General features: G+C 38.9%; 3 protein-coding genes, 4 long non-coding RNA genes, 1 other non-coding gene and 3 pseudogenes across 28 annotated transcripts, besides 25 other annotated features; 4 read left to right on the top strand and 7 right to left on the bottom strand.

The window, feature by feature from the left end:
* Positions 3,166 to 3,275: an enhancer, noted in NCBI's record as "active region_1213". NCBI's record gives its function as "activates an Ori minimal core promoter by ATAC-STARR-seq in GM12878 lymphoblastoid cells {active_cell/tissue: GM12878}" and the evidence as "EXISTENCE:reporter gene assay evidence [ECO:0000049][PMID:35858748]".
* On the bottom strand, positions 12,975 to 213,041 carry ST6GALNAC5 (ST6 N-acetylgalactosaminide alpha-2,6-sialyltransferase 5). 3 transcript variants are annotated; one of them, NM_030965.3, is made up of 5 exons: positions 212,831 to 213,041; positions 211,779 to 212,024; positions 35,908 to 36,317; positions 30,156 to 30,263; positions 12,975 to 17,546 (listed from the first exon to the last, which is right to left on the bottom strand). In NM_030965.3, the coding sequence occupies exons 1-5, from the start codon at positions 212,843 to 212,845 to the stop codon at positions 17,315 to 17,317; spliced, it is 1,011 nt and encodes a 336-aa protein (NP_112227.1). In that variant the 5' UTR covers positions 212,846 to 213,041; the 3' UTR covers positions 12,975 to 17,314. The 3 variants fall into 3 exon arrangements, with proteins under 3 accessions (NP_112227.1, NP_001307202.1, NP_001307203.1); NM_001320273.2 differs by lacking the exon at positions 35,908 to 36,317; NM_001320274.2 differs by lacking the exons at positions 30,156 to 30,263; positions 35,908 to 36,317.
* MIR7156 (microRNA 7156) lies at positions 20,319 to 20,378 on the bottom strand. The gene has a single exon (NR_106978.1). It is a non-coding gene; the product is annotated as a microRNA 7156 (primary transcript).
* Positions 43,660 to 43,860: a silencer, noted in NCBI's record as "peak297 fragment used in MPRA reporter construct". NCBI's record gives its function as "represses an SCP1 promoter by STARR-seq MPRAs in K562 erythroleukemia cells {active_cell/tissue: K562}" and the evidence as "EXISTENCE:reporter gene assay evidence [ECO:0000049][PMID:32103011]".
* Positions 55,892 to 56,392: an enhancer, noted in NCBI's record as "NANOG-H3K4me1 hESC enhancer chr1:77489814-77490314 (GRCh37/hg19 assembly coordinates)". NCBI's record gives its function as "activates a minimal SCP1, AML or CMV promoter by ChIP-STARR-seq in primed H9 embryonic stem cells {active_cell/tissue: H9 hESC(primed)}" and the evidence as "EXISTENCE:reporter gene assay evidence [ECO:0000049][PMID:30033119]".
* Positions 81,154 to 82,353: an enhancer, noted in NCBI's record as "P300/CBP strongly-dependent group 1 enhancer chr1:77463853-77465052 (GRCh37/hg19 assembly coordinates)". NCBI's record gives its function as "activates an origin of replication core promoter dependent on BRD2, BRD4, P300/CBP, MED14 and CDK7 cofactors, with strong dependence on P300/CBP, by STARR-seq in HCT116 cells {active_cell/tissue: HCT116}" and the evidence as "EXISTENCE:reporter gene assay evidence [ECO:0000049][PMID:35650434]".
* Positions 109,170 to 109,370: a silencer, noted in NCBI's record as "peak295 fragment used in MPRA reporter construct". NCBI's record gives its function as "represses an SCP1 promoter by STARR-seq MPRAs in K562 erythroleukemia cells {active_cell/tissue: K562}" and the evidence as "EXISTENCE:reporter gene assay evidence [ECO:0000049][PMID:32103011]".
* Positions 119,554 to 120,055: an enhancer, noted in NCBI's record as "NANOG hESC enhancer chr1:77426151-77426652 (GRCh37/hg19 assembly coordinates)". NCBI's record gives its function as "activates a minimal SCP1, AML or CMV promoter by ChIP-STARR-seq in primed H9 embryonic stem cells {active_cell/tissue: H9 hESC(primed)}" and the evidence as "EXISTENCE:reporter gene assay evidence [ECO:0000049][PMID:30033119]".
* Positions 180,005 to 180,544: an enhancer, noted in NCBI's record as "NANOG hESC enhancer chr1:77365662-77366201 (GRCh37/hg19 assembly coordinates)". NCBI's record gives its function as "activates a minimal SCP1, AML or CMV promoter by ChIP-STARR-seq in naive H9 embryonic stem cells {active_cell/tissue: H9 hESC(naive)}" and the evidence as "EXISTENCE:reporter gene assay evidence [ECO:0000049][PMID:30033119]".
* Positions 211,957 to 212,166: an enhancer, noted in NCBI's record as "active region_1212". NCBI's record gives its function as "activates an Ori minimal core promoter by ATAC-STARR-seq in GM12878 lymphoblastoid cells {active_cell/tissue: GM12878}" and the evidence as "EXISTENCE:reporter gene assay evidence [ECO:0000049][PMID:35858748]".
* Positions 225,797 to 226,334: an enhancer, noted in NCBI's record as "OCT4-NANOG hESC enhancer chr1:77319872-77320409 (GRCh37/hg19 assembly coordinates)". NCBI's record gives its function as "activates a minimal SCP1, AML or CMV promoter by ChIP-STARR-seq in primed H9 embryonic stem cells {active_cell/tissue: H9 hESC(primed)}" and the evidence as "EXISTENCE:reporter gene assay evidence [ECO:0000049][PMID:30033119]".
* Positions 236,371 to 236,571: a silencer, noted in NCBI's record as "peak293 fragment used in MPRA reporter construct". NCBI's record gives its function as "represses an SCP1 promoter by STARR-seq MPRAs in K562 erythroleukemia cells {active_cell/tissue: K562}" and the evidence as "EXISTENCE:reporter gene assay evidence [ECO:0000049][PMID:32103011]".
* Positions 236,508 to 236,557: an enhancer, noted in NCBI's record as "active region_1211". NCBI's record gives its function as "activates an Ori minimal core promoter by ATAC-STARR-seq in GM12878 lymphoblastoid cells {active_cell/tissue: GM12878}" and the evidence as "EXISTENCE:reporter gene assay evidence [ECO:0000049][PMID:35858748]".
* Positions 301,254 to 322,397, top strand: LINC02567 (long intergenic non-protein coding RNA 2567). The gene is made up of 3 exons (NR_149059.1): positions 301,254 to 301,531; positions 322,117 to 322,241; positions 322,353 to 322,397. It is a non-coding gene; the product is annotated as a long intergenic non-protein coding RNA 2567 (long non-coding RNA).
* Positions 313,669 to 314,244: an enhancer, noted in NCBI's record as "NANOG hESC enhancer chr1:77231962-77232537 (GRCh37/hg19 assembly coordinates)". NCBI's record gives its function as "activates a minimal SCP1, AML or CMV promoter by ChIP-STARR-seq in primed H9 embryonic stem cells {active_cell/tissue: H9 hESC(primed)}" and the evidence as "EXISTENCE:reporter gene assay evidence [ECO:0000049][PMID:30033119]".
* RNU6-161P (RNA, U6 small nuclear 161, pseudogene) lies at positions 327,281 to 327,386 on the bottom strand (annotated as a pseudogene).
* Positions 341,823 to 342,117: an enhancer, noted in NCBI's record as "tiled region #3313; HepG2 Activating DNase matched - State 9:DNaseU". NCBI's record gives its function as "activates a minimal TATA promoter and a strong SV40 promoter by Sharpr-MPRA in HepG2 cells {active_cell/tissue: HepG2}" and the evidence as "EXISTENCE:reporter gene assay evidence [ECO:0000049][PMID:27701403]".
* Positions 379,496 to 380,766, bottom strand: TPI1P1 (triosephosphate isomerase 1 pseudogene 1; annotated as a pseudogene).
* Positions 443,182 to 1,005,775, bottom strand: ST6GALNAC3 (ST6 N-acetylgalactosaminide alpha-2,6-sialyltransferase 3). 15 transcript variants are annotated; one of them, NR_146056.2, is made up of 6 exons: positions 1,005,637 to 1,005,775; positions 766,522 to 766,716; positions 668,104 to 668,513; positions 503,180 to 503,278; positions 452,962 to 453,069; positions 445,918 to 451,901 (listed from the first exon to the last, which is right to left on the bottom strand). NR_146056.2 is itself a non-coding variant. In NM_001349106.2 (6 exons), the coding sequence occupies exons 4-6, from the start codon at positions 668,460 to 668,462 to the stop codon at positions 451,715 to 451,717; spliced, it is 654 nt and encodes a 217-aa protein (NP_001336035.1). In that variant the 5' UTR covers positions 668,463 to 668,513; positions 766,522 to 766,848; positions 770,909 to 771,015; positions 1,005,637 to 1,005,775; the 3' UTR covers positions 445,918 to 451,714. The 15 variants fall into 15 exon arrangements, 14 of the variants coding, with proteins under 14 accessions (NP_001336038.1, NP_001336035.1, NP_001336040.1 ...); NM_001349106.2 differs by lacking the exon at positions 503,180 to 503,278 and adding an exon at positions 770,909 to 771,015 and having other exon boundaries at positions 766,522 to 766,848; NM_001349111.2 differs by lacking the exon at positions 503,180 to 503,278 and adding an exon at positions 770,909 to 771,015.
* On the top strand, positions 477,386 to 490,312 carry LOC124904201 (uncharacterized). Its single transcript, XR_007066175.1, has 3 exons — positions 477,386 to 477,470; positions 489,962 to 490,052; positions 490,235 to 490,312. It is a non-coding gene; the product is annotated as an uncharacterized LOC124904201 (long non-coding RNA).
* LOC105378807 (uncharacterized) lies at positions 490,305 to 492,443 on the top strand. The gene is made up of 3 exons (XR_001738108.2): positions 490,305 to 490,387; positions 491,038 to 491,090; positions 492,380 to 492,443. It is a non-coding gene; the product is annotated as an uncharacterized LOC105378807 (long non-coding RNA).
* Positions 578,233 to 578,957: an enhancer, noted in NCBI's record as "OCT4-NANOG-H3K27ac hESC enhancer chr1:76967249-76967973 (GRCh37/hg19 assembly coordinates)". NCBI's record gives its function as "activates a minimal SCP1, AML or CMV promoter by ChIP-STARR-seq in naive H9 embryonic stem cells {active_cell/tissue: H9 hESC(naive)}" and the evidence as "EXISTENCE:reporter gene assay evidence [ECO:0000049][PMID:30033119]".
* Positions 615,136 to 616,335: an enhancer, noted in NCBI's record as "CDK7 strongly-dependent group 2 enhancer chr1:76929871-76931070 (GRCh37/hg19 assembly coordinates)". NCBI's record gives its function as "activates an origin of replication core promoter dependent on BRD2, BRD4, P300/CBP, MED14 and CDK7 cofactors, with strong dependence on CDK7, by STARR-seq in HCT116 cells {active_cell/tissue: HCT116}" and the evidence as "EXISTENCE:reporter gene assay evidence [ECO:0000049][PMID:35650434]".
* Positions 654,673 to 654,912: an enhancer, noted in NCBI's record as "active region_1210". NCBI's record gives its function as "activates an Ori minimal core promoter by ATAC-STARR-seq in GM12878 lymphoblastoid cells {active_cell/tissue: GM12878}" and the evidence as "EXISTENCE:reporter gene assay evidence [ECO:0000049][PMID:35858748]".
* Positions 717,666 to 718,166: an enhancer, noted in NCBI's record as "H3K27ac hESC enhancer chr1:76828040-76828540 (GRCh37/hg19 assembly coordinates)". NCBI's record gives its function as "activates a minimal SCP1, AML or CMV promoter by ChIP-STARR-seq in primed H9 embryonic stem cells {active_cell/tissue: H9 hESC(primed)}" and the evidence as "EXISTENCE:reporter gene assay evidence [ECO:0000049][PMID:30033119]".
* Positions 726,282 to 726,941, top strand: LOC100418965 (peroxiredoxin 5 pseudogene; annotated as a pseudogene).
* Positions 776,738 to 777,377: an enhancer, noted in NCBI's record as "NANOG hESC enhancer chr1:76768829-76769468 (GRCh37/hg19 assembly coordinates)". NCBI's record gives its function as "activates a minimal SCP1, AML or CMV promoter by ChIP-STARR-seq in naive H9 embryonic stem cells {active_cell/tissue: H9 hESC(naive)}" and the evidence as "EXISTENCE:reporter gene assay evidence [ECO:0000049][PMID:30033119]".
* Positions 800,498 to 800,997: an enhancer, noted in NCBI's record as "H3K27ac hESC enhancer chr1:76745209-76745708 (GRCh37/hg19 assembly coordinates)". NCBI's record gives its function as "activates a minimal SCP1, AML or CMV promoter by ChIP-STARR-seq in primed H9 embryonic stem cells {active_cell/tissue: H9 hESC(primed)}" and the evidence as "EXISTENCE:reporter gene assay evidence [ECO:0000049][PMID:30033119]".
* Positions 840,803 to 841,097: an enhancer, noted in NCBI's record as "tiled region #8716; K562 Activating non-DNase unmatched - State 24:Quies". NCBI's record gives its function as "activates a minimal TATA promoter and a strong SV40 promoter by Sharpr-MPRA in K562 cells {active_cell/tissue: K562}" and the evidence as "EXISTENCE:reporter gene assay evidence [ECO:0000049][PMID:27701403]".
* Positions 845,716 to 846,215: an enhancer, noted in NCBI's record as "NANOG-H3K4me1 hESC enhancer chr1:76699991-76700490 (GRCh37/hg19 assembly coordinates)". NCBI's record gives its function as "activates a minimal SCP1, AML or CMV promoter by ChIP-STARR-seq in naive H9 embryonic stem cells {active_cell/tissue: H9 hESC(naive)}" and the evidence as "EXISTENCE:reporter gene assay evidence [ECO:0000049][PMID:30033119]".
* Positions 848,917 to 849,417: an enhancer, noted in NCBI's record as "OCT4-NANOG-H3K27ac hESC enhancer chr1:76696789-76697289 (GRCh37/hg19 assembly coordinates)". NCBI's record gives its function as "activates a minimal SCP1, AML or CMV promoter by ChIP-STARR-seq in naive H9 embryonic stem cells {active_cell/tissue: H9 hESC(naive)}" and the evidence as "EXISTENCE:reporter gene assay evidence [ECO:0000049][PMID:30033119]".
* Positions 926,131 to 926,240: a silencer, noted in NCBI's record as "silent region_1000". NCBI's record gives its function as "represses an Ori minimal core promoter by ATAC-STARR-seq in GM12878 lymphoblastoid cells {active_cell/tissue: GM12878}" and the evidence as "EXISTENCE:reporter gene assay evidence [ECO:0000049][PMID:35858748]".
* Positions 1,005,775 to 1,005,974: a silencer, noted in NCBI's record as "silent region_999". NCBI's record gives its function as "represses an Ori minimal core promoter by ATAC-STARR-seq in GM12878 lymphoblastoid cells {active_cell/tissue: GM12878}" and the evidence as "EXISTENCE:reporter gene assay evidence [ECO:0000049][PMID:35858748]".
* On the bottom strand, positions 1,014,166 to 1,039,157 carry LOC124904200 (uncharacterized). 5 transcript variants are annotated; one of them, XR_007066173.1, is made up of 5 exons: positions 1,038,838 to 1,039,157; positions 1,038,623 to 1,038,736; positions 1,024,917 to 1,025,008; positions 1,024,308 to 1,024,412; positions 1,014,166 to 1,014,483 (listed from the first exon to the last, which is right to left on the bottom strand). XR_007066173.1 is itself a non-coding variant. In XM_047437552.1 (5 exons), the coding sequence occupies exons 1-4, from the start codon at positions 1,038,857 to 1,038,859 to the stop codon at positions 1,024,481 to 1,024,483; spliced, it is 396 nt and encodes a 131-aa protein (XP_047293508.1). In that variant the 5' UTR covers positions 1,038,860 to 1,039,157; the 3' UTR covers positions 1,014,166 to 1,014,483; positions 1,024,308 to 1,024,480. The 5 variants fall into 5 exon arrangements, 1 of the variants encoding a protein (XP_047293508.1); XM_047437552.1 differs by having other exon boundaries at positions 1,024,308 to 1,024,648; XR_007066172.1 differs by lacking the exons at positions 1,024,308 to 1,024,412; positions 1,024,917 to 1,025,008.
* Positions 1,027,270 to 1,027,770: an enhancer, noted in NCBI's record as "OCT4-NANOG-H3K4me1 hESC enhancer chr1:76518436-76518936 (GRCh37/hg19 assembly coordinates)". NCBI's record gives its function as "activates a minimal SCP1, AML or CMV promoter by ChIP-STARR-seq in primed H9 embryonic stem cells {active_cell/tissue: H9 hESC(primed)}" and the evidence as "EXISTENCE:reporter gene assay evidence [ECO:0000049][PMID:30033119]".
* A 22,007-nt stretch (positions 1,039,158 to 1,061,164) lies between the features above and the next one.
* On the bottom strand, positions 1,061,165 to 1,069,197 carry LOC101927342 (uncharacterized). The gene is made up of 3 exons (NR_125939.1): positions 1,069,123 to 1,069,197; positions 1,067,191 to 1,067,261; positions 1,061,165 to 1,061,387 (listed from the first exon to the last, which is right to left on the bottom strand). It is a non-coding gene; the product is annotated as an uncharacterized LOC101927342 (long non-coding RNA).
* Between the last annotated feature and the right edge of the window lie 1,132 nt (positions 1,069,198 to 1,070,329).

Below are 1,070,329 nucleotides of genomic sequence, written 5' to 3'. Positions count from 1 at the left end.
TGCCTAGGGTCATGTTCTCATTCCTGAACCAATTATTGTGTCTGGGGAGACAGGATATGCCAATAGGTGTAAGCCAGTCAGGGCCTACTCCTGGATCTCCCACATGATTAAGAGGGGGGGGACTGATTTTTCAAAGAAAATAAAGAGAGAACTGTGACTTGGAAGATGGGAAAATGGAAGCGGGGCTGCCAAGGGCAGGTGCTTACTCCACTGAGCCTCAAATGCAGCATGGAGATAGGAAAAAAAGTTGTGGTGGGGAAGCCTTGTCAGTGGGCAGCAGGCATGGGTCAGGGGCAGCACTGTAGGTGGAAGGAGCAGCACTAGTGAGGCCAGGGGCCACCTTATGTCATCTGGTGTAGCAGGAGCTTCAGTACACACACTGAGGAGCAGTGAGAGATGAGACGAGAGCTGATAAAGCAGCCTGTGGGTTCTGATTTCCAGGCTACAGACTGAAAACTAAATTTAACAGCTAGTCAGAATTCAGAGGAAGATTTTAAGTAAAATTAGCACCGTAGGAGATTAACTTTGCATTAATGAAATGGGACAGAAATGCATTGGAGAAAGACAATCCTGGAAGATTACAGTATTCCAGGCAAGAGTTAATGGAGTGCCAAACAGGGTAGCAGTGAGTGTAGAGAGAGGAGAGGAATTGATTCCAAAGCTCTGTGCCCCTCTATCCCATCACCCCATGAAACTTTCCATTCTGTTGACTTATGCAAAGGCGGGAGAGAACCTTCAATATTTAATTGGCTTCAAACAAAGATCAAATAATTCCTGAGAGCTTTACTTTTCAAAAAGGAAGAAACCACCTGTTGGAAAAAAATAAACCAATAGTTATGTAACTCATTACAGAAGTCTGTCTCATCACATGGTTCAATTACTTTGCAACAAATGAAATGAAACAAAGACATTTCTAAGTCACCAAACAGGCTCCAGAGGTCTCTCTCCCTAGAGCCCCATGGTCAGAATTCTTCTCATCCCTATCTTATAGAACCTTGATTCAAACCATCAAATATTACATATATGCATTTTTTATTACCCACTAGATTATGATGAGGGTTTGGGGTGACAGAAACCTCTTCAGGTTGAGTAAAATAATTTCTTTTCCTCTTTCCCAAGCACCTCTACTTGGATCCAAGCACTATGGCTGGAGCTGGGATATGGATATGAATCCCAGCTAGACCTGAACCTAGGGAGGCTCTGGTTTAGTGTGGGAAGCAAGGCATTTAACAAGTGCTGGGAGAGACATCGGCACAGAGTGCAGTGGGAGGAGAGGTCCGCTGTGTGCAGTAAGAAAGGGAAATGCTTCATCAGAGGCAATACTTAATAACAAGTCTTAAAAGACAAGTAGTCAAAGAAGGCAGGAGAAAGGAGGGTCATTGGAAAGTGCTTATCTGGCAGATGGATGTTTGAACATGAAGAATGCCATAGCAACTTTGAACTCATGATGTCTTCAGAAATACGTAGCAATTTCTTAGAGAAACTCTAAGGGGACTCTAAGTTGCCTGAATCCAGGCAATAGGCTCAACCTCTGTCCATGCTGGGACTGAGTCATCTGGTAAAAAATCAATATATAAATTTGGAGTTTATACAGATTTTTATATATTCTTATTTAATTTCATTTTAAAGAGACAAGGTCTTGCTGTGTTGCCTAGGCTGGATTGCAGTGGTGCAATTGTAGCTCACTGTAACCTCAAACTCCTATGTTCAAGCAATCCCCCCACCTCAGCCTTTTGAGTGACTGGGACTACAGGTACGCACCACCACCCCAGGCTAATTTTAAAAAGTATTTTTGTAGAAACAGGGTCTCACTATGTTGCCCAGCCTGCTCTTGAACTCCTGGCCTCAAGTGATCTCCCTGCCTCAGCCTCCCAAGGCTTATTTAATTTTTACTACAATGCTGTATAATGGAAATGCTAGGGGGAAACCCAATTTTACAGAAAACAGGTTTAGCAAAGTCATTGAGAGTCACACAGCTGAGAAGGGAGGTTGGAGTGGCCTTGAGAGATGGGCTGGCTTACAGATCTTTTGCTGCACTGGAGCGTACAGCTTCTACCTGCTCTCTGCTTGCAGTGACTCTGTCCTTTTGGAGTTGAATCAGACAACTTGGGATCCCTTTTTTGTCCGTTGCTATGTCACTTCTTTATTTGTGTGCCAGCATAAGCCCAACAGTTTTGACACCTGTTCAATGAAGAAGACTTTTATAGACAGAATAAACGGTACACACACATACACACACACACACACACACACGCAAGAATAATGGGTAATCTATGGTGAAAGACATCTGGTGTTACAGGTTTATTATTACTAAAATACAAGCAAGATTCGTTTCTCTCCTACATTAGAGACACTTATACTGAGAACAAGGAGTAATTTAAGGAAATTGAAACATCTATACTTGAAGTCATTTTTAATGTCTTTCTTTAAAATAACAGTTTTTTAATATTCCTAGAATCCCATAAAGCATTGTTTTATTCATGTGACTGCCATACTTAATGATCTTCAGAGATATCCTGCTAATGTCACCAAGTCCACACCCTTTAGCTTGGAGTTCAATGTCTGCAATAATGTCACCACAACCTAGATTTCTAGTTTTATTTCCAAGCTCTCTTCTCCACCCCTGAGAGTTTCCCTCCTCTTTGTCTGTGCTTGCTTCTCTCTGCTTACCTTCAATTTCAGCCCTGGCTCCTCAGTGAAACCTGCTGCTACTGACAATACTGTCTACGCTGAAAATACTTGGCCAAAATCCAAAAACTTATTCTGAGGACTAACACCCCAATTTGGCACATTGTGACACAAATCTCTTGCCAGTTTAGTATGGTCTGCTCTCACCCTGTGAGTGAGCCTGGCTAGCGATGCCTCTCCTTCAAGATCTTGGATTTGATGAAAAAAGATAGTTCTAGTCTCATGAAGAGCCTATTAGCTGCATGGCCTATTTTGGTAACAGTCAAATCCATATCTTGTTACAAACTCAAAAATGACAAGTACTAGTAGCGAAAAGGCAGGTGATATGGTTTGGCTGTGTCCCCACCCAAATCTCATCTTGAATTGTAGTTCCCATAATCCCCATGTACTGTGGGAGTGACCCAGTGGGAAGTAATTGAATCATGGGGGCGGTTACCCCCATGCTGCTGTTCTCATGATAGTGAGTGAGTTCTCATGAGATCTGATGGTTTTAGAAGGGGTTTTCCCCACTTTTGCTGACACTTCTCTCTTGCCTGCTGCCATGCACGATGTGGCTTTGCTGCCCCTTCGCCTTTTGCCATGATTACAAGGCCTCCCCAGCCATGTGGAGCTGTGAGTCCATTAAACCTCTTTTCCTTTATAAGTTACCCAGTCTTGGGTATGTCTTTATTAGCAAAGTAAGAGTGGAATAATACAGCAGGGCATGAGAAAAATCAAGGTAACCCTCCCAACATCTTGTCTGGTTTTAATCCCTTATTAAAAATGCCAGGCCAGCTCAAATGAGACTCATATGTCTGAAATCCAGGAAAGGAAGGAGGCTAACATGTGGGCACCAGAGGCAAAAGAATATGTTTGTAACACAGTCCAAGAAAAGAGGAAGCTGAAATCATAGTAGAATACTGCAGGAAACAATCATGCTGTAAAATGAATGAAGACACCAAAAAAGGGCTTTGAAAATTCTACGTTTGAAGCAAGAACTTACAAGAAGGAATGCAGCTCTCACCAGGTACCAACTTGATTTTCTTTTTAGGCTGGTGACAGGCCAGGGGGATAATATAGTCGGAAAATGTTTGTATTTCAGCAACACGTTTGCTAAAGCCTTCCACTGCATCCTTGTAAAATCAAGTGAAATACGCTTTGGATCAAGTAACAGATACCAGGTGGATCAGTCATATCCAAATTAGCAGCTTTCTATTATCCTGCAGGGAATCTGTGGCTGGACTACCATCTCCTAATAATATGCTTATCAACTTTACACGTGGCACAAACAATAAGGGATTAGATGTCCAAGAGATGACAGAATTAAAATTATTTTGACAAGCTGACACCAGTACAATTAAAGTTAACATAGATAAATGTTAAGTTCTTTATTTAGGCTGATTGTTTCTTCTGTTGAGGTTTCTATGGCTTAGTATACAGGATTATAAGAAGATGCTGCTATGGGCTGAATGTTTGTGCACTCCCACTCCCAAAATTTCCATGTTGAAGCCTATTCTCCAATGTGATGATATTTGGAGGTGGGGCCTTTGAGAGATAATTAGCTCATGAGGGTGGAGCCTAAATGAATGGGATCAATACCCTTTTCAAAAGAGGAGGAAGCGTGGGATTCAAGTAAGAGGATGACATCCCTAAACCAGGAAGCAGGCCCTCACAAAACACCGGATCTGCCAGCACCAGTGATCTTGGACTTCTCAGTCTCCAGAACTGTGAGAAATAAATGCTTGTTTCAGCCACCCAGTTTATGGTAATTTGTTATAGCAGCCCAAACTGACTGAGATGCTACTGGGAAATGTAGTTGATCCTATGACAACTTGCTCTTTTAAAAATCCATTTTAAGTATTTTTAAATATTCCATATGTAATTATTGTATATTCTTTATCTGATAAATAATTCACATTTCTAAATTGTTGTTTGTTATTTCTGTTGAATCTCCCTTATGCTGGTATATTTCCTTTGGTATTTTGTGATTTTACATAGATTATACAGATACGTGTCTGATGAGAAGCCTACAAAGGAATGTTGCATCCTAAAAAAATGTATTAACAGAAATATAGGTTTGAGCCAAAGGATATTGCTTTGAATTGGTCAGATGGTCTGGGTTGAATTGAATTAAATAATAGCGTGGACCAGGTAAGAGAAAATTAACAAACTAGGAAACAGAATTAAAGAAATGACCTAGAATGTGACACAAAAGACAGGGAGATGAAAAACATGGAAAAATGATTAAGAACATGGAGGATAAAACAGAAGATCTAATATGCATCTAACTCGAGTACTGAAAGGGAGAATAGAGGTAATATAGGAGAGGCAATAGGTGAAGAGATCGTGGTTAAAGGTTTTCCAGAGATGATAAAAGATGTCTCTCTGTAGATGTAGGAATTAACCTACATAACTAGCAGAATAAAGAAAATCCATATCTAGACATATTGTAGTGAAAATTTAGAACTCCGAAGATAGACAAGATCACACAAGCAGCCAGAGACTGTACAAAGGAATAATAAAGCAACAACAGAAGACTTTTCAACAGTGACATAAATCAGGAGATAATTGAACAATATCTTTAAACAGGTGAGAAAAAAATCACTATTAACCTAGAATTGTGTATCCAGAAAAGCAAGGGAAGGATGGAAGACATTTTCATGCATACAAATGTGGTAGTTTCCCCACAAATAAATCTTCATCAATGAAGCTTCTAAAGAATTTAAGAACAACAGGAAAAAGCAGTGAAAATTTCTGATATGAAAAAAGGGATGGAGAGCAAAAAAAAAAAAAAGTAAACAAGTAAAATGTGTATAAAATTAAACTAATTTCTAATGTGTAGAATTGAAAAAGAAGTATATAGAATTAACTTATGTAAGAAGGATATCATTGAGAATTAAAGGTTTCTAAGGTCCTTGATTATTCAGGCAGGGAGGAGGAATTTGAAGATATTGATTAATCATATAATTTCTTAAGTTGTTAAGTATATATGGTAAAATTTCACTTCAAGAGTAACCATTACCAGAAAAAGTATCTAACTTCCAAACTAACAGAAAGAGAAAAGTGGAGTAACAATAAACATGACCAGTTAGAAGAAATGGGCAATAAAGGAGATAAAGGCTTAGAAGAAGAATGAATGAATGGAAATTGCAAAATAAGTTATAGTAACAAGTCGAAATAAATTATTAATTCCCCCAAATTGGAAGTTAAGTCAACTTTCTAATAAAAGACAGAGATTGTCAGATTTCAGAAAGAAAAAACATTATGTTGCTTATGTTGTTGATAAGAAATACCTAAAATATAAGGGCACAAAAGATTGAAAGTAAAAAAGTGTTTTTTAAAGATATTTATAGAAAAACAACAAAAAGAGCATTCAGCTGTATTAATGACAGAAAAATACAAACTTTAAGGTAAAACTGTTATTAGGAATACAAGTGGTTAATACCAAATGATAAAACTAACTTCAAAACAATGAAAAACTTGTATACACCTCAGAATAACTAAAGCAAAAAAATTTGTAGATGTATAGAGGAAAAATGACAAATTCAATATCATATTGGGTAAGTAAAAAATGCTTTTCTATTATGGTTTGACCTAACTGACTAAAATTAGTAAAAATATAAAATATTTGAACAACACAATTAGCAAGCTTGATGTAATGGGTGTATTATGGAAAACTGGGCCCCAATATTAAAGAGAAATACACATGAAACACTTGCACAAGTTGACAATGTACTATATAAAACGAGTCTCAAATGTTTAAAACAATTAACATAATGCTAACCATATTATCTAACCACAAGCAATTAAGTTAGCTATCAACATAAAACGATTAATGAAGTCCTATATATTTGGAAATTTAAAATATCTGAATAACTGGGGAAAAGAGGTGATTCTTCCTTACAGTACAACTCCAGATTCCAGACAAAATATAGAATAAGTGATGAAAATTAAAAAAAATCACTATTTGGTAAACACCACAGTAATAATTTTTGCAGCAAGGATCATCAATGGATGTTAACATAAGTGAGTGATAGTATGATAAAAAACAGGATATTTGCATATTTTCAAAGTATCAACCTGCAAGATTCTTAACAATTACAAAGGGGAAAAGAGTAACTTTACAGTGAAGAAACCTAAGACATCGCCTCTATTAGTCAAGATTTTTCAGAGAAACAAAACTGATAGAACGTCCCTCTCTCTCTCTTTGTACATATATGTATATATAAATGCATATGTACTTATATGTATAAATACAGACATGTATATATGTATATGTGTGTATATAAATATTTATACAATAAAAATGGAAACTATGGAAACAAGAAGACAATGGAATGACATCAAGTGCTGAGGAAAAAACCTGTCAAAGTAAAATGCAGTGTTCAGTAAAAATATCTTGCATCAGACAAGATAAAAAACAAAAGTAAATTACTGCTGTTTATAAGAAAAACAATTTAAATGAAAGAACACAAGACAATTGAAATTAAAAGGACATTAGAGGGTAGAAAAGGATATAAACATAAAAACATTAACAAAAGCAAGTGTAGCTATACCAGTGCCAGGCAAAATTGGCTTTAAGGAGTGCAGCATTACTAAAGATAATGAGCTACATTTTATAATGGCAAAAAGATCACTTCTAAAGGAAGGTATAACAATCCTAAATATGTATGCACCCAACAACACATTTTCAAGGCAGAAGTCAGTCTAAAAGAGAAAACAGGAATTCACAGAGAAATAGTTGTAGGATTCCATATATTCCCCTTAGTAAATGATAGAATGAACAGACAATAAAATCAGTTAAGTATAAAAAAGATTTAAACAACATTAGTAATCAACTTAATTGACACATAAAGATTACTATCCACAACCATAATAAAGCACACTTTTTTTTTTTTTTTTTTTTTTTTTGAGATGGAGTCTCGCTCTGTCGCCGAGGCTGGAGTGCAGTGGCACGATCTCGGCTCACTGCAAGCTCCGCCTCCCGGGTTCACGCCATTCTCCTGCCTCAGCCTCGTGAGTAGCTGGGACCACAGGCGCCCACCACCACGCCCGGCTAATTTTTTTTTGTATTTTTAGTAGAGACGGGGTTTCACCATGTTAGCCAGGATGGTCTCGATCTTCTGACCTCGTGATCCGCCCGCCTCGGCCTCCTAAAGTGCTGGGATTACAGGCGTGAGCCACCGTGCCCGGCCTAAAGTACACATTTTTAAGTCCACGTGGAATATTCATCAAAATAGACAACATTATGGACCATTAAGAAAAGTCTAAATAAATTTCAAAAAAAGAATGGAAATAATACAGAGTATTATTTGCCAGAGTATTATTGTGATGTTTGACCACAATGGAACAGAGTTAAAAATTAACTAAAACGTTTCTAGAAAATGCCAAAATATTTGGAAATTAAGCAACATATATCTGAATAACTCATGCATTAAAGAATAAATCACAAGGGAAATTTTAAAATATTTTGAAGTGAATGTTAATGAAGATTCAACATATCAAAACTTGTGAAATGTAGCTAAATCAGAATTTAGAGAAAAATTTATAGCTCTAGATTCAGATATTAGCCAAGAAGAATGAAAAAAATCACAGATCTAAACTTCTACCTGAAGAAGCTAGAACAAGTACAGCAAATTAAACCCAATAACAGGAGGAGGAAAACACTAATTAATATAAAAATTTCAAGGATATGTTAAACAAACAAACAATTACAAGAAACTCCTGTCAAGTTAAACAGAGAGAGAGAGAGACAGGGAGAACCACTAACAGGAAAGAGAAAAAGATATACAAGCTATCCCGCAGAAATTAAAAAGAGACTAAGAATATTACAAACAACTTTATTTCATTTAGATGAAATGGACAAATTTATTTTAAAACACAATTCGCCAAAATTGACAGAAGTGGAAGTAGAAAATCTATTTCTGTATTTATTAAAGATACTGAATCTATAATTAAAAATATCTTCACACAGAAAATTACAGTTTCAAATGGCTTCGATTCTTTCAAACACTCAAGGAGGAAATAATAACAACATTACACAAACTCTTGTAGAAAATAGAAAAAGAGGAAACACTTTCTAATCCATTAATGACACTAGCATAACCTTGATATCAAAACCTGAAAAAGTTAATACAAGCAAGAAAAATTACAGACCATGCTATCTTGTGAAAACGTTTTTAAAAATCCTTTAAAAAACAGTGCTAAAATATAATAAGTAGAAAGGATGATACTACATCATGACTAAGTGGTTTTTTTCCCTACTAATGCAAGTTTGTATTAACATTTGAAAATCAGTGTGTTGGAGTAAATTAAAATGGGGACTGGGCCTGAAGAATCCCTGAGCAGACCTCAAAGAGCTCTCTTGCCATGTTTTTGCCAGCTGAGTATAAAATGCGAAGATGACTCTGCAATGTGGAAAAGTGCTCTTAGCAGAATCTGAAGATGCTGACACCCAATCTCAGACTTTCTCACCTTCAGAACTGTGAGAAATAAATTTCTGCTGTTTGGAAGCCACTCAGTCTATGGCACTTTGTTATAGCAGTCCAAATGGACCAAGACAGTCCACCAAAATTCATGTTTAGGAATGTTCATAACAACTATATTCATAGTAGCCCTAAAATGAAAGCAACCCAAAAGACCATCAATATTAGAATTAGTAATTCTAGTGCAATGCCATACTACACAGCAATGAAAGAATAACTATTGACAGGAATAAACCTTACAAACATAATTTTGACTGAGAAGTTGGATATAAAAATATACCACATGGGCCGGGTGTGGTGGCTCATGCCTGTAATCCCAGCACTTTGGGAGGCCAAGGTGGGTGGATCACCTGAAGTCAGGAGTTCAAGACCAGCCAGGCTTACATGGTTAAACCCCGTTTCTACTAAAAATACAAAAAGTTTGCCAGGTGTGGTGGTGCACACCTGTAATCCCAGCTACTTGGAAGGCTGAGGCAGGAGAATCGCTTGAACCTGGGAGGCAGAGGTTGCAGTGAGGTGAGATCGTGCCATTGTACTCCAGCTTGGGCAACAAGAGCGAAACTCTGTCTCAAAAAAAAAAAAAAAAAAAAAAAATATATATATATATATATGAGACACATGATTCCATTTGTATGAAATTTTAAAACAGGCAGAGCAAATCTACATGGATACAAGTCAGAATGATGGTTACTCTGGATGGAAAGGTTGACTGGAAGAGACATGAGTGAGCCTCCAGGATAATGGAAGCATACCACATTTTGACCTTCGTAGTGGTTACTCAGGTGCATAGACATACAGAATTTCATTAATCTATAAACATAAGATTTGTGTACTTACTGAATGAAAATTTTACCTCGGTAAAAATTTATAACTAAAAAAAAAAAAAAAAAAAAACCAGAATAAGCAAGACATTCCCCGAAGGCAGAATAAGGTGAGGAAGAAATTTTACCACAAGATATCAAGATTTATTATAAAGTTATAGTAATTAAGACCATGATTTTTATTGTAAAGAGATAGTCAATTTGATCAGAATTGAACAGATTACAGAGAGCAGAAATAAATTCCCACATATATGAAAATTTGATTGCAAATCACTAGGGAAAAACAAATTCTTCAGTAAATTGTGCTGGCTGGGACAGTTGGTATCTATATAAAAACAAAAGTGAGTTCTACCTCACATCATACAAGCAAATAAATCCCTAACTGCCATGTGAAAGACAAAACCTTTGAAATTTCTAGAATAAGATATAGGAAAATAGTTAATGATTAAGAACAGTGGAAGAGTTATTAAATAAGGAATAAGAAGCTGTAATGATGTAAGATAGAAAACATGAAATTGACATAAACAGTACAATGTAAAACTTTTGTTCCTTGAAACGCACCACAGAGAAAAAGAAAAGACAAGCCACAAATTGGAAGGAGATGTTTATAACACATAGAATCAACAAAAGTAGTATCAAGAATATACTAAGAATTCTTTAAATCAAAAAGTAAAGTAACCCAGGAGAAGAGTGAACAAAGATGAATAGCCATTTTCACAGATGAAGTAACACTCATAGAGAATTAACAATAGGAAAAAATGCTAAACTACATAAAAAATAAGGGAAATACCCGTAAAGACCATAATGAGATATAATTTACATCCACCAGTTGGTCAAAAATTTACAGTCTGGAAATACCAAATGTTGGCAAGGATGTGGACAACTACTGTTAGAACTATAAAATGTCCAACCACTTTGGAAAACGATTTGGCAATATCGTGCACATGTGAACTGTTTGACTCTACAGCTCAGCAATTTGATTCCTAGGTATGCACTCTACAAAATTCTTGCAAACGTACTAGAATTTTCTAAGAATGTTCATACAAGCATTGTACATATTAGTAACAAGCAAAAATCCCAAATATTTACTAAAAGAATGGATAAAAGTAAATTATGGTATATTCACATGATGGCATTATACAGTAGTGCAAATAAACTGGAGTTGTATATGCAAAGGATATGGATAAATCTTGGGAAAAAGCAAGTTTCAGAAGACTATATACAACATTTTAACAGGCTTATAATGTTTGTAAATATACAAAACTAAATGATATAGTATTTATATATACATCTGTATGTAATAAAACCATTCAGAAAGCAAGAAAATGGTAAATAAAAAAATTCAAGGCAATAGAAGAAATACTCAGGTAGCTTCAAAAGTAGTGATAATGTTCTTTTTATGTTTCCTTCATAATATACATACTCATCACATTATTTGGTGTGTATCGAATATTATATAATGAATATCCTAATAGAAATTGTTGCCTATAGGATTAAATTTCTGCCAAGAAGTACATGGTGACAAAGAACAGACACTCCAGAGACAGACCCTTTGGCTTCTAACCTGCCTTTCCCACTTAATGGAGGCATGACCTTGGGTAAGTTACTGAAGTGCCTTGTACCTCAATTTTTGCATCTGTAAAGGGGAATGATAAAAGAACCTATGTCATGGGGTTATTGGGAGGACTAAATGCATTTATATACCTGAAGCACATAGAAGAATGCTCGGTACAAGACATGCTGTGTGTCTGTTCTCATCTTCATCACCCAGGGGGCCAGACACACAACTTCTGTTAGTTTCAGTTTGCTTGTCTGCAAAATGGGATAATAGGATTTTGGTGAAATAACATGTATGTCACAAAAGACGTGCAAAACACAGAAGATATTCAGTAGGTAGAGTATAATTATAAAAATTTTGACTCAATCTTATGGATTTCCTATATTTGGTTTTGAAATTAAAGAGCTAGTCACATGGTACAGGACTAAAGACACTAACTCTTGAGATAACTTATGCTGTGAGCAAAGACATTCTTAAAATTTTATGAAATAACATTTTGTGATTATAATATAAATTTTGAAAATGCTAGAAAATCTGTGATCCTCTCCATTTAGAAATAAGCAGTCTTCTCAGTTTAGTATCTTCTAGCCCTTTTCCTGTGCTTTAAAAAATGAAATTGAGATCACACATTTAAATAAGTATGTGGAAGAGTAGATGATGAAAGAGGAATTCTAGAGTGTCCACATGCTCAAGAAGGGAATGATATGGTCCTTTGTAGAAGTAAAGGTGGCAGCTGACTCACCTTTACTGCCTGCCTGTTGCCCTCTCCTGTAGCTGGGATGTAACTGAACACCGGGTTCTGGCCAGGTGGTGATTCAGGAGCCTGCGATGCTCTGCCTGAGGACAGCTTTTCCCAAGGGCTCTCCTTTCCCTTCACATTCTGGTAGAGGTGAAACCATTTTGGATCTGCTTCATGGAAACAAAATGTTTTTTTGTTTGTTTGTTTCATTTCATTTTCAAGATAAATGTATACTTAATTTTTATAGACCTTCAATAACCACCAGTTGGATTCCCAGCAGCTTTAGAAAGCTGTCAAGTTTAAAGCAGGTTATAACCTGTCTCATTTTAGCCTTCCTTTTGTCGTTGAACCACAGAAGTCAGAGCCCAAGCTGTTCTTCCGCCTTTCTGCAGATGGCATAGCATTTGTCAATATTAAATTTAATTTGTGCTAAGAGCAGTTCACTAACAGCGAAAACACAAAGCTTGCTGAACTTTACTTCACCTGTGTGCTTAGTACAGCCAGGATTAGCAAATGTAATGAATTCAGCAACATTATCCTACTGAAATCTAGGTCAGCTCTGTTGATTAAAAACATTATAGGTTTAAGAACTAACCCTATAAAAACTCACTTAAAATTTTACTGTATCATAACATATTGCATTTCTTGTACTTTTAAAATAGAAGGATGTGTTTATACCCAATTACTAATCCAGTGGGTCAACATTAAGAGGTCATGATCAACAACAGACATTTATTGAGCACCTATTGTGTGCAAGGCACTATACTAGGTATAGGCTGCAGAGACAAAGGAGAAAGAGTCTCTGCCCTCAAGGAGCTTACAATCTAATTAGACTAACAGGACACATGCATAAAAAGACGAAGCACAATTCAAGGTAGTATATAATATTAGGGCACTGAGTAGAAAGAAACAGGGTTTCAGCCTTTTTGCATTTGCATTTCAACACCCTGAGAAGGTGGGATGAGTGAGCTACAAAAGAGGGGCTACACTTGCTCATTTTTAAACCTTGAGACACTCTCACCTCTTTCCATTCCAAAGTACCTTCTGGCATGTGCTAACACCTAGGCAATTGGTTCACACATCCTGCCCCCCAGGGCTTATTATTATAGTTCTCTTTGACGTGGCCTTCTGATAGGGTGAGCCACTGTCATGGAGCCCAGGACTTCCCTGGTTTTAGCACTGAAGTCTGTGTCTTGGGGACCCCTCTTCTTCACTCCCCACTTGGCCCTGGGCAAACCATAATGGTACTTCTGAAGTACCTTGTATGGTAGCCAGATATATTCCTCCCACCTACCATGGTCATTACTCTGGCAGGACCTACCCCAAATCTGTTTCCCAGATAGATCTTTAGTTTAAAAACCTACAAGGAAGACCTTAACAGCACCAAAGACTGCTGGTTTAGGAGCACACTGTAGACAAAAGAAGACAATTGGGAGAAAATGACAGTAAAGAGATACAATGAGGTTTAAGAGAGAAGCAATGAGAATGGAAGAAATGATTGGGTCAGATACAAAACATGTAGAGTGTTAACATCACCTCCCAACACTGCAGAGAGAGAATAGGAACATGGACCCTTCTTTCAGAGTAGGTTTATTTAACAATTTGAACCATCACCCTGGTGGAATTCAGGATATATTTCTGAAATGAGTTTGCTCTTACACAAGGGCAAATATTTAGGCAGGTACTAAATGGGTGCATGTGCCTTTAAATAACACTGTCTTAATCCTAATAGAATTTCAACTTTCTCCTTCTACTTTTACTTAGCATTTATCATCTTCTAAGTCGGTAATTTTAATTTTTGAGGGGAGTTTTTATTTCAAAATGAGATTATTTCCCTCCATTCTCATGTCATTCAAATAGATCAGTAATGGAGAGAACTTCAGAAAACAAAGGATACACAAATCTGGTAGTAACCTAAGGATTGTGAGAGACCACACAAATTTCTCTTTTAGGTACAATACGTTGTGTTTTGCTTTCATCTATTTTTTTTTTTAAAGAAAAGATCTTACTCTGAAATCTGATGACCTCAGAAGTCTCTGAATTGCTCAGGTTTTATGTGTAGCCCTTAGGAGTACACACCAGGGTTAGCAAAGCACAGGGACTTAGTTGCCAAATGCCCATTAACGGTAATGGAAATCACACAGCTAAGTCTCCATGCAGCATGCTGAATATTTACCTCCTAATGTTCTTTTAATGTATGCTTTCTTGGGTGAATATTTACCGTAGAATATTAAATCTGAGATTCCTCCTTTTATGGGCCATTTGAAGTGATTGATTTTGTTTGCAAATTCCCGTATCTTTGCCCATAATGGCTATCTATTGTAATGGCCTCTGCCAAATGTTCTTGTGTTGAAATAACAGAAGCCATGGATCGACCAGCTGTGGCATTGTATTACTGTGGTCTTAAAAGCTAGGAGGGAGCTGATGACACAGCTGGGAGAGAGGAAAAAGGCATGTAACATAACGAGTATGACTTAGGCATCAAACACAATCAGATACTGAAATCACCGAGGTCTATAAACATGGTTCTGTAGTCATCTTTTATATCAGAGTTTATATTTAATGGTGTTGAATAGTGTTCAGACGACAGTCATGAAATGGTAGTGGGAAGACAAGAATTCAATTGCCCACAACCAGGTTCATCAGCACAATCTATCAGAATTCTAGTCATTTTCTTTAACGCTGTAATAAAACCACTTTGCAAGTGGTAATTTTTTACACTTATTTACACCACATTTTTAAAAAATATGAAATCACATATCCTAGCTACATGTAGATTTAAAACATTTCCCAGTGAAGCCATGATTTTCTGAATTTGGCCTCTTCATTCTTCTGAGTATTTGAGAGGGAGAAGTTACAAACGAGATGGAGCTACCATGATGGTTTTTTTAATAAAGAAAATCTAAAATCTGAAGATAGACAGATATGTGAGATATTATTAGATGAAGCAATATAATTACATTCTTGCATGTTGAAACTATGCCTTTCCAAATTTCCACAAATATAGAAATTGCCAAAGGAGCCACTTATGTTTGAGCAACATAACGTCTTCAAGTGATTATAAAGGTGGCCTATAAGTAAATTGTATAAAATTAATACACTTTTTCATATGTTGATAAAGTATGATGTGTTCAGAGTCCATGCTGTGGAAGACAATGTGTTGGAATAAAATTCATAGTCCCTTTAAAAACTATGAGAAAACTTAAAGAACATATTCCAGTATGTTTTGGACGGCCATTTCAATCTTACTGGCTTTGAACAGCCCAAGCCATACACATCAATATCAACTTTGTTTATGTTATGTGAGTACCCTGATTGTGTTTGCATTTTAACAACAATACTCCGTGTAATTAATAGTACTAGTTAGTGTACTAATTAAGAAAAGGGAAAAGAAGTGGTAATGCGATAAAACTTCTTTTATCATAAGCCAGGTCATGTCTGTAAAACAATGTCAGTCTTCATACATAATATTTGCTGGTGCCTTCAAATTTGGCATTAGAGAAACTAATGCCTTCTAAGTCATGTGTAAAGAAAACACTAGTATATTTATAAGAGACTATTTTTGAACAATATTACTTGTTTAAATAAAAATCTATAATATGAATTTATCTTGGCTCTGAATAAAATAAGTCCTTTATACTCCTTCAGACCAGGGAATGGTAATGAATATAATCTAAGAAGATTTGTAGTGAGTCTAAACAGTTCATAGCATAAATGAGTTGAATGATAGGGCATGTCCTTGTAGTCTCTTTTCCTCACAGAAGGGCAGCTGTTTGCTATTGTAGCCAGGGAACCCCTTGGAGCTATGTCTTTTGTGTGTGTGTGTGTGTGTGTATCCTGTGTTTTTGTGTTGAGAGGCTGGGGAAGAGGCGGATGGTGATGCTTCGAGAGAAGCAGGGGGTAGATTTTAGCCCATGTGGACACAGGAAGAAGTGTAGTTTTAACCACAAGAGTGATATAAGTAATATGAATGTAGATAAGGCTCCCCAAAATAAAGTTCCTGCTACTGTTGGGGCCCCATCACTCCAAGTGCAGAGTCTTCAAATGGGTCAAGAAGAGGCCACAAGTTTAGATTTGGGATGAAACCTAAGAGGTTGTCTGGTACAGTGACATCATTCTGCCAAAAAGGAAACTAGGGCTCAAGAGAGGACACTTACATAAATTATTACTAAAGAAAACTACCTTTAAATTTCTCTTGTTAGCATTTTTTTGTTTTAATAACATAGTTTTTGGTTTTCAATTTTGTCCTTTTGGAACATTTCTGCACATTAGAAAATGTCATCGCTATTCTTTTTACAAAAGAGCAGTTTTCCTGAAGCCTAGGGGTTCAAAAAATACAACACAACACTTCCAAGTCAAATACCAATTGCATGCTAACAATGAGCATTGTGAACAGAGTAACCTAATTCTAGGCCATTTCCAACCATCATTCAGGATTAAAGAGTTAGGAAGGATAAATTACCACATAATCATAATCTATAAAAATACTGGCCCAGATTGCACTAAAAAACTCTCAATAAATAAATATTGGACATTTGCTTTATGAAAGTCAGTGGAGATGTGCTCTTCAGAAATCATGTCCATAGTTTCAGCCTGCTTTTTACAAATCACACATACAGAGTCTAACAGATGACAAAGGTTATAGAACAGGAAAGAATACAACTTGATAGAAAAACGTCTTTGACATGGTATGTCTATAAAGGAATGCAACTAATATTGTTGAGTTGCTTATGTTGCAGTTTCAAAGGCAATACTAAGAGATCCAAACTGTTTTTAGTCATAGTGGTGTAACTGAATTGAATGTTCAGCTCCTAAGGTAACACCATTGAAGGGGACAACATTCATTAGGATGCATTAATTCCGGAATTTTTCCTTACAATCCAACTGCACTGCTTTGTCACCCCTGGTAGGCGTCTGTCCATGGTACTTCCTGAGGAGTGAAGCTGTTTTCTGCTACCCTTTCCTGTCTGGTGGCTCAGGAAGTTCAGTGTCTCGGTGTCTGATGCAGTGAATACCTGGGATTACAGTCTGGCATGCTCATTCCTTAGAACACAGGTTTATTCTCAGGATGATTTATAGCAAGTGATTCTGGTTTCCAGTCTGGTTGAAAAAAGTGAATATTGAATGTCCGTGCCCAGTTCTTAAAGACTCGTTTCTCTGTGATAAAGCGGTGATGACTGCCCTTGCGTCCTCGCTCATGGGAGAGGTACATTGTACATTCATCAGGTCCAAAAGGTTCATAATAATGATAAGGTACTGAAGGGTGATTGGGATCCCTGTAGGAGGAAATTGAGATAACTGATTAAAGCAAAAAAATTTTTTTTCCTTTGACTGATTGAGGTAAGATGTTATCTTTAATAAGCTGATAAAAATTGTATTTTCTAGTTAAATGAGTTTGAACAAATGGTTTTTCTGATTACACAATAAGGAAGTGGAGAGGTTTTGAGGTTGTGAAATAAAATCAGTGCCCATCATTTTCATCAAAGAGATTGAAAATGAGCTGCAGAACATTCAGTCTCCTCAGATTTAGACCCTACATATTAATAAGTCACAACAATAGTATTGTTTTCACTCTTCTTACAGTCTATTTACCATAAGCAGCTGCAGAGATATTACCAAAACAAAATATGTCATTCCCATTCCCCACTCCACTAAGCTTCCAGAGGCTTCCAGTTATACAGAGAGCATGGCTGCTGGGATGCATTATGATGTGGCTCCCCTTCTAAGTCTTCTCCTAATCCACCCAGCCTTGTGGATTCCCAGTATGTTCCCACCATACTGGCCTTTCTGGTCAACTCTACAAAGCTCATCCCTACTTCAGGGCCTTTGCACTTGATGGTGGTCACTTGCCTGGAATACCCTCTCTGAGTTCACTCCTCACCTTTGGGTGTCAGCTCAAGTAATATCCTTCTCTGAGAGGCCTTACCTGACACTTGCTCCCCTCACTTCATCTCACTTGAATTCATTTTCTTTATAGCATCAATTGCTGTCTGGAATTGTTGTTGCTGTTTACTTGTTTATTGGGTGTTCATGAGGGCAGTGTTTTGTCTTATTCCTGGAACAGTCCCTGGTAGGTGCTTAATAAATAATTTTAAAAATTATGTTGTTGAAAGAAATTTATATGGAATTAGCAGCTAAATAGCAAACTTCTAAATTTATATGGAATTAGCAGCTAAACGCAAATTTCTTCTCTGAGTTTGGAAAGTTGATGATCTTAGTTTGATCCTATGGGAGAAAAAGGAAGACAGCAAACAAGAGGCCACGATTTTTCTTTTGATGCTTCAGAGGGCCTATGTACTCAAAGTCTACAGTCTTTTAGTCCAGAAACTCTACATCCTCAGTCCTTGTTTGGTGGCCTGAGAGTCTCCGAGTGTTTTTCTGCCTCTATATCTCTGTCTCAGCCTCAAACAGGAAGTACTGGCTCATTTCTTCAAGATGGTGTGCATAGGATTAACATGTGGGGGTGGTAGGTGCCCTTGTTTGAGGGTTAATAAATATTTACGCACTAAAGAGTCTTGGTCTCAGACTGGTTTCTAAAACAGGCCAGTCTAGCCCACCTCTTCTGTCTTTTGAAGAATGAATGGTAAGATTAGTCAAGGTTTCTTGGCAGACAAACTTTCCTAATTTGAGCTATGCTCAGCAACTGGCCTTGTTGCAGAGACTAAGAAGAGAAAAGGCCCAGGCTTCCCAGCATCTTGCAAATCATCTTTCAGAGCCTGATGCCCTAGGGTTCCCACTTTGGTCACCTGGGCTCTCCTCTAAGTATAATAACTTGGTTTCCCAAAGATGCTCATCCTGCCAGACACCTATTCGTTTTCTTCAGAGGAGATCAATACACAAATAGCTTTTAGAGTAGCAACTCTACTGGGGTCAGGGATCGAAGTCTTTTATCAAGAGGGGTGTCATGTTTTTGGCTCTGACAACAATAAACCTTTGAGCTGTTTCTCCTCTTAGGTTAAAGTTCTTCCAGGAAGAGAGATTTATTTTTGTCATGCAGCATCTAAACATTCCTTATCCTGGTTTGGATGCTATGCTGAATTAACACTTTGCATCTCTAATATGCCCGTCTTGGAATTATCTCTATGTTCTGTAGTGAAACACTGGATCCTTTCCTGACTAGTTATTGCAGATTTTATTAATTTACTTACCCTAGAAATTGGAATCCCATTAAAATTTTAATAGAAGGTGTTTTTAACACAAAAAATGCCTTCTAACAAAAATTCAGGTTGAAGCTGACCACTATGAAGAAAAAAATAAGAATTTGTGAGACATATCTTCCCATATTCATATGGCATAATTTGGGGGAACCATGCCAATTTCATGTTGCCATGGTATGCTTGGGGTTAAGCTTTTATTCCATCACAAATCACTTTAAATTTGATTCATCTAAGTTTTGGACATTTTATTGGCATCAATCTGACTAAAGAAACAGTTAGGTTTCTAAAAATATCATAAGATTGATTCGGCACCTAGGAGTAGGGGGCAATTGGAAACCAGCTAAAGATGCTACAGGATCAATTTCCTTATTCAGGAAGACCATCTCTTTGGAAAAAAAACTTATCTGACTCCATATTGATCCCCTAAAAAGAGAATTAAATTTACATATTTGGTTACTGTGATTTCAGAGGTGTCAAGATAAGTTATTCATGTAAGCGAGTTGTTTCCACATGTTAAAACTCTGTCCAAGCAGCAGAAAAGTGCTTTCTGGGACTCAGAAGGCAGCGCTGGAAACTGCAGGAACATCTACCCCAGCTGTGAGCCTGCCATCAGCTGGAATTCACTAAATTCACTATGCCATTTAGAAAGACACTCCTAGCTGAAGGTCATACTTCCTTGGGTCTTTTCTCAAACCTGACTTTCTAAAGACTGCCCTAGTTTTTTTCTTCCTTCACCTGACCTCAGTGAAAACTACAATAAACCTCAGCGGAATTTCCACATGAGGAAGCAGTTGTAAAAGGAATTCTGGTACTCAAGTTCCCATTGTGGGCCCCGTGAGCTGAAGGAAAGGATATGCGGGCTGGGGAGGCAGGAATGGAGATAACCACAGAACCAGTTCCCCAAGTGGCTGCAGCCTGCCATGCACACTCTGACAGCCAGTTTGAGAACAAGCCCTGCAGAATGATTTGAGGAAGAATTTTTTTTTCTTTTTAGAGGAAGCAGGTGGGGAGAGTGAGGGAACTAACATTTAGTGCGGTTGGGGAGCTTTAAGGAAATACCTATGCTCCAACCCCATAGACTCTGCTTCGGATGACTTGGAGAGGAACTCAGGCACAGGTATTTTAGAAAGTGTCTTAGGTTTGAACCAAAATAAACAATGTCAGTATTGGATTATAAAACCAATAAAATAAAATAAATATCCATGAGTCCATGATAATTTCAATAAATAACTGAATAAATAAACAAATAAATGGAGGAGAAGAAACAGCATTTCAAGACAGAAAAATTCCAATAAACAATGTAGAAAAAATGAGGGACTAGGAAACCATCCTCAGAACGTTGCAGTAATTGTCGCAGGCAAGATGCACCAAATGAACAGAACATTAATGGGGAAAAAGATGAGGAGAAATAGGCTACCTGCATAACCTGAAAGTATCTCTCCCAAGTTATTTATTAATGACAAAGGGAAAAATACTATCTTTACAATAGGTAAACCCAGCAGACATTACCTTAACCAAGTGATGAAGGTTAACATTGCCAGTAATAAGACGTATGGACATCACATACTTCCTGTTATGAGATTCTGGGAAGGGCCTATGGCTTCTGTGGTATCCTTCTCAGTAATGCATAACCTCAATCTAAGCACAGGAAAACATTAGATAAACCCCAAGTGAAGGACATTCTATGAAATACGTGACTAGTCCTCATCAAAAGTGTCATGAAATGCAGGGAAAGCCTGAGGAACGGCCATGGATTTAGAGACTGAGGACACCTGATAAATAAATGCAAAGGGAACCTGGATTCGTTCTTGGAGGACATAAAGGACATTAGTAGAGAAACTGGTAAAATCTCAATAATGCCTGTAGTTTAGCTGAGCATTATACTCATGTTAATTTCTTACTTTTGATAATTGGACCATAGGAATGCAAATCCGCATTAGGGGAAGCTGGATAAAAGTTATATGAACTCTCAGTATTATTTTTGCAACCTTTCTGTAACTCTAAAATTATTTGAAACAAAAATAAACATATTTTTAAATAATACATATCATAACAACAAAGCTTTTTAGAAGATTCAAATGGTGGAAAGCTCCTTGAGATTCTAATATGCAGCTAAGTTTGAGACAACTGATTTTGTAAGTACCTGCTCAGCTTCTGCGCTTAACTGATGTGATCTCCTTTACATCCTCATCAGCCCTCTGAGGCAAGTATTGCAGCTCCCATTTGATAGGGAGCATCTGATACCCAGGGAGACAGTCCACTGCCTGGCTTTCAGCACACAACCTGACTTATTGTCCATCCAAGCTGCTGGACTTGACTATTTCAGCTCAGAACACAGTGCTCAGCACTCCACATACACTCACTTATTTAGTCCTCACAACACCCCTATAAGACAGTGTCAGTCCATTTTGTGTTGCTAGAAAAGAATACCCAAGTCTGGGTAATTTATAAAGAAAAAAGCCTTATTTGGCCCATGATTCTGATGTCTCAAAAAATTCAAGGTTGGGCATCTGGGGAGAGCCCCAGGCTGCTTCCACTCCTAGCAGAAAGTGAAGGGGAGCTGGCATGTGCATAAATCACAAGGCGAGAGAGGAAGAAGAGAAAGGGGGAGGTGCCAGGCTCTTTTTAACAACTAGCTCTGTTGGGGGCAAATAGAGTGAGAACTCACTCATGCCCCGCCCCAGGGAGGGCACTAATCTATTCATGAGGGATCTGCCCCCATGACCCAAACACCTGCCACTAGGCCCCACGTCCAACACTGAGGATCAAATTTCAACATGAGATTTGGTGGGAACAAACAAAACATATCCAAACTATAGCAGAGAGCTACTATTAGCACCCCTACTCTGCAGACGAGGAAACTCATGCACAGAAAAACTGAAGTTTCGCAGCCAAGGTTTGGACCAAAGCCAGTTGACTCCAGTTGACTCTGTACTCTTAAGAGTGAGGTTCTGTGTCTTGGAAAAACTCCTTTCCCCCAGGTGGGGTTTCTGTACTAATGGCACCCAGGTTTCCCTGGGATCAACAGTGTGTGGTTGAAAGCAGCTTGTCCTTGCCGCTTTCCTCCGAGCTCTTGCTACAGAGGAGCCCCATGTGTGGTGCTTGCGAGCTGCTCAGGGTGTTAAACAGAGGCTTTGTGCTCATGTGCAATTCTGCCCATCGGTGCTAATGGCAACAGGGGTTTGTAATGTTCCACTTTTTGACTCTTCTAAAGCTAAGTTTTACAACTGAAAAAAACCTCATAACCCTAACAAGCAAGGGAAGACACTTCCATTTCTGGGTACTGACGAGGTTTAGGACATGTTGCTCCAAAATATGGTACCTTGGCATTTGAGGAAACAACAGAAGCAGGGAGATCACTTTCACCTCCCTTCACTGTTCTCCTCTGATGCAGTTCATAAAAGATTTCTTTGCCCTCGTCTAAAGCAGGTCATAAACTTTCATTCCAGAGGTACCCTCCATATATCCGGAGGAAATGAACATCCTTATCTTCAAAGACAAGGAAATGTCAAAAGAATCTGAACAAACATACCTTGCTACCTCCTCCCACCCACCCTGGTTTATTACCATCAGATCACACCTGCTTTGTCCAATCCTACTTCTTCACAGCTATCCACTTCCTCATCAAGCTTAGCATAAAAATAAGGAGGTCTCCCTGTTTCTTTGGCTCTTCATTTCTGAAGGCTCTGGTGTCACGTAAAATTTATATTAAATAAATGTGTATGCTTTTCTCTTGTTAATCTGTCTTTTTTTCCTAGGAGTCTCAGCAAAGAACCTATGATGGATGAGGAAAAGAAATTACTTTTTCTCTCCTATAGTGTGATCTAGGTTAACCCTGCCCACTGGGTTTGGGGCTGGACTATGCAGAAGGCTGCAAATATCCTGAGGAAAGAATGGTGTCTTTGCCTCTCTCTAGAACTCTTAGACACTCTCTTTAAACACATTTCTATTCTTGGTGCAGTACCTGGCATATAGTAGGTACTCAGGAAATGTTTGAAGAATAGAGAGAATAGAGTTGAATTAATAGCTGTGAAGCTGCTAGGTTGTTCTGCAATTGGCTTGCTCTGGGGGCTTGGTGACACTATGAGGCATTGAGAAGAAAACATTCCTGCAGCAGTCCTTCCCAAGCATCTGTCACAGTCCTGGAGGTGCCCTGAGCCACCCTTATTCTGCTGCCTTGATTTCTGGTCCTTGGATCTTCTTATGGGAGGAAAAGAGCTGTATACCTTGGAAGCCCATGGAATAGCATTGTGTGTCTAGGCGCATGGAGCACCAAGAGCCTGCAGCTGCCCACAGTTCATGGGACAAAGAGCCACAGTGAATCACTCAAGCCCCACCCTCACCCTGGGAGAAACACAACCATATATTTTAAGTCTACTTCATAAAACATAAACCACATGGGCGGCATTGCCATTCCACACCCGTCTTCTGTGAGTAAGCTTCCGATTCTACCCGGTGGACTGTCGCCAAGTAAGAACTTTCCCTGTTAGGCTGGCAGCTTTATTAATGTTCGCTAGCTAATAATTCTGGCAGCATCAACTCTCTGATATTCATGATACCTTTGAGATGTCCTTCATATTGCGGATGAGATATTAATTTAGTTCCATGACAGTGATCACTCTGAATCATTACCCCGCTAATTAATACTCAAGAAATGGTGGGTAACAGAGAGTTGTAAACTTGGTAATGTGCTAAGTATGACCAGAAATAAGATTATTAGGTAGAATTTAAATGCTTGGCCCATTATTATCACAAATAATTTATAATGGAAAATGAGATTAAATACTTAGCATAACTTAGTTTGGAAAGCAACGACAACAGATCTTTTCACGCAATTTATAGGCCATCTAGAGAGAATGAATTTGGCTTACAGTATGGATATGGCATGATTTAAGAGTCCACTGTCCACTGAATAATATATTTTGATGCTGTTTCTGGTGCAACATGGCATTAATTTTCTCCAGCTTTCTCAACTTTGATGTGCCTGAAGTCTGGTGATACAGGCAGGATGGGGGCTGATGCCTGAGCCCCTCTTTGAGTACCCAGAGCTGGCTCTGGCTGAAAATAAAACAATGTGGCCCTCATTGACTTCTCAAAATCTGAATTTGCTAGTTATAGTTTTAATGTGCCTGGCACTTTTGGTCTTGCAATAATAACGTTTAGAATCAATCTCTTAAACACCCCCATGGACAGGGCTTATTTTTGTTTCTCATTGAACTAATCTGTACTGAAGATACACTCTATGCCAGACACAATGACAAGTGCTAATGATACAAATGTGGATTGAGACAGGGCCCTCCTCTTAAGGAGCCTAGAGTCAAACAAAGGAGATGGACAAACCAATCAGTGAGATGGGGCAAGGCAGAGGAAGAGGGATGCCCAGTGGGCCCAGTAGGTCTGACTCAGACAGGGGGCTAAGGAGAGCTGAGAAAGAAGGGCCACTGTATCTGAAACAATGAACTGAAGGATTAAGAGCATTGGCTCTTGAGCCCTGCAGACTGCATTCAAATTCCAGCTCTGCTATTTATTTGCCCTATGACCATGGGCAGCTGTTTCATGTCTTTAAGCCTTCTATGTAAAATGGTGATATTAATGATGCTTACCTCATAAGATTATTATAAGGTTCAAGAAAATAATGCATGTGTTCATGTTAAGCACAGAGCCAGCATGAAGTATGTGCACAACAAATATCAGCCATTAATGTTATTAGTAAAGAGCCAGTGGAAAACCAGCCAGCTTAAGGAAGTAGGGGATGGGCAGTCCAAACTGAGGTCATAGGAACAGGTGTCTGCAGGGTGAGTTCCTTTATGAATTTTTCAGTAAGGTTGAATAAACAAATAAACACATAAATGCATCAGTAGAGAAGATGTGACTAAAGTGGTATGCAGAAGCCCTATCCTGAAGGTCTTGTGTGCTAAGCTAGGGAGTATGAACTCTGCTCACAAAGCTTTGGGAAGTCACTGAGGAGTTTTAAGTGACTCTTCACAGTCAGATTTGTCATCTAGTAAGGCAGTCATGTTTGGAGAGGAAGAAGACAAGTGATGGAGAGAGCAGTCCAGGAGGCCATCACAGTACCAAATGAAAGATGCTGCATGCCATTCAAATGACTTTGAGTCAGTTAGATTCTGCCAGATCTTGAATGAGATATGTCTGTCATCTGCCACCATGGCCATTTATATGCCCACCACTTCCACTTGGGGTTTTAAATGTGAATGCAATGCTATCTTTCTTCCTAAGAAGTCCATGGGCTTAATACTTTTAGGGGGTACAATTAGTTTTCTTGCCAATGACTGACTCCTAGAAGTAACTCAGGCCCTTTGGGTGAGATGAGAAGGCAGACCTCCAGGACACCTGATGGGAAATGACTCTCCAGGTTACCTACACTTCCCCTTGGGGATCAGGCACTCACGGATTGCTTGGCAGTTTGCTCCCCCAAGATATAATTTAGCCCTTCTCTCTCTGCCCCACTGCCTCTGCTCCCTCACACCATGCCTATGACAGCTTACATTCTCTTTGGGACAATAATAAGGTGATGATTCTACTCTCCTGAAAAGTGTGAAAGAGTTTGATTTAGATTGGAAAGCATCATGGTTGTGTCTTAGACCAGAGGTTGTTAAAGTTCTTATTTGTCAAATGCTCTTTTGTTGAAAAGAAATCTTATACAATAGTCCAGATGCAAACAGAGCCAACTGGGTCTGCCCCTGACCAAGTCGGGTGGAAGGGTCCAATATTCCTGTTGTCCTGGCTCCTTATCCCTATGCCACCTGATAGAATCAGTGGAATGCAAGGACTTCTCTGAGTCCAGTTTGAAAGTTGGAGACAGATGGTCCAATAAAGCTCAGTGGGTCAGATGCTGCTGACAGGCAGAGAGTGAACATCTTCTCCCACAGGCACCTCGAGTAACCTTCTGTACCTCATGATTTAATTGTGGTCAACTGAGTCTCAGGCAACTGAAGGCAGAGACCCTGTCTCATTCATCTCTGATTACCTCCCTGGTACCCAACACGAGTTAGCTGAATGAATAAAAGGCTTGTGGTTTATTTAGTTAGTGACTTTTTTGAGGGTACTAATTTTGTCTTATGGTCTGAAATGGTTAATTTGCCCAAACTGAAGAGTTGGCTCTCTTTTTGCCTGCTGAAATCTGGCTCCACGTGGCTAGCTCTTCATTGCAGTGAGACACTGGGAACTTAGGGAAGCTGTAGAAAGGCCAGGCACACTTTGAGCAGCCCATGAGATGTCCTGCAAGGAGCTGGAGGCCACATAATGCCAGTTCTGTAAAATGCGCCAATGAGCATCCACAACTGCAGATCAGTGAATCCTTTCACCCCATAACTTTCTGTGTACTGAACAGGCCCTGAGACTTTGCTAAGCATTCCTCATCTATGACTTCATGCAATTATCGTATAAACTCTCAATGCAAGAGAGTTTATATGATAATTGTCATCACCATTTTGTGGGTAAGGCTTCTGAGATGGAGCATTAGGTAGCTTGCCCAATATCAGTCACTAAGGCTCAGTGAGGTCAGGTAACTTTCTCAAAGTCAGAGTTTCTGAGAGGCAGAAATGGCTATTTTTATCCATATACAACACCCTTTACTATAGCACTACGGAGAGTAGAGGACACAGCCATTCATTCCCTTGATATTTATGAAGTATCTGCCATATGCCAGGAGAGTAAATATCTACTGTCCTGTGTTCTAGGTCTACAACACTGAAGTAAACACACAGAACTCTGCCCTCAGGGAGGCTATATTCCAATGGGCCCAGCCAATGTGAGCTCTGCCACCACACAAAACCATCCACAACCATTTTTGGCCCTGGCGATAGCTTACCTCCTTAAGCCATAGAGCTCATGATACATGTACCATGTTTTCAGCCCCAAATAGTTCTCTGCTTCTTTCAAAATAAAGATAAAAGAGGGAATGGTCAAATGAGTAGCAGACTAGCCTACCAGTTGCTTTTTCATTCTCTGGTGGTGAGGAAGGTACTGTTTACAGACTCATTTAACTCTTAGATGAAGATTGCAAAAGCTGCATCTTTTTATAGTCACATGGTAAGTGGCTTTGCTGTGTTCTTTATATTTTGGCATGGGTAAGGCTTATTATAAGCCTCCAGGAGGCAAGAAGCTGTGTCTTTGAAGCCCCCCTTAAAATTGTTTTTTTTTTTTTTTTTTTTTTGAGACAGAGCCTCACTTTGTCGCCCCGGCTGGAGGGCAGTGGAATGATCTCGGCTCACTGCATCCTCCGCCTCCCAGGTTCAAGCGATTCTCATGCTCAGCCACCCGAGTAGCTGGGATTACAGGTGCACACTATCATGCCTGGCTAATTTTTGTATTTTTTGTAGAGACAGGGTTTCGTCATGTTGGCCAGGCTGGTCTTGAACTCCTGAGCTCAAGCAATTTGCTTGCCTCAGCCTCCCAAAGTGCTGGGATTATAGTTGTGAACCAGCCCCCTGCTCAGAATTCTTGGTATCTTTCAGGGAAACTCTCAAGTGCTTGGGATAATATTAATAATATAAATTATTTTACATATCTTATTAATATTAATGATATTGATACTCTTTCCTGAATACTGTGTGCTAGGAACTGCATCCAACACTCTACATCTATTATCTCATTTAATTCTCACCATGACCTGCTTGTTCGTCTTCTTATTTTCTTATCCCCATTTTACAAACAAGGAAAACAAGCCTCAAGACCCAACAAGTCGAAACTGGATGCCTGGTGGTCCAGTCAACATGTCCTGGAAATGCAGATGAATAGAACTGTAGAATCCATCTGTGCTACTCCTGGTCTTCCTTCTTAACCTTCCTTTAACAGGCTTTATGACTGAGCAGAATGCTCTCTCCAGCACTGAACCTTTCCTCCAGATGACACTCTTCACTTCTCTGACAGAACTTGGGCGTAGGGGTCCTTTTGAAGAGTTCTTGCTGAAACTGTCTTGTGCAAACAACTATCAAAGCTTTGGGGATGATAGCTTAGGAAGAGAAACTCAGAGCCAGTGGCAATATGTAATGCATTGACATTATCTTAATTTCTTTGTTAGTATTTTCCATAAATTGTTTCGATCCTACCGTACATGAAGTCATGATGAACTAACTCTGAGTAGGAGAAATGACAGGTTAACTTGCCTTTCATTTGTTTTCCATAATAAATGGAATATTTCCTTGAACACTTGAAGTCATTAACATTTCAATTTATTCATGCTTTTTCTTTCTGGCATCCTAATGGCAATATTGCATAATTATATCTGCTGTATACCCATCAACGTTGATGGCTCTTTGCATGCCCATAAGTGCCATTCTCACTGTCTCTGTTAGCCTGTTGGTTTGAGGAGGCAGTTTGCCTTTTTAGGCCATTCTACTTACTTTTTGTGTATAGATTGTTAAACAGGGACACAGGGCCAGTGAATTAAGTGAGGCAGCACTGGGTGAGGATCCAAGCTAACTTGCCTTGTGCTTGCCATGTACTTACTAGGCACTGTTCCAAGCATTTCACATGTATTAGCTTATTTACTCTGCCTACAGCCCTTTGAGGCAGAGTCTATTACTATCACATCCACGTCTATGGATGAGGAAGCTGAGACCTAGAGACACTAAGTGACTTCTTCAAGGTCATACTAGGTGGGTAAGTGACCAGGCCAGGCTTTACACCTGTGCAGCCTAGCCCCAGCATTTTTGACCCTGACCTTACATCAAAGGTCTGCTCTATCTGTACCTCTCTCTCCTCCTTTGCGGCCTGACTCTTCCATATCAATTAGTATTGTTGCTGTGTTGGATCTTTGGGTTAAAAAGAGAGAAAAGTGGTAAAATGTTAATGGGATGATTAGATGCTGTTTCTCATCTTTGCTTTAAACCTCCAAATTGCAGCTTTTGCCTAAAGACTCATGGCCTTCGAGACATTGTTAGAAAAAATAAACAAATAAAACACCAGATAGTATAAGTAAGCACACAATTTAAAAAGCAAGTTTTAAATGCCCCCCACCCCAGCTTTTGCCATTTGAAAATCAGGATTGAGTCCATGTGCAGGCCATCAGGCGTTCCCAAAAACTAGGGTACTTTCTGGAATTTCTGGTCTCACTATTTTAAATTACAGGCGAGTTTTCAAGCAGGCTTCCAAAAATCAGGCCCTGAATATTGCTGAGTGCATTTGTGGTATGCCCTGAACTCTGCCTGGGCACATGCCAGGAGGAAAGTTAAGGTGGCAACAGAGATGTATGCATGTTCTCTTTAAAGTGACACCTCAAAATATTTATGCCTGTGCTTTTGGCCTTAGAAGTGCAAGCCCAGGCCACTGATGTGGCAAGGGAAGGAGGCTCAGAGAAATATTTTAATTTTAGAAAAAAGCCCTCACTGTCAAAGGAATTGCTCTCTTTAATTCATTAAAAAATTATCACATTCCTTTGAAATGAGAGTAAAACTAATATTTCTTAATGCTTGTTCATCGTTAATATTATGCCAATTATTGCATTACTTCTGGCTGATAAATATTCAGAGGATAAATGGAGCCCACAAGATGGATTTATTCTCCAGCAGTACAAACAAAAACTTTCAATATTTTATATAACATAATTAAATGCTGTTTGTTGTTTCTAGAATGAGAACTTGGGACATGCTAATTAATTGCTTCAAGAAGACAGTTAGACATGTTTCATGGTTGATATTCAGAATCAGATATTTATAAATCCTGCACAACACGGCTGATGATTTACACTTGCAGAATAAATCCTACCTGCAGAAGTCTGGGGGCACCATGCCATAAACATTGATCCTGTCACAGAGCTCCAGTGCAATTGTCATTGTAAACCAGCCAGTGCTGAGCCAAGTGTTGGATATCTTCCTGGAAGGAACAATAATTAAGTCTGCAAGCTGGTAAAGTAACCATTATACCCACTACCATCTTTAATTCTTTCCTAGAGTAAGGCTAACTATAAACAAGAGTCTCTCCCTCTCTCCTCCATTTGGTAAATATCTGGAACTTTATCAAATTGACATCTCTTACTAACATTACCATATTCCACAGTACAATCATAATTGATGTTAATGCTCATGCTGAATTTGTGACAATGAAAGATGCTCAAGGGACTTCTGCATCATCAAAGATGATGATCAGTGTTTAAATGTTTAAGTGTATGTTACCACAACTCAATTTCTTATGACAGCCCCCGTTTAACAACTCTTTCTTAACGAGAACACTTGAGTAACTAGAAATTCTCCTTGTTCCCCAAACAGGCTAGATAATGAGTAGCTTATTAAATATAAATAAACATTCACATGTATTTATCTATCTATTAGTCAATTGGTTGATTGACTGAACTTAGGGTGAAAGCTTGCCTTCAAGTAGACTAACACCAACATCTTGATTGAATATCTTTCCGTAAGAAGGGTACACTCATTTGGGTATGGGCTAATGACCAGAGGAAAAGAGCCACAGGAATGCTTATATTTAACTGAACATTTGCTTCATTTTACATATCAGAAAATTTTTACTAGGAGACCAAAAATTGACAAAATTTAAGGAATGAACTGGTGCACCCCACCATTCATTAATTTTCCCATTCAGACATCTGTAATGAGCTTCTACCATATGCTACACCTTAGGATAACTGTGGAGACATAACACCAAGGTCTAATTTGATCCTGTGAGAATGACTCAGCCTACCATGCTACACTACTGTGGATATTAATTTCAATTCTTCGGGGGTTGCTGCTTTTACTTTTCCTTCAGTACTTACGGCATGCCTCATTAGCCAGTTTCAAACACCTTATCCCCAAGGTCAGACTGTCTGACTTTGCCCAGCCATAGCATCATTTGTGATGTGAATAACAGAGGTGCAGGAAGGCTTTTCTACTTGCACTGTGTGGCACCCATCCTTGAGAAGAAGGAAAACCTTCTGTCTATCAGTTTGCATCATTATTTTCATTTCATATAAGGACCAAAAAAGAAAAAAAAATAGAGAGAGGACATTTTTAAGGAGTCCTTCATTTTGTCCAATACCTGACAGCATGGGTGGCTTAGTTATTCCTGGGGATCATGGCTTCAACTTTCTATTTCTTAAGCCCTTTGCTCATTCATTCCCCTATTCCATTGTATTTTGACCTAGTAACATCCCAGAAAGCATATTTAAAAGCTCCTAAAGATGGGAATAAGTGGGCTGAATCTTACCTGTTTCTATCATAACCAGCTGGATGACCTGAGGCAAGTTATTGTTGATCTTTGGCCCTTCATTTCTTATCTATAAAGGAGGCATAGGAATCTCTGTCCCCTGGGCTACTTGAGAGCTAAATAAGCAAGCATGTATGAAAAGCACCAAGTTTGGTATGTTGGTACGTTGACATCTCTTCCTCCTCTTTTAGTTTCTAGGTTGAGCAATCAAGGTAAATAATTTCACCATTCTTTTTGGTGCTTTTTAGCAACCATGAAGAAAATTCTTCCAACATTCTGCTACTGGGGGCTGTGTAGGGACTGCCATCAGTAGTCAGGGCAGGAATTATGAAATTCAGAAGCCTTCAGCCTACATAGGTATTAATGATTTTCCTTCTTTCTCACTAAGGCTATATATTCATAAGACCTTTGAGACTGAAGGAGCTGGAATGGAGAAGAGCTGACTGAATGGCAAAGGGTAAGAAGAGGAAGTGGCTTCCCTTAAGTTAGAAGCTGTTTTCACCTATGGGCTGCGACAATGCACTGGCCATGTGTTCTAGACCTAATCTGGGTGAGTGAATAACTGGGAGGATGTGGAACCCAGGAAGAGGATGACAGCTCACTTACAGCTTCAGGAGCCTAATCTGGGAATCACACTTATATTCCCTCTGCTTTTAGAGCTATTGGACACACCAAAGGGGGCTTTCTCCAAGGGCAGAAACTCTCCCATAACTCTGGTTCTGTTTTATGTGATGTAGTAGAGATTGTAAACCACAGCCTGAATACAGGAGGATGTGGCTGCACAGGAAAAGGCTTTGTGGGTAAAATGGGGAAAAGAATGCAAGGTAGAGGACGAAAGAAACTAAAGTGAAGAGTTCTTTAAAGTAACACTTAAAATTCCCCAGACTTCCTAAATAACAGCCTTCTGGGGTCACGTGCTATAGAAATGCAACACTTTGTGCTGTCTTTCTAAAACTCTTTGTTGAACTCTTTTTCTAACAAAGGAATATCTACTGTTTTTACACTTAATCAGCTGTAATGAAAGAATATGAAGAGCTGTCATGTGCTTTTTAGGGAAAATTATCAGATATTCTTTTATATGATGAAGTAACACACTGAGCTGATAATTCTATAGTGCATACTAAATTACAATTAAGGGCCTTTCTGCTCCACCAGAATCTCATTTATAATCTCTATGGAAATATTCTTCCTGCAGTTATTTCATTTACGCTTCCTTTATCTAATTACTATAATATTGGTTCTGAATCATATTTTCCTAATGTACCCTTATTCAATTATAAAGTTATTTTCAAGTACAGTTACTTTTTAATATCAAAGAATACCACTTGGCCATCTAAGTCATTTGTCATGCTTCTTAATTGCAGATTGTTCCTGAGCCACTTTTTTCTCCACTTTTAAGGAGGGTGAAACTTCTATCAATCACAATCTATTAAATGACCCTATTTCTTCAAAATATTCACCCAAAAGGAAAGTCCTGATCATGAGATCTGCAAGTTAGATATTCTGTACTTTATGTATCATATGCTACTGTTTTGTTGGGTTTGAAGAAAAGCATACATTGAGAAATACCATTACACCCTAAATGTTTTAGGTTTTAATTTACAGAAATAGTTTTGTCCTGAATGGCCATTTCTGACTTGTTTCTTTTAGCTTGGAGCAGGCTACAGGTAAAGAATATTAAGTCAATAGAGTATTGGCTTCTTTAAGACTGTTTCCCGAAGGCAAGAGGCACAAAGTTTCTGGAAGCAGCAGTGTACTCTGGCATCCTCCACATTCATAAGTGTGATTCCCCTGAGTAGGGACTACGTGGACCCTGGCAGATGGATGTCTGTGGAAAGAGTCCCACCAGCCACTCCACAAAGCTTTGGCTCCCTCCGTACCAGCCAGGACGACCAGGAAGAAAGACCTGGTGAGAAAAAGCTTCTCATTGGCCAGTATTTAGTGAATTTAGTGAGCAGGATATGCCTTGCTGTGAGAAGGGTTCCTAAAGATCCTGAGTGGCCAAAGGGTATGATGACTTAGTATCTAACTTATCAGCTTAAAATGATTTCTCAAGGAGTCCAGAACAATGTTTAATTATACTAAATAGCTAACATTGCGGCAGTGTTTTAGGAATACTTATTTAGCAATCAACCATTAAACTAAAAAAGAGAAAAGTGTTTTCTATTGAGATGGTTTCTACTTATTTCAAATTTTCCAACAAGTAAAAAATGAAACTAAATAATTCCCCTCCTTCTTGATTCCTTATAAAATGTTTTCTTGATTAAATAACTCATTCAACTGAGTGACAGTCTCTCTTATCTGTGAGTTGCAAAGGTCAATGCATGACTGGATTTTGTGGCAGCTGGAGATGATGATCAGAATCCCCAATGTGATCTGCTGGCTGGGCTGCCCATGGGGTCTGCTGGGCCTTCCAGTGAGGAAGGCCACAGTGCCAACAGCCAGCTCTTTCTCCTTCCTCCACCAGACCCATGCCTCCTGCCTGGTGCAGTCCTTGACTAGTCACAAGGTTTCTAGGATTTAAAAGCTATCTAGCTCTTCCACACAAAGAATTTGGGGGCACTGTACTTAAGTCTTTCTTTGAGACTATTCTCTAATAATGAGCTGCTAGCCAAAGAATGGATTTATTACTTTATATTCTTTATTGCATTTATCATATCACTTTATTTAAAACAATTTTTATGAGATGGGGTCTTGCTATGTTGCTCACACTGGATTTGAACTCCTGGGCTCAAGCCATCCTCTTGCCTCAGCCTTTCAAGTAGCTGGGATTATAGGCATGCACCACTAAGTCTGACTCTCCTTTAGTTTAAAGATAAGCAATTGACTCAGTAACAGTTTTTGTAAGAGGGGTAAATTACATCACAAACGTATGAAAGTACAGGTTTTAGAATTAAGGAAATGAGGCAATTTGATTATTAGACCAGTCCATCCAGCGATTAGTAGTCACTATTCCCTTTTCACACGTAAGGTCACTGAGTCTCTAAAAGGTTAGATAACTTGTCCAGGCCCTCACAACTAGAGAGTGACAGAGCCAGAGTTCCAACCCAGAGCTGTACTCTCTAGTGGCCCTTGATTCTTCATTGTCCTTTCTTCACCTAGATTTGTCCAGCTGACATCTTTTCACCTCTCTTCTTCACCTTGTGTCACCCCCACCCCCTAGTTCTCCTGACTGCAGCCACAGGGGGCTTTTCTCCAACCCACTGCATGTTCTCTCACACCTGATTCCCTGGACCTCCAGGGAGGTTTCTCCCTCCCACTCCCCAGGTCCTTTACTTTATCCAAGACTTATTGCCCTGGGTCTCAGCTTATGTACATCTTTTTGAGAAAGCATTTTCCTTATCTCCCAGACCAGTAATTTCCAAATCTTTCAACCTATAGTGAAAAATACATTTTTACATCATGATTGAGACACACAGACACAGTTTTAATTTCATTTTCTAAAGTGTGTAATTCAGTGATATTTATTTTACATTCACAGGATTGTGCAACCATCACCACTAATTTCAGAACATTTTCATCACTTTGAGAAGAAATCCCTATCCATCTATCTCCATCTCTATCAAACTGAAATAAAAGTTTCATGAAACAATACCTTACCTAACTTACTATGTGGGATGAATGCTGATAATGTCTTTTCTATTCTACTCTGTTCCATTTTATCCCATTCTTCCCATTACTTTAGAAAAAAAATCTTTCAGTGCCTCACTACATTGATTTCGTGTCTTAATATGGAGTTGTAGCTAACAGTTTGGGTTTCCATGGGCTAGGGCCCATGGCACATCTACAGCACCATTTTCTTCCCTCTCAAGACCCTCAGTGCACTGGCTACTACTTGGTAAGTGTCCAAGGCTTTATATACTTGTGTTTGACTGTTTCCCCAGGGCCAAGCACAGTGATGAGCAAGTAGTGGGCACTCAAGAAATATTGGTTGACTAAATAAATGTTTGCCTTTGAATGGGAAAAAATAAACCCATATACTTTTTTTTTGGTGAGGGTTTATGCAAGTAAAATGAAATGCAATAAAGCTGTTATACTGCACTTTTAACCAATGAAGGCCAGGAGCTGTGTAGCCTCTTCCTCAAAAATAAGGCCCTGAAATATCCATATAATTATCTCCATGCTTCTTTTCACTTTGTCTTGTAAAGTCAGCTTGAGCAGCCCAGTCACGCAGAGGACCCTACAAGTGAACTCTAGCAATGACATGAGCAGTGGAGCCCACAACAAAAGCCTGTAGCAAAAGCTTTGCTTTGGGTGAGTCAGCCAGTGATGACTTATCCTCACCCTCCCCTGCATCTTCTTCCCTGTGCCTTTGTACCTGTCTTTGCCAGTCTCCTGCTTGAAGAGCTCATCAAACTGCAGCATCTTGTGGCGAGTAATCATGAAGGCCTTCAGCCGGGGCAGCACCTGGCTCAGGAGATGCAGGTTGTTGTAGACCTGGCCCTTGCCGTCCCGCCGCATGTAGCTGCTGGGGCCCCAGAAGATGAACACGGTGCCCTGGCTCACGTTGAGCAGGTCATGGCGGTTGCGGAGGATCCTCTGGATGCTGGAATGCGCGATGACCCTCAGGCTGGTGCGATTGCCCACGTCACGCCCATAGCCGCGTGTGGGGGCGTCATTCATGCGGATGACACACTCTGTCTGGTCAATCTGGGAGCCTTGCCGACTGTGCAGCAGATGCCCTGAGCTGGTCACCAGGGCACAGTCCCTGCAGTGCATTTTCAGGGGCTGGAAGGCAGGGGGAGAAGGACACTGTCAGGGGCAAAGGGCTTAACCCTCACTCAGCACCAGCAGGCTACTTCCCTGCCTTTGAAGAAGGGCACCCATCTCTTCTCTCCTCCCCATCATGTCAGAGTATATCCCTTCTGCTATTACTTTATGGACCCTTGCGTTCTCTTCTAAATGGGTGACAGGGAACAATGGACAAGAGCAAAAGGGAGCTAGCACTGACCTGTCAAACACTGAACTAAGGGCTTTACTGATATTAAATAACCAAATCGACACATCAACCCAGCAAGGTTTCTCTCGTGGTCATTTTACAGATGAAGATACTTAAGCATAGAGATGTTAACAAATTTGTCCAAAGTTGCCCTTTATTCCTAGCCAGTAATAAAGTTGTGCTTCCGGCTTTCAAAACTAGGTATTTTTGAGTCCAAAGTTACTCCCAAGTTGAAGCAAAGACTATCCTGCAAATTGCTGTGACACTAGTTGTGATGCTCTTAACTCACCTTATTGAAAGTTAAACCTTGATTAAAATTCTTGGATGCTGTACAAATATGTTTGTACCAAATACACATCATCTAAGCATCATATGGGAAATGACATGCTGATTGTAACCCCTTAGAGGCCATAATTTTGAAGTGACATTAGGATTGCTTCTTCTATTTTAACGGATGAGGGAGAGAAACTGAGTTGTCCCATTTTCATAAACATAAAGAAAGCGTCAAGCTCAGAGCCACAGACCCCAGCTAGGAATTGCAGGGCCTAGGTCCTTCTCTCATCTGCAGTGAACACGCATCATGGCAAAGTTCTGGCCAGGACATGGTGTTCACCAAAGACAACTCCAATGGCAGCACTCAGTTCAATGCCCTGAACCAATGATTTGCTTTCAAAACACCTACGTCCTAACAAATTAAACATTCCCGTGTTCATGTTTAATGAGCAATATTTCTAGTTGCTGTTTGAAGATAATGTAATTACGGCCCGAGGCCAAGGCCAGCAAATGTACAAGAAAATAACAAGATGTTCTGAAGGGATGTTGCATTGTTAGATTTTTTCCAGAGTCTATGCGCTTCTTCTCTGTTAACTTTGAACAGGACACGCTGGCTTCCTGTACTGTCTCAGGAAATTGAATCCAACTTAGTAGTGCATATATTCAGTTTTGTGTTTATTTTGGGAGTTTCCTGAGACATGGCTGTGTCTTCAGAACTACACTGAGAGCACCCGAGGGCAGCCAACTTCCCTTGCCTTGTGGTGCCTCAAAGCATCAGCTCTGGGATGTAGCAGGATGGGCCCAGCCTTGCTTCCACCACCTACTAGCTGTGGGACCTTGGTAAGACACTAACCTCCACAAGTCTCAGTTTTCTCATCTCTAACTGAGGTTAAAACCTCATTCTACTATGGTAGAATAAAAAAAAATTAAGATAGATACCGTATTCGATTGAGCCCTTTGAAACTGCCAATATTTGGCCTGCAAAAATAGCAACTGCATACGGTTGAACCTTTAGCATAGGATTGTCATAGTGATCATTCACTAAATGTTAGGTGCTATTAGGATTATTGGTCAGTGCGGAGCCTTTTGCTCTTGTCCAGGGTTCCTATCACCCATTTAGAAGAGAATGCAGGGGTCCATAAAGTAATTGTACAATAAGTACTCACGATATCAGCAGTGAACACTTAGGGTTTATAATTGATGCAGGGCTTATGAAATGGAGGTTCTACCATTGCAAATTCTCATAATTCCCCCAACATCTAATTACTCTTACATGACAGGCACTGTGCTAGGCAGTCAGAATGCAAAAATGGGGCAAATAGCCTTGAAAGCTTACACTTTAGTGAGGGACAGTGGTCAGTAAAGGAGGACAATACAGTGTGATACAGTATAAGGAGAGGAGGCTCTGCTGAAGTCGGAGTAAGGGGCTGTGGAGAGCACAGCAAAGCTGGGGGCACAAAGGAAAACTGGCCAGTCAGTTAATATTTACTGAGTGCTTTTCAGCCACAACTGTGTTAGGCACTGTTCTGATTTTTTATAAATATAATTCCATTAATCCTTCAAATAATACTCTAAGATAGTATATTATCACTCCCATTTTACAAATGAGAATATTGAAGGGTAGAAAAATGAAGCAGTTTGCTCAAGATCACACTGTAAGGCGGTGGCAGTGTTGAAATTTGAACCCAAGAAACCTGACTGCAGAGACAAAGGGATTCACCATGATGCCAACACAGTGCAGTAGAATAAGCAGAATCAGTGTTATGGGATGTTTTCTTACCTCATTGCCTCTTTCCTGCCTCTTAGAAATTCAGTGATGCTATTTTTTAATCAGTAGTGTTGTTACCACTCTGAGGGCACTGGGCTCAGTGGATGCAGTAAAGTGACAAGAATCTTCTACCAAAGACCTCCATTCCTTGGAGGATCATTTGAAATAGATTCATCTAACTAGAACATTAAGTACATGATGCTGAAATGTGGTTGAGACCAAACCTTCTTTAGGAAGTGCCACATTCCAGATGTCCAGAAAGTGGCCCCTATTCCCCTCAGAAAACTACTGAAATCTGGAGTAAGGAGTCCTGAATCCCTGGGCGAACTGTTGGGATGAGAGGCAATTTCAGTGGCCAAAAAATGGAGGAAATGCTTAACTTTCCTTTCCCTTATTTTACTTGCACATCCCATACATAAATGATGAAGAGGGAAGAGTTCCATGATAATTTATTCAATGGTGAAATTCCTATTACGTACCAGGCACTGAACCTGGTGCTACAGATATTATGTTAGCGCAAAACTAATTGCCATTAAAAGTAATGGCCAAAACCACAATTACTTTTGCGCCAACCTTAATAACACAATAAAAGAGCATACAGTCCACATTGAGGGTGCCCCCAGACAAACCATGACAGAACTGTGCTGTAAGTGCTATAATGCAATTAGGCACAAGGGACCATGGGACCAAAGATGAGGGAACATTTAAGCCTATCCAGAAGAGCCAGAGAGGTGAGAGAACAACCAGGAAAGGATTATGTAATGGAAACCAGCAGAAGAGACAATTTTAAAAAGGAGCAAGTAGTCAACAGTGTCATAGGACAAGTAAAACAAGACTTGGGAAATGTGCTTTGGATTTGATGACTTCGGCCAAAATAGTCTCAGCTGAACAGAAGTGACAAGAGTGTGATCGTGGTCGGATTGAGGAAGTAGAGACCACAGCTGACTGCAAAGAGTTGACAGAGGGTTGATGGTGGAGCATGGCAGGACTGACTTTGACACTAAATACTTGTGGCCAGACAACATTGATTTGTTCATTCATTCTAAAGACCTTCACTGAGGACTTAATACACCCCTGAGGTTCTGTGTAACTCAGCACATTTGCTTAATAAGGTTACTTTGTAAGTTCATCCCAGTGGACCCTAAGGCCATGGGAAGCTGCTTTTTCTCATCACGCTCACCTAGAATTATCCTGAATTTTCCGGTTGGATCTGTAATTTTACTGTAGTCATTATTACTAGGGAAAACATTCTGAAGAAAGGTCCCAGTAGCATCTCTTTCCCCTTAATTAATTATTCTGCTTTGATTCTCAGAACAGAGACTGGTTGGCAGGTGAAACACATCGCCTTAGGGGCCTTCCAAGGACCTGGCGCTCTCTCTTTTCTCTTTGCCCAGAGCAGGCCAGCTGAACACTCTTTCCGAGAAGGCCAAGTTTCCTGACCTTGCCATACTGACCCTCTGTGATTAGTGGGCACCACTAGAACATGCCAGGTTGACCCAGTCCCCAAAAGCCACCCTCTTGATTTCTGCTACCTGAGAAATCTGAGCTCTGGTATTGATTATGTCAGACACTAACACTCGTTCTTTGAGTTGTGCAGATGCATCAAACAATGCAAAAAAGATCGAAGTCTGAAGTATGCCTTAGGTGCTTTTGGTAAGGCGTGCCAATAAAATGACAATAGCTGTTCTAAACATAATGTTACAATTCCAGCAGCTGAGAAGAGCATGTACTAAAGGCTGACCCACTTCCAAAGGACAAAATGAAGTCTGTTTCTTGTATTCAGGGGGACTGATGATATCTTAGGAGGCAGAATGGCAAAAAATTGTACAAATTGTGCGACCCTGTTCCTCATGATTTGGTACAGTCCTCTGAGAGAAGCATGCTCCCACACTCTCAGTACCATTATAACCTTTAGTGTCTTAATGATATGGGTGGAAATATTCATGCCTTGGTGAGTCAAGATTCCTGATGCAATATTTACATGTTCTTCCCTTAAGCATTCAGATGCTGGGTTGATGAATCACTAAGTGGAACACAGGGAGGTGAACTTGAATCTCTGCCCGTCGGCCTGGGAGATGATGTACTGCCGAAGACACAAGAGGGGAGGTGGCTCCAGCGGGCTCTCCGCTGAGCAAGGCCTTCTCTCTGACTTTTTCCTCATAGTGTTCAGCCTCCCCGATTCTTTGGAACATTTTCCGTAAAGCCTCATTTGGTGAGACACTCTGTTCCTTCTTAGGAAACATAGGCATCTATCTTAGTTCACTCCTAGATTAGTAGTCTCTCTTCCATCCTGACTCATAAGAAAAATCATTTAATTAATACTGAATAGATGGATGAATAAATGAGTGAATGAAACCCAACCCCCTGCCTTATCTATCCTCTGAGAAACCTACCTGCTGCCACATACAAAGTAGACATAATGTGATGCCATAACCAATTATTTGGCTGTAAACCCCAGGCCTTGCTAAAGATGCCACAAAGAGAAAGGGTGGTAGGCTGTGGAAACCTCTGTCTGCAGAGGAGGCTGTGGCCATTTGCCACTGGGCAGCCTCTCAGCCCAGGGAACCATAATGACCAGAGTCCAGGGCACTGCCTGGAATTAATGGCTGGCTGGGAAAATGGCCCGGGACACAGTAAGGACCATTAAGCCCAGCCAGTTATTAATCCCCAGTAAGAGCTTGATGCCAAGGTCATTAGAGCTGTTGTGAGGTGAAAAATGCCCAGGAAAATGCACAGCACATGGAAGAGTGACTGTTCTCCAGGCTGCTGATGCTCAGAGCTACAGCCCAGGCCCCCAGAAGCCAGCATGCTGTACAGGAGCCAGTGGGAGGCAGGTGGGTGGGGTCTCTAGAGGGAGTGTGCAGATACACACACACATGTGAATGCACACTCAGATCTTACCATTTTATTTTTGCTGTCTCTTTTGTGCTTTGGTAATTTTAAGTATTTGCCATCATCCCAGAATCTAAGATACTATCTGCAATTTAGAGGAGGACTCATGAATATTTTAGAATGTGTGAATGAGTTTCTCCTTCCATCACCCCTGCCCACCCCCAGCAACAACAACAAAAACCAGCACCATCACCAACAAAACCCCCAAACATACCTAAAATAATGGAATAGCGAAGCATGACAACTTTCATCACAACTAACTCCTTTGGGCTGTGGTGACAGGAGCAATCCCTTCTTGGGAAGCGTGCTCAGGGAATCAAGGTCTGATTTCTGTCACAGCCTGAAGAGCAAGAGCAGAAGGAATTCTCCCTGTGACCTGGCTGACTGCTCTGGAGCCTTCCTTAAGAGAATAGGCCAGGCCAACTGAAATTAAACTTGACACCTAAAACACTCAGCGATGTCCTTGTAAACATTTGCAGCATGGCAATATCAGGCTTCCGTTTTTAAAATTCTGATATATTTGGCAGAGGGAAAAGTACCTCAGAGCATAATGTCCATTAGCTCAGTAATGAGACCGGTCTTGCTCTGGGAGCTGCCTGTTAGTCTGGAGCAAACATAAGACATATTAAATGGCTTCAGGTGTTTCAAGAATCTCTGTACTTTCCAATCTGATGTTTTCCTGTAATTACTGTGCTTTTTATTAGCTGTCAATCTCAGTTCAGGCTGACACTGGGTATAAGCCATGCTGATTATTTAATGTGATTCACTAGAAAAGTGTTACTCTTCCAAGCTGTTCCTTTCTTTTTTGTTCTATGACAAGCCCACCCACCAGCCTTCACTGCCAAGAAGTCTTTCTGTCTCCACCCAGTGAATGCCACCTCATCTGATTTCCATCTACTGGCTGGCCAAGGATGCAAGAAATCCGTGGGCAGAAGGCAGTACTGAGCAGTTTAGAAGATAGTTTTTTGAGTCACTGACTTTGACTCTGCTTCTTCTACTCATTAGAAAGGTAATTTGAAGCAAAGTTGCTTAGCTTTTCTGAGCCCCATTTTTCATCTATGACACGAAGATAGTAAAGCCAAACTCAAAGGGAAGCTTTGCCATCTCAAGTAATGGTGCACCTTCTACCCAGGTGCTCAAGCCCAAATTCAAGGATCTTTCTTGATACCTCTTTTTCTCTGCCCTTTACAACTCAGACAATCCTGTTGGGTCTATCCTACTACATATGCCCCAGATCCTACCACTTCTCACCATCCCTGCTGCCACCATCTTCATCTAAGCCCCCATTGTCTTGTAGTTCCTGCAGCACTCTTAGCTCTTAAGTTCACTTCTTTTATTCTATCTTTTATATTTCTGTTCCTATGTAGATCCTAGGGTCCCCTTTAATATGTAAATCAAATTATGTCACTCACCTGCTTAGATCTTACTATTTGCTTCTTATTGCTTTTGGAATAAGAAGCCAAACTTTATTTTATATTTATTTTTATATTTACTTTTATAATTTTAACTTTTATTTTAGATGCAGGGGTACACATGCAGATTTGTTACATGGGTATAATGTGTGATACTGAGTTTTGAGGCATGAATGATCCCATCACAAATGTAGTGAGGATAGTACTCAATAGTTTTTTCAACTCTTGCCCCATCACTCCTTCCCCACTCTAGTAGTCTCCAGTGTCTATTTTGCCATCTGTATGTCCATGAACACCCAATGCTTAGTTCCCACTTATAAGTAAGAACATGTGGCATCTGGTTTTCTGTTCTTGCACTAATTCACTTTGGATAATGGCCTCCAGCTGTATCCATATTGTTGTTGCAAAGGACATGATTTCATTTTTCATGGCTGTATACTATTCCATGAAAAGCCAAACTTTAAACTGAGCTCTGTGTCATGGCTCTCAAGATCTGCAGCTTCTATCCTTGTGTATCCTTTCAGCATCATCCTGTACAGAACTCTCCCTTGCTTACACTGTCATTTCTCTACTGCTTGCTGTCTGATATACTTTATGTTAGCAATTCCTCCCACCCAAGCCACTCTTCTCCTCATGTCTGCATGATGACTTTTCCACGTGTTACCTCAGACCGCCTCCCCAGGGAGGCTTTCCTTGACCACTCAATCTAAACTGTTCCCTTTCCCACCTACTGTAACTACCTCTCATCATCCAGGTTTTTGTTTAAATTCATGTATCACTACCTAAAATAATCTTAAGATAATATTTGTACATCTACACGTTTAAGCTCCCCGAAAGGAGGGACTTTGTGTTATTCACACAGTATCTTCAGCACCAAGGACAGTGCCCAGCACATAGAAGGTGTTCAACAAATATACTTTGCAAAGAATAAGTGAATGATAAGCCATGTAAAGCACTTAACCACAGTGTCTGGCACATAAGGAGTGTGAAATAGATGTGTTTATTGTGTTTTAAGTGTCCCCATTCTTCCAGTAAGCAGTTCCTGATCTTTTCTGACTGGGTAACTAGGATAATATTTTCTAAAGCCCAGTATTTGGAATCTGCATATGTCATAACCACCTTCAGCACTAAATGACCTTCAGAGGGAGGTGCAGGAAATCCCATTAGTTTTTTTATTTAATTCCATTCTATTTGTAAAATTATTTTTAACAGCTTTATTGAGATTAATTTGCAAACCATAAAATCCCTCAATTTAAAACATGAATTAAAAATAATTTTTTTGTATATTTAGAGAGTTGGGCAACCATCAGCATGACCTAATTTTAGAACATTTCCATCATCCTGAAAAGAAATCTCATGTCCATTTATAGTCACTGTCCCTTCCATGTCCAGCCCTAGGCAACCACTAATCTACTTTTTATCTCTAAAGATTGGCCTTTTCTGGACATTTCGCATAAATGGAACAATAAAATATATAGTCTTTTGTGTCTTGTTTCTTTCATTTAGCATAGTAATTTTGAGGTTCATCAAAATTCAGCGTCATCTTGTACATATACACATATGTATCTAGCATGTGTCAGTACTTTGATTATTTTTGTCCATACCACATTTTGTTTATTCAGTCATCATTCGATGTACATTGGATTTGTCTCCATTTTTTGGTTATTGTGAATAATGGTATTATAAACATTCACATACAAATTTTTATGTGGACATATGTTTTCATTTTTTTTCTTGAATGGAAGTCTAGCAGGGGAATTACTGGGTCATATGACAATTTTGTTTAACATTTTGAAAAACTGCTAAACTACTTTCCAAAGTGGCTACACCATTTTATATTCCCACCCACTAGTTCCAATTTCTCTACATCCTTGTCATCACTTAGTACTGTCTCTTTTGATTATTCTAATGGGTGAAAAGAAGTACCTCACTGTGCTTTTGATTTGCATTTTCCAAGTGACTAATGATGAACATCTTTTCATGGGCTTATTTATGCCATTATTCTCAGGCTTTCAATTGCATCTACTATGCCCCACCCTCCACCCTAAATAAGTGCCACCAAAGCTAAGTGATTCTATTGGGCTCCAAGCCAACATTCAGCTGACTTCTCTGGGAGCCTTGTATGTGGAGGCCCCACTAGCCACAGGAGATGAAGTGAATTTTCTAGTCTTAGCTAGCAAAATTTGGGTACCTCTCTATACTTAAGGGTGTTGTTTAAATGGCCCCTCTCTCTTTCTATTCTCTGTACAACACCCTTAAGTCTAGAGAGGTAAACCCAAAGTGAAAAACAGAGTGAGCAGTAGCTGGGACATATTTTTATATGGGATCCAAATTTTGCTAGCTAAGGTTAGAAAATTCACTTCATCTAGTCATTTACATTAAAATGAGCTTCATAGACTTATGGAATAATATTGTTGCAGAAATCTCAGAGATGATCTAGGCCAGCAATTCTCACAGTGTGGTTCCCAGGCCAGCAGCAACAACAAAGTCTAGGAACTTGCCAGAAATGTGAATATTCAGGCACTGCCCTAGACCTTCTGAATCAGATGCTCCATGATGGGGCCCAGCAATCTGTGTTTTCCCAAGCCCTCCAGTGCTTCTGATTCATCCTCAAGGTTAAGAACCACTGGGCTGGGCCAGCATCCTCATTTTACAGAAGAAGTGGAACCTCAGGGGGCTATGGGATTTGTTCAAAACCATACACGAAAGGTAGCATCTGGGATGAACCCCAAGTCTCCTCACTTCTAAAAATCCAAGAAAATCCACCTGTATCCATAGACTGTTCAAAGTCACTGGGTACTCACCGAAAAGGAATCCTTAAATAATAGTACACTTAAGTTGCAACCTAGAAGTGTAAGTGGTTTTAAGGAAACAGACAAATAAGAAGGAACATCCCTTGTTTGACATGCTGCCCTCACTCTGCAGGCTGCCTTCCTCTGCACCACCTGCCTGCTTATTTGGAATAAGCAACTGGGAATCGCTATACAGCATTTCAACCCCCAATTACAGGAAAGATGCTGAATGCCTTTGTGCATGGCTGGCGGTTTTGCTTACCCCAGAAGCTGGGCCATGGGGGGCTACTTTCAAGCCAGGACATCCCCTTAGAGGTGGGACAGTCAGGACTCACCTTGCTGTTGTGGGTTTTCTGCTTCCCTCAAAAGCTATGTTGAAGCCCTACTCTCTGGTACCTGTGAATATGATCTTATCTAGAAACAGAGGTTTTGCAGATGTAATTGAGATGTAAGTCAGGGTGAGGTCATACTGGATGAGGGTAGGCTCTCAATCCAGTCACCGGTGAAGTTATAAGAAGAGACACAAAACACAGAGATACACAGGGAGAGCACCACGTGATGACAGAGGCAGAGATTGGGGTGATGCATCTAGTAGGTGAGGAACACGGAGGATTCGCTGGCAACCACCAGAAGCTGGAAGATGCAAGGAAGTATCATTCCCTAGAGCTTGCAGGGGGAACAAGCGCTGTGCCAACACCTTGATTTCATACTTTTAACCTCCAGAACTGTGAGAGAGTAAATTTCTGTGGTTTTTACACAGCCGATTTGTGATAATTTATTCTGGTAGCCCTAAGAAACTAATACTTTGCCACCAACAAGGTCGCTACCCTCTGCCTAACACCCTCCCACCAGTGCCTCGACTTTGCAGTTCTCCTCCTTTGTCTTGCAGCTTTCACCTTTCAGGTCATTCTCTGCGCAGCTGCCAGAGTGGGGTTTCAAAGCATAGCTCACACCACTCCCTTCCCCTGCTTATAGAGTAAAACTGAGTTAATTACCTGGTTGGAATCTTGTCTGCCTCATGGCCCTCACTCATTTCACTCCCCACCCTACTCTCTATTCTCCGGCCTGGCTGATTTCCCTCTCCTTTCTGTTCCTGGGAAACAGTAAGCATTCCTTCTCTGGTCTCCAGCCTTTGCTTTCCCAGTTGTTCATAAGCTTGGCTCCTCATCGCTCAGGTCTCAGCTTAAATGTCACCTCCTCCAGGAGGCCCTTCCTGACTGCCTCCCCCACTTATTCTATAACAACGATGTTACCCCACATAACACGACTAAGTGTTCAACTAATGTGCCAGGACCTCTTCCGAGCCCAATACATACGTTATCTAACCTAGTCCTGAAGACAGCCCCAAGAGGCAAGTTCCACCATTCTCTCCTTTTTAACTAGATGAGGAAGTTGAGGTACAGTTCACCACCTCTCATGATCCAATTTGTTTCCTTCATGGTAATTATCAAAATCTTTAATGATTTAAACTTTTTAAAAATTTCTGTATTGTCTGTTCCCTGCCACTAAAACAGGAGTGCCATGAGGCAGCGATTCTGCACAGTGCATGGCATACAGTAGGTGTTCAAGAAATAGTTAAAGAAATCTCTGTGCCTCAGTGCCTCACTTTCTCAGCAAGCAGTAGATGATTTTTCTCTGTCCAAAGGGGGCATGGATGAGTTGTCAGTGGGACAGGCCTATTTGTTTCTTTTCTGAAATGCTAGTACATTGGTTGATGTTACGCACTGGCTCACCTCAGTGCCTTCAAATAACTCCCTGATGTGATTTCCTTCAAAGGTCACTCGTATGCAATTACTTCCTCTAGGAAGAGATTGGACATAAAGGCCCCCTGCGCTCATTAGAACAAACAAAAACCTGCATTTTCATTAGAGTGAGGTGATATTTAATGTGGCCCGACAAGCCCGATTCCACAAAACTGGCTTCTCTGGCCTCTGCTGTTTGAAATGGCCTGAAGATAAACATAGCATGGCTCGAAATCTGGAAGATAACTGAGAATTAATGGTCAAATGCAAAAGAATTATGAGAACTTGGAGTCGTATATATAGCTGAATTACATTGGGGGAAAAATCTGAGGTTTCAGTCAACCAAATGAGAAAAATATTGAATTGACCAGAATCATAAATACAGTGTTAGAGTGGAGAGAGCACTGGCTTGGGAGTCAGGCTGGGGCTCAGATCTCAGTTCAGTCATCTATTGGTAGGTACTTCCCTACTCTCAGTCTCAGTTTTCTCATCTATAGAATGACTATGGTAGACACTCAGTAAGGAGCAGCTATTAGTATTATTATGGCTCAATTGTTACAGATATAAAGAGAGCCATGTAGAATAACCTGTCAGTGCCTCTCCCCTCATATCCAGCCACTCACTGACCCTGCTGACCCAACCTCCTGTATGTCTGTTGACGTTAATCATTTCTATCTTCCTGCAGGTTGCTTCCCCTGACTCCACCCCTGGTTCAACTCACTATCTTTTTCACCCAGTCACTGCCATGCCTCTAAGCCAGTCCTCCTACATCCACCTCAATCCATTCTCCATACCAGCCAGAGTGGCTTTCTAAAATGCACTTTTAATTAGGAACTCCTTGGCAAGTCCCTCTGTATCTCATGCCTCTCATGGTTCCTCTCTACTCCAGCCACACTGCCTTTGCTCGACCTTGTAGCTCCAAGTGGCACTATTCATAAAGTCTGGTCTCAGGTCTTTGCACGTGCTTCCCCTGGAACCCAAGTCTCCTCAATTGTAAACCGGAGCAATAATACTGACCTCGCAGAGTTATTTTGTGACTTAACTGAGATAATAATAATATTTAAGCTTACCCTCTCTGCCTTTCGCTGTCTATGATTTTTGGAACTCCTTCATCTCCCATTCAAAGCATCACTTTCTCAAGGATCCTTCCCTAAACTCCAAGACTACTGAAGCACCCTGTTTCTCCCTTTATAATTCTCATCATATTGACAATCACTGATTCAATGTCTCTCTTTCCTACAAAGTTGCAAGGTTCTGAAGAACTAGGTTCATGTTTGTGTTGGGTTTAAGTCACCACAATATCCCCAGGACCTAATACACAGTAGGTACTCACTATATATTTGCTGTACAAATAACTAAATTAGTTAGTGCATGTGTGAGAACCATTCCAGAGTGATAGTCTCTCCCAGGTTTTCTGTTTGGGTTTCCATTCTATTTTTACATGCTTGAGTATAGAGCAAGAGACAAAACTATCCCAAATCAAATATTTAATTTGGAGCAAATACTCATTTTTCTCATAAACAACTGAATAGCTCAAACTAAACCAATTACACTTAACCTGACTTCTATTTGTTTTATTATCTAAGTATAAGGGAGGTTCCAGAATGAGTCATCATTTGAGGTTCTGGACACTGACGACTGCAAAGTAGCAAATAACCAGATTGTGGCAGTGTTGATGCTCTGGTTCTCAAGCTGATGGTTTGTTTACTGAACTGCCTGTGTTAGGGGCTCTGAGAGTGGAAGAACGGTCATCAGCTGCCTGGATAACAACTCAGCACCCCAGCTGGAAACACATGAGTAAACAAAATCATAATTTTTCACTTTGCCAAGCTCAGTAAACACCATCTTGATGAGCTACCAGCTAGGCAGCCATTAGCTAAATAAATAAAGCATGAGGGTAGAAACAGGATTATTGACAAAGGCACCGTCTACTCATTTGCTAATCATTGATGGACATTAGCTGTGATGTACCCACTGGGGAGGGACTTTGCCACCTGCTTTAATCTTGCTAAACATGATGCATCCTCTGGGGCCACAGAATGGTTTACTCTGTAGCAGTGAAAAATCACATTTTCTTCTTTTTCCCTTTTATGTGCACAATGCAAGTTATTAAGCACCTACTGTTTATGTAATGGAAACTCTTAGGCAGACTGCCCAGACACAACTGCCTTCACTCCGCTGACTCTGCCCAGATTTGGCAAGGAATTGTAAAATACAAGAAGCAGATTCCTGGCAAGAAGAGATGGAGGCCCCCTGCTCCTTCAAGAAGGCTGGGAGTGAATGGTGGCAGATAGGATTGATAGCTTAAAAGAGTTTCAAGGTTTAGAAAACTTCTTCTTTTCTTAGAAACAGGGAATATTTTTATCCAGTCTTCTTTTCTTGATATTCCTCTTATGGCTTCATCCATTTATATTAGACCTTTCTTGAGATTCTGCTTAAGCACATTAGTAGATCTATAACCTCTTGGAGACTTTCAGGAGCCTGACTCATGGCTTCAGCTGTCCACTCCATAGAGATGTCTCGAGTATTCTAGCTATTCCTCTGTTCATGTCTGGATTCCAACTCCCTGGAGTCCTATGGACTCTTTCTATTTCTATTGACGACGACAATAAAAACCAGGTCCAACTGCCAAAATAACAGTCATAATGACGATCAATTTTTACAGATGAATTTTTATACTATTACTAGCATCTCAGTTAACCCCAATGTAAGCCTGTGAGATCCATATTACCACCTTAGTTTATATTGAGGAAACAGGGGCTCAGGGGTTAAATTGCTCAAGGTCATAGTTTCTGCAGCACAGCTAGTGTCAGTGCTGAGGCCAAAGCCACTCCCACATGTGTGCCTGCTCTTTCCACCATAATATGCAAAACAAAATCAGTGAAAGGACTGGAAAGAAAAGAGGATTGGGGAGTCTTAAAGAAGAAAAAAGAAAACCTACATGAATGGGTTAGTAAATAATAAAAATGGCAGGAGAAATCAGAAAGCAGAGAAACATAGAAATGGGAGGTATTGAGAATACACAGTGACTGTAAAAATTCTAAGGGACCCAAGAGGTTAATGAAGAGACTTAATGGAACAGCCTAGAATTCAGGAGGCATTCAGCCCAGGAACTAACATTTCCACACCACTCAAAAGCTGCTGGTATACAACACACTGCATTCCCATAAATGACATTCATAATGGTGATCCTAAGTCATCAAGAAAAGCTTAAATTAAGTTTTGTTCACTTAGGTAGGAAAGTATAAAATCAATTTGGAACCTTCAACAATAATTTAGACAAATAAGATTTGGTGCTAAATGGGACTGTGCTTATGTTGTTTTAAGCCTCATTTGCTCGTAAAACTCATTTCTCAACCAGGCTTCAAAATGAGGTGTCAGACTACTTTGAAAAGTTACTGCTGAAGGGTAAATGTGTTTTTCTTTCCTCACTCAGGTATGATGGTGATGACTAACTTTCCACCAAAATTCATGCTTTCCTTCCACAGTATGGAGTCACAGATGGAAGTGGCTGCCCAGTCAGGGACTTCGTTTCTAGTCCCCATGCCTCTAGGGAGAGCCCTGTGCCTCCTAATGGAACAGGAGCAGAGGTCATTGGAAAACTTCAGAAGCAACTGTCTTCTCCACTCTCTTTCCCTTTCTGACACCTTGATACACATGGCATAGTAACATTGGAAGCCACACATTGAACGTGACAGAGCCAAAGAACAGAAGGAGACCAAGTCCCTAAACCATGGTTTGGATGAGACATAGTAGAACCTCCCACTTTTTTGACCATGTGAACAAGACAAAAGCTGTCATTTTTGAGCTATTACACATCTTTGGGGATCCCTTTGTGACAGCAGGCAATGTAACTATACTCGTTGTTTCAGAAGCCAGGAAACTTTCTCTTTTTTCCACTTATTGTACTAAGTGGCTAGAGTGCAGGAGTCATGTGTTCTTTCTAAAATACAGTTCTGATCATGTCACTCCAACGTAATGATCTTCTGTAACCCCCTCATCCCTAAAGAGGGAAGTCTATATTTCTAAAAGTGACCCTTTATAGCTTATTTTCCACTGATCCATTTCAAGAACTCTACACATGCCCACACTGGACCACCACCCACGTATCCAAATGTAACCTGTCCTTGCCTTTCCTGTTAGAATAGCCTTCATCTGAAATGCACTCCCAGCTGTCCCAGCTGCAGTTTTTGACAGCCAACCCAACATTCCAGGTCCTATGTAAAAGCTACTTATTCAGCAGAGTTGTCTTTAATAATGATTGCTTGGGTTCAAATCCCATCACTTACCAACTGTTGACTTTGGGAAAATTTCTCAACTTCCCTGTGTCTTAGTTCCCTCACCTATAAAATAATGGTAATGCTAGACCCGAGCTCATAAAGCTGTGAGGGTTCAATAAGCTAATCTGTAGAGGAGCTTCCACCTCCTCCACTGCTATCAGCAAACCCCACTACTCACTGCAGTTATTTCTTCACCAAACTCAGCCATTTGTGTGTCACTTCATTGGGAGACAGAATAACTTTCTTTTTCTTTGTGTCCCACACTGTCCCACAAAGTGTTTTAAATATAAAAGACACTCAATAAATGTTGGTTGAATGAATAAAAATATGAATTTCTGAAGCTGCAGAAAGTGGGTTTCGGCTTTCCATTCGTTCATGTGTCACTTGAAGGACTATGATGTTTCCTTCCAGCTTGATTTCTAATAAGAGTACAGTGAGGTCTTTTGATGTCCTGAAGTTTTGAAGAGGCTCTGATCATTTTTCCAACCTCCAGTGAGATTTTCCATCCTTTGATTGTGGGAACCTGATTTGCTAGGAAGTTTTGTTTCGGTTTTTCAGGTGCAAGACTTAGTGAATTTCTCTGGCCAGGTTAAGCAGCAGTGGTCACATTCTTCTTTTGTGCTTGTTTCTGGACATGCCTTAGGTTTCAGTGATACCCAGGGCTTGTCTTAAGAGGCCAAAGAAGGGTTAAAGAATTTGAGGCTGCAAGGACTAAATATCCTTTAGAGCTGACAGTGTGGGAGGCACAGGGCAGAGGCCACTGGAGAAAGGCATTGTTAAATACAGAGCCTTGACAGACTGCAGTCCCCACTGCCCTGGCCCAGCTCATTTTTAGTTGCACTCGGGGCTGATGTGATGTTTATCTCAAAAATAAGACTTACTCAGGAGGGATACCAGAACTGCAAATCAGTGTTTTGTCAAACACAAGAGGACATGTCTCTCTAAAGCACTATTGAAGTGTAAAAATACTGAAACAATAAAACTCCCCCACTCATTAAATGATATCTGGTATTAAATAATTCCAATTCCTAATGAGATTTTCCACTTGGACGGCACATCAGAACATCACCACCAAACACGTCTAAAGCTGAACTCAACTTCAGTCTCCCCAGATCTGCCACTCTGTCTTCCATGCAGTGAAGGTTGTAATCCCACCTGGCTTCCCATGCCAGAAACCCGGGAGTCACATTAAACCCTCCCTTTCCTTCTCCTCAACAAATCAATCATTAAGTCTTATAACCCTCAATTTCTCTCAACTCTGCGTCTCCCAGTTCCCATTGTGCTCCTCAGTCCAGCCCTCCACCATCTCTGCCCTGAATTACTCCAACTCGGTTATAATGGTGGTTTGTTTGCCAGCATTTCTCAGGAGATTGCAGTCGCCTTGCCTTGGGATGTTGTCTTATTTACAGAGCTTGGCACAGTTTTCAACACACACAGTAAACGCTCAATAAATGGTCACCCCTCTTAAGCTCGCACTTCCAGCAATTGGAAGAGGCCAATGGGAAAGTATACTTCACCCCTGCCCCCTAATGTAGGTGCTCTGAGACTTGGTCATAAGCCCAAGTAGAAGAGAACCTGAACACCTTTCAATTTATCTTTGGTGTAAAGGGCAACATGTGTTTTTGTTGTAAGTGATTAGAAGGCAGGAGATATACCTTTGGGGACTGAGTACATTACAGAACCGTGAAAGGATCCAGAAGCACTGAGCAGTGGAGCTGGCACTGGCACCTGCTGCTTGCTTCTGTCATTAACTTTCGTTGCTTTCTGTCTTTGGAGTGGAGGTGAAGAAACTCTCTTGTCAGCACCACCTCTCCCAGACTCCCATCAACCTGGGGGAGCACCTACACTGGGGAAAACATTCTTGGACTGCTGATGACCCAAACCACTGTGCGCAGTGCCTGCCTTGCTCTTCATCAGTTTGGGGACAAGCCTGTGGGGCAGGAGCCAGAATCCAGGAGTGTGTTCCACAGCACAACACTTGTACCTAACACATTTTCATTCATTCATTCATTCATTCATTCATTCATTCATTCATTCATTCAGAAAGTGTTCTTTAGTGGTCCACTATCTTCCAGGCACCATTCTGCAAGCTAAGGATGCCAGAGACAGCTAATGAGGCTGAATCTCTACTATGAAGGAGGCTATATACAAACTGGGAAGATGGACTGTAAATCAATAAATAAGTAAAACATGTGCAGTGGTTGACACCTGCTGTCCTTTCTCTGCTGACTTTGCAGAGCCCTGCATATTATGCTGCTGCTTGGCACATGGAGCCAAGGCTATGTGTCCCCTCTTCTGGGGGGTTGGTAAGCTTAGCCCTCTGAACCCCTCTCAATGACACCTCCACAAGCCAGTGCCAAAGCTGGAATTACGCCCCTGAGATGAATCAGTCCCAGCTCCACACAAAGACTGACCAGCCAGGATGCATGTGTGTGCCTTTTAGAAGGCAATTTTAAATGCAATTGGCCGTGCTGTGCCCTTATATGGAGACAGCAGGATAGGTGAGAAAGAGGAGGAAATTAACATAAGAGGAGCAGAGGGTTATCCAGAGTGCTTACAGGGTCTGGGCAGGAGGGCTCCCCTGGCTAACAGGCCAGGACTCTCTCCTTAATCATATCTCCCAGGGCTCTTTTTTCCAAAGAAAATGGCAGCAGACAGGTCAAAGATAGCATGCATGACCTTTAAAATAAACCACATAAGTGCCATGGAAGAAAGAGAAGCCCTGGGAGGCGAAGGAACTTGCCCAAGGTCACCCAGTGAGTTACTGCCAAAGCCAAGACTAGAATTCAGGTTAGAACTTACAGTCAGTTCCTCTTCCATTTTGTGGTGCTGCCTCCTAAGAGAAAATCTTGGAGAATAATCTTCTTTCCTGAAATCAGCCTTGGACGAGGCTGGGCCTCCCTATGTATGTGAGCTTTGTGATAGAAGACTGAGCTGACCTGCCTGTGTTCATGTTTCCCACCCGTGGAGGGTGGGTGGGTCTCTGGGGCCTGGCAGCTGGGGCCCTGTAGCTGCAGGGGAGAAGACTGCCTGGAGGAGGGGCAGCAGGAGGGAGGGAGCCTGAGTGGGACTGGATGACCCGGCACAGTGGACGAGGCTGTGAGCCCACTGACCTATGTCTTTCCATTGACCCCCTTCTCTCACTTTCTTCTTCCAAGCATCCTTACCATGTTACCCCCAACTGGTCACCCCACCACAGCCTCCGGGCCACCCAAGGATCCCATGTGGCTACAGATGCACCCCATGTTCCAGACCTTTATTAGTGACATTTTCTGATCAAAATTGATCTACTCTATGATCCATTTTTTTTTTTTTCAAGACAGTCTTGCTCTGTCGCCCAGTCTGGAGTTCAATGGTGTGATCTCGGCTCACTGCAACCTCCACCTTCTGGGTTCAAGTGATTCTCCAGAGTATCTGGAATTACAGGCATCTGCCACCACACCTGGCTAATTTTTGTGTTTTTAGTAAAGAGGGGATTTCACCATGTTAGCCTGGCTGGTCTCAAACTCTTGACCTCAGGTGATCCACCCACCTTGGTCTCCCAAAGTTCTGGAATTACAAGCGTGAGCACACGGGCTCCATGATCCATTTTTAACAGACTATTTCAGGTTCATAGACACAGTTGATTCTCACAAAGTAAATTGTGTCCACGCGTAAGAATGTAAATTCTAAAGCCAAAAGGGATAATGGTGGTGGAATATTAGGTATTTTAAAATTTTTAATAGGATGGCTGGGGAGTGCAAGACTTCAGAATCGATCAGGCTTTCCAGTACCTCTTAATGCCTATTATGTTTATGCCTATACCCAGGACAAAGAGAATCCACAGACAGAGAGAGAGCCTGGAGCGGGGGAAGGATACAGAAGAAGGTAGAAAGGGCAGAGGCAAGAAAGAGGACCTGTCTGGTGAGGGGCTGACTAAGGAAGGTGGGTCACAGCAGATGGAGTTGGGAGAAAGGAAGCTTCTCTAAATCCCTGAACTGACCAGCTGGGGATTCTGGTGCTCTGTGGCTGGTTAGGTCTTGGTTTGCTCCAGAGCAGGACTGTGGACTACTGAATAGCCATGCCATGGTGCCTTCTTAGGCCCAGATCATATCTTGGCTCAGGCTCCACAGGCAGTCCACACTGCCCCTTTGTTCTCTGCAGGGAGCTTCTGGGTCTCACATATCAAAGTCCCTTGCGAAATCCCTAGAATCAGATCCCGCCCTGGAGACCTTCCCTGGCCATCCAGAGCACACAGTGCTAGGCAGAGGTGAGATGCTCCCCAGCCCGCCTGGAGGCACCTGCAATATGAGGCCCGGAGGCTGGAAAAGGGCACAGGCTTTTCAGTGAGCCCCTGGGAGATGCTGTCTCCTGTCCTTGGCCTTCCACGCATCTTATAAGTTCCTGTACCAGTAGCAAGATTCTGAGTACTTGGAGAAGGGGAGGTGATATTAACATGAATCAATTCATTCATTCATTCAAGAAATATCCTGAGAGTCAGCTCTTTCCAAGGACCACCTTAGGTACAGGGAATACAGTGGAGAGTAAAACAGCCCCAGCTGCCCTCACCAACATGCGGTTTGGTGGGGAAGACCAATATTAACCAAAGAATTGCACAAATGCAAAATTACAACTGCAGCCAATGCTATGAAAGAAAAGTACAAGGTCTTACGAGAACATTCTCTGTGGGGAGCACATTGGGTCAGCTGCAGGGTGTTGGAATAAAGCTGTGGTCCTGGCTTCTGGGAAGCTCCCAAGCTTCCAGGCCCACACTGACCAAGCAGCCCTTTCCTCTGCTGCCTGGGGCCTGGTTGCAGCTTGTTATCTGGGCTCTCTCAGATCTGTCTCCTTAACAGTGACCCTTTTATTCATGTGTATATTCTCCAGTAGATATAACTGAGGCTGAATTTTGAAGTTAAAATGTGAAGCAAACCCATGCGGGCTTAATCTGCCAGCATCAGCACAGGACACCTGCTCATGGCACCCCAATGACTACCCCCATCCGGCCCCTTTGAGAAACTGTTCTTCCTGCTTTGTAGCTCACACTCTTCTAGTTGGCGCTACAATGACCCAGTTCTACCAGGCCCCTGTGCTCAGCCTCACCCTTCCCTGTGGTGCTGGATATGATAATAATTTTAAAAAACAATATAATAAAGTGCAACAGATAGAGAAAAAACTGCCCACTCTCAATCTAACTGTGAAGGCTCCTGCCTCCTTCAGTGCCAAGATTTCTGAGCTGTCCGAGATTTCACCTCTGCTCTGACACAGTTCCTTCTTGACTTGTGCCATCCTGCAGTTCTGAGTGGCTCTGGACATTATAGCTCCATGCCGCTTTGTCAGCACAAACCTCCAGTTGCTCTGCCTGCCTCTCAGTGGGAACCCATGCTGGAAGAGCTTCAATGGTGCTTACCGGGTTCCAGTCTCTGCCTGGTGCCGGTGGCCCTGAAACTAAGTCATGGAGAGTATTACAGCTTTATGCCACTGTCACCATGCACAGAGCTGTACCTAGGGATGTGCAAGGGGGTTTTAGTTTGTTATATGGAAAAATGAGTTTCTATTATATGCAGGAGAAATCCCCAATGTATTAGTTTGCTAGGCTGCCATAACAAAATACCACTGGTTGCGTGGCTTAAATAACAGAATCCCTCCCCGCAACAGTTCCAGAGGCTGAAGTCCAAGATCAAGGTGTTGGCAGATTGGGTTTCTTCTGAGTCCTCTTCCCTTGGCTTGCAGGGGCCTGCCTTCTCACTGTGTCCTCACATGGTCCCTTGGCCTGTGTTTTCAGTGTCCCAACCTCTTCTCATAAGAACACCAGTCATATTGAATTAGGGCCTCTCTAAAGGTCTCATTTCAACTTAATTACCTCCTTAAGTACGTCCTGCATCTTCAAATACAGTCACAGTCTGAAGTAATGGGAATTAGGACTTCCACGTACAAATTTGGGGAGACACAATGTGGCCCATGACACCAAATTTGCCAAGAAATATATATCCATAAAGAACACAGATGGTAGAGGAAGAAAGACAGGAGGGGTCTGAGATGTCACTTCTCCTAAAAGGGCCAATACAAAAAAGTATCCCATTTTCAGAGGTGAGAACAAAATTGGGAATGAAATCTCGCAATTCCAGAAAACCCAAGTTTTTAAATATTTACTTTTTCACAATGGATATAACTGGGTCTGAATTTTTAAGTTAAAATGCAAAACAAACCCAGTTTCTTAATGCTTAAACTTTACTGGTCCATAGTGTGACCTTACTGAGGTATAAGAGACCACAGCATCCTCCTTTGAGTTTCCTATAAACTAATAATCAAATCATTAATCTAGCCTAGGTTGCTTTAAAGTTTTGAGTCCCATGATTCCCTCTATTTTCTGGACACAAGCCTTCATTTAAAGGACACACTGAATCTAATATTGTTGTAAGCAAATACTGCATTATATTGGCTTTCTTGGCTGGCATATTTTAGGGGTACAAACTTCAAATGAGAAATTAAAACTTTTCACAAAATACTTTCTTGGGTCTGGAAAGGTAAAATTTCAATGCCAAAGCATGTGTTAAACTGGAAGGGTAATATCCTGTGTCTATAAATTTCTTGGGGTCTCAGTTTTGCTAGGAAAGGTGCAGGTATATTATAAAGCAAGGTTTCTGCTTCAGAGAGGTGTTCGCAACCTCCTTAATTTTCTGCTTTTATGGATTCAATGGCAAGTGAAAGCTTTCATTAGAATAATTAAAACACTACTCTCCTGCAGAAGAGAGAAATGATTCATGCTGGGCTTCTAGGAACTGGCCACTTCCCAGATAGCACTTCCCTAGATGTGCATTTTGTTGGCTGGGGGAAAAAAGACAAACGGGGGGCGCAGCACAGACTGCTGAATGGCATGACAGCATCTGTGTATGAAAGGCATTTCTGTTCTTATTAGGAGGTGTGATTACATGGCTCTCAAATTTCCCCTTAAGCCTCCTGAGATGTGTGTGAGGTGCAACCTTGTAAATTGTCAGCACATAGAAAGCTAAGATTTAGAGAGTGGTTTTCCAATGTGCATCCTATAAAATGTGTCCCATGAGGAAGATTAGTATCAATCACAGGCTTATTGGAGAGGGAGATGGGATCCAATGATAACCTAGCACTATCAACTAGAGTAATGGTCTAAGAAGAAAAAGCAATCAGAGAGGAGAAAGGAATATCCACAAAGAAAGACAGAAGTAGAAAGTCAGAGTGCAATGTATCATATTGATGAACAGGAGCTGTTATCCAGGACAAAGGCTCATGTGAACAATGCAGGTTCTCACACAATTGGATATTGCCTATTGCTTATCTTAAGGTGGATGGGAGGAGACACACACATATCACATCAAGTCATCAAGCATCCTGACTTGAAGTATGGCGGCAACAAAATATAATGAAGTCATTAATACTCAGGAGTCTTACCTGTACTATTTGGGAATCATTTGCTAATTCCAGAGGGTTCTATAAGAGGAACCACATTCTAGTTTCACAGAGAACTTCATCTTGGAAACAATAAAAGCAACATACCCCCTGCCCCCAACCAATTTGGTTTCTTGGATTCTGGTAGAATTATTCAAGTCATTATTCCTCAGGATGTGAGTTTACAAGCAGGGGATGGAAGAAAGGTTTGAATACTTTTTTAAAAAGAGACTGGTTTGACTACTTTTTTAAAAAAGACTGATTTGAAGTTTTTCATCTCCTCAAATTCTTTGACACTTCCCCATCAAGAGGTAGAATCTAGTTTCACTTGCCCTAAATATGGGCTCACCTTAGTGTCTCACCTGCGAAGAACAGAATGCAGTGGAAAGTGTCACTGTGTGGCTTCTGTGGCTAGATTAGAATTGGTGATGTGGCTTCTGCCTGGCTCTCTGTCTTGGGATACTTGATGCTGCAAACCAGCAGCCATGCTGTGCGGAACCCCGGGTAACAACAAGAGGACATCTGTAGGTGTTCCTGCCTATAGCTCCTGCTGAGGTGCAAGCCACCAGCCAGCATCAGCCCCCAGAGGTGTAACGGAGCCTTTAATGATTCCAGCCTCAGCCTCCATCTAACTGCAAATTTCAGAATTCTGAGAGATAATAATAATGAACAATTACCAAGTGTGGGGTAGTTTGTTACTAGGTGCATTCAGTAAGAGGCATGGCATAAGGCCGGGCACAGTGGCTCAGGCCTGTAATCCCAGCACTTTGGGAGGCTGAGGTGGGCAGATTTCTTGAGTCCAGGAGCTCAAGACCAGCCTGGGCAACATGGCAAGACCTCATCTCTAAAAGAAATACAAAAATTAGAGGAGTGTGGTGGTGCACACCTATGGTCCCAGCTACTTGGGGAGCTGAGGTGGGATGATCGCTTGAGCTTGGGAGGTGCAGGTTGCAGTGAGCTGAGACTGTGCCACTGTACTCCAGCCTGGGTGACAAAGTGAGATCCTGTATCCCCACACTCCCCAACAAACAAACAAACAACAAAGGAAACAAAAGCATGGCATAAGCTTCATTCTCCCTACGCCCCAAATGCTAGCTCTCCAATGAGAAGGAAGCTAAAAATACTTTGGACTGCCTAACGAGTGCAAGACCCCAGTCTCAAATGTGTCTTAGAACCACATTCTCGGCACTTAAAAAATGTCAATTACACAAGAATCCCCTCAAAAGCATGCTTGTTATCTTCATATACCTCATAAAGAGGCTCCACAGTTAAAAAAGCATGCCCAATTTACAGCTCAGAATGATTGCTGAAGACTTTGCTTAGTGTTATTAGCACAATTAGTTTTCTTTGTCATCAGAATAACATGGGTGCTTGGCTCAATTCTTTACATTATTTTTATAATAAAAAACCAGTCTGACAGGTTTTCATGTAAAATATGTTCTGGATCTTTTGCTAAAGTAGTGTGTTGGCAATGTGGCTGTGTATCTGGAGTTTGATTCCAAGGGCTTTTGATTTTCAGGGCAGTTTAAAGTATAAGATAGGAATTTGGGGGTTAGAAATGAACCATCAGACAGACACTCCTACATTTCCATAACTAGGAACAAAACATCAGTATTTAAATGTGACAAAGCACATTTTTGAAGACATGTGCCAGAGTGGCAGGCACACCCAAGGTGAGTTTTCTAGCAGAAAGAGCTAACCGCCTAAACACTTCAATTGCAACTGGGCAAGAACTTGCAGAAACCCTTCTGCTACTCATATCAGCATGAACAAAGGACTCAGGCCTGACTATTCCACAAAGCTGGGCTAATTATAAATTCTGTGCAGAAGTTCCTCCAGGCCAGCCTTTGGAATTAACTTGAAGTGGAGAATGAGATGATGCTCCAGATAGTTTGGGGAACTTTTTGGAGGAATTGCCTGCATGAACTGCTTTGAGCTCTCCACTTCCCTTCAGCAATGAAGATGCAGGCTCCCGTGGTGAGAATGCATGAGATTTTGCGAGTCTCACACCACAATATGATGAGAACAGAACACAGTGATGAAAACAAATCTGGCACTGAAGGGCTTTCTCTTGCCCAATGTCACCTGTTCTACCAGGCACTTCCACAGTGATGACAAAGTGCACTGCCCTGCAATTTCCCTCAGCTGGCAGAAGGGAGCCTCCTTTTTGTTTCATATATTCTATCTAGAGAGAAGATGTGTTTTCAGTGTTCCATACCAGCAAGCAGTGGTAAGTATTTAATCCCTCTGCCTGCAACAAATGACCTTTGGGAAGATCCAGGGGTATCTCCCCCCTGCCCTGGCATCTAAAGCATATGATTTCTCTACAGTAGAACAGTTTAAGCAAGATAGAATCTTTTTCCCTTCCAAAGCTCAGGGGAATTGATATCATTTCACTGCTTCCTCTAGAGGCTTCAAGGAAGTGATCTGTTCAGTCAGCTAGGAGCTGGGCTGAAGCCATCTGAGTCCCTTCTCAGCCCCTGTCTCTGACTCCCTTGTGAAATGCCATTTGCATCTGTTAAGTGGCTTCCTTGCTTTTCCTGCTTAACAGGATGGTTTTGCAACTCCTAGCAGTTCAGTAAGAAACAAGATATTTAAGAATGATAGTGGACTAATAACAATAATCACCACCATTTATTGAACGCTTATAATGTACCTGACATCCCTTATGTAGAGCTCACTAATCCTCAAAACTTGTGGCAGTTACTTCATTCTTCTCAATGACAGGTCGGAAAACTGAGGCTTTAAAGAGGTTAAATTACTTTTTCAAGGACATTCACTGTGTGGCAGACGCAGGATTTAAACTGAGGCCAGATTCCCAGAGCCCAACTGGTGTAGCACATGTTTCAGCCTCTTGGGAGTGATTAGGATCAATGGCTGTGGAGTCAGTGCTGGGTGATCTGCCTCCTCCTGGCTGTGTGGATTTGCACAAATGGCTTTTCCATTTCTCAGCCCCAGTTCTCCTATCTGCAAGATGTGTACAGTAACAGTTCTCTAGAAACCTATCACTTGGGGTTGTTGTGAGGAATATGAATGTTTGTACCTGGCACAGTGCCTCGTGCATGGTGAGTACTCAGAAGATGCCTGTGCTGCTAGGATTCTGAGTTTCTAACTGTTGTTAAGATTCTTAACTGTTGGTAGGAAGTTGACTTATGATCTATAAAGACTTAGAAGCAAAAATGGGGGTATCGTGATGGTGAGAAGATGAAGGTGCACCAGAATTTTTCTAAAGGGTGGCTCTTTCTAGAACTCTCCTTCCTGCTTTCTTTTTTCTTTATTTTGTGAACCCCTGATACAGTCTTCTTCTTCTTGCCTGAAGTTGCCTAATGGAAGAGAACTCCATCATTCAGAATGAAACATAAACTGCTCAGCGCCAATGAAGGATCTCTGATGGATTTCAGTGTGGGTCTAGGGCTGTCACCAAGGTTAAGGTTAGAAGAGAGCCTAGATGGACTGTGAATTGAATCTTTGGCTCTCCAGATGAAGAAACTGAGGCAGGGCTAATGAAGCCCTTGTCTGTGGACATCCTGAGTAATTCTCATCCCACGTGTAGTGTTCTTTCCATTGTACTATATTATGTCTCTTTACATATTATCTCTGTAATATGACCTCCATATTCTGAAGACTTGTATTTAATATTTAATACCAAATCCCTATCTCACATTCATTCTTTCTCATACTATTGAGACTTACAAAATCCTACGTAAGAACTTTTAATAATATTCAGCAAACCATTACTTTTCCTTCTACAACATAAGGACACAAACCTTATTAGTAACGTGTCAACAGCACTGCAACATTTCAAAATGAGGAGCTTTGTCATTTAAACACATAAAGATAAAACCTAGAATCCTTTGGCCTCCCTTGAAAACTCAGAGGACCTGGATCCCTGGGTCCCTCTTGCTTGTGATGACAGTCATGCAGAGCGGAGCAGCAGCCCTGACGTGCAGAGAGGCCATGCTCCCGTGCCCTTGACCCTCACCCATGCCAGCCTTGCCCATGGAGAGCTCCTTCCTGGTTCCCCTAGGCATTTGTATTTGCACCCCCTAAAATCATACCAGTTGGAGAGCTACCAATTCTACTCTCCAGTGAACAGAGAGTAAGACTGTCTGTCATCTTAATATCTTGTGGAAACATCCCCTGTTCTACTTCATTGACATTCCGATGCTGAAGAATAGAAATTGATGTCAGATGCACTCACTAGAAGTGTCCCCCAGTGTTTACTGCTTGAGAAGGAAGGGAAAGATACTGTGTCTTTACCTTTTTTTTTTTTTTTTTTGCCTTTTCCTGATTACAGAGTCTGAAACACAAGCTTGGACTGGCTTTTTTCTCCCTTCATGCTCACCAACTCAGAAATATTACGAGAAAGCCCAGTCTCATTCCCCTGCCCCCTCTCTTTTGGTTCAATGATTGTACCCGAACTTGGAGCACATAATGCACCATTCATGCCATTGTTAATTTCCCTTCCTTTTAAATTGCTCATGTCACTCAGAAAAAAGAGGTCTTAATAATGGGGCTTATCACATCATTTCTCAAATAATTAGGAGTACATTACTTTCACCCAATTAAAAAGGGAAGATTGAAGAAGTTGTTGAAGATTCTAATTTCAGTGCAGTGTCCCTTTCCCCTTTTGTGGATGTAGGACTGTTGAAAGGCTTGAGAACCATGTTATTTTCTCCAACATGAAACAATTCTAAAAAGAAAAAGATGTCATTTAAAAGGGTGTGCATCCCAGTGAGTTTTTTGAGTGACATACAAAGAGGCCAAGTCAGCGTTCAGTTTACACAATGAAAGCAGCTGGGACAGAGAGCCTGGCCTTAAATCCCAGCTCCATCTCTAATTAGCACCAAGTGACTTTGATCAGATCACTTAGCCCATATGGCCTTCTTTCAGGGGGCAGGGGGTTGGGGGATGTTTGAGTGTGCAATGACCATTGTGCACTTTGTAGAAAAGGCATTACCTCCAGAAGTGCTTGACAGTGACCGAAAGGAAAATTTCAAAATAGCACACATACTCCATAAATATGTGTAATTATTATGTATCAATAAAAAATAAATAACTATTTTTTCCGTCTAGCAAGAATGAGGAGGAGTGGAGAAAGAGGAGGAAGAGTTTCAGGAGGAGGAGGGGGAGGAGATACAGGAGGATGAGGGGGAGGAGATACAGGAGGAGGAGGGGGAGGAGATACAGGAGGAGGAGGGGGAGGAGATACAGGAGGAGGAGGGGGAGGAGATACAGGAGGAGGAGGGGGAGGACAGGAGGAGGAGGAGGGGAAGATACAGGAGGGGAGGGAGGAGATACAGGAGGAGGAGAGGGAGGAGATACAGGAGCATGAGGGGGAGGAGTGGAGAAGGAGGGGATGTGGGGGTAGATGAAGGAGATTTGAGGGGAAGAGGAGGAGGAGGTGGAGGAGGGTGAATTTGGCTAGAGCTGAAACTGAGCCCCCTGCCTTTCAGGATGCTGGGATCAGAGGCCTGGCTCTGAGGAGAAAGCTACTTACAAGCTCACACACGCCTCCCCGAACAGGCCCCTGGGTCTCTCCAGCCCACCTCTCTCCCCTTTTCCTCCTTGTATTTTGGCCTCTAACCTTTTGCCTGTGAAGCCCTGTCTTGCCTCTGGGGCTTTGTATATGCTGTTCCCTCTGCCTGAAAAGCCTTCTCCACCTGGTTCACTCCTGCTTGTTCTTGATGCCTTATGTCATTTCCTCAGCACAGACCTTGCTGGACCCTCTGCCACCCCAAAATTGAGGCAGGTGCCCCTCCTCTGAACCCCCAAAGCACTTCCACTTCAACCGCTTCAGCTCTGTCCACCTTGTATCATTTTTGCCTGCATTCAGGTCTGTCTCCTCCACTAGACTACTAGCTCTTCATTTTAATTAAAACAATTAGAACAATTTTTATTGATACATAATATATGTACATATTTATGGGTGGACTGTGAGCCCTGTGAGGACTGAGCTACAGGGTTCACAGAGTAAGCATTACTTCTGGTGTGTCTTGAGGGTGTTTCTGGATGAGACTAGCATTTGAGTTGGTGGACTCAGTAAAGTAGCTGGTCCTACCCAGTGTGGTTGGCATTATCAGATCCATTGAGGGCCTGAACAGGACAAAAGGTTAAGGAAAGGATTAACAACCTGTTTTTCTGCCTCAGTGCTTAAATTAGGACATCTCATCTCATCTCCTCCTGCTTTTGGACTGGGATTTATATCATCAGCTCCCCTGGGTCTCAGGTTGGACTGATTTACCCTACTGGCTTTCCTGAGTCCCCAGCTTGCAATCTGCTGATCATGGGATGTCTTGGCCTCCGTAATTGCATAAGCCAACTTCTCATAATAAAGCTCCATGTGTGTGTGTGTGTGTGTGTGTGTGTGTGTGTGTGTTTGTGTGCGAGTGTCCTATTGTTTCTGTTTCTCTGGAGAATTCCGACTAATACCGAGTAAGCTCAGTGCTTAATATTGTGCTTAGCACATGGCAAGTTCTCAATAAATATTTGTTAAGGAAGTCATTCAAATTTCTAAACCTTAGTTTTCTCTGCTACAAAATACAGTTTTTAAAATCCTACTCTTTCCACTTTGCAAATCCTTGTGAGGAAAAAGTGATCATTTTTTTCATATGGCCACATTTCCCAGAAAATTCCATTCTGATTATTGTCTAGTGGTTCATCTCAAGTACCAGAGGCTTTTATCAGGTCCCAGTGTGCAAGAAAAAAGGCCAGTTGGCTTGGGAGAACAAAGCAGGTGAGGAAGCTTATGTGGAAATCCGAGTCTGTGTCTCTGCTTTCTTCATGATCTGTTGGCCTACCAGTGGGGCTCTACTGACCTGGGCCGGTGATTGGTTTCAGAAGCTGCCAATCAATGTGGACAAGCACACATTCCATTTTGCATCTTCTGAGAGGGTGGTAGTTACTGTCATAAAATTCACTGCTTGGATCATTCTAAGCCTTTTCCTGGGCAGGGCCTGGGTGGGGGGACCTTCCTTTTTACATCCTTTATTCATAATTTTTCAGAAGAGCTACACTTAATCTGCCATTGCCTCCTGCTAATTGTCTGTAAATCACCCATGTATGAAGTTCCACATGCCTATCCGCCAGCATAAAGTTGAAGAGCCCCACACAGTCAAAGGCCCTGATGGGGAATCCTGTCACTTGGCTGACGGAATGGTAATAGATGTGGAAGTAAGTGATGCATAATGGATCATGGGATTTAAAATCCAGCCTCCACATCTGAGCTGCCGAAAAGGTTAGAGGAAAAGGTTAGAGGATTATGTGGCTGCAACATATCAATTATGAAATAGAAAACACTCTCCCTTCCCCTTCCATCTCAGAAGGTGGTAAACATTTTATACTGATTCCCTCTGTAAGTGCAAAATTCTCTTGCTTTTATGGATGAGGCTGGGGTTTAAGTAAATGGAAGGGATAGGGAAACATGGTCCTAAGAATGGCAGGCAATGATCCTTTACTTATGACTTTACCCACAATTTGGCTTTACAATTGATGGGAAATGAAGTGTGATCAATTTCAGCAAACTGTGCATCATTTCCCATTGACTGACCTGCCAAATCGTTGATTGAATAATTAGTTAAAGTTCAGTCTGAGCAGCTACTTTAAACAGCCCTCTCCAAGACAAGTCTTAATGGCATCCCAGAAAGGCCATCCGACTTCCAGGAGCTGGGACATTAATTGTTTATCCTTTCACTTAAGGTGGTGAGCCCCCGTGTCAATGCAAATAAATATAATAGTCTCTCAGGGATCAATAGCTGCTGGGAGTGGGGCCTTGAGGCAAGTGCTTAGAAATACACAATGTAGCGTTAGGATTTAGGGATGGCTTCTCCTCACACTGGGGATGAAATGCATCCAGAGAAAATATGAGACTAGGAGAAAACAAATCGTAACATGACTGCAGGTTAGGAGAGGATGGTTTTCAGTGATTAAGACAGACAGCAACAGTTGGGTGAGAAAGCTCATAATAAAGACGATACGTAAAATCAAACAACAACCTCCTGGCCAAAACTCAGAAAGCCTTTAGCCCCATGCCTGATTACTTGAGAAGTATCAGCCCCTTTCCTTGACAATTCTAACTTCACAAACGAGGCTGAATGGCTTTTCATGCCTTCCATTGTCCAGGTGAATATTAGCATGAAATTGTGCATAGAATCACAGAGTAGGCTTCAGAAACAGAGTCTGACTTCATATTGAGACCTAGACCCTGGCTTGGGATTCTTGAGGTTGTAGAGCTGGGTGTGGAGATTCCACCAAAAGAGGACATGAGTTGGGGGACCAGCTGGCTAGTTCTGGTTGCTCACCGTGCACCCGCAGGACTGTGGGGTGCCCTTGCCTTCTGTCCTCTTGTGCACACACTGCTCCTTCTGCCAGGGAGGTCTTTGCATATCAGCCTGGGTAACTGCAACTACTTTGTGACATAATGCAAAGCCTCCTTCTTTGGGGGCTTTTTTGCACTTGACTTTCCCAACCCTTAAGAAGTTTAAAGTGCCCTTGCCTGATAGACCATAGGAATTCTCAAACATGTCTATGGAAACACCACATTAAGCTGTTGCTGGTTTTGCTGTCTGTCTCCACCACTCAGTTGTAAGATTCTTGGGAACGAACCATTTTTTTCTTCATTCCTGTATCCCCTAGAGTACTGCCTAATTCAGCCAAAGCACCCAATAAATGTTTATGAATGAATAAATTAATCCAAAGTTCTATTATAAATCCCTTTTCTAATTCACCCATAATCTTCTTTAACTTCAGCTAAAAAGCATCTAGAAAAGTTTGTCATAAAAATCTCTTCCTTGGTTCACAAAGGCCAAGGCCTCTCCCACCAAGAGAAGGATCAGTCGATCCAATTAGGACCTGTCTTTCCCTGTCAGTGCAGAATACATAGTGAAGCTTTCTAGCTTTCAAGTGGAGATTTGAGGAATCTGCTTGCATTTCGTGTCCCCTACTATCCCTAGGTTTTTTCTGGCGTTCAGAGGCAGACTTCCTCCCACTCCCAGGTTGGGTGAAGCCAAGATCTACTTCATATTAGTGCTTTTCCTTATTTCCGGAGCAAGGAGTAACCTGGAATTCCTGTGGATTCCATACTCATGTCAGCAACTGACTGCTGGGGTTCTGCAAAGTCTATTTTTCTATTGGCTGGGACATTATTCCACTGAGTATGTTCCTGGCCACAAACAGATGGTCTAATTTACTTAAGGCTTAAAAAACTCTTAAACATTATTTCTGCAGAGAAGGCATCTTTCTTTCCCTTCCCACAGACTTCTTATATCTCTCTGTTTCCTAGTGATGCAACTCTCTCTAATCAAATTTTGTAAAGCTTCAGGCCACTTGGATCAGCACAGTGTGGTAGTTAAAAGTCTCAGACCTAAGAATCGCCAGGTCTGGGTATAAATTCAAGCTCCACCACTTGACCGCTATGGAACCTTGGGCAAATCATTTAGCTTCTTTGTGCCTGTCTTTTCTCATCTGTAAAATGATGTTACTAATACCACCTCCTTCAAAAAGTCATTGTGAAGATTAATTGCGATAATGTATGTAAAAGCATTCAGAACAATATCTTGTATATAATAAGTAGTACTTACATACAGTTACTATATTATTATCATTATCACTATATTACAAAATAAAAATGTTACTATCAAAATGATTATATTGTATTACAATAGAACAATATCTTGTATATAAGTACTTATATGCAGTTACTGTATTATCATTATCACTATATTATAAAATAAAAATATTACTAACAAAATAATTATGTTGTACTACATACTACATATACAAAATATAAAAACAAAATTATTTTATATACAAAATGAATATCAAATATCATTACAGATAAAATAAAAATAAAACAAGTTCAATTAGTCTAAAGTATAACCTTGTAAAGTACCAATGGGAGATTGTGCTCAAGGACTGTAATTCCCAAACCTTGTCATGCTCTTGAATCACTTGGGATATATGTTAAAAAACAAAAATAACTGGGCTACATACCCAGGGAATATCTCTAATGGCTTTTCTGTCCCCTAGCAGCAAATGAGCACTCGATGACTCCAGGGGTTAAGATGGTGCTGCCTTCAGCAATCACATTTTTAAATCCCCAATTCTCCACTCCAGTTTGAATGTGTTGGTGACTTTGTACAGGCCCGAGGCACCAAGGCACGTAAAACAAGACCGTTTCTACATATCTGAATGCTGCTTGGGGAGGCAGTGTTTCTCACGGCCAAAAGCTCTCATTAGCCTCATCGTCATTGTCCTACTGAGTGCCGCTCTCATGTTACTGCTTCTGTTGTGGCAGACCTTGGAAAAGGCTGAAGCTTACTCCCAGCAAGGGGTCATCTACTTGCCAGAGTCTGCCAGAATATTCTGTCCCCTGCTTTTCAGAGGCCAACAGCAGAACCTCAGACTTCAAGGAAAAGGATCAACGGTTTTAGTCAGTACCCAAACGGCAGGGGATGAAGACATTTCTGCCTCTTGAGGGTCTCCAACATCTGAATGACATGTAGATTTCTCTGGGAAGATAGAAGCAGCTCAACTTTCCTTTCAAATATCATTTTCAGGAGAACTGGTGAATTTAGTCAATTTGTCCCCAGGCTGCAGCTGCTTTTAGAAATAGTCTAAGAAATTCCATTTCCAAACTAATTAGAGCACAATCCTTAAGATCTTTAAGGAGAGGAGTGGTGCAGTGTGTTTAGTCCAGAGTGTTGGGGTGTCCTGGAGCCACAGGGTCAAACGATTGTCAGACATAGCGCCTCCTGGCCTCCTAGAGTTGGAGAACCTGTGCCACAGATTTAGATGGACAGTGTCGCAGGCTGAGAGGGACTACTCCAAGGAAGAACACGTCTCAGAGCTTCCCAGAGCTGCCAAGGGTCACTGCTTGGAAGTGTGTACCCCAACAGTACGAGGCAAGGTTATTTTTATTTTTATTTTTATTTTTTTGAGACAGAGTCTTGCTCTGTCGCCCAGGCTGGAGTGCAGTGGCACGATCTTGGTTCACTGCAACCTCTGTCTCCCAGGCTCAAGCAATTCTCCTGCCTCAGCCCCCTGAGTAGGTGAGATTACAAGTGTGTGCCATCACACCTGGCTAATTTTTGTATTTTTAGTAGAGATGGGGTTTCACCATGTTGGTCAGGCTGGTCTCGACCACCTTACCTCAGGTAATCTGCCCGCCTCGGCCTCCCAATGTGCTGGGATTACAGGTGTGAACCACTGCCCGGCCCAAGGTTGTTATTTTTAAATCAATGACCATCTGCCCTATCACTGAGTTAACACTTATTGATCACTGATTGTGCTCCAAGCCCTGTGTTAGGGCCTGGATAAGACAGACACAGTAAATCATACCAGAAGGGCTGGTGGAAAGTTCTCTGGACACAAAACCCTGTGTCTATAGTGCTGTCACTTCATGGATGGTCACTGGTAAAAATGCCCAAGGACTCTGCTCCAAAGACTTTCAGAGAAACATTTTAATGTGGTTATTGCCACTAGGCTGACAACTTCATTCAATTTTTCTAGCTCCAGTCTAGAAATTGGAAAGAATAGCAAATGGGAAAGGATCAAGGTCACTCTATTAAAAAAAAGTATTTTAGTATTTTCCATAAAAGAGGAAATTGGCAATTTGGCCTAAGAAAATACTCTAAGACTGGTAAGAAAGCTGAAGACACTTCAATTTCCACAGTGATAGAATTATGATTTCCTCAGGGGGAGAAAGATCGCCTATAACAAGGTAGGAGGTGAGACAAAGCGCAAGGAGAGAAATACAGCCCCAGAAGGAAATAAATCCAAGAAGGCAGATCAGCTTCTTGTCACATGGGGGAGGACAGGAAGATGGGATTTTTCCACCTTGTGTTATAGTTGATGTCGCTCATGTAACTCAGCTGAAAAGTTTGCCTTTCACTCTCCTTCATTTCCCCTTTGGATCCCTCTCCTACCCGTAATTTCTTTATCTCTGTGCTCTCCCCAACACCAAAGCCTTGCAATTTCCCCTGCCTACCTGGGCACAATTCACCCTCTCCCTGCGTGCCATGTTTATAGTGAAATTATACAACTTACATGGCTCCTATACCCATGAACAAAAATTCTCTCTCTCTTCTCCTCTTACCTCATGAAACTCCTGTTCCCATCCACCAAAATCTACTCTCAACCAAACTCTCACTGGGCCCAGCTAAGTCCAAAGAGGAAAATACAAGATTCAATCAATTTACAGCTTGGTAGTTGGCTCGTCCATAAAGTCTGGTGGAAAGTTACACAGGAGATATTCTGGGGCTCTCTAACACCTCTAAAATCATTCCAGGTAAGGTGCTAGTGTGTGAAGTGCTAGTTTTTATTGTTGTGGTGGTGGTGGATGGGCTGCTTCTATGGTTCAGTGTTACAGAAAAGTTGCTCAAATAGTGGCCAAGAGCCCAAGTAGGAATTCCTGACTGGCTACACACAAATGGCAAATCAGTTTCATAAATGTCTTTTTCTCAGCTAGGATTGGTGCTAGGGTGGTTCAAAGAGTAACTCCCCTGTAGTTCAGATTCTGGCACTGTGGGCCAGGCCAAAGGCATCAGTTTGTGGTGATGTAACTGTAGATCAGAACAGCATTTATTAAGATAACAGCCTTTAGGCCAGGGATGGTGGCTCACGCCTGTAATCCCAGCACTTTGGTAGGCTGAGGCGGGTGGATCATCTGAGGTCAGGAGTTCAAGACCAGCCTGACCAACATGGTGAAACCCAGTCTCTACTCAAAATACAAAAATTAACCGGGTGTGGTGGCGGGCACCTGTAATCCCAGCTACTCCGGAGGCTGGGGCAGGAGAATTGCTTGAACCCAGGAGGCAGAGGCTGCAGTGAGCCGAGATTGAGCCACTGCACTCCAGCCTAGGAGGCAGAGTGAGACTCCATCTAAAAAAATAAAAAAAAGATAACAGCCTTTAGCTAACATTTTTAATCAAGTGTCCACTGCAGGCACTATGCTACAAGCTTTGCATGCTTTCTGTTAGTGCTGCCAGTTTTATGGGGCAGATAGTGTTATTATCCCATTTTATAGATAAAGAAACTGAGACTCAGAGAGGTTAAGTCATTTGCCCAAGGTCCAAGCTAGTAACGGACACATCTGTCTGACTCTAAAGATCCTAATTTGAATACTACTACATGCTGTCTCCTAATTCTCCCCCACTGAAATACCTGCTTACCCTGAAGCAAAGCTTGACTGTTGTTCAATGAAAGCTCTTGTGCATGAAGTGAGTTTTAGCTGGCAAACTAACCCATGCAGAGAGTCCCAGCCCCTCTGAGCACCAGCTGGACATTAAACCCATCTCATCTCCAGGTACTGATGACATACACTTTCAGTTTATAAAAGTCAAATTTTCCAACAAACTAGTGCTACTTTAAAAATATAGAATGCTGGTCTACTCCCATAGGATTAAACACACATAATAATAATAATAAAATAAAGAAGTATCCAAAGAAAATGTCTGTTGTAGCCATCCATCACTGCTCAGCTGGATGTGACTCTTCAGTGCCCTTTGAGCTGTAAAGATCAGTAGCCCTCCCTCAGGTAGCTATGGGGCCAAAAGTCTTAGCCACAAAGCCTTGCAGAAAGCATAAAGGAAGTGAGAAGCGAATCCATCAGTCTTGTATTAGGTTGGTGCAAAAGTAATTGTGGCTTTTGCCCTTACGGCAAGCCACGGTTACTTCTGCACCAAGCTATAAGGATTACAAGTTAAAAGTCAATCCTAATATCCTCCCACAGGTTTGCATCTGCCTTCTGGCATTTAAATACCTGGAAATTCTAATTAACCAAAATATTTTTCTCTACTCAAATATTAGTAAAAGCACATAGTGGTGAAGAATAGGGAATAAAGAACATTCTTCAAACTTCTTCCTCTTTAAACAATGACAACCACAAAACCTCCTGAATATGTGCTAGGGATCCAAACATTTATTCTCACTCCTAAAACTTTTCCACCTGCAGTAGAATGTAAGTCCCTGGAGAAGAGGAACTTGGACTATTTTGTCAATAGCTGTATACCCAGGTCCTAGAAGAGTTCCAGACATGAGTAGATTCACAATAAGTATTTATTAAATTAATGAATGAACCCTCAAATGGAGAGCGTTGCAGAGGTGCTGGGGCATGTGGTTCAGAGGGCTCTATGCAACTTCAGACATGATTATGCTCCATTCACAGATTTATTACGGCAGGAGAAAGTTTTCAGATAACCCTGAGTTCACGTCAGAATACTGAATCAAGCAGTTAAGTTGTGGTGGAATAATAATAGTAATGGTCTCAGCTCTTTTTCTGCCTCGCTGTGTCCACACCATTTGGTAGTGCCCTCTATACTGACACTGGGCTTGGCCAGGTGACTTGCTCTGCCCAACAGGACAAGCAAACATAATATAGGCAAAGACTTGAAAAGAGCTTATGCACTGGAGCTTGCTCTCTTGCTGTTCTTGGGACCCTGCCACCCTGGGAGCAAGCTGGGGTTAGCTTACTAAACAAGGAAAGGTTCTAGGCCTAGTCACGCCATTGCTTCAGCCTATAGCCAAGCAACCACTGGATATATGACTGAGGCCATCTGAGAACAGCCAGCACCCAAAAGACCAGCCAAATGACCACAGAAACATGAGCTAGGCCAACAGAGACCAGACAAACCCAGCCCAGGCCAGAAGAGCCACCCAGTATAATTGTGAGCTAAATAAATGGTTGTTGTTGTAAGCTACTAATTGTTTGGAGTGGTTGGTTGCATAGCAATAGGTAACTGACAAATAAATGTTTCTCAAATTATCTGATCATAACATCACCTGGAATGCTGATTAAGAACTATACATTCTGGCCTGGCATGGTGGTCCATGCCTGTAATTCCAGCACTTTGGAGGTTGAGGTGGGCAAACTGCTTGAGCTCAGGAGTTTGAGACCAGCCTGGGCAATATGGTGAAACCCTGTCTCTACTAAAAAATAAAAAACTACAAAAATTAGCCAGGCGTGGTGGCTGGCGCCTGTAATCTCAGCTACTCAGGAGGCGGAGGCAGGAGAATCACTTGAACCTGGGCAGCAGAGGTTGCAGTGAGCCGAGATCACACCTGGGTGACAGAGTGAGACTCTGTCTCAAAAAAAAAAAAAAAAAAAAAAAATTAGCCGGGTGTAGTGGCATGCACCTGTAGTCCCAGCTACTTGGGAGGCTAAAGTGGTAGTATTGCTTGGGCCTAGGAGGTCAAGGCTGCAGTGAGCTGTGATCATGCCACTGAAGCCTAGCCTGGGCAACAGAAGAAGACCCTGTCTCAACAAACAAATAAAACAACAACAACAACAAAAAAAACTACACATTTCTATAGAATGATAATTCCTCAATAAATTAAACATAGAGTTACCATATCATCCAGCAATTCACTTCTAGAGATATATAGAAAAAACTGAAAGCATGGGCTCAAAGAAATTTTGTATACCAATGTCAATAGCATCTTTCTTCTCAAAAGCCAAATGTTGGAAACAACCCAAATGCCCATCAATGGAGGAATGGATAAACAAAATGTGTATAACATGGAGTAGAACATATTTAGCCTTGAAAGGGAATGAAATTCTGATTCAAACTACAACATTGCTGAACCTTGAAAACATGCTCAATGAAACAATCCAGATCGAAAAGGACAAACGCTGTATGATTTCATGTATATGAGGTACCCAGAATAGTTAAACTCACAGAGACAGAAACTAGAATAGTGGTTACCAAGGGCTGAGAGAAGAGGGAAATGGACAGCTACTGTTTAATGAGTGTGGAGTTTCAATTTGGGATGAGAATAAAGTTCTGCATGTGGATAGTGGTATTGGTTGCACAACAATGTGAGTGTACTTAATGCCACTGAATTGTACACTTAAAAACAATTAAAGTGATACATTTTATAATATGTATATTTTACCATCATAAAAAACCCAAACCTGAGAGGAGGAGCCAAGATGGCTGAATAGGAACAGCTCCGGTCTACAGCTCCCAGCGTGAGCGACGCAGAAGACGGGTGATTTCTGCATTTCCATCTGAGGTACCGGGTTCATCTCACTAGGGAGTGCCAGACAGTGGGTGCAGGTCAGTGGGTGTGCGCACCGTGCGCGAGCCGAAGCAGGGCGAGGCATTGCCTCACTTGGGAAGCGCAAGGGTCAGGGAGTTCCCTTTCTGAGTCAAAGAAAGGGGTGACAGACGCACCTGGAAAATCGGGTCACTCCCACCTGAATATTGCGCTTTTCGGACCAGCTTAAAAAATGGCGCACCACCAGATTATATCCCGCACCTGGCTTGGAGGGTACTACCCCACGGAGTCTCGCTGATTGCTAGCACAGCAGTCTGAGATCAAACTGCAAGGTGGCAGCGAGGCTGGGGGAGGGGCGCCCGCCATTGCCCAGGCTTGATTAGGTAAACAAAGCAGCCAGGAAGCTCGAACTGGGTGGAGCCCACCACAGCTCCAGGAGGCCTGCCTGCGTCTGTAGGCTCCACCTCTGGGGGCAGGGCACAGACAAACAAAAAGACAGCAGTAACCTCTGCAGACTTAAATGTCCCTGTCTGACAGCTTTGAAGAGAGCAGTGGTTCTCCCAGCACGCAGCTGGAGATCTGAGAACGGGCAGACTGCCTCCTCAAGTGGGTCCCTGACCCCTGACCCCCGAGCAGCCTAACTGGGAGGCACCCCTCCAGCAGGGGCACACTGACACCTCACACGGCAGGGTATTCCAACAGACCTGCAGCTGAGGGTCCTGTCTGTTAGAAGGAAAACTAACAAACAGAAAGGACATCCACACCAAAAACCCATCTGTACATCACCATCATCAAAGACCAAAAGTAGATAAAACCACAAAGATGGGGAAAAAACAGAACAGAAAAACTGGAAACTCTAAAACACAGAGCGCCTCTCCTCCTCCAAAGGAACGCAGTTCCTCACCAGCAATGGAACAAAGCTGGATGGAGAATGACTTTGACGAGCTGAGAGAAGAAGGCTTCAGACGATCAAATTACTCTGAGCTACGGGAGGACATTCAAACCAAAGGCAAAGAAGTTGAAAACTTTGAAAAAATTTAGAAGAATGTATAACTAGAATAACCAATACAGAGAAGTGCTTAAAGGAGCTGATGGAGCTGAAAACCAAGGCTCGAGAACTACGTGAAGAATGCAGAAGCCTCAGGAGCTGATGCGATCAACTGGAAGAAAGGGTATCAGCGATGGAAGATGAAATGAATGAAATGAAGTGAGAAGGGAAGTTTAGAGAAAAAAGAATAAAAAGAAATGAGAAAAGCCTCCAAGAAATATGGGACTATGTGAAAAGACCAAATCTACGTCTGATTGGTGTACTTGAAAGTGATGGGGAGAATGGAACCAAGTTGGAAAACACTCTGCAGGATATTATCCAGGAGAACTTCCCCAATCTAGCAAGGCAGGCCAACGTTCAGATTCAGGAAATACAGAGAACACCACAAAGATACTCCTCGAGAAGAGCAACTCCAAGACACATAATTGTCAGATTCACCAAAGTTGAAATGAAGGAAAAAATGTTAAGGGCAGCCAGAGAGAAAGGTCGGGTTACCCTCAAAGGGAAGCCCATCAGACTAACAGCAGATCTCTCGGCAGAAACCCTACAAGCCAGAAGAGAGTGGGGGCCAATATTCAACATTCTTAAAGAAAAGAATTTTCCACCCAGAATTTCATATCCAGCCAAACTAAGCTTCATAAGTGAAGGAGAAATAAAATCCTTTACAGACAAGCAAATGCTGAGAGATTTTGTCACCACCAGGCCTGCCTTACAAGAGCTCCTGAAGGAAGCGCTAAACATGGAAAGGAACAACCAGTACCAGCCGCTGCAAAATCATGCCAAAATGTAAAGACCATCGAGACTAGGAAGAAACTGCATCAACTAATGAGCAAAAGAACCAGCTAACATCATAATGACAGGATCAAATTCACACATAACAATATTAACTTTAAATGTAAATGGACTAAATGCTCCAATTAAAAGACACAGACTGGCAAATTGGATAAAGAGTCAAGAGCCATCAGTGTGCTGTATTCAGGAAACCCATCTCACGTGCAGAGACACACATAGGCTCAAAATAAAAGGATGGAGGAAGATCTACCAAGCCAAAGGAAAACAAAAAAAGGCAGGGGTTGCAATCCTAGTCTCTGATAAAACAGACTTTAAACCAACAAAGATCAAAAGAGACAAAGAAGGCCATTACATAATGGTAAAGGGATCAATTCAACAAGAAGAGCTAACTATCCTAAATATATATGCACCCAATACAGGAGCACCAAGATTCATAAAGCAAGTCCTGAGTGACCTACAAAGAGACTTAGACTCCCACACATTAATAATGGGAGACTTTAACACCCCACTGTCAACATTAGACAGATCAACGAGACAGAAAGTCAACAAGGATACCCAGGAATTGAACTCAGCTCTGCACCAAGCGGACCTAATAGACATCTACAGAACTCTCCACCCCAAATCAACAGAATATACATTTTTTTCAGCACCACACCACACCTATTCCAAAATTGACCACATACTGGGAAGTAAAGCTCTCCTCAGCAAATGTAAAAGAACAGAAATTATAACAAACTATCTCTCAGACCACAGTGCAATCAAACTAGAACTCAGGATTAAGAATCTCACTCAAAACCACTCAACTACGTGGAAACTGAACAACCTGCTCCTGAATGACTACTGGGTACATAACGAAATGAAGGCAGAAATAAAGATGTTCTTTGAAACCAATGAGAACAAAGACACAACATACCAGAATCTCTGGGACGCATTCAAAGCAGTGTGTAGAGGGAAATTTGTAGCACTAAATGCCCACAAGAGAAAGCAGGAAAGATCCAAAATTGACACCCTAACATCACAATTAAAAGAACTAGAAAAGCAAGAGCAAACACATTCAAAAGCTAGCAGAAGGCAAGAAATAACTAAAATCAGAGCAGAACTGAAGGAAATAGAGACACAAAAAACCGTTCAAAAAATTAATGAATCCAGGAGCTGGTTTTTTGAAAGGAGCAACAAAATTTACAGACCGCTATCAAGACTAATAAAGAAAAAAAGAGAGAAGAATCAAATAGACACAATAAAAAATGATAAAGGGGATACCACCACTGATCCCACAGAAATACAAACTACCATCAGAGAATACTACAAACACCTCTATGCAAATAAACTAGAAAATCTAGAAGAAATGGATAAATTCCTCGACACATACACTCTCCCAAGACTAAACCAGGAAGAAATTGAATCTCTGAATAGACCAATAACAGGAACTGAAATTGTGACAATAATCAATAGTTTACCAACCAAAAAGAGTCCAGGACCAGATGGATTCACAGCCGAATTCTACCAGAGGTACAAGGAGGAACTGGTACCATTCCTTCTGAAACTATTCCAATCAATAGAAAAAGAGGGAATCCTTCCTAACTCATTTTATGAGGCCAGCATCATCCTGATAGCAAAGCCGGGCAGAGACACAACCAAAAAAGAGAATTTTAGACCAATATCCTTGATGAACATTGATGCAAAAATCCTCAATAAAATACTGGCAAAACGAATCCAGCAGCACATCAAAAAGCTTATCCACCATGATCAAGTGGGCTTCATTCCTGGAATGCAAGGCTGGTTCAATATACGCAAATAAATAAATGTAATCCAGCATATAAACAGAGCCAAAGACAAAAACCACATGATTATCTCAATAGATGCAGAAAAAGCCTTTGACAAAATTCAACAACCCTTCATGCTAAAAACTCTCAATAAATTAGGTATTGATGGGAGGTATTTCAAAATAAGAGCTATCTACGACAAACTCACAGCCAATATCATACTGAATGGGCAAAAACTGGAAGCATTCCCTTCGAAAACTGGCACAAGACAGGGATGCCCTCTCTCACCACTCCTATTCAACATAGTGTTGGAAGTTCTGGCCAGGGCAATTAGGCAGGAGAAGGAAATAAAGGGTATTCAATTAGGAAAAGAGGAAGTCAAATTGTCCCTGTTTGCAGACGACATGATTGTATATCTAGAAAACCCCATTGTCTCAGCCCAAAATCTCCTTAAGCTGATAAGCAACTTCAGCAAAGTCTCAGGATACAAAATCAATGTACAAAAATCACAAGCATTCTTATACACCAACAACAGACAAACAGAGAGCAAAATCATGAGTGAACTCCCATTCACAATTGCTTCAAAGAGAATAAAATACCTAGGAATCCAACTTACAAGGGATGTGAAGGACCTCTTCAAGGAGAACTACAAACCACTGCTCAAGGAAATAAAAGAGGATACAAACAAATGGAAGAACATTCCATGCTCATGGGTAGGAAGAATCAATATCGTGAACATGACCATACTGGCCAAGGTAACGTACAGATTCAATGCCATCCCCATCAAGCTACCAATGACTTTCTTCACAGAATTGGAAAAAACTACTTTAAAGTTCATATGGAACCAAAAAAGAGCCCGCATCGCCAAGGCAATCCTAAGCCAAAAGAACAAAGCTGGAGGCATCACGCTACCTGACTTCAAACTATATTACAAGGCTACAGTAACCAAAACAGCATGGTACTGGTACCAAAACAGAGATATAGATCAATGGAACAAAACGGAGCCCTCAGAAATAACGCCGCATATCTACAACTATCTGATCTTTGACAAACCTGAGAAAAACAAGCAATGGGGAAAGGATTCCCTATTTAATAAATGGTGCTGGGAAAACTGGCTAGCCATATGTACAAAGCTGAAACTGGATCCCTTCCTTACACCTTATACAAAAATCAATTCAAGATGGATTAAGGACTTAAACGTTAGACCTAAAACCATAAAAACCCTAGAAGAAAACCTAGGCATTACCATTCAGGACATAGGCATGGGCAAGGACTTCATGTCCAAAACACCAAAAGCAATGGCAACAAAAGACAAAATTGACAAATGGGATCTAATTAAACTAAAGAGCTTCTGCACAGCAAAAGAAACTACCATCAGAGTGAACAGGCAACCTACAAAATGGGAGAAAATTTTCGCAACCTACTCATCTGACAAAGGGCTAATATCCAGAATCTACAATGAACTCAAACAAATTTACAAGAAAAAAATAAACAACCCCATCGAAAAGTGGGCAAAGGACATGAACAGACACTTCTCAAAAGAAGACATTTATGCAGCCAAAAAACACATGAAAAAATGCTCATCATCACTGGCCATCAGAGAAATGCAAATCAAAACCACAGTGAGATACCATCTCACACCAGTTAGAATGGCAATCATTAAAAAGTCAGGAAACAACAGGTGCTGGAGAGGATGTGGAGAAATAGGAACACTTTTACACTGTTGGTGGGACTGTAAACTAGTTCAACCATTGTGGAAGTCAGTGTGGCGATTCCTCAGGGATCTAGAACTAGAAATACCATTTGACCCAGCCATCCCATTACTGGGTATATACCCAAAGGACTATAAATCATGCTGCTATAAAGACACATGCACACGTATGTTTATTGCGGCATTATTCACAATAGCAAAGACTTGGAACCAACCCAAATGTCCAACAATGATAGACTGGATTAAGTAAATGTGGCACATATATAGCATGGAATACTATGCAGCCATAAAAAGTGATGAGTTCATGTCCTTTGTAGGGACATGGATGAAATTGGAAATCATCATTCTCAGTAAACTATCGCAAGAACAAAAAACCAAACACTGCATATTCTCACTCATAGGTGGGAATTGAACAATGAGATCACATGGACACAGGAAGGGGAATATCACACTCTGGGGACTGTGGTGGGGTGGGGGCAGGGGGGAGGGATAGCATTGGGAGATATACCTAATGCTAGATGATGAGTTAGTGGGTGCAGCGCACCAGCATGGCACATGTATACATATGTAACTAACCTGCACAATGTGCACATGTACCCTAAAACTTAAAGTATAATAATTGAAAAAAAAAAAACAAACCCAAACCTGCACATTTCTGGACCAGAACCTAGATCAACCAAGTCACCATTTCCACAGCAGGAGCAAGTTTGTACCAAACCATCCCATCTCCCAAATTGTTTTAGCACATAATTAAAAGGCAGGTACATATTAGATCAGAATTAAAGTAAGTCTCTTGCCTCTTGATGAACCAGGGAAATATCTGGAAAAGTTACAAGATATTGGCCATTTAAAGGATTAAATTCAGTACCTAAATCCCTTTTTTAATTACAGAAAAGGGCCAGATTTCAGATAAAACACAACACGCTACAAGGGAAATCCCTTACTGTCCCCTATTCCAAAGCTGGGAAAGCTGCCTGTCTTCCATTTGTTTAGGTATCTAGGGAAAATATCACATTGAATCCAAAAGGTAATTTTAACCTTTTTATTTTCCTACAGTATTGGAACAAGAATAAATTGAATCTCTCTGTCTGAAAAGAGCCAGCTGTGTAAGTTTACTCCCTTTCATAGTCACCAGATCTTAGTAATAATGAAAAAATGTTGCATGGAAATGATTCTAAAATAATTTCTATTCCAGGTATGAAAACACTGCCTGTCTTCTATAACAGGCTGGCTGTTATTTACGGAAGATGGAACTTTCAAGTAGTATCCTCAGGTAGGTAATTCAAACGGCAGAAACTATTCCACATTCTGCGGTCTATAATTACAAAAGAGAGTTTCATCTTCAAACATTTCACACATATTAGTCATGGAACTTTTAATGCCTCTGGATTTTTGATGGATTACTCAATGATGGTTCAGGTTTTGCAGAAGTCTCTGGGGAATTTTAAAACTCTGAACTTAAAAAAATGTAAGTTCTAATAATGAGAAAATACCAATATGTGAGTGGCATGTAAAGGAAACTAGGCTTTCTTTTCCTGCAAATAATGCTTTACATTCTGCTTCTCAGTGACCATAATTAATCTCTTTTCCAGTCAACACAGATTTTCATTGGTTATGAAATAAGAATACATTTTGTTTGAATATACAATATAATTGTCATAAACATTTTTTCCCTTTAAAATGTCATTTATGGAGTCTTTCTTTTTTTTAATTTCACTTTTTTAGAGACAAAGTCTCACCCTGTCACCCAGGCTACAGTGCAGTGGCACAATCATAGCTCACTGTAACCTCAAACTTCTGGGCTCAAGCGATCCTCCTGCCTTAGCCTCCTGAATAGCTAGACCTCAGGAGCATGCCATCATGTCTGGCTAATTTTTTATTTTCATTTTTTGGGTATGTTTTCAGCAGTGATCCACTACTCCTGGTACCAATTTACTGTATTAGTCTGTTTTCATGCTGCTATGAAGAAATACCCAAGACTGGGTAATTTATAAAGAAAAGAGGTTTAATTGACTCGTAGTTCCGCATAGCTGTGAAGGCCTCAGGAAACTGACAATCATGGCAGAAAGCACCTCTTCGCAGGGCAGCAGGAGGGAGGATGAGTGCTGAGAAAAGGGGGAAGCCCCTTATAAAACCATCAGATCTCATGAGAAGTCACTATCATGAGAACAGCATAGAGGAAACTGCCACCATGATTCAATTATCTCCACCTGGTCTCGCTCTTAACACATGGGAATTATTACAATTTGAGGTGAGATTTGGGTGGGAACACAGAGCCAAACCATATCAGATGGGGTCTCGCTATGTTGCTCAGGTTGGTCTTGAACTCCTGGCCTCAAGTGATCCTCTGGCCTTGGCCTCTCAAAGCATTGAGATTACAGGTGTGAGCCACCATGCTCAGTATACAGTGTTTTTATGCTAGCTTCAATCTAGAACTATTAAAGTTTCAAATATAACCTGAACTATAGACATTAAGTTTTATTTCTTTAGTATAACATGGAAAGAAAACATTGGATCTTGACATGATACCCACAATAGCATTCAAAGAGTAGTAATTTGGTTGCCTGGATCTTACTTATGAGGGCTCGTCTATTAAAAGTTCTAGAAAAGTTTCAATCCATATGGCAGGATCTTCCATAATACAGCACTGCTTTGTTGGAAACTTTCTACAGAAGTTTTTCAGGTCATTTTGATTCAAAACTAGGCTCATTCATTGTTGCCATACTCCATGTTTCAAGCAAAACATTCCTTCTCAATCCCTCACAACCTTATTGAGTTCCTTCATCCTTCTGAACCATTGTTCCTAACAGTCTTCTCTTTAAATATTCATTCTACCCTGTCTTGTAACTACGAAACTGTACAAACTCTGTGTACCGCCTACATGTGAAAACTAATCCTCTATCACTCAGTTTTACTTCCCAAGTTTCTACTCAACAGGTTTATTTTTCTCTTTTTGTTTCAAAATCATCTACTATGAAAAAAGCACACAAAGAATGCATTTGTTTTGTAATCTGCACTTGGTGAGACCTCACCTTTCCTCGCTTTGCTTTACCCAGCATATTGAAACAGTAAGTGTGACAGCCAATCAACCATTTACTTTTCTCCAGGGGTTCATGTGATGTTCCTGAAACTGACCCTTCTGAGAACTCTTCTTGTTAAAATATAACACATCCTGGTACAAATCCTGGAAGATTACTCTCATGCATTAAAGTGCCATTTTCTTCCCCTTTCATCTCTGAGGATCTCACCTGCTTGAATGTTGTAATATGATTCCCACCTCACACCTTTGCAGGTTATTTTCTCACTTGGAATTCTATGGGGACACTAACACTGGAATAAGGGAAAAGATAAAATATATTCAGTGCCTGTATTTTCCAGAGCGACTCCCTGACAATGCCAGCCTCCTTCCAACTGTACATACTGAAAGGAGTTCCACAGCTGTTTCTAAAATTTAAGCCTCCTGGCCTCAGCTCTGCAAATATGCACTCCTTAACACTTGTGCAGAATGGTTACAATCTTGTTTCGAACTTGAGCTAATAGTTGTTAACGTTTGTGCAAACCAGCAAGCCTTGCTTTTCCTTCCATTTAACCTGCAGATTATTGCAACTGCAAGCAGGATAGGATTTCATCCACAAACATATTCAACAGTATATTAGAAATGTACATGTTTAACACTATGCTGCATTAGATTGTGAGTTGTTTTGATGGCAAGAAATACATACATCTCATTCTTGTTTGCGTCCTGGAAGTTTTTTGCATGTCTGGCGCATAGTAGGCACTTAATACATCTCTGTTGTGAGGGACAAGATGTGATCACTGCCTTACACGGGCACAGAGTCACAAACTCTGATACACAAGAGTCCCCATAAATGTAGGAGAGGTCACTGGGGATGGGGAACTCCAACTGGTCTGGCTAAGGGTTAGAAGACAGGGGTTCAAGACCTAGTTCTGTCATAAGTTAGCTGTGCAACTTTGCACAAGTTGGTTAGCCTCTCCAAGTCTCAGTTTCTTCTTCTACAGACTGGTATGGGGGACAATCATGCTTGTCACCTTTATAATGAGGCCATGTTTGTGAAAGTTCTTTGTAAATTATAAAGGTGTCTATAACACTGCAACATGATTGAGCCACAGTTACTAAGAGAACTTCCAAAGGTAGTAATGTCTAATGGTCTCTCTCCTTTAGCCATTCATTTGATAAAAATGTTTTCATCTCCTCTTCGGCTCCATGCTAGTCGTGGGAATGAAATGGTGAGCCAAAAGATACATAGTCCCTTTCTTCATAAACCCCACAGTCTCACAGAAGACACAGATATACACTGAACAAATACACAAATAAATGTCAGGTAGGAATGTTGGTAATAACTACATTACCCAAAACGGAGGTTCTAAGTGTGTGCTGATGGTTTTAAATAAATATTAATAATACAAATATTATATTATTATGTCATATTAATAATATAAATACATAGAAATGTTACACATATATAACACACAAATAATTCACATTATTTTTTTTCATTAAAATTTAACTCTAGGAGAGAGACAGAAAGCTGAGAAAAGGAGAGAGAGAGAGGAAGGAGAGACTGATTTTAAAAGTACCTGTAACTTGTCCGTCAATAAGATAGTCTGAGGAGAGTCTATGACTCTGCTCTTCCCTCACGCACTGCCTGGCAGACTTCCTGCCTTTCAATGCCATTCTGAAGGTGATTCCTAATATTTAAAGAGACACGGTCTCATTCTGTCACCCAGACTGGAGTGCAGTGTCATGATCATAGCTCACTGCAGCCTCAAACTCCTGGGCTCAAATGATCCTTCTGCCCCAGCCTCCCAAGTATCTGGGACTACAGGCATGTGCCACTGTGTCCAGCTAATTCTTAAAGTTTTTATAGAGATGAGGTCTTGCTATGTTGCCCAAGCTGGTCTTGAACTCCTGACCTCTATCCATCCTCCCACCTTGGCTTCCTAAAGTGCTGGGATTACAGGTGTGAGCCACTGCGCCCAGCCAAAACATATTAAATTTTATATAATGTAAACCTAAATGCAATCTGACTACTTAATCTGCTGCTCAATCCAAGAGACAGTGATCTATACCAATGGAAGGTGATTTATGAATTCTGGAGGGTAATTCTGATTATATGTAATTTTCTCCTTAAAGCTGACCTTAGAAACAACTTCAGTCTGGAAGTGCATGAAAGAGGTTGGTGTTTGAGCCCGGATAGACAAGAAACTAGTCTCCTTAGGTCTCTAGTCTTGTCATAAGCCCATAATTCTACAGGGGCAGATACTACGTTTCTAATAATCTCCTCTAGAGTTTGGGACAAGAGGACAGCAAAAAATAATGCAGAACTTTGCTGCTTTCAACTGGTTATTGTCCTGTGTTTTTCTCTTGACATTGCAGAAAATTATTGCTGTGGTCTGGGGCAGTATGGAGATATTCCTGAATCCCCTTCTGTTGGCGACCCATAATAGCAACCCAATGACACTCTAATTTCTAAAAGGTAACACACAAGTTATCCAAAATTGAGGTTTTAAGTGTGGGCTCGGGGTCTTTAATACATGTCATTCATATTCTTCTTTCTCTTTCATTAAAATGAAACTTCAGAAAAGACATGCATCTCATTTAACAAGAGGCCAAATATAAATAACTCCTGAGAAACTTTGGTTAATCCATAACTTATCCCAGGCTATGTCATTTCGAATCTAGTTGTGAATGTTTCAGCCACAGAAAAATTCTCACCTTACTCAGTACAACAAAGTCATTTTGGAAAGAGAGCCAATGACCAAATTAATTCTTTTATGGAGCTGTCTGATTTGATTAAGTTGTTATACCGCATTTTAAAACTCATTAACATGAACTATCAAGCCATTTTGTAAGTGATTTTCTTCTAACATCTTTACATTTACTGTCCTGGAAGGCTTTTGGTGTCAATCAAAATAGATGACAATACTAAATCACTGGCTTTATAACATAATTCAACAGTGGGTGAATTCAGCTGTCTCTGTGAAATATGACCTTGCAAGAGTGGCTGATTTGCCTGTTGCCTTCTCTGATAAGAAAAATATATTTATAATGACATTGTAGTTGTTTGGATATTTCACAGTGTGTGTTACTTTATAACAAATTTGTTTAATCACAAAGAAATCCCCTCTAATATTAGGTGAAAGAGAAAACCTTTAAAAATAGGCCCTTTTTTTTCTTTTTTTCCTTTTCAACCAAAGTTTCTATAGAAGTTCAAATAGATTCTAAGTCAGAAAGCTCCAGAGGAAATAAATTCACAATTGAAAACAGAAGGAATATGGCTTTACAGGGCAAGCTTAATGAAAGAAAGAGGAGAGAGTTGGATAAATCTGCACAAAGGAGGCATTCAAAGAGTGTTTCCAGAGCCGAAAGCTAAACGTAACGTAGTAGAGAATTAACTGCTTAGATATGAGGAATAGAGCCCTGGCAGAGTCGGGCTTTGCAAATTTCTCCAACAATAACAATTTCCTTAAAAAGAAATTTCAGAGATTTGCCAGATAAGTAGTTACAGTCATTATTTCTAGTAATACAAGAAAAGTATAAATAGGAATTAAACCCCCATGTGACCAAAGAATAGTGCTGCAATACTCCATATTTCTCACAAAATTCCTTAGGGAAAGCTGCAGTGAAACATAACACTGACATATGAGAGAGATGAAACTGTTTAATGGGTACCAAGAATGCTCCATAAATGTAGGCTAATAAAGTGTTCATTAGTTTAGCATCTATTGATTGAGTTCTTGCTATTTTCCAAATTTGGCACTGATGGGTAGGATGACAAAGAAAACTACAATACAGCCCTGGCCTGTAGGGCTTGTGCTGGGCCAACAGAAATGTAAAGATGTAATTATTGCACAACACAGAGATAGACAAAATAGGACAACATCAGAGGAAGGAGCAGCTAATGCTAGAGAGTTCGCAAAGGCATCATGGAGGGAGTGATATTTGAGATGCTTCTTGAAGCATAAATAGGAACTCCTGGGGAAGGCAAAAGGGGCATGGCACACAGAAAACATTTTAGGGGACTGTAAGAGGTTGAAGAATCCAAGTTCTAAGTGAGTGGATGGGTAAGGCAGGAAATGAGGCTGAAAAGGAAAACTGATTTCCATGCTAAGAACTTGGGTCTTAGTCCTGTAGATAGGAGGTAGCAAACTGGAAGGTAGCTCAAGGGCAGCAAGAACCTAGAGTGGACATACTTTGTCTCTAACCTGCAAATGCAAGTGTGTGCATACTGTTTTGGGAAATACACAGGAATCGTCTGTGGCCCAGCCAGCAAGGCAGAAGTAGTGAGTTTTCTTATTATTATTTATGGGCTCAGTGGCTCATGCCTGTAATACCAGCACTTTGGAAGGCCGAGGTGGGCAGATAACTTGAGCTCAGGAGTTTGAGACCAGCCTGGCAACATGGTGAAAATTCATCTCTACAAAGAAATAGAAAAATTAGCTGGGCATGGTGGCATGCACCTATAGTCCCAGTTACCTGGGAGGCTGAGGTGGCAGGACAGCTTGAGCCTGGGAGGCAGAGGTTGCAGTGAGCTGAGATTGCACCATCGAACTCCAAACTGGGTGACAGAGCCAGAACCGGTCTCAAATAAAATAAAATTAAATTAAAGAGGGACCACAATTGCCCTTTAGAAAGGTAATTGGCTGCAGTGAAGAGAAAGGATTAGAGAGGGAATATTTGGAGGCAGGAAGGCCTCTGGAAGGCCCTTTGGTGCTATAGGAGGAAGACACTGAGAACCTATGTGAAGGTGGTGGCAGCAGATCTTGACATAGGTCCTCAAAGCAAACACCAGAAAAGAAATTATTGACTAAAATCAGATGAAGCAGGGCTGGCAGTGGAGATAGTTAGAGCATAGAGCTAAAAGACATAGAGTTACTCATTCAAGAAATAGCTGTTTTAATGCCAGACATGGGCATACAGTTCCAAGCAGGGAAGACATGAGCTATGTGCCTTAACCATGAATTTATAACCACCGGGATATGGGAGACCAGGGATAAGGTGTTGATGATTACTAATGGGTCATGGGTTTGGGAAGCTGACCCCTACGTAGAGTATAGAAATTGTTGATTTCCTTTTCATTGTAGAAAACACTGAAGAAATTTTAAAAATATTTACTTATTTCTCTGCCAAAAAAACATTCCATTCATACATTTATCTATTTTTGTTAGAAAACAAAAATGAAGGCCATGAAATATTTTAAAAGTTTGAGAATTCAGGAATAGGCAGGGTGTCTGTGTGTGTGTGTGTGTGTGTGTGTGCGCACACGCGTGAGTTAGAAGGTTGTTTGGGAATGCTTAAGATAATGAGTTAGTTTTTCAACATGATTTAAGATGTCTATAAAGCATCCAGGTGAAAATGTCCAGTTGGCAGCTATGTTCTGTGGGCTGAGAATTCATAAGGGAGGGCTGAGCTAAAGAAATAGTATGAAATCTCACTAGAGAAGATGTGGAAACTGATGTCAAAGAATAGAAAAAGTTACCTGTCTATGAGAAGGAGTAGAATTAGCAGAGGAGAAGGCTGAGTTAGGAAACTCCAGGATTAAAATAAGGGTGGAAAGAGGAGGCCTGTTCATGCAAATTGAATGAGAAGTGGTCAGGGGATTTAGGATAAAATGGTAATAAAAGCTTGATGATTTTCAGAAAATGCTCAGAGTGTGCATATTGAAATAATCCTATGCCTTAGCATTCAAATCCAGGCATTTGTTCATTTGAACTTGATGATATATAACTGTGTTGAGCCCTAAAATTCACCTTGTAATTGATATATGGCCTCAGGCTTAATGTTTTCTTTAGAATAATCTTGTATTTGCTTTCCGCAAGCCAACATTTGCAATGTTTGGTACAGAATAAAATAGCTTTGAAATTTTATTCTGAATAAAATTTTATTCTGAATAAAAGCAATTGGTGGATCCCTGTAGGGTTGTTTATTTTCTTTCTGCCCCTCCATATCCACTGTCTTCCCCCCATCATAGGAGGACTTAATCAAGTAACTCCATTTGCTATCTGGCTGTTGATTTGGTTTGGCCAATGAGAAGCACTGGCAGGAGCTGAGAAGGTGACACAGAGAGGGTGAGATTCTTTTCCCTACTTCCCTCCTTCTACAGCCTATAGCCCACTACTGAAGGCTGAAGCTCCTTTCCAGAAGCCCTAGCTATGCAATACTCTTGGGTGTTTCCTGTGCCATTTAGCCCCTCCAGGTCAAGAAATGGTAAAGGCTCTCTGCCATTAATAAATCCCCAACTACTGCACTATCCCTTGGCTACTCTCTCTCAACCCTAAATGAGGGTTCATATTAGCATAGGATGAATTAGTAGTCCCTTTATTAAATTCTCAAATCACCCAGTTTGAGTCTGCTATCAAACTGCCCAGTTGCCAGCAAGAGGTTAATTCATACAATAATTCGTTATTTGTCAGTGATCCATTTTTCCATCGGCTCTTGAATGGAGAGTGTATTCAGGAAGATTAGGTTGAGGATGGAGCAGGAATGAGTCTGGAGAAGGCACAGGCTGCCTTCTTTCATAGCCTGGCTGACTGCACAGAGCCTTGGAGCCAGCACCAAGATGATTCCTCTGAGGCATTTCTACTGAACTATTTAGCAATGAGCACCAAAGAAGACAGAAGGCTGAGAAGGCGCACATTTCACCCTGACAGAACTGACAGATTGGGGGATAAGACCTCATGTGTCTGGATTTTCAGGTAACTGCTGTTTGAGTTCATGCTCAGAACCATCAATTCTGTAGTGGAAAAGTTCCATAAATCAGCTTGCCATACAATGAGCAATGCCTGTAGTTGCCATGAAGATATTCTTGTACTATTTTTGGCCACTGTATAAAGAAACTAAGGCATTAGAAGGAAAAAAATACCTTCAGAAGCACCGTCTTTTTGGTGGAGATTGGGGATGGAGTGGAAACTCCCAGTGTATACTCATGGCTGCGTCATGCAGCCTTCTCCAAACTTCTCTCCCTGGAACCACCCTAAGGCAAATAAAGAATGGAAAACTCAGAACAAAAACTCAGTTGTTAAATAAACTTCAGGAGAGAGTTTAAATACTTTTAAGTATTTATCCTAAATCTTAAAATACTTTTAAGATTTTCTAAAAGCAACTGAATTCTTCTGGGAAGAATTTGGGAAAGGCTAAAGACAGATCTCAAGACCTCAGTTGTAGGAGACCAGCCATGACAGATCTCAGAACACACTACTAACAATTTCCTTCCCGCAAGTGATGGGTATGTCTTGAGAGTCAGAAGCTGTACCCCTTGCTGGCAAAGGTGTGGCAGAAGCAGGATGTGACCTTCTACCCTAATGGGACTATAATGAATTTCATAAAAAAGAAGAAGCAAGGCCAAATAAAGATTTGGAAAGACAAGGCACATTTTTTTGAGAAGCGTTCTACCTTTGTGGAGACTGTGGAAAAGAAGAACCTTTGCACTGGGCAAGCATGCTAGACAGGAAAGCTGACCTGGTCCTGCCTCAAGAAAGCCCTTATAAATACAGAGCTTAGGAAAATGAAAACCATTCAAAGATGAATAATAAAAATTATATCTATACTCCAAGACAAAAGGGAAAAAAGGCAAAAAATGTATTAATAAAGTATATCCTTCTGTAAAATATTACCATACCAATGAAAGTTATGAACAAATGTCTTGCCATGAATTTGGAGGAAAAAAAATCCTTCAAATTAAAGTGATCACCTGGATGAAAGATGATATATAACACAGTAATGGAATAATTCAGGGAAAGTATGGTAGCATAGCAGGAAGAGATAAGATATGAGCTTGCACAACTAAGGAAAGGTGTAGTCCAAGAAAAAAAAAATAGAAGAATTAAGGAAATAAAAACAAAATGGGGCAAAAGAATCAGATAGTATAAAAATCACAGGAGATTCACAGAGGTTGAGAATGGCAAAGTTGGTGTGATAGAATAGAAGAAATAAAGAAAGACCCAGAATGACCAATGAGACATATCCCAATAAAGTTGCTGGGCTTCAAAGATAAAGAATCCTTTCGGCAGACAGGTGAAAAGACTAGGTCAATTTTACAAGAAAGAAGAATTCAGGCTGCCTTCCTGTTTTTACACAGCAACTCTGAATACCAGATACAATCCCATGAGATTCTCAAGCAAAGAGACTTTGAGATAAGAATATATATGCAAACTCTTCTTGAAGTATAAGGGCTACAAACAATAGTTTTAATAAGAGTTCAAAAACTGGAGCAATATTATTTTGTTGATGTCTTTTTGTGGGAACCAATAAAAGAGAAAATTCAGTCAATCAATAAGTTTGGGGAAAAGATTGAGGGAGACTATATATTTAACAGTACCACTAAAACTAGAAAAATGTGAGTTAGAGTGGCAGATAAAACATAACTGAAACATTGAGAGGAGAAGAGGGAAAGAAATTGAAATGATGAGAAAATGTGTTTACTGTTTAATTTAAAACAGCTGGAAGTCAAAGGATTTCATTTAAAGTTGGCAAATCAAGTCATAAATCAGAAACACAGTTATATCAAAGCAAACACCAGAAAAGAAATTATTGACTAAAATCAGTATGCTGCTGGATCCAGAGATAAAAGGAGAGAAAAGGAAGAAATATAATAATATTCACAGTTATAACTAGTAAGAATAAACAAACACCAGAGGACTAAGATCAATTTATAACTATAAAGATAACTAATATAATAAAAATATAAATGCTCTAATAAGAGCACAAAAATATAACTTCACAGAGAAAACAAAGTGAAGATAACTGACCATAGAGTGAATAATTTAATTAAAATATTGGCAAGGACACAGAAGATAGTGACAGAATCAAAAACGTGATACAGGATATGAAAGGAAAAATTTTCAGTGAAGTAGATAGCATAAATAAAAACCAGTCACAACTTCTGGAAATCAAGGGCACACTTAAAGAAATGCAAAATGCACAGGAAAGTCTCAGCAATAGAATCAAAGAAGCAGAAGAAAGAATCTCAGAGCTTGATGACAAAGCTTTCAAATTAACCCAATCTGTCAAAGACAAAGAAAAAAAAATTTTTTTAATGAAAAAGGCTTCCAAGAAGTTTGGGACTATATTAAACATCCAAACCTAAGAATAATTGGTGTTTCTAAGGAAGAAGAGAAATCTAAAAGTTTGGAAAACATATTTGAGGGACTAATCGAAGAAAACTTCCTTGGCTTTACTAGAGATCTAGACGTCCACATACAACAAGCTCTAAGAACACTGGGAAGTTCTTCGCAAAAAGATCATCACCTAGGCACATAGTCATCAGATTATCTAAAGTCAGGACAAAGGAAAGAATCTTAAGAGTTGTGAGGCAAAAGCATCAAGTACTTCATTTATTTTTATTGCTGATGAATATTCCATTATATGGGTTACTACATTTTATTAATCTATTCATCAATTTATGGACATTTGGGTTTTTTCCACTGTTGGGCTGTTGTGTCTGGTGCTGCTATGAACATTCATACAAAAGCTTTTGTGTGGACATGTTTTCATTTCTCTTGGGTAGATATCAAGTGGTAGAATTGTTGGACCACATGGTAACTCTATTCTTAATCGTTTGAGAAACAGCCAGGCTGCTTTTCAAAGAGGTTGCAACATTTTGCATTCTGACCAGCAACGTATGAGGGTTCCAATTTTCCCACATCCTTGCCAACACTTGTTATTTTTTGTCTTTTTGAATATAGCCAACCTAACTGGTGTCAAATGATATCTCACTGTGATTTGGATTTGCATTTCCCTAATGATGAATGACGCTGAAAATCTTCTCGTGTGTTTGGCTAACATTTTATATCTTCTTTGGAGAAATGTTGGTTGAAATCCTTTGCTCATTTTAAAATTGAGTTATTTGTCTTTGTATTATTGAATTGTAATAGCTACTTTTTAAAAATTTTCTTATTATTGATTTTGTTTATTTGTTTATTTGCTTTTATTATTATACTTTAAGTTCTAGGGTACATGTGCACAAGGTGCAGGTTTGATACATAGGTATACACATGCCATGTTGGTTTGCTGCACCCATCAACTCATCATTTACATTAGATATTTCTCCTAATGCTATCCCTCCCCCAGTCCCCCACTCCACAACAGGCCCCAGTGTGTGATGTTCCCTTGCCCTGTGTCCAACTGATCTCATTGTTCAATTCCCACCTATGAGTGAGAACATGTGGTGTTTGGATTTCTGTCCTTGGGATAGTTTGCTCAGAATGATGGTTTCCAGTCACATCCATGTCCCTACAAAGGACATGAACTCATCCTTTATTTTTTTATGGCTGCAGAGTATTCCATGGTGTATATGTGCCACATTTTCTTAATCTAGTCTATCACTGATGGACATTTGGATTGGTTCCAAGTCATTGATATTGTGAATAGTGCCACAATAAACATACGTGTGCATGTGTCTTTATAGTAGCATGATTTATAATCCTTTGGGTATATACCCAGTAATGGGATTGCTGGGTCAAATGGTAATTCTAGTTCTAGATCCTTGAGGAATCACCACACTGTCTTCCACAATGGTTGAACTAATTTACACTCCCACCAACAGTGTAAAAGTGTTCCTATTTCTCCACATCCTCTAGCATCTATTGTTTCCTGACTTTTTAATGATTGCCATTCTAACTGGGGTGAGATGGTATCTCATGGTGGTTTTGATTTGCATTTCTCTAATAACCAGTGATGATGAGCATTTTTTCATGTGTCTGTTGGCTGCATAGATGTCTTCTTTTGAGAAGTGTCTGTTCATATCTTTGCACACTTTTTGATGGGGTTGTTTGTTTTCTTCTTGTAAATTTGTTTAAGTTCTTTGTAGATTCTGGAAATTAGCCCTTTGTCAAATGTGTAGATTGCAAAAATTTTCTCCCACTCTTTAGGTTGTCTGCTCACTCTGATGATAGTTTCTTTTGCTGTGCGGAAGCTCTTTAGTTTAATTAGATCCCATTTGTCTATTTTGGCTTTTGGCTTTTGTTACCATCACTTTTGGTGTTTTAGTCATGAAGTCCTTGCCCATGCCTATGTCCTGAAAGGTATCGCCTAGGTTTTCTTCTAGGGTTTTTATGGTTTTAGGTCTAACATTTAAGTCTTTAATCCATCTTGAATTAATTTTTGTATAAGGTATAAGGAAGGGATCCAATTTCAGCTTTCTACATATGGCTAGCCAGTTTTCCCAACACCATTTATTAAATAGGGAATTCTTTCCCCATTTCTTGTTTTTGTCAGGTTTGTCAAAGATCAGATGATTGTAGATGTGTGGTGTTATTTCTGAGGCCTCTGTTCTGTTCCATTGGTCTATATATCTGTTTTGGTACCAGTATCATGCTGTTTTGGTTACTGTAGCCTTGTAGTATAGTTTGAAGTCAGGTAGCATGATGCCTCCAGCTTTGTTCTTTTTGCTTAGGATTTACTTGGCAATGCGGGCTCTTTTTTGCTTCATATGAACTTTAAAGTAGTTTTCCAATTCTGCAAAGAAGGTCATTGGTAGCTTAAGGGGATGGCCTTGAATCTATAAATTACCCTGGGCAGTGTGGCCATTTTCATGATATTGATTCTTCCTATCCATGAGCATGGAATATTCTTCCATTTGTTTGTGTCCTCTTTTCTTTCGTTGTACAGTGGTTTGTAGTTCTCCTTGAGGAGGTCCTTCACATCCCTTGTAAGTTGGATTTCTAGGTATTTTATTCTCTTTGTAGCAATTGTGAATGGGAGTTCACTCATGATTTGGCTCTCTGTTTGTCTGTTAGTGTATAGGAATGCTTGTAATTTTTGCACTTGATTTTGTATCCTGAGATTTTGCTGAAGTTGCTTATCAGCTTAAGGAGATTTGGGCTGACATGATGGGGTTTTCTAAATATACAATCATGTCATCTTCAAAAAGGGACAATTTGACTTCCTCTTTTCCTAATTGAATACCCTTTCTTTCTTTCTCTTGCCTGATTGCCTTGGCCATAACTTCCAACAATATGTTGCACAGGAGTGGTGTGAGAGGGCATCGTTTTCTTGTGCTGGTTTTCAAAGCGAATGCTTCCAGTTTTTGCTCATTCACTATGATATTGGGTGTGGGTTTGTCATAAATAGTTCTTATTATTTTGAGATACGTTCCATCAATACCTAGTTTATTGCGTGTTTTTAGCAAGAAAGCTGTTGAATTTTGCCGAAGGCCTTTTCTGCATCTGTTGAGATAATCATGTGGTTTCTGTCATTGGTTCTGTTTATGTGATGGATTACATTTATTGATTTGTGTATGTTGAAACAGCCTTGCATGCTAGGGATGAAGCTGACTTGATCGTAGTGCATAAGCTTTTTGATGTGCTGTTGTATTTGGTTTGCCAGTATTTTATTGAGGATATTTGCATTGATGTTCATTGGGAATATTCATCTAAAATTCTCTTTTTCTGTTGTGTCTCTGCCAGCCTTTGGTATCAGGATGATGTTGGCCTCATAAAATGAGTTAGGGAGGATTCCCTCTTTTTCTATTGATTAGAATACTTTCAGAAGGAATGGTAACAGCTCCTCTTTGTACCTCTAATAGAATTTGGCTGTGAATCCTTCTGGTCCTGGAATTTTTTTCTTTGGTAGGCTATTAATTATTGCCTCAATTTCAGAGCCTGTTATTGGTCTATTCAGAGATTCAACTTCTTCCTAGTTTAGTCTTGGGAGGGTGTGTGTGTCCAGGAATTTATCCATTTCTTCTAGACTTTCCAGTTTATTTTTGTAGAGGTGTTTATAGTATTCTCTGATGGTAGTTTGTATTTCTGTGGGATCGATGGTGATATCCACTTTGTCATTTTTTATTGCATCTATTTGAGTCTTCTTCTCTTTTTTCTTCTTTATTAGTCTTGCTAGCAGTCTATCAATTTTGTTAATCTTTTCAAAAAACCAGCTCCTGAATTCATTAATTTTTTGAAGGGTTTTTTGTGTCTCTATCTCTTTCAGTGCTGCTCTGATCTTAGTTATTTCTTGCCTTCTGCTAGCATTTTAATTTGTTTGCTCTTGCTTCTGTAGTTCTTCTAATTTTGATGTTAGGGTGTCAATTTTAGATCTTTCCTGCTTTCTCTTGTGGGCAGTTAGTGCTATAAATTTCCCTCTACACACTGCTTTAAATGTGTCCCAGAGATTCTGACACGTTGTGTCTTTGTTCTCATTGATTTGAAAGAACATCTTTATTTCTGCCTTCATTTCATTATTTACCCAGTAGTCATTCAGGAGCAGGTTGTTCAGTTTCCATGTAGTTGTGTGGTTTTGAGTGAGTTTCTTAATCCTGAGTTCTAATTTGATTGCAGTGTGGTCTGAGAGACAGTTTGTTGTGATTTCTGTTCTTTTACATTTGCTGAGGAGTGCTTTACTTCCAACTATGTGGTCAATTTTGGAATAAGTGCGACGTGGTGCTGAGAAGAATGTATATCCTGTTGATTTGGGGTGGAGAGTTCTGCAGCTGTCTATTAGGTCTGCTTGGTGCAGAGCTGAGTTCAGGTCCTGGATATCCTTGTTAACTTGTCTTGTTGATCTGTCTAATATTGACAGTGGGGTGTTAAAATCTCCCATTATTATTGTGTGGGAGTCTAAGTCTCTTTGTAGATCTCTAAGGACTTGTTTTATGAACCTGGGTGCTCTTGTATTGGGTGCGTATATATTTAGGATAGTTAGCTCTTCTGGTTGAATTGATCCCTTTACCATTATGTAATGGTGTTCTTTGTCTCCTTTGATCTTTGTTGGTTTAAAGTCTGTTTTATCAGAGACTAGGATTGCAACCCCTGCTTTTTCTTTTTCTTTCTATTTGCTTGGTAGATCTTCCTCCATCCCTTTATTTTGAGTCTATGTGAGTCTTTGCATGTGAGATGGGTCTCCTGAATACAGCACACTGATGGGTCTTGACTCTTTATCCAATTTGCCAGTCTGTGTCTTTTAATTGGGGTATTTAGCCCATTTACATTTAAAGTTATTATTGTTATGTGTGAATTTGATCCTGTCATTATGATGTTTGCTGGTTATTTTGCCTGTTAATTGATGCAGTTTCTTCCTAGCATCGATGGTCTTTACAATTTGGCATATTTTTGCAGTGGCTGGTACTGGTTGTTCCTTTCCATGTTTAGTGCCTCCTTCAGGAGCTCTTGTAAAGCAGGCCTGGTGGTGACAAAATCTCTCAGCATTTGCTTGCCTGTAAAGGATTTTATTTCTCCTTCACGTATGAAGCTTTGTTTGGCTGGATATGAAATCTGGGTTGAAATTTCTTCTCTTTAAGAATGTTGAATATTGGCCCCCACTCTCTTCTGGCTTTTAGGCTTTCCGCTGAGAGATCTGCTGTTAGTCTGATGGGCTTCCCTTTGTGGGTAACCCGACCTTTCTTTCTGGCTGCCCTTATACTTTTTCCTTCATTTCAACCTTGTTGAATCTGACAATTATGTGTCTTGGGGTTGCTCTTCTTAAGGAATATCTTTGTGGTGTTCTCTGTATTTCCCGAATTTGAATGTTGGCCTGCCTTGCTAGGTTAGGGAAGTTCTCCTGGATAATATCCTGAAGAGTGTTTTCCAACTTGGCTTCATCCGCCCATCACTTTCAGGTACACCAATCAGATGTAGATTTGGTCTTTTCACATAGTCCCATATTTCTTGGAGGTTTCATTCATTTCTTTTTACTCTTTTTGCTCTAACCTTGTCTTCTTGCTTTATTTCATTAATTTGATCTTCAGTTACTGATACCCTTTCTTCCACTTGATTGATTCAGCTATTGAAGCTTGTGCATGCTTCACGAAGTTCTCATGCCATGGTTTTCAGCTCCATCAGGTCATTTAAGGTCTTCTCTTTACTGTTTATTCTAGTTAGCCATTCATCTAATCTTTTTTCAGGGTTTTTAGCTTCCTTGCGATGGGTTTGAACATACTCCTTTAGCTCAGAGAAGTTTGTTATTACCGACCTTCTGAAGACTACTTCTGTCAACTCATCAAAGTCATTCTCCATCCAGCTTTGTTCCATTGCTGGCGAGGAGCTGTGATCCTTTGGAGGAGAAGAGGTGCTCTGATTTTCAGAATTTTCAGCTTTTCTGCTCTGGTTTCTCCCCATCTTTGTGGTTTTATCTACCTTTGTTCTTTGATGTTGGTTACCTATGGATGGGGTTTTGGTGTGGATGTCCTTTTTGTTGATGTTGATGCTATTCCTTTCTGCTCATTAGTTTTCCTTCTAACGGTCAGGTCTCTCAGCTGCAGGTCTGTTGGAGTTTGCTGGAGTTCCACTCCAGACCCTGTTTGCCTGGGTATCTCCAATGTAGGCTGCAGAATAGCAAATATTGCAGAACAGCAAATATTGCTGCCTGATCCTTCCTCTGGAAGCTTTGTCCCAGAAGGGCAGCCACCTATATGAGGTGTCTGTTGGCCCCTACTGGGAGGTGTCTCCCAGTTAGGCTACAAGGGGGTCAGGGACCCACTTGAGGAGGCAGTCTGTCCATTCTCGAGCTCAAATGCAATGCTGGGAGAACAACTGCTCTCTTCAGAGCTGTCAGACAGGGACATTTAAGTCTGCAGAAGTTGTCTACTGCCTTTTATTCAGCTATGCCCTGCCCACAGAGGTGGAGTCTAGAGGCAGTAGGTCTTGTCAAGCTGTGGTGGGCCCCACCCAGTTTGAGCTTCCAGGCTGCTTTGTTTACCTACTTAAGCCTCAGCAATGTTGGATGCCCCTCCCCCAGCCACGCTGCAGCCTTGCAGATTGATCTCAGACTGCTGTGCTAGCAGTGAGCAAGGCTCTATGGGTGTGGGACCCATCGAGCCAGGCACAGGAGAGAATCACCTTGTCTGCCAGTTGCTAAGACCTTGGGAAAAGCACAGTATTTGGGTGGGAGTGCCCCATTTTTCCAGGTAGTCTGTCACGGCTTCCCTTGGCTAGGAAAGGGAAATCCCCCGACCCCTCATGCTTCCCTGGTGAGGCGATGCCCGCTCTGCTTCAGCTCGCCCTCTCTGGGCTGCACCCTCTGTCCAAGCAGTCCTAGTGAGATGAACCAGGTACCTCAGTTGGAAATGCAGAAATCACCTGTCTTCTGTGTTGATCACGCTGGGAGATGCAGACCGAAGCTGTTCCTATTTGGCCATCTTGGAATGTGCCCCCCTTTTTCATTACATATTATTTTAAATACAAGTCCCTTATCACATATATGACTTGTTAAAATTTTCTCCAAATCCTTGGGTTATTTTTTTATTTTCTTGATGGTATCCTTTGAAGGAAAAACGTTTTTAATTTTGATTATTTCCACTTTCTCTATTTTTTCTTATGTTGCTTGTGTTTTTGGTATCACATCTAAGAATCCATACCTAATCAAGGTCATAAAGATTTATACCTACATTTTCTTTTGAGAATTTCATAGTGCTATTTCTTACATTTAGCTCTTTGATTCATTATGAGTTAATTTTTGTGTATGGAGTGGAAAGGTGGTTCCATTCCCTTCTTTTCATATGGATATGCAGTTGTCCAGGTAGCATTTGTTGAAAAACCTATTCTTTCCCCCATTTAAAGAGGCTTTAATTTTCTTCTTTCTGTTTTTGACACATCCAGTAGGAAAAATTAGTCAAGGTGTAGAAGTACTAAGTAGCAAAATATATAGTGCTAAATGACATAGATATAGTCTAATTGATATGCCTCAAAATATACCTTGATAATGAAGTATACACCTTTATGTGTAACAGTCATAGAAATTAACCACCCACTAGGCCTCAAAGAAAACTTCAACAAATTTTAAGAAGTAGAAACAGTATCATCAATGCAAAAAATGAGAAATTAACAAAATTCAGAAAACAATGGTCAATAGCACCTAAATGTTAAAAAGTTTTCTGTTATGACAACTCTTAGCTCAGACAGGGTACAAATATTGAAATATCAAAATATCTAGAGAAAGAAATCATAAAAATACCACAGTATGTAGGTCAAAACCTACTACATACTATTAAAGCAGGACTTATGGAAATTCATAGAAACATGTATATTAATAAATCATTAATTTCATGTTAATTTTTAAAATTAATCTTAATTAATAAATTATTAATAAATAAAATAGTTATGCTGTCTGTCCTTCTTAGGTCTTATTAAAAAGATCCTTGCTCAGTCCAATTTTGTGAAGCATATCCCTTATGTTTTCTTCTAGTAGTTTCATAGTTTTGGGTCTTACATTACAGTCTTTTTTTGGAGACAGAGTCTCACTCTATCCCCCAGGCTGGAGTGCAATGGGGTAAGCTTGGCTTACTGCAACCTCAGTTTCCCAGATTCAAGTGATTATCATGCCTCTGATTATCATGCCTCAGCCTCCCAAGTAGCTGGGATTACAGGCACCTGCCACCACACCCAGATAATTTTTGTATTTTCAGTAGAGACGGGGTTTTGCCATGTTGGCCAGGCTGGTCTCGAATTCTTGATCTCAGGTGATCTGCCCGCCTTGGCCTCCCAAAATGCTGGAATTACAGGCATGAGCTACCATGCCCAGTCTTACATTACAGTCTTAATTTGAGTTGATTTTTGCATATCGTGAGAGGTAGGAGTCTAGTTTCATTCTTCTGAATATAATCACTTTTCCCAGCACCATTTATTGAAGAGGCTGCTCTTTCCCCCAATGTATGTTATTGGCATCTTTGTGAAAATCAATTGGTTGTAAATGCATAGATTTATTTCTGGGTTCTCTATTCTGTTTCATTATTCTATATGTCTGTTTTTATGCCAGTACCATGCTGTTTTGATTACTATAGCCTTGTAGTGTATTTTAAAATCAGGTAGTGTGATACCTGTTGCTTTATTTATTTATTTTTTTGCTCCAGATTGCTTTGAGTATTCAGAGTCTTCTGCATTTCAATATGAATTTAAGATTTTTTTTTCCATTTCTGTAAAGAATGTCTTTGGTATTTTCGTAGGGATTGCATTGAATCTGCAGCTAGCTTTAGGTAATACGAACATTTTAAAAATATTAATTCTTCCAATCCATAATCACATGTTACCTTTCCATTTTTTTTGTGTCTTATTCAATTTCTTTCATCCATGTTTTATAGTTTTTACTATAGGGATCTTTCACCTCCTCAGTTAAGTTTATTCCTAGGTTTTTTTCTTTAGCTATTGCAAATGAAATTGCTTTCTTGATTTCTTTTTCAGAGAGTTTGCTATTGGTTTATAGAAATACTACTAATTTTTATATGTTGATTTGTATTCTGTAAATTTACTAAATTTATTTATTAGTTCTAACAGTTTTTTGGTGCAATCTTTGGAGTTTTCTATAAATATGACCATGTCATCTGCAACCAGGGACAATTTGGCTTCCTCCTTTCAGATTTGGATGTCCATTATTTCTCTCTCTTGCCTAATGGCTCTGCCTAGAACTTCCAGTACTGTGTTTAATGTAAGTGGTAAAAGTGGGCATTCTTGTCTTGTTTCAAGTCTTAGAGGAAAAGATTTCAATTTTTCCCTGTTCAGTATGATGTTAGCTATGAATTTGTCCTATGTGGCCTTTACTGTGTTCAAGCATGTTCCTTTGATATGCAATTTGTTAAGAGTTTTTGTCGTTAAAGGACGTTGAATTTTATTGAATGCTTTTTCAGCATCTATTAAAATGATCATAGAGTTTTTATTCTTGGTTATGTTAATGTGATGTATCACATTTACTAACTTCCATATATTGAACCATCCTTGCATCCCTGGGATGAATCAGTTGATCATGGTGAATCATCTTTTTAATGTGTTGATGAGATTGGTTTCTTAGTATTTTGTCGAGTATTTCTACAGCACAGACAACAAAAGCAAAAATAGACAAATGGGATTACATCAAACTAAAGAGCTTCTGTACAGCACAGGAAAAAAATCAGAGTGAAAAAACAACCTACAGAATAGGAGAAAGTATGTGTGAACTATGCATCTAACAAGGGGTTAATATGCAGAATATGTAAGGAACTCAATGCAATAACAAAATAACAAACAATGTGATTAATAATGGGCAACAGACTTGAAGAGATGTTTCTCAAAAGAATACATACAAATAGTCAACAGGTATATGACAAAAAATGGTCAATATCACTAATAATCAGGGAAATGCAAATCAAAACTACTATGAGCTATTACCTCACCCTAGTCAGAACGGCTGTTATCAAAAAGATAAAAAATAACAAATGCTGGAGAGAATGTGGAGAAAGGAGAACTCTTATGACTTGTTGGTAATAATGTAAATTAATATAGCCATTATGGAAAAGGATGCAGAAGTTTCTCAAACAATTAAAAATAGAACTATCATATGATACAGCAATGCCATTATTATATATATCCAAAGGAAATGAAATCATTTGTGTCAAAGAGATAGCTACCCTCCTGTTTTTATTGCAGTGCTATTCACAATAGCAAAGATATAGAATCAATCTAAATGCCTATCCATAGATGAATGGATAAAGAAAATGTGGTGTATAGAATGGAATAGTTTACAATGGAATGCTACTTAGTCATAAAACAGAACGAAATTCTATCATTTGTGGCAGCATAAACCTAGAGGACATTATGTTAAGTGAAGTAAGCCAGGCACAGAAGGACAAACACTGCATGATCTCACTCATTTGTGTACTCTAAAAAAGTTGACCTCATAGAAATAGAGAGTAGAGGTTATCAGAGGCTGGGGAAGGTAGGTGTAGGGGATAGCACGACGGGGAGAGGTTGGTCAGTGGGTACAAAGTTATAGTTAGACAAGAAGAATAGTTCTGGTGTCCTATAACACAGCTAGGCAACTGTAATAAATAACAATGTTGTGTACATTTCAAGACAGCAAAAAGAGAAGATTTTGTATGATATTTCCACAAAGAGAGATAAATGTTTAAAGTAACAAATACGGTAATTAACCTGATTTGATCATTATACAAGGTATACAATCATTAAAACATAACACTGCACTCTATAAATATATACAATTATTATGTCAACTATAAATAAAAAACTTATTAGTAATGAAAAATAAAGTGGAAAGAAATGTATTAAATATCTTTCAGGAAATTAGAAAAATAAGTGAAGAAAGAGATTAATATAGATAGAAACATATAAAAGAATAAATAGATGTGCTAGAACCTTATTACTCAAAGTAGGGGCCAGCAATGTTGGGATCACTGGCAACATGCTACAAATGCAGAATCTCAGGCCCCAACTCAGACCTACTAAATCAGAATCAGTATTTTAACAAGGTCTCCAGGTGATTTGTATAGAGATCAAAGTTTGAGAAGGATTGAATTAGACGAATCATCAGATAAATTTATAAAGAAAGGCTAATGTTGGTTCTTAAAAAAAAATCCCAAAACTGTTAGTTTCATTAATCAAGGAGGAACAGGAGAAGGTACAAATTCACAACCAGTAAATGATATGGGGGCTCAGGGGGGACTATAAAAATAGAGGAAATTAAAAGATCGTACAGCATTACTTTATTTATTTTGATGCAAATATACAAAACCTAGATAAAATAGACAATTTTCTAAGAAAACATAATTTATCAAATGTGACCCATAGTATTGCAAAAACCTAAATGGGCCAAATTTTACAATCTCTATCTCTTCAATGAACAAGAAAAACAACAAGCTCAGATGAAGGCACAGGGAACTTTTATTAAATCTTTAAAGAATGGGTAATTATACAGTGATTTTTTAACATTTTCTGAGCCAAGACAAATAATGGAAATCTTCAAGTTCTTTTTATATAATCAACATATCAAACCTCAAAAAAAGAATAAAAACAGGAGAAAACTATAGACATCTTCACTCCTGAATAGTGATGTGAAAATTTTAAATAAATTATAAGCAAATAATTTTTAAATTCTTTTCATAATGCAATATGCACATATGGAGAAAAATACATTAAATATAAATGTAAAACTCCATGAATTATTATAAAGCACATACTTTTGCAAATACTACCCAGGTCAAGAATTTAAACATATCAGCACCCTGGAAGTCCCTCATTTGCCCAATCACTTTCTGTCTCTGTCTCTGTCTTTCTTCTTTAATTTTTTTATTTTAATTTTTTATTTTTTTGAGATGGATCTCGCTTTGTCGCCCAGGCTGGAATGCTGTGGTGCAATCTCAACTCACTGCAGTCTCCACCTCCGGGTTTCAAGCTATTCTTGTGCCTCAGCCTCCCAAGTAGCTGGGATTACAGACATGTGCCACCAAGCCCGGCTAAGTTTTGTATTTTTAGTAGAGATGGGGTTTCACCATGTTGCCCAGGCTGGTCTGGAACTCCTGAGCTCAAGCAATCTGCCCATCTCAGCCTCCCAAAGTGCTGGGATTATAGGCGTGAGCCATCCACCGTGCCCAGTCCCACTCTGTTTTTTAAAGGTAACTAATATTTTGACTTTTATGATAATTATTTCCTTAAAATACGCATTCCTAAACACTATCATTTAAATTTTCTCATGTTTAAACTTTATGCAAATCATATCACACAGTACATATTCTTTTGTGTCTGCTTTTCTTTTGGGAGGGGTCAGAGGATGCAAAGTTATAAGATTTATCTACCTTGCTACATATGTTTATAATCTGTTAATCTCCATTCACATACAATATTAATCCCACTTACATATATCCACCTATTAAAGTAACTCCAATTTATCTGTTAATGAACCTGTAGATTATTTCAAATTTTTGAACGTATAATGCTTCACTAAACATTCTCACCCTGCTGAATTAAAAATATCACTCTCACCAAGTGCAGTTTACTCCAGATATGGAAAGGTGGTGTTCAATATCAAGAAATATATAGATATAACTTTTATTTCAGTAAGGGAAAGTAATATAATAATCTCCATAGATACAAAAAATCATTTGAATGATCCAAATCCATTCTTTATAAACACTCAAGAAAATAATCATCAATGAATAGTAGCTTAACTATGGGATAATGTATCTACTTCTATCCCAAAGCTAGTGTTAAAATTAATGGAGAAATACTAGAAGTATCCTCATAAGAAAAGGATATTAAGTATTAACTTTATTATTTAATAACGTACTAGACTTAGAATCTCATGAAATTTTAAGAGAAAGCCTGGGCACGGTGGCTCACGCTTGTAATCCCAGCAGTTTGGGAGGCTGAGGCAGGCAGATCACCTGAGGTCAGCAGTTCAAAACCAGCCTGGCTAACATGGTGAAACCCCGTTTCTACTAAAAATACAAAAAATTAGCCGGGCATGGTGGTGCATGCCTGTAATCCCAGCTACTCAGGAGGCTAAGGCAGGAGAATAACTTGAACCCGGGAGGCGGAAGTTGCTGCAGTGAGCTGAGATCACGTTATTGCACTCCAGCTTAGGCAACAAGAGCAAAACTCTGCCTCAAAAAAAAAAAAAAAAAAAAAAAAAAGAAAGAAAGAAAAAACTTACAGATATGAAAATTGGAAAAGAGAAGAAATTATAAGACTGTTATCTTATATTTCATACTGCAAGCAGTATGAAAATGCAGAAATGTATCAGGTTATAAACTAACATACAGAATTCAATAACCTTCACACCAGACCCACACTTATGACAGCAACAAAAATAATAAAATAACTATGCAAAAATGTACCAAGAAAATTTACAGACTTATATCAAGAAGAAAGAAGCTTCTGAAATAGCTCTAAAGAATACAAAAGAAGCCTGGCACAGTAGCTCATGCCTGGAACCCAACACTTTGGGAGACCAAGGTGGGAGAATTGCGTGAGGCCAGGTGTTTGAGACCTGCCTGGGAAGAGAAACCTCTTCTCTACAAAAAAATTTAAAAAATCAACTGAGTGTGGTGATGCATGTCTATAATCCTAGTTACTTGGGAGGCAAAGGTAGGAGGATCACTTTGAGCCCAGGAGTTTGAGGCGCTATGATTGCACCATTGCAATCCAGCCTGGGAGACAGAGCGAGGCCTTATTTCTAAAAAAAAAAAAAAAAAAAAAAGTGAAAAGCAAAAGAATACTTCAACAAATGAAAAGACATACTACATTTTTAGAAATGAAGATTTAAAAAAGATGTCAATCTTCACTAATTTGTAATTTTAATTTGAATCTAATAGAAACACCAGTATGGCACATGGCATTTTAGTGTAATAAAATTAGTTGTTTTTTTATTCTTATATACTAGAATAGTAAAGAAACCAAATAAGAGAGCAAAGACTAACTTTATCAGAAATTAAAATATTCTATAAATATTCAATAATTAAAGCAGTCTGGTTCTGTTTCATAATAAGGCTAATAATCCAAACAGAACATAAAACTTGGAAAGATATCTAAATGCACATGAAACTTTAGGAAAAGGTTGGCATCTTAAATCAGAAGAAGATGATCATGATTATATTGAATCCACAATATTTGGACAATTGAGTCTGGTTACACACACAAGAAACATTTCATGAGAATTTAAGATATACCTATTAAAAATGAAATCATAATGCACTAGAGATAAAAATGGGATTTTTTTATAACTTTGGAGTGGGGGTGGATCTTCCAAAAATGACACAAAAATTCAGAAGCCATAAAGGGTGTGTGATAGTTAATTTTATGTGTCAATTTGACTGGGTCACAGTCCTCAGATATTTGGTCAAACATTATTCTTGATGTTTCCATGAGGGTGTTTTTGGATGAGATTATCATTTAAGTTAGTGGACTTCAAGTAAAGCAGATTAACCTTCATAAGGTAGATGGGCCAATTACTTGCCTGAATAATAATAATAATAATAATAATAATAATAAACCTGACTGCTTCCTGAGTAAGAGGAAATTCTGCCAGTAGACAATCTTCATACTGGAACTACAACATCCACTCTTCCATGGGTCTCTCACCTGCCAGGCCATCCTTCAGGTTTTGGCCTTTCCAAACTCCTTAATTGTATGAGCTGATTCCTTTTAAATAAGTTTCTTTATATAATTATATATATCTTATTGGTTCTGTTTGTCTGAAGAACACTGACAAACACTGTAGGAATTATGAAAAATTCTACCATATACAAAGAAAAATTGTCTATATACCAAACAAAACCAGAAGCAAGCAAATAACACAAAGCAGAAAAACCCTACCCATCAAAAAATTCAAATACATTTCATGAACTAGGAAAAACATTTGTTCAGACAATTGACTAATACCCTTGCTAGAGAATGATCATTTTTTGATCAATAAGGACCAACAGACCAATGGAAAAATGGGCAAAAGAGATGAACAATCTCACATCTCTCTTAAACTTATGAAAATATGATCACTGTCACTCATAATTACAAAAAAAAAGTTACACAGAATTATTGTTCTTAGTTTCAAAGTGACAAAAATCTAAATGTATTAGGCACTGTGGGTGAGGATAGGTAAAAATAAGCAGACTCAATTATTGATGATGGGAGTGCAAAATGGTATAACCCATATGGAGGGCAAGTGACATTATCTATCAAGATGACAGATGCACCTGCTTGTAGACTCAGCACTCCACTTCCAGAAATTTATTCTACAGATAATAACTCTCATGTGCAAAATGACATCTGTATTATGTTTGTAGGTTTATAAAAACACAGGATCAGAAACAACACAAAATGTTATAAGTAAGGGACTGATTTAAGTATAATATATAATATGGGACAAACGTATACATTATTGAAAAAATAAAGATTTTTCTATGTGTAGCTATGAAATGCTTTTAAATATATAAGGTAAAAAGGAAGATGCATAATCATGTGTAAAGTATGTATCACTTACTTAAAAATGGAAGAGTAGTAACATATTTGAAATGGTTTGGCTGTGTCCCCACACAAATCTCAACTTGAATTGTAGATCTCATCATTCCCACGTGTCATGGGAGGGTCCTGGTGGGAGGCAATTGAATCACAGGGTGAGGTCTTTCCCATGCTGTTCTCATGATAGTGAATAAGTCTCACAAGAGCTGATGGTTTTAAAGGGGAGTTCCCCTGCACACGCTCTCTTCTTGCCTGCTGCTATGTAAGATGTGACTTTGCTCCTCCTTCGCCTTCCACCATGATTGTGAGGCCTCCCCAGCTATGTGGAACTGTGAGTCACTTAAACCTCTTTCCTTTATAAGTTACCCAGTCTCGGGTATTTATTTATTAGCAGTGTGAGAACAGACTAATACAAAATGATTATATTGACTTACATATGCATGAAATATTTCGGGAAAGATCAGTATGAAAACTTTAAAAAGTAACACATTATGTTGAGAGGGATGGAAACTGGATGAATGCAGGTCTAAAGCAGGAAAAGGACTTTTCATTGTATGATGTTTTACACTTTCTGATATTTATTGAACAATGTGTCTACAGACAGTCTCCAACTTAAGATTTTTTGACTTTACGATGGTGTGAAAGTGATACTGAGTCAGTGGAAATTATACTTTGATTACCAATAGAACTATCCTTTTTTTCACTTTCAGTACGGTATTCAATACAAAACAGGCTTTGTGTTGGATGATTTTGCCCAACTGTACACTAATGTGAGTATTCTGAAAGAGTATATGATTTATAAACTCATAGAGGGACGAAATGGAATAATAAAAACTATGCAATCAATTGAACAAAAGGCAAAAAACAGGGAAAAATATAGAATTGGAAAGAACAGAAACCATTTTGTAAGATCATAGCATTAAAAGAGAAAAATCATGTGATATAATCATCTTAATAAATATAGAAAAATCATTATATAAATTTCAACATTCATCCATGCCAAAATATTTAGCAAATATTTAGTGGTTTCTCACTCACCATCCTCCGTGAAATCAATATCCCACGCAAGTGTGCTACTCTCCTCGCTCTGGGCCCGTAACACTTGGGGGTAGCTATACTGAACTGTATCCGGCATCTGGTTCCTACCTCACGGCCATGAAACTAAGATTGCCCACGCATTCCCCTTAAATAAGACATCACGACGCATCACGGGTCTATCACCCTATTTAGCAAACATTTAATTTTTTAATTTTGCAAATATTTAGCAAACAGGAGAGAAATTCCTTACTCTGAGGAATGCTATCTACAAATCTAAACAAAACAAAAAGTAACTTTCAATAAAGCTCATCCCTAATAATGACCTTCTGAAACATTTCTTTCTGAAATTGAGAATGAGATAAAAACAGTGGCTGTTACCATTTCAATTCACTATCATAATTGAGGTCATTTACAGTGCAATCAAGAAAGAACAAGAAATAAAAGTGGTTTTGGAAAAAAAAATATTTTCTTATTTACATATGATGCAATTATCTGTAAATCACATCATCTACAAATTATGTAGTGCTACAAATTACATAACACATCAAAAAGAATTCAAAGGTGAGTTATTAGAATGAAAATGAACAGACCCCAGCTACATGCAACACATGATTCTTAATGATACTGTTGAGTGAAAGTCATACTAAAAAAAATAGTTACTGTATGTGTCTTGGGATTGCTCTTCTCGAGGAGTATCTTTGTGGTGTTCTCTGTATTTCCTGAATTTGAATGTTGGCCTGCCTTTCTAGGTTGGGGAAGTTCTCCTGGATAATATCCTGAAGAGTGTTTTCCAACTTGGTTCCCCTCTCCCCGTCACTTTCAGGTACACCAATCACACATAGATTTGGTCTTTTCACATAGTCCCATATTTCTTGGAGGCTTTGTTCATTTCTTTTTACTCTTTTTTTCTCTAAACTTCTCTTCTCGCTTTATTTCATTAAATTGATCTTCAATCACTGATACCTTTTCTTCTGCTTGATTGGATCGGCTATTGAAGCTTGTGCATGAGTCATGTAGTTCTCGTGCCATGGTTTTCAGCTCCATCAGGTCATTTAAGGTCTTCTCTACACTGTTTATTCGAGTTAGCCATTCATCTAATCTTTTTCCAAGGTTTTTAGCTTTCTTGTGATGGATTCGAACATCCTCCTTTAGCTCAGAGAAGTTTGTTATTACCGACCTTCTGAAGCCTATTTCTGTCAGCTCTTCTAAGTCATTCTCCATCCAGCTTTGTTCTGTTGCTGGCGAGGGGCTGCAATCCTTTGGAGGAGGAAGAAGCACTCTGGTTTTCAGAGTTTTCAGCTTTTCTGCTCTGGTTTCTCCTCATCTTTTTGGTTTTCTCTACCTTTGGTCTTTGATGTTGGTGACATACAGATGGGGTTTTGGTGTGGATGTCCTTTTTTGTCCTTTTTGTTGATGTTGATGCTATTCCTTTCTGCTTGTTCATTTTCCTTCTAACAGTCATCCGCAGGTCAGTTGGAGTTTGCTGGTGGTCCACTCCAGACCCTGTTTGCCTAGGTATTACCAGCAGAGGCTGCAGAACAGCAAATATTGCAGAACAGCAAATATTGCTGCCCAATCCTTCCTCTGGAAGCTTCGTCCCAGAGGGGCACCTGCCTGTATGAGGTGTCAGTCGGCCACTACTGGGAGGTCTCTCCCAGTTAGGCTACACGGGGGTCAGGGACCCACTTGAGGAGGCAGTCTGTCTGTTCTCTGAGCTCAAACACCATGCTGGGAGAACCACTGCTCTCTTTAGGGCTGTCAGACAGGGACGTTTAAGTCTGCAGAAGTTTCTGCTGCCTTTTGTTCAGCTATGCCCTGCCCCCATAGGTGGAGTCTACAGAGGCAGTAGCCTTGCTGAGCTGTGGTAGGCTCCGCCCAGTTTGAGCTTCCAGGCTGCTTTGTTTACCTACTGAAGGCTCAGTAATGGCAGATGCCCCTCTCCCTGACAGGCTACTGCCTTGCAGGTTGATCTCAGACTGCTGCACTAGCAGTGAGCAAGGCTCCATGGGAGTGGGACTTGCTGAACCCGGCATGGGATATAATCTCCTGGTGTGCCGTTTGCTAAGACCATTGGAAAAGCACAGTATTTGGGCAGGAGTGTCCTGTTTTTCCAGGTACAGTCTTTGGCGAAGGTACGGATTCCCTTGGTTAGGAAAGGGAAATCCCCTGAACCCTTGCACTTCCTGGTTCAGACAATGCACCACCCTGCTTCGGCTTGCCCTCCATGGGCTACACCCCCTGTCCAACAGTCCCAGTGTGATGAACCAGGAACCTCAGTTGGAAATGCAGTAATCATGCGTGTTCTGCGTTGATCACACTGGGAGCTGCAGACTGGAGCTGTTCCTATTTGGCCATTTTGGAAGGGAATCAGATTCTCCAAGGTTGAAATGAAGGGAAAAAAGTTAAGGGCAACCAGAGAGAAAAGTTGGGTAACGCACAAAGGGAAGACCATCAGTGTAACAGTGGATTTCTTGGCAGAAACTCTACAAGCCAGAAGAGAGTGGGGGCCAATATTCAACATTCTTAAAGAAAAGAATTTTCAACCCAGAATTTCATATCCAGCCAAACTAAGCTTCATAAGTGAAGGAGAAATAAAATCCTTTACAGACAGCAAATTCTGAGAGATTTTGTCACCACCAGGCCTGCCTTACAAGATCTCCTGAAGGAAGCACTAAACATGGAAAGGAACAACCTGTACCAGACACTGCAAAAACATGCCAAATTGTAAAGGCCATCAATGCTAGGAAGAAACTGCATCAACTAATGGGCAAAATAACCAGCTAACATCATAATGACTGGATCACATTAACACACAACAATACTAACCTTAACTGTAAATGGGCTAAATGCCCCAATTAAAAGGCACAGACTGGAAAATTGGATAAGGAGTCAAGACCCATCAGTGTGCTCTATTCAGGAGACCCATCTCATGTGCAGAGACACACATAGGCTCAAAATAAAGGGATGGAGGAAGATCTACCAAGCAAATGGAAGGCAAAAAAGCAGGGGTTGCAATCCTAGTCTCTGATAAAACAGACTTTAAACCAACAAAGATCAAAAGAGACAAAGAAGGCCATTACATAATGGCAAAGGGATCAATTCAACAAGAAGAGCTAACTATCCTTAATATATATGCACCCAATACAGGAACACCCAGATTCATAAAGCAAGTCCTTAGAGACCTACAAAGGGACTTAGACTCCCGCAGAATAATAATGGGAGACTTTAACACCCCACTATCAATATTAGACAGATCAACGAGACAGAAGGTTAACAAGGATATCCAGGACCTGAACTCAGCTCTGCACCAAGCAGACCTAATAGACAGCTACAGAACTCTCCACCCCAAATCAACAGAATATACATTCTTCTCAGCACCACATCGCACTTATTCCAAACTTGACCACATAGTTGGAAGTAAAGCACTCCTCAGCAAATGTAAAAGAACAGAAATCACAACAAACTGTCTCTCAGACCACACTGCAACCAAATTAGAACTCAGGATTAAGAAATTCACTCAAAACCGCACAACTACATGGAAACTGAACAACCTGCTCCTGAATGACTACTGGGTAAATAATGAAATGAAGGCAGAAATAAAGATGTTCTTTCAAACCAATGAGAAAAAAGACACAATGTACCAGAATCTCTGGGACACATTTAAAGCAGTGTGTAGAGGGAAATTTATAGCACTAACTGCCCACAAGAAAGCAGGAAAGATCTAAAATTGACACCCTAACATCAAAATTAGAAGAACCAGTGAAGCAAGAGCAAACAAATTCAAAAGCTAGCAGAATGCAGGAAATAACTAAGATCAGAGCAGCACTGAAAGAGATAGAGACACAAAAAACCCTTCAAAAAATTAATGAATTCAGGAGCTGATTTTTTGAAAAGATTAACAAAATTGATAGACTGCTAGCAAGACTGCTAAAGAAGAAGAGAGAAGAATCAAATAGATGCAATAAAAATGATAAAGGGGATGTCACCACTGATCCCGCAGAAATACAAAGAATACTATGAACACCTCTATGCAAATAAACTAGAAAATATAGAAGAAATGGATAAATTCCTGGACACATACACCCTCCCAAGACTAAACCAGGAAGAAGTTGAATCTCTGAATAGACCAATAACAGGCTCTGAAATTGAGGCAATAATTAACAGCCTTCCAACCAAAAAAAGTCCAGGACCACACGGATTCACAGCCGAATTGTACCAGAGATACAAAGAGGAGCTGGTACCATTCCTTCTGAAAGTATTCCGATCAATAGAAAAAGAGGGAATCCTCCCTAGCTCATTTTATGAGGCCAGCATCATCCTGATACCAAAGGCTGGCAGTGACACAACAAAAAAAGAGAATTTTAGACCAGTATCGCTGATGAACATTGATGCAAAAATCCTCAATAAAATACTGGCAATCTGAATCCAGCAGCACATCAAAAAGCTTATGCACCACGATCAAGTCAGCTTCATCCCTGGGATGCAAGGCTGGTTCAACATATGCAAATCAATAAATATAATCCATCACATAAACAGAACCAATGACAGAAACCACATGATTGTCTCAATAGATGCAGAAAAGGCCTTTGATAAAATTCAACAGCCTTCATGCTAAAAGCTCTCAATAAACTAGGTATTGATGGAACGTATCTCAAAATAATAAGAGCTATTTATGACAAACCCACAGCCAACATCATACTGAATGGGCAAAAACTGGAAGCATTCCCTTTGAAAACTGGCACAAGACAGGGATGCCCTCTCTCACCACTCCTATTCAACATAGTGTTGGAAGTTCTGGCCAGGGCAATCAGGCAAGAGAAAGAAATAAAGGTATTCAATTAGGAAAAGAGGAAGTCAAATTGTCCCTTTTTGCAGATGACATGATTTTATATTTAGAAAACCCCATCGTCTCAGCCCAAAATCTCCTTAAGCTGATAAGCAATTTCAGCAAAGTCTCAAGATACAAAATCAATGTGCAAAAATCACAAGCATTCCTAAATACCAATAACAGACAGAGAGCCAAATCATCAGTGAACTCCCATTCACAATTGCTACAAAGAGAATAAAATACTTAGAAATCCAACTTACAAGGGATGTGAAGGACCTCTTCAAGGAGAACTACAAACCACTTCCCAACGAAATAAAAGAGGACACAAACAAATGGAAGAACCTTCCATGCTCATGAATAGGAAGAATCAATATGGTGAAAATGGCCATATTGCCCAAGGTAATTTATAGATTCAATGCCATCCCCATTAAGCTACCAATGACATTTTTCATAGAATTGGAAACAACTAAAGTTCATATGGATCCAAAAAGGAGCCCACATTGCCAAGACAATCCTAAGCAAAAAGAACAAAGCTGGAGGCATCACGCTACCTGACTTCAAACTCTACTACAAGGCTACAGTAACCAAAACAGCATGGCACTGGTACCAAAACAGATATATAGACCAATGGAGCAGAACAGAGGCCTCAGAAATAACACCACACATCTACAACCATCTGATCTTTGACAAACCTGACAAAAGCAAGAAATGGGAAAGGATTCTCTATTTAATAAATGGTGCTGGGAAAACTAGCTAGCCATATGTAGAAAGCTGAAATTGGATCCCTTCGTTACACCTTATACAAAAATTAATTCAAGATGGATTAAAGACTTAAATGTTAGACCTAAAACCATAAAAATCCTAGAAGAAAACCTAGGCAATACCTTTCAGGACATAGGCATGGGCAAGGACTTCATGACTAAAACATCAAAAGCAATGGCAACAAAAGCCAAACTGGATAAATGGGATCTAATTAAACTAAAGAGCTTCTGCACAGCAAAAGAAACTACTGTCAGAGTGAATGGGAAATATAGAGAATGGGAGAAAATTTTTGCAATCTACCCATCTGATAAAGGGCTAATATCTAGAATCTACAAAGAACTTAAACAAATTTAGAAGAAGAAAACAACCCCATCAAAAAGAGGGCAAAGGATATGAACAGACACTTCTCAAAAGAAGACATTTATGCACCCGCAGACACATGAAAAAATGCTCATCATCACTGGTCATCAGAGAAACGCAAATCAAAACCACAATGAGATACTGTCTCACGCTAGTTAGAATGGCGATAATCAAAAAGTCAGGAAACAACAGATGCTGGAGAGGATGTGGAGAAATAGGAATGCTTTTACACTGTTGGTGGGGGGGGTGGTAAACTAATTCCACCATTGCGGAAGACAGTGTGGCAATTCCTCAAGGATCTAGAACTAGAATTATCATTTGACCCAGCCATCCTATTACTGGGTATATACCCAAAGGATTATAAATCATGCTACTATAAAGACACATGCACTTGTATGTTTGTTGTGGCACTATTCACAATAGCAAAGACTTGGAACCAACCCAAATTTCCATCAATGATAGACTGGATTAAGAAAATGTGGCACATATACACCATGGAATACTATGCAGCCATAAAAAAGGATGAGTTCATGTCCTTTGCAGGGACATGGATGCAGCTGGAAACCATCATTCTGAGCAAACTATCCCAAGGACAGAAAACCAAACACCACATGTTCTCATTCATAGGTAGGAATTGAACAATGAGAACACTTAGACACAGGGTGGGGAACATCTCACCCTGAGGCCTGTCATGGGGTGGGGTCAGGGGGAGGGATAGCATTAGGAGAAATACCTAATGTAAATGACGAGTTAATGGGTGCAGGAAACCAACATGGCACATGTATACCTGTGTAACAAACCTGCACATTGTGCACATGTACCCTAGAACTTAAAGTATAATAATTATAAAAAATAGTTACTGTATTATCCTACTTATATAATGTTTAAGAAACTGACAAAATCAAATTATACCTAGGCAGTCACGTTATGAAAAAATATCAAGCAAGCAATTATAAAAATCAGAAACTTTATCTCTGAGGGGGAACTTCGGGGCCCATGAGAGAGAAAGTAGTGTGATAAGAGGTTGAAAAGGGGCCATTTAGAATTCTGGGTTTCATGCTATGGGCCATGGATTCATTGGATAGTTTTGAGCCACGAAATATCACTGACCTGGTATTTTTCAAGAGGACAACTCTGAACAATTGTGGGTTGTGGAAGGACAGAACTGGAAGCAGGGAAATCCGTAAGATTACTGCAGTAAGTACTTCAGACAAGTGGCGTTATCAACTTGGATTAAGAGACTTTATTTTTTTTTATAGCTGCTGTTACAAATTACCACAAATACAGGGGCTTAAAACAATACAACTTACTATTTTAAAGTTCTGTAGGTTACAAGTCCAAAGCAGGCCTCACTGGGCTAAGATCAAAGTGTTGGCAGGGCTGTGTTCCTTTCTGAAGACTCCAAAAAATAATCCATTTCCTCACTTTATTTAGTTTCTAGAGACCACACACATTCCTTGGCTCATGGCCCCCTCCTCTATCTTCAAAAACATTGCATTTCTCTTACCATTCTCCTGGGGGCACATCTCTTTTTGATTTCAACTTCAGTGGGAAAAGGTTCTCCCCTTTTATGGATTCATATGATTAGGTTGGGTTCACAATGGAATAATACAGGATTATCTCCCCATCTCAAGGCCCCTAACCTTAATCACATGTGCAAAGTCCCTTTTAGTAAGTCGTGGTAAATTATTTGGTAAGGTAAGGTAACACATTTAAAGGTTCTGGGGATTAGGACATGGATATCTTTGTGGACCTTTGTTCTGTCTACCACAAATGTAGAGGTGGAAATGGACAAAAGAGGACATAAAGTATTCACCTGCTTTTGAGAAGCAGCCTGAGTGCTTCTGGCAGCTCCACCTGCCTACTAAATTAAGACTCCCAATCCATTCTGTATATGATGGTCACCTAAACCAGACCAGGCTTGTGATTTGGACACCCCATTCTTCAATTCAGGTCTGTCCTGAATGTCTTCCTTAGTCCCCATGTTGCTCAGTCCCATTTATCTCCTCTTTTCAAGGTCAAAGACATTCAGGACAACTCAAGTCTTTGGTCATGCACAATTCCATGGTGCCTTTGCAGGCAGAACTGTATCTGCTGTAATAGCAATGGTTGTAACTGCACAGCAATCCTATTAGCCAGAGCACTCGCTGTGTGATCTTAGTCTATTATCAATAAAGCGTGGGCTGGTCATGTTAAATTTGATTTATTTTCTAGCTGGAAAAAATATGGCTATTTGAGCCTTTAGCCACATTCTTTAATGTGATAAGTATTTCAATAACTTCTAGCTAACAGGCAATCTCTCTTTACTATCAGGGTCTCACTTAACCCTGCCTTAGCTCAGTCTGTTCCTAGTCATCCCACCTCCCTGGTTTTCTATTCTCACCAGATCTTCCACAAATGTCCCTGGTAATCCTATGCACAAATTTTCTATAGGGAGGAAGAGATATATTTCAAGAATGATGCTTTGAGAAGCCAATTCCATCTCCATACCAATATGAAGTATAATATAACAACTCTATAAAAAAAGTCAATGTTCAGCTTTTTCCTTCAATGCTCTTGGTAAACAGTAAAGAATTATAAATCTCCCTTTAGTTTTGGAGTCAATAGAATATACTAATGAGTGGAAAACAGCAGCCATATATCTGTTTCTTTCAGATTATGAAAAAATCTGATTAAAATGCAAAATGAATATGTAGTATTTTGGTTTAAAAGATCCAAATTAACACCATCTCTTTGTTAGATTCCTTCTAAAAATACTTTTCTTAAAATATAAATGTGTGTGCACATGCACTAGACAGAGACAGAGAGTGAGGGTGAAAGAGAATTCATTCACAGATTCAAGTGTTTCTTCTCACATAGCAACTTTAATACCTTCCACTACCCTATGCTTTTAGGTTCTTTTGTTGCTATTGAAAAACCCTTCATAAATTTACTTGGAATTTTCCAAATCTGCACTTTAGGATCTGCATTGTGTAAATAGGTCTCTGTTAAAATGAAAGCAGGTGACATTATCACATACAGTCATTGAGCTTTGAATCTGTAATTACATCTCCTTCAAGTCCTTTTGACTTTCCACTGTAAGTCTCTAAACTTTCTGTGAGTGGCTTGACATTTAATCTGGGGTCATCCATGCTGCCCTTCTTAGGCTTTTCTCCTCACTGTCTTTCAACTCCTTATGGCAGCGATATGACTAGAAATGAACACTACTTTCAGACACAACCAGCAAGTAGCTCTGAATTTTTTATCATGTTTTGTTCAATCTTCTTCCTCAACTTTCATCTTAGTTATTCCATCTGTCTCTCAGCTATGTATATATTCAGTTGTATCAGCATCTTTGTCAGAGATTACCAAAGAATCACTTCTTAAAAAAAATCAGCCAACTGTTTATCTGCCTACATGATTGTTCAGTGTTTGTTTCACTTTGGACATTTAGCCCTCACCAGTTGCTTTACATTAATCACTTCATTCATGCATACCACAAACATTTTATTCAGCATCTTCTGTGGGCCAGTCTTTATTTTAAGCACATGGATTTCAATGGTTGGCAAAAATAAACTCTTTTTCTGCATTCATGGAAATTGTAGCCTGGTGGGGTAGGGAGAAGAACATTATTAGTAAAAGGACCCTGCAAAAGATGTAAAATTACAACTGCAAGAAATACCCTGGAAATACCAGTTGCTACAAGAATGTGTGTTTAACAGGGGCAATCAAGGAAGACTTTCTGAAGAAGTGAAATTTGACCTGAGATCTGAAAGATATCCAAGCATTAACTAAGGAAAAAGAGGGAGTAGCTGCATTCAAGGGAGTGGGAACGGCATATGCAAACACCCTCTGGTGGAAAGAAGCTCAGAATGTTTGAGAAACTGAAATGAGGCCAGGGGCTGGTGCACAGGCAGCAAGGGAGTTGGAGTAGCAGATGATGCTGGAGAAGGCGGCATGGGCAGATCATGGAGGATCATATTAGTTCTATCAAGGATTTGTTCCTCACCCCAAGACAATGAAAACCATTGATGGGCTTTATCCAAGGGAGGCTGACATCACCCAATTTTCACGTTCCTTGTCTTTTTTTCTTTCTTCTTCGCATTCCAGAGACATGTGTGTGCTGCTAGTAACAATTGTAAGCAGGATAGCTCACAGGACTCTAGGCCAGAACTTTAGAATTTGCAGTACAGGGATTCTTAATTGGATCCATAATCTAGCCTCTCCAAAAGTGCTTTATGGGCAACTTCGGGCAGGATCTGGGTGGCTGCTTTCTGCAGGAAGTCAGGAACCCCGAATGGAGGGACCGGCTGAAGCCATGGCAGAAGAACATGGATTGTGAAGATTTCATGGACATTTATTAGTTCCCCAAATTAATACTTTTATAATTTCTTATGCCTGTCTCTACTGCAATCTCTGAACATAAATTGTGAAGATTTCATGGACACTTATCACTTCCCCAATCAATACCCTTGTGATTTCCTATGCCTGCCTTTACTTCAATCTCTTAATCCCATCATCTTCGTAAGATGAGGGGGATGTATGTCGCCTCAGGACCCTGTGATGATTGTGTTAACTGCACAAATTGTTTGTAGAGCATGCGTGTTTGAACAATATGAAATCTGGGCAACTTGAAAAAGAACAGGATAACAGCAACGTTCAGAAAACAAGAGAGGTAACCTTAAACTCTGACCGCTGGTGAGCCGGGCGGAACAGAGCCATATTTCTCTTCTTTCAAAAGCAAATGGGAGAAATATCGTTGAATTCTTTTTCTCAGCAAGGAACATCCCTGAGAAAGAGAATGCATCCCTGAGGGTAGGCCTCTGAAATGGCCGCTTCGGGGGTTGGCCATCTTTTATGGTCGAAGCTGTAGGGATGAAATAAGCCCCAGTCTCCCATATCGCTCCCAGGCTTATTAGGACGAGGAAATTCCTGCCTAATAAATTTTGGTCAGACCAGTTGTCTGCTCTCAAACCCTGGCTCCTGATAAGATGTTATCAATGACAATGCGTGCCCAAAACTTCATTAGCAATTTTAATTTCGCCCCGTCCTGTGGTCCTGTGATCTCGCCCTGCCTCCATTTGCCTTGTGATATTCTATTACCTTGTGAAGCATGTGATCTCTGTAACCCACACCCTATTCATACACTCCCTCCCCTTTTGAAAATCACTAATAAAAACTTGCTGGTTTTATGGCTCGGGGGGCATCACGGAACCTGCTGACATGTGATGTCTCCCCCGGATACCCAGCTTTAAAATTTCTCTCTTTTGTACTCTGTCCCTTTATTTCTCAGACCGACTGACACTTAGGGAAAATAGAAAAGAAACTACGTGAAATATCGGGGGTGAATTTCACCCGATATCTGGCTGAATTTTCCCTGATAGCTACTGGTGAATATACCAACATAGTGTATATTTAAAAGTGGGGTATTGAAGAAAATGAAGAGGACCTGAGGCTGTCAAAGGGTCAGGCCTCATAGAGGCTGCATAATACTTCTTCTACCCACTCCCGCTCAGGTGTCTTTCTTTTCTTATCCGTCTCCAAAGGAAAATACACTGCTTTTGTTGTAACCCCTTTTGTGATCTCAGGATAGAAGCTTTCAAAGGTGACTGAATTGTCTCTGAGAACCCACTTTGGGCAAGGCTCCAGCTAGATGTCCTCTGAGACAAGGAAGTAGTCACTGCTCATGAGAAGCTGAAACGTTAGTGGAGAATTTGGGGCATAAGCCAGTGACTAAGAATGTGACAAGACATAAAGCTGTTCTGAAGCATCTGACAAGCAGCCAGATTTGATGGGCCGTTGGTCCTTGACAAACTCTGCAGAAATGAGAGCCTCAAGTGCCAAGAGACCAACACTCAACTTTCTTAAGAAACTCACAGTCAGATCATCCCTGGTCCTGTCCACTCTGCGCTTCAGCAAGCATCCACCACATTTGCACAAGGCCAAAGCTTGCCCCTCATTTCTCTAAGCATCTGTCCATTGCTAAGCAAACTAGGCCATGTTTCCTTATGTTCTATTGTGCCCATAGGCAAGAACAGAAGGTCTAGATAAACAAGCCAAAGCAAAGAATAATTCCAGAAGAATGAAAGAGTTAAATGTAAAAAGCAAACCACAAAAAGAGAGAAAAAGATAGATACAATTATACTATACCATGTCAGAATTTTAAAATGTGAAATATATAATTGTATTTACATCAAAACATCAAAGCAGCAAGAATAAATATATGCAGGCTTGGAGTTTCTAGACATTAAATATGGATCTCTCCACACATGTTCTCTGAAACCTACAGAGATGAACAAGGATAGCAAATAAAACCACCCATAACCCCTGTCTACAACATAAGTAAGAGACTGAGAATGCTACAAATCTGAATTTACACAGAGGTGGGGAAATAAAAATCTGACACCTGCAGAGCCAGCGCTGAAGGCCTTGCTGGAGCCGAAAGTCAGCCGGTGAATGCTTGGCAAAGAGGAGGAGGCAGAGGAGGAGGCAGTGAGGCCTAGCAAGTGGAAGAGCACAGATAAAATCATTCCCGGTAAGAAAATGTCACACCTGAGAGGATAAAGAGAGAAAGGTCAATGACCTGGTGGATCAGAGCTACTGGGGCACAAAGGGAGGAGGCTTGAGAGTGCAGGTCCAGGCATGGCTTTTTTGGGAGAGGAGGTGCCCTTGGAGCCTAGATGGTGAAGCAGAAGAAAGTAAGCATTCAAAACAGAGAGACCAATGAGGAAGGAGGCCATATGACATACTTACCTGGCAGGGGAGATACCATGATCATGAAATTAAGGGTTGTTCAGGAAGAAGAGACAGCACACTACCACCCCCATCCCATCACACAAAATGTGCCATCTACTATTAAAAAACAAAAAAACAACAACAAAAAACTTCACTGTGTCAACAGAAGACAGTGTTCTTGATCCAAGAAATCAATTAAGTCTCTCTAAAACCTTATTGCTGTCTACACAGAATCATCTGGTTTTGTTGGTACAGGAAAACGCAAGATAATTAAAACATGAAACAGTGATGACATCCCCACAAAGTCAATATAAAACTTTAGAAAATGAGAGTCAAAACATTTCAGCAGGTGAAAATTTTTTCCTCCAAACAACTACATAGCGGAAGAAAACTAACACTACTGCCGGACTGAGTTAAATGTGTACAAAAAAGCACTTACAGATATTTTCTAAACACTTCTAATCAGAAATCCAAAAGCTCTGAAGAAAAAAGGACAAATAAAAAGACGATGTGAAGCGAGAGTTGAAAAGACTGGGAAACAATGTGCATGACTGTGCAGAGAAGCGGTTGCCGCCACCCCAGCAAAGCTGTCACATGTGGCATCATGACCAGCAGAGCAAACGGGCATCATGAGCCTCAGGATGTCAGGCAACCAGAGTAGACAGCGTCTCCTGCGGGGAACTCTTTTCAAAAATGCTTAATCTGATCTAATAATGAAGAAATGATCAGACAAACCCAGAATATGGTACATTCTCAAAGTCAACTGGCTTGGACTCTTCAAAAATATGAGTATCATGAAAAATTAAAAAAAGCGAGGTATCCTTCTAGCTAAAAGGAGATTAAAGAAACATAATAAATAAGTGCAATGTTTGATCCTTTATTCAATCTTGATTTGTGGGGGAAAAATCCATCAGCTATAAAGAATGTTTTTAGAAAAAATGGGGAAATATGAATATGATCTCTATATCGGATATTATGGGATTCATATTAAATATGAGATAATAGTAGTATTGTGGTTATGTAGCGAAAATGTTATTTTGCCTAATAGATACCAGCAGCTGAAGTATTTAGGGGTGTAGTGTCATGTCTAGTACTTTCAAATGGATTAACAAAATCTGTGTGTGTGAGGATGGATGGGTGGGTGGGTGGGTGGACAGTTGGAGTTAAAAATAAAACGAATGTGTCAAAATGTTAACAATTGGTGACTACAGGTGTACTGAGCTAAATAATATCCACCAAAATTAATGTCCTCTCAGAACTGCAGAATGTAACATTATTTGGAAATAGGACCTTTGCAGATGTAATTAAATTATGATGAGGTCATACTGAATTAGGGTGGGCCCTAAATCCAATACAATTGCATTCCTTATAAGAAGAGAGGAGGGACAGAGAGACCCATGAGGAAGGAGGCCAAGTGCCATGTGATGTCAAAGATTCGAGGAATGCCTCTACAAGCCAAGGAACCCAAGGACTGTCGGCAATCACCAGAAGGTAGGAAAAGGAAAGGATCCTTCCCTGGAGCCTTCAGAGGGAGCATGGCCCTGCCAATACCTCCATTTAAGATTTCTGGCCTCCAGAACTGTGAGACAATACATTTATATTGTTTTAAGTTACCCAGTCTGTGGTAATTTGTTATAGCAGTCCCAGGAAACTAATATAGTAGGTAAAGGTAAAAAGTCTTCAGTTAAAATACTTTCCATTTTTCTCCAGGTTTGAGTTATTTCAAAATTACAAGTTGGGTAAAATAAAAATAAATAAAATAAACTTTAGAAAAGTGTATGCATAGAAAAAAATTCAAGAAAAATACACCAATCAATAGAGGTTATCTCCCTGATGGTTTGAAGGAGTCGTCGGACCCTCAGTGACCTCACAAAACCTCCCCAACCCCATGTTAAACACCGCACTTAATCATTTCCCTCCCTCCTCCCCAAATCTATGCTAAAGATTGTATGTGACTTTGGTTACTGTGTAAAACTACCAGATTTTTGGAGGAGATGGTTGTGAGTTGTATTGGCAGGTCATGGAAATACAGCTGGCCTTCAGTAGAAGTGAGTGGAGGGAAAGTTCTAGAAAGAGAATAATGGGACAAAACAGTTCCTCCACTGACAGGAGTGACAGACATCACACAACAAGTCAAAATAGGAACAAAGTAAATATTGGGCCATGAGTGAGACAAAGAAACAATGAAAGTGTAGGCTTCCCACAGGAGGGAATGAGCTAGGGGAGGAGGGAAGTTGGAAATGGTTACTCAGCTTTCTGTAGTATTACAAAGTTTGTTAGCCTGTGGACTCTGGAGCCAGTCTTACTGGGCCTGAATTCAGGTTCTACCTCTTACTGCTTTTGTGACTATAGAAAAATGAGGGTAATAATAGAGTGTGGTTGTAAGAAACATATTTGCAATGTATTTAGAATAGTTCCTGTAACACAGCATTATATGGCTCTTACCTATGCTTTCTTTTCTTTTTTTTTTTCTGGATCTTGGGCCTCACTTAGGTATATGGCTTCCTCTATTGGTCTTAAAGTGCTGTAGAGGCATAAGTAGAGACTTTAATAGAGTCTAACCCTGAAATTATGGAATTATCATATCCGGTTTCAAAGTATGGGAGACGATGACTCCTAACAGTAACATTACAGATAAGTTTTATTTTCCCTTTTTTAGTTTTTATTTTCCCAATTTCCTACAATAAGGCAGTACCAATTTGATAATAAAAGAAATTAGAGAAGGGAAACAGAAAATAACTAACCATGTACCTCTTACTCCTCATCTTCCCACTGAAAACTGGAGGTGGTGGAGACAGTGGTGAAAAGATTATTCCTTCTATTTTAAACCATAAGAACAAGAGCCAAGAAGCAGAATCACTCAGATTCCTATATAACCCCTGCTGTTTCCTTCCCTGCCCAGGCAGCCAATGCTGCACTGGTTGCTCAATAAGTCAGAGGACACTTAGTAGAAAATCAGCAAAAACTTAAAATGAAAAAGACTCAGATTGAGTTTAGTGAATTATTCTGATGAAAATATGCAAAATCAAAAGGACCTCAAGAAGTCTGGATGTGTATTTAATGTGGATTTATGGACTTCATTACAAAAAAACATTGATTAATAATAACCTACTTCCAAACAAAACTCAATGTGTGCCAGTAGTTGGAAGTAAAGTTTGTAAACACTTTCAGAGTCATCTCATTGTCCTAGGATTCTAGCTCCCTAAGTCTTTTTTCATAATTTACTCTATGTTAAAAAAGGCATGAGTGGGGAATATCACAGAAAAACATTATTAAAATGTAAACACATATAGCAACTGAGTCAATTACTACCATACTGATTGCTGAATTTACCCTCACCTTTTGTAAGAAATTAAACTAATCCCTGTTTGACACACCTAAGGAACACAGATTTTTAGAGTAAGAGGAGGACCTTGAAGCACATCCAATTCAGATTGATGTGCAAAATGAGCATTACAGTATGCAACATAGATGACAGTGGTCAGGTCCCCAGACAGGCCTCCAAACCTCTGCCTGGACCACACTAATCGTACCCTAATCTGCAGTAATATGAATAGCTGCCACTGAGCAAACTCTGTGTGCTTGGAAAAGTGCTAAGTTTTGGGTTTGTCTGTTTAAACCACTACATCTGCTTTTTTTCCTTCATGCCGCTTTTCACAATGGTAATACCATTTCACTAATGTGCTTATTTGTTCACTGTCCACCTCTTCACTGGATTGTAAACTCTTTGAGGGCAAAAATCATGACTGTTTTGCTCATTGCTGTATCCCCAATCCCTTCTCCATAGACCAGAACTCATCAAGTATTTGTTAAATTAATGAATATAGCTTTTGATTCTTGGAGTTCTCTCCATTTTAACACTAAGGGAAACTGATAGTGAATAAGGCATTTCCTCAAAGCTGGTAAATGTCAGAGCCAAGGTTCAGACCCAGCTCCATTTGACCACAGAGGCCATGATTATTCTACTAAGCTTCCTGGCCACCCAATTAGTTTGAAAATAATCTATTAATTAAGCAATTTCAAAGTAATAGCATGAATTACATCCCATTCCTGCTTCCTCCCTCTGAGGCTAGTAAAATGTGAGTTTCAAACCTGAGTTTTAATTTTCTACAAAATGATACTAATGCTACCTCTGGGCCCTTATGTTCTTATAATGTTTTACATATGTATTTATTTACAAACACTCACTCTTTCTTTTTTTCCTCTCAACATCTATTTTAAGCTTGGGGTACATGTGCAGGATGCGCAGGCTTTTTACACAGGTAAACGTGTGCCATGGTGGTTTGCTGCAAAGATCATTTCAGCACCTTGGCATTAAGTCCAGCATCAATTAGCTATTCTTCCTGATACTCTCCCTCCCCTCCCACTTTCCAACAGGCCTCAGTGTGGGTTGTTCTCCCACATGTGTCCATGTGTTCTTATAATTCAGCTCCCACTTATAAGTGAGGACATGAAGTGTTTGGTTTTCTGTTCCTGCATTAGTTTGCTAAGGATTATGGCTTCCAGCTCCATCCATGTCCCTGCAAAGGACATAATCTCGCTCCTTTTTAAGGCTGCACAGTATTCCATGGTGTATATGTACCACATTTTTTTTGTCCAGTCTATCACTGATGGGCATTTAGGTAAACACTCATCATTTCTAACCATCCATATGACTACTTTTTCCCTCCTAATCAATAACATACAATATAGTTTAAACCAATAAAGTGCTGGAGCCACCCTGTGCTGGCTCCCAGAACTGATTGTTAAATTTTTGTGAGCTAGTTGTTACGCACAAGCATTATTTTTAAAACTTATAATGAAATGAATTATATTAAAAACAAAAATTTCATTGGAGAAGGGATAACTTTGAACAAACAACACGGGAACAATTGGACACCAATGGGCAGAAAAATGAACCTTGATTTAAAACCTCACACCACATGAAAAATTAATTCATAATGGATCATGGATTTAAATGAAAATATAAAATTCTAAAACTTTTTATTTAAAAATAAGTGAAAATATTCAGGATGTAAATCTAAGTAAAGAGTTCTTAGACATGACACCAAAAATTGATATATGATTTATCAACATTTGAAACTTTTATGCTGCAAAAGACTCTTTTAAGAGAATGAAAAGACAAGTTACAGACTGGGAGAAAAAGCTTGCAAACCATATATCTGACAAATTTCTTACATCTCGAATATATAAAGAACTCTTAAAACTGTATAGTAAAGAAACAAACTCCAATTAGAAAATGGGTAAAAGACATGAGGAAACATTTCCCCAAAGAGGTGATACAGGTGGCAAATAAACACATAAAAAGATGTCCAACGTCGTTATCCATTAGAGAATGCAAATTAAAACCACAATGAGATATCAGCACATAGCAATTAGAACTGCTAAAATGGAAAACAGTGACAACACAAAATGCTGGTGAGAATACAGAGAAGCTTGATCTCTCATACATGATGGTGGGAAAGGAAAATAATACAGGCACTCTGGAAAATAGTTTGGAAGTTTCTTGCGCCAATCATAGGTCCCAGCAATCAGTTTTAGGCACTTATCCCAGAAAAATGAAAAGTTATATTCGCATAAAATCTATATACAAAATACACAAATGTCTATGGCAGCTCTATCCATAACAGCAAAGAACTGGAAACAACCCACATGTCTATCAATGGGTGAATGGTTAAACAAATTCTGGTTTATCTGCACAATGGAATACTACTCAGAAATAAAAGAAATGATACATGCAACTATGTAGACGAAACTAGGGTATTATTCTTAGTGAAAAAAGTCATCTCAAAAGTTAATGTACTGTATAATTTTATATTTATAACATTCTGGAAATAAAACTATGGAGATGGAGAACAGATTAGTAGTTGTGAGAGGATGGGGAGTAAGTGGTAACAATAGAAAGAGGAAGCACAGGGAGGGTGTTCCTTTATGGTGATGGGGCAGGCGAGGGGGTGCACAAGTGCAAACTCTGGTTTCTTTTTTAATTTTTATTTTTTTGTGACCATGGTGTTTTTATTTTCTACAATTATTTTTAATTTTTTAAACTTTTTAGTTTTAAAAAATTGACACATAATAATTGTACATGTTTATGGGGTACATAGTGATGTTGCAATACACATGATGGACAGTGATCAGATCAGGGTAATTGGCATACCCATCATCTCAAACATTGATCATTTCTTTGGGTTGAGACCATTCAATATCTTCATTCTAGCTATTTAAATCTATGTATTATTGTTAATTCTGTTCATATTTAACTACAGTGTTATAGGATACTCCGGTCTCTTTTTATAAGGTCACTAATCTCATCATGGGGACCCCACACTTGTGACCTCATCTAAACCTAATTACATAAATCTAATTACCTACCAAAGGAGCCTTCTCCAAATACCATCACATTGGGGGTCAGGGCTTCAACATATAGACTTGGGGACATACACGCACATATTCAGTGCATAATAGTGAAAATGTTATATAAGGCCTGCTACGGTACCTCTCTTTCCAGCTCTGCATTCAGTGATATCTCATTGGGAGCTGGAAACCAGCTGTAAGGAAGTATTATATCATAGAAATAAGCAAACACCACCAATCAGGACTTGATTTGCTATACTGTTGATTATTAGAAATGGATGGAGAAAATGTAAATATTACATATTAAACTTCAAAGTGTGCTGTGTTTGTAGACATTACATCATGAGCAGCACAAAACTGGAAAAATAGTGGTGGTCTATTATTTGAAAACTGTTATTTGATTCAGTAAGGAAGTTACTAATATTATGGAGGAGCAAATGAGGTTCCAACACAGGTCTTTTTGGTTTCACCTTCTTCTTACCTACTAAGGTAACCAAAAATACTAACCATATTATTTTGGGACTATATTCATTCATCAGTTGCACCCATAGGTTAGCTATAGATACAATAATTTGGCAAAAATCAATAAAAACATTCTTAAAGAAACGATTGGGTACATGGAATTTAGAACAAAGAATACTGAACATTTTATTGTTATTTGTAAATTATGTGCTCTTTATTGGGAAAATTAATAATAAGCTTAAACACACACCTTTTTAAATATACATTCTTGGCAGTTTAATTTTAATATTTCATTAAAATATTATCTATTATACTTTGTGTTCTGGGGTACATGTGCAGGTTTGTTACATAGGTATACACGTGCCACGGTGGTTTGCTGCACCCAACAACCTGTCATCTACATTAGGTATTTCTCCTAATGCCATCCCTCCCCTGACCCTCCCAATAACTACAGATCCAAAACAGGCCCCAGTGTGTGATGTTTCCCTCCCTGTGTCCATGTGTTCTAATTGCTCAACTCCCACTTATGAGTGAGAATGTGCGGTGTTTGGTTTTCTGTCCTTGACACACACACATTTTTAAACAGTCAGTGTTCAAATATTTACCAGCACAACACTGGCTTAAACCCAATCTTCATTTTGTTCTTCAGTGGAGACAATCACAGCTCTGCTCCTCTTTAAAGTGGTGATGGAGGTTAACTCTGTTGCATCTGGCTTTTACCTTTTGAAGCTGCCATCTTTCAGGGAGACTGATTTGATCCGTGGTTTGTTCAGATTTGTGTATTCAGAATCAATGGCCTATTACAACTGTAAACCCTGTTGACTTTACAGGAAAATGCTCTGGTTTCCCTCACAAAGAGACTCTTAACAGTGAGCTGGGTCAGTTTCAATTTGCTTGTAGTTTAGATACCAGGTTTACAAGTTTTCTAATGGCTTTTCTATTTTTTTTTTTGGTGTAACAAAATCAGAAAGCAAAGATTTCTTTATCACAGGTGGTTCGTGAGATTAGTCACATTCCTCGTCTTCACCTACTACTAAGCATTTTACACTTGCTATCCCTTGGTTGTGGCTGCGCACTTGTCAAAGAACAAACTTGTCAACTGATGTGCTGTTTGGCTTCATGCAGATATTTTTGGCCCATTCTGGCTTTTCATTCCCTATTCTATGCCCTACAACCTACACTTCTTTGGAGATTCAGTTCAGTTACCTCTACCCTTGTCTTTCCTCCTCTAACCCATTCAATCTGGAAAAAAAAATACATCCCTTTCTTTGAGTTTCCCCAAATCTAGCCAGCTCTGTCTTCTGACATCGGTCCCATCTCTCCCTTATATAACTGTTACCCATGTCTTTGGCTTAGGTTATACATTACTATCATCTCCTTGAGGGCAGAGCTCTAATTTAACTCTAAATTCCATCATAGTGACTAGTTTAATGCCTGCTCATGACAAGCACTTAAAAAATTGCTTCAATGGAACAACTGAGCTGTATGTCACCAAATGAATAAATTAGTTCATCTCTACGTGTCTCAGTTTCTTACCTATAAGTTGGGACTAAAGAATATATATTACATATAATACACATATTATATACATGTAAAATAAATATGTGGTATATGTAACTACCATTATTGGCTGTACCATTATCATGTCACTGTTCTTGATACCAGATTCATGTGTCTATGAATTATTTAGCACGGTAGAGTGCAAGAGCACTGGCCTAACAGTCAGGAGTCAGAAGATGCCAGTTCTCATCTCAGTCCTTCATACCGTGCATGACCTTGGCTTAATCAACCTCTCTGGGCTTCACTTCCCTGTGTGCAAAATGTGTGTGAAGAAATCTGTGTGAAGGTGAGGAGAAGGCTGAACTTATTGGCAGCTCTAAAGGTGTGTAATTCCACAGTACTGTGTGACAAGTCCCCTCATGCTAAGCTGGGCTTCCAGTGACAGGCAGGGCTCTGTCTTCTAGAAAGTCCTCTCTCTAAACCCACAGACTTCCTCAGCAATGGGCTAAGTACATTTTGGAGAGGCTAGCTCAGCGACAGGTGCAAAGGTACTTTCTTTCCATTTTGGTAGCTGCACTGACTAAAAAAGGGTTATTGCCTTCTTCAGTTTGTGAGCATTTAGAAGTTATAGAAAAAAACGAAAATCAGTGTCAACAAGTCCCAGAGGTGATGGGTCTAATGGTTTTTCTCCTGGTGAGTCACTGTGGGAGGGATGCCTCTCGAGTTGATCAACCTGGTGACTCTGCTCCAATTCATCCTCCCTGCAGACCCAGTATGACATAGGACTGATGACCTCAATTACAGAGGCAGGAACACAGATGCCCAGAATAACAGGGTGTCACAGCTGAAAGAGCCCTTGTCTAGTCCAAACATTTGATTTTACACATGAGGAAAACTGGAGCTCAGAGAGGCCAAAAGGACACCTCCAAGGTCACAGAGTGAGTTAGTGGAAGAGCTGGGTCTAAAAAGGGCAACTTCTGGTGTCCTGGTTTACAGCTTCCACTCCTCACGCCAGCTCTATCCATTGTGGGCCAGTGCCACTGCCAGCAAGGAACATCTCTGATGGCAAAACTGAGCCCCAAACAGGCCCAAACAGGCCATGTTCAGAACATCATCTTTCTCCTCAACCCCAGTAAGTTCTGACAGATCAAGACTGTGAGAATTGGCCTCGGGAAGAAACGAATTCCCAGTTCTTAACACTCATGAGAAGAGCAAAGCTTTGGTCTTTAATGTATGTGCCATCCCATCTTGGATGTGATTACTCTAGAGCAGTACACAACTGGTACCTCAGAAGGCATTTTTGTGTGTGATGTGTGGCTGAGCACATACCTGGCAGCACACCTCAGGGTGTGGGTTACAAGCAACAGTAGCTGTGTTTCCTGTAATGTATCTGTCAGTATTTGGATGACACCAGCTAGACCACAAGCTCTTTGAGAGAAGCACAGCCTCAGGATGGAGTTAGTACAAGACTTGGCACTTGGGAGACATCCAAAATATTGGTTAGATGAGTCCCCAAAGTGTCATTCATGCTGATGACCACAGTGTCACAGAATATTCAGTAGAATGTAAAATGGCCCAGCTATAGTTATACTTTAAGAAATGAGGATAAGCTTAGTGAGGAGTGGCTCAGAAAGAAAGCTTAAGGTTCTTGATATCTTTTTGGAGTAAAGAAATCAGATATACACTCTATCATATTCACTATGGTGGGAGTAGTTATGTGGGAGGAAGGAAAGTAGAGTGAGAAGGATATTCTTATTTATATTCTTACTTATTCCAAATATAAGGGTAAATTCTTATTTCAGTAGTTCTCTCTCTCTCTCTCTCTCTCTCTCTCTCTCTCTCTCTGTCCCCACTCCCATACCTCTCTCTCTCTCCCCACTTGAAGAAAATGATGTGCAGAATGAATTCCATTCTGGAATTCCATGCTTTTGGGACTTTGTATGAGAGCTAGTGCTGTCATTCCATCTCTCTCTCTTCCTCTTTCACTGAACGTTCTCTTTCTCTGAAGGGATGTTGGTTCTAGAGAATCAGAGGGCCCACAGCACAGCCCTGAGGAGAGAAGACAGAGCTGGCTGTTAAGCCAGATGAGCTTAAGGGAGCTAGAAGGTCTCCCGCAGCAGAGACAGTGGTAAGATCCACTTCACATCCTCTTGTGGGCCACCCACTCCCCAATCTCCCTTGCCTTAGGTTGGGATCACATGGCTAGGCCCTGATGCATGCAAAGGTGGGGGGTTTCACAAGGCACTTCTAAACCTGGCCCTTATAGACACGCCTCATGGAAACTTTTAGCTCTCTCTTTCTTGACACAGCAACCTTGCAGGCTATAAGATGGAAGAGGGCCATCTGATTCATTTTGGACTTTGAGTGTAGAATAAACTTAGTGTGTTAAACAATTCGCTCTTTGGGGTTTATTTGTTACTGAAACATAGCCTACTGTATCCTGACTTTTCTGATGTATTAAGCTCCTCTCATCTGAGGATGATAAGAAGGCAAGAATGCAGGACAGGAAACTTCTGCAGGATAAAAAAAGTTTGCATTTGTCTGGCAATCCTCTCCGGCTATCTTTCTTAGGAATATGAGTGTGTCAGCATAGGATAGAGGTATTTGAGGGGAAGTTATACATATGCCCACATTTTCTCTTCTGCTTTAAAAGTTTCCCAACGTCTTATTATTATTTTTCCTTTTATGAGACAAGGTCAAGCTCTGTCACCGAGGCTAGAATACAGCGGCGTGATCATAGCTCACTGCAGCCTTGAACTCCTGGGCTCAAGCAATCCTCCCCACTCAGTGTCCTCAGCATCCTGAGTAGCTGGGTCAATGGGCACATGCCACCACACCTAGCTAATGTAAAATTTTTTATTAGAGATGGGGTCTCTCTATGTTGCCAAGGCTGGTCTCAAACTTCTGAGCTCAAGCAATCCTCCCCCGCTCAGTCTCCCAAAGTGCTGGGATTACAGGTGTGAACCACCATGTCTGGCCTCTCAAAGTCTTAGTTTTTGTAATGTTCCTTTTGTTGTTGTTGTAGTGTATACTAGGAAAAACTTTTAAGGTGGTTTGAATGATAAACTTCCAATACTTCTGTCATTTTTAAATAATTATCATCAAATTTAAATCTGAACAGTCCGTCATTTCTAATTACTTATTTCGTTGAAAGAGCTTATTTTCTACGTGCTTTCTGCTGTATGTTAGTGGGGTAAAAAGCTCAAGATATTGCTATTAGGCTAGCATTCTTTGTATTATCATTGACCTAGATGTATAAAACATATTCACCCTAAACTTTGGTTGGTTAATGTCTAATGAAAGAAAAAAATGTATGAATTCTGGAGCTGATTGCATTTTTGTTCTCAAAGCTAATTTGCTGCTAATAAAAAAATTATTGTTATGACTTTGAATTGTCACCCACCCAGATTAGAACTATGGATGACTATAAGTCAATAACAGTTTGAGTTTTAATAAGTATGTTTCATTCGCTTAGTATTTCACAAGAAGAAATTAGAATCAGCTAATACTTTCACATACTAAAACCATATAAATCGTATCTACTTAATTTGTAATCTGGTAGGACATCAATCTATTTATTCAGGAATAGGCACACCTATTTGAAAATAGGTCAGTTACATGTATAAAAATCTGTGTGTGTTTATCCTTATATTCACAGAATGCATCATTAAATTTAGACACAAAAGCAGAAGCCCAAAATCATTTAAATTCTTAGGTGAATTAATTTAAAGTGGTAAAACTAAACAACCGCAACTCTTAAATTTATCATGTACAGACCACTCTGGACTGCTCTTGTGAAAAAGCTCATAAGGCAATTTGGGTTTGGGGCATTTTTTCTTCTTTGACTCTTCCAAATACAGCTTTGTATTAGCATGTTCAATAAAGCAAGTAACACTTCCACTGGATTACTTGGAACCATTCTTGACCCTCATTTCATTCTAGTTGGAGGTAATTACTTGCTGCTAATGCACAGTGCTAAAGACAGCCTTATTATGCAGATTGGGAATCAGACCTCCCCAGTTCTTTTAAAACAGCACCATAACTCTATTTTCTACTTTGTCAAATACAATAGTCAACCAGACTTTTCTGAGTGAAAACTTTTTACTTAAAGTAAGATATTGGTCCTGGACCTGGTGGAGGAAATGAGTGAGCTGTCTTGGGAACGAGGTCAGAAATGAATAAATCAATAATAGTGGAGGTAAAGTGTATACTTTCGGTGTCTAATTTACATCAGGATGGTGGAAGGTAGCTTTTAGTCTTTTTTTTCATATGGTAGGTGTGCTGAAAATACAAGCTTTTGTTTAGGCCACCTAAGTAGTTAACTCTAAAATTTAGCCAAGGTCACTGGATAATTTTGATGTTTTATCTGAGTCTAGAAACTCTGAATATTCACTCATTTAAATGCAAATCAATCATTTCTGTATGCTAAGGACTCATCTCTGGATTAATAGTATTTACGGTAAAATGGAACAAGGTTTCTCTTAGCCTCATTCCCGGAATCAAAGAAAACCCAACAACAACAATAAAAGGCTATTTTTTTCTGTGACTACCTAAATGACTTCACAACCATTATTCTACTCAGAAGAAAAATTATTCTTATATCACAGCAAGTGGGAGAGAATGCATGACTTCTATTAAGACTAATGGAGGTTGGGATGTAACATTCAGTTGTCAGGAAGAAAGTTATTTGCCATAAGCCTGGAGAACCGGAGGGAAACTTGCTAATTAGTTCTTTTTAAACCAAGGTGCTTATTGTTTTACTCTCTCTCCTTCATGAGAAAGTAAAGCACAGGATTATCATATATTCCAGAAAAGAGTAAATTAAATATCCTCTACAAATTAAAAAGATGACAAATATTAGTAATCATACAAGCTTAAATATATGGGATTGTGCATTAGTTATTTTTTCACAATGTAGAACATGAAAGTCTACAAAATAGAGAAACATAACACCTGAAAAATAGGGAATAGAGGGGGATGATTTATGACTTTGGTTCATCGTTCATTCCTGAAAGGCATGCCCAAAGCATTTTTTGTTTGTTTGGGTTTTGTCTGTTTGTTTGTTTTATTGCGTTCCTACTATTTTGCATTTTCTAGAATGATGCTTCTGGTCTAATCAAAACACTATTTTGACACAGCCTTTTTAATCTTCCTTTTTTTTTTCTCCCACAAATATCACCTCAAGCATGAAATTCATTTTACTGGCAACCATAATTGTGTACTTGAAGAATAACTCGGCCTTAACCCCAAGTCCTCTAGATGCCTTTTGTTAGGTTTAGATGACTCATAGATCAGGCCAGGCTCAGGTCAATATGGAGGGTTCCACAGAGCGTTACTATGTGTGCCACACTCCAAAGCCATTTTACCCACTGACTCTAGCATTGCCCAGACTCAGTCCTGATTTCCCAGAAGACCTTCTTTGGGCCAGGCTCCAGCAGCCCAATGTCCCTAAGACAGCAGTGGGATGGTCTGTCCTGAGCCTCCAAACCCCTTATTTCTCAAAATATGGTCAGATTTTCACCTTAGTGAGTATTACTCAAAACACATTTTTTTTTCCCTCAGTTGAATTCTGAGCAGAAAATGCTGTAACTACAGATCCAAAACAAATGCTAGGGAAGAAAAACTAGTGGAGGGAAGAAGAGAGTGCGTTCCAAAGAACAGTATCATTTGGCTGGATGCTGAAATCAGAAACTCTTATCTCACGTTAACCTGAGACCTTGCCCCTTAATCAAGGAAGCTGCTTTATAGACAATGTGCTGGCTTATTTTAACAAGGAATTCGTCTGGAAGGCTCATTCTTCAGATGAAATTCATTCATTCATTCACTCATTCATTAATATATTTTTAATACAGAGTACATACCAGCACTGGGGATGCCACATTAAACAAAAATCCCGGCCCTAATGTGGCTTACATACTTGTTGGGGGAGAAGTTGCAGAATAAATAATTAGGGGGATTAAAAAAGGGAATAGAGAGGGGGCCATCCAATTTATTCTTGGTACCCTAAATAGCTTTCTGTACTCATCTCCCTTGGGCCTGTGACTTCATAAAAAAATCCTTTACAAACAGAACTTTCTCTTTTTCATGCTGTATCATAATGAATATCACATTCTTGGCTCTAGGTCATCTTGACCTACAAACTGTTAGCTGCGTAAGTGGTATAATAACCATCTATTCTCTCTTTAAAATAATAAAAAGAAAAGGAATCAATTCCAAAGGAATTGTTGCCAGTTTTCTCAGATAAAACCAAGACACATTTTCCTCTAGGTTTCTGGCATTGCACCTTAGAGGAAACATGTTTGCATGTACCAGAATGAAAACTATTGCATTGGGCAACCTTGGGGTAAGAGAAGCAACACTTGGGACATAGTCCTACCTCTTTTGATTTGCCTGCAATAGGGCCCTTGTGTTCATCAGGACATGATCACTAGATAAATTACCTGCTGGGAACCCTATGTGCACAAACCCACACCCCAACATTGGTTAAATAATGCAACATTTAGGTATTGTTGTACTCCAAAGAAATCCAACAACATTTGAAATGTGTATTAACCAAATCTTAGTTGCTAATGTGTCTTCATATTTTATAAGTAGTTTCCATGAATTAGATGTATGAACTTGACACAATACTGAATTAAAAGTGCAAAGTATGCATTGAGACATAAGGAAAAAAAAAGATTCCAGTTAAACTTTCATGTCACTTGTACCTCTGATGGCTGATACAGGGAATTAGATAGCTTCATTCCTACACTGTTATGAAGGACTGTATTGTTTCTGGAAATGTTTCAAAGGTTGCATGTTCTGTGGTCGAAGTCAGTCAGTGGGGTCTCATCCTTCAGGAGATGGGAGGCTTGTTTGGAGAGGGTGCTCTGTGATCAGGGACTCTTAACTCACGTAAATGTGCAGCTTCAATGCAATACCCCCACACTTTAATTTTTAATTTCCCTCTCTTCTACAATTATTTTTTTACATGGCTCAGAGTAGAGAGATTAGTACCTGTAGTCGAAGAACTCTGGTTCTTTGCAGTTTGGTTACTGATTGGCTAAACAATCATCAGTCACAGATAGATTAACAATGCATGTTGATCTGATTCTGTGATGGCAGTCTAGCATAATGGTAAAGACTGTGGACCCTAGAGCCAAACTATCTGAATTTGAGTCCCAACTCATACATAATGTCCTTGAAAGTTGGGCAAGTAACTTTACCTCAGTTTCTTCACTTGTAAAATGGGAATAATAGCACCTATCTCTGGTTGTATGAAGAACAAATGAATTGATACCTCTAATATATTTAGAGCAGTGGAGGGTGAATTTACATCTCAGCAAACATTAACTGTGGCTAGAGGAAGGAGAGGAGACAAAAGTTGCCTGTAAGAAAGAATGGGAATTTGTTAGTCAAGCTCTTTGTGAGTGACAATTTCCACTCTTAATATTGTTATCACTTAGGGAGGACATAGAGTTGTTTTTCATGGAATTTGTTATGGCTCAAAATACCCCTTTAGAAGGGAAACTTCAGATTCTATGTATCTGTGGCAAATTCAGTATAAATCAGATACTGTGGATGTCGAGTCAAGTTCTGTCTAGATATGCAGCTGGATAGAGCTGTTCTAAATGTCTGTGGAGGTGGAGAATGACAGGAGAGGGGACTTCTGCCAAACACGTCATCCCCAGAAACCCATAGATGACCTCATCCAGCTGCCTTTTGGAGTCTGGTTTATCTAATTCAGCCTGGGAGAGAGAAGAGTCTAAGACAAAACCAACTCAGTTAGATCCTGAAGAGATCTTGGGCAACACCAACTCCAGAGTCAGCCAAGATCTAGAAGATGTGCTGCTGTGCTTAGAGCTCCAGAAGGGCCAAACCATATCTGTTCTGTGCCCCACTGTTCACTTCATTCCAGACACAGTGTCTGGCACATACAGGGCTTGATAAGTATCTCCATAGACCAAATGAAGGAACGCAGTCAGTCATGGATACTGGCGGTATCAACTGCTCCAATGATTTTGGACAGTAACATTTTAGGTGACTGATTTATCTACTGCAAGTGAACTTCCCAAACCTAAAAGAACATCAACACTTCATGTGACCAATGTGTGAGAATGAATGGTAAAAGAGAAACAAATGCTAATTTAAATACCTAATTGAAATAACTAAAACCAATTTCAGGAATACTGCATGCCAAAATGGCTGGTTCTGAAGTTCAAGTTGTTCTTATGTTACAGGTTAGAAGACAAAAGGCCAATTATGAGTGTTCTTCCACCATGTACATGAGAAGAGGGAATAAATGGAAGCAAGTGTGTGAAAACAAGCAAACAAACAATACTTTTAGAAGTGATGCACCCGTACAGAAAAATACATAAATAATCCGCCTAGTGATTTCATGTCTGGCCTCTCCATACTTTCATCTCACTCACTCCTTCTGCCATTTAAGGCCCGCCTATCTCTTCACCCACACAACTAGTGTTTTTCAGAATTGACTCTGAGAGACACTGTCCCTTCTAACACCTCGCATTCAGAGGAGGGCCACCTTGCAGCTGGCAGGTGTATTAGTTTTCTGAGGCAGTCGTAACAAATTGCCACATACCTGGTGGCTTAAGACGAGGGAAATCTATTCTCTCACAGTTCTGGAGGCCAGAAATCAGAAATCAAGTTGTTGGCCAGGCCTTGCTCCATCCAAAGGCTCCTTCCGAAGGCTCCTCTTCCAGCTTCAGGTGACCCAGGCATAACTGGCTTGTGATTGCCTCACTCCAGTCTCTGCCTCCGTCTTCCCATGGCCTTCTCCTCTTCTCTGTATCCATGTCTTCTTCTGTCTCTTGTAAGGACACTTGTCATTGGATTTCAGGTCTACTTGGGTAATCCAGGATAATCTCATTTGAAGAGCCTTAAATTTATTATAGCTGCAATGACCCTTTTTCTGAAAAAGGCTACATTTATAGGTTCTAGTGATTAGGAGGTGGGATATTTTTGGGGGAGCCACCCACTGTAGCAAGGGAGAACAGCAGCTAGTTCTCTTAATTCAATTTGTGGGGTTCAAGCAAAACTCTATGGATTACCTCACACAAAAACAATCAATGATGAAGTGATAATGTGAACTCCTCAGCAGGAGAAAAACATGATAAAAAGGTAAATCCAGGTCCATTTTGGAAGGTGCTGCCCTCTAACTTTCTAAATATTGCCGCCTGTTACATGCCTGATGCAAACAGCTAAGCAAAACACTGTGTATTTAAGAAGGCACAAAGGTAGTATTTATGAGGCTTGTGGGAACAAGGAATTTCAAAACATTGAACCCATTGCCTAAGCTCACAGAGTTCTCAATCCTGACATCTGGTCACCCTGGCTACATCTTGTCTCCAAGCCTTGTCTCCAAATATTATCTAACTAGAGCTGTGCCCAGCAATTTAAATTGGGGGTATTCAATTTTACCCCCAATTTACATACTAATTTTATGAGGTGTCAAAAAAAGTTTTCAGTGAATCTATACATGCATAACTTAGCTACAGCAATCTAAAGAAACCAGTTATGACTATCAGTCATATGATTTATGCATTTGGGTTTTATTTTCATCAGGAATGCAAAAAGACAGGTGGCAGGAAGGTGGTGAGACAGAGAAGGCAAAATCAGTACACTCCAAAGCTTCTAATTCAGCTTGCCATGAAAGAGAAAGGCGTTTGCAGACTGTCAGCGGGGTGTGGATATTACTTACTGTCATTGTTATTGCACATGATGTAAAGTAGTTAGAAGAGAGGCAGGGTGGGGTCCAGCAGACTTTCTCTAGCTGGGGCAAAGAACCAGATTTTGGTCCCTGGTTTACCACTCACTGTGTGGCCTGGCAAGTTGCTTCCCTTTCTCCAGGTCTCGAGTTTCATCATCCTGAGGGAGCCATACTATATCATTTCTAAGGTCCCTTCTAGTTAACAAATGCTTTTAATAGCCTGCAATAAAAATGCACACTAACATGTATGTGCTTGTGTGGGTCTGCATGTGTGCATCAGCTAACAGTTACTATTTGACATGTACAAGTACCACGCCAGTGCTCCAGTATGTCAGTTTTACTTACTAGGCACAAACTCACATGAATTTCAGCTTAATATGAAGCCCTCAGGGCCTAATAATGATAATCACAACTGTAACAACAATAAACATTTATTGAACACTTATTTCATGCCAGGTATAAGACTAATGTGTCTTCTTGTTACCCAAACTCAGAAAGTTGTACTCTCTAACATCTATCTGCTCGCCCCGGCCATATCTTCTGCTACTTAGAGTCGTGTCCAGTAATTATAGCGTTTATTAAACACTCATAATTAAATTGCTAATTTTGTTAGGCCTCAAGTACAAGCTTTTAGTGAAACCATACATGCACACCTAATCTACAACCCAGTGAAACAAGCTGTAAGTGCCAATCTTATGATTTATGAGTTTCACATGCATTCACATATCAACAATTCAATAGTCATACTGCCCTATGAGGAAAGTACTATGATTATTCCGGTTTTAAAGATAAGGAAATTGAGGTCTGAAGAGGTTAAGTAAGTTCCCCAAAGTCATTCAGCTAGGAGGCAGCCATTGTGACTCAAATCCAGGGAGTCTCATATTTGCTGGACTATAAGTTCCATAAAGGAAGCAACTATGTTTGTCTTGCTGTATTCTGTCTCTCAAGTGCCTAGCACAGTGCCTGGCACACGGCAGGTGATCAGTAAATAGTTGTGGAATGAATGAAGGTCTAATGTATATCCCTCAGTCTTAACCACTATGCGTACAGATCACATCATCAACCCTCTCAGTGATTTGTAGTTGGTGAGAAGGGAGACACCGTTAGTGAGCATAGGTACATTAGCACAATTCTGTCCATTTCCACTCCTAGAAAATGAACTGAAACCAATTCACATTTTGTGGACCATGGGCCCCCTCCTTCTGTACAAAGGATAATAGAGGTGAGAATATTTATGTCAGGAATGCTGGGGTGGATAATCCTGTTTCCTTGGCCTCTGTTCTGGAAACAGCATTTCCATCGACAGTGGGTCCTGATTTTGCTCTGGAAAAGCTTTCTGGCTGATCAGCTGTGAGTAATCTTCTCTTGTCAGAGCTATTATTAGTTTTCATCATGCCTCTTGACCTTTTGACCACATCTGCCTTTTGACCACAATAATGTTGTTTCGCTTTCCTATCGCCAGAACTGGCTCCTTGTTAATGCATTTTCTGGCCCTAACAGAAGAGAAGTGGGAAGAGAGATGGCACGAGTGTCCCAACGGCACTCAACCTCCTAATGCTAATGCCAAGCAGAGCAATCCATCCCATTAGAGTTGACAGTGTCCCTGAGATGAAAAGGATGGTAAGGCTGAAGCCATAACCACCCAGACTGCAGCCACCTCCAGAACACTAGAGTGCAAAGAATGCCTCCTGGAGGAAAGGTTTGCTGCAAATTGAAAACATTTAATTCTGTGGAATCCAAGAGGTTTGACTGTTTAGTAAATATTTCATTGAGAACATTAGCTGTGGAATTCGAATGCTTAAGTAATGCAGATAATTAAACGTAAATAATTAAAAATTAATAATATTTGGAATGTTATGCACAATTAGGCAGGCAATAGATCAGTAATAAAGGGGGTCCACTCAGGCTGAATATCTGCTAGCCACTTCAGGGCTGTGTCACAGCAGAAATAGCCTGCAAAAATTCCTAGTTGTTCCAGGGATTCAACCCTTCATGCTGACTTGGTGAATTGCATTATCTGTAGATGTCTTCTGGTAGAAACTACTACAGTAGAGATAGCTTTACAAATGAACCACACGGAGCATTTATTGAAAAGTGTTTGAAGGGGGGCAGAGGAGATTCTATAAATATATTGCTAGAAATCACACTTCCAGTCAGAAGGAGCTAGAAATGCAACAAAGATGAGCCCACATTTGTGGAGTGAATTATGTAATGGAAATAAGCTCTCTGGAGAGTTGTTCTATTTAGTCTCTTCTCTTACTCTTGCTCTCTCATCTTCAATCATTTCCCTTTTCCTCCCCAGTAGCTACTTCTCTTCCATCTACAAATGATACGTTTAAGTGTTCCTTGCCATACAAAGAAAACTCTTTCAGCATGTCTCCCTATAAAAGCAGCCAGTCCTCCTTTCTCTTTTCTTTCCACATCAAACTTCTTGAAAGAGTGGAGCATATTCCTTTCTTCACCCTTTGCTGCTCCCTTTCCCTGGCATGGCAGCCTGGCTCTGCCTTCACCACACCATGCAAAAACTTTTCTTACCAAAGGTACTAGTGCTGTCTTACTGGAGAGATGCCATAATCTCAATGGACCTCTCTGCAGGATCTTATACTCACAACTCTACTCTGAAATTATCTCCTCCTTTTGTTTCCAATCTAACATTTTCTTCTCGATGCTCTTTCTACCTTTCTAATGATCAGTTCTTAGAGCCTACCCTTAAATGTAACCTTTTCCTCTAAGTTCTTTTCTTCCCTACACAAGGGCCTGCAAACTAAATCCGACAGGAAACATACGTGTGTGAAATGGATAGGAGATGAGGGGATGTAAGACAATAGAGTGTGGTGGAGCTTGTGGCAAATAGATATTGATACCCTAGTCATAAGGCGTTCAAATTGGAATACAGAGAGTTCTGTTCTCTTGTCCTTACTGAAAGTAATGAATTATAAATATTATTTGGCCAGGCAGGTCAGAGGAAAAGAAAAGTGTTTCTTTCATGTGCTCCTCTGGTAACAATGGGGCTAACATCAGTGTGAGGTACAGGTTCACAGTGGTTTTTCTCACGGTCCTAACATCTTGCTCCAACAAGTAACAGCAGCTGAGCACACAGTGCACTAGCCAGCTGACTGCATCCATTTTCCATCCTTCCTTTATGTGTGCATGTATTCTGACTTGGAAGTGCCTTGAGTGTTTGCTTCTGCTCTTTCCTCTATAACTCAGACGCCTCAACCCTTCCTTACACCATCTTCCAGTAAGCTATCAAATATTTTCCTTCTAAAAACTTCATCATGAAGTTAACATGCTTTTTAAGGGTGCTGATAATTTAATAAGGTTATTGTTATTTTTGTTAGTGTTATGCTTACACATCTATGAGTTTTGAGTGATCTGTCACATCCCAATTTTCCCCATAAGTCCTATTATTTTTACTGTGTGATTTTGCAAAACTTTTATCTTTGAGAAAAGATGTATGTTCAAACATCAAAAACCAAAAGAAACAAGGAAAATAATAAAAACCACTTGCAGGGTCAGTTTAGGGCTTGCATTTCACACCTTCTCCCCAAGTCATTTGTTTTTCTCTTTGGCTTCTATTAGTGCTGCTATGTTGTTAACAGACCTATATTCTATCACCCATACCACTCTCTTGAGAGGTAGATGATATTCAGTTATCTACAAAACATCTCAACACGGCATCTCTGAGGAATGTATCCAAAATATGTCTCTTATAGCTCCCCTTTCTAACACATACACACACACACACACACACACACACACACACACACCCTGCTTCTCTTCCAGTCTCCTGACTTGAATTGTCTTTTCAGTCTTAGTATCATCAGGTTCATATCCTCATTTTTAAGTGAAAACCCACATCCTCTGGTACAAAGTCCAAAGTCCAATGCTCCTTCCACCACATGACCACATAACCTCTGCCTTAGAAAAAATCTTTAGTATCAAAATTTCATTATCAGTAGTTCAACAATTAATGCAATTTCAAAAGATAAGTGATTATAAAATTTATTCCCTTTGGACAACCTCACAAACACTATCGTATTATCTTATAATAATGTTCTGTAAATTAAGGGTTGACCCTACAAAGGGAACTACGCCATAGAAAATATTTCTTCTCCTTCAAATTTCAATAGCACATGTGTATAAAATCTCAAAGAAAGAATGTCCTTCTGTGAAACTGGCCCATGATCTTTTCTCCAAGAAGAAGGGCTCATTCACACTGGCCATTATTCTTGGGGTGCACCTTTTTCTTACTACATTTTAGACTATGAACAACAAAATAAGCTACAAGTTGAGTTTTTACTTCCATCTGAAGATAAGTCTGTTGCTCCAAATTAAAGACAATGAATCAGACATTTGCTTTAAAAAGGTATATACCAACAAAATAAAGAAAATCATAGGTGGGAACACTAGTTATAGTACACATGAAAAAGGCATAATACCTTAATTGTATAATGAGCTTCAAATGAATGTAAAAATGCTAAGACCCTTGGAAAATAGTCAAAGAACAATTTGAAGAAGGAAATAATACGGTGAGTTAACAAACGTGTGCAAAATATGCCACCCAACTAGAGGTATCTATTGCCTGTTATGTTAGCAAACTTCTTTTGGGAAATCCAGAATATTTTTACTTCTGCAGAAGATAATCTTTCCACTACACTAGGGTTCAGAGTGCTTGGGGAGTCAAACAGGAGCTAATTCTTGGTTCTTTCTCTTAGTAACAAATGGCCACTCAGAATCTCAGCTTCATCTGGTGTGTCATTAGCAAGTATTCCTGAGATGTTATATTATACCCATAATCTGGCACAGAAGCCATGCCTAATCAGTGTAAGCTCATGGAAGTAGAACTTAATTTTGTTCATCGCTGTATCCCAAGGGCTAGAAAGTGTCTGGACTTTGCAGGCATTTAATAATTGCAACCCTTGAATTGAATTGCATCAAAATGATTTAAATTACCACATTGCTATAGGTTTTTTATAGAAATCCCAAGTGTTTTTCTATAAATGCTAGGGCCAAAGGTCTTCAGTTTTTGTGCTAACTTTGCAGTTCAATTATTCAAAAACTGGGCAATTTCCCCTTTATGAGGAAAAAAAGGAATTAACCAAGGAATTTAAATCATAACAACCAACCAATACAACACCAATTTTATCCCCAAATTAATCACATTATTTCTAGTTATTTAGCACTTCATAGTAGAATTAACTTGTAATCTGCACCTTTACATATACATATTTATTTGATTCAACAAGAGTATGCTCTGACGTACTCACTGAATGTTGCCACTACTGATTATCGGTGCCTAAATAATAACTCCAGAATAGAGCTCACTGTTTTATGGGTCTTTGGTGGGATTTTTAAAAAATGAATTCTGCACAAGGGATAACATTAACAAGGAAAAAACCCCATAATCTGATTTTTTCCCCTATCCAGACATTGTATTACTTTCCTTTTATTAATCTAAGCAATAAAATCACTTTGACACACTGTCGTTATTTATTATTTATTTCCCACGTATTTCCAAAAAAGGATTTATAGTAGTCCATTTTAACATGCTGTTAGTGTCTTCAAAATTCAGTTCCCTGGAAACAGCCATGAAATTAAATATATACAGCTAAGCTCAGGCTAATATACTATAGAACCAATTCCTTCTGTGACAAATAAATAAAAATGTTTATTACATGGTCACATACTTATTATGCTGAAATAACTTCTATTAAACCAGTAATTAAGCCAAGTAAAATTTGACTTATGAAACAATCAATAGCAGAATGACATGAAAGCAATTAATTTGTGAATCTGTATATAGCTTTTAAATATTATCTATAGATTCATAATATAATTGATTAGCTCAAAATTTGCACATCGTCATTGAAGACCCAACAGAGGCTTTCTAAAGGAGATTGCCTTTATTTCTTTTCTTTTCTTTCTTTTTCTCTAGGATTGCTTCAGAAGCACTGACTAGCAAAGGCTTCCCATTTAGTCAGTTAATAACTACCAAAATATTCACAGTACTCCCTGGGCTTTCACTACTTCTCACATCGGCAGGTTTTAGCATGCAGGCCTTATTCTCAACCCAATTACCTGGATATGAAGCAGGAACTTCGCAGCTGTCACAAAATACCTATAGCATTTGAGAAAGGCATTGCTATCAATAACCAAAAACGGGGATTTTATCGCAGACAATATGTGAAATTGCACCTCACTGACAAAGCCACTGCAGAACCCGGGTGATAATATTATTATAGTAATTACCATATGTCTTACATCAAATGCAACTACAGTTTTATCATCATTCAGCTTTTCTAGAAGGAGATAGGAGAGAGCTGTCACAGTTAGACAGATAACTTGTCCTCTATTCAACTGCCAGCTCCCCTCTGAAACACAGCCTTTCTATTCTACTAAGAGAAATACAATTGTAACTCCATTTGCATTGAGAACAAGAGAAGCCCTAGGTTAATTACAGGTAAGGTTCTGTTTACATTCCCTGGGGCTAGTCAAAGCCAGATTCCATTTCTGAGTTGAAAAAAGCTACCGGAGTTTGAACTGAATCCACACTTTTTATTCCACTCTTGATATTCTGTGTGGCCAAAGGGAGCCTGTCACTCAAAGATGTTTCAAAGGTAACCTCAGAAACCTCCATTTCCCAGACTCTAAATGTAGTTAAAAACACAAAGTTCAGAACCAAAAGCCCAAACAACAACAAAAAAGGAAAATGGAGGTTTGTGGCTGTGATCAGGAAAGGAGGAAGTGGCATTATGTGTATTTTTAGTGGTATGTAATCAACTGATTAAGAATGTAAGACAAAGGGGGAGTGGCAGGAGAGAGTCCTGTTGCCAGTGCAGTAAGAGGATTATTTATCAACAAGAAACTGTGTTTTAAAGATATGATTTTCCTCATCTATGAGGCTCCTGCCCTCTTGTTTTCCTTACTTTCTGGGCTTTTTTTTTTTTTTTTTTTTTTGGCAGAGAAAAGAATTGACTGGCCATACTGACCTCAGCTAATGTCAAGGATACGTCTCTTCTCCCGGGTTCACAGAAGATAGTTATTTCTCCTGACTTAGAGTCAGCTTTCAAAAATATGGACACAGCAGTTCTTACGCCATTTATGTTCTTGCCAAAGTACTCACAGACTGTTTAGCTGTCTGGTCACAACCCAAAAATCTTCTGAAATCTGTAGATTTTAGGTGTCTAAAGCCAGCCTCTTTTTCCTAGCCTTTGTCCATCACCTCTCTTCATTTTAATTTGTTCATACTTAAACATGATTCAATGTATCTTTTTTTAAAACATATTATATTTGTTTATTTTCAGGTTCACTCCCTTTCCTTTTCCCCTCTGCATGCATACAACAATGTTAGCTCCCTGAAGCAGGGGTCCTTATCTGGAGCCTAGAATAGCACCAGGCAGATAGCAGGTATTTGATCACTATACTAAATGAAAGAATAAACTGCTGTAATAATTTCAGAAGATCTGAATGTCGACCTTTGTAGTAACTATTGCCAGAGCTCCACCCATACACAGATCATCTAGATATAGAAGATGCCTTTTTTATAGACCATTTCCCTAGACACAAAATTTCAGGATTCCATTTAAGAAATTAAATGGACAAAAATTCCAGTTTCATGGTCTTAGATTCTTCTTTTTTAAAAAAGCTACCTCTAAGAAATATAATGTGTGCAGTTTCCAAAAGAAGCAATCTCAGAGAACGATGAGGGATGGCTCTTGCCTGTTTCGCTTAAATTGGGGGAAAACAGGGATGGTGACTGAAAATATATTTCCAACAGGAAGAAGAAAGCAAAGCTGCAATACACTGTCTAGTGAAGAAAGTGGGCATGCCACACCCCATTGCAAAGAGTATCTCCTACATATGGAATTCCTTATTTCCAATCTGAAGAACTAATCCTAATTTTTTCTTCCTCTAACTATACTAAGGTAAAATACAACACAAGCCTAGTTTGTCAGCCAAGAGGCATGAGCAAAGTCTGCATGTGTGCAAGAGGGATGGCCTTGGCAACAGCTTGGAAGTGGGGCTGCAGGGTATTTCCCCAGTTCAGGTTTCTCACTTTGCTGGACACAAACCGAAATCTCTTCACCTTTAATTCCAAGGGAGATTTCATAATGATATTACTTTCAGATTTGGTGAAATTCTCAATGCCCCTTAGAAGTTCATTTCTACTCAGCAAGACTCTCATTTGTGTTTAGTGAGCTTTCCCTCTAATTACCATCAGCAGTTTTACCTACTTACATACTTACCTAAAGCCCTACTCAACCCTACCCTAGTTACTCTCAGCAAATGGGAAAATTGAAGACATGTGCATTCTCTGACTTATCCCCCACACCTGTGACGCATCTACTTCCTCATGTAGGCTAGTTTCCTCCCCTCTAGTCAGAGAAAGATGTATTCTATTCCATCTCAAGCTAATTCTTTGTGATGCCACTCGGCATATTCCCTCTCAACCCCCGGACCTCACTTTAACAATTACTCTTTTCCTTTCCCATATGATAACCTCTTCTGGTAACTTGTCAAGGCCAACAGACATAAACATCTCTTGCATCATTTAAGGAAAACTCTTTCCTTAGTTCAATGTCTCCCTTTAGTTATTACCTAAGTGAATATTTCACCGCTACTTCTTTATTCCTAACTTAGTGATTCACTGAAATCCAACTTCCACTCCACCTTGCTGAAGTCAATAGTCACTTCCTAATTCCTAAATCCAATTAACTCAGGTCTCATTTTTGCTTCTCCTTTTTCGTATTCTCTTCATCTTGAAACTCTTTCCATCTCTGACATCACTCTCCTAAATCTTCCTTACCTTCCTGGTTTGTTTTTTCTTTTGCTGATTCTTTTTCTGCATGATCCTTAAATGTTGTTACTTCAGGGACTCTGTCCTTAGCCTTCTTTAATGTCTACAGATGATCAGGTGATTTAATCCATTTCAGTATTCCAACTACCACCTGGAAGATGCTAATAACTTGAAAAAATTGTCTTCAGTTCATATCTGTCTTCAGAAACCCAAATATATGTGTCTCATACATTCCTAACAACATAGTTATATCAGATCAACATATGAATAACTGAATCATTGTCTGCCAACCTAAAGTCTTTGGTGTATATACTGTTTTAAATGCTGTGAAATATTATAAATATAGTGACTGATTCTACTGCTAAGTATCATATACTTAAATCCCTCTGATGCTAGTAAAAAGAAGAAAAGGAAAAATCACCCAATAATTTCAATGCATATGTCTTGCTTTTGCCATAAAATATGCTTGGAGGTTAAATTTGGGAAAGTAAAAATGCCAGTGTATTAGTTATTTATTGATGAATAACAATAATACCACAAACTAGCAGCTTAAAAGAACACATATGTATTGTGGGCCAGGAGTTTGGCACTACTATACCTAGTCCTCTGATAGGGTCTTACAAGGCTGAAATGAAGGTGTTGGCAGGGTGTGGTCTCATCAGAGGTTTGACTGGGGAAGGATTCACTTATAAGCTTAATCCAGTTGTTGGGAGAACTTAATTCTTGGCAGTGTTTTGTTGGCTGTTGGCAGAGGCCACATTCAGTCACTAGAAGCTGCCAGAAGTCTCTTGCTATGCAGGTCCCCCAACAGGGCTGCATACTTTCTGAAAGCCATCAAGCAAAGGAGAAACTCCAGAAGGATGGGTGCTGACATCTTATTTTCATGTTACTGCATATGTGTCATCATGAATATTCCATCCCCTTTGCCATATTGTACTGGTTATGCAAGTTACAGGTCCTGCCTACTTGCAAGAGGAATGTCCCACGCAAGGGTGTGAACACCAGGAGACAAGAATTGGAGGCCACTTTAAGAGTGTCTCTGCCACAACCAATATATCTTCCCTTTATATATAGGCTTCATAAATATTTTAAATTTTGATTGACTTCAAAGTGTCTCTTCTCTAGTTAATGAATACATGAATACATGGAGGTGTCTGGATGGCTGCTGACAATGCTCTTCAATGGATCCAAAGAATCCACTCTGTAACATAGAAGCTTGAGTTTTCATATGTTAGATTTATTTCAAGGTACCTACATAAAGTAACAGGAAACTGCCATAATGCGAAGAAAAAAATTCCTGACTTGCCATCCATTTCAGAATCATTCTCCCAAAAAGCCTACTAGAGAGTAATGAAATTAATATATTTGAGTTTTGCTCCTTTCCTTCCACCTGTTCTGGAGAGAGGAAGAAAGTGAGGAGAAGGAAATTAAACTAATAAACCATCAAAAATGTTCACCATGTCAGTCTACAATTGCTACTATTGCTCCTAGAAAAATACAGGTTATTCACGAAACTGCTACTTAAAAACTGCATTACTTCTTTGATAATTCTACCTACTGAGTGAAGGTGCACATGACCAGTGGGTTTATTTACTTATTCAACAAACATTTGAAGAGTATGCACTCTATGCCAGATACTGTTCTAAATGATTTAGACATATAAACTATCCTCATAACAATATTTTGAGTTAGGTACTATCACTATCTTGATTTTACAAGATGATAAGACAAAGAATGAAAGACAGATTTAGTAAATTGCCAAAGACCACAAAACGAGTAGGGGGAAGGATCAGGATTTGAAGTGAAGCAATGTGCCTCCAGTCTATGCTGTGCCTCACTCTATACTTGGACTTTCAAATAGCAAAATAATGCAAGCCACAAACACAAGCTACATCTATTTTTCAAATTTTATCTTGTAATCCCACAAAAATATGAAAACAACCAAGTGTAATTAATTTTTCAATTTTTATTTTTTTGTAGAGATGAGGTATCATTATGTTGCCTAGGCTGATCTTGAACTCCTGGGTTCAAGTGATTCTTCCACCTTGACCTCCCAAAGGGCTGGGATTACAGGCATGAGCCCCTACTCCTGGCCCCAGTTTTAATAATATCTTATTAAATTCAAACTACAAAAATATTATTTCTACATATAATCAATCTAAAAATTATTGAGATGATGAACAGGTTTTAATATATAAATCTTCAAGACCTGTTATGTATTTTACAGTGACAGCACCTCTCAATTCAGACCTAGCACACTGCAGTGTTAACAGCCACATGTGGCTAGCAGCTATCGTAATGCACAGGATAGCTCTATACCATGCATCTCTGCTACACTATGATCCAAGTAGCAAAGCTCCAGATGCAGTTTTTTTCTTCTTCTTAGAGATGGGGTCTCACTTTATTGCCCAGGCTGCAGTGCAGAGGCATGATCATAGCTCACTGCAGCCTCAAACTCCTCAGTTCAAGGAATCCTCCTGTCTCAGCCTCCCAAGTAGATGGGACTACGGGCATGCAACACAATGCCCTTCTATTTTTTAATGTTTTATAGTAACAGGTCTCACGGTCTCGGCCAGGTTGGTCTCCAACTTCTAGGCTCAAGCCATCCTCCTGCCTCGGCCTCTCAAAATGCTGGGACCAGAGGTGTGAGTCCCTGCACCTGGACATCTAGAGGCAGTATTTTAGTTTACTTTTTTTTAATATGAGGGGAGATTTGATTTGTTTTCCCAACCTGAAACTTGAAAGGATGTGAATTGGAGAAACAAGACTAATGAATTATTTCATGAGATTGTAACTCACTGAAGCCAGGGATTATTTCTATCATCTCACCACTATGTTCTCTGTGCCAAAACAGCAAGTATTCAACAAATATTTTTGAAAGAAAGTAAGGCTTGAAGGAAGCTGGCCTCCGTATTTTAACAATCAATTCCATGTATTAATGGCTCAATATGCTAAGATGGTGACATTGGGCTCACTTAATTGAATCCATTAAATGTTACCTTGTGCTGGACTCTATGGTAAGCAGCAAGCCCTGGAGGAAATGCAGATGACAGGCCCGGATCTTGTCCTTAAAGTGCACATAAGGGAGACAGACACTTTAACTTTGCAGTGTAGGTGTGGAACAGAACCTAAACAGCCTTGGAAGTGATTAATCAGCTTCAGGCAGAGGGGTGGGGATAGTAGGGTGAGGGTGGCAAGAAGCCACATTCTAAAGAGCAAAGGTGACAGATGATGAGGCTAGGCAGGAGTAGACATGCCCATTTGCAAAATAAGGCACCCTTCTCACTTATTGTAGCTGTCCAAATACGTACCCAACTCATTTTTTGGGATGGACTCACTCATCTGATGTAAATGAAATGGCATGGAAACTAAAATCAGAATCCTTAATGTTTCCAAACAACTCTGAAACCTAAGTAAGGCAATGGAGCCAATGTGCTACCTTTATTGCTATGAAATTGGGAAAAGAACCCCTACTGAATTACGTATATTAAGGACTTGTGACACAGCTGATATGGCACAAATAATCACAAGTGTTTCCTTTTATTAAAAGCCACACTTCCAAAAGCACAATTTTGGTGCAGCACACCGTAATGAATATGGCTATAATACATCACATTGCATTAAAAATCAATGAAGGATGAAAATACAAGTGCAGTATTCAAAACAATTCAGATTAGGATAAAGCTGTCGACCTTTATGTTCTATTCCCTGGTCTTAGAAGAGAAAAGAGAGAGAAACAATAGAGGTGGTAGTAAAATGTGAAACTATATTTCACCCTGACTGGCACTGGAAGTCCCACAATGCAAACTGTTGAGTAACAGCAAAGTAACATGAAGTCTATCTGGGGGTTCCCTCCCAACCATGTACTCCCAGATTGTCCCCATCAAGCTCCATTTTCCTCCAATAAATCACACATTGAGAAGATCACCACTTTCCATTTTGAACCTGAAATTAGGCCCTACAACATGTGGTTACTCTTCTGGAAAGCAGCATTAATAATGGCATGCACAATTATATCAGAATAAAAAATAAATGACTTTAACAGATTTGTGAACAACCTTATGGATAAACTCATCAATCAAATTTAAATGCTTGAATAATGCAATAATGCCACTTATTAGACAAGCCTAAAGAGAATAGATACATTTTATTGTTGCCAAGAGTAACAAAATGCAATAGAGGTCACTGGGGACCCTACAAATAAGGAAAAAAAGAAAAGACCTCATGTCCCATTAAAACAAAAGGGACAAGCACAAAGAAAAAACCCAGAGGCTTAATTAAAATTATAAGTCTACTAAAACACACAAATTGAATGTGCTATAGTTCTCTGCCACTCAGAAGAAAGAATTATTTATTTTCCCCAGGGGCTACTTTTTCTTAACATGCCTCTCTTCATTTTTTTCAAGATATCACTATCAGGCCTTTGCTAACTCTTTGTCCCTTTCCCAATAGTGATAAAGGAAACAGTTTCACTTTGCTTTTTCTCTTCTTACTAGAGTTTTGAATTACAGCTACTTCTCTCTTCCTCTGTATCTTTCTCTCTCTTCATCGCCTCACTATCCTCCAATACAGCACTATTAGTGTTGAGAAATATCAATATAGCCAATGTTGAGGAAATAATGGTACATTCCTAAAATATATTTTATATATTCATGAAAATATTTTTTAGAACTCTGAATAACAAGGAAAAACAAAAGCAATACAATATTAAAAATGCAAAAGCCAAATATGAAATTATGTACTAGGTGTTATTTGAAGGTGTTAAAATATATACATAATTTAAAAACTTGTATACAGTAAAAGGACATCATAAATCAAAAGACAAATAACAAATTGGGAAAATATTTGCAATACCTGACAGACATGAAGTGTATATTTATAATATAAAGTAAACCTTTACAAAGCAATTTTAAATAAGATGAAAATCACAATTTAAAAATGAGCAGTTCACAAAAGAAATAAAATGGTAAATGAATATCTGAAAAGATGTTTGATTGTACTATTAATGAAAAATTACCAGTAAAAATGGCCCATCATCTTTACCTAACAAATGAGGTTAATATTTCATTTTTCTCCTAGAAAATTAGAGAAATATTAGTAATACTGATAAAGGTATGGAGAATCCATCTTTTCCTGTATTGCTAGTGACAGCATACGTCCTCACAACCTTTCTTTTGGCAGTCCTGAAATACTTATCAAAATTGAACCACTAATTCCTCTTCTAGAAATTTATATCAAGGAGCTATTAGGTTAAGCACAAGAATGCATGTACAAGGAGCTTCACTGAAGCATTATTTCAGAGAAGAGAAACCTAGAAACAACCTACATACTCATAAATGAAGGATTAGCTGCGTACATTCTAGAACATCTATCTGTCCATTTAAAGAAATTCTCTGCAACAATTAAAATACTTTTTTTAATATTTCTTGATAATAGAAAGATCTCTCTGAAATTCAACTGAATAAAAGAGCCAGATGCAAGGCATGATATAGAGAGTGACCCCTACATAAATTACAGAGATACCTGTGTGTGTAGGTATGAATAAAGAGATGACCAAGTGGTCACCAATAGATTAGCAATGGTTGCCGCTGGGTGATAGTTGAGTTTTCTAAATAAGCATGCTATTTTAACTTTTGCAAAAGATTTATATGCAAAGATAAAAGTGATTCACACTTGATAGTGGAATTATAAGTGACTTCTCTTTTAGAGCATTCATTACTTTTTAAAATTTGCTTTGTACTTTATAAATTTTGTATTACTTTGCTTTATTTCATAACAAGAAAAATAAAACTACAAGGAAGAGAAGAGCCATGGAATTGCTGGTGCCTACTTCTTCTGATCCTGCGAGGCAGATCCATTTGCTCAGTTTTCCCACAAGTGTTTCAGCTGGAGTGGGAGGCACGGAGCTGTCAGAGTTCTGCGAACTTGGCCAGGTTTCTGTAACCAGAGAGCCCATCAAATCTGCATGTGGTACCTAAAGAGCTGCATGTGGGTTGAAAGTCCTGGTTTCAGTGTTGCTGGCTTATGGATCAAAATGTCCTTCTAGGTCCTAGCCATCTCTTCTAGAGAGTTTTATCACTAGTTACCTTTTAAAATATTGCCTCTCTAATGTTGAGAAATGCAAAACAGAGTCTTTGAAAAGGAAATTTGTATTTCCTACAGTTCAAGAGATGGAAGAAATGTTTATATTTACTAATGAAACACCTGAAAAAATTAGAATCTCGGTTTTTATTTGTATATATATATATTTAAAACATTATCATCCATTATGGAATGTATCCTGTAGGACACACATATCTTCTTATCGCTTCTCTTCACGAAGTATCAAATATTTGCCTTGGATGGCTGCACCTAATGATGGAGGCTTTGAAACTCCTGAAGGCATTTCCATGAGAGCCTCTGTCATTTGAAATTTTAAAGCAAAGAACTCACTCTTTTTAATCTGAACTAATTTCAGTGCAGTGATGACTAAAGGAAGGAAAATGGACTCAGCTCTGGTCCTCTCAGCCCTATCATCTTCAAGATTGAGTGACTCTGATGGTAATAATAAACTATGTCTTTGGCTTTGAATTGACAAGTTCAAATAGATTGCTTTAAGAAAACCAGGTGATACAGTTTGGATATTTGTGCCCTCCAAATCTCATGTTGAAATGTGACCTCCAGTACTGGAGGTGAGGCCTGCTGGGAGGCATTGGATCGTGGGGGCAGATCCCTCATGAGTGGCTTAACACCATCCTCTTGGTGATGAGTGAATTCTTGCTGTTAGTTCATGAGACTGATCTGGTTGTTTAAAAGAGTGTAGGTAGCACCTTCCCCCTCCCTCACTCTTGCTTCTGCTCTTGCCGTGTGATGCCCTGGCTCCCCCTTCACCTTCCATCATGATTGTAAGCTTCCTGGGGCCCTCACCAGGAGCAGATGCCAGTGCCATGCTTCCTGTGAAGCCAGCAGAACTGTGAGTCACTTAAATCTCCTTTCTTTATAAATAATCCAGTCTCAGGTATTCCTTTATAGTATTACAAAAACAGACTAACACACCAGGCCATCCAGAATTACTTACTCTCCTTAGTTTCAAAACACTGAAAAATAAATCTAATTGCTGCTCATGGGTCTGTACAGGTCAGGAATGTTTGGACGCAAAGGACTACACATTTCTTCAGGGTTTCTTGGAAGCTTTTGGTTACCTAAGTTGAAATTGCCCTTGGTCTGAAACCCTAGGTGTTTGAGCTCATAGAACTGTGGATGCTCCAGTCATTGTACACCAAGGATATGGTGTAGATGGAACTTTGGTACATATATGAAAGTATATGAGGAAACAAAGAAACACATTTGAACTAATTCTTCAGCGAAGTTGTCATTGTAGAGAAAAGGTGACAGGCAAAAATTCTGGTTATGAATATTTTAGGGAAAGAACAGTATATTAAATGCCTTGGTATCCTCCATTAAGTCCGATAAATGTTAGACACAAAGTTTGATCTATTAAAAGGAGTGTATTCATCCAGTCACTCAGAAGATACTTGTGTGTTCTTACATAAAAGTAAATGTGGAGGGGATATTAAGATGCACAAAATGGATCTGCTCTCCAGAAACTTAAGTCAAATTAATCTTCTCCTCCCAATAGAAGCATGATCTCTAGATACTTTCAGAGTATCTCTTCAATGTGCTGCATTTCACATCTCGCAGTTGAAATTGGAATGGAAGGGCTTAGTGGAATGGGAAAACAATGCTACTGAACAGAATCTGGTTTGTGGGCTTTGTAGATAGAAATATTACTTCTTTATCTGGAGGTAAAGGTCCTTTCCTTACCCCTCAACTTACATAGATGCACACACTCACCCACTCTCACACACTCACAGATTAAGACAACCCAGCAGAAATCTGTCTCTCCTACTCCTTGGCATCACATTTTTGTACCATCATGCTGTGCTTATTTGACCATATTTTCAATAGAATTTTCATTTGATGCATTTGCAAAAGCTCAGGAAAGTGCATGCTGTATATTTTCTTTGGAATGTCCATTAATTTTTAAGGTGTTGGAGCTGATAGTTTATAGTTTCTGTGAATATCAGTATAGTATGTACGAGATGTGATATGAAGTCATCATATCTTGAGATCAGGCTTTTCCAAATACACGTAATTGTTCTGCTGCAAATCCATGAGATCTAACCTCAGTGGGACTAGTGTCGGAACTGTTTTTTTTGTTTGTTTGTTTTTTTGTTTTGTTTTGTTTCTTTGAGATGGAGTTTCTCTCTCTCTCCCAGGCTGGAGTGCAGCGGTGTAATCTCAGCTCACTGTAATCTCTGCCTCCTGGGTTCAAGCGATTCTCCTGTCTCAGCCTCCCAAGTAGCTGAGATTACAGCTACCTGCCGCCACACCTGGCTAATTTTTGTATTTTTAGTACAGACGGGGTTTCACCATGTTGGCCAGGCTGGTCTTGAACTCCTGACCTCAAGTGATCCACCAGCCTCAGCCTCCCAAAGTGCTGGAATTACAGGTGTGAGCCACAGTGCTCGGCTGTGGGTAATCCTTTTACTCATCTCCAGTTGACAAACAAGTACTTCCACATGGACTGTTCCAAACCCCGTCCAATGGCTGTAAGTCTCCATTCTCTGTTCCTGATTGTCCACTCACTCCTTTTTTTTTTTCATTAGGTAATATTGTTTAATTTTTAAAGCAATTTTTTTTGCAATAATTAGACTTACATGCAGTTACAATAAATAATACAAAGGGATCTTATATGCCTTTTACCAGTATTCCCCAATTGTAACATCTTGCAAAAGTATACTGCAATATCATAACCAGGGTACTGACACTGATCCAGTTGAGATAGAAAATATTTCATTGCCATAAGGATCCCTCAAGTTGCCCTTTTATAGGCTTTCTTTTTGCCTATGGATGTTCAATTGCACCAACATTATTTAAGATGCATTCATCCCTCTATTCTTACTTTCTTCTTAAAAGTTTCTTTTCTTTTTTCTTTTTTTTTTTTTTGAGGCAAGGTTTCACTCTGTCACCTAGGCGGGAGTGTAGTGGTGTGATCACAGCTCACTGCAGCCTCAGCCTCTTGGGATTAAGTGATCCTCCCTCTTCAGCCTCCCGAGTAGCTGGGACCACAGGTGCGTGTCACCATACCCAGCTCATTTTTGTATTTCTAGTAGAGACTTTTTGCCATGTTGCCCAGGCTGGTTTGAAAAGTTTCTTATGCAAAGCTTTTGCACCATTGTCAAAAATCAGTTGTATATATTTGTGTGGGTCTATTTCTGAGTTCTCCATTCTATTCTATTGATCAATGTGTCTATACCTCTGGTAATACCACACTATCTTGATAACCATAGCTATATCAGGTAGAGTGAATAGTCTCACTTTGTTTCTTTTTCAAGATCATTTCAGGCATTCTTGGGCCTATGCCTTTCCATATACATTTTAGAATAAGCTCCAAAAATATCTTGCTTGTATTTTGATAGGAATTACATTAAATCTATAGATAAATTTGGGGAGAACTGACATATTTACTATACTGACTCTTCTGATACATGAATACAGTATGTCTCCCCATTTATTCAGATCTTTGATTTCTCTTATGGCATTTTGTGGTTTTCACAGACAGATTCTGTACATTTTTTTGTTAGGTTTATACCTAAGTATTTCATTTACTTTGGAGTGATTGTAAATGTTTTACGTTTTAAATTTCTATTTCCACATGTTCATCGTAGGAATACAGAAATGCAATTGCTTTAAGCATGTTGTTCTTTCATCCTGTTAATCATACTGAATTTATTTATTAGTTCTAGCAGTACTTGTTTTGTAGATTCCTTGGAATTTCCTAAATAGAATAATCATGTCATCTAAAAATAGAAACAGTTTTATTTCTTCCTTTACAATACATATGCTTTTTATATTCTTTTTCTTACCTTATTTCAGTGGTTGGAACTTCCAGCACCATACTTAATACGAATGATGCCAAACGTCCTTTCATTGTTTCTGATCTTAAAGGAAAGTATTCAGTCTTACCCTGTTAGGTATGATATATGCTGTAAGGGTTTCTGTGTAGATGTTCTGTATCAAGTTGAGTAGGTTCCCTTCTCATTCTTAGTTTGCTGAGAGCTTTTATCACGAATGGGTGCTGGATACTGTCAAATGCTTTTCTGTGTCAGTTGAGATACTCATGTTTTTCTCCTTTACTCTGTTAATGATTTATTGACTTTCAAATGGTGAATTAGTATTGCATACCTCTGGAGTTTTTCAGTTGCAAATTCAATTTCATTAATGGTTATAGAACTATTCTGGCTGAGGCTTGGTAGTTTGTAATTTCTAAAGAATTGGTCTATTTCTCCAAATTTATGAATGTAAAGCTGCTCACAGTATCCCATTATCCATGTAATGGCTGCAGAATTTGTATTGAAATCCCTATTTTATTATTGCTATTGGTGATTTCTGTCTTCTTTCTTGTTTTATAACTTTGTGAGTCTTACTAGAGGTTTATCAGTTTTACTGACTGTTTTTAAGAATCATTTTTTTGTTTCATTGATTTTTCTCTGTTGTTTTCTTGTTCTGTATTTCTTACTTTTCTTTGTACTGAAGATCAGTCCCCAAGAGGGGAAAAGAAGAGCCCCTTTTCACTCATTTTCTTTCCAGTTCTTAGTGTCTTCCACTATCTTTTCTCCATTCCTTCTGTGTCAGAGAAAGGATGTTTTTCTCTCTTTCTAAGGATAAACTCTGTCTTCCCAGTTTGGTTTCAGTTTTCTCCTCTGCGGCCATGCCACATTTGTAACTTTCTTTTTTCTTTCATCTTCAAGCTATGCCTTAGACTCTAAATTTGTTCCTACTACCAGTCTACTCTAAATAAAGTCTCTCAGGCATAATTCCCACTAAAATATTACTTTATTGCTTTCCTTCACCAAATCTCTCAAGCAGGTAGTCTACATTCTCTGCCATTAGCAGTTCACTTCTCATTCATTATGGCTATTTCCTATTCTCATGACCGTACCTTAAGTATGACTAAATGATGGTTTACACTACAGCAACCCACCTTGAGCTCTCTATTCTACTTTCCACCATATGTTTTCTGTTTGGGGGCTTGGGCATTACTCTATTATTTGTGTTTCCATATTCAAACTCTTCAAGAGAGTATCTGATTGGCTTGTCAGTTACTCTCCAGTATAAATGCCAGATTGGCCATATCTACTTATAAGATTAGCCCACAGGCTGACTTTGGGCCAGCCATTGTTCCCTGATTCAATGCAATGTGACCAGTATTAGAAGGTAATGCAGGTACACAGCATGTGACTATGCATAAAAAACTTTTCAGAAGGAGGTAAGAGTGGGAACTTCTATGAAGCACTCAGAGTAAGCCACAATTTAAAATTCCCAACTGGGTAAACTTACAGTGTTAGTTTGGGGTACTGGCCATTTTTAGTAAAGTAGATAAGTTGATTATTTAGTGTCAGACATTATATCTGAACTGGAAGGTTTTTTAAGAAGCCCAAAGATCAGTACTTTAAGATTTAAATTTCTTCACAGTTTCTATGGCACATGCATCTGAAATTCACCAAAGATTATCAGTCATATGGCTGTTTTCTTTTAAGATGTCAAAGAATAACGAGACTGATTCATGGAAAGTCACAGAATTGACAGTAGCCTGGATTTTTAAATTTCTAAGCTTTGTTATTTCTTTGTAGAAGGCGAGATTAAAAAAAATTCACCAGCACTTCAAAAGCCCAGCTATGTAGAGCTGACTTGAGAAGCTGTTCTAAGATACTTCACTTTCCTTCCCTGGACATGAATGATATGGATATGCTTTCCTTTCCCTTTTTCCTAATTTACATGTGAAATAAAGTCATCACCAGAAAGATGAATATAACACATCAAAACATGATACAGGACATCATTTCTCACTGCCTTAGTTTTCTGCAAATATTTCCATCTTTAAGCTTCAGCCCAGCTTTTTACCTTTTTTAATGCCGTATTTATAGTGTTTTCTGATTTTTATTAGCAGTTCTCTGTGAAACTGGTTATGGATTTTTCTATTATTTCTTGTACAAGGCTAAAAGATTCATTAGTGTAGTGATACTACAGTTCTCATCATCACTTTAGCGTCAACTCCTTGATTACAGTTATTTTAGGGCAAAGGAATTCTGATTTGCCAAGATTATAATGAAGAAAGGTCAGAAGTTTGTTTGTTTGTTTGTTTTTCAAGTAACTAAGAACTCTTGGCTTGATCTTTGGAATTTAGCTTAGTTCAGCCCCCATTTACTCAGCACTTAGACTCTGTTAGGCACAGGGGATGTTAAGATGAATTAATACAGGTTCTAAAACCAAAGACTTTATAGCTGAGGAGATGAGACTATCGGATATATGCTCAGTGTGATCACTGGTAAATTTCCTCCAAAAGACAGAGGAAAGGCACCTTGTCCTTTAACAGAGGGAGTGTCAGAAAACTTTTGGGAAAAGAACATGCCTGAGACATGCCTTGAAGACTAAATCGAAACCCATTAAGGGAAGAAGGTGGGGGTTTTCAGCATGTGGGGAGCCATCTAGGAGCAAGAACAGTGTGAAGAATGGCGCACACATTCCTTGGGGCATTGAAAACCTACAAGCTGCTTGGTACTTCTGGAGAGTAACAAGGCTGAATGGGAAGAGAGGAGCCAAGCAGCCCAAGACGGGAGGCACTGTCTGAGCCAGGCTGAGGCATTTTCCCTCAATCCTCACGTTACTGAGGCGGCCTGGAAGCTGTTTAAGTTGGGAGGGCACGTTTATTCTTCAATCAATCATGTTTGTTCTTCAGAGGGATCACTCAATCAGCTGCAAGGAAGATGAATTTGAAGGGGTAAAATCAGAGGCAGTTATCCAGTTCAGAAAGCTCCTCACTCACAATTACAGAGAAAGATAAACAAGGCCTGAGAACCGAGGCATTGCTAAGACAAGAGAGGCGCTTACCTGAGGAAATTAAAAGGTAGGATTTTAATGCTGTTTTACAGTATCTTAATGATGTGCTAGTAAACCTTACCTATGAATACAAATAAATGGAGAAGTAAACAGGAAATGGATAGAATACAGTCCTTACAATTCTTCAGTGTAGAGGCCACTTTATTTCAATAAACCCCATTGAAACTCTATGCGTGCCTGTGTGTGTGTAACAGACGCAGTTCATTTAAGAGTTATTTGTGTTGCTGTCCAGCTAAGGAGTGTTTATTCCCTAGGGATCAAAGTACCCAAATCTGGCAAACTCCAAAGCAGTGAGAAGGATGAGGACTGCTTGGTGCTCAGGTGCTCATCTTGGAGCCTCATTCTTTTTTTTTTTTTTTTTTTTTGAGATGGAGTCTCACTCTGTCACTAGGCTGGAGTGCAGTGGTGTGATCTCGGCTCACTGCAAGCTCTGCCCCCGGGGTTCAAGCGATTCTCCTGCCTCAGCCTCCTGAGTAGCTGAGACTACAGGCATGTGGCACCATGCCCAGCTAATTTTTGTATTTTTATTAGAGACGGGGTTTTACCATGTTAGCCAGGATGGTCTCAATCTTTTGACCTTGTGATCCGCCTGCCTTGGCCTCCCAAAGTGTTGGGATTACAGGTGTGAGTCACTGCGCCTGGCCTGGAGCCTCATTCTTTTGACTTTCTCTTCCATTACTGATGTTGTGGTAAAAATGACCCAAACATTAGAAGCATTTTATTAGAGATCTCTTCTTTTCCTGACTCTCAGACTGGAATAGAAGCCAGAAAAAAGATTTCAGGCACATTATCAGCTTCATTCTCTTCTCCAACTCTATTTTCTAGACAGATGGTAATTTCTACCCAGCTGAATAACTTTTTTTAAAACAATTCTTCATATGTTACCTAGTGGGACAGTTAACTTATGTGTCAAATTGACTTGGCCATGGAGTGCCCAGACATTTGGTCAAACATTATTCTGGGTGTTTCTGGATGAGACAACCATCTGAACTGGTAGAATGAGTAAAGCTTACTCTGCTCCCTAATGTGAGTGGGCCCCATCCAATCAGTTGAAGACCTGAATAGCACCAAAAGTCCCAGTAAGAGGGAGCACCTACTACTGACTGTTGAGCTGGGACATGGGTCTTTTCCTGCCTTTGGACTCAAACTGAAAAACTTCAAGACTCTTCTTGGGTCTTCAGCCTACTAGCCTTTGTATCAGAACTTATACCACTGGCTTGCCTGGGTCTCCAGCCTGGAGACTATAGCTCTTAGGACTTCTTAGCCTCATAATCACATAAGCCAATTATTTATAATAAATACACACATACAAATATAAATATATATTTTTATATATTTATTTATTTATAATGCCTATTGTTTTTGATTCCTGGAGAACCCTAATACACTACTATACCTAGGCAATAAATTTTCTATTAAAGAAAAACAAGACATCAAAATTTTAAATTATTTATAACCTCATTCCTCAGAGGCAACTGGAATATTGTGTGTAAGTTGGGAGTTCAATTTTCCAAAAACATGAATCACAGTGTACAGATTTATTAGTTATCGTAGATCAATAATAGATTATGAATGGAGAACATTTTGACACTGTTGACAATATTTAGCCTAATTTTTCGTTGCTTGAGTTTAGCAATGTTTAATATTGCCAGCAAGTCACTTTTTGTCTATCACGAATCTTACTCTATGTTTTTTTGGTTCTTTTAGACTTATCTTGTGTCAATTGCTTATAACTGTAGTGCTCATTCTAGGTTAAAGTCAAAATAAAATATTTGTTTTAATGTACATGCAAAGAGCAATAATAAAGTAGGTGCATAAAAACTTGGTTCAAAGCAGGGTGAAATAATGAGGTCAAAATTTCCTTTACCAAATCAAAATTTGTATAGTTGAAGGAGGTGGAGCTCACAGCTTTGCCCACCTGACTTTTCATTCACCCTGAGGGAGTTATTCTAGGAGGAATGAATTCTGGAGAAGTATAGCAATTCTATTTAGAATTTCTATTTTTCTTTTCATTTGTCCTGTTAATCATTTACCAATGTACTTTGTTGATATTTATACTCAATTTTTAGTGGCATTAACACTGATTGTCAACAAATAATAATTTACAGGGAAATTATACTAACATTATTTTGGTTTAATCAAACATAAGAAAAAACTCATTGTTTGGAACGTGAAGCCATAGCCATGGTAACATCAAAGTATATCCTAATTGCAAGAAAAATACCTAAAAAGAAACAAAAATCTCATATTCTATATTGGTAAACACAATCGTTTTTTTTTAAAAGGCTTATGACACACCGTCTAGATTTTAAACGGAGCATTAAAAGAGAAATATGGAACAGTTTATTCAAGCCTTGTGGTTTCTCCTTATTAAGCACTAAAGATTGCTTCAAGTTCCCATCCTTTAATAATTCATTAGTTTTCTACTGGAAACTAAAATCTTGATGTTTAAAGAAACATTCCTACATCAAAAAATAAAGTAAAATTTAGAACAGAATGGCAACTGGAGGAGAAAATTTTTTGATCATAAAAGTTTTCAGTTCCAGTCCCTAAGACCAATGTATAGCACTTGAATAGGGCATACAGAATTTTTTTCCTTCCTTTAAAGAGAATTAAAGAGAAAACAAGAAGATTGAGAATTTCTTTGTAAATGCATGGTTGTTTTCAAAATGTGGAACAAGGGATGAGTCCTTTGGAGACAAAGGCGAAGCAGCTGCATGTAGCTGGATGAGGCTGGCTTAGTCCAGTCTGTCCCAGTTGTGTCATCCGTACCAGCTTCCTACCTGCAAACTCATGTCTCAGAAACACTTAAGAGAACCGAGGTACAGGAGTGCTTTCAATCAAAATTTGGATACCCTTCTTGGTTTAAAGGTAAAAGATACTTTTTTCCTAAAAACTATGAACTACAAAAGCAAGGAAAAGTGAGCAATCTATTCTACAGGAGTATTTCAATGAGTTTTTTTTTTTTAAAATGCAGATGGCCAGATCACTGTTACCTTTATTTTGGTAGAAAACATGTTTTCTGTTAACATTCCAAATTCTCAAATAGAAAAAAATTATTATTATTATTATCCAAGGAAGTTTTTTGTTTTTTTGTTTTTTTTTTGTTATTTTTCATTCTTTTTTTAATTTATTATTATTGTACTTTAAGTTTTTGGGTACATGTGCACAATGTGCAGGTTACTTACCTATGTATACATGTGCCATGCTGGTGTGCAGCACCCATTAACTCGTCATTTAGCATTAGGTATATCTCCTAATGCTATCCCTCCCCCCTCCCCTCACCCCACAACAGTCCCCCGAGTGCGATGTTCCCCTTCCTGTGTCCATGTGTTCTCATTGTTCAATTCCCATCTATGAGTGAGAACATGCGGTGTTTGGTTTTTTGTCCTTGTGATAGTTTACTGAGAATGATGATTTCCAGTTTCATCCATGTCCCTACAAAGGACAGGAACTCATCATTTTTTATGGCTGCGTAGTATTCCATGGTGTATATATGCCAGATTTTCTTAATCCAGTCTATCATCATTGGACATTTGGGTTGGTTCGAAGTCTTTGCTATTGTGAATAGTGCCGCAATAAACATACGTGTGCATGTGTCTTTATGGCAGCATGATTTATAGTCCTTTGGGTATATACCCAGTAATGGGATGGCTGGGTCAAATGGTATTTCTAGTTCTAGATCCCTGAGGAATCGCCACACTGACTTCCACGATGGTTGAACTAGTTTACAGTCCCACCAACAGTGTAAAAGTGTTCCTATTTCTCCACATCCTCTCCAGCACCTGTTGTTTCCTGACTTTTTAATGATTGCCATTCTAACTGGTGTGAGATGGTATCTCATTGTGGTTTTGATTTGCATTTCTCTGATGGCCAGTGATGATGAGCATTTTTTTCATGTGTCTTTTGGCTGCATAAATGTCTTCTTTTGAGAAGTGTCTGTTCATATCCTTTGCCCACTTTTTGATGGGGTTGTTTGTTTTTTTCTTGTAAATTTGTTTGAGTTCATTGTAGATTCTGGATATTAGCCCTTTGTCAGATGAGTAGGTTGCAAAAATTTTCTCCCATTTTGTAGGTTGCCTGTTCACTCTGATGGTAGTTTCTTTTGCTGTGCAGAAGTTCTTGAGTTTAATTAGATCCCATTTGTCAATTTTGGCTTTTGTTGCCATTGCTTTTGGTGTTTTAGTCATGAAGTCCTTGCCCATGCCTATGTCCTGAATGGTAATGCCTAGGTTTTCTTCTAGGGTTTTTATGGTTTTAGGTCTAACATTTAAGTCTTTAATCCATCTTGAATTAATTTTTGTATAAGGTGTAAGGAAGGGATCCAGTTTCAGCTGTCTACATATGGCTAGCCTGTTTTCCCAGCACCATTTATTAAATAGGGAATCCTTTCCGCATTGCTTGTTTTTCTCAGGTTTGTCAAAGATCAGATAGTTGTAGATATGCAGTGTTATTTCTGAGGGCTCTGTTGTGTTCCATTGATCTATATCTCTGTTTTGGTACCAGTACCATGCTGTTTTGGTTACTGTAGCCTTGTAGTAGAGTTTGAAGTCAGGTAGCGTGATGCCTCCAGCTTTGTTCTTTTGGCTTAGGATTGACTTGGCGATGCGGGCTCTTTTTTGGTTCCACATGAACTTTAAAGTAGTTTTTTCCAATTCTGTGAAGAAAGTCATTGGTAGCTTGATGGGGATGGCATTGAATCTGTAAATTACCTTGGGCAGTATGGCCATTTTTCACGATATTGATTCTTCCTACCCATGAGCATGGAATGTTCTTCCATTTGTTTGTATCCTCTTTGATTTCATTGAGCAGTGGTTTGTAGTTCTCCTTGAAGAGGTCCTTCATGTCCCTTGTAAGTTGGATTCCTAAGTATTTTATTCTCTTTGAAGCAATTGTGAATGGGAGTTCACTCATGATTTGGCTCTCTGTCTGTTATTGGTGTATAAGAATGCTTGTGATTTTTGTACATTGATTTTGTTTCCTGAGACTTTGCTGAAGTTGCTTATCAGTTTAAGGAGATTTTGGGCTGAGACAATGGGGTTTTCTAAATATACAATCATGTCGTCTGCAAACAGGGACAATTTGACTTCCTCTTTTCCTAATTGAATACCCTTTGTTTCCTTCTCTTGCCTAATTGCCCTGGCCAGAACTTCCAACACTATGTTGAAAAGGAGTGGTGAGAGAGGGCATCCCTGTCTTGTGCCAGTTTTCAAAGGGAATGCTTCCAGTTTTTGCCCATTCAGTATGATATTGCCTGTGGGTTTGGAGCCGATGCCATCAACTGGAAGAAATGGTATCAGTGATGGAAGATGAAATGAATGAAATGAAGCGAGAAGGGAAGTTTAGAGAAAAAAGAATAAGAAGAAATGAACAAAGCCTCCAAGAAACATGAGACTATGTGAAAAGACCAAATCTGCATCTGATTGGTTTACCTGAAAGTGACGGGGAGAATGGAACCAAGTTGGAAAACACTCTGCAGGGTATTATCCAGGAGAACTTCCCGAATCTAGCAAGGCAGGCCAACATTCAGATTCAGGAAATACAGAGAACGCCACAAAGATACTCCTTGAGAAGAGCAACTCCAAGACACATAATAGTCAGATTCACCAAAGTTGAAATGAAGGAAAAAATGTTAAGGGCAGCCAGAGAGAAAGGTCGGGTTACCCACAAAGAGAAGCCCATCAGACTAACAGCAGATCTCTTGGCAGAAACTCTACAAGCCAGAAGAGAGTGGGGGCCAATATTCAACATTCTTAAAGAAAAGAATTTTCAACCCAGAATTTCATATCCAGCCAAACTAAGCTTCATAAGTGAAGGAGAAATAAAATCCTTTACAGACAAGCAAATGCTGAGAGATTTTGTCACCACCAGGCCTGCCCTAAAAGAGCTCCTGAAGGAGGCACTAAACATGGAAAGGAACAAACGGTACCAGCCGCTGCAAAATCATGCCAAAATGTAAAGACCATGGAGACTAGGAAGAAACTGCATCAACTAATGAGCAAAATAACCAGCTAACATCATAATGACAGGATCAAATTCACACATAACAATATTAACTTTAAATGTAAATGGACTAAATGCTCCAATTAAAAGACACAGACTGGCAAATTGGATAAAGAGTCAAGAGCCATCAGTGTGCTGTATTCAGGAAACCCATCTCATGTGCAGACACACATAGGCTCAAAATAAAAGGATGGAAGATCTACCAGCAAATGGAAAACAAAAAAAGGCAGGGGTTGCAATCCTAGTCTCTGATAAAACAGACTTTAAACCAACAAAGATCAAAAGAGACAAAGAAGGCCATTACATAATGGTAAAGGGATCAATTCAACAAGAAGAGCTAACTATCCTAAATATATATGCACCCAATACAGGAACACCCAGATTCATAAAGCAAGTCCTGAGTGACCTACAAAGAGACTTAGACTCCCACACAATAATAATGGGAGACTTTAACACCCCACTGTAACATTAGACAGATCAACGAGACAGAAAGTTAACAAGGATACCCAGGAATTGAACTCAGCTCTGCACCAAGCAGACCTAATAGACATCTACAGAACTCTCCACCCCAAATCAACAGAATATACATTTTTTTCAGCACCACACCATACCTATTCCAAAATTGACCACATAGTTGGAAGTAAAGCTCCCCTCAGCAAATGTAAAAGAACAGAAATTATAACAAACTGTCTCTCAGACCACAGTGCAATCAAACTAGAACTCAGGATTAAGAAACTCACTCAAAACCACTCAAGTACATGGAAACTGAACAACCTGCTCCTGAATGACTACTGGGTACATAACGAAATGAAGGCAGAAATAAAGATGTTCTCTGAAACCAACGAGAACAAAGACACAACATACCAGAATCTCTGGGACACATTCAAAACAGTGTGTAGAGGGAAATTTATAGCACTAACTGCCCACAAGAGAAAGCAGGAAAGATCCAAAATTGACACCTGAACATCACAATTATAAGAACTAGAAAAGCAAGGGCGAACACATTCAAAAGCTAGCAGAAGGCAAGAAATGACTAAAATCAGAGCAGAACTGAAGGAAATAGAGACGTAAAAAGCCCTTCAAAAAATTAATGAATCCAGGAGCTGGTTTTTTGAAAGGAGCAACAGAATTGATAGACCGCTAGCAAGACTAATAAAGAAAAAAAGAGAGAAGAATCAAATAGACGCAATCAAACCACCGATCCCACAGCAATACAAACTACCATCAGAGAATACTACAAACACCTCTATGCAAATAAACTAGAAAATCTAGAAGAAATGGATAAATTCCTCAACACATACCCTCTCCCAAGACTAAACCAGGAAGAAGTTGAATCTCTGAATAGACCAATAACAGGATCTGAAATTGTGGCAATAATCAATAGCTTACCAACCAAAAAGAGTCCAGGACCAGATGGATTCACAGCCGAATTCTACCAGAGGTACAAGGAGGAACTGGTACCATTTCTTCTGAAACTATTCCAATCAATAGAAAAAGAGAGAATCCTTCCTAACTCATTTTATGAGGCCAGCATCATCCTGATAGCAAAGCCGGGCAGAGACACAACCAAAAAAGAGAATTTTAGACCAATATCCTTGATGAACATTGATGCAAAAATCCTCAATAAAATACTGGCAAACCAAATCCAGCAGCACATCAAAAAGCTTATCCACCATGATCAAGTGGGCTTCATCCCTGGGATGCAAGCCTGGGTCAATATACGCAAATCAATAAATGTAATCCAGCATATAAACAGAACCAAAGACAAAAACCACATGATTATCTCAATAGATGCAGAAAAGGCCTTTGACAAAATTCAACAACACTTCATGCTAAAAACTCTCAATAAATTAGGTATTGATGGGAAGTTTTATAAATGTGTTAAAATCTTAGCAGTATCAGCCTGAAGTTTTTCCTGAGTGTATGTTCTGTCTTCTAACAGCAAGTGCAGTTTTTAAGAGCTGAATGTAGATCAATGGACTTTTCTCTCAGTGCACATGAAATTCTAGAGGCGAAAGGGTTAGCTTGATGAATGCCTCATTTTTATCATCTACAATTGCAGTGGGTGCTGAACTTGAATTATGCTCTTTTTTTTTTTGCCTTGACCACTTATTTAAATATACCATTTACCTAATGTATAGTCAGAGGAGCAGAATTTTATAGTCACTGGGATTTTGAAAGGCATATAAATTTCCACTGTCTGTGTCTTTGTCTACATCAACATAAATACCTCCAACTGTATGGATGCAGACGTTAATATTGATAATATGCATCTTATTCACAGTATTAATAAATGCTTATTCAAACTCACATTGATAACAACCTACAGAAAAGGTATCATTAGAAGCATACGATCCTCAGTATTTTATAGTTTAAAGTTAATATTGAAACTTTATAAGTGTTTGAGCAGTCATCAAACTGATATTTTAAAACCAAGATTTCCAAATCTCTGAGTTAGAACAGTCAAAAACATGAAACCTCTTATCTATGTCTAAATAAAAATGTTTGGTTGATTTCTCTGGGCAATCAGTTTTAGACAGCTAAAACGCTTTCCCCTGAAATTACAATATTTACTTCGCTTTTATTTTTTTCAAAGATTAAAAAAATCACACATCTTTAACCACTGCAGTTGTGACACTGCATATCACCACCCGCGTTTTCTAATTCCATGATTGCATATATTTACGCAAATTATATAATAAGATGCAATTACAATAATTACAGAGGAATAGGCAACAATTGAAAAAAATACAAATTCTCACTAAATGATATGAAAATTGTCAGACAAACCCATACAAGAATAGAAACTACTTTAAGATGAACTCTATCAGACAACAGCAAACAATCCAGCCAAACACCTTAGTCTCAGCAAATTGAAACATGTTACACTGGGAGACCTGAGGCTTAAGGCTTAAGGGTAAAGTTATTTTTCCTTAAAATTTGTTTCCCAGTCCTAGAATGTGAATGTTAACATCTTGACTTTCCTAAGCATATTATGACTACAGAACCTTTTTCCTTGGTGTTTTCTTATTGTTATTTCAAAGAAAAGGGAAGGATAATCACAAAATTAATGAAAAACAAGCACACTATAGACAACTCTATGGAGTTGTAATTAGGAAAGAGTAGGTCCTGCTATGATTTTCTTGTCCTTTTCTCCAACTGTATATATCATTTTCAATGATTTACAGTCCAAGAATATTATTTGTCCAATTTATTTTGCTTTTAGTAAATATTCATAAGACAAATTATGCAACTCATCCATTTGAGCACTCTATAAATTTTCCTGTAGTGTATTTTATTTGCATTGAATTTCTCACTTTGTTTTATATTTCAGACAAATATTCTTAATATAAAAGTTGGGAAGTTTGCCTCTTTGCTTTCTTTTTGCAACAATTTTACTAGATCTAAGACCGTGTCTTGCCAGCCTGTGACAGTGAAAAATTAACATTTTGACACACCATATGTCTTCACAAAGAAACTTAGATTTATCCCCATCCTAGCTTATTCATAATTCCTATATTTCAGTCACTATGCTGAGTTCCTTATTTACATTATATTTTATGTAATACTTCATAACAACCCTGCAAGATGATCCTTTAAACAGCAGAATCCCCATTTTTACAGATGTAGAAACTGAGGCTTTGGGAGTGTAAGTACAGAGATGGGTGTTGGCAGTTATACAGTTTTTGAGCCAAGATGTGGATTCTGGCCTATCTTAAGCATTTATATAAACATTTACTGACTTCCAACACTGCACTAGATACAAGGTTGTGAGGATACAAAGTTGAATAACACATGGTCACTGCCTTTGAGGCACCTAATGTCTTACAGGTAAGAGAGATACAAACACCAATAATTTCAACATAAAATGAAAAGTGCCGAGAGAAGGGCCTGAAGAGTTTTTACTGTGAAACAGCTTTCTTAAGGCAATATTAGATGCTTCATGTGTTTTACCATATGGCAGCATAGCTATAATAACCACTGGGTAGTTATGATTTAAAGTAAGGATAAATCAAATTCCTTAGGAAATAAAACTAATATATAACTTCAGAAAATAAAACTTCAATTTCTTAGAGCATCAAAGAATTGCATAGAATTGTAAATTCACTGATTAGATGATTAATGGAAAAATCTATTTATTCATTCATTAACAAATGATCATTAAGTACTTGCTCTGGGCCAGGTAATGCGGCAGGCTTTGAAGATGCAAGGATGAACAAGAAAGACAGGAACCCTGCGGTTACAGAGCTTACATACCTCAGAGAAACCCAACAGAGTGTGTTAGGTGCTATGTGAAGGGAGTGGAAGGTGCTAGGGAAGCACACAGGCAAAGGTCTAACCTAGGTGTCCTGAAGGAAGTGAGGTCTAAGTGGATGTTATAAAGTAGCCAAGAACAAAAGAGGGGTAAGAGCCTTGTGATCTGGAGGCAACCTGTGTGTAAAAGTCTTGAAAGAAACTGCTGTGATCTGAATGTTTTGTCCCCCTCAGATCCACATATTGAAACCTAATCACCCATGTGATAAGGTTATGAGGTGAGGCCTTTGGGAGGTGATTGGGTTGTAATGGCAGAGTCCTCGTGAATGGGATTAGTACCCTTATGAATGAAAGAGGCTCCAGAGAGCTGCTTTGCCCCTTCCACTATGTGAGGACATAGTGAGAAGCCCCCATCCATGAACCAGGAAACAGGTCTTCACCTGACATCAAATCTGCCACTGCCTTGATCTTGGACTTCCCAGCCTCCAGAACTGTGAGACATACATTTCTATTGTTTATAAGCCACTCAGTTCATGGTATATTTTGTTATAGCAGCCTGAAAATACTAAGACAGAGAGCACAACAAAAATAAGAACCTGAGAGAAATTTAGTCTGCTTGGAGCCATAGGTGGGATAAGGAAAATGGTAAAAGGTAAGTAACAAATAGTATCATAAAAAAATCTATTGTATTAAAAAGATTTTGGGCTAATTGTGTGCATAGGAAATAAACCCTTCCAGAGATTCTGCAGGTGGTCCTGCATGCTTGAAACATCTCAAGTGTTCGCATAAATATAATGCACCAAATTAATATTTTTAGCATTCCTGGTTAACAGTATATGAAACCATGAACCAAATATAGAGGAGGGGACTGGGATGATCTTGAGACTAAAACCAAAGTGAGCTAAGGATGTAGCTACAATACACTTGCTGAAGCAGAGGTCAAGACAAAGTGCAAGCATCTGTCCTCACAGCGCCACTTATAAGACCCCTCCATGCTTAATAGGAGGAAAACTCATGTCAATGAAACACATGGCATCCAGGGATAGGGGAACGTGGACCCTTGGATAGAGTTGGAGGAATTTAAACTCACGGCAAAGAGTGAGATGATGTGGGGCTACACTTGCATGGTAAAGTACTGGGGCTTCCCAGAGTGTAGTGATGCAAGAAACTGTGGAGCAGGGCTTTCTCTCACTAGTACAGTTACAGCCAGTGAAAACTGACTAAATGTCTGTTCTACTTGTTATTGTTACTTCACAAAAAGAGGCCTTGTCTTGGACTTGGTGGTTTTTATGAGTTGGGTTGCACTATTAGCAAATCTGACAGCCTGCTGCCTCAAGTGCTTTTTCTGTCCCTTGCTGCCACCAAGCAGGGTTGGGTGTTCTCAGAGATAATAGGAACAGGAGGCTTCACATCAGCGAGAGTAGTAAGCAGGGTCAAGATCAGAGTATATAGAATCTTACACACCATGTTGAGGAGTTCATCCTAAGAACAGAAACCCAAAGAATGGTTTTGGTATAGAAATGAAAAAAAAGGAGAGTTGAGTCTTGGATCCCTCTCGTGGTGATGGCTTGAAGGAGGCAAAAGAGTGAAGGGCTACAAGAAGGCTTGTTAGCAGAATGTTGAAAGAGTCAAGTGGTAGAATGATAGTGGTCCCCTGTAGATGGGCAATAGTGGGTTGCTGAAAGTGAGTGGATTTAGGAAATTTACCAGAAGTGGCCTATTAGGGTATGTGGCATCAGTGATGGCAGAATCCAAGGTTGATACCTAGATGCCTGATTTTGGAAACTGGCTTAACGATGATTAATAGAAAAAAGAATGAGGAAACAGTAGTAAAGGGCCAAGGTGGGTGAGCAGGAGAAGGCTGAGATGATGAGTTTTATTTTGAATATGTTGAAATAAAGTACCTACGGGGCATTCAAGGGAATGTGTCTAGTAAGTAGTTGGATATGCAGGAGGGAGACCCGGAGTTGAGATATAGACAAATATCTTGCATTAATTTATACACACGTCTAAGCAAAAGAGACAAGTCCAATTTCCAAACATATACACCTTCCTATTTAAGAGAACTTTCTGTTTATACCCTATGTTATCAATCAGAAGTATCTTTATAAATTCTTGTCATGCCTGTACTCAACAATCAAAAAATTATAGAAGGAGTACTATTTAATAATGATAGTCCTCTAAAATTAAACACTTTAAGAGGCATTAATTCTCTTTTCCATCTTATACAGAGTTTCAAGAATAATTATCTGATCAGGAAGTTCAAAAGTTCAGATACTATTTTAACTGCCTTTCTCAATTCAAATTCTTACTTCACCTTTAGCAATAGTTAGGAAAGACACTGCCACTTCATTTCCCCCATGGAGGAAATGATCCTTGAAAAATGCTGCCAAAAAACACCAGTGTGAGAAACCTTAATGAAGTGGCTTTATTCTAGCTCTTGGAAAGCCCACTTTGGTTAGGGGTGTGCAACTTTTCTTGTCATATTCTCCATCTCGAAAGGGCCTTTAACTCAGCTATATCAGTGCCCAGCAGAAAGAAGTGTTGGCAGGCTTTTTTAAAAAACATTACTTGAAACTTTTGTTGCCAGATAACAGCTTAAATACCATTTGCTACTCCTCAGTTAAGAAAAAGAAAAAGGGAGGGTTCATTATGGCTTTTCTTCCTCCGAAATGATGCTTTTTAAGACAAGAGCATCTTGTTTGCTTTCAAGCAGTTGGGTCATGCTAATGTTCTGCATGTTTCTGGAGCAGGGAATTCAGCAACAGCACGATAGAAGGCACCTTTCTCCATCTTAACACCAGCTAAAAAAGCGCTCCCTCTAAGGAAAGCCTGCAGCAAATTAAAGAGATGAATTTATTGCTCCCTTCCCTCAAATATTCCTGTATATGTCAAATAAATCTAAACCTACCCCAGTGCATTTATTGGAAATATTTTCTTGATAGTTTATACATGGAACCCTATTTGCAAAAGACTGACTCAAGAAACTAAGATTTTATTCTATTAAAATAACTTTGCAATACAGAAGTTTTGTCTTTACAAGTGGAAAATATATTTTTAGTCATTATCAACACATAGAATTTTTAGTATTTCACAGAACTCAAAGAAAATCTCCTTCACCCAATCACCATTTGAAGAACAGTGTCCTGATAGTTAAAAATTATTTTCCTTAATAATTAGTGAGCAAGAATAAGGCTGGTTTCCAATTTGGACATAAGCACACAGTGGAGAAATACGCTGTTCCCTTCCCATTTGCACCTGTCTATACCTTCTGTCTCTATGTAAATTTAAGGGGAGGGTGTCTCACAGCCTGACCCATGCAGCAGGGAATGACCACAATCATTGTTAACCTGACGTTAAGAAGAACAGCTGGACAGTTTGCTTCCAAGACAATAAGAATGAAATGGCTAGGCTGGAAGGGATCTACTCTTTCCATGCCCAGGAAATAATAGCCCCGTAACTGTGACTCTTGTAAGTAGTTATCCCGCCACCTCATCCTTTCTCAGAGTCTCTACCCCTTTGAATAAGCATTAGAAATAAACACGATGTGCTCTCTATCTTTAGGGAAAGTAAACAACAACAAGGGTATTTAGTTTCTTTTTAATTTCGCTTTTGTCACAATCTAACTTACATAGAGAATGGTGAGTAAATAACAAGTGCACAACTGAAAGAATTTTCATAAAGTGAACACCTCATATAAACAGCACCCTGATCAAGAAACAGAACACTGTCAACACCCCAAAGTCATTCCTCTCCTGTACTCATCCATTCACAGCCCCCCACAAGGATATATACTAATCTGTCTTCCTACAGCATAGATTCATTTAGCCTATTTTTGAACTTTATGTAAATGGAATCATATTGTTTGTCTGTCTGTTAATGACTCTTTTCTTTTTTTTTTTGAGACAGTCTCACTCTGTTGCCCAGGCTGGCATGCAGTGGCACAATCTCAGCTTACTGCAACCTCTGCCTCCCAGGTTCAAGTGATTCCCCTGCCTCAGCCTCCCAAGTAGCTGGGATTACAGGCATATGCCATCCTGCCTGGCTAATTTTTGTATTTTTGGTACAGATGGGGTTTCGCCATGTTGGCCAGGCTGGTCTCGAACTCCTGACCTCAAGTGATCCACTCGCTTCAGCCTCCCAAGGTGCTGAATTACAAGCCTGAGGCACTACATCTGTCTGAATAACTCTTTTCATTCAATATTAGGTTTATGGGATTCATTCATATTGTATGCTTTTGTAGTTTGGTCATTCTTGTTGCCATATGGTATTCCATTTTGAATATACCACAATTTATTTGTTCAAATATTGATGGATATTTGGGGCTAATAAACTGTGTTGCTATGAACGTTCCTGTACATGTCTTTTAATAAAGGTATGGATACCTGTCACAGCACCCTTAAGCATGAATTTGAGTCCCTTTCCCTTTCTCTTCTCAACTGAGCTCTAATATAACCTTCCTTTGCAAAGACCAGATCCCTTACCGACCTCGCAGACATGTGTAGTAGACTTTCACCCTTCTTACCATCTGGCATCTATTCATCCTTTTCCCATGAAAATGACCTATTTACAGCCCAAGTATTCAGGTGGAATTTCTTCCCCAGAAGCATGCGGCCTGGGCCTATGCTGGTTAGAGCATCACATTCCTGTTTTATTTTCACAATTTAGATAAAATTCACAGCTATGTGAATTCACCCACTAAATTCACGGAATTGGATGGTTTTAATTTACTCAGAGATATGTGAAACCACCCCCACAGTCAATTTCAGAACATTTCTGCCCTTTAGCTATCACTCTCCTACCCACCCATCACCCCCAGCCCTGAGCAATCACTAATCTACTTTCTGTTTGTATGGATTTGCTTATTCTGGACATCTCATATAAATGGGATTATATAGTATGTGGTCCTTTGTGGCTGTCTTATTTAACTTAGCTTAATAGTTTCATGGTTTCAAGTTTCCTTCTTATTGTAGCATCTATCACTAACTGCTGTATTTTCATTGCTTCTTATGGCCAAATAACATTTAATTGTATGGATACGCCATATTTTATGCCACATTTTGTTTATCTATTCAACAGTTAACAGACATTTAGGTTTCTACCTTATGATTGTTATGAATAATGCTGTTATGAATAATGCCTTTGTGTACAAGTTTTTTGTAGCTAGATATTTTCATTTATATTGGCATATACCTAGGAGTAGAACTGCTGGGACACATGTAACTCTATGTGTCACAATTTGAGGAACTGCCAGTCCATTTTCCAAAGTGACAGCATCATTTTACATTTTCACCAGCAATGTATGAGAGATCTAATTTCTTTCCACATTTGACAAAAGTTGTTGTTATATTTTTTTCAATACAGCCATCCTACGGGGTGTGAAGAGTTATTTCCTTGTGATTTTGATTTGCATTTCTTTGATGGCTAATGATGTTGAGAATCTTTCCGTGTGCTTTGTCTATTTGTATGCCTTCTATGGAGATACGTCTATTGAGATTCTTTGCCCATTTTAAAATTGGGTTAATTTGTTTTATTATTGAGTTGTATGGGTCTTTACATATTCTGGATACAAGTTCCAAAGGGGATATATAATTTGAAAATATTTTCTCTTATTCCATGGGTTGTTTTTTTACTTCTTGATAGCATCCTTTGAAGCACAGAAAATTTTAATTTTGGTGAAAACCAATTTTTTGTTGTTGTTGTTGCTCATGTTTTGGGAATTACACCTAAGAATTCGTTGGCAAATCTGAGGTCCTGCAGATTTATCCCTGAGTTTTCTTCTAGGAGTTTAATAGATTTATATGTACATACATCTTAGATTTACATCTTTGATCTGCTTTGAGTTAATTTTTCTATATTGTGTGAGGTAAGGGCCCAATTTCATTGTTTTACATGTGGATATACAATCATCCTAGCACCATTTGTTTAAAAAATATTCTTTATTGAATAACCATGGTGCCCTTGTTAAATTCGGGTGACCAAAGACATATAGATTTATTTGTAGACTCTCAATTCTATCCCACTAATCTATATGTTTATCCCTATGTTAGTAACATATGTTTGATTATCGTCACTTTATTGTAAGTTTTGAAATTGGGAAGTTATGAAATTTGAAAGGCCTTCAACTTATTCTTCTTTTTAAAGATTGTTTTGGCTATTCTGAGTCCCCTGCAATTCCATATGAATTTTGGGATCAGCTCATCAATTTGTACAAAGAAGTCAACTGGCCTAGAGAATCCCAGTTGCAACAGAGATTGTACTGAATCTTTAGATCTATTTGAGGAGCACTATTATCTTAACAAGATTAAAATCTTCTTGTCCATGAACATGGGCTGTTTTTCTACTTATGTAGATCTTCTGTAATTTATTTCAGTAATGTTTTATAGTTCTCAGAGTATTAGTTTTACACTTCTTTTGTTATAGTTATTCTTAAATATTTTATTCTTTTAGATGCTATTGTAAACAGAATTGTTTCCTTCATTTTCAGATCATTTATTTCAAGTATATAAAAATATAATTAATTTTTGTGTATTGATCTTGTGCCCTGCAGCCTTGATGAACTCATTTATTGTTTTAACAATTTTTGGTGTATTCTTTAAAACTTTCTTTGTAAGTTCATGGCCCCTTTCTGCTTTTTTTTCTTTTAAAGAAACAATCACAATAAAGAGGGAATCAGATGATCTCAATGTATCATTTTATAACACTTTTCTGGATATGAGAAAGTAACATTTTCTCATCCAGAGGAAAAATATGTAAAAGGAATTAAGAGGAAAGTGATAACTTCCACTTTCTCAGTTGACTGTGCAACTGGGCTGGCCAAAAAAATATCATGTATAATATTTGTTATTACAAATGCATTGTTCCATTTTATATGGCTATCTGATGAACACACTCAAGAAAAACTTAAAATCAACTATAAAATAAAGTGAAAAAGCAAAATCCAAATCAATAAAGATATTTTGGGAACTCTCAAAAAGAATAAACAGAATTTTATTTGCTACACTAAGCAAAGAATCAAGAAAATGTTAACCAGTTCAGAGGACCAAATGGAACTTCTCTGCTTGTAGAAAATTCACTCATAGCTAGCACAAAACATTTCTCACGCAAAAGGCCTTATATTCCCAAAGTACCCTGTTCTCTTCTTTGCTATTTATCAGCAGTTTTTGAATGTACCATAATTTATCCTCATGTTTCTCAGATACAGTGTTTGATGACTTGTAATAAAAGCACTAAAATGATACTATGGTAGACTCTGAGAACATATATCACCACAGCCTGACTTGAATGCTTCCACATAAAAACCTAGGTGCTAACCCATACTAAACAGTGCCCACTGCTTCCTGGGCTGGAGACAATCTCAGTGCTGCCCTCTCATGGCAGGAGGAGTAACCATGCTCCCTTTGCAATTGGGAAAAGCCCTAAAAGGCTGACCAGCATGTTGTGATGTACAGTAAGACTTTTCAATGTACGGAAAATACATTGGTGACTAAGGAAGCACAATGTATCCTATGAATCCATAATTATTTACATCCTTGGACTATTTTTTGGCCCTGTGTTGATGTGTATAAATTTACCAATTATGTGTTTTCATCAGAGGAGGATGTTGGAATTAATGTACCACAAACACTTATTGCAACTATTCCATCTTCTCAATCTTTAAGTTCTAAAGCAAAACATCTTCTCATTCAACACTACTGAGGAACTATATAAAATATTTACTTAGAACTACACTGACATCTAGTGAGGCTAACAATGTGCTCACTGTAAATAATATCTTATTTGCTAAAACACTGATGTTCTGAGAACGTATTAATCCATAAGACTGTTCACAATTCCTTATCTGAATAATTATGTTTTCTGATAATTCTCAACAAATCAATGTGATTAAAACTATGAAAAAGCATTCACTAGTAATAAATGTATCTAAATATGATTTTTTAATTACTGAGGAAATAAGAAACATGCAAGAAACATAAGAAAGGTTATTCTTCTTTGCAACATGTAAAAATGAAAAATTTTAAAAGATAATGATTTTTATGTTTGTTCACTTTTCAAATGAGATTGATCGCTTCCTTGCTTTCATTTTGTTCAATGTGAGGATGCTCAACTGCTTTGACTAGGTATCAAAGGAATTTATTAAAATCCTAGAGAGAAACCAAAATAATTGGCTCTCTTTTTGGCAGACTTGATAAACATTTTATTTTGCAAAAGTATATTTTAATTCTGGGATAACATTAAATGTTTCTTTGAGAAAGGTATATCCCAGTGTATTGTAACCTATAAAATCTTTAATAATTGTAGTTAAGAATATAAAGTTCTGGTTATTATGAATGATAATGTCAGGCCTCTGAGCCCAATCTAAGCCATCATATCCCCTGTGACCTGCACGTACACATCCAGATGGCCGATTCCTGCCTTAACTGATGACATTCCACCACAAAAGAAGTGAAAATGGCCTGTTCCTGCCTTAACTGATGACATTGTCTTGTGAAATTCCTTCTCCTGGCTCATCCTGGCTCAAAATCTCCCCTACTGAGCACCTTGTGACCTCCACTCTGCCCACCAGAGAACAACCCCCCTTTGACTGTAATTTTCCTTTATCTACCCAAATCCTATAAAACAGCCCCACCCTTATCTCCCTTCGCTGACTCTCTTTTCAGACTCAGCCCACCTGCACCCAGGTGAAATAAACAGCTGTATTGCTCACACAAAGCCTGTTTGGTGGTCTCTTCACACAGACACGAGTGAAATTTGGTGCCGTGACTTGGATCGGGGGACCTCCCTTGGGAGATCAATCCCCTGTCCTCCTGCATTTTGCTCCATGAGAAAGATCCACCTACAACCTCTGGTCCTCCGACCAACCAGCCCAAGGAACATCTCACCAATTTTAAATCCAATAAGCAGCCTTTTTTACTCTCTTCTCCAACCTCTCTCACTATCCCTCAACGTCTTTCTTCTTTCAATCTTGGCGCCACACTTCAATCTCTCCCTTCTCTTAATTTCAATTCCTTTCATTTTCTGGTAGAGACAAAGGAGACACTTTTATCTGTGGACCCAAAACTCCGGCACCAGTCACGGACTAGGGAAGGCAGCCGTCCCTTGGTGTTTAATCATTGCAAGGATGCCTCTCTGATTATTCACCCAGGTTTCAGTGGTGTCAGACCACGCAGGGACGCCTGCCTTGGTCCTTCACCCTTAGCGGCAAGTCCCGCTTTTCTGGGGGAGGGGCAGGAACCCCAACCTCTTGTCTCTGTGCCCCCATCCGTTATTTCTGTGCCCCGACCTCTTATCTCTGTGCCCCGATCCCTTATTTCCATGCCCTGACCTCTTATCTCTGTGCCCCAACCCCTTATTTCCACACCCCGACCCCTTCTCTGCTTTTCTGGAGGGCAAGAAACCCCCACCCCTTCTCTGTGTCTCTACTGTCTTTTCTCTGGGCTTGCCTCCTTCACTATGGGCAAGCTTTCACCTTCCATTCCTCCTTCTTCTCCCTTAGCCTGTGTTCTTAAGAACTTAAAACCTCTTCAACTCTCACCTGACCTAAAATTTAACCATCTTATTTTCTTCTGCAATGCCGCTTGACCCCAATACAAACTCGACAGTAGTTCCAAATAGCCAGAAAATGGCACTTTCAATTTTTCCACCCTACAAGTTCTAAATAATTTTTGTCATAAAATAGGCAAACGGTCTGAGGTGCCTGATGTCCAGGCATTCTTTTACACATCAGTCCCTCCCTAGTCTCTGTTCCCAATGCAACTCATCCCAAATCTTCCTTGTTTCCCTCCCACCTGTCCCCTCAGTCCCAACCCCAAGTGTCACTGAGTCTTTCTAATCTACCTTTTCTACAGACCCATCTGACCTCTCCCTTCCTCGCCAGGCCGAGCTAGGTCCGAATTCTTCCTCAGGCTCCGCTCCTCCAACCTATAATCTTTTTATCAACTCCCCTCCTCACACCCAGTCCGGTTTACAGTTTCATTCCGTGACTAGCCCTCCCCAACCTGCCCAGCAATTTCCTCTTAAAAAGGTGGCTGAAGCTAAAGGCATAGTCAAGGTTAATGCTCCTTTTTCTTTATCTGACCTCTCCCAAATCAGTAGCGTTTAGGCTGTTTCATCAAATATGAAAAACCCAGCCCAGTTCATGGCTCGTTCGGCAGCAACCCTGAGACTCTTTACAGCCCTAGACCCTAAAAGGTCAAAAGGCCATCTTATTCTCAATATACGTTTTATTACCCAATCTGCTCCTGACATTAAATAAAACTCCAAAAATTAAATTCTGGCCCTCAAACCCCACAACAGGACTTAATTAACCTCAACTTCAAGGTGTACAATAATAGAGTAGAGGCAGCCAAGTAGCAATGTATTTCTGAGTTGCAATTCCTTGCCTCCACTGTGAGACAAACCCCAGCCACATCTCCAGCACACAAGAACTCCAAAGGCCTGAACCGCAGCTGCCAGGGGTTCCTCCAGAACCTCCTCCCCCAGGAGCTTGCTACAAGTGCTGGAAATCTGGCCACTGGGCCGAGGAACACCCACAGCCCAGGATTCCTCCTAAGCCGTATCCCATCTGTGTGAGACCCCACTGAAAATCAGACTGTTCAACTCACCTGGCAGCCACTCCCAGAGCCCCTGGAACTCTGGCCCAAGGCTCTCTGACTGACTCCTTCCCAGATCTTCTTAGCTTAGCGGCTGAAGACTGACTCTGTCCGATTGCCTCGGAAGCCCCGTAGACCATCATGGACGCCGAGCTTTGAGTAACTCTCACAGTGGAAAGTAAGTCCGTCCTCTTCTTAATCAATATGGAGGCTACCCACTCCACATTACCTTCTTTTCAAAGGCCTGTTTCCCTTGCCTCTATAACTGTTGTGGGTATTGACGGCCAGGCTTCTAAACCTCTTAAAACTTCCCAACTCTGGTGCCAACTTAGACAATACTCTTTTAAGCACTCCTTTTTAGTTATCCCCACCTGCCCAGTTCCCTTATTAGGCAGAGACACTTTAACTAAATTATCTGCTTCCCTGACTATTCCTGGATTACAGCTACATCTTACTGCCGCCCTTCTTCCCAATCCAAAGCCTCCTTTGAGTCCTCCTCTTGTATCCCCCCACCTTAACCCACAAGTATAAGATACCTCTACTCCCTCCTTGGCGACTGATCACACACTCCTTACCATCTCATTAAAACCTAACCACCTTTACCCCGATTAATGCCAATATCCCATCCCACAGCATGCTTTGAAAGGGTTAAAGCCTGTTATCACTCACCTGCTACAGCATGGCCTTTTAAAGCCTATAAACTCTCCTTACAATTCCCCCATTTTATCTGTCTAAAACCAGACAAGCCTTACAAGTTAGTTCAGGATCTATGACTTATCAACCAAATTGTTTTGCCTATCCACCCCATGGTGCTAAACCCATATACTCTCCTATCCTCAATACCTCCCTCCACAATCCATTATTCTGTTCCAGATCTCAAACCTGCTTTCTTTACTATTCCTTTGCACCCTTCATCCCAGCCTTTCTTTGCTTTCACCTGGACTGACCCTGACACCCATCAAGCTCAGCAAATTACCTAGGCTGTACTGCCGCAAAGCTTCACAGGCAGCCCCCATTACTTCAGTCAAGCCCAAATTTCTTCCTCATCTGTTACCTATCTCGGCATAATTCTCATAAAAACACATGTGCTCTCCCTACTGATCGTGTCTGATTAATCCCTAAACCTCAATCCCTTACAAAACAACAACTCCTTTCCTTCCTAGGCATGGTTAGTGCGGTCAGAATTCTTATACAAGAGCCAGGACTGCACCCTGTAGCCTTTCTGTCCAAACAACTTGACCTTACTGTTTTAGCCTAGCCCTCATGTCTGCATGCAGTGGCTGCCACTGCTTTAATACTTTTAGAGGCCCTAAAAATCACAAACTATGCTCAACACACTCTCTACATTTCTCATAACTTCCAAAATCTATTTTCTTCCTCATACCTGATGCATATACTTTCTGCTCCCGGCTCCTTCAGCTGTACTCACTCTTTAAGTCCGACAATTACCATTGTTCCTGGCCCGGACTTCAATCTGGCCTCCCACATTATTCCTGATACCACACCTGACCCCCATGACTGTATCTCTCTGATCCACCTCATTTCCCCATGTTTCCTTCTTTCCTGTTCCTCACCCTGATCACGCTTGATTTATTGATGGCAGTTCCACCAGGCCTAATCGCCACACACCACCAAAGGCAGGCTATGCTATAGTACAAGCCACTAGCCCGCCTCTTAGAACCTCTCATATTCTTTCCATCGTGGAAATCTATCCTCAAGGAAATAACTTCTCAGTGTTCCATCTGCTATTCTACTACTCCTCAGGGATTATTCAGGCCTCCTCCCTTCCCTACACATCAAGCTCGAGGATTTACCCCAACCCAGGACTGGCAAATTAGCTTTACTCAACATTCCCCATGTCAGATAACTAAAATACCGCTTAGTCTAGGTAGACAATTTCACTGGATAGGTAGAGGCCTTTCCTACAGGGTCTGAGAAGGCCACCATAGTCATTTCTTCCCTTCTGTCAGACACAATTCCTCAGTTTAGCCTTCCCATGTCTATACAGTCTGATAACAGATCAGCCTTTATTAGTCAAATCAGCCAAGCAGTTTTTCAGGCTCTTAGTATTCAGTGAAAGCTTTATATCCCTTACAGTCCTCTGCCTTCAGGAAAAGTAGAACGGACTAAAGGTCTTTTAAAAACACACCACACCAAGCTCAGCCACCAACTTAAAAAGGACTGGATGATACTTTTACCACTTTCCCTTCTCAGAAGTCAGACCTGTCCTCAGAATGCTACAGCGTACAGCCCATTTGAGCTCCTGTACAGACGGTCCTTTTTATTAGGCCCCAGTCTCATTCCAGACGCCAGACCAACTTAGACTGTGCCCCCAAAAAACTTGTCATCCCTACTATCTTCTGTCTAGTCATACTCCTATTCACCGTTCTCAACTACTCATACATGCCCTGCTCTTGTTTACACTGCCAGTTTACACTGTTTCTCCAAGCCATCACAGCTGATATCTCCTGGTGCTATCCCCAAACTGCCACTCTTAACTCTTGAAGTAAATAAATAATCTTTGCTGGCAGGACTATGCTGAATCTCCTTAGGCACTCTCTAATCTGATGTCCTGGGTCCTCCCAATTCTTAGACCTTTTATACCTGTTTTTCTCCTTCTGTTATTCCATTTAGTTTTTCAATTCATACAAAACCATATCCAGGCCATCACCAATAATTCTACACAACAAATATTTCTTCTAACAACCCCACAATATCACCCCTTACCACAAAATCTTCCTTCAGCTTAATCTCTCCCACTCTAGGTTCCCACGCCGCCCCTAATCCCACTTGAAGCAGCCCTGAGAAACATCGCCCATTCTCTCTCCATATCACCCCCCCAAAATTTTCACCACCCCAACACTTTACCACTATTTCATTTTATTTTTCTTATTAATATAAGAAGACAGGAATGTCAGGCCTCTGAGCCCAAGCTAAGCCATCATATCCCTTGTGACCTGCACGTACACATCCAGATGGCCGGTTCCTGCCTTAACTGATGACATTCCACCACAAAAGAAGTGAAAATGGCCTGTTCCTGCCTTAACTGATGACACTGTCTTGTGAAATTCCTTCTCCTGGCTCATCCTGGCTCAAAAGCTCCCCTACTGAGCACCTTGTGACCCCCACTCTGCCCGCCAGAGAATAACCCCCCTTTGACTATAATTTTCCTTTATCTACCCAAATCCTATAAAATGGCCCCATCCTTATCTCCCTTCACTGACTGTTTTCGGACTCAGCCCACCTGCACCCAGGTGAAATAAACAGCTTTATTGCTCACACAAACCTGTTTGGTGGTCTCTTCACATGGACGCGAGTGAAATTGTGGTGAAAACCCCAAACCTTACTCATGTAATTTCATATCTCAAACAGATTTCAATACTTACCCTCCTCCTATCCACTTTTACTACATACCCACCACCTGCAACGTATTTGGTAGGATTTTAAAGAGTTTAGATGAACTGTTGGAACATCACCATCTTCACTTATGAAGCTGTACTGCTGAAAGATGACATTGTGAAAAATAAAGGTTTTTTTCTTTGACTGTGACCTCAATTGCTGAGTTACAAGTGGCAATAGGGTGCCTATCAAGTCCTCAGGGAAGGCCCATTTGGCACAGCTGGATACAAGGGTTCCTTGCTTAAAGATCCCCCCCCTGCCTCTTCCTGCGCTCCAACCTCCCATGCTACCTGACATCATTACCTACACTTGGCTGACTTCTGTCATAACTCCCCACACAAAACTCTTCAGGCTCGCAAACATTGCTGCCACAGGGGTGGTGGCAGGTGTGCGGTGTACATGCCGTACACTGCAACAGGCCTATCTGGGTCAACACAAGGTCAGTTACCAAGAGATCTCAATTCATGCAGCTCCAAAGTAGATTCAAGGCAAATTTCAAAAATTTTATGATGATTCAGTTCCTGTTTAAGCTTCCAAAAAGGTCAAGGGAGAAACTTAAAAGATTTGACAGATTTTAGAAAGGCAATTGGTACAATAAAAATAGTTTCTTCTGCAGAGGCTTTCCATAATGGCATTGTCTTGAACCGATTTCAAAGGTAAAAAACAAAAATCTAGAAGCCTACCACCTGGGACTGATTTGAAAATGTTTACATTTGTGTGCCATGGCCACATCTCAGGGTTAAAGAAAACCTGAATATCAAGAGCGTCTCTTCTAGGCTGGGCGCGGTGGCTCATTCCTGTAATACCAGCACTTTGGGAGGCCAAGGTGGGTGGATCACGAGGTCAGGAGTTCAAGACCAGCCTGACCAATATGGTGAAACCCTGTCTCTACAAAAAATGCAAAAATTAGCCGGATTTGGTGGCACGCACCTGTAGTCCCAGCTACTCAGGAGGCTGAGGCAGGAGAATCGCTTGAACCCGGGAGGCAGAGGTTGCAGTGAGCCGAGATCGCGCCACTGCAATCTAGCCTGGGTGACGGAGTGAGCCTCTGTCTCAAAAATAAATAAATAAGTAAATAAAAGTAAATAAATGAATAGATAGTGTCTTCTATTGATGGCTAATATTTCCTGAGTCCTTCCTATGTGCTGGGAATTGTGCTAAATTGGTAAAACTTATTATCTTATTAAATCCTCCTAATAATTCCAATGACGTGGATAGTTACTCCTTACACATTATACAGCGGATTGAAGATCAAATATAATTAAGTAAATTGCCCAAAATCACTGCCAGCAAATGGCAAATCTAAGATTCAAATCCAGTTTGTCTCCAAAGACACTTAAGTTTTATACCCTAATTTTCCACTTCTGGTTCCTATGCCTTCTTAAACTGATTTCTTCTTGTCTTTTACACCACTTCTATATCTCAATATGCTGCTTCCATCTTTCTCTGGTATGACATATGAAATCCAAATTTGTCCTTCCTCCCTCCTGCACACCCTTCCTCTTTCTTTCCTTCCTTATTAACAAACTTTTACTGTGCACTTACTCTATGCTAAAATTTCTTCTGAGTGCTGGTCTCCTAAGCTTACACAGTTGTTGGGGGCAGGATCTACATTTTTTCATTGTGCTACTCCTTATGCCTGCCAAGACGGGGTTAAATTAAAGAGTGCATATATGGATGATATTCAGAGCAAAATCCTGTTGTCTAGGAACCTCACAGTCTTGGGCCTACAGAGGTGAATCTGGGCACCCTAGTAAATGGTATTTGCTGGAGAGAACAAACAAGTTATGGTGAGGGAGGGATGTACAGCTTTGAGGAACTACCAGCAGCTAGAGGCCCTGGCTACTCAGTTGCATATTTAATCCTCCTCCCCTTCTTTGCACAATTGGACAGGCTGAGGTGCAAAAACGTAAAAAGAGAAATTCAGTTATGTGTGCTGAGCTTACCATGTGTGCTTTATGTTGGTTTGTCTGTTTATTGGTTAAAGGACTCCAGATATAGGAAAGTTGATTACTTTTCTTCTTTCCCAAATTTCCTCTATATCAATTAAAAGTGACCACCCTATTTTCAAACATATGCAGTTGTGTGGCATTGTCGAAGAGTCTTTTGTTTTTCCACCTTAGACATGCAATGTTTTATTTAAAAGTGAGATTAATTGGGGTGGAATATTTAAAATACATTTAGATGTTTAGAATTTAAAGGAAAGTTTGGGACAGTGCTTTTTGTTCTATTCCTATTTATAAACATATGGACTATTCATAAAGATGAATATCAGAAGCCACATTTATCTTTGCTGTTTACAAGTAATGCTGAATGCCTTCCAGGGCAAATGGAAAATCACTGTGACTAAAGGGGAGAAAAAAAAGCCTTAAACATGGTTCTGTTTAAGATCTATCTTAAGGTGTTGCTGCTTATTGCAAAATGCAACCTTTTGAAACAACATCAAGAAAAAAGAAGCCCTAAATAACAACAGCAGTCATAAAAGAGGTATAGTCTTTTTTTCTGTCCATAGTAACACTCTCACGAGAGTACTTTTATGTGAGACTGTCATGTACAAGTTGTGAAATCAAGCTTCCTGCAAGTGTGAGCTCTGAGAGACTTGAGAAATTTTACAACTGTTTAGCTACTAACTCAATAGTGAACAAAGCAGACGGAATTTTAGTCTCTATAAACCAAATAAATTCTCGGCTGCACAGTCATCTTCACAGAATCTTTGGAAATAGCAGATCATTATTCTTTGCCATGGCCCGTGATAATCATTTCCATGCTAGTCTTAAGCTTGTAAGTACATATGATGCCTGGTATGGCTAGTGACAGTATATATAACTGAATTTAAAATACATAGATATGCGGTTTATTTTTTATAAAAATGCCAAGACAATTGAATAGGGGAAAGCAGAGTTTTTTCAACAAATTATGCTTGGACAACTGGATATCTACATGCCAGAGATGAAGCTGGACCTCTCTGTCACATCATGTATACAATTAATTCAAACTGAGTCATAGACCTAAATGTAAAAGCGAAAACTACAAAACTCTTAGAAGAAAACATAGGAATAATTCTTCATGATCTTGGATTAGATGACAGTTTCTTAGATAAGACACCAAAAGTATAAGTGAGACAAAAATAGATAAATTAGCATCATCAAAATTAAAAACTTCTGTGCTTCAAAGAACACCATCAATAAAGTGAAAAGACAGCCCACAGAATGGGAGAAAATAATTTGCAAATCATGTATTTTATATGAACTTGTATCCAGAATATATTAAAAACACAACTCAAAAATAAAAACAATCCAATAAAAATGGGCCAAGAATCTGAATAGACATAATCCAGGAAAGATATACAAATAGACAATAAGCACATAAAAACATGTTTAACATCATGCTTCATTAAATAAATGCAAATTCAAACTACAAGGAGATACTACTTTATACCTGATAGGATGGCTAAGATTTAAAAAGAGAGATGATAACATGTGTTGGCAAAGTGTCTTCACGTGGTCTCTGTGTCCTACTCTCCTCTTCTTACTGGTGGGACTGTAAAATGGTACAGCCTTTTGGAAAACCATTTTGCTGTTCCTTAAAAGGCTAAGACTCAGGTTACCATATGATACAGCAATTCTACTCCTAGGTATATACCCAAGAGAAGTGAAAACATGTGTCCCCTACACAAACTTGTACTTCCACAAATAGAAGTTTTATTGTTAAAAATATACATGATGAATAATTACTACATTGAAAAATTTATATTTAATGATATGAGAATTGAGGTTTTCATTTGGAAAGACTTGATGTTATTTGCTGCCAACCTCTCAATATAATCATTCACTTTCTCACTTGAGAATATCTTATGCTCAAATCGATAAATGTAGTGTAATCTCATTTATGTAAAAATGTATATGAAAAAAATCTTAAATTCTAACATGTTTATAATGGTTATGCTATCTCTAGTTTACAAAATTCTAAAATTTTTTATTCTTCTATTTTTCTGCATTTCTAAATTAACCATAGTAACCACTTAATTTACAAATAATATTTTAAAATTTGTAATTGATACAAGCACTCACATTATAGAATACCAAGAAAAGCTGGTATTTAAACATTCAAAATGTTTCTTAAATCTGTTTTTATTAAGCAAGTTAACAGTTAAGTAAAAGAACTCCACAGAGCTCAAAAAAAAAAAAACTGAAGTAAAAATCTAGCATAATGAATGGGCATTGCAGACAGTGGCTGCTCTAAGGGTAACTGCTGATCCTTTAACCTAAAGCTTTGCATTTCAACAACCATGTGGAGGGACAAGGGGCACAGTCTTGACCCTAAGCAATGAGGGAAGACCTGAAAAACCATGACCCTAAGGAATGAGTAAACTAGAAAGAGAAAATCCAGCAAGCATAGGGAACGTAAAAGAAAACTTGTCTGTTTTGTCCTTGGTTCTGGGTGAAGAAGAATAAAAAAAATTCTCTGCTTCATAAAAGTTTAGAATTCATAAAAATGATGTAGATTTGTGATTTGCATTCATACTATTGGCATGTGTGCAGAAGGTCTAGGCTTATTTTAGTAAAGCTTTAGTTCTAGTTTGTAGGGCTTCTAGGGGCTTGGCAAAAGCAAATGTAATCTTTCTTTGAAGAAGTGGATTTTCAATATAGGACATGAAGAATTCCCAAAGATATAGTCCAGATGAGTGTAGAGTGATGATAAACATACACATCTGCAAGAACACAAACAACACACATACAAAATATGTTTATTTGAACAAAATCAGCACAAAAACTAAAAACATACTTATAACTTACAAAGGTTTAAGTTATTAATGTTATCAGATACATAAATAAAATGTATATAAAGAAGAAGATACTATGACAAAGACCAGGATGATTAGAAAAAAATCTAGAAATAGTAAATAAAATTATTAAAACAAAATACTAAGGAAAAAATACTTGATGGATGAATTAAATAGCAGATTAGATACAGCTGAATAGAGAATTAGCAAACTGAAAGAAAGACCAGAAGAAACTGTCCAGAATTCATTATAGTGAGACAAATAAATAAAACATTACGAAGAGAACAGATTAAGGGGAGACAATGTACTTACTTAAAGAAACAACAGTTTAGAATATCTAAAAAGTAATGACATTTGCCTGATGGCACACAACTCAATATCAACAATGATGGGAAGAAAACACAGGAATTAGGTTTTCTTAATACTGAACAATAAAATAACTGATGTGGGCAAAATAAAGATATTTTCAAAGAAAGTAAAACTGTATTTACCATCAACAGAACTTCTTCAATGGACCTTTTAAAAATTATATTTCAAGAAGAAGGATGATGGAAATCTAAGTAGAAAGAAGGAATGATGGTAATCATGGGTAATATTCAGGTAAATCTGCATCAATATTGACTATCTGAAACAACCACAATAATGCTAATGTGAAACAACCACAATAATGCTAATATCCAATTTGGAAGGCTTAATAGAAGAAGACTAAAATACTGCAATACGATGGAATGTAATATTACAGTTGACTAGAGTTAAAATGCTAAGGTCCTTGAATTATCTGGAAAGAGGATAAAGATATTAATTAAATCACTTATAAATGGAATCTAAAAAAATTGAACTCATACAACTAGAGTAGAATGATGGTTACCAGAGGGATGGGGGTGTGACTGGGAAGATGTTGGTCAAGGGATACAAAATTTCAATTAGACAGGAGGAATAAATTCAAGAGACCTATTGTACATCACAGTGATTATAGTTAATCACAATATTTTGTATTTTAAAAATTGCTAACAGAGTAGATTTTAAGTGCTCTCACCACAAAAAAAGATAAGTATGTGAGGCAATACATATGTTAATTAACCTTGATTTAGCCATTCCATAATGTATGCATATACCAAAACATCATGCTGTACACAATAAATATATACGATTTTTATTTGCCATTTAAAAATAAATTAATTCATTTAGGACTTTGGTAATATACATGTTAAAATTTTAAGAATGACATTGAAAGAATAGAAATCAAGCATTTAATTTTTAAACTAATACAGGCTAAAAATGGAATAAGAAGAAGGGGAAAAAATGGTCCAGGGGAAAAGGAGAGTTTTAAAAAAAAGCCCAAAGCACAGAATGCATAAAATGCAAAGCCAGTGTTTAAATAATAGGGAAAAAATCCCAATATATCAATAACTTAGAAAATTACAATAAATGTAAATAAACTAAACATGACTCTTAAAAGGCGATGATTATAATTTCAAATTAAAAATCAATTCCAGCTATAGTGTATTCATATAGGACATACAGAGTACTACTCTTAATATCAGATGAGAGAGACCCCTGATCTTGGTCCTATGCTTCAGAGTCTTACAACTCAAGAGATGGATCTCGGACCAACAGCAACAGCATCACTCAGGCACCTGTTAGAAATGCTGACTGTTAGGCCCCATCCGAGATCTAAAGATTCAGAATCTGCATTTTAAGAAGCTTCTCCGGGTGATGCATATGTACCATTAATGTTTGAGAAGCGCTGCTTTAAATGGCACATCATACCACCAACACACAAATTATATTAAAGACCACATTGACACCTTTGTCATTCTGTCACAGCATGATCTATAATCCTAAACATCCACGGTTGTGTCTAATACCATTCACATTCCAGAAAAAGTACTTCTCCACATTTCCTTGCCCTAAATCCTTGAAACAAATGGTCACTGTGTTCAAATGCCGTAAAGATTTGCAGGTTTTACCGCAGCTAAGAAGGAGCTAGTCACTGCTTCACAGTGTGTATGGTGGGAGGGGAAATAGAATGAGAAGAATTTGAGATTATGATAAAAGAGAACCTATGAAAAAAAATCTTAGGAGGAAAAAAGCCAAAAAAATAAAATACACAAATAAGCAGTCTACTGACATTTTTAAAAACTAGAAATAATGAAAGTGGGTAAATCTCTGTCAAGCATTCATCATAAAAAATTTTCAAACAACACATTTTATATTTAATGAGGATTTAATTACTAGCCAAAATAATAAAAATGAGCAAGAGAATTATTCTGATCTAATTTGTAACTGGAATCGGTCAGATGAGGCCTTTGTAATTTGAAAATCTTTCCTAAATGAAGATATAATTACTGAATAAAGCAATTAGAATGCATGTGGGCCTCTATTTGTACTCTTGCCTCAGGCTCTGCAAATATTAGGAGCAGACTTGGACATATATGAAATATAAGTACACAGAAAGACTGAAAATTATAGGATGAAAAAAGATATAAAAGGCAAACACTGACCAAAGGAAATCTTAATGGCTATTTTAATTTCAGCAAAACAAAAACAAAAACAGACTTAGACTTCTGAACCATAACATGCTCACATTTAGGTCTGAAAAAGAATGCAATGCAAAAAAACTGACAGAAATAAACCAAAATTATATCATTACTTACACCAAAGTGGTAGGAGTATGGGAACACTTCCCCTCTCTTATTTTTTCTATATTTTTCAAAAACATATATAATTTTTAAACAAAGAAATACAATTAGGGCAATTAATAGCTTCTTTTCTCCCTTATAAAGAAATTTCTATTTTACTTTTGTGTGTGGAGGTGGGAACGGCTGGAAGTAGCACGGCCTCCATGGATATGAGAGTTGGAGACTCAAGTGCTGCCATGTGGCTGAGAAGGAAGAAAAAAGAGGGGGTTACTTTACAAAATGAATGGGAACACCAGTGTTCATCGCAGCATTATTTTTAATAGGCAAAAGGTGAAAATAACCCTAGTGTCCATCATCTAATGAATGGAAAAACAAAGTACGGTATAGCCATACAATGGAATATTATTCAGTGTTAAAGAGGAACAAAGTTCTGATACATGCTACAACACAGATGAACCTTAAAAAACATTATGCTAAATAAAATTAGTCAGACACAAGATGACAAATATTGAATGATTCCACTTATAGGAAATAGCTAGAACAGCCAAATTCATAGAGACAGAAAGTAGAATTGAAGTTACCAGGGACTGGTAGAAGAGGAGAATAAGGAGTTATTACTTAATATTACAGAGTCTCCGTTTGGGGTGATGACAAATTTAGGAAACATCCAGTGATTGTTCAATCTAACGGCCAAAGGAGAGCTCAGGCGGCAAAATGAAATAGTTGATTTTATAAAGAGCTTGTTGGCAAGGAGTACTGGTCTTCGCAGATTCACCCTTTTACTTGAAAGCCATCAACCAAGACATATAATATATATCCCCTGCCAGCTGGCCGTCATGGGAGAGGCAGGCTCCAATGTCTCTAATGACATAATTATTCTACCCATAGACTGGAAGAATAGCTGGAGTTCTGAGATTACACCAAAATCAAGATATAATACCATATACTTGAAAAATCTAAGCAGTAAAGAGTAGCTCAGAGATCTTATCAAGTACAAAAAAAAGGAACTAAGAAAATAGTCATAGAATTCAGTAAGTTGGGTTAAAATAAGATAAAGAAAATGTTTTATAAAACTAGAAGATGAAAAAGAAATCAGAAGAGGTTGCTAATTAAGAAAAATGTGATAATTATAACTGTGCAGTAAAATTTCTTTTTAGGAAGGACAATATGTCAAAGTAAACCTTTACTATATGGTGGTCAGGGAATTAGATCTGCACCATTTATGGACAGGAAATTGCATCACGGAGCAGAAGCCGGGAAAATAAAGGCAAACGTGAGGCTGCATATGTACAAAGGACTGCCCCACTGCCCATGAAGATGGCGATCACCTCTAACAGTGTCCTGGAAGCCTGTGTCAGGTTATCGCAGGCCATACCCTCCAAGTAGCTACTGATCGACTGAAAGGGATTTAGAGAAAAGTGGCAAGAAGGATTAAGGGACTATTGGGAATGATTTACAAAACTTAAAAATTGCCTGAACACATTCTGTGTCTGAGCATATAGGTGGGGGATGAAAGAGATGGAAGCATGCCACAATTGAAAAGTGCTAAGGGTTGTAAACAGCAGGGAAAGAAAGGGGTTTTTAAGCTACTAGAGGGATGAATATATCTTCTGGATTAGTAAATGGATAATTTAGCGTAAGTATCAAGACTATTTCCTAATTATTCCAACTCTAATTGAAATAGATTTTGGTTTCAAACTATTAAACAAGATAAGTCTTTATAACTGGGATCTAACAGCAAAGCCATCCCCTCCTTTAAACCACTGATCACGTGCACTGCTAAATCAATGTACACATAAACCCCACATATCCAACATAGATGAATAAAAAACTAGAAGGAAGTACATTTAAATGTCGTGTATACACGTGTTGATTGTATGAAAATACATTCATGTACCAACAGTAATTACATTTTATTGGTAGATTTATGAATAATTGTAACTTTCCTCTTTTTTTTTTCCTTTTGTCATTTCGAGAAGACAATGAGTATACCTGCATTTAAAATTGGGAAGGGAACAAAATTTCATTTTCAAAACTAGCATCCTGGATTTCTTCTTCCTTATTTCTTTTCGACATGTTATACTGGGGATGAGGCGAGGAAACTCTTTCCAGAGAGAAGTCATTCCATACTCTTAAATATGGTCTACAGGCATAGTTTGCATAAAATAGTGCTGAGTTTTGGTGTTCATAGGTTGGCACAAAACCCTGAAAGAGATATAAAGTAAGGTCTGGCGCCATCCCATCCTTTAAACCTTCTAAAGATTGAGATACCATCAGCATGCTCTGTGGGGGTACTAAGAATGGTCTTTTACTTGTCAGACCAGTCAGTATTGCGATGTATAACTCCTTGGAGGACCTGATCTTGCTCATCATAGAGGGACACCATAGTTCTTATTCCAGAAAAAAGCCTGGTTACTACTCTTCCCTAGTTGTCATAAGTCCTAGTCAGAAGAACTTATTTTTGACTAAGTGATTCTTTTGCCCATTGATGTTCTTTTATCAAACAGCACATCAAATCATATTCAAATGTAATATCTCAAATAACTTTGAGTCCTTCGTAGGCATTGAAAAGCCCATGACAAACCACCCTTTCTTGCCTTTCTGGAACCCAGTCAAAATTTCATGTCCATATAGCCAGAAAGAGACACTCTCTGATACTGGGAAGAAGCAAACTGGTGTCATTTCTTACTCTAGTATTTATTCTTGGTTCTGGTTCTAATTATAATATCTTTATCTGCTATGGTTTGAATGGGACTCTTCTAGAATAAAGCTTGCCCCCTTTTCCTGCGGCACTTTTACATACTAAAGTCTCTGCCAGCACACTTATTCTACACCCCACTGGCTGGCTGTCCTGCAGGTGGAGAGTTTAATTCCTGTTGTCACCAATATGCATTATGGAGTCTCGACAAACAGCTTGCTTCAGCCCTAACAATAACACTACTGTTTTGCTCAAGTCAGTATGTGGTATTCAGGTGCACAGCAAGGTTCAAAATTAGAGAAAGTTGAAGTGCCATCTGGGATCATCCTCAGCTCTCTTTACCAGCAATTGTGAGGCAATCTTGAACCACAAACCTTCTGTTGGAGAATCTGCATTCAGACTGTCTGCACAGACACAGGAGGGTGGCCAATCATAGAAACTTAAGGCAGGCAGAAACCTGAGGTCTCTTCATCATCCTCTGGCTGTGCCACTTACTCAAACCAAGCAACAGTCTGCTAATTGGTCCCTCTTCCTACAACCTATGGCTACTTTAACCCATGCCACACTGAAGCCAGGGTGATCCACTGGCACACATATCTGATGGAGTTATTCCTCTAATTTACCTTTTAAAGACTTCCTCAATGCTTTCAGGATAAAATCCAATCTCCACAGCCCATAATACTTCTCCAAATCTGCACTGAAATTTTATGTGTGTTTCTCCCTCTCCCAACAGATATAAGTTTCATGGAGTTGAGGATCACATCTCATTCATTGTTCCTTGCTTCCTGGGTCCTGAACACAATGCTAGGCATATGGTAGAAACACAATATTATTTAATAAATGAGGGAATGAATGAATATAGTTTAACTTTCTCTTCTATAAACTGGATCAAGCCTAGAAGTTATGACATGCCAAAGAGCTCACAACAAATAAATAGCCTGGGCCTGCCTGCCTGTCATGGTACTATACTGTTTTCAAATATGGGCATCATTGCATCTCCACATCTGGTCAGCTGTTCTGGAAAGGTCAGGAGATGTTGCTCTGTATTCAAAGGGGAAACAGAAATTAAAGATGTGTATGTCAGATACCTGAAGCCCTTCTGCCCTTACTTATCATTTCTGTCCATTCCTATAATTAATAGTCTATTAGCCAGACTTGGTCAAATTTCTTCATACTACATACAATTAAAATAGAACTTTGCCTACCCAACATTCAACAAATATTTATTTAGCTTTCATATGTCTGAGATACAGTTTTCAATTCTGTGGATACCAAGATAAGTTATGTTCTTAGCCTCAAAAAGGTAAAACCTAGTCAGGGAGACTTGCATGTGGAAAAATGATTGCAATATTGTGTGATCAGAAGCATGTGTAAGATACAGAGAATATTTTAGCACTTACCAAGGTATAGTAATTATAACATTTATTTCCTCCACTGATTTTCCTGTGGGTAGGGACAAGGTCCTTTATCTTGTTTCCTCCCTTGTGCCTACCACACGGTAGCTACTCAGTCAATATGTGATTGACTGAATGATGTGTGGCTGACATAAGAGAACGTTGGGTATACTCTGCATAGATGTTGTATCTGGGAAAACTTTAGAAAGGAGGTGCTGAAGGTAAAGCAGACAAGAACAAAACAGCAAGGTATGTGCGGTGCCTGGGTGCGTGGTGCCTAGGCTGAGGGCAGCGGTATCCCTGGGTGCGTAGTGCCTAGGCTGAGGGCAGTGGTGGGGGTAGGGTTGGAGAATTAGGCCAGCAAGATCCTGTTGGGCCTTGCAAGCCTTCCTGAGGGTCTGAACTTGATCCTGTAGGCAATGGGAAGCCATAGGAAACACGCAAGGAACATGAAAAGATCTGTAAGTTGGAAATGCAATCATGTTTGCAGTTCAGTCAATGGAGATGTCTCATATGTGCAATTAATTTCCAGAATATGCTTTCTTATTAAAAAATTATTTGGCACTGCATTTCAGTCTGCCAGAGAATACTCAGACTCTGTGCAGTTTCCCAGGAACTCTACAGACACCTCCTTAGCCATTAAGAGTGAATATACTAAAAAAGTTTCCTTTTCAAGAGCTGTAGCAATGATCAGGGTTAATTTTCCCTATGATAGGTAAAATGCTTTCTTATTTGCCTAAAGTAATTCCATCCTAGAGTAAGTATTACATCTCAGAATTTGGGGGGAGTCAATGATATTTGCAGAATGGTAGTTCTTCAAACACTTGGTTAACTAAGTCTCCTGATGATGTTTTCTTCTCCACTGTGGAGAAGGTAATTCAGCTAAATGAGTGCTCTGGTCAGAAAATTTTATGCAGATAATTAAGCATGACACTCCTTTTGGCTTGGTTTATGTTTTAAAGGCAAAAATCTACTCTGGTTTGAAAATTGTTTCAATTAATTAGTACCATGCATTATGTGTGGTCTCTGAAACACCCATTTGCAAAGTTGGTGGTTGGTGGAAGACTCTTTTTAACTATCCAGAGGCATATTCTCATATTCATCTCAGAATAATAAGATGTTTAAATATTTATTCCTTTTCAATAACTGGGTAGGCCTAGGCTCTTCATTTTAATAAATTCTGTCCAAATAATGTTGAGTCACTGCTTAGAAGATGTTGGCACTGAATTTCTCTTATGGTAATGATGTTCACATCAGAGACTGACATTTTGCCCCAGCTCTGCCACTAACCCATGGCCTTGGGCAAATCACACAACCACTCTGGAATTCCTTTTGATAATTCTTAAGTTTTCCTTCTAGCTCTGAAATCCTGAGTATGCTTTAAGAGATCTGATTAGTACAAGAAGATAGAAATGAATTAGTTACAGGCCTACAAATTGTGGCAGGAGGAATTGATATTTATGACTTGCAGCTATTCCTTTTCAGTAACTCCAAATGGTTAGAAACTCTTGAGGTAGGCTTATTTTAGAAGAAACACAAAATCTTTATGTAGATATTCTCATTCATTCAACAAGTACTTATTGAAGACTCATTATATGCCAGGCATTATGTTAAAGGCTGGGACTACAATGACAGAAAAAGAGAGAAAAAAAAATGCCTGGTTTCCAAGAGCTGGTTGTCTAGTAGGGAAGGCAGACAATTTTAGACAAGAAATAACAATAAAGTGGAATAAGTATTGTCATGGGATCTCAGCTATGAAGACAAAACATACAGCTCAGATCAAACCTGGGCTATAAGTCAGGGAAGGTTTCACTGCAGATGGGCTGTCTATGCTGAGACTATGCATTCCTGTGATTTTTTATTTAGAAAGACATATTGAATAGAACAGGCAATAAATATATTTATTTGTCCCAGGCCCAGACTAAGTGTTTAAGACTCGGAGCTTATGGAGAAGAATTTGAACACATCTCATAAATGCACATACCTCCCCCCAAAAGTTTTACCAATCATTTGATCATAAATTCACTGACTCCCATGAGAGTTCTTCCGTTGGATCAAGTTCTGGGATACGGATGACAATATTATTTAAGAGATAATCACTCCTTGTCATTCTATACTTAAGACCCTACACAGCTGTCCAAAGAGTATATAGTAGGTGAATAAGAGGTTTTAAGGAATGACTTGTTGATTAATGATATGTTTTAATTTTTCAAAGTCCTTTCACACATTTAATCTTCCATAATCCTAGTATTTGCAAAGCAGAAATTGTACTGACACTTCACCCTACAGGTTACGGAAATTCTCTTTTATAATAGGTATCATGTTTCTAAGACAGACCTGACTGCAAATATTCTGTCTTGTGGTCAACACAATTATATCCACATTCACCATAGCATGAGTGTGATAGTTAATGCTAAGTGTCAACTTGATTGGATTGGGGGATACAAAGTATTAATCCTGGGTGTGTGTGTGCCAAAAGGGATTAACATTTGAGTCAGTGAGCTGGGGAAGGCAGATCCACCCTTAATCTGATGGGCACAATCTAATCAGCTTCCAGCAAAGCTGGCAAGACCGGCCTAGCCTCTTAGCCTACATCTTTCTTCCATGCTGGATGCTTCCTGCCCTCGAACACTGGACTCCAAGTTCTTCAATTTTGAGACTCGGACTGGCTCTTTTTGTTCCTCAAGCTTGTGGACAGCCTATTGTGGAACCTGTGATTGTGTAAGTTAATACTTAATAAACTATTAAGTATTATGTGTATATGTCCTATTAGTTCTATCTCTCTAGAGAATGCTGACTAATACAGATTTTTGTAGCAGGAATGGTTCTAGAGGAACTGAATATTAAGGATGGAGTTCTTTTGTTGGTTTTGGGGAAGTTGGCTGCTTAATATGATTAGACCCCAAAATGCCAAGAACTCTAGTTCTAATACTATGGAAAACACTGATAGTCCTTGGCATAAACTGTTTAGAGAGTTATGCAAAATAAATGCATTTGACACTCCTGATTCACCGCTCCTAAGAGGCAAGGAGTTTAGTGACTATACCTAATACCTTTGACCATATGTGGAGAACCAAAGAACATAATGAAGCTGGTTGGTCCTAAGTTCAGTGGACAAAGTGATGAAAGAAAATGATGAACTCAGGGATTCTGTCTCCTGGCTTCAGAAGCAGATACTGAGCCTTAAATCTGATAAGACTGCCCTGAGTGAGAGTCTTATCTCCCGTAGAGAAAGAGCTGAAATTGTGGAAAACAGACACAAGTTCTTATCGTGCAAGTGGCTGACTTGCAACAAAAGGTGCATGCACAGCCTCACCCAGTGTCTACTGTTAAAGGCATTGATTGGAAAAGAATGGGACCCTGCAACTTGGAATGGGATGTGTGGAGGACCCTAATGAAGCTGGGGATACTGAGTTTGTAAACTCTGATGGACCTTTTTTGCCAGAAGGAACAGCTTCCCCATCCCCAGTAGTGGCAACATCTCCTCCCTGACCCACACTGCCATAGCCTTTCCACATCTGTCTGAGGACATAAACCCTGTGCTGCCTGAGGCAACAGTGATGGCCTCCCTGAGGCACTCACCAGGCCAAATAATGTTGATTCTCCTCAGGAGCCACCCCAACACCCCTGTTTGCTTCTAGACCTGTAACTAGACTAAAGTCCCAGTGGACCCCTAGAGATGAGGTTGAGAGTGTGACCCAATAGGAGGTGTGCTACACTTGAAAATAACTGTTTGAATTCTCTAATTTATATAAACAGCATTCTGGAGAACAGGCATAAGAATGCATATTAAGGGTATGGGACAATGGTGGAAGGAACATAGAGTTGGATCAGGCTGAATTTATTGATTTGGGCCCACTCTGCTTTTAATACTGCAGCTCAGGGAGTTAAAAAAAGGTTCTAATAGTTTATTTGCTTGGTTAGATGAAATATGAATTAAAAGATGACTCACTGTGAGTGAGCTGGAAATGCCTGGTCTCCCCTGGTTTAATGTAGAGGAAGGGACCCAAAGGCTTAGGGAGATTGGGATGGTGGAGTGGATTAGTCACTTTAGACATACTCATCCCAGCTGGGAGGTTCCAGAAGACATACCCTTGATCAATGCCTTGTGAAATAGATTTATGAGGGCAGCACTTATGTTTTTGAAGAGTCCTATAATTGGTCTTCTCTGTATGTCAGATCTAACAGTGGGAACCAAGTCACTCAACTACAAAATGTAAATACAGTGGGAATAACTGGATCCTGAGGTGGCAGGGGCCAAGTGATGGCACTCAACTGTCAAAGGCAAGGTGGGCATAGCTACCTTAATGGACAGCAGAGGCAAAGCAGCAATCAGAATAGCCTGACTCATGTAGAGCTCTGGCATTGGCTAATTAATCATGGTGTTCCTAGAAGTGAAATTGATAAGAAGCCTACTGCATTTCTACTTAATTTATACAAGCAGAAAACTTCGAAGTCAAATGGACAAAAGACTAATTTGAATTGTAAAAACAGAGAATCCTGTCCCCTCAATAAATTTCCAGACTTGAGCCAGTTTACAGACCCAGAACGCCTTGAATGAAGGGGAGCCTGGATCCCCTTGAGGAAGGACCCCACTACATTACTGACAATTTATGCAGTGACTCTTTTTCCCATCCTTTCCCCAGGAGATCGCCAGCCTTTTACCAGGGTACCTGTGCACTGGGGAAAGGGAAATGATCAGACATTTTGGGGATACTGGACACTGGCTCTGAGCTGACATTGATTCCAGGGTACCTAAAATGTCGTTGAGGTCCTCCCATTAAAGTAGGGGCTTATGGAGGTCAGGTAATTAATGGAGTTTTAGCTCAGGTCTGACTTACAGTGGGTCTGGTGGGTCCCCAGACTCATCCTGTAGACATTTCCCCAGTGCCAGAATGCATAACTGGCATAGACATACTTAGTAACTGGCAGAACCCCTACATTGGCTCCCTGACTGGTAGGGTGAGGGCTATTATGGTGGGAAAGGCCAAATGGAAGCCATTAGAGATGGCTCTACCTAGAAATATAGTAAATCAAAAACAATATCGCATCCCTGTAGGGATTGCAGAGATTAGTGCCACCATCAAGGACTTGAAAGATGCAGAGGTGGTGAGTCCTACCACATCCCTGTTCAACTCTCCCATTTCGCCTGGACAGAAGACAGATGGATCTTGGAGAATGACAGTGGATTATCATAAACTTAACAAAATGGGGACTCCAATTGCAGCTGCTGTACCAGATGTGGTTTCATTGCTTGAGCAAATTAACACATCTCCTCATACCTGGTATGTAGCCATTGATTCGGCAAATGCCTTTTTCTCCATTCCTGTCCATAAGGCCCACTAGAAGCAATTTGCCTTCAGCTGGCAAGGCCAGGAATATACCTTTACTGTCCTGCCTCAGGGGCATATCAACTCTCTAGCTTTGTGTCATAATCTTATTCAGAGAGACCTTGATTGCTTTTCACTCCCACAAGATATCACACTGGTCCATTACATTAATGACATCATGCTGATTGGATCCAGTGAGCAAGAAGTAGCAAACACACTGGACTTATTGGTGAGACATTTGCATGCCAGAGGATCGGAAATAAATCCAACTAAAATTCAGGGAACTTCTACCTCAGTAAAATTTCTAGGGGTCCAGTGGTGAGGGGCCTGTTGAGATATTCCTTCTAAGGTGAAGGATGAGTTGCTGCATTTGGGCCCTCCTACAATGAAGAAAGAGAAGCAACACCTACTGGGCCTATTTAGATTTTGGAGGCAACACATTCCTCATTTGAGTGTGTCACTCTGGCCCATTTATCAAGTGACCCGAAAGGCTGCCAGTTTTGAGTGGGGTCCAGAACAGGAGAAGGCTCTGCAACAGGCTCAGGCTGCTGTGCAAGCTGCTCTGCCACTTGGGCCATATGACCCAGCAGATCCAATGGTGCTTGAGGTGTCAGTGGCAGATAGGGATGCTATTTGGAGCCTTTGGCAAGCCCAAAAGGTGAATCACCGCAGAGGCCTCTAGGATTTTGGAGCAAGGCCCTGCCATCTGCAGATAATTACCCTCCTTTTGCTGTTACTGGGCTTTGGTGGAAACTGATCATTTGGCTATGGGTCATCAAGTCACCATGCAAACTGAATTGCCTATCATGAACTGAGTGTTTTCTGGCCCATCCAGCCAAAAAGCGGGTTTTGCACAGCAACATCCCATCATCAAATGGAAGTGGTGTATACGTGATCGGGCTTGAGCAGGTCCTGAAGGCACAAGTTAGTTACATGAGGAAGTGGCTCAAATGCCCATGGTCTCCATTCTTGCCACCCTGCCTTCTCTCCCTCAGCCCAGCAGATGGCCTCATGGGGAGTTCCCTATGATCAGTTGACAGAGACGAGAAGACTAAGGCCTGGTTCACAGATGGTTCTGCATGGTTATGCAGGCACCACCCAAAAGTGGACAGCTGCAGCACTATGGCCCTTTCTAGGACATCCCTGAAGGACAGCAGTGAAGGGAAATCTTCGCAGTGGGCAGAACTTTGAGCAGTGCACGTGGTTGTGCACTTTGCATGGAAGGAGAAACGGTCCGATGTGAGATTATATACTGATTCATGGGCTGTAGCCAATGGTTTGGCTGGATGGTCAGGGACTTGGAAGAAGCACGACTGGAAAATTGGTGACAAAGAAATTTAAGGAAGAGGTATGTGGATGGACCTATCTGAGGGGTCAAAAAATGTGAAGATATTTGTATCCCGTGTGAGTGTTCACATGGAGTGACTTCAGCAGAGGAGGATTTTAATAATGATCTATTCTGTGGACACAACTCAGCCTCTTTCCCCAGCCACCCCTGTCATTGCTCAATGGGCCCATGAACAAAATGGCCATGGTGGCAGGGATGGAGGTTACACATGGGCTCAGCAACATGGAATTCCACTCACCAAGGCTGACATGGCTATGGCCACTGCTGAGTGCCCAACTTGACAGCAGCAGAGACCAACACTGAGCCCTCGATATGGCACCATTCCTTGGGGTGATCAGCCAGCTACCTGGTGGCAGGTTGATTATATTGGACCTCTTCCATCATGGAAAAGGCAGAGGTTTGTCCTAACTGGAATAGACACTTACTCCAGATACGTGTTTGCCTATCCTGCACACAATGCTTCTGCCAAGACTACCTTCCGTGGACTCACTGAATGCCTTATCCACCATTATGATATTCCACACACAATTGCCTCTGACCAAGGCACTTGCTTTACAGCTAAAGTAGTGTGGCAGTGGGCTCATGCTCATGGAATTCACTGGTCTTACCATGTTCCCCATCATCCTTAAGCAGCTGGATTTATAGAACGGTGGACTGGCCTTTCGAAGTCACAATTACAATGCCAACTAGGTGACAGTACTTTGCAGGGCTGGGGCAAAGTTCTCCAGAAGGCCATGGTGGCAGGGATGTATGCTCTGCATCAGTGTCCAATATATGGTACTGTTTCTCCCATAGCCAGGATGCACGGGTCCAGGAATCAAGAGGTGGAAGTGGAAGCGGAACCACTCACCATCACCCCTAGTGATCCACTAGCAAAAGTTTTGCTTCCTGTTCCTGCAACATAATGTTCTGCTGTCCTAGAGGTCTTAGCTCCAGAGAGAGGAACGCTGCCATCTGGAGACACAACAATGATTCCATTAAACTGAGAGTTAAGATTGCCACCTGGACACCTTGGGTTCCTCCTACCTTTAAGTCAACAGGCTAAGAAGGGAGTTACAGTGTTGGCTGGGGTGACTGACCCAGACTATCAAGATGAAATCAGTCCACTACTCCACAACGGAGGTAAGAAAGAGTATGCATGGGATACGGGAGATCCTTTAGGGTGTCCATTAGGTTATTACCATGCCCTGTGATTAAAGTCAATGGGAAATTACAACCGCCCAATCCAGGTAGGACTACAAGTGACCCAGACCCCTCAGGAATGAAGGCTTGGGTCACTCCACCAGGAAAAAAAACCATGACCTGCTGAGGTGCTTGCTGAAGGCAAAGGGAAGACAATGAGTAGTAGAAGAAGGTAGTAATCATTACTAGCTACTTGAGCAGCTGCAGAAACGAGGACTGTAATTGTCATGAGTATTTCTTCCTTCTTCTGTTAAAAACGTTTGTGCATGTATACACTTGTACTAAGAAAATATCTTAATTTTGTTTCCTTTTCCTTTATCATGTGACATAAGATGTATTGACTGCATATCAGCATTTAAGTATTGATAACTTTTTGTAATAGTATTTGGGTTGGGGGTTGGTGTGTTTCCAGTTGTATGAAGGATAGTTTTATTATGTTAGGCATTATTATGACCTCATTATTGTCTTTATTTGAAGATTATGTATGATCTCAGGAGATGTGTTTGGGTTCAAGTTGACAAGGGGTGGACTTGCGATGGTTAATACTGAGTGTCAACTTGATTGGATTGAAGGATACAAAGTATTAATCCTGGGTGTGTCTTCGTGGGTGTTGCCAAAAGGGATTAACATTTGAGTCAGTGCGCTGGGGAAGGCAGAGCCACCCTTAATCTCATGAGCACAATCTAATCAGCTTCCAGCGAATATAAAACAGGCAGAAAAATGTGAAATGGTGAGATGGGCCTAGTCTCCCAGCCTACATCTTTCTCCCATGCTGGACGCTTCCTGCCCTTGAATATCGGACTCTAAATTCTACAGTTTTGAGACTTAGACTGACTCTCCTTGCTCCTCAAGCTTGCAGACAGCCTATTGTGGGAAGCTGTGATCGTGTAAGTTAATACTTTATAAACTCCCATATATATAATATAATATCCTATTAGCTTTATCTCTTTACAGAACCCTGACTAGTACAATGAATTATGAGATTTAGCTTGGTTAAGGTGGTCACCATATGTTACAGAGACATTCAAGAAGGTTTAACTTAACAAGTGCAGAAGACCCTATGTCATGCCGAGGAAAATCATAAAGAGACAATATTTTGAATTTAAAATCAAGCCACTTTGAAGTTGCTTTGATATCCAATTTGTTCAGTAATTATTCATTGGATACCCTGCACACATGCATGAAGAGATATGAGGCTAATAAAGAGTGGAATATTAGTTTGAAAGCTTAACAAACTTCTAAGGTAATAATAGAATTTAACTTGTTTTATAGATGGAGAAAGATCACAGAAATTATCTCCTTTTTAGAGTCAGTGCCTTGATTTATTGCTTCCTGATTTCAAATTATTATTCAGTGCTTGCCTTATTATTGAACTTTTCTTGCTTCTTTGTCTTTTCTCTGCAACGATTAGATCAAAGGTTCTTTGAGGGTAGGGATTGTGTTCTTCCTCCAGAATGCTCAATTTTGAAACTACTAGGCCTTCAACAAGTATTTACCAAGGGCTATGATTAGTTCAAAAACCTAGAAATGAATTAGCTACAGAACTACACATTGTGATGATTAAAAACATTTCAAACAGTGTTTCTCAAAGTTTAATGTGTGCAATATTTAAAAAGGAAGCTTATTAAACATGGACCCCTAAATCTCATTCCCAAAGATTCTTTTGTCTTTCCTCTTAAATCATTTCCTCCTCTTCCTCCCTGTTATTAGAATTACTTTTGTGGGCAGAACAAATTTTGGAAAAATGAGACATACTAGGGTCTTGAGATTGCAATGATGATTCTTGTAGAGAAAAAAGTTGACATAGGTAAGTAGGTCTGTCCTTCTCTCCTCCACCTTCACTCCCTTCTTTCTTTCCATACATACTTATTGTGTACCCATTAAATTTTAGATATTGTTGTAGGTCCTGGGGTTAAACTGGTCAACAAGATGTACAAAGACATTGCTGTCACAGTACTTAGATTCTAGTTGGGGGAAGGGCAGAAAATAGACAAATAAACTTTAAGATTATTTCAGATATTGTTAAGTGTTATAAGGAAAATAAAACAGGCTAATATGACAGAGAATGACTGTTGAGGAGGGGCTAGTTAAAGAATGTGGTCCATAAGAAGATGACATGTGACCTGATGACTGAATGACCAGAAGGAATCAACCATGCAAAAGACCTTGGGGAAGAGCTTTCCAGGAAGAGAGAAGAGCATGTGCAAAGGTCCTGAGGCAGAATGAATGTTCACAGATCAGCAGGAAAGCCAGCATGCCTGGAATTTAAGAGTGAGCCTGGTCAAACTCATCTGCCATTTACAGGAGGATAGTGATATCTTGAAATTACCCATGTGGGAAGTTGGAAAAATTATCCTGGCTGTCACAGATTTAAGGAAGGTTAAGTATTTTAATAAATGTTATAAAAAACATTTATCCTGTTAAAAGTGACTACATTATTGCAACTCCTCACCCACAAAATAGTGTTCTTTTTCTGATTTTGGGGGTTTGATGCTTTGTGGTAACAGGGTTTCATCATCATTGGCAGATTACATCTTATAATACCTGAGCATTGAAAATTAGCTCACTTTGAATTTCCTTGAGATTCAAATGATTAGCATTCATTTCAGTCATTCATTCACAACTCAAATGTCATAAAATGTGGTCAAATAAATTATGTAAACTTGTGTTTGATAATTTATATACTTTTCTAAAAGGGGAATACTCATCCCATAATTTTAAAATAAGTTAGATGGCATTTATCCAAATTCCGGTTTTGGATGACTATTTTTCAGTTCTTGCATTCACTTGTCTTACCACTCCAACCAGATAGTTACCAGTTAATAGTAATAGTACTATTACCACTAAGCAATTTTGATTTGTCTGAATAACTGAGTGCCTAAAAATGGAAAGAACCAAGGACAAGTATGTTATTGGTATGTGTAAAATCCATCCCTGGGGGCTACTTCTGAAGCAAAGAGATAGCTGCTTAGCTGTAGACCCCATTGATCACCGCCCTTTCATAAGCCATTTCAGTAAAGGGCAGTCTGGGTGATAGTGGGCCTTCTGTGATAAGAGCCTGTCCTCTAGAAATGGGAATTAGCTCACGGTTTCATTTCACAGGGTCTACCAGATGGCAAATGACCTCATCTACCCAGACGAGATCCAGACTGGAAACTGAACTGTGTTCCATGTTCCCTTCCATTCTGCTATAAGACTTGGAGCTTTCCTCTGAGTATTTCTTGATTTAATGTGTGTGGTGTGTGTGTGTGTGTGTGTGTGTGTGTGTGTGTGTGTGTGTGTGTGTGTTAGCTTGGTTATACATTAGGCTACAGTTCTAAATGCAGAAGGTTCCCAAAGCCATGAAAATTGGCTTCTTCAGTTGTACCTAAGCAATCTTGTTATCATTGGCTTCCACAAATCGGGACTGAGAGAGTAATGTTAGAATACAGATATAGTACCTGAAGACACAGACATGTAACACGATGGAAATGAGTTGGTGGAACATTTGTGGGAATTGGTCTGGGGAAAGGGATTGGGAAAGAAGAGAAAGACTCAAACAGAAAATGCCTTCATTATGACAAGAAACTCCATGTAGCCTTCATTTAGTGATACTGAAATTACAATTGCAGCTCACATAGTTTGTGAAAGAGGAAGTAGAGAATATGACCATGAAAAGTGATATTTTAAGCCTCAACACATGCCGCTCATCACTGACTTGACTTGCAGCATATATTTCAACAAAAGCACACAGTGATTTAATCTCAACAGTAATTCAGTCTGCAGCCATATGAGACAAGACCATCATTGCAGACAGGCTGTAATTTGTGAAATTCAGGTGCTGGGGATTAGGACCACCTGTTGAATTTAATCTTGGAACTGTTAATGTTAACAACATCATGTAACTGAGCTTATACACTACATATTTATCAGTCTTTGGGGCCTCCAGCTATGGAGGTGTGAACATTTTCCTAAATAATATCTGTAACTCTCTCCAGACTATGTAAAACAATGGCAGATAAAAAAGGCTGTTGGAATTCTGATTCAATACGCAGCAGCATATGGCTTGGTGGTCATCACATCCAGCATATTCCATCATTTTCCTGAGGCCTGATGTGAGGGTAAAAAAAAATTAGCAATCGAGTATCATCTGGCAATATAATAAGAATAGAAAGGCTTTCATTTCTTACCCTCCCCTGTCATAATTGGAAAAAAATTCCTAGCAATATTCTAACAATGTCTTCCACCTCTGCCTATGCAAGAATATAGGAAGATATCAAATAAACCTAATTAAACAGGAACTTTTGGAGAGAACATAAACAACATTTTACACATGCACCTTCATATGACCATCTGTAAGGGAACTCTGCCCAATTTGCAGCCAGATAAATAGTAGCGGTAAAGAGAATCAGTTAAGGCATTCTGAGAAGTTTACATTTAGTTCAGTGGGACAATTGGGATAATGTCTAAACAGAAGACATAGACTTTAAGATATGCCTTTCTTCCTTTGCTTGTGGTGACGTGAACTCCCTCAAAACCTTTGGGTATAGAATTTTGTGAGATGTTGGTGTTCCATGAGATAATTTCATTGATATTCATAATTATCTCCAAAGACCTTCTTCTACTAGGAATTCCAATGACTTTCACACAATATTTATCATTCATATAGCACTTCACAATTTGTAAAACCCTTTTACTACATATCATTTCAATTTCCCATGTAGGGTATCAACATCCCGCCCTCCAAATTGAAAAGGACTGTTCTTTGTTTCAATAAAATAAAGCTCTGATAAACAAAAATTGAAATCAAACATATTTGTGGTCAATAAACATTGTTTTGAACATAAGCATTAGGTTATTATACTTTGCATTAAGCTCTCAATATTCTTAGCTGGTGTCTGTCCAGCAGAAGAACACAGGAAGAAAAGTATTAGAAATCTCTTCCCAAAAGCTGATCAAAACTTTCAGCAAATTTACCTTTTGATGCTGCCATTAATCAAAGCTTCACAAGTGTTAGACAGTAATTTCCACCAAACAATAGCCATGGAAATCCATGATCTCAGTATATCCATCATACACCAGTTACACATAAACACCACAGCCATCTACAGTCAGAAGCTAATGTCTAAACTTTCCTAGAACTCCAGCCCTTATCGGTTGCTTGCACATGCAGATACAAAGCATGTAATCAATCAACAACTAAGAGCGGAAACAAAAGCTGTAATTGTAAAATTGATAGCCTTCTGCTTTTGGATTTTAAGTCTACTAACACCCCTACCCCCCAACCCCTGCTCCTGCCACAACAATAAATAAATAAATAAATAATCACTTCCTAATGAAATTGATTCCTCCTTTTTTGCTTCCCTGAATTCTTCTCATTGCAAAATTCCACTTTTTCAAAGAAGCTTTCCTTGATCTTTCCAGGGAAGTCATCGTTCTCATTTTTGCACCCCTACAGTACTGTTCATATCTAGCATTTATTACACATTTTTATCTATTGGTTTATCCATCTACACACATTTCATGGTATATTGTTCTGTCCTCAGGTATTTAAAGATCCGTAAGACTGGGTCCTGCCTTAAATTCTTTTATACCTTTCAAATCCTTAGCATTATGCATTAAACAGGTGTGTGGCAATATTTTGAATGCCACTTTTTAAAAAGTTTGGCTTTTTCACGCATGGTTAGAGTGACCTTTGCACACAAAAGGAGCATCTACTATATATTACTTCGGTTCACAACCACAAAATTTAGTAAAATAAAAAGAATAATTGGGAGATTTCAAGAAATCCTCTAGCTTTATAAAGCAGATAGAGAGTGGAATTGTGTTTTAATAAAAACATACGAGCAGCTTCAAATAATGGCGGATACATTTAAACTGTATTAAAATATCTTCAGAATCAGCAAACTTGATTAGGATTCTCCCAGAGGCTTCACACACTGAAACCAGATATTTATTATTCCAGGGAAAGGAGGCCCAATTTTAAAAAATTCATCTTATTAGTTATTAGCCACCCCATGCAGCAGCTTCCCGGAAGGCAGAGGAAGACAGGCTCACAATGATGAGTTTCAAACCAATGGAAGCTGAGTGTGTCCCTCAAGTCTTCCATGCCTGCCTGGGCACCACTCCCCAGGGCTGAGAGAATTCAGCCCAAAGCAATGCGCTGGAGAGATCAGAGGGGAACGCTGGATCCCGAGCAGTGGCCGCGGGCTGGCTGCGCTCACCCTCCGGTTCCGGGTCAGAGGAACGCTCAGGCTGGTACCCGCGCCAACCCCAGTTTCCTCCCACCAGGCAGCGACTCGGCGGCCAAACCCGAGGCTTCAGGAACCGGACCTCCATCCGCAGCTGCAATTCTGGGGATCAGGGAGTTCTAGTTCCAGGGCCGATTTCTGCTGGGAAATTAGGCTTTGGGGTCCACGCACCTCACCCCTATTTTCTACAAAACTTTGTGTCTTTCTCCAAATAAGAATTCATACCAAGTTGGAACTAGCCCACCCTACCCCAGCGGGTCCACTCCCCTCCAGCCTTCGAACGGCACCTACTCACAGCGCCTCCCAGCCCCGGGAAAGGGGGAAGGCTCAGGTGTGCGGGATCCCCAGGCTGAGTGGCGAGCGGGCTGGCGGGCATGCTGTCACCTTGTGGTCCGCCACTCCGAGGTATCCGTCCAGTGGCCGCGGTCCCGCGGGGACCCCGGGGCGCTGCTGGGTGCTGCTCTCCGCCGCCGGCTGCGAGCTGCCGGTGGCCGACGCCTGCTGCTGCTGTTGCTGCTGCTGCTGCTGCTGCTGCGGGGGCCGCTCCTTCTGGCCGCCGAGGCTGCTGTACACTAGCAACAAGCTGGTGCACATGGTGGTGAGCGCTAAACACACTGCCAGACCATGGCGCTGCGGGCGGGCGGGAGAGAGAAGAGGAGAGCGGCTGAGCGCAGACACCGGAGGAGCGCGCCCAGCGGGGACAACTGTGCGGTGGTCACTCTAGTGGGGGAGATTTGGGGCGGCCTGGGCCCCAGCCCCGCCGCACGCAACTGGGACAGAGAAAGCACCGTCCCCTAGCGTATCGCAAGGGATGCTCCGGGCGCGTCGCTGCTTTCGGCCGCCGCCGCCCAGATCTCTCGGTAGAGGGCAGGTGGTGTACGGCCCCGGGCTGAGGGAGGGAGCGCGCCGGGGCCGAGGACAGGGGTGGGTTTGCACTTTGGGGAAGGGCCCGTCTGGCGCAGCCACCCCAGCCAAGCTGCTGGAATTTTGAGTCCTTCACACCCCTCCTTTCCTGGGGCCCTGGATCCTTGCGATCCTTGCAAGTTTGAAATCTAAGAAAACGAAGAAAGTCTGCAAAGGTCCCCCCTCCCCGTCCCTCTTAGTTTTTGGCAGGCTGTTGCTTTTGGGCACCCCCATCCCTTGAGCAATCTGCCCACTCCTCCATCGCTCCTGCAGCTCTCCGCCACCCCCTCGGACCTCTCGCCGGAGATCTAGGAGGCGAGGCAACCCCGAGTTCCCATCCTGGCTCTGGGATTCCGAGCCAGGCAGAGCTGGAGAATCGGGAGGGAACGCGGAGCGGGTAGAAAGTTGTCCCTTTGTAACAGGCGACCTCGCGGCCCAGGGTTAGGCGTCTCGGAGTCTCCACGGTGCGTCCCGTGGACCCTGAGCCCGGGGATCCCCCTCTTTGCCCGGTGGAGTTGCCACAACTGACTCACCATCAGGGTCTTCATTTTGGGCACCTCTTTTGTGCAGAATCCTCAGGCTCGCGCGTCCGGGGCCACTTTTTCCTGGAGGGTTTCCATGATGGGTAATGGGGCGGAGGCGGCTCTGATTTTTGCCCAGCAGCCGGCCGCGGCAGATCGCGCGCGGGAGCCGCGGGACCCGGGAAGCGCGGCTGTTGCAGAGATTAGAGACAGAATTAAAACTGAACCGGACCCTCGTAGTCTCTCAGCGATCTACACAACTGCCGCCTGCCGCCGCCTGCTGGGTCCTAAAGACCTCTACATCCCCTTCCCCGCCCCCAAATAATAATCTTTTCAGTAGTGAAATTTCTGGGGAGAGAGAGTTAACCGAGCCAGTGTACCCACTTCTTGGTCCGCGGGCTTATTTATCTTTAAAGAAGTCATCAAGTAGTAAAGAAGGAGAACCTGATTGGATTCTGAACGTGATAGCCATGTGAAAATCTGCAACCTAAATTTTCTGTTTTGCGATGTTGATAAAAACAAATCAACCTCCCAAATGTCAATAACTCTATTTATAGCGTTTGCGTTTATGTACGTAGCATAGAGAAATACATGATGAAATTATTTTTCTTAAAAAATTATTTATTATTCCGTTTTTCAATTGCTCACTTTCTTATTTTCTCTTCTCTCTTAATTTTAATTTTACTTTATCAGATTCAGTTATTCTCATGCATTCTTTAGATAATATTTCATCTCAATTATTTCATTTATTATTTTCATTGAATATTACAATTTACATTTCTGCCTGACCTCTGAGTTTCCTAGTGTTCATCTAAATGATCTTAAAGTTTTAAAAACATTCAGCACGTCACAGCTACATGATTAACTTGACCTGTAGATTCTTCCTAATTTGGATGAAGAATTTCTGTCTGCTAGAGATAAAACTGCATATGGCTTATTTCATAATCCTAAGGTATTTGGTGCTTTCCGTTGGTCTACTGCACTGACGGCGATAGTTTCACATTCAGGACTTCAATTAAAATTAAAAAAACATAAGTATTGTTTTATGTTGGGAAAGTCACATCAATAGCTTGTTTTAAGGATGCTGTCTCCTCTGCATTGAATTACAAATGGCATTTGTTAAATGTCTAATTTAGCTAAAAACATATTTCTTGTGAAATTGCTCAGTGAAAATAGTTGTCTTAATGTATTACTTAACATCTCACCTGTAGCAGTGTAATGTTAAAGATTACATTAAGATGGAAATGATCAGCAGGCCTACTGAACCATGGGCACAATAAGAGCTTTCTCAAGGCCAAAGAAGGCATTACAATCCATTTTTAATCTTCCCTAATCTATTGCTGGACTGATGATACAACAGGAACTATTTTTATCTTATGAGGCATCCTTCCATACTTAGTATTAAGAAAGTTAAAATTATTGGTGCAATAATGAATATCAGTGCAACGTGTTTGGGAGAGGGCAAGAAAGCACACGATTTAGCCTTTCAAGGAAAAGCAAAATAGGAAGCACTGTCCAACATTGCCAGCCTTGAAACTATTTATTCAGTTTGTGCTTTAGGCATGAATAGTACCAGTTGTTAGGGCAGGAAAAGCAGCAGCCAGAGGAGAATCTTACCAGGTCTTGGCAATTCTTTATTGTATGGTTGCACTTGACACTCAAATTAATGAAACAAAGGACCAACTTGATGAATCACTGCAAGCAGATTATCTGTGTTTCTCCAGGGATCCTTTTAGATGCTATTAGAAGCAGCTCCTGCATTTTTCAGGATTATTCCCCCTCCATCTAGCAAGTTGCCCAGTGACTGATGAAACAGTTCTAATATATTTTGCCATGCCAAACAGAGGCATCATATCTATGATTTAAGTTCATGGCAGCATGTTGGACATCTGTTACACTGTATGTCTGACCAAATTCATTAAGCTTATGGGTTTTTTTTTCCCCTCCTGGGATAGCAGTTAGCTAGTTGCTAAATCTACTTATGAAATGGCCAGGGTAAATTTAAAAATGTAATTCAGAGCTTGATTTGAAAGATTTCAAGGTCTTGGCTTTTACATATTTGATTAGATTAATGCAGCCATTTCAGGCATTCTGGCTTGAGAGCCAAATGGACAAGATAGGGTGAGGGAAACGAGATAAAGAAAACAAGTCATAGAATTTACTTCAATTTGATGATCATTAATGATTGCCACTTATTTGGTGGTTCTGTATTAGAGAATACAGTGGTGAATAAGACAGACCTTCTCCTCTAAGAGCTCACAACCTAATATGTGTGTGTGTATGCACGTGTGTTGAGACAAGTTCATGACTAGGCAATAAAAGACAGAGTACTATAGATTCAACACAAATTTATCAAGCACTTCCTATGTTAAGCACTTACTCTGTTGAGTACCTACTATGTGCCAGGTATTAGGGATGCCTGGATCAATAGACCACATGCTCTCTTCACAGTATATTCCCAGGTAAGTGCTTAGAATCTTTCTGTTACAATCTTTAGGAACAATCAACACACCTGATTTGTTTTTCACCTTCTAAATGCCTGCTTATGTAAGGTCTGAGGGCTTTGTTATTTCAAGGGCATCTACTTATGTTTATATACCTTTATATTCACCCTTAAGTTAATCATTTGAATAATTATACAGGGTAGAAAACAGGCAGCATTCACAAACACTTGACTGACTTGGAGACAAGCGGACAAGTAGACAAGTCAATGAAGCTTTTTTAGTTCATCTAACTTGCACAGTTCAATTCAAAGTGAGTCGAGAAATCACAATTTGTTTCTCAAAATCCAGGTAGCTGAGATGGATTTCTCACCATTTAAAATTTTGCCACATTTCTGCCTCTGGTGCCATCACATCCAATCAAATAGCCTCTTCCTTTTGAAAAAAGGAAAAAAAGAAAGGAAAATAAATTGAGTGTTCTGCAATGTAGGTTATGTGATACAATGAAGGTGAGAATTGATGAAACAAGGCATGTCATAGGGCGGTGAGAGAGCAGGTGGAATCCGTGCTCAGAGGGAACGCTAGCCTATGCTCATGCCACAAAAGGCAGCACAAAGCTACCAAAGGAGGAAGAAAGACAGACTGCTGGAAATCCGTAAGCTCTGCCCACAATTCCTAAAATTCCTAAGTGACTTCTCAATTTAGAAACAAACGTTTCAAACATTTCAAAGATGGATAAAAACCAGAAAACAATATAATGAACTGCATTTGAGATACAATTGCTTTCCACATTATGATCTCAAAGAAAAAGAAGAAAGTTTTACTACATGAAGCAAGAGCAAAAATTTTATTAATGGCAGAAAGTCCCCATGGAACAAATTTGATTCTTGTCCATTTATGTTTGCAGTTTCCTTAACTCTCTTTATTTTACAGGCTAGGCCTAGTGGGTCCATCTGTTGAGAATAAGCTCCTGGAATCAGGCTGTCAGGACCCAGATTCTGACTTTACCATTTTTCAGCACTGTGACCTAGGGTATGTTACTTCGCAGGGATTTAGTTTCCACATCTGCAAAATAGTACCCACCTCAAAGCATTGTTGTGAAGGTTAAACGAGATGCAAATGTCTTGAACAACACCAATAAATTGCTAATAGTATTTTATATTTATGATTAATAAACTGGGCTTGAAGGCAAAACACCAGAGTTTGACTTTTACTTCTAATTGCTGTGTGACCTTGAGCAAGGGACTGTCAACATATCTATAAAATGGATATAACAAAGCCTATACCACAAATCGTTAGAGGGCTTATTAAGATATTGTGTATGTGACTGCTTTGTAAACTGTGAAGCTCTGCATAAACTAAGGTGATAGTAACTCATTCATTAATTCAACAAATATGAATTGAGCATCTACTGTGTGCCAGGTATTATTCTAGGTCATGGAGATATGAATAAGACACACACAGACTCTGCCTCATCAGGTTTATATTTAAGCAAGGATGATAAACTAATACAATAGGGCCAGGCATGGTGGCTCACACCTGTAATCCTAACACTTCGGGAAGCTGAGGTGGGAGGATTGCTGAGCCCAGGAGTTCAAGACCAGCCTAGGCAACATGGTGAGACCCTGTTTCTACAAAAAAATACAAAAATTAGCTGGGCAAGGTGGTGCATGCCTGTAGTCCCAGCTACTTGGGAAGCTGAGGTGGGAGGATTTGCTTGAGCCTGGGAGGTCGAGGTTGAAGTCAGGCATGATTGTGCCACTGCACTCAAGCTTGGCTGACAGAGCAAGACCCCGTGTCAAGAAAAAAAGAATGTCAGATGCTAGGAAGAAAAGCAGGGGAAGCAGTTAGAGATTGAAGTGTAGGAGCTGTTGTAGCTAGGATGGCAACAATTGAGCAGATAAATGAGTGAAGTAAGAGAGTGAGCCATGAGGCTATCTGGAGGAAGGTCATCCCATGCAAAGGGAACATCACGTGCAAAGACCATGAGACAAGAGAGAGCTTGCCTAAGACCTTGCTTGGCATGTTGGAGAGACAGCAAGGGGGCTAGTGAGGCTGGAATAAAGGGAGCCAGAGAGTGGTAGAGGAGGATGACAGAGAGGCAGTCTGGAGCCAGATATCTAGGACCTTGTCAGCCATGAAACAGATGGTGTGAAGGAATCCCACCTGAAGGTTTAAGGCAGGTGAAGATTATGGATCCGTAATGCCTTGGAAAGATCACCTGACTGCTGTGCTGAGAATAGCTTTTGGAGAAGGGAGAGTGGAAACAAGGAGATCAGTTTGGCTATATTGCAATGGTCTAGGTGAAAGGAGGTCATAGAACTTTTACAAGTGACTGAATTCAAGATTTGGTGATTACTGGGTATGAGACATTATAATAGAAGTAGAGAGGAGGGGAGGAAAACTGCAAGGCTTGTGGACTGGGCAGCTGGAGAATGGAGCTGCTATTTCCAGTATGGGGAACACTGTGAGAGAAGGATTAGGGGGCTGTGGAGGGAGAATTTGGATGTAGACACAATCAGTGTGAGATGTCACAGGCACTTGCAGTTCAGTATGATGTTGGGCTTAGAGATGTGAAATGAGTATCACAAGTGGAATGGATGAGATCACCTAGGAATAAGCCACAGAATAGAAGAGGTCACAGGCCTGAGCCTTGAGAGTTGCAAGTTTCAGTTGCCAAGAAAAGGAGGAATCTTAGTAACCACAGTATTGAAAAACAATAAATGACTATCAGAACTTGATTTGATTTAGGTGGCTGATTATTTTCATTTTTAATGGATTCTTCCATGCCAACACAGTCATTTATGTTCTCAAAGCACTTTTCAAATTTTATTATTGCACTAAGCAGATTTAGTCATATCTATTCACATGTTTATTGTTGATCCTCTCTTCTAGACTATAAATTTTCTATGTCTTATTACTGTTTATATCCACCAAGGCTGGCACATAACTGAGGATAATAATATTAATCACTAACATTTAGCTAGCCCTTACTATGCACCAGCACCATTCTAAGAACTTTGCTTGTATCAACTTATTTAGTCCCTACAACAACCTCATGAAGTAGGTACTATTACTATCCCCATTTCACAAATGAGTGAACTGAAAATCAAAGAGTCATTTGTTCAAAGTCACCCAGATAGTAGATGGTAGCGTTGGGCTAAATAAACATTTGATAAAACAAATAAATTTTTGTTAAACGGTGAATGAATAAGCCAGACATGGTGGCTCACACCTGTAATTACAGCACTTTGGGAAGCTGAGGCAGGTGGATAGCTTGAGCAAAGGAGTTCAAGACCAGCCTGGGCAACAAGGTAAAACCCCATCTCTACAAGAAATACAAAAATTAGCCAGGCATGGTGGTCTGCACCTGTATTTCCAGCTACTAGGGAGGCTGAGGTGGGAGGATCACCTGAGCCATGGGTGGTCAAGGTTGTGGTGGGCCGAAATCAGGCCACTGCACTCCAGCCTGGGCAACAGAGTGAGACCTTGTCTCAACAACAATGCAACAAAGACAAAAGAATGAATAGAAGCTTTCCGAGAGTTCCAATAACCAAGTTCTACTGAACCCTAAATTGGTCTGATTTACAAGAATACTGCATGTATAGTTAAAATCCAACCTTTAGATAGTATAACCAAAGGCAGTTCCTCATTTTATGAGGTACTTTTTTTTGCTACTTTTATTTTTTAAGATATATACATACAATAAAATGTGCAGAATTTAAGTGTATGGTTTGATGTGTTTTGACAAAATTATACACTTTTTAACTACCACCACTGTCAAGATATAGATCATTTCTGCCACTCCAGAGAATACCTTCATACTTCCTACGAGTCATACTACCTCCAACCAAAAGGCAAACACAGAGACATTGTTTTGAGTTTTATCTGCCTATTCTGTAAGTTAATATAGATGACATCATACAGCATATACCTTTTATTCTGACTTATTTTACTTAGCATAATATTTTTGAGATTTATCCATGTTGTTGAGTGTATTAATAGCTTATTCCTTTTTATTGTTGAATACTATTCTACTGTGTGACTGCAGCAATATTTAAAAAAAAAATCCTTCCTCCCGTTAATGAACATTTAGTTTGTTTCCAGTTTGGGGTTCTTACGAGCAAAACTATTAACTTAGGAGTGGAGTGGTTGTATCATACAATAGGCATCTAGTCAACTTTAGAAGGCTGTCAAACAGTTTTCCATAGTGGTTGTACCATTTTATATTCCCACCTGCAATGAATGAGAGTTCCAGTTGGTTCCACATCCTTGTCAAGCCCTTGATGTGGTCAGTCTTTCTAGTGTCCTTTGCCTTTCAAAAGGTTTATACAGTTTTCAAGATAAAGACCCAAATCTTGGCCGGGCGCAGTGGCTCATGCCTGTAATCCCAGCACTTTGGGAGGCCGAGGCGGGTGGATCACGAGGTCAGGAGATCAAGACCATCCTGGCTAACAGAGTGAAACCCCGTCTCTACTAAAAATACAAAAAATTAGCTGGGCATGGTGGCGGGAGCCTGTAGTCCCAGCTACTCGGGAGGCTGATGCAGGAGAATGGCGTGAACCCGGGAGGCGGAGCTTGCAGTGAGCCGAGATCCACTGCACTCCAGCCCGGGTGACAGAGTGAGACTCCGTCTCAAAAAAAAAAAAAGACTCAAATCTTTGCTTAGCACACGGGATCCTTACTGACTTTGCACTCACCATTCCCTTTTAATCTCACCTCCTAATTTCTACACAAGAACCCTTGGAACTAGTCATGAAACCTGTTCTTCGAATTCACAGTCTTTACACTCATTGAGTCTTCTAAGGAGTCCCTCCACCCCTCCACCTCCTCCTCTCTCCTCATGTCTGCCTGTGCCCCTCCATCAGCCTCCCTTACTTCCTCAACTTCCAGTAGAATAGTGAGGCTCCTCTTTTATGCTTCCATAGTTTGGTTAAGAGAACAAGCTTGTATCACGCAGACCAGGTTTGGCCCAGCCTCTCACACTTAACTCCCGTGCCACCAAGAGAAGCCACTGATTTTTTTGTTCTCAATTTCCTCATTTGTAACAGGCTGGTCATTAAACCTTTCTAGCAAAGTGGCTGTACAGACAAAATATACTAATGTATGCAAAGTGTTCATCACAATTTTGGGTATACAGAAGGGTCCATCTAAAGGTAGGTTTGCCATAAGGGATTGCTTGTTTGGTATAAAGGGAGGCACATTCATCTTTCAAATGTTTATTGAGCTTATAATAAAAAACAAGAGTTAGTATGGACGTGTGTGCCTGCTGTCAGGCACTGTGCTCAATACAGGCAGCAGCTTATTTCACCCTCACCGTCACTGTCTGAGGCAGGTAATGGTGTCATCTCCATCTTACCAACAAAGACATGGAGATGTAGAGAGGTGAGGCCATTTGCCCAAGGTCACTTGGCCAGAACTTGACAGATCAAGATTTGGCTAGGTCTGTGTCACTGCAGAGCCTTCTCTCACGTACTCCACATTCCACACTCCACTGTTTCCAAAATGTTCTGACTCTAGGCTAAGCCCTCCTCTAAATGTTGGGGTTGCGAGGAAGAGTAAGACAGCCCTCACTGAGGAAGACAAGCCGATAAGCAGATACTGCTTTTTGGTTGTTGTTCAGCTTTTATTTTAAGTTCCAGGTACATGTGTGGGATGTGCAGGTTTGTTACATAGGTGAACGTGTGCCATGGTGGTTTGCTGCACAGATCAACCCATCACCTAGGTATTAAGCCCATGTAAGCAGATAGTTCTAACCCAATGTGCTAAGTGTAAAGATTGAGTTACAAACGAAGAAGTGGAAGGGGCACAGAAGAGGGACACGCAGCCTTGTGAGAGTGGTTCACATATAATCTCTGGCAGAAAAGAAATGCTCAGCTGGTTTTAAAGGAACATCAGAAGCAAGCCAGGAGAAGTCAGTGTTTCCAGGCAGAGAGGACAGCATAAACAGAGGCATGGAGCCTCGTGGTAGGTGCTGGGAAAAGACAAGCACTTCGTGAGTGAAGCAGGGAGTTGTCAGAGCCAAGATGGTCTATACAGTTGCGCAGGATGTGCAGTGCCTGAGGATGTACATCTAAATAGGCATCACCCATCGTACATGTTGCAGATTCGTGTATTTATTCTGTCAGTTTCCTTGAAGATGACACTTAAGCATTTTGCTTTACCTGATATCAGAGCGTCACAACAATTTTCCAGTAGATAAAAGTAAAGTGTTGCAAGTAACAGGGGCCTATATAAATATGCATAAAAGTATTATTTGGGCTGGGAGTGGTCTGCTCAGAATTTCTTTCTAGGTGAATGTCACTGAAGATAGATAGTGAGAAGTGTGGATTTGTTGGGAGAAAGAGTGGAGTCAGAGAGCAGCTAGGAGACTATTGTAGAAATTCAAGTGAGAGATGAAGGCTTCAGCCAGATCAGTGTTGGCTTGGGATGGATTCGAGAAATTCTTAGGCAGGTATTATGTTACAATGGCTAAAGTGGATTAAATCCTAACTTTGTGAAGAGGATTTATAAATACAAAGTGTGCTTTTTTCCATGCAAAATGGTGTGTATAATTCTGGTCAAATTTCAAAATGATACATGATAAGAAGAAAAAATGGCTTACATCTTGTCTTAGTTTGAGTTCTCTCAGAAGCATACCCTAGGATAAGGATCCATGTGCAGTAATATTTGGCAGGTGAAAGAAACCCCATTGGGAGAGTAGGGAAATGGCACAGGAAGGGAAGGCGGCCAATTCATGCTGCATTATCAAACAAGTTACTACTATAGGCAACTGGAGCTCAATCCTGCTGGGAACCTCCTGGCAGCCAGTGTGGCACTCAGGCCTCAGTTATTCCACCTGAGGGGTGAGGGAGTAGTGGTATTTATTTGGTTGAGGACTGCTCTGGGCATGTGGCGGTGGGCGTTGATTCCTTGGCAGAACAGGTGGAAAAGCAGGTGGGCCCTGGAGGCTGGAAAAATCCCTCAGGCAGACATGCAGGTGCTGGAAGTTTAAAGTCCCCAGTTTGCACTGAAGTGGTAAAGGCACAGGGATGAGGGCGGGGCATCAACAACATCTGCTGCACATGGAAATTACTCTGTAAAGTTCTCAAAGGAATCAAATTCATTATGTCACTGGAACCTCCCAATAACCTTGTGAAGTAGAAATATGTGTGGTTTCCAACTAAGGCTGTATCTCTTAGGAATGGTCAGTTCCTCCTCCTCCTTCCACAGCTGATGTTCCAAATAGAGATGTCTCTTGTCACAGCCTTTCTCCTTTTTCTCATTACTGATTTGTTTAGATTCCTGTCTCCTGATCTAGATTGTGAGCAGTTGCATTTAGAAATTTTTTTATTACTCACCTTTGTTTTCCAGTGCCTCGCGAAAAGTAGGTGCTTAGAAAATGTGACTGTGAATGAACAACTGAATGATTATTATCATCATCACCATTTTAACTTTTTTTTTTTTTTTAAGCTTAGGACTGAGAGAGCTAAGCAACGTATCTAAAGTTACCCATCCGATTAGTGGCATCAGGGCTTGAACTCAGCCCTTCCACCTTCTTCTCGAAAGCATGCCTAATCTCTGTTGGGGATTCATAAACCCCACCGGCATATTAAATGTGGCGTATTTGAGGATAGGCCAACAACTATGAAGGAAGACCAGGACACTTCAGAAAGGGGAGCTGCTTTTCACATTGGGAATAGATATTGTATTTTATTATTTATAGTGTCTCAAAGTAAAATGAGGAAAGATAAATAGGGGCAAATGCTGTGACTCCCTCTAAAAGAAAACAGATATTTCTTCCAAATATTAAAGACAAGGGACCATCCCTGCAGGACCCAATATAACAATCTGAAGCTGAATGAGAAGCTGTGCTGTAAACTCCCTGCGCTCCTGGCTAAACCAGGGAGTCAAGGGTGATGACGGCACACATTGAGGAAGGCAGGCTCTTTTGTGCTTTTAGTAGAGCGTGCAACATAAGGGGTAGCAGCTGCAGGAAGGAAAATTAGTTCGAGTTTTCAAAATGAATTTAAACAAGCATTCTTGAGTGGCCTTGCAATATTTCTGCTAATGTAAAAGGCATGATTGATCTACATGTGTTTTTCTGCCTCTTTTCACACGTTAATTTATATCATCCTGGTGTCTTCTTACTTTTGTTTGGAAATGTTGCATATGCCATTTAAAATAGCGGATTTTATTTAAGCAGCATTGAAATGTTAAACTTTAAAAAGTCAACATTCATTTAAAGAGTCAATTTGAACCTTGCCTCCTCATCAAAAGATCTAAATTTGTGATTTTCAAATGTCTTTTTATCTGTGTTACCTCCATTTTACCTCTGTGTAAGATTATGGGTACAGGCTTCACTGTTGACTAGGTCTGTGTTTCAATCCTAGCCCTGCCACTTATAGATTGTGACCTTGAAAAAGATACTAAATCTCTCTAAATGCCAGTTGTCTCATCTATGCTAGGGAGGTGGCAATAGTTCCTCAGAGGGACCATTTTAAGGATTAAATGAGACAATGAGAAGAGTTTCTAAAATGTATACGGTATAGCATTTCCATATACTTAATCCTCATAACAGTTCTTTCAGGTAGGTATTGTTATTATCTCCCATTTACAGATAAGAAAACTGAGTCACAGATCAGCATCTTGCCTAAGGTCACACTAAAGCCCAGGGTCACACAGTTACTAAGTGGTAGTGTCAGAATTTGGACCTTGGCACATAATTAACTTAAAACAAATCATATTAAGTATTATTGTAAAACTCTGACCTGGAGGCTGATGACATGAATTTAAATTGAAGCTGCTGTGGTTGACATCGGATTAGGAAGCCCAGATCTTTTTCTGCCCCATGAGACGGCCACCGAGGCACTTCCTTGGAAAACAAGCGTACCTTGGAAACAACAAGACTTCCTAATGCTGGGAGAGAAATGCAAACATTAATAAAAAGAAGTGAAAACAGGCTGATGGATCCCTGTACATTATGTTCTGTTTGTACTGTCTTATGGACACTTCAGAAGTAACTACGTCTCCTTTTGTTCCACAAACAGACAGCTGTTATCTCTTAAGGTGACAGACAAGAGCCATGACAGCAGTTTTCTGGGGGACCCATTTTTATAAGATCCACACATAAGTATGTCAGTGGCACAACCAGATGGTTTTGCATTAAAGGTTGTGCCTAAATGACAATTTAAACTGTTTGAAAAATGTTAATTCATTGTTTCATCCATTCATTCATTCAACAAATATTGAGAGTACAAATAATGAATCAGACACAATTCTAGTGTGGGCTGAAGATATCGAAGCAGAAACCCAGCTATAGACCCTTACACCTCCTCCCTCTATGTCACCTTGGCACTTGCAAGTCCCCGCACCACCCACCCTGCCTACTTATTTCCTTCTGTGTGCAGTTTGGATGACTACTTTGTTGCACCCTCTCAACCCAGATACTGGCATCTTTTCCTACGTATACTTATATGTTCGGTGGTGCTTCTATTTTCTCTTCCAGTAAAGCATATGCATCGTTTCATTCTCTATTTTCAGTCCCGCCCTCCCACTGCCTTCCAACCAGGACTAACTTAACATGTAAATTTATTTCTCTTTCCACATCAGGTAGAAGGATAGGAGCTCATTTAACGTGGTGTCTTTGAAGGGAGAGGGCTGCCACAGCACTGAATTTGCTAGATTATCATGAGGCTTAACCTCAATAACTCATTTAACACCTAGCACAGGCCCTGGCACATAGTAGGCCCTCAGTTACATGTCATTTCCCCTCTTTAGCAACATGGTAGCTGAAATGAAATACTGTGAGATCATTTACCATTTATGTATTGTTATACATCTAGGGCTTAAATATATGGAAGCCATTTCTTCCTTTTGTAAGTTATCATCAAATAGAATTTATGAACCCTCAGATTCATGGGGTTGGGATGAAGAGTTTAAAATTAAAGCAATAAAGCCACAGTCTGTACTTTTGCTCTGAACTTCTTTTACACACATTTTTGCAGCTAATAATAATATTTTCCAGTTGTAAAGCCTATTTTTGACTTGGACATTTGCTACCATGGTTGGAGTTGTTTCATACTTATATTAACTGGTTATATGTACCAATGAGTTGAGTTCTAATTTTTCATGCATAAATTTGGTGCCTGGATTTATAAGCATTGTTACATGGACAGGGCAGCTGAAAAGTGAGATTTGAATAGAAGCGACTTGACATGCCATGGTTTTTAGGAATAATTACTTAATTAATTAATCTATTAAGCATGTACTGAGAGCCTGTGCTGTGACCGGCAGTAGGCTAGGTGCTGATAGTACAAACATGGAAGTGTTTCTCAGAAAGTTCATAGGCCATCAGCAGAGACAGTTCCATAAAGAAATGCTGTGTGGCGTGTGGAAAGTACAACAGCAGTATCTTTATGGTACTGTGGTAGCAAAAAAGCAGGAGCAATCAACTCATCATATCTTAAAATAAAGTTTTTGTTATTATTTAGGTATGATGAGGCCAACAGATCAGGAGATGAATAGATAGAAAAAATAGTTGCACTCAGAAACTTCAAGAGGAGAGGGTACAATGTGCTATGAGAGGCCATGTGGGGAAGCACTAGGGTCGATCAGGAGGTGGGGGTGGAGGAGGATGGAAGGGGCAATGTGGGCAACAGCCTTTCTTGTGATTAGACAAAGCAGAGTGAGCAGATTTAGGATTGGCTAGTTTGAATAATTTCAGCAGTCTCTGGCGTAAGGGCTGTTTCTAGTTGTCTGGTACCTGGCCCTGGGGTGATTCCGGCAGGTAGATGAGAGCTGATAAAGAAGGCAGTTGGGGGTACAGCCTCTGGATTGGTAGTTTGCATATCAAAGGCATGCTCCCAGGCTAGTTGTTTGCTCTCACTAGGAATTAGCTAACCCTTGAAGGGGCAGTCCCTCCAGGGAGACAGCAAGGCCTAAAATGTCAAAGTGTCAAAATAAACAAAATAAAAAAAACATGGTTAATACGACTATATGGGGCCAGAGCAGAGGCCTAAACCAGAAATAGAAGAACTTTCTGGGCAGAGGGTTTATCTTACACAAATGCCCAGGTACATGGAAGAATTTGTTTGTGTTTCCATATATTTGGAACCCGTAGTGAGGATACAACAGGAGCAGTAAGACTGGAGTGATGGTGTAGGGGTGGTGGTGTAGGCAGGGATCAATTCATGAAATTCACCTGGCTAAGGAATTTGGACACTATTTTAAAGTGAGTGGGGAATTGCTTAAGGGTTTTACATAGGAGGGTGACAATGATTTCAGTTTACTTCTGTTTGGTGAAAACCTATGTTACTAAATCTAAGCTACTTAAAAATTAATGAGGTTTCACATTTCATATTTGTAAGATAAACAACATGATATGTTTAGCACTACCAATGGTTATGTAAAAAATGTTTACTCTTTCTCTTCTAGGGTTATAAATCCTTAGTGTTTTTCCTGCACCCACAAAGCAAGCAGGTAGTATAGCAGAGAGTACACAGTGATAAAGCAGTAATTAGAGGACCAGTGTCTTGGTTATTGCATTGGTTGAGTCACCTAATTTCTCCAAAGAGGCCCAGTGGTTAAGATCTTCCACCGGACCCAGACAGTGATGTGAATCCTGTCTCTACCACTGACTATGTGACCTTGGGCAAGTTTTATTTAACTTATGTCTTAATTGCCTCATATGTAAAGTGGAAATAATAAGAATACCTATATTATAGTATTGATAAGAAGATTTGGATTTGTTTTCCCCACCCATCATGCCTATGCTGGCACCAACTGTGGGCACACCAATGCCATATGTAGTATTATGGTGGTCTATGCAATGTTGGGCTAAAGAATGCAAATCATAGCAGAATAAAGGGCAATGGGCTGATGCTCCTGGGAATCACTGGTACCATTGTATGCCTCAACACCCACGAGCAGCTACTCTTCCACAGTGGAGGAATGCAATATTGAAGACTATTGTTGTTGGTTGATGCCAACACCCTGTAAAGCTGGTTTGCTCTTCTAGATGTTGCTATAAATCAGAGATTGATAAATATTGTTTTCCTACTACTACTCTTCATGAGTAAGATGTGAACTTTTGGGAACCGACAGCTAGAAGGGAGTGGTGTTTTGCATTATTGCATCTAATGACCTCCTAGCAATATTTGTGCTGCTTGTCCTTTTGACTCTGGGTTCTATTTCTACCAGGAGACATAATAATTATTCCCTTAAATTGGAGTCTGCCAGTGCCCCCTTTGCCTTTCTTGTTCTTTATGCCACGAGGCGATCACACAAAAAGAAGTTGTATTTCAGCTGGGCTGGTTGAACTTGAGTAGCAAGGCAAAATAGAGTTGCTGTTATATAGTGAGAATAGAGAGAAGAAAGTATGGAAATGGTAGACTCTGCATGGAATCTTAACAGAAGACTGTTACAACCCCTCATAGGCAGATCCACCAAGGGTTCAAATCCCTAAATAATGAAAGTCTGCATTAATTAACTGGACAGAGAACCCCAATGACTGAATTGATGATTCAAAGTAAGAGAACATAGAATGTGTAGCTTTGACCTTCCTTAGTATTCCCTTCCTTGCTATTCTGTAGAGATGATAGATAGGTAGATAGACATATATAGATAGATAGATACGCGTGTGTCTCTCTCTATATATATCTGACTATATATATAGACATATGCATATATACACAGATATATGTATATATCTGTACACATACAAATGTGCACATGTACGCATATGTCTATATATTTCTATATATGTATGCATATGTGTATATATATATGTGTATGTATGCATGTGTCTTTATATACATATAGATACACACACACACACACATTAAAGCACCATAACATGAAAAGTGGATCCCGAAACTTAAAAAAAGTTATATTATTTTGAGATTGGTGAAAAAATAGTATTTATTACTTGGTGCTCTGGTTTGAATGTTTGTCCCCTCCCAAACACATATTGAAATATACTTGCTATTGTAGTAGTATTAAGATGTAGAACCTTTAAGGGGCGATTAGTTTATGAGGCTTCCACCCTGATAGATGGGCATGGAGCTACTATGACAGGATGAGTTCATCCTCCTCTTGTTCTCTCTTGCCCTTCTGCTTCCTGCCATAGGATGATGCTGCAAGAAGGCCCTTACCATATGCCAACTCCTAGATCTTGGAATTTACTGCCTTCAGAACTGAGCCAATATATTTCTGATCAGAAGTTATCTGGTCTTGGTTATTTCATTAGAGTAGCAAAAATGAACTAAAACAGTTGGTCTTTCAGTCATTATGAAATAAAATATCCTAAATTATTAGTTGTATGGGAAATACACCAATAATTACTAACACAATATGTCCTATAAGCTGAACTAAGAAAGTCCCAAATGATTATAAGGCAGTCATTCTCTAACTTGACCTTTCCCCTCGCCCCTCTCAAGAAGATAAGAATTTTTGTTTGGCCCGATTTTAGAATAGGAGCTGGGTGGAGGACAGAAGTCAATAAAAAATCATATTATATTACATTGGTGTATTCTTCATTTTGGGGTGAGAGAGTGAGTACACTTTTGGTTTGATATGTTTTTATTTTACCTGATAAAGATACTACCTGAACTAAGTCTTAAACATTTTGGAGGTAAGTTTTGTTAGTTTTCTTGCTGCCCAGAATCTATTCTCTTGGTTTTCTTTTGGGGCATTAGTTCTTTCACATTCGTGTCAGCTAGATGGCATTCTTAATCAAAGGGCCCTGCCCTCCTCTAGCCAATGAGTGGGCCGACATGTCCTAGGCCAATCACACTTTCCCTCCCCAGGATTTAAGAGCTTGAGCAGAGTGATGCACAGATGGAAACAAAGACTGGTAGAAGTGGACTCATCCCCATGGTGGCAGTACTCATGTTTCACTTTTTTCCAATAGGATTTCTGGAGCTGACCTGGTTCCTGCCCTTTCTGAGCCTGGTTCTTCTGATATTCATTCAATCTTGGGAACTATCCTATAGCCTTCCAAAAAAAATTTATTTTGTCTTGTGTTTATCAGAGATTTGGCATCTAACAATCCTAAGTACATCAGAATGGAAAAGCTTTTAAAGCAAGCAGGAAGAGGAGAGATAAGTTCTCCTGACATAGGGAAGACATGAGTAAACTGATGACTTTCTCAAGCAGTATGATGCGTCTGGATAATTCCAAGTAGATCAGACCAAGGAGTCAGTGCAAAATTAATCCTAAAGGAGTTTTTATCCTTGTGTGGTAATTCCCAGTAGGTGAGATATGAATCCAAAGGGTATTGGACAGTCTAAAAAACAAAGTTTCTAAGAATCCATATGTGGTCAAACATCATCTATAGACTGAATGAAAAATCCATGGAATTACTTTCATGTACTATTCTGTGAAAAAATTTGAAGTACAGGAAGTCTTACCATTCAAGTGGTACGGAACCATTTAATCTAACTCAGCTGTTCTCAACTGTAAAATGGTTAACATGCTTGTCTATCATGGCACAATTTGATACTAATATTAGTTGAAATGCCAAGGTTTATAGGTTCATTGTTTCTTTTATGAATTAGAGCATATTCTAGGCTGACTTTTCTTTAATCTATCTTGACTATTTGCATTCTGATTTGTTTCCTTGAATGGAAGACAATGGAGTAGAATTTTAACTGTGGCTCCAATAATTGCACACAAATCACCATCTATCCTATCTCAGTCACAGAGCATGATGAGCCACCGGTACTGCTGTGACATTGATGATTGTAGTGATAATGCATTGTCATGGTGTTTGTGAGTTGCAGTTTCATTGTCACTTCATGTTTTTTTTTCATTTTATCCATGGGTACATTTTTAAATTATTAAAAAATTCAAACATACAAAAGCTAACAGAACACTAAAAAAAATTTTCAAAATCCCTTTATTCAGATTTCCCAATTGTTAACATTTTATGCTTTACCACATTTGCCCATCTTTTCTCATAAGTGATATATACATATATACACACACACACCATATAGATACATGTTGTGTATATATAGTGTATATGGTATACATGTATATATGGTGTATATGACATCTCATGTATATACACACATATATGAAACATCATCTATACATATATATGGCATCATATGTGTGTGTATATACATGAGATACCATATATGCCATATATACATATATACCATATACACCATAACATATAGATAAATATATGATGTGTGTATATATATACATATAGACTATATGTACATATATATACACAGACACCATATATACACACCATATACGTACAAAATATATGAGTATATGCACCATATATATACGCACACCATATATATGTATACCATATATTTATATATACTATATATACACACATACAACATATATACATATACACCATATATATACCATATATATACCATATGTATAAACATATATGACATATAGACATATATGTATGTATATATGTATATAGTTTATATACCAGATATATATGCCATATATGTGTACCATATATACATATATATGGTATATATGGTGTATACATGTATACTGTATATATAGATGGTATATATATGCACCATATATATGGTATATAAGGATGGTATATATATGGTGCATATATATGGTATATATATGGCATATATAGAACATATACAGATATACATACACATATATACACATATGGTATATATGGTATATATGTATATGTATGGTGTGTATATATAAATATATGTGTATATATGTTGTATATATACATACACACAGAAATATACCATATATATATATGTAGAATTTTCCAGTAGAATTCCAGTGGAATTTTCCAGTAGAATTCCAATAGAATTCCCAACAGCAGGGGAATATACATTCTTCTAAAGCACAGAAGAAATATTCTCCAAGATAAACCACCTGTAAGGTCACAAAAGAAGTCTTAACAAATTCAGGAAGATTGAAATCATTCCAAGTATTATTTTTAACCACAATGAAATGAAACCAGAAATCTACAACAGTAGGAAAATAAAAGCATTCATAAATATGTGGCAACTAAATAACACACTCTTGAGCAATCACTGAATCAAAGAGAAAATCAAAAAAGACTATTTAAAATATCTTAAGAGGAACAAAAATGAAATGCAATATACCAAAAGTTATGCAGTGCAGCATAAGTAGTACTAAGATGGAAATTTATAACATTAAATGTTTACATTAAAACAGAAGAAAGATTACAAATAAATAACTTAACTTTATACCTCAATGACATAGAAAAGAAAGAACAAACTGAGCCCTAAATTAGTAGAAGAAAGAAAATAATAAAGATTAGTGCAGAAATAAATAAAATAGAAAATGGAAAAAAATACAAAATCTACAAACCAAGATTTTTTTTTGCAGAAATAAACAAAATCAACAATCTTTTAGCTAGACTAAGAAAGAGAAGACTGATAAATAGAACCAGAGATGATAGAGGAGACTTTACAATAGATGCCTCAGAAATAAAAAAGGAACATATGTTGGCATATGAAGAATTATATGCCAACAAATTGGATAACCTAGAAGAAAAGGATAAATTTCTAGAAACATACATTCTAACAAAACTCAATCAAGAAGAAATAGAAAGTCTGAACAGACCAACGACAAATAAGGAGACTGAAATGGGAAACAAAAACCTCCCAACAACAAAAAAAAGCATAGGACCAGATGGCTTCATGAGTGAATTCTCCTAAACATTAAAGAATTAATGGTGATTTTTCTTCAACTTTTTATAAAAATAGAAGAGGGAATACTTTCAAACTCATTTTATGAGACTAGCATCACTGATACTAAACGCAGACAAAGACACCAGAAGAAAACTTACTGATGAACATAGATGCAAATATCCTCAATAAAACACTAGCAAACCAAATTAAATAGCACATTAAAAGGATTATACATCATGGCCAAGGAGGATTCATCCCTGGGATGCAGGGATGGTTCAATATGCATGAATAAATCAATGTGATACACCACATTAACAAAATGAAAGAAAAAAAACAATGATTATCTCAATAGACACAGAAAAAGTATTTGACAAAGTGTGGCATCTATTAATAATTAAAACTCTCAACAAAATAGAAATAACTTATCTCAACACAAGAAAGGCCATATATGAAAAGCCCATGGCTAACATTATCAATGAAAATTGAAAGCTTTCCCTCTAAGATCCAGTACAAGGCAGGGATTCCCACTCTCACCACTTACATTCAACAAAGTACTGGATGTTCTAGCCAGTGCAATTAGACCAAATAAATAGAAATAAACATCTGAAAATAGAAAAATGGAAAAAAAATCTGAACCAGAAAGGAAGAAGTGACATTGTATAATAGTTTATTTCAAGCTGAAAGAAAGGAACAAGAAAAATTCTGTTTGCAGATGACATGATTGTATATGAAGAAAATATTAAAGACTCAACATAAAACTGTTAGATAATAAATTCCATAAAGTTGCAGGATACAAAAATCAAAATGTGAAATTAGTTTAGTTTTATACACTAACAATGAAATATTTGAAAAGAAAATTAAGAAATAAATCCTGTTCACAATAGCAATAAAAATTAAAATACTTAGGAATAAATTTAACCTGAGAGTTGAATGATTTGTATACTGAAAGTGTAAAACATTAGTGAAGGAAATTAAAGAAGACACGGATAAATGGAAAGACATCCAAGTTCATGGATTAAGAAAGAATATTGTTAAAATGTTCATACTACCCAAAGTGATCTACAGATTCTATATAATTCCTATCAAAATCCCAATGGCTATCTTTAAATACATAGAAGAAAATTCTAAAATTCATATAGATCCCAAAATGACCATGAATAGACAAAGTAATATTGAACAAGAAGAATAAAGCTGAAAGCATCACTCTCCCTGATTTTAAAACATATTACAAAGCTACATTAATCAAAATGGCATGATACTGGCATTATAAAAAAAGACATATGAACTAAATGGAACAGAATACGGATCCCAAAATAAATCTATGCCTTTAAAGTCACTTGATCTTTACAGAAGTGCCAAGAACACACACTAGGGAAGGGAAGAGCACACACTAGTCTCTTCGATAAATGATATTGGGAAAACTGGATATCCACATGCAGAATGAAATTGGACCCTTATCATACCATATACAAAAAAGAACTCAAAATGGATTAAAGGCTCAAACATAAGGCCTGAAACTATAAACGACTAGAAGAAAACATAGGGAAAAAGCTTCTTGACAATGGACTGGGCAATGATTTTTTTGGATATGACAGCAAAAGTACAGGCAACAAAAGCAAATATAGACAAATGAGATTACACCAAACTAAAAAGCTTATTATGGTCAGCAAAGAAAACTATCAGCAGAATGAAAAGGCAATATGGGAAGGGCAGAAAATATTTATAAACCATACACCTGATAAGGGGTTAAAATCCAAAGTATATAAGGAATTAAAAAACTCAATAGCAAAAAAACACAAAACAAAACAAAAAACAGATTACAAAATGGGCTAAGGACCTGAATAGATAATTTCTCAAAGGCATGTAAATGGCCAACAGGTATATGAAAAAGTACTCAACATCTCTGATCATCATCAAAACCACAATGAGATATCACCTCACGTTTGCTGAAATGGCAAAAGATAAGTGTTGGCAGGAATGTGGAGAAAAGGGAACCCTTATTTGCTGTTGATAGGAGTGTAAATTGGTTTAGCCATTATGGAAAACTGTATGGTGGTTCCTCCAAAAATTAAAAATAGAACTACCATATGATCTAGAAATTCCACTTCTGGGTGTATAGCCAAAGTAAATGAAATCATTATCTCAAAGATACTGAGTGGAAATGGAGATGTCTGCACTTCCATGTTTATTACAGCATTATTCACAATAGTTGACATATGGAAACAATATTAGTATCTATAGAGAGACGAATGAATAAAAAGAGTGGTGCATATATATATATACATATATATATACATATATATACATATATATACATATATATACATATATATATACATATATATATTTAGCCTTTAAAAAGGTATCATTCATGTATGCATATATATACATATATTTATACACACATACATCAATATTTATCTATATATCCATTAAAAACCATGAGTTCACACTGATATCTCCCATTCCACTCTAACACCTTAGAGCTCTTTCTAGTCTTCCCCCTTTCTATATTTGTAATCCTTTCTTTGACAGTGGGAAACTTATTTCCATTATTTGCAATACACTTATTTATTTGTTCAATCCTTCTGCACCAACCTTTAGGTCATGCAGCTGTCTCTTTGGTCCTCAGCCTTGTTGCTGCCTCTCTAGCCTTGTTGCACTTCCTGGTCTCACTGCCCCCCTCCACAGCACCACTGCCTCCTTGGGCCTCCCACCCTGTAGCCAGCCCTCCTTGGTCCTGCAGCCTTTCAGCTCCACCCCTTTCCTGGTGCCAGCTAGGCCATCATTTCCAAGGAAAAGGGAAAGGAGAGGAAGGAGAAAGGAAAGAAAGAGGAAGCGCTTCTTTCTTAAAAGTTAAGAGGTCAAGCATAGACTCGGGCTTTGGGGAAAATGATAGATTGCATATTTTTGAAAAGATCTCTCGCTGACAAACATCTCGATGATGGGTAAATTAAAATCAAACAAACAAAAAAGTTATAAATACATTACTAAATGTGCAAAAAGTAAGGGGATTGTCCCAAGACCAGTAAACCCCAACAACATAATAAATAAAGGAATATTACAAATTAAATCGTCAGGAGCTGAAACCAGAGGGATCCAGGGGCACAGCAACCTGGGGATGTCCTGCGTGGGGGAGGGGAAAGAAATGCAGTTACCCTTAAAATAGAACTTTGGAGATTAATGACACATACAGGGATGAGGAATACTAAACTGAGACCTCTGCAATGCAGGCAGCTGAATGGGTCACTCCCACATTCACTGGGGACACTATAAGTGTGCACACTCTCACTGAAAGAGTAGGCTAGAAATTGACACTGAAACTGGCCTATCTCTGCCAGGTGGAAAAACAGAGGTATCTTCTGGGAATTTGCTACCATTGACCTACTCTCATGTGGTATTTGGAATTCAAATTTATATGACCTCTGTGGCCAGTGAAATAGCTAACAGATGAAATTCAACAGGTTCTGGCATCCGGAACTTTTTCAGATCTTCTTTGGAGAAAACCAGACCTTATATGAGCTCGTGGTTTTAAGCAACTCAATCTTAGCAAACATATGTTTGAAAATCAACAGAAATAACCAATCAAAGATTTGAGCCCTATGAGCTTCAGATATTTGGGTTATCAGAGACATAATATAATACACCTATTACAGGCTGAATTATGTGTCCCTCCCCCAAATTCATATGTTGAAATCCTGAGCCCTGATATCTCAGTATGTGACTACATTTGGAGACAGGGTCTTTAAAGAGGTAATTAAGTGGGAAGGAGGTCATTAGAGTGAACTGTAATCCAATATGACTAGTGTCCTTATAAGAAGAGAAAATTTGAACACAGTCTTGCACAGAGGGGAGATGATGTGAAGACACAGGCAGAAGACAGCCATCTACAAGGCAATGAGAGAGGCCTGTAATAGATCCCACTCACAGCCCTCAGAGGGAATCAACCCCACAGACACTTTGATCTCGGACGTCTAACCTCCAGAACTGTTAGACAATAAATTTCTGATGTTTAAGCCACCCAGCCTATGGTACTTTGTTACGGCAGTCCTGGAAAACCAGTACAATAATTATGTATGAAATGTCAAAGAAATGAAAAGAAAAGAAAGCAAAGAACAAGAGACTATCAAAAACAATCAGATATATTTAGGGAAAAAATATATAATCATTGAAATTATGAACTGCTAAAAGCATCTAGAACTCTTATACACTGATGGTAATGTTACTGGCACTGCACTCTGGGTTCTTGAAATCTCCCAGGATAGAAAATCAAGAGAGATCACCAGACATAGTAACAAAGAGAAAGTGAAAGTTTTTTGAGTTTGTGCACAAGAAAGCGAGCACAATGAAAGGAAAATGGCGGGCTGCTCCCCATGGTAGTATATGGGTTCGTTTCATAGGACATTTCCATAGGGAAGGGTTTCATCAGGGCATGTAGAGGAGGGGTTTCTTTAACACATGCGCAGTGGCTTTACATGGTTCTTCGTATACTGTATGCAACCTTAGCATTTTAAATCTCCATCCCAGGCATGAAGTTTAAGTCTAACTGTGCATGTGGGAGCCCTCAGGGAAGTCCCTACCCCACTAACACAGGAACCTGTGGTTAATAGCTTCTTGGGTCCTTTGTTGCTGATTGACTGGAAGTTAGATAAGCTACAGCTTGAGTAAGGGGCTCTTGTTCTTTTGCTCTAAACCACATTAAATAAGGAAACCAGCCTGCCTACCCTTTTCAGTGGGAATGTAAATTGGTACAAATACTTGGAAAGATTGGTTGTATCTATTAAAAGTGAATGTGGCCAGGCGCGGTGGATCAATCCTGTAATCCCAGCACTTTGGGAGGCAGAGGCGGGTGGATCACCTGAGGTCAGGAGTTCAAGACCTGCTTGGCCAACATGGTAAAACCCTGTCTCTACTAAAAATACAAAAATCAGCTGGGCGTGGTGGGGTGCACCTGTAATCCCAGCTATTTGGAAGGCTGAGGCAGGAGAATCGCTTGCACCAGGGAGGTGGAGGTTGCAGTGAGCAGAGATCATGCTATTGCACTCCAGCCTGGGCGACAAGAGTGAAACTCTGTCTCAAAAAGAACAAAAAACAAAAACCTGAATGTATAGCAAACTTTATGACTTAGGATTTCACTCCTAAGTTACACATTGGTTATATGCACCAAAACCATGACCTTGAATAGTTCAGAGCAGCACGGAGTGTAGTAGCCTGTAACTGGAAACTACCACATTGCCATCAACACAGGGTAATGATAGACACATAATGTCACATTCATATAGTGGAAAGCTATGCAGCAAAGAGAAAGAACGAACTACAACTACATATAACAATATATAAGAATTTCACAAATATAATTCATGAAAGAAGTCAGATGCAAAACAGTGTATGTGGTCAGCCCCCAATATCCATGGGTTCTGCATCCATGGATGCAACCAACGGCAGATGGAAAAATATTTGAAAAAAATTGTGCCTGTACTGAACATGTACAGATTTTTTTCTTGTTATTATTCCCTAAACAATACAGCATAACAACTATTTACTCAGCACTTACATTGTATTAGGTATTATAAATAATCTAGAGATGACTTAAAATATGTAGGAGGATGTGTGCAGGTGGCAGGCTATATGCAAGTACTATGCCTTTTTACATAAAAAAACTTAAGCATCTGTGAATTTTGATATCTGAGGGAGGTCTTGAAACCAATCCCTCATGGATACTGAGGGATGACTGTACTTATTAATATAATCCTATTTAGATAAAATTCAAAAACAGAATAAATTAATTTATGCTCTAGAAGTTCAGATAATAATTATCTTTGATGGGGGTAGGTGATTGAAAGGAAGTACGGAGAGGGCTTTGGGGTTGCTGATAATGCGTTTTCTGATCTGGGTGCTGGTTACACAGATGTGTTCAACTTGTGAAACTCATTACATTGTAAGTTTAGGACCTGTAAATGTATTTTTATGTACGTATATTAAACTTCAATTAAAAGTTTGGGCATAAAAATAATGCTAGCTTGGGAGACAGTGAATAGTGTATCAACATGTATTTATTCAACAAATATAATTTTTCACCTACTCTTGTAGTTACTGGGGATATAGCCATAAAAGAAAAATCTTGCCCTTAAAGAGCTTATATTCTGTTAGCAGAAGGAGAATACACATAAGCAAATGAATAAATGCATGATAAAATTGCAGGGAGTGACAAATGCACGGAAGAAAATTAAAGTACCTAAGGGAACAGATGGTGTTGACTGGAACAGTCGGGGTAGGTGTCCCTGAAGAAGTGGCAACAGAGTAGAAACTGGAAGGAGGGGAGATCTGCCTTTGCCAGTGTGTGTGGCAAACTGTGTGAAGATCTGAGAGGCTGCAAAGGCCCTGAAACTGAGAAGAACCTCATGGTCCTGGGGAAGGGAAGAGGGGAAGCCCAGTCCCTCTTTAAAAATAAAAATTGGCAGTATTTAGCAATATTTTTCTCATTAAATGAGATGTTCAGCTGATTACATGTCCATGAGGCTCTTCTGATAATTATTCGTGATAGTATTTGCTTTGCTTGGCACAAAGTGAGAGGAGTAGGCTTTGGCCAGCAATAGGTGGATTCTTGTTTCTAAATGACATTTATTTTGTGTATTGCAGGGGAAAAACACTGACAGGCACTGTCCTTGGCCAGGAGAAGCCACTGAAGAAAATTAAGTAGAGCAGTGGCATGATGAGACTTGTGTTTTAGAAGTATTATTCCAGCCACCATGTAGAGAATTCAGAGGAAGGAGAAACATACAGCTAGAAGATGCCTGAGATGAGGAGAGAGTCATTTTAGAACTGGCAGCACAGAGCAAAACCAGCCAACAACCTAAAGCAGCATAATAAAATTACACTATGAAAGGGGCTTATTTCAGATGCTGATAGCAATTGTGCTGCCTGTGGAAGGGTTAAGCTGTTAGAGGTGTCTTTCCCTCAAGCTATAAGCTGTTAATGGGGACTATGCTGATGACACTAGGCTCCCAACTTAGTCTTCATTTCGTGGAGTACGTTTTCACTTAATACATATAAATACTGATGGAGGGCTTGTTGGTCTTTTTAGTTTTGTTTTGTTTTTAAACTTAGATTCAAATCACTCTTGGGATCCAAACCAATTTAGTAACTCATTTCAAATTCTTACAAATATCATGTAAAATTCTGCTTGGCACCTTTTGAACTGCATCCTCTGCATCAAGCAAGAAAACATATTGCTGAATTATTTAGATAAATTACTGAGAAAGAAAACAGACCAGTTTTAACTGGACATCACTTCTCTTTTTTATTCTAGAACAACCTGCATCCAAGAAAGAAAGTTTCCCCCCATGCTTTCCTGTCATCATAATGTCTTCCCCCAATCAGCCTCACTCAGATCAGAAGGGAGGATTAACCCCATCCTCCCCACCACCCCTTCCAACAGTGGCTTTTAATAAGGTGATGCTGAGAGAGAAGAGTCTGCTACCCTTCAGCGTGAGTGAAGGGTACTCACTGCTGAGTAAGTCTAGCTGGCCAGGGCACACAAGGGATTTTCATTTCTATGTGGGCATCAGCTCTGGATCTTTCCTTGGGCCTATCATGAATACTCACAATTGCTGTTGTAGTTGCTCTGCTTATAGTATAAAGGTAAAGGACCTCTTCAACCCTTCAGGTTAACTAAAAAGCACTTGTTGAGGTCCTACACATGTACTGGTTGGACGTTTTAAGGAACTGACTCATCCAGGATACCTTTGATAATTGGGTTTATTGCAAAGATTCACTGTAGAGTGGATTATTATTAATATATTTTCAGTCCGTGAAAGAGACAGCTAACTGTCTCCTAATATTCTTTCTCTCCTTCTTTCTGTGGTTGTAGAGCCTTCACTCAACTCCACCATATTTTAGCAGGGCACACAGCTAGAGGCATTCAGTTAAAGGCAACATTTCCTAGTTCTCCTGGCAACTAGGTATGATCACATTTCCCAAAAGAGTATGAATGGAAGGGAAGTATGCAACTTCCATTACTTTCCTTAAAGAAATTTGGTTGCCTTCCAGGTACTCACTTTCTGTTTTCCCACTGGCTGGAAATGAACACTGTGCTTCTGAGATAGCTTTGATGATGTGACTAGGACTACTCCCTAGGAGATGACAGAGCCCTTATTACTCAGAAGCCAGGGAGTTTGACATGTATGGTTTCTCATAAAGTTAACTGAACCACAGATCATACTCTGGAGCCAGACACAATGCGTTCAACAATAGAAAATATATTAGCAATATATTGCCAGGCTTCTAGAACATTTTATTTACAATATATTGAGATGCATCCGTTGTCTTCTAAAGGCTTTGCTCACCCTGACATTCTTAGTCCTTTACTTTCAGGAGGTGAGCTAGTGCCAAAGCACTCCACCCAGGTTGTCATATAAGCTGGTTAAGGGACACAATGGAAAGGTCTATTGCTTAAAAATCATTCATTAGTGTCTGAAATTCTTAATAAAGAAAATTCATCCTTCTAAAACACAAATTGGAAATTCATCACCTTGTTTTAGGGGAACGTTTTCTGTTCCAAAATGAAAATATCTCTGGAATATCAAGAGTGGTGAGAAATCTGAGATTTTACCCACTCAGAACCAAACAAATTACCCTGCCACAATTTCATGGATACTGGCAGGAGATATGAGACTCCTGGGTCAGAGACAAAGGACTTTATTTATTATTGAAAGCACAACAAGCCAACAAGCAGCATGAACTTCATATTTACATTGGTTCTCTTCACCTGTCAAATCCCAGTGGGGAGATTTGGTGGCACACCTAGGTGATGATGTGCACATGGTGGGTACACACTGCAAATGAAAAAACCCATATCTTTATATATATATATATCTTTATATATATATTTGTATTATACTTTAAGTTCTAGGGTACATGTGCACAACGTGCAGGTTTGTTACATATGTATACATGTGCCATGTTGGTGTGCTGCACCCATTAACTCATCATTTACATAGGTATATCTCCTAATGCTATCCCTCCCCCCTTCCCTCACCCCACAACAGGCCCTGGTGTGTGATGTTCCCCTTCCTATGTCCAAGTAATCTCATTGTTCAATTCCCACCTATGAGTGAGAACATACAGTGTTTGGTTTTTTGTCCTTGTGATAGTTTGCTGAGAATGATGGTTTCCAGCTTCATCCATGTCCCTACAAAGGACACGAACTCATCATTTTTCATGGCTGCATAGTATTCCATGGTGTATATGTGCCACATTTTCTTAATCCAGTCTATCACTGATGGACATTTGGGTTGGTTCAAAGTCTTTGCTATTGTGAATAGTGCCACACAATAAATATACGTGTGCATGTGTCTTTATAGCAGCATGACTTATAATCCTTTGGGTATATACCCAGTAATGGGATGGCTGGGTCAAATGGTATTTCTAGTTCTAGATCCCTGAGGAATCGCCACACTGTCTTCCACAAGGGTTGAGCTAGTTTACAGTCCCACCAACACTGTAAAAGTGTTCCTATTTCTCCACATCCTCTCCAGCACCTGTTGTTTCCTGACTTTTTAATGATTGCCATTCTAACTGGTGTGAGATGGTATCTCATTGTGGTTTTGATTTTCATTTCTCTGATGGCCAGTGATGATGAGAATTTTTTCATGTGTCTGTTGGCTGTATAAACAGACACTTTTGAGAAGTGTCTGTTCATATCCTTCACCCACTTGTTGATGGGGTTGTTTTTTTCTTGTAAATTTGTTTGAGTTCTTTGTAGATTCTTGATATTAGCCCTTTTTCAGATGAGTAGATTGCAAAAATTTTCTCCCATTTTGTAGGTTGCCTGTTCACTCCGATGGTAGTTTCTTTTGCTGTGCAGAAGCTCTTTAGTTTAATTAGATCCCATTTGTCAATTTTGGCTTCTGTTGCCATTGCTTTTGGTGTTTTAGACATGAGGTCCTTGCCCATGCCTATGTCCTGAATAGTATTGCCTAGGTTTTCTTCTAGGGTTTTTATGGTTTTAAGTCTAACATTTAAGTCTTTAGTCCATCTTGAATTAATTTATTCAATTAGGAAAAGAGGAAGTCAAATTGTCCCTGTTTGTAGGTTACATTATTGTATATCTAGAAAACCCCATTGTCTCAGCCCCAAATCTCCTTAAGCTGATAAGCAACTTCAGCAAAGTCTCAGGATACAAAAGCAATGTGCAAAAATCACAAGCATTCTTATACACCAATAACAGACAAACAGAGAGCCAAATAATGAGTGAATTCCCATTCACAATTGCTTCAAAGATAATAAAATACCTAGGAATCCAACTTACAAGGGATGTGGAGGACCTCTTCAAGAACTACAAACCACTGATCAATGAAATAAAAGAGGACACAAACAAATGGAAGAATATTCCATGCTCATGGATAGGAAGAATCAATATCGTGAAAATGGCCATACTGCCCAAGGTAATTTATAGATTCAATGCCATCCCCATCAAGCTACCAATGACTTTCTTCACAGAATTGGAAAAAACTACTTTAAAGTTTGTATGGAACCAAAAAAGAGCCCACATTGCCAAGTCAATCCTAAGCCAAAAGAACAAAGCTGGAGGCATAATGCTACCTGACTTCAAACTCTACTACAAGGCTACAATAATCAAAACAGCATGGTACTGATACCAAAACAGAGATATAGACCAATGGAACCGAACAGAGCCCTCAGAAATAATACCACACATCTACGACCATCTGATCTTTGACAAACCTGACAAAAACAAGAAATGGGGAAAGGATTCCCTATTTAACAAATGGTGCTGGGAAAACTGGCTAGCCATATGTAGAAAGCTGAAACTGGATCCTTTCCTTACACCTTATATGAAAAAATGCATATCTTTCAAAGGCTCTTTGTAAACCTGCTCAACTTTGGAGACATTATCTTTATTATGCTAGGTCAGGAAACATACATGTTTTCTGTTTTCGAGGAAGACACTATCTCTATCTTCGAAGGCTGCTTGTTTAACAAACATCCTTGACAAGGTAGCCTGGAACAAAAGCTGATAGGTGACATGCAGAAACACCATGGAGAATTGTCAACTGACATCTAAGAGAAAGAATATTAAGCCTTTATCAACTTTACACACATGACCAAGTGTACCTAAGGACACTCTTTAAGACTGGCTGTCTAAGAATGCTTCCTTAAGAAAGGAAAGGCAAGCATATCAGGCAGCTTTCAGAGTCTCAGAGACCTGGTATTCAAAGAGTGACAGATCTGGATTCAGTATTCAATGCAGACCTTGGAGTAGCAGTAAGGATGTTTCTGTTGCATACTTGACTTAGCTCCCATGGCTCCCTCTGCCAGGAACACGATTATCTCCCTCTTTACCAGAATAATTTCTTCATTTTTTTCTGTAAGACTCTGTTGAGGCACCGCCTTCTTTGCAAAACCTGCCCTGAGCCCTTGCCTCCAACTGAGATAGGCATCTATAGCTGCGTTTCCAAGACATTCCTTTTACTTTTCTCTGCAATACAGTTTATCACACTATATCATTATATGTGTAAGATAAGTTTCCCTGAATCTATTGACACCTTCTTGAGGGTAAAAACTGCATATCTCTCTGTCTGTCTGTTTTTCAATAAATGAAGAACTGAACTAGATTGGCAAGAATGTCAGTATAGTTATATGTCAAATTATGACATTTAAATCAACAACGGACTGCACATATGACAGTGGTCCTATAAGATTTTCATACCATATATTTACATTACCTTTTCTATGTTTAGATACACAAACAGTTACCATTGAGTTACAATTGCCTACAGTATTCAGTAGAGTAGGCAATTATTCAGTAGGCATATGGTATTTAGTATGCTGGACAGGTTTGTAGCCTAGGAACAACAGACTATACCATATAGCTTAGGTGTGTAGTAGGCTACACCATCTAGTTTTGTGTAAGTATACTCTGTGATGTTCACTCAATGATGAAATCACCTAAAGATGCATTTCTTAGAATGTATCCTGGTCAGTGATGCCTGATTACACCTACATTTGGTGTTGCATCTCCTGCTTTCTTTAAATTAAATGCAAATTATATACTAGATAATAATTTTCTGCAGAGCAATGAGCTTGCTTTGAATTCCTTGATATTTCCCTAAGAATGGCACTCATATTGGGTAGGATCCTGTCTTTGGGGAGTTACAAAGTCTAAATGAACAAGAAGTTAGTTAAGGTTAGGTTAGATGCCAAAGAAGCCCAGCCAATTGTCCTGGACTCCAAGAGACCAATCTTGAAAGCAATCTTGGTATTCAGAGTGACTTTACACTTATCTGTTAGTCAAGGTGCAAGCTAAGCTTCTGTAACAAGGAGACCCCGAAACTCGGTAGCTCACCATAGATAGAAGCTTATTCTTCATGTAACAGGACCAAGATGAGTAGACAGTTCTGTTCCAAAGATCAAAATTCCATTTTAGTCTGCCATTTAAGGTCATTTTTTCCATCTCTACTGTTTGGAGTCTGAAAGCAATCAGTTTTACTGGTCTTGCAAGACCCCACATTTTTGGACTTTCCATTTACTTCATTTCTGCCTGAAATTGCCCAATTCTTTCCTGAGATATTATTTATTTTGTAATATTGCCAAATGGCCAATAACAACAACTATTAAATTTTAGTTTTCCAACCTCTCTTCTTAAGATGCCTGCTCAGCAGACACATGACCTGCTTCCTGTGCTACCTCTGAAGATGGTTCCACCAAATACATTACATAGATCTCCATCTCTCCAACTTCAGACAGCAGGTTTCTCAACACTCATGGCTAGGCCAGTGCCACATATTTTAGCTTTAAGTTTTTGTTTTTGCTTTGTTATTTGGTGGTGGCTCACCACTTCTCTTTCCAATATTTGTATTCATCAAGGTAAGACGATGTGATAGATTGTATTATTATTCCCAATTATTTGTTACCCCTCCCTGTGAAAAGATCACACAGTTCTCTGCCCCATTGTAATAAGGCTTGGTCATGTGGCTTTTTTTGAACAATGAAATGAAGGCAGAAGCATTATGTACCATTTCTGAACAGAAGGTGTAAAAGCCTTCATGTAGTTCCACCAGTTCTCTTGCCTCTTCTATGTCTTGAACAATGGTATTCAAGAAAAGGGCTGCTTCTTACCTCTGAACCTGTGAATGAAGATGACTCATATGGCAGAGAAACAGCCAATCCACAGCCACATCTGATGGGAGAACATCTAATAGTGTTATAAGCCACTGGTATTTTGTGGTTGTTTTCCCAGCATAACTTAGTGAAAGCTGACACTGTGAGACTACACTGCAGTAATAAATAAATCTCAAAATCTCAGTGGCTTGGCATAAAAGAGTTTAATGTTCTCATTTAGGGAAGGCTAGAGGGGGCTCCATTTTCTCCAGGATACAGTCTTCTTTTAGGCATTGCTAAATTAATTGTCATGAACAACTACGGCTTTGAACTTACCTGACCAGCTTCTATTTGGATCATGTATAACCAAATCCACTGAGATGGGACCTCATGAAGGTCTGAATTATTATTTTATTTTCTTGTATTTCAGATCCTCTTAGCTTGTTTACATAGTTTGACTCTTGCCATTTTGAGATTTGTTTTGATTTTGGATGTACTATGTTTTTAATCATTAAAGAAGGATTAGTTTGGTTGGTCCAAAATGAATTTTATACTGCTTTCCAAATTCAGTATTCTTTTGAACTTATTCCAGGAACTGCACTGAAGTATTGGTCTCAAGATGTAGAGTGCTATCTGGGCCTCTGCAATCCTGGTGTGATGGGGGAAGGTTTAGACTCAAGATTCTACCTCTTTGCTCAAAATGCTCAAAACTCACATAGCATTTCTAAATGTACCAAAGCGATCTGTTTACTTCTCCCTTATCTAAAGATGGTAATTAAAATTAGCTCAGTGCTGAAGCTCTAAAAGCCTTTGAACAGATTTTAGCAGCTCAGTCTGTCTTTGATCAGGAATGTTCGCTTAGGTGTTCCAACTCTTTTAAAAACTCTTCAGTAATTTTCCAAGCCTCTTGTCTATCACAACTGACCGATGGCTGCTCCAACTTCCAACCCTAAAGGAGTCTAAAATCATTTCTCTGACATTCTCATTGACTAATTGTACTTTGATTGGTGTCAGCTGCTGCCAGCTGTGATAAAACTGTTTTCAGTAAGCCTTGACATTCTAGAGATGACATTAGGTCACTTCTCACACTTATAAACAGGAAAGTTTTAGATTCACAAAGGGAATTGATGCTATGGATAGCCTTTCCTTTAACAGAACTAAATTAAGAACTGACTATGTGCCAGGTACTGTCAGAATGGGGCAAAATCTTACTCACTTCTCCAAATTTTCATTGAAAGGAGCAAATTCATGTTATTGGAAAAGATGGTGTGGCCAGGTTGAGGGAAGCATTGCCCAGCTTTGAAATTGCTATATGTGAAGGAAGAGCCCAATGTGTGGGTGGAGAAGAAGAGACACAGTGAAAGTCCACAACACCACCAGCTTACACAGCAGGACACATGATGTGACAGGTGTGTGAGTGTGTGTATGTGTGTGTGTGTGTGAGAGAGAGAGATCTTCATTCACTTGTACCTCTGAGAAAGGCAGCTGTTATTGGAATTCCCGGAGTGCAGGCCAGTATGAAAATAGCAGACTATAACGTGGTGCTTACTACACACTAGGCAGTGTTCTATGGACTTTATATGCAGTAACTCCTTCCATCATCACAACACCATCATGAGGTAAGTACTACCATCCCCATGTGTAGATGAGAAAACTAACTCCCTCCTGGTACTCACTTAAGGGCTTGTAATTGACTCAGATGATCAGTTAAATTGTGCAGACTCTTAACAAAGGTGGTTGTGCCTATTAGAGGAGAAGGAAAGCAAGAGCCCCAGCTCACGTTCTAGCTACCACATCACACGTGGAAAAGAATCAGAACCATGGGCACAGAGATGAGGCTCCCGAAGTGATAGCCCTGGGGCTGTAGCTTCTTCCCAATTTCCCTGGGCAGCTAGACTTCTCATCTCACAAAGTGACACTACAGTCAATCTAAATCCTTTCCTTTTTTATTTGTCTTGAGTCTGAAATATTTCATCAGGGACCCATGTCCTCTGGGGCAGAATCTGCCTGAATTCCTCATGCTGGGCAAACAGCCATCTCTCCGCAGAGCAGGAAAATGGAAAACTCACTGGGTATTTTAGAAGAGGCATTGGCTCAAAAGACAGCAGATATGCTAACACACCTGGGGCAACTGTTACCCTACAAGTCACAAGAAGAAGGGAACTCCCAGATAATGACTCATTTGTATTCTCAATAAGAGAGTATTTCATTCATAATACAGAAGCAGGCAGTCCTTAAAACAGTCTTGAAAGTAAAAAACATTTCTTGGAGAAGAAAAACATGAACTCTGAATGCATACAGTGGAGGAAGCAGGCAATAAGTTAAACATAGTAGAAAACTCAATTAATGAATAAAAAATAAGCTTTATAACTTGTCACAAGACATGAAGGAAAAGGATAAAGTAATGGAAATCATGACAAAAAAGAGACGTGGGACATTATCCTGGTGATTTGACATCAGGTAATTGAAATGTCTTTAGGAGAAGATAGGTGGAGGGAAGTAACCAAAGAACTAGTCAAAGAAAATATCTTTAAATGGAGGAAAAACATGAATCTTAGAGTTAAAATAATTAAAATGACTCTATCCCAAAGTTTTAAAATCTCAATGATTTCTCAATCCTTCAAAGCATTCCTGAATGCAATTTTGAGGAAAACAAATGGATTCATTATAAAGGAAAATAATCTAGTTGACATCAGAACTTTTCTGTTTAAAATGAACACTGTCAGAGAACAATGACACATTGTCCACATAATTTCCAGGGGCAAAATATGTTCCCAGAATTCTAGTCCTACCCACATTAGTCTTCAAATGGCAGGGTAGAGGAAAAACAAGTTCCAATGTGCACAGCTTCAGAAAGCATACTGTCAGTGTATTCTTCCTGAAAAAATTACTTGAATAAGTGCTCCAATGAACCAAGAAATTAGTCATAATAAAGAATTTAGAAATCAGGAAGATTTATCAAAGGAAATGTAATGAAAGATGGAGCTAGTGAAATAGTATTACATTTAGATTACTAATGCTAATGTAGTTATGAAACTTACTGCAAATGTCAAAAATAAAGGGAAACAGGAGATACCTAATGTCAAAATGTATTAAAAGAATCGAGATCTAAAATCCTAGATCATTTCAACAAAAACTGAGTGTTGAGATGTGTATGTGAAATTTCACATTTTACATGAAGGAGTACTGCTGTGTCGTGTTTGATATTTATAGAAATATATATATATGTATATATATAATCATTTATTTTTTAAAAAAGTTTTAAGGATGGACATCAGTATGGCAGGTTTAAAGCTTTTTGTTTTTAGTGGTTAAAATCCCCCCTCCCTATACACGCACCCACACACCTGAATATAGAAAAGGTAACAAACAGTGAAGACTGTGCTGGTTGAGACAGAGCAGCAAACCCAGGACTTTAACCCCTGGGCTTTCTCTTCACCTGTATTTTGCTTCAGAGCCCTGTAGCAAGATCCTGCATAGATTTTGCTTCATGGACCAAAATTTGAAAACCACTGCACTAGTAGGATAAAATCAATAAAACTTCCATTTTGTTAGACTACAACTTTTGCCAATCTGCTATGAATGGATTACAGCTTGCCATGAGATATTGATCTCTGACCATGGGGTAGCTGGGCAGGCCTGGGGCTGCTGGAGTCCCATAGCCTTCGACTTGGAGCTGCCTCATCCAGAGTGCAGTGGTCTGATAGTATGCTCTCAGTCCCCACAGGCTGACGATGTGTCTTCACTCATTTTCACTCTGCCCCACCATGATGTGCATAGTACTGACAAGGAGGTACTGCTATCACCTGGATCTCCTTCAGCAGCCAATGTTAACATGATGTTGTTGGGAGAGTATAGCACTAGCTCCAGGTGGGGTTGGGCCCATGTGGGTACAGCTCCCTGTGATAACCCCAATCTCTGCCTTCACATGTATCCGATATTTCTGTCCATTTCTGGCAGAGTGCCTTTTTAGTGGCGACTTAGCTAGCTTCAGAATGGCCTTTCTAAGAGCATATGCTCATTCTGAAAATGAGAGAATTACCATTATTTTGAGATACTTAATATGAAAAAAATTCGATGGATTCAAAATCCATTCACATTATCACAAGAAATTTCAATATTACATTAATAGATAAAAGGAAGAGCTGTTAGTTTCTTTAAGTATAATTTAAATGTGTCCATTTTGGAATAATTGTAAAAATACTTTACTCTCTTTTATCACCTACATGTGCAAAGTTTCTCACGATGGTGCTTATAAAGAATTTGAAAATATCATCATGGAAAATTCTTCATCAGGAATTTTGTGTAGTTATTTCAAGCATAAAATCTGACATGAATAAAAGAGTTGTGGAAGCAAGCTCAAATTTTTCATCAAACATCTTGAGAATACTTTAATTAGAGGCTTTATGTAATTTAATATTTAATGTGTTCCTCAATTTTACTGTTTGTACTATTTTACTTTTTATAATATAAAGAAAATATATTTTACTTCTTTTATAATATAAAGAAAATATATTTTACTTCTTTTATAATATAAAGAAAATATATTTTGCACTAAGCCGTATATATGCCCTCATATTTCCTCCAGTTTACTGAGTATGCAACACAAGTATTGTTTTCTGTGTGTGTGTGTGTCATAATGTAAAAGAAGTTTGGAAGCACTGCATTAGGGAAACAAATATACAGAGAAAGTTTCATTAATAACAAAAATAAAGGGGAAATGAAGGAAGCTCATTTGAACATTAGCCATTTTGTATTAAGTGAGGGGAGAAAGTTACAAAACAATACGTGTGGTTATTTTCACTTTCGCAAAATAAAGATGTCAAATCTATCACCGGTGAATATCTGTGGTTATCTCCCTAGCTCAGAGTAATGTCTCCTTTCTGTTTCCTGTCCCCCTTCAGCCCAGACAGACACTTTCAATGGAGGCAGTCATATTTATAGAATATGTGCACGGCCCTGTCCACAGCTGACTAAATCAGTGATGGGTTCTCTGACCAATCCTCATTTCCTACCCAGAGGGTTTTGGGATTGTGACGAAGAATGTACGGTCTCAGTCTGGCAGTTATCTTAAGCAGAGGGAGATTTAAAATAACAAGATGTTGTTACTAACCATTATTATTTTTATTATTATTATTATTTTTATTTTTGCCACAGGGTGAGGAAAGAGAGGTGAAGAATGCAGAGAACAGATATTTTCCCAATTCCCAGCAGTGTTTAAGTCTGATTCTAAGGCCTGGTGCATTTTTTACTGTGAGGTCAGGGAGACATTCTGCTATTCTTATCATAAATCTCCCTTTTGCTTTAATTACTTCAATTAGGTTTCTTCTGCCCACATCCAGTGAATGCATTATCTATATGTTAATTCCTAGGGAAAAGTGAAAGTGACATCTACACTTAAATATCAGCAGAGCTTAACTCTACATGATGGACTATGGGTGAATTTTATTTTTAAGCAAAACTTTTCCAAGAAGCATATATTGCTCTTGTGATAAGAAAATAATTAAAGAGAGTATTTAGGGGATAAAGAATTGGGTAATTATGTTTAAGACTAATTTTTATGCGTAAGCTCCTAATTTTAAGTCTTATTATATATGGCATAAAATGGAAGACTTGACAAATAATTCTGAAAAGATTGCTTTTTAAAATGGCTATAATACTAAAATTGAGCAATCTACTTGTTAAATAAGTATAAAAGTAATTATTTTTTTAAATTTGCTTGCTGGGGGAGGAACTTAAAACATTTTATTTTTTTATAAGTTGCACTTCATTTAGAGAAGTATTTTATGAAGGGAAGGATATTTGTCCTCAATTAAAAAAAATTAAGACCAAGTGCAGCATAGGAAAAATGAACAGATTCCTAATCCTGACCCTCATAGTGATCTTATACTTCCCTGCAATGTCTGTAATGCCAAGTAAGTGAGAGAGTTCAATGAAGTTTGACCAATGTTATTATTGCAGAGGGTGGGGGAAAATGAAGAAGCATATTATGCTGGAGCTGCCCACTGGTTAGGAGATTGACAGGAGACACATTTTTTGAATGTAGCACAACAAGAAAAAGGATACAGACTCTCTAAACCCGGATTGCTTTCAAATTGTCAGAAAAATCTAGCCATTGAAACCCAAGATTTAAATTTCAGATTCTAAGGGAGTATAAGTGAGAACTTCCTTCTGAATTCAGTCTCTTTCTGAGAGAAGATAAAAACACCCAACGCATTAATAATTTGGCAAAGTTGGCCATCTGACTCAAAGGCTCACACACCGAAATAATTCATCTTGAAGACTGTGTGGCTTTATGCTCAGCACAGATGGGTTTACCTGTGTGAATTTCTGTTCTTATTTAGTGTTGTCGTCTTTAAGATGAAAAATGGAAGGCTGACATTTCCTGATGCATTTTTCACTGGCAAGTCTTGAGCAGAAATAATCACTAGCATTATTTGTCTGATGACAATACAATGGGGTAAAATGAATGATGATGGCCCTTGGCACCTGTACTTTGGGTGAGAAAGGATAAGAGTTTTTTTCTATTAGAGAGGAGAAATATTTGATTAAAGAAGTATTGGACAAAAGTGCTCAAAGAATGGATCTCTTTTTTCCTCTTCAACACTTAACCCTACACTTAACACTTAAAAAATTTGCTTAGATCTTGTTCTTAAGTCTGTCACTCCCAAACTGTAGGACCTAGTGGATCTGAATTGTAATGTCAGTGCATTTTGAACCCAGCAAAAAATTACATGGGGCTGACGTTAGTTTTTTTTTCCCCTCAGGTTGCCTCATCAAGCAACAAAATAATGAATTTTTTTTTTTTGGGGGCATGGATGGTGGCTTTACTGCTTACATTTATGGACTCACAGAATCTCAGTCTTGAAACCAATACCAAGGAGTTTTCTAGCTTGAAAAACATTTTCACTGTGAGAACTCTGCGCCTCCAACAGCCCATTTTATCTCGAGATATTCTTTTTTTTTTAAATTTTTTTTATTTTTTTTATTTTATTATTATTATACTTTACTGAAGCTCTTCCACGTTAGTTACTCATCAGAGTGGGGAAAGGTAAATTGGTTTGAATCCTGGTTCCTGATCGTAAGACTTTGAAAGGTGACTTAATCTCACTGAATTCTGTTTTTCTTCTTTGTAGAAGGAGCTAATAATGCAAGCTGAGTATCCCTAATCAGAAAATCCAAAATCCAAAATGTTTCAAAATCTGGAACTTTTTGAGCACCAACATGACAATGCAAGTAAAACATTCTACATCTGACCTCATGAGTAGCTGTCAAAATGTAGTCAAAACTTTGTTTCAGGCACAAAACTATTAAAAATACTGAACAAATTACCTTCAGTCTATGTGTATTAGGTTTATATGAAACATAAATAAGTTTCACAGTTAGAGTTGGCTCTCATCCCCAAAATAGCTTATACACAAATATTCCAAAATCTGAAAAAATCTGAAATCCAATGCTGGTCCCAAGTGTTTTGGATAAGTGATGCTCAAATTGTACTTACCTTCTAGATAGTTGTGGAGATAAGCTGTGATGAAACAACTTGTCATATTCCCTGATATAATGCACACTTGTGCGAATATTTCTGTTTTTTATCTATATTATAACTAGAGGCTTAATTTCAGCTCTAACTTTGCCTGCCTTAAAACATTTCCACTATATAGCCTTCTTATCTTTTACAAATATGCTTTGTTCATTGATCTTGTATTCATATTTTTTCAGGACTGCTTAGACATTTGCTATTTGAAGCTTTTCCAGAATATTCTTCTAGGGTCTTCATCCTTTGCCCAAAGACTGAGATACCATTAGTTGTTAGGATCTGGAGACTACAGTGAAGTCAATAGCTTGGAAATAAGATTCACTTCTGAGAATTAAAATACGAAACTATCACAAAGTGGTTGTTGGTTGTACTTGCCTCATATGGCTACTGTGAGAACTAAAGGAGATAACATATGAAGCCCTTAGCATGATGCCTAAACATGGCTATGGTAATGATGATGTTGATTATGCTGGATAGTCCTAAGTGTGGCAGGCAAAACAATAACTTACAAGCAATAATTATGTTGCAGATTTTTTCCAATCAAAGATTAGAGTAATAGCTATAAGATAGAGATTGAAAATAGGGTTTGACTCTCTACTCACATGCTATCTAGAATGCTGAGTTAAGAAGGATTCTGAAGCTGCACTTTAGCTCAGTGAGAAGAGTGCCATGACTAATTAGCAATGTCAGCTGTGAGAGCAGGAGGTGGTTATGGATGGTATTCGTTTAGCAGCCTTCTTCTAGGTCATTTTTTTCTTTTTTTTAATCTTTGACTGAAGCCTGCTTAGGTGGATCAAAAGATTCCTTGATTCATATACCTTATCCATTTCCAATTTCTAGTGTAAAAAATACTCCACGGTGACAAAAAATTGGAGAAGAACAAAATAATAAAAACCACAGTCAAACTCTTCCATGTTAGTTACTGAAAAATTATAAGCCAAAAATGCCATGATCAAATTTAGAGTTAATTAACTGATAAAAACTTTGAAGTAAAAACAATGAAATTAAACTAATGCTAATTTAAAAGCAAGGATAGCAGCCTTGGAAAATCCTGGTCATTCAAGACAACATTAGTAACATTCTAATGACATGTTTTCATCTCACAAATAGTGGGAATTGTAACTACTATACGTCCATGCAGTAGAATGTTCCCAGTGTTGCCAAGCCTTGAAGGGTGGTCAGACTTAATAGAATACTAAATTAAAGGCCTCTGTAAATGCTGATAACACATAATTTTAGTTTAATGTGACAAAGATTACTAATGGTTCCCTCGTATCCCTAAATGGACACTAGTCATAATAATGGTATGTACTCTTAGGATTTGTGAAGATTAAGTGTGATGCTAAATGAAACACCAAGGACATTGGCTAGCACACAGCACAAGCACAGAAAATGTTAGTTATTATTAGCTCGTCCAATTTTAGGAATTCTAGTGAGATACTGAAAACTTCCTAAATTTTTCTCTATCTTCTTATGATACTCCAACTACACCACTTGAACATATTTCCTTTATGATTTAGATCCATGTTTTTAAAAAACATAATGTCTTGGTAAGATTGACACTTCATTCCTTTATATGTTATATGTATCTTTAAATGCCCGTAATGAGCCAGACATCATGCAATGTCCTGCTGGGAAGAGGGAGTCACTAAGATGAATAATCATAGTCTCTAACCCCAAGGAAATCTGAGTCATTCTGGGGATGCCTGGCTTAGTCTAATAAATTCTGTCATCTGGCTCAACCCACCTTTCCAAATGGATTTTCCATCACATTATATTATGCTGTGTTCACATTGAACCACCATGTTTCTTAAGCAGTTCTTGTGCTTTCCTAACTCTGTGTCTTGTACATTCTATTTCCTCTGCTTGGAAAGATTCCCATCCTAACTTTTAAAAGAAATTGATTAACTCTAACCTCACCTGTGAAATCTTGCTTTATTATTGCAGTCTGAAAGTAAACTGTCCTTCTTTGTAAAGCTGTAGCAATGTATATTTTTGGCGTAGCAATGTATATTTTTGGCGAATCAATGGATGTGTGAATAAGTAAATAAGTTTTATATTGCCATATTCATGGGGCCATGGGTAAAAAGTATTCTTCAGCATGCTGGATGAGTCTGCAGAATATGATAGCAAGAGGCTCCAAAGACAAACATCAATAGCGTGGCACTTAATGCAAACATAGTGCAAGCCATACTGTATACTGAGGCATCAGCTTTGTCATCAAACTCCATCTCTCCCACTCTACCATATGACCATAGCAAGTTATTCAGGTTTTTCACCTGTAAACTGAAGATTAACAATGGTTCCTACAACATAGTCACCTGAGGATTAAACGTCATAATAAATATTAAGCTCTTGACATGATAAGTATTGGGAACATAGCAAGAATTCAATAAATGTTAACTGTTATTATCATTTGCTATTTTGTGAGTGTGTCATTCTCCATGCACCTATAGAACACTAGACTCAGTGCAAGTCTTGAATCTGACTCTTTGGAGCCATCCTTCTGGCAGATAAACATAATTTCCTGTGCAAATATAAAACTGGAGACCATCAGGAGACCATTTTGGAGTATCAGGAAATGTGGCTTCTGAAAGTTATATTGCCTTTTTCAGAGAAGCCCGTTCTCAAATTGGCCATTTCTATGTAGTCCCTACTCCACTCTTTTAAGTTCATATCTGTCACATTTGATAGTCATCTCCTCATTAGCTGGCAATAGCTAGACCAATTAAAATGCAATTAATAAATAATAACTGTGGTGTAGAATGATGTTGGCTTGTGGCAGAGGCATTCTGAGACAAGCAGCCCAGCATGCCTGCCACTTTGGTGGAATAAGCTAGAAACTCAACTAAATGATCTTTGAAAAGAACTGAAATGCTTTACTTTGAGTGTCACCAATAAAGCACAAAAAACATGACCCAAGAACATTTTGATGTGGTGCCACTTATAGCAAATTTCCCTGATCAGGGATAAAGGCATCATTTTTGTTTTATTTTATGTGTATGTATGTGTGTTTAAGTAATGTATGCTGTTTGCTGTAACAGGACATTTGGATAGTACAATTTAGAAAGAAGAGTGCAGATGAGAAGATTAGAGGCTTATCTTTTGTAGTACTACAAAGGATGTGGAACAGCATTAGAGGTCAGTCAGAGGTTCTTTGAAATCATTTTACTTGAGGTACTTGAGCTATACCTCATTTGTGGCTTCACTGTTTTCAAGAGGACTAACAGGTTGGACAGTGGTTGGGTGAATCCCTCCCAAAATAGAACTGAGGAATGTTTGAAATAGGGATGAAATATAACAGGCAGAAATGCTACGTGGGAGAGGAGCTACAGAAAGAAAAAGGACTTAGGAAAGTATTATATCTGGAGTGGTTGCATACCCTAGTTTGCTCAGGGGAGGCCCGGTTTATACCTATGCTCAGCCACCTTATGTATTTAGCACCTCTTTCCACTCTCAAAAGTGTCCAGGTTTATGCATTAAATTATATAGCCAGCAGAGTTAACACTGATGTGCTCAATTTCAATCTTAGAAACCAGAAAAATGAGCATGGACCAAAACCTGCCTTTGGCTGCTGAAATTCCAAGTTGTGTAATAGGGATTTAGAAAGAAAGGCAAAACACTGCATGCTGAAAAGCCCAAGTACATTCACTTGGTTACTTAGGTAATAAAGATGACACACCTGGGGCTGGCAAAATAATCAGGTGTGTTAGTACCTACTGCAAATGTGGTCCTCTGGAGGATTGAGAATCTATTCTCCTGGGATCTCTGCTCATTGTGTGGCAGAAATGTTGCTCACTCTTCAAGGTGGTTAAAGTAAGGGAACACAAGACAAATCTCATGGTTACTTATGAGATGCAGAGTATATTCAAGGGGATGGGCCAGAGGGAGTCAATTGTGAAAAGGATGATTCCAGTCCAAGGGCTAGAACTTCTTGTCCTGGAGGCAGTCTCTCTCTTTTCAGAAAACAGACCCCACCTGCACAGTCTTTTCCTCAGGTCCTTGCAGGTCCACCGGGGAGTGGTCAATTGCTACCTAGGAGAGCAGAGTTTGTCTGTATCTCCCTTTGGCAGCACATGTACTAACAATGGAGTAAGTCCAAGAATATTAGCATGACTCCTGTGTAAGAACGTTATTGAAACATTCTAATTTTTTCAAGCCAAGTATTATTATTTTTATTCAACATTGTACTGGAGGCTCCAGCCATTGGTGGAAGGCAGGAAAAAGAGATAAAAATTGCCATGGTAGGAAAACTGATTATTCAGAGACAGCATAACAATCGTCCAAATAGAAGATCTAATGTATACTATAGATATATAACACAGACACACACACACACACGCACACATAAATACACTAAGCGAGTTTAATAAGATTGCTACATATACGATCAATTTAAAAAAGTCAATTGCATAGCTATACAACAACAGCCAATAGACACAAAGTGTTCATTTTAAATAGAATATGTTTAAAAATAGAAGAAAACATATGATCAAGGAATAAATTTAAACAAAAGATGTCCAAGTCATTTATGTAGAAAAGTACATAATTTTTTAAAAGATTTTTTAAAAATGTATATTTTAGGTTTTGATATACATGTGTAAGTTTGTTATATAGGTAAACTTGTGTCATGGGGGTTTGTTGTACAGATTATTTTATCACCCAGGTATTAAGCCTAGTACTTGATATTTATATTTTCTGCTCCTCTCCCTCCTCCTATTCTCCACCCTCAAGTAGACTCCAGGTCTGTTGTTCCCTTCTTTGTGCTCATGAGTTCTCAGGATTCAGCTCCCACTTACAAGTGAGAACATGTGGTGTTTTGTTTTCTGTTTCTGTGTCAGTTTGTTAAGGATAACAGCCTCCAGCTCCATCCATATTCCTGCAAAAGACATAATCTAATTCTTTTTATGGCTGCATAGTATTCCATGGTATATATGTATCCCATTTTCTTTATCCAGTTTATCATTGATAGGCATTTAGGTTGATTCCATGTCTTTGCTATTGTGAGTAGGGCTGCAATGAACATTTGCATGCATGTGTCTTTACGGCAGAATAATTTATATCCTTCTGAATATACACCAGAGGAATATACTGACCCAGTAATGAGATTGCTGGGTGAAATGGTAGTTCTGCTTTTAGCTCTTTGAGGAATCGCCATACTGTTTTTCACAATGGTTGAACTAACTTACACTCCCACCAACAGTGTAGAAGTGTTCCATTTTCTCTGTAACCTCACCAGCATCTGTTATTTTTTGACTTTTTAATAATAGCTATTGACAAAAACAAGCAGTGAGGGAAAAGACTCCCTATCCAATAAATGGTGCTGGGATAACTGGCGAGGCAGAAGATTGGAGGTGGACCCCTTCTTTACACCATATACAAAAATCAAGTCAAGATGGATTAAAGACTTAAATGTAAAACCCAAAACTACAAAAATCCTGGAAGACAACCTAGGCAATACCATCCCGGACAAAGGAACGGACAAGGATTTCGTGAAAAAGACACCAAAAGCAATCGCAACAAGAGCAAAATTGACAAATGAGATCTAATTAAATGTAAGGTCTTCTGTACAGCAAAAGAAACTATCATCAGAGTAGACAGACGACCTACAGAATGGAAGATTTTTGCAAATTATGTATCTGACAAAGATCTGATATTCAGCATCTTTAAGGAACTTAAGCAAATTAACAACAACAACAACAACAACAAACCAAACAACCTCCTTAAGAAGTGGGTAAACGACATGAACAGATACTTTTCAAAAGAAAACATACATGTGTTCAACAAGCATGTGAAAAAAAGCTCAATATTGCTGAGCATTAGAGAAATGCAAATCAAAACCACAATGAGATACCATTTCATGCCAGTCAGAAAACTCCACAATTTTTCTGAAAAGAAGACCTAAGTAAATGGAGACATGAAGTGTTCCTAGATAAAGTGATCAGATCTCCCATAATTGATCTGTTAAAATATAAATTGAATTCTTTATGAAACTTGGTAGATGCCATCTAATATGTATATGAAAGAGGGAAGCCCAAACAAATAGCAAAGAACATCCTAAAAAGAGAAAAATGTGGAAAACTTGAACTACCAGCTGTGGAGACTTATGATAAAGCTTTATATTAGCTTCCTATGTGGGTACATAAAGAGATCACCCAAACAGAATACAGAGCAGGAACAGACTAACCCATCTATGGAAGCTTATTACCCAGGGAGCTCGCATTGCACACCAAGGGGAAGAAATGGACTGTACAACTGATGGTGCTAGGACAACCGACTATCCGTGTGGAAACAAGTGAAATTGGAACTCTACTTCATATTCTAAACATATCTATTTCAGGTGAATTAAAAGTTTAAAAGCGAAATAAATCTTTAAACTTTTAAAAGAGAATATAGGAAAAAAATCTTCATTTACCTCAGAGTAGGGATGTATTTTTAAACAACTCACATGAAACATAAATCATAAATTTAAAAAGCAATACATTCGATCATACTGACAAAAAATTATGTGCTTATCAGAAAAGAGAAAAATAAAAAGAAACCTAAGAGAAAAATGAGCACAAGACATGAAAAACATTTCACAGAACAAGAAACCCTGATGCTAGTGAATATCTGAAGAAAATATCCAGCCTAATTAGTAATCAGAAGAATGCAAATTAATACAACAGTAAATTATCATCTTATACTTATCAGACTGGTAAAACTGGGTAAGTGTTGATGAGAATGTGAGACACTTAGACGTTGTGGGACTGTAAATGTATAATCACTTTGGAAAATTATTTGGCATTTTTTTTTAATTTGAAGAAAATCATATCCTATTACCTAGCAATTTCATTCTTAGGTATGTGTTGTAAAGAGGTTCTTGCTTATGTGCACATTGTATAACAATATTCCTACTATGTTTACCCAAATGTCCATTGACAGAAGAATGTATCAATAAATTGCATACTATACAGCAGTAAAGATGATTGAATACGACTACATGCTTCAACATGGATAAGAATAAAAAACATAATGTGGAGCGAAGAAAACAAATCACAAAAGATACACAGAGCATGATTTCACTTACATAACGTTTAGATGTATAAAAATCAGTAGTTTATAATTTTGGGTTATATGCACATGTAATAATGCTATTTTTAAAAGCGATAATACTTAGTGGATCATTACTACTATTTTTTAAAACCATAATTCTGGTAGAGGAAGGGAAATAAAAAAGTAATGGAGAAGAATATCAAGGGCTTTACCAGAATTAGTAATTTTCTATTTCTTAAGCTGGCTGTGGGCACAAGGATGTTCACTTAATTATTCTTTATACCTTAGGCATTCATTATACATCCTTTTTTGAATGTATGAAATATTTTATGAAAAATACATTTTTTAAAGGTTTCCAGCTGGCCAGAGACTCCCATCAACTGATTCAGGCAGTCCAATTATTTCCTTATTTACAGCTGGATTTATACTTTTATCTTTAGCTCATCCCTGAACAAATTTACTGAACATGGTCTAGTGATCAGATTAGCAGCCCTCTATAATGCTGCAGCCAATCCCAACCTTAGCGTATGCATAATACAATTTTAATGACCCAGAACAGCATATTTGGTCATCTAATATAGGCAGTTTCCCCATTAGCAATTTCATTGGAAATTCCCCAGTATGTAATTTCTATTAGTGGCTTTAGTATGAAGTTTCATTGCTGCCTGCTGGGGACTGTACCAGGAACCAGATTTGATGATACCAACAAATGTTACTTTCTCAGTGAAGTCTTTCCCAATGCCTGAAGGCAGAATTTGCTGCTCCCTTCTGTTCATCCCAATGGCATGTCTTTGTTTGCAATATGGAGATGACTGACATCTACCTTATAGGTTACCACGAGGAATAAACAAGATAATGCATTTAGAGTTCACAGTAAGCACTCAGCAAATATTTGCCATGTTTATGTTTGCATTTATATCTATATTTATACTATTATTCTTGTTCTTATGCATATTCTTATACCTCTATTAGAATGCATGCTACAATGTGCCATGCATCAGCTAATTATATATACTTCTATCTCCCTCTGTAGTCTGTAATCCTGTTGAAGATGGAAAGTGTGTTTTATTCATCTATCTGACCCTCCCTGGTGCCCAGTATTGTTCTTGGTATGTACTAAGCACTCAATACATATTTATTGAATTTAGTCAAAGTTGGATTGTTTTTATGATTATATATATATATATTAGAATTTCTAGACCTATTCCAGGTTCCAGTTCCTTGAAAGCTCCTGAAATTTGTGTCTCAAATATGTGCCTAGAGGATGCCAGTGGTATTTGACTTGTCTGTCACTGGCTGTAATCAAGGCTTACTGAGATGATGGCAGTACCCTTAGAGACACTGCCTGAAGAAAATAAGGAATACACACCCTTGGTTGGGCACTTTGCTATTCTAGTCAAACATTTCTTCAGATGTTATTACCACCTGGCTTGGTCAGAAAATAGAGGACATAAACATGAACAAAATTTTCTTTTCCTGAGTGTTACTGGTTTCTTGAAAGATCTAGTTTGGCAAGAAGACAAAGAACATTTAGAGCCAGGCCTGATCACTGGCTGAAGCCTTTGTTATTCCATATGGATCAGTCTGAGAAATAAGTGAGAGCTGATATGATGCACGGCAAGGAGGGGGCCAGAGAATAGGGGCATTGAAGATGTACAGATAGTCAATTTTTCCAAAGACCTCACATTCTAATCCTGATCTGCGACTGAATTCAGTTGCATAGTCATAGGCTAAAAGTGGTTAAGAATTTCTGTGTTTGAGAGACAACATAGTGTGGTGTGATGTATAATGTAGATCTGTATAAAATTTTATTGGAAATTTGATTAGTTTAATTAATAAGCATATAAAATGTATTTGGTTAGAGGGTTTATAAAGATATAATTATGTGGTTATGTATGCTTGGAAATAATTTGTGCTATATTAATGGAAATAAAATATAATGAATCAGTGAGTTTGGGGGAATAGATTTTAGATAGTTAGCTGTTTTAAGGCACTATTAAGATGGAGAGGAGGAGGCTGTGAGGTTCTATGTTTTTGTGACCATAGCAATGATGAGAGCCAAGAACATCAATTAGCATCTCATTAAATGGGCAGAAATCTTGGGTAAGCATGGACCTGGCAGGCATCACTCTTGGTGGTCCAAAGCCTTTCCTTATCTCAAGACACTAAGATGAGCAAAATTACATGCAAATGAAGTCACCAAGGCAGAATAGAACAGACTTATATCATCCAGCCCTTACAGTAGGGCTTGGGATGGAGTAAAGGAATGGTTGGCATAGACGGTAAAGTGTGAGATTAAATGGGGAAGGGTTTTCACAGTAAATAAAAGTTTTCACCTTCAAGAGCCTGGGGTGGTGCACTGCTCTCACCAGCCACTTTTCCCACCAGAGTGGTCATGATATGGCTGATCATAGGGCTCAGTAAACCAAGGTTCAGAAGCCCATGTTACCTCCCTGGTACTGTCACCATAGTGGGAGGGAAGAAAATCCCAGAAGCAGTGAATAGGGACACCCATGAAGTAGGAGGAGTGTGACTTTGGAATCAGGCAGTGCTTTCTTTAATTCTGACCTCTGCCACTTAGAGGACATGAAATCTTGTGTAAGTGACTTAATATTTCTGAGTCTATTTTCTACATTTCCCCTAAAATGGGATTCTTTTAGAAAAGGAAAAGGAAAAGGAAAAAAGTGTTCCCGTATTTTTTTTTCTTTTAGAAAAAAACAAAAAAAGAAGCAGGTTCTTTTTAAACTGACTTTTATTGGTTTTGGTATTGTATTTTAATTAGGAACTGGAGATTACATATATCAGGTGCCTGACACATTGCAGGAATTTCAAATTCTCCTTTACTGATAAGAATTTACTGAGTGTTACTCCAATCAGGTCTTGTGCTAGAATCTGGGAAAGAAAAATAAATGAGATGCTATTTTCTTTTATTTTTTCTTCGAGAGACTGACTATCTGGCTCAGAAGATAGGTAAAAAGCATGGTGACCATTTTATAAGAAGGGGTGAAAAAACAACAACAATAAAACGAACAAAAAAAATAAGAGGTGGAAGAGTGTGAGATGCCTTCTAGTGTCCATCTTTTCTTCTTTTCTACAAACAAGAATTCCAAACTTTTGTTGAAAACATTGCCCTTTGGCTACAATACTATATCCCCAACTCCATTTTATAGCTAGGTATGGCCTTGCAAGTAAGTTATAGCCAATGAGAGATAAACACAAGATTTGTGCGCAACATCTGGAATGTTTCCTGAAGGTAAACAGATATTTCTTTAGTCTCCTTTTCTTTCGCTGCTCTCAGTGATAGCTGGGGCTTCAGCAGTCGTCTTCTCTCTGAGCTGGATGTCTTGCAGGGAGAGAATATTGCAGCAGCAAAGTAGATTTACTGCCAAATCTAGATCCTTTGGTGACTATGAGGCCAGCCTCCAGCCTGGGTGTCTTACCTTCACATTTCATTTACATGAGAGAAAAATAAGCATACATTTTGTTTAAGCTACTATTCTTTAGCATTTTCTGCAACTTGCAGCCTAACTTAATTTGGTTAATGCAATAGGATATAGTGAAGGACACTAAGGAGGGACTGGTGACCTTTTAATTGGGACAACAGGGAAGGCTTCTCAGAGGAGGTGATAGTAAAGCAGGTCTGGGAGAATAAGCCTCCTTTGCGTTCCTTGATGTTGAGAGTTTGATACCATAATATCTATTTATAGATATTGCTGACAATTCCTAGACAAGTTTATTAGAAGGAGGGTTTGAGAGCTCTTACGTAAATTGGTCTGCTATTTCCCAAATAAGAGAGAATGCGAGTTTTCATTGAGAGGCTGAAACAGCTGAACTGATACTTTTAAATTTGCTCAGTTTTGTATGTGTGTATGCTGGTGGGTGGGGATGATACTTTGGAAATGCTAACATATTTTCTTTCTTATATTTCCTCTTATACCTGTCTCTTCTACCACATTTGACAAACTAAACTAGTCTGTGTTCACTGGACTAGATGAAGAAAATTCCTACACAGAAAAGAGAAAAGGGAGTTGCTTTCCTGGTTTTTGAGTTTCAAAAGCAGAGACTCTGAGAAGATTCCCAGAATGCTCAACAAAGAGTGCTTAAGAATTCTCTCACTAGGGATAGGAGCTAGAGAAGCAGCACCAATGAGTCCGTAAGGAAGAAGCTGTGTGTGCCCTGCTTTCTGGACCACTGGAAAACTCAGATGGACTTGTTGAATCTGAAAACAGAGGGTCTCTGAGTCCTCTCCTAGCTAGAGCCCTCGTTAAGTGATAGACACTAGAAGAAGAGTGACTGTGTGATGCCTAGGCAGACTGGACTTCAGAAATGCAGGATTCCCCTCAGTTCTAATGTGGCATGGGAGTTGCACAGTGTTTCCTGGGTGTCCAGGAGTGGCCTAGAAACAGCAGTAAAAGAGAGCTACTCAAAGTCTGGTGGAATAGAAGAAAAGACATGGCAGCTACTAGAATGAATATATCTGTGGGTAACAGTATGGAAAAATGACAGTGGGTATCAGCATGGTAAAGTGAAAGGTTACTCTGAGGTCTTGGTGCCACCCTACGCCTTTATACTGTGTAAAGCCCAGACCTTATATATAATAGACCCACCTTAGAAAAGGGGCTGAATCCCACACTGCCAATCTGGTGAAGAGCAGCTCAGTTCAGTTACAGGGGAATAAAAAAGAGATTGTTCCTGCAGGTCTGAGTATGAAGATAGAGATTAGGACCTGCTGCTGATTCATTCATTTATTCACTCATTTGACAATAATTTATTGAGTGCCTGTGAAGTGGCTGGCACTGCTTAGGCATTTAGGAAACTGCGATAAATGAGACACAAAATTTCTGCCCTGGTGTAGCTTATGTACTAGATAGGGAGACAGAAAATGTGTAGAAAACACAAATATCATCGTGCTATTGAGTCAAGTAGTGATAAGGACTAGACAGAAAAATAAAGCAGGGTCAGGAATGTTAGCCTACTAGAAAATGAATATAAAGATATTAATGATGAATCTGAATAGAACCCCTTATTCTCATTACCGATCTTGTTGTGTGTTGTATTGATCCTGTGTTACTGATCAGAGCACACAATCATTGACCACTTTCAAGGTGAGGGATGCAAGAAATGCTGATGAAGTAGGTAAATTGTCTATCATGCTTTTTAAAGATCAGGGCTAAAGCTGAAGCTCTGTACCAGATTTTGACTAAAGCCCAGGCCTGGAGATGAACTTCAGTGCAAGCCTCATATATGATCTCTTTTAACTCTTTCATACACCCCACTAGATAGGTATCTGTGCTCAGTTTTATAGATGACAGCATGGGTCCTTAGAGAATGTGATTAACTGGACCAAGGTTATACCAGGATTCAAACTTAGGATTATGAGGCTCCCACTCTGCAATAGACTGGGTTAAGCACCCTAGTGGTCTTTGTGGGCTGCACCTCTGGACTCTCTTGTTTTGCAGACAGTTTAAAGATTTCAAACAGAATGAAGAGCCTGAGAAATCTTCTGCAGCTGTAGAAGACCTTCTTTTGGTCAGGTAAGTCTCAGAGAGTCATAGCACTGCATTCTGGATAGAGGGTGGAGTGGAGAAAGGGGCTGGAGGGTTTGTCAGTGAGACACATGGAAGTCTAGGTTACTCTGTGGCAAACCTTGGTGGATTAATTCAGCTGTAGACCATGGCAGAGATGCACACTGTAGTTCCTAACCAGAGGATTAGAGAGTTGGAAGTGACCTTGAGGATTATCCAATCAAATCGCCTTCCTAATCTATGAATTTTCTCAATAGGATTTCAGACATGAAGACATCTCACTTCCTTTTCCCCCCTCCAGTCTCTTTTTTTGATAGAGAAGCTCTAACCTGACTGAGCAAAATGCCTGTGTTCCAAAAGGTCTTTCTATTCTAAAGGTGAGCAAAATGCAATGACAAGATACCAGGGATGAATAGCCCTGCACTGTCTGAAAGGGACACCTAAGGACAAAACGCAGGTGTCTCTCTCCAAATTCCAGTGTGCCCACTGATTATGGCAGAAAAGGAAAATTGGAGCTGATTATAACATAGTGGGGGTCCTGGACCTCAATTTCATGGCTTTCCTCAATATAGATATTAACAATTTGGCAAAGTTATTGGCCAATTGACTCAAAGAATAAGCATTAATAAAGGAATTCAACCTGAACAATGTGCTATTTTATGGCTAGTACATGTAGGTTCACTGGTATGAATTTACTGTGCTTATTTAGTGCCCTCTTTAAGATGAAAAATGATGCCGGCTCAGCGTTAATAGCATCTTTTGACGCTGAGTAAGTGTTCCCATGGATTGAATGGTAGTTGCTCCTTCCTCAGATGGAGATTGAAAACTTTATCTTGAATATCTTGCACTGGCGAAAGCATTCCTTGTATTTGTTAGTACCAGAGTACATACTAATAGAACATGCACTACCAAGGATACCTGGACTCTGTGGGCTCACTGGTCAAGGACGTCCTTTTCACAGAGCCTTTGTCAGTTGCCAACAAGCTGGTATAAAGGGATCTGCTAACTAACTCATATTTCAATTTACAGGTCAGCTCTTGTAATATTCACTATCAGAGGGCATATTTTGCTTTTCCATTCTGTAGCTTTCTACCTCTTTGAGCCTTAAAATCCTACCATCAAGAAAAATGACAGATTTATGGAGACATTCTGGTTATAAAATTATTCAGAATTCCCCTAGAGATCCTGAAAGTGATGGAGAAAATGCTATAGAAATAATCCAAGAAATGTAGGGAGCACAAGATATTGATGATTCCTGGGGCTCAGATTCCCTGTCTAGAAAATCAGGGAGTCCTAAAGTATCTTTTATTTAGCTCTAATATCTCACAAATTTATAATTTCTTCACTCCTAGGAATAGATTCTTAGAAAAATCTTCCTATTCAGGCACACATTATGTTTTTCATTATCTTATGTATAAGATAGTGTACACTGGGCATGGTGTTGGGCAGAAAATAGCATTGGATTAGGACTCAGGAAGCAGATTACAGCTTTGGTCAATGACAGCTGTATGGCCTTGAGTAAATCACTTCACTTCTTTGAATCTTAATTCATTCATTTTATAAAATAAAAACATTGCATTAAATTCTATGTTTTTGTCTTAGTCCTAAAAATCTAAGGTCATGTAGACTATTGGATTTTTGTAATATGTAATGTTATGAAAATGAAACAGCAACATAGAATTGTTATTTTGATTTCTTCCTAGTAAGTTCATTTTCCTTTAAATAGAAAAAGAGTTAGTCCATGGGGCTCTCATGCTGAGGAGTGAGGGTGGAATAATAGACAAAACAATGCTTTCCCGACTGGTATCCATAGACTCCTGAGATGTCATAAATGTAATCTCAGGGGTCTTCAAATCCCTAAGTCTGAGAAATGCTGGTGTTCAGGCACCAAACCAAACAGCACGAACGAGTTCAGAACATACCACCCCCAAATACACTGCCCTGACATATTGATGATTTTGAGTTGAAAGCGCTTGAAAAACAGCAGATGCAAGAAGGACACTTGGAATTTTCTTTTTCTTCCTGAAATCAGGAGATGAAACGACTTTGTGAAGTATCCCTTCCCTATATCAGAAAGAATGAAACATTCTTATCACTAAGAATGGAAAGCTGAGGCTGACAGAAATCTATACAAAACAAGCTTTATCAAAGGAACCTTTGTCTTCCTAGTTACTTCTTCAAGATTAACTACCCTAGCCCAGCTCCCTTTGCCTTATCATGTTTCTCAATTTACTACTCTCTGTCCAACTTAGTATATAAGGTTTCAACTCTAACTGCTTCTTTGGGTCTTCATTTTTCTTGTGAAACTCTCACGAACATGTAGAAAAAAAAAAGGAAACTTGTATACTTTTCTCCAGTTATTCTGTCTTATGTTAAATTCTTAAGCCCAGCTAGAGATTCTAACAGAATAAAGGTGAAATATTTCCTCTCCTATAAAGACCTAGAATTGGAAGTGGATGGGTGCTAGGTAGAGTTGGGTGGAAGGTTGAGAATAAAAGGGTGTAGTCATTAGGGGCTTGAAAGTAAGTGGAGTTGTGTCCAAAATGAGCAATTGGAGGAGAGTTTACTAAAAAGCCTGTGTACAATGTTGCAGAGTGTAGGAAAACCATAAAGGGCGGTACAGTGCCCAGACACCATTAATGCCGCTAAATGAGCAAGGGTGGAGGAAGGAGCCATCCCCAGAGTAGAAACAGAGAAGAAGCTGTGACCTTTAGCTGAAGGCCATGGCCAGTCCATGGGAGGGGCTGCGGAAATATATCACCTTCAGCCTCCTTCCTGCCTCCAGTCTCCTGCGAGGCTCCTCTTTGACTGAAGTCAACCAGGGCTGGGGAGACTGCTGCTACAGGCAGACAGATCAGCATTTGAAGGCAGAGAACAAGAAGGCGAAGCAAAAGGAAGACATCCAGCTCAAGGCGTTAGAAAAAAGAGATTGGAAAAAAGAGTTTGGAATAAGTCCCTTTTCAAAGGAGGACTCCAATATTCAGCCTCGTCTTTACTGAAGAGGCTTTGCTTAATGTGATTCTGTTTTATAACGTCTCATAAATTAACATGCCTCGGCATTCCTTCTTTCCCAAAGATGTGTTGATTTGATTAGATGGATATGTCTTAAGGCTTTAAATTTGGAGCTAAAATCTAGAGGAATGTGATAGTTTCTTAAAATTTATACTTTCCCCTACAAACTGAGAGAAAAGGAAGAAATAAAAATTTTCTGGATTTAGGGCTGTAGGAAAATGAAATAAAAAGCATGAAAAGATGACAGGATTTCATTTTAATTATTAGCTATTATTAATGATGCCATTTTATTTTACAATGCCTTTTCTAAATTACTATCTTAGTCTCATCTTTAAAACAACCTTTGGAAGTTTTTTCCCCCCCACTTTATAGATGAAGAGAATGAGGCCCAAAGAGATGGAGCCATTTCCTGAGGTCACCTTACTGGTAAATAGAGCTCATCCTAGAGTTGATTCCACCACACTGCTCACTACTTCAAAAATATTTAATGCCAGATTCCCTGAGGAGGAATGCTAGATTGCTAATTTATTCATCTCTTACCTTTTCTTTTTGTCAATGGAAAATATGACAATTTTATTTGCAACCTAATGGACTATTCTTTTTTTTGAGAATTGAGTTTAAATGATACCATCCACCACCTAGCCAGATGATGTATGGCTTCAGGAAACAAAATTAAAAGTTAAAGCACTTAAGCATATAGTTTATTTCTCTTTTGCATTTTTAACAGAACCGGAATATAGTATATTAACCAGCACCTGTTTTCTGTTTGCAAAATACTATATTTAACTTCTTTTCTTTAATTGAACAAGATTTCATGTCAAATTCAGATTCTGCAGATGAATTATTTAGAAACAAAATGTCAAGTTTCTTGTTCACAAATCTAATTTATTTTTGACCTCAGAGAATTCCCCAGATCTAATGAAACTGTTAAATAGAGGAATGAGGAGAATCTGGCTGCTATGAGGCAGTTTTCTTCCTCTTTATGTATTTTTATGGTATCTATTTTGCAATTACTAAATGGTGGTCTCAAGGATACCCATCAGTCATGCCTAATTAGGGACCATAAATGGATCTTCAGTAAATATTTTATTAAAAATGAGATTTCCAAGTAATAGAAAAATGTTAAACCCAAACTATAATGACAAGTGCTTTATAAAAATATTACAGAGAAATGGGGGGAAATGAACAATATGTTATGTTGTCCCAATTTTAATTAGACTCACAGAATGTTAAAATGGGAAGAGCACTCAGACAGAAAGTGGCTTGGAGGTGGAGAACCAAACATCCATTTAAATAAATGTGCTTCATTTAATACTCACAACATCACTTGAACATTGGAATAATTATTGTTATTTACATATGGGCGAACTGGGGCTCAGAGAAATGTTGTAATTTGTCCAACATCACACAGCTTAGAAATGGCAAAGCCAGGATTCAAATCTGGGTTTATCTAACTCAGTTGCCCAAATTCATACCAATGAGTCGGTTGCATTAATAGGACAAGAATCCAGATTTTTGGACTCATAGCCCAGCGATTTTCCCACTGATATGATGACTCCAAGCAAGATTGAACCTTGACCCTAAGAATAAAGCCTGAGGCTTTGAACGTTTTTTGTTTCTTTCTCCTACTTATTCTCCCATATCCTTTATAGCATCACGTATGAACATTCATTTATGTTAAATGTTAACCAACTGAACCTGTAGCAAGAAGGAAGAGCTAAAGAGATATTCACATCTATTCTCTCTTTTTTGTTATAATTAACTTAAATTTATTATGATAGCATCAGTTTATCAAGAATTGCAGTAGCTTAATAAATATTGCATAAAGCCATGCATCTGAATGGGTATCATTGGCTTTGGGAGCTAGAAGTTTCCTTGGAGATAATGTAATGTTTCCTCCTATATTACTACATAGAAATTGGGTCCCAGAGAGCTTCAATAACTTATTCAAAATCATCCATTTATGTCAAGTTTTAGTACCCAGGTCTTCTGACCTCCAGGAGAGTGTGTTGTTCTCTTACATCAGGTTGTTCCAGAAAGAACAATACAAAAGAAAAAATACAAAAATAACCCCAAGGCATGGTGTGCTGAGGCAGCGAACTCCAGGAAAAAATTAAAAAGAGCCCTATTGATATCCATGTAGAAAGAGTAAGTGCATACGGAAAGGAAAAATCAGAATGGCCTCAAATTTTTGAGATAATGTAACAATAGTTTTAGAGGTCTAAGAGGAGATAATAAAGGGTAATCCGAGAATTTGTATCAAGCCAATTTGTTTATGAATAAATACAGGAGTAATATATTCTCAAACATTTGAGCTGTAATTAATAAAGAAATTATGCCAATTATGAGAATGGAAATGAAGAACTCTGGCATTAGAAAGCTATTACAAAAAGAGAAGGGGCTAACAAACTATTAGAATTACGGTTGCAAACCAAATTATAAATGTTGTTATGATTGACAAGGTGAAAAAGTAATAATACCATTGACAAAACTGAGGTTGTGAGGTGGTGGAGATTTGGAGAGGAACAAGGAGAGAGGTATACATGCTAATGTTCTCACCTTTCATATTAGAGACAACAGATTCAAAATAACATTGTTAAACCAAGAAACAGAGACATCTATGTATTTTATGTGGTTACAAAATTAACACTGGAAGAACTAAAAGCATGTCAGAAATGAAAATTTATGAAACAAAATAAAACCAAAATATAGACTATATTAGTCTGTTCTCATGCTGCTAGTAAAGACATACCCGAGACAGGGTAATTTATAAAGAAAAAGAAGTTTCATGGACTCACAGCTCCACATGGCTGGTGAGGCCTCACAATCATGGCAGAAGTCGAAGGAGTAGGAAAGGCAAGTCCTACATAGACACAGGCAAGAGAGAGCATGTGCAGGGGAACTGCCCTTTATAAAATCATCAGATCTCGTGAGACTTATTCACTATCACAAGAACAGCATGGGAAAAACCCACCCCCATGATTAAATTACCTCTCCGCAGGTCCCTCCCATGACATGTGGGGGTTATGAGAACTACAATTCAAGATGAGATTTGGGTGGGGACACAGCCAAGCCATATCATAGACCATCTAGCAAATGATTGAAAAAATATAAAAAATAGGACAAATCTGCAATTCATTTATATAAAAATGAATGTATATAAAATATTTATACCCCCCCACACATACATTCCCTGTTCATAATAATGAAATATGGATTGAATTGGGAAGGGAAGAGGAGGGCCATAACTTTAGCTTTAGCATTTTTATAGTGTGTAAATATTACTTTAAAATATAGTAAACATAACCAAATACTTAAAAATAAATAAATGAAAGATGGATTAGCAATAAAGATTAACCTAACATTTTAGTGATCATGCAGCCCAAAAAATACTGAGATACATGAATTTCTAACTGCCATCTACAATTGGTAATTAAAATGCTGCTACTTCAATGTCCCAGACAACTATGTTGCAAGTTAAAGTACCATGTCAGGCTGCCGCTGCTGCTGTCACCACCACAGCCTTCAGATAAGTAGAAGCTCTTTCCTACACTCAGGCTGGATCAATACAGTTTTATTAAATTATATGAGATCCCAAGCTTCATATTCAATCAACTTATTCTGGCCCATCTACATAGAAAATTATTTTGATTAAAATTAGAATTTTTATTATCTCACAAATAATAGTGCAAGCAGAACTTTCAGTTCTTTCTCTATTCAGGCAAGTAGAATATGAGAGCAAGTTAGGAAGGGAACCTGACAAAAAGCAAGTAGTTAATTTGTCACATTTTAGGAGGAATGCTGTCTTACTCCATTTTGTGCTGCTCTAACAGAATTCTTGAGACTGGGTAATTTATAAAGAAAAGGAATTTATTTCTTACACTTCTAGAGCCTAAGAAGTCCACGGTCTAAGGGCCCACATCTGTTGAGGGCTTTCATGCTGTGTCATCTCATGGAGGAGGGTGGAAGGGCAAGAGAGCAAGTGCACAAGTTCATGCTTGTGTGTGAGAGGGGAGCTGAACTCATCCTTTTACAGGAACCCACTCCTGTGATGTCTAACCCACTCTAGCGATAACAGCATTAATCAATTCATGAGGGCAGAGCCCTCATGACCTAATCACCCCTTAAAGATCCCACTTTTCAACACTCTTGCATTGGGAATGAAGTTTCTAACACATGAACTTTGGGGCACAAATTTCACCCATAGCATTCCATTTCTGGCACTCAAAATTTATGTCCTTCTCACAGGCAAAATGAATTTCTTTCCATCTCAGTAGCCCCAAAGTCTTACCTCATTCCAGCACCAACTCAATAGTCCAATGTTCAGAGTATAATCTGAATCAGATGTGGGTGAAACTCATCCTGAGGAGAATTCCTTTCCAGCTGTGAGTTTGTGAAGTTAAAAAAAAATCACATGATTCCAAATTACAGTGGTGGATAGGCATAAGAAAGACATTTCCATTTTAAAAGGGATACATCGGCAGGAAGAAAGGGGAAACTGGTCTCAAGCAAGTCCAAAAACCAACAGAGAAAACAATATTAAGCCTTAAAGCTGAAGAATAATCTTTGACTTCATGTCTCATATCCTGGACACACTAGGGTGGGAGTTGGGCCCCCAGGGTCTCGGGCAGCCCTATTCCTATGGCTTTGCGAGTCTCATTCCACCCTACAGCTCAAATGGGTTGAAGTCTTGTGCCTGCAGCTTCCCCAGGCTGGAGTTGCATGCTGGTAGCTCTACAGTTCAGAGGTTTTGGAGGTTGTCTTCTCCCGTGGCTCCACTGGGAATTGCTCTAGTGAGGATTCTCTGTGGTGACTCTGCCCTGTGATGAGTCTCTGCCTAGGGCCCCACACTGTCCAAAACATCTTTGAAATATAGATGGAGGCTGCCATGGCCCCACAGCTATTGCATTCTGCACAACTGCAGAATTAGCACCATTTGGGTGCTGCAGAGGCTTGCACCTCTCAGAGTGACAAGTTAAGCCACACCTGGAAACACTTGAATCACAGCTGGGGTGACTGAGGGGCACTGTATTGGAATATAGGGAGACAGACTACTGAAGCAGTGTAAGGCAACAAATGCTGATGTGCCTTGGGCACCTCTCTGGAAACCTTGCCCTCAAGGTCTTAGCTTTCCTTAAAGATCTCTGAAATGCCTTCAGGGCCATTATTTCCTTATCTTGGTGAATAGAACCTAGCTTCCTTCTATCCATATTAATCTCTTTAGCAAACAATCGCTTGGTCACGCCCTTGGTATTCTTTCTCAAACATGCTTTTTAAATCTTTACAAGGCCAGGCCAAGAGTTTTCCAAATCTTTTCATTTTTCTTTCCTTTAAATTATTAATTCCATCTTTAAATCATTTCTCTCTTCACTCATTTTACTTTAAACAGCCAAAAGAAGCTATGCATCACCTTGAGCACTTTGCTGCTGAGAAATCTAAGAACGTGGCTGGGTGCGGTGGCTCACACCTGTAATCCCAGCACTTTGGGAGGCCGAGATGGGTGGATTACTTGAGGTTAGGAATTTGAGACCACCCTGGCCAACATAGAGAAACCCCGTTTCTACTAAAAATACAAAAATTAGCTGGGCATGGCAGCGGGCACCTGTCATCCCAGATACTTGGGAGGCTGAGGCAGGAGAATCGCTTGAACCCAGAAGGTGGAGGTTGTAGTGAGCCGAGATTGTGCCACTGCACTCCAGCCTGGGCAACAGAGGGAGGATCCATCTCAGAAAAAGATGAGAAATCTAAAAGTGCTTGGATTTCTTCCACCAGATATCTTAGTTCATCATTCTTAAGTTCTGCCTTTCACAAAGTACTAGGACATGGACAAGGACTTTGCAACTTCATAACAAGAATGGCCTCTACTCCAGTTTCCAATATCTTGTTCTTCATTTCCTTCTGAGACCTTACTAGAATGGCCTTTACTGCCTATATCTCTACCAACATTCTGATCCTGACCACTTAAGGCATCTCTATGATTTAAGCTCTCCCTATAGCTCTTGTCTTCTTCTGAGCCCTCACCAGAATTGTCCTTAACTATCCATTCACAGAAATCTAGGCTTTTTCTAGGCTGCTCCTCCAAACTCTCCCAGCCTTCTACCCACTCAATCAGTTCCAAAACCACTTCCACAAATTCAGGTATTTGTTATAAAAACAGCCCCATTTCTTGGTATCAATTTTCTGTCTTAGTCTGTTTTACGTTCTTATAACAGAATACCACAGACTTCAACATTTATAATGAATGGAAACTTATTTGGCTCATAATTCTGAAGGCTGGAAAGTCCAAGATCAAGGGGTCACATCTGGTGAGGGCTTTCTTGTTAGCTCATAACATGAAGGAAAGCATTATATGGGCAAGAGAGTGCACACATGAGAAAAAGGGAGAGAGGAGGCTGACTCTCAACCTTTTATAGGAAACCCACTCCTATGTTAACTAACCCAACCCCATGATAATGGCATTAGTCCATGAGGGGTCTGCTGTCATGACCTAATCATCTCTTAAATGTCCCACCTCTCAACACTGTTGCATTGGGATTGAGTTTCCAACACATAAACTTTGGGGAACACATTTAAACCACAGCAGATGCTATTATGCATAACATCAAATATCACCAAGAACATTTCTCAAACTCCCTTCCAGTTTGGCCTTCAACTAACACTACATATATATATTTTAAAATTTATATCTCTGTTATTTTGAATATATGAACATAAATTATTTTTACAACAAGTAGCACATTTTCAACTGTACTGATGCATTGCATTTGAGTGTCCATGAAAAAATGTTAAGCCAGCAATATTGAATGACAACCAAGTGACTCTTTTTTGTGGGTTTAAAAGATCTAATGATCTACAAAAATGCTATTTTTTCTCTAATACAATTTATCAAGAAGTTCAATAACTATTCTTTTATAATGATATTTTTGTGTTATTAATGATTTTATAAGTTATTAATATATAATATGGCTGTCCAAAATGCAGACAAAAGTGTGTGTTTTGGTATGTCTGTTTGAGTGTGTGTGTGTGCCTATGTGTATGTGTGTTTGTGGTTATGACAATTTGGGCCTACAAAATTTAGTAAGAATGATCCTCTTCCCCTTGCCATTTTATGTCTTCCTCAGGCTGCTAGAACCTACATTAGGACCAAGGAGGCAAGAATTTACATTTGGGTACAGAGCTCAGAAATAGTTCTGTCATGGGTATTGTCAAATCAGCTTCCTTGAGGTTTAATAATTTATTCAACAAGTATTTATTAAGAACCTAATATGTGCCAGACAGAACTAGGCACTGGCAATACAGCAGAAAACAAAGTTATGATTTCAATGTTTGAGGTATTTTTTGTAGGTTGGTTTCCCTAGGTAGCAGACTCTCAGTTGAAGATATATTATGTTGTGTTCTTGGGTTCACCATGTAGGAGCATGAAGGGCAGAAGGAAGAACTGTGCCGAGACAGAATAAGTGGCAATATAATCTTGATAGATTACAACTACTTAGTGCTCACTATCAAATCCCTCTTCTCTATAATTCCTTGTTTCTGATGTTCTTATTTTTCTCTTTTCAGGCCTTTGGCTAACCAGGGGCACCATTTGCTACTGTCCACGAGTCCACGTATACTCTTGCATTGAGCCACTTCACTTTTGACACAGATTGGATGGCCTGGTAAACTGTTCAAAACTCTTATTGAGAGGATTTCCACTCATTACTGTCAGGGACACCATGAAGTGACATCATATTGCTGCCACTGTTTATTTTCAGCTTTCACTCCAATGGCAAACTGACACACCTATAAACCAAATTTGGAGGTCTTTTTTTCATCCATTAGTGGGTCATCAGGGATTGCCCAGGGGGCCATAGGTGTGGAAGAATGGGTGAGGGAGAATTGCTGGTGCAAAAACCGGGGTGGATGGCATGTCGATCTGTCCTACCTCCTCCCATAGCCTGCTTGTGCACCTCAAAATTGCTTATGCTCAATTTTGGCTGTACCACTTCCAATTTAAGATGGATTGCTGCTGGGCCTATCCAATTTTATGAGTTGGTGAGTCTGACATGATGGACAGTTCGGACTGCATGATCATTTGATGTCCTGTGTTCTGTCTCTTCCACAAAGCCCTAGGGCAAGTCTGCAAATATATATTGCTGTCTGTTTGAGTGAGCGCAACTATTTCCGATCCTCTTTTCTGATAGGGGTGGAAAAGAATTTATTTGCCAGATCAATAGCTGCATAGCATATATCTGAGGTTGTGTTAATCTGCTCTAGTATAGATAACATATCTAGTATAGCAGTTACAAATAGGGTTCCTACTCTTTGAATTTGCAGGAGCACACTATCATCCTCCAGGATTCATCTACTCCTTCATAGAGGTCAGAATTATAAATTAAATGCTCTTATGATAGGGATCACCATCTCTACATCTCTTAGGTCTAAGAGTGACATGAATTTCTTCCATTCTCCCTGAGATGTAATATTATTTTTAATTTTCTATGTTGCCTTAGAGTGTGGAACAATTTCAGAGGCTTTCACTTGGCCTTCCCCACCATAATAGCTCTTGTCTTATAGGCAGAGCATTCCCTGTGTCAGCTATGCCAACTGCTAGGTGTGTACATACTAATTGTACATGTGGGGACTGAGAAAATGAATATTAGGTAGGTCCAAGAACTTAATGGACCCACTGTTACCTGAAACTAGGCTAGGACTACATTTATTGCCTTGTCCCTCTATATCCTCATGCTAGCAGAGGACTATAATATGACCTTGGGTCTCCAGGTATCAGTGTCAACCCAGACCCTGGGTTCAAGAGCCTTCTCAGTGTTTGGGTAATCTTTCTTCAGTGTACTGCCACTCGAGTAAATGGCTGAAGGTCAGTTTAGGGGTGGGATATTGTGCTATAAAAAATATATATATTTGGTCTTCCTCTCTGGTTCCCACCACAGAGCTCCTAAAACCCTCACTGTTTCCTGAGTGATCGGAGTGAAAGGAGAATCTTTGTTATTACTAATAAGCCCTTTTCAACTATATCTGAGTTTATGCTAATGAGATGACTCTTGGTGGGCCCCGGGATAGTTTCAGATCAGAGGCTGGTGGCTAGAAGAACGAACCATGTGATTATAGGTTTGGAACTTTCAGCTCTATCCCCCAGCCTCCAGGGAGGGAAGAGGGGTTGGAGATTGAGTGCAATAACCAATGGCCAATGATTTAATCAATCGTGCCTATGTAATGGAATCTCCATAGAACCCTTAAATGACAGAGCTTGGAGAGATTTTGAGTTGGCAAACATATTAAGCCACTTCGAGGGAGCATGTCCAGAGAGGGCATGAATGCTCTGCACACTTTTCTCCCTCCCCATATCTTGCATTATGCATCACTTCCATTTGGCAATTCTTGAGTTGTGTCCTTTCTAATAAGCCAGTAATAGCAAGTAAACTATTTTCCTGAATTCTGTGGGTGGTTATAGCAAATTATTAAACCTGAGGATGGAGTCATGGAACCCCCAATTTATGATGGGAGGCATGGGACTGGTGATTAGCATCTGAAGTAAGGGCGATCTTGTGAAACTGAGTCCTTAACTTGTAGGATTTGATGCTAACTCTAGGTACATAGTGTCAGAATTGAATTAAATTGCAGGACACCCAGCTGGTGTCTTTAAATTGGCTGGCATGGGTGAAGAATCCCACACGTTTTGTTTCAAAAGTGTTTTCAGTTAAAATAGTCCCTAAGGGGCAATCATTATTATGTACACTTGTTTGGTTATAGGGTCCTTCTTCCTGTGGCTCACCATCTCTTAGTCAGTGGATTCTGGGTCTGAAACCTAGCTTAGGCTTGGAAACTGGGCAAGTTTTAATTGTAACGTTTTATTGGAGTGACTTCCCTATTTCTTCCTTCTCATCTTCACAAAGTATCACTTCATCTGTCCTTCATTTTTTTGATTGGTTGTATTGACTAGTATTATTTTTGACTACTCATCTATTTCCCCCTCAGGAATGTCATACACAATTAACCATCTCCATATCCTCTGTAGGTCAGGCCCCCTGGCAGTTCTTCTGACTTTGTCACTCAACGTAATTGAATCCATATGGCTTCTGGCATCTGGTCTTTAATGTTTCAGGTCTTATTATCGCCTGATTATTTGTGAGCCCAATCCTGTAATTGAATCTCCAACTGTCAGCTCTGGCCTGCAGAGGCGAGGCACCACTAAACTGCTTAGTGACAGTGGTGCCCATCTCACTAGTGTATTCTTTATTACTTTGGTAAATGGTGTATCATTTGGACTCTCCCATGGAACATAGTCCTCTAGTTGTGGTTTTGGCCTTGAAGAATATATCCACTTTATTACGGCCCACTTCTTTGAGTCTTTCATTCCTTCCTTTCACCATATGTCATAGTTATTCCAGTTCGTGTTGTGTGGATCATCATTTTTACCATGCTTATAGGTGTTATTCTAGTAGCATGCTCACATCATCTTCCAAAATCCTTTCCAGGGTGTTAAATCTTATATCCCGAGAAAGTGCTCCCAAATTGATAAGCTCTTCCTTATCAAACATTATGTTCAACTTCCTTGATAAAGCATCCCCAGAATCCAGTCCCATGTGTATTATCCCAGACTCTGTCATTACATGCTAGCTATGTCTTGTGGCTTCTTTGGGATATACTCCCTTTCCTGTTTATCAAGCCCAGCATGTCTCCAGCTAGGCTGTGGTGTAATTTTACACTTATTATTTGCGTAGTGACTGGGAGGGAAGGTGAGGCATTGCTGGAGAGGAACACATTTCATCTTGGAGAGAGGGCTGTGGGTCATCCTCCCTTGCCTCTGTAACAAGCAAAGGAGAAATGCTAGTTCTTAAAGAAGGGCTACTTCCTTAGGCTCAGAGGGTTCAGAGGATCTGGGAGTTAGTTTTTGCAGGTGCATCAACATAGATGTATAGATGTCCCATGTGTCAGGATCACATTCTTTCTTGCCAAGGCCCTGAGCTTGGCATAGCTGACCTTCCTTGGTTAGGAATTTAACTTTCTTTGGATTTATGCTACTCTTCCAATGAAGTCCTACGCTTGGTCCTTAGCTTTCTCTGCCCTCCCACTGTAGGAGGTCAGAGCATCTTTGTTTCCTTCCAAAGAAGCCCTTTGACTTTCATAGTAAGCTTGTCATTGATTAAACACTCTTGACTTCTTGTTATCTTTTTCCAGAGGTCAGTTTGATTTAGCAATGGCCACCCAATTGCATTCTACTTATAGCTACTATTTCTTCCATATCTCATAAAAGCCTAATACATCAACCAGCTGATGCATTATCTTCCACTAGTGTGCCTTCTCTTTTAAAACTGGTAGAAGTTTTAACAATTGCACCACGAATCAGGGACTATCTGTGTTCCACCTGCTACCAGTGATTGGGTTTTCGTTGCCATCAGATGGTGGGTAAGCAAGCTCCAAAATCTCGTCGCAGCATCTCTTCCACCAATCACTCTCAGCACCAACTGTTTCAGATTTGGTTTGCTGGGAAGCAGGTTCTGAGTTGGAGATTAATGTGCATGATCTTTTTTGGAGATGTTTTCAACTCTGAAAGGAAAACTAAGGGTGCAGAAAGAGAAGTTGGAGCTGTAATACAGTCACCACAGAGGCTGAGAGACCCTAAGGGGAGTTCCAAAGCTGGGATAAGCCTTCAGAGTTTTTCTGAATTTGGGTGAAGGGGCTTGGCTTCTATGTTACACATGGACTATTCACTGGATGCTGGTTTCTCTGGGGACGATGTGTGACCTAGGGTAAAATGGTTCTCTGGGACCATGGCTATCTCTGTAGAAGCTGTAAGAGCTTTCTGTTAGCAGCACTCTTCACTGGGGGGAAAAAATCTTTTATTCCTGAAGAGGAGTCTGTGTGGTGGCATATCAGGCGGCCACCATAGTTCATCAGAACTATGATAATCAGCATTTCCCAGGGCTTGGTCTGTGCCAAGCACTGTGCTACATGCATTGTTGACATCATTTTACCTCATCTTCTCTAGAAGCCTGTGGGATGAGGACTGCTGTTTTCCCAAGTTTAAAAATAAGAAAATTGAAACCAGGAAAGATAAAGTGACTTTTCTGGGGTGACAGGTAGTAAGTAAAGGAGCTAGGCTTTGAATGGAATCACTCACACCCAGGAGCTCGCACCCAGCCTCCAATAGATTCTCAGCTGAAATCACCCATGCATCAAAATTTAGCCAAACAGAATGATACTTGTGGTAAGTCCTTTGTTGTCCATTCTACACTCAGAATATTCTTCATATTCTGGCATGCAGTCTGCCTAGACTGTAATTTTGTGCAAATTAGAGAAAGGAGCTCCTCTTCGCTTTGGCAGGTGTCACAGTTTCTTGGTCATGTGGCTTGTCCAGCCAACAGGAGATTTTGGTGAAGAATAAAACATTCTTTTCTCCAGGGGCTTTAGATTTGCTCTAGGGCATAAGGCTTGGCAAGCCAGACCCAGGCTTGGATTTCAGCCCCTACTTATCTCTTTGGATCAGTGCCTGTGTGCACAGAACCTCATCATATGAATGGTTTCAATGCTGCTGTTAAATACAGTTGGCTCTTCAACCCCCATTTCCAGCCCATGTCTGTGCCCTGAGTTTCACAGACGTTTGATCAATTGGCCACTAGATACCCCATTTGTAATTTCTACAAACACCTAAAACTATTTACTTCCAAAGCAGAATTTCTCAACTTCATCCTCTGCCCCCACCAAAATCTGTTATTTTTTCTGTATTTTCTAACTTTGTCATTGGCACTACTATCTCTCAGTTGCCCAGGTTAGAATCATGAACATAACTGCCTAGTATGTGTCTGGCTCTGTAGTGATGAATACAACAAAAAGTATCTTTCTTCTCATTGAATTTATGACTTAGTGAGAGAGAAAAACAATAGCTAGTAAATAAATAGGTAGAATAATTGCCAATTGAGATTGCTATTAAGAAAAACATTAATAGGATGATGTGATAGACAGAAAATGGGAAAGGGATTTATTTTTAATAATGTGGTAAGAGACTCCTCTGATGGAATGACATTTTAACTGAGACATTGGGAGAAAAAGGAAGCAAGTGCGGATGTTCCATGTTTGATGAGTCATATGCAATGCTTCTTCCTCCTGCATCCCACACAACCAGGTCTATGGCTTCTATTTTCTAAACAGCTCATGAACCAGCCTTATTCCTTCCAGTTTCTCTACACAGTGTTGCATTTAGATCATCATGCTTTCTTGCCCTAATTACTTCATAGGCATCCTAACCACCAGTATGGCCAACTGTCACTACTTTCTCCATCCAATTTCCATTAAAAACACACAAAATTGAAAGTATCATTGACAGTGGCTCCTCTTCTTAAAATCTGACAGTGGCTCCTCTTCTTCATCAGGAAAAAACGCAAACTTCAAAGCATGCCAGACTAGATATTCCTAGTTTGAATCCTGCCAGTCTTTCTAGATTCCCTCTCATAATTCCCTGTGGACATCCTTCCATACAACCATTTTAACACAGTTACAGTCCCTTTACTGTGCTATGTCGTCTCCCCTGCTTCATCCCATGCGTGCTTTCACATACTGTTTGTTTTTCCTGAGCACCTCCCTATCTCCCTTGGCCATGTCAAAATGCCTGGTGCTGCAAGGCCTGTGACTGATCCACTTCTCACAGTCTTTCCTTGAGAATTGTTAGGTGCAACCTCATGATGGTGATTTTCTTTGTCATACCTGCTGTCCTCCATTGAATGTGCCTTGGTGGTTTTATTTATTTACTTTTCTCTTGTCCACATCTCATTTTAAAACCCTCTTGGTCAGGTTACTGTGTCTTTTGCCAAACATATTTTTCCCAGGTTTTGTGATGTGTATTTTATCTCTTGACACAAATTTTATCTAATGGCTAAATCTTGTTCATCTAACACCCTGTATGGAGGTTTGACTAGAAGGAGTCCTTTTTCATACAGAGTCAGAAACGTCTGTTGGGAAAAAAAGTTAAATGCATGCAGGTCCCAAAGTCCTTCTGTTTCCTAGCTAGAACTTCAAACTCACCCAGGATAGAATGCAGGTTTCTCTTGATTGCAGAACTGGCTTTGGGGATATTATCATCATATTCAATATTTATTCATTCACTCAAATATCATGTATTGAGCACCTTAGTGGTTCTGAGCCTAGCTATGAAGCTAAATATCTGTTGGTCAAATCCCATTCCATGACTTGCCAACTCCTGGGCAAGTTATTTAACCTCTCTGAGCAGTGTCTTTATCTGTAAAGTGGGGAAAGAAAGCGCCTCAAATAATTATTTGGGGATTAAAATAAGGTGCTGCATAACAAGCACTTATGCCAATGCTTGGCACATAGTGAATACTCAGTAAGTAGTGGCTTTAAATAATACCTACAAAAAGATATCCTAGGCTCTGGACTAGTTGCTAGGTACCTATCTTGGATTTCCCTTCAGGAAGTCAGTGAGTATTCTGCTGATTCACTGTGTCAGGACAAATTGTGTGATCAGCATGTGAAAATTATAATAAACATAAAATTTATCCATTTACTCAGTACCTACTTTGTGTCCGCCTATGCTAAATGTGTTGCATATCTTGGCGCTAATTTTCACAGTTATCCTACAAGTGGGTATTCTTAGCCCCTGTTTTACAGATAAGGAAGATGAGGATCAGAGAGTAAAGGGCTTTTCTAAGATTAGTCAGTTAATGAGTAGTGGTCTAGGTCTAGGTCTGTCTGACTCCAAATCACGCTCTCTAGTTTTCCCTTCTGGTAACTGCAAGGAAATTTATCTTATCACTGAATACATGCCCCTTCTTTGGTGTTAGTAGAAATGCTGCTTCCAAATTTTCCCTCCACTAATAATCACATGTTACAGCTCTGGTAGTATCATTTTCTCTTTGTTTTAGTCTTTTAAAAGTCAACTTTTATTTTAAGTTCCGCTGCACAAGTGCAGGATGTTCAGGTTTGTTACCCAGGTAAATGAGTGCCATGGTGATTTGCTGCACGGATGAACCCATCACCCTGGTATTAAGCCCAGCATCCACTAGCTATTCTTCCTGATGTTCTCCACCCCCAACAGGCCCTAGTGTGTGTTGTTCCCCCCATATGTCCATGTGTTCTCATCGTTCAGCTCCCACTTATAAGTGAGAACATGTGATGTTTGGTTTTCTGTTCTTGTGTTAGTTTGCAGAGGATGACAACTTCCAGCTCCATCCATGTCCCTGCAAAGGATGCGATCTTATTCCTTTTTATGGCTGCATAGTATGCCGTTGTGTATATGTGCCACATTTTCTTTATTTTATTTTATTATTATTATACTTTAAGTTTTAGGGTACATGTGCACAATGTGTAGGTTAGTTACATATGTATACATGTGCCATGCTGGTGTGCTGCACCCATTAACTCGTCATTTAGCATTAGGTATATCTCCTAATGCTATCCCTCCCCCCTCCCCCCACCCCACAACAGTCCCCAGAGTGTGATGTTCCCCTTCCTGTGTCCATGTGTTCTCATTGTTCAATTCCCACCTATGAGTGAGAACATGCGGTGTTTGGTTTTTTTGTCCTTGCAATAGTTTGCTGAGAATGATGGTTTCCAGCTTCATCCACGTCCCTACAAAGGACATGAACTCATCATTTTTTAGGCTGCATATTATTCCATGTTGTATATGTGCCACATTTTCTTAATCCAGTCTATCATTGTTGGACATTTGGGTTGGTTCCAAGTCTTTGCTATTGTGAATAGTGCTGCAATAAACATACATGTGCATGTGTCCTTATAGCAGCATGATTTATAGTCCTTTGGGTATATACCCAGTAATGGGATGGCTGGGTCAAATGGTATTTCTAGTTCTAGATCCCTGAGGAATCGCCACACTGACTTCCACAATGGTTGAACTAGTTTACAGTCCCACCAACAGTGTAAAAGTGTTCCTATTTCTCCACATCCTCTCTAGCACCTGTTGTTTCCTGACTTTTTAATGATTGCCATTCTAACTGGTGTGAGATGGTATCTCATTGTGGTTTTGATTTGCATTTCTCTGATGGCCAGTGAGCATTTTTTCATGTGTTTTTTGGCTGCATAAATGTCTTCTTTTGAGAAGTGTCTGTTCATGTCCTTTGCCCACATTTTGATGGGGTTGTTTGTTTTTTTCTTGTAAATTTGTTTGAGTTCTTTGTAGATTCTGGATATTAGCCCTTTGTCAGATGAGTAGGTTGTGAAAACTTTCTCCCATTTTGTAGGTTGCCTGTTCACTCTGATGGTAGTTTCTTTATCAGTCTATCATTGATGGGCATTTGGGTTGATTTCCTATTCTTTGCTGTTGTGAATTGTGCTGCAATGAACATATGTGTGCATGTATCTTTATAATAGAATGATTTATATTCCTTTGGGTATACACACAGAAATGCGATTGCTGGGTCAAATGGTATTTCTGCTTCTAGATCTTTGAGGAATAACCATTAAATTTGTTGAATTTGCCAAAAATTCAGGCCACTTTTTGATAGCTTTATTGTTTTCTCTGACAATATGTTTGTAGTATACATACTTACTAAAACAAATGCAAAAAAGCATAATGATGGAAATAAAAAACTCCCCGATTCTCATCTTCCAGGCCATTCTTAATAATTTGATTTACATTTTTTTCTGCACCTTTATTTTTTATTGTTTGACTTTTGTATAACTTATTTTACCTTGTCTGGGAACACGTCATTCTAGCAATATAAAGCAACATAGAAGGAACTGCTCAAGCCTTTTCATCTTAATTTTCTAACTCGCTGATCAGTTTGCATTTTAAACACACGTAGTTGGTCACCACCTAGATAGGAAGTCAAATGGAAGTGGAATTCTTACCTTGAATGCAAACACGAATTCCCTTCAGACCCTGAGGGTCTTTGGAACTCCTCTTTCCTCCTAAAAATATGCTTGTTTTATCTGAGCCCTGGTTACAGAAAGATCACTTATCATAGACAAAATGTTAAAGTTGCTTGATTAGTCTTGATTATCTCTTTAATCTCGTTGGCCATCTTCTAAAATGTTAATAGTAAATTAGATGAATTAGAGCCAACTGAATTGTCAAACTCTATTGTTTTCAGGAAACACAGCTACTCATAGACCTTAGTCTTATGAAGCTATATATGTTCTAGCTATACAAGGGGCTTACATAAATCTTTAAGAAAATGAACAACGTCCAATAGAAAAACAGGCCAAGGATACATAAACATATTTTCTAAAAGAAGAAATATAAACTGTAAATATAATATTCTCATTGACTCTCAGTAATAAATGAAAAAAGAAGACTATTACTACTCTTTGGAATATTAAAAGATTTCTAAATTGCTAATATTTAAAGTGAGATTAACTCATGCTGGCAGTGGAAAGGAATTTTGAAATTTGTATTGGAAGCCTTAATTTTCACATCCTTTGATGCAAAAATCCCCTTACAGAATCTGGCCTAAGGAAATAATGACACATATAGACAAGATTTAGCAACAAAAATGTTTATTATCGTGCTATATAATAAAAGGAAACAAGAAAAACATCTTAAAATTAGGGCTAGGGTTAAGTAGGGTATGTGTATCTGTATAATTAAATACTATGCTGTCTATTCAAATTGTGTCTGTGAAAAATTTTTAATGACATGGTAAAATAATACCACTATATCTTATAAAAAAGATGCAAAATTGTATATTTAGGCTGTTAACAGCTGTGTGAAGAGATTCATATAATACTGGAAGCAAAATGTCTGATCAAAACTTAACAGAGGTTATTTCTAGTGGCACCATTATTGGTTGATTTTTAATGGACAGCTTTCTGCTTCTTATAATATCTCAGCTTTCAAATCCTCAATAGAAAAATAGTGAAATGTTGGCCTGGTGTGGTGGCGCACACCTGTAATCCCAGCACTTTGGGAGGCTGAGGCAGGCATGTCACTCGAGCCCAGGAGTTCGAGACCAGCCTGGGCAACATGGTGAAACCCCATTTCTAAAAAAATACAAAAATTAGCTGGGCTTGGTGGTGTGCATCTGTAGTCCCAGCACTCAGGAAGTTGAGGCAGGAAGATCATTTGAGCCCGGGAGGTCGAGGCTGCAGTGAGCCATGATTGTGCTCCTGCACCCTGGCTTAGGCAAGAGAGTGAGACCCCAACTCAAAGAAAAAAAACTAATATTTTTTAAAGCAATATACCAGAGCATTCTTCTTAATATCTGTCACCACTTAATAAGTAACTTTGGTCATGTTGAATATCTTGGAAAAACTGTTCTGATTTTGTTTCCTCCCTTTCCTAATTTAAGATGGGGACTGGAGTAGCTGGGCATCAGTTAGCCTGACATTTATAGTCCTCAGAGTCCCTACTCCTCCTGCCCTTGGCAGTGTTTCCCAAATTCTGTTTGCTCTCTTGTTATTTCCCTCAGGACTTGGGTCCTCTTAAGACTGTAAGGAGCTATGCACTTTCCCTCTTGCTACTCTCCTAAGTAGAAGGAGTAGACCATGCGTTTACCTGGAGGAAACCAATCCCCTCCCACAGCTGCAAATCAAAGTAATTGGCTAGAGTTAGTCAGAAATACAGGAGGGCACATTCCTCAGAAATAAGAAAATGATGAGTTGTTTCTGTCTGTACTCATCTTTCTACCCCTTTGTTCTTTGCCTCTCACATTACATCCTTGATGACTTATAGGTTTCTGAGATGTGGAGAGTTGAATAAAGTCTTAGTTTTATCTGGTTCAGATCAGAACACTATATTTATTATAGAAATACTGAAGACATTAATAATCAAGACGAATTGTGTTTTGAGTGGTTGTTATCACAAGACACCTAATAAAATATGAAATTCCTGAGACTGCCAGCCAAACTGAAACACAAGGATGCTGCCAGTGTGGTGCTGTGCAAACTGGTTATGCTAGATACTTCCCTTCATTATTTGGTATTTTATGTTGATGATGGGGAGCAGTACCGCCCTTCATTCATTCTCCCAGCCTAGATAATAAGGATAAAAAATACCAAACAACAATATTTTTCACAAAGTCCTCTCACATGCTCTGTGTCATTTAAGAGGGGAAGACAGCATGGTCAAGTAGGAGGAATTCAGACTTAGGGTTCATTCAGACAGACCTGGATTTATGTCCCACCTTTTCCTGTCACATACTGCTTTTGGGACCTGCCTGTAGATTTGGAAATAATGCCTACTTTGCAAGTTTGCCATCAAAATTATCAATTATACATACAACTACCTGGCTTGATCATTCTTTTATTCACTATTCAAAAGGTGCTATGCTTGTTCAACCTCAGTGATCAAAGAAATATGAATTAAAACAATATATGGTACAGAAGGGACCTAATACTATTCCTTTTTACATAGAACTTACAGTTTAGTGGATGTAGGTAGGCATCCACCAAATAGTGACAAATACATTTAAAATTGCCACTGTGATTAATGCTATAAAGGATGGTTTTCTGAGCCTAGTTAAGTAGGAAGTTGTGCTAAAGCTGAGATCTGAAGGATGTGTGAGAGTTCCCTAGGAAAAGAGAGGAAGGAAGAATATTCTAGAAGAGAAAATGACATGTGCAAGGGCTGGGAGTGTGACAAGAATGTGGACAGATAGAAAGCAAGGGGCAGTGTGGGAAAGGAGGGCAAGGGCCAGGCTGTGCAGGAACTTCATGAATTTGTCTGTATCCCACAAGCAATGTGAAGCCATTGGAGGATTTTAACCAGTTAGAAACATGATCTTATTTCATGTTAAAAATTGTGGCAAAATTATAAAATCTAGATATGAGGAGGTCCAGAGAAGATGCAATTATATCAGTTAAGAAACTAATTCAGTAGTTCAGGTGAGAGATCATGGTAGCTTTGATTAGAATGATGATGATGATGATGATGATGGAAATGTAGAAAAGTGTCTAAAATCCAGAGATACAGTATTTAGGAGGCAAAATAGAACTTGGTTGTGGAATAAATGTGTACACTGAGAGGGATGTCTACAAAGCCTCCCAAATTTCTGGATTTCTGGATTACATAACCCAAAGCCATAAAAACAATGCTGAATGGCAAAAATCAGGAGTTCCTTGTCGAAGTGTGGGGTATCTTTGGGATATCCAAGAGGAGAGTTCAATAGGTAGTTGGCACATAGTGAGCTTTTAATAAAATGCCATGTATTCATAATAATATATAAACAATTTATATTCATAACAATACAAGAAACTGCCTATACACTGGCCCATAGGTTAGTACTTTCTATACTGCTCAGGGTCCTTAGTTGTAGACAAGTGAATCTACTCTAGCTATTTGTAGCAGGACAGTATTTATTACAGAAAATTAATTGCCTCAAATAACGTATGATAGAGCTAGAGGACTACCTTTGGATACTTTATAGCAATAAACATCACAGTTACAGGCAACACACTCAGCAAGAATGCCTAAGCACACCCACCCCTGGACTGTTTAGACCCTGTTAAGCTTAAGGTTGAGACCCCAGAACTTGGGAGCGCCAGGAGGACCAGATATGTCTGTCAGTTGCTTGCCACAGAAGCTGATATCCCTATAAGTATGGATATGCCACTATACATTGCTCACTTTTGTATCCAAAATTTGGATGACTCTGCATGTGAGGTGTAAACCAGATAATGTGCCAAAGGAATCTAGTTCAGGAAGGTAAGTTAGAAGGGTGGGTTTTGAGTGAGCCAACTTATAGTCATTTGCTAGGCCTCCTCTTCAGTGCTTTTACATTCTAGCACATTTCTCTTCCCATGATTAAACTTAGAAACAACAGTCTGCTTCCGCCTAACAGGGTACAACCATCCCTCACACAAGCAAACCACACTTACTCTCCCTTTGAGTGATGGAAAGTGGTGAACAGGGCAGAGATAGCGTGTTGCCTATCAAATATTCATTTTTCTCTTGTTCCTTACTAAGCCTAATTTTGCTGGGCTGGGTAACAGATCCAGTTTTTTTAAAAAATTCAACATTTTCCAGGTTATCTTGCAGATAAGCGTGGCCATGTGACATAGCTTTGGGTAGACAAATGTGAGTAAAAATTGTTGGGTGGAATTCTGGGAAAGAAAAGTCTTTTCAAAGCAGGGGCTGCAGGGGATAGACGGAGGCTGACATGTTCCGTCTTTGCCCTTAAAGCTTTCCGCTTCTTTCTGCCTGAAATGTGAATGTGCTGGCGGATGCTTTATCTTCCCACCCCATGAGAGAAAGGCCCAAGCAATCAAAGAAGTCTCAGCCCTGACAAGCCACTCCAAGCCTGGATTGTCTCTTCTAGGTTTCCGCTCACATGAGAGGAGAGCAAACTTCCAGCTTTCTAAAACCATTCTTCTCTGAGATTTTCTATTACAAGCAACCAAATCCAAATTCCTAACCAATAGATCTTCTGATTGGGCTCTCATATTCCCTCTTGCCTCTTCAAATCCACTTTCTATGCCATAGACATAAATGATTATATGATTTTCTTATTCAAAGTCCTTCAATAATTTCCTACTACTCGTAGAAATAATTGCACAATCTATAGCCTGGCCCAAAAGTCACAGCATCCTCCGCCTACCTCTTTAACCTCATCTGGAGGGGCTTGCCTCTCCTTCACCAGGCTCTGGTCATGCCAGCCTTCCTGACAAAGGGCCCTCTCAAATGCCTCCCCTCAGCAGGCAATGATCTTACACTCTCCTCACCTCCCATACCCCCATTATGTCTTAGTTTTCATCACTTCACCATATGGACCTACTCTGACTCCATAATCTAAATTAGACCTCCCCTGTTAATCTCTTTGGGTGCATCATGTTATTTTTCTTCCATTACTTGTATCCCAAATTGTATTTATATAAAAGTTGATTTCTTTACTGTTTCCCTCCTTAAATCACGAATTCCATGAGGACAAGGTCTTTGTCTGCTGCATGGTTGATAGTTATGCTAAGTACAGATCCCTGCACAGAGTAAATGTTTAATAAATATTGGTTGAAAGTCAAATGAATTAGTTCATCAGACTCTGCCAGTTGCAGACATGTTTGAGTAATCAAATCTTATATATGTTTATAGACACAGAGTCAAATGGAGTCACAGGCTTTTGTTGTGGTAAAGGACCTTAGTAATTAACAGCCAAACACAGAGCTGGAGAAGATTGGAGAGAGAAGTTTTTCAAGGGTCACAGCATTCCCTTGCCTCAAATCCTAAAAAGTTCTAGAATACAGACAACATGTATTCACTCAGCCATTTAGCAAACATTTATTGAGCATTTATTATATGCCAGGCACTATGCTGGAAGAGAGGAATTGGAGAAGAAAGACATACCCTGCCTTTGAAGAGCACATTCTTAGGTGTATATGGAGAGGAATGTCTCTGCAGAAGTAGCTGTAGCATCCTTTGGGACCACAAAATCAGGACACCTAATCCAGCCTAGGATCCTAGGTATAAGTGAAGGATTTAAGGATAGGTGACATGTATGTGTAGTCTTGAAAATAAATAGGAGTTCCACAGGCTGATGAGTGTGAGGGTAGGCATTTCATTTGGAAGGAACAGCACATACAAAGACACAGATATCTGAAACAGAAAGGCCATAGCAAAGCGGGGACATGTGTGGGAGATGAAGGCAACTCCTGACATTTCCTTAGGACTTGGCTCACCCATGACCCCATTGGAGGACTCTCTAGATCTGGTTTGCCATTCTTCTCCCTATTATAGAATGCAACATGCTGTATTATGATTGTTCATTTAGTTTTCTGTCTTCTGCACTACACCTCACATAAAGGTAAGTAATAAATACGTGCTAAATGATATTTGAGTCTGGGCAAGAAACAGATCATGTAAGGCATGAACATCTAGCAATGTAACTACATTTTTATTTTTGATCAATTATTATGGTCTTGGGAATTAGGAGAGGGCTGATTTGGAGGGGTTAAAAATGAAGACAGGGAAAGCTATAGAAGGGCATTGAAATAGAGGGACTATATTGAAGATCCACTTTATACTTAAAGTAAAATCTCTTCTGGTAAATGCCTTAAAACATAATTATCATTTTAAAAAAACTTGAGGTGGGCAAATATATCCCAACTTTATCCTATGTATATTATAGAATGAGAACCCAAAGCTTTATAAGGTATTTCTTTAATATGATTTTATGGCAAAACAAATAGTATTATCTTCTCCTATTTGATTCTTCTTTGATTCCTAGCCCATCTTCCCTCTTTCTCTTCTCTTCATCAGCAAACTTCTTGAGAAGAAGCCATCTCCTTTCCCAAATCAGTCATTTCTCAAACAAAAGCAAAAACATGCTTTCACTACTTTCCTACAAATTCTCACATTATCTGAATGGTTCATGTTGTTGACAGCTCATTATCATCTGAAGTCATGTTTTTTTTTCTAAAATGTAAATCATGTTTGTTTTCTTTCCATCCCCAGCATTATCCCCACTCAACAGTTGACCAACTGTACTGAACTGCCTTTTAAATGTTAAAATTCCCTTCCCTTCTCTTGTCTTCTCAGTCTACATAGAACAATGTCATTGTCATTCACCTCCCAAGGTTCAAGTATAATGAATACATCTGACTTTCAAATTAATATTACCTACCCTACATTTCTTTCAGACGGATGTCTCATAGATCCCTCAAACTCAATATATCCAAACGTGAATGCATTATCTCCCCCACAAAGTCTATTCTTCTCCTATATTGCTGATCTCAGTTAATGAAATCATCATACTTTCATTTAGCCAAGGTATAGTCCTCAGAGTAATTCTTGACTTCTCTTTCCTTGTATCATATACTCCTCTGAATCCACTTCATCACCAAGTCTGATTAATTTTATCTATAAAATAACTTTTGAATTGTGTTGTGATGAACAGAAAAGTGATGCTGGAAGCTCACCCTCATTTCATTTTTTTCTTTAGAGACAGAGTCTGGCTCTGTCACCCAAGCCAGAGTGCAGCGATGCTAACATAGCTCAGTTCAGTCTCAAACTTATGGACACAAACAATGCTTCTGCTTTAGCCTCCAGAGTAGCTGGAACTAGAGGCATGTGCCACCATACCTGGCTATTTTATTTTATTTTTAGAGATGGGGTCTCACTTTGTTGCCCAGGCTGGTCTGTAACTACTGACTTCAAGTGATCCTCCTGCTTCAGCCTCCCAAAATGCTGAGATAACAGGCATGAATCCCTGCGCCTGGCCTTACCTTCATTGACCAATGAGCCAGCAGTAACTAGGGTCTCTTCTTCCAGAGAGAAAGGCTGCACCCAAGCTCTACTTCCCATGGGTCAAGAGATTTCCTCCCGGCAGCAGGGTCAACTGCAATATCTCATGGGCCTAAATTCTAAAGAGGCAACATTCTTAGTTAATTCCTAAATTGCTGGCATCTCAAATTCAGACAGTCTTGTACCAGGCAGCCTGTGTATTCCTCCAATGGCAAGGCTATTTTCTCAAGCTGATCCTATAGAAAGAGAGACCCACGGCTGAGTGGAGATCTCCTTTCCACTGGCACAGAGACTAAAAATGCCTGTCTGGTAGAAAATATTTCACAGCATAACCATCTCTGGAATAATACTGAGATCCAGAGACCCTGACCTTTTCTTGGTGTCTTGATTCAGCCTGTTAGTTACCCTCTTCCTCATGCAGGAAGCCTGTTCCTTAACCCTTGCCATGTGCCCTTGTGGAATATATCTCAAATCATGGTACATAAAAGGAAGGGAGCCATAGGGACCTACCTGGCATGCTACATTTCAAGCCCCTCCTCTACCACCCTAAAACAACCTCTTTTGCTAAACTTCTCGTTACCTCTCGACTGGCTTCCTGGAAGAGCGTCCTAGTGGGACTCCTGCCTCCGATCTTGCCTCTGCCCATCCTAACCTTCATATGATGGCTGAGGGTAAATTTAAAATAAAAACCTGGGCCGGGCACAGTGGCTCACGCCTGTAATCCCAGCACTTCGGGAAGCCGAGGCGGGCGGATCACGAGGTCAGGAGATTGAGACCATGCTGGCCAACATGGTGAAACCCGGTCTCTACTAAAAAAAAAAAAATACAAAAAAATTAGCCAGGCGTGGTGGCGGATGCCTGTAGTCCTAGCTACTCGGGAGGCTGAGGCAGGAGAATGGCGTGAACCCGGGAGGCGGAGCTTGCAGTGACCTGGGATGGCGCCCCTGTACTCCAGCCTGGGCAACAGAGCGAGAGTCTGTCTCAAAATAAATAAATAAATTAATTAATTAAAAAAATAAAAACCTGATTACCTACTCCCCTTTTAAAATCTTCTAGTAGTAACATAGGTACTAAGACAATGTCTCTCTTTTAAAGGAAAAAAAAATTCTTTCAAACTCCCAGCATTGACTGAAATTATTTATTGTAATATTAATAAAGTCTACAGACACATAAGACTAGATATAATGATTTCTTTTCCTCATGGATAATATACAAATCTAAATCCAAAAACAGATAATTAAATATAAAAAGATAAAAATCAATAAAATTCTAATTATGTGAAAGATTAATAGCACAAAGCTAAAGCTAAATCTTTCTATATTCCATGTTCTATCTTTAATCTATTTCTGTATCTTAAATTTAAAAGTACTGAAGAGGGCAATGCTGTTTACTGAAGAATGTTGTTCATAATGACATTAAGTAGCATCACAGTTTTGGTTACTGTTTGAGGGTATTCAGACCACCCACTTACCCTAATTCGGCCTGTGGAGTAATCAACAAATGCCAATTTTAATGAGCCGTTCCCTTGATCCCTATGAATCTGTCTTGTTGACTTAAAGATAAGGTTATCATTATGGCATATTTAAATCTGCATTAAACAATTACCTAATCCAATTATTACTGGATTAGTGAACAGGAAAATAATATTTGAAGTTACTTTTGGTTTCTTATAGTTGTTGAAAAAATATTCATAGCCCCAGCACAGAGCCAGTGGAAAGACATCAGTAAATACTGGAAGTGACTCATTCAGACCATTTTGAAGTGGCTTAGCCATAAATCAAATTTTCTACCATTGTTTCCATTTTTGTCTGAAATTTAGAAGAAAGTCTATTTAAACTACAGCAAAAGCCTCCTTTATACAGTGTCCTATGATGTAATTTGGCCTTTACTTGGCATAAACAAAGCATTTGCTTAATAAATCTGTCTCTGTTCATTTGTTATAAGCTGGAAACTCTTAAGGGGATGGGGCATACTCCTCTCTGCAATATTATTATAATGATTTCACATGAGTTTCAATTTATTGTCTACCTTAAGAAACAAAAGTCATATTTTAGGAAAATGTATTTTATTCCAATTATCAATCAGAAAGAACAGTTTTGTCATTATAACTGGTAAAATAATTCAACATGAATACAGTGAATTCATTGTGGGACAGTTGTCATTTTGTCACTTGATGTGCCGATCTAACCCCATACAATCAAATACACTTACTAGCACATTCTCAAAGTTGAAAACTCACTTTAGGTCAGGCTTGCAAACTGGTGGTGCAGTATTTTGTTTGGACTGCATGGAGTTATTAGTTTTAAAATCATGTTTGAATACTTTAAAAAATGAGGAAGATAATCTCTAATATACCATGGGCTCTATCACTCTTGAGAGTTTTATAGTTAGTGTATGATCATTTATTTATAAAATGGAACCCATTGAGTATTTAATTCCCATACTGTATCCAAGGTGACTATAATGTAACCATGGGCACTAAGCATGGTTGTTATTAAATGATCCAGAAAACATATGTATTCATTTTAGGATTTTTGTTTTTGTTTCATTTTGCTTAAATTCTCATCAAACTAAGTGGGAAAAAAAACTTTTCTGAGAGAACCTATGCATCCCAAAAGTGTGCCCTCACTTTCTCTGCCTCAAGGGTCCATGGACTTCAGTTTGAGAAATATTGGCCTATAGGATAAAATCCAAATTCCTTAAAGGAATATCCATTCCATTTACACGTCATCTTAATTTTTCAGCAGACCTTTCTTCCTCCCCATCATATAATCTGTCCTCCAGCCACATGCATTGCTTCCTTTTCCTTACCATTCCATGACTTACCATGTCTTAGTGACTACACATATTTTCTTCCTTCTGCCCGCAATGCCCATTCTGCCTGATTAGTGTGACAAACTCCTGCTTATCCCTCAAGACTCTTTGTGACCCAGTTGAAGTGTCATCCCCTTGGTGAAGGATTTTCAAACTTTCAGTGACAGAATTGGTTGCTTCCTGCTCTATGTTCTCATAGCACTATTTTTAAAAAACATTTCATTGTAGCACGAATCCCTTGGCATTGTAATGAACTCTTTGTGAATTACTCAGTAAGTCCTCTATCCTATTTCTTTCTTTAAGAGATTGGGGAGCTACCTCATCACCATTCTTCTGAGGACCAGACTTTTTCAGGGAAAGTATATATAAGAAGAATAAATAAGGGAAAATAAAGGTAAATGTTAAATGAATAAAGTTTGTGATAAAGGGATCCAAGTCTCTTCCAAACACCATGAAAGAGCATAGAATTTGCACCTGTAAGCCTTGAGTTTAATTTCCCATTTCTGGAAATCATCTGCTGTTATCTTTTCAAATACTGCTTCCATTCCATTCTTTTTCCCCTCTCCTTCTGGTAATCTACTTTAAATATGTGTTAGAAAGTCTCATAGTATCTTCTATATACTTTACCTTTTCTTTTTTATACTCTGTATTTTGTTGTTTTTTTTTTTTGTGCTACATTTGCTAGAATATCTTCTGAACTATTTTCCAGCTCATCAATTCTCTCTTCAGCTGGGTCTAACATGGTTAAATATAGTAATTTAGTTCTTAATTTCAGTTTTTGCAATTTAAGTTTTAGTAGCTTTGTAGAAGTTCCTCTTCAAATCTGCTGTGTAAATTCTTAATTTTCCTATTTCTTATAGATATTTTAAGCATGCCTTTTATTCTTTAAACATGGTAAGCAAAATGTGTTATTTCATTGTTTATGTCTGATAACTTGAGGATATCAAGTGTTTGTGAGTACAGAAAATACCCTTGTTGCCTCACCCCTATTTCCTCAGACCTTACCATTTGAGTGTATGCTGGCCCAGTGCCAGCCTCTGCATCTCTTTGTTTGGAGGCTTTCTATGGTGGTCTAAACCCATAGGTCAGAAGTATTACACAACTAACGTTGGCTGGGAGAAGCTTTTCCTCTGCTGTCTTGACCCTAAGGTGAATAACTCTGAAGCTCGTGTCTTCGCTGGATCCCAGAGGTCCCATAGCAGGACTGAGCTCCAATCTCCCATAGCAGTAACTATCTGGATGTATGCTTTTTATTGGCTGCCTTCCCTTCCACGTGTCACTTCTCCACTCCTTTATAGGTTCCCACCACTCAAACCCTTGACTCAGTCATTCCAACATTAAGATGTTGTGTTTCTGTTGTCTGTTTTTTCTGCTTGTCTTGCTTATGGTATCATGTTTCCTGGCTCTCTGGTTGTATTTCTGTACCGGACATTATATTTAAAAATATTTACATAAATAACTGGAGGCCTAGGATAAAGCTACTTTTCTCCAATGAAGATTTTTGTTGGCCTCTTCCAAGGGCTTGGTGGGTAATCCTAATCTTGGATAACATTCATCAGAGTATATTCTTTGAAGTTCCCTGGACCTCCTACTTGCTATGAACCTGGGCTGCAAGTTCAGCACGTGTTGTTTTATTTCTGGTTTACTCCTGAGACTGTAGCCCTTTGGAGGTCTCAACTTAATGTGCAGGGGTTGTCAGACTCCCCCAGCCTGGGAAACTCCTGGGATTTTATTTTTTCCTCCTCATCTTTTAAGGCCACCAGAACCACAACTTGGTTTTGAAGTTATTTCTTCCAAATAGGTAACCATGCTGAGACAAATGCTGCTTTGAGTGCTACGCTTACTTTCCGGATCCTCAGCTCCTCCTAGATTGTGGCTGAGTCATTCTTGAGATGCTGTGAACTTTTAGGTACTTTAAAAAAGGTGCTTTTTATACTTCAATCCTTCCCTTTGTTGTCTTCATTGAGAGGGTTGATTAAAATTACCTAGAACACCATCATTGTAAAAAATTTATAGGTAATGACCTTACTACAAAACTCCTGTGAGTCTTAAGACTGATCATCCCTAGGATGTGATAGTGCAAGGCACATGGTTGGTGCTCAAAAATGTTTGCTGTTGAAAAAATCTGTAGTATAAGAATGGAAACATTTAACCTAAACAGCTGTATTAAGGAAAAAAATATGAGATAATCCATGCAAAAGCACAAATTCACAGTGTCTCTGGAGAGGTCCAGAGTGGTTTAATGACCTGTTCAACTCCCAAAGCCAAGTGTGGGAAGAGGCAGAAATGCAAATCAGGATTCCTGATTCCAACTCCATGTGTCTATAAAAAATGATACTCCAAAGGATAACCATGTTGCAATCTTAGAAAGGCAAATCTTCCTGGAAGTGATGGAGCTCATTGCTAATAGCCTCCTGTCAGGACAAAGCTGTTTCGGTGCAACATGACTGCTTCCAAGGATCTTTCTGGTTGCACATAAATTGACTGTCTCAACTTACAGTCTGGTGATACTGCATTGCACAATTCAGTGAAGCAACAAACCAAATAAATGTAACATGCATAGTACTGTTACAAAAGGAAAAAAAATGGAAAATAACCTGAGAGAAAGGCAATTTTTTTCTGTCCACTGTATCTGCCTTTAAATTGAGTCTAGATTTGTGTTGAACCTGGCTGGGACTACATAGTGGAAGGTGATAAGAGGCTAGCTATTGTATTTTGAACCTTAGTCTATTCATCTTGAGCATCATTCATTAAGATTGGCTTTGCAAACATCCGCTAAGTTCAGTTCAGTTCGCCTCAAAAAGCATTTACCACAAACATGCCATGTGCACTGTGCTGGGGACTCAATGGTCAGGAATATTAGTAACACACACACAATCTTCCTTCAAAGAAACTAGAGTCTGATGGGCATAGTGAGACAAAGGAATGTAATTATCATATACCAAAGCACTTCACATTTGTGTCCCCAAGGAATTATTTGTTTTTGGATTCAGGGTTGGGGGCATTTCTTCAATTGAACTCTCCAATAATTTTGTTCACAGATTACATGTTAGATCTTCAATCCAATGAAAGTTAACACCAGAGTAGACATTGATCTCTGTATTAGCCTTAATCTGGACTCAAATGGAGGTAACTACGGACTCACCTAATATTTCTGATAGCACATGTGTTTCCTTCAGCTGTGTGTCCTTTGGTCGTGAGTCCATTCTGTTTTCCTGGACCTGAATTTCTCCAACTGCCAGAAGACAAGAATGTTCTTAGTTGAAAATTCAGCCTAAAGAGAAGCTGAAGATGATGCAAATCTTCTGAGAAATCTGTTTCTCACCAAATTATTCATTCACTTTACAAATTCAAAAGCTGGGATAAGTTTCAGGGGAAAAAAAAGAAATCTGATTAGATAAGCTTCCAGCTTCCATGCTTTCTAGCTTTTGGGCACTAATTCATTCTGAACTGATTCAGCTTTCACCATCTAATATTTCCACCCATCTCCAAAGGGTATAAAAAATAGACAGTTTCTTGATTTACTGGGCAGGTAATGGTGGGGAACGTGCCTCTCTCTCTCTCTCTCTGTGTGTGTGTGTGTGTGAGAGAGAGAGAGAGAGAGAGACAGAGAGAGAGAGGGAGAGAGAAGGTGGGGTGGTGGTTTATGGAAAAGAGTGGGAATAAAACATACATTGAACAAAAATAATGCATATCCAAAGTGGATCTGGCATTTGACACTGAACAGGATGAATTTTCTGCATAGTGTTTGATATAAAAGGGAAAAAAGAGGGAGGGGAATGGTGCTGTGTCAGCATATAGATTGCAAATGAAATAAAAATGGTGTTTGAAACTAAGAAGGGGAAATGGGAACCAGTTTAAAACACTCTGATAGAAAAGGAGAAAGCAGGTATATTTATTTAGATGGAAAAAAATAAACATGAATTCCAATACTCTGGTAGAGAAAGAGAAAGCAGGTACAGTTATTTAAATGTACAAAATAAATTTAAATCAGAAAAGGAAGGAAGGGAGAAAGAGATGGTTGGAGAGAGGGAAAGGAAGCCGGGGATTGGGGAGAGGAGAGAACAGAGAGTAATTCTAGAAGGTGTTGATCTATTCCTTAAAACATTGTGAAAATACGAAGTTGGTGTCCTTTGAGAACTGCTTCCCTTGCCTGCCTTTTGTTGTAAAGCTTTTTCTTCTATGTTCTCACCATTCATTTACTCAAGCATCCAGTCCCTTATAGGATCCTGAGTTTTCCTGTCAAGAAGCAGAGTTTTCTGATAAAACTCACGCCAACTGCAGTGTTAAAATGAATTTCTGTTTTATAGAGAACATGGCGAAATAAATTACTAATAGTAGAAATGTGGGATCTTTGGCAGAGACATTTTTTGGAAGGAAGATCTTCCTGGGAAACTTTAGACACATCTTCCAGGTCACCAGCAATTTTGCCACACTAAGGGCTCATTCTAAGAATGACAGAAAATGAACGAATGAATGAAAAAACAAACAAACAAACAAACAAACAAACAAAAAACACCAAGGTTTCTAAGAGGTGGAGAGAAATACAAAGAAAACTGTGAGAAGTAGATGCAAGTAACAGAATATTCATTCATTGAGGTGCATTTTCATAAAGTCAAGGGGGCAATTACCAGCTATGATTATAATTGTCAGAATGGGCAAGAAAAGAAACAATTATTGATTACCCACTAGGTGCCAAATATGTTACCATCTGTTTTTAAGTGGGTTGCCTCAATTCTAACAATAACCATACAAAGTAGCTTCTATTACATCTAATTTTAGAGGTGAGAAAATTAAGGCCTGGAAAAATTTAGAAATTTAATTAAGGTAAAACTGGCATTTAATTGTCACCAATAATAGTAAAAACAGTTATGAGTTATTAAGAGAGTTCCATGTGCCATGCACTGGGTTAAACATGTTGAAAATATTGTCTAACTTAACTCTTATAATGATGTTTTCCTGTTTTTTTTTTTTTTTCTCTTTTTTTTTTTTTTTTGTTGTTGTTTTTTTGTCAGAGACAGGGTTTCGCCATGTTGGCCAGGCTGATCTCAAACTCCTGACCTCAGGTGATCTGCCCGCCTCGGCCTTCCAAAGTGCTGGGATTACAGGTGTGCCCGGACTTTTATTATTATTACTATTTTTATAATGACCTTTTGAAACAGGTATCAATTCCCCCAACTTATAGGAGAAGGAAAGATTGATCATACAGCTAGAAAGTGGCAGAGACTGGATTGAACTCAGGTCTGTCTGACTCCAGAACTGGCGGGTGATGTTCAACATGGACCCCCACACTACAGTCCACACTAGGTGCCTGTGCTGTGGTCGTGAGTTTCTTGCCGTCACTAATTCCTAGACCTCCACACCCTGGCTCTTTATAAAGTGGTCTTCCTTTTACTCTCTATCTGATTGCTCTAACTGCTGACCTTGACCTTCATCTTCCCCCAACAAAAAGAAGAAAAAACCACACTTTTTTTGTAGACCCTGTTCTGTACTCACTGAATCTTGAAAACAGCTTTGCTAAGTAGACTTTAGAACTTCTATTTTGCAGGTGAGGAAACTTAGGCTTAGAGGGTTCAGCTAACTTGTCCAAGGTCATGCACTAGAAAGTATTGGATTTGGAATTTAAAATTAAATCCATCTCACTCTGAGGCCTGTGTCCTTCCAGTTTCCTGCAGGGCCCCTTGAACGTGTTTTGGGGAGTAATCCTGTTCTCACAGTGGGGCAGGGGATTAGAATTCTGAACAAAGTGCTTTCTAATCATTTTACTGTCAGAGGGCCTCCACTTTACTTAGTACCAAACTCCATTTTTTTCCAGTGTGAAAGGAGGCCTTTGCAAAATAGAAAAAGTACTTTCATTCCAGAGAGAGCCCTAGGAATAAAAAAAAAGAGGAATCTGCAAAGAAAAGCAGTAGGGGAGAGAGCTAATACCACTAGTTTCATTCTCATAAGGGAAAGAGAGACATTTTAGAAAAGATCTATTGTGTGAACTTGAAAACAAGATGTGGGGTCAGAAATGCTGTGGTGGCAGGTCCGTGGAGGAAGTAGCCACCAAATAATAGCCTTGATTGCAAGCCAGTGTTAATTAGGCTTGTGGGGCCCTCAATGAGCAAAGAAGATTGAGCTCTAACCATCAGTTCCCCACATGAAGGTTTATTGTAATATGAAAAAGTTATTTAAATTTCATTTCACGTTGTCCTTTTGAATCCTCGCATTAATAAAATCGTTTTCAGTGGAAATATCAGCAGCAAGAAATAGAAAATACTAACAGCAAGATTTTTTAATGCCCATAAGAAGCAGCTTGGAAATTGACACTCGGTTGCCAGGCACGTTTTACAGCTTTGCTCTTTACCATGGACCAGAGATAATTTTCCTTATGGAGAATTTACAAGTTTCCAGATGCATTATGCTGAAGATAGCCAGGATCCAGTACAAGGCAAGTACCTGCTCCGTGCTTGATTTAACCAATGAGAAAAACCATGAAAGCGAAAGGAGTCTGTCCCAACAAGGTGGAGGGGTAAGATATTTTGGGAAAAGAGAATGAGAGAGGACCATTTCTCCTTGGCTAATTCTCGCTATACCCTAAACTTCCAGTTGTTAGTATTCATGAACATTATTAGTTTAATGTCTGTCTCCCCTGATAAACCAAATGGCTCCATGAAATTGGAGCTGTATCAGTGAATCTTTACCTAAGTGTAGCAGTTAAGAATTTGGCTCTGGAGCTAGGATTACTGTGTTCAAATCTCAGCTTCACTATCTATCTGTTAGCTTTGTAACCTTGGGAAAGTTAAGCCTCTTGAGCCATATAACAAGGATGATAGTAATATCTACCTCACGGGGCTATTAGAAAAACTGTGTGATTTAATATTTGTGAGAACAGTGTCTGACACCTATATAAACTATATAAACTCCTGTTGCTGTTATTATTCTTCACAGCTGTATCCTCAAAGCTTAATATAGTGCTTATGTAGAGGAGTTGGGAATAAAAGGAATCAATGAATAAATAAGAGAAACAAAAATTGTATTTCTCTTTTTTCTTAGAAGGAAAAAGATTTTTTTCTTAAGTCAATAAGTCCATGTTTACCAAAATATCTTCATTTTGTCTCAAATGCTAGAATAAAATCAAAATATGGATACACCCAAAGTGGTGAGCTGATATTTTTTGTTTATGTATCTACAACTCTAATTACTCTAATAATGTATGTAATCTCTTTTTCATGATTGTTTACAAAGCAATCATGTCTGTGAAAAGGCAATGCACATCCACCCTTGAATATACTCTGGTTCTTCCTCAATGTGCTTTAGCTGTACCTCCAAATAGAATCAAAGGTGACCCACTGGGAATTCTGTAGAACAAAGAACTTCCTTGTTTAGAACTTCCTTTGAAGCCAATTTATTATTCTTGTTATGAATTTTAATGTTTCCATTCTTTCTCTCTTTCCTTAAAGTTACATTCCAAAACATCTGTGATGGAGGGTGTGTCTGATCAAGGGAGGAATAATTTTTTGATGGTAGTTGGTACAGATGGCTGAGTGTGTTTACTCAGAGAAGTGGCACCATCCTTTAGTGATTCATTTAGTTTAAGATGAGGCTGACACATTTGGAACACTCTAATATTTCTCTGGTCTTTCAGAATGGGTCCTAACAGCCCCAGATGGCCTTACTAATCTTTGTTAGGTTTGCAGTCAATGAACATCTTTTTCTAAAATTTTTATTCTCCTGCATTGAGAGATCCCGAAGAGATGAAACAATGTCGTCTAGATATGCTGCCTGATGTTCATCACCTCTCTGGATTCTAAACATTCTTGGTCACCAGTGGCATCCATGTCATCTCCATTGTATGTATTCTGGGGCTATGACTTCTTGCCCTCTTGGATGAGTGTTGTCAGATAGACTATGAAAAGAGGTGACTCTGAAAAGTAAGGTCTAATAGTGATACAAAAAAGCAGGAATTGCATACAAAACAAAAATCCAGGTACAACATCAAATCACTCATGTAAGAGAATAATAGGATTCATTTCAATAGTTCAATTATTATCAATTTAGTGTTTGGCTTATTATTTAAGTGAAGGAAGTCAAACTTTAAATGTGTCTTTTATTAATTTTTTACATTAAACTTTTTTTTTTTTTTTTTTTTTTTTTTTTTTTTTTGAGACAGAGTCTTGTTCTGTCGCCCAGGCTGGATGGAGCACAGTGGTGCGATCTCAGCTCACTGCAAGCTTCACCTCTCGGGTTCACGCCATTCTCCTGCCTCAGCCTCCTGAGTAGCTGGGACTACAGGCACCCGCCACCATGCCCGGCTAATTTTTGTATTTTTAGTAGAGACGGGGTTTGACTGTGTTAGCCAGGATGGTCTCCATCTCCTGACCTTGTGATCCTCCCGCCTCGGCCTCCCAAAGTGCTGGGATTACAGGCGTGAGCCACCATGCCCAGCCTACATTAAACTTTTAACTGAGATAATTGTAGACACATGTAATTGTAAGAAATAATACAGAGATCCTATGTATTCTTTCCCCCGTTTCCCCAAAAGAGTGTCTTTTAATATTATAGTACAATATTATAACCAGGATATTAATATTGATACAGCAAGACACAGATTCACCATAAAGACCCTCCACTTCTTTTTCATAGACACATTCATTTCCCTCCACCTTCTTTTATCTCTACCCCCGGTCATCACTAATCTGTTCTCAATTTTTATAATTTTGTCATTTCAAGAGTGCTGTAAAAATAAAATCATACAGTATACCCTTTATTTTTATCTTTAGGAGAAAGAATCCTTCGGCTAATTATGGGGGTAAAAGTTAAGAATTAAGGCCCTTGCCTGGTGCTGCTAGTAACTGGCATGGTGACATCAAGAAAGTCACCTACCCTCATCTGTAAAATGAAAGAGTTGCATCTGATGACCTCAAAGGTCCTTTCCATTTTGGGATTTAAATGTTATAGCATCTAAATTGCCATAGCAGGACAGAATGGAGGCTTTGGGAATGAGGAGGGTCACTCTCTGGTCTTCTCTCTGAGGATATTTCCTGTAATGTTCTAATCTTTTCTCCTAGACAGTCACTATTAGATCCTCTCCTGCCCTGTGAAATGTCCCTTCATTTGCCTTTATAGAAAGCAGTAGAATGTTCAGGAGTTTTTCTTTGTTCCTTCCTAAGTAGGGCTATACAGGCTTCTCTGAAACTCATTTAAATAGGAAAAGCACAAAACCCTTGTTTGAAACTCCATCTTCTCTTATTCTCAGTGAGTCTCACACAAAGGACAGAGTGAACCATCATGCAGGGACATCTTCTTGCAATGAGATGTCCACAGGTCAAGCAGACTTGAGGGCATAAGCTGGTGAAAGGATAGGTAGCTTGACTACTGTTGGTCCAAATGCAAGTTGTGATGTCAGGGTCAGCATCATACTGGGCAGTTGCCTGGGATCCCATGCCTAGAAGTGGTTTAGGAGTCTGCTGTCATTATCCTGACATTCTTAATAATTTTATTTTCGAACTTATATTTCATAAGCCAAGTTCAATGGAATAATAGAGTAGGTGTGAAAGCAGAGGAGATAAAGGCAATGTGGGTTTGCTGCTGTTCCTTGGCACCCCATCCATATATAGCCTTCCTGATGCCCTGTGAGGATAGAATTCTGGTGGATCCACAACATGTGGAAGTTCAGTGAGATTCAAAGCCCATATAATGTTAACTGTAGTACATTTACAACTGAGTAAACAAGGGCACTGACAGCATTAGAGTCTACACTTTCGATTGTACCCAGAACTTATATTGAATGCAAAAGGAAAGCAATGATGTTCCAATAAATATGAAAGACCAAAAAACCTTATGATATTCTTTTTTTTACTTCTGTTACATCCCTGAAACTCAGGCTGGGAATGGTGACATAAAAGGGAAGGTTTCTGTAATTCTCATTCCTTTCAGTTCTTTCTACTCGTCAGTAAGTCCAAAAGTGTAATGTATATGTATCAAGAAGTGAAATAAAATCAGTTTGAGTAAGTTTTTCTTTTGTTTAATTACTATTCTAGTAAGAACAAAATACATACACATGTATGAACTATGAAATGAGAATTGTGTAATTTTGGTAATTCTGGATATCAGTTAAATGGTCTGCTATTGCACTTAACACAGGCATTATACAATGAAGATAAATGATAAAATTTATGATAATAATTTAAAATTGCAATTTGTCTTTACTTCAAACATTATATATGAAAGAACAAACTTTATGATGAGCACAGAAAGAGACTACAGAAGAAAGAAAGAGCTTTATATTTTAGTACCTTTAATGACACTGTTACCCTGTTTTCGTACCAGGGGTTCCAAATTTTCATAGTGCACTGGGCTGCACAAGTTATGTGGCCACCCCTAGGTGGTATGAGGGTGCAAGTAGGGAGAAGATTTCTTAGATGCACTGATTGAATTTGGGGGTTTAAAGAGAGAAAAAACTAACTTGGCTAACTTAATAAAAAACATTTTGTTTTACTTTGTTTTGTTTGGGGAGAATGCAGGGTACTCGTAGAACTGAAGGAAAAGCTGAGAAAATAGATGTAGAAGAGAAAGAAATCAGGAGTTCTAGGGATTCAGGTGGAGAAACGAAAGGGCAATCTTATGGGCATCACACTTTGAGTGAATTTGTTCCAACTGATCATTTAAGTTTGTGCAGCTCCACTTAGCAGTCTCCGTCTGGAAGGAGAGTTGGTCTACCTTGGCTTGCCATTTGGCTAGAGGAGTACAGATATCCTTGACTGGTAGTACTCTAAGATTGCACACAATGGGAATTAGTCATTCCCTAAATAGAAATTGGGGTGTTGTACCATAGGAAGAGAGAATGTAGCCTGAGTTACTAAATCAACAAATGCCCATTACATGAGAAAGGCATTATGAAAAGGGTACTGAGTATCTTTTTTTGCCTACTGTACACACGAAAGTCCTGACTTTATGATCAGGTAGGTCTTGGAAAGAAAAAAAAAACTTGGAAAGATTATTTTTATTCTCTTGTTATTCATGCAAAAATATGTATTGAGAGACTATTACATACTCTATACTACGTTAAATACAGGTATTACATATTGGGGATATAGTCATGTTAAAGATAGGCATAATCCCCACCTCCTTGAAACTTACAATCTAAGAAGACTAGGATGACAGCTAAGGGAAAATTAGAGATTATGGAATAATAATGAACATGCATTTTACAACATACTGACATCTGTACAAATGATACATTGCTGGATTCTGATATGGATGTCCTAACCCTTTTCTCTAAGTAGCAGATGGAAACCTGTAGCCAGTGTTTGCAAGAGCATAGCCTCATTCATTTTCAAATATCACTGTAGTAGACTCTGTTTGGTTTGGTGTGGGTGACTTTTCTTTCAAGTCCGGTTGATACTTTTTCTATATTGCACATCAAAGTTCCAAGAGAATGGGCTCTTGGAACCTGACTTGCTGGATTCAAACTACACACACCATAGTCTTCCTAAGCCCTTCTGTAAAATGAAAATAACCCTTGTAATAACCTAGAGAGGTGCTTAATAAATGTTAAGCTATTACTACTACTACCATTACTAGCTGAATCTGCTTTATCGGTCACATTCATAAAGTTCTAAGGAACTCTCCATTCTAAGGACTCCCCATTCTCTCACTGTCTACATTTACAGTGCTGTTCATTAGGATTTTCCATAATGATGGAAATATTCTATATCATGCTCTCCAAAGAGTAGCTATTATTTGTGGCTCTAGACTTCTTGAAATGTGGTTAACATGATTGAGGAGCTGAATTTTTAACTTTATATTAATTAGTTGAAATTTAAATTTAAATAGCCACATGTGGCTAGTGGCTACCACACTAGAAAGATGCAAGTCCAGAAAAAGAAACTTTGATTAGATAAAGGAAAACATAGAATATTTGAGTTACACACAGTGGAACTTCTCTGATAGGGATGTAACTGGATTGGAAGAGACAAGAGAGTTAAAAGGCTGTCTTTTCCCTCTCTTCTTCTCTTTTCCTCTCTTTCGTTGTTCTTTCCATATCATATAGCATTGATGTTGGAGGTCATCTGGGTTATTAGACTTGTCATCATTTGGAAGTCCAAGGAGTCAAAGGGGGCCCCAAAGTGAAGATAGGAGGGAGTAGACCCTCCACAACGAGCCTCGACTTCAGCCTGAAAAATTATTCTTGCAATTTTCATAATACCAGCTATGTTCACTAGGACAGAAAACTTGAGAGAGCAAGAAGGAGGTGAAGCCTCGCTAGTGACTAAGAGTTTGCATTTTCTGAGGTGTCTCTTGGATGTCTATGTATCAGAAGCCTCATTCCAAGCTAGGATTCAGGGACTTCAGATTTTGTCTACAAAACTTTAGAAAAGACTACAAGTGGTTTAAAATTTCTTTTTGTGGTCCTACTTGGAATTCCTTTAGGTACCATCTTCAGAAATAACATTTCCAAGGTTTCTTCCTGCAAAATATTTTGCAAAATGCTGGTCTCTTGGTTCCTGTTAAGATCATATGTGAATATAATAACAAGAAATGAGCCTATCTATTTTCAGCATCTACTTGAAGATGAGTGACATGTTCCTTAGACTGTTGGAATATCCACACTACCTTGAGAAGAATTAGAATTGGTGTAGCAGAAATGCAAAGAAGAAAAAGACTCAAATTGAGGTTTTCTGATTTCCAAAATAGTCTATTGGCGTTGGCAGCAAAAATAAATTTTAAAAGGAAAAGCTTTTTTGTTAGAAGAGACTAATTAAGAGAGGAAAGGCTTTGAGAATCCCAAGGTCAGCCCTAGAGCACAGTGGACCTAAAGGTTATGTCAGAATAACCTGCTGGAAAGGGAAGCAAAAAGATCAGATGATCTTGCTCCTAAGGGACTGGAATGAGGGTCAGTGAGACCTGGAGGGGAGTAGAAAATGGAAGGGAATTTGGGCATAGAGAAGTAGCTGGAGAAGGGGTCCCCCTAAAGGAGCCACAGGCAAAGGAATAAAGTCAGCAACAAAAGATCACTGATTCCCAGTGCAGTGCAGTGGGGCCTCCTGGAAGTCAGATCAATCCTCCGGACCACCCAGCAACATCTGAGGAAGCACTGCCCAGTTATCTGGGCTAGGAAGTCACATTAGCCCTTTTGTGTGCCTGGTGGGATCCTTTTGGTGATGGCTTCTAGCCCACCTGTCATTGGCGGGTTGTCCATCAGAAGTGTGGCTTTGCTGAGCTCCATTTGAACTGTCTTAAATGGGCATTCTCCAATTGTTCAACCCTTCTGGGACACTCACAAGCTCTCTTAATCAAACAATGAAAGCCTATGATGCTGATAGGCATATGGTCAGTGTGGAAGGAAACATGGGTATGGTGGCATTTTGGAGAAATGTATTCCAGTTATGTAGGGAATGCTTCATTGTCTCACTGGGCTTGAAACTGAAACTCTTATCTCTTTATAGTTTGGATACTCTAGGCCCTCTTTCTATATTTTGTCTTCCTAGTTATGCTGCACTATAGGAGACATCATTTTAAACTTTCCTGGTAGAAAAGTAGCTTTTTAATTTTCTTTCTTTTGGGCAGAAACATGAGTTCCATGTATTAGTATTAGGCATTCACCTCTGGTTGCAATAATCAAGAGGATATTCCTAAGCTGCAGCACCAATACTGGGCATCTTGACAGCACACTCAAGTAAATGTAATCACATCCACCAAGCATATATTTAGTGCCAATTCTAAGCCCAGAATCAGGGTAGTTACTGGTGATATAAAGTTGAACAAGATATGATTATGGGTGCTCACAATCCAAATACAGCTTAGTTCTGTGTAATTCATTAAAGATGATGTTGTTCATCTAATATATACCTGTTGCCAGTGTGGGGTGGCTGGTAGGCATGGAGATATACCAATAAGTGAGTTTGGCATTTTTCTTTTTCTTCTTGGCTGCAAACTGTCACTGACTAATTTAATAGTGACTGATAGAGCTCTTAAAGAGGCTAAAGAAGGCATTTGGTTGTTCTGCCCATCAGTCTCTTTTTTTTTTTTCCCAGTTCCCACCTTTGTTGCTCAAACTTCTCAGCCCCAAAACCCTTTCCCACTCCCCCGGCTCACTCAGTGTTCCACCTTCCTGGCTCCAGGAAAGGCTCCTATTGTGCTCCAAAGCTGAATTCTTATTGTCATGGTTGTTCTCATTTAGCTCTTGGAGACAGCTGCTTGAGGGTGGCTGAGTGGGTAGCTGGAGGCTGTCCAGCTCCATTTGGCTTGTGCTAATAATCTGGAAGGTTTTGTATCTTTCATTTGTTTCCCATTCTGGATTGAAAAAAATGGAAATTCGTCTGCTGAGTGGGATGGAAAGGTAGTGGGTGGGCAGGGCTGAAAGAATGGGACCGGGTGCATCATTCCTGCCACCTGTTAGGCTGAGAAATTCAGTTCCTTTCTGTTTTGTGCTTTATCCCACCATCTGCCAAGCTATATTAGTCAGGTCTCTTTGGTTACAAGTAACAGGAACTAATTTGACCTCACTTAAATAAAATAGGTATTTCTTTTAACAATACAGGGAACCTTCATGGAACCTGAGGACACGAACACAGGTAGATTTCAGGAAGGATTTGGAATGAGCACCTGGAAAGGCTTCGAGTCTCTCCTGTTTTCATCTCTTATCTTCTCATGATTCACTGGTCCTCTCTCTCTCTTTTTCTCTCCTCTGCAGACCCTCTTTCTAGTTTTTTTTTTTTCCAAAAAGTAGAATGTGGCCACCCCACAGTGCCTGAATTCAGATGTTACAATTCTATTCAGCTGCAGAGACTAATACTTCTCAGTTCCAGTTTCTCATCTGCATCTGATTGGTAAGCTTTGGTTTGGTGCTCATGTCTGGTCCCATCAAATGCAATTGAAGACGTGAAAACACAAAGTATAACTTGATGGAAAGACCGACTTCTGCGGACCAAGAGATAATTCCCAAATAAGTGGGGACAAATGGGAGCTAGGCAAATTTACCAGGTACTGTTATCCCCAGTAATGTGCTGTTGTATACCCTTCTTTTTTTCTCCTAGATTCCTCTAGTTCATTATTTACATGCTTTTGTCATAAGGAAGGTATGTTTACTGTAATTCTTTAAGGCTACCTATCTGCACCCAGGCCAGGTTCATATGGTGGCAAGCACTGAGATTACAGTGGCTGTGAATCTCCACATATTAACATCTTGGTCTCTGAATTCCTTGAATAGTGGGTTTGTAATTAAATATGTTGAGGCCTAGTAACATCTGAGTGTCTCTGCCAACTTAACTGTTGGGTATCCAATGACAAGAATAAAGAAGCAAAAACAACCCTTTGGATTTCTGTAGTACTCAGTTTTCCTCCCCCACATCAAGGAAGAGAGATGATGATATTTGGAGGGTTAGATTACTTAAGTTAAAGTCCTAATGCTGCTGATCACCCACAGGATAATGCAATCAAAACCCATGTCCTCTCAGTTCCTCACACCCAGGTAGCGATAAATAAAGTCGGCCTCATTAGTTAATTCAAGGATTTGTTGAATGCCTGCTGTTATCAGCACTGTGCTCCCCTGTGATACAGCGGCCCTGCCCTCATATGTTTCACAGTGTAATGTGAAGATGTACAGGAAAAAATATCTATTTTAATTATTATAAAATATATATTTTATAACTACCATGAAGTATTTTAGATTTAAAAAGAGCTACAAAGACTAATAGAGGAAACACTTGTGTATTCACAATCAGCTGTAGAAATAAAATATTCCTATGGCAGTTGAAACCCTTGTTAACCCTTTCCTGAACACAGATTCCTCCTTCAACCCTGAAATAATTATTTCTCTTAATTTGGCATTTATCATTACCATGTGTTTCTTTATATATTTACATTATCAGTTGAATTGCGTTCCCCCAAAAATGTTTAAGTCCTAACCCTGGTACCTGTGAACTTGACCTTATTTGGAAAGAACATGCATGCAAATGGTCTGGTTAAGAAGAGATCATTAAGGTGGGCCCTAACCCAATATGACTGTGTTGTTATAAATCAGGAAAATTTGGATATAGTGACAGACATGCACACAGGGAGAATGCCAGGTGAACATGAAAGAAGGTGTAGGATGATGCGTCTGGAAACCAAGGAACATCAAAGATTGCCAACAAACCACCCAAAGCTAGGAGAGAGGTCTTGAACAGATCCTTCCCTCAAAGCCCTCAGAAGGAGCCAACGCTGCCGACACCTTGATCTCAGATTTCTATCCTACAGAACAGTGAGATAATAAATGTCTGCTGTTGAAGCTACCCAGTTTGTGGTACTTTGTCACAGCAGCCCCAGCAAACTAACACAACTTATTATACCTGTATGTGTTCCTAAACTAATCATAATTTTGTTTACACATGTTAAAGCTTTATATTGTTATACCATGCTGCAGGTATTCTTCAATGACTTAAACTTTTCTCTGAGAATGATGTTTATGAGATTCATCCTTTGGCACATGTAGCTTTAATAATTCCCTTTTCATTGCTGGGTAATAGTCCATTTTATGGATAAACTTTACTTAACACAATTTAAATATCCATTTTCCTTATAATGGACATTACAAACAATACTGTTATGCACATTCTCATCAATATCTCCTTGCACACATTTGCAATGAATTTTTAGAAGTTTATACCTAGGAACTGAATTCCTGTATTATTACGTGTTTAAGTTTTCACTACCACCAGCAATGTTAAACCGTTCATGTTGCTACACAATCTCATCAACAAATAATACCATCTGGCTTTGAATTGTTTACAATCTGGCCAGTGGGTGCAGAGCAGATATTTAATGTTGTGAAGTGTTCTATGAACAAGCAAATACAGGATGCTATGGGAATGTGTAAGGAAAGTCCAAACTAGTCTGGGAGGTGTGGTAGAGAGGGATCCCTTGTGGAAGTAATACCTAAGCTGAGTCTTGAGGCATAAATAGGCATTAGCCAGGTGAAGGGAGGTGGGAAGGGTGGTAGAGCTAAAGGGAGCAGCTTGATGGAAAGTGTAGAAGTGGGAATACATGTGGCACAGGTGGGTACGAGGACGGAGTGTCTCCACTAATGCCAATATAGCCCTTCATTGATTTAGGTGGACCTACCTCCTCACGGGGCAGGAACAAGCAAAATCCCTTTATGAGCTCCACAGTGACTCCTATTCCTTCTAAGTCTAGGGCATATGCCTTGAAAGTTGAATGAAAATATTTTTTTTCTCAATAAGAATTTAGATTAGTGTTCAAAAATGGGCCAGTTGACTGGCTTAGGTCCTCAACTGTATTTTGTTTGAATGCCACAGTTATTTTTTATATTTTATGCCTTTATTACTAAATAGTATTTAATGAATTCCGTTCCCAACATTCTCTACTGTCTTATACCGAGACCATTAACTCATTTCTTAACTCCCAGATCTCTGAGGTCATTTCAGTTTGAGACCCCTAGCTAAATTTACTGTAGTGGTGTGCATAGGTGATCAGGAGGAACAATTAATCCACCCTTGGGATAAATTGCCTAATTAAGATGTTCTTGTTGAAGTCACTGGCAGGACTACAGCTCTAGTGGTGAGCTACAGAAAAAAAAATCTCAATTGGAGGATCCAGGACCACCCTTGCCTATGAGATTGGACCCCATTTCTCCCCTGGCAAGTAGAGAGGCTTGGGAGGCTTATCTGGCTTACACATGCAGTTGCATCTTAAGATGGTAGGAATCTAATTTGGAAAATGGTGTATGAGGTGGGGATGGGGAGAATCTGGGAGTGGGAAGGGGAGGAATTTTCCTAGAAAAGATAGAGATTTCTACAGAGAGACTTTAGACAGAAGCCCTTTGGTGGAAAAAGTTTGCTACATGATGGCTGGGAACCCTGGTAAACAGTGGGGAAAATACCCATGAGGGATATTCCTTTTGAGGCTCAGAAAAGTCCAATTTAGTAGAACCTCCTGTTGTTTTCTAGATTTGTAACTCTTTTCTGATATTGCCCAAACCCTTCTGTTATCAATCTGTCTAATATAGCTTGGTGTATTCAGAGAGACTGAGAGGTCAGGCAGCAGGGAGAGGGCACTGTCCTGGTGCATCTTGTAAAATATATCAGGTCCATTCACTGGGCTATGGCTTGACTTATGATATCAGTATTGGTTTAGGAGTGATGTCTGTGGAGAATCCCCAAAGGGCCAGAACCAGAGAAACATATCTGAAAGAATGATAAACTCAAATAATATAGGTTACTCTTACATTGGTTCTTAGTCTTGGTTGAAAATTTAAAAACCATGTTGTAGCCCAGACCAATTATGAACCAAAATTTCTGAAGACAGAGGATCCAGGCAGCAGTATTTTAAAAATACTTCCCAGGTGATACCAATGTTCAGCCAAGATTTACAACCACTTGGTTGAGAATATTGCCTTCTGAAAGGGTCCAGAGGGGTCCATAGCATGCCTGGCTCACATTTAGTCTCAATAGCAAAATAGAGTGCATTTGAATTGAAATTCATCATCTTGGTACATCTATACTGTTGTTAAAGTGGTTTATTAGTGGAAACAAAAATTGGGTAGCATTGGGGTAGGAAAGAGAGAAATGCAATTAGAAAGAAAATGCTTTGATTTTTTTTCTGTTTGCTTGTGAACATTTTGCAAAAAATTGCAAATTTTGCCGAAACAAGGTTGGATTCCACCATATTTTATCTCTTGCAGCAATTCTAATGCCTAGCATCAAATGCTGTCCTGCATCACCCTCTGGTTCATAGATCCCAAAGAGTTTGCATATTCCATCTCAGAAATTCATTCCTCATTGAACTTAAAACATGTTTAGACTCTCAGGGCATTTAGATGGGACTGCTTAGAGAAAGCCCTGGAGGGAGCCTGCCATAATGATGCGGCTTTAAACAGTACTCTAGACCACCTGGAGAGAATCACTAATCACTCTCTGGTGTTTTGTTTTCTTTCTAGATCTTCAAACTTTCTGCAGTCCTTTGGTTTGGTTTCTAAGGCAGAATTTATGATATGTTACTGACTGAAGAACAACTGAATTTTATACAATAGTCTTTTTGGGTTTCAATTTCTCACCAGGAGAACCAAGTAATATTTCCCCACAATTTTCCCCAATGTGTTTCATGCTAATTTTATTCCATGCCTTCCCTTAAGATGGAATGGAGAGGGGAGGCAGGTAAACATATAGACCCCTCTTATAGACGGTCTTAAAAGCAGATGTTTTACTTTTTTTTTCTAAGTAAGGAGGCAGAAACTTCAGCTATGTTTCTGTGTGTATTTGCATGTACACGTGTGTGTGTGTGTGTGTGCATATGTGTGCACTTGAGTCCCTTGGAGTGTGGGAAAAGGGAAGAATAAGGATCTTCTTGTATGGCTTCAAATAATGACCAAATGGGAGCTCAGGCTTATGCTACAGACACTACTGGCTTGGGTTTTATGACACGTTGCATTGGAATATCAATCTCTGATTCTCCTGCTCAGCTAATCGTTTAACCTGGTTAGCAGTCGTTTCATGTGGATATGTTGGGGATTTAGAGGATGGAATTGAATGCCCTGGAAGTTTACTTTCAAAGCCTCATTTTTAACCAGAGGATGCCGATTGCTTTCTATAGGAGATCATATCCCTCTTTATGTATACCTGGAAGAGCTCAGTTGAGTGGGTTTTCTTTAAAAAAAACACCGGATTTTGTATTCTTCTCCCATCTCTTTTAAAATGATTTACTCAATATTTGTTTCTCATCAACATTCGGGTATCACTTCCCACATCTTCACATACCTGAGGCGAGTTTGCTTTCCAATTAAATGCCTCTGGTTGGCTGTCCTCTTCTCTGCACTACAATTGTTCATTTTCCCCTTCCATATCAGGCCTAAGGAAGACTCCAAAGGTGTTGTCATAGTTAGCATATTTTTCTATCAGGTCTGAATGAAGACGGTGCCTCTGCAGTGTCTGAGATGAGTCCATGGGCCAAATCTATAATAAGCCTGTTGAGACAAATAGGCTAGCAATTGTTCTAGCCAGGACACAAGCAAAATGCCAATTGCAGACCCGGTGGTGAACCAGGCTGCTGAGAGCAGAAAGTACCGGATTAATGAAATCACAGGCACTCAGCTTGCACCCGGAACTAAAGCAGCTTTGGAAAAGGCATACAGCAAAAAATAAGCCAAAGTTAATCGCAAAGTCAGGCGTCCAATAAAGCAGCATCTGCTTGAAAAGGAAAGCACATCAGCCGCTGCACAGTGACTTTTCTTCTGCTCCGTCAAGCAGGGGGATGTGCAGAGTGGGATTAGCAGGGCATCAACCCACAGCGCGGCAGCTGCCCGGGTGGCAGCAGAGCTCTGGCCCGCGTGTGCCTGGGGCGCCGAGATCGGCCGATGCATTTGCCCAGGGCAGCCAGCTGTGAATTTGACTATCGGCAGCAGCGAGGGCAGCTCCACAGCTCGCCCCACACTCACTTTCCTTCCCACTCATGAAACAGCCACACCATGCATGCTCTATTGTTTCCTAACAATTCTTCCTGCGCTGCCGGTTATCAGCAATAGTCTGTGCGCTCGAGTGCATGACCTCATTTAAAGAGCTTTGGCAGAATGTCAGCGTCATGTTTTTCCCCTCCTCGCTTAATGATGGCGTTCCTTTTTGCCACTTGATTTTGAGTCTGTTATAATTGCAGTGAAGAGCTTCTATTCAGGACTTTGTAACACTCCCACTCTTCTTCCAAAGAGGCAAGAAGAGGTGACAGGGTTATGGGCTGTCATAAGCTTGCTGGCTTGCCTGAAATTTATTTTCACTGTTGTTATAGACAATGATCAGGGTTTAAGTCTTGGGCTGCTCTCTGATAGGGCTGTTTGAAATCTGTTTGCATTTTCTGAGGGTTATTTCATGGAACACTAGAGGGACGTAAATGAGTGTCACTTATGGAAATAGATTCCCCGGTCACCTAAACTTGAGAAACATTGGGTTTTCTAATTGTATAAAGTATCAGTATTGTAAGTGGCTCAAAATTTTTAAGATGCTGTTGTGCCTTTTCGATGTGGATAGTGAATAGAATCGGCAAAATTTTGCAAACTTTTTGGCCTTAGAATCCTTTTTTTCTATTCTTTCAAATTTTTGAAAATATTTTTAAAAAAATTCTTTCAAAAATTTGAAATAATTTTTGTTATGGGTTGAATTGTGTCTCCTAAAATTCATATACTGAAGACCTAATCCCCAGTACCTCATAATGTGACCTTTTTAAAAAATAGGATCATTGCAGATGTAGATAGTCTAGATGAGGTCATACTGGAGTAGGCTGAACCCCTAATCCAGATGACTGGTATCCTTAGAGAAGGGGAAAATTTGGACACAGAGACAAATGCACACAGAAGAAGAATGCCATATGGAGATTGAAGTTATGCTTCCACAGGCCAAGAAACTCCTGGAAGCTGCCAGAGAGGACTGAACAGACCCTTCAGAGGGAGCATGGCCATAATGACACGCTGACCTTAGACTTCTAGCCTCCAGAACTGTGACCCAATAAATATCTGTTGTTTGAGCCACTCAGTTTGTGGTGCTTTGTTATGGCAGCCCTGGGAACTAATGCATTACGTAATGGAATACTGTTTTGAGGAACTTTGAGAAATGCTGCTTAACAGGCTTACCACAATAACAGATATAATCGTCTGAGAATATATTTGCAGAAGTCTGAGATTTTAAGAAGTTTTAGGCTCAATTTAGGATCTTCTGTATATTTGCAGGCAGAGTAAATTCTGACTACATTGATGTTATCTCACATTTAAAAGAAAAATATTGGGCCAACTACATGAGATATTGTGTAAAGCAAATGAACAGACTGCCTTCTTCCATCCTCAAATGTTCAAATTATAAACCTAGTTTCATTACTTAAGCCGATACAATCTTTCTGCCTTGCCTGAATAACTGCTGCAGCCTTTAATTAGATAGGTTGATGAAAGTGTTCCAGGAGTTACACTAGCCTGTCTGTACTGTATTCTTTTATCCCACTTGGTTGGATTAAAATGGATGGATTAAAATTGGATACAATTCATGACTGCACATGAACTAGTAAGGCAGCTATTTTATTGAAAGAATTTCTAAAGATGAATACTGATGCCCAAATTTAAGGGATTCATAGGCTAGTAAATATTAAAAAATAATTTGAAGGTGACATAGGTTTGCAAACTTTTTCTTTTGTCAAATAAGTATATTAAAACAACAATTGACAAAATGAACAAGAATCAACAACCACCATGTGCTAGTGACATTGTTTAAACCTTTTAATTGTACCAAGTAAGAATATTAAAACAATCAACAACTAAACATACCAAAAAACAAAATCAACCTCTATAACAACCATGAATTAGTGATATTATATATAAAAGTAAAGGATATTTCTAAAACCAAAAAGGTAGAAATAACAACATGTCATAATGATACCAATGGATTATGTGTTTTGAGTGTTATGTGCCAGGCATGTTCCAAATGCTTTATATGCATAAGCTCTATTAATCCTCACAAAAAGACTAAAAGGTTGAAACTAACATCTTAATTTTATACGAGAGGAAATTGGGCACTGAGTTGAGAAGTTGACTAGGGTCATCTGCTGATAGATGGTAAGGCTGGGAGTTGAATCTGCAAGATAGGCTCTGGAATATATGATTTTGTGATCTTGAGCATCATATGATCTTGCATCTCTAATATGATTCTTTCCAAAAAAGAAACCTCAGCAAACATACTCAGATGTTTCTGGGGGTGAGTGCATGTGGATATTTTTATTTTTATTTTTTCTCATTTTGCTGCAGATCTGTGATACCATCATCACAGAGCAGTCTGGACCGGAATTTAGGAAGCCCTAGACTGCAGCTGCAGGCTGCACCCCAGCAAGGGATCCAGAATGTAAATGTCCTGTGCTGTTTATGGGAGGAAATCCTAAGACAGATAAAGGAAATAGCTCATTTTTGTTTAATAAGCCATCTACGTTTTGTGGTAGGGCTTGAGCAATCTTCTAAAAGGTGAGTGCAAATCAATCATTTCAGTTGACATTTTCAAAATACTTCAGGGTGGCAGAAAGTTAATGTATCAAATGCCATTAAAGGTTTAAAACAACCAAACCAAAATAAATATACTTTAAACTTAACCTCAAAACTTGGGATGTGATTCAGTGTTCAGCTTGGAGTGTATATGTTTGTGTGTGTGTGTATGTGTGTGCATGCATGTGTGCATGTGGTATGAGATGATTTGGATTCCATTGCTGGGGATGTATATGAAAGCACACCACACAAACCACTCAAAAAAGCATAGCATTAAGTACATAAGTGATATTCTATACCTGGAAATTGTCACATAAATGTAACCTTTGCAAGGGAAAACTTTTGCAGCAATTTAGTGAAAAGAGCACATGCTTTAGGGTCAGGTAAACAGAGTTCAAATTCCAGTTCTTATTCTTCCTTGCTGTGTGATCTTGGAGAAGTCACTTTTGTAGTTCATTTAGGATGCTATAACAAAATACCATAAATTGGGTGGCTTATAACCAACAGACATTTATTTCTTATGGTTCTGGAGGCTGGGAAGTTCAAGATCAATGCCCCATCAGATTCAGTGTCTGGTGAGGGCTTGTTCTTCACAGATAGTGCCTTCTTACTGTGTTGCTACATGGTAGAAAGGGCAAGGCAGTCCTCCAGGGTCTTTTCTAAGGGCACCAATCCCATTTATGAGGGCTTTACCTCCATGACTCAATCAACTCTAAAAGGCCTAATCTCTTAAAACCTAATGGGGATTAGGTTTCAACACATGGATTTTGGTAGGACACAGACATTCAGATGACAGGAGTCACTTAGCTATCCTATCTCATTTGTAAAATAAGAACAATAGCCCATCTTATAGTTTTTTTTTTGTGAGGATTAGGCTGATTTATGTGTAATGATTAGCAGTAGTGTTGCTCAAAAGCTAATTTTATATTATTTATTTATTTACTTTTGTATTGAGAAAGAGTTTCTCTCTGTCACCCAGGCTGGAGTGCAGGGGTGCCATCTCAGCTCACTGCAACCTCTGTCTCCCCAGGCTCAAGCAATCCTCCTACCTCAGCCTCCTAAGCAGCTGAGACTACAGGCACATGCCAGAACACCAGGCTAATTTTTATATTTTTGTAGAGACAGGGTTCGCCATGTTGCTCAGGCTGGTCTTGAATTCCTGGGCTCAAGTGATCCACCTGGATTGGCCTCCCAAAATGCTGGGATTACAGGTGTAACCCACCTTCCCTGACCACTAATTTTATTTTTTAATAAATATTTATATAGTGTTCATTTACAGACCCTGTTCTAAGTGATTTATAAATATTCGTAATAACTCTGTGAGGGTATGTATGAGTATTATTTCCATTTTATGGTTGAGAAAAATAAGGCATAGAGGTTAAATAACTTGTTTAAGATCACAGAGCTGGTAACTGTCAGAGGAGGGGTTCAAACCCAAGCAGTCTGGTGCCAGAGACAATGTTCTTAGTCACTACTCTATAGCGTCCTGATAACTGAAATTGAAATACGTTCCATTTTAAGTATTTGTCAGTCAAGCATACATGGCAGATGCTTTACCAGAACTTCAGACACAAAGGAAATAGTTGGATATAGACAACTTGTATATGAATTGAATTAGCTGTGAATATGCAATGTTAAATGCATAGAGATTGTACAGTGTGGATTTTCCTCTTAATCACCAATTTCCTTTCACTAGGGGTTGACACGGGTGTGTGGCCATCAGCTTCCTCAATGATTCTTATTTCTCTCTTGTCTCTTCCCATTTGCCTTCTGGTGTCCTCTCTGGCCTGACCCACTTCCCTCTGCTCCCCAGGGTCCTGCACTGACCCTCACTGGATGCAGAGCCTCTCAAGCTGTCTTGCAGGATTTCTGTCTTTGTACATGTCTTAGGTGTGGGCCGCCACTCTCCCAACCCCTTTCCTGGTTCCAGGCCACTTGTTCTCCTTGTATCTTTTCTCCACCCTTCCTAGGCTCCCACATGTATCCAATTCTCACACTCTTAGCACAGGAGTTTACCTATCCTCTCTCAACCCTGCAATCTGATCAAGCACCTGCCTTTTCTCCTTTCCTTCATTGACACATATCTGGAAGGAGAATTTGTACTAGCCATCTCTCCTTTCTCTTGTGCAATCCACTTCTCAACTCCTGCAGTCTATTTGGCTTCCTTCCACAACACTTGACTGAATTACTCTCGCGGTGGTCATCAATGCCCTGTTAATTGTTAAATCCAATAGCATCTTCTCAGTCATTACACTTGACCTCTCAGCGAGATCCTGCATGGGTTGGCCTGGGGCCAAATCTCTTGCCTCATTTCCTGTTACATTCCCCCTGCTTCCACATCACAGCTACAGTGGCATACTACTGTTGTGCAAACAGCAGTCTATCTCACAGCCTTGGCATGTGTTGGTGCCTTTGCCCCTAGATTACGATTCTCCAGACATTTGCATGGCTCTCTCTGTCTTCATTCTGATATCTGAGTGTGTCACTTCTTAGCAAAGCCATCCCTGAACACTGTTATCTAAAGTGCACCCCCTTTGCCCATCTCTTTGCCATCACTTTTGATCCTCTTACCTGCTTTAGGTTTTTCTTAGAGCATGTATCACTACCTACCTGTTCTTTTTCTGCATATCTAAATTCTAGCATGTCTCCTTCAGAAGAAATCCATTTTTCTTTTTGCCATGCTTGAGGCCAGGCCTCAGCATCTCACACCTAGACTATTTCAACTGTGCCTTCAGTGTGCTGTCAGACGCTTACCGCTGAGCTATATTCACTCCTACCAGCACACTGCATGGTTTCCCTGCCTCCAGCTTCTCCTACCTCCAATTCAATACAGCTACATAAATTGCTGCCAGATTTCTTTTTCTAAAATGGAAATTTGATCAGCATTTTCCTCCTTCAAGAATCTTGGTGCATCCCCACTGCCTGGAAATTAAAATCCAAACACACTAGTATGATCGATGAACCCTCATGGTGTTCTTAAGACCTTTTGAATCAGCTCTGAGAGAACAAAGGATTGAATGTGAGCTGCAGCATCAAAGCTGGTGCCTTTCTGTCTTGACAGCAAGGTGAATACCAAGGTGTTGGCATGCCTTATACCTCAGCGAGGCTCATGTCAAGCAGGAGCAGTCAAGTGTTTCTCAGTACAAGCGGGGGTGGGGTGAGATAGTTAACCTAAAGAGTTAATCTAACACTGTGTCTACTGGCAAAATGTTATTTCCTCCAAAGATATGGATTTTTTTCCTGAGGAATGTTAATGAATATAATGAGTATTTTTAAAGTGTTCTTCTTCATAGGAGATAATAACACTTACCACTCAATATATAATAGGTATTCTAAGACTTTATATGTATTAATTCATTTAATCATTAAACAGCATTAGAAGATACTGTGATTATCCCCATTTTACAGATGAAGAAACTGAGGCACAGAGGTTAAATAGCTTTCTGAAGGTTTTACAGGTAGAGGTAGGTCTGGAATTAAAATTCAGGTAATGTGACTTCAGTATTAGTAAAGAAGTTAGGGGAACCACAGTTTTCACCGAGAAGGAGATGAGATTGGAACTGGGGGGCTATATTTCCTTTTTCTTTCTCTGGGGCTCTCAATAACCAGGCTGAAGAGAATGCCATGAGTAACTGAGGCAAGAAGATACTGGAGGAAATATTATGAGGGGGAGTTGGGTGACTAAATGGAGATATGAAGGGGTGATGTGCAGAAGAGAGGGTAGGGGAAGGGGAGTGAGAGAGGCAGAAATACATAAAGATAGAAATAGAGATAGAGAGAGAGAGAGGGAGAGAGGGACAGAGAGAGAGATATCAGAAATGAGAGTTTGGTCAGGTAGAAGCAGACACACAGAGTGGCCCTGAAGAAGGGCTGATTTAATCCCTCTTGTGTGTCTTAGTGGTAAAGGAGCTACAGAGATATTGGTCTTTTGAATGAACTAAGCTTGGATATGGAGAAATGCATGATCTAGAGGCACTCAGATGAAACTGGGCTCCAGAGCCAATAGTACTAAACTTATTATGTTATTGCCCCAGGTTGGTATCCCACTACAAAGCAAGGGCCTGCCACAACCAGATGCATGTTTCAACGACATCGAAAGACTCACCTTGGACTCATCGCTGACTTGTCAACCAGAACTCCAATATCTGAGTTTGTCAAGGTGCTACTCTTTGACTCAGTTGACCTTCCTTCTCCCTTCCTTCTCCCTTCCTTTTCCTTGTACTCTGGTCACTGCCTTCAATTCCTTCCCCTCTCTATGTTTGTCTTGTAGATCTCAAAGGACGTGGAGTGCATTTGTATTATCATATAAAGCACGTGAAATTATGGTTTTCTCTGTGAATTTTTCTAAAAGCATACTTTGAATTCTATTGTTGGTATTTCCAGTGAGAAGCATAGAGCACATGGTAGGTGCTTAATAAATGTTTGATGAATACATAAATGAATAAATACCTGTAAAACATTTAATGGCACAGCAGCTGTTTCTTCTGTCACTTCTCATGCGTCTCAGTGGAATTCTTTTTTGCATTTGAACACTATTCCCACTGAGAAGTAAACAACCTCCTTTTTGCCTTTTCCCTTAGGAGATTCCAAGGGTGTCATAAGTTACATGGTGCTTCTTATGGCATGCAAATAACTCTTTATCCATGGTCCTTTCTGCTTCTTTATTTTAGCAAAGAAATCTGCTTTGTATTAGAATTCTCCTCTGATTGGGAACCCACATCAAAAAGACTTTAATTCCTGATAGTGATTATGAAAAATTTCACTGAAAGATTTACTTTATGCTGGCTACTGTGCTAGGAATTTTCCGTACATTTTCTCATTTAATCCTTAGACTAATCTCCATTTTAAAAAGCATTATTTTTCATTTTTAAAATGTAGATGCTGAGGCTTAGAAGTTGAGTAACTTGCCCAAGACCATCTCACTAATAAGTGGAAAAGTCAGAATTCGAAAACAGATTCATCTGAATTAAAAAGAAAGAAAGAAAGAAAGAAAGAAAGAAAGAAAGAAAGAAAGAAAGAAAAAAGAAAAATCCACCCAAGGAGGAGCTATGAAGTGCACTGTATTTCAGCAGCTTTCTTTCTGACTGCAGTGTGGGGATGGTTCTCTGGTCCCTGGTTTCCAGGCCCACTGGAAAGGCAGGTGTGAGCACATGGCCATAATTCCTGTGCAAGATGCTGTCATTTCAGCTGGGGTATGTTGATGTGATGATGAGGACAAAGAGAAGCAGGGAGACTGTGAACATATTTAGAATATAAAATTTGAGGAATTTTGGGATAGATTAGATGGAGGACGTTAGGCAAGGGAAGACTCGCTGGCAACTTTCTAGTACCTGGTTGGTTGCCTGGGTATATCGGGGCATCATTCACTAAATAGGAAATTCTAGAAAGGGAACAGGAATTGGCAAAAAGATAATGAGTTCAGTTAGGGGGATATACTTAAGAGTGTCTAAGTAGAACTTCTAGTAGACATTTGTATACATGAGCCTGAAATTCAGAGGGAATGACTTAAATCTTCTATTTTTGTGCTGTATGATTATTTGACTTAAAATTCTTTTTAGTTAGTAAAAGTTTTTCACTTAATAATTAGAGGAAATCAAGGGAGTGTCTATTAGTGAATCAGAGCCTCTTAGAGAAACCTGTTCCATATTATCCTGTTAAATGCTTGGGTGAGGTTTTCCTCTTTATTGCATTTTTCCATTGCTAAAATCATTCTGCATCATTAACTTTATTGTATTGCATGTTGCTTATTGTCTGGAAACAAATAGCTGATTGTGTCACCTCTAGTTCTGTAATGTCAAACTTACCTTGGTTGTGAGATGAACGATCCACCTCCATCAATTATTGCCAATTGTCTCTTTGAAAATATATGCCATAGTACCTATTTTTCTTCTACATCATCTTCTAATTTCAAAGAATTATAATTTTTTCCTTTAATTAAACATTTGGCCCTTCAATATTGCCTTGTTTATAATCCTGGGCCCAAATGAAAATACCATGATTAAATAAATCTTAGGAGTCCCAGCTGAGATTATCTCAACAAGGAAACTGTAAAATGCTCTAAGACAAAAAGAAATAGAGGATGGTAATGAGAGATAAAAAGCATTATCTCACTGAACAAAGGAAAGAAGACATGAAAGCCAAAATGGGCTGACTACAGATCTTCTGACCTTAAGCTGAGTGTTTGGTGTGGCTTCCTTCATGGAATGGATGGTTGCAATGAATTTTGGTCTCCCAGCATTTGAGCATTCTTCATATGTTTGTGAGTCCCCCACCCTCCATTACATTATAAAGAGCTGGCTCCTACTAGAGAAGCTGAAAACATCACAATTGTTCGCCTAGACCCTGGGAGCTTAGGAGTGGGCACGTGACCCAGACCTTGGCAATGAGGGATAGCCACTCCATGCTCAAAGCTGGATGCTGATAACATGGAAAAGGAAGGACCGCATGGACTCTGTTCTGGAGAGAATGGCAGCAGCAACACTGAGTTTTCTGAGGCAGTAGAAAGTGGCTCTGGGGACCGAATATGTGCCTACTGCCCATGAGTTGGAAGTACACATTGTGGACTTTGTGTCCAGCTCTTGCGCAGTTGTGTCTTCATCAGACCAGCTCTGCTGTATGTGATTTTGGACACTGCTTTTGTTTGCCAAGCTTCCATACCTGGCCCTTCTAGAGCTTTTGTAAGATACCCAATACCCTTTTATTAAAACTATTCTCTGCTCACATTAGCTAGAGATGTTGTCTTTTGCTTGCAACTGAGTGATTCATCCTAATTCCATGTGATACACTAAATTTTAAGGATCTCAAATCTCTGTCCTCCTGTAGCTCCTCTCCGAGAATGTCATTAGAATGAATTTCACTTTGCCTTGTATTATAGTTACATATTTTGTTAAAAAGCAGATTTTTGAGTGCAGAGACTGTATTTTATTCATTTCTATCCTCTGCTAATGCCTCATTTCAAATGCCTTGCACGTGGTAAAGGTTATATATGAAATTGACTCGAGCAGGAGGTAAATATACCTTTATAGCTGCTTGGGCTAAACCAATCCCTGGTAGTGGACTGTGCAACTCTGAAAAACCCTGGAAAGAACAGGTGTCCTCTCACAATCAAGACTTAGGCAGTATCATGTTCCTTCTGAGGCTTTGTCTGTTAGGTCTAGGAGACTGGTCAGTAATAGCCAGAGTGATGGTGGCAATCCCTCCTCTAAGAATCCCCCATCAGAGTCCATTCACTGAACAATAATAGTTTGCATCACAGTGCCTATTGGGTCTTCTGGTGAGTTATGATAGTGGACCCAATGTGATTCCTCTTTTCAGCCAAATGGACAGAACTTCTTTCTTTGTTAAGAAAGAAAGAAAAAAGTAGTCCCTAGAACCAGCAACACGCTGACTTATTCCTGTGAATCTCTTTTCTTTTATGTACATGCAAAACAAACAAACAAACCCTGTGTTTAGTTTGCATCTATTTCTTAAACATACATGCCCACTGGCCTAATTTTACATAATGCTTATTGGACATGTGTGTAATATGGTTCCTGGAGTCATATTTCACTGCTATTTGGCAGGACCCTAGTGATCATATCTCTATTAAGTTATAATCAAGAAACCTGAAACTGACCATAGATATAACTTGTGAGATACACCTCATGAATTAGCTTGAGTTGTATCTATGGCTAGATATAACCTAAGATAGGTGGTAAATGGGGAAAAAATGCAATTCATGTTGACCATAGATATAACTCATGCTAATTCAAGAAGTTAATTACTGGTATTAGCATGTACTTTCTTCTCAGTTTTAGTTGTGGTCTTGATCCCTTGCCTGCACAGAGGTCTAAAGGAGTATGTGAATTTCACTTCCACTCTTCCTCTTACCTGTATATTATGACTTGGCAAAGGGCATTATATAATATATTTGTCCACTACAGTGATTGCTATTTCTTTTGGTGGAGATATAAATTTATCTTTAAAAAACTGTAAGAACTTTTGTAATTTCTCTGTCTCTCATAGCCCTATTGTTAAGTGCAAATTTGCCTTCATCTACCTAGGGTCTTTTCAGTATAGTGTTTAAGAGTATAGTATTGTGTAGTAATTAAAATATAGCCCCTAATATCAGAGTGCTAGTGATCAAATTCCAGCTTTACCATTGAATAGTTTTCAATTATTAATCACCCCTTGATGTCTTGATCTGTGAAAAGAGTATAATGACCTATCTCAGTGCTGTGAGGAGTAAGTTAATTTTCACATAAGGAGACTTAGAACAGAGCATGGTTCGTAATAAGACCTCAATCAGTGTTACCTATTATTGTCCAATTTTCCTTTTGTTTATCCTATTTGCAACTGAAAAGATAAGGCCATTCATTAGGTTTTCTAAAACTACAGCCATTGGAATTTACAAGAAGCCAAAACACTAACATTCAAGAATTAAACCTCTTAGCATACATAATAGATCTAGAAGAGGTTAACTGACAAATTAATTTTTAAAACTTAGTAAATACATCAATCATTATTAATTACCTTCTATGCCATTAAAACATTGTTTCATAGATGAATAGATTTTTGTCAATTTAGGTGCTAGTTTTTTGTAGATCATAAACATATGACTCAAAGTGAAATAATGTCATTTTAGATATTTTAGACTTGGAAGGGGTCTTAGATAGTAGCTGTTCTCATTTTCTGCCTGAAAAGGAAACCCATTTGCCCAAGGTCTCACAATGCTTAGGAGTCACAAGCCCCATAAGACCCATATTTTGAGTAGCAGCAGGACTGACTAGAAGGAAGGGAGTTTGCTCTCTTGGACTGTAAAATTCTATTAACTTACAGGACACACACAAATACAAAGATTTAGTCTGCAAGGAAGCAGTATATAAAAATAGACAAAGTTAGATTGCTATTCAAAATATTTCTTACAAAGTAAAATTCATATTATAAGGGAAAAATTCATTTTTATAACTGAATTTCACAGGTAACTAACAATTTAATCTTAAGAGTTTATTATTCTTGTTATTCAGGTCTCAGGTCAACTGTCACTGCCTCAGAGAGGCCTTCCCTAACCATCCTAGCTAAAGAGGTCCCTCCTTTAGTCACTCTTTCCCCTTATAACTTTTTTATTTTCTTCATATTTTATACCAAAAATTATATTCTCTGTCTCTCCCCTGCCTCCCCGTACTAGAATGTAAATTCCATGAGGATATAAGGCATTTTGATTTAATGGAACACTTCATGAATTTGCATGTCATCCACGTGCAAAGGCCATGCTAATCTTCTCTGAATCATTCCAGTTTAGTATATGTGCTGCCAAAGCAAGCATGACATTTTGTTTAATATTATATTTGTATGTGTTAGAATCATGCATAATAGTCTCTCAGTAAATATACATTCATTTGATCAAATGAATACATGAAGGCCTTGGTAAAGAAGCTTGATTTAACTTTGAGATCCTAATAAGGATAGTTGAAGAATTTTGTGCAGCAGAGTAATATGATCTTATTTACATGTTGGAAGGACACTCTGGCAGCATTGTGTGCATAACATCTCTAGTGGCAATCAGAAAATTAAATTTAGTTTTGGACTTCATTTGACAGCATTAGCAAATGTCATTTGGAGAAAAGAAAGGCATGGGATTTTAAAAATAATTGGAAATCAGAAGAATAAAAGAAGGAAACAGAAAGAAGGAAGAGGAAGAAGAGGAGAAAGAGAAGAAGAGAAAAAAAAGATACGAATTAAAGGTTTGTGAAAACAAATGCCTAGGAGAGTTAATTCTAGAGAACCAAGCAGATACATCTCAATGAGAGGGAGAGACTTGGAGAGGCAGCAAAGGTTAAATGGACTAGAAGAATTTCCTGGCACAAGTTTTGGGTTATGAGATGCTCTATCTCTGGATATCAATTTGGATCCTTACAATATTAGTTTCAGAGCTACTTCACCATGTTTTCACCTGTGGTTTTCATGAAATTTTGTGCTGACATATGGACTTAGTGATCCAGAAAGTTGCCTGTGCCATGGGAACTCTCAAAGGTCATATACAAGCACCAAGCAAACTGCGGGTGGGATTGGGTAGAGGTGCTAATGAACTGAGCTGACTTTCTGTGTATTTTAGTATAATAATGGTGGCTGTTCACCCCAGCAGAAAGTAACAGGAACTCTTAGCATGCTGAATTTAATTCTAGAATCTCAGGTGGTAAAAAGAAGAGGTCACGTAATTAACTCTCAGTTAATGGAAGAAGAACAGTGTCATGAATCAAAGATTATTTAAAAATTGCTTATAAAAATGGGACTTTGGAATGCACTCTTTGACTTTTTTGGCAGAGGATTTACATCTTATTTGCTTTGCTTAAGCTAATAGTAAAATTAGTTTGTAGTCCTTCTGCATTTGGAAGATATTTGGCAGCAGTTGGATGAAAGGAGAGTAGGAGAAAAGGAAAGACAAGTATATGGGGAGAGAGAAGGAGCGGAGAAACATGTTGGCTGGCTGGAAAGTCAGGCCAGGGTAAAAGCTTGCCACGTGTAACCTGTATGGTGTAAACTCATAAATGCACAATGAAAAATTATATAATTAAAGGCACCAAGCCTGATGGAATCAGCATTCAATAAATATTTGTTGAATGAATAAAAAGATTTTTTCTTTGCATTTGAAGGAAGGATTTCTTATCTTATTGGAAATCTGCAAATAGTTTCTTCAGCATTTTTATTGGATGCTGTCTTGGGAAGAAGGCACAGAGATCCTCTTCCCATGCTTTTTATCTTCCTCTCGTTACTCTTCAGATTGACCCTGAAATAGTTTAAAAAAAAAAAAAAGCTTTTAGGGCTTGGGTATAAAACCAGCGGTTGCAACCATGCAACCAGAGCTTAACATATCAGTTTTTTTCAAAAGCAATGTGTGTTGGCTCTTAGGTATACATTTTTAAAAGATTGGAGAATGAGTTACTTTAGTCTGAGGTCTCCTGCTCATGAATGCCTAGCCACTTTTGATACTTGTCGGTACAACATGTGCACAGTTAATTACCATTGGTGAAGCTAGAAGCCCAATCTCTGCTTGCCCTGCTACTTCTGACAAGGGTTAGGACTATCTCCTCCGGCCTTATTAGAGGATGGTACTATGGCTAGCTCTCCAGCACAGCCTGAGGCAGTGGGGCACTCAGCTAACCCACGCTGCTGCTCTTGTACCAGTTGGGATCCACTGATAAAGTGATCCAGATCTCACAGGATCTGTGGCTATCGGAACAATTGCACCACACTCTGCCTGGAGTGGTTTGAGATTTGAAGACTTCATCTCTTCTTTGCCAGGGATCCTCCATTCTCTTTCCCACTAGACTTCAGCAGGACCAAGACATTAATGCTTGCTTGTGTTTGTATCCAGACGGTGTGAATCTATAACTCCACGTAAATAGACTAATCTTGAAGAGAATCTATTTTGCATCTCCATCATCAGACTATACAAGCATCTGTTCTAAGATACTGTGTCTCAGATATCTCATATACATCTATCTCTTTGTGTCATGGCAGTGGAGTATCAAACAAATAGGGTAAAGGCACACAGCAAACAGTTCTGACCAGACACAGTCCAATCACCCTAGGGATATCTGTACTACTCCAAAAATTGTGATCTAGCAACCATATTAAAAGAAATTTTAGAGATCTCAATTAAGAACCCTCACTGTTATAGACTATTCTCATTTATTATTTCCAAATTGCTGGTGGAGTACAGAAACAAAACCAAAGTTCAGGTAGCTCTGTGACATTTGTCAATGTCCTTTTATGTCAGAGAGTGCTAGCTGGTATTCCTCATTGCTAATAAAATATGGGCTGCATTTATATTGGTAATTGTGTTAGACTACATGTAATGGAAATTTGACCTCAGTGGTTTAATAGAGTAGGGTGTTATTTTTCTTATGTACTCAAGTATGGAGGTACAAATTCTAGTTCTTTAGGGTAGCTCCATGGTGTTGTCTAGAACCCAGGCTCTACCTACCTTTCTGCTTTGATTCCCTTACTGCTTGACTTTCTTCCTTATGGCTTTCTTCTGAGATGGCTTTTATTGTTTTTCCCTTTGAGCATCACATCCAATTCCAAGAAAAAAGAGCAGAGAGTGTGGGAAGAGGGAAGATAAAAAGCAAAAGAGATAAGCTGGCTGAGTCTGTCCTTTTTTATCAGGAAGGCAATACTTTTCCTAAAATCTTAACTGAGTCAATTTCTACTTCCATTTCTTTGATCAGAACAGGAGCAAATGGCCACACTTAGCAAAGTAGGTTGTAAGAGTTGCGAATGTTTTTTTCTTGCTGTTTCAGACAAATCCAGGACCCTATTGGTGAGAAATATAGATGATATCTTATTGGCAAAGTTATTGGTTAGGCAGCTTATATTTTCCTCATGCTATAACATATGGAATAAATATTTTTCCCAAATTCATACTCCAAATGATTCATCATAGAAGTTATTTCAAGCTTCTGTAACATAAAGAAAACAGCTAACCAGATTCTATCAAATTTTTCCTTGTGCAGAGATGGCGTGGATGTTAGACGTAGATCTCAAGGGCCTTATCTATTTTTCTTTCCTACTGGACCATGAGCTCTGGTGAATGGTAGGGGAGTCAGTGAGGAACAGTAGGGTCTGTAGTTTTCTTTTTTCCCAAGCACCTAATACATCACATATGGTAAGAGCTCAAAAGAACACGTTTTTGTTTTGGTTTTGGTTTTTGGTTTTTTTGAGACAGAATCTTGCTCTGTCACCAGGCTGGAGTGCAGTGGTGTGATCTCGGCTCACTGCAACCTCCGCCTCCCAGGTTCAAGCAATTCTTCTGCCTCAGCCTCCCAAGCAGCTGGGATTACAAGCATGTGCCACCAAGCCCAGCTAATTTTTGTATTTTTAGTAGAGACGGGGCTTCACCACGTTGGCCAGGATGGTCTTGATCTCCTGACCTTGTGATCCGCCTGCCTCAGCCTCCCAAAGTGCTGGGATTACATGAGAAGAACACGTTTAATGATGAGTGAATGCAGTCAAAGTCAGTAGATCTGGGATTTGGCATCATCACTGATTGGCTTCAAGATCTTGAGCACATGGCTTGACCTTTTCATATCTGCTTTTCCCCAACTCTGAAATGGTGACATTACATGCCAATGCCTCATGGGGCTATAAAGAAGGTCAAATAAGATAATGCATGATAAACAGTTTTTGCATAGTGTAGGTATTTACGGTTTGCAAAGTGCTTTCAGTTCTACAGCCCTTCTTGACTTTCTAGTCCTCATAATTTCTCTTTGGTACTCCATTATTACTCTAGTCCCACCCCTCATCTCTAGTAGAGAACGGCCATCACTGAATTGACTTCTGATAAAGAAACTAAAGCTTGGATGTCTGGTCACCGATCTAAGCTCATATAAATTACAACTGGCAAAGCTTGATGTTCAGGTTTGAAAAAAGCAGTATGTAATAAGCTTTCATTATTTACAGCCTGCTTTTTTCAAAAAAGGATTTAAGGAGATGAGAAGTTGTTATTACTTTAATCTGGCCATTCTGAGTAACACATGCATGCAATAGCTTATAGATAGTTTAAAAGATAAAGTATCATTTAGCCTACTAAAGAAAAGATTGAAAGCTCTCATGAAGGGTTTTCAAGAATGTAAGGGAACCATGGATATAGCACAAAAGGAGTTGGAGCATAATAAAGTTAGGTTAAGTACTGTTAAATAGTGAGCGTTTAAAAATTCTAAAATGGGTTAATAAGGTTACTTACTCTAGGAGTTTTAAAAAACAAAATAAATTCTTATCTGTTGGAGGTAGTTTAAGTACAGTATGCTAAGAATAGACCATGTGGTCTTCCTCCTTAAGTGTGCCTTTGAGCCTTATAATCTCCAAACTCTTAGAATTCATTATCACTTCTGCTTATTTACTTCAAAATAACAACTGACACTTTACAATTTACAAAGTGCTTTCACACATAGCCTCTCATTTAATTTTTACAACAACCTTCTAATATATTATACACATTTCCCAGAAAAAGCAACTAAAAAAACTAAAATTTGAGCCAAGTTATTCTAAATCTAAATATGATGCTCTTTTCTGGAAAACTAATCTCCCTCCCATTTCTATATGGTTACACTGTGGCTGGAGAGCTGGTGAATTTGTTGTCTTTCACTTTAAACATGCTTCTTCTATAGTCCTGGACTACAGTACAAGCTTGGTTGGTGGAACCATTCTCTATCAAGTTGCTTGAGACAGGGACCTAGGACTCAAACTTGACTATTTACTTTTTCTTTCCCACCTCTGCTCAAACCCGTTGATTTTAGCTTTTAAGTACATCTCAAAAATTTCTCTTCCCTCCAGCTCACCCTCATTTTTTCAGTTTAATCTTTACCACCTTTTAACTGAATTACTAAATCATTTCCCTCTTAGATTTTCTTCTTTCAAAATTACTTAAGTCCAACCCGGAACCAGAGTGTAGAGCTTTAAGCAGGAGATCAAACTGGTTAGATTCCCATGGAAATCCCTGGCCTAGAGCCCTTTGACAGTACCCCCCTCCAGTCTCCCATAATGCATCTTAGATTTCAGCCATTTTCATAGTTCTTTGATATTGATGCCATAGTTTTATACCACTGAAAGTGATATTCAGTGTATTGCTGGAAAGAATACATTGATACCCACAGATATTCAATATAAGAGAATCCATATGACCAACACATATCATGTACTTTTTCAACCTTCCAAAGTTGAAAGAGAAGTTTCAGTTGTTCAAGGATTGAACATTCATGCAAGAGCACTGGGTTTAAAACTCATGGGTTTAGGTAGTATGCATCACCAGAGCAATACATATTTTAGTTTATCCAGGGCAATAATATTCATGAAGTCATGCGTTGAATGTGCTAGCTATGTCTCTCCCCCAACATACATTAAAATACATATAAAATCATTAATTTTTAAAAGTTTATTACCTAAAGCCACCTCCCTTTTACCAGTGGTAAACCTAGTGCAAATGGTCCCCAACTTTTGATGTTTTGACTTTTGACTTTATAGTGGTAGGAAAGCTACACATATTCAGTATACTCCTTGACTTATGATGAGGTTATGTCCAGATAAGTAAACATGTGTGTAAATATCACACAACATACCCATGTAACAAACCCGCACATATACCCCCTAAGTCAATTTCTTAGCATGATGTAAATGACTCTGTGATTTGGCCTCTATTTCACCGGGTAGCCTCATCTATAGGGTGATTATAAGATGGCCATATAATTTTTCACCCAAAACAGAATATTTTTTGGTGTGAAGTGTGGGTGTAATTGATAACTTAGCTGGTACAATGTGTATAAAACTGTAGCATCCCAGGAAAACCTGGACATATGGTCACTGTATTCATCTGCCCACTCTGTAATTTCCACTTTAAGCACTTGAGTAGTACTCAAGTATTTTTAGGTTTTTGTACCCACCATATGATTTCAAGCCTTTGAGATTTTGCACATCCTGTTTCTTTAGCCTGGAAACCCTTTCTTACTTTTCTTCTGATACCTAACTCCTAGGCATTAGCTTCTTTGGGAAGCCTTGTTAGACTCCAGACTGGACCAAATGAATATGTCCAGTGTTTCCTGAGAATTTGAAACATATCTTTATCTTATTTTCACATTAAGACGTTCTCCAGGGCAGGTACCATGTCTTACTGATTTTGTTCCTTCCAGCACATAGCACAATTCAAGGCATACATAAGTGTCTATATATGACTCACTATTGACCAACCCAGTGTAGGGGTTCATGCTGTTCTCCTGTAGATAACGCTGACATTAGTCCTAGACTGACTGATGATGTTGGCCCTACCTAAGAGCATTGCTTCCCTCTGGGAAAATGTTGGCTTGTCTCCCCGCTCTCTTCCGTATGTCCTCTCATCTTCTGTGCAAAGGCAGAATATCATGGTGCTTAAGACATGCTTTAGGAGTTAGACAGACCTGGTTTATAATTCTTGCCCTGCACTTACTAGCTTTGTGAACAATTTATTCAACTTTCTTAAACCTCAATTTCTTTGTCTGTAAGATCTGGATGATAATAAAACCTATCTTGTGGTGATGTTGTGATGACTAAGTGCTATGATAAATCTAAAGGGATGACTGTAGAGCCTAGTGTGCAGTATGTGCTCATTATAAATGTCTCAGAGAGTGATGTTATCAACATGGTACAGTAGGAAGACCTGGATCCTCCTTCCCTGCAACAAACACATAGATAAAGCAATAATTCATAGACAAATTCCCTTTGTGAGAAACCAGAAACTAATTGAAAGGCTCTTGCATCCTGGGAGGAACTAATAGCAACTCACTGAAGCCAGTAGGGAGATTTGGGATATGTTCTTACCAGAGACCCTGACCCCATTGCAGCATCATATGATCAAGAAGAGAATCCCTCACTGTTAACTTTACTCAGTGGAGGCAGGGGTTGTTTTACACATCCAGCACTCTGACTTTTATGAGCCACTCCCTAGAGGAGTGGCTGTGCCGTGTCGGTCTTGGAGCTCTGATGGGTCTGGCACAGTATAGCCACCTGGAAGAGAACAGAGGCAGTGGCTTGGCCTGGTAAATGCCATCGACTCTCCCCACTGCTCAATACAGAGTGAGTGGATGAAAAATCCCAGCTCTCAGCTTCTCCCTTTCCCCATGGACAGAAGAGTTGATTCATGGATCCCACATTCCAACTTCTTTGGGGCTGCCCAAAGAAATAGCATCTTTCTCATCAACCCTGGAGCACCAATAGATCTGGCACATTCTAGCCACGTGGGGTACAATGGAGATAGCAGCTTGGGTTGGTAGATGGCATAGCTTTCCCTTCTGGGTCATAACAGAGAACATGGACAAAACCACAACTTCCGACCTCTTTCTGGGGAGAAAAAGAGTTGATGGAGGCCCCCAGAATCTGACCATGTTATTTGGTGGAATTTTCTTCTCTATAACGCCAGTCTGTGAAGACTGGAAGAGATGCCGACTTTGTCTAACGTACAGACATCAACACAGAGAGTTAAGAAAAATGAAAAACCAGGAAAAAGTGTTCCAAACAAAGGAATAAGAAGAATCTCCAGAAAATGATCTTAATGAAATGAAATTATATGATTTACCTGACAGGGAATTAAAAATAATTCTCATAAAGATGTTCACGGAGATCAAGACAATAATGCATGAACAAAGTGAAAATTTTATAAAGAGATAGGAAATATTAAAAAATACCAAATGGCAATCATGGAGCTGAAGAATACAATAGTTGAACTGAAAAATTTGCTAGAGAGATTCAACAGCAGAAGAAAGGATCAGCAAATGCAAAAACAGGTCACTGGAAATAATTCAGTCAAAACAGCAGAAAGAAAAAAAGAATGTAAAAAGTGAAGAAAATATAAAGAAACTGTGAGACACCATCAAGCAGACATATAAACATTATGGGAGTCTCAGAAGAAGAAAATAGATGAAAGGAATAGAAGGCTTATCCAAATAAATAATGGCTAAAAACTTCCCAAATTTGGGGAAGAAAGAGGACATCTAGGTTTAAGAAGTCCAAAAGGCACCAAATAATTTGAACCCAAAAAAGTCCATATTGAGCCATATAATCAAATTGTCAAAATTTAAAGGCAAAGAAAATATTGAAAGCTGCAAGCAAGAAGTAACTTGTCAAATACAAAAGAACTTTCATAGGACAATCCCCATATTTTTCAGCAGAAACCTTGCAGACAGAAGGAGTGGAATGATATATTTGAAGTGCTGAAAATAAAAATACTGCTAACTAAGAATACTGTTCCCAAAACTATCCTTCAAAAATGAAAGACAGATAAAGACTTTCCTAGACAAACAAAAGCTGAGAAAATTCATCACCACTAGACCTGCCTTACAAGAAATGCTGAAGGGAGTTATTCAAGTTGAACTGAAAGGATGCTAAACAGCAACACAATGGCATAAGAAAGTATGAAATTTGTTGCTACTGGTAAATATGTAAACAAATACAGGATACTGTACTATTGTAATAGCAGTGGCTAAATCACTTTTAATTCTCATATAAAAGCTAAAAGACAAAGTATTAAAAATAACTCTAATTAAAAATATGTTTAAAGTTATACAATACAAATAGATGGAAATTTTTATAACAATAAAATACAGTGGGGGGGGGAGAAGTTAAAGTGTAGAGTTCTTGTATGATATTGACTTTTACTTGTTATCAACTTAAAATAGAGTGTTATTTCTATAAGATATTTTATGAAATCACCAAGGTAACCATGCTCACCCACACACAGGCACACATACACACACACACAAACTTGTAGAATTTACACAAAAGAAAAAAAGAAAGGAATCAAAGTCTATATGAAAAATCAAAACACAAAGGAAGACAACAAAAGAGGAAAAGGCAGGTAAAAGAACTACAAAAATAACAGGAAACAATGAACAAAATGGCAATATTAATTTTTTTATGTAAGTAACTTTTAAAAATATAAATGGATTAACATCCCCAATCAAAAGAGTGACTGAGTGGATAACAAAACAAGATCCAGGACTTAGCTCTACGCTGTCTACAAGAAACTTACTGTAGAATTAAGAACATATATAGTCTTACAGTGAATAAATGAAAAAAAGTTATTCCGTACAAATAAATTGTCACCAAAAAAGAGCAGAAGTGGCTCTATTTATCCAGATGACTAATTTATCTTTCTCTAATATGAAAAAATGTTACAAGACAAAGAAAGATAATTTATGATAACAGAGTCAATTAACCAGGGAGATAGAATAATTATAAATATATATGCACCCAACGTCAGAGTTACTAAACATATAAAGCATAAAGCAAACATTGACAGAACTAAAGGGATAAATAGCAACACAATAATAGTAGAAGACTTCAATGCCCCACTTTCAATAATGGATAGAATACCCAGGCATAAGACCAAAAAGGAAACAAAAGATTTCAATAACACTGTAGAGCAAATGGACCTAACAGACATATAGAGAACATTTCACCCAACAGCAGCAGAATATACAATACACGTTCTTATGAAGCAAACATGACTTTTTCTCCACGATACATCACATGTTAAGTCACAAAACAAGATGTAACAAATTTAAGATTGAAATCTTACTAAGTGTCTCTTCTGACCCCAGTGGAATAAAACTAGAAATCTATAGCAGAAGAAAACTTATAAAATTCACAAATATATGGAAATTAAACCACTCACTTTTGAACAACAATTGGGTCAAAGAAGAAATCAAGAAGGAAATTAGAAAATACCTCAAGACAAATGAAACTGAAAACACACCACACCAAAACTTATGGGACACAAAATAAATAGAACCAAGTGGGAATTTTATAGTGATAAATGTTTACATTAAAAAATAAGGTAGATCTGAAATAAACAAACCAATTTTACACCTCAAGGAACTGAAGAAAGAAGAAAAAACAGCCAAAAATTAGCAGAAGGAAGAAAACAAAGTCTAGAGACAAATGAATGAAATACAAAATTTAAAAGTAACAGAAAAAAAATCATAAAACTGAGAATAGGTTTTGTGAACATATAAACAAAATTGACAGACCCTTAGCTAGACAAACTTAGAAAAAAGCAGAGAAGACTTAAATAAGTAAAATCAGAAATGAAAAAGGAAGCATTACAACAGATTCCACCAAACTATAAAGGATCATAAGAGAGTATTCTAAACAATTATATGCCAGCAAACTATACAAACTAAAAGACATGAATATATTTCTAGAAACAAACAACCCATCAAGACTAAATCAGGAAGAAATAGAAAGTTGGAAGGACCTGTAACTGGTATAGAGATTGAATTAGTAATAATAATAATAACAACAACTCTAAACAAAGAAAAACACAAGACAGATGGCTTCCCTAGCAAATTCTAACAATAATTTAAAGAAGAACTAACACTGATTCTTCTCAAACTCTTCCAACAAATGGAAAAGGAGGAAATTCTTCCAAACTCATATTATGAGGCCAGGATAACCCTGATACCAAAGCCAAAAAAACAGGCAACACAAGAAAATAAAACTATAGGCCAATATCTCTAATGAACATAGATGCAACAATCCTCAATAAAATAGTAGCAAACTGAATCCAACAGCACATTAAAAGAATTATACACCATGACCAAATGGGATTTATCTCTGGGATGCAAGAATGTTTTAACATATGAATATCAAAGAATGTGATTTGCTACATTGACAGAATAAAGGATAAAAATCACATGATTATGTCAATAGATGCAGAAAAAGCATTTGACAAAATTCAACATCCTTTTATGATAAAAGCTCTTAACAAACTAAGAATAAAAAAAATTATCCCAACATAATAAATGTCATATATAAAAAGCCCACAGCTGGTGGCTGGCAAGATGGTGGAATAGGAACAGCTCCGGTCTGCAGCTCCCAGCGAGATCAACGCAGAAGGTGGGTGATTTTTGCATTTCCAACTGAGGTACTTGGCTCATCTAACTGGGACTGGTTAGACAGTGGGTGCAGCCCATGGAGGGGAAGCTGAAGCAGGGTGAAACGTCGCCTCACCCAGGAGGTGCAAGGGGTCAGGGAACTCCCTCCCCTAGCCAAGGGAAGCCGTGAGGGAGGGACTCTGCTTTGAGGAACAGTGCATTTCTGCCCAGATACTACACTCTTCCCACGGTCTTTGCAACCCACAGACGAGGTGATTCCTTTGGGTGCCTACACCACCAGGGCCCTAAGTTTCAAGCACAAAACTGGGTGCCCGTTTGGGAAGACACTGAACCAGCTGCAGGAGTTTTTCTTTCATACCCCAGTGGCGCCTGGAATGCCAGTGAAACAAAACCGGTCACTCTCCTGGAAAGGGGGCTGAAGCCAGGGAGACAAGTGGTCTAGCTCAGTGGATTCCACCTCTACAAAACCCAGTAAGCTAATATCCACTAGCTTGAAATTCTTGCTGCCAGCACAGTGGTCTGAAGTCGACCTAGGACGCTTGAGCTTAGTGGGCGGACGGGCGTCCACCATTACTGAGGCTTGAGTAGGCGGTTTTCCCCTCACAGTGTAAACACAGCTGCCGGGAATTTTGAACTGGGCGAAGACCACCTCAGCTCTGCAAAGCTGCTGTAGTCAGACTGCCTCTCTAGATTCCTCCTCTCTGGGTGGGGCATCTCTGAAAGAAAGGCAGCAGCCCCAGTAAAGGGTTTATAGATAAAACGCCCATCTCCCTTGGGGAAGGGGCGGCTGTGGGCGCAGCTTTAGCAGACTTAAATGTTCCTGCCTGCTGGCTCTGAAGAGAGCAGTGGATCTTCCAGCGCAGCGCTCGAGCTCTGCTAAGGGACAGACTGCCTGCTCAAGTGGGTTCCTGACATCCATGCCTCTTGACTGGGAGACATCTCCCAGCAGGGGTCGACAGACACCTCACAGAGGAGAGCTCCGGCTGGCATCTGGCAGGTGCCCCTCTGGGATGAAGCTTCCAGAGGAAGGAACAGGCAAGCAATCTTTGCTGTTCTGCAGCCTCCACTGGTGATACCCATGCAAACAGGGTCTGGAGAGGACCTCCAGCAAACTCCAGCAGACCTGCAGCAGAGGGGCCTGCCTGTTAGAAGAAAAACTAACAAACAGAAAGGAATAACATGAACATCAACAAAAAGGACATCCAGACAAAAACCCCATCTGGAGGTCACCAACATCAAAGACTAAAGGTAGATAAATCCACGAAGATGAGGAAAAACCAGCACAAAAAGCCTGAAAATTCCAAAAACCAGAACACCTCTTCCCTGCCAAAGGATCACAACTCCTCACAAGTGAGGGAACAAAACTGGACAGAGAATGAGTTTGATGAATCGACAGAAATAGGCTTCAGAAGGTGGGTAATAACAAACTCCTCGAGCTAAAGGAGCTTGTTCTAATCGAATGGAAGGAAGCTAAGAACCTTGAAAAAAGGTTAGAGGAATTGCTAACTAGAACAAACAGTTTAGAGAAGAAAATAAATGACCTGATAGAGCTGAAAAACACAGCATGAGAATTTCGTGAAGCATACACAAGTATCAAAAGTCAAATTGATCAAGGGGAAGAAGGGATATCAGAGATTAAAGATCAGCATAATGAAACAGAGCATGAAGACAAGATTAGAGAGAAAGGAATGAAAAGGAACAAAAAAAGCATCCAAGAAATATGGGACTACGTGAAAAAGACCAAACCTACGTTCAATTGGTGTACCTAAAAGTGACAGGGAGAATGGAACCAAGTTGGAAAACACTCTTCAGGATACTATCCAGGAGAACTTCCCCAACCTACCAAAACAAGCCAACATTCAAATTTAGGAAATACGGAGAACACCACAAAGATACTCCTTGAGAAGAGCAACCCCAAGACACATAATTATCGGATTCACCAACATTGAAATGAAGGAAAAAAGGTTAAGGGTAGCCAGAGAGAAAGGTCAGGTTATTCACAAAGGGAAGCACCTCAGACTAACAGCAGATATATCTGCAGAAACCCTACAAGCCAGAAGAGAGTGTGGGCCAATATTCAACATTCTTAAAGAAAAGAATTTTCAACCCAGAATTTCATATTCAGCCAAACAAAGCTTCATAAGAGAAGGAGAAATAAAATCCTTTACAGACAAGCAAATGCAGAGAAATTTTGTCACCACTGGCCTCTCTTACAAGAGCTCCTGAAGGAAGCACTAAATATGCAAAGAAAACCCGGTACAAGCCACTGCAAAAGCATAACAAATTGTAAAGACCATTGACACTATGAAGAAACTGCATCAACTATGGGCAAAATAACCAGCTAGCATCAAAATGACAGGATCAAATTCACACATAACAATATTAACCTTGTACCTCTGGTAGAATTCAGCTGTGAATCCATCTGGTTCTGGACTTTTTTTGGTTGGTAAGCTATTAATTATTGCCTCAATTTCAGAGCCTGTTATTGGTCTATTCAGAGATTCAACTTCTTCCTGATTTAGTCTTGGGAGGGTGTAGGTGTCGAGGAATTTATCCATTTCTTCTAGATTTTCTAGTTTATTTGCATAGAGGTGTTTATAGTATTCTCTGCTGGTAGTTTGCATTCCTGTGGGATCGGTGGTGATACCCCCTTTATCATTTTTTATTGCATCTATTTGATTCTTCTCTCTTCTCATCTTATTAGTCTTGTTAGTGGTCTATCAATTCTGTTGATCTTTTCAAAAAAACAGCTCCTGGATTCATTGATTTTTTGAAGGTTTTTTTGTGTCTCTATTTCCTTCAGTTCTGCTCTGATCTTAGTTATTTCTTGCCTTCTGCTAGCTTTTGAATGTGTTTGCTCTTGCTTCTCTAGTTCTTTTAATTGTGATGTTAGGGTGTCAATTTTAGATCTTTCCTGCTTTCTCTTGTGGGCATTTAGTGCTATAAATTTCCCTCTACACACTGCTTTGAATGTGTCCCAGAGATTCTGGTATGTTGTGTCTTTGTTCTCGTTGGTTTCAAAGAATGTCTTTATTTCTGCCTTCATTTCATTATGTACCCAGTAGTCATTCAGGAGCAGGTTGTTCAGTTTCCATGTAGTTGAGCGGTTTTGAGTGAGTTTCTTAATCCTGAGTTCTAGTTTGATTGCACTGTGGTCTGAGAGACAGTTTGTTATAATTTCTGTTCTTTTACATTTGCTGAGGAGTGCTTTACTTCCAACTATGTGGTCAATTTTGGAATAGGTTTGGTGTGGTGCTGAGAAGAATGTATATTCTGTTGTTTTGGGGTGGAGAGTTCTGTAGATGCCTATTAGGTCCACTTGGTGCAGAGCTGAGTTCAATACCTGGATATCCTTGTTAACTTTCTGTCTCATTGCTCTGTCTAATGTTGACAGTGGGGTGTTTGTAAATGGGCTAAATGCCCCAGTTAAAAGACACAGACTAGCAAATTGGATAAACAGTCAAGACCCATCAATGTGCTGTATTCACGAGGTCCATCTCACATGCAAAAACACACACAGGCTCAAAATAAAAGGATGGAGGAATATTTACCAAGCAAATAGGAAGCAAAAAAAGGAGGTGTTGCAATCCTAGTCTCTGATAAAACAGACTTTAAACCAGCAAAGATCAAAAGAGACAAGAAGAGCATTACATACTGGTAAAGGCAAAGAAGGGCATTACATAAAGTAAAGGGATCAATGCAAAAAGAAGAGCTAACTATCCTAAATATATATGCACCCAAAACAGGAGCATCCAGATTCATAAGGCAAGTTCTTAGAGACCTAAAAGAGACTTAGACTCCCACACAATAATAGTGGGAGACTTTAACACCCCACTGTCAATATTAGACAGATCAATGAGACAGAAAATTAACAAGGATATTCAGGACTTGAACTCAGCTCTGGACCAAGAAGACCTAATAGACATCGACAGAACTCTCCACTCCAATCAACAGAATATACATTCTTTTCAGCACCACATTGCACTTATTCTAAAATTGACCACATAATTGGAAGTAAAGCACTCCTCAGCAAACGCAAAAGAATGGAAATCATAACAAACAGTCTGTCAGATCACAGTGCAATCAAATTAGAATTTAGGATTAAGAAACTCACTCAGAACCACACAACTACATGGAACCTGAACAACCTGTTCCTGAATGGCTACTGGGTAAATAACAAAATTAAGGCAGAAATAAATAAATTCTTTGAAACCAAAGAGAACAAAAACACAACATACCAGAATCTCTGGGACACAGCTAAAGCAGTGTTTAGTGGGAAATTTATAGCACTAAATGCCTGCAGGAGAAAGCAGGAAAGATCTAAAATTGACACCCTAACATCACAATGAAAAGAACTAGAGAAACAAGAGCAAACAAATTCAAAAGCTAGCAGAAGGCAAGAAATAACTAAGATCAGAGCAGAACTGAAGGAGATAGAGACACGAGAAACTCTTTAAAAAAATCAATGAATCCAGGAGCTGGTTGTTTGAAAAGATGAACAAACTAGATAGACTGCTAGCCAGACTAATAAAGAAGAAAAGAGAGAAGAAAAAAATAGACACAATAAAATATGATAAAGGGGATATCACCACTGATCCTACAGAAATACAAGCTACCATCAGAGAATACTGTAAACACCTCTATGCAAACAAATTAGAAAATCTAGAAGAAATAGATAAACTCCTGGACACCTATACCCTCCCAAGACTAAACCAGGAAGAAGTCAAATCCCTGAATAGACCAATAACAAGTTCTGAAATTGAGGCAGTAACTAATAGCCTACCAACCAAAAAAAGCTCAGGACCAGATGGATTCACAGCCAAGTTCAACCAGAGGTACAAAGAGGAGCTGGTGCTATTCCTTCTGAAACTATTCCAAACAACATAAACAGAGGGACTCCTCCATAATTCATTTTATGAGGCCAGCATCATCCTGATACCAAAACCTGGCAAAGATACAACAAAAAAAGAAAATTTCAGGCCAGTATCCCTGATGAACATTGATGTGAAAATCCTCATTAAAATACTGGCAAACCGAATCCAGCAGCACATCAAAAAGCTTATCCACCACAATCAAGTTGGCTTCATCCCTGGGATACAAGGGTGGTTCAACATATGCAAATCAATAAATGTAATCCATCAAATAAACAGAACCAATGACAAAAACCACGTGATTATCTCAATGGATGCAGAAAAGGCCTTTGATAAAATTCAACACCTCTTCATGCTAAAAACTCTCAATAAACTAGGTATCAATGGAACATATCTCAAAATAATAAGAGCTATTTATGACAAACCGACACCCAATATCATACTGAATGGGCAACAGCTGGAAGCATTCCCTTTGAAAACCGGCACAAGACAAGGATGCCCTCTCTCACCACTCCTACTCAACATAGTATTGGAAGTTCTGGCCAGGGCAATCAAGCAAGAGAACGAAATAAAGTGTATTCAGATATGAAGAGAGGAAGTGAAATTGTCTCTGTTTGCAGATGACATGATTGTATATTTAGAAAACCCCATCGTCTCAGCCCCAAATTTCTTTAAGCTGATAAGCAACTTCAGCAGTCTCAGGATACAAAATCAATGGCAAAAATCCCAAGCATCCCTATGCTCCAATAATAGACAGAGAGCCAAATCATGAGTGAACTCCTATTCACAATTACTACAAAGAGAGTAAAATACTTAAGAATACAACTTGCAAAGGACGTGAAGGACTTCTTCAAGGAGAACTACAAACCACTGCTCAAGGAAATAAGAGAGGATACAAAGAAATGGAAAAACATTCCATGCTCATGGATAGGAAGAATCAATATAAAAATGGCTGTACTCCCCAAAGTAATTTATAGATTCAATGCTATCCCCATCAAGCTACCATTGACTTTCTTCACAGAATTAGAAAAAAAAACTACTTTAAATTTCATATGGAAACAGAAAAGAGCCTGTATAGCCAAGACAATCCTAAGGAAAAAACAAAGCTGGAGGTATCACGCTACCTGACTTTGAACTATATTACAAGGCTACAGTAACCAAAACAGCATGGTACTGGTACCAACACAGACATACAGACAAATGGGACAGAACAGAGGCCTCAGAAATAACGCCACACATGTACAACCATCTGATCTTTGACAAACCTGATAAAAACAAGCAATGGGGAAAGGATTCCCTATTTAGTAAATGGTGTTAGAAAAACTGGTTAGCCATATACAGAAAACTGAAACTGGACCCCTTCCTTACACCTTATACAAAAACTAACTGACGATGGAATAAAGAGTTAAATGTAAGACCTAAAGTCATAAAAACCCTAGAAGAAAACCTAGGCAATATGATTCAGGACATAGGTATGGCAAAGACCTCATGACTAAAACAAACAACCCCATCAAAAACTGGGCAAAAAATATGAACAGACACCTCTCAAAGGAAGACATTTATTTGGCCAATAAACGTATGAAAGAAAGCTCCATTTCTTCACTGGTCATTACAGAAATGCCAATCTAAACCACAATGATATACCATCTCACGCCAGTTAGAATGGTGATCATTAAAAAGTCAGGAAACAACAGATGCTGGAGAGGATGTGGAGAAATAGGAACACTTTTACACTGTTGGTGGGAGTGTAAATTAGTTCAACCTTTGTGGAAGACAGTGTGGTGATTCCTCAAGGATCTAGAACCAGAAATACCTTTTGACCCAGCAATCCCATTACTGAGTATTTTCCCAAAGGATTATAAATCAATCTACTATAAAGACACATGTAGAATCCCATTATTGGGTATATACCCAAAGGATTATAAATCAATTTACTATAAAGACACATGCACATGTAGGTTTATTGCAGCACTGTTCACAATAGCAAAGACTTGGAACAAACCCAAATGCCCAGCAATGATATATCGGATAAAGAAAATGTGGCACATATGCACCATGGAATACTATGCAGCCATAAAAAAGGATGAGTTCATGTCCTTTGCAGGGACATAGATGAAGCTGGAAACCATCATTCTCAGCAAACTAACACAAGAAAAGAAAACCAAACACCACGTATTCTCACTCATAAGTGGGAGTCGAATGATGAGAACACATGGACACAGGGAGGGGAACATCACACACCAGGGCCTGTCAGGGGTGAGGGGCTAGGGGAGGGATAGCATTAGGAGAAATACCTAATGTAGATGACAGGTTGATGGGTGCAGTAAACCACCATGGCACGTGTACACCTGTGTAACAAACCTGCACGTTCTTCACATGTATCACAGAACTTAAAGTATAATTTAAAAAATAAATAAATAACTTTTCCAAAGTAAAAAAATAAAAATAAAAAGCCCACAGCTACCATGATACTGGATGGTTAAAAACGGAAAACTTTTCCTTTAAGATCAGGAACAGGACAAAGATGTCCACAACTGCCATTTCCATTCAATTGGAAGTCCTAGCAGGAGTGATTAGGCAAGATAAGGAAAGAAAAAAGGCATTCAAATAAAAAAGAGACAAAACTGTCCCTATTTGCAGATGACAAGATCATATATGTAGAAAACCCTAAAAACTCAATGAAAATGTTAGAACTAATAAACAAATTCTAAAAAGTTGCAGAACGCAAAATCAGTCTATATGCTGGCAATGAACTATCTGAAAAGGAAATTAGGAAAACATTCTCATTTACAATAGCACCAAAAAGAATAAAATACTTAGGAATAGACTTTTAATATAAGGAAGTTAAAGACTTGTATGCTGAAAACTATAAAAATAGATAAAAGAATTTAATAAGACACAAACAAATGGAAAGACAACCCAATCTGATGGATTGGAAGATTTAATATTGTTAAAATGTTCATACTACCTACTATGGTCTGAATAGTTATGTCCCCCACCCCATCCATAATTCATATGTTGAAATTCTAACCTCCAAGGTGATGGTACTGGGGGTTGGGGGGACCTTTGATTCATTCATGGAGCCTCAGTGAATGGTATTAGTGTCTTATAAAAGAGGCTCTAGAAAGATCTCTCACCTCTTCTGCCATGTGAGATTACAGTGAGAAGATGGCCAGTTATGAGAAATCAGGCTCTAGGCAGGCACAGACCCCACTGGCACCTTAATATTGAACCTTCTGGTTCCTAGAACTGTGAAAAATATTTTTTTTTTTTTGAGACAGAGTCTCACTCTGTTGCCAGGCTGGAGTGCAGTGGCGCAATCTCAGCTCACTGCAACCTCCGCCTCCCAGGTTCAAGTGATTCTCCTGCCTCAGCCTCCTGAGTAGCTGGGACTACAGGTGCCCACGACCATGTCCGGCTAACTTTGTGTGTGTGTGTGTGTGTGTGTGTGTGTGTGTGTGTGTGTGTGTGTGTGTTTAGTAGACACGGGGTTTAACTATGTTGGCCAGGGTGGTCTCCATCTCTTGACCTCGTGATCCACCCGCCTCAGCCTCCCAAAGTGCTGGGATTACAGGCATGAGCCACCACACTGGGCCAATTTTTGTTTTTTTATAAGCCGCCTAGTTTATGTTATTTTTTATAGCGGCCCAAATGGACTGAGACACTGCCCAAAGCAATTTACAGATTCAACAGAATTCTTATTAAATCTGAAGTTTTTTTAGGAATAGATATAAAAAACCAATACTTAAATTTACCTAGAACCACCAAAGAAACTCACAAGTAGCCAAATCAGTCTTAAGAAGGAAGAAAAAAGCTAGAGGCATCAAATTTCCTGATTTCAAAATAAGTTACAAATCTAGTGGTCAAACCTGTGATACTGACATAAAGACAGGTACGAGGCCAATGGAACAGAATAGAGAGCCAAGAAATAAATCTGTGCATATATAGTTAACTGACGTTTGACAGAGGTACCAAGAATATACAGTGAGGAAAGGATAGGCTTATCAACAAATGGTGTTGGAACAACTGGACATCCACATGCAAAATAATGAAATTGGACTCTTAAACCATTCACAAAAATCAACTCAAACTGGATTAAAGACCTAACCCTAAGACCTGAAACCACAAAACTCCTAGGAGAAAACAGAGGGGAAAATCTTCATGACATTATTCTTGTCAATAATTTAATGGATATAACACTGAAATCACAGGTAGCAAAAACAAAAAATAAAACAAGTGGGACTGCATCAGATTACAAAGTTTCTCCATAGCAAAGGAGACAACAAAGTGAAAGGTAGCCTATAGAATGAGGGGAAAATATTTGCAAACTATCAGGAGAGGGATTAATTTCTAAGATATCTGAGGAACTTCTGTAACTCAGTAGTACTACCCCCCCCACGAAAAAAAAACCTAACAGTAGTAAAAAGACCCTCTTAAAAATGGACTAAGAACTTGAATACACATTTCTCCAAAGGAGACATACAAGGGGTCAACAGACATATGAAAAAATGCCCGGTATCATTAATCATCATGGAAATTCAATTCAAACCACAACGAGCTATCACTTCACATTTGTTAGAATGGTTATTGTACAACACAAATAAGTTGGCAAGGATGTTCAGAAAATTGTAACCCTTTCTGGTGTGCATGCGAAATGGTGCAGCTACTATGGAAAACAGTACGGAGGTTTCTTAAAACGTTAAAAGTAGAACTACCATATGATCCAGCAATACCACCTCTGGGTATTTTTTTAATTGAAATCAGATCTCAAAGAGATATTAGTAATGAACTATGTTCAATGCAGCACTATTTAAAGTTGCCAAGATGTGGAAACAATATAAATTTCTATAGATGGATGAATGAATAAAGAAAATGTAGTAATATAACCAATGGAACACTCTCCAGCCTTTTAAAAAGAAGGACATTCTGCAATATGGGACAACATAGATGATCTTTGAGGACATTACGGTGAATAAATAAGCCAGGCACAGAACGACAAATATTGTATGATTCCACTTATGTGAAGTATCTAAAAGAGTCAAATGGTGGTTACCAGGGGCTGAGAGGAGAGGGAAATGGGAAGTTACTAATTGACAGGCATGAAGTCTCAGTCAAGAAAGATGAAGAAACTCTAGAGATCTTCTGTACAACATTGTACCTACAGACAACAGTAATGTATTACACACTGTGAACGTTTGTTCAAAATATAGATCTCATGTTGTGTTTTTACCACAATAAAATAAATTGCCAGAGGACACTCTGAATTAATTGATACCGAGTTTCCACTACCCAATGGAAAGGTTGCACAAATTAAAATTACATGCAGTTATAAAAAAAATAAGTAAATATGTGTTCAGAAACGAGCAATGGCTGAAAGTGATCAGATGGTAGAGAATGTAACATCTTTCTTTTTCTGACTCATTAGAGAACCTTGGATTTTTAAACCAGCTTTGTTGAATCAACCATAAAGTATCATTCACTGAGCTCTGAAGAAGCATAGAGCAAACGCAGAGAATTAAGACTATACCCAAGGCAGCATATATTACCTGACATATGAAAATGGAGCTCTTAAAAAAATTAGTGTTTTTATTTTACAGTATAGCACTGAGATCATTGGCTGCTCAAATTCTATTTTGAACTCTCAATGTCACATCTTTTGTGTTTCCAAAAATGTAAGTTTTAAATTCCTAATATCATCTCCTCCCATCCCATGAACAATCTGATTAACTAAGTCTGCAATAATTAATCGATTGATTAACCAGAAAGACATTGCATACATATTACATACCAGATTCTTTTCTATGCTCCGATCATGTGTTAGGTATTGTGTACTAGAGACAAAATGGTAAGTACCTGGCTTTCTGGCTTAAGTGGGTCAGACAAAGCTTTAATTGTATAAGCTCCATAACTGTGGCAGGTAGGCCCCCGACAAAGGTGTGCCTAGGTGCTGAAATAGAGGAGAAGAGTGGTACCTAATCTCCCTGGGAGTGGGGAGAGCGTGTCAGGAAAAGCTTCTGTTCTGTTTCATGAAGTTTTTCTTTAATGGAGATTACCTGACATGGATGATCTGATCATTCAACAGTGAATTTCACAGGGCAAGAGCAAGGGCCCTTTTCATTGAGTCCTCTGACCTGACAATTTAATGAGGCTGTGAGGGTGTTAGGCATGCCTTTAGGGACTCAGCCTTGTTTCTCTGCAACACCTCACCAACACCTACCTCCCCCCAGCTCTGCAATCTTCAAAGTCTGGAATAGAGAGAATTGGTTACAGCAGGCAGAGAAGTAATTTAATTAGGTGATCTCTGAAATACTAGGGAAAAAAAATACACACAAGTAGGAACCAATGGAGTTGAAGAAATTTCAGCTTAAGAGGCAATCAGAGGAAGGGAGAGTTCTGATGACAGCAAGGTTTCATCCTGGGTTACCTGATGATGGCAAATAGTCTTAAGAGCTAGGGAATCACAGGAGAAGGAAGAGGAGAAGGTTATAATAGAATATTATCCTATTTTAATAGGATATATTTTAAAATAAGAACTACCTTTTTTTTTTACGGACTATAAGTAGCAATTTGTCTTTTGTCCAATGTTTTCACAATTTTTTTCAGTTTCCAAACAAAATGGATACTGTCAAACATGTTTTAGTACTACTTAAACACACTTGGTACAGAGTAAATTTAAACATTGATTAGAAAGACAGTGCAATTCCAGTCTATGCACAGCTCCAGGCAAGTTCTGTCAATTGTTAGCTAATGATTTCCAACAATTTATCAATCTTTTTTTATGTTGCTATAGACACATGCTGAAAAAGTGACAGAGATTAAAAGTGTGGTGGCTGCCTACCAATATTTAGCATGCTCTCCTTGACCACCTTGGTGGGATGGGCCTCCTCGAAATAGCCTTTTAGCCATCCTCTGTTGGGTACTCATAATACACCTGCCACATCATACAGTGCAAAGATCATGTCTGGAAAAACAATTCCAGTTTGGAATGCATGGTAAAATGTCTGAACTCTGGGCTCTTAAAACAGTTAAAAATGTCACTATGCTCACTCTGTGCTGTGTCAGAAATTATGCCAGCCAACATGATTCTGGATAGCTATCCCGACCTAACACAGAAATAAAAAATTACCTATAGCTATTAAATGGAAGCATCAGCATAAGAATTTAGATAATCACAGTTTGTATGAAAATGGATGCTTCCAAAGCTTTCAAAAGCTTTGCTCTATGATGCAGCCAATATCTTTCTCAAAATTTTGTTTATACATTTCATTGTTCTAGAAGCACACTACTTTATCTCTGTTAGTACAAAGTTAAATTGCAGGCCATTTCTCAATTTGATGTTAGTGACTTCATTTTCAACAAATGCTTATCAAGGGTCTGCTTTGTGTTCAGCACTATTTTGGGCCTAAGAGATAAAGCATAAACTGTAAGCCTAAATTTCTGACCTCATGGGGCTTTCATTTATTTTGGTGTATGTGGATGGTGAGATACAAGAGTTACTATAATAACACATTTTTATATCACTAAGTATTGTAAAAAATACTAAATGCGAAGTTTAGAATAGGGAATGCCTGGGGAAATGGAGGTTGCTTCAGTTAGAGCATCAGGAAAGGTCTCTGAGTTGATGTAAGTATCGAAGATCAAAATGAATACAGCAAGACAGTCAGACTAACATTTGGGAAGCAGAGGACTCTAGGCAGTGGGTAGAACATCTGTAAAGACCTGAGACATAATAGAAAATGATGTATTCAAGGGACAGAAAAGAAGCCTATATGGCTAGAATGAGTAAGTGAGAGAGAAAGAGGAGGAGATGAGGTCAGCAACAGACTAAGCCTCTCCTAAGACCCTAGCAATGGAGAGGCAGTGGTGGCTGATGTAATTTAATGTATACATTAAACATTGCTCTAGCTGCAGTGTGGAGCATGGAATTTGGGAGACAAAAAAAAAAAGAAACGGGAAAATAATTAGGAGCTTGTGTGATAGCCTAAGCAAGAGCTGACTGAAGCTTTAGCAGTTGGAGACGGTTGGGTTGAACTATGCATTGATAGCTGAGTCTACAGTACTTGCTGAAAGACTGAATAAAATATATGTAAAAAAGAAAAAAAATTAAGGATGACAGTGTTGGGTTTTTGGTTTGAACTTCCTGAGTGGTGCCATTTACTGAGATGGGGAAACACTGGGAAAATAACAAGTTTGGGGGGTAAAACACAAGAACATATTTGAATACATTAAATTTGAGGTAGATTTTTAGGCATCCAAATAGAGGCATCTCACAGGTAGTCATAATTGTATGTCTGTAGCTCATGACAGTGTTAGGATTGGAGATGTTGATTTGGAAGTCATGAATAATGGAGACAACGGGTCAGCAGATTGACTATTCCTATAAGATCAAAGGAGAGTTAGGTTGAGAGGACCAGAGTAGGAGGTGTGGATGGTGGAAGGAATATTCAGAGAGTAGGGTAATTGAGAGTTTGTGTTTGTTATTGGTGAAAATGATGCCTAAGTTAGGAGCATGGGAGGGAGATGCTGAGGAGGAGGGTGGAGGATATGTTAGGGAATTGCTATTGATCCTTCTGGGGGATATTACAGTCACTCAGAATAATGGCAGGAAAAGAGGTGGATATGAAGACAGAGGCTAAGATTCTATAGCCACCACGGTTGAGGAGCAGGGACCTGGTTGTTGATAGATAGCAGCAACCAAGAAGGATGGGAGGTACCAAATTTGATGACTTACACTTTAAAGGGTCTAGGAGAAAGAAGGATAATTGGCTTGAGACCAACAAAGTGGACTAAGCAAGATATAACCCACCTCTACTGCCAAGATACAGGCCAAGGGAAGATAGAGGAGGAAATGCCGCAATTTTAGGAGAGTTGCTAGGAAAGCAGTGTTTTCAGGGGAAATCCTGGTTCCCGTTAGAGCATTAGAATCCTACAGGGAACTCGTTAAAACACATTGCTGGGCCCCATCCCCAGAGTTTACGATTTGGTAGACCTGGGATAGGCCTAAGAATTTGCATTTCTAACAAATTCCCAGGTGATGCTGATGCTGCTGGTCCACAGACCATACTCTAAGAAATCAGTGCCTTAGAGCCAGAAGTTTCAGAGAAGAGGTTGAGGGCATGAGGAGATTGCTATAACAAAATGAATGGTAGAGGGCAGTCTGGAAGTTTTGGGAGAACAGGGAGGGATGCGACAATGAAATAAAATGATGGGCTTGGCTATCGAATGGTGCCTGAAGAAACTCGAGATGTGAGGTCTCCTGGGATCAGTCCTCATTGTCTCTGGAAAGAAAGTAATCAGTGGAAATTTTCTGGTTCAGTCACTAGGCAGCTCTTTACTTCTATCACTTGGAATGGTGTAGGCCTGGAGGAAGGCCAAGGGGCTCTGCAGGGCAGCTCTCCATCCAGGGCAGTTCCATGAGTGTGGAGGCTGTGGAGGGGCAGCTTACTAGGAATGGGACATGTGACCTTCAGGCCACTGCTCTCTCTCCTGCAAAAACAGGCTGACTCAGCAGTAGGGCAAGCCTGGAGGATGAGAACTGGGCCTGTGAGGACATGTGGCTTCAGGTACTGGGTCACTTGGAGCTTGGGTGATTTTAAAACAAGTTAGGTCAAAAGATACTGAGCCCCTCTTTTGCATAATTAATAGTGGTGGGCACTGTTGTGTGGCAGGGTAGGTTTGTGTTCATTAGTACCTCAAAATCCCAGAGGAACAAGCAGAAGAGAAGCTTGTTTAATCGGGACTCTACTGCCAATCACTTGAAGTTATTATTTTCAGGCACAACTGCATTCAGATGTTCAAACTCTGTCATCTTGTCTCCTTCCCATGAAGTCTCTCTCTTTCTCAATGATTTCGGCTGTGTTGGCTTCATTTCCAGAAAGGATGTCTTTTTCTGGTGGCAACAACAGTACCAAGCTTACATCTTACCACTCAGAAAACCCAGTGGAAAGAAGCCTTCTCTTTCCCAATAGTCCCATGTAATTTGGGGTGACGCACCAAACCTTGAACCAATCACTGTAGCCAGAGAGACAGGTGCTCTGGTTTGACCTGGTTTATGTCAGTCGTGTGCCCTGGAAAAGGAGGGGATATCTAGGTGTTGTTTATCTGCTGCACCTGAGCCACAGAGGAAATGACTTCCTAAGCAGAGGAAATTGGTTTCCTAAAAGAAATTTTTACGTTATAATAAAAAAAGATAGCAACAATAATGTTTATTAAAAAATAATATTCATAAGTCATGGTGCCAAGTGCTAAATAATATGCATTATTTTATTTAATTTTCACAAAGCCTGATGAGGACCATACTATTATTATTCCTGCTTTACTCAAGCACTGAGAGTTTAAGTCACTCCATGGCTGCATGGCTTTTGAGTGGCAGGGTAGGACCTGGAGGGAAACCTGAGCGTGGAGCAAGAACAAAGTGCCACCTGGGGACAGGGGCGTGGGAAAGAAGCTCTGATCCAGGGGCCGACAAGAGCCATATTGAGGTCCAAGAAAGGAGTGGGGCCAACAGTTGAGGCAGGAGAGAGGGAGGCAGTGCCAGAAAGGGAGGCCTTCCGGGGTGGGAAGAGACTGTCAAAAACAAAGCACTCTCAGACCCAGGAAATTTCAAATAAGTGACGATGGACTTAATGAGGCTTTACTGTGCTAAGCTGTTGCTGTCACGATCACTTACTCCCTCCACAAACAAGTTAAAGCTGAGCTGGCACAAATGTTGAAGGAGACAGAATTTGAGTCACATGCCTTATGGGTAGCTCATTGTCATGTTTGTGGAGCAATCATACATTTCCCATCTGCTTTCTGATTTCACTTTGTGAATCTGGCTTGTTTTGTTTACAGATCCACCCTCTTTCCCCCATAGGGTGGGGTTGTGCATAATCATGCAGAACTTGAGTAGAAAACATGTTATTATGATTCCAACTTCAGCCATAAGAATGTTCCTTTTGTTATCTCACACAACAGTTTTAAGTAAGATTGTGGATGGATACGTTTACAGGGAACTTTCTGCAGTTGGTTAGCTTGCAGGAAACATGCACCATTTCCTTTGCTCGTGTCCAGATGGAAACCCTTTTTGTGAAAGAACCACCAGGATCACAGTGTGTTGGGAGTGATTAGGCCTCTGTGATGGATTTCTAGCTGCCCTTGAGAGGAGCCCCTCCTCTCCTCTGAGTAGGTTTCTCTCTCCTTATTTGCCTTCAACTGATCATAACAGCTGCAATAAAACTCACTTCACCTTAATAAAAATGAACCAGAGAGACTCATTCTATATATTCCAATGTCACTTGCACAAGTGCTGATTATTGATCTGAAAACAGGCTATGCCTCAGCCTGGTAATGCTTAGCTTCATTTTCTCCCTTCAACTTTCAGTAACAGCCACCGTTGCCTGCAATGGAATTGCTCTAGCAGAACGATATGGTAGAGGACAAGCCAGAAAATCTCTCCTGGGTCAACAATTCGTCATAATGAAAATTGCAGAGGCCCAAGTATGTTCACTGAGCAGTTAACAACTCATGCTTTTCTCCCCAATGTATCATATGCATCAGGCTTGCTGACTCTCATGGCTAAATTCAATTTCTTCAGTATAGCTGATAATTATGGTACTAAACAATTGATTTTGCATAACCATATAACCACATAGCCAAAGCTGATCTGGCTGTCATTCCTGTGCAAAGAAAAATGGCAGTGGTTGCAGGTTAATGTCACGTACCCCTAAAGAACTGTTAAGGAAGGCGAAACTCAAAAACATGTAATTCCCCTTTCCAGATGAGCAGTTTTGCCAGCTCTTCATTGTGAAGTGAGAGGAAGATATCTTGGAAACGACAGCGAAAAGACACCAGGACCATGACTACTTTTACTTCCATTCCACAATGCCCATCCTCTCCAAACCTCAAAGTTTACGGGTTGATGAGGTCATTTTGCCGAGGTCATTTTGCCAAGGTCACAGACCTCAGGGCTGTTCTGGGATAGGGACATCAAGCTGTGTGTTGTGCCTCTTATTTTATTGTGAACAATAAACCTCGTAATATTCCATTCTACTCAATAATGATTTATTGAGTGCCTGCATGTCTCAAGCCCTCTGCTAGGAGCTGCAGGTTTGTGTGATTTGTATATGCCTTGCTTCCATTTGTGTTTGACAGTGCCATGGGGATGTTTCCTGGGGTAGGCATTTCACTGTCAGCTAGATTTCTGCTCGACTTCATGGCTGTCATTGTGCGTGACTGTGTCATCTATGCTCTCACACAAACCATAGACTGAGGGGAGCAATTTCACAGTTGAAATTCTAGGTGCCATAACCTTCCAGTACAGGAGGTGTTATGGGGGCAATAGGGAGGTGGGCTGGTCCTCACTCTACACTGTTGGGCAGACTCATCAGAAATACTGAGGAGTAAGTCTGGCCTGGTGAACCCATGCAAATTCATGGTAACTGAAGAACATGTAGAAATGATAGACATTATACAACAGAATAAAAAGATAAAAAATTGTTCATAATCATCAAGAAATAACCACTATTACTCTTTTTGCTACCTTAATATTTACTTTGTACATACACATATGCCACACACACACACACACAGAGGCATGTAACACAAATACACTTGCAAAAATGGAGATGCACTATTTTATAGCCTATATTTTTCTTGTTAAAATAGTAAAAAATAGTTAAATAAATGTGTATTAATCTATTCCACGTGTATTAAGCACCCTTTATGTTCCAGGTGCCATTCTGAGCATGGAAATTTGGGAACAAAAGACAAATTCCAGATTTCGTGGAGGCAGTGATTCTGTGTGTAGAGAGAACAGAAAATAAATAAATGAACAAGAAAATATGATGAAAACAACAGGTTGATATGATAGAGCTTCAGAGACACTCTTGTTTGGATGGGCAGGGGGGACCCCTTCAGAAAGTGACATTAAACAGTGAATTGAATGACAAAATGAACTGGCCATGGAAATATCTCAGGAACAGCATTCCTGACAGAGAGAATGAAACCAGCTTATGCAAAGGCTTAAAGAGGGAACCAGGCTGCTGGGCTGTGGGAGCAGAGAGAGGCCTTCTAGCTAGAGTAAACAGAGAAGAGAAGTATAAGATGGGGATGGAGAGGGAGGCAAAGGACTAGCTGTTCCTACACAGCTTTTTTCTGTGTGTGATCAAAGCCATTGGAGGGTTTTAAAGAGGGGAATAATAAGAATGGATTTGTATTAAAAAAAGAAAAAAGGAAAAACTCTAGCTGCTGCATGAAAATGTGAGAATGGGGTTGCAGGGGGGAAAGAGTGTAACTAGGAATGCCACTGAAGAGTTCATTAAAGTTCTTGAGAAAGATGATAATGGCTTGAACCAGGGAGTTGAGGCCATTACTCTAGGAATAGTTTATTCATATCATCTAGAAATATTAACTTATTCCAAAGGTAAAGAATGTATGGGCAGAATCTAGCAATAGGCTCTTGGGAAGAAGAAAACCCATATGAAACTTTGGATAGTTTAATCAGGAAAGAAAAAAAACTCTATTAGCTAGAGGGAGAGATTAAAAAAGACAATGTGAGCAGAAAACAAGGAAGAGGGGAACAAAAGAAAAGTCATGAGAATAAATAAGTAAGAAAAATAGAAGTCAAGTGGTTGTGGTGAGTGGTAAGACCATTAAAAATTTTTACTGACTGCCACCTTTGACAAAATCAGCTACCTCCTCCAGTATTCTGTCATTAGTAGAAATTAGCTAATTGTTTGGAATCTGTAAAAAAAAAAAGGATGAAATCCAGTGGGTATTCATAGCTGTAAAGGCTATATAGTCTGAACTACGGTGGAATGTTATTAAAATATGAAAACAAGCAGCACAGGGTCTCAGGCTGGAGCAGTTATACAGAGTAAGAAGATGTCATTTCAAAATCACTTTTCTGATAATTACACATAAAAGGGTTGGTCTAGACTCTCTTTCATGCAGTTAACTCTCAATTGAAGCCAATTATAAGTAGAGAACCTGACTTTCATGCCTTCGTACAGCTTATTTTCACACCCTTTCTTCTAATCACTCTCTTTATCTGTCCTCATATGTTGTTGGCTAGTATTCCTCTCTACAGTGAGGCACGAGAGAGAGAGAGAGAGATTTAGAATCTAAGTGACTGCCTTTTTACTGAGACAAATGTCTTCTAAGTGGGGCGTGTGTGGAAATCTTGTTTTGCTGAAATATTTGGACAGTAGTGGGGAAAGTCTTATATTCATGGAATAATTCCTTGATATAAGAGAGAGCAGAAGTTGTGGAAAGAGAAACATGGTTTGAATCTCGGGTCTGACATCTGCTGTGTGTCCTTGTGAATGTCTGCACTCTTTCTCAGGGCCTCAGTTTTGTCATATGCAAAATGGAAGTCGGGTTACCTATCTTGCAGGGTGTTGTGAAAGATAGACATGGTCATTGCAAAAAGCACCTCACACCCAACATTCTTTTTCCTTCCCTTCATTGCTTTGTATTCATTGGTCTATACAACCAGTATAACACTCCTTTCCTGAAGGCTATTTCTGTGTGGACACATTTACATTATGTACAGACTAAAACACTTTGAAGAGTTACTCTCAGTTATTGCTTGTCCTACTGTCCACTAAATCCTGCTGCCACTCTTTGGTGGATAAAGCTTTGAGATTTCAAGCTGTCAACTCATTGGGCCCCACTTTTGATCTGTCAATCTGGTTAAGGGCCATGTATTATGTAAATAATGACACCACTTAAAATATTTTTAATCCTTCATCTTGATGGATGCTTTTGTGTTTCACATTTGTCCTTTGAGGAAGGAGAAGGAAACTAATAGCTCCTCCAGGTGACAGGTAATTACACACCAAGAGCTACGTTAGCACCTAGTACTATGCTGAGATGTCTTGCTAAAGAACAGAGGTGTTTAAAAATCTCACCCCTCTTCCTGATGGTGCTAAGAGAAGGTAGGTGCACTTTTAATTACAACTAAGCACTGAATCATCAGGGAAGCAGAAAGCTGTGGCTAACTCAGCCAGTTTCAGGATTGCCCAGAAGTGGAGTCCGGAGGAGAAGTCTTGACCTCAGCACCAGATTGCTGCAAGCCTTTGGTTAATTTCCAGAAGTTGATTCAAAAAGTTTTTACAATTTTTTTGTTTTTGTTTTGATGGAGGGGTAGAATTTGGATTTTCTTACTTTATTACTTTTAGTGATGTCATTTCTCTAACTGGTGTTTCTCTTGCTCAAGGATTATATTTCCTGGATTCTTTGTGTGACCCCTAATTTTTTAATAGAGCTAGCCATTTTGAAATTTGTAAAAGGTGCTGGATTTTGCTGTATTTCTTTAAATATTGTGGGGTTTTGTTTTGGGATGTAGTTAAATTACTTGGAATAAGTCTGATTCTTTCAAGGCTTACTTTTATGCTTTGTGAAGGGGGCTCTAGAGCAGTCTTTAAAAGGCACCGATATGGCTCCACTAGGAATGTAACACCCTTCTGAGGACTCCAGCCACTGCCCTATGGATTAGAGGTTTTTCCACTTTGGCTGGCTGGAACATTCCCGATCCTATGTGATCTCTTGCGATTATTCCATCTATTCCTTTCCAGTGCTTCTTCTCCAGATTTGAAAAATTTCTTATCATGCATGTGCACATTAGCACTCAGAATGAGATTTGAGGAACCTCTCTGCAGATCTCTACAGCTGTGTTTTTGTGCAACTCTCTCATCTCTAGTATTTTGCCCCACAAATTCTTGCCATTTAACATCGCTATATTATGAAATATATCTCCTGAACTTAGCAAAACTGCTGAGATATTTGGCTTCTGTGTCCCTGCACTGAGGCCTGGAAAGTCACCCCAAGAAGTAAACTGGGAAAATTATAGAACCCATCTTTTTCTTTTCTTTTTTTGAACTTTCAGGCAGCACTATCCTGTACTGTCAGTTTTCCATGGCTGAAAACTAATGTTTCATCTATTTTGCATGTTTTTCCAGTTGTTATTCCAGTCCCTGATACTCTGTCATGGCCAGAAACAGAAGCCTTTGCACTTTAGGTGACATAGATATAGACAGCTTTTAGCTTTATTGGTCCTTTGGTCAACATTTTTTCTGTTGTCCCATGCGTTCCTTCTGCTTGGATTTATTTTTATTTGGTGGAAGTGTATTCTGGCAGAAGTAGTTCTTCAGTGATACACTTTAAAAATCTTTGCGTGTCTAAAACTATCCCATCTTTCCTTCTTTTGCTGGCTTGGCAAACACGTCTATGTTTAAAATAAATATACTTTAAAGACATTGCTCTATTGTTTTCCAGAATTTAATGTTTCATATAATATTTCTAATAGCAATTTGTTGAGAGTCGGTTTTTACCTCTTTAGAAGCATTTAGAATTTTTTGTTTTTCTTGGAATTCAGAAATGCATATGTTCCATGAACCAGAACTCATTTGCTTTGATGGGAAGAGGATGCAGGAAGATATTTTTAAAATCAAGCATTATGGAAAAAAACTGTGAAAAACAGTTTTACCCCCACAGATATTTATGAACTCCTTGTCACACACAGGCTCCCTCTGATGCCTCAGGCCTGCTTTTGTCCCGAGTATTCCTGCTCATGTCCTCCTCATTACTTTGAACTTCCTCATCCAGTCTGACAATGATTTTTCCCTACTTTTGTAGGCTATTGAGCCCTGTGAACTAGGTCTATATTCCTTGTTTAGTTAGCAGTCATTTCTGTTCTGCATAGAAACATAAGCTGAAAGTTTTATTTTCCTTAATAGAGAATTAAAGAGTTGTCAGAGAGTTATCCATTATCACTTATAGGGTTTCACAATTAGGTATACTAATGTTCTAAAATTGGATACCAACTTTACAGCTAGGTCTAAAAGAAAAATCTATTGGCTGGAAACCCAGTCTCCAATATGGTGATGACATATACTAACTGGTAAATGCTATGGCCTATAAAAATTAATTTGAGCTTTAAATAGACACAAAAGCATATTAGAGGGTCATGGTGTATCAAAGGGAACATTACAATGCCCATTTTCATTTTGTGAATGTTCTCAAATTATGTAATGCCATCAAAACTGAAACCATTCTATGGAAGGCCACAGCTGTTGATTAAAAACAGTTAAAACAGCAATGCCTTTGTGTGTACATTTTTTAACCTAGTATGTCTTCTGTTATATAGCATAAGGAATGACTATTCCTTTCCCAAATATTTAGCAGAAAAGCAAAAAAAGATAGAAAATAATTCAGGGCAGATGATTTTTGTAAGAATGTGGTTTCCTGAATTGTAAGTGTCAACATCATTCTATTGCAGCACATTCTCACAAATGTTTGATCCAACATATGAGGTGAGAAGAAATAAGCCATCTTCTCTTGAGATTTTAATATTGTTTAAAATGAAGCATTCATTTAAAAATGTTAAACAGCAATATTTGTTGGTGTTCCTTTCTATGGCTGCAGCACAAAGTATTTTCAATGCCATGTGTCTTGAGCACTAGAAAGAGTCTATTAAGGGTTCTGTTTCTTTAGGGGCTCTGAGCAAGTTGCAGAGTTTAACTGTACACCCTAGAAGGGGAGAAAATGCAAAAGGTAATTGGAAGAATAAAATAGAAAATATAAGAAGATACATATTTAGGAATTAACCTTAGAAAACAGGGTAAAATTGCCTCCAAATTTCTGGTATCAGTTTTGTGGCCTTCTCTGAGCTTTCACTAGCATGTGTGTGTTGGGGTGTTCTGAGGAGACACAGGGAGCCACGGGCAATGCCACCGGAATACTGGTGCAGAAGGCTGCCTATGGAATGAAGCCAAAGCCTAGGCTTAATCAATGCACCATTACCCTGATCTCCAGAGCTCTTTTGCTTCAAAATGAGAAGGGCAGGAAACAATGATTGCTAGGGTGCTAACTTCAAACAGCCCTGCCCATGTTGAAAGACTGGTAGGCAAGTAGGATTCCTTTGAAAAGAAATGTTTTTCAACAGTACGTGCTAAACGTGGTGTAGAGAGAAGGCAAAGGTCCAAGATTTTGATAGAAAAAATCAGCATGCTATCTGCTGAAGAAAGCCCACTTGGGAATGAAGATCTTAAAAAATATTTTTAAGAAATGATTGAGATGCACTTAGGCAAGGTAGGAATCCCGCGCAACATGGATTCCTCATAGCAAATGCCTCTCTACAGCCAGTATGAGCTCCTGCCACAGAAGAACCAGTGCCTGGTGGAGATGGAGGCCTGCAGGGTCTCAGTTGTGCCAAATCCAAACTGTTGTGCTGTCAATCAATCTAATTGCTCAAGAAACTTGGGAACTTCGGACAAGCCAGATTCAAGATGTTTTTAACTTTTCAAAAAGAGAGAAAAACAGAGTCAAGAATTTCTATCTTGGGAAAAATAATTTAGGTCAGCAGAAATGATTAATCTTACAAATGCCAGCTGGTTCTATTGAAACATGATGTACATTGCCGGTGACAACAGTGAACTAGTATGATCTTCTCAAAAGCATTATGGCAACACAAAGCAAGAACTGGAGGGTGGGTGAAGTCCTTCACCCGGGAATCTCACCCTGAGAATATATCCTAAGCAAATAATTCCCCAATAGCAAAAAATCTATATGCAAGACAATATTCATTGTCACAGCTTTTCATAACAACTGCAAAAAGTTCTCTGAGAAACAACACATGCAGGAAACAGTTGTGAAATTGTTTAGTAAATTACAGAAATTAAGTCTATGAAATATTTTTCAGCCACTAACATTATAATTATGAAGACCATAAAAAATAAGAAAAAACATTTACACTATGATGTCAAAAGAAAGCAGTGGAATTAAAATGCTATGACCTTATGACTGCATCTGTTGAAAATAACCTATGTGGGAAGAAAATTTGCAGAGATGAATATAGCTACGTTAATTTGGAGGACTTGTGAGTGGTCTTCTTTTCCTTTTCAAAATTGTGGCTAATAAATTATAAATATATTTTTATGAAATTCAATGGAAACAGAACTGGTTAAGGAAAATATTAGGTTAGATTTTTTGCCATTAAAATGGCAAAAGCCGCAATTACTTTTGCACAAACCTAATAACAATGGTAAATAATAGGGTAAAGGGGTTATGTGGAAATCTATCTGATGCCTGTGGAGATTTTGTTGTTTTAGTTTAGTGAAGGCAAATCACTGCAAGTATGTGTAATATCAACTATGTTTTATAATAAAAATGGTTACCTGGGTTATGTGAGTCCAGTGGAGATGTTCTAAGCCTTAGCATCAAGTGTCGTGTTTTCTTCATGTCACCATCAGTTATAGAGATGGAGTGGAAGCAGAACTGACAACATGACAAGCTTATTGAATAGAACAGATTCGCTGATTCCTGACCCCCATCCCATTGACTACCACCACGTCCACTGCCACCAAAACTTACTACCACGTGTTTAATTTATACAACTGAATATGTATCCTTGTGTCTGTATGCATGTTTGTGTGTGTATGTTTTACCATTCAAAAAGTATGGACCCTTATACATACAGAAAAATATCTGAAATATATAAGCACAGTTTAACCAATAATTACAACATGCACCCTTGTATAAAGGCCACCTAGACTGGAAGCTGGAGTATTGCCAGTACCTTAGAAGCTTTCAATCACCACCCCTTCTCTCACCTGTTAGTGGTAGCCATGATCAGGAAGCACTACCCTGATTTTTTGGGGGATAATAATTCCCTTGTTTTGTTTGCTTTTTCCTCATTGGTTTTACATGTACAGAATTATATTAATCATAATTCCTGGTTCATGGCACTCAACCATAATTGGCTTATGCATAGCCCTTTATTTTCATTTCATTTCATTTCATTTCATAATAACATGATGAACTAATGAATTTATCACCCAACCAAAGAACTAGGTCATTACCAATAAATTGCAACTTCTTATCTGCTCCTCAACTATACCATTCCACTGCCTCCCCTGCCGAGGTATCCAGGATCCTGATTGTATATTATTCTTTCCTTCCTCTTTTTGGAAATAGTTACCAACTACATATATATCTTCAGACAATATTTGTTTAATTTGGTCTGGTTTTGAATTTACATGGATAAAATTATACCACATATATTCCTTGGCACTATGATTCCTTAAATTCCCTAAAATTATTAAATATGTTTATAAGATGTATCCTTGTTGATGGGTATATCTACAGTTTATTTTCACCTGTAAGTAGTATATGATTTTATATGAAATATGCAATAATGTATTTATTTTATTTCATGTTGATTGGCCTTTGTGTTAACGGTTTTTAGAATTATGAACAATGCTGTTATGAGCAATTTGAAACATGTCTCTAGATGTACACTGTCCAGGAGTTTTTCTAGGTTATATTCTGAAGGTACACCAAATGTACACTTTGACGGGGTTTTGAAATCAAATTTCAGTCAAATTGAGACCAAACATAAATGCTGTCATAATAGAATCAATTCTGTTATACAAGAATAACATCTGAACTTTTGTAAATCACAATTTAATGATTAAAATGTGTGGTGATTAAATGTTAAATATCTGAAATGGTATACTAATTTCCCAGTGCTGTTGACTACTCTCAGTTCTGTCAGTGATGCTATGAGTACCATATTGCAATTTTGCAATAGACACCTTGAATCAGGGTCAGAGGAGAAGTAAAGTATCACTCTATCAGTATGGAATTCTCTGATAAGAATGTTGGCACAAATTATGGGTGTGTTTTTCTTCTTTTTAGCAGTAGTGGGCTATTATAAAGATATAACTTTACTTCAATTCATGGACTTGAAAATTTGGTTTATGGTGATGATGTAATTCCATTGAAAGAAATGGAAGATTTGGATATTGCTTGAAGATAATGTCTCACTGTTTTCAAAAGTAAACTGAAGGCTAATGTACTCACTTATATTTTTAAATTTTTAATTTTTTGGTTTTAATTTTTCCTATGCCTTCAAGTTGATAAAAATTTTCCTTAAGCTTTGGATTTAGAAACGAGACTGCAACAATATGATTGGCTTTCAAGATTTACAAAAGAAAAGAAGTTATACGGAAATTTTTACCTTCATCTCAGCGTTCACTGCATATCCAGTAATTTCAGATTCTTTATTAGAAGAGAATAATGAGAAAAATTTTTCAGCAGGTGTCAGGTAAGAAATACTTGCTTTCTGAAGGCGTACAAGTTTGGGTGCTTCCGCAGCAGTTTCCAACAAATACATTATTTCATTGTGTGCTGGCACATCCTGCTTTATTGATATTGTTTACCGCATTGTATGGTATTAAAGTTTCTGTTGTTATTTCTTCCATTACCATGTATTAGCTGCTTTTCTGATATTTAAAAACACATCTTGTGTTAGTACAATATAAGGCTGTTCCAAAACCTCTTGTGTGTTATGGAGAATGACTTTGGTGAGAAAATGATAGAAGTAGTTTAATATCATTCCGTTTATGATCAGTAATTCTGTAACATTGCTGATGAAAACTGGACACACCAATGGAGGTGTGAACAAAATGTCACACATGTGTAATTTCTAAACCACTTAGTCCTTGCCATATGGTTTCATCATTAATGACAATTGCATCACACTCACATTCACTGATGTTTTTCCTGGAGTTAAGCAATATGATTAACAAAATTCATCCAATGGACATGTATAGAACACTGCATCCAACAACTACAGAGAATACATTTTCTCAAGCACAAAGCAAAATTTGAATATTTTCTGGTTCATAAAACAAATCTCTACAAATATTTACAGATTGGAATCAGAGACATCCTCTGACCACAATAAAGTAAACCCAGGGCTCAATAAATTTAAAATTTTATATTTGGTGAGGTGATGGTATGTTAATTAGCTTGATTAACTATCTCACAATGTATACGTATATCAAAACATCATATTGTACATGTAAATATAGACTTTTTTATTTGTCAATTATACTTTAATAAGAAATGTTAATAGCCAAAACAGATTATATATTTGGAAATTAAAAAAAATTCACTTCTAAAGTAAACCCATGGATCAAAAAATAAATCGCATTGGAAATTAGAAAAAATTTTGAATTGACAATTATGAAAATGCTACATGTCAAATATTATAACATTCAACAAAAATAATTTTGAGTGAAATACATTGCGTTAAAGTTAAAATGCTGACATTTAAGAAGTAGGAAAACTAAAAATGCTAATTAGCTAGTCATCTAAATTAGAATTAGAAAATAATTGCAAAATAAAGTCGAAGAACAAAAAAAAATAAATACAAGAGTGGAAAGTAATGAATACAATTAAAATTTATAATATACAGCATAACAAAACACAAAAAGTTCTTTGAAAAGTCTAGTATATTGACAAACCTGTGAGTGAGAGTGAAAAAGCAAAAAAAAAAAAAAGAGACACAAACTGTATTAAGAATGGAAAAAAGGGACATAAATATAGAAGCTGCAGACATGAAATAAATAATAAAAATTATTAATTTAGTGGTAGTTTCATTAAAATAAATTACAAAATATAGATGAGATAAGTTATGTTCTATTAAAAGTACAAGTTACAGTATAATAAAAATATAATAAGTAATGTTCTAGAAAAATATAACTCACCAAATATGACTCAGGAATAAATAGGAAACCTGAACTATAAACACATTTAAAAAGTTATATTAGCAGCCAAAATTATTCCCACAACGCAAATTCAACAACAGATGATTTTAGGCAAGTCTCATCCAGTATTCAAGGAAATAGTACTTTCAATCACAAAATATTCAAGGTATATGAAGAAAATGACTGCTCTCAAATTTACCTTATGAGACTAGTTTACTTTTGATACTAAGAATTGAAGAGAATTAATCAAGAAAAGAAAATGACAGGATATTTATAAAAATAGATGCAAAAACTCTAAACAAAATAGTAACAAAATGAATGCAGCAAAATATAAGGAAAATGCATCATGGTCACTTTGGGTTTAACTGAACAATTGAAGATTGATTTAACATTATAAAAATTAATGTAAAGTTTCACATCAATAGATAGAAGGAAAAAAACTCACATAATTATATCCACAGATGCATTAAAATTATTTGACAAAGTTTAACATCCTTTATGATATTACTCTGAGCAAACCAGGGAGGTCTCTTAACCCCTAAAGGTATTTACAACAATTTTTAAAAAACTGAACCTCCTGTTTAAAGTGAAATATTAAAAGCTCTGCTTTTAAAATTAGCAAAAGGGAACAGGCTTCTATTTTCTCTCCTTTTAGTATTTGTTGGAGATCCCAGAGAGCATAATAAGGCAGGAAAAAAAAATAAAAGTATTATAAAGAAGCACAGCTGTCATTTTCAACTGTGGTAATGAACATAACTAGAATTCACAGATTTTCATTGAGTCTATAATTTTTATCAGTTGTTATGACTCATCGTTATTTTCTACCACTAAGAAAGAAAAAAAGCGATGTCAATTAAATTCTGAAACTGCCTTGACAATAGTCCTGCCCACTATGTGAATTAGTGTCTTTCACTTTACAGAGAGATTTGTCATTTTCTCCAGTCTTTGCAGTGATCAGGGAAGTTCCCCAGCCCTTGGTTTTATTACTTGACATATGATGGGTAATTATTTTCCACTCATTGCAGTAATAACATACCACACAGCTTTCATCTACTTGTGGACATTTTCCTTTCTTTCTGTATAGCATTTAGTTATTATTTTGTAAGGAAATAATGTTTTTTGATTATTCCTTCCGTAATTAATATTTACTCTGTTAGTATCTAATTTATGCTTTGTTACTCTGTTTCTGTGCCTTTTGGTGTACTAAATAACTTTTCTTTCCAAAACTTAATAATATTGTAATTATTGTAAAGACAGTTTAATTGACAGTTACACTGAGCACATGTAGTACTAACTATATTCACCATTCATTTGAAATGATAGCTATGACCAAGTTCACTCATGTACTAGCACTGATGATTTCTACCTAGAAAATAATGATTATAAATTAGATTAGAAGATTCATTTTAATTTCAGAGATGTTAAAATGTATTAAAAGGTACACAGTGGAGCTGCTTAAATATATAGCAGTCCAGCAAGTTTGCAGGATACAGGATCAATATAGAAAAAGATAGCATTTCTTTACCAGCAATAGACAGAACATCCAGTTTGTTGGGTTGGAGCTGCTGATTTTTTCCCTTACTTGGGGCAACATAAGGTGAAGTTAAGCGCATTACGAGAAAACTTTGTCTCACCTCCTGGCTCCTCTTTCACCCTGGGTGAAAAAGCACTTCCATCTCACTCCAACACACACACTGGGAACCACCTATCTTTGTCTTTCTAGGGGTTTCTCACTTTGCTTTTGTCACATCTGGGGACCATAATTCTTATGGCATTGGATCTCTCCAGAATTGGACTTGGAGAATGGAATCATATCCATTTAAATTTTCCACCTAATAGAAAGATTCAGTTTAGACTTTTCTAAACCTTTTTGAGTCATCTGTATTTAATATGTGTGTATTTATTTTTTTTTAGGAAACAAGGATACATGAGGGTTGAAGTCATTCAATGTTTCCATAGAATAGGGGAAAATCAACATCCCATTTCTTTTTCTGTTTTACCACTTGCAATCTTCATAGATATGTATCTGAAATAAGTATTTTGTCCACACCCTGCAGTTTAGAATAGTAGTTTAAACAAATTATCACAATACTTGTTATTAGAGCTAACTCTTAAAGGTCTAATAAAAGCTTTTGAATGTACTAAGTACATTAGAACAATGGATCTTGTATATATTTTCTTCAGTTGTGTTGGTTATCTCTGATGCCTCAAATCTAAAGATAATTTGACCAGAAAAGATTCCCTTCTCTTGAACTACTTTATATTCAATTCTTTCAGAAAATTTCCAAGACTTGATTAGCTAATTTTACCTTGCACTAAATAAACTCTAACGATAATCACTTTTTGATTGACAAATCTTTTACTACTTTTCTTTGTGGTCACTGACCATTTTCTAAAATATGTCACCACCAAAAGACCACCTGCCTAATTGGACAGGTAGGAAATCTGTTTTCAGACAGGTGGATGCTTGTCTTTTCATTCTCTCTCCAGTTATTTCTGCAGCCATTGTAGTCACAGTCTCCCTGGGTGATTCCTTTGACTTCATCAGGTAATGTGCCTCTTTTAGTTTATCACACAATATGGCTTTCTTATCGACCCTAACTATGCTGTGCTCTTTCTTTTTCCATGTTGGCCATTGTCTTGTAAGTAAAGGAGCAAAACAAGATACACTTACTGCATTGCTTTGAAACAAAGTAATTGTCAAAATAACACTATCCTATTCCATATATCTTCCTTTCCCAAGTGACACAGCTGACTGCTTTAGTGACAACAAATATTCACTCTTAGTAATGTTGCAAAGCCAATATAGCCAAGGAAGAGAAAAAGAAGTGTCATTCAGTTTTCATTATCAGCAATGAAATTATATCTAAGGTCTTAACACAAAATTTATTTTGCCAAAATGTGAAAGACAGAAATACTCTGACACTTTGATAGTTTTAGGGATGGTAGAATTTAGGGGATGGGAAACTTTGATGGAGTTTTTGGGATGACGTGTGTGTGTGTGTGTGTGTGTGTGTGTGTGTGTGTGTGTGTATAAATATTTAAAATATACATATTAAATATTTTAAAGTCAAGTCTTTTCTTTATAGGAAAGTTACTGGGACTAATAAACTGTAAACAAGTCTGAAGTCAATTTTATAGTGATTTCCTTTGGTCTGTTTTGTGGACAGGCTAATATTGTGAAGGGCTAATGACAGTGGAAGAATTCTGTGCTGGGTGTCCGTTTTTCCCTGTGAACTTTGGCAAGTTGTTTTTCCCTCTGTCTGCCCAGGCAAGTGGCAGAATTCTTTGGTTATTTAATATTTGCTGCCTTATAAATATTTTAGCTTCTTTCACTGTTTATAGAAGCACCCCCTTTATAACAGTGTCAAATAGAAGTTAAGAGTGTGGGCTCTGGACTCAACAGTTATTAGCTATGACTTTGTACAAGTTACTTAACCTCTGTGAGTCTCAGTTTCCTCATCCATAAAGTGGGAATAATAAATGTACCTACCTCATAGGGATAAAATGAGAAAATACATATAATCATATGGTACAGAGACAGGATGACAGTAAACACTCAACAAATGTTAACTATTATTGTTACCAACATCAGGGAAAATGAACAGGGGAAGTGGCTCTGTGTCTAATGGTTATAGTATAAGGCATACAAGTTGATCTATGCCACATCTGATACCATGAACCATGTTATTAAATAAAAAGGTTCTACTGTGCTTACAAAAAAAAAAACTACTCTAAAGTATAGAATATTCCAGAAAGAACTGAAACAGATTCCCAAATAGAGCTGAAATGAGTTGGACAAAATTATAATACTAACTCATTGACTATAAAAATTATTTTCAGCTTCAGAAGGAAATAAAAGTTAATGCAATGAATGGAAGTGAAGTAAAATAACCTTGAAAGTGATGATTAACTGATGAATAGATTATTAGAAAACTATTTAAAATGAAATATGACCCAAATCAAAGCTTTTGGCTAATATTTGAGTACTTAAAAATACTAGGTGTCTTAAAAAAGAACTTCTAGCTTTATACTGAAACCCCAAAGCAAGCGAATAGACAAAAAATAACTCAAGCGAATCAGGAGATACTCAACTATGTACAGTGAGTGAGTTAAAATCTCTTATTTTCCTATTCATCTTTATTAATATATCCTGCCAACATAACTCAATCCACTCCATCAGACAGAATAGGTGAGCCCAGACCAGAGGAAGTGGCATATCCAGAAATGTCAAGCAATAAAAGTAAGGCATTCACCTTATTATCATAAGCATCGCAGACCAGGGGTTAGTGATTCCATAACCCCTGACCGATGGATCTTTCATTTGAGGAAAAAACCCCACAAATTTAACAGATAAAAGACAAATCAGAGCTCTTGAAAAAACCATTAAGTCTTAAGTGTTAATTTCCTTAGTAAAATCTTCACTCTATCACCTTATTATATATGAATCATGACATTAAACTGAGAAAAGCACTGCTCAGAGACATTGAGGGCTCAGCTTTATGTCTCCCAGTCTAGGTCAGGTTCTTAAACTTCTAGTAAAAGTTAACAATTTCTAAGAGCCTACTTCTAGAAAGTCTAAAAATGGGAAGAAGGGACTTTGGGGAGGACAGGTGGATATTTGAACAAATAAAAAATGACAAATTTCACAGGGATCTCACTGACTTTTAGAAATACTTTGAAGAACAGCCATGGCCACTGGGGTGCTGTAATGACATGCCCCATTATAAAATGTAACGCTAAGTAAACGTAGGAGTGGAAATTTAACAATTGAACATTTAATGGCTGCAATTATGGCAAAAGAATAATGAACCTATTAGATAGGAGAACTGGCAATTACTCTACAGCTTATTGGAATACAGCTGTGAAAAAGTAATACAGCAGCATACTTAAGAATGGTTATTAAAAAGGGGTAATGCATTCTGTTTACACTGACAGAAGCAATTTTTCTTCTGAAATGAAATGGTGCTTTTTGGCTATCAGACATATGAACTCAGATATGATGAATCCTACTATTTAAAGGTAATATATTTTCAGATATGCTTCTCTAGATGTAAATGATGCCTCCACTAAGACCATAAGGATAAGATTTTTTTTGGTGGAAGAAATAAAAGAAGATGTCAAGATGGACTTATAAACACTAAATAAATCACCTGGAGAAAAGTGGGCTAAATTTTAAATGATCCAAATAGCTGCGATAAATGAAATAGCTACGGTTCAAAGATGAAGGTTCTCAAGAAATGGTGTTCAGAACAATTACGTGATCTATAAAACCATCATTTTGGTGTCTGGGAGTGATGGATATGTCCCATTAAATTTTCAAATGTATACACTTCTAAGTACAATTTGTATGGCCCTCTCCATTTTCAGATATATCCTTTCAAATGTAGTTATCAGAACCCTGGGAGTCGGCCAAACACCACACTGGATGAAAACAATAATCTAGACAAAGGGTCAGGCACCGGAGAGCAGTTGAAGTGTAAGAAAAAGTGTCCCACCTAAGTGGATTTGACAGAATGGAGAGACGGCTTAGCTCCTCAAGGTCTTGGCACCTGCCTGGAGATTGGTTTTGGAGGGGAAGATGCATTCTTGCAACAAGGTGTCATTTCTGGCCATTTTTAAGGTAGGTTGGAGGAATATAAAATAGAACTCTAAACTACATGGAACACTGGAAATTCAGAGATCTTTGGAGAAGTCCTCTGGTCAATTCCTCTGCCCCTGGCAGGACCATATTCAAGCCATCCACAATAGAGGGAGAAATTCCTCCATTTTGAGTCTTTCACCAAAGAAGACTCAGTGTTTATGATAAAGAGAATAATTATGTACCTCCTTCTCTGTGGGAAAAGTCTACCTGAAACTCAAGCTCAGATCCCTTTTTCTATCACTGTCCTACAATGTTAGAAGACATGATTAAAAAGCATGGTAACCAGGACTTGAACCTCAGCTTGCCTGGAAAAGCCTGGTAAGATGGGTAAAGATGCCCTACCCGGTCCTGCCTGCATTTTGCAGCAATCCACTCACCTGCCCAGAGCTTTAAGCTAGCTGTTCTCAGTACCCACTGGATATCAAGCTTATGTGGGATGGCACCTTTTTTTTTTTTTTTTTTTTTTGGAGACGGAGTCTTGCTCTGTCACCCAGGCTGGAGTGCAGTGGCGCAACCTGGACTCACTGCAACCTCCACCTCCTGGTTCAAGCAATTCTCTGCCTCAGCCTCCTGAGTAGCTGGGATTACAGGCACCTGCCACCACGCCTGGCTAATTTTTTGTATTTTTAGTAGAGATGGGGTTTCACCATCTTGGCCAGGCTGGTCTTGAACTCCTGACCTCTTGATCCACCTACCTTGGCCTCCCAGAGTGCTGGGATTACAGGTGTGAGCCACCATGCCTGGCCTGGCACTATTTTTAATGGTACTTTCTGTCTGGTCTAGGACCATTTTCATGTATGACACATGTGTGAAAAGCAAAATAAATTATCTTTTTTTTTACCTGGAAGGAAGTTGTTTAGGGCAGAGAGTATATATGAGGCAATAAAGCAAGATGTTTTTTATAGTTTTAGGGTCACAAACCTGTTCTACGGATGTAGTGTAATCTGCAGACATTCATCCTAGAAAAAAATGAGAAACAATGCACATACATACTGGGTTTGCATGAAATTTCAGGGCTAGAAACCTAGTAGGAAGTTTGCAGTCCAAGACTGAGGCTTATGTAAGAAGAGGCCAGTATCAACTTCTGTAGTTCTTTGTCCAGAAAAATGTATGCAACTGTTGGTTCTCAAACACTTGAATTAATGAGGTCAATTATAGTGGTGAAATTGAATTCACATAATTAAAAAAAATGATCATAGCTAATAGTTTCCTAGCCTTCCTAACAAGTCAGTTTCTACCTGGTTCAGATTTCACCCTCTTTCTTCCCATTTTATTCTGGAAGAGGGAACAATGGAGAACAAATGTCCAGTGAGTGGCCAAAGAGAGAGGATTTTATGTGATCAGATCCTGAGTAATGAATGTTATTATTAGTCTTGAGGGAGAGAAGAGATGAAAAATTAGATAATAATTTTGTCCATTTTTTTCCTACCAACTCTGGCCTTCCCCCTGAACCAACCTTTTCTCTATCCAAGTTCAGGACGATAGGAAGTAATGAGAACTCCTTATTCCAGTGGGGCTGATATAGTTTGGATATCTGTCCCCACAGAAATCTCACCTTTATTTGTAATTTCCAATGCTGAAGGTGGGGACTGGTAGGAAGTGTTTGGGTCACCAGGGTAGATTCCTCATGGCTTAGAGCTGTCTTCACGATAGTGAATCGCCGTGAAATCTGGTCGTTTAAAAGTGTGTGGCACCTCCTCCCAACTCTCTTGCTTTTGCCATGTGATGTGCCAGCTGCCCTTTTGCCTTCTGCCATGTTTGTAAGTTTCCTGAGGCCTCATCAGAAGTCAAGTAGATGCCCAGTGCCATGCTTCCTGTACAGCCTGCAGAACCATGAGCTAGTTAAACCTCTTTTCTTTATAAATTACCTAGTCTCAGGTATTTCTTTACAGCAATGTAAGAATGGCCTAATACAGGGGCCAGTAACAATGGGTGGAAAGGCCAGGCCCTTTGTGGAGTTTTCACAGTGCCCCTGGTGTCTCATCTGACCTGCCTTCCTGCTACTCACACTCCTTGACCCTTCATTCAAGCTTTGTCTTGAACTTTGGGTGTGGCCTTGAAAACAAAGTATTGTGGACCTCTTCTACTTTTTGACCTAGTTTGCTCTTAGATTTTGTTCCCTTGAAACAGTTGTTCATGCTTCCTTGAGCAAACCCTCCTCTTTAGTTTGCAGTTGACCAACTAATGTCCCCTATCCTGTCCAGCCCTACGCTGACACTGAAACCTAAATAGAGGGCCTGAGGGTGGTCCTGATTTTGTGCTTCCAGAGACTCCTACATTCTGCCATCCCTGGGGTTTGGCAATAGAAGAAAGGCAAAGACAGAAGCAAGGGAGAGAAAGGTACTTGGTCAGCATGTGCACAGAAGTAGTCAAATTTAAACTTCTGGCTTCTCCCATCCAATTACACAGACAGTTTAGAAAGAGGTTAGAAATGCAGGTTAGAAAGAAGGCATCCATTCTACACTTTCAAATGTATGCACTGTTTCATCATGGTGTCTATTGTGCAGTGAAATAATTCTTTTAAAAATCATAATTATCTTATGAATAGTACAATTATATTGCTTTGTGTGTGTATTAAAATTGTCGGTTTGTTAAACGAAAACATTTAATATATGTATCCTGATTTGTCATCTTTTTATTTTCATATACCTGAAGCCTCAAGAAAAAAGGAAAAAAAATTTAAAAAAGGAAATATCCCAGACCTCTGTCTCTTTTTGAAATACCCTAGACCTCTATCTATTTCTGACAAGCCTTGCAGGAAGAAAGGAGGGAGGAAGGTGGGGGAAAGGAAAAGGGGAAAGAAAGGAGGAAAAAACGTAAAAGGACAGGTCATTCGGTTTAGGTGCCGATGAAGAGATCTGGTCTCTTTGCCTGTGATCCCTTTGCCATCTCCTCCATCTCCCCTGTCAAAAATTGAAATGCTCCTTTTGTTTTTAGTCCTATCAGCTGATAGTACAGAAGAATATATGCAAACTAAAATATGCCGAGGACATGGTGTAGCTCCCATGGGAATATCCCAAAGGGTTTTATTGGATACTAAGATATAAAGTGCCTAAATTCCCCGATTCTGTCACTTTACATAGTAAAGTCTTGATAAACATTCATCATTTTGAATATAAGTCAGCCAGTTTTGACAAAGTCGTGCATTTTCAAGTTCGTCTCCAAATACCCGGAGCAAATCAATGCAAATAGCTGTGGCTACAGGTGTCCTCATGGTTCATTTGGGTAGTGTACTGGCATCTGTTCACTCATGACTCATCTGGTCAACCTTGTGCACTGTATGTACAATAGAAATGTCTGACTAGTCAAAAAACCTGAGTTTTTAGTCCCAACTCTGTCTTGAACTAGCTGTGTGATCAATCTTAAATAAGTCACTTGATTCTCCTGAGCTCTGTTTCTTCCTCTGAAAATAAAGCCATTGAATTATGGTGGTTTGAAAGATATTTTCTAGATCTAAATATTTATAATTCTGCGATTTTAAATTATTGTCCAATATGATGCTGTTTACACCATATGATGCAAACCTCAGTGGTATATATTTTGTTGTCTAAGTATACTGTATCAACATTTCTAAGGTGAATTAATATTTAAGGATACAACTGTGGATTTCTTGTTTCTCTGAATACATCAATAGCTTATTTTCACTTGGCATATCAGTGCAGAGTAATAGGAACTTGGTCTTAGGGACAATTGAAGCAGTACTGCTTGTGATTATTAAGAAATGTATTCAAATTTCTAAGCTGAAATCAGTCCTTTCCTAGGTTGCCATGATGAGATTTTTAGAAGTCTGAAGCCAGCCCTAGCTTACCTCTGGAGATTATGATTACATATTTAGATATATTTTATCATATCACAGTGGGAGTTGGTTGAAGGAACCAACCAGCTGTGCTTTCTTGCACTGGAACTTTCAGCCATGCAGTAAATGGCACAAGCTATTTTCTTTAGGAAGTATATTTTGTTGATTACAAAATACAGAAATAAAACTAAAGTCTAGCAAACAAGGTGCTCAAAAAGGTGATTAATAAGAAAGAGAAAATTATGCCGCAGCAACATATCTCTATGAATATGTACTCCTTGTAGTTAACATCTGAGGCAAATATTTTGGATTTTGAATTGGCTTATAAATGCAGCTATCAATAGAGTGATATCAGCATAATTCTTAGAGAATGCATATAATTTAAAAAAACATGGCTCTTTATGAATAAGTAGTGAGGCTTTGTTGATTATTGACAGAGAAATTTTAAGAAATAGTAAGAGTATTCAGAAGAAACTCTTCAAGCCTATGCTGCTCTAGGTAAACTGTGTTTTACAAAAAAGGGAAGCAGAGAAACTTGTTTTATTAACATGCAGCATCATATTTTCAATATTTTCTCCACTAGCATTCAATGTTCTTGGTGAGGAAAGTAGCTGTTTGCATTCAATGTACCCTTCTCTTGGCTTCCTTCATCTTTAGCAGACTTGGAGAAAAGAACAGATTTCTTTTACAAATATAATACAAAAATTCCTGCACTAGGGAATAGCTATAGTCTTTTAAATCAGAAATTGAGCAAGGCCTTTATTTTTTCTCATTGGCTCTCTTTGTAACATATCACTACACATATCACTGCTGGTGTGTTGATAATATTTAATGATCATTATATTAGCAATATTAATAAAGTATGTTAATTCTCTTTTGCAGTTATGTCAGTTCCCTTGTGTTAAAAAGAAATCATTAGTAATTCCGCATTAACTCACAAAAATTTTCCAATTATTTCAGGGCTGAGTTTTCAAACTTCCACAGAGACCTCATAAATAAATAAGGCCTTTGCATGTGACAATTTAAACCCCTCTATTTCAGCTTCCATGTGCAGCAATTTTGTAATCAGCCATAAGGAAAGGAAGAGCAGGCTCCTGAGGTGTTTAAAGGGTCTGGAGTTTGCACTTTGACTTGCCAATTTCAATTAAAGGCTTCTTCAGCAGTATACAAGTAGGGTTGAGATTGTACTTTTTTCATAGATTTTTTCTAGTATTTTAATAAATCTTATTCATCTTTTACTGTTCCTTTGTCTTGGTATATCACTCAGTCTTATGTATTTATCAGGACACTGCTACATTAAATAAAGTCCATTCTCCTTGGATTAATAGAATCAATTCCTTGCACATGGCTCAGTTCAATGTGGGTCATGAGGCAATCCTACCTGACTCTTATCTAAGCCGTGACTTGGGGACAAGGCTATTTCCATCTTGCAACTTGGAAATCTTAGAATCCTCTGCTTCCAGCCTCTTGGCTAGAAGAAAGAAAGAGAGTGTATAGAGACGGCACCTCTACTCTTATTTGCCTCAGATCAGAAAAGATGTAGACGTTCTTTAATTATCCACTAGCAGGAATTAGCCACATGACCCCACCTTGATCAAGGGCAAGAAATACAGTAAGGATCATGAGTATTTTATGAGTAGGAACAGTCTCAGTCATATTTCAGAAAAAATTAGAACTATTTCTAATGAGAAGGGGAAAAGCAAAATTCAATCTGTAGCTAAACAAAACAAAGAAATCATCTTTTCTCCCAAGAGTGTGGTGGGCTATTTAGATTAATGAATTCTAGACTCAATATGATCAATGATTTTGACATTACTAATGCTAATGAAATATTTGTATTCTGGGTATTTCCACTTTGAAAAGCACTTTTACAATACTGTAGCCTCAGAAACTTACAATTTTGACATGTAATAGTTACTCATTAAATATTGGTTGAATCAATGAATGCATGCTGATTCAATTCAAGCCTCTAATAGCCTTATATCCTATTACTGGTTGGTTGATGGGGCCACCAGTAACAACACAACTTTGGTCACAGACTACACCACAGCTCATAAAGATTTTGGGGGAACAAATGAGAGAGAGAGAGAGTTGCCCTCTTCCTTCTTTGGCACTGCGCAGCCATTTGGTGTATATGGAATTAGCTGGGCCTGTTATCTAGGGAGAAGAAAAAGACATCCAACTGTAGCCGTATTCTCTCTCTCTCTCTGTCCCTCTCTCTCTCCTTTTCCCCTTTTCTTAAATTGCTTTACTGATATTCATTAGGGTAAATTCTAGTGGCTGTTACAGGTAAACCCCAACATCTCTGAAATATCTTATGCCAGTGAAGTTTATTTATTGCGCATGGCATCCTCCAGTACTGGTGATCTGGTCAGGTAGGTTCTTTTGCAACTTATGTTACAGTGACTAAGGCTCCTTCCATTTCAGAGCTCCACTGCCTTCACCTTGGCTCTCAGGTTCCACTTACGGTCATTTCCATTTGAGTCAGCTGGATGGAGAGTGTATCATGGAAGATCTTACCTGGGAGGATTTTAGGGTAGTTTTTTTTTTGTGTTTCTTGGTTTTTGTATTTTTTTTTTTTAACAAGCCTAAACGTTGTTTAGCACCATTTCTACTCATATTTCAGTGGCCAAAATTTAGTCATATGGCCATATCCAGTTACAGGGCAATTGGAAAATCTTTTCTAGCCTTCATTCTGAGAAAAGTAAAACAGTCTCTGTCACAATACTAAACATCGATTAAATAGACATGATATTCAAAAGTTAGGTATTCATTCACAAAAATCATATTTGTTAACAGACTTAAAATTTTTACTCTCACTATACACAGGCATTATCTCTATAAGCTATTCATGTTTGTTTTTTCACAAGCTGCCATTCACTGGGTAACGGAAAAAGAAAAGAAACTAAATTTTAGTTTAACTGAGTGAAGAAATACCATAGAAGCCTTCTATCTAATGTGCTCATTATTAATATTTGGTTGGTTACTTGAAAAAGTTTGGTGAGGCAGGAAATCATAGAAACAGACTTTTAAGTATATTAGGGATTTTAACTTAAAACATATACATGCACAATGTTTTGCCTAGATTTTTAATATAAATTCAAGACTTTCATTTGTATATGGATGTACTGATTAAAGCAGCCCCCACCTCCCCACCCCCCTCTCCGCTGGGCCGCCGACTATACAGTCTGTGGCCTGTTAGGAACCTGGTAGCAGAGCAGTAAGGGAGCGCTGGGTGAGAGTGCCTGAGAAACTGTGGTCAGATCAGCCTGGGCATTAGATTCTCATAAAAGAGAGAACACTATTGTAAACTGTGCATGTGAGGGATCTAGGTTTCATGTCTTTTATGAGAATCTAATGCCTGATGATGTGAGGTGGAAGAGTTTCATCCTGAAACTCCCCATCCCCTGCCCCCATCCATGGAAAAATTGTCTTCCATGAAACCAGCTCCTAATGACAAAAAGGTTGGGGACTGCTGGGTTAAATTACAACCTTTCATTCCTGCATAAACTACATGTATGTGCTTTTTACAATTTTACGTTTTACTTTTCTTAAAGAAGCAAATTTCCAACTCCCTCTATCTTTTAAAGTTGTCTCTTCCACACCCAATTTGATTGTCATTTTGTACAACTCAATGGTTTTAATATATTGTGCAACTATCACAACAATCTAATTTTAAAATATTTTCATCATTCCCAAAAGAAATGCTGCACTGATTAGCAGTCATTTCCCATTTCTCCCTTCCCCCAGCTCCTACTCATCTATGCTCTGCTTTCTGTTTCTATGGATTTGCTTATCTTTTAATCAAATCTCTAATGATGAATGTTTATGTTGTTTCTACAATTTTTTACAATTATCTGCAAGGCCCTAGTAAACCTCTAACACATAAACTTTTAACATTTTGTCTGATTATATCCTTTTTTTCTTGTTTTGTTATTTTCCTCTTTTAAATTTATTTTCTTCATTGACAAAAACATATATATATACAGTTATCATATAAAACATGATGTTTTGAAATATGTATACATCGTGAAATGGTTAAATCCAGCTAATTCACATACACGTTACCTTACATTTTATCATTTTTTTCATAAGAACAGTTAAAATCTATTTTCTTTGTGACTTTCAAGAATATAATATATTGTTTTTAAAGTTATTATTTTCACCATGTTGTACAATAGCTCTCTCTTTTTTTTTTTTTTTTTTCACAAGACCTAGTGCCAGGTTTATTCCCTCACGTGGGTGGTTCACATACACAGCACAGAGGCACGGGCACCATGGGAGAGGGCAGCACTCCTGCCTTCTGAGGGGATCTTGGCCTCACAGTGTAAGAAGGGAGAGGATGGTTTCTCTTCTGCCCTCACTAGGGCCTAGGGAACCCAGGAGCAAATCCCACCCCTTCCATCTCTCAGCCAAGGAGAAGCCACCTTGGTGACATTTAGTTCCAACCATTATAGTAAGTGGAGAAGGGATTGGCCTGGTCCCAACCATTACAGGGTGAAGATATAAACAGTAAAGGAAGGTACAGTTTGGATGAGGCCACAGGAAGGAGCAGATGACACCATCAGAAGCATGTGCAGGGGAAGGGCAGTTACTGGGCTTCTGGGCTGCTTAGTCCCTGGCTTGGCAGGAAGGGTAGGGAAGATGGATGGGGCTCATTGTTTGGCATTGATGATGTCCACGAATTCGGGCTTGAGGGAAGCACCACCCACAAGGAAGCCATCCACGCCAGGCTGGCTGGCCAGCTCCTTGCAGGTTGCCCCAGTCACAGAGCCTCCATAAATGATACGGGTGCTCTGAGCCACCGCATCAGAGACGTTGGACTTAAGCCATCCTCGGAGCTTGTCGTGTACTTCCTGGTCCTGTTGGGGTGTTGCAGTCTTGCCAGTACCAATGGCCCACACAGGCTCATAGGCCAGGACGACCTTGCTCCAGTCCTTCACGTTATCTGCGATGACCTTTGTCTGCTCGAAAACAACCTTCTCAGTGATGCCAGCTTCCCTTTCATCTAGCTTCTCCCCAGTGCAGGCGATTACTCCGAGTCCCTCTGCCAGAGCATGGGCCACTTTCTGCCCAATCAGCTCATCTGACTCCCCAAAGACATGCCTTCTCTCTGAGTGCCCCAGGACCACCCACGTGGCTCTGCAGTCTTTGATCATGCCAGGGCTGATCTCCCCAGTAAAAGCCCCATTAGTCACTTTGTAGCAGTTCTGCGCAGCCACAGCAATCTTGGGATCTAGCTTCTGCCGGGCGAAGTCGATATAGGCAGTAGGCGGAGTACAAACCACCTCGGTGTCGGCCGGCACCTTGGCCGCGTTCAGAGTGCGGACGAGCTCCCGCAGACTCTGCTTTCGCCCGTTCATCTTCCAGTTCCCCCCAACGAAGAACTTCCTGGAGGGCGCCATGGCGCTGGAGCCGAGGCGCTGAAGGTCAGTGTCTCTACAATAGCTCTCTTAAACTTATTCTCCCTAGCTAAAGAAATTTTGTATTCTTTTCTTTTTTTTGAGACGGAATTTCTCTCTTGTTGCCCAGGCTGGAGTGCAATGGTGTGATCTCGGCTCACCGCAACCTCTGCCTCCCGGGTTCAAGCGATTCTCCTGCCTCAGCGTCCCAAGTAGCTGGGATTATAGGCATGGGCCACCACGCCCGGCTAATTTTTGTATTTTTAGTAGAGACAGGGTTTCTCCATGTTGGTCAGACTGGTCTTGAACTCCTGACCTCAGGTGATTCCCCCGCCTCGGCCTCCCAAACTGCTGGGATTACAGGTGTGAGCCACCATACCAGCCAGAAATTTTGTATTTTTTAGCCAATATCTCCCCAACCTTCCACCTCCTCTCAGCCCTTGGTAACTACCATTCTCCTCTCCGTTTCTGAGTTCAACTTTTTTTTTTTTTTTGAGACGGAGTCTCGCTCTGTCGCCCAGGCCGGACTGCGGACTGCAGTGGCGCAATCTCGGCTCACTGCAAGCTCTGCTTCCCGGGTTCACGCCATTCTCCTGCCTCAGCCTCCCGAGTAGCTGGGACTACAGGCGCCCGCCACCGCGCCCGGCTAATTTTTTGTATTTTTAGTAGAGACGGGGTTTCACCTTGTTAGCCAGGAAGGTCTCGATCTCCTGACCTCATGATCCACCCGCCTCGGCCTCCCAAAGTGCTGGGATTACAGGCGTGAGCCACCGCGCCCGGCCTCTGAGTTCAACTTTGTTAGATCCTATATACAGTATAAGTGAGCTCATGCAGTTTTCGTCTTTCTGTGCCTGGCTTATTTCAGTTAACATAATGTCCTCTAGGTTCAGCCATGTTGTTACAAAAGACAGGATTTTCTTCTTTTTTAAGGGTAAGTAGTATTACATTGATACACGCGCACACACACACACACACACACACACACACACACACACACATTTTCTTTATGCATTTATCTGCCAGTGGACACTCTGATTCCACTTCTTGGCTAGTGTGGATAATGTTGCAATGAATATGACAGTGCAGATATAAAATGACATCTTGATCAAGATTTTCTAAGACATTCATGTACATTTTTTCTTTTATGATGAAACACATGAAGCAAATCCAAATATATATCTACAGTTTAAAAATGTACCTTTCACTCAGCTTTAGAAATAGAACATGACTTGTATAACAGAAGCCCAGCTGTGTTGCCCTATCCATCGTGCTACCTACTCTTCTCACCTTCCTGAGGTAGCCTCCATTTTGAATTTTATAATATTCATTTCGTTTGCTTACTTTATAATTTTACTATATGTGTATACATCCCTGAAAATATATGTCTTATTTTGCTATTTATTTGCATTTTTATATATGTAATTATATACTACCTCAATGACTTTCTTTTTAAATTCAAAATTATTCTTTGAAAACCATTCCTGTTAATGTATATTTCTGTTGTTCATTCATTTTTACAGCTGTGTATTATTCCATATTTTGAATACATCACAATTTATCCTTTCTACTGTAAATGCAGAGTGTATTATTTCTAGGTTTTGTTACTATAAATATTCTTGTATGTGCCTCCTCATACACAGGTACAAATTTCCTTTGGCTATATCTAGGAGGAGAGGAAATACTGGGTAATAAATAATGGGAATGTTCAAATTCACTATGTAATGCGTTTTCCAAAGAGGCTGTACCAATTTATAACCCAACAAAGTGTTTATAAGAGTTCTCATTGTATCCATAATTACCAACATATTTTTCTACTGTTCATTTGGGATACTAAATTTATTGTTTTATATATATGTAGCAAGTTTTTTTTTTTTTTTTGCCAGCTTCTAGAGTCTAATTTTACTCTCTTGATTGTGTCTTTTGGTAAACAGAAGTTAAAAAAAAATTCCATGTAGTCGAATTGATTGTTTTTAGTTCACATATTGAATTTCTATATCTTATTTAAGAAATCCTGACTATCCCAAGGTCATAAAGGAATTTTCCTATCTTCTGTTTTTAAAGTTTTATAATTTTCTTTTCACATGCTTTAAAACTACCTGAAATTGATTTTTGTGTGGGGCATGAAGTAAGGGTCCAATTTCATTTTTTGTTCCATGAAGAACCCATTGTCCCAGTGCCTTTTATTAACTAATCTGTCATTGCCTCACTAATCTGCAATGTCAGTTTTCTCATATATCAGGTTTCCACATAAAATGGATTTATTGCTAGACTCTCTTGCTGTTCTATTGGTTTACTTATCTGTTCCTGAGCCAATACAAAGTTGTTAATTGCTGTAGCTTTATATAATTTTATATCTTATAGGGCAAATTTTTCAAATTTCCCTTTATCGAAAACGGGCAATTTTATGATATTGGTTATTCTATCGATGAAAATGGTACCGTTCACTTATTTGTATATTTTAAGACTTTTCAATAAAAGTAAAATTTTATCCGTAAAAGTCTTTTATATGTTTTCTTAAGTTTATTACTAGTTTATATATTCTTGACATTATAAATAGATATTTAAAATGATATTTTCTAGCTAATTTTTGCATATGTGTAGAAATACTATGCACATTTACTTTAATAACAGTAGAATTTTTTGGGTTGTCTATGCACATAATTATATAATTGGCAAATAATGACAATTTTGTTTCTTGCTTTGTTGAAAATCATCAATGCTTTCTCTAAAGTCATTAAGGTGACCAAATCATTTTTCTCTTTCATCTGTTAATGCAGTGAATTACATTTGTTAATTTGCCAGTGTTAATCTAATTTTGAAATTTTTAGATAAATGCAACTTGGTCATGAAAACATTATCTAACCATGTCTGGAATTGGCTGGTTAATAATTTAGCATTTCTATGTTTATGTTCTTAAGAGATTTTGGACTATAGCTTTTCCTTTTTGTACTATCACTGTCAGATTTTGGTATGTAAGTTATGCCAGCCTCAATAAATAAAAAAGAGAGTCTACTCTTTTTTCTCTATTTTAGGAATAGTTTAAAATTAGAATAACATGCCTTTTGAATATTTCATAATAATGCCAGTAAAACCAGCATTTTTTGCTGGTTTGATTTTATTAATGGATATGGACTATTCAATTTTCTTACTTATTTGTGAGTAAATTTTGGAAAGTTATAGTTGTCTAGGAATTTACCCATCTTATCTCAGTTTTCAGGGTTTATTTGGTATGAAACTGATCATAATATTCTTAATCTCTCCTCCATGTGTAGGTATTCCACACTTTGCCTTCTTAAAAAGTATTCATTTATAACTTTTCTTCCCTGATTTTTTTTTCCAGAATTTTGCCTATTTGGAAGAAACGTATCATTTTTAAAGAGACTGTATTTGATTTGTTCATACCCTTTATGGTAGCTCGCCATTTCTGCTCTTATTCCTATTATTTCCTTTCTTCTGCTTTTAAAGATTTATTTAGGTTCTATTTCTAACTAAAGAGGTTGAATACTTAATTTATTAATTTTCAGCTGTAAGGCATTGACTGTATACCATAAGTTTTGATAAATACTGCTTCAATGATTGTTCAGTTGTAAATATGTCCTATTTCTATATGATTTTAATTTGCAAACAGAGTTTTCTAGATATTTTTAAAATTGATTGCTAACTATATGCATCGTGGTCAGAAAATAAGTTGCACTTGGTATTAATTCTTTGAAATTTATTGAAGTTATTATAATGGCCTAGAACACCATTAATTTTCCTAAATATTCCATGTGTATCATGAAAGAATCTGTGCTTTGAAGTTTTGGGGTACAATGTTCCTGGTATTCATAAATTGTTCATTGGGCTGTTTCATCTATCCTTTCTCAATTTTGACTGCTCATTCTATCAATAATTGAAAACCCTATGTTTAAGTACCCAATTATGTTAGTGGATTGGCAATATTCAATTTTACGTTAATAACAGACTTTCAAATAAACTCTTGAGTAAGCAGATAGACATATGATTCCGACCTGGGAATCATCACATTTACATGATCTGTCAGGCCAAGAGATTAGATAACACAGAGCAAAAATAAGGAAGAAGCCTGAGGATTGAGCCATGGGGCACAACAGTGTTTATAGGTTGGGAAGACAGGAAGGAACAGACAAAAAAAAGACTCAAAGAAGCTAGTAAAGTAGGAGATAAACCCAGAGAGAGTGGTATCCTGAAAGTCAAGTGAACAAAGGGTTTCAAGGAGCAGGAAGTGCTTGACTGCATCAAATGTTGCTGAATGACCAAGATGACAAATAGAACAAACCCAATGGTCGTTTTAGCCATGCATATTAATTGATGGCAGCAGAAGTCTATATATCAGTGGTACCAGACTACTTACTAGTAGTCTGAATCTACCAGAATTCAGGGTGCTGGGGCCCTAACTTTGCAATCAAAGAGCTAAGGGGAAGGTAAGTCTAATAAGTGTACTCAGGCTGTCTGTCTCTGCTAACCTTGCTACACATTTACCTCTGCTTTGATATAGCTGTACCCACTGTGGTTTGCAAAAGGTGGTGAGGTAGCCTTTTCCAGAAGTCAATAAAGAGAGTGGGGTAAGAGTCCTTGTACCGTCAAAGTGTTTTGATTGATAATCCAAATACTTTCCTCCTCCCCAGGATGGAGCTCACAGCATAATGCTCTCACTGCTACCCCTTGCTTGCTCTGATGGACTCCTGCTCAACTTTCCCTTGCAGTCAGAAGAAGCAGGGTTCTTATTTTTCTTTGCCCACATTGTATTATTTTACTCCTTTTCTAGCCTCAATGATAAAAGAAGTTATTCTTTTTCACACTGGTGGAGAAGCAATGGTAAAATATAACCTAAAGAAATTTGAAAAGAGTTTAGTGTTTGATATTTAACAATTCATAATGTTTAACCTGTAAGAAAGGTAAATTTCCCAACTTACTCTTCCTTCTCACACATACATAAACTGGCTCTTGGCTATGTCTTGGAGGAAGATGGCTGCAACAGACAGGCCTTTAGGGGGAGATTAAAAATGTAACAGTTGAGTGAGGGAGCCATCTTATTGGAAGCTTCGGGAACATCAGCATAAACAGTCCTTAGTTCTAACAGTCAGGGCTTCCCTTAGAAGGGTAAAGGTCCCAAGATAATGTGACCAGTACAAGGATGCTGGAGAAAGTACTGCCCTTAGACTTGGATAAGAGATGCACCTGCCTTGCATTCTATACTTTAGGGCACCTCATGTGACACTTCTCTGTCTACACCCCTCCTTACTGGGGTAGGCATGCTGGGAACAAAGGAACGGGCCCACCAGGAACCTGCAACTGCCCCCAACCTCCAACTTCTAGGTCACATCTGGGTACCTAGGACGCATGGCTGAAAGCCTGTTACAAGGGCTTGTACACATCTTTCTTCTGAATCTGTCTTCCCAAGTGTATACCATACCTCAAATCACCATCCCTATAGGCCCCAGGTGTGGCCAAGGAGTGACTGTTTGTGGGAGTGAGGGATGTGATGGAACATGGCAAGTGAACAGGAGTGTACAGATATATTTGAACATCCCATAGTGTGTGATGAAATCAGATTGGGAAGAGTGGGCAGTGGGTTATTAATAATATTTCCCTAAACCACCATATGATAGTATGGAATTTGGACAATTCTAACAGCTTTTAAATTCAAGACTGATCTTACATGTTGATATGATTTGGATCTGTGTCCCAATCAAATCTCATGTTGAATTGTAATGCCCAGTTTTGGGAGTAAGGCCTGGTGAGAGGTGATGAGATCATGGGGGGTGGTTTTCTCCTCAGTGATTTAACACTGTCCCCTTGGTGCTGTTCTCGTGATAGTGAGTTCTTGTGAGATCTGGTTGTTTAAAAGTATGTAGCACCTCTTCCCATCCCTTGCTCCTGCTCCCACCATGTGAGATGCTTCTCTTCCCCTTTGCCTTCTACCGTGATTGGAAGTTTCCTGAGGCCTCCCTAGAAACTGAGCAGATGCCAGCATCATGCTTCCTGTACAGGATGTGGAACCATGAGCCAATTAAACCCCTTTTCTTTATAAATTACCCAGTCTCAGGTATTTCTTTATAACAATACGATAACAAACTAATACAGAAAATTGGTACCAAAGAGTGACGTATTGCTAGAAAGGTACCTGAAAATGTGGAAGCAACTTTGGAACTGGGTAATGGGCAGAAGTTGTAAGGGTGTGGAGGGCTCAGAAGAAAACAGGAAGATGAGGGAAAGTTTGGAACTTTAAGAGACTGGTTGAATGTTCATGACCAAAATGCTGGTAGTGACATGGACAGTTAAGGCCAGACTGACAAGATCTCAGATGGAAATGATGAACTTATTGGAACTGGAGTAAAGCTCACTTTTGTTATGCCTTAGCAACGAACTTGGCTGCATTGTACCCCTACCCTAGGAACCTATGGAACTTTGAACTTGAGAGCAATAATTTAGGCTATCTGGCAGAAGAAATTTCTAAGCAGCAAAGTATTCAAGATTGGGCCTGGATGCTTCTAACAGCCTATCTCATATGGGTGAGCGAAGAAATAACCTAAAGTTGGAACTTACATTTTAAGGGGAAGTAGAGTGTGAAAGTTTGGAAAATTTGCAGCCTGGTCATGTGGTAGTAAAGAAAAGCCCATTTTCAGGAGAAGAATTCAAGCGGACTGCAGAAATTTGCATAAGTAAAAAGGTACCAAGTGCTAATCACCAAGGCAATGGGGAAAAGGCCTCAAAGGCATTTCATAGTAGCCCCTCCCATCAGAGGCTCAGAGGCCTATGAGGACAGAATGGCCTTGTGTGCCAGGCCCAGGGCCCTGCTTCCTGGTGCAGCCTCAGAACATTGCTCCCTGCATCCTAGTCACTCCTGCTCCAGCCATGGCTCAAAGGGGACTAGTTACAGCTTGGGCTGCTGCTTCAGATGTTGCAAGCCATAAACATTGGCAGCTTCCAGGTGGTGCTAAGTCTGTGAGCGCACAGAGTGCAAGAGTTGAGGCTTGGGAGCCTCTGCCTAGATTTCAGAGGATGTATGGAAAAGGCTGGATATCCAGGCAGAAGCCTGCTGCAGAGACAGAGCCATCATGAAGAACCTCTGCTAGGGCAGTGCAGAGGGTAAATGTGCTGTTGGAGCTCCCATACGGAGTGTCTACTGGGGCACTGCCTTGTGGAGCTATGAGAAGAGGGCCACCATCCTTCAGCCCCCAGAGTGGTAGATGCAATGGCAGCATGCAGCCTGCACCTGGAAAAGCCACAGGAATTCAATGACAGCCCTTGAAAGCAGCTGCAAGGGCTGAACCTTGCAGAGCCACAGTGGCAGAGCTGCCCAAGACCTTAGGAACCCACCCTTTGTATCCATATTCCCTAGATGTGGGACATGGACTCAAAGGATAATTATTTTGGAGCTTTAAGATTTAAAAACTGCATTGCTGGGTTTTGAACTTGTGTGGGGCCTGTAGCCCTTATTTTGGCTGATTTTTCCCTTTGGGGATGGGAGTATTTACCCAATGCTTATACTCCCATTGTGTCTTGGAAGTAACTAACTTGTATTTTTATTTTACGGGCTCATAGGCAGAAAGGACTAGTCCTGTCTCAGATGAGATCTTGGACTTTGGACTTTTGAGTCAATGCTGGAATGAGTTAAGACTTTGGGAGACTGTTGAGAAGGGATTATTGTATTTTGCAATGTGAGAACCATATGAGATTTGGGAGTCCAGGAGTGGAATGATATGGTTTGGATCTGTATTCCCACCAAATCTCATGTTGAACTGTAGTCCTCAATGTTGGAGGTGGGGCCTTATGGGAGGTGGTTGGATCATGAGGGTAGGTTTCTCATGAATGGTTTAGCACCATCCCTTTGGTGGTGTTCTCCTGACAGTGAGTGAGTTCTTATGAGATCTGGTTGTTTGAAATTGTGTAGCACCTTCCCCACTTGCTGTCCTTGCTCCTGCTCCCCCTATGTGAGATGTCTCACTCCTCTTTGGCCTTCACCATGATTGGGAGATTCCTAAGGCCTCCCCAGAAGCTGAAGCCACTATGCTTCCTGTATAGCCTGCAGGACCAAGAGCCAATTAAACCTCTTTTTTTAAAAAAATTACCCAGTCTTGGGTATTTTTTTTATAGCAGTGTGAGAACAGGCTAATACATGGTTGTTATGAAGGTATATTTATCAAGGTAAAAATATAAAATTGTTTTCATTTGACATTTTGTCAGATTGATTGATAAGCTATAAATACTTAAACTATTTTGTATGTCTTACTCTGGGCCCTACAGAATGTTAGGGATGGAATATAGAATATGGGGGGACTCTATTAAGACTCGTATGTATATTAAAGAATGTCATAAAACAATGCATATGTGTGCAAAAGACAATTCATTTTTTAAAAATGCTTTAGGTGTTGCTTTTGTAAGGCATAGCATTTTGCTGCACTCCTTCCAAAACACAGGGCCCTAGTAACCACCCTAACTGCCTTACCCACGGGTGGTCCTGCCAACCAGGTTGGCTTCCTCATTCCTCTACAGTCCTTGTCCAAATAAAAAGTCCTTCCTTACCCAGGTGGTATTCCTTACTTCTTCATTCCTCTACAGTCTTTCTTCAAATAAAAAGTCCTTCCTTACCCGGGTGGTGTGTCTTACTACCCTCCTGTGTTTCTCTCGTCCTTCTACTGAGCTAAAATGTGTCATAATACCAGCTCCCTTCTGTTCCACATACAGCAAAATCCTACTTCTCTTCCCAGACCTAACACAAAGACCAACTCATGGAGATTTCTAATCATCTGTGTGTGTTTCTGTCTCTCCCAGCAGCATATGAACCCGAGGTCAGGAGGAATATCTGAGTCATCTTTGTTTCTCTAGGTCTGCCCCAGAACCCTACACATGCAGGCATTCACTGAATTCCTTCAGGTAAAATGAATAAATTCCCCAGTTCTCATAGAATATGTATCTAGCACGATGGTTTTAGCCCTGAATGATATATTGAATATGAGCAGTAGGGCTATTTCCTGTCTGCATATTCTGTCTTACTAACAGATTTCAAATTCTGAAAAGGGTCTTGTAGTTATCATTATATGAATCTTTCAGAGCAACTAGCATAGTTTTGAGATAATAGTTAGCTCCTAGTCATGTCTTAAGTTCATTAGAGAAGAAGGGATGTGAAGAAAATGATTTAAAATGAAAATGGAGACAAGTACTTCCAAATGATTGTCGAGAATGCCCTATGTCCACAGATGTGTTGCAGTAAGGGCAAAAGGAGAGTAAAGTTGGAGAAGACTGGAAATTACCTCAAGATTCTGAAGAGAGAATTCTATTTCTGTTTTTTACTTCCCTATTACTTCCCTTATTTTTAGGATTCAAAGTGATCTTTAAGGTGATCTCCACTGTCACTACGCCCTTTCCTCTTAGTCCAAGCTGTCAAACTGCTTGACAGTTGCATATTTCTCTCTAGTTTATACAACTTGCAGATGCCTTCCTAAGCTACACTCTACTCTGCCTTGAGAAAATAATGCTGGCAGTTGACTCTGTATTATCCCCTAGCCCAGGAACACAGATTTAAAAACCCTCCTACTAATTCACGTTGGTCTTTGAAATATATTTTTCTGAACATTAGCACAGCCATGAATTAATTTATGACTTTAATTAAGTTTTTTTTAAAAAAACCATAATCACAGATAATACAGATGAGATGGCTAAAAAGAGTCAGTATCAAGCCAAAAGCTACACTATGATTAGACCATATATCAGGACAACACCTTTTCTCCCAATTCAAGTCAAATAAAAATGAGGAATGGAGAGTGAGGTGGCTGCTGAGACAAGGCGATCTGCCTGAACCATGCCCTTTTCACACTTATTGGGGGCCAGGGCTGGAGTTTGAGCAAGTCCAGAACAGAGGCTGCAAAGAGCACACCTGGCAGCAAGAGCAAGCAGTGGGATTAGCGTGCATTTTTAAATCAGAGAGAACTGGGTGTGAATTCTTCTTACTAAGAGCTTGGGCAACTCACCGTCTCTGAGCCTCAATTTCTTCATTTTTCATTTAGTTTTTGAATAGCATGAAACCAGGACTAGTGGACAATGTTTGAGATACCAGGATATATATCCCAAGAGATCTCAATAGATTGCAGCAAATAGGCTTGGTCTTAAAAGGAATTTAATAAGAAAATATATAACATTCTACTCATGGTTTAAAGAAACTTACATCACTAAGCATGCAGGTGCCATAGTAATTACATACACACCTAGAGAGGGTGAACTTCATGTGAGGGTGAACTTTACAGAACTTCATGTAAAAGAAAAAAATACATTGGCTTTAAACTGTCACACACACACAAACTTCATGGAGGAAAAGACATGAGAATTAAGGATTGGAGGACAAATTTGTGTTCCCACAAAAAGATTTTTGGCAACAGATTAAACTTTTACTCCAGAGGACTCATGGGGGAGAAATAGAGAAGAATTTAGGTCATTGGGAGACATGTCTAATTGCCAGAACTGACAAGAGTGATGTCGGCCATTCATTTCTGGAGCTAATTAACACCCATGCCTGGAAGTAATCAAGTGAAACTTGCACTGAAGGTAATATAGCATAATGGTTAAGAGCACACACACACTCTAGAGACAGACTGCCTGAGTTGAAATCCCAGCTCTGCCCCTTTCAAGCTGTGCCTTTTTGTGCCTCAGTTTCCCCACTTGTAAAAATGGAGATAAAAGCAATGCCTATAATTAACAAATGTAAAGTGCATTAGTGCTATGTAAGCTTTAGACTTTATTAGTGGTAGTATTTATTGGAGGTGTTGTTGTGGAAAGAACTTGTGCTTTACATGAGCTTGGTTGGATGAACAATACGGGATCTTCCTCCTCTGAGATCCCATAATCCTATGTTTCTATATACTCTGTCACAAAAGATTAAAATTGCCAATTAAGCACTAGCTTAGGCATTTTTGAAAAACAAAAACAAAGTGACAATAACAACAAATCATTATTTTTCTTAAAAAAATCTTCGACCATCCTTTCCTGAATAGTAATGAATAGCATGTTTGAACAATTATTCATACAATTATTCTGTGACTTCCAAAAGAAAACAGCTCCCCACAAAACCAGCACTTGGGCATATACGAGCAGCAGAGGTAAAGATAGAAAGGAGAGAAGGATGCGAGTCAAAGTTAAGTCTGTTTTAGAAGAGAAGTTTATAAAAAGACTCTGTGATATGATGAGGACATAACGAAGGACAATTGCTGTGGCCATGGTAAACATGTCCCTTGATTGTGAATACTGAGCTTCCTAAGGAGTCAGGATGGCAGTCTGATGGGTGTCTCCATCAGGGGGGAAATGCAATAATTCTTCATTGCACACAGCTTCCTCACTATTCTCCCGTCTTAGTCTCCTTAGTCTCCAATCCATTTGTATGCTCCTGCCTGAGTGTTTCTTCTAGAATGCCAACTCACCCCTTCCTAACACCCCTCAAGGACTCCCCATAAGTCTGTGGCATGACATGTAAATTCTTTCTTTAATAATTCATTATTAACTGTGGTGAAGTCCTAACATCTTACACCTGTTTCCAAGTGAGGCCGCTGACTACCCATGATGTTTGTCCCTGATCTCCACCCCCAGATGTATTAAATCAGAGTCTCTGAAGCTAGGACCCATAAATTAAGAAACTCAACCCAACAATTCCATCCGCATTGGCCTGGCTGTCACTACAGGAGGTGGGTGTCTTTTTTTTATTACAATTTAATGGAATAATGTTTAGCTCCAACCCTCACACTTACCTCTCTATAAACAGCAGCAGCAGCAGCACCTAACAAAGCTCTGACTAAGGCAAATAGCTACAGATGGCTTAGCCCTCTGCTCTGGAACTGTGTCTTCCAGCTGAACTGAAGATATAATTCATGGCAGCGAACCTGAAACTGCAACTCTTGACAGATTAATTCCATAACAAAAATCAATCATGGCACTTGTTGCCGGCATACATAATATTTTGAGTTTCCTGTCTAGCACCACTGAGACAAAGACTTCCTTGACCTTGACTACATTAAACGAATGTGCTGATGCATTAATGTAATCAGCTGATCACTGCATGCACCATCATCCCTGTCTGCTTAACAGTGATCAGCATTGAGCTCTTGTTTCCTGTGGAGCTACCTAACCCAACTAAATTGCCATACTTACTAGCAGAAAAAATGCCTCTACTTGCCAAAAATAGTAGTTATAGCAACATCCTGATAATGTTTATTTTTTGACTGGTCACCTCAGGCGATATGTCAGCTGATTTGCCTGCTAGCTTTTCCCTGAGCAAATGTCTGCCATTCAAGGAAAGTGGTGGAGGAAGCTCACACTGGAAATTCCAGTTTGACTGCAGAGAAAATAATCTCCTGTTCAGAAAATACCTTTGTTCACTTCCAGGGAAAAGAGGCTAAACAGGAAAGGAAACATGGACAGGTAGCTGGCTGAGCACATCACCTGTATAATGAGCAAACTGAAAAGGCTGGCATATGGCGTGACAAGGTGGATGGAGTAGAGAGAAGGAAAATAACTTCTCTGTTTTTAAGATTAGAGAAATTGAGGGACAGCAGACAATGTGAATTGCAGTCAGGGCAGAAGAACCCTTAGGGAAAGGGCTATTGATTCTTCCATTGGATTGCTCCACACAGATAGTAAGATGGGTGAAGACTTTCTTGGTCGATGTAATCTGAGAGACAAAGTTTCTAAGTAGCCTAGTGTGAGCTAGTGTGGACACCATTCCCAGCAACCAATGTGTATATAGAAGCCTGGTGTCTGATGTCTAATCATGAGCAACCCTGCATGGGTATTTCAATTAGACAAAGATGGTTAGGAGACACACCTGAACTTAGACACCTGAGTGCTAAGTGCAGATTTCTCATTTTGAAAGCTCTTAATTTACCATTTTATAAAATGATCCTGTGGCAAAAGGAAAGAGCTAATTAAGCATTTCATTGTCTGACTGATATAACAAAGCACAAAGTGGCAGTGAGAAAAAATCAGCACTGGGAAACATCTGTCCCACTCTAATCCTGAGAATTTCACAGCCTAGGACCACATCTGCAGATGGAGGTTTTAAAAAATTGAAATAGAGGAATCTTCAAATAGCACGTTATAGAAATACCTCCAGGGAATAAACTCTAGGTAAAGTTCGCTCTTCAAACCTGTACATAAAATTTACTGTTCTTAGAAATGATAAGTGTACCTCAGTACAGAGGAAATCATGTTCAAGTTGGCAGTGATTTAATGAATACAAGAAAATTATACTGAAGTTTACTGTGTGTTGTCTTTCTCATGCTCAAGGATTTGCTAAGTGTCTTTCTAACAAGCAATTAAACTGCTGAGAGACCAGGGATGGGTGGGCAATGATAAAATGTCTACTCTTATCCTCATAGTTTATAAATTGCCTAGAATATCTTGTTAGCTGCTGGAGGAGTGTTGATTTCTGATGTCATATCTCTCCCTGCATTTACTTGAGTGGGCAATGAGATTTGGGGTGAATAACTTCATTTGTAGCTTCTTCTACTAATACTGTGGTAAACTAGTATGCAGGTAGGGCCATTCATATATGCTGAAAATGTGCTCCCCAAAGACAGACCACTCAAAAGCACATAAGCAAATAAAAGCACTTTAATTTTGTATTATAAAATTAATAGAAAATTAGTGTAGAGATACAGAAAAGACAAATAATCAAAGAGAAGAAATAAAAGCAATGTATACTCTCACAGCCTAGAGTGTTAACTTGCACAGGGTGCCTGGTGCATAGTAGGTGCTTAAGAAATATATGTTGAATAAATATTTCCTTCCATTCTTTTTTAATGCAAATATATACATTTTTAAAATAAAAGTGAAGCATATTGTACCTAGTTGTCTGAAACCTGATTGTAAAACTTTTAGCACTGGATTGTAAATAGCTTTCCAAGCCATTAACTATATTTATATGAGAATTTGACATAGCTACTCATTTGTAGACACATTGGGAGTAAAAATTAGACAACATCCAATAGCATACTCTCATTATTTCATTCATTCAGTACGTATTTTTTGAACACTTACCATGTGCCAGAATTTATTCTAGACACCTGGGCTGCATCGGGAACCAGACAACATTCTTGCTTTCATGGGACTTCATTTGTAGCAGTGGGAGGCAGATCACAAAATTTTAAGCATAATGTATAAATGTTTGAAGATGATAAGCACCATGGGAGAGAATAAAGCTGGATAAAGAGGAGAGAGAGTAACAGGAAAGTAGGAGGACAGGGCAGTAATTTTAAAAGGTGATATTTGAATAAAATCTTGAAGGAGAAGAAGGATTTAGCCATATAGATATTTTGAAGAAAATGTCTCTGGCAGAGGAAACAGCTATGGCAAAGACCTCCAAATCAGAGTGTAATTGGCCTGTTCAAGGAATAGCAAGGTGGCCAGAGCATGTGAAGTAGAATGAGAAAAGTAGGACAAGGTCACAGAAGGCAGGAGGGAAGGTCAAGTGGGAAATTGGAAGACCTTTTAAAGAGCTTTGCCTTTTTCTCTAAGGGAAATTGGGAGTCCCTGGGGTGTTCTGAGCTGAGGATTGACATGATCTGACTTCTGTTTTTACAGGATCTGCCTGAATGCTATGTCAAAAATAGAAGGTAAGGGGCAAAGGTGGGAGCAGAGAGAAGAGGCCAGTTAGGAGGTTACTTCAGTGAAGCAAGCAATAGTGAGGATGGCTTCCACCAGGAAAGGATAATGGAGGTAGTAAGAAGTTCAATTCTAGATAGATTTTGAAGGTATCCAGTGATTTTGATGTTATCCATAGATTTTTTTAATTTAAATTTTTAATTTTTGTGGGTACATAGTAGGTGCAAATATTGTAGTTTTAACGTATCCATTGATATATGCTGTTGGATAGGATGTGGTGTCTGAGAGAAAGACAAGAGTGGAAGGTCAACTCCTCGTCTTTGGATTGAGCAATGGGAAGGGGAGAGTTACCCTGTAGCAAGATGGGAAGTCTGTGGGAGGAGCAGACTTTAGGAGGTAGAGATTGGGATTCAGTCTGGGTCATGTTAATTTTGAGATGTCTGTTAAACATCCAACTGGAGATATTGAGGATGCAATTGGATTTAAGAGCTTGGAATTCAAGGATAGAAATATGAATCTTCACTAGAGACATAATGTTGGGAGTTATGAATAAATAGGCAGCATTAAAGTCAAGGGACCGGATAAGATCACATTATTATAAGTGAGTAGGTAACAGAAGAGCATAGAAAGCGCCAAGGCATTCCTACACCATCATGCCCAACAACAGATGGTGAGGAATCAGCAAAAAAGACTGAGAGGAGCCACCAGTGAGTCAGGAGGAAAACCAAATGAATGGGGTCCTGGAAGCCAGATAAAGAAGATACACTAAAGAGAAAAGACTGGTTAACTATGTCAACTGCTGTTAACATGATCACTGCTACTAGTCAAGATAGTGCCTTGTATAAAGTAGAAAAAGGCACCCTTTCTTGGGAATGTGTTCCCTCTAACCAGCAAGTCAGCAACTACAGTGTGGATCAGATTCCCCCCTACCTTGCCACTGATCCCTTCTTTTAGGTGCCCTTGGACAGTTACAACCTATGCACTGGCACCTGAAAGTACATGGTGACTCTCATTGTTGATAAGTAGGATAAGGACCAAGACTTGGTCACCAAATTTAGCAACGTGGATGTCATTAATGACCTTGACAGGAGTCATTTTGGAAGAGTGGTATCACAAATCCATGAATGTTAAGAGTTTAAGAGGAAATGAGAGCAGGGAAATTGGAGGCAGTGAATACAGACTGCTCTTTGGAAGAGATTTGCTGCAAAGAGGAGCAGAGAAATAAGGCAGGAACTGGTGGGAAACATGGAGTCAAGATAAACGGAAAAGTAACAGTATGTTTGAGTGCAATGGGATAGATGTACAGCATCATCCTATCTTTCAGGGACTACTGCAGTTGCTTTCTCACTGTTTCCTTACATCCACTCTTGCATCCTGCGGTGTTTTCTCCAAATATCCCGAGTATGCACCTCTTAAATCAAATACTGTAATGATCTCTTCCCATCACACTTAAATAATATCCAAAGCCCATATGATGACCTGTAAGATCCTGCTCTCCTTTCTCATTTCCTACCACTGTCTCCTCAAATATGCAGCTTTAACCTTGCTGACCCCTGCTCCTCCTCCAACACACCAAGCCTTCTCCCAACTTGAGCTTCTGCACTTGCTGTTCCTTCCATCTGGAACTCTCTTCAAATTTTTGCATGTGTTGCTTCCTCACTTCATTCAGGTTTCTAACTAAACACCACCTCCCTAGCCCTTGCTTGATTACCTTATTATCTCCCTGTCACTCTCTATTTCTTTACTCTGTTTTTGTTTAATTGTAGTAATCACTACCTGACTTTATGTATTTTCTTTTAACTCTGTCTCCCCTGGGGAAGATAGTTCCATGAAGACAGGGACTTTGCCTCATTTAATTCATGTGTTTGCATCTAGCCCATACAATAATTATGGCTCACAGAATACACACAATACATATATTTTAAATAAAGTAATAATTGAAAGAACACTACAATTAACACTATGAACACTTTAAGGCTTTTAAAGATATTGGCAATTAGGGGTCGTGGGTTTGAGTTCTATTTGGCCTCTAGAGATGAGTAGTGAAGTGCTCCAGTGTGTACCTTTATATTCAATGTACATGTGTGCTCTAAGTATATTCTACTCAAAGGCAAAGGGCCTTTGGTTCAACCCAATCACGCTGTTTAGGATCGTAAATTTAATGGAAAAACTTTGGTACAAAATAAAACCTGGTATGTTCTTTGTTGTACTGGAAAGAACACTGGCTATACATCAAAATGTTCAAGTCTCTATTCTACTACTTGTTAGTGCTGTGTGACCTTCAAGAAGTCACTATATTTCTCTGTACCTTAGATTCCTAGTCTTAAATTTGTAAGAAATAATATTTCATGTACTTCCATCGACTCATTGCTTGAGGGCCAAGTGAGATATTTGAAATAGTGCTAAACAAATGCACATAAATTTTTTCTCTGGATGAAAAGAAAGTATTTGCGGCTAATCCATGGGGCTGGAGGGGAGAACAGAGAGCTGTGCCACAGCCATGCACCATCTGGCTCTTTAAAATGTGTCCCTCAGGAAGAAAAATCAGACTGTTTTTGAGAGTTAGTAAATAATCACTTCAAAAGTGATATTTTCCAACTCTAATAAGTCTGTGATCAAACAATCAGTTTTTGGGGTAAAGGCCACTGCTTTCCACCAACTGACCTGGAAGTACGTACCATATATTTAATGTCAAGAGTGTGCAAGCATAAGCACTTTTTGCCTGTGAAGAATAGGAAATAAAATTGTGTAGTATAAGAAACTAGACATCCCCATCTAGCTGGGAACTGAGAGACATGCCTGCAAAGCACCTCCAAATGCCAGCCTGTCCCTAGAGTGACCAGAGGTGGTGTTTTAGATACAGCTTTTGTGTGTGTTAGATGCAAGAAGAGAGGAGTTGCCTGGAAGGATGTGAAAGCTAGGAACAGCAGGGGAGTAGGGATAGCTCAAGGCTCTCTTTTCTTTTATCTTTCCCATCTGGCAGCATTTTATTTGTACCTTTACTGGCTCCATTCCCCTTTTTCCACTATCACTCCCCTCTGTTTACTCGTGTTTCTGTTACTCATGTTTTTGTTAGCTCCATCAATGCATGGCCCACCAGGATCACCCTGAGCCTATGTTACTCTATTTGCAGTGGCCCCAGACTACTATCCACAGCCTTTCAGTTTCCCAGTTCCAATATGTATTGAGGAATCTCATTGGCCCAGCTGGCTTAAGCGTTTTGAGCCTGGCCATGTAAATCTTGGGTCATTGGTTTCTTTACTTTGTATTGCCCTTGAGAGAGATGCCCATCTTGGAACAAGCAATCATCTGTGGTCAGACTGAGGTCGGGTGGTGCAGAGCATGGCTGGGCCTGTGGGCAGAGACTGCAGACTTGGACAGATTTCCTAAGAAGGGGTTCAGGTGTTGCAGAATTTTAAATGATACGTCGAGAAGGTGAGGGCATGTTATGTGTGTGGGTTGCCCTTATAGTCTCTTTTAGAAACGTTGTATACTTAGAAAGTACAGGCTATTACCCAAAGAGACAAGTTCATTAGGTCACCACGTCTCTCACTTGAGGCCTTTATTTTATTTTCATCTTGTATATTAATCTAATATATTTTGTCATCCTTATTAATTTTCAAGGCTAACAAACAGGTTTTTGGCATACCAAAAGGGGACCTAGATACCAAGTCCCATTAAATTGTAAGAGCTGTTTTACCACACACACTTTTATTACAGTAGACTTAGGCTGCCCAATATATGAACCTTCTCAGTGGAGTACAACCTGGGATCCTACTACACTACACCCTCCTTTGATGCCCATCTACCCAACTCTGACTCAATTCTCCAAGAGGTTCTTCTTGGTTCCTAGCAGTAAGAACTGGACATCAGGTCATGTCCTCATATTTCCTGAATATACTTTTGGTTGTACAAGCCCAAGCAAATATTTAATGAAAGTGAAGAAATGCTAGAACCCTCCATGTTGGATTCAAACTGGAGGCTTTATTGCCCAGGCAGAGGAGGTCAGGGTTTCTTGCTCCATTGCCACCAATGTTCAGGGGCAAAGATGGCATCAGGGTACCATCTTTTTGGAGAAATGAATTTTTGTGGGTCATCCTTATAGACACGGAAACTGAAAATCCTCTTTTCCTTGGTGCTAAGCTATCAGCACTACCAGAGAGCACACCTGGCCCATGGATAGGACAGTTATGTGGCCTCTCAAGAGGTCTTCTTAGAGCAAGAGTGGGTCTTGGAACTCTACTCTGTTTCATTCCAGGATGTGATGTATAGTGAATTCCTAATGCCACCCCCCACCATCAGAGCCAGAGAACTGAGTCCTTTGGAATGGTGTTGAAGTGGGGGCTCCTGTGGCTTTCTTTGTCAAGCCCAGGGACCAGCCCAGTTGTCTTTTGTTTGAAAGAAGAATGAGGCGTTCTGGTTCTGCTTGATTAATAAGGCTGATTGTGAATGGTTGCTATGACCCCCATTCATTCCTAAATTTCTGGACTTGTTCAAGGAGGCATTCACACAAATAAGCTGGCATGCAGGCAGTCTTTCCATGTTTGAGAGGTCTATCAGAGAAAGATGAAGTTTCACACCTCCTTTGTTGGCAGTTTGATTACCCAGATAGGATGTCCTGGAGAGTCTGAAGGTAGAATCTCCCAGTGACGTTCTTTCTGACTAGGAAGTCCCATGAGGATAATAAAGAAGATGATGGTGACATCAATAAGCCCCACAGGTACCTGCAGACATCCAGTGACTTAGGTGGGGTCACATATATAGTAAGTGGCCTCAGTACCAGAGAGATAGGTTTCCATGATTATTAAGGCTAAATGTGCGGACATTTGAGAGTTTTACAAATGCATGGATTAGTTCACTCCCAATTTCTCCAGCCCAGTTGACTTCATGACTAACTTTTAGAATTGGAACCATTGGCCTGGACTCTAGAGGTTTAGGGGATCCACCCGTCTCTCCATCTTAGCTCACCCTGTATCTGCCTCATTTTGATATTGAATAATTACATTCAAACAATGCTAGTATAAAGATGGTAGGAATTTAGTCCTTCTGACCATAATCGTTGTGACGGGTAAACAGCAGGCCACGGTCTTCTGGCATTTCCTTTGTGTTTGGCAATAGAATACCAAGTGACTCTCAAATCAGTCTCAATGAAAAGTGTAAGAAAAGCATTCCTCTTGAGATGACTGTGTTGCCGTGAATAAAATACACAGACCCAGGTGTCAGTCTCCTCCGCTAACAAGAACCGAGCAATGAGATCAAATGTGGACACACAGTTACTCGGACCTGAGTGGGCCCAGCCCTGAGATTCATCAGGTACGCTAATTCAGGACTGCTTCAGGTTTTAAAGACCAGTTAAAAATGCTCATTGCAGAATATTGTTGTAATGCAACCTGCCTCAGCTTGGAATTCAGTGTAAAGTTATATAACCTCTCTGAGGGAGTGTTCTTAATCAAGTGGCCAAAAAGAACTTGTCCTGAGAGATTTAACTAGCAAGGCAGAGCCATAGCATGGGTGGGGACAGCACTTGCTTAGCACTCAATTTAGTATTTAACAGGGGAAAAATGACTTAATAAGGTCTCTCTTGAATTTAAAAATCTCAGAAATTCTCCCTGTGCCTCTCTCTTTCACACATACTTTCTCCTCAGTCTCTCTGTTTCACTTTTTTTCTTCCCACCTCTTCTTCCTCTTCTCAAGCTCAGTGGATCTGTAAAGTTTGTAAACTCCAGCAAATGTATTATTCACGATAACTGTGATAGTGGAATTCTCTTTAATTTAACTCTTGATGCAGGAAACGGAGCCATTGTGCCTAGTAGAAAATAACTTATCCTTTCTGTATTGCTCCAACAGAAATCTCTCTTCTCATCATCCTATTAAATGAGACCTTATTAAATGACAAGCAAGTGCTTTTCTACCTACCTGGTGAAGGTAAGTTAGGTATCTAGACTCCTTCTTGCCTGCTATAGATGTTGAGAATTGAGGTTGGGAAAACTCTTGCAGAGGAAATAAGGAGAGGCAGGTGCAATGAGTGCCAGAGTCAAGGTTGTCATCTGCATTTTCTGCATCCTGAGCCAGAATAACCTTATTAAACTGTGTAGGTATGTGAGACGCCATCACACTTCTAAAGTAGCCTCTTTATCCTCGAAGTATGAAGGACAGGCTCACTTCTGTTCTACTTCTGGCTCACTCCAGCATCCTTTCATTATGGTATCACATAATCAATGTTAGGCAGCACGTGGATGTGGGTCAGGAGCAAGTGCTGTACCACCCACAGCAGGCCCCAATCCATAAAGGGACTCATCATAGAGAGTCAGTGTCTGGCTAGACTGAAATTGAGAGATTTTCCAACTCTTGTACCTCGGCATCCTTCCTTTTCAAAAGGGAGAAATTGATCTAAAACGAAAAACAGTCTCCAAGGTCTCTCCAGCTCTGCAAGAAGGTATTGAGCCTAAAGTATTATGATCTTAATAATTCTTTTCACCTAGTACCCATCACCAGCACATTATCTCTGATTTTGCCTTGGATATATTTGTTATCTTAAAGGCTCCTCTAACTTTTAGCAACTTAAAATGGAATAAGGGTTGCCACATTTCCCATTTAATGGTGTCTTTGTCATAGGAAAACCCTCAGTTATTTCAAAGGAGTACAGTGTAAAATAATTCCTTGATTAGTGTAGATTGTAGTTATGTTTGTAGGGGCAGGGAGGGGGTTCTGAAGAGGGTGAAGGGAGATAGAGGATGATAAGTGTTACAAAGTAGAAAAACATGCTTCTGGGAAGGGACTTATTTCATACGATTTTTCCTACTTGGGAGGTTTAGTCAATTTTATAAAAAGAAGTCTCCAAAATGATGATTTACCAGCCACATGCAGGTAGTCTTCTTTGGTAAATGAACTTGGGGATAGTGAAAATGAGAATCCCCAGGTACCAGGCAGAAGTACCCCTATTAACCCCACAGCTTGTGGGTGACACACTTTCAACCATGTCTCACATTAATAGGTCATGTGGAAAAAATATTATCTTGGTGAAAGCCAGTTGCATAGATTAAACAACAAATGCTCCAGCCCAAAAAATCACCTGGGAGGGCTAAAGGTCAGTGAATAGAATACCAGTCTAGAGAATCTTATAAATCTGGAGAAAATTACCTTCAGCTGCATGATGAATTTCAAGAAATACCATTTTTATTTTTAGAATGCAATGACTAATATCCTACTTAACCTTGAGATTCTGATCTTACAGGAGCCACGGTGTGGTCCAGCATTGGCATATATAATGGTAAAGCTGCTTTGTCAAAGATAGATTTATTTGTCTGTGGGCTATTATGCTATCCTGACATTAAGATTTAAAAAAGAAAAAAATATGTAGGCGGGCAAGCAAATGAAGCTTTGTATTTTGATCTGAGAGAGATTGAAAGACAATTTCTAAGGTAAAGAATTTTTCTAAGTTCCTTTTGCTTAAATGAATTGTCCTTCTCCCACACTTTTGAAGGCTATTTTGGGTGCTGATTATAAGTTTGGAAAAACTTTTTAGTGGCGTGCTTTTTACATGATAAGACTGACTTCTGCAATCATCTTTTATAGAGATGGTCTCCAGATGCACAGCCCACGTGTTTGTGAAAACTGCATCATATCATCATTGCTTCCCAGAACTGTTACCAGAAACCTTTAGAGAATTAAACACTGTTTTTATATATAATTACCATTTACTTAATCTTTTGTGGTGCTTGTAGTTTTATATAAATATAGTATAAATTTGTTATTTTAGACATTTTAAATTGTGCCATTCAATTCAGTGGCATTAATTACATTCACAATGTTATGCAACCATCACTACTATTTCCAAAAAATTTTATCTCCCCAAATAGAATCATTGTAACCATTAAGCATTAGCTCAGCATATTTCCTCTTCCCCAGTCCTTGGTAACCTCTAATCTACTTTCTGTCTCTACAAATTTTCCTGTTCAAGATATTTCATATAAGGGGAATTATATAATATCTGTCCATTTGTGTCCAGCCTATTTCACTTGCTATAATGTTTGCAAGTTTCACCCGTATTGTAGCATGCATAGAAACTTCATTCTTCTTATGGCTGAATAATAATTTTGCATTGTATGTGTAGACCACGTTTTGTTTATCCATTCATTTGTGATGGACACTCGTTTTCACCTTTGTCTCTTGTTAAAAGGATTCAACTACTTTGTCTTTTAAAATTTGTAATCAACATTTGCTGAAGTGTATTTATTCCCTGGAAAATTCATTCTTTAAGGGTTAGTTTTTTAATATCTTTGCTAGGGAAAACAGTTTCCAGATCCATGCTGGCTGTTTCAAAGGTTCAAACCACACTTTTGCTTTGAATATTAAATCAGCAAAATCACTAGATTTTTTTTCCTAGTTCCACCAAGATGAACAAAGGGTTGTCCCAGCAAAACTACTGTCCTAGGGCCCCAGATGAACCTGGATGGTAAGCCATGCACAGCATTAAGTGCAAAAGTGGAAGAAAAGTGAAATTCTAAGGAAAACATGAGTAGCTGAATTCACACTGAGAGAGTTAGCAGCTGGCTGAGCTATGTGATTTTAGAGCTAAGGTGATAGACTCTGGGCTGTCTTCAGCGCATATAAATCTTTTGCCTTTTAGAGCTAAGGAAAATGATAATGATAAGTCAGAAATTCATTCAGGAAACAGAACCACTCTCAATACTTAAAACAATAAAGAATTTAAGATGGGGGACTCGATTGCTTTCAAAATTGTCAGAAGGACTGCTGTACTTGGTGCTAGGAGGGCACTAGAATGAGTCTCAAAACCATTTTTTACTGATCGTTCAAGTAGCTGCTACCTCTGAAACCACAGCTGGAAGTAAGAATTTAAGAATATAATCTTGCCCCTTTGATCCAGGGTTATAAAACCTAGAGTTGCCGAAGTTGGTTGACCAATCCTTTTAATTTTTCTCTTGCTAAAGAGGTCTATCCAAAGAGAAATAAAAATGTTTATTGGTTACAAGAAAAACTTTTTAAAAACAAAAATGTAGTACTTTGTGCTCAAATAGGTTTTGGTATTTTCCTTCATCACTGAAGGATTTTTGTTTTTTGATAAAATTTTAGAAACTGTATATTTAACATAATTTACAGCATCTAGTTGTTAAGTAGCATCTTTGCACACATTTTTTAGAAGTTAAGATCTGGTATTGGGGTGATGAGATTGAGAGATTATAGGAAGTTGATGAATTGACATCTAAACTCAGCCACAGAATGGAGATGGCAAAGACAATATAGATACAGGATTCCTAGGTTCAAGGAAAGCAGGGGATGGGAGCCATTATTGAGTAGGGGATGGATCCAAGGGGGCTGTAAAGTTTCTGAGTTTGAACAAGAAACAGAAGGAGAAGAGTTGCAAAGTTCCATGTGAATAATTCACTTTTCTTCCGTAATCTCATGTAATTGGCATATAATCTCACTGCAAGAACACTAATGAGCGAAATCAGACATTGTGACTGGACATAATATAGGGTGGGGAGCCAAATAGCAGAGCAAGTTTTCAACCCTGATTGTAGAATGACCTTGTACTGTCTTATCCTGTCCTGTACTCTTCTGACCCACTTCAGACTCTTGGGTTGGAGGCAGGATCTAAAGTCCCATTAGTGGTTAGGACAATTTCCTCCCTCAAGAGAGTAGCCACATTCCTGGCTGAGTGTTAGGTTAGGGAATATCTAGGGAGAACCTCATTTCTACAGCTTCTTGTCACCTTATGAATGAACCTCTAAGAATTAATGGATTCAGGGGCATTTCATTCACACAATTTAGCCCCTTCCTCTCCTTGGGGGGTCTCTGGAGGCAGTTAGAGACAGAAAATATAAACTATGCTCTGCTTTGCACTTCCCTTCCAGGGTAGCCTGTGGCTGTTCAGTACTTCCAAAGCTGTAAATGGGTAAGTCTGTTTAACTAGGGGGAATGTATTAGCAGGCCCATTTGGCCAGTAGACCTGAGTCACCCACTCTTCAATATTAGCTTTCATCAGTAATTAGACTCTTGGGTCTCTCTCTTTACTAATTTACGAATTGGGCGGGAAAGATAGAGGGGTGTTAAGAATTAGTGCTCTCAAACACTTAAAGGTGAAGGTGGGAAGCTTTTTCTCACTCCTTTAGCTCAAGCTGTACCATACAGTGTACATGTGAGGGGCCAGAGGCCACACCTTGGACGCAGACTGTAGATGATGTGGCCCTCTGGTGCAGCCATCTTTTCAGCCAGGCTGGTGATGTCATCATCTTGGAAGGGCTTTGGCAGCATTTTTGATTTCAAATAGATTATTTGTCAGACTTCATTGTTTAGGTGAGATCCAAATAAGCTCCAGTTTTTCACATCACTTGGTTTCACCATAATGTCTCATGTACCAAAACACAATTCAGCAACAAAAAATGACTAAAAAGTACTGCACTTCCAATTTTTACTTGCATCTCCTAAGAGACAGTAAAAGGAATCCAATTCAAAATACAGAAGCACTTATTTATAAATCCTCCTTGTTCTTCTCCAGTTTTTTCACACCCTTGGCTGCTTCCTAAGCCTTTTTGCTCAAAACTCTGCCAGAGTCTCCTTACCACTCTCATAATTGCTTTTCTGTTTTCTCTTCCTTGCTACATTCTTATTCTTTATATATTCACTTCATTTTTTTCTTACTCTATACACTTACAGAATTTTTCAGAATAAGTAAGACCCCAGTGTCAATATGAACTATTAATAACCAAGGATAGATTTTGAGTGTAGAAAGAACTTGGTTTTGTTTATAGTTACCTAGGTTTTAAATTAAAATTAGTTTATGTAAATCAGTCATAATTTTAAAATTCAGTTTTCTTTAAGCCTTTAAGTTGAACTTCAAGTCTTATTATTCTATTTATGAGTTTAGTAATTGTAGCATAAAATAAAAACTATTAACGTTGTGAACAGACTAAATTCCCTGTGACTATTATCAGTTGGACTGTTACATGCCCTATCCTTCATTATTTGCTCTTTCAAAGTCCATCCTCAATGAGCCCTCTGAATATCTTTTTCTTTGCCAGATGGCCTGATGTTTCACTTTGTCAATAGTGGGCACTGGGCGCAGTGGGACAGGGCTTTTCTTCCTGATTCCAGTGTGTTCCTCTTGGGAGGCTCCCAGTCAGCAGCACCTGATAGCCAGAAGCTTCCCTCCCCTGCACCCTCTCAGGAGGTTTTGTAGCAGCATGCATCTGGCAACATACTCCCATAAACAGTTGGTGTCTTAGAGAGCGGATTTATGGAAGTTCCAGAGGGTGGATTTCCAGAAAGTCCCACCACAGAGCACCACAGTAACTTCTCTACCATCCAGTGAGCCATGATCATGCCCTCTCCAGCAAGCTCTGGATCGCAGCCCTGGGTGGACCTCTTCCTGTGTGCTACATTTCACTTAAGGGCAAGACAGCTTCTGGTGTTTTTTTGTTTTTTGTTTTTGTTTTTTTTTTGAGACGGAGTCTCGCTCTGTCGCCCAGGCTGGAGTGCAGTGGTGCAATCTCGGCTCACTGCAACCTCCACCTCCTGGGTTCATGCCATTCTCCTGCCTCAGCCTCCCGAGTAGCTGGGACTACAGGCGCCTGCCACCACGCCCGGCTAATTTTTTTTTTTTTTTTTTTTTTTTGTATTTTTAGTAGAAACGGGGTTTCACCATGTTAGCCAGGATGGTCTCAATCTCCTGACCTCGTGATCCGCCCACCTCAGCCTCCCAAAGTGCTGGGATTATAGGCGTGAACCACCACACCCGGCCAAGACAGCTTCTTATGTCTGCTGTTCCTATAGTCTTTATGGTCCTCTTTACTTCTTACTAGAGAGTCCCTTATTATTCTAATCCCCTATTATAGATAATAACTCTGTATCTAACTTTCCCTGGGGAATGGCTGTGCGATTTCTATCTCTTGATTGGACCCTGCCTGCCATACAGGATGTGGCATCTGGACACCCATTTGCACACTGTGTCACACAACATGGGTTAAACAAGCAGCCTCATTTATGCACCTAATTCATTCAATATGCTTAGACTTTAAAATTTTACATTTGTACCTAATACATTTAATCTTCACTTTAAGCACTCAAAATACCTGCAACAACAAACTTAAATGTCTTAGTAAGCAAAATCTTCCCAAATAGTTAAGCAATGTTTGTATATCTAATAAGGTAAGTATATAAATATAGGAAATTTCAAGTGCAAATAAGCATTTCAATGTGTTTACAAACGTAGTCAAATTCTTACAGAGCATTCAACTTAAAACATAACTCTAAAATCAATTACTGATTTGGATTTGGCATTAGAAGGCTAATTTTCAGATTTTTCAATATGCCAAGGTTATCTTAAGCAGTTTAAATAAAGAAATATGGATTAGCTTGAACATAAGACAACAATATTTATATTATAGCTTTGAGTTGTTTATTCATTTCTGTATTTATTTTCAAACTTTTCCAGGGTAGAAAAGGCACCCACCTATGGGACAATTTTATGTTTGGTTAGCTAATGTTACTGTATCTTCAGCTCATCCTCATGTTACAATCACCATATTGGGTAGGCTAAGGGAGATATGCAGACTATATGCATTCAAGTCATTCGATCTGAAACATACATGGATACGGTTAGTCCTTTAAAAAAAATAGTCCCTATGTCTATTGAAAGGTCACACGCTTCCTAATTATTTCATGTGACTAGGGTACTAGGAATCTTAAAAAAATTTTTATTCAGATGTCAGTTAACTTCTGCTGGGAAAGGCAGTTCCATGCATGCAGTCTTTTGACCACAACTAGGCTGTGTGAGAAGACGGTCCCTCTGCTGCAGCAAGAAGGGTGAGTGCAGGCCAATTGCCTGGTATCTGCTGCCCGGAGGGACCCCTTGGGCATAGGGGGCTGACACCTCTGCTGAAGCTGATCTTGCTCTGTCTCTTCTCTATATGAGCAAAGTTTTGTTCTGTCCAGTGCCTGATTGTGTTGTGTTTTTCATGGTGACTCTGATGCCAAGATGCAGTGGACAGAAGTGCTTGGACATCTGCTTTGAATAGCAGGCAACAGGAGCCATTTGCTCAAAAACTTTCAATTCTTGAGTGAACTCTGAATTTCTATAGCAATGAGTCACAATTTTTTAAGTCATTTTAATGCCATTTGATTAGATTGTGCATCTCTACTCACAAGTTTGTCAGCCTCAACTCTGAAATATTGTAAATGACACCTTGAAGCTAACCTAGAAAGCTAGAATCCTTCCATCAGAAAGAAGGGTAGTGGAATTGTGGGCTGTGGTAGAGCTTGTAAAAGTGTTTTATTTTCCCCACTTCTATTACATTTGTGCTTGGGTAACACAGTGAGTAGCTACACAGGCTGCATGAAGACAGAGGGTTGAAATTTAGTCATTATTGACTTTTATGCTATCTAGTCTGTTCACATCTTACCCTAAGGGTAAGACTGATTCTTCTACCTGCTATTTCTATATTCTTTATAGTTCTCTACTTGGTTTCCTAGGTCACACCAGTCTTGGGAATGATTAAGAGCATCTGTATTTGGTTCAGAGCCCCTCAAGTATAATACCCAGACTCAAAACCTGGCCTTGGCCCTTTTCCATGGGCCCAGAGTGGCGTACACATCTTTACTTTTTAAAACTACTGTCTATTGAGCACTCTGTTTTCCAGGCTCTGTGAAAGTCACATTATGTAAATTCTCTTGTTTAATTATCACATAAACACTGTGAAATAGATATTTTTCACCAAAATTTTAAAGATGAAGAAACTGAGACACACATACACACAGAAAACCCACTTCCTGTCAGGCACTCTGCTGGGTGCTGGGGATACAATGGTGAGCAAAAGTGGTTCCTGCCTGATACGGTTTGGATATTTGTCCCCTCCAAATCTCATCTTGAAATGTGATTCCCAAGGTTGGAGGTGGGGCTTGGAGGGAGGTGACTGGATCATGGGGCAAATCCCTTATGAATGGTTTGGCACCATCCCCTTGGTGATAAGTTAGTTATCACTCAGTTAGTTCACTTGAGATCAGATCTGGTTGTTTAAAAGTCTGGGACCTCCCCCGCCTTGTTCTGTCTCTTGCTCCCACTCTCCCCATGTGACATACTGGTTCCCTGTCACCTTCTGCCATGATTGTAAGTTTCCTGAGGCCTCACCAGAAGCAGATGCCAGCATCATGCTTCCTGTGCAGCCTGTAGAACGATGAGCCAATTAAACCTCTTTTCTTTATAAATTATGCAGCCTCAGGTCTTTCCTTTCCTTTCCTTTCCTTTCGTTTCCTTTCCTTTCCTTTCCTTTTCCTTTTCCTTTCTGTCTGTCTGTCTTTCTTTTTTCTGATGGAGTTTCACTCTTGTTGCCCAGGCTGGAGTGCAATGGCACAATCTCAACTCACTGCAACCTCCGCCTCCCAGGTTCAATCGATTCTCCTATCTCAGCCTCCCAAGTAGCTGGGATTACAGGCTCCCACCACCATGCCCAGCTAATTTTTTGTATTTAGTAGAGAGAGGGTTTCATCTGTTAGTTAGGCTGATCTCAAACTCCTGATCTCAGGTAATCCACCTGCCTCAGCCTCCCAAAGTGCTGGGATTACAGGCTTGCACCATTGCACCCAGCCAGGTATTTCTTTATAGCAATGTAAGGACAGGCTAATACACTGCCCTCTTGGAAGTTACAGTCAAGTGTGTGGAGGAAAGGAGTAGATATCTCATAGACACATACATAATCACACATTGTGATCAACATAGAACCTGACCCAGGACAGGGGTGCTGGGAGTATTTTCCTGAGCAAGTGGCATTTTCATGCTCAACCCTGGTGCTATAGACAGAATGTTTGTGTTCCCTCAAAATTTACGTACTGAAATCCTAACCCACAATGTGATGGAGATGAAGCCTTTGGGAAGTGTTTAGGTCAGGAGGGTAGAGCCTTATAAAATAGGATTAGTATCTCTATAAAATAGGCCCCAGAGAGCTCCTTCTTCATCTTTTCTACACAGTGAAAACACAGCCATTTGTGAATGAGAAAGCAAGCTCTCACTAGACACTGAATCTGCGAGTTGATTTCTACTTGCCAGCCTCCGGAACTGTGAGAAATAAATTTCAGTTGTTCATAAGCCACTCAGTCTATGGTGTGCTGTTATAGCAGACTGAATGAACTAAGGCATCTGGTATATTTGACAGCAAGCTCCTTTAAAGCACCCATTAATTGAGAATGGAGGAAAGCAAGTGAATTTTTGGTTCCAACAGAACTGGATTCAAATTCTAGCCTGAATTTTTACAATTGATGTTAACCTGTTTGAGCTTCAGTTTCCTCATTTGTGAAGTGGTAATGATGATGATAATAGAAACCTCACAGGAAAGGATTAAATAGGATTATATATGCAATCATTTGGCACAGTGTCAGGCATCTAGATTTTCATTTCTTTCCCCTTCCTCTTTTTCTTGTCCAATTTTGTCCTTCATCTTTGTTGGCAAGTCTTAATTCTGACTTCCAAGAGCTTGGTCACAGGTCTCAAAGCCCCCTTCCTTTTGGAAAGATTATGGGCTCTTCGTGAAAATCAGATTTCTAAAGGCAAGCTCTTGTGTCTAAACTCCCTAAGGTGGATATGTATATTAGGTGCCCACCTCATAAAGAAAAAATTCATTGCTTGTGGAAAAAAAAAAAAGCCCGCACAATAAGCCAAAGATTAAAAAACAAACAAACGAACAAACAAGCAAACACAAAAGCTTATCTTCCACAACATCCTTGTCAGTTTTTCTCAGCCCTGATTCCTTGAGATTCTATTTTTCTTAGGGAAATTCAGAGACCTTTGCTCACTGCCATTGATTCTGCCACTCTCCCAGCTTGCTGTGTGGGTCGTGGCAGCCTTGCTGAGACTGCCAGCTCAGGACGCAATTACTGCCAATTGCATTGGGATATTTTGTGTGAGAGAATGCCCTGTTACAGAACACACATAGGGAAGCAAAACACTGATTATTTAATTTGCATTGTTTTTCCATGAATCTAAAGAAACTCCTTTCTGCAAGAACCACAGAGGCAAAATGATTAAGACAGAACAGCCAGAGTAAAATGAAGTAAACCTAGTTGCATAAAAGAAAACGGGGGAAACAAACTCATGGAAGCAGAAGCAGTCATAAAAAACAAGGTTATTTAAATAATACTATATCTCTCTTGCCTTATCATTCTGATTACATTCAACTAATCTACCAAATTGAAAGGTATGAGCAGTATTTCCTTAAAGCACGTTAAATAATAGTGTCAAAATGCAAATTTATTCATTAAGTATAGATGAGGATGTTAAATATTCATGAATTGTTGCTCCCAGTGTATAATTAATCCCATGGTCTTTGAGTCCAAAGCATTTAGAAGATAAAGGGTTTATACCATCACTATTATAAATTGATACTATTCCCAAAAATACTCTTCAGGGCAAAGGTTAGGCACCTAGCAGTTCCCAAACTGGAATTTCATTTTATCAATACTTTATATTGCATTTTAATAGGAACATGGCTATCTGAAGACACAAGATTTATATTTCTAACTCTTGCTGTCTGATAATCTAGGTTGGAAATAAATATTTCAGGCTTGAAGAAGCTCTTGGTTGGCCTGAATATAATAGATCTAAAATTCTCTTTTGTTTTGTTTTTGACCTTGGGCAAAGGGAAGCATTTTATAAAAGTCTCCCTCTTAAGCAGAAAAAGTCGTGTTTTTCACCTCCTTCTTGATTCTTTTTGTTGTTGTTGTTGTTAGGCTCAGTCTTTTCATTTGGGGTTGCTTTAGAATCTCTTGAGAATATAGGCCATTTTCTCTACATGGTCCATCTATTCTGGGGTCTGTTAAAGTGTGCCCCTGGCTGACAGACAAAATGGACTCCCAGTGGCTAAGTGAGAGGCTCGAAGTTAAAACAGAACCAATTGGTCATGGATGGGTGAGGGAGCAGTCATGCGCTCTGTATTCTCAGAAGGATGTTGTAAAAGTGTCACAGGACCTCGCTTTCTACAATCAAGCTAAACTAGTTTCTGTTGTCAGTGCCAAGATAAACTGTGGCTAGAAGCCCCTCCCCACTACCCGCAACGGACATTTGAAAGAAACATCTGACAAAGACTTCTGGTTTGGGGCTTGGAAGCCACTCAGTCAAAGCTTGACTATTTTGACAAATCAGAGCAGAACAAGTTCGAATCCTTCATTTGCAAAAAGGACCAAACTTCCAACTGGGGTGAGAACTTTAAGCCAGATCCTCCATTTATTCTTTAGAGAGCACACTTTCACTTTCACCAAAAGCTATGCCCCCCTAGTCTGCAGATGTGTGTGTGTGTGTGTGTGTGTGAGTGCGCATGTGTGTTTGTGTGCATTTGTGTGTAAAAATAAAGCTCTCCCTTTTTGTCTGAAGATTTCATTATCTTTTGTTAACAGGGGAGTTTGGAAATTATTTCTCTCAGAATAATTAATAATATATCTTTGTGTATTCTGGAAAGTTAAAGTCACCCCTTCATAGTGTTCCTTATTTGCTGCCTAGGTTTCCTGTAGTACAGTAAATTTAGGTTCATAATTATTTTTATTGATCCTTGGTGATATGGTTTGGCTCTGTGTCCCCACCCAAATCTCATGTTGAATTGTGATCCCTAGTATTGGAGGAGTGGCCTGCAGGGAGGTGACTGGATCACGGGCATGGTATTTAATGGTTTAGCACCATTCCCCCCGTGCTGTCTCATGACAGAGTTCTCATAAGGTCTCATTGTTCGAAAGTGTGCGGCATCTCCTCCCTCTCACTCTCTCTCCCTCTCTCCTGCTCCACCATGTTGAGAACAATGCTGGCTTCCCTTCACCTTCTGCCATTATTGTAAGTTTCCTGAGGCTTCCCTAGTCATGCCTCTTGTATAGCCTGCAGAACTGTGAATCAATTAAACCTCTTTTCTTCATAAATTACCCAGTCTCAGGTAGTTCTTTATAGCGGTGTGAGAATGGACTAATTCACCTGGGGAAACTTACAACTGCAAAATAGCAAATGAAAAAACTTTAAAACTTTTACCAAAAGTAAAAGAAGTTGGAAATGTTATTCCTCCTCATATCTTTCTACATTTCTTAATAATTTATAGTGTTTGGAAGAATTAAAATTAGGATGCAGGCTTTTCCAATTCTGTAAAACTGTATATCTCTATTTCTGTATGGTAGATTAGATTCTTATTCTTAATTCTTTACCTCTCCATATGTTATAATTTTACAACCATACCTTTTGGCATGTGAGTTTTGTGAATACATCTCCCAAGAGTTCCAGAGTCTGATTCTCTGCTCCATTAATGTGGGGCTTAGCCATACAACTTGTTTCTGCAAACAAAATGTTGGCTGAAGTGAAAGTGGGCCAGTTCAATGCCAAGGCTTTCGAGGTATCATGTGTTTGTGCTCATTCTCTTATGTTTCTGCCATTCACCATGAGAAGAGCATGTTCCAGGAAGCTGCTAATCCAAGGAATATGAATAGAGCTGACCTGATCCCAGCCCTGAGGTTGGAGCCACGCCCAGTGTAGATCAGCTGAACTTCAGACTTGAGGGCTGGGATTAGTCTGAGGTCAAAATGTGTGTCTATTTTGGTCTCTGGATGACCTTGCATTAATATATATTTCAACTCCTTAGAACCTCTGCTCTCTTAATAATAAAATGAGGTTATCTAACTTACAGAGTTCTTGTGAAGATTACAGGAGGTTTTATATATATGTGTATATATATATATATATATATGGGTATTATACATACATATATATGCATATATGTATATATAATATACATACATATACATACATACATATACATATATACACATATATATATGGGTATTATACATACATATAAACTTTTGTCTTTTGAATGCTGGTTAAATGCTAAATACTATGTTAAGTACATTAAAATCATTATCTCTCCACTTATAATTTCTAGTAATGCCTAGGACATTCTTCCTTCAGATATCCATATGCCTACATCTCTGCCTCCTTCAAATCTTCAAGCTCACTAGATTTTTTCTTCTGCAATTAGTCTAATCTATTGTTAATTCTATCCAGTGTATTTTAAATCTCATATATTGCAGTTTTCATCTCTAGAAATGTGATATGGGTCTTTTAAACTATCTTTGATGTCTTTACTTGGCTTTTGAACATGTGGAAAATACTTCTAACAATAGTTATAATCTCTGTATCCGCTAATTTTAACATCTGTGTCAACTCCCGGTCAGTTTTAATTGATTTTTCTTCGCATTTTCTTGCTGCTTGGCATCCTAGGAATTCTTTTTTTTTTTTTTTTTTTTTTTTACAATAATAGAATCTTTCATTTACAAAGCATTTTACAGGTTTCAAAGTACTTTTACATTATTAGTTTAGCATTTCCAAACCTATTTGACCCCAGGAAATTAATAATATCAATTAAGGGAATAATAGAAAAATATGATATATAAAGTATGTTTAGATTAATGTAAGTAGCAAAAAATTATCTCACAGATTAAATGGTTTCCAAAAAACAATCAAAATTCAATTTTTAAAAAACTATACAGAATTCTTATGAAACTTAATTTGGAAAACACATTAGATATTCATAATTGTGTGAGAGAGCCACAGTAAGGTTTATGATGTCCACTATAGAAAAGACGTTATTTTTTTCAGTTACTAATACTTTCTTTTTTTTCTGTTTTTTTTAATTATACTTTAAGTTTTAGGGTACATGTGCACAATGTGCAGGTTAGTTACATATGTATACATGTGCCATGTTAGTGTGCTGCACCCATCAACTCGTCATTTAACATTAGGTATATCTCCTAATGCTATCCCTCCCCTCTCCCCTCACCCCACAACAGGCCCCGGTGTGTGATGTTCCCCTTCCTGTGTCCATGTGTTCTCATTGTTCAATTTCCACCTATGAGTGAGAACATGCAGTGTTTGGTTTTTTGTCCTTGCGATAGTTTGCTGAGAATGATGGTTTCCAGCTTCATCCATGTCCCTACAAAGGACATGAACTCATCATTTTTTATGGTTGCATAGTATTCCATGGTGTATATGTGCCACCATTTTCTTAATCCAGTCTATCATTGTTGGACGTTTGGGTTGGTTCCAAGTCTTTGCTATTGTGAATAGTGTCGCAGTAAACATACGTGTGCATGTGTCTTTATAGCAGCAGGATTTATAATCCTTTGGGTATATACCCAGTAATGGGATGTCTGGGTCAAAAGGTATTTAAAGTTCTAGATCCTTGAGGAATCGCCACACTGTCTTCCACAATGGTTGAACTAGTTTACAGTCCCACCAACAGTGTAAAAGTGTTCCTATTTCTCTACATCTTCTCCAGCACCTGTTGTTTCCTGACTTTTTAATGATTGCCATTCTAACTGGTGTGAGATGGTATCTCATTGTGGTTTTGATTTGCATTTCTCTGATGGCCAGTGATGATGAGCATTTTTTCATGTGTTTTTTGGCTGCATAAATGTCTTCTTTTGAGAAGTGTCTGTTCATGTCCTTCACACACTTTTTGAAGATCAAAAATATTTAATAGACCTACAAATATGTATAATACTCCAATGAATGAAGTCCACAATGTCTGGCATTCAATGAAGTATTACTACATTGATTCCTTCCTCTGAAACTGTGAAACCGGGTTGATAAACAAAACACTCGACTAAGCAAGAGTGACTACATATATGTGGTCCTCAATGGGGAAGCTGAATGTGGGTGGCTTGATGTACCATAGTAGAGACTATGAACTGGATTAAGGGCTATGGCACCTGGAATTTCCTCAGATAGTTGAGTGTAGAAGTAAGAATGAGGAAGCAAGTGGGAAAGAACATCTGTCTGCCTAATTATCTATCACTAAGTGACCCAGGGACATTTCTAGTACTTTTTTTTTTTTTTTGAGATGGAGTCTCACTCTGTGCCAGTCTGGAATGCAGTGGCATGATCTTGGCTCACTGCAACCTCCACCTCCTGGGTTCAAGCAATTCTCCTGCCTCAGCCTCCCGAGTAGCTGGGACTACAGGTGTGCACCACCACGCCCAGCTAAGTTTTGTATTCTTAGTAGAGACAGGGTTTCACCGTGTCAGCCAGGATGGTCTCGATCTCTTAACCTCGTGATACACCCATCTTGGCCTCCCAAAATGCTGGGATTACAGGCGTGAGCCGTCACGCCTGGCCATTTCCAGTATTTTTAAAGTGATTCCAGGTTGTTTGCTTATTTCCAACCTGACACCTATTCTTATGCCTTGGTTGGATTCTGCTTTCATACTGCAAATTGAAATGCATATTGTTGACTATCTCCAAAATGAATACTTTGGTCTGAACAGTTCAATTTGGTTGTTCCTTTTGGATCTAATTGGCCAGGTAATTTTTTCTTTTTGTATATCAGATATAAGTAATTCACATATGGAAGATTGAAAAGTAATAACAGTAGTTTTAGCAGATAAAACATATTGGCTCAGTTTGGACTAAGTTCTTTCCAGGAATCAAGTCCTTTAATCATGTAGCTACAGAAATGAGATATTTTTATTTGTAGATGAGGCTTAGAAAGATTAAGTAACTTGCCCAAAGTCATACATTTTATAAATACTGAATCTGAAAAGCTTCAGATTTCTCATCCAAAAATGTGGGTGTTTACTGAGTTTCCTCTGATTTTTATTGCTGCTCTATGAAATAACTTGATTTTTTTTTAGCTACAATGCCTAGCACAGAGTAAGCACCCATCACACCACAGACAAGCACAACTTTTACCATCATCAGTGTTTTGTACAAGGTCACACAGTAAATGGGAGTCAGGATTTGAAATCCATGTCTTCTGATTATGGAGCCTCGATTTTAAATTACTACTCTCCTGCCTGTAATTTTAAAAGTGTTATAATATACTTTATGCGGGCTTTGGTGTGATTAGAGGCATGGCTTTAATCCCTGGCAGAAAGATCTGACAAATAGTAACGTTTAAGAGACAAAAGCAAAATAGAATGTAGAAGAGAGAATATGTTGTTTCCAGAAGGGCAGGCTTCTTCATAAATAGCTCACTAGATTTTTCTGGCAACCCCAAACCTGAGACAAGATGGTATGCTAAGAGCAGACCAGCAGACTTGCCAACCAAAGAGGAATGCAAGGGGTGCCATCAGAAATTCCTGTGGATATCAGTCAAATTGGAAGCAGGTAATGACCAGAATATTGCATGTAGTCTTCCATGTCTACTAACTAATCAGTTTAGCGAGTAACTAATATGGTCAGCGAGACCAAGAAGAGAGATGTGACCAGAAAGTTCATGGACTTTGCCATTCATGAATGAGGTTCCTTAAAGTGTCCTGGTGACTTCAAGGATCACAGGAAAAATAAAGGGAAATAAAAGATACACAAATCTGAAAAAAAAAAAAAAAAAAGCATCAAGCCAAGAAGTCAGAGAGAAAAAAGAAATGCAGTAGCAGTAACAGAACAGCAGTGAGTGTGGCAATCGTGCTCTAACACTGTCCCTTTCATCACAACCAGCTCACTCATCATGCACACAAAAGCTGGTAATGGGTGATGGGGTCTACTTGAGGAATTACCTGAGCCTTCCCTCCCATTTATCTCGTTGGCCTAATACCAGCTGCTGGTTTTGCTTCTAAAATATACTTTATTTTCTAGTGCTGTTTTAGGTTCACAGCAAAATTGAGTGGAAGGTACAGAGGTTTCCCATATACCTGTTGCTCCTACTAATGCACAACCTCTCCCATTATCAAAATTCCCTACCAGAATGGTACATTTGTTAACATCATTATCACCCAGAGTCCATAAGTTACATTAGGGTTCACTCTTGGTGTTGTACATTGTGTGGATTTGGACTAATGTACCATGACATGTCTTCACTATTATAGTATCACGCACAGTAGCTTCACTGCCCTAAAAGTCCTCTGTGCTCCACTTACTTGTCCCTCTTTCCCCTTAACCCTCGGCAACCACTCATCTTTTTACTGTCTTCATAGTTTTGCCTTTTCCAGAACGTCATACATTTGGAATCACACGTCATGTAGACTTTTCAGATTGGTTTCTTTCACTTAATAATTTGCATTTAAGGTCCTTCCATGCCTTTTCATGGCTTGATAACTCATGTCTTTTTAGTGCTGAATAAAATTCCATTGTATGGATGTACCACAGTTTATTTATCCCACTCACCTAGGATGTCTTGGCTTCTTCCAAGTTTTGACAATTATAAATAAAGTTGCTATAAAACTCCATGTGTGAGTTTTTATGTGGGCATAGTTTTCAACCTGGGTAAATGCCAAGAAGCATGATTGCTGGATTGTGTGATAAAAGTATATTACGTTTGTAAGAAACCACTAAACTGTCTTCCAAAGTGGCTATATTATTTTGCATTCCAACCAGCAATGAATGAGAGTTCCTGTTGCTCAAAATCCTTCCCAGAATTTAGTGTCAGTCTTCTGAATTTTGACCATTCTACTAAGTATACCACTATGAGTGGTGTCTTGTTGTTTTGATTTGCATTTCCCTGACGACATAAGATGTGGAACATATTTTCATATGCTTATTTACCATCTGCATATCTTCTTTGGCAAGGTGTCCATTAAGGGCTTTGGTTCATTTTTTCATCTGTTTTTTGTTTCCTTATTGTGGACTTCTAAAAGTTCTTTGTGTATTTTAGATAACAATCCCTTAGAAGATGTGTCTTTTACAAATATTTTCTCCTAATCAGTGCCTTGTCTTTTTATTCTTTTGACAGTGCCTTTCACAGAGCAGAAATTTTAACTCTAATAAAGTCCATCTTATTCATTCTTCCTTTCATGAAGTGTGCCTTTGGTGTTATATCAAAAAGGTCATTGCCAAATCCAAGGTCATCTAGATTCTCCCCTATCTCATGTTCTAGGAGTTTTATAGTTTTTCATTCCACATTCAGGTTTGTGATTCATTCTGAGTTATTTTATGTGAAGGGTGTAAGGCTTGTGTCTAGATTGATTTTTTTGCATGTAAATGTCCAGTTGTTCCAGCACCATTTGTTGAAAGGACTTTCTTTCCTTCTTTGTGTTGCCTTTGTTCCTTTGTCAAAGATCAGTTGAATATATTCATGTGGGCCTATTTCTGGACTCTCTATTCTATTCCATTCTTCTCTTTGTTTATTTTTACCAATACTACACAATCTTGATTACTGTAGTCTTATAGTAAGTATCGAAGTTGGGTAATGTCAGTGCTTCAAATTTATTCCTTTAACTCAATATCACGGTGACTATTCTAGGTCTTTTGCTTCCATATAAACTTTGGAATTATTTTGTTGATATCCACAAAATATCAATTGGGGAGATTTCATTGAATCTATATATCAAGTTGACAAGAACAGACATCTTGACACTATTGGGTCATCCTATCTGTGAACATGGAATAATTTCTCCATTTATTTAGTCTTTCATTTCTTTCATCAGAGTTGTGCAGTTTTCATCATATAGATCTTGAACATGTTTCGTTAGATTTATACCTAAGTATTAGTCCCTGCCTCTTGACCCTCTGCTTTGCTTACCTATTGAACATTATTCTCAGGTCATCTGCAATTCCCATTCCCTTTGCCGCTTCACTCATCTTTTACATATTGCAAGTCTTCTTGTGATCATACGGTGGTAATAGCTCTCAGACTCTGGCAAGTCTGAGCATTTGAAGCAGGAGAACCAGCATCTGAGAAAATCAGAAGCCTACAGGATACTCTGGACTCTGGCTGTGGTAGACTGGGCTGTTGAAACAAGTTTGTGTCAAAGTTCTAGCTTGATTTTCTTATGCTCCTCCAACTGCCTTCTTACTTCTACCCGAAGACCTTATGCTTTCTGATAACTTGAAAAGAGCTCAGCCTTTGGGGTCAGCCTGGAATACAATTGTATTTAGTTGCTTATTAGCATTGTGTCCTTGAGCAACATAGTTAACCTCTTTGAACCTCATTTCTTCATTTGTAAATGGGTAATGATAGCACTTAACATGAGGATTAAAATAGAGGACCCAGAAATCTTTATACTTGAAATAATAGACACTTTTAAAGTTCTTGCTCTTTTTATTTGTTTTACTTACTAATAGCACCTTCTCCTCCCCTAAACTCATCACTTATCTTTCCCATCCCTTACTTTCACCAACTGTTCTTCTCTTGATCTTCCTTTCCACCATGTCAGGTTATTATCAAGAAATTTTTCCGCACTCTTTCTTAAAAACTATATTTTTTTGTTAAATACAATACCCATACAAAAAGTGCAGGGCACATCAATGTAAAGTTTAATAAATTATAAATTAAACACCTGTTTAACACCCCTAGGGACTTGTGCTTGAGAACCTCCTATACTCATCCATCATCTTTCCTTAAAGAGCTCCTGTCAATTTTTTACGTTAACCACAGGGTCACTTCCTCCTGTCCACAAAGATTTTCTTGTGGTTTTCTGAGGGGTAGTCATGGTATTTATTTGCATGCCAACAATTCCCATGGGGAAGGAGTGGGGAATATGAGCTAAGGGTGACATAGGGGAAGGATAAGGAAAACTGAGCAATCCGAGAGAGCCTTCCTTAGGGAAGATCACAAATCACGTGGTCCCAAGCCAAGTCTAATCCAATCTGGGGCCGTATTATTTTCTAAGGAGTTCCATCTGTGAAGAACTCAGAACCTGGTAGTGAAGATTTCTGGCTGTACTGGCTCTTAGTGTCTTGTGATATCTGAGTTGTGCTTCAGAGGGTTCTTCCAAAGAAAATAAAGATTGCTGACAGTAGTGCCATGGTAATGTCTTGAGAGGAATTTATAATTGGGCAGCATTTCAGGACAAGGACCTAATCCCAGGATGAGTGGGTGGGAATCAGATGCCTTGGCCTGAAGCCAGGCCAACAGATTGACCACAGAGGTTGGGGCTGATTGAAAAGTTCAGACCTGGAACCCATGTAGGTTCTCAGCTTACCAATTTCCCACACAGGATTCCAGCACAGATACCAATTTTAGATTAAAGGTCAAGGTCTTTTGAAAACCACAGAGAGGGTTGGATTGGTAAGTATAGCCATGGGCTGCCAGATGCTGCTCATTCTCTCTCTTCTTTCTATGTGCCCCTGCCACTGTTCTCCACTTAACTTTTGACTGTGAGGTGGAGCTGGCCTTCATATGGGACCAGCCTACTATTCTTCAACATTTTGGCAAAATTTATTCTTTCTATGAAGTTCATGTCATTTGACTATCCCTGACTACTTCTAATTTTTGTTACCTATTTGTTATAGGTAACTCACCATACACAGATCATTGAGGTTTCTACATTTTCTTCCATCTTAGCTGTCATCATCATCCTCTGTGACTATTATATTGAACAAGCAATTTAAAATTATGATCAGCACACACTTGTGTCTCCTACAATCCCTTTAAACTTTATTAAATGGAGGTGATTTTCCGTCTGTCTTAAGATGAAGACTTTGACAGGCACCAACTTTTCTGTTCATTTTCAGGTAATATAATGTGGTCACCTATGTCAAAAATAAGCTCCAATTCAGAAATTAAAATGTTTTGTCTCATGTAACACTCAATGATCTAAATATTATTTAGCAGTCACATCTCCTCTGTTTCCCCAGATCTTCTTCCTGGCTTCAGGTTAGATCCTTCTACTCTCTACTGTTCTTCTGCTAACCTCCTCTCCCATTTTCTTTGCCATTTGACTCCCAGTGGGGTCTTGGGGTTGGCTGTGTGAAGGGAGAAAGTGTAAGGGAATAAACCTGTTCTTATTTGACTATGTGGCTTCTGGGTCTGTTGGCTTCAGAGATGTGAACCAGCTGGCCCTCCTTCTTATGGAGCTCTTCAAACGTTCTCTAGAGAATCCCTGATATGGATTTTCACCCAAATCTCATCTTGAAATGAAGTTCCCATAATCCCCACATGTTGTGGGAGGGACCCAGTAGGAGGTAATTTCATTATGGGGTGTTTACCCTCATGCTGTTCTCACGAGAGTGAGTGAGCTCTCATGAGATCTGATGGTTTTATAAGGTTCTTTTTCCCCTTTTGCTGGGCACTTCTCCTTGCTGCTGCTATGTGAAGAAGGACCTGTTTGCTGTCCCTTCCACCATGATTTTAAGTTTCCTGAGGCCTCCCCAGCCATGCTGAACTGTGAGTCAATTAAACCTCTTTATAAATTATCCAGTCTCAGGTAGGTTTTTATAAGCAGCATGAGAGCAGATTAAGACAATCCCTTTCTCCTGCAGTTCGCCAGACTTGGCTGATGGATCTATATTCTGTGTGGGCCCCTTGCTCTGAGAAGCTGTGGGAGTGGAGCCATATCACTGTAGAGATTTGCTTTCATGGCCCTGCCACCAAAGAAGGCAGGGAGTCTTTCTTCATCCTCCAGATCTTTCCACTAGGAATCGGACTCTAGTCCACACCCTTTTGTCTTGGGTGTGTCAGTGTAAAGGCTGTTCTTGTATTGCTATAAAGAAATACCTGAGACTGAGTAACTTATAAGGAAAGAGGTGTAATTGGCTTACAGTTTTGCAGGCTGTACAGGAAGCATAGCACTGGCATCTGCTTCTGGGGAGGCCCCAAGGAACTTTTACTTATGAAAGAAGGTGAAGGGGAGCAGGCACATCATCACATGCCCAGAGCAGGAGCAACAGAGAGAGAGGGGCTTGGGGGAGGGGAGGTGCTGCACACTTTTAAACAACCAGATCTCCTGGGAACTCAGAGAGCTCACTTATCACCAAGGATATGGCCCAAGCAATTCATGAGGGATCTGTCCCCATGATCCAAACACCTCCCACTAGCCCCAAGCTCCAATGGGGACTACATTTCAACATGAGATTTGGGTGGGGACAAATATCCACACTATAGGGGTCAGGCACCAGTTCTCCATTTTTCTCCACATCAGGAAATCAATTTCGAAGCTTTCCTAAGATGTTTCTTACTGGGGTTAGAATTAGAAGGTAGAACTCAAACAGGGCAATAGCTTTCACCAAAGAAATTTCTTCACAGTTTTTCCTCCAAATTCTCTCTTCACCCTCTAAATGCTCTTTTATATTGTCTTTCTGGGGTGAGGGGGCTCAAGATCCCTGATAAATTATCATTTGGTGGAAATTTGTCCATTTCATCTTAAATGTTTAATATATAGGAATTAATCTGCTCATAATATTCTTTAAGTAACTTTTTACTATCTCTAAGATCTGCAGTGTTATCCCCTTTTAATCTTTGATGCTGGCAATTTGTATCTTCTGTTCCTTGATAAGACTCACGAATCAAAACAGCCTATTGATATTTGTTTTTTCAAAATAACCAACTTTTGGCTACATTGATTTTTCAATTGCTTTTTCTATGTTACTGAGCATAGTTTGTTAAAATCTCTCAGTAGGATTGTGAACTTGTTCACTTCTCATTTTATTCCTGTCAGTTTTCACTCTGTATATTTATTTTGAGGGTCTGTTATTAGGTGAATACACATTTAAAACTGTTATGTCTGTTTGATAGATTGGCCATTTTATCATGAAAAAGTAATTCTTTTTTTTTGCCTTCAAGTCTACTTTGATATTGGTCCAGATATATCAGCTGTCTCTTGACTGGTGTTTGCATGGTGTATCTGTTTTTTTTCTATGTTCAACTATTCTGTGTATTTATCTTTAAGGTGTATCTCTTATAAAAAGAATATTTTGTGTATGTCATTATTTGTCATGTAACCTATTTCATTTATTTCCTTGATATATTGATATATATATGAACCTGTCATCTTACTGTTTCAATTGTATTTGTCCCTTTTATTGTATGTTTCTTCATCTATACTTCGTTGGATTAAATATTACTTTTGGATTAAGTATTACTACCTATTATTACATTTTACCATTTTGGATAGCTTGTTAGGTGTTTAATCTTTTATTTATTTTTTTAGTGGTTACCTCATGATTACAATTAATGTTTGACTTTAAAATATAGTATAAATTTGTACTTTTACCATTTCCTGGATGGTATAAGGAATTTGGAAAACTTTAACTTGGTTTACCCTACTCATGCCTACTAGTTATTATGTCATATTTCTGTTGAACATATATTTAAAATTCTACCAATTTATCATTTCTATTGTTTTATGCCATTAATATTTACTTACATATATATCCTTTCAATTACTCTTTACTGCTTCTTACATTTCATTGTTTCCAGTTGTGTGTGACATGTTACCTTATGCCTTAAGATCTTATGTGACATTTATTTCAACCCAGGTTTACTGGTGAAAAATTAATTTCTGTGAAAATTTCTTTGTGTTGACTTCATATTTATAGAATATCATTGCTAGTTATAAAATTCAAGGTTGAGAACTTTGGAGATAGTGTTACATTATCTTCTGATTTAATCATTTCTGTTGAGAAGCCAGCTGTCTGTAAAATAGTTGTTTCTTTGAAATTAATGTATCTTTTTTCCTCTAGTTGCTTTTGAGATTTTCTCTTTGCACTTGTTTTTTTTTTCCAGTTGTAGTATGAAGTGCCTAAGTGTTGTTTTCTTTATATTTTTCCTTCTTAGAATTTAAAGTACTTCTTGAACCCATGGATTGATGTTTTCTTGTTTTAGAAAATTTCTTGGCCATATATAAATATTCTTACTGTCTACTTCATCTAAGACTTCAATAACAAGTATGTTAGTCTTTTTTTGTACTTCAGCCTAGATATTCACTACTGACCTACCTTTTAGTTCACCCTTTAGTCCTCTCTTTAGCTATGTCTAGCTGGCTATGAAACTCTTATATTGAGTTCTTTTTTTTCAATTTTTGAAGTTTTCAATTATAGAATTCCTATTTAATTTTTTAGTTATCTGCTGAATTTTTATCATACTGTATTTTTTTCTTGAGTATACTAGACACAGTAATTTTTGTTTTATATATGATAACTCCAATATTTATATTTCTCATAGCTTCATGTTCATTGTCTTATTGTCTGCTATTTACTTTGTTTCTTCTACTAGTTTGTGTAGTTGATTTTTATGTATTTATTTTTTAGATTTTGTGTTTTTTTTCATATATGAAAAAATACAGAAATAATTTGGTTCTGGCTGATATTATTTTCTTTCAGAGAGGGTTTAATTTTTCTTGGCAGGCAGTTAGGCTGGGGGCAGTTCAATTTCAGATTGAGATGATTAGAATGTTGATTCATGTGGGCTAGTTTATATCTTGTTAGCTTTCTTCTATTGAGCTTCAAGGGTCTTAACCAAAAGCTATGAATGTTTCCCAGAGCCTCTTTTCTTTGTTGGGCTTGAACTTGAACATTTTGCTCCCAATCCTTATGAGACTGCTAAAAACGTTGGTTAGCTTTCCAGGCTCTAGAGGCTGCCTACAAATCAGCAAGTGCTTTGAAGGGAAACGCAGAACTAAATGTCAGGCCCACCTCCTCGCACTTCCCTCTGAGAACTTTGGTGCCTAATATCCTTGTTTCTTGATGGCTCCCTGGTGTTTTCCAACAGATTTTTTTTTTTTGGTTCATATTTTATCCAGCCTTGTCAGCTGTTCTTGGCAGTAAAGGTTAGTCTTATAAAAGTTAATATGCCATCACTGGGATCAGAAACTCTTATTGTGCTTTTCAAATTGTAACTTTTGATGTATATATCCTATCTTTACTAATAGGTGGTAAATTCCTAGATGGTAGGTATATGTACTTTTATTTGCAACACCTGGCCTTACATACAATATATACATATATTTACTGACTGAATTAATAAATTTTTATTGGATGTCTTCCATTAAAAGAAATAAGGCTAAACTCAATTTTTTCAGAAGTTAAAATTTCTAACATAAAATGCTATTGAAGAACCATTGTGATAAATGAATATAGACTCAGAAAAGTGAACCAGCTAAACTACATCAAAGCTTTAAAATAATGTCAGGAGAGTCAGATACAGAAATTCTGAAAACCTTTAACTCCCCAGGATTAATTCATTCTACATGAAATAGGTGTTCTCCTGGTGACACTTTGATCCAACATCCTCGTGTTGTCAGAGTTCAGAAGCCTTAAGGCCTCAAAGTGCTCCTCTGATTTTTTATCCAAAACTATAATCAGGTTTTGATCTGTTTTAGAAAAGAGGCCTGATCTCTAGAGTACAGTGGTAGCCATGGAGCCAGAGGAATCATTGTGCATAGACCAAAAGCCCAGTGAGGGGTAAACAACTGATAAATGCACGGCTGCAAATGTTTGGCTACTTCCTTCTTCCTTTTCTTTTATTACTTGGCATAATGATATTTATTTCTTTTTTCTAGTCTTTTTAATAACAATTTTTTAATTGTTATTTAAGAAATATTTTTAGTGTTTATTACAGACTAACTACCAGGCAAATACTAGGGCTGAGTAGATGCAAAGAGGGATATAAAAAAGTATTCAATACAACCCTTGTTTCCAAAACAAACCCTTGTTTCCATCTCTCTCTCTCTGTCTCTCTCTCAGGAGTGTGTGTGTGTGTGTGTGTGTGTGTGTATGTGTTAGAGAGTGAGAGAGAGAGAGAGAGAGAGAGATAATATATATGATGAAGACTGTAGTAAACAGCTTAGACATAAGGAAACCAGAGCCAGCTTCCAAATTCCAGATTGAAGCCTTGCTGTGGAATATATATGATTATTGAATGAAGAAATGGATTTCAAGAAAATTGGTGGAGTGCAGTTTCTGATTGCTGCAGAAAGTGCTTAGGTCTGAGTTGCTTTCAATTGAAGTCACAAGAAGATGATAAGTTAGGCTTACAGGATTTGGCCAAACGTTATTTCCAAACAAAAACAACTCTAAATTTATGCCTATTCTTGTCAATGCAGAAAGAGATTTTAAGATTCCAACAGACAGGAAGATTTGGGAACTCACAGTTTCTAAAACAGCAGTTTTAATCTAAGGTGGTCAGTCCAGGAAAATATGGGTAGGGAACTCTTTCTGGGGATTATGAAACTGCAACCAGGTTCAGAAGAGAAAGCTCCACACTTCAGCCCATAGTTAACCAGTCAGTCCTAGAAATCTCATCCAGGAGAGAGTCTTACTGCCTTAGATTGAATGGTTTTACAACAGTTGAATGGATTATTTGATGTGGTTGGTCCGTGGATATAATGCATGACTTATTCAGGATGGGCTCAATTAAATCTTTTATTTTACCAGGGAAGAAGAATGATGGTGGTAAGCACTTCTTTCTTATTTATTTATTTATTTATTTATTTATTTATTTATTTATTTATTTATTTATTTTGAGACAGAGTCTTGCTTTGTCATCCAGGCTGGAGTGCAGTGGCACAATCTCGGCTCACTGCAACCTCCACCTCCTGGGTTCAAGCAATTCTCCCGCCTCAGCCTCCCGAGTAACTGGGATTACAGGCACCTGCCATCATAGCTAATTTTTGTATTTTTGTAGAGACGGGGTTTCACCATGTTGGTCAGGCTGGTCTTGAACTCCTGACCTCAGGTGATCCACCCACCTTGGCCTCCCAAAGTGTTGGGATTGCAGGTGTGTGCTAACACACCCGGCCAGCACTTCTCTTTCAACTCACTGATGAAATCATTCCAAGAATATTTTTACTGTCCAAACTGAGGAATATAATGTTTTGATAATGAAGAGAAAGCACTTCATTAAATTAATCCTTCTTTGTCTTGTATTAATTGAGTACACACAATGTGTCTACTGCTTTTATGAGCTTATTGGGGACTCATAAATGAAAGATTCTATTATTTACAATAGTTTTGACTGCTAGGAATTGAAAACCCTAAAAGAATAAGCCAGCATATTGCCTATTTCCAGGTAATTTCCACCGTCTATGTCGCCGTGGTCCAAGTTGGCATTCACGTTCCTAGGACAAAGTAAAAGGGCAAAGGAGGGGTGTCAGCTGTCCAGTTTTTACTTTTTGTTATGGTTGTTTTAGTTACATACAATAAAGTTCACTTATGTGTTTAGTTTTGCGTTTTAATACATATGTAGATTTTGCAACCACCACCATAAATAGGATTCAGAACAATCCCATAATCCACCAAATTCCTTCATGCCGCTCCTTCGGAGTCACTCCCTAACCCACCCAACTCCTAGCTAAAATTGACCTATTCTCCATCCCCATAATTTTGCCTTTTCAATAATATTATATAAATGGAATTATATAGTACTGGATTCTTTCCTGTAGCATAATGCATTTGAGATTTATCCATGCTGTTGTGTGAATGATAGTTCATTTCTTTTTACTGAAGAGTAATATTTCATTGTGTGGCTGTTCACAACTAATTCACCCACCTATTGAAGGATATTTCTTTTTTCTTTCCAGTTTGGGTTGATTACAAATAATGTTGATATGAATATTCATGTACAGGTTTTTGTTATGAACATAAATTATTTTCTTAAGGGCATAGGAGTAAGATTGCCAGGCCATAGGGTAAGTATCCATCTAATATTATAAGAAATGGCCAAATTGTTTCCCATGTGGCTGTACCATTTTGTATTCTTTTCTACAATGTATAATAATATATGTGATGGTTAACATTGAGTGTCAACTTGATTGGATTGAAGGCTGCAAAGTGTTGTTCCTGGTGTGTCTGAGCATGTTGCCAAAGGAGATTAACATTTGAGTCAGTGGAAAGGCAGACACACCCTCAATCTAATCAGGTGCCAGCATAAAAACAGGTATGAAAAGAGCAGACTGGTTGATCTTCTGGCCTCCATCTTTCTCCCATGCTTGTTGCTTTCTGCCCTCAAACATCATACTCCAAGTTCTTCAGCTTTTGGGCTCTGGACTGACACCAGTGATTTGGCAGGGGCTCTCAGGCCTCCAGCAACAGACTGAAGGCTGCACTATCAGCTTCCCTACTTTTGAGGTTTTGGAACTTGGACTGACTTCCTGGCTCCTCAGCTTGCAGATGGTCTGTTTTGGGGCTCCTCCTTGTGATTGTCTAAGTAAATTCTCCTAATAAATTCCCCTTCATAAGTTCATCTATCCTATTAGTTCTCTCCCTTTAGATAACTGTGACTAATACAATGTAAAATTGTTACAGCACATTTGTTGAAAATACTATCCATTCTTTATTAAATTGTCTTCGTACCTCTGACAAAACTCAATTCAACTGATGTGTATGGGTTTATTTCTAGAGTCCCAATTCTGTTCTATTGATCTATTATATCTATCCTTTCATCAATACCATACTATTTTGTTTACTATAGCTTTATAGTAAGTTTTAAATTGGGTAATGTAATTCTTCTCTGTTCTTTTTCAAAATGATTTTTGTCTAGTGTAGTTCCTTTGCCTTTCCATAAGGTTTAAGAATCAGCTTGTCTATATGTACAATAAAATCCTGCTGGAAATATTATTTATATTTCTTAAATATATAAATGTCCTTAAAAGGATAGTTTGGAAAAAGTAGTAGCCAGTGTCTTGCTTGCAAGACATAAAATAATGTGATATACTCATGAAGAATTGTCTCCCAAAAATTTATCCCTAAGTATTTCTTTTTTGTTTTTGAAGCTGTTGTAAATGATCTTTCTTTTCTTTAGTTTTTAATTGTTCATTGTCCATATATATGTATATGTATATATATACACACACACACACAAATGGCTTTTGTGTGCCAATTTTCTTCCCTGCAACATTCCTAATGTTCATAATTACTTCTAGAATTTCTTTTTTTGTAGATTTATTGGGATTTTCTACATAAACAATCTAGTAATCTAGGAGTAGAGAGAGTTGTATTCCTTTGTTCCCATATTATGCCTTTTATTTCTTTTTCTTGTCTTATTGCATTGGCTAGAACTTCTGACAAAGTGATAAGTAGTATTGATGAAAGAAGTCATCCTTTCCTTGTTACAAAATGTAGAAGAAAAGCATCCGGCCTTTCCCCGTTCAATGTAACATTAGGTTGTCAGTTTTTAGGGATGCCATTTTTCATACAGATTTGAATAATCCCTTTCTCTACTTTCTTCATCTCTGTGATTTCTGTCATACACTCTGGCTCTCAGAGGTACCTTTTTCTGGTATTCTGTCCAGACATTCAGGCGGTTGGCCTCCCTGAGTTGCATTGCACTTCCCTCAATTGGGTCTACCTGGAAGTGGAGGATTCAGAGAAAAGAACCTTCAGTGCCACTGCCGCCACTGCCACCACAAGTGTAGAGATGCAGCTTCATTACTGTAGCTCCATCCTGCAGGGGCCTGCTCCTCTAATTGGAGAAAGAAAGAATTTTTATTAGAGATTTATCTGACCATGAATGTTGTACTATTCTGGGATTTTGGCCACACTAGAGTGTAATCCAGGAGAGATGAGAAACACACACACACACATAAAGCAAAAATTAGGAATTTATTGCTAGATGGGATGTTCTTCAAGTTTTTGTTTCCATCCCCAGTCTAACTGTCATTATTTATTTTTCAGTTATCAAATAGTTCCTTTAATTTTTTTTCTAGGAATTTTTGCTGTAATCAGTAGGAGATAGGATGGATTGTGCCAACTTCTTAAATGGAACCTCTATCACTTTTTTTTTTTTTTGAGACAGAGTCTTTCTCTGTTGCCCAGGCTGGAGTGCAGTGGTGTGATCTCGGCTCACTGAAACTTCACCTCCTTGGTTCAAGCAATTCTCCTGCCTCAGCCTCCCAAGTAGCTGGGATTACAGGCACTTGCCACCATGCCGGCTATTTTTTTTTTGTATTTTTAGTAGAGATGGGGTTTCACCATGTTGGCCAGACTGGTCTTGAACTCCTGACCTCAGGCAATCCACCTGCTTCAGCCTCCCAAAGTGCTGGGATTACAGGTGTGAGCCACTGCACCCAGCCTGCCAGCTATCCCTTAGCGAGGTTCCAGCTTCATGCTTACACAACACTCATGCTTACACTTCCTTGACCAGATCTTAATAATAGGACCATACCCACTTGCCAGGTGCATAACCATATGTTCAGCCAAAAAGTAGAGGCTCTGGCCATATGGAAGAATGGAAAAAATAGATATTAGGGAATGGCTAGCACCACTATCCTTACCTTCAAAAATTGCAAGGTCTAATATAGAAGATAGACATGTAAATAATCTGTTATATTGTTATATTGTAAGTGCTATGTGAGAGATTTGTTCTTATGAGCATAGTTTCTACAATGGGGTCTCTGGAACCTAGGATGCTTTAAGGGAAGTCATGCAGGTCCTAAAAGTATTGTAATATTTTGAGAAACTTAACAAATGTCATATGCTTTACCTTTGATTGGATTCTAAAAGTAAATAAAGCATTGTACTTCTTTCCTTTTGGCTGGAATTCTGTTAATTCCATTAGTAATTCTAATTTTCTCATTCTGATTAGAAGTTTAGAATAGATGTAAAATTGCTCAGTTATAAGAAGTGGAAAACAAATTACTTGTTTCTTAATAAGTGCAATATAGTAGACAACATCTTTCAAAATATGGAGTGTCATATTATTGGTAGACTCTCTTAGTCTAGATTCTTTTGGCAGTAAACAGCCAAATAATAAAAATCCAATTTAGTTCTTAGACAGTTTGAAACAAAAAAGAAAAGGGACATTTATTGGCTCATATAATTGGGAATAACATTCTTAAATAAACATCAGTCACAATTTTTTTGTTGGGGGAGTTTCAAAAGATCACCAGCTAGCTTTTGTCTTTTTACTTCTTTGCAGCATAGGCATTTTTCCCATTTACGGTAAGATAGCTGTTGGTCAGATAGACTGTTAACATATATTCCTAGTAATATCACTGGGAAGAGCCAGTTCTTCCTCCAAGAATCTATACATCCATCACAGGGAAGAAATCTGATTGTCCACGCTTGGAATAGAAGCCTATTCCAACCGATCCCCATGGTCAATATGATATGGTAAGTTTAACCCATCCTGGATTATAGAACCACTTTTATGACCATATTTTGTTACTAGATGAAGAGAGAAAGAAAAGAATGTCACTTTGGGAGGTCAGGGCTGGGGGAAATCGCCTGAGGTCAGGAGTTCGAGACCAGCCTGGCCATCATGGTGAAACTACGTCTCTACTAAAAATACAAAATTAGCTGGGCGTGGTGGCAGGTGCCTGTAATCCCAGCTACTCAGGAGTCTGAGGCAGGAAAATCGCTTGATCCCAGGAGACAGAGGTTGCAGTGAGCCGAGATCATGTCATTGCACTCCAACCTGGGCGACAAGAGTGAGACTTGGTCTCAAAAAAAAAAAGAAGAAAAGAAAAGAATGTATGTTGGATGGAGAAAGTAAACTAACAGCTACCCAACATTAATACGTGCAATGAGAAATAATTCACTTAAGGTTATTTTCCTATCTTTTCTTTTGGTCAGGTCTCTTATTTTTTATTCAGTTTCATACCTATACTTTCCATCAAGTTTTTCATTTGATAGAGGTCACGAGAGAAGTTTCTGAAATTGTTACTTATAATGTATTCTAAAGTTAACTTTCTTCTTTCTGTCAAGACTTCTAAATTGTCACTTTGTATCCATAAGTCAGGAATACTTTCTATCATTAAAGCCAGAAAGGAAATCTCAACTTTATTTTAGCTATAGGTGGTGGAGATCTGAAGCTATTTTATTTTTTTTTCTCTATCCCTTAGCCACATTCCAGCTGTGATATAGATAACCTGGCACCGGACTTGAGTACTAATTTGAAATATGATTTCCTATGTTGAAAAAAAGTCCCAAACTATTTTTTGCTTAAACTTTCAACTGTCATTTAGTAAATTGCTAAATGCATAAATGAATGTTTGGTGCCTAATAAATATTATTGATTCAGAATATCAAATATCAAAAAGATATTTTGTCTTTTTTGAGATCTTATAATTTCCTCTCTATACACATTGGTGTACATGCTTCAACCTAAGTTTAAAATGTCATTTCAGCTTTTTCTTCTTTTTTTTCCAGCCTGTGACTTATGCATTTCTGGAAACAGTATTACTGACATCATATCAATTTTTAAAACTTGAAGCATTTCTCATTACTTCTGTCTTTCCATCATCTCAGCACCTATCCAGTGCCAATGTGTCTGGGATTCTCAATTCACAATGTGTTTGTTCCTGTTTGGGAAGCCAAATTACAAACAACTCATGTTTAGCAACAGATTTTAATTCTTTAACTGTCAATAAAGATTGAATTAATACACTTTTATTCATACTTCGTCATTCTTCTTTACTTCCTTTCACCACCGTGACCTCCACTGTAAAAGTGTAATCAATTTGAATATCCCCTATCCAAAATGTTTGGGATCAAAAATGTTTAAAAGTTTAGATTTTTGAACATTTGCATTTTACTTACTGGTGGAGCACTCCTAATGTGAATATCTGAAATCAAAATGCTCCAATGAGCATGTTCTTTAAGCATCATGTCAACTTTCAAAAAGTTTCTGATTTTGGAGCATTTCAGATTTCAGATTTTCATATTAGGGATACTTAACCTGTATTATTTTTACAGGTTATTTGCGTGCTTTTAAACAGGTAACTTTTCAAAGTCCCCTTTTCCCCCTAATGATTTCGGTTTTCCTTGCAAAGTCAACTACCTAAGGTTATTTCTAACTGGGTTCATTCTGTTCGGACTATATACTTGATTTATTACAACTTTGTATATTTTAGTTATTTTGGTACTTGATCAATCTTGACATAAGGTAAATATGGATTTGCTAATAAACATCAAGATGGAAAGTGAAGTCATCAGTATTCTATCTCCTTTTTACTGAGTATATAGAATTCACATATGTTTTCCCAGATTTAACTGTCTTATTGAGAAGGTTTTTTTACGTCTTCTAGGTAGATCAAGATGGAAAGTGAAGTCATCAGTATTCTATCTCCTTTTTACTGAGTATATAGAATTCACATATGTTTTCTCAGATTTAAGTGTCTTATTGAGAAGGTTTTTTTACATCTTCTAGGTAGAGATGGTGCTACAGCTTGAATGTGTCCCCTAAATTCATGGCTTGGAAGTTTGATTTACAATGTAACATTATTGGAAGGTGGAGACTAACAAGAGGTGATGGTGTCAGGAGGGTGGAGTCCTCATGAGTGGATTAACATTGTTACTGAAGTAGTGGGCTAGTTATAAAACGAGTGGGTTGTTATAAAAAGAGATCTGCCCGTGCTTTCTCTTTTGCATGCTCACTTCCACCTTCAGCCCTTCCACCATGGATGACCCTTGCTAGATGCTCTTGGACTTCCCAGCCTCCAAAACCATGAGCCAAATAAATGTCTGTTCTTTATAAACTATCCTGTCTCAGTTATTCTGTTATAGAACAGAAAACAGACTAAAACAAAACATTTGGTATCTAGAAGTGGGTTGTTACTCTAACAAATACCTGAGAATGTTAAGTGGCTTTGGAACTGGATAATGGGTAGAGGCTGAAAGAATTTGGAGGAACAAGCTAGAAAAACACCCATACTGCAGTGAATAAAGTGTTAAAGGCAATTCTGGTGAGGGCTCAGAAGACAATAGAACTAGAGAGAGCCTGAATCTACTTATAGATGATTTAAGTGGTTATGACCAGAATGTTGGTAGACTATTATGGACAGTAAAGGTCTTTCTGATGAAGTCTCAGACAGAAATGAGGAACAAGGTGTTGGAAACTAGATAAAAGGCCATCTTGTTATAAAGTAGCAAGGAACTTGGCTGAATTGTGTCTGTGTCCTAGGACTTTATGAAATACAGAACTTAAGAGCTGGAATATGATGAGCTAGACTATCTAGTGGAAAAGATACCTGATCAGTCAAGCACTCTGGCTGCTGCATTGTTACTTTTGACCACATACAGTGACATGCAAGAGAAAAAAATAAAGGTAAAATTTTTAATTAAAAAAGAAGCAGAATAGAAAAGTTTGGAAAACTTTTGTATGACCAAGTGACCTTTTGTTAAAGAGATTAATATGGATAGAAGGAAGTCAGGTGCTACTTGTAAAGACAAGGGGAGAAAGATCCTGAAGGCATTTCTAAGATCTTCCAGGCTGCCCTCCTATTATAGGCTCAGATCTCTAAAAGGGCAGAGTGCTTTTGGGAAATGGGTCCAGGAAGACCTTCAAGAGCTTGCTGGCCAGAGATACCTCAAGACTTTGCTCCCCACATTCTGATGAAGCATTCTTTGGCTGTTCTAGCTGCATCTCAAGCAGGCTTAGGTGTGGCTCAACCTGCTGCTCAAGAAGATACAAGCTGTAAACCTTGGCAGTGTTCATAGGATACTAATTCTGTAGGCACAGCTTCTTCCATCTGGATTGCAAATAATGTTGCAGATAACCTGGGGACCTAGGCAGAGACATGCTACAGGGGCAAAGCAGACACAAGGAGTCCCCAACTAGGGCAATGCCCAGAGGTTCTGTAGGGAGAGCACCACTGCCAAAACCACAGAACTGTAGGGCCACCACCATGCAACTCTAACTGATGAGAGCTACTGAGTGGACTGAGCCCAGTGAAGCCTTAGGGCGAGGCTGTCTGAGGTTTTGGGTGCCCAATCCCCAACTCCCCAGTGTGTCCAGGATGTGAGACATGGAATCGAAAGAGATTATTCTTCAGCTTTAAGATTTAACGTAGTTTTCCCTGTTGTGTTTCAGACTTACTTGGGAACCAAGTATCCCTCTTTTCCGGCCCATTTCTCCCTTTTGGAATGGAAATGTGTGTCCTGTGTCTGTCTCACTATTGTATTTTGGAAGTAGATAACTTGTTTTGATTCTATACGCTCACAGCTGGAGATCCCTTGCTTCAAGGTGAATCATGCTTTTAGTTTCACCCATATCTGATTTGAACGAGTCTTTAGACTTTTGAGTTGAAACTGAATGAGTTAAGATTTGAGGGCTATTGGAGAATGAATGTATTTTGCATTATGCAAAGGACATAAATTTTGGGTGCCGGGAAGTATTCTATTTTTATGTGTCTCACAAATTCACGTGTTGGAAACTTAATCCCCAATGCAACAATGCTGGGAGGTGAGGCCTAATAGGTGGTAACTGGGTCATGAGAGCAGAGCCTTCATGAAGATTAATGTCATCTCTAAGGGAGTAGGTTAGTCACAGAGAGAAAGGGTTGTTTTAAAAGGGAGCCAGCTCCTCGTGCTTTCTCTCTAGCATGCCCACTTCCTGCTTCTGCCTTCTGCCATGGGATGACTCTGACCAGAGGCCTAGGTCACGCTCTTGGATTTCCCAGCCTCCAAAACTATGAGCGAAATAAATTTCTATTCTTTATAAACTACCCAATCTTGTGTATTCTGTTATAGCAAGAGAAAACAGACTAAGAGGGGGGGAGGAATTGCATTAGGAGAGATACCTAATGCTAAATGACGAGTTAATGGGTGCAGCACACTAACATGGCACATGTATACATATGTAACAGACCTGCACATTGTGCACATGTACCCTAAAACTTAAAGTATACTAATAATAAAAAAAAAGAAAACAGACTAAGAGAGGGAGGTAGCTTATAAGATATCCCCCCTCTCCAACTATCTTGACTTCTGGCCTTGTGTAATTCTCTCTCCTTGAAGAACTTGGCTCTGACTCATAAAATAAATCAATATTGAAGGGATGTCATGTCCATGATTAGATTACGAGAGGTTGTAATTTTTATCTTGCTAGAGTATCCTCTCCTTTGGTGACTTTGATAAAGCCAGATGCCATATTGTGAGCCGTCCCAACAGAGAGGCCCACATAGCAAAGAACTAATCACAGCCTCCAGCTAACAGCCACCAAGGAACTGAATATGGCTGAAAGCACATGTGCTCGAAAGTGATTCCTTCCATGGTGGAGCTTTCAGATGAAATGTCAGTCCGGGTTGACACTTTGCAACTTTGTGAGAGACCCCAAAGAAGAGAACCCATATAAACCATGTCTGTATTCCATGACTTGTAGAAACTGTGGTATAATTTTAAGCTGCTAAATTTGTGATAGTTTATTACACAGCAATAGATAACTAATAAAGATGGCTACTTTTTCTTTTGTGGTTTTATGGCATTTCTGTACATATTTCTATCATACCACTTCTCATATCCTATTCTCCATTATGTAGATGACTCCCAAGTTTAAATGTTTAAGATAAACCTATCTTTTGAGCTTTATAAGTAAATCAATGTCCTATAAGTGTCTCAAGTTGACCATGTCTAAAAATTAACTCATCTCCAACTGTTTCTTCTACTATGTTTTCTCTATCAGATAGTAGTAGCAATGTCTGCCCAGCAATTCAAGCCAAAAACATATGAATTGTCCTTAGTTTCTTTCCCTTTTCTACGATCCTTCGAAGCAGCCTATCAAATATAATACTCCTTTGTTTAAAACCTTTCCATACTTCTGCTGCACTGCTCTTATAATAAAGTTAAAACTCCATATTACAGCCTGTAAGACTTGGGTGATCTGATCTCGATTTTAAATTGCTTATTTATCTCTAACCACCCCACCTTCCACCTCTCACCTCGGTGGTTTTCCTCTGTGTTAGCCCATTTTTGCATTGCCATAAAATTACCTGAGACTGGGTAATTTATGAAGAAAAGAGGTTTAATTGGCTCACAGTTCTGCAGGCTGTACAGGAAGCATGGTGACAGCATCTGCTCAGCTTCAGTGGAGGCCTCAGGGAGCTTTTACTCCTGGTGGAAGGTGAAGCAGGAGCACACATGTCACATGGCCAGAGCAAGAGCAAGAGAGAGAGATGGCGGGAGAGGGGAAGGTGCCACACAATTAAACAGCCGGATCTCATGAGGACTCAGTCTCTATTGTGAGGGCAGCACCAGGCCATGAGGGATCTTCCCCCAGGTCCCAAACTTCTCCCACCAGTCCCCACCTCTAACACCAACATATTTCATCATGAGATCTGGAGGGGCCATCCAAACTATATCATCCTCCAACCAGTCATACTAAACTTCTTTCAAATTCTGGAACTTGTCATGCCTTCTTTCTTTATTATAACTCCCTGTATTATTCCATTCATAGTCCATGCTTGGCCTTTTTCACATCCCTTTTGCTCTATTCATTTCCACTCATTATGCTGATCTCAGTTTAAATTAACTTTGCCAAGGAAGCCTATTTTAGCAATCTCGAGTTGTGTGCCTACCCAACGATGTTGGGTTGCCTGACTACTCAACCTCTTGTCTACGTTAAGACTTTCTCCATCAGACAGTATCCCCCAAACACTTGTATTTCTCCCATCCCAGCACTTATTCCATTGTTTAGAAATGCCTATTTAATTGTATCTCTCATTACACTGTAAATTCCACAAAAGCAGGAACTATGTTGGAATTTTTTGGCAGTGAATCCCTTATACCTAGAAGAATGTTCAGTTCTAATTTGTACTTCCTGTTCACTCTGGTGTTGAGTATCTTTTCATGTGCTTATTAGCTGTTTGTGCATCTTGTCTTGTGAAGTGCCTGTTCAAATTTTTTGTGCACTTTTAATTGAGGTGTTTGTCTTCTAATTGTTGAGTTTTAATATCTATCTATCCGTTTATCTATCTATTATCTATCTATCTATGTATCATCTATCTATCTGATATGAACCCTTCATCTCCTATGTGTATTGCAAACTTTTTCCAGTCTGTGGCTGGGCCTTATCATTTTCTTAATAGTCTCTTTCAAAAAGGATTTTAAAAATTTGATAAACTCTCATTTGTTAATATTTTTCTTTCATGATTTTTGCTTTTTGTGTTCTAGGAAATCTTTGCCTAACCCAAATCATGAAGATTTTATCCTTTGTTTTCTTATAGGTTCATCTTTTCTGTTTAGGTAAATTATCCATTTCATATTAATTTTTCATTTTTCTTTTCATACAGATTCCAGTTTTTTCAGCAACACATGTCAAAAGACTATTTTTTTCTCATTGAATTATTTTGTTATTGCTATAAAAAATCAGTTAAAGTAAAAATCAATCAAATATGGATCTATTTCTGGACTGTAGGTTACAGAAGTGACAGGAGCTCATGAGATCACCTAGGTGAGAAATTCAGCTAATATATAAAGAAGTTGACTCATTAGGAAAGAATAGTAGACTTCAGCAGAAATTGAAAAGAGACATGGAAGGGTACTGCTTTATGATCTTGCAACTAGCCATCTTTTCTTTCCTTTACTCTTCTTGCCTACCTAGAGTAAATCACCTACTATGTAAGACAATAATTTTTTTTTCTGGGACTTAATAGATAACTTCCAGGAAGACATGACTAGATTATTTGGAACATGCAATCTATGTAATAAAATAAAAGAGTGTGGTTCCTATGTTACATTTTCTCTGGACAACAGGTAAAAGTTGAGACAGGTGCATATTATGATTTTTGCTTTCACAGTCTGTTTCTTGGCCCTGCTGAAGTCTCCAATTAGATGCATATAGCTATCATTACATTAGAAAATTTTCATTCAAGCACTCTAGATAAGTATACATGAAACTGTCATAAGAAAAAGCATAATCAGCATAATTCACATTCATGGTAACTCCTAAAGCTGAGAGTGAATGCATATCAAGAATAATAATACAAGACTAATTGATTTACATGGATAAAAGGGATAAAATGGATCCATATTTACACCTACATTGGTTTCACATCATATGCTATTTGAATTCACAGCTCACTTTAAAATGTCTTTGAAAGGTGCTATTTGTTCAATGAATACATTTAAAAATAGTACTAGAGCCTTGTCTGAACCCTGTAGCCCCCTAGCAGATTCCAGACAAGATAGGAGAATTCTCAGCATTTTACTATGCTATGAAAGTTCTCATTTCATTTGTCAAAAATAAGCCCTATATTTTCAAACAAATATTGCTCTTCTACAAGACACTGCTGTCATGGGATCCTTATGTTGTGTTAGATAAAAGCGTCTTTATGTCTTGGCACTGTCTTCTGTATTAACCATTTCTATAAGGCATTGCTAATAGCAGTTCAAAATGAACTTCCTGAAATCCAGCATGTACTGTGCCATCCTGAGAGTCTAAGTCACCCTATAGGTACATTTGAACACTACTTGTGCATATAATGCAATGACAATTTTAATATCTGAATCATTGTGTCCTTATACTTCTGCTTCTGTATTACATGTAACATTGTCTGTTTGCATCACTTTTGTGGCCATTACCTTGTTCTGAGTCATCTTGTGGTTATTTGGAAGTTTTGTTTTTTTAAAAAAATTCTTCAGTAAACTGCATAAGTATGAATACTGCATTCTACTCATCTCTGTATTCTCCAAAGCTTTAATGAAGTACCATTAATTTGATTATATTTAATGTATATTTGTTGAGATGATATTTTTGCCTAGCTATCAATAAAGACCAGGACTAATTCCTTAGATATATACAAATCATATTATCAACCTTTCATTCTAGTTACGTTGCCAGGAACACAATTAAGCTCATGAACTATCCAATTCTCAGTAATGAGAAGACAGGTTTGACAGTGTGGGATGATTAAAATGCTTAATGTTCAATTAGCCTTCTTGGATTAAGTCTAGTAAAGGAAAAGGTAGGTAATTTAAAGTTGTATTATGGAGAATATTATTTTACAAAAATCTTAAGAGGGCAATTTGAAAAAGACATTGATTGCTCTAAACTTAAAATATCCAAGGCATCATTTTGAAACTACAAAGACCAGATAAAAGGGTTATAAATATACTGAAAGGGAATGGTACAGACAAGAAAACTGAAAAATGCAACAAAACTCGATATGAAGAATTTATTTAATCTAGCAGAAATAGGAAAAGGTGGACAATATAAATGACTCCTAAATCTACAGTGACAACCATTATCATAAATTACCAACATGAGAAATGCTATAATACTAAATGTAATTTTCTTGAGTCATTACATTTCAAATACATATCACATAGAAAGTATATAAAAATATGGATGTATAAAATGTGAATGAATTTTTCGCACTGAGAAGCAAAGGAACTTACACCTTTTTGTGAGGTATTATGAGAATGAAATCATGATTGGCAGTAGTAGAGCTGGGGGCTGGTGCGGGGAGGTTGTCAAGGAGAGAAGGAGTGTATGTGTGTGTGTGTGTATATACCTACTGTTAATTGAATGCACTTCCAGAACTTGGGAACCAGTTCTGAATATGAACTAGGTGAAATCTGCCATCATCAGAAATAACCTTTTTAAGAGATGGCTTCTGAATATGTTGCTGCCAAGACAAGGGTAAACATTTTAGTGTATTTTTTTCAGAGCTTCAGTGTGAAACCTGGCCTTTGTGCATAAAAGTTGCATCCTATTTCATAGAACGTGTACTTTGAAAGGGACCTAATTGGTCATTGAGTTCAACTAGATACATAAACACATGAATTAGTGAAAAGTGGGGTGATCTATCTGCAAATAACACAATTTCATTCATCCTAAAAATCCACACTCTAATTTTAGACTCTTCTAAATGCTCTCCTGAGATAAAATCTGAAATCTTATTCATTGGCTCTATTATGTCGAATAGAATCATAGAGTTTAAAACTAATTTTGCACCTGCATTAATGCCTTTTAAGTATTTGAATTTTGTTCTCTCTAAAACATTCTATTAATCTGGCTAAGTGTTTCCAACTCCTGGTGTGATATAATTTCTAGTTTCCACATGATCCTGGTTGCTCTCAACCTGTTTCCTCTTTTTTGAAAGAATTCTCAATTGTCTGTTTCTTTATATTGTGGTGACTTCTGCTGCAATAGAAAAATGGGCAAAGTATAGGAAGAGCTTATTCGTGTAAGAAGAGATGTTAGTTTCCTATAAATATGCAAAATTTTAAATTTCCATAGTAATCAATTAAATGCTAACTAAAAGAAGATAACCTTGTTTTTCATACATGAAGTCGGCAAGGTTGAAGAACCCCATCATTTTTGGCAAGGGTTCAGGGAAGCAGGCACTACTGTATGCTGATGCAATAAAAGAAAAAAATAATCAGAGAAATGTTCAAAAATTCATTAACAAAACTGTTTAGCATATAAGAAAAGTGACTGGGAGAAATCGTTAAATAGCTTAGGGCACAATGTAGCTACTGAATATTAGGATAATTTAATGACTTTGAGAAAATGCTTGTAATTCCTTATTAAGAAGACACAGCAGGCTATAAAACAACATTATATATGTATTTTTATCAATAATATCTATAGAAAAACACCGAATGAACCCTGGGAAGTGCAATAATAGGTATCATACCTTTCCATCTTCAATGTTTCTGACAATGAAAATATATTATCTGTCCAATCAGACATTGAATAAAAACAAGTTTTGCTGGGCGCGGTGGCTCACGCCTGTAATCCCAACACTTTGGGAGGGTGAGGTGGATGGATCACTTGAGGACAAGAGTTCAAGAGCAGTCTGGCCAACATGGCAAAACCCCATCTCTACAAAAAATACAAAACTTAGCCGGGCATGGTGGGGTACACTTGTAATTCCAGCTAGACGGGAGGCTGAGGCAGGAGAATCACTTGAACCCAGGAGGCAGAGGTTGCAGTGAGCTGAGATTGTGCCACTGCACTCCAGCCTGGGCCACAGAATGAGACTTCATCTCAAAAACAAAAACAAAAACAAAAAACAAGGTTTAAAAACACTTCCAGAAGTTTTCTGATCAGTCCTGAACCTTGCTGTTTTGTTCTTAGACTCTTTGTGTATGTATCAGGGTCATAGTGACCTTTTCATTGCTATATCTTCTATTACAGTGTCCTATAACCTCCAAATATTTTCCGTGACTACTGTTATTAAGTCATGCTCCTGTATTTTCTGAAGCTAAAAGCCTTTTTGTTTGGCTTTACATTAGTTCCTATCAAATTTCATTTCGTTTTATTGAGTCCATATGTTGTGCTGTTGAAAGTTTGAATTTTTTTCTGTTGTTCCTTATTGAACGGCCAGGCACAGTTCTGCGTATTTCACTGATACATTTGCCTGATATTGTTGTCCTCATCCAACATGAATGCCGTTTTATCCATCAAAGATTGTGGAGTATTTCCCCCCACCCCCTTTTTTATTTTTATTTTTTTTACTAGGAAGGAAACTCATCATAACCAGCATCACCAAAAGATGTGTTGTCCAAACCATTTTAATTTGCAGGAAAACATGACTGACTAAGGAAGACCATTCCAAGTAAATCTGATTGTATATGTTGTACTTCTAGAGAAATTTAGACATTTGTAGGAAAATTATTTTGAAAGATTATATAGATATTTAAGCAATTTTATAATCACGGAAAATGGCATATTTGAAAAGTGTTATCAAATATAGAGCAAGAACTCTCAACAATGCATGGTGTAAGGTGGCTGGTGTACACTGTATGATCGTATTAGTCAACACTTTTGCCCATGGACTTATGGATAGTGAGAGCCACCACTCTGATTAAACTAAACAATTTATCCCTGTAAAGAACCACAGAATATTCTTATCATCAATTACAACTCTTAGAAAGAGATTCAAACCTATGTCATTTACCAACTAGACACTAAAGTTTCTTGTCCTTAAAAGAAATTTCACATTATTCTGAAAGAAGGTAAACATTGGCAGATTCTCTTCTCTAATTATATTGCTTTTAGAGTCCCAGCTAATCTTTCTCAATGGACAAACTAAGAAAATTTATATGCTAACATGCGAAGTACTTTCTCCAAGATAGCAAATAGTTTCGTATTAGGTGAAAAAAAAACTTCTAGGATGCAAAATTCTATTAGTGTTAAGGGAAAAGGATTCCTAGATAGCTTAAAGAAAATGAAGTCAAAGAGTAGAAAGTCTCGGGAAGTAAAGAAGAGTGAGGGAGAGAATGCATATAAGGTCCTCTCTTTATAGAAATATGCCCTGTGATGTTGTGGTGTGTCTAGTCTTTTTAAGGCATATTAGTACTTTTATTAAGTTCATATGCCAATGTTAAATAAAAAAGATGGATGAGAGAAATTCCTAAATTTAAGATTCAAGAAATAGCAATTATATTTTATGCAGTAAAAATATCACAGTACTGCATAGACCTGAATACCAAAGGAGAGCTGAAAAAAAAGGCTAATCTCTGTGACATCTTGAAAGGGAAATAGGCACAAAAACAAGCGGTTGATCAGAGGTGAGGGCACATCTATCCTACTTTAACCACAGATCATTAAGACATTAAAAGTCACGTTACTTCTATTGTGGGTAGAGTTCAGTCACTTAGAAGTGTTTCTTGTGTGCCAGTTTCTCTCTTGCTTCCTTGGGCAAAAGAAACCATATTCTCTCTTGGTATAATATGACCTAGAGCAATATATTGTTCCTTAGTTTATTCTGGTTCTGATGTGGGTACTGATATCCATACACAAAAATTTTTTTCTGAAAGTTTCTAGTGCTTGAACAAGGATTATCAAAACAAACAACTCACCCATAGAGTTGCACAAAACTCAGTGTTTTCTTTTTCAGCTATTATGTCATCATGACTAAGAATATCAGGGCAGAAAGAGCTACATGTTCATCAAATTCTTTTCCTACACATTTAGACAGCATTGCCCATACCAAGGCACGCGAGTGAGGCTGGCCAATAGAATGTGGGTGGAGTGATATACATCACTTCCAGGCTTGCCCATAAAACCTTCCAGCACAAGATCCTTTTTGCTCTTTCCCTTTTAGCAGGCCGAATAGAGAGGACTCAAAGGACCTCAAGGAGGGCAAAGCCACATGATGGAAGGTGTCTTTGTATCTGAGTCACCCTTGGAAACAAGCTGGTTGGAGAGGAGCATCTATGTAGAATTTATGTTTGAGGGAGAAACAAATCTTATTCTCTTAAGCTACTGAAATTTGGGGGGTTATTGGTTACATTTATTAGCCTTCCCCAGATAGGTATGGACTCTGGGCCAAACTGCCTTGGTTCCAATCTCATTTCGTCAAAAGCTGTGTGACCATGGGTAAGCTATTTAATCTCTCTAGTGCTTCAATTTCCTTATATATGAGATGGTGATAGTAACATTATGTACCTCATAAAGTATTGGGGGAACTGAATGAGATACACAGCCCTTTAATAAGCCTGGCATATAAGTAGAAGTTATTATTTCCAAAGATGACTCTCATTTTGAGATCATTTCCAAATATGGATCTCTTATAGAGTTGGATAGATAACTATAAGCTGATTTGTTAAAAGAAAAATTATCCAAATTTGACATTCAACTGCAAGAGTGTTGAGATTTGCAGAAAGAAAATAAGAGGAGAGAGGAAAGTAAGGAATAAGGAAGGAAGGGAGGAAAGAAGGAAGACTTCTTTGTTCTATGCAGCTTATGTGCTAACCCAACTTTGTTAATATGTCTGACACAGCAAAAAAAGAAATATATGTCAGCATCAGATAGTTAATATGGACAAAACAAATTCCAGAGGCAGACCAACATTTTCTCTTGTTATTGTTTATAGTAGTATTCTGGATATGTTTCCGACTTGGATATCAAGTATATTAAAAATCCCCACTTTGGGAGGCCGAGGCGGGCGGATCACGAGGTCAGGAGATCGAGACCATCCCGGCTAAAACGGTGAAACCCCGTCTCTACTAAAAATACAAAAAATTAGCCGGGCGTAGTGGCGGGCGCCTGTAGTCCCAGCTACTTGGGAGGCTGAGGCAGGAGAATGGCGTGAACCCGGGAGGCGGAGCTTGCAGTGAGCCGAGATCCCGCCACTGCACTCCAGCCTGGGCGACAGAGCGAGACTCCGTCTCAAAAAAAAAAAAAAAAAAAAAAAAAAAAAAAATCCCATACCGCCTTTTCCCTCTGGCTTTATTAACATATCCTTACTTGTCCTGTTGTAAAACAAACTGAAATATGCCAATAGCTCTTTGCCATTTTGTAAGCTTTATTCTAAGACACAATGCTTATAAATAAAGCACTATAATGCCATAAAAACTCTCAACAAACGTACAACTGTGCATTTACACTTTCTTCTAAAAATAGATGAAGATTATGGGTTTTAAAATGAATGAGAAACTACAGAAAAAAAATCATGGGAACTCAGGAAAATAAGTGAAGCAAAAAATGTACCATATGTAACAGAAATGGGTATTTACTCAGTAACAGTGACAACAAAGCTAAACACAAGGAAATTAGTACTTTGTAGATTAGGTAACAAAAAGCTATAAAATTGCCTCGTTTTGATCTTTTTGAAGTTTCTTAGAAATAGCTCTCACTTCATAGGCAAATATGTGAACTTGGTAGTTGACTGTTTATTCATCAAGATGTTCTTCACCTTTATGGAAGGAAGTGAGCTTCTATTTTTCTGAAGTCTTCAAGGCGTGAACAAAAAGAGATGTATCTGTGGAGAAAGAAGAGGTTTTCTACTCAAAAAAAAGTGCCTATTCTGAAAAGAAACAAACAAGTAGTTAACTGAAAAAAAAAAAGAAAAAAACTAAATGAGATTTTCTGCACTGTTACAACGCCCAAGGACAGTTCTGATTCGATGCCTTAGCAATTTACATGGAATTTTACTCTGGTGTTTTCTCTACAGTTCAGCAAAAACAAGCAACAGAACAATATACTATTTCTGAGCCACAAGAACCATTTTCAGAGGCCAGTGTATGTAGTTTCAAAATTCTTCACTTCTAACAGTATCATATAAATGGACTGTAGAGAAAAAAAAATCCTTTTAAATCTTTTATGCAGACTAAGTCTTGCGGGACATGTGGGGCTTTCATTCACCTTCTAGAAGGGTATCTGGGCTCAAAGGTCACATGGAGTGCAGGGATGAGCATGAACCCAAAGGGTGGTGTTAGTGCTGATGGATAATTTCACTAACTTGGGCAGCACAGTTGGTTTGAGTATGAGGACATTTTAGCTCTGGGGAAATGTCAACAACAGGGCCTGCCAGTTTCACCAGGCAACCTCCAACACTCAGCAGCTCTTGGTGTATCAATGGCTTGCTCATCCTCAATCACAAAGAGAAACTAAGAAACTGACCTTTAAGTTCTTTAAACAAGTCCTAGAATTTTGTGATAACAGAACATAGCCTAGCCTTACCAATAGCAACAAACAGAGAGAAGAAAGTGTAGACAATCAATGGGATATGTTCCTTCAATTATGAAAATATTTCTCCACTTCAGCGTGGGGATTTGTTTCATCCTGAGCAGAATTAGCACAATTTGGAGCCCTTGGATTCCATGAATAGACTCTTTAGTAAATCAGTTAGGCATTCTTTTTCCAGCTACTCTTCTGTCTAAAAAGTGTAGTGGAAAAAGCACTAGAGAAGAAAACATGAGACAAGAATTTGAGTCTCAGTACTGCCATTAGTCCAGTTTATAACTACAGGCAAGTCACTTCACCTCTGTCTGTTTCCTCAGCTCCAAGGTGTAGGAGTTGAATTGGCTGGTCTTTAAAATCTCTTTCAGCTCTAAAAGCCTGACCTACTTAAAAAGGCTAGCACTGGCTCCTTCAGTCACTAATCTATGTACACTACTGAAATGATGAGGTCTTGTCTTTTAAATATGCTGTTTTAAGAAAAAAGCATTTTTTCTCTCTTGGCCCTCAGACTGTAAATCCTTTGTTGTGCTAAGACATGCAAACAACTGATACTGAATAACATAATTTATTATTTGCATTTGACATGTCACATTAAAGGCTAGATGGGCACATTGTTGTTGTTTTTTTTTAAATCAGTCATCTGATTATATTTTCTTGCTTATTGAAATTAAACCGAGCTCATAATTAACATCCAATTAACACTACCAGGTGAAGTACTTTAGTGTTGTCTCTTCTCTAAGTAACAGTGATTTTCTTCTGATGGCCTTCTACTTCTTGGAAGGTCAGCAGGTCCCCAATTCAGACTCTTGTTCCTACCTCAGCTGATTCATACCAAATCCTCCAAGAGCAATCTCCTTGTATAATTTTCCTTTTTCACAGTGGTCACAGTTCTGTAGCTATATAATAAAAATCATGCAAATCTGGATTTTGCTTATGCTAAAGACTGGCTTATTTGAATAGGAGGACCAATGTTCATTTACTTCAGTGTGAATGAAGCTTGATGCAATGTTTTTCAATGTGACTTTAGCTAAGCCTGCAATCGGCAGAACCTACAATACAGATTGCTATACTTACAAGTCTGATTTGTGACAACTGTGGCATCTGATTGTGTTTTCTAGATTTAGCAGCTTCTCTAGCTTTATTCTTCTGGCCAGCTTTTGAATATGATTTTACGTACTCTTAGCAATCAGTCCATTTAATTTGGATTTTTGCTTTTTTCATCAGGATTCAAAATGTAACCCAACGAATTTCAGATGAAGTCTAAAATAGGGCTTTCTGTGATTCACATGCACCAGTGAAGAATATAGGATTATATATATGCTTTTATATATAGTTATAAGTATATAGATGTATATATATGTGCGTTCACACACACACAAATAGACTCTATGTGCATATATACAAACATTCCTCCAAATTCCAATTGCCTTTTCTTTGATAGGTTTGATAGCAATGTAAAATCATATACTCTAAAAGGTTTCTTATTCACATTATCATCATAACAATGTAAATCATTGCTACTTCTCACTTGGTTAAATTGGAAAAGATTCAAACACACATTTTAAAACTCTTTTTAAATTACCTTGCTTTTTCATAGAATTATGCATAACAGAAAATAATGTTTAGTCTATTATTTTTATCTTGAATGTTTTCATGCCAATTTCAGAAAAATTGTGACCCTTTTTTATAGTTCATTTTCCAAGAAGCACGGATAGTATTGAAATATTTTTATTTTTCACAGATATTAATTAATTTCTGGGATAAATACACATCAGTGATAAGTAAGTTCAGTTAAATTTTTCAATGTTTAAATGTTGGATAGAATATCTTTCATTTGACCAGAATCTGTGGGAATTGATCAGAAATGTGCATGGCAAAATAGTTTCCTTGAATTGCTCCCTTACCAAGCTCTTCTCTATCAGCAAATCATAGATGAAAAATTTATTCTCAACATGGGAGAAATTAGACTTTGCATTTTCACTAGAATTAGAAAGATGGAACAAAGAAAAACAGGAAATAAAAGCAGAGAAAAATAAGTTGTGAGATTCTATCAAAATGCTGATTATACTGGAAATTATTCAATTGAGTCTCCAAATTGAGAAAAACTTGTTTTTTTTTTTTTTTGTTTCCTGTTTGTAGAAAGAAAAAGACAAAGAAAACAACAATAAAAAGTGTAGAGTAGCAGTTTAGTTGCAAAAAGAAAGGAAAGAAAGAGGAGACGAGAGGAGAGGAGAGGAAAGAAAGCCCTTTCCCACCCCTCCTAAGAAAACACTGGAGTCTACATATTCCACACACACCTTCTGCTATAGAGTGAGGGATACAATATACTGCAGAAGTCTTCATCAGAGAAAGCTACAACGAGGCAGGAGAGCAAGCAAGTTTTCAAATGTTTCTCATCAGTAGGGGCTAGAACAAATAAGAGTTGGCCCTTCATTTATTAGAAAACTAAATAAATTAAGTTCATGTCCCAAGCCATTCTGATTAATCAAGGATTTCTTTTTATTTTAAAGTGAAACAACAGGGGGAAAAACAGTCTGTATGGCAATTTTAACATTTGTCTCTGTTTATTTTTCTTTGAGTGGGCATTTCTATCTATCATTAGCTCAAAAAAACTTAACATTCATAGAATTAAAAATTGCATAAGGGAACAACAAAAGAATAACAACTCCTTCCAACGATAGAACTGGGGCTTAGTAATGTTTATGGGTGTGAATATTGAGGTGTCAAAATTGCAGAAGAGAGTAGGCAAAAGGCCTTTATCCAAGATGGCACACTTTAATGATAGCTCACCATAATACTTAGCACTAGTAAAGACCTACAAGTGCTTCTGAAGTGAAATGTATCATTACTTCCAGTTTCCAAAACATTCTATAAGTTGAGCCTGGCTTTTGTCTTTTGAATCATTCTGCAAGGATGTTTTTGAATTCTCAGCTACTCTTGCAGCAAATCAACCCTTTACTATTTAATGAGCAACGAGTATATGAAAAATAGAATTGTCTCAATCCTAGGAAAGGAAACTATATTTCTCTGCCTTCATTTCCTCCTGTTGTCCCTGCTTTTTCATTTTTTCCCCACCTAAATAGAACCACACGTGTATATATACGTATATAGAAAAACTTCTCAAAACTACTTATTTTCACAGGGGCCCTAGCATATGGCCAAGACCATCCTTTGTGATACTTTTTGTGTAATCCTGATATAATGTATTTGGCACAGAGATCAACTGGTTACTAGTTTACATAAATTCTATTCTATACAAATATTAGCAAGTAGAGCAATCTGGAATATAACAGAACAATGACCAAATTACAGATCATCTGCTAAAGAGAGCAGAATACACAGACAATAGCCCAATGGGGTGTTCAAGGGCATCACATGGTATAACAGATGTTAAAGGACTCTAAATGACAAAGCACTTTGGACATTAAGAACATTATTATTGTTGTTATTGTGGCATAACAACTGATACACTATGGGAAAAATAAATCCCTAGAAGGCAAAAAGCTCTGGTCAGGTTTAATATAAGGAATCATTTCCTCTCCATGTGTAACAGCTGGCACTTGGCAATGAGAATGTAATGTTTGGAGAAACACACCTTGGGCCTATAAAATAGAAATTTGAATATACAAATATATATTATGAAGTATGATAGGATACAAATTGATGTAAAAATATGCTTTGCTGTCTCTATTTCATGATTTTAAAAATCATATAGTTTTGTGTTGTTGGATGTTGAAGCAGAGTTAGCAAACCCTTTGGTTACTTTTTAGGAATGTTTTCACAGTATATGTTATTACAGTGTTGAAGTTGGTATCTTACATGTTAAGTAGCCTTCTGAAATATTTAGCACTCAACCAAAAATAACTAAACATTAATATAGATCATTCTAATCACATGTTCAGTTATACTGTTGGTAGTAAGAATGGATGGTAAGAGTGGAAATTCATCAAGATTTGCTACTTGGCCCATTTTGATTTATGTGTTTGAGATAGTCAAGTAATCCTGAAGTGTAGGATGTCCATGAAATCTTCATTGTTAATTAGGCAATGGCCTGAGGCTTTAGCTGTAGGAAATACTGTAGAAAGATGGTATATTAGGAAGAGATATTTTCCCATCCTTAGGCTAAGTAGTAAGATACTTGCACCCTGATAGCAGTTCTTGGGTCAGTGTTTGACAATCAATCATTCTTCAAGATGGCGGAACTGCTGAGATTCAACAAGCCATTGAGTCAATCACCTTGCCTCATGAAGCCAAACTCTTTTGGCTTCTGGAAGTTACTCACTGTTGAACAATTCTAGGCAGCTATCTTGAAAGATAATCTTCCCATTTCTTAGGTCACAGTTGTCATGTCACTGGCCTTCATCTCAATTCCAGTTAAATTATAAAGTGCGGTACGTAGTGTTGAACCTCCAGAAAGAACATCATGAGCACAACCATCCTCCATGAAATGCCAAGTTTAAATTACTAGCAGAGTCACCATCCACATCTGAGAGTGTACAGGAACTTGATAATCATTGTTGTTGTCTTTATCATTACCATCATCTCCATTAGCATCATCAGCATCACAGTTGCAGTATGGGGATCACATTAAGTGATGCGGCAAGATCAGGAAAACCATTATCAAGACAATGTCCAGTTTGGATGTGTAAATATTATCCTGTGCTTCTTGGCCCATTTAGCAAACACTTTCTTTTCAGTGATAAACCTATGACCCCCATATGGGGCATGTTCATGAAGAAAATATTCATCACACTCATCTCTTCCTTGTTCATAATAATGGTAGGGGACTTTTCTATACCCTTCTGTCCTAGAAAAGAAAAAAAAAGAAAAGGAGAGAAAGATTGAGATGAAGAATGAAGCACTCATTTACAAGAATCCATTATGTGCCCAGTAAATGCATTTACTCACAAACCCATACATGATTCTTGTCCATGAACTCAGTTAAAAGCTATTATATGTATGAAAGCTTTTAGGAAGATGTACCAAGTTTTTAGTGGTTTAATAGATCAAATAAAATTTATATATCATGCCAATTACATTCAAACATATGGCTATCTTTTGAAAAGGAAATGGTGTATAATTGAAGAAACTTTAGATAGCCTCTTGCAGAACTTGAAGAAACTGTGATTTTTCACAGTAAGATATTGGCTCATCTGAGCTCCATTATGCTTATAGTTAGGGAAGAAATATTTGTTCATGAAGACTGTGGCTGAGAGTTACCATTTTGACATTATGATTAAAACAGTCTGTGAATTATATTGTGCCAATTGTTGGTAGGGAAATAGATTCCATTATCCTGATGAAGCATGGAGGGTTTGTTTCATTATCTAATTAGAAACTATCCCACCAGCAAGGATATACTGTGGGTAAACACACTCATTTTAAATAAGGATCTGGCAGATTACTCACTTACTAGTGAAGTATAATTTCCAGGAATTCTTGTTAAGCTGTCAGTTTCTCTGAGGCTGCAGGACATTTTGTCCTTCATGATCAAATCTAACTAACCATTGAGTAGATAGCTATCCATCAAGCCATCAGAGCAGCAGAAATGACAAACTTGCTTTTGCAAATTACACAACCACTAAACTTCTTCTGTATTTTCAAGCCAAAAGTCCCTGCTATGCCACTGATTAAGGGAAAAGTGTTCCTCCTGACATTTGACATTAGACTGGTAAATATTTTTCTTTTTCTCACCCCTAGAAGTCACAACTTGACGCACTGACAATAAAATGTCATGTCAGCAAAGAACACTGGGAAATAATTGTTGCTTTATCTGTTTCTCAGATTTATGGTATTAAAATGAATTGTGATATTTTGACAAGATCTCCGAATTGGAGCTGCATAAAAATAATTTCTTGTGATCTTACTTGCAGTAGGTGTCATTTATCATCCCGTAGACGTGAATGCCATAACAGGCGTCCATGGCCAGAAGGAAGGTAAACCACCCTGTGCTGAGATATGAGCCAGACTGGACTCTGAGGGAAATGAAAACAAACAATAACAAACAGAACAAAACACAGAACACACACACAGAACAATAAGGTGTGTGAGAAACGAGCAACATTTCATCAAAAACATAGCACTTGTTATCAGGAAAAAGAGTTGAGAAACTTGACAATATGTCAAAGATGCACACTTGTTTTGAATTATCTCTGAATAATTTATAGGAATGCTCTTGCTCTTACTACCTTAAGCCTCAAAGCTATGTTGTGTGGAAGAGAAGCCATATAGCAAATATCTGAAGTCAAATAATCTTATCCCTTCAGGTGAAAAATAATTTATTTAATTTTCCATAAGACACAAATTAGTCCTGTCTATCAGAGGAAAGATTCTCTTAAAGTTGCTTGGAGCCCAGATGGGAACTGAATGATAATAGTGCTATCTTGCTTAACTGGACATATTACTACTTTCTTGAAGGCTGCTTGGGTTTCTAAGTGTAACTTACATGCAGTGTATGTGAATAACTTGAAATGAAAGCATCTGAAAAGATTTCTTAACTGCTTTCCAGGCATTATAAGACAAGACTTTTCCTTTTTAAGACCTATGTTACCAACTTCTTCATTGTATTTCCATTGAACAAGCTACATGGTAATCACTGTTATGGAGGCTGGGGATACAACAACGATCAAAACAACCAAACCTTCTGTCTTTGTGAAGGCCAGTGGGTTGGATTTGGAGGTAGCTATATTATAAAGTTTGGCTAGGAAAGCCTTCTTTGATCATGGGAACAAAGATCTGAAAAAGACAGAGGGGAGGGTCAAGGAGGAAGAAGCCACTTGGACCACATGAGGAAAAGGTATTTCAGGAAGAGGGAAGGGCAAGGACAAAATCACAAATATGGAAGTATGGTTGGTATGTTCAAAGAAGAGCTGGGAAATGCAGGAACTGAAGGGGAAGGTGGTGATGTACTTGGATGAAGTGCTGATTGGGCATCTGCCAAGTTCCAAATGGTTCAAAGGAATGTTAAATGAAAAGCTGGATCTCCATATTTGTCTTTAGCCAGTGTGACTCAATCCATTCAAAAGAGATGACTGTCCATCTCCTTAAAACTCTCCACGGGGGCATTTGGAGCACCCCAATTTGTTTGATAGCTGTGTAGCAACACCTCTGAAAAAGATTAAATGGTCTATCTTCCATATAGACTTCTTGGCCTACAGGAGCACAGCCAGTTCAAACTGACACTTAGATACTGATAACCGCTCTCTGGATACAGCCCTCCAGCCAGTACTTGCTCCCTACTGATGCTCAATATTGTTGATGCACATCCCAGTACCAAGCCATCAGTGTGCTATAATTAGGAGCCTTGAATCCTTTGCTGCTGCTGCTGCTGCTTCTTTTTAACAGGCACTACTTAGTGTCAAATTACTTACAATGTGCCAGCATTTCAGGAAAAACACAAACTCACAGTGGGGGTTGATAATTGGATTTTTTAGCCTTTACTTGCATTGACTTTGGGTGATTTACAAGGATACACAGACTCAGCCCATATACATCCTCTCTGCATACTTGTCACTGAGTCTGAAATGTTACTACCTAAGTAGCCATTCCTTCGCATCTTCTGGTGTATGGAAAATATCCCAGAAACTAGATCACAGTGAGTTACATGCACTTTCCTCTGTGACAGTAGCAGCAACATGGGGCAGCAATAGATGCAAAATGAATGGGAAGACGTATCTCAGGGAAGTGAGCTACAGTAACGAACAACTTTGCCTTTTAGACAACTTAACCTGCAGTCAATCCTGCATTCTGGGGTTTGAGGAGGAGCAGCAATGATGGGAATTGCTTAAAGCACCATCTGCTTAAAAAGCCCTTATTTGAAAATGAGAAGAGATCAGAAGAGGCAAGAGTCTTGACAAAATGCTCCCAAATTGAATCTAAATATTTTGTCTATGTACTGAATTTGTCTGGTTATTATTCCTATGGAATTGTATATTCTTTTTTTTTCTCTTCTTTCTCATACTATTTTTTTCTACCTTTCACTCCCTATCTTGTCTATTCTTCATTATCAGGCTGACCAAGCACTCATAGAGATCACTAAAAGTTACGGCATTTGTTTGTTTCTATATGATGAGGAAAAAATCAGGTCTCATGTATTTACTCATTTATTCACTTTTTCAACCAACATTTATTGGGATCCTATTATGTGCCACTGACTGTGCTAGGAAGCTGGTGATGAATATTTTCTTAAGAGTACATGGTCTAGTGAGGGAGGCACACATGTTAAAACAATTGATCACAATACAGTGCAACAAAGCACAGCCATGTGTTTCAGAGTCAACACAGAGTGCAGTTAGAATTGGAGTGAGGATATCTGGTTTCATATTGCAGCTCTGCTGCTACTCGAACATGAGGCTTTGGCCACTTATTTAGCCTCTCTGGGTCTTATTTTCCTTGTGTCTAAAATGAGATGGTTGAACTATGATTCTGTGATCATCACCCTCAACAGTCTGTAATTAAGTTTTAACCACTGTGCGGTACCATGCTCTATGCATATTGGATGTTGTAATGAGCAAACATGTGAATACGTCAGATCACATTTCATGCTCCCTTGTGTGATGGGCATGACACTAAATGTATGGGGTATATATAAAAATATAAGCTGGGTATAAAGTTTTTACCTTGCAATGGTAGTGACAATAGTCACAAAACTTTTGTGGGGAGAACTCCATGATTCCCTCCTTTACACTGCCACTCATGGAAGGTGTTGCAATGGCTGACGAAGGCCAAGGCCATAACTGAACCATAGTGCTAAGGGTAAAGGTGAATTTGAGTGAGAAAAAAAAATCATAATTAGGAAAAATCATCCTCCCTTTGATGTGGTCCCTTCACAGAGGTGCTAATTATCAAAGACAAAGATAATATGATATCCCCAGGAAAAAGAGGAAGATCCTCTTTGTGACATATGGACACTTATTCTGTGAAACAAGCAAGCTCTCCTGACTCATTCTGGTCTAGCCCACACAGTCGTTTCTGAAGGTTCAACAGTAAGCTTCCAGAACACAGCCCTCAAAGAATAAAGAAGATACAATGGTCATTAGTGGCTTCTCTATATATCTATGTTCTCTTTAGCACAGGAAAAGAAGATCAAGAATTTCAGGGTTTGGCATCTGGTCAAGGATCTTGCCATCTTACCACCTAATAAGGAAACTTTACCACATTTCTGATACTTGATTCCTTTAGGACCTAACCTGATTTGTTTTATTTCTGTGTAGACATGCCATGCTAATTAGCTCAATAGCTCTTTAAACAAGATGTGTTGCATTTGATTCAGATGGGGGAGGCTCATACTGCCCAAGTGCCCTGTCCTACAAACAGCACTTAATTGACAGTTGCAGTTCCTTTCCCTGATGCCTCTGATATATTTGGGATGTTAAATGGCAGGGGGTTTCCTACCCACAGTACAAGCTAGGGCTAGCAAAGTAGTTCTTTTCTCTAACTATTTGGAGCTAATGTCCATACAATGATGCTTGCAGTGGAATAATGACAACTTCTGGATGAATCCAGGAATTCTTCCAAATAAATGCCTAGTAATCTGGGTCCCTAGAGGAACTCACTGGCCTGATAGCACTGGCTCCAGAATGTCTTGTAGCCGTACCATTTCCAAACTCTACCGAGTTGCTGTGTGAGCATACTGGAAATGAGAAATTATAAATTACACACAACTAGACCTTTAAGTTTCAATGAAAACTACAACAAAAAGACTTTACCTGATGTATGTGAAATTGTTTATGATTTCCAGCTTGGAAAGACTTAGTGATAACTATCAAATGCCTTAAAGTGATAACTATCAAATGCCTTAAAAATTCTTAAAGGATATCCTCTGGGGCCAAATACTGTCTCATAATTTGTCACTCATGCACGCAGCACTAACTATGTATCAGCTGGCCATCAACCATAGCATTTTTTTTTACCTTCCACATTTGGGGATCAATAAAAACAATTATTCTCATCCACAAATAAACAATCAAGATTCCCACAGGGATGATAAGAGAATTTAAGCCCCTAATTCTGTGCAATAGGAAAGCTTAAATTAATGCAGCAGAATAATGGGCCATGCAGGGGAAAATAAAGGCAGGCGTGTGAAGAGGAAGCCATCAATCCTTTGATTTTACCGGTCAGGCTCTGCACCCTGCTGCTCCTTGGTAATCAAGATACTTACAACTTGGAAACTACTTAAATTTACTGGCATATCTCTTGGGAAAATGATGCCGTCAAGACCTTGATGTAGCACATGCTTGAAGACATATCATTTAAGATACGACCTTTCATCTAGTTTATTTCAATAAAATATAAGCTACTTTACCCTTGATGTTTACCCCTATTCCTTCATGTCGAAAGGCCATCACATGGATACAGGGATTCCTCGTCTGTTCAGCTATCATGATGTTTACCAGTCTCAGTGTTTTTGGCTGTCAGCAACCTTCATTTGCCTGTACCTCTGTTTCTGAGCACACTCTGTCCTCTTCTCATTTCTGGAAAGATATCGTGAAGCACTTTCCTCCCATTATCTGGCAAGCTGGAGCCTTCTAACTGAGTGACATTTCCCTTTCAGATAATTTCAGGGGAGGAACTGAGGAAATGGAAATGGCTACTTTTCAAAAGAGAACTGGATTATGTTGGATTTATTATCTATTCACAGGATGCTCTGCTAATTATTGAATACCAATAGCTCAATGAGTTGGGTTCTGAACTCAAGAAATTCATACTTTGATGGCAAAAAATTGTAGCACTTTCTCTAGATTAGAGTTTATCAATCTCAGCACTATTAACATTTTGGACAGGATAACTCTTTGTTGTGCAGTGGCTGTCCTGTGCAGTTCTCTTATACATTTTATCAGATTCCCCTCTGTTCCAAGCTCATCTGGGTCCTAAGAGGGCAGTGGATTTCTTGACTCCCCAGGGCCTATTCTTGCCTTAGGGTGATTGCTCTGAGGGCGTCCTTGACCCTAAACAGCCAGATTCCTATAATCTCCAGTTCCTACTCTGCTCATTCACAGTCCCCTGATTTTCTTCATCCAACCAAGCATCGTACTTCCTTCTCCCTTCTTTACAAGTCCATCTAAACCCATTATCTTACTTTTTAACCTTAGAAATCAGCAAACTCAGTAGGCCTAGACCCAAAGGGCAAGTCTTAGCCTGCAATGGGGGAATGTACAATTAGGAATGCAGAAAAAGTATCAGGTGGGACAAGGACAACGAGTTCAGAAGCCACAGTATCTATGGTTAACTCCTTTCATGAAATGGTTCCTTTGGGGGCCTTTGGCTCAAACTTTGCAGCTTCAGTTCTACTGTTTCTTTCTTGAACTGATGAAAGTCAAGCCTCAGGCACTCAAAGCTAACATTTCAAAAGCATAATAATCATTTATCAAAGCCTGAAGGGTATCAAGACCCCCCTTCCAATAATGGAGGTTTATTGGAGAGCATGGTATTGGCAGCAGCTTCTGAAATCTGTTATACTCAGGGGTAAAAAGAGAATTTAAAAGAAGAATTAATCAATATTTCATGTCTTGTTTTAACACTATTGGACCTCAGTTCTCTCATCAATATACTACACTGGCAGGATAAATAAAAACAGCAAAGTAAAGTAAGTTTTCAGATACCTTCCTACGGAGAAGAAATACCTGACAGAATACAGATTATTCAATTAAAAGCATTCTTTCCCTCATTTTTTTCAAAAGCACATGGATAATGAAAGAATACATTTAAACAAAGATTCTTGGCAAGAAAAGCAGCTGATGATTATCAGTAGCACCTTGGGATTCAATCTAATATTGTGAACCAGTCTAATGGAAGCAGAGCTCAAAGTGTGGAAACAATTTCAGCTGTCCCCAAGTCATATATTTTTGTATATCATTCAATAGTCGGGAGCTATGGAAATGCTCTGAAGTTTGCCCATTGTATTAACACTGTTTATTTGTACTATCTATCAACAGGACATGCCCAGCACATTTTCAGGCAGCAACAACTTTCTGCAAATCAGGCAGTGGAATTCTCAGTCTTGTCTTGAATCATTTGCAAATGGACATAAACTTTTCAAATAAATAAAAACATCATTCTGTGGCTGGTAATTCTTAAGAGAATGAACCAAGTGAAAGGAATCCAGGCCTGAAAAATAACAAAAAATGGAAAATGGAGAAAGCAGTAAAGCTTAGAGGAAGACTGTACTTCTATCCCAATCAGCTAATGCAAAATACCTGTGCTAATCAGTAGGCACTTGGACTGTGAATATAACAAATAGTTTTTCTGCCGGAGAATCATCAGGACCCTTTGACTGGTTATGAATGCAATGAAATTGTACAAAAGGAGAATAATAAGAAACGACTGTGTTCTTTTCAAAAACGTACATTTAAAAGTAAAATGGTACAGCTCCCAATGGTATGATTTATGGCTGCTATAGAAATAGAAGATACCACTTAGAAAAATTTCTTTGTTCATTCATCTCAGAAATTAAAAGGTTATTTTCTTCATGTCCTTAGGCTTTAACGCCTTTTTAATTGGAAATGCTGATTTTCTAGATTTCATTCACTTTCTTAACTGAACAATGGAACCCCAATAATGGCAGAAGGATGATAGCAATCTTTAGGGTCCACTTCATTTATCAGTGGCCGGTTCCTTAACCACTCAATATGGGTGGATGCTATGGGCTGAATTTTGTTCCCCCAAATTCATATGTTGAGGCCGTAGTCCCCAGTCTGGTGGTATTTTGTATTTGGTGATGGGGCCTTTGGGAGATAATTAGCTTTACATGAGATTAGCAGGGTGAGTTGTCATATGATGAGATTACGGGGATAAGATTAGTTTCCTTATAAGAAAAGCAAGAGACACCAGAGTGCTCCCTCTTCCCACCATGTGAAAACACAGCCAGAGGGCAGCCATCTACAAGACAGGAAGAGAGCCTTCACCAGAAACCTGTAATGCTGGTACCCTGATCTTAGACTTCAAGCTCCCGAAACTGTGAGAAAATAAACTTCTGCTGTTTAAGCTATGTGATATTTTGACATACGATGGCCAGGGCAGACCAAGACAATGTGTGTCCCCTGAGACCCTCCTCAACACACCTAAACTCCCCACTGCTTTTTCCAGGACTTCTTTTCTTAAACTCTTTGGTCTAGTCACATGGGCTCATTTATTGCTCCTTAAACTTGCGCATCTCAGCCTCTGTCTTCTTACTCCTTACTTCTGTGTGCTTTTCTTCTTCCTGAAATGCTCTCTTCAATGTCCTCTCCAGTTTTCAATCTTATATATCAAGCTGCAATTCCGTTTACTCTCATCCACTCAAGAAAGATGTGTTGAGTACTTTCTAGGTGCGAGGCATGTTGCTGGGCACTGGAAAACCAAATTGCCCCAATCTCAACTCAGGGTTAACTCAGAAAGACAGACTCAGTGACTATTTTCAAAACCAAGGCTATTCAGGAGGTAATTCCCCTGCATGTGCTATGGGAATACTGGGGAAAGAGCAACAAATATAGCTGAGGGAATTGAAGAGGATAATTTCTTCTCCAACAGGAGGTAAGAGCTGAGCTGTGGATTAAGGCTGAGTGGAACATTAGGCAGAGGAGGGAGAAGAAGGAGGGCTTTTCAGGCAGAAGGAATGGCCTGTGATGTTGTACTGAGGTGTAAAAATAATAGGAACACAGTCATTCTGATCTATCCCCTAACCTGGTACAGACCTCAAAGCATCATCAGTGTTTATTTCTGCAATAGATTGTTGGTTACAGACAGGATGCATAAATAGCACCAATTTATTTTTCTTTTTTACATTATGTTTTGAAATATTAGAGATATCTTGATGTTTCATATAGTTATTTTCTCAGATGAAAGAAATTTATGGATCTGGGGAAAAGTATCCAGAAGAAAATTGACAGAATTATGTTTTTCTCCTTCATTAAATTCCTCATTAATTCAGAGTTGAGAATGAAATGTAAACAACATATGACTAAGAATAAAACAATTAAAAATGTATGATGATAAAGGATGCACCTAGTAGTGCTCATCTGTGTTATAAACTAAGTTACAAATCACGAGCAAAGTCATCTAATCTCCACTTACCACCAAGTAGGCTTCCTCCATATACACCTGGGGGTTCTCGATGTGTTCCATTTATAATGGAAACAGTTTTTACATAAACGTTAAATGTATTGAGCTTTTAAAAAATTAGTGGAAATGCAAACACATACCACTGCTGCTTTAAGAATATGAACCCTTTGAAATACCTTTCAGGTTTGGAAACACTGAAATAAATGACCTCTAAATCAGTATATCCTCTACCTATTGAAGCTTCTGGGAGAAGGAATGGTATTATATACCCTCTTATCCTGTCTGTACCCAAAATAACTTTGTTGCCTTCCCTAGATCTCTGATTTTTTTCTTAACAGTCCATAATTTTGAAGACTTGAGCTACTACAGATGGCCTATGCAGTTTATAGTTTCAGATTATTCAAGCTTCTTGTGTCAGTGACCACAGATTTTCTCGCAACCTTTCTGTGCTAGATTATATTGTTCATTCCATCCTAGAACATAGCTTGCCTGTGGATGCAATTAACTTTTCTGCCTCATTGAATTTGGGCTTGGCCAAATGACTTGCTGTGATAGGTATAATATGCGAAGAGTCAACATTGTGATGGTGTCCAGTAGAGGTTTTAAGAAGCATCACATGGTTCCCATTTCTTATATTCCTCTTTATCGTGAGAACAACGCATCCAAGGTAGGGGTTGTTCCTTCAGCCTGGATCTGGGATGAGGAAACTTATGGGATCAACATGAGCCCAAAACTGGAGCCACGGCCAGCTAAGCTTAGCAGAGTTATAGCTGATCACAGATTTATAAGTAGGAAATAAAAATATTTTTGCAAATCATTCAGTTTCAGGATTGTTTGTTATGCAGCAAAAAGCTAATATTTTTCGATTGATAATTGTATTGTTTTTAGAGCATTTATATGTACTAGACATTGTGTTAATAACTGTGCATTTGTTGTCTCATTTAATCCTCACAACAACCCCATCCTGTGGGGAGTACTAATATCCATATTACACAGATGAAGGCTCAGAAAGGTATAAAGTACTTGCCCGAGGACAGTCTGACACTAGAGAACTCAGGTTCTTAACTAAGTTCTTTCTTGGCCACTGCTCCCAGTGTGGCACAAAGCATCATGTCTGATACAGCAGCCATCAAAGGATCTCCATTCTTCTACTGGCTCTACTATTAAACCTCTGGGAAATTATGAACATATCACTTCTTCCCAGGCTACAGTTTCTCTAATGGTAGAATAAGAGGATTGGTCTAGGTAGGCGTAGGGTCTTTCATCATTAACAGCAGTTCTGTAATTGCAATTACATAGTAACATAGTTCATTTTAGAGAAATTGAAAATGTGCAGTTGTATTTTTAGTATAGAGACACTATCACCATTTTGTAGATCTGTGCTTGTAATTTCACGATTCAAAACACATTTTAGAACTTCAGCCATAGTCATGTACAAACAATAGCTTTATGCTGCTGCTGAGGATATATGCATTAATTTTCAAAGAAATAAAGAGATAGGTCCTGAAATAAAGATCAAATTCTGGAATCTCCTTCATTCTTTAGGCCTGGCTTTCTTTCAGTGCTTAGTTTATATAACTTTTAAATAAATTCCCATCTTTGGCTAGTGTCAGCTGGAGGAGACATCTGTTCCTTGCAATCAAAGATCGAAGTTGGATTGGATGACCTCTAAGATCTTCTTTAACACAATTGAGTCTATTAAATACTCTGGGTATGATTAGGGACTTTACTTCCAACTAATCCTTGACTCTTATTAACAATCCATCTTTGATCTCATCCTAGTTTTATACTTAAGCTTTAAAAAGTTGCTTCTTCCTAACTTACCCTTCAACTTATCTTAAAATCATGCCCTTTCTGAATTGATGTGGGCTTCAGTATTCTGAATGCTAATCACCTTTTTCTACCTAAGGCATAGGTGCCTGTTTCCCTGCTAACCTGATAAAGGTAATTAAAGATTTTGGCTTTCTCTTTTAGTTCACCTATCAGCCATTCCTTCTTCGTATACTTTCCTATGACTTAAAAAAAAAAAGATTGTAACAGGTTGGAATATATTGAAACAGATAAAAGAACTTTTCCTGACACTTTAGTTTTTAGAGGAGAAATGAAATGACTCACTTTTCTTTAGGTTTTTGACTTAACTGGAGATTGAATTAAACCAAGCTTTTCCTTTAGAAATGGTTATAGGAGAGAATCAGACCCAAACTTATTCTGACAAAAATCATTTCTGAGTCCCTGTTTGCTTTCAAAATGAAAATTTACATTTAAAATAACTTTTAAGCAACTGAAAATTTTAACAAGTATTTAAGAATGATTTGAGGTGATTTCACCCCAGGGAAGGAGGATAGGTCTCCAAGTCTTGTTGCTTAGGGCTCCAGTACTGCTGGGATCATTGTTAAATGAGCCTCAGCCAGAGCCTAAGCAATGAGCCACACATAAAAGTGAAATTTAAAAAAATATAAAGCAGCTCTGACCTTCTCGTTAAGAAAGGCTAATTTTACAGCCACTTCCTGTCTATTTGAAGCTATTGCCACTTTTCTGACTTTGGCTTAATACTTCCGGAAATAAACTACTTGGAGGGGAATATTTATTTTCAATAGGAAAATCTAAGTGATACCCCCAGCAACCCCATCTATTAATTTTTTTTTTAAATCAGGCTCACTAGAAGGAGGCTAATTCAATTAGGAAAGGTCAGAAGCAACAACTGACATATGGATCTGCAGGCATTTAGAATTTTAGAGTCTCTAATCTAAAGAGGAAGCTTTAAAGCCTGTCATTTTTCCAATAGGCTGACATTAATTGACTACCTTATGAATAATACCTTTGCCAAATAAAAGGGTATCATCAACATATCAAGGCAGGCGCTGCTCTCATTTTCCTACTCCAGCACAAGAAAATTCCTAAATGGGGAGCTATCTGCTCCATCAGAATACTTGAAGTTAAGTGACTTGGTTATGAAATCTCCTTGAACAGTCAAAATTAATGGAGTCTCACCTACTAAATAAGCTGATTGCCCATTAAGGTAGAATGCTATTCCAATTAAATTTTGCTAAGGAATTTCAGTTCTAAAAAAATCTGTTTTTCTCTCTATTATTGAAATGGGTTGAGTTTGAAAGGAGAAAATTCTTCCTTTGAGGTCCATCCAGATTTTCTAACTGAGTTAAACTCCTCACTTAGTGAAGGGAAGAATTTCTTTTGTGGAAGTGGTTGGGGTCTTTTCCATAGTGTTGCTACACAGTTCGGCTGGCAATCTATGAGAAAAAAGATCTGTTTGTTTGTTGCTTACAGTAAATCAGTACCTGGAAGAAGTTCTTCTGTGCACACCCTCCCCATACCAGAACCTCTAGAAACCTGTAGAACCAGGGCCTCACCTCCTTTTTTTCACAATAATTTATTTTGCCCTCACCAGGAAAACAGAATCAGGAACATCAGAAAATGTCAAGAAAAGAGATACATTCCAACACTTTTAAGGGCCATCTCTCTCAGAGGGAAGAAAACAGTAGTAATTTCTTTCCCTCAAGCAGGACAGATAACTTTCACATGTCTCTGGAATTCTTCCAGTGCAGTATTTTTGTTGACCGGGAGAAGCCAAAATGTCATAAAGAGAAAACTAGAAAACAGAGCTAAAGCAATATATCCTAGAAAATTCCAGGGAAAAATAAACAGTAGAACTTAGAAAATGTCCCTTATTTGAGAGCAGCTACTTGAAATATGAAAATGTTGTATCTCCACAGATTTTCCTACATTGTAACAGTCACAGAATGTCAAAAAAGGAAATCTTCATGCCCAGCTATAAAAATGAGAAGAACTTGGCAAAATAGCCGAGGAGATCCTCCACCCAGCAAACTTGCTTTCACCACTTGGTGATAACACTTTAGGCCTATGTTTCTGAACCCTGAAATTCTGACTGCAAGGGTTGCAAGGAAGTGACTGAAAGTAAGAGCTGAACTCTGAAAGCTGTTACAGAGCAGGCGTGGATGAACAGAATTACCTGCCAACTCTTGTTTTTGGAGCTCTCTTGGTGGTTCCCTCAATTCCCTTCCCTTCCCCTTAGCTCTGCTGAGTCTTAAGGGCCTGTAATCAGGCCAAGATGATAAAAAGAACTACATATTCAGAGGAGAAACATGAGGCATGGCATTTTGTGAAAGCTTCACCCCAAAATAAGAAGGTGGATTGAAGGTAGCTTCTTTCATTCCTCATGAACTGGACAAAAGGAAACTGATGAGTGATGTTGACCACTTAGGTTCTTATCAGCTCCCTCCTTATCATTGAAGCACCAATCCTTGTGCTTCTGGAGCTGAATATTCTAGCCCCCTGCATCATCTTCGTACTCCTGAAAAATGATTTACTGTCAAAAGACAAAAATCTCCTATAGGGTACAAGCCCACAGTCTTACTACTATTTCCAGAAGCATCTTCTCTTGTTATTCTAGCCACCAATGCCACAATACCCCAGACGACACCCTGCACCCCCTGGAACCCTAGCCCCTACCCCCCAGTCACAGCCCTGATCTCCCTAGAGGCATTGCTTCCCATTCCTCTCTATTCTTTCCTAAGGTCCATTTTCCACCATTGCTACCGGTAATAGATTCTGATTTTATTGTCCTGTGGGCATAGTTTGCGTATTGGTATTTATTAATTTTTTTTTTTTTTTTTTTTTTTTTTTTTTTTTTTTGAGATGGAGTCTCGCTCTGTCACCCAGGCTGGAGCGCAGTGGCGCCATCTCTGCTCACTGCAAGCTCCGTCTCCCAAGTTCACACCATTCTCCTGCCTCAGCCTGCCGAGTAGCTGGGACTACAGGCGCCCGCCACCACGCCCGGCTAATTTTTTGTATTGTTAGTAGAGGCGGGGTTTCACTGTGTTAGCCAGGATGGTCTCCATCTCCTGACCTCGTGATCTGCCCGCCTCGGCCTCCCAAAGTGCTGGGATTACAGGCGTGAGCCACCGCACCTGGTTGGTATTTATTAAATTTTTAAAGAATTCCTAGGTCGTTATAATGTGGTATGCAGCAAAGGGTTAAAAATCACTGTGTAAATGGTAGTTAGGTTTGAGAATTCCATTAGAAGTTGAGTTCCACTTCATTATGAATTAACTTAGCTTCTGAGAATTGGCCTGAGAATCTAACCACTGTTTCAAAATTTGTCTCTTTAGGAAAATGTATCCCAATTTATACACAGCTGACTTGCAAACTAACTGGAAACTTGCCAGTAAAGGGCTACTTTTTGGCAAAGGTGCCCCATCTATCGAAGTCAACTATGTCTGGCACATAGTAGACACTCAATTTGTCCAAATTAGTTGAATAATTTTGGAATGCAGCCTGTTCCTAAGTAAGACTCTGCCAACATATTTTTTCCCAAAACATTTTAAGCATTTTGCTGATGTTTTCTCAACGATGATGTAACAGAGAGACTCCATGATGTGTCTAAGGATATACCAAGGAGATGTCAGGAATCCAACCCAAATCACCACTTGAAGTTCCATAAGCCTTACTGTATTAGTCCATTCTCACATTGCTACAAAGAACTACTTGAGACTGGCCAATCCACAAAGAAAAGAGGTTTAGTTGGCTCATGGTTCCATGGGCTACCCAGGAAGCATTGCTGGAGAGGCCTCAGGAAACCCACAATCATGACGGAAGTCAAAGAGGAAGGAGGCACGTCTTACGTGGCCAGAGCAGGAAGAAGAGAGAAAAGGAAGAGGGGCTACACACTTTTAAACAACCAGGTCTTGTGAGAACTCACTCACTGTCCGGAGAACAGCAAGGGGGATGTCTGTCCCCATGATCCGGTCACCTCCCACCAGGCCCCTCCTCCAACACTGGGGATTACAATTTGACATGAGATTTGGGCAGGGATACAAATCCAAACCATATCCCTCACAGACAGCCATGTCATCATTTACATCCAGAGTTGGGTCTTAAACTCCTTTTTCTAGTTAGTTGACCCATAGCTCAGTTAGAATTCTGACTTTATCTGGTAGGATTGAAATGTGCTCTGTACTTTTTATAAATAACAAATTGTAGCAAAGGCCTGGCCATACACAGTATGCCACAGGAAGGAGAATAAATGAAGAGGAAGCTCCAAAAAATGGCAAGAAGTGTTTCTGTAATTTATTGGACCCCCCAGGAGATAGATCAACATCAAGAGGCTTATTTACTGTTTAATCCCTGAAATCACGAGGGGAAATATCAATTTAACTAAATTAATCTCAGTGTCTTAAATCTTCACTGCAAAGCAAACTCTCAGAAAATTAAGAGTGTCATTTGTACCATCCTGCAGTTATAAAGCACACACCTAAGGGACTCTGTTGGCAGCTACTGTCTCAAGTCGTCTTACAGACACAGGCAAGGCCATCCTCCTGCTTTTGGTTGCCCCCATGCACCCACTTACTGCTATGGCTTCCAGTTTCATAATCAACAAAGCCCCACGGTGACATCTGCATGCCAGCCTCCCATAGGAAAGCTTCTGTAGTTCTCCGTCAGCACAAAGTTCTTTCCTTGATGTTCAGCTTCAGAAGTGTCGTTTTATTTATCAGAAGGCCACTTTTCAGTTTCTAAATGGCTTTGGACTTGCCACTTCTTTAAGTAGCCCTGACCAGAGAAGAGCAGCTGCCATTCACCTCAGGCTGGGTTTGTAGCAATTCTCCAAAACTAGCATGCTGTTAATAGGACTGATGCATTCAGGATGGTGCCCAGATTTATATGAAAGGCTTTTTTTAAAAGTGCAACTGCCGATTTGCACATCGTCAGAGAAGAAAAACTAAGTGCTCTCAACCATGGTTTTAAGTACTGTTTCCTTCTGCTTGTTGTTCAGGAATTAATGGCCATATTAATACAGCCAAAGAATATGTTAGAGAGTGAATGGCTCCAGGTCCTGAATGTTTGATTAATTAATGGATTAACTTGATGGGGGCACCTCATTCTCCAGGATATGAATGTCATTTGACTTTTAGCTCTTCCTGATCCTGCATGCCCCATTAGTCACTGAGTTGTGTTCACTCTTTCTGCATGTTGTCTTTTGCATCTGTTTCTTTGCTTCCCACACAACTTTAAAACCTGGGCCACAAGGTGGCTTGGGTACAGGCCTCAGATTATTACCTCCACCCACTGTGGAACATCTGTGGACTCTACAGTCACTGTTAACAGAGGGGAATGAAATGGTGACCTGGCTCACGATAACAGAGAATCTGGTCCCAGGGAACCGGCCTCACCTCCCAAGATGTCCCTTCAAAATGTTGGCATATTCTATACAATCACAAAAAGGGGAGGCAGGGAAAGGGGTAAAATAAAAATAAAAAAAGAAAAACATGCAAGCATGGCTATGGAGAAAAATATGTTTTCCCATGTCCTTACCCAATAATTTTATCAAGTCGCAGGTGTCTTTACTGTGGAATGGCCTGTATGTATTTCCCTGTGAGGTGTTGGAACTGAGAAAGTACAGCTGGGTTAGACACAAAATCAATATCGTCTGATTTAACCTCAACAATTCATCGTGGCACTTTCTCATATCATCTCTTTCAAGAAGGCAATGCAACAGGAAAATCAGATTTTTCTCTAATCAAGGGTAAGGAATGATTTTTAGCTTTGTGAGAATCAAGGAACTTCAAAGAACTCAGTGTTGGTTATAATATTACAGGCATTCAAATCCTGATTTCATATTGCAACAGACCACCAAAATTTTCCTTTGATTATTATTATTTTTTGCTGTACATTACTAGAGAAAAAATAGCATTTAATAAGCATGTTAAACATATGCCTGCAACGTAGAGGGATCCTTGGATGGAGGAATGGACTATAAGTTTTTCCCAACAATTCACTTAGATGAATGTGCTTCTCTGAAGGGAGGAGAGGGGTATGGAGAAGAGTGGAGGGAACCACTTTGCTGTTGATCACCACTATTTTCCTCTACTATACATGTTTCTTGTTTTTGGCATTCATCACATTACAGAGAATAACTCAGAGACATGTAATCTTAGCAGTTTCTTTTTTTGTCTCAAAAGAAACACAACCGATATTTGGTTAAAGAATTGTATTATGTGCAATTTGTATTTTAGATGGAGGTGCAAGCTACCCAGCATATGAAGAAACAAATAGAGAACACTGGCAACTTATCAACTTATTTAGAAAAAAATTATTTTGAATATTAATATAATAATTTTTAAAATTTAATATATTGAAGTATCTGAGACCATTATTATACCTTAAGAGTACCAGGATAAGGAGAGGTTAAAAAGTTCCCATGCTCAGAAACACTAACTAAAGATGGATTAAAAAGCAGACACATTTAGTGCCTAAGGATATATGTGTGTGTGTATATATATATATATACCTCACCTGGAAAAAAAGATTAATTCTCTAATTTTAATGTATGCCCCACCTTTTAGAAACACATCTATTGCATAAAAACAAGGAAAGACAACACACATCTTTATTGAACAAACACCAGGTACTTAGTCACAAATACCTAGCACGTAGCTGGGCGCCTGCTATGAGGCTGGAATGCATGGCTAAGGTATTTCGCTTTTTAATGTGGAGTAATCCCCATACCAGGAAAGAAGGTATATATCCATTTTTATGTGTTTTCATGCCTAAACCCTTAATTGTGTGAAGTATTTTGACTATAATAATATTGCATCTCTCTGAATAAAGAGTTCTGTGACTTGGGGAGGAACTGGCCTCAGAAGTGGACCTAGCACTCCCTGTCGCCACTTACAGACTGTAAATGTCCAACATTCTCTCAACACGGCCTCAAAGAAAGTGTTTTTAAAACAGGATCGATACTCTTTCACCTCTTCTTGGGATTCTAGACCTCACAATTCACCTGCCTCTGTTGCCTCCCTCCCTCCAGGCCTTCATACTTGTCACCCCACTTTGTTCCCAGCCTCAGGGACAACATACTCATGGAGAAGTTTGGTTCTCCTGCCTGGGATTCTATCATTTCCTGCTTCCCTGACCTAACTTTGATGCTTCCCTGTTCTGCAGTGAACTGGAGTGACAAGAGCAAGGAATGATTGCTTCTAAGCAGGGTAGGCTGTCTGAACCGTCAACCGTTTGGGGCAAAGAGCAATCATGTTTACCCACAAAGAGGAAAAATGAAGACATTTGAAGCCTCATCAGTAAAGAAAATAAAGCTAACAGGGGATTTAATTACAAGCTCACTGACAACCAGTTAGCACTGTGTTTGGGTTCATTTCTCTTTTGGCTATTTTGTAGAAAATATTTCAAATTAAGAAAATAAAATCCTATGATAATTCCCCATGCAGCATAAATTGTTCCAGAGCCCAGAAAAATATGGATCATTTCCCAATACATATCACCAATCCAGAATCACACTGATACTAAAATAAGAGAAACAGCCAAAAGAAGGCAGAGACAAAAAAATGACAGTACATCCCACTTATAATTACAGACTCAAAAATCCTCAGTTAAAACCTAACCAACTTAGCACTCTTAGCACTAGATTAAAAAGCCACACTCTATGGCCAAGGCGTTTCTATTCCAGGAGTGCAAGGATGATTTAATACAAGGAAAGCTATTAATATAACACTTCTCAAGTGTGTTAGATTGAACCCAAGTCAAGGGGGGTGCTAATTAATGCTATATGAAGGAGGGGGGACAGGTAATATTTGGAAATGAAGGGTTTAACAAAGTTAATGGAATTCTTCACTACTGGACTTCTCAGTATCTTTAATATGCTAATGAGCTAATTAATCTTTAAGAAGAAAATATACTATGTAGCATTTCCTCCAAATGATTTGATCAGACAATAATCTCCCCACCCCCAATTTTTTTCATGGACCAGCCTGTGGAAAAAGTGTTCTCTAAAAAACATCTTAATAGACCCTATATTAAATTAATTTATGGTATTAGCCATTTAAAGAAGAAACAACTTATCATTTCTTTGACAGATACCAAAAAGAATTTGACAAAATGCAATATCCACTCCAAATAAGAATGTTTAAATCTATGACTAAAGGGATATTTCTTTAACACCTAATAAAAAACACCTCTGTTAAACTAAAGGCTGGCATCACAAGTAATTGTAAAAATACTAGCGATATATGTTATTAAAATCAAGAACAAGAAAAGTGAGTATACTGTTATCTTTTTTTCATTAAGGTCCTGGAAATTTTAGTGAGTAGAATTAAGACATAAAATGTTAATGATGAGAAGAAACAGAAATATTATACCTAGATGAAATAATTGTTTATAAATAGTGGAAAGAAACTAAAAACTATTCGAATAAGGGAGTTTGAGAAAATGGCTGAAGACAAAAACATACACATTTAAAAACAAATAGTTTTCTCAAGTGCTGGGATTACAGGTGTGAGCCACTGTGCTCCAAAAACTAATAATTTTCTCTTATAACCAGAAACAACAGTTAGAAAGTACAATGGACCAAAATAATCCTACATTCATAATAACAGCAAAAATAGTTTTAAAAACCAAAGAATCATCTTAATAAAAATTTGTGGTACTTTTAAGACTGGACCACCAGTTTTACTAAATGGGAGGACTGAAGGCTGCAGACATGTAAATTCTTCCCAAATAATTAATATATTTGAGTGCAATTCTGATAAAAATTCCACTGGTGCAAAAATATCACAAAAGAGAAATACACTGACGAAGTGAGGGGAAAACGTTGGTAACATAAACGGAATTCAAAGGGTTAATTTTTTAATATAAAAATTGCTCTTTTAAACAGGTTATAAAAAGACAAACACTGAAGGAAAAAGAAGTGGGCCAGGTACACACACACACACACACACACACACACACACACACACACACACACACATTTCCAGCTCAGGGCTTTTGATCTTCCCCTGACAACAGCTCCTTCTGAGAGGGTTCTCTCTTGACGATCCTATATCAAGTATCAAATGCCCTCATGCCTCACCAGGGCATTCCCTAGTCTTCTCATCCAACTTTACTTTTATCCACAACATTTATCACCACTCAACATAGTAGAGATTTTTAAATTTGTTGTCTTTCTCCTCCCGTTAGACTGCAAATTTCATGAGTGTTGTTTATTTGGTTAATCTCTGTTTTCCCAGTATCTAGGGTAATACTTGTCATATAATAGAGGCTCAATAAATATTTGTTGATTAAATGAATAAATACCATTTAGTCTCCTCTATTTATTTGAAGTATTTTCTAAATTCATTGCACACTGACTAATTTATTTTATGTGTGACTGTTGTTTACATTCACATCAGCATGTTCATGCCTCAGGTCCATGTACTTAGAGATACCTCATTGGCTTGGGAAGCACTTGCTATTTTGTAATGAAATTGTACTTCATATGAGGCAGGACACTAAAGCTTTGGGTAGAAAACCACATTTTAGTTGGAGTCTGTCACAGGCCTATGAAAACTTCCGTTTGTGTGGACTGATTGGCTCATCTCAGTAGTTTAAAAGAAACTGTCACCTAGCAGCAGGCTGGCTGCCAAAGATAGTATAGCTGCAAAAGATAAGAGCTGCAAATGCTACATTTGGTTGGGGCAATCATGGGGCCATATAATGTACAGGACTGCTGAGTCAGAATCAGAGCTGCAGATTATGGCTGTGTAGCGTGTCCCCTACACACAGGTACTGGGCTACGGGGTGGGTAGAGACTGGAAGTGTGTGTGGCCTGAAATCCTGTTTGTATAAGACTTGCACTTTGGTTCTGTCTCCATCAACCCAGAGGAAGAAATACTATGATATTGTGATGTACTAAGAAATAAACATTTGATCTTTGTCCCAAATCCCCGGCAGAGAGGTCCTAAAATTCTTGTAATTTCCTGAGTGATAGGGACGATAGGAACATCTTTTGTTACAATATTTGGCCTTAGTCCCTAGTTTCTGATACAAGCACTTCGAAGACCCTTGGAATCTCCAGAGTAATATGAATGCCTAGTGGATGGGCTCCCTAGACAGCTTCAGGATAGGGCTAGTTGCCAGGGGAACCAATTATATGATTACAGTATTGGAACTTTCAGCCTCATCCCCAGTGTAAGGGGATAGGAGAGAAGCTCAAGATTGAGCTCAACCATCAATGGCCATTAATTTAATAAATTCTACCTACATAATGGAACCACCATAAAACCTCTAAACAATGGTGTTCCAAGAACTTCTGGGTTGGTGAACATGTGAAAGTTTTGGAAGGGTGGTGGACCCGGAGAGGGCATACAGCTCCCGTTCTCACATCCTTTGCCCTTGGATCTCTTCCATTTGGCTGTTCCTGAGTTGTATCCTTTATAGTAAACCAGCAATGGTGAATAAACTGCTTTCCTAAGTGCTGTGAGCCATTCTAGCAAATTATCCAACCCAAGGAGGAAGTAGTAAGCACCCCTGATTTATTGTTGGTTGGTCAGAAATTATGAGAGGCCCAGGTCTGCAACTGGCATTTGAAGTGTAGGGCAGTCTTATGGGACTGAGGCCTTTACCTGTGTGGTCTATGCTAACTCTGGGTAGCTAGTGTCAGAACTGTGGTGGGTTGTAGGAGACCCAGCTGGTGTTGGAGAATCGGTCGGCATGAAAAAAAAAAAAAAAAACCCACACATTTGGTGTCCAGAATTGTTGTTAAGTATAGAGAAACATTTTTTTCTTTCAGTTGCCTTTTAGTAATACCTCACCTAGAAGGACCTCCTTTTCTTTTTTTCTTTTTTTTTTCACTCTTTTCATTTTATTTTAAGCTCTGGGGTACATGTGCAGGACATGCAGGTTTGTTACATAGGTAAATGTGTGCCATGGGGGTTTACTATACCTACTAACCCATCACCTAGGTATTAAGCCCAGCATGTGTTAGCTATTTCTGCTGATGCTCTCCCTCCTCCCCCTCCACCCTCTGACAGGACCCAGTATGGGTTGTTTCCCTCCCTGTGTCCATGTCCTCATTGTTCAGCTCCCACTTATAAGTGAGAACATGTGGTATTTGCTTTTCTGTTCCTGCATTAGTTTGCTGAGGATAATGGCTTCCAGCTCCATTCATGTCCCTGCAAGGGACATGATCTCATTCCTTGTTATGGCTTCATACTATTCCATGTTGTATATGTACCATATATTCTTTATCCAGTCTGTCATTGATGGGCATTTGAGTTGACTTCATGTCTTTGCTATTGTGAATGGTGCTGCAATGAACATATGCATGCCTCTATCTTTATAAAGAATAATTTATATTTATTTGGGTATATACCCAGTAATGGGATTGCTGGGTCAAATGGCTTTTCTGGTTCTAGGTCTTTGAGGAATCACCCCACTGTCTTCCACAATGGTTGAACTAAGTTACATTCCCAACAAGAGTGTAAAAGCGTTCCTATTTCTCCACAGCCTCACTAGCATCTGTTGTTTCTTGATGTTTTAATAATTGCCACTCTGACTGGCATGAGATAGTGGTATCTCATTGTGGTTTTAATTTGCATTTCTCTTAATGATCAGTGATGTTGAACTGTTTTTTACATGGTTTTTGGCCACATAAAAGTCTTCTTTTGAGAAATGTCTGTTCATGTCCTTTGCCCATCCTTTTTTTTTTTTTTTTTTTTTTTTTTTTATGGAGTCTCCCTCTATTACCCAGGATGGAGTGCAGTGGCACAATCTCGGCTCACTGCAACCTCTGCCACTTGGGTTCAAGTGATTCTCCTGCCTCAGCCTCCTAAGTAGCTGGAATTACAGGCGTCCATCACCACACCCAGCTAACTTTTGTATTTTTAGTAGTAACGGGGTTTCGCCATGTTGGCCAGGCTGGTCTTGAACTCCTGACTTCAGGTGATCCACCCGCCTTGGCCTCTGAAAGTGCTGAGATTACAGGAGTGAGCCACTGTGCCCAGCCCTTTGCTCACTTTTTAATGGGGTTGTTTGTTTTTTTTTCTTGTAAATTTGTTTAAGTTCCTTGTAGACTCTGGATATTAGACCTTTGTCAGATAGAAAGATTGCAAAAAATTTCTCCCATTTTGTAGGTTGTCTGTTTGCTCTGATGATAGTTTCTTTTGCAGAATCATCTTTTTCTATTGTACACAAAGTTTAGGGTTATGACAGTACTGGCCCTTATGATAATCAAGACTTTCTGTAGTCAATTCACCACTAGTTCAGAAGCAGAGACAAAGAGAAATTGTCAAGACTCCGTAGCTGTCTCTGTCCCTCTTCATCCAACAAGCAAACTCCTACTCATACGTTAATACTCAGAAATATCATCTTCTATCAACATCTGATGGTCACTTCCTTTTCTAAACTACCAAAAATCTGTTGGCCCTCCATGTATAACCTAACACGTTGTACTGTCTATCACCTTAACAGGCTGTCTATCACCTGTATAGAGTCTCTGGAGGCTCTCCATACAGGAAAAATAACAGAACATGTTATTTCATGTTAACAAGAAATAACATGATTAGATGCTTATGTTAATACTATGTGAATTATGAACTGCATATGGGAAATATTGGTGACAGAATGACCCAATTAAGACAAAATAAAGCTGGAAACTAAGATGTGACAAAGGATTAGAGAAAATAAAGATCTCTAATCCTCAAGCCAAGGAACACTCCTGAAAAATGGCAAAATAAATGCAAGAAGATGCAAGAGTCCAATTAAAGTGATTTCTAATTTGAAAACAAGACGGGATGGTGACACCATGATGAAAATGGAGAATCCAGAGACCAAGTTATTTTAGGATGTGAAGTAACAGAGTCTGGTTTGGATGTGTTAAATCTGAAATGTCTGTGGGATCATAGCTTGAGAAATTCCAATATGAATTTAGAGTATGAGTCTGGAAAAGTGAGGTCTGAATAGAGAGATCTTGAAATGATCAGATTATAGATTGCAGAGGAGGCAAAGAGATTGAGAAGAGAAGAGGAACAGGAATGAGCCTAAGGAACACTAACATTTGAGGTGTGAGCAGAGGGAAAAGAGCCAAAGAATGAGATGAACATTGTCAGAGATGTCATTTGAGGCAGGATTTTCTTAGACCTTGCAAGAGATTTCATTTATAGATTCTCTACATCTCTCATAGAGAATACTTAAGTTTTCATTAATATTTGAATTTTCAAGATGGAAAAAATAATCTAGCAGCCATATTAGGTGCTTACTTACGAATTTCTAAGAGGGGGTATAGTATCTTGCATTCCTGAACACATTTGATTACAGAACCTTTAACGTCTGGTGTTTCACAGAACATATTCTAGAGATAACTGCATTGTTTTGGTAATCTTGTGTTCTTTATGTACAGAGGTTAAACTGACAGATTCATTATAATAAAGTACTTCTTACCTATTAAAAATGAAACACTAACTTTATTTTTTTTCCCATTTTTCAAATATTCAACCATTCTTTCAAAGGACTGCGACTTTGCAAGGCCCAGCCAATTCTGTATGTAGTTCAGAGTGAAGGTCACAAGATTTATATATTTAAACTAAATGTGTTATGTTTTAGACCAACACCAAATTTTCTTCTATATACTTGGCTTTTCATTCCCCTTTTAATTTTTGCCTTGATTTGCATTTATTATGAAATATTTCATATATATGAAGGACTATAGGTAATGTGTTCATAGGCCCATAGAATAATAAACGACCAAGCTTAAGAAATAGAGCATTAGCTGTGCCTGTAGTCCCAGCTAATCAGGGGACTGAGGTGGAAGGACTGCCTGAGCTCAGGAGTTCCAGGCTGTAGTGAGCTGTGATTGTGCCACTGCACTCTAGCCTGGGTGACAGAGTGAGACTTCATCTCTAAAAAAATTTAAAAATGAGTAAATAAAACAGACAGAGCATTGTCCATTCAGACACATTCCAATCCTCTTTCTCCCTGGCAGGAGTAACTGTTATTTTAGTTTTTGGATTATTCAATATTTTTCAACGTCATTTTACTGTGCATGTACGTGTCCATGAACAAAATATTTGGTTTTGTGAGTTTTTCACCTTTACATAAACGGCATCATTTTGTATGTATTCCTGTGATTTGTCTTTTTCATTCAATATTTTGTTTGTGAGATCCATCTCTGTTAATGCTTATGGCTGCAGTTCATTCATTTTTTTACTACCATAGTAAAATCCATTTATGCATTCATAACAATTTATTTAGCCACCCTTCTGTCAATGGATATTTGAGATGATTCCAGTTTTCCTTTTCCTTTTGCAAACATTACCTCTGTAAACATTCACACACCTGTACTAGTGCTTCTCTAGGGAAATATCTAGGAGTAGAATTGTTAGGTAGAAAGGTAAGCAAATGTTCAACTACAAGGTAATTCCAAATTGTTTTCCAAGGGATTGGGACCAATTTATACTCCTATCGACAGCATATAAGAGCTCCTGCTGCTCTTCGTCTTCAGTAGTACTTATATTTTCAGACTAAAATTTTTGCCAATCTGGTGAGTGTAAAGTGATATTTAATTTTGCTTTGAATTTGCATTGCTCTGATTACTAATGAGGTTGATAATCTTTTCAGATGTTTATTAGCTATTCATGTTTCTTCTTCTGTGAAATGCCTCTTCAGGTTATTGCATATTTTTTTGCAATGGATCGTTTGTCTTTTCTTTAATTTTTTTTTTAGGTGTGCTTTATGCTACTCTTGTTTGTATGTGTTATAATTATTTCCTCCTACTGTGGCTTGTGTGTTTGCTTTTTATCTCAGAAACATTGCATTTTAACTTAAAATTAATCAATTAATCAAATTGGTTAAATTAAAAAACCAATACATTAATTTATTAATTAATAAAATTAAAAATAAATTAGTAAAAGTAATCAAATGCATCCATCTTTTCTCTTACTGTTTGTGCTTTGGGGGCTGTTTTTCAGAAATCAATCCCTAACTTGCTATCAAATTTAAGATTTTTTTTTAACGAGCATATTTTCTTTGTCTTACAACTTAGAATTACAAATCTATTATTTAGTATTATTATACTGTACTAACAAATTACAAACAAAACGGTTTGGGAGTTCTCAAGCTTACTTTTCTGCCTTTCCTGCTCCTATTCCCCATTCCCCTTCCTGGTCCCTCCTTAGACTGATCCACTTAAACACTTTTTTCACCCACCCACACTCACTTATGATCTTCTTCTACATGCACAGGCACACGCACATGCACACGCACACACACACGTGCGCGCATGAACACACGTTCTTGACCCTTTTCTCCTCTCTCCACATCACCAGTTCTGCCTCCCCACTGACACATTCCCCATTCGTAACTCAGGTGAACCTACCCTGTCAGACTTGCACACTGAAACTCATTCCTATGTGTACATGCAATCCTTAACCAAGCTGTCTGTAGTTAGGCCTCTCAGTTTTGTCAAATCTTTTTCTTTATTCTTGAAGTCCCATTAACATCCTCCCTCACTCACATGGTGATCTCATCCCTTACTTTGCAAAGCAATTAGAGACTATTTCAGAGTCTCTAAATGTCTTCCTCCCAGTCTTCCCCTCCTTCCTTGAACTTGTCTGCATTTGCTACGTTTTCATTCATTTGGTTAGAAGGATACCTTCCTCGCCATCCAGGACCCAGTATTGGATTTTGCTCTGTCTACTTCTAGCAGGACTTCCTCTTAACTGCTTTGAAATCTCTCCTTTCCTTGCTCTCAACTGGTCATGTTCAGCACTGCCTGTGCTAGTCTCTTTATCTCCTTTCCCATTCCTTACTCATTCCAGTGCAAAAGGCTTCTTCCCCCTTCTTAGTCTCTAGATCGCTGATTCCAAATGGTTTCCTTCAGGAAATCTACCTTTGAACCCTGGCTTGGCCACTGACTGGTTGTTTACTCCTTGTAAATGCGAATTATTATCCCTACCTCATTAGGTTGTTGTGAGGGTTAATGAAATACAGCATAGAACTTGGAATTTAGCTTCAGGCCAGCACTTGGTAGGAGTTCTATAGGTTTAAATTTTCTTTCTTTATCCTTCAATTTAATTTCCTCTTCTTTAATCCTCTCTTTCAACTTTGAAAAATAAATTCCTTTACTTCCGGAGCTAATGATTTATGTAGTTTTACCCTTTAATTTTCTCTTTTTGGAAACCAAGACCCAAGTCCTAATTCCTTTATTCATCTGAAAATAACTACATACTTCCATCAAATTACATTACTCATTTCATTTAACTTATCCAGTTACATTCCAAAAAATACTAGAAAATAAAGAGCAAAAATAACAAAAATTAGTGAAATTTAGTTTGCTATTTTCCTGAAATAGAATACTTTCCTTCCTTTCTTCCTTCCTTCCTTCCTTCTTTGTTTTTGACAGAATCTTGCTCTATAGCCCTGACTGGAGTGCAGTGGCATGATCTCAGCTCACTGTAAACCTCCACTTCCCAGGTCAAATGATCCTTTCACCTTAGCCTCCTGAGTATCTGGGACTACAGGCAAGCACCACCATGCCTGGCTAATTTTTGTATTTATTTATTTATTTTTGTAGAGATGGAGTCTTACCTCACCATGTTGCCCAGGCTGGTCTCAAACTCTGGGCTAAAGCCATCCACCCACCTCAGCCTCCCAAACTGTTGGGATTACAGGCGTGAGTGACCATGCCCCACCAAAAGGGAATATTTTTTAGGTGGCATCTTGGCCTCAATATATCTTGTTCATTTCCAGGAAATTTTTTGATGAAATAACATTTGGAAAAATACATTAGATAAATGGCTTCTGAAGTAGTGTCCTAATCTAGTTATTAAAGCCAATCCATATTCATAAGTTGAAAGCTGGCAAAAGTATTGCTTTGATGCATTTATTTTATAATAACCTTGACATGTTTTAAAACGTACAAGACAGACGTCTTCAAGACATAGCACAATGCACTCTCAGCACAGTGACATAACCACAGGGTTGGAATAGATTTATACACTGGATGAGGTGGAGACTGGCATGCATTCAGATCCTAGACTTTTTTGGAGGGGAATGAGCAGAGGACAATGAGCAGGGTCCTGTCTTATCAGTTCTTGTGTCCCTAGTCCCCAGCACAATGTAAGTACTCAGTGAAGGCTGGATGGAGTGAATAATAGGGGTGGGGTTGAAATTTGACTTTTCACTTGGGAAAGGTGAAGGCGGTCCCATTTCCAGACTAGTCTAACTTTCTTAGTCAATTTGGGTTGCTATAATAAAATACCATAAACTGGGTGACTTAGAAACAACAGAAACTCATTTTCCACAGTTCTGGAGGCTGGAAGTCTGAGATGACGGTGCCTACATGGTTGAGTCCTGGTGAGAGCCCTCTTCTGTGTATAGACTGTGACTCTTATTGTATCCTCACATGGTGGAGAGCAGAGAGGGGAAGCAAGCTCTCTCATGACTCTAGAGGCACTAATCCCAATCGTGAGGACCCCACGCTCATGAACTCTTCCAATCCTAATTACCTCCCAAAGGCCTCACTTCCTGATACTACCACAGTAGGGAGGCAAGATTTTAATATAAGAATGTTAAGGGTACACAAACATTCAGTCCGTAACATCTATCTTAAAATAACTTTTGTTCTAAAATAGATTTTAAGGGCTACCTATTTTTCTTCTCACCAGGTCAGTTTCCCAGCTGCAGAGAACAAACACAGCACATAGGATATAAAATTGTATATTCTGAAAATTGTGTGTGAATAATCATAACCTCATTGATATGCATCACCCAAAACAATAAATTGTGATGGAGAATGGAAGTATTTATCTATATTTTCTGAGCAACATTACACACACACACACACACACACACACACACACACACACACACACACGATACGGTAGTGGGAGGAATAAAATAATCAAACAACGAATTTTACTAGAATTACTTGGATATTCCAGGTATTTCATCCATCTAGATTGAATTAAACTTGATTTTTCACATGTAGACACAGCACTTTGCTCCTTTCATCATGAAATATTTAATCTCACAGGAACAGAAAACCAAACACCGCATGTTCTCACTCATAAGGGGGAGTTGAACAATAAGAACACATGGACACGGGGAACATCACACACTGGGGCCTGTCGGAGGGTGGGGGGCAAGGGGAGGGAGAGCATTGGGACAAATACCTAATGCATGTGGGGCTTAAAACCTAGATAATGGGTGGATGGGTGCAGAAAACCACCATGCCACATGTATACTTAGGTAACAAACCTGCACGTTCTGCATATGTATCCCAGAACTTAAAGTATAATTAAAAAAGTTTAATCTACAACAGTTCCCTTATAATAACCTCATACTCTAAAACTAAAAAAAAAACACAAAATCTTACATAAATATTCCAATTATTTGTATACATAAGAAAATTACAAGAGAGAATTTATTTTAATGTGAACAGATAATGAAAAATAAATGAGAAGTATTAATGGCATTCTTCTATCAAACTTATGAAAATCAACAATTATCAAAATGTCTGTAAGAAAAAAGCAATGCAATGAACCTACAACCATGAAAAAAGAAGCAAATAATATTAATAAAGTAGATTACTTTTGAAAAATAAATATTTCAATACTCTTAAGTTTCATCGTTATTTTCTCTTTCCATGAAAAGCATAGAAATGCAGTGAGAATTAGTTAGACATGTTTAGATTTTACATATTTTTGTCAGAAATTTATTTTTATATAAGTTTAGGAAGAAGCATATGGTAGACATTGGTACTACTGAAGAAATGCCCTAATCAGTCCTCTTAAACACAGTGAAAAGAATCATTTTCTTTCTGTCTAACGGAGGCTTACCATTTTTTTTTTTTTAATTTGTGAAGCATTTATGGCAGAAGTGAGCAGTGAAGATCTGTGCTTGTCTACAAGGCACATCTGAATCACGAATATAGAAGACATCAGTAGAAGGATTAGTGGAGGCTTGGAAGGTATTTTACTTTTTCCCATCATTGAAGAAAGATAGATACAAAAGGTTTTTTGTTCCAGAGAGATTGAAATCAGATTAGAATTCATATTTCTTTCCCAAGAGATCGAAATCAGTTTAAGTTCTGAATCTGTAAGCAACATTTTGCAAAACATTTCTATCTCTCAGCTATATTCCAGTCCTTGCTTTGGTACCTGGGGGCAGCTCAACCTTCTGAAAGCGATGGAGGCTGTGAGATGGATGGAAGTACATAAGTGCATGGGATCCCTGCTCTCCTGGAGTCTGACTGGCACGTGCTCAGGAAGAATTCACCATCTTGGTTGCAAAAACATCTGGTTATGGCTATAGGCTGAATGTTTATATCTCCCACAAATTCATATGTTGTCGTGATGGTGTTTGGAGCTGGGCCCTTTGGGAGGTCATTAGGCTGTGAGAGTGGAGCCCTCATGAATAGGATTAGTGCCCTTCTAAAAGAGATCTCAGGGAGCTCTCTTACCCCTTATACCATGGAAGGGCACAGCAAGAAGATGCTGTCTGTGAACTAAGAAGCAGGTCCTCACCAGAGAATCTGCAGATAACCTAATCTTGGTATTCCCGGCCTGCAGAACTGTGAGTAATAAACTTTTGGTGTTTAGGACACCCAGTCTATAGTATTTTTGTTATTTTTGTTTTAGTGCCCCAAATAAACGAAGACAGTTATACATAATTAAACTCGGCCTGGATGACTGAAATCAGGGCCTGGCGGAGAGGAGACATCCCAGACAGAGCCAAGAGCATGGATGAAAGCATCACATTAGGAATGATTCATTGGAAACGGTGTAGACCCCAGAGCTCCAATTCCAGCTTTGATGCTTTTCACCCATTACTCTTCATATAATCACTATAAAAAACAGAAGCTCTCTACTTAGGTGTACTTTTGGTTTTCAAAAGCCACCTAGAAGTGCATTTGCTTGTTAAGTCCAAAGTAACCAATTTTTGAACTTCTTTGACTATCATTGACTTTGCAACAAGTATCACAAGCAGAAACACTCAATGATTAAATACTGGAATGAAAAACTTGTGGGGAAGTAGAACAAAGAGTCTCTAGATAAAGTATCTGGGAGGCGATTCCAAAATTCTGGACAGGGTTTGGTACATTTTTCACATCACCTTGGGGGTTAGGATTTCAACTTATGAATTTTTGGGGGCACAGGCATTCAGATCTTAGCGTTGTGTGTATGTCTGGGCTGTGTGGGGGAGAATCTTAAGTTATAGGTGGCTGTAGATCCCACTAACAAGGGAAGGAAACTCACCACTGTCATTACCAGGACCCAGCAAGCGACATATACTTACTGAAATAAATATATGGTAAGCAAGCAACATATATTTACTGAGTAAATAAGTGAGATTATTCAAAATGAATGATTAGTAAAAGTGGAATTCCTCGGCTCTCTGTTATTTTGTTAGTTTCTCCCTACTCTCCAAAAGTTCTGGATGAGAGTGTCATTAGCAAGCTTCCTAACATTGATCAACGGGGAAGCTACTCAGTAGAAAGATGCCTGGCATCCCCTCTGGTTTATGCTTTTAGACTCAGACTAAACTATGGATTTTCTTCCCTTTTATGAATGTCCCCAGAAATCTTTTATGCTAGTAAATCTCTCTGAAAACACAGCAGTAGTTAGTGAGAAGGGAAAAAAGAAATCTTTAAAACCATCTCTTAAAATGAACTCAAGGATAATTATAAGCTCACAAGTATAAACATGTTCAATCAAAATTGAATTCAGGTCTAAAGAGACTAACTAATAGCATCCCATCCATCTCTTTGTGTGTGGAAACTCAGACAATCCCAGCTGGTCAAGAGTATGATCCATTGATAGCAACAGTTACTGCAAATGTTCTGACATAGGAAATGTAGAGAAAAGTCCCAGGCTGATATTATTTCAATTTTATTATGGCTTAACAGAACTAGCCATTCACTTGTTAGCAATCCCTACCTCAATATATGTTGCTTTATTTCCCGAAATGAGATGCTGGGTTAAATTCTTTAAATAAAAAAATTGATAGCTGCCATTATTTCTGACGAAGATCAGAATACAAGAAAATACAAATTTGTCTACATTACATTTCCTGTAGTTAGAAGTGAGTGCTTATCCAAGAAGAAATTATTTTCAGTTAATACTAAACTACACTTTATATCTTTTTTCTGATTTATGCTCACCTTCCCTTTCTAGGATACCTATTGAGCAACTACTATGTGCCAGAATTGTGTTAAAAGCTGAGGCTATTTCACATAAACAAGACATGATCTCGGCCTCGGAAACCAACTGTCTAACTGGAGAGACAGGCACTGAAAAAATAATTATAATTCTACATGATAAGTAAAATAAAAGAGGCATGACTACGTTATTAGGTAGGAAGTAATTAATTCTGCTTGAGTGCAAAGGGGAAACAAAGCTAAAGCAGGAGGTCGAAGAGTTTTCTAGCAGTCTTCCAGGCTTCATGTTAATACACAAGGTCCACATTTCATATGTTTGTCTGAATTAAAGAGATAAATTCTGCATTTTCCAATGCAGTGGTTCCCAGCCTTGGCCGCGCATTATAGTCACCTGGGGAGCTTATAAAAAGATGGGATGAGGGGACTGCACAGATCAATTAAAGCTGCATCCCCTGAGTAAAACTCAGTCACTGCTACTCAAAAGCAATTTCCCCAGCTGGTTCTAATCATGTCTCCAGGCCTGAGAACAACTTCTTCATAATAAACAACTACAGGACACCCCCATTGCCCTAAGTCAAGTGGGCCATTATTTGGTGGGGAGGGTAAAAGAGAGATCAAATCTATATATCCTTAAAAAGAAAGTTTAAGAAATATGCAAATGTTTAAAATCTATAACTTCACTTTTATATATGTAACTGCAATGTAAAAATCAAATCCAAAATGGCCGTGTGTGTGTGTGTGTGCGTGTGTATGATGTTATTGATAGTTATTGACAGTGCATTGAAAATTACACATCAGTATGTAGACCTGAAGGTTAGTATATGCTAAAGACTTTGAGGTTTCAGGGACTTGAAATGATTCTTGTCCACTATCCTGAGTGTTTTCTGAACATTTTAAGTGTGCAATCGATTAAGCTTAGAATATAACACCAGTTAAACATTGCAGGAGATCAGTCAGAGTGGTGGGAGAAATTACAGGGAAAGGGTGCAAACCTTCTGAAAGGTCAGAAGGCTCTGCATAGCTTTGGGGGAGAATAAGCTGAGGGCAGCTGTTCTCTTACCCTGAGGCAGAGGGCAAGGAGTAGGTACAAGGAAGTGTAGGGGAATTTAGCGTAAACAGGCTTGTTTACTTATGTTAACCAGGAACTGACCTTTGACCATGCCAGCACAAGACTGCTCCCTGAAAGGAGGAACAATAATGTTAATTACCCACAGATTGTGTTGGCTTCAGGCTTTCGGCATTATGTCTGTACTAAACAAAAGCAAGGAGCCCCAGCTTATCGAGACTGTTCACTCTTCAGCAGTCCCCTAGCTGCTCTTACACTGTATACCTGTGTCTGAGTACCCCTTTCATCCATTGCTCGGCCAGGGTCTGCAGGACATACCTGGCAAAACAGCTCTCCTTTTTTTGAAAAACTAAGACAATTTCAATGAAATTTGAACTTTGGTTAATAATAATGTAATGTATCAATGTGACAAATGAAAAATATTAATGTAAAATGCTAATAATAGGGAAAACAGGATGTGGGATACAGTGCAACACTATCTATACTATGATCAATTACCTCCTTGGAAAGGCTGTAGACAGATGAGGAATGGTGTATTATATTCTCTTATATATCTAGACATATCTGTTGAGTGGTCACATAAATAAAATCAAGAATCAGCATTGCAATAGGTACTCATTCAGGCTAATTAAGTGGTAACATAGTTTATTGAAAGATGATCAAAGAGGTTAAAGAGCCCAAAGGAGCAGCTTTATCTATTGTCTATGTATTTATCTATCTACATCTATCTATTCTATCACCTAGCTAGCTAGCTAGCTAATCTATGCATCCATTCATCCATCCATCTATTTATCTATTGTTATTTAGTTTTCCTTTAGGAGGAGAAAATATCCGAATGTAATTAAGAATAACTTATTACACAGTTAAATTTGTTAACACACATCCTCTGAAAACAGAGGAACAAGAGGGTATTAGAGACCTTTGGTTCTTTAGAAGGTATTGAAAGTCAATATAGGTATTGAGATAAGGGACAAACATGTTTCTAAGAGCAGGCTATAACCTTTAAAGAGTTGGGTAGATGAGGTGTATTCTTCTTTTCTGTTTATTCATGAACAATTTTGCAGATGGAAATAAAAGAATGTCATATTTGTAATATTGACTGATGAGACTGCTATGTCTCTAAAAAAAATAGTTCTGGATATGTAGAAATAGCTTCATTTTTTGTTAGTATTTTTTACGTTTATACTCCTAAAAAAAGCATATTTATTTCCACGAGCCATGACTAAAATCACATAGTCATATGACTGGATTTCAGCAGTCACTGAAAGTTATCCCCTAAGCCCTGTTCAGAGCCATGTTCAAAGCCAGTCCAGGGGCTCCATGCTGACTAAATAAGGGGAGAAGGGGCAGCACAAGGGCCCCCTTCCACCCTGGGGTCTTTCTCATGCTACTTGTGATGGGCTCTGTGGGAATCGTAGTAATCCTCAGAGATTCTATTAATGAGTAGGTGGCTTATTTCAAATGAGTAGGTCTCCCTCCTCTGCCATCCCTGTTCCTATGATCGCCACATCAGTATGCTTCTTACATCATACTGAAACCATTTGTTTACAGGCCTGTGTTCCCACTAGATGCCAGTGTGAGTGCTTTGAAAGCAGAGACTGGGTCCCATTTATCTTTGATTTTCCAACAAGTATCACAAGGAGTAGGCACTCAAAAATTAATTATTGGAGTGAAAACAAACTTTGGGGAAAGTAGAGTAAAGAATTTCAGATAAAGTGTCTGAGAAGCAATTCTAACACTCTTGATCGGGTGTGGTACATTCTTTACCAAAGAGAAAATTTATGAAAGCACTTTAGAAAGATGCTTGATAAAACCTCTTTTTATTCTGCCACATTCAATTTCTCAAAATTCTGCCCTGTCCAAGGCCATCAGAGCTTTCTGAATCTCTTTTCTATCTTAGGCAAATGCTTATTTCCAAGGGTTCACCATGCCAAGATTGTGTTATCTAATGTGGGCATTCAGAACTCTAGGTAGGTGCTAATAACCTTGTTGCTATTAAGGATACCAGATTAAAAATTAACAATGTAATCACAGAAAATTCCAGAGATAACATCACAATTAGGTCTTCAAAACAACACAGTTCTTTACAGAATCTTCCTTTGCTTCTGTACTGCATTTTGTTTGATAAGCACTTGCCAACAAAGACATCATACTAATTACAATTTGTCATACAAAGGGTAGGAAAACTGATAAATGATTCATTGATTATTTTCTTTATGAAATAATTCTTCTGTTCTTGTCCTCATGTTACATTTGGATAACAAATGGAGGCTTTAAGTGCCTTCTCAAGGAGTTATTTAGAAAAAATCATGTTTTCAGTATTAATTCTTAGCAACTGTGAGTGCATATACATTAAACAAAAAAAAAAGGAGGACAAAATGAGTATTTCTGGTTCTTTGTATGTGGAAAAGAATTCCCCTTTTAAAAGTGGATTTGTATAAAATAGTCTTTGGCTTCTCTGTAAGATTTTTCACTCCCCACCATTCCAAGTTATGTAAGGCACACATCCTCTCCTCTGCGTCCCCAAATGCTATGCTAGAGAAGGCAAGATGTCTCTTGGCATTTATTCTGGTTTTCTTGTCCTGAAAAGGTCAATACCTGATATGATAGCTAGTTTGTCAAGGGAGAACGGCTGAGCAAGAGCAGGAATTTGGGCAGTGGGGAAATGTGAGCCAGTCCACAGGGCCCTCAGTGAGTAGGAAGGAGTGACCAGGAAGTCTGAGGTGAAGAGGAGTGGGCGGTGATAGAGCCAGGGTCAGGGGCTCCAAATGCTTTCTGGGTGCCTTCTCTTCTCTGTTTTCTCCTGGGAAGCAATTTTATGATTCCCAAATCTGTATAAGACGCCCAGTGGTCTCTCCATCAGGACAGTTCCCTCATGCATACACCCATGCACCTTATCCATACCATGCCCCAAAGTGATCTTGCATTTTCTCAACCCTTTTCTCATTTCTGTATTCCCATCTCAATGAATGGTGTCAGCAGTCATGTAGGCCAGAAACATTTCTTCATCACCCCGTCTCTTTGTTCTTCCTTAATCCCATGTATTCTTGATGGATTTTACTTCAAAATGTTTCTGAAATGCATTCTTTCCATCTTCCTTCCCTCCAAACCTCATCATCTCTGTTCTGGACAAGTATAATCTCTTCTTGACGATCTCTCTGGCTTAAGTCTTTTCTCCCACTTTTCCATCCCCTAAACTGCTGACACAGTGAGTTTTCTATAAAGCAAAGCTGATTATGTCATTCTCCTTGATTAAAAGGCTTCAGTTGCTTTCCATCACTTAAACTAGGGAATCAAATCTGGGATTCTTCACCTTACATAAGAACATCTTCACAATTTTATCTCTCTTTACATTTCTGGCCACTTCTCTGCAGGTTGACCCTTTACTTGCATGCTATGTTTGATCCACTCAGAATAACTCACAGAACTTCTTTCCGTGCCAATTGTAAATTAGATAGATATTTATTATTGAGGTATGACATGCCAGGCACTCTTCTTCTAGGTCCTAGGGACATAGATGAGGTGCCCTAGTACATGTTCTTCTGGAACGTCCTTCTTAGGCTTCCTTTAAATTCTGCTCACATATGACCTCCTCTGTGTAGTCTTCATGGCCCTCCCAGGTAGAGGCAGCCAGGCCATTTTCCATGCTACAAGAATTTATTACCTCACATACACAACTCTGATGTGGCATAATACAAATATGTGTCTTCTTATCTCTTTCCCTCACTCAACTGAGGGTTAAAGTCCTAGACAGAGCCTGTGTCTTATTCATCTTTATCCTCAGTGTTTAGGGTAATGCAAGGCATGAAGCAGGTGCCTGATAAATATATAAATATTTTCTGAATGAATGATAATATGTGCCCATGATGTATGTCCAGGATAAATCTGCATCATACACACTTGCCCTGGGCTCTCTGGAAAAAATACAGGCACATCATCAGAGGACCCTCCACCACACACACACCTAATGTCAAAGTAATTCCCCAGACTTTTGAATCAAAATAAAATTTATTTAGCTGAAAATAAAAGATAAACATAACTGGAAGGGAGGCTAACAGTGGTTGCCTCAGGGTGGTGAATTTCCAGAGGAAACCTGGGTATATATGCCAGCTATTCCCTTTGCCTGAAATGTCCACTCCAGCCCCTACACACACATACACACAGAGACACACACACACACACACATACGCACACAGCCTGGTTAACTCTTACCAATCTTTCATATCTCCTTTGTATTTCTTTAGGGAACCTTTCCTAACCTTTATCATCACAGATTAAGTGCAGTCTCCTGTCATGTATTCTTAGAGCATCAAATATCTTCCTTTAGTAGCTTTTATCTAGCTATAATTACACTTATTTATATTATTCTTTGATTAATTTCTATTTCTTTTTCCAAACCATAAGTTCAACAGGGCAAGCTCCATGTATGTTACACAGGAGACTCTCAATGCATATTTATTGAATAATAATCAAATGAATCATCTACTTTAATATTCATAATAACCAACCAAGGTGAGCCCTGTTATCATATGCACTTTCCAGAGAAAATGGACACAAGTACAATTAAGTAACTTGCCCAAGATCCCACAGTTAGGGATGAAACAGTGAGGCAGTTACTGGCTTTCTGCATGCTGGTTTCCTGTATCACAGAGAACTAATTTAGAGCTATTTTAAAAATTTACAACTTTAAATAAATGAGTTCAGCTTTATTATTCACATTGAATGCCTAAGAAAATTATTAATTTTAAATATGGGTTTAAAAAAATGAGTACATCCATAGAGAGTTTGTCTTTGTTTGCTCTCTCAGCTCTGATTGGAAGTAAGTCAGTATTAGCAGTGTTGTTAAAATCTCCACCATGAAGATCCATGTGGGTGCTTGGAGTCTTACAATAGAAAAGGTAAGCTTATTTCCTTTTCTAATATATGGTTCTTGTTTAATTCCAAGTGTGTGTTTGAAATATTTTTAAAAAGTAATCTGATATTTGCAATTTACTGAAACATCTGACAACTGGGTATTGAAGAATTTATTGTTGCATTATTTGAGAGCCTTCCTAAAATTCTAATCCCATTTTTCTTACAGAATGAATGCATTCCTTCATATTAAAAGACACTAAAAAGTAATGGCAGATGAAATGTGGTCACGTTGAGCAGCTGCTCAGAACCTCAGTAAAGTATGGGTCTTGATTACAAAGAGAGATCTATGGATCCCAGTTGATGGGGAGCAGAAACACAGGTACATCTTAAGTATAGAGGTCCTCAAGGGTACAACTTGGCTGTACTGAGCACATTTTCAAGGCCACTTGCCAATCCTGCTCTTAAATGCCATTGAACCTGGCCAGAATTAATTAAGATGCATCCCCAGTTTGTAGGATACTTAGCCCATTGAAAGAGAAGGTGACGCTGAATAAAAAATGGATTACGAGAGCAGAACTGGAGCCCTCCTCCCACCTCTCAGGGAGAATGTAAGGACGATTGTTGATCCCTACTTCCCAAGTTTGGTATGGACAAAAACTAGATGCATGAAGGGGTGCTGGGTATCAAGGAAGAATTGCTTTCTAACTCATTAGGTATCTGAATGCCCAGTTCATCTGCTTGTAGTGGGATCTTGCTATTTGCAAAGCTTATTTAAGCTACCCTTAGAACAAGTCAGTATTTCTATTCCCTTTCTTTCAGATGGATTCTCTTAATATTACTCAAGTAGCCAAGCAGTTAGGAGTAGAGCTCTGAGGAGTCAGTTCCCCCACCTGACATGTTGCATCATATTAATGCTGAATTTCAGACATGAATTATTTTAACGGCCCATTTTATAAGCCATTCATTGTCTGAATTCTTATAAGAATTACCAAGTTTTATTCTTTAACCACTTAATACATTTTTTTTCAGCTCAGAAGGGGATTGTGGAAAGCTGGTCAGGGCACGTTTGTCCTGTGGGCCAGGTAGATTCCTTTACACCAGGGTGCTGGGAAGGTCTGTTGGTTAGAAATGAGACTTATGTCAGGAAGCACAAGGTGAAGGTAAAATTTAGTTCAGGGTTATTCTTTTTAACCTGGGAAAGTGCATGATTTTTGCAAACTGCTGTAAAAGTACTTGTCATGTGAAATAGTTTAGCCCTAATGAAAACTCCCCAGAATAACAAATAAGGAGATATTTGCAAATGGCATGAAATATCAGAAACCAAAGCAGTGTTTTGCTGTGATGAAATGTCTTAGTACATTATTTATGCATTTTTGTTTTTATTCAGAGCCGCACAGAGACATAGCTGTTTAAATACATTAACTTTCCCATTCTACTAATTCATTGAGCAGAATAGATTCAAATCACCAGTGTATCAGTCAGGATCTACACAGGAAATAAAAACTACTCTAAGTGCTTTAAACAGAGAAAATTTAATACTTGGAATTGGTTACATAGATGATAAATGACCTGAAAAGCTAATCAGGGACAGAGGAGGCAATTCAAAGATATATAAGAACAGGAAGCCACTGCTTCTAGGATGTGGTATTTCCAGAAACCAGTTACTCAGGCTGGAACAAGTGGAGCCTAGTGGCTGCCTGGCAGAAGCTGGGACCATGAAGGAAAGGGATGTCTACTGGGAGTGGAGCCACAGAAGACACAGCTTCTTCCTGCTGGAAATGCCTCCCCAAGGCAGAGGGAGAAATACGGTGACTTCTCCCCTTTCCTCATCCTACAGTTTTCTGCTAGTACCCGTGATTGTCAAAACTACTAGAAGCTAGTTGTCAAGGGAGCCCCCAAATGGTGTTTCCTGTGATTGACAGCAGAGTAGAGGAAGGGAGGGAAATGGATTTAAGGATACACAGGCAAATGGCCAATTAGCACACGCACTGATTTACAGTATCCTGTCCATGGCAAATATCAAGTGCATTACTTTTGTGCTATTAGTTTTGAAGTTCAATTCACTTCTTCTTTTCCTTAGCTTATATTTCTGAGCAACTTTGATTCACCCATCCCTTGTGTTCTACGTAGCACAAAGACACTGGAGTTTTCTGTGGTAGAAAAGCAGAAACCAAGAAAACATGAAAGGGAGGAGATAGGTGGGGAAGGGATCATACACTTTATTTGGATATGGCTACATTAAAAAAAAAACTAGGTAGAATGCTTTATTTTTTTTAAGTGATATTTCTTTGGACAGGCCCTATTTAAACAAACAAACAAAAAAACTACCTGTGGCTACTAAGCATTCACTGGGTCTATCATTCTCTTTTAGGATGTCTTTAGGGGAATATGCAGTACAAAGAGGAATGGGATCTAGGCTGAGATCTGGTCTGGTCAGGAGCAGACTGGCTGCCGGTAAAAATGGAAAAGAAGAAACATGTGCTCTGTATGTTCATCATCCCTGTTTCCCACCTTCCTCTCCTTTGGATTTATGCCAGGTCTCCCAGGGATAGGTCCCCTAGTGCCCTCTTTACTCTCCTCAAGGCCTGGTGGATCCTAACCGATGGATGTTTATGGAGAACTGGTGCTGCCACAGCCAGTAGCAGGACCTGTCTACACCTGTTGGTAACCTGAGCGTCCCACTCACCAATCCCAGCCTTCAGGCTTTTCCACCCACATGCCACGTCTCTTGATCCATTGGAAGTCATTAGATCAGATTTGAACTGCCTGAGGGACAGGCTCTCCTTTTAAATTCCATTTATCAAGAGCCATTACGTGCCCAGAACTTGACGGGATGCTTTTCCTGGATTATCATATTTAATCCTCACACCAACATCAGGTTACAGATGAAGAGACCAATTTAGAGATTAAATAATTTTCCCAAGGTCACTCAACCAGTAAGCCTAGAAGTGGGATTTGGACCTGATTCGTTGTGTGCAAGCATATGCTGCATCACACTGCCCAGGGCCAGGACGGGCAGCAGAATGCAGCCTCCTCCACATGTTCGCCGGACTCTCAGCATCTAGAGAACTTTGCCCGTCAGCCAGGCATCTCAAAGCCACAGTCACAGCTCTGGACACACAGGCGCTGAGGAGAACTGATCGAGCAGTAATGTCTCCATGGGGACCAGCCAGTCAGCAACAGTGTACACACTCACTGTGTACTGACCAGGACTCAGACAATATGTTCTGCCAATCCCTGGACTCCTAATTAGCCTTCCACCTCCCAAAGTGAGTCGGTGTCATGTTATCAAACACGTCTCTTTCCTTGTCTCCTCTCATTTAAGGGACTGTAGCTAGCTCCTACAGCTTATTCTGTACTACCCATCAGGACTAATATAAAGTCATTCTAAGAATAATCCACCCAAACTGGCCTTCATATCTGGTGTCTGGAATATAGCAGAAATCTTTTCATTCAGTGTTAAAGCATTGCATCATCCAACGAACTGACTGCAAATGGACACACAGTCTAACTTAAAGGTTATGGATCAGTAGGTAAATGCAAAAATTCTATTAGTTTTCAGACCTGGGGTTTATGACATTCATTTAAAATGAAATCAAAATCCTGTACAGAAATAGGAAAGGCACCATGGATAGATTCACTTTTAACAGCATCCACTTGGCTATTACACAAGGGCCAAGAAGACCATAGTTTCTATATCATGTAGTTACTTTTTATTCCTGTTCACTGACTTTGACAAAGACGGTAAATAGCATGCAGAGAATAGATACATTTTGAAGAAATATTAAAACACTGATTAATGTCACATTAAGAAGTGTAAAGTCCCTTGGGTAGAGGGAGAAAAATTAAAATGCCTTTGGTTCTTAATGAAACTGCACCAGGCTTACATAAATCTAAAATCCTTACTTTAACCTGAGTTTAAAATAATGGGCTAACTTGACAGTGCTTTACAAATCCTAGCAATGAACATTATCATTTATTACCAGAATGAGTGATAATAGGAGTAGGAGAGAGATAGTGCATATTGGGAAGTGTCCAAAGAGTTTAGCAAGACAATATTTCTTTTTCACAACACAAAGATAAAACAGTCGTAAAACTGAGAGTTCATTTCATTCACTTGGAGGAGAAGGGCAGGTGGGTGTTCTAGTTAAGCAGATTGCAACCCTCTTCTATAGGAATGTAAAGGAGAATGAAGAAACACAAGAGGTAATATTCACTCCGCAGTGCAAGAAGGTCCATGGATTTAAAGTCCATCACAGTAATTAAATTTCAATGTTGACACAGTACATCTCAACATTCAGACTTCTAAATATAGTTTATACAGTGCCTGTGAGCAAAATGCAATGCACATGAATATTTATCTCTGTAGTGAAGCTGCTTCTGCCACATGCTCTGAAAAGAAGGGTTGAGATTAGGACAGACCAAAACAGAGTCCACAGAATTTGATGATAATCATTTCAAAGTAGTTGAAATGAGCCCGTGGCCTCGTCAGAAGCAGTAATTTTAAGCATTTTTGGTTGTAGAACCCTTTTCACAAATGAAATCTAATTAGAAACTAAATATTTGAAATGGATTGAAGTGAGATAGGTTAGTTGATTTTTGCAGGTGGCAGGGTATTCCAGGCCAGTGACTTCTCAATGCCACAGACTTTGAGATGCATAATCTAAAGCTATTCTTTTAAGCAATAAATAAGTAAAATAAAAATCCACTGGGTATTTGATTGATTTTAAGGTACTGACAGATGGTAGAGAGCTATGTATTTCTAAGGAAGGGCTTATGGAATGGGTTGGTTATGATAGGGAAGAGCAATAAGATTAGATGAAATGAATGCTAAAATAAATGTTATTCACTTTCTGCCACATGAAGATACTGTTTTCTTTCATATTATTCCTGGGCCCTCAACTGTGGATCTGGTTCCAGCATGAACTGTGCATCTACTCTGTGTTTGCCCTTCCACCCAGTGTGTCCAACTATGCCTTGGAGGTGGTGTCTGCGCTTAGGCTCTCGCCTCTCTGGAAGCGCCTGGGACTGCAAGGTGTTGTTCTTCCTCTTATGCCTAACATGTTTCTCCACCCTCAGCCCTGATTTCCTTAAGAATATTTATAGTTTTTTTTTTTTTTCTTTTTTGAGAAGGAGTCTCACTCTGTCACCCAGACTGGAGTGCAGTGGCATGATCTTAGCTCACTGCAACCTCCACTGCCCAAGTTCAAGAGATTCTCCTGTCTCAGCCCCCCAAGTAGCTGGGATGACAGGTGCGTGCCACCATGCCCGGCTGATTTTTTGTTTTCTTAGTAGAGATGGGGTTTCACCATGTTGGCCAGGATGGTCTCGAACTCCTGACCTCAGGTGATCCGCCTGCCTCGGCCTCCAAAATTGCTGGGAATACAGGCGTGAGCCACTGCGCCCGGCCAAGAATATTTATAATTTTTTAGTCAGCTTAGGTTACACATGCTGTGGTAACAATCCCAAGTCCTCAAGGACTTAGCTTATTTCTTGCTAGTACTGCTTTATCATAATGGGCTGGGTAGATGTCTTCTTCACTCTGGGACCCAGGCTAACACTCATATTTGGGATATTGCTGGCCTCGTGACAGAGAAAAAGCCCCATGTGGCAATATATTACATAAGGCCTCTGAAATTTTCTGCTGGGAAGTAGCGTATATCATTTCTTTCCACATACCATCGGACAAAATAGGTCAATTGGCCTTTGAGAAAGCTCAATTCAACCATTTCAGCTAAGTTTCTTTTGTTGCATGATTTCAGTGGTGGATACCATATTTCTTTAGAGCTAGCATGACTCATGCCAGTTTCCATTGAGAGCCAGAAGTAGGATTCCTTATATGTTTCTCTTTTAGATCTTGTTTCTCCTATTAGAATTGCTTACTAAGTAATTTCATATCTGAAGCTGCTGCTAGCATTTAAGATATTGGAAAATCAGAGATACCTAATGCATCCTGAACAAAAATATTGCTATGCCTTAATGCTGCTGACTCTCCCAAGAGGATGTTTTCCTGGAACCCTACAATTATGAAATCATGGCTTTAAAAAACATTTTCTGTACACATTAAGATTGACAGACATGATTTGCAGCAGGAGGAATTGGGCTTTGCATCACAGATGCTTATTAGTGAATTCATGGATCAACAGGCTTACAACATATTCATTCATTCAGCGTTTATTCTGAACCAAGCAAGCACTGTTTCAGATCAAATCCTGCTGTCATGTAGTTTACAAATACAATCCAACCTGGGATAGATATTTGACATTATAAATGACATGTTCAACATCTGACATCATCCCAACTGCTCCACTGATCCCAGCTCCACCATTTACTAACTATAAGACCTTGGGCAAGTTATCCAGCTTCTATAATACTCCCCATGCAAAAGATAGGGATAATAAAAGCAACTACCTCATAGGTTTGTGGTGAGGATTTCCTGAAATAGTGAAAAGCACTTAATTGTGCCTGGAGCTAAGCAAGTGCCCAATAAACATTAGTCATGGTCCTCATTACCACCATGATCAGATTACATATTAGAGTGGTGGTGAGGAACAGAATTGGGCTTTGTAGACTTTTACCTGAAAAAAATATGGAGATCTTTGTTGAAGAAGCTTAAGATGGGTCAACATTGTTATGTAGCTGTTTAAAAAGCTAAAGTCACCTTAAGTAGTTGATGAAAAATGTCATATTGTAGGAAAATTAATTCTACTTCAGTCTTCTCTGATCAAAATTTACCTAGAATATGGAAATATGATTGTGGTGTGGGACACTCATTTCTGAAAAAGAAAGAGTAGCTAGTATATCTGCATCACACAGCGTCCTAAGCACATAGTTCCTGTAAAGATGAGTTCCTGGCATTATACAGCGGCAGGCACTCTTTCATTTTTGTTAAATCATTATACAGTGGCAGGCACTCTTTCATTTTTGTTAAATCACTAGAAGTCATGACATAATTCAACCTTAGTTTCTTCTTCTAGGAATTTTTCAAACAACTGTTGGGCAATCCTACAGGGATGTTTTATAATGCCCTTCAGAATGTCAAAAGGACTTATACCAATCCCTAATTTCCTGCTGATCTTTACCATCTGTTACTTTGACCTTTTCATCAAAGGCTTCTCAAACTGCTGGAAGCCCTGCATGTCAATAGCCAGTGGAATATTCTTCCTGGGTTTCATTGCCTCAGTCTCAGCACTATCACTTGCATACATTTTGTCGGCCATTATGGTTTCAAACAGTTCACTAGAACACAAAAATATAGGGCAGAAAGAAAGGCTCCTGAGGGGTACATAACAAACATTGCTGAAGACTTTCAACTGAGTATGGTACAATAGAGTATTCACTGGCTGAGAACATTTGCCATATGGGGCACAAACATTTGCTGCCTGACAGCATCCGGTATAGTCTCCCAAATCAGCTCTCATTGGCTCAGAGTATGCTGGCACTCTGAGTATCTGAAAAATTATATATTAACAGTTTGCACTAATAAATTGTTCTATAGATAATTCTTTTGAGAAACTATTACATACGCAAATAGTATTTTAACAACCCAGTCTGCAGGGGCAGTATTAAATGGTACATGGGTTCAAATTTAGTAGTACTTTAAGAGAAATAGAAATAAAGTATTGTCTGCTTAGAAGATAACCACATGATGAGAGAAATAGGAAAGAGTCAAAGCAACTAGGAGTGTGAACATCCAAAAGAAAACACAATTCACTTGAAAACTACTTCCAAGCAAAAAGGAAAGCTGACTTGCTGTGTTCCGGAGGGCAGAAGGGAGAACAAAAACTGGGTAATAAGAAAGCATATTTTTGTTCCGCTTGAGAAAATATTTTTAATACTTAATACTGTCCCAAAAAAGGAATAGTTTACATTCTGTGATAATGAACTCCTTGTCAGTAGAGGTAGTAAATGTGGATGACCATTTGTTAAGGGATTTATGCATTGAGTGGTGTGGTGGTTTATAAACAGTGGCCACAAACTCTTTGACATTCCTTCTATAGAGATATCTATGTACCCTCCTCTTAAATCTACATGGGATTGTAATTGCTTTAATTAATTAAGGATGAGGAAGTGACACTATGTGATTTCCAAGGCTGGGTCATGAAAGTCTATCCGATGTCCACCTGATTTCTTGGAATGCTTGCTTTTCAGATGCTCTGTCTCAGAACCCAGCCACCAAGTTGTTATAAATCCAAGCCACATGGAAAGACTGCCTGTGGGAGGCACAACTCAAACTAGGTTTGAACTTTCATTTATATCCATTGTGTCACTGGAAAAATTAGAAATAAATTAAGTTCTACTAAAATCTAATATCCTAATTGTCTACGGCACCATCATTCATCTGCACGTCAGAGTCAACATGTGAAATCTTCTCTTTGAGTACTGTGCAACATATTCTGAATAAAATGGTCTAGTCAAACTGGTTTATATATGTATTATATTATTTAGTTTCAACTTATCAATTAGCCCTCTCAAAATGGACAAGCGGCGTAAAAAGATTTCTGCAAAGAAAACATAGATTGACTAAAAATAGTAACAAGGCAAGCACATTAGACACAAGAAGAAACTGTCAGAGCTGACATATCTCCTAGGGCAAGTTTCTAGCTAGCCACAGTATCAGAGTAAAAACTGTGATGGTCTGATCTCATCAGAACTAACTCAATGATTTAGAAATTACCCAAGAGACTACTGGAAATGCAGATTTACACCCAATATATTATTGATCCTTACCCAAAGAGTTATTGTGCTTGTTATATTAATTAATGATGATGGTAACATATGTACATATTTGTAACTAATAAAATTAGAAGGTTGAAAAATATGAAATTGCCAATGTTCAAGTATTTTTGACCCACAAATTGTCAATTTCATATGGTTCAACCTAATTTGCTGAGGTTAAATGCTCAAAAATTATTTACTTTGGAGTGAGTACAGTAAAAATGTCTGTGTAGACTATTGGTTTAAGGAATAAGACACTTGATAAGCATGAATTTAGTGAGTGTTTAGGAAACTGTTTACCATTGCTCCCCAGCTGTGTATATATGTGAACACAGACATATGACATGCTACAAAGTTATTGCTTTCCTTGTCTGGTGAATAGATAATTTTATTATAACACATGCACTCTTCCCAATTGGGGTGGCTCTTAGCACCCAGATAGATTATGAAACACTGACTTGAATGACAATAATTATTCTTTGCCTGACTCCATCCTGCAGTGATGTATCTAGAAAATCAACATTCCTTAGTAAAAAACAAGGCTTTAAAAAGAATGATCTTTATGGGATCTGGTGGTTATAGAGAATTTTAGTGCCAATAAAAAGAAGATGAGGATTACTTGTTCCTTTGAGGCCGTGAGGTAATTAAAAAACAATATTTAGTGGTTTTTAGAACACCTATTTCCATGAAATCTCAGCACTAAACAATTCAGGGAAATCAGAATAGATAAATCACCTAAACAGATCAGAAAAAAATGGATAAAGCAACCATAATTCTATGCTACCTCCACCCTCTCCAGATCCATTAAATTATTTCAACCTCTTGGCATAAAATCCCATAACACTCCAAAGCATGTGTCTTGCTTTGGTGCTTGTCAAAATTAGTGTCTGAAAGACTGTACAGGGAATGCTTTTCCATTCAAGGGACAGTTTCCTATTGAAGCCCCTCTCCCAAATGACTCAGAAATGTACTCTCACCCTGCACATGCAATATCAACTCTCTCTTATCAGCTAAGATTGTTCTGTTTCATGGCACCATATCTAAAATAGATTTATGCCTTAAATTAAAGAGAGATCATGAGCTTATTTGTTTATTTGTTCTTTCAGTCACTGATACATTCAACAAGTATTCAAGTGACTACCACAAGCCACACAGTGATGAAGACACAAAAAGAGTACAGCAATTTGCTACCTGGGGCTAAGGGGCTACCAAAAAGTTAGAATTCCAAACACCAGGTGAAGCTGGTTCCCTAAGATAACATAAAAATGTGAGAAGAATAAAACAGGTTGTTGAAAACTAATGTGTTCTGGCACTTTTGTGTTTCTCAATAATTTACATATAAACACTGGCTCCTTCAGGAGCTATCTCCAAGTTAAAGTCATGTGACAGAACATCCGGAAAGAGCAAGAAACAGAAAGCGTAGGCCTAGTGAAAGGGAGAGGGTAGCAGCAATTTCCAAAATCCCTGGGATTCCATATCCCCTACAGAGTGAAGAGTGGACATGAATCTGTCAAAAGAATGTAGAACAACCTGTTAGAGCCTCTTACAGGCCAAAGATGGGACAATTTGAGCATCAACAGGGATGATGTAAATGCAATAGATTGAAATACTTCAACAAATTTTAAATCCATGTGTTCTTCATGATAGTAAAAAATTATTGAGTACCGAGGGATACTGTAGGGAACTAATGATAATTTTGAAAACTGTAAATAAAAGAATCAAGAGTTTAACCTCCCTTGGCTACACTAGTTGTACTACTGGTCACCAAAGAATAAAAAGGAGGAAATTTTTATTATAAAAATATCACATCTAATAAATGATGAAGGTATGAGAAGATAAGAATACCAGTATTTTGTAATCTCTAATCAACTAATGGATTTAGGCATTGAACATTAATGGCTAGCACTTCAAAAAGAGATAAAGCATATAGTGTGCTTTTTATTAAGTAGAAAAGACCACATATGTAAATGTCTTATCAAAAGAAAACCCCACAAAAATCTAATATAATAAAACTTCTAGATCTAACTACTAAGTACAGTAAATAAGAGACCAAAGAACATATTAAGCTATATCGTGGGGATGCAATCAGCAAAAACTAGACTGTGAGAAGCTACAGGACAAACAATCATTTTTTTCCCTTGCAGTTTGACAAATGAACTGCAAGAAGAAAAAAAGAAAAGGAGAGGAGTACCCATATGTTTTAAAAAGTCTCAAGATAAATCAATCTATGGACAAGCAATGTATGTATTTTATTTGAATTATGATTTCTTAAAAAATGTATGATGCATTAGATAATTGCATTGACTGGAGATCTGATGACATTAAGACTTACGGTGAATTTTTTTAGTGTGGGATTGGTATTCTACTCATATATAAAAACTATGTTTTTATCTTAGGAAAGTACATAATAAAATATTTTGAAATGAAATAATATGCTATTGGATTTGCCTCAAAAAAAACAGGTGGGAGAAGGGTTGGGAAGATGTGACTGATGATGAAGATGGGGCTGCAGAGACCAATGAGTTGGTATTTTCTGGAGCTGGTGATCGATGCATAGAGGTTTCTTTTATATTATTCTGTTTATATTTGTGTATGTTTGGATTTCTCCCCTCTCCACAATAAAAAGCAAAAAGAAAACAAATTAGTGGACATATGAATTCATGTATCCAAAAGATCAGCAGGACTGGCTAATTTAGATTCTTTCAGATTTTCCAGTGAAGTTACCAGACATATAATAGTCTGGTTTTCTCAGATCCAAAGCTATACCCAATGTGAAATCATATGAATATACGTAAGCACGACAGAATGAAAATAGAAACTCACTCTTGCTCTCTCCCTCAGTGCATTTGTGTAGAATATATGTATGTCCACCCACACACAAATTTGTGTATGCATAGGTATATCCTCAGATGCGTCTTATTTATATTCTGCTTGAAATTGTTTTTAGCCTTGTTGGAGAAGGCATCTGAGGCTGACAACAAACAAACCAATATTTCAATTAGCACAAAAACACGTATCAGATTTTACATACCAGATAAATGATCCTGGTGGCATGGGTAGGTAGTGTATGTAAAACGAGTCCATGTGAATGAGCATACAGATGCTGTGCCTAAAAGATTAAGGGAATTCTACACTATCAAATATCTGTGTCTAGGTTTATTTTAGCCTGGAGAAAATGCACTCGACTTAGAAATTCCATATTTTAGAGCAGCTCCCAGTTTCCTAGGGCTAATCTTTAATACTGAATAGATAAAATATTCTCCAATCCAACAAATCAAGCAATAAAAAGATGGTTCAGCTACTTTTCATATCAAAGGTCAAAGAATCCATCTTAATACTCTACTATGAAATGCTAGCCCGATGAAATTAAAACAAGACAACACAAGCCAACAAACAAAAACCCCAAACTTCTGAAAAGTAACAAAGTCCAGATTATGATATAATGACCTCTTGCAACTGATTGTTTACTACATCTAGTTGTTTACATAAAATAGAAGTCCTTATAGGCCTCTACATTATTTAAGAAAATTAGCATGTTTCAAGAAAGTGGCAGATTATTGCAGATGTAAGTGTTTTACCAATAGGGATTTTATGGTTGGCAAATGTGATTAGATACCCATTAGCATCTGCAAGCCAAATATGTGGCATGTACATCCCAGAAACACCTCAAAATGGATATTCTAATTTCCACCACTTCAAATGGACAAAAGGTTTTTATTCAGGCATAATCAAAGACAAACAAACAAAAAACTAGATAGTAAATTAGGGCAAGTTATTTCTGCTGCTTAAACAATTATCAAGTCCCCATCTGCTGCCTAAGGGTAAATGGCAAAAAGAATCGTCTGTCATTGTCATTTTTTGAAATGTGGCAAATGTTTACCGTCTACTTAATTAGTCTGTTGCCTTCATCCACTAAACATATTGAAATTTTATAGGAGATAAATTTAGGGAAAATGGTAAATAGTCTCTTTCTCCAAGTGAACAGAATAAGGACATAAAGAATGATAAAGCTACCCTCCCAGAACCACTTGCTCCATTAATACAATTCTGCCGGGAATCTCTGATTACACAGAGGTGGGCTTGCAGTTTCCATGACCACTAATGGGAGGAACATGTGCACAATGCTGGGAGGACAGTGCCTTGATGCTCTGAGGGTGTTGCTCCTAAATATCTCCCCACTTTACCAGAGCTTTGTTTTTGACAAATACTGGTGTGCTGTAATGAACTTTAAGCAACAGCTGGAGGAGGAATACATGCCCAGTTTTCAAGGTCTATAAGAAAATGAATGTTTTTATGACATGATTTATAAATGGTATTATATCTATGAAATTTTAATGCTTTAATTTTGAGCGGCATGGCATGAATTAGTGAGCCAAGATACTATCAGGGCTCGTTTTCACAAGAGCGATTTCCACTAAAAGATTAAGAGGCTATAGCTCTTGGTAAAGGTTACCTTCCAAGCAGAAAGAGGCAGTGGCAAGGGAAATCTAGCATGGCCTTTTCTACAAAACAATTCCCTTGGAGAAATCAGAAAGCTCTCCATTCAGTAGTCCTGTAATCAAAACAGAGAAATGGGAAGAACAAGTTTTGCTTTGATAAGATTTAATAAAGACAAATTGAATAAAACAAAAACTGATCAAAACAGAGAGACAACATTTAAAAATATTTACATACCACATACCACAATTTCCCTTCCTTTTTAAAAACTGTAACCATCATACCTGAATAATTATGCAGCAAGTCTACAAAGGGAAAGAACTTTACACAAAGCCACAATCTTAATCTTTGAACCACTGACATGGGTATTTGTTTTGTCTTGCTTAGTTTTGTTTGTTTGTTTGTTTGTTTCTTTCTTTCTTTCTTTTATTCCTTCCTTCCTTTTGTGGTGGGGCAGGACATGTATGTGGTGGTTGCTGTTCGATCAATCAACACTGCATGGTCACTCTGTACTGGATATCATGGGAATGGAGAAGAAATGGCAGAAGAAAATTAGTTAGACATGCAAATCACTACTTTAGCTATCAGAACCCCCTCATTCCTTATACCTACTGTGAAACTGATTAATCAGGCTCCCCAGAGCTTTTCCTCTGGCATTTTTTCTGACATGTCATCTGTACTTTCCAAAATTATTATACAACTTTTATGAAACTAAGTCTACAAGACAGGCTCTAAGGTGTAACTGATGTCTCTTTTGTAAGCCAGAGAAATTTGCACAGCCTGTGTCTCCGAAGGCTAATATTTCAGCTCTTCTTGGGGTGTTATTACCTGCATGTGTCTGGCTTCTATAGCACTAGACTGCCAAGATTCCTTGGTCTAACTGCAATAGGGGAAAAGCTATCATCAATTATGGATTGGGAGCAAACAATTAACTTTGCAGGAAGCAATTCAAATGAAAGCCAAATTGCATTTTGGACATTTTGTAACATCAAAACTTCAGTTTATCAGGACATACAAAAACACTTCATTTTCCACAGTGTCTACGGGTGCCATTAAATTCTACCCTTTGGCCTTTCTCTGTGTCTCTGTTAAGAACAAAAACACTATCATGGAGGCAAACACCCATTGCCAATAACTAATAACTAATTGCCAATAACTAATCATCCTGTTTTCTTCTGTATCTGAGAGTTTCTAGGGGAGGAACAGAGAAATTTTCGAGCAGAGTTGCCTAAGGTTTCCCTAGCTGGCCCTGACTGCACTGGCCACCTGTTCCCTGTTTAGAGAAACCATCCTTTCCCTCCCCAACCTTCTGTTCCTTGTCTCAGACTAATGATGATATATGGGGTGCCGTGTTCCTCCTAATTATGAAAATTGCTTTCTATTGGTTCCAAGATTTTTATTTGGTATCTTCTCAGAATCTTGGCTAGCCTCTGTGCCTTGGGGCCCTTAAGTAAAATTAGATCTTAGAGCCCCCATATGGGATCTGACACACAGCTTTTAACCAGGAGCTCTTATTTAAAAAAAAAGAAAATCTGGTTCTTTATAGAAAAGATGCTACTTCTCTACCATAAAGTCCACTACACTACCAAGCCTGGGCTTCCATATCTGAAGAAGAGCTTCCAGACCCTGATGCCCAAATACCATCATTGGTAAATACACCATTTCACCTTTTCCCTACGGATTTCCTTCAGTATGTTGCTCCTGTAAAATTGGGTGCCTTACCCAAGTTTGTGGACTTACCACCATCTCCCCAACTCCTCATATAAGAAACTTGAGAGTTAATCTTAATGCGCTCACTACTCTCATATTTAGTTACCATCAAATCACCTTCCTCAATATCTTCTAAACCAGTCTACTCAAATCCACCCATATTCTGCTATTTTATTTGAGGATCTCAGGATTTCTTACATTTAGTACTAACGATTGTGTCTGATACAGCGTGAGTGCTCAATGCATGTTTGGTGAATAAATCAATGATGTAATTAATGAATAAAACCTGTTCTCTTTTGACTGGCCACCAAGGGCATAAGAGGATAGGACACCAGCTTTCAGGTTCCATTGAAAATCACAAGATGGAGGGAAAACTCAGTTGTTTTATTTTTAGAAGGAAACTTAGTATGTTTGTGATAGATGTTGGAAAGGAACTTTAGAATGATTATCTTTTCATTGATGATTAAAATGGATTTCCATTTCCTCTGCATATAAAGGTGAACTGTTGCTATGGCTCAAACCAACACATTTCATCACTGGCTTCTCCAAGACAACATGTTCTGCATGTTAGAGTCTCTTCTCAGCTATAAAAATGAATATTTTGGCTGCTTCAAACTGCAATTCCATATTCAGAGTTTCTACTAAAATAACTCAACTATTCAGGTACCTTTGACCTATGGAAGACAGAGCTTAGGTCAACTTCTTTGCCTTAGCATGGGGCTTGAGGAAGACCACACATGGAGGAAGGGCCACCTTCTCAACTAGCCAAGTGAGTGAATCAACTCTGCTGACAAGCGAGTGGCAGATCAAAGCCATATCCCCTAACAACCCATTCTTCCACATGCTACTGGTGCTCTTTGATACAAGCTATTATTTTCTTCATCAGTTTTACGGACACCTTTAACACCTTAGACCCTTTCAGGGCTCTTTCTGGCAATTTGAACTTTGAAACTTGGAAAAGAAATATCCCCAGGCTTCAACTGCCTGAGATAGTTCCCAGAGACTTGCACATACTTTCAGCGGAAGAAACTATGGGCCCTTGAATTTCAGATTAATATAAGGAAGATCATTTTGAAAATTGGAGCTACTGGTTGGTGGAATGGGCTGCTTCAGGAAGTAGAGAGCTTTTTGTGCCTGAAGATTTCAAAAAGAGGCTGATAATTACTGCTTAATGTATCAGGGAGAGGATTCAGCCATGGGAGCAGGAGTGTAGTATAGATAATAGAAATAGAGAAGGTAGACCATTTAAATTCATCTCTGAGATTCTACGGTCCTAATAGATTCTACTTAAGTGGTGATAAATTCTACATGCAGACTTAAATAATTGTCAAAAGGCTATAAAATATCTAGAAACAAGGCTTATAAGACTGTCTCATTTTATATAATCCATTATTGTAGATACACAGTTTAGATAAAAATTCCTGATTTTGAATTTAACACATCATCACTCAAAACTGTGCCATATACCAGGTGCTTAAAGTGTTTATTTAAATAATTTGGCTACTTTGTATTGAATTGTCAAGTTTCATACTGGGTATTTCTACTCTCTCTCTTCCATTTTCCATAGATTATAACTTTCACAAAGGCATTTTGCATTATTTATTGCAGTGTTTCTACTATCTAAATAGTCCTTAGCACATAGTAGGTGTTCAATGAATATTTATTGAATTTTGAACATTTTCTTCCCCATAAGATTGGATGAAAAAGACAAAATTATCTATCCAGAGCAAATATTTTCCTTGCATCCTTCTCTACTGTCCCTGCCAACCCCACTCCTACCCACACTGGCTCCAAGGACCCAAAGAACCAGACCATTCATTACTTCCTAGAAGTACAAGGCCAGAGGATAAAAATTAAAATATTAACAGTATTTATATCTGCATAAAAAACTCACAAATGTGTTTATTTTTTATTTATGCTTTTCCATTTTTCATATTTATTTTTAAAATGAAATGTTATTACACCTATGAGACAAAAAAAAAAGGAGAAGAAAGGGGGAAGACACTACCTTGGCTACATGTTCATTCAAATTGGATGAACATCTCTACAAGCATGGAATCAAAAGGACATTTTTCCTTTTTCCTGTGTAGGTGTAACACAAACAATGTGAGGTAGGCCACATAGTCACACTAAGTTCTGAGCAGAGAAGGAACTAAGCACTCAGGTTGCCTGTATCAGGGCAGGGGATTGCTCCCTGTGTGTGCAATTCACACACAGACCCTGCTCCCTCAGAAATAAGAACACCACTCTGGGTGTTGGGATGCTTGCTGCCATATGCCAATCAACAATGAGATTTGTTACGTGGAAGGAGGAGGCAGGAGATGCAATGATCCTGGCCTGTCAGCAGGTTTATATCGCTTATGACATTTCAGCAAGTGACTGGATGCTTGTAAGAGGACCGGAAAGGTAGTTCCACTTGCCAGCACTGGTAATCGCTTAAAAAGTGTCTGTAGAAATCAGCAGTCGCCTTGCATGCCCCCTGGAAAAGACATGGCTAAGTGACTTCAGAGGTTTGTTCAGCACTGCCTTCAGCACAAATACAAATAAAATGATTAAGCCTATTTCCCCATGACTCCCCTGGCAACTCACTTCCAATCTCACCACATCGATCACCAGGAAAAGATTATCTACTTCTACAAAACTTTTAGTTAACTTTCTGGGCTATGGTCTGACATCAGCAAAGCTTCCCTTTAACTGATAAGACAAGCAATTTCATTTTCGTCCTTAGTGAGTGTAAGGTATTAAGACACTACCTAAAATTCTTCAAAATGGTATCTTCTTCTCTCCTTGCCAAGCTGTGAGACTAACAATACCTTTGACAAGCTGAAAAATTTCTTAGCTGCCTGCTGTCTCCGCAACAAATTTCCTTCATCAACTAATTCACTAATTTGGGCCTTCTTGAGAACTCAGCTAATTTGTAAGAACAGGTGGCTTATTCCATAAGTGTTCAATAAAGATTCACACATGATTACACATACAGCATTGCCTTAAAAACAAATGAAGAAATGTGTGTATTTATGGAGAAGCTAAAGAGACAGACAAGAGATTCTTTAGTAGCTAACTGTGTGCATCTGGTGATCTGGCAAAATTCTTCCCAGAAACTGGTGGGGGAAGGAAGCAGAAGTAGGTGACATAAGGATATAAAGTCCTGGTCACATGGACAATTAACTATTCTTGGGGAAGCTACCAAGAGGTTATAGATATGAAACAAACAAAAAACTACCAATCACAGCTTCACTCTTATTTTTTCTCTATTCTTATGTTTACCTGGCCTTGAGTTTATTCAGTCATGAAACATTTATTGAGCATTTAATAGCACTTAATATGTCACAGGCACTGCTTCATTTGCCTAAGTTAACTATATTCTCTTATTAGAAAAGAGGAAAGGATATGTTATGTGGTTAAGAAAATAAATTAGATGCTGTGATATTACTAGGATAGGCAGGAAAAAAGACAGTTCATGTAAAGAATATAAAGCCAATCATTCCCCCATTTGCCTGGACATAAAATATCCAAAAAAAGAGGAAAAAAAAGGAATGATAGCAACAATTCTGAATGATGTTTTTGTCAAATTTAAGGAATTGGCTAATTATTTTTCCATGAGGAATATTTAACTTGTTTAAGAAAAAATGCCTAACATCAGAGAAAGCTAGAAGATACAAAGTGATGTTATCATGATGTACTTTTCTCAAAAGGGCAATAATTTTTGATAAGATGATTGCTATAAGAGAGCACAGGAAAATTCACCCTTTTTTCTTAATAGGGTATTAAATTTTAAAATTTCTAAATTTTCTTAGTTAAGAATTAAGGATTTATGTGCATAAATCACTAGCTTACAAACCATTGGAACCCAATAGTACAAAGTACAGTGAGTACCACAATAATTTTGAGTTAACATGTACATACCAGGATGATAATAAATTCACTCACTCTTTATATATGATAAGCAAAGAACAGCAACTCAACTCACTCAGGCATAGGAAACCTTTCTTTCCCATTCATAATCCTAGTTATTCTTCAATTATTTGATCCAGGAAAAAGTATTTGCATTTATAATATAAGATAGTAAATACTTCTGATGCTCAGAAGGTTTAAAATAAAGGTTAATTGAGGTGAAGAATTCAACACAGTTCCCTAACAAAACATGCTTTCTAGAAGCAAGAGAATCTGTTTCCTACAGTCTGTGATAAAATCATGGCTGTGAAAATATTTCAACTGGCACAAGGATTACTGTCCCTTATAAGTGCGGAAGTTGCCTTTTTAAAAAAAGTAGGTGGATACAGAGGTAGCTCACATTTTTTGGTCCAAGAGTTCCAGCTAAGGTCTAGAAACAGTGAGCGACCACTGAAAGATTTTAATCAAGAGCATGACATTGGAATTGAATATTGCAGGAAGCCATACCAGAAGAAGGGATAATATTTCAGAAGATATCTTTGTAATTCACTGAAGAAATGACAATTAAAAGGCATTATGAATGGGAAGACGTACACAGATAGGAGATAGAATAGATAATATCTGGTGTAAAATTAAATGCAAAAGACACTTGGATAACTGAGATTCTAGTTTTAGGCCTGGATAGAAGCCTCATCCATTAGCAACATTAGGAAAATAAGTCAAAGAGCAATTTCGAGAGAGGAAAGGAGGGGCTAATTTTGGACAGTTTGAGGTTTTAGTTGTCTAAAAGGGTACTGAAGTAGAGACATCTAGAAGAGCACTGGTATTTGAGTCTCAGCAGGCTGGGAATATGAACAAAGAAGTGGCACCTAAGGACATGGGCCTGTATGAAATCATTGAGCGATTAAAGGAGAGTACCAAGAAAAAAGTCCTTGGAGAGAACGATATTTCTGGGTGAAAAAGGAGATCCAAGAAAGGAAATGAAGAAAGAACAACCAGAGTGGTGTCCCCCACGGCAAGAGAAGAGAACACTTTGACAAGGAGATATGTCAAATGCTCTAGAAAAATGAGTAAAAACAAACACAATAAAAGCACGCATAAGCCTTAGCAACATAAGATGTCATTGGCAAGTTTATTCATGTGTTAGTATAAAGAATCAACTGTTTGAGTTAGAAGTAAGTGAAAATTTAGGGAGAAAGACATTGAAGGTACATACTTCTTTTAAGTAGTTTCCTATGAAGTATAGAAGAGTTTTATCATAGTAAATAGAGGAAGGTATGAGATTGGAAAAATTTTTAAAAAGAAAAGATGGATTGAATTAAGCAACTGCACATGCTGCATGGAGTACAGAGAAATTACTGAAGATCTAAGAGAAAGAAAGGAAAGAGGAGAGGGAGAGAAAAGGAAGAAGAGAGGGAAGGAAGAAAAATAAGCATCTTTGGTCTGAGGGCAGAATATCCAAAGCACTGGTGAAGAATTGTCCATTACCATACATACATTTTTAATAACATTCCATAAAGGTTGATATTTTATAAAGATATTCCATAAAGGTTTAAATGTCTTCTTGATTTAAGATGGACATTATTAGCTCAACAAACATGAGTGCACACTATTCAGAAATGGCTGGATTAACTATCTAAATTAGATCCATTATTTCCATAGTTCAGAGTATAGCTCAGCCCTTCTTTAGCTTCGCTGCTTCATTACAGAAAATGGATTAGCTTCACACCTAGCCTCAGATGGAAAATGATCAGTGATTTAGACTGCCTTGACATGGATGAGATGTCACGTAATTTGATTTTTGAAGAGAAAAATAGATGGTAGAAACTGATTTCCTTAATTTTATGAACATCAAATCCAAGAACATAGGAGTTTCATGGCTTAAAAAAATGTCTGATGCTAATGGCACAAGTGATAAAATATGGGTCTAATCAAAATGACTCAGTATTGAACAGTAAGCCCTGCAGCACCCAATTACTCAGTGCTATTTCTAGTGAGAAATATGATATTTGGAGGTATAAACTAACCTGCAGCCATAAGAAATATATATGGTGAGAATAAGCAGGAAGAAATTCCCGAAATGCTGTCCTACGAGATCTTAATTGTAGTCCTATTAGGAGAGTTAATTACTGGGGGCGTGTTATTTTCAAGCAGTCAGATTTTTACATTCAGACAGCACTTCTACTAAAGTTGACTTGCTAATAAAGTTTCATTTGCAACCAGTATTAACATGATTTTATTTTGAACGTGTCACTTTGATTTGCCCAGGCATCTTGTTTTGATTTGCCTTGGCCAATTTTGCAGTAGGACAAACAAAGAATTTTCTTTAGTTCTCTCAGCTCACTCAAGGTTAATAGGGCAGCCCCTGTACTTAGTTAAATAAGTGACCTGCCATGCCTCTATTAATTCATTTTTGCCAAGCTGAAATCCATTTCAGACTGGAATGTTTTCTCCTCCTTGAATTTACTGAACGTATTTTGTACCAATACAACAAAATATGTCTTGGAAAGAAAACGTAATTAGAAAATAGAGAAACCAGCAGGGTTTTTTGTTTTGTTTTGTTTTTGTTGCTTTCCCTTCAAACAAGTGTATGTTTGGGCAGCAAAGACAGCAGTATATGGCCCTTCATTCATTTCCCTAGAGAATAGTGGATCAACTGCTGAAAAAGGAGTTATGTTTATTCTGCAAAATGCATATCAGATCCTTTGACAAGCAGTACTCATTAAGGTCTGTTTTGTACGCCATTCGGTATGCCTGGGATGCTTCTACAGACAAGCCATCCCCTGGGGCAGTTTAACCACATTTATTCTTCTCAATTTTCCCCTAGGTTTCTAACTACAAAAGGAAAAAAAAATAAATTAACAAAATCCATTTGGAAAATGAATCTTGTTTAATGGGTTCCAGGAAATGTCTAGTGCTGACATGAATGCAACTAGCATTTCCACTCACACCCAGGATGACTTTGCTTTGATACATGAGCAGAAACACTCTTGGCGAACCTGGGATTTGAGGCCACAGCTCATTAATGCACCTGGACACGAAGCACTATACTGCGTGTCTGTGTTTCTACTGTGCCTTTCAATGCCTCCTCTGTATGAGTAGAACCTGTCTGTTATTGTTTGGTTGGGTAAAAACTGCCCATGTACGTGGAGAATGGTTGTGTGTGTTGAAGTAGGTGTTAATCCATGCATTGGTTTAATGTAGTCGGGCTCCTGTAGAGATTCCAAATTGCAATTCGACTACACAGGGTTTATAGACAACTTTCATGCTGGGAGAGAGATGGTCTGCAAAGAGTGCCAGGAACAAAGTGCATACATGACATGGAAGAGGGCTTGGGAACAAATCTTTCTGAACATTTCTGTAGATAGGCTTTGGTGTGTTAGAGCAATGTGAAATGCTTAACATGCAGGTCAGTTCAATTACTGGAAGAGATGTGCAGGTGTCCAGGAAAGAGCACCAGACTGCAGTTAGAAGGGCAGGGTTCTAATCATGCCTCTGCTGTGTACTTGTGGTCTGTTCTTGGGCAAGCCACTAGACCTCTCTAAGCCTTACAAATAGGGTGTAATAGTACCTGCTTCAAAGCGTGGAATGATACAAGATGGAATGATGTAGTAGACAAGGAACTGGCTAATGCCCCCGGTGAGTTAACCAGGCATTCTGCTAGGCGCTGGGAATATGAAAGAATAAGATATGATTCCCATCTTAAGTTTAAAGTGTTTTCTTCTTTTCTTTAATTTTTAAAGCCTCTTCTCTCATGTCATAAGAAATCAACATAGCAATAATCTTATTTTTAACATACAGATGCAACTACCGAAGCACAGAGATAAATAATTATTTGCTCAGGGCAAATATATATGCATTAGAGAGCCTATGGTCCTGACACTGACTTGAAAATTCCAAGCTTGAGAATTTAGGAAGACAGGTCCTCCCTTATCACATTCTACAAAATGATTACAAATTTCCAAACCCACTCTGGATGGGCTGAAGAATTTTCAAGGTAAATAACTGAAATGCACTGTAGGTTCTTGGGAAGCACAATATAAGGACTCACAAGAGATATCTATTTCTCATAAGTACCAGTATGATTTGATTTAGGCTGTTCAAAGGATATCTCTGAAATACCAAGGGAATTAAAACTACAATATTATTAATTACTTTCACATTTGGATATTATTGCATCTGGTGAAGTGGCTGCATAGTGGTGGAGCTTTTCAATGTTTTATTGTATAAAAGGAAAGAAAATATGACACTTTATAACATTGTCTTGTTAGTTTTAGTACTTCATTTAGAAATAGTCTTTCATGTTGCTTAAGTTTTTCCAGTAAAATGTCATAAGTAAATAACAACTGGTAGTCCTCCCTTTTTCTTTGATTATTGTTCTCTTGTGGTACCTTACTTTGCCAGTTATATCAAAAGTAAGGGTGTGATTGCTCTCATGAATATGCATAATTTCAGAGCCTATACCAGCTTGCATAGTATATTAAACCTGATATTGAAATTCCAATCAGATGTATTATGATACCGTGCAACATCAAAACCAAGAATGAGAGGGTCTCATGGCTTTAAAATCATATTGAATTTGATCCAGGCATTTGCTGAAAAAAGATTACAAAAATACTCTTTTGCTTTCTACATATAGAACAAGAAAATATTAACATCCTTTTTTTCCTCTCTCCCTTCTTTTCTGTCCTAGATTCCTCCCTCCTTCCCTGTCCTCATTCTTTTTTCTTCATTCCTTTCCTTCATTCAACAACTATCTATTAAGGGTAGGATGGCCAACTGTTTGGAATTCACTGGGACAAAGTGAATCACAAGGATGTGGAATTTTCAATGGTAAAATGGAGAAACTTCCAAGAGAACTGGGAGGAATTGGGTATAATAATTGAGGACCTATTTTGTGCCAGGTATTATTCTAGGTGCTGAACATTCAGCAATGAATAAAGCAAACCTCCTCTCATGTAATATATTTTCCAATGAAAAGAGGCAGGAGGCAGAAAAGAAATTATCACAATGTAAGTGCTAGAAAGAATTAAACCGGGCAAGAGAGAGTGATGGGTAAAGGCAGGGGACTTTATTTTATCTGGGGTGGTTCAACAAAGCCTTTCTGGTTAGGTGACATTTGGCAGGATGTGGAGGAATCGATGGAGTGAGACACTGGGTAGCGCAGGGAAGAGGATCAGAGTCATTGGAAGGGTCTTGGGGGCAGGGCTGTGTTGGGAGGTCTGGAGGAATAAGAAAGAGGCAGTGTGGTTGGAGCAGAGGGACAGTGAAGATGCTGGAGGTAGGAGATGAGGAACCTGCAGGGCCATTGTAAAGAGTGTGAGCTTTTATTCCGAGTCCCATGGGAAGCCATTGAACAGTTACTTACATTTGGAAGGAAGATTTTGATTGCAGTGTAGATAATACACTGTAAAGAGGTAGAGAAGAAGCAGAGAGACTAGTTCAGAGGTTCTTGCCATAGTCCATCTATTATTGGGATCTTTTAATATAAATTACTCTTTACTTGCTAGTTGTTCAGTTCCTTTTGAAAGCTATTACATATATTAGTCCACACCTGACATACTGTCACTATTTTAGGGTAGAATCTGAGAAATACTTGCTGGTTGATGTCCGTCTGTGCTCCAAGGATCCATATGGCACCTGCCATTCACTGTTACCTAATCATTACTAGCCAAAGATGTCCTCTTTTCTTTAAAAACAGAATCTTAGTTGATCAAAGATAAATATGTAGTTTACCGACTCGGTTCTAAGTGATATCAAAATATCAACCTATCCCTTGAAACAATAACAAAAAATACAACACTGCTCACAATAAAAAATCTGAACAAAGGCTTTTTACTAATCTTATGATAGAGATAACAATTTTGAATTACATGAATGTACTTTCTTCTCCTGAATTTCTTTGTGCTCACCCCTACATTGTTCCAGGGGCATCTGTTTGCTGAGGGAGGATTAGCAGTGCAGGGTAGGACTGCAGCGGCAGGGGGAGAGTGATAAACATCATTGAATATCCACAGCTTTGGCACTGGAAACAAGACAATAGTTTTGAACAACTGGTTCTGTTAGAAATGAAACGAATCATCTAAAACCTGTTAGCCTCAATTAACACATCAAGAACCAGGCCTGAAGCACACATCTGGCATATCTGTGCTTTTTCTATAATGCAGGAAGGACACCTTTTCTTCCATGTCTACCGAGCTGGGAGGCTTAGTGACCCAGTAAGAAGGAGATGACTTCGAGGAAGCCCGTTCAAGAGAGGAAGAGAAAACGGAAGGACCTGCTATTTTCCAGAGGAATTTTCCTGTGGGGAGAAATGAAGACATGGAATTTTCCTAGGGGAGAGAGAAGACACATCCTGATGCCTCCTGGGGGAGGGGGACAACTGTGCTCTGGGAGGAGATCACAGTGGTAGCTCCACCAAAGTAACATGCCCTGAGGTTAGCTCTCCAAAATCTTTAACGCCTGTGTGGTGTAGAAGGTATCCAGGAGCTTCCTCTGCATTCTAGACGTCAATAGCAGGAGGACAGTGTTTGGTGAGCTTTAAAGGGGTGTGTCCTCAGTTGTTGTCAGCATAGGCAGCCCCCTTAATGCTGACCCAATGGGAGCCCAGCAAAAGGCACAGGCACCCTCCATGAGATCAGAGGGGCCCCTCCCGTTGGACACCGGACTGAGAGACATCCTCCCACCCTTGTACTCAGCAATCATCTTTGGAAACGGAAATGGGGAAGGGAAGAATTCTGAAAAGGGCAAGAATTTTCTTGCAGGGGAGCATTTTAAGTGGAATCAAAAATAAGAAACAGAACTAACAAGTTGAACTTTTTCTGCCACCTAGGAGGAAGGTAAAAATTCATCAAAATTAGATCAGTTTCAGAATAATAAAAATGCTGCCACGCCTGTAATCCCAGCACTTTGGGAGGCCGAAGCAGGCGGATCTTGAGGTCAGGAGATCGAGACCATCCTGGCTAACGGTGAAACCCCGTCTCTACTAAAAATACAAAAAATTAGCCAGGCGTGGTGGTGGGCGCCTATAGTCCCAGCTACTTGGGAGGCTGAGGCAGGAGAATGGCGTGAACCCGGGAGGCGGAGCTTGCAGTGAGCCGAGATAGAGCCACTGCACTCCAGCCTGGGCAACAGAGCTAGACTCCATCTCAAAAAAAAAAAAAAAAAAAAAAAAAAAATGCTGCATTCAACTTGCATATTTGAGCCTGGTTTGTTGTCTTTTGATATCACCAATTTGGCATCACCAGTGAATCCACCACTAATTTAGCATTGAATCCTGAATCTGGCCTGGCTGTGAAGGTTGCAGTCATTTGCTGTGGGATTCTTTTGAATTAAGTTCTCTTCAAGGGTGGATCTAGCTTGTGTGGCCTATATTACTGAAGGAAGTGAGAATCTTTAAGAAAAAATAAAATTACAAATACAAAGTAGGTTTAAAAGTAAATAGAATGAAAAAATAGATCACAACAAATTATTGAAGACCTGGTAATTCAGTTTCTTTTCTTCTATAATCTCTTTATCTCCCACTGGGTCCATGCAAGGGAGAGGCGCTGACACAAGCTTCACCTGCTTTGTGTTGTATCTCAGGTACTCAGTTTATTCCAACAGATCATCCTGTTTTCCACAAGAACCAATGCTGCAAGATTAAGTCTACGGTCTAACTAGGAGCAAACTAGTAGGTCAGAAGAACACAGCCTACTGTCTTGGCATGATTGTCTTTGTGGGAGAAAGGGGGATGTGGTACTCTCGTACCTCTTGTCTACTTCTTGGCATCCCTTTCCCTTCCCTGGACTTGGGATGCTTAATGGATCCTTCTTGTACATAATGGGGGAAATGATAACTAATCTCTACTGCTGAAGGTATTAGGAACATTTACTGCCTATTAGCCAAAGTAGCTTTAGAGGGGCAGAAGGGAGAAAGAACCTACACTGAGCACTCTCATATATGCTAGGCTAATAACTATTCTATGGGCTTTACTTGATTTTTCTATGGAGAAAGACTTTTTGCTTCATATATTTTCATAATAAAATCAAACAAAACATATATTGAATAGCTAAACAGCACAGTTTTCTCCACTGGGTAAATTAAGACAATATATGTGAAGTACTTTGTAACTGTACCATGATAATTTAATGTAAAATAACTTTATTATTGTTATTGTTGTTTTTATTTCTACTGTTTGGGAGCATAAGAGTTAAATTGGGTTCTAAATACCTGACTTTGCCATCAAGGTGCTGCTGATTTGAAATTCCAAGTATTATCTTCCTTTGAGGATTACTGACAAAAATTGTATGGGTGAAAAGAGCAATATTTTAAAGAAAGTGTCAGAAGCAATGAGCGTGACTTCTTGGGATACCTCCCGATTTTCCAGATAGAAGACACATCAGGCACCTGCCTCTCCCAGTTTGTCCCTTTGTTAGCACTTGGAAAGTGAGGCAGATTTCACAATAGATACAAAGCAGATTTAATTTCACCTCTGGCTCAAGGCCTAACATCCCTTTCTCCCCTTCCCCGGGTCTCTGTCTGCCTGGGTTAGTGAGAGGGTTGCCAAACAAGATTGAAAACTGATTGATTTCCCATTCTGATACAGCTATAGTGCCAGTCGCATTATTCTTTAGTGGTGTTAGTTAAATATTAAGGGGAATCTTAAGTGAAAAATTCTGTGTAATGTAAACATATTGTTAGGTTGCCTGAAAGGGTCACATTTCAATTAAACTGAATGACAGGAGTGTGGATAGTACCTTCTCAGGATTCCAGAAAGATGCCATCAGTAAAAGCCCCACATAGCAATGGGGTTCCTATGCCTTCCTTCTATGTGCAACCAAAATGTATTAATATTTGGGATGAGAAAGCTGGTCTGACACCACATGAGGGCTTGGTCTCTTCATCTACCTATCTGATGAACAGTTTAGATTTTCAAAAATTCTAACTTGAGAATTGTCTCTCTGACCTTTATTGTACAAATATTGATACAGTCTATAATCTCCAGCAGATCTGGATCATCTATTAAACAAACGTTTTCAAACATTATCATAGTAATATATTTACTTTTACAAGGCACAATGAAAGACAATGGGTAGATGTTGCAGACAAGCACATTTTGCCTCAAATAGTAAAAATAATTTAAATGATTCTCCACATAGGCAGGCCAACTCAGGAGATGGTGGACAGACGTTTGGCTCTGGGTGTTTTCAAATAAAGTGAGGTTTCTACCCATCAGAGACAGTAGCGCTCAAGTGGGTGAAAGTGGCTATCAAGTGGGTGTTGATGATGTAGAGAGAAAGTGTGCCTAGTTACCACCACATCATCCTGCATTTGTTCCCACTATATCATTCCCATTGCCACTATGGTAGTTCAAGCCCTGCTTTTAATTTTCCTGAACTATGTAAACATGGTCTTTGCTTATATCCTTGTCTATCATCTCAGCTTCTTACATCCTGTCCTCCACTGTGACACTTAGTGATCCTCCCCCGACTTTTTTAAGAGTTTTATTTTGATAAAACTCACATACCATATAATTCACTCATTTAAAGTGAGTTCAGTGCATTTTGTTATATTCACTGCATTGTGCATTTATCACCACAATCTAATTTTAGAACATTTTCATCAGCCCAAGGAGAAACACTGTCCCCATTTATGGTCATTTCTTATTCCTGCTCCTACTCCCTTGTCCCAGCCCCAGGAAACAACTAAACTACTATCTCCATAGATGTGCCTATTCTGGACATTTCATATAAATAGAATTATATAATATTTGGTCTTTTGTGACTAGCTTGCTTCACTTAGAATGTTTCCAAGATTCATACATGTTGTACCATGTATCTGTATTTTTAATTGCTGAATAATATTAGATTGTATGGACCTCATACATTTTTCAATCCATTAATCAGTTGACAGACATGTAGGTTCCTTCCACTCTTTGACTGTAAAAATAATGCTGCTTTGAAAATGCATGTAAAAGTTTTTGTGTGGATGTGTTTTTATTTTTCTCAGAGTGAAATTACTGAATCATGTGTGGCCTCTATGTCCAACATTTTAAGGAACCGCTAGACTATGTTTCAAAACTGCTGTGCCATTTTGATTCCCTATCAGCAGTGTATGAGGATTCCAGTTTCTCCATCTTTGCCAATCATTTTTATTATCTATCATTTTGACAGTAGCCATCAAGCCGGTGTGAAGTGGTATCTCATTGTGGTTTGATTTGCATTTTTCAGATTTCTAATGGTGTTGAGCATCTTTTCATGTATTTATTGGCCATTTATATATCTTCTTTCGGGAGATGGCTACTAAAATCATTAGACAAATTTTTAAATTACATTGTAATAATTATTTATATATTCTAGATGTGAGTCCTTTATCTGATATATAATTTGCAAATATATTCTCCCATTCTGTGAGTAGATTTTTCATTGTCTTTTTAAAACATTCACAACTAAACTATTACTGACTATTGTACCCTATTGGGCTATCAAACACCATTTCTTATTCATTCTTTCTATTTATTCTGTACCCGTTAAACATCCCCACTTCCCCACAACCCTCCCACTATCCTTCCTAGCCTCTGGTAACCATCGTTCTACTCTCTATCTCCATGAATTCTATTCCTTTGGTTTCTAGATCCCACAAATGAGTGAGAGAACAGGCAATATTTGTCTTTCTGTGCTTGAGTTATTTTACTTAGCATAATGACCTCCAGTTCCATCCGTGTTGCTGCAAATGACAGGATCTCATGTTTTTAAATGGCTAAACAGTATTCTGTTGTGTATAAGTACCAGATTTTCTTTATCCATTCATCTATTGATGGACACTTAGGTTGCTTCCAAGTTTTGGCTTCCAAATTTTGGCTTCCAAGTTCTTGCTGCAACAAACATGGGAATGCAGATATCTCTTTGATTTACTGATTTCCTTTCTTTTGGTTATATACCCAGCGGTGGGATTGCTGGATCATACAGTAACTCTATATTTAGTTTTTCAAGGAACGTTCAAACTGTTCTCCACAGTGATTGTACTAATTTACATTCCCACCAACAGTGTGCAAGGGTTTCCTTTCCTCCACATCTTCACCAGTGTTTGCAATTGCCTGTCTTTTGGATACAAGCCATTTTAAGTGGGGTGAGATGATATCTCATTGTAGTTTTGATTTTCACTTTTCTGATGATCAGCGATGTTGAGCACTACTTCATATGCCTGTTTGCCATTTGTATGTCTTCCTTTGAGAAATATCTATTCAAATATTTTGCTCATTTTTTAATTGGATTATTAGATTTTTTCCTATGGAGTTGTTTCAGCTCCTTATATATTCTGGTTGTTAATCTCTTGTCAGATGGGTAGTTTGCAAGTATTTTCTCCCATTCTGTGGGTTGTCGCTTCACTTCATTAATTATTTCTTTTGCTGTGCAGAGCTTTTTAACTTGAGGTGATCCCATTTGTCCATTTTTGCTTTGGTGGCCTCTACTTTTGGGGTATCTCAATAAAATTTCGCCCAAATCAACGTCCTGAAGAGTTTCTCCAATGTTTCCTGTAGTGGTTTTATAGTTTGAGGTCTCAGACTTAAGTCTTAAATCCATTTTGATTTGATTTTTGTATATGGTGAGAGATAGGGGGTCTAGTTTTATTCTTCTGCATATGGATATCTAGTTTTCCCAGCATCATTTATTGAAGAGATGGTCTTTTCCCCAGTGCATGATCTTGGTTCTCCTCTGTCAAAAATGAGTTCACTTTAGGTGCATGGATTTGTTTCTGGGTTCTCTATGCTTTATTGGAGCTCCATTGTATGTCATTTGCTTCTTTTCCCTTGCTGCTTTTAGGATGATCTTTATGCTATCCTTGACCTTTGGGAGTTTGATTATTAAATGCCCTGAGACATTATTAAATGTGTCACAGTTGCTGTGATTTCCCTCTTGCCAGCACACAGTAGCATTCTCCACCATGCTGTCACCTCTGGGGCATGGGAGAGAGGCGGCATCAGCAATTCAAGGCTGTTTTTCCTGCCTCTTCAGTGCCTCTTGCATTGATATGAAGTTAAAACCACGTACTGTGTACTGTGAATGCTCACCTGAGTTTTGGTTCTTATGAAGGTGTTTTATTCTGTGTACATAGTTGTTAAATTAATCTCCTTGTGTGAGGGATGATCAGTGGAGACTCCTACTCCACCTTGCTCCACCCCAAGTCCTGATTTTTCATTTTCTTGATGGTACCCTTTGAAGGACAAAGGTTTTTAATTTTGACAAAGTTTAACGTATCTATTGTTCTTTATTGTTGTTGCTTATGCTTCTGATTTCAAATGTAAAAAGTAATTGCCTACTCCATGATCATGGAAATTTACTCTTCTGTTTTCCTGCAGGAGTTTTATATCCTCCATTTAAGTCTATAATTTACTTTGTTAATTTTGGAGGGTTGTGTGAGGTATGGGTTCAACTTCATTCTTTTGCATTTGCATGTGCAGTTGTCCTAACGTCGTTTGTTGGAAGGGTGATTTGTCTTACACATAAGTCTAAAGATTCATTCCACTTAATATTCAAAATTCTTCAGTAGCTTCCCGTCATCTATGGTAGTGGTTTCTAGATTTGGCCTTCTTGAACCAGCAAAGTAAAATTAACAATTTTGGAAGACTTACCAAGGGTTACAAACTTTTTATTACTCCAAGTAAAGAGAGAAAAAGGAAAAAGATATATTATCTATGCATTTTCTCTATTATTTAATAAGATATTTTTCATATATAGTCACACACCAGGAAGGAAAATAATTTCAGAAGTATTTAAGTAATTTTAGCTTTACTGAAAACTCAGCACATTGCCTCCTCTTTTTTCTTTTTTAAAAATTTATTATTAAATAGTTGTGTATTTATAGGAAGTTGAAAATATAATACAGAATGGTCCCACATACTCTTTACCCAATTTTCCCCAAGAGCTATACCTGTGTAACTATAGTAAAATATCAAATTCAAAACATTGGCATAGATAAATGTATCTATAACATTTTATGCCATTTTACTTTATTTTCAACTTTTATTTTAGGTTTACGGGTACATGTGCAGGTTTGTTACATGGGTAAATTGCAGCACTAAACTTTGGTGTACAAATAATCCTGTTATTCAGGTAGTTAGCATAGTACCCAGTAGGTAGTTTTTCAGCCCTTCCTCCCCTCCCATTCTCCCTACTCTAGGGGTCCCCAGTGCCCAGTGTCTATTGATCTCTTCTACATGTCCATGTGTACTCAATGTTTAGCTCCCACTTATAAGTGAGAACATGTGGCATTTGATTTTCTGTTCCTGAGTTAAATTGATTAGGATTATGGGCTCCAGCTGCATCCATGTTGCTGCAAAGGGCAATATTTCATTATTTTTTATGGCTGCTTAGTATTCCATGGTGTATATGTACATTTTCTTTATCCAGCCCACTGTTGATAGGCATCTAGGTTAATTCCCTGTCTTTGCTATTGTGAATAGTGCTGTGATGAACGTATGAGTGCAGGTGTCATTTGGTAGAACAATTTATTTTCCTTTGGGTATATACCCAGTAATAGGATTGCTGAGTTGAAAGGTAGTTCTGTTTTAAAAATTCTTTCAGAAATCTCCAAACTGCTTTCCACAGTGGCTGAACTAATTTACATTCCTTCTAACAGTGTATAAGTGTTCCCTTTTCTCCACAACTTCTCCAATGTTGGCTACTTTTTGTTTTTGTAGTAATAGCCATTCTGACTTTTGTGAGGGGGTGTCTCATTGTAGTTTTGTTTTTGGGGAAATATTTATCATAGTTTGTCATTTGGGAACCACCATAGCTCCCTCTTACTAACATGTTTCATCTTTTGTATTCTTCCTCTTATATAACTTTATGATGTAGCCATATTGAAAATGTATGATTCATTTTCTTTTGTTCTTCTGCTTTTGGCTGGAATGACTCCACACATTCCCATTCTACAAATGGAAGAAATATATGTATAAAGTCTAATACAACATAAATGTTACATTGCATCCCTAATGGGATGCAAAGGCTATTCATAGGAGTGGAAGGGTTAGTTTCCAGCCTATCTACTCTACTTTTCTTTGGGGAGAGAGGTAGAATAACTAATGTGGAAACCTAAGATAAATCTTGACATCACTATTTATAAACTATGGCAAGACAACCTTTCTTAGACTCATATTTATTACCTGAAAATTGGAGTATTTGCTCCATAAGGCTACCATGGGGATTAAACAATAAGACATATAAATTCACCACTGCAGAATTTAGATGCATGGTAGGTAATCAGTAAATGTTATTTGCCTCCTCTCAGATCTTTACCTGTGGTTTACAATCCTGATGGAACATTAGTTTTGCCTGGAGAGTTTGGAGAAGCCCGCATCCCAATTTCCCATTGATGAGTTAATCCTAAAATTCACACGGAAATTCAAGGGACCCAGCATAGCCAGAAGCAATCCTATGAAAGGATAAAAAAGTTGGAGGATTCACACTTTCTGATTTCAAAATTTGCCACAAAGTTATGGTAATCAAAACTGCACGCAGTGGAAGAAGGAAATACATGAAGATCAATGGAATAAACTTAAGAGTCCCAAAATAAGAATATATATCTATGATCAATTTTTTATGAGAGTGCTAAGACAATCCAATGGTGAGGGTCGGGGAGGGGGTAATTTTTTCAACATCTGGTTCGGTGATAACTGTATATTCACATGCAAAAAAAGTGAAGTTAGACACCTTCCTCACACCATTCACAAAATTAAACTCAAAATAGATAATAGACCTAAGCATAAGAGCTAAAATTCTACTACTCTCAAAAGAAAATGTAGGAGTAAATACTCCTTACTTTGGATTAGGCAAGCCTTTTTAAATACGACACTAAAAGCATAAGTGACAAAAGAAAAAAACAGATAAATTGGATTTATCAAAATTAAAAACATTTGTGTTCAAAGCACACTGGCAAGAAAGTGAAAAGATAGCCCACAAGGTGAGAGAAAATATTTGCACATCATACATATAATTAAGGATGTGCATGTAGAATATATAAAGAATTTTTAAAGCTCAATAAGAAAAAGATAAATAGCCCAATTAAAAATGGTCAAACGATTTGAAGAAACATTTATCCAAAGAAGATATATAGTCAGTAAGTACAGGAAAAGATGCTCAACATTATTAGCCAACTAGGAAATGCAACCAAAGCCATAATGAGGTATACCCATTATCATGGCTACTATCAGAATGATAGATAATAACAAGAGTTGGCTAAGATATGGAGAAATCAGAACCCTCATAAACTGTTGGTAGAAATGTAAACTGGTACAGCTACTCTAAAAAATAGTCTGGTAGTTCCTGAAAATGTTGAACATAGAGTTAGTATAAGCACCAGCAATTCCACTCACAGGCAGGTATTTATCCAAAAAAGAAAAAAACTTATTTTCACACCAAAACTTGTACATGAATGTTGATAGCAGCATTATTCATAATGGCCAAAAAGTGACAACCCAAATGTCCATGAACTGATAAATTAATTAATAAAATGTATGTGTATATGTCCATAGAATAAAATATTATTCAGCCATAAAAATCATGAAGTACAGATACATACTATGGCATGGATGAAACTGGAAAATATTATGCTTAATGAAAGAAGCTGGACACAAAAGGCCACGTACTGTATGATTCCATTTGTATGGAGTATCCGGAATAGGCAAATCTATAGAGACAGCAGATTAGTGGCTGCTTACAGCTAGGGTTATTAGGAGGACGGGGGAGTAGACTGCTAATGGGTATAGTTCCCTTTTGAAGTGATAAAAATGTTCTAAAATTGGTTGCAGTGATGGTTGCACAACTCTGAATACACTAAAAAACACAGTATCATATGCCTTAAATGGGTGAGTTGTATGGTATATGAATAATATATTTAATAAATCTTTTATAAAAATTATGTCCTAACCCCAGAATTTCTTATTGAATTTTCCTGGTACCCAGAATCCCTCTAAAAATATAGAACCCTGGGAATTCTACTGTAATCTTTATCTAGCTCTTCAAATTTTCCTGACCCAGCTACTTTAGAAAAATTTATTGCATCTCTCACTCCTGCCTCCCTCCTTTACACCTGCTACTTTTTCACTCGTTCTTCAGTCTATCAATAGCCTAATCTGCTCTCTCCACCTTATCCTCAAATCAGAATATCCCTTGGCTCCTCTGAACTGATCAATGGGTCTCACCTTCTTTGAATCTCAAATCTCACCTTTAGGAGAACATTAATGACCAGGTTCACTTTGTTTGGATCAGTCAGCATTTCCTGGGCCCTTCACATTGATTTGTCCTCATGCACTCATTGGAATCACCAGCTTATGTTGAAAGCAGGAAGAATCCTTTAAGAGAAGGAGTCACCCACTCTCTCCCTGCCCCATCATTTTGTATCTGATTTAATGATATTAATTCCACAGAAACTAGAATTCAATTCCAATTATGTATCTACTTTGCATTTGTTGACATTTTATTATTTAATTATTTCAAGTAATTTCTTGTGTGTGTGTTTTATCTGTCTGATTAGATTGTAATCTTCCTGAAGATCTCTAGTAACTTCTTTCTATGTGAATTTTTGGTGGCTGTTAACAATATAATACATACTTACTCTAATAAGCTGACATTTCTAGCATCTTCCTGCCTTCTCCTCATATATTATTCAAGGGAGTTTTTATTTTTAAGGGCATTAAGGCTATTTTATAAATGGCAATAATCAACTGGTCTGTTTCCATTTTACAGAAGAAAAATGATTTAACCTATCAAAGGAGATATTTATAGTACCTTGGGCAAATTAGTTAACTGTTTTGAACCTCAGTTTCTAACTATTAATGACCTATTACCTACCATGTGTTTTTCTTGAATATTAAATAAGTTAACACTTACTTAACATTTAGTAAGTCTTGCATGTACTATCTGCTCAGGAAATATTAGTTACTTTTTGTCATTATAGTCATTAGAATTATTAGAAGTGTTTCTAGTCTGGAATTAGTCCTCAGCAGCCCAGGGATTGTAATGCATTTGTGCTTCAGTGCATTGAAGCAGCTCTTCATTGGCCTGTTTAAGTTAATAGAGTTTCTCAGATAGCTAACTTTCTTCTGATAAGTATAAATGCTTAGGAAACTATATATAACAAATGTTCAAAAATACTAGTTTCTACCCCCTCCACCACACACACATCAAGTCACATGTCTCAAGGAGGTGGTTTTATTAACCAAGTAAACCTCCTGACTCCAGCCTTCAGGGAAAGAAGAGCCTCTGTCCCAGAACACACTTGCTCTATCAAGAAATAACATGCCCCACATGAAGTGTCCTCATTAGTTATTTCATCAGTTTTCAGGTTGAGGGGTTTTTTTTGAAGCTGAGTAAAACTGACTTAATTGGTTTCTCCCCTCCCCATAGCAGAAGTTTTTAGGTAAGATGTATATCTGGAACTCTAATTACATATCTTAACTATAACCCGAGAGACTTAAAATTCACAGATGCACTTTATCTGTCAAATATGGAGACAGTTGGCAAATGCAGGCCATAAAGGTGTAGATTTAGTACCCAACTACATGAATTGTTGCTGTTTTCTTCTGTTTATTACTTCATAGTTAATCAAGGAGATAACTCCCAGGAGTTCCGTATCTTTCTCCCTATGTTCTACATGATGAAGGGGGAAGGAGAAATGAATATTCTCTTTGTAACATATTTTCAATTGGAATAAGAAATTTGGTTCACAAATACTTGAAAGAAGAACCATTAAATGTTTTAATCAATTTCTGAAATCTTTTAAAAAGCCAGCCAATCAGAACATTGCATTATTATTACTATGTGTATATACTGCTTTTGGTACAGTAATTTCACAGTAATTGTATGAATACGTGAGTGTAATTAGACAGAAACAGTACTGCTCAACCACCATCAAAATCATATTTCTACAATGCTTGGCATTTTACCACCAAAAGCAATTGCACTGAAATAATTTTGTAAGATGGAAACTCTACTTATTGAGCAGAACATCGTTTCTTTGCTTAGCATCAGATCTACAAAAGGTTTTACATGTATGTTAGTCTCAAAAATCATGTAATTACTAAAGACGAGTAAAAATAGAGAGAAAACAAAGTGGCTGTAAGGGAATAAGAGCAGACACATTTTCCATCACCAGGTATCATCAGTGCCACACAGGACAACTCCTAAGAAGTCAAGCCCTTGCAGCTCACAAGCAGGACCCAGTTATGCGGGGCAGTTAAGGGCTCGTTTTGAAAATAATTTTGGATATAGGTGTCACCAGGTCTTTAGACAAATGGCCAGCCTGATTAACCTCCTCAGCAAATAATGTAATTATATGGCACGGGCCTGAGTGACTCCAGAAATTCTTGGCTGATCGATTTTCAAATCCAGTACTTCAGAGGAGATTCTAGCAACCCTCATTTTGTGGTCCAAAATAAGTAGAGCTAACATTTCCACCTTCCTCATCTCCCACTGTTCATATCTTTTGTTACTATTATACACGTTTTACATGCTCCATATTAAAAAATAAATAAATGCCAAAAGATGACAGAGATAAAGGAATGGTACCTACAAAGATCTAAAAACAACTTATGTAAAATCAAATCAAAGTAATTGCTTGAAACCTTCAGGTTTTTTGTCCTTTGGGAAAAGACCCAAGTATTTCTTTGAAACACTATTGATTACCAATGTGTATTATTATCCTAGGATAAAAAGATGTTTCAACATTAGAAAATCTATTAAAGTACTACCCAATAATAACAAATTAAAAATAGATAATCCATGATAAACTCAAGAGACTCCAAAAAATATTTCATGAAATTTAACATTCTTTTATGTCTAAAAATCTTTGTAAACTAGAAATAAAAGGTAACTTTCTAAACTTGATAAATATTATCTACCAAAAACCGATAGCAAGAATCAAACCTAATAATGCAACATAAAGTTACCATTAGGGTTAGAATAAGATAAGGATGCCTGCTATCAATACTCCTCTTTAATGCTGTTAGGAGTTCTTAGTCAACATTTTAAGAAAAGAAAAATAAAAATAAATATGAGGCACATATTAGAAAGACAGAAACAAAGCTATATTAAAGCATAAATGGTTTGTTTACATAAATAATTCATGGGAATCTGCAGACCATAAACATTAGTCAGTGTTCAGCAAGGTGGCCAGATACATGATCAACATAAAGGTAACAACAGAATTTCTACAGAGCAGTAACAACTCATTCAAGAATAATAACGCTGAGGGGCTTCAAGATGGCTGACTAGAGGTATCTGGTACTCACCTCCTCCACAAAGAGGAGCCAAAAGAGTGAACAGATAATCACACTTCAAGTAAGTCATCTAAGAGAGGACACTGGAATTCAGCAGAAAAGTGAAAGGAAAGCAAAGGAAGAGGGAAGTGAGGCATCCAATTCAGTAGGGAGCAGCTCAGAGCCTGCAAAAGCTCTCCAATGTGGGGGAAAGGGTAAGTGAGAGACCCTCAGTGGTCCACATTCCCACCACAGACTCCAGCAATCCTAGCCGTGAGAGAGTCCCTTGATCTTTGTGGGCCCTGAGACTAACATAGGGAGCTGCCTGGAATCCACATGACAGCATTGCTCCAGAGAGGGAGCTCACATTGGGTCCCACACATACCCCAAGTCCTAACTAGCTACAGCAAGGTGCCATTTTTAGAGCCCAGCCTCCGCTACACTGCATCTTGCCCTAGGGTGCAACAGTCTCTGCATATCCACACCCTTGGAAACCCATTGACCTCCCCCACCTGCAGCAGCTGCTGCTCCTGGCTGCTGTCACCAGGGCCAAAGCATGAACCATTGGCAGTGACCCCACTGCCCCCAACAGTGGAGCTGACATGCAACTGAAAATGTTGACCTCATGGAGGTACAGAGTGGAATGATAGTTACCAGAGGCTGTGAAGTGTGTGTGTGGTGGGGGTTGGGAGGGGTATGAAGAGAGGTTGGTTAATGAATACAAGCATACAGTGAAATAGAAGAAATAAGCTCTAATATATGACAGCAGAGTATGATGACTATAGTTTACAAAAATGTATCGTAAATTTCAAAACACCTAGAAGAAAGGACTTGAAATGTTACCAACACACAGAAATAGTAAAAATTCTAGGTGATGGATACTCCAAATACCTTGACTTAATAATTGCACATGCTATGAATGCAACAAAATATCACATGGACTGAATAAATATGTGCAAATATTATGTATCAATAAAAAAGAACATGGCATTGACACCAGAATCCAAGCTGTAATAATAATAATTAATAAGATGAAAAAAATCTTATTCACAATAGCAACAACAAACTGCAATGCAGCTAAAAATAATTCTAAGAAACATGTGTGGGCCTCTGTGGAATAAATTACAAAATTACTTTCTAATTGGCATAAAAGAGCTGAATAAACAAAGTTATGTCAAGTTTACGGATAAGGAGAATCAAATTAATCCATATGTCAATGCAATGACATTTGTGTTTTCAATCAACTTTGTCATGAAGCACTATAAGCTGATCTTGAAATTCATGTGAAAGAGCAAAAGGTCAACAATGTTTAAGACCATTTTGGAGAAGAAGAAAGGGTAGAAGTGACCTGACCTATCAGATATCACAATTAGTAATAATAATGCTGATACTCACACTATGACTAAAACTGCTAACTTTTAAGGTTTATTAAAATACCAGGCAAGGCCAGGCACAGTGGCTCACACCTGTAATCCTAGCACTTTGGCAAGCCGGTGCAGGCAGGGCGGGGGTGCAGATCACCTGAGATCAGGAGTTCAAGACCAGACTGGCAAACGTGGTGAAACCCTGTCTTTACTAAAACTACAAAAATTAAATTAGCTGGGTGTGGTGGCAGGTGCTGTAATCCCAGCTACTCGGGAGGCTGTGACAGGAAAATCGCTTGAACCCGGGAGGCAGAGGTTGCAGTGAACCGAACTGAGATCGCTCCATTGCATTCCAGCCTGGGTGACAAGAGCAAAACTCCGTCTCAAAAAACAAAACAAAACAAAAAACAGGCAAAAGCTTTTTATCCATTATAAGTTAGATATGATTATTGTCACCATTTTACAGATAAAAAAGAAACTGGTACACAAAGAGATTATGGAACTCTTTCAAGATCCCATGGCTAGGCAGTGGCATTGTTAGGATTCAAACTCAAGCAGCATGGCTACTAAGCCCCTACACCTAACCCTATGCAATAATATCTCTAAAGCTACAGGAATAATCAAGGAGTAGTACTGTCATGGGGAAAAAAATAGAACACTGAAGCATAATACAGAATCCAAAAAGAGACACACACATACATGCAAACTTGGTATCAATCAATCAGTGACCAAAAAATGAAGCATTCAATAATGCTGCTGAGATGACTAGTTACCTATGCAGCAAAAAATAAAATAAAATTAGAGCCCATTATATTATATAACAATGATTCCAGCTGGACTACTTGTAGAAAGCCAAACTGTAAAGCTTTTATAAGTAAATATGGTAGAATCTTTAGAATTTTGGAAATGAAGAAGGTTTTCTTATATGAGACATAAAAAGCCCAAACCACAAAGTAATAGGTTGATAAATTGTATGATATTAAAATTGAATACTGCTATTAATAAAGCAACATCATAAACAACATGAAAAGCCTAGCAACAGTGTGGAAAAAGACATTTGCAATGCATGTTAACAACAAAGAATTGCTATCCAGAATATATAAAGTACTGTATAAATCAATAAGAAAACAAAACCCATTCCCTCTAAAAGGGAAATGGACACAAATTTTTATAAAACAAAACTTGATTGGCCAAGATACCTATTTAAAGATCTTCGACCTTCCTCATTGTCAGGGAAACACAAAATAAAATGATGTGATGCCATTTCACACTAAAAGATTGATACAGATCTGTCTGATGATACCAACTGCTGAAACCTGAAACAGCTTCTCTCATCCACTGCTTGTGGAAGCATCAGTTGGCACAACTGTTTTGTAGAACACTTTGGCCGAATCAAAGAAAATCAGAGCAATCCTACCTCCTTCCCCCTGTAAATTTACTTCTAGGTATATATCTTAGACTAAGAAACCCTCACATGTGTGACAAAAAAAAATATGTAAAAGAATGTTAATTGTATGTGGCATTACCTATTACAGGGGAAGACTGTAAACAATCAAAATGTTTATCAACAGAAAAATGGAAAAATAAATTGTGGTATATTTATACAACAAAACACTACATAGCTATATGCAAAAATGTAGTTAAACAAATAGACCAAAAAGGTAATAATATTTTTAGTATTTATATAATCTATATAATTTTATACAAAATATAATATTTATATAACAGCTTGAAAACCTGCAAAATAATGCCCTGTAATTGCTATGACTATGTACATATATAGTCATAGTATAAAAATGCATACTAGACTGGTAAACTCAAATTCAGGGTAATGGTTATTTCTGGAGACAGAAAGACAGGAGCACGGACAGGGAAGGGACACGGGGACATCAATTGGATTTGAGATGTTTTGTTTCTTAAAATATAACAGTATCAACAGACCTCAAGGGCCTATGGCAAAATCTGTAAATTTGATAGAGCTGAATGGTGGGAATTTGAGTGTTCGTTATTTTATTTCATATATACATCTCTTTATATTTGAAACATGGTATAATAAATACAAAGGATGTATGTGTAAATCAAATTTTGATAACCAGAATCCTGTTTTTCCAGGATGTTGTGATTGTGTGATAACTTCAGAAATAACTTCTCTTCTCTTTTCATCTAGCAGCCAGCTAAGCTACAAATCAAACCATGTTTATTAAGTACCTGCTATTCATCAGGCACAGGGCACTAAAGGCTGGGGATACAGTGGCGGCAGAGCCAGCTATGGAAGATATCTATCCCAGTGGGATTAAAATGTACAACTACAAATCATGGTAAATGCCATGAAGAGAAAAAAATATGGAACCATGACTGAGGGTAAATGGGGGGTAGGAGAGGGAGAGGCATATACCATGGCAGACACTGAAGTTTGGCTGCCTAAAAGATATCCACAGACCCCTGGCCCTTGCCTTCCTTTACTATAGAGGTTGGAAAGCTAATCATGATATTTCAGACTATCTTGCACGTGACACAGTTCTAATCAATCAGAGATAGTTAGGAGTCTCTGGGGACTATTCTCCTTCCTGAAAAAAGCAACAACGCCTCACGTAAGAAAGACTTTATGCTCCCTTAACTCCTGCTATGTCATCCTGCCTGGGGCATGGAAGTGATGCTGGGGTGAAGCATATATATTGAAATAATAAAGATGGAAGCCAATGGTATGAGATGAAGCAGAGAGCTAGAAGGCTGCCTGGTCCTTGACTGCATTGCTGAGCCATGGTACCAGAGCTGAACTATGTGCTTATGGACTTCAAGCAAGTGAATTAATATCTACTGGCCTGGGCCACTATCGATACAGTTTCCTCTTATTTGCAGCCAAAATCATCCCAAGCAGATAAACACACATAGGGTGGCCTTTTAGAAGAGGGGACATTTAAGTTGAGAGGAAAAGAATGAGAGGGAGCCAGCCAGGAAGAAAGCAAGAATGGGGCAGAGAAGTGGGAGGATAAACAAGACCAGCAGAGGGAGGAGCAGTATGTTTCAAAGGTCTGGCTTGTTTGAGGAAGCCCTCTGAGCCTGGAGCTTAACAATGGCACTATGAAGGCTTTGCAATTGGCTGGGAAGCTGAATACTTTATTTTCTTACCCAGGCACTAAGTTAAGAAAGGTGTGGTTAATGATCTGTAAACAAAGAATGGCTCAAAGCAAGGGGAGCTGGCTGTTTATAGAGACTCCTTCTATAAAACAAGAAATTACCTCTAACTTATCTACTTGGATATTTGTGGTTGATTTTTTTTTTTTTTTTTTTGAGACAGAATCTCGCATTGTCGCTGGGGCTGGAGTGCAGTGCAGTGGCGCGATCCTGGCTCACTGCAACCTCTGCCTCCTCCCAGGTTCAAGTGATTCTCCTGCCTCAGCCTCCCAAGTAGCTGAGAGTACAGGCACCTGCCACCGCACCCAGCTACTTTTTTGTATTTTTAGTAGAGATGGGGTTTCACTATGTTGGCCAGGCTGGTCTCAAATTCCTGACCTTGTGATCCACTCCCCTCCGCCTCCCAAGTGGTTGATCATTTAAAAGTGAAGTCCACCAAGTACACCATTAGTCCAGAAAGTACACCCTTTTCTACACCCCCTCCATTGCCTAGGAAGGTTTGTCTGAGAGGGTAGGCATTAGCATTTTGCTTGTTCCCTTTGACATAAAGTAAATTGCAATACTGGGATTTAACCAGAGCCTAGTCAACCGTGTCTTAGGCATTCCCTGTGCTACAAAGGTTTCTATTTTGTTCTTTATTTGTCTGAATGGGAAGAGGTAACTTCATTGTTGAAGAGTATGACTTGAACAACACAACAAAAATCCAGTTCCTTTAATCCTGTCCTCACGGGGCGCTAAGGAATGGGTTGTCTGATTTTTTAATGTGTTTTCGGTTGGTCTAGTTCCCAGATCATATACTCTTTTGGCAAACAAAAGTTATTCCATAAGATAGTATTTACTAAGCACCTGCGTAGGCAGAGTGCTGGTTTAGGCAAGAAGCCTATGGCTTGGAAGAAAATGTCCATTTTCAATTGAAAAATCTTAATTTAATGGTTACTCTGCAAGTTTCTTCTTGGCTATTTTAGAACAGACTTGGATATTTATTATTAGTTTCCAGGCCTCTCCTTTCTCTTCCCTTAGCTTTCTGTAGCTAAACTACAGCTATCCAATCCTTTTAATCTTTCATCCGCATCCTTCCTCGGGCTCTTGAATTCATTCACTCTTATTGCTATTCTCTGCACTTCCAAATTGCCTGAGCTTCCCTAGTAATGAAGTGGTGGGAACACAACGTGTGGTGCCAGGTGCTGCTCAGCTACAACTGTCCACAGAGGAACTGTTATTCCGTGCCCTTCTGCACAGGCAGCCTCAACCTGGACTTCTCTTTCATCCTGCCAGACTGCATGGCTGGCCTGAATTTAATTTGCCAACCACTGTGCCTCCTGGGCCTACTTTGGCATCACTGAGATCTGGCATCTGCTTCCCAGAACAGCTCTGTGTTTGGATTCTCTTTCCCCAGGTGTATTCACTGCCTTGCCTTTTTCAAATGCTCACAAAGTTATTATTCCCAGCCTACATACCTCATGTCTCAAAGGTCATTTGCATTTTATTTCTGTTGCCCGAGCTGCTCAAGATACTTTCCAAATTAGAATCATTAGTGAATTCTAAAAAGGAGCAGCTTCTTCCTTTTTTTTCCATCCAGGTCATGAATAAGAATGCTTAAATAAGAGTCAGACCCACAGTTGTGGCAAGAGCATATTAGGAGGTTCATCTTCTTTATCCTTCTTCAGTAGTGATCCCACTACTAGCACCATCACTCCAAAACCTCTGAGTTTACTGGAATTTTTCCAGCCAATTTTAAATCCATATACTCAACCTTCCAAATACTTATTGAGTATTATGCTAGGTGCTGTAAGAGGGTCCAAATCACGCAGGACATAACCACTTCCATTTGAAAAGCTTCTATCACTATAGCGTATGTAAGGCCTTCCATAATTCAACATTTAATACGTGCCTTAAATGTGCCAAGCACTGTTAGGTGTTAAGATTCCAAATTGGAAAGTACAGAGTCTCAATCTGTACTTTTCATATAATTACAACACAATGTAGAAACAATAATGAAATGTACACCTGGGATGCTCATTGTTCAACCTCAGTTTTTTCATCTGTAAAACGTTTCTTCTGCCAAGTGCGGTGGCTCACGCCAGTGATCCCAGCACTTTGGAAGGCTGAGGCGGGTGGATCACCTGAGGTCAGGAGTTTGCGACCAGCCTGACCAACATGGAGAAACCCTGTCTCTACTAAAAATACAAAAAAATTAGCTGGATGTGGGGGGGCATGCCTGTAATCCCAGCTACTCGGGAGGCTGAGGCAGGAGAATCACTTGAACCTGAGAGGCGGAGGCTGTGGTGAGCTGAGAGTGCGCCATTGCACTCCAGCCTGGGCAACAAGAGTGAAACTCCGTCTCAAAAAAAAAAAAAAAAGTTTCTTCATCTCTTAGCAATCTTCTAAGTTGCAGTTAATGTTTACATAAGGTGAGGCATAGACAACACTTAGTGCAGTGCATGAGACAAAGTACAAAAAATGTTATTAATTATAACAGCTATAAGTATAATATAATTATTTTTATTATTACTATTACCTCCCATATTCAACCTGGTTGATTAGGACTGTCTTGGACACTGTAACAGGAGGATCTGGAAACTTATATTAGGTTCAGTAGGAAAGAATACTACGACGAATGACAGTACTGTGATTGGCAGGAAGAGGCGATATTTATGCAAGTGTGTTTTTGACCCTATATATGACTAACAATATTACAATTTGCAATGTAGTCCCCTGACTTAGGAATGCTACAAAATGCATAGACACAGATTTTGCAATGTAGGATAGGACAGAACGGATGTCATAATGTAGGATCTGTGCTACTTTGTGACTTTTAGTCCGTCCTAAATTGATTCAGAATCTCCAGATGTGTTTTAAGCTTGGAAAATCTAAGAGGTGAGGCGAGGCTGGATGTGGACAAGACTTTCTGCTACCAAAATGAGGTAATTCCTGCCTAAGGCAGTTGCAGAAACGCTACGGTAGTGGTTTGCCACTGCTGTTTTATAACAAAGTTCTCACTGATCTGCAGCAAAATGAGAAAGATAAGGACAATGGAGAGAGGATTTCATGCAGCTAAATGTCCTTAAATTAAAGAATTGATATTATGTTCTTTCTACTTTGTGGGTGTTAAAATGTGATCCCTTTCATGGAAAGATGCTCTGAAGATTTCTCCTTCTGTATCAGGCCTCAAAAATATTATAACTTCCATCATGCTTATTCCTGTGAAATGTTATTGACTCCCATAGCTTTAAATACCATCGATACGCTGATAACTCCTAAATGTATATCTAGCGTCAGAATCCTCCTCTAATCTTCTGACACCTGTATCTTCCTGCCTTGGATATTTCATAGGCACCTTAAATTTAACAAGCCCCAAAAGGAACCTCTGATTCCCCCTTCCTCCCCTAACCTGCTCCTTTCTTGGTCTTTAGAGCTCAGTAAATGGTGTATTAAATGGCAAGTTGCTCTTGCCAGGAATATGAGAATCATCCTTGATACTTCTCTCTTTCTCTCTTCTCTCTTCATTTGTCAGAGTCTCAAAAATTCTAGTTTCAAGATATGTTTTAAATCCAACTAGTTACTTGCACCATGGCCATCACACAGGTCATATCTAGGCCACTGAAATGTCATTTCAATTGATCTCACTCCTTCCACTCTTGCTTTTCTTCCAATCCATTCCCCAATAGCATCCAGAGGAATTCTTTAAAAACATCAATCCTGCTTAAAATTCCTTAGTTACTTTTTATTACTCTTAACATGAAGCTCAAAATCCTTACCATGGCCTGCATAGTCTGAGATTTGTTCAGTGGAAGCATTAATTTTAAGGGGAATATTTCCCTGATACTCTCTTTCCATATAAAATTAATATATGATATTACATGCTTGCAGAGAACCATGTCTATTTCCTGTAGAGTACGTAGCTCAATTTAAATTTCATATATATATATATATATATAAATGTAATTAATTAATGATGACTATCTCCCCCACTAGACTATATGATGCTTGAGGTCATGGGCTATATCTAGCTTTGATTTTCATCGCATTCCCAGACATACTTTAGTAGCTGCAGATAGTATGTGCTCAATAAATATTCACTGAATTAACAAATGAGTGAAAAGGAAAAAAATTAATGATCTTTACTTAGCAAAATAAGAAGTTGACCACTCTGTAGGACTTGAATTAAGAAGAATTTTTGTTTTCCAGGTTTTTGAAATGCAAAAGTCTGATAATTACTGCTCTGTGGTTGAAAAAGATACATCGGCTTGAGCCTTTGGATGTTACTAGGAGGCATGGGAGTTATGCAAATGGCCTTTGTGAGTCTGTGGGAGGTGCCAGTAGATCAGCTAATGTGGGCGAGTTCTCTGCTCTCTGAGATGGAGAAGTTTCTTTGTCTAATTTTAGCTCTGGAGTTCTGGAACTCTGGGCATGGCTCTAGAACTCTTAAGTAAATGCCAATAAAAGAAAAGTAATGAAGAAACACGGCACCCATATCAAATTTAAGCTTTGCATTTTGGAATAATTTATCTGCATATTTTTTTCTGATGTGATAAGATCTGAAGATAAAAATATTTATTTAAGGTGAAGGCATGCCCATACACCAACTGGCTCTACAGTATCCCAATTCATAATACGTGGTCTATTAATTAGAAAGACAAGATCCTAAACCAGCCAGTCAGATTTACATTCCCAGTAGCAGCTTGTGTTATAGCACTTGGATTGTTATATTGAACAATTTATTGAGATCCAGATGTTCCAGTTCCCGACCTTCCCTGAGTGAGTGGTTGTCAGATATTCCTGTCTAAAAACAAGGCAGTCGGTACTTAACTGTAGGCTCCCACACTGTCATTCTCCAAAGAATATGAAATTGCTTGTTATCTTTGTCAAAATTACATGTGATAGGGCTATTTGCTATCTGTGTTGTAATTAAAAACTCAATTAAAAGAAATTTTGAAATCATTATCAACTTTTTCAGGCATGAGCTGTTCTGCAGAAAAGCAAGCTGTTTACAGCTTAGGCATTTACCAGCATTCAGAAGATGGCAGAATCCCAAAGTAGGCCCAAGGACAGAGTGAGATCTGGACCAAAGCAGAAACAACCCCACAGAGGGCAAAAACAAGGCACAAACAGTGACATTACCTGTTAGGTAGCAATTCCTCTCATTCTACCACTACCATGTGTAACTGCAATCTTCTAATTGGATTGTGTCACTTCATTAACATTGAGGACCATTGTCCGTAATGAGTCTCTTCAAAATGAGCAAACAGGAGGTAGCTTATTATTATGGCTCTCCTTTATAATGTACCTATCTATTAGATGGATATTATTGGAAAAATTAATTGCATTACAATGGGTGCAACTGAATGTAAGCACATTTGGTCCTTAGGGAAATGATTACCCTGAGAGGTGGATCATATTAATTGACTAGAGAGAGCAAGCATCATCAGTGATGAGAGAAGCAAGTGTGTGTGCATATCTGAAAAGGAACCTCTCTATATTGTAGCCATGTAGCTGAGGCCTGATGAGAAAGCAGTCCCAGCCTCTGCCTGAGGCTAGTTAAACCAGGCAATTTCTTAAATTAGAGCATGAATTATTAATAGTCATAATTCCATAGCAGGCTTCATTTTTTGAGCCCTTACTATATACTAGCAGTGCAGATGATCACATTTAATCCCTCCAACCACCCTAAAGACATCTCACAGTTTGTAAGTGGTAATCAGGAAGGGAATCAGTTTGACTCTAAAACTAGTACCCCTAATCCTAAAGCTGCACATTCTAGGTCCAGACTCAGTAGAGAACAGAGCCCTTAAGGTATTTGTATTATTAGCCCAGCCATCCTATCAGCCTGGGAAGAGCCAGAACATCTGAGATTAAAGTATCCAGATATGACAGTGAGTCTAAGAAACTTCTGTGGGCATTTTTTTCTTCTATTCATTTGGAGATTGTTTGAACATATTGGAAAACACTATTTTTTAAAGAAGAAAATGGCTTAGCCTTTACTTCTGTGATTGTAATAGTAAACAGCAAACAGCAGTAAAATCTAATTTTTTTTAAAAAGTACCACTGATTCAAATGTTCCTAACATTCTGCTAAGACAGAAGGGGTGAATAGTACTCCTAATCTGTAGCTGAAAACTTGTAATGAATGAGGTAATTGAGTGGGAATGCATCATTTCAGAAGCAGCAGCACGTGCCTCACAGAGCTGCCTGTGGCATTCTGCAACAGGTGTGACGAGATGATGGGGACACCTCAGAAAATCTTCACTGTCCAAATGATTACTCCAGCCATGTGATACACACAGCATGTGCTTCATTTTCTAGAACAGTGAAGACTTCTGCATGACTGCAGCACAGGGTGCATATTAGTGCAGTAGGAAGACAGGTTGAATAGTGGGGTGCAATAAGTAATAAGTAATAAGGCAAGGCCCTTGAAAGCCACAGTGTCTGTCACAAAAAGCAGATGCTCCTGGAAAGGTGGGTGCAGTTAGCTGCATGACTAATATTTATATCTCAAATTAAAATAGTTTATAACATACTTGAATGCAGATAATCAGTAAATATTTTAGGAGGAAGATGCGGTGTGGAGATCACCAGCACTGCTTGAGAAAACTTATGCATAGATGCGGGAAAGATCAGATACTTGGGCTGAGCCTCTAAGAAACAGCATGGAAACATGAATAACTGAAGGCTCTTTCCCCTAGACTTCAGCAATACCCTCTTCACTGTTCTCTCTGACCCTTGGATCCACGTTCCATACTCCCCCGGAGGGACCCCATTGTTTCCTTACTTTTCATCACCAAGCAGATAAATCTGAACCTTTAACATAATAGACAGACCTTCTGTAATCCGACTTCTAGAGACTCATCTTCTGCTTTCTCTGCTCAATATTTTAAGCTCTAGGAATGCTGATCTCTTTACTGCTCAGAATATACTATGCTATTTTTCACCTGAAGGCTACATTCTTGCCACCTCCTCCTCTGAAACTCCCTTCCTGTATTTTCTCTAACCTCCTCTGAACTCTCTGACTCTAAAAACTTACTTAGGGGTCCCTTTCTATGCTCCCAAGCACCTTGGCATGTATCTATCATCACACTTACCACATTACATTGGCATTCTCTGTTTACATATTGGTTTCCCCAACATTATGAAATCCTTAAAGGCAAAGGTCAGTGTTATTATTTCTCCATAAATGTTCAAGTGCCTAAAGCAGTTTCTGGTACACAATAGGCACTTTTGTGATTTGTATTGAATAAAATAATAACAGAAGCAAATGTGTATAGGACTTGAGATTTTTCAAATTGCCTTTCTAAATATTATCTTCTTTAATTAATGGCAACACTCCATGGGTGTTCAAAATGCTTATTTTATCACAATTTATACCATATAAGAAAAAACGGCAGCTTCAGCTAAGAACTATTGTGATAATATAGCCCCACAACACAGAATAACATTATTAGAATATAGCCCATTTTTATCTTAATAGAAGACTATGGTACTCCCCAAAATTAAATTTATGATTAAAAACAAATTTCCATTTTTAATGCTTGTTTTTATTTCTTTTAATAAAAATGGGATACATGTGCAGAAGATGCAGCCTTGTTACATAGGTATAGTGTGTCATGATGGTTTGCTGACCCTATTGATCCGTCCTCTAAGTTCCCTCACCTCACCCCCCACTCCCCAACAGGCCCTAGTGTGTGTTGTTCCCCTCTTTGTGTCCATATGTTCTCATTGTTCAACTCCCACTTATGAGTGAGAACGTGTGGTGTTTGGTTTTCTGTTCCTGTGTTAGTTTGCTGGAGATGAAGGCTTCCAGCTTCATCCATGTCCCTGCAAAGGAAATGATCTCAGTATTTTTTATGGCTGCATAGTATTCCATAGTGTATATGTACCACATTTTTTCTATCCAGTCTATCACTGATGGACATTTGGGTTGGTTCCATGTCTTTGCTATTATAAATAGTGCTGCAGTAAACATATATGTGCATGCATCTTTACAGCAGAATAATTTATATTCCTTTGGATACATACGCAGTAATGGGATTGTTAGGTCAAATGGTATTTCTGGTTCTAGATCCTTGAGGAATCACCATACTGTCTTCCACAGTGGTTGAACTAATTTGCATTCCCACCAACAGTGTAAAAGCATTCTTATTTCTCCTCAGCCTCACCAACATCTATTGTTTCTTGACTTTTTAATAATCACCATTCTGACAGATGTGAGATGGTATCTCATTGTGGTTTTGATTTGCATTTCTCTGATGATCATTGATGTGGAGATTTTTTTCCTGTTTGTTGGCTGCATAAATGTCTTCTTTTGAGAAGTGTCTGTTCATATCCTTTGCCCACTTTTCGATGGGGTTTTTTTTTCTTGCAAATTTAAGTTCCTAGTAAATTCTGGATATTAGACCTTTGTCAGATGGGTAGACTGCAAAAATTTTCTCCCATGGTGCAGGTTGCCTGTTCACGCTGACAATAGTTTCTTTTGCTGTGCAGAAGCTCTTTAGTTTAATTAGATCCCATTTGTCAATTTTGGCTTTTGTTACCATTGCTTTTGGCATTTTTATCATGAAGTCTTTGCCCATGCCTATGTCCTGAATGGTATTGCCTAGGTTTTCTTCTAAGGTTTTTATGGTTTGGGGTTTTACATTTAAGTCTTTAATCCATCTTGAGTTAATTTTTGAATAAAGTGTAACGAAGGAGTCCAGTTTCAGTTTTCTGCATATGGCTAGCCAGTTTTCCCAGCACCATTTATTGAATAGGAGATCATTTCCCCATTGCTTGTTTTTGTCAGGTTTGTCAAAGATCAGATGGTTGTAGATGTGTGGTGTTATTTCTGAGGTCTCTGTTCTGTTCCCTTGGTCTATATGTCTGTTTTGGTCTAGTACCATGCTGTTTTGGTTATGGTAGCCTTGTAGTATAGTTTGAGGTCAGGTAGCATGATGCCTCCAGCTTTGTTCTTTTTGCTTGAAATTGTCTTGGCTATGTAGGGTCTTCTTTGATTCCACATGAAATTTAAAGTAGTATTTTCTCATTCGATGAAGAACATCAATGGTAATTTAATGGGAATAGCATTGAATCTATAAATTACTTTGGGCAGTATGGCCTTTTTGTGATACCGATTCTTCCTACCCATGAGGAGGGAATGTTTTTCCATTTGTTTGTGTCCTCTCTTATTTCCTTGAGCAGTGTTTTGTAGTTCTCCTTGATGAGGTCCTTCACATACCGTGTTAGCTATATTCCTAGGTATTGTACTCTCTTTGTAGTGATTGTGAATGGGAGTTCATTCATGATTTGGCACTCTGGTTGTCTACTGTTGGTGTAAGGAATGCATGTGATTTTTGCACATTGATTCTGTATCCTCAGACTGCTGAAATTGCTTATCAGTTTAAAGAGTTTTGGGGCTGATATGATGGGGTTTTCTAAATATAAAATCATGTCATCTGCAAACAGAGATAATTTGATTTCCTCTCTTCCTATTTGAATATGATTTATTTCCTTCTGTTGCCTGATTGCCCTGGCCAGAACTTCCAGTACTATGTTGAATAGGAGTGGTGAGAGAGGGCATCCTTGTCTTGTACTGGTTTGCAAAAGGAATGCTTCCAGTTTTTGCCCATTCAATATGATATTGGCTGTGGGTTTGTCATGAATAGCTCTTATTATTTTGAGATATGTTCCATCAATACCTAGTTTATTGAGAGTTTTTAACATGAAGTCATGTTGAATTTTATCAAATACCTTTTCTCCATCTATTGAGATAATAATGTGGTTTTTGTCTTTGGTTCTGTTTATGTGATGGATTACGTTTATCGATTTGTGTACATTGAACCAGACTTGCATCCCAGGGATGAAGCTGACTTGATCATAGCAGATAAATTTTCTGATGTACTGCTGGACTCGGTTTGCCAGTATTTTATTGAGGATTTTTGTGTCGATGTTCATCACGGATATTGGCCTGAAATTTTCTCTTTTTGTTGTGCTTCTTCCCTGTCTTGGTATCAGGATGATGCTGGCTTCATAAAATGAATTAGGGAGGAGTCCCTCCTTTTCAATTGTTTAAGATAGTTTCAGAAGGAATGGTACCAGCTCCTCTTTGTACTTCTGGTAGAATTCGGCTGTGAATCCATCTGGTCATGGTCTTTTTTTTGGTTGGTAGGCTATTAATTACTGCCCCAATTTCAGAACTTGTAATTGGTCTATTCAGAGATTTGACTTCCTCCTGGTTTAGTCTTGGGAGGGTGTATGTGTCTAGGAATTTAGCCTTTTCTACTGTATTTTCTAGTTAATTTGCACAGAGGTATTTATAGTATCCTCTGATGGTAGTTTGCATTTCTGTGGGATCAGTGGTGACATCCTCTTTATCATTTCTTATTGTGTTTAACGCTTTTATATGGAAATGTAAAATGATGGTACACAATATTGTATCATTATTTATTTGATTCTTCTCTCTTTTCCTCTTTATTAGTTTATCTAATGGTCTATTTTGTTCATTTTTTCAAAAAAGCAGCTCCTGGATTCATTGATTTTTGGAGGGTTTTTCATGTCTCTATCTCATTCAATTCTGCTCTGATCTTAGTTACTTCTTGTTTTCTGCTAGGGTTAGTTTGCTCTTGCCTCTCTAGCTCTTTTAATTGTGATGGTAGGGTGTCAATTTGAGATCTTTTTAGCTTTCTGATATGGGCATTTAGTACTATAAATTTCCCGCTTAACACTGCTTTAGCTATGTCGCAGAGATTCTGGTACATTGTCTCTTTGTTTTTATTGGTTTTAAAGAAATTATTTATCTCTGTCTTAATTTCCTTATTTAATCAGGAGTCATTCAAATTTCCATGTAATTTTGTGGTTTTGAGTGAGTTTCTTATTCTTGAGTTCTAATTTGATTGCACTGTGGTCTGAGAGACTGTTTGTTACAATTTCAGTTTTTTTGCATTTGTTGCAGAGTGTTTTACTTCCAATTATGTGGTTGATTTTAGAATAAGTGCCATGTGGCACTGAGAAGAACGTATAGTCTGTTAATTTGGCGTGGAGAGTTCTGTAGATACCTATTGGGTCCACTTGATCCAGAGCTGAGTTCGAGTCCTGAATATCCTTGTTAATTTTCTGACTCGTTGATCTGTCTAATATTGACAGTGGGGTGTAAAAGTCTCCCACTATTTAGTGTGTGGGAGTCTAAGTCTCTTTGTAGGTCTCCAAGAACTTGTTTTATGAATCTGGATGCTCCTCTATTGGGTGCATATATATTTAGAATAGTTAGCTCTTCTTGTTGAATTGTTCCCTTTTATGTAATGCTCTTCTTTGTCTTTTTTGATCTTTGTTGGTTTAAAGTCAGTTTTGTCAGAGACTAGGATTACAACCCCTGCTTTTTTTTTTTTTTTTTTTTTTGCTTTCCATTTCACCATGTGATATGGTCTGGCTCTGTGTCCCCACCCAAATCTCATCTTGAATTGTAATACGAACTGTGGTCACCACATGTTGGGGGAGTGACAATGTGGAGATGATTGAATCATGGGGGAGGTTTCCAACATGCTGTTCTCATGATGTTGAGTGAGTTCTCATGAGATCTGATGGTTTTATATGGAGCTTTTGCTTTGCACTTCTCCTTCTTGACACCATGTGAAGGATATGTTTGCTTCCCCTTCCACCATGATTGTAAGTTTCTTGAGGCCTCCCCAGCCATGCTGAACTGTGAGTCAATTAAATCTCTTTCCTTTATAAATTACCCAGCCTCAGGTATTTCTTCATAGCAGTGTGAGAACAGACTAAGACATCATGTAAGTATTATAATTTACTCCAGTGTTTGTGAGCTCTAAAACAACTGAATTGTGATCATTTTCCTAGGTCGTTATTGGTAACTAGATATTTTATCTACCTGTTTCTCAAACCCTTTGAGTAGAAGTTGTAATCCTTCCTTTGTCCAAAAATTTCTAGCTTATATGGAGTCTCCAGTCCTTATTTTGTATTTCTATCTTATTTTATCTTAACATTTAGATAGCAGATAAATTCACAAATTGAATTTTGCATGTAAAAGCATTAAACTGAAATGATGTTTGATTAAGATTTCTTTTGCCCAAGAAGAGTAGAATAAAATAGCCATCAAATGCTATTTTTGCTCGTGAAGCAAATATAGTTAAGTTATAAAACCTGCAGCCCATTACCAATACCATTTAATGATTTTTTCTTTAAGACAAATAACTTTACCTCTCGACCTAGAGAAAAAAAAAATAGCCTTATAGCAACAAACAAGCTCATGCTTTAAATGCTGTTTAGAATTTTAATAATGGTTTATCCAATATTTGGATTCACTTCCCTGAGGATAAGAGAAACTAGATTAGGTTATTTAGTTACTACTTCCTTACCAAAGGGAAAAATAGCATCCTCATATGATATTAATAAATTCACAGCTCTATTCTGTTTCCATTTTTAAGTGACTGCTCTATAGTAGAAATAGTCATTTTTTAAAATAGATTGCAAATATAGAACTCAGGATTCTGGCCCAAATATCATTCTTGGCTGCTAACTGATCTTGAAGGACAATATTCCTTTACTTCACCTTATAAAAACCATGAGAATTAGAACTTGTCCATTACCTGGGGAAAAAAATATTTATACTTAAAGAAATCAGAATGTGTCTTGTGATTACTGTCCCATCAAAGAAACCTATTAATTTCAGTAGTGATACTAGAATTCCTGGTATTGTTTGGTTTATAACTGTGATAACTTCCAAATGCCAGGTAAAATATTATCATAAAGGCTAGTAGAATTTCTTAAGTTTATAAAAATAATAGTAGACACTATTTAGGACTTATTGTGTGCCAGGAACTTTTCTAAGCTCTTTACAGGTAGTAGTTCATTTTGTTGTACCAATCATTCTGAAAGCGAAAGATTGGAACCATAGGATGTTTTCTCATCTCTTTCCCTAACCCTGTGTATCCCATGCCCTACTGCCTTGAGTATGATTATTCTATCTCTAGAGATGATTTTACATTGAAGATTATTTTATTTCATGTTGAAAAATTGTTAATAAAATCAGTCTTAGCAAGTTAGATTGGAAAAGGATATGAGAAATAATTCAGTCAAACCAAGATCCAGAGAAGATACCTGATGTGCTCAGTGTCACACAATCTAGTTGGCAGCAAACTAGAAACTAGAACATAGGTATCCTGACCCCTGTATAATCTATTATTCCATAACCCTTTCTTATGTGAAAGGTGAGACAATCATTTTCTTCAAGCCTATTACCTGATCACCTATGACATGCCATGTACAATTTAGACACTGGAGATATGGTTATGAACAAAGAAAAATACCTACCTTCATGGAGTTACACTATTCAGTTCACTGAATAAACAATGATTTATTGAATATCAATTATGCACAGAGCTCCAAAGAACATCTACAGAAGTAGTGTTGGGTGGAGTAGGAAAGGAAAGAGTATAGGAGGTGGTCTCTGATCTCAAAGGAATTACATGAGAGACAAGGGAGAAACATAAACCCTTCCTAGGAAAATACAAAACAGCATATAATTAAGAGTCTAGTTTATAGTAAATGAAGGCCAGGGGATTTTAGAGAAGGGGAGTTACAGGGGGTGAGAGGGATCTCGATGTGTACATTATGAAGACAGCGAAGAGTTAAAGGTGGTGGTTGCCTACCATGGAGTATTAGAGACATGGATGGACTTTAAAGGTATAGGACTGGGCCAGGCATGGTGGTTCAAGCCTGTTATCCCAGCACTTTGGGAGGTTGAGGCGGGTGGATCACTTGAAGTCAGGAGTTTGAGACCAGTCTGGCCAACATGGTAAAACCCTGTCTCTACTAAAAATACAAAAATTAGCCGGCAGTGGTGGTGGGTGCCTGTAGTCCCAGCTACTCAGGAGGCTGAGGCAGGAGGATCACTCGAACCCAGGAGGTGGAGGTTGCAGTGAGTCAAGATCACGGCACTGCACTCCAGCCTGGGCAACAGAGTGAGACTCTGTCTCAAAAAAAAGAAAAAAGATATAGGACTGGGTAAATAAAGTAAAAAACAGATGAAATTTAACACATGTCATTTATGGAAATTAAAATACATATACGTATGACAATAATTTTTTGACAAGGGTGTGTGCAATAAAAAAGGTGTATATAAAATATAATAGAATGCCTGCCTCTGCAGGGAGGGGGAAAGGAGTAGGAAGAAAAATAATAAATATATCAATAGACTTACTGAAGAATAAGGTTAGGGTCCTCACAGACCAATGATGAAAATGTGTCATGATTTGATTATGTCAACCATCTGCTATCAAGTCCAAGGAAAAATATCCTGGGATAGATACAGTAGAGCTTTGCAGGATGTACGGACCATATTCAGGCTGAGAGAGGAATGGGAAAGGTGGTCTGGGTAAGGGGACAGGATGAGAGGGCAGAGACCTGTTCTGCCTGGAGGGAAAGGTGCAGTGGAGGGAATGGAAGAAATATGGGTAACTATGTGGTGTGAGTCTCTTAGGGGAATCCTCAGAAGACAGGCAGAAGCCTCAGAGTGGAAGTAATAGGGAACATGGACTGAAGCGGGGTTCCTGAGCAGGCGGGTGATGTAGGAAAAAGAGAAGAATAAGAGACTGGCAGCAACCTCAGAAAGAAGGACCCAAAAGGCAAAGTATCTGGGAACCCACACTGTGGACGTTCACATGTGTATGGATAAGGGTCTGAATTAGTGGTGTTTGTTTGTGGGAATGAGGAGCAGATGGAGAAGGAACATGTTCCCTGAGAAGACCACGACAGTGCCATGAGGATGTATCAGTTTGGTTCTTTGTACAGGACTTTTTCAAAAGTTTGCTTCAGAGTAGCCATGGTTCCTGAAAGCAGTTAAGTGGGTCACTCGCTTAGCTTTCCTTAGTGGTAGATTAATTAGCCAGCTGTAACTCCCGGATCTCTATTTTTAAATAATGACTTGCATAAGTCTCCAAAGACAAGAACTCGCCACTGGTACACAGCACATTCTGGCAGCTGCAAGTTATTATGCCCAGTGGAAATTAAATATCTTTTAGGGAAATCATGCAAGATCTCATGATAAATATGAAATTAACCCCTGCCACCTCTATGCCCACCTCATTTCTTTGCTTGCCTCCTATCCTAATAAGCAGAGTCTCTGAGGTCTGAAATGACAGCAGAATTGGTGATATTTTTAAAAAAAGCATTATTCATCTGTGAGCATTGGTAGAACATAGAGCTTTTGTCTCCAGTTTTGGGCTAGAAGCTCTGAAAATCATACAACAGTAAATATACCCAATACCATTAACTCATGGTCAGATGGAGATACTTATAACTCCAGGGATGTAAAGAAACAACTGAACTAACCATTTTATTTATCATTTTAGGCAGTTTCCTCTGCTTAATACCCTTAAGTTCACACTTCTCTTTCCTTCTGACCAAATATATACATTTCTGGTTCTTTCTTAATTCTCTCTTTATAAGCTGCAAGTTTCATATAGTATGTGACTCTTCACAGTCCCTTTTCACTCCCGATTTCTATGTTACGTTTGGGTTGTTGTCGTTCGTAGGGGATATTAAACAATGCACTCTCAATCAGAGTGGAATCAGAGTGAAGGGGAGAATGAATGCTGGCAATATCTCACTCCGACCAAGCTGCCTGAGGAAGAGTCCTAAGGTCCGTAGTGGCATTCGGTATTCAGATGCCATTTGTAAATGCATGTTTCATAAAATGTCAATCAATACACTTGTCATAATCACCACATGGTGGACGTGATTTGTTTGGCTACTTTCAATAAAAAGCAGATGTCAGGCCACCCTACGGTTTCGGGAGGCAAATACCTTCCCTGGGTGGGTGAAAATGGCAGGCTCAAGTTTCCTACGTAGCTATAAAGATTTCATAAGACATTTCTGGTTTCTCACCAGAGCACCAACAATCAAGAATCCAGGAGAGGAAAAAGAAGCAATGCCTCCAAATGGGCAGTATAATTTGGGGTCAGATATGAAGCAGATGAAGTCAGTAAAGAGAAGACAAATGGAGCGACAGCTATCCCAGTATCCCTGCTTCATAAGGCCCATTGTTCCAGTCTGTTACTGTGCAGCTGTGTTTGGCTAGTTTCTTTTTGACCCTCACCTTAATAACAGGCCTTTCCTTCACTTTCCACATGCCCCAGGATGTCTCTGACACACCTAGGGAGCGCCGCAAACTCCAATGTTGCTGGGCAGCCCTGTTTTCCTCTTTCTGAGTCCAGAAGTGGTGCAGCCTGGGCCTTTACCTTGACCTTTGACCTCCCACGTCATGAAGTTAACACGGTTCCTGCCTCCAGCTAATGGTTTCCAACACTGCAGAACTGAGTCTATTTTATCAATTACATGAACTTCAGTCTTTGGCATAAAGGTCATTATTGTATTTTGTACCTGGAATTGTATTGTAATGAGGCAAATCACATTCTCTTACAGTCAATGAGGGGGAAAAAAGCACACAAAATGGAAATTACTCCTAAAATGACCTTGCTAGATTTCTATATCTGGCTAACAGACTCAGTTTCTATACATCAGAAAACTGACGTGGCAGCTTTGTCATACAACCAGGCAGTCCAATCCCATGTTAGCAAACATGTTATTATGGAACATATGGCATAAACCCATTAATAGTATGCACAGTTGATACATTCCCAGTGTAGTTCCCGTGATGTTTACTGATTCACTGCCACCTTGCCCCAGGCTGCTTCCAAACATGTCAGAAAAATCAAATGTCATCCATATTTGCATTTAGAAGTTATTCCATATTTACACATGCTAATAAAAACAAAAGCCTGCTTTTTAAGGAAGGGGCAAGCTCCATAATCAATTTTCTGAGCGGCCCAAGAGTTTGACATGTTCTGCATACATTGCATTCACTGGAATAGCAACTTGGAGACACGAGTAGGCTGGCTCTGTGGCTTCTCACCCCTTGCTGGGTAACAGCAGCTGACAGCAGACAGCCACCCTTGAGGGTTGAGGGTACCTGCAGATCACTCACTTTCTCTATCTAAACAACTGGCCTTAGATTTTCTTTTCTTTGTGCATCACATATTTAGAACAAATATGTGATGAACCAGTGCATGAATTAGCTACGAGGATAGCCACAATTTGATGGTGCCCTATAACTTCTCTGCCCCTTTCATTAATGACCAGCTCCATCTCCCAGCTCCCTGGCCTTGTTGTCTTGACTAGAATATAGCATTTGGAGTCATTAAATAGGGTATGAAGTTCTGGCTCTGAAAAATCACTGGTTATGTTACCATGAGCAAGTCACTTAATCTCTCTAAGCCTCAATTCCCTTATCCACGAAATGGGTGAATTATAGCATTTGTTTTGTAAGGATCCTTTAAGTTTCAAGAGACAGAAACCCAGTTCAAACTATTTTAAAGTAAACAAAAAGAAAACATTTATTGGCTCACATGGCTGGAAGGGATACTGTGCTATCTGACCAAATCAAAGGATAGGGATCAAGGTCTCAATTGCTAGGATCAAAACTCAAAGCTAAGAGAACTCTCTCCCTTTTCCATCTCTCAGCTCAGCTCAGCTCTGTTCGGCTTCATTCTTTTTTACTATAGCTGGACTTTCTTCATGTGGCAATGAACGTGGTCAGTTTTAACCCCAATCTCACATTTTTCAAGTATAATGAACCCCTAGGCAAGGCTATTTTTATTTATTTCAAATCAAATCCTTACTTAGTATGTCAGAGGGGGCCTCAGGTCAGCCCTGCTGGTTTACATGTTTGCCTTAGGTTAAGAAGTACTACGATTAATCAGGTATGAAGTTTTGTCCGCCCCTGTACCTGGGATAAAAGGTAGTGGTTAGAGTGTATTACCAGAAGAACGGAAATAAAAACCTTGCTGAGCAAATAAGGCAAAAATAAAAGCTACCATTTTGCTAACCTATTTCACCGAGGTTTGTGGATTCTGGCACAAGCAAGTGTTGAATAATCATAGGTTAGGATTATAAGTAACTGGGCTTTGTAAACTACTAAAAGTTATACATGAATCCTAGCCAAGTAACTACACATCTTATTTATTAACGCTCTCAGAGGGTGAAACCAGCCAAGGCCAGTGTTAGTGACAATTATAATGATAATAGTTAATATTTAAGGAGCAATCACTGCATGTGAGGAACTGCTTTTGTGAGCATTTTATATGTATGAGCTATGAAGTAGGTACTATCATCCACCCCAATGTTTGCATAAATAACTAATGCAAAGAGAGGTAAAACAATTTGCCCAAAGTCACAGAACTAGTGGTTAAACCAGAGTTTGGAACCAGAGGGTCTGAGCTACAGTTCATACTCATTGCTGTCCCTCAATCTTCCTGTAATATTTTGCATTTTACTGTGTATCTTTTCCTTGAGGCACTAAAAACGCCACAAGATTGGTAATTGTGTCTGTATTACTCAAAGTTGCATACATATTCCATCCTTAAGGCCTACATGACTGGTATGAGAAAAGTAGAGATAATTGGGATTGGGCTAAACTTTTATTTGAGTGTATGAATATCATTCAAATAACAGTGCTGTTGAAAATTAATATGTACATCCATTTTTCTGAAATTCAGAAAAGATGCATAATATTCAGGTGCCTAATAACTTGGCTGCTAGTTAATCATGCTTGACACTTATATAGCACTTCACCTTTTAAAATCATTTTAGAATATGTTAGTTCATTAATCCCTACAACATCCATGTGAGACAGAAAAGGTTCCTGCTTCTGATCTCCCTACCATCTGGTATCTAAATACTTGGTCGACTAAAGAAGGAAGAAAATAATTAGATAAATCAAGCAAGGAAACACGTGCAGCCAAGAATGACAGAGACTTGTGGGCAGTGAAGGTGAAAGAAAATCCTCTGGCTCTGCGGAGGTTTGTCTTCAACACATGAATTTCAGCATACAATATTCATATAACAATTATTATTCACTTCTGACTGGTGGAAATGTAAGAAAACACCAATCAGCCTTCATCTTCATCTTCAACAGGTGATGCCTGCACACAGATCACTTGGGATATCAGCAATGGTCATTTCCATTAATTAAAAAGTGCTTCTAGTTGTCAGTGTTCATGATATTGGCATACTTATATTCCAAGTCCTGTTTCCCACTGCTATTTCTACTTTTCACAGAAAAGAATCTGCTTGATGCTAATATCTAGTATGGCTTCAGTCATGTTCAATATATTAATAGCTTCCTTAATGTTGCCTTGTTATTTGGCTCATAGTTTCTAGAGAACTATGGTGAGCTGATTTTGCCAGCCACCTGAACAAAGATATTCTTGCTCGTTGTTTTCTCACTCGTATATGTGGACCACCATTGCCTCACTTCAGGCATGGATGCTGATCATTCTGAAGACCCAAAAATGTGGAGAGAGAACAGTACCTGAACAAGGGCAACAAACACTATCCTAAGATGCTTTCGAGCCACAAACGACATTTTCAAAAACAGTTAGAAGCTATTCTTATTAATAATAGAATGACACAAAAATCATATCCAACAAGAGTCGACATACTATGTATGCGTCTGGTTAGTAAAGAATCTTCTTTCTAGCATTAGCTTATCCTTCTATCTCAGGACACTGAGGATTGAGATAGTACAGGAAGGTAGTACAGGACAATAGTTATGAATGAGCTCCAATTCCAGGATCCCGAAGAAGACCTGGGTTCAAACTGATGCAGTGAATTACTAACTGTGTGACCTTAGGCAAGCGTCTCAATCTCTCTGAGTGTCAGTGTCAGTTTCTACAGGATAGCCCCAGAGCCTACCTCATAGAATTGTTACAGGATTACACAAAATAATTACTCACAGGCTTAGCCCAGTGCCAGGGACATAGTGAATGCTCAGAAGTAAATACCATTAACTGTCCCCAGGCTTCTTTGATATTCTCACATTCAATTTTAAGGCATGATATTGAGGCTATTGTAAAATGATAAACTTAAGAATTCTAGATATAATTACCTGTGAAGTAGGAATATGTTGTGGTCTGTGTTAACACATAATGATCTTTACCTAACCAGGTTAGAAACAGAAATGCTGTAAGTCACTCAAAAGGTCAAATATTTGTCAGCACGTAGCATACTAATATGTAATGTTGACCCTGGGCAAAGTCAGGGAACAGTTGATTGCTTTATGATGAGCCTGTATTTTATTTTTCTGCTGATACCCTCTTTCTTCTTTTGGAGACGTTATCCTCCCTATAGTTTATGTGGGACAATCAAGGCCTTTTCAGGTGTCTTGGAAGTCCCACAACTAAATGGCCACTTTACCAACTCATGAGTGCTATTCTGGCAGCACAAGGCTCTCAAGGTTATTAATGGCAGCTTTTGTCCATTTCCTAGAACCACATTATTAACCTAGAAGAATGATTTCTCAGTTCCTTTCCCTCCCTTCAAACAGATACAAAGATAATCCATGATAAAGAGACTTGACAGTGTCTCTGATTGCCTATTAGCATGGGACACAGCAAGGATGTTAGGACTTGGGGGAGGTGTTATCAGGTTCACAGGGTTAATTTGCATTGTCTAAAAAAGTAAATCTTTTTTTGAATCAATCCACTGGAGGGAAATATAGAAGGAAGCATTCAAACCACAGGGCTCAAGCAGAATGAACACTTATTTCATGGACACAATTACAACTGCCAGGGGAGAAAATTTTTCCAAAACTATTTAATCTTTGAAATGGACAATAAGCTTGTCAGCCTCTTGGGCATTTCAACCTTGATGCAATGGTTCATAGCAAATCTTTCCATGACCAGAACCCATCAGATTCATCAAGTGTCTCCATTCTCTCACAATAAAAGTATTTTAGGGCTCTGAGGATGAAGCAAGCTTTCTGTGTGCAATATATGCTCCTCTCTGTCACCAACGCGAAACCTGGGGATGTGCTGAAAAGAGACTTGACAAAGGAGGATATTTATCTTGCAAGTGGTTGAGATACTATTTCTAAGCTAATCTCCCCTACAAATCATAGAGTTCAATTCAATTCAAGTCTAATTCAAGCTTGTCTTCCAGAACATCTAGTAAATCCTCAAAAACATGAACTATGTATTTGCTTTGTATCTCATTTTCTACCCATTCTCCTCTCAACCCCATGAGTTCACTGGCTATGGAAAGTATTAAGATTAAGACTGGAATTAACAATCAGAGAATTTTCTACAACTGGCTTTTTTTGTTATCATGTCTATTAAAGACCGAACATCATAAACAATACAGTTTAATTAGGAACTAAAGTGTCTACAGCAATTAAATATGAAGGAAGTATTCAAAAACACAGCAAAAAGGATCATATTTTTAAAGCGTTTAAATTGCAAGTGATGTTATTGACAGAACTTTTAAAGAAATTTTATGTTTGGGTTAGAAAAGAAAGAAAGAAAGTAGCTGAAAGTGAAGTGTTGACTCCATGGCATTTATAGGCAAATAAATATTTAGGATGGATCAGTTTGCCATCATGAGCAGATGCTTCAAGAAATACATAAAGCTAATGGGAGCTGTCCTTAATTTCTACCTCACTGAGTCAACAAGATAAAAAATCAACTTAAAGGATTCCAGAGTAATGACATGACTCATTAGTGTGAAGGCCACTTCAAATTAAAGGATTCGTCTTCACTTACTGAGAGAAGAAAATTATTAATGAGCTTCAGGCATGAATATCTGGAAAGGACTGTAGCTCATTCTCTGGGCATGAAACAACTTGAAGTTGTAACCACAAGGGATTTGGTTTTCTTAAGCCAGGTTCTAAAAAATTTTGCTAAACTTTGATTCCATAGGTCACTGTTTGATAAATGGTGCTAGGAATGGAAGTGATGTGGTCACTAGTCCATTGAGAAGATCTGGGAGTGTTGCATATTATATAGTCAGGATAAGTGTCAGAGAGAAGGGAAAATTCTATCGTCGTCCTGGAGAGATAGGCAAAGGAAGTAGGGAAGGTGAGTCTTCATTCTTCTAAATTTATGCTCTTCCAAAATCTAATGGTAGTGAATTCAGAAGACAATGTAAGATGAAGAAAGATCAAGCCTCTCTTTCTGAATGGTCAGTGTATTGCACAGCCACTGAGTTTGTCATTGTTTTTGGTATTTGCTCTTAAGTTTGGAACTTGAGAGTCTGCTTCCATTTTTAAGACAGGTACATATTAAAGAGGTGTCCATCTGAAGCATTTGGTAATAAAAATTTGGTGTTTGGAGGAGCTGTACTGAATGAGTTGTCTTAGTCCCTGCAAAACGGTCATATATATATATATATATATATATATATATATATATACACACACACACACACACACAAACACACATACACATATATACACATATATATATACATATACACACACATATATATAGTTGTTTAATGAAAAATGTAATATTCAGGTGGAATGTCAAAGGAGAAGACCAGAATGTGAAGATTAAACAGGGTTGGGAAGTTTGTAGAAAGTGGTGGTGCCTCTTGTACCAGTAGTGAGAAAGATACTAGATTAAGATTCTCTCCCGAGGGTTGAAATTCTGCCAAAACAACTGGGCATCTGTTCATGGGCTCATGAGATAATCTATATCATCGATTCACTTCTTAGGGAAGAAAGGAGCAGAGGCTGACCTTTTTGAAATTTCTTTCTAGTGGCCAAGAATGACGGCAATTGTATTTTTTAGTGGGATTATGTTTCTTCCTACTGTATATTTGAATTGCAAAAAGCCAGAGCATAGCATTCCTTGTTGAAGTTCTTCAAGTTGACAGTCTGATAGTCTTATCTATTTTTATTTACTTTTAAATTTAACTTCATGTCAGTGTTCCTAGACGTCTTCACAAGCTGCAGGCCTATGGGAAATGTTCCATGGCTCCTCTGTGTATCTGAAGTTTGGCCTCCTCATTATGATCAATTAATACTTCAGAGTTAACTTTTTTCCTGAAATTTGAATAGACCTCATTTTCCAGAAAGTCATTTATATTGTTACTCATTTTCTTTTCACTGTCTTGTTTATGACTAAAAAATGCACTGATGATTTCATAATGAGAGAATATTATGTAGAAATGGAAATATAATCTTACAAAAGTATGACTTTTTATGTGGTAGGTAATATTTCTCTTCAATTTCCCTTTTCATGTGGGATTTTTTTCTTTTCTAAAGGGAAATATAAATGTTAGGAGATAACCAAAATATATATCACAAAATTTTTTTATATATTTCTTCAACTACTATAAAATCTAGAGGGACCAGATGATTAAAGTCCTTCATTTTTAAAGAATTCTCTCAAAAATCCCAGAAGCTAGATGCAAATTGTTTTTAATATTGCTTGAGTTTTGTTAGGGGCATAGAATATACCACGTTCTGTAAAAAAAAAAAAAAAACTGAAATATTTGCCTCTATTTCTATAATATTATACACAATATTTGGATTGTTAAAAGCAATACTATTCATCATGTGAAAGATACCAAGAAAGCCACTGACTCTGAACTTCATGCAGTTATCTATTCACAAGTTCTTTAATAAATAAATGATGAATACCTACTATATATGATTACATATGCTAAGTATTATGGTAAGCATGAATATGAATAACATAAAGTCTTTACCTTTAAGAAATGTATATCATAGTAGTAGAGACAGATATAATCAGATAACTATAACATATATAGTCTTTACCTTTAAGAAATGTATAACATAGCAGTAGAGACAAATATAATCAGATAACTGTAATACAGGCAGAAGGTTCAAAATGCCCTGGGGGTTCTAGTTCAAGATGGCTTATTGAAGGGACATGTTCACCTATCTTCCCTCTCAAATTACTACTGACAAGACATTATAATATGATTGTAAAAGCCATGGTAAGACTAGGGAACTGGTTATCCTAAGAGCAGAGCAGTAAACTAATAGAAATTTCAGTTTGATATAAATAAGAACAGATTGGCAGGCTTTTTGTTGCATGAAGATTAGTTTTAAGTAGATTGATTTACCTGTTGATTTTTTTAAAACAAAACAAACACAAAAATCATCTGTTTAAAGGTATGCAATAGATAGTTGTAGATAATAAGTATTAGAGAGGCTAAAATCATTGGAAAGGAAGGCTATTGGACAGGTGTAATAATGATCTTCAGCTGCATTTTTTTCTGGAAGATTGTGCTGATTCTTGACATGGGTAGACTGGGAAAGTAGGCTTTCAAATGGCAAGGGGGCACCGTTGGGGACACAGAAACCATTAGACATTTTGGCATTTACAAGGATTGGAGTCAAAAAATTGGAGAATTGAAGAGGCTCAAGACACAACTGATTTTCCCCTCAAAATATTTGCCAAATATTGAAGGTGTGCAGGGTGGAGCTAAAGAGCTAAGCTACAAACCCTGAGTGGTGGAGTGGGACATTTTGTACTCTCCCAGTGCTGAGAATACAAAAACTTGCTAGGATGAATGAGCTAGTGAATGAAGTAGTGTCTTAATTGCAAGCCACAGAGATCTCCAGACTACAGACAAAGGAAACCAAAGATAGACTGAATCTTAATCAAAACTTCTAGCATGTCTAAAGTCAGCCTATTCCTGGATAAATTAAGGTGATAGCCTCTCTATCTGCCTGGCAGAAGAAAGGGTAACCCTTTTCTAATGCAAGATCACAACATCTGGAGCCTCTGTAGTCTTTATTCTCAGTGTTCTGCATTTATTAAAATCCTTTTGGGCATGGCAAGAGACAGGGCCATGGGTCCAAAACCCAAGAGAAAAAGAAATAGGCAACAGAAACAAATCCACACATGATGTAGATATTAAGACAAACATTATAAAAAAAATGAATAACATGAATAAGAAAAATAGATAAATTATACAGCAAAAAGATAAAATGTTGGAGAATTTTATCAGATAATTAAAATCTGAACCAGTCATGTTCTATCTAGTTGGTTAGAAGTCACATTAAGGTTGACGCCTTTGTATCTGATACTGGAGGTTCATGTCTCAAGGTTAAACATTTGAGGAAAAAGAACAGATATCAAGGTTGGGTCAGTGAGAATAAACTGGAATCCACAGGAATAAACTGGAACACATGGGGATGGACCTAGGCTCCTTCCAGTTTCTCACTACTTCTACCATCAGTGGGAATGGTTGCGCACAAGAAGTTAAAAGCCTTTGTCATACAGTTGGCACACCTTTGGCTAACGATTCCGAGAAGCTGAAAGAGGAGTAGCTGAAGGCCTGTCTGCTGCTCAACACCAATGATGTGAACCAACAGATCAATGACAGCATGTGTGAGCTGCAACAGCATTTGAGTCTGTTCATGACTTTCCAGGTGTAAATTAATCTGATCACCGCTTTAATTCCACCTTCCGAATTTCACATGAAATGTCTTTCATGACCCACTTCAATTGGAAACATGGAAGAAAAAGAACTGTGAGAAATGTAGATCAGCCTAACCTAGTTGGCATAATATAAAGCCACCATAGAATCTATACAAAATAATGAGATGGGATTTCTAGAAATAAAAAGTGTTATGTCTTAAAATAAGAACTAAATGGATACATACAGTACCAAGCTGGACAGAGTTGAGGACAAGATTAATGAACTCAAAGACAGTCAATAGAAAAGACCCAAGTGGAAACACAGAAAGAAAAAGAAAGGGAGGAGGCAAGAATAGAGAGAAAGAGAAATTGCATCACATATATGTAACTTGTATATCAGAAAGAGAGAAAATAATTGGAAAGAAACTATATTTGAAGAGATAATGGCAAAAAAAATTTCCAAATTGAAGAAAAGTATCAATCCATAAATTCAAAAAAATCAGCAAACTAAAAGCATAATAAACACTTTTTAAACCATTAAGGCATATCATAGAAAAACTGATTTTTAAAAAATACAGAAGTAAAATAAATCATAAAAGAAGCAAAAGGAAAAAATACACAGTATCTTTGAAGGAGCAGAAATAAGATTACAGCTGACTTCTCAGTAGAAATGATATAAGCCAGAAGAAATTAGAATGGTGTTTTTTTTTTTTTTTTTTAGAAATGGAGTCTCACTCTGTCACCCAGGCACCCAGGCTGGAGTGCAGTGGTGGGATCCCAGCTCACTGCAACCTCCACCTCCTGAGTTCCTGAGTTCAAGCAATTCTCTTGCCTCAGCCTCCCGAGTAGCTGGGACTACAGGTGCATGCCACCACATCCAGCTAATTTTTTGTATTTTAGTAGAGACGGGGTTTCACCGTGTTGCCCAGGCTGGTCTCGAACTCCTGAGCTCAGGCAATCCACCTGCCTCGGCCTCCCAAAGTGCTAGGATTACAGGTGTGAGCCACCACGCCTGGCCTGGAATATTTTTTAAATGCTAAAAATAAATGTCAACTAGCATTGTACACTCAATGAAAATATATCTCAAAAATAAATATGAAATACTAATATTTCCAGAAAAACAAAAATCAAAACAATTCCTCTTGGTAGGACTGTACTAAAGGAAATATTAAGTCAACTTCTTCTTCATAAATAACATAATCAATCATAAAGGAAAATGCAGAAATGAAGGAAAAAATGAAGAGCAATACAAAGATAAATACTTGGGTAAACATAAGTGAATATAAGCCAGGTGCCATGGCTCACAACTGTAATCCCAGCTATTCAAGAAGCTAAGGCAGGGGGTTTGCTTGAGCCCAGAAGTTTTGAGATAAGCTCAGTTGCCCACTTAGCAACATAGTGAGGCTCTCTATCAATCTCCCTCCCTTTCTCCCACCTTCTTTTCCTCTCCATGTGTGTTTGTGTGTGTGTGTGTATATGCATGTATGTACGCGCGTGTGTGTGTGTATATATATATATATGTCTGTATATATATGGCACAAAATAACAATGTTTATGTTTGGGGAATTTAAAATATATATAAAATTAAAATACATGACAATAATACCAAAGGGATAAATGAAGTTAAAGTGTTATAAGGTTGTATCCTTATTGTGGAAGAGGTGAAAGCAATCATTTGAATTAAGCTGTAATAAGACATGGGTACATATTTTTATCTCTTAGGCATTAAAAGAATTGTTTAAAATGTAAAAATAATAAGATAATAAACTATTGAATGACAAATCACCTGATTAATCTAAAAGAAAGAAAAACCAAAGGCATTTAAAAAAGATCAGGTAGGCTAAATAATAATAAGGTGGATATAAATCCAAATACATCAATAAGTACATTAACAAACAAAATAATTCAAGTAGAAGATTAATATTTTCAAGCTAATTTTTAAAATTTATATGTGTGTACAACAGTAGAGTGGTACTGTGTACCATGTAGTTACAAACCAAATAAAACTGGTATGGCTATATTGATATTAGTCAAACAGAAAGCATTACTTGGAATAAACAAGGTCATATCACAGTGATAAGGTGTCCGTCCACCAGGACGATATATACCAATTCTAAATCTCAATGCAACCAATTAAAAAAAAAACTTAGCCAGGTCTCTGAAATCTATAAGCCATGCAGATAAAAGAGCCTCCAAAGTAAGTAATTTTTTCCAGATGAACCACAAATAAGCACAAGATCAGAAGTAGTAGTGAAGGCTAGAAGTAGAAAACTATGGGTGGTTGGACCAGTATGTTTATTATTGTGTGTGTGTGTGTATGTGTGTATGTGTGTGTATGGTATGTGTGTGTATACTATGCCAATTCCCTGTCCTCAGAGCAGCTGACCTCAATGTTTGCTTCTAGGATTATGCTGTAAATACAGCTTTATAAAATGGGAATTCTGAGAAGTACCTCTGATAACTTATGGTCTCCTGTGCCAATACAAGAGGCTATGACCTATCCTTATAGAGGGGCCCTTTATGTGTCTCTCTTCCCTTGTCTAGTACATAGAACGAAGGCTCCTGTTACTAGTACCTGTATTTACCATTACTTCTCATTTGTGCTGAGTAAATAAGATGACACTATCAATACTTTTCCATCAAGACATAATCAATTACTAAACATTTGATAGAATCACAGTATGAAAAAAGAGTCACTGACTCAACAAGCAAAAAGGTAACCACTAAGAAAATGAGAGTTAATATAGAGGAAACAGAAATAAAATGGAAATATGTATTTAATTTTTTAAAGTGTATATTTAAAAATATATACACTTCAGTGTATATAAGTGTAAAAATATATAATTTTTAAAGTGTATAAATATATATGAAAATATACATACAGTGTGTGTGCATGCATGCATGTATATATTTATATATATTTATACACTTTTTAAAATTTTCATAAATATTTATGATAAAAGCAACTGGCTGCTATAAAAAATTAATGGGCAGAATCCTTGGAAATTAAAAGCACAATTACCATAAACTTAATAAATCAGCAGAATAGTTGAAACTAGAATAATAAAATAGAAGATTAAAATGAGGGATTCTCCTAGAAAAGAGTACAGATGACAAAGGGTTGAAAAGTATGAAAAATGAATTAACTCATGGAGAATGCCCATACTGCATATCCACAAAGATTAATGAACCAACTATACGTATCTTCGTGATGTAGAGCTGCACTAATCACTAGCTACACATGGCTATTTACATTTAAGTTTAAATTAATTAAAATTTAAGAAATTTTAAAATTCAGTTCGTCAGTCTACTACTCACATTTCAAAGAAAGGTTCAAGAGACATATGTGCTAGGTGGCTGTGTTTTGGACAGTGCAGTGAATAATTCCTTGCAAAGAAACAAGGAACTGATTGATACCATTATCTTCATCAGAAAATGTGGATGCAAAGAGACTGTAGAAGCATGTCTTCAAAATTCTGAGAAAACATAATTTTTAACCTAGAATTTTACATTGAAATTATCTTTAATGTGTGAAGGCTGAGGTAACATTTTCAGTCACAGGGTCTCAGGAAGCTTTATCTAATAGGAGTCTTTTGAAGAAAATATTTGAGGATATATTTGAGGAAAAACAAAAAAAAATCTAAAAAAAGATGACACTGTGAGATACAAGGAAAGACGGTCAACAATTTAACCAGAATGCATGTTTTTAAGTCTAAAAAGTATTGATAATAAAGCTAAGTGATACATTTTATTTTATTTTTTTCCAGACAGAGTTTCGTGGCACGATCTTGGCTCACTGCAACCTCTGCCTTCCGGGTTCAAGTGATTCTCCTGCCTTAGCCTCCTGAGTAGCTAGGCTATAGGCGTGCATCACAATGCTTGGCTAATTTTTTTGTATTTTTAGTAGAGACAGGGTTTCACCATGTTGGTCAGGCTGGTCTTGAACTTCTGACCTCCAGTAATCCGCCCGCCTTGGCCTCCCAAAGTGCTGGGATTACAGGCATGAGCCACTGCGCCCCCACTAAATGACACTTTAAAGGGCAATTTCCAGGAAATAATTCCTAAGAAAATGGCTTTAAAGAACAAATAAGCTGAATATATATGTTGATGATCATTTTAACAAAACACAGGAAGGGGCAGGGAAGTAGAAAGAAAATGAAAAATTACTGAGAATCTAATTCAGAAAGAGCAATTTTAGGACATACTTAATGTCAACATAGAATTGGAAATTGTAAGTTTACATACTGTATTTAAACAAACACGATGTGAGAAAAATGGAATGCAGAATTACTAAAGAAAGAATGAAGAAAAAATACCCTAATAAAATAAGCTTAATACAAAAGAAGAAGAAAAATAAACAAGCAGGTTATACATGATTAAATATTTCGATCATTACAACAAATGTGAATTAAGTAAAACTCCTCATTAAAAATAGAAGCCATGTCAGATATACATAATAATTTTAGCTACATTCTCTTTACTAGAATCATAATTACATGAAAATGACATAGAATGGTCGAACATGAAGATTCACTAATAAATCAAGACTGGTCCTATCAATCATAAATATACTTGAGTATAAGATGAAAATAATTAAAAAATATTAAGATAATACATCATAGGTACTTAGCAACATGCATCAAAAATATAAGGTCAACTTATTAAAATTTTATAAGGAGAAATAAACAAGTTCACTGTTGTATTTGGACACAAATTATAAATCAATGATATGAAGTAGTCAGAAATAAACAGCAATATAGATTATTCAATATTAAAAGTTATATCCAACAAACAAAAATGACTTATTTTTAATAGTTACAGAATATTTTAAAAGATTGACTACATAAGGCCACAAAATAATTTTACACATTTGTAACAGTAGAAATTATGGTCCACACTTTCTGGCTAAATAAATAAATAGTAAAAATGAACACCTCCTTCCTGCAAAAACAAAGAACGACAAGAAAACTCTCCAATTGCATACATTTAAAATCTCAATTTTAATAAATCTTGACTGTAAGAGGAATTCAAAATTAAAATCACTGAGTCGCTGTGAATATATACTAAAATAGGCTACTGCAAAGATAAACTCAAAGGAAAAATAAGTAGCCTTAAAAATGTACCAATTAATAGCAAAAATGTTGAAAATAATTAAATAATCAACTTAATAAACAACAAAGAAAGTAAAACAAAGTTGAAGGAAATAATTAATAAGGGTGGAAAATAAACACAGCAATAATTTACAGTAAGCCTTTAAAAGGTTTAAATTTAAAAGGTTTAATTAATCAAGGTTGGCTTGATTAATCACAGCAAAAGGCGACTCTGCAAGAATAAATAAAATCTATAAAAAATTGACAAGTTTATGAAAAACTATATAAAAGTTAGATAAAATTTTAAAAATCAGCTTGACTATATGACAAAAATAAAACATTAAAATTATACTTAAAAAGTCATATTGACTAGAACAATAAGACATTAAAACACATAAACATAGAGGTACCAAAAATGTGTAAGATCTATATTAAAAATGAAAAAATTGTATGATAAGACATTCAAAAAGCCTTGAACATATAAAACAATATATTGTGTTCTTGGGTGGGGAGAGTCCATATTTTAATGTATTGATTCTATATAAATCTATAGATAAAATTTCAATCAAAATCCTAATGATTATTAATCAATTTAAACAGATAATTTGTTGGTTTATATGGAACAATAAAATAGGCAAGAATCCCAAAGAAATTTTTAAATTATGCCATAATTAATTGGAATCTGTCTCACCAGATATCAAATTTAAAAAGAAAATGATAAAAGGACTTAGAAAAAATTTTTATAAGACTGAAAGATTTTACTATACATATATTTTAATTTCCATGTGGAAAAAGCTACAGTGAACAAAGTTAAAAGATAACTAGGAGGAAACAGTCATAACATCTATAATATACAAAGGTTTAATATTCATTTTATACAGAGCTCTTTCAAAAAAATATAAAGACAAGCTAATAGAAATCTGAACAAAGGACCATTTACAAGAGAAAATATACACGAACTAAGAGACATATGCTGTGTTTGTTTGTTAACTCACTAGCAGAGGGAATAAAAATTAAAATAAGAAGACAGTAACTTTTTGCTCATTAGATTGAGAATATAAGAAAAAGGTTGATACTATTTTTGAAAATGTGGTGAAAAGAGCAAGCTCAGATGTTATCTAAGCACAGTTCTTTTTGAAGCTATCTGTCAGAGTGTAGCTATCAAAATATAAAATGCAAATATCCTCTGACATAGCAAGCTCACTTCTAGAAATCTTTTGTGTAAAAAAGCTTGCATTTATACGAAAGACATATATACTCATTAATAGCAAAAAAGTATATTTTTAATTGCCAATTATAAAAACCTATTTTAAAAAGTTTAAGCCAAACCAAACAAAAGCAAACAGGAAAAGCATATGCTCATCAAAAGCAAACAATAGAAAAAAGAAGGAAATGTATAATATATGTATACACACATACATGTATGTATGTATATCTATAATCTCCAAGGCATATTGTAACATTTTAAAAAAATAACTCAAAGAATTTGACATCAGAAAGGCCTCTTGGCCTGCACATACCCATTTCCAGCACAACAGCTGGCTTGAAGTCAGCCCTACATTACTGGAGAAAGGCACTGTGCAGCTTTCCAGCATATGCATGCCCATCCATGGTTGCACAGCCAGCTTGGAGCACTCAGATATATAAAGTACGTATTATTAGTTCTAAAGGGAGAGATAGACAGCAATACAATAATAGTATCGGACTTTAACACTCCACTGTCAACAATGAACAGATCATACAGACAGAAAATCAACAAAGAAACATCATATTAAACTACACTACAGACTAAATGAACCTAACAGGTATTTACAAAACATTCCATCCAACAGCTACAGAATGCACATTCTTCTCAACTGAAAATAGAACATCCAGGATAAATGATACTGCAGTCTACAAAACAAGACTTAAAAATTTAAGAACATAGAGATCATATCAAGTATCTTTTCAGACCATAATGGTACAAACCTAGAAATCAACAACGAGAAAAACTTTGGAAATCTTACAAATACATGGAAATTAAATAACATGCTCCAAAGTAACCAACTGGGTAAGTAGACGAAAGGGAAATTTAAAAATTCCTTGAGACAAATGAGAATGGAAACACATCATACCAAAACTTATGGAACACAGCAAAAACAGTTCTAAGAGGAAAGTTCATAGCAATAAATGCCTACATCAAAAAATAAGGAAGATTCCTGATAAATAACTTAACCAAACACCTCAAGAAAATAGACAAACAAGAAGAAACTAAGCCAGAATTGGTAGAAGAAAGGAAATAATAAAGCTCAGAGCAGAAATAAACAGAGACTAAAAAATTAAAAAAAACAACAAAAGAGTTGGTTTTTTTAAAGATAAAATAAACAAACATTTAGCTAGTCTATGAAAAAATATGATAAGATCCCAAAACTTCAAGTCAGAGATGAACAAGGTGACACTACAACTGACATCACAGAAATACGAAGGATTGTAAGATTAAATTATGAAGAAACTGAAAATTTGGACAGATCAATGATGAGTGAGGAAATTGAATCAGTAATAAAATACCCTCCATCAAAAAATAAAATACAAAGCCCAGCCTGATGGCTTCACTGCTGAATTCTATCAAACATTTAAAGAACAATACTGATGCTTGTCACACTATTCCAGAAAATAGAAGACTAGGAAATACTTCCAAACTAATTTTATGAGGCAGCATTACCCTGATTCCAAAGCCACACAAGGACACAACAAAAAAAGAAAACTAAAGTCCAATATTCCTGATAAACATAGACATAAAAATTCTCAACATGAAACTAGCAAACAGAATATAGTAGCATATTAAAAAGATCAATTACTGTGTTCAAGTGGAATTTATCCCAGAGATGCAAGAATGGTTCAACATATGCAAATCAACAAATGTGACACACCACTGTCTTAGTTTATTTGGTGTTGTAATAAGAGAATACCAGAGACTGGGTAATTTATAAAGAAAAAAGGTTTATTTAGCTCATAGTTCTGCAAGCTGAGAAGTTCAAAAGCATGCTTGGCTTTTGCAAGGGCTTTTGCTGCGTCACAACATGGCAGGGAAAGTCAAAGGAAGAGCATATGTGTGTAAAGAGAGGGAATCCTGAGGGGCATCCTGGCATTATGACAACCCACTCTCACTGGAACTTATCCATTTCTGCAAGAACCAGTCCACTCCTGAGAGAGTGAGAACTCACTGAGAATAGAACCAAGTCATTCATGAGAGATCTGTCCCATAACCAAAACACCCCTACCACTAGGCCCCACTTTCCAGTGCTGCCACACTGGGGATCCAATTTCAACATGACCTTTGGTAGGGACAAACAAACCATATCCAAACCATACAACCACATTAACAAAAAGTAAGAGGAAAAAAACCATATGATCATTTAAATAAATGGAGAAAAAGCTTCTGGCAATATTCAACACCCTTCGTGATAAAAACTCTCCACAAATTAAGTATAAAAGGTATGTACCTCAACACAGGAAAGGCCACATATGACAAACCCACAACACAATACTGAATGTGCTTGCCAGAGCAACTAGTCAAGAGGAAGAAATAAAAGGCATGCAATTTGGAAACAAGAAAGTCAAACTATTCCCATTTACAAATGACATGATTTTATGTATAGAAAACCCTAAAGATTCCACAACAAAACTGTTAAAACTAATAAATGAATTCAGTGAAGTCACAGCACACTAAATCAACATACAAAAAAATCAGTAGCATTTCTGTATGCTAGAAGCCAACTATCTGAAAAAGAATTCAGGAAAACAATTCCATTTACAATAGTTTCCAAAAATTAAGATGTCTAGGAATAAACTTAACTAAGGAAGTGATAGATCTCTACACTGAAAACTATAAAACGCTGAGGAAAGAAATAGAGGAAGACACAAGTAAATGGAAAGATATCACATATTTATAGATTAGAAGAATTGATATTGTTAAAATGTCCATACTACCCAAAGTTATCCACAGATGTAATGCAATTCTTATCAAAACACCAAATACCAAAATACCAAAATACCAAATTCTTATCAAAATAAAGAAATAGAAAAAGAAAATCCTAACATTTATATGGAACCACAAAAGGCCCGACATAGCTAAAGCAATCCTGAACAAAAAGAACAAAGCTGGAGGCATCACACTACCTGACTTTAAAATAGATTACAAAGCTGTAAGTACCAAGACATTATGGTACTAACATATAAGCAGACACACAGATCAATGGAACACAATAGAGAGCCCAGAAATAAATTCACCTAGCTACATTCAACTTATTTTCAACAGAGGTGCCAAGAATACACATTATAGAAAAGACAGTGTTTTAAATAAACAGTGCTGGAAAAATAGGATATCCACGAGCAGAAGAATGAGTCTAGACCCTTACTTCTCACCACATGCAAAATCCAACTAAATGGATTAAAGGCTAATTGTAAAGTCTATAACTATGAAACTACTAGAAGAAAACATAGGGGGAATGCTTTACAACATTGGGCATGGCAGGGATTTTAAAAATAAGACCTCAAAAGCATAGGACACAAAAGCAAAAATAGACAAATAGAATTATGTCAAACTTAAAAGGTTTTGCACAGCAAGAAAAACAATTAACAAAGAGAAGAGACAACCTATAGAATGGGAGAAAATATTTGTAAACTATACATTCGACAAGGAGTTAATATCCAGAATATATTAGGGACTTAAACAAAAGAAAAAAAACCCAATATACCTAAATAGATATTTTTCAAAAGAAAAAGTGAGACACACAAATGGCCAATAGGCACATGAAAAAATGCTTGACAGCATTAATAATCAGGGAAATGCAAATCAAAACCACAATGCGATATCATCACCTTGCTCCATTTAGAATGGCTGTTATCGAAAAGAAAAAAAGTGTGTGTGTTTGTGTGTATATAAATAAAGAGTTGATATAATAGAAGCAGAGAGTAAAACAGTGGTTACCAGAGATTAGGGAGAGGAGCAAGAAGGGAGGATAGAGAGAGGCTGGTCAACGGGTACAAAGTTACAATTAGACAGGAGGAATAAGTCCTGGTGTTCTATTGCACAGTAGGTGACAATTGTTAATAGGATGGTATTGTGTATTACCAAATATCTAGAAGAGAAGCTTTTGAATGTTCCACCACTGTGAAGTGATGGATACACTAAACACCTTGATTTGATCATTATACAACATATGTGTATCAAAATATCAAATTGTACACCATAAATATGTGTAATTATAAAATGTGTCAATAAAAAAGTTTTAGAAGTATCATCTTAAAAAAACTCAAGTGGTAGAATAATACTGAGAGTATAATTTTAATTTTATCTACTAACAAGAAGCAACAAAAAACAACACATAAATACATGGTGTATGCATGGATGCATACATGCATAGAAAAAGGAACAGACTCTTATTAGGGATTACCTGTGGACAGCAGTGTGGGTTTGAAGGAGAAATGGAGGCGTTCTTTCACATAGTTTTATTCTATTTTTTTCATAGTAGTAAATTTTTCCCCCATAAAAATCAAAATATTCAAGTACGACATTTTTCTATTTAAAACAACCATTTAAAAAGAAGAAATTATGTTATGGGAGCACAGAGGAAGAAGAGATTAATGTCAGGAAATAATTCCAAACTTGGATCCTAAGATACAGTCTCTGACCTTTAGAAGGTGAGGAGAGATAAATATTTCTCAGATCGCCATGACACACAGTATCACATGACACACAGAGGTCCAAAGACAAGTAACAACAAATTGTAGGAACAGTTAGAAGAGAGCTATTACTTCAAATACATTATCCAATAATTTATTTTCCTTCACCACTTAATGTTGAGAGGAAAATTGAATTCATTTGAAATCATTTATTCATATCCCTAAACTGAACGGCATATTGATTTTGATATTCATTTTCACTATATTCAAGAGGCCTTCGATGTGGAGCCCTTTCCATTTTTAAGTGTCCTCAAATCACCATGATTGTACTGCCTCTCTCTGAATGGCAAAAAGGCACAGCCACACACAAGGGAGACGTTTCCTGCTCAGTTTAGCTGAATTTAACAAACATTGGCTGAATGGCTTTTATGTGCCAGGTACTGCACAAGGGCTGGAAAAGGGAAGATGAAAATTCTGTATCTTTGCTCTAAAGAATCTTTAAACCTACCGGGGAGAACAGAGGCATAAATACCCGAGCTGTGCTCAGGTCACTGTGGGAGGAAAGGGGAGGGGCACCGCACACAGGCTAGGGATGTGAGCAGCAGCAGGAGTTAGTGAGTGGGGGAAGGTAAAAGGTGGAGGCAGGTCCATGGGCCTGAAACAGCACAGCTGCCTGCCAGGAGGCGGAATCCACTCTTTCTGGATTGTAACTGATGAGAGTGGGTGGAAAAGAGAAGGTGGAGGTGAGGTCAGAGAGGAGGACTGAGGTCAGACACTTGAGGGCTTCAAATGAGAGTTAAAGGATGTCAGCTCTCTTCTGAGCAAGATTTGAAGGGTTTTAAGTCACACAGTTAGATTTACTTTATAAATGGATCACTTTGGTGTAGGATAAGAGTAGAGGGCAGGGACACTAGATAGGAAGCTTTGGCAAAAGACCCTGATGTCCTGAACTACAGTGGTAACAGCTGGGAGGGAAAATAGAGATGTGTTTGAGAAACCCCATCTGGGAAGCCAATTTACCAGGCTTGGGTTATGAGGATTAAATGAGTTAATACATACAGATAGTCCCCAATTTATGATGGTTTGACCTACAGTTTTTTTAATTTTATGATTATGCAAAAGCAACATGCATTCAGTAGAAACTGTACTTTGAGCACTCATACGACCATTCTGGTTTTCACTTCCTGTACAGTATTTAACAGATTACATGAGACATTCATCACTTCATCATAAAATGCACATTGTGCTTAGTGATTTTTGTCCAACCGTAGGCTAATTTAAGTGTTCTGAGCATGTTTCCGGTAAGCCAGGTTTAGCTATGATGTTTGGTAATTTAGGTGTACAGTATTGAATGCATTTTTGACTTCCACTATTTTCAACTTCCAATGGGTTTATCCAAATATAACCCCATCATAAGTCAAGGAGCATCTGTGTACAGATCTGAGATAGTGCATAGCCTAGAGGAAACACCATATAACTGTCTGTTGTTATTATTATTCTTGGGTCCACTATACTCTGTCTTCACTTTCTACTTCTTGGACCATCCTTCTAGGTTCCGTCTCTCTGGTTCCATACCTCACTCTATTGTTCCTATATAATATGTTCTTGTGTTTTATGTGTAATAACTGGCTGCTGGCTTCTAGACTGCAAAGGCTGTGTCTCATTTTTTTTTTTCCTAGCACCCACCTGGCACAAAGTCCTCAAGATATTTTTGGTGAAGGGTAGAAATCAAAGGCCACAATATCTTACACGTAGTATTTTTAGCTCATAATCATGCCTCCAAATGGTGAAGACCCATTTTAAAGTTGTTGGCCAGAGCTCCTAGTATGCTGTGGGTTAAATCATGTCCTACCTATTAATGCTGTGATTACTTACTCTAACAGGGAAAAGCTATGCCATCCAAGCCTTTGATTTCATCAGCAGCAGATGACACTTCAGGGCAGAACCACTATGTTTTAACTGTGCCCTACAGGATCAGTCTCAGCCCTCAGAAAACAAACACTTACTTTCTGTCACCGTCAGGCTGATACTTAAAGGACTGAGAAAATCCTTTTTTTCCCTGTGTTAGATAGAATAATAGCTCCCTAAAGATATCCCCACTCTAATACTTGAAACCTGTGAATATGTTGCTTTACATGCCAAAAAGGACTTCATAGGTGCAATTAAATTAAGGATCTTGAATTTGAAGGATTATTCTGGCCCAATGTAACCATGGGGGTCCTTAAAAGAGAAATAGAGAAACAGCAATGTGAGGAAAAGATATGTGAGAATGGAAGCAGAAATTGGTGGAGTGGGGCCGTGAGCCAAGGATGTAGGCAGTCTTGCATTTTTTGCTGGAAAAAGAAATAGATTCTCCCTTGGATCTTCCAGAAGGAATGCAGCCCTAACAACCCATTTTAGACTTCTAACTTCGAACTGTATAAAATAACTTTGTGTTGTTTTAAACCACAAAGTTGGTGATAATTTGTTATAGCAGCAATAGAAAACTAACACATTCCCCTAACTCAAATCTCGTTGGTATAAATCATTTCCAGTTTATTCCATCCCTTTCATGTAGATTCAATACCTCAAGAACTGCTCTTACATTTCAAAGTGTCAGAATTAGCATGGCTTCTCTATCTTTTTATGATTCTGACCAAGAAAATCCTGTAGCATCAGCCAAACCCCAATATTATAAATTTCCACCCATTCTTAATATGAAGTTCATCTGACTCAAGCTAGTTTACTGGATTCCTGCCAATATTCTTTAAACCATTCTTTGAATGCAAATTAGGTAACAACTACTCACTGCCTGCTGCCCCTTTTATTTATCTTCCAATTTGTGTTTTCCTGTTTGTTTGCCTGTTTATTTGTCCTAGACTGCACTGAGTGATAGAGATACTTTCTTAGACCACAAGCATTAAAATCATTTTACACTACATCAACAATTGACGAACAACTCTGTTGGTGTTTCCAGAATAAATAATTCCATTCCCATTTATCGACGAGTTGAAAAATGACAAGCTGTTCAACTCTTAGACTCATGTTAGAAGCATCCCAGACCTAGCCTATTCTGTCCTACTTGGTAAAGTATTTATTCTAAATGCATATTGTCCTTACTAAGTTGACACTCTAAACTCACCATCTGGTTTATCCTGGAAATTTATGTCTACTTTGATGTGACAAAAAATTTTCTTATTGGTTCTTCAATGAGAAATATGCCCAGTTTCTCAGAAATCAGCTGAATATTTTCAACTTTTCCATAATGTAAAAGTGACAGTGTGTTCCGGTAGCTGTAAAACTGTAGAGAATAAATGGGGAGGATGAAAGAAGATCACAGAGTATATGCTACCTGATGATCACCTAGAAACCTGGGGTCCAGCTAAGCCCCTGGCTGGTGCTTGCTGTGAAGCTCTCTGCATTCTCTGACTACCCTTCCCGAAGTCTCTTTGGATGCCTTCCTCAGCAACACTGGGGCTGTAGGGGTAGACTCCGGGGGGTTATGCTTCAGCAATACTGGGTCCCAGGTGCCGAACTTCAAACACAATGCTGCCTTCCTAGGTCTTTCTGTGCAGACTCTGGGAGCTGTCCTGTCCACAGAGATTAGAATGTTGAAATTTTCCTGTCATTATATAACTATAGTAGTGGGCCAAATTCCTCTAAGGCAGGAGTCCCTAACCCTAGGGCCACAGACCGGTACCTGTCCCTGGCCTGTTAGGAACTGGGCAACACAGCAGTAGGTGAGCGGTGGGCAAGCGAGCATTACTGCCTGAGTTCCATCTCCTGTCAGATCAGCAGCAGCATTAGATTCTCACAGGAGCACGAATCCTGTTGTGTACTCTGCGTGCGACGGATCTAGGTTGTGCACTCCTTATGAGAATCTAACGCTATCCCCCACATCCACACCTCATGGAAAATTTTTCTTCCATGAAACCAGTCCCTGGTGCCAAAAAGGTTGGAAACCGCTGATCTAAGGCGAGTCTACTAGTCAAGGTAAAGAAGTGAAAGGAGCCAATAAGCACATGAAAAGACGCTCAACATTATTAGCCAACAGGAAAGTCCAAATCAAAACCACAGTGAGGTGCTGCTTCACATCCACTAGGATGGCTATAATAAAAAAGACAAGTAATAGCAAATATTGGTTAGAATGTGGAGAAATTGGAACCCTTGTACACTGCTGGTGAGAATGTATAAGGGTACAGCTGCTTTGAAAAACAGTCTAGCACTTCCACAAAAGCCTACACATAAAATTCTCATATGACCTAACAATTCCACTTCTAGGTATTTACCCAAGAGAAAGGAAAACCTGTGTCCACACAAAGAGTTGTAAAGGAATGTTCATAACCACATGATAATAATAGCCAAAAAGTAGAAATAACCCAAATGTCTGTCAGAGGATGAGTGGATAAATGAACTGTGGTATTTCCATAATATGACAGAGTATAACTTAGCCATAAAAATGAATGAAGTACAGATACATGCTACAATACAGACGAACCTTGAAAACATTACGTCACTCACAATAGACCACATATTTATCAGTGCATTTATATGGAATAGCCAGAATAGGCAAACCTATAGAGACAGAAAGTAGATTGGTGGTTTCAAGGGCCCAGCAAGTGTTGGGGGGCCTGAGAGGTGTTGGCTAAGAGGTATGCGGCTTAATTTTGGAGTGGTGAAAGTGTCCTAAAATTGATTGTGAGAATGATTGCACAACTCTGAATATACTAAAAGCCATTGAATTATACACTTTAAATGGGTAAATTATATAGCATGTGAATTATATCCTAATAAAGCTGTTTTATTTTAAAAAAGAAAAGGAAAAAAGAAGTGAAAAGAATAAATATGTCCAATAAAGATGATTTCTTGAGCTGTGTCACTGGTTACTTGACCATATTACCTCCTCCAGCGACCTCTCCCTCCAAGTTCACCTACCTTATACTTAGGACCAACAGGATTGAAGCTAGCAGCAGCTCCTGAGCGATATAGCTCTGGACTAGTCAGAATTTGAGTTTTGTCTGTTTGTGAAATAATGAACAGCAGAGGCATGTGTTTGATCCTGCTTGCTTCTTTCTGAAAACTTCTGCCAGAGCTCAACTGCATGTCACTTTTCATTGTTCCCAAAGAAATGTTCACTTTAAATATTTATTTCTGCTATTTCACTCATGCTCCAAGGCTCCACTCCACTATGTCAACATTCATATATATTTACTTCTATTGACTTCCAGTCATTTCTCCACGGCCTTCCCTACATGGAGAGGTGACAGCTGATTGCCTTTGTGACATGATTTGAGTGTTGTCATCTGATCCAAGCTTCTTTAGACATATTGTCTACCGCGGTCTGCCTCTTTTCACTAGCCAAGGCACCTGCCTGGAACCTGAAACGCCCTTTATTAGTGTCTCCTTTGGAATAAAACTTCGCAGTCTACCTTCAAGTATAAATGTGTCTTGGAAAGAAAAGCATGTCGATATATTCCTAGATAAATCCCCCAATATGGAACCAAACGCAGTAATTACTTGATATTTTTGAGAAATGGGTTGGGAAAGTCTGGAGCATGTGGCACAACCTAGGGAGGGTTTTGCTATGTTGATAACCTCAGCAAAGGTGACTGGGAAGATGCACACAGCCAGGGAAAGAAAGCCTCAGGGCAATTAAAATCTGCTTAAGCAGACCACTGAAAGAAAAAAGTGACCATTAGGCCAAGATATGAAGTTTTAGAGATCTTTCATTTAATTCACAGTTTTGCCTGAGACAGGCCCAGATTCCTTCCTTCCTGGGATATGAGTCTTCTCTTTCTTTTCCATTTTAATGCAATATCACTTCTGTCGTATGTCAGTAGTACCAGAAATGGTTGCTTTCCCTGCACCACGTAGACATCAGCTAATACAAATTTGCAAGGGCCTCAAGATTCAGCAGAGTAAAGGGTTCTACATGTATTGTAAACAAGCGACTGACTATCATGATCTCACAGCCTCCATTTCAAAGAGCCTAGCAATATTCTGGAGCTTATTAGCATATCCATGTGTCAAATAAAGCCCATGTTTCATATATAGTGCCTTATTAAATAATGATTATGTCTCAAGGTAGGAGATGAACATATTTCATCTTTTTTTTTCTCTGCAGTTAAATAAGAAGGTTACCCTCAGCAGCTATTGACAGGTATGAATGGCCAAATCGACACTGTTCCTGGCACTGAAATTTAAGCTGCACCCACTTTCCCCATGCACACGTTGCCCCATGCATCTATTTTAAAATTATTTCTGACTTTAAGATTAGCAAAGGTGAAAGATTCATGATAGTGTAGCCTAGGGCTCTCCATGCTGAACTCCATTTTCAGTGTTTTAATATATGATACAACACTGCATTTCAAGCAATGCACAGCCAGAGGGACTAGATCTGCTTCTCCAGGGATGTTGAGGTGATTCTACTTCCAAACTTATTGAGATCTTTGCTTCTTTGGAAATAAAATTCTAAAGTTAGACTGAGTCTTGCCATTCTGGACCCTGTCTAGGTTTTGCTTGGAGCTATTTATAAGTGAATGACAATCATTCCCTGTGGTGTCAATAATTGATGATGTAGGACAAGCTGTAGTTTGATTAATGTCTAAATGCTATTTGACATATACCCAAATTTTAAAAATAGTTTTGGTGGCCAGGCGCAGTGGCTCATGCCTGTAATCCCAGCACTTTGGGAAGCCAAGGTGGGTGGATCACTAGGTCAGGAGATCGAGACCATCCTGGCCAACATGGTGAAACCCCATCTCTAGTAAAAATACAAAAAATTAGCTGGGCATGGTGGCACGCACCTGTAGTCCCAGCTACTCGGGAGACTGAGGCAGGAAATTGCTTGAACCCGGGAGGCAGAGGTTGCAGTGAGCTGAGACCGCGCCTCTGCACTCCAGCCTGGGTGACAGAGCGAGACTCTGTCTGAAAAAAAAAAAAAGCTTTGGCTTCCCATTTCCTGCTTCTATCGCTACTAAAAATAATGCTTCTACTAGGTACCAGAAAATATTTGGCCACATTAACTAATAGAGAATTGTTTTCTGTTTAGCAGGACTATGACGGAAAGATATCTATTTCCTCATTGTGTATGCTGAGTTTCAAGTGTGAAATTACCGTATGAGAGAGAAATACTGGAAGCCTCTGACTGCTCTATCCTTGAATGAGGCCACATCTGAAGTACGATAGAAAAAAATGACAGTGCATGTGATCCTATTAATATGCTTCTTATTAAAATAACTGAATACCTAGTATTGACACTAATAGATACTACTACTTAATAGTTTAGAAAAGCTCAAATAGCAAATCATATAAATCTTACAATATTAAAACCTCACTTTAATATGATCTATCACATTCCAGGGCCAAAGAACACATTAGGTTCTTTCAAATCTAAGACTCTATACAGTGAAAGCCCAAAGTAACTTAGTCTTACCATTTAACACAAGCATATAAAGGTTCCTCGAGCATCAGTTGGGTTTCTTGTATACTTTAAATACAGATTACTTTCATGTGGTATGAAAGTATAATTCTTCACACTAGATATTGGAGCCATGTTGACTGTTCATTTATTTATTCCCCAGATACTTATTCAATATTGTATCAGGTTGAATGGTGGCTCCCCAAAACTATGTCCACCCAGAACCTCAGAATGTCGTCTTACATGGAATAAAGGCCTTTGCAGATGTAATTAAGGTAAGGATCATTATTAGATGATATAACCCTGGATTAGGGTGGGCCTTAAATCCAATCACAAGTTCTTATAAGAGAAGAAGAAACAGATAAAAAGACACACAGGGAAATTCCATGTGAAGAAGGAGGCAGAGATGGGAGTTACACTGCTTTATGCCAAGGAATGCCAGGTGTAGTCAGCAGCCATAGAATTTAGGAGAAAGGCATGGGACACATTGCCTCTCAGAGCCTCCAGAAGAAACCAACATTGCTGACACCTTGATTTCTGAATTCTGGTCTCCAGAACTGTGACAGAATAAATTTCTGTTGTTTTAAGCCACCGAATTTTCTATGGCAGCCTAGGAACCTAATACAAATATCAGCAACATGCCAGGTTCTGGGCTTGGTACTTGCCATATAGAGATAAAAAACCCAGTTCCTTCCTCTGAAAAGTTTGTGGTTGCCTGGGGAAGAATGTCCAATAAACCAACAGTGACAATGCATTAGAATGGATAGGGAACTGTGAGGATGCCATAGAGGACAACCAACCCAGAAAGTGAACAAGATGTAGTCAGGGAAGCCTTCTGGAAGAGGGGATGGTTGAGCCGAGTTTGTAAAGACTTTCCAGATTATTCAGTCCTGATTAGGACCAAACACACATTTCAGCTGATTACTACTACTACTATTGCTACTGCAATGAACAGAATGTTTAGAGCAGGCAGTCACTAACAGTGTCTAGCACACTTGTCCAGATTTCAAGACTTCTCCAGCTTTCTCAAAGCTCCTTCTCCTCTACATCTTATTAGACTACCCACTTTGTGGGAAAAAAATATTAAGAATTCTTTGAATTGAGACTGTATTCTCTGTAAAAGTACACATTCATCCTGCAAGACAGGAACAGATTTTGCTATTACCAGTCAGTAACACCTCAGCAGGAATGAACCCAGCATTCCTATCTAAAGGGTGCCCTAGATGTGGGAAAGAGAGGCATAGCAAGTTGCAGTGGTATAAAACTGTAAAAGCAAATGAGCAGGCCCCAGTGGGCGTTCTTCCTGCCTGACTGCGGCAGAGCTAAGCCAAATGGAGGGGAGTTGGGCAGTCAGGATGCAAGTTTGTAGGAATGCGAGAATCAGTGGGACACACATTCAGAACAAAGAAGTGAAGGCAAGAGAGTGAGCTCTGAGAGAGGTGTTGCCATTGGATGACTTTCTCTTTGGCAAATCCTGCTTGCTGACAGTGCTGGCCAGCCAGTTATCCTCTCTGCCCCCTTCCTTATATTCTTTTCATGGCTTCATTGATTTTGGTGTATAGAGCTTAAAGCACCCAACTTGTAAGTTCCGTTTCAGGTTATTTAGCGTACAACTCTTAATTTCAACCTTACCTACACTGAGATACGAATTAAAATGTTTTAGCTGAAAATCTGTATTTTTGCCCACACATCCTTATAATAGTCCTACACCTCTGTCATATGCATTAGAAATATTTTAGTATTGTTCATTCACTCTATTTCTCACTTATTAACTTTTGTTTTCTTGTGTTATGGTGGAAAGAACACAAGTTTGTTGTAAGGCAGGTGTACGTTTGGAGCTACTGTGGTCTTGGGCAAGTTATCTAATCTCTACTACCCGGTTTCTTCTGTACAATGGTGTTACAGGTTGAATTGTGCCCTTTTAAAATTTATACGTCTAAATACTTACCCCCCAACTTCAGAAAGTGGAGATAGGGTCTTTATAGAGGTAATTAAGTTGAAATTGTTAACTTACTTGGTTGTTAGGATGGGCCTTAATCCAATCTGACTGCTGTCTCTATAAAAGGAGGAAATCTGGACACAGACATGCAGAGAAGGAAGATTATGTGAAGAGATATAGTGAAAAGACTCATTAACAAGCCAAAGAGAGAGGTCTAGAGCAAATCTGCCCCTCACAGCCCTCAGAAAGAACCAACTCTGCTGACATCCAGATTTTGGACTTCTAGTCTTCAGAACTATGAGACAATAAACTTCTGATGTTTCAGGCACCCAGTTTGTGGTCTTTTTCTTTGGCAACCCTAGCAAACTAATTCAAATGGCAATAATAATAGTTACCTCAAAAGGTGGTTTATGGAGATTATTTAATGTGGCAGAAGTTGTTGGCTGCTTTTTCCAAGACATCACCTTTTCTTGCTAATTAACAGTGCTCTAATTTTTCTTTAGGTAACAGGAAGAGATCCCTTGATCTCAAATAGGTAGAGGCAATCCCTGGAACAGGGTGAGCTTGTGACAGAGCTATGGCCCATGAGATATAAAGGGAGGCTGCTGTGGGGCTCTGAGAAAGATATTTTTTTTCCTGATAAGAGGCGCACAGGAGGAGCAACACTGGCCTGTGTTGCCCTTTGTCTCAAGGCTTTGAAAGTGGATTGTGGGAGTATGTGATGCTTGATGCTGCTGCAGCCGTCTCAGAACGTGGGAACATTGAAGAGGAGAAAAGTATCACAGAAATTGCTGAACTGATCAGGAGCTCTGATTTCATTGATTTGTTGAATCAATTCCAGTGACTGCCTATATCCAGACTGCTTGTCTTAAGAAGAAATAAACTTTTATTGTTTAGGCACTGTTAGCTGGAGATTCTAACAGCAAACCAAAGCAGTCAGCCTCCGGCTTCATACTGTGCACTCATTAAACACCGCTTCCTCTTCCTCTTTGTTCTCCTGTTGAAGCTTCTGAAGCTTTGTTCCTCGTTCTTCCTTTTGAGGTGTCCTTATTTAGGCTGCCTTGATAGCCTGCCTCTTTATCTTTCGTTTAATTTATTTGGAAAAACTGCAGTTAGCTTCCTTATTAGGCGTGGTTTTTTTTCTTTCTTTGACCCATCTCTTACAATTCACTTCCTTCAGTTCATTTTCCACAAACTGACCTCCTCTCCTGCTTTTTAGCTCCCTTTACCCAGAATAAAAAGAGAAGACGAAAAAAGAAAGAAGGAAGGAAGGAAGGAATTTTCTTGTCCCTGGTGTTTGTTTTTGTGCAACTAGGAGGATAAGATCCCGGGATAAAGCCCTTGCTCTGAATCATTTGCCTTGCAAACCACAATTTCAGGATTTACAAATTACAGAGTGTGACCAGGGCTTTGGTGATGGCTCCAGAGGAGAATGGACAGGAAAGGGGCTGGAGTCATTGAACAGGCTCTGGCCTTTTCCATCAGGAGATCACTGGTTTAATTTGGCTCAAGATAATAGCAAGCAAAACTCCAAATGAGAAATAGCTTGTAGGGGGAGGGAGAGGGGAGGAAGTAAAAGGAAAGGCATGTATTTTAAAACCAATTTTCATTTAATACATCACTGACAACATTGGAACAAGGGTAAAAAGAGAAAACATTCCAGTCTTCCTCCTCCTCCTGGGGTCTTCCCCCCACTACCTTAGGATTAATCACAATGTATTATTCCAGGAAGGGTTTATGAATATGTAGTTACATATAATTATAGATAACATTTACTGGTGTAGCCTTTTTATTTTCTACAAATGGGTTCACTGTAAATACTATTCTACAATCTGTCCTTTTACTTCAGAATATATCTTGAATACTTGAGTGTACATCTATATACATTCCACAAATGCCTGAGTAAATGATGAGGTTACTCTGCTAAAATTATCTTTCAGAAAAGAAAGGGAATTATCACCAGGTCTTTGCAAAGTCTCTGAGATTATGAGAAGCTTTCTTTATTACTTAATTTTGAACTAAAGATTATTGTTTGGGAAAGACACATTAGCCTGAAACAATCTCGGTCAACATGAGTTTGTATACCTATTGTGGTCACCTGTGACATTGATTAAAAGGGGAAAATAAATTTATCACAGATTAGTCTTTATTTCTTGGAGTAAGACAAAAAGCTTCAAGCTTAAAATTGTAAAAACAAGCCTTTCAAAGATTATTTACAAAGCAACAGAATAAGTAGTTGTGTTGTGAGATCCAACATACAGCCCTACAGAATGAATCTTAATAAAACAGTTTTACTGATGTTCTATGAATGGGTACTTGTAGTTTGTGATAAAATTGCCAGTGATAGCATCATATGTGGGTCAACAAATGCTGTATCTCAAGTAACAGATGGAAATAAGGAAAATGTACTCTGAAAAAATATGTATCAGATGACTCAGAAAGCAGCTCCAGCTTGTAAAAGACTAATGTCAAAAATGTATGTGAAGTATTCATATAATACTGATTCAAGAAATGCAAAAAGTAGAAATATTTCTGAAGTAATAGGTTATATGATATGCAATCTTAAATGTGAATGTGTAACTAGATTAATAAATTAAATATAAGTAAACATTCAATAATTTCATTTATGATTCTAAAAGCATGTATATTTAAGTTGGCCAAAGGCTTTTTTTTTTAAATCTCCACATTGAAGAAGATGAGATTCTTTTGTATTCTAGGTAACTTTCTATTAGAGCATAATGGAAGATCTGCCCCATTCTTAAGGATCGCATAGTATTCCAGTTAGAAATTCACCATGCTTTATTTTGTCGGTTGTCTATTTACGGCTATTTACATTTTATGTTCTGCAATTACAAAGTTTCAATTACTTTCTCAGATGTATCTTCAGATACTGTTGCAAGTACATCCATGGAATAGATTCCTCCATCTGTCAATTCTGGGCCACTTTATATTGTAATTGATTATAATTTTTCATTCCTCCTTCATTTTCTCTCTTGCACACTAAGAGGGAGGTTCTATTAGCATAGCACATTTGAATTATAAGTAGTAGTCAAAATCAGCAAGGGAAATGTTTTATTACTGAGTACATTTTCACTGTGAAGGTCCTAAGGACCCCTCCCCTCCACTAAAGCCCAAGGTCCAAAGAACAAAACAGGCTCCTACCAAAGGAGAACTGAGTAGAACCGAGAACGTGGAAGCTGCAAACCTGGGAAAGACCTGAAAGATAAAAAGACCAGCTGTGGAGGAAGCTAAGAGAGGGGATTAATAAGGTGATTAGAGAGGAAGCCTTCTGATTTGCATGATTTGGACTCTGTGTGGTTTGATAAGTGCTTTATCCTGTAACTCCAGGAATACTTTATTTCTGCTAATGGAACTCAATGTTCACACCCTACCAGATATTGCAGACATTACTAATAGGTTACAATAAATACTGCCAATTCCCTTCCGGAAAAGCTGTCTCAAATTATACTCCCACCAACAGTTTTTCCCCATATTCTTACCAACATTACATCAAGATTTTTAATTATGCCAGTTAGTGAAAAATGATAAGTCAGTGGCATTTCTTTAACTATATAAGTTTAAGCATCTTTTCATGGTCATTGACTAATTGCATGTTTCCTTCTTTGCCTATTTTGTATTTGGTTGTTTATACATTTTATTGCTATTCAAGGAGATTGTTATATATTAAGAAAATTAACCCTGTTGTCTAGTGGGGTAAATTACTCCCCTATTTGTTATTTATCTTATATTGTTTAATTAATATTTATGGCTGTGCAGGAGACTTACATTCTTATATAATCAAATTTATCTTTCTTTTTTATTTTTGTATGTGAAGTATTGCAATAATTTAAGGCCAACTCAGAACACAGAAAAGCAGAGTCTCTTCCCAGACACTTTCCAGCCAAGTGACCTTGGACAAGTCATTTAAAATTAAATAAATTTTTTCCTTTACAAAGAGGAAATTTCTTCTCCGTTTTTTTTTTTTCTGCTTTGTTGCGAATCAAAGGAGGCAAGATTTACCAAAAGCTTTTAACTCCTCAAAGTCTACATAAATGATAAAGTAGTTTATGTCCGAAAATGGTGGTTAAAGGTAAAATATTTTTAGAAGATGAATACCTCTAAAATAAACTCTCGAATTAGGTGAAAAATAGCGCAGCTTTGCAGGATCAACTAAATCAGCTTCAAGCAAGTTTAGAGGTTTCCTAAAAAACTCTTTCTCCTGTTAATCAAAATTCTCTTTAAACCATCCCAGTCACCATAAGCCATCAGGTCACCTGAATGACCCTCACATTTGGAAAGCTCCCCATTTGTCTCATCAGTAGTAGAGATTGGTGTTTAGAAAAATTACCTATGTACTCACTCCTCTTTTCCTAGGGAATCTAATCAATTGAGGATAAAAAGAAAGAGCAAACTGGTGATGAAAATAGAGCATCAGCTGTATTTATGATAAAAGGAATTGGGGAATATGAAAGGATCTCTGACAACCTTCTCTAAACTTAAATCTTGGGACTTTACAACTCTGACTTGGCCACCAGGTGCAAACTGAAACAGAGACCAGGATTCTGCTCAGAGTTCTGCCTGGGCTACCAGAAGCAGCTGTGTGGCCTGTTTACTGAATAAGAGTCACAGGGGCAAGGCCCTTGGAGCAGGACACAGATTGGTGTAAAGGGCATAAGAGAGAGCTCAGCCATAGGGTGACCTAGGTATGTAACAATATCATGGTCCTGTCCCTGATCAATGCAGTCAAAGGGCTTCAGGCTATCTCCCTTTTCAGATGAGGCCCTCCCTTTGAAGAGCGTAAGGGCAAGTGAGACAGGAAGAAAGGCTCATCCTCTTCAATACTGCCCACATAGAGGTGCTGAATGGAACTCCTTGCTTTCTATTGGAAAGATGAGGAAGGAGAGTGAGATATCAGTCTTCAGCCGTTGAGAGTATGGGCTTTGATGCAGATGATAGTGGCTTTAAATTTACAAACATTAACTGGACACATAGCTGCCTCCTCTCCAAAATGGGATATGTATACCTACCTGCTGGGCTAGGCAAAAGAATTAAAGAAACAATATATGTCAGGCTCACTCCTAACCACTCTTTAGCCAAGTAACGGGAGGAGAACACGAACTCAATAGATGTTGGTTTTCTTTCTATGTCCCCCTAAATCTTTTCTAAATACTAGGTTGAGCTTTGCTCCTTCATCTCAGTGAAAGTGAATAGTCACAGATCCACTGTTTAGTTTCACATTCTTGCAGCTAATTTCTTCACATTCTGGAAGCCATTTATTTTATCCCTTTCCACTTGAGCTCAATAACCTAACTCTGGACTTTGCTATGGCTCTTCCAGAGCTCTCTTTTAATTCTCTCTATTTCTCTTAATTTGTGGAGCAGTAGATTGGGAAGGCTCCCCAAGACTAAGAGGGGTAGGTGCAGGTACATCAGGCTTCTCCTGTGGCCCCCCAAAGCTGCCTGCCTACCGTTATGTCTCACTCCTGACCAAGATTCAAGAGTCTTTTTCTCTGAATTCACTTGTTATCAATGATTCTACATTTCCTCCCACTCCAAATCTTGTGGCTACCCCTTCCACAGAGAATTCCAAATTAGGGTTATTAATACTCATGACCAGCTCTCCCGAAGAAAGCAGGCCATCTGGCACCTTTGGCAAGGATCCAAATTGTAACTGTTAAAAACAAATCCTTCTACATAAATGAAAAATAGAAGAATGAATACCAAAATTTTCAACTTTCTTCACCTATTTGAAGAAGCCAGAGGGCAGAATGGCCCCAGCTTTGGACAAAGCTCCCACCCGAAGCCATAGAGCACTCAGCCTTAGAGGGCAGTGACTTCAGGATGCAGACATAGGGAGAGGTCATTTGTTTCTCATTTACCTAACAGATAAGAATATGGAAATAGTCTCAGTCCATTTGTTTGATGGGCCTCCTAAGCCGGTGATAAACAAATCAATACAATTAGTTTTGGCTCATTATCATTAAGGAACCTTCACTGCTGGGACACAATTTAATTATACCTCTTACTCCACAGGAAAGCAAACCTTTTTGAGATGGGTGTCCTCTCTTGGGGTTGTGGCAAAGTGGAAGTGGGTGGGGAGGTTTGGAGGCAGTTTCTGTATGACCCCTTGAAGATGCTGTGCATGTGTGAGGCACAGCATGGGCCTGTCCAGGATGGCTCCAAGTGCTCTTGCTACAAGTTCTTGGGAAGTCATTTGAACAAATCTGCATTCTGTATGGAGCTCCAAACTATAACAGTTCTAACAGATTGAAACAATGAATAAAGATTAAAATGACATTGAATCCATCCCTCGCATCTGACCAGAAGCCAGAATGCCCGGTATGGGTTCAAGTGCTTCCCCCATACCCTTTTGTGATGGTTACATAATTGCCTTCTGCCTTAGCTTCTCCAGCTGAATCACTGGCGTGTGATAACTAACAAGCAGCTACTACTCTGTAAATGAGACCTGGGAACTTAACTTTTTGTACCGCAGTTGGTGCTCAGTGGACTTACAGTTTTGAATAGTGTCTGTCTAAATCTCAGGCAGATTTTTCCATATGGAGGGAGGGACCATTTCACATCTTTCTACTTGATTCCTTCACCTCCAAGTAGGCCTCATCCTTAATCCAGATCTAAAGAGATGGTCTACTAGAATAATTGCAATTTTGATTTGGAAGTGATGTTAGCAAAATCAGTGTGGCTAACATGCTAAGTTTCAAATGAGGAAACCAAAGCCCAGAGTGGTTAATTGGTTTGCCCAGATTGCCCAGCTTGATGAGCAAAACTTGTTACTTAAACTCAAAACTCAATTGGAAGGTTTCCTCCGCTATACCAACCTAACAGAAGATTCCTCAAGTAACAAAACATCTTCGATATTTGATTTACCATTTCGTTCTGTAGTTCTTTCCCACTGGGTTCCAAGATCATCAATGAAAAAGAATTATTTGTCCAAGATCAAGCAGCTTTTAAATTATAGAGGTCAGTAATCAATTAAATATACAATTTTCGAGTTGACTTTATTTTACCTTCCTTCACAAAGTACTGTGAGATACCTATTGATTTAAAAGTTTATCTTTAGGAAGGGGAGTTGGAGGGGAAGAAAAAAAGGTTATATTTAAACACATGAAAGGGGCCTGAATTCTACAACTTGGAGGTAAGTTACCTAGGAGAGTTTCCTGGCCTTCATCAGACAGTGAAGTAAGTTAGAAATAATTTTTTTTAAATTAAACTAGAAAATTTAGGGATTGATTACCATGGTACTTACCATTAGTTACCCTAAGTCATGACACTTTTTGCAACTTTGTTTGAGATGACAAAGGCAGTCATACGTATCTTCCCAACAGAACAAGAAATCCTACCCTTAAATATCTGCCTGATTCATTTGCAACAATATTACGAAGAATATACTGTTTTCTCAGCCACATTTATAATAATAAAATTAACAGTAAAAAAGGATCTGTTAAGTAAGTACCTGGCATACACACAGTATGTACATGTTACGGTTAATTTATGTGTCAACTTGACTGGCTCATGGAGTACCCAGGTATTTGGTCAAACATTATCCTGGGCATGTCTGTGAGGGTGTTTTGGGAGGAGATTAACATTTGAATCAGTAGACTGAGTAAAGCAGATTGCCCTTCCTAATGTGGGGGATGCCTCATCCAATCTGCTGAAGATCTGAATAGAACAAAAAGACTGACCTTCTCATGAGTAAGAGGGAATTTCCTCCTGCCTGACTGCCTTGAGCTGGGACATCATGTTTTTCAGCCTTCAGACTCAAACTGAAACATCTGCTTTTTCAGAGTCTCAAGCCTGCCAGCCTTCAAATGGGAACTATACCATTGGCTCTTTGGGGTTTCCTACTTGCTGACTTCAAATCTTAGAACTTGTCAATTTCCATAATCACATGAGCCAGTTCACAATAAATCTCTTCCTACATATATATGTGTGTGTGTGTGTGTGTGTGTGTGCATACACATGAAATATATTTTCATGCTTCGGCCAAGGGTAATAAGTGGAAGAAAGTAGGGAAAGTGTGTGTGTGTGTGTGTGTGTGTGTGTGTGCGCATACACATGAAATATATTTTTATGCTTCAGCCAAGGGTAATAAGTGGAAGAAAGTAGGGAAAGTGTGTGTGTGTGTGTGTGTGTGTGTGTGTGTGTTTATACACATGAAATATATTTTCATGCTTCAGCCAAGGGTAATAAGTGGAAGAAAGTAGGGAAAGTGTGTGTGTGTGTGTGTATATATATATATATATATATATATATATATATATATATACACATGCACACATCCTATTAGTCCTATTCCCCTGGAGAACTCTAATATACACTCAATAAATATTTGTGAATGAACAAATAGATTAGAAAACCTAATTCAAGAAACTTAAGAGACTTAGTAAAATCAAACGTTCCTCCAACAAAAATAAGCAACTTTACCTAAAAATAGGTTTCCCCACCAGAATGTCAGAAATGAGACTACTAGATGTTTAAGGTGATATGGATTCTAGGAAGAACAGGATGTGGTCGAGATACCATTTAACTCTCACAATAGATAATAAATGTATCAGGAAAAAGGCACCAGGAGTGTGTTCAGAAATCCTGCTGCCGAGATTGGGTAAAGGTTGTAATAAGACATCAAGACATTTTGACAATATATTCTACTATGTGAAAAACTTCATAGAGTTGTAGAAATTGACAGGATACTGACATGGCAGAAAGCCCTCCTAAGGGCCCAGGCAAAGATAAGAAAGGAGCTCTGATGAAAAAGAGGACAAATCTGGAGGTGTGGGACATCTTCATGAAACTGTTCATATCCCCTGAGGAAATGGCCCTACACACAGGAACATTTTCAGATTGTGGAGATTTCTGAAGTTGCTTCCAATTTGAAAAAGATCTGAATGGCTGAATTCAATACCTCTTCTTTTTTTAATATGCATGTTAAAATGACAAAGTGGGCCTAACAGATAAATCAATACATGTTAAACAGATCCTGAAATCAGACCAAACTGAATAATAATAAGACAGAAGTCAGACCCAACATTTGTACTCTCTTTTATTCTGGGGAGATAACATCTATATCTGTTATCCCATTTAAAACAGAGAGAGAGGCATTCTCTGTGTATGGTCCAGGAAGGCCCATATGTAGAAAACTAGAAGATTCCAAATTAATAGGGGAAATTTGAGAAATGGTCAATCAAAATCAGGAATCAGTACTTTGAGATCACAGTGCAAAATCAGGAGTGAAGACTAGGCTTGAGAAAAGAGACTAGAGGCGAAGGTATTATAGCTGTAGCTATTGTGTTTTTATTTCATACTTGGATCACATTTCTACTTCTAGTATCCTCTAAATTCCTTTGCTTTACAAGTCCTCCTCTAAGGGTTATTTTGCAGCACTACTTCTTATCAGTTTCTCTAGGCTTGGTGTGCCTGTAAGTCATGTCTTTTGGACTTTGCCAACTCTATATGGCAGCATCTGCCTCTCTAGCTTCTTGCAAAATCTCCAGCACAACAAGATTTAGAGCAGATGTTCTTTATTTCCAAAGGCAGCATTCAATTTTGAATGGTTGCTAAATGATATAAGCAATTGAACAAAAAATCTGAAATTGAATGTGGTGGGAAGTAAAATGAAGTATAAGAGAGGTCTGATGGTACCTTTAAAATAAGAAAAAAAAAAAAAGAAGGTGTCAACTCTTTGTTTCATGTCCTTCCTCTTTCTCCTTCTAGGCCTAACCCTAAAGGGAAGTAAGAATGTAGGGTTAGAAATGACTTAAGCAGTCCCAATCCCAAGGCACCAGAAGATGACCTCTTTACTCAAGAAAATAGTTAGTAGAACAGGTGAAGGTACATGGTTCATGAGTGTCATTACCAGTAGTACCCTGCAATAGATCTGTGGGACCCCAAAACTTCTCAAACCATATGCTTCATCTCACATATTTATTTAACCCTGTTCTCCTTCCTTTATTCATTCTCTTATTTTCAGCCCACCTAGATTCTTGCTCAGTATTTCCCTCAGGGTGGGCTTGTACGTATGCTGTCCTATACCACGGACTACTTCACATTCAAATTAGGTTGGTGCATCTACATCCTTGTACTACTGTGATGTTACAACATGGGGGTTGGCGGGTGGTTTGGTGTCCCAAGACACTTTCTATGGCACAGGTGGGGTTCATTATTGGTGATAAGCGACTGTCAATCAGTTTTCTTTCAAACCTGGGCAAACTACGTTAAGCTTTTATTATCACATAATCAGATGCTTAATTTTCAATAATAGATAATGTTTTTCTTTTAATTTTTACTATACCTATATTTTTCAGTCTTTTTTTGTTTCTTTTTTATGTCAGTCTATTTTCCTTACTTAATACTACTTATTCTAAACCATCATTAAGTCTACTATTTTATTTTACTTCCCATGAAATATGTGTTATATTTATTTGTTGTAAGGACTTCTTAGTAATTTTGTAGGCCTGTGCAACACCAATAAGGTTACTTCTGTTCATCTACTCGCTGGACCTTCAGTCCGTTCTTAAAAGGACAATGTGTTAACTCAGTCAGGGAAAGAGTGAAGACATGGAGTGAGAAAACCCAACTAGTCATGGTGCAGGTTACTTCACTTGTCTGTACTTTAGGTTACTCATACATCAAACAGGAATAACAATATATGCTGCTGATGCCACAGGACAGTTGTGTATATCTAATTATGTACATATCAGGATGTTTAATTGGAAATTTTGGCTGAACACTCAGCTTTCACGGTTATCAGAGACGAAAATGATCTATGCAACAGGCCAGCCTGTAGGACTTGAAAAAGAGATAACAAAAACTAATTACATGGCTTGTAGACAATTCAGGCACACTGAGGATATAAAAGGTTTGAGAGAAGAAAGAATTTGAGGGGGAATTTCTTTAGCAAGAACTGTACTTTGATGTCCCTCTTCCAAAGGAGTGCTTGCCCCTTCACTTCTACTAGTGAAAGAGATTCTGACAAAATCTCTTGGAAATTTGGTATCTATGCCCTGTAGCTGGGGAGATATAGTGAACTGGCATCTCACTTCCAGTGGTAACAATGGCAGATGTGTCTCCTAGAGTTTCTAGGAGTAGAGGTTTTATGTTTCCCTTAGATTAAACACAGGCCTACAAACAAGGCACTCAGAATGAGGTTGTGCTTACTCCATCCTGCTCAATGGGGCCTTTGAGATGGGAGACTGAAAACTCAGCATGTGGAAGCCAGGGGTGAACACCACCTCCCAATTCCTAGAGACTGTGGAAGAAGTAGGAAACAAGTCAGGAAAATACATGATCTGTATCAAGAGAACTGTGCTGCTGAAAGTTTCCCAGCACAGTGGTGGGATGGGCATTTCAAAGAACCTCTGAAAGTATCCCATGAGACAAAGAGTTTTAATATTGGCCAGACCCAGAAAATATGAGGCCAGCTTACAGCAAAACTGTTGATGTAAGATCTTGCCTCTCCTCCAACCCTCTTGCTTCAACTCCAAATGGTCTATAAATAGCAGCTAGCTAGGGCAGTGAGGAGCAAGAAAAAGAAAAGAAATTGGCCAGGTGCGGTGGCTCACACCTGTAATCCCAGCACTTTGGAAGGCCAAGGTGGGCGGATCACCTGAGGTTGGGAGTTCGAGACCAGCCTGACCAACTTGGAGAAACCCCATCTCTACTAAAAATAAAAAATTAGCCGGGCGTGGTGGCGCATGTCCGTAATCCCAGCTACTTGGGAGGCTGAGGAAGGAGAATCAATTGAACCCAGGAGGTGGATGTTGTGGTGAGCTGAGATCACGCCATTGCACTCCAGCCTGGGCAACAAGAGTCAAACTCTGTCTCAAAAAAAAACAAAAAAAAAGAAAAAAAGAAAAAAAAGAAACTAAATGCATCATATTCCCAGACTGCAGGCCCACTGGGAAGACGGGGAGTAGGTGTAACTTTGAATGAAGATGGGAGGTTTGACTATTACGTGGAACTGGACACTTAAAATATCAAATTGTGGCAACATTTTATTCTTTAAGAGACCAGAATACTTTCTATTCTCCAAGAGATATTAGAAAAGCTCTGAGAATGCCCAAGTGGAGTATTCATCCAGGAGCAGAGAAAGAACTGAATATATTTTAAAGGGAGAGGTGGCAAAATAATTTTATTGCATTCCGCAAGTTGTGTTCAAAACACTTGAGATACATAGAAACACACACACTATCTATACAATATATTGATATATAAATATATATCTCATATAACTTATATATAATATATAACATATAAGTATATATCATATACTATATACAATAATGTGCCCAAAATTGAAGTGTCTAAGGAGACTACAAAATAAAATGGAAATTTCCAAGGCCAACCTACTAAATGCAGATTTTTTTTTAAGTCTCTGGATCCTAGAACTTACTATCTGCTTTGAGAATTCAAGTAGGCCTAGAGTGTGGTGAGCAGGAGAGTCAGGAGAGGAATCTCATCAGAAAACTCTCGCCTCTCTAGCCATCTCCACCTTCCTATTTCTACCTCAGGTCTGGAGAGGGGACATGCAAGAGGGTCATCGAAAGGTCCGTGGGCTATTTTCGGGTCAGGAGATAGAGAGGACTGATGCCTAACTGACCCCTAACTCCCAGAGGCTGTCGGGGCAGGGATGTAAATGTTTCCCATGAAGCATATGAGGGCCATGTGAGTGAGACAGCAAGTGTGGGATTTTCTTACATCATACCTGAAAGTCTGTCTGGAAGATTTACACCGAGGGTATGTGCCCTCCAGCTACCTGGGGCTTAGGGAAGAATCACCAGAAATGGCCTGTCGGGGGATCTCTGAAGAGGACATAAAAGCTTCTTCAACCAGGTACAACTGGAACTATACGCCAGGCTCAGAGAACTAACAGCGAGTAAGAACTAGTGAGACTAAGGTCCTATCCACTTTTCTTCCCTCCCACCTCTTGTCCAGCCCTGAGCTGGGCAGATCAGGTGAGAAAAGAGGTCAGCATGGAGAGGGCGGAGAACGCACCTAAGTCCCGTGACCCCTCCTTGAAGCAGGGCTCCACCTTTGGAAGTGGAGAAGGCTTAATATTTACTCAAGTTCAGAGTTTTGATTATTCCATGGAACTGCAAATCATATTTCCTGAATTGAGACTGTGTTTCTGACGTCAAGGCATTTCAGGATGTCTATTATGCAGAAAATTATAGATCCTTTTGGAATTTTCATCCACATGCAAAAAGAGAAAGAGGGGAAGAGAGAGACAGAGAGCAAGAGCAAGAGCGAGAGGGAGAGAGAGAGAGAGAACTCTCCTAAAATATTTAAAGGGATGGTGGAAGATAATGGTCAACAACAACATAATAATATACCCTAGTGCCTGTCACATAGTACATACTCAATAAATATTTGTTGAATAAATGAGGAACATAATAGTTTTACACACACACACACACACCTGCAAAATATGTTTCTTCCAACAGTAATACTTCCAAATAAGTTCAATATTACCATAACAATTAATAGTAATAGTACTCAAATACCTGCAATCTTGATAAGCAATGTTTGCAATGGAGAACACTCATCCATCCATGCATTCATTCATTAATTTAAGTAATAAATGTTGACTAAACAACTACTTTTTTCCAAGTACGATGCCAGGCACTGGAGATATAATAATGATGCAGCTCCTGTCTTCACATATCTTACTGTGTGAAGAAGAAGGCAGATAAGCAAACAAGCAATTGCTTCCAGAAATGCTGAAATTCTGACTGGAATAGAGAAAAGAAAGGAAGAAGAAAGATGATCACACAATTTCTATGAGTGGAGCTTGCCCTGGGCCTGCTGGACAGTCAACAGCCAGTTCTGGACAGTCAATGGCCAGCGTGAAAGAGAACACAGGCTTGGAAAATAGCAGTCCCAGCAAAGAACAAGAGAAGGTAGAGGCTGCCAGGTAGGCATTTTGTTCTTCACAAATTTGTGCAGAGCTGGCTCTGGGAGTGGAAGCCAGGTTCCATTACAGACTCATGGACAACTAACTGACAGATGCTGGAATGGACTGGATGACTAGTGGGGGTCAAAGGGCCAGTATGCCCCATAAATTATTTTACAATGTCTTGAATTCACCCATGAATTTATTTATTCAACAAATATGTATTAAGTGTTGGCTCTGGGCCAGCCTGTATAAATACAGCATGGATCTAAGCTTACCCTGGTTTTCATGTTGTTAGTTACCACTTTGTATTGGCTGTTTTTGCATTGCTGTAAAGAAATACCTGAGATTGGGTAATTTATAAAGAGAAGTGTTTTAATCGGCTCATGGTTTTGCGGGCTTTACAGGAAGCATGGTGCTAGCGCCTGGTTGGCTTCTAGGGAGGCCTCAGAAAACTTAACAATCAACACAGAAGGTGAAGGGGTAGCCGGCACATCACATGACAAAAGCAGGAGCAAATGAGAGAGAGTGGGGGTGGAGGTGCCACACACTTTTAAATGACCAGATCTCATGTGAACTTGGCAAGATCTCACTTACCACAAAGGGGATGTCCCAAGCCATTCATGAAGGATCAGTCTTTATCATCCAAACACCTTCCACCAGGCCCTAGCTCCAACATGGGGGATTATATTTCAGCATGAGATTTGGGCAGGGACAAATATCCAGACTATATCACTCTTCTTCCCAGGACTTCTGGTTTTATTCTTCTCTGTTCTGCAGCCTCCGCTGCTGATACCCAGGCAAACAGGGTCTGGAGTTGACCTCCAGCAAACTCCAACAGACCTGCAGCTGAGGGTCCTGACTGTTAGAAGGAAAACTAACAAACAGAAAGGGCACCCACACCAAAACCCCATCTGTACATCACCATCATCAAAGACCAAGGTAGACAAAACCACAAAGATGGGGGAAAAACAGAGCAGAAAAGCTGAAAATTCTGAAAATCAGAGTGCCTCTCCCCCTCCAAAGTAACACAGCTCCTCGCCAGCCAACGGAACAAAGGTGGATGGAGAATGACTTTGACAAGTAGAGAGAAGAAGGCTTCATATGATCAAACTTCTCCAAGCTAAAGGAGGAAGTTCGAACCCATCTCAAAGAAGCTAAAAACCTTGAAAAAAGATTAGACAAATGGCTAACTAGAACAACCAATGTAGAGAAGTCCTTAAATGACCTGATGGAGCTGAAAACCATGGCACGAGAACTACGCGATGAATGCACAAGCTTCAGTAGCCGATTCGATCAACTGGAAGAAAGGGTAACAGTGATTGAAGATCAAATGAATGAAATGAAGCGAGAAGAGAGGTTTAGAGAAAAGAGAGCAAAAAGAAATGAACAAAGCCTCCAAGAAATATGGGACTATGTGAAAAGACCAAATCTATGTCTGATTGGTGTACCTGAAAGTGACGGGGAGAATGGAACCAAGTTGGAAAACACTCTGCAGGATATTATCCAGGAGAACTCCCCCAACCTAGCGAGGCAGGCCAACATTCAAATTCAGGAAATGCAGAAAACACCACAAAGATACTCCTTTAGAAGAGAAACTCCAAGACATATAATTGTCAGTTTCACCAAAGTTGAAATGAAGGAAAAAATGTTAAGGGCAGCCAGAGAGAAAGGTCGGGTTACCCACAAAGGGAAGGCTATCAGACTAACAGCTGATCTCTTGGCAGAAACTCTACAAGCCAGAAGAGAGTAGGGGCCAATATTCAACATTCTTAAAGAGAAGAATTTTCAATCCAGAATTTCATATCCAGCCAAACTAAGCTTCACAAATGAAGGAGAAATAAAATCCTTTACAGACAAGCAAATGCTGAGAGATTTTGTCACCACCAGGCCTGCCCTAAAAGAGCTCCTGAAGGAAGCACTAAACATGGAAAGGAACAACCGGTACGAGCCACTGCAGAAACATGCCAAATTGTAAAGACCATCGAGGCTAGGAAGAAACTGCATCAACTAACGAGCAAAATAACCAGCTAACATCATAATGACAGGATCAAATTCACACATAACAATATTAACCTTAAATGTAAATGGGCTAAATGCCCCAATTAAAAGACACAGACTGGCAAATTGGATAAAGAGTCAAGACTCACCAGTGTGCTGTATTCAGGAGATCCATCTCACATGCAGAGACACATATAGGCTCAAAATAAAGGGATGGCAGAAGATCTATCAAGCAAAGGGAAAACAAAAAAAAGGCAAGGGTTGCAATCTTAGTCTCTGATAAAACAGACTTTAAACCAACAAAGACGAAAAGAGACAAAGAAGGCCATTACATAATGGTAAAGGGATCAATTCAACAAGAAGAGCTAACTATCCTAAATATATATGCACCCAATACAGGAGCACCCAGATTCATAAAGCAAGTCCTTAGAGACCTACAAAGAGACTTAGACTCCCACACAATAATAATGGGAGACTTTAACACCCCACTGTCAACATTAGACAGATCAATGAGACAGAAGGTTAACAAGGATATCCAGGAATTGAACTCAGCTCTGCACCAAGCAGACCTAATAGACATCTACAGAAATCTCCACCCCAAATCAACAAAATATACATTCTTCTCATCACCACATCGCACTTATTCCAAAATTGACCACATAGTTGGAAGTAAAGCACTCCTTAGCAAATGTAAAAGAACAGAAATTATAACAAACTGTCTCTCAGATCACAGTGCAATCAAACCAGAACTCAGGATTAAGAAACTCACTCAAAACTGCTCAACTACATGGAAACTGAACAACCTGCTCCTGAATGACTACTGGGTGCATAACAAAATGAAGGCAGAAATAAAGATGTTCTTTGAAACCAATGAGAACAAAGACACAACATACCAGAATCTCTGGGACACGTTCAAAGCAGTGTGTAGAGGGAAATTTATAGTACTAAATGTCCACAAGAGAAAGCAGGAAAGATCTAAAATGGACACCCTAACATCACAATTAAAAGAACTACAGAAGCTAGAGCAAACACATTCAAAAGCTAGCAGAAGGCAAGAAATAGCTAAGATCAGAGAAGAACTGAAGGAGATAGAGACACAAAAAACCCTTCAAAAAAATCAATGAATCCAGGAGCTAGTTTTTTGAAAGGATCAACAAAATTGATAGATCACTAGCAAGACTAATAAAGAAGAAAACAGAGAAGAATCAAATAGACACAATAAAAAATCATAAAGGGGATATCACCACTGATCCCACAGAAATACAAACAACCATCAGAGAATATTATAAACACCTCTATGCAAATAAACTAGAAAATCTAGAAGAAATGGATAAATTCCTGGACACATACATCCTCCCAAGACTAAACCAGGAAGAAGTTGAATCCCTGAATAGACCAATAACAGGCTCTGAAATTGAGGCAATAATTAATAGCCTACCAACCAAAAAAAGTCCAGGACCAGATGGATTCACAGCCTAATTCTACCAGAGGTACAAGGAGGAGCTGGTACCATTCCTTCTGAAACTATTCCAATCAATAGAAAAAGAGGGAAACCTCCCTAACTCATTTTATGAGGCCAGCATCATCCTGATACCAAAGCCTGGTAGACACACAACAAAAAAAGAGAATTTTAGACCAATATCCCTGATGAACATCGATGCAAAAATCCTCAGTAAAATACTGGCAAACCGAATCCAGCAGCACATCAAAAAGCTTATCCACCATGATCAAGTGGGCTTCTTCCCTGGGATGCAAGGCTGGTTTGACGTATGCAAATCAATAAACGTAATCCAGCATATAAATAGAGCCAAAGACAACTACCACATGGTTATCTCAATAGATGCAGAAAAGGCCTTTGACGAAATTCAACAGCCTTTCATGCTAAAAACTCTCAATAAATTAAGTATTGATGGGATGTATCTCAAAATAATAAGAGCTATTTATGACAAACCCACAGCCAATATCATACTGAATGGGCAAAAACTGGAAGCATTCCCTTTGAAAACTGGCACAAGACAGGGATGCGTCTCTCACCACTCCTATTCAGTATAGTGTTGGAAGTTCTGGCCAGGGCATTCAGGCAGGAGAAAGAAAGAAAGGGTATTCAGTTAGGAAAAGAGGAAGTCAAATTGTCCCTGTTTGCAGATGACATGATTGTATATTTAGAAAACCCCATTGTCTCAGCCCAAAATCTCCTTAAGCTGATAAGAAACATCAGCAAAGTCTCAGGATACAAAATCAATGTGCAAAAATCACAAGCATTCTTATACACCAATAACAGACAAACAGAGAGCCAAATCATGAGTGAACTCCCATTCACAATTGCTTCAAAGAGAATAAAATACCTAGAAATCCAACTTACAAGGGATGTGAAGGACCTCTTCAAGGAGAACTACAAACCACTGCTCAACGAAATAAAAGAGGACACAAACAAATGGAAGAACATTCCATGCTCATGGATAGGAAGAATCAATATTGTGAAAATGGCCATACTGCCCAAGGTAATTTATAGATTCAATGCCATCCCCATTAAGCTACAAATGACTTTCTTCACAGAATTGGAAAAAACTACTTTAAAGTTCATATGGAACCAAAAAAGAGCCCACATTGCCAAGTCAATCCTAAGCCAAAAGAACAAAGCTGGAGGCATCATGCTACCTGACTTCAAACTCTGCTACAAGGCTACAGTAACCAAAACAGCATGGTACTGGTACCAAAACAGACATATAGACTAATGGAACAGAAGAGAGCCCTCAGAAATAATACCACACATTTACAACCATCTGATCTTTGACAAACCTGACAAAAACAAGAAATGGGGAAAGGATTCCCTATTTAATAAATGGTGCTGGGAAAGCTGGCTAGCCGTATGTAGAAAGCTGAAACTGGATGCCTTCCTTGCACCGTATACAAAAATTAATTCAAGATGGATTGAAGACTTAAATGTTAGACCTAAAACCATAAAAACCCTGGAAGAAAACTTAGGCAATACCATTCAGGCCATAGGCATGGGCAAGGACTTCATGTCTAAAACACAAAGAGCAATGGCAACAAAAGCCAAAACTGACAAATAGGATCTAATTAAACTAAAGAGCTTCTGCACAGCAAAAGAAACTACCATCAGAGTGAACAGGCAACCTACAGAATGGAAGAAAATTTTTGCAATCTACTTATCTGAAAAAGGGCTAATATCCAGAATCTACAAAGAACTCAAATTTACAAGAAAAAAACAAACAACCCCATCAAAAAGTGGGCAAAGGATATGAACAGACACTTCTCAAAAGAAGACACTTATGCAGCCAACAGACACATGAAAAAATGCTCATCATCACTGGCCATCAGAGAAATGTAAATCAAAGCCACAATGAGATACCATCTCACACCAGTTAGAATGGCAATCATTAAAAAATCAGGAAAGAACAAGTGCTGGAGAGGATGTGGAGAAATAGGAACACTTTTACACTGTTGGTGGGACTGTAAACTAGTTCAACCATTGTGGAAGACAGTATGGCGATTCTTCAGGGATCTAGAACTAGAAATACCATTTGACCCAGCCATCCCATTACTGGGTATATACCCGAAGGATTACAAATCATGCTGCTATAAAGACACATGCACACGTATGTTTATTGCGGCACTATTCACAACAGCAAAGACTTGGAACCAACCCAAATGTCCATCAGTGATAGACTGGATTAAGAAAATGTGGCACATATACACCATGGAACAATATGCAGCCATAAAAAGGATAAGTTCATGTCCTTTGTAGGGACATGGATGAAGCTGGAAACTATCATTCTCAGCAAACTGTCGCAAGGACAAAAAACCAAACACCACATGTTCTCACTCATAGGTGGGAATTGAACAATGAGAACAGATGGACACAGGAAGGGGAACATCACACACCCGGGCCTCTGGTGGGGTGGGGGGAGGGGGGAGGGATAGCATTAGGAGATATAACTAATGTAAATGATGAGTTAATGGGTGCAGCACACCAGCATGGCACATGTATACATATGTAACAAACCTGCACATTGTGCACATGTGCCCTAGAATTTAAAGTATAATAATAATAATAAAAATAAAAGAAAAGGCAGTAGCATAGTTGAGCAATTAAGAACAGAGGCTTGGGAGTCTGGGTGACTCTTGTCAAGTTATTCAACTTCTCTGAACCTCAGTTTCCTCATGGGTAAAAATGCTACAGTAAAAGTGCCTCATTGGAGGGCTTTTATTAAAAATTGTTAAAAATTGTTGTATTAAATGCAACAATGCCTGTGGAGGACTTGGCCCAGTGCCTTGCCCACAGGGAGCCCTGGGTAAAGTGAGTTATTTGACATTATCATTCCCATCTTTTCTGTTCTGCTTCCCAGTGAATTACACACTTTGTTGTACTTACCACAAATGTTGTGGTGTTAAAAATACTCCTAGTTTGTGAAGCCACTTAATACGGGTATGTGAACGATCTCTTCTTTTTTTTGTCTTCCTTTTAATCAGTGTTATTGTTAACAACTCAGAAGCAACACAGTAATTATGACTCTGAAAGGAATGAAATCTCAGGGGCTCATAACCTTTCAGAAAATGAAAGATCTCTTGGGCTGAAATTCTGAATCTTGGCTTTTACTGCTAAGATGAAGTGCATGTGTGTGTGTGTGTGTGTGTGTGTGTGTAAAGAAAATTTGTTAAAATTCTCTTTGAGAAATTTCTAATTCATTGGAGCATAAAAAGGTGTGTCTCATCTCCTAAAGGAAATTCTGTGTGCCTTTTTCAGTGCATGAATATCTCAATAAGCAGCTTGATTTTGAAATGTGAAACTTGCCACAGAACTTGGTTTTTGGGTAGGACAAATGCCTTTGATTTGTTTGAAGAAATTTGATTTGGAAATAGCCAAGTGATTAGTTGTCGAGACTAGGGCTTTGAAGTCACAGAGTATGGAGTTCTATTATGGGCCCTAGTGGAGCCCCAGACATTTGCATGTAAAATATTTCTAGAACTTTTGCATATGCTTAGATATTAAAATAAGCATGCCTAATGCATTTATAAGATCTCATCTGTCACATACACAATACACTTTAAAATGCTACCCAATGAGGAAACATCATCTTGTTGTTTAACCTTAATCAAATAGGAGAAAGAACACATAGTGCTGATGAACTATGATTGTTAAAGTCTTAAATGCATGGTTGTATTTAATTCTGTACATTGCACATTTGGGATACTGTTAAATAATAGCTCTTATGAGATCTCCATTTGAAAGAAACTCCAGAATGTGGAGCTGAACCAAAGAGAGTCAAGAATCATTGAAGCAAAATATAGAAGTCTAAAAATGACCTTGAGAGGTTATAACATCCAATTGCTACTTAAAGTTACAGACTTGTGGGTTGTTAGGGTTGGGGAGACCCAAGGGAGATCACCTACTCTAAACCATTCATTTAGCAAATCAGGAAACTGGGGTTCAAGTTAGAGTTTGTTGAAACCTTATTTGTACTTTTCTTTCAGACTTTCAAAAAAGAAAATTCTCCAGTTTCTCCTAGCAACATATTCTAGTGCTTAATCATCAGGAAATTGCAGCTACCTTAATTCCCTCCAATTAGGCCTATTTTCTTGATGAATGTGGATTTAAAATAATAGCACATCCTACATCTTTGTAAGTGACTAATGCTGGAAAATGACACTATGGCCAAATGTTAGAAATGGAAAATAATTAATTCAAAGATCAGAAAGCTCAGAAGGGACCTAACTAGAGATTTTCAATAGATACACAGTTACTGTATGATGATGCAAGGTCAGGAGGGTTTGAAGTATGTGGTCTGCTCCTGAATTACAACTCTGTCCCTTACAAACTGTGGAAATGAGCCAATTACTTATCTTCTCTAAGTCTCTATTTCTTCATGGATAATAGCAATGGAAACTAGTGGAATGATGCTTTTAAAAAAAGGATCAGAGGAGAGTCTAGCCCATTCAAATACTCAATATATGGCATTTTGATTGTGGTTGATATTACTGCTATATACAATATTTTCAGAGTAATAAGGAGAGTGATTACTTATTATTATTACCTCTATCATCTCTGTCATATATGTTATTTAAGATATATATTAATACCTACATAACATTTACTGCTAAAAGAGAGTTCAAAGATCTAATATTTGGGGCAGGGTTGAGGGCAGTCCTACAACTGATGATGAAAGGATCTTTATCTACTTTCTTCCTTGGAGATCATTAAGGATGATAGCAGCTAGAGGCACTATGTACCCCTACAGGAGACTGAACTAGGTGACATTTCCATGTCATTCAAATCTAGGATTTCCTTACTTTTATCTATCTAACATCATTTTCAAATTCCATCGTATTTTCCTAGTTTCATGTGGCATTAGCTCATGTTTACAGTTAAAGGAAACTTAAAATCAGATAAGGAAAGTTGCACGTATAAGGTTTATGTCCAATCTCAAGATCTAGTTATAGGAAATAGCTATTATTTTAACCTTTTTTCAAAAATGCAGGAGATAACTCTTGCTTGTTATCACTGGAGATTCTAATTTATCTGGGAAAAATGAATTTCAAATGATTATTGATAGTGATAACTCTTATGCAAATCTATTTCAGTTCAGTAGTTGAATATTAATTTGCACTATAATAAAAAGCAAATCCTTTAAGTTCTTTTCTCATCATTTAAAACAAATTGATGTCACAACATGACCAGTAAAGAAAAATAATCTTTCTCTATTATTTCCATTTGTTAGTTTCACACATTTAATTACAGACGTGGGAGCTGTCAATTCTGTTGCCTTTATCAACCAGTAGCTATAGATAACTTGACTACTTTCAGGTCAGTACATTGTATTTAAAAAATGTACATATTTTTTAAAGATTATTTGCTTTTTATTTTTTTGTTTTTGTTTTTGATTTTTTTTACAGCTTATAAATCTTTTAAGTTTAGCAAATCTTAATTACTTTTTTTAAATGTAAATTTGTAATGTGTAGGTTGACCAGTATAATGATAAATTTGGGTAATAAGGAGTTGCTATGATTTGAATATGTCCCCCAAAGTTCATCTGTTGGAAACTTAATCCTCAATGCAACAGGGATGAGAGGTGAGACCTTTAAGGGGCAGTACAATCATAAGGGCTCTGTTTTCAGGAATGGATTAATACCGTTGCTAGGGAAATGAGTTATCATGGGAGTGTGTTTCTGATAAAAGGATGAGTTTGGCCCCCTTCTATCCCACCCTTGCGCATGTTCTCTCTACTCCGTTTGATGGCTTCCGCCATGTTATGACATGGCAAGAAGGCCCTCACAAGATACCACCAGCATGCTCTTGGACTTCTCAGCCTCCAGAACCATAACCCAAATATATTTCTGTTCATCATAAGTCACGCAGCCTGATCATTATAAATTACCCAGTCAGTATTCTGTTATAGCAGCATAAAATGAACCAAGACAGGAGTTGACACATACACACTCAGGGGAATCTTTACAGGCTGAGAGGTAACCAAGATCTCATTTAATTGTATGAGGCTATGTGAGGTTTGAGGAAAAGGGAACAGATTTTATTTTGTCTGTTTCCATATTCCAATGACCCTCCCTTCCACAAGTTACTTACTGGAGTAACCTCTGTGAAGATACATGTAGTTCAAAATAGCCTCTTCTTTTGTGGAGTGGAAAGTATTTAGTTCTGTTACATGTCTCTATAATACCAGGTTAAGCATACTTACAGTGTTCTAGGAAGACTCTTAGAAATTAATAAGGCAGAGCATGGTGGGTTACGCCTGTAATCCCAGCACTTTGGGAGGCCAAGGTGGGCAGATCACAAGGTCAGGAGATCGAGACCATCCTGTCTAACACAGTGAAACCCCGTCTCTACTAAAAATACAAAAAAATTAGCCGGGCGTGGTGGCGGGCACCTGTGGTCCCAGCTACTCAGGAGGCTGAGGCAGGAGAATGGCATGAACCCAGGAGGCAGAGCTTACAGTGAGCCAAGATCGAGCCACTGCACTCCAGCCTGGGAGACAGAGTGAGACTTCATCTCAAAAAAAAAAAAAAAAAAAAGAATTAATAAACTAGGGGAAGGAATACAGTCACGAATCTGACCATAGAGAAGGTCAATTAAAGAAAAATATCTGAAAACACAAGACTGGAAAAAATAGTAGTACTAGGGGTATCTTTAGAGCAGGAAAGCCAGATCATTTTCTCTTGTGGGTAATAAAAACAAATTTTCTGTCTGAATGGGAGTTAGAAATACTGGGCCTCTATGACAAGGAACTTGACTTCAGTGAGGAATTGAAGTCTCCCTAGAAATTAGCTACAGGAAATCAACCAGAACAGAAAAGCCTGATACACCAAACACAGGATAAACATTGGTTCAATCTGGGAGTCAACAGAAATCCATCAGAAAACAAACCAGGAGGAACTCCAGAAAACAAAAGGATATGTTTGCGAACGTTCAGGACAGGTAGTCCACCATACAGTAGAGTAACTTCTCTGTCCAAACAAAATAACCTTTGACTGCCATAATATAATAAAGATGGCAACTGCAAGGTGAGTGAGGCAGCCTGAGTCTAAATAGGCTGAGACTTAACTTAAAGATCATCATGTGGGCTAAAGGGAAATTAGTCCAAGACCAGGCAAACAGCAGAGAATCAGATGAGATTAGGAGATGCAACACACAGGACTGTGCATGTTCATGAGACCTGGAGGAAGGTAGAAATGAGTGAGCTATTCTCCCCAGTAAGGAGCAGGTCCTACATTCAAGAAGCACTCACAGCTCCCTTCTCACCAGTCCTTGCTACTCCCCTTCCAAAGAGGACCTTGACATGGATTAGACTGGTTTAAAGACATTTTTTTTCTGATCACAGGCCCATAGGTTTCACAATACTGAGCAAAAGTGATCGAGAACAGAGCCCATGAAAGAGTAAGATCCTTGGAGGCACCTCTTCAGAGCAAGTTATGGAGTAAAATGAGCAAAGACTTCTGTGTCTTCAGTACTTAGAACTGTGTCTGGCATATGACAGATACTCACTAAATCTGTATTGAGTGGGTAAATGACTGAATGAATTGGTGAGAGGAGGCTGGACAGTGTGCTCTCCCTTGGTACAACCCTTGCCCTGAGAATACACAGAGTGAAGAGCCCCAAGAATGCAGGGAGAGGCAGACCAGTCTAGCTCTGTTCTGGGCACAGGGACAAATGTGCTTGGGCTTTCGTGATCTTGAGCTGCTTCTTCCTTGACAAGGTGCTCTTTCTGAGCCAGCCATCCCTCATGACTGGATTGGTGAGATGCCAGAAGTCAGGCCCCAGTGCAGGCTTAGGGTGATGGGAGCAAAGGAAGCTGCTTGACCAAATTTGCTCCAGGATCTACATTCTGCTAAGACTGACCCCAACCAAAAGGAACTCTGTGGCCTGGCTCACAGAAGACCTGTTTAGGGCCTGGGGCCAGGACCTCAGCTGAGAGGCTCCTTTGCCTGACCTTGTGTTCTCAGGGCATTAAGAATGTGGTCAATGGAAAATTGGAAGATTCAGAGTGTGAGTCAGGTCTCCATATGTCTTTTTAAACACATAATATGGTATTCACCAAAAAAAAAAATGCTGGATGAAAAGATAAGAATGTGATCTAGTCTCCAGTTATCCAAGGATAAATATTTCAAAGTACTTTATATGTTTTAAAATTGTTTCTTCTTTTTCTTTATCTTTGTAGTCAGTGAAAAATAGAGGGAAATTCAGGAAAACAGAGTAAAGGGGGAAAAGATGCCACAGGTATCTCTATGGAAGCAACTTGGGACATGAGTCAGAGAGACAAGACTAACCTGGATCACCACTTCCAGGAAGATATTTCACTCCTGGGTCCACAGAGAGTCAGATGCCAAGGCACAACACAGGCTGAAAGAAACACTAGCTGCTGGTCTGGCTTTCCCTCCCAACACTGATAGGAAAATGTCTGTAGAAGACCTGCTCATGAAGGGCTATTCAAGCTACTTGTACACAACATGAGTAGAGCTGAGGGTGGGCGATGGTCCGGCTGACCAGCTGCTCATTTTCATAAAGGGCAGCACAATTTTCAGTTGAAGGTTTTAATGGCAGCTTATGCCTGATGCCATAAAGCCCTGTATTCAAACTGCTCCTCTGAGGAAGAGAAAAAAATTCTGCAAAGCACAAGGATATGGTTCAGAACTAATGTGCTGAATGGTCCCCAGTCCTCAAAATCATACCTAACCTCATTGCACTGCAATGAAAAACAGTTCTATTCCATCAAATAAAATGATCAATGGTCTCATTTCATCCCAGAAAATGTCTGAATCAGAAAAAGAATCACTTAAATGTTATTTACTTAATGCATTTTCTCTCTCTTTTAAAAAATACTTACTGGCATAAGCACTCTAGTAATAAACAAGACAAATTTATACTAGAGCAGGGGTCAGCAAACTACAGTCTATGAGGCAAATCCCACCAATAGCCTGTTTTTGTATGAGCTAGGAATAGTTTTTACACATTTAAAAGGGTTGTAAGAAATAACAAAGAAGTATGTGATAGAGATCGTATGTGGCCTGCAAAGCTAAAATATTTACTGTCTGGTCCTTCATAGAAAGTTTGCCTTCTGCATTAGAACATTGTTCATTTTCTGACATCCAGAATTATGAAGAAAAAAAATAAGTAGCCAGTATGTCAGTTTCGGTTTGCTTGAAGTTTTATAAAAATTCCGACCCAAATGCCCATCAATGATAGACTGGATAAGGAAAATGTGGCACATATACACCATGAAATACTATGCAGCCATAAAAAAGGATGAGTTCATTTCCTTTGCAGGGACATGGATGAAGCTGGAAATCGTCATTCTCAGCAAACTAACACAAGAACAGAAAACCAAACACCGCATGTTCTCACCTATAAGTGGGAGTTGAACAATGAGAACAGAAGGACACAGTGAGGGGAACATCACACAGCGGGGCCTGTCGGGGGCTGGGGGCTAAGGGAGGGACAGCATTAGGAGAAATACCTAATGTAGATGATGGGTTGATGGGTGCAGCAAACCACCATGCCACGTGTATGCCTATGTGGCAGGTCTGCAAGTTCTGCACATGTATCCCAGAGATAAAAGTAGAATAAAAAATAAATAAAATAATTTTTAAAAATTCTGTGAAACAACAACATTTGTACCCTAGGAGAGAAATCTTAATGACACTTGTAAATTTTAAAATCATCTGCTGTTACATAATATAATATTACACATTTGTTACATTTTAATCCTTGACTAAAATGCAGTTGGCCCAAGTTTCTTATTGTAAACATTCCTGGAAAATAGTCTCAATGATAAGCCAAATATGTGAAAGTCCCAAATTACTAATTCCAATGACTATAGTTACCACTTAGTAACTTGTGCCCTTACCAGACTAAGTGCTTTTCATACATATTCTGCTTTACTCTTCAAAACAACCCCAGTATACAGCATTCTCCCTATTTTACAGCTGAAGTGACTGAGGTTTTTAGGAGTTGATATTGTATCCAGGGTCTCACAGTTAGTAAGTGATGGGACAAGGACCTAAACTCAGTTCTTGCTGACCACAGAGCGTAAGCCGCTACACTACACTGTAGCCTCTTTAAACTACACTGTCTCCCTTTTAAAGAGACACTATCTTTTATTTTTTGCTCTTCTTGCAAATATTGCACAACTTGGTGAGTGGGAAGTAGCAATCCTGACTGCCAGGTGAAACCTCGCCACCTCAGCATTCCCAGCTTCCTCCCTATGCACACACGGAACAAAAGTAGCACCATTTTGAAGGTTCTAAGATCCCATAAATGGAAAGCATCTCTTATCCTTCCATTGTGATTTAAAAAGCTGAGGTTAGGGTTTCTTATTTTCATTTGGTGCTATTTAAAGGGAGGACTCTTGAATGACGATAATTTTAGTTGAGCGTGTATGTTGCTTTTCTTATTTTTACATAAGCAGTGAAGCTTCCAAGAGGTGCAACTAAAATAAGGTGCAATCCCACAGGATGCGAGTTGGCTTTTTCTCTTCACAAGAGTCCTCTCCCTCTCCTCTCTTTCTCTCTTCCGCCTTCTCTTGACATCTCTACCTTTCCTACTCAATATAGGAGTTAGAAGGAAATTAGAAAACACCCTTTAGGCTGGAACAACAGGGAAGTAGAGCTGACTGCATCTTTTTGTTTGAAACAAAAACAGTTAATAGCTATTCTAATCACCTGACTCCATCCTTTGCTTCTGGTCTGTATCTCCAGCTGCTTAGGAGTGTTTTACATAGAAGTTGTGGTATCACATCAAGAAATAACAACTGCCAATTGGACTTATCTTCCCCCAAAATCCAGTTCTTTATCTAGACCATATTGCTGTTCACAATCTTATTTTCCTAGAAACAGAGTGTCATAGTAATCTTTATTTCTCTTTCTCCTTTGTCCCAGATCCAATCATGAGGTCCCGCTGAACCTTGCCACCTACTGCTCTCCCACATTTTCCTCTACCTTTCTCTCTATACTTTCCAGCTCATTGCCTGACATCTGGATTATGCCAGTGGTCTTGTAATTTGTCTCTCTGCTTTGAGGCTCTTTCTTTTCATGCCCTATTGCAGCATAATAAAGCTCTCAAAACTATTCTGCTTAAAGTGACAGTCCCCATGTTTTTGCTCACAATTCTGCATTGTGGGGAGGCTCTATGGCAATGGTTTGTCTCTGTGCCACATGTGTTGACTGAGGCAAGCTGGTCCTACTAACATGTCCAATGTCTCTGTTGGGGTGATTGAACTCGTTGATGCTGTCTCACTGTCTCACCCTATCTCTTTCTATGGTTTTTCATCCCCTGGGTCTCTGTCTACCTGGCCTTTCTCTCTGGCAGGCCAGGGAAATTAAAGCTTTTTTTTTTCTTGTTAGCTCAGGATTCTAACATGGCAAAAATGAAAAGTGCAATGTATCTTAAGGTTTAGGCACAGAAGTCACACTGTGCTACTTTTGCCTTATCCTGGTTAAACTAATTCCAAGCCTGGCTCAGATTCAATAGGAGGAAATGTAGACTCCACCTCTTGATGGGAAGAGTGATGAAATAACATTGCAAAAGAGTATGCAGGAAAGGAGGGCTTTTCATCTGATCATCACAAGATAAAATCCGTATCACACCATGTATGTTTCTACATTAATGGAATGTCTACTAAAGAATAACATGATAAGCACAATAAAATGTGACTTTCCCATCTATAACTATTCTCAAGGATGCATTAGGTGGAATAGAGGCAGGATATAATTCAACTCTGAAAGTCTACCATCCCAATAGCACTGCAAATGTATAGGAAACAGAAGATAATTTAATAACTCAAGAAAGGTATGAATATAATCAATCATTTATTTGTGGTAAAAATATTTTTTAAGTTCAAGCTGTACACTGCAGACCACAAAAATTTTCAAATGGTTCATCTCAGATTTGTCACCACCTAGAAATGTCCCACCTGTGGAAGCAAATGCCAGTGTCTCACTGTGTGAGCACAATTTCTTATCATACCTGACTTCTCAATCCTTTGGTTAGACTATACATTCTGGCTAGTGTCATCGGGTCTCTAGGAGTTACTGCTGTGTGACTTCTCCTTCATTTATGAGTTCTACTCTATTCCTCACTCTGAAACCTCTTGTCTCCCATCAGATGAGCTTGTTTCTATTTCACAGAGACAGTAAGCTGTTAGGGTTCAATCCTTTCAACTCTCTACTCCCCACCCACAAAGACATGCATTCTTAGCCTTTCCTCCTTATTACCTCCACTTTAGCCTCAGCCTTAGAGAACAAGAAGCCCCTTCTATCCAAGATTTATCCATCCATCTATTCACCTCTTCTCTGAATTCCATCCTCACTCGCCTTTCAGCACTATTACTCCATCAATTAATCCTTCTTCCCCCATTTGTAATCTGTCACTCTCCGAGAGCCACTTCTTTTCCCCCAGAATATAAAATAATCACCTTTCACCTAATTCCTGGCCTGTATCTACCTCTGGCCTCGTTTTTCTCTCCAATTTTCATAATTAAGCTTCAAAAGTAGTCTCAACTTGCTGTCTTCGCACGTGCACCAAAAACAACAGCTAATTTTTACCGAGTACTTATAATGAAACTGGCATTGTTCTAAGCATCTTATCCACGTGAACTCATTTACTACTCATAACAACCTTGAGATAGTTCTATTTTTATTCCCATTTTATAGAGGAAAAGATTGAGGCAGGGAGAGTGAGCGCTTTGGTAACATGCCTATTGTCAGCAGCTAGTGAGTAGCAGAGTCTGGGTTTTAGCTTGGGTGGTCCCTTTCCGGAGCTCACATCTCACTCACCAGACTACTGAGTCAACTGTTCATCCACTGTCATCTGGCTTCTGCCTTCACCACTTCCCTAAAATTGTTCTCACACAGATCACCAAGGCCATTCTAGTTGTCAGTGGCAATTGACAGCTATTGGCATTCATCTAACTTGGTTGAAAAGTTATTCATGAAGAGAAACGACAAAAGAGGAAAACTGAAAAGAAAAGAACAGAAAAGAAAAAAGAGAGAGAAAGGCTTCCAATCTCTTGTTCAGAATAGAAAGACAACATGGAAGCCTTGTCCTTGTCCAGCATGGATGAGATCAAGTAAATGAATCTTTTCTTTTACCCATTTATGCTTTACATATTTTAGACAAAATTTCTACATGGAAACACCTAAAATGTCGGCCATTTCAAACAAGAAACTCACAAATGAAGGCAAGATGTTCTATTGTACTTGAAAGTGACTCTACAAATCAATGCTTACCTCCTTAAATGTCATGTTTGCTAGGGCCATTGAATGCTTTAACTCATGAACACCTGCACAGACCATGGGCCAGCAAAGCTCTTTGGCCCTTAGAAGCACTTTATAAAACCCAGTATTTTAGCAATGGCTCAATAGCATAGGCATTTGCAATTGCTGAAAATGTCCCTGTTGTTAAAAAAAAAAAAGGGGACCCAAATCCTGCTCAACTTAGAAAGTAGAACTTAGACATTCTTGTAAAAACTGTTAGGAAGAGCAAAATGACAAGAGGTTTCAAAAATGATGCCTAAAGACTGAAGAATGTAAAACAAAAGGAAATGGCTCATTCTTAGATATCTGGATATTTGAAATTTCCATCACATTTAGAGGCCTAGCAAATGTTTATTGAATGCCTAACACATATATGTCACCATACTATGTGCAGAGAGAGATTTGAAAGAAAATAGGGCCCTACTCTCTTAGGTTTGAAGTGCTAGTGCTCAATAAATGTGCAAATTGGATTAACATGTATTTATCCAGTATAAATATGTTGTTTGCCCACTATGGGTAGGTAACTCATTGCCTTTAAGAATCCCGGCTTCACTGAGCTTATCGCTTACTGGGAATAAAAGACAAGAGCACCAAGAACACTGATACAAAGTAGAAAAACATATTTTTAAGCACTCAGAAAAACAATAAGAACATAGTAAGCATTTGGCACTACTTGTTAAACAAACAGTAAGTGCTTTAAGATAGGTTCATGTTAAGTGCTATAGACAGTAGATGAAGGAAATCAGTGGGTGTTTTATGAAGACAGTATCTGAACTACACCTTAACGGTATTCAGATGGTCAGTGATTAGCATGGAGGAAGACATTCCAGGACACTCACAGAGGCAGGAAAATCCAAGGATATGTAATCAGTCACTTTTGCCAGGATTGAGAGGTAGATTGAAGAAAGTTAACCAAGGAGTTAATATTTTAATCAATAGATGATAAAGAACCAGAAACATTTTTGAAGAAGGGTAGGACAATATTAGAAATATGACGTAAGAAAAATTGACCACAGGGTATTATTAACAAAGATCAGGTGGTGAGATTCAGAGAGGGAAAGAGATCAAGTCATGTTTGTCTTTGTATCAACAATCTGTAAAGGACCTGGCTACCAGTAAGCACAGTGAATATCTGTCATGTGCCTACAACATCCAATTTCTACTTCTGGTAAAATCACCTCAGCATAAGAATTCCCGCCCTGTGCTCAACCCAGTTTATGTGGAGCTAATCCCACTTCCAGTAGAGAACTGTGACCCAGGTATTCTCTTGGCCTCAGTGATGGCCTCTTGGAATGGACAGGTGACCTCATTTGGACTAAAGAGATCAAGCCTTGAGTTTTTATCCAAACTCCAGGGGAAAAGAAACCCTGGATTTTTCCCCCCTATTGGATTTGGGGAACCATGAGGGAAAAATCTGTTTGAAAAGGTTTTTTCAACAGGGAGACAACACAGGAGAAAATGTATTTCATGTTTGTGACATCACTTTCTAGTTCTTCTAATTTATTTTAACTTGCCACTGAAAAGGAACCCACCTGATAAAATAAGAGTTTCATTTAATGAATAAACAGAAGCATGAGCAATTGGTTTTATATACAGAAACACATGCAGTGGGAGTAGATCCCAGTCTTCAGCTAGCCAGTCTACCATATCATTTCCCATTCCCAGATGTCTACAATCCATTAGCTTCATGTGGAATCTTTTGCAACCATAAGCTGTGATTCATTTCCACCCAAAAATATTATGATCTATGTTTCTATCAAGTCAGTTACAGAGATTCACAGTGCTAGGCACAGAATGGCAAAGCAATAAATCCTTTGATTATTCTGTTGCCGAACCTAGATTTTAGAAAGAAAATTCAGGAAAAATTAAAAAAAAATTATATCATTATTGTTAACAGGTCATCAGTGTTGGCCCTGGTGTATCAATAGGGAACAGAAAGTAAACTTTCACCATTTTCTTCAAGATGGTGACACCTTGGTCTTCAATTAAAGTCATAATACTAATGATATTTATTTAGTAGTTGAAGTTTTACTGTATTAGAATTGCTAGTTACCAAAAAACAAATATAGTTTCACTGCAAGTAAAAAGTGATTAATACCCTCCATAGCACTTAGCTGATCCTTGTAACCCCTGGGCAAATACTAGAGGAGCAAGAGGGGCCATTTTCATTTGTGCTCATCTGAAGCAATGGCTCCATTAATACAAAAGATCAAATATCCATCAGAACATTTAAAGCTTGTTTCATTCTAGAAGTTTACTACAAACTGGTCACAACCACTCACTATTCCCGTGGTTGCATTACATTGCCAAGACTTTGGCTGCTCTGAAATAAAGTAACTGCTCACCTCTGCCTTACCTGTCATTAGACTGGTTGGCTTTATACATCATTCATAAGCCTCCTGGTGTTATTCATTGTGAATCTTTCTGGCTCAAGTCACATTCGATCAGCATACCAAGAAACAACTGTTCCAGCCAGTAACAAAACTCTTATAAGAAGAGAAATGATTTGAAACATATTCTGGTTTCAGCTTACCTTAATACTTTTAACTGGATTAGCTGTCAGGGATATGTCTCTTTGTGAATTACTTGATAAATTTGTGACTTTTCTCCCTCAGGGTTCTGAATTTAATTCATTCAATATTTACTAAACACCTACACTAGGCAAGACATTGTGCTAGGTCCTGGAGCAATGCTATGTTCTGTACTATTAGATATCGTCCCTCAAATCCACAAGGAGGTAACAAAAATGTAAATGATGATGGCATGAAGGAGGAAACAGGAGGGTGTGTGTTGTGTTAGGATCACAATAAATAATTAGGGAAAAAGAAGTCTTTCAACAACAGTCTTGTGTTAGAAAAACATCATTTTTGGCTAACTCCTAGGCTAAGCCATTACAACACATAATCAGAGGAATTTAAAATAAACATATGCAAGAATTGTTTTCTGCACAAATAACATTATTTTAATCCAGCTAATAATATTATAATAATCAATTGATTACCCTTTGGTGAGGCTTTCTCTTTTAAACCACCAAGGGAGAAAAAACAAATGAGTCCACATCAACAGGTTCAGTGGCCAAGGAAAGAAATTATTTTTTCCTGCATGACTTCAGAGTATTTTTCTCTTTCCCTCCTTCCTTCCATTCACATGTCCTACCTTCTTTCCTCTACTTCATAAGTATTTACCTAAAACCAATAAAAAGTTGAGGAGAAATTCTCATAGTTTTTGCTATTGCCAAATTATATTGATTTGAAATCACTTATAATGATTACACTGGCCCATCACACACTGGACAGGGAATCCCTTAGTCCCTTAGCCTCAATTGAGATAATGGGAGTGTAGATCCTCAAGTATTACAAGCAAAGACAAAATCTTTTGGTAAAAAAATGAGTAAGAACAAGAACAAACCCCTAACTAAAATCCTCCATTTATCAGTGCATCGAAAGGAGTGAGTGAAGGCCGCCTTGAGCATTTGCATTATTTAATTAACTTCAGGGCTGCCATATTTAGTGATGAGAAGGTGACAGATTCGAGGCCAATCTCTTTCAATATATGTTTGAGCTTCACAAAGAAAAATTACAGCATTCTCGTTTTCAGGATTTTCTATTTGCAAAGGTCAAGCCTAAAGAATTCTTTGTTTCTTATCATGTGAATGCAGAAAGCTAACAACAGACTCTTCAATGTGTCCCAAGTAGCTACTTAAATCACAGGCACTGAAGTATTTAGAGGAAATGTTTGTGTCTATTTGCTAATCAGTATCTAAGTGGGGGTCTTTTCTGTTTTCTGTCTGCTGCTTTAATTTTTTCAGGATTTTATGAACTCAAAACATTTTACATATGGGCAAACACTAAGCTAGACCCACCCTCACTCACTTGCCTATCTTTGCAGAATTGAAAGGTAGGGGGATGGAAGAAAGAAAGAAAAGAAGGAGAGAAGGAAGAATTGATTGATTCTGGTATATATGACACCCTAATTTTAGCAAAAAAAAAATTTTAGAAAAAAAGAAAATATAAGAGAGTAAAGAAGAGCTTTCATATACATAAATACCAATATTTGGCACTTAAATGCAAGCTCCTCACTGGCGTTACATTAAAACGAAATGTCCTTACCTGAGTACTGCTTTAGACTTTCATTCCATTTATACAGTGAAAATTGTATTTCATTTTATTGCAATTTATATGCTGCCACTTTTTAAATTATTTCAGGCAATAGCTCATTCATTATGTATTTGGGTACCCATACAGTTTAAGAAAAAATAATTGCAAAAAATTTTTCCTAATTATTTTAGTAATGCACAGTATAGGAGAAAAAAAATTGAAGAATATGGACAGGAATAGAGAATTAATTGTCTATTATTCCAACATCCAGATAACCACTATTGATAAGTTTACAACTTTTTAATATTGTATACATAATTTTTATCTCCCTTTTTCACATAACTTTACTGCAGACACTTAATCAGATTAATATTAATATTAATATTTTTCTACTTTACTCTCAATGCCTACTTAATAATTCATCATCTGACTATACCATGCTTTATTTAACTAATCCCCAGTTGTTGGGCATTTAGGTTATTTCCAAAAGTTTTCTTTTTTCCCTATGCAATGTTTATAGATCTGATTCAAGCATAGCAGGGATGGATCACCTATATTCACATTTTCTTCTGTCCTATGGCTCTTTGGGATAGAGCCCCTTCCAAAAAGCCTACTTACGCCACTCATATCAGGACATTTCACGGTTCATGGCCACAAGCTACACTGCTTCATCATGTTAAAGGAATGACTTCTCTCTAAATTATCTGATGAGATCTTCTTACTCCAAGTGCCAACATTAAAAATCCCCAAAAGAACAAGAATGGGAGGTTTCATTATTCTGGAAGAATGTCTCTCTCTTTTGTTCATTTATTTGGTTTCTTTTCTTTTTTTGTAAATTAGATCATATAAATGCCAATTCTCCGAATCCTTGACACTTTCAGGTCTCAAAGATTCATACTTGAACAACTAAAACATCTTAAGGAAAGTGCGAATAAAAACATCTTTTCATTAATATTAATCTTCACAGTCAAGTAGTTTTTAGATCTTATTGTTTAATACAAAAATTATAAAGCTAAAATATCATTTAACAGCTAAATCTGAACAATTTTAGCGAAGTCTGCTTCTTATCTATATGCAATAATTTTATATGCTTATAATTAGTACTTTTTACTGAGCTCTATATCACAAAATTTTAAACGTTGCCAATTAGACTTCATGCAAATAACCCATTACAGACTTTTAAAATTGACTAAGAGTCTCCATTGTTGAGCACGTAGTTGTTTCTAACTGTTCACTAGTATAAAAAATTCTGCAGTGAACATCTTAGCCTTCTGAATTCTTCTAAATTACTCCTTACACAAAATTCTCAGAAGTGTAATTGTAGTATCAAAGTATATTAACACTTGATGTATTGCCAAAATACTTTCCAAAGCAATTATATTGCTACCAGTAGTATATGAGTCCAGTCACTTCACCAACATTGTAGCAGCAGTATTGCACTTTAAAAATGCTTTCTAATTTGACAGATGTAAAATGGCAATTGCTCATGGTTTTTAATCTATGTATTTCCATGGATTGCTCTCTCAGGAACCCTAGGGAGCTATGTGCAGGATTCTCTGTGGCACTGTGTGTGAACTGGTAGTCAGAATAAGAAGATATATAAATAAAATGGTTCACTCAAGAGCAATTTCAGTTCATTGAGACATCTCTCCTCTTCTAAATAAAAGATTATCTGGGGAGCTGATACAAGTTCATATCTCCTTATATCTGAGACTATGTCATCATCACAATGATTTAACCCAACTATTTGAAACTGAAGGTCAGTTTTTCTGGAGACTACAATGTTCAACCTAGATTTATTTGAGATTAAGGCTATTACAAACCATGACTGGGAGAAATGTTTGTTATGACACAATTTATTTTTATATGAGCATCCTTTATACCAAGAGTCATAAAACATTTTACAGTGATACATAAGCTAATGGTCCTTGTAGAATGCTGATTTTTCAATGTTTATTTAACTTGCGATGAAAAATTGGTTGTTTTATTTTCTGTCAGGTAACAGCCAACTTTCCAACAATTCTGTTAAAGAAAATAATCTGAGAGATTAAAAAAGACCATAGACCCAGAACGTCATGATTTATCCTTTCCTAATGCCTCACAGAAAACCAAGAAAATGCAACATTGTGGAGAAAATAAAAGGAGAGAGAAATAATGAGGAAAAAAAATCAGCCCTCACCAACAGGAAAATCTGTCTACCAATTACATTTAAAAAAAAAATGAAAAATACTATCCCATTCTTTCCTAGTCAGTTTGCAACCCTTCAGCTGTGCTCAGTGTTTGGCTAATATGACATTTAAATGACAAAGTAAGACAATTGTAGTTCTACCTTCTCAAATACAGCAACTGTTCCCCAAGGAACTAGAAAGAAGAATCAATAGCTATAGTGTTGGATGATTTAGGCCTGTGGTATTATTTTCATAAATTAAATTTATAACTGGCCAGATTGCTTTCTTTAGCTTTTTCAGAGAAGTAAAACATCATAACTTTCCATTGAGACGACACTGACAGTTTTCAGATGGACATCTTAGCTTTCTCTTTTCTTTTAGTCCCAGTCCTTAACCTACTGTGAAAATGCTTGTTTCCAATGGAATAATGTGCAAGCAGGGTTCATCTAAAACTGCACAGAAGTGACTCAGCCAAGGCAATGGGTAAGCATTTTGTTCTCCAAGGACACAAGTTCAAAATCTGGAATCAGAAGAAAGGTTAATTGGGCCATGCAGCGAATGACTCAATATCTGACATGCAGAAAATTCTATTTTTGATTGTTAGTCACTTGGGGGTTCCCCAGGTCCTTTGCTCATATGCTGTTCATTTATTCTTCCTCCTTTTCCCTCAAATTCCATGCCCTCTACTCTGTTTCTATTGGAAGAGAAGGAGATGAATCCCAATCAGATTTTGTTTTTAATTTATAGAACGCCTGATTTTGAAAAAAGAAAGTTTGAAGTTTTAATAATCTTAAACCTGATGCCAAACATGACTTTTGGCAACATTGAAGGCAAAAAGAAAGAGATTTGGGGAGATGAAATAGTGGGAGGAATACTTCTGAGTTTGATGGAGCTGGGTTCAAATCATAGCTCTGGAAATAACCAGCTGTGCTTCCCTGGGAAAGTCACCTACATTCTTTTACTCCCAGCTTCTCTGTCTATAAAGTGGAATTAAGAATGACCTCGTAGGGTAATTGTAATTGTTAAATATAATGATAATTTAAAGATTCTAGTAGGATGCTTGTGAAGTAGAATGCCTGATATACAGAGGCAATGAATAAATGACCACTTACTCAGCTATTGCTGTTGCCAGGGGCTTAAATGATTATCTCATCCTTTTTAATTCTTTTCTGAGAACAGATGGCAACACTTAAAATAGGACTCACAAAGTGGGGACTGGTGGTCAACTTGTCAGCAAAGTGGTAAGTTCTCCTACTATTCTGTAAGACTATTCCTCCCGGGATACCTACCTCCATCCAGCCTGTAACAAAGCCTAGTGAACTAGGTAATTAACAATGAAGGCTCTGACCTATTGATGGGTCATGATCAACATCACCCACAGTTATAAATAGTTATTGAGCTTTCCAAGTATCAATTTCATAGAGCTAACACATATTTGTAAGAACCAGAGGTTGTGGTTTTAAATAACTTTCCATATTGATTAATAAGATGGCTTCCTGGAAACGTACAAATACGTAAGTCTTTTGAAATCATGGCAGAAAATTAGCTAAGGCATAAGTCAAGAGCACTGAAAGGACCTAAAGGAAAAAGTTCAGAGTAAAGTCGTGTTCAGTGAGGTACTAAGTCAGTGTCAAAAGGGTGATTTAGGAGTTTGTGGTGAGGGTATAGCAAAACCACAAGGGATGGCACAGTACCCTATAGGGGAAAGGAGGGCAAGCTAGGGGAGGGAGCAGTCACTAGAACATGGAAACAGAAAGAACAGTGTGGAGAGGACACCTGAATGAAGCTGTGACTTTTAGTAGAGAGACAGAGCCAACCTGGGTGACCTTGCAAGGAGGGAGCCGGGAGAACACATATGCTAACCTCTCCATTCTCCTTCCCTCTAGTTCCTGCTAGTGCTCCCCCTGGTTAAACCTAACCAGATGCCAGACAGCAAGGGAGCCCTCGATTGCAGCCCATATTGACCAGCCTCACAGGTCAAAGGTGGGGAAAGGCCCAGAATGAGTTGGGAGGGCAAACGAAGGATCTTCAGTCTACCCGTAGACCCAAGCAAGATGAATCCAAACCCTGCGGTAGGAAAGCTCCTCGACCAGAAGACTCTTCAGAGCAGAAAGTGAATCTCATTCATTTTTTATAACCCCAGGGTACAACAATTGGCTAGCTCAGAGTAAGCACTCAACAAATATTCATTTCAGGAAATGCAGTATTGCTTGGTATTCACTTTAGTATTAGATTTTTTAAGAAGAGCATTTTCAATTTGCTGCTCAACCGATCAAAAGCTTGGCTCTGCAGAGTCATAGAGAAATACGAAAATAGACAAAGTGACAAAAGTTTGGCATGTGAAGTCAAAACTGTCTTATCTCCAATGAGCTGTGCAAGGCAGCTCTGCACATGAATGCATTCCACAGCAAAGTCTGGCTCCTTCACAGCAAGTTGAAGTTGAAATCCTACATGAATGCCACTGACTGATATAAATGTAGCCCCCGCAATTTACCTAAAGCAGCGGGACTTTTAGGTGAACATTTGGAGAAGCAAATTTAAAGACGAGTACAAAATAAAATAATTCTGCAAACCTCAAAGTTAAGCTCCCACTATTAAAATTTTTAGAACTTTCTATGTGTTTTTCCTATTAAATTCTCTGCAGCATTTATACTTTAACATCATTAAAATAATTGCACTGGGATTAAATTTTCTAAACTTTGGTGACAGTTTTATAATAGCTTTTACAAAATATAAGACTTTAGGAACTACTTTAGCAGAGCAAGGGGTGTTTGACCACAAGTCACACACTGGGACGTCATTTAGGACAGTGTTTTTCCAACAATAAGGAATATACTTCAGAGTACAATCTGGTACACAGCAGATATGTAATTGGTCACAATGTACAATTTTTTAAAATGTGGATAGTGGTTGTTGCAATACACTCCCCTAATGAGCATCCCTGCAGCATTTGGCCTTCTTAAAACATGGCTGCACGTATGATATTTAATCAGTGCTAGTGATACTTACATGTTCTCTATCTATCCATCTTAAACAAATACTGTGTCTATGTGCCTAAATGTCTTTCACTGTCTTAAATGATGTCCTAGTGTGTGACTTGTGGTCAAACAAGTGCTAGTGATACATATATGTCCTCTATTTATCTATCCATCTGAAACAAATACTGTGTCTTTCTATGTGCCATGCATGCTGAGAAGTTGTATTCTTTTCTAGTCTCTTCATTTAAAAAAAAAATGCTGGCTGCCACCCTCAAAATTAATTTCAAGACCTACTAATGGGTAAGATCTCACACTTTTAAAAGGCTGTATGTGGCTTGGATCACAGATAAGTGCCAACTGTAGAAAATAAGAATGCACAAGGCAGTCTAAAAAAGGAATTATGGGGACTGAACAAAGTAAAGGGAAAAATAATGGAATGATTTACCCAGGGACTTATGAAAATGGCTGGGCCCATTTTATATTAAGAGTTGGGGGAGAGAGCAGGAAACAACCTATTAATTCACGTATGTACACATTTTTTTTTTTTACCATTAATTCCACTATTCATTCCACAAACTTTGAACTCCTGTTCTGTGTTGAGTCTTGAAGATACAGAGGTAAACAACACAGCATCATTGCTCTCAAGAAGTTTACAGGCTGGGGGGATGGGGACAGGTTTGGAGGGAGTTGCCATATCGATGACAACAGCTGCAGAAGAAGCACGTACAGGGTGCCAAGGAAACAGGAGGCCATGTGGTCAGGCTGACTAGGAAAGTCAGACACACTGCCCAGAGGAGACCATGCTGAAGACATGCTATGCACCATCAAGACCCTGCCCAGCTTGCTTTTTCAGAACTGTGGTCAGTTTACCTAAGTCTGGATCCTTATTCTGCTTTTTACTGTCTCACTAACCAAACAACTACTTAAGCCCCAGTCTTTCCATCTGTAAAATGAGAGGGTAATAACAATCACCTTGTGGGGTTTCAATAGGATTAAGTAAAACAATGTACCTAGGGAGCCTAGCATACCATCAGGAGTATAACACGTGGTCACTGCCACTACAACACTTACTGTCAACATCAGGTATATCATTATGCTTCCCCTCCCTCAAAGCTGATGACAAGAATTCCCTTGCAAAATGGTATCCCAAGTTAATAGAATTTTGAGGCTGGGTCATCCTGAGCCTGTAACAAGCATGGCAGATGCCCATGCTGAGACAGAAACTTCAGCCCAAAGTCTCTGGAGAAGAAGGAGCTGATATAAAGGCTCCAGCACGAAGCACCATTCTTCCAAAGTGAGTGTCTTCTTCTGAAGTTTTAACACTGTCATCTGAAGTGTTTAATTGTATGTTTTTAAATAATTTTATGCTTTTGAGGCTTAAGGGCACAGGGTATAATTACTTAGAGATGTATAAAATAGGGAGTGAAGAGCTATCAAACTCCAAAGTCTGCCACGGGCAACCACCAGGGGAGAAACTACTTAAATATAAAACACAGCTTATTAAAGTTGTACTAAGATTCAAATGATAACTGTTCACTATGTGTTTTGCATAGTTAGAGGATTCTGTGAAGGATGTGAACTACCAGTAGATACAGAGTATCATAAAGAACAATTTCACCGTGAGGAGAATAAAGTGGAATCAGATTAAATAAAACAATGACCAATCTGCACTCCCAGGATTCCATTTCTGCCTCAGGCTTTTCTAAGTTGGATCTTTTTGAACTATGAATTTACTTCAATAAATAGGCCATTCAAATGAAATGACCACAGGCATTACTCCTACTCACCTTACTCAAGGCCTACAGAAGCCTAAACCAACCATTGTAAAATCTGCCACCATTCCTCTCTTTACCCATTTATCCAAAATACTTAATAAAATCAGAAATTCTTAGTCTCCCACATAGTCACTGGATTTACAAAGGAATTCCTCCATGTTATAAGGCTAAATGTTTCCACTGAGAATGATTTTGGAAGAGAATGTGAAGAAAAAAATAAATGCTCTTTGAAAGACATCCATTTCTATGTATTAAATCAAATAAATGATAGATAACAGGCTGCTGTTTTGGGTTATAATCGTGTTACTGCTTAGAGCAATTGTTAATGCAAATAAAGAATAATAAAGTCAGAGTCATTCGGCAATTGACTTTGATGGCAAATCCTGACTCCTGGAAACACACAGTGATGAAACTTTACAGATGCAACAGTGTAACTTGATTCTGCGGTGTCTCACCTATTATCCACAATCAAAGGGCAGCTTATTTCTTGACAGGTGAAACCAGATAACCAATGATCAAAGGAAAAGAAAGGGTAAGGGACCCTCTTAGTGAATAGTGGACAAAGAATTTAGCAAAATTTATCCTTGAGACTTTCCCAAGTTGTGTGATTTCCAATAAAACAGCCAACAAGTAGCTTTTATTTTGTCTATAGATTTATGCTTGAAACACCACGGCACAAAGACAAACGACCCAATTTAAAAATGGGCAAAAGACTTGACATATCTCTAAAGATATATAAATGGTCAACAAGCGCTTGAAAAAATGCTCAATGTCATTAGTCATTAGGAAAATGAAAACAAAAACCACAATGAGATTCTACCTCTCACTGATTAGTATGGCTATTTAAAAAAATGAAAAATAACAAGGGTTGGCAAGAATGTGAAGAAATTTGAACCTTCAACGTTGCTAGTAGGAATATAAAATGATTCAATCACTGTAGAAAGCAATTTGACAGATCTTCAATAAATTAAACATAGACTTACTGTATCCATCAATTCTACTCCTAAGTATTCCCAAAAGAACTGAAAACAGGTATTCAAGTAAACACCTGTACAAGAATATGCATAACAACGCTACTCACAGTAGCCAAAAGAGAAATCATCAAACATCTATCAACTGATGATTGAATAAACAAAATGAGTTATATCCATACAATGGAATATTATTCAGTCATAAAAATGAATGAAGTACTGATATTTGCTAAAACACAAACTTTGAAAAATCATGCATGCTAAGTGAAAGAATCTAGACTCAAAGTCCACTTATTGTATGATTCCATTGATGTGAAATATCCAGAATAGGCAGACACTGCTAATTTTCTTCTCCACTCCCCTGGCAATTTTCACTGTTCTGTACAACAACAAGGCACAAGTAGGTTTACACATTTGTAATAAGCTACTCCCTCAACAGCCCATAGTCAATTCTATTCTTTTTTTTTTTTTTTGAGATGGAGTCTTGCTCTGTCGCCCAGGCTGGAGTGCAGTGGAGCAATCTCCACTCACTGCAAGCTCTGCCTCCTGGATTCATGCCATTCTCCTACCTCAGCCTCCCGAGTAGCTGGGACTACAGGTGCCCGCCACCACGCGTGGCTAATTTTTTGTATTTTTAGTAGAGATGGGGTTTCACTGTGTTAGCCAGGATGGTCTTGATCTCCTGACCTCATGATCCGCCTGCCTTGGCCTCCCAAAGTGCTGGGATTACAGGCGTGAGACACCATGCCAATTCTATTCTATCTCCATATTTCTCTGTATACTGGGCCATGATGCCTTATTGTTTAAGGGTGCTATTTAATTTGTCAGATCATCCTGAATCAAAGTTTAGAAACAAAGGATTGGAAGGAACCAAATTTATCAGAACTAATGGCTTAGAGATTATTTCTATAAAACTTAAACAGGGGTACATAAACTGCTAAGGATATCTCCCAATATGCTGGGAGGCACATAAATCCCAAAAGGAATACACATATCTTCCTGAATTGTCAGTTTGGCTCCATGATAAAAGATTGAAGAACATTATTTTTACATTAAAACAGATAAATTATGGAGCAAGATGCAAGATTCATGTGAACTTTTTTTTTTACAAGATTATTTTTCCTTTTTTCTTTTTTTTTTAAATTTATTATTGTTATACTTTAAGTTTTAGGGTACATGTGCACAATGTGCAGGTTAGTTACATATGTACACATGTGCCGTGTTGGTGCGCTGCACTCACTAACTCATCATCTGGCATTAGGTATATCTCCCAATGCTATCCCTCCCCCTCCCCCCACCCCACAACAGTCCCCAGAGTGTGATGTTCCCCTTCCTGTGTCCATGTGTTCTCATTGTTCAATTCCCACCTATGAGTGAGAATATGTGGTGTTTGGTTTTTTGTTCTTGCAATAGTTTACTGAGAATGATGATTTCCAATTTCATCCATGTCCCTACAAAGGACATGAATTCATCATTTTTTATGGCTGCATAGTATTCCATGGTGTATATGTGCCACATTTTCTTAATCCAGTCTATCATTGTTGGACATTTGGGTTGGTTCCAAGTCTTTGCTATTGTGAATAATGCCGCAATAAACATATGTGTGCATGTGTCTTTACAGCAGCATGATTTATAGTCCTTTGGGTATATACCCAGTAATGGGATGGCTGGGTCAAATGGTATTTCTAGTTCTAGATCCCTGAGGAATCGCCACACTGACTTCCACGATGGTTGAACTAGTTTACAGTCCCACCAACAGTGTAAAAGTGTTCCTATTTCTCCACATCCTCTCCAGCACCTGTTGTTTCCTGACTTTTTAATGATTGCCATTCTAACTGGTGTGAGATGGTATCTCATTGTGGTTTTGATTTGCATTTCTCTGATGGCCAGTGATGGTGAGCATTTTTTCATGTGTTTTTTGGCTGCATAAATATCTTCTTTTGAGAAGTGTCTGTTCATGTCCTTCGCCCACTTTTTGATGGGGTTGTTTGTTTTTTTCTTGTAAATTTGTTGGAGTTCATTGTAGATTCTGGATATTAGCCCTTTGTCAGATGAGTAGGTTGCGAAAATTTTCTCCCATTTTGTAGGTTGCCTGTTCACTCTGATGGTAGTTTTTTTTGCTGTGCAGAAGCTCTTTAGTTTAATTAGATCCCATTTGTCAATTTTGGCTTTTGTTGCCATTGCTTTTGGTGTTTTAGACATGAAGTCCTTGCCCATGCCTATGTCCTGAATGGTAATGCCTAGGTTTTCTTCTAGGGTTTTTATGGTTTTAGGTCTAACGTTTAAATCTTTAATCCAGCTTGAATTAATTTTTGTATAAGGTGTAAGGAAGGGATCCAGTTTCAGCTTTCTACATATGGCTAGCCAGTTTTCCAAGCACCATTTATTAAATAGGGAATCCTTTCCCCATTGCTTGTTTTTCTCAGGTTTGTCAAAGATCAGATAGTTGTAGATATGCGGCATTATTTCTGAGGGCTCTGTTGTGTTCCATTGATCTATATCTCTGTTTTGGTACCAGTACCATGCTGTTTTGGTTACTTGTAGTATAGTTGGTTACTTGTAGTATAGTATAGCCTTGTAGTATAGTTTGAAGTCAGGTAGTGTGATGCCTCCAGCTTTGTTCTTTTGGCTTAGGATTGACTTGGCGATGCGGGCTCCTTTTTGGTTCCATATGAATTTTAAAGTAGTTTTTTCCAGTTCCGTGAAGAAAGTCATTGGTAGCTTGATGGGGATGGCATTGAATCTGTAAATTACCTTGGGCAGTATGGCCATTTTCACGATATTGATTCTTCCTATCCATGAGCATGGAATGTTCTTCCATTTGTTTGTATCCTCTTTTATTTCCTTGAGCAGTGGTTTGTAGTTCTCCTTGAAGAGGTCCTTCACATCCCTTGTAAGTTGGATTTCTAGGTATTTTATTCTCTTTGAAGCAATTGTGAATGGGAGTTCACTCATGATTTGGCTCTCTGTTTGTCTGTTATTGGTGTATAAGAATGCTTGTGATTTTTGTACATTGATTTTGTATCCTGAGACTTTGCTGAAGTTGCTTATCAGCTTAAGGAGATTTTGGGCTGAGACAATGGGGTTTTCTAGATATACAGTCATGTTGTCTGCAAACAGGGACAATTTGACTTCCTCTTTTCCTAATTGAATACTCTTTATTTCCTTCTCCTGCCTAATTGCCCTGGCCAGAACATCCAACACTATGTTGAATAGGAGTGGTGAGAGAGGGCATCCCTGTCTTGTGCCAGTTTTCAAAGGGAATGCTTCCAGTTTTTGCCCATTCAGTATGATATTGGCTGTGGGTTTGTCACAGATAGCTCTTATTATTTTGAGATACGTCTCATCAATACCTAATTTATTGAGAGTTTTTAGCATGAAGGGTTGTTAAATTTTGTCAAAGGCCTTTTCTGCATCTATTGAGATAATCATGTGGTTTTTTTCTTTGGTTCTGTATATATGCTGGATTACATTTATTGATTTGCCTGAACTTTTAAGATTATATAAAACTTAAAAGAAATATCTATTAGCCAGATGTGGTGAAACATGCTTCTTATCCTAGCTACTCAGGACACTGAGGCAGAATTGCTTGAACCCAGGAGGCGGAGGCCACAATGAGCCGAGATTGCACCACTGCACTCCAACTTGGGCAACAGAATGAGACTCCGACTCAAAAAAATAAATAAATAAGAAAGAAAGAAAAGAAAAACGAAAAAAGAGACCATATAAATCTGTAGCAGTGTAGCTGTCATATATGAGTTTCTCATCTAATGGCATAGAAAGAAGTCACAGTCATATAGCTGAATTGTACTGTGGTTTACAGTTACTTCACAAAGTTTTTGTTTTTGTTTTTGTTTTTCTTTTTGGGACAGAGTTTCACTCTGTCGCCCAGTCTGGAGTGCAGTGTCATGATCTTGACTCACTGCAACCACAACCTCGTGGGTTCAAGCAATTCTCCTGCCTCAGCCTCTGGAGTAGCTGGGACTACAGGTGCAGAATAACTTCTGTATTTTTGGTAGAGTCGGGCTTTGCCATGTTGGCCAGGCTGGTCTCAAACTCCTGACCTCAAGTGATCTGCCTGCCTCAGCCTCCCAAAGTGCTTGGATTATAGGTGTGAACCACCACATCCAGCCATAAAGTATTTTTACATAAATAATTCTTTCAATTCCTAAGGTGGACATTCTACAGATAAGGGTAAAGAGGCTCTGAAAATTCAAGCAATTTTCATTTATAGAGGTAGTAAGTCAGACTAAGAGTCCAGGATATCTTAAAAAGCACAACAAAATGCTGGGGTAAAAGAGGAACAGAGTACTGGTTGAAAGTCAATACCTAGAGAATAGGCATGCAACTGTAGTCCTCTCCCAGAGAGAAGGCAAAAAATTTTTTCCCTCAGTACTTGAAATAAAGAGAGCAACGGACACAATGGAGAATTGGTTTTCAACTTGTAGCTGAAAGCCCCAAATCCATACACAGAATGGTGAGATCCTCAGCCTCCTGGAAGCAAGGGTTATGTTCCCAAGCAAGAGTATGAGGTGTTTTCTGAAAAAATTCAATGTCTCTCTAGAGAAAAACCTATATACACTAAATCAGGTATCCTCCAAAAGGGCTGGCTCAGCAAGACCAAGCTACAGTGAACATAAAACCTTCCACTCAAACACATTTCAAAATCTGTCTTTATTTTTTGCTTTATTCTTAAATATGAATCAGCAGCAGAAGATGATCATAAATTGAGGGAAACTTCCAAAATGAAAGTCAAATGTCAAAAGAAACAGAAAACAAGGAAATAGAAAAAAAATGCATGCATAATATATGCAGAAAACAGAAAATAATGATAGATGTAAATAATAAAAGATATTGTAGCCATAAAATAAGAACAGGTTGTTATGAAAAAGAAACAATCTGAAAATGCAAAAGTAGTGTTGAAAATAAAAAAATTAACAGATGAGTATTAAAAAGTCAAATAATTGGAAGATATATTTAAGTAAATCTCCCAGAAAGTGGAATAAAAGGACAATGAGATGAATGTTTGTAAAAATGAAATCTAGAGAATAAATTCCTATGTAATACAAAACTAACAGTAGTTACAGAAACAGAACTGAAAAAAAAAATACATAGGAGAAAATTATCAAGTAAATAATTCAAGAAAACTTTCAAGAACTTAAAAATGAATTAGAGACTCCATATTCAAACTGCTCACTGAAGACTAGCACAATTCATTTAAAAAGGCCAGTTTAAAAGAAGACCTGAGAAATTTATTGCAAAAAGATCATTGTCTAGGCACATAGTCATCAGGGTATCTAAAGTCAAGATGAAAGGAAAGAATCTTAAAAGCCATGAGGCAAAAGCACCAGGTAACCTATAAAGGAAAACCTATCAGATTAACAACAGATTTCTCAACAGAATCCTTACAAGCTAGAAGGGATTTGGGCCCTATTTTCAGTCTCCTTAAACAAAACAACTATCAGCCAAGAATTTTGCATCCTGGGAAACTAAGCTTCATAAATGAAGGAAAGATATAGTCTTTTTCAGACAAAGAAATGCTGAGAGAATTTGTACTACCAAGCTAGCACTATAAGAACTGCTAGAGGTAGCTCCAAATCTTGAAACAAATCCTCAAAACACACCAAAATAGAACCTCCTTAAAGTACAAATCTCATAGGACCTATAAAACAAAACCTCAATTTAAAAAACACCAAATTTTCAGACAACAAATAACAGGAATAATAGAATAGTACCTCATATCACAATACTAACATTGACTATAAATGGCCTAAATGTTCCACATAAAAGGTAAAGAGTGGCAGAATGGATAAGAATTCACTAACCAAGTATCTGCTGTCTTCAAGAGACTCACCTGACACATAAGGACTCTTCTAAACTTAAGGTAAAGGGGTGGAAAAAGATATTCCAAACAAATGAACACCAAAAGCAAGCAGGAACAGCTACTCTTACATCAGACAAAACAAACATTAAAGCAACAGCAGTTAAAAAATACACAGAGAGGCATCATATAATGATAAAATGACTTGTCCAACAGAAAAATATCACAATCCCAAGAATATATGCATCTGACACTGGAGCTCCTAAATTTATAAAACAGTTACTTCTAGACCTAAGAAATGAGATAGACAGCAACACAATAATAGTGGGGGATTTCAATACTCCACTGACAGCACTAGACAGGTCATCAAGATGGAAAATGAACAAAGAAACAATGGATTTAAACTACACCCTAGAACAAATGAACTTAACAGATATTTACAGAACATTCTACCCAAGAACTACAGAATATACATTCTATTTATCAGCACATGGAACATTCTCCAAGATAGACCATATGACAGGCCACAAAACAAGTTTCAATAAATTTAAGAAAATTGAAATTATATCAAGCACTCTCTCAGATCACAGTGGAATAAAACTGGAAATCAACTCGAAAAGGAACCCTCAGAACCACGCAAATACATTGGAATTAAATAACCTGCTCCCAAATGATTTTTGGGTCAACAATGAAATCAAGATGGAAATTTAAAAATTCATTGAATTGAATGATAATAGTGCCAAAACCTATCAAAACCTCTGGGATACAGCAAAGGCGGTGCCAAGAGGAAAGTTCATAGCCCTAAATGCTTACATCAAAAAGTCTGAAAGAGCACAAACAGACAATATAAGGTCACACCTCAAGGAACTAGAGAAACAAGAACAAACCAAACCCAAACCCAGCAGAAGAAAGGAAATAACCAAGATCCAAACAGAACTAAATGAAATTGAAACAAAAAAAATACAAAAGATAAATGAGACAAAACCTGGTTATTTGAAAAGATAAATAAAATTGATAGACCACTAGCAAGATTAACCAAGAAAAGAAGACAGAAAATCCAAATAAGTTCAATTAGAAATGGAATGGAAGATATCAAAACTGACAACAGAGAAATATGAAAGATAATTCAAGGCTACCATGAACATTTCTATGCGCATAAACTAGAAAACCTAGAGGAGATGGATAAATTCCTGGAAAGATACAAGCCTTCTAGATTAAAGCAGGAAGAAATAGAAACTCTGAATGAACGAATAACAGGCAGCAAGACTGAAATGGTAATCAAACAATTGTCAACAAAATAGAGTCCAGGACCAGATGGATTCACAGCTGAATTCTATCAGACATTCAAAGAAAAATTGGTACCAATCCTACTGACACTATGCCATAAGATAGAGAAAGAGAGAATCCTCCCTAAGTCATTCTATGAAGCCAGTATCACCCTAATACCAAAACCAGGAAATGACATAACAAAAAAAAGAAAACCACAGACCAATATCTCTGATGAACATAGGTGCAAATATCCATAACAAAACACTAGCTAACTGAATCCAACAGTGTATCAAAAAGATAATCCACCATGATCAAGTGGGTTCCATACCAGGGATGCAGGGATAGTTTAACATCCACAAGTTAGTAAATGTAATACACCACAAAAACAGAATTAAAAACAAAAATCACATGATCATCTCCATAGATGCAGAAAAAGCATTTCACAAAATTCACTATCCTTTTATAATTAAAACCCTCAGCAAAATCAGCGTAGAAGGGACATAACTTAATGCAATAAAAGCCATCTGTATTTGTTTGTTTTCACACTGCTGATAAAGACATACCTGAGACTGGGTAATTTATACTGGAAAAAGAATTTAATGAACTTACAGTTTTGCATGACTGGGGAGGCCTCACAATCATGGCAGAAGGCAAGGAGGAGCAAGTCACATCTTACGTGGATGGCAGCAGTCAAAGAGAGAGCTTGTGCAGGGAAACTCCACCTTATAAAGCCATTAGATCTTGTGAGACTTATTCACTATCATGAGACCAGCATGTAAAAGACCTGCCCCCATGATTCAATTACCTCCCATCATGTCCCTCCCACAACACTTGGAAATTCAAGATGAGATCTGAGTGGGGACACAGCCAAACCATATCACCATCTATGACAAACCCACAGCCAACACAATACTTAACAAGGAGAAGTTGAAAGCATTTCCCTTGAAAAGTGTAACAAGACAAGGATGTCCAGTCTTACCACTTCTATTCAACATAGTACTGGAAGTCATAGCCAGGGCAATCAGATAAGAGAAAGAATTAAAGGGCATCCAAATTGGCAAAGAGGAAGTCAAACTGTCACTGTTTGCTGATGATATAATTGTATACCTAGAAAATGCTAAAGACTTATCCAAAAAGCTCCTGCAACTGGTAAATGAATTCAGCAAAGCTTCAGGATGCAAAATTAATGTACACAAATCAGTAGGTCTGCTATACACAAACAGTGACTAAGCTGAGAATCAAATCAAGAACTCAACCCTTTTTACAATAGCTTCAAATAAATAAATAAACTTAGGAATATACCTAACCAAGGAGGTGAAAGAACTGTGCAAAGAAAACTACAAAACATTGCTGAAAAAAATTATAGGTGACACAAACAAATGGAAACACATTCCATGCTGATGGATGGTGATATGATTTGGATGTGCCCCCACCCAAAACTTATCTTGAATTATAGTGCCCATAATCCCCATGTGTCCTGGGAGACACCCAGTGGGAGGTAACTGAATCACAGGGGCAGGTTTCTCCCATGCTGTTCTTGTGTTAGTGAGTAAGTCTCATGAGAAATGATGGTTTTATAAGGGCAGTTCCCTTGCACACACTCTTTTATCTGCTGCCATGTAAGACATGCCTTTGCTCTTCCTTCACCTACCACCATGATTGAGAGGCCTTGCCAGCCATGTGAAACTGTGAATCCATTAAACCTCTTTCCTTTCTAAATTACCCAGTCTCAGGTATGTCTTTCTTAGCAGCATGAGAATGGACTAATACAGATGGGTAGAATCAATATTGTGAAAATGACCATACCGCTAAAAGCAATCTGCAAATTCAATGCAATTCCCAAAAAATACAACCATCGTTCTTCACAGAACTAGAAAAAACAATCCTAAAATTCATGTGGAACCCAAAAGGAGCCTTTCATAGCCAAAGCAAGACTAAGCAAAAAGAACAAATCTGAAGACATCACATTACCTGACTTCAAACTATACTATAAGGCCATAGTCACCAAAACAGCATGTTACTGGTATAAAGATAGGCATATAGACCAATGGACAGAATGTAGAACCCAGAAATAAAGCCAAATACTTACATCCAACTGATCTTTGACAAAGCAAACAAAAATGAAGTGGGAAAAGGACCCCCTATTCAACAAATGGTGCTGGGATAATTGGCAAACCACATGTAGAAGAATGAAACTGGATCCTCATCTCTTACTTTACAAAAATCGACTCAAGATGGCTCAAGCATTTATATCTAAGACCTGAAACCATAAAAATTCTAGAAGATAACATTGGAATAACCCTTCTAGACATTGGCTTAGGCAGACTTCATGACCAAGAACCCAAAGTAAATGCAACAAAACAAAGATAAATAGATGCAACTTAATTGAACTAAAAGGCACAGAAAAAGTAACAATCAGTAAACAGACAACCTGTAGAGTGGGAGAAAATCTTCACAATCTATACATCTGACAAAGGAATAATATCCAGAATCTACGAGGAACTCAAGTCAGCAAGAAAAAAGCAATCTCATCAAAAAGTGGGCTAAGGACAAGAATAGACAATTCTCAAAAGAAGATATGCAAATGGACATCAAACATATTTTAAAAAATCACTAATGATCAGAGAAATACAAATCAAAACCACATTGTGGTTTTGTGATGCCACCTTACTCCTGCAAAAATGGCCATAATAAAAAAATCAAAAAATAGTAGATGTTGGCATGGATATGGTGAAAAGGGAACACTTCTACACTGCTGGTGGGAATGTAAATTAGTACAACCACTAGAAAACAGTATGAAGATCCCTTAAAGAACTAAAAGTAGAACTACCATTTGATCCAGCAATCCCACTGCTGGATATGTACCCAGAGGAAAAGAAGTCATTATACGAAAAAGATACTTGCATATGCATGTTTATAACATCACAATTCACAATTGCAAAAATATGGAACCTGCCCAAATGCCCATCAATCAATAATTGGAGGTGAGAGATAAAAGACTACACATTGTGTTCAGTGTACACTGTTTGGGTGATGGGTGCACCAAAATCTTAGATATCACCACTGAAGAACTTATATATGTGACCAAATACCACCTGTTCCCCCAAAACCTATTGAAATCAAAACAAATAAATTGATTAAAATAAATGAATAAATAAGGCAATCTGACAAAAGACCGTTACACAAAATATATAAAGAACTATTAAAACTCAATGATAAAAAGTTAACAACCCAATTAAGATACACAGATAACAAATAAGCATATGAAAAGATGTTCTATATCATATGGCATTAGGGGATTGCAAATTAAAGTAACAATGAAATATCATGGCATACCTAACAAAATTGCTTAAATCCAGAAGACTGACAACATCAAATGCTGGTGAGGATGTGGAGCATGAGGAACTCTCATTCATTGCTGGTAGGGATGCAAACTTATACAGCTATGTTGAAAGACAGTTTGATGGTTTCTTACAAAGCTACCCATGCTTCCACAATTGTATTCTTTAGTATTTACCCAAATGAGTTGAAAACTATGTCCACACAAAATTTTGCACATGAATGTTTGTAGCAGCTGCATTCATAATTGCCAAAACATGGAAGCAAACAAGATGCCCTTCAGTATGTGGATGGATAAATAAACTGTCATATTCAGAAAATAGAATACTGCTCAGTGATAAAAAGAAATGAGCAATAAATCAAGGCATAAAAAGACATGGATAAACCATAAATGCATATTACTAAGTGAAATAAGCCAACTGAAAAAACTTAACATACTATGTGTGTTTGCATTAGTCCATTTTCACAATGCAGATAAAGACATACCTGCCAGGTGTGGTGGCTCACGCCTATAATCCCAGCATTTTGGGTGGCTGAGGAAGGCAGATCACAAGGTCAGGAGTTTGAGACCAGCCTGGCCAACATAGTGAAACCCTGTCTCTACTAAAAATACAAAAATTAGCCAAGCATGGTGCCACAAGCTACACGGGAAGCTGAGGCAGGAGAATCCCTTGAACCCAGGAGGTGGAGGTTTTGGTGCTGAGATTGCACCACTGCACTCCAACCTGAGCAACAGAGTGAGACTCCATAAAACAAAAAAAGACATACCCAAGACTGGGTAATTTATATAGGAAAAAGCTTTTAATGAACTTAGAGTTCCACATGGCTGGTGAGGCCTCATAACCATGGTGCAAGGCAAGGAGAAGCAAGTCTTACATGAATGGTGGCAGGCAAAAAGAGAGCTTCTGCAGGGCAACTCCCCTTTTTAAAAACATTGGGTCTTGTGAGACTTATTTACTATCACCAGAACAGCATGGGAAACCATGCTCCCACAGGGAAAGACCTGCACCCATGATTCAATTACCTCCCACCAGGTCCCTCCCACAACATGTGGTAATTCAAGTTGAGATTTGGGTAGGGACACAGAGCCAAACCACATCATTTCACCTCTGGCCCCTCCCAAATCTCATGTCCTCACATTTCAAAACTAATCATGCCTTCCCAACAGTCCCTCAAAGTCTTAACTCATTTCAGCATTAACTCAAAAGTCCATAGACCAACGTCTCATGTGAGACAAGACAAGTCCCTTCTGCCTATGAGCCTGTAAAATCAAAAGCAAGTTAGTTACTTCCTAGATACAGAGGGGGTACAGGCAATGGGTAAATACAGCCATTCAAAAGGAGAAATTGGCCAAAACCAAGGTGCTAAAGGCCCCATGGAAGTCCCCAGCAGGGCAGTGAAATCTTAAAGCTCCAAAATGATCTCCTTTGACTCCATGTCTCACATCTACCAGGTCACGCTGATGCAAGAGGTGGGTTCCCATGGTCTTGGGTAGCTCCACCCTGTGACTTTGCGGGGTATAGCCCCCCTCCTCTCTGCTTGCACTGGCTGGCGTTGAGTGTCTGTGGTTTTTCAAGGCACATGGTGCAAGCTGTAGGTGGATCTACCATTCTGGGGTCTGGAGGATGGTGGTGCTCTTCTCACAGCTCCACTAGGTGATGCCCCAGTAAGGACTCTCTGTGGGGGCTCTGACCCCACATTGTCCTTTCACACTACACTAGCACAGGTTCTCCACCCCTGCAGCAAACTTTTGCCTGGGCATCCAGGTGTTTCCATACATCCTCTGAAATCTAGGCGGAGGTTCCCAAACCTCAATTCTTGAGTTCCGTGCACCCGCAGGCTCAACACCACATGGAAGCTGCCAAGGCTTGCGGCTTCCACTCTCTGAAGCAACTGCCCAAGCTGTACATTGATCCCTTTTAGCCATGCTGGAGCAGCTGGAACACAGGGTACCATGTCCCTAGGCTACACGGGGAGGGGGCGGTGTCCTGGGCCTGGCCCACGAAACCATCTCCTCCTCCTAGGGTACTGGGCCTGTGATGGGTGGGGCTGCTGTGAAGACCTCTGACAAGCCCTGGAGACATTTTCCCATTGTCTTGGGTATTAACATTCAGCTCCTTGTTACTTATGCAAATTTCTGCAGGGCTTCAATTTCTCCTCAGAAAATGGGATTTTCTGACAATTTTCAGCATTGTCAGGCTGCAAATTTTCCAAACTGTTGTGCTGTTTCCCTTTTAAAAATGGAATGTTTTTAACAGCACCCAAGTCACCTCTTGAATGCTTTGCTGCTTAGAAATTTCTTCTGCCAGATGCCCTAAATCATCTCCCTCAAGTTCAAAGTTCCACAAATTTCTAGGACAGGGGCAAAATGCCACCAGTCTCTTTGCTAAAATGTAACAAGAGTTACCTTTGTTTCAGTCCAGTTCCCAACAAGTTCCTCATCTCCATTTGAGACCACTTCAGCCTGGATTTAATTGTCCATATACTTATCAGCATTTTAGTCAAAGCCATTCAACAAGTCTCTAGGAAGTTCCAAATTTTCTGACATTTTCCTGTCTTCTTCTGAGCCCTCCAAACTGTTCCAACCTCTTCCTGTTACCCAGTTCCAAAGTTGCTTCCACGTTTTTAGGTATCTTTTCAGCAGTGCCCCACTCTACTGGTACCAATTTACTGTATTAGTTCATTTTCACATTGCTGATAAAGACATACCCAAGACTGGGTAATTTATACAGGAAAAAGGGTTTAATGGACTTATAGTTCCACGTGGCTAGGGAGGCCTCACAATCATGGTGGAAGGCAAGGAGGAGCAAATCAAGGCTTACAGGGATGGCAGCAGGCAAAGAAAAAGCTTGGGCAGGGAAACTCCCATTTTTAAAACCATCAGATCTCATGAGACTTATTTACTATCATGAGAACAGCATGGGAAAGACCTGCTTCCATGATTCAATCACCTCCCACTGGGTCCCTCCCACAACATGTGGGAATTCAAGATGAGATTTGGGTGGGGACACAGTCAAACCATATCAGACTCCAACTAACTGTATGACATTCTGGAAAAGGCAAAGCTAAGGAGATAGTAACAAGATCCGTGGTCGCCAGAGGTTAGTAGGAGGGAGGGCTGAATAGGCAGAACAGAGACTTTTTAGGACAATGAAACTACTCTTTATGATGCTATAATATTGATACATGTGACCACACATTTGTCCAGATCCTTAAGAAGTACACCACCAAGAGTACATGCTCACATACACTTTGCATGCTGGGTGATAAGGATGCATCAACATAGGTTCATCAATTGTAGCAAATATACCACTCTAGTAATGGATGTTGATAATGGGGGAGGCTATGCATGTGGGGATAAGGGTATATGGGATAATGCTGTACTTTCCTTTCAGTTTTGCTGTGAACTTAAAACTGTTGTTTAAAAAAGAAGCTTATTTAGAAAAAAGAACAATATCATCTGAAAAAAATATTTTCAACAAAATAAATGTAACCATAGCATATTGTTGGCTGTACAAGGAATAATATTTATACAGTTATAAACACTGAACTTTTGCTTTAACCAAAAATTTGATAAAGCTATATTGGGAAGACTGAAAAAGAAGGTGTTGAGAGACATGAGAGAGATAAATTCCCAACTGCATCACAGGAATTTCATAGATAATGTCTAAAATTGAAACGGCACAGAAGTATATGTATATCATTTAGAACCATGGGCATAAATAGTATCAGCTAAAGGACCAAGAAGTGATTGCTGCTAAAAGTAAGAATAAGACATGACGAGGGGTGGAGTGGGCTGCTACTTAAAACAGATTTTTAAGTACATGCATGCATTATTTTCATAAAAAATAAAAGCTAGTTTTAAAAAGAGCTTTATGGTGTCCTATACTAGAAGATCAAAGAAATTTTGATGTAACTGGCACAGTAAGATACTACGCAGCCATCAGATACCATATCACAAAATATATGCATGCAAAATAAAGAATTTTCACAAAATATTGCTGGAAGAAAATAAAAGCATGTCACAATAGTACATATTGTTTCGTTCTGTTTGTGTAATGCACACCCATACACAGTGTATTTATACTGTGAATACATGGTCCCTGCTCTCAAACAACTTCTAATTCAACACATACACATAATAGTTTTAACATGATGTATTTGTTAATAGGATGCAGGGGTTCTCAAACTTGAGTGTGCATCAGAATCACTGTGAGGGCATATTTAAATAAAGATTGTAGGTCTGCATCCCAGTTTCTGATTTAGCAGATTTGGGGTGAGACCTGAGGATTTGCATATCTATCATGTACCCAGGAGATGCTAGATGCTGCTACTGCTGATCTGGGACTACACTTCCAAGAACACTAAGATTGTTATATACAGAGTGTTTGGATACACTTGGCCCAGCATGGGAATCAGGGAAGTCTTCTTAGTAGAGACACTCCCAAGTTGCATCGTAAGTGGTTCTCAGTAGTCTCTGAAGTTGTCACAAAGTCATAAAACTACTGACAAATGTTAATGGAAATTCTTGATTTACCAGTTATGAGGTTGCACATACTAACCACAAACATAATGTTCCCTTGCTTTAGACTAGAACTTTCTAGTCAGTACTGGTTATTTCAGACAAATCAGCAGCTGTGCTTGGCATTTTTATATGCCTTTGATTAAGGAAATGGACAAATGAGAAAGTTATTGCATATGAAATGTAGATTGATGACCAAAATCTTCCAAGCCAGGGATGGCTGGGAGGGTACAGAGTAAGCCTGGGGCCCTTGCAAGGGAGTCCTGGCTCAGTCTAACAAGGAGAGGACATACAGTTGCAATCTGGCTACAAGAGAGCAGAGAGGGTTCCTTAATGTTACTCTTCTCACTGTTAGAAGCTGTTCCTCTGTTTCCTTCTCCAGAGAAGAAGCAACTATGGAAAGTGGAGAAGGGCTTACCTCAGTGGCTCCCTACCAGAGTCCAGACACTGTTCTAGGTACTCAATGGTGTCTGACATGTAAAGGACATCCCTAGGTACTTAGGATGTTAAGGAAGCATCAGAAAAACTAATCTCTACTTACAAGTTGGCCAGTTAGTTTCTCATTTATTCTTTTTCACGTTTTAATTTGCTTCTTAAGGAAAAAACCAAAATGAGTTCTCCAGTTTCATTACAGTGTTTCATGAACTTGCCTGTTGTTTACTGTACTCTGTGGCTAGCACAGTGTCAGGTCCAGAATTGGTACTGAGTGAAAATTGTTAAGTGAATGTCTAGACCAGTGTTATAGGAGCCATCTGGGAGAATTTGAGAACACATGTAGAGTACAGAAAAAAATGTCTTTACTCCAGCCTCAGAAAATTGAGAAAGGATTTTCTAGTATCCCTTAATCTAACTCTGAGGCTCTATAGTTTGGTGCACTTTTAGAAAGATAAATGTGGAAGACCGCCTGCCATGCCAGCGGCTATCAGTTTTCTCACTGGGAGAGGAGAAACTCAGAGTGTAGGCACAGTAAAGCCAGGTAGTTGACCAAGTCTGTCATAAATTAAAACTTGATCTGTAGAAAGGTGCCAACTTCTTGACTTCTAATTCTGTGAGAAGTAAGAGGTCAATTCCAGTTACCTGAAACCTTGCTTCCAACTACTCTAATGAAAATGTGTGTTGAGAACACATAATTGGAAACACTATTTTCTGCACTAACAGTTATTAGAATGCCAAATGGCACCCATTATAGAGTTTCCTAGAGAGTGAAAGTAAACAGTATTTATGTGAAGTACAATTCTCACCATCTCTCTCAGGTGGGAACTTGAGTTCTTTGTCATGCCTAAGGCAAGACTAGAAGGCTACTTTCTATCATAATATCTTAATTTTAAAATTATTTTCTTTTGAAATCATAAATAATTTTTATAGAGCTTCATATTGTGTGCTTTAAGAACTTGAAAAATTTCAAGAAAGCAGAATCACAGTCTCCTTCACACTTTAGCCAAATACTTTTTGGTTTAGGATTCTTGATGAGGGCAAGGTAGAAAAGGAGGAAGATGCTTAGGAATTACAAAGGGCCACAAGTTCCCTGCTCCAGTCAACAATTCTGAGAAATCCTGCCTTGGACCCTGCAATAGCATCTTGCAGACAGGAAGCAGACTCCTCCTAGCTCTGGGCTGAATGAACCGATAGCGTCCTCACTCTTAAGGCCGAGTAGGATCACACTGTTTATCTTAAGCTGTCCCTAGAACTGTTTGAATTCATTAGAGGTCTGCCTTTGGCTTTGGTTTGGCCAAGATACTTGGATCTTCTCATTGAAAAGTTTATCCATAGATAACACAGTGGCTCATGCCTATAGTCCCAGCTACTTGGGAGGCTTAGGTAGAAGGGTGGCTTAAGCTAAAGAGATTGAGGCTGCTGTGAACTATGATCCACCACAACTGCACTACAGCTTGGACAGAGTGAGACCCTGTCTTTAAAAAACAAAACAAAACAACAACAACAAAAAAAACAGAAGAAGAAGTCTATCACTAAATGTGATGGAATAAAACCAAGTTTGGTGCTCCTCCCAGACTTCAAAAATGGAGACTTCAAGGAAGACAAATCTTGAAGAATAATAATTGTGAAACTGTAGATGTCAGAAAACACAGAAGGAAGTTACAGAAAGCCAGTAATTTAAAGAGTGAAAAGTAAAGATTTTAAACACAGTAGGAGACCATTTTGATCTTCCTTATCAGTCCTACGTGTGAGAAAATGAGGGCTGTATCCAGCAGGAGTCTGATGGAGGAGGAATAGCTAAGTTGTTTCTACTCAAATCTCTGAATCTTAAATTCCATTACAAAATACATATTATGATTGGCAGTAACATTCTGTTTATGAAAACCAAAGGAGGGGTCCTAAAAGGGACTATGCCAAGGTGCCCACTAAGCCAGGTACCTTGTTGTTCAGTGGTATGAGTCTAATATGCCAGGCAGGGTACAAATCAGTGGGTTCTTGTCAAATAACACATCTGTTGCCGGGAACAGATGGAAAAAGTAGGATGTGTTCTTGGTTGATTGAGAAAAAGAAGTACCTAATACTTTTTTCCATCATGACTCACTAAATCATGAAATGAATTATATCACAGCACAAATACATTGCCACTAGGATGTGTACAAAGTAAAATTTAGTACAATCACCTCTGAACTGTCATGCTAATGAAAGCCAACAGTGATGCAGATATTCCAAAAGAGTGGAAAATCAGAAAATCATTTATGTTTGGTGATAGCAGATACAGCATTACTTGGGAGGCATCAGGTTTACCTTTGTGTTTTGCTTGTGGAAATGTGAAAATTAGTGTGTAGTCCTTACATACACATCAACTGATGGGGGAGACAATTTGGGTAGAGGACTGAATCAATCTGGAATGGAGTATTTCTGTAGATACACTTCAGGTGGCAAAATTTAGAGTTGACTAATCATTGAATTATAAAGGGAAATGGACATAAACTCATTTTATGGAAGGGGAAACTGCAACTGAGATAAATTTACCTGACTCAGGACACACAATTCAAGGTCTCAGCCTCTCATATGTTTCTGAGTTCTTTTCTCACTCAGTTGCACTACTTGCCCCATGCACCTGCACACTAGTATTTATTACAGTGGATGAACATAAATAAGCTCACAAAGCCTCTGATAAATTCCTGCATGAGAGACCTTCTACTCATTGTTTAGAGAAATTAAAAGACTTTGAAGATTGTGGCTGACATCAAAGAAGCTTATCCTTTTAATATGTGTCCTCAGGGAGCTGGGCCAGAGAAAGAACCAGATTTGCTGCTAATGTTTTTGGGTGCTCTCAGTGCAGGACAGGTAAGTGTGTGGACTCTAAAATCAGATCTGGTGGAAGGGTGGGGGGAGGTGGGAATGGTTAATGGGTACAAAAAATTAGAAATAATGAATAAGACCTACTATTTGATAGAATAAAGGGTGACTATAGTCAATAATTTAATTATACATATTAAAATAACTAAAAGAGTGTAATTGGATTGTTTGTAACACAAGGAATAAATGCTTGAGGGGATGGATACCCTATTCATCATGCTGTAATTACGTTACATTGCATGCCTGAATCAAAACATCTCATGTACCCCATAAATATGTACATCTACTATCTCTCCATAAAAATTAAAAATGAAAAAAAATCAGATCTGGGTTGGAGTTCTGCCTTGACCACATTTTTTTCCTATAGTTCCTTCCTCTGCTAGCTTAAGCAAGTCTCATAATCTTTCTGAGCTTCACTTGCCTTATTGTAAAATGAAGACAATAATTATACCTGCCTCATAGGATTATTGAGATGACAAAATGAGATAATGTAGGTAATAAACTACACGTTACATAAGTAATATAATATATGCTTGACATATAGTAAGGGCCCAGTAAATGATATTTATGATCATTACAATAATAATTATAACTACACACATTTTTCAATAGTTTATGTTGAGCAAGTCCATATTATATCACATTTCCTTAAAGTTCAGCATCTATGTTGCTTTCTCTTATTTTTTTTTTTTTTTTTTTTGGAGACATAGTCTCACTCTGTCGCCCAGGCTGGAGTGCAGTGGCATGATCTCAGCTCACCACAACCACCACCTCCCAAGTTCAAGTGATTCTCCTGCTTCAGCCTCCCAAGTGGTTGGGACTACAGGCACACCCCACCATGCCCAGCTAATTTTTGTATTTTTAGTAGAGACTGGGTTTTGCCATGTTGGCCAGGCTGGTCTCGAACTCCTGACCTCAGGTGATCCACACACCTTGGCCTCCCAAAATGCTGGGATTACAGGCATGAGTCACTGCGCCCAGCCTCTATGTTGTTGTTTCTACTTAGCAGATCCTGAAGAAAAATCCGTTTTTTATCTTGCCTTCTTTGCCCAATTATTGCCAGACAGGGACTCTCATGATAAAAACAAGTTTAAAATTTCCATTTGCTTTAAATAGTGAGTCATAAAATTAATCATTTATAGTTTATGAGGCTCTAATGTTCTTGGGTGGTTTGAAGGTAAAAGTCTAAAAACAGAGTTTGATGAAGAACAAAAAGATTCTACAAAATACAGTTCTATTTTCTAGAAAAGGGAAAGGATACACCTGCAGTGGATATTTTGCCCTTGGCATAATCTCTGCTTTCAAATCCTAGTTCATGTTGTCATCGACATGGACAGCATGTCCCCATTCTGGCCCCATCATCTCCAACTTGGGCTGTTATAATAAGCAGTTAGTCACTGAGCTCCATGGCTACATTCTTTCACAAAACTCCATTTTTTGCCACAAGGCTTACTTTTCGAAAATGTAAACATTAGGGTCACAAATTCTTGATCTGACACATATGCCCTTTCTGATCTGGCACCTAAGTCTATTTCCAGGACATCTCTCCACTCTTTTCCATTAAAGAAATTTTTAGCAACACTGAACTCCTTCAGCACACTTCATACTTCCATGCTTCGTCTCTTTACTCAGGTTATTGGCCTCTGCCTAGGAAGCTCTTTGCCATTTGCCTTGTAAAAAGTCCACAATATCTTTTGTAAAACGAAATATAATTATATTCTCTTGTGCACATGCTAGATGTCAGGGTCTGTTTGAACATAGAAAATAATTTAATCTTTACTACATGTAACATACGTAAACACGTTTATAACAACATATAAACTAATTTAATCTTTACTACAATCCTATGAGGTAGTATTATCATCTCTACTTATGAAAGAGAAAAGTGAGGCACATAGAGGTTAATGTGTACAAAGTGACACTGATGGTAAGTGGAAGCTGCTTCTGATCAGTCAGAACTAATTCTGCCATCTTTTCTACTGTAGACTCTTGTATTTGCTACTTGTTCAGTCTGGTGTGTGACAAGCTCCTTATCTCATTTGCCCTTCAGTCCTCACTGCCCAGCACTGTACCTTACATTTAGTCTGTGCTTAACTAGTGTTTACTAACTGCATGAACCCAGATAAAAAAAACTGTAGCTACATTTTCTACAGATTTTCCTAACAGGGTGTATGCTATTGTATCTTTAGTTGGTTGCCAAAATGGGTTGAGTGGCACCTGAATGGAAAGGAAAGTGGGTAGATGAGAGGACAGAAATGGTTTCTGAGCTGGTATACTTTTGTTAAAGCACATTCTTCAACCTGCAGCAATAACCAAAGGCCTTATACACTCCTAAATTGAAAACATAAAGCATAGCTTTTCAAAGCCCCGGACCTTTTTAAACAAACTTCCTTTTTTCATTTGTATACACCACGTTTTATTTTAAGCCATACGTATTAGGGAGAGTTAAGAGCCTCTTGGAACAGCTTAGTTCAGTTTTGACAGTAACTCTTTGGCAAAGACTCTCCACTGCACCATTACTCCAGGGTGTTCCTCCTGCAGCTGTCACAGGGAAACCAGTGATATGTGCCATTTCATGCCCTCCCTTGGAGATCACTTATCCTGGACAACAGTTTAGGTAGAGAGTCTCCACATTATCATGGAAAAATCTTCAGACATTTTCAAAGACAGCATCTCAACATCTACTTCAGGCTTCAAGAAAGGTATGCAGCAATGAACAATTGAGTCCTTATTTCAAAGAAGAAAAAGTGAACCATGAAAACTTTAACTCATCATAACATCACTTTTCTCACTTCCAAATTAATATTTATTGAGCATAGTGTTGCAGACACAAAAAGAATAAAACTGCCCCTTGCTCTTCAGAAAGCTCACATTCTAGCTGGTCAGGAGGTCAAATAACCATTTGACTAAAAAACCATTTGTTTTAATAACTATCCTGTCCAGTACTCCAGAAAGGTAACAGCCCTGAGGAAAGAAGGAAATATTCTGCCTAGACATGGGCATAGCAGGGAGGGTTTGTGGAGGAGGTGCCATTTCTGAGCATCAAGGAAACACCAGATTTGGCTCAGAGGAGAGGTACTGAGGAGGTGAGATGGGAACTGGAATTATAGGTAGAAGAAAACGTATTCAGGAGCATAAAGGCAAGAAGAGAAGCTTAAAGTGTTCTTATATTAGAGCACAAGGTGCCAAAAGATATAAAAAGAGAAGAATGGAAGAGAAAGAATAAAAAGATTTTATCCTACCTTATATAAGAAAGGCAGAACCTACAGATGTGAATCTCATACAAGGATGTTGAAGAGGTTTCTAGGAATTAAATATAATTAAGTAATCTATTAAAAAGTCAGAATATGGGCCAGGCGGGGTGGCTCACGCCTGTAATCCCAGCACTTTGGGAGGCCGAGGCGGGTGGATCACAAGGTCAGGAGATCGAGACCACGGTGAAACCCCGTCTCTACTAAAAATACAAAAAATTAGCCGGGCACGGTGGCGGGCGCCTGTAGTCCCAGCTACTCAGGAGGCTGAGGCAGGAGAATGGCGCGAACCCGGGAGGTGGAGCTTGCAGTGAGCCGAGATCGCGCCACTGCACTCCAGCCTGGGTGACACAGCGAGACTCTGTCTCACTGAAAAAAAAAAAAAGTCAGAATATGTTGTTTTATAGCATCTCATTTCATTTAAAAAATGTAGAAGATCGATCATCTTAGAGAAAATAAGTTTAAATGAACCCTTCTCTATACCTGGAGTGTTCAGTTCTTTTTATTTTGACGTTAATTTTCAAAATACTTATTGAGAACCTGTGATTTACCAAGTAAATTCTTAGAATCGACCTTAAGAAATTGAGAAAATGCAAAATTGAAAAAAGTTCCAAATGAAACAAAATGATTAATATTATTATTAATGTAGAATTATAGCTATTTTGGCCAGGCACGGTGGTTCACGCCTATAATCTCAGAACTTTGGGAGGCTGAGGCGGGTGGATCATGAGGTCAAGAGATCGAGACCGTCCTGGCCAACATGGTGAAACCCACTCTACTAAAAATAAAAAAATTAGCTGGGCGTAGTGGTGCGTGCCTGTAGTCCCAGCTACTCAGGAGGCTGAGGCAGGAGAATAGCTTGAACTCGGGAGGCAGAGGTTGCAGTGAGCCGAGATCATGTCACTGCACTCCAGCCTGATGACAGAGCGAGACTCCGTCTCAAAAAAAAAAAAAAGAGAAAAAAAAAAGAAAGAAAAGAATTATAGCTATTTTTCTGTACTAAGTAATTTGACAAGTTAAAAAAAAAAGACTTCATTGGGCACCAACGAATGTTACATTTATTAGAAAGCAAATTTACCTTGGAAATCGGAAAAGCACATTTGATTATAAGAACAATCAGACACTGAAAATCTTACTGAACAGGGCTGCTGAGAGGCAATGACATGAAACCTAACAGAGCTGCTCACATTGAGAACCCTGTGTTTCCATAGGAGGGCTATGAATAAATATCTCGAGAGACCTGAGAAAGCTGAGATGAAGAAATCATCTTCCAAGGACACGATCTCTTCTGTTAGATGGGGCTTTGCTTTCTCGTTCAGACTTAATTTTATAAAATACATTTCCTTTAAGGATGTGAAGACTTAAGGAAAAAACATAAAGAAACCAAGAAGAAGCCCTTATTTTGTAATATTGTACATTCAGTTGATCACAGGTACACAGAGGGGAGTCACGCTTACTATTGTCAACACAGGAGTTTTAAAAACCCTTAAACAAGTAGGTCAGCTGAGTGTACAGCAAAGCTCACCCAGGCTGAATGTCTGGTCAGAGTAACAGTCCACTTTCCAGAATGCCACCTGGATTGGAGATTGAAAACAAAATTCCTAGGATATGCCAAGGTTCATTTCCTAAAAATGATGATGACATTATAGTTATGTCAGTTTTCAAAATGGGAACAACTTAAAAAAATTCCCCAAATGTGTTGAATATTATCCTAAATGAAGCTAAGTTTGGACTCTACTTAATGTGACTTTATTCAGTTATTTACCCAGCATTCAAGACAGCATCACTATGTCTCAATTCCTTGTAAGGGGAGGGAGGATATTTTTCCTCATGAAGGAAAAATTATTGTAAGAATTAAATGATATAATGTAAGAAAAATAATTGGCACGGTACCTGGTACAAAACTAAGGATTCATTAAATGCTTTAAAAAGCCCCAACATTTATGTTTTTGGTTAAAATCTGTATTTTTGGTTAAGATCTTATTTCCAATGTTTAATGTATTAAATAATGGCTGATGCACCACAAACAGGTAAAAAATAAAAATGTTGGCCTTGATTTCTTAAGTGTTACACAGCACTCATTAAATTAAAAAATCCTGACTCAGTATACCTCAATAACCACCTGGTAATTCATTCTAAAAGAAAGCAGCATCCATTGAGGCTCAAATTCACAACCTAACACCTTAATGACCAGCAGTTTCCTAAATGTGATATTCTGATGAACTTTTGGGTCCTTTAGGAATTACTGCCATCCTCAATCAGCTGTCCTTTAATCTATCTTCGAACTCAGTCTCATTTAATTATTAGCAATTTGAGCTTAAGTGAGTTTAGGAAATTGCAAACTGACACACACAGACAAAATTTACACTTTTTGCATTCGAATGCTTTAATACAAAAGAGATTGGATTACAAATTTTATTCAAAGGTGTTTTAAAAATGAAAAAAAGTGATTTTGGCTTTTACTCCATATTAAAGAGTTTTAGAAAAGGGTGAAGCAACTCTGGGGGAAAGGGTGGGAAGGGAGTGAGGGATAAAAGACTACAAATTGGGTGCAGTGTGTACTGTTTGGGTGATGGGTGCACCAAAAGCTCACAGATCACCACCAAAGAACTTGCTCATGTCACCAAATACCACCTGTTCCCCAATAACCTATGGAAATAAAACATTAAAAAAAAAAATAAAAAAAGAAAAGATTGAAGCATAAGGGGATAGGTCTGTTGTTGGTTGCTATTCTCTATGAGCCACAGATATTTATCAGCTGAAACTAATTACCAATGCAACCATGAACACATCAAATTTATTATTATTTTGAAGTTATGCTGAAATATTGTCTAAATCCTATGAAAACTACTTTTTCAGAAAGAAAAAAGAAACATTAATTTTAGGGGAATTACAGTTAAGTCATTTTAGCTCTGCCCAAATAACATTATTCAGAGAGAGTACTACCAGGGTCTCAGCATAATGCATGTCACATTTTTAGATGTATTCAATTGTTTACTCAGCATTCAGGACAATGATTATCTATGATCTATCCAAATACAGGAATATCAAGTCTTTAAAACTTTCTTTAACCTTTGCTCTAGCAAATGAAAAAGAATATTCCTTATTTCTCAAAAAGGAGACACTGGATTATTCTCACCATTTGCAGCTTCTACATATTTACTTCATAAATTTTTCTTTCATAACATGCATATATTTAATCATTTGTTTTCCCCACATATAAGCTAATAAGAATTATAATACCTTTAACTTTATATGTATTCTCAAATTGATTTTAGATTCCATAGTCACCTCTTTGTTGTATATTTTAAAATATTCCTAACCAATATACTTTTTGAATATTGAATACATAGACGTTTAAGTCAATTTTATAGATAAAGAAACTCAGATGTTGAGTAACTAAGTGACTGAGAGTACTAAATATGAATTATCAAAATATAAAATGGTGGCCAGGCACGGTGGCTCAGGCATATAATCCCAGCACTTTGGGAGGCCAAGGTGGGTGGATCACCTGAGGTCAAGAGTTTGAGATCAGCCTGGCCAACATGGTGAAACCCCGTCTCTGCTAAAAATACAAAAATTAACTGGGCCTCGTGATGCATGCCTGTAGTCCCAGCTACTCAAGAGGCTGAGGCAGGAGAATTGCTTGAATCTGGGAGGCAGAGGTTGCAGTGAGCCAAGATCTTGCCACTGCATTCCAGCCTGGGTGACAGAGTGAAACCCTGTCTCAAAAAAAAAAAAAAAAAAAAAAAACAGAGAAAAAAAAAGGCAGTAAAAAGTCATCTTCTAGTGACAGCTCATAAAAAGCAGATGCATACAAATATCAGCTAATTGTATTTAATTTAACATGAAGATACTTTTGTTCATATGACAATAAAAAATAGTTTAATTTAACTTTTTAACTTTAACCTCTCCCTTTACTCTATCCTGTAAATAGCTACCTCTTCTAAAATACTTTTTTATAATCCTACTTTGTATTTATTTGTTAATATGTCTACATTCCTCAGTAGAAGAAGCTCTTTAAGGAAATTTCAATGTTACTTCTTGTTGCAGGATTTTTAGTACACAGCTGTTCAATAAATGCTTTTAGCACAAATAAATAAAATGCTGATTTGTCATACTATGTGAGCTTGATTCTTTAGGACAGGGGCTTATATTTAGTTAGCCTGACAGACCAAAGTGCTTAAAACATGACAGTTTATAGTCATGAAATACCATGCCTATGTTCACAATGGACTGTGAATTTAAACACTCCATTGTACAAGCATGTAAAAACAACTTTACAAGCATGTAAAAACAGGCCTCCTCTCTGGCCAAAGTTTATTACCTCTGTCTTTGATTCCTGCCACCTTAGAAAGGAGCTAACCCATGTTTACGATTACACCACTTGGAAGAAAATCTGGGGGGCTGCATTTTATTCAGTGCCCTGCCACCTTGGTTTCTGGGTGACCTGCCATGGTTTGCTTTTCGAAGCCTTCTGTGAGGAGTGAGCAAATAACAGCATTTGTCATGCAACTTAAATGAGCATGCAGTAATCAGTAAGAGCAATCAATAAGAATGCTAAAATAAATAAATGAATGAATAAATAGATAAAAAGTAAACGCTGCAATCACAGTGTGATGCTACCATAATGAATAAGCATTATCACATGTCACCCCTGTCTGCTATCATCAGCAGCTTTCAAAACTAATTGTCATATTGAACAAAGGGTACTAGATTTCATAAGGCAGTCAGTGCTATTTCTCTGCATTTTTTTCCATTTAGTAACAATTGACAGTAAGAGCCTAGCCTTGGGGAATCAACAGAAGTGACCCATGACTTGCAGTTTGGTAGGTTCCAGCTAACCATTGGATCACTTACACAATCCCCACAGACTGCTGTCCATCTCCAGCTCAGCCAGCCATTGTGGTTATGCTTGGTGGTGAAGACAGATAAGAAAAAGGTTTCATGGAGAGCTAGAGGCAAGACCCAAAGCCAGGCTCTCATTAAGATTTTTTTCCTTGTCAAAATAGAAATCGTTTCATTGCTTTTTCTTTCTTATTATGTGTACATATGCACCATGAAACAATTTCAGAAAACAGAATGCTATAAGAAAGATGGCAGAAATTATGCATAGCCCCACCACCCACTGTGTTAACTATCCTTTTGGACTTTAGAGCATATTGCACACTCACGTTACAGAGCAGAACAGAAAGAAAAGTGGAATGCAAGTAAAAAAATCTCTTTTTTTCTTAAGGTTAAAAAAAATCAACCAAACAAAAATCTTACGGAAAAATGAAATCAAAACAGGAACAAAATCTAACCAGAATGACAAGTATCACCAGTAATCTAGGAAATACACAGAACAGAGAAAGCTTTCAAAGGGAGAGAGAAAAGACAGTGATCAAATCAGGCTGTCTCAAAAAACGATGGCACTAAAAAGTGTGTCAGAGGCAAGAGCTCTGAGAAAGAACAAAGAGATACAGAGAAAACAGAGTGAGCAGGTAGCAGAAAGAAAGAGGAGAGAAAAGACAGAGCACAAGAGGGGAAGCAGGCGGGGTGGCAAAAGGTTTTTGTCACAAGGAGAAATCAACATAATGAGAATGGAGATGCCCCCACATTTCATCCTCAAAACCGCCTGTAGAAGCCTGGGGACTGCCAAATTCCTTTTGAAACAATTTTCATTGAACACCGAAAACATCTTTTGATGGTACAAATGAAGGAAAAAGACTTCAAGTTGTATCTAATATCTATAACTCCCAAAAGGTAAGTCACTCAACATTATAAGAGAATACAAAAGTAGGCTGGGCATGGTGGCTTACGCCTGTAATCCCAGCACTCTGGGATGTCAAGGTGGGAGGGTCACTTAAGCCCAGAAGTTCAAAACCAGCCTAGGCAACATGGAGTGACTCTGTCTTTACAAAAAAAATTTAAAAATTAGCCAGGCATGGTGGCACACGCCTGTATTTCCAGCTATTTGGATGGCTACGGAGGGAGGATCACTTGAGCCCAGGAGGTCAAGGCTTCAGCGAGCCATGTTTGTGCCACTGCATTCCAGCCTGGGCAACAGAGTGAGATTCTGTCTCAAAAAAAAAAAAAAAAAAAAAAAAAAAAAGGCAATAAAGGCAACTTAGCTACATATTTCAGCCAGCATTTTTCAGCGTATAACATAAAACATTTTTTTTGCCCAAACAAGTTGAAAATTTACATGCACACAAAAACCTGCACACAGATATTTATAGCAACTCTATCCATAATTGACAAAACTTGGAAACAACCAAGATGTCCTTCAGTAGATAAATGGATAAATAAACTGTGGTACAATTCGGACAATGGAATATTATTCAGCACTAAAAACAAATGAGCTATCAAGCCATGAAATGTCATGGAAGAACTTTAAATGGGTGTAATAAGTAAGAAATTTAAAGGAGTGTAATATTACTAAGTAACAGAATCTAGTCTGAAAAGGATTCATACTGTATGATTCCAAGTATATGACATTCTAGAAAAGGCAAAACAATTAGAAAGTAAAAAGATTATTGGTTGTTAGGGGTTAGGGGAGAGAGAGGGATGAATAGACAGAGCAGAGAAGACTTTTAGGACAGTGAAACTATTCTGTATTATAATGGTGGATACATGTCCTTATACATTTGTATAAACCCATAGAATGTATGTACAATGCCAAGAGTGATGCCTAATGTAAGCTGTGGACTCTGGGGGATAATGATGTGTCACTGCAGGTTCATCAGTTGTAACAAATGTACCACTCTGGGCGGGGGGGATGTTAATAATGCGAGAGACAGTTTATATTGGGGCAGGGTTGTATTAAGTCTTCAAAAATTCGGACTTCCCAAAGAAAAAACAAATAAGGCAATTTAAAAGAGAATCAGCTTCTTGTTCTATTCCCATGTTCCATTTCATTTGTAGCTCTTTCTACATAGAGGAGAACCAGCATGAAAGAGATTTCTGGTAAAAACTGATTTTATGGAATATTTTGTGTATATGTGTGCATGTGTATGAGAGAGACAGAAAGGGAGAGGAACTGAGAGACAGAAAGAAAGACAGAATGATAATTTGTGATAGATTTACATCTATGAAATGAAGAGCTACAAAATTCAGGTGGATTTGTCTTGAATTTTATTTTTTTAATCAAAATTCAACTTTCAGCTACCTTTGATTTAAAAATAAAGTAAAAATTATCAAATTTTAATTCTGGAGCTCTTCACCCACTTTAGGGCAGAGGAGATAAAGCATTTGAGACTGTTGGAAGTGAGCTGGCTTCCCAAGCTTAACTAGTTAGTGGCAAAGTTGAGGCAAGCATACCCAGTGTTCACCTGCTTTTGTTTCTGGGGTTATCTAAGCAGCAGCAGCTACAGGTGATCCAGAACTTGCTCTTAGCAGCCCTAAGGAAAGTTAAGGGCCCTTCTAAAATGGGCATTTGAAACAGCTGTTCTCAGCAAGAGGAGGGGGCTGCCAGGGCTGTGATGCTGATCTCTGCATCACAGGAATCTGTCTGTCCTCTCCCTTAAACTCTCAGCTAAAATAATACTTTCCCAAAAAGGTCTTTGAGTTCAGGGTAGAGGGCATCATGCTTCATTCTACCAAGAGGCTTTACACGATTTCTATAAGCAGAAGGCTCAGAAATCATTACTTTGTAAGTATGAAATCAGCTCCAGGCAGAACCAAGTGGCAAGAAGGCTTTTTAGTACTATCTTCAAGTGCTTACGAAATTGACACTCTCATAAAAAAATATTTGTTAAGGACCTAATATACACTGAGAACTCTGCACAGAGAGATGAAAAAACAGCCTTGAGGGGCTTCCAATATTGCCAATCCCATTGGCCAGCTGGAACTGTACATAAAAGATAAGAAGCAGCCAAACTAGCCTGTACAAGTGCAAGATACAGGGCGAGAAAAATAAATGCTTGAGGAATTCGTAGGAGGGAGGGATAAATGGGGCTGTTAGAGAGAGCTGCATGGAAAAAGTCAACTCTTGAGCTATGCCTTAAATGATTTATTTGACAAGAGTAGAAAAGGAACAGCATTTCAGCTGAGAAACAGGGTCAGCAAAGATGCAAAGCTTAGAATGTGTATCTGGAGATAACGAGCAGACCCATGTGGTTGGGCCAGAGAACAACTGTAGGGACTAGTTGGCAACAAACTTAGAAAAATTGCTGGACAAAATTCTTTGAGGGACAAGAATGCCAGATAAAAGAAACTAAAGGCAATGAAGAACCATCAGAGTTTTGTGGGTAGGTGAATGAAATGTAAAAGTGATTTAGGAAGATTAATCTGGTGGAAGTATAAAATGCAGATTGAAGGGCAAAAGATGGAAAGCAGTGAGAATAGATGGAGACTATTTTCATAGTCTAGACCTGAGACAATGAGAGCCTCGAGATAGAAACAAAGCATATAATCAAAGAATATTTTGAAGTAAGTGACTGTGGACTTGGTAACTCAATTACATTTTCGTTAGGAAAGATAAGTCAAATTTAAACAGATTGAATTTCACACAGAAAATGCCTAAAGGCCAACCTAGTTTTAGAGACCAATGTTTAGAAGTGATAGCAGAGATGGAGACAAGACGTAGCAGTGATGGTTGACTTATGGAAGTGAATGAGTCCTCTTGGGGAGAGAATGTTTCATTTGTACTGAACATATATCAATAAAAGGAATGGTAGAAAAGTAAAGACCAGTATCATGGCTTTTTGGAAGCATGGTAGCAAGTGACTGAGTTTGCCAATTTCTACCTGTATTTACTTGAACAGTCTCTGTTTTCTGAGGCTTCCTGATGATCCAAGACTGATGAGAGCGGCCAAGAGTCATTCATAGTTGAGCTCACAGTCTATCATTCTGTAAGTGAAACCTGAGCAGTTGGAAACCCTGGTGACAAGGCCAATGTCTTCCAGTGCTCAAGAGTCTTAAAACTCCACTCTGAAGAATATGTTGAGCACATATTGAAGGTCCCTATACTGTTTTCAATATGATGTATGTAATGATTTTTCTAAATGATGGAAAAATAAAAGTCTGGATGATTATCTAAATGTGCAATGCAATAAAATGTCAGTGGAGGAAAAGTGATACTAGCTGGAATTCTTCTTGATATTATGATATAGATATAAAATAATTCCTACTAATAATAGTAAATACTAGCACCATGTGCTATGCCCAGGCTAAGAAATTTATAAATTTCTAGTTTAATTCTAACAAAAGTATAGACACTACTTTATACATGAGAAAACTGAAGCACAGAGAGTTTACACTTGACCTAGATCATACAGATAGGACATGGTGGACTGTTATATGCTATAATCTATGACAAGAAACCAACATCTACTTGATTCATTATCATCAATCAATCAAACCTCTAACTTGAGAATTCAGTATAACAATTCTATTGTTAAAAACAAAACACAGATGAGTCAAGTACATACATACACATACACACACACAAATATATAAGCACAGATTAGTAGAAGAGGAAGGACTAATTGTTATTTTTAACTAAAACATGACACAATCTGAGAAACTTTTTTATAAAGCTACCCTTAGTAAAGACTCATACTTCCAGTTCATTTAACAAAAAGGCATTATAAAGTTAAGGTTCTTCATAGGACTGATGGTTACATTTCAAAACTCATATTATATGAGATGGACCTCGGTATCACTAATGTCTCCGCATATACAATTTCTGGCAAAACATAGCCTGTTTACGAGAAGTGCAGAAATGTTGTTAAACTTAATTAGATCTAATTGTCACACTTTCATTAGCTATTAGCATTATGTAAAGATAAACTAATGCATAATGAGTTCTTTCATTGTCACATAATTATAATTTTAATGATTACATTATGACCATTATAATACAGTGCATATTTTCAATTTTCCCATTAGTGGGCAATTATTTATAAGGTTTTCTATTACAATCTGTCCACAGAGACCAAGTTATTAATGCCTCCATTTTCCTATAATGATGACCACAGTGTTAAAATCAATATGATGGCCACAGGGAGAACTGCAAAATAACGTGGAAAGAACAACAAAACTACAACCATGAAGTAGGCTCATTCAGCACACGCCTGAGGAAATTTTAAGATGGATAAAAATAACATATTAATATTCTTACAAGAAGTTCTAGTTTACAAGGTTTTCTCAAGTATAATTTTTCTCATTTTTTGTGACCTTAAGTCCCCAACTCTTTCCTAAGACAGTTTCCATGGTATGAAATATTTAAAAACCTGGCCTTTGAAAAATGTCTTAAAGAGTTTTCACCATTCAGAGAATTAGATTAAAATCCCACAAAGTCATTTCTGGGAAATTTTTTGAATTGTTCAATTTCAGGGTTGTATGTCAGGAAGTAAGATGCTGATGAACCGTATGATTCATCCTCAAAGATGATGAAGAGTGGGAGAAATTTATTATAACAAAGGAAAAGGGCAGTGTGATTGGATAGCGATTATGGCAACAAGGGGCTGGATGTAGGTCCTGAAAATAATAACAATAATAATACTAATAACATCTAATAGAATATTTGCTTTTGTCCACTAACTCTGAGAATAAACAGATCTCCTCACTATTCTTTGTGTGAAGACTGAGACTATTTGGTGGACTTAGAGAGATGTCCAGAACTATAGAAAGACATTTAGGAATGCAGCTTACTATACACACCTGGTTGGTTACTTACTATGCAACTAAGGTTGGTTGCATTACATGGTTCTGAGGTCTCACATGGAGACAAGACAGGCCCTTCGGGGCTTTTCTGTAGCCCTGTGAAACTATATCTGTCTCCCCCAACTGCAATGGGGTTGTCTCAGTTATCTCTGAATTCCTGGCAATGTGCACTTAAAAATTTTGTGGCAGAAATTAATGAACTAGATAGATTTAAGCCCAAAAGTTCAAAGTAGCTCATATTATCCAACTTGATGGTAAAACTAACCTAATTTTAATATGGACCAGTGTCCCTCCCCAAGAAAAACTGTTGGTCCAGGTTCTCGATAGATATGTACTCATATAGTTTGGAGATACGATTAATTTTTTTATTTTTCCATGGAGGAGAATCAAGAATCCTTGCACATATTGGGTCACTGGTTCTCCAGGCATAGGAATGTGTAAGACACACTTGGGGAACTGTTTAAATGCAGAGCCATTCCCAGAGGTTCTGAATCCACAGGGCTGAGAGGCTATGTTTCTAGCAGAACCCTCCAGAAGATTCTGAAGCAGATGGTCCCCAGAGCACATTTGAGAAATACTCAACCTGGTGCTCAATTCAATGGTGGCAGTCCTTGTGAGCCAGTAAACATGACACTAGCCTAGGATTCATAAGACCCCATGAATGAAGTTTCACTACAAGAGGTGGGACTTGAGAAAGTCACTAGATTTGCCCTGGTCTTAGGTTTCCTTACCCATTAAATAAGTGTGTTGTGCTCACTTCTGAGTTTCTTTGCTGAGATCTCTGTACCACTAAGGAGACCATGAAGTTGGCAACAGAGATTCTTGAGCTATGCATGAAATTCCAAAAAGCCAAACAGTAATCATTTATTTACCCAATACAAAATCTTATTTGAAACATCTACTTTTTTGGATTAAATTATATCACCTCAATGTTCCCCTGGTTATCAGAATCTCTCATGAAAGTTAAACAATCATGTGCCACACAGTGACATTTCAGTCAGAGATGAGCCGCATATATGACCATGGTCTCATAGGATTATAAACGGAGCTGAAAAATTCCTATAGCCAACTGATGTCGTAACTGTCATAGCATCATAGTACAACGCATTACTCATGTGTTTGTGGTGATGCTGGTTTAGGTAAACTACTGCATGTCCAGCCATATAAAAGTATAACACATACAATTATGTACAGTATATAATACTTGATAATGATAATAAACAACTATGTTACTAGGCTTATGTATTTACTTTATTTTTCATCATTATTTTAGAGGGCATTCTCTCTCTCTCTTTCTCTCTCTCCCTATATATATATATATGTACAGATATATATATATATATCTGTAAAACAGCTGCAGGCAGGTCTTTCAGGCAGTATTCCACAAGAAGGCATTGCTATCATAGGAGATGACAGCTCCATGCATGTTGTTGTCTCTGAAGATCTTCCAGTGAGACAAGATGTGAAGGTGGAAGACAGCGATATTGGTGATGCTGACCCTGTGTAGGCCTAGGATAATGAACTAACAATCCCAAACAACCTCATGTTACCCACTCAACAACTGGGTAGTGTCACCTATGTGTGTCAGATGCTATTTGAGGGGGCAGAGAGGTAAACAACAAGTTATGCCCTCATGGTGCTTACAGTCTAATAAGGGAAGACAGAAAATAGCAAACACATATCAGGCCATAACAAGTAACATAAAGGAAAATAGAGTTTGAAAAGCAGAAAAGGGAGAGTTGGGGGTGGGAGAGTGTTGTCAAAAAAGGGCTCTCTTATAAGGCGACATTTGAATCAAGACCTAAAGAAAATGGGGCAAAAGTCATGTAGATTTCTGGAGGGACTCCAGAAATCCTGAGTTATAGAATATATGCTTTTCAAAACAGGAAGATGATTCATCGTCTATATTATCATAAACTTTACTTAAGCTAACATATTTATGAGCTCATCTTCTGGGCTGACTCCAGGATTATAGACAAAGCACATGGTCTTGATTTCTTAACAGGGCTGTGGGCAACACAGTGAAATCTCTAGTCCATTGATTATCTGACACTGAGGTAAAGCCTGGATTTTGGCACAATACTTATTTTTGCTGCCTCAAGAACATATCTTAGTTCACTTTCTATCCTTGTGGTCAAGACATTTTTAGTTCACTTTGAGATTTGGTCTCTCTCGGCAAGGTTTCTCAGCTACTTTCATTTCTTCTCTACTGACATCCTGATGAACATGGTTTATAAATATTAAAAATAAGGAGGTGAGACCAGATGCAAAGAACTTGCCAATGAATGTCAGAAGTTCCGACGAGTTCCCAGTAAAATTAGAGAATGTGTTTCAAGTATCAGTGGATTCCCCACATCTAGAACAATGACTGACACCTACTTAGCACCCAGGGGATATGTGCTCAAGGAATGTTTGTAAAAGACTGCATTTCTGTGCTGCCTATCTCAAACCAAAATAAAAGCTCTGCCTTAAAAAAAGAGCTTGGTGTGAGTGTACGCGGGTGAGGGCGTATGGTTGTATGTTAGTAAACAGGATGTTTTCTCTTTTATGAGAAACACAGCAGCTGCTAGTTACGCTCCTAATAGGGGAAGTTGCTACTTTTGCATCCTTGAAAGCCCCTATTTGCATAGGCGCTATACAGAAGGCAGACATTAGAAATGAAAACAGTATCTGATCACCAAATCTCACTGGCACTGAAAAGTTCTGCCTCTAGTTTGTGATTTTTGAAATGTGGATGTGCTGACAACAAAATTAACTTCTCCAAAGAGCTGAGAACTCTCATCATCCCTCTCACTATAATTTACATGACTTGACAAAATTAAACTGTTATTTTCATCGGGGTGATCTGCAAAATCATAAAACGATGTGTATTTTTGGGAATGCCTAATTAACTCTCCTTAGTTCCACTGAGATTTCAGCTACGAATATAAGCATTGCAAATATCACGGAGGTGTTCACATCTAGCTTTAGCAACCACAAAGAGACTCAAAGGACTCAAAACAAAAATCTCTTTAGAAATCAGACAAGGATGAGAATTCAAATCAAATGGTGAACCTATGGGGTAAAATCAGGTATACACTGATTTGCCCAAACTTGCCTTGCATCAAATAGCCAGAAATACTTGAATAGGTGAAGCCAATATTAAGAATCAAAACAGCAGAATTACAGACCTACATACACAAGTCCATCTTTAGTAACAGTTTTAATCACAAACATTAACTAATATCGACCAAGCTGTTTGTCACAAAAGTTTGCTTTAACATATAATCAGCATCTGAAGTGAGAGCCACATTTCCTCAACAATTGCCAGCACCTTGTGTCATACTTATAAATAATGGGTTACTCCTATTGAGCACCATCTGCTTAATAGAGAAAAATGTTCATCTTAATTAGGAAACTCTTCTTATTATTTAATATTTATTGAACACCCACAATGTGCTTGGCAGCAAAAGCACCAGGAACATGATCTTTGCCCACCAAGAATCCACCTGCTAAGGAAATATGATGAACCAGTTATATAGTCATTTCTGTTTCTTAACACATTTTATGTATCTCTTTCCAGATGACAGAACTGCCAATGGTTCACTTTTGGAAGGGTCTTCTCTCCCAATTAAGATGGGATGGCGAGCTGTCAGATGAGTAATGAGTGAAGTAAAGATAAAGAGAAGATAAAGAGCAAATTAATTACAATCACTATGAAGCAAAAGTGAAATTTGCTCAATGGAATAAAATTTAATGCACTCCTAAATAAAACCAACTGTGTTTGCTATGAACTCACAGGTTAAGACTAGAAGACATATCAGAAATATAGAACATGTCATGAAAAAGTCACCTTGGAATAGCAACCATTCTTTGTTTTGCATTTACCTTCGGAGCTTTTGTACCTCCACAATGATACAGCTGATGTAGTGTAGGACACTCATTTCATTACGAGGATATTAACACCTTTGTTAGTAAAGATTTAATGGTCAAAAATCTACTATCAACTAGAAGAATTAAGATAGATTGACAATCCTTCCCAAAAGCTCCCAACTATATCCCCTTCTCTCTCTACTACCCTCCAATCAACAAAAGTTCAAGAAAATTTCATAAGTTTAATATTAAAACTGTGTAGAGAAGTATTTTAGGAGAGAATAAACAACCTATTCACGTCAGAAGAATGTTATTACATGCCTGTAATAGTGCCTTTGCATGAGTTATCTAGTAATAACTTTAGTTCTCCTTTTAGTGAAGATTATAAAGAAAAAGAAAATATGTTTTTGCTCCAATTGTTGAATATCTCAGATAAGACTGTTTTCCACATTCTAAATTTTAACCAGTTCTCTGCTCTGCATGGTTTCCATGTTTCTGTAAAGGGTTGCCTATCCATTTTGCCAGTAGAGCTTAATAAATGTTTCTGTTCTTTTTCAATGCTTCTCATTAAATTGTATGCTTCCCTCATACCACCTTCTTCATAAAAAAAGCATACAATAAATGAAAAAGAACGCTTGGCTTTGGTCATAATATTCCTTTCTTTTCAGCAATGCCAATCGCAGGGCTAGAAACTCCAAGGAAATGGCCCTAGTTATCCATTTCTAACATGATAAGTCAGAGAACTGAATGCTGTTTGTGATCTTCCGTTTGTAGATATACTTCCTAGATAACTACCTCACCCAGATAACATAGGCAAAAAAGAAATTACATATTATTGGAGGTAATGCTGTGATGATGGCAGTTGTCAAACAGTGCTAATCTGAACTACACGGCAGAAGGAAAATGACTAACTCATACACTGTCAGGGTAATAAATACCTAATGAGCAAAATTGCAAAGCAAATAGCAGGTTGAACATACACACAAATGTTGATTCTTGATTCAAAAGTCAGAGAACAGAGTGATTTGTCTCTCTGTCTAGAATGATGAAGCATCACTCCCTTATAAGCTACTGAGCAGCACCATCTGGTATAATTACAGAGGAGCAAGATCTTAAGAAAGTGAAGAATAAAATGACAGAGTTGCAGTAGGACTTTCACAGGAGGTTAAAAAACTCCTCGCCGTGAAAAATATCATAACAAAAATAGTGCTAGATGTTCGTGCAACAATATGCCAATAGAATAAAGATTATAGGACCAAATGTTCAAAATAATTGAATGTGACTTGATATCTTAGAATTCTTTATCACGGTAGTTCTTGAAGTGTGATCCCAGGACCAGCAGCAACATTGCCTGGAATTCTGTTAGAAATGCAAACTCTTGGGCCTCAATCCAAGCATACCAACCCAGAAAGTCCAGGAATGAGCCCAGCAATCTGTGTTTTAATCAGCACCCCTTGTAATTCTGATGCAAGCTCACGTTTGAGAACCGCTGTTCTACTAATCCAAATAAGAATGAGACATTTTTGCTGTTTCCCCTGGATACCAAAGAAATCAGAAATCAATTCTGTTTAAACAACTGGTCCATGTGTTGAAGAATAAAAATCAGTCAGACCAGTTCCTTGAGTGCAATGATGATCTCTTGGATAAGACAGCTTCAATACTAGCACCTTTTTGTAAAACAACAGCAGAAAAAACAGCCTTAAACTTGTAACTTAATTGCACTGTTTCTGAGTGGATGCATTTTTTTCTTTAAGCGATTAAAGACCCCCATGATAACTTTTTGCAAGTTTGCCTGAATCCTTTATTCAATTGTTTTTCCACCTCTAGGTCATTTATTTAGCAAATATTGAGTGTCTACTACACAACATATATTCTTCTAGGTGCTTGAGATATATTAGTGAACAAAACAATGATCCTTGGCCTTAGAGAACTCATATCCCAGTAGGAGAAATACATAGAAAACACTAAAAATTAAAATAAATAAGTATATTATATAGAATGTTAGAAGGTAATGCTATAAGAGAAAAAAATAAAATAGAACAAGGTAAGGAAAATTGGGAATGCTGGGTATGTGAGGTAAGGATTTCAATTTTAAATGCTATCATGGTAGACTCATCAGAAGTGATTGGAAGTCACTGTAAACACGTGTTTTTATTCTAAGGAAAATGGAGGACTATTGCAGGATTTTGAGCAGGAGAGTGACATGATCTGAATATGCCAGAAATGCTTTCATTAATTTTCCTCTTAGTCTATATACAAATTTATTCTTCATTTATGCAGTTGGTTGAAAGACACAACTACCAATTTTTTCTTTTCTTTATGTTCATCATGAAGGCATTTAAAAAGTAAGGCAATTTATTTTCTTTGTTACCAAAGAAGAAAATATTTTCTGGAGGGCAATTTAAAGTTTGGTAGAGAAGCTCAGGTTGTTTTATGAGAGTTTTCAGTTCTCCTTTACTTGGGTATTTTGTTTTCTGACTTCTGTGGTGGTGCTTATATTTGCCTCCTGAAGCCCAAGAGTATAACTTTGACTTTGGGTACTAGGATTTGCTTTCTCACCAGGCAACTGACAGCTAACAGAATTGTGAGTGAAGCCTTGGAATTTGCTTCACAACTGAAGTGAAACTAAAATGGAAACCTGTATTTGAGGAATGGCTCTGCCAGTTACTTATTAAAAACCCAGTGCCCAATCACAAAATCCCTAGAGAAGGTAATAGATTTGCCAGCCTTTGGGTAAAGTAAAGTAAGACGTGGTCTCTCTAAATAGAACTGTGGAAACTTTTCTATCAAAATCCAATCCTAGAACTTGCCTCTTTGGCATTGCTGTGACCCTTCTTGTTGAAAAAAAGTATTTTGAAATTCACTGGTATTTCAACAATGGCAAAGGGACTTTTAAGCTTAAAAAAGATATTAAGTGTTATTTCTTCTTTTACTCGTCCATTTATTTATTCATTCACCCATTAAATCTTTACTGAATACCTATTAAAGTCAAGCATTATGTCAAGGTGCTTGGAGAAACAAGGCTGGTATTCCCTCAAATAGTTTATGGACCACTTGAAGAGATTAAACATAAATAACAATAACGCATGGTAGAAAGTTATTATTTCTATAACAAGGAAGTCCATAACCCTACGATTTTCAGGGGAAGTAGGAATTCTGTAGGGATATTACAAGAGGCTTCATGAAAAGGTAACATTTGACTTGTTCATAAAGTATGGCCTGCATGTGTGTGCATGGTGACAGGGGGAAGTGCAATTTAGGCAGAGGGAACTATCTCTGCCAAAACATAGAGGTAGGACTAGATAAGCAGTCACGTATGTGTGAGGTAAAGAAGGCCTAAACTAGAGCAGTGGTAGTGATAATAATAGAACAAAGAAAAGGAGTTACTGCTGAGGTCAATTTAAGGACACTTGAAACATCCATGGCCCCTTTAACTGAAAGACAGAGAGTGAAAATAATACATTCTTTTGGTACTGTATTTTATGGCTAACCACCGCTATGCTAGATCTGAGAATAAAATGGAGATGGGTGTAGTCCCTGTCCTTAGGACATGTGTTGTTGTTCAATGAAAGAAATGAACACATAAACACAATTCAGATACACAAGTCTCCAGTTGAATTCTTAAGGACTTCTCTGAGCCCCATTATTAATTTGCTAAGGAATAGGGCAGGATCACAAAGTTAGGATCCAACTACAAGCAGATTACAAAGCTATTTGGGAAACAGATATTCTTGACTTGTGTATTTATTTGGTTCAAGAAAAAATGAATGTCTTTTACTTTGTTAATAGCATAATTCAAAGTGCCATCTGCAGATGAACAGGATGGCCGGGCCTGGAAACTTGTTAAAAATGAAAATTCTCAGGCCCTGCCTCAAATCATTTGGGTCAGCAGGTGGCTTGATGTACATTAAAGTTTGAAAAGCACTGTACTGATCTAGAGGACCTACTCTTCACTAAGAAAAGGAGCTATGGGGTTTTTCTCTCTCCGCTCGGAGCACCCCTCCCTCTGTCTCTGCACGGGGAGCTTTTTCCTTCTTTCTTGCCTATTAAACTTTCCACTCCTTGAAACAAACAAACAAAAAAAAAAAAAAGAAAGAAAGAAAGAACAAACAAGAACAAAAGAAAGAAAGAAAAAGAGCTAACTAGAGGAGTCCATGTAGGTCAGTAATACCATATCTAATAAGAAGTCTGTTTACAGAGAAGCAAAAATTCAATTCGGCAAACATCTGTAGAGCTCTTATAACATCCCAGACACAGTGAAAGGTATTTTGAAATATTTGCCCAAGCAATTAAACATCTAGTAGTACAGATGGGCGTAGTATAGGATGAAAATTTTCAAAACAACCAACTCTGTCTTAAAAAGAGTCAAGCATCCAAGAATAGAGAAAAAACAGAGATTGCTGCTGGCTCATATGTTTTAAAGACAAGAATGTAACTATCCTTACTTGTCTTAATTTTGAACTAAACTTGAAGAAGGAGGCATAGGTCAAAAAAAAATCTAAGGAGAGGAGAAATAATTGTAAGAGAGAAGTAAGTCAACTACAGAGATAGATCCCATGATGCATAAATAAATAAACCCTTTAAAGCCTGTATAAAATTTAAAAGTCTGTATACATTTTAATGAAGCTTCCCATTTAAGGCCTACTTTTGCCTTTGAGTTTCACACCCTTTGGGGGTTTAAAAGCCACTACATCTAGAGAACTGTTGAGCATACATGTCTACTGGGATTTTTTTTCTATACAGTATAATTTTTTCTGAGAATCTGGCCTTCTGTCAAGTCATCCTCTGGCCCAGAGAACTTTATTTCACTCAGTAGACTGCTTGGAAGTCTTGATTTCCACAACCACTGATGTCCTGCACAGCTTTTTGCTTTAAAATATGATCACTGAACTTGAGATGTTGCTCTTGTTTTAATCCTAAATTGTCTTGTCAAATACATCAGAGTTTCACCCAGTGCATTTGTATATGTGTGTGTGTGTGTGTGTGTGTGCACATGAGGGTGTTTTTAAACACATGAAAGGTTTGTACTGATATCTTTATAAATTACAAATGCCCTTCCCTACCTCCCATTATTAAAATAGATCGTTCCTTTTTTTTTTTGAATTTTTAATTTCCAGCGCATTTGTATTACAGAGGAGGCCTAATGTAGGTCACTGAATGCCATCATAAATAATGGTAAAAAGGAAGTTCCCCTGTTTCATAATGCTTGTTAGCGTGAAAACACAACCCTGAATGCAGTATTATGCTTTTTGACTAAGGAGTCCTATGGATCTGCCCATGACTGCTGCATGAACTTTTTGTTCCTGCCAAATACACCAGCTGGGATGGGGATATTAATTCATTCTAACAGAGGTTTGTCAGCATTGCTCCTGAAAAAGTGCTGAGATACTTATATTTGCAAAGACCATCTTCAAAATGAAAAAAAAATGGAAAATACTGTTTTTAATACTGTCTTTTGCCTATTATCTCTTGGTCGAAGTTTTCCTGGGGTTAGCAGGTATTTATTCTGAGTTAGGAATAACCTGACATCTTTGTTTGTGGAATCTAGGTATGGCATTTCTTCGGGCAAACTATGCACATTTCTGTACCCCATGGCGACTCTAAGATATGGCTAGCATAGTTGTTTTATTTTGGTTTTGGTTTTTGCCCTCCACCTTCAAGCTACACTGTGTGTGTTAAGGCGGCTTCCTTGTGTGTTGACAGAGGGACCTACAAGAGGATTCCCAAATTTTCAAGGAAGAAGACTTGAAACCCCTTTCCACTCTAGATATTACTAAAGGTTTGCAAACCTGAGGGATGAGAGCCAATTTCATCTCTACACTTGACCACGCAATGACACAAGAAACTTTCAAAATGGCCAAGCTGAAATAGCAAAACCTGGGCTGCCCTTAAAACCCTTGCTAGCTTATAAAACTGTCACCCCCAAAGATAGTGAGGAATGACACATCGCTGATTTCTTTTTCTCTCCTTAAGATTGAGTGGGAATGGATGGAACAGGCTGGCAAAGATGAGCCAGGTAGAGATCTTGATACTGTATTCACAAATCAGTGTCCCATTTTATGTTTTTAGAAATTGATTTATGTGCATTGTTTCCTAAACAGTCTTTGAAAATGACTCCCTTTCTTTTCATCCTCTTCACCTGAGGCAGGAACATCTTGAAATATTGATTCTATTTGCTGCTAGCTTTCATTAATTTCATCCATCCCTGAAGGTGGAGCCACATTGGCACCAGCTAATTAAGACCTATTTAGGGCAGCTCAGAGTCCTTTAACAGCCCAGAATTAGCTTTGCTCTTTTAATGGGGACTATCGCTTTCTCAATTATTACTTAATTAAATAATGTGCCTATATTTGCAAGCATATTTCTAAAGTGAAATCCAAGCTGCAATTGCCCACCTACCCATAGGAAAGCAGAATATCTCACATTGGCTCTCAACTGCTTCTCTAGAAAAGTTAACATTCCTTTTGCATATGTGTGTGCCAGGAACATGATCACATTCTTCATTGTTAAGTGTGGCACAATGTGCCACTATCAGCCCTACAGCATTTCCATCATATTTCAGTCTTAAGATGTATTAATGCAAATGTGTAAATGTCAGCAGGCTAGTATTATTTATGCATACCAATCATTCAAAGGGGAAAAGGTATTTTGGTCCAGGTTGTTTTGAATATAAAACCTTTAATTTCAAAGATTTCTGGAAGAAATGAAAGTTCTGTAGAATTCACAATACTTGTTTTCCAGAAGTATATTGGTAGGTGACAATCTAAAAGTGACCACTAACCAATGAACCTAGAATTAAAAAAAAAAAAAGAAAGAAAGAAAAAAAAAACAACTGGGCCCCAGAAGATAAAGACAGAAAGGGAAAGCAACCTACTCTATCTGCTCTCTTAGCCTTTCCCACAAGGTCACCCTGTCTAATTGACAAGCCAAATAATTTTAGACAGTAACTAAAAAGAAAGCAAATTAAATTCCATTTGCTTCAAAAAGGTATTCCAATATGTTTGTGAGTTGGCCTAAACTTATTCTAAGACATTTAAATGATATACATATTTCTTCTACTGCTTCATGTTTCCTCAGTGAGGAATTCCTTAAGAAAAAAAACACAATGCTGGCCGGGCGTGGTGGCTCACGCCTGTAATCCCAGCACTTTGGGAGCCTAAGGAAGATGGCTCACGGGGTCAGGAGTTCGAGACTAGCCTGGTCAATATGGTGAAACCCCATCTCTACTAAAAATACAAAAATTAGCCAGGCATGGTGGTGCGTGCCTGTAGTCCCAGCTACTCAGGAGGCTGAGGCAGAGGAATCACTTGAACCTGGGAGGCGGAGGTTGTAGTGAACAGAGATCATGCCACTGCACTCCAGCCTGGGTGACAGAGTGAGACTCTGTCTCAAAAAAAAAAAAAAAAAACAAAACCCACAATACTTGGAAAAGTGAAAAGATGCCTACCTTAAACGGAAGGGCTATATTTTTTTTTAAGTATTTTTACAATTTTAAGAAGCAAGCTGAGAAGCAAAGTTTTCTTTGAGGAACTCCATGTAATCATTTTCCTATCATGAATCACTTTAACTACTAGTGACATATTTTTAATTCTATAAATTATACATAATAATGATGACATTGTCTCTCTGTTAAAAACTTGATGATGAAAATAACTACTTGCTAAAAAGTTCTAATAACTACAGGCAAATCAAACAAAATAGCTTTACAGTTAAAGCAAAATTAAATGGACACCCCTTATTCTCTATTTCCTCATGACTTCAGTGATGTATACCACTTAATTCACTCCTATTTACTTAGGAGAAAAATGTTCTTTTTTGGAGACTATTACCAACATATACTTTGTGAGCACAGATCCACATAAATGTTTGCCATTCAAATGTTTTCTTTGATGCAAAATATCCTTAAAGTGTTTACCATAATTATATTGCTTGTTGTGCTGTTATTCTTATTCTAAGATTATGTGTGTGTGTGTGTGTGTGTGTGTGTGTGTGTGTGTGTGTTGTGGAATAAAGCAGATGAATAATTACATTGAAATCTCTGAGACCTGTGATTGTCAGCATGGTAAAAAGAAGGAACAGATATAAGATAGAGGATGTAAACTTAAAACCTGATAGCCCTGGATTTGAATTGAAAGTTTCGGTTTGAACTCATAACGATTTTATCTTTAAACAATATACACAGTATATATTGTTTACATACTACCTCTGTCCTCTGTAAAGCCCAAGAAACAAAGACCAATCCAGTAGCAATGAGCAGCAATGGTGCTAATATTATGCTCTCTTAACTACTAAAAGAAACTGACGTTCTTTGCAGAAATGTCTGAATCCAGGTCTGCCTCGGAATATGTACAAAAAAAGCCTGAAACATTCCATAATACCAGGAAACAAAGAAGCTATCAAAGACTACTAAGGGCATGTCAAAAGGACTCAAAGCCAATTTGAAGAGGTTCCCATAGGCCAAAATAGGGCAATCTGAGCATAAGGATATAATTTTAATAAATTAAAATACTTCAAGTATGTTTAAGTCTGTAAGTCAATATGTAAATATTAATAATAGTGGACGCCTATAGAGAATGCAAGGAAACTAATACATTAAAACTGGTAAATAAAGAGGAGAACAGGATTGGTTTCTATCTCATGGTAACCAAATGAATAAGAGGGTAAATTACTCTTAATAAAATATATCAGCTAATAAATAAAAAGGATAAGATGAAATAGCACCATTGTGCAATCCTAATACATTATATAATCTAGCAAATAATCATTAATGGCATCTAACATTAAAAAAAGAGAAAACTAGAGAGTATTTCTTCTGAGAGAAGAACCACCTAATGGTTTTGGCAAAAAAAAAAAAAAAAAAAAAAGACATGAATCCAACCAAGCCTCAATACATAAATACCAGTGTAGCAGAAAAAGAAAGATCATGGGAATGTGATTAACAAATCTAGATTGTGGAAAACTCTGTACGACTAATGCCTAGGTTTTTTCAACAACAGGCAGGGAGGGAGATAGAAGAGAGAAGGAGAGACAGGGAAGTTTCTATATAGGTTAGGAGAAATATAAGACACATATCAATCAATTGCTATGTATAAACCTTATGCTAATCCTAATTAAAACAAACTATGAAAAATATATCAATGAGACAATTGGGAAATTTGCAAACTAAATATATAATGATATTAAGGCAGAATTGTTGATTTTTATGTAGGGCAATGGTATTGTATTGATTTTAAGACTTTTTATCTTTTAGAGGTATACACCAAAATATTTATAAATAAAATTATATGATATCTGAGATTTGTTTCAACATAGTCTTTGGTGAGAGAGAAAGTGTGTAGGGGTATAGATGAAACCATACTGGTCATGAATTAATAATTATTCAAGCTAAGTGATGGTTATACAGAGGCTCATTACACCACTAGTGTCTCTATAAGTTTGACATTTTCCTTCATGAAAAGTTGAAAAATATATTCTAGTTTGAAATTTGACAATGAATATCAGATTGTCATGGGAAATTCTTAGACAATAAAAGTCTTTAACATAGATGGGGTTAGGATATAGATTGGGAACAGCAGCTTCTGAGGTCATTTTGATCAACATTTTATTATCCAACCAGGCTCTACTTAAATCACCCATTCTGTCCATTTCTAAAACACTAGCATAGTTGTCTTCTCTTGTCTGGTTGGAGTACTAAGTGAAGCAACCAGACAGAAATAGACTCAGTGAAAAAGATAAGAATGCACCATAAACTGAAACCATATTTCTGTTTCTTTAACTCTCATTTTGGTAACTCTACCAATCGAATGATACCTTGCAAATTAACTTTATCAAGTGAGTAAAATTACCTAGTAATTTTCCTACGATACAGCTTTCTTCATCATGGCCAGTAAGAAAATGATCTCCCAAAGCTATTCTCTCCCAATTCTTTTACAATTTACACATATGTGATGGTGTTGTCTCCCTCAAAGCTCACGGCAAAAGTCAATGTGAAATAAACACATAAAAACATGAACCAACAGCATGCTAAGCTCTTCTCTGATACCTCCCCGCAAATGACTCTAGGGCTTATAGGTATGTCTGGGTGATACCCTGAGGGCTAACTCTAACTAATGAAAAACCAAAATACATTTCATTAATTGCATTGCTCTGGGCTAAGGAGAGATCAGAAATTTCCAAAGCCCTTTGTGAATAGGCTTCATATTTATATAGAATAATGTGACATATGACCATTTTTCTTTGAAGCACCATACCTATCCCTTTCATCTCTACTGCCTGTCATTTTGGACAGTTTATGCTACATTGATTCAAATCTCACCCTTGGGATTCTTCTTGCTAACTCATACAGTCCGAGGAACTAGTATTTCATGGCTATTTCTGTCTTGTATTTCATATGAAGCTGTGTATTTTTGGTGCTCAGAAGTAGAAAATGTTAAATTCAGATCAACCCACATTACCAAAGGAGAGTTGATCCACCTAAGGTTTTTAAGTAATCATCAGCATTCAAATTACATCCAGAGATATCAGAAACTGCACCTCCCTGAGCACATAGCTCAATATAGTTAAAAGCTTAGATTTGATAATATTGAATAGTGAAATACATACATTTTGAAAAAATTGGAATGCTAATATTGGAACTATAGCAGATGCTCAATTTATCCATGATATTGCACAAATAAGCAAAATTCACAGATAATTTAAAACTTTAGCTATTGGTTTCAATATCTTCCCTTAACAGTTCTTTATTAGCGCTAGATATAAGAACTAAGATTGTCTGATTTGTAATTCCTGTTTTCTCTGTTTTAATAGTTATCTTTCTAAAAAGAAAGAAAACATGGCACACAATTCAGTTACAGAAGAGATGAGGGAGCTGGAAATGGAGCAAACAGAGGAAATAGGAGAAGGAAGGGGAGGGGAAAGCAGGCTTCAAGGGAAAAAAGTGCGAAGTGTAGTTTACAGAATGCTACAGAAAAAACATGGATGTAATAAAAAATGCAAATTGGTTTTTGGATAATTGAATGAATAGTATTTATACCTCATTTCTTTAAAATAATTCAACTGCTAATGATTTTAAGGGACGTATAATTTCAATATGGTATTCTGCTGAACAAGTTAGATACCAAGTTATGATGTTCAGGATCACAGTGCCTATTTGCATGCAAGAAGCTACACAATCTTATTGGAGAATCAGTAGCCTGTTCTGTTTGTGGTCTCAGGTAAAATTTTGGCAAAATTCCCAGAGGAGTTTAGATTAATGCATAATCCTAAAGTTCCTTACCATTACTAGGTTTTGAAACAGAAATGTTTAGGCTTCCTCTTTCAGCTGAAATCCAACTCAATCAATAGCAAATGGAACAAAATAAAAAAAGATCAAAAGATACCTTGGGGAAGTATCCAGTGTTTCTTGGAGACTCAAACCAATCAGAATGGAAAGAACAGGAGGTAGTATAGGTGGAATAAATGAGACCTCAGGCTGGCTTATCAAGTAATCATAATAGTCAAAACATATAACAATCAGCGTAAATAAATAACTGTTCATTTTATATCCTGCAAAAGGAATTGGCGAAGATTTAGCATAAAAGATAATAAAAGACAATAAAGCTGCTTCAGAGAGGGCTCACCTGTCCTTCCCAGTTTCCTTCTTAAAAACTCCATCACAGTAACTCATGCGCTTCTCTGTGGTCACGTATATTTGGGCATTCGGATAGATACCAACTGTCTTTTTCAACATGTTGTAAACGATGCCATTGCCATCTTTCCTCATATTGCGGAAAGGTCCCCAAATAACATAAATAGTAGTATTCGCTTCCTTGAAAAAATAATCAGGGTTTTTTAGCAAAAGAGGAACGCTGGTATGGGACACAACTCGAATCATGGTCATGCGGCCGACATCTTCTTCATAACCTTTGGTGGGGGCATTGTTCATTCTCCAAATGCAGGAGGATCGATCTATCTCATTTCCCACCTTCTGGCCAACCATCTGACCTGAGTTTGACACTATGGCACAAAGGTCACAGTCCAGTTGCAAAGGCTGAAAAATAGAGAAAGAAGGCATGTAAATTAGTAAATTCCACTTAGTCAAACAAGTTCCTATGGGAAAACAAAAGTTCATATATTGTATAATTACCAAATATGGAAATATCTCTGAAGTACCTACAAATACCAAACCTACAGTCGCTGCCACAGATTATCAAGTTAACAGCATGCTTCCATTAAAAAAGAAAAAGTATACCGTCAAAAAATAATTTTAATTTCTATAATCCCCACGCCCTGGTTTAAAATTATAGGCAAAAAATAGTTATTTGTTTTCCACTCTAAATGATAAATATTTTTATTCAGAACTGTAATTTCAGGTGAAATAAGAAAATACGAAAAGATTTGATCTTTGTAATAAGGTTGGTGGCTATAAAGGAAATGCAAAAGAAACATATCCAGGGATCAATTATGTATTTTACCTGTATGCATGAATGGTTATGAGCAATTGATAAAAATATGAAGAGTTCAGCAAGCAATGAGGTTATAAAACAGATTTTCAGAACCAGTAACTACTTAAGGTAAGTCCCAGGCTAGCAGAAATATTACAGAGACCCTTCAGAGATTCCCTCAAGTCATCATATTAATTGGCGTCTGTGTTTATGTTTATCCTAGATGGATAAGGAAAGGCCTCCTTTTAGATGGGAAGGTATATACACAGACAGTCTCTATAGTTAGTCTAAGTCCCTTTCTCCCTTTTTATTTAACCACGGAGATAATAGAGACTCGTGGAAGTTAAGCATCAGCTTTCAGGACTTGGAGATGATAAAGCTGCAGTGTTAGATTCAAATCTAGATCGTCTAACTCTAAGCCCACTGCCCTTTCCGTTATTCCTTGCTTTCAGTTCTCCTAAAACAACCAAATAGATTGCTTTTGCTGCTTCTCTCCCACATAGTCACCCTTTCTTTTAAAACAGTAATAAAGAAGCAATGTGCTTTTTTGATATACATCTTTCTCATCTCCCTTCTATGAGATTCCACATTTTGCATCTGACATTCGATCTTGAATTTTTATTGTGCCTGTTGGTGAGTAGCCTCTCTCGACTGGGTACTATCCTTGTTTTATGTATTGTGTTGGACTTTATTGTTTAATTATGTCTGTCCACTAGACAGTAAACTATGTCAGAACAATGCCTATCTTTTTCATTTTAACTCCATTCCCCCGTCAGTCCCTGGAATACATTAAAGGCTCAGTTGGTTAAGTTAGGAAGTGAAAGCAATTGAATTAAAATAACTACACTGAGAGGTAAGATACTGCATAAAAATCAACCAGTTAGTCATCATACAACTGTAACAGACCATTGTTCCTATCAATGGTAGGCACTCACAGCAGTCATAGAGCACCTGCGATGTGTCAGGCACAGTTCCAGGGGTTAGAATTCAGCAGTGAAAACTATAAACAAAAACTCCTGTTCTCATAGAGCTTATATTCAAGTTGGGTGCAGGAGAAAGGCAATAAATAAACTATCATCCCATATAATATGTTAAATTTTGCTAAGTACTAAATCGAGAAAATTAAAGCAGGAAAGGAGGTTAAGAGGTATGTGTGTGCACGTGTGTGTGTGAGTGTGTGAGAGAGAGAGAGTTGGTGGAGTAACCAGAAAAAGACATTGCTGAGAAAATAATCTTTGAGGAAAGACTTGAATGAAGTGAAAGAGTTGGCCATGAGCATATTTAGGAAAAAAGCTTTCCTGCAGAGCAAATGCAAAAACCAATGCAAATACCCTGAGGCAGGAAAGGAATAGGAAGAGCAATGTAGCCTGGCAGAGCCAGTGGGGAGAGCCAAGTAGGTACTGAGGCCAGACAGATAGCAGGGGAGAAATCACTTGGGGTCTTTCAGTTTGCGTGAGATGAAGCGCCATTGAAGGGCTCGGGACAGAGGAATGACTGAGCTGAGTTACATTTTAACAGCTTTGGCAACTGTGTGGAAAGTTGATAAAAAAAAGAGGCCAGGGTGGAAGCAGGAGATTAGGCCGCTGCTACAATCCCAGCAAGAGAGGATAGTGATGTGGACCATGTTGAGTAGCAAAGGAGATGGAGAGAAGCCGCTTATGTTCTGGAAATATTCTGAAGGTACAGCCTATTGAATTGAAACTACTCAAACTGCTTTAAAAACTTTTTCCCCCTAATTAGTAAAGTAATATGGGAAACTCAAAAACTAAAAAGAATGGACAAAATGATTTAAAAAATTCTCCATATTCTCATCACTCAATAACACTACACCGATTTTTGTCATATTTTTTTCCTTTCTATAGATATTATTTTAGACAGGTTGAGAAATGCCATTTATATTCTTTGGCCACCTTGGTTTCTTACTTAATGAGAAACCATTAATCAAAAATCATCAGCCTTTCCCATGTCAGCCCTTAGAGATAGTTTTATGCCTGCACAAGATTCCATTATAGGGATATACCATATGTACCGATTTGCCTACTGCTGGGCATTTAGCTATTATCTGTTTTTTTTTCTACTATAAAAAAGTGCTTTGATAAACATGCTTGTTCTTCCTCCTGCATTTTGGATGCTAACAGTTATTACATTAACTTAAATTAGTTTCTTTGATTTCATTTTTATTTGTACTCCTATAAAATGTGCCAGACCGACAAAGGCATGTGTTTATTTGAAATGTCAAAGATAAAACTTTTGAAAAAAACTTGACTTGCAGAATGCACAAAGGCCCATTTATGAGTTGTCTTAAAACTCTGTTATTAAAGGGACTGTTCATCACCCCTAACACAGTAAGGTTTCTCAACTAATGTGAGTAGCAGGTGGTCCAGGCACCAGATGGGAATAGATCCATACAAGGTGAATGAGTGTATTAGGACACTTGGAAAAGAGAGTTTTATAGGTTAGTGCCATAGTGAAGACTTCACCAGTGACCAAAATGGAGGCACAAGGAAGTGCCCTTTGGGGTCACGCATTGATTTAAGACCCTTCCTCAACCTCTTAGGAGCCTACCTTCTTTTACACAATAGAGAAGAACATAATATTCTTCTTGCCAGACGGCTTGCAGCAGAGCCTGACATCCATTACTCTTAGCTGAGTCCTCCAATTCACTTACAGTCATGCAAATCAATGCCTGATTTAAATTGTGTGTATCATATGGCATACTCCAACTTATCACCAAGATGCATATGGTGCGGGGGGTTACATTCCATTTGCTATTCCAAGAAGTTGCTTCGTTGTGTAATAAAAGCATGGTTGGGGTATAGCCTCCACAAATTTAAACAATCAAAAAGAAGAAAAAGAAAGTCTTGGATATGTTCAAATCTATAAAATGCAGCAAATTACATTGGATTTCCTAGTCATTATAATGAATTAGCCAGTTTTGCTGTAACAAGGCTTAATATAGAATTAAGTGAGACCAGCACACTGGTCTCACTTGACAATTGTAACCTCTGAAAGTGATCAATTAAGACATCACAATCTGTTTCATGACAACACATTGGGATGCCACAGCTGTGCAGATTATGAGGTCAGCAGCTAACTAACAACTTGAGGGCAAACATTGGGAACAACAGCCTCTTGTTTATGTGACAAATATGTCATTGGGTAGAGTATTATGAATGCAACGGCTTTGAGGGTAGATGGTGATCTATAAAATTGCCACTTTGTTTTTTTGTTTGACTATTCACTTGGCCCTACTGTCACCATGGCCGTCATCTTAAGAGACGTTTGTACTTCTTGGTCTATACTTCTGGGTAATAGTTTTGCCTAGCCATCTGCCTTCCTGAATAAGGTACCAGGAGACATGGATGAACATGATAATTGCTCTATTTTACCACTTACTTGCAGGAACCATCTTTAAAGTATGACAAGAGTGTGGGGGCCAGACAAATGGAACATTCCTAATCATAATCAGGAGCTTCAGGTAGCACAAAAAGCTTGCTTGCAAAGCCCAAGGGACTCATTTATACATCTGAAGGCACCTTCAAACTACAGTATGCCATGACAAAAAGAAAGAAATACCTAGGCACAAATGGACAATTTGACCCAAAATCTGCTCTTATCTAGTTATCTCAGTTTTTCTTATTAGCTTTATTACTACGTCTTTTGATCTCAACTTTCTCTGTTAAAGTGTACTGCTATTTCTTCAACTCATTCATATTATTTGATTTGGGGGCTTTGCTTGAAAATTTATTCCATATGTCTTCACTCACTCAGTTCTGCTTCAGTAGGCAGTTACTCTTTCTTTCTAGACTGAGGTCCTGGATTTTCCAAGAACTTTGTTAAGATTTATCTAGTTCCACTTTATCAAGCCACATCTAAATTTTGAATTCTCCCTTTATAGTTGAATTGTCTCTATTTTTTGCTTTTTTTTTTTCATTAAAAACAAACTTGTCTTCTTCATCTTGTCTCTTGTGCACTCAAAGCATCTTTGAAAACATCTTGTACATTCAAAATATTTTCACTGGGCTTCAGCTGTGTCTATAAACTGAGAGCACCACAAATATTCAGCCAACCCTGTCTGGGTCCCTATGTCCTTGTTAAAGAAAGCCACAAATGTCAAACACTTCCTTTTATTTAAGGTCTAAAATATTGATTTTCTTTTATGGTAACAGCACTGTATTTGTTTTGGCTATTTTTTTCCTCTGCAAAAGTATACTAACTCTATACCAGCACATCTGGTTTCAAAACAATCAGCTTGGGAGGAGTTAAGAATTTGGTGACATCTATTGAATAACCACATAATTTTTATTTAGTACCTATTCTGTGCAAGGCACTGTGAAGAGTAAAATAATTTTAAAATTCTAATCAGTGTGAACTTAATCTCAGCACACAGCGCTAAGCTGTGTGGGAGAGTTTCATGATCAACTAGAGTCAATTCGTATGCTGTTTTAGAAGCCTAAGGAATGGCTTTGTAAAACAAGTCATTTCTCTGCTAAAATGAATCTCGACATTTTGCCACCTTACAGGAAAAAATGACTTGATTATTGGCTGGGGCACAGGTAGAAGGTGAGAGAGAGAGGAAGGGAAGAAACAGCACCAGAGAGACCTATAAGTATAGTGTAGTAGAATTTTTGATATACACATGATTGAATGCCTATTACAGGTCAGTCATATTTCTCAGTACTTTATTACATTATTCCACATAATTTTCATGGCAGATTTTTCAAGTTACCTTAATTCATTTTCCATTACTGAGTTGAGGAAGTTGAGATAAACATGATGTCCAAAGGATACTAGATATTTTTCAGGTTAAAAAGAAGAGCATATGTTAACTTTCAGGAAATGCACTCACAGCAGCATTAGGAAATGTGGAATATCAAAGAAATAATTATTACTGATTTTCACTATTCTTAATATACATATATGCAGATACCTCAAATCTTGCTCACTATTATATTTAAATTATTTTAATTAAATCATAGATTAATGCTTTAAACATGCTTGTAATCAATAACTTCACCACTATTCCTTTTTGGCAATAGTGCTAGCATGACATAAAAAATTATTGAAAATGTTTTTGTTGATATTTTCAGCTTGAAATATGGCTGAAATTTCAGTCTAAGATAAACTAATCATGACCAATTTTATTAGCTTTTAAATGGTCCTTCACATCTGCTTACTCAATTTGCTTTTCAAACTGTTTCTTTCACAACAGCAGTGAAAGATTCTCAAGCAATAAATAATTACTGTCCATGTCGGGCAAAAAAGACCATGGCAGATGATATTATTTTCTAAACTGGTCTCCAGGACTAAAGGGAATAATACCTCCCCACTGCCCAAAAGCCTCCTTCAGAAATTCACTTTAGAAATTCACAGTGGCCATTTGCAAGTCCTTGGGAATCAATGTTCATTGAAGACTGTCAAGAGGTCTCTAACTCATGAATGGCTCTTCTCTTCTATGAGGATCCAGGACAATGGCTGACTGGGGTACTATGTTCACACGATGGGTCTTTTTATACCATGCCTGTTTTTATTTTTATTTTATTATAAGCATGAGTATTTGAGAGGCATACAAATGAATTGTTCTGAAAAATACTGAAGAATGTAAGTACAGAGGAATTGATTCCCTGTGAAGGTCCTATGTTCTCTGATACTGTAGGGTGGGGGGAAAGTGTAGATATTCTTAACTCTTTCTAAAAGTCTCTAGCATTTTTATAATTACTCAGCCTTATTTCCTTGTTTGTAAACAATATATTTTATTGACATAGATTCCAGAAATCAATTTACCATGATATGCTTAACCAATTCTTTCCTGGGTAAGAGAGAAAGTGAGTGAGAGAGAGAGGGAGAGAGAGAAATGGCCAAAACTGACAGGTTATTCACCCTGACTGGCAAGTTTCACCTCTCGTTGACTCAGGGTCACTTTTCTCTTTAAATTGGTACACATACAGTAAAAGAACCCTTCTGTTCCTCCATTCAAAATTCACACCACACACACACACACACAAATACACACACACACACACACATCTGTTACCTTCACTTAGCTGATGTGATTGCTCACTCTCCTAGGCCAGTTTCATCCTTACCAACCACCCTGGGAAAACCATCCCTTTCTCTTCTTTGGGTATGAACCTGACAAATTGCCCTATCCTTTCTGAGTGATATATTGGGACAAGTGCCAAGCACTTTACATTTTAATCAGTAAGAATAATGTAATATTTAACCTTTACTTTTTTCTCTCTGAATAAGCTTATAGACAATAGAATAAATAATTAAAATTTGTGAAATAATAAAACTTGCAAAACAGTGGTTTCCACAGCAAAAAGGAACAGCCATGTACGAAAGGTCACCTGTCAACTGGTTCTAGTTATTAAATCTCTGCATTTATCACTAAGGTGGCTCTATGGAAAACGAAGGTCAAGACACTAAATTATGAAACAGTCAGGATTAGAAAAGGTCACCCAAAATTCAAGTAAAATTTAACCAAACCTGCTAATTCTATACCTTCAAAGCAAGTAGAAACAGCCAGATTTGAAACACAACATTGGATAGCTCTAATCTATCTTTCTACTTTAGCCCCATCCGGAAAATGAATTTCTATTTGATATCTTGAAGTCTAAAATAAAACTTGCTTATCTCAAGTAAAAACAAGAACTTCAATGAGTATTTCTAAATGAAAATCATTTCAATTGAACCAGCATAAATTATTAAAAACATTGTTTTACACTACTCTAATGGTTCCTTTCATTTCAACCATAAGGATGCCATTTTAAAAATTGGAGATGGGACACTCCTGGCACCTTAAATACTTTACAGAACAATTAGCAACTCACCACTCACTAATTTACTACTTTAATGTTGAAACAAAAAAGATCTTTGCTTTTCATTATCCAATTTGAATGAATTTGAACAAAGCAGGTTGAACAAAGCTCCAGAGACGCACTCTTCAGTTTGCTGTCATTTATTCCCCTGCTCTTCCTGAATGTCTTTAGAGTTCTAGTTTTAGAGGCTTCAACATGTATAATGACGGCATTGGGGAATAGATTTTGCCTTTATTCTCCTTGATGTTCTTTTTGAGGTCTTTTAAGTGAAAGGTACAAAAGAGGCATTAACAATCTGGCATTGTTTTTATTGCTTGATAAAAAAATGTATTTTAATTTTTCCCGTGTTTCAGGAATGATTAAGCAAGCTGTTTTCATCTACACTGAGTCACTTTCAGCAGACCTTTAACTGTGAGCAAAGAATTGTGAAGACTGTTCTGCAGAGAAATCAACACAGTTCAGCCAAGCTAACCTGTAAATGTACTTCCTTGCCCCTCCACAAACCAGCATCTTCCAGTGAATGCAGCTTTCTAAAGCAATGTGTATAAATCTCACAGCACATAAAAAGACAGATTTGATAACTGATGGTTTAGCTCTGACTCTATGTGGATTTGGGATGTGGCATTTACCTTGGTTCCTACCTGGTGACATTAAATCTAAGCATAAAACTTAATATGGGGGTGCATAAAAATGTTAATGTCATGAAATAATTCTACAACAGGCAACATAAAGCTATGTTTCTCGGTTGCCATATATAATATGCTCCGTTTATTTGGAAGTTCCTCTAGGGAATGGATCTGCATAAACATGTACATGTGCCAGAGGAACGCAACATGTTTTCTCCAGACTGGGAGGCAAAAAACACGTTTTCTCAAACCAAGAAAGAGTTTTCTCATATGGATGTGAATTATGGTAATAATTCATATCCTATTATTACTATTAGGTCACAGTAAAACTTGGATAATTTTATGGCCAACTTACCTCTTGATTATTTTTTTCTCCTTTCAGGAGGATGATCTCAGGACGTGCTGCTAAAATGCCACACAGGAATGTCACAAAAAGAAGGTAAGAAAACTGATTCTTGCTATATGGTATTAGTGTACTTGCATGTCACTCAACTAGGAATATAGTTTTCAACTGGCTATACATTACAATGACCAGGAGAACTTTTAAAAATGGCAATGGCGGGAGTCCACCCCTGACCAAATAAGACAGACAATTTCTGAGGATGGCACCTGCACATAATTTTGTTTAAGTCCCACATGTGATTCCAATAGATGCCTAGGTTTGAGAAACATTCTCCTAGAAGAATTAAAAACAATAAGAGAGGAGACCATAATGTTTGATCAAAGGGATGAAAACAAAACAATAAATTTGAATCCTTAGGGAAGATGCTGGGGTAGGAAATCCTTCTAGTTATCCTTCAAATACTAACAGATTGACAAGAAGCACTTACACATGAAGTCAGCCCTAGAAGTCAGACATTTTGAAGAGCAAATGGAGAGTATACTGGAGGTCTGCATGTAGTGCCAAGCATGAGAACTTCTATTTCCTACAGAGTTATTTTTAATTATATAGCATTAGAGGTTTTATCAATTCTCTGGCTAGAATTTTCTTTGGAGGTAAGGAAAATCATACTACCTAATAAATTTTCTTAATTTTCATGTGGGATTCCTGCCAGCATATAAAGCTAGTGGTAAATGGAACAGTCATTGCCATTCACTCAATACAGATTTTTTTTTTCATTTTGTTTTGCTTTCTGGGCTGAAGGATACTTTAAGGGCTTATAGTTTGAGAGGAGGAGGTTGGTAAAGATGGAATGATTGACGATACAAGAGAAGGACCACTGATGGAGTGAGAATACATGGAAGATAAGACTCAATAATTTAAGAGTATAGTTAGATTGGTACCCTTTGGAAAGGCAGAAATACATCTTTCTTGGAAACAGGAACAATGAATCAAGAATGAGAGAAGAAACAGGTTACTTTATAAGAAAGGACTTCAACTAGATTCACTCTAGGTTCTCTTATATTTCTAAAAGGAAGCAAGTGTTAATTGATGAGAGATAGGGTACTTCGAGTTACAGTTAACAGACTTTAAAATAGGATGAACTTTTGAAAAAGAATATTTTGAGTAAGAGAGTTGAGAATAAAAATGATTGCAAATGATGTTTCAGCTAGAATTTACAAACTATAGATATGTGATGAAGCTACTGTAAGGTATGTATTCTGCCTAAATAATATTCTGGAACACAGAGGCAAGAATGAAGAAAGCAGCTAGTCAGGAGATCATGGTGCGTAGTGTACTGAAAGCTGAAAGTTGGAAGTTGAGAAATAGTCATGGGCACTAGCAACTGGATTCCACACTGAAAGTGGAAGGAAATGGTGGCAAAATTAGTAAATGGAAAAGATAGGGAAGCATGACTGTCTTAGTGGGGTTATGTACATTCCTTGGAGGCAAGGAGAGATATATTTACATTGTACATTCTAAGACTAGGCTTATTTTAGGAATAAGGAGAAGAATGTGGCTTGCATAAACTTTGAGTTAAAGGTCTGTGATTGCAAATGGGATAGGCTCCAGGAAAGCTGTACTATAAGTACGCCTTCTAGTTTCAAAATGAAAACCCAAAGTACAGAAGATATTCAACTTCATTATTGTTAAAAAGTACCATCATGAGAACTTTGACTTCAACAATGTTAACTTTCAAATATCAGACTGCCCTTCTATGGAAAATAACTTAGCTGCAAAAAAAAATATAAATTCATCTCTAAACCATCGAAGACTTAACAAGATGGTAGGAAATTACCAGCCTAGAGAAGACTAGAGCTCACTAACACTAAAATCTGCTTTTGCCCCAGGGGCATTAGTAATTCTGGAAGGAATAGGTGAGCTCTGTTTCTGGAAGCATGTTGGGCCTAGAAGAATAGAAATCAGAATCCAGAGCCCAAGGGTAAACAAACATTCACTTTGAACTAGGATTCCTAGAGTTATTGTAAGATTAAGTCTGAACTGAAAATAAACCAGTCTTATAAAATCTGTCAACCTATTTTATGTCAATTTGTTGTGTCTGATAACCTCAGTTTTGAAAATTTTATTGTGTGTTCCTGAACTTCTATTGACTTTAGACACCTAGAACAACCAAAGAAAAATCTCCTCTGGAGGAAGATAATATCATCCTAGGTCTCAAATCACTGTTACAAATAAAGTTTTAAGCACAATGCCCCATACACAATTAAAAACTTCAGATATAAAAAGAAACAAACCACCATTAAAGAAAACCAACAAAAATACTCACATAAAATCTCCACATACGGAATTACAGGATATAGACTAAAACAATGTTTACGATGTTCAATGAGATTGGAGTCTAGTGAAAAATTTTGCAGGGAAATGAAAACTATAAAAAGTGATGGAGCAGATATGTAAAATAGTTACTTAGAAATTCGATAATTGATAAATATAATACATGAAATAAAGAACTCAAGAAATGAATTTAACAGCAAATTAGATAAAGCTAAAGAAAGAATTAATGAAAGAGAAGATAGAAGCAAGTACTCAGAATGAAACATGAGATTTAAAAAAATAAGATAAGAGACTCAGAATACAATGAGAAGGACTAGTATACATTTATTTGAAATCTCAGAGGGAGAGAAGAGATAAAATGGATAAAGGCAAGTCAGTGAAAATTTTTCAGAATTTATGAGAATTCAGTGATTCAAAAGGCTCAATTACTCTCAAGTAAAATAAATCCACATGTAAACATTATAGTAAAGCTTCATCATACAAAAACAAAGAGGAAATTTTATAATGAAAATTATAAAATAGCATACAACTTGAGAGGAGGTATAAAATTAGAAGTGTTTTAAGTATCTTCCATTCTTTTTTTTTTTCTTTTTTGAGACAGAGTTTCACTCTTGTTACCCAGGCTGGAGTGCAGTGGTGCGATCTCAGCTCACTGCAGCCTCTGCCTCCCAGGTTCAAGCAGTTCTCCTGCCTCAGCCTCCCGAGTAGCTGAGTAGCTGGAATTGTAGGTGCCCACCACCATGCCCAGCTAATTTTTGTATTTGTGCTAGAGATGAGGTTTCACCATGTTGGCCAGGCTGGTCTCAAACTCCTAACCTCAGGTGATCTGCCTGCCTCAGCCTCCCAAAGTGCTGGGATTTCAGGAGTGAGCCACCATGCCCAGCGTAACATTACACTTTCTAAGAGGACAGAAGTTTTCAAACTTTTGGTCCCCAATCTCACTTATATTCTAAAAAATCATTGTTATTTTCCTGAAGAGGCAGGCCCACTTCATTCATTTTTGAGAAAATGTCTTCCAAATGCCAAAATCTAAATATTCATAGTTTGTCTGTTGGCTGTTATATTTCAAGTAAAAATGGTGTTCAGAAACTTACAACTCTTTGCAATTCTTCACAACAAAAAAAGTTGGGGAGAAAAATAAATTAATGTAATTTGCAATATTAACAGTAAAATCAAATGATCATCTCAAAAGTAAAATCATTTGATTGTCTCAACAGATGCAGCAAAAGGATTTGAGGAAATTCAATGTTGACTAATAATTTAAAACTGTTATTTAAGGAAAACAACAAGGGACTTCCTTAGTCTGATAAAATGTTTTTACTAAACAAAAATTCTATAGCAGACATTGTACTTAATACTTAATGTTAAATTTTTGGAAGCTATCCCTTCAAAATGAGGAATAAAACAATAATTTCCACTATCCCCGCTGCTATTTAATATTATACTGAGGTCATGAAAAAATAAAAAAAGTTTGAAGATTGAAGAAGAAACAAAAATATAATTATCTACAGATTATATCATGGTATTAAAAATTCATATATAATTTGTTATAGTTTTTATTAGAGTTAGGATTGCTAGATACAAATCAGAATCCAAATATGTTGTATTTCAATATAGCTAAAAATTTAAGAAAAGATGCCATTCATTACTGCCTCAAAATATTAAATACCTAGGAATAAGTCTAATAAATGATGTGCAAGACCTCTGTGGAGAAAATAACACCATTTTATTGAGAAATATTAAAAAGGATCTACATATTTGGAGAGACATAACATATACATGGAATAGAAAATTCAATGGTGTAAAGAGGTAAATTATCCTCAAATGAATCTATAGGTTCAAGATAATCTCAATCAAAATCCCCAAATACCACAAGATTTCTTCCATGGAACTCTACAAACTGATCCTAACATTTTTATAGAGATGCAAAGGGCCAAGAAAGCTAATGCCCTTGATGAAGAGGAACAAGATGGTGTGGACACAAGGGCAGACACATTGACCCATGCAACATAATAAAGACCCCAAGTGTTTGTGATGAAAGTGCCAAACAGAGTACTGGGCAGAGGAAATGAGACATTTTTAAAAACACTGAATAACCTCATGGAAAAAGGTGAATCTAGACCCTTACTTATACACAAATTTCAGTTCTAGGTGAATTGAAAACCTGTATCAGAAATACAATAGAGTAATGCTTTAAGATGAAAGTGCAGGAGAAAATTTTCATACCATCAGGTAGGAAACATTTTTATTAAACAAAATAGAAAAGCACTCACAGTAGAAGAAAAGACTGATAAAATGAATTATACTATCCCTCAAAAGACATTAAAAGTGAAAGGCAGGCTATGGAGAGGGAGAACACAATCATAGGAAGGGTTAATATACAAAATACATAACAAATTCCTATATATAGATAATAAAATCAGCCAAAACAATAAAAAATTGGCATAAGATGCAATTATTGATTAAAGAGGAAATCCAATGGCAAATACACACAAGAAAAGGTCCTTATCATTCATAATCCAGAAAATGCCAATTTTAAAAACGAGATGTTACTGCATATATACCAGGTTACCTGAAATTAAGAGTTATTTTGTTAATTAAAAGTTAAAGTGTTTAAAAAAAATGCACTGCAACTGGAAGTCTCAGGCAACAAACGGGAGTGTAAACTTTTCATTAACACTTTTGAAAACTGTAGCATTCTACTGTATACCTGAATGTATATATGCTCTATGACCCAGAAATTCTACTTCCTGCTATATGTCCTATAAAAATGTATTCTTTTTGTGTACCAATTTTCATGTACACAAACATTTAGAGCAGCATTGTTTAAACTCCCTCAAATTGCAAACCACACAAATTTTTATGATACTTGTGTAAGGGCTACTATCCAGCATTGAAAACAAATAAACAACATCAGTAAATATAAAAAACATTATATTCAGCAAAAGCCAGATAGAATAAAGCATATAGTAAAAGATTTGATTTATATAACACTCTAAGTAAGCTAAAAGTAGGATATTTTCTTAACACGGTAAAGAACATCATTTTGAAACCAAAAACCCCAAACATCACAATTAACAGTACCCTACCAGAACAATACCAGAAAGATACCACTGATGTATCGTTTTATAAGATGTTAGTAAATGTTCTTCAAAAACAGTGTTCTATGACAAATATATTGGGAAAAGTCACATACTTTCTCCATCTCTAGGAGATTGTCAATGCATATTAAATAGTAAAGGTTATAAAAGCCCATTCACTAAAGAGATTTGTCTCATTTTGGTTAATTCAGAGTTCAAGGAAATTATTTAGAAGACTCTCTTTTTTTTTGTAGGAAATCAATTAACATCTCGTGGAATAATGGTTTGGAACATAATCTAGAAGCTCTTAACTAGACATATTCTTACTAGGACTGGAACCAAAATAAGAATGTCCACTAATATTTATTTTACACTGTTCTGGAAGCTCTACTCCATGTAATCACAGAAACCCAGAGGCAGGGTGAAGGGAAGTATTAATACTGAAATAGAGAAGAAAAAAAATCATTATTTACAGATGACACAGTAGTTCTCCTTGCAAACACAGCAACCAGAGAAAAACTATTAGAACTAATAGGAGAATTAAAAATGGTAACCAGCCACAACATGGATACAGAAAATCGCCAACAGTACATCAGCAAAAACAAAACAAAACAAAACAATACAAAAAACAGACCACAGTAGAAGAAATCTAACATGCAATAGCAACGAAAATGCAAATACATGGGAAAAAACTGAGTAAGAGATATGCAAATGCTCTAAGAAAAATGAACACCTTGGCCGGGCATGGTGGCTCACGCCTGTAATCCCAGCACTTTGGGAGGCTGAGGTGGGCAGATCACCTGAGGTTAGGAATTTGAGATCAGCCTGGCCAAAATGGTGAAACCCCATCTCTGCTAAAAAAAAATGCAACAATTAGCTGGGCCTGGTGGTGCGTGCCTGTAATCCCAGTTACTCGGGAGGCTGAGGCAGGAGAACAACTTGAACCAAGGAGGCGGAGGTTGCAGTGGGCTGAGATCGCCATTGCACTCCAGCCTGGGCAACAAGTGTGAAACTCCATCTCAGAAAAAAAAAAAAAAAAAGCATCTTATAGAAGAATGAGCTGCAAAAAGCCTGTCAGTCTGGATATTTAACTACAAGTGGTTTTTCAGGAAAAAATTTAATTTCTACACCAAGACTGGCTGCTTGCTGAAGTTTATTTCAGGTCTAAGATCTTGTGATCTTTAGTATTGGAAGAGCTAAACCCTTTGAGTTACAGCAATCAGATATTAAGATTTAAATATAATATTTATATTTGCTTTGGAGTCATTCATTCCTTTACTGCTATGGTAATTATAGTTTGAAATCCCTTTCTCGTTTGAATAATTATTTTTAAACTACTTTAAATCTTCTTCTAGATATTATGGGCTATTGACCCAGTAAATGAGATTACTGAGCCCACAGTATTTTTACTGCTTTAATGAAGTGCCATTCTAAAATGCTTCGTCCCTATAACTGTGTAAAGCATAGTAATTAGCTAACTGAAAATTACTACCCTTTTAGTACACAAGACTGCAGAAACTAGACAAACTAAAGAACATACTCAGACTTTAGAAGATCAAGATTAAACCAAAATGCTATATTGAATACAATGGTACCTACTGGACACAGTTTTAGGACCAGATTTCAGACTTACGGAACTTTCTTAGTATCTTCCCAACAGATTTGGGAGAAAACACTAAGAAAAGACTATAGACTATCTATGGGATCATTTTGATAAAGAGCAATAGTGGCATCAACAAAGCAAATTTCAACAAATTTAGTTTCAAAGACCTAATTGGCTTTTATTAGCAATTCATAAACTGAGCAACATCCCATCTACTAAATAGAAAGGTGCTCCAATGAGCTAAGCAGACAGAGGTAGGCTTTTATAGGGGAAAAAAAGGGCTGTAGAAAGAAGAAACAAGGAATAAGAAGTGGATTGGTCATTTATTTATTTATTTTCCTTGAGACAGCGTCTCCCTCTGTTGCCCAAGTAGGAGTGCAGTGGCCCCATCTCGACTCACTGCAGCCTCTACCTCCTGGGCTCAAGTGATCCTTCCACCTCAGCCTCCCAAGTAGCTGGGACTACAGGCGCATGCCACCATGCCTGGATAATTTTTATATTTTTTGTAGAGACAAGGTTTTGCCATGTTGCCCAGGCTGGTCTCGAACTCCTGGACTCATGCAATCCTCCCACCTTGGTCTTCCAAAATGCTGGAACTACAGGCATGAGTCACCATGCCTGGCCCAATTGGTCATTTCAAAGTTACTTTCCTTATAGGGTTAAAGCAGAGGGGACTTTTTTTCTTTTTTAAGTATTTTTGTTAATACATAATATTTGTGCATAGTTATGGCATCCATGTGACATTTTGTTGCATGCATAGAATGTGGAATGACCAAGTTAGTATTTAAGGTATCCATCACCTTGAGTATTTTTCATTTCTATGTGTTGGGAACATTTCATGTCCTCGCTTCTAGCTATTTTGCAAAATACAATACCTTATTTTTAACTATATTCACCCTACTCTGCTATCAAACATTAGAACTTATTCCTTCTAATGGTGTATTTGTACCCATTAACCAGCCTCTCTTCATCCCCAGCCCCACACCCTTCCAAAACTCTGGTAACTATCATTCTATTCTCTACTTCCATGACATAAACTTTTTAGCACCCACATATGGGTAGGAACATGTGCTATTTGTCATTCTATGCCTGGCTTATTTCACTTAACAGAATCACCCCCAGTTCCATTCATGATGCTGCAAATGGCAGGATCTGATTCTTTTTTAAGGCTGAATAATATTCCTCTGTGTGTGCGTGTGTGTGTGTGCGTGTGTGTCTGTGTGTGTGTGTAACGTTTTCTTTATCCATTCAGCCACTGATGACACTTAGATTGAATCCATGTCATTGCTATTGTGCATTGTGGTGCAATAAACATAGGATGCAGGTATACTTTTGATATACTGATTTGCTTTCTTTTTGAGAACTACCCAGTAGTAGGATTGCTGGATCATATGGCAGTTCTATGTATAGTTTTTGAAGAAATCTCCATACTCTTTCCATAATGACTATACTAATTTGCATTTCTACCAACAGTGTATAAGAGCTCAGGTTGACAGGGCACCTTTGGATTTGGTGCTGTGAAACTCCTGTTTTCGAAACTGGCTAGTTTCTAAGTTCAGTTTGATTACATGGCACTTAGCATGAGAAGACTCCATTCTGGTTAGGTCTGGTATGCTGGGGCCTCATGAAGGAGGCCCAAAAGGATGACCTCCTTTACATTTTTTGGAACTCGAATTTATGACCTGCATGGATAATTTTGATAGAGCAGTAGTGGCATATCTTAAGCACTTAATATTGTAGCAACCTCACACTTTAAAGATGAAAAAAGAGGACTTTAAGTCAAACCAGACCAATTGCCATAAAATGCTAATGCAAAGGCAATCCAAAATGTAAACAAACCTTTTTTTGTTTCATTTCACAAAACAGGTTTACTGACAGACAAAAACACTCATACAGAGAAAATAAAAGCAAAATTCTGAGCCTTGGAATCTTGTCCTTGAGTCACTGCTGAAACAAAGGTCATTATCACAGCCCCCCTCTGCCTCACACCAGGGCTCCTATCTGTAGCCATATATCTGAAATATAGAGCCTATTTAATAAGCCAATGAATTATGAATGGATATATTATTGAGAAACCTGACCATAAAAATAAATAAATAACCATTTAGTATCATATCTAAACAAGCAAGTGCTTGTCAATACATACCTATTACCTATAATAACTATTTATCACTAATTTTCAAGTGTAAAGTTTTAGGCTTGAAAAAGTATAGATAACACCTCAAAACCTGGGACTAAATATTTATTTCTTATTAGAGAGGATAAGAAATTTATCATATAGTGGCCATATCTTTTCTATATCTTTTTGGTGTCAAAGGCATATAATTTTGCATAAGCCAAATTTTCAATATGGATTAAACAATGAAGACATAATTTAAAATACAAGCTATTAGTACCAGGACTTTGAAAGTTTAATATGAAAGAGATATGTAATTGTATAATTTCAATTACAATCTTCAACATTTCATCATATTTCACTTTCATCTCATCTCAAAGACTTAAGGTATTTTAAGACTATTATAAAAGAACCAGTTTCTAGCAGCATGCTAGAATAAAAGGAAGCATTGGCTCTGTCATCAGATTTGTGTTCAATTACCACTCTGCTACTTTCTAGCTATATGCTTCTGCATAGATTTCTCTACTTCTGGAATCTGTTTCTTAACTTCTGCAACGCATTTATTACTTATCCAAGAGCAGCCTCCCTATCTATCCCATAGTAACTTGAGGTAAAATTCAACACTGCTACTCATACTCCACAAAAGGAAAGCCACCCCACAGAGCATCAGTGGACAATATAAACTTTGTTTAAGATGCTCTATGGATATGGAAGAAGACCCTCCCCTCTTGAATCTTTATTTCTTCCAAACCACATACCCTAGACTCTTTGTTTCTCTCCAATTCTTAGTAAAGTATAGTAGTTTATCTCTTCTCATTTCTCCACTCTTGTATCCTCACAACCATCACTCCTTCAGCGCACTAAAGACTCTCTTGTTACCAGGATCCACACTTCTTGGGAGCCAGTAGAGGTTTATTAAAGACAAATCATGTGATTAAATAAGGAAAAGCACAATTACACACATTTTATAGGGAGAAATAAGGCCTTTCTATTGCTTGTATTGTATCACAGAAGGATTCCCTTCAGGACTTATAGAATCATTCTGTTTTCGTTTTAGCTCTTTGCTATTTTTCTTAGAAGATGCTAGTAATAAAGCTAAATGTGTACACATCATATACTTGATACCTTCATTTCTTTTTCACCTGAGTCTGTTGGTAGAAAAATGCTACTTAGAAAAATATCAGGAGGTAAAATGTCAAATGCAGCTTAAGGATACACAGAACTAAGGCTTCTATGTAGGTTGGATAATGAATGAAGAGTATGAATTGTGAATAAAATCATTCCTCTAACTCATGATGAGAATGATTTCTCAGATCTAAGTTCTCCCACTGCCCCACAGAAATAACCTTCCATAAGAATCATGATCTTTTCTGAAGACTTTCTAAAGACTACACTATAAGCTTCAAAAGACAGCCACGGCCTTAAAGATTCCACTAACCTGTCTTCTCTGAGTGACAGTAAGACAGTTCCAAATCACTGCTTAAACATAGCATTGGGTTTTGTTTCTTAGAAATAAAGAATAGTTTACTTTAAAACATTTGAAAAAGAAAATTAACTTCACAATAGATTTCCTCTCTGGGTGTTAGGAAGACTGTTCTAAAAATACAAAGCGTTATTTGTAGTTCTTTTTGGAAAATTGGTAGGGGTTTGGGGATATTATGGATAACCAGATGGCAGTGAAGTGTATAATGCATGCAAAGGGGAATGGTTCCAGGTTGATATTTTTCCCTGGAAAACTTTCTAATACTTCCACATTAATAATGGACCATTATCTAGAAATTGAAGCAGCTAGGGCTAAACAACAAGGGCTTTGCAGTGACGCTTTGAATGTGTTCTTGCAATTATCCAGTTGCAAGTTAAATGCAGTGTAGCCTATAACTTCCCAAGCTGAGTTTTGACTTTTATTTTTGGCCAGTTGACCCTTGCTCTGGTTTTTTACTGCAACATTAGGTCAATCAAGAAAAATATCCTTCATGAATTGGATGACATTGCCACCAAACCCTGAATTCCATCTCTCAGGCTGGAAGTCTAACCTCTAATTTACTCCAGTCCCAGGCTGATTAATCCCATTATTTAATGAAGTCTCTCTTGGTTGTCTGTCTATCAAATTATTTGTATTCATTAAGGGAAAGTGATAAGCCAAAATGCTAATTATCCATTTTTCTAAAATAAAAGATCCATGCTAAGAATAACAATGAGTTATTAAAATAGCACTTTTCATCTGACATAATACATCTTAACAAGGTCTTTAAATCCAGGGATTTCCATTGCTGGGCATCTTATCTAATGCAAAGGAAGATGTTTACTTTCTATCTATTCATACTTTGCTAGCATTGGGCATCAGCTTTTGAATTTGAATGTTGTTGGAAATAATGTGATAAGTTGTTGAGAAATCTAGTCTTTAGAAACTGATTTTTAAAAAAATTTCTCTACTTAATGTACTGATTTATATCATCATTTGTCTAAGCACCTGGATCTAAAAAAAAGCAGCTCTCACCAGGGAGCAATTTTGTCCCCTAGGGAACATTTGGCAATGTCTGGAGACATTTTTCAATTGTTACAATTGGGGGATACTACCGTCATCTAGTGAATGGAAGCCAAGAAGCTGCTAAAGATCCTGCAAAGAACAGCACAGCCCCCTACCCACAACGAAGCATTATCCTACTCAAAATGTCAATAGTGCTAAGGTTGAGAAACTAAGGTCTAAAAGATAGAAAGAAATTCTAATAAGTAATTAGGTAACAGGCCTAATGAAAATAAGCTACATAAGCGCCATGAATTTAACCTTTTCTGTGTTCCAAGTTTCATTTTTCCACAACTGTCTACTTCCTTAGAATAATACTAATTGTACTAAATGTAGGTCAAGCTCTAATTTCATATGCTCCCACATTTATATCTCAGTTTTGTGTTTGATGAAGCAGAAAATTTTCTCTGATGAAAACTAGATGGAGGAAAATATGAACTGGTAGAGAAATAGAAATAAAAATCTAGGGTAAGTAGGAAGAAGAGGTAGGGATAGTTGGATGAAAGTGAGTAGAGTCAATTCCAATGTTATGTGCTATAGGAAAAGAAAAGGAAGGGAAGGGAAGGGGAAGGGGAAGGTGAAAGGGAAGTGGGAGGAAGGAAGGAAGGAAGGAAGGAAGGAAGGAAGGAAGGAAGGAAGGAAGGTCTTTCCTAATGGCTTACGATTTGTTTCTAAAGAACATTCAATTATCCAAATGTTTTGTTAGCTGGTTAATTCACCTTCCACTGACTTCTCCAGCATTACCTGCCCACATAACCCACATTCATTCATGTACAACCACCCAACTGGGGTGATCTCCATACATCCACAGCACACACTCACATTAGAAGCTTTTCACACACAGGAACTGCCTCAGTGCAAGAGCTGAAATGACTGTCATCATAATAACAACTATATTGATCACTTAAAAGATTAATAAGCATTTTGGGCCAGGCGAGGTGGCTCAAGCCTGTAATCCTAGCACTTTGGGAGGCCAAGATGGGCGGATCACGAGGTCATGAGATCGAGACCATCCTGGCTAACACGGTGAAACTCCATCTCTACTAAAAATACAAAAACATTAGCCTTGCGTGGTGGTGGGCGCCCGTAGTCCCAGCTACTCGGGAGGCTGAGGCAGGAGAATGGCGTGATCCTGGGAGGTGGAGCGTGCAGTGAGCCAAGATCGTGCCACTGCACTCTAGCCTGGGCGACAGTGCGAGACTCCATCTCAAAAAAAAAAATACATATATATATATAAGCATTTTAATAATTGGAGGTAAAATGATTTGAGGAGCATAAATAATGTGCCATTTTGTTTTACATATGAAGTTATAGCATTATATTTCCCATGTAAAAACCTAAAACATTTCTAACCACAAAACAATTTACAGGTTCAACCTCTTCTTGTCTTCCTAGAGGACATGTGCAAGAGAAAACAGTTTATTTTCTAGACAGGTTTCTGTTTTCTTGGCACACAAACTCCTGGCACTGAGAGCTGTGAGGTACACAATGGTTTGGGGCTGGCAAGCTCTGAGCATGTCAGTTCCCAGCAGCCAGGCTCCTCTGAATCCTGCCAAAGCCACCAAGTAACACTTAGTCTTTGGAGCCAAAAGCCCTTGGGAGCAAACCATCTTCTGGCAAAAGCTGAATATATGCTGCACTGGCTAAAAGGCTGATTACCAGTAGCAGAGATTTTAGTAAGGTAAACTGTAGCTAAGTTTTGGAATTTGAAGGATACTGTGTCACAGGAGTTTGGTAGTTAATAATTTTTCAGTAACGTAGACATCAGAGAGGGGCAACTAATCTCTATTACTTAACATCAAAGCCCGTCTTACTGGCTCAGATTAAATTCAATAAATTCCTTTTGAAAATTAAGAAAACTTGGAGGTTAAAGATGATAACAGCTGTAGACAATGGTAGAAGTAATCAAAACATTTATTTATATGGAGCAACTTAGCCAAAATTCATGCATACCCAATTAAGAAATATTTGTTAGACTACAAAATGGCTTCACCAAAACAAAACAAAACCCATAAAAACTATCATAAAACAAACATAAATAATAAATCATTTATATAACTAAATGAGCATGGGGAAATCTATCAAAACCCATTAAAACGATAAGTATACAGATAACTGACTTTGTGTGTAAGAGCTGGATTAAAGGTCAGTATGATACAATGATAGGCGGTACTAGATCAGTGGAAGAAAGCAAATACTTTGCTGCCTTAAATTGCTGGCTATTATGAAAAATTAAGTCATACATATTCTTAGTAAATGGTACCAAAAAAGGCGTAATAATAAATCATGCAGAAAACAAATATATTAGGATGTTTGGCACTTGGCCCTATTTTGTGTTATTTTCTCAAAATATGACTTTTTTCACTTTTTATTTGATGGATAAATTGTGTCCAACACAAAAATATTCCAAAGGTAAACAATTAAAATGCCATTGATGTGTGTTATATTTTCTTCAAAGAGAACTTTTTTAAAGAGGATGAGTTAAAAATGATCTTAAAGGTCAAACGTAATGAAGTATGTCGAAACACAGTTATCAATTAAAAACATATTTGTGGTAATTAGCATTCAAACTAAACGTGCAGATTTTAAGCTCTGGAATCCACATCTCATATTCTCACAAGACATATCAACCCATAAAAGTAATGAATCAAAACACTAATCACACAAAGCAAGACACTGCTCTCTGGCATTCCTTGGTAGAAGAAACCTGGAGGAAACTGCTTCACTACTTGTGTTAACCCCCAAATCAACAAGGCTTCTGTTCCATGTTGAATAAACTTCAAAACTCTTCATGTGGCTCCAGGTGCCCTGGACTCTGGCCATCTCAGTCATGGTCAGCCTCCACACTTAATTTCTTTACATTTCTCAACCATGCCATGTTCTTGTCTCAGCCTCAGGACTGAGACTATTCTGTCTTTTTCCTGAAATTCTTTGTCTTCTGCTCATCCTCCCATTTTGCAGATACCTTTTCATCATGCAGGACCTAGCCCAGAGCTCAGCTTCTCAAAGAAGTATTTTCCTGAACACTCAATCAAGCTTAGGGTAAATCCTCCCCTTTAGTCCCTTTTACAGAATGCAGGTTGCAGTGAGCCAAGATCATTGCACCCCAGCCTAGGTTACTGAGGGGGACTCTGTCTCAAAAAAAAAAAAAAAAGGAAATATACCAACTAACAACCACACCATACCAACTAACAACCACACCAACCTTAGGAGGAAGGTTTATCATTACCATCATATAGATGAATTTACAAAACTCAAATAATTTCTCAAGGATCAGAGAGCAATGTCAGCATGCACATCCATGACTAGTTGACTACAGAGCCTGTTGTCTTAGCCACTGCACTAAATAAGATACTTGGACCTGCAGAATTATACAGAGGAGAAATGTGACCACATTTAAAAGGATGGGCAGAAAAAACATTCAGAATGTAAGATAAACCACAGAGCTAGAGAACAAATGGAGCCTATTTCCTTGCAATCAGTTCACTGAAGCTTCAAGTACAATGCCAGTGGATATTACGGAGGTGGCTAAAGGCAGGACAGCAGTGGGAAAGGGAGTCTGGAAAAAAATAGATAGCAAATAAATAAAGAGCTTAGTCCTTTCCATAGTAACAACTATACCTCTGGCTGCAACATTGCCAGTACTGTGAGAACCTTACAGAAATGAGGCAGACCCTGTTTTTCAAAAGAGTAATAATGAAAAAATAAAGTCCTGTGGTGCTTTTCCTCTATCAGCTCTGCTTATAAATTCATAGCACAGCATGGAGGTTATTAAAATCCCATATGTGAGAACCACACACAGCACAAAGAGATATGAATTGGCGTTCCATGGAGATAATGCTATCTAATGGGCAAAACAAGTAGTAGGGTTTCACTTTTATTCTGAGTACATTTGAAAAGGGCTCAGCATCCAACTACTGTACATGGATAGCTGACCGTCCAAAGACTATTTCTCACCCCCTTCCTTCTTATGGATTAATAAGTGGGAGTAAAAAGTAGGGTTATTATCTGCCCACATCTGGGTATTCCCATGACATTTTTTTTTTTACTTGCAACTGTTTGAAATATAGTGGATTAAAAGCTTCTCAGTCTGCCTTGACACAGAAGAGAAGCAGAGCAAATCTCCCCCTGCACCCTCTTATGGCATCAGACAGGCCAAGGAGTCAGAAGAAACTTAGGATTTCTGCTCCAGAGTCCACCGGAGACTCACCTTGAAACCCAAAGCAGGCTAGTTTACTACTTTGTTTTGTCAGCTTTGTTTGTTAAAGATTTTTTTTCAGTCATAGAAGGCTGGCCTAGCTGAATAGCCTATCAGGGGAAATCAAATACAAGTAATAGTAGCAAATTCTATTTTATATGACCTGGCAAGAATAGAATGCTGTATCTCAGATCAAAAAACCAATTTTAAGAATATCCTATGACCTCAGTCAACAGAATACCCTACCTATATCTAAAATTTCCTAAATTACTTAGTGCTATAATTTAATTATTATTATTAAGACAAAATAATTATTTTTCATTTATTTACATTCAAAATCCAGTCTTCAAAAGCAAGTAAATTTGGGGACTTAAATACTTGGGCCAAGGGAGAGGCAGAAAACTCTACTGAGGAGCTAGGAAATTTAAAATCTAACTAGAACACGAAAAAATTCTACAGCCTTCTCAAGCTGCCCAAACCAGAATCAAACCAAAAAGCATCTAAACAGAATCTAAGCTAAAAATCTATCCATATAGCAAAAGATAACAAAGATATGAAATTAATTAAAATATAACAAATTTTGGAGTTGGGACATCATCCCTTCATTTGGCAAATATGTAAGGAGCACTTACTATGTGCCAGGCACTGTACTGTCCCCTGAGGAATTTTGCAGGAAGATAGACAAAGTCCCTGTCCTCAGGGAGCTTACATTTAGTGCCGAGAGGGAAGGTAAAAGAACACCTCCCACAGCCCTACAGTCACCATTGTTAAGGAAATTTAAAGGGTTTGGTTATTGACTTAAAGATTTCTCAAGGAAACTGAATCCCCAATATAAAAATTTATTGCTGAGTCTCTCCTGGTAGCTTGAAATGAGAAGTAACAATCTTGGGAACTTTGAGATAATCTTCTTCATTAAGTTAGGCAGAGAACTGGAAAAAGCCCACTATAAAGCAAGAAGAATGCAGTAAGATGAAATACCATGCTGGAGAGAGGTTAAGGGTAAAATGAGTCCCAGTATGGGTAAGTGAGGATGCCAGGCCCTAAAATAAAACTTCCATGTTTAACTTTTTAGAACTCTTAAAAACCTCTACTGATCTATGTCAGCCATCTATCATATCTGAAAAGATAAGATTTTCTTTTGCTGGTAATTTGGATAATACTCCTCTTTCAGAAATCTTCTACACAGAGGTGAAGAATAATCTCTTGCTGGTTATCAGGAGATAAGCAGGTAGATAGAGCAGGAATTAATAAAAATCTCAAGGCTGGCTCTAGGGAATGTTGGGGTCTAGGTTTAACTCTAACACCCACAGTTATGAGATCATTAGGCAAATCACTTTATCTCTCTATGTTATTATCTCAAATGCCACCTGTAGATAATAGCCCCTACCCTGTCCAAGCTCTCAGGGTTGTCAGGAGAATAAAAACAAAAAGGATTTTAAAATAAGGAAGGAGCACATTTGAAAAGCTTGCAGCTTCACAATTCATTCACCCTGGCTTGAGCCTCTTGGCTGAGAAATAAAAATAGCAACCGCAATAATAGCAATTGCTATAATTTACTGAATGCTTAATACATGTACCAGGCACATTTTTCATTTAGTTCTTACAACAACCCTGTGGGGTTCCTATGATTATTAGCCACAAATTACAAAGGAGTAAGCTAAGGGCCTGAAAAGTTAAGTGTCTTGTGAAAATTTACATATCTAGTGAATCAAACTCATAGCCTTACAAGTTAAGCCACTAAGCCTTCCTGGTTCTTAGCCATCTCTCAAGATTCACTCCAGTTCAAGTCAGTATGATTCAATTCAATTCAATCCATAAACTTTTTTTTTTTAATATATAGGCTTTCAGAGTCCAGGTTGCTTACATATCTGTAGACGACACACACATAACCTTGCTAGAAGTTCCCAACTTAAATAAAGAACATGAATAAAGATCCTAGTGAAAGTAAGGTGACTATGCAGACAAGAGACCAATGCCCCAGCGTCTTGGCATTTACCATTTGGTTTCCTATCAGAACACTAAGCTGATTATGGCAAACTCAGGGTCATAAAGTGACTCTCAGGGTCATAAATTCCTGCCAGAACTGAGAAAGCAAATTCTTCCCATCTTATTAATAACACTTACACTAATTTATGCAGCTCTACTTAAGGTCCTAGTTCATAAGCCAAACTTGTCATCAATGTAAGCTCATCCTCACCCACAGAGAGAAAACAGAGTCAGTTTCCAAAATATCTTCCCTTCTCGCTGTCCAGAAAGCCCGTCTTCCTGATTGCTTGTATAGTTCTAGGTATTCGAGGGATTTAAAACAAATATAAGGAATGATCCGATCCTCCAAGGTAATTATAGTAGCAATCACACATATTTACGGAGTGCTTACTTTTGTGCCAGATACTGTTGTAACTAATTATATTGATTCTTTTAATTCTCAAAACAGCACTCTGACATAGATATTGCTATTACCTCTACATTACAGTGAAGAAACTGAGATGCAGAGAGTTTAAGTGACTTGCCCAAATGTTTGAACTGGGATTTAACCTCAGTCTCTCTCTAGAGTTGTGTCCTTAACCACTACATCGTACTACCCTACATGTAATATAGATGGAAAGAAATCAGATTTGAGACAATTACTATAAGTGGTTATATCTAGTTCCATAATAAATAATAGATAAGAATGTTAATAGAGTTTAAAAGTTCAAAAGTAAGTTTTTTGGAGGAAAGAAGTCTCATGACTGATACAGAATTTGAACCCCCCAAATTTCCTTCTGTTTGTAATGTTTGCCCATCTTTCTTTACCCAGAAAATGCTTCTGCATTTTTTATCTTGCGATATTTTTGGGTTTTTTTTAAACATGTGTTAATGAAGTATAACAAGTCCACAAGGAAAACAGAACACTATTCCAACTTGTATCACTATCGCTTAATTTTACCTGTTTTGGCTTATATAAATGAAATATTATGGTATGCATTCTCTGCATCTGGCTTTGTTTGCTTACCATTGTATCTGCAAGATTCATGCATGCTGTGCATACCACTAGCTCATTCACTATTTCATTATATGAATATATGATGTATCATTTTGACATATAATTTTTTCATTCCACTGTTAATGAGCACAGGGTTATTTTTGATTTGCATGAACATGATTGTATACTTCCTTTCATGCCAAATGTACCCATGAATGTGAGGTATCTAGGAATGGAATTACTGGGTCACAGCATTAAGTGTATGTTCTCATTATCTTTTTGTTATTAATTTATGGCTTATTTCCACTCTGATCAGAGGAAATATTCTGTGTGATTTCAACTCATTGAATTTTTTAAAGACTTGCATTATTGACCAGTATGTGATTAATTTGGTTAAAGGTGTTATGTTTACTTGAAAAAAATGCATTCTGTAGCTTTTAGATGTAGAGTTCTATATGTCATTTAGATCAAGTTTGTTAATTGTGTTATTCAAATCTACTAAATCTTCACTCATAGTTTTGTTGGCTAATGCTGATAGTTAAAGAAGGAAAAGGGTATTAAAACCACCAACTATGATTGTCAGATTATCTACTTCTCTTCTTAGTTTCGTTAGTTTTTGCTTTAAATATTTTGTGCTACTAAATGCATATCTTTTCGGATCATTAAATATTCCTGTCAAATTGCCCATTTTGTCACTATGTCATGGCATCTTTTATTTTTAACATGATTTCCTTCCTTAAAATCTATAATGCCTAATATCAGTACAGCTGTATTAGCTTCTTTATCATTGGTGTTTGCACAGTATATCTTTTTCCATTATTTTATTTTTAACCTTTCTGTGCCTGATATTTAAGAGTATGTCTCTTTATGTAGCCTAAAATTATTTTTTACATAGTTAAGCAATATGTCATTTAATGAGAATGTTTAGGCCATTTATATTTAATGTAAATACAGACATATTTGAATTTAAATCTAACACATTCACAGTTGTTCTCTATTTCATTTGTTCTTTGGTCCTATATTTTTCTCCTGGCTTTTAAAAAATTTATCAAGTACTTAAGAAAATTTCCCATTTATTATCTCTTAGTTTGTTACATCTAAATTCTTTTGTTATTCTTTTTAGTAATCATCCTAAAATTGCATTATTAATTCTTGGCTTACTAGAATATAATATAATGTATGCCTTCATAAGTTCTGAAACATTGCAAGAGCCTTACAACATTTTAATAGTTTACCCTGCTCCTGCATTTTTGGCTATTAATGCATAGTATTTTAATCTTACTAGACATTATTACTTGTTTTGCACAACATTTATCTATATGCTCCTTTATATTAAACCTTTCTCTTACTCTTCATTGCTTCTTTCATTTCTGTACTTCCATCTGGGATCATGTTCTTTTGCCTGAGCAGCTTCTTTCAATATTTTAGTGTGGGGGCCAATTGCAGTGACTAATGCCGGTAAATCTCAGCACTTTGGGAGGCTGAGGTCAGAGGATTGTTTGAGCCTGTCAAGACCAGCCTGGGCAATATAGAGAGACCCTGCCTCTACAAAAAAAAAAAAAAAATTAATTAGCCAGGCATAGTGGCATGCAACAGTAATCCTAGCTACTTAGGAGTCTGAAGTAGAAGGATCGCCTGAGTCCAGGAATTCAAGGCTGCAGTGAGCTTTGGTCATACCACTGCACTCTAGACTGGGTGACAGAGCAAGACTCTGTCTCTACAACTTTAAAAAAAATAAATAAATAGATAAATAATATTTTAATGTGGGTTTGCTGTTTACAAATTACCTGCTTTTGTTTATCCACAAATATTTTATTTTTATTTTGAAAGATATTTTCACTTGATATAGAATTAAGTTGGTGGTTACTTCCTTTCAGTACTTTGAAGATGCCACTTCATCGACTTCTGGATTCTAGACCATTTCCATTGAAAAGGCAGCAGCTTCAGGAACTACAGTTCCTTTGAAGATTGGTTTTTTTTGTTTTGTTTTCTGACAGACTTTAAGATTTTCTTTTCTTCTTCTTAGGTTTTCAGCAGTTTCGTTCTAACGTACCTAGGTAAGTTTTTATTTGTAGTTATGCTGCTTAGGGTCCATGAAGCCTTTTGAAGTTGTGTGTTGAGGCTTTATCAGTTTTGAAAGATTCTTAGCCAATAGAGATTCAAATGTTACTTCTGCCTTATTCTTTCTCTTCCCCATTTCTGGGACTCCAACATACTTATGTTATACCAATGTTTCTGAAACTAGTCGTGATTAATATTTTTCCTTTTTATTTATAATCCCTTAGAGTCTAATTTTGTCATAAAATATGCTATTAAAATGTTGTGGCAAAATCAATTGCTATAAACATTTATGAACACTCTATGTTGTCAGGGACCAGCACCAGAAGTGGTCTCAGGACCATACTTTGAGAAGCACCATTTTTCACTGGGTGTCTGCTATGCTCTTTTCTTTATCTTTCACCTTTTTAATCTTGATGCTTTGATCCGTTATTTTTATAAACATTTTCAGCTTTACTAATCAACTCTTCTACTATGCATAATCTGCTATTAAACATATCTCTTAGATTCTTAAGTTTTTCACTTCTAGAATTTCCCCTGTATTCTTGTCTACAGATTCCAGTTGTGAAATAATCAATCTGATATCTATTTTCTTACACATATTAATCATAGTTGTATTGAAATCTGTCTGATAATCCCAATATATCAATAACCTACAGTTTATTTGTTTTCACTAAGAAATTCATTTATTTGGTTATATTTCCTGACATGCCTGGTAATGTTCTATTGCCTATCATACATGGTAAGTAAAATAATTATTTAGACCCTGAAATCCTACATAGAGGATTCCACTTTTTTCTGGAAGACAGAACATACACAGGTTATCTTGATCCACTAGAGAATGGTCTATGTTCAGTTTGCCCATACTATTAGAATCTAGCTCTTCAGATTCTCAATTGAGAATCTGCCATGTTTATAAAGATCCTTCTTGCTTGGGAGGCTCTGAACTACAATTTCTGTCTCTTCAGTTCTCTGGGATTGCTTACATTTCTGCTTAGATTTTTGGCCTTTTAAACTACTGCATTCTTCTTGGCTTCTCAGTATCTCACTGCTAGTGTGGTGTAGAAATCTGCAAATTCCTCAGGGAAAGTCACGTGCAGAATTCTGGCTCAGATCTCTGTGGTTCCTTCTCTCCAGAATCTTGGTCCCTCATATTGTGGCTGTCTTATTATCCCTGAACATGAATTTTCATCTACCAGTCCCACTGCAATTCCTGTAAGATCTAGGCTACTATGCCTCTTCTAAGTATTGCATATGCATCACAGGAAACAACCCACAGAGGTCCCATTCACCTCAATGCATTTCCTTCTTTGAGAATTCTTGATCTTTCAAATGCTAGCCCATTTTGGTGTACTCTGATTCCTACAAACAGTAATTTATTCAGCTTCTTGGTGGGAGGGTGAGCCTGAGAGCAGCTACTTCATGACTACAAGGTCTGTGCTCTTGTGAAGATTAAATGATGTATAAAAATAGCAGACATCACTAAATAATAGTAAATATTCAATAAATGTTTACTAATATTATTATTGCTACCTATTAGCTAGATTTTATCAGGGGCTTCTTTAAGTGTCATATTCCGAGGAGTCCTCACTCCAGACTCCAAATTCCAAATGTTGTCTATATCAACACTTGCCCCTGGCAAAGCAAGGATGGTAATACTGCCTTTTGGTTAGATGGCTGTATTTGCTAGATTTTCCTGGTGCCCTATAATCTCTTATCATCACACTAACAGTTCTCTAAAGAAGTGGTCTTTTTTTTTTTCTTTTTTTTTTTTTTTTTTAGCAGCCCAAACTATTTTCTAACAATATCTTGTGCAGATCCCCAACAAATGAATCCCAAGCTGCCTGTTTGGTTTACTCCACCACAACCTTCTCTACAATAGATAGTTAACTAGATAGATAAACAGATGGTAGATGACACTCCTGAGTTACACACTCCTAGAGCCAATCAGCTCTGAGGAACACATTTTAAAAACTACTACCATGGTGACAATTTCTGGACACTGCATCTCTTAAAATGAAATAGTCCTTAAACATTCATGCCATAATTTGGGAAACATTCATTACCCAGTACCTTATTCTATTTAGGTCTCATTATAGAAAGGTTCAGTATGGCTTAAACAAATTTCTGGTGATTTTTACATATCATTCCATCCCTTTGGAGCTCACTAGAACTCAAGTTATCACTCTATTTTCTCCATAATGTGCTAAATACATGTAACACTCCAAACACTATGCTTCTTTGTCATCCAGGTCATCTGATTTTTTTCTGTTATTATCTTTGTGAGACGCATCCACATTTCATTCTTTCTCATTTCATTCATTTCAGGCTACATAGTGTTCCATGACATATACAATATATTTATCTATTCTACTGTTGGTGGACATTTTTATTATTTTCAAATATGGCTATTGTGAATAAAGCTGCTATAAACATTTATGTACATGATGCTCAGTGGTCATATGTTCTCATTGTGCCTGGGTATACACCTAGAAATAGCATTGCCATGATGTAGGATATGCATATGTTCAATTCTAACAATAGCAATAAATAGTTTACCACAGGGGTTGCACTAATTACACTCACACCGGCACTGTCATACAGTTCAATTCCTGCATATCCTGGCCAACACTTGGTTTGATCCATCATTTTTTGTTTAGTTATTCTGGTAGTATTTTTATCTCATTGTGGTTTTAATTTGCACTACCCTGATGAGTGATGAGGTTAAGTACCCTTTTACTTATTCATTGCTCATCCCACAATCCTCTTTTTAAAGTCCCTTTTCACATTTCCTGCCCATTTTAAGAATACTTTCTAAGAGTCCCCATCTGCCTTTCTCCTCTCAGGATCTTCTCCCTAATATCCTCTCATTTATTTTTCTTAATGTAGATTGATATGACTTAGCTGCCATATGTTTTTCTTTATTTATTTGCTTCTTCCATGATTCAGATTCTCTGCAACAAAGGAGTGCATTGTCGGAACCAATTAGGCCATCAGGTAACCTCCATATCCTCCCCCTTCCTCTTCCTCTGCTGCTCTATGGTCCTCCTGTTTCGCCTCATCAAAAGCCTGGGAAACTTCTCTTCAGAAATTTCTTGTGTGCTCTGTGAGGCTTGTTTGTTTGTTTGCTTAATTCTTTTTCATGACTCCACCACTCCCCTCTGCCATGTGGAGCACCTGGCACAGATTGATTTTCGCAGATGGGCTAGGAGAGAAAGGACCCACAGGAGGCCACTCTCAGGTCTCAGATGCCAAATTTGACCACTTTCTGGGAGAGGCCTGTTTTTCTGGGAGATGAGCCACACACCACAAAGAGAAAGAGCTGCCTCCCAGCTCTTCTAGTCTTCCTCCAGTGCAGGCTCAGTTCTCAATAACCCCAAACCAAAAGCCGTCATGAGATTCTCTCTTTCTCCACCATGGAAAACTACTTGGCCAGAGTTTGACAGGCACAGATGGTACCATCAGCTGCAAATGTTCTCAATTTTTGTTGACTCTAAACTGCCCTTTGTATTAATATTTTTTGCAGTTTGTTCAATGGGAGATGAGGTTAAAAGTCTAACCTGGGACTAAAATTCATGGTGGGAGATTTAGGCGAGTTTGCCGAGAGTGAATGGGGTTAGGGATATTGGCAAGATGCAGGGAGAAAAAGGCTTGAAAAGAAAATATATAGTCAAAATGAAGTAGAAATCAATTGTTAAACAAAAGATTAGGACCCACAAAAGGAAGAGAAACTAGGAAATATAAAACATTCTTGGCCGAGCCCGGTGGCTCACGCCTGTAATCCCAGCACTTTGGGAGGCCGAGGCAGGTGGATCACGAGGTCAGGAGATGGAGACCATCCTGGCTAACACAGTGAAGCCCCATCTTTACAAAAATACAAAAAATTAGCCGGCCGTGGTGGCAGGCACCTGTAGTCCCAGCTACTTGGGAGGCTGAGGCAGGAGAATCACTTGCCGCTCGGGCGGCAGAGGTTGCAGTGAGCCAAGATCGCGCCACTGCACTCCAGCCTGGGCGACAGAGTGAGACGCCATCTCAAAAGAAAACATTCTTAGGTCTGATGATAATTTTTCCGCTGATTTGAAATGGAGCCAGAGCTCTACACCATAAAAGTTGGGAATGAAGGAAATAAAAAACAACAAAAAAACACCACCCTAAGGAATTGCTCTCTACATGGTTACAATAGCCTAAGATGACCATTCTGCATGTGTGAAGCGCCATCATACCACGATGATCCTTTGTACAAAAACACTAAAAAAAGCAAATTTTTAATTTTTTTTTTTGGGGGGGGGAAGGAATTTCGTTCTTCTTGCCCAGGCTGGAGTGCAGTGGTGTGATCTCCACTCACTGCAACCTCTGCCTCCTGGGTTCAAGCAATTCTCCTGTCTCAGCCTCCTGAGTAGCTGGGATTACAGGCGCATGCCACCATGCTCAGCTAATTTTTGTATATTTATTAGAGACGGCATTTCCTCATATTGGTCAGGCTGGTCTCAAACTCCTGGCCTCAGGTGATCTGCCCACCTTGGCCTCCCAAAGTGCTGGGATTCCAGGCGTGAGCTACCGTGCTCAGCCTTAAAAAAGCAACTTTTAGAATCATTTACATATAAAAAAAGTAAACATCATCCATTCTCTGCAAAAAATTCTATCCAAAGATCTATCAACAAGGATGCCTAGAAAGACAGGAAAAATGATATTTCTTACTACTAGGGACAATGTTATCAATTCTGAGAACTTTTTCTCATCCTCCCAAAGTAAGAGTCTAAAAATCCATATCCAACCTTTTTTTCACTCTTTGTACTCCATATCCAAACTGCTACTTCACATACCAAATACCAAGGCCATCAGTCTAAGGTAGGGACAAGAGCCAAGAGGCCTGGAGTAAGCTCTTTTTACTTCAAGCATAGTGATATGCTGAAATCTATCCTTAGTGGAAAGAAACTGAAAAGAGGGTTTCATCCAACGAGGGAAGTATCAAAGGGTCTATAAACATGTCTGGGGCACTATCTTCTCATTCTGAGGAATGGCACCATATCATTGTAACCTGCAACCCCTGCGACCCCAGTAGACACTCAAGAAAAGGTTCAGTTATATGATTGCAATTACTTGAGTTTGTCTATGTGTCAGACATGACACTAAGAACTTTACATACATGTTGAGAATCTTCACAACAATTCTACGAGGTAGGTTCCATTATTAACTTCCTTTTATATTTGAAACCTAAAGAGTTTAAGAAATGAAATGAGGTCTACCAGGTGGTAAGCAGTAGGTCATAAAAAAACAAGGCCTGGATACTCAATGATATAGTTTGGCTCTGTGTCCCCACTCAAATCTCATTTTGAATTATAATTCCCAGGGTTGGAGGGGGGACCTGGTGGGAGCTGATTTAACTATTGGAGGCAAACTTCCCCCTTGCTGTTCTCATGGTACAGTTCTCACAAGATTTGGTTATTTGGAAGTATGTAGCACTTTCCCCTTCTCTCTCTCTCTCTCTGCCCTGTGAAGATGTGCTTGCTTCCCCTTTGCCCTCCCACCACAGTTGTAAGTTTCCTGAGGTCTCCCAACCATGCTTCCTGTAGAGCCTGTGGAACCATTAGTCAATTAAACCTTCTTTCTTCATAAATTACCCAGTCTCAGGTAGTTCTTTACAGCAATGTGAGAACAAACTTACATACTCAATAACATGGCTTTCTCTGCTCCAGGCTTCTAATGTCCTGGACAGCCCCCAGTTTTCAATTTCTCAGTCATGCCCTAAAAGTTTTGGTTTAATCCTTTCTTCTTATTCAAGATTTCTTTGCATGACTTCTGAAGTGCTTTGGTTTTCACTTCTTTTCTTGTCTACAATCTTTCTGTACAGAGGTGAGTTTTATTTGTTTTAAGTAGGTATACATGTAGGAGTGTTTTGGTTTGCTAGTTTTATTTATTTTTAAATTTAACTTGTAGGTAAGACAAAGTAGCCCAAAAGGTAAAAAAGGAATATAATTCACATAGATATTACTACTTTATATATGTATATTATAATACCTAGAGTAACCACTAAGAGAACTATTCAAAATGATAGACTCAAAATCACTGTAAATATATAAACATGAAATCCAAAAAATGTTCAAGTAACCCGGAGGAAGATAAGAAAAGACAAACAGAAACATGAGAAATGGTGGAAACGAACAGAAAACAAACAATTAAATGGCAAATTTAAGCCCTAGCATATCAATAATTACTTCACATATAAATGGTCTAAATACACTAATTAAAAATCAGATTTGTGGAGTGCAGAGTGGATAAAAACAACAATCCAACAACATGCCCTTCATAAGAATTGATACACCCAACAACTTGGATAACTCTCAAGGGAATTATGCTGAATATAAAAATCCTATCTCAAAAGGTTACATACTACATGATTCCATTTATACAACGTTCTTAAAATGGCAAAATTATGGCTTTGGAGAACAGATTAGTGGTTGCCAGGAGTAAGGAGGGGAGAGAAGGAGGGAGCTGTCTGTGGCCATAAAGGGGTAGCATGAGATATCCTTGTGATAGAACTGTTCTGTATCTTGACTGTGGTATTGGTTACACTAACTTACACATGTGATAAAATTATATAGCATTAAACATGCACACACATGCAAATACACAAAGGCATGTAAAATTGGTGAAATATGAATAAGGTCAGTGGATTATATTAATGTCAACTTTCTAATTGTGACATTAAACTCCTCACATAAGATGTTATCATTGGAGAAAACTGGATGAAAGATATATGGGATCTCTTTGTATTATTTCTTACAACTGCATGTGAATCTATAATTATCTCATAATAAAATGTTTTCTTTTTTTAAAAAAAAAAAGGTTTAGGGGAGAAGGAGGAAATATACACTAAAAAGTAAGAGTCTAGCATCTACCTAGTCTTCCAATTTCTCCATTCCCTTCACTAGGGGTAACCACTGTAGTATTTTCATACATGTCCTTCCAGAGTTAGTCTATAGTCTCTTCATATATAAATATGCATGAATGCACTCACACATTTGGATCTATATTTTTCACACAAGTTTTAACACTATGCACACTTTCCCCTACCTTGCTTTATCAACTTATATTTGAGCTTTGAGTAGTGACAGAGCTTCCTTGTTTTAATAGCTGCATAGTATTCCATTTTATGAATAAATCCTGATTTATTTAATCAATCCTTTCTTCTCAGAAAAATATGATCGAACAAAAAATAGACATTTGATTTATTTCCAAATATTTCCTACTGTAAGCAATGCTCCAGGATGAGCCTGTGATCACTGAAATTGACTTTTTTTCTAACCGAGTCAACCCCTCCCCAACCATTTACCTTTGAAAATCAACCGTTGGTCCTGGGCTTCTAGTCACTTCACGCTGTTCCATCCTCTGAACTTGGGAAATGACAAGTAGATGCTTTTTTATCTTTGTAACTATGGCCTTGGCTTTGCATGACTTGGCTTCTCCTTGCTACTTTACTTTATTTGGTGGCTTGTAACTTTTCCTTAGCAAAAATAAACCTATTTCTAATTCCTTCAGACATTTTTCTCCTGTCTAGGAACATTTTCTGTTTCAATTTTTTCCCAATACCTAGAACACCTTCTCTTCTTTATTCACTTCCTTGCTATCTCTTTTATAATTTGTCCTCCTTGAATGAGGAAATAATTTTTCTTACAACCCCATTTTAACAATCAACTCAATCCAAAGTATAATTCCCCCATCTCCTTCTGTACAATGGAAGTAAGGTATTCTAATACGCCTTGCATGTGTGTAAACTTTGATAAATAACATGGGGTATACTCTAATGGGATGCAGGCACTTACATTTTGACATTATATGATCTCTGTCCCTTTTCTCTTCATGTACCACCTCCTTTGGAATTTGGAACCTCTTGAAATTTGCAAGTTTTTGGAATTTGCAACCTCTTGAAACAGGTATTTAAAACAGAACAGCAGGTATAGCTCAATGACTGTTGTTATAAAAACCAAGAAAAAGAAAAGAGGACCATATCCAAATGCCCATTGCAGAAAACCACAAAAAAAACATTTTTTGGTTATTTCTAAATTTTGTTTTCATCACCAAAATAATAGCTCAGCTCTTGCAATGGTGTATTAGCTCATTTCTGCCAAAGAATCAACGAATAAAAATGTTGATTGAATTTAATATGGGTCTGGGTGGATGTGTGTCAATATTAATGTAAAATTAAGGTACAATAGGTAAATAACATGTAAGATGATAGAGCCACAGCTGTTTCAAAACTGTCCCCAAGTAATTTATAAATGCATGTCTCCAGTGTCTGGTAAGTACTCAATACATATTTGGTAGTAAATTTGAATGAATAAATGAGAATGCTTGCTCTTGCAAATAGGTTCTTCTTAAAGAATCTACGATATGTTCATGTCATTAGACATGTCAGATGTCTGTTTCATTAGTGCTGCATGAGCCCATGATTATAAAAGTGTAATAAAAATTAGGCGATGCAGCTTTTCTTTGGTTTTTCCTCTTCCGGTAAATATCCAGTAGCCCTTGCAATATTCCATTATGTACAAGCTCTGCCTCATCCCTAACCATTATTACTCTATGGGGCAGGACTATTTTAGCGTCTGATGTATTCCACCAGGTGAAGCAAACAAATTAGACGGAGTACAACAGCTGCTTGATATAGGATGTCCTCATGTTTTCGTTCTTCTTTTTAATACACCCAAGCATCACATTTATTTTTTCAACAGCTGCTGCACATTGAGCAGACTTCTTAATTAGCTAATGTTTGCAAGGCCTTTTGAAGATAAAAAGCCCTATATAAGTGCTAAGTGTTATTATTACTTTGACAAAAGAGTTCTCTTTTACCTTGGCTCACTGCAAAATGTGTGAGCTTTCCTTCTGTCTAACTAGAAGTAGTCAAAGTATAGGCTGCATAAACCACAGGAGAAAGAACTTAGAAATTCAGCTGTGGACCCTGAACAGAGGCAATTGAGCACTCTGGAATGTTCCTTCCTATTTTAATGTACTCTTCACCAGGCACCAAAAGAAAAGAATGGTGGGGGTGGGAAGGGGTTAGAAAACACTTTTTCTGTCTCTAGAATGCTTTGAGAGAATGGAAATACTTACAGCACCCTCTTTCTGAAAAGGACTTTTTTTATGTGAAACCTAACATTTATTTCTCTTAGCTTGATTTTATAAAACAAAGCAAACATTTAGCTATCACAGATTGCATCCTTGCAAATAGATATCTATGATCTAGGGACAAAAAATGATGTACCTGAACCAAATTTATGTGTAAGTTACCTTATCCCCTTTCTCATTACCAGGAGGCAGGATACTGGAAGAAGAAATCTATTAAAATACAAAGCAAAAGATCAAGAAAGCCTCCACAGCTCAGTGCTCATACCTGACACCTCACACACTCACCTTTGCTTATTAAAAACACTACCCTTCAAGGTGTAGAAGACGAAGCTTCTGTCCTTGGGAATCTTCTATTTTTAGCACAAGTAAAACAAAAACTCTAACAATAACAACCACAGTAATAACTACCCTTGGCACCTATTTACCAGGTCCCAGGCTATGTGCATGTGCCTTACATATATTAACTTGTTTACTTCCCACAAGGACCTTGAAAGTTTTTGTAATCTCCATCTTACAGATGAGAAAACAGGCCCAGCAAGGTCAAGCGACATGCCCCATGTCATTAAGTCAGCACTAGAGGCATAATTTGAACCCGAGTTTGCTGGGCCACCAACCTGAGCTCTTTAAACAAATGATGCTACTTCAAAGCCATAATCATTAGAGCCATGACAGTGGTACAAATAAGTGTGGTGTCATTCCTGTTACCATCTGTTATCACAAAAAGGCAGAAGCCAGGCACCGTGGCTCACGCCTATAATCCCAGCACTTTGGGAGGTTGAAGCAGGAGGATCACTTGAGCCCAGGACTTAGAGACCAGCCTGGCCAACATAGCAAGACCCTATCTCTACAAAAAGTAAATAAATAAATAAAATTAAAAAAAATATTTTAAATATTAAAGGAGGAGGCAAGAAGAGAGGCAAGGAGCATGTCTGGCTGGTAGGATCAGGGAAGTCACTGCAAACTGACTTCTATCCCTTTTGTGAGGAGATAGGTTTGCTCCACCCAGCAAAGTGTGGAAGTAACACTCCCATTTGATACTATTCCCATTTCAGAATTTATTCAATGGATAGGAGTGAAAATAATAGGAGAAGATGAAGTCAAAGAACAAATAAATGGCCATGCCATGGAAATGAATGCTAGCCTTCAGTGGTAATTTAAATTAGGTATTTTCATCTTGATTTTTTAAGTAAATAAATTACTTAAATTTAATTAAAATAGATGATGTTATGACCAGTTTTTCCCATTGACACTGAAGTTTTAATTCTGGGTATATGGAAAGATAGGACAGTGGTGTCATTAACTGAGAGGGAAAGGAATTTAGAGGAAAAAGAATTGAGAATGGGGGAAATGATAAAATATACTAACAGACCCAAAATTGGAATTTTTTTCATGAAAACCCCCAAACTGTTTTGGCGATTGTGAATAATACTGCAATACAATGTGTGTGTGTGCGCGTGTGTGTGCATGTCTGTGTATAATAAAACATTACATTGTACCCCATAAATACATACATTATTATTTTTCAATCAAAAATAAAAATTTACATTAAAAAAACTGAAATGATGAGGCAAGGACTACACACCCAGTTTCAGTACCGTCTGCCCAGGCAGAGCTCTTAATCAGTCTGTTTCTCCCATCACTTGAAAGCTGCTGTCTCTGCTTCCTGGTGCCAAAGTACACTTATGGAACAAGGACACACTCGATAGTCTCACATGCCAAAATAAAAAACACTTTTTTGTGTGTGTTCTCCCCAGATAAGGCTAGGAGTAGAAAATACTATCTGTTATTACACAGCTCTAGGGCTGCAAGTTAAATGTTTGCAAAGGTAGAAATCCATGCTCCAGATGAACCCGGAAGAAATCTCAAAGAACTGGGGACAATTTGTGCTCCTTAACCAAAAGGAGGAGTAGGGGAAGTGAGATGCTTACTGTTTGTGACTAATATATTAGATTCATTACTCAAGAACAACATCCTTGTGAGCCCTGTAATTACCACCACGAAACTGAGGTTGTTGACCTACAAAATGTAGATCAAAGACTGAATTTGCATTTCATACAAGAATCCTTCCAGGCTCTAGCAAACTGGGATGGCCACATTGCTGCTTTGGAAACCAGAACAGGAAGCATAAAATATTGTCATTCAAAAGTTATAATATAGGGGAGACAGAGAGGTTCAGATACGAGAGAATCTCGGACTCGCTACTGCCAACAGGTGACATCAAAATCCTCCATAATCTGACCCAACCACTCTTTCCAAATAGATCTTCTCCATTATTATCTTTCTGGCCTCTAGGCTTCCTCTAAACTGAACCAATTGCTTTTCTGTCTCCAACATATCCTGCATTTTCCACTTCCACTTGTTAATTCCAGTTGTCACTTTTTTCTAGGATGCCCTTCCACTACAACTCTCGGTTTTCAAATACTTCCCCTTATTCAATGTCATGTGTCACTTCCTTGGGGAAGCCTTTCACTCAGGCACAGTATAAATACCACATATGCTTCATTTTTCTCATGAAAACAACTTTGCCCCCTATATAATGATGCCATTAAAATAATATATTTTGGTGATAGCTTTCTTGGCCTGGAATTCCTTGACAGTGAGACCCATATCTGCTTCATCTTAGATCCTTTTTGGCACTCAATCCAGTGCTTTAAAAGTAGTAAATGCTAAATAAATATTTAATAAAAATTCTTGCAACATTTCTCACATTTATTATCATTTATTGTCAAGTATTGTTCTAGGTGCTGGGGATACACCATGAACAAAATGGACTGGAATTTCTGACTTAATGGAATTTACATTCTAAAGTGTGAGGCAGACAATAAATGAAATAAAAAACTTGTGTCAAATAGTAAAAGATGACAAGGGCAAAGATAAAAATGAAGCAGAGAAGCAATATAAAAAGGGTCAAGATGGTTAGAATTATAGATTGGACTGGGTGGGTGGATGGATGGATGGATGAATGGATGGATGGATGGACATGTGAATGGGTAGACTGATGGGTAGATGGGTAGGTGAATGGATTCATTACATAGAAAAAAATTGGCTTTACTAGTGGGAAAATAAACTCCAAAAACATTTTCTAATCTGCATATAAATTAGTTTCTCTATGTAAAACATTTTCTAGTCTCTATATAAATCAGTTTCTAGGGCCCAAAAAGTGATGGTTCATCTTACCCACAATAATCTTAGAAAAATCAGGAAGAAAAATCTGATTCTTCAGTTTATCGCCATATTGACTTTCAGGTACCCCGAACAAGTCACTCTTGGTGACCTTACAAAAATATGTTAATGCCTATGAGTTTATGAAGAAACCATTTCTTTAGGTTAGAAAGAGCATGTTTTAGTCCGGGGATATGTCTATGAAGGGAATGATCCTTTCAAATGAGAATTAACCATTGAAGATGAAAAGGAAAAAGATGGGAGGAAAAGGAAGGTCTTTAAATTGAAAGATGGATGAGTTATCTGTTTACGCTAATTCTATCAAGTCTGGAGTAAAGATAATTTTCACAAAGCAACAGGGATGTAATATCTTCAGACCCATAGTTGTCAGTTCCTGTATCACACAGAGTTCAGTAGAGTTCATTAAACTTAGTACTACTAATTTACTAATTTTTATTTGCAACACGGAATAGGGAGAATCCTTGTATGTGAAAATGAAGTAGCTTCCTAGTGCAAAGCTCAACGAGGTGGCCACATTTTTCATGGTTGGTTCCTGCTGCGGTCCTGCTGCTTTATCACTGAGAAAAACAGCAAGAGGCTTTATATTTTCTACATTATTTTACAAATTGATTTCAATTTTAGGAAAAACATTTATTTGTGGCTAAAACTCCACTGCAGACTCAAACAGTGAAAAACACTTAGTGAATAAGAACATCCTTTTAGTGTTCCAAGCTAGCTCTTTGAATAGAGAAAGCAGCATAGCCATTCAAGGGCATTTTTATTTCCCTCATGATTTTCAAGGCTCAGAATATCTTGAATTTGGAATTTTCTACTTATTATAGAGCTAGCATTGCCTAATATCTAAAGTGGTCTCTGAATATTTCCCCTCAAGTCTCAGTCTGTACCATAAGTTATGCACTGTTATGTGTTTTCTACCCCTCCTTTTTTCCTAGTTTCTGAGATTCTGAGAGAGAAGTGGGTAGAATGAAGACTGTATATTCTTTAGGGGTAGGAGAAAGGAAGAGGCTGAGACTCAGCTATCACAGCACCAGCAGCATGGGTTTAGGGCATTTACTCAGAACCAGAGTGTCTGAGTTATATTCCTAGCTCCATCATTACTAGCTGTGTGACTTTAGGCAATGTAACTAACATCTCTGTGCCTCAGCTTCTTCCTTGGTGAAATAAAGATAATGCAATAGAATCACCACAAGGTTCAATTAAGTTACTACTGGTAAATCACTTACAGATGGTGAATACCTGGCACATAGTGAGCTACATATATACATTTGTTATTAGTTGTTGTTCTACCTGCAAGTGGAAGAGGAAAAAAGAGTAGTCAAGGTACCAGCTTGCTCTGGCCAGGATTCACAGTGATACCTGAGCATGTTGAAAAATTAATGAGCAGCCTCCTTGAAGTGTGAGCCTAAGAGACACAGAGGAGCTTCCTGGGAAGTAAGTCTTCCCAAGAACTGAGCCCAACATTTTAGACCCAGTAACAAAGCATTAGTCTTGGTGGAGGGAAGTTATTCTGGTTACATCGGATTCTGATTCCATGTTAATCTAATGCACTTCTCTGGGCTCTAGGATGATAATAAGATATATCAAAAAGGTAAGCAACATTTCACTAAAAATTTTGTTAAGCATTGGAGCATAGACAGCATTGTGCTGGCAGTACTTCTAAAAAGAGTGGAAGACACTGATGGGGACAGAGAGGTGTTATTCTCCACCTCGAGACAGCAGAGCAGTGGGTGTGGACCAAGTTGTTAGTAGACACAGACTGCCCAAATGGCATTCTCCACTTAGCTAAATGAAGCTAAAACTATTGATTTCCACAGCCCTCTGAATGCCACTGGAGCCGAGATATAGTTAAACCTTTGCTTTGTTACAATGTGATAACATGGTGACATGGCTCATAAACTATAAGACCATAAATAATTTCACCTGCTAGAATTATGATCCTAACAAAGTAAGGAAGATGTAAGTAATTTCATTTGTTAAGCATTAAACAAATATGTATTTAGTCACTTCTATGTCCCAGGCATTGTGTGTTAGGTGCCAGGGATTCAGCAGGCAGAAAGGGAAGCAGATTTCTACCCTTAGGAAGCTCATACTCTGAAGTGCAGAGAGCAAGTCTCCAGACAACCAGAAATCAGTCAGTACTCTGGAGAGGAAGTGGCATACCATCAGATTTGGGGCATCAGTGAGGCATCTGCCCTCAAAAAATAACCTCTGCTAATAGCTGAAGAATTACTAAAATCTAGCTAGGCAGAGAGATGAAGGAGGAATGTTTCATGAAACAGAAACAGCATATGCTAGGATCCAGATACCACACCTTAAAGGATTGTTGAGAGCAGGGATCAGCAAACTATGGCCTGGGACCACTGCATGTTTCTGCAAATTTAGTTTGATTGAAACACAGCCACATTCATTCATTTGTCTATTGCCTATAGATGGTTTTGTGCTGGTTTTCTCTACGACGGCAGAGTTGATTAGCTGTCACAGAGACTGTAAGGTACATGAAACCTAGAATATTTGCCAGCTGGTCTTCACAGAAAAAAAAAATGCCCACCCTGGGCTAGAGCACAGAGGGCAGTTGGCAAAGTGATGAGCATTCTCTTGGTGGATATCCTTCAGCCTTATGCAGGTGCTGGAGTGGGCAATAGTATAAAGCAAAGTAGTGAGACCACAGGTTCGCTTTGCTGTGCACTTTGCAAGTCAGACTCACAGTGATAGCCCCTGTGGCACAATGAAAAGAAGAGATGCTTTTGTAGCATGTTTTTACATTTGTGCTTCATGGAGCCCTTTATAGGATACATTTTTTTATCCAAGGTACTGGGGGGCACCAACTCACTGAATGCTGCTGAGACCAAGACCTTTGTTTCTAGACGGTAGCTTCAAATTTCCAGCAACACACGGAATACACATACTGTCTGACAAGCCATATTAGAAACCCTCTTAAGACAAAATGCTGAAGGGAGGTGGCACACTCCATCTGGCCATATCATCATTGCTTGATTGAAATCACAGCTGACATTCATCCAGTTCAGAGAGCTATCTATAATATGTAAGCTGAGAACTTTTACTTTGGTGGGTTTATAATAAAAATAAAAGTTTCACTGAACTTTTGCCCCACTCAAAATTTAGTACAATGCTTCTACTTGGAATCTTCTCCCCTACCCTCCTGTAAACTTATCATTCATTGTTCTTAGTTATGTTTATTTCCTCTGCCCACAAGGATCCAGATAAATAGATCACTACTTCCTGTTCCCCTAGTGCCCTGTGCTTACCACACGGTATTGTTTCTTTCCTTGCCATCTGCCCCATTCCTGTAAGATCCTTGAGGGCAAAGCTGAATCCTTCACCATTATAGGTCCATGCCTGAGACATCTGAGGGTCCTCAATACATATTTACTTAATGTATATATGAAAAGGAAAAACTAATGACTGAATTTATACTATGGTATGAAAATTTCACATATAGTTTACTATATAGCTTGCAAGCATAATTACATGAATAATGAGCCATATGTTTTTGGTATTAACTCCTATTTTCTTCACACCAAGGGATTAGCCTGGTATTGCTCAGATAATGTTCTCTTTTCTGTAGTCTATGTCTTGTTCTGCCTTTCTTTGTCCAGATTTTGCAGCCCCACTGATTCTCAGCCTTGGAGCCCCACACTGTCATTTTCTGACACTGATATGGCTAGAGTGGTCACTTCCTTATGTCAGAATTTTTAATACTTACAACAAAGACTTCTTAGTCTCTCTTTTATATAAACTTTGGTTCACAGTTTATAGAATCGAGATTTAATTAACTGTATTTCCACAGAGGTTGTTTACTCAAATTTTCCCTGCAAAGTGCTGGCTTTCAAATCTTATGCCTAGCAATGGTGCTATTTAGCTGGTGCTATCATCTTCTGTTTTCAGTACTTGTGTGTGTATTTTTTTGCCAGACCAGGGACATGTGAGGCAGTTTTTACAAAGCAGAAAATGTGACTTCTTCATTGATTTCAAGTTACGATATTAAGAACACCTTGATATTTGCTGAATGTGAACTTTCTGTTTAATCGTTTTATATCCATGATCATATGGAAGCGGTCAAGCCAAATAGAAAAGGACTTAGAACTTTGTGAAATAAGATGTTCAAAATAAGAGAAAGATCACATTTCAGTCAGTAGCCTTATATTTATTCTTATTCTTGTTATTCAATTCTTAATGTTTTTTCAAAAAATCAGGAGTCAACTTGAATTGACTAGGCACATTTTTTGCACTTAGAATCTACTTTAAAATGTATAACCAGATAAATAGTATGTACTTCATTTTCAAAGCTAAATTAAGAGCCAGGAAAAAAGGTAGAATTTTGCAGGAGTCTGTCAGATCAGGTTTCTAAAAGAAGATCATAGGCTTGAATTCAGAGTTGCTAACTGTCTTGAAAGCAAAACAAGGGTACATTGGAGAAATTTAAGCTGGGTTAAAAATGGAATATCTCATGCACAGACTGATTCATAAAGAAACAAAGTGTAGGAGCAAGAAATTCTGAAATGGATTATGAAGCAAGTCAGAGAATAAGAATTCAAGAACTCAGTCTTTAAAAAAAAGAAATCATCTAAAGTAAACAAAGAAAAGAGAAAGACTCAGTCTGAAGTAGCAAGGTAATAGCTTTTCCTGATGCTGACAATTCCATATCTTCACACCTAACACATATGAATTGCCAAGGATTCTGAATAATGTAGGAACTGGAAGGAGATGGAGGAGACAGAAGAGTGAGTGAAAGTGAAAGATTGTGTTTATTGATGTATACATCAATACGGTTGACACAAAAACTATAACCATGAGTTAAACTAATGAATCTAATCTTCAGAAAATTAGAGACAGGGTAAATGACTTTGTTTATCAATTTTCAGAATGTTGAAAAATTGAAAGGCCATGCTTGTCATTATTGTAAAAGAATTCTAGGACTTATTTTTACATACACACTCAAAGCCCTTGTAAATTCATCTTAGAAAAGATCTTAATTTTGTGGAAAAACCATTGATGTTCATTGGTAAAGATCTCTGCATCAGATACTTAGATCACGGAATTATTTAAAACAACACAGAAAATTCTATTCACTATAGTGTTAAAACAAAAGTAATAGCTTTACCTTTAATAAAGGTGGAAAAGAAGTTAAATTTGAAATGTTATTTTATTTTAGATTCAGGAAGTAAACGTGCAGGTTTGTTACATGGATATATTGCATAATGTTGGAGTTTGGGTTTCTTGTGTACCCATCACTCAAATAGTGAACACTGTACCCAAGAGGTAGTTTTTCAACCCTCACACCCAACCACTTTCCACCTTTTGGAGTCCCCAGTGTCTATTATTTCCTTCTATATGTCCATGGGTACCCACTGTTTAGCTCCCACTTATAAGGAAGAATACACAGTATTTGATTTTCAGTTTCTGAACTATTTCACTTAGGATAATGGCCTCCAGCTCCATCCATGTTACTGCAAAGTACATGGTTTCATTTTTTGTCTATGGCTGCGTAGTATTCCATGGTATATATGTACCACATTTTCTTTATCCAATCCACTATTGATGAACACTTAGGTTGTTTTCATGACTTTGCTATTGTGAATGGTGCTGTGATAAATATATGAATGCAGGTGTTTTTTAAATATAATTTCTTTTCTTTTGGCTGTATACCCAATAGTGGGATTGCTGGGTCAAATGGTAGTGCTATTTTTAGTTCTTTGAGAAGTCTCCAAATTGCTTTCCATAGTGCCTGAACTAAGTTGCATTCCCACCAATAGTGTATAAGCATATCTTTTTATCTACATCTTCCAACATTTGTCATTTTCCGACTTTTTAACAGTCATTCTGACTGGTATGAAATGATATTTCATTGTGGTTTTAGTTTACATTTCTCTCATAATTAGTGATATTGAGCATTTTTTCATATGTTTCTTGGCCACTTGTATGTCTTCTTTTGAGAAATGTCTTTTCATGTCTTTTGCCTGCTTTTTAATGAGGTTTTTTTTTCTTGTTGAGTTCCTTGTAGATTCTAATAAGTTTGGAAAATATTGAATTTTGAAGAATTATTTTTTATTTTATTTATTTTATTTTATTTAGGTGGAGTCTCGCTCTGTCACCCAGGCTGGAGTGCAGTGCCACCATCTCGGCTCACTGCAACCTCCACCTCCTGGGTTCAAGTGACTCTTCTACCTCAGCCTCTCGAGTAGCTGGGATTACAGGCACCTGCCACCACACCCTGCTAACTTTTGTATTTTTTAAAGTAGAGATGGGGTTTTTGCCATGTTGGCCAGGCTAGTCTCAAACTCCTGACTTCAGGTGATCCACCCACCTCAGCCTCCCAAAGTGCTGGGATTATAGGCATGAGCCACCGCGCCTGACCAAGAGTTACTTTTTAAAAGGTATGAGTGTGTCTTAGTAATTCTCTTCAAAGCCTCCTTGGTCCTTCAGGAGATAAAGAGTCATTCACTTCCATTGCCTATTCACCAATCTGCCAAACAAATCTAATATCTGTTTTCAGAGTTTTATACGTTCCTTGTACTGACTTTCATAATATTATTCTGTCTAAAAATATTTGGTACCAGTTTTTATCAGAGAATAACAATCTACAATAAGAAGCTAAGGTGCTTTGGGTCTGTATTTCCAATAAATCTCATGTTGAATTGTAATCCCTAATGTGGGAGGTGGGGCTGGTGGGAGGTGACTGAATCATGAGGGAAGATTATCATGAATAGTTTAATGCCATCCCCCTTGGTATTTTCTTGAAAATGAGTGAGTTCTAAGGAGATCTGGTTGTTTAAAAGTGTGTAGCACCTCTCTCCTCTCTCTCTTCTTCCTGCTTCAGCCATGTGAAGTGCCAACTCCCCCTTTTTGCTTTCCGCCATGATTGTAAGGTTCCTGAGGCCTCCCCAGAAGCAGAGGAGATGCCAGCATCATGCTTCCTGCATAGCCTGTAGAACTGTGGATCAATTAAACCTATTTTCTTTATAAATTACCCAGTCTCGGGTATTACTTTATAGTAGCACAAGAACTGACTAATACATAAAATGAATACAGAATGGGGCATTGCTATAAAGATACCTGAATATGAAACAACTTTAGAGCTGGGTAATGGATAGAGATTGGAACAGTTGGAGGGCTCAGAAGAAGAAAGGAAGATGAGGGAATGTTTGGAACTTCCGATAGACTTGTTGAATGGTTTCAACAAAAGTGCTGATAGTGATGTGAACAATGAAGTCCAGGCCAAGAAGGTCTCAGATGGAAATGAGGAACTTATTGGGAACTGGAGTAAATGTCATTTTTGCAATGCCTTAGCAAAGAACCTGGCTGCATTGTGCCCCTGCTCCAGGGATCTGTGGAACTTTGAACATGAGAGTGATGATTTACAGTATCTAGTGGGAGAAATTTCTAAACAGCAAAGTGTACGATATGTGGCCCAGCTGTTAATAACAACCTATGCTCAAATGTGTGAGCAAAGAAATTACCTAAAACTGGAACTTATATTTAAAAGGGAAGCACAGCATAAAAGTTTAGAAAATTTGCAGCCTGTCCATGTGGTAGAAAAGAAAAGCCTGGATGTCTAGGAAGAAGCCTGTTGCAGGAGCAGATCCCTCATGGAGAACCTTTACCAGGGCAATGTGGAGGAGAGATGTGGAGTTGGAGCCCATGTTCAGAGTCCCTGCTGGGGCACTGCCTAGAGGAGCTGTGAGAAGACAGCCACTGTCCTCCAGACCCCAGAATGGTAGATCTACTGACAGCTTGCACCCTGCACCTGGAAAAGCTGCAGGCACTCAGCACTGGCCCAAGAGAGCAGCCATGGGGGCTGAACCCTGCAAAGCCACATGGACAGAGCTGCCCAAGGCCTTGGGGGCCCACCCCTTGCATCAGTGTGTCCCAGATGTGAGACATGGAGTCAAAGGAGATTACTTTGAAGCTTTAAAATGTAATGACTGCCCTGTTGGGTTTAGGACTTGCCTGGGGCCTGTAGCCCTTTGTTTTGGCCAATTTATCCCTTTTGTAATGGGAGTATTTACCCAATGTCTATAACCCCATTGTATCTTGGAAGTAAGTAACTTGTTTTTGATTTCACAGGCTCATAGGCAGAAAGTATGAGCCTTGTCTCAGATGAGACTTTGGACTTCGGACTGTTGAGTTAATGCTGAAATGAGTTAAGACTTTGGGGGACTGTTGAGACAGGATGGTTGTATTTTTCAATGTGAAAAGGACATGAGATTTGGGAGGCCAGGGGTGGAATGATATGGTTTGGATCTACGTCCCTACCAAATCTCACATCGAACTGTAATCCCTCATATTGCAGATGGGGTCTGGTGGGAGGTAATTGCACCATGGGAGCAGTTTCTCCTGAATAGTTTAACACCATCCCCCTTGGTATTGTCTTGGTGATAATGAGTGAGTTGTCAAGAGATCCGGTTGTTTAAACATGTGTAGCACTTCCGCCTCTCTTCTTCCTGCTCTGGCCATGTGAAGTGCTGGATCCCCCTTTTTGTCTTCCATTATTATTGTAAAGTTCCTGGGGCCTTCTCAGAAGCAGAGCAGATGCCAGTGTCATGCTTCCTGTACAGCCTATGGAACCCAGAGCCAATTAAACCTCTTTTCTTTATAAATTACCCAGTCTCAGGTATCTTTCTTTCTCTCTTTTTTTTTTTTTTTTGATACAGAGTCTCACTCTGTTGCCCAGGCTGGAGTGCAGTGGCGTGATCTCAGCGCACTGCAACCTTCACCTCCTGGGTTCAAGTGATTCTCCTGCTTCAGCCTCCCGAGTAGCTGGGATTACAGTCGTGTGCCCCATGCCAGGCTAATTTTTGTATATTTAGTAGAGATGGGATTTCACCAAGTTGGACAGGCTGGTCTCAAACCCCTGACCTCAGGTGATCCACCTGCTTCAGCATCCCAAAGTGCTGGGATTACAGGCATAAGCCACCATGCCTGGGCCTCAGGTATTTCTTTATAGCAGTATGAGAATGTACTAATACAGAAGGCTTAAGTGACAAAGAGTTTTAAGTTTTCAAGTGTATAAAAATATTCTTCCTTCATCTTCATAGAGAGAAAATTTAAAATGGAACTGATACAGAAACTGTATATTTTCAAATACACTTAGTTAAAAAAGAAATTCACAATAGTCAAGAAGTGGAAGCAACCCACATGTTTATAGACAGATGAATGGTTAAACAAAATGTGGTATATATGTAAAATGGAATATTATATGGGAAATAGGAGGGAAATCAAGTCACATGCTACAACATGAATGATCCTTAAGAACATTATATAAAATGAAATAAGCCAGTCACCAAAAAAACCAGTACTGCATGGTTCCATGCAGTAGTGCAGCATCTAAAGTAGTCAATTTCATAAAAACAGAAAGGAGAATGGTAGTTACCAAGAGAGAAATGAGGGGACAGGGGAATGGGGAGTTGTTTAATGTGTATGGAGTTTTAGTTCTGCAAGATGAAAAAACTTCTGAAGATCTATTTTATAACAATGCAAATATGCTTCATACTACTGAACTGTACACTTAAGAATGGTTAAGATGCTAAATTTTACATTAATTTTTTATAACAATTAAAAAAAAAAGCAAAACCTAAGGTATGTTTCTGACTTATTTACATTTAATTCATCACTCATTTGGAGAGAAATCAGAGGTCCATGAAACCCTGGCCTTCACTCCTTTAATTAGCCTCTAGCTCTTTCTTCTTAGACACAAAATCTTCTATTTTGACAGGATTAAGTGAACAGGAATACATGAAAGGAAAGGTTTAAATTTTCCTTGAAATTGAGACTCTGACTCCCAGAAGGCCAACGAGGTTCTAAACTTGAAATGTGCACTTGACAATCACTATTAATAACTAAGATATACCTCCAGACAAATTCCCAAACCTACTTATTATGTATGAACATGAGCAATTATGCCTTTGCACAACACATACACAATATACTGCAGAGCATGCAATCAAATTAATGCATAATATAATCTAGCATGGATAATTGAGAACTGGAATATTGATTAGCTACCAGAAATATTTTATCTCAACACGTTGTATTTTTATTACTAAGCAAGAAAATAGACTGGCATATTTAGTATTAATATATTGCATAACATAGTTGGGGTAGAAAATATTTGAAATTGGGGCCTAAACTTTTTCATTCTCAACAAAGCAGCAGTTATTAACTGGTTAGGTATACAGCTTAGTGTTAGGCACCATATGCTGACAAAATTAACAAAGCTTGGTCTTTGCTGTGAGAAACCTTACCATCATATGAGGACTATCACAGGCCTCTATATAACCTGAATGTAAAGAGAACAACATGAGAGCTGTAAACAAAGAACCATGTGAATGAAAAAAAGAAGGATAAACAGGCTGAAGTTGTAGACTTATGGACATTTAGACCCTGCATGAAGTAATCAGAGACAGAAGTCTACCTCACAAGGGTAGGTTTTCTATTCCATTCTATTCCTGGGAGCTATGGTTGATTAAAAGCTCTTTCCCAGGTAGAATGAAAGTTTATCTTCCTTTAACATACAGTTATTCAGATAAATAATACATTAATTCTCCTTTGTAATCTATATGGTAGCTCTTATTAACTATTAGTTACCAATTTCTTTCTTTAAACATTCATCAAAGCGACTGTGGAAAAACCAAGTGTAGCTTAACTGGCATTTGGATATAAGAATCTGGAAGACTGAAGAGAAGTCTTAGCTAAAGATGTATGTTTGGGAGTCATCACTCAATAAATGGGATTTAAAATCCTCCATCATTTCTCAAGCCATTCTTCTCTCCACTCTGTAAGTCTAATCATTCACCTATCTTCATTGATTCTACTTGCAAATTAGTTCTCTAATCTTTTCCACAGCTGCTGTCATCTCTTATATTAGTAGCCTCAAATTGTCTCACCATATTCAGTTTTACCCACTTCCAAAACATTCTCTACACTGCAGCCAGAATTATCCTTACTATATCAGTTTTCTAGGGCTGCTGTAACAAAGTATTAGAAACTGAGTGGCTTAAATAACTGCATTCTATTGTCTCCCAGTTCTGGAATCTATAGTTTGAGATCAATGTGTTGGCAGAACTATGCTACCTCTGAAGGTACTAGGGAAGAATCTATTCCAGGCCTCTCTGCTAACTTCTGGTAGTTCCGTGATCTGTGGAAACATAACCCCAGTCTTCACATAGCATTCTTCCTGTGTGAATTTCTATCTTTCCGCATGATATTTTTAAAAATAAGGACACAAGTCTTATTGGTTTAGGGGCTCACTCTGCTACAGTATGACCTCATCTTACTAATCTTACTCATCCTACTACATCTTACATCTGCAATAACCTAATTTCCAAATAAGTTCACATCCTGAGGTAAAAGGATTGATACTTCAACATAAAAATTATGGAGGGACATAATTCAACCACTATATTTTTTAAATGTTAATAGGATCCTGTCATTTCCTCTTAAAATGGTTCCCCACTGTCTTCAGGATAATATCCAAAATGTCTTAACATGGTTTACTAAGTGCTTCATATTCTGGTCCCTAGGTCCTCTCTTGTTTCATGTCTTGCAGCTCTCCTTCTTCCTACCCTACTCTCAGAAATACTCAGCAATAAATGTAAAATTACAATTGCAATATGTATTTTAATAACCTGATGCCAGTACAGACTCTAATAGTGGATTTGATCTATTCAGGAAGATCAGAAGGTGCTTCTTCAAGGGAATGATGATTGATCTAAGAGGTAAAAGATCTAAATAGGTGGAAACAGAAGAGAAGAGCATCCCAGACAGAAGACGCAGTTTGTCCTCTATGTTTGAAGGATGAACCAAAGGAAGATAAGAGCAACATGGTATGAGATGAGGTTGGAGTGGCAGGGAGGTCCAGATGAAGCAGAGACCTGTGGGCCATATTCAGAGGAGTTTAGAGATGGCACAGAAGAATCCCGGAGACTCTTACCCAGGGAAATAAGGCAATAAAATCTGCATTTCAAAAAATCACCATGGTAACTGTAGAGGAGTGAAGAACAGAGTGGAGGAGGCAAATGTGGATGGGGGTAGCCTAGTTTTTGCAGAAATCTAGGTAAGCAAGGGACAATGGTGTCCTATATGAGGAAATGATCTATCTCTAAGTAGATTTTAGATACATTAGGAGGTAAAAACTAGAGGCTTGGAAATGGATTTTTTATAAGGAGTAAGGGAGAAGAAGCTGTCAAGGGTGACTTCCAGAATTTTGACTTAATACAGGGAAGGCTGCAAAGTCATTCATTAAAATTAGAAAGTGTGGAAAGGTTTCGTGAGTTCCATATGTACATGTTGGGTCCTCTGAAGCATTTTCAGAGAGATGTTGAGTTGGTAGTTGGAAGTTCTGACATCTTGCCTGGGTTGAATGTATGCTTTTGTGAATCTCCACCATGTAGGTTAAAATTGAAGCCACAAGCATCGATTAATCAGAACTGAGAATAGGGCATCTAAGACTGAGCTTAGATTCTAACATTTAAAGATTCGATAGGGGCAAAAAAGCCAGCAAAAGAGATGGAGAGATTCGAGACATACCCTATGCACTGAGGGGAGAAAATGGTTTTTTAAAAAAAGAAGTGGTGAGCACTGATGAATATAGCCAGAAGGTCAGTTAATAAAAATAATGAAAAAGGTGTAGTATGTTGGCAGGGAGGCAGGTAGGGGGCTGAATACTGAAAAAATTTGCCTATTATTACTTTTCTCTTCTCCAAGCTAAACATTCCCTGTCTTTGACTGATTAGGTATTTCATGACATTTTACCATTTCTAGGACCTTCATCTGGAGGCACTCCAGTGCAACAATATTTTTGAATTGCCATTGAAAAACTAGGCCATTGAAAATACCACTGAGCACTTTGTTATCATTCCCTCATCTGTGCTGAACACTGTGTGGGCCAAGGGGAAAGGATCAAAGAACAGCCGGACCAGATGGCTACCCTCAAAGAGCTTTAGTCTAACAGAAATGTTGAGGCACACACATATAGTAAATATAATACCAGATGCCAGAAAAGAGTTTGTTATTAACATTCTAAAGAGGAGGTGATGATTTCTGTCAAGCTTTCATACAAGAGGAAACATCTGATCTGAGTCCCACTGGAAGGATAGAATTTGGAACCTAAAAATGTGGTAGAAGATCTTCCATCCAAATAAAGACAACAAGGAAGGAAATTGGAAGACATGTGGAAGGATGTGAAGATGAGTGCTAGGAAATAAGGTTGGAAAACCAGCATGGTCTTTTGGAGGCCAAGGCGGGTTGATCACCTGGGGTCAGGAGTTTGAGACCAGCCTGGCCAACACGGCAAAACCCTGTCTCTACTAAAAATACAAAAAAGTAGCTGGGCATGGTGGTGTATGCCTGTAAATCCAGATACTTGGGAGGCTGAATTATGAGAATCACTTGAACCCAGGAGGCGGAGGTTGCAGTGAGTTGAGATTATGCCACTGCACTCCAGCCTGGGTAACAGAGTAAGACTCGGTCTCAAAAATGAAAAAAAAAAAAAAAGAAAAAGAAAAGAAAAAAGAAAACTAGCATTAAGCTATTTTCTGGAGAGCCATGAATATTAGGCTAAAGACTTTAGACTTTTTCATTTGACAGTAAGAATTCACTAAATATTATTCTTGATTTTGATTTGAGTCTTACTGTGGCCCCTGGAATTTCTTCTTGCGTACCTTGGGTTACCTATTGTGGACATGCCTCTTTGAATCAACTTTAGCACTTTCTCCTAAGCACAATTCTTATGTTTAGACCGCAATACGGTTTTGCTGAAAGTGCTGACCTGGGAAGGGAATGGCTCAAAGAGAGGGAGAACAGCTTGGTGGCTATTATAATAGTTCTCATTGCGTTATGCTCAGGCACCGAAGATCCCTGTGCATTATCTATGTATCCTAGGTATCAGGACTGGGGGATTCAGGACACTAGCTGACATAATTAGAATGCTTTTTGATGTATTCTCTTTGTTTATGATGCCTGTTTAAGTTTTAGTTAACTTTCATTATCATCCCTACCACCTGATTTAACTCTAACCCTTCCCTGTCCACCCTAGGTCTCACTGCAGCCTTTCATCCCTTTACTTTTCCTCATAACAACATTAACAAATCCAACATCCTATAATTTACTTACTAGTGTTATTTTTGTCCCTTTCTCCCCTGTTCCTGCACTGGCATGTAAATTCTATTAGGCTTTTTTTTTTTTTTTTTTAACCCTACTGTTCATTGCTATATCACCAGAGTCTAGATCGGGGGTTGGCATGCGGCAAGGAGTCAGTGTTATTAAATAAATTACTTAATTTGTTTTGGCCTTTATATTTGGATCCGATCAAAAGCATTCAAAATGAATTGCCTGCTTCTTTGAAGACAACAGGCAACATCATGAGTCCAGTACACAAAGGCAATGGAGGATGGATTCAAGAAATATCCAGGAGATACAATCCAAATAATTTGACAATTCAATAAATGTTTGGAAAGGGGAGAGAGGAAAATCAAAGATGATTCAAGTTTTCAGAATGAGTGAGTAGAGAAAATAGGAGCTACTGGCAAGAACGGAACCAGAATATTAGCCAAGAAGGAGGTTTGGGACATTATAGTTAATGTAATGTTTTAGAACCTGATCAACACTATAATTATTATTGCCTATAAAATATCACTTTGCTCCATAATATATTATTTTGAAAAAAAATGGAGAAACTTGATAAACCTTTGCATTCCAAATAGCCTTTTTTAAGCCAACAGTGTACACATATGAGACAATACCATCTGGGAAAGCGAGACAGAGACAGGCAGAAAAAAGAAACTCTGACTTTGATAGATTAAACCCTTGACTTGATAAATGGTTCATGCAGATCAGCAATGGAAAGGCCTATGTGCCAACACAAAGAGCCAAAAATAATCTTGTAGTTTAAAGGAGTGAATGAATGATACAGCACTCTGAGTTTGGAAAAGCCTCAGCTGTGATCATGAAATATGTATTAAAAGCATTGGCTCTATCGGTGATAGATACCTAAAGTTTCCTCTCGGGCTATGGTGGAAGTTATTTTTTTCTGATACAGAGTGGGCCAAATTCACATTACAGATGCTACTTTTTATAATTGTTCCAGCATAAATTGTTTCAACTCAAGCAAAATCCAAAATGCACATTTTCTTCGTTGGTAGAGAAGGTGGCAGTCTATAAAAGGAAATGAGCCAGCAGATTTATCCTCTTTATCACAAAGGGAAGTCACAATGCACATCTCAAAGCAGAAGAGAAAAGATAGTATATCAGAAAAAGAACTGAAAGGAAATACACTAAAATGGAAATTGTCTTTGGTAGGAATATACATAATTTCTATTTTCTTTCTTTACAATGAACATAGATTATTCTCCAATTAGAAAAATAAATAAAATGTTTTCTTTAAAAGACTGCTCATTGGCCCAAAGCTGCTTAGTAATAAGCTTGTGGGTCATTTTCAAGAAATTCTGACCGCATGGCATCTCCACTGAGAAAAAAAATTAATCCATTGTGAGGGAGTGAATTTTTTACTTCATCCCAAATCATTTTCAGTCTAAGCAAAAAGGAACCTACATGATTGTTCTGGAAACAACCAAAAGATAGGCAATTCTTAACATCCAGATAAGATGCTAAGGACTTAAATTCTGTTTCAGTCAATAAAGTCAACCTCTGCATCCAAAAATAATTTCAAATAATTTAGCAATTTTTACCCCTTACATTTTCCCCTCTTATTTCAATAAAAGCTTACCAAAACAGTCTAGTTTCATTTTGCTTTACTTTGTTTTAAGTGACCATAATAGAAAAGAAAAGCCTCGGAATGGTTAAATAACCAACCTGACAGCTGAATGTAGATAAACGTGGAATTGTCAATACTGAATACATCCCCCCAAACCAACACTCTTAGAAGTTCTGAGGAAATACTGGCAAAGCATAACTAATCATCTGAAAAGAAATAAAAACTTCTCTCCTATATACTAATCTACACAGGCACACACTTCACCAAATTCCATAAAAGTTCACATACATAAAACCTGATGGATTACTTCACTTTAAAGCCAACCAACCAACCCATCAGTCAACAAAAACTTCTAAATACAGCAAACCTTCAGCATTTAAGAATTTCACATTCATCATTTGACTCCATGAGAATTAAGCCAAAAATCTATTACATAAAATATACACACAAATACCTACTGTGGGACAGGAGCTGTTCCAGGTACTGAGAACATGTGCATTGTGAATGAAGAAACAGGTCTCTTTTTTCACGGAACTGACATGATAGCGCTGGGAGGACAACAGAAAAGAAGGAGCTATACCAAATACTAAGATAACCCTAAGAAGGCTGAATAGGATAGGTGGTGCCTAACCACAGAGACAGGACTGTCGCAGCCACAGGGCCCAGCCTGGAGCTGGCACAACTGTGCGCCCTGAAACATTGAACTGGGTTGGTCCTCACTGGGGCTGCTATGATAGAATCATAGCAGCAGGAGCAGTGGTAGCAACAGCAGCAGCAGGAGCAGCGTGACTACTAGAAAGAGAAGGAGAGTGGATGCTTGGGGACCCACGATTTCAGCAGTAACTTTGCAGCCATGGCACCTGTCATGGTGGGAGATGCTATCCTGGCATTAGTGGTGTTTGAAAGGGAGCCTGGGAACAAGGTGGACCTGACAGAACTATGCCAGGGAAAGAAGGGTGTGCTGTTTAGAATCCCTGGGGCTTTCACCCCAACTGTCAAAGACCCACCTGCTTGGGTTTGGGGAGTAGGCTGGGGTTCTGAAGGTAAAGGGGGGCCAGATCCATGTTTAAGTGCCACTGTCTTTGTGTCTTTGTGACTGGTGAGTGGGGACAGGCCACAGTGCAGAAGGCCAAGGCCAGCTCATGGGTGGCAGCCCTGGGGCCTCTGGGAAGGAGACTGATTTGTTACTAGATGATTTGCTGTTGCCACTCTTTGAGGATGAGAGCTTGAGAGGTTCTTCCTGGTGATAGAGGATGGTGTGGTGAAGGCCTTGCATGAACCTGACCATACAGGCCTCACCTGCAGCCTGGTCCCCAGTTCTATCTCACAGCTCTGAGGCCCAGATCCCTTCACTGTTTCCTGTCTCAGGTGCCCAGCCCTGGGCAAGGGGCCCCAGTCTAACCTCAGCTGGAGTCACTCAATTGGAACCTTGGCCAAATTTCTGCAATAAACACTCCAGTTCAAAACAAACGAACAATGATTTGACAAAAAAAAAAGTTGGGCAGGGCAACTCAATAATCATTGGTAGAAAGGAGCTGACATTAGTTATGGTGCCAGGTTGGAAGCCTCTCTGAAGGGGTGGCAACTGAGCTGAGACTGCTCAGACAAGAATGGCCAGCCACAGAAACGCGTGGGCCCGAAGAACGTACAGGGAGAGGAAACAGCAAGCAAGCCCATGACAGAAACTGGTTAGGCATGTTAAGGGAATAGAAGGCCAGGGTGGCTGGAGAGGAGATGGGAGCATGGTTCTTTATTGGCCATGATACAGAGTTCAGTGTTTATTCTGACTGCAGTGAAAGCCCAATAAAGAATTTAAGAAGGGGAGTGGAGTAATTCTAGTTGTATATTTAAGAGATCTCTTTGGAGAATGGATGATGAGGGTGAGGGCTGGAAGATGAGAGTGGAAGCAGGAGACCAGTGGAGAATGTAGGTGACAGCAGATGGTGTCTTGGATTAGAGTAACAAGGAAAATCAAGAGAAGTGGACAGGTTTGGTGATATAACCAGCTGGCATGATGGCAGATGGAATGTGGAGGAAGGCAGACAGAGAAATGTCTAGAATGCATCTTAGGTTTTTGACTTAAGAAACTGAGTGAATGGCAATACCATTTATAGGAACGAGGAGGAATGTAGAACAGATGTGAAGAAAAAAATTCAGTTTTGAGCCTGTACCTAATTCTGATAATTATTATACATCCACATGGAAATATCAAGCAGGTAATGGAATATACAAGTCAGAGGCTCATGGTACGAGTCAGGGCTGGAGGTATAAAGTTATACAGAAGGAGTTAAAGCAATGTAATTAGATTAGGTCATTCAGGAATAAAATGCAGATAGAGAAGAAAAAGAGCTCAAGCTCTTTAGCACTCCAGCAATTAGAGATTGGCCGGAGGTAAAAAAAAAAAAAAAAAAAAAAGGAAACCAAAAAGTTTGAAAATAACCAGTGAGACAGAGGGAAAGCAGGAGGGACAGGCACAGTTCTGAATGCCTTACTATCTTATTTCATTTAATCCTATGAGCCCAATAATATTCTCAATAAAAAAAAAAAAGGAGGAAATAGTCAAGTTGGACAGACGGTATTGAAAAGCAGAGTCAGCCAAAAACACAGAACAATGTGTTGACAATGTTGACCACTGATGATGTCAACAAGGGTATTTCAGTGTTGAAACAATAACTTATTGTTTAAACAGAAACTATATTTACTTACAAATTAGAAAACACCAAATGACTATTAAGGAGAAAAATAAAATGAACTAATCAATGGTGGTATTCAAACAGCATTATAACATTTTTCTCAACCTTTTCTTTTTTCATTATTGTCCCTCTAAGGAGCCTGGTTAAGACAATTTTATCCTACTTATACCCCCTCCCACATGAAATTTGATACTGCAGTTAAACTCGTTATCTACTTAGGTACTATGGCCCTTCGGATGGCCACAAACATTTATAATATCAAAAGCCTTTTGACCTTCCCCCACCCCAACCTCCTCAACATGAATTTTCACATCCCAGGGGATGAGACAATATCTGTAATTATAATTATGCATTGTAATTATAGCCTGCTATTGTATTGAGAGGAAAATGTATGTTTCACTTATCATTAGAGTGGCCACATAATTTATTACCCAACTGATGTATTTTGGGGAGGAAAGAGAGTACTACTAATAATTACGTTGGGATAGAAGGCATATACCAGAATATGCCAGGCAACTGGGATATATGATTATCCTACTTCTCATAAACTCTGAAAAAATTTTAATTATAAGAATAAATTTGGCAATATTTTAATTCTAAAGTGGACAAATAAATTCAACAGCTAGGCTGTCAGAAAAACGAACAAAATGGGCAAACATGGAGACTCTAACAAAGACAAAAAAAGAAAGCACAAAACAAGTTAGAAGTTATAAAAAAAAGTTATAGTAGTTTTAAAGTATATCACAGATCTCCATATAGTCTTTATACTAAAAAAATTGAAAATTTAGATAAAAAGAGAATTTTCTGGGAATGTGCAAGTGTTTAAAACTGACTCAGGAAGGAGTTTAAAACAATATAGATAATTATGAAAATGTTTGAAAATGTTATAAATGAAATATTTCCAAAAGGATATTTAGGCCCACACATTTCTTTGAAAAACGTTCTTTGAAATCTTCAAAAAATGACTATGCTACATAATTTGTTCCCAGGCTGAACAAAAAGATAGAAAGTTATTCATTTTATAAAACCAGCATAAGCCTAATGCCAAACTTGACAAAGCTAATACACAAAAAAGAAAAATGTAGCCGAATCTTTGTATGAATGGAGACACGCACACTCAAAAGAAATTCTAGTAAATTAATCTCTCAGTGAAAGCTGATTAGTATGTAAGATCTGGGACAAAATCTGGCTTACTTCTTAACACTAAGTTACACTCTGAACTTTTGTACTTAGTTAAACACTTTTCTTAGTCACATAAGCAAGGAGTTAGAGAAGAATGTGATGCTGCAAATCCTAGAATTATAAAAGTAAAAAATGTGTCAGAAAATTGAGATGTGGTGTTGAAAATAATATGATCATATATCAGAATTATAATGCTTAGGAAAGCTTCAGGAACCTAGTATTTGTTTCACCACTGTCAGCCCATATATTAGTGTAAGTACTAAAAGACATTACAGTACTAATATTACATGTCTTAGATGAGATAAAATAATACTTTTAATCCATTATTGTAATTTTAATCTATGTCACAGAGTTGATATAACACAAGGCTTATCTATGAAGCCAGAAAATGTGTTTATTTTCAACTTGTCTTAGTTTAAAAATCTAAGACATGATTCACACATTTACCCATCTTATTGATGATTCTTTTATTAGACTATTAATTGCACTTGAACTGAAGAAATCGGATTCAAACTAATGTTTTTAAAATGTGTCATTCAAAAGACATTTTCATGTTCTTTTTCTTAATATTATTAACTGTCAGTAGTTATTCCTTTAAAAATTAAAGCTTAAATATTTCTTTTTGAACCCAATGCTTAGTAAATCTTGTGAGGGAGATAAAAGCATGATAAAGTTTACCTATTTAAAACTTGTTTGAAAATTTGGATTTTGTGCTAGGGACAGTGATGTGCGCCTGTCATCTTAGCTACTCAGGAGGCTCAGAAGGAAAGATCACTCAAGCCCAGGAGTTCAAGACCAGCCTGGGCAACATAGGGAGACCCCGTTGCTTTAAAAAATAAAAATCAAAAATAACCTTTTTAAAATCTGGATTTTGAAATGAGCTAGGTTTTCTCTTGAAATTTTTATGTTGAAAAAAAACCAACAGAAATGTTACATGAATAATGCATTTGAGTGAATAATTTCTAATACACAGTCAATTTTCAAATTTTTCTAAGCGACATTATAAAATAAATCTTGTATACCATTTTTCAACTTTTATAGTCAAGCTATCTATATATAAAACTTAGAAACTTTAAATACATCTATAGAATAGAACACTAGCAACCTTGACAATGAAAAAGGGGAGAAAAGCATAGGGGAGCAAATACCCTCATCTTGCTGGACAGACAAGAGACACTGCCTCAAGGTGATGCAAAGAGATCTAAGTTTGTTATTTAAACCTAGAAAGAGAAACAACAGAAGAACCAAAATGCTAACATAATGATCCAACTTTGGGAAGGAGAGGAGCAGATAGAAAGAAGCATGAGATAAATCCTCCTTTTTTATAGAGAGGAGTCAATAAATAATGTCTGAAGTTGATAAATCAAAGAATAGTAAAATAAGAAAATATATCAGGATGGTTCTATCTTGAAATATTAATCTAGCTGTTTTCTGCGCATTTCCCTCCAAATCTTTTGGGTCATTTTCCTCTTGCCATACCACCCCCAGTCCTTACCAAGGGGGAAAACAAAAATTCAAAAAGCCAGACTAAGAGGCTTTCAGGGTGTTTTTTCTTGGAAAGCCCAGAACACAGAGAAACATGTAAGAAAAGCAAGAGGCAACAAGAAGAGAGAAGAAATTCTGAAGGGATGAAAAGGATATTGCCTTCCACACAGGTCTGGAAAGCAGTGCATGCAAAAAGGACTTAGAAGATGAGCTGTCCTCCAGAGTGGTCTCCTCCACGCCAATTTATTCCCCTAGACAACAAGTCTGGTGTTCAACAGTCATGGACACTTTTAAGAATCTCATTAGAAAAGTGATAAGAGGGAACTCTACCCCTGGCCAAGGTGAACCTAGGCTGAACAAGCAGAGAATTTCCCTATGAGAGTCTAGGGGAGGATACACACCACTGGTACTTGCATTATTTAATGTTACATATGTAAATATCAGAAGAACTGATTTTTTTAAAATTAAGGCTCTGGAGAATATGATTGGGAGAAAACAGAAGCAGCATGGGGAATTGCTGCTTTTTATTTCAACTCTTCTGCACTATTAGATTCTTTACTATGTACATTTATTACTTTTGTAAAATTTTAAACAGAAGATTAAAACTAATGGTTTTCATTACTGAGTATGTACTATGAGCCAGGCACTCTGCTACGTGCATGAAGTATGTTCTCTCACTTAGTCAAAAAAGTTAAGTATTGTATATGTAAATACATAACCAGAGTGGCTGGCACATTGTTAGACGCTCAACATTGATTTAATGAATGAATTACTAAATGAATGCACAATGCATATATATATATATAGGCATGCATGCATGAATGAATAAATGTTGTATGAAAAGCTTCAGGAGGTTTTGGAACTGCAATCTTCACCAACCCCTTCCCTACATATATGATCGTTCTGTCTGGGTTGCATAAAATTGGCATCAGCATTTTCAAAGTTCTTGGTTTTCAGGAAAGAAAAAAAGTTGGAAAATCTATCATACAATGAAAATTTCAATTTCTGTAGCCTTGCTCTGTCTTGGAAGTTCTCAGTCTCCAGTGGTTTGGATGATAGGAGGTTCATCCTGGCATGGAAAACCTTAAATTAGAGTGAATAAATGGGAAGTTGGCATAGCACTTCAGAAAGGTTGCCAACCTCTGCTCAGCTGCCTTTTCCACATCAATTCTCATGTGCAAAGGAAATCAGAATGTACAAGTTACTGGGAAAGATACTTACACATTCGGAAATATACAAAAATCACAGGTGATCTCTGACACTAAATTAGACAGGGTCAGAAAGTGCACAAGTCAATAAAACAGACTAGACCAGTCACTACTAAACAATAAGTTATCTCTGTACCATAGTGTAGAAAGTTAGAAAATAAACAGTAGAGGCCATTTTTCAGTTGTATTCTGTGTAGGCTATTTTAATTTGTAGGGCTCTCTAAGAGTTAAACACCTTTCATGGTAAACACTTGCTTTCAGAACTTCTAGTTGGTAGGCTTCTACGAAAAACAGTTGTCGTATTATGCAATTACTACCGGAGTTTGCTGAGGAAGTATTAAAATCAAACATTCACAATAGAATTGCAAAGTTTCATTTTCTTTATTAAGTTCCAAAATGAAGATCAATCATAAATCATAATAACCAATACTTATTAAACACCATGGACCAGGCACCATGCTAAGCACTTTTATATACATTATTGCATTTACTCCTCAAAATATTCTCTGAGATAAGAGGTATTCATATGGCCTCATTTTGTTGGTAGGTTAAGCAACTTTCCAAGATCATAGAGCTAATTAGTGATAGATAGAGCAAGAGCTTGAACCCAGGAAGTTTGACTCCAGAGCCACTGATCTTAAACACTATGTTATACCTTTCTGATATTTAGTAAGCAAAAGTACAGTAAAACTTATAAGGAGTCAATATCATCAGGAGTAGCAGCACAGAAACTAGGTATCTGATAGGGTTTGCCAAGATTAAATAGCTTAGATACCATCAATTGCTTTCTAGGAGTACATCTATATTATGTAAGTATTGTATTGTATTTTGGTATATATATATATAAACTTATTCTCATACAAATACATAGGGGGATGTATCAAAGATATATTAAAATCATTAATAAAGGAACCAACAAAATAATAAAGTGGATTCAAGGAGAATGCAAGAAACTGAGATAGGTAAGTAGGTAAGTAAGTGGGTGGGTGGATGAATGGATGGATGGGGAAAAGACTGCTGGAATAACGTTTTTAAGTCATATATCCAAAACTGCTTAATAGTCTAAAGGGCAATAAAATCCTAACATTTTATTCTCTACTGTTTTATTCTCTATTGTTAGAAATCATTTGCCTCTCTATTGGACAGCAGTGATTTGCATCTTATTAATTTTCTACATGCTAACATCAACTTTGCAGAGGCTAGACTGTAATCAGTGGTAATTTTAAGCCAAACAAAATTACATTGTCTGACAGAGTGAGATGACCCTTAGGACGGCTCATTAGACAATGCTGTGGCATGACAGTGAAAGGATATGCAGTAAGCTCTTTTTTTGTTCTATTTCCAAATGTAGATGTTCATTCTTAACAGAAAATAATAATGTATTAACAGATACAATTTCAACTAAAACTTTCTCTACGTCTATATACTAAGTAAACGTCATAATAATTATAATAATAGTAATTTATTTAGTGTTTATTGAATATTTACATGAGCCAGGGACTATGCTAAGAACAGTGTATACATTCCCTTATTTAATTTTTAAGTCAACTCTAAGGGTAGGCATTATTTCCATTTATCCAGCCCCATTTCATGTAGAAGGAACTGGGTGCTCAGGAGCATTATGTAACTTGGCCAAGGTCTCAAAACTAAGTAGTGGCACCGTAGGAATTGGAAGCCACATCTATCTCACAAAACGTATGTCCTTAACCACCACACACCATACCCCACTGCCTCTGTAGCTGTGCATTGCAGCCAAAGTAAATCGTACAGGTCAAGCTTTAGCCATGTGCATTTGTACCAACCTTGCCTTATAAGTCTATGTTTTGCTTTACGCAGTTATATCTGCCTTATAGTCCTGTCTTGCTTTACACAATTACATCTGCATTGATCTTGACTGAGCACAGAAAGGCATCTCCTGAAATGCCAACCTACCCTTTCGGACAGGTGTCCTAACAGTGTGGAAAGCCGTTGGGGAATCCTCTAGCACAGTGGTTGAAAGCATGGGCCTTGGACATGGACACAGCTCTGTTGGAAACCTGGCTTCACCACCTCCTGTCTGTGACCTTGGAAAATTTACTTACCTGGTGTGAGCTTACTTTTTCCCCTCTACTACGGAAGGAAAAACAGTATCCACCTTCGAGGCGTAAGTGCCGACGATGTATGAATCAAGAAGAAAGCTGACATAATCCCTGTACTCATAATCTGGAGGCAAAAGACAAACAATTGACATAAAATAACATTATACCCCTGGTGGTGATAAGTAGTATGGAGAAAATTAAAGCAAAGTGGGGGAGTAGCTAGCAGGAGGAAGAGATGGTAGTGGGGGCTGACATTTTATAGGGGGTGGCCATGGGAGACTTTTGCTTAAGAAGCAAAGGAAGAAGTCCCCCACAGGATGTAAGGGAGAGAGTCAGGAGGACATCTAAGAGAAGACTCTTCCAGGCAAAACAATAGCCAGTGCAAAGGCCCTGAGGAAGGACAATTGGTTTGATCAAAAATAGCAAGGAGACCAGTGTGTGTGGAATGGAGGGAGCAAGAGAGAGAGTGGGAGGGGCATACTGTCTGAGCTGGGGCTGAGGAACGGGTCCTACTTGGAAGAAAGGGTGGGGAGCAGATCCCCATCCTTTTACTCAGAGTAAGATGAGAGGTGACTGAAGAATTTTGAGCATAGGATGACAAAATTTGCCTTCAATCAAAAGGATCATGGAGGAGAAAACATATGCAAAGCTCTTAGCATACTGTTTACTAAACTTTATTGTGTTATTATTTTTATCATTAGAAATACTATTTCAAGGTAGAGCTGCTATACTGTGGTAGGGTTTTGATAGACCTTGCTGTGAACATCTTTTCAGTGGGTAAAAGCTATGCCACCATCTAACAGGCTGTTTACCCACTGCTTCTCTTCTCTCTTGTTCTTTTATTCATTCTCTTTTCTCCTGTCTTCTCTTCTCTTACCCCTTACTCTCTACTCTGTGCTCTCCCTGTGCCTCTGTCTTCTCTTCTGCAGCCTTGATTTCTCTTTTCTTCCTTACTATTCCATTGTTCTGCTTTCTATGAGTAAAAGGAATTCAAAAAGATTCTTTTTGAAGTTAGTCAACAGCTTTAAAATGGGAAAGGTAAAGAGGCAAATGAAGACAGTGTCTCCTCATCACTGTCCGGGGGAGAAGGAGCCTGATCCCACAAGCAGGGTGATGGTGTACCTGCTTGCTGCACCCACACATGGTAAGGAGCTGGCCTCATGGTGACAAAGAGGCAATCAGCTAGGGGATCAACATGAATTGGTTACAGATTAATCAGATGTCCCTTGTAAGCCACAGCCAAGGAACCTGAGGGTCTGCGAAGACAGGTAGGACTTGATGGGGCATGAGGAAATGATAGAGCTAGCTGTAGTGTGTGCAGAGGAAGGCTGGGCAAAGGCACTGAGAGATACTTGGTTGGGGGGCGCCAACAGGGCAGTAGAGAAACATTAGACATCACCTTCTCCTACCTCATAACGTTTCACAGCTCCCACCTCACTGAGTGTGCTTAGGAAAAAAGAGACAGGGAAGTACCCAAGAATGATATTTACTCAGCCTTTACTATACACCAGCATGGAACTCACTTTAGTGTATATTTTTCTCATTCAAATCTAACAACCTTGGAAAGTATAGCATATTCTTCCAGACCTGGCAGTTTTCAAAATTCCATATCTCCCTCTCCAGGGGCAAAAAGAAATAGCTTAGTATAGCAGGAATCATATTCATTGAGTATCTACTATGTGCCGGTTACTCTTCTAAGCAGTAGAGACAGCCATCATGAACAAAATGGATGAAACAAGTTCCTTATAGAGTTTACATTCTAGTGGTGGAGACAGACATTAAACCAGGCAAATTAGTAAATGAAAAAGTATGTCATATATTTATAATACCTGGGGAGAAAAAAATAATGCAGGGAAAAAGAATATGAAATGTGGTCAGGAGGGTGGGGGACCAGGAAATGTCGCTTTAGAAGAATAAGAGTAAAAGCGTTTCTTTAGATCATGTGACTAGGTAAGTCAAAATCTCCTTTTGTAAACACAGGCTTTCATGTCTTCCCAGAAGAGCCAGAGTAAAAATTGTTTCTGTTTCTGACCTATAACAATGTACTTGGCTCCCTCTCATCATTCAGCTCTCAGATTAAATCTCAGCAAGGCCATTCCTGGGTACTCACCCTTTACCTGTCAGTCATAACTCTAGCAGAATATCATGTTTGTTTCTTTCATAACACCTTTGACAATTTGTAACTCAACTGCATATTTGTTCATTTGCATATTTGTCTATGCTGCCATTTATATTATGAATTCCAGGAGCCCAGAATAGGGCCTTGCCCTACTTGCCCCTTGTCCAATCCTTTGCTCAATGCCTGACATCTAGTGGATACCACAACTCTTTGATGAATACATGAATATATATTCCACTTGAAGCAATTCTCATAGGTTGCCATAATTCCTCTGTTAAAACTTTTTTTTATAATTCTTTTTCACTAGCATGTTTATCATATAATGGAAGGGAATCCTGCTATTCTGTGGCATTAACATGCTATCAAGTCTTATGAAAATAAAAGACAAAGAATATCAAAGCATTTTGAAGCTAGAAGGACTTGTTTTGTCTTCACTTTACCTTTGTACTCTGTAGGGTTTTGCTTCAGATGTTGAGGAGAAGAAAGAAGTAGCGATATAGGAATTTCTTCTGACCTTGGGGACAGAGGAAGCTGCCTGCACATCAGCATTTGACAGACCATGGTTCCAAAGGGTTTTTCTAGTTGTTCATCCTGGCAGCATGCCTGGTTTATTTCTGCCCTAGACTACTTTTCCATGCTTTCTAGGATACAGACTCAGCTCCCACAGAACTCAGAGTATACACTGATCCGACGGTCTTTTCATTTTCGTTTCTCCTGATAGGGAGCTACCTATCTTGCCAAGCCTTCCTTTCTTTTCCTCTTATATTCCTGAACTGACATAAAAGTTCAGGTTATACAAAAGATGTTCTGTTACTGAAAGAGTTGCTAAAGATGTCTATTTTCCTTTTGTTACTATGAGTCTAAAAAAACAAAGTTTACTCAGACAATAACATGTACACATTAATATTTCAGTTCTGCAAAATGTAGGCATTTATTTTATCAAAAAAATAGAGAACAACTAGAAGAAAACCTAATAAATACTCTGCTAGACATTGGACTAGGCAAATAAGTTATGATGAAGATCCCCAAAGCAAATGCAACAAAATTAAAAATAGACAAACGGGACTGAATTAAACGGACGGGCTTCTGCACAGCAAAAGAAAAGATCAACAGAGTAAACAGACGACCTACAAAATGAGAGAAAATATTTACATCTATGCATCTGACAAAGGGCTAATATCCAGAATCTATAAGATTAACTTAAGTCAACAAGAAAAAAACCACAAATAACCCCATTAAAAAGTGGGCAAAGAAACTGAACAGACACTTCTCAAAACAAGACATACAAGTGGCCAACAAATATATGAAAAAAGCTCAACATTGCTAATCATCAGAGATGCAAATCAAAACTACAATGAGACACCATCTCATACCAATCAGAATGGCTACTATAAAAAATTAAAAAAAACAGATATTAGTGAGGTTGCAGAGAAAAGGGAAAGCTTATACACTGTTGGTGGGAATGCAAATCAGTTCAGTCACTGTGAACAGGCAACCTACAGAATGGGAGAAAATTTCTGCAATCTATCCATCTGACAAAGGGCTAATATCCAGAATCTACAAGAAACTTAAACAAATTTACAAGAAAAAAAAAACATCAAAAAGTGGGCAAAGGATATGAACAGACACTTCTCAAAAGAAGACATTTATGCAGCCAACAAACATATGAAAAAAAAGCTCATGATCACTGGTCATTAAGAGAAATGCAAATCAAAACCACAATGAGATACCATCTCATGCCGTTAGAATGGCGATCATTAAAAAGTCAGGAAACAACAGATGCTGGAGAGGATGTGGAGAAATACGAATGCTTTTACACTGTTGGTGGGAGTGTAAATTAGTTCAACCATTGTGGAAGACAGTTTGGTGATTCCTCAAGAATCTAGAACCAGAAATACCATTTTACCCAGCAATCCCATTACTGGTTATATTACCAAAGGATTATACATTATTCTACTATAAAGACACATACACACGTATGTTTATTGCAGCACTATTCACAATAGCAAAGACCTGGAACCAACCCAAACGCTCATCAATGATAGACTGGATAAAGAAAATGTGGCACATATACTCCATGGAATACTATGCAGCCATTAAAAAGGATGAGTTCATGTCCTCTGCAGGGACATGGATAAAGCTGGAAACCATCATTCTCAGCAAACTAACACAGGAACGGAAAACCAAACACCACATGTTCTCACTCATAAATGGGAGTTGAACAATGAGAACACATGGACACAGGGAGGGGAACATCACACACTAGGGCCTGTTAGGAAGCAGGGGGATAGGGGAGGGATACTATTAGGAGAAACACCTAATGTAGGTGACAGGTTGATGGGTGCAGCAAACCATCATGGCCCATGTATACCTATGTAACAAACCTGCACATTCTGTACAAGTATCCCAGAACTTAAAGTATAATTAAAAGAAAGAAAGAAGGAAAGAAAGAAAGAAAGAAAGAAGGAAAGAAAGAAAGAAAGAAAGAAAGAAAGAAAGAAAGAAAGAAAGAAAGAAAGAAAGAAAGAAAGAAAGAAAGAAAAGCAGTTTGGAGATTTCTGAAAGAACTAAAAGTGAAATACCATTCAGCTGGCAATCCTATTACTGAGTATATACCAAGAGACACCTGCACTAGTATGTTCATCACAGCATTACTCACAAAGACATGGAATCCACCCAGGTGCCCATCAACAGTGGATTAGACAAAGAAAATGTGTCACATACACACCATGGAATACCATGCAGCCATTTTAAACAATGAAATAAGGTTCTTTGCAACAATACGGATGAAGCTAGAGGCCATTATCCTAAGTGAATTACTACAGAAATGGAAAACTAAATACTGCATATTCTCACTTACAAGCAGGAGCTGAACATTGGGTCCACACACACACAAAGATGGGGACATTAGACACTGCAGACTCTGTCAACCAAAACGGAGGAGGGAGGAAGGGGGCCAAGGCTTGAAAAACTACCTACAGGGTTCTGTATTCACTACTTGGGTAACAGGATCATCAGAAGCCCAAATCTCCGTATCGCGCAATGTATCCATATAATAAACCTCTACCTGTACCATTTAAATCTAAAATTAAAACTAAAGTTTTTTAAAAGCAAGCAGAAACGGCCTAAAGAAACTCATTTAGGAAAAAGAATCTAACCTGATAATCCAATTAATATACAAAATACCTTTCAGTTACAAGCGGATTCTTCAGCATAAAGAAGGATGAAATACACATATTATCTGTGACCTTGCCTTGGTCATTTTAAGATTAGAAATACAAAATGGGCTGAGAAAGCTCCTTAAACCTAAGGTGTTAATGGGCCAGCTCTAGATTCTGAGAGGTGTCTTCTCTAATCCCCACCCCAGCTTCCAGGGGAAGCCTTCTCTAATCCCCACCCCAGCTTCCAGGGGAAGTCCTACTCCCAAACACAAAGATGTGCAACATTTTAGTATTTTAATTTTCTCAGCCTTTTGTAAAAACTAGACCATTTCACCACCTGTCTTGGAAAAAGAATGTATGGATTATATTTCAAATATTTCAATTTCATCATCTGGCAGATTAGTTGCTGGCAAGGCTGGGTATCAGAGGCTATCCTAACTGCTTCTCTCTGGGCCCTGGCCAGGCAGGAGTTGAGGTCTTTGAATTTCTTGATGATTTCTCTCTTTGTATGCCCCCATGACAGAAAAGCCGACTGCTCTGGGCCCCCTTTGGCACCTTGGGAGCACCCTTCTGGACCACAGGGTTTAAGGACTACAGCAGCAATGATGTCCCTGCCCCTTGAAGGTTTGCCACTGTGAAGGACACACATAGAATCATCATCAATCATCAGCTCCATGTTGGGAAAATACTCCTATTTCTAGGCCTCTGTGCATAATTTCCATGGCCTGAGGCCAATAGCTATTTCCCTTTCGCTTTTATATAGACACAAAATAAAGGTCACCCTACACATCCCTTGGCAGCCCCCAAAATGCACTCCGAGGGACCATGCAATGATGACTAAATACTTGCATAGTGTTTTGAAATTCACCAGGGGGTTTCATGTATGTTGCCCAAAATTCTCATACCAGCCTTGTGAGGTAATTATTATCATTATCAACACTGGTTCCCTTGCTCTTTGAATCTCAGAATCAAGCTCCTAGCTCAGGGAATGTATTCTTGCCATTTCCTCTATTAAAAATATTCTTCCTTTGAATATCTGTATGACTTTCTCTCCCACTTCCTTGAGGTTTTTGCTAAATGTCACCTTATCACAGAACCTGCTCTGAATGATTTGTAAGAAATAGATGTGGACTCCGGTTGCCTTACCCTGCTTCACTTGAATTCATAACATTTATCACTGTAGATTTCTGTATTTTTTTGGAAGTTTATTATCAGTCTCCTGTCACTAGATTAGAGGAGTTGCTTGGTCTCTGTGGTCCACTGCTCTCTCCCAAGTGCCTAGAATGGTGGACACATAGTAGGCACTCAATAAATGATTGTTGAATGAATAAAGGAACAAATAAATGAGCAACACCTATTTTATAGTGGATAAAGCCCTATTTTATAGTGGGACATTCAAAAGGAAAAATGCCTTCCTTAATGCATTGGTTTCCCATTGCTGCTGTAATAAATTACCACTAACATCTTTTATCTTACAGTTATGGAGATCACAAGTATAAAATGAGTCTTTGGGGGTTAAAATCAAGGTATCAGCAGGAGTGTGTTCCATCTGAATGCTCTAGGGAAGAATCTGATTATTTGTCTTTTCTTTTTCCTAGGAACTTCCCACATGCCTGGCTCATGGCTCCTTCCTTCAGCTTCACTCCATCTTCAAGATCAGCAGCAGTGCATCTTTAAATCTCTGAATCTGACTCCCCTGTCTTCATCTTCTACTTACAAGGACCCCCTCAGAAAATTCAGGGGAATCTTCCCTTTTCAAGATCCTTGACTAAATCACATCTGCAAGTCCCCTTCGCCATGAAAGGTCACAGCTTCCAGGAATTAGGATGTGAGCAACTTTGAGGGCCATTACACTGCCTACCACTCTCAGGATCACTCAGTAAATAGCACAGCTGTGACTGTAGCAAAGTTTATGCCTTCCAAACCACAGCTGGTTCATCAGAATGTAGGGAAAGGAAGGTTGGGGATGATCTTCACAATAGGATGGCGACCAATTGACAGTGTTAGACCTCTTCAGATAAGTGACAGTGGTTGGAGAGCTATTCCAGACTCTCCTACTATACACTCATCTTGACTCCATCCTGGGTGGATATCTTGGAAGATAATACTACATAACCAGATGTGATGCCCACACCTTATTTTCTTTATTTGTCAACAAAGAGAATATGGACTTCACCCCATTTCTTTGAGTCAGAATCTCAAATAGGAATGCCCTAGAATAGGGCTTCTCAACCTTAGAACTATGGATACTTTGAGCCAAATAATTCTTCATTAGGGGTGGGGGTGGGGGCCATCTTTTGCTTTGTAGGTCTACTTAGCATCAGCATCATCCTTGGCCTCTACTCTCTTGTTGCCCATCTTCCCTGCCCAGCTATGATAAACAAAATGTCTCCAGACATCTATAAATATCCCATGGGTGCAAAATAAGCCCCGTTAAGGAGTATTGCTATAGAGGAAGCAGACCTACTTATGCTACATGCTACAGCCCCAGTGCAGGGGGCCAGGGATGTCAAGCTTCTGGAGGATCAAGTGTCCAGGAATCTAGAATTATAGGGGTCTTTCTCTTTATCTACATTTATGTGTTCGTCATTTATAACACAGGATTCTGGCTGAAATACATTTGGCTGCATCGAGCATAAAGTGCTTCCCCATCCTGCTGGCAAAACATAATTAACCAAATGACAATGGCTTCCATATACACATTGATTCCTGTAATTTCAAGTCTCCATTACTAAATAAATCAACAGCAGAATTATATTTATCAGCAAAAACCTCCTCTCCTGGCAGACTTTTTGTTAAATATATTAATCCTAGAAGAGTAATACTTTCCCTATGCTTTGCAAAGCAGTCCACCCATAAAAATGTTAATAGCCACAACATCATTTTCAGTATGCTGCTCCTTCATTAGCATACTGTGCAGTTCCCCCACGCAGGGCAGCTGTTGGCTTTCTAACTAAAAGGTCCAAGATAGAGATAGGTGCTCCATGGAGGGCCACGTGGCTCAAGCACTGCCAGGAGAAAGCCCTGGAGCGCCTGTGTGACTGTTAATGCCTTGCCTGAGTATGTACCACCTCACGCAGCCCTTTGGAAATGTCAGTCTGGGCCAGGAAAGACAGGGAAGTTAGTATCGCCACAGACCCAGTGCTAGACGTAGATCCCAATCACACAGGACCAGTGTAGGCTACAAAAGTACCTAGGAAGTGTCACAACCCTCAAGTTGTCTCACAAGCCTTTAAGATTCTCCCCAGGCTCATGAGTGTTGTTTAGGGCAGGCCTTCTCAAATATGCAAATAAACCTTGGGATCTTGTTAAAATGCAGATCTTGATTCCATAGGTCTGGACTGGGCCAGGGGATTCCCCATTTCTAACTAGCACCCAGGAGATCGTGACCCCCAGGCCACAATTTAGGCATCAAGTATTGCCAACCAGCTTTTAGATCCCTGACACTTTAGGGGTTAAAAGAAAAAGTCCTCCTTCCAAGAAGAAGACACCCCCGAATGGAGGACACTGGTACACTGGGACACCTCACACACACAGAAGTTTGTTTGCTGCCTCAGTTACCCTGGATTCCAAGCCCAATGGAAAGGGTAATTTCCCGACTATTTCTGTGCCACTCTAATCTTACAGTAGCTTCCGCGGTTTGCTAGCTCGCACATCTGGCACCCCTCTTGCCTCTGGGCCAGCAGGCTCTAGACTCTAGAGTCCTGCAGAGCCTGGGCAAGCATCCAATTGCTGATACAGCAGCCAGAGAGTGCTTGGGGAATGCAGGAATGATGTGCCCCTTGTCCAAGGGGCGGGGGTTAGCCCTGCTTTTGCTTAAGCAACATGAGGGGGCGGATCTAGGAGAAATGAGAGAGTCTGGAGATCAGAGGCTGGCCTCTGTGCCTAAGGGACCCACCATTCCTCCTGCCATGAGCAGATTCGAATAATTGGGGCTGAGTGGCAAATGCAGATGCCCTCTTTGGCCTGTGAAGTCAGCCCCGCTTGTCTCCACTCTGGCAGCGCAATATGTCATCTGGAGGAAGTCCTGGCTACTTGCAAATGCAGCTGTTGTTCACAAATACACCACAGACCCAATGAGGAGGGGGAGCAACTAAGAAATCTCTTTAGGATGGCAGGCGATGTGGATTTCTCCTTAGATTCAGATGTGATTCCCGAACAGACTCTCACAATGCCTTGCCCTTTGCCCTTGGCCATGTCACTTGCCTTTCCCTGGCCTCATATACTTCTCATCAAATGAGTGGGGGATAAAAGGAGTTCCTGTCCACAGAGGTGCTGGGTAGAGCAGCATTGAGCCAGGGAAGAAAAAACCTGAGATGTCTTGACAGCCCTCATCACTCATCAGCTGTTTTCATGTGGACCAGTCATTTAAACTTTTAGTGACTTAGTTTCCTCACCTATATAATGAGGTTAATAGCACAATGATTATCTCATGAATTTCTAATGAAGATTGAATAAGAATATGACTGTGTTGTGAAGTGCCCAATGTGCTCAGATTCCATCAATGCCACCGAATCGAATGGAAATACTGAGCCTTGTTTATTTCACAAAAATACATTACTGTTTGGAATTAGAGACCTCTATACCATTGTCTTGGGATTCACTTATTCATTAAATTTAAGGGCATTCCATGACAATCATTAGGGGAAAACCAGAAATATTCTGTGCCCTGCAAATCTATACAATACTAAGACACATGTTTTGGGCCAAAGTTAAATTATTCCAACAAATAATTGAAATAATGCCAAAAAATTCAAGATCACTGAACTCTAACTTGCTTTCCTCATGTAAATGCAATCTCCCCTGTGTTCTCCTTGGTACACTAATGGCACTCTGAGGAAATCCACAGTGAGAAATCATAGCTTCTTCCCAGCCCTCTCAGCCTGCTGTGCATTTTAATCTTGGCTCCCATCAGAAAGGCTTTGAGAGTATGACCCTGCCCTCCAGACTCACTTATTATCCTTCTCAGCAATAGGAGTCCTTATTAAAATCCATGCACTTTTTTCAGCTGTGGCACTGCTAGCTGAGCCCAAATTGGAAAAATTGAAAATAGCAAGCAAGAAGAGGAAAACAATTTTACATGGCTCCTTTTGGATCAATAAAATTAATAATTTTTGTCAGAAATAAGTCATTCCAGCATGGTTAGAAATATCTGGTCAGTCAACCCACCTGGTGCAATATTTTTTATCGTAAGAGATATTCATTTGTTTAACAAACATTACTTGAGCATCTATTATGTGATGAGCAATGTTTGGTAATTGGAAAACATAATTGGAAAAGGAGATACTAAAAGCCTCAATTAATTACAGCAAGTCCTTGAACGACATCATTTTATTTAACAGCATTTCATTATGTTCATGAAGAAAAAAAATCAATTTCCTGCCAGGGCCAACGTCTGTGTGGAGTTTGCATGTTCTCCCCATGTCTGTGTGGGTTTTCTCTGGAACTCCAGTTTCTTCCCCCCTCTCAAAGCTGTGCACGTGAGGTTCACTGGTGTGTCTAAATGGTCCCAATCTGACTGAGTGTGAGTGTGTGTGTGTGTGTGTGTGTGTGTGTTCCCTGTGATGAGATCACATCCTGTCCCAGGCTGGTTACTACCTTGGACCCTAAGCAGCTGGGATAGGCTCCAGCCATCCTCACGGCTGAGCTGGAATAAATGGGTTGGAAAATGAATGAATGAATAAATACAAATTATTGTAAAACAAAAATTTGTAAAGTACACAATAATCATACAAATTCATGACAATAACCCGCCAGGTATGAAGGAGCTCAGCAAGCCTGCCCTATTTGTGATTGTTTATAAACTGCATGGTAAGAGGAGATGCTTCTTACAATTTTCACTTTGCAAACATTTATTCCTGATTTAACTTACCACCGCAACTGCTGCCACTCACGTATTCATCAAAAATTGGGTAAATGATTCCTTTACTTATTTTATTCATCTTTTTAAAGTATATATACAGCTCATATTTATCTCAGGGTTTAATATTAGAAGAGCTTTGGGTCTTTATTTAGAAGTTTGGTGATTGTTTTTGTGACCAGAATCACAGGTGATTCTAATGCACACCCAGGAGTTATGCATATTCTTAGTATTATTCCAGCTCTTTCAAAGTGCAAATGCAAACTCTTGAAACTGACCTCACATCTACTGAATCGGAAACCCTGGGGCTGGGGCCCATCAATTGGTGTTTTACCTCATCTTTCAGTTTAATCTGATGCATATTAAAATTTAAAAATTGCTTTTCTAAATTATACTTTCTAGGGTTTCAGCTGTGTTTACAGGAGGAGTCTGTTCAGGCAAGATTGGGAAGAATCACTGTAACTTATTACCTGCCTACTGTGAGATTACCAACATAATGACCACTCCAAAACAAATACCAACGAAGATGCTCAGAAAGGCATATTGGTGAATCTCATTTCTGTGACTACTAATTTCACTTCATTTGTCCAACATCGCTTTATTTGTACTTCTAACATGGTATCTTTTGTTGGGTGTATGTATCTTCTACTTCCTCCTAGACATTCTGCATGTAGTATGCATTTAATACGTGGGAACGATGGCTATATCCAAATCAAAAGGTCTATTTGTCATTGGATTATTGTATGCTGTTGTGATTTCCACAAAAGCAAAAGGTAAATGGAGAAGTCTCAGGGAAGGATAATTAACATAATCATGGAGATACAATCATATCACCTTGAGTTCAAACTAGACATATATAGTTACACAGCAAGTTTAGAATATCATAAGTGGTGTAAATTAGATAAACATGGATTTTTGTTTGGCCAGTGCCAGAACACTATCAAGTGATAACAATGCAGACAAGTTTGAAAGAATAAATTTTTACAACAAGTAAAATTAAGAACAGCCTTATCCAGTGAATAATAAATACATGTAATTCTACCAGGTGGAATCATCTTTGAAGGCAAGAGATGGTATCTTATTAAATTTATTCATCAAGAGGCAGTAATGCTTAATGGTTACACCTTCAGATTTTAGGTTAGATTGCTTGTGTTCTTCCATCTAAGAGCAATATGATCTTGGAAAATTAATTAATCTTTCTGTGCCTCAGGATTCTCATCTATAAAATGGGAAAATAGTACCTACCATATAGCATTATTGTGAGAAACAAATGAGTCCATATATGTAAAATGCCAGTAATCACTTGATAAACACTAGCTACTGTAATCAATGTTATATCTTCTTTGTACCTCCCACTGCATCTGGCCCAACATTCAAATATTTATTGACTAAAATTGAAAGATTTTTAAAAGTCTCATTAATTTTATAGTGTATATAGAAAGAAGTGAAAGGAAATATGGACAACCAAGGACAGCCAGATTCACTGAAGAGTGAGGCAAAAGATAATTTTTTCATTGACTGATTAATAGAAAAATTTTAACTGATGATGAATATCAAATGAATAATGATGAATATAAAAGCCATAATTGGCAATTATAAGAAGTTAACATTTGAACTGATTTACAGAAATAAAAATAGAATCTTAAGATTAGAAAAGATACTGCCAAGCATCTCTTCCAAACCAATATGAGAACATATATGATAGCATCCTTATGAGTCTTGGTACAAATACTTCCAGTCATTGAGACCTCACTAGTTGAAAAGATAGCACATTCCATTTTTGAACAGTCTTAATGCCCAGAAAGTTATTACTTATACTGAGCTTAAATCTTCCTTTGAACTTTCCAATCACTGGTCCTAATTCCTGTGATTTGTATGCAATGCAAATCTTGCTCAGCATTCTCACCCATTAAACTTACCACAATTGAGGAGAACCACATCTCTGTACAAATCTGATCTCATTTTCTCTGAGGGTTGAAATAAATACTTTATTGAAATTTACATAATTTAAAATATTTTTGGATATGCTTCTTCCTGCATGGAGACACCACTAATGGCAGGCAGGGAATGGAAGAAGAAGACTTGAGATGCAAAGAGGGTCCAGCCTTTCAGGGGCCTATGGTTATATAAGAGGAGCTCTGCACAAAAGTGATGGCAATAAATTGCTATAGGTGTTCTGGTTGAATCAGGTATAAGCTACACTAGGAACCTGAGCACACCAACAAGAAGAAGACAATCAGAAAAGACCTAGAAGGTAAGGAGTTTACCAGGTAAATGAGGGGAGGAGCTGGCACTTGAAAATTCAGAAATGTATTAAATATAAAGTATACTGTATAATTTAGGATTCAAAATGATTCAGAATGGGCAAAGCATGAGTACTGTGGGTACAGGGCGCAATGAGAGAGGGGCCTGAGAGGTGGGCAGATACCAGAATCTGTAGAATGAATGGTCGTAAGGACTACACATGAATTGATTCAAAATACAGGCTCTAACCTGATGACCAGCTTATCTACCTACTACCTCAGGGGATGCCATTAGACCTGAAACCCTTAGAATAACCTACACATGGTGAAAACCTAACTCATCATGGCCTTATTTCTTTCCAAGGAAGTAGTATTGACTTTGTCTTATAGTGGACAACTTAAGAGCTTAGTGAAGTTAGTACCTTATCTCAATCTGAACACTATGAGATGAACATAGGAAAATCAATCTCACAATTTGCAGAATCCCAATTTTTCTAAATATTTCTGTGTCCCTTTCACGAATTAGAAGATGAGAAAAATGAGATGACTGGAAAAAGAAAGTACATGGCATCTCACAACTTCAGTGAATAGAAACTAATAGGATACAGACTCCAGTTGTTGGCAGATTAGTGATGAAACCCCCAGAAGAACATTCTAGCAGGTTCAGCTCCCACAAGACATCTGAGCCAACTGTCTTGTTTTCCCTGGGGGGACTGCCACTGTCATTAACTCTGGTAAGCTCCATTAAAAACACTAAGTTGATGGAAGATACCCTGCCCACACTAATACACTGCCACAGAACTAACTCTGGGTAAGGAGAATTGTGAGTACAAAGAAATTTTTAACACTAATGACTTTAACAAATCTGACCTGATTAACAGGACGCCACAAACTGAAATCCTTGTGTTCCAATCAATCTTTCGAGAAACTTCACAAATGCACACTTGAGGGAGAAAAATTCATGAGATATTTTAGGCAGGTCTCTACATAGAAAGAGAGGAATAATCAAAAAAGACACAATACACTGGCAAGTAGGGTAATTATTGCTAGCAATTCTTGAGCTACTACTCTTTTGGCAAATAAATGCCTACATTTACATTAATATTTGTTTCCCATTAGAAGAGTTTTGACAGTTTTTCACAGAAAGACCTGCCCTCCTGAGACATAAGCTCATTAGAGCAAACTCTACCCTGATTAGCTGGAGGTGGTGAGGAAAACAGGGAGATGCAACAGTTCCATGGTAGGACCATTACGAGAATGAGAATCTGCAAGTAATTGGTGAAACAAATGATTGGTCAGATGAGGAACTGATGACAATCTATCCAGTATTTAAATAGGTAAGTTGCAGAGCACTTAGGCAATGATGGTTATGGACAAGAAGTAATGCTAATAAAGTAGCATTTAAGCAGGAAAGGTGGAGCAAAGGTTCTATTCAATCATTACTTAGATAGTTGAAAGATTAAGGAAGCATTTGGATGCTGGCACATCCACTAAGTGACTGTAAATAGGAATACATCTGGATATATTCCTCTGGACATTTGTTTATCTGATTAATTTTTCATTAAAGACAGCATAAGCTTCTCCTCATAAGCCATAGAAAGCAACCACTTCTTTCTCAGTATTTTTTTCCATTACTCATGAACAAATAATCTTTCTTAAGACATCAAACTATGCCGGTTGTTCATCTCCCCCTAGTGGTAGGGGGACACCACTGCATATCTGAGTGACTAAACATTCATTGGCCATCTCACCAGGATCGCATTCTAAAGAAATGGCAGTAGTCTTACATCATTATCACGAGTATGCTAGATATTGTCTACTGGTACCCAGTATTCATTTTTACCTTCCTCTATGCTCTTCTGCCATCTTACCCAGCAGAGGCTGGCAATCTAACACCTACATTTCCCAGACATTCTTGCCTCTATGGTCTTGGATACCACAGGCAAAAGGCTGTGGAATGCACTCTGAAGATTTGAAATACAAGAGGAGATGGGATCAATATTCCTGTAGCAATTATGTCTAAAGGGTGGCCTCTGTCAATTTTGAGGTTTTGCAGCATTTTCACTGACTAAGACACCAGATTTTGGATATGGAAAGACCGACACTTGCAGCAGCCTCCTGTAGTTATCTGACCTTGAATAAGTTACTTGACTTCCCTGTCCCTTAGATTATTCATTTCTAAATGGTGGAATAATAATAGTATCTATTACATAGGGTTGCTTTGAAGACTAAGTGGATATCTGGCAAGAAGATGTTGGCTATTACTGCTGCTGCATATAAACCACTTAGAAGAATGCCTAGCACACAGATGTCCTCCAGAACGGTTGGCTAAGATAATGATAATTTGAGACCAACAGTATATAGCTAGCACAGGAAGACATTTGATGTCAGAAGACAGAGGACAGCTGTGTGTCACTTAACAAATTACTTGGCCTGGCACGGGCTCACGCCTGTAATCCCAGCACTTTGGGAGGCTGAGGTAGGCGGATCATGAGGTGAGGAGTTTGATTTGACACCAGCCTCACCAACATGGTGAAACCCCATCTCTATTAAAAATACAAAAATTAGCCGGGCATGATGGTGTGCACCTGTAATCCTAGCTACTCAGGAGGCTGAGGCAGGAGAATCACTTGAACCTAGGAGGCAGAGGTTGCAGTGAGCTGAGATCACGCCACTGCACTCCAGCCTGGGCGACAGAGTGAGGCTCTGTCTCAAGAAAAAAAAAATTACTTAACCCTCCTGTGTTTATTTGTTTAATATTCTCCATTGTTGGGGAATATAGGCTGGGCATGGTGGCTTACGCTTGTAATCCCAACACTTTGGGAGGCAGGTGAATCAACTGAGGTCAGGAGTTTGAGACCAGCCTGACCAACATGGTGAAATCACGTCTCTAATGAAAATACAAAAATTAGCTGGGCATGGTGGTGCATGCCTGTAATCCCAGCTACTTGGGAGGCTGAGGCAGGAGAATCACCTGAACCTGGGAGATGGAGGTTGCAGTGAGCAGAGATTGCACCACTGTACTCCAGCCTGGGTGACAGAGCAAGACTCCATCTCAAAAAATAAATAAATAAATAAATAAATAAAGAGAGAGAAAGAGAATAAAAATGGAGAATATAATCAAAGCCACAAGATTATTTGTTACATGAAATGATGTGTCAACAAACTTTGTAAAACCTAAAGAATGATCCATGTGTTTATAATTATTAGTTATTATTAAAGTGTTAAAAGGACTCATGAGAGAGAGCCGTGACTGCTAAGGAGGTGAGACAGGCAAACCACCACAGAGGAAATGGCCTTTGGATGGGATTTTAAGGAATCGGTAGACTTTTTCTACATGTAGAGATGGCATAAAGAAGCTTGCCAGTTTGAGCTAAGGCATGAAGGTGAGACATTGAATGGCCAATATAGAATATATTATTATTTTTCAAACATCTTTTTCTAGCAGTTATACCACATAAGCTTTGAGAAACAGTTAAGAGAAGGAATTCTAAGTAGAATCTCCTAATTGGCTTTCTGCATAGTTAACATCACTTACAGAGAAAAATGGTTATGGGGGCAGGATGCATTGAAAAGAGGAGGCTCATGGGCATGACTATGTAGCCTGCAAAACTTAGGAGGCATTCTTCTATGTTAAAAGCACAAAAGAAAAAAGAAAGCTTCCTACTAGCTGAGAAATGTCAAGGTGGCTCAGGTGGTGAATATTATTCTGTTGCCATGATGATTCCTGTGTTTTTGTCTGCATAAAAATTTCTGACACAAGCACACCACTTACTGAAGAGATGAATGCCCTCATGTTAGGTGACTCCACTCCCAACCTCTAGGTAGGATTAACAACAGGCTGAGAGTGGGTTATTTCATGAAAAGGAGAATTATAATGATCATGCTGGTTTGGAGAAGCAAATAAGCAAATTGACCACAGACTCATGCCCTAAAAAAATAAAAAATAAATTCTGGAGATGATGAGGGCAATTGGAGTCAGTTCATATTCATGTGGCTCCCAGGGATATCAAAGGCAAATCTGCTTCTTTGAAGTAGATGTTCAAGAAAGAAACACAAGGGCTATTTGGCACACAGCTCAGCACCTAAAACTTTACCTCATTTTTATCCTCAGTATATTTCTGACAAACGATGTCAATTTCCACCTAATTCAAAATTGAGAGCATATATTACCATATCCCCTAGTTCTTTAATTTGGGAAAATCAACATTTTCACTCTGAAAGTCTGTACTGAATACATAGTGTCCAAAAGCTCATATTATTTCAAGAGCACAAGGTTAAAAAAGCTCAGTACAAGCAGGTATGAAACATACTTATCAACCACACTGCTTTTAAAATGGGGCTTGAGTAACTCATAAAAGAGCACTATTTTGAAAAATGTAGGTAGAGAAATATGAGGTCAATTCATCAGCAAGATGGCAAAAATGGTGGTGTTGTGGCTGTTATTCCTATCAGCACCACAGAGTAAGAAGTCAGGCTTCACTTTTGTACTTGGTCCAGATGTGGACTGCAGCGAGATAATCAGTTTAACGGTAGCTCATGCCAGAAAGTAAAAATCTCAACTCCTCTACTTCTCATTCGTGAAGTTCCCCAATTCAACAAAAACAATCAAGATTAAATCACATATGAGAGTTATAGGCAGGTGACTCCCGAGCAAAGGAAGTAAGGCCAGTCTGAAGAATAATGTATCAGCATATTGGATGTCCTTTCTGTGTAATTGATTATATGACTAAAACCTGGGGCTTTGGAGCCAGGGACAAATATCAGTCCTGCCAATTTGAGCATGTGTGACTTTGGGTGAGTTGTATTACCTATCCTAGCCTCAACTGCCTCTTCTTTTATATGGGATAATAATTTTGTATAACCCAAAGAATATTTCTGAGAAATATTCAAATTCAACAATTCATTAAAAGAATTATACATTGTGATGGTTTATTTTATGTGTCAACTTGACTGCATCATAGTACCCAAATATTTGGTTAAACATTATTCTGGGCCAGGCATGGGGGTTCACGCCTGTAATCCCAACACTTTGAGAGGCTGAAGAGTGCAGATCACTTGAGGTCAGGAGTTTGAGACCAGCTTGGCCAACATGGTGAAACCCTGTTTCTACTAAAAATACAAAAATTAGCCAGGCATGGTGGTAGGTGCCTGTAATCCCAGCTACTTAGGAAGCTGAGGCAGGAGAATTGCTTCAACCCAGGAGGTGGAGGTTGCAGTGAGCCGAGATTGCACCACTGCCCTCCCGCCCGGGCGACACAGTGAGGCTGCTTCTCAAAATGGGATGCTCTGTGAAGATATTTTGTAGATGAGATTAACATTTATGTCAGTAGACTCTGAGTAAATCAGATTATCCTTCATAAACTGGATAGGCCTTATCCAATCAGTTGAAAGCTTTAATAGAACAAAGACTGGTGTCCCTGAGCAAAGAGGAATTCTGCCAGCAGATCGCCTTTGGAGTCAAACTGCAAATCTTTCTGAGTCTCCAGCCTACTGGCTTACTCCCACAATCTCATGAGGCAATTCTTTAAAATATCTCCTTCTCAATATCTCTCTCTATACACACATACACACACACACACACACACACACACACACACACACACACGCATATATACATACACATCCTGTTGGTCCTTTTTCTCTAGAGAACAATGACTAATATACACACTATGAAAAAAAAGAAATTAATTGGCAGTGGTGGTTCAAAATAAGAAAATACAACCTTGAGAAGTTCCAAGAGAAAAATCATCCAGTCATTTCAATAGATGCCAGGAAGTCATCTGATAAAAACTCAACACACATAGGCATTATTTTAGAAAAATAATTTTAAAAACATTTGAATTCTTCCTTAATATGGTAAAGAAAACTAGGTCAGGTCAGCTTTACACTAAGTGAGTAAACATTAGAAGTACTGTCTTTAAAAATCTTACAGTATTGTTTACTATTGTTTGATAAGCTCTAGTCAATGCAATCAATATTGAAAAGAAATGAGAAAAAGATTATTTAAAAACATTGAGATTGCATACCTAAACAATGCAAAAAAAAAAAAAAAAACCCAAAACTTCCAGAACTTAATTAGAAGAGTTCAGTATAGCAACCAAATGCAGGAAAACATATATAAAATTAATAGTATTTTTGCATGCTAAAATAGTTACACATATCATTTTAAGAGCTGGCACTCAAGATAAGAAAAATACAAAATATCCATGAATAACAGTTTAGCAAACATTTTTTAAGCTCCTACTAGATACCACAGGAAGTCTACTTGAAATGTACATTCATAGTCTTTTTTAGCAAATTACTTAACAATTACTTGTGTAGATAAGATATTAGTAGAAAAGGCAATTGTTCTAATAGTGTCTGTTTTCAAGTTAACATTTAATGCAATTCCCATAAATATTCCACCAGAATGGTGAATGAAATTATTTTTGGCAAATAGTCACTCTCTCTACTCTCACCTTCATAGGAGGAGTATACTTCCCACTCCATTGATGTTGGACTTGCCCATGTAACTTGACTTGACCTCATGGTGGGTGAAGTGCACTTTACTCCCCCCTTCATTTTGGGCCTCCCTTTGATCAATGGGATGTTAACAGATGTGAGGCCACCAGAAGCTTGCAATGTGCTTTCAAGATTGAACTTAGTCTTTTGTGCTTTTTCCACCATGAGAAGAATATGCCCCAGGTGGCTCAATGGTCATTGGTGAAGAGAGACACATGAAACAGACCAGGACCCAACTTGCAGCTTTGGAACTAAGCACAGCCGATCTCAGCCTGGATGGCAACTGGTCCACAAAAACATGAGCAAGAATAAACAATTGTTTAAGCCACTGAGTTTGGGTGATTTCTTACACAGCATTATTATGCAAATAGTTTTCTGACACACCCAAGATTTCCCATCTACTTAATAAAATGATGCTGAAATTCATACAGAGGTGAATTTATTAAAGATTTCTGAAAAAAGATGAGCAAAAAGAAGTAGGTCTAATACTACAAGCAACAATTATATAAAAATAGCATTTACCAAAAAAATGTTGATCAATGAAACAAAATAAAGAGCACAAAAAGACCAAATATATATATATATATTTGTGTGTATGTATACCAATGGTAGCAATAATATAATAATAATAGTAATAATAATTGTAAAAATAATTATTTGTGACAAGTACTAGATTGTCAGAGCTCACAGGACAATATTTTCAGCATGTCTACCATTCCGGGGGCATGCTGGAAATATTGTCCTGTGAGCTCTGGGAAAGATACCTGAAAGATAGCTAACTTTCTTCAATCCAATAAATATCATTAAACACTATTGGAAATAAATAGTTATTGGCAAAATACAACACCATACCAAGCCACCAAAAAGTTATTTACTTTCTACCTTTTCTTCCTAAGAATATCACAAATAATTTACCTTGCAAAAAACTTGGGCTGCATTGCAATAGAAAAAACTGTTATAGTGTGTAAGTATAGATGAAAGAGATTAGAAAGCCACACTGACTTGCACAGCTGTTCCTGGGGAATCTTTGAAGAACTTGTACTTCTTAAAGAGGACAGGAATTATTTCTAGAATACTCACTATTTCTCTGCCAAAATATTTATTGTATTAAATACAGAATATTAAAACAGTGATGTATTCACAATGCATGTATCTTATACATCCCTGCCCTATGGGGCTAGACTAGTATATTTCAAATTTTTTCAATTCACCTTCTCCTATGGTCTTCTCCATCTCAGTCAATGACAATTCCAACCTTCCAGATGCACAGGTCAAAAACCTAAATACCTTTTTTAAAAGCAAACCTTCCTGTATCCAAGTGTTCTCATTGTTCAATTCCCACCTATGAGTGAGTACATGCAGTGTTTGGCACATGTATACATATGTAACAAACCTGCACGTTGTGCACATGTACCCTAGAACTTAAAGTATAATAAAAATATATATATGTGAAAAATTAAAAAAATGAAAGTGCAATAATTAATAAAAAAAGCAAACCTTATATTTTGGAATAGTTTCAGATTTATTTAAAAATTGAGAAGATAGTTACCATATAGCCCACACTCAGTTTCTCCATTATCAACATCTCGTATAGTATAATACATTTGTTACAATTAATTATTATTAACTCAAGTCCATACTTTACTCATACTTAGTTTTGATCTAATGTCTTTTTTTCTGTTCAGGAGCCCATCCAGGATACCACATTGCATTTAGTTGTCATGTTTCCTTAGGACACTCTTGGCTGTGGGGGTTTCTCAGACTTTCCTCGTTTTTGATAACCTGAACAGTTTAGAGGAGTTGTCATCACGTGTTCTGTAGAACGGCCCCCAATATTTATTTGTCTGATATTTATCTCATGATTAAACAGGCTTATGGGATTTGGGGAAGATGGCCTCAGTGGTAAAGTGTCGGTTTCATCACATCATACCAAGGGTATATACTACCAACACCATTTGTCACTATTGATGTTAACCTTGATCACTTAGCTGAGATAGTGTTTGTCAGCCTTTCCACCACAGTTACTATTTATTCTCCTTTCCATATTGTAGTCCTATTAAGGGAGTCACTAGGAGAAACCCACATTTAAGGAATGGGAGAATATTCACTTTTTAAAGTATTCCAAACAATATATTTATCTAGACATTTTAAATCCTATTCTTTAAATGATAGTGAAAGTTCTAGAGTGTTTCACAGATATACATTGCTTAAAAAATACTTCTTCAACCGGGCATGGTGGCTCACACCTGTAATCCCAGCACTCTGGGAGGCCAAGGCGGGCGGATCAGGCTCAGGAGTTCGAGACCACCTTGGGCAACATGGTGAAACCATGTCTTTACTAAAACACAAAAATTAAGCCGGGCATGGTGGTGCACACCTGTTGTCCCAACTACTTGGGAGGCTGAGGCACGAGAATCACTTGAGCCTGGGAGGTAGAGGTCGTAGTCAGCCAAGGTCACACCACTGCACTCCAGCTTGGGCTATAGAATGAGACTCCATCTCAAAAAAAAAAAATTCTAGTAATAAATACAATATGTGCTCATTGTAGAAAATTTGGAAAACATGTTTTTTAAAAAAATTCTAAAATTTACAACCCAGATATAGACCATCACAGTTAATATTTTGAAGTATTATCTCCAAACTTTCTTTCTATGACTACATTTAAAGAGTTAAAATAATCTTTCACATGTTATTCTACCTTCTTTATTAGCCTTTAACATTATGAAAAAATTTTATTTATCCCTAGGCAAAAAGTGTTTTCTTTTTTACAATTTCAGAGCCTAGCACAGTGCGTTGCATGTAGTAAATTCAACAAATGGGATTCCATGAACTTACTGACTTCATGAATTGGCAGACACTCTGTGAAACCATTTAAAGGAATTTGTTGACTAGGATAGTCTTAGGTTCTTGTTTTGCCACACAGGACAATGAAAGACACTAGCATAGAATCAATACTTTGGGGGCCTTGAAAAATTAGTTAAATCAGTAAAATAGTATGTACTCTGTAAGAGCTAAAAGAAAATGGCACATAAAATACTTAACACAGTGACTGTCATTTAACCTAACCACTGAGGTATTACAATTTTATTTATTTATTTCTAGTCATTATATTCAATTATTTTTCAGAGATATTTTATTTTTGCTAGAACTTTGCTTCCCATGTATTTTATTCATTCTTAATCATTTTTATAGTCTGTGTTTGACACAGGCCTGCAATCCCTTATCTAAAATCATTTGAACCAGGTATACTTTGGGATTCATAAATGTTCATATTTGAAGAAGACAACAGAGCAAATACTCAAATACACATATTATGAAACACCACAGCAGGGTATTTCTAGAGGTAATTTTTGTATTTTTACAAAATACAAAATTTTTGGGCATGGTGGCAGGTGCCTGTAATCCCAGCTACTCGGGAGGCTGAGGCAGGAGAATCGCTTGAGCCGAGGAGGTGGAGGTTGCAGTGAGCCGAGATCGTGCCACTGAACTCCAGCCTAAGTGACAGAGCGAGACTCCATGTCAATAAATGAATAAATAAAGAATCCATTTATTAAATACTTGGCAAATGCCTATTAGTCAGATGACTCGGTTAACCAGACATACTATTTCCCAAACTTGTGGGGGGGTGGGGGGCAGTGGTGGATAACATTTGATATAAAAGCATATAGTTATTTTTGAAATGAAATATTCTGTAATGGCTATCTTTCTTTTGTGAATAAGGCTTTGTAAGGCTACTCTGAAAAATAAGAACTCACAATTTGATGCCATCTACTTAGTGACAAATTACCTTTTAGACATTAAATATAAGTGTTTAATTGAAATTACTTGAATGTTCACTATTCTTAAGAACAGTGAAATGAATTTCTTGTGTAAGATGGTTACTCAGCCATCATCATTACAGGCTGCAATGCAAACACCTTCTAGGTGGTATTGTTCCAGGATACTCCTAACTTGGGTCCATGTTGTTCTCTTCTTTGGTGAACCCCAATTTTAACACTTCTTTAAATTACAGTTCATTGCTGATCCTTAGCACAATGTCTGGAACAGAATAAGCACTTTTCAAAATATTTGGTATTTGGTTAATACCAATTGCCATTTGATGAAAGCTTTTCGCACTAGTCACTCTGCCAGGCCATCAGCTTGAGAAGAGCTATAGAAAAACTCTCTACATCAGGACATGAGTTCTATCATCTTTTTCAACCCTCAAATCAAGGTATTTGTGATAGATACACTGTTTTGTTTTCCTTTGCTTGTCACAAATGAGGTAATTTGATAGTTGAATTTCTAATAGGCCCCTTTCAAGTGCGTTAACAAGATAGTTGGCAAATGGGGACTTTTCTACCTAAGGCTCTGTAATAAATAAAACTGCGGTATATCTTCCTGAGGAACCGATCACTACATTAAAACCTATGATAATAATGGATTTTTCATCAATAAAAAATGTGATTTGTAAAGTGAAAATCAATCTAGTTTGACTGCTGATGCCTCACAGCAATAGAGAAATTTTCATCTAACAATTATAATGAAACTATATGATTTATCAGTTGAGTACGACTAGCAATTCAGGTAGTAGTCAGTCTTGTCCAGCCATTTTCTGGCATTATAACCTTGGGAAATTGACCTTCATTTTTCTACCACAAAAGGATAAGCTAGTTTACTAAGCAATATGCACCTAAGCAGAAAGATAGACAGCGTTCACCCCTTGCAGACACCTGCACTGACTGATGGATGTGACTTGTGTTTGGCCCCCCAGCAGGTTTGAGAGTGCAGATTTGGAAAGACTACTCCTCTCCTCCTTCAGATGGCACCTTGTTTAAAGATGAGTTACTGAACATTTGGTGGTGGTGGCTGTAAAATAACTACAATATATCAGCTAGGACTTTTTTGGTTGCAAGGGACAAAAACAGTTCAAACCAGCAAAAGTAAAAAGAAGACAAATATATTGGCTTATACACCCAAACCATGGGGGATGGGAGGGGAGGCTGCCTTCAAGAATTGAGCTCAGGACCTGAAGTGTTGTCTGGGTCTTCACATTAGCCTTGCAACTTGTTTCTGCTTCTCTCAGTGTCTTTGTCTCATTCTGTCTTGGGAACACAGCTACTGACATCCAGAGAATCACATCCCAACAGCTTTACCACCAGAGAAAAGGGGGCCTTTCCTGCCAGTGTGTCCCAGAAAAACATAATAAAATTTGAGAAGGCTTCAGAATGGCTCATCTTGGGCCATGAGCCCACCCCTCAACCAATCACTTGATTGACCAATCACTAGCCTGACTTTTCTGCTCACCCTTGTGGTCAAAAGGAAGGGCCACCTTCTCTAATAAAGGGAAGGTGGAGAGTAGACAACCGCAAAAGGCACACTATACACCTACCTGACTATATATATATATATATAATGTGTGTGTGTGTGTGTGTGTATATATATACCATTTTACACCATTTACACACCATTTTACATACCATTTTAATGTATAACATAGTATGTTGTATATATTCTATGTATGTTTGTATTTAAGTGGCTAGAACTTGATCTGTGAACATGTATGCATGTATATGCTGCATGCATGCATACATGTATGTATTTTCCATATACTTGTATATACTGATTCATAACTATGAATGTATATATATATTACATGTATGTATTACTCCTATGTCTAAATAGGAGTGTGGTCTTTCCATAATCCCACTCACATTCCCAGATCATAATTACCCAATGAATGCATTTTCTATCTTCTTCTATATTCCAGAGTAAGTTCCAGCCAGGTTGACCTATGTATTACCTGTACATGTGCCTGACTTCCTTCTCTGGAAGTCAGAGGATTGCAGAGGCCTGGGCAGTACTTCAGGGGCCCCTTGGAAATGGGGAGTTGTGTCCATGTCAGGGGTACACAGAGAGAAGCATTATTAGAAGTGACCCCCTACATAGTATGCAGGGCAGTAGGGCCAAGGTAAGAGCACTACAAGACTAGATAACCAGCCAAACAAAAAGAAGAGCCACACGATTAGGACTAAAGGTATTGAATCCAGAGAAAGGTATGAAATGGATCCACCAAGTGTGAGGCAATGACGATTACCAGCATAGACATTAGGGCTTTACTGTAGCTTTCCATATAGTGTCCTTGGCCTACTGGGAGTCATAGGGGCTGAAGGAAAATGCACAATACATATTCTGAACCTTTGCTTTTTTACCCAACTCTGCTTTGTCTTCTTCCTCTGTCCCATCCAAATCTTTCTCCAAAGCACATGTCTCACCTCTCCCACAAAAGCTTCCTGGAAATATTCTAACCCACAGTGGCATCTGTCCTTCTCATCTGGCACTCATAGATTGTCTGGAGATATGGTCATTGATTGAAAGTTGCTATTTCACAACCAGACTGAGAAACATAGTCATCTCTTCTCCACTCAAAAAATATATCCTTTCATACTTGAGAAAAATGATAAATTATCCTTAAAATGACAAATCCAATACACACATGTCAAATTCATTTGGGAGTAAGAGCATGGTACAGACATGCTGGTAGGGGTGGGGCTGTCAGAACAAAGGATGAAATCAATGAGGAGGGTGGTAAAAAGTCACAAAGTTTTGATTTATTATATGTTAATTTAGCTGTTTCCTTTTCTATAACATTTAATACTCAAATTTCATTTTGCTTTATGATTACATAAATGGGAATGTTCGGATTTTAATTAACAATTAAATGGATCAGTTTTAAACTTTTGGGACATACATTTGCACATAATTGCTCTCAATATACTTACGTAAAACCCAAAGCCTCTATTACCAAATATAGAAAACCTATTCATGTCAGCTTTAGTTACATGTGTACATTTATTTAAATGTGTGGAGTGTGTGCTTTTATCACCAAGAAAGTCAGCTCTCTTCCTTAATTGTTACTATAACCATAATTTGGGAAATTCTATTGCAACATCAATATGTTATGCACATCTTTAATTAGGCTAGTGTGGCCTGTCTGTCACAGCAACTGATCCTAAATATTCCTATTTAGTCTACTTGAGGTTTTAAAACGTTCTCATTTTTTAAAGAGGCATACTTCAGCCTCATTAAATTGTCGAGTAAGTCAGTATGCAGCCCTGCACTTGCTTCCTGTGTTCTGGCAATCTTGCACCTCTCCACTTGGCACATTTCAGGCACCCAGGGAAAGGGCACTCTTCCCCAAATACCAGAAATCCTCTGTAGCCCCAGCATCTTAAGGGGAAGATCCTATCAGGTCTAAGGAAGACATCTGTCACCCTCACTGATTACCAATAAGATCTGGCCTTGGCATCCTATTGATCACCCAAGCTGGATCCTTTCATCTAGCAGTAAATGCAAATAAACTGCAGGCTGCTTGCTCTGAGCAATGTCTTCACACCAGGTCACACAACAAAAAAGACAACACAATGACTGAGTCCCTCATAGGCAACTACAAATAGAACCTAGCTTGAAGTTCGTTTTCTCCTTTTTCCCAAAAATCTGCCATGATCTCAACAGGAGAAAGCAAGATTACCTTGAACCAAGCCCTGGACTACCTTAGTCCTTTATACCTCCTCTGTCTGCTATAATTAATAATTTAAAATAAATAGCATTTGTTTCAAGGGGAAAATAGGGTTTTAGGATATTGTGAAGCACGTTTCTGTTTTTAATTTTTTTCTGGAAAAATACATGGGTGACATATACTTTTTACCATATCCAAAGCCAGTTGATAATACAGTAATTCTGCCATAATGCTATAGGTGGAATCTCCACATTGTCATTTTTAAAATGGGGGATTGCATTATAGACACGGTAATGACACAGCAGGGAGGCGAGGGCAGGGTCTGTTGCAAAATCTAAATCACTCCTGATCCAAGCTTTGGTTTGAAATCATGGTTGCTATCAGCTTAAACACGTGTTGATGAGAAATTTGGGGCTCCGTGGCCAGCGAAGACTTTCAGAATTTCAGCACTCACCCAGTTAGTTGGCACTCATTTTTCTTCCCTGCTTCTCAAGACTTCCCCTCCCCCATAGAAAAGAACCTTAGCTTACACTCATTGAGAAAGTGAAGGGGAGACTGGGTAAAGGTAAAGAGTTAAAGCCAATCACCAACTCTGTTATATTTAGATCATCATTATTACAGTGGGAGGAATATTTTGATCTTTCTATTTAACCCCTTTATAATAGTCATCACAGTTTTCACATGCTCTTTTTTATGGATCTACATCAGGGAAAAAAATAAACAGCTTGAAATATAAGCAAAACCACATCTCTCCTGTGTTCCTTTTATTTTAATTTTTGTATTTCCCCTGGGAACAGATTATTTTTTTTAAAAAAAACAGATTAATTGATAAAATGAAGCAGAGCTTAAACTGGGTATAATTTACTATATGTGGGGCCTTCAGGGCAGGCTGTCATAGATTCACAAACCAGCTATATTTTCACTTGTGCCAATCCAAAGGGACCAGAGTCATCTATTTTTAAAAGATAACTAAAGAATCAGATTTTGCTCCTAAGCAACCCTACACTCCACAGTGTCCACTAGATGTTTGACCTAATTCTGCTGCCTCCCATTCCACTTTTCTTTAGACAGTAGTAAAGAGACATTCTTTCTTGTAATCATTTCAGCTCATAAAATCTATGACTAGTTACAGCAACTTCTGGCCAAGCTGAAGCATCAGGCAGTAAACCCATCATTAACAGCCATGGTGTTTGCAGATGCTCTAGGTCTGGAAATCACTGCTGGCATGCCTGCATATTTAAAAAAATACTAAGAAGTTTAGTAATTTCCAGAAACCATATGCATTTAAGGGGAAAGTCTTCTGAGAAAACTTTAAGGGCCAAGATCTTGAAATAAGTAGATCAGCTTGGTGATCACCTGACTCAGTTCAGCTAAGCCTATTGACCTTCTCAGAATTAGAATAGAATGAATAGGGACTTAGTGTGTGATAATCTCTGAAGCATGGTTTTGTGGTCACTATTTAAGCTATTTGTCCTAGAACACTGAACTCACCACCTATCATTTCAGCTATATTACTTTGGCTCTTGAAAGCTTTATCATACTGTGTCTCTTATTTAATGTAACCATTTCTGCAACGGATTGCGCCTGAGGACATTACAGTGAGAACAAATGCACAATCATTTGGGAGTAAGAGCATGGCACAGACATGGTGGTAGGGGTGGGACTGTCAGAACAAAGGATGAAATCATTGAGAAGGGTGGTAAAAAGTCACAAAGTTTTTATTTTCTCCCGAGTTAGCCTAGAACTACTTGAATTTAGGAGAAAATCTGTCATTCCCTTTGAGTGTTCTAATGTTTTCAACTTTCATGCAAAATTTTCTGCTCTATCACCTGCATTCATGATGCAATATGGGGTCTATCATGCATAGACCAGAACTAGAGAAATAAGTTGCTTATGTGTCTGTTAGTCTTTATAGAAAATCAAATTGCCTATTTCAAATATTCCTAGTTTGCTTTAGATAGCTTAATATCCCATTGCTTCTTTTTAGTTATTTCCTGCTGCTGAATTAGGTGAATTGTTTTGTATGATTCCTTCCCCATGGTAAATGGTAAATAAACATCCTTCCTGGGATCAGAATATATTTTGAATTTTTTAATAAAATAGACATACAAGTCCAAAAACCATAAATTTATACTTAATAAATGGACTGTGAACATCTGTGTAACCTCCAACAGGATCAACAGATAGTATATTGCTAAATCCCCAGAAACCCATTCTGATCACAAGCTGCCCACTCCTCTCAGAGGTAACCGCTAGACCCCCTTTCATAATAATAATTTCCTTGCTTTTTTTTTCCTTTTTTAGTTTACCGTTGTATATGTCCCTAAGCAACATTATTTAGTTTAGTCTCTTCTTGTGACCCATAAACGGAATCACATTGTGTACTTTGCTTTATCTTCCATGTGGTCACATATACTTGCAGTTTCTTCATCGCCATTGCTGTATGGTATTCCAAATGTATGTGGCACGACTCTAATTCATTCTCCTACTCATCAATATTTAGGTATATTCTAGGTTCCGGCTACTAGGAAAAATGCTGCTACATGTTCTGTCCATGCCTTCCAGTGCACGGGTTCATGAGCACCTCTAGTGTAGATATCCATGACTAGAAATGGTTGGGCATACAGCATGTAAATCTTCAACTTTGCTCAATACAACAGTGGAGCTGTTTTTTCCAAAGTGGGTATTACAATTTTTACTCCCACTACAAGTATACAATAGTATCTGTTGTTCCACATCCTCGTCAACACTTGGTATTGTCAGACTTCTTAATTTTTTGCCAATCTGGCGTTTCATGTATATTAGTATCTCTTTGTGATTTTTAAATATTTTTCTCATTGTGGTTTTAATTTGTAAAACCATGATTACTAATGAGATTGAGAACCCCTACATGTGTTTATTCCCCCAAGTCCAGGATCTTTAAAATGTACATATAAATTCTGGTACTCTGGACTGTGATAATTTGATGTTATTCATACTGAACACTTTATGCCATACTGGAAAGTACAGAGAAAGCAAAAGCAATTCATTCATTGAATAGCAATTTGGAGCTGGGAACCTCATATACTTCGACTTATTTTATCCTCAAAATAATTTTGCTAGGCTGATGTTGTTATCCTTATTTTGCAAATAAGGAAATTGGGGCTCTGAGGTTAAGGAAGTTACCCAAAAGCAAATATACTGCTTAAGTTCATTAAATGTTAGAACTGACTCTCAAACCATGCCTGTGTGCTTCCAAAGCCCAGATTCTTTCCAGTAACTATGTTTTCTCCTAAGAAATAACCTTTGCAGGAGCAAAATAATATTCAATATTCTTTTGTAAAATCATTGTATTAAAAACTACATCAAAATAATTTCAAAGATAGCCCAGTTAATAGAACTAATTAAATAACTGCATCCATAGGTCAGTTTTTCCTTTCACACTCCGAAATCAAATTCATTAATATTTAAAGAAATGAAAGGGTCTTTGATATTTGACGGGATTTCCCATATGAGAATACTTCGTGAGACATTTTAGTCACATGTTTCATTTTCAGCCTGTGACAGGCACTTGTGAATTGATTAACACCATACAGTAGAGTTATAGAATATTAAATGATAGCCAGAAATAAAAGTAACAAAAGATGAGGGTGAGACAAACTCTCCTCAAAGAGATACATTTTTATATAGGTAATCAATTTATTAGGACACTCAACAAATTCAAGCAATAGACACTGTAAAAAAATTAATTTAAAACCAATTAGAGGATAAACATCAAAGATTCTAAGAATTTATGTGTTATTAATGGTGCTTTTTTTCAACTATAAAATTCTAATAAAGGCCTGTAAATCCTGCAGATACAGAAACAATTTTCGAAGAATCAAATTAACCAGAAGCAATGACTCAGATATGAGATTGACTACAAAAGGGGGTAGACCAAGCTTAGCATCCTCCCAGAATGCTAAGAATAACTCTCAGGACAGGAGTAGCATTCCATGCATGACTCTACCCTCTAGTATCTTTACAAAATGACCTTTCGATGGGAGCTGATCCAAGACTCTCCCTAGTAATGTAGACACACTGGTAGCTTGTACCTTTGTTACCAACAATTTCAAACAGGCTTGGACTTTGTGTCTCTGAATATTAAACTCACATTCATCCAACTCCATAGAAATGAATAGTGAAAACAATTTTATTAAGCACTTCTATATACATCACATATTTTGTGAGGTTCATTATTTTTATTTTACTTTATGAGACAAATGCTTGCTTGCAAAAGCGCTAGCATAGTGTGCACTTTCTAGTTGTCAATATACCTCCATCCTCTCCTGTACTACCAATTGGCTACAAAGATTTAAAGCTTCTGTGATTATAGGATTTACACGATTTTAACCCCTTTAAATTTGAAAACTCTTTAAATCCCATTATCTCTGCAGCCACTGCAAATTTTAAAATCAGCTTGGCCTTTTCTAGCTCCAGGTCTAAGGATTACAGAGTTTTAAGGAGTATAAATGCATTTTTGAAGTTCTATAAAGAGCTCTCCCCAACCAGTTGACCTACAGGAAATCAAGCCAGCTAGTTCTCCAGCTGGTAACTGCTAATCAGAGCTTCTAAATGGAGAGATATGTACGTTGTGCCACAAACCACCAGGAAAACAAGTAATTGCTTCCTTGACTCCATATGAAGCCAGTGAATCAGAAGATTTAATGTAGGAGGGGTGGCAGATTTAGACATTTGTCAGTAAATGTCTAAGAATAATAAGACAGAAGATGTTGTCAGGGACCCAAGCAAGCTCTCCGGGGCAGACAGAGTAAGTTCAGTGAGTTGGAAGCCCTCTGGCTCCTAAAGAAAAGCTGTTACCATGGATACTCTCCAACTGCTAGGTAACCCTCTGGGATCTTACCTCTTGTGTCTTCACATTTATGTATCCATAGTGAGTTCGAAGGGGCCGCCTGTATGTGTAGGAGAATGGTATCCACTTTGTACCAGGTTGTCCAAAGCAGTTTAGTAGCAATGGGAAATTCACTTCATTTACAAGACGCACAACCAGCAGGAAAAGGAACGCTGCTATGAAGCTCACAGCAATCACAGACTTTCTCTACAAAACATTAAAAAAACAAAAAGAAGAACGAATGACTTTCAACCAAAGGCAGTCACAGAAGGAGGTTCCTTTATTCTTCTCTTTTTCTTTCATAGGGGTCGAAGGATTCTGTCATTCAGCATATTTTACCTGGAAATGGAAAATAATTATTTGGTGACCAAATTGTCCTAGTGTGCTGGGCTGCTGAGAGCAAGCAGAGCTGCTTTCTTGAACTCTTCCATTGCATCTCCACCCTTCCTTATCTCACTATATTCCTTGTACACTCCTATTCAGTTTGCAAAACCCCAATCAGACATTTCCAATGACAGGAAACCTTTTCTAATTGCTCAATCCCCTCCTCACCACCATGCTTTGACCCCCAACCTATCCACTCTAACAGAGGTAAAGTCCCATCATTCCCATAATTTAAAGACACTTCTATTGTTGTACTTTTTCACTGTGTAATTATTTATGTGATTTTCCTACATGGATTTGTGAGTTCTTAGAGAACTGGAATGTACTGTGTCATCTTGATCTCTGTATCCCAGGCTCTTAACATGGTACCTTACATACTACAGGCATTCAAAGAACATTTGAGTGAAACAAATGAATGAATAAATAAATGAATGAATGGATGTTCACATTCTTGTAGACACAGTATCATTATCACTCATTCTTCTGTTTCTGTATCTAGCACCCTGTATGAGTAGGAAACTCTGCCTGTGCTATAGGATTTGCAAAAGTAAGATTCAAAAAAGTAACAAGAGGAAAAAAAAATTATGCCAAGCAGCAGAACATTCCTCTAAACATACTGCCATGGAAGAAAAACAGGAACAACTGCATCCGATTGAGAAGAGAGAAAGCAAAGATGTCTTTGAAATTGAGCTTGATAAAATGCATGTGTTTTAATTGACAGATATGTGTGAACAGAGCTTTCCAGAGAGAGGAAACAGCACGCAGACAAGAATACATACAGTTACTCATAGGCGTACAGTAGTTTGTCTTACTGGAGCACGAAGAAGGAGAAAAAGCTAGAAACACAAATGATAACTTTATTCTGAATTGCCTCAGATATCAAGCTAATACATCTATACTAAGTTTGCTAGGTGATGGAAAGCCAAAAGAAATTTTGTTTTGTTAAAGGGGACAGTTGGCCACATAAATGTCTTCTTCTGAGAAATGTCTGTTCATATCCTTTGCCTACTTTTTGATGGGGCTGTTTATTTTTTTATTTTTATTTTTTTTTTGTAAATTTGTTTAAGTTCTTCATAGATTCTGGATATTAGCCCTTTGTCAAACGGATAGATTGCAAAAATTTTCTACCATTCTGTAGGTTGCCTATTCACTCTGATGGTAGTTTCTTTTGCTGTGCAGAAGCTCTTTAGTTTAATTATATCCCATTTGTCTATTTTGGCTTTTGTTGCCATTGCTTTTGGTGTTTTAGTCATTAAGTCTTTGCCCATGCCTATGTCCTGAATGATACTGCCTAGGTTTTCTTCTAGGGTTTTTATGGTTTTAGGTCTTATGTTTAAGTCTTTAATCCATCTTAATTTTTGTATAAGGTATAAGGAAGGGGTCCAGTTTCAGTTTTCTGCATATGGGTAGCCAATTTTCCCAACACCATTTGTTAATTAGGGAATCCTTTCCCCATTGTTTGTTTTTGTCAGGTTTGTCAAAGGTCAGATGGTTGTAGATGTGTGGCATTATTTCTGAGGCCTCTGTTCTGTTCCATTTGTCTATTTATCTGTTTTGGCTGAAGCCAACAAACATATGAAAAAAAGGTCATCATCACTATTCATTAGAGAAGTGCAAATCAAAACCACAGTGAGATACCATCTCACACCAGTTAGAATGGTAATCATTAAAAAGTCAGGAAACAACAGATGCTGGAGAGGACATGCAGAAATAGGAACGCTTTTACACTGTTGGTGGGAGTGTAAATTAGTTCAACCATTGTGGAAGACAGTGTGGTGATTCCTCAGGAATCTAGAACCAGAAATACCATTTGACCTAGCAATCCCGTTACTGGGTATATAACCAAAGGATTATAAATCATTCTGCCATAAACACACATGCACACATATGTTTATTGCAGCACCATTCACAATAGCAAAGACTTGGAACCAACCCAAATGCCCATCAATGACAGACTGGATAAAGAAAATGTGGCACATACACATTATGGAATACTACACAGCCATAAAAAAGGATGAGTTCATGTCCTTTGCAGGGACATGGATGAAGCTGGAAACCATCACTCTCAGCAAACTAACATGGGAACGGAAAACCAAACCCCACATGTTCTCACTCATAAGTGGGAGTTGAACAATGAGAACACATGGACACAGGGAGGGGAACATCACACACCGGGTCCTGTCAGGGAATGGGGGGCTAGGAGAGGGAGAGCATTAGGACAAATACCTTATGTAGGTGACTAGTTGACGGGTGTAGCAAACCACCATGGCACATGTATACCTATGTAACAAACCTGTACATTCTACACATGTATCCCAGAACTTAAAGTATAATTTTTTTAAAAAAGAAAAAAAAGGCGGGGTGGGGGGAAGTTATGAGTTATAATCAAACATCAGTGTTTAAGATGCTTTGGAGCAGGGAGAGAGTATAGGTAGGCAGTGACTAGTTAGGAGGCTATCCCAATTGCCTAGGACAGAGGTAATGAGGGATGAAAACTAGGGCAGAAGAAGAAGAAATAACAAGGTGGAAAAAGATGTGAGAAACTTGATTTAGGTGGGAGAAATAGAACTTGGGCTACTGACAGGACAGAAGCGGCTGACGGAAAATTCAGAGATTCCTCAGATTTGGGGTCCATGTGACGGCAATATTATGGGTCATATCAGAAGAAACCAGAGTTGTCAGAGCAGGAACTGACATAAGATAGTAAAAAGATAAAGCCCTTGACTTTCTAGTTTTCAGCAACTGTCAAGGAGTCAGGTGGAAGGTAAGTCTAGAGCAAGAAGGAGGACTGCTGAAGCCATGAAGTGCAGGGTAAAGACACAATAAAATATTCTTTCATATAGTTGGGCTGGGCCCCCTGATTCTTCTTCGAACTTAAGGAAAGCCACATAACTTTCTGTGAAAGACCAAAATGTTTATTGTTGTTGCATTTTCAGCTTACCACTACCCGGTGGAATTAGTTCTTTTTGCTCTTCGCAGACTCTCCTAGGGAAGTCAAGAAACCTGAAGGCAGTTCCTGTATCCTCCCAGGGCCAGGGTCACAGCCTCTGTATGGGCAATGGAACCAGCCCCCAGGAGTCAGCGATACCCAAAGGCAGTCTTGCTTCTTGCTCACCTCCCATAATTTGGAAAAGCCCCAGCCCTCCATCTCGCCAGCCTAATCTTCCAATCGCCTGAAAGCCCCTTGAGCTCTGCCTCCTCAACACCCCTTATCTCACCACTAACTACCACAGCCTTACCTCATTTAAGCTTCTAATCATGAAAAACTGTTTTAATTTGCTCCTCTGTGGAATCATTATGTCCACAACATTGCAATGTGTCAAGGTAACAGTTTAATGAAGTGATGGATCTTACAAGTTTAAAGGGACATAGACCAGAACAGATGGCTAAATAAAAGCAAAGAGGCCAGTCACCCATTAAGTAAACAGGTAAGAACCTTTTTCTTAATCGTCATTTGGTAGCTTGTTGCAAAATAGCAGCTTGCTTTGAAGGAGACCCAGATGGGATTTGTGCTTTTGTTTATTCAGAGCTCAGCACGGCTCTCTGGTTCTCTTGGTTGCTATATTGCATTGCATGGCTGGGGGTTTGGGGACAAAGATGTGGATAGCCTTTCTGAATCCACTGTTGTGTGCAGCAACACATACGTATGCATACGTGAGAGAAAAATAAGTCAACCATTTTGAGAGAAATTTCAAAACAGGATGAAATAGCAGTTGTAAAAGCCTGCTCCCTGGCAACCCATGTCTGCCTCTCATGTTCTATCAAAGGGAACCAAGTAATGAGCACAGAGAGGGTGAAGGGAGCAACCAGAGAGCAGAAGCCAGACACCCTCTCCTCTGTGTGCCACTGGGAGTGGTATTCTGCAGTGGACAGAGGTTCCTTCTGCAGCTCAGGCCCCCAGCTCAGTTTCTGTTACATTGCCCGGGTTTGATTCTTTGCCCTTCTTGTTTAGCATGAAAGTGTTCTCATACTGCTAGTATGAAACCACTCTGAAATTCCACTAGAAAAGGCATACCTTCAAGTACACTGTGTGCTCCAGATGACAAGTACAACAGAATACAATGCACATGTGCCTTCTTCTAGTAGTCACTTCCACCAGATCGTGACCTCAAGCTTCAGCAACTACAATGAAAACCATGGATGAGACAGAAGGCTACACATCGCTGAATGCAATGAGAATGTGTGTGTGTCATAGGGATGTGGGAGGTGGGGAAGTGAACAAAGTACTAATATGCATGATATACATGCATGTCTCACATGTATATCATGCAATACATACTAAAGAATTTACATCTTCAAGCCACAATCGCTCATTGAGTCCATACTCTGTGTAGACTTGGCTAGGTGCTGAAAAAACCGAAATAAAACCATAAAAGACACACCATGCTTCCAAAGAGTCACAACTTGGTGCAGCTGGCCAGTAAATAGAACACTATAATACCAGGTGTCAAATGATGCTAATGTGGGTATACACAGGGTGCTGTGGGAGGCCAGAGGAAGGGTAAGTATAGGAGGAACAGTTCAGGGAATGTTTGTCTGGGGTGGTGATATTCCAACAGAGTCCTGAGGACCGCGGCGGCCTCGCCAAGAGAAGATGTGAAGGGCATTCCAGGCAGAGGGCTTAACAGTTTGAAAGGCCATTAATTTGGTCAGAAAACTTGAAGTCATTTGGTCAGAAGAATACATAGACTCTAAGTGGTAGGAGATGATTCTAGACAGAGTTAAAATCATAAAACAAAAGATAATAAGCCAAATAAATGAAGTTGGATGCAATCAACTGTCCTATCTACCCTACATTAGGATAATGAAAGGATAAATGTATATAAAAGTGCAATGTTTTGCAATTCTAAAATATTCTCCACTTTCCAAACAAGTAAAAATGTATCAATCACTTCATTTTATTTGAATTACCATTTAAGACACCACAATGCCGTGTTTCAAGTTGTTTGACTTATTCCATCAATAAATGTATTCCATCTATGGCTTGTTCTAGTAACTGTTTTGAGTCCATCAACACTTAGCAAATTAGAAGACTCTACCTGTTTACACATGTGTTCTACGTCTAATGATTTATTTATGGAAGTGATTGCTGCTGCCTTTATTGAAGTAGTCAGAACATCCTTTAGATTTAACAACCACCAATTAGATTAAACAACAGTAAGTACATGTCAGTTTATAATGTATGACACTCGGCTCAACAAATTTTTCATACTGCAAAAAAATGGCATATATGCAATATAAACAGTCATTCCCCTAAGATCAGAAGCATAAATATTAAGTGATACAATGAGTGGAAAATGCAGAACACAGTACCAGGCACATAATGAGCTCTCGAGAAACAAAAGCTATTACGACATAACTACTGATGGTTACAGCCTCAGTGAACATTAGCTAGTGTTGAGCACTGGTCAGACCATATGAAATGCATAAGAACTAGAGATATTTTTTTCTTAAATATTCCAAGCAGCTGCAAACCCTTGAACTGTTCAGTGTAACTTATCCATATAAGTTCTGAGAAAATGTCACTGTGCCCAAATAGATCTGATGAATTGCTTTAGGGAAAGCTTTCTCCTTCTTTGTTCTTCATTTTGGGCAAGTCTGAAGGGGCCTTTAACAGCTGAGACATTTAGAATTTAATCCCCTCTGTGCTGCAAAAATATGCATCAAAAACATGGCATTCTAGCTGCTTGCTCTTTAGAGTGGGAATATCATTTATCAGACTTCATAGGAGAAATACCTATTCCAAAATAAAATCCACAGAAAATCCATTATTTTGGGAGAGAACACAAGTGCAAAGATCCGGACCTAGCAAATTTGCAATCTATATTAATATGTATATGTTTTTATTCTTTCTACTGTAGAAGTAGTCTTTAACCACAAAATAAAATCTTTAACTTTTAATCCAGTCTATTGTCAGATGTTTTTGTTTTCTTTTTCCTAAATTATAACCAATGGTATAAAGTTGTGTTTTTTATTTAACTATTGTTTAATGACCAAGTATTCACTAGTGTGAAAAGCATACACTTTTGTTCACATGCTGTCATTTATTCAATAATAAATATTAAAGACAATGTCAACTGTGTTATGTGTATCAGTGCTCAGTCACTTCACACATTGATGAGTCCCTACCCATTGCTTCTTTGTGATTTTATCAAACGCTAATTATTTTCCCACATAAAAAGTTGTCTCATCAATATGTTATAGTTCTATCTTGTGCCACTGACCAAGTTCCAAATCTAATTCTCTCTGAATGCAATAAAGCTTCTTTCCATTTGCACAAAGTTGAAGTAGCAAAGCACAGAGTATATAAATAAAACCTTCATTCATTTTATTTCATCGTTGAATCAAAAATCTGGGTGTATCCCGCTTATTAAACTATAGTGAACTCTAGGAAAAACCCCACTAATTTGTTAGGGGTATGGGTAAGTAAAGAAGGCCCAAGGCTCCCATGTTCTCATAATCAGAACTAACCCTTTGGATGAAATTTATTTGTGTCTATCTGTCCAGCCACACTGAGAGACGTTGCTTTCTGGGCTCTTCATTCTATGTACTCAATATCAGTCTTCAGCTCTATCTTGTGAAAATCCTTGCTTTCTTTCTTTTCTATAAAGGGAGATATACTGAATCAATATGCTAAAGAGACTGAATGAGATAAACTTGTTTTTCATAATTTTACAAAATGAAACAAACTCAGTGAATATAGCCATGATTATTTTTATGTTATCTTGTAGCAGTTTAAAAATCCAGTCAGGCCAGAAAAACCTAAATCTACTCCCTGAATAAAATGAGAAAATGTACAGGCATGTTAAAAACTCAATGAGTTTTTTTATTATAATTTAAGAATAGGTGTTAGAAAGTTCAATGTAACCTCTTATCATGTCATCTGATACAGTCATAATGCTCATGTTAACTTGAACTTCTCAATAATGTCTGCACCCCCCGCCCCCCAAAAAAAAAAACTCCTTTGGGAAAAAAGTTCCTCAGAAAATGTTGCTACCTATAATTTTTCTCTAGGACTGGCTTTTTGCACAGAAGAATTTATTACAGTGGTACCCATGAAAACTCTATTGCCTTGATTTTTGTTTGTTGGATTTGTAATTCTTACTGGACTATAACCATGTCTGAAGGTGACATACTGACATGTGCTCTAAATTCTTAAAGTAGATTACCATGTTGAAGGCGTCCTATTACTTTTAAACTTTTTTTTAACTACCAACATTTTGTTGTTTAGTTGTGTTTTTGTTGAACAAAAGGGTCATTGGATTGTGGAGCTGAAAGAGGAAGACATACCCATTCCATCAGGTTGGTTCCTACAAACTGCCTACAATAAGAGTCTATACAATTGACTGTCAAAGGGTACCTAGTGTTCTCTAGCAGAAGTGGAAGAATAATTGCTTTATTTTCCCTGAGTGCTAACCAAGTGCACCCTGTAGTTGTCTTTTTAATACCGGGAATAAAGCCAGAGTTGGGCAAAATGAATTAAATTTATCCACAAATTGCTGATTTCAAAGTAAATGTAATTATCATGCTTCACACCAGCCTCTTAATTTTCCATATGAATTAGGTATTTTGGTTACTGACAAACTGCATTACAAAATCTACCTAAGGCTGGTACCAGTTTTTAAAATTTCTGAACCAGTTATATGAGAATGTTCCCATTAGTATGAATAACAATTAACAACTTAGTTAATTCACACACTAGAACACAGGCTCTAGAGGCAGAATATCAGAGTTCAAGTCATCTTTACCATTTTCTCCATCTATGACTTTGGGCAGTCACTTCATCTCACTATGCCTCTATTTCTTTGTCTGGAAAACTGAGATTATATAAATAATTCTCTAACTGATAACACTCATTAAACTTCATCCTCTGTTAAGACTATGATGATTATTCATGCACGTACACTCTATCTGGACTATATTCTCCTAGTAAGAGAAAAAAGGCCGATCTGAAAGTAATAATTGCTGGGTTTTGTACTGATAATTTAATATCTGCTGGTGATACCTGATGAAGTAGTCCATGTTTGCTCTTGATATTGTCTTTCCCGAAAGAGTCTTTACCACTTCCCAAACATTGGCCACACCACCTCCAGACTGAGCTTTCCAAAATCAAACCTGATCCTGTCTATCCTACATTTAGATCCCTCTGGACTCTACAGTGTAAGTGCAGACCCTTGGTATGATATACAAGACCTTCCATAATCACATCTCCTCTTGCCTCTCTAGTTCCACTCCTTCTGCCCTATTCAAAGCCTACACTCAATATATTTCTTTTACTATATCACATCTTCTTCATTAGGCTCCCGGATTCTGTCATGCTGTTCATTATCCCAAAGTGATCTTCTTTGAAATTCACATTACTACTCTTTTCTTGATGGTACCAATGATTCTAGCACCCACTATGCTGCCTAAGGCTGCCCTTCTTAAGATTAGATATGGACCTGACCCATCAGGACTTTCCATCATTTTATTACCCTGAAGTTACTTGTTTTTCCATCAAATCCTACTACTTATGGGAAGAAATGTTCTCCAATCCACCTGTTGCCCTCACTCAGATCCCACCCCTGTGCGCCGGGCATTCTGTTGAGGAAAGGGAGGTGCTAACTAACCAGGAACAATGAAGGTAATCGGAACAGGTGCTTTTGTTTAATTCTCAGCTACCTTATAGGCTTCATTGGTTGTATGTGGCTTCTGCGAACCTCTGCTTGTCATCTTTTCACTCTAAACGAGATGAGTTTGTCTCTTAGAATCCATTCGTACCTCCAAGGTGTTCAGGACACAGAAGCAGAGCATAAGTGTAAATTCTGGTGGTCCTGGTGTCATTAGGGAGGAAGTCCTGCCAGAGGCATCCCGACAATGATGAAAATGACTACGATGATAATGACATCAGCTGGAATCTCTTATTTTTCTGTGAATCTACATGACCTTACATTAAATGGCATTTATCCTCACACCTCACATGCATCTCTCTGTAACAAGTGAAGTGAGAAGGGAAGTCTCCTCTCCCATCTCTCCCTTTCCTGTCCTCCATGTTTCAAGCTGGACTTCTCAGCCTTCTCTAAAGCCCCTTTGCTATCCAGTTACTGTGACCTTGTTCATGCTGCTCCTCCTGGCCCCCTTGCTGTATTCTACCATCCTCATCTCTGCAAGTTCCAATATAACTTGCTCAGAGTGTTTCCCCCATAAAGCATTTGTTCCTCCTTGGCTTCTAGTTCATGGATAAGGGTGGGGTGGGATGGGGTGGATGGAGAAAGAAGATGGAGGAAAGAGGGAAGAGGGAGAGTGGAGGGAGAAAGGAAGGGAGGGAAGGAGAGAAAGATTCCCCCTTAATTTTGTCTTTGAAAATTTCTTCAGGACATGAACAAAATCTGAGAAATATATCTCATAAGGCAGTATCAAGCACAATGTCTTTAACAGAAAATATTCAGTAAATATTTGTGGAAGAAATGAAAGAATGAAGGAGAGAAAGAAGGAAGGACAGAGGGATTAAATGATTTTTTCTAAATATAAGTCCTAAATTATTTCAAAAATTTCAGATTCAGATTATTATAAAAATATGTTTTTTCATAAAAGAAAAAAGGCAATTTTCTTTTTTTTTCTTAATTCATCTCACTTTAAGATTTCTGTGTAGATTTGAGGTGAATGTGGTGGGGAATGGGAAAGTGAGGGAGAGGGTTAGGGTGTGAAATATAAAGAGAAGTGAGAAAAATTTAAAATATAAAGAGAAGTGAGAAAAATTTAAACATTTGTTAAACTGGACTTTTTACTAGGAAATTTACTAGGAAATTGCTTTGAAGTTCCTGATAGAACTTGTAAATCTGAATGGTGATAAACTAGTAAACCTGCTTGGAGCAACATTTTTTATATGGCACATAATGAAAAGGCTTACAAGAATCCATATTTTTTAGATAATCAACTCTTGTCTGAGATTGACAACACTTAAAGCTAGAATCCTATATCATGGAATGAGAAATAGATAACAAAAGAGTATCCTATTCTTCTGATAAGGACAATAGCTTATTTTTTAGTGGAAGGGACTTGCAACAGCTCACTATGTACTCAGCAAGTATCAGGCATTATGCCAAGTACTTTACAAAGCTAAAAGTGGATTCTCACCAGGGGTGTACCGGTAGACTCAGGTGGTCAAGTTACACTAATGAGGCAAGAGAATAGGGTCTGGAGGCAGGGAACCTAAGGCCGTTTCACGCTGACTTCCTAGGACTAAATTGAAAGAAAAACCCTAACTTTCCACTGGCTAGGTAACAAAAGGACCAGAGACCACTCCCTTTGCAAAACCCCACTTTTTCTAGGTGGCAGATTGAAAATGGAAAGTATCTCTGATTGGTTGCTTTTTGCAACCAATCAGATGCTTGCATGGGAGTGTGACCTATGAAACTTCACTTCAGCCTCTGATTAACTGCTGTCTGCAACCAATCAGACTGATTGTGGGCCAAGTCTTCGTTTGCATAGAAATGTAACTTTGTAACATCACTTTAGCCTCTGATTGGTTGCAGAAAACTTGCATAGGACTGTGACCTTTGTAACTCAGCCTCTGATTGGTTGCTTTCTGCAACCAATCGGACTGGTTGCAGACCACCACTTCATTTACATGAGGTGAACACCACTTCATTTACATCAGGCTAATGGGAAACCTCTAGGGGGTATTTGGACCTGAGAAGATTCTGCATCCAGGCCCTTGAGCCCCTTATGCTCTGGCCACTCCCACCCTGTGGAGTGTACTTTCGTTTTCAATAAGTCTCTGCTTTTGTTGCTTCATTCTTTCCTTGCTTTGTTTGTGTGTTTTGTGCAATTCTTTGTTCAAAACGCCCAGAACCTGGACACCCTCCACTGGTAACACTAAGTGAGTCAATATGTGCAACCCTGGGCACACAGCATACGTTTTCTTACCTAAAATTGGGGAAAATAAGAGTACCCATCTAATATAATTATTGAAGGTTTAAATGAGTTATCGCATATAAAAAGCCCTTAGAGCACTGCCTGGTAAAAGGAAAGTGCTAAGTAAATGTTAGCTTTTATTGTTACAGTAGTTCATCAGCTATAAGAGACCATCGATTGTTAGTCACACTGTTACTCTAAATAGAATAAGAAAGAAAAGTAAGATGGGAGTCTAATAAGAGACCTCTGCAAAAAGCTGAAACACCAAACAGCTATTCCCTTAGCACTAGAATATGCCAGAAAGAAAGCTTCCATTCAGAAAGGCACAGCAAGAAGAGAAAGAGGAAAAATAATCTTCCCTGAGAACTTGAACCACAAGCAGATACTCATGCAGGTTTCTGATACAAGTTCATACTGACAGTGCGAAAACAAACAAACAAAACACCTCAGCAAATAACTTTAAATGGTCTCAGGTTGGTAGTGACCCCAGGTGACCATGTGAAATAATGCCAATCCTCTGTGGACAAATTTAACTTTGTTGCAGGCTGACAGTGACTGCAAGGAAGTACTGAGTATAAGTATTCTTAGATAGCTGAAAATGTGGAAAAACATTTTAAAAATCAATGAAATATGGTGGTATCATTGTTGTCACCGTTGTGGTCACCACCACCACCACCATCATCATTCTAGGGAACAAAGAATCAGAAATGGTGCCTGGACTATTTTAAATGATTATCCCTCAGCCCACATCCTTAAGGAGGCATAACCAGAAGTCCATAAGGAAAGCATGACAAACAGTCCTGGAGCTGCCCAAGACATCAGAATTTACCAATGCAAAATACCTTTTTGAGATTTTTCTTCTTGTCAAGATTGCACCTGTGGAAAAAAAAAAAACTTCTTTTTTTGAACTTGGTTTAGATTATGTTGCTCATGCAGGCATATCCCACCCACTTCTCATACATAGATATCAATTGTGGTACCTCCTAGCATCTCTCTAAGGAATATACACTGTCCTCTTATAGGTCAAAGTTGAACCTCGGTAGAGTGAAACATGCATGTTAAACAGTCTTTCACCGAAACACAAGCAGAGTTTTGCTACAGCACAGGTCTCATGGTGATAATAAATAGTATTGTGCCAAGAACTCTTGAATTTCTAAGTAGGACAGTTTTCCTATCAATTCTGAATTTAATATTGCATTGACAGTCATTTGAATCACTAAAACAATATAAAGCATATGCATTTATTACGTATAGTTTCCCCTGCTAGAATAGCAAAGGCAGAAACATCTCCACTATTAGGCAGGAACCTAGATGTAAAATGCACAAGGTCTGTTATCAAAGAGCCTTTGATTTTTTTTTTAAACCATCACCAGATCACTCTGTGCCAGATTTCCAACAGTATTAGCCATCCCAATCTGGATGTCCCAGAAGCAACTCAAGTTCAATAGTCCAAATCCAAACTAATGATCTCTGCCTCTCTGATCCACTCTTCCTTACCTATACTGTTCCTCTGAGTTGCTGCCACTAAAGTTACTTTGAAGCCCCAAGAATTAAAATCTTAGCTCTACTTAATAGCTGAATGACCTCAGACATCTTAATTTTCTTTTTCTCTGATTCCTCATCTGTAAAACCAAAGGGTCATTATGAAAATTAAATACTTAGATAACACAGAAAAGGCCTAGCTTAGTGCCCATTACATAGCAGACAATCAATGATCATCAATTTCCTTTTTTTATCCACATATCAGGTTGCCTACATAAGCTATTCTTTCCTCATGCAATGTCTTCTTTCCTTTCCTTCCTCTTTCTCTCTCAGGAAAACTTCTACTTGTCCTTCAAGATCAAATTCAAATGTTGTCTCCTCTGTGAAACCGTCCTGCCCCTCCAAGAAGATTCAGAGCGCTTTGTTCTGACTGAAGCACACTTCACATCCTGTAGCAATCGTGATTACAAAGCAGCCATCATCATTCAACCAAATTCAGCAAATACACAGCAAACCATATCCCACCTTCTCCCCAGGCAGACATTGCTAATCAATCATAGCACTATTTCCACCTGAATCAGGATGCAACTTCAGAATCCTCTCAACATAATGTTGCAGGTGGTTGTGATACTAATCAGTTTACCACTTAGCAATAAACTTAGCACTTAGCTGTCCTTAGGCAGCAGCTTAAGGACAGAGGCTATATCTAGATAAGTCTACAAGCTGTCTGACCACAAGTCAGATTATTAACCTCTCTAGGCCTCAGTTTCCTCATCTGTACATCCATTTTTTAGTGATCACTGCTGGCTCCTGAGTTTAATGACTCTATAATGATAACCGAGGGACCTTGATTGTCTAGAGCTGGTATCACTAGAAAAAGGGTTTGCAGCACAGCTTTGCACATGGCTCCCACTCTGGCCCACATCCATTTCTTATCACAGAGTTAGGCATGCCTTTAGACACTTGAAAATTGGAGCCACTGTCTACATAATTGAAACAGAAATAGGGTGAGAATTTCTGATCTTTCAATTGGGCAGATAGCAGCTGCCACTTACCAAAGCCTACCTGATTGCAGCTATTTTACACCTGCTGAGAAAAAGTTTACAGCAAAAGAGATTACTTCCTTTTTTAACCCTTGGCTGAGAACCCACCTCCATATTTTTCTGTCCAGTTGTGCAGAATAGATCAGGTTCAGTCTCCCAATATGTAGATGAACACTGATAGGTTAGCGCACATGGTCAAACATCTTCCACTAAGCCCTGGCACTCACAATGGGAATTTTAAATGTCCACTGAGCCAGTTTGTTGAAACCTGGTATCTTATCAGAAATGGTGCTACATAAAGCAAAGAGAGCCTGAGAATTTTTATGCTATGCATATTTCTTAAAATAAAGGGAAAAAATCTGTTTCATATCTTATATATGACTGCATAATGAAACTTTCTCTGGAGATTATTTGTTGATTCCATAAGCAAAATATTCAGATTTATTCAGTATGCATTATTGTGAAAATATATATATGAAGTTAGTCCCCAGGGAAGAATTACCAATACATAGTTGTGGAGAAACAGAGGCCATTTTTCCAAATTTCAAAAACAGATTCAACTGGTGGGAGGTAACTTTGTGCTGGATCTTAATATTTTAACTAAAACTTCTGCTCTGGTGCCCAAGACACTCAATGTATCCCAGCTTTGGGAAGAATTTCTCTTTTGCAGAATTAGGCCCCAGTGACTGAACTTTTACAACCCCTAAAGGCTTTACCCACCATACTTTAAACCACACATGTACATCCCCTTTTTAAAGTTGCAGTGACTTGCTAGACTGTGAGCTCTTGAAAACTGGAAGCTGTATCTGTTTTGTTCACTAATGCTTCCCCACTGGCAAAAGCAGCCAAGCCAGAAGCCTTGTGCACACAAACTAGAAAATATACAAGAATCTGGGTATTTCGTATGCCTGATCAAGAGCTTCCCAGTTCATCTGCTTTAACCACAGATCTATTGCCCTAGTGCAGCAAGAAGAGAAAGGCCGCCTCCACACCCTCATGTCTCCTTCAGCACCTAGCCACCAATTCACAAGATGAAACTTCGAAAACACATAATTTACATTCACTTAAAAACAGCATTTGCTGAATTTGCTAGGTAATTTTTCAAAGCATGAAGGTGGCCCTGTATTCTTAGCATATTTTGACATTTTTATGCATTTTATTTTTAGATGGTATTCTGCAAATCAGGCTTTGCTCCTGATTTTCACAAAGCCTTTTCTTCCTGAGTAAAATAGGTGAGCAGTTCACCAACGCAGGGCAGCTTTTATCTGCAAAAAATCTGCCTTTCAGCAGAGCAGACAATACAAGCAAAACGGAGGCAAACACATGCAATATTTCCTATATGTGGATTGTGATTCTTTTTTCCCATGGGATGTGCAAGTGGCAAGATAGTTTATTCCCATGTGGTGCTGATAGCAGGTCCTGAATATTTCTGGATACATCACTTTTATTGCCTTTTATACTGAATTACTGTGAAAGAAAAAAATACTTTTGTGAAAATTCAAAATCAAAATACGTTAGGGACTTTTAGAATCCACCTCTAGGACATAAAGAAAAGCTTAAGAAAACAAATACTTCTGCTAAGGGATACCAGACACCACTCCCACTGGGACAGGGCCCCTTCACAGAAAGGAAGACATGTCAAATATTTATGCTGACGTTCAGGGAAAAACTGCAGGTGTTCCATCCGGGTTTAGTTACTCTGAGCCTTGTCCCTGCTGCTTTAGAACTTACCATGTAATGGACAAAATTTGCCCGAGGGTGCTTTGGCCTATAACATTTCAGCCCTGCATGCTGCTTCTGGGATTTGGTTTATGATACTTTCTAATTTTATATTTCACTAGAAATCTCACCTCTCCTTTGCCCATCAATCGTAAGGATTCTTGTTCAGTATATACCATGTGTTGGTTTCTTGGGTAAGTTTTTAGATAGATTTTCTCCTCTTTCTACACAATTAAGGATTCCACATACTAAGATACGTTATTTGAAGCACTTTAATTGCCAGCTTGTCATTTCCTACTTAGGTGAGAGGGAGTTGTCTATATGGCAAGATAAAGTCCAAGTGTCTTAACATGTTATAAAAGCCCCTTCATAATCTGACCTCTGACTGTTCCTCCAGCCTCATCTCTCAGCCTCCCAAACTTGTACCCTATACTTTAACCATGGTAAGCTTTTTGTGGTTCTTGATAAATTCCATACTTTTCAATTGCCACATATATTAGTATAGTTTTTTTTTCTGTACAAAACTTAAGTTTTTGTACAACCCTAGAAACTTTACTTCTCTGATACTTCTCCTAGCTGTTCTTCTGTCTCTTCGGGAAGTTAGTCTCTTGATTCTTGAGGAATAGACAGATAGATAGAGAAGAAAATTTAGATATGTAGGTAAAAAACAAACAGATACAGTACAAATTATATATCTGTATAATAGACATGATAAAATTGCAGTACCATTAATTGAGCATCTACTATGTTTCTGAAATCATGCTAGGTCTCGTACACATATCACCTCTGATCTTTACAACTACAATGTATGTAAATACCTTTATCCCCCACTTCATAGTTGAGACAACTGTTCATTAAAAAGATGAATGATTTGCTCAAATTAACAGCTAGTAACTGGTGATGTCAAGATTCAAACCAGGCGCACCTAAAAAGCTAATGATCTTTCCATTATACCACAAGGATATCTTATTCTATACTTATGTCATGTGTCCTTCTATATCCTAAATAAGGATCCTGTATTTATTTAGTCATATTTCTGTCTACCCCAATAAGTTAGAATACAATGCCTTAAGGAAAAGGACAACATACCCCTGGCTCTGGAAACTTATTATTTGGCACATATTAGATGTGCAAGAGATGTTGGTGAATCAATACATTAAATGAATGAAATAATCTGCTCCTGTAATTTTCAGGCAAAAAATAATTATTGCTGTGGATATTGAGATACTTTTAAATTATTGTCAAGAGACAATATAGTCAAAAGAAAAGATGATTTAGAGACAGGAGAGATGAGATTCTCATCTCCACCTTGGACAAATTAGTTCCTATCTACTGATTTCTCAACTGCAAAATGGAGAGAAGAGCCCCTTCTCCACAGATTTATGAAGCTTGCTTCTGATAAAGTCCATAAAAGTCCTCCCTTTATAGGCTTTCAAGTTCTATACAGATGCTGACCAATGCTGATGCTCAACTACACATGATGATTTTCTTCAATGACCATTTAATACAAAATATTAGTAATACTTTTGTGACAAGAAAATATGAGGGCTAAAGAGATTTGATGTTTTTCACCAATCAACACACATTTATGGGGCAACTGCACCATACAAGATATAGGGTTGAAATTTAATCTTTTCTCCCAAAATAATAAAGTTGATGGCAGCAGAAAGTATAAAGGGGAAAAACTAGAATATATTTATTATAAAATAACACAATGCCTTTCTTTCTCATCAGAGTTGAAATTCTACAAGGGCTGGAACTGTGTCTGTTTTGGTTGCCACTATGTCATCCCAGTATAATATCTGATATACAGGTGGCACTCAACACTCATTGGTTAAATACACATTCATGGTTCATCGTTTAGTAAAACACTGCTATGGACATTTGGGGTTTCTAAGATAAAGCATGGTCTGGAAATGGACAGTAAAAACAAAGAGAGAATTGAATTTTCTACATATGAAAGGCAACAGGAATTTGCAGATTGAGAATTGACGAATAGAAGAAGAGAAGGGTCGATGGGAGAAAAGAAGTCCAGGAAAGAGGCAGCAAGTTAGCACCTCAATGGGGTGACCCAAAGACATTTCCTTAGAAAGAAAAGAGAACAACTGAATTTCTACCATTTAGTGGTAAAAGTTCTCAAAGCTACGAAAGAACTCAGAGCTACAGTACTCAAACCATTTCATTGCACAAAAATGTATTTTCACACAGACACACACACTTCCCAAGAAGTTTGCTTTGCTTTCCTAGTTTTCATTCTTTTTCCTCCACTTCCTCCCCTCTGGAGACTATTCTAGTGAGGCAACCATGGATGTTAAAGAAACCAGTTTTGACTCAAAGGCAAGTAAACTTTCCCTTTCTGATTCTCTAATCAGGAACATGAGGATAGTAACCTGCCATTTCTCAGAGTAAATGAGGATTGAAAGAAATAAGATGCATAAAAACGTTCAGAACACACCACCCCCACATATGCTACTTTGGCATAATTATTTTGAGCTAAAAGCACTTAAAAAATAGGAGGTGCAAGATCACTCCGACCCTCCATCTGTTTCCCAAAAGCAGGAGGTGAAATTCCCCTATGGATTTCATGTGAAAGATCCCTCCCTATAGTAGAAAGAAAGCAACATTCTTATCATCACGGACAGGAAGCTGAGACTAAGAAAATTCTGTACTAACCTTGTTAAAATAAGTCTTATCTTCTAGTCTCTCCACATAATTATTTTCTTTTTCACAGCTCACTATTCCTTTTCCAGTTCAGTATGTAAGTCTTCAACAATAACTGTGTCTTTGGGTCTTCATTTCCTCATGAAGGATCCTGTGCCACCTAAAATTTGTATTAAATACATTTTTCTCCCATTGATCTGTCTATGTCAATTCAATTCAAGGTGGGAACAAAACCAAAAGAATAGAGATAAGATTTTCTATCCCCTACATACATTATGCCTCTAGCACATAGTGAGTGCTCAATAAATGTCGATTTTATTCCTTACTCCCTATTCTCTCTCTAGTCATCCTACATCACTAGGGAAACAATTTGCAACTACAGAGACTCCACTGAGCAGCAGTAGGAACACACATACACACAGATTCTAACACCCTGCCTTTTACCAAATGCAATAGTACCGAGGTCCAACATTTCCAAACAAAGCATAATACACTTGGTAGACATTCTGAGAGTTTTCAACTACAAAGGGCCATGCTAGTAACACCTTAAAATACAACCTTTGGGTCTCTTTAGTTTGAAAAATCTTCAAGAAGCTCTTTGATATCAAAGAACATACCTATCTTCGGTAGCTTTAAACTATAATTGCTCAGGCTCCCTGGTGGGAAAAAATAAAGCCTCATAGAGAAAAAGAAAAAGAAAACATCTCAATAAAGGCTTCCAGAGGAAAAAAAAAATGCCCACTGGTTTGCAAAAATGCTTAACAGAGCTCTTCCTTTGCCCAGCATGGAGTGGGGCAGCTGCTCAGAAGAAGAAACAAATTACAACAGGAAGAGTCAGGGAAGTATTACAGTGCTCTACCCTGCTCAGCTGTTAACAAGTTAAACATGTGACTTTTCCATCACAAATTATGGAAATTTGAATTATTTTACCTTCTAAAAGTTGAACAAAATGAATAAAATAAATAGAATCTTCCCAGGACCTTTTGCTTTCTTAGAGTGATGGACAAGTGCATTAACTTCACATAAATTATATGCCTAAACGCAGCAGCTAACAACATGCTACCACATACCCATCACTCTGCTTCCGTTAAGTGGGTTGAACTTGACCTTCAAAGCCCTTGAAATGCAAAAAAAAACTTACTCTTTTCTGACATTTATGAGTGTCTTTTCTGCTTGACTGCCTTTTACCGCCCAGAAATAATAGTGAAAGCATTGTAGATGAAACCCGCTATAAACACTGACAAATAACAGGAAAGGCAGACAGTTTTATTCCGGGCAGGTTAAAGCTAATCTAATCAAATCTAATTCTCTCTCTTTCTGTAAGCCTACCACTATGTTCAATTTATTTTTTGATTAGAAGTGCAATATGATAGTCCTCTTTGGACTGCAGTTAAACAATAGTGAGGTTTACATTTTCCCTACAAACAATTCTGATAAAACAAAATATTTCAAAGGTTTTTTTTTTAATAAAAAATATGCTCAGACCAAAAAAGAAACTGTTTCCCAGTGCTTTTTGACTCTGAAAATGTATTGATTGTTTCCATTCTAACAAATAATATATACCTAAGAGAAAGTGTTCTTTGGTCCTGGGTTTCAGAAATTTAATAAAAAGAGCTCTTTGAAAATACTGACTAATGGCAGTAAAGACATGACATTATGTGTATTTAAATACTGAATAGTGGGAACAATGAGACTCCTATCTGAAGAATAGTTAGCAATTCCGTTAGCAAGGTACAAAGAGCTATTTTCTTTTCATTGAACAAATGTATAGTCCCTCGTTAAAAAGAGTGCTTTCTTAGTGAGTGCAAAGGAAGTCTACATGCTCCACAAACGGTTTTGTATAAATGACCAGTTTGCCTTCCTCTGAAAAGTTTTCATTGACCAGTAAAGAATCCTGTTTCTTCCACTCTTTAATTATGATATAAAGCACGTGCATATGTGTATACCCCTCCCTCACACACATACACACACACTTCTACTTATAATGTACCAGTTCTTTCGCAACATCAATATAGCCTGTTTTAAAGCTTTATATTTAGAAACAGAAGGAATTTTACTGAAGATCTTAGAATAAGAGATAAAAAAGGCCACCACTTTGCTTTATCTTCTAATTGACAGTGGTACATAACCCTCACGTAATAGGAAACCTATCACAATATGTTGGGATTCCAACGAGATGTTTAAATGTTTCTTGCATTGACCTTGTGAATAATATAAAGACTGGCAGCTATGATAAACAGGAAAGGACACCTGCCTTTGGTGTCACTTGGACCTTAGTTCTAATATGAGTGTTTCTATTAACCAGTAATGTGGCCATGGGCTCTTTGGGACTCAGTTTCCTCATGTATAGTATCAATAGAGAGGACAAATGGATTTAATATTTTCTAAAGTTACTTCTAATGCCATATGAGAATTTGTATGGGGCTAAAGATCACATAAGGTGATAGATCAATGCCAGCATAGGGAGAGATGAGGACCCTGATGACACCTACCAAAGCATCTGTGTTTTTCTGATGCCAGTACTGTTGATCAAATCTGCAAAAGATACAACACCATGGTAACAGCATTATTGGCAAAATCAGCATTTGAAAAACTCTCAGTAAGGTAGAAAGATTGGTTAAGCAGTATCATTAAAATTGAAAATGGTAAGTAGGATTCAGTTAAAAAGATTAAAAGGAAAACATGACTCCAATAAAAGATGAGGGGAAATGTTTCCTTTATATTACTTAAGAAAAACCTGAGGTTTTAGTTGACCAGGAAGCACAAAATGATTGACATGGCAGCTTAAGAAAATAATTAATTTAGGGAACTAGGGATTAATCTGGCACAGAGAAGACTTGAGGAGTGATTAAGCCTCAAAATACTCACAGGGAAGAGGGAGTTGACATGTTTATTTTTGTGCAGAAGATAGAACTAGGTCCACCAAATGGAAGTTCAAGGAGGTAGATTTTGACTTCATATAAACAATAATTTTGGTTTTATATATCAGAAAGTGTTTGTTGAGCATTTAGTGTGTCCTGTGCATAACTGACATGTGGGGCTACAGAAAAGGGCACAGAATCGCATTCAAGGAGCCCAGAGTCCAGTAATAAACATGCTACGGTGAGAGGAAGTGAACACCCCAAATGGAATAAGTCATCAAGCAAGGCTTACTGATGACTGCTAAAGGGAAATCTTGTATATATTGGATGACTTATTAAATCTAACCTCTTTTCAACTTTAGTTCCAGGCCACTGGTTCTGGCTGTGGCAAGGCACTTCCTTTAAAAATTGCAACAAGTAAGCCAATCTTACTTACTGGTACTTATACACCAAGTGTCAGAAATTCAACCACAAAGAGAACTTATATTTTAAAAAGAGGACTCATGGTTACCAGTTGGTTCATTCTTTCTACAAACATTTCATAGGGACATCCTGCTCACTGCTCTGCGAAGGACTGCCCTTGTGATATTGAAAGCCCACTGGTTTTCTACAAACATTCCTCAGTGCCCAGGTGTATCAGTGTATCATTTCCCACTCTACTGAAGCTATCATTTCCCACTCTACTGAAGCTACCATTTCTAATATAATAATTTTAAATTGGGACTCAGAATGTTTTAACATCTCATGAGATGGAACATCAAGAAGTGCATATTTTCAATGTTGCTGTAATATTAAGTTCCTGAGAAGGTTCATTGCTCATTTCTGGTTTGGGCAATGTTTTATGACAAGCTACAATTAATACAAATCCCAAGAATTATCTTGGAGAGCTCTCAAAATGGTGCTATAAGATTTCCTCAGTGAGGCTGCTAAGTCTTTTGGCCATAAATCTCCCCCAGTAACACGGCTTATTCAATTTAAGGCTGCAAGCCAAAGAGAGATTAATGAGATGAGTTGTCCACCAGTCAAGGAAAGAACACAAGATCTATCCTATCTTATTTCATCTTCTGGTTTAATCATTATAAGTGTTATGTAATGTGACATTCACACATTACTGGAGATGTTCAAGGAACAAATTGCACATCACTAATCAGCAGATCATTTTTCATTTTCTTGCAGAATGTAAAATTAATGATGCCCTCCCTTTTTTTTTATTAAATTCCTAAAAAACAAGTTATATTAAATAACAAATTGAACATAGGAACAATAAGCATTTTTTTCTTTTGCAATTTCAATGCTTTTCTCTACACTAACCAATCCCAGCAGTGTTAGAAAAGAGGCTTAAGGAGCTACTACTTATTTTGTTTCGGTTCGTTAGAACTCCGACAAGCAGCCTGCTCTTTCGGGATCCAAAATGTTCTTTTCCCACTTGATTCTTTCATGTCTGTTATTCCTCTTTAACTTGGTGATTGTAACATACTTGGATGCGATTTCCAATCTGCTAATTGGGTCCTGGGGAGTGTCCCGGCTGGGCTGGGGCAGCGAGGCCACATTGAATTGGCCGGGCCTCATGCTCTCTGCCAGGAGGTGCTCCGGCAGGAATCCCTCTGACAGAGGAGCTGCAGGATGCCCCTTCGGCTGGCGTGGCTGATGGAGGTGGGCACCCTGCCTGCAGGCACTGCAGCCTCAATCAGCCCGCCCCTCCAACGTGCTGGGGATTTTAATTAAGAAACCCTTTCGATATGCCGTTGTAAAATACTGAAGAAGGCTCATCAAAAAGAAGCTTGGATTCTCTGAAATTTAAACATTTAGTAGGCCCCAGGAACCACTTTATTTTCAAGTTATGGCGGTCACTTAGAACATCCATCTCCTCCTTTCCTGCTCAAAACAAGCCGGTTTCATAGGTTATTCTTCTCCATCTCCTTTAGTACCTACTTCCTTAATAATTCAAGTGTTACTTCCTCCTGACATTTCTCAGTTGGACCTTTCAAATTTTAGCTGTGGTTAGATAACACGGTGCTGCTTTGGCTCAACAGCTCGCTCGGTAAATAGGTCAGGACAGGTATGTGTGGATCCCCTCCTCCCCTGTTTTATTCACACACAGCTGTCCACCTCCTGAAAGCTGCCTTCCTTCAGGGACACACAGCAGCTGATCCATCATCTACAGTGAGAAAAGGAGCAGCGACATGTAGGGCCACCCCAGGGATGTTACTGCTAGGAAATCAGTTGCCAAATGCAAATGTCCCAGTATGAGATAAGGGTGGGAGGTAGCTGTGGAATGAGGGAAGAAAATCCATCAAACCTGGATTTAAAACAAAAAAGACCTGGCTTCTGGTCCTGGACATGCTATTCACTGCCTGTGTCACCTCTCTGAGCCTCAGTCTCCTTTGCTGTAAAGATAATATCTGCCTCAATGAGCAGCTGTAGACACGTACCCACATACCCAAAGAGGTGGCATTCGTAGCTGTGGTTAAAAAAATCAAAACAGAAACAATATCAGTATTTACCAGAAAGTAAGATGGCTAAATAAATAATGAGGTATTCATTCCATGGGCATGCAGTCATTGAAAGGAGTGAGGTAGATCTGAATGTTTTATTATGGAACCATCTCCAAGACATATTATGATTTTAAAAAAAGCTTGAAGTAGAAAATTACATATAGTTTGATATCCTTAGTGTTAAAGGATCTACACAGCAATAGTGTACTTTTTAAAATAGTCTTACCTGAGCATAAATGAATAGAAACAAGTGCTGGACACACACAGTGCTAACAGGGGTTAATCCTGTGGAGGGAGCAGGGAACTGGAACCAGATGTGGCTCATGGGGCATTTTTACTTTTATCAGTAATACTTCAATTTCTTACAAAGGAATGCATTTCTTTACTACATGTGTAACTAAAAACTATTTCAAAAGAGAAAGAGTGCTTGTGAGATAATGAGTGTGAAACTACTCTGAAAAACAGAAAATCCTGGGTAGATGTGAACTTTTACTATTCACTCTGCCCAGGTCACACCACATCTATCACAGCCATTTCCACCTCAGGCAAGGCAGGCAAAGCAACTCATTCCCTCCTCCCTCTGTTCCCTTCATGACTAGCTTCAAGAACCCTGTGGAAGGGGGGTTGGGCTTCCACTGGTTCCCTCCCTGTGCACATAACCAAGCAGTGAATGTGATGGCCTTAAGGCGGAGCCTACATCAGGCCCTAGGTAAAAAGCCTGTTGATTAAACCCTCTATTGGTTACGGGCCTCCAAGTACAACATGTAAACCTCTTTTGGGATTCCTTCTATCAATGCTTCATCAGGTCCAACTTAATGGGGTTGGTGCAACCCAGGGGTTTCTGGACCACTTTTTTCCTCTCCACTCATCCCTCTTACCCCTCAGCCCCACAAGAAGCCTCACTAAGCAAATGTTTTCCTAATGAAACCATTCCTGAATTTAAACTTTTTGCCCCCTTGAGGGTGCTATCACCCCTGCTGGGAACCCATGATGTAAGCTAACTATTCCATACTATGTGCCAGGTGCTTCTTAAAGCATGGTGCCTGAATTTAATCTTTAAAAACATGAGTAATCGGAAGCACAGAGAAGTTAAGTACATACCATAGGTTGCCTAGCAATAAGTGCCAGGGCTGGGATCAGAACCCAGACAGTCTGACTTCCATCTATGCTCATGACCACTGCCCTATGCTACCTCTCAGAGAAAATGTGCCCAAAAATGCTTGAGAAAAACATCTTGCCTTACAGACAGAGATCAATAGAGTTTATCCCACATGAAACTGTCACCTTTCAGTGGTGTTTGTAGCAAATAGAGGTTGAGATTAAAGGTAACACACCAAAGTGTAAGTAACATAAGGTCCTATAAACATAGGTTTCAGGAACACAAGTGGGAGGAAAGAACAAACCTGCTTTTATTGGAGTTTATGGCACTTAGAGATACAGTTTCTTCTTAGACAAGATGTGAATATACAATGGCATGAGACGTACTTTGGAGGGGGAAGTGTGGTTCTACGTGACATACACAGTAATCAGATTTTTGAGCCCCACACTTTCATATATGAAATGAGCAAACCACAATGTGTTCATTTTTCTGCTCGCTATAATAGAGCATGGGTCGGTGGGTATCTTTTCAGCCTCTCATCCAGGACTCCCAAAATAGAGCTCTCCCATCTGACTCTGACCATCACCTGTGTTTTACATTCACAGAGTCCTGCTCACATCTCTGCACATGGCATGTTCTTCTCTCTATTCATCCAAGTGCAATTTTTTTTAGAATAAAATTGAATCTTATCCCCAAACTCAGACAAGCACACATCCTGCCCTCTTCTTGGAGACCCATACCATTCAGCCAGACCTGTTTTCTTCCTCATCTGAGCTTCCACAGCAGTTACTGCTTGCACCACCCATCTGAACTTCTTTGCAGTAAGGGTTGACTTGACAATTATGTGTGCCATTCCCTCTCTTATACCACAAGTTACTTAGTGGTGAGGACTGCTTAGAACTTATACTTCTAGTTACTTTGTCCAGAGCCCAGCACACAGTGTGATGCCTCCAGGGATGAGGAGACTGGTCTCTGATGTAGTTTGCTGTCTAGAATGTGTAGTGTTAAAACATCCATATCAAGGTGGTGGGGGAGCCATTATTTTTTTCACTCTGCAGGAAAAAATTGGACCACAAACACAAAATTGGACTTACAAACACATCGTTACTGGGTATAAGGTTGGAGAAGATACAATAATCATTTCAGCACCAAGCTTCCGCTGTGATTTTACAGTGATTTCACCTTTCTCCCAAAGCTTCTAGACAACAGTCATACCTTAGGCCCACAGGCTCCAAAGGTAGCCAATTAAAATCCTGGTAAGCAGAAGAGTCTGGCCTCTTAGTCAAATAATGAATCAGCATCTCAAAGATGAGTGGGAGAGGTGATCTCCCATGCTACTTCTCAGTTGGGCAGTGAATTGTAGGTAATAAGCACATGGCTCCCAAGGCAGGCTGATTGCTAAACCCCTTCTGCTGCTCACAAACTCTAGGACCTTGGACAAAGGTACTTAACAACTTTGTGCCTCCATTTCTTCATCTGTAAAATGGAATTAAAGCTGTATTCTCACCCCAAATTAAATGTGGCACACTTAGAAGAGTGTTGCTAACTGTACTATTGTTTGCAAAGGTGCATATAATCAAGAAAGAAGAAACTGGCAGATGCTCTGGATAATGTGAAGAACAAACACACCCAATGGACTAACTTTTAACAATGCTCAAATTCTGGGGTATCAGTGTGCACATTTCTCACATGACAGTCATAAAGCAGGCTGGCTTTTATAATGCCTGCGATTTAGGCTAGGGATGATAGAATCATTCTTTAATTAACCTGCTGCTACCAGAGGATCCTATATAAACCAGAGTACTCATCTTTTAAACAGATGAGCTTTTCACACCTACTAAAATGAATCCAAAGTAATTGCTGTTATCTTGGCGGTTGGGGAGAGGCTTCAGTTTACTGTGACCAAATAACTCCATTTCTGAGGGGATTTGTGCACCATCCCACACTCAGCTGGTGCCATCAAATGCAAAAAAAAAAAAAAAAAGGAAGAAAAAAGAAAACCTACAACTGACAAAATGCAAACTTAAAAATAACTTCAACTGCTCTTATTCTCTTAGCTAAACAAATTATCGCCATAATGATGTTGGGCAGCAATTATGACCAAGTTCACAAACAGACACACTCTATAATCATTTGTGCAAAATGAGAAATCACTTCACCTAAAAATGATTTTCATGACTAAGGACATGTGAACACAGTTCCTCTTCAAGACTATTTTCCCAAGTTCTCACTGACTACTGCTTATCCAACCTTGAATGAAGGGAAGGCTGAGCTAGTTCTAGTTTTAAAACTTGTTTCTTTTTAAAAAAGTTATCATCAATTTCTTCTAACAACTATCTCTGGCAAGATCAGAAGTCCAGAATTCAGAGAAGATTGAAGAACATACACCTTTTGGTGTAAATTATTTCATTTCACTGTGACTTCTTGTAGGGCATTTTAAATGGTGTGTATCTTACTGGGTCTTGTATAGATCATCTCTCTCCAGTTTTCCAGAGATGACACAGGTGAAAAGGAACTCTGTGACTTTCAATTAAATGACAAGGTCCTCATGCTTCAATTGTCCCACTTTCCTGGTGCACTCACAATCAAAGCAGCTGTCCTAGGTCTAGAGCCAGGACACTTCCTGCCTCAAACCAATCTTCATAATTCCCAGTTGGTTTGGCTGAGGCATGGCCATGAGGCCGGTGGCTTCATATAAACAAGTGAGGCACTTTGTGAATAAAAGCAACAAGTCATGGCACCTCATTCCACCCACAAAGGGGAAGAAGGTTGCCCAAGGTCAAGGGCAGGGGTTGGCATCAAACCTCCCTCTTGAGACTCTCATATATCCAGGAACATGGAAAAATAAAGGCCAGGAGGAGGCCTACTCTCTAGCATTTATAGGAGACTGGCGTCCGATGTAGTTTGCTGTTTAGAATGTGTCTGTGTTAAAACATCTCTATGGAGGTAGTGGGGGAGCCACTGGTTTGTTCACTCTGCAGAAAAAATTGGACCACTGGCCTTACAAACACATCATTACTGGGTATAAGGTTAGAGAAGATACAATAATCATTTCAGCTCCAAGCTTCCACTGTGATTTTACACTGTGGTTTTACCTTTCTCCCAAAGCTTCTAGACAATAGTCATAGCTTAGGCCCACAGGCTCCAAAGGTAGCCAATTAAAATCCTGGTAAACAGAAGCATCTGCCCTCTTCTCTCTTACTGTTTCCTCTGTGGCTAAAAATAAAGAGTGGATGGAAAGGCCTGTTACTCTTCAGACATATTTGATCCTGGGAGGCTGAAACAAGTAAGACCAAGCTGATGGCTGCCTCCTTCCAGTAGAATGTTCCCTGTGACATCTTAGCCTATGGCTGTCAGTCTAGTTCTGCATGTCTTTCCTGTGTCTCCATCTGTCTCATTCTCTCTGCCTTCCTGTATCTGTCAGGATGTTGGTGGGGCGGGTCCAGATGGGGGAGGGGGCGCGGGGGTGTGTGTCTGCCTGTTTCTCTCTTTGTGTGTGGGCATGTGTGTCTGTTTTCATCTCCCTCTGTCTCTCTGTCCCTGTTTCTCACTCTGCATGTATCTTCCTGTATCTGTTTCTCGCTGTTCTGTCTCTGTTCCTCTCTGCCAATCTCTCTGCATCTATCTATCAGGAGGTTGTCATTCTGTGTCTCTCTCATGGTCATTCAATCTGTCAGAGCTGCACAATGACTTTTTTGGCCCTAGTCACTTCTGCCCTCATGAGTACCTTCCTCTATAGAAAAAAATATGAAAACATATTTTAGGACTACATTGGCATAAGGCAAGTTTATATAATCTATGCTGAATTCATTAATAAATATTCATTATTTTTATTAGATTCATTTTTTATTCTTGATTTTAAAAAAGATTAAAACATTTTTGTGGAGCCCTAAAACTGCCACGGCCCCAAGGCACCGCACCTATGGTGCCTAATGGGTAAGTCACATTACACACACATGTACACACACACACACACACACACACACCATCCTCCCGACCAGGGGCCTGGCCTCCTGTTGTCTCAGCTTAGAAGACTATAGGTAAGGTCATCTTATCCACTTCTGCTCTAGACTCTGGGGCTCATGTTATTTTTTTCACACATTCTTTTACTTCTCACAGATTAGTTTGGTAACCCCTGTCTCTTTCTTATGTTGGAATGCAAAGATCTAAGCTTCTGGTTAGGGCTTCAGTATGGAAATAAATTAAGAGTGTGTTCTCACAGGCTTTAGTTCTAGGTTAGACACAAGGAATTCTCTATGTGATCATTTCTAGTCCATTAAACATCTGCCTCAGGATGCAGCTGAGCTCCAGGAAGGGCTCAGATCTTCCTTTCCTTGCCTCATTTCCTACCTCTCTTAAGCTGAGAGCTGGCTGGGTGAAGGCAGCAGGATTGTGTGGCCATCTATCTCCGTATCCAGAAACACCTATCCACACCCTATTGTGGCATGACTTACACCCACTATCATTTCTCTGGATGCCTTGGTATCTCATATGTAATCAAGCTTGATTTGTCTGCTTGGGGGACTGAAGGACAATGGCATATGGTGTGAAGCAAGTTCAACTGGATTTGATCACCTTTGCTTGTGGAGACTAAGATACCTTATATGAGAATCCTTAACAATAGTTTGCCTCCAAACCTAATGATCATGTACACTCTTGCCTCAGGAGATCGTTTCAGGTTTGATATTTGGCTGTTTAACTCATTTCTATAATAGTCCTAATTAAAAAGTCTCTTGCAAAAAAAATCCTCAAGCATTTTGCTATCTCCCTGGGAAATAGAATAAAATAAAATTGATTTTCTTCTTTATCAGCAAAACTTGTAAATTGAAGGCACAAATCCCAGGAAGCCAGTATATAAAATTTATCTTAATGTTGCTAATTGGACCCCAAAATACCCTTTCTTGTTTGTTCAAGTTTTGGAAAACAACTAAATTCCACCTGTTCATTCATACTTGCCTATCTCTCCAGACCCCAATAGAATAGAAAATATGTCCAATGTGCCCCTCATAAACATTTTCTTACTTTTAGAAGAACTTTTTGACTGTTTCTGGCTTCAAACTTTCCTTTTTGTCAGTTTTTGCTTACAATGATGTACTTACTTACTCTTCCTATTTTCTTTTATTTGCTAGTGGATTTCCCTCTCTGATCCTTCTGTGTTATCAACATACATTTACCTTCTAATTTCCTTCTGGTGTCAGAGATCTTTGAGCAATTTATTTAACACCAGAGGAAAAAAAATTAAACTTACAAATCTAATAGTAGTAATACTTTAAAGCATAAATTTCTGTTCTTTTAACATCCTATGCATTTCTAACTCAGTTCTCCGGCATTTCCATTGGTTTGATCCAATCCCAACAAGCCAGGGCAAAAAATAGATGAATGACAAAGAGATCAGGTTCCTAATAACATAATGATAAAGGTTCCCTTATACATGGTCACATGATGTCACTAAGTTAGGTTTACAACATGTGAAATTTCCAAACAATTTGAATCCCAACATCTGAAGAAAAAACACCAAGTATGTGAGATATATGATCACACTCATTCAGAGAGGTTCAACTTGAGGGGCACAAATAAAACAATTGCAATGAAAACACTAAAGTTGATGCCTGTATTTCTATTCACTCTCCATCCCACCCCAGAATCACTGAAGAAATAGGAAACTTAGGAAAAACAGAGCATTGTTGCATAGAAAAGTAATCTGATTATTTAAAGTCATGACAAGATGAATAGTGTTAACCTTTCAAAACAAAACTTAGGCAAGAGATCAAAAGAGGCAAGACATGGAGAAGCACAGTTTTACCAAACAGGCCAGATTTTCTTTATATTCCTTGTTTCCAAGTGATATTGTAGGCCCTGACCCCTCATGCCTTCCTCCAAGTTAATGAGACAAAAAACACAGGTTGGCTCTTGAGGGTCCTGCTCATGTACACATAACACTTTCAGTGAGCTCTAGACCACAGCGCCTGAAAGTATTTAAGTTTATTTAAATATAAAGATTCTATTATAACATAGAAAAAAAGAAAACCATTACCAATTCAGGTAACAAAGTAGTATAGCAAAGCTCAATGTGAGTTGTTTTAAAAAAAGAAAACATAGTTTCTTCTTTTAAAGAAAAAAAGCCAATTTTCTATACTCTGTAACATCAACAAATAATAATATAGAAACAAACAAACAAACAAAACAAAGCTAGTTCCTAGCTCAGTGGTCTTACCATTGTTCCGGAGCACTCTTGGGTACTGTGGAAGCTCAGAGGTCACTGAGGGATGGGGGCGTTCAGGGGCAGGAGGCAACCCATGGAGGAAAGTACCACTTTTTTTTTTCTTTTTGAGGCAGTCTAGCTCTGTCGCCCAGGCTGGAGTGCAGTGGCGTGATCTTGATCTCAGCTTACTGCAACCTCCACCTCCCGGGCTCAAGCAATTCTTCTGCCTCAGCCTCCCAAGTAGCTGGGATTACAGGTGTGTGCCACCAGGCCCAACTAATTTTTGAATTTTTTTTTTTTTTTAGTAGAGATGGGATGTCACCATGTTGGCCAGGCTGGTCTGGAACTCCTGACCTCAAGTGATCCACCTGCCTTGGCCTCCCAAAGTGCTGGGATTACAAGTGTGAGCCACTGCATCTGGCTGGGGAAGTACACTTCTATGGGTTTTATACAGTGGGTTCTCCATAAGACATTGTTACAAGAATATTTCTAGTAATCTAAAAAATTAGTTTGAACATATAGGCGATTCCTCTAATTTAAGAAAAATCACAATAAAGCTGATCCCTGAGAAACAGTAACTGGTGCCATTTTAAATGACTTTGTTCAGATGTCACTGCTGCACTATTGATAAAACTAAAACTGGAAACTACCTAAATATCCAATAATCAAGTATTGACATATACTGAGTATAGAGTTTTAGGCAATATTAATAATGATACTGTGGTTTTAAATGTGTTGACATGGGGAGATGTTCATAATAAACTTGAAGGATTTAAAACATATGAAAGATTAAGTATAGTATAATTGCATTTGTAATGTGTATGTATTTATCACATATATAAAATTATACATATATCACATAAATACACATACACACATGGGTATGAATATGTGTCCCTAAGTCTCTTTTTTCTTCCTCCATTCCCTCTCACCTGAAATTCCTCACAAAAGCTTAATATAACCAGTCTCTCAAGGCAGGACAAAGGGAAGGAAAAGGACTAGACAAGTGAAACCAGAACTCTTCAGCAAGCAGAAGGAGAAAAAAACAAGGAACACATATAATTCTTGTCTCCTCATAAAAGACAACTATAGACTGTTTCTAATCATTTTAGATGACTTGAGGGCATTGATTTAGGAATTTTAAAAGTCTATTTTTCATGCATCCCACCTTCTCCATTTGTCTTTTTCATGACAATCTGAAGTAATTTCCACTTCTCTGGTATCGTCAGTTGAGCTAACATGCATAGAAGTGCCCACTACAGCACCCAGCACCTGGTATGACCTCAATAGATGTTTCCTTCCTCCCTTTCCTTACTGCCAATTCGGTCTAAAAATGTGTTAATAATCTTAAATAATAATGAATCCAGGTCACATGAATTCACTTTGCCTTGAAAATTCCTCAATAGGCAGCATAATCGAGTAGCAAAGTGAACTTTGAGACCTTCCCAAGGACCAAACACTTGAAAATGAGAACAAGATGCTGAATAGGCCCAAGGCACAGCCAGTTTGTAGTCATTATTCTCTGGACCTGGCTCCAGCATTCTGATTAAACAGAAGGGTGCTGTCTGTTGGCCAGGTTTCATTTTCCGACACTCTTCCCAGTGATCTTGGCCCCACTTGAGTCCCCATCTGTGTGCCTTTGAACACTGTGCATGCTCTGTGCAGATGAGGAGTGCAGGCACACTGCTGGAGGAGCTACCCACACACTCCCCAGCAGGCTGCAGGCATCTCTGGCCAGCTTCCCTGCTGAAAAGCACTGGGGCTGCAATCCAACGGCTCTCTCAGGGTGGAACCAAATGAGAGTATATTTTATGACATTCATTCACCTCTTTACTACATTAACACAGAAAATGAACTCATAATTAAGTGTGCATTTGTTTAATGTTATTTTTTCCTCAGGCCTTCTAAGAGAGAAAATTTGCAAACTCAAGAAAAAAATCTATATCGATTTCAAGGTAATATCTCAGGGCAATAATATCTTCAGTTAAAGGAGAAAAAAGCTTGAATTAAGGTGTCGGCACAAAAATATCAGTTAGTGGCTCTGCTACTTACTATCCATGAGGCTTTAAACAAGTTATTAAACCTCCTTTGCTTCAGCTTACCAATCTGCAAAACGAGATAGTAATAGTAAGTACTCAAAAGACTATGATGATATTGAAGAGTTAAATTTATAAAGCTCTTAGAACAGTGCATGGCATAAAGTGAGCATAATATAAATGTTTGACAGATAAATAAATGCATAGTTGGGTGGAGGGAAGTAAGGTGATATTCAGTGAGCATCTACTCTATTTTAGGAGATTTCATGTATTATCTCATTTGCCTTGATGATCAATTTGTAAATGAATATTATTTATTGACCTCATTTTATAGAAAAGAAAAGGTTCAAGTAGAATAAAGTGACTTGCCCAAGTTTGCATGCTAGTAAATGACGAATCTGAGATTTGTAAAGAGGTCTGAATCCAAATCTTTGTAGCATACCATGCACATAACATTATTTAATTCTAAATTCTATGCCCATTATTTCATTTAATTCTTACAAGAATCCTTTCTGATAAGTAAGTAGCACCAGCCCTTGTCTCTACCCATAGTGCATCCAACTCAATCTTCTGTCTCTGGTGGCAGCAATAGGTATGTGTAACAGAAGGTCACAGTGCTCACCCCAGCTGAAATAGGTATGAATTTAGCTTCCCTAGCGGCACATTAGGTATTCATTTACCAAAAATGATAAATGCTGAAAGTACTATGCAAGAAATATAATCCATCTACCCGAACTGGAAAGGACTAGTAGTTAGTTCTAGGAAGAAAAGAGAGACATTGGAGAGTAACAGTCACCAGAATTTCTGTACTCCATTATCAACATATTTTTGAGAATATACCCCAAATATATTCAAACAAAAAGTAAGCAGTAACAACTGATGAACTAAAATAAATAGGATTTCTGAAACTGTCTCCATCTTTCCACTTAGGCAATCACTAATTCAGAACATAGCAAAGGGTGGGTTGGAAAAAAGGGCGACTGGAAGAGAGGACAGAACAGGGAGAATGAAGTGAAGCAGAGAAAGAAGCAAGAGAGAAAAGGCGAAGGAGAAGTGGAGGGAGAAGGAAAGAACAAATAAGAGAACGAAAAATGAGAAAAGGGGCAATGGCAAAAGAGAAAGGGCAAGATGAGAGAAAAGACAGGAGAGAGACAGGAGAGAGAACCAATGGTTAGCAAGCACCCCACTTTCTCCCGAACTCTTTATAATAGGAAAACACAAACACAGAACTCCTCCAGTCGAGTAACCTATATCTGTGCGCTGTTTCTCAAGTTGCATCTATAAAGAGGATCTCTACTAAGTTTTAACTTTCTTCCTAATTCTTCATATTTCTTTTGTGAATTCTGAGGAGACTCCAGCAAGGCTCCTGAGGTCCAGTGTGCCTGGTATAGGAGTCACAGTTGTGCTCTGGCTCTAAAACCTGAGGAGCCCTCCTGACGAAGTGGCTACCATGGACGCCACTTCCGCCTCCGGCAGCTGCCGGCAGACACGACTCCAGGCACTGCAGCTCTGAACCAGCTCAAGTGCTGCACTCACGTGATTATGGCCACTACTGCCTCTGACAAGCCATCAAGAATACTAACCACCCTTTCCCACAAAGGCTCCTCTTTCCCGTTTCTTCTGTAACAACATTCCCCCCACCCGCGAAGCTCTGGAGGCCTGTTGGCTAGCACAGGTTGATTGATAATAACTGTGTCTTCCAGCAAAAGATTCCACCCCTGAGGATCACAGATGGCGAATGACTTGCGGTAATTTTCTTACCAAAGAACACGGGGCTCAGGCATCTAAGCCATATTCAGCAGAGAATCCTTTCCAGTCAGATCCACAGAGGAGGCTTTTCGCAGCCATAAGCTTTCACTTGAGTTGTTATCAAAGTTTTCCATCACTGACTGTTTAAGAAAACATTAAAATGACTCCACACAGACTGCTGCTCTACAATTTCAGTTCCCCTGCCTGGCTGTGTGTGTCCAAATGCAGTCTAGGGGAAGCATGTTGGTGCTGTCTGCTGTCTGTTTCCTCAGGTGTGCAAAATCTCCTCCCTGGGAGCCAAGTGGCCCCCTCAGCCAGCAACAGTGACAAGAAGAGATGGATAAAGTTGTATCAAATGTCTGCTGACCTTAGTGAGGGGAGACAGAGCCACATAATTGTCTACAGAAAGGATTATCCATTCCGGTCATTGTACTCAAATGCTTAGAAAATTGTGAACATTCTTCTTGCCCGAGGGAAAGTACTACGCGATGAACAGAACTATTTTGGTGTGAAATCCACCTGATTTTAAATCCTGGCTTTACCATAAACACATTCGCTCTGTGACTTTGAGTAAATTACTTGGCTTTCCTAAACCTTGGTTTCCCTTGTCATGAAAATAGGACAAATAACACCTAACTTCGAACGTTGTGGTGAGGATTAAATAAGATTATGTAGGTGTGGCAGGCAAATTTACTAAAATTACTTTCAAATTGCAACATTTTCTGTTTATTTTTCTTTTCTTCTCCGTTCAAGCAGATAGACAAACTCTTTCATTCTCTGCATCAGGGATTTGGTTTCCTCAAAAAGTAGAGGTAACCAGATATCAAAGGCTCTTCTTGAATTCTTTAAACACTGAAATCCATTAAAAAAAAGAATGCCTAGCAGCCTATAATCCCAGTACTTTGGGAGGCCGAGATGGGCGGATCACCAGGTCAGGAGATTGAGACCATCCTGTCTAACACGGTGAAACCCCGTCTCTACTAAAAATACAAAAAATTAGCTGGGCATGGTGGCGGGCCCCTGTAGTCCCAGCTACTCGGGAGGCTGAGGCAGGAGAATGGCGTGAACCCGGGAGGCGGAGCTTGCAGTGAGCCGAGATCGCGCCACTGCACTCCAGCCTGGGATGACAGAGCGAGACTCCATCTCAAAAAAAAAAAAAAAGAATGCCTAGCAATAATGAGAATACATGATACTGAAAGATACCATTTATTATAGTGACGAAAGACAGTGAAGATCTAAATAAGTAGATTTGGATAGAAATATAGATAGAAAGACTCAACATTATAATGTTACAAAGATACCAACTCTTCCCCAAAACTATAAATTTAATGAAATTTCATAAAAATATTAAAAATCTCCAAGATTATTATAAAATTTCTGTAGAAATGCAAAAGGCCAAGAATGACCAAGACATTCCTGAAGAATAAGGTCTAGGCGTGAGAATGTGGGAGGAGACTTGTGTAACCAGACTTAAAGCTCATTGTAAATGTATAGAAGCTAGTGGCAATATGGTACTGACTCAAAGACAACAGACCAAAGGCACACCACAGACAGCCCAGAAATAAATCCAGGCATATGGGGAAATTTGGTAGATGACAGAGATACCATTACAGATTATTGGGAAACGTAAATGATGCTGAGACAATTATTAGCCATATTAAAACACAGATGAAATAAGACTCCTCCTTCACGTTAAGTTAAAGACATATATGTGTATATTCGTGTATATACAGCTACATATGTAGAAATGTGTGTGTGTGTGTGTGTGTGTGTATATATATATATATATATATACACATAAACATATGTGTGTGTGTATATATATATATATATATATATATATATATATATATATACACATAAACATATACATATATGTCTTTAATTGACCTGTTATGAAGGAGGGGGTCTTATTCCATCTATTTTTTGAATATAGAAATTAATTGTTTCCACTTATCTTTTCCCAGTTATCTGTAATGTCATCTACCAAATTTACATATATGCATGGATTCATTTCTGGGCTTTCCATTGTGTCTCATTGGTCTGTCTTTGTGTCAGTACCACACTGCCCAAATATATCAGTACCACATTGCCCAAATATATAAGCCCATATGTAAATACACACACACACATAGGCATACACAAATATATATGAGGTTGGAGTAGAAAATAATTTTAAAAATAAGACAACAAAATATCAACCATAAGGAATAGTTTGATAATTTGACCACCTTATTTTTTTAGTTTATTAAAAGAATTTATCTCAAAAAGTGAAAATGTACATTGCAAATTGGGAGAAGATATTGCAACATGTATAACTGACCCTGGATTAGTAAGCAGAACATACAAGAACTTCTACAAATCCATTAAGAAGGTGAAAACAACACAAAATCAAAATGGGTAAAAATCATAAACAGACATTTCACAAAAGATGAAATAAAAATATCAATTAAAAATGCAAATATTCTCAGCCTAATTGATTTGCCAAAATGGTAAATTGAACTGTAAAGTATAAATTCATACACACCAATTTGACAACTTTTTTAAATGCTGACAAAACCAAGTGTTGGCAAAGATGTGGAAAAACAGGAGTTCTTATATTCTACTTATATTGAAAATATTATTCTATTTTGGAAAATAATTTTGCATTATATAGTAACATTAAAGACTGTTCATGGTTTCATTCGGCAATGCCATTCTTATATATGTATGTACATTTGGGCACCCCTTCCATGCAGGCACAACAATGTATAAGAGAAGATTGGCAACATTACTCCTAACACTCCCAAACTAGAGCCGACTTAACAGTTTATCAACAACACATAGATAAGTAAACTGTGGCTTAATCACACAATGGAATACTATATCACAGTACAAATTAAGAAATAGATTCATCCACCAGCATGGATGAATCTCACAAATCATGTGGAATCAAAAAGGCAAGTGGCAGAAGAAATACACATAGATGATATCATTATCACAAAATCTAAAATCATGCAACACTAAAAAATATATTGTTTAGGATTGTATACATAAAGGGTAAAATTATACAGGAAAGCAAAATATTGATAAACACAAAGAAACGTTGCCCCTGTCAGGGGATATAGGAGGCATTGCTAAGGAAGTTTAAAAGGGGGCTATGAAATCGCATTATATTTTTCTTCATATATCTTAAATGTTATATATATATATAGTACATATATAAAATATTTCAGAATAATTTTAACTTATGTGATGCAATGAAGGTCAATAAGATGTTAGTAGAGGTTTGATGGAAGCTATTACGAGAGAAGGATTGTTTAACATTCTGAAAAGTTGTCCAAAGCCATTGTGTCTCTCTACTGGAAGATGTGGGTTGCAAATATAAAACCTGGAAATGCTAGCTATTTCCCCTTCATAAAGGAATAGATCTCAGATTCAATGTCATATCACAGTCACAAAACATTAAGGAAGAATGAAACGAGTACTTTGATGACACTGTTGAACCGCTGAATCAAACCAGTCTTGAAGCTTGCACTACATGTGACCCATTCAGATATACAAGACAGTAAATGCTCTTACAAGACAAGTATATACAAGACAATACAAGTATATACAAGACAGTAAATACTCTTATTTAAAATACATAATACAGAAGGGAGATAATGTTCTTAAATACTAGCCATCAATTAAGAAAATAAAACAGTAAAACCTAATGCTAGGTATACTCAGGAAGACTTTTGGAGTACAGGGAGAGAGAATCAGGAAGGCAAACAGAAAAAAAGATTACACCCCATCCCCACCAGTAGAGACTCAATTATTGCCCAGGAAGCATCCTGAGGGAAGACCTTAGGATGGATCCTGGGCCCTGTCTGAGTCAAGGGGCAACTAGCCAAGTGTGACAGATAAGCAATGACCAGAATTTTGGCATGGTACTAACAGGTCAGTGCAGAACTCCAAGAAGGGCCAAAGTTAAGCTTCCTGCCACCTGGGAGGGATGGGGACATCAAAATCAGAGTTTAATATTTCAAAAATGTGAAATGTTCTATTTATTGCATATCTGAGTTTACAGACTAAGATTCAAATCTGCTACATAAGCAAAGTGCCCAATGAAGAATTTCCCAAAGCAGGCCTTGGAAAACACTAGTCTCCCTTGAAGAAGGGTTTCATGCTCATACAGGTTTAAATGTTGTGTGCTACAACTTGTGCTTATTGATTCATATTGCACCTTAGCATATTAAAGTCCTGCAATGAATCTTTTCCTAAATGCCTTTGAGCAATGAACATTTCTAGAGGAACATCTATCAAAAGCCGAGAAGCTGGAATTGCACTTAACACATCTTGGAAAACACTGTCTCCGTAGAGCATAGTCAGCTTCTCTGTCTACAGGGACACCACACTATTATTCTCTCACTCAGTACACAAAGCAGAACCCTGGGCTCCATTTATTGCAGTCTCAGAGAGTGACATTTTTCCAACTTCTAGTGAAGAAATGGTCTTCTGCCAGGTCTGAATTCACAAGATGAAGTTCGACATTCCCTGAATTTGAGTGCTTCTGCTGTCACAGTAACAAACTGTTGGTGAAAGGTTTTACCAGTAACTGTTAAATCACATAAGTTTGTCAGGAAAATGATAAGAGAGTACCCTGGAAAAGCACCCCCCTCCACCCTATCTCTTTAAAATACCTATGTTTGCATTTACTGTTTCTTTCAGAGATTAGAAATCAGACAAAGAGGACTGGGGCTAGCATTTTAAAAATAATATGAGAATTTAATAAGTTTAGACTCTAGAATTGCTGACATTCTTGTATTGATTGAAGGGGTTTAGGCTGCAGAAATAGCTTTCACTCATGTTCCATTCAAGGTTCTTGAATTGCTTACTTGTGGATTCCTGATGTGAAATGATGAGTAATGGGTGAGGAGGCTGATCAGAGATAAGGTTGAGCAAAGTGAAATGCCTGAATTACAGGAGATTGGGAGAGATTGGGGGCAAAGTCATAAAAGATTGCCCATGCTTGCTATAAGCCACCATGCTGTTAAAATAGATACAGAGTTGGGTTCTCTAACATCCCGTCACACAGCAGGTATGTATTTAAAAGGGTAAATTAGAATTTTTATAAAAACTTTAAAAATTTAAGATGTGATGGAAAGGTTCAGAGACTAATAGGACATAAACTTGCTTATATATAATCATATATAAATGTATAATGTACCCACAGGTGCACATATGCATAATTGATCCATAGTTTGAGAAGTTTTTATTATTGAGAGATGACACCTAAGCAAAACTCTCTTGAACTATGAATGTACTTTGCAAAGATTAGAAAGGAAAATATGAAAATATTAGCTATGCTGACTTCGAATGTTGTGATTATGGCTGGTCTTTTTCTCTCTTTTAGTTTTATGTATACTCCAAAGTTTCTGTGATAAATGGGACTCTCACCTGTGGGCCATAAAACATGTTACCACTGGATGAAGCAGTGAGATTTTTAACAATAGACTCCCATAAAGCACAGGAGTGGCACAGAGTATGTGTGGAGGGAAATAAACTTCCAGATACATCATTCCATAACATAACTATAGCAAAAATTACTTATACATCTTACGAGCGGATATTTAGATTGCTACCAAAAGTGAGATTCATGGATTGATGAATATCAGCATCTTAAGGCTCTCAGTGCATGTTGCCATATTGCTTTTCAGACCGATATGCCACGTTATGTTAATACCAGGCATATGTAAACAGGTCTGCTGTCTTAACTTGCTGACTTTACGTATTAAAAATTTTATTTAACCTTTACCAATCTGACAAACAAAAAAAAATGGTTTTCATTTTAGTTTAACTTGTCTTCTTTGATTACTAGGAAGTTCCACCTTTTCTTGGAAGTTTACTTGCCATATTTGTATTTCCTCTTTCATGAACTGTGAGCTCTTCCTCTCAGCTCTATTTGATGCCATGGGATTTTTATCCAAGAAAAAGATAACTTTGCACATTAAGGTTGTTAACTTTTTATTCACTATTTATTGTGAATATTTTTCTGGGTTTGTGTTTTAATTTTCATGTGATAAATCTTACTTGTTTTTTTTTCCTATTTTTTTCATTGCTTTTAAAGTTTCAAAAGCTTTCTCTATATAAATATTGGTTAAATTTCCTTAGAGTTTTTAAAAGTATTTTCTGTTTAAATTTTAATCCATGAAGGTTTTTATTTCTGTCAACAATGTAAAATGAAAATACAACTTAATGTTCCCCTGGATAGCTAATCTTCTCAACATCCTTTCCCAGGCAATACCTTCTTTATCAAATATATCAAATTATTCTATATACCAAGATACATGTCTTTTATAATAGGAAAAGAAAGCTATTTTTAAAAAAATTTATAAATGCACGACTATGAATGACCCCTTTGAACAGTGTTTTCAGTGGTCACTCCTCTCCCCACAGGTAAAGTACCCCTGTTATGTTACACAAATACTGATCCACCTTAGGCATCCATCAAGACGCCAAAAGCAAAAGATAGCCCTCAGTTCCCATTTTATATAGGCCTTCTTTGTTAGTCTTCCTCTCTCTGCTGTGATCAACCAAACTAGGGAGGAGGCTAAGTTAGCCTATTCTTTCATTGCTCACAATTACTGTTGTGAGCCAATCAGTAAATCCCAAGGGTGTTCTTTGGGGGTGGCTGGGACAGCCAAGGGCTCACAAGTTTTAAAAGATGACACCTGATGATAGAGATGAAGAGAAAAATAAAATGGACCCATCACGCTACACCAGTGGGAAAATAAAAGAATATTCTACATGGGTGGCATCCACTCAGAGCAGCACCAAGGAGGAAAAGCTGTTCATGGTTCGAGTACAGATGGAATGAATGAACTCTGAACTACAAATGAGGAAGCCTGAGGCTTCGATTCTGATTCTGCCTCTAATGACCTTGGAGAAGTCAATAAACTTTGTAAGACCCCGTATCTCTCATCTGTAAAAAGAATGGGTTTGATTCTTACAGGATGTAGTTTAGAAGTTCATAGGCTGACTTTACAGATATAATTTGGCTTGAACGGTGTTTTAATTTTTTTTTTTTTTTTTTTTTCCGAGACTGAGTCTTGCCCTGTCACCCAGGCTGAAATGCAGTGGCGCGATCTCGGCTCACTGCAACCTCGACCTGGGTTCAAGCGATTCTCCTGCCTCAGCCTCCGAAGTAGCTGGGACTACAGGCGCCCACCACCACACCCAGCTGATTTTTGTATTTTTAGTAGAGTTGGGATTTCACCATATTGGCCAGGATGATCTCAATCTCTTGACCTCATGATCCACCCACCTCACCCTCCCAAAGTGCTGGGATTACAGGCGTGAGCCACCGCGCCCGGCTTTAATTTTTTTAATGTAATAAGACAATGCACCCTGTTTCTAAGAGCCTCTATTGTCATGCAGCTAGTTTCACTCCCTTGTGCTACCTACTTGGCCTCGGAAGGGGTCTAAATGATCTGTAAAGTCTCTCTCAGCTTTATTAAAAGGTCCAGTTTATTGGAAATCCACATTGGCTCTGCTTTTGAAATACATCCCAAATCTAACCTCTTCTCACCACCTCTACTGCCACCACCCTGCTCCAAGCTGCCTGCAAGGACTTTTGCAATGGGTTCCTGACAGGTCTCCATGCTTTTCAGCAGTCTTTTCCCAAAGCAGCCAGAGTAGTCTTTCTAAAGCATAAATAAAGTTGTCACTGTCACTCAACTATCACTTAATCAAGGACACCTAATCTGACTTCCCTGGTTTAAACAGCAATCCCTTCTTGTAAACTCTTGATCACACTTGCTCTGCTAGACTTTCCAGATAGAATTGTCTCCTTCTCACATACTATGTAATGTTCTTATATGTTGTGAGTTTTATTTTGTTTCTGATCTGTTTTGTCCCAATAAAGCATAGGACCACTGAAGACAAGCATTTCTGTGCATTTTGCTTAGTGGTTACTATAGCCCTAGTGTCTAAAATACAACCTGGTATAGAGTGGGTACTCAATAAATAATTGTGAATAATTATGAACTTATCAATAATTCTTTTCTCCCTCCTAGAATAAATTCTTCTGGTTCCAAGAAGTGGCATTTCAAAACGGAGACCGGATTCTCTTCTGGAAGCTGTTCCATTACAGCAAACCACTTTACACCCATACCACAGCCCGCAAAATTCTCAGCAAGGAAGTCTCTTGCCAAATCAACAAGAATCAGGGAGACTTTTATGTAATAAGCATAAAGGCAGCTCACAAAGACATGAGTTCAAACAAGAAGGAGACTTCTTTTCCACAGCCATCAAGTAAGGAATCAATATGAGGATCAATTTATAAAACAAACAAGGCAGCCAGTCCCAAATGCAGGCCCAGGAATGCTCATATGAAATAGGTCAAAGTTCCATGGTATCATCTATGTTCTTTGAGCCCGTTGTCCCTTGGGTTCATCTCCGGGTCTGTTTGCTGAATTCAAGCACACTGACAATAAAATTCTACATTTCTCAAGAGTAATACATTATCTTTCAAAGACTAGAAAAGGTCAGCCCCTGCCCCCAAAACCTGAGCTGCTTACAACAGCTTTTGGATACATCTCTTTTGAGTATGGACTGAATGAGGACACGTACCCCTCACAGAGGTGACCCGTCTTACTGAGGATGGACATTTTCTATCTGTACCTGGTGTTCCTGGTCATTTCCACCCTTCCCTCCCTCTCCCGGCCCTGTCATTAACTGAGGGTGTGGCTCAAATCTGGCCACAGACTTGGATTTCACAGACCACTGTGGATTTCAGTTTCATTATAACTGGGTAGCAACCAAATGAAACTCTTTTAGAAATGAAACAATAAAGAGAGATGACAGGAACTGTTCTAAGGTTGCCAACTTTTTTTTTTTTTTTTTTTTTTTTTTGAGACAGAGTTTCACTCTTGTCACCTAGGCTGGAGTGCAGTGGTGCGATCTCGGCTCACTGCAACCTCCGCCTCCCAGGTTCAAGCAATTCTCCTGCCTCAGCGTCCTGAGTAGCTGGGATTACAGGCACCTGCCACCATGCCTGGCTTATTTTTATACTTTTAGCAGAGTCGGGATTTCACCATGTTGGCCAAGCTGGTCTTGAACTCCTGACCTCAGGGGATCCACCAGCTTTGGCCTCCCAAAGTGCTAGGATTACAGATGTGAGCCACCGTGCCTGGCCAGTTGCCAACTTTTCATTTTGTCAAGTAAATATACCCAATGAGATATTTTGGGACAACCAGAGTAAAAAAGTACATTAATATCAAAATAAGTTCAATAATTTCAACTTTATGAATTCTTTATTTTTTCTCAGCATGTCAGAGAAATTTTCTCAGGAACCACTATTTGGGGGGTATGGATGCAAATGCCCATGAATCCCTTATCCAGAATGATAACAGCTCTGCATGAGGCTCTATTAGGGAGCACAGAGATGATTCTAACTTCATGCTTCACATTAGGGTGAAAAAGAGGACCTCTGCCTCCCTGGGTTCCAGGCACACATGCATTACGGCATCCCCTCTAAGTCACAACGCTGAAGAGCAGTTAGAATCTGGGAGAGAAGACAGGGCTCATTAACAAGGTCTCAGATTTTGGAGGGTGTATTCATAGTGGATGTGACACAGCCCAGGGTCTTCAGATAACTAGACAACCAGTTTTCTTTTTTCCAGTCTTTTCAAAATCCTTCAACAGCGTTTGCTGATCAGCACATGGCATGTGGCCTTATACTAAGAAAGCCACAGTAGGAGAGTCAGTTCCATTATAACTGGATACCTACCAAATGAAACTTTAAAGCAGGTTGTGCAAACCGGTGGTGCACAAACTGAATATGGCACCCAAATATGTTTTCCAGGTTAGGGGAATCACCAAGGATATTCCCATACTTTAGCTGTCTATGTTTAAATATTGTGAAGTTTGCCTAAGACTCTGTATTTCTAACTTCTCTTGAAAAATCTGAAAATTTGGCAACAAAGGGCCCTCATTCCAGCATGGCCACAAGTGACTGCAGCTGTGCAGAGATAAGCCCTGCCCTCTTCCCTTGGCTGAGTCATTATATTACATTACTTGCCTGGCGTCAGGAAACACCCATGTTGGTAACTTCTGGCTTAGCATATGGAAGGTTATTTATACTCCATACAATCCCTAAAAGGATTGAAAGAAACTTAGAAAAGACTGACAACAAGGAGGAAGGGGGAAGAGGGAGAAGAAACAATTAGATAGAGCCGTGAGTAGGGTCATGACCCACAGTATCCACCACACAATTATATACACTTTCCTGGAGATGGGCTGCAAATTTGGTTCCAGGCTTCTTCACAACTGACCGGAGTTTAGAGTTTGAGACCAGAACAAGTCAAATTCCCTCCCTCTAGGGAAATACAGTTTTGCTGTAGTAATAACATTAAATGCCATGCAGCAATAAAACATGAAAAAAAGGGTAAGACAAGGCGGCATAAAGTGCCGAAATGTGTAGTCTTGGGGGTGACAGAGTGATCTGGGAGGTCCCTGGTGGGAGAGGGCCACGGCGAGGAATGAGTAAGATGGAGATATTTGACAAAGTGGCCCTCAGCTGAGCCACGGAAGGTGGGTACATCGTGGTTAGGCAGAGCACTCCATCAGCGGTGTAGAGGAAAATACAATTGTGTCAAAACAACAGGAGAAAAGCCTGTCAAATTCATTCAGCCATCAGGTAATGCCCTCAACTTCCAGCACATCTACTTTGCTTCCTCAAGTATTTTCTTTATTTGGGTTGCTGTCAAACTGTGGGAAATTCTAAGCTAGTTAGAAATGAAATGCCTCTTGGAGTTCAGTGCATAAGTACCTCAGCTCTGAGACTTGGGGATCAAATTTCTTTCTCTCTCTTCAAATCAAGATCACTCGTGCATGGCTTGACCGACTTGTTTTGTGTGGGGGCTGGAGGGAAAGGCTGACTGCCACCAGGCTGTGCTCAGAAAGGAAAGGTCCCACACATTGTGGCAGTCTCAGTCCCCCTGGCTCTGGCACCCCAGTGAAACACACTGCATCTGCTTTCTCTCTCTTAAATCTGCATCAAGCATCATCAAGACAAATTCTGGCAACTACTTACTGGACAATCTCACCTCTATTTCTGCATGTCACTGATGTAGAGTTTTGTGTGGCCTTAGTGAAATTAATGGCAAATCCATTTGGCAAAGCAAAATAAATCCCAAATTAACAAACGGCACCACTACCACTTCTCGGTTTATTAGTGGAGAAAGATATATTTTGTGCATTTTCTTCAGTTCAATATCTTATCTGTATCAAAATGAGGAACAAAGAGCTCATCACATCAATAATGGAATTTCAAGCAGCCATGGGGATAGGACTACAATTTTCTTCCCTACATAAATGGAGATCTGTGAGTCCTATAGGGAACGGACTCTTTCCAGACAAATCAATTAAAAAATTATAAAGCATTTTGGTTGCTCAGTTAGATGGATGTGAGAACATCATATACTTCCTTTTCTCTTCTCTATACTGCAGAAGGTAGAAAGTTGCAGTCTTTTTTCTTGAGATATTGACCACATCCTCATATCAAAGCAGTCACAGTCATTAGAGAGTCTGCCAGTATTTCTGTAAGAAACCCTATCTGGGGAGGATTTACAGAATATCAGCTGCTTTCCATTCACAAAGAGCTGACTTTAAAGCAAGGGTTTCAGTTGCCATGAATTCCCTTCATTTGCCTATTACACATAGAGCAAAGCCATTTTTTATGGTTTTGACCATTTGCAATTTTACGGAGGTGATAATGAAGATAACAGTCTACTTCCTTCAGAAAATATATATTTTTTCAAGTCTAAGAATCATAAAGATCAGATTCTTATTCAACCTCAGTATGAAAATATATTTATCAAAAAAATCTGTATTTCATTTTCAGATAGACTCTGAAGAAAACGTGGTAAAAAAATGCAGTGAGAGTGGTTGCAGATGCTCTGTTCTGGTAAAGAGAAAGAAAGAGCAAAGTAGAGGAGAAAGAAAATAAAGTAAGGAAGGTAGTTCTGCCTCTTTTGACTTTGGACAGTGGCAGGACAGAGCTCGAGTGGGCTGGGAAGGGAGGTGACAGAGGAAGCAACTTAGCAAGACCATAGGTGAAGTAGATTAGTGACAAAGTCCACGAAGCTTAGCAGGGGCTAGACAGAGGAGACAGAGAGTTCCATGAGGCAAGGGGTCATGATCAAGGGGTTGTATATTGAGATTCATAATTGCGGATCAAAAGTTCCGGGACCTGAGTCAAAGAGGTCAGGATGTAGGAAAGAGAGCGCAAATTGGCTGTCAAGCCCTACGGCATTTCTGGTCTGGAAGGGAGGTGGGATACTCCTGAGAAAGTGGGCACTTGGCCAAGGTTGGGAAGCTGGCTGGAGCAGAGGGACTTCACATTGGCATTGCCTGCTTCTAGTGTTTTCACTCCATTTACCAGGCTGCCTCTCAACAAGACCCGAGCATATCCGCATATCCTTTTACTGGATATAACCCAAAGAAAATATTTCTCTGGGCCACTTAGGGCTGGTCCTACAGAACAGCTGGGCCTGAGATTGTGGGTGGCCACAGAGCCTAACACATGGCTGGAGAGACAAATGAGATGAGAGTTCAGGTAATTCCCAACATTCTGGATTGTCTCTGCCCCAAGAGGGACCAAAGAGAGCACAGTCGGTGGCTGGCATAATCACAGAAAGGGTGGCAAGTGGAAGCTTAGATGGGTGGCTAAAATCAAGATGGAGCAGGTAGATGAGAATTGGAGTTAGCACCTACTAAGCCAATTGTTAGACAAGATCCTAAGAGCAACTGTTGCTCTTTTATCCCTAGAGATCAAGTTCCATCCTCTAGGCTTTAGAGAATGTTACTTTCATAGGTAGAAAACCACATCTGCTGTTCCAGAAGCCTTTATTCCACATCTGATGATAAGAACAGTAAATCTGAATCTGAGCCAGGGATGCTGGGTCTGGTCCCAATAAAATAAAGGCTGCAGGTTGCCCTTCCTCTGAGACAACTCCCTTTGAGACCCAACACCTTTCTAGGGCAAGGGCGAGAGTTTCGGCAGTAAAGACTTGGAAGTATCTACAGACCTACTTGATAGAGTCATCCTTATGCTGAAGACAGCATACCCTGGGTAATAGAGCCCTGGGCTCCCAGGAAAAGGAGTTACTCACTTAGTGCTCTGCCTCCATCTCTACCTCGTTTATCACTGTGTTCCCTGCAGCTATGGGAAAGTTTGCCAAAGAGAAGGTGCCCAATAACATACGGTGAATTAATAAATAAATTCAACAACATCCAGTTTTCTGTTGCTACCTATTTCCAGTTAAGTGCCCCCTGAACACTATAATTTCTTTCTCTGAAAAACGTAGGAAATTTGACCATAACCCAGAAATTTATGAAGAATGTGTTATACAGCCCATTTGCTTTGAACCTACAGCATGGCACTTCTAACTATAATCCTCAGACCATCTACCTGTGCAGCTGCAGATTCCTAGGTCCTAACCAGTCCTATGCACCAAAATCCTTAGGGAGCGGGAATGAGCACAAGAATCTGAAGCTTTCACAAGCAATGTAGGTGATACCTATGCACACAACTATTTGAGAAACACAGAGACTTACATTTATGAAAAAATACTACGTTCTAGACCCTAAGCTTGAGATTTTATATATTCATTTAATCCTTACAATTACTCTATGAGGCAAGTATTACTTTCCTTATTTTCTAAGTACGGAAACTGATTCAAACAAGGTTACGCAGTCAATAAGCAGCTGAGCCAGGGTCCATTCTGTGATAAATAAAAGATTCTGAGTCTCATTTTCAGTCTTTTAAAAAATTTTTGATAAAAGTGCATGTTTGTAATAAAGAGCTGAGGGGAAATATGGTTGCATTTGGTGGGTACGAAGCTTCTTACAGCCTATCAAATTGAGAGAATTGGGGAGAGAAAGACATGGAGGGGAAGGGAAATAGCAACATGAACAAGCAAATGCAATGTTTTTGCTCTGAAGTGAAATGCTACAGTTGAATTTTGTAGTCTTGATTTAAAATGATTAGCAATGCTGGGCTACTAGTCTATAACATGCTTAGGGCATGACCTTGTACCAATTATCACCACCCCATGTAACAATCATGACCTGCCTACAGATGACCTGGATAGCTGATAAAATCACAGTTGGTCTCAAAAAATTTAATTGTGCCATAAAAAGAGGCATGATTCATTGAAGCTGCCGTGTCAAACTTTAGCTGTGCTTACCCTAGCCAAAATGACTTTTTTTCTCTTCAAGATATGTACTACCGTCAAATATCACCTGTATAAGTACTCCTGGAGCAAAATGACCTTGAGTTTTATTGTGATGTGGTAAAGGTCTCTTGATGTTCCTGAAACAGTTAACTTGCTTCATATAATCAGGAATAGGTAACTTACTTTTTTGTAATCCAGAGGAATAAAGGCCTTAAAAGTACCACTGTCTTATCAAGAAAAATCTCTAGCTAATATAATCTAGTTAAAAAAAAAAAAAAAAGAGCACTAGAGTTACAGTCAAGCATCTTGAAGTATGGCTTTATCACTAATCAGTTTGGTGTTGTTAGGGTCAAAAAAGGCTTCTCCATCTGGTTTTAATCACCTGTCACACTATCCACTACTACTATTTCAGAGAGGTTTAATGGCTCTATTAATTCAATAAGTATGAAAGAGCTTTGAAAATATAAGGTGTTATTCTAATGTGATAACTAAGGATTATGTCTGAACAAACCCAGGTTTAGGTTTGCATTCTAGGAATTCTCAGCACTCTTCCCTCCTCCTACTGAGCTACTCCACTGGAAGCTATTCCATACACCACCTTGAAGGATAGATTTAGGTAAGCGATTCCTGCAAGGTACGCCGAGCACCTCACAGAAAGAGACATTTGAAGTGCAAATTATTATTTTTATAGAAGATATTACAAGAGCAGGGCAGCAGTTACTACAATTACTATTCAGTGAAGAATCTCCTTAAGTGCATATGGCAGACGTGCTTGGTGAACCCAAGTATTTTCATGGGTCTTAAAGGTTTAAACTAATAACACCTACATAGTTACTGAAGATAATTTGATGACTATAATATAGATAGACAGATAGGTTCATTACTACAAATGAATTCAGTGCAATATGAAGAAAAATTGAAGCCACTACTATTATGCTGATGTGGCTGCCTAGAGCTAACCCCAACTCCCTCCTAACACTTTCCCTGCTTGCTCTAAGTAATAGAATTTCAGGCTATTATCTACTCGCTGAGAAGTTTCCTCATCTGTAAAATGTGGGGAATAGAGGTAATCTCCATGGCTCCTTCCAGCTGTATGAGTAGACAATTGTTTCTGTATATTGTACAAAATAATAACGGTGAATGTCTTATCCAACCAACACAGAACTTTGGATAACCTCTCTTATCTCCCTATTTCAACTTCCCTGATTACAGCCGTTACATTTAAATATGATTTGTCCATCCAGTGCCTTTTAGTTGTTGTTCTAGTTCAAACCTCTTCCTACCTTGACCAAATACCATTCATATTCAGAAACGAAAGCTCATCAACAGATAAAAGGCTTAAAAAAAAAAAAGCACTTCTAAGCCCCACAAGGGGTGACCCTGACTTTGGTTTAATAAGTGATTCTAACAAATTCACAGAAAGAACATGGCGACTGCCAGGGAGGAACATTCGAGAAATACAGTGTTCAGAGGAGCAAAATGTGTTTACCCAGAAGTCTCCAAAAGAATGAGACAGTGGAGCTGAGAAACCAAATCAATTCCATTGACATAAAGGCTTCTGCTATTGTAGGATATAAATATTTTGTCACTTTCCCAGGTCTTCAATATTACACATCTCAATGATCTTCTTTCTTCGTTGAGTCCACACTTAACTGAGCTACCTTCTGATTAACAGTGCAGTTTCCCAATAACCTCAACACAAGAATTGGGGTAGGGGAAAGACGAGGTGACAAAAAGGGCTCAGAAAGCTCTTGATATGGAGGTTTTAGACTTGATACCCATATAAAAAAATATTACATAAGGTAGTTATGATTTATAGTTCAATCATAAAAATATTAGCATATAATATTTATTAGGTATTGGCAGTGTCCCAAGCACTATAGGTGCTTTGCATGCGTGGGCCCATTTAACCAACATAGTATCTTACAAGGACCATCCCATGCTAATATGAGGAAACTGAAGCTGACAGAGATTAAATCATTCACCCAAGTTTACACAGTTAAACAGTAGCAGAGGACTTGAACTATAATCTCTATATTGTTTTTTCAATTTAATTTTCATGAGGTAGAGACTGAACTGAGTCACCTGAAAATATTCATTCTCTATAGTCATAAGATTAAAGATCAAATCTGGAGCATGGTGGCTCAGCTAAGAAGCTGTTCCTGAGAGCCCTTACCTGAGGTACTCTTAGACAAAATCCTCATAGATACGGCCTTTAGGTCACCACACAACCCTGGGCCCAGTGAGCCTCAGATGAAAGGAAGTGCTTCTTCATCCAGGATATAATAAACATGAATCCAAGAGGTTGTGAAATACCAGCTGTGAATGCTCACCATAGTTTTGAACGTGGAAGTAAGAAATGTGTGCGTGCATGTTTCCAATCTCCAGGGACAGATCCATCCTGAAGGATGATGAACCATGCTCCCCACTCCCCACAAGTGATTGGATGAAGGTCTAATTACTACCCGCTTGTTTGTCAATTTGTCTCTAATTCCACTGCCATCTTTCTCCTCCACATTTCCTTACTTCAATGTCTAACGACTACAATAGCTTCTTAGCTGCTTTCCTCCATTCCAGCTTTCACTACATCTACCTCATTCTACAGACAGCCAGACCAGCCTCTTGAATATTATTTTCATCATAGCACTTACTTAGATGATCCAAATATCAACATCATAGAAAGACATTAGAATTGACAAAGCAATACTCACCTCTTTTAGCCTTCTGTACATTCCTCTTTCACTCCCTTAAGTATTACAGCAAATGTTCCTGTTTCTGTATGCATACAACTTTCCATATGAACAGAGTCCAATAAATACATAGTCACCACAGCCTGCCATGGAATTAGCACAGTGGCACTGGTGTCAGGCAGAGCTGGGTTGGAGTACTGGTTCCACTAACCTGGGAAAATTTGGTAAATCTTTTTAAGCCTCCATTTCCCCAAATAGAATATGGAGACAATGAGGGTATATTTCTCTCAGGATTACTGTGATGATTAAGGGATCATTGGTAAAGCGTGCTGAGCACATTTTTCTGGGACACAGTAAGTGCTCAATAAATGGTACCTATTATCACATCATCATTATTAAAGCAATATGACTTAGTGGTTAAGAGCTCAGACACTAGATTCAAAAATACATGGTTTCGGCAAATGAAAGGGTGAGGCAAGGTCTCTATAAGTTTCATCTCAGTCTTCTTTCCGCGTGAAAAACATTTCCTTGGTAAAACTATTTAAACCACTGGAGGTTCTCCATTCCAGATACTCTCAAAATGTGGTTTAGTGACTGTTAGAATAAAAATATAGAAAGGAAACGAAAAATACCGCTCAGAACAGTAGTAGTTTTCCAAACATTTTTTGGTTAACAAATGTTTACGGAGTCCCTATAATGCATTAGGCCAAAAGAGGGGAGTTAGGGCCCTCAGAGAGCTCCCATCCAAGCTCCAGTGAGAGGATGTTTCTGCTGGGTTCCAGCAATGCAGTTGCTCTGCTGTTTGGCACCTGCTTCATGCCAGGTTCTGTGCTCAGCCCTGCATGCACATTATTCTGTTTGTCCTCATGGTCATTCTTTGAGAGCAGCACTGTTTTTCTCATTTTTCTTATGAAGAAACTGAGACTTAAAAGAGGCCAGATGGCTTGTGCAGAGGCACGTGGCAGGTAAGTGGTAGGGACAGGACTTGGACCAGAATGGCTACTGGATGGCTCTCTCACCTAGGAGCTCAACTCCGGGCTTGTGTCTCCTTGTTGTGTGAGCATCACCAACACTCAAAATGGGTCCCATAGTGGTAGAGACCCAGACAATGGAAGCTTTCAAGTAAACAATTTACTTAACTGACAACAAACTGGAAGTAACTTGAAAGCCCATCAATAAAGGAATGCTTGAGTAGATTATGGCATATCCAAATCAACAAAAGGCTAATTGAATATAATGTATCCAAACTATATTATGTAGCCATTAAAAGACAGATACTTGAAGTGGGGAGGGGGGCTAAACTTCATTTGGATAGGAAGAACACATTCAAGTGGCCTACTGTGCATCATGAAGATAATAGTTAATAATAACACTATATACTTAAAAATAGCAAAGCAATTAGATTTTAAGAATATAATATAAAGAATAAACTCCTGAGTTAATAATATGTTAATAAGCTTGATTTGGCCATTTCACAGCGTGTGTGTGTGTGTGTGTGTGTGTGTGTGTGTGTGTGTATCAAAACCTCACATTGTACACTATAAATATATACAATTTTTACTTGTCAATTAGACTTTTTTCTATTTTTTAAAAAAGGCACATATTTATTAACTTGGACGGATGTCCTTGGTTTATTGTTAGGTTTAAAAAGAAAACCTCCTTTTAAAAAGAGATTTTTTAAAGTGAGCTTAAGAGGAATAAGAGAGATGGGTAGATATATTAAATTTATTCAGAGTCTGCACCTAATTTTTTAGGCCTGTCCTGTTTTATCACAAAATTAAAATATCCTTTCAGTAGAAACTGGACCCTATTAAACACACATGAGGAAGTATAGCAAAGTGGTTAACAGCACAAGCTTTGAAATCAGAAAGGCTAGGTTCATATCTCATCTCCACGACTTACTTCCTGTGACCTTGGGGAAGTCACTTATCCCTTAACCTCAATTTCCTCAACTACAAACTGATGATAATAATACCCTATCTCATAGGGCTGTTGTTGTGATTGAATGAAATAGTGGAAAGTGCTGAGCACAGTACCCTGTACATAGCAAGTGTTCAATAACTGGGGACTATTACTTTAACTGTTACCTAATTGCCTTAAAGATCAGCCTTTGCTAAAAACAGAAGTCCTTCCACAGATTGACATTCAAAAGGCCACCACCACAAAGAATACGCTTAAGGCTGCCAGGAAGGTACTAGTGAAAGTGTAGGCCAATGAATAAATGGCATTTGATTTTCTATTCCAGCATCTTTCCATTTCAGCATTTTCTAACTCAGCAGCCACATAGTGCTCTCTGCCTGCCTGGCTTCCCTCACACATTTTCAAACCAGGATTACTCCAAATGTGAAGAGTGGTCCCCAAGGCTTCCTGCTTGCCATAGTCACAGATCACCTACAGGTCTTTGGGTTCAAAGGCCCTGAAGCAGGTAAGGAAATTAGCTCAATGAACACCAGCCAGTTATTCCATGCTTCAGTCAGAAAAAGAAAAAGAAAAAGAAGAAGAAGAAAGCAAAACTAAAGCAAGAGAGATGGAAAAGAAGACAGAGGGACCAGTCTCCATTCACCCTGCAGAGTGTCATCCCAGGTTCTAGAACAACAGTGTAAATGAAGGGAATGAAGGGGGTCATTTAAATTTTGGAAAGGGGTTTCTAAATTTTTGGACAACACCAGCTGCTTTGTAAACCAAAGAAAATAAATACAAGCTCATCAACAGTGAAAATGCTACTGCCCCAAATTAATTAAGTTCAACTTCAGAGTATGTGTACTCAGCACTAGCATTTATATACTAATAGAGAGAAGGGTTATTTTCAAGAAAGGTCACAACACCCATTTCACTTACAATCTTCCCCACTGAAATCTATAGAATGTTGGTTGCTTTTAAGCTATTTAAAAGGAGCCACTGGTATTAACTGATGGGTGTATTCAACAGAGAGAAGGGCTTAACTTTTATTAGAGAATGATGATGATGGAGGTGGTGATGATGATAATAGCCAACATTTATTGCACATTGACTGGGTGCCAGGCATTATGCTAAGTGTTTTACCCAACACTGCATGTGATAGATATTGTCACATGAAACGAGGACACAGAAAGATCAAGTAATCATTCCCACTCAGTGACAGAACCAGGATTTAGATGGAACATTGGATCTCCTCTGAACCTGTGTTCTTACCACTATTGACACCCATTTATCTCTAAAGTCTCTACTGTATCTGCTGTTTGATTTCTTCTGTCATTAGAAATTTCCATTTCTGCAGCTCCTTTTGATTTTTTGTAAGCATATGGTAACCTAGAGAATTGCATTCTAATGTTTTCACCTGTGTATTTAATTTTTTCATCTCCTAAAAGAAACCATGACCATTTCAGCTGTCATGATTCTGTATTCTTTCAGAACATGCATTCATCTTTTATTTTCGTGAGCGAGGTTTTGTTTATAGCATATAAGATAGGGAAACAGAATTGAGAAGGTAGGGAGAATATAAATCTTCTCACAGAAGCAAGATGCTCCCACCACATTTGAAAGCGTTTAAGAGTTCTTTGATGCCCTCACCTGACAAGAAAATTTTGGACAATGTAAATGTTGACAGTCACAAGTACATTCAAAAAGACTTGCTGAATTTTTTTAGGTCTGCCATGTAACCTGGTGATTTCTATTTCTTCAATTACATGATGCATTCTGTATGTAGTATGTGGAATCTGAACACTTCATTTGGGCTCACTGTGCTTTCTTATTGCCAGATCCTTCTTTCCAGCTAGACTGCAAACCCCTTGAGGGCTGCAGTCACATCTTACAATGCCGGGGTACCCAGCCCTTCCACAGGCCCTTATATATAGTAGGAACTCAAAAGAAGTTTAATCAAGTCAGAGATCATTTATTTTTTGAGCAAACTCCAAACCTCTGAAAGTTGACATTCTAGAATGCATTGCCTCCTCCAATATTGCTTCATCCCAGGGGAGCCTTCGAGTAGCAATAAAATTGATTTCTTTGCCAGCAAAAACTGAAACCCTGATGGCTCTGGAATTATCATCTGGATATAAACCCATCCATGCCAAAGGTGCCCATTTCTTTAAAGAGCTGAGGAAGCAAAGATCTGAAGAAGCAGTATTTGATGAAGATATTTGGCCTTTCAGTTTAAAGATTATGCAATTTTGTAAGAGGTGTACTGTACGTTAGAAACTGAATTATGTCATAACTAGAGAGTGCTTGATAAATATTTATGGAATGAACGTCTTCTTCAAAAAAATTAAACTTAACACCTCATCTTATTTTACAATTGAATTTCACCATAAAAGCTGGAGATGGGTTTATGAGGAAAAACACTTTAGATTACATGTGACTCATTTTAACCAAGGACTAATTCTACTTTGAGAACATATCTGTTAGAGTATTGAAACCTGAAGAAAAGAAAACCTTGCAATATGCTTATTGCCTTTATGTGAGACACAAAAGCTTAAATGTCACAGCAGTTTTCAGGGGCACATGAGACAAAGGGGCCTGGGATACCAGTGTCTGAGTCAGAGGGAAACCAAGTGGGCAGGACTGGCAGCCAGACTGGGTCCACATTTTTTCATCTGCTTTATAGAGCGAGATTCCACATGAGATTCCATTTGACAAATGAAAAAGCAACTAAGGGTGTAAAGATACCGGACAAAAATAAAATAACATCATTAGCCCTCTATCCTATTCTTTTTTCCAGTATCATTCGGCAGAATAACTTGTCAGTCTTTCTCAGCTTATATCAACTGTGAATCTTGGCCCATTTTAGAAGCTACGGGCTTTCATTAGTGAACAGTGGGTACAGGCCAAATAGATGGCGGCAGAGCAGAAGAACCCAAAGTGGGGCGATGAAAGAGTAAATGGGGAAGAGATTTACTGGGATACACACAGTAATAAGAGAAGCTACTATTACTGAACGGCACAACTAAATATGCTTGAAAATTCTTTGAAATAAATCAGGCCTGCCCAAACTTAGTGCTTTTCAAACCCGACCATGATTCAGAATTGGCCATGGTGCTTTTTAAAAATGTAGATGCCTGGATTCCACCCCAAATGTACTAAATCAGAATCTTACAGGGGGCTACCCAGTGACTGTACATTTAACAAGTCACCTCAAATCCCCAAATTATTCTGACGCACATGCAGGCTTTAGAACCACTATTATAAGTCCCGTCAGTGTCATGGTGTGAATTCTCAGCAATGTAATTCCTATAAAATGAATTTGTTTAAATTAAGAAATACCAAGACATTTTGATTGGTGATAATAAAACCATCTTCATGTTGTATAGGTATTAAAGCACCTTTCAACATCCAAGAAAATGAACTGTCATTCTTAGAAATTTGGGGATTAAACCATGTGCTCTGAAGCCTTCTTTATAAACATGACACTATGATGCAGTATCTCCCTGTAATGGTTCTATACTTGTAACAGATAAGAAAATTCCCTGGCTCACTCGTAATAGCTAGCTGCTGTCTGACAACTGTCAAATTTTCTCATTGCTGAGATTTGGAGATTCATCAAAACCAATTGCCAGCTAGACATCTGGTTTTATAAGTTTCTTTGGAAATATAATCAGTAGCCCTGAATGTGGACAGGGTATCCAAAGTACTGAGAATGCCTCAGATTACTCTAATTTTAACTTTTGTGACTGGAGTATTTTTCTAACTCCTGTGAAATCACTATTCCATTCATCCTGTTTATAACTTACACAGCACTTGTTTTCTCAAGTCTCCTGAAGACCAAAAAGGAAAAAAAAAAAAAGTCATTTTATGTGTTCAGAACTTAATGTACTCCAAACCACTTCCTTGAAGATATCTGCTGTCATCCCGTGAACACATAATACATACCCCACCCCACCCCCCTGGCAAAATTCAAATATTACTTTTTAAAAACCTCTAATCTAATCACATGAATTCTACAAATTCTCATTTTAAAATTGGCTTATACTTTATATTCAGTTGATACAATTTAAACTCATGGAAGCAGTAGGGTGCCACTTACAACGCCACTTCAAAATACACCTACCCTGTTGGAAGCAACTTGTTCAGGAACTCACTTTCATTTCCACTGCTACTCTTTGCCCCCATAATGGGGCCTCTTGCTGCCTCTGAGTTTCAGTGTCTTTTTGTTATGATCAAGAAAAATTCTAAATACCTTGCCTTCTCTTATATAAGCAATGTTGAAAAGTGAACATATCTGCAATCTATTTAGAAACGACTATTCCAAGGAATTAGAATTGGAGAGAGAGAAGGAAGACCATTACTTTTCTTTTCTTCTTAAATTATTAAGATAATTTAGCACTTCTTATAACATGTCAAACAGTGCAGATGTACATGAAGTAGAGATATATTTTTAAACTAGTTTAAAGTATTTTAATTTTTATTTTAAAACTATCACATACTTTCAATTTTGCCAAGTTAGACTTGGGGCTCTTTTGTAGCTTTTCCTAATTGTGTGTGTGTGTGTGTGTGTGTGTGTTACCACTGACAGTCTTTTGAAAAAATTATTTAATTATGTGGTTGCCTTGTATTATTATACTTTGTTTTTCCTTTTCCCGCATAGAAGCTCTCATAGTAATAAATGTATTTGATCTTTATTTTATTTTCTTATACCCCTACTTTTCCTGCCTTTTATATTGCCCTTTTCTTTCATCCTTTTTTCTACTCTTCTAGTTTACAATTATTGTTCTGTTATAGATATCCTTTCCTCCCACGCAAGAGAGAAAGATTAAGTCCTTAGCATAAGCACCCACAGTTTCATAACAGGAACAAGTTTTTAAACGAGGGGTTGCAAGTTCAAGTTCATTCAGAAACTACGTAGGCAACAAAGTAGTGAAACATATAGGGCATAAGACACTAAGGAGCAGTGGGGACTGTAGCAAAGTGCATTTGAAAGCCACTTAACTGCATTTAAATTTAACTTTGTACCAACTGAACAAAATATACGCAAGGGCTGAATTCAGCCTTACAGGGCCATCTGCAACCTCTGCAAGACTTTATTCTCAATCTCATTTTCTCTCTCTCCAGACAGAGAGAGTTCAATTGACTTTCTTATTTACACCAGTGGATAAGTGCTACAGCATATATAGTAACACAAAAAAGCAGATAATTTAACATCTGCAGGCAAATGACCTCAGTGTGCATTGCTTTTTCTACAAAATGTATCATTTAACTATAATTTGTTCATGCTAGCCATGTATTGAAAATACTTTGTATTCCTCCCAAGCGCAAACAACTCAGTTAGTATAAGGGGCCAGGGAAAGGGAGGGGGATGGATTCATGTAGGAGATGAAATTGACACAGGGGTATAGGAAACATTCATTGAATAAAATTTATGGGATGCCAATGTTTTGGACTAGGCTCCTGGCTCTAACAGACCAGACCAAACCAGAATGGTGTCACTTGTGCTAGGTGCCACATAATCAAACTGAACTTACAAATGGGCCAGTTTAAAAAAAAAAAAAGAGAGAGAGAGATTTGCAGAAACCACGCAGAAGGCTAGCTGAACCAGGATGATAAGGAAGCCTCCTGTGCTTTAGCCTATACAAGGAAAGTAACCTGAAGTAATATGATGTTAACCAATCATTTTTTGCACTTGCTGTTTCATTGTTCCTGCTCAAGTTGCCTTATGAAAACCACTCTTCTGCCACACCCTGAAGAGGCCCTTGTTGCTTCACAGATGGGATGCGAACGGATTCATGAATCACTAATAAAAGCCAATTAGATCTGTAAGCTCAGTTTGTTGAATTTTTGTTTTCTGACACATTATAGGGGAAAAAAAACCAGCTTAATGTATAATCCGAGACAGTTTAAGGCAGGAAATTCACAGGCAGATAGTGGCATTAACTAGATTCCCAATGCCTATAGGGCAGTCTTGAATTCAGCTTTTGCAGGAGGTTGAACCTGGTAGACTAAAAGCCAACTATCGTCTCTCTCTCACCATTTTCCCATTGTTCAGAGGAAGTGATTTTTCATAAAAACAGCTTTTGAAATTTCATCCAATGTAAACTCTGCCCACTGCTTACCAAAAATGGAAACACAAGAGGAGAGTAATTGTCATTTTCTCCTATCACAAAAGAGACTTCAAACAAACTGAATAGGGGAGAGAAATCAAAAACACGGCATGAGACAGTTTTTCCATCCTGATGAAGGGTGAGTCACTAATTCCACAGCAGCTTCCTTAATTGCAGCTAAGCACACCAGTATCCAGCTTAACACTCGTTTCCTTCTCAGAGCATTAGAGCACTATTCTTCCCTGATCCACTTGGATCTAGAAATAGTAACTGTCCTAAGAACAGAGGAAAATCGCGTGCTAAATTCTGTATATTTAGCATCTGTATAGCATTTTATGGTTTCAAGGTTTCACAGAACCATTTTTATAATTCATTCCATCTGCAAAAGCGAAGAAATAAAGTCATTTTCCAAGGTCATAGAGAAAATTACCAGAATGAAAATCCAAATGCATAGCCCCTTCCAGAACATTACTTCATTCACAGAGGGCTTCTACCTCATTTACCACCATTTCCCTCTTCACTGCTGATTGGCCATTGAGGAGCTTTGAGAATCCTTTGAATGATCCCAAGATCTGTGGTGCACACACCATTCTTCCGCAAAATCTCACTGGAAGATGTGAGGCAATGCAAGAAAATTGATTGTGCCCAACTACCCATGCCATCTGCTAGAATATTGGAAACTAAGAAAGTCAGAATGCTCTGCAAAGAGGGCCACCTGTGCTAAAAGAGTTAAGGTTGCCTAGTTTTCCTGCCTTACAGTATTTTAAGCCAATTTTATAACTATACATCACCATGGTGATCAGGATTAATGTAATTGCATCAATAATTTTCCATAGCGGGCAGGCTCCAATTGAACTCATCTAAAAGAAAACAAATAGTAAAAGAATGATCTACGTGACTGAATATGAGAAACATTCTAGCAGTGTCATGGAATACCCTAAGAAGTCTGGCACTTTACAACATTTTGGGATGGGGTGTGTTGACATAATCTCTTTCCATCTTGCTCTCATGAAAGCTTTGATTCTGTGTCAGTTCGGGTTCACGTGAAGCTTTAACGGTGAAAGGCTTCACATTATAAATGAGCGCCTCCATCTTCATGCAAACCAAAGACATTGTGATAGTGTATTTGCCCAGGACTTGAGGGAATTCAGTAACATCCATTTATACTTCCTTATTCAGAAAGGAGGCAGAGCATATTAGTTGTTCCTAATTTACTGAAGGAAGAATGACACAGAAGAATGTATAAGTTGAATATAATCCTAATCATGGGAGTCTAAGGGCTTCTGGGATTTTTTAAAGACAAAATTATATTTTCCTCTCTATTTCCTTCAGATTTCCATTCTTTTAGTGTATATATGTGTGTATGTCTATATTTTTGTTTCCTATGAAAATACTGGTTGATAATATTCTAGTATAGTGAGCCAACAGCATTTCTAATACCATGAAGTAAGCAACACAATATGGAAGTGGTAAAATTCTTTTAAATTCTCACTTCTCTACCTCCCCCACTAGTGCATTCTAATCAAAAAGAGAATCTGATTGACTGGTTCATGATAATAGACAGTGATTTAATTTCTGACACATGGCAATAAGGTAGACCTCATCAGCAATCCTTGGTCCATGAGAGATTGCCTTATGATTCTCCACTCGACAAACCTCATTTAAATTGAATGCTATCACAGAGCGGCTTACCAATTAAATCAAGATGTCTTAATATTACAGAAAAGAGATTCTTAAATGTAATAACAGCATTTCTCAGCTGTGTTTACAGTCTTGGACATTGCTGCTTAAATACCCCCAAGGACAAATTCTGAAAAAATGTCAGTGTGTACAACTGCCGTTCATTGGCTTTGACAGCACATCTCTCTCAGTACTCATAGCATTCAGGAATGAGAGCTTGGTCCCCAGCCCAAGAAATTTAAAAAAAAAAGGGGGGGCCATCCTCAAGGGAACTGGTAAAATATAATAGAAATATCATCTGTATTTTCCCAGGCTGGTTAGATAACAGATACACACTTTTTTAAACGTAAACATGAAATAGCTCCCACTTGGTAAGTGCTTGCCACATGAAAGAACTTGACTAAACACAACATAAGCATTATCCTATTTATTCCCACAAAACCCTCAAGGTTGGGGGGAGGTCATTTATATAACAGTAGTAGATTCTGAAGTTCAGATAAGTTAGGCAGATGACCATGAAAGAGACATATTATAAAAGCCTTGAGTCAAATCTCTTCTGACTTCTAAAGCCAGTGTCCAAGTGACTATTACAATACAGCCACCCATCCAAACGAACATCGTATACAGGGTCAGATGAGCCACTCCAGGGATGGCCTCTGGCCCTCCATCAGCAATTCTGCATCACTAAATTCCTCACATTTGGTTTTTCTGGTTTTTTTCCCACCATACCAACGCTCCCCACCATCTATCAACAACAACAACAAAAACTGTCACATTTAAAAAGCCCCTTAAACCACACTTCAGACTAATTTGAAACCTGAGCATGTTTGCCTTTAGATGGGTGAGATTTAATCATAGTTTTAATCATAATTAGTTCAGCAAATTCCTTCCTTAGGCCCTTTAAGGAGCGTATCTTCTGAGTGAGGCACTAAGCAAGGTGCACAGGCAGGACAGTCCCTGCTTATCTAGGAGCAGAACGGTTTATAGATGGAGGTATGGTGTAGAGAGAGTTTGAGAAAGGAATAAACAAGAGCAAGAGATTGAAAAATGCATCAGAGGAGACAAGAGTAAGGGATTGGAGCAAGAGAAAAATTTGTGCACAAAGAAGTATGATAAGAATCATAACAGAAGTCTACGCAAGTTGCCGTGGATCTCAAGGAAGACTTTCCAAGTTCACTTTGGATTGGGGAACTTATAGAATGACTAAGAGTTTACCAAACAGTCAAAAGAAAGGGTATTTCAGGGAGAGGAAAGAGAGTGGATGTACAGATGACCATGATGTGAGGAGAGAACAGTGAAGGGTTTAGTGCTATGTGAGACAAGGCTAGAAAGAGAGGTTGAGGCAAGAATGAGCAGGTCTACAAAAGCAGCTCAAAGATTTCGACCTTATTCTCCAGGCACTGAAGAATAACTGAAGATGTGTGAAAAAAGAACTGGCAGGATAAAGTTTGTGGTTTTGAAAAATGATTCTAGCCAAAATGTAGACAAAGGATTAGAGAAGTTGGGTGTGGAAGAGGCCTTAACTTGTATTATTTAGGAAAGAGAAAGTTTACACGAAGGAGTGGGAATAGAAAGGAAGTCACGTAAATGGACTAAAACTAGTGACATGCGGGTGATAATGGGAGAATTTGCTAATTAAAGTAGTTGTTTAGCCATGATCAGAGGAGGAGAATACATTGTTGAAGGTGGAAAAGGCGATAAAAAAAAAGGGTAGGAGAAGTTTGACTTTCAATGTGTGAAAGATGTGCTGCTGGGATTTCTATGTAAAGATGTGTGACAGGCCGGGGAAATTCAGGATGAAGCCCAGAAGAAAGGTCGAAGCTACAAATGCAGATTTTGAAAATCATCAAGTTTGATACCTAAGAGGTTACTGGTGAGTGTCATTGTTTTTTAAGAGAACAATTTAAGTAGAGTGGTTGACTGAAGTCAGAATATGCTAAGTCAAGGAGTGAACAGAAAATAGATTACATTATTAGCAAATTATTGCTAATTATTTTGTATGTGTATTTTTCTCCTGTTTCTCATGCATAGATGCTTCACAGGGCAGGCACCACGACAGACCTCACTTGTATGCTTCATAGCCATGTTGAAGGGAAAAATAAATATGTGCTGAATTGAAAAAGTGGGGTTGAGAGAGAGAGAGAGCCAGTTAGATAAGAAGACCTTTCTTCCAGTCAGCCCTTGGAAGTGTACTTGGAAACTCCTGAGACTGCAGACAATAGTTCTTTCTCTTTCACCTCTGCAAATGAAATTCAGGTTTCCTCCTGGCTGAAGGCCTCTGCTTACTTTCCATGGATTAACGCTTCCAAGTGAGCAGGAATTGACTTGCCAAATAGTCTAATTCACTTGGCTGGTGTGTCTCACTTAAAAAGCCATTAACAAGTCAGACTAGAGGGGTGAGGAATGTCCAATTAAAGCAATTGCTGCAGTGTCCAAATGCCTAGCAGCTGTGCCCTCCTCACACCACCGGCTAGCTATGAAAATAAGATTTTAACACTTCTTTGCTAGCACAGCCAAAACTTTGTCTGGAAGCCATTGAAGCCTGACAAGAACTGCTTAGAAATTGCAAACCATCCTATTTTATGTATATGTGTTTTTAAAGACATGAGAGAAACTTCTAAGGATTAGGCTCTGATTCCTTAGATCTGTCACCCAAAGTACAAGTGACACAAATAAATAAATAAATAAAGTGGGCTTCATCAAAATTAAAATTCATGCTTCAAAAGATACCATCAAGGAAGTGAAAAGACAAACATAAAATGGAAGAAAATGCTTGCAAATCATATATCTGATAAGGAACTTATATTACAGAATATACAAAGCACTCTTACAACTCAACAATTAAAAAAGACAAACAACTCAAAAATGAACAAAGAATGTGAATATGCATTCATCCAAAGATTATATACAAATGGCTAATAAACACATGAAAAGATGTTAAACATTATTAATCAACAGAAAAATGCAAATCAAAACCACAAGACACACTTCATAGTCACTGACATCGCTAAAATAAAAAAGATGGACAATAGTAAGTGTTGACAAGGCTGTCGAGAAATTGTTTCCCTCATACATTTCTGGTAGGATTGTAAAATGATTCAGCCACTTATGAAAACAGTTTGGCAATTAAACATAGACATACCATATGATGCAACACTTTTAAGCCTAAGTATATACCCAAGAGAATTAAAGACACATATATACACAAAACCTGTACATAAATGTTCATAGCAACATTATTAATGACATCCTAAAAGCGGCTATAACTGATAAGTAGAAAAAAAAGATATGGTAACTTTATAGAATGGAATATATGTGGCAATAAAAAGAATGAAGTATTGATACAAGCTATAATATGAATGAACCTCAAAATATTTTGCTAAGTGAAAGAAGCCAGTCACAAAAGCCCAGTCACAAAATCACAAAATTAAAATAAAAAATCAAAAGTCACAATTATATTATTCCACTTATAGAAAATGTATGTCTGGAGTAGGTAAATTTATAAAGACAGAAAGTAGATTGGCAGTTTCTGGGAGAAGAAAGCAAAGGAAAATGTCTATTAATAGATACTTAGTTTGTAGAAGGTTGAAGAAATAAAGCAATTAAAGAGTGGAGACGTTTGCACAACGCTGTGAGTATATTAAAACCCATTGAACTGCATACTACAAACTGGTGAATGTTATAGTAAGTGAATTTTATCTCTATAAAGCTATAATTTAAAAAAGTAACTTATGACTATATACCCTAATCTCTCAGGGTCACCTCCTCAAGTGAAAACATAAATAGTCTTCATTCAGAAAGTAAGAGGGGAACACTAGTCTAAAGAGTATCTTGAAAGCCATGTTAATACAAGGTAAATCGGTACTTTGAGAAGAAATTGATTAGTGCTAGATCTTAGTAACTTCTGGTTTCTAGGTGGCCACAAATGGGATAGTTTCTCAGTCTTCCTAATGTGTCATCCTCTTTCCACCTCTGTCACGTGAACAAACAAAGGAAAAGAAAGAGGGAAGAAGGAAAGGAGGAAATGGGAGAGAAAGAAAAAGGGAAAGAAGGAAAAGGGTAGAAGAGGGAAGAGGTAAAAGGGAAGGAAAAGGAGAGAAGACAAGAGGAGATATGAGGAGAAAACAAGTATTTGGTTCTGAGAGAGAAGTATTGGAAAATACCTGCTTCATATTAGACAGTCAAAATTATGGATCTTCAGCCAAAAACAAAGAAAAATAAAACATTCCTGAAATTAGGATAATGGTTGTTTCCTTTAGAATCTAAGGGGCGGTGATTTGATTAAAGAAAAGCATTAGCTAAGGAAAGGTCTTTAAATAGGAACTGCTAGACTTGAACCCATTTTCCTCATACCAAAGAAGCTAACTGCTCTCAGTTTCCTTAGATAAGATACAGAGAGAAGTTACCTCTTGTAACTGCATACTTAGGGAGATGGTGATATTGAAAAGGCTGTAAAGGAGAAGAAAAGTAGTCTCAACTTTGATACTGCAAATACATTTAAGAATTTTTAAAAGAGGGCATCTGGCGAGAGAGGGACCAAGATGGTCAAATAGGAACAGCTCTGGTCTGCAGCTCCCAGCAAGACCAGTGCAGAAGGAGGGTGATTCCTGCATTTCCAGTTGAGGTACCCAGTTCATCTCAATGGGTCTGGTTAGGCAGTGGGTGCAACCCACAGAGAGTGAGCAGAAGCAGGGTGGGGCTTCACTTCACCCAGGAAATGCAAGGAGCCAGAGGACCTCCCTCGCCCAGCCAAGAGAAGCCATGAAGGACTGTGCTACCTGCCCTGGGTACTACGCTTTTCCCACAGATTTTTGCAATCCGCAGATCAGGAGATTCCCTGGTGAGCCTACACCACCAGGGCCCTGGGTTTCAGGCACAAAACTGGGCGGCTGTTTGGGCAGACACCAAGCTAGCTGCAGGAGTTTTTTCGTATCCCAGTGGCATCTGGAAACCCACCGAGACAGGAGAACAGTCCACTCCCCTGGAAAGGGGGATGAAGCCAGGGAGCCAGGTGTTCTCACTCAGCAGGTCCCACTCCCACAGAGCTCAGCAAGCTAAGAACCATTGGCTTGAAATTCTCACTGCCAGCACAGCAGTCCAGAGTCAACCTGGGACCATTGAGCTTGCTAGGGGGAGGGGCATCGGCCATTACTGAGGCTTTAGTGGGCTGTCTTCCCCTGACAGTGCTAAGGGCACTGGAAGGTTTGGACTGGGCTGAATTCACCACAGCATGGCAAAGCAGCTGTGGCCAGACTGCTTCTCTAGATTCCACCTCACTGGGCAAGACATCTTCGAAGGAAATGCAGCAGCCCCAGTCAGGGGCTTACAGATACAACTCTCATCTTCCTGGGACAGAGCACTTAGGGGGAGGGGTGGCTGTGGTTAAGTCCGCAGTTTCTGTGGACTTAATCTCTCCTGCCTGCCGGCTCTAAAGAGAACAGCTGATCCTGACAAGGAGGATTTTCCCAACACAGTGCACCAGCTCTGCTAAAGGACAGACTGCCTCCTCAAGTGGGTCCCTGACCCCTGTGTCTCCTGACTGTGAGAGACCTCCTGACAGGGGTCGATAGAAACCTCATACAGGAGAGATCCGGCTAGCATTAGCCTGGTGCCCCTCTGGGACAAAGCTTCCAGAGGAAGGAGTAAGAAGCAATCTTTGCTGTTCTGCAGCCTCCACTGGTAATACCTAGGTGAACAAGTTCTGGAGTGGACCTCCAGCAAACTGCAGCAGACCTGCAGAAGAGAGGCCTGACTGTTAAAGAAAAACTAACAAACAGAAAGCAACAACAACATCAACAAAAAAGACCCCCACACAAAAACCCCATCCAAAGGTCATCAGCCTCAAAGATCAAAGGTAGATAAATCCATGAAGATGAGGAAAAACCAGTGCGAAAATGCTGAAAATTCCAAAAACCACAATTCCACTTCTCCTCTAAATATTCACAACTCCTCTCCAGCAAGGGTACAAAACTGGACAAAGAATGAGATGGATTTGACAGAAGTAGGCTTCAGAAGGTGGGTAATAACAAACTCCTCTGAGCTAAAAGAGCATGTTCGAACCCAATGCAAGGAAGCTAAGCACCTTGATAAAAGGTTACAGGAACTGTTAACTAGAATAACCAGTTTTGAGAGGAGCATAAATGACCTGATGGAGCTGAAAAACACAGCATGAGAACTTCATGAAGCATACACAAGTATCAACAGCCAAATCAAGAGCTCCTGAAGGAAGCACTAAATATGGAAAGGAAAAATCGGTACCAGCCATTGCAAAAATACATCAAAATATAAAAACCAATGACACTATAAAGAAACTGCATCAACTAATGTGCAAAATAACCAGCTAGCATCAAGATGACAGGATCAAATTCACACATAAAAATACTAACCTTAAAAGTAAATGAGCCAAGTGCCCCAGTTAAAAGACACAGACTGGCAAATTGGATAAAGACTCAAGACCCATTGGTGTGCTGTATCCAGAAGACCAATCTTACGTGCAAAGACACACATAGGCTCAAAATAAAGGGATGCAGGAATATTTACCAAGCAAATGGAAAGCCCAAAAAAAAGCAGGAGTTGCAATCCTAGTCTATGAAGAAACAGGCTTTAAGCCAACAAAGATCAAAAAAGACAAAGAAGGGCATTACATAATGGTAAAGGGATCAATGGAACAAGAAAAGCTAACTATCCTAAATATACATGCACCCAACATAGGAGCACCCAGATTCATAGAGCAAGTTCTTAGAGACTTACAAAGACACTTAGACTTCCATGCAATAATAGTAAGAGACTTTAACACCCCACTGTCAATATTAGACAGATCAACAACACAGAAAATTAATAACAATATTCAGGACTTCAACTCAGCTCTGGAGCAAGTGGACCTAACAAACAACTATAGAACTCTCCACTCCAAATCAGCAGAATATACATTCTTCTCAGCACCACATGGCACTTATTCTAAAATTGACCACATAATTTGAAATAAAACTCTTCTAAGCAAAAGCAAAAGAATGGAAATCATAACAGTCTCTCCAACCACAATGCAATCAAATTAGAACTCAAAACTGCACAACTACATGGAAAGTGAACAACCTGCTTCTGAATGACTCCTGGGTAAATAATAAAATTAAGGCAGAAATTAAGAAGTTCTTTGAAACCAATGAGAACAAAGAAACAATGTACCAGAATCTCTGGGACACAGGTAAAGTAGTATTAAGAGGGAAATTTATACCATTAAATGCCCACATTGGAAAGCTGGAAGGGCCTCAAAGCTATACCCTAACATCAAAATTAAAAGAACTAGAGAAGCAAGGGCAAATGAATTCAAAGCCTAGCAGAAGACAGGAAATAACTAAGATCAGAGCAGAACTGAAGGAGATAGACCTACAAAAAACCCTTCAAAAAAATCAATGAATCCAGGACCTGTTTTTATGAAAAGATTAACAAAAATAGACCACTAGCTAGACTAATAAAGAAGAAAAGAGAGAAGAATCAAATAGACACAATCAAAAATGATAAAGGGGATATCCCACTGATCCCACAGAAATGCAAACTACCATCAGACAATATTATAAACACCTCTATACAAATAAACTAGAAAATCTAGAAGAAATGGATAAATTCCTGGACACATACACCCTCCCAAGAGTAAACCAGGAAGAAGTCAAATCTCTAAATACACCAATAACAAGTTCTGAAATTGAGGCAGTAATTAATAGCCTACCAACCAAAAAAGCCCAGGACCAGATGGATCCACAGAGGAATTCTATCAGAGGTACAAAGAGGAGCTGATACCATTGCTTCTGAAGCTATTCCAAACAAAAGAAAAAGAGGGACTCCTCCCTAATACATTTTATGAGGCCAGCATCCTGTGTCTGGCAGAGACACAACAAAAAAAGAAAATTTCAGGCCAATATGCCTGAATAACATCGATGTGAAAATCCTCAGTAAAATACTGGCAAATCAAATCCAGTAGCATGTCAAAAAACTTATCCACCGTGATCAAGTCAGCTTCATCCCTGGAATACAAGGATGGTTCAACATGCGCTAATCAATAAACGTATTCCATCACATAAACAGAACCAATGACAAAAACCACATGATTATCTCAATAGATGCAGAAAACGCCATTGATAAAATTCAACATTACTTCATGTTAAAAACTCTCAATAAACTAGGTATTGACGGAACGTATCTCAATAAAAGCTATTTATAACAAATCCATAACCAATATCATACTGAATGGACAAAACCTGGAAGCATTCTCTTTCAAAACGGGCACAAGACAAGAATGCCCTCTCTCATCATTCCTATTCAATATAGTATTGGAAGTTCTGGCCAGGGAAATTAGGCAAGAAAAAGAAATAAAGTGTATTCAAATAGGAAGAAAGGAAGACAAATTGTCTCTGTTTGCAGATGACATGATTGTATATTTAGAAAACCCCATCATCTCACCCCAAAAACTCCTTACGCTGATAAGCAACTTCAGCAAGGTCTCAGGATACAAAATCAATGTGCAAAAATCACGAGCATTCCTATACACCAACAATAAACAAGCAGAGAACCAAATCATGAATAAACTCCCATTCACAATTGCTACAAAGAGAATAAAATATCTAGGAATATAACTTACAAGGAACAAGAAGGACCTCTTCAAGAAGAACTACAAACCACTGCTCAAAGAAATAAGAAAGGACACAAACAAATGAAAAAAAAATCCATGTTCATGGATAGGAAGAATCAATATTGTGAAAATGGCCATACTGCCCAAAGTAATTTATAGATTCAATGCCATCCCCATCAAGCTACCATTGACTTTCTTCACAGAATTAGAAAAAACTACTTTAAATTTCATATGGAACAAAAAGGAGCCTGTATAGCCAAGACAATCCTAAGCAAAAAGAGCAAAGCTGGAGGCATCATGCTACCTGACTTCAAACTATACTATAAGGCTACAGTAACCAAAACAGCATGGTACTGGTACCAAATCGAATAGACCAAAGGAATAGAACAGAGACCTCAGAAATAACACCACACATCTACAACCATCTGATCTTCAACAAACTTGACACAAACAAGCAATGGGGAAAGGATTTCCTATTTAATAAATGTACTGGGAAAACTAGCTAGCCATAGGCAGAAAACAGAAACTTGACCACTTCCTTATGCCTTATACAAAAATTAACTCAAGATGAATTAAAGACTTAAATGTAAAACCCCAAACCATAAAAAACCTAGAAGAAAACCTAGGCAGTACCATTCAGGACATAGGCATGGGCAAAGACTTCATGACTAAATCATCAAAAGCAATGGCAACAAAAGCCAAAGTTGACAAATGGGATCTAATTAAACTAAAGAGCTTCTGCCTGGCAAAACAAACTATGTCAGAGTGAACAGGCAACATACAGAATGGGAGAAAATTTTTGCAATCTACCCATCTGACAAAGGGCTAATATCCAGAATCTACAAGGAACTTAAACAAATTTACAAGAAAAAAACAGACAACCCCATCAAAAAGTGGGCGAAGGATATGAAAAGACACTTCTCAAAAGAAGACATGTATGTGGTCAAAAACATATGAAAAAAAGCTCATTATCATGGTCATTAGAGAAATGCAAATCAAAACCACAATGAGATACCAACTCACACCAGTCAGAATGGCGATCACTAAAAAGTCAGGAAACAAGAGATTCTGGAGAGGATGTGGAGAAATATGAACACTTTTACACTGTTGGTGGGAATGTAAATTAGTTCAACCATTGTGCAAGGCAGTGTGATGGTTCCTCAATGATCTAGAACAAGAAATACCATTTGACCCAGCAATCCCATTACTGGGTATATACCAAAAGATTTATAAATCATTCTACTATAAAGACATATGCACACGTATGCTTATTGCAGCACTATTTACAATAGCAAATTCTTGGAACCAACCCAAATGCCCACTGATGATGGAATGGATAAAGAAAATGTGGTACATACACACCATGGAATACTATGCAGCCATAAAAAAGAATGAGATCATGTCCTTTGCAGGGACTTGGATGAAGCTGGAAACCATCATTCTCAGCATCCTAAAACAGGAACAAAAAACCAAACACAACATGTTCTCACTCATAAGTGGGAGTGAACAAGGAGAACACATGGACACAGGGAGGGGAACATCACACACCAGGGCCTGTTGCAGGGTGAGGGGAAAGGGGAGGGAGAGCATTAGGACAAATACCTAATGCAGGCAGGGCTTAATACCTAGATGATGGGTTGATAGGTGCACCAAACCACCATGCCACATGTATACCTGTGTAACAAACCTGCACATTCTACACATGTATCCCATAACTTAAAGTAAATTTTTTTAAAAAAAAGGAAAAGAAGGTATCTGGCAACATCACCCTAACACTTGCTCCCAGCTCTGTTACAGACGTGATGCACTCAGCATGCAGTGACCGCTAAGATCTTCCCCCCAACTCTAGCTCATCCCAGCTAGGAACCAGCACTCCTCTCCCCCAGGGTTTTCCTTTATCTCATTTTCCTCAGTGTACTCTTTTTTTTGTGATTACAAATGTTCTTCCAATCCTTAAAAAAAATGAATTTAAAAGAGGAAACAAAATAATTTCTTCCTAAATGAGAAAAATCCAAAGCCATATAGCCTGTGATTGTGGAAGCTGCTTTTGGAATGAAAGGAAAAGGTGGGAGAACAACAGCTAGTATTTGCTGAGTGACTTCTATGTACCAGGCACTATGCATATATGATTTTTAATCCCAATTACAGCCCTGCAAAGTAAGGATGATCAATCCCATTTAGAGAAATCTTGCTTTCTAACTCCTACTACTCAAGACTCACATTCAGAAGTATTAGAGGATATCCGCCTGCACTAAATTACAATACTTTATGTCTAGAGCAGGCTGTCCAATAGAAATGTAATGTGAGTCACACACATAATCTTAAATTTTCTGGTAGTCACACTAAAAGTGAAAAAAAGGGAATTCATTTTAATAACGTATTTTATTAACCCACTAGACTCAAGATATTATCATTTCAACATGTAATCAATATTTTTAAATTTTAATGAACCATCTGATATTCTTTTTGTGTACTAGACCTGTGAAATACAGTTTGTATTTTACACTTACAGAGTATCTTAATTCAGACTATCCACATTTCAGGTACTGCTATAGTTTGGATATTTGTCCCATCCAAATCTCTTATTGAAATTTCATCTCCAGTGTTGGAGATGGGGACTAATGGGAGGTGTTTGGGTCATGGAGGAGAATCCCTCATGAATGGATTAATTCCATTCCTGGGGAAGGGAAAGGGTGAGTGAGTTCTCACTGTTTTCATTCCTGCTAGAGCTGGTTGTTTAAGGGAGCTTAGCACTTCCCACTTTTCTCTCTTGCTTCCTCTCTCACTATGTGATCTCTGCACACACTGGTTCTGCTTCACTTTCCACCATGAGTGGAAGCAGTTTGTGGGCCTCATCAGATGCCCAACCTTGAACTTTCCTAGATATCAGAATTGCGAGCCAAAGATACCTTTTCTTCTGTATAAATTACCTATTTTATATATTCCTTTATAGCAACACAAAACAGACTAAGAAAGGTACTCAATAGCAACATATGGCTAGTGACTACTATTTTGGACAGTGAAGCTGTAGAAGACTCTACAAATTTAAAATTATGACATGTACTATCCTAATAATTTTGCACAATAATTCCATGACACATTTTGCAAGTGAGTAACCTGGTAACCAGGAAGTTAAATAGCTCAACTAAGTCACAGAGATTATTATAATTTTTTTTCAGTAAGAAAGAGAAGGGTTGAATAGGTAAATAAAAAGATTATATAGCTGTTAGGTGCAAAAGTATCTTAAACCTAGTTCTGCTTTTGGTTCAGTGCTCTTTCAAAAGTACCTTACAATTTGGGTTTTTCCAGCGATCTCAGTCAAACTTGGAGATAGATAAAAATGGGTATTAAGGTAGGATAAACTGACAGAACAAAATGACCCCAAATTAAATGGCTTGAAGGCAATAGTTTATTTCCAAATGTTTTGTTTCTGTGTGTGTGCACGTGCCTGCTCACAAATGTATCTGTATGTTGTGGGAGGCAATTGGCTCAACAGTCATTCAGGGACTCAGCTGAGGGACAGATCAGCTGACTGGCTTCCAAGATTGCTCCGGGCATCCCCATCCCAGGTGTCTGGAAGGAAGATAAGAACACAGAGAATTGCTTGTAGGAAGTTAATGGCCAAGACTGGAAATGGCACACATCACTTCTACTTACATTCCATACCCATGAACACTTAGTCTGATGGCCACACTTAACTATAAAAAGGCTGAGAAATGGAGAAGACATGATCAGACTAAAGGGGAACAAGAGAATGGATTTGGCTGGACAGTTAGCAGTTTGTGTTCAGCATTAGAGAACTAAATATAAGTCTGCCAGGAAGTGAGACAGAATTGCTGGTAAAAAGTAAAACAAGTTAGAAACTTTATAGAGACCTGAAAGAGGAGAAGAGACAGGCATTTTTAAGCAGTTCTACGTAAAACATCATACTACATATTTTATTCTTTCCAGCATACCACATCACTAGTGAAAAACTAACAGTGAATATATGTATATATGCCATTTATTGAATGCTTGTACAGCAAGACACTGTACTGTGTATTATACCTATGTTATCTTATTTAATTTTCCTAGCAACTTTTTCAAGGTCATGAGGCTAAGTTAGTAATAGTTCTTGGATTTGAACCCACCTCTGACTCCAAAGTGCATACTCCTTTTCCAGAATTAATTTATCAATGGCTACCTTAATAGGAAAAGGCAGAAATGCAAAAGAGGCTAAAGCATTGTGCCTGGGAGGTGAGAATAAAGAGTAAATGAATGAGGATAATTCAGAAGAAAAAGATTAAGGAGGTAACAGACTAAACTTCTATTAGCCTAGGGCCTTCTTTGCATCTTATCTCAGCCCTGTATCCAATTTCATAACAAAGTTGTGGTTGGAAGTTGATGTTTCCGTACCATATAATTCAGTGCTCCTCTGATATAGTTTGGATGTTTGTCCCCTCCAAATCTCATGTTGAAATGTGATCCCTGATGTTGGAGGTAGACCTAGTGGGAGGTGCTGGGTCACGGGGGAAGATCTCTCGTGAATGGCTTGGTGCCTCCCTTGCAGTAATGAGTGAGTTCCTGCTCTGTTTGTTCATGCAAGAGCTGTTTGTTTAAAGAGTCTGGCATCTTCTCCCTTCCCCCCTTGCTCCCTCTCTCACCATGTGACACACCTGCTCCCCCTTTGCCTTCTGCCATGAGTAAAATCTTCCTGAGGTCCTGACCAAAAGCACACACTGGCACCATTGTTTCCTGTACACTCTGCAAAATCACGAGCCAAAATAAAACTTTTTTTTTATTATAAATAACTTAACTTCAGGTATTCCTTTATAGCAATGCACAATGGATTAATACATCCTCTCTCCACATCCTTCCCCCTTCCTCCACGGAAGAGGAGTATTGTCACTGACTGGTCAAGTTCAAGGATGCTGACTTGGGCCATATATTCAAAAACTAGGGTGTTAGAAGAAAGAGCATCACCCTTCTATCTTTTCTCTCCATGTGACCAGGATGATAATAAGGCTGGATCACTCCCTTCAGATTCTTCCTTCAAGGAGGCTAGAGAAGCGAAAAGGACAAGAGGCTCCCCCAGGACTCCAGGCCTGAGAACCCCAGGAGACAGCTGGTGGCCCAAGCCCACTCTGCCTATATTCTATGCCAATGGAGCCCAGCAGCCCCTTGCTTTTGTGCTCACTTCTATCTTACTGGGCCTTATCCTTTTAAACAGTTAAAAAAAAAAAAAAAAAAAGGTTAGTGGGAAACAGGCTTAGTGGAAAAGTAAGGCTGCTTATCTAAACTGTCCCAGATTGAGAAAGACTTTAAATACCTGAATAAAAATTGTGAACCAAAAAAAATCCCTAGACGTTGTCAGTAAGTATAGGATCCATCATATTTGCATGTGATATTTCCTGCCCGAGGAAAATAATCTATCTCACACCTACTTCAACTCTTCCACCTGAGAAAAATCCTGCTCTTACTGTATAATTGAAGTCCAATTTCCTCGCTTTAATAAAAGCCCCCTCTCCCCTCCTCTCCAAAGCTGGTTCCTTCCCCCTCTGAACTCTCACTGCTCTCTGCCTATTGTCTACAGAGGCAATGGCACTGCATTACAATTAGTTATGGCTGCATCATCCATCTCCTCAGCTAAATTGTTGAGCTTCTGGACACAGTATGTCTCGGAATGTCCAGTGCCTAGCCCTGGGCATAGCGGGAAAAATACCCTCAACAAATGTCTGTGGATGTACTAACAAATAAAAGCTTAAAATACCCCGTAATGGCCTGCCTGGTATTTGGCATCTCCTGGCTAAAGATTGACTCATGCTGTGGGCATCCTCTTGCGCATTTTTCACTCTCCATAATGGCCTCTTCTTATCATGCATTTTATTGATCTGTCTGAGTGATGAAATTTATTATTTATTACATTTCTGTAATAGCTTTGCTTCAAAGAGCACGGCAGGATATGTAGAGAATCCAAGGCAATAGCCAGGAAGACCAAAACAAAGGAAGCACAGTGTGGGAACTAGAGAGAAAAGGTAGAAGGTGCGGGCTGGGAAGAAATTGCAAGGGAAAGGCATTGCCAGAAAAGTAGCAGCTAGGACAGGCTCCTGGGGGCCCTGTGCCAGTGCCAGTGTCAGCCCAGCCCCCATCCACACCAGGCTTGTTGGACAGTTTGACAGGAGAAATAATTCGGAAAGCACTTTGAAATGTTAAAAGCATCCTCCAAATGCAAAGTAATGTTATTCCATTATCATTAATCAACATCAATGTAATTCATTCAAAAGCAGGAAGTATTTCATATCCAGGCAAGTGAGGTGGAGAGTTTGAAGTATCTATCTTCCTCTGCTAGACTATATGCTCTTCTAAATCGAGAAGATATTCATTTTTTGCACATGATAGGTGTTTAACAAAACTTTCCACATGACACTGAAACCAGCGTTTCCATCTCCAGAAATATTTTTTTTCTATCTAGAATCCTGGTGAGGGACTGGGTATTAAACATCCTATAAATAACTTCCTTTTATTCTAGTCTGAATTCCCATGAGAAATGGCCCTAAGAGAAAATAACTGGGTTTTTTTCCCTCCATTTATAGTGATTACCTTACAAATTTTTAGACTATGACATCCATTAAACTTCTACCTTATTTCTGAAAAATCAGGCATGGCTTGATATAGGGAAGTATATGTCAAACCTTTCATCTTTTTGAATGGCCTCTTCAATGAACCTAAAGGCTTAGCTAAAGTGGCCTTCATCTCCTCTCACTGCATTAAAGAATTCCACACCAGGCGTATGTAATCCCAGCATTTTGAGGCCAAGGCGGGTGAATCACTTGAGGTCAGGAGTTTCAGATCAGCCTGGCCAACCCAGTGAAACACTGCCTTTACTGAAAACACAAAAATTAGCCCGGCGTGGTGGCGGGCATCTGTAGTCCCAGCTACCTGGGAGGCTGAGGCAGGAGAATCCCTTGAACCCAAGAGACAGATGTTGCAGTAAGCAAAGATTGTGCCACTGCACTCTTGCCTGGGTGGGGAGAATATAAAAAACAGAATTCTTCAATGATTCATTGATCCCAAGTAAGTTATTTCACACCCGCATCATAAACCTGAATCTTCCTCACCGTGGCCCCGTGAATCTTGCCTGGCCCCGTGGCCTATCCCCTTAGCACACTCTCTAAACTAACTGTGAGCTCTTTGAAGGCAGGAGCAAGGTTTTATTGGACTGGGATTCCTAGCACAGGTTCAGGGACTCTGTTCACTGAATGTTAACTAAATCAGGTACCTGCCACTGTCTTAAAGTAATTATTGACAAGATCAAAATGACTATCTTTTATCTGTTGAATTGGCAGTTTTTATCCATAGCTAAGCTTCCTATCTAAAAAATTATTTTAGAACCTTGATTATGCAAACTCAATACATTATACGGAAGATTGCATTTGCACACAAAAACTAAAGTAAGGAGGTATGAATTTTTAAAACCTTCTTCCATTATTCAAAGAGTTTCACCATCAAGTAGAGATTATAGTCTTGTTTATAATCATAAACAAGTTGTGAAGCCTCAGGTACATCAAAATCTTTTCACCTCTCTAAGCTTCAGATTACCCATTTGTAAACTGAAGATACTGGAGATAAAAAACACACTTTGAAGGTTTCTACGAGGATTAGAAGTTTTTGACAATATAGTATCTGACACTTAGTAGGTTCTCAAGTAGTAATCATTGCTTATGTTGTTATCCTTTAAGACATCTACTTACTAATAATAATTAGAGCAAACCCTCACATAGCAATTTTTGTACTCATTTAATCCACACCAAACCATGTGAGGTGGTGTCATGGGTTGAATTGTATTCTTCCAAAACTCGTATGTTGAAATCCTAAACCCCAATACCTCAGAGTCTGACCTTATTTAGAAGTAGGGCCATTGTAGATATAATTTGTTATATTAAAATTAGGTTGGTCGGGTGCGGTAGCTCAGGCTTGTAATCCTAGCACTTTGGGAGGCCGAGGCGGGCGGATCACCTGAGGTCAGGGGTTCGGGACTAGCCTGGCCAACATGGCGAAACCCTGTCTCTATTAAAAATACGCAAAAAATTAGCCAGGCATGGTGGCTGAGGCAAGAGAGTCGCTTCAGCCTGGGAGGCAGAGGTTGCAGTGAGCCGAGATCACATCCTTGCACTCCAGCCTGGGCAACAGAGTGGGACTCTGTCTAAAAACAAACAAACAAACAAACAAAAAACAAAATGAGGTCACACTGGAGTAGGATGGGTCCCTGTCCCAACATGACTGGTACCATTGTTAAAAGGGGAAACGGGACACAGGCATACACAGGGGAGAACACCATGTGAAGATGAAGGCAGAGATCAGGAACACCAAAGATTCCCAGCACACAGCCAGGAGCCCTGAGAAAGAAAACAGTGCTGTGACACTTCGATCTCGGATGCCTAGTCTGTAGAATTGTGACACAGTAAGTTTCTCATTTAAGTCACCCAGTTTGTGGCACCTTGTTACCATAGCCCTAGTAAACTATTGCAGGTGGGTATTCCTATGATTCCCAATTTAAAGATAGGGAAACTGAGGCATTTGAATGAATTTATCCATTATATCAAATGAGAGAAATAACCTAAGAAATAACCTTGGCTTTTGTAGGCATTCAATGTAGGCAAATTTTATTGTATTTTATTTTACTTATTTATTTTGAGACAGGATCTTGCTCTGTTGCCCAGGCTGGAGTGCAGTGGCACCATCATGGATCACTGCAGCCTCGATCTCTCAGGCTCAGGTGATCCTCCCACCTTAGCTGCCCAAGTAGCTTGGACTACAGGCAGGCACCACCACGCGTGGCTAATAGTTTTAATTTTTTGTAGAGATGGGTTCTCACCATACTGCCCAGGCTAGACTTGAACTTTTGGGCTCAAGCGATCCTCCTGTCTCAGCCTCCCAAAGTGCTGGGATTACAGGCATGAGCCACCAGACCTGACTTGGGCAAATGTTAGCACTTGACACTCACATGTATGCTTTTGGGTGCTAAAATTTGGGGAGTAATCCTTTTTTCCTTTTTGAACAATAGCTCTGAACAGTTTTTGTTTTTCCTTTGGAAACCAGAGGCCATCAGCTGAGTGACTGACTCTTGGCACCTCCTACACAGCAGTGCCCAAATGTGAGGCCCTGCTACTTTGAGTTTAACCACCAGCGACTCTGTAGAGAAGCTGAAGCCCACACTCCTTGGTTCTTTGCAGAGGTGGACTATATTTGGGAAAAAGGTAATGTTAGCATCTGATTATCTAGGTAGAGCCCTCTCAGGTACTTTTGTGAAGGACTCTTTGCAATGTAAATTTGATTGATTTGCTATTATTGCTTGTATTCTTCATCTTCCATAGACCCTTTGGGAGGAAGAGAAAGGAATCCACTCATTCCTGATAAATTGATCCTAGAAACTCTGTTTAGAAAGCTGAGATTGACTATTCCATTTTATAAAACAACAACTTTTCAGAGCAACAACAAAATGTTTCTCATGGCTGCCTCTATTTACTAAAAAATGTGTTTTGAAGATTGAATTTTCTTGGAATTGCTACATGGAGAAATTCAGGTGTAGAGCCCAGGTTATGGCATAAGAGCAGGGGATTCTTGTCCAGACATTCACATGAAGATATATAGCACATAAGGCTTTAGCTAGAGATAGGCATCGGCCTTCCTGCTATGATTTGCACGGGTTTGCAAAGCACACAGTTCCAAATTGCTTCCCACTGGCATGTGAGAGATCCTGAAGTCCCACTGGAAAAGACTCAGTCCTTTGAGAAATGTCTCTGAATGGGCATTAAAATGCAAACACTCATTCCTCCAACCCAAGAGCAGAAATTTCCCTTGAAGCATTCCTTCACTAACAATGAAACCAAAGAGGTGGGATCTCAGATCCTAGAAGGGGGACAGAGCAGTTTAGGAGAATCTAGGCCACTACCGGGGGAGGGTACAGAGAAATCTGGGAGGATGGGAAGCAGTAAAGCACATGGAGGGAAGCAGAGGTTCAGAGAGCTGAATGAAGGGCAAGGAAGCAAGGTGGTAAGGTGGATAAAAGCACACACTTCATTATCGCACAAACCTGGGTATAAGTCAGAGCTCTCACACCTAATAATTTTATGTTCTTGGACTAATTATTTAACCTCTCAACCTATATTTTCACATTTATTTAATAAAAATATCAATTGCCAGTAATTCTTAAATGTTTTCATTATCGTCCCTCTAAGGACACTTTTTAGACATTTTTTCTAATTGCTCCCCCACATAAAATTTTAATATCACAGATATACTGTGTATCTGTTTGTATACTGCACATGTATCTGTGCTTTATATATACAAAAAGTATATGGTTGTTGTTAAAAGTAAATGGTATTTCCTCCCAGACTTCACCACTACTGTAATATATCCATGTAACAAAATTGCACTTGTACCCCTAAGTTTATTTAAATAAACATAAATACATAGATAAGTATCTAATATAAAGACTAATGCAGAAAGAAAAAGAGTAAATGATATACTGTAGATGAAGTTCTTAGCAATGAGGATGCTACTCAAAATACTTAACAATAGGCATTACACTGGCACTACTAATCAAGCATTGGGACTGCCCATTTAGGATGGATAAATGCTTTAAAAACTGTCCAACCATACCAGTGCATGCCCTTTGTGGTGGATTAAACTATAGGTCACAATTCTTCACTGTCCTGTAGAGATACCTAGGCCTTCCCTTGGCCTTGTGGTTGGTGGATGCCCTTCCCTACTCCTTGTTTTTGGGCTTACTTGTATGCTTCTTTAGGTCGAAGCATGTTAGATTATTCTCAACTGAAACTTGTAAAGTTTTTTATAATGCTGCTGCTAATCCACATCCCATTCATCCTATCCCTTTGCAAGTGAACCTTTGCAATCACAAGCAGGTCTTCATTATAACTCTCTTAATGTGAATCATATCAGATACCACCAAATCTAACTAAACTGGCCTCTGGTTTTAATGATAATAGTTGTAATAGTAATATTATTATTACTGTAGAAGAATTTGGGAGGAGGTGAAGGAAGTAATGAGGAAGAATGGGTGTGGTAACAATGAACATGTATCGAACATTGACTATTTAATAGATTCTCTTCCAGTCCCTTTAGAGACTTTGTTTTTTGAGCCTATAGCAGTCCTGTAAGGCAGGCATTTCTCATGTACCTGTGTCTCAGAGACTTGATGAGGTTAAGTACAGTGTCCAAAGTCACATGGTTCCTAGGTGGTAAAGCCAGGAGTTGCTCCAACTTCAAAGCCCAGGACTGTGTAAAGACAGCCTCCTGGATTACACACTCAGCTGACAGTGGCTCATCTCCATCTCGGTCTATCTCTACTTGACCGGCTCCTGCAAACCACTGGGGCCCCGCTTTAACGCTCAAGTCAAGAGTTCATTATTGCTCAACCACAGTTTTTTCTGGTGGCTTCTTCAACAACACAGGTTACCCTGATGGAGGAGAAACAACAGTCATCCAGCACTAAGGGGCAGGGACTTGGTGATGGGGAGGACAGGGAGCTGTGATACAGTTCAACAACAGCCCCGCTATCTGAGGGAAGAGGAAGGACTTAAGGAGAGGACCTTCTCCGGTCAGATGAATTGCACAAAGGAGCCTTTCCGGGGAGGATCCATTAGAAAAAGGACCCCTTACTCCCAGATGGCCAGAGCACAGGCTTGGTCCCACCTGAGTGGAATCCAGATGGGCTCTGGATTCCAGCCCACTCTGGCAAGGCCCTTTGTTCGAACCCAATTTGCCCATCTGGACCCAGCAGCCCTGGAGTGGGGTGAGTGGACCTCCCTGTAGATCATCCAGTACTATTCCCTCCAACACCACCAGGGTAAGCCTAGCTGACAACACAGAAATAAGCTCAGAGGCCACCATACAATGGATAAATACTACAAACTCTGGAAAAGTATACTTCCTTGAACTACATCAGTCATAGATAGGGATCTTTTCAATATTGTTGGTTACTGATGTTTCTTTCTGTCCAGCGTCAACCACTATAGGTAAAACAATTCTGAACATGCTTTCTGTAAAGTGGTACAGTGTGCCGCAGAGTGAGGTTCTGGTACCAGACTTCATGGTATCAAAGCCTGGTTCTGTTTGTCCAAACCATACGACCTTGGGTAAGTGAAGTTTCTCCCTTGAAAAATGAGAATGGTAGAAACTACCTCGAAGCCTTGTTGTCAAAATTCAGTTAGGTGTTTCAGCTATCACACAGAACAAATCACCTCAGTTATGAATGGCTTAAAACAACAACACTTCAAAAAGTTAAAAAATAGAATTACCATATAATCTGGCAATTCCACTTCTGGGAATATCCACAAGAATCTAAAGCAGGGTCTCAAAGAGATATCTGCACACCCATGTTTTTAGCAGCATTATTTACAACAGCCATTTGGATAAAGGCAACACAAGTGTCCACTGACAGATGAATGGATGAAAAAAAAGTGACATATACCTATAGTGGATATTATTCAGCCTCACAAAGGTGGATATTCTGATATATGCTACAACATGGATAAAACTTGAGGGACATTATCCTTAATGAAATAAGCCAGTCACATAAAGATATAGCATGATTTCACTTGTATGAGGAGGTATCTAGAATAGTCAAGCTCACAGAAACAGAAAGTAAAATGGTAATTGTGAGGGAATGGCAGGAGGGAGAAACAGAAGTTGTTGTTTACTGGGTATAGAGTTTCAGTTCTACAAGATGAAAACGTTTTGGAGATTAATCGTACAACAATGTGAATATACTTAATACTGCTGAATTGTACGCTTAAAAATAGTTAACATGGTAAATTTTATGTTCTGTGTATTTTACTACAATTAACGATAAAATAATAAAAAAAAATTTTAAAAAACAAACATTTGCTTGGTTTATAATTCTGTGGGGTACCATTTGGTTTGGGTCTTGCCTGTAGCCATCTGTTAGCTCAGCTGGACCTGGCTTGTTCAAGATGGCCTCGCTTGCATATCAAGGGGTTGTGCTAGTTCTGTGGCTGAGCCTCTTCCCTCCATGGTCATTCATCCCAGCTCTGGGTTCCAAGAAGCTGAGAGAGAAAGCAGCAGTGTCTCCCAAGGCCTTGTCTTGCAAAATATCACCTTCACCACAGTTTATTCACCATAGAAAGTCAAAGGGCCAGACCAGATTCAGAGAAGGGGAAAATAGACTTCCCTCACAGAAGGAGGTGGGGCAGACAGCAAATTTACATTGCAAATGTGCGTGCATAAACAATGAAAGGATTATTACTGTGATCTCTATAAATAATCTAACACTTAAAATAACAGAAGTAAAGCACTAAGGACAGTGCACATAGTAAGCACTTAATAAACAGTTATTGTTTTATTGTTGTTACAATTCTTAAAATTCCAGGAATGTTTGCCAACTGGCAAATGAGTTGATTCTGATACCTTTCTAATGTATTTCTTCTAATCAAAGAGAAAAGGAAAAGGCATCAGTTACTAACAGGAGTCTATATTTCACAACTAAAGTCTTAAATAAACACACACATACATATATAGGTATATTAAAGCAAACCAGACTACAGTATGAAATTTAATAATACTAATCTCATACTTTTCCTATAAATTGATTCAATTCAGTAGACTTACCTAATCATAACAACATAAAATTAAATTACTTTGAAAAAATACTTGGACTCTAGTATATTGCCATAGGACCCTAAAAACTCAGCTAATAAAATAAAAGATAATTTGAAAATAATGTAGATCTTTCATCATGAACAGTATTTAAGTATTTTTGCATCCTTCTTTTCTTTCATCCTATTAAAGCTCCATAATTACAATTCTCAAATATAGTAATAACAGAGAGAACACAGATAATGAACTCTACGTAGTAGAAACCAAATATAATAACAAAATAAGGTGTGATATGCTTCAAACTGTTCTTAGGCAATTGGTCAACTTCTCATCTTAACGCTTATATGTACTCCTTAAGGTTTGGGAAGAAGTCACTGCTGAAATGTCATTGAATTTTCATTAGAAAAAGATAAAGAAATAATTTGGCTTTGTTTTTCACTCCTGTTGTACTGCATTCTATTATCAGCAGAAACAAAAGTATGAGGAAGTTGGAGTTTCTAAGCTAAGTCATCTATAAGCAAGTGCTAGCCCTTCAGTGACCCACTAATCTCAGATCTCCTATTTCCAAATCTTTTGAGGATAATGTTTGAAAAGGTTTTCCTTTATAGTTTTACATTTTAAAAAAAGAAAAGCTGTTGGCCATTGATCTCTGTTGCAAAGAGGCCCCTCTGCTCCTCCCTACTGGGCGCCATGTGAATGGGGTTCACCGTGAGATGGTAATACCTAATGCATGCGTTGACATTTAGCAATGTGCTTTACTGCTCTGCCCTTTCCACACGTGGAACAGCAAGTGGGAGCAAGGCTGCATCTCTCACAGGTCAGCCACAGCCCCCACCCCAAAGCTAGGAAATGCTAATGTACCTGAAGGAACAACAGCTACATGGAATCACCTACCTACAGAGACCATGAAATTAAAACGTGCTCCTGGACAATATCATTTCTTGCCCAACTAGGCCCTCTGGAAATAAACAAAGACCAACCAAATGAGAACAAGCAAAGGCTATTTATTCTGAGCTTGCTAGAGGCAGGGAGTCAGCCACACTGTCACTTGCATTTTGGCGGAGACACAAAGGCAGGAAGAGAAGTGGGAAAGCTTTATCCTGAAAAAAAGGAAGGTTTCAGATGTGCCCTAATTAAAGGTTATGGGTGCAGGGAAGCTGTAGGTGGTCTAACAGGAAGTGGGGCATCCTGTCTGATTTGTTAGGGGTGTGTTATTTGGCTGTCTCTCGTTCATCCTAAGTTAAAAATGGGGACACAAAATTAGGGAAGCTGCCAGTTATTGATCAAGTCCTGGCCACTTGAGGTCAATTGTTGAAGTTATTGTTTAGCTTCCTAGATGGTTACTGGAGATTGCAATCTGACTTGTTACAAGTCTAACTCATGGCAGGCTAGCTTTCTGGGTTCTTTATTGAGAATAAGGAGTCAGTTTCCTGGGCGGGTTGCTGCAGGTTGTGGGTCAGGGTTCTGTTTTCATATAGGGTCTGGCCATTGTCCATTCATATAATCAGTCTCTCAGCCCTAAATGAAACCAGAGCGGGCCCATGAGCATTAGCCTGGTGAGTCTACTCTGAATGTGCTAAACCCTGTCTGTGGGTGGCTCCTTCTCCATCCTGCACTATTCTCTGCTCAGATATCTATCAACGTTAATCACCTGAAGATGACCATCAATGCGCAGGGTCCTGACTGGCATGACCTTCTCCGGGCAGAAACCGTTGTTTATGTTGCTTCATTTCAAATTTACAAACTAAGAAATACATGGCAAACAATTTGAATCTAAAAATTCACACTCAGCTAAAATAAAAGGGGTTACACACTTTATGTTTTCTGACAGAAGAAAGTACAACTCATTTACAGCGATAACATTTTTCCTGAAAGTAAACCAAGTGAGTTGTCTGAGAAACCGATAATTAAAAAATAATTTGTAAGACTGGCATAATAGTTCCTCTAGAGCTCTGAGACCCGCTTCCTACCAGGTTTTAAAATGTGCTGCTGTGGTTTGACCTAGAGTACAAAATAGACAAGGAAATGTGGTGGATTAAAGCAGACAGAAAGTAGGGCAGAAATGAATTTGAAAGGGGGCTTCACATGGTTTGCCCCAAACTGATCTTTCTTCGCAAGGTTACTGGGCCACCTAAGAATTAACCTAATGCAAGTATTTAAGGAAAAGAATCAGATTTGTGCCATAAACTTCTCAGATTAGTGGAAGACAGAGGACAGCCAGAATATATGAATAAGTGTGTGAGAGAAAGCTACACTTTAGTGGCAGAGATTGTTCTTACAGGAATCATGATTTGAAAATAGCATCACTGAAACCACAGGACTTTGCTTAAAATTTGGCACCCTTGAACTATAATGTTCTAGAACACTTTTAGTGGTAGGCAAACTTCTGTGTAATGGTCTATTTCATATTTCAATAGGAAAATTTATCCTAGTCTAGAGCAGACGTATTTTCCTGCAATAGCCATCTTTCTGTCTTGACTCCTAACCTCAATTCTCTTGGGCCTGAAGCCAACTGTAGCTGATTGGTGTTTACCTCCAGATACACGCTTTGCTAACAAAGTAATGAAATTAAATGTTCCACAAATGAGTACTTGCAGGTTTTAGACTTTTTTTTCCCTGAACACAGAATCTAGAAACCACATCCCTTACAAAAGGAGCTCAGCACAATATTTCCCAAGCTTTCCATACAGTCACAGCTGCAAATCTTGTGCAGCACTTGAGATACATGCTATATGGTCACATGAGAGCAAATAATACTAGAAATATCCCAGTGAGTTAGTAGGTGCTGATTATTACTGTAATTGAACTTCTAAAAAGAGCAACGAGGAAGTTTTGAAATTTTCTTCCCTAGAGACTTTTAAACTATAAGTCAGAAATTCGCACAGTCAATGTTAGGGTACAGACTAAACTATTGTTAAAATACATTCCAGTAATTGGGATTTAAATACAGATGAGTGCTTGACACAATAACACATTTGCATTTATCTTAGAATAAAAATTCTAAATATCCTCTACAATTTTAATTTATTTTGCAAAGATTTACTGAGAACTGTCTCTGTGCTAGGCACCAAGTTGGTGATAAAGATACAAAGGTAGATAAATACAGTCCCTGCCCTCAAGTGCTTCACTGTCTAGAAGGAAATTGAACTGGACAAATAAACAAATAGCTTTAAAACAATGTGCTCAATTCCACAAGAAAGATTGACCCTGAAGTTCCCAGGACCCCTAATGAGAATGCAATTAATTCTTGCTCAAAGGACCAGAAAAGGCTGACATTCAGGCATAGCACCACCACCATGCTGGTTGTTTACAGCCAGTGTTCATTTTGATTGATCAGGGCCATAGCACTCCTGAATGCAGAGGTGGAAGGCAAGCTGAAGAAGGGAATTCCAGGGTACAGAACTTTTTAAAAATTGAAATACACTTCTTGGATTTACCTGTCCATTTGTACCATCAATTGGCAATTACAGTTGCGTCTGGTTTTGATTTACACTAGGAACTCAAATCACTTTTGGAAAAAACAGCAGCAACAACAACAAAAACCTTTATTCTTGTGGATCAAGAAATATTTCTCTTTTTATCATGAAAGCCAGTTAAACCCATCCTAGAAACTGAAATTACTCTCTCATGTTTCCAGTTGTTGGGAATCCAGTTGATAAAGTTTCAATCAGTGTCCCCACCTAAATCTCATGTCGAATTGTAATCCCCAATGTTGGAGGTGAGGAGGTGATTGGAAATGGGTGTGTGTAGGCGGGATGGATCCTCCCTGAATAGTTTAGTACCATCCCCTTGGTTCTGTTCTTGTGATAGTGAGTGAGTTCTCTCGTGAGATCTGGTTGTTTAAAGGTGTGGCACCCCACCCCCAACTCTCTCTCTTCCTCCTGCTCCTGCGATGTAAGATGCCTGTTCCCCCTTTGCCTTCCAACATGATTTGAAGTTTCCTGAGGCCTCCTCAGAACCACAAGCCACTCTGCTTCCCGTACGGCCTGCAGAATAGTGAGCCAATTAAACCTCTTTTCTTTATAAATTTCCCACTCTCAGGCATTTCTTGATAGCAATGCAAGAATGGACTAATACACCAGTAAAATTCCATTTGCCATCACTGATAAATTCCTAATAACTGAATTTGTAATCCCTGTTAATTGAATTCAATCCTCTAGAAGAAAAAACAGGTTACTCCAACTAGACCGAAGGAAGCCATGAAGGCTCCCTTGGAGAGCAAACAGGCCCCACAAAAGGGGCATCCCCTCCCTGGATTGGCACTAAATGACAGGGCAAATATCAATCACAGATGTACCTTAGGAGATAGTCAAAGGAAATTCTCTTTTTCAGAAGAAACATACAGCATTAAGTCAAATTTCAATATTTCACACCCTCTACTATCTGCCAGACAAGAAGGAAAACCCTGAGCGTGGTGTTTTATACCCACAGTCTGGGTGCAATTGATTTACTTTCACTGGAATCATTCATCTATCTGGACGGAAAACATAAACGTCAAAAGCAGCCATAATATATCTGCACCAATAAAGTCATCAGTTATGCTTTCATACCACATAGAGAGAGAAGACTTTATTAACCTTCATGAGGATTAAATGCAAAAATAACATTAAAGAAAATATTTGGTAGTATTTTGGGTGACAGGTGTGTGAATGGGTGAAGTCCAGTGAAATGAGGCTAGTAAGTAATAATTGGGGTCCTAAGCTGAGTAGAAAAAGCAAAAAAATGGGCTCTTAAAATGCCTCTTTTCAAATCTTAAATCCTGTAGTTCCCATACAACACTCATTGCCTCTCATCCCAATTTGTCATCATTTCATCTCTATTGTGCAACTCATGGATGCATGTAACTTATTAGCCAACTATTTCCCCCAGTTTTGCACAAGCTCTTAGGTTAAGTAATATTATCTCCTTACAAAATGAGAGAACATTACCTAGGCTCTCTAAATAGAGTGAAGCATATGGCAGGTTAGAAGCCAGCTCCTGAATAAACAGTAACACAGAAAACGTTCCCTTTGGTGGCCTTAAATGCTATTGGGTTGGTGGGGTTGGGGCAGGGAGTTCTTTCCTCTCTTTAATGGGTTTGTTTTCCTCCTCATGTCCCTCACAGCTCTGTTTCTCATCTTCATTAATGGCTATTCTCAAAAAGAAACTTCTGATAGACTAATTCAGACAAATACACACATCACTTAAAAAGCACAATACATTCTTCACAAGGGACCAAGCCATAAGCTAAAGTCACAGGTTTCCAATTATGAAATTTCTGCATCTATATATAGAAATGGGGACTAGGGAGAGACTGTTCTTTGGATATAAGGCATAAGATTCAAATATCAGATTAAATCTCATTTCTAGAAATTTAGAGGCCTTTTAAAGCCTTTCAGCATAAAGAATTTTGTTGCATCAAATACACTTTGAAATAAGGATGGCTTTGCCTTGTAGATTAGCAGGTGGGTACTGTTTCTCAGTGGACAGAAAAAAAAAAGGAGGGCTTCAGAAGAGTATTACAAGTGTCACTGCATTGGCTGCTGCTCAATTCGTGTTCCCAATCCACAAATCAGGAAGCATCCATCTGCCTAGGTAGCTCCCACTCCTATAATAACAGGCTGACATCCCTGCAGTCTGAAATAAACCATGCTGATCCCCCTGGGTTTTCTGCTGTCATCAGATGATCACAATAGCAACTAAATCTCCGGGGGACCACAACTCCAGACCAGATCTCTTTTTCTTAAAGGATTCACCAACCTGCCAAAGTCACTTGGTGAGAAAACTGCGTTTTAATACAAGACAAAGGCTACCTTACCATGGAGAACTTTTTATCAGGCTGATTTAAGGGAAATATTTCTATCCACCTAGGCCCCTTGTCTCTTTGGAGATATCCTGAGAAGCTTATAACTACCAAAATCAATCTCCAGCACCAGAAATCTTTTGTTTCATAAAACTTAGAATACTTAGAGGTATTTGTTATACTCTGTGTTGAAGAAAGAATCAATTTACTATTATTTAACATAGGAGACTGAGATACCTCATCCAGGGGACAGGCAACTTGATGTCCAGATTATGTAAATCATTTGCCTGCAAGAAGGCAATGTTGATTCTAGCACTAACTCTCTAAGTTTATCTCAACTCCATCTAAGTAAAGAATGTGTCTTCTATCCTTTTGCCCATTTATTCACAATATTTAATGAGCATTTACTCTGGGCCAGTACCTTCCTCTGGGCTGGGAATGCATAGATAAACAGAATACATTCCTTGTCCACAAACTTAGTGGGGAGAGGTGATGAGTGTTATAAAGGAGGAGAAAAGATAAAAGAGCAGCATTTTGTTCCTCACAAAGTAAATAAAATCTCTCCAGACAAGGTGGCTCTGGAGTAAAATCTTGAAGGTTTCAACAGGCAAAGCTAAGGATGAGGAAAGGACATTATAAGTAGAATGATCATCAGGTTCAAAGGCAGAGAAGTATGGAAGCATCAGGAAATGTTGAATAATAGGTCAGTGTGGGGTGAGTCTCACGTCACGGCTGGTGGCTGCATGTAAAGCTAGACGGGTTTATTTCTTACTAAAGAGTTAGGATATTCTAAATCTGATCAAGGATAGCTTTCAGGGTCTGACTCAAACTCTGGATCCTCTACACACAGAAGTTTGCAGAAAGACTCAGAGTTTACCAGTTTCCTGACTGCAATTGATGAACTTAGGTGAAAAATTCCTGCTGGAGGCAATAGTAAAGCTAGAGAGATTTTAGGCATAAAAGTTTGCAGGATCAAATTCTTAAAAAAAAAATCATCATGGCATCAATAATCAGGAAAGACTGAAAGAATTAATTAGTATAATAGGAAGACAGAAAGCCCTTGCAATAAAGATAGAAAGTTGTTGCAACATCCCAGAAAACACTATTACACAGGTTCTTAACTACTTTGACCAACTGCAAGATAGTAATATGGATTTATACAAGCTCTGGCCTGGTCTGGATACTTCTAAAAGCACATTTTATTTTTTCTTTTAACTTTTATTTTAAGTTCAGGGGTACATGTGCAGGTTTGGTATATAGGTAAACTGTGTGTCACAGGGTTTTGGTGTACAGATTATTTCATCATCCAGGTAATAAGCACAGTAATGGCACCTGATAGGTAGTTTTTCGATCCTCTCTCTCCTCCCACCTTCCACTCTGAAATAAGCCCCAGTATCTGTTGTTCTTCTCTTTGTGTTCGCGTTTATGTGTTCTCACTGTTTAGCTCCCACTTATAAGAGAGAACATACAGTATTCGGGTTTTTGTTTCTTCATTAGTTCGCTTTCTTAGGATAATGGCTTACAGATCCATCCATGTTGCTGCAAAGGACATGATCTTGTTCTTTTTTATGGCTGCATAGTATTCCATGGTGTATATGTACCACATTTCTTTATCCACCCTACCATCAATGGGCATTTAGGTGGATCCCATGTCTTTGTTATTTTGAATAGTGATACAGTAAACATATGCATGGATGTGTCTTTATGGTAGAATGATTTATATTTCTTTGGGTATACAATGGGATTCCTAGGGCAAATGGTAATTCTGTTTTAAGTTCTTTGAGGAATCACCACTGCTTTCCACAATGGCTGAACTAATTTACCCTCCCACAAACAATGTATAAGTGTTCCCTTTTCTCCACAACCTTGCCAGCATCTGAGTTTTTTGGCTTTTTAGTAATAGCCATTGTGACTGGTACAAGATGGTATCTCATTGTGGTTTTGATTGGCATTCTCTAATGATTAATGATATTGAGCATTTTTTCATATCCCTTGTCAGCTGTTTGCATGTCTTCCTTTGAAAACTGTCTGTTCATGTCCTTTGCTCACTTTCTAGAGGGGCTGTTTGCTTTTTGCTTGTAAATTATTTTTTTGTTTGTTTGTTTTTGTTTTTTTATTATTATACTTTAAGTTTTAGGGTACATGTGCACAATGTGCAGGTTAGTTACATATGTATACATGTGCCATGCTGGTGTGCTGTACCCATTAACTCGTCATTAAGCATTGCTTGTAAATTTTTAAAATTCCTTATACATACTGAATATTAGATCTTTGTCAGATGCCTGGTTTGTAAATATTATCTCCCATTCTGTAGATTGTCTCTTTACTCTGTTGATAGTTTCTTTTGCTGTGCAGAAGCTCTTCAGTTTAATTAGGTCCCATTTGTCAATTTTTGTTTTTATTGCAATTGTTTTTGGCATCTTCATCATGAAATCTTTGCCAGGTCCTATGTCCAGAATGGTATTTCCTAGGTTATCTTCCAAGGCTTTTACAGTTTTAGGTTTTGCATATAAGTCTTTAATCCATCTTGAGTTGATTTTTCTAAGGAAGGGGTCCAGCTTCACTATTCTGCTTATGGCTAGCCAGTTATCCCAGCACTATTTATTAAATAGGGAGTCCTTTCCCCATTGCAAAAGCACATTTTAAATGTTTAATTTTTAATGCTTAGAGATAGAACTTTCACTACAATCAAAAATGGAAAAGGAAAAATAATACATACACAAATATATAAAAAGAAACTTTCAGAATCCTCTTGTTCAAGAGGATGACCACCCAGTAACAGAAAAATCACTCTCCTGTCCATCATTCACATTACAGGGCCAAAAACACAAGTTCATTCTTTCAACACAATCAAAGCTCACGCCAAGACCTGGATAATAAAGTTTTGCAGGGGATATTTAATAGTGGAGATATTTTTTGAGTCATGACTTTTATATTAATAACTCTTATGCCAATAATCTCTACAGTTAAGTTGAATTAAGTCAGAACCTGTCACTCATTGTAGGGAGCATAAAGAGGCCAATCTTTTCAATGTTTATATTCTTGAGTGTGGAAAAAAATTCATTATCATACTTAAACCTTTTTTGTTTTCAGTTACTGAACATCTGAAATGAAAGAAAAAAGAAGGGTAAGCAAAAATAGGGTAAGAGAGCCTGATTGTTGAATCACTGAGGCATGGGACTATGACTATGAATGAAGGACAGAAGATGGTCTGAATGATACATTCTCAGGGAGCACTGGGGAAGGGGAGCTATGAAGCCCAGAAAGAGGCTAGAGCTGGTGAGAGCCACAGTTATTTTCCACGGTATTTTACGGTATGTAATCTCAAATGTCTACCTTGGCACAACCAGATCCATGTCGTGGTGATAGAATACGACAGCTTCATTATAGGTTATTAAATAATTGACCCCAGGGCATGTGGTTGGAACTAGAACCCAGACCCTGTGGACCCTTCCCAAGCCCAGGGCTCTTTGCTCCATAAAACGTAAGTTTATGATGCAATATGACTTTGTAGTATTAAGGTTTCTTAGGAAATTAATCAAATTATGCGACATGATTATGACCTGTGTGCCTCTAATGTTTTTTACATTGAGGGTTCTAGAACCAAAGAATTTCTTTATACTTATCCATCCATTCCACCCATCACTTCTATCTTCCCAGTAGGAGCAGTCTTAGAACCTTTGATTTACAAAGGCTTCCCACCTTATCCAGTAGGATCTCTTCTCCAGGCTGCACCAGGCTGCATTGATTGCTCCAAAGCCAATCTGGCCATGGGGTGAAAATAAACTGCTTAACGGGCTTGTGTCTCAACAGGGCAGGACCACCTATGTGACAACTGTTACCTTTGGAAATATCAGACTATGCACCTGTCAAGACTGGGATGGTTTTCACCAGGCAGTTTTGCAATGTTTTTTGAAAGTGCAAATGTCACAATCAAGTATAATCTGAAGTTCTTGCCCATGTAAATATCTCTGAGAAGAAGAAGAACACAATAACACCATGGCTGGCTGCCCACTCCAGGCATTTACATGAGCTATTCCCTAGTCCAAAGCCCCTAGCCTGCCCCAACAGCTCCACCAGGTTAACACTCACTCTCCTTCAGGACCTGGCTTAAACCCTACTTCATTCAGGAGGAAGTCATTGCGTCCTCCACCAAGTCAGCATTAGATCATCCTGCCATGTGCCCTCAAAACACTGTCCTCTAAATTATAATGGCCTGATTATTTGTTTGTATTGGTTGATAGATTACAAGATCTGTGAAGGCCTGAGTAGCCCCATTTCCTGGCATATAGTATGCCCTCAAATATTAGTTAAATGGAATGATTGTCTCAATTAATCATGCATGCAGGCATGAAATATTTTAAAAATGAACCAAACTGCTAAAGTTATTTTACTTTGTATAAAATGCTTGTTTTAAAAAAGAACTGTAAGCAAAGAGGATTTACTTATATAATACACATATCTTCCTTAATGTGAATTTTTTTCTGTCTCTGATGTCTCCTAAAAAATACAAATTAGGTAGATAATTCTTCAAGAAGTCATCTAGAAGCAGACTGTTACATTGCAGGGAAAAAAATTCAAGAAAGTTTATTCTGTCTTCATACTTCTGGTGAAATTTACCAGCATATTAGGTGAGATCTTGTGAAATTTGAATCAAAGAACCCAAAAAATTTTAAAAAGTTATGACAAAAAAGACAATTAATAGGGAATAAGTATTTCTACTTTTGAGTTTGCCATTACACATTTTCAAGCAAAAGTGGTGCCTACAGATAACAATAATAAGCCTCCTTCTCATTCACCACTGTGTACCCTCTCTATAACAACCACCACGAGTCACAGGAATTGCTCAGGGTTGGGTGCTGCAGCAACTCAGGAAACCAGAGCAAGATCCAGAACCGCTCCCCTCGGGTCTAGAAATGCAACTCTCCAATCCTAACTTATTTAACACAAGAACTATGACTGCGTTAAAGGACACCAAGATTATGTATGAGTCCTTTTCAACCACAGAATTTGATTTAGTTACAGACAGAAAATGGCACACTATCAAATCATGCCACTTCATATGTGATATGACACATCCACCACATCCAGTCCCAAGGGGCCTCATGCCTCTTACTAACACACTTTTAGTGATGTATGGCCAAAACCCTTTCACCATTTAGGGCCCCTGATCGCCAGGAAAATCGCCATGTGATGGTTCTAGGGAGAGCACATTTCTGTGCCCAGGGGAAGCTGGCCTCAAGGACCCCCTCAGACTCCAGCACCTGCTTTGCTGCAGAGACAAGCTAGGATAAAACACCAGGCAGAGGGTTCACATCTAAGAGCCCAGAGGTTTGCATCTGCACCTGCTCTGCCTTTGCCACTGAATCACATGGGACCTCAAAAACATTTCCTGAGTTCTCAATACTTCAGGCTTCATTTGGTTTTCTAGGTTGATGAAAAGAATATAGTTATAAACTTAAGTGAGGGGCTGGGAAATAGCTAAGAGAGAAGAAAGAAAGATTATTCAACCTTGAAGGAGGTAGCAGAAGCAGAGCAGGAACAGCCATATCCTGTGTGAGCATATGTTATATGCAGGGAACCAAACTGCAAATGCGAAATATCCCATATCATTGAATCATCCCAACTAGCTACCATGGCAGGAATCAGTATCTCCATTTTACAGAGGATAAAGAGAATCTCCGTAGGTTCAAAACACAAAGCTAGTTTCAGTTCCTTTACATACTTATTATGTGACCTTGGGCAACATATTACTTAAAATCTCAAGGCAGTTTCCTTAGCCATAAAATGGGGATAATACTACCTACACTATATAATTGTTACAAGGATTAAATTCAAAATACATGCAAATCCCTTAGTGCCTGATATGGTAAATAACTAATAAACATAAATAGCACAAGTAATTATTGTCTATACTACAAATGATGGCAATAAAAGTGCCAGTAACAATAACAAATAGAACAATCTTTTTGTGAAGTGGCAGAGCTGGGATTCAAACATAGATCTGCCAGATTCTAAAGCCTTTGCTCTTAATTCATACATCTGCAATATAACCCTTAGCTAATAAGAATTAAGCTGCAGGAATGGATGTATCCAGGAGGAAAAGAAAGGACGGAAAGAGGGGAGGCATGGAAAGAAAAAGCAGATAAATGTTGATATATAAAAATAAACATGTGAATACATACATTATAGATATAATTTTTCCTTTAGAAAATGGTGAACAGCTTTTCTTTTAAAATTGTATATGCACATGTTGCATTGTTTCTTTAGGTCAGGTATTTTACAGTAGATATAGTTATCCTCACCATACCAGCTTGGGGCTGGAGAATCTATCTGATGGAAGGTACTCAATAAAGATTTGCTGATTGAGCTTTCTTTCCAAGGAGATCTTGATTAGAGCAGAAGGGCAAATACTCTAGCCTCCAAGGTCTTTGACATGGGCAGGAGGCTGCCTCCTCTGGAAAGGCTGCAGGACTGCTCTGCCTGAAGGTGGCCTCCGGGGCCAGGGTGAGTAATCAGATCCATATCCAGCCCCAACCTTTGATAGTCTATTCAAAGTTGGGTTTGCAGAATGGCCATAATCAAAAAAATCAAAAAATAATAAATATTGGCATGGATGTGGTGAAAAGGGAACACTTTTACACTCTTGGTGGGAATGTAAACTAGTACAACAACTATGGAAAACAGTGTGGAGATTCCTTAAAGAACTAAAAGTAGAACTATCATTTGATCCAGCAATTCCACTCCTGGGTATCTACCTAGAGGAAAAGAAGTTATTATACAAAAAAAAAATTGCACACGCATGTTTATAGCAGCGTAATTTGCAATTGCCAAAATATAAAACCAACCCAAATGTCCATCCGCCAACAAGCTGATAAAGAAAATGTGGTATATATATACCATAGAATACTACTCAGCCATAAAAAGGAATAACATAATGGCATTCACAGCAACCAGGATAGAACTGGAGACTACTATTCTAAGTGAAGTAATTCAGGAATGGAAAACCAAACATCGTATGTTCTCTCTCATACGTGGGAGCTAAGCTATGAGGACGCAAAGGCGTAAGAATGATACAATGGACTTTGGGGACTCAGGAGAAAGGGTGGGATGGGGATGAGGGATAAAAGACTACACATTGGGTACAGTGTTCACTGCTTGGGTGATGGGTGCACTAAAATCTCAGAAATCACTACTAAAGAAGATATTCATGTAACCAAACACCACTGGTTCTCCCAAATCCTATTGAAATAATAATAATAAGAAGAAGTTGTGTTTGCAAAGTCACAAGGAAGCAGTCATCAACCTGGATAGGGAAGAGGAGGCACTATTTATGCTGAGACTAAAATATTCAGTTCTGCCACATATAGAAATAAAGATTTTGCTGAATATTGGACAATAATTTAGACTATGTCATCATGTTAGAAATACAAAACTTGATTCACAAAGCTTTTTCCACTTCCTCTGGATTATGATTAAAAGAAAAATCTAGTTCTAAAAATGAAAGGGATTTATGATCATAATTTAATTTCCTCTTCTCAAGAAAAACACACAAAAACACAAAACAAAGCTGAGGATTTTCTTTAAAAATTTTGTCTGTCAAGAACATTATTAATGAAGTAGAAAGAGGTTTAAGTTTTTCGCAGGGAGTTAGAGGGTACTATTATGATTTCAAAACTTACATCTTAAAAGACCTTTGAATTGATGGATTTAATCATGTATGAAATTAAAATGAGGTGTTATCTTAAAAGGCTAAATTTATTTTAGTACAATTTGAAGATTTTAATACATGTCCAAGGCTGACTGTTTATCAGTGTTGGCATTTTTAAAATAACAAGGGATGATGTGAGTATTTTTTTTCCGAACAAGATTTGTAATTTATGTAGCAGGAACAACTTTATGTGCCAGTGATTTGTCCTCCTGCCACTGTAACTGATGACAAAGCACTAATTTTTACACATCAAAGAAATTAAACCTAGCTTTCCTGTGCATTATTGACCTTTACTGTACACAAAGCAACACAGAAGAAACAAATTACACTGCAGTAAAGTTTTGGATTTCCTTTCCACATTGGATTTCACTCAATGGTTGCATGAAACTGCTGACCAATGAATAAAGTTTTGTTTTTAGAAGATGCTGTTCCTGTTTGATGCAGGGGGAGAAAAGAAGAAAGAAGAAAAGCTTGAAAGTGGTCACTGTACCCACATATTATTGGATTCATCCTTCAAAGATACAAATTAGGTGGCATTCTTTACAGGATGTTTGTCCAGGCCTGAATAGGAAATTCAAGCTACCACTGGTGAAATTCCAAGGAACCAGAAGATCCCAGAGATCTATTCAACAACAAATTATTGCTTGAGCATTTCTGAAAGCCTGGCACTATACTTGCCCTGGGGATACATTGGCAAACACATCCGACAAAAGTCCTGGCCCTTGTGGGGCTTATATTTTGTTAGAGGAAAACATACACATATATGCGTATTTGTGTGTGTGAGTCTGTGTCTGTGCGTGTGTGTGTAAGAGAGATGGGGATAGAGAAACACTAAAAAGAAAGAAGGACAAGGAGTCCAGGGAAAGGTTGTAATCTGAGCAAAAACATGAGAGGAAATTGTCCAGATATCTGGAGGTGAAGTATTTCAACCAAGAAGAACAGCAAGTGCAAAGACCCTGAGATGGTGCATGGCGGGGCTTAAATAACATCTATGAGACCAGTGTGGCCAAGGCAGTGGATGAAAGCAAAAGAGTAAGAGATGAGGAGAGGGATGAAAAGAAACCTTCTGGAAGTTGAATCTGCCAATAAACATTTAAGTCCCTTTAAATTCTCAACAAAATCTGTGAGGTCTTTGTAAATCTCCAGCGCCTGGCAAGCCCACCATCTCTAGAAAGCACTGTAGTAAGCAAATGCTTCCCTACATCCATCTCCTGAAGCTGCCACCCAGTGGACTGCTTTCTATCCTCTGGAATACCAGAGAGAAGAACTGAACCCAGCTTCCTAAAATAGACCAAGCAGGCAATGTTCAAGGCGGTTACCTCTTCCTACTCTTCTTCAGGACAAACTTTTTGTTTTCTTCAACATGTCTCTTATAATTGCCATCCACTCACTGTCCCCACACTCTTCCTGATACGCTCCAAGATTTGGGTGGGGCATTCGGAACTACATGCAGCATGCATTTTTCCATGCAAGTAACTTAATAGACTACGTAAAAGTGGAGCGAACAGAAATCGTCAAGACCTCCCTCAGCCTAAACCAGTGGTTCTCAAATTAGGATCACCCGGGGCAGGGGAGGGGCATGAAATATCCCAATGCCAAAGCTGCATCCCACATCAATTAATTAATCTCTGGCAATAACCCAGCCATTGGCATTTTTAACTTCCTAGGCGTTCTGATGTGCTACTCTGCATACCTTATTCCTATTGCTAAAATCTAAATTCTGGCAGCCACATCACACAGTGAATGACATTATTTTTTAATCCACAAGTCTGTTGCACAATGAGGTTAAACTACATGTCCTCTGTCAATTACTGTTGCAGTTTTCTTAATTATTATTTACCCATATGAAACTTTTAAGGATTGTATTCAGCTTATCTTTTTGTCTACTAAGGTCCCTCTGAATTCTGATTCTTACTCCATCTTGGGTCATCCACAAATTTAATCAGTATATCCTTACTGAAGTCAGAGACAGAAGCACTGGCTAGCTAAATGTGAAGAACCACTCCACAACATTCTACTAGAAACCTTCCAGGCTATGTTCATGCTAGCTTTTAATATCACCATATTTGATATGAGCACCCTATTATGCCCAATTTGAGGATGAAGAAACAGTGATTCAGAAAAGTGAAATGGCTGCCTGGGATTACACAGGTTAAGTGAAAGCCAAGAATTGAAGGTAGGTCCCTATCTAATTTCAAGTCTCATGCTCTCTTCGTCAGCTACTTCTCATGACTGGTTAACTCATTGGCAACTCACCCAACTGCCCTACGACCCAGTAACCATTTCTTCAATGACAGCATAAGGACTTTTCTAATTTAACTTGATGAAAACTGAAACTGACTATATCAATTTTATTTCTCTAATAGTCATTCAAAAGTTATTTGTTGAGTACCTACTGTGTGCAAGAACTGCAAATATTTGGCAATAAAAACAAATAATTCCTTTCTTTCATTGAAGCTTAGATTTTTATTCCAGTCACTGAAGTAAATGTGTAGTAACTTAATTTTAGTGAATGCTTGGTGGCTTCTAATTATCACAGCTTCCCTTAATGTGTACTCAGAAATCAATCTTTTGTAATTTGTTCTAGAACCTTTTCCAGAATTTATACTGTAACAATCTTAAAAACATTTCAAGAGGTGAGACTCCATCTCAAAAAAAAAATTTTTTTTCAAGAGGTTGCTTTGAGTATATGAGAAGTAAGAAATTTGGCAATTGTATTGCATCATGAAAAGATGAAAATACCAAAGCTAGCTCTAGGTCAGCACTGAGAGAGCTTTCAGAAATGTTCTACATCTGTGCTGTCCAGTATGGCAACCACTAACTCATGTGGCTGTTGTATTCTTGAAATGTGGCTAGTGTGACTGAGAAAATAAATTTTTTATTTAATTTTAACTTAAACTTAAATTTAAATAGTCACATATGAGTAGTGGCTGCCATATTGGGCTGTGCGGCTAGGGAGGAATCTAGGTTATGAATTGACTACCTCTCAAAGGGGAAGAAAAAAAATAAAACCTTATAGACTCATTCCTTATAGCCTTTGCTTTTTGCTCTTTCTTGGGTTTCTTTCAATTATATTTAATCCCTTTTTCCAAAAACATTCTGAGATGCAGGTGGCCCATTCATACAGTCATATACGGTAAGCATTCACAAATGATGCAGTGGTCATACGTGGAATTCATACACTTTATCTCTGATAACATATCCCTTTTGTGAGATGTTCACCATCTAAAGCATGTAGTCTGAATTCCCTTAATCAGATGATGGTGGCCAGGAGAGGTAGATGACTTCATCTGCTGGGTTATGCCCAGGCAAGGCAGTCTCCTGGGCAGGATTTAGAGGAAGAATAGACACCTGCCACTATTCACCTCCCTAAAAGATTGCATGTTCACCATTTTAATGTGCATGTGACAAGCACTCTGCTGGCCTGTAAATTAGCACATCTCTGTGATTTTAGTTGGAATAAATAGAGCAAGGGAATTTGTTTTTAATAGAACAGAAACTGGCATAGGTACTTTGATTGCAGTATTTGTTGCTTTCAGGTCAAATATTTTTCAGCATAATGATACTAAGAAACTACACCATCATGAAACTTTTAAAAATTAACACAAGCTACTGTAACAAACAACCCACAATCAAATTTCCTTGACTTAAAACAATAAAGGTTTATTTCTTGCTCAATCACATTGTGGCTTCATGTGCATTGATAGGGGCTCTGCTCCATGTTGTGTTTCGAGGACACAGCATACTTCTGTCTTATGCCTCCACCATCTCCTAGCACCCTCCAGTCAGTAGATAAAGGAAGTCAGAAAATGCAGAGGATCATGCAGGAGGATTTTTAGGTTTTGAAGTACCACATGTCATTCCTAACAGATCCCATTGGCCAGAATCCAACCCCATGGCCCTACCCAACAACACTTGAGAGTGAGTTGCACAGTTCCCATTATGTGCCCAGGAGGAAAATGATCACATAGCATACATGGTCTCTGCCACTATCCCTAATTCGGATTATTTGAAAAATAGAACAGCTTGAATTAATAAAGTCATTCATTTATTAATTCAGCTATTCGTTTCAAGCATATGCAGTAAATTTAACCATTTACCAAATGTTTCCAGCACAGAACGGGTCAGACTTTGTAAGTGTCAGCTGTTTTCTTTCTCCCTTCCTGTGTTTTAGACTTGCCAGTGGCACCCAAAAATACTGTCTAGCCCACCAAGTAACTAACAAAATAGTACAAAAAGAAAATTCATGACCAAGAAAGCATCCCTTATTTCACTGAGCGGATGAGCTTCCTTATAAAAATCCTGAAACATTTCATGATTAATTCCCAAAGAATTTGCATTTTTAAATCAACCACCTGAATTTCAAAGTGGCCTGAAAAACCCTCTTTTCTAGCGGGGAAAAAAAAATTCAATTGTTGAATTGCTTCAATATTGTGTGGTAGAAGTGGAAATAAGCCCTGATGCTTCCTAAATATTTAGCAGCTTAAGATACACAGGTCAGGTGCTTTTTCCTGAAAAACTAAGGCTTCAAACTCCTCTTCAGGATCCAACAACTGAGAATCTAAACTCCAAGCCATCAGGAAGTATTTTTCAAACAATCAAAAAAACGGAAGCTGCCAAAATAAGGCTTTTGATTAAAAATCAACATGATGTCTACAAGCACAGGCTGGGGGCCCCAGCCTGCCGAGCCCTTTGAGAATGCTGCTTATGGGACAAACATGGTCCAGAAAACACCAATTTAATTTTAACAAAATGAGATTGTCTGGAAGCGTTTCACTATACTTAACATAGGGGAGCAGTTTCCAAAAATGAGGCTTAGATTTTTGGAAATAACAATTAGGAAGCTGTCTAAGGGGCAAGATCCAAAGTATAATTATTGCTAAATGGAATGTTTTTCTGAGGATGGAAATGAAGTCTTTAACATAGCTCCATGAGCCCAAATGGACAGAAAAGGTATAAATTAAACGTTGTTTTTGTTCTAATATCTACTGGATATGCTTAAATAAGAAAGTCTGGCAAGTGAAAATTGTTATGAACTGAATTATGCCCCCCAAAATTCATATGTTGCAGCATTAATTCCCAGTATGACTATGTTGGAGATGGGGACTTTATTTTATTTTATTTTTATTCTTTATTATACTTTAAGTTTTAGGGTACATGTGCACAATGTGCAGGTTTGTTACATATGTATACATGTGCCATGTTGGTGTGCTGCACCCATTAACTCATCATTTAACATTAGGTATATCTCCTAATGCTATCCCTCCCCGCTCCCCCCACCCCACAACAGGCCCCGGTGTGTGATGTTCCCCTTCCTGTGTCCATGTGTTCTCATTGTTCAATTCCCACCTATGAGCGAGAACATGCGGTGTTTGGTATTTTGTCCTTGTGATAGTTTGCTGAGGATGATGGTTTCCAGCTTCATCCATGTCCCTACAAAGGACATGAACTCATCATTTTTATGGCTGCATAGTATTCCATGGTGTATATGTGCCACAGTTTCTTAATCCAGTCTATCATTGTTGGACATTTGACTTGGGTCCAAGTCTTTGCTATTGTGAATAGTGCCTCAATAAACATACATGTGCACGTGTCTTTATAGAAGCATGTTTTATAATCCTTTGGGTATATACCCAGTAATGGGATGGCTGGGTCAAATGGTGTTTCTAGTTCTAGATCCCTGAGGAATCGCCACACTGACTTCCACAATGGTTGAACTAGTTTACAGTCCCACCAACAGTGTAAAAGTATTCCTATTTCTCCACATCCTCTCCAGCACCTGTTGTTTCCTGACTTTTTAATGATTGCCATTCTAACTGGTGTGAGATGGTATCTCATTGTGGTTTCAATTTGCATTTCTCTGATGGCCAGTGATGATGAGCATTTTTTCATGTGTCTTTTGGCTGCATAAATGTCTTCTTTTGAGAAGTGTCTGTTCATATCCTTCGGAGATAGGGACTTTAAAGAAGTAATTAAGAGTAAGTGAGGTCATAAGCATGGGGCCCTAATCCAATGGACCAGTGTCCCCATAAGAAGAGGAAGAGAGGCCGGGTGCAATGGCTCATGCCTGTAATCCCAGCATTCTGGGAAGCTAAGGCAGGTGGATCACTTGAGGTCAGGAGTTGGAGATCCTGTCTCTACTAAAAATACAAAAATTAGCCAGGTGTGGTGACAGGTGCCTGTAACCCCAGCTACTTGGGAGGCTGAGACAGGAGAATTGCTTGAACCTGGGAGGCAGAGGTTGCAGTGAGCTGAGATCATGCCATTGGACTCCAGCCTGGGCAACAGAGCGAGACCCTATCTCAAAAAAATAAATAAGAGGAAGAGACAGTAGGAATATATGCACAGAGAAAAGTCCATGTCCATGTGAGGACACATAGAGAAGGAAGTTGTCTGCAAGCCAAGGAGAGAGGCCTCAGGAGAAAGCAAACATGCGAACACCTTGATTGGAGATTTCCAGCTTCCAGAACTGTAAGAAATATATTTCTGTTGTTTATGCCACCCAGCCTGCAGTATTTTGTTATGGAAATCCTACCAGATTAATATAAGGGTGGATACAAAAAGAATCATATTATGTTAGTACAGGTGTCCAGGCAAATAGATATTAGACTTGGTTCAATATAGATAAGGTTCAATCATAGATTTAGAACAAAAGGCAACCACAGGAAACACCTGCTAAATAGAAATGTACTATAACTTCAGCATACTAGTCAGAGAAAGGGTAACTGTGGTTCACATGGGGAAGGAAAACCCAAAAAAACTAAGGTACATAAAGGTCTCAGACACAACTGCAATATGACAAAGAAGGCTTTCAAGACACTATGTTGTTGACTTCTAGAAAATGCAGCTCTAATCAGGACAATTAGCTAATGCATGTGGGGCTTAAAACCTAGGTGATGGGTTGATAGGTGCAGCAAATCATAATGGCACACATATACCTATGTAGCAAACCTGCATGTCCTGCATGTGTATTCTGGAACTTAAAGTAAAATAATAAAAAGAAAAAAAGAAAAGAAAAAAAAAAACGCAGCTCTAATTTCAAGTGGACCTGTTATGGGCACTGACCAACCAAACTAGTTGGAAAATGAAACTGGCTGGTTGGAGCCCCTGGAGACAACGTTATCTTAATAGAGTTGTTTGAATATAACTTGAGGGGCAGCAATTCAGATTCAAAGCCAGGAGCCAAAATAAACCCCAAGATAATCCTCTAGAGAGAGTGGGGCTTAGATTCAGCAGGAAGGGTGGCCCGGGGGCTGCACAGAGGCTGAAATCAGACCTGTAGCTCCAAGTCCCCTACTGAGTAAAGAATAACTGACATAGCCTCATAAGTCATCCTGAGCATTTAAAATGCTAGCAAATGTCAATTGGTTCTTTAATAACTTTTAAACAACTGTTGGGGGAGTGGGGCACCAATGGCTTCATCTTGGGACACTTCAAGATTCCCGTCGAGTAAGCTAATCTCAGTTCCCGAGGAGAAATACCACCACCTCTTCCACTACCTTCTCCTGTAAAGACACCTAGCTAAGTTATAGCAGAACAGCTGCTAGCCCACATGATACCTTTGTGTGTATTAGGAAAAGGTGTCCCCTGTGAGGATACAGTCCTACATCAGATGCAAGGCTTGGCAAATGAAGCACAGGCTGGCATTCAGTACACCCTTGGCCCCTCATCCTGGCATGCTTGACCAGGATGCAATCTGCACAACCATATGAGATGCTCTGATATAAAAGCCAGAGCTTATGAAGCCTTATGAGCCACAGTGCTTTGACACAGTAAAACATTCACGCTTTTATCACAGCATAAGCTCAGGGGCTTCAAGAAGCACTCCAAGTGCAATGGACTCCGGGTAGAAGCAGACATTATAATAGACACAACCTCAAAAACCTCCTCTGAAGACAATGCAACTTAGCAATCAATCTACCAAGTAAACATCAGAGTAACAGTCTGAAAATTCTACAGAATCTTTGAAAATACGCAGGACCAAATAACAAAAGGCCAGAGAAAACTCCAGCAATTAAGCAAAATGAGCCACTAGACACAAAAGCTTTGACAGGAGAACTACAAAAGATAAATTTATCATTAAAGATGAAGATTAGAAGGTTTCTGGGGACCAAATAAACTGGTAACTGGGACAAGAAAAGTTAAGGAAAACGAGCTTGAGAGCAAGAGAGACCTTATAAAATCTTTATCAGCACTACTTGTCTCCAGAGAAATGTGAAAAAAATACCCCTAGAATCCAGGTAAATCCAATAGGAGAGAACGTTTAGTATGAAAAGTATTGATGATGCATCTCGCTCCAAGAACAGTGTGACTGGAAAATGGCAGAGGCAGATTTTTTTTAAAGCAATAATTACTTTAGAAACCCCATCATCATAATGGAAAGAGATTCCTGCTCGCCCCACCTTTCCAGACCCACCTATATGGACTCATATGTGGGCCACTTCCAACCTTTTGAGGTGTGATTTAATGGCTTGACACTAAAACGTTCCCTGAATGACTCCCTCAGAAAGTTAGACTGTAAAGCCCTCAGATTTCATCCAGATAAGCAACCTCATGGTAAAAGTCCAACTCCAGAAGACAGAGGCACATGGTTTAAGTCTCTGTTCTGTTTCTAGTAAGCTGTGACCTACTGGATCCAAATCTTTTCATAGACTTTAATCTTCTAACCAAATGTTTAGCTATAAACACGAGCTTTCAAAGATAAAGTGAAAATGACCAAACAGTGGCTAAATTTGTGTGACATCTCATCATTTGCAAAGCACTTTCATACTGAATCACTGTTTTAATGATCATCAGGACAGCCTGCAAGTTATAGCATCATCCCAATAGTTACTGTATATCCCTGGGGTCTAGGGGTGCTCCCACTGGTGGTGCCAGGCAGACCTCAGGAGGGCAGGCCCAGGCCATAGGTCTTGGTAGGCCCTGAGATGAGGTAAGTGATGTTTAAGTGGGTTACAGGATCCTGAGTCCCTGAGGCATGAAAGGACTAGCATGGGTTCTGGGTGAACTATTTTTTGGGGGGGGGGGCACTCTTGAGTGGGAACAGCCAGAGATGGCTAATGCAGGCCCCCCCTGAAGCACAGCAGCAGAACTCAGGGCCTGGTTCCTCTTGTGCCATCTCAGGATGGTGCAGCATCTTCACAAAGTAGGTTCTAAGATCATTTTATGTTAGGCACATTGGAGCATGTAAGGTGAAAATCTAACAGCCAGTAAAGAATATGGACTATGGGAATCAATACTGAAGAGAAGATAAATTTAACATTCATTATTTACCATCAATTTGAATGGGGGTTGTGGGTAACCACCTGGTATGGTTTGAATGTCCCCCTCCAAAACTCATGTTAAAATTGAATTGCCTTAGTAATGCTATTAAGTAACGGGGCCTTTAAGAGGTGATTAACTCATGAGACCAGAGACCTCATAAATGAGTTAATGCCATGATCACCGGTGTGGGCTAGTTGTCGACAAAGTGGGGTCAGTCCCATTTCTATCTCACATGTTTGCCACGTGATGCCTTCTGTCTTGGGATGAACCTCACCAGATGCCAGTGCCATGCTTTTAGACCTCCAAGTCTCCAGAATTGTGAGCTAAGTAAACTTCTTGTCTTGATAAACTACCCAATCTGTGTTGTTATAGCCACAGAAAGCTAACGAAGACACTACCTTTACTGTGTATTCTCACAAATGGCACTAAAGCCTATATAGGCAGGAGCAGAAGGAGCAGTTGTGGAGGCAGTGCAGCCCTGAGCTTGGTGGGACAGGCACACAGGCAGGCGAGCCTAGCATCACAGTGAGAAACACAGGCTCTGCAGCCAGACTGCCAGAGCTCAAATCCCACTTAATGACTTGCTAGCTGGCTGGGCAATTTGGGCTCCAATTTGTAAAATGGGGTTAACACCTACTTTGTGGAACTCTGAGGATAGTTAAATGAGAAAAATAGTGCAAACTACTCAACACAGTGACTATTAAAATTATAGAAAGAGGAATCAGAAGTCCAACATAATGGAGTAACATTTCTCTCTTAATATGTGGAAGGAGGCCAGCTGAGACTTCCTTCTTTGGGAATTCTTAAGAAATGTCAATGGAATGAAAAATAAAATAGCATATTGCGTCCTCAAGGGAAGGAAACACCTCTCCATGATATATTGTCTGTCTATTTAGAGGGACGAAAAGTGCTAATTCTGTAGTACAAAGAAAACAGCTTAAATGGAGTTGTTTTGCTGGAAGTTATCATTTAAGCATGAGCTTCATAAAAGCAGTATCTTTACTGTTAGTGATCATTGTTTATAACAATCACCATCTATTGAAGGCCTTTCTAACGACAGCATTTTTTTTTTTTAGACAGAGTCTCGCTCTATCGCCAGGCTGGAGTGCAGTGGCGCGATCTCAGCTCACTGCAAACTCCACCTCCCGGGTTCTCCTGAAGCGATTCTCCTGCCTCAGCCTCCCGAGTAGCTGGGACTACAGGCACCCGCCACCATGCCTGGCTAATTTTGTATTTTTTAGTAAAGATGGGGTTTCACCATGTTGGCCAGGATGGTCTTGATCTCCTGACCTCATGATCCGCCCAACTCCAACAGCATTTTTCCAGCTGTGATCATTAGTGCAATTCCTCACATCTCTGAAAGATGTGGATGTATTTAGTTCTGCTAGGAAATATTGTCAACTGCCTAATCTGTACAAGTGGAAAGCAGCAGAGTTGGGATTTGAATCCAGAACTAACTCTAATGGTCACACTCTTTCCGCACCCCCACTGCCTTCCACAGCCTAAAGGAGAATTAAAAGCCACAAACCCTCAGCTCTCACAGGCTGACAACAAAAGAGGTATAATTAGACTTATCCTGAAAGGTAGCATTATTTTCTGTGCTGTTCCCTGTACTTCAAAATATCCTTTCACCATGGAATCATAGAACTTAAGCACGTAATCATGACTTTTACGGCCTTATTTTTCCATTTCTTGAAATAGAAGCTTCTTGGGTCCAAAGACCATGTCTCACATTTTGTTATATCCTTCTCTGTAGCTAGAACCAAGCCATAATATGAAAAGAGCTCAAGAAATACCATTTAAATAAATGAATGATGTTCTGAAGAGTGAAGTAATGTAAGAACCAAATTGGGAGGATATAACAGTGCTGGCTGTGGTAAGAATCATGAGGGCAACTTCATTCCATTTCAAGATGGAAAATAACACTGACATTCACTGTTTGGGGATCCGTGGTCTAATCTTTAACATCCCTAGTGCTTAATCTGTCAGTCACCACACATAGATTTAGTACTTACTGCCAGGTATTCATTCTCAATTCTTTGAAGCATAAAATCAGCAGCATCAGATAACATAGAGGTGGAAATGCTTTTGGGTTCTTTGGGAGGAAAAATATATGCACTTGCATTATTCCTCAATGCCATTGTAGATTTCCCTCCTCCTTTACAACATCAAAACAGCAGCGAGGGTCTCATTCATAACTGCATGCTAACTTTCCCTTAGGGGATGCCTAAGGGGACAAAACAAGATGCTCTTTTGAAAAGGGATTCAGGTGTCCAGCTGGAATGTCACTGATCCATTTCCTCTCCTCATCCCCTCTATCATATCCACCAGCCTTTTGGCCCCAAGGTCAGTCTTCTGTAGGGAATGATGAATCAGGGCTGACCTGTGTGTCAGGGAACCCTAAGCAAGCAGGGAGGTAGATGGGGAGATGTAGTGACCTGCCCACCATCAGGAAGGTAAAGGGGGAGGCTGTGGACTATTGAGTGTACAAGGGGCTCTTTCTTCTAAAGCAGCCATTCTCTGCACTGTTAACATAGCAGGGCATTTGGAAGCATTTCACTCAGGGAGAAAATCACTGAAACACTGATACAATACTCTTAAAATAACTGCATAAGTTCTTTAGGGTTAAATCAGATCTAAGCTGGCCAATCCTTCATTCAGCACATGTTGAAGGGTGTTGATACTGCACCAAACCTTGTGCTAGGAGACAGGGAATATAAAGATAAAAGATCTGGCCTGACCTCAAGGGTCCCACAGTTCAGGAAGCAAATGACGTTGGGAATAACAGCAGTGGAAGGGAAGTTATAGAATTGCTGACATTTACTGAGGGCTCACTATGTGCATGGCATTTTCCTAAGCACATTTGCATATATCAATTCATCTAAGTCTGCGAAAGAACCCTAAGAGTTAGGGTACTGTTATTAATATAAGAATCCAAGGCTATTGGTACTCAGATGAAGTGCTATGAAAATCTAAAGAAATCTCCCATATTATCTCTCACTCGATTTTCTTGAGACTACCAGTAATAGTTACCAAAGGGCTAAGAGAAGATTATGGAAATAAAACTTAAAATAAGAAAGTTCTACCAATATTTCTATCAAATATTCCCCACATCCCATAGAAAAATAGTGATACTGCCTGATTTTAGCAAGAAGATACACGTCGTGCAATAGGAATATACAGAATAGTGCCATTTGAGAAACACTGCTTCTGGATATCCAGGCTCAAAACCACACCCAAGGACATATCCCCACCTCCACAGTGGAATAAAAAGGACTCTTTCTACCATCAGAGTACTCCCAGAGCACCCAGTTCCACCCAACTCCCCTCTGCAAACAGACAGATCATCAGAGACTAAATGATCTATCTAGTTCTCAATTCCAACTCTTCTACTTTAGAATTTTAAGTAATTCTTCAGATAAGAAGATTAAGTTTTCATCTACTATCTCTACCCCCATATTTATGGCAACAATATTTATAATAGCCAAAATATGGAATCAACCTAAGTGCCCATCAATGGATAAATGGGTAAAGAAAGTGTGATATATATATACAATGGAATATTATTCAGCCATAACTCAGGCATTTGCAGCCACATTGATGGAAGTGGAGGTCATTATGTTAGGTAAAATAAGCCAAGCACAGAAAGACAACAATTGCATGTTCTCACTAATCTGTGGGGAATTAAAAAAAAAGTGGATCTCATGAAGATAGAGAGCAGATTGGTGGTTAGCAGAGGCCACGAAGAGTAGTGGGGGTAAGGGGATAAACAAAGGTTGATTAAAGGGTTGATAAAAGTTGATTAAACACCCTGTTTGATAGAAAAAATAAAAGCTAGTGTTTGATAGATCAGTAGGGTGACAACAGTTTACAATAATCTATGATATATTTCAAAATAGCTAGAAGATAATAAATTGAATGTTTCTAGCATGAAGAAAAGACATATATTTAAGGTGATGGATACCCCAATTACACTGATTTGATCTTTACAAATTATATGTGTGTATTAAATTATCACAGGTACCCTGAAAATATGTATACCTATTAGGTAATTTTATATCTATATAGTAGAATACATAGTGAAAATATATAATAAAAATGTATTTCTAAAAATTTATACACTTTAAAAATACTATTTCCATCTGAATAAACATGCTAAATACAAATCATTTTTAATTTATTCACTAAATATTTACCTCTTGCATTTTCTTATCACTCCTTATTGTCTTTTATTCTTTTGGCATTTAAACATAAACTTTCTTGTAATTTTCCAAAAAAAATACACAAGTCACCTTTTCCCTCATTTGACCATAATCATCTGTAGAGCAGGGTCTATACCACTGATTCTAAATCTTCCACATGCAACAGAATCATCTGGAGAGCCTGTAAAACTTACCAACCGCAGACTAATGCCCAGAGATTTATATTTAAATTGATGTTAAGTAGTTTTATAAGCTTTCCAGACTGTTGATCTAGTTCTCACACATGGCTGCACTTGGAATCACCCGGTGAGGAGGGAGCTCTACAACTGAGTAATGCATGGGCACCCCCTGCGCAGATTCTGATTTATTTGAGCTAAGTGCCCCCTCCAGTGATCTGAGTGCTGCCTGAGTCTCAAGAGTTTTCTAAAATGCTCCAGGTGACTCTGCTCTGAAATGAAGACTGGGAATATCCTCACATTCCTTTGGCATGTACCCTAGGACCTAGCCCAGAACTTGTACATAATTGACTTTTGTAATTTTTTTAATCCGTAATCCAACAATTTCACTTAAAATATTCTAAATTCCAATCCTGCAACTCCCCACAAATTAATCAGAACAAATGAACTTGAATTATATGTTAAAGGTGACATACTTGGCTCTCTATAAGGCTGCAGACTATATCAGGAAGTGTGTTCTTCCTCAATAGTTGATTTCGTCACAATTAAAATGAACTGAAGAACATTCAGATCTCCATATTTAACACTCAGGGTCCAAAGGCCACTTCAATATATACCTAGCAAATCAGTACATTGAAAATACAATGCTCTGAGGCTATATACAGATGACTTGCTTGCATTTTTTAAGACTCTGGGCAGATTTTTCACTGACAAAAAATTGAACTCAACATCCAAGATTGAATGGTTTTATCAGCATGAAAAGCAGGCTATTGGGAATAGGTACTCTGACTGCAAACACTTCACACTTCTCTCATTTATGTTGTCTAAGTATCATCTCTACTTCCCTTTCCAACTACTTATACACACATTCATCTGTTCCTACTGCAGGGTTTCCCAAGAGCCATGACTGGAAGAGGCTGGGGGAGAGAACTTGGGGTGGAGGTGGGGTGCTCTTCACTCTTCTTTGACCCTTAGCTTTATTTAAACAAAGCTTAGGGCTTCACACACATATGTATTCCCTCCCAGGACCTGGTGGAGGCCTTACACAACAAAGGTCTGAATAAATACTTGTGTTGAATTTATTTAAAGCCTTGGAGCTAATTGTATATGTGTGTATGTACATACACACACACACACACACACACACACACACACACATGCATGCACACACACTCTCCACCCACACCTCTTTAAAGAATTGGCTTGGAAGCATCAATGCTTTCCTCTGCTCTCCAGGTAAATATCACTGCCTTTGAGTTAAACCTGAAATCAAAGATGTATTCATGGTTTTGTTTCTCTCTGTGCCACCCTTCCGATTGTAGCCAGAAAATACACCTGATTTGCCCTCTGTGTCCTTCAGGGTACCTCTGACATCTGGTCACTTTACTCAGGAGTGCTGAGTCAGTTCATTACTTTTGCTTTAATGGAGATTCTGTTACTTTACCAAGTCAATGCTCCCAGAGGCTTTACGATAGTTAAATTTTACTAATGCATCTGCCAATATATTTTGCATATGCCAAATGCTGTGTACATAGGGGTTCTTAGTAATTATAAACTTGAAGTTGCCACTCTGCTTCTAAGGACATAGTCTTGTCTTTTTGTATGTCTTTCTGTTACAATCACAAATGATCCCACCCAAAGGCACTTGTTTATCTCCTTTCTGCAGAGGCCTGCGATTTCCACTCCCCGGCTTTTCCACTTCTTTTTCCTCTTATATTTTAATATAGTAGCTCTACAAAAATGTAGTTTATTCCAGTCTTTGAAGTTTTTTTTAACAGTTTTTTCTCCCTACCGCCTATATTCTGACTTCCTAAGCAGGGAAGCTATTATTTTTTTTCCAGACACAGAAGACTGCAAACAGTTGTCATCAGTGACATCTAGCCATAGGACCACCTATACATTCAGTTTCCAACGTGATATGGTTTGGCTGTGTTCCCACCCAAATCTCATCTTGAATTGTAGCTCCCATAATTCCCATGTGTTGTGGGAGGAACCCGGTGGAAGGTAATTGAATCATGGGGGTGGATTTTTCCCATGCTGTTCTCATTGATAGTGAGTAAGTCTCACACAATGTGATTGTTTGATAAAGGGGAGTTCCCCAGCACATGCCCTCTCTCTTGCCTGCCACCATGTAAGACATGACTTTGCTCCTCCTTTGCCTTTCACCATGATTGAGACCTCGCTGGCCATGTCGAACTGTGAGTCAATGAAACCTCTTTCCTTTATAAATTACCCAGTCTCAGGAATGTCTTTATCAGCAGTGAGAGAACAGACTAATACACAACTCAATGATTAACTCTCTTTTGCTTTCTGGTTCTCAGTCTGAACATAAGAATTTAATAATCTTGGCCTTTTTTCCTTCTTTTTTTTTCACACTGCTGCATTGGGGTACAATTTGTTTTGTATTACTATCCTATGAACAGAGGAACTTAGTGAGGACATTTATTATTAATAATCTTCAAATGTCAAAGATTTTAGAGCAGTCTTCCTCCCAATCATAAAAACACTGGACCTTGGGACATTGTATCTCAGAGGCGTTTCTGGTCCCCACTCCATCCTGCCTCCTTACCACCACTGAGAGATTGTAGTCTCTTTTCCTTCTCCACAAATCAAACTGCAAATGGCCTGGATTCCTAGACCTGGAACCAATCAGCACATCTACATAGACACCCTTCCTTTGTTTTAAGAGTCTATTAAATAGTTTCAAACTTGTGTGAGATTATACATGTCCTATATTTATTATATTTTTTCAGAAAAATGTCAATAACATTTAAGCCAAAGACCAGCTCAACCAAAACCATCCAATATTATCTAATTTATGTACAAGGGCTTGTTTTAAGAATATACACATAGCATGGTAGCCACCATCTAATCAGAAAATAGAAATCTAAGCAATATAGGTTATTTCATTGCTCCCACATGCAGGCAACCATCTGAGCTGGTTGAAATAAACAGGGGTTTTTCAAAGACCCCTGAAAGATAGAGGGATCTTTCAAAGACCCCAAAGGCATGGATGAGCTGGGTCTTGGAAACTCACAGAAACTGGAGACTGCAGCGCACCAGGAATGACTGGGAATTCTTTCTCTCTGTTGCTTGTCTTTGCTTCTCCCCATTCATTCTTCAATTTCTGCAGACCTGATTTTTCAGTTTTCCTATTTACATAGCAGAAAATGGCCACACACAAAAGGCATACTGGGAATATGATAGAGCCAATTACAAAGTCTCAGATGCAGGTGCTGATCAGAATAACTTGGAATAGATGCCCAACCATGGTCCAGTCAGTTACTGCTAAAAAGTTTTATTATACAAAAAAGTTTTCTCCCATACTTACCATGTGCATAGTTGGGCAGTGTGAAATTACCAGGAAAGAGAAAACTGTTCAGGAGATAACCCACTACAAATTTAATTTTGTCCACCCACATTTTTCCATTTGAATACACAAACAAGCTCTCATTTAATCAAGAATCTCAACTCTCTCATTTGGGATGGCTGTAAATTTCAACTTCCCAACTCCTTCAGGACAAACAGGACACATAAATTAGAAAAATGAAGGTTGCCAGACCAGAAAATGTAAATCTTCTAAGGGTTTTAATTCATATATGAGCTACAGAGTACATTCCACATCATGTGGGAAATGTTATAAAGCATCTTATTTTAATTAAAAGAGCATTGAAACTATTGCTGAATTTTTTAAGCATGAAATCCAAGCACACAGCACAGAATTTCCTTTGAGTCAAATTAGCATATGGCCACAGGACCCAATTTCAAAATGGTCATGATAAATCACAGCCATTTAGAATGCACTGGATTTTAGTTTCATGTAAATAATACATTACTACCTTCAAAGGTCAGTTATCTGGAGCACATACCACTCTGGAAAAAATTATACAATATTGAACAATGTTGGTATCTGAGACTTAGTTACATGACATCATAACCCTTTGGTGATAGCTACACACCTCTGAATTAAAATGTTAATTTTTCATCAAAAGTGGATTTTATAAAGCAGAAGCACAGCTCTACTACTCATCAACTCCAGGGAATTTTCCTTATGGAAGTGACAAGTGATATCTGCCTAGAAAGATGTGTCTCCATTATAAAGCCTCTACAGAATTCAGCAGTCTGGCCCAGCATCAATCCTTTTAAGTTACAGCATCTGTCTTCAACTCTAAATTTTATGATGCAGAGCTTCTATTTGGGTTATACCAGAGGTAAATGTGGCAATTTTTATAACCAGTCATAACCTTCTATGTCTTGGAGGATCCAATCGTTTCAGAAGAACCCTAATGAGCATCTAGAACCACATGAAACTTGAATTTGTTGAAGGAAAGGGAAGAATTTGAGCCATGGATGGAAACTTTGCTTCTCTTCACAGAGCTAACTCTTCTGAACTTGTCTGACACTGCCACATCCTAGATTTCCTCCTCTGAAATCTCCTCTTCACCAGCCCCTCCACCTCTTGCCATGATCTACCTGGTGTCACCCAGGACCGGCTCTTAGTCCCCAGGCCTTCCCATTCAGTGGAGCCTTTCTTAATTAGCCTTGCCCAGAGTTTCAACTACCCTCTAGTTGCTGATTGGCTCAGTTCTGTCTCCTAAGTTCCAGAAACCGAACTCTACCTACAGATGAAAATCTCCACTTGGCTGTCACAAGGCACCTCAAATCCGACATATCTAAAATACCAGCAATCCTCTCCTGACTTTCCAAGTAAGTATGTCCCTCCTCTTGTGCTCCCTTCATCAGTGAAAAGCACCACTATCTTCTTCAGGACCAAGGCCAGAAACCTTGAGGCAGACTTGATTCCTCTCTCTCCTCCACCATTCATGTCCAATTAGCCACCAAACCCTGTTAAATCTATCTCCTAATTATATCTTAAGTGTACATAGTTGTCTCCATTCCTACAGCCACTTCTTTAGATACATCCAAGCTGCAACAGTGACATCCTGTTTCCCTGCCTCAAATGCTGCCAACCCTCTGTTCATTTTCCATACTGTTACTATAAATGAATGTCCAAAAGGTATAAATCTGGTTAGGTCAATCCCCTGAATAAAATCTTATAATTGCCCACCACTGTTCTCAACATAAAGACAAAGCCAGGTATGGTGGCTCACACCTGTAATCCCAGCACTTTGGGAAACAGAGGCAGGAGGATCACTTGAGCTCAAGCGTTTGAGACCAGCCTGGGAAGCATAGCAAGACTTCATATCTACTAATTTTTTTTAATTAGCTGGGTGTGGTGGCACATGCCTATAGTCCCAGCTACTTGGGGGCTGAAGTGGGAGGATCACTTGAGCCTGGGAAGTCAAGGCTGCAGTGAGCCCTGATTGTGCCAGTGCACTCCAGCCTAGGTGACACAGTGAGACCCTGTCTCAGAACAAACAAACAAATAACAGCAACAACAAAAACATAAATAAAGGCAAAACTCTGTAACAGTTGTTTTCAACCAGGGGCAATTTTACTTCCACAAGGTACATTTGGAAATACCTGAAATATCTGGAGACCATTTTAGTTGTCAAAACTGGAGGGATGGGAGTCACTCTTGGTATTTAGGACAAAGGCTAGAGATGCTACTAAACATCCTATAATGCATAGAACAGTCCCCCACCCCACATCAACAAAGAATTATCCAGCCCAAAATGTTGATAGTGCTAAGGCTGAGAAACCCCAAAGGCTTAGAGGGTCCTGCCTAATCTTTCTACCCTCTTGTCATTTCCTACCTTCTACATCCCCATCTTGACCTACACTCAGTGAACCAGCCAAATTAAACTTCTTCTCAAAGACAGTGGTGTGTGCTGCTTCTCCTCTAGGTCTTACCACACTCTGTCCCTTTTAGCCTGGGATACTGTCATGCTTTTTGCCTGCTTTCTTTACCTAACGAATTCAAAGCCTCCTCTAAGTTTTCAGCTCAGGCATCACTTACCCTAGAAAGCCTTCCCTGCCCCCCATGGATTAGATCCCCCCTTCAGCCCAATTATCTTCCTGCCCTTCCCTTGACATTGTGACATTGTACTGTTTTATAATTGCCTGTTGATTTAGTGTCTCCCAGACTGACAATCAGAGTCCATGCATATTTTTTCCTCGGTTTGGTTCCCAGCATTCAGCACAAAGCCTTGCATACAGTTGGCACACACATATTTGTTAAGTGAATGTAGGATTTAAAATCAACATCATTGGTAATCATCAAACTACCAACACTCTTCATTTAGCACATCTTCATCAGCAATCTTAACAACTAGTCTACATTTCTAAGACCTCTGGCAAGTTCAGAAAAGTGGCAATGATGGCCTGTGATATAAGTCAGGGAGCTTAGAGCCAGTGAAAATTGTTCAGGTGAGTAAAACTGTTGGCAAATCAGACAAGTTTTTGGAACCCAGCCATCTGGCTTTAATAGCAATTAGGCACAGCAAAATAGGACATGCTAGAAAAAATATAAATACTGAACCAGTTACAGTCCCAGCTTATTGTTCAGATAAAAATAAAAACACGGGGTAAACTTCAGTTCTTGAGCAAAGTTAAATGAAAACAAGTGAAAGAATAAGTAGACATCACTTTCCATACATGGATATGAATAAGAGGCATTGGCTTGTTGAGTAGCTAGGAAAGAAAAGGGCATCAAACCTTGCATCTTAGAATCCCTTTACACTCTTTAAAAAAAGTATTGAGAGGCCAGGTACAGTGGCTCACACCTGTAATAGCACTTTGGGAGGCCGAGGTGGGCGGATCACCTAAGGTCAGGAGTTCGAGACCAGCCTGGCCAACATGGTGAAACACCATCTCTACTAAAAATACAAAAATTAGCCGGGCATGGTGGCACAAGCCTGTAATCCCAGCTACTCGAGAGGCTGACGTGGGAGAATCGCTTGAACCCGGGAGGAGGAGGCTGCAGTGAGCCGAGATCGCGCCATTGCACTCCAGCCTGGGTGACAAGAGTGAAACTCCGTCTCAAAAAAAAAAAAAAGTATTGAGAATCTCAAACAGCTTTTGCTTATATGAGTTGTATCTATTGATATTTATAGTATTCATTGTGTGAATTCCTGTGATTCAGTTTCTTATAGTGTGCTACCCAGAGGAGCAGCATCAGTATCACCCAGGAACCTGATAAAAATGCAAAATCATGGCCCCATCTCCGACTTCCTTAGTCAGAAATTCCAGAAGCAAGGCCCAGCAATCCGTATTTTAACAATCCCACCAAGGCATTCTGCTGCTGACTGAAGTGTAAGAACAGCTGCTCCAATTCATCATATAACTAGAGCAAAACTCCATTTTCACAATAATAACACTTATATAGGACCTACTGTGTGCCAAGCTCTGTTCTAAGCTGTTTATACATTAATTCACACAATAATAATACTCTTATATTCCCACTTTACAGATAAGGAAACACATGGACAGTGTCATTTTTGTCTCAACAAATTACAGAAACTCCTGATTTTCCTTAAAGAGAAATCACCTCATAATCTGAGCTTCTGAGCTCTAAGACTCCTTGCAAAAACCTTTCTCCTTCTTACCAACCTCAGTTAATGGCTTCCCTATTCCTCACCCATACTCCTTCAAATTCCCTAATTCTTGAACTGTACAGTCCAACCAAGCCCATGCTTGTTCCTGACTTCCTTTATAGAACTCATGCTCATGGAAGAAGCCCTTGATCCTGGAGGAATGTTGGGGAGTAGGGGATGTTAGGAGCTCCCTAAGACCTTACTAGGGAACCACAAGGTCAAAACTGTCTTTGTGAGAATACTAAAGTGTATTTGCCTTTTATTTTTTTAACCATGTTGACATTTGCACCAAATATACAAAAGCAATGGTCAGTAAAATTGCTAGCGCCTTAGCACAAATTAAGGCAGTGGCTCCAAACTGTGCTAGTAGCCATGTGTTCTTCACAGCCATGTACTCTTCACAGCCAGGTACTCTCAATAAAATAAATACTAGTTTCAATTAAGAATGTCCTTGAAGGAGAAGTAAGAATTATTAATTTTATTAAACCTTGAGTACACATTCTTTTTAATATTCTGTGTGATGAAATGGGAAAATGTATAAAGCACTTCTACTACACACGTAAATACAGTGGTTGTCACAAGGAAAAGCACTTGTGCAATTGTTTGAGTTGCAAACTCAAATAATTGCTTTTTTCATGAACATAATTTTTTCCTGAAAGGAAAATTAACCAAGTAAAGTTATTTATATGTGGGCAGTTGGCAGATGTTTTCTTCTAAATGAATGAAATAATCTTAACACTTTAAGAAAAACAACTAATAGTCATTGATGCCAATGATAAAAACCTTGTTTTCAAGCAAAAATTCGGATTTTGTAAAACTCACATCTGCCATCATGGGCTTGAAAGCTTCCCAGTACATAAAGCCTTTTCTGATGAGATATTTGAGTGGTAATATTAAGGAATGTGATTTTTGGATATTGTATAATGAAATGTGTCAACATCTCAAAGATCTGTATTAACTCAGTGAACTGATATTTTCAAATGACCAATGCAAGATGTTACAAAATCATGCATGAGTGAAAAATCCATTCAAAGTGCAAGCTAGACCAGTGGATTTCAAAGTAACAGAATATGAAAAGTTCATTGATTCCGTTTCAGATTTCACATCGCAACTAACCTTTAGAAAACTACCAATTGGAGTTTTGCTGTAGTAACAAAACAGAATGTCCACAATTATCTGAAAAGGCTGATCAAATACTCCTCCTTTTTCCAATAACATTTGTGTGAGGCTGAATTTTCATCTACTTTTACCAATACAACATATTGCAACAGAGTAAATCCAGAAGCAGATGTGAGAATCCATATCTATGTCTTCTCTTAAGACAGACCTGAGACAGAGTTGCAAAAAATGTCTTAAATGTCTTAAATTTTTTATTTTGGGAAATATAATTATTTTTCATAAATATATATTATTTGTATTAACATGTAATGGGTTTATTATTACTTTGAAATAAATTAAATATTTAAAAATATTTCTAGTTTTAATTTCTAATGCTATCTATAAATATCAACAGATACAACTTACATAAACAAAAGCTTTTTGAGATCCTTAATACTTTTCTTAAGAATGTAGAAGGGTCCTAAAACGCAAGGTTTGAGAACCACTCTTTTAGCCTATAAACTTTCTTCCTTGCATATATAATAGTCCTTTAAGCTCGTACTCTATATCTCAGATTACATTTCTTCCAAACAGAAAGTATATGTAACCAGTTCAGATCTTTATATCTTTATGAACCCAGATTTGAGTAAATAAGACCTACAACCTTGCCCCAGCTTGTTCACTTACTCATGTGACCTTGAGAAAGCTCCCTGGTCTAAGCCTTAGGGTCTCATCTGTATAACAGAGATGATCATAGTGCCTACTTCATTAGGGTGGTTAGGTGGGTTTTATGGATTGCTATGTGTTCCCTCAAAATGTATCTATGGGAGTCCTGACCTCCAGTGTGGCTATATTAGGAGTAAGAAAGTAATTAAAATTAAATGAAGTCAGAAGTGTGGGGACCTGGTCCTATAAGATTAAGGTTCTTGTAAGAAGAGACACCAGATAACCTGTTCACTCTCTCTCTACCACGTGAGGATACAGTAAGAAGGAGGCCATGAAGAAAGTCCTCACTAGAAATCAAATCACTGGACCCTTGATATTGAACTTCTAGCCTCCAGAACTGCAAGAAAACACATTTCTGTTGTTTAAGCCACCTAGTCTATGGTATTTTGTTATGGCAACTTAAGCAGGCTAAGACAGAGGATCAGTAAGATAGGATGAGTAACACAGTTAGCCCAGTCCCTGGTGCATCATAAGCACAACAAATATTCTCCACTAGTATTATTATTATTCATTCCACAAAGATATATGTAGTATCTACTACAGCTACCAAGGCTTTTGCCATCATGGGACTCAGAGTCTGGGGTGGCAGGGAGGAAGCAGTTAAACCAATATTTATTCAAATAAATATACCGTAGTTATGTTAAATGTTGTGGAGGAAATCAAGGACGCTAAGAGAAGATAAAGAAGGGAGGCTTAATGTGAGTTGGTACTTATGGTAATTAGCTCAATTTAGCCATTCCACAATGTACACACTTCAAAACAACATGTGTGTGACAAATATATACAATCTTTTGACAATTAAAAATAAATAAATAAAGACATTTTCTAATGGTGGGGGTCCCCAATGTAGACTGGAAGTGGGGTGGCTACACATGAAGGAAGGCACTTTGAGAAAGTGGGATCTAGACTCCTAAAAAGAAGAGGCCATATTTTTTCCTTTGTGGACCCTACACAGGGTAGAAGAATCTACTTTTATTATTAGATATTTTTTCTACCTAATTTAAGTTATACTCAGAAGCACAAAAGCTTGTTTCTAGTTTTTATATGACACTTCTAAACTTAATGTTTATTCTGGCTTTTATATAAATGTCCTAAGCTTAGCATTTGTTGAGAATTACTAAGAGAAGTAGAATTACCTTCTGGGGAAATTGAAAAATGACCTTTCTGGGCAAAAAAGCAGAAGATAAAAGGATTAATAAACAAAAGTCCCCAGTTCCCCAATTCCTCTGACTAATGTTACAATCGGAAAGAATTTAATTCATAAGGTCAGGCTCTTCAGAGAAGTAAAGACCAGTGGGTGAGAACAAGGACACCTGGGAGTCTATGAAAGTGGATTCCAGTCTCACTGTGGCATGATTTATCCTGATCAAAGAGCAGAAGCCATGAAAAGCTTTGAAAAATGATTCACAGTGCCGAGAAGAACATACCTGTGAATATTCCAGTTAAGGCAGTGCATTTTAACCAGCTGTCCTCAGAAACAAAACATCTTCTTACCAAAACACAAGCCCCTGAAACAAGGCCCCAACGGAATGATAAAAAGCAGCTGAGCCTTCCTGTAGGCAGAGACAATCGAGGAGACCTTTAAGGCTGTGGGTTGAGATAATAAAATATTGAAGCGTGCCTCTCTTTACCTTCTCCTTCGGCATTCTCACAGATGTCCTGTGAGAGCAGGACTCTTCAAAAACTCTTTTTCCAAGTCGACTAGAGAGCAGCTCTTGATAAATCATGAAATGAAATAGCTGGAAGCCAGCAGAGCCTGGTACCAATCTCAGTTCAGGACTACAGGCAAAATTTGTCATGTTTTCTGTGCCCAAAATTCTACATCTCTCACATGAGGATAATGGATTTTGAAGAAAATGAGTTCATATGCAAAAGCAGCTCTGCCTTTTTGGGAAAAAGAAAGTACCAATACAGTCAAAACAGTCCCACATTTTATATCAGTATTATATTAGTTTCTTTAATTATATGATGTTCAGGGCTGGAATTTAATATACATCAATGTTGGGTACTTCTTCCATTCTACATATCTGAAAGGTGTTTTGAATTGTACAAGGGGGAGACCAAAGCAACCTATAACTCAGGCCCCCTTACCCCCACCTGTTCTTTCCCATACCCATCAGTGTGTTTTTCTAAGGGGCCCTGAACTTTTCTGAAATCCCATGACCAGGTCTGCCCCTTTATGCTCAAAAAGTGACTCCACCTCCATCATCGGTAAAAATAAGTCACCATTTTTTACTACTCTCAATTTTCCAGTTTCCTCAATACACAAGCTAATTTACATGCAGCCTACCCGCTCTTCCTTCCCTCTCATTTCAGGAGAACAAGTGTCATTCATCCACTTTAGTCTACTTTCCCTCCTATGACCACATCTCAGCCCTCTAGCTCCCCAGGGACCTCAGCCACCTCTTCTTTCTCTTCAACTTCTTTTCTTATTTTTTAGTTGACACATTGTAATTTTACATATTTATGGGGTACAATTGATGTTTTGATACATATATATGTTGTATAATGGTCAAATCATGGTATTTAGCATGACCATCACCTCATGTATTTATCATTTATACATGGTGAGGACATTCTCAAAAGCCTATCTTCTAGCTATTTTATAATATATCACATCTTAACTGTTAACCACTGTCACCCTTCTGTACAATAGAACACCGGAACGCAGTCTTCCTAATTGTAACTTTGTACCTGTTGACCATCCTCTCCCCATCCTCCTCGCCTCCCATACCTCCCCAATTCCTAGTATCCTAGTAACTGTGGTTCTACTCGGTTTGTTTCTATGATATCAATTCTTTTTTTTTTTTAGAATCCACGTAAGAGTGAGATCATATGGTATTTGTCTTTTGGTGTCTGGTTACTTCAAAGGTCTCCTTCTCCACAAGTATAAACATGCTCAAGGCTTGTCTAAATTTTTTTAAGACAAACAAATGCCCTGACCTCATGCTCCATCTCTAGCTAGGACCTTCTCCACAACCACTCCACTTTCTTCATGACCATGCTTCCTAAAAAGGTATTCCCCATTCAGTGGTTCTCAAACATTAATGTGCAGACAGATTATCTGAGGATCATGGTAAAATGCAGTTTCTGGTTCAGTGAGATGGTGTGGGGCCAGCAACTCTGAATTTTTAACAAGCTCCCAAGTGATGCTGATGTGGCCAGTCTGCAGACCACACTTTGAGAAATAAGTTTCTATACTCTAATTTCACTTCCACTTTTTCTGCTACCAGAACCAATACCAATTTTTAAATGGGCTTCTGGGGATGGGAGTATAAATATCAAATAAATATAAAAACCCCTTTCTTGCTCTTTTTAGATGTCCGTAAGAACAATGGCAGATGGAATCTCAATCCCACCATTTGGCCTGGATGGCTAAAAAGCTTTACCTTACAATGATGAGACCTCTGTAAGTAAATACTTCCAAAATCCAACACCTGAAGTTTTTGCAACCAATGATGGAACCATTATTTTACACATCTGATCAACACGGGTAAATTAAATTCTTGAAGCCCATGTGAGCCACAGGCAAGAACCATTTCTGTACGATTGTGGGAAATTCTGAAATTTGTGAGAAATTACCTCACTAAATCATTTTATTTGTGTTTGCTTATGGGTTTTATTTGCTAATGTTTTGTTTTACTTGACTTGTCTTGTTTTATTTTTCAATATAATGTAAACCAAATCCTTCCAGCATCTGGGCGTATGCTCCAAACTTGCAAAGAAGGAAACTGCAGCCACTCCACGGCAGCAAGAAGTCACTAGGCTGAAAGGTTGGAGTACCATGCACTTTTCTAACAGTTTTGCATTGCTATGAAAAAATCCTTTCTTCCTATCTCTGAGCCTGCCTCTCATCCTACTCCACCCTCCTATCTATTAGGGTAGAAAACAAGTATATAGTCCTTGAATCCTATCAACCTATGATAGAACACTCTAGGACAAATTACCATAAATTACTTTACAGGTGAAATGTCATGAGTGTCACATACTACATTATTTTCGTTTCATTAAATACCAACGAGACATAATGAGTTGCTTTAAAATGAGGGGTTAAACTCTACCCCAAAAGTCAGAAGATTCTTATAAAGAAAACAGTATCCATCTGACAAACTTTCCTTTATCTGTCACACTGAGCTCTCAGAATTCAGTCCACTGTGATCCAATAACTAGAAATTGATCCCCCAACCAGGCTAAGAATTGAGCTTTTAGAATTTCGGTCCCCACTTAATGGCCCTCAGAGATTCTTTCATGCCTCTAAGGTATGCTTAACATCTTAGCCTGGACTATAAGACCCTTCACCAGCAGACCTGGCCTCCATCTCCATCTCTGCAGCACTCTCCACTTGCACCGCTTATACTTTTCTGCAAGAGCCTTTCTCTCCTCCATACCTCCACATGGTGGGAGGAGGGGTCAGAAAAAGACAAAGCTATTTGCAAAATAAGCTAACATTCTCATTTAAACTTAAGAAATTTCAAACTCTACATTCTTGTTGTTGTTATTGGATTTACTCTTTGCTGGCTTCTGATCTCTTATTAGTCATTCTACTCTCTATTCATCAAAGGGCGTATTTGTCTCAGATTGCCACATTCACTAAGCACAATGACGTGTGACTTAATGAACTTGAGTACATCCATAGTTCACTCCCTTGTCTATTGGCCTGTCAGGTTCAGCCCAGACCAATGTGGGGACACCAAGAAGTCCAGAGCCACTGCATACAGAGGTGGATCCAAAAAAGGCAGAAAGGTTCTATGTGCCTGGAGTTTGGGAAGCTATGGACTTATCACAGGGGTGGTGGTGGTAACCATAGGCAAAGGGTACAAATCACTTTATGTAAGACAATAATCTAAGAACTTACTTGCATGAATATGAGCACACAAAGCATTTTCTCCCAGCAGATAGGCACCCTTGCCTGTGAGACCATACAGCCCTGCAGGGCCAGGATCCCTTAAGGAAGCTCCCTTTCCATTCTCCTATGGGAAGAAGGAGTAAGACTTATACCCTCTTGGCCCCATCCAACTCTACCAGAGAGACTGGCTCCAGGCCTGCTGCCCACCAGAAGCTAGTACAGCATAATTCAAATGCCTATGCAGGGGTCTCCATGTTGACATCCTCTGACCCTGTGTGGCCACCCACATCTCCCATGCCTTCCAGCAGGATTACAAAGTACTCCAAAGTTCCTTTGGACCCTTGAGCAGCATGGGATTGAAGTGTGCAGGCCCACTAATATGTGGATTTTCTTCCACCTCTGACAACCCTGAGACAGCAAGACCAATTGTCCTCTTCTGGTTCCTCATCCTCTACATGAAGACAATGAGGATGAAGACCTTTATCATGATCCACTGGCAGTTAATGAATAATGAATTCATTTTATTTTCTTTATGGTTTTCTTAATAACATTTTTATGTATTAATCAATTGTTTATGTTACTGGTAAAGCTTCCAGTCAGTAGTAGTCTATTATAGTTAGGTTTTGGGGGAGAGTCAAAAGTTAAACACAAATTTTCCACTGTATAGGGATCAGTGCCCCTAACTCCCATATTGTTCAAGGGTCAACTTTACCTTGTCAACTGACCAGGCCCAAGTGCTTAAAAGAGTAGGTAAATGGAAGATCAATTTCGCATATACAACAATCCCTTAGAAACATCACCAGTCCAATAGTACATGGGCTAATTTCCTCCCACTCCCACACACACTATAATAATCATTTTCACCCTTACCTACTAAATACATACAGATGTTTTTTTTTGAGATGGAGTCTTGCTCTGTCATCCAGGCTGGAGTGCAGTGGTGTGATCTCAGCTCACTGCAACCTCCGCCTTCCGGGTTCAAGCAATTCCCCTGCCTCAACCTCCTGAGTAACTGGGATTACAGGCACCCGCCACCACAACCAGCTAATTTTTGTATTTTTAGTAGAGATGGGGTTTCACCATGTTAGCCAGGCTGGTCTCGAACTCCTGACCTCGTGATCCACCCACCTCGGCCTCCCAAAGTGCTGGGCTTACAGGCGTGAGCCACCGCGCCTGGCCCATACAGATTATTTCTGCATCTACTTATATCTATTCATAGGCTGTTCATGACTGCTCCTTTCTTTGAAAAAAAATAGTCAGGTTCTGAGTTCCACATTACCTAAGCGTTGAGTCTCAGAGAGATTTTCTGGAAAAAAACAAAAACAAAATCCAAATGTCTAGGTCTCTATATCAAAAGCCTGGAGGCTGGAGGGAGGTATAGAGGCTCAAGGCAATCCTGGGACGGACATGGTGACCGGAAGTTAGCTACATGGACATTGCCAGGAGTGGGTATCTGTAGACACAGGGCTGCTCACCACGGTTTTCTGAGGTTGTGTGTGTTTGTGTGTGTGTGCGTGTGTGTGTGTGTTTGGAGTGGGGAAACTAAAGAGTGAGAAGAGAGTCTTCGATCAGCATAACTCAGATGCCTACACAGATGTCTGCATGTTGACATCCTCTGACTCTGTGTGGCCACCCACATCTCCCCTGCCTTCCAGCAGGATTGCAAAGTACTCCAGAGTTCCTTTGGAGTAAGTAAATGCTTCACTGCCACTTGTAGTAAACATAGCTGCCTGAATTCCATGATTTATACAATATCTGGAGATATTTTTTAGTCACTAGTAACATAATCTATAGAAAATGGATGCTTAGTTTCAGTAATTACTTTATCTGGAGGGTACAAACTTACTGAATCCATCCAGTCAGGTAACTTGAATGCACGTACAGCCTGAGAGTAAAAGACACATATATACCACAGCCTACCTTTACTTTATTCTGAGATCTCACAATGGAATATCAAGTAAGCAATTATAGAACTTCAGGATGGAAAACAACCAAGGTATTTTGGCTAAAGAAGCTGTGACTCTGAAGTAGAATACATTCATCTATTGTGTGTCATAATGAAGGCAGTAATTTATTTCAATGCCATTTAGAATGCACAGCTTTCTGCAGAAAAGCATCCAACACATTAAGAAGAAGATCAGAAGGAAAACTGTAATTTCCTAGGAACCAATGCCGGAACTAAAACTTTCACAGTAACAAGAGGTTGAAATGGCACATTTTGAGTTTTAAAAAATCTCATGCTTAAGGAAGTGGGAAGGGTGGGAGGAAGGGATGGATATGCAGTTTCCTTGGAAACGAAATGTGATATTATGGCAGCAGTTGCCTCAGGAATCATTGTTTAGAAGGTGAAAACACTGCTCATCTGCTTAACACTGGACAAGGGTAATTTAGAACCTAAATAATTGTGATTGTTATAAGAATCCTCAGGGAACTCTAAAAACTGCCGTAGAATGGAGGTGCCATGTACAAGCTCATAAATCTACAGAGGAACATGAGAAGGGCCCCTCACGAGGCTGCAGAAAGCAGATGACCACAGTAATGAGTTACATGTACAATTTCCAGAGCATGAATATAAATAGGCACCACCAGGCAGCTCAGTCTCCAGCCCTCCCTGGTTCTCTCATAACCTTGAGAATACATGGCAGGTTTGTATGGAGATAAGCAGGTTTGTACAAAGACGGACCTGCATTCCTTATCTCGGCTGTCTACTACTCCCTAGCTCTCCAAGCTTGGACACCCCACTAACCTCAGTGGACCTCATCCAGAAAAACAAAGAAAATACTGCTTTTTTTTTCCCTCAGGATTACTATGAGAATGGAATGAAGGAGGAAAAGCCCTAGAATATTGCCTGAGACATAGTCGGGGGTCTCATACACGTTAATTCTTTTCTCAGTAGTCAATGGGTTTATTTAGACCTGTCTGCTTCTTTCCACCATGGACATTCCATATGCTCAAAGAAGTGGATGAGAATCCACGGCAGGAGGTCTTTATGGAGAAACTCCAGGGTGTGGCATCTGGTCAAGTCAGAGTTGAGGTGCATGGGCTCTGACTGCCATTCACACACTTAAGAATCAATCCTATTAATGACATGGGGCAGTGGGTGGAAGAGTGTAATGTGTGTGGGTGAAGAGCTGAGCTAAATTCTGAACCATGAAGGAGAACTGGGTATAAGAGAACAGTGGTCCCTCCATATCTGTGGAGGATTGGTACCAGGACCTCCCAAAACTACAAAAATCTGCAGATGCTCAAGTCCCTGTTATAAAATGGCATAGTATTTGCATATAACCTACACACATATTCCTGTATACTTTAAATCATCTCTAGATTACTTATAATACCTAACACGATATAAATGCTAAATACTTGTTATACTGTATTGTTTCAGACTTAATGACAAGGAAAAATGGTCTGTATGTATTCAGTACAGACATATATTTTTTTCCCTGAGTACTTTCGATCCAAGGTTAGTTGAATCCATGGATGCAGAACCCATGGGTACAGAGCAGTTGTGTTCCTCCAAGAGGGCAGGGACCATGTCTGGTCTGTTCGTCTCTGTGTCCCTAATGCCAGCACAATGCTGGCAGTATATGCACAGAACACAGTATGTGCTCCATAAAGTTTCTGCAGAATGAATGCTAAGGGCAGCAAGGCATGCCAGGAGGTCGTGGGCAAATGCATCAGGGGTGAGGAGCCCAGAGTAAAATTCAGAGTGAGGCACAGATGAAACCACAGACAAAGCAAAGAGTGCTTTCCTCCATGACAGGATTTCGTGACATATTTTATGTTTTCCAGATGTTCATTGAGTGCTGACTATGTTCCAGGCACTGTTTTAAGAACAAAATAAAGAAAAGGTCTCCTCATCTGGAGCTCGTATTATGTCACATTAAACATAATGTAATGTGATGTTCCAATAAAATGGTGCATGTGTTGTGAACCTCTCCAAGCAGGGACCAAGTCTTGGTCATCGCTGATTCCTCAGTGCCAGACCCAGTGCCTGCAGATCCACAAGAAAAGCACAATAAGGAGTATTTAAACTGATCTCAAAATGTCGAGAAGCACTAGATAACGTTGACCTGGGATAGGAAGTCCTGCAGTCCTAGATTTGAGTCTCGGGTCTAACACTAACTAGCCTGGTGGCCTTGAGCAAGTTGGTTTTCCTCTCTGATCCTCAGTTTCCTTATCTGTAAAAGGAAGAAAGCAATATGGATTCACAGGGTTGTGCGAGGATTAAAAAAAATGTGCTACCTTTAAAATAACTAGGACAGAGAAGGGCACTTCGTTGTCAGAGTGGTACCTGCTGCTCTCATGATCTTTATCATTATTATTTCTCATCAGAGACAGAAGCACACATGGCCATACTCGACTGGACAACATGAGTAGAAAATTAAAGCAAATCTTTACCTGTAAAACTTTTAACTCAAAATAAGACAGTCTGACACACCAGAACTCTTCCCCACTGACCCAGACAAACAGATTCCTTTTCATGCAATGAGCATCCTCTGTCCAGCCACAATACCCTCTGTAGAGTGAGCCCCGATTTAAAGTCCAGTTCTGAACTCCATCTGTTCCCATGGGTGGTCCTCATTGGTTGGTTTGCTCCCAGTGATCTCAAAGGGCCAATGCTCAATTTTGTACTGCCATTTTTAGTCCCGGGCAAACTCTGAAGAGCTAGAATCCCCTGGATTGCCCATATGTTTCGTGTGTGTGTGTGTGTGTGTGTGTGTGTGTGTGTGTGTGTGTGCTGCCCAGGAGGGAATGCAGTGGCACGATCTTGGCTCACTGCAACCTCCACCTCCTGGGTTCAAGCAATTCTCCTGCCTCGGCCTCCCAAGTGGCTGTGACTACAGACATGCGCCACCACACCCGGCTAATTTTTGTAATTTCAGTAGAGACAGGGTTTCACTATGTTGGCCAGGCTGGTCTTGAACTCCTGACCTCAAATGATCCTCCTGCTTTGGCCTCCCAAAGTGCTGGGATTACAGGCGTGAGCCACTGCACCCAGCCCCATATGTTTCTTAACTCAGTTCTGGTGACTTGGATAAGCTGACTTACCTTTAATAAAGCAGAACTGATCCTCTCAAAGAAATGCCCCTATGGAGATGTTTTTGGTTCACATAAGGGGTAATCAATAACACAGTTAATGATTAGAAATGAACTAAAATAAGGAAATTATGAAATAATCTATAAGTAATTGTTAAAATGGGTTACGTGAATGGGCTCAGAGTAGAGAGAAAAGTGGCAAGAAGAAACAAGATAGACTAATACACGTATCAGTAGGCGTAACTTCACATGACTGAAGAAGTGGGGCTATGTATTTATGTATATGTATATATATAATAATAAAAGTAGGTTTCAATAACAAATATATAACATATTCAGTAACATACATATATATATATATATATATATTCATGCACTACATTTTGGTCAACAACAGAATGCATATACAATGCTGATCCCATAAGACTATAATACCATAATTTTACTGTACCTGTTCTAGGTTCAAATATGTTTAGATACACAAATACTTACCATTGTGTCACAATTGCCTATAGTATCCAGTACAGTAGCATGTTGTACAGGTTTGTAGCCTAGGGGTCATAGGCTATAACATATAGCCTAGGTATGATGTAGTAGGCTCTACTACCTAGGGTTGTGTAAGTACACTTTTTGATGTTCCCACAATAACATAATCACCTAATGATGCATTTCAGAATGTATCCCTGTTATTAAGTGACACATGACTGTATATGTATATATACTCATTACTTGTCTACATCCACTTACACATATATGACACTCATATGTTTCAATAACATATATATGTGAAATATATGTGTATATAGTCATTATTTGTCTCCAACCTTCCCCATAAAAAGCCATTTCTGAAATTTAGTATACAAATCAACAACAAAAAAGAAGACATTGAGGCTTGAAGTCATGTGGTGTAGACCATTTGCTTAACTAAATAATAATGTAATACTATATCAATAAACAAATGAACTGGAGAAATTAGCTGAAAAAAATTTGTACAAAATCTCCTCTAGATGAGTCAATCTACAAAGAGCAGAGCTAAAGTGGTGTACAGAAAAGTCTCCTAAATTTTCATTACGTGACCACAAGATTTACAGTAACTACTACTTCATTGTCATTCCTTTCTAGACTTCTCCATAACCATATATTAAACAAAACCCCAAACAGATCTGCATTAGAACTGCATTAGACATAGTGACATCTGCAAACTCTGTAATAGTCCTAATGTCTAGCCATAGACACCAATACCATACATACAGATTCCATTTCTCAAATGGGACAATTTTGCACATAGTAAAATAAGTGGCAAGTCAAAATTCAAATGACTAAAGTTGTTTTAGGTAATTCGTAGGTTGTAAAAACTAATGAGAAGTAAAAAAAAAAAATTATGAAGGTATTACAACACTCCCATTAAAATGAAAATCTATGTTACGACTTTATGCTCTTCAAATACCACACCAGACTGAAGCATCAACCAGTATATCAAGTGTTCTGTTCCTTAAAAAATCGCTTTGTTTATGTGGAGTGATAGCCTTGCTTATTAATTTTCAAAAATACCTGCCTAGTTATCCCTTTAAGCCAGAATCATCTCCAATTTACATGGCCATCAAAATTTACTTTTTAATCAGCAATTCATTTGAGTAACTAAAATGAAAATAATTGCACAAGACCAGAGGATACCCCCCACAACACACACACAAGTGCAATAGTGTAAACTGAAAGCAGATAGGTAATCATATCTCTAAAAAGAATAGAAACTTCTATGAAGTCATTCTTATGAAAAGTTTTATGAATGGCACTAAAGGATTTAGCAGGTGCAAGAAAAATGATCATGCAATAAGACCAGATATTAGTTTCATGCTACAGAAAAGACTATTGTCTAGACTTATCCACAAAAATGGCCTTGTTACTTCTTAAATCTCTCTTAAGAGTGGCTGCCCAGTGCAAAGAGTACACTGCATTTGGGTGCTGATTGGACAAATGGTTGCTGATAATCAAATGGCATGATTTATCTTTTGAAAACCTGTGGAGTAATTTCTAAGCAACACCAATAATGTAAATGATAAGTATAGCTCAGTATAGTAAAAATGCTTATTTCATATCAGTCTTCTAACCCAGGGCTCAGAGAAAACAAATAGGAAGAGTAAGTTTGATATTAGACTCTCAAATTTCTATTAGTAGGGTTTGCTGATAACACAGGGTGATAGCTGGCCACATCATAAGAGAGACTCAGTGCTCATTGTAGATATGAGAAATAAGCATCCTAATTCGAATTTCTGAGTGTTCACGTCCTGTCACAGCATTAAAATAATCATGCAAATCTGCCTCCAGCTGGTTCCTGATTTGCATTCATTTTTTTCTGTTGAAATGATTTATACATACTTGTACTAAATTCTAAATTCTAATCTTAACATTCAGTCTTAGAAGAACAGACATCAGTAATATTTGAACTAAAGTTATAATATTAATAGCTAGCAATTATTAGCTTTATAAGTGTGTGGCTGACACCAAACCTGGTTAATAAGCAAACTACTTGCATGCATGTTCTTCACAATATTTGCACATAACCATATTTTTTTGGCTAATGTAAAAAATAGCTAGGTAACGTGAATATTACCTTCTTAACACATGGTAATAAGGCACATAAAATATTGCATGTTGATTAAATATAAGTAGACAAAGAATGACTCTTCACAAACCCTATGTAATTGAAAGAATAAAACACTCTCCATTCATAGTTATATTTAATTTTAATGACTTGCTTAAGAACAATGGGAAAATTTACATCCAAAACGTCTTTACTTATTCAAAGATCATTCAAGCAGAAATCTGGGAGCCATTAGCAGGTAGCCTACACTTTTTTAGAAGTAAAATAGAGGCAATCAAGACTTTCTTTCTAGAAAAGTCACACAGGATTAAAGCCAGTTCCTGGATTCCACTTCCATTGAAATTCTATCCATGTCTGAATAAATTCAGTCTTAAAGCTCTATCAATATTAACAACGGTGAAACAGGGGGGTTCCCTGACTCTCACAGGACCTGCAACAGGGGTTTGGCTTGTCTGTTCAGTCACCACCATCGCTCAAACCCCTTACAGGAGTGGGAGCATGCAGACGGACAGGTGCAGGGGTTGGGATGCTGGGCTCTGGCCCCACAGCAGCGTCCAGGGATGGGAGCCTGTGACTCCCGGAGCCCAGTTGGGTGTATGTTACAGTGTGTTCTTTTAGCCTTGCCATCCACGCATGGCTTAAGTGTCAACTGGCTCAGTGGACCCTCTGCCTTTTTGCAAGGGCAGAGGGCCAGCGTGACACCTTTCATATCCTGAGCTCTTGTCCAGCATCCTGGAAGAACCGGGTCACACACAGACTTGAAGGATGGTGCATGTGGGGTTTTACTGGGTGGTGGAGGTGGCTCTGAGCAGGATGGATGGGGAGCTAGACAGGAGATGGAATGGGAAGATGATCTTCCCCTGGAGTTTGGCCATCCAGCACCTGATTTTCTGACCATCTCCAGACAAACTCCTGCTGACATTCAGGCGCTCTTTCTCTTCTCTCCTTCTCTGCTGCAACATTCTGCCATTTGTCTGCTCATCTGCTCGTCTTCTCATCTGTTCGTCTCCTCATCTGCTTCTGGAGTCTGGGGTTCAGGGTTTATATGGGTATAGGATAGGGGGCATGGTGGGCTAAAAGGCAACATTTTGTGCATGAAAACAGGAATGTCTGTTCTCACTTGGGGACAGGGATATCCAGGCTTGAGGGTGGAGCCTTTGTAAGGGAACCGCCCTCTTCCACCCAGTATTTCCCTGTCTCCCGTCGGCATCAACAGCAATAATAATAACATATTTTTAGTGCAAATTTGATCTCACACTTTAGTTGGGAAGATTAAACGTTAGTTCTACTCTGAAAAACAACTCCATGAAACGGAAGTTACCTTTATTTTTAACATTAGAAAACTTGAATCTGAGAAGTAACTTACTGAGTGTCACATAATTAAGAAGTGACAAAACTATATTTAAAACTCAGATTTACTAATAATACATTTGTTTAAGAAATACTTTCTGAACACCTAGTATGTGCTAGGTTCTTTTTAAACACTGGGGATCTGCAGTAAACAAAATGTGGGCCCTGCCCCCAAAGAGTTTGGATTAAAGTATTTGTTAGCACTTTATAAATAATAAACCAATAAAATAAATTAGTGGAATGTCAGATGATGAAATGTGCAGTGAAGAAAAGTAAAGCATGGTAAGGGGAAAACAGTATATGAAATTAACAAAGGGGTTCCATTTTAATATAGGCAGGTCTGAAACTGACTCTAATAAGGCAAAATTGGTCAGACTTGAAGAAAAGTGAGGGAACCATACAAATACCTAACTTACAAAAACATCTTTCAGCCAGAGGAAATGAGGGAGGGGCCCAGAGGCAGCAGCATGCTTGGCCAAGTGAGTAAAGGAGGAAATTATGGCCAGAGCAGAGTGACTGAAGGGCAAATAAGTTGGAGATGAGGTGAGATCAGGATAAGATCGCTTCTTGGGCTTTTGGCTAAGATCAAGGTAGATCCTGATGGGAAACACCATGTCATGGAGGGTTTTGTAGGACACTATAAAGTCTTTGGTTTTCACTCTAAGAGACAGGAGTTCTGAGTAAAAGGGAGGAACCTGAGTCATATCTTTAAAGGATCATTACATGACTATGTTAGGAAAAGACTCAAGGAACAAGGGCAGAAACTGGTAGACAAATTAGTAGACTGTGGCAATAATCCAGGCCACACATGGTGGTGACACAGACCCAGATGTTGACAATGGAGGTGGGGGAAAGAGATGGCTTCTTTACATATGTTAAGGGATTCACTATTTTAACATGGGGTGTGAAAAACAGAAAGGAATTAAGAATGACTCCAAGGAGTTTGACCTCAGCAAATGGAAGGACAGTAAGCCATTTGCTGAAAAGAAGCTTGCAAAAAAATCTATCAGATTTAAAGTCAATGCTCTCTCAAAATCAATGTGCTACTTCACAAAGGTACACCAAGTATTGAAATTCATTTAATATTCAATTCCGACCCATCTTGTGTGTCCAGTCCTTTCCACCAGGCTGGGACACTCCTAGTTGGGAGCTGCTGCTGGTTGGAGCCCACGTGAAAAGTAAAGGTTCTGGTACCATGGAGATGCCAGAAAGGTGACATGCTAAAGGCTAACTCAGGAGCCCACTGAGCCGAGCAGGGAATGGACAGAAGAACTCAGAGCAATAGTTCCGGGGGCAAACCAGCCCACAAAGAGCTGACACATGGGGATGGAACAGCCACAAGGGGTTGACAGTGACAGTAGTAGACAAGGAAGACAGAAATAGGCATCCAAGGCCAATGGGTAAGGCTTAAATCTGGATTATTCAGCATGGGCTTCCTTTCTGTGGCCCTGGGAACCTAAGAAAAATCTCCCACATCCAATTCAGCCAGCAGAGCTCTGCTCTGAACCGACTGACAGTTCAGAATTTCTCTTTCTCAGATGATCATATTTGAACAAAGGAATCCAAAGCTCATTCATTGTCCCTCTTTCTCCCTCTGTCTTTCCCTCCCTCCTACTCCCTCCACCCTGACTTTAATTAAAACTATTGATCTTGATCAGTAGTTTTCATACCCGGCTGTACATCAGATAATCTTTTAAAAATACAGGTTCCTAGGCCCACATCCGAGGCACTGAATAACAATCTACAGGGAAGAAAGACATCAGTCAGATTCCAAAACCTCCCACGGTCTGGCGATAAACATCAAGGTCAGCTACAACTTGTAACTTGAACATGGTCATGTTTCCTTTCTCTCTGTACCATTAGGGCCTCTGGGTTGGTCCATCATCCACTGAGTTTTTCTAATTTTTCTTCCAGGAATCAATGGCAGAATACTTTCCTGAGAAATTACTCCATGCCCTTGGGTCTAGTGAAGCCTATTTCATCCATCTCGTAAGTTCAATACAAAATCTCTCTTTCTAAAATGGCTTACCCTGGTGGGGAAGCCAGGTCTTTTTCTACTTCTTTACATTGTTTATTCTCCTGTGTGGTTACTTTAATTAATGTTTAATCTTCCTGTGTTTGTGTCCTGAGGCAGAGCCTCTGAAGGGCACAGAGTTCAAAATCTTACAGCCTCATAACACTCCATAGGTTTGACATTAAATAATTATGACAATTCAAAGTAAAGACCAAAATCCCATTCTCTACTCAAACTGCCAGGGATGCTGGATCAGTTTCTGCAGACCTTCTCTGCAAAATCCGTCATTTTCTTTCTATTCCCTAACTGTTACACTGCTAGATGACTATTTCTGCTCCCTCTTTTTCAGGGAGGGTCCATATTCTGTGAGAAAATGGCCCCGTCACTCAAGAGTGATGAAATCCGTGGAGCACGGCTGGGCTAGAAATGATTACCAAAGCCCGTTAGGAGATGCCAACAGAGACTATATTAACCATCATTCCCTCTGTACACAGCGATCTGAATGAAAGAGGAAAGAAGACTTTCTGCTGCTTATGGTATCTTCGGGAATCATCTGACAGCTTATTTATTAAATGCATTTTAATATTAATTCTCCTCTGCACTCTAGCTGACCTTCAGAAACATTCACCGAGTCTTAAGAACACAAAGCACAATGGCCTAGGGAAGGCACGGATGGGAAGAAAGCTGCACCTGAACACTTCTTCTCCTGCGCAGTTGCATAAAAATCAGTTACAATTAAATACTGAATTACCAGTATTTAATAAAGATCTAAAGGATCTAAGATCCTTTAGAGCCTAAAACACAGACCAATTAGAACCCAATTAATTAGGGTTCAAATTATTTTTCTTTCTGTACATTTTGGAGAAAATGCATATCACAGGAATGCACAATCACCTAAAGAAATTTTAAGCTCTTTCACAAACACATCCTGAGTCCAAAACACATTCTGTCTTCTCCAGTCCTAGAAAATGAGACCTGGCTTCCAGAATAATGTCCCTCAAATATTTAGTAAATGCACAATTTCATTTAATATTGTATTTATTAAGTCAAAGCTCAGACCAAAAGGCTCTTAAAAGACTTTTGTTTCCAATTTAACTCTTTTTTAAAAAAAAATTGTAGTAAAATACACATAACATAAAAATTACTATCTTAACCTTCTTTTCTTCTTACTTTTTGTTAATAGACAACGTCTTACTCTGTTGCCTAAGCTAGAGTTCAGTAGCACAATCAGAGCTCACTGTTGTCTCGAACTCCTGGGCTCAAGTGATTCTCCCACCACAGCCTCCTGAGGAGCTGGGATTTCAGGCTCAAGCCACTGCACCAGGCATTAACCAGTTTTAAATGTGCAGCTAAATGGTATTAAATATATTCACATTGTTATGCAATCATTACCACCATCTACCTCCAGAACTCTTTTATAAAACTAAAATTCTGCATCCATAAAACAATAACTTTCCATTCCCCTCCATTAACCTCTTAACCAGAAAATTGCACCAAACAGAAATCTCTGTTCTTTAAATATTTTGACTGATATTTTATTCTTATATAGGGCAAAATTGAGATTATCTCCTTTTATAATTTCACTCATTTAAGCTCAGCTTGTACATTATGTTTAGGAAAAAAAAAAGTTATTTTGTTCCAGAAAGTCATGTTTAATCCTCAGGTGTATCTATAAGCTAATGCTGGTGGGTGATCAATCAATAATTAACTATTTTGAACTGAACGTCACAGATGTCTTTCTTTACTGAGTCTCCGAATCAGTTTCTACCATCAATTAGGATTAGAATTGTTTTCACAAGCATCTAGGAAATGACTACCCATAAAACCACATTTTAATCTGTTTAAAGCACTAGAAAAAATGACTACTCAAAACTCCATCAAAAAACAGTGCTGTGACCTTCCAGCAATGAGCAGGCTGTAAGTCAAACCAAGACTTTTCTGTGCAATACTGAGCAGGTGAAATACTGATGCCGTCTGGGCAGTGGGCTTTCATCTTCATCTAGCAGTGGCTGCAAGAGGGCGTGGGCAATCTCCAGAGCATTTGCAGCCCCAGCAGAAGATGAAGCTCTGTGTCAGTCTTTCTCAGTTCTGAGTCATTAGTTCTAGGGAGGGAAGGCATTAGAAAACTTTTCAAGCCACAAACCACATATCTTAGGGAGATGGCTAATTAGAATTCACCCTAAACTGTGAAAGAATTAACAGACATTAAATAATCATTATTTATAATTGGGAAATCAAGTTACCCAAAAGAAAAAAAGGCAAAGCTCAGATTGTCTTGTTTAATGTTTAATTTAGAAAAATAAAAGGGAAACTAGATCTCCAAATGACCAATAGGTTTGTGTCCCCAAAGTTCGTAACTCAGAAAGTATTTTTCTGGAGAAGCAATGTTAAAATTGTGATTAGTACCTTCAGTCTTAAAAGACCACACAAAAATGACTTCATCCACATGTAGCCATAGTATAGGACAAATGGTCTGCCCCAAGCTTTGGAACAGTGACCAAGGGGTACTGCAGCTTAGAGAGAAAGAACTGTTTTTTCTCCTTTTCATGGCAAAGCATTGACCTGGGGGAATATATTTTTTAAGTATTTGATTTCTTTGTTTCTCCTATTCTGTACTTTTTTCTGATTGTCTGGTACTTCTAAAAAGTATGACATCCTTGAACTGCCTTAACTTCACTCATCTTTCAACCAAGTTCCCCATCATGGCCAAGCCCACACCAAAAAAAAAAAAACTATCCATCAGGGCAGCTGATTCAGGGGGTTCAAAGCAAATGGATAAAACCAAAATATGGATAAAATAAGATTTCATGTTCTCTGGTATGCCTTAAAATAACAGCTTTGTAATACGTAGCCTCAAAAATCCAAAGAAATGCAAATAAAAACATGAAAATATATTCCTATCCAATGGGTTAAAAATGGTAAAAAGAATCATATTATCTGGTGGGAGAGGGTAGGAAAAAACAAGTACTCCCAAAAAACTCCTGGAGGCAGTGTAAGCGGATTACAATCTCTTGCTGGGGCACTTTGGTTATACATGTCTAAAGTCTTTAACATTTTTTTTTTATTTACAAAAACATTGACCCAGCAAAAACACTACTAAGAGCTATACAAAGGATGTAATCAAAGACGTGGAAGAAGATGAATATGTAAAGATGTTTAAGATGTCACATTTTACAATAAAGAAAAATCAGATGTCCAGGAAGAACAGATTAAGTAAGTAATGGAACTTCCATACAATATAATGTAATAGGTATCATTAAGTAGCGTATTATAGAACATATTTATTGGGCTGAGTGCAGTTGGTCATGCCTGTAATCCCAGCACTTTGGAAGGCTGAGGCAGATGGATCACTTGAGGTCAGGTGTTCAAGACTAGCCTGGCCAACATGGAGAAACCTTGTATCTACTAAAAATACAAAAAATTAGCCAGGTATGGTGGCGGGCACCTGTGATCCCAGCTACTTGGGAGGCTGAGGCAGGAGAATCGCTTGAACCCAGGAGGTGGAGGTTGCAGTGAGCTGAGACTGCACCACTGCACTCCAGCCTGGGCAACAGAGAGAGACTCCATCTCAAAAAAAAGAAAAAAAAAAAAGAAAAGAAAAAGAAAAGAGAAGAAATATATTTATTGACATGGAAAAAAATCTTCATGATCTGAGCTAAGTAAAAGAAAAAGGGAGACTAGAAAGCAGATAGATAGGTAGACAGATAGGTAGGTAGATATAATTTTATTATATATGTATAAATATCAAATATTGGAAAGAATTCACGAAAATGTAAACAGTCATTAACACTGAAATTTTTTTATTTCTTCTAAAAAAAAAAAACAATGAGATACATGTGCAGAATGTGCAGGTTTGTTACCTAGGTATACGTGTGCCATAGTAGTTTGCTGCAACTATTGACCTATCCTGTAAGTTCCCTCCTCTCACCCCCATCCCACAACAAGCCTTAGTGCACATTGTTCCACTCTCTGTGTCCACGTATTCACAATGTTCAGCTCCCACTTATGAGTGAGAACATGTGGTATTTGATTTTCTGTTCCTGTGTTAGTTTGTTGAGGATGATGTTCCTGCAAAGGACATAATCTCATTTCTTTTTATGGCTGCATAGTATTCCATGGTGTATATGTACCACATTTTCTTTATCCATTCTATCATTGACGGGCATTTGGGTTGGTTCCATGTCTTTGCTATCGTAAATAGTGCTGTAGGAAACATACATGTGCATGTATCTTTGTAGTAGAATGATTTATATTTCTCTGGGTATATACCCAGTAATGGGATTGCTGGGTCAAATGGTATTTCTGGTTCTAGATCATTGAGGAATCACCACACTGTCTTCCACAATGGTTGAACTAATTTACATTCCCACCAACAGTGTAAAAGTCTTCCTATTTCTCCACAGCCTCACCAGCATCTATTGTTTCCTGGCTTTTTAATAATAGCCATTCTGACTGGCATGAGATGGTATCTCATTGTGGTTTTGATTTGCATTTCTCTAATGATCAGTGATGTTGAGCTTTTCTTCGTATGTTTGTTGGCCACATAAATGTCTTCTTTTGAAAAGTGTCTGTTCATATCCTTTGCCTACTTTTTGATGGAGTTGTTTGTTTCTTTCTTGTAAATATGTCTAAGTTCCTTGTAGATTCTGGATATTAGACCTTTGTCAGATGGGTAAACTGCAAAAATGTTCTACCATTCTGTAGGTTGCCTGTTCACTCTGATAATAGTTTCTTTTGCTGTGCAGAAGCTCTTTAGTTTAATTAGATTCCATTTGTCAATTTTGGCTTTTCTTGCAATTGCTTTTGGCATTTTAGTCATGAAGTCTTTGCCCATGCCTATGTCCTGAATAGTACTGCCTAGGTTTTCTTCTAGGGTTTTTATGGTTTTGAGTTTTACATTTAAGTATTTAATCCATCTTGAGTGAATTTTTGTATAAGGTGTAAGGAAGGGGTCCAGCTTCAGTTTTCTGCATATGGCTAGCCAGTTTTCCCAGCACCATTTACTGAATAGGAGATTCTTTCCCATTGCTTATTTTTATCAGGTTTGTCAAAGATCAGATGGTTGTAGATGTGTGGTGTTATTTCTGAGGTCTCTACTCTGCTCCATTAGTCAGTATGTCTGTTTTGGTACCAGTACCATGCTGTTTTGGTTACTGTAGCCTTGTAGTATAATTTGAAGTCAGGTGGCATGATGCCTCCAGCTTTGTTCTTTTTGCTTAGGGTTGTCTTGGCTATATGGGGTCTTCTTTGATTCCACATGAAATTTAAAATCGATTTTTCTAATTATGTGAAGAATATCAATGGTAGTTTGATAGGAATAGCATTGAATCTGTAAATTACTTTGGGCAGTATGACCATTTTCATGATATTAATTCTTCCTATCCACGAGGATGGAATGTTTTTCCATTCGTTTGTGTCCTCTCTTATTTCGTTGAGTAGTGGTTTGTAGTTCTCCTTGAAGAGGTCTTCACATCCCTTGTTAGTTGTATTCCTAGGTATTTTATTCTCTTTGTAACAATTGCAAATGGGAGTTCATTCATGATTTGGCTCTCTGCTTGCCTATTGTTGGTGTAAAGGAATACTTGTGATTTTTGCACATTAATTTTGTATCCTGAGACTTTGCTGAAGTTGCTTTTCAGTTCAAGAAGTTTTTGGGCTGAGGTGATGGGGTTTTTAAATATAAAATCTTGTCATCTGTAAATAGAGACAATTTCACTTCCTTTCTTCCTATTTGAATACCTTTATTTCTTTCTCTTGCCTGATTGCTCTGGCCAGAACTTCCAATACTATGGTGAACAGGAGTGGTGAGAGAGGACATCCTGGTCTTGTACTGGTTTTCAAAGGGAATGCTTCCAGCTTTTGCCCATTCAATATGATATTGTCTGTGGGTTTGTCATAAATAGCTCTTATTATTTTGAGATATATTCCATCAACACCTAGTTTATTGAGAGTTTTTAACATGAAGAATGTTGAATTTTATCAAAGGTCTTTTCTGCATCTGTTGAGATAATCATGTGGTTTTTGTCTTTGGTTCTGTTTATGTGATGGATTACGTTTATTGATTTACGTATGTTCAACCAGCCTTGCATCCCAGCGATAAAGCCAACTTGATCGTGGTGGATAAGTTTTTTTTTTATGTGCTGCTGGATTTGGTTTGCCAGTATTTTATGGAGGGTTTTTGTATCAATGTTTATTTGGCTTATTGGCCTGTAGTTTTCTTTTTTTGTTGTGTCTCTTCCCAGTTTTGGTATCAGGATGACACTGGCTTCATAAAATGAGTTAGGGAGGAGTCCCTCCTTTTCAACTGTTTGGAATAGTTTCAGAAGGAATGGGACTAGTTCCTCTTTGTATTTCTGGTAGAATTCAGCTGTGAATCTGTGAATCTGTCTGGTCCTGTTTTGTTTTTCTGTGTTTTTTTTCTTGTTTTTTTTTTTTTTGTTGTTGTTTTGGTAGGCTATTAATTACTGCCTCAATTTCAGAGCTTGTTATTGGTCTATTCAGGGATTCGGCTTTTTCCTGGTTTAGTCTTGGTAGGGTGTATGTGTCCAGGAATTTATCCATTTCTTCTAAATTTTCTAGTTTATTTGCATCGAGTTGTTTATAGTATTCTCTGATGGCAGTTTGTATTTCTGTGGGGTCAGTGGTGATATCCCCTTTATCATTTTTTATTGTGTCTATTTGATTCTTCTCCCTCTTCTTCCTTATTAGTCTAGCTAATGGTCTATCTATTCGTTAATTTTTTCAAAAAAAAAACAGCTCCTGGATTCATTGATTTTTTTGGAGGATTTTTCACGTCTCTATCACCATCAATTCTTCCCTGATCTTAGTTATTAGTTACTTGTTTTAGTTTCTTCTCTGATCTTAGTTATCCACTTAGTTAGTGGTTAATGCTGGATTTTTTTCCTTTGTGTTTTTCTATGATTTTTTAGGATTTCTGTATTAAGCACAAAATTAAAAGAAGTTGTTTTTTAAATTTAATACAGAACCCTAAAAGCAATAATTACATCAATAGCTTCACTAGAGAAATGCCAAGAGGGTGTGGGAGGTAGCTGTCAGTTGCAAGTAAGAGCAGTTTGCAAGACTGAGTTGTAGCCTCTATATAATATGATTATTTGGGATAATACTATCTTCAGCACACACACACACACACACACACACACACACACCCCTCTCAATGAATAACTGTTCAGTTAAAAACAAACAAAATAAATAGTCTTTGAAAATGCATTCTTACCAATGTACAGTTCCTTTCTTATATTTTTCCAAAATATTTGGCAGTTTCCTCTACTGTAAGAAATACTGTACATCCTTATGCTTTAGAATGTTTGAAATCATGTAAATTTTTCTTGGAAAATGTTTAAAAACTCATATTATTCACTCCTGAGAGACCACAACAACATCTTTCCAGATTGCACCACACTATTCTGTAAATGAGGATTTTAATTTCTAAGATGCAACAACAATGCTTTGTGCTCGGATCAATAAAAGGAAATGAGCTACTGTGGTTTGTCTGCCTTTCACCAGACACCACCCCCCAATACTTATTCACAGTCCTGAGTATATCAAAACTCCATTTGTAAATTAAACTAGCGTGTCTGATACAGAAACAAAGCTAAACCATGTACTGGGCAAACCACATTCATGGCTTATTGTCAGAACCACAGATCTCTCTTCTGGTGCCATAATCCCTGGCCAGTAAAGTAATAAACCAGTAATGAATTTTGGATTTACAGAATCCAAAGCTTTATATAGATTTTTGAAACAATTTCTTTTTTAAACATTTTTGCAGAGAACAACAGTCCTCCCCCATGCTGACCAATCACTCCTGCTTATGGGGCACAGAGAAGGCACCCAGGCCTGCATCTGCCAGCACCCCACCCCCAAGCCAACACCATGTCCAGCACAACCATACATATAGTTGCCAGCAGGAGCTCCCCCAACAGCTGCATTGTTTCTGCCACTGTGGTGAACACCCACATGGAGGCAGGCACCCCGACACCTGCTAGCACTCTGCCACAGCTGCCACACCTCAGGCCCCTTCACCGCAGTGGATTCCTAACCTTGGGGAGCCAAAGAACAAAGCTGGGGCCCAATAGAAGTCCCCCAGAGTTAGAGTACACAGTGCAGGAGTTGGGAGCTGAATGTTGGCCCTCTAAAATCTTCCAGAAATGAAGCTAGTCAGTTGAATCCACCTTATACCAAAATCAAGCCCTCAAGATAATCAAATAGGATAAAAAAAAAATCTGAAGGTCAGCAACCTCAAAGATTGAAGGTAGATAAACCCACAAAGATGAGAAGAAGTCAGTGCAAGAACCCTGAAAATTCAAAAAGTCAGTGTGCTTTCATTCCTCCAAATGACTGCATCACCTCTCCAAATCATGATAAAATAATGCAGGAGCTGACAGACAAAACAGCCAGTATATATATATATTTTAAAAAGTAACCAACCTGACAGAGCTGAAAAACACACTACAAGAATTTCATAATGCAAACACAAGTATTAATAGCAGAATAGACCAAGTGAAGAAAATAATCTCAGAGCTTGACGACTGGCTTTCCGAAATAAGACAGTTAGACAAGAATAGAGAAAAATAATGAAAATGAATGAACAAAATGTCTGAGAAATATGGGATTATGTAAAGAGACCAAATCTATGACATATTCATGTCCCTGAAAGAGATGGGGAAAATGCAACCAATCTGGAAATCATATTTCAGGACATCATGCATGAGAACTTCCTCAACCTAGCTAGAGAGGGCAACATTCAAATTCAGAAAATGCAGAGAACCCCAGTAAAATTCTTTTTACTAATACTAAAGATCATCCCCAAGCACATAATCATCAGATTCTCCAAGGTTGAAATGAAAGGAAAAATGTTAAAGGTAGCTAGAGAGAAAGGTCAGGCCACCTACAAAGGGAAGCCCATCAGACTAACAGCAGACCTCTCAGCAGAAACTCTACAAGCCAAAAGAGATTGGGGGTCAATATTCAACATTCTTAAAGAAAAGAAATTCCAACCCAGAATTTTATATCCAGCCTAACTAAGCTTCATAAGCAAAGGAGAAATAATCTTTTACAAACAAGCAAATGCTGAGGGAATACATTACCACCAGACCTACCTTACAACAGCTCATGAAGGAAACGCTAAATATGGAAAGGAAAGCATTACCAGCACTACAAAAACACACTGAGGTACATAGACCAGTCACACTATAAAACAATCACATAAACAAGTCTGCAAAATAACCAGTTAACATTATGGTGACAGTGTCAAATCCTCACATATCAATATTAACCTTAAAGGTAAATGGGCTAAGTGCCCCAGGTAAAAGACACTGAGTGGCAAGCTGGATTAGAAAACCAAGACTCATTGATATGCTGTCCTCAAGAGACCATCTCTTATGCAATGACACACATAGGCTCAAAATAAAGGGATGGAGAAAAATCTACCAAGCAGAAAAAAGCAAGAGTTGCAATCTCAGTTTCAGACAAAACAGACTTTAAACCAACAAAGATAAAAAGACAAAGAAGGGCATTACATATGATAAAGGGTTCAATTCAACAAGAAGATCTAACTATCCTAAATAGATATACACCCAACACAGGAACACTCAGATTCGTAAAGCAAGTTATTAGAGACTTTCAAAGAGACTTAGACTCCCACACAATAATAGTGGGAGACTTTAACACCCAATGACAATATTAGACAGACCAGTGAGAGAGAAAATTAACAAAGATATTCAGGACCAGAACTCAGCATTAGATCAAATGGATCTGATAGACATCTACAGAACTCTCCACACAAAAACAATTTTCATTGCCATATGGCACTTACTCTAAAATTGATCACATAATCAGAAATAAAACACTCCTCAGCAAATGCAAAAGAACTGAAATCATAACAATCTCTCAGACCACAGCACAATCAAATTAGAAATCAAGACTAAGAAATTCACTCAAAACCATACAATTACATGAAAATTGAATAACTTGTTCCTAAATGGCTTTGAGGTAAAAAAATTAATTAAGGCAGAAATCAAGAAGTTCTTTGAAACTAATGAGAGCAAAGATACAATGTAGCATAATCCCTGAGACACAACTAAGGCAGTATTAAGAAGGAAATTTATAGCACTAAATGACTACATCAAAAAATTAGAAAGATCTCAAGTTAACAACCTAACATCACAACTAAAGAACTAGAGAATCTAGAGCAAACAATCCCAAAGCTAGCAGAAGACAAGAAATAACCAAAATCAGAGCTGAGCAGAAGAAAATTGAGACATGAAAAATCATTCAAAAGACCAATGAATCCAGGAGCTGTTTTTTGATAAAAATTAATAAAACAGACATACCACTAGCTAAACTAATAAAGAAGAAAAGAGAGAAGATTCCAATAAACACAATCAGAAATGGCAAGGGGAATATTACCACTGACCCCACAGAAATACAACCAACCATCAGAGAATATTATGATCACCTCTATGCACATAAACTAGAAAATCTAGAAGAAATTGATACATTTCTGGACATATACACCCTCCCAAGACTGAACCAGGAAGAAACTGAATCCCTGAACAGACAATAATGAGCTCCGAAATTGAATCAACAAATAGCCTACCAACCAATAAAAGCCCAGGGCCAGATGGATTCACAGCTGAATTCCACCAGATGTACATAGATGAGCTGGTACCATTCCTTCTGAACCAATTCCCAAAAGTTGAGGTAGAGTGACTCCTCCCTTACTCATTCTATGAGGCCAGCATCATGCTGATACCAAAACCTGGCAGACACACAACAACAACAAAAGGAATCTTCAGGCCAATAGCCTGGATGAATATCAACTACAAAATACTGACAAACCAAATCCAGCAGCACATCAAAAAATTTATCTACCACAATCAAATAGGCTTGTTATCCCTGGGATGCAAGGTTGGTTCAACACATGCAAATCAATTAATGTGAGCCATCATATAAACAGAACTAAAGACAAAAAACATGATTATTTCAATAGATGCAGAAAAGGCTCTCCATAAAATTCAACATCCCTTCATGTTAAAAACTCTCGATAAACTAGGTATTAAATGAATATACCTCAAAATAATAAGAACCATCTATGACAAACCCACAGCCAACACCATAATGAATGGGTAAAAGCTGGAAGCATTTCCCTTGAAAACCAGCACAAGACAAGGATGCCCTCTCTCACCACTCTTATTCAACAGTATTGGGTCCTGGCCAGATCAATCAGGCAAGAGAAAGAAGAAAAGGGCATCAAAATCGGAAGAGAGGAAGTCAAACTATCCCTGTTTGTAGACAAGATGATCCTATATCTATAAAACCCAATAGTCTCAGCCCAAAAGCTCCTTAAGCTGATAAACAACTTCAGCAAAGTCTCAGGTTACAAAATAAATGCACAAAAATCACTAACATTCCTGTACATCAACAACAGTGAAGCCAAGAGCCGAATAGGCAACGCAATCCTACTCACAATTGCCATAAAAATAATAAAATACTTAAGAATACTCAGCCAACCAGGGAGGTGAAAGATCTCTACAAGGAGAACTACAAAACACTGCTCAAAGAAACCAGAGATAACACAAATAAATGGAAAAACATTCCATGCTCATGGATAGGAAGAATCGATATTGTTAAAATGGCCATGCTGCCCAAAGTATTTTATAGATTCAATGCTATTCCTGTTAAACTAGCATTGACATTCTTCACAGAACTAGAGAAAACAATTTTAAAATTCATATGGAAGCAAAAAATGAGCCCAAATAGTCAAGGCAATCTTAAGCAAAATGAACAAAGCTGGACACATCATGCTACTGGACTTCAAACTGTACTACACAGCTACAGTAACCAAACAGCATAGTACTGGTACAAAAAGAGAAAACAGACCAATCAAAAAGACTGGAGAACCCAGAAATAAGGCCATACACCTACAACTATCTGATATTCAACATGACAAAAACAAGCAATGGGGAAAGGATTCCCTATTCAGTAAGTTGTTCTGGGATAATTGGCTAGCCACAAGCAGAATACTTAAACTGGACCCCTTCCTTCCGCCATATACAAAAATTAACTCAAGATGAATTAAGGACTTAAATGTAAAACCCAAAACTAGAAAAACTCCAACTTAGGCAACACCATTCTGGCCATAGAAACAGGGAAAGATTTCATGACGAAGACACCAAAAGCAATTACAAGAAAAGCAAAAGTTTACAAACAGGATCTAATTAAACTAAAGATCTTCTGCACAGCAAAAGAAACTCTCAACAAAGTGAACAGACAACCTACAGAATGGGAGGAAATTTGTGCAAACTATGCATCTGACAAAGGTCTAATATCTAGCATTTATAAGAAATACAAACAAATGTACAAGAAAAAAAACCCATTAGAAAGTGGACAAAGGACATGAACAGACACTTTTCAAAAGAAGATGTACATGCAGCCAATAATCATATGAAAAAAAACTCAGCATCACTGATTATTTGAGAAATGCAAATCAAAACCACAATGAGATGCCATCTCACGCCAGTCAGAATGTCTATTATTAAAAAGTCAAAAATAACAGATGCTGGTGAAGTTGTGGAGAAAAAGGAATGGTTATACACTGTTGGTGGGAGTGTAAATTAGTTCAACCACTGTGGAAGACACTGGTGACTCCTCAAAGACCTAAAAACAGAAATACCATTTGACCTAGTAATCTCATTACTGGGTATATATCCAAATAAATACAAATCATTCTATTATAAAAGACACATGCACATGTATGTTAATTACAGCACTGTTCACACTTGTAAAGACATTGAATCAACCTAAATGCTCATCAATGATAGACTGGATAAAGAAAACATGGTACATATATACCACGGAATACTATGCAACCATTAAAAGGAACAAGATCATATCTTTTACAGGGACATGAATGAAGCTGAAGGCCATTATCCTTAGCAAACTAAGGCAGTAATAGAAAACCAAATACTGCAAGCTCTCACTTACAAATAGGAGCTAAATGATGAGAACACACAGACACACAGAAGGGAACAACATACACTGGGGCCTATCAGAGGAAGGAAGGTGAGAGGAGGGAGAGGATCAGGAACAATAACTAACAGGTACTAGGCTTAATACCTGGTCAACAAAACAATCTGTACAACAAACCCCATGACACAAGTTTACCTATATAATACTAGGCTTAATACCTGGGTGATGAAATAATCTGTACAACAAACCCCCTTGAGACAAGTTTACCTATATAGCAAATATGCACATGTACCCCTGAACTTAAAAGTTAAATCTTAAAAACACACACACACATTTTAGTCCCCTCTCTCCAGCAATGCAGTTTATTACTACTATCTGCATTTTTTTTAGAAAGTCTTGCAGATAGATGCCTACATTTTTCAATCACATATTTTTTTTCATTCTGGCTCTACAAAATCAGCTTTGGCATTGACTAACATCAGCCTTTCCCCTTCCTAATTTATTTACTCAAATTATTTTTATCTTTAAGATTATGATAGCAATTCCTGTGTTTGCAACACCCTATTATTATGGACTTACTGTAAGTACATAATTTGAATAGTGTATTTAAAGATTGCTGAGATATTAATGTTTTAAAATCCACCTGATTTGAGAACTGCATAACCAACCAAGTAATCACTGGACTAACAATATTTAATGAAAATAATGCTTAGGAATCCTAGACAAACATACATGCCCTTAAAGGTCTGCTTAAGGGGTACATAATGTAAAAAACAGAGTATTTTTGAAGGTTGGGATAACTTCTTTTTCTTCTCAAAAGCTGCCATGATTTTCCCTAATAGCTACCATCTACTAAAAGCCTACTCTATGCCAGGTGCTGCCCCACCCCAGAAGTTCCCTTTAGTTGGGCAGGGCCCTATTGGAGTTTCTTTACTGGCCTGAAGACTGACTTACATGATCTGTGAGTGACATGTATAGTCTAGCTCCCAGCTCTTTCCCTCTCTCCTTGGAATGGGCTGCCCACAGAAATCCTCATTCTCCTTTGCACCCTCACAGCAGCAGCCTATCAGCATATCCCTAAATGCACAGGTAATTCTGGGGCTCAGTATCACAGAGCCCACTTAACCATAGATATAAGCTACACACTACAATCTAGAATTTAGTGACATTTTGATTCTTCATCTGTTGGTTTTTCACCTTATTTCTCAATTGGCTTAGAACTAGGGTAGGAGGGTGGGAACTCCTCAACAAATCCAACATCTTAAGCATTATGCCACAAAACTTAACAATGTGTAAAAGTAGCAAAATACATCTGGAGGAATTGAGGCTAAAGGTAGGTGGCTTTTGAGTTCTGGCATGCATGTCGGCCGTAACAGTTTTTAACTTTGGCAGTTAGCAAAGCTTGTACTGGATCACAGGAATGATTTTGATTGTCTGCAGCTACCTCTTCACTGTCATGCCAACATCAGGTAAATGAATTGTGGACAAATGAATTGTGTAAATTAGCTTGAATTTTCATAACCATCCTAAAATGTAAAAGTTGTATTTATTTCATCAAACCTAAAATGTCACTGAATTTAAGACACACCATTATTTTATAATCACCAACACAGAAAAAAAATACTGCCAATTAAACTATAACATGCCATTTATTGTAAGACACATTCAAGTTTTAGAGATGTTAAAATGTGAAGAAAAGAAAATGAGTCTTACAGTAAATGAACTATGGTACTATCCTCATTTTTTATTCAAGGTAACTGAGGCTTAAAAAGAATGACTTGCCCAAGATTATACACATAGAAAATGGTTAAGTTGTCGAATCTGGGTCCCAAGTGTACACCCTCCCAACACTGCCCAGGGTACACTACAGAATTTTAGGTGGAAGATATATTTCTGCAACAAGCATTACATATTTGTTAATCACTGTGGACTCAGCATTGTGCTAAGCCCTCTGGAGACTCATAATACAAAATCAGGGCTCTTCAGTGAATTTTCAATCAATTTGATGACTCAGGAAAGATACATAAAACTTCAAGAACAACTTTTAAAATCATATAACTAAGTGTTGATCTATATAGCACTGACTAAAATACTATAAGGTTTTAGAGTAGATTGGAATCAGTTCTGAGTTAGTCAAAGGAAGCTTCATTAAAAAGAGAAAAAGACTTAAGGTAGGCACTCAAGCTGCTTTAGGATTCAGCACCCTGAGAGGGAATCTAGAATAATGACAGTTGCCATTGATTGAACACCTACAAGACCCACGCAGGACTTTTCTCAGCTCTTCAAAACAGAGCGCATGCTCTCCGGTCTCTGAGTCCACACACATGCTATTCCCCTGCCTTGGACAGTCTTTCCCCAGCTCTGGGCCTGGTCACCTCCTCTTTGTCCTTCACGTCAACCTTTAATACTACATCCTGTATGGTATTCAAGGTAACTGAGAAGTTTTATGTGACCCCTAGACCTAGCTGGGCCCCCTTGCTAACTGCTCACCTGGCACTTACATACATTGCCCCTTTGTAATTATTTGTAAATATTTACTTTAAGGCTTGTAACTGTTTATGGTTATACATCCATTAGACCCAGCTGGGTGTGCTCACCACTCTACCTCCAGGACCAACTCATAATAGGAGCTCAATAAGCTGGCTCATGATTGTCTTAACCAGGCATCCACAAATTTTATCTCATTTAAACCCTCACTACAACACTGTAAGGTCAGTACCATTATTCCCCCATTATACGGTGAAGAAACTGGGGCTTAAAATAGCTAATTAACTCACCCGCGTCCTGCAACAGAGAAAACAAAACTTCAGCCAGGTGTGCCTGACAGCAAAGGCCATGTTATTAATCATTAGGTCATACTTTCCTTCTGCTCATAAACAAAAGCATAAAGGCAGGGATAGAATGGCATTTCATGGTGCAGAGAGACTTATCTGGCTACAACGGAGAATGCGCATGCAACAGATTCAAATTAAACATTTCTTGAGTACCTGCCATATGCCAGGGACTAGGCTGAGCATCTTTTACATGGATTATCTTATTTATTCTCACAATAACCCATGGGTTTAAATTTATTATGTCTATCTTATGATGGAGAAATACAGAGGTTAAGTAACATGCCCATTCACACAGCTGTTAAGCAGCAAAGCCAACATATTAAGCTGTAAGTTTGGGCAATGATGCAACCACAGTGGATTTTAGAGGATTTTGGAGCACAGTTTTTGAAGACCTTTTTTTGCCTGGCCCTGTCCCCAATTTGAGTGCCAACTGTCTGCCAATTGGCATTGGCAAATGTCGATTTCCAACTTTTTATGACCAACCCTGATCTTCAGTTAAGGGTTTTTGACCAAAGCCTGACAATATTTGACTGAAGCACTAATGCAAACTCTGGAATTAAATAACATTTAGAAAAGAAAGCCCAGTAGAAATACACAGACCCAGCATGAGGCACTGTGTTTAACTGGTGTATGTACAGACCCTGTCCAAATCAATGGGTGTCCCTTTAAGGCCAATTACGTAGCTCATTGTTGGGGCAAGCCAGAGTTAGGAGAGCCAAATTACAGAACAGCCCTCAGTAAAAAGAAATGTAAAGCTCTTTTCTCCAGAGATTGGGTATTATCTTCCCAGCAAGTACTTTAAGACATCAGCATCGGCCCATCTGCAATATAAATTTAGATCTCAGTAGAGTATGTAAAGCATCCTTGGGTGATTAGCAGAGAGAAAAATCTCCAGAGGTCCCACCATTAAATGAAGACCCACAGCACCTATCCTCCAGGGAGAGTGGAACTTGTTCTGCAGCTCTTGATGAAGGACTGAGGGGAGCGGCAGGGAAGCAAGCAGCAAGGGTCAGGAAACCTAGGTGCTGCCGCTCTCTGCCGCTTACCAGTTCTGTACCTCCGACAAATCGAAAACCTCGGGGTTGCAAAGAATCTTGAAAGTCTGTTAGTCCAGACACTTTACCAATGTTTGAATCCCTTTAATAACATGGCTGCTAAGTGATAATTTAGTTTACACTTTACACTCAAGTGATAGAGAAATCATTGATTTCATTGCCTCTCCAGTGCTCTATCACTTCTGAGAACCTTGGAGAAGGAATAATGGCCCAAGTGTTAGAGGTTGGAAAGAATCTGAAGTCTGAAAGGCAATAGCACTTAACAATGCTGGAGAGTAGCAAGAGGTCACCGGCCCATCTCTACAGAAAGAGTTATCAATTATTAATCAAGGTTAAGTACTCATGTAAGTTTCCAAAACTCAAAAATTAAAAGATGGGTCCTTTACATAAGTGGCTTGCCTGTAGAGTAAAAAGAAACCTCTTAAAATGTTGAAACTTTAAAATAAATTTTTCATCTACAAAATTCAGCTGTAGAGAAGAAGATATTTGAAGTATAGAGCAAGTAAGATATGTTGATTATACAGCAGCATTACTCTATTTATGGTTGTGGACTGGTGAAAGTCCACATGTTGTTTGTGGGCTGCAAGGAAATAAGAGCTTGCACTAGAATCCAAATCAACTTTGTCACTAAGCACACTTTTTGCTTCAGTAGACTGTGTGTGTGTGTGCACCAAGATTTTCTCCGTGATGGAAGCAATGCATTGATTTATATTCTGGTGCAAGCCCCTTATTTTGGCCCAAACAGTAATGAACAGTTCACAGCCTGGCTAGTTTGTAGAACACCGTTAGAGAGTAAGATGGGTGCCTCCTATATCAACAGGCACACCAGTGGGATTTTAATGACCCTTGTGACACCTCTTTCTTCACTCTGTGAAGCACCAACCCCCAAAACCACAAGAAGCCAGCACTTCTACTGCCACATCCCAAAGCCGATGCATGATCTCACCTAGACTATTGCGAGGCCTTCCAGCAGGCCCTCCTGGCTTTCAAATGATTCTGACACATGCCCAAACCAGCCTTCACACTGCTACTACAGGAACCCTTTTGAAGTGTATCTAGACACAGACTCCCCTTCTTAAAATCCTCTGAGAGCTCCCCAATGCTTACGGCATTAGCTTTAACCTTTTAAGTGTAATAGCCAACCACTGCCTGCCACTCTTGACCTCTGGGATTACTAGCCATTCCCTGAACACATTATATATTTTCATCCATCTGTGTGTCCACTCACATTCCTTCCTCTACTTGGAATACAATTCCTTTTCTATCCACCTATAAATTCCTACTCATCCTTGAATATCAGTTCAGAAAATACCTTCTCTGCAAGTTTCACCAACAATCCTACAAAGAGCTATGCATTCTGACCTTCTCTGGAAGGCAGTTTAGTGCCATCATTAACAGGGCAGGCTCTGGAACTTAACTCTACAATTCCTATCTTTATAAAGATTGAGCAAGTGATTTAACATCTCTGTGCTTAGTTTCCCCATCTGTGAAATGAGAACAACCACAGTAATTCCTTTGTAGGGTTGATGGGGAAATTAAATTAGCTAATCCATGGAAAACCCTTAGCACAGTTTATGGCATGTGTAGGTATTCTGTGAATTATTGTGTTCTGAAAACACTTGTTTTTATCTTTCAGACATTATGTTGTGTTATACTTAGTTGTTTTCATGTCTGGTTTCTCCAACATATTACAAGCTTTTAAAGGGCAGACCTTAATGGGTCTCATCTATCCTTTCATCTTCCCTAACACAGTGTTTGGCACATAAACAGGCATTCAATCAACTGTTTGCACAATAAATGCAGTAGAACAGAGAGTGGTGAAGCCAGAAGCAGGCTGACCCCAGGCACCATGCAGAGCTCAGAAGGCAGGTCAGAAACTGACTCAGGGCCCAGACCGGGTGCGGTGGCTCATGCCTGTAACAACAGCACTTTGGAAAGCCGAGGCAGGCAGATCACTTGAGGCTAGGAGTTCGAGACCAGCCTGGTCAACATGGTGAAACTCTGTCTCTACTAAAAATACAAAAAATTAGCCAGTGACATATGCCTGTAATTCCAGCCACTTGGGAGGCTGAGGCATGAGAATCTCTTGAACCTGGGAGGCAGAGATTGTGGTGAGCCAAGATCGTGCCACTGCACTCCAGCCTGGCTGACAGAGCAAGACTCTGTCTCAAAAAAAGAAAAGAAAAGAGAAAAGGAAAGGACTAGAGGCCTAACATTCCCAACTTAACTCCCCATAACTAAAGAAATCCACCACCTTCACCTCCATCCTCTGTCCCCAGGAAAGTACTTTCCCATCTCCACTCTTGTCCCTAAAATGGGAAAGGGAAACTGCCTCCCTCTCCATCACACCCCCAGGAAACCACACGACCCTGGCACATTGGAGAGAACCCTGGATACATGACATGACGAAGGGCCTGAGTGGGGATCCTGGCTCAGTCCCTTGCCAGCTTTGTGACCCTGGGCAAACCCCAAAGCATGGCCATTTGCTCATCCATAAAATGTGGATGCCATTTCCACCCAATTGTCAAGGAGATAAGCACACAGGAGTGTATGGTTCACATTACAAAGCACTAAGTAAATATCAAGAACTATTATTAGATAATAGTAAAAGCTACTAATTACCAGGTACTTATTCCCTGACAATTCCCTCATTCCCTGTGCTAACTGTCTTATACATTATCTTATTTAACCCTTATGACCAGTGAGGTAGCTACTATGATCTCCTGTAGTAATTAAAGTACCTGTAGCCAAGAGGGGCTGATTTTACCTCGCTTAAATTTTAAAAATAAGAATAAAAGAAGAACAACAACAAAAGGAAGAGAAGGATGAATTCTTTTTAAGATACTGGAGTTGCTCAAAAAATTAATAAATCCCTAAGCATCCAGACTTGGGGCCACCCCAGGAACTGTGGCTGCAGGTGTTATGACCTGCCCTACAGACTGAAGATATAAAGGTGCCTTCATGTCAGAGGGCCCCGGCTCTGGGTTTCAAATCGCTAGGCTAGAGAAGTTAATTGGCCTGACTCAGTCGGTTGCTATGTCCAGGGTGTAGAACTGCATTGCACAGATCCCTCCTCCCATATATTCCTAAAAAGGAAGAATTGTTTAGTAAGCCAGGAAAGACAGAAAAAAAAAGTAAAACCACCTGTTCAAATCACATGGGTAAGAAGTGAAGGAGGTAGGATTCAAATTCTGGCAGCATGGCTGCAGAGGCTGACTCACAACCACCCCACAGATGGCCTCCGAAGGTAATGAAAGAGGCATGTTTATTAATTTTTGACAACCTAGTGAAAATATTTATCAGATGGCTTCCTGGACCCATTTCATTGGAAAATAGGCAGCATAGTGGGGAGTTTCAGAGTTCCTGTTTTAACATCAGAGACTTGGGTTGACGCTAGCATCACCAATTACAAGCCAAGAAACCGTGGGCAATCATGAGTTCTAAGGTCAGAGTCCTCAAGTGGAAAGTGGAGACATAATAGCATATCCTATATTATTACAATTATATGGCATTCTGGAAAAGGCAAAACTGTAGATAGTTTTTTAAAATCCATGGTTTCCAGGTATGGAGGATAGTTAAATGGGTGAATAGATGAATTTTTAGGGTGGTATAGTTATTCTGTACATTACTGTAATGGTGGGTACATAATATTATGCATTTGTGAAAACCCATTGAAATTTACAGCACAAAGGGCAAATCTTAACATATATAAACTTTAAAAAAATCATTTAGGCAGTCAGGGTAATCCCGGAATGAAATACAGCATGTGACAAAGCAATCTGTGGTACATATGTGAACAACCCTCACTAAAGTGGATGGAAGAAAAAGGTGCTATTTAAGTGGCTTTGGAAATGTATGCAGTCTGTAAAACTAAGGCAAAATAAACCGTACACAAGCACTGTACTCTAGTTGACGAGGCTATTTTCCATGGGGGTATAAGTTAACAATTTTGATACTGCTACATATGTATACTGGAATTGAACAACTAAATAAATGCATGACAGATGCTGAGAGCCAAGTTTATCATTTTTGGAGTAGGAGGCTACAGATAGGCAAGGGGGAAGGCTAGAATGATCCACGTGATAATGGCTTAGAGCTGGAGACATGTAACAGCTTAAGAGCTGGAAACGTCAGTGTGAACACATGTTTAGCATAATACAGATACCAATGGTTACATACAGATATATTTGTAGATCAGTAGATAGGCATCTATAGATTGGTTCACATGCACATGTTTTCTTGCTGTCAGCTGAGAGCTTATAAAGCAGCAGCAACCAGAAGCACCAGCACACCTGGAGCCCAGACCCTATTCTAATACCACCCTCCAATAAAAGGAGCCAGGGCTGGCTGGGCGCCGTGGCTTACACCTGTAATCCCAGCACTTTGGGAGGCCAAGGCGGGCAGATCACGAGGTCAGAAGATTGAGACCATCCTGGCTAACACGGTGAAACCCCGTCTGTACTAAAAAGACAAAAAATTAGCCGGGCGTGGTGGCGGGCGCCTGTAGTCCCAGCTACTTGGGAGGCTGAGGCAGGAGAATGGCGTGAACCCGGGAGGCGGAGCTTGCAGTGAGCCAAGATCGCGCCACTGTACTCCAGCCTGGGCGAGAGAGCGAGACTCCGTCTCAAAAAAAAGGCCAGGGCTTTTTGGAGAAATGACTGATTCAAGGACTAGGGCAGAAGATGTACAAGATAATCCTGGAGTATCTTGTAGTGAGTGCCACAAAGAAAGCAAGAAAGAAACACCTCAAAAACAAAAACCCGCAATGATGGGGGTGTGTCAAAGGGACACAGGAGTCACGTGAAACAGCTCCCAGAGGCAAAAAAAAAACCAAACAAAATCTAGTAGTATACTATTTGATTATAACTCAAAGTATGGAATAAATCTCTATGAGTCCATATTGATAGAAATAAACAATTGAATACGTAAATAAATGGGGAAGAAGAGAGAAATTTTCTGTGCAGAGAAATTTCAAAAATGTTTATAGGTACTGTGCTCTCTGAGGGTGGAATATAACTCCCCCTCCTTAAGTGTGGACTACACGTGGTCACTTTCTTGTGATAGTACAGTATAAAAAAAGGAGAGGGGACAGTAACTTTACGAGAAGAAACCTGACAAACACCGTCTCAGCGAGGTGATGACGTTCAACATCTACAACGTTAAATCATGTTAATAATATGTACCCTGAATATGATGTGATAAGAATGGCATTTTCTCTCTGCCTTCTTCCTCTCAAAAACCCATAACCCCAGTCTAATTATTAGAAAACCTTAGACAAATTCCAAAAGAGGAACCTTCTACTAAACTCCTGAGCAGTACTCCTCAAAACTGTCAAGGTCATTAAAAACAAGTTTAAAGTCTGAGAAACCACTACCGCCAGCAGGATCTTAAGAAGACATGACAACTAAGGTAAGGCGGTATCCTGGGTAGGCTCCCGGAGCAGAAAAAGGACACTAGGTCAAAATAAAGGAAATCCGAATAAAGTATTGGCTTCAGTTAATAATAATGTATCAATATTCCTTCACTAATTGTAACAAATGTGTTATGCTAATATGATTAAAACAACAACAACAGGAGAAACTATATGTTAAAAATAGGAGGCCGGGCGCGGTGGCTCACACCTGTAATCCCAGCACTTTGGGAGGCCAAGGCAGGTGGATCACGAGGTCAGGAGATCGAGACCATCCTAGCTAACACGGTGAAACCCTGTCTCTACTAAAAATATTAAAAAAAAAAAAAAATTAGCCAGGCGTAGTGGCGGGCGCCTGTCGTCCCAGCTATTCGGGAGGCTGAGGCAGGAGAATGGCATGAACCCGGGAGGCGGAGCTTGCAGTGAGCCGAGATTGCGCCACCGCACTCCAGCCTGGACGACAGAGACTCCGTCTCAAAAAAATAAAATAAAATAAATAAAAAAAGGAGAAAGTGGGGGAACTCTTGCTATATTCATAGTTTTTCTGCAAATCTAAAGCTGTTTGAAACAAAGTTGATTAAAACAACCAAAAATTACCCATGCCTGGCACATAGTAATTCTCTATAATAATTTGGCTGTAGTGACGGTAGCAGTAGTACTCATGGCTCCAGTGTAGGCGCATGGAGGAGACGGGGGTCGGGGGGCAAGATTTGCTGAGTCCTTTATGTTCTTCCTGTGGGAATTTAGGTTCAAAGGTCCAGGAAATAAACTGTCACTGTGCTGGTCACCACCCAACAACCACTTCTAGACCCTGTACCAAGGGCAGCAAAGCCCGTAGCTTTATAGTGACTTTGTAGGGAGGAGGGCACTCCCCGATTCCCACAAATAAAGAGAAGGTCACCCTCACATACACACATCCTCCAAGGCAAAAAAAATAAAAAATAAAAAGATTGGTGGAAATGCAAATGCAAAGAAAATGCAAAGATTTCAATCAAGAGGTGTTTTGTAATCAGAAGGAACTTCTAATCAAGGGCCAAGAAACTGACCCCACCCAGTGGCTGCCAGATGACCTAAAAACCCGGAAGTCAGAATGGTGGTTTTCGTTAAATGGTAGCGCTCCCTGGTGTATTGAGCTGGTGAAATATGGCTTGTATTTCCCTTGCCTGCATGCAGTCTTAAATCCTCCCTCAATAGAAAATCTCCTGTCAGGCTGATCCACACTAACCACGGGCACTCCTGCTCTCCCCAAAATAAGCAAGATCAGCCCAGGAAGTCAAGTCCTCATCTCCTGTCAGATGTCAACACAAGCATGCTACGGCCACATTGCAACCAGGTTAGGGACAAAGAAGAGCAGCCTGGATGTACAGCATTACCAAGGCGGATGCTTCTGTGAGCGTCAAAAACCCTGGGTTACAATCACGTTTCACTAACGAAACACAAACAAGCAGTGGCTGTGCTTCATTTGCAACAGGCGTTTCCAGACACTAATATTGCCCACACTTGCTTGAGTTGGAGAATGTCTTTACATTCATAACAAACCTTGAAAGTAGAAGCTGAGACACAAAGTAGCAGCTTAAATGCAGTGCTCTTCGGGGACTTCACTAAGAAACAACCTGAGTGTTCCCCAGTACGATTGCTTTAAGAGTGACGAGAGCGCCCTCTCGTGGGGGAGAAAGGGCCCTGCATGCAGGGTGCAAACCTGTGAGGGCCAATGCACCACCGGCTACGGGGTCAGCCTGGGTTGGATTCATGTGGTTGGTGCCTGCTCTGTTTTCTCCTCCTCATGATCTTGGTGGTGTTCCAAGAGAATTGTCCACCCACATAAGCAAGAGAAAATTCCAGGGGTGAAATGACTGGACTATTTTTAAGCCGACTGGGCCAGGTTGGGTTTCATGTCTCTCCTGATCAGTGTTTGCCTGAGTTTGCAGCTCATTCTCATCACGGAAAAAGCCCTCCCGACTACAGACGGCGGGACAGGCAACTCATCACTGTGACGGAACCCAAGCCAACTCTTTAAGCCAGTGGGCAAGGTCTTAGATAAGACACCAAAATGGAGAAAGTTGCCCATTGCTGAGGGGCGCCCGTTTGGACAAACAGCAAAATGGGGCCAGCCAAGAGCATCATTTCAGACAGAGAAAAACGAGAAGGGAAGGGGCTCAGAGGCATTGGCCTGAAACAGAATATGACTAACTGTTCCCTGTCTAGGTCAACTCCTTAGGACATAAAAATAAGCCACTCAAACAAAGCCATGGTTAGTGTTTTAAACAAAATATAGATATGTTTAAAACTTAGCAACACAGGACAAGTTATACCAACAGCAAAACACAGAAAAATCTGAGGTGAGGGAGTAAGGAGTAAGTCCCTTTGCCTGAATTCATGCCATGTTTTATTAAAGTGAACAAGGAATAGCCATGCTTGAAATCCCCTCCCCAAACGGCTTTGTTAGCTGGACACAGCCACTCCATCTCAGGTGTAATTTCGCACGCACAGGCAGGTGAGGTCCTGAGTTGGGGACAGCTCTCTGGCGGTGAGACATCTCCCCAGAGGCTCACAGGTACACTCTAGCCGCCTATGGGTCTATAGGAGCCCTGGGGAAGAAAAGATGGAGTTTCTGGTTTAGATTAGGTTATTCTGGCAACAAAAAGGAAAGGGCAGGGGAGGAGAACATTATCAGTGTCCTTCAAGAACGGGCAACTTCAGAGGGTATGCAAATAGGCAATAGCTATAGGGGAAAAAAAATTCACAATGGCATCCAAAAAATGTAACTTAAATTAAGGATGTTACGTCATTTTCCACCTATCAGAAGGGCAAAATGAAAAAGCATGACATATCCATTACTGAATATCTGAGGAAAGAGACACCAGACACCACTATTAAAAGGAGCAAAAATGGTCTTCCCACTTCTGGAGACCAGTTGTATCCAATATCTTCAAAACGTGCATATCTTAAGGTCCGGTAATTCCCTTCTGGGAACTCTAAAATAAGACTTGCACAACATTTTCCAATAGGAATATCCCTAAAGGTTTATGAATGACCACATTATAGAGCTTATATTTTGGGCTTCAGGAAATAAGAAAATAAGGACAGAATTCAACCACCAAAAGGCATCTAAGAATTAAGGAAAATGTTGGTGGAACCTCTAAACCTTTTCTCCATGTTCCCAGTGGATATGGTCTATGGCTGATCCCATGATGGGAAATCTCTGCCCAACGGTCAAAATGGTGTTTTCAGCTAGTCTCACAAGTTCAGAGTCATACACCAGCACTTCATTTTCTATTTAAATGTTTACGGTTTAAATTGAAACTGTGGGGGCCTTTCATTCTGTCAGGAGGCCATGGTCAACATCCTCAGTGTGTTTTGTCCTTGGCACAGCCTCCTGGGAAGCCTCAGGCTCAGCTCAGATGCTTCACTATGAACATTACCAAAGACTCGTGGGCATTTCAGAATTTAAGAAAGAGCCCACCTTCACCTAGCACAAGACTTTGCAAATAATCCAGACCCTTTCATCAAAGTGGCTCCACAAGTATGTGGTGTGCACAAGGCCGCCTGGGCAGTCTTTACCTCATCACCCACCTGGCAGGACATGTTTAGAAGCTGCTTCTCTGTGATAAGATTTCCTCCGCATCTTAAATAACCTGGACAGCAATAAGCCAGTGTCAAGGTGGTGGCTGTCAGCTTCTTCTAGGATGGATCAGCAGTGTCCTTGGAAAAGCAAAAAGCTAGAAGCCCAGGTAAACACTTACAACACGACAATGACAAAAAGATATGAATAATAAATACCTTCAAAAATATGATCTTCCTAGGAGACTTTATTTACACGCTCAGCCATTCTTTTGCTTTTTCTCTGGCTCCCAAATAGGATTTAATCTTTTGACAATTTTTCACTCCAAGAAAGACTAAAGAGCCCATGGTGGGAAGGACAATATTGTTCCATGAATCAGGTACAGTATGCCTCAAAAGTCATCACAAATTTAAATTTCTGCCTTAAGTAGCCAAGTGGAAAGGGCACTGCAGCAAGAGTCAGGAAGCCTGGATTCTCACCCAACTCTCAAGAACCGGCTTCTCCACAGTGGGCCTCCATCATCTTTCTGAATTCCAGATTCATCCTCTGTAGAGACAATGTCTAGACTCCCATCTAGCATCCCTGGGAAGGTGAATCCGGGATGGGACCTGCAGCAAAGCAATCGATGCCCCACCCGTTTTCCCTCAGCCTTCATTGTAACAGTGCCCATGGGCCTGACCAACTGCCAGCCCCTGCACCTCCTTACCAGAGGTTCTCTGGCCAGCAGAACCTCCCCTCTCAGGTGTGATCACTCAGAGGCACCTGTGCTACACTCTTTCCCAGACGTTCCCAGTGGAACTGAGCTGCAGCTGTCCACAGTGATGGCGAGCTTGATAGCACATCCTTTATTGGCTTCCTTCCTCCCCTTCTCATTCCCCACTCCCCTTCCCAAGTTTCCTGGGATCATCTCCCACATAAACTATGTACACTGGAATCCTGCCTCTGTGGGAACCCAAACTAGGAGGGGTGATTTGTATGCCTTTCTACGAGGGACTAAACCTTTTCAAATGGCCTGGCCTTATATCTTTAAGCCACGCCTGTGATGTAGAAAGTAGGCCGTTTTCTCCATGGCTGACTGTAATGCAGACTTTTGAAAGTGACAAAGCCTAGTTTTAACGTCACCCCTTGCCCCCCTGTTTGCCCACAACATCTGAAGGTTCCTCCTGATTCCCAGTTCTGATAGATCCTCCTGATTCCCAGTGATTCTCACCTAGGAACCACCAATGAAGGCGGAGGAAGGGGAGGCCTGAACACATCTCCCCTCTTCCCCGTGAGAACCAAGGGGCCACTATTTCACTTTCTTGTCTCCCCATCAGTGTGTTACTTCACTCTTGGAAAGGGGCCCAAATGCTAAGCATGTCAGGTCATGAAGCAGGCTGAGTGGAAGACTTGGCTGATGATCTGGGGCCCAACCACACCTTTTCAGAGTCCAAGTAGTTGAAATGTCAGAATTACAGCCTGGCTACTAACAATGGTACAAAACAGCTAGCTCTATCAAGACCCGGACAATCCCTAGCTTGGCAGAAATAGGCTTGCCTGCAGCCAAGATCTCCTAGAAAAAGCCACCTTCTGGTTCCCAGTCCACATGCACACAGACCACCATTAGATCACAGCAGGAGAAATCTCTGCACCGATATGAGGTGCTGTGCTGTAATTGTCATCATCCACATAAAACAGAGGTGGGAACGAAGCAGGGAGTGTACGCTGTTTTATCAATCTGCACACTCACACATCTGACAACGTTTCACAGAATCCTACCACTGCACCAGCCATGCTCAGAGGGAATCTAGTAGACACTGTTCTGCAGGAAATTACAGCTACCCACAGAAAATCTGAAGTCACAAAGGGAAGGACATGATGAAGGGAGAACATGATAAAACTTCAAAGAAATTCCAAGGCAGAAGATGTGAATGATCAACAGGAAAAAGGCAATTAGGAGGGAATTGGGTCTACCCAGAGGGAGACATAATGAAACCTAGCCCCATTCATGGATTTCACATCTCCAAAAGAACAGTGAACCTGATTCATCCCTACTGGCTTTACTTGACACCATGAAGGAAGAGAGTGAACAAGAACACATGATAAAAGGTTAAAGAGGAAAGTTGAAGTCAACTTGAACGAAGCCTGCTTTTCACACCAAAGCACTCAACGTAAAAGCCAGCCCACCAGGGTGGTGACGGGTGAAGATACCCTTACCAGAAACAGAAAGAGGCTCTCAGATGGAGGCTGGAAAAAAAAAGGCAGGGGTAGGATCTGCAGTGCTGTAAGATATTAGAGACAGTCTAGGTTTGCTTTCTCATCCTGAGGAGAAGGAAACGCAGCCCAGAAATGTGCAGTGTCTGCCTGAGTCACACTGCAGTATGCAGAAGAGCTGAGTCCCCATTCTTCCCAGCAGAGCTCTTTCCACCACCATGTCCCTCCTAGGAGGAATCAACCAGGTGAGCTCTGGCTCTAGGGAGGTTCCCTCTATTTAAGAATCTTCTCATATCATTCAGGAAACATCTAGCAACGTGCAAAACAACTCCTAGAATGGCATTATGACCCAGCAATCCCACCTCTGGGTACATATCCAAAGGAATGAAATCAGTATCTCAAAGAGGTATCTGCAGCCCTGTGGTCATCACATCATTCTTCACAAAAGCAAAGATATGGAAACAACCTAGATATCCATGGAACAATGAATGAATACAGAAATATGAATACACAATGTGATAAAAATACACAATGGAACAATGGAATATTACTTAACCTTAAAGAAGAAGGAAATCCTGTCATTTGCACCAACATGGATGAACCTGGAGGGACAGCTATGTGAGCTGATAGATACATTAATAGCTTTGATTGTGGTAATCATTTCATAATGCATATATATATATCATGTTGTACACCAGAAATACATCTAATTTTTATTCATCAGTTATACCTCAATAAAGCTGGTGGGGCGGGGAAGTGGGGATTATCCTAAAGCCCTTCCTTTGCTTATAGGTCTGCTTACAGATTAATGGGGGATGCCAGGCTCCCTGGGAATATACTCTTTCCCACTGCACTACAGAGAGTAACCTCATGTTTGAGCCTTCTCTTCTAATATCTAGACATGGAAAACAGACCAACCATGAGCAATTCTTCACTATACATGGTTGAATGGCTTGTTAAGGAAAAACCCCACATGTCTGTCTATCAAACAAACATGATTTGACCATATGCAGCAGGCACAAAAAGATTATAAAGATTCAGAACCTAAGCCCCATAAGCCAGAAAAGTAAGCAGCAGCATCAGCAAATCTTCATCATAGAGAGACCGATTACCAGGTGCCATACACTGTGCTCCAAGCTTTACATGAATTATCTGACCTTATTTGCAAGAATATGATGAGGCAAGCATTGTTATACCCATTTGACAGACAAAGAAACTAAGGCTCGGCAACGGGAATTGACTGAACTATGGTTATACAATGAGTAAATAGGAGAATCTGAGGATGAAACACAAGTCTGCCTGATTCTAAGCCTTTGCTACTTCTGTCTCCCAAATAAATACAATTTTCATTCATTTAGTTAATCCTTAACTTAGAATGGAACAAGTTTCAGGTGGTGATACATGAATACGTGGAAAAGCTGTATTAGAAAGGGTCTGGGGATTTGGGTGGGTTTTTGAAAGAGAGAAAAGTTACTGTCTGGCCTCCACTGAGGCCCCTGGGGACAGGAGACAGGCAATGGAAGAAAGAGATGACACACTTTCCTGTGGCCAGATGGAAAGCTAGTGTCAGCAGCCTTCATATGTACATGAGGTCTGTACTTTGCAAAAAAAGAAAAGCATTGCAATTTCCCAGCATAAGTTTATCCATTGTGGTAAGTATCTGAACTCTCTTGGAGGGAAGGGAGAGGAAGCAAATAATAAAGAAAAATAAATAAAGATATCGGAAGGAAAACCAAACAAATTTGCCCTAAATTGGGCAACCTATTTGCCCAAGAGGGGAAATGTAGATGAAATGTGAACATGAAAACCCAAAAAGAAAAGAAAATATAGCCCCGGAAACCTTCCTATATCTGAATTCGTAGAACATTCTCTCCTACTGGGATGAGCAGTTGAAATTTTTATAACAGAGCTTTGTTATATATCAAAGAAATGCCTTTTAGGGAAAAAGAAACTTTGGGGAAATAAAAATTCTCGTTAATAGCCTCTTGAGGATATCAAGCATTCATCTTAAGGGCTCAACTGAGGAAACAGATGCGTCAAGCAGTCCCCATGGTACAGACTGAGGCACACGTGGGGGTTACTTTCCTGGAAGCACAATGTTGGGTTTGTTCTATTAATTATAAATTTACTGAGCATATTCCACAGTGATGTAAGAGGCAAACATGAATACCCCATTATCCTTTTTCAGCTTAAAAGGAACTCTACTACAAGGCAGAATGTAACTGACTGGTAAAACAGGTATAAACAACAACATTCCAAAGACAGGGACCCATACAAAGAGAGAAGGGTCACGAATACAGAAGGCTCCTTGGAAGAAATGCTACTTAGAGAGTTAGGCTCTGAGGGGTGAAGAGAGATGATGACAGATGAAGATTGAGGGCTAAAAGAGAGTGAAAAAAAGGCAAGAGAAGAGTAGGGAATAAAGACCAAGCACAGGCCAGAGATGAAACTGAGAAGGCTCCCTCATTCATTCCGCCTGTATTGGAAACACGTGTTGAGCACCTGCCATTTGCTGGACACTGTTGTAGGTGCTTGGGACACAGCATGAACAAACAAATATCCCAGTCTCATGGAGCTTACGTTCTAGTTGAGGTAAAATAGACGACAAACAAAATATGTAAGTAAACGGTATAGAATATTGGGAGGGGTAAAGTTCTCTGTCATAAAGAAAAATCAAGCATGGAGAAGAATGTTAAATGCTGGGGAAGGGGGAAGATTGATTGCAAGTTGGTTGGTCCAAGAACACACATGGTCTTGCATCTCAGGTTAAGATATCTGTGCTTGATTTCATAGACAATCAAAGAGGCAAAATACTTTTAAAAGCCTTAGCAGTAAAAGTGAGTGATCAGGCCAGGAACAGCAGCTCACGCCTGTAATCCCAGCACTTTGGGAGGCTGAGGCAGTTGGATCACCTGAGGTCAGGAGTTCGAGACCAGCCTGGCCAACATGGGGAAACCCTGTCTCTACTAAAAATACAAAAATTAGCTGGGCATGGTGGCAGGTGCCTGTAATCTCAGCTACTTGGGAGGCTGAGGCAGGAGAATCACTTGAACCCAGGAGGCAGAGGTCGTAGTGGGCCAAGATGGCACCATTGTACTCCAGCCTGGGAGACAGAGTGAGACTAGTCTCAAAAAAAAAAAAAAAAAGAAGTGGGGGGAGTGATCAGTAGAAGTTAGCTAATGTTGGTAGTGTTTAATTTAGGATGTATTTGAGGATGTGACACGTGGAGCAGTACACGGAGTCATTAGACATAGCATGAGATGGAGAGAAGCATGTAGGAGAGATGTCAAGGAGGAGGTCGGAAAGTACATTTCATCAAACACTGGTCTTCCTAGATACTTTCAAAGAAGGTTCTACAGGGAAATAAATTCAGAAATGAGAAAACCACCCAACCCCTCCTGGCAGCATATTAAAAGTTCTAATTTGTCCTGAGGCTAAACCAACAAACAAAATGATATTTAACTGTCTAAATTAATATTTTATACTTTGTCCTGATCAATTTTTTTTAGCGGTGAGGGGGGTGGAACCCCTATTAAAACCTGGCAGGACTAACTTTATGAAATGCTGAACAAGAGGGAAAAAGAAAAAATCCTACAAATTGGGAAAAGACGATGGATTTGGGAGAGAGAAAAGAAACTGAATGACAGGCTCTGGAAAGCACTTGACTGGAAGTGTGGACAGGAGTGTGAGGGAGAAAAGAAGGAGGAGGGGAGGAGCCGTCAAAGTCAGAGAGGACAGGAGCATGCCAAGATGCCACTAACAGAATCTTCAAGAACATCTCAATCAAAAGTTGAGCCACTTTCAGGGAAAGTGCAGTGAATGCTAACACTCCTTCTGAATGCCTCTCATCTGACATCAATGAAAACAAGGAATTAAAAAAGGGATAATCTTCCTTTTATGAAGGGAGAGAAGTTAAGGCTTTAGACAGACACCATCCTGGATCACCCCTGCAATCAATCCTGAAGGGATAGAGAAGGACAGTGAATTTTGAAGAAGCAAGAAAAGGAGAAAGTGTTGTTTAGAATTAAGCCTTGTTTAATCAGTCTGGGAACGTAAAGAACAGCTTAAATCATTAATCTTGAAAAGCACGTCTTGTCCACTCATGCAGACATATATAATTCAGGCACCTTTTTTCCTTGGCTGCTTAGCAGATTGTCTGTATTTATTAAATTGCCTTTACTACTTTTAGATGGCCATACGTTTTCAAAAGCAAAGACCTAGTAAGCCATTTGTGTTCATTTGCTAAGCTATCTTAGGTACAGGTCCAGATTATAAATGTTACCTGCTAATCAGAGAGCAAATTTTTAAATTAATCACTTGTAAATCCACATTAAAAGAAAAAGAAACTTAGAAAAACACATAAATTTCTTTTGTGATCCCACTATTCAGGAAAATCCATTGAAAAAGCAGATGACTTATCCGTGTTAAATTTTTAAAGCCCCTATTAAACTGTCATGTAAATTCTTATTTATCTAATTTTTAAACACATATAGAATTTACTCTCCAGTTCATAAATGCCTCAATTCTGTGATGTCATTACAACAGCATTAACGCAGACATATCGACTTAAACAGCCATGCAGTCCTGAATCAGAAGTGAGTTTTAAGTCACTAATTATTTCCGTAATTGAAAAAGAACAACACATCTGAATAGTATTTTGGCCCAGAGGTATTCAACAGGCTGGTGCTTCTCAAAGAGTAACATGCATGATATACAGGAACCTTGTCAAGATTCAGATTGAGTCAGTGGGTCTAAGGTGGAGTCTGAGACTCCACGTGTCCAACAAGCTCCCTGGTGATGCCCATGCTGCTAGTACACGTCCCACACTTTGAGTTGAAAGGCAATAGATGATCCTTCCAGGATTCAAGGAGGGGCAGCGGGGTTGGATGAAATAGACTGGGTGAAAAGGACTGAGTTGCTTTTTTAGCTTTCCCAGTGTGATTCCTGCTGGACTCTCTGGAAAGCATTGTTGTCCTTTGGTCTAGAAAGACTTGAAAGTTCAAGGTCTAAAGTCATATGTGCAAAATGTGGTGGAATAAATGTTAAGGAGAAACAGGAAACTGTAATAACAGTGTGAGGGTTGGTGACAGGCTCTCTACTCTGAGCAGCTAAAAATTATAAAGAGGAGAATTCTTAGACAAGCCTGGGTTGACGTTCAGGATTCAGATTTGTTTATAAATGTCTGGCTGATTCTTGAGACAAGGCAAGTTCTGAACAAGCTACTTTAAGATAAGCATTATTATTTTCAGTAAAGGAATGAGAAACTCAGAAGATGCCTGAGGCCACTCAACTCATAACAGAGTGAAGACACAAATCCAAGAGGTCTCCTGACTCCAATAAAGGAGGCCCTCACCTCTAAATTACACAGTTTGTCAAGGTGATCCCCAAACCAGTTGGTAACCAATGTTTGAGAAATTCATAGAAGCTATCAGACTTCAGGACACAACTGTCATCTATGTCAACTTTTCAAGAAAAGAAGATACCAGGAACTATAGACTAGTTTGCTTCACAGAATCATTAGGGGAAGCGGGGAGAGTATTGTATTTATTAAAAGAAGTGGTGAGTGCATTAGAAGCTAGCATGGGCTCACTGCCCATCTCCCCTCCCAGGTGAAGCCAAGGCAGGGGGAATCCTTCCGTGTTGTTTTCTTCAGCATTGATTGTAAGCTCTCAAAGCAGTGGCTGTTCCATGATAGGCACTTAAATATTTGTTGAATGACTGAACAAATGAGTGAACAAGAAACAGGCCAACACACTCCAATATTTGTCAAGTTCAACTAGAGGCCAGGCACTATGGATACAAAAACAAATAAGATGTAGTCCCTGAGTAGAAGTGGTTAGGTCTGTTTTCTTAACTGTTAGTTTGGAAAGAAACTTATGGCTTCTTGCTTATGTGGTATTTGATGTTCTGGTTGCCCTTTCCTCCATCCTCTTTCCTTGGCCTCAGAGTGGGGATTACTGACCGAGCTCCTTGACCTTTCTCCTCCTTCCATTGTGGCCAAGCAGCACGCTTTCCCATCTTCTCATTCTGTGCCAGAAGCCTCCTGCTACTCCTGAGCCCATGCTTCTCATGAGGTTTTAGTGGTGAAGGGGAAAAACATGGGCCCTAGAGTTTGAGAGACCTGGTTCATTTACTGAGCATTTCCACATGCTACATGATGCTCCAAGCTATTTACACAGATCCACTTATGTACTGCTCACAGTGACATGGGAGGTGACATTACACTTTCTCACAGATAAGAAGACTGAGGCCCAAAAGGCTATAAACTGGCCCAAGGCTGGCAAGCTAGGAAGTGGTCCAGTGGGCTTAAGACCCCAGCAGTCCTGCACTAGAGCCCACTGTTCCCCATAACTCCAAGCCCCCTCTCAATAGTGAGGCCTCAATAAGCCGCAGCCCCTATCATATTTTCAGATCCACAGTCTTCTTCTCAAGCACATGAGAAATGCCTTATCCTGGGGGACAGTGACCCCATCTGCTTGGTGCGACACTGCTATTCGATAACAATTTTTCTTCCCAAAAGTTTTTGATGTCAGCATGGGCGTGGGCTGAAGAGTAATGTATTGAATTGTTTGGAAAATATTCATGGAACATGTAGATGCAAGAAAAACAACAACAACACTTTGGTATTATATTCCAAGAGAATTTGATTTTTCAAAGGTTTTAAGTCCTCTTCCAGTATATAACCTTTTATCAGAGGGGGCCACTCAAAGAAAAATGGGGGCTGTAAGCTTGTCTACACTGTCATGTTCCCACACTTCCATTTCAAATACATGCACACACAGACGGACACACACACACACACACACACACACACACACGACTTGGTAAGAAGTCCAAAGTGGGTCCTGGGAGAGTACTTTTGCAATCACCTAATGAGGCTTTGACAAATGAGTTTGCTAATAGGACTGCCAAATGACTGGTGAGGAATGGCATGCTCTATAGGCACTGTAAAAATTCTCTTTCCTTTAAAGACAGAAGACAAGTTAGTGGCAAGGATATTACTTTTTAAATAAATCCAAAGTTAGTTTTAAACCCTTTACTGCCAAGATCCATTTCATTAAGTACAAAAATAGGTTCCTTCCCACAGCCCAAAAGCCTTCTATGAAAGTAAACAGGGTGAGTTCAATTTTCCTAAAAATTTGTTTTAAAAAAATCACTATGTTGCTGTCTCAGGCATTTAATTTCCCTGTGATAAGAAAGTAATCCCTCCTTTGCCCTCTGCCGGTTCTGGCTGTGGGCCAACACTTTCCAGCAGAATAAAGTCAAAGAAATAAAAGACATAAAAGATACGGTGTGCCCAGATCTAATCCTCCATGTGAATTGACCCAATGTGGCTCACAGCAATGTGATCCAGAAGCAGATGAAAAATTTAAAAGAAAAAAAAAAAGGCAGGCATTCAAGACAAGGAAGCGGGGCCTCTACCAGCAAGTTCTGCCTATTGCATTCTCCAGATAACCACAGCTGGACGCTCCTCACTGCTAAAAAGGTCCAAACAGGATTCTTCAATGTCTTTAGAATGGCTAGAGTTTTCTAATATGGTGATTTAGGTCTTTTCCAGTTTTTATTCCCATCTTATGCAACTCATGATGTCAAAGATGACTGTCTTCCCTTCTTTCTCTAGCAGCAGATTCTTCCTCCCTGCCCAGTCAGGAGCCACACTGTGGTCCATTCACCCTGAGAGTGTCCTGCATAACTTCACACCTATCATGAAAAGGAGGCTACCTTTCCTCCTCTTCCCCTGGTTGGTGCTGAGAATGGAAAATTAGCTATGGCTATGCAGGTGTAGACAACACCCTAGGAAGTGATGGAGCATGAAGACAAGAGAAGAATGGGTCCCTGGAAGACACAGTGGAGCAGAGACAAATATGCTTTCTAGACGCCAGGCCACATCTACTCTGTCATGTGAAAGAGAAACACACTTCTATTTGATTTAAGCCGCTGATGTTGTAAACCTCTTTATTCTAACAGCTTAGCCTCTTCCTTAAGAGGCTAACTCACTCATCCTTGACTGCTGCCCTAACAAAGATGGAATTTCTCCACCCCTCTCCGCATTCCCTCCCATCTCCATACCTTTGCTTTTAGGGGTAGCTTCCCCTTACTGGGATGTCATCTTCCTGACTAAATGCTCCATCCCCCAAGGCCCAGCAGGGGGTCTCTTCCCTCCTCTCTAAAGAATCCTCCACTAACTGATCCCTTTGCCCTGGAGATTCTGTTGCCCTTTTCATCTGAAGCCTTAGCACTTGATCAGGTGCCAATGAGCACAGGACTTTGTCTTGTGAGTATATTCCTCCCTGTCTTCACGTGTATATTGAAACCTAAACCGAAGCAGGGGTCTTGGTTGAATCTCAACTCTAGGGCAGTGTAGAAATGGGTGGCTTGCAGAGCCTCTCCTTATCCTTACATAATGGTTGTCATGAGGAGACTGAATTACATGCTAAGGTGCTATTATAATGAAGATGCTAGATCCATTTTGCTTGTTCTTTTCATTTCCAGATGGGAGGGGATGTATGTGTTATTTCCCCAAAAACTTTGTTATAAATCTTGGCTTAAAATAGGGATTTTAATGAATGATTTAAATGGCAAAAATCCATCTGTACATGCTTTTTTTGCTATAAGTAAACATGTTGATGATCTATAGAAAAGGCAAGCTTTAGTCTTTCACTTTTTAAAAAAAAACTACATGCTATCTTTTGTTGAATGCTGATTCTCCTCCTCTGACATGGATTCTCTAGGAGTTCAAATGACTTAAGCACACTTAATGGGGACTTGCAGGACCTAGGAGGTGTGGTTTGCTTCAGGGTTTGGCTGGAAGAATATTAGACTCTCCAAGTCTAGCATGCCAGTGCTGGGGCTACTTCTTAGCCTGACCCAGGGAAGATGCATACGTAAACTGACTTCTTTTCTGGGCAACAGACGAGAGAAACCCTCTCTTTTCTGGAAATGGAGATAGTTCTAAGAACTTATCTCCACAGCAAAAATCTCTAGCCATGAAGGGTGCTGCAACTCAGCATTATGAAATAAATCATGCTGGCTAATAAAAATATCCATTGGGACTGTCACAAAGGAGACTGGTAAGCATGCTGGTGCCAGCTCAGTAGATGGGCTGCCAGGGACATCCCAGCATGGTGCATGGAAACCAAGTCTCCAGGCTACTAAAAAATGCCCTCCGTCCATTCCGTCTTTCATCCAAATCAACCCAAGTCATTAATTATTTCAAGAAACATTTACTGAGTACCTACCATAGGCAAGTCCCTAAGTGTACAATAAAAAACAAGCCTGGGCACGGTGGATCATGCCTATAATCCCAGCACTTTGGAAGCCTGGGTGGGAGGATTACTTTAAGCCAGGAGTTTGAGATCACTCTGGCAACTTAGCAAGACCCTCTATACCAAAAAAAAAAAAAAAAAAAAAAATTAGAAAATTAAAATTTAGCTGGGCATGGTGGTACATGCCTGTAGTCCCAGCCACTCAGGAGGCTGGGGTGGCAGGATCCCTTGACCCAGGAGTCCAAGGAGCTGTGATTGCACCACTGTACTCCAGCTTGGAAAACAGAGAGAGAACCTGTCAAAAAAAAAAAAAAAGAAAGAAAGAAAAGAAAGAAAGAAAGAGCCCCAGTCTTTGAGGTTTTTACTGTTCTGTGGGAGAGGCAGAAGTAAACAGGCAATTTCAATATAATCTGATAAACACTCTGCCAGAGGAAGTACAAGGATCAATAGGAGTCCACAAAGAGGAAGACAAAAGGCAAGCAGAGTAAGCAGGGACCATGTGACCAGCAGGGGCAGCAAGGACCAACCTAACCCCCATCAGGCTCCAGGTAGCTTTGGAGTCACACATTTTCCTGCCCCTTACCTGGCAAAAGAATGGCCTTCCTTCCTTCAGAGGCACAGCAAGGGCAGCCAAAAATAAAAGGGGATTGAATCGCCCACAGTGTTAATGAAATACCTTGTAAATGTCAAACAGGCAGAATGCAAAACTTCTCTCTGCTCAAGAGTTCTTGATATCTACTTCCACGGAGCATTGGATTAATCTCTTTCACCAAAAAAAACAATAAGAGCTGAGAGTAGAGACAGGCAGAGGAAGCATCCACTTCTGCAGTCAGAAAACCAAAATTAGGCCAATTATATTGTTCCAGAACCTAGATTTCACGGTGAGAGGCACCATATGAATAAACCAGTGATTGATAGATACATCTAAATGAGCGTTTGGCAAAGCAGTGAGGAAGTAAAGAGATTCTGTCGTTTTGGCATTAGGATTGAATTTATTCCTCCTCGAGACAGGTGAGGATTCAGAGCTTATTCATGTGTCATCCCCATCCTATTCTACTTTGAACTTCCTCAGTCACTGGAAAAGAGACATGCACAGAATTTTAGAGTTAGAATCTGAAAGATCATCATTGCACAGGCGAGAAATCTGAGGCTCAGAGAACATAAGTGACTTGCCCGGCTGATTAGGGTCACAACCAGAACTAGAAACCAGGCCCTGGACTCTTAGCTGAGTGCTTGTTTCGCTAATCTGCTCTGAGCCCAGAAACCTGGCACTAGGCAAGAACTTCTTCGGGAAAGATTACGATTTCCTCAGAGACTTTTTTCCTTTCATATCTCTCCCTCTCTCTGAGAATCTATGTCACCCAGACATAGGTGTCAGGACAAAAGCTATACCAGTTTAAAAGCTTTCAGCTTGGCTTCCTATAGGGATAAAGGCCAAGGAGCAAATCCACAAAGAGAGAAAAAGAAGCCACTGTTGCCGAATGAGCATTTCTTCCCAAGAAACAGTCCATGTACAACTGTGTGTGTGTGTGTTTATATGTGTGTGTGTTTCTATGTGTGTATGTTTATATGTGTATATGTTTATATGTATATTTGTAAGAGCATGTGAGTGCTATATATATACATATGTATGTATGAGTTGTGAATGTATGTGTGAATCTGTGTGCTTAAGTGTGCATATATGTGTGCTTATGTTTGTGTGATTGTGCATGTATGTGTAGGTGCATAGATTTTTTTTTTTTTTTTCCATTGAGACGGAGTCTCGCTCTGTCGCCCAGGCTGGAGTGCAGTGGCGCGATCTCGGCTCACAGCAAGCTCCGCCTCCCGGGTTCACGCCATTCTCCTGCCTCAGCCTCCCTAGTAGCTGGGACTACAGGCGTCTGCCACCACGCCCAGCTAATTTTTTGTATTTTTAGTAGAGACGGGGTTTCACCGTGTTAGCCAGGATGGTCTCGATCTCCTGACCTCGTAATCCGCCCGCCTCGGCCTCCCAAAGTGCTGGGATTACAGGTGTGAGCCACTGCGCCCGGCCAGTGCATAGATTTTTTTAAACTCCTCCTTTTATTCTCAGGGGTAAAAAAGGGGAAAATGAGATCTTTACAAACTGGTTTTGGCTGCCATTACAAAGCTATGCATCTATCCCACTGGAGAGTTTACTAGGGGTCCACTTACCTGGAAGTCCTTTGCATTGTTTGGTAAATGTAAAAAGGCACTCTACTGAAGTTCTAAAGAACAAATAGAAGCTGGAAGAAACATACAAAAAGATATGATATGTCAAGTAGACATTTTAGAGAAAAAGTATACAAATACTTGTTAATCAGGGCAGTGACATTCTATTTGGAAGGCTGTTGGGATTTGCATAGAATGACCCATTTTAGGGAGGTGCTGGGAAGAGCATGGGAACTGCAGCGATGCAGAGTACAAGGGTCCATGGGTCAGGTTCTGGTCCTGTGGTGAGTGCTTCCTCCTAAATATTGGTCTTGAATCATGCCTTTGTTTAAATTTCCTGGTTTTTTTCAATTTCACCAGGAGCAGGCTGGCAATATCAATATTTTCCTCAGGAAGAACCCCACCCTATGTTCTCAAAGAAAAAAAACTTTCAAGGAAATACATCACTCTGGGGACACTGTGTTCTGTCACCTCACAAAAGCACTAAGGGTTCAGTGACCCTGTCTTTGTAAAGGACCAGATGTCTCCCCTCCATAAGCCCTTCTGAAAATGATTTTACCTATTCTCATGTTTATCAAAAAAATGAAATATTTTCAACCAGCACTTTTTGACATTCAGAGACTTCAGAATGCAGTCTTCTTCACTAGACTGTTAGGTCTTTGAGAGCAAAAATGAAGTATTTTATCTCCATATCCTGAGGACATGTCATGATGCACAGTGTACATTTAAGAAAATATAAGTACTAATTAATGTGTGGCTGAATATAGAGCGAAGTTTTACCACAACAGAATGAAGGTTTGTTGTTGAAGTTATGCAATAGTAGTTACAGTGAGGTTTCCAAGTCACTTGAGCTATGCCAGTGGTTTAACAAGGAGTGTTTGGGTCAGAGATGGCTTCCTCAGGGCAACAGTGAATTCAGAGCCACAAATGGCCGAAACCAAGAAATTCAAAATCATATAGATATTTCCTGCTAAACTGGACAAGTGTTTCGGCTTTGGGTAAGTGATAGAATCTCTTGGAAGGGTTCCTAGCCTGGAGAATCACCATCTTAAAGCCCCTAGCAATACATACAAACTAGCTCCCTTGCAGGGACATGACTGCAACTTACAGAGAAGAGAAACCAGTAACATGTTTTACTCATAGACTGAAGAATACACATAAAGACAAGGATTATTAAATCATAATCTCCTTGGAGTTCATGACGGTAGGTGGGAGGAAGATTCCCTACTTGAAATTTCTACTTTGAACAAAATGTCCTGATCTTTCATTGCATTTGTTTCTATCCCATCTCTATATATTCTGTGCTTCTTGACCACCATCCCTTGGATCACCTGCCTCCCAGAAATGTCTTTCTATAACACACTGACTGCGCAGAATGTCTACTTAGGGCAAATTAAAGAAAGTCTTCTCATCTACATGCAACTGGCCACTTCAATCTTAGAAATTCCCCAACATCACATCCATAGCACGGCTAACAGCTGAGGGTGCTGAAAATCGGGGCAAGAATCTCTGCAAACACTCAGGTGTCCCAGACAGATGCAATATAATAGGAAGAACCAACTCCACATAGATTTTTGCCAGATAGTCATTTAGCCTAGTGGTTGCCTCCTCTCTGAAAACACAGGCAGTGTGGCAGAGCAGGGGACAGTAAAGTGACTTAAAACAGCACAGACTCCCAGGCGGGCAGACCTTGTTTTCAATTCCTCCTCTTACTTCCTGGCTCTGTAATATTGACCAGATCACTAAACCAATCTGAGTTTTGGCTTTCTTATTTAAAGACTGAGACAAAAGTATCAACTTCATAAGCTATTGTAAAGACTAAATGAGATGTTTTTCAAGCACCTAGGATTGACTGACACTGGATGAATGATGTTAGCATCGTTACTGGGATTTGTATGAGAACTGCCATTTCTGAGGCCTATAGATTTGACAACTTTACAAAAAAATTCTCACCAAGTTAGTGATAAAGGCTGCAAATCCAAATCTTCCTAAGGGAGTAAAAATAAAAGAGAAATTACTTCCCAAATACTTTAAACTTTCTTTAAGCAACAATCAGTTTCCCAGAGTTGCCATGCTCTAGAGATGCCATATGATTTCGGGGTCAAATGCCTCCCCAGTTCTGATATTTAACCAACTGTGAAAGCTATTTATTACTAGGTATCTTCTTGGCTTTGCTCATCTAAAAGGAATATTTTATGCACACACACACACATACACACACTTTGTTGAACAGTACTCTTAGGGATTTTTTTTTTCTCCTGTGAAAACCAAGTAGGATAGAATTACCTTAGGGATCTCTACTCAGAATCACAGAAGACGCCACTTAATTAGATTACAATTGAGTTTGTCAAAGATGACTAGATGATATATTATAGATTGCAAATTTAGCACTAATATCAAAACCCTCACACATTAGCAGTTCCTATAAATGCATTTATTTGTAAGCTGTACATCAAAGAACAAAGAGACTATTGACAACAAAGCTATTTTGTAGAACATTTGCCTCCCGACAGAAATAAATGCATTTAAAACAGCTGTTGACCAGGTTCCTGCCATTTAGTAAACCCTTTGAATTTGGTTTCTGGAAGTGCATTTATAAATGGGCTGTAGCTGTCGCTTTTTATTAGCTATTTACAATGAAGAGTATAAACTTCTAAAATAAAGCACCTGTGTTAAGAATTCTGCTGTGAGCCTGTTAGAGGTGGGCGGTGCAGCTTCCCAGCCCTGTGCAGCTGATTCCAGACTGCACATGAGCAAGCACCAAAGACCTGGTCTCAAAAGGGCCCCATCCTGAGCAGAAAAGCCTGGGGTATGCGACAGAATCACAGATTCAAGGCACAGCTGAGCCAGAGCCAAGTCTTTCAAGAGAAAAGACTGTGGGGCTCCTTACCCACAACACAGATAGGGACACATATGACTCCTGGAATCAATAATGTACACCTAAGAGTATAGGAGAGCCGCATGGGTGGAAACCTATCCAGGCAGGAAATAATCACCTTTCTACCTGATGTCTGTGTGCTGAATTAGGCTTTGAAGAAGTTGCCTGAAAGGAGAAATCCTATCTTGGGTGACAGGTAGCTCCACTATGGGGCCCCTCACCTGATGTTCGATTTGCGTCACAACATGGCATGATAGATGGGATATTTGGTAGCCAGTAAAATGCATACCCAAAAGAACACAGGCTTTTCAAGTCAGCCCCATGTCCAATGAATTTTGACTTTGGTCCTTATTAGCTATTTGATCTGAGTAGGTGAAACAGTCTGAGCCTTAAGTTTCCTCAACTGCAAAATAGGGATAATAATGTCCACCTCACTAGAGTGCTGCAGTAAATGAGCTAATTTATGTAAAAATACCCAATTCAGTTTCCATCATATCAGTAGATGTTCAATATTTGGTTCATTTTTAAAGCAAGTCACACAACAACATGGAACATACTTACATACTAAGTTAAAAAAATATAGATTAACACAAATGCAAAACACTACTTTGTGCAATAAAGCAAACAAACATAAAACAGAGTAGGAACAAATCCTCTAAATCTTAGCCATGCTACATTTGTATGGAGGGCATATTAGCAAGTTTTTTATTATTTTCCAAATTTACTTTTAAGAAGAAAGTATTCCTTTTTTTTTTTTGAGCAGAGTCTCGCTCTATTGCCCAGGCTAGAGTTCAGTGGTGCGATCTTGGCTCACTGCAACCTTTGCCTCCTGGGTTCAAGTGATTCTCCTGCCTCAGCCCTCCAAGTAGCTGGGATTACAGGTGCATGCCACCACGCCTGGCTAATTTTGTATTTTTAGTAGAGATAGGGTTTTACCATGTTGGCCAGGCTGGTCTCGAACTCCTGACCTCAGGTGATCTGCCTGCCTCGGCCTCCCAAAGTGCTGGGATTACAGGCGTGAGCCACCGCACCTGGCCAGAAAGTATTACTTTTATAATGGCAAAATGTTATAGTTTTAGTAACAGGTAGTTACTTAGCCTGAGCGTTCTTGAAAGAGACAGTCTGTCTGAAGACAGTGCTTTTCATGACACAGACACAAGGCAAGAGCCATTGCCCCAGAGCTGGTAAAACACTACCCATGCAGGAGTTCAGGTGCTGCACCTTTTGTCAGGAGGGCACAAACAGGAAACAAGCAGTGGCCACCTCTAGAGGGGCTCACACCTAAGGGACTCACAGGGAAGAAAAGATGAGGGAAAAGGGACATCTGAAAACTGAGCAGGAAAAAGCCCAATCCTGTCTCTGACCTGTCTCCTAACCCATGGTTAAACCACTGGCTGATGTGTGACACCCCTCCACAGCATGGCAGTGACAGAATGTTAGAGCTGGAGGATAACTCCGGTGTCATCTGTCCAGTGCCCTCATCTCATAGACTAGGAGCTTCAGGCCTGGAAAAGGTGAAGGGCATTTACTCATTCTCAATTCAGTCAACAATTTATATGGAAAGTGCCAACTATAAGCCAGACATTACTCAGTTTCAATGAGTAAGGATACAGCTGTGAGCAAAGCACCTGCCTTCTGGAGAATGTATAGGGGAAGAAAAGAAATAAACATACAGTGTATAATGCTGAGGAAGCAGCCATCTTGTGACCTGTCCGCCATTCCACAGGATTGCCTAATCAGTGCCCTGGGCCTGGGACATTCCCTAATTTAGAAGCCAGGTGTCCAGCTATTCCTTGGCCTCAGAGTCTTCTTCCTTATTTGGATAAATATTTCTCTGTTCTGGGTATACGGTGAATTTCCTTGTACTGCTTAAACATGTGTCAATGGCTCCTGGACAGCTCCACTTATCTATATGACTAGATGGAGTGCTGGGATTGGGGTCGTTGCCTGTAACCTAAAGGGCTGCATGCAGGCTATCACCCTGCATTGGTTATCGGGAGGGGCTCATCTTCTTGTCATTCTGTAAGTAGAGTGTTTTTCCAACCAGCCCTTGTGCATGGAGTCCTTCTTGGTGACTCCAAACCTGTAGAAGATGCAGTGAGCAAAAGTCTGTGGGATCCTCCTCCTGGAAGTCAACAATATATGCTCTCTGCTGTCCTACACATGAATGGAATCCTCCCCTGAGATCAGCAGCTGGATCTTCCTGCTGCACAGTTTCTGGAAGTCAGCAGGTTTGCCAAAGATACTTACTGCGGTCTCACCAAAAGCAAGGGCTTATGTTTCTGTCCCCAGCTCTCCAGCGGGTAACCAGCTGGCAGAAATTTTGGCCACTCTCTGGATATAGGTGGACAAATGAGATTTACCAAATCTTCCCTTAGACTGGGATGACTTGGGCCAATGGGTCATATGGTGGAGAGACAGGGGGTGGAACCCATGGCGGAGATATAAGACGAGCAGGAAAACTATCCCTTGACTGCTGGCCACTTTACTGCTGATACACCGATGGCTCAACAATTAGGAGCTCCAATGCAGACTGAAGGCCCCTAGGACAGAGCTCCAACCAGTGAGGCTCTGCAGCCACAGGCAGATGAGATCCATTTTCCAACAATGCCAAAGGACTAATGGTGTCCCTGAAGATGAAACCATGGAAATGTGCTCAATTTCTGGCAGCAAGATAAGGAAATTAAAGAATAGATGTGGGCAGAGGCCAGGAGAGTCCCAAGCTACCTGGTTGGTGTGCCTGATGGATGAGGGGGCCTTGCAGACCCAAGTGACTCCAGCAGAAAGATGTAGTTTGGGGAAGTTGACAACCCATCCCCCTACTATAGCATATTTTCACCTACATCACAGAGAATAACTAACAGGACCTGACCGAGACAAACTGATGCCACTATTAGTTTTGGGTGACTGGAAGCATAATCACAGTGTATGCTACTGTAGGGGAATTTCTTGGAAGCAAGGCTCCCTGGAAAATGGTTCAGAAAACCATTATGGCCATTAAGATAAAGGCCATTGACACCTGGCTGTATGACCCTCCCCCAGACAGGACGTAGATGAAGCTGTCCTATCTTGTACAGCCCTAGAGGCCTTTAAGAGGCAGGATCCCCCACAATGGAAGACTTCCTTGTCCCTTCTTCTGTCCCTGGGATGACAATGAGCGAGGTGGTGGAGACGCATCTCTGCCATGTCCCATCATCTGATGGAGGGAGCTGCAAGGTGGAAGCCACTGTAGCTGTGGATGAGACCTGAGCAGTAGAGACCTCTACAAGTGGTCCTCCAAGGGCCCAAAAGGGAGACAATCAGAGGGGCAGGACTCGTGTGCAGTGCAATGTGGTTGTGGCTTCTAAACAAAGGATAGATAAGACTCAGATAGGCAGTCTCCACTGAAGACCTTTGTCCACACATAAAGAGGAAAGAGAACCCCCTAAATTAGAGATGAAGGACCTCATGCAGACCATTAAGGAACAGGAAGAGGGGAGCTCACCGGATTGGAAGGATTTTGAGTCTTGGATTGCCCCCCTGAAGATTCAGATACTCCCCCCTCCTCCCCACTGGAGGGAAGGCAAGCTGCTGCTGGAGTTTCCCAATACCCAGCTCAGATAGTGAGGAAAATGGTGGTTCCAATTATGAGCTAGACTCAGATAAAGAGGAGGAGCTGTGCTACCTATATTCTGACTCCTTTTAAAAAGAATGATTGGGGTAGGGCCAAAGGCTCCACGCTCCCACAGTGACCTGCAGCTCTGTGCCCTGTGGGGGTGGACGGGAAATATGGAAGTGGGGGAGAGTATGAAAACAAGCATGGGGCTATGAGACACTGTTGCTTAGTGATTATTATACCAAGCCCCCACAAGGGAGGAGTGGAATGGTGGCATTGTGTGTTTTTGGGGAGGGCATGGTAGCCCATAGAAAACAAATAAACATGTACTTATGGGCAAGACCATTTCGGCAGCAATGATCATGGTACCCCTTGCATCATGTGCTATGGGTAATGACATTTTGGTAGCCATGACACTGAAAACCAGGGTCACCTGCAGGAATATGCACTGCACCTACCCAGAGCAATATTTAAGCCATGTGGGCCAAATACACTCCTCCTCTTCCTCCTTCCAGAATTGCCCAAGCCCCTATCCATTGTGGAAAGAAAGACATTACTCTTTTAATACAAGAATAAATTACCTGGTGCAAGCAGGAGTGCATCAAACAACTTTGTCACAATTTAATATCCTGGTCAAAAAGGTCACCAACACAGGGAGACTGAGAGACTACATCAGCCTCCGTGCCCCAGAGGCTGGCTTGGACTATTGCAGGCCAAATGCCTTGGCCCCTGAGTGCTGGCGATCATCCCGTTTTTCTGAGTCGGTGGCAGCTTATTCTGGAGACTGGTATGCTGTCACGGACTTGGCCAATGCCTTTTTCTCAATTTCCCAGGGGCAAGAAGACCAGGATCAATGTGCATCCTGTGGAATGGCTTGTAATACACTTTTTCCGTCTTCCCTCAGGGGTCCCTTCATGACCCTGCCATTTGTCAGCAATGGGTAGGGCTTGATTTACAGCAAGCCCAAGTCAGGTTTAATAGATGGCATCTTCTTTGTGGATCCCACTGAAGAACAAGTGGCCTTGGCTTTTCGCTCGATCACCAATGCGAGGACTAACACCAGTTGGGCCATAAATCCAGATAAGATTCAAGGACCCACCCAACAAGTACAGTTTCTCAGGGACATCTGAGCATAAAATCAACAGAGTATTACGGAGAAGGTTAAATAGAAGTTACAGCCCCTGGCTCTCCCACTGATAAAATAGAAGCACAGCAGCTGGTGGATCTGTTCAGACACTGGAGACAACACATACCCCATCTGGGTATCCTTCTGGCCCCCTTGTCAAGGTGGCACAAAAGACAGCAACCTTCAAATGGGGCACTTCTCAGCAATGAGCAGTGAAAACTATTCAACAAGCCATGGCCCAGGCCCTGACTCTGAGTGGGATATTTGGAGCCTGCATGAAACTTCAAATGTCCACAGCACCCAACATGCTGAGTCAGTAGCAGCAGAAAACCACCTCTGAGCGGGGTGCAACCTCTGCGATTCTGGACACACAAGCTGCCTGAAGCTGCTGCCCAATACACACCCTTCATAGGCAGCTTCTTGCTTGCTATTGGGCTCTGGTGGAGACTGAACATCTCACTACCAAAGCACATTATGTGGTTCTGAGGCCTCAAGTGCTCATCCTTACTTGGGTCCTCACCAATCTCACTAATAAAACTGGAAAAGCCCAGGAGGGTTCCATCATCAAATGGAAATGTTACATCTAAGACTGAGCCAGGCCAGGACCCCAAGGGGTCAACTACATGAGCAGGTGGCCACCCTGCCAGAGGGAGCACAGTGCTGGTCCCTTCCCTAGTCACCTGGGCCATGTTGAAGAGGTTCTAGCTGAAGGCATGGCCTAGTTTACCCAGGCTTCTGCAAAATGAGTTGATGGAGTCCACTGTGCCCCCACAGCCACCCACCCCATGGAGAGCCATTCTTACCTGAAACTGGAAGAGAACAATTAGCCCACGGGGCTGAATTTCATGTGGTGGTAATGGTGTACAAGCCACCCTACCCCACACACCTTGCTACATCTTTGCCAATTCCTGGGTGGTGGTCTAGCCATTTCGTCAGGAGACTGGCAACTACATGACTGAACTATTAAAAATCTGTGTGGGAACAGGGACTATGGCAAGTTTGCTGCATGAAATAGGCAAATCTTTATCACTCATGTATATGCTCCCAGCAAAGTGCCTCTTAAATAAGAACACAAGGGGAATTCCTAAGGTATCAGAGCCTGTCCAAAACAAGTTGGAAGGGCCACACGCTGGGTGCCTTAATGAACCAGTCATGGAATCCCATCTCAAATGCAGGAATGGGCCAAATCCATGGGTGTAATCCGAGAAGACACAGAAGCCAAGAATGCAGTGCAATTCCCACCAATCAGCCCAAACAGTATGACGAGAATGATGACCTATCGTGAGGGGTATCAGCAGGCTCGTTTGGCAGATGGATCACACTGGATCTTTAACACCCGGCCATGGATTCTTCTGGTGCCTCACAGCAGCTGACACCTACTTAAGGTTTAGAACTGTCATCTCTGTGCTGCATGTGAATGCTGGTACCACCATAGTTGCCCTGGAAAAAAAATCTTTGCCATGAGTTTGGGTACCCTACTGAATTCCAATCAAATCAGGGCACTTCTTTGATAGCACAAGCCACAAAACAATGGACACAATCCCATGGCATATGCTGCACCTCCCACATTCACACCACCCATAAGCTAAGAGAGCCACAGAACAGTGGAATGGAAGACTAAATCAACAGTTAAAGAAGGGACGTAAAGAAGGATTGTTAACAGGGTGATACCCTCACCTCACTGGGGCCATTTGGACTCTTGACACTGCACTCCAGACAAAGGGAAACGGCACTGAAATCCACACTGGAGAATCCTGAGTTTGGCAGGGGTAGAGGAGCAGGCAGTCACCTGATTAGGCTGTGACTGAGGCATCCCAATCTGTGTACCCAACCACTCCTTTAGTTTCTCCTTCTGGAACACTGTGCCCGGAGTGGTCTGTGGTCCCTGCAGTGGTAGTGCCTGACAGGGACGCCCATCCCTTACTCTAACTTGGAAGTTATGCTGCCCTAGGTTGTTCACCTCCTTGGGACCCCACAGGAAAGGAGAGGGTCATAAAACACCACAATACCAAAATCCCCCTGGTAGCATCAGGAACTCCCAACTCCCCTGTACAGGTGGGTGATGTTATAGGACACGCAAAATTTGTACAAGCCATAACCTCACTGCCTCGATTGGATGATCAGGGCAGAGAGGTTTGGGGAAACAGCAAGAGCAATGTGTTCCTGCAGAGGTGGTAGCCCTTGGGTTAGGACAGATGGCCTGGGTGACTCTCCAGGGCAGAGTCCATGCTATTGCCAACGTATCTTGCTGTGTGTACATCAAGTATTCAGGAAAAGCAATCTACCTTCAAACAGGGTGGCTGTTGTCTGTAAACCTGTGTATCCACTAGACTCTTCCTTTGACTTTTTTAACTGACTAAATCCCAGCACCTGGGGCTCAGGGCTGAGAACCAGGGAGGCCTGATCATCTTTCTTGGACTGGCCCTGACAAAGTGCTATCTCAGTTGGGCAGGGAGCCATGAGACTCATTCTAGGACCATGCTGAAAACACCTCCATCTTCGGTGGTGACTATGGAAGCACTCCATATTTGGGGGAGCTGTTTGTTCTGTTGGGTGTGACATGCCTGAGGTTTTTGTCCTGGCATCTTGATGAAGGTCTGGGGATGTGCTGTCGGGGAAGCAGCCATTGCTCAGCCTGTCATCCCTCCCCAGGATTGCCCAGTCAGTGGCCTGGACCAGGAAACTTCCCTCATCTGGAGTTGCCACTGGCTCCTAGATTCTTCTTCCTCACTGGGAGAAGTTTTTCCTTGTTCTGGAGACACAACTTTCTGCTACCGCTTAAGTGTATTCATCATATGGCATTTGGCCAGTCCACTTGTATATCTGCTCCCCTTGAGGAGGGAACGGGGTGTTCTCCTGCAGTAGAGCAGCCTGGGTACAGTCTTCCACTTTATCTGGAGAGTTCTGCTAACCATGGGAGACTGGCACGTGCTGCAGATGCTGATCTTGCTGTGCCTTTTCTCCTTTCTGTGAATAAAGCATTGTTCCAACAAGCACCTTGTATGCTGAGGTCTCCTTGGGGATTCCAAGCCCATAGGCAATGCAGGGGCCAAGGTCAATGGGCTCCGACTTCTCGTGATTGGTGGTGTTATACTCTTTGCCATCCTCCACAGGTTGATAATCCCCACCTGGGATTGGCAGCCTGATCTTCCTGTTTGACACATAACATAATCTCAGGTAGGAATAACTGCTACATAGGAACATCAAGCAGAGGAAGGAAAAAGAACATAGGGAGAATAGCAGAAGATGAAGCTGGGTCATGCAGGGCCTTAAAGGTGAGAGTAAAGACTGCAGATGCTATTCTAATGTGATGAGAGCAATGGGAGGGTGTGCACAGGGTCACCTACCTGGTGGTGAGAGCCTCCAGGCTCACATTCTATGGCTCCTGGCACTAATGAGAGATGAGACTGCCTCCCTAGGTGGGCAGTCAGCCCTTTTATCACTGTCTCATCTCAGAAGACAGACATTGCTGACATATTACCAGCTGCCCCTGCAGACTTTATTCCAACATTCGATGCTACTAAAAGCAGCAATAATACTTTCCTCAGGATCATGGCAAGAGATCCATGACATAATCCATGTAAAATATTTAACACAGTGCATGCCAGAAGCACATAATAAATGTTTATTATTCAATCGCATGGTAAAATAGAAGAATTAGACAAGTCCATTTAACACATGAAATTTATTGTAAATAAAGACAGAACCTTCACTTTATTTCCATTTCAAATTTGCAATTAAGTCTACATTTTGAGTAACACAGTTCTTGCCATGCTTCCTACCATGCACCTCATCACCATCTGTTATGAGAGAGCAGGAAATTTATATCTTTAAGCCAAAGTAGACACAGTATTACTCTGCTGCCAATTAAAATGCTACTAATGATTTGGGGCCCTGGGTGGCTTTTCATGCTGATTAAAAACCCCAGAGGCAGTCAGTCTTCCCCACAGCAAGTTATTTGGGCCTTTCCATGCTGCTTTGGCTCCATGAGGCCAGCTTCCTCATTTATACAACCACCCATGTTTTGAGGACATGCATTTCACATAACACATTACAATGAGCTCACGAAAGTCCTGAAGATGATTCCAGAAATCTGCTTCAAAACTACCTCAAAACTTCCCTTTTAAAAGATCACTGCAACACGGAGCAACTTTGAACTTTGTTAGCATCATTTTCTTATGTGCCTAATAAAAGTCTTCTAGAAGTACAAAATCTAGTTTACTGAAGGTATGACATTCACATCCTTGCTGGACTCAAGAAGGCTGAGACAAGATATTTATCAACGACCCTGGTGGGAGGTGTTTAGACTCTTCCTTTGACTTTTTTAACTGAATAAAACGCAGCACCTGGGGATGCCTGAAAGCCCACTGGGAGTGAGGCACTTTACATGCACAATCACCTTTAGTTCTGAACACAATATGGCAAGGCAGAAATGGTCGTGCCTATATTACTAACATGGGAATGGAACTGCAGAAGAGCGACACTGTTTGCCCAGCATAAAGGGAGAGCTGGGACTCAAACTTATGGCTCTGAATCCAAAGCCCACACTCTGTTCTGCTGAGTGCTGCGTCTCAGAGCAAAAGTCAGGAGACAGTACCCTATATGTCACTAAGGAAGATGTTCACTTGATTAAGAAAAGAAAAAAGTACAGTATCATGAAATGTATTCACTTATGTCTACAAGGTATATTCATTCGTCATGAAAGAGAGCGAGACAGAGAGAGAGGAAGGAAGGAAGGAAGGAAGGAAGGAAAGGCAGGAGGGAGGGAGGGAGGGAAAAGAAAGAAAGAAAGAAGAAAGAAAGACTTTTCCCTTAAGGCCATCACTTACCAAGTTTTATGGTTACTAATTAATTCCATTTGAAACAGGGGCCTAAGGTTAATGAGTGCATGAGAGAAAGAGGGAAATAAATATAGAGGGCAGGCATTTAAAAAATACTAAAAAGATGGACGGGCAGGGAGAGAAAAAATATTGAGAAAATAGAAGACTCTTTGTGGTTGTTTCTCTTGAAATATTTGAAGTAACTTCCTTATCAGCGAGACTCTTGAGACAGACCTCTAAAAACATCTTTCAAGGCAAAGAAATGAGGCCCTATACTATCTTGGGGGGTCTCTATATTAACTTAAGTCTTGAAAATCCAATAAGATTTCCAGACAGAATCCCAGGGGACCTTGCTGTCTCCAACACCAGCAGGAAGATTTACACTAACTGAATATGGCTTTCTGCAGGGCCCGCTCAATTGGCTCCATCTATCTAAATAGGATTCTAACATAGTAACTGGGAATAAAAGTAGATTGGTGTGGTGAGTGTCAGTGAAGACTTTAGCATGAACATAAATGGCATATCCTGACTGGTGTTTAAAAATGCATCAGGATGAAGGAGATCTGGTGTTAAAGAAAAGGCAGGGAAACCAAAAGGTATCACCCCAGATTCACAAAAGCTAAGATGCCAGAAGCGGTCAACAACAAAGATTTTGAACCCAGCTACAAAAGAGTCTGCTGTCTGCTGATGGGAAACACATGTCTTGTACAGAGAGACTGCTTCTGATCTTCAGAGTGTATTCTAGATACTAAAACAGGATGACAAAGGATGCTTTGTGGTTCTTTCCAGATGGACCACAGAGGCTTGCCCTGCCAGTTAAAAAAGGTTCAATGTGAATCTGAGTCCCAAACCAGGGAAGAGGAGCAGAGGGGAGAGAGGTGGAGGAGGGGTCAGAACTGTGAGGATCACTCACATTTAGGGCTAGCCCACCCAGAGGAGCCTGCTGAGGAGTCCCAGAAAGACCAGATGATGGTGAAGGTGGGACAAAGAGCCAACCAGCAGCCACTGAGGGATCAATCAATAGGTGCAGTGCCCAAAACCTGAACAAGATCCGATAAGGAGGTCCAGGGAACAGGTAAGGAGGAGGGGGTGAGGGAAAAATCCCATGTGTGGAATTAAACTGACTGACCTTTGACTCTAAATATGGATTCCAGCAGATGGAAACCTTGTTGGCTGCTCCTGGTCAAATGGGTTTAGAGAGAGGCTGCCCCAGAGACATGTAATGCAAGCTACAAACACATGCCACATAGGAAACTTTAAATTTTCTAGTAGTTACATTAACAAAAAGTAAAGAGAAACAAGTGAAATTAAATTTGATATATTTTCTTAACCCAATAGATCCAAAATATTCACTAGTTAATATAAAAATTATTAATGAGCTATTTTACCTTCTTGTTAGTAATGGGATATTTTGCATTTTTTAATCAAGTCTTTTGTAATCTGGTGTGTATCTTACTCTTGTAGCACATCTGGTTCAGATGCTCCACATTTCAAGTTCTCAATAGAGCCACATACAGCTAGTAGCTACCATATTGGACAATGAAGATTAATAGTTGTATACAAATATTTTACCCCCAAGTTTTATTTCAACAATAAAAACCCCTGAAGAAATAGATGATCAAAAGGAGGTCTCTGAAAGGCCTAGGTAGCAGACAGAATATCAAATCCACATAAAGAAAGACTGGGACAGTTAGGGAGCTTTTTAACACTATCACAAGAGGGAAAAAAGTTGGGGCCAGGCTGACCCCGTGTTTGTTGCTGAAGAGTAGAGCAGATGACAGCTGCTGTGAAATGGAAATCAGAGCCAGTTCCCTGTTAGGAATAAGTCAATACAGCTTTTTAATATGCAGTCGGTGGAGTGCGGCACATCCCCAACCAGGGACAGACTACATTGCGCAAGGTCAGGTAGGGAGGACTGCAACTCACCCACAGAAACAGGCCCCTCCCCAGCCCAGTCAATGCCATCTAAGAAGATTTCTATCTGGAACTTTTCAAAACCTTTTAGTCATCTCTTCACATCACCTTGAAAGAATGCGCATGATTTGTTCATCACGGGGATGCTAACGGGACTCAGCTTCACAGCTCTCTACCTCCATTTCATCAGCAGCAAGGCAGTCTCCCCAAAGAGGAAGGGCAGGCACGAGATGAATTGAATTGCCCAGCTGGGGCTCACCTGGCACTCCAGCAATCGTAGTCGGGAGTTCCACTAAATTCTGCGTGCCCCTTTTCTTTTCTTTTCATTTTTAGACATGTAAAGATTAAAATGAGTTAATGTTTTAAAACAAATGCATTCCAAATTAAAATGAGGCCGGGCATGGTGGCTCATGCCTGTAATCCCAACACTTTGGGAAGCTGAGGTGGGTGGATCACTTGAGGTCAAGAGTTGGAGACCAGCCTGGCCAGCATGGTGAAAACCTATCACTACCAAAAAATACAAAAATTAGCCAGGCGTCATGGTATGTGCTTGTAATCCCAGCTATTTGGGAGGCTGAGTCATGAGAACTGCTTGAACCTGGGAGGTGGAGGTTGCAGTGAGCCGAGATCATGCACTCCAGCCTGGGTGACAGAGTGAGACCCTGTCTCAAAAAAAAAAAAAAAAAAAAAAAATTAAAATGAGTAGGCCTGGGCCTGGAGCATGCTAAGAACTACTTGTGTTTACTATTATTTGTTACACTATTATTCAGTATTCGATAGGTGAAAGCTATGATTACTATTATTAAAATATTTACTCCTTCCTTCAAACATTACCTCAGCTATGACCTCATTCTGCCAGCTATTCCTGACCAAGCACTATACCTACCCCCTTACTGGCCACACACAAAAAATGCACTCACACACTCACTTAGAGTGGACGCTCCTCTCTGGGCAGCTGTGCTTCCTACTCTTCCCATTCTTAACACAATCTCATTGTGCACAGTAATTATCTGCTTATGTGTTTGTCACTTTCCCTATAGCAAAGCTTTTTTTTTTTTTTTTTTGAGATGGAGCCTCGCTCTGTCACCCAGGCTGGAGTGCAATGGCATAATCTCGGCTCAGTGCAACCTCTGCCTCCCGGGTCCAAGCAATTCTGCTGTCTCAGCCTCCCGAGTAGCTGGTAGATGGGATTACAGGCGTCTGCCACCATGCCCAGCTAATTTTTGTATTTTTAGTAGAGACGGGGTTTCACCCTGTTGGCCAGGCTGGTCTCGAACTCCTGACCTCAGGTGATCCACCTGCCTCGGCCTTCCAAAGTGCTGGGATTACAGGCATGAGCCACCGTGCCCAGCCAGCAAAACTTCTTAAACATTAATGTGCAGAGGAATCACTGGACATCTTGTTAAAATGCAGATCTGGATTCAAGAGATCTGGGGTGAGTCCTGAGATTCTGCATTTCTAATAAATGTCCAGGTGATGCTGATACTGCTGGTCCACAGACCCCACTCTAAGTAGCACTGACGCAGACTACAAGCTCCTCCAGAGCAACAACTGGAGCTGTTTGAGCTTTGTGTCTGTAGCTCTCGTCTCAATCCTCAGCATGCCGCATATGCACAACAGAGTCTGGCTGAGCTGATGGAAATGATGCTACCTGTTCCTGGAGCTCACGTACCCCTTTTGCAGCTCACACACATCTCCAGAATATGGGAGGTGCCTTGTGGTCCAGTGAACATTCTCAAGCATAATCACCCCCATATTAAACTTACCCAAAAAGCTGTGCTGGTCAGGGAGCAATTCTGGGATATGCAAACACTATATGCACGATCCCACCTCTCATGAAAGGGTTACAAAATGTGTGCACATAATTACAAGTGGTGCATAGCCAGTGAAGGAGGCTTTCAAGGAGTCTTCGGTTCACCTTGGGAAACTCTCAGCAAATAGCTCAGTGCTTTGCCAGAGAGTGGACGGCTCTTCATTGGCTTGAGAGAGAGAGAGCTGTTCACTTGTTCACCTGCCTGCCTCTGAGCAGACATAGGGGCATGTTTGACCTGTGCTGACTGATATTTTGGAAGGTGTTAGGAAAACAAACACTTCGCTGATATTACAAAATCATACTTTTCTTTAACCACCTATGAAGATAACGCATGGGGGAGAGAAGAGCACATTCTACCCAGAACCAGAAGACCTAGATTTAAACTTCAGGTTTCCTCTACATACTCATTGAGCTCTTACTATGCGCAAGTAATCATTCCAGTTTCTGAGAAAATGCAAATTATCTGCCCTCATGGAACTACCCTCTGAGGGAGAAAGGTAGATGATACACTTACAAGCACTATATACACAATACATGGTCAGTCGTGCCAAGTGCTTGGATGGGAAAATAAAACAGTGTCAGGTCAGGCAGGGTGACATGGAAGACAGCCCTGCAGAGCTAAATTTAGGCAGAGACATGAAAGAAGGGAGGGAGGGAGCCATGCAGATGTCTAAGGGAAGAACATTCCAGGCATGTTCCAGGTATGGTTAAACGGCAAGAGGGCTGGAACAGCGTGAGTGAGGCGGAGAGTGGAAGAGAGGAGCTCAGAAATGTAAGGCCAATAAGGGCAGACAGTAAGGCCCAGAACTATTAGAAGGAATACAGGTACATTTTTTCTGAGTATGATATAAACCTCCTGGAGGGTTTGTGTGCAGGGCAGTGGTGTGATCTGACCCACATTTTTTTTGTTTTTTGAGATGGAGTCTGGCTCTGTTGCCCAGGCTGGAGTACAGTGGCGCAATCTCGGCTCACTGCTAGCTCCGCCTCCCAGGTTCATGCCATTCTCCTGCCACAGCCTCCAGAGTAGCTGGGATTACAGGCACCCATCACCATGCCCAGCTAATTTTTTGTATTTTTAGTAGAGATGGGGTTTCACCGTGTTAGCCAGGATGGTCTTGATCTCCTGATCTCATGATCTGCCCGCCTCAGCCTCCCAAAGTGCTGGGATTACAGGCGTGAGCCACCATGCCTGGCCTGACCCACATTTTTAATGTGCTGCTATACAGAGAACAGACAGTGGGGAGGCAAGGCTGGAAGCAGGGAGATGAGATGGGATGTTTTGGCTTAAATAGCCCAGGTGAGTGAGGGTGGCAGGTAAGGTGGTGGTGGTGGAGATCCCAGCAGGGCTTGCTGATGGACTGGATGAAAGAACAACGGGTGATCCCTTGTAGTAAGCAGAAGATTGGCCCACAAAATGCCAACATCCTAATCTCCAAAACCTGTGAATATGTTACTTTCCATGCCAAAGGGACTTTGCAGATGTGATGAAATTAAAGATCTTGAGATGGGGGGATTGTCCTGGAATATCTAGGTGAACCTCATTGTAATTCCAGGGATCCCTATAAGGGAAAGCTGGAAGCAGAGTCAGAAAGGAGGGCCAGAGTCAGAGAAGGAGATGTGATGATGAAAGCAGAGGTCAGAGTAATGCAAGCCACTTGCCAAGGAATATCAGAAGCCTCTAGGAGCTGGAAAAGGCAAGACAACAGTTTCCTCTGAAGACTCCAGAAGCATTGCAGCCCAGCTGACCCACATTAGATTTCTGGCCTCCAGAAGTGTGAAATCATAAATTTGTACAGCTTTTATGTCGGTGGTAATTTGTTGCAGCAGCAATAGGACTAATGTACCTGGGTTCCCTGGGATGCCATTTACTGAAACAGAGAGCATCAGTGCTCTTCAGAGAAAGAGCAGGAGTTGGGACCTCTGTTTAGGTCGTGCTGGATTTGAGGTGCCCATTAGCTATCCAAGTGGAGTTATCAAGTAGGCAGGTGATAACTGACCCTGGAGCTCAGAGAAAGATTGGAATTTCATGTGACCTTGAGCAATTCCTATAATTTCTCTGAGCTTCAGTGTCTTCTGCAAAATGGGGGTTATATCTTCTTTATCTATCAAGGATCAAAGGAGACATTCTATGGCAAGTGTTCAAAGTATGCCACTAACATAAGGCATTTGCTATTCTGATAAATTGGCCTCTCACCCAAAGGCAATAGGAGTCATTTCTCACAGAGACCTTTTAAAGTCTTTTGTCCCCACAAACTCATCATATCCCATCAACTGCCACAAAATGCAGAGAGCAGCACTTAGGGCAGTATGTGGCCACAATTCTCAAGGAAACACGAGATCACTCTGGACACATCCAATTAATAGAACTGTAAGGAAAATCCCACCCTCAGCACTCTCAGGAACTGCCACTGTTCCCCCAGTCCAGCCTTGCCAGACTTTAACTGTGACGAGCTTATATTTAACAGCCAAGTGATGGGGATGTATATTTTATTTCCATCTAAATGGTCAGTGACTTTGGAAGGTCCTTCAAGTCCAGTCAGAGAATTCAAAGCTCCCACCAAATGCAGAGTCTGTTCATGTGTCCATTGCACATCCATTTGCTGACCACTGGCAGAGGCCAGGCCCAGTGCTGGGCACTCCGGGTAGAGTGGAATACAAGGCAGGCCTGTGCCCACAGAATCTATTCTTCCTACAACCTCTTATGCTTTCTGTGATGGAGGCAATTGCTCTTCCTGAGGCTTTACAGTCCCACGGACCTGCCAGTTAAGGACCAATTCCCAAACCTATAAAACAGGGATTACATCTATCTATTACATATATCTATTATCATCATCTATAAAACAGGGATTACAATCCCTGGAGGGCACCTAGCATAGGACTCTGTACTCACTAAATGCTCAATAACTGGAAGACTTAATTGTTATAGTTACTATTGTTGTTCAAGTTTCACCTAACTTTTTAAAATAAACAGCCTAAAATATGCCTCTCTGAAATATCCAGTATGATAGAGTAAATAAAATCCCTCCTCCCCTGACAGACTTAAAATATTTGATGGTGCCTTTTATTACTCCTCTTCATCTCCCATGCAGGCCAAATACACCATCCCTCACATAACTCAACTCCTAGAACTCCTTTCCATCCTCACTGCATGCTGTTATGTGAACTTAGGTTTGGCCACAGCTCTCTTAAATACGACCCTCAATGGAACATGGCAGTCTGACCAATGTCCAGTAGAATGGGACCATTATAGAGTAAATATTTAGCATTAAAGGACTTAACAATCATTGTTTCAATTATTCACGAGGAATTCCAAAGAATATGTTCTAGTGTGAAATTTCACTGAGATGCAAACTTGGATTCTGTGGTTGATGTATCCAGTGTTTAGAATAGCTATGTAGGTCCCAAGGGCCCAGCATCTTTCTGGCAATAAAACTTGGAGATTCCTCCCTTGTCCTTGTAATGCCTGTGAAGTGACTACAAACTCAGGTTCCTTGTAAAAACTTGCCATCGGCCAGGTGCAGTGGCTCACGCTGGTAATCCCAGCACTTTGGGAGGTCGTGGTGGGTGGATCACAAGGTCAGGAGATCGAGACCAGCCTGACCAACATGGTGAAACCCCGTCTCTACTAAAAATACAAAAATTAGCTGGGCATGGTGGCGCACGCCTGTAATCCCAGCTACTCAGGAGGCTGAGGCAAGAGAATTGCTTGAACCCGGGAGACAGAGGTTGCAGTGAGCCAAGATCGTACCACTGCACTCCGGCCTGGGCGACAGAGTGAGACTCCACCTCAAAAAGAAAAAATTGCCATCAAGCAAGGGAAGATACTTCAGGAAAACTGTATTCACATAAAAAAGGAATGTGCACAGGAAATGAGAATCCTTATAGAAATATGATTTGGGGAAAAATAAGGAGTATATAAGCATTTCCATATCCACAAGTTTGGGGGTTTGTAAAAGTCTCTAACTGTACCTTTTGCAAGCATCATGTGTCTCTTTATACATATTGATGCAGCCAAAGAATGCCCTAGGTCATCTGCACTTGAAATAGGCAGTGTAGTGGGTAAAGCACTGAATTAGGAGACAGACCCCTAAGCTCCAGACCAGCTCTGCCCAACCCTGAAAAATTGCTACTCTTTGGGGTTGCAATTTCTGTCTATAAAATGAGAAGGTCAGTTTATGTCAGGGATTCTTAACCTGCTGCCCAAAGGCAGGTAAATCAGGGAAGACATTTACTTACTGAAGTTTCAAAGATATGGATAGGTACATTTTTAAGGTAAAAGAGCAAATAGCATTTATCAAATTCTAGGCATTATGGTAACTGCTTTACAAAATAATATCCATAATAATGCTAATACTTAAGAACTTACTGTGTCTTGGAACAGAAAACCCAACACCGCATGTTCTCATTCATAAGGGGGATTTGGACAATGAGAACACATGGGCACAGGGAGGGGAACATCACACACCGGGGCCCGTCAGGGAGTCGGGGGCAAGGGGAGGGAGAGCATTAGGACAAATAACTAACGCATGCAGGGCTTAAAACCTAGATGATGGGCTGACAGGTGCAACAAACCACCATGGCACATGTATACCTATGTAATAAACCTGCACATTCTGCACATGTATCCCAGAACTTAAAGTAATAATAAAAAAAAGAACTTACTGTGTCTTATAAATATTATTTTACTAAATCATAATAGTCCCACGAAGTAGGTACTATTATTACCTCATTTTATCAACAGGAAAACTGAGATTCAGAAAGACCAGGGAACTTGCTTGAAGTCATCTAGCATGTAGACAGCAGAGGTGGAATTCCCACACAGGTCTGAATCCACACAGCCTGCTCTTATCCCATATACTACACTGCTTCCCAATTAGCTTAGTTACTAGGTAATCAGAGTAGTTGATTATCTTACCACAGTGTGGAATTGTCTTTAATTTGCCCATCTTTAGCCTAGACCTTCTCAAAGCTCAGCAGTGGTTGGCAAGGACTGTTTATTTGAATTAGCAGGCTCAGAGCTAGTCCAGCGTGAATAACCCTGCCAGCTGATAATGCAGCAAAGACAGAATTATGAAAATGCAGTTGGTCATGGTTACATTAAATAAACCACATTTTAGGTTTAAGCTAATAATATTGCTGTTTGCATCACCTTCTAAAAGAAATAAAACCTGAGTGGACTAGCAAGACTCACATCAGAGAGAACTGCTACAAGTGAAAGTTCACTTCTTAAGTTTTTACACTCAAGTCCGTAAGTTATCTTGTCCAAGTGTTTTTGCTTAGACTGCAAAGTTCCCTTTCATCACATTTACATTCTTGGGAAATATGAGATGAGCTTAACTTCTCCTGTCCCTTTGTATCCTCAAACTAAACTAGAGGATAATTGACTTTCCATGAATTAAGAAGCTTTAAGGCCCATTTACAATCCGAAGATTGCCCTAAAGCAAAATTATTATAAATATCTACAAATACCTGCACATATAGAGAAAATAATTTTACATTAGTGACAGAAACTAATTGTGGCTAGTATAAACAGAAAGTGGGGACAGAAAACTTTTTAGGGGAATACTGTTATATTATAGAACCCAAGACTAGGATTCATGTTGGAAAGGTCTGGAACCAGTGCCTGGAGCATGTGGAGAGCCCAGGAATATCCTATCTCTGCTTGATTTTACTTTATTTTATTTTTATTCATTTATTTTTTTAGACAGAGTCTCACTTTGCCACCCAGGCTGGAGTGCAGTGGCAAGATCTTGGCTCACTGCAACCTCCACTTCCCAGGTTCAAGCAATTCTGCCTCAGCCTCCTGAGTAGCTGGGATTACAGGCACATGCCACCAGGCCCGGCTAATTTTTGTATTTTTTAGTATAGACGGGGTTTTGCCATGTTGGCAAGGCTGGTCTGGAATTCCTGGTCTCATGTAATCCTCCCACCTTGGCCTCCCAAAGTTCTGGGATTACAGGTGTGAGCCACCGCACCCAGCCAGATTTTACTTTAAATACTCTCTGTGGTCTTGCTTCATTCTTCCATCTCTGCTCTTTAGGCTGCTTGACAGAACTTGGTCTCCAACAGCTCTTCACTTTATAATCCAATTCCAACACCCCCAAGGAATCAAATAAAATCCCTGGATCAATCATCTGTGGTTGGGACACAGAGTAGCTTAAAACAACGTGGCTGCCTCCATGGTAACCATGGAGCTACAGAAATGGAGAAGCATTTTCCAGAATGCGGAAGGGAGCTAAAGGAGAGGTGGTCAAGCTTCAGGCAAATAAAATAATGTGTGTCCCCTACATGTCTTTTTTTAAGTGGGCAGAACACTCCTAGCTCATAGAGTCCAAAGTCCTCACTGTAGCCCAGGAGACTTCATGGTCTGGGCATACTCACCTTCCCTCACTGAGCTCCTGTCCCTGAACTTTTTTTTTCATTCTCTTCAATGACAGATGCACCTTTTTACTCCAGTGCCTTTGCATAAGGTCACACACACTCTCTATCCACTTCTCCCTCAACTTATCTTCCACTTAGACTCCCTCAGGACACTCTGTCCACACCATAGCACTGACCACTCTGCAATGAAAGGGCTATGTAGCTTTTTCATTGTTGTTTTCCTTCTTTCCTATCATACAACAAGCTTAATGAGAGCAGAGCCTATCTCTCCAGTTTGTATGTAATTCCATAGTACCTAGTACAGTGCCCTGCAACAGTAAATGCTCAAAATATATTTAACACCTATTTTAGAGTAAAAATATAAACAAGTGAACAAGGCCAAATCCTAAACTTTCAAATGTAATACTACCCAAAAGGTAGGAGTGGTCTAAAATCGAATGAAGTATTTTTCACACCTCATATTCTGATTCAAAACACTGACATAGACAGGAACCAATTGGCAGGTGATGGGTGGTAAGGACAGCCCTGAAGGCATAAGGGATGCTTTGTTACACCAAGGTAACCCCGAAAACAAAGTCAAACTGTGGTCCACCAAGAAGCAGAATTTCTGTACTCAAAGAAGCCAAATACATGTTCCCATCCCCAATGTCTTTCTAAAAACAGGCTACTAGCCACTCATCTGAAAACCAGAAATCCCACAATATCAAGGTTCTTTTTAACCTAAAATCAAAACATACATTACCAAATGATCATTGCTTAAGACCCACAGCTCCTGTTAAATGTAAATGACTCCTTCTGTGGTTTTAATACTAAGTATGGCTTTGGAATATGATTGGCATGTAGTAAATTTAAATTCTTTCCCTTCTAACTGACATTAGAAAAATTACAGCTACCCAAATCAGTCATGAATCATACCAGGTGTTGAGGGGGAGGAGGAGCTACTTGGTTTACTTAGAGGCATACTGAAATATACTGACATGCAGAAAATATCCCAAAACCAAGCCTAAGCTCCGAGAGCCAGATTTCCACCACGAAGTGCCTGGAAATATATCCTGAAATGTAATATATCTAACAAGGGATCCTATAGTAGCAGTCTCATCTATTTTTCTCCTTGAAAAAACAAAATCCAATTCTGAAGGACAGACAACAAAATACACACCATGCCAGTATTTTAAGTGAAGGCAAAACAAAGCTGCCATGTCAATTACTGGCTATTGTGGGTATGAACTCACACTTTGGACTCTCTTTATGATATCTTCTCTACAATCGAGCACTTAGATCCAAGAGCAGAAACCTACCTTTTTTTTCTTTTTCTTTTTTTTTTTTTTTTTGAGACAAGGTCTCACTCTTTGCCCAGGCTGGAGTTTGGTGGTGCAATCTCAGCTCACTGCAACCTCTGCCTCCCCGGTTCAAGCGATTCTCCCGCCTCAGCCTCCCAAGTAGCTGTGATCACAGGCATGTGCTGGCATAAGCCACCATGCCTGGCTAATTTCTGTATTTTTAGTACAGATGGGGTTTCACCACGTTGGCCAGGCTGGTCTCGAACTCCTGACCTCAAATGATTCGCTCACCTTGGCCTCCCAAAGTGAGAAACCTACCATTTATATACATCCCTCAACCTGTTCCTTTCCATTCTAGTTCTTCCCATGTAGGTCTTTTCTTCAGTTGCACAAATATAATTTCCTAAAAGTAATACTGAGTACCTAATTATGCATGCGTCATTTTAAAGAGATTTATATTTTGTAATTAGGAAAAATAATATGTTCACTGTAGAAACTGTAAAACTAGAGAAAATCACTCTATTGCTGAGGTGTCATGTACACTACCCTGGACCTGGTTCAGGACAGGTGCTCCCTGTTCTAGGAAAGAAACTGATAACCAACTACATTAGTAATGAATTTCAATCTTTATAAATGCAACAACATACAAGTACAAGTACAGGATAGGATGCTATGAAAACCATGATGGGACTCCTTACTATAGTTAATATTTTGGAACCCATGCTGTCTATATTTTTTCAGAGCAACCATTAAATATATATACATTTTTTTAACCACCTGGGATTAGGTAATGCATGCTGTTTTAGGATAGAAATTTCATTTGTCTGGCTGAGCACAGTGACTCATGTCTGTAATCCCAGCACGTTGGGAGGCCGAGGCGGGTGGATCACCTGAAGTCAGCAGTTCAAGACCAGCCTGGCCAACATGGCGAGACTCCGTCTCTACTAAAAATACCAAAAAAAAAAAAAAAAAAAAAATTAGCCGGGCGTGGTGGCAGGCGCCTGTAATCCCAGCTACTCAGGAGGTTGAGGCAGGAGAATTGCTTGAACCCGGGAGGTGGGGTTGCAGTGAGCCAAGATCATGCCATTGCACTCCAGCTGGGTGACAAGAGCGAAACTCCATCTCAAAAAAAAAAAGATACTTCATTTGTAATTTCCAAAACTAACTTCCACAAACAAAGGAGTTACTTGTCTCAGAATTTTCCTCAGAAATCCCAGAAAACAATGGTGGACAAAACAGCCATTACAGAGGTACAATTGGCCACAGATAAAACTAAGAAATTGTGTTTTCCAGATCTCTCTGAAGCAGTCAAATAACCTCTGGCCAAAAGGGGGCCATTGTTGACAGCTAGATGAGATGAGGTCATTACATCATCTTAGAGGTACAATCAACAGTACATAAGAACATTCACACTGAGTGTCCATCTTGGAAAAAAAAAAACAGAAAAACAAAATAAACCAAAAAAAAGTATGTAAGAACACATTCCAGATTGTTCTTTCTTCTAGAATCTTGCAAATTTGTAAAAATGGCTCATCCATCATTAAAACATAATGGAGTTCTGCGTTTGCAGATAAGACCCCATAACAATGCCATTTGGCCTCCCCCTCCCCCTCCCCCTCCCCCTCCCTCTCCCGTCTCCCCACGGTCTCCCTCTGATGCCGAGCGGAAGCTGGACTGTACTGCTGCCATCTCGGCTCACTGCAACCTCCCTGCCTGATTCTCCTGCCTCAGCCTGCCGAGTGCCTGCGATTGCAGGCGCGCGCCGCCACGCCTGACTGGTTTTCGTATTTTTTTTGGTGGAGACGGGGTTTCGCTGTGTTGGCCGGGCTGGTCTCCAGCTCCTAACCGCGAGTGATCCGCCAGCCTCGGCCTCCCGAGGTGCCGGGATGGCAGACGGAGTTGTGTTCACTCAGTGCTCAATGGTGCCCAGGCTGGAGTGCAGTGGCGTGATCTCGGCTCGCTACAACCTCTACCTCCCAGCTGCCTGCCTTGGCCCCCCAAAGTGCCGAGATTGCAGCCTCTGCCCGGCCGCCACCCCGTCTGGGAAGTGAGGAGCATCTCTGCCTGGCCGCCCATCGTCTGGGATGTGAGGAGCCTCTCTGCCTGGCTGCCCAGTCTGGAAAGTGAGGAGCGTCTCTGCCCCGCCACCAACCCATCTAGGAAGTGAGGAGCATCTCTGCCCGGCCGCCCATCGTCTGAGATGTGGGGAGCGCCTCTGCCCTGCCGCCCCGTCTGGGATGTGAGGAGCGTCTCTGCCCGGCCGCCCCGTCTGAGAAGTGAGGAGACCCTCTGCCTGGCAACCGCCCCATCTGAGAAGTGAGGAGCCCCTCCGCCCAGCAACCGCCCCGTCTGAGAAGTGAGGAGCCCCTCCGCGCGGCAGCCACACCGTCTGGGAAGTGAGGAGCGTCTCCGCCCGGCAGCCACCCCGTCCGGGAGGGAGGTGGGGGTCAATACCCCGCCCGGCCAGCCGCCCCATCTGGAAGGGAGGTGGGGAGGTTAGCCCCCCGCCCGGCCAGCCGCCCCGTCCGGAAGGGAGGTCGGGGGGTTAGCCCCCCGCCCGGCCAGCCGCCCAGTCCGGGAAGGAGGTGGGGGGGTCAGCCCCCCGCCCGGCCAGCCGCCCCGTCCGGGAGGTGAGGGGCGCCTCTGCCCGGCCGCCCCTACTGGGAAGTGAGGAGCCCCTCTGCCCGGCCAGCCGCCCTGTCCAGGAAGGAGGTGGGGGGGTCAGCCCCCCGCCCGGCCAGCCGCCCCGTCCGGGAGGTGAGGGGCGCCTCTGCCCGGCCGCCCCTACTGGGAAGAGAGGAGCCCCTCTGCCCGGCCAGCCGCCCTGTCCGGGAGGGAGGTGGGAGTGTCAGCCCCCCGCCCGGCCAGCCGCCCCGTCCGGGAGGGAGGTGGGGGGGTCAGCCCCCAGCCCGGCCAGCCTCCCCATCCGGGAGGTGAGGGGCGCCTCTGCCCGGCCGCCCCTACTGGGAAGTGAGGAGCCCCTCTGCCCGGCCACCACCCCGTCTGGGAGGTGTACTCAACAGCTCATTGAGAAGGGGCCATGATGACAACGGCGGTTTTGTGGAATAGAAAGGGGGGAAAGGTGGGGAAAAGATTGAGAAATCAGATGGTTGCCGTGTCTGTGTAGAAAGAGGTAGACATGGGAGACTTTTCATTTTGTTCTGTACTAAGAAAAATTCTTCTGCCTTGGGATCCTGTTGATCTGTGACCTTACCCCCAACCCTGTGCTCTCTGAAACATGTGCTGTGTCCACTCAGGGTTGAATGGATTAAGGGTGGTGCAAGATGTGCTTTGTTAAACAGATGCTTGAAGGCAGCATGCTCGTTAAGAGTCATCACCACTCCCTAATCTCAAGTACCCAGGGACACAAACACTGCGGAAGGCCGCAGGGTCCTCTGCCTAGGAAAACCAGAGACCTTTGTTCACTTGTTTATCTGCTGACCTTCCCTCCACTATTGTCCTGTGACCCTGCCAAATCCCCCTCTGCGAGAAACACCCAAGAATGATCAATAAAATTATTTTATTATGAAAAAAAAAAATGTCATTTGGGAACCTCCCACCTGACCAGCCCTGGAAGATCTAGACGACATTGGCTAGAGACCTCCAAACTGCATGTCCAGTGGAGATGCAAACCTCTCACTAAGACGTCTACAGTTTTCTGGGTGGGGCTATGTTTTCTAGTCACCTCTGCCTGTAATATTTTATTTCCATACAAGCTGTTTCCAATTAATCTAGGCAAAAAAAAATCCTCATTGCCTTCCCTAGTCTTCACAAAATAATTCACTCAAAAACCATTTTTGAGTTATTAGAGATTGGTAAGTCACAGAAACTAGAGAGCAAAACACACAGTAAACTAAATTAATATCTCACATTAGACATTACAGTTCCTAATATCTCTAAGCCTTTCTTACTAAGGCTTTTAGGACACACAGCATCCAGTCTTCTGCCATCTTTCCAGATTTTCTCTCTCTTTCCTCTCTTGTCTCTTCTCCTCTATTTTCTTTTCTACCTCTGCATAAGGCTGAACAAAGCACAAATTCCTTTTACTTTCTTGTGTACAAAAGATTAATCATCTCTTTTTTGGCTTAGGTTCCCAGACACTAATGTCTTCAGTGTTTCACAATCTACTCCAAATGTCTTATCACGGTATTTTCCCACACAAAGGCAATTCTCCCCCTAAGGAAACCCTGGTATCAGTGCTTAAAATTATAACATTTCCTCCATTTTATATTGAACTTGTTGGGACCAAAGACCATGAGGAGGCAGCCTTGTTGTGCCAAGACCATCCACTGGTGGACACTTGCAATCTGTCTACACAGCCTGCTCCTTTAGCACTCAACTTTATCCTTGGACTGTCAGGTCTAGCAGGGCCTCTGGTGATCACCTAATACAACCTACTCATTTTATAGTGATGCAGGGAGCTGACACTCCCAAAGCCACAGTGCAGGTTAGTGGCAAGCCAGAACTTTGCAGGTCCTCACTTCTCCCAAGACTCACACACACTGTGCTCACAATGTCACAGCATTAATACAAATGATTCAAAAATAGGGCAAAGCACAAACTGTGCAGGTTTGTTTTTGAAAGCATTTAAGCATGGCTTCTACTTCCTTTTTAAAGAAGTCAAAGTCTTCTAACTCACAGTAAACGATAACACTCAAATGCCCCAGGAGTATCAATATCCAGGTTATACACTATCCTGACATTCACAGTAAGGTGTAAAAGGTATAGGTGACCAAGACCTATTTCTTTCCTTAGAGCAGGATTCCAAAGAAGAAAGGAATGTGGAAAATATGAGAGTTCTCCGCATATGTGGAGGGCTGAAAGAATGAAAAAGAATTTGAATGAGCCCTTTGGGCAGAAGCAGGGCTGTGAAAGAGGAACAGGGCATGGCCAGTCCTGCTGGTTTCCATCCAGATATCCAATAAACAAATTAAACTTCAGTGATAATTCTCAGCTCACTGCCTGATCCTCTCAAAGGCTTTCTTATAATCTTAATAATGAATATGCACTCTATTACATTTTCAAATTCTGGTCTTTTTTTTCCAGTGGAAATCTACCTTCATAATGTGTTAGTAGAAGAAACAATAGAAGGGCAAACCTAAACCTGTGCTTGAAAGAACACACTCCCAAGACTAATGCTCAGGTAGCCATTGCTTAGCCTTCTTCATCAGTTCTGACATGTCAGGATAAATTTCCCATCTCAGTTTTCAGGGAAGAATGACTTCACCCAAAGTGTGCCTGTAAGCCCGAGCTCTTGTGTGGTGCCCTGGCAGGCAGGCAATGCCAGGAGCAAGCAACGCAGATGCAGCCTTTGCCACTCTCTGCTCAGCCTGAGAACAGATCCGCCAGACCGGAGAGGAAGCTGGTCTTCACATGCTTTATTGAGACAGTGAGGCAAAGGGCAGGACACACACCCAATGGACAGGAACCACCAAAGCCTTTAGAAAGGTGGAAACAGAACTTGGCTGCTTTTCCTTTGAATGGAATATTGCAGAATAACTTACAGAAGGCTGTAGACAATGAGCCCCTTTGGCCAAATATGCCACAGCTCTTAACAACAAATGACAAACCTGCAGCCCTTCGGTTTCATGCCCTGCCTACCTCAGCTCAGCTTACGGGGAGTCTTTGGTTTTCTGCATGGAAACACAATGCAACTTTAGTTCAGGAACTCTCCCATTACTCTTAATGGGGAGGAAGTAGGGAGAGTGTAGCCAGGAGAAAAGTCAGCAAAAAATTTTATCTACTCTTTTGTAACCTGTCACCTTCTGTTTGTGTTGTTGGAAGTCATACCTAGCAAGTCTGCGACATAAACCATAACAGCAAACGAGGCCTGGGTACCACTGTTCTCTTCCTCTATTCTAGGACTCCAAGTTATGTAAGATTCCTCCCAGGAACACAAAGGCTGCACCAGAATTTTTAGAGAATCTTTAAATCATCTAATTAAATAATATAAAAACAGAATCACAGTATGGCAGCTTTCTGGTTAGCTGTCATACTGCTGTGAACTAAGGCACCCCAAAGGAAACTGAGCCTTTATTTTAGATGTGAAAATTTTTATTTTCTTCAGAAACACACACACACACACACACACACACACACACACACACTATGTCTACAGATTTCAGAACTCATTGCACTGGTATTACCATTTTCAAAATGACCAAGACTTTTGCAAATACTTAACCCACTACACCTAACCATTAATGAGATTTACTTTTTCTTCCCTCCTATGATAATTTGTTTCGATCGAGGGATTTAAATTTCCCATAAAATAGTTTAGAGACCCTTCATACCCAGGCTCAGAAGACAACTCCTGTAAAGACTGATCCTTTGCTACAGATGCCTTTGTGATCATAAGTAATTCCACACAGTTACCTTGTTTCTTTAACCATCTCTTAAAGCTTCAGTGATGAGCAAACACAACTTGGCTGAACACAGTTCCATCAAAGAATCTGAGCTGAGTTTCTATCTCTATTCACAATGGAAGAGGCCTTGATTTGGAGATTAGAATGTGATTAAACAAGAAAGGTAGTGCACCAAGCTAGGGGTCCTGGCTGGCAGTCCTCAGATGGGCTTCAAAGGATCTGTGAATCCCTTCAAATTGCATGCAAAACCATGTTATGTATTCTGTGAATTTTTGTGAAAAAAAGAGCCTGTAGCTTTCAATAAAAGGGTTGGTGGCTCAATGAGATTTAGGAATCTTGAGGCACATAGACCAGTAACTGCTTTGTGAATAAATGAATAAATGCACTCAGAGAGAACAGCTTCAGTTCACTGCTAGGCTTGACCTTCCAGATCAAACTCTTCTTTAGAGGTGATTTCAAGAAGACAGTGAGAGACTGGTGGTGCCAGACCATTATTACACATCTAAGAGTCAGCTGACCGTGTCACAGTCCTGCCTCCCACCTCTTACAGCAAACATTACTTTACTCTTCATCATTTTCAACTCAAACAGCCCAAATATATAGCTAAAATCGCAGCTCTTTTCCCTAATTTTGAAAATCAATTCAAGTATTAGAGATCTATAGCCTCAATGCCAGGAAATATAAATGTCTACCGACAAAATGCCAAGGGTACAGGTTCTGAGGATGATGAAAGGGCATATAGGAGCAAAAATGGGCCAAAAAATAAAGTACATTGGGTGTAGAGAGAGGGAGAGGACAGAAAAAAGAATGTAGATCTGCCATAGAAGCTTCCATTCTTCTCCACATTGCATCTTCCTATGAGCCCACACACATGGGTCGCCCATAGTGTTCACCCGCAGGGCTGTATTTGAACAGGAGGTGGGCTGGCGGGTGGGGCAAGAGAAAAGAGGGCTCAATCGCAAAAAGCTCACACTGATTAATAAGGAAGGAACTGGAAATGCAAGTAGGAAGAAAAAAAGCCCCTGTGTACTATGAATAATAAGACAAAGATAATACCACATACAAGAATATTTATAAGGCAAGGAGATAATCATGGTACCAAAGAAAGTAGAAAATTGGTTAAGAATAGAACACAACTTTGACAATCAGACCAATCTGGGTTTGAGTCTTGGCCATACCTTCTAAAATTGTGAGCTTAGGCAAGTTATTTAACTCTTCAGAGCCACCATTCCTTCTCAGTGAAATGAGGATAAAAAGAGGACAGATCTCATTGGATGCCTGATTATTATAAAAAAAAAAAAAAAAAGCAAAAGTGTGTTTAAAGAATAACATGTCTGATTAATACTTAATATGCAATAACTGCTATTATTCTCATCAACCATTGTCTTCATTGGATTAGGCAGGGAAGAAGTTAGTCAGGAAAGAGGGGCTGAGTTTGCTCCAGACTTGAAGAAATGTTTGCAGTACAGCTGTAAACCCACAATGTAAGTTCTCTCCATGACCAACCCAACCCCACCCAGTTGGTGAAGACCCTGAATGAAGCCTGTGTTTCTTTCCATAAACTCATGACTGAACAGCATGTGGTAATTACCCTTCTGGCTCACAGGAATGGAAAAATAGAAGTTAATTTCTCAGCAAGATAGGAAGAATTTGTCTTCAGACTCTATGTACAAGTCTTGAGCAACGGGAAATGTATCCATGTTATTACCTCAGAGTAAATGCTGCCATGCACACTTTTCCCATGACAATGGCAGTGAGCCTAGGGAAGGAAAGATACTTCAGAAATGACACTTTTATTTATTTATATACTTCAGCAAGTTGTTTTCAATAATTGTTCTGTGTCCTGGGTTTTTAGTTGTTATTGTTGCAAAATTCACTCTCTTCCATCCAAAACTTAATGTCCCTCATGTTTAGATTATGGATTTTTCCGTGTGCTTAATTCAAAAAGAAAAGAAAAGTATGTTGTTGCTGATGATCCACCTCACCCCACCAAGTGACATGACTGCTTCAGCATTTGAGGAGCATGGGTGCACCATCCAATTCCTACACAAAGCATTGGGGGCCATCAAATGGAAAACACAATTATCCCAAGCACAAGGCACAGCACTGAAGTCAAAGCACAGCCTTAGACTGCCTCAGCGAGCTCAAAGTCCCAGCAGCATTGAGTAGGAGGGAAAATGGCAAAGAGTTTCCAAAGTTATCTTGTGGATTTATCAAAACTCTCTTCTGTCAGCCCCTCTTGCACCAACCAACATGGTTCAGCTCATTTTTCCAAGGGATGAGGGCTAGAGAGGAAACAAAGAAAGACTGCCCTGCAAGACAAGGATCTGTTATAACAACAACATTTTTAGTCTTACAAATAAATCAACTAATTAAAAGAAAAAATTTCCCATTGGATTTCATTATCATGACAATAATAACAACAACAAAAATATAAGATTTATTGACCACTCATTATGTTCAAGGCCCTATGCCAGGTGTTTTCATATACATATGAATTCTAAAAGACAAGCATTCTTGTTGTCATTTGACAGAGAAGAAAATAGACCCAGAGAGTTTAAGAAAAGTGCCTAATGTCACAGTGATGATAAATAGCAGAGCAAATACCTGCACACAGTTTGGTACGACTCCAAAGCTTATACTCTTTCCATGTTACCTGACAATTCTATTTTCTCCATCATGTGAAGAATTGTCTCTCATAAAAAAAGCTAATCGTTCCAGTTTAAAAAAAAGAGTAAGAAAATTATTTGAAGTGGTATTTGTACAATATTTTTTTAAATGTAATAGCCAGACGGTAATAGCACTAGCAATCCAGGATGTATTTTATAGGGCTATTAATATATGCCTCGAGTGGTCAAAGGCTTTGCCACTCACTTGAGGCAAATAGTAATGGCCAATAAAACTTGCCTTGTCATGTCTTAATACCACATTGTATCATCACACTTGTAATGAAATGCTCTTAAACTTCAGTGTTATCAGAAAGGAAGAAAAAGTGGTAATTAAATGAGCTAGCAAAATGAGGAGGAAGTGTGGAAAAGTGGAGAGAGCCCTGAGTTGAGACCTTGGCCTAACTCTCCCATGCACCTCTGTGACCTAATCTCAGGATGTCAGCATCTCCATCTGTAATCTGTGGTTCATTACGACAAGCCAAGACTTCCTCCAGCTCCCACAGTCTGTGGTTCTTCAGTGAATTCACATTCATTTAACAATAGCTCACTGAAATCATCTAGGGGCACACCTGTGCTAGAAGCTCAGGACAGCAGTAACCAAGGCAGAAGTCTTTGTCTCTGATGCTGGCCATTAGAGGTAAGTGGATGGCTGTGAGTTGAGATATTGCCTTGCTTTAAAACTTTCTCTTCTTATAGGTTGTGAATATTTCCATGCAAATTGTGACAAAATCTTGATAAGAGTTGCATTTGAGTGATGGGGGAATATTTGGACTATTCCCTCCACTTCTGTAATTTTTGGAATTTTTAATCATAAAAATGTAAGGTGGATAGATGAGAAAAGCTTCAGAGAGACTACTGCTTCTGATAATGACTCACTAGATATGCCAGATAAAACTTTTGATATGATTTGGCTGTTTCCCCACCAAATCTCATCTTGAATTCCCACGTGTTGTGGGAGGGACCCAGTGGGAGGTAACTGAATCATGGAGGTAGGTCTTTCCCGTGTTGTTTTCATGATAGTGAATAAGTCTCACAAGATCTGATGGTTTTAAAAAGGGGACTTTGCCTGCCCAAGCTCTCTTCTCTTGTCTGCCGCAGGTGAGGCATGCCTTTCACCTTCCACCACGATTGTAAGGCCTCCCCAGCCCTGTGGAACTGTAAGTCCAATAAACCTTTTTCTTTTGTAAATTGCCCAGTCTCAGGTATGTCTTTATCAGTAGTGTGAAAACAGACTAATACACCTTCCCATTGAAGATAAGTAAAAGAGAGAAAAAGCATTTATTAAATGCTTTAAAACACCTCAAATCTAAAAAAAAAAAAAAAAGCGTCAGGCCAGGATCAAGGGAAGGAAGAAGTCTGGACAAAAGAAGCTGGCATTCTGGGCCTATTTCTCCCCTAACGACATATTGAGGAGCCAAGGAAATAAAGATTTGTGTTTAAGTCCTGCTAAGGATGGGGGAACTGACCAGGTGTATCATTTGTTTTGGACTGGGCTCCTCAAAGAGCTGTGTCCTAGCAGGAAGGGAGAATAGAGAACTAAGAGGCCCTTGCAGAGGTCTATGGATCATCTTCAAGCCATCTCAATATCTGAAACTAAAATCAGATGCTTCCAGAATTCTAATGCCCCAAGTGCTTGCAGAAGCAAATGTAAATCCCTTCTGGGGTTGAGAAACCTCAATCTTGACCTCAAATTATATCTGTAAAAAATTGTACGAATATACTGTCTCACACACAATTAAAAATAACCAAGCACATAAGGAGATAAGAAGACATAAACAAAACCAGCAGAAATAACAGAAATAGAAACCCACCCACAAGCCTCCAGATACTAGAATTATCTGAAACAGACTTTTTGTAAAAAGTCTTCCTATTTATAGAAAGAGAAAATTATAAAGTTGAGAATTTCAACGTACAATGGTATAGCAGGCTAAAAGGTGGCCCCAAAAAAGATATGTCCACATTTTAATCTCTGAGACTTGTGAATATTACCTTATGTAGCAAAGGAGCAAATAATACATTATATGGAAAAAGATGTGACTGAATTAAGGGTGCTGAGAGGAGGACTTACCTTAAATTATCAAGATGAACCCTGAATGCAATCACATGTATTCTTATAAGAGATTGGCAGAAGAAATTTTAAGACAGACACAGAGAGGAGAAGGCCATGTGAAATGGAGGGACAGAGAGATAGCTACAAGCAAAGGAAGGCCAACAGCCACTAGAAACTAAAAGAGGCAAGGGGTGGATTCTTCCCTAGAGCCTTTGGAGGGAGTGTGGCTGCTGATACCTTGACCTCCAGCCTCCTGAACAGTGAGAGAATACATTTCTGTTGTCTAGGCTACCCAGTCTCTAGTAATTTGCTACGCCATCCTATGGAACTCATAAAAATGAGAAACTCAGAAACAGAGAGAGTCGAATGAAAATTTTAGGCCTAAAAATACATTAACTAAAATTAATAACTTAATAAAGGAAGAACAGACACAGCAGAAGCAGGAATTAGAAGCCAGAAGAAAATAACTAGAATAAAGTATAGAAAGACAAAAGGATGGAAAATACAGGATAAGACACTACAGGATACAGTGAGGAGGTATAACACATATGTAACTATAGCCCATGGAAATGGAAAAGAAGAGACTGAATGGGGAAAAGCAATATTTGACAAGATGAATGATGCCTGAGAACTTTCCAAAACTGAAGAAAGATATCAGGCCTCAGAAGGAGCCAAGACAAAGAATCCTAGAAACCCCAAGCAGGAAATGTAAAAAGAAAACTTCACCCAGGCCAATTACAATAAAACTGCTAAAACCACAAAGAAAAAAAAAAAAAAACTAAAAATCAGCATAAGGGTGAAAAAGAAACAAAAATTGGATTTTTATCTAACTTATCAACAGAAATAAAGAAAGCCAGAAGTAAATAAAATATCTTTTAAGTATTGAAAGAACATAACAGATAGCCTAGAATTTTATGCCCAGAGGAAATATCCCTAAGAGTGATAGTAAAATAAAGCACTTCAAACAAAAAACAAAAGAATTTGTTACCAACAGACCTACAATAAAGGAAATAGTGAATGATGTTCTTCAGGCAAAAAGAGAGTGCTCCCAGATGAAAGATAAATAATACAAGAAAATAAAATGAAGAACAAAGAAAAGAATAAATATATGATTAATCAAAATGAATTATGACTGAATAAAGCAATAATAATAATAATGTCTTGGGCATCTGAAAGGTATAGAAGTAAAATACATAACAATGACACAGAAGTCAAGAGAGTGATAAATGCCATTAAAGTGGTCTAAGACCTGAGTCAAGATGCATACTATAATCTCTAGTGTAAGCACCAAAATAATAATAAAAGAATATACAACTTCCAAGGTAATAGACAAATAAAAAGTGGAATGGTTAAAAGCAACAACAACAAATCCTCAATTCAACAGAAGGGAGAAAAAGAGGAGAAACTGGAACAAGGAACAAGCAGGACTAAAAGAAAGATAGCAAATTAATAAAATAATAAATTTCAACCCACCCGTGTATTATTACATTAAAAGTAGGAAAACTCAATGCTGCAATTAAAAGACAAATTCTGTCCAACTCAACCATATGCTGTATACAAGAGACACATCTAAAAATAATGCTATAGAAATGCAGGAGCTAAAAGTATTCAAATAGGCACACACACACACACACACACACACACACACAAACACACCAGGCAAATACTAACTGAAAGAAAGCTGGTGTGGTTTTATTAATATCAGATAAGATAGACTGTAAGGCAGAAAGTCTTACTAGGTATATGGAAGATCCTTTGTAATTGAGAAAAAGACAAGTCTACAGTCATATTATGGAATTTTAACATATCTCTCTCAGAAACATATAAAACAAAAAAAGACAAAAGAAATCAGTGAGAATGCAGAAAATCTGAAGAACATAAACAGCAAAATTGGCCAAATAAACATATAGAACATTGCACTCAACAAATAGAGGATATACTTTATTTTCAAGCACATAGCAAACACGTATAAAAATATGCCAGATGTTATGAAATCAAACACATCTCAACACATTTCAAGCACTGAAATCATTCAAAGCGTGTTCTTTCCTCACAATGCAATGAAGCCAAAAATCAATAATGAAAAGATGGCTAGAAAATCCCTGGTAGAAATTAGAAACTGCTCTTAACTGAATGATAATAAAATGATTTCATCTAAAACAGCAAAAACAGTACTTAAGGGGAACCCTATTGTGTAAATACATTACGACAAAATTTGAGAATCTACTAACCACTTCAAGAAATCATTTTTTAAAATCAGTCAATTTAAACAAAAGAAAGTAGAAGAAAGGAAATGGATAAAGAGCAGACGTGACTGAAGTGAAAACAAGCATACAATATAAAAGATCAACATGAGGAAGTGTTGAAAACACTCTTACCACACAAATCTTCATATAGGTGTTTATTCTGTGTTTACGAATACAGAAACTGTACTTATAAGTGCCAAAACTTGGAGCAACCAAGCTGGCCTTCAGTAGGAGAATGGATAAGCAAATTCTGGTACACCTAGAAAATGAAATATTGTTCAGTGCTAAAAACAAATGAGCTATCAAGCTGTGAAAAGACATGGAGGAAACTTAAATGCATATTAGTAAGTGAAAGAAGCCAATGTGAAAAGGCTACATACTCTATGATTCCAACTATATGACCTTCCGGAAAAGGCAAAACTATAGAGACAGAAAGAAAGGTCAGTGGTTTCCAGGGGTTACGGTAGAAGGGAGGGATGGATAGGCAGGCACAGAGTGTTTTTAGGGCAGTACCACTATTCTGCGTGACACAATGGTGGATATATTTGTCCAAAACTCATAGGATGTACAACACCAAGAGTGAATCCTAGTATAAACTATGGACTTTGGGTGATAATGATGTGTCAATTTAGGATCATCAATTGTAACAAATATAGCACCCTGATGGGGGATCTTGGTCACAGGGAAGGCTGTGCACGGATGGGGCAAGGGTTATATGGGTTATCTCTGTACCTTCTGCTCAATTTTGTTGTGAATCTAAAACTGGCATTAAAAAAATGTCCATTAAAAAATTTTAATGCATAATTTTAAAACTTCCCACAAAGGAAAAAAAAAAAAACAGATTCTGATGACTTCCCCAGATAATTCTACCAGAACTTTAAAGAAAAAACAATACTGATCATACTCAAATACCTCCAAACAATAAGAGAATACATTTCCTAACTCACTTTAAGCATAACCTCGATAACCAAAACCTGACATGGACTTTATGAGAAAGGAAAATTTCAGGTCTAATTCATTAATGAACATAGAGGCAAAAAGCTTAAACAAATTATTAGCAAACTAAATATAACATCATATAAAAATGTTAATCCATCTTGACCCAATTGGGTTGCTTCCAGAAATGCGTGGTTGTTCAACATTTTACAAATATTCATTACATTAGCAGAATTAAGCAGAAAATACATATAATAATTTTAATAGATGCAAGATTAGCTTTGATAAAATTCAACATCCATTAATGAATAAAACTTCTTAGCAAAGGAGGAATAGAAGGGAAATTCCTTTAAAATATATCTATAAAAACACTACTGCAAACCTAACACAGTGATAAAATATTGACAACTTTCTCTTTGATATCAACATCGTATTAATTTTTGGAGTCAGTACAATCAGGTAAAAAAAGATATAAAAGATAACACAACTAGAAAAGAAGAAGCAAAAGTGCCATTTTTAGCAAATGATATGATTGTGGATGTAGAAATCCAAAGAATCTACAGATAAAATTAATAAGTCAATATAGCAAGATTGCTGGATATAATTTTCAGTAAATAAAAACTAACTACATGTTTATAAACCAGCTATAAACAAAATTAAATTTAATTTTTTAATTTCCATTGTATCATAAATACTTAACAATACCTCAAAATAAGTGGATATTTCTTTGAAAAATATGAAAAATTTCTACATAAAAGCAAAAGAATATTAATGTGAGAATTGAAATGCAATAGTACTTGGAGCTATATAACATATTCCTAGGTTGGAAGACTCAATTTGTAAAAATGTTAGTCCTTCCTAAACGAATCTATGGAGTTAATGGAGTCTTTAAAAGAAAACTTAATAAAGTATTATTTATTTACAATAAAATATATACATTTTTAGGATGTGGTTTAGTGATCTCTGTAATCATCACCCCAGTTGATACCCACATGCCCCTGTAAAGCTCTTCCCACTAATCTGCCCACTTCATCCCTGACTTCAGTCAACCACTGATTGATTTATATCACTGTAGAGTTGGGGCTTTTATAAACGTCATATAGATAGAATCACGTATTACGTACTCTTTCATGTCTGGCTTCTTTTGCTTAATGTAATGTTTTGGAGATTCATCTACATTGTTGCATGTATCGACAGTGCATTCCTTCTCATTGCTTAGTAGTTTTACATTTTATAAACATACTGGTTGTTTCCAGTTTGGAGCAATTACGAATAAAGGGGCTATGAATATATGCATGTACCACTCTTTTGTGGACATACGTTTTCATTTCACTTGGATAAATACCTAGAAGTGGAATTTTTAAGGATTCAATGCAGTCTTAAATAAAAACTCAGTAAATAAGATCCACAATTTTTGTGGAATTTTATGAGCTAATTCTAAAACTCAAAGGAAGTATAAAGGGCCAGGATCACCTTAAAGAGAAACAGCAAGGTGGGAGGTTTGGCTCTATCAGAAATAAAGACTTATCATAAAACTTATCATAAAAAACTACAGTGTGACATTGGTATTAAAATGAACAAATAGATCAATGGATCACTAGAATTTAGCAACATATCCAGAAAAAGACTCAAACATATGAACATTTCGGTGTCTCTGCCAAGCAGTAGCGAAAGCACAGTCTTTTCAATGAAAGATGCCAGGAAAATTGGATACCATATTGGGGTAAAAAATGATGCCCTATTTTACATCATACAGAAAAATAAAATCGAAATAGATTTTAAATCTAAATTTGAAAGGCAAAATAATGTAGTTTCTAGACATTAATATGCTAAAATATTTTCAAGAAATCAAACTAGTGAAAGACTTCTTAAGGAGGGATTTTAACAATTATTAATTGTAAAATAAAAAATTAAGAAAATAGGCTGTAGTATAATTGTTTTGTTCATAAAAGACACCAGTAAAGGAATGAAAAGACAAGCTAAAATGTGGAAGAAGATATTTGCAACACATATGATTGGAAAATATATATTAATGCATAAAATATATATAAAACACTCCTACCCCCCTAAAAGGTAAAAGAGAACCCATTTTTTTAAATGGGGAAAAGACTAATACAGGCAGTTCACACAAGAAGATATTCAAATAGCCAATAAATATCTAAAAGGTGTTCAACCTCATTCTTAATCAAGGAAATGCAAATTAAAACCACAAAGAGATACCACTGCCTACCTAACAGAATGGCAAAAGTTTAAACCAATTGTTGTCCAGAAGCAAAAGGAACTTCTGTGATACTTCTGGTGGAAGAGTAATTTGATACACTAATTTTGGAAAACAGGTTGGTAATATCTACCATCAGGAAAAATTGTGAAAGATTTAGAATAGGGAAGAAAAAAAAGCATTGTGATCGTGCAGTCTAATGCACCCTACTGTGTTACTATGCCTTTCTATGTCTTTCTGCTATTCTACAACTATTTAAGTTGCAGAAAACTGATAATGATACAAATTCTTCCCGTCCATAGAAACGCAAGTGAATATGTATGGTGGAAATGCAACAAATTATTGCCTTGTGGATAGACCCATTTCACTTTTATTAATAAATTCATTTCCTCATCTCTTATTGCCTACATATACATGGACCTTTCCATTCTCCTTTGAACCAGCTGCTAACATGTACTGGTTCCCTCATTAATTAATGAGTTAAATAACATCTTTCACACACGTTCATTGTGTATTTGTATGAGAGCAATTATTTTGCTTTTTGTTAAAAAAAAAAATAACAAAACCTTTTTATACTACTAAGGCCAAAGATAACATATATCTTATGCCCCAACAATACCACTTCTAGGAACACAACCAACAGAAATGCATGCACATGTGCCCCAAGAGACAGGTACAGGAATGTTCACAACATCAGTATTTATAGCTAAAAACTGGAAATATCTCAAATATGCATCAATGGCCAAATGGATAGATAAATAGTGGAATATTCCTATAATGAAATATAGCAAGTAAGATGAATGAACTACAGCTATACACCACAACATGGATGAACTTCATAAACATAACACTGAAAAAAAGAAGCTGTATTAGTCTGTTCTCATGCACTAATAAAGACATACCCAAGACTGGGTAATTTATTAAGGAAAGACGCTTAATTGTCTTACAGTTCAGTATGGCTGGGGAAGCCTCAGGAAATTTACAATCATGGCAGAAGGGGGAGCAAGCATGTCCTTCTTCACATGGCAGCAGCGAAGAGAAGTGCAGAGCAAAGTAGGGGGAAAGCCCCTTATAAAATCATAAGATCTCATGAGAACTCACTCACTATCACGAGAACAGCATGGAGGTAACCACCCCCATGATTTAATCACCTCCCACCAGGTCCCTCCTATGACACATGGGGATTATAGGAACTTCAATTCAAGATAAGATTTGAGTGAGGACACAGCCAAACCATATCAGAAGCCATACATAAAACAATGCTCTGGCTGGGCGCAGTGGTTCACGCCTGTAATCCCAGCACTTTGGGAGGCCAAGGTGGGTGGGTCACCTGAGGTCAGTAGTTCAAGACCAGCCTGGCCAACATGGCGAAACCGTGTCTCCACTAAAAATACAAAAATTAGCCGGGCGTGGTGGCACATGCCTGTAGTCCTAGCTACTTGGGAGGCTGAGGCAGGAGAATCGCTTGAACCCGCGAGGCGGAGATTGCAGTGAGCCGAGATCACGCCACTGTGCTCCAGCCTGGGTAAAAAAGCGAGACTCTGTCTCAAAAAAAAAAAAAAAAAAGCTCTATGACTTCCTCTACATGAAATTCAAAAGAAACAAAACTAAACTAGAGTGTTTAGAAATGAACACTTAGGGAACAAAACCTCTAGTAAGAACTTCGTTTATTTGCTTTGGAAAGCCAAGACAGCAATCTCCTTTGGGAGAGTGAAAGACGGGAAGGGTTGAAAGTGGGGAGAAGGACTGTTTCTGGGACACCTACGATGTTCTGTCCTCACCTTGTTAACGGCAGCAATCATCAATATATTCACTTCATGATAAATCATTGGGCTATTTAATTGTTTGGTGCACTTTCCTTCATTATTAATTTATTTATAAAATAAAGATATTTTATAAATAAAATTTATAAATATAAAATATATTTCAAAATAAAGAAAATGTCTTAAAAGAAGGGGGCTTTACAGCGTGAAGGACTGAAAAGCCAATTAGAGGCAAAGCTATAGTATTCACTGTATTGTCCAACAAGCAAGTTTTTACATTAATATTCCAAGTCATTAAAGAAATGGCCTTCAGAGACTTCCAATCCTTCAAAGCAGTAAAACAAATGCAATAAGCTGCTGAAAAGACAGGAAGCCTAACAGTCCCGGCACCAGGATTGTTTTTTTTCTTAAGAGGCTTGCCAGGTTCGCAAACTAAATATTTTCAGCCAGAAGTTTGTGTTTAAGCTCTACCCTTGCCTCTCTGAAAACAGAAAATTCACTCCAAAGAAATTAACACCTGCATCTACCTCATTTCAAGAGAAAATTGTTTCTTTCCATCTCCCCGCAAACTTAATATTCTTCTGCATGCATCAGGAGGCAGTGACAGGCCCTTTGTCATCAGCACAGGTAAACGTTGCCTAGGTAACCAGGCCCACCACCAGCAGAGCCAGCTCCTGCAATCTCTGCCTGGGCTGGGTTCACCAGGCAGAGGGCACCATCCCCACAGGTGAGGGAATGAAAAGTTTGGAGATTTAACCAATGACTGTCAGCTGTTCATGTTTTCATCCATTATGTCAGAATGTTAAAAGGGCATGTCCGAGGGCCCGGTGGCAAAGGCTGCACACGTTTACAAGACATTCAATTTCATTCAGCCCTGAGGGGAGAAAAGATTGGAGATGGAGGGAGTGGAGATGAGGGAGGACAACTGAGAGGATGGGAAGGAAAGTGTATAAACCCCTCCCACACTCCTTCCCCCAGTCTTTTGACACTCAACACTAGAATACTAACTCCTTCCTTTTCAGGAATGAAAATAATAATAGTATTTATAGAACACTTGCTAAGTGCCAAGCACTTTACAGAAAACATCTCAATCTTCTTCATGATCAGCCCTACAAGTAGGCAGCTTTGCCTTCATTTTCCAGGAGGTAACAGATGCCCAGAGAGGTTAAGTGATATGGGTAAGATCACACTTTGGGAACAGTCTGACCCACTGCCTGGAGAAAACAGTTATCCTCCCCAACCACCCCATCTGCATTCTGGCAGTGAATTAACCAGTCTTTCTAAACATCAACTAATCAACCACAGTCTGCCTAGATCCCTCCAGGTTTGAAATGCTATAATACATAAAGTTGCCATAAATGATATCAAAACAAGTAGAGTACAAATTGTAAATAAAATTGCTTACACTAGAGACAATGTAGCCATATAACAAAGTATAATGTTATACTTTGTATAAACATTATTTATACAAAGTATATCATCTTATTTCATTTTGTTTCTGACAACAACCAGTACAGCAGATATGATTACTATGCCCAGTTTGTCTCTAAGGTCCAAAGAGGTTTGCTGCCTGCCCCCCAGATCCCAGGGGTATATATATCACAGAAAGGACTCTAACTCCATTCATGCCTCTAGAGTCCTCAGCCATTTCATGTATTAATAATGACCACTGAGTGTACATATCGTATCACCTAATAGGTATACATACAGGTGACCAGAAATCACATGGATGTTTATAATCTAGAGAGCAGTACCAAGAGGAAGAAGAAAGAAGGCTAGGTTGGTGAGTGATGTTGAGTGATGGTCAAGTAGCATAAAGCTCAGTGAGTAAGGAACGGTGGGGGGTGGGGGTGAGGAATCTGTTCAGAGATAGAAAGAGCAGGGAGAAGGTATTTAAAGCAAGAATTGATTGCACCCATATACCAAGGGAAGAGAGGAGAAGTCATTTTTAAAGAACATGTCTTCATAGTTTCTGTGGTGGCAAAACCAGAGATGCTCATCTCCTTGCACCTAGCAGGCCACACTTCCATTAGAACAATCTTTGGAAATGTAAATCATATACACGTTTCCTCTACTTAAAATTCTTCCATCACTGGAATCAGTATAAAATTGCCATCAAGAACACAGGTTCTGGAGCCAGACTTCCCAGTTCACAATCCCGGCTCTGAAACATACTAGTTGTGTGACCTTAGGTAAGTTATTAAAAGTCTCTGTCCCTCAGTTTTCTTCTTTGTAAAATGAGATTAGTAACTAACCCCAAAGGAGTGTTGGAGAATAAGGATATTATGGGACTAAATCATGCCTAGCACTTGGGAAGCTCTCAATAAATGCTAGCTATTATGATCACCATCCCTAATGCCTTGGGATATATAAATCCACACTCCTTAACTTAGCACAATAGCATTTGGTCCCCACCTACCTTTCTAACACTTCCCCCAGGGCCAAATACTGCAGTTCATCTTGACCGTGATCTCCCTCGCCTCCGTGATTTTGTCCTTACTGTTCCCTCCATAGATGAACACTCTGTCCCTCTTCTCTACATGGACAATTCCCCTGACCCCTCTAGACTCCTCCTGACTCTATCAGCTGCTTTCCTCGTGTTCCTGTGGCAGATGCCTCCCTCTGTCAGAACGTCAGTTGCCCTGCAGTGACTGTCAGGGAGGAAAAATAACTTTTCCCCCAAGCCTCATAAGTTCTTAGTTGGGATGAACTCCCGTAATAAAAGACAGATTAACAGAAGTAAAACAAACAACTTATGAATGCATGCAGTGTACATCACACAGGAGAAACCTCAATGAAAGGTAACCCACAGCAGCAGCTTAGAACTCTGGCTTATGTGGCATCTGGCTTATGTGGCATGTTCAACAAAGAACAATAAAGTTGTCAAGAAAAGACAGGACAAAGAAGTGAGGTTTTGGGCTTCCAAGGATGGGAAACTGTGGGAAGGTAAATATACAGGAGAAAACTGATGAAGTGAGGTTAGTTTGCAGATTCCTCTGGCGTTGTCTCTCAGCTGATGAGTCTAGAGTTGTCTCCAGTAGAGGAGGATTTATATCCTGTCTTCAGGCAGAAAATGGGGAGGATAGAGAGAGCTTTTCCCCTGTTTACTGCTTCTTAATTTCCTTCAGCTCAAAAATAATTTTATGTCAAAGAGGCAGATTTGGGGGAGTCATGTTCTGATTCCTTTCGTGACCACACTTGTTTTACTGGCCTCTGAACTTCTCTTCACAGAAAGTTCTCAGAAAATGCTGAGAGATGGAACTTGGGCAGTTTCAGGCTCTAGCCATAGATCATGGAGGAACAGTTCTTGCCAACGTGATGAAAATCCTCTTCTATCTTTCTATATTTTCCTTTACTGCAATCCATGAAAAGTTAAAAAGAAGCTTCTCATGAACAGTCCATAAAATTGTACGTGGTAATTAAGTGTCCCCAGTCCACAGCACACAGCATTGAGACAGGCAGTGCCAAGGGACTGCCTTCTTTTCATATGTATTCTTTCCTTTCCTTTTTCCATTAAAGCTGTACAAAGCAAACATGTTACAGTGTTTCCACTTTATTCCCATTTATTTTTAGACTATGATTTTTCACTATAGCCAGGATATGCAATTCTTCCCATATCTTCAAATCTTTACTACTGCACTCCCACAAACTTAATTAGGAAATTGTATGTAACAAACATTCAGTTCAACAAATAAATTCTGAATCTTTAGAATTCAACAGACATGAGTCAAACCACCTGCCTCTGCCTCTAAAGACACGTCCAGAGAAAAACAAGATGGAGGACAGTGCTTAAGAACATGGGAATATGGGAAGCAGGAGGACACAATGGAAGAGCACACCCTGGAGGCCAGGCAATCACTCTGGAGGCCAGGCAGTCACGCTGGACGCCAGGCAGTCTGGGTTTGAACCTCAACTCTGCTGCTCACCATGGAATGGCCTTGGACAATTTGGCTAGGCAGGACCAACCACATAATTTATGAGGCCCCATGCAAAATAAAAATGCAGGGCCCTTGTTCAAAATTATGAAGTCTTCTACGACAATAATTGCAGAATATTACACCAAGCATGGGGCCCTTCTAAGCATGGGGTCCTGTGTGATCATGCAGGTCACATGCCACGAAGCCATCCCTGCATCTAGCCACTGTCACCTCAGTTTACTTCTCTGTCAAATGGACACAATAATAGCACCCATTTTGAAGGGTTGCTGTGATGATTAGATTAGAAACTCCCATAAAAATTGCTTCTAAAAGCACCTGGTGCTTATCAAAAAATGTCATCTTTTGCCATTATTATTTTTTGAAAGTCAAGTTATGAAACAGAATAGCTACTAAGGCATTCATAGTCAATTATAAGATACTTCTTTACCAAGGGATTAGCCACAAAGTCCTTCAAACAGCAAACTTCCTTATTTAAATCTCAAAGAGTTTACAAAAGACTGATGCCTGTACTACTTTCTAAAAATACGTATTAGGCAAAACAAAGTATCTCTCTAATCAGAGAAATAAACCCAAAAAGATGGGCTTTCAGACAAGATGATCCAAGAGACATTTTTATTTAAGGTCTATAGGAAAGAAGATCTCTTCCTGTGTTTCCACTTGTACCATTCTGGCCTGTCTATAGGATGGTCTTATGACTTGGACAGAGCTGGGGTTAAGAGCACGGAGGTTGACATCAGTCAAAACTGAAGGATCTCCTAACTCTCTGACTTTAAGCAATTAAATTCTCTAAGCCCGCATTTCCTCATAAACAATCCAAACTCACAGCAGGATGAAAAAACAGATTCACAGTGTTGTTATAAGCTTTAACTGACATATACATACAGTCATGAATGGCTCAATGATAGGGATATGTTCTGAGAACCACATCCGTAAGTGTAGTTGTGTGAGCATCATAGAGTGCACTTACATACACCTAGATGGTGTAGCCTACTACATACCTAGGCTACATGGTATAGCCAATTGCTCTTAGGCTACAAACCCATACAGCACATTACTGTGCTATATACTATAGGTATAATAACTGTAACACAATGGTAAGTATCTGTGTATCTAAACATATCTAAACACAGAAAAGATACAGTAAAAATGTGATATTATCATCTTATGGGACCACTGTCATATAGGCAGTCTGCCATTGACTGGACTGAAACGTCGTCATGTGGCACATGACTATATGTGGTGCTTAGCTCAAGGTTTGGAGCATAGGATGACTCCATCAATAGCTGCCTTGAGGGCAAAAATATGGAGCCACATTCTAAGTCAGGGAAACAAACAGTAGGCATTAATGCACAATGGGGCAGAAGTCCCTTACTCCTCCCAATTTACATCTTCAGATAACAAGCATTTACTGTTCATCCGCATGAGAAAGAGTCTTAACTCAATGATCTAAGGGCTCAAAAGGTTACATTTAAATTTAGGACTGCTCTGACTAAATGAAAATTTCAACACCTACATTAATAGCTTTATTTGCCAAGAATATTTTACTTTTATTAGCACTTTCAAACAGACTGATATTCTTGCTTATCTTCATTTTACACGTGACACATTCTCACTGAAGCATGGTCACAACAGAATATGGTCTGGGGCCAGTGCAAGATCCTAGCCCAGCTTCTTGATTTCAGAGAACATGTGCCTTAAATATGACACACAAGGAGAGAGATGTCATTGCCATGTTTTAACTTACAGTTTTCTGATAAACATTCGGCCTGCGCAATTGCAAGGCTGTCATAATTGGAACAAGTCATTTCCAAGTACAAAGGGCAATGACCAGTGGCAATGCAGGGACTCTGAGCACTCTAAAAAGACAATAGAAGAATATTCTACTCCTCAGCTCAGTGGCTCCATTACGTTTAGTTTTGTGCTAAAAATGTCTCAAAAGTGTTCCATTACCTACAAGGTCAAGTCCAAACCCTTAGTCTACCTAATGTCCCACCAGCCCCCAAAGTCCAGACTAAGCTTTAGCCATAAAGTACTTCCCATCATTTTCCACAAATGTCATGTTTCAGATTCAGGGCCTGAAAAGACCCTAGAGTAGCTAGAAAATAATAAGAGGCTGAGTGCCTTGGAGGAGACTGGAAAGGGATCCTGTAGGCCTGTGGAGTCATGATTCAAAGATCGTAATATATTCCAAATGAAAAAGGAAGCCACTGACCAGATAAGAAAGGGAATGAGATCATCTTACGTGCATCTTTTAAAATTCCTTCTGGTTGCTGTGCCAAGAACAGATAAAAGAGTGACAAATGAAGAAGAGGAACTTGTGGCAGGGAGAGCAGTAGGTGGGTAGACCAGGAGGCACAGCCATCCGGCCAGTTAGTCTGAAGTTAATGCTCATGCTTATTCATCAAGATTCTGTTCAAGTATCTGCTTATCAGTGAGACTAATTCCACCAGGTCTGACCTGAACTAAGCAAGTGAAATAAATTGTCTTCTTAAGTATAATCTAGTTTAAAAGTTCTTAACATCAAAGAAAAGTTCTAAGAACTCCTTAACTTTTAAAAGATAATCAGTTTAATTCAGATCAAAATTATTTCCATAGGCTCCTTCCTAAATGATTCTCTCCTCTACAGAGGTAGAAGACCAGATGGTTAAAAGCAAGGTATTTTGGGTCAGACAGATCTGAATTTTATTCCCTGGCCCCACTAGCACTTACAATGGAGAAACCGTGGCTCAGATAAGTTATTCTTAACTTCTAGGTGTATATAAATACACTCTCAGTGCACACCCAGGTGTATGTAAGTGCACTCTAACTTACTCTTACCTTCTCTGAGCCAGTGTCTCCATTTATAAAATGGGGACACATCTACCTCAAAGAGATGCTATAAAGTTTACTCACATAAGGTAAGATGATTAGTTCATCTGCCACATTGTAGGTGCTCAATAAATAATAGCTGCTGAAAGAATAATATTGTCTTTCCAAGGCAGGACTCACAGACAGCTGCTATATAGTGACTCTGAGGGAAGGACCACCTAGCATCCTCCTTAAGGGCAATACTGTCAACCGAATGTCAAGAGTTGACTCTACCAAAAGGAGCCATAAATCCACAATGTATCGTCTAAATGACCCAAGAGATAATGCTCAAACTTGATTCCCTTCATCAAATGGAAAATTTAACAACCTGTACAACTAATAACTTATTTGTATAAAATGTTTAGTTATGTTGTCATTGGCTTGACCCTTTTGATACATACAACTCCAAGCTCTGTCATAAACAAGCACACTTATATCTTTAGCATATTTTAACTTTTAAAGTTCTGTTTGAAATTACCCGTGTGCAATCATTGTAGCAAAATCATCATTGAGACAAATAATTTCCAAATACAAAATACAATGGCCAGAGCCAACCCAAGGACTCTGTTTAAAAATCCTTCAGTGTGGCCGGGTGCGGTGGCTTATGCCTGTAATCCCAGCATTTTGGGAGGCCAAGGCGGGCAGATCACGAGGTCAGGAGATTGAGATCATCCTGGCTAACACAGTGAAACCCCGTCTCTTCTAAAAAATAAATAAATAAATAAATAAAATAAAATAAAATTAGCCGGGCGTAGTGGCAGGTGCCTGTAGTCCCAGCTACTTGGGAAGCTGAGGCAGGAGAATGGTGTGAACCCGGGAGGTGGAGCTTGCAGTGAACCAAGATTGTGCCACTGCACTCCAGCCTGGGTGACAGAGCGAGACTCCACCTCAAAAAAAACAAAATCCTTTAGTGTTTCCCCATTTCTAGAGGATCAAATCTACACTCCTTGACAGAATCTACATGATCCTTATGATCTGACCCAACTGTATTATCTCTTCCAGCTCCCAAAGCCAGCTCAATGCCAGCCATACACAACTTTTCACTGTTTCCCAAAATGTCCTGTTCCTTCATGCCACCGGATCTTTGCACATGCTAATTTTTTTGCCTAAAATTAATTCATTTAATCATTCTTTTGTTGACTGCATTGTGCTAGATGATAGATACACAGCGATAAGCAAAACAGTTGTGATCCCTTTAGTTTTTTTTGTGATCCTTTTAGTTTTTTGACTGACAGATCAACAAACAAATAGGCTGCCATGATCTTATTTACTTTTTAAAAGATCACTCTGGCTGTTCTGTGGCCTTATCTAGAGAGATGAGTGATTGAGGAGAGAACAGGGAAAGCAAAGAAGGAAAGCTGCCTGGCATTCCCCACCCAGGCAGCACGATGGACTTAGGCTCAACACCAGCTCCACAAGAAAATTAATTCCTCCATGTCTGATTTGACCTAAGTGGGCCTTCCTAAGTTGATCTGATTGGAAATTCTTCAAATACATTTTTTAAAAAGCCTCAAAGGATTTTTAAAGTTCAGTTTATTTCAAGTCAAAATTCAAGTTATATTTTCATTTCCGCAAGCTCCTTTTAAGTAGGTTAATTTGTTACTGGAATGGTTTGTAATAGTACTAGTGATTCTCTGCTCTAGGAGACAGACCACCAAAGTGGCAAAGGAAACAAAGTCTGTGGTCATAGGCGCATCTGTTATAGATGCCAGGGTCAAACTGCCTGGGTTCAAATCTTACCACTGCCACAGAATAGTTTTGTAACTTTAACCACTATGTGCCTCAGTTTCCTTACCTGTAAAATGAGGATTAAGTGAATTAATAAATGTAAAGTGCTGAGAACAATGCCTAGTCCTTACTGCACATAGTAACTGTTAGCTAATAACAATAACAATTATACAAATAATATGACCCCACAGGTGTTCCACTCACTGGCCACATGACCTCAGACAAAGAACTTAAGTTCTCTCCGAGCCTCAGTTTCCTCAGATAAAATAGATTTCTAATAGGATTGTTAAACTTTAAAATAAATCATGTGTATGAATTAAATACAGTGCCTATCATATAGTAAGTGTCCAGAAAATGTTTGCTGATGTTATTGTATCATTAAAGTTATTATTATCATGGGCAAGTTACAAATAGGTTTATCTATGTATGATCTGAGTAATATACTCTAGGAAATGTATTTTACTTCAGCCAAACACCTGGATTCAAAGTATAACCCCTCTTCTACTAGTAGTATGACCTTTGAGAGGTGACTTAGCCTCTCCAAGCCTTCATTTCCTCACCTAGGTGGATGTACCTCATGAGCCTGTGGGGATAAAATGAGATAATCCACAAATATAAAGCCCCAACACAGTACAGGTAAGCACTCAGTAAATGTAAGCTATTGTTACAATTATTATTACTATTCATACACACCCTAAATTCCCCTAGAAAAAAAATTAGATGTTCAGTGAATCTTTTATCTCCATTCTCTCTACCCCTCCTCTTACCCACAGTACTTAGATTCTCTATAAGTGCTTGATAAATAAACTTCCTCTTCACATGTCTCTATTTGCTGAAGATAAGTGGGGAAAAGGTCAAACCCAGATCCCTTTAACCTACATAAATCTGAAATAATGTATAGTGGATTTCAATAGTTTTAACACAGAAACCTAGAGTGGTATATGGGTTGGATGTCCTTTCTTCAAATAACGTTTTAATATCATGGGTCAAAGATGGGTGAGAGAAAAACAAACCTTAATTTACCCACAAGTTAGAAGTCACATGCAGAAATCTTGGCTCAAATCAAGCCACAAAACCAGGCTTCTAAGGTTAAGCAGCATGGCAGAATTAAATAAACATCAAACCAGCCGACGAACAGATAATCAGGCAACATAAACCAGGGTAGGAGAGAAAGGTTCTTTTACTCCCAGCCAAAGAATGAGATGAAAAATAAATAAGGCAGCACATATAAAGTGGCAATGGTTCAGGTACTTGCTGGTTCTGGGGAATGAATTTTCTCTTAGAAATAGGAAGAGAGAAAGAATGACCTGGTTGACAAGGTCAGCAATAAAAGAACAAACACAAGTAGTAGTGTAGTCAGCCTCCAGGCCATGGCAAAGGTGTGAGGGATGACATGGTGAGCTGTCATGAACACCATGTCAGTGATTTTATATCAGGCATAGCAATGATTCATATTTCCCAGGGAAGGATTCCTAATGGAATGGCTTATATCCCGGGACTCTGCAAGAAGGTTTCATCTACTTGGTTTTAAGAGTTCACCAAGCTTCCCTTCTCTTGGGTTGATAGTATGGTTCCTTAGACATTCTAGCTAACGATCCCTGCAACACCTGTATTGGGAAGGGGCATGAAGGCTGGAGATGAAGAAGGAACATCAGAAAAATAGGCTTCAATATAGACAAAGGCACAGAAAGAGAGAGCCAGGAAAAAGCAAAAGGGAAAACTTACAGAGTAATTTCCTTCTTTACACAAATATGAGCCTCTAGGAAGAGACTAAATCAGCAGTATCCAGTGCTTTTTATTACTTATAAAAGTCTAAAACAAGGCTATGAATCATCAACACGAAAAAAAACTATCGTCTTTCACCAGTCTTCGATTTCCCCATTCCTAATCCTTAAATAATGACTTTTTAAATATGAGACTAACCCAGTAATTAAGATAGTGAACTCTAGCACTAATGCATTAACTTTTGTAACCAAAGCCAGCATAATCTAACTGTGAAAGCTGTTTCCTGCACCCCTAATTCTCCCTGTTAGCCAGCAAAGAAGTGGGGGGTCCAAAGTGTGAGAAAGGATTTGATATGCAATCAGCAGGAACAAAATTCCTTGGTTTAGAAATAATCACAAACTGATTTTTCCAGACACAAGTGGTGCCACCAGTGAGGGGTTAATTTTAGTCCCAGCCCCTAGCTCGTGCAAAGGCAAAAGTTTTTCAGTGTGCATAGTGGCCTGAGCCTCATAGCATCAGAAGAAATCTTGAGTTTAATGAAAACAATGAAGGCAGAAATCAAATTATTACAATGCCAAGAAAGTTGACTGGAGTACACTGCACTTAAATTGCTAAATTGATTTAAATTTCTAGTCAATTTCTTTTGGGGAATGCATGGGTTTGAATCCATGCTCTGCAATTTCCATAACTCAACAACTGTTCATTGAGCTGGATGTCATATGGTAGGTCTAATCAAAGTGCGGTTCCCAGATGTGCAGTGCTAGTATCACCTGGTGGCTTGTTAGAGATACAAATTCTTGAGTCATACCCCAGACTGGAAGAATCAGAAACAGTGGTAAGGCCTAGCAAACTCTAGTACAACCGTCCCTTCCAGTGGTCCTGATGTAGTTCAAGTTTTCCAGCACTGAGGTCAACATAACTGTTAGGAGTTCAGACTTTGGGTCTGAATTCCAGCCCCACTATGAGACTTTGGGCAGTCACTTGGCCTCTCTAAGCTTCAGTCTCCTCTTCCACGTACCGTATTTAGCTCTATGCTCAGTAAATATCCCCACCATTCAGAGTGTGAGGCATGAGGCCTGGTGCTGGCCAGACATGAAAGAACCACACTGCTCTTCACTGTGGTTCTTAAAGTCCACTGAAAGAACTCAACAGCCTAGCACAAGGGTTGGCAAACTTTACCTGTAAAGAGATGGGTAGTAAATATTTTGGGCCTTATAGACCATACAGTACCCATCTCAACTTCTCAAATCTGCCTTTGTGCCATGAAAGCAGATATGGTGAATAAGCATGGCTGTGTTTCAATAAAACTTTATTTATGGGTGAAAAATTTGAATTTCATATCATTTTCACCTGTCAACTCTTATTCTTCTTTTGATTTTTTTTTCAACCATTTAAAAACACAAAAGCCATTCTTACTCAGGAGCTGCATGTAAATAGGCAGCAAGCCGGGCTTGTTCTAGAGGAGGTAGTTTGCTGACCCTAGTCTAGCACTCTCATGCTGGTAAAGTTGTCAAGCCAGAGTTTTGTCATCTGTCAAATGAAACCAATCCTGCCCATGCTGAAGGTTGTTGTGAGACAATAAATATCTGTAAACTACCTAGTAGGCTGCCTGACATGCAGAAAGCCCTCAGCAAATGACAGCTACTGTCATTATTATAACGAAATGTTCATCTCATGAGAAAAATGCTAACACTGGATGGTCTAGGACAACGAGTTGGAGCAGGGCAGGAATACAATGCAAATGTGTAGGCAAAACAGAGATTCAGGTTTACAAACAGATTTTCTCTAAGCACCATTGGCCATATGTCTATTAGCATGTCGCTGAATTTATGCACACAGAAATAAGCAGTAAAAAATAAGCAAACCGAACAAAGAAACTGCAATCACCTTGCTCTCTGGACTTAAAAGAAGACATGTGGTTTGTTCTGGACATTTAAATTGCTCCCATATGTGTAATACCCTCCTGGAGCAATGAAACAACTCAAATAAAAGTGCTTCAAGTCTGTGTCTGCCCTCAAAGCCTCCAGGAGTTCACACTACCACACTGAGACCAAAGAGCCAACTCACACATACCACAAAGCAGCACTCCCTTGGGAAAACTCACAGCTGCACAACATCTGGGGTAAAATTAGGCTCAGGATATGGTGAAACTGAGGACTGCATTTTCAGATAAAATTTCAAGGGCTCATCAAACGCTCAGATGTGTCCCTGAGTCAGGCACTCATTACTTGCTCATCAGTCGCCAGCCTTTGGCTGCCAGGAGTCCAGCCAACAGGTGTGTCCTCCCCATCTGAACCTGACCCAGCAGCCAATCCTTTCTGCAGCCCCTTACGCTACTCTCATTGTCTGAGTCTAGTGGTCTCTTCTGATAGTGAAGATGAATACCTGAAGGAGCATGCTGTCCAATACAGTAGCCACTAGCCACATGTGGCTTTTGAGCATTGAAACATGGCTGGCATAACCAACAAACCACATTTTTAAAATTTCATTTCATTTTAATTAATTTACCTTTTAAAAATAATGTTCCATTCAGCTACTGGAAAAGGTCTAAGCACAATTCAACTTAGACGAGTGAACCTACTTTTTTACTTTAAATTAGTAAAATCAAAATACAAATCAAATATTTCTGATGAAAAATTTAGAATTCAAACTGAGAGATGCTATAAGTGTAAAACGTACACCGAGTTTTAAGAACTGTTTGTAAAAAAAAAGATATAAATATCTCATTAATTTTTATATTGAGTACATTTTGAAATGAAAGTATTTTGGATATACCAAGTTAAATAAAACACATTATTAAATTCTACATGTTTCTTTTTTGCTTTTTTAAAATAATGGCTCTTAGGAAATGTACAATTGCATAAAAAGCCTACATTATATTTCTGCTGGACAGCACTGCTACAGACCATGAAATAAGGGTATTATTGTTTTATTCATATTAATCACAAAGCCAGGATGGGACTCAGAGTCGGTCTAGCTCTGACCTCTGCACCCCACAGTCTTCTTACTGCCCACACCCTAGAGAGCAGTTCTCGTGTCTCTTCTCTGGTACCACTTTCTCTGATAAGGCAAACGCTTCACAAAGAGAGACTTTCACTTCTCTTTCTTTCGAGTCCAGCCCATTGTCGCGGCCAGCCGCGCAGCAAACAGCACCAGGAATCACAGCCCTGCTCACCGCAAGTGCATATCCCACTAGTCCCAAATAGAGGGATCAACTCACGACAGTCATTTGCTCATTCTAGTTCTCAAAATCTAAGATGAGTATTGCAACCAGGTTTTAATCCCAGATCAGGACTCATTTCCAACCCAGAATATACACATTTTACTTCCAATTCCCTTGTGATCATGATCTTCTCAGAGCAAGATGCAAATCGTTTCCATAGCTGACCAAAGAAGTTTTTACTTCGTGTGTAGTAAATGCACAGCCAATAAATTCACTAAGAAACCAAATAGCCTTTGAAATCAGAGAGAAGTCCCTTCCAGAAAAGGATTTTACGTGCGATAGTTTTCAAATCTGAGTAAATATTAAGATAAGATTGAATGAATGTGCATGTATATTTATATTTGCTATGTGTGCACAGAGAAACACACCTTTAAAAAAAAAAACAAAAAACACGAAAACGACCCAAGTATCCTCTTTTTCTGGCCTCCGACAAATCTGTTTAGGAGTAAATTCTCCCTCACTCTCTCAAGTACCAGATGTTGTTGGCCCCCACACCTCCACATCACACAGGAAATGAAAGAGAGGCCTGGAGATATGGAGTGTGGGGTAAGGGGCTTCTCAAAGAATGTCACCTACCCTAGGGCTGCTGTTTATTAAAGTCTCTTAATATCCCAGGCCAAGGTCTCTGACTTAGTGACTTTAAATCAGTTTACAGTCAGAACCAGAGCCTAGTCTCAATTTTTGAATTGAGAGAAACAGCAATAGAGAAAGCGCAGATAATCCCTTCACCTCATTTGAACCTTTTCCTAGGCCCACTCTCCTGCTGACAAACCTTTACAGAGCTGCTAACAAGGAGAGAAATTAACAAATTTGGGGTTTAGCACCCCCTTTTTTCTCTGCTCAGGTGAAGGCGCTAATTGGCAGTAAAAGGCATAAAACGTGTACATCAGAATGGCTGGAGGCAAATGGGGTCTGGATAATCCATAAACTGAATAATGAGCCTTTTAATAACCAGGAGCTAACTGCAGCTTTTGGTAATGGGATCCAGGTAGCACTTGTAAATCTACTCCCTCCAATTAGAAAAATGCCTTCCTCCACTGTTCCCTAAAGCCAGGAAACAGAAAAGAACCTCATTCAACTCCCAGCCCTCAGGCATAAGTGTGTGTTAAATTCTTACAAACAGAAATTTTTCTCCTGGGGAGAAGCTTTCATAACTTCGCTCAGTCGTTTACTAGAAAGCTTAATAGGCTTCCCTGTTTTCCTCAGACCTAAACCCCTTCTTTCTCCCACTAGTCCTTCAACAAAGGTTTCCTCGATTCCAGCTATTATCAGTACTAATAATACTAATAACGTTTTTTGCCATTTCCACTTCATGCCTATGCAGTGCACTCTGCTTTGCAAAGTGCATTCACAAGCATTATCTCTTTGGTTCTCCAACACCACCCAAGGGACAGATCTATGTTGGGGAGCCTGAAATGTATACGATTTGTGGGATTCCTTGATAAAATGAATATAAAATTATAAATACCAAAATGCTAGTGTCTCTTCCCAGAACCTTGGAAGGGCCCTGAAGCTTGCGTTCAGGGTAAATCCAACTCTCCCTCACTCCCACCCCCAAAAAGGACACATAGGTTCACATAACTTGCCCAGGGTCAAAGATCTATTCAGAATTAAACAGAATTAAAGCCTTCTTATCTCCTCAGTCTTTGCAGCCCCTCTAGTTCCTCTAGTTCTTCTGTCACAAAGGAAACTTAAAGGAACAAATAAAAACGACACAGCTAAAAGTGGTCCCCATCAGGCCACCAGATTAGGAAGTTGTCTAGACTGGATATTGTCTGGGGTAGAAGATGGTGAAATAAATTCAGAATCCCTATAAATATTTACTAAATTGGCACTGAAGGTAAAAGACAAGCTCTATAGCTTGTCCAACCCGCAGCGCAGGACAGCTTTGAATGTGGCCCAACACAAATTTGTAAACATTCTTAAAACATTATGAGATTTCTTTTGCGATTTGCTTTTTTTTTTTTTTTTTTTTAGCTCACCAGCTGTCATTCGTGTTAGTGTATTTTATGTGTGGCCCAGACAATTCTTCTTCCAATGTGGCCCAAGGAAGCCAAAAGTTTGAACACCCCTGCTTTACAACCACACGAAGTCAGGGTGAACCCCACCTCCATCACTTACTGACCACAGGACATCGGACAATTTACTTAGGTTTTCTGAACTTCAGTGTCTTCATTTGTAATAAAAGTTTACTTAGCACAGAAGCCAGCCTGAGCACTCTGGCTGTTCAATAAATGGCACCTATTGTTGCTGTTGTTATCAATCCATCCAAAGAGCACTACTTTTACCCAAGCCACTCATTCCCCACAATGTGCTGATATACGTAGCAAAAGCATCTGCTCAGTCACTGTAAGACTGGAAATTAGGCCAGGCAGCTGCTGAGAATTCAGCATTTCCTGGGCAGCAATAAGAAATGTCATAGCAGATTTATTAAATGAAGTGACTTGTCTACTTGCCAGGGTTATCCTACGGTTTCAGATTTATCATCTGTGTACCTGTGAAGTCCCTGTGGCTTTCCAGTCTCAGTGAAGCCATACTGTTTTCAAATGCTTTGAGACCTCATCGTTTGAGAACCACACAATCATTTGGTTGTGGGTGTTTGGTTTTTGATTGTTTTTTTTTTTTTTTGGTTTATCTGTTTCTGTTAATCTGGGGAACCAAAATGATCATGACAAAAGTTAAACCACGCCTACACTTCTCTTTTTCCCTCCTTCTAGTCCAGTTCTCTCATCTCCCCATCCCCCCAACCCCAGATCTTAAATTGGCCCCAGATTTTATATGAGGAATGGTAACAGACCTACCTACAAGAAACATACTAAGAAAAAATTTAAGGAGCAAACTAATCAACAAGCTCTAATCTGCCTGCTATACATTAGAGTAAAAAATCCATGCCACATCCTTGAAATGCTCAGCTGTTTTCAGAAGACAGGTTGGACCTGTGTCTATAACTGACATAAAAAAAAATTAATAACACCACTGATACATTCAGCAAACACTTAAGGATCACCTACTGAGAGCCAAGCTAGTTCTTAGAAATACCAAGTTGAATAAAACAAAGCCTTTTCTGCCTTTTACATTCAGTTCAGTAACCGTCAACACCCCACCCATATACTCCCATACCATGAGGTGTAATTTTCAAACTCCTCGCATACTTTTAATTACTAGTTTAATTATTTGCCTTCTCACTGAGTCTATAATCTCACTTAGGGTAAGAACAGAACTCAATTACAGATGCTCAGTAAACACTGGAAGGCCGCGGCTCCCTAACATTTGATAGTCAAAGAAGAGCTGGGCATGAAAGCAGTTTATTGACAGTACATGGTAATACCTGCTACTACAGGGACAAGAACTAAGACCACAGGAGCACAGAGGAAGCCTGCTGAGGCAGGGGATGGCCTGACCACAGATGTGACTCTAAAGTGGGAGTTGAACAAGGCAGGGGGAGTAAGGATGGAAAGTAAGGGGCAGAGTTGAGAGGTTTTCCTGAGACAGAACTGATGCACTGTGGAGAAGGATTAGATCTGGGGCAGGGGGAGGAAGAGGAAATGAGAAGACGCCAAGTTCCTAACTTGGTATCATCATTCATCTAATTACCTATCAATCAAGATAAATATATGAGGACAGGTCACTGGAGAGAAGGTAATTGTGGCTTAGTCATGCATCTATCGTATCAGCTAACTGCTTCATGTTCATAAGCCTCATCAACCTGGCAAAACCATAATCTTCTCGAAGGCAGAAATGATTCTCAAGGATCTTGTGTCTACATGTCCACTCAATGTCCACTTCCAATATAAAAGTTAATACAATTCACCTATATTTTTTAAAAATGAAAGTGTACAAGACACTGTGCTGAAAATGTACCTGCTGACCAAGGGTAGAAATCATAAAAGAAAATATGGATAGATTTTCTTGCATAAAATTTTAAAGTATCTATAATTTATAAAAGAAGAAAGACAAATGACTAATACAAATTTAAAAGCTTAACTTCACTAATGATCAAATAAATACAAATTAAAGCAAAGAGTTTTCCTGTCTATCAAATTTGAGAGACTTTTTAAACAACCCCACGAGATCTTCCCTGTAATCTGTCTCCTGGAGCTGCTGAAAACAGAGAATCTGACAAGGGCTCTGGGGCCCAAGAAGACATCAGAGCTGCTTAATGAAAAGAGACTGGTCCTAGGCCAGGCACGATGGCTCATGCCTGTAATCCCAGCACTTTGGGAGGCCAAGGCACACAGATCACTTGAGGCCAGGAGTTCAATACCAGCCTGGCCAACATGGTGAAACCCCGTCTCTACTAAAAATACAAAAAATTAGCCAGGCATAGGGGTGCATAGCTGTAGTCCCAGCTATTTGGGAGGCTGAGGCACGAGAATTGCTTGAATCCAGGAGGCAGAGGTTGCAGCGAACCAAGATCACGCCACTGCACTCCAGCCTGGGCAACAGAGTGAGACTCTGTCTCAAAAAAAAATAATAATAATAAAGAGACTGGTCCTTGAGTTGATTCTTTATTCAATGGTAGAGCTACACAGGAGAGCTGCCTAACCAGGAGCATGGCAAGAAATGAACCTGCTAAGATTCAGAGTTTCTTTTTTCCCCCTGCAATATAACTAATATACAGATTATCTCATTTAACCTTTAGAATAACCCATTGAGGAATGCATGATTCCCATTTTGGAAACTGAGGTAGTGAAATCAAGAAACTTGTTATGGCTCTATAATCAATAAGGAGTGGAGCCATAATTAAAAGTCACATATTTCTGGCTTTAAAGTCCAGGCAATGTGAAGTCTGAATTCCTAAATTAAATGATTATGAAGTGATCATCGTTCTGTTACGAGAACTAGCGCTATGCATTGGCAGAATGGGCCCTCAGCATGCACAGCACCTTGAGGGGATAGTTCCATATCCCCTAAAAGACCAAAATTAGCTGCCACAGCATGGGGGTCTCTTCTTAGTGAGGGTCACTATTGTGTAGGCAATAATGATACTTTAATCAATATCTCTCTATCTCAGTTTTCTCATTTGTAAAAATGGATAGTAAAATCTACTGCAAAATTCATTGAGAAGATTAAAGTCTTAGCCCACAGAACAAAGTTGGCACTGCCTCAAAACTTATCTTTCTAAAACACGAGCTCCGTCATAGTAAATCCTATTTAGTCTTCAAAACACAACTCCAATATCATCAGTGGGAAGCCTGTCTGAACTACCCAATGACAGGGGTAATTGCTCTCTCCTTCCATGCTTCTACTATGCCCTCCATGGACCTATGTAGTTTTATTCTTCACATTGTAACCTAAGCACTCATTTACTTTTCTATCATCCTTACTAAACCATAAGCCATTTGAGAATGGGGTCAATGGTTTATGCATCTTGTGATGTAAAAGGAATCAGAACAGGCTACCCCAAAATATATCACTTTGGCATATTGATTATTTTGAGCTAAAGGCAATTGAGAAAAAGCAGATACAGGAAGGGCTTTCTGACCTCCCCATTTCTACCTAAAAGCAAGGCATAAAATTTCCCATGAGAAATGTCCCTTCCCTGTGCCAGGAAGAGGAGAACATTCTTATGATCAAAGATGGAGAGTCAACACCAAAATAAATCTCTAGTAAAAACACTCACCTATTTTCCATTAGTTTTCCCCATACATTTCCCACTTTCTCACAATCGACTGCCCCAGCCCAAACCCCCTTTTTCCTTTGTCTTGTCACATTTCCACAATTTATCCTTCTCTATTAAAATGCTTTATAAACTCTCAGGCCTCTCCCCTTCTTCGGGTCTTTATTTCTTATATAGGAAGCCCTCTGTGGTACACATAAAAACATTAACATCAAATAAAATGTGTATGTTTTTCCTCTGTTAATATGCCTTTTGTCAGTTTAGCTATCAGGACCAGGCACAGAAACTAAGAGGGCAGAGGAAAATCTTTCCTTTTCTACATATGCCAACACCAAGTCCAGGGTCAGCAAATGGCAGAAAATATTTCATTAAAAAAAAAAAAGTCCATAGTTTTATCCTCATAAAAACCCTGTAACGCAATGGTTATAATTCTATGAACACTTCAACAAGGGAAAACTGAGGCTCCAGGTTGCAGCAGCTGTCTAAAATCATATGCAAGAAGCCAGGCTTGCACTGAACTCAGGTCTCTGGACTGAAACCTGTATTCTGCACTGCTCCATGTGTAGCTTTTCAAAGACAACAAAGAAAAAAGATCCAGCCCAGACTGTCTAGACCATGACCAGAGAAGGGGATTGCTCAAAGGTGCTCAAAGGTGGTTGGAACTGAATGGTATTAGGCCATCTTAAAAGTCATCACCTGGGAAAGTACTGGAACAGCAGTAAAGTATATGGAAGGTTGACATATCTGGGTCTAAATCCAGGATCACTCTGTCATTAACCCTGTGTGGCCTTGGGCAAATCTCTTAAACTAGGGAGCGTCAACTTTCTCATCTGTAAAATGGGGTTTAAAACAATGATACTTATCTTTCAGGGTTTTATGTAAAGATTAAAGAATAAAAAACATTTTGTATTTTATAAAAAATAATAGTTATAAGAAACAGACTGAGGATATAGTAAGGATCAACCAAACTGCACTTATTATTATATGTTAGAGGAAAAAAATGGCACATATTAAATGCCTGTGCCACAAAGTATTTTTCATACCCTATCTTATTTCATTCCCACAGCAACCTTGTGAAGCAGGTGCCACTACTTTGATCTTATATTGAAGAAACTAAGGCCCAGAGACATTTAAGTAACTTGTCCAACATCACAGAGGTAGCAGTGGGCAGAGCCAGCATCCAGACATATCTTTCTGAGTCTAAAGCCCACATTAGTTTCAGTGGAGGGAAGATAAGGTGGACAGATATGTCCCAAATGTCTGAAAGCAGTGTGAAGTGCTAGAAGAGAAAGATTGGACCAGATTCATGTGTAGTTTGGGATGTGCATTAAAGATGTTTACCACATGTATAGGACAAGGCAGGGGAGAAACCAAAACAGAAAAAGATGGCCAGCAATAAATATCATGCTCCTCAATGTCCCTTTCAGCAAATAACACAATGAATAGTAAAGATGACTCATATTCATATTTCAGTCCTTGTGCTAAGAGCCTCCCGGTCAAATACCCCATACTGTAATACTGATGTATTATTTCCTCATGTCCTGGAAAATGTTCTGAAACAAAAAGAGGAAGTTCAGAAAGCTCACAGGAAACTTCTGATCTCCTTTACGCAAAGAAGGGGAAACAACTTCTACGAGGTTAGTCTCTTATTTTCATCATTGACACCAGGCACGTTAGAAGACGATTCAGGTAACCAGAACACAGTAGATGACTTAATATCATCTTATAGAGAAATAAATGCTACTTCACAATAACACAACAACAACGAATTGTTTCCTGGTATTTTCCATCGTCACACAGTTCCCCCAGGCTTGGACAACTAGGTCTCTGCATTCTCCAGTCAAGGCCCAGGAAACTTTCATGCTGTTCATGTTTTTGATTCATGCATCCAGGTTATGTTCTTGTAGAAAGGTAGTGCAAAAAAAAAAACGAGGGCAGGGGAGGCCTCTACCAGTGGGATGGAAAGTTCTTTTTAAGTGAGGCCCTCACACCAAGTTCTCCCACCTGAGGCCACAAGTCTGTGAACCCAGAAAGATGCTCAGGTGAGGCTAAGAATCCGGTCTTGGAGAAAGAAAACTCAACAAAGAAGGGATGGCTGAGCGCACTCTGGCAGAGCATAAAATCATTTTGTCTATTCAAATTTATGAGCATAAAGAGAGTGAGAGGTTCTCTACTAACATATACATCCTCGTGTGAACTTTTCCAAAGTAGAGCTAAGGGCAAACAGAGCTAGCAGATCTCATAGAAAACTCATTCCTAAGGGACTACCTGTAAACTCAGAAGTTTCTGTCTTCACATGATCAAATGCACAGTAGAGCCCACCTCCGCTCACTCTTCCCTCCATTTAAAGCGCTATGCCCCTCACCACCAGCAACTCACGCCTAGCCACTCCACCCCTCCCCGTGGCCCCTGAAAGGCCTCAGGCTCCACAGAGCCGCGGGACCCGCGGGAACACCCCTCCTCTCCCTACCATCCCCATTATTCGGCACACAGCCCTGCTCTCCCCTGGAGCCAACAGTCTGCAGCTCCTTCAATGCAGGCGCGAGCAGGAGGCAGGAATGGTGGGAAAAGAAGCTGTGCCAGCTGCATGTTTCAGAATCTCCCTCCATATGCATTTGCCAAAGGAACAAAAAGAAAATCAATGCCAGGAAAAGACAACTGAGATGAGGATGCGGTGGGACCGCGGCTGACTCCGTGCCTCTGAGCAGCAAGGGGCTGGCCAACCACGCGTCCGAGCCACAGATCCAAGTCGTTACCTTCAGGATGCAGGCCATGGCGCTCCGCCGGCCCTCCTGCCACCGAGCAGCGGGCGCGCCTGGGTCAGGGGCAGTCCTGGGGGCAGGCTGGAGGCTGGTACCACGGCAGGACCTCTCCAGCCCACATTCCCGCAGATCCAAATAAGGGGACCGCGGTGTAAGCTGCGCCGCCACAGACCCCGCCCCCCGAGCCGCGGCCCCGCCCCCGTCCCCATCCACTGGCCCGCGGCCCGCGCGGCCCCGCCCCCGGGTCACGTGCCGTCCTGGGCGCCGGCGCCGGCGGCTCCTCAGTGCCTGCTACTTCTTTCTCTTGTTTTCTTCTGTGAACCTTTCGCGGCTCGACGTGCGCAGAGTGCGCTCTGCAGCAGGCGGGGACCTGGGTCCCGCGGGGGGCAGAGTACGGCCTTTTCTTCTCGGTTCCGTCTCCTCTCACACATCAGAGAACTCCTTTTTACAGACGTTTCACACTTTGTCAAAGTTGAGTGGGTTTGGCATCGCCCTTCTGGAGACTTTGGGCACATCAAAGGGCTTTTCAAAAGTAGCAACGAAGTTCTCCCTGGGCTGTTCAAGGATTGAGCCTTCACTCTGTGATGGGCTTATCTAAAATTAATAATTTACCGCTAATAAGTGAGCACAAATATCAACGAAAGAAAGACGTCATGAACCTTACACTCTGTATGGTATATTTTGTGTGTGTGTACATATTTTACATATACATGTATGTGTGTATAATATATAAATTATTGCCTTTTCCTGGTACAAGCTTGTTTATGAAATTGTATATGCATGATATACAGTATACAGATACAGGATGCACACATGTGTATATTGTATTATATATGTACATGTTGATTGTACAGTATATGTTTATAAACTGTGTATGTGTACATGATAGGACTTTGCTCTTCCCTGCTCCAAGCAAGAGCCGGCTAAGAGAAGCAGTTATTTCTACAAGGAGAGTAAACGCATTGCAGAAGGGAGAGAGCATTCCGTGTACACACACAGATTTTTACCACTTGGTCTGTCAGAAAAATTTTAAAAGCGGCCCCCAAATATCTACCCAAAAGAAGTTTCACTTGCTAGAAGCTCCGTCTAGTTTGCCTCCATGGAATCAGGAAAAGCACTGTGGGCTGGTGGTGTCATGAGATTGGCTCACAAACCACAAGGCAGAATCCAGGCTTTCAAGGAATTTGGTATTTTCTTGATGAGAACATGCAGAATTCTTAGAGAGCAGGAGTAACCACAGGAAGGAGGTTGCAGAAGCTGAGCCTGTGGATGAACTGCCTGTCCCATGGGAAGCTCCTGTCTTCAGTCTCCCTGGAATACCACACCCTGCTCTTCGACTTCTTCCTCCCGCCCCTCCCTCCTCTGCCTTACAGATCCGGTGTGTTTTTAGTAAGAATTCTTTGTTTGGGACTATATACTTTAAACCGCTGCTTTAGCTCATGGTCCTTCATAGGCCAGGAAAATTCAGTATTTCATTCATTTACTCATCCCTTGATTGATTCCACAAACTTTTTTATTGAGCCACTACTAAATGGAAGAATAAACTTTATTCACCTTCCACTAAGTGGAGGAAAAATCTTTATTGAAGACCTTTCAGGGATAGGAGAATGACTTTCAGAATATCTAACATCAAGGTGGGCTCACAGTTAAGTGAGAAAGACAAGAATAAGAGATACATGATACTATAACATGGAAAGGGCCTTAGCCAAATTGGAAGCAAAGATCTCAGGAAGGAGAAAGAGAAACACCTGACCGTCCCCCAGCCCGACACCCGTAAAGGGTCTGTGCTGAGGAATATTAGTAAAAAAGGAAGGCCTCTTGCGGTTAAGAGGAAGGCCTCCGTCTCCTGCATGTCCCTGGCAGAACAGCAGAGCAAAGGGGTGAGGGTGGGCAGAGCACATCGTTCTCTCTAGAAAGTCTGTACATCTGGAAAGAGAAACAGCAGGCCCTAGTGAACAGCCCTGCTAAGTACTTCCCTGCTGGGTGTCCTTGATCAAGTTTCTTAACCTCTCTTTAATCCTTACCTTATCTAATATTATCTATCCTCAAGAGAATTAAATGAGATAATAATGTTTGCAAATTGCATTTACCTCAATTTCTGGCACTATGAGCACTTTTTATATGATAGCTCTTTATGTAAAGAAAAAAATCTTCCGCTAAAGACAGACTTGTGGGAGAAGATGAATAGGATAATTGCCATCAGCCTTGGGTGTCTCAGGAGGATGAACACCAACGGAGCAAACTTTTAACATGTTATGACTTGGGTATGCCGTGATGAGGCCTTTACTAATTCCCTCAATCTACTTGGATATGGCTTTCTCAATTACATTTCTATCCACCCATGTCCATACTTCCCAAGGTGTTATTTTTTTTATTAACATCCAAAAGTTATGTCAAACAGCTAGAAATAAAGGCACATTTATAACAATCTAAAAACAAACTCAAGTTCTAGAATAAATCTGGACTGGAAGATTTACAAAACAGTATTAACAATCACTGTTTTAGATGGACCACTCGATGTCTGGGGGTGGGGGGGAAGCTTTTGGATGGAAATAAAAACAGGTTTTGAACCTACCAGGGAATGGAGATAGCCAGATTTGTTGGGGCTGGGAGGATAGGAGTGTGTTGCCAGGATTTTTTTGTTTTAAAACTGGCCAAACTACAGGAACAGCTTAGTCAAATCCATAGGTGTAGCATAATTTTCCAGCTCTAACATTATGTGACTTAAAGCCAAGAGTTTCTATTTCCAAAAATAATAATAACAAAATGGAGCATCCTGCAATTAAAGAAAGTATCTCATTTGATCCTCACAACATCCACATGGATGTTATCATCCCCAGCTGGTAACTAGGGGAACAGGGGTTTGAATCTAGGGACTTGTGGGTTTGCCATCTTAACTGCTACATTCAGCTGTCCAGTATGTTAGAAGCCCAATTTCTGTCATTTGTCACTCTTCACATTTCATCTGTTGTCTTAGTGTAGCCATAGGAAAACTTAGGGTAAGTATGAATCCTCCCCGGGATACAGACTAGGATACAAAACCTAGGGTAAATATGTGAGTATGCAGAGGATAGGTACACTCTATCAATCTGAGTGTACCGGATACATACACTCACCCTGTATTTTTCAACCCTCAGCCCCTGGGTCATACCTTAACAAAGACCCAGCACTTCTCATCAGTCTCTCACCAACCAAGCTGTTACCACCTTCTGTGCATGAGAATGACTTCCAATCAAAGATTCTCACTGCTGCATCTCACCTACTACGTGGGGGTGCCACAGAGCAGCCTGCCAGCCTTTGCTTCCTTTCATGGAGAGATCCTTGGACCTGGCCCTTTCACTACATCAGCCTCCCTAGGGCTCTTCTTGGCTTCCTGGTCCACCTTCCCTCTCCTCAGAGGCCTTTCACTAGTGAGATTTCACCATGCCTCAAGGTGGAGACTTCATGAGTTATGACAAGTCATGGGTGAATATTTGCTATTTAAATTCAGTTTTGCCTCATTGTAAACAGCCCCATTACCCAATAATTCTCAGAGTTATAACATACAGTTAGTTCCCTGATAGAAATAGAATTAACATGCTGACTCTCATAACTTTTCCAATTTCAGCCTGCACACATATTAATTTAATATATTTATATGCAACACAGAGTCATTTATTAAGATTTTAATTGGATCTCAATTTTTCCAATCTAAAGATTTTAAATGAATTCCAGATATCATAAAACTCTTTGTCATCCACTACATAAATTATGCCTCCATAGGAGACTGTGACTGGAAGATCCATTAGAAAATGTTATGGGAAAGTCATTTTTTTTAACATTCTGAGCCAGGATAGGAAATGATCTTCTTTTTCTAGAAATCATTGCACTGTTATAATTGTGACCTAGGAAATTTTTCATATCCTAAAGCAGGCATCTAGCTGTCCAGGTCCACACGTGTGTCTGTAGCTATGTTTAACTGCATCTTGGCTATGCCCTTTTAGGTAGCTGTTTATGAGAATACACTGACATATGGGGTTAAGCTTCATTTCTCTCCTTTTCGATAGTAGGACATTCCAAAATGTCATCCAGTTTGCATTCCCAAGACTTGAGCTTACTGCTATTTCAAACCTTTGCACAGTTCTTCTAATCCAGAATTCGTCAACATCCCTGACTATACTGATACTTATCTGGGATGAACTCCAAGACAAGTTACGCATGATTTAAAATTGCATTTTTAAAATATTATATATTTTCCCATTCAGTAACATTCTCCCTTAACTTCATCTCAGCTCTACCTTTCCCTATTGGAAGTTTCCATTTTTTTTCAAATGAACCAATTAAGAAAAGCTGTTTTTAATTTTTAAAAAATCCAAAACTAATGTTGTTTGCCTACTTTTCATTACCTAGAAGAATGTAGTTTTTAGCCTGATTTGTTTTTCTTAAAGAGTTTTCCTCTAAGTTTTTTTTTAAAAAAAAAAACATAATCAATTAAAAGTAAATATGGACTGGGCACTGTGTCTCACGTCTATAATCCCAGAACTTTGGGAGGCCCAGGCAGGCATATCACCTGAGGTCAGGAGTTCAAGACCAGCCTGGCCAACATGGTGAAGCCCCGTCTCTACTAAAAATACAAAAATTAGTCGGGTGTGGTGGCGCACACCTGTAGTCTCAGCTACTTGGGAGGCTGAGGCAAAAGAATTGCTTGAACCTGGGAGGCAGAGATTGCAGTGAGCCAACATCGTGCCCCTGCACTCCAGCCTGAGTGACAGAGCTAGACTTCATCTCAAAAAAAAAAAAAGAAAAAAAAAGTAAATATGGCTAGAAGCACTGGCATATAGTTTGAATTTAGTTTGTATTGGATCTCTCCAAGGCTGTTGAAGCCTCCATTATTAATTGAGTCTGATATTTCTTAACCATGTTTCCCAGAGTTTGTTTCCTTTTTATTGTGAGGTTCCTCTCATGTGTGTTTCTCTACACTCTTCTTGGATTTCTCCTCTCAGTGAGGCCTGGTTACATGCTGCCCTAAAAGATTAGAATGGAAAGTTGGTATTTGAAATGCATCCATGCAGGACTGATGGGAACACCCAGGGGAGAGGGCCTAACAGTTGGGGTTCTGCTGCAGTTTATTTTGCCTGAACCATTTTTTTCCTCTAATGGTCTAGCCCTCACAAACCCTCTGGAGAGAGCTATGATTTTTGCTAATTCTTCGTGTCAATACCATCCCCTTCCAGGAATCTCCCCGAACCCTCCTGTTTGTATCTATTTCTGAACTATTGTAGAAAAGGTAGAAGAAAAACATCATCCAATGCAAAGAAAAAAGGTCCAAAAAGAAGTCACCTGAATACATTCTCACACAACCCCTGAAACACAAGGTATTGTTATTGTGCCCAACAATGTCAATATGTATCAAGCTGCTCCCAGCACACCTGCGTGAAGGTGGAACAGACAAACGTAAAGGGGAATGTCCCCTGTGGAAAAGCCATTCATTCTTTTCAAGAGCAACAGATATAAAGCAACAAGTGACTTAGGAATCTGAAAATCCTGGTTCATTTGTTGGTTTAACAAACATTTGCAAGCCCAGGTGATGTGTATAGGAAGCAGAAACAATTTGTGAATGGGCTTCCTCCTATAGTCAAAACTTTCAGTGGCCTCTTGATACATTTATAGGCCTGCCAACATTGTCTCCTTAATCATTGCACGTTATTCTCTTACACCAACAGTTGGCAAGCTTTGTCAGCAAAGAGCCAAGTAAATATTAGGCTTTGCAAGCCATTTGGTCTCTGTCACAACTATTCAACACTGCCATTGTAGTATGAAAGCAGCCATAGAAATAAACAATGGGCAGTGTCTGTGTTCCAATAAAACTTTTTTATGGACACTAAAATTTATATTTCATGTACTTCTCAGTGCTATGAAATATTATTCTTTGTTTTTTTAACTATTTAAAAATGTACAATCCACTTTTGGTTCTGCAGATATAGAAAAACAATCTGCAGACCCAATTTGGCCCACAAGCAGTAGTTTGCCAACCTCTGTCTTGATCTTCGCATTCTTTACTCAGCTAGATTTCACCATCCTTCAATCCCAGATCAAATCCCATTTGGCTCTTGATGCCCTTTCAGACCACCCTAGTCTAGTGTAGTTTCTCCTCTTTGAATTCCAACAATTACTGTTTGCAAAATTCTTTTGGCAATGAGTCACATCCTATCTGGTGGAAGTTTTTTCCAGTGTTCACTTGACCTGTTATCTACTTTTTTTATTATTATTTTTAGCCTTACTTCCCTAATAGATTGGAAGCTTACTGGTTTCTTCTTTTTCTTTTCAGCCTTCACCTTTTTGTGCCCCTAGCAAGGAAATACAGTACCTTACATGCTCAGTTAATGCTGATTAATCTGATTTGATTCATTCAACTCTGAAGAGATAACTAAGAATTCCAGATGAAAGATGCTAGCAACCATAAATGTATGAAATTGAAAATCAGATTGTCCTACCATTCTGAATGCTGCTCAAAGGTTTTGGGTAAGAAACTTTGGATGTGTTATTACTTCCTTCATCACATATGATATTCTCAGATCATTTTATATTTCTCTATAAGGCATTTTCTACTTTTTAATCATCAGACTGATTACTTGATTTGGATGGATTTTGAGTTCATGTTTAATGACAAGAGTGGCCTGTGATTATCCCTATGGCTGTTCTCAGTTGATTGAGAAATCAGTGATGCTTTTCTTCTAAGTGGAAGCTACCTTCTTTATATCATGATTTTTTAAAAAATCACTGTATGTAGTACTTTTTAACCAGCCATGGTGCATTGTGTTTATTTGATATTTAGTGTAGTTAAAAATTATTCACTAACACTATGATTTCTTTTTCAGTTTGTTCCACTTTATTTCATCTTCATTTTTATTAAAATGTAATTAATAGAATCTTATAAATAAATCTGTTTTGTCTAATAGATGAAGATAGCTGAATTTTCAAAAGCATCAAAGATTTAAATAACTGAGTTTGTGGTTTTCACTGACACCTTTATAATTAAGAGATATTAAGAAATTACATACTAAATAATGGCACGTTCCAAATAAGATTTGTCTTCCCTTCCAAGTGGTGAATTCAGCAGTATTTAGGACAAGCACCGCGTAATTTGAACACTAGAAAAATGTCTGTCTCCTTCTTTCATCAGCTTACATTTTAAATGAATTATTCACAGCTGTCTGTTTCCATTCTTTAACTGTAATAAAACTTTGCCATTTAAAAATTAGTGAAGAATAGTCAACCACCTCTCTCCCTATAAACTAGCCCTTGTCCATATTTTCAGCAAAAGTATGTCTATTAGCATAACCACTGGATGAATCTAAAATATTTTTAAACAACATTTGTCTAAAGACATTTTTAAAAGTTTAATGCCTGTGCTCTACTCTTTTCTTGACCTGTTTTTTTGGTTTTTCATTATTTTTGGTATTTTTTGTTTGTCTATTTGTTTACTTTTTTTTTTTTTAATAGAGATGGGGTCTTGCTATGTTGCTTATGCTGGTCTTGAACTCCTGGCCTCAAGCGACTCTTCCACCGTGGTCTCCCAAAGTGCTCAGATTACAGGCATGAGCCACTAAACCCAGCCTATTTTTGGTACTCTCATCATTCCATTTTGACTCTTCTTTCTTTTACAACATCCTTTACTCATTTTCCCCTGGGGAGGTTTTTGAGTTTAAATTTAACAAGAAAATTAAATATGATAGTGTATATTTTTCCTTGAGAAAGTACAAGTTTGGCTCAAGTATTTGTCTGAATAAAATGCAAATACTCAAAGCAAATAACAAAATTTGTTAAGGGTCTGGAAGTTTACCCCACATACAAACTAAGAAATTACTTACACATTTTTATGGCTGTTGGATGAAGCTACAAGACCCCTGGGCCAGAGATGTAGAACTATTTATTACTTACAGTTATGGGACTACTTATTACAGCAATTGCACCCATTCCCCAAGCCCCAGTTCCCACATGGTAACTTGAAGAAAACCAAGCCACTGTGGGTTTTGTTTAAAAGGAAAAAATCCTGAGCTTAGGGAACTCAAATACTTTATAATAGGCAGTAAGCATGCTGGCCTATTGCTCTTGAGGGAAATATTCTTTCTGTCTTTATGTCTCTCCCTTTTTCTCCCCCAAGGCTAGTCAATAATGCAAATATCCTTGAAAAGATAATCTATAACAAAGGCATTCTCTACCTCTTATCACAAGACATACAGAAACTTAGGAAGTCCATAGAGAATTGCCTCCTACTAGTGATCACATTCCTTGTACATGCCATTATGAATTCTGACTCATGTGGTGCTCTGTACTTACTCTCAACAAATTTAGGCAAAGGATATATGAGGTGTTCAGCAGTGTTTGTTGGATAAATGTGAGCTGTCTCAAATAATTTTTAGTAAGTAGAGTTTGTAAAAATAATAAGTAATTATAAGTAAATATATTTGTTATTTTTCCTCCAGTCCTACACATCATATTCCATTAAAACATGCTATACTCTAAAAGTAAATATTTACTCACTGACTCCAAAATATCCTTTATTTTATTTTCTTTCCATTTTCTTCTGTTAAACACACACACACACACACACACACACACACACACACACACACACACACATCCTATCTTTCTCTTGGCCAGAGAATACCTACATTATTACTAAAAGTTTAGCTATGTAGTGAATGGTTACAGATGAGTAGCTGATATTCTGTTAAATATTCAAGGTGTTCATAGCCCCCAAATAAGTTTTTTTCTTGTTAATCACACTTCTCTTCTTCTTCTCCTTCTCCTTCTCCTTCTTTTTCTTCTTCAGCAAACCCAAAAATCCACCTGTTAAGTCTAGGGAAAACCAAAGAAAGTTAATATAGTGGTACCTTTTTTTTTTGGCAAAACTACTCTATTCTTTAATGATATGAAGCAGTCACACATATCTGGCTACTGCATAAATGTTAATAGTGTCTTAAGTAGACTTCTGAATTAACCCTGTGTTTCAGACAAGACAGTACAAACTCAATCCATCTCAGAAAGGAATCCATAGTAGTTAAAGAAGGAATTTCACAACATTCTATAGGAATTCCCGAGCTCCAATAGTTCTAATCTTTTCAAAATCCTCCTTTACGTGAAACCCAAAATTTTTCTTGCAACTTATTAAAGCTCTTTTATTACACATAACTCTGATCTTCCCGCCTCTTTCTGGTCCCACATTCCACTTGGATTCTCCATACTCTCACCGTGGATTCCATGTATGTCTGCATGTTCAGTGGGCTGAGCCCTGAAATGTGTGTATCTGGCATTGAGCCTCTGATGAGAGACTTTCTATTTCCCTCAATGCTAAACTCCCTCCTCTTTTCTGGCATCTCTTGTCTGCAACCAGGGAATGGGAGTGACATCACTAAACATGTAACGTGTGTTGTGCTGTGGGGTCAGCTAAAGGGTAATTTCTAGGAAGCATGCCTATTCAGAAGACAAACTAGTGTTGGCACTGAGCAGGGGCACTTACTTAGCAAAATGATGCATTTGAGATGACATTTCTGCAGAGTACATAGTGCTGGCGATCTCACACACCAGCCATGCTAACAGTTGGCATGCTAGGGTTCTTTGGGCACCTCAAGTGGCTTCTTCATGGATGAGAAATAGCAAAATAACGAGATTTAGCTAAGGGTTCATCTTGAATGAAAGCGAATACGTGCTGTCAAATGAAATACTCTTGGCATCCTGAAAAGCTTTCTTCTAGCTCTGCACCTCAGAGTGAATGTGCCCAGATATTTTTCTTTGGGACGTTTTAAGGCTAAAACCCAGGCTGACCCTTGCAATAAGCAATATTCCTTCTCCTAATCCAAAATGGGTGTGGGGCAGGGGAAGCAGTAAGAACAATATGTTGAAGAAGAAGAAAAAGAACACAAAATAATATATCTCTAAAACCATCATCCAGTCTATGCAAGTGATGAGACCTAAGGATAAGCTATTAAATAATTTTATCAGTTTATCCAGCTTTTCCCCCACCCCTCACTCCCCACTTTTCTTCCCTGCCCTGCATTGTTTTTCGCATGCCATTTATTTACCTGGATAGTCTTCCCTTCTTTTCAGTAATCAAAATCCAACTCATCTTTAAGTGTCTAATTCAAAAGTCACAATCCATAGGATGGCCAATACTAACAAGAAGTACTTATTCAATAAATTTATTTGAGTGCCTACTGTTTCCAAGAACCTGGACATAGAGCCCTGAAGAAAGAGATGCAGTTCCTGGCCTTAGGGCATGGCAGCATCGACTCCTCTTCCAAACTCCTACAGTCTTTACTGTACCTCTGACTCATTTGTGAGGTGGGATATACTTCTTTGTATTGTGAGCCAGTTTTTCAAGAGTGACCTCTCATTTTCCCAGCCAGATGAGCGGTAACTTATGTGCAGGGAGTTGGAACCAAAGCTAAAGCAGAAACACCTCGGTTTGAATCTCAACTTTGCTATCATTATTTTACCTCTCTGCAACTCAGCATCCTTTCGGATTTCCCCAACTTTTTATTTGGAGAAATTTCAAGCCTGAAGAAAAATCGAACAATACAAAGAACACCCTATATACACGTTACAGAGATTCATCAATTTGTTTTACCTTTTTTATTTTTTTAAGAGATAGTCTGTCTATGTTGCCCAGGCTGAAGTTTAGTGACACAATTATAGTTCATGTAGCCTTGAACTCCTGGGCTCAGGAAATTCTCCCGCCTCAGCCTCCCGAGTAGGTGGGACTACAGGCTCAAACCACTGTGCCTAGCTAATTCAACATCTGTTAACATTTTGCCACATTTACTTTTCCCCTCTGTCTCTCTTTCTCTCTCTCTCCATGTGTGTGCATACACACACACCCCTGCAACATTTGATAGTAAGTTGCAGACATTAAGACACTTCACTTTTAAAGACTTTAGCATGTCGCTTATAATATCAAGAATACTCTCTTACACAACTACACATCATTATCACATTTAAGACCATGTTTTAAAATTCCCTTTTGTACCAACAATGTTCCTGATTGTTGATTTCAGTCAGGAAGACAACAGGGATCACGTATTGCTTTTGATTTATCATTTGTCTTTCATCTCTTTTAATCTAGAATAGTTCTCCTATTTTGTCTTTCAAGACATTGACAGTGTTGAAGAGTTGTTTTTAACAGTTGTTTTGAAAAGTTGTTTTGCAGAATGTTCCTCAAATTTGATTTGCCTGATTATTTATTCATGATTCGACACAGGTTAAATATTTTTGGAAAAATACAGCTGCAGCTTTCTTATCTGGAAAAATGAAGATAATAAGAATGCAAATATACCTAGAAGTTTTGTGAGGAATGTAAGCCTAAAATAAAATTCTAAGCGCCCCCCCCCCCCACCGACCGACCAATTGAATACACCCCTCCTCTTAGCCAAAGGCTTTCTTAATTAACCTGAAAAACTAGTGCAGGCCATGATGGGAAGAGGGAGCTGGACATGCCTCATTATACCCTCCTCCCTTTGGGATCCAGGCATAGCTGACCAGCATTAACACCAAAACAGAGATCTTAAGACGTCTTGTAGCAATGACAGCAAATTCCAGCCTGACTTTAATATAGCATCACATGACAGATAGCAGGCCTTGAAAGAAGTCCAAGTATTTTATCCTAAAATATATTTCTTTGACATATTTTGTTTGTTTGTTCTTGAGATGGAGTCTCGCTCTGTCACCCAGGCTGGATTGCAGTGGCTCAAACTAGGCTCACTACAACCTCCACCTCCCAGGTTCAAGCGATTCTTCTGCCTCCGCCTCCTGAGTAGCTGGGACTACAGGCATGCACCACCACACCCAGCTAAATTTTGTATTTTTAGTAGAGATAGGGTTTCACCATGTTGCTCAGTCTAGAACTCCTGACCTCAGTTGATCTGCCCGCCTCAGCCTCCCAAAGTGCTGGAACTACAGGCGTAAGCCACCGTGCCCGGCCTCTTGGACATGTTTTGAAATGCCCTGCAAAGCTGTTATGGGGAAAGTCTACATTCTGTAGAGAACTCCTTTCCCTTTCCAGGTCTTTTCCTCCATCCAGTAGAGAATTACTTGAGTCTGGCATCTTTTTAAGTCTGATAAGAAACACTTACACAATCTATTCTCTCTGAAGCCTGCTACCAGGAAGCTTTATCTATATAATAAGAACCTAGGTCCACCAGGCGTGGTGGCTTACGCCTGCAATCCCAGCACTTTGGGAGGCCGAGATGGGCGGATCACAAGGTCAGGAGATCAAGACCATCCTGGCTAACATGGTGAAACACTGTCTCTACTAAAAATACAAAAAATTAGCGGGGCGTGGTGGTGGGCACCTGTAGTCCCAGCTACTCGGGAGGCTGAGGCAGGAGAATGGCGTGAACCCGGGAGGCGGAGCTTGCAGTGAGCCGAGATCGCGCCACTGCACTCCAGCCTGGGCGACAGAGCGAGACTCTATCTCAAAAAAAAAAAAAAAAAAAAAAAAAGAACCTAGGTCTCCACAACCACTTATCTTAACCCAGACACTCCTTTCTATGGATTCCAGATCTTTAGATGAACTCTTTTAATCAGTTGACATTTGGAAAATCTTTGAATCCATCTATGACCTGGAGCCCACCGCCATCTTTCGAGTTGTCCCACCTTTCTGGACTGAATCAATTTACATCTTATATGTACTGATTGATTTCTTATGTCTCCCTAAAATGTGTAAAATCAAGCTGTAGCCCAACCACCCTGGGCACATGTCATCAGGACCTCCCGAGGCTGTGTCATGGGCATGTCCTTAGCCTTGGCAAAATAAACTTTTAAATTGATTGAGATGTGTCTCGGATACTTTTTGGTTTACAGAATTAAATGAAGTAATGTAGATAAAACAATAGGCAAATAGTAGGTCCTCACCAGATGTTGGGCTCTCTCCACACACTTTATAATTTTTCCTTAGACCAGCAATTTGGCCTCAAGGTTATTTCAACTCAGTGAAATTTTCCAAGGAGGGAATAGAGATTTCCCCCGGGAAAACACTTTTTGGGCACGTACATGGCTTTGTGGATGAATGTCTTTGGTAGGCCTACTTCGAAATGCTGCCATCCTTGGATATTCTAAGAAAGATGTCAGGCCAGACACAATGAAACTTAATTACCTCAATGATAGAAGTAGAGCTGAATAAATAAAACTGTGGTTTCAGTAAAATGAACTAGAGTTACATAGAAAATTTCTGCCTCAATTCTTATGGTTAAAAAATGTTTCTGAATCTGTTTGTCTACTTCATTTCAATATTGCAAACAAAAGTAATACTTCTTTAAAAGTTGGGGTTTTCCAGCATCATCCTTAGCAATAATAGTTTTCACTAAGCAGAACTGTAGATGGAAGCGGGCCAGGAAATTGGGCTTAATATGTACTGCTCCAGAACCACAATTAGGAACCCCACTTTAAAAAAACTTATCTGGGTTATTGTCATGGCATTGCTTCTTTTTTAAACAGAAAAAATAGTACAAGAGGAAAAAATCCAATTATTTGAAGGCTCCAGTTAGTTGAGTTCCATGCAGCTCACTTCCACAGTCATTAGTCTACTGGGCTATAGCTGGGCAAACTTCAACTATGGAGAGATACTCTCTGATCATCTACCTGCAGTGTGGTGGGTCATGTCTCACAGCATGTAAATCAGTAACTGCAAATTACCCATATTTCAAACAAATGGGTATTTGACAATTTAATAAAGTACTCTGTCAACATGAGAGTTAACAACATAGTCAAACCAAATAAAACATCAAACAAACACAATTATAACTAAATTATAAACTGATTAGGTCTCTAATTGTTTCCTGGGTATATTTCTTATGCTTGTGTAGGCTCCTTGTGGAGTCTATGGGGCTGTGTCTTTTCTTTGATTTTCTCTAAAAAGCCTACTATGATACAACAAAATTATGATGTGACATGTAATCAGGCCTGATTATGACTTTTAAAGGCCTAAGCATTGAAAATTTTCTGGTGTTCCCTCCCCCAATGTATGATTTAGCATAGAAACCTTGCTAAAATTCATATAGTCATTACCGACAGGGATATGTTCTGAGAAATTCATCATTAGGTAATTTCATGATTGTGCAAACATCATAAAGTGTACTTGCACAAACATAGATGGTATAGCCCACTACACATCTAGGCTTATGATACAGCTTACTGCTCCTAGCCACAAACCCCTATAGAATGTTACTCTATCGAATACTGTAAGCAGTTGTAATATAATTGTAAGTATTTGGGTATCTAAACATAGAAAACTACAGTAAAAATATGGTATAAAGGAAAAATGATACATCTATACAGTGCAGCTCCATTATAATCTTATGGAGCCACTGTTGTATATGTGGCCTATCATTGATCAAAACATCATTATGTGGTGCCTGACTAGCAGCTATAACAAAGTCCAATAGAGTCTCATTTTTGTCTTTCATGAAAATTACTTTGATGTTTATATATCAATTTCTTGAGCAACCCTAGTTGTTTCTTTTTTCATGCTCCTATTTTATTGATACTTTTGGAATGTGTAGCTTGCCTATTGGGTAATCCAGGATTGCTTATAATAAAACAACATAAAAAAGTAAGCACAACACAGGGCATTTTATATACCAGTGACCTGGGACAAATGTCAACAACAGGTTCCACCCTAGGTCACTTCTCTTAAAGGAAACGCTTCATTAAGGTATCAGTACACTATTGATTAGCCATAATAGTCAATTTGTTCTGGAAAATAAAATTTCCTGGATGATGTGAATATCATCACTAAGATATGCAGACACTAACCTCTCCTCTTAATCTTGCCCAAGTCAACGAAAGTCCTAGAAATTGAAAAGTTTTAACAATTTATATCATTTTATTGTTGTATGAATTTACTTAGAGTTGAAGATGCCTAAGAAAGAAAAAAAGCAACAAAGGGTTCAGTGTTGTAAAATTTACTTCTACTGACAGAACAGTTTTTATTCCATTTTCATATTCAAAGTATCCATGTGTGTTATAGTTCCCCTCAGGCTGATATAACCCATTTACCAGCAAATTTCAAAGTTAGAGTGAACTTTTCACAGCACTCTCATTGCAACTCTTGGTTTTCAAAAGCCTGTGTCACTATTTGTTTTATTTTTGAAAGCAAACATCTCCTATCAAAATTCTCATGCATCATCTAAACTGTGTATCTCATTGTGGTTGTGTGCAAATACACCGAGTTTAAAAACAAATATGATTTTGAATGACACTGTGTTGCCCTAACAAAGGGAACACTGTCCATCTTCCCTGACAGCTTTCCTCTAATTAAAGAGGCCCTGATGCCCCACAGAATGCCAGACTCCTTAAACACTCCCCTCCCACCCGCTGCTTTCACTGCACAAACAGTAGAGAAAACAATTTGTAGCTTACTGGTCTCCTTCCTAGAAGAAAATTTAATAACATCCCAGAAGAGATGTAGAAGCAAAATTTCCTGATGGGACATACATTACTTCTTTTAAACTACTACTGGCTGTGGGATTTGGTTAGAAACAGGGCTTTCTTAACCACCATCTCTGAGCTGTCAGTGTGGAGTTGGCCTCATTTTTTGTTTTTAACAATGGCCTCTCATTTATTTTATCCACACTGAGAAATCATCTTTGACATTCCATGTTCAAAAATCTGCCTCTACAAAAACACAAAAGCTGAGAGATTATTTCAAGATAGAAAGGACAATGTCAACTTTTTCACTTTTGAAATCTCATCTTCAGGTGGACATTTTACACAGCAAAGATATGTACCAAAGATGTGCTGGTACACACTAACCTGTGTCTATACTGTGGCCACATTGTTCCACATCAGAGCTTACAAGGGAAAATTTTTCTCTGTTTCTCTAAGTTTAATATAGGTCTCTGTTTACTGAAGCTTCTATCTAGATCACGTTGCTTGTGCACACATATCTATACACTGTTATAGAAAGAATGCAATAATACCCAACATAGCACCACCCTGTTTCTTTTTCTTTTTTATTTATATAGGTTTTTTGGGGAACAGGTGGTGTTTGGTCACATGAATAAGTTCCTTAGTGGTGATTTCTGAGATTTTGGTGCACCCAACACCCAAGCAGTGTATACTGTGCTCAGTGTGTAGTCTTTTATCCTTACCCCCTCCCACCCTTTTCTCCGAGTCCCCAAAGTCCATTGTATCATTTGTATGCCTTTGCATCCTCATGGCTTAACTCCCACTTGTGAGTGAGAACATATGATGTTTGGTTTTCCATCCTTGAGTTACTTCACTTCGAATAATGGTCTCCAGTTCCATTCCAAGTTGCTGTGAATGCCATTATTTTTTTTTATGGCTGAGTAGTATTCTATGGTGTGTGTGTGTATATATATATATATGTGGGTGTGTGTATTTGTGCGTGTGTGTGCATATATATATATATAAAACAATTTCTTTATCCACTCATTGATTGATGGGCATTTGGGCTGGTTCCATATTTTTGCAATTGCAAATTGTGCTGCTATAGACATTCGTGTGCAAGTATCTTTTTTGTATAATAACTTATTTTCCTCTGGGTAGATACCCAGTAGTGGGATTGCTGGATCAAATGGTAGTTTTACTTGTAGTTCTTTAAGGAATCCCCACACTGTTTTCCACCGTGGTTGTACTAGTTTACGTTCCCACAGCAGTCTAAAAGCATTTCCTTTTCATCACATCCCTGCCAACATCTATTATTATTTTTATTTTTTGATAATGGTTATTCTTGCAGGAATAAGGTGGTATCTCACTGACACCATCCTGTTTCTACTTTCTTTCCATTTCCTTATAAGAACTGTTTACTCAGTTAGAGGCAAACCATAACACACTTTGAGTTAGGCAAAAGTAATAGCAATAGTAACACTCTACATTTATACTTTATAGATTCCAAAAGAGTGCATTCATATTCTGTCACTTGGCCTTCACAGCAAGCTGTGAATCATACAGCTGGTAAATATCAAGGGGTAACATTACTGGGTATATACCCAAAGGATTATAAATCATTCTACTATAAAGACACATGCACACATATGTTAATTGCAGCACTATTTACAATAGCAAAGACTTGGAACCAACCCAAATGCCCATCAATGTTAGACTGGATAAAGAAAATGTGGCACATATACACCGTGGAATACTATGCAGCCATAAAAAACAATGAGTTCATGTCCTTTGCAGGGACACGGATGAAGCTGGAAGCCATCGTTCTCAGCAAACTAACACAGGAACAGAAAACCAAACACTGCATGTTCTCACTCATAAGTGGGAGTTGAACAACGAGAACACATGGACACAGGGAGGGGAACATCACACACTGGGGCCTGTCGCAGGGTGGGAAGCAAGGGGAGGGAGAGCATCAGGACAAATACATACATGCAGAACTTAAAACCTGGATGACGGGTTGATAGTTGCAGCAAACCACCATGGCACATGTATACCTATGTAACAAACCCGCACATTCTGCACATGTATCCCAGAACTTACAGTAAAATAAAATATATATATATATATATATATATATATTAAGGTGTAATACAAAATCCAATTTTCATGCTCTAAATCAAGGATCAGCAATCTTTTTTCTGTAAAAGGCCAGACAACAAATATTTTAAGCTTTGCTGGTCTCCCTTACGAAGAATCAACTCTGCCATTGTAGTGCAAAAGTAACCATAGACAGTATCTTAATGAATGAGCGTGACTGTGTTCCAATAAAACTTTATTTCTCCTAAACAGATAGTGGGCTGGATTTGGTCAGTAATTTGGACTGTAATTTGTCAACTTCTATTCTAAACCACTATGCTTTAAAAATCTGAGAAGGTAGAAATCATAAGACATTGACAGGTAAAAAATATTACTGGGCTTCAAAGGAGGGAGACATTATAGCTTGGGTTACCAAAAAAGGCTTTATAGTGGAGGAGGTGATTTAGTGGGGTTTGAAAGATAGGTTAGATCTATCTACATGTGAACACCAGAGCTTTGGGTATCTCATGCAAAGAGAATAATGAGAGTAAAATTATGGAGACAGGATATGGAGTGGGGTACATAGAGTAAGAAGAGATAGTTCAGGTTGACTGAGAAACAGATATGTAGACCAGTGAGATAAGAAAAGTGGGGATTTTGTTGGATGCGATGGCTCACACCTATAATTCCAACATTTTAGGAGGCCAAGGTGGGAGGATCACTGGAGGCCAAGAGTTCAAGACCAGATGGGCAACATAGTGAGATCCCATCTCTTATAAATAAATAAATAGATACATAAATAAGAAATGTGGGCCTTTCATTAGATAAAAATATCTGGAACTGAAAAACAAGAGTTTTATTTCATAGAAAATTGGAAACCACTACATGTTTGTGAGGAGAGGGGTGGCATAAGAGAGGGAATAGTTATATATGTTATGCTTCTTTATGATGATGAGAGACAGTTGTGCCAGAGGGGTCAAGAATTAACCTGGGCCATCATGAGTGAAGATGCATTTCTAGTCATTGCAGTAAACTAATCTGACTGGAAAGGGCCCCAGTGAAACACTTGAAAAGTTTCCCCCACTAGAGTAATGAAATGAGAAGACATGTTCCCAACTGCCTACACAATGAGTGGAAAAGGATCGACTGCAAGAATCGGAATCTCAAGGCTAGGTGGTGGATTCAAACTACTTGCTCATCACCTGTTAGTCAGGAATTCAGGCTGGGCTTCGCTGGTTGGGCTCCTTCTGCTCCACTCGGGGCTGGGCTCATTCACTCCCTTGCTTTCAGCTGGTGGCTCCAATGAGCTGAGTAAGATGGAGAGGGCCAAGAAATCTTCACTTTCATGTTTAATTCATTGATATGCCATTTCCCTCTATATGTAGACAGCATGAGCTTCTCCACCACATAGTGGTCTCCAGTTAGTTATGCTTCTAACACGATGACTGGCCTCCAAAAGGGAGCTCTCCAAGTAGTGAAAGCAAAAGTTGGGAGTCTCATAAGGCCAGTCTTGGAAGTGATGCAGTGTCATTTCTGCCACATTCTGTCAATCAAAGTCAGTCACAGGCAGCTCAGAATCAGGGGAAGGGATCATAAACTCCACCTCTTGATGGAGGAGTGGCAAGATCACATTACAAAAGAGCTATTGGGAGAGGGTCTATTGTTGTGGTCTTCTCCAGAAACACAATTTACCACAGAAGTTTAACATAAAAATTAATCTAAGGCCAATGAAACCTCCAGGGACCTGGCAGAGGCAAACCCCAAACCACTTCTGTAGTTCAGGCCTCATGGGGGTCCCATGGTAAACAAACCTTGTTGAAAATGTGCTTGTGATCAAAAATTACAAACGACATAAGGAAACAGGACACAGATACAGCAGAGAGCAGAACTGGCACACCATCACCTGGAATAATGGAAGAAAATGAAAGAGATTTAGAAATAAACATGATTAACATGTCCAAAGAGCTAAAGGTAGAAAATATTAAAAAACACATAGGCATGCTTGAAAAGGATGAAATTGAAATCATAGTGACAAAAAGTATACTCATTGAAATAGAAATCCCAACACAGGTGACAAAGAATTAATGAAATGTAAGATAGACCTAGGGAAATTATTTTAGCACAAGTGCAGCACAAATAAAAGAGATATTAAAAACATGAAATATCTAAGGGATATTAAGATACTAAAAGGTTAAAATAAGAGTCTAATTCATACATCTAATAGGAATTCCTAAAGGAAGGAATGGAGAGATTGGAGAACCAATATCCAAAGAGAGTGTCTGAAAGCTTTCCACAATTAAAGAAAGAAGTCATTATATTTAGTAATAAATCATAGCAAAATTTAAGCAAAATAAATAAAAATACAAATACACAACAAGACACATCTTACTGAAAATGCACAACATCCAAAACAAGAAGTAAACAAAGCTCCGGGGAGAAGAAAATAAGACACGGTAACAATGGAACTGACAGTCTTCTCAGCAATAATAGGTAGATAATAGAATAATGTATTTTAAATGTTGAGGGAAAATAGCTATCAATCTAGAAATCTTTGAGTATGCAACTGTTGTTAATAATTAAGGCTAAATAAACCCATGTTGTAAAAAAGACAGAAACCATCCGATCAGAATTTTGTTATTTAACTTTACTGCAACATGCTTTATATACAATAAAGTACAGCCATTTTAAGAACACTGTTTGATCGCACTCTTGTAACTACCACCACAATCAAGATACAGAACATTTCTGTCACCACGAAAGGTTTCCTTTATTCCTTCCCCAGTCAATTTCCCCACCCCACCCTTGGCCCCAAGTAACCACTGCTCTGCTTTCTGTCACTATAAATTAGATTTATTTTTTCAAGAGTCTTTTAAAAAATGCTTTTAGACTGCATGTAATCTTTGTGTCTGGCTTCCTTCACTCTGCTTAATGTTTTTTGAGATTCATCCATGTTATGTGTATCACTAGTTTATTCCATTGCACAGAAAAGAAAACTGATGCTTCAATATTAATTCCAGACAAAAGAAAACTTAATCAGAAAGTACTGTTAGGGCTAAAGAGGGGCTGTATATAAGAAAATTACACCAAGAGAGTAAAATAAGCATGAATGCACATGTTTCTGTCACTAAAACGACAAAGCATTTAAAGTAAATCTGATAAAATTACAAAGACAGTCCAAGTGCAGTGGCTCATGCCTATCATCCCAGCACTTTGGGAGGTCAAGGCAAGAGGATTGCTTGAGCCCTGGAGTTTGAGACCAGCCTGGGAAACATAGTGAGACCCTGTCTCTACAAGAAATTTTTTAAAAATTAGCCAGGCATGGTGGTGCATGCCTGAGTACCAGGTACTTGGGAGGCTGAGATGGGAGGATGCTTGAGCCCAGGAGGCTGAAGCTGCAGTGAGCTACGACAGCCACTACACTCCAGTCTGGGTGACAGAGTGAGATATTGTCTCAAAAAAATAAAAAAAGAAGATAGGAAATTTAAAATAAGAATGGAGGCTTCCCTGATAAAGTCATCAGTTAGTTGACTCTTACACTGTTATATGCTTAATCATGCTAGCAAATCAAAGCATAATCATACTGGCTCCACTTGAAACAATATTAGTGGAAAGGGTATTGATATGAAGGAGTTAACACTATTTGTCATTTTCTAGGCCGTTGGTAACCATGCTTTTGCGGAAGATTTAAAAACAGTGGGTTGCTTTCCCTTTACCATAAAATAAAGACCAAAATGACCAAAAAAAAAAAAAAAATAGACAGCATTAACTGAGCATTTGTCGGGCAATATGTTAAACACTGTACCTGCATTCTCTCTTCACTTCTTGCATCAAGTTTTTCCTCAGTTTCATGGAAGGAAAACTGAGGCTCACAAGGGGTGGCTACTGAAAAGCAACACCAGGACTTCAACCTGTGTCTAACTCTAGAATCAACTTCTAATCCTACTAGACCATACATATTATGTCAACCCAACAACAGCAGTTTACAAATTTCCACCATTAACTTCCCCTTCTGACAGCAGAACACATTCCTGACCTGAATCCCTACTAAGCCACTGGCCAGTTCATTCTTATTCAAACTGTGGAGCAAACACTCAGCTGGATTATTTCTCACGTAAAACATTCCATCTGCAGAGAAGCAAGACTGGCTTATGTTTTTAAAAACAGTCTGCCTGGGGCTGGCTGTGTGATGGAAGTGAGAGGCGGCGGGGTACCCTGGCCGTGGCTGACAATGAAATGCTGGAGAACAGAACTGGGGAATGAGTTGCAGACACAGCACATCAAAGCCACAGTGAGTGGCCTGGAAACAGGCAGCTCAGCGTCACCCAGCTCCTGCTGCTGCCAGAGGAAGGATGCTGCAACGGTCATCACTTAACCACTCTCTGACTGCCAACAACCACAATAACTAACACCTTGCACTGAATTATCATGGACCCTTGTTTCCTGTGACCTCAATCTTACCTTACCCCCTAGATCATCTTCCAAAAACAAGGTATATATTTTTTAAAGGAAGACACACTGGAGTTCTCATATGGACTTTAGAAAGCTGTAAAAACTAGACCCTGAATGAATCTACATGTTTGTATGTTACCTCACCTAATCATAGGTTTATGAAATCAGACCTTTCCATAACGTGAATTATGTCTTACACAAAAGAATAGAAAAGAATAACTCATTGCTATTCTGCAGCCAGCTTGTAATTTTCTGCAGAAAGATTATGAGAAGATATAACATTGTAGGGACTTACATAAAACACAAACCTAAAAGATAAACATTACCTTAGCTTTTGCCAAACACTGTGTATATTGGTCAGCTAGTATGAGGCCTGGCATGTGGTTGGTTCTAAATACATGTTTTGTGATAACAATGAGTAATTATGACACTTTAGAAGGCTTGAAGCAAAACTCTCTGTTGAATTAAGTGAAATGAGTGCTATACTGTGTTTAGATGAGCAAAATAAAGGGACAAATGAGCAATTGTTAAATGAATTTAATCAACCTGGATCATAAACTACCTAGGTTCAAATTCCCATTCTTCTGTTGGACCTTGGGCATGTTAACTGTACTTGTCTGTGCCTTACTCTGCTCTGTAAAATGAGAATTATAAGGCTATCTGCTGGGGTTGTCGTGAGGATTACATTAAATGACACATGTAGGCATGTGTTGTGGTGCCGAGCATGCAGCGAGCACTTGGCAAATGTTGGCTCATGACTTTATTATTATTTCTCTAGGCCACTTTTTCAGTTGTTTTACCTTTATGAATAAAATGTAACCATAGCAACTTCAAATAAACTTTTTTTTTTTTTAATAAGAGACCTCTAAACACTTAAAACCCCAAAGCTGACTTTCTTCCCGTGGTTAATGTGATGGTTAGTGTGGCCCAGTGTTTCACCAAATATTAACTTTTATTCTTCCCTCTCCTCACCCAAGACACTTGTCCTTAATGAAAACAGAAAATTGCTTTCCTAATTAACATTTTCAGAAATATGGCCTGATTATGCACCATTTTTAGTCAAAATAAATAGATATGTCAGAAATGTTCTCATAGGCAGTGGGCTAAAAGCAGCTTTGATTTCAGTGTCAGAAGGACTAGACAGTAGGTTTTTGAGGGAAAGATTTGTTGGTCCACAATGGCTGTAGCTTAGGTGCTTGGCGCAAAGCCTGGCATATGCTAAGCACCCAATAAGAGAATATGTAAACTTCTAGTTGATTCCTCTCTGTCATAGCAAGTGGCTCTCTATGACTTCAACCTCCAAAGATCATGTGGTGTCATGAAAAGAACCTAAATCAAACACACCTGGCTTTAAATCTCCAAACTTTTTCTAGATCTATGGTCTTCAGCAAGATAATCTTTCTAAACTAAGCCACAGTTTTCCATCTGTAGATGGGACAACCTTATAGGATTTCAGTAAGAGTTAGTGATAACAATGGTAGCTTGATAGGGATAGCATTGAATCAGTAAGTTACTTTGGGCACTGACTTTCTTCAAAGAATTAGAAAAAACTACTTTAAACTTCATATGGAACCAAAAAAGAGCCTGCACAGCCAAGACAATCCTAACCAAAAAGAACAAAGCTGGAGGCATTATGCTACCTGACTTCAAACCATACTACAAGGCTATAGCAACCAAAACAGCTATATAGACCGATGGAACAGAATAGAGGCCTCAGAAATAACACCACACATCTACAACCATCTGATCTTTGACAAACCTGACAAAAACAAGCAATGGGTACAGGAGTCCCTATTTAATAAATAGTATTGGGAAAACTGGCTAGCCATATGCAGAAAACTGAAGCCGGACCCCTTCCTTATACCTTATACAAAAATTAACTCAAGATGGATTAAAGACTTAAACATAAGACCTAAAACCTAAAAACCCTAAATAAAACCTAAGCAATACCATTCAGGACATGCACAAAGACTTCAGGACTAAAACACCAAAAGCAATGGCAACAAAAGCCAAAATTCACAAATGGGATCTAATTAAACTAAAGAGCTCCTGCACAGCAAAAGAAACTATCATCAGAGTGAACAGGCAACCTACAGAATGGGAGAAAATTTTTGCAATCTATCCATCTGACAAAGGGATAATATACAGAATCTACAAATAATTTAAACAAGTTTACAAGAAAAAAAAAAACCAACAACCCCATCAAAATGTGGGCAAAGGATATGAACAGAAACTTCTCGAAAGAAGACATTTATTCAGGCAACAAACATATGAAAAAAAGATCATCATCACTGGTCATTAGAGAAATGCAAATCAAAACCACAATGAGATACCATCTCATGCCAGTTAGAATGGCGATCATTAAAAAGTCAGCAAACAACAGGTGCTGGAGAGGATGTGGAGAAATAGAAGCACTTTTACACTGTTGGTGGAAGTATAAATTAGTTCAACCATTGTAGAAGTATGACAATTCCTCAAGAATCTAGAACCAGAAATACCATTTGACCCAGCAATCCCATTACTGGGTATATAACCAAAGGATTATAAATCATGCTGCTATAAAGACACATGCACACATTATGTTTATTGCAGCACTGCTCACAATAGCAAAGACTTGGAACCAACCAAAATGCCCATCAATGATAGACTGGATTAAGAAAATGTGGCACATACACACCATGGAATACTATGCAGCCATTAAAAAGGATGAGTTCATGTCCTTTGGAGGGACATGGATGAAGCTGGAAACCATCATTCTCAGCAAACTAACACAGAAACAGAAAACCAAACACCGCATATTCTCACTTATAAGTGGGAGTTGAACAATGAGAACACATGGACACAGGGAGAGGAACATCACACACCAGGGTCTGTCGGTGGGTGGGGGCTTGCGGGGAGGGATAGAATTAGAAGAAATACCTAATGTAGATGATGGGTTGATGGGTGCAGCAAACCACCATGGCACGTGTATACCTATGTAATAAACCTGCACGTTCTGCACATGTATCCCGGAACTTAAAGTATAATTTAAAAAATTTTTTTTAAAAACCACACATACAACAAAAAAAAATAGTGATAACTAATGTAAATACTTCTTGGACATAATAGTGCACAATAAATGGTATCATTCTTAAATTAACTTCCTGAAGATTTTATCATCCACGGATTCATCTACATTTTAGTTGAGTCTATTTAAATCATGCTTCATCGTTCTCACATTTTTCTATCTCATGTGTTAATGCAGAATGGTGTAGGGTAATGAGCTTACATTCTGGAAACCCACAGATCTGGGTTCAGAGCCATCTCTGACACATAGGGAGAACAGGGAGAGAGTTCGCTCCAAGGGAGCAAAGACAGAAAAAAAAGACCCTGACCTATCATTTACTAACTCAGCGACCTTGAGCAACCAAGGATTTAACTTCCTAAGCCTTGATTTCTTAAATGGAAATGATAGTTTAACCTTAACCCATAGGGTTGCTGTAAGGATTAAATAAAGGCTCATTAGGGCTTTGTTTTATCTTCACATCTCAGAGAGAACCAAGTGCAGTGAACACCTAAGGTAATCAAAAATGGGGGATGAAGAAATCATTGAATGAATAAATGAATGAGAAGGAAGAAAAGGTGGGGGAGGGGGGAGGGAGGGAAGAAGGAAGGAAAGAGCATGCCCCACAGATATTTCAGGACATAAGTACCTTACTTTGAGCTTTTTCTTTCAAAACGTAGGGTAGTGAAATCCTGAGGGCAAATCCTGAAAGAACTCATTTGTAAAAATTAGCACTTCCTATAAGCCTGTCATATCATCCTTACCAGACCTCATTAAGCATTTAGAATACCTTGGAAAAGCACCAAATTCCAAATCATAAAAAAACAGGAGAAAACATTCCCAAGGCAAAAGGATTCTTTTCTATCTTCCCAAGCATCTGTTCCTTCATACTGAAAGATTTAATGCAAAACATATTTCATGTAATTCAAATAATTAACAGAAACAAATACTAAACAAGTAACAGCAGCAAATAATAAATCTCTTCTGATTTCATTACTATTGTTCTAAGCTTTCAATAAGATATAAACATTCTAGTACCCAAATTGCCAGCAAAATTATGAACATATTACCAGTTTTATTAGAAAGAATTATTTGGAAGGAAGAACTATTTGTTTTTTTTTAATCATTGAAGAGCAAAAGAAGCACTTCGAACTGTGTATTTTTTAATAAAAAGAGCAAAAAAAGGAGTTTTGAAATCAATTAAACCTTTTTTGTGGTAGAAAGGGAACACCCAAAATGCATTGAAAATAGTCTATTTTGAGCAGTCATAGTTTTCTTTTTTCTTAAACATATCAGACATAGATTTCACAGCTCATAATTAATTCCCAGTGCCCACATCACCATTAATTTTTAATGAAAGCAGAGCTGCTGTGAGTGCTACTGCTATTTCACCAAGATTAGCAGGGGGTTGCTTCCAGGATGAGAAACCATTATTGGTTCTGCATAACAGAGACTGATGTCTACAAGGATAGCCAGATGCACTCCGCAATCCCAGCTAATTACCCACAGGTGATGGGGACCAAGCTCTGTGTCTTGACACACACACACACACATAAACACACACACACACAAACACATACACACAAATCTAGTTTCACAGATAATTACACATTACACAGGCTAGGGATTTGGGGTTTTATATTCTTGGCAGTGTTAGACTCAGAATGTATATATTGTTAAAAAGCATTTCCTCTACATGTATAAAGGGAATTTTCCACAATCAATTTACCATCCTTATGTTCATAAATGTATGTGTACAGGCGCTCCCCCAGAGAGCACAGTAACCTGGCACCAGGGAGTAAATATGATACAAGTTCACGGAACTTTTCTGACATAAAAATCACCAGACGAGGAAACTATTTCAATGTAGGTTTAAGAAGGCCCCAGGCAAACTATTCTCAAATCCAACATCAAACAACACAAGGCAAAACCAGAAGACTAATACTCAATTTCAAATCAGCTAAGTGTTCTAAGTAAAAACAAGTACTATCAACTAAACAGAAACCCTGCTGCAAGGCAATTAGGTTTAATACCTTTGCATAAAAGGCATAACTTGGTCATTTAGATTTAAACAACTATATAAAGTTCAAATTAATTTCTTTTTGGAAAAGTAATGTCATGTTTATTAAAACCCAACAAAATGTCTAATAAGAGAAGATTAAATCTGGCAAACAGAATAAATCTGGCAAACAGAATATAAATGAAAGCCAAACTGTTTTAACATACATGATGAGATATATACACACATGCATACACACAGATGTATCTTAAAGATATTCACAAGTATATGTAAAATATATATATATGCTCATTAGAGATTTTTCAAAATAGAAGTATTAGTGATAATTTTAATTTTTATGTATTATTCTCTTTATTTTTCAAATTCTTAAAATGAACCTATATTGTCTTTACAGTAAGAAAAAAAAAATCTGGGATCTCCTAGAAGAGGAAAAAGGCTGATGTTGGGAAGGTGGCATGCATGCAGAATCACCAAGGGAGGAACCAGCCTGGGGACAAAGCAGACAGAGAAAAGTACATGTACTTTTTGAGGGAGGAAAGTATGGCAAAAAATAAGAAGAAGAAGAAGAAAAAAGAATAAGAGCCACTGGATCAAGCTGACCCTGAAAGTTACCCAAACTTGAATTTCCAGCTATGTCAATAAATTTCTTATTGTTTAAGCTCATCTGGGTTAGGTTTTCTGTTGATTACAGCCCAAAGCTCCCCAATCGGTGCACTGGCAGAAGGAGATCTCAAACCTACCTCAGTCTGAACCACGTCTGGCTAACTCCGCAGCCTGCATCTCAACCACTATGCCACACTATGTCCCCAGAATCTACATAAGCAGTGAGTTCGTGGCCAACTAATTTGACTGGCCCTTCCTCCAAGATGCATAATTTCCAGCTCCCCATCAATTCCCCGCTTCTAGTTATACCACAGAATGAAGACCAGTCAGTCTTCTGAGGGTGTGGACATGTGGTGCCTCTTCCCTCAGATCAGAATCTTGCTCCAGTCTCCTTCCCTGGCTTGTCTTCTCTACTGCCTCACTCTTCTCATTGCCTTCCTCATGTTTCCTGGTATCACCTATCCCAAGTCGGGTTTGAGAAACCAAAAATAAAATAGACAAGTAGTGTTAAGAATAATCAAGAAAAATGAAACAGAAAGATATGGTGAGAAGGAAGACAGTAACCCATTTTTTTATGTCACTGGGAAAAATTTAAGAAAGTCTTTATGTCAGTAGGCTACGGTGAAGAAAAAAAATGATGTGGATCCTGTTTTATTTTACTCAATTAATCCAGCCAGTATACACTGAACACTTTTTTAAGCTCTGGGAATATAATGGTGAGTAAAACAGGATAGTCTGCCTTTTTGGAGTTTGCAGTCTGTCTGGAAAACAGACATTGATCAATTGATTACACAAATAAATATAAATACAACTGCCTTAAATGCCATGAAGGAGAGATGTGTGGTGAAGAGTTATTGCAAGATGACAATGGGACAATGGGTCAAAGTAACAGAAGATTTTATATATATAAAATATAAAAATTAATTAAAATAAATATATAAATTATATTAATGAAAATAATTAAAATAAATATTAATTAATTACAAATAAATATATATACACACACACATATTTATATATATAAATTGAATCACATAATTGGAGAAGCTGCGAAGTAGAGACCCAGGAAAGCCAGTGGTGTAAACTCTGGTTTGAATCCGAAGGCCTGAGAACCAGGAACTCTGATGGTGTAAGTCCCAGTGTAAGGAAGGAAGAAGACAGATGTCTTAGCCTAGGCAGCCAGATGCTGAGAGTAAAGTGAAACTTCCTCTACCTTTTTGTTCTATTTGAGTCCTCAGCAGGTCAGATAATGCCCTCTCACACAGGGAGAACCATTTACTTTACTCAGTCTACCGATGCAAATTCTAACCTCTTCTAGAATCACTCTCATAGACACATTTAAAAACAATTTTTAATCAGATATCTGGGCATCTTCTGAGCCAGTCACATTGACGCATAAAAAAAGCCATGACAATTACCTTGCAAGGGGAAGAGTATCTGAGCAGTATAACCCTGCCTGCTAGAGTACAGTGTAGTACATTTGACATGGATTGAAAGAAAAACAATTATAATAAACTAACCAGAGACTCTATTTAGACTCACATATTTGTCTGGCTCTCTTACATAAGTATCAAGGAGCTTCCCTCTTTATATGGTTAGAAAAACACCACAGTGAGTAGTGAACCTAGAATCTTCTAAGTCAAAAGTGAGACTGTCATTCTCACACAGCTGAGAAAATTTTCAGTACCAGTGTGTCTCCCATCAGGGATAAAACTGAGAGTCTTATTTTGTTTTATTGTAAACATCTTATAAAATTTCACACAAACAATAAAACTATAAAAATAATAGAGTGAAGATTCATGCATTTGCTATTCAATTTAAAGAATAAAATATTTCAATATAATTTAAAGTGTAAAATACCCATTTGCTTTTCCCTCTGGTCACATTCCCTTTCCTAATGCTCCGAGGTAGCAAGTATTCTAAATGCAGTGATTATCACCATCATGAGTTTCTTTATACTTACTATAAATGTAATATCCCTAAAGAATAGTCTCACTTTACATGGTACTATTTTTTATACTAACATATTGTATATATTCTTCTATGTCTTACTTTTTCTGTTTATTGTTATACATGTGCAGTTCATTGATGTAAATGTAGGTACATCCTGTCTGTTAATTTTCACTGCTACATAATATTCAATTGTATTCATTCATTCTCTTGCTCATGAAAATTTAGCATGTTTCAACTTGAATCAGTCTACCCACAAACATAGTATGTTTCTCCTCTTAAAATAACTGTATATTAATTTTGTCTTTAAACTTGCTTCAAAACCATTCTGTTCGTTTCTGCATGATGTTACAGAATCTGCACTCCACTGGGGTGTCAAAAGTCTAGTTCTGAGATTCTGTATACTTCTGTGTCACTTATGGGCGGCTATTTTGTCCAAGTATAATGGGAATGGATCTCAGAAGTACATCTCTATAGTGATTTTCTCTGTGAATTATTTTTTTTTCTTTGCTACCACTGAAATTACAATAGCATACATGCTTGATTACTCCATAGACTCAGGAGAGACGAAATGCTAGAAGCCTTTGTTCTTATATGGATATAAAGACATGTCAGAAAAGGCTATCATTATTCAAATTCATATGTCTTTCTTCTAAAAGTACTTTAAAACTATATAATTGAATTTATCCTGAAAGTACTTCTGGGAAATAGAGGCACTTTCAGCCCAATTTAATAAGTGACACTGAAGTTTGTTGGATCACCCCAAATCACACAGACTAGCTTTGATTCTTGCTCTAAAATGGCATATCTTCAGCTGAGCTGTCTCATACAGCTTTCATTTTTGATAGAATAGTTAAAGCCCACATTATTGTAAGTTGTGGCACTAGGAAAGCTATTTCAGCAACCGAATCGACCAAGGCTCCAAATCCCCACGGACAGCTTTATCAGTTATGGTCCATTTGTCTGGCAATAAAAGAAACCCAATGGTGTTAACAATAGGGAAATTTATTATCTCACAAAGAAAGAAGTCTAGAAGTAGTTAGTTGATTCAGTGGCTTATCATGGTCATTGAAGAGCCAGATTCTTTTTTACTCTGCTCTCCCTTCCTTATATCAACATTAACCTCAGGCTGGTAGCAACATAGCTGCAGCAGTTCCAGGCATCACATGCAAATACAGCAACATTCAGAGGAATAAGGGAAATATATCTTTATAATCCTCTCTCAGAAATGGTCTTTGGAACTCCTCTTCTGCCCCCACCCAGCAAACTTTGCCTCTAGTTTCACTGGCCAGAGCTGCGCCCCATGCCTATCACTGAACTAAACATGAGCAAGGGGATGAGATTGTCATGTTTCTGCCAATCAGGCCCACACCTAGAGGTGGGATTGGGGTCAGCTTCCCCTGAAATGCATTACTATGTGGGACAGGAGGAGATATCTAAACAAAATCAAGGTTCTGGTAGAAACAAAGAAGAAACGATACAGGTAGGCAACCAAGAGTCCATCAGCATCAATTCTCTTCAAACCCCAGGCTATATACTAAGGATATAGGCTTTATCTCTAAGATTTCAGAGACAAAGAGGTGAATTCCAGTTGTTTTAGCCCCATAACAGATTTTTACAAACTCCAGATCCAACCCCCAAAAAACAACCCTACTTCAATCCCCCAAAACCTGTAGATTTGCAATCTCAATCACCAAAGTGGATTATCAGTATTTGGTTATTCATAGGCCAAAATAAAGACCTTTGACCTGAGTATTCAAGTTAATTAACACTAAGGGTGAACATTTTGTGTTGTCTAGCTATAATGTGGTTTGAGGACTTAAGCCCATTGCTTCTAATGTAAAATGACAGACTAATATTCGACATTCACTTGAAGAACTCTCTAATGTTCAATATAAATTTTAAAGTATATGGAATTAAGTCAAATAACTGGAAACACTTCCTTTCATTCCCCCCCCCTTTTTTTTTCTTTTATTTGAGACAAAGTCTCACTCTGTCACCCAGGCTGGAGTGCAATGGTACAATCTTGGCTCACTGCAACCTCTGCCTCCCAGATTCAAGTGATTCTCCTGCCTCAGTCTCCCCAGTAGCTGGGATTACAGGTGTATGCCAGTACACCTGGCTAATTTTTGTATTTTTAGTAGAGACGGGGTTTCACCATGTTGCAGGCTGGTCTTGAACTCCTGACCTCAAGTGATCAGACCATCTCGGCCTCTCAAAGTGCTGGGATTACAGGCATGAGCCACTGTGCCTGGCCATTTTCCTTCCTTTCCATTCCCCAAGAATGAACTGGCCAAATTAAAAAAATAAATAAAGCAGACTTCAAGTAGGTACTTCAGATTAACTTTGAACATCAGCTATCTTTTTTGAGTGACAGCTAGGTATGTGCCAAATGCTATAGATAGACACATCCAGACAGCCTGAAGGAAACTTGCCTGATCCAACAGTTTGCATATACATCTCTTTTCACATTCAAATGTTCTTAAAAATAAATGGATTTTAAAATGATGCCAATATACCTGAAAATACCAGTTAATTTTAGACAGAAATTTAAAAGACTGCCTCAATTTGATTGAGGCAAGTGTCAAAAATAAGAAAACACCCAGAAAATCTAGTAGTGAGGATCTGGGCAGATACACTGTAAAATCATCTCAATTGTTTCTAGTGCCAGATTTAGATGCCTGCTAACAACTCAGGTCTTTATAAGGAGTCTCCAAAACTGCAAAAGTTTCCAATAAAAGGAAACTTCTGATGCCCATGTGAGTTTTCCATCAATTTCTTCTATGCTGTGATAAGCTTCTGCAAGGCTCAGTTATAGGCACTGTTCTATTACACCCTTTCCCAAGTCTCAGGAGTTTTTCAAAATTTATTTGAAAATACACATGGTCTTCTCACTCTGCTTTAGCATCAGCTCCAAGACAGTTCTGCTTTCATCCTTAAAGAACTTCAACGTGTATTTCTTTCAAATAAAGGCTTGCTGTCTTTCAGAATTCCAAAGTGTTTTTGATGTAAATAGGACGAAATGTCTTTGGACATCAAGTAATGAAACCTGTAGATTTTATCAATGTCCATGGCAATTGGCTGTTTAAAAGCTGTTACCTTGTTTACTTCTGAACAAATTAGAAAAGAGATGCCTGGATGGGGAACCCAGGTGAAATTACTAGATTAGGTTCCAATGCATTAAGAGAGACTTTCCATGACTTCAGAGCCTGGAATATGATTTTAAGCCATTTTACTGGATAATTCCTATGATTCATTTTGCATTCAACCACTGTGTCTGCTTTTTATTTCTCCAGCACACATCTTCCCAAAACTAAATCCTATGTCTTCAATAGCAGACAGGGGTAAGAGAAACATACACCATGTGGCCTTCATGTGAGTCACCTGTGTGACAGGTCATTAAGGCATTTAGGGAGATGAGTGGCAAATCAGGAGTCAAAGAAAGAGGTTACCTGGTATCTGGAAGCGCTTCTCGCTCTTCCACTTCCTCAGCTGCAATTCATTCTCTTCTTTTCTTTTACCTTTTCCTCTCCCTTTTCTTCTTCTTTTTCTCCCCTTTTCTGTCTCTGAAACATGGAAAAACACTTTTGAAAAGCATGTTACTCAGTTAAAAGAACAGATAATACATGGATCAGTTACAGGGTTTGCAGTCTGCTCTCTCCCTCACCTCTCACGTGTACATCCCCCATCTACTAAAAACCAAAAGCCAAAACAAATAAACACAAAACAAAACAAAAACCCTTCTTGGGAAGAGCAGCTCTTCCTCTCTCCCCTCTCTTCCCAACCCCACCCCTATCAACTCCCAGGGAGGTTGGGAGCTGCCTTTGGGTCACTAGATTTCACAAATGAAGATCAAGGTACTTGTTAGAAATAATTAAAATAATGTGCAGAATTAAAGAAGACCTTGGAGGGGAGGGGAGGCCCTGTAAGTCAAGAGCCACCCTCCCGGCCAGGCGCAGTGGCTCACGCCTGTACTCCCAGCACTTTGGGAGGCAGAGGCGGGTGGATCACCTGAGGTCAGGAGTTCAAGATCAGCCTGGCCAGCATGGCGAAACCTCGTCTTACTAAAATTACAAAAAAAAAAAAAGTGAACCCAGGAGTAGTGGCAGGCGCCTGTAATCCTGGCTACTTGGGAGGCTGAGGCAGGAGAATTTCTTGAACCCGGGAGGAGGAGGTTGCAGTGAGCCAAGATCGCGTGATTGTACTCAAGCTTGGGTGTCAAGAGCAAAACTCCGTCTCAAAAAAAAAAAAAAAAAAAAAAAAACCGCCCTCCCCCACTCCTGACTGACTTCAAAACTCAGTTTGAAGTTGAGAGTTGAATCCAAGGAGTGGAGAGGGGAACTCGGGGAGTGGAGACATGCAGGCTCTATGGGCACTGGAAGCACGTCTGACACATAGGAGACATTTAGTAAATATTATTGAATTAATTAAAAACAACAGGAGTGGAGACAAAAATCTATGTGGGAGCTACAAATTAGATCTCCTTGTTTATTTTCTAAGAGTCCAATAAAGATTTGAATTGCTGTTAATTACTTTTGCTTGATGGATTGGAGTTCTTTCTGTGACACTCTGTGAGAGGAGAGAGAAAGAAATCAACTAGGCAGATAGGGCAAGGGTCCTAAGTAGAATTCCCTTCTAACAAAAAAGCAGCTTCTAACACAGAAAGGGGCCTCCTGTGTGACATACAGACATACAGTGGGCCCCAGTAAGCACAGTCCTCTCCCTTCTTGGAAATACTCAGACAAGGAGGTTTGCACAGCAGGGAGTGCCTGCAGCAGCACTGATAAGACGAGCTACCCTGGACCAGGAGCGTCCACTGTAGAGGGTCCCGCCTCCTGGCCTTTTTCACACATGCGCAGTGGGAAGAGATAGGCAACATGGAGTAACTCAGACTAAGGAGCCCGCATGAGCACTAGAAAAAGTGGGGTGGGAACTGTCAGAAATTTGAGCCTTATGTAAATGAAACACCCTCCCCACCAGCTTGTCTATAAAAACCCTTGCATTTCATTGTAAAATGGCAACCCATCTTTCTGGGACCCCTCTCTGCTCCCGAGAGCTTTCTTCCTTTCGCTTATTAAACTTCTGCTCTAACCTCACCTTTGGAGTGTCCGCATCCTTGATTTCCTCTGCCGTGATAACAAGAACTTCCAGTAATACCCAGACAATGAGGCTGGTTTCAACTCTTTGCCCTGGCTTTTATTCAAGTTACATACACACATTGTCATCTGCCACGCTGGGAAATTGATATCACTTAGTAAACCACAAAGCTGGTGTTAGAATGGGGTTTGTGACTCTTGTGGATGAGCATCCAATGACAAGATACATTTGCTTTTTACATATAAATATGTCTCCCTGGCCGGGCGCGGAGGCTCACGCCTGTAATCCCAGCACTTTGGGAGGCCGAGGCTGGTGGATTGCCTGAGGTCAGGAGTTCATGTGTGGCCAACACGGTGAGGCCCCTTCTCTACTAAAAATACAAAAAAATTAGCCGGGTGTGGTGACGTGCGCCTGTAATCCAGCTACTCGGGAGGCTGAGGCAGGGGAATTGCTTGAGCCAGGGAAGTGGAGGTTGCAGTGAGCCGAGATTGTACCACTGCACTCCAGCCTGAGCGACAGAGCAAGACTCCGTCTCAAAGAAAAAAAAAAAAAAAGTCTCCCCAAGAAAACCATAGAATGCTTACCATTTTAACATGTTATTTTAGAGAGGTGATAGTGCCAAATCCCTTATTACACAGGTACTAAGTTATAGACTTCCAGATGGAATGTAAGGAAATACAAAATATTTTTAATGAAGCAGTAGAATGAAAGTAAAAATGGGTGAAATGTATTTATACTTTGAAGAATAGCAGTTGAACATCTCTGGGTGCCAGACATTGTGCTGGGTGCAATGTAGCATTAGGAAATGTGGTTAGAGCATCAGAAAATCAGAAATTCTGATTTACATTAGGAGTGTGGTAAATGCATTTCTATCCATATGAGAATATAAGTTGAAATCATATAATTCCCTCCTTCTGGGAATGTTAACCTCCCTCTTTGGGGAATCTCGTCTCTCCCTGATTCTAGACATGCGGAGGTTCTAAAGGGGGCTTTACACGATAGGGCCCCGTTGTTTTGGCCACAATTGATGAGTCCAGAGATGGGCATCTAACCCAAACCAGCTAGAGATGTTGCTGAAGGTTTTGCTTCTCATTATGTAAAGAAGCTTGTCTGGAAAAAAAAAGCGGGGAATGGGGAGGTGGTGTGCAAAAGAAAAGGAAAGAAAAAGAGGGAGAGAAAGAGAGGCCTGAGAGAACAAGAGTCCCTAGCTCCATGGGCCTGTGCTCAGCCACACCCCTGCTTTCTCCTGCAGACAACTGAACTGATAAATTTCCATTTTTTACTAAACTAGCTTGAGTTACTTTTTTTTGTCACTAGTATTCAAAATGTTTCTAACTAATATACTTAATATGTTTAAAGTGGTATATATAAATAAGCAAGGGGCTTTGCTAAGCCAAAGAATTATTTTATGAGCCTTAAAAAAATTGACTTTTGAAACCAAAGCCTGTGTTTAAAATCCCAAGTTTATTGCTCACTAGTGGAGTAATCTTGGGCTACTGCCCTTGAACTGTGGTTTCAATACTACCTATAAAAAGCGATAAATACATACATTTATAGATACACATATATGTATATAACTTTTTGTCCTAAGGATCAAATGAGATAATATATATTAAACACTGTAAGTATAGTTCATTCTGTGAAAGGTGGTCATTGTTTTATACCCACTCTGATGATCCTGAATTAAAGGAAACAAAAGTTACAGACACGCTGTTGCTATACTGAAAGAATGTGGGCTGGAATGATTGAGGGAGTTTAAGAACATTCCTCAGTCAGATGGGGAGAGAATTATAGCCATGTTAAGTGAGCTCTTGGTAATTATTCAGAGCAAAGTCAGCAGAATTATTTTGCCACAGATAATACAGATAAGGGACCTGATAGAGTAAGTAGATTACCTCCTTTAGAGCTAATGCGAAACTATTTGGTAACATGAGAAAGAAAGTGGAAGAAATAGCACTTCTAGAGGTAACTAATGCTTTTCTGAAGATTCCTGGTTTTTTCCAGGGATCTCAGCATATCAACTGGACAACTTGATTAGACTCTATGTAGATACTGATGTCTGCGCATAGTCAGTCACTAGAGAAGGTGCACTAGTGGATCACTAGAGAATTATAAAAAGAACCTTAACTATTAATTTATGCAAAGGATTCTGGTAAGTTGTCTTAGATGAAGAATATGGTGCTAAAATTGCATCATTTGCAATCCTTGGTTGTGTGAACACAGTGTCACACTTTCTGGATTGATGATCTGCTTTTCAAAATTTGGCCAGTGGTTCAGCTATTTGAAGAAGTTATAAAGGCATCATCACAATGTTTAACGAAAGTGTAAAAGATCATCTGGGGCATCTCAGATTAATGCCAATTGAAAATCATAAGGGTGATCTGAAACACAACTTTAAAAATGCTAATTGGAACTTCCAGATGTCAAATACTCCACAGGAGATGGAAAATAAACAAGTAGACCTTCCTCCCCTCCACCCATTTTTCCTCATCCCTGCCATGTGAAATAACAAACAGCTTCAAATCACCTCCAACCAAAACGCAGCTGTTGTCTTCTGTATGTCACTTTCCCTGAGCCTCCAATGCGGCTCTCACCTCTAAAGCAAAGTACAGAAAATCGTTGTCTGCTTGGAGTTCCTAAGGCATGATATTCATCACCTGCTAGTATGACCTTTATCCTATAATGTTGCAGGTACTAAAGTAAGTGTTTGGTTTCCCATACATGACTTCAGGCAAAGTGCTAAGTGTATTCTTTGAGTCCTGGGACTTTGGACTCACAACACTTGTTGAATATTGGAGTTTCCTCTTACAGGACGGACATCTGCTTCCCACTGAGAAGTTGAGTACTGAGCCCTGGGTAATTTTAAAACTGCTCCACCTTCATCAGGACCTTTGGAGAAGCTTTCTTTGTCCTCATGTGGGTGTCACATTTGAAGAAAACCAACAAGAAGCCACTGAAGTTTTTAAGATAATTGACTTCCTCCAACTACATGGAAGACAAATAATTTAACTTAAAAAATAAGTGAGCCAGTTGTGATAGCCACGGAGGATGACAGTGTGGGAAAAAGATGGGTTCTCTCAGGCAAAGGGGACTGTGCCTCTCTAAAGCTATATGTCTGAGAGGTGGGGTGGTCACAGATTACATCAAATCTGGAGTATTACACTGAGATACTTATAATGTTTCATTAATCTGATTTAACTCAGCATAGGGAATGTAATTTGTTTATCCAGATCCTAGAGTATTAAGAGATTTGTGCAAAACTGAAATTTCTAAGTTGATTTTGAAGATTCCAGATGTTCCATTATTTATTCAAAATGTCAAATACTATATCATATACAGGCTTGGGGTTAGGTTTTCATGTAAGGCTAGAGTAGGATAAAACATACTGTTATGTATCTTTTAATAAAAGGATTAACAAGGGAAAGATATTTGTCTTCTATTCAGAAAAACTATTTAGCACTTATAGAGCTTTGATAAAATCAGGATTGTCAGAATCGTGATTTCTGGAGAAATATTAGAATGATCCAAGCTTCACTGCACACCTTTGAAATCAGACTCCCAATGTGCAATCACAAAGCAGGTGGGAGCTGGGGTTTGAAATCACTGTTCTAGATTAACTGCTTTCTTATTGGAGAATATGCACAAGAAAAAAACCAGAAAACTCAAGAAAGAGGCTAAAAAGCCTACCTCTGTACATTTCAGGGCAATAATTCTGTAAATTTGTCATCATTTGCAGTCTTAATAATTCCTACTCTCAGAGCCAGCCCAGCCTCAAAAATCTGCATTTTAACAAACTTTCATGTGATTCTGGTCTTAGGGTACCATTTTCAAACATTTCCTGTGGGCTCACTTTAATAAGAATGTGGCTGTTGTTAAGCAAAATGCTTTGTGCTATGAGAGGAGAATGAGAGTTGAAGCAATAATATTCAAGGTATGCAGTATGGTTTCACATGCTGTGATTTATTGATGATGATAAGTGATAGGTCATTCTAATCAGTCAAATTATCCATCAGGTATTAGTGTTGTGTTCCAACATTGAGCATCCCATGATCTGTGGATCCCTTTTGACTCACACGCTAGTTCCACAATGAAAGATTAGAGTTGTGCCCTCATAGAAAAATTGCTGGGGATAATGAGCATGCCATTTTCTCACTGACATTCTTCTATTAAATAATGTAGGTAATTTAATTTGTATGGATATACATTCTTTCTAAGGGACTTAAATATATCCCAAATCTCAATTTTTAAAGTAGCCCATAAATAGTTAATATATCATAAATTGGTCTTCATGCCAAAAGGTTCCAAGAAATTCTTCACATATATCACCTCATTTAATCCTAACAACAGCCCTATGAGATAGATACTAAGAATATTCCTATTTTACATATAAAAAAGCAAGGTGTAGAGACATTAAGAAACTTCGATACAGTCATGTGGCCAGTAAGTGCTGGAATCAAGATTTGAACTCACATCTGTCAGACTCCAGACTCATGTAAAAGAACCAAAGGCACATCCAGGCCTGGCTGATTCTCCCAAATGGACTAAAAATATGGGGAAATGGTTATATTTTATTGTATGGTTTAGACTAAGGAGCAAGAAAGCTGCTGCTCCTTTTCTGGACCGGGAGAGAATAATGGAGAGTGGTCTTCATTTGCCTAGTTTTAATCTATGATATGATGATGCTCAGCAAGCAGTGGTTCATGTAACCACTCTCATAGGGCTCTCACAGTTTAGTCCTCAGCCTGAGCACTGCCCACCGTACACCTTTCCAGAGAACATCACATCCATGTGTAATGGAAAAGCTCACGTATAAGTAAGGGGGCTTCTTGTTTAATTTGAAGTATATTGCTACAAATAGTTTTCTGTTTGGATATCAAATCATCTGGGCAGATATATGAAACTGATGGGTTGAGAATAGGTGGACATTTTTGAAACTCTCAAAGGCAAACAATGCAAGGTCCATAACTGTAAGCTACTAGGCAAACTGATGCCACCTCCTGACAAAGCCAGGACATTTTAGACTGTGAAATTATAGAGGAGGAACAGTCAGTTATGAATACAAAATGCTAACTGCAAATCACATCTCTGGCAATCTCAACTACCGGAACATAGCCAGAAACTAAAAAACAATAAAAAAAAATGACTTCTGAAACAGTAAAAGAGAAATCAAAGCCCATGTGCTTATCTCATACAGAAAAGCTTGGCTGTCACTTAGATCTTACTGACTTCTACTTTAGAAACAATTTTAGGAATCAACCCAAATGCCCATCAATGATAGACTAGATAAAGAAAAGTGATACATATATACCATGGAATACTATGCAGCCATAAAAAGGAATGAGATCATGTCCTTTGCAAAGACATGGATGGAGCTGGAAGCCATTATCCTCAGCAAACTAACGCAGAACAGCAAACCAAACACCACATGCTCTCACTTATAAGTGGAAGCTGAACAATGAGAACAATGGACACAAAGAGGAGAACGACACACACTAGGGTCTTTTGTGGGGTGCAGGGCAAGGGGGAGGGAGAGCATCAGGATAAAAAGCTAACGAATTTGAGGCTTAATATCCAGGTGATGGGTTGGTAGGTGCAGCAAACTGCCATGGCACATGTTTACCTATATAACAAACCTGCACATCCTAAACATGTATCCTGGAACTTAAAATAAAATAAAATAAAGATTTTTAAAAAAGAAACAATTTTAACAAAGTTGGTAATCAGCAATAAGTGGGGCAGATGCTAGTGTGAAGCACATTCATAGCCCCAGTAATAGCTGATAACTGATGGAGAAAAAAATCTTAAAAACTATTTTTAAAAATTCAGAAATAGAAAGTTACCACAGTGTGAGAATAAAAAAGGGTAATAGTTCAAAGCCCTGCATGTCTCCTGGTCATAAGGACATCATTCTACTACAGCCTATTAGATTCCATTGTATTACTGATAGACACATTAGTCACGGTCCATCAGAAAGTCATTCATTAATATGCTGCCTACTGTTTAAAAGGTAGGGAAGGATATAATCATTTGAGAAAGAGGCAAGGAGAAAGACTTTTCACTGTTACCTTTTAATCTTAGGGCCATGTTGTTTAGTCAGCTTGGGCTGCCATAACCAAATACCACAGACTGAGTGGCTTAACAGAAATTTATCTTCTTACAGTTCTGGAGGCTGAAAGTCCAAAACAAAGGTGACAGCAGGCTTAGGTTCGTGAGGCCTCTCTTCCTGACTTGTAGATGGCCTCCTTCCCACTGTGTCCTCACATGATCTTTCCTCTGCATGCATGCACTCCCCATGTCTCCTCTTCTTATAAGGACACTGGTTCTTTGTATTAGGGCCCCACTCTTATGACCGCATTTAACCTTAATTACCTTCTCAGAAGCCCTATCTCCAAATAGAGTCATATTGAGGATTAGAGATTCAAAATATGTATTTTGGAGGGAGGGGGGACAACAAAACATAACAATGTGAATATAATACTTATTCAAAAAATGAAATGAGTTTAAAAATAAAAAAGCAAACATTATCCTGCTGCCTCCCCCTCCTCCAGTTTATTGAATGTCTACTACGTGCTAGGTGTATGGTAGTACTGGAAGAAGATTAATCACAATAGAGGGAACTCACAATAGAGTTGCAAAATGAACAACAAGATATTTTAATATTTAATTTCCTGGGAAAATGAACAGTCATTTTCAAATGATATTTCTAAGATGTTGCTGTATACAATGTATCAAACATAGTATATGAGGTATGAAGTATTCTGTTCTCTTTCCATCCTCGTCTACTTTTATTCCTCTCTTTTCCCTTCTTAATTCTTTCTCTCCTCTTATTTCTTGCTTATATTTTCGGTAACTCTTCTTGTTCTGGATTAGGGCCTCTCATTCAAGTAGCCTGGAGACCACTGAAAGTTTCAATTCACTCTTGCTCATTTAAGAGAATTTAGGGCTCAGTAAATATTCTCACTTTTATCTCACGCTCTTGCTTAGGATGGAGGGTAGCAAGGATTCTAGTTTCCACAAAGGACTTGCTTTCACTCCTTTACCTTTCCCGTGTTATTAATATTTCAAATATCTTCTGCTTACTTACAGAAATTTATCCAATGAAGTATGATTTTGTAGTCAAATTATTGTACAAAGGGACTGAAGAAATGTGATTCTGGTTTCACTCTTTATTGTAAAGACCTATAGAAGGCCAAGAAGTCAAGGCAAGTGGTGACAATTTTGAGACCAGTGCCTGCAAAATGCAGGGTTTCTGGCTTACAGAATCACTCACCATTCTAATGAGATCTTAACTCATTAGCAGGAGAAAGCAGTTGCTGAACAGACCTAGTAAGTTCTAGGAAATGTTAAGAGGAATATTTTTTATCTTTGATTTGTGAGTTACGCTTCCTGTTTTAAGTTTGTTTTGCCAGACATCCAAGGTACGCCAGGGAGGGCATAATCTCTGTTCTGCTGCAATAAGCCTCCTGCACACATGACAACCTGGGATGGGTTATTAATATCCTATAATTTGCTGAAAGTATTGAAGCACAGCTTTATATCAGGTTTTTCTTATTCTTCTTCTTCAAACCTCTTGGCATTTCTCTTATCAAGATTCGACAGCAGTAGGCCCATAGCTCAGCTGCCTATTTATACTTCAGCACAAGACTAAGAAAACATTTCATTGCTATAGATAACTTTCTAAAAAGTTAGATTCCTATTTAATGTGGAAAGTTCAAGATTTGCCTGCTTAAAATTGTCAGTTAAGCAGTCACTGTGGAAATTACATTTACTGAGGGGAGAAGACAAGATTGAAAGGAGAGCAGATGTCATGCAAATGGCCTTCGAAGTAAATTTTCTAATGGGGGCATCGAAATTAATGGCCATAAAATCGACTTGAGCAAGTTCCAGGCTAATGACCAGCTGCAGAGTAAACATACCTCCATCCTGACCACCCCACCCTTCCTATTCTAATAACAGCTCTTGCAAGTAAAGATTTCCAATGATATCAAAATTTCTCATGTTGGTTGGGATGAAAATAGTCACAAATTAGAGTCCTATTGCCAATTTGCATACTGACTTCAGAATATTCTTAATCTGTTTAAATTTCTGGCATTCTAGCTGAAAGACAGGCTCACCTTTTAAATTTGCTCAATAAACACAATGTTCTTGAGAGCTAAAATTTTAGTGATATGAAGACATTTGTGACTTGAAGGCTATTTTACTGGAGATGTTTATCTTGCATAATGTCCGTGGTTTTAACATACTGTGCTTGATACATAAAATTCAGTGCAGTGGGGGCAGCTGTCCATGTAGACATTGAGATGCATGTTTTGCTGCTTCACTATTCCAAGGATAGTGTGTGTTTCATTGTAATAGATGACAGGGGAGGTGGGTAGCATCTTAAAATCGTGATGCTAGAGGTCATCTGTCTAGTGATTCCAAATCACAGCTTCACAGGCTGGCTGCAAATGAACTTGCTAAAAACACAATGTTACAGGTCCCACCCCTGGGAGGTCCTGAAGTGGACCCTACAGGTTTGAAGTTTTTTAGGTTCCCTTGGTGATTATGATGTGTCATCAGAATTGGGAACCATTGCTCTTAAGTCCAGCACTTCATTCAACACAGGCAATCATTTATTCTTCCAAATCACAAACTAAAACTTCCTGGGCTAATGGGCAAAATAGACACAAAAACAGACTACCGAAACTACATGTAACTTGGTAAGAAGGCTGTTAACAAAAACACTGATAATAGAAAAATACCAGCATGGTTTTTAAAAGGTTAAATGCCTTTAAAAATGGATATAGTAAATATAAGACTTAATCTTGAAAGAAAGAGGGGAGTTGGTTTGATGGAAGAGAGTGTGAGAAAGGTTAAGTACTGAGTTTTTAAAAACCACAAATATTGGGAAAAACTGCACAAGCACATCCAAGTCAAAATACCTGGTCAAACTAAGCTAAGATGAACCTGGACAGAACAGACATGGGATACTGCATTGTGCTATATGGCTGGCTGTTTTCAGCAGCATGAGGGCAAGTTACATTCAGTGAGGGCTGCTCAGTAGTGCAAAAGATTAAAGGGCTGATGTGAGCCCAAAATGATCCAACATAACTTCTATGTTTTACTAATATTATTCCGCTAGCGGCCAGCTAGATAGGCACTATGTCACATTTAGAAATACATGTCATGATATCGCAGAACTAAATCAATCATCCAGATGGCATGTCTACCAAATGTTTATTCTCTTCTACTCGAACACTTCTGCCTGAGATAGCCTCATCCATTTTTGGACAGCCCTAATAATTAAAAGCTCTTCTGTATTTTGAGCTAAAATTTGTTTTTCTGTAGTGTCTACTCATTTATCCGAGTGTAATTGTGCTTCCACATGACACAGCTTTTCATATACTCAGAAATGGCCATCTTACTTTCCCTATATCTTCTCTTTGCTAAGCTAAGCATTCTTCAATTTTTCACATGCTTATCACATGGCATTGTTTTCAGTCTCTAATCACTCACCCTACCTCCCTTTAAAATGGCCACGGTTTTGGTATCCAGAATTATTCACCATAATACTCTGAATTTAGTTGATCAATACAGACACAACTATCAGGTATTTTAGGATAGGCATTGTATTTCTATGGAAGCAGAGCAAGCTAAATAGGTTTTTGGCAGGAAAATGACATCATGGGTGCATATTCTACTTGCAATTACCCATTACCTAACCTAGAGGGTACCTTCTAACCTCAAGGAACACCCTTGCCCTTGGTTACAGAAACCTAATACAAAGCCTCTGTGGCTACTTGATCATTGGCAGAGAGTTCTACCTGGCCTCACCTTTCCAGGTCCTTCTTCATACCTCCCTAGGCAACAGCTATTTATGAATCTGGACACTCCCTTGAAAATTAGATCATTCTTATCACATACCATTTTAGACTAGCTACCTAACTTTGGACTAGTATGTCCCTGAAAATATTTTTATCTCCCTCATATTGAGGAGAGATCATGCGCCTGAATGGAACCCAGACATTCAAGTTACCTCTTACCAGTCCCTTGGGTAGCCATTCTGTCCCCAAAAGGAACATGAAAAATCTTAAAGCCCTAAGCATGTTTTTAGCATGCACTTCATTTAAATCACATCTTTCTAGACTCAGCAATAGAGGGTTTTTTTTGGCACACAGTTGTTGGGTGATACATTCATCCCTGTAATACTTTACACTGTTAGATTTGCCTATCATGTTGTGGTCCCCATAGTTCTGAAGTATTATCCAACATATTTGTTACACTTCCCCATCTGTATCACTTGCTAATATGACTTTCATGACAGCAATAGATTTTTCTAAGTCATTAGTAAAACTGTTGAGGAGAAAAGACCAATGACAGATTCTTGTGGGCTTATCCCTAGTAACTTCTATCCATATGACATCGATCCATGAAACCACACTCTTTGGGTAACTGCTTTAATAAATTATAAACCTATAAAGCCAACAACTCAGAAATACACATAAAATTAATAAGTTATACTAAAAACTAAGGTCATGAAAAAAGAAGAAAAGCCTGAGAAACTTTGATAGATCAAAGGAAACTAAGGAGGCTTGATAAGTAAACACAACATGGCATCCTGAATGGGATTCTGGAATATAGAAAAAAGATAGTAATGGAAACAATGGTGAAATCTAAATGCAGTATTTACATTACTTAACAATATTATACCCATGTTCATTTCCTAGTTTTAACAAATAACCATGGTTATGTAATAAGTTAACGTTAGAGGAAGTTGGGTGGTGAGGGTTATATGAAAACACTCTGTACCATCTTGTAACTCTCTGTAAATCTAAAATTATTTCAAAATAAAACATTTTAAAAGCTTAAAAGTATTTTTGAAAAAGGCAAAAAAAAACTAATTTTTTTCTAAAAATTAGAAATTTTCTAAAAAAAAACCTCATAATTTCCTATTTATTTTATTATTATTTATCTTATTATCTATGTACTTGAGGTTATTTATTTCTATGGTATCTATATGCATACGTTGTTTTTTTTTCCTAAAGAGCTAGTTGTTAAACACTTACCAACCCACCACTCTTCAAGACTTTCATTACTAATTAGAAACATGGTAATAGTCTTTGCTCATGCTTTGACCATAGTAAACATTTTTAATCAATTGATTACTATGGAAGAATCTGACCCACTGCTATACTTACAAACAAAGTGATTGTGTGATGATGTAGCTTTGGAGCTCTTGTTTTGTTTATTTTGATTTTTAATACAGTTTAATTTTAGGGCAGTTTTAGATTTACAGCAAAATTGAACAGAAGGTATGGAAAGTTCCCATCTACTTCCTATCCCCATATGCATAGCCTCACCCATTACCAACATCCTCCACGAGAGTGGTACATTTGTTACAGTTAATGAACCTACATTGACACATCCTTATCAACCAAAGTCCGTAGCTTACAGGAGGCTTCACTCTTGGCGTTGTACATTCTGAAAGTTTGGATAAATGTACAATGACAAGTATCCACCATTATAGCATCACATAGAGTAATGTCACTGTCCTAAAAATCCTCTGTGCCCCCACCTACTCATCCCTCCCTCCTACCTAATCCCTGGAAACCACTGATCTTTTTACTGTCTCTACAATTTTGCCTTTTCCAGAATGTCATACAGTTGGAATCATATAGTATGTAACCTTTTCAAAATGACTTCTTTCACTTAGTAATATGCATTTTAAACTTCCTCCTTACCTTTTCATGGCTTGATAGTTCATTTCCTTTTAGCATGTTTTAGCACCATTGTTTGGATGCACCACTGTTTGTTTATTTTAGATCTTTTTTATTATTTTAATATATGTTAAATCTCTCTGATAAATTTCTGAATTGCTTTTCTGCATTATCTTGGAGATCACTGAGTTTCCTTAAAACTGCTATTTTGAATTCTTGGCCAGAGAGTTAACATATCACAGTCTCATTGGGGTCAGTCACTGGTTCCTTGCTTTCTCCATATGAGGAGGTCATAGTTTCCCATTTGCTGTTGTTTCTTATGGACATACATAAATATGTCTTTCTATTGAATAATTTGTTCTTTATTTCAGTCCTCTGTCTGGCTTGTTTAGGTTTTTATTGGATATGTTTGCTTAGAGATTCTTTGTAATTTATCTGTTGGTTTTCTTTCTTTTCCCCTAGGTTACTGCCTTCTTGGCACTAGATGTTGCCTTAAGCCCAGGTTTGTCTTGATTGTAGTAAACAATCAGAGTGCCACTCATCTCAAATGGTGGGTGTCTCAGAGGGGATATCCCAGTAGTGTGGGAAGGCTGGCTAGGGTTCATGCCCAAGGGATGTATGGAAAAAAGCCATCTACAGTGTGGTGCTGCTGAACAGCCACTCTGATTTGGCTTCTCCTTTGGCTGAGTTACAGAGCAGAGTTTCCAAGGCTGGGGATGGTAGTCCTATCTTCCCCCTTTGTCTTCGGCCTCTGCCGCCTTTGTCCTCAGGGATATTTCTTGGGGATATTGGCCTTTCCCCTTTGTCCTCGGGGATATTGCTCCTTTCAAGAACTCCTGATGCCTCCTGTGGGTTGAGGCAGGGACAGGTCTCTTTCCAGAAAACCCAAGATGGTAGGGAAGCTGGTTGTTAACCTCAATCTCACTTTCCAGTGTAGAAACTGTGAGTTGGGGAAAATTTTTCATAATCTGTGCCAGACAGATTGTGGAGAGCAATGTCTCAGATACGGAAGTTTGATTCTCTTATTGTGTGCTGGAAGTTGTTTCACTTCTCTATGGTCCCAGGAACTGTCTCCTCTCATATATGCGTTCTGGGATACTGCTGTTGATAATCTCGGCACCGTATATTTGCTTTTTAATTTTCTGTTACAGGGAGTAAAGGTAGTTTGCTTTTATGCAGCCATTTTGGAACTGGAGGTCTAGATGCATTTTTGTGTAGATTGTCTGACTGCATTTTCTACCATGGCTACATTCTTTCTAAAGCAACCAGGTTTTTCTGAAACCTGTAGTTATTTGAGGAATATTTTAAACACTAAAACCATAGGATCACTAGGATTTCCCTGTTGCACACACAAAAAATTACATCATTAACCATCCCCCTCAAACAATCATTCAAAGCGTTACTAACCTAATCACTCCATGTCCTATATGGACTGGGTTACAATCTTACCTACCTAATCCTGGCATGGTCAGGATCACATTTCTCATGTTGACTATAAAATTGCTGTGATATATCCTGCAAATGCTTTTCTGAAATCACACACATTGTGTCTATCGCAGTCTATAGACCAACTGGACAAGTAACTCATTTTTATAAAAAAATTAAGCTGCTCTGATGAGATTTGTTCTTGGTAAACTCCATAATTATGTATCACTTTCTTCTAAAAACTATGTGAGATGGCTCCCTTCTTTATTAGTTTGGTTGCAAACTCTGTGAGACTCAAACAAATGTGAAAGAACTGCAGAAAACTGCTTCCTAATTGTCAGACTTGCGTACTGTGTTCAGAAAAACACAATAACAAGTCTTGCTTCAGAATTGCTTCTGTTTACCCTCATTTTGATCAAAAGCAAGTAATTAAGAAATTTTCTCTCTGGAAGACTTCTAATAAGCACATTTCCATTATCTTTAACCACACAGTGTGAGCTGACTTTCTTTTCTTACTGAATCCTGTAATGTGGATGTGGACATGCATTAATCCAGCCATGGCTGAGCAGAGCTTATCAAAGACAAGAATCAAGGGTCCGCCCCCCTCAATACACAGATTAATAAGTGCAGGATGTAGCCTTCACAGCTAAGGAGTTGAAAAGAACGAGAAAATCTGGACCTCTTTGCATCCCAAGGGACTAGACATTATTTATGTTTTTAACGTAACCGTGTTTTACTGACAGCTGAAAATGTGACAAATTGGAGGACAAATTGAATAGTGAATTTCACAAATGATAATAGATACTATTTATTGTGTCAAATACTCTAGTATACACTGTAAATAAATTACCGAATGTAAAATAATGACATTTTTATCCCTTTTTCATGGATGAGGAAATTGATATTCAGAGATGCAAACTTGTCCTAGATGACCAGGGTGGCAACTGGTCAAGCCGGGATTTAAACACAGGCCTCTTGGGTGCCAGTCTTCATTCTATCCCTCTGACACTCTCTTTGGCTCTGTATTCATCTATACTACTGAGCAATAAAATGGGGAACTCATTTTTGTGCAGTGAGAGCCACATGAAGTGGTTCTCATAGACTATTAGTAAAATCTTTCAAACATAAATGTATGGGCTCATAAGTTATTAATATGTACTTGTGATGCTACAATAACATGTATATTACAAAAGATACAAAAATAGAAAAATTGTAAGATGCTATAAAAGTTAAATATGTTCTAATATCTTCTTCTCTCATCTAGTGGGTAACCTTGTATACCCTTTTAACCTATGGCCCCCCTCACAACATAGAGGTTACTCTTTGCTAAATTTAATTAATTATATGATATCTTGGTATATTCTTATACAATTATTTTAAATAAATGTTTTTACATGACAGTTTATGATTATAAATCCAATTAACAGCAGGCAACACTGGCTACTTTTTATTTGTAGGTGACATGAAAAGAGCATGTCTCTTAAAGAGGATCAAAGGGTGAGAGCCAAACCTAATTTCTGACCTATCCCATGCCTGTGATAAGTTGAATATGTATTGAGCACCTACTATATCTCCCTATAACAAGTTCCATAGCCACATTGCACCATCTGGGCAGGAGTAGCAATAGCATTATTAACCAACAGGGTTTGTGGGGGAGGCTCCTGAAGATTAACAAAGGTTATAAATCATTGAGCTCCTGGTGGGATTCAAAGTGCGGTGTTAACATTTCCAAACTCAGATCTGTCACCTGTTCTGTGTACTGACTATGGATTTACACTAAATGACTGAAATGTTAAGAGTTTAGGCAAAACAAATAATATTTCAAGTGAAAGTTTCCATTTCTCACAAGAATCATTTATATTGTTGACAGGATACTTTATGTTTATCTAGAATACGATACAGGCTATACTTTTCTACCTTAAATTCCCAGCACATATGAAGTGAGAATTTTTCAGAAGAATAAACGTACTATTGGTAGCATAATTTGTCAGGAGTTAAGAGTGCAGTTGAGGTAATGACACTACAGAGTGAACCCTGGATGAATGACTATTTTTATGGTCTTCATGGTGACACAATTGAAAGTTCTTTTGGGTCGTTTTTTTTTTTTAAGACAAAGTTTCACTCTGTCACCCAGGCTGTAGTGCAGTGGTGCGATCTCCACTCACTACAACCTCCGCCTCCTGGGTTCAAGTGATTCTCCTGCCTCAGCCTCCAGAGAAGCTGGGATTACAGGCACATGCCACCATGCCTGGCTAATTTTTGTATTTTTAGAAGACAGGGGTTTTGCATGTTGGCCAGGCTGGTCTACAACTTCTGACCTCAAGTGATCTGCCTGCCTCGGCCTCCCAAAGTGCTGGGATTACAGGCATGAGTCACCGTGCCTGGCTTTTGTGTCATCTTAATTCCCTGGTTCTAAAGTTGTGTTCGGCGGAGTTCAAGAATGTTGCCTGCTACAGGGGTGGGGTAGGAGGAAAACGAGCAGAAACCTAGCCCAGGGTGCTCTGAGCCTCCTTCTCTAACCACAGCAATTCTCTTCTGATCTGTTTTATATACTGGGGATCCCTAGAAGATTCCATTCAAATAACAGGGTCCATTCAAACAATCAACATTTTGGTTAATTTTAAAAATTAACCAAAGCCCTAATATATGTTGGCCATCTTAATGTTATCTTTATAAGTAAAATGTAAAGGCTTCCTGCTGCTCATTTTTAAAACTTGAAGCAAAAATTTGAGCCACAAAGCAGATTTGATAAAACTCCAAGAGCAAAGAGGAATGTTTAAAAGTTCAGCAAATTAATAATGTTATAGCTTCTACATGTGTTCCAAGTTGAGATAAGAATACTTGGATCACCCAGTTAGAATTTCAAGTGGAGATATACAAACTTAATCCCTGCTGAGGATGACCTCTGACAATGTCACCCAGCCCGGCACACATCTGAGTCTTCATGCAGACATATCTAGAGGATTGATAAGATATGTATGGGGTTTTGAGGTTTCAGTTGCTGATTATCAATCTTTGTGGGTGCTTTGAGAGCAAAATCAAGATAGATAAAACTTCTAGCATATGGGGGGAAATTATAAAAATTAAAACACACTGAAAGAGCCAGTGCCCTTTCTCTGAAGGATTTTTCTGCAAAACACACTGGTGAAGAGGTGTCATTTTCAGGTTAGCTGACATTTTAGCCCATCAGTGCTGACAGCCTGCTCAAAACAGACCTTGTTACAGGCCTTTGCTACAGGCAAGGAAATGAACATGCAGTCCTAGGTAGTGGTAAGAAACCACAATTACAAGCACAGACAGACTGCCACAAACTTGGGGAAACAGAAATTGTTTTGACCTGAGTAACTTAGTCTCTCAGACAGGTCTAGTGCCTACACTCTAGAGAACACTCCTTACTTGGTCCAACCAATCCTATGGCTAAATAATGTACAACAGAAAACATACTTTCCAGCTAAGAAGGTCTATCTGCAGCTCACCTTTGCTCTTGTTAAATGTCCATCCTGAAATAGCTCCCTGCCTTTATCCAGATAATCTTCATTTATCAAGAACTAAATGAAATGCCCCCTGCTCTTTAATTAGTTCTGTTTATAGTAATTTCTCTCTTCTCCAAATTCACTCATTCATTCAACAAATATTTACTGAACATCTACTATGTGCCAGGAATTGTAGTTGCTGTGAATACAATGGTGATCAAGACAGACAAAGTCCCTGCCCTTACTAAACTTAAAATTCTAGTGGGGAAGACTAGGGCAACAACGAAAATTATATATAGATATAGATAGATGTAGATACAGAGTTAGAGATCAATAGATACATAAGGATTTGTAGATAGATGACAAATAGATAGATAGATAGATAGAGGTGCAGTTATGCGACACATAACATTTTGGTTAATGAAGGACCACATATATGACAGTGGTCACATAACATTATAATACTGTATTTTAATTTTTCTATTTTTAGATATGTTTAGGTACATAAGTACTTACCATTGTGTTACAGTTGCCTATGGCATTAAGCTCAGTAACATGCTGTACAGGTTTGTACACTAGGAGCAGAGCAATAGGCTATGCCATATAGCCTAGGTGTGTAGCCTAGGTGCCATCTAGATTTGTGTGAGTCCACTCTACGATGTTTCCACAATGACAACATTGGTAATGATATATTTCTCAGAATGCATCCCCATCACTAAGTAACAGATAATGTATGTATACACACATCTACAAATATATTTATATATTACAACTTCAGGAAACAGTGCCATGAGGAAATATCAACCAAGGTAAGGGGAGCTGGTAATAGCCACTGTCTGTGTGACCACTTTCAATGTAACAGCTTGTATTCTGATTTAACTTTTAATCTGTGACTGTTTTGTAAGAGTCTTAAGGGAGAGATGTGCTATCTTCATATCCTCCACAAAGCCTAGCTCAGGTCTTACAACAGGTTTTCAATAAATATTTGTTGCATTTCTATTAGATGACATCCATTTACCAGCATCATGGAGAGGGATTTTGATCTAATGTTGACTAATGGGCTGGCTTGAACCCCACATAAAGATGAGACTCTTTGGGGATGGTTTGCAGCTGTCATAATGACAGATGCTAATTTAAGTCACAGAAATTTTGTTTTGAAATATGCCTAGCTTTCATCTATGCATACTTATTGTAACTACACCGTGGTGGTTCTTAAGATATAACACCTACATTTTCTCTATTTTCTGGAATATCTCTGACTCTATATATTTATATTCTCTTCAAAATAAAGTTTGTAACTATGCTAAACTTGTTAATTATGTCGATAACTTTAATTTCATATTTAAGAATTCTGCACGTAAGTAAATCCATGAAGCACTGGGAAAAAAAACTCTAAGTAAAACAGTGTCTATGGGTGCTCCTTTTCTGTAATGTCTTCAATTTACTTATGTAACCAAAATCTGAATGGCGTGTTCTTTATGCCATTCTTTGCCCTATAAGTCAGTTACATTTTCTAGTAAGTCTATCTATTAAATATCTTCGAATGTCCATGACCACAGGACTGTCATGGGTGAAGGATGTAGAAATGCAGGCAATGATGAAATACTGCACTTGCCCTGGAGTGTGGTGACCAGCTAGACACTTAATGTGCTAACTTTATCAGCAGCTTTCATTCCTCTCCAACTCGTTATGATTCAGAAAGCAGAGCATCCTTTCAGGACGACCTTCACATGTGGTTGTGGTAAACAGAATGTGTGATCTGAAGTCAAATAAATGGGATTCAAATCCTAATTCTGACATTCACTGGCCAGGTGACCTTGGACAAGGTGTTCCATCTCTCTGTATCTGAGTTGCCTTGATGTAAATGGGCATAACAGTAAACAGCTTTTCTAGCTGTGGTGAGGATTAAATGATATATGATATGTAAATGCCTATTAAATGCCTTGTGTATAGGGGGATCTCATTATTTTGTCTCTGTTTTTATCATTATTTTTCACTTATAACCACTTTGTGCCAAGTATTGAAATAGGAATTTGAATAAAATACCTTCTAAGACTTCAAGGAACTTATAATTTAAGTCTAGATAAGGAAAGATAAACATAAGCAGACGATTCCAATGAATGAGTGGATAGAAAGTAATGAGTACACTGCTGGAAAGGTGCCCAGATTAATTTGGGAGCTTGAAGGAAGATTACTGAACTCATGGGGTGTGAGAAGCCTTCCCACTGAATATCACATAGCAGGTCCTAAGGGGTACATTAAGGTAGAATGGGAAGAATGGAAGGGCAGTCCAGGTACAGGGAAGAGTGTGAGTAAAAGCATGGAAGCAAGGCATAGAATGGTATGTACAGGGAGCTACAAGCCATTCAATCTTGCTGTCCACAAAGTCTAAGACAGAGAGTGGTGAGCATGGAAAGATGAACTGGAAAGATAAGCGGGAAGTGGCTGATGGGGTTAACTTATGGAGCTATGTCATGGTAAGTATCCTGAATACCACCTGGTACAAAATTGATAGAAAATGCAAGTAAAGTATTTAAATAAAGAATTGACATGGCTATATTTATTCAGGCTGGAGTATAGTGGCACAATCACAGCTCACTGCAGCCTCTGCCTCCTGGGTTTAAGCAATTCTCCTCCCTCAGCCTCAGTCCTCAGTAGCTAGGGCTACAGGCATGCACAACCAAGCCCAGCTAATTTTTGTAATTTTTTAGTAGATACGGGGTTTCACCGTGTTGGCCAGGCTGGTCCCGAACTTCTGACCTCAAGTGATCCGTCCACTTTGGCTTCCCAAAGTGCTGGGATTACAGGTGTGAGCCACCATGTCCAGCTGACATGGCAATGTTTAAATAAAATATATCACATTGGTGGTTACACAGAAAAGAGATTAGATGAAGATATCAGGAAGTGGAGAGACACAAGATTCTGAACTAGGGCATGGTGGTAGGGATGGATTCTAGAATCAAGAATTAGGTAGGGCTTAATATAGAGAGGAAGAGGTAAAGGAGAACCTATAGGTCTCATCCTAGGTGATTGAAATGCAATAAATTAAGAAAGTCCAGGGAAATTGTGAGGTTTCTAATCTCACCCTATCCTCCAGGATCCTGAAATATCCTACAATTATGGCAGTAGTTGGAATGGAGAGTGATAGTGAAAGCTAGAGACTTCCATGAAATAGAATGACATTAGGGCTCCATAAGCAACAGTGTACCAAGTATACCATGGTATAGCTTAGTGGGATCAACCTCCCAAAGGTATGAGTTTTACACAGGGTAAATGCAGGCCTGTGTGAAGTGACAGTGAGCACCTGAGAACACTAATAAACACTCACCCCAACTTTCCACCTGTACTGTGCACATTATGGAAGAATAATAGCTCCACTCAACAGGTCTGAGGGAGGGACTTGTACTGGGGGTGCAGCCAGGGTTCAGGCAAGACCTAAGAGGAAAACAATAATCTCTGAAGGGAGCTTAAGGGTTTAGGAGGTTTGTTAGTAGTGGCACAAGATTTTCCCTCACTCAGACCTATCAGTTCCCATACTGTCTTCAGTGGTGCCAATATTAAGTGCTCTCTAATTTATTATCCCTTCCCCTCTTAACAAAGCAGACTATTAACTGTTCTGACCTCTGCAGCCACGTGCTCTTCACTGATGCAATGATCAATGCCCATAATATATCTCTTTTCTGAGAAGTTCCAAGCACCTCAAAACTCATCATGGCAGATGAGCAGCTTTTAAACTGTTTGCTGCTGGAGCCTCGATGTAGCCAAGATCGTGAGTGTCAAGGGGCTGTGGTCATGATTGATTCTCCTGATGGGGCGGGGTGCAACTTCGATGGGGACCCTCAGGAATACATCTTACTGTTATCTAACTGGTACCTGAAGATGGGGTTACTCAGTGCATCCCCTCACTAAACAAGACCAAACTGGCTGAGTCTAAGGATTTCCATTACTTTGCAGCATTGCAAGAAGACTTGCTAATGGTTCTGAACTTCTGACTTTAAAATCCATTCTTAGTGAGAATGTATGTGAATGCTCTGACTCCGCTAATAAAATATTTACAGGGAGGGATGCCTGTAGAAACCAACAAGAGCTTATATAAATTGAGGGAGGAGTTGCATCCTTGACTATATATAAATTCAAAATGATAAATATATGTTTGTAAAACACATAGAATTCTCTTTATCCTCTCAGGGTTGGTAGTACTACCCTTTCTTCGTCAACTTACAAGTTCAACGCTAACAAACATATCTACTGAAATGTGTTATTCAAATATAGAGGTTATTGAAAGCACAAGCAGTACAGGAACTAAAACTAGATTCATTCCATTTATTAAACCCTGCATTCAACTATACTGGGAAAATGGATGTGTTCACAACAATACTTTTAAGAAAACTCTTTCCAGATAGCATGTTCAAGGACAGAGGCAAATCCAAGGTTTTTACTTTAGGCTTATCCCTCTCACAAAATAACTCAGCCATGATGTTCACGGTGTTGATGCCTCCTCTTCTATCTTCGGAATCCCTTCTTGGCTGTTTTAAGAAAATATAGAATTAACTTTAGATATACAACTAAGAGACACCTTGACATGTCACCTGGTTGGTGAAATTATTTTGAGAGTGGCCTTGCCAACCTTGTAAAATGTAAATGAAAAGCATACTAGCATGGATCGCAGACTATTTATGGTATGATCATGTGAAATTGCAGAAGCAAAGAGACTGCTTGCTTTTCAGGAAGGCTGGATTGGCATGGAACACCCTTTCCATGGGTATGTTTCCTGGCTGCCTTTTGGAATCAATTTTAGGGCAAAAGCTTGTGAGGCTGGAGGCAGGAAATGGAGAAAATCTTGCATAACAGCAGTTTCAACGATATAGTTGATATAGTCGCTTTTTTGTAGAAAGTAAGAGAGAGGACACTAACAGCTTATTTAAATAGAATGACTCAAATTGGGTTTTGTGAACAAGGATTTGACAGAGTCCATGCTAAGCACATTTGCAAACAGAGAACATGAGGAAACTGCTTGCATCTTTGCTTTTGTCTTCAAAGTTGAGATTTTCCTTTTCAAGTGCTCTGAGCACCCCTGGTGCCTGAAGACAAGTTTGTGAATGCTCATACCCAATTGAGAATATTTGACATTTACATTTCAATAACATCTGCAAGATTAATTTTGTTTTTTCCACTGCTGTTGTGTGCAATGCAAAGAGCTTTATATCTGCCCAGAATAATCATGGTTTTTACAATCTGTAGTTATGTCTAGAGGCAACAGATTCAGGCAGGAACCTACAGAGTCAGGAGTTTGTAAGTTGTAGGGTTCGGCAACTAATAACCTCTGCAGACTTGAAAAGTCCTATTCAAAAATAAGTGTCTGTGACCTTTCAGTCCTAGCATATAATTAAAAGTGACAGGTAACCAGTGTTTCCCCATTGGCCAGTGAAACATGGCTGGGTTGGAGATGTTATCTAAGCTGTGGTAGTTATGGAATGAAGCACCAGTTCTCTCTACTTATCTAAAGTTAAATTTGTTTATTGAAGTTGAAGCTGTACTTTTTTGAAACATAAAGGACTAAGCTGGGCATGGTGACTCACACCTGAAATCCCAGCACTTTGGGAGGCCAAGGCGGGAGGATCTCTTGAACCTAGGAGGTCGAGGCTGCAGTGAGCCATGATTGTACCACTGTACTTCAGGCTTGGTATTAGAGCGAGACCTTGTCTCAAAAAAAAAAAAAAAAAAAAAAAAAAAACCCATAAAGGACCGAATGGCCTCTATCTTACTGAATTTTAATTAAAATCAACATTTATTAGTTGTCTTCTATGTGCTAAGCAAACTGTAAGAGACATACAAATGATTTACACTAAAATAGTATACTAAGAGGATAATCCATGTGATACTACAGTGCATAGGAAAAAATAGTGTCTGATATTAAAAACGGAATCCCAATATTTTAGTTCTAAAACCTTTTCCTCAATGTATGTTTAAGAACGATACTAAATGCAATGGTTTTCTTTCTTCTTTTGAGAGAGATAGGATCTTGCTTTGTGGCCCAGGCTAGTCTCAAACTTCTGGTCTCAAGTGATTCTCCCACCATGGCCACCCAAAGTGCTGGGATTATGGACATAAGCCACTGTACCCGGCTGCTGAATGCAGTTTTATAATTGTTATTATTATGCAGTGATCAGTCTTTAAGAAATGGTGTCCTGTGTCCAAGAACACTAGAGAATCTTGTAAAATATCCTCTGATGCTGAACGCGGAATCTCTTCACTGATGCAGAGACGGCATTCACCATTAAGAAACCCTGAATTACGTATTCTAAACTGGCTATTTGCTGGTCTCTGTATGCCAGAGGTCTTCAAATTTTCTTACTTCTGTCCCCTAAAATAAGTATGAAAGACTAGATACTCCTGTACATATCCTTAGGCTGTTACCTAAAACACTTCACTATTAGTTTAAGTAGTTGCAAAGACATAATTTCAGCATATTACAAATACTTATAAATATCAATTCTTTCTTTCTTTTTTTTTTTTTTTGAGACAGAGTCTTGCTCTGTCACCGAGGCTGAAGTGCAGTGGCACAATCTCGGCTCACTGTAACCTCTGCCTCCCAGGTTCAAGTGATTCTCCTGCCTCAGCCTCCTGAGTAGCTGGAACCACAGGCACATGCTAACACACCTGGCTAATTTTTGTATTGTTAGTAGAGACGGGGTTTCATCATGTTGATCAGGTTGGTCTCGAACTCCTGACCTCGTGATCTGCCTGCCTCAGCCTCCCAAAGTGCTGGGATTACAGGCTTGAGCCACCGTGTCCGGCAATATCAAGTGTTTCATTACAATTTTAAATAAATGCAATGAAATCTAAATGCCATAGTGTTTTTATACACATCATCATCTATTTAAAAGATACATGACTATATTGGTCCGTTTTCACACTGCTATAAAGATACTACCTGTGACTGGGTACTTTATAAATAAAAGATGTTTAATTGACTCACAGTTCTGCATTGCTGGGGAGGCCTCAGGAAACTTACAGTCATGGTGGGAGGCAAAGGAGAAGCAAGCACCTTCTTTAAAGGGGGCAGGAGAGAGAGAGTGAGAAGGTGGAGGTGTCAGACATTTATCAAACAACCAGATCTTGTGCGAACTCACTCACTATCTCAAGATCCGCAAGGGGGGAAATCTGCCCCCATGATCCAATCACCACTAGGTTCCTCCCTTGATATGTGGAGATTACAATTCGAGATGAGATTTGGGTGGAGACACAGAGGCAAACAATATCAATGACCATGCTCTTTGATGACTGGACATTTTACCCAATATTTTGCCTCTTTGTGAGGTTTTTTCATTTCACCTCCTTCACATAATTTTGCCCTAATGTAATATGATGTTATGCTTGGAAATATTTTATTGATAGCCCTACCATATTTCTCTGCTATAAATATATTTTGAAACTGAAAATTACAAGAAAAAAGTTTTTTGTTTTGTAAACATGAAGCTGTAAGTATTAAATTATTTTTCTGTACTGTTATTGTTACAATTATTAGTTGTACATGGTTGATTAAATAAATATAAGTATGTTTCAAATTTTGAAATGTAATTATTGTACAGAAAAAGTAAAATGCTATTGGAAATCCACTTCTGAATGCAATATATTTCTTTCTCAGTTAAGGTAATCTTGGATGAATATTATTTAATGCTGAAACAAAACAGGATTCAACATCAGTTCAATCCTTATTACCATCTTTTAATGCATATAAGTGCTGAGTAATCATCTGATGGAAATGAAGAGTTCTGAGTTACCAGTTTTTTATCTCCTGAGTTAGATGCCAAAAATCACACAGTGATCTATCATCAATGATTATTTTTTCATGATCTTTCATCTGACAATTTAAAGAAGTCCTCTTCAATCAAAAACTAACAAGAAATTGGAAAATCTGACTTATAAAAGGGTATGTTACTGAGTCATTATAGTGATTCACTTTTTAGTTCTTGGGAACTATAGCAACTTGTAAAATCTGTACAAAGACTCATCAGCGGATATTTAATTCTTAATTAAACTCATTCTAGTCTTTCACTTAGAGGCACCTTGTTTGTGCATCTTTAAAATTAAGTGAAACTGAACTTAAACATTTTAGGCTTTTTCCTATTGTCTGTGAACAAAGACCTATATCTTCTTGCCAGACTTCCATCTATTAGAACATATTAAAGCAACTTTAAAAGGGCATGGTAAATAGACAGACAGACAGGCTTGATATTTAAATAGGTAGATAGCTAGCCAGATATACAGATTGCTACTTCCATTTCATAGTAGAAGATTATTAAGTGTATAATTATGAATCTGACAGAATTGGAATTGCATATCAATATCTGAGAGGGAGTCACTGATCCTATTTAAATAAAGTTGGCTCTTCAAAATCCAGCACATTACAAGCTAGATTGCATTTCGGGAAAAGCGTATTCTATACTTAGAAATTAACATCAAGAAGTAGTAAGGGCAGGGCTTAAAAGTGGATATGAGTGCATTATTGATTGTTGTTAAATGCATTATTTACAATAGAATCCACACATATTCAGGTTAAATTAATATGTATCATATAAGGAGATGATAGAAATAAAATGAATTTGCAGAAAAGAGGTTGAAGAATGACCATGAGCAGAAGCTTTGTTCCCAATAAACAAAACTGGAAGAATATGGGTTTATATTATCCAGTTATGGTTTGGTAGGTCACGAAATTATTTCTTTTATAGGTCTAAACAAATGTGTAAGAAAAGCTACCTCTGATATGTTTCAGTTTCACAAAAAGGTCATGATGATCTGTTGAAAGTAAGCACGGACATTTTTACCTTCCTCTCTTTGAAATTATACGAAATATGTAACTACATACATGTACTCTCTTGCTCTCTTTTCGTTATTGAAAATGGTGAATGTATCAAGATGATGTGCTTCATAACCAGTTGACTATTCCCCAGCATACTTGTTACAAATCTCAAATATCTTAAGATAAGCTTGTATGGTATGAGTATATAGGGATCCTGTCAAGAAAACAAAAACCGCATGAAGCATTTTAACATAAAATCTACTATAGGGACTTGGTTTTCCAGATGGTGGAGGGCTGAATAGACAACAGGGCTCGCCGGGGTAACTCTGATGTACAACAGCAGGAGCAGCTGCTGTTCAGGGAAGAGGTTGGAATAATCACAGCCCAGAAGCTCTGAGAAAGAGCTGGGGCTCAGACCTCTGAAGAGGAGCATGACCTAGCTGTTGCCATTACTTCTGAGAACATACCAACAGGCTGGCTCTCAGGTTTTCAAAAGAGGCTGGAGACTGGAACCAACTGCTGCTGTCAGGCCAAGGTCACTGTTGGGATGATGCTGAGAGGAACAACAAAAAAACAAGAAGAAAGCCCCTTCTCCCACTAGATGCTAGTCTCTCTCTAGCATCCCTATTTGCAGACTGATGTGGTTTGGCTCTGTGTCCCCACCCAAATTTCATCTTGTAGTTCCCATAATTCCCACCTGTTGTGGGAGATGATTGAATCATGCGGCTGGGTCTTTTCCATGCTGTTCTTGTGATAGTGAATGGGTCTCACAAGATCTGATGGTTTTAGAAACAGGAGTTTCCCTGCACAAGCTCTCTGCCTGCTGCCATCCACGTAAGATGTGACTTGCTCCCCCTTGCCTTCTGCCATGACCTTTAGGCCTCCCCAGCCATGTGGAACAGTAAGTCCAATAAACCTCTTTCTTTCATAAATTGCCCCGTCTTGGGTATATCTTTATCAGCAGCATGCAGACAGACTGATACATAGACCCTTACAGGAAGCCAGTGGGCAAAAGAGAAAGAGTCCTAGGCCAGTCCCATGTAGTACTGTACAGAAAGGAAGGTTTGCAGCTGAAAGGTAAAAAACTGCTCAGCATAAGGCTGAGCCTTAAGCCTGTCACCGGGATGCTAGTGGCTGCCTCCCCAACTAGCAGACAGGCACCCATGTTTGTTTTCTTCCCACTATTGCATCTCAATGCCTGGAAAAGAGGCCAGAACTTAGTAGGCACTTACTAAATATTTGTTGAACCAATTCCGAAGAAACGGAATCTAATCATAGATATCTCTGATTGCAAAGCCAATGATCTTAATTCTTTTCACTGATGCTACAACACCCACTGCCTTTGAGAAGGAATCAACCAAAGAGAATTGCTTCCTACTTTACAAGTTTGCCTGTAAGGGGCCTTGGCAGCCCATTTTATTAATGTCTCCAGTGCTATGAGAGTAAACCAGCAAGAACTGATACAACATTGGCAGTGACTAATGACTTCAGTCTGCCTCTTTTCACAACACAGAAAGGAATTTTACCTGATGACCAAGTAGACATAAGATCTTTACAAACTGACACAGTCCAGATTTTATTCTGTGCTTAACTGGAACTGCAAAAACAAAGTGATAACTGTTACAAGAATCTCAGGAACATTTCAGACATGATTGTTTTCCAAAAGAGAACAATATATGTATATTACTCTTTATTAAAACCCATAAAAACTCAAATGACACCAGTGGCAAATAAGAAGTTGTAAATAAGTCATGGCCTTCTTAAGCCCATGGATTTGCAGCTAGCTCCTGACAATGTGTCTCTAACCTCCTTGCTGGATTCAGTCACACATCACTGCACAATAGGCATTCTCTGCTCTTTAAAACCCTGAGATGCCAGTGCCATTCTCATTTGCATTTTTAAAAAGAGAAAGAAAAAGAGGAAGTTTTGGAGATTAAAAAAACAGGTACATTGTACACAACACTATGACAATCCAATGGGGGTACATATGTTCTAGCTGTAAGCTGGTAGGCATTTAGACTTTTGCTACCAGCCCCACTGGGCTCAAATAACCTTTCTCAATGGTGTCAGATGCATAGCAGAGTACCAAGTCCCATTCCCACAAGGGGAATAAGCAGACCACTGACATTATGGCCACCTTTCACCCAGCACAGAAATTTCAAGCTGCCTTACTTTTAGCAGCAGCTGGGCTTGTGTTCTATAAGACTGAGTAAAACTCAGCAGAACTTCTTTGGAAACTTGTGCCTGGCTCATTAAGACGTATTCTGATATCTTACACATTACTTTGATATTTAAGGCCACGTAAGGATGTTGTGGATTCCTGTGGCTCCTTTTGGCAAAAGTTGAGTGTTAGTAGAGTTTTGCTGTTGAATGTCATGTACCAAACCATTGTGTTTTCTGGAAAGACAAGCTGAGTTTTGCTTGATGCTTAGTTTGGAGAGGATAAAGTTTCTCCCTTTTCCCTCACTCCTGGGGTTGTCTGAGTATACTCCCTGGATTTCTGATCCAGGCAAATGGGGCACTGGGTTATTTTATATTCAGTCACACTCACCTGCGGTGGATTTTATGACACATATAGTATTAAAGCCAGAATTTCACTTGGAGAAATGAAGTGTTGGCATTGGAGATGGAAAAGCTTAGGTGGAGATTATTTTTGCAACCTATGGAGTAATGTTAGACCAACATATGGCTTCAGATGTATGGTGTCTCCTCCTTGGGCCCCCCTCTGTGGGGAAGGCCTTAGGGCACACAGTTCAGAACCAGGCTGCCTGAGCAAAGCTGACTTGTTAGATCAGAATGGCTAATGAACATGAGAACCACTGAGCCATCCAAAGGCAATTTTTATCATTAGTCTCCCACTCCCGCAACAGAAATTCTTTCTCTTTCTCTTTTGTCACCTCTTTATCATTGGTCTATAAGTCTGTTTCTGTTTCTTTTATTAATTTTTTTTTTGAGACAGAGTCTTGGACTGTCACCCAGGCTGGAGTGCAGTGGTACTATCTCGGCTCACCGCAAACTCCTCTTCCAAGGTTCAAGCAATTCTCCTGCCTCAGCCTCCTGAGTAGCTGGGATTACATGCACCATCATGCCTGGCTAATTTTCGTATTTTTAGTAGAGACAGGGTTTCATCATGTTGGCCAGGCTGGTCTCGAACTCCTGACCTCCCAAAGTGCTGGGATTACAGGCACGAGCCACCTTGCCCGGCCTGTTTCTTTTTCTTTTTTTTTTTCCTTGCTTTGTTCTCCTATGTCAGAATCTTTGCTGTTTCATGCTTACCCCTTAGTGTTTTCGGAATTAAAAGGTTATGGACCCCTAATGTAAAACAATCTTTAAATTGTGGTCGGGTTTTCTATAGAGCATTGGTGATTACAAGTGATAAAGACATTTTATAATGGTTTTATCATGCTAATTCATGGGACTGATGCTTTTATCTCTTTTATATAGAGTTGTAATCTTACCACCAAGAGCATTTTTCCCTGTACGTCAATAGTTCTCAAAGTGCAGTCTAAGGAACCATAGAGGTCATGGAGATCCTTTCAGGGAGTCTGTGAGGTCAGCATCTAAAAATAGTAATACTAATATGTTATTGATCTTTTTTACCCTCATTCTTGTTTTAAAAAAAATTTAGCCAAGTTAAATTTAAAAGAGTTTAATTGAGAAAGAACAATTCGTGAATCAGGCAGTGTCCCAACCTAGAGTAGGCTTGGAGACTCCAGCATAGCCACATGGAGGAAGATGAATGGATGGAAAAAGGAAAGTGACCTACAGAAAACGGACATGAGGTGCAGAAACAGCTGAGTTGGTTACAACTCAGCATTTGCCTCATTTGGACAGTTGGCCACATTTGATTGGCCAAAACTCAGTGATTGGCACAACAGTAGGCCACAGTCTGTTTACAATTCCATTTAGGTGATAGTTCACGACGTACAGAGAAACCTTTAGGCTGAACTTAAAATATATAAGGAGGCAGCTTTAGTCTAAACTTGATTTAAAATTATCTTACCTGTGTACAGTGAAGTTTTTCAGAAGTTACATGATATGCTATATCACAATAGACTGAATGCAGAAGCAGAAATGAGAATCCAGCTGTCTTCTGATATTAAAGAAATTAGCAAAACTGTAAAGCAATACCATTATGTTCACTAATGTTTTTGTTTTAAAAAATAGTTTTCACAAAATTATGTTATTTCTGTTAACATATAATTGGTTTATTAAGTTTATTATTGTTGGTTTTAAATGAATCAACCAATATGTTAAAAATATATATTTATCAGTAGATCTAATCCACATAAAAAAAAACTCTCTGGGATCTTCAATAATATTTGAGTATAGTCTTGGAACCAAGAAATTTGAGAACCACAGTGTTAGATTATAGCCTGACCAGTCAAGTATCAGCCTTCACTTCAGTGTAACTTCTGTAAAGTGCATACCTTCTAGGAGAATTTTAATAGGTCAAAATAAGCCCTGATAATTTGAACTCCAAACTGTATTGGGAATCTAACCACTGTTAACCACCCTAATCACATATACTCTAATCAACTTAGACTGAAGTTACTTTCCCCAAATCTGTTTTGTTGCATCCACTTGTATCCCACTATAATCCATTCTGAATATTGCAATCAGGACAACCTTTTTAAAATGAACTTCCTTATCATGTGCATTGCT

The sequence above is a fragment of the Homo sapiens genome, chromosome 1 (genome assembly GCF_000001405.40).
Source record: "Homo sapiens chromosome 1, GRCh38.p14 Primary Assembly".
In the NCBI taxonomy this organism is placed as follows: domain Eukaryota; kingdom Metazoa; phylum Chordata; class Mammalia; order Primates; family Hominidae; genus Homo; species Homo sapiens.
Note: the sequence above shows the minus strand (reverse complement) of the source record. Positions and strands in the feature narration are given on the sequence as shown.

What these genes read in the sequence shown, in the direction of transcription:
- ST6GALNAC5 (NM_030965.3), bottom strand. An exon ending in CAGGAGACTGGCAAAGACAG is followed by an intron (nt 30,264 to 35,907) that starts GTACAAAGGCAC and finishes TGTTCCTTCCAG; the next exon opens with GAAGATATCCAACACTTGGC. An exon ending in GTGCCCCCAGACTTCTGCAG is followed by an intron (nt 17,547 to 30,155) that starts GTAGGATTTATT and finishes TTCCTCCTACAG; the next exon opens with GGATCCCAATCACCCTTCAG.
- ST6GALNAC3 (XM_017000937.3), bottom strand. Translation starts at nt 785,907, where the DNA reads ATGCTTTCACTATTATTTCTGGGCGGTAAAAGGCAGTCAAGCAGAAAA. An exon ending in CTCATAAATGTCAGAAAAGA is followed by an intron (nt 766,717 to 785,835) that starts GTAAGTTTTTTT and finishes AATGTTTTGTAG; the next exon opens with AGAAAGTCTGTGATTGCTGT. An exon ending in TAAATGTGAAGACACAAGAG is followed by an intron (nt 668,514 to 766,521) that starts GTAAGATCCCAG and finishes TCTATTTTTCAG; the next exon opens with CCTTTGCAACTGGACTGTGA.
- LOC124904200 (XM_047437552.1), bottom strand. Translation starts at nt 1,038,859, where the DNA reads ATGGGGGATGTACACGTGAGAG. An exon ending in GGGGGATGTACACGTGAGAG is followed by an intron (nt 1,038,737 to 1,038,837) that starts GTGAGGGAGAGA and finishes TCCATGTTTCAG; the next exon opens with AGACAGAAAAGGGGAGAAAA. An exon ending in ACAAGCACATTTTCAACAAG is followed by an intron (nt 1,024,649 to 1,024,916) that starts GTTTGTTTACCA and finishes TTTGATTGACAG; the next exon opens with AATGTGGCAGAAATGACACT.